Raw genomic sequence first — 1,153,433 nt, forward strand, 5'->3', positions numbered from 1 at the left:
CTGTGGCCATTTCTGCCTGTGTGTTTCTGCTCCAGCAAATTGTAATTCTCTGTGTTCACCTGTGTGTCTCCTAAACTTTGGGGACAGTTTACTCTGCAACTTCACTTCTTTGACAGATGTGTAAAGAGTTAATTTTTCAGTTTGTTCGGTGTTTTACTTATTATAACAGAGTGGTGACTTCTAAGCTCCTTACATTTGGGACCAGAAACCAGAACAGTGGATTTTGAGTTGCTCATGAGACACTCAAAATATACTAACAGATATTAATGTGGCTTCCAGTAGGCTGGAGATGCAGACCCAAACAATATGAGTGCACAAGTACTGTAGCTGGTGAAATCATGGAATATGTGAAGTTAACCTGGGAGTGAGCTCCCCGGAGTGAGGCAGAGGCCTGGGGAATTCCAACATTAAAGAGGTAGCATACAATTTTGAGGGAGCACTCAAGACACAGCCACTCTCTGATAAAATTAAATTTTCTCTGGTACTTTGTTATTGCTCATATAAATTTATCAAAGTTCATTACCTTTTATTCTTTTACACCCACACCTCCCACACCTCAATTAACTAAAGCAATTGTATTACATAATCTTCTGATCCTGGGGCAATTTTTAACATGGAGCATTTTTAAAAGTATAATAAAATATTTCAAACTACCTTTTAAATTAATATCTATAGGTTATTCTGTAAATGTTTTGTTTAAAAATATCACTCTAAAGCAACAATATTTTATTCCAATTGGCAGTCCACAGAAAGTTTTGAGTACCAAGTTCTAAACCTCCAAAAGTAGGATTAAAATTTTAGACACTGAAAGATTCCAGGAAACAGCAGCATTTCTGCATGCTACAGTAAAATGAAGACAAGGGGGATATATCTGCCAAACTTTATATTGTAATTAAATCACTTTGTACTGACATAGCTTTACTTTAGAGGAGAATGTTTGTGGGGATTTTTAATCAGATAAAAATAGGGCTGCTGTTTTCTCTATACCAATTAACATAGTTGACATTTAGCCAGATCTGCCCTGGACACAGCAGGGGATGTACAGTTTGTCCTGATTCTGTGGGAAATGAAAAATGCAGTACTTGGCACAAGGAAAAATATGAGAACCCAAAAAGTGTTGTCAAATATAGCAAGTCAAATGAAGAAAATTGATTTACTGAAGGGCAGTCTATGCTTTCTAGAGAACAAAGGAGGAAGGCAGACTCTCTGGACTACTTAAAAAATGAGAGACCTTGAGTTTGACTATTACTGATATAGGTTAATGAATAAACATGTTTAGTAAAAGACTTTCCTATGACTCTATTAAATATGAAATTCTTCTTACCATGAGTTTAAGAAAGGAACTAGTAGTGGCTCATAAACAGCATATAGAGACATGTTAAAAATTTTTGCACAGAAAGTCTGATTAGATGTCGTCTAGTCAAATTCCTTCATTTAGGGATGAGGAAAATTGGTCCCAGGATGTTAAATTACTTTTCATAAAGTCACATTGATACAATGCCCTCACAGACCCTTTGGCTCATGGACTGAAAACTTTATGGGAACTTCAAAGCTACAGTAACATTTCAGATAACCAGAGTGCTTGAAGAGTAGTTTATTCCAGTACATTTAAACTTATGGTTAAATAATGATTTGAAAGAAAAGTGTTTTTATATGTTTAACTGCTTAAAAATCAATCTAAGGTGTCTTAGCTCATAGTCTCACCTTTATAAGTCATAGGTTGAAAACATGAAATTTCTGATATTGGATAATTATTTACCCACAAAAATCTCAAGTTTCATATAATTCAACCTAAAATATAAAAGTAAACTGCACTGGATATTTGTATAACTTGTAGTCAACTCCAGTCCCTCACTCCAAAGAGTAGTTTATGTAGTTTTGCATTATAGCTTCAAATATAGATGGCTGTGCAGGAAATACTCTGGTTTCCTAAATACACTGAAAATTTTGGGACTTTGTTAGCCAGCCTCTATGCTGAACTGCAGTGCTCCTCACCTCCTGGTATTTATGCCCTTGTATGGTTCCTTCCCACAATGAACAGGAATGGACTGTGTCACCAATAGAACATTGACAAAATGATGGTGTGACTTCTCAGGCTTGATCATAAAAAATATTGCAGCCTCCGCTATGCTCTCTCTTCGCTCACACACTCTGGCAGGAGTCAGTCACCATGTTATGAAAACACTCAATCTAACAGAGAGGTCCACATGGCAAAGAACTCAAGCCTTCTGCCACCAGCCTGCATTAACTTGCCAGCCTTGTGAGGGGGCCCTCCTGGAAGCAGATCCTGTCCCCACAGCCAAGTCTTCAGAAGCCCTGACCAACATCTTGACAGCAACCTCATGAGAGACCCTGAGCTGCAACGACCCAGCCAAGTCGTTCCCAAATTCTTGACCCACAGAAACTGTGTGAGATATTGTCTTAAGCCACTAAGTTTGGGGATAATAGATAGCTAAAACAGGGCTTTTATATTCGTGTATGACTTAAGAATTGTGCTGTGCATCAGAAATTGACACAACATTGTGAACTGACTATACCTCAATAAAAAAAAAAATATTCTGAGCCAAGAAAAAAGGGGGGCTTTTAAAATAGCTTTATGCCTTGTGTATTAGCTTCCTAGGGTTGCTGTAATAAATTACCACAAATGTGGTGGCTTAAAACAATTTAGAATTTATTCTCTCACATTTGCAGAGGCCAGATGTCCAAAATCAAGGTGTGAGCCAGGCTGCAGTCCCTCCTAAGCCTCTAGAGGAAAACGCTTCCTTGCCTCTTTCAACTTCTGGCTCCTTGTGTTCCTGTGCTTGTGGTTGCATCACTTCACTCTCTGCCCCCATCTTCACATGGCCTTCTCCTCTTCTCCATGTGTCTCCTCTTTGAGTGTCTCTTATAAGGACACTTGGATTTAAAGCCTACTCAGGTAACCAAGGATGAGCTCATGTCTAGATCCTTAATATAATTACATCTGAAAAGACATTTTTTTTCCAACTAAGGTCACATTCTCATGTTAGAGGAAAATTTTGGGGGGCCACCACTCAACATACTCTGTGCTATGTGGGTTTATTTTAATTTAATATGTAATTTGCTTAAGTCACCTTAAAGACTCAAGAAGGCAAAATTATATAATAATAACAGTAATAATAGAAGTTTAAAAGAATTCTTATAGAAGAATAGAATTGTAAAAGCCCTCCCCTCAATGTTGGCCAGCCGTGTTGGGCCACATTACATGAGCATTATGACATTCATGTTGATTGATCAAATTAATAGGAACACTTCTTCAAGAAAAACCCACTTAATATGCTTTTCCTTTTTGAAGATCATTTTGTCTCTGAAATCATTCTTTATTTCAGAACATAGTACAGAGATTTTCCACATGGACTATTTTCCCCAAGAAAACTGTACAGTGCTTAAAACATCTAAACCCCTTATGTAATCCTCTTTAAGTTATCCTTATTTCAGAAATGTGCTTTTCTGCTGTTAATTTGCTTTCCCAGTTTCTTAATTTGTGACTCTTATCTATTTGTAAGGCTACTGATCTGATTATAATATTTTAGACAGGCTAGAATACCAGTTAGGCCAAAAAGAGCTTGCTGTATATGGACTCTGCCTGAAAGGCACACCGCTAACATTTGTGGATGTGGGACCAGACAGTGTATCACGTATCATATGTCAACATATTTAAAAATTACGTATCAAGTTCTCCAACTTTTAGAGAAAAAGAACATCATATACTTCTACCTTGACAAATTTTCTTTTTTCTTTTCTGAATTTCACTTTTATATTTTCTATTTCTTTCTTGGCCTTAACTTGTACTCATTGTTAATGCTCTAAAAAACATTCAAAAAAAACCAAAATGTAATTGTATTTAAACTGTCTAAATTTTGAATATATTTTCCATCAAAAAATGTAGAAGTAAATATAAAAAACTGAAAAACTATATTTTGGATGAAGGTGGTCAAAAAGTACAAACTTCCAGTTGTAAGAAATATTAGGTTCTGAGGATATAATGTACAACATGACAACTATAGTTAAAAATACTGTATTGTATACTTGCAAGTTGCTTAGGGAATAGATCTTAAAAGTTTTCATCACAAGGGAAAAAAAGTATAACTCTGAGGTGATGGATGTGGTAATCATTTTGCAATATATACATTCAGTCGGCCTTCTGTATCAGGGGGTTACACATGCACAGATTCAACTAATCATAGATCAAAAATATTTGAGAAAAAAAAAGTTTCAGAAAGTTTCAAATGGGAAAACTTGAATTTGTCCCATGCCACCAACTATTTACATAGCATTTAGATTGTATCAGGTATTATATGTAATCTATAGATGATTTAAATATATGGAGGATGTTCATAGGTTATACATAAAAACTTGGGCCAATTTATATAAAGGACTTGAGCATCCATGGATTTTGGTATCCAAGGGGATCCTGGAACCAATCCAGGGATGACTGTGTATCAAAACATTATGCTGTACACCTTAAACTTACACAATGTTATATGCAAATTATCTCAATAAAACTAGAAATAATTACAGTATTTTATATGTTTAAAATGATTTTTCTGGAGAATCCAAAATTATCTCTCTTAAAATTGAAAAGGAAAAAATAAATTGTAATTATTGCATATCAAACTTTTAAATCAAAACTAGAGAAAAAACTATTTGAAAGTTTATTTGCATTATTTAAATATTTTAATAAGAATAAAAGTATTCTTGATTCTCACATTGACCACCCAGTGGCCAATAAGAGGAATTGATATCATGCTTCCTGTACATTGTGTCTAGTCTTCCTATACACAAATGGAAGAGTAATATGAACTGTTTTATGTTGCAAAATGTCCCTCAGCCATCATGTTCAATTATTGCAAATGATAAACTAATTCATTAGTATGTCTGGAAACACAAATTAAAACATGAAGAAAAGCAAGAAAATGGATGCTCAAATGCACTAGAAAGTGGTACCGCACTATGCAAAAACTCTCTTGCACTCATGCTGAGAGGAAGGATCTGAAAAGTTAGTCTTTTCTCATTCCTAGGTGTTTCTGCTATTTAAATACCCAAATTGCTGGCATTCACCTCCAAGTTTGGTGGCAGTACAATTCACAGGACTTCACAGCATTTAGACACAGTTGCCTTTTCATTCAATAGTGCTTAGGTTCACATGCCAACTTTGCTACTTAGTTGTGTAACCTTTGGCAAGTTACTTATCCTTTCCATGCCTCAGTCTTCTCATCTGTAAAATGGGGCTAATAATAACAATAACTACCCTGAAGGATGGTTGCAATGCTTAAAAATACCTGTCTCATTGAGTAATGTGTTCAGAATAGTATATGGATTATAGTAAGTTATATATATAATTATATATTAATACAATATTATATAATGATGAATATATTAATAATTGATATATTATTTATTATTATATAATATCCTATATATTATGTAGAACCAATTCACTCTTATAAATAACAAAATTATTAATAATTATTATAATAATTGCAACCAGTTTTTAAGTGCCTTCTATGTGCTAAGCATAGCATTTACATTATATCATTTAATTCTCACAACAATTTTGAGAGGTAGGCATTATTCTCAACTGTCAGAAGAAGAAACTGAAATTAAGAATAGTTAACTAATCTGCTCAAGGGCACAGGCAGTTAAGTGACTGGGCTGAGCTTCAAACAGATGTTTTCTGAGTCCTAAGTCTGTGCTCTTTTCATTTTGTTCTTGGTGAATCAACTATGTCTCTTAATTCCCAACTCCAAGTTCACAGAGTAAAATCATACAGCTATTCATAGGGATGAAAATTATAAGTAACTTGAACCACCAAACTCTGAGCTCCTTGAGGGCAGAGGCTGTTTTATTCAGCTCTTAGCACAGCTAGCACTCAATATATGTTTGTCAAGCCAGTGATGATTAATCTGAAGCCAAAAGCAGGCTAGGGAAATTAACAAACATAATATTTTGTGAATTGATAGTCTAAAATAGATTCATTGAGATAACAGTACCACCTCGCTTCATGTAACAGATTTTTATATGATTAAATGATGATTTTTTAAGTTCAGTCATCTCTATATCCTTATTTCTTGTTTTGACAGTTTTAGCCCAGGGTATATAGGCCTTGACTCTGCCATGAATCTTTCTGAAATGAAGACTGGGAAAATTCAAATTCTTTCTGGCTTCCCATGATCTGTGCTAGAAAACAAATTACAGGATGTTTAGAGATGTTTTCCTTATTTAGATTTGAACTGCATGTGGCTATATTTTTCTCAGAAAAATCTCATGGTACACACAAGCTCATACCAGCTTGGAATATGGTTATTTGCCAGTCTGCCATTTTAAATAATATTAAAATTTAGGTTTGTATATTTAGGGATATAGTGATGATTCTATAGAGTTTTATTCTGTGCTTCAGTTCTCCTGGAGTTCCACAAGGAGCAAGCCTGGCATCTAATACTGAACAACGTCTTAAGATGCATTTCCTAGCAAGTTGTAGGAGTTAAAAATGAACACCCTCGAGTTCGCCTCTCTCCTACTAGACCAGTTTGCCTCTCTTCTACTACTACACTTTAGTCCAGATTGGGAAAATAAGGGGATTTCAAGCAAATTTATGCAGCATAAGCCCATGCAACTGGCTAATCAAAATGATGATATAAAAAGAAGATGTGTGTCAGACATAATTCCAAATAACCACTCCTTCATCCATCCTTACTTGGTGATGAAAACTTGATTTAAACTGGGTTTATAACCACTCAAAAAAAAAAAAAAAAGCCTCCCTTGCAGTTAGGTATGTCTGTGTTCTAAATTCTAATCAGTGAGATGTTAGTAGAAATTGCCCTTTGGAACTTCCCAGGAGACTCCTTAAAGGGATATCATGCAGCCTTCTTCATTTCTATCTCCTTCACTTGGACTGAAAATAAATTGTGGTGGCTCAAGCTCCAGCAGTGATTCTGAACCATTAGGTGGAAGCCATGTGCTAAGTGTGGCAGAGCAAGAGGGTAAAAAGAATCTGTGTCTTTGATGATTGTAGATCTGCCTTAACAACCCTGGACTGTTTACTTCCAGACTTCATTTATGTAAGAAAGAAATGAATTTATATCTCATTTAAGACATTATTACTTGTGGCTTTCTGTCTTTCTCATCTGTACCTAATCCTACAAGACAGATGGATCTATTACAGAAGTCATCATGTATTCTTCTTTCTTAGGCAGAGCAAAGGGAAGATTTGACCTTATCTCCATGATCATCTTCTTTTCCTGCTCCCCACCCCAAATGATTATTCTGTGTCCATGTGGCCCATAGAATCCAAAGATACCTAAACAATTTCAAAAAGATGAAACTTGTCAACTAACTCTAGTTTATGAATATAGTAGCAATTTCTCAAATAATATGCTTATATTCTCCAAGATGGCCTAATTAAATATTCTGGGTTTTGTTCTATGAAATCAGTTAAATGATTTCCCTGCTCTTTACACAGTTCATTAACTCGACACCTTTGAAAGCCTTAGACCCTTTTCCTAGAGTACTGAGAAAGGTAAACCAGCCAAATGAGACTTTTAACCTCAAACTTCAACCTGGCTTAAAATCTGTAAAGAGTAAGAAAATGAAACAAGACAGGAAAAATAATCCACGGGAAGAAATGAAGATAACCAGAAATGGTAAATAAAAATGTCAATATAATTTTTAAAAAAACAACAAACTTCAACCTGGTTTATACATCACATTGAAAAGAACCCCACAGCTGTTTCTCCCCAAAAGTCTAGTTTTTCTTTTCAAATGTTTCTTCATTTTTATAATTTAATCTCTAAAATCATTCAGTCTATTATTATATATTGAGCCTCATGTTGTAAGTTTATAAATTCATTTATTTAAGTTTTCTTTTTATCCTTAAAAAGATATTTCACATTTTCAATAGTGAAGAATTATTAATTATTAGGGAGGGAGATAAAAGTAGGGGCTGGGAAGAGAAAAGAAAATGAAATTAAAAATTAGACTTTAACACACAGAGTAAAACTTATCTAAGTGCACAATAAACATTTTGGCTAAGGAGGTGGGGTATATATAGCTCAGTGGTAGAGCTTATGCTTAGCACGCCTGAGGTCCTGCGTTCAATCTCCAGGGCCTCCATTCAAAAAAAAAAAAAAAAAAAATCGGCCAAGATATTCTAATAAGGAATAACAAAAGATTTTTAACCAACAAGAACAAAAATCTGACAAAACCAAAAGGTAGCATTCCTTATAATCTAATAAGATAATTTTGTCCTCATAATTAGCAAGTCAATGTTGTTAAAATAGCACATGGAAAAGTCTGCTCAGATGTTCCCCCAATGGTAACAATGCACATGATTCAGACCATGAGCAATGGCAGCATATGATGACTTTGGGGAAATGCACACAGTTGCCAAATCAAATTCTCAGACACCAGAATGTGTGAGTCCTCTACCCGCTACCGACTCATGTTTCTCAGATATGTTGACACACCTATTTGTCATGTGTCTTTCTTTAGTCTGCGGTGTGGTGTAATTCTAAGAGCACTGGGTTCAAGGTCGTAAGACTTCAGTCCTGGATGAGGCTCTAACATTTAATGGCTTTGTGCATGCCACCAGACCTTGCTCAGTGTCTGTTTCCTCATCTGTAAATTGGGGTTAATAATACCTGTACTGCTTGCTCACAAGTCTGCTGTGAAGATCCAATGATGTGTATGTATTAGTGCCTTGTAAATTATAAAAGTTAAGCATTCTCTCACTGTGGACTTTTCTGCCTACACTTTCAGATCTACTTTTCATTTCTCCTGCTGAAAATCTTTTTTTGAAAATTGGGAGTCAGTCTGGATCTTTCAGTGACCTCCCTCAAGAGGAAATCCCTTATCCTCCTGAGCCTCTTTATCGTAAATGACAAGTTGGACTAGAGTGATCAAATTTTTATTTAGCAGAAGAAACATTTTTTTAAATAAACGTATTCAGAAGATCAGCATGTAAAGTGGACAGAAGCAGGTTTGCTCTTAGTAAGGGTGGCTGAAGCTGAATGAGGAAAACTCAGAATCTCGTCTAATTGGAACTTCCCCCCTCTATAGCCCACTTAGGCAGCCACTGAAGACCCTCACAACAAACCTCAGGTCCTTCCCACTCTAACCTTCTACATTGTTGATGTTATGACTCCAGCCCTTATGTTTCTATGATTCTTCATGCAAATTCTCTCTCCTTTAATGGGGTAAAGAATAATTGTGCACAGATAGATGCCCTGGCATCTGGACTCTTGTTAGCTGATCAACAAGTTTGCTGAAATGCAGTCAAGTCAGTTTAATCAGGTAAGTAGCAGATTCTTAGAGATGGAAGATGGCTTTAAGAAGCTACATGAAATATCTTTGGAGCAGAGAGCTCTGCCTGAAACTATAAAAGTAAATACTGAATGGGCAATTCTCCAAGTTGTTCTACACTAAATATACAGGAATTCTGCAGGGTCTTTGAAACTGTTTTCAGTAAGAATGACTCAGAGATGAAAAAGCCACTTATAACAAAGCAAGTAATGCAATGCCATTTCTCAATGCCCCAAACAAGAGAGCTTGCTTAGGGAAGTTGGCTTCAGAATACACAGATCATATCATCACAGAATGTCAGACCTGGAAGTAATGCTAGAGAACAACCGGTCTACTTTCAAATGACAAATCTGAACTTCAGAAAGACTGTGAGCTGCCCGAGATAAGGAATTCATTCAAGCTTTATTAAGCAAACATTAGCTGAGTACTAACTATATGCCAGGTGGTAAGAATTAGAAGGCAAATAAAACATGATCCCTGTCCAGATGGTTGGAAAAGGCAAACAAGTAAATTCATAATTACAGTTAGATTGTTGTAGAACCAGGATTCAAACTCTGTGTCCAAGTTCTTAAGTCAGTGTCTGTCCCACCACCACACACTGCTTTGCAAACTAAAAAGCCACAGAAATTAGTTCAGGGGAGCTATGGCTAAAATGATGTGAAGATGAATTAATGTCAACTAAGCCTCCGCTTCTGGGTGTACAAATACTTACCCACATTTCTCAAGGACCTATGAGTAATAAAGAGGGCTCTATCTGTTTATGAAAGAAAATTCTCATGAATATCTGTCACTAATACTTATAAGGATTTCTTGGAACATTGAGGAAGTCATGAATGAAAAAGTGCTACAAAGAAAATTAATGGTGCGTGGCCTTTGCCCAACTTTCAGAGAAGTCAGCTTCAAGGTCAAAAGTCATGAAAAATTCCATTAACTACTGGGATTCTTAACCTATTTAAGCAAGAAAAGGAGATTTTAGATTAACTGTTTGCATGGATTTATTATTTTTCTTTAGTATATAAAAATCTGAAGAAATATACAAGATTTCAAAGACCTAGGCCATCATACAGAAAGGAAAATAAAAACAAAGCCAAACAAAAACCTATGGCCACACCTATAAAATCTTATTTTTTCATTACTCGTAAGATGCTAACATGAACTCTTTCTTGTCAATTCTTGCCTATCATGTCTTTTCTAAACTGCGTTGTGGTTTTTCAACTACAATAAAGTAAAACCAGCACATATACCTAACAAGCAGACTTTAGGAAACAACACCAATATTGCTACATTTATTTGACAACAGCTTACATTAGTAGACCTGAGATCAGGACACCTTACAAGGAATTCATCATTGATCCATCTATTTATCCATTCATTCGTCTAGCAAGCATTTATTGTGTGCTTTCCTCATGAATACTATGACATCAAGAGCTAGGTAGAATACTTAAGACATAGAATAGTATTGCTCAAAACATAGTTTGAGAATCCACCTGCATCAGAATTACTTGGAGAACTTGCTAAAAGCATAAGTTCCTAGACCTCACTGGTATAGATTTTCTATATCCATTATAGTTCCCTGCTGCAAGCAACAGAAACCTTAAGGTTCTACCTTAGACAAAGAAAGAACTGACTGGAAGGATATCAGGGATTCACAGAATTGACCAGAGATTGGAACCAAGGAAGCTTTAGAGGAACAACAAAAATCATAATGCAAGAATGATGTGGTCTGAATGCTGACACTGTAACTACCCCCAGTTCTAACTTCGTCATTGCATCTCTGCTCTAGACTGAAAGTTCTGAAAAAGAGCCTCCAAATGATGGGGCCTACAGTCCAGGCCCAGGTGACTCTTCCTAAAACTACACAAAGGGAGACTCCACTAAACAGAAATTAGGGTGAAAATGGGAAGTGGATTTACATGCCAGTTAGTCAAAACTGACAAGTGCCTGGGTAGCTATTAAATCAGAATCTCTGAGGGTTAAGCTAGGAGTTCTCTACCTTTTTAAAACAAGCTTCTTAGACAATTATGAAGTATTCTAAAGTCTGAGAAAGATCTGTACCCTAGAATGGATTTAAATTGCATGGAAAACAGATATTTTATTTATGAAACAGAAGAATAATTCCAAGTTCCTGATCAAATGTTGTCTCCCTGTAGACACTGTCCCCATCTCTACTTCTTACCCTTGTCAGCCATCTATCTACTCAATAAAAAATGAGCATCTTTATAAAAAGAGATATTATGCTTATACTCAATTATAATGGAATATAAGTATATACTCATGTTTCTATGGAAAAATGTATAGATGCATAAAAGCAGGTTTGGAAGACTGTATACCAAAATGTAAACAATGGAAAAGAAAGAACAATTCCAAAGAAAATATAAACGGTGACAGTTACATAGAATATACGTACAATAAAAAAAAAGTTACAGAAATTCTTTATTTTAAACTCTTATGTATTACTGTATTTTCTAATTTTTCTGGAATGAGAAAAAAAATACCCTAATCCAACTCATTTGGAGTTTAATTGATTATTAGTGACCATGTTCAGACTTTCATATGACTGGTAGTTTAGGACTTTCTAAAAGCACTGCATGTCAGATTTTTTAAAGTTATAGAAATTTTCATCAGTGTCACTTACTGAATGTCAGCTGAAGAGAAATGGCCACCAACAAGACTCTACAGTGCAATTAATGAAGTAATATGTTTATGCATATTTATTCATTCCAACTGACATTTGAATACTCTCTACATGTATAATTTTATCCTAGGTTCTAAGTTGTAGGGAAAAAAGTGTAGAAGGCAACTAGTTAAAGAAAAAAGATTATTTTTAATAAGAAACAGTTGAAATAAGAATGTGAATACAATTTATAAACAAATACATGATGATATAATCTAGATTCTAGACAGTGACTGATGTCTGTTCTAATAGCCCTAAAGTGTGTTCCTCTCAAACTAACTCCAGTGGATGACAGCAAGATAAACCATCAGCTTTTCATGTGTGTTACACTGAAATGAGATAGGCATACTCATAAAATAGAAGACTTACAAGTAGTTCTGAAATACAGCATCAACCATTGTGTGGTAGCTGCTGCCTAGGGCAACCAAGAAAATCCTGGCTCTTTTTAACAGAAAAGTACCTGTCACCCAACAATTGTCACACCTCTGGCTGATCACAGGGCTCAGAGGTAGAACTGAAGCCAGCTAACTGACAGAGCAGTTGGTAGCTATGTTCAGGCAGTGAGGACAACAGCTGGCTCCTCGGAGGATCTCAGTAAATGCTCCTTGTTACATAGTCATTCATTCAGAAAGAGCTGCTGCTGTTACATGGATCTAACCAACTCTTCTCCTGCCCTTTCCTCCTCATTGTCTCACTCCTCTGGGTCCCTCCACATACAACACAAGGAGAGAATAGTCACCATCCACCTGTCATCTTTGAATGCAATATAAAAATGTACATCTGGATGCCAAACACTTTCAAATACAAAGGTTTCTAAACACTTGGCAAAACATAACCTAAAATGTGCATTTATCTAGAGGCCCATCCAAAAAAAGGAAAGAAAGAATAAAAAGCAATTTGGGTTCAGGCAGGAAGGGATGTTGGTGCAGTTTTTATGCATAATATTTTAAGCTTTGTCTCTATGAAGCTTAGAGAGATTTGCTGAAAGCATATTAAAATGCAGCTAGCTGGTTAACTCACAAGCCAAGTCTTGTAGGTGCAGATTATTATTATTATAATTATAACAGTTAATAATTATTATAATCAACATTTACGTAGTGCTGTACATTACCAAAGTGCTTTACACTATTCTTGGCTCTTATTCTGCTGATACTAAATCAGCTAAAGCCAAGAGCAGTTTCATTTTTATTCAGTAATGACAATGAAGTTTGCTTTGTGGAATCCATAGAAAAAAAAGACAAATGGACTAAAAGTTTAAATATTTCATGTAAATTTCATCTTAAATATTTGACTGTGTAATTTAATTAGGAGCATAATGAAGCTTCATAGATTAAAAAATCAAATTATTAAAATAGCTATTTTAAAAATTATTTATTTATTTATTTGATGTATAGTTGATTTTCAGTACTGTGTTAGTATTAGCTACACTTTCATTTTTTTATCATTTTTTAAATTGAAGTATAGTTGATTTATAATATTGAAAAATAGTTATTTTAATTTTGCTTTTAATTACAGAATATAACAGATACTGATAGTCTGTATCAGTGTTTCCATAACTTTTCTAATGACATGAATTATAAGGAATGTTTATGAAAAATATAATTCCTTAGCTCCCAAGCCTTGGAGTTTCTGACTTATCAGGTCTGAGATGAGCCAAGAAAATTGTATTTTTAACCAATACTGTAAGAAATTTTCATTATCAGGAAAATGTAGAAAATGATAGTTTCTGTGAACTAGTCCACCCTCAGACCTCATAGGAACTTGAAACATACAAACTTTACTTGTATAACCAATCTGTCAGGCACCAGGCCCAAGGCTTTCCACGTGTCTTTTGGTCTTCACAACATTCCATAAGATAGAGAATGTTATCATTTTCAGGAATCAAACTTTGAAAGGCTGAATAACTAGACCAACAGAAAAGGTGAATAACTAGACCAGGAATACAAGGCCAGGTCTACCTGGCCCCAAAGGCTATGCCCAGTCTGTCTGTATTTTCTTCTGCACGTTGCCAAACATTGCATTTCAGAAACGGAAAAAAGGGAAGAGGAAAAGAAGGAAATAGAATTCCAGTAAGTGCACTTCAGCTTTTCAATAGATTACTGAATATATACAGTAAGTTAAAAAGTTAAATACATCTTAAAGTTCTCCTATTGAAATGTAAAACTGTTAAAAAGAATCATGTACCATAAAAACCGACAACATAACGCCATTTGCAGCAACATAGATGCTCCTGGAGATTGTCATTCTAAGTGAAGTAAGCCAGAAAGAGAAAGAAAAATACCATATGAGATCTCTCATATGTGGAATCTAAAAACAAACAAACAAACAAAGCATAAATACAAAACAGAAACAGACTCATAGACATAGAATACAAACTTGTGGTTGCCAAGCGGGCGGAGGGTGGGAAGGGATAGATGGGATTTCAAAATTGTAGAATAGATAAACAAGATTATACTGTATAGCACAGGGGAATATACACAAGATCTTATGGTAGCTCACAGAGAAAAAAATGTGACAATGAATATATATATGTTCATGTATGACTGAAAAATTGTGCTCTACACTGGAATTTGACTCAACATTGTAAAATGATTATAAATCAATAAAAAATGTTAAAAAAAAAAAAAAGAATCATGTAGAAGTCCCAGGGGAAGACCAAAGGGAATAAAATAGATCAAGATTACAGCTGATTTCTATATTAGCATTGAAGTAGTTGTTACTTTGTTGGGAAATATTGAGCCCCTTTGGTTGAGGAAAGAAAGAGTAACTAGATTATGATACTTGAGGGGAACTGGTTTATTGTTTCTCTGAAGTTGGCAATTTACACCATAAGGAGAACATTCTTTTCTGATGGTTGCAACTTTTAAATCTTGACTGAAGGAACTAAGACAAAAGTAATGATTGTGCTGCCTATACCTCCCAACCTTTGTTCTGCTTTCATGATGCCGAGAAGTGAAATTCTCCAAAGTCTCTTGATAAGCAAGCCTAGTTTTAAGAATCAGGTTATCTTGTACAAATGCAAGAAATAGTTGACCTGAGTTGAGCTAACTTTTTCAGAGAACACAAGCTGAGTTGAGCTAGTTTTCATGCACAACACGAACTCTAATGTTACCTTAAAAGGCCCAGCAAACAAAATCTTCAGGCCTTTGATGAGGAAATGGGACAGGCAGCCCATGACAAGAAAGGGTGGAATATGTCAGCAAGCTGTTATTGAAATATTCCTCTCCCTGCTTTTGGTTTGTGGCATTGGTCTGAATGTGGACAATGGTGATTATTTTTCAGTTTTGTTATGATTGTGGCTACTTCCTTGGCTTTCAAAAAATTCTACTTCCTTGGTTTCTTTGTTTCAATGTGTCATAATATTTCTGCTTTACAGTTAGGGGAGGTGGTCTTGGAAATAGACTAGTGTGAGGGTGGGATTTATAGCTTAGGGGAGACCATAGTTTGATCATGAACTTAGCTCCGGGGAGCTTCCAAAAAGGTAAGAGATTCATCAACCGGTAAGAGGATAGTTACAGGAAAGTGTCTGTATAATGAGAAAGCCATTATAAGAGTCTGATAAGCTGAAAGGGCCTGGCTAGAAAACAACATCAAAAATTCCCAGCCTTCTTATGTAGATGGGACAGGCTAGAGATTAATCTAAGAACTTTGTGTTAGGAAAACAAAATAATATCCCAGGGGAGATGTTTAAACACTAGGGCAGGGTTGGGCAGGGGAGGTGGTTTTCACCTTCAAAGCAGAGATTTGAGGAAGCAGCTGAGTGATTATAAGTCATTTTGCTATTTTGTGTACATTGAATTTATTTCATTCACACTTAATCTTTTTTAGCTGAAAAAACATTTTGAAGACATGAATGTATAAAGTAAAAACGCTGAAGAAAAGGCCCAGTTCTCAAAGGCAGGAAACTATAACAAGAAGTGGTGTGATTCATCTAGGCTAGGCCTTTGCTGCCATGATGCCTTGCCTGCCTGCGATCAGGGATTAAGCCCATCGTTCTTTGAGATTCCCCCCAAATCTAAGGACTCTAAATCTCTAAGCCAGAATCTGAAGGGGAATAAAAATAAAGCCTTTTCTCTTTGGTATGTCTAAGAAACATTTTCCAACTAGATTGTATTGTATCTTCGTGCCATGTCACATTGTATCTACATGCCAAGTGGAAAATGTAGTTGGAAATGTTTTTTTGCCAAATATAACTCTCTTCTGGGAAATTACTTTCTTTACCAACCACAGCTATTCAGACGCATCTCAGAATGTAGTATAGGTGTCCAAGGAATACCCATCATGGTCTTCTGAGTCGCTGAATCAACTCTTAGGGAAAACTGCAAATAGATTACAAAGGCATCTGGGACTGGCATGGTGTCTGCTATTTTTCTTGCAGATCTCCAACCCTGACAACCAATTAGTTGTGCATTGTGAGAGGGGAGAACAAAATCATCCTGTAATAGCCAAGCAAGTTGGTCTTTTAGACATCTCCATATGAGTCTCATCAATCTATCAAACTTAACATTTCCAAATCAAAACCAAATCCCCCAAATGTCTTCTACTTGCAACCCTTCCTGCCTCAGTCCATGGCACCACCATCCAACCTGGGGATTCAAGTCTAAACCTAGGACTCATTCTAGTTTCTGCTTTACCTCACTCCTCAAATCCAATTCATCAATAAATTCTGGAAATACTGAACAAATTCCTCTGAAATAAATCATTAATTTCACCATTATTACTCTTACGATCCTACTCTAAGCCACTATCATCACTCATCTGGACTACCACAAAAGCCTCGTGTTTTTACTGTTGCTCCTCTATCCTGCATTCTCTAGCCAGAAAATAGAATCATCTTTGAAAAACATAAATCAGTCCATATCTCTTCCTTGTTTAATTCAGCCCTGTCCACAGCCTTTCACTATAACTAAAAATAGCCAATAGTCTTATATCCCACATCCTATGATCTGGCCTCTGCCTGCCTCTGCAGTCTCACCTTCTACCTCTCACCCTTTTGTTCAACTCACCCAACCAAACTGTCTTTTTTGTCTGTCCCGTGAACTTGTACACCAAGCTCCTTTGCACTCAATACCGTTAGATTACTGTTCCCTCTGCTTCATATGCTTTTCCTCAGGCCTTTTTATAGTTGTCTCCTCATAATTCAGATCTCAGCTTAGCTATCACCTCCACAGAGAAGCCTCCCCACCTCTCCTCTCCTTAGTCATTAGATTTATTTTGGGATTTGATTTTTTTTAACTATATTCATCTACTACTTTGATTTTTAATTAATGTAAAAATAAATATATAACTAAAGTAGTCTTTCTAGTCCCTATTATAACACTTGTTTTGTTTTCTTCATTACAATCATAATTATCTCAAATTAATTTTCTTCATTTATGTGCTTACTTGTTCATTGTGGGTTTCCCACTACAATGTAAACTCCACAAGAAAGGAGATTTGTTTTAACGACCCCATGTCTGCCATGTCAACCACTGTATCCCAGCATCCACAAGGTCTTTTGTACATTGTAGACTCTCAATAAATATTTGCTAAATGCATAGATTTCAGTTGCCTAAGAGAGAGGTGGTTTTCTTTTGGCTGAGAAAGTTCACATGCATTCATTTGAGAAGAATATTTTAATGAAATATTTCATTCAAGTTGGGTTTTGTTTGCATATTAAGATACCATTGCAAAAACTCATGCACATGGGATGGTTTCCTTGATACAAATGAGAAGTTGTCAACATATATAGAGAGCTTATAACAAAGATGGCAAACTATCTCTATCCATTTCAGCATGTCAATGTGAGGTTCACATTAAAGTAAAAATTGAAAAGTGAAGTTAATGTTGACTGGAATCTGATGGCTAATATCTGAGTTCTGCTTTCTAGGCAGTGGTGAACTGGGTGGAACTGCTAATGGTGGAAGTGAAACTAGAGTATGAGAATGTTCCAGGCTGGTCTGCAGCACAGTGAAATGAAAGAATAAGAGGTAAAGACAGCTGCCTAGAGATTCCAAAATGAGTACAAAATTCTGAGGAAGTGGTTAGGGCAAGTGATTTGGAATTAGGGCTTAGAAAAATAGGTGCTCTCATTGACGGAGTGCCTACTGTGTGCCAGTCTATGCTCTATAATCCTTATAGAAACAACTTAGGTAGGTATTATTTCCCATATTCACATGAGTAAGCAGAAGCGCAGGGGGTTAAATGACTTGCCAAAGCCACACAGCTATGTGAAACGTAGAGCAATGACTTAAACTAGATTTTTCAAATCCCAAAGCTAATGAGCTTTCCACTGTGCCATACTGTCTTCCTTCCATTTATTACTGTGATTCCTGGCACCAAGTTTAGGGCCTGGCACAGTATCCTAATGGAATCATGCCTAGCTGGACAATAAATGCTTCTGCTGCCAGTGGAGGGGCCACCTAAGTGAAATGTCCAAGCCAAACTAGGTCCAAAGTTTGCTAACCAAGCAGGTTTTAAGCCTCATGCTCACCCCTCTTCCTCCAACATCCTCTCTGCAGCTCACCTCTACCTCTGTCCGCCGGGGAAAGCATCTTCCAGGTGCTAATAAGAAAGCTACTCTGGCCATAGCATGAGGGGTAGAGGCAGTTCAGCAAAATCACTGTTGAGAGCCTGCTCAGGCTCAGGCAGTGTGATCTAAAGAGCTGAAGTGTGCAGCCCAGAGAGAGAAAGGACTGGGTAAAATGCAAAATTGAAGAGGAGGATAAGTGTAAGAGGAAAATCTTCCTGACAGAGATGAATTAGTTATGGGACTAACTCCCCAAGGGAAGAGCCATGGCTCCATTTTCCAACTCTCGAGCAGAAAGCATGCTGCAGAGGACAAGCGAGAGACAAGGGGGGCACATCAATGACTAATAGGCACTTTCCTCCTTGGAGTTTTATGAAGATGAATGAAGAACTTTTGAATAGAGAAGGAGATTAAAAAAATAATAATAAAAATGGAAAGATGGAACTGACTAAGGCACTGCAAAGAACAAGAGGAATGGAGGATTTTGGCCCTCACGCTGAGTGAGGAAAATCATTTCTTCCAACTGGAAGATGCAAAGCTGAGTGGTTCAGAGGTTTGAATTGAGAATTCAGGCTCTGCCACTCGCCAATTGCATGAACCTGAGCCAATCAGCCTTTCTAAGCCTCAAAATAGGAATAATATCCTATTTTATTGGTCATTTCTCAATGTAAAACAAGGATAAAACCATTGCAGAGGCTTCTCATGAAGACTGAATGAGAGAACTCATGTAGAAACAATGCCTAGCACGTGGTAAACACTCAATGAATGACAGTAATCGTTAGTGGTCTGGGTCATTATTGTCAAGGTCAGGTTATGGGGACAGTTCTTCCCTTTATATACTTAACGATCGTGCTTCCTTGGTTTAATTGTGTGCTGTGTTGTTAGCTCACACCCTCACGACTTACTTGGCTTTCGGCTCCCAGAGAAGACGAAGCCTAAATATGGTAGATCCCACCTCTACTATTAGGCAAGCTTGCCTAAGAGATGTTCAAGCCATGTTGGTACTCCTTATCATTCAGAGGATAAAGCCATCTCTTTGTGGGTGTTGTGCACAGAAGATAATACTAATGACACTGTACATTCATTCAAGTTTGTACAGCGTACAAAGCACTCTCACCTGAGAAAGGTTACTATCTTCAATTTATAGATGAGGAAACAGCGACTTATAGAGGTGATGCAACTTGATTCAGGTGACATGGGTAATTGGGTTGGTGGAGCAGGGATCCAAACCCCGTCCTCTGAGCCCAAATCTGGGGCTCTTTTATACCACAAGATGCTATAGAAGACACGAACAGGTAGCAGATTAAAAAGCTAATTGTGTCCAATCATAAAAAGGGATCTTTTAAAATTTTTATTTATTTTTATTTTAGGGGGAGGGAGGTAATTTATTTATTTTATTTATTTATTTTTAGAGGAAATACTGGGGATTGAACCCAGAACATTGTGCATGCTAAACAAGTGCTCTGCCACTGAGCTATCCCCTCCTGCCCCAATGCAATCATAAAAACGTTGAATTTTAGAACAAGAAGGAACTTTCAGATTACCTTATACTGTGGTTTTTAGTTTGTGTCCCTGGAATCCAGTAGGAAGTGGGAAGAGCCAAGCAGGAGGTGGGGTTGTATGCAGCTCAGCTTTTATCAATTAAACTTAAAACATTACAATGTAGTTTGAATAAATGTTCAAATGTTCCTTGAAAAAGGAGAGAGTGAAAATCTCTGATCTGGCTCAACTGTTCATTTCTCCAAGTCCAGGGCCAGGTCTGGTTAAGCAACTTGTCCAAATTGCATAACTAGTTAGGGCAGAGCTAGAACGAGCACTTGTCCTCATTATCTGCATATTCAAGAAGTATTCCATAAATATTCTCATTCTCCAAATACTTTTCTTTGATTTCCTCAAGCAAGACACTTATTTGTGACAATCAAATCATTAAGGAGAAATTAGCCCTGGGGTTAGTCTCTCCTAATGACTCACTACATGACCTTGGATCAGTCCATTGATCTCTGAACCCTCAGCTTTTTCATAGGTGAAATGGGATGATAATGCCTGTCTAGGCAACTCTCAGTGGGGATGTTGTAATGACGGTAAAAAAGGACATGTGGAGGTTCACAGGGTTCATCCAGGGAAGGAGACTCAGCAAGTTAGTATCTTATTTACAAAAGCCTACCAAGTGTGTTACTACTTCTAAGCTGATCTCTGCAACTTACCATCTTTGTTTATTTGTGGTTCCTTAGCTGAGAGGGCAACACAGTTTATTTTTGTAACCATGTCAAGTACTACTGGTTTATGAAATAGCCTCAAAAACTCCTTCACATTGGCTCTCTGATAAGATTTTATGCGTTCTTACTACTTACATGTAGAAAGTAATCTTCTAAGGTTAAATACCTTTCATTCTAGACAAGTTATATATACATAGCTATCACTGCAGGGCTATCACAAGCCTGGGGAGCCCAGAGCCAGATGAGATTAAAGGACTTGTGTGCAAGTTACAGGGTTTGGAACCCTCCCACCTAACTGGCAGTTTCTCCTTCTTCAACAAGGAATACTAAGAAAATACTATCACAGACCTTCAGGCTGATCTTGGACGCAACCTCATTTCCTTGTGAACCTGGCCAAGCTCCTGATCTCTCTGAGCTTGTTTTCTCACTTATAAAAGGCAGATATTGCCTTCCACTTCCTCCTACTAGGGCCATCAAGGATCAAACAAAAGCACACAGGGTGGTGTGTTTTTAAAACTGGGAAGTATAGACTCACTAAAAGGAATGTTATTTTTAACACTATGTAAAATGCTACAATTAAATATAATGTGCATTTTAACTAAAACTCTCAATTTGTTAGAAATAACCAATTAGAATGATCAACTACTCAGGTTGAAGAAAGATGTTTCAATTTATGCTGCTGTCTATGAAGAAAAGTAAAGTGTCAACACTGAGCATGGGTGAGTTAGAACCAAGGACTTACCTCCTTCATTTGCATTACACAAAACAAGAACTATTTTTATATTTTCAATTAACATTAAACTAAAAAGATAAGAAATGAAACAGAGCTTTACCGAAATTCTATTTTGAACCCCCCAAATTTCTAACTACTTCTCTTGGAGGACAGCACTTCGAGGCTTACCCATGTTGACACTTAAAAAAATCTGGACCAAGTTTCCATTATGCAGACAAGCCAGCCACAGAAGCCAACCAATATTTTAAGACTACAATGTTTAGTAATGGATGTCTGGCTAGAAAAAGTGCTGGCAGAATTCTGGCAGGGGCATTTACTCTCACTAACGATGTGGAACAGGGCTGCATAATCATGTCCACTTATATTAAGTCTATCCAACACTGTCTTGTTTTGCAATGGAACCACAAACAAGCACCCCTCAAAGTCCTGGGACTTTCCTGGAAAAGGCATTACATCAGATCTGGTTCAGACTTTTGCGAAGTTAGTGCCCTAGCCATTCATTTCATTTAGGACCTTCTTTACAGAAATGACTTCACAGATTACAGTGGATATCAGATTGTTTTGAGAGATGTTTAGAGACATAAAGACAATATATCCTTTAAATGGACCATCCCACCAGGAAAATTCTACCAAACATTTCTTAGAAACCACATCAAGTGATTTCCTTGCACATATACTAACGGATCCCTAAGGTAGAAGGACACTCAATCCATTCCCCCACCTCTATCCCAGGAAATCTGTCACCAAGTATGCGTCGTCATTTTCTTTCCTAGCTGGACCTGGGACTGGAAGCATCAGTAGTTATTCATCTATAAGGAAGAAGGATATGACATTCATTTTGACTGTCTGGACATTGTTACTGTATCATTCTTCTGGGGGAGAGTAATTTTTGTGTATTAGTGGAGATAGATTCCAAACTTAGGTATGTGGGAAATCACTTGGCATTTAATAGAATTCACGTCATGCATGTAGCCCTAAAAAAATTACAATTAACAAGGAGCAAGAAAATTGAATAACAGCAAACCTTTAAAATGGAAATCCTTAGAATAAACAAATAGCTGTTGTTATCATGTTAGTGTTACTCTGTATTATGGATGTCAAGATACTGTCATTGGATTTCTTTCCCTTCTATCTAGTTCCTAGAGCTCAAAGGAGTCTTCATTCTATTTTCTGAAATTAAATGCTGATTCAAAGATTTTAGAAGTAAACCATAAAATGAGCATTAATTTTTGCAAATTACTATTAAATAATATCTTTATCCTGTATTAATAATTTCAGCAGCACGTTTGTCAAATATTCCAAAGGTCTACTTTAGAAATATCCAGTATTACCTGAAACCAAATCTGGTTATTTCAAATGGATTGGAACTTGGCTCTAGGAATAGAAAAGGTCCTATGTCTGTCCTACTCCGTCCCTCCCTCCCTTCCTTTATTCCTTCTTCCCTTCCTTCTTTCCTTCCTTCCATTCTACCTTTCTTCCATTCTTATGGCTGCATGGTGCTCCTCATCTATACCTAGGGTAACATTTCAGTGGAAGGAAGTCCCTCAGGAAACAATGTGCTAACATGTTCACGTAATAGCATTGAGACAGAGACGTATCTGCAAGGCATGATGCTGTAGTCATCTGGGCTCCCATGTATCCTCCACCAAGATGCTTGGGCCTCAATTGTTGAAGCAGGTGTAAAGATTATCCCTTTAATTTTTAACATCATTGAGGTTAATATATACCATTTGCTTCTCAACACTGTCAAATTAATACAAACCTTTTAATTTTTAACATTTTAGAAGTTAATATAAACTCCATTAATGCTTCTCAGCTGATCAAACACAGGAATGATCACTATGAACTAGCTGTGTTAGTATTTTTTTCAGTAGGTTAGCCAGTACATTTTTGGGGTAATGATGTTGTCAACAGTCATAATGATATCAATCTTGACTTGGAGTATTTTTAATACATATATATGTACAGAGTAGTATCAGCCTCAGTTCCTCACTTGAGACTCTCCTTTACCACTGCTCATGCTCCAGGCTTCTTCCCCAATTGCCTCTGTGATCCCAGGACCTCTCCTCCGTGCTGCTGCACCCCTAACCCAGACCTTCTTTCACTAGATGTGCGTCAACTCCATCCTTCATTCTTCCAAGTATAGTTAACACAGACTACTGTGTAGAGTAGACTTCACTAAGTGTGTTTGTTTCCTAGGGCTGCCCTAACAAAGTGCCGCAAACAGAGTGGCTTAGACAATAATGACGCATTGTCTCAAAGTTGCAGAAGCTAGAAATCTGAAATCAAGGTGTTGACCAAGTTGTTCCTTCTGAGACCCATGAGGATAGAATCCTTGTAGATGGCTCCACTCTTCCTGTGTCTCTGAACATTGTTTATGCTTTATGCATATCTCTGTGTCCAAAGGGTATCTATCCTATTGGATTAGGACCCATCCTAATGATCTCATTTTAACTTGATTACCTCTGTAAAGACCCTGTGTCCAAATAAGGTGACATCCTGAAGTACTAGATGTTATGACTGCAACATATCTTTTTTAGGGTGATGCAATTCAACCCATAACACTAAGGCTTGAAGATAATACATTGGGAATAGAGCATAGATAAGAAAAGCTTAAACTTAATCTCAAGGGTCACTGTCATAGAATCCATTGACTATGGTATGAGGTCTGATTCTTCTCTTCCTTCTGTCCTATCTGCTCCCACATCTTGGGGGCCAGCTCACCATCCTGGATGGAAATACGATTATGCACATCTCTCACTCCCTGTGATGGTTAATTTTATGTGTCAACTTGAGTGGACCACAGAGTACCCAGATATTTGGTCAAACATTATTCTGAGTGTTTGTGTGAGGGTATTTTGGGATGAGACTAATATTTAAATCAGTAGACTGAGTGAAGCAGGTTGTTCTCCATAATGTGGATAGGTCCCACCCAGTCAATTGAAAACCTGAACAGAACACAGGACTGACCGTCCCCTGCCTTTTCCTGCCTGATGGCCTTAGAACAGGAATGTCAGTTCTTCCTGGTTCTATAGCTGCTTCCAGCTTTAAGACTCAAACTGAGACTCTGCAGAAAGTACACACACACACACACACAATTGGTTATGTTTCTCTGGAGAACCCTAACTAATACACTCCTTAAGACCAGGTCTTACCTAACAAAGAAAAATGACAAATAAAATAAGTAGCCCTTCGTATCTGCAACCTATCTGCCACAAAGCCGGCCTTTTATCTTACTAAATACAATACCTAATTCCCCTAAACATAAGCCTTTGCAACTGGGCTATTCCCCTGGGTTTGTCATTTTTTTGACTAAAAATGCTCCCCAATTGCCCTCTCCAAGAATAAAGCAAGAGCCTACCCTAAAGACAAAATCCAGCTGCCGATATCCAGCAACCATGGATTAAGAAATACTGAGGTCCAAACTCAAAGCACTCGGCTACATGCACAAAACTTCTCAAATATTCTTTATGTGCACTTTAGGTCATTGAGAACTTTCTAATTTCATCTAAGGTTTTTCATGCAGCTAAACAATTCCTTTACCAACTGTCCTTTATAGTTTAATACTGTGTGTGTGTGACTTTGTAAAGAATTAGCCTTGTCTAATTAGGACTCAGCACAAAACCCTCCAAAGTTTAATTACATCAGAGCTGAACCAAATCAGACTCTTCTAAGAGTGTTTCCAGGTTGAAAGGGGACAAAAAGCTCCCCCCGACTCTGTAGCTTGACTTTCATCTTTACTTTGGGTTTCTATTTTCTCGATTCTCCATGTCACCACATCACCTGTCCATGCCTCATCCAAGGCTGTGTGGTTCCCCTTTAAAATTTTCAATGTGGACAAAATTGTTTCCCTTGGCATAACCGAGACAGTCTGGTATTTTCAAGAGCAGCTTTACTAAACATGAGGGAAAACAGAAAAGAAATAATTACAGAAAACATACACAGTATAAAAATAGCCAAGTTTCCAACTGCAGGTTTCTGTTTCTAAAAATTCCATTATAAGTAGGAAAGCTTTACTGGGTCTCAATCTCTTTTACCCTTAGTCAGCCACATCCCTTAATTTTTGCCATATCCTGTCTGGAATCCTTTGCTTCCACCTCCAACACTTCATCTATCCCTGAGCCTTGTAATCTTGAGCTCCTACTTGGATGTTTTGAACCCATATCTCAAAGAAAGAATACCCCATGACTTACTTTTTAAACTAGCATTCTCCTAATAAATTCTCCTGAACTCACAGAGACCTGCCAAAATGCCTGCTTCTAAGAGATTGTCAAGTTTTGATGTTGAAGATCTGCTAAGCCTCAAACATGACCTCTTCTCAATACTGATGTTAAACCAGCATAAAGCAAAGTGTATTCTAGGAAACGATCCGTGGGATCCTGAATATTCTTTACAATGGCAGGTAGGGTTCCTTTGCCAAATACATTTGAGGAACATTGGGTTAAACTAAGTTTTGCATTTTTCTACACTGCATGATTTCTCAAATCATCATGTAGTCAACAAATATTTATTGAGCACCTATTATGTGCCAGGCACTGCTCTAGGTACTGAGAAAACCCTGGTGAAGAGTGAACCGGACAGGTAAGATCCCTGCCCTGCCTTCACAGAATTCACTTTCTAGGTGGGGTTTGCCAAGAAAAGTGAACAAGCAAACAAATAAGATTTCAAATAATGCTAAGGACTGTGAACACCGTAAAGGGTGATGTTAGAAGGAAGTGGAGGTGGAGAATCCAGCAGACAGAGGGAACAGTGAGTCCACAAACCTAGCAGGACAAAGCGTGGCATGTTGGAAGAAAAGAAAAGAGCCTCTGTGGCCGGAGCTGAGAAACAAAGGGGGAAAGTGCATGTGAATTCGTATGGTCTTAGAGACCATGGTAAGAAGTAAGATTTGATTGTTGTGCAATGGCAAGCAATTTGAAGTGTTTTATGCCTTGGCACAATCTAATTTACAATTTGGGGGAAAAAAATACCACCTTTCCGTGGCTGTTGGGTAGACAATAGAACTTAGAGGCCAAAATTACAAGTGGAAACCAGTTAGAAGGCGGTTGAGTAGTTCGTCTGAGAGGATGATGGGGTTGTCAGTGCAGATTCAGAGATGTGGATGGCTTGGGCACATTTTTGAGTAGAGACAACAGGGCTTCCTGATGGGTTAATGTGGGTAATAGGGACCAGAGGGAACATAGCAATAACTTCCAGCTTAGGGAAGTAAAGGCGTAAAGGCACGAGGGAAATAAAAAGACTGTTTTATCCACTCTAAGTTTGAGATGCTTATTACATATGTAAGAGGTGCTATCAAGTAGACAGATCTTATAGATCTATGAGTCTGGAGCTTAGGAGAAAGGTTTGAGATGTAAATTGGGAAATCATTAGCATACAGATGGCATTTAAAATCCAGGAACTGGATGAGATCACCTAGGGAGAATGTAGAGAGGAGTTAAGGCCCAAAGCCAAGCCCCGAGGCGCTTCAGATTTAGAAATCTGGTTCAGAGGAGGAGCCAGCAGAGAAGACTTTTAACATGTTCCTGTGCATCAATGGCTCAATGGCTCTATAAGAGGCATTACAGAAGGCAGCATTTCCCAAACTTACTTGACCTTGGAACCTTTTGTCACACAACAACATCTTATAGGCCTAGGATTCCAAGGAAAACCTTTTGGGAAATACTATTCATACCTTTCTAGCTACACTCCACTGTGGCATAATGTATTAACTTCTAAGGTGACATAGGTACACCCTTTCCCTCTAAGCAGAGAGGTTTTACAATAAAAGCCCACCAGCTTCTAAACAAAACAGTGCCCTGATGATCCAAGCCAAAAACATATACCTGTAGGAATCACACATGTGCCAAATGCAGTAAAAGGAAAAGAGGGCGGTTCTGCCATTGCCTCCTAGAGCCAAGCCTCACATGCTGGCAGTTTTTAGCCTTTTAACATTAATAATAGTTATTTTGGTGGAGGAATGAGATTAAAAGTCTAAGGAGAGACCCAGGGGAGTAAATACTCTTTTTTTTTTTTGGTGAATTATGTTACTTTTTGCAGGATACCAGCATTTGGGTGTTTCTACCTATATACACTATACCAGAGTATCATTTGATGCTCTGGAAAGAGTTAATTTTGATAAAGATATTTTTCTCTATTTAGTTTAGTTTAGTTTTGTTTCTGTTTTGTTATAAGGAATAAAAACTTACTCAGGTATGTTATTGGGATCTTCAGAGAAGAAGACAGCATTTTACTTGCTTGGTGAATGCACTCACACACCCCTTCTTTATGAAAGTGGAAAACGAGGGAGAGGTGGGGAAAATCTGTGCAGGACCCTGGGGTTGTAGGCCATGGCTTAGTCTTCTTTGTGGATGCCATCACTCCCAGCAGAGGGGTTTTTTTGTTTTTAAAAAAGGCATGACACAGCAATGTGTATTCCATATTGAAGTATCTGGGCAGTGAGTCTCTTGTTAAAAATTGCTGGATGGATAGTCTCATCAACATTTCCAAGCACTGATTGATTCTGAGAAGGAGAGAAAGAAAGGCTAAGATCCTCAAACTCAGCTTTCCACATGTAAAGCAAATCTCAACTATGCTAAAGAACATGACCTTTTTTTGCTTTTTAAAGAAGCGAACATTTTATCCTGGACACCAAACGAGGAAGGTCCTTAGTATTACTCCCTGTCTAGGGCCAAGGTTCCCTTGTGGTCATCTCTTTTTTTTGTCACTTTGCCATATCTGGCCTCTTTGTTCTTGCCCTTCACCTTCAATCATAATGCAAAACCGCCTCCTGTATAGAGAAAAAACCCTTTCCCAACAAGGCACAAGCCAGAGTGGAAGGAATGAAAGGGAACTAAGAACCACTGAGTTCACCCTCCTGGCTTTTGAGATTAAGAAAATGAGGCCCCGAAAGATAAAGTGGCCTTGTTGAGCATAGGGATGGTAGGGACGGAAGCAGGTGGTGGAAGGTTTTAAGGTCATTCATATAGTGTTTGACAGTTTACAGAGTGCTATCACACATGTAATCTCATTAAACCTGCGATGTAGGTGATACCATGTCCATTTTACAGGTGAGGAAACTGAGACCCAGAGAATTCTCTTATAAGGGGAAAGAGCACGTACCCTTTCATCAGGTCAACTGCCCAAGACAAAGCCTAGTAACTCTGAAATGCTGAACTCTGCTCTGAAGAGCTAGGTGTACGAGGGTGAATGACACTGCCCATGTGCTCACTTCTATTAGGAGAAGCTTGTCAGTCTCCCCTGAGGCTCCCCACAGGGCACTCTAATGCTGTCAGAAAACTACCTGAATCCTAGAGGGACTGAGTCCCATACAGCCATTTAACTCTCTCCCAAACATGGCTGTGTGGAAACTTTGGAAAGGGCCAGTTCTTCTGTAGAAGGATCTACATATTAAAATGAACAAAAATGAGAGTCTCTGAAATGTGAAAAGTGATAAAGTTGACTCAAGGTTACAGCAGCATTTGGAGTTTACTTGGAAATAGAGGTGAGGAGGGAATGAACTGAGGGCTTTCTGGCTTCTTCCTAACCTATGTGGTGCTGTCTGTTGTGAAGAGTACCCACCTCTGTGGCCCTGCTTTTTCAGAGTGACACTGACAAGCATACAATTTTTTTCTCTCTTTTATTTGTTAAAGAATCTGATCAACAACTTTGACCATATCTTTCAAGGATAGTGAAAAGTCATCTGGAACCTCTGTTTATCTAAGACTAAGGTTGGCAAACAATGCCTATGGGCTAAATCCAGCCTGCTGCCTGTTTTTGTAGGCTCATGAGTTAAGATTAGTTATATTTTTAAATAGTTGGAAAAAAATCAAAAAAAGAAAATAATATTTCATGCCATGTGTATATGATAGTAAACTTAAATTTCAATGGCAATAAAGTTTCACTGGAATGTCAATTAGTTTTATCACATACATCTTGTTCATGGCTGCTTTTGTGCTACAACGGTGGAGCTTAGTAATTGCAGCAGAGACTAGATGGCCCTCAGGGCTTAAAATATTTACTATTCAGCCCTTCACAGAATCTCTTTGCCAACCCTTGTCTTAAAGCACTAATCATACTGCATAAGAATTGATTCTGTTCATATCCATCTCCCGGGCTCGACTTCTGAGCTTACGAAAGCCTCCCCTTTGCGTAGAAGGAAGCGTCACTCCTGGTTGGTATTTTATAAATGTTTTTAGGATGAAAGGGAAAATGAATGAATGATGTGGGTTGGGGTAAGTCCGTTCCCTTCTTTTCTGGGCCTCAATTTCCCCTTTTGTGAAATGAGAGATTGGGCTAAGGTGACCTTGGTCCCTTCTAGCTCAAACATTTGTATTTTACAGTAAGCCCAAAATCAAGATATCATTTTATAATAATAAATATTATATTATATATTATATTTTTATAAATTAAAAAAACTCAGTATATCACATTTAGTTCATTGAAGCTCATGTTCCCCAACTTTGGGTTCTCCCTTAGTGACCTTCTGTTTGTTCTCTCTCACTCTCTCTTTTTTTAAATGGAGGGAAGGTAATTAGGTTAATTTATTAATTTGCTTTTTTTTTTTTAATGGAGGTACTGGGGATTGAACCCAGGACCTTGTGCATGTGCTATACCATTGGGCTACACTCCCTCCCCATGACCTTCTGACTATTGGTTGGTTACTGAGATCTGTCAGTATCATGAAAGGGATGCCCCTTCTAGCTAACTTACTGGAGCACATGATGTTAGTATGTGTGGTGTGTGCATTGCATGTACTGTGAAAATTCGTTAGAAATCAATAACTTCCTTTCTTCAAGTCTGCTTGTCTTGTGTGAGTCTAGTGACATAAACAATTTTCTCAGGGCCTGGTCACTAGGAAGAATCTGAACGTGTGGAGCACAGAGACCACACTCTGGATTTAGGGCCACCCCCTCACCTCCATCAAGATGCATCCATGAGGTAGCCCCAGAAAATAGCCACCTGCCTTTATTTAGGAAACTTCACTACTTAGAAAAACTTACCAGTTGAAAAGTCCTCCCCTAAACCTCACAAGCACACAGGGCCATGGCCTCACATGGGGTTTGTTGAACACCTTCACATGGTACAAAGTTAGGGCCAGATGCGTTATTAATGTGATTTGATTTTTTTAATGGTTTTTGTTTGTTTGTTTGTTTTGGGGGGAAGTAATTAGGTATATTTATTTACTTATTTATTTTAACAGAGGTACTGGGGATTGAACCTAGGACCCTATTTATGCTAAGCATGTGCTCTACCACTGAGCTGTACCCTCTCCCCCTAATGTGATTTGATTTAAATCACTATCCCGCACTGTTCCCTCCCAGAAGGGTCATTGCCTCTCCCTAATCCCACCATTGTCAAGAGGACAGAATCTTAGAATTAAGGCACATGTGATGAGAGGACATGTGTTTGCCTGTCATTGTGATGCGATAAAGCCTTTCTGTGCTGAAGTCAAGACCAACCCTCATGCATTAGGTGAAACTTGTCTTTAGGACACTTCTGTTTCCTTTTTTACCCCTTCCCCAGGTTTCTAACATCATCCACTGATTATCCTGGTCCTCTATTATGAGGCAACCAGTGTGGGAAACACTCAAGCTTTCAGTTCAGTATCTCCTTTCCCTTTCTCTTTTAAACAACCAATAGTGAGGTTGAAGAGTGGGAAGAGGTAAAGCCCTTAGGATCAAATTAGTTTGAGACCTAGTTCCCCCACTCACTGGTGGAGCTTCAGTTCCTATTATCTGCTAAATGGAGGTAATACTTATCATCTATTTCCAGTAATCACCCAGAATCCCTTATAGGCGAAACCCATGCATTATTTATTCTTCTTTTTATCCCACACGCCTCAGTACATAGCATGCAGCAAATAATGGACATATGCCTCACATGAGCAAAACAGAACTGACTCTACATGCAATCGCGCATAATCATGAAACGTGGGGTGTTTGAGCTAAAAGGAACTCAAAGATCTATCTGGTCCAATGTCAGAAAATGAGAGGCAGATGTGCCCCACCTCCCACTTCTGTGCTAAATGGACAGAAACAGTCAATATATTCTTTCCAGCTGAGTGTCTTTCCTGACCTGAGCTTTACAATCTTCAACAAAGGTCTTTGGGAGGCCACTACCATTCAACTAAATTATCAGTGGAGAGACAAAAACCTATATACTCTTCTGAGTTCAACTTTCACCTTAGAAATGAAGAAACCTAGACCGAGATAGATGACATAACTTGGCCAAGGTCACAGAGCTAATTGCAAGGGGACCTGGAACCAGAGTATGTCTCCAGGTTCTTCATCTAGTCCACTGCAGAGTTCATCAGTTGGCTTCTAACAGAAGTCTCAATGCCTTCAAAACAAGGGGTGAGCACTGGGGAATATTTCTAGCAAGGACACATGAGTTTTGTTTTGCTTCCTTTGTTTATATTTTGTTTTCTTCTTTGTTTTGTTATTTGGAGGTAGGAGGGCAAGTTAGGAGGCAAGTAAATTATTCAACACACTTTCACTCTTGCAGGCAAAGGTGAAGAGAGGCCAAACGTCCCCAGAGAGCTAGTTAGATAAAATAAGGACTCTGCCCGGGGCTTATAGACCCATAAACAAACAGTGACGAAAAAAACAGGCTGATAAGTGAGCTAACAGAGATACACTTATCTCTGTTAAGGGTCAGGGGGCATGACCACTCGATACCCAGAGAAGTCAAGGAGGGCTTAACTGAGGAAGTAATTTCCAAGCTGATTCTTCCAAAAAGAGTCAAAGTACTTCTAAGCAAAGAAGGGAAAGGGTGTTCTATCAGGGGGAATTGTGTGTGCAAAAGCATGGGCTAGAAGGAGTCCATACAAGTGGGGACTTTGCATGGGAGGAACTTTGGATGTGGTGAACACTGAATGCCAGAGGAGGGAGGGGAACAGGGCAGTGTCAGGAGAGGGACCTGAAGAGATAAGCAAAAGCAGCCCGCTTTGAAAAAGTCTGCAAAGGCTGATAAGACATGTATGTATGTGTGTATATATATAATTATAGTGCTTGATGGAATGATCCAAGGTTTTTCAGCAAATCAAAGGAAATGCAGGGGAGCTCAGAGAAGGGAGTGGTGACTTCCCCCTGAGGGTTAGAGACTAGATCACTGATCAGTCAGGCAGGGTTAGAACTGGTCCTTTTGAACTTTTGGGATTCAAGTAGAAGTTAAAGGTCTGCAATATAATCGTGTACCCAATTGTGTCCTTTTTGGATCATATATTTAACTTAATGGACCAGATCCTAAATCTCAACACATTGCTCAGTGGGGTACCCATTTTCATTACATAAAATTTTGTCTGTATTGTTTACCACTCTATCACCAGTGCCTAGAACAGTGGCTGGCAGCTAGTAGGTACCAAACAAATATTTGTGGAATCAGTCTTTTTCCCCCCTCCTTTTAATTAATTAATTAATTAATTTTACCACCCCCTCTTTTTTTTAAATTGAAGTACAATCAGTTACAATGTGTCAATTTCTGCTGTACAGCACTGGAATCAGTCTTATAAATGATGCATTTTTACCATGGCAACCACATACTCTAGATTTTTTCAGAGTGTCTTTAAAATACCCTGTCGCTTACTTGCCATTAGTACCACTGTATCTGTCATGCATCTGGAGTTCTGATTTAGAAAATATGGTAACAGAACCCAAAGACATGAAGAAAGCTTCATTCTCATTTTCAAAAACTGTCCTAATGCCAGCTGGAGTGTTTGAGAGGGAGGTGGAAAGAGAATGTGGTTTTGTGGAAAGCACACCACTTCTGGGCTGGAGGCCTCAGCCACTCCCTTCTGCGTGGCTGGCTGCCCATGTGGTCTCAGACCAGGGCAGCCCCTCCATCTTGTTCTTTTCCCACCGAGCACACAGGCTTTGGGAGTCTTGGATGAAAGTTGAAAGCATTAGCGTCTTGGAAAGGATATATTTGGGTGCTTGTGGCCTTGTTTAGGTCTTTCCAAACAAGCTTCTGGCTGCTCTATTGGGAGAGAAAACTTCCACATCTGCAGAGAGGAAAGAGCATGCTGTTTCACAAACTAAGCATTTGCTTGACACTCTCTGGAATGTAACATCTAATGTGTTTACCACTGTCGAGTAGATCGTCAGTGAAAATCATTATCTACCCTGTATGTTCTTCCATTTTTGTTTAGTTTTAGGCTCAGATGTCAAAATTACTAGGTGCAAGTAGATTTTTTTTTTTGAGTTGAGGAAGAGGCTTGCAATATATTCTGCCTTTTCACAGCCTATCTCTCTCCTTGAAAATTTTGAATCCCTTGTGTATTTAGAAAACAATAGAGAAGGCTGCCTTTCTTAATGTCTCACCATCCTCCCATTCAGCTAATTCTAAAAACCACTTTTAGAATTACCTTCTCCACTTCTCTTACCACTCCATTCTCAAGTCCTCTTAATTCTATCCTCAAATTATTCTCACATGCATCCTCTCTCATCTGGCACCTTACTTGAAGCTGTATATCTGGGTCATTCTAACAGCCTCTTAACTCATCTCCCTAACTCCAAGACCTCCTAATCAGGCCAGCCTTTGCACTGCTTCCTAAACCACAAATTAAACTATGACACTCTCCTCCTCTGAAGCCATGGGCAACTCTATCACATAGGGAATAAAGTACAAAATCCGTGGTATATTCAAGACCACGTTGAGTCTTGCCAGTGCTTTACCAGCCAACTTTTGGAAATGAAAAGGAATAGAAGAAAAGTAAGTTTATACAATACACTGTATTACATAAAAACTGTTGTTCGGGGATCCACTGCAAATGTGTGTCTATACGTGTGTATATATACATGCAAATGTGTGTCTATACATCTGTGCAGAAGCAACTCAGTCTAATGTCAGGATAGCTAGCCAGACAGGTAGATATATATATATGAACTTCATTCATCTTAATAGCTAACATTTACCATGTGTTTACAATATGTCATGCCATGGTCTTTTGCAAGCCTTAGCATTACAAATATTTGTTCTTACAACAGCCTTATAAAATAGATATTATTATTCTCTCCATTTAATAGACAAGGAAACTGAGGCACAGGGAAGTTAAATAACTTGCCCAAGTTCACACAGGGAGTGGCAAATGTAGGATCTGAATTGAGGCAGCTTGGTTCCAAAGTTCCTGCTCTAAATGACAACCCTAGATTAAGAGCCACTGGAGAGTTATCCAAAGAGTCAGGGCCAGTTCATAGGGGAGGATGCGCAGCGAATGTCTAAAGCTGTTAGCAAGAGATTAGCTGCGGACAAGGCTGGGTAGTCAGGATTGGGGACTGGGTATATGATGTTTTGTTGAGGTCATTTTGATGCTGGGGATATTCTGATATTCACATTTAATTCATTTATAGAAAGAGTAAAGCATTCAATTTTCAGCTTTTAAAAAAGCATCAAGTATTCCATGCAGGAGAAACTCAGTCTAATGTCAAGATGAAATGAAGGACAGATGGGGGATTCAAGGATAGAGCTGGAGTCAGAGATGTGGTGGGAGATGGTGAAGCTTAGAAACGGGGTAAGGTTGTTCAACACATCATTTGTTCCTTGAAAAAAGTGACTGGCTTGATATTTAGGGTCACAAAATGTCAATGGTGTCAAAATGGGCTGAATAAAATGTTCTACTTCAAAGAGTGACTTGCAGGAGGAAGAGGTAAATCAGTGAGTGCTAACCACAGCCTGCCTTGGGCAGAAGCAGAAGGAAGCCTCGGTCAAGTGATGGGAGGAAAGCTGCTTTCTGTTCTGGTTGTCAGGAGGGACAAAGACTCAAAACACCACTTCTGCAACAGATGAGTTTACAAAATTACCGGAAGCGTGACAAACTTGAAAGATAAGTCACATTTTGGAAACATCTTCATGCAATCTTTTTGCTTTGGAGTATTTCACATCTGAAGATCGGGATTATTCGATGAAGTGGCATCACCTTTCGTATGGATCACCCGTGGACCAAGACAAACAGTATCATGAGAAAACTGGGATATAGAACCAGGTTCAAATCCAGGTGCCACCACTTGCCAGCTGTGTGTCTTCAGGCAAATCTCAATCGCTCTGAATCTCAATTCCTTCATTGATTAAAAGGGAATAATAACCCTACCTAAATCTCAGGGCCTTAAATTGTGCCTCAGCTATTCGGCATTCAGTAAATATTCATCAAATGGTTGAGAGTGGTTAGTGGGATTGCAGCTGAGTCTTTGTTTTACTTCTCTGTATTTCTTAACTTTTCTACCATGAACATATACTGTGTTTGTAATTAGAAATAAAAACAATAAAACATTCTTTTTAAAAAGGACAAGCATAATTTCTTGTATTTTCATATTTGTTCTCCCCACCTTTTCTCTCCGATGTTTATTTCTGCTGTATAAAGCTTGGGGCCTCTCTACACAGAGATATTAAGAGGACTCCGTGGGATGTTGGATTTTCTCTATTTTCCAGCATGGCTTTGCCGGGGTCAGCTCGCTGCACCCAGGCCCACAGCACTTAAAGGAGGCTGAGGTCAGTGGTAGCTCAGTGCCCATGGGGAGCTCTTTTCTCTCTATTATGTATCCATCCTCCTCCTGCCATTCCCTCATCTGCTGCTCAGCGGGATGCTCCCAGCCACCCCCAGTCCTCAGAGAGCTCCATTTTCTTCCTCCTTCTAGTTTCATTTATTCAGCACCGAGGCCTGGAGGCGCTGACATAGGCTGCAGGAGTCAAGCCTGCAGTTGGTCTTTGGAAACCAGGGAGAGCGTGGGCAAGTGCATTTAACGAAGCAAAATGCTGGCAGGAAACCAGCTTCTAGTCTGGAAGCTTCCCCTCCTTCTCTGCTTTTTCTTTGTAATTTAGGTTCGTGGGTCCCAGCTCGCCAATTTGCCTTCTGGAGCTGCCTTAGCAATAAGAGAAAAGAGGGATGTTGGGATTCGAGGCTGAGTTGCACCAGCCTGTGAAGCACTGCAGCGCCAGGAGGCATAACCGCGGGCTCTGTCACATTTGAAGCTACCTGGTCCGCCTGCCCTCTCACACAAGGGCCTAGTCGTAGTCAGGGAGGTAAGGGAGGAGCAAGGGGGGCAGGATCTCACTGAGTGTGTGGCTTCCGGGAGAACAAAGTGTGGTTCATCAGCTTCCTCTCAAACCCGCTCCTGCTGGCGTGTTCCTCTCTCTGCAAACATCGCTGCCGTCCACCCAGCTGCCTAAGTCAGAAATCTAGGTGTTGTCCTTGACCACTTCCCCTCCTTCACATCCCACATCAAAGTATACATGCAATCCTACTTAAGCCTTTAAAATGGCCCCAAAGCCATCCACTTCTCGCCATTTCCACTGCTGCCAGAGAGCCGAGACAACCATGCCCTCCCACCTCTATAAACTGGCATTCTCAAACAGGACAGTTGTTTGAATGCCAGGTAGCCCCAGGTGACAGCTAGAGAGGACAAGGAACATGCAAGGGTCATACAGGTGACAGTGACAGATGGATCCAGAGGAGAATCCAGGCTCCCTGGTCCCAAGTCCAACAGTGTAGCTGGACACCACCAGGTTCTGTTTGTTCATTCATTCACTCTACTGCATTTGAGACCCTGCCAGGTGCCAGACATGGTGCTAGACATAATCATTGTCTCCCTCTGCTGAGGGGGTGACTCCCCATGTTGGATTATGGTTTTCTGACTGTTAATTTATGTCCCCTCGCTCCTGCCTATTCTCAACTGCAGACAGAGTAGGGCATGTCTCTGGCCCCTGTTGGTCCTCACATTCCAGCATTCTACATATTGGCTTCTGCATGGTCTACTCACTACTAGCTTATGAGATAGTGAAGCCAACAGAAAATGTACACACCAAGGCCCTTCTTCCAAGGGAATGACTCTACATGAGTCCAACACTTAAACCACAAGTAAGTGGAAATACTTCCCTCCAGATCAAACTTAGAGTCTACATAGGAAAAGGGAACAGAAAAGTTGATCTGGTTCAGTTTTCATTCCTGTTGCACTCCGTAACTTCTCAGGAACCAATGCTCAGAGCATGACAGGTTTCCCAGTGCACTCAGGACACCAACGGATCCATTTAATACATGTTAATAAATGTGTACCACGTGCTAGGACAGTAATGAATGCTGGGAGCAGGATGCTGTATCACAGAGACAGATACCCCGCCCTAGGGGATCTGATAAGCTAATGGAATCTGACCTAACCTATTACTTAGTTTCCCTTTAAATATATTTCTTTCTAGATACTGTCTTTACAAATTTCAAACACAGGATTATAGAATCATAGACTCTATTTTGGGGGGTGGTAATTAGGCTTATTTATCTATTTTTTGAGGAGGTACTGGGGATTGAACCCAGGACCTTGTGCATGCTAAGCATGCACTCTACCACTTGAGCTATACCCTCCCCAAATCACAGATCCTAGGAGACATGAAGGAGATATTCATTTAGCCCAATGCCTTTCTGCCCTGAACCAAGGTTTGAACATCTTTTACAATTTCCCTGTCAAGTGATCACATGGTCCCTCCTTGGACACCTCCAATAACAAGGGATTTACTACCTCCAAGGTGATCTATTCTATTTCTAAACAGCAGAGGAAGTTAGAATGTTCTTCCCTATGTTAAACCAAAATCAATTTCCCTAAAATTTACACTGTGTTCTACCCTCTGGGCTTACGTAGGTCAAGACAGTCTCTTCCACTCTGAGTTGGCCCTGCGCTACATGAGCATGGATATTGTGTCCCCCAAGCATTCTCTTCTCCAGACCAGACTTTCGTCTCCACTTGATGCCACCTTCCCCCATAAACGTGATTTCGAGTTCCTTCTTTAGTCAAATGGCCAACAGAGCTGCTCTCTCCCATTCCCTGGAAACATGAAAAGTCTTCACATAAACAACATTATTCTCCTTGATTCTCCCATATTAAGCCCAGAGATCATGTGAACTTACAGCAAACTTCTCCCACCCTCACAACACTCCATCACATGCATCACTCTGTAGACGGCTTTGAAACAAGCAAGCCAAATTTATCATTCACAAACCAGGGCTAGTAGTATTAATATTGAACTTTCAGTTGTCAGTATTAAAAGAGGTAATGAATGTTGAATTAAATTCTTCAACCAGAATTGATTGAATACCCACCATGTACTGTACTCTCAGTAGGATAAAATCCTGAAGAAGACAGAAAACCCTTCTACCCTAATGGGGCTTACAGCCTAGAGCCTGAGTATAAGCAGCTCTCCAAGGGTCACAGAGTTTGATTTGAAGCCCAGGGGGCTTCATGGCCTAAGCTGAAAGCTCAAAAATGGTACCCACTCTTACACGTATCATCATGATGAACACAGATACAACCAAATTAATGCCAATTAAGCCTTTACGTGGTACAATTTGCTCATGAGAATAATGCTTTTAGAAGCAGAAGAAAGACCATAGCAGTAGTTCTTATGAATAATAACCATTATATCATTGATTGTCTCATTTTCTCCTCCTAGAAACCCTGTATTTCCCATAAATCAAGGAGTTCTGTAATAAATGAGCTGAGTTAGTTTCCATGCAGTGACTGTTTCTTCAAATCTAGATCACTTTCCTAACTTGGTCAAACTGAATGAGAAGGTCTAGTGCAGAACGGAAGCTTCACTGAAGAAGATGCATTTGCACTTATGGGTAGCGTGCCAGGCTCCCTTTCTCCCTCCAGCTGTCTGCCAGGGCAGTTATCCTGTCCATAAAGTTGTCTTCAGCCACCATCTTATTCAGCAGCAGGAACAATAGGATTTCCTTCCAACATCAAGGAGACTACTTTTACAAAGCTGTGTCTTGGCTTCTTTATCATTCCACATCACAGTTTCTTTCTTTTTTTTTAAACATTTTTTTTATTGAGTTATAGTCATTTTACAATGTTGTGTCAAATTCCAGTGTAGAGCACAATTTTTCAATTATACATGAACATACATATATTCATTGTCACATTTTTTTTTCTCCTGTGAGCTACCACAAGATCGTGGGCATATTTCCCTCTGCTATACAGTACAATCTTGTTTATCTACTCTGCATTTTAAAATCCCAGTCTATCCCTTCCCACCTCCCCCACATCACAGTTTCTTAAGTGTTTGGTCAAGGAACTGACAGAAATGGGAGAGTTATTTACTGTAAAACACATAGTCTCTTTGCTCAATGGAAACCACTGATCTTCCTGTTTCTGTTACTGTCAGATAGTCCACCATCTTGGGTGGGGTGTGCATGAAACCATCACCTAATATCTCACGAGGGGAGGGGAGGGGAGTGACCACAGGATGTCATCATCTGCGTCAGAAGAGGGGAAAACATTTAGTAGGAAAGACTTCACATTTGTATATGTGAGAAGATGCTCTATGTCCACCATGCTGCTGGGATGAGAGTTAAGATCTCTTTCATTAGGCCTTTTCCAATGACCCCATATGCTGACAAGATTTTCAAATAGTATCTATGCATTGGTGTATTAATCATAATAATATATATAATGGCTAATGTTTATTATCTACAATTAGCCCAGCATCGTGCTTGGCACATGATACACTTCATCTCAGCTAATCCTCACAGTGATCTTCTGAGGTAAGCATTATTCTCTTTTCACATGAGAAAACTGGTTCAGAGAGGTTAGGTGGCTTGCTCAGGGTAATTTAATACAAGTTTTAGAATCTGGGCCCATTCCAATGCCTGTGATCTTTTTATTCCCTTAACACACCACCCTGTACACAGAAATCCCAATCCAGAATAGGGGGGCTGCTCTCAGGATGTCCTTCCTCCCCTGCTTGTTCACTCCCTTCCATTGTGTGTGTCCTTCTCCATCTCCTACGTGGGATTTAGTTCCTATGAGGGAAAAATAACTTACTCCTCTTTGTATTCCTCCCCAGAGAACAGAACAGGGTAAGGTCTCAATAAGCCGGGGCTCGGCTTCTTTATCATTCCACATCACAGTTTCTTAAGTGTTTGGTCAAGGAACCGATAGAAATGGGAGAGTTACTTTAAATGAGAAACACACACAAAAACCAGCATACACTGACATAGCTAGAATTTCTGACTCCTACTTCAAAATTACAGAAAGGCTCCCATTTTTAAATTAATAATAAATCAAATCACCTAATAGATCCTACGTGGTAGTAGCTGTGGAATGACTGAACAGTAAACCCCCTTTGTAACGGTGGCTCCAAATTGCACATCCTCCTGCTGTCCAAAGCCAGAGAGAAAGAATTCCTCCCATCCTCAGCGTGACTCTCAGTAGTTGCGCAGAGACACACAGTTGTTTGAATGTGGATAGAAGAACTTGCCACTCTGTACAAACTAAGAATCTTCCCCCAGAAACACAAGAAACTGGTGGGACTCCTACAGAGTGCATGCACGGGAGAAAAGCTCTCCCCTTCGTACAAGCTTGGCTTCACTTACAGCAGTTGCAGATTGAAAGAAAGGGAGAGAGAGAGTTCCTGGCATTCGTATTTAAGACTCTGACACCTGAAAGTCATCATTCCGATTGGAATGGAAGAAGCATGGAACAAGTAGGTGTATAGGGATCAGCAAGCCAGGAAAGAAAGCAGACTGGGCTGGTAATAACAAGTCTCCGCATCTATAGAGCATTTCCTAAGTTCCAGGCACGCACTTACATTATTTGTTTTAATCCTTACAACAGTCTGAGAGGTAGGTACATTTTAAAGACGTAGAATTGAAGTTTAGAGAAGTTAAGTAACTTGCCCAAGCCCTCCTTGTTGGTAAATGTAGAGCTGAGCGAATTGAACCCAAATTTTTCTGACTCCGAAGTCTAAGCTCTTAGCCATTAATGCCGATCATCAACTGCACTTATACAGCCACTTCATCTGGTCCTTGGTGATCAAGGACTAGAGGTTAAATGATAGAAACACACTACATATTATTTATTGGCTTTATGTATATGTAAAAAAATGTATACTTTTTGTTTCGTAAGATGGATGGTATCATTCTCAACCTTGTTATTGTCAATGTAAGTCTGAACTAACAACTCTACATAATATACAAGAATCCATGGATTCAGTGTCTCCAAACTGACAATTTTATTCAAGAAACTGATGCCTAAAGTGGGCAGATAAGCAGCAGCCATTACAGACTTGAGCCTGATGAAAAATGCTACTTGTTTCACTCATGTTTGTAGAGTGGATTATGATCTACCAGGCATATCATATATAGTATTTCATTTGATCCTCTAAGAAAATTAGGAGGTATGTAAGGTAAGTGATATTACCTCTATTCTCCAGATGAGGAGACTCTCCCAGGGCTATAAGCCTATTAAGTGGTAGAACTGGGACTCCAGTTCAGGTGCTAAGAATTCAAATCCCAAATAAATGAACTTCTATTGAAAGCTCTTTCAGGCTTTCAATAATGCAGGTGGGACTGGGCTCAAATCTTGACTTTACCACACGTCTCTCCGAGTCTTCTTTCTCAAATAAGGGATGAGAATGTCTACCTCACAGGACTGAAACTGATGAAATGATGTAGGTAAAGCCCCTTTGGTAAAGTAGTGAACAGAACTGACGCAGCGACTGCCCTCATGGACCTTACAGTCTGGAGTTAGGAGGTGAGGAGTGAGAAACAAACATTCAGTAATTACACACTTAATGATCAAGTTACAATAATCATAAGTGCTACAAAGGAACAACACAGAGCACTTTGCAGGTGAAGAATGGGGTGAGCTAGCCTCCTGTGTGGCTGAGGGAAGGCCTTCCTAGGCAGTGACAGCTACGCTGAGACCTGAGGGATGAGAAGCAATTAGCCAGGTGACGTGGTAAGGTGGGAGACGGGGGTGCGGGTTGCACCAGAGGGTGTTCTGGGCATAAGGAGCATCACTAATGAGGGAGCATGTTGCCCTTGAGGAACAAAGAAATGACTTGTGTGGCTGACATGTAAAGAGCTCCAGGAAGAATGATGTAAAAGAATGCTGGTGAGGTAGGCAGCCTCCAGGCCATGTGGAGCCTTGCAAGTCAAGTTAAAATTTTTGAATTTTACCCTAAGAGCATTGGGAAGTGATTAAAGGGCTTTAGGCCAGGAGGCAACATTAGATTTGAGCTTTAAAAACCTGCAGTTCCTCATTAGGGAAAGTTGGGGTCTTTTTAAAAGCTTTCCATTCTTTCTTTATTTCTTTTTTTTTTAAACAAATAGGTCTTTGCACCTCTTAAAATGCAAAGAGAGATATAGGCTGTGTGTTTGAAATAGAGAATGAGAAGACCTAAACTGAGGCAAGGACCAGGGCCTCCCTTTACTCCGTTTAGGATCTAGGACATGTCACCTCAAAGACTATTTTTGCTCTTACCTAATACAGCTGCTAGCTGCTTCTCTCTCTGAGCAAAAATTAACCTCCAAATCCCAAAAGCACATTGAAAACCAGAGTACAGATTTCTGAGAAGCTCATTTATCCATTCTTTGTGTTGAACAAACATTGATCAAGCATCAGTCATGTACCCAGCATCATATTGGGTGCTGGGGGTACAGAGGTGGGTAAGATAGAGGTCCTGTACTTTAAGAACTCACAGTCTGATGGAGGGTTAGGCCAGAAAAATAACTAAGTAGTCACAATAAAGTAGGATCCACTACAAGAGAAGAAGCAGAGTGGGAGTAACTCAGAGAGCTCAGAGTCAAAGAAAGTTTTAGAAGAGGCAATTGGCACATAGTATGTGCTCAATACACGTTGAGTAAATAAAAGTGTGAGCTGAGTCTTTTTCTCCAATTCTATTGAGGTATAATTAACATATAACATTGTTTAAGCTTCAGGTAAACCACGTCCTAGTTTGATACACTTATATACTGCAAATGATTCCCATCATAACATTACTGAGCTGAGTCTTGAAGAATGAGAGGAAGTTTCACAGACAAAATAAGAGGAGTAAGATCACAAATTCCAGTAACAGTGGTTTGCTGAGGTTATTTTATCAGCAGTCAGCTGGACGGGTTAAAAGGAGAGCTTGTGGGTGAGGAGACCAAGTGAAAACCTGGGGCAGTGATCCAGGTGAAAGGTGAAGAGGACTTGCTGTCACTCAGCAGTAATCCTGGCTGTGTTCAGTTTGCCCGACACTAAGTTGCACTAAGGAGTCCAATGTATGGCTTGTGCTACTGTGTTTCCCCACGAATGGGTGTGCATTCTCCCTCACCAAGGCAGAGACCATGTCATCTACTGAAATCTTTAGAGCATCGAGTTTTGTGTTCTGTACCCCATGTGTACCCACTAAAAGTTGGGCTGACAATTGGATTCGCTAAGCTGGGGTGAGTGTGGGGCAGCTGAGATGAGGGAAGAAGGGGAGGACTCCCCCTTCTACCTTGCACCATAGGCACTCCTTCCTCCCGTAAGAGAGAAGGCAGCATCTTAAATTCAGCCAAACCTGTTATCTTTCCCCTCAAGCCTGGTATGTCCTTTTATTTTTTCAGTTGCACCCATCCACCCTAGCTAGAATCCTCAAGATAATACTGGAAGCCAAGGACAAAGCTGGGGGGGGGGGGGGAATCATTTTTCAGGCTTTTAAGAACTTTACTTCTTCCTCCAGGAGCTTCAAAAGAGTTTTTCCTCTTATTTGCACGTAGAAAGAAGTAGGTGATACTAAGATCCACTGATGCCATTTCTCTGAATCAACTCTAGAGACACACTCACACATATACACAGAGAAGTAGGCACACAAAGAAGTGTGTTCTGTGTAAGAGAGATAAAGTGCAAACAGCCTAAAATTCAGTATCACACACATTAAACAAACTATGGTATATTCATAACAGTATTATGCCACAGCCACAATGAACGAAGCCGATCTATAAGCATCAATACAGAAAGCACTCCAAGACTGACTGTTAAGTGAGAAAGACATTTTGAAGGTCAGTATTGTATCATAGCATGGTGTAAAAAATAACCAACAATCTAAAATAGGAATTTATTTCCTATGGTTACATAAATATGCATTCAATGCATAGAAGATGGTCTGGGAGAAGAATGCACACAAAACAAATAACTGGTTACCTCTGGGAAGGTGGGAAGAGAACCAGGGCTGGGAATGATGGTCAGAAAGAATTTAGTGTTTATCTGTATTTAAATTTTTTTCACAAATGCCTTCATATGCTCATGATTTAATTAGATAGTTTTTTTTTTTTAAGGTAAGAAAATATTAAGGATGTGCAGTACTGTTGTAATAGTGAAAAGTTTGAACTACCTAAATATCCAGAAATAAAAACATTATTAAATCAATCATGGTATAATCCACATGGTGGAATTTAATAAAAATGATGCTGTTCATTTTTATGTGCACAAATGTAAAGAAGTTAATAATTTATATTTCCATGTAAAAGGAAGTAGGCACTAATTATTATGTTCTGAATTATCCCATCTTTGTTAACAAGTATATGCACGAAAAGATTTGAGATAATTTTACACAAAATGTTTGTAGTTGTTTCTACATTGGTGGGATTCGGTTTTGTTTTTCTTTTGCTTATTTCCTAATTTTTCTATAAGAAATAAGTAATAAGAAATATCCTATTTTTAAAAACGTAAACAAAATGAGGAGATTGAACTAGGAATGATGAGAAAGGTAAGAAGAAGAAATGCAGTGGATGAGGATAATAAAGTAGGGAAAAGATGCTATTGAGATTTTTAAAGAGATTTTCTTATTTTCCAGAGAGTTAAGGGGGAAAATATTTCTGTTCTCAGAGTCTTTCAGTATGCTTTCCAAGCCATCAGATTCCTAAATATAACCAAAGATGATGATTCTACAAGTCAGCCAATATAAACAGAGTAGATGTTTATACTTCTACATTCACAACATGGCATTAGGGCTGCAAGAGTTCTCTCAAACTGGCTATCTTTTATTTTTCTAAAAAATTTCCATTTTGAGCTCCCTCTTAAAATCTAGCCCCCTCCCCACCATCACCCCTGCCATGGCTTTAAAGTTCAAGAAAAGGCAGAACAAGATCAACATAGCAACGTTTAGGAGTTGGGGAGGAGGGTGGGGCGAAGGAGGGAGGTGGGAGAAGGTTAAGCATTTGAGTGGAAAAAGGAGGGGAGGAGTTTTTGCAGAATGTTACTTTAAAGCAGTACTACCCAAACTTCAGGATGTATTCAGATCATCTAGGGATCTTGTGAAAAGGCAGATTTTGATTCAGCAGCTCTGGGGTGGGACTCCCAGGGGATGCTGACGCTGTTGGTCCACAGACAGCTTTGAGCAGCAAGACCTGAGAGTCTGAGAACTTGCTCTTCCATGCTGCTCCGTCTGCATTCCACATTGGAAGCCTCTAGCTGTGATAACCTCTTTCTTCCTGACCTAATAGGGTTCTTTTGTCAAAATATCAAATAGTGGAAATTCCTCAGAAAGTTATTTTACCATATACAAGGTGTAGTTCAAGGCTTTGGGCATGGAAGTGAGTAAAATGGGCAAAAGAACGTGGAATAGGCAGGAACCCCTGGTATACAAATGTTACTTGTTACAAAGGGTGTGGTGTTTTGGAAAAAGCCCTGGACTGCTTGTCGGAAGACCTGGTTTCAATCCTAGGGATCATTAACTAGCTGTGTGCCTTTGTGCCTGCCATTTCTCTCCCATCCTTTGTTTCCTTGTCTGTCAAATGAAAGAATGGGTCTACATGACTTCTAAAATCTTTTCAGCTCTGACATTTGAGGATTCTATCAGGGAGATCCTATGTCAACAGGAAGGGAGGAAAAGATGTGCCACCACACACATAGCTGCCAAAGATCCTGTACATGTGATATTATAATGGAGGAATGTTCCCCTTCTCTGCCCAGATGCAAAAATGTTATTGGAGTGAGAGACTGGGAAACTGGCCTGGGATGAAATTCTAGTACCCCGACTTCCTGGTTTTGGCAACTTAGAGTCTTGGGAATCTGTCCCAGCCCCTGTAAAGTAAGGCAGACCATATAAACAGGCTCTCCAAGAACCTCAGTGTGCCTCTGGCAGCTTTGATGCTAAGGTCCTCAATCTTTGGGGCCACCCTCGGGTTTCACCTTATTCCCCTACGCTGATCAGCAGCCAAACTGTGAAGCCTCTTGAGCTTAAGATCCCAGCCAAATGGCCCTGCAGCTTTCCTGCTTGAGGAAGCCTTCAATTCCCAGACTGTGGGCAAATCCAATTTTCCCAGCTACTCAACCCTTCCCCCAATAGCACCCCACCGGACCCCAAGTCTCCCAGACAATGCAGACTGTACTCAGGCCTGTAGCAGCCAAGCCTAAGAGAACTGGGCAGGCTGACAGGGACGTCCTCAAAGACAGGCCCCTAGTCTGGTGAGCACAGGGTGGGACAGGGACCGGCTGCAGTGAGATTACCCAGACTCTGAGGCAGTCCCCTGTAGCTCTGCCTCCCACCTCACAGACCTCCCCTCCTTCCCTTTAAAATGACTAAGCAGGCCTGAGGCTACTCTAACAAAGACTCTCAAGTCACCTCTAAACATGCCAGCTTCAGGCAGCTTCCTGTGGTTTGCCTAAACTGGCCGGGCGGGCAGCTGACTCCACCCAGGTTCCTGCGCCCGTGTCCCCAGCAGACACTCACTTAGGGCATGGTCTCCTGAGGCGCCCACTTGGGATGCAGTGACCCTGAGGGCTGCTGAAGGATTTATTTTTTCCCTCTAGTCCCAGCCTAGGCTGGGCTCAACGATGGGGCTGCCAGCACAAAGGGTGCTTTCTATAACGTTCTTCCTTGGTATTTCTGGTGTCTGGAAAGGGCTCCCTCTCCTCCCACAGTTAATTAGCAGCATTTCCCTTTCCTCACCAGAAAGTCTGTTCCTGCCCCTGAGGCCAGGCAGAGGGGGTGGCAGGTGTGGCTAAATGCTCCCTGAGGTTAACCTCAGACTTAAACTTAGAGCCACCCGTGGTTAGAAGCAATGTGAAAGGCAGGGTGAGCTTCCATTTGGGGCTGAGTGGGCAAGTGGGCACAGGTGCCTAACAAGCTAGGGAATTGTTTTCTAGCATCTCTGTCAGGTGAGAGGACGGGAGAAGGGGGTGGGGAACCATTGTGTGTTCGACACGTTTGTGAATTGTTCCTACAACAAAGGCTTTTTAAAAACCACAGAGTGGAGCTTTATATATTTGAATGAGAAGCCCACAGAAGGACCTATTGTCAGGAGGAAAAATGGCATGAGTAATTGTGCATGACTTCAGTCTTCCCGGTCGAAATGTTGGGCATGTTAAGGATGGCTGTGGACATTCCATTGTTTTTAGTGTGGAGAAGAGGGAGGAAGGAGCTCCCGGGAGGTGGGGAGGCAGACTGTCTAGCCAGACAAGAGAGGCAAGAACTTGCGAAGCTCTTCCCCTGACTTTTCCTAGCTGGTTTCCATTCTTCTTTGAGGTACCACCTCCTACAGGAAGCCTTCCTGCCTCTACCTCCTTCCCCTACCTCCCACTTTAGGTGTTCTTCTTGATACATAGCTCCTGTCTTTTCATTATTTACTGGACTGTGACACTATTTATAGGCTGTAGCACAATGAGCACAGACCCCAGGACCAGACTCCACCACTTCCTGAATGTATAACTTTGGACAAGTTACTTGTGTTCCCTGTGCTTCAGTTTCCTCATCTATAAATGCGAGTAATACCTACCTTCTAGGGTTGTTGAGATCACTAAATGTGTTAATACACATAAGATACATAGAACAGTGCCTGATACATAGTACACACTCAATAAATATTAGAAATTATTATTTTTCTTTGTATCCGCAGTGATTAGCAAAGTTTTTAGTATATCATAGGTCAGTGATTTTTCAACCCTCATATGCATCATAATTGCTTAGGGAGCTTTGAAAATAGATGGGCCTGGGCTCCACTGGTATAGGAGTGGAACCTGGTTGTGGTATTTTGGAAAATTCCCTGGGTGGTTTCATTATGCAGCCAATATCACAGCTGCTCAATGAATATTTGTTGAATGAATGAATGAAACATGTTCATAACAAATAAGCCCAGTTTATCCCATACTTAGGAACATCAAGACATGATTCTGTCTCAGGAAGTTGGCTCTTCCTGAGGCAGGCTTCAGGTGAACAACATGACAGTGAATATAAAGGGGTACATGAAAGAGTCACAATTCTATCCATCTCAACAAAATACAATATTGAACTTATTTACAAAACAGAAGCAGACTCACAGACATAAAAAACAAACTTATGGTTACTGGGGGAGGGGGCAAAAGGAGAGGGTAGAGGAATAAGTTAGGAGTTTGGGATTTGCAGGTACTAACTACTACATATAAAGCAGATAAGCAACTCATGGACATAGAATACAAACCTGTGGTTGCCAAGGGGGCGGAGGGTGGGAGGGATAGACAGGATTTCAAAATTGTCGAATAGATAAACAAGATTATACTGTATAGCACAGGGAAACATACACAAGATCTTATGGTAGCTCACAGAGAAAGAAATGTGACAATGAATATATGTATGTTCATGCATGACTGAAAAATTGTGCTCTACACTGGAATTTGACACAACATTGTAAAATGATTATAAATCAATAAAAAATGTTTAAAAAAAAAAGAGATAAGCAGCAAGGTCCTACTGTATAGCACAGGGAACTATATTTAAAACCTTGTAATAGCCTGTAATGAAAAAGAATATGAAAAGGAATATATATATGTACAACTGAATCAATATGCTATACACCAGGAATTAACACAACATTGTAAACCAACTATACTTCAATTAAAAAAATTTTTTAAATAGGGAGAAAATGATTAGCACTAATATTAGAGATCGGTAGGTATTTCTTCTTGTTCTCCCTTCTGTTTATGAGGACTTATTGCTCAGAGAGTTGGCATAACAACTCCAGCTGGAAGCTGAACTTTGACCTTTCCTCCAGTTTTAATTTCAATTTGCAAAGCAATCTTTAATTTAGTGGACATAATAAAACATTTAAAGACCTCAAATAAAGCATTTGCACCACTCTAATATGCAGTTATGTGCAGGATAATAACACAATTATAATTAACTGCTTTACGTAGTTGGTTTACACAATTTAAACTGACTGCTGCTTGCAGAACATTGTCAGGCACCTCCTAATAGAAATAAGAAACCATAGCCAGGGACCCTACTCTCAAGGAACTTATATGTTAGTGGAGGAAGTAAAGATAAACACACTGAAAACTACAGAAAACAGATATAACAGAAACATTTACACAGTGTAGAGCAGCATAAAGAGAGTTTGGAGTCAGAGTTTAGGTCTATTTCTTATTAACTGCGTGACCTCAATAATTCAATTAACCTTCTAGAGTTTCAGCTTCCTCATCGACCAGATGTGGATTTTGATGCCTTCACCACAGGATTGTAGTGAGGCTTCAAAGCGAAAATATAGGTCAGTGTCTAGTGCTATTTATTAAATGAAGTCATTTTAATTAATAAAGAAGCTGTATTCCAACAGCACCCTTTGTTGTCAGAAATTTCATTATCAAGAGGAGAGATACTATGGAAGGGGGGAGGTAAATAAGATGGGGAACTAAGCACAAACATACACCTGTCCTCCCACCCCAAATCCTCTAAAAGACAGAAAAGATAGCTTTTAAAATCAGTAAGTCCCAACCAGTACCAGCAAACAAGAGAGGAGGCAAAATTACAAAAATCTGGACAGACAGCAGTGGGATCAGAGTGACAGACCCCCAGAGCAGAGAATTCATGCACTCCAAAGCACTCTCTAGAGACAATGACTTTGAAAGAGAGGATCTCCAAGCTCAGAGGAGGAAGATAGAAGGAATGAGAGGGGGTTGTGAGGCAATCATCAGGATCATTAATCTTTAAACTGCTCTCTGAACAACAAACCTCTCTTCTCCTTTCACCATTTCAGGCAGCTGTAGGTGGGGGGTGGTTAAACCCAGATAAAACATGGAGCTTTACTCTAAGAAAGGAAATCACCTGACTGGGGTGGGCCCCTGCCAGGGTGGAAGCGCCCGTGAGAAAAGCCGGGCTGAAAGCAACCCTAGCCACCTTTCACAGACACAGAAAGAGGAAGATCAGCTGATTCTGTCCAGGTGGTCAGCTTCATGAAGTAAACGCCACCTCATTTTGCCATTTGGGGATGGATGAGGGCAAAGTGGGGAGGGTAGGTAATCCCCAAGCCTGCCTCTCTGCCTGCTTCAGGCACCTTACGGGGAAGTCCGCGGTCAAAACGTCCTACTTACAGAATCCGAACTGCCCTCCATTCGTCAGAGGGGGCGTTAGAGCCTGTGGGGGCGTTAGAGCCTGTGGGGGAAACAGCTCAAAAGTGAAGTGAAAACTTAAACAAGATACCTACTAACTAACCTATTCTTTAGACGTAGATATGAATGCAAAACCAAGCATCACCAGGACTTAAGGAAATTCAACAGCTTTAAAGAAAAGGAGTAGCTGAAAGAAAAAAGAAAAGAAAAAAAAAAAAGAAAACTGACCCCAGAGAAAGGACAGATAAAGGAACAGAAAAAAAAAACATTAAAAATATTCTAAATAGCATCACCCTTAGAAAGATGCACGAGGATATTGCAGGAGGCCACTGTGAAAAGGGAACAAACAACCGCTGTGAGAAAGAAAAAACAAACAAGCAAAACGGAAATTTTAAATGACAGTAAAATGAAATAAAACAAAAGATGGGATGAATAATAGAATGGAGATGGGAAAAACTGGAGGTATTTTCCAGAAGCTAAGTGTGAGGAAATCTTCCTGAATAGACGAAAAAAGATCAAGAATCGAAATTTTGAGAGAAAAATCAAGAGACCGCTGTGGACTGAATTGTGTCCCCTCCCTCCCAAATTCACGCGCTGAAGCCCGAACCTCAGTGCATGTGGAACAGAGCCCACGAGGAGATGATAAAGGTTAAACGAAGTCATGAGGGTAGACTCCTAATTTGCTGGAGCTGGTGCCCTCCTTATAAGAAGAGGAAGAGACACCAGAGCTTGCTCTCTGCCGTGTGAGGACACAGCAAGGACAGCGAGTCTGTGAGCCAGGAGGAGAGCCCTCACCAAACACTGAACCGGTCAGCACCATGATCTTTACCTTCAAAACTGAGGAAAGGAATCTGTGTTGTTTAAGCCACCCAGTCTATGGTATTTTGTTACGGCAGCCCAAGCAGAGTGATACAGACACAAAGCATTGATTTACTGGTGCCTTCGTTCATTCAAAAGAAGTACTAGGAGAGAACTGAGCATCAGGAGGGGGAAAGATCTACAAAAAAGTAAGAAGAGAACATTCCCCAACTTAAACAAAGGCTCAGGACTTCACAGGGCCTGCCAAGTGTCAGGCAAGGTGAATTATAAAACATCTTTACTTAGACAAATACTAGGGCTGTTTTAGAGCCAAGAGAACAAAGAGAAAACCCTAAACAAATTCAGAGAAGAAAAACAGGTTAGCTACAAGGAACTAAAATGAGATTGACTTTCAGACTTCCAAACGATACACTGAATGCTGGGCAGCAATGAAGCAATAACTTCAAACTTTGGAAGAAAATAATTTTAAGCCTAGAATTATGTCATATGCTACCCAAACTAGCATTCAAATGATAGAGCAACATAAAGGCATTTTCTGTTTTTCCTCCAGGTTGTCAAAAATGAGTCAACCTGATTAAATCCAGGATTAACAAGGTTTCAGGGGAAATGGCACTCTCAGGCTCAGTGGGAATGTCAACTGGTACAGCCAGTTTTAAAGGGCAGCTCGGAAGTGTGTATCAAAGTGTTCCATTTCCAGCTGTCTGGTCTGAAGAAACACTCGTACAAATGTACAAGAGGCTCACACAGACAGTGGGATCAAGAGTGCAGACCCTGGAGTCAGACTGCTGTGGTTCAACTCCCAGCTCAGCCACTTACCAGTGATGGGACTCTAGGTAAGATTCCCTTAGTTGCCTTAGCAGTGAAATAAGGATAATAATATATAGTACTTATTTCACAGGGCTTTTTTTCCCCTCTGTTTTCTCCTCCTCCTCCTCCTACTTTTGGAACTGAATGAGTTACTATGTGCAAAGTGCTCAGAACAGATCTTGGTACTGCAGTTCCCCCTTATCCGCGCGGGATACATTCCAAGACCCCCAGTGGATGTCTGAAAACTTGGATGGTACCAAACCCTACATATACTATATTTTTTCCTATACATACATACCTATGATAAAGTTTAACTTATAAATTAGGCATAGTAAGAGATTAGCAACAACAATAATGAAATAGAACAATTGTAACAGACAGTGAACTCTTGAAACACATAGGGATTAGGAGATGCCGATCCTCCCTGCCGCTGAAAATCCGCCTGTTACTTTATCCTCCTAATCCATGGTCCTGCGTTCTGGATTCAACCACCTGTGGATTGTGTAATACTGTAGTATTTATTTTTAAAAAAGTCTACCTATATGTGGGTTCACATATTTCAAACCTGTGTTGTTCAAGGGTCCACTGTTCTGATATAAAAGTTATGTGAATGTGGTCTTTCTCTCTTAGAATATTTTACTGTACAAATTCAAAGCCCTTTTCATCCTCACTAAGCACTTTCATGCACTGTGGCTGTAACTTTTGTCATTTGAGGTGCGACAGCAAAATTAGCATGGATTTCTTTTTCCTTCTTCACAATTTCATGGCTAGACGATTCATTCTTAATGTATATCTTAGCAACCTCAGCATACGACTTTTTCTTTCCTTGATAAGTCAAGAACTTATGCCTTGTAATGTAAAGGAAGCACTTTCTGGCTTCTCTTTAGCACATCCAATTGCCAGCATACTATTCTTGCACTTTGGGGTCATTATTAAGTAAAATAAGGATGACTGGAACACAAGCACTGTGATACTCTGACAATCTGATAACCTCGACAGCTACTAAGTGACTAACAGGCAGGATACATCAGAAAAAAAGATGATTCACATCCCCTGTGGGACACTGCAAGATTTCCTCATGCTGCTCAGAACAGTGTGCAATTTAAAACATAGAAATTGCTTATTTCTAGAACTTTTCATTTAATGTTACAAACCTTGGTTGACCGTGAGTAACTGAAACTGCAGATTTTGGGGAGGAGACTATTGTACAGACCAAACACTCAATAAATGTATATATTATCATAAAGTTATATATGGATATTAAATGTCATGAAAGGACATTAGATATTAGATTGCTTCCAATTTTGAGCCACTGGAATTAAGTGATACTGCGGCATTTGTGGTGACACAAAATTGGATGACCCAGTATCTATTAATAGGAGAATGGTACAGCCATAGTACAGAATACTATGCAGCTATTAATAAAAAGATGGTAGAATTAAACTGATTCTATGTGCTAGCACCCAAAGACACATTGCTAAATGGAGGTGAGGAAGAGAAAGCAGAACAACATGTACAGATTATCTCACTAAAAAAATACATGTGTGTACAGGGAAATATATACAGGATCTTGTGGTGGCTCACAGTGAAAGAGAATGTGACAATGAATGTATGTATGTTCATGTATAACTGAAAAATTGTGCTCTACACCAGAATTTGACACAACATTGTAAAATGACTATAAACCAATAGAAAAAAATGTTTAAAAAATAAAATAAAACTCATTTGTGCAAGGAGAAAAAAAAATACATGTGTGTTATATTGGACACGTGTCCAGTGGCCTACCACAGAGGGGCAAAGCAGAGGGAGCTGTCTGCCCTGGGTGTGGGCAAAAAGTGGATGCATCAACTGAGGATAACGTAAAGCAATAATTTTAAACAATAACTTGAAAACAATAATAAATAATAGTAAAATCTACTTGGTCTTCTTTTTATTATCACCATGAACAGTGAAAATAAACAATGTCAGTGATAAAATACCACTCCCTGCTGGGAAGGACTCCTTTCCCCCAGCCTGTGACCCTGTATGCTACTGCGTCTTTCTAAGCACACAGAAAAACTTAGAGCAGAAACTTATTTACAGTACTTACTGAGTAGGAGGCTAATTTAGAGGAGGAAGTGGGGTTGAGTGGGAGTCTGTAAGGTTTTTTTTTTTTTTTTACTTGTTACTTGTTTATTTAAAAAAATGTTTGCAAAGAATATAGTCATTTGTTTATGATTACGTGCTTGTATAGTGAAAATATTTTTAATTTGAAAAAAGAAATAACATGGTAGGCAAAAAGTCAGAAAAATGGAGTGTAATGATAGCATGTAACAGTTCTTTTAAATATTTTAGGTCCCGCAATATGGGTTTAGGTACAATGACTGCATTTTCAGAACTGAAAATCAGAACCTAGTGTCTGCCAAAGAATTCTTGGTGTGACTTCTAAGTAGGAGAGGCAGCCTACTTAGTGACTGAGACATCCAATCTGGATGCCAAAATAATGGATTTTTCAGGACAAACTGATGGTTTATTATTTCAAATAGACTATTTGAACTGGGCCTGTCCATAAATCCCCCCTCACACTCCATTTTTGGATCCTATTGGAACTGAACTCCTGATACAATACCAGCTTAAGACCTAGCATTCAGCCTGCCTCACCCTAACTCGCCCCAAGTCCCGAACCTCACAGACTTTGCTCCCCCTGAGAACTCGCAGGGGCCCTGACAAAGCACTCCTAACGTCTCGATGGCTTCAGCAGCAGCCCAGGCACAGTCTGCCCTCGCCTAAGAGGGTAGCTGTTTTCCTGACGTTCTATCAGCTCCCCTGGCTCCCTACTGGACTCCTGTACCCTCAGCTTGGTCTCCTTCTGCACCCGACACCCTGCCCACTATCCCCGCAACCCCACACACCTTTGCAGGCAGCTGAACTCCTGATACCAACCCTGCGGAGGCTGGCACAGACCACCCCGGGCAAAGGGTAAGCTGAGGCCATGGAAATGAAATTGCTGGGTACAGAAAAGAGGAGGTTGATGGACCCAAAGAAACAGGAAAGAGTTTGCCAGGAAACCAGACTGATGTGGGCTGCGTGGAAAAGAGAAGTTGGAGCAGAATTCACAGAACATCTTGGGGCCAGTAAAGGAAGTGGGAGAGAGGTAAGAACTAAATGTGCACAGCTGTGTTAGTTCTAAGTGTGAAAAAGGATGTCAAGGTAAATGCATGGATTCATCACCGAGGACAAAATGGAAAGGCTCCAGTGGGCCCAGGGGGGTTTACTGGGGAACAGGGTAAGGGAAGATCTGCCCCCACCCAGGCTGTGCGACATCGAGAAAGTTCTTTAGCCTCCTGAGCTTTACCAGTAAGCTGGGGATCGATCCTTCTAAATATTAAATAAATTCAGATAAGTAAAGCTCTCAGGCCAACACTCAATAAATCTGAATTTCCTTCTCCTTCCATCAAAATGTAGATGGTGATGATGGAAACTCACCTGCAGCCTCCCACTACCCACTCCAGCCTCTGCGTTGAGCAGTGGACACAGCAGATAGTAGCTGATTATGATAGCATGGATTGAGGATATATTATTTGCAGGTTCTGCTCTAAACCTTTTACAGCATTAACTCCATCCTCACAAGAACCTTATGAAGTAGATATTATTACTCCTAGTTTACAAATGAGAAATTTAAGGCTCAACAAAATGAAGTAATTTGCCCCAGATGCAGAGCTAATAAGAGGGAGAATCAGGATGGAAATACAGCTTTAACTGCAAAACCCACGCTCTTTAACACTGCACTGGATTCCTCCCCAATAGTAAGGCAGAAAGTGGAGGAAAGGTTAAACAAGGAGAAGTCGTATCAGAGACATCAGTGGAGACGAGTAGGAGGCTTCCCGTTATCCTGTGTCCCTGCGTGGGAGCAGCTGCCATAGGAGGCTTCCTAGGCAGCTCTCATTTGACAGTGGGATCCAGGGGAAAGGCTCCTGCCAAGATAAAGTCATAGCCCCCTCCCCGTCTGCCACAGATGGGTGATGGCATCCGAGAGGAAGCCAATCACATATGGAACCAGTGCAAAGCTGTAGACAGGGCATTGCCTCATGTTCTGAAAGTATCTTGCAATAGGGGATGGGGTAATAAGTCCAAAGAGAAGGGTGATGAGTTGGCAGGCAGTCTAGAACAAGCCAAGTCAGAGTTTGCCCATGTGATTACAGCTCTGTCCTCTCTGATTCCGAATGTTCCATCCTTGTTCTCCAAAAAGCCTTGGGATCAGAAGGGCTTGAAGGAGACACCACCTGGGGAAGGTTGAAGTACCAAACAAGTAAGAGAAATGATCACTGTCAATTTAGTGATGCCAATGATATGAGGTTTTCATTAAGACTATAATCATCATCACCACCTCATTTTTATTCACTCGTTCATGTATCTATCCAGGAAATATTTACAGAGAGCCTACCACGCTCCAGGCACTGTGGAGATGCTAGGACATGTAAGAGGCCCCTGTGGCTTAAGGTAGTCAGGAGACAGTAGAAATCAGGCTCTTCCAACACAATTAGGTAAAAGCTCTGCTATCAGTGAGGGTCTGCCATATGTTACCACGTAGTCCTCCCTGCAAAGAAAAGAGGTGACTGTGACTTTAGGGAGTCAGGAAATGCCTCCAACAGTGTGCAAGCCAGAAAGGGCCTTTGAGAAGTAGTCTACCTCCTTCACTGTATAGAGAAGGAAGCCATGGACTTGAGTTACAAAAGGTAAACTGCAAATCAAGACTACATCAGTAAGTCTCAGCTGAATGGCATTCTCACAAGTGTCCCAGGAGTTTAAGGGAGACAAGCGTCCCTGTGAGTCAAGACTTCCTCAGAGAGGTGGGATATACGCTGGGTTTTCCCAGGAAAATAAGAGGTGTAGGTGTGTGTGTGTGTGTGTGTGTGAAGGGGAGAAACCTGATTTTTAGATATTGATCAATTGTTCCTCAGATGTGTCTAATTTTCTTTTATCTTGTTTGTTAATCACCCAAAGTCCTTCTGGTCTGCAATTTTTTTGTCCTTTTGGTTGAGAAGATCTGCCACAAGATGTGATATGATTATTTGCACAGGCTTTGGAGTCTAACAGCACTGGGGTCACATTCAGGCTCTGCCATTTTCTGACTGCACATTGTTTCCTCATCTGTTAAATGGGAGTAATGATGCCTACCACAGGATTGTTCTGAGTATTAAACGAAATAATATACATAAAGCTTGTAACATAGAACACTCAGGAAATACCTAGCATAGCTCCTTAAATGCTGTGACACTTCCCTGTGTGAACCATACGATATTTACAGTGATAATTATCCTGTGTCCCTGTGTGGGAGCAGCTGCCATAGGAGGCTTCCTAGGGAGCTCTCATTTGACAGTGGGATCCAGGGGAAAGGCCCCTGCCAAATAAAGTCATAGCCCCCTCCCCGTCTGCCACAGATGGGTGCCACAGATAGTTTCCATTAATTCTTTTATCAGTTAGGCATAATGTCAGGCACCGTGCTAGATGTCGGACACGGACCAGACAGCCATTTTTCCTGCCCGCTCAGGGCAGTCTAGAGGGATGTCAGACATGTAGACATAAACTTGAAGTACAATGTGGGGTGTTAATAATGCAGGGTGGGGAGTAGTTATTGGTGAGCTTGGGGTACACTATGGACTTAAAGGGTCATACCAGGGCCTGTGGGGCCTGACTTCACTAGGGTGCAGCCGCCCTGGAGGCCAAGCAGAAATATGCCCACACTAGCAATGTCATTACCACTTCCTGGTAACTCTAAGCTTGCTCTATATTTTCTGCAATGTCTTTTAGTGGCAGAATAATGTGAATAGAAATTTCTCTCTTAAGAGTCTAGCAGCCAGCAGAAACTACAAGAAGCAGTAAAAATGCACCTGAGCTTAAGCTTCAGAAAATTTTCCTGGCTCCTCCCCTCTCCTAGAATGTTGAGTGCCTGTGGTAGCAAGCATCCAAATGGTTCCCAATGATCCCCACCTCCTGCAAGTCCCACCCTGTGTGTTCCTCTCTTGCACTGTACCGTGGTTGGTGTTTGTGACCAACAGAAAATGGCAGAAGTGACAGCATGGCCCTTCTAAGCTTACGTTATAATCTTGGGCGCTCTCTCTCATACACGCTCTCTCTCAGATGACTTGTTTTGGGGAAAGTCATGTCTTGAGCAGATCTATGGTAAGGCCCTCATGGCAAGGAACTGAAGTCTCCTGCCAACAGCCACGTAAGTGAGCGTGGAAGTGGATTCTCCAGCCCCAACTGAGTCTTCAGAGACTACAGCCCTGGCCAACAGCTCGACCCCATGAAAGGCCCTCAGTCAGAACCAGTAAGCTAAGCCACTCCCAGGTTCCTGATTCTCAGGATATACGTGAGATAATAAATGCTTGTTTTCAGCTACTAAGTTTGAGGGTGATTTGTTTTGCAGCAATAGATAACTAATTCACTGCCCCTCCTCTGCGCTTTGAGCATTCTGCCCCTCCCTTGTCATGGCTCTTACCACACTGTATCGTAATTACCTGTTTACATGTCAGTCTCTTCCTCAGACTGTGAGCTTAATGGAGATTATGCCTTATTATCTTTGTACCCTCATCACCTGGTGTATGCCCAGCCCATAGCATATGGTCAGAAAACTTTGTTGGATGAATAATTTGCATTTGTATAGCACATTATAACTGAAAAAGTATTAATATCTTGTAATAATCTATAATGGAAAATAAGCTGAAAAAATATATATATAACTGGGTCACTTTGTGTACACCTGAAACTAACACATTATAAATAAACTATACTTCAATTAAAAAAAAAAGAACTGACAAAGCATTGGTGCTTTCATTCTCTCATATAGTCTTCATGACAACTCTAGAAGGTAAGTATTAATATCCCCATTCAACAGATGAGGAAATTGAGGCTCGGTTATCCCACGGCCAGTAGTTAATAAAATCAGGACTCAGACCCAAGTTATCCAATTCCTCATCTATGTTTCCTCCTCTACACCAAACTGCTCTTAATTTAGCTTGAGGGGTGGGTGGGAATAGAAGGAAAATTAATCTGGAGAAAGGGATGGTGTTCAATCATGGATGGAGTTTCATAGAAGGAACAGGGGACAAGAATACAGCTCGTTTACGAACAGCCCAGCTCTCTGTGGGCCTTCCCTGCACCCCACATTCAATGATCCATTTAGTCCTCCCCCAAATCCTAAGAGACGAGATCATTTATTTTTGTTCCCACCTTACAGATGAGAAAACCAAGGCAAGAGCTCACATATGTTAAGTAATATAGCCGGGACTCAAGAAAATGTATTCAAACTCCTAGTTCAAGGTTCTTTTTGTAAAACTCAAATTGCCTCCTTTTTCCAGTACTGGACAAATGGGTTTGAGTTCAGGTAGAATTCCTGATTCCAGCAGGAGCCCCAGGGCAAGATATCACAGAGTCTCAGACCACGAGCAGATGTGACAACACAAGGATCCTACCTATGTGGCTGTGTTCCGCCTCACTCCTCCAGATCCAAGGTCAAAGATTTCATGAGATCCCTTTTACCAAAGAAAGGAAATATATGGTTGTGCTTAGAGGCAGTTTCAGTTTGCATATCTTTAAAATGGGAAGAATTACAGCAGTGACAAAACGAGATGATGTGTGTAAAATGGCTGGCAAGTAATAGATAACCACAAGCATGTACTCTTTTCCCCTTTGGCTCTCTCCTCTCTCCCTCGGGGTACTTTAAGGACAAGGACAAACATCCTTTTGTGAGCCTCTCTTCTCCCCATAAGCTGAAGGCTTAGCAATGGCAGTGGAAAGCTGAGGGAGCAGAGGAAACTTCGGAGGGCTCCGCACACAGTCCCCAGCCTGAGGCGAGCTCTGTAGTGGATTTCTGCTTTGTGTCAGCTGCGCAGTGGGGCTGGAAGCCTTCCATCCTTGGAGGGCAGGTATCATGCTGAGGAGAAGCCCCAGCTGTTCTGTGGGCCCCTAATGGAATGTGGCTCTCGGAGGCTGCCGCCTTGCTGGGTTGGGTAAACTTGGCCTGCTCACTTCCATCCAAGAGACCTTTCACCTTGAGGGCTTAGTGACCAGAAAAACATTTCAGAAGCCAATAATTTCCCATTCTCCAGGGAGCCAGGCAGCAGACAGTTTCTGGGCTGGACATCAGGGACAAACCCATGAACTGTGAGAGGGCCTCTGTGCCGTGGGCTCCATCTGATCCCAGGAAATGAAGTGCCGGTTCCCTGTGCTAGAAGACACAGCTTCCTGCCAGGAAGAGGATCTGGGCTTTGTCTCCATGCGCTCCAGCATTTAGATGTGGCCGTCTAGGGTTTCATGGATGAGATGTGGGGATGGCCAGACTCCAGCTGCAAGATGGAGGCAGCCTGACTCTTGCAGTCCTATTCAACGCAGTTCAGAGCAATTAAATGACCAAGTGTCAACCTACCTGGTACAGGCCTTTGAGGAAGCAGGTGATGTTGTGGAAAGGTCATGGGTTTTGAAATTTGAGAGACTTGGATTTAAGTCCTAGCTTCACCGCCCACTAACCGTAATCTGGGAAAGATACTTAACATCTTTGGGCCTCAGTTTCTTTATACTTAAAGTGATAGTAATAGCAGTGCCTCCTTTGCAGGGTGGAGATAAGGATTAAGTGAAGTTATCCTGTGTAAAGAATAGTTTCTGCTGCCTGATCAGTGCTCGGTAGACTGTTCGTTATTATTAGGTTTCTCGGGGAGGCGGAGGAGAGGTGAATAACAGCCACAGTTAGGGAGACGGTGCATGTAAAATTCAACACAACCCATTTGATTTTTTCAACCAGCATGTTTTGGAGAGCCTCCTAAGTGCTAGCAACTAAAGGGGAGATGTAAGAGTTATGACCCCTGACCTAGAGGAACTCAGTTTTGCAACTGAGATAGATGAGTAAGCAAATCATTTCTATCAGGGTTACAAGTGGTCTGAGATAAACAAGCGAAAATACCGTAGGAGGAGGTATTTACGTTGTCTGAAGGATTAGAAGAGGTCTTGCTGAGGAAGCAACTCTTGGACTCCACTGGCTGAGCCTTAAAAAATGAACAAACAGGAACTCACCAAGTGAAGTGAGTGTGGAAGGTCATTGCTGATATTGGAGACAGCATGTAGGAAAAAACACAGAAGCGTAAAAGAGCTTGGTTAGGGGAATGGGAACCGTGGAGTAACTGGATATAAGGGATGTGATAAAGGACCATCAGCCTTGAGAGATACTGAAAAGAGCTTGCTCGCGTGCTGAGGAGTTGAGACTTTGCTCTGGAGGCAACCAAGGGTTTTTACAAGATGACTAATTTGTTTTCAAGAGATATAACTAGGTGGAGGAGAGACAGCAAAAGGGAAGGACTGGAGGCTGGAGACTGGAAGCTTGTGGAGATAAGCCGCTCATCTGGGTTACATAGCCAGGAAGTTGGTGGGCAGGATCAGGAAGAGAGGCTAGACCTCCGGGCTCCTACTTCAAGCTTTATTGGTGAGATTGCTCCTCATTGCACATCTTTGAAACCTGCCTGCTAAGCAAACATTAACTTAAAATCACAGTGCTCATGTGAACAGGAAAATAAAGCACACAGAATTGCAACTTGGTTTGAATTGGACCAAGGCACCTGACTTTTATCCATAGTTTGCCACAGCACTAAAATATGTTTAGCATTTTTCTGAGTGTTCACACCCCAAGGTCTGTATTCCCAAGGAGAGTACAAATCTTTACTGATTTGGGCCATTCATCCATCCACTTCTTCAATCCATCCATCCAAACACCCATCCATCTGTTCACCCATCCATCCATGCATCCATTCACAGACCTATAGAACCATCCATCCATCCACAGATATGTACTCGCAGCTACAATGTTCTAATCTGGCTAAGTCCTGGGGCTAGAGTGATGGAAGGCAATCTCTGTCCTCAGACAGCTCACAACCTAGTGGAGAGGGAGATAGGAAAGTAAACAGACAGGGATTACCCAATGTGATGAGCACTAATCCAATGAGAGGGATGTGCTGATTGCTGTGGGAGCTTGAAGCAGGCACACTCAACAGTCTGAGCCACCAGGGAAGGAGGGGACACTTGTGCCAAGACTTGATGGGTAAAGAAGAAGGCACAGAGGTGCTCTAAGTAGATGGGAGAGCACACGTTTGGGGTTACGGTGCAATGATTAGAATTTGAGAATTCAACGGTCTTTCTAATCCTGAATCCAAACACATGTGCTGCCTATTTTAACTACATAAACCACATTAATTCCAATTTAACTTATGGCTTCCGTCTGGCACCTCACTGTGCAAAACTAAGCCAGTGGCTCCTTTCACCCAAACTACCAAATAGGCCAAGTCTGCTTGGCATTTTCTGACCTTGTCTCAAGGCACCCCTACCTCCAGCCTCAGTGCCCCAACTTGTTCCTCCAACAACAAAGAGCTCACTTCAGCCCCTGCCGGTCAGGGGCCCAGGTTCTCAGTCTCTGTGCATTCTCACCCTCCTCCCTTTCAAGTCTCAGCTTGCGGGTCAAATTCTCCCCAGCTTTCAGATGGCTTTATATTGTGAAACTACAAGTCTACTGTTCATTGCACTTTGTTGGTAACTACTAGCCAGCTTACAGCATTCACCCTGTCAGAGGTATCGGTACTGAACATCTTGTTTCTTCACCTAACTCGTCCTCCCTCTGTAACATGCATGACCTCATCATCCTTCCACTCATGGGTTTCTGTGACATCTCATTCTCTGGGGTCACCTCTTACCTCTGGGGCAGCTCCATGGTAAAGTTCTATCACAACACTTGTCAAACACACAGCGTTTTAACCATCTGTCTATTTTGGTCTTCTCACTAGACTAAAAGCTTTGTGCCCTACTCACTTTTCTTCCCCTATTTCCTGCACATAGTGGCACTAATTAACATTTGATGAATGAATCAGTAAAGGAATGGACGCAAGCCTCTGAGCAAACTTCTGCCAATGGTATGCCACCCTAGAGGTAGGAATGCCAAGCATTAGAGGCAGGTTAGAGGACCACCTTTTGAGACTTCCAGCACCCCTCTATGCGACAGGCCAATACCTACTTCACCTGTGTCTAAGTTGAGTCGTGAGAGAAGAAATGCTACTCCTGAGAGCAGGGAAGAGGCAGTGCCTTATCCCTTAATTTCTCTGAGCCCTGTCTGGCCTAATTTCTCCAGGCCTGTTTCCGTGGGCCTGTGCTACTTTGTAGAGCTCTTATTCATGAACGAGGAACTATTAATGACACCCCAGGAGCTGATATTATACTTGACCTGAATTATGTTTTAACATTAACGCTGTGAAGTTTCACAGAAGAGAACTAAATTGAAGCTAATACTCACTAAAAAGAAAATGAGTAGTCCCTGGTTTATTATTAGAAAAATCCTGGCCTTTGGTCTGAATTTTTTTTTTTTTGATATTAAGATCCAAAAATATTAAAAAGTTGGACTGACTACCCATGTAAAGCATATGCTGAGCATCCTCAGCCAAAGCCAAATATGAGAAAAGTCAGTGTATAGGAAACAAATAAATGAATCACAGTGTTGGGCAAACTGCTGTTTGGCACAAATCCATGAACACAGACCTAGAAGTGTCTCTGCAAAGCTGTGAGAAATATCTGTGGAAAATATCTCAGAAATAGATCTGAATTTGACCTGAAATCTTGACTACGACCGAACTGTGTCCTGCAGGAATACTACATCATGTTTCCTTCAGTATATATTTGTGAATCAATTTGCCCATTGATCATGGGTGTGGCTGCTCCCTGCAGAGTGAACCGCACTCTCTGGTGGTCATCGTTGGGCATGGCCAGCTGGAGTCAGGCTGACCCACAGCCAGGGGAAGCAAAAGTAATAGAATCTGGCTGCTTGGAGCAGTGGAAAGGGGCCAGGACTAGGAGCTGGGGATCCCTGGGTCAAATAGCTGTTCACCGTACGTAATGTTCTTGAAAAAGCCCTGTCCTTACCATAGGCATTAGCATGCAACTGACAGTAGACTGTTTAGTCTAATGTCCAATTTGACATTTAATTACAGTAAGCTTCTTAGATTCATGGAATTGCTTGGTTAAAGTCTTCTTGTAAATCTTAGGGATGAAAAGGGAAGAAAGACTTGGGCCTAAGTTTTCCAAAACCTCTCAGATAACTGGTTCTCTGTGCTAAGTTCTAGGCACAAAAGGAGCTACCAAATCCTCCTCTTCTCAACGAGTGTAGCATCTAGGAGGAAACGTAAGACAGGAATATTGTATCTGTGAAGTAAGGGAGAAGGAGAGAAGTAACAGTAACTAGTATTTATTAAACACTCACTATGGGTAAGTCACGATTCTAAATGCTTTACATCCACAGGCTGATTTAAACCTAACAAAAACCTTATGAGGTAGGTACTACCATTAGCTCCATTATACAGATGAGAAAACCAAGGCATGGAGAAGTTTGTAACTTGCCCAAAATCACAGCGAAGGGGCCAGTAAGGAATTGTACTCAAAGGTGTGCCTGCAGATCCCGTGTGCCCAACCACTGGACTACTCTGCCTGCCAGGGACCACCTGAGAGGTACATTCCAGAAGTGTTCTGGGAGCTCAGCTGAAAGAGGTAGTCACTGCACCCAAGGAGAAAGATAAGCCATACTGTGGGAGAGGTGACATTTGCCCTGAGCCTTGAAGGATGGGGGAGGTTTGGACATATAAATGTTGGCAGTGAGAGGGGAGGAAGAATATGGAGAAAAGGAGAGAAGTGTTTTCCAGGTTGAGAGCAGCATTAATAAAACATTGAGTGGCAAACACACAGGATCTAAGGAAACAGCCAAGGCCAGCCTGGTTGTATTAGAATGTGTGAAAACAAAGTAGTGGGGAAAGGACTGCGGGGTAAGCTGGAGCTAGACTTGAAAGATTTGCTCAAAAAGATGATCTTTACTAACCCACTCCCAGTACTTTACCAGACTGATTAACTCATCACCAAAAGCCACTCTCAGAGAGACATTTCGACAATACACATGAACAGATGAGAAAGTTAAAAAAAAAAAAAAAAAGTCACTTTTCCCCAAGGACCAGCAAGCAAAGGGACTCAGGCTCTGGTTCTAGTTTTATGTTTATCAGCTATGAATATCCAATCCAGATGTTCCAAGTCAGCTATACACTGTCAAACCATTAGATAAATAAGAGCACACATCAAATATTAGATGGTAATCAGATTCTTGGCAATAATCCTTGATAATCATGGGGGATTCTAGAGCTTTTTTAGAAATAATTGGGGTCTGACTTACTACTATAGCCAGGGAAGTAATATGGAATTAGAGTGTAAAATAAATTCATACATTTATTTTAGAGTCGGTAAGCCCTTCAGAAATCATGCCCATTTATTTTGCAGAGGAAACAAAGCAAGCTGAAAAGGTTAAATGGACTTACTTGAAGTCATCCAGCAAATCAATAGCCAAATCACTTTTTGAACACAAAATTTTTGGAAAATAGAATAAATGTTTCTATTGTACATTTATAAAATCTGCACATAGATGTATCCAGTGTTCTCTGTTCCCACCATTCATCCATGAATCTTTAAAATTTGGCCAAAACGCAATATTCAAATAGGAGGCTTTAAAAATGTTGAGCACAAAATGTTTTATGCTTAGGAAAGTGACCCATTTTGACTATACCATGCTACAAAATAACTCAGTAGAGCTGTTAAAACTAACAATAGCTGACCCTACTTGAGCACTTGTTCTGAGCACTTAAAATGCTTTAACTCATTATTATTAGGACAGCAACCCTCATGAAACTACTACTATCCCCATTTTATGGTTGAGTTGACTTAAAGAGATTTAGTAACTTGCTCAGAGTTACACAGCTAGTGAGCACCAGTCAGGACTCAAACCCAGGACCTCCTGACACCAAATTCTGTATTACTAACTATCCCAATATGTGACCTCCATAGCTGGTAGTGGATGGAACTTACCTTTTTACCAGGAAATGTTAGTTATCCAGACAAGACATAGAAACTAGAAGGCTTAATCTTTAAGAATTTTTACCCTTAACTGAAAGCCTCTAGGTAGAAAACACTGCTAACAGGACTGTCTGTCTGTGTGTCACAACCAGCCACCTCTGCTGCACTTTGCTGGGGAAACGGACACCCTTGGTTTATTACACAGTCAGGATTTCAGTGGCTACTAGTGACTTTTAGGAGCCTGTGGCCTGCCTAGTGCCATGTCTGTCAAATAGCTGCCCTGTCATGAATGAAGCCTGGAACCCTGGGCAGGAGCCTAGGGTCTTGAGAAGTTGTGCTTCAGCTGCGTAGGGCCCAGCCTGCCACCCCTCCCAGCCCCACCTGTCTCCCGCTGACCACAGGCCCCACTGACCGCATTTATGACGTAGCCTTTGGCTCTCCCGCTTCCTCGCTGTCCTCCTGCCTTTGCCCTCCTTCAGACCTCCATTCAACATCTCTTGCCAGGACTACTCTAAAAGTCCCCTCTAACTCATGCATCAGACCTGACACCGTCCAATCCATCCTTACCTCTGCTACCAGAATCATCTCTCCAAAACTGATCATGTCAATCCTTTACCTTGCACTCTTTGATGGCTTCATGTTGCCTGCAAAACAGAATTCATACTCTCAAGCAGGGCACTTAATACTCTTCACAGTCTGGCCCTTTCTTACCTTCTGAGACTCAAAAAATATTAGTAAATGTTCTCCTGCTTAGAAATCCCATCAGCAAACATTCCCTATACTTGCTATTCAACAATCAAGTCTACTGAGTGTCCACAATGTGCTGAATTTTATTTTAATATTTTTCTTGTTTTTTGAACTTTTTTGGGGGGTGGGGTAGTCATTAAGTTTGTTTGCTTAATTATTTCTGAATGTAGGTACTGGGGACTGAACCCAGGATCTTGTGCATGCCAAGCAAGCACTGTACCACTGAGCTATACCCTCCCCTTGAATTTTAACAATCAAAATTTTTTCACAGTTACAGACACAGAATCTAGAGTTCTGGCCCTTTCTCTCCCTCCTCTGGGCCTCAGTTTCTCTATCTGTGTAAAAGAAGGTAGATCTAAATGATTTCTGAGGCTCATACACCCCATGTCTATACTGGTCTCTGATACTGTATTCCCTTGAAAGAAGAACCAAGAATGTTAGCCCCTAGCCAGCCAAAGATGTGTGTCCTGCAGCTGACTCCTGTGCTCAGCAGCTTGGAGACATCCTCCCTTTGCCTCCTCACCACTTCAGCCCTGCACTGAATCCCAGCACTGGTGTTTACGTCTTCAATGTAATGGGCCCTGAGGCTGAGACAATGGAGCTCTTAGAGCTCTTAGAGCCTTCAACTATGATCTCATCTTTTGACCAAGATTTTTCTTGGCCTGTGATTGCTCAGCCCTGACTGGGGGCTGGGGGGGAGGTGCTGGGGGAGCCCACTCCAGGAAGCGTTAGTGCTGACTCGGCATGCCGCAGGTCTGGATTGGAGCAGCAACCTGGGTGGACCAGCAGGGACCTTGTAGGCTCCAGTAGGAGAGAGAGCAAAAATCCAGGCAATCTCGAGGGCAAAGAGACTTCAGGGGTTGGTGTGACAGAGAATTCCTTTACTGAGAACCTCCAGGCACCAGGCACTTTCAATCTGGGCTACAATTTTGCAGGGCAAGTATTATTATCCTATTTCCAAAGCTCAGAGGATTAACCTTTCCAGAATCACATGACTGGTAAGTAGCTGTGGGATTCAAACCTAGGTCTCTAAAGACCTGCATTCTTTCTTCCACACACCCTGAGAAGCATCTGAGAGGAACTTAGGTAGTCTTGAGAATAAAGCTAGATGTGCAGGGGATACTCACTGGATGGTTATTCCAAGGAAATGGACAAAATACTAGTGGGATGATATTGAATCTGAAGTCCCCAGCACTATCCATGAGAAGAGGCTGAATGACAATCATGTACTAAATAGCTTTTGGTCATAAATGCATGTTGTCCTTCGGCAGTGGAGGGGGCGGGAGGGACACGAGATGATGCTGTTAATTCCTTGAACACGAATGTGACTAATAAGCTGGGTGTGGCATCAGTCGTCTTGTCCACATAGCTGTCTGGGCAGGCTAATATGTGGCTGGACTCACTAGCTCTGTCTGCCCAGTGGCGTGCTGCACTCTAACGTCCTGGCTTCACAGCTAGCTTGACGTTTTTGCTGAGTCTGACTCACTCGCTCCCGGCCTCAATTGTTCTGTGCCAATGCAGACTTCTTCTACAGTTGGCCTACTTAGAAACACAGGATATTAGTGTTGGAAGGGAACTACCTAAGAAGTCACCTAGTATAACCCCCTCATGGTACAGATGAGAGAATGGGCCCCAGATGAGGTTTGGAGATGTCTGAACTCGGAGAGGTTGAAAAGTGAGGCATGAGGGGACCTGTTGGGCAGCAGGAGGAAGCTGGGATCAAGGAGCACTGAGGCGGGCAATACTAACTCCGCTGCGGGATTACTGGGGCCGGAGTGCGGCCCGGGGAGCAGGCCCAGCCCCTGGAAGAGTGCGCTGGGAGAGGGAAGCAGAGTGTCAGGATCCCAGCCAAGCAGTCTGGAGTTCAGTGCAGGGCTTCTGTCCCGGCAGGGGAAAAATGGGGCTGGGGAGGATTAGGCTAAAGGTTAGTTGTGAGGACCAGACCAACATGCCCAGGAGGAAAAAAGTCATAACGGAGAAGCTGTCAGGGTGTGCAGAGTTCACCAGGAGCAGGATGAAGTCCAGATTAGTGCCAGCAGCCCCTACCCCTGCGGTGAGTTATGCCTGGGGCACTTCTCACCCTTTTCAGGAAGACTCTAGCTTGCATTGGAGGGAGGAAGTGACTTCAGATGTTGCCAGGGAACTAGGGGAGATAGCATTGAAGCATTCTGTCCATTCTGCCTCCCAAATGTCTCTGGAATGTCCCTTGCCTCCATTTCTACTGTCACCATTCTGAGCCCTGGTCATCACCCAATTTTATTGCAAGAGTTTTGGTTCATCCCTTATCCTCTGCTTGTATTAAGGCATTCTCACCGGCACCAGAGCGATGTTTCTATGATACATGAAGATGTCACTGACTTTCTACAAATGCTGGACGGCTTACAATTGTCTAGCAGCCTTTCTCAATGGGGAGAATGGAGCCCTACAGAAAATTATTTGAGTGATTCTTTTCTCAGTTCTCTCCAGGATAGTACATAGTATCATTCTAGGCATACAGGGGATAGATTGATTTGTAGACTAGATACCTTAAGTCAAGAGGGTTAGCTTCCTTGTGGAACCCTAGTTGAGAGGGGCTGCAGAGAAAAAAGTCCAGAAGTCTAAGTCTGGCATTCCAGGTCCCACACAACCTCAGCCCAACCTTCCTCCAGCCTCAGCTCCTGCCCTCTCTGCCACGCATCCTATGCTCTGGCCACGCCAAACTCTTCCCATTTCCTTATCACGCTGTTTCATTCATGTCTTAGTGTTCTTCCTTCTACCTGACCTCCCTACTGGCCTTGTAAAATCTTAATCATCCTTCAAGGCCTAGCTCAGATATTACCTCCTCATTGAAGTGGTGTTTCTACAACCTTCAAAGGCTGATTAAATTGTTTCTTCTGTGTACCCATATTATTTCGTACGTGTGCCCCTGTAGAGCACATCATTCATAGTTGGAGGTTTACTTTTCTCTGTGACCTACAAAATTTTTAGTTTTTGCACAGTAGGCAACCTCTTCACCCCACCCCCTAACCTTGATCTGAATAGATGTTTCTCAAACTGAATGGCCCAAAGCTCCCTACATAATAAAAAACAGTGGTAACTCTGGAACACAAGACCCTTGACTCTTCGGCATCATTATTTGGGTTTCTACATATGACAGCAATTAGATCAAACATTAAATATGCAGGTGTGCATGGTAATAGTGTGGGCTGAGAGAAACCTTCCTGAATAATTACTGACAGAGAGAGGGGCTAGGAGCTGGTAAGGAGCCACACGGGAAGGGAGAATGGAGGCAGAAAGAAGTCAGGTAAGGTTTAGGAGTAGGCCCAATCAGGAGTACGCATAGGACCAACTTTATAATTTCTCCAGACAAGAAAAGAAAAGGAAAGAGAAATAGTTGGTGAAGGGGTTAAATGAGGGACACCTACATCAAGAACTGATGCCTGAAATGACTCATCAAAGCTGAAATCTGATAACAAAGAGAACTTACATTTGCATGGTGCAGAACACCAGCACATACGTGATCTCATTTAATTCTCAGAATAACCCTGTGGTGGGGGGTGGGGGTGGGGGAGGGAGGGGGCTGGTTGAGTGTGTGCCTGTGTGCGTGTGCTGTTTTTACACTCCCCCCTTTACAGAGAAGACAACTAAGGTTCAGAGAAGTGAAACGACGTGTCAAACACCCACTGTCCCTAAATGATGCAGCTGGAACTAGAAGGCGAGCCATATTCACTTCATTTAAGAATAGGGAGGCAGCTCCTCTGGTCTAAAAGCTGAAGGGCTTTATACAATCAAATCGGATGACATATAGACGTTTTTCTGAGCCATGACTCAGAGGGACTCTCCACAAACTCAAGACTTTTCTAGGCTGTTTTAAAATGAAGGTAGAAAATCATTAGTCAGCTGACTGGCAGGGAGCTGACTGATAACAGAACGATTCTCGGCTTGAACTGGGCAAAAGTCTGACTTGACTACAGAATCTGGGGCAGGAGACAAGAGCAGAGGGTGGTTTGGTTTTGACCTGCCTGAGGCTCCGGGGGGTATACAGGACAGTGGACGAGGACCTTCTGCTTCTCGGTTTGGTCGGCTTTGGAGGGAGAGCGTCAGGAAGATGGAGTGGGAGAGTTGGAACCACAGAGGTTGCTCAGTTGGTTCTCTCCCTCTCAGATTTATCCATGAACCTTGGAACCCGTGAGACTTAGAACAGAAATACCCCTGACCAGGCTCTGCAGACGATTCCTTCTGTTGTCCTTTAGTGTCTTTGCTATACATTTCCTGTGGCCCCAACAAAACAGTGAGACTCTCAGGGGCACAGAGTTGGTTTAAATGTCTTTGTACCCCACTATCCAGCTTTCTGAATATATAAGACAAATCTTATAAAATGGCTTTTTGATTATAAGGAAGATTTCAGGTTTGTTAAAAACATCTTTTATATGACTCCATAGTGTGAGATTCCTTGATCTCTCTTCCCTCTCCTTCAAAAGCTACCTCGATAGGTTTTTAAATCCTTATTTATTCATTCAATGCTAGTATTTATAGGGTCCACCATGTGACAGGTGCCAGTACAAGTCAGCTGGTGCTAGGTGCTAGGTACCTAGAGATAAACAAGAGGCGGCCCACCTTCATGGATGGTGGAGTTTAAGGTGATGTGGATGGGGTGGTGAAACAGAACTCACAGACTGTCTGATTCAACTGCCTCATTTTAACAGTGAGAAAATGAAGGCCCGGAGAAGGGCAGTATCCCACTGAAGGTCACACAGCTAGTTCATGGCAAAGCCAGATAAAGAAAATAGTTCTACTTTTCAATTAAGACCCTGATCTGAAGTTATCCAGGAGGCCAAGGAAAGCATTATTTTTCTTCCCTTCTGTCCCAACTCGGCAAATCTTTTTCTTGGCTTCTTGATTATTGGAGAGAGTGAATGTTTTCCTACCCTGTCTTTTCTGGAACCAAGCATGGTCTGTTAGCAATAAACCAGAGTTTCCTCACTCTCTGGAACTCTATCTTCTATGTCCTTTGTAAACCCCCCTCTCCACAGAGTCTCTCAGTCTTATAACTGGAGCCCCAGGACCAGGAAATACACGCTGCCTGAGTTTTACTTTTTTTCCCCAAGAAGCAGAATATGTTAACTCTCTCTCAGAAAATACCATGAAGTTCCATTTCATTGTTGTCTAAAAGATTCGTTCTGTAAGAAATTCTGATAATATTTGTATTAGTTAGGGTGCTCCAGAGAAACAGAACCAATAGAGGAGAGAGAGAGACAGAGAAAGACGAGAAAGAGAGAGACTTATTTTAAAGAATTGGCTCATGCAACTCTGGAGGCTGGCAGGCCCAAACTTTGCAGGGTGGGCCAGCAGGCTGGAGCCCGGGGGAAGAGACAATGCTGCAGTTCAAGTCCAAAGGCCATCCACTGGCAGAATTCCCTCTTGGCTTCGGAGAGGTCAGTCTTGTTCTATTCAGACCTTCAACTGATTGAATGAGGCCCATCCACATTATGGAGGCAATCTGCTTTACTTGAAATGTCAATCTCATTATCATGAGGTATCATGTTAATACTCTCACAGAAACGTCCAGAATAACATTTGAGTAAATGTCTGGGTACCATGGCCCAGCCAAGTTGATGCATAAAATTAACCATTACAATACTATAAGCTGAAGCTTTTACCATCCCAAGAGTCATACCAGAATCCTGACATAGTTGTGTAGGTGTTAGTTGCTGGGAGAACCACTGGATGCAAAGTCTTCATGGAACTACAGATTGGCATCAGCAGAAAAGAAAGGAAGCCTGGCAAAGATGGAAAAATCATCAAGTGGACAGAAATGTTATGATTATAAAAGATCAACCAGAAGAGGGTTTTATTTTGGCAAACATGCAGACTCTCAAGCCCCAATCCTTTTTCTCCTGTTCTGTTTCAAGGCTGAAGAGGAGGAAAATCCAGAAACCAAAGACCAGAGAGGAAGACATTGCTGCACTCTTCCTTCAGACATGCTGTGGACCAGGGTTCCAACAACCGAACCTTTGGGGCTGAGATATTTCCTTCCTGACTCCTCTCTGTATGGGGAACTGAGACACTTGGCTTCGTGCTTAGGGAGTTAAGCCTGTGTCTGTAAAAGAAGGTGTGTCTGGGCCCTGATCCTTAGTGAAGCAGCAGCAGCAGCCTTACAGCTCTGAACAGACCCCAGGAAGGGCTTTGAACAGGGAGAATCTTGTATCCTTTCAACAAGTATCTTTGTACCAGGCACTGTTCTAGATGCTGGCAATACAGCAGGGGACAAAACACACAAAAATCCCTGCTTTCCTGGAGTTTACATTCTACCATGGGAGACAGACAATATACAATATAAATAAGTGAAATGTAACATATAATATGCTATTAACAAGTGGTAAAGAGAAAAATGAAACAGGGAAGGGGACTAGAAAATGCTGGGGAATGGATGTTGTCATTTCATTAAGGAGGCTAAGGAAAGCTGCCCTGACAAAATGACATTTGAGTAACGACCAGAAGGAAGTGAGAATGTGAAAGATGCAGCATCTAGGGAAAGAGAATCCCAGGCAGAAGACTGTTGTTGCGGGTTGAATTGCTACCCAAAACATATACTGAAGTCGGATCCCTGGTACCTGTAAAATTTGCCCTTATTTGGAAACAGGGACTTTGCAGATGTAATCAAGTTAAATGAGGTCATTAGGATGGGCTCTAATCCATTATGTATGACTGGTATCCTTATAAGAGAACAGAGAAACACAGATATATTGGGAGAAGGCCATGTGATGACTGGGTCAGAGATAGGAGGGATGTGGCTGCAAGCCAAGGAATGCCAAGGACTGACAACCAGCATCACAAGCTAGGAAGACGCAGGGAGGGATCCTCCCGTAGAGGATCCAGGGGGAGCACAGCCTTGCCAACACTTTGATTTCAAACTGCTAGCCTTCCGAACTGTGAGACAACACATTTCTGTTGTTTTAAGCCACCCAGTTTGTGGTACTTTGTTAGAGCAACCCTAGGAAATTAACGCAGCCATGATGCAGGAACAGTGTTAGAGGAATGGGAGTAATAGGGGAATCAGAGAGGTTAACATTACAGATGGCGAGACCATATAGTGCCTCATAGGTCAGAGAAGTGACATGATCTGACTTACTCTTCAACAGGTTCATGTATGGTTATAACCGTGTGCTGTATTCATGGCTGAAAGGAAGTATATAGAAGAACCTGGATTATATTAGATAGATGATGAAATAATCATAAGTAGTAGTGAGAAAGGTACCAAACTGTATAAACACTAATACTTATAATTAAATCTTTTGTTTGCCCTTTAGATCTATTTTAATCTAGTCTTGATGCATGGCTTATTTTAAAAAGATGAAAATTTTCAAAATAGATTATTAAGGGGCAAAGTATGGACTCTCTTATCTGATCTCAGTTGACCACACTAGTGGTCAACTTGGCTGTTCACACCATAATCACACGACCCCAAATGCCAGCCTCAGTTGCCCTCTCTGCCGCCCGACAGGTTTAGCGCCTGTAGCCAACTCACCTGGTCTCTCTGGATTCCCTGGAGAGATGGTCAGACTGGGCTTTCTCCTGGGTCCAATGTCCACTCCTGAGCCGGGACTGGGTCAGGGCTGAGCACTGGGTCATTTTGGATGGAAAGCTGCCCTCCTTCCAAGACTGTGGATGGAGTTTATGTTCTAAGAATAGGATGTGACAGTGGGAAGGATATAAAGGGCATCTCCAGCACAAAAATCCTTGGCTGTGACATCGTAGAATAAGTCTTCAATTTGAAGCCAGTGATCATTTGTGAGTTCCTCTTTTGCCATGTATTAATTGTATGACCTTGAATGGAGTCAAACTTTTGAGCCTGTTTCCTCAACTGAAAAATAGAGATAATGCCCTTACTTCAAAGATTTATTTTCATTCACTTATTTTAAAAAATAATTTTACATGTCTAGAGATGGGCACTAGGCTAGGCTAGGTATCACAAAAATAAAGATAGAAGATCCAGCCCCTACTGCAGAAATGTCCACAGTCCAGTGATGGAGGCAGGTAAGAAAGCAAATAATTACAGCTCTAGGTGAAATGCAGCAAGAGAGAGAAGCATACCTGGGTTAGCACTCCTTGTCCGCCCTCCCTGCGGGGTGTGTGTGGTGTGGACAGAACAGATGAGGGAGAAAGAATGGGGTACACTTCCTAGAGGAGATAAACTTGGGTGAAGGCTTGACAGACAGGTATTACTAGGAGATAAATGTGGGGAGGAGGAGGTGTGTCCAGGCAAGAAGGGCAGCACGTGACAAGTCACAAATATGTGAGATTGGTCATTTCGGAGATGTGCCCATGGGGAAGCAGGGCTGAAGTGGAGAACAGCAGCTGGTGTAAGTGAGGCAAGAAGTCTAGCGGGGTGTCTAGAGATGAGGCTGGAGTGGAAGGCTAGGCTCTGACTGAGGAGGAAGAAGCGAAAGGATGAGTGGGTAAGTCCTCCAAGAGCCAAAAGGGCTGCACACACAACAGTGGCTGACACTCATGAATTGCTGAGTATGCGCCAGGAATCAGGCAAAATGCTCTCATGAATTTACCCCTATCAGGCAGGTAATATTATCTTTATTTCACAGGCTATTATTTGAGTAGTTTTCCCAGGGTCACATGGTGTCTTAGTTTGGGTTCCCCTAGAGGCAAACCTCGAGAAAACATTCAAGCACCAGTAGGTTACTTAGGGGCTGATGCCGGAAAATGCCTGGGGAGGGGGACGGTGGGGGTGGCAAGGAAATGATTGGCGAGCATGGCCAGAAAGGTGTGTGCTGTCGAGCAGATTAGCACTGAGGGCAAGTGGAGCTCAGTCCCATTGGGGAATTTTGGGGAGACAGTGAGGAATATTACTGTTATTTCCTCCAAGTGGTGAGGAAGCTGGGGTACTTCTGACCAAATCTCTGTAACAGTTTGAGGGCTGTTGCTCAGGAAGTTAATCTGGCTTTCCTGGCTTCCCCTGCAGAAGTTGCCAGGTGTTCTCAGGCGGCAAATTTCAGGGTGTAGAGGTGAGGGCTGAGCAGTTAGGAGCAGGACACTGACCGGGAGTGCTACGCACAGGTAGTCAGTGCGGGAGCCAGGGTTTGGTCCCAAGCAGTCTGGCGCATGTTTTAACAATAATATTATACCGCATCCCAATTGTAAATTGTTATTAATAAACGTATTCTTACTGATACAGTACTCTTCAGAAAACATAATACTGAGCCTAGAATAGAGGAAGCCCATCATCCTAATCAATTACTGGCCCCTAACAGATCCTTAATGAATATTTGTGAATGAATTTTTAAACATTCAATACAAGTTACTCATTCAGTGTTATCTGGGTGACAGAGCCTCTGGCTGGAAATCAAGAAGTTGGGATTGTAGTCTGGGTTCCGTCATTAGTTTGGGGGCCTCAGGGGAGCCCTTTAGTCTCAATGAGCTTCACCTTTCTCATCCTAAACTCGTTTCACTACCTACCCCACCTGCCTACAGGTAGAGCTATTGTGAGGATGAAATGTGCTGATGGATGTGGAAATCTGAAAGTACAGCAGACTGAGGGCAATCCAGCAGCTCTGTCCTGGGAGCTAGTTATCTCATCTCCTGGCCTTTGGGCTCCCAGGATCCAGGACCACCTACTCTGGGCAGCCCCACTGTATCAGTTAGAGCTCTTGGTTGCAAATACCAGAAGCCAACTCTGGCTGTTTCAATCAGAAGAGGAGTTTATTTGAGAGATATCAGGAATATCACAGAATTGGCAGGAAGGCTGGGGACTCAAGCTTCGAAAATGGACATGAACCGAAGGAGACCATCTCAGGAGACAGAAAGACCACATCACAGAAACATCTCAGTCAAGATGCCACTGCCTTTCCCACTGAGCAGTGGATGCCAGTCCTGCCACCTGCACAAATTCTAAACTGACCCTATTTATTGGGTCATTTGCTTCAAATTTAAGGTCTTGGGCAGGAGTATCAGCAGGGCCAAACTTAGGCCTGTGCTTATACTCCAGCTGCCAGGGATCCAGGAGAGCAGCTCCCAGAAGGGTAAGACATACTCTGCTTTCCATGAGACCCACGCCTCATGCAACGGCAGTTCCCTCAGACGTAGGAATGGGGCTCAGATACTGGGCAGTCAATAAAAAACGTGATCCCTGACAAACATCCTGTATATACAAGAAAACTCCGAAGTCCCATCCAGCTCAGGCTGTGGGGAAAGTGGGGACATTGATTCAAAACTGGAAAACTAAGACGAGGGGAAGGTCGTGATTTACGGAGTAGCCACAGTGACTTGAGACTTCTTATTTACCAGGAACCGTTCAAGGTGCTGGATATAAAGATGACTAAGACACAGGTATAGGCTTCAAGGTGCTCTAGGAGAAGAAAGATAAACACTAAAATAAAGTGTGATAAGGAAAGACTTCACTGAGATACAGCAAAGGAGAAAGGGCACAGGGAGCAAAGGATTAATGCTGGGGACCGTGTGGGTGGTCAGGAAAGCTTCCAGAGAGAAGGTGGGTCTAGAAGGAATGGAGGGGAGAGGAGGAAAGGGTATTAGAGGCAAGGCCATGTCTGGTATGAGTTAATCGTCCTGATTAGCCAGAATCTGGCCCTGGTATTTCCTGCTCATTCCTTTCCTACTGCCACCAACCACAACACATACGCTGCTACGATTAAGGTCTAAAATTAGTATTAGTAAAGTCCCAGTGTTATTAGGGTATTGTCAGAGCCAGGTTTTGCTTCCTCTGCTCTCCCCCAAATCTCTGGTGCATAATGGTATTGACACAAGCTTACTGCTGCTTCTGTTGTTTTCAGCTGTTTTAAATGCAACCAACCATATACTCAGTTAGACCTGGGTTTAAATAATGGCTCAGCCATTGGCTAATTATAAGACCTCTCTGAGCCTTGATTTCCCTGAAGGTAAAATGGGAATCAAAATGATTTGCCTTCCAAACAAACAAACTTACAGAAAAACAGATTATATTTGTTGGTTACCAGAGGTGAAGGGTTGGGGGAATGAGAACAGGAGGCAGGTGGTCAAAAGCTACAAACTTCCAGTTATAAATAAAACTAGGGATACATGTTCTTACAATATACAATATGATTAATATAATTAACACTGTTGTATGTTATATATGAAAATTGTTAAGAGTGAATTTTAAGAGTTCTCATCACAAGGGAACAATTTTTTTTCTTTAACTTTCTATCTATGAGGTGATGAATGTTCACTAAACTTATTGTGCTCATCATTTCATGATGTATGGAAGTCAGATAATTTTGCTGTACATCCTACACAGTGTGTAATTTATACAGTGCTGTATCTCAATAAAAATTGGAAGAAAAAAAAAAAACTACTTGTAAGGGGGTGAGTATAGTTCAGTGGTAGAGTACATGCTCAGCATGCATGAGGCCCTGGGTTCAATCTCCAGTACCTCCTTAAAAAAAAGAAAAAAGAAAAACAGAAAAAAAACTACTTGCCCTCCAGGAACGTTGTGGGGATTAACTGAGACAATGTTTGCAAAGTGCAAGTTGCTGTGATTGCTGGTTTGAGGCAATTTTCTGCAAATCTGATGAAGAGGAGGACACTGCTCTGCTCTTTCCCTTTGACCTGAGGGGTTTCATAGAGCGGCTGAGGAGATCACAAGAAGGAAACATCTTCCAGGAGAGAAGGAGCCCACAGGTTGTGCCAAAAATGTGTGAAAACTGAGGTCAGGAGGGAGTGGGTATGAAGTTTATCTTGAGCTCTGAGCCCCTTTCAAATCCTGACGCCATGGTGGGACTGCGAGCCTGGTTCCTGGAGTTGAAGAAGGTTTTCCAGTCCCACAAGAATGATTTCAATAACAGCCCTTCTGGCACTAAGGATGTTTGCCTCTGCCCATTATAAGGAGGAAACCATTTACCCAGATGTGGGCCTGGTCAGGCTCCCTTCTCTATGGAGATTAGGGGCAGAGGGTGGAGGACAGCACCTCCATTAGCCACTTCTTTTACGTACTGTTCCCGCACAGCATTTGAAAATGTGTGCAGTGTAACAGGCTGAGTAACACTGGTGGAGTAACACTGTGTCCTTTCAGAATAATAAGCGTGGTATCTGAGGGGAATTTGCTGCTGGCTGAAGCAGTTTAATGAACAGGGCAGATCCAGCTGTGAAAATGCTGTGTGGCTTGGAGCAGACACCAAATTATGTGGAGTATGAATTTACATCTCCTTTCTGAAATTCCTGGTGTGCAATTTATTAGTCTCTTCTTACTAATAAACTATGTTGTACTAATCCAGCCTTGGACTTCTAGGTAAATTCTGATCATTCATTCGCTGCACAAGTATATACTGAGTACTTACCACATGCCAGGCATTGTGAGGAATGGACTGGGTTTTGATTCTGGTTCTGAAGAAAGGAGAGGAGATTGTTTTGTGAAAATGCAGACGGCTTCTCCCTTCAGACATCATTTATGAGGGAAGAGTGACTGTCTCCCCAACCACATATGGAGAAAGTAATTTCATGGAGGATGGCTTAGTTCACTGAGCTCCTCAGCTCATCTGGGGGCAGGCTCAGGAATGGGACTGGTGCTATGGTAACTTGGCATTAACACACCTTAGCTCCTTTGTGTCACCCCCAAATTAACTTTACAACCAGTGTACATTTTCAGAACATGGAAAGCTTTTCTTAATTTCCACACAGCCAGTTATAAAGCATTGCCCACGCACACAGACAAAGGGAGGGCCTTTGTTTTTGAGGTTGAGGCTCTGCTGATGCGGTTTCCTAAACCGCAAGCAAAGAATCAGGATCCAGACTCTTGTTCTTTTATGGAAGATTTCACTTTCAAATCCCTTTCACATACGTTATCTCACTTTTTATTGCCATGTTTTTTAACCTCATGCTTAAGCAAATAAAAAAAAAGGGGGGGTGAGAGGAAGAAGAACCTACTTAACATTTATGCCTCAGAATAACCATATGAACAGGAACTAACATCTCCATCGCACAAATGGAAGAAGGCTCAGAGAGTTCCACAGAGTGCCCAAGGCCACATGGTTAGAAATGGTAGGATGAGGAATGGATCCAGGCCTTTAGGTTTCAAGTGTGGTGTCTTTCTGTTATCTCTCTACTGACTCCTAGCCCGTTTGTTATTTAACAAAAATAAAGATGTATACAAAACAACAACCAGTTTGTGCTTTGCTTTATTTTAAAAAAAAGTCTTTACTGAAGTATTACATATTTCATAAAATTCACCTGTTATAAACATACAGTTCAATGATTTTTTAAAAAATTTCTGCAACAGCTTTATTGAGATAAAATTCATATACCATACAATTCACCCATTTAAAATGTACAGTTGAATGGTATTTAGGATATTAACAGAGTTGTGCAATCATCATCAATATCAATTGTAGGACACTTTTTTCACCTCAGAAAGAAACCCTGCGTCCTTTAACCATCACCTCCCAATCCTCCCGTTCTCCCCATTCTGCCCCTTAGCCCTAAGCAACCACCCATCTACTTTCTGTCTCTACAGATTTGCCTCTTCTGGACCTTTAATACAAATGGTATCATACAATATATGGTCTTTTGTAACTAGCTTCTTTTACTTAGCATAATGTTGTCAAAGGTCATTCAAGCTGAAGCATGTAACAATACTTCATTCCTTTTATGGCTAAATAATATTCCATTGTGTGGATATACACCATCTTTTGTTTATCCATTCATCAGTGTACGGACATTTGGGTTGTTTCCACTTTTTGGCTATGACAAATAATGCTGCTGTGAATATTCATTTGTGCGTACATGTTTTCATTTGTCTAGGAGTGAAAGTGCTGGGTCAAATTTCATTCCTATCTATCTAGGAATAATATTACTTTTCCATCAACAATATAGGAGGGTTCTAGTTTCTTCACACAGTCACAATCGCTTGTTGTATTTAGCGTTTTTCACTTTACATTCTTAGATATATTTCCATATCCACATGGTTGTCAGTTTAACTGGTTACAGTGTTCCAAAGCAGTTAGTCTGACGTTGTTTAAGCATTGTTAAAGCTGAGAATTTGTACTATTTCTAGTTTTATGCTGTTATAAGCAGTAGGACTAGGATCTGTACCATGTACTACTTTTTCCCTTTAGCTCATTTCTTTGAGGTATGTTCTGAAGTGGAACAAAGGGCACACACAGATCTTTGTTACTGCTTCCCAGATTACTGGGTGAAGACCGACTGTGCATCAAATGCCACCTGCAAACCTCATGTCTGCCCACTTCCCCACAGCCTCTGTCAGCATAAGGCTTTATTGCTTTCTTCATGTGCACTAATAATACAGGTGTATAATAAAACCTTAAGGTTGTTTAGATTTGCATTGCTTTTGCTGATGATAAACTTGTAATTTTTTAGTGGCAGCCACATCGTCAGTCTGAGTCTTTGATCCAAAGAGGCCAGGCAGTGCAGGAGACTCTATGGGTCAAGCGGAGCTGGGTTTGGAAACGTGGGTTCAGTTATGTTTGATGGGGTGGTTGTCGCCTCAGGCGTAGATGAAGAGAATGCTGCTGAAACGCTGTATTGATTTAGGCAGCTCCTTTTTCAAACTCCCCCCTCATTCGGCACCTCTCCTGGTTCTGCTCCTCCCTCTCTGACCTTTCCTTCTCAGTCTCCTTTGAGAGTTTCTTTGCCTTTACTTGCCTCTTGGAGATCAGTATTCCCCAGGATTTCATTCTTGGGATTCTTCTTTTTTCACTTAGTACTCGGGGCAATCTCATCCACTCCCCTGGCAGTAATAACAACACAAATGCTGACAACACCCCAGCATTTATCTCTAGCCTAGACTTCTCTCCCGTGATATCCAGGTACACATATCTAACGCCCTACTGTGCATCTCCATTTGAATGTCCAGTATTTCCCCTTTCAAACAACTCCTTTTTCTCTCATATCTTCGAGATGGTGGCAACATCTACCTAATCACCCAAGTCAGAACCTGGAAGTCACTCCAAATTCCTTCTCCACTCTACATATTCCTAAAAGTCTCTCAAGCGCACCTTCTTTTCTCCAAATCTGTTACCCCAATTTGATTCATGTTTTCACTGTTTCTCCCAATAATTGTGGCATTTTTAAACATATTAGGATTTTATTAGTCATAAGTTTATCATTTTAGGAAGGAAAAGAAAAAAGATTTCTTGAACGGCTACACATATGGAATGAAAGGAGGAACTGAGCAATCACTGGAAAAGCATCTCCAGGGAGGTTCCAGGGACCTCGGCAGCAGCAAGCAGGTTGCCTGCAGAATGACTCTCAAGAGTCTGCTTTCAATGTGACTTGGTTCCAACAATGCTCAGCCTCTGCATCTCTTGGCTCAAAACACCAAATTTCTGGGAGAGTCTAGAGACCAGTGAAGATCAAGAGGGTGAAGAGACTGAGTCATGTAAGGGAAACACAGCTGCTGGAGGATAACCTTCATGTATCGGAGGCAATTATCAGAGAAAAAGAGAGGGCATGAGATGGACAGTCTTTCCAGAAGTTGTCTACAACACTGTCACAATTTCAGGACTGTTCTCCCCGTCTTTAGTCTTACCCTTCAGCAACCCACTTCTGCCAGAACGACCCTCCAAAATACAGGTCTGGGGGAAAACAGAAGTAGTAGGCAAAGTATGGGCACGAAATCCTCATTCAGCGCTTACTGAGTCTGGGACTTTGAGCAATGATAACTGTTATCTATTTGAGTCCCTACTATTTGCCAGCGCTGTGTAGGCCCTTCACATACATTATTTCCATTCCTTGTGACAGCTCTGCGAGGTGACTATTATAATTGCTGTGCAGGGGAGAGTGGCCGAGACTGCGGAACAGAAAGCCCCTGAGCTCACCTTCTCTCAGGAGCACACCAAGATCACAACTATCTACAGAACAACTGTCAGTGAAAAAGCCTGGAATCTACCAGAAAAGATCTTCCACACCTAAAGACATAAAGAAGAAACCATAACAAGATGGGCAGAAGGGGGAACACTTGCAGTATAATCAAATCCCATACCCCTAGGTGGGCGACCCATGAACTGGAAAATAATTATGCTGCAGAGTTTCTCCCACAGTAGTGAGAGTTCTGAGCCCAGGGGTCCAGCAATGGAAAGACGAGACCCTAGAGCATTTGCCTGTGAAGGCCAGCGGGGCTTAACTGCAGGAGCCCCACAGGACTGGGGGAGGTAGAGGCTTTGCTCTTAAAGGACGCACACAAAACCTCACGTGCACCAGGACCCAATGCAAAAGCAGTAATTTGATAGGAGCCTGGGCCAGACCTACCTGCTGGTCTTGGAGAGTCTCCTGGAGAGGCGGGGATTGCTGCTGGCGCCTGGGGACATTGGTGGCAGCCATATTGGGGAACAGTCAGCCGTGTGAACACTGCTGCCTCTGGTGGCTATCTTGGCTGATTAGCACCAAGACCTAGCACCACCCAACAGCCAGCAGGCCCCAGTGCTGGGAGGCCCAAGGCCAAACAACTAACTGGGCGGGGACACAGCCCCACCCGCCAGCAGACAGGCTGCCTAAGGACTAAAGAGCTCACAGCTGCCTCTGGGCTCGCCCGTAGACCCAGCTCCACCCACCAGTGGAGAGGCACCGGCCCTTCCTCCGGGGAAGCCTGCACAGGCCTCTAGACCAGCCTGACCCAACCACCAGGGGCAGACACCACAAACAAGAAAATTATAATCCCGCACGCAGGCCAGACTCTACCCTGGGACCAGCTGAGCCCTGGCCCCGACTACTATCACACTAACACAACACAATCTTTGGGACAGCCCTACCCCCGTACCCAACTGTGTCCAGAACCGCTCTCCCCTCCCCAACCAATTATCTGAAACGAGCTCTGGGATCCCTGGGCCCTGTGGCCAGACTCCAGGAACCAGCTCTGCCTGCCAGGAGTCCAGCACTAACCCCAGGATCTGTCGTCACCTGCTGGTGGGTGGGCAACAGCCTTCGAGTCTTCAGGACTGATTCCATCCATTAGTGAGGCACCATTATCCCCAGGGTCCCCTAGGGTTCCGCAACCAGCCAACCAGACTAGGGGCAAACCAAGCCTACCAGACCACCCAGATAGCCTGCAAAAACACAAGGACCCACACAGCCCTCATAGGGGGAACCCCTAGAGCATATAGCTTGGGTGAAAAGAAGGGAGTGCCCTGCTGGGACGCATAGGATGTCTCCTATAGAAGGCCACTTCTCCAACATCAAGAAACGTAACTAATCTACTACATCCATAAAAATCCAAATAGCAGCTTAGGCAAAATGAGGTGGCAGAGGAATATGTTTCAGACGAAGGAACAAGATAAAACTCCAGAACTAAGTGACATGGAGGTAGGCAACCTAGCCAAGAAAGAGTTTAGAGTAATGATCATAAAGATGATCAAAGAACTCAGGAGGAGAATGGATGTGCAGAGCAAGAAGTTTGAAACAGAGAGTTAGAAAATAAAATTGCTGTGCAAAAGAGGAACCTGAGGTCCTGAAAGAATTAATGAACTTGTCCTAGGGCCCATGACTGGAAAGTAGCAGAATCTACCATCTAACTCAAGGGCACTTATTCCTGGGCTATACTCTCTTTCTAAGATTTCCCATTTTTGAACCCTCCTTCACTGCTGGTGGGAATGCAGTTTGGTGCAGTCACCGTGGAAAACAGTATGGAGATTCCTCAAAAGACTAGGAATAGACTTACCATATGACCCAGGAATCCCACTCCTGGGCATATATCCAGAAGGAACCCTACTTCAGGATGACACCTGCACCCCAATGTTCATAGCAGCACTATTTACAACAGCCAAGACATGGAAACAGCCTAAATGTCCATCAACAGATGACTGGATAAAGAAGATGTATATTTATACAATGGAATACTACTCAGCCATAAAACCCAACAACATAACACCATTTGCAGCAACATGGATGCTCCTGGAGAATGTCATTCTAAGTGACGTAAGCCAGAAAGAGGAAGAAAAATACCATATGAGATCTCTTATAGGTGGAATCTAAAAAACAAACAAACAAACAAAGCATAAATACAAAACAGAAATAGACTCACAGACATAGAATATAAACTTGTGGTTGCCAAGGGGGCGGGGGATGGGAAGAGATAGACTGGGATTCCAAAATTGTAGAATAGATAAACAAGATTATACTGTATAGCAAAGGGAAATATATACAAGATCTTATGGTAGCTCACAGAGAAAAAAATGTGACAATGAATATACACATGTTCATGTATAACTGAAAAATTGTGCTCTACATGGAATTTGACACAACATTGTAAAATGATTATAAATCAATAAAAAATGTTAAAAAAAAAAGATTCCCCATTTCTTTGTGTGCAAAACGCATATAATCTTTATTTTTCAGGACTGATGATAGGATTAGGCAGAACTGGCTACATAACTTGTGGAGTCTGGTGCAAAATGAAAATGCAGAATGCCCCCTTGTTAAATAATTATTAGAAATTTCAAGACAGCATTGGCAGAGCATTAAACCAAGTGCCAGTCCCTTCTAAGTGTGGGGGCTTGTGTGACTGCACAGGTTGAACACCCATGAAGTTGGCCCTAGCATTAGGGTTAATGTATATAAGATACTTCATACAAAGTAGATGCTCATTAAATTGTAGCTATAATAATTGTATTAGTTTCCTATTGCTGCTATGACAAATTACTAAAAATGCAGTGGCTTGAAACAGCACAAATTTATTACCTTGCATTCTGGAGGTCAAAAGTCCAAAAGGAACTTTATGGGGCTAAAATCAAAATATCAGCAGGATCACACTCCTAGAAGCTGTAAAGGAGAAATCATTTCCTGCGTTTTCTACTTTCTAGAGGCTACCTACATTCCTTAGCTCATGGTCCCTTCCTCCATCTCCAATGCCAGTTGCACAGTGTGTTCCAATCTCTCTCTCACTTTCTGACCTCTGCTTCCCTTGGCACATTTCCTTCTCTAACTATGACCAGCTTGCCTTCCTCCTAGAAAGACCTTTATGATGACACTGGACAAGGGTCCAATGGGACGTGTGTGGCCACACAATCCAGGAAATCTCCCCAACTCAAGATCCTTACTTAATCACATCTGTAGGTCCCTTCTGCCATGTAAAGAGGCATATTCACAGGTTCCAGGAATTAGGAAGCGAACACATTTGGAGAACCACTCTTCAGCCTACTACATTATGATGATGATGTCATCATTGTTGTGTTGCTCTCCTTTTTTAATCCTTCAATGATTTCAGGACAAAATCCAAATACTTACAGGACATGGCCAGCTTATGGTGATCTGATCCATGCCTATCTTTCTAGCTTCAACTCTACTCCCTCACGTGCATGGAGCACTCCAGGAAGGCTGAACCACTCATAATTCTATTGCAACCTGCTCGCTCTTGCTGACCAGCCTCTTTCCTACTGTTATTTCTGCACAGAATATACTCTCCCATTTCCCCTCTTCAACATCCTTCTTCCTTTTATTATTTTTTTAACACTTAGTTCAGATTTTCCCCTGGGAAGTCTTCAATCCACCACTTATCTGTGACCTTGAATAAGTTACTTCACTTCTCTGAGTCTCAGCTTTTGTACCTAAAGAATGAGAATAATAAAGTAGTACCTACATTATTGTAAGGATCAAACGACATAATCCACAGAAAGCACTTAGCAGACTGTCTGACAGATGTTAAGTGCTCACAAATGAATTATCTATAATTGTCATTATAAATATTTCTCCCATTGTGATGTAAAACCTTCCTCCTCTTTTCTTCTATTAGCAACCAGTACATAGAAGGTAGCAGTCTTTCCTAGAATTGCCTGTTGACCCCAAAGTCTCTTCTGCTGTACTGACCGTTCTTTGAGATCAGGGACTCAAGTCGTTCATTTCCACATCCCTGATGTCTAGCACAGGGTTTGCATCCGTAAGATTAGTATTTATTGAGGCAAAATAGGAAAATAACTCTAAGGGGGACACATGCTAATTCTATTCTCAGAACATTTCTGTAAAGAATTCGTTCCATTCTTATCTTCCTGAAGTACCAGTCTAAAAAGTTGCCTATCTTCTTTTTAAATAAAAGTGCAGCCTTAACAAAACTGATCCTGTTATGCCAAATTTCCCTTTGTCTTCCTTTGCTTGAGCCACTTCCCCCTTTCTTCTTTCTACTTCCTTCTGGTCAGAGTCATCTCTTTCTGTGTCATGATCCTATCTTTATATATATATATTTTAAATTAGTGACAGTCTTTCTCCTAGAATTTGCATTATTGCAAGCTCCCCAGAAAGCTGCGCAGTGTTACCCGTAACAAGGGAAGCCCGTCTGTCTTTCACCTTCTGTGCTGCAGCCCCTTGAGTCACCAGGATATGCAGAACCTCAGCACGGAGTCAGTACACGCTCCCTGTCCCTGCAGGTTACCGTCATGCTAGAGTTAGACACGGGGCTAGAGCATCCCAGTCATGCAGCAGGAATTACTATAAAGACTGAAGTGCTCCTTGAGCTCAGATTTGGGGAGAGTGTAGGGCTATTTAATATATTCATGAAATCATCACTTGACAGGCCTCACAGAGCACTGAATCCCATCTTTTCACTTGAAGGAGAGAAGCTGCATAATTCAGGGGGAAGAGTGTTACCTTTAGAGTCAGGACTTGGCTTTGAGCTCAGTTCTACCACTTACCTGGCTGGCTGCTCCTCTGGCAAATTACCAATATCCGCAAGCCTTTGGGTCCTCAACTTCAGGGTAACAGGAGACCTATTCCACCCAACACGTAGCATAGACATACATTTTTTTTAAACAATGTAAGAATACTGCTACTTACTGGGCACTAACTATGTACCAAACACTGATAGGTGCATTTTCTCTTATTTTATTACACGTGAGAAAAACAAGGTTCAGGAAGTTGTCACATGGTCACTCTGCCAACACATGGAGAGCCAGGATTCAAACCCAGGTATTTCTGACTCAGAAGTCTTTGTTGTTGTTTTCCACATCATTAAACCAGACTCAAGCTCATGAATCATGCACCGGAAAACATTTTGGCAAAAAAAAAGGTAAAGTTCTGCACAACAGAGGACAGTTAGTATTTTATAGATGAAGAAACTGAGACCCAGAGAAATGCAGTAACTTCCCTTAGGACTTGGTGGTAAATTTTAATCCAACGAGTACTCAGTGGGGCCAATAGGTGTGCGAGTTACCCAGGAACTAAGGTATAGGTGCATCCAGATGAAAGAGGGAAACCCAACAGAGATGCCACGTACTTAGGACTATTTCCACATGCTTTCCACTTTGTGGTTGCACCAGACAGCATGGATGACACAACCTCAGTGAGCTGTCCAGGTCACGAGAGTTTCCAGACTCCTTGTTGTGGGACACGGGAGGCCCTGTGTGACTTGGCCCCAGCATAAGCCTCCAGCTTCATTTCTTGTCAGGCCTCCCCTGCCATCAGTCACCCCCAAACCTCCTCTTCAGTCGTAATGAACTGCTTGCAGTGCCTGGCCTGTACCCTCTGGGTTTCTGCTTCAGTGCCCCCATCCTTTTTAACGGGAATGCACTTTACTCTGAGCACACAGTGAGCACCTACTCATTTTCTAACACTGCTGGAGTGTCAGTTCCTGAATGAAGACTTACCCAGCCTCCCCGCAGCCTCTCCCCACTTTAGATAGAATCAACCATTCTCTCCTTTGGTCCTCTAATGTCACCTCTACATACTTCTGCATTGGGACACATAACGTTTTTATTGCACCAATTTATGTGATAAAACTGTTTATTGACATATCTGTTTTCCACTGTTAACACCTTAAGAGTAAGGACTATCTTATTTGTAACTGTATCTTTAGTCTTTAGTCTTCAGCATGGAGAGCACTTGGGGGGCAGAGCCTGATGGTTGGTTCACTCAACATCTATCTCAATCTGCTTATCTTTTGCCTGCTTCCTCTTCAAAGGCTGGGAAAACTAAATTCCCTTTTTCCAACCTCCCCTGCAGCTACTAGGAACTGTGAGGAAAAACAGTGCTGGCCAGTGAGATATAAGCAGAGGTCTTGGGAAGGAGTGAAGAGCTTCTAGGAGAGCGTGTGTATTTCTCATAAAAGGGTCAGAGGGACTGGTGCAAACTATCTTACCTTCATCCTGCCTTGAATACAAACATGATGCTGGTGCTGGAGTGGCACCATATTGCAACCATAAAGGAAGGCCCCAAAGGATCAATAAGCTTCTCTCTAGATTTTTGCCATGTGAGAAAAATGAACCTCCACGAATTCAATTGCTGCTGTTGGGTTGTCTGTTACTTGCAGCTGGAAACATTCTTAAATAACTGAATGAATTAATAATGTTTGTTGACCAAAAGAGGAAATTCCTTACTTAAATGATAGAAATACTGACTTTTTGTACAAAGATACATATATATAGGATTCATTACAGAATTGCTTGAAGATTAAAAAAAAGAAGAAGAAAGAACTTAAATGTCCATTAAGGAACTGATCAATTGCTTTATACCACATTCATCCTCTGGTATATTCTGCAGCCTTTACTGATACTGAAAGATCTTCAAGTATGATACTAAAGTAACATATCTTTAACATATTATTTTTAAAGTAACTCACAAAATACTATTAAAAGAGTAACTGTATGGTTGTGTAAAAATATACATAGGTAGGTATACCTACATATGCATAGAAAAATGTCTTGAAGGAAGACCAAGAAAATGTTAACAGTGATTACTTTTGGGTATTGTGATTTAAGCAGCGAGAACTTTGACTTCGTACTTTGTAAACTTGTGTATTGTTTGAATAATTGGCATGTATTTATTTTTATTATGTAGAAAACAGAAAATAACACCTCACTAAAAAAAGACATACAGATGGCAAGTAAGCATATGAAAAGATGCTCAACATCATGTGTCATTAGAGAGTTACAAATTAAACAATAATGAGATACTATTACCCATTAGAATGGTGAAAACCCAAAACACTGACACCACTAAATGCTGGTGAGGATGTGAGGATGTGGAGCAACAGCAACTCTCATCCACTGTTGGTCAGAATGCAAAGTGGTACAGCCACTTCGGAAGATAGTTTCAGCAATTTTCTTACAAAACTAAATATACTCTTACCATATGAACCAACAATCATGGTAAATACCAAATTTACCCAAATAAATTAAAAATCATGCCTACACAAAAGCCTGCACATGGATGTTTACAGCAGCTTGGAAGCAACCAACATTCATCTACTTCAGCACTAAAAAGAAATGAGCTATCAAACTGAAAAGATAAGGAAGAAACTTAAATGTGTATTGCTAAATGAAAGAAGCCAATTTTAAAAGGCTACATACTATATGATTGCAGCTATGAACATTCTGGAAAAGGCAAAACTACAGAGACAGTAAAAAAAAAAAAAAAAAAAAAAAAAACAACAACAACAACAAAAAAAACTCAGTGATTCCAGGGGTTAGAAGATAGGGAGGAATGAATAGGTGTATCACAGAGGATTTTTTAGGCAGTAAAACTATAATGGGGATCCATGTCATTATACATTTGTCAAAACTCAGAGAATTTACACCACCAAGAGTGAACCCTAATGTGAACTGTGGACTTTGGGTGATATTGATGTGTCAGTGTAGGTTCATCAATGGTAGTAAAAGTACAACTCTGGTGGGGGATGTTAATAGTTGGGGAGGCTATGTGTGTGTTACTGGGGGAATTTTCTGCACTTTCTGCTCAATTTTGCTGAATCTAAAACTGTTCTAAAAAAAATAAAGTCTATTTTTTTAAAGCAGAGGAAAAAAAATCAATTCAAGACTTAACCCAACATATTTGTTCAATTTTTATTATGTACAGCATAATAGCCTAGGTTCCATGAGGGTACAGTGAAAACTGAAACATAGTTCCTGTTCTCCAGGAGCTTAAACATAATACGGTGAAGACTAAGAACTATATTGTACTATAAAGTAGAATTTCTAAAGTGCTATAATAAAGACATAAAAACAGATTATGAGATTCCAGAGAAAGGAATGATTCACTCTATTCTGATTAGGGGGAATTTTAGAACACTTGACTGAGGTGAGAGCATAGGTGTTGGATCCTGAAACATAAATTGTCACTAAATATAGAGAGGTAGAACAGGAAGAGCATTCTAGGCAGAGGGGAACACAAGCAAAGACATGAAGGCATCAAATGGCTTATTTTATGTGAGAAATGGTGGCTGCCAATGTCGATGTAATGCAAGATAAAGAGAGAGATCCAGTGGGAAATACAATTGGAAAGAAAGTTTGGGTAAAGGCACACAATAACTTGTATACTTCATGCTAAGTTCTTTATATTAATAAGATAAAGGATGCCAGCATGGATTGGCTGGTAGATTGGGTCTACTGCCCTGCAATAGACAGGGGTAAAGAGGCGTAGACCTCAGTCCGGGAGGTCTGGGCCAATGCTCAGAAAGGATGCACCCTGGCAAGGCAGCACTCAGGAGCATGCCACTGGGGCTTCCAGGAAGAAGCATGACTGGGGTTGTACCAACACCCAACTAAGAACATCTACTGCTTTTTGGCTCAGAGCAGCTCTGCCCTTCCTGCTCAGCCTTTCTCTGGCTGGCCAGAACTCCTATAATTAAAAATCAGGCTTGGGGGTGAAGGGGTGGGTGAAATGGGTGAAGAAAGTTAGAAGGTACAGACTTCCTGGTATAAAATAAATGTCATGGGGATGTAACGTACATCATGGTGACTATAGTTACTAACACTGTATCATATTTTTGAAAGTTAGAGTAGATCTTAAAAGTTCTCATCACAAGAAAAAGAAATTCTGTAACTGTGTATGATGATGGATGTTAACTAAACTTACTCTGGTGATTATTTTGCAATACATACAAATACTGAATTATGATGTTGTATACCTGAAACTAATATACTGTATGTCAATTACATCTTAATTTTTAAAAATCAGGCTTTCTCATGCTTGCTGTTCTCTTTTAGAGTCACCTTGTCTATCTAGACAGGGGAGATTTGTGGGGATCTCTGGTGAAAGTCTCTTTTTTTAATTGAACTATAGTTGACTTACAATGTGTTAGTTTCTAGTGTACAGAATAGTGATTCAGTTTTTTTTTATATATATATATATATAAAAAAATATATATATATTTTCATAATAGGTTTTTACATAATAGGTCATTACAAGCTATTGAATACAGTTCCCTGTGCTATACAGTAGGATTTTGTTATTTATTTTATATATAGTAGTTTGTATCTGAAAATCCCAAACCCCCCCTCCCTTTCCTCCCTGATAACCATAAGTTTGTTTTCTATGTCTAGGAGTCTGTTTCTCTTTTGTAAATAAGTTGACTTGTGTCATTTTTTTTAGATTGTACATATAAGTGGTATCACATGATATTTGCCTTTCTTTGACTGACTTAGTACGATAATCTCTAGGTCTATCCACGTTGCTGCAAATGGCATTATTTCATTCTTTTTTGTGGCTGAGTAATATTCCATTGTATATACATACTGCATCTTATTTATCCATTCATTTGTCAATGGACATTTAGGTTGCTTCCATGTCCTGGCGATTGTAAATAGTGCTGCTGTGAACACTGAGGTGCATGTATCTTTTCAAAATAATTTTTGTCTTTTTGGATATATGCCCAGGAGTGGGATTGCTGGATAAAATGGTAATTCTATTTTTAGTTTTTCCTCTTCTTTTCTTTTTTTTTTTTTTTTAACATTTTTTTATTGAGTTATAGTCATTTTACAATGTTGTGTCAAATTCCAGTGTAGAGCACAATTTTTCAGTTATACATGAACATACATATATCCATTGCCACTTTATTTTTTTCACTATGAGCTACCATAAGATCTTGTATATATTTCCCTGTGCTATACAGAATATTTTTAGTTTTTTAAAGGAATCTCCATACTGTTTTCCATAATGTCTGCAGCAAACTACATTCCCACTAACAATGTAGGAGGGTCCCCTTTTCTCCACACCCTCTCCAGCATTTATCATTTGTGAATTTTTTAATGATGCCCCTTCTGACTGGTGTGAGGTGATACCTCATTATAGTTTTGATTTGAATTTCTCTGATAATCAGAGATACTGAGCATCTTTTTTTTTTAAAGAGTTGTCTCTTTTTTAGTGTTTTATTTATTTATTATTGTATTATTTAATTATTTTATTTTGGGGGGAGGTAATTAGGTTTATTTATTTTTAGAGGAGTCCTAGGGATTGAACCCAGGACCTCACACATGCTAAGCATGTGCTCTACCACTTGAGCTATACCCTCCTGCCTTGAGCATCTTTTTATGTGCCTATTGGCCATCTGTATTTCTTCATTGGAGAAATGTCTTTTTAGGTCTTCTGCCCATTTTTTGATTGGGTTGTTTGCTGCTTTGTTATTTGAGTTGTATAAGCTGTCTGTATATTCTGGAAATTAAGCCCTTGTCAGTCAAATCATTTGTAAATGTTTTCTTCCAGTCCGTAAGAGTCTCTTCCTTCCTTCCTTCATTCCTTCCTTTCTTCCTTCCTTTCCTTTCCTTTCCTTTCTTTCCTTCCTTCCCTCCCTTTCCTTTCCTTTCCTTTTCTTTTCTTTTTTCTTTTCTTTTCTTTCCTTCCTTCCTTCCTTTCTTTCTTTCCTTCCTTCTTTCTTTTCTTTTCTTTCCTTCCTTCCTTCCTTTCTTTCTTTCCTTCCTTCTTTCTTTCTTCCCTCCCTCCCCCTCTTCTAGGAGTTGAGTAAGGGACCTGGTACTCTCTGATCATCTGTAATTCAATCAAGGAGTTTGTACTTTTGAATCACCCTAAATTCCCATGACTCTAGTCTCCTAAGGTCGTGACCTTAAATTACTATGTTACTTTTTCTCCAATGTTCTTTCTGTGTTCCTGGCTGATCCTCAATTGTTCCAAAACTTACCGGTTTAATGGCTTGGCTCTGCTGTTCGACTTTACTCTTAGTTTTAGCCTCAGAAACCTAAAAATAAGAGCTTGTCACCTAATATGGACTGAGCTCCTTGTTCCTAAACTACTTGTAATCTAAGCAGGGATGCATGATTTAGAAACATTAAACAAAATGAAATATTGGATAGAATTAAACTCTAAGATACATTAGCTGATAAAGAAAAGGAAGTAAGATTTGGTGGAAAGAAAACTAAAGCCAGGACATCTGGGATCTAGTTCTAGTTGTCACCAACTGGTTGCAGAATTGGCCAAGTCTCTGAACCTCAACCATAAAATTGGATTCTATATGATTTAGAACATAGAACTCCATGACTAAGTGCTATGTGGGCGGGAAAAGAGAGAGAGAGAGAACTGTTTGGGTGGCATTTATTGGGTAAGCCTTCCGGGGTGGGGTGGGGGAGAATGGAATTTAAGATGAGTCTTAAGGATGAGTGGGGTTTTTGTTTGGGGACATGCAGTTGAGCACACTTGCCAAGTTGGAGGTAAAATCATTAGTCAAATAGGGAGGTAGGAAGGACTGGAGTGGTTTATAGCACAGCAAACACGCAGGCCTGAACACAAGAGCTGGGAAGCAGTGGGAGAGGGCTGGATGGGCAAGTGATAGAGGATGCTGGACACGAGACTGAAGGGTAGTAGAAGATCCTTGAGGAGGGAAGAGTGGTCTGGGATCAGTGGGCAGGATGGATTAATAAGAGAATATATTGGAGGAGAGTAGATTGTGACAATGGCCCAAGTCTTAGTTAAGTAAGTTTGGACTAGAATTGCTGAAGTGTGAGCTGAGAGCATTTTGAAATCTGAGAGGTATTTTGAAGGAGAGATTAAATAAAGAAGAAAAGAAGAGGAAGCAGTCCAAGGTCGCCACCAAGGGTGGAAGGGTACTTCTTTGGGGAAGAGTTGGTGTGCTGGGAAGTTTCATAGTTTCATTTGTAGACATGAATATGTCTGAATAGTTTTACTGGAAGTCTTCTAAGATGAGCACATCTTTGTAGGCAGTTAGGAATGAGAATATGATTGTCAGGACCAGATACACAGAGTTTTTTAAATCCTTCACACCAACGCAGTAGTTGAAACCCTAAAAGTGGATACTGTGTATGAAGAAGAATATTACAAAGAGATAGACATACAGATAAAGTATTGGAAGGCAAAAAGGAATCGTAAGTCTTTTACAATTCCCAGACATTTTAATTTAGCTTTTATTGTATTATTTATTGCATCTCTTAATGGTACTTATCTCACAAATCTCTCTCTCTCTCTCTCTCTTTTTGGGGGGGCATAAATGTTAGCAATCTTTTCCTCTCTGGATACCTGTATTAGTAAAATAGGTTAGCTTATACTTACACTCAAAGTCTCAGTGGCTGAAAGAGTCCTTCTCCTTCACTGTGCATGTATGTCACTACCACTCACATTTTATTAGTCAAAGTCACATAGCCACATCAACCTTCCAACGAGGTGGGAAGTGCAAAATCCCCATGTGCATTGATGGAGGGAGTGAATGAATAGTTCTAAGTAACCATAATAGAAAACTTTTCTCCTTAGACCTCTGTCTACAACCATGCCTCCTCTTCCCTTTTATGGGTATCATCACTAAAATGTTCCTGGTATTGACATTTTACAACCAACGGTACTACAGCATAATTCCCATGTGAACTAGTTATTTCTGCTCTGTTCTCTTTGTTTTTTCCTTCTTTTGATGCTAAGCCTTCCATTGGTTCCATGGTTGGCTCTTTTCCCTTCCTTTCCCTATTCTTGGAACTAAAGAGATTCAAGAAAATGCTACACCCATAATCAAAACAATCTTTACCCCTCTCTCTTCTGTCTGTGGTTCCGCTTCTCCTCCTTCTTTCACAAGAATAAATTCCTCCCTCTGGGTCCTGCCACACTTCCTTCTTCTACTTGCTCACTTCCTTATCACTCAGAGTTTAAAGCTGTCAAAGAGCAAAATAACAAGTTGACAAGTAATAGATATTACTCAGTCCACTATTTAGTGTGTCTGACATTAATTAGCTGCTTGCCCTGATTTTCACAGCCTGCGCACATCTCATAAATTGTTGACTGGATTATTTCTGATCACAATTAATCTTTTTTCCATGAGAACCCCATAGAATGTTGTCTGAAACTCTAATATGATTATCACAGTCTGCCTGTCTCAGGGTTATTTTTGTATATGCTCCCTCACTAAATCATGACATTCTTACAGATTAAGATGTAATTTGCACATAGTAGATACTCAAGAATTGTTAATTCACTGATGAAGCTTGTATTTGACTGAAGTGACCATTGGTTTTCATAACATTTGGATACATCTTGATTCAGCAATTGGTACTTATTAGACTCTTGCTCATATTTAGGGAAAAAGGAATATACATTATCTGTCTGTTGATGACCTCTCAACTCACATATTACAGTGCAGTATTATTGTTTGTTTACAATTCATACCTACATTTACCTCTCAGAAGGCTTTGAAAAATAGGTGTATGAGGCAGTAAATTCATTCATTCATTCATTGATTTATTTAATAGTCACTTAATGAGTACCTATTGTGAGCTAATAAGACATGGTGACCTCTTTCAAAATCTGGGTGCAGGTGGGAGACAGACAAGTAAAGCAATTGCTACAGTGTGATAAATGCTGTGGCTTAGAGGAAAAGCATCTAAATTAGACTGGAACTTCTTGGGAGATAGGACCCCTGAAACTAGCTTTGAGGTTAAGAGAAAGAGATAGCTAGGGAATTGAGGCGGGTGAAACACGAGCTCTTTATGAGAAGGAAACATGCCATGTGCAAACACTGAGATGGGAATTTAAATTACTTGCTCCAGAAACTGCTCAAGAAATTCAACACCACAGAAACATAACCTACAAATTGAAGGATGGCCAGAGACAAAGCTAGAAAGATGAGCAGGTGTCAGATCTAAAAGGGCTTGTGTGCCAAACTAAGGAATTTTGATTTCAAAGCTATGGAACATGTCTGAACTCTGGCCAGGCAAAGGGGATCAAGGATGTCATTCTGGGATTATAGTTCCAGAATCTGGATCTCATTATGGGTAGGGTGAGATTTCCCCATAAGGTATAGAAAACAGAACTGAGAGGATTTGAAAGCAAGGGCCCAGGGATAAATATATGCTTAATTCAAAGTAAAGAGGAAAAAAGATAAAATTAACATGAAACATGAACTGAAGGTACTAGGACAGAGCAAAGAGGTAAAAATAGAAGGCCAGAGGCACAGGCTGATGTGATTTTGTAAAGCTTCCTCGCCCCTTTTTCAGTTCCCCCAGCCGGGTCTCCAGGTGGGAGAGGAATACTCTGAACCAGTTTGGACCTGAGATGCTTCAAGGATTTTCAGCAGGAGTGCTAGCAACTGTTGCTCTCTTCTTAACTCTAGGCACACAGAGTCTTGTCAGGTCCTGTGAGCCCTTCCCCACTTGTGTCTGACCCAGAGTAAGTACTCAACAAGAATTCAGCGAATGATATGGACTTCCAGATAACTGTTGAGCACAGGAATGCTTCTGTTTAAATATTCATGTTACGTGAGTATCATGCCACGAGAAAACTGATTTCATACAAACCCACAAGAACTTGTTCTTCTCTTTTACTTATTTTAATAAATGTCAACTAAAATCATATTTTTTACAAGTCATTCAAATAGAAAACTAAACTTCTTTTCAACAGTGTCTCAGACATGCAGCTTTAAATCATACGCATTGAGAAATAAAACAACAGAAAAGAAATCCCTCAAAAGAACCAAGTAAAATATAAGAACAATATAACACAAGTGGTTTAGCAGTAATGGGGTTTAAGTCTCCATAACAACAGTAATCCAGAAACAGATGATTGTAAAACGTAAGTTTTAACAATACAAAGCTGTTCACGAATCTGTATGTATGTATGCGTGAGTTATAATCATAACTGAAGTTGGGTGGCTGAAGTCAGTGGTGGCAGTAACAAAAGCTCGAATCTCCTGGGGAGAAGCCTCACCACGTGCCTGCCACTCTAAAGTTGGAGGAGAATCAGGTAAGCTTTGGGCTAGTCCACTAGGAGAGAAGGCTTTAAATAAACAGAGGAGTTGAGCAGGGTGTGACCAGCTTGTACACATGTCACAATGGTGCCATCATGAGACAAGTCCGTGTAATATAAAAAGCAAGGGAGGAAATACAAACTCCAAGTGAAGATTAAACTCCTAAGAGCTGCAGAGCCTCCTGAATTATTACCCATTTCCCACAGCATGGGTATCAGGTATACCTTGTGATGTGATGTGCATTGTAAATTGAGTCAGCTGGCATTTAAATCCCTACTATGATTCTTTCTGTCTCATATGTACATGAACTTTCTGTCTTAGATTTCACGATGATTTCCTCATACTCAACAACATCACCAGAGAATAGGAATCAGCATTGTTTCTCTGCAATATCCCTTGTGGTATAATATAATAATAGTAATAATAAAAAAAATAAAATTTTTGGTCTTTGTCTCCTGTTCCTGGCACACAGCTCCTTGGAGTGATGAGTGTCTTTTGTATACTAGTGAAATGACTGGTGGCTGGGGCCCTGCAGAAATCCCCTTCAGGATGGGGTGGCGGAGGGTAGGTGAGTGGCCAGAAAGACCAAACCTTGATTAGAAGCTTGGAACTTTCAGCCCCAATCCCCAACCTCCAGGCAGGGGAGAAGGGCTGAAGACTGAGTTCTATCACTGAGGGCCAGTGATTGCATCAGTCAAGCCCATATAATGAAACCTTCATAAAAACTCCTGAACAGTGGGGTTTGGATAGCTTTCAAGTTGGTGAACACATCGAGGTGCTAAGAAGGTAACCCACAACAACCCCAGGGGGACAGAAGCTCCTGCCCTCAGGACCTTCTGGACCTCGCACTGTGTATTCCTTCATCTGGCGGTTCATTTGTATCCTTTATAATAAACCAGTAAACATTGAGCAAAGTGACTTCCTGAGTTCTGTGAGCCAGTCTAGCAATTATTGAACCTGAGGAGAGGGTAGCAGGATGCCCTGATTTACAGCCAGTTGGTCAGAAGTACAGGTGATCTGATACTTGTGACTGGCATCTGAAGTGAAAGCAGTCTTGTGGGACTGACCCCTAAAACTTGTGTGTCTAACACTAACTCTGGATAAGTTAGCATCAGAATAGAATGAATTGTAGGACATCCAATTGGTATCCAAACAATTGGTTGGTATGAGGAAAAAAACCATACATTTCACATCAGAAGTGGTACAAGTAAAAACAGCTCACCCCTGGTTAAATACATCTTTCTAATCCTACTATTCTATCTATTTGTTGAAAAGTTAGTAGCGGGCAACATCTCACAGGTGTGTAATCATAAGTCTGGAGTAAAGCTTTGGTGAGTACAGATGTGAATCTGGGCTTTTTTTCTTTCCCCTCAAACATTCCAGGTCCAGATTTAACGCTGCTCTGGTCTTTCTCCTCCATTACTCTTCACTTTCTTGAAGTAAATTTCAAGTTAACTTGCTGCTTTGGGAAGTCAGTATTAACCCCACTCAATTAACTCACTACTTTGTTCTGCCAAATACTCCATTTTCTAACACATTCTGCAAGGCCAGAGAGCCAAGAATTGTTTAAGCTTTGAAGACATGGCCAAGTTTGCCAGGATTTTAGGGAATCACTCAGGCCAGAGGCTAAGGAGAAGACAGACTGGAGGAAATGGGCCACGTAGCGCAGCGCACAAAAGCACGGGTTCTGGAGGCAGCCAAAATTGGTTCCAAATCCAGTTTCGAGCAATTATTGGCTGTATAATCTTGAACAAGTTACTTATCCTCTCCAAGCTGGCATTCCTTTATCAAGAGCAACAGTAATGGCTTTCAATTAAGTTCTGTTTATAAAGTGCTTAGTATAAAGACCTGCACATAGGAAGCACTCACAAATGGCAACTGTTACGTTTAATAGCCGTGTTGTTCTGGGAATGTTTTTCAGTTGGGTCTTTGCTCGATTTTATACTCCTTCTTGTCAGCATCTATCTCTTTTATTTCCCATTTTGGGCACCTGATACAATGTCTCCTAGACCTGACTAGAAGGTTATCCAAATGTCATCCCATTACACCTGTGGGGCAACCTTATGTCAAAGGAATGTAGAGCAGGAGGAGTTGGTTTTTGACACACGTCCTTCTTTCAGTGCCCTTGAGACCCTACCCACTTTAGGCTTCCTCTTCTTTCTCATACCTCATTCAGTCCACCCACCCACATCACTCCTGTCCTGACCCTCAAGAAAGAGTGCTTCATTAAAATCTGCTTTGCCACATCATGTACTTTCCAGCTCACTCTGCTAACTAATTCATTCAATGTATTAACAAATGTTTACTGAGTGCTTACAACATGCTACGAGCTGGGGAAACAAAATGAAAGCAGTGCAGCCTTTATTCTCCAGTAATTCATATTCCACTTAAGTTATGATAGAATAAGTGCTATGATCAGGGATTCTCAGCCCCAGAATTAGAACCATCCGTCAATTTTTTAAAACTACAAATGCTATGTCCTACCTAATTTAGTAAACTGAGTGGGACTCAGATGAAAACATTTTTGAAATCTTCCTCAAGGATTTTACTAAACAGCCAAAGAAGGACAAAAGGAATGCTGCGGAGTGTGAAAAGATGACAAGAATATGGAAGTGTTGGGTGGACATCATGTTGGAGGTTAAAATTGTATGTGCCAGGATAAGTATTTTCTAGGGGGGAGAAGATAATTCCAGGAAAAGGAAAAGCATAAAGCCTAAACCTAAAGCCTTTGAATATGATCAATATAATTTTTATTAACATTCCAGTGGAAGAGAGAAGACTCATTTATAAATAACACTTATGCATATTAGCTGTAAAGTGCTAGGGGGAAATGTCCTTACTTTTGTTCATCAATGCAGTTAATACATAGTATAGCAACCATTTTGTTTTCATGGTTAGTTTCTTCTATAAATTATAAGCCCTCTCAGGAGAGAAACACGTGACTTAGTCTATATAACCCCACAACTGGTACATAGGTAGGTTTCTCAACCCATGTTTGTTGAATGAATGAATGATGGTCTCTATGGCATGATCTTTTTTTTTAGTGTCCATAAAGTTTTATTGCGACATAGTCATGCTCATTCACTTACATATAATCTGTGGCTACTTTCACATTACAACAGCAAAGTTGAGTAGTTGTATCAGAGATCACATGTCTCACAAAGTCTAAAATATTTACTATCTGGTCCTTCACAGAAAAAAATTTGCCTGCCCTTGCTGTCCAATAGTAACTTTCTGCGATAATGAAAGTGTTCTACGACCTTTCCTGTCCAATCCAGTAGCCACAAGACACATATGGTTATTTAAATTTAAGTTAAAATTAAGTGAAATGTAAAATTTATTTCCTCAATTGCTCTAGCCACAGTTTAGTGGCTTGATGGCCACATGTGGCTAGTGGCTATTCATATTGGACAGCAGAAGTCTATGTCATGATCTTAATAATGGAAATTTCAAGTCAAGTAAGAGAGGAGATATTTAGGGGCAAGCTAGCCTCTCTGTTCTACTTGCAAAACACGAAAGTGACCACCTGTCCTTCGTCTATGGCTTGTGGCCCTGGTTTGAAATATCTAAAACTTAAGTATCTAAAATTTGACAAGAATTTATGGAGATTCTATTATACACCAGGCCCTCACCCACTATTTTCAAAGTGATATGAATTAATTTCTTGGTACTTACAAGTTAATATTAGGGAAGGGAAGATCGTTTTTAATGAATACCAATCATACACTTGGTACTTTTATCTATCTATAGATCTGATCTATAAAATATCATGCAATTTTTAGTCCTCGTATCAATCTTGAAAATAATCTTCCCTCTACCATCACCATTTTTACAGATAAGGAGACAGATGCTTGAAGATACAAGGTCCAAGATCATGGGGCGAATGTACAGAAGCACCAGAATCTGGACATGTTAGAAGCAGTGGAAGTTTCAGGGCAGAGACTGGGTAATGACCCAGATGGAAGGACTCTCCTCAACACAGGAAAGGCATCAGATGTTATAGATGGGCAGGAATTCTCTTTAGTCAGACACTGAGTAGAGCAACTCAAATATTCTCTAACTCAGGCTGGAGGGAAGGCACCCCCAAGTTCCTTGACCAAGTTCTTTACGATACTGAGAAAACGTATCTAATAAAAATGTAACTGTGTGGAGGCTAGGAAAGCCCAAAAGCAAGATTAGTCACTTTGTGAGAACAGTAGCTACAACTCTGACTGTCCAGGACTCCCCTCTTCAGGGCAGGCAGCCTCAGCAAGCAGCACCATGTGGTTGAGGACAGGAGGCCTGAACTCAATTGGTCAGTGTTAAACCGCATGACCAGAGAGTGTGGCTGGGAGCCACAGCAGGAAGAGAGCAGAGCCCGTGAAGCAGTGAAATTGGGAGAAGGGCACTCCAGCTTCTGGTCATTTCATGTAGACCTGGGATGAGTGAGGCCATCCTAAGACTCTGCTGGGGAAGGAGAAACTTGGGGGGCCAGGGTTCCTGATTCTGGCCTGGGTGCCATTTTGCTTCCTTAGGTGACTTTGCATTCACTTGTTGTCGTCCATTATGTACTGGGTTGTTGTTGTTTTAATCAAATCTGAGTTCTGCTGGTGTCTGTATTCTATCCACATTTATTCTTATTTAGTGAAGTTGAAAATAAATACTTTAACAAGTGTTCATTTGGCAAGGTAGTACAACAAAATGGTTAAAGTTTGGGCTCAGGAGGTAGAAGGGCTCAAATCCTGACTCTGCCATTTACAATCTATTTGCCCGTGGGCAAATTCCTTAACCTTGATTTCATTAAGCCTCAAGGGAGAGAGGAAAAAAAAGACAACAACCCTGAGGGAACTAAAGTACAGATTTTGGGCTTCTTATCTGTTTAGAGTTTGAGTTATGCACGTAGGCTGTAGGCTACAAACCTTTTAACTTGCTGAACACTGAACTGAGAATATGCCTGAGATGACAGAATTAGAAGTGGAGCCCAATAAATTGTTGTTAGGATTAAACGAGATGAATGTAAAGTTCTTAGGTCAGTAATCCTCAATAAATGCTATTATTATTATTATTATTATTATTATTATTATTATTATTATTATTATTATTATTATTATTATTATTACTATTGCTTTAAAGTTCAGAAAGCATTATCACATGTATTTGCTCATTGGAATTACTCAGTGTTGACACACAATACAAGTAAGGGATGCAAAAGCAGAGTAATAGGGGGAGAGAGAGATTGGTAAAGGAGAGAACTTTTCCTCTTCCTTACTCTGGCATCTCATGTTAGATGAAGTCTACAAACTGTCTCAAAGCTCTTGAGTCTCATGTGCCCTCCTCCTCCCCCCTCCCTTCTTCTTAGCTTCATGGTTGGAATGTCCCAACATGGGGCACTGTCCTAGCACAGTCCCCTTTCCACTTGGTTTAGCCATCAAACCTTTCTCCATCTTACTCAGAAAACAGCTGAGCCTTTTTGAGGGCAGCAAGAGCACAGCCCACGGTGCTTGCTTCTCTAAGTGGGGCCCCTCTCTGGAGGAAATGCCCAGTGCAGGGGTGAGGACTGGGCAAAAGCCCCCGTGTCACCCACAGGGTTTCGCCCTTTCGAGGCTTCTCCTGTTTGTGGCTGGGGAAATCCAGCTCAGTCATCTCTGAAAACCTTCGAATTAAGAGCATGAGCCTCCACTATGGCTGCATTTGGTGGGGAGAGGTGATGGAGGCAACTGTCCCCACCCACACCCTACCTTCCAGGCTCATCTACTCAAACCCTCCAAAATGCCCTATCCTCTCTGAGAAAAATATACCATCCTTATAAATCCCCCAAATTAGTCAGAATGACAGACTCAGCCTTCGGAAGAGCGTATGCACGCTGCAATTATGTTTGGCATCCTCTTTCCATAAAGTCCGCTGGTCACCGTCACCTATGAAAGATGATCACCCCCTCAGCTTACTTCTCCTCCTACACTCCTGAGAACAGCACATGAAGAGACAGGCAGGTCTGGCTCAACCCCTTGTAGGCCACTTAAAACAAGCTTAACTGGTAGAATACAATTAATAACCAGCATTAGATCAGCACTAGACTGTTAAAGCTGAAAATTCTCTGTGCCACCAAAGTCCGAATCTTCTGACTGCCCTCCCCCTCACTCATGGTTGCTGACACGATCAAGAATCTTTCTGCTGACGCTTCTATCTACAGCCTCCACCAGTGTGGCCTCTGACCCATTTGTGCCCCTGGTTTTTGTCTTGGACCACAGCTGAGGGCTCCACTTCTCACTCCTGCTATCTCAGACACATTCTCAGTTGAGTGTTCAGAGACTGAAAAATTGTGTACCCCAAAGCCTACATGAAAAGCACTCAAGATCTAAGCTGGCAGGAAGTCTGATATCTGTACTTTAGTTCCCTTGGGGTTGCTGTCTTTTTATTCTCCCTGATCCAATATATTGACCCTGGCTATCATGGTTTTTTCCCCAGGAAATGGAACTGACTTTAGGGTTGGTGCCCTTAGAAGATTCTCCCCCATCTCTTCTTCCTACTGATTTATGGAAACTCCATCCTGCTCAACAGTACTGCTGTAACAGGCTGGAGAGTGGCCCCCCAAAGATATTCCTGGAATCTGAAAATTTTGCCTTATTTGGAAAAAGTTTCTTTGCAAGTGTTATTAAGTTAAGGATCCTGAGATGGAGAGATTATCCTGGATTGTCAGGGTGGGTCCTAAATTCAATCACAGGTGTCCTCAGAAGAGAGAGAAGCAGAGGGAATTTGACACACAGAGAAGGTGATGTGGAGATGGAACAGAGAGATTTGAAAATTCTGGCCTTGAAAACTAGAGTGACACAGCCACAAGCCCACGAATGTTGAAAACCATTTGAAGCCAGAAAAAGCAAGGAGCTGCTTCTCCCATAGAGCCTCCTCCCGCAGGGAAAGTAGCCCTGCTGACACTTTGATTTCAGCCCAGCGATACTGACTTCAGACTTCTGGCCACTGGAACAGTGAGAGAATAATCCGCTCTCTGGGTGATTGTTTTAAGCCACCCAGCTTGTGGCAATACGTTATAGTAGCCACAGGAAACTAACACCAGCAGCCAGGCCTTTCTCTCACTGCTGCACACTCAGTTTAATTTCACGTAACTCAGATGACCGTCCCTCTCCTTCCTCTCTTTTCCAGGAAAGGAAGCCATTTTTGCCAACAACAGCATATGACATTTTCCAAAAATTCTTTAGAAATTTTAGGCTGCTGAGATACTACTTTCTCTTTTTTCTTTTCTTTTTCTCTAAATAATTAATGGAAAAGAAAGTATTGTAAAAGCTACTATAGGAAGAGGGTAATAACTCAGTGGTAAAGCACATGCTTAGCATGCAGGAGGAGGTCTTGGGTTCAATCCCCATTTAAAAAAAAAGGGTAGTATATTTGGTACTCTCTCAATCAAAACTCTGCATTAATTAACCAGTATTTCTAAGATCTTCAGTATGATGATCATCTTCATAATGACACTCCTAAGACTTTGCAAAACTCTGAAAAGTTTATCAAGACACTGAAAGGAAGGTTAAATTTACCAGGTTCTCTACATCCTTAGAAAAGGCATAGCCATTTAACCTGTCTGAGCCATTAGTCTACATAGTCTTTAGTCTACAGAGAGAATATACATGGTCTACAGAGAGAAGGTCTCGAAGCCAGGAGGCTGATGGATTGAAAAGAAATGGAAGGTTCATGAGATTGAGATTCTTACTGAGATAACAGTAAAAGCCAAGGAATGAAAAGGGGTGGTCAGAGGAGTTTAAGACTTGACATAGTGTAGGAGTTGGAGCCATTGTGGGTATTGTCAAGGACCTGAGGGAGGACTCAAGTAGCTTAAGTAAGGGGATGGCAAAGGGCATTGGTGTCAGGAGGTCATGGAAGTGGGAACTCAGGATGTCGGGTTCATCTTCCACATGGGCGCTGTTTGTCTAGGATGCCTGAATTTAGGACATAGAGAGGGCAGAGGAGAAAGAAGCACTGTGATCACGATGAAGAAAGTCTCAGCCAATGAAGACTACTCATCAGGATGATGAAGGATGCTAGATCAAGGAGGGTGGGGGGTGGGGGGAGTATTCAGGGTTTTTAAATAATGTGAAGTGAATTTGAGAAGTGAAACTAAGGGGAATTTAAAAAGAGACTGCTAAAATTGTGGTAAAGAGGTTATTAGCGAACTTCAAAAAAGCAGTTATCCCACAGTAAATATCCTCTAAATCTTTTTCCCTTCCTTTCCATTTCTAAAGTGGTTCAGGCTTTTGCTGCCTTGTGTGAAGGTGGGTTTCCCTGATTCTACCTTTACTCCATTCTAGTCCTCCTGACTACCACCACCACACAAATATTCCTTAAATGTGTCATGAGTATGTCACTGCTTTGGTCAAAACCCTACAGGCAGAGAGTCAAGACAACTACCCAAAAGAAAGTGATCTAAGATCCACAGAAAATATAAATGTACAACAATATGACACATTTACCCAAGACTGAGGAGTTTCCAGGGATGTAGGACTTTTAGTGCTAAAACTGAGAAGGTTCCAGAGAAACCAGAATGAGTTGGTAACCCAGAGAATTAATTCCAGGAGAAAAAGAAATCTCTATTATTATCCAAAGATTCAGTGAGTTAATAAGACCCATCAGAATACTCCCTCACACAAAGGCTCACATCACTAGTAAATTTAAGACCGAAACATAAGCACAATGAAATCACAGAACCAAACAACAGACAACTGCAACATCTTACAATTGTCTGGTTGCCATAATAGAATTTTCAAAGCAAAAGTTGAATCCCCAGAATCCAATTTACATGGTATATTAAAATCTAGAACCACATTGCTCTTATCAGTCACCACCATTATCAGGGTGGTTATCTCACTAAAAGTTCCACATCTCAGGCAAATAGAGTTGATTGGTTACCCATAACCCTATTGGACTTTTTAGGAAGCAAGAATAGAAGAGAAAAGGGGAATGTCTTTCTTAATTTGGCTTCTCCAGATTTTCCATCAATTTATGGTAGTTGTTCAGATTTCATCTTTTGTGAACCCCAAAACTATTTCTATCAAGAGATTAATTGTAATGGTGTTGAGCTGTTTAAACCAATAGAAAAAAATTAACCATAAATACTATAATCAAATGACAGAGTAAATCTTACAAAACTCCACATACTCTTACGATATGATCCTACACTCACACTCCCTGATATTTAATCAAATGAACTGAAAACTGGTCTACACAAAAACCTGCACACAAATATTTATAGATACTATTTATAACTGCCAAAACTTGGAAGCAACCAAGATGCCCTTCAATAGGGGAATGGATAAGCTGTGGTACACCCATAAATGAAATATTATTCAGCAATAAAAAGAAATGTGTTATCAATCTACAGAAAGACTTGGAGGAAACTTAAATGCATATTGCTAAATGAAAGAAGCCAATCTGAAGCAGCTGTATGTGCATGATTCCAACTTTATGATATTCTGGAAAAGGCAAAACTACAGATAGAGTAAAAAAAGATCAGTGGTTGCCAGGGGTTAAGGGGAAGAGAGGGATGTATAGGTGGAGCACAGGGGGTTTTAAAGTCAGTGAAAGTATTCTGTATGATACTGTGATTGTGGATACATGCCATCATATATTTGTCAAAACACAATATACAGCACAAAGAAACCCTAATGTAAATGACGGACTTTAGTTAACATAATAATTATTAACTACACACGGACTGTACTTAATAATTATGTTAATAATATCGGCTTACTAAGTGTAACAAATATGCCACAATTATGCAACATGTTAATAGTAGGGAAATCTGGGGCCAGGATGGGAGTGAAGTGGTATGTGGGAACTCTCTGTACTCTCTGCTAAATTTTCCTGCAAATTTAAAGGACTCCAAAAATAGTCTATTAATTAAAAAAAAAAAAAAAAAAGTTGGCTCCATGCCTCATGTGGAGTCAACTGGTTTATAATCAAACTGAATGCTAGTTTTTTCTGTTTTTAAAGAATATTAAGCAGATACCTGAGAACTTTACAACGGAATTATCCATAAAGTGGAAAAATTGAATTATGAGAGTATTGCTGTGTATTAAAGTGAAACGATGTCAATATATTTAAAGGACAAAATTATAAAGTAAATGGTAAGAAATTTGGGAACATATAAATATGCAGTAACATAACACTTGAATAGTCGATATCTTTATTGTAAAAAGAGATTTTATACTGTGATGAAGAAATAAGCAAACATTCTAACAAAAAAATAGGAATGAATATGAACCAGGGGTTCACAAAAAAAGAAATACAAATGGACAATTAACATTCAAATCATTCAAATTGAATAAGAATCAAAGAAATGAAAAGGACATGCCAATACTCATCACCTAAAGGCTGTGGTAACTCTCCTAGGTCGGTCGTGACTGTGCAAATGACTATGGCCTTTCACGACGCAATTTTTCAGTGTACATCAAGAACCTTATAGTATGTATACTATTTGACTAGCAGTTCTATTCCCAGGAACTTATTCTTAGGAAATAATTCAGAAGAACCAGCAATGCAGCACAATTTCTATTGCAGTCTTAATTATAATAGGAAAATCTAGTAAGAAATAATCTAAATCTAGGAGATTAAGTAAATAAATGTTAGGATAACATACAAGGGAATACTATAAAGTTACCAGAAGTGGTAACAAAATATTTTATAATTCATTGACATGTAAAGATCTCTACATCATTATGTCAAATATAAATGGTTTCAAGGGGGGAGGGTATAGCTCAGTGGTAGTGCTCATGCTTAGCATGTACAAGGTCCAGGGTTCAATCCCCAGTACCTGCATTAAAACAAATAAGCAAATAAATAAACCTAATTATCCCCCCACCAAAAAATTTTGTTTTCTTTAAATTTAAAAGGTTTTAAGACAGACTGAGTCAGATGAGCTCAGGTACACAAATATGAGCAGCAATATTATATAGTGGGTCAAGGCCAAGGCTTCAGTATCAGACAGACCTGTACTCAAAGCTCTGAGCTCAGCTGCTTACTAACTGTGGAAACTTCAGCACATAATGTGACCCACATAAGCCTTAGTTTCTCATCTGTAAATTCAGGGTAATATCCTGAATACCCTTAGGGATATTGTGAAAATTAAAATAACTTAAATAAACTTATCAGTAATGGCAAAGAAAACTGTTTGAAAAATTACTAGAATTTTAATAATAGTTGCCTTTGGATGCTGAGTTTTGGTGTGGTTTATGCATTCTTTTATACCTTCCTGTGTTTAATTAAAATATATATATATATGAACATATTAGATTTTTACTCAAAAACACCAAAAAAATTTCTATTTATTACATGCAAAGAAAAAACTAAAATATTTCTGTATTATTTGAAATATCACAGAGAGAATGCATTTACTTATTACTTATAGAACTTTAAAAAACAGACTGCCAGGATAGATACTAAAATATCAAAAGCAATTAATCTCTGGATGATAGAATTCTAGATGACTTATTTCCTTTGGTATAATTTTTCTCTATTTTCTAAGCTCACACAGTGCACAGATAGTACTTGTATAATAAAAAATGTATGTATAAATAAAAAATTATGGTATAGACTATTTATTGATGTTGAAATAGTTCCACAAATAGATTACTAAGTGAAAAAACAAAAGCTACAAACAGAATGTCATGTTTACAACAGAATGTAAATGTTGTGATTTTTGTTTTAAAATATGCACATACATAGTAAGAAACAGTGAAAGTGCATACATCAAAATGTTAATAGCACTTATCTTTAAGTGGTTGAATTATGGCTAATTTTTGTTTTATGTTGTGTTTTTTGTGTTTAATATTTAAATAATATTCTGCATTAGTCATTTATGAATTCATAATGAGATAGAAGTAAATGTTACTAAATAAATACAGCTAGAAGTACATAAATGGTAGAATAAGACTATTTGGGTTAGAATAGTGCTTTCATGCTAGATCAGATGCCATGCTAGAATAATAATGTGGCTCCTATAACTGGCACATATAGGGGAGTAAAGAAACAAAAACAAAAACAAAAATGTTTTCTGAATGTATGCAGGAAGAAAAAGGTTAAAATTGTGACATTCTGGCCCCCACAGGCTAGGGTAAGTCCAACTCCTATTCAGGCTGCCTGCTCTCCCTGAGATTTGCACCTAAATACCACTGTGAAATAGATAAAATAAGCCTTTAAAGCCTTGGCATCTGTCTTCCCTAGGTCATTCACAGGTCTCTTTCATTCCTGGAGATTAAACACCTTTCCTGGGTCCTAGATTCATGCCATTGCTCTTGGCATTTCCAGCTCCTCACTCCTAAATCAAGTGAGGGCCAGCTCCGTCCAAGAAGGCAGACAGACTTTATTTTAGAGAAGGTACGTGCCTCACATTTGGCTTTGTATTTCTTAAAATTCCAGGCTTCTGCTGATGAGGCTGTTCTAGTCCCAGAAGTGAATGCCAACCAAGGCCAGACGCTGAGGCCACCGCGTGGGATGGAGCAGCACCAATGTGCAGCTAGATGCCTTTGTCTCCACCTTTTCTGCTGCCAGAAGTTCTCCATCTGGGTCTATTGGTAATCCCCTGTTGAAGCTTTGAGCAAGATCCCGTGTCAGCAAGAATCCCACCCATGAAATCCTGCCTCCTAATCCTAGTCCCCTAAGTGACCACACCAGATGCTAATCACCTTCCTGTTAGATGGAAGCAGTCTGACCAGGATCCCACATCATGCCTGCCGCTGCACAAGCTCCTCCCCGCACACAGGCGCAAAGGACCCTCGGGGCAAATACCCGCTCTTTATTACCGGCTCATGCTGGCCCCAAACCCTGTCAGGTCTCTTACCCAGCAGCTGGACTGGACAATGTGGACTCCCCAAGGATGCTTTTGCCCTTCTGATTTAAAAATGTCCCAGACACTAATCACAAGGCAGAGGAGATTTAAAGATAAGAACATTACAAGAGCTAACCAAAGCTAAAAATCGCCAGAGATGACTGATGGGGAAAATATTCTCTCAGCCCACTTCCATTTATAATGACTTCATTCCTCCAACAGAATCTCCCATAGAATCATTGTTTCCTTAAAACCTCCATTTTGTTCTAGGTTCGCTTCAGAGTTCCTTCTACTTTGGAATGAAGGATGGAAACCTTGAGCTCCCCCTGGAGGTAGGAGTGTGCTAGTAAGAGTCTCCCAGGACCGCATCTCCTCACTCACCCCACCCAGCTCCTCTTAAAAGCAAACCTTAGTTAATTTGTTTGCGGACTTCTACCCATTTCCAGTCGACTTCTGTCTGACTGGGGCGTCCACCCTCTTTGTATTTTAGTTACTCTAGTCTTGAGAATAAGAAGGGTCCTTTGACTGTGTTTCCCAGTCCAGTCTTTCCATTTCACCTCAAACACACTGTTAGTCATATGATTCTGCTTAACATCTCCCCAATGTGTTCCCTTCCTCTGTGTCCTTATTATTACTCTTCATATCACCTAGAATTCTTTTCCTACCCTCTGCCCTTATCTCCTTTATGAAAATCTTTTTCATTCCTTAAAAGCCCAAGTCCTAGGCCAGCTTCCCCACACCCACCTCTGAAATCCTGTAGAACTTGTTTACAAAGCACTTACATATTCCGATTCATATTTCAGTTATCTCTGTATAGCTTATCTTACTGTATCCAACCAAATGCCCAGCAGCATGGTGTCCAGTGTGCAGAAAATCATCCATAGATAAGTGCTGAATTAAGTTGTTAAAGGATGATTTCAAACATTCCATTTTCAAAGAACAGAGATAACTGCATAGCTAAAAAAAGAAAGAGCAGAGGAGAGAAAAAGAAAAGGGATGAGAAGATAGAGAAATGTCCTAAGAGTCTCAGCCTGTTGTAGAAAGAGCCTTGGACTAAGGATCAGGGACCTGGGTTCAAGTTCCACTTGACTGTTAATGAACTAAATGACCACTAAACTATCCTCTAAAGAACCGAGGCAGTGGGTTATATGAACTCTGAAGTTTATCGCCATGCTGACATTTTAAGACCATCTCCCCATTTAGGCAAACTGATAGCTGACTCAACAAGATACCTTCAGATTCACCTAGCACAGAGTCTGGCTTAACATGCATGCTAAAAGTTCCTCTTTCCTTCACACATAATGGGAACATGCTGCAACATTCTCAATTTTAAGAAAGGGAAAAGTTTGCCTTTTTTCACTGCGCTTGGATGTACACAGGAATATGTGTCTGCTAATACGGTAATAAAGAATTGTACAGCTTGTTTAATCAAAAATGTTGCTGAAACATTGGTCTTCCCCTCTGGATATATATACTTTACGGAAGAACTTTCAGTGGTTGGGGCTCTCATTAGGCTGAGATTGTTTTATTATCATTTTTTCCTGTAGGTTTTGCCATATGTCATTTTAGGTAGAAGCTTTCATTCTGGCAAATGAAGGGAAAAAACTGAAAAAGAGCTATGCCAAAACAAATTCTTAGTCAACCACGTCATTGTCTGGGAAGATGTGAAAATCATTTGACAAGATTCTACATGGTAAGCAAGAAAAGAGAAGGGTAACACTTGGAAGCCAATAAAAAATTGGAAAGAATTTAAATAAGGTATGCCAGGAAAATAAACAGATTCCAGGGAATTAAGCTAAATTTTTGGAACCTAAGATAGTTGCAGAAGTTCAGATTAATACATGTAGTAATAACTTATTTATCAAGGATTTTATAGAAATGAGGAGTTCTACCTATGAGACTTCTAAAGCTCACTGAAGTTTAGCTCTTTTTATTTCTAAAAAGATGATTAAATTTCAATATTTTATTATGATGTTCTCCTGACTTATTTAAGAGAATTTCAAACTACCCACTGTCTTGTAAGTATGCAGTGGTTCTTTCAGTATTCTGTGCCATACAATCCTGTTTCCTCTTCCTGTATCCACCTTCCTCCCTCATCCTTCAAAGCCCATTTTAAATCTCTGTGAAGACATCCCAGACTCCCCGTCAGCAAAGTGCGCTGTTTCCACTGTCATCCAACAGTCTTGGCTCAGAGCTCTATTATTTTCATAATCACTGGGGCCTGGCTGGTGAAGGCAGGTGCACCCAGCTGGGGATCAGTGCAGAAAGTGAGAAGGAAACTGGCTAGGGCAGCAGTACTCAAGTGGGAGAAGTCAGAAGCCTTTATTGAACATCTAATCTGTTAAAAATTAATTAAAAAAAAAAAGCCACCTTATGAAATGTTTTTTTCTGATGCTATTCTTGGTATATTCTGAGTGGCTCTTCATGGAAGCCAAATTGGGTGAGGGGGGTGGGGGGAGTGGGGGCGGAATCTAGAGGAGGAGGGTGCTGAAAAAGAAGAGTGAAGATGAAGAATCCTCGGTCCCAGAAGACTTCAAAAGAAGCAAGGTCTAAGTTTACCCACTCCCACATCTTCGCTTAGTAATCCTCCTACACTTCTGCAGATTGCAGCTTCCTCAGGAAAGTGTTTCATGCTCTTTCTGATGAGAACCATCACATCATCTTATATTTACATTTACAGCCTTTACCATAATTGTAAATCTATCTGTGAGAGATTCTTTGCTGTGTGTCTGTTTCTACCACTAGGCCCATGAAAGTAGGTACTCATATCTGATTCTGCTCACCATTGTACCCTAGGTCCTGGCATAGAGCCTGGCACATAACGGGATTTCATTATTTGCAGAGTAAATGAATACTGCATGAAAGGCAATAGGGTAAAGGGAGTTGAAGCATGAATTTAAACGGACTGCTTAAAGTAACTTTGCATATTGCTAATAATCAGTGACAGAATCCTCCAGGTATGAGGACTTGGTGAGAGGGCACGAGGAGCTTATTTCTACCTGACTGTATATATGCTGATGTCTTTTTGAATTCTCTGACACCAACTAGGAGTCCAACAATTCAGTTCACCTCTGACACTAACTACTTGGAGTTAGCATCAGGTCCCACAAGTTAAAGGGCTCACTCCCACAAGATCGGCCCCAGGTTCAGATGCCAATTGCAACTCATTGGATATAAATCAAGGATTACCATGACCCCCTCCTCAGGTTCGATATTTTGCTAAATGGCTAAAATGGTTCATAGAACTTAGGAAGGCACTTTATTTACATTTACTGGTTTATTATAAAGGATGCAAATGAACAGCCAGATGACGAGGTACATAGTGCAAGGTCTAGAAGGGTCCCAGTGCAGGAGCTTCTGTCCCTGTGAAGTTGGGGTTTGCCACCCTCCCAGCATCTTGATAGGCTCACCACTTTAGAAGCTCTCTGGACCCCATCATTTAGGGGTTTTTATGGAGGTTTCATTACATAGGCATAATTGATTAAATCATCAGCCATTGATGATTAAACTCAATCTCCAGTCCCTTTCCTCTCCCAGGAGGTGGGGCTGAAAACTCCAAGCCTCAAATCAAGGATTGGTCTTTCTGGATACCCGCCCCTATCCTGAAGCTATCTAGAGTCTTGCCAAGAGTGGCCTCATTAAAAGACACTCCTATCACCCTTATCACTCAGGAAATTCCAAGGGTCTTAGGAGCTGTGCCAGGAACTGGGGATAAAAACAAATATCCTTCTATGATACCACAAGGGTGGGAATTAATTTAAGGACATAAATTTAAGGGTATATAGAGCTAATAAGTAGTCTGTAATGATGATGCTGACAATGTTGTTAACCAAAGTTTCAAAGGTGGTAATAAGACGTTAGGTTACTCTTGTATTTCATTGCAATTTATTTCCCACTAACTTCTTCAATGGGGAAATTAATGACATCAGCGTGTCTTCACTCAGTAATTACAGCACTCCCCTCTGCACTTCATCTAGTCCCAATACCCTCATACTCTGAGTCATTTATTTGATAATAAGATGTTACAGACACTCATGAGAATGTGTGTCTGAATTAAATATTCTGGCACTGTGATAGCTTTTCTAGGAAGACAGGGGTAGATGTCCTATAACAACCTTAGGCCCCACTTAAGACTTATGAGTTTAGATTTGAACTTTCTTTACTTGTCCTAGGCTCCAATACTTAACATACCAAATAATACTTTCCCGTACAAACTACAAATAAGTTGGTAATTTAAGGAAATAAATCAGACCTTGTCAATCTTCACATTGCTGCTCAAAATTGTTGCTGACAAGATCATAGAAAGCAAATCATATACAACATACAGATTAAGTCATTCATTCCTACAGGTGTTTGTTGAATACCTTCTATATACCTGACATGAGGCACGCAGCAGACATCTCTGATAAAGTAAAGACAGGAGGCCTATAGGATATGATGTGAACTCAACGTACAACCCACCTTCAAAGGCTCCCAATCTTGCTAGAATAAAAGATTATAGAACAAAATCTATAATTAAATATTAAGTTAAAAGAAGCGTTCTACAGAAATGTGGGGGAAAGGCAATCAAACCAGAATGGGGATTAAGCAAGATTTCCTGGCAAGTTAAATTCTGAAGGATGAGCTAAATAAAAAGGCTAAAGTAGGAAGAAGAGGGCACTTTAAGCAAAAGGAAATGTATATATGAAAGAGCTCACAACTTAATCAGTCAACTACAATTCACTACAGGTCTTTACTTAAAAACATTCAATTTATGAACTTTAACATAAACAAAGCTTTGTTCCCAAGCGAAAGTGCAACAACTCTTTCAGACACATCAGAAGGAGTTAGTGGTCAGGTGAGCTCATTTTAGTCCTGGTCACATGACCATTGGGTTATTCTTTAATCCATTTTTGTTAATTCCTTAATTTTCAGGGTGGCAAATTCAAATGGGTATCATGAGTGTAGCTGGCAGGGCAGGGACTGAGGTGGTCTGGAGTGCGGGGTGAGGGGAGCTGTGGTCATCAAGGGGTGGGCAGCCTGCAACACCAGCTGATTGTATCTCACCTTTCCTCTCTCAAGGAAAACCAGAAACCTCCTACAATCTTGACATGTCAATAACCAATTCAGCATTTTTAATGTTATGTAGGCCAAACAAACAACTTATGCAGGCTGAATTCAGTCTGCTGATCACTACTTTGTGACCTTTGATCTTTGTAACTTTGACCTTTGATCTTTGTATTTTTGACCTTTGATCTTTGTATTTTTGATGTTTGCTCTTAGTTTTCATTTTTTTACAAAAACTACAAATGGTATTAATCCTTCATGTTCAGTAAGAACAAATGCAGCTAGAATATTAACAGTGTTGGAAGGAAGAGACATACAATTAGTACAGAAACAAAAATGGATGTAGTAAAGAATTGAGAATGATAAATGTACGTACTTGTAGCAAAATTGTTCATTAAGGACAATTTTGAAGAACAAAAATCCAATCATGCATATACCTATGCCATCAGCAATAACAAGCAAAAAGAATGAAAAGTGATTGTCAGAATGAAAGGCTTTAACACATGTGCAATTAGAAAAAGGAGATCAATGCCAGATGCCTAAATAAGATTAATCCTGGACCAGCACTTGTTTAGGAACTTAAAGGCTGAACTTGGTAAATATGCTGCTGTGAGAACTTTTGACAGAGCCACAGTTAAGTTCCACAGTTTAAGGACATTGTAGCTTCCAAGGAGTTTCGCACATGTGCAGCCATCACCAAGCGGGCGGTGGGGGGGAATTACCTCTCTCAATGTATGTTCAACGTAGTGGAAACTGGTCTATAGGAAAAGATAAGGGATAGGTTAATAGAAGGTAGGAGAAAATAGAAAGAGCCGGTCTGGTTTGTGATTTGAGAGACAAATTAATTGGTTTTTTTTTTAAGCAATAATTATAAACATTTATAAATTTAAATAGTTTAAAAAATACATATAACAGCAAACAAGTCTTCCTTTCATCCTAGACCCCCAGTTCTCCTGCCTAGAGGTGACTACTATTAAGACATTTTAATATTTCCTTTTATATAAATAAGCACATAATATATACTTATTTCAGCAATGTTTTTCCCATTTAATGTATTTTGGAGATTGTTATATATTAATTCACATAGATAAACCTTATTCACTTTAAAAGCTACATATAAAGAAATGCCACGACTTATATAATCAATACTCCATTGATCAATTTATACTATAATCTTTTGCTATTATAAATAATGAGTCTATCTGCTTTGAAATCTTCAAAGAATCTTTTTGGTGGAACTGCATCCTAGGCCTGAAAGTTTAAACATCTCTTAGTCCTTCTGGACTTGGGAAAAAGTGTACCTAAGAACAGCCTTTAAGAAATGAACTTGTTCATAAGTAGAGAAGAATCTGTCTAGAAAGAAGGTAAATGTGGCAGTGATTAGCTAGAAAAAACTAAATTCAAAATTCATTTTATAGGCAACTCAAGCTTATTTAGACGACCAGTCCAAGATTTCAGTTTTTAAATAGCAGAGCCGGCTATAACCCAAGTCTTCCCCAAGTTCTACAGATTGTCATTCCACCATGCTGATGCCAAACTGCTTATGATTCATAGATACACAAACTAGCAAACCCAAGAATGCAGAAATGGGAAAGAGATGATGCTAGTACAGTATCAACCTCCCTCAATGCCCTCCATTCCCATGCTTTCTATACGGTAGGAAATTAAGGCTTGGAGAAGTTTAAAAAAACATCTTAACTTAAAACTCCAGTTCTTAGCAAAACTGACCTAAAACTCCAATTCTTTAGCATTCACAAGCAAAAAGACATTAACTGTTTGCATAAAGATACATGTGCTCAGAACTTTCATAATAAAGGCATCAGAAACTAAATGGTATCTTTCCTGTACTATGATCAGTAGAAAGCAAACTATGGGACTTCTTAAGGCTTTGCTCAACCCTATACAATGTTCTTTACTTTATGCAAATATACTGGCTGTGGGAGATATCTTATGTAGTTTTCACTAGCATGACATGAATGAGTGTTAGAGATAAGTAAACCATCTCCTTATAAAGATATTAACACAACATTATTATTATTATTATGGGCCTGCAAAAGCTTAGAAATATCTTCACTATAATCCATCCTGTGATCCTGAAACCTGTTTCACTGGAATTTGACCTGAAAAAACAGAACTTGGTCATCAAGTTTCAACACAGATCTTGTGGAAAGCAAACATTTCTCCTGCTGACATAAACAGAGATTTAAAAATAATTGGTACATATATTATAAAACCCAGTTATACAAAACTGTTGCAATTGGATAGACTCCCAATGCAAGTTTGAACAAGATTAGTTCAAGGTACTTTTAGTTGTGTGGATTAGTGAGCTTATGGAAGAGGTCTCTGCCCAGGAGCTCCAACCTGTACAAGTGGTTTCAGTTGGTCTAATTCTGTTCTCAATATGTAAAGTCTTTCTATTCTTGTGATAACAACTCTAGGAGCTTGCCTCCCTTAAATCCTCTAAAGCATTCAATATAAATTAGAGTAGCAAGTAAGACAATGTTGATTTAATTCATTCAGAAAACGTTTATTGAGTGTGAAGGCACTGTAAATCAGAAAAGGATTTTGCCAAAAATAATTAAGCCTGTGGTGGGGGTGTGGCAGAGTAATTGGCTGTTTTAAGGCTGACATCTCTGTTCAGAACTTGATGCACAAGCATTTTGTGTTGGTGATCCATGTTGATCTTCGGGGTATAGACCAATAAACAGGTGACATGTAGCAAAGCTGGCATTCTGGTAAGAAAGTTGAAAAGCTTGGTTGGGATCTTCTCATTTATGCCTCTACTCCTCCTGCTCCCAGTGGAGAAATCATTCCCTGCAATTCCGACAACTCTTTCAAGATCTAGCCAAGGGATTACAAATCTTTTAGTCATCAGATGGTAACCCAGATGCACTGAGAGTGTTCACTGGCAGAGCTTTGTCAGAGTGAAATGTAACTTTGAGTGATTTAGCATCCTTCCCCCTTCCCTCTCCTAAGGAAACAATCAGATGTGGATACAAACATGTATGTGTATATATGGAAAGACTGGAAACGATATCAGTGCTGAGCAGTTGGGGTATGATTAAATAAATTATGGATATCCTTATGATGTAACACTATGCAGCCATTAAAACGATGCTTTAGGAAAACGTTCTATATACTGTTGTAAAAATTGCTTACAAAACTGTAACATGGTATCAATTATATTTTCAAAATATGTGTGTATTCATGTTTGTGTGTGCCCAGAGAAAGACTAGAGAGATAGAAGACTCAACTATTAAAGTGATTACCTCTAGGTGGTAAGATTATAAGAGAGTTTTCTTCTTTGTGGTTTCCTTATATTTTCCAAATAATCCAAAATGTACATGTGTTACTTTCATTATTTGAAGCAAATATGTTTTCAGAAAGAAGGACCAAAAAGTTGTGTAGGTCTATTTTGTAGCTCGTTTTCACAAAGAAGTTTCACTAAATTCCCCAAGGGCTGGAACGGAAGGCTATTTTAGTGATGCCAACTGTGCCAACTCAAAATATTACTCACAGAACTTGTATTAAGAGATCCTGTCTGGGACACACTCACCTGGAGCTGTAGGGAGCCTTGCTACATCTTTCTTGTTCAAGGGTTTTAAATTATGGTATCCCTGAGGCCCCACAAGTAATTCCGAAGTCTTTGCCATCTCTTCCAGTATATTAGTATATGGCCATGTACAAATTGTATTATTGATGGCCTTCAGTAGTATTCCAGAATTTCTGAGAGAGGCCAGCAAAATAGGCCTTGTTTGGAGACAGGACATCATATCAGTCAGGAATTCAGACTCTGTAGCCAAACAGACCTTAGTTAGAACGCTAGCACTGAAATTGCTAGTTGTGTGATCTTGAAGTTATATTATTTAATCTCTTTGTGTCTCAATTTCCTCATCTGTCAATTAAATCATAATAATGTCTACCTATAATGTAGTATCTACCTAAATAATGATTCTGTGATGATTAAAATGATAGTGCATGTTAAATATCTAACACAATGTCTGGCACATAGTAAGTAATCAAAAATTGCAAGCTATTGTATTACTATGATAAATATAATAAAGATATAAATATAAGTGTTATGGAAGAGCTAGAAAAAGCACAATTACTCCTTGTTGAGAAGATTACAAGAAGCTTCATAGAAAAAGAAAATTAAGATATTCTAAGATGAGGGGTAAAGTCATTTCAGGGGATGGCAATGTAATAGCACAGAGATGAGAAAGCCATAGAATGTAAGTGTTGAACAGTTTTCCTGGAGTGTTACATATATCAGGAAACAAGAATGACAGGTAAAGATGTTTAGTCTTAGCTTATGGACAATAAGGACATACTTCATCTATTTGTTATAATTTTTATTCCCCAAATAATTTGTGTAATATTACACAGAACTCTTCTTTTGCAATTCATCTGAGCATGTGTAGAAGTACCCCCATCTACCTATCTCATGACTCTCTACATTGTCTACTTAAAACCTAAGTTTCAGTCGTTGGTAAGCCAAAGAATCTCCTGTCCAAAGCATACAATGGTCTCCTGGGACAGGGGAATAAACGAGAAATAGCAGAATAAGGAAAGCGTGATTTTTTTCATTTTACGACTCTGTAGACACTTTAAGATATCAAGGGCTATGAAAGGAAGCAAGGTTATGCTTGGTCTGGTGACTAGGATCATCTCTGGGATAAACACTTCAATGACAGACACAGAAAAAAACAAACTTTCAGGACAGATGATATTTGATTTCAAGATTTACTATAAATCTAGAGTAACCAAGACAATGTTGTATTGGTGAAAGGATAGACATACAGATCAATGAAACAGAATAGAAAGCCCAGAAACAGAAGTACACATTTGTGGTCAGTTGACTTTTTGACCATGGTGCCAAATTATTCCATGGGGAAAGGAAAGTCTTTCCAACAAACAGTGTTGGAACTATTGGATATTCATATGGAAAGAAATTAAATTTCAATCTTTATCTCACATCATACATGAAGACTAACTCAAAATGTCATACAGATCTAAACGTAAAAGCTAAAACTATAAAATATTTAGAAGAAAACATGAAAGAAAAATCTTTGTGACCTTGGGGTAGGATTTCTCAGAAAACAGAAAAAAGAAGAATCATTAAAAATTGATAATTTGAACTCCATCAAAATTCAAAAATTTTGCTCTTTAAGAGACATCATTAAGAAAGTGAAAAGACAGTTCTGAACTAGAGAAAACCTTCTGTATATAGCAGCCAAAGGACCTGTTCACAGGACATATAAAGGACTCTTATAGTTCAATAAAAGAAAGGCAAACAATAAAAAAAATGGACTAAATACTTGGACAGACACCTCACCAAAGAAGATAATGGATAATCAATGTGTTCAGCATCATCAGTCATCAGAAAAATGCACATTAAAACCATAATAAGATACTACTACATACCCACCAAAACGACTAAAATTATTAAGGCTGACAATATCAAGTGTTGAGAAGGATGTAGAACAAATGGGAAGCTCTTCCATTGCCAGTGGTAATAAAAATGTGGTACAACCACTTTGAAAATGGTTTGATAGTTTCTTATAAAGATAAGCATACATTTGCCATATAATCGAGAATTCCACTCTTAGGTATTTGCCCAAGAAAAATCAAAATATATGTCCACACAAAAACTTGCCCACGAATATTCATAGCAGCCTTATTCGTAACAGCCCCAAACGATAAACAACCCAATTGTCTATCAACAGGTAAACGAGCAAATTATTATATATCCATAAAGTGAAATACTTGCTCAGCAATAAAAAGAAACAGACTACATTCGCATGCAACAACATGAATGAATCTCAAGAAGTATGTGTGTACAAAAGAGTACATACTGTGTGATTGCATTTATATAAAATTCTAGAAAATGTAAACTAATTTATAGTGACTAGAAGCAAACCAGTGGTCGCATGGGATGGAGGTAGAGGGGGAAAATGACTGCAAAGGGGAGCTAGGGAACTATGTCTTGGTGACAGGGGTTATACTGGTGTCAAAACTCATTGAACTGTATACTTTAAGTGAATGCAGTTTATTGCATATAAATTACACCTCAATAAAGTATGAGAGAGACTATTCACACCAGGTGCAATACTAGGGGCTGGTGGAACACACAGATGATAAATTATTACTGGTCCCTAGGCCTCACAGTAGAAAATGATATATGCATGGTTTTCAGTAAAAATGGAAGTTTGTTTTCTTCATACTGCCCCTCCTAATTCACCGATGCAACAAATAGTTTTAAAATTTCGATTATGTGCCAGGCATTTGGCTCAATGTTAGGAGTACAAGACAGGCAAACAACCTTCACAAGGTCCCTGATCTCACAGAGCCTCCAGTTTCATGGGGGAGACAGTAATGTCAACTATAATCTACAGTGATGATTTCTGCGATTGGGAGAATACAGGATGTCAGTGAAGCGCATCTGTGCGGTTAGCAACGACTTCCTGGAGCAAGTAACATTTAAGTTCATATCTAAAGAGTGAGTTTTAGTTAACCAAAACAAGTATGTCACCTCAGAAATGCTCCCTTTCAGTATGAACAGTGACATCTAATATGTTCGTATATACTGTTTCAGATTAATGCTTCCCCAACTAACCAGTTTTTCAAAAAGTTTTTCAAAATTGAGGGTAATTTATCCATGCTTTTAGTTTAACACCAAACATGTACATGTGTATTAACCAAAACCCTAGTAGTTTCATGACTGAAATTCTTACCCAACTTCGTACATTATAGCTTGTTATACTCTATAGAGTTTATATTTTAAATCTTATTTTATACAATATAATTATAGACTTACATATTACATACATACTGTGAAATAATCTGATACAATTAATTACCTTGTCAAATCAGAAAAAAGGGGTGAAAGTAATAGTCTACATATAAAATATGGTAAAAAGTAATCTTATTAAATCTATTTTCCCCTGTAAAAGAGAGTAGGGGGTAGTTCTTAATGCGGAGTGTTACCCCCTACCCTAAGGTGTAAGGAAATCTTAGGGATGGTTTTGTCGTTGTCACAATGATTGGAGAGCTATTTGCATTCAGAGGTTAAGGCCAGGGACACCCAGTGCCCTGCAATGCTCAGGACAATCCCCACATACAAACATTACTCTGCCCCCAAGCTAACAGCATCGGCGTTGAGAAACACCATCAGAAGGTCTACAATAGCTTTTCCAGATCTAAAAGTTTGTTAGTGGAGTCTGTCCATTCATTTGAACTGTTATTGCTTTAGGATTCTAAATGTCACATTTAATAAGCAGACAACATCAGCCAGCTAGGCATCTGTGATGATTAATTTTACATGTCAACTTGGCTCGACTAAGGTACCCAGATTTACAATCAAATATTATTCTGGATTAAACATATGAGGGTGTTTTGGCTGAGATTAACATATAAATCAGTTGGCTTTGAGTAAAGCAGATCGCCCTCCATAATGCAGGTGCGTTTCATCCAATCAGTTGGAGGCCTGAATAGAACAAAAAATTGACTGCCCGCAAGTGAGAACGAATTCTGCCAGCACATGGCCTTTGAACTTGAACTGTAGATTTTGAACTTTGCAGCCTTCCTTATATAGTGTCCTTATTCTTTGGCATAAGCTTTAGAAAATGTGGAATGAAGAAATGAAGTTAAGGGAAATTATCACATTTACCCCAGATAAGAATAGCTGTGGTCTCATTAAGTGTACACCTCAAATCTTAAACATTTCAAGTATTTCACTTTTAGAATGGCCCGAGCATTTTACTGAGCATGTTTTCCTCTGCACTGTTAAACTCATGTGCACTTTGAAGAGCGTAATCCATTTGTTTCTGATTCATTTACACTCAACTCATCAAAAATCTCTTTTCACAGTTGTCACTCTGAGCCTTCTGAATGCTTTAGCTCTTTCAAGTCTTTGTTCTAAGAACCAGAAGTCATCTTTGGCTCTCTCAAAGAAATGAAATAAAGTAAGAATCCAAGTTGGAGAGAATTCAAAATGTATAATTTCTAATTTCCTTCTCACTTCTTTTTTAAAAGCACATTTATTTTTATTTATCACCTCTTCATTAGAAAAAAGCTGCCTGTACCAAAAATCTATTCAAGGTTCTCTCTCAGATGTATTTTTAAATAAATATGTATTTTCAAATCAAAATCAGCAAATACTTTTTTGTGTAAAGAATATTTATATGAAGTATATTTTTTTCTTGCCTTGGTTACATGTGCTGGTGGTGGATTACTGTCAAGCTACGTGAATCCAAGTGTAACCTAATTTAGAGGTTGTTTTTTGTTTTTTGTTTCCCTTTAAGTGCCTCATGTTGTTTTGCAAAGTCCGTGTAATTTAATCTATGTAATTACCCTTTTAACACAAAAACATCCCTAATGTTGCCTTATTCCAACAAAAACAGCACTATCTGATCCAACAGGTTGATACTCCTGAGACATCAGACAATAACAATCCAATATGGACACCGGAAAAAGGAAAACCAAGTATCGGTAAAGAAATTAGAATGTAGTTTTGATCCTTTAAATTGTAAATCACATTTCTAAATTAAACATCAGCTCTCAAGACTGCTTGGGTACTGACTTTAACTTACAGATAGTAGTGAATTTCTTAAGGCTGATTAAGAGTCTTTCAGACAATTTAAAGATTACAAATGTTAAAAAACAAAACAACTCCCCCCCCCCCGCCTGTTTCTCTGGATTTGACAGCTAAACTTTTATTTCAAAATTGTGCATTTATCTCTAATAGTCCAGACTCTAAGACAGTAACAGTTAATTAACCTGGCAATAATTTAGTCTTATTTTTCAGAGAATTAAGCACACAATAATGAACCATGCACCAGACAAAACTTGATCTTCAGACAGCAATGTACTTAATACTCAAAATCAAAATTAGATTCAGAGGTGTTTTTTTTCAGGGAATGGGTTATTTAAAATAAATTCATGTATTTGATTGCTTTTTTAACTTAAAATAACCTTTCTTTCTCTCAACTCCAAAGTAACACATATATGTTACCAAAAATACAGAGAAACAAAAAGAAAGAGACAGCGGATATACTCAGTTTCACCTACCCAGAGATAAACATGCTGGCAATTCAGTGGGTAGCCATATGGTGCAGAGATGAAGAACTCAGGTCTCAGAGTTAGGCTGTGTGCATCCACCACTTACCGCCTCTGTGAGTTAGTAATTTAATTTCTCTGTTTCATGTTTGTTATCTGTAAAATAGAGGTGCAAGGATGGTGTGAAGATTAAATGAGATAAATTGTGCAATGTCCCCTGCATATAGCAAGCCTGCAATGAATGTTAACTCTTAGTTCAACTTTCTAGATCCTTTTTGTCTTAGTATTTTCATCTAGGGACATTGCTGGGTTTGCTTTACATTTGAAAAGAATACTGAGTGTCTCAGAAGATAGTCACTTAATAATAAAAATACATTATCCTTCATACTTTTTAAAAAATTTTATAAGGGGAAAATTGTAGATAAAATCTAATTATTCCTAAAATCAAGGCTAGTGATTTTAAAGCATAAGCAAACTTTTATTTCAAAATACAAGATTAATTTATCATTCAAAAATGTTGCATGCAATAACAAATGTTTCAAGCTCTTCCACACATATCGTCTCATTTAATGCTCATACAAAACTCTCTGGAAAGCACAAGACATTAAAATTATTTCCATTTTTTGAGATAACTCTTCCCTTAGATTAATGATAGACCACTGTCATTTCCATTTGCCCTTGAAGACTGTATTTAGATTTGGGGAAAAGTAAAATTACATGTCTATCTGCTCAACACTAAAAGTTAAAAATTCCATGCATAGCAAAGGAAACCATAAAACGAAAAGATAACCTTTGGAGTGGGAGAAAATAGCTGCAAAAGATGCGACTGATAAGGGCTTAATTTCCAAAGTATACAAATAGTTCATACAACTCAATAACAAAAGACTAAACAACCCAATCAAAAAATGGGCAGAAGACCTAAACAGGTATTTCTCCAATGAAGACATACAGATGGCCAATATGTACATGAAAAGATGTTCAATATAGCTAATTATAAGAGAAACGCAAATCAAAACAGTGAGCGGGGAGAGTATAGCTTAAGTGGTAGAGAGCATGCTTAATATGCACCAGGTCCAGGGTTCAATCCTCAGTACTTCCTCCAAATATAAATAAATAAATAAACCTAATTATCTCCCCTTCATAAAACAAAAACAAACAAACAAAAAAAACAGTGATGTATCACCTCACACTTGTCAAAATGGTCATCACTAAAAAGTCAATAAATGATAAAAGCTGGATAGGATGTGGAGAAAAAGGAACCTTCCTACACTGTTGGTGGGAATGTAAGTGGATGCAGCCACTATGGAGAACAGTATGGAAGTTCCTTAAAAAACTAAAAATAGAGTTACCATATGATCCAGCAATCCCATTCCTGGGCATATATCCAGAAAAGACGAAAATTCTATTTCTAAAACATACATGCACCCCAATGTTCACAGCAGCACTGTTTACAATAACCAAGACATGGAAGCAACCTAAATATTCATTGACAGATGAATGGATAAAGAAGATGTAGTGTATATATATAATATATTTAGCATATATATAATATATATATGCACAAGGGACTGTTACTTAACCATAAACAAGAATGAAATGCCATTTATAGCAACATGGATGGACCTAGAGATTATCATACTAAGTGAAGTAAGTCAAAGACAAATATCATATGATATTACCTACATGTAGAATCTAAAAAAAAAAAAGACACAAATGAATTTATTTACAAAACAGAAACAGACTCACAGACATAGAAAACAAACCTATGGTTATCAAAGGGGAAAGTGGCGAGTGGGAGGGATAAATTGGGAGTTTGGGATTAGCAGATAGAAACTACTAGTTACAAAATAGATAAACAACAAGATCCTACTGTACAGCACAGGGAACTATATTCAATACTTTGTAATAGCCTATAATGAAAAAGAATCAGAAAAGGTAAATATATATAACTGGATCAGTACAGTGTACACCAGAAACTAACACATTGTAAATCAACTATACTTCAATTTTTTAAAAAAGTTAAAAATTCCACCTGCTTCTCCTCCTATTTTCCTTATCTTATTTAAAGATACCACCATTCAGGAGTCAGCCAAACTACATACCTGAGGCACTCTATGTCCCTCTCTCTTCACCCCTCACATTCCAGGAATTACTGGTCCAGTTGATTGTATTTCTTAAGTACCTCTGGAAGCAACTCTTTACTTTCCATCTTCATTGGTGTTGCCTTAGTTCAGGTCTGCAGTGTTGCAGTGGCCTTGGAGTTCATCTCTCTGCCTCCAGTCTTACCCACTGACATCTGCCAAGGGGAAAACTCTTCTTTGACCACCCATTACTTACAGACCAAGGGCAGAAGGCTTTTCATGATCCAGCCCTTTCCCAACGAACAAGACACCTATTTATAAACCACATGCCCAAGTATTAAAGTTATGCTGTGAAATATGCCTCTCCAATGACTCACATACAAATGCCTACTCTTTAGCACATTCCCTTCCTATTATCAAGGAAACCAGGGAGTTGAACTAGCAATCATAAAGTAGTATTTGGTAAGCCAAGTCATTGCATAATCACAAGGGAGATTTCATTCAGGCTATAACTGATTCCAATAAACTCTTTATCCACAATACAATGTGCTTTTCTATTTTTGGAATGCAGTATTTTTATCCACTGGATTGTCTCTGCTTCCCAGACTCTATTAGGAAAAACTGATAAAAATTTATTTTCCAAGCTAATTCCCATCTCTTTGTGAAGCCTTCTCCTATTTCCACCCAGTTAAAATCACATAGCTCCCTACGCCATCCCATCCAACTTCTGTATTCTGTGTTGAATATTTCTACTGTAGGACTCATTAGTATTTTCACCACTAAAATTATTCATGAAGGTTGCTTTCTTCTAGAAAGCTGCAAGTGTTAGTGATTAAAATAAGCAGCACTTGGGTCAACCAGCTTTGGGTTTGAATTCTGATTCTCCCACTTACTTGTTGAGTGGCCACTGTCCAGTCCCTTAACCTCCCTGAGCTAATTAGTTCCCTCATCCATAAAGTTCTAGCTTCATAGAGTTATTGAGAGGATTAAATGACAAGCTGCACATGGAAAGCACTTTTCACAGCACTGGACACATGGGAAACATTCAATAAGATAGATCATACTGATCATCTTTGCATTCACTGTGGCAGAGAGGAATCCTGTATCTAGGATGGGATCTATTATACAGCCTTGTTCTTATTCTTAGTGATTTATCTACTTCAGAAAGCAAGAGCACTTTCGTTTTTAGAATATTTTGTTCACTATTTAGTGAAGAGACTTTCTAAGACTGCTAGAAATATTTGCTTTACCTCTGCCTTCTCTCATCAGACTATAAGTTACTAGATGAGAAGGATGATGTTCTAGTTATTTTGGAATTCCCGGCACCTAGAAAGTGCCTGGCACATAGCAGGTACTTAAAAATATGTTTACTGAATGAATAGATAAATTTCTAGAAACTGTTCATAAGATATTTCTGAATTTATCATTTATACCAGTGGTTCTCAAAGTGTGGTCCTTGAATCAGCAGCTTGGGTACCACCTTGAGTTTGTTAGAAATGCACGTGAAGGGGTCTCACCCCAACATAGTGTATCAGAGGTTTTGGGGTGGAGCCCAGCAAACTGATTTAACAAGCTATCCAGCTGATTTTTATGCCTGTTACAGTTTGAGAACAACGGATCTAGGCAGTTAACACCATTTTATAAATCTCAAAAATATTAGGCCGAGCAAAAGAAGACAGAAAAAATTTATTACTTTCATATGAAGTTCTAGAATAGGCAAAACTAATATCAGGTGTAAGAAACTAGAATAGTGGTTGTCCTGGGTTGGGGGTGGGGGGAGTGGAGTGGGTTTTGAATGGAAAGAAACATGAGGAAAATGGATGGCATGGATGTACGCCTATGTCAAAACTCTTCAAACTGTGTAATTCAGACCTGTGCATTTTGCTGTATTTAAGAGAAATGGCAAGAAAAAATTAAATTAAAATAAAATGGAATGCCATTTGAACCCTTCCATTATAAGTCTTATCAGCAGAAGATGTATTTTTACATTGTAATCTTAAGATGATCTACAAGGTCCTGCATGATCTGACTCCCTACTTACTTTTCAAGCCTTATCTGTTACCATTACTCCTATCACTTTTTTCAGTCCTTCACAAGCATTGACCTTTCAGTTTCCCTATATTACCATATATTCCTATCCTGCCCCAGGGCCTTTGCATATGTTGTTACCACTCCTAGAACGTTTCTTCCCTTTCCCCTGGTTAACTCCCATTCTTCTTTCAGTTCTCATTCTTCTGTCTGTTCCTCAGGGAAACCCTACCAAATTTTACTCTATTGTCTGTCCACAGAAACTTTTGTAAAGCTGCCACATACATTTGTGTAGGTTGTTCATCTAAACAAGGGTTCCCAGCTGAGCTGATAGCAGCTAAAATCTAGTTTGTATTCCACTCACAAAGCCTTGCACACGGAGCAGGGCTGTGTTACCTAGAAGAAGGGCTGCCTTCTTCTAATTCATCAAAGTCATAGTCTGCTTTTCATATTGTGCCTTCTCTGGGTAGTTTTTTCTATAGAAGTGCCTCTTAAAAAACATCATAAAGCAATACTACTCAGCCATAAAAAAGAATAAAATAATTCCATTTGCAGCAACATGGATGGACCTAGAGATCATCATTCTGAGTGAAGTAAGCCAGAAAGAGAAAGAAAAATACCATATGATATTGCTTATATATGGTATCTAAAAAAAAGGATACAAATGAACTTATCTACAAAACAGAAACAGACTCACAAACATAGAGAATAAACTTATGGTTACCAGAGGGTAAAGGGGGTAGGAAGGGATAAACTGGGAATTCAAAATTTGCACCTTTTGGGGAGTGATGGAAATGTTAGCTACCTCGATTGTGGTGGTGGTTTCATGGGTGTATACATCTATCAAAATTCATCAAACTGTATATCTGAAATATACATAGTTTACTGTACAGGAATCATAATGTTAGAGCAGGCAGATAGCTAGATATGAGCAGAGAAAGGGGGACACATACCAAGTGGCAGCAATTGGGCAGAAAGGAAGGGCACGAGCCAAATGCAGGAATCATACATCATGTAAGCACAAGGGGTCCCAGGGCAGAGAAAGAAAAGCAAGAACCTTTGGGCTGATAAGGAGCCACACCTTTGGGGGTGATGAGTGGCCTGGAGACCAAAAAAGAAAGGTGAGAAAAGGCAGGAATTTCCAGCGTCCGAATGTAACCTTTTGCTCATTATGCTTTCATTTCAATAAAATTAGCCTTGCAAATCAGAAGTACCCATCATGCATGATGCCATGACACTTCTGACCCAGACTAAATAAGGACAAAAATCCCTCCTCCCTTTGGGAAGGTGGAGTTGGGATGATAATCAGGAAATAAAACCCAAGACCTTCCTTCAATGAATATTCCGCCCATTCATTTTTACACCCTATGTAACTAACTTGCCAAAGAAACTCAAGGCAGCCACTCACCCGAGCCTGCCTGTTCTCCCCTTGACAGTGTACTATCCATCCTTTAATAAATCCTCACTTTACTTTTTTTTAACCACAACGTCTTGTTTCTGAATTCTTTCTGGTACGGGACAAGAACCTGGAATACCAGTTGCATCCACCGGCAACAATACCACAATAAAGGTATTAAAAAAAATAGCACAAAGCATAGTATACACAGGCTAGCAGCAGACCTGGCCTATACTTCCTCTTCATAGTATTTCACAGTTGTGATTTTACAGTTATTTGGGTGATCATTTGGTTAATGTCACTAGACAGTAAGGTCTATGACAGTAGGATACTGCCTAGTTTTGCTTATTATCAAGAATTTCCAACACCTAGAACAGTGCCTGGCACACAGTGAGTACTCAGTAAATATTTGTGAGTGAGACATTCACAAATGAGTAAATGTGCATGAGACTTTTAATGCGGAAAGAATATTAGTCTTTTTGAAGGTCGAGTCTGTGTCTTATTTTCCCTTTTTTTTCCCCTCCCTCCATTACCATACTGCTTTGCACATAAATGGCATCTGGTAAATTCCTGACTGATTTTAGAATGTTCTAAGAAGCCATATGATGTTCTGTTCATAGAAAAGTAGATCTGCAAGCACGTGATTACACACTGTGTGAGTGATGACGAACAGCTGCTATTTATAAGCAGAAGAGACAAAAATGTTGAATGAATGAGAAATAGACTTCAATTGAAATGGTAAGTATTTAATTTAGCTTTTAAAACTCATTTCCTGATACAAAGCTTACAAGATACTAGAAGACAATACCCAGGGAGGCTGTGAATTTTCTGTCTCTTTATAAATAGATGATCTTTGAAAGTTTTCCAAGATAGATCAACCACTTATTTGAAGGCTAAGGGGTGTTTCTCTATAGAGTTCTCAACAATCTGAGACACTTTTTTTTAAAGTTAAAGTATAGTTGATTTACAATGTTTCAGATGTACAGCAAAGTAATTCAGATATAGATAGACAGATAGATAGATAATTGTATACACTTTTTCAGGTTCTTTTCCATTATAGGTTATTACAAGATATTGACTATAGCTCCCTGTGTTATACAGTAGATCCTTGTTGTTTATCTTCTTTATATGCAGTAGTATGTATCTGTTAATCCCAAATTACCAATTTATCCCTCCTAACCCTTCCTCTTTGGTAACTACAAGTTTGTTTTCTATGTCTGTGAGTCTATTTCTGTTTTGTAAATAAGTTCATTTGTGCCATTTTTATAGATTCTACATGTAAGTGATATCATATGATATTTGTCTTTCTTTGTCTGACTGACTTCACTTAGTATGATAATCTCTAGGTCCATCCATGTTGCTGCAAATGGCATTATTTCATTCTTTTTATGGCTAAGTAATATTCCATTGCATTTGTGTGTATAACATCTTCTTTCTCCATTCTTCTGTTGATGGACATATAGGTTGCTTCCAAGTCTTGGCTACTGTAAACAGTGCTACTACGAACATTGGGGTGCATGTATATTTTCAAAACAGAGTTTTCCTCTTTTCTGGATATATGCCCTTATCAGTTACACTGTTTGCAAATATTTTCTCCCATTCCGTACATTGTCTGTCATGTTGTGCAAAATGCTTTTAAGTTTAATTAGGTACCAACTGTTCATTTTTCCTTTTGTAAAATAAGGTTTTTGGGTACAGAAAAGTTGCAAAGTTTCCCACATTAACATCTTACATTGCCATCATGTTTTTGTCAAAATTAAGAAATTGAAACATGTAACTATTAACTAAACTCCACATTTTATTTGGATCTTCCCATTTCTCCAGTTATACCCTCTTTCTGTCCCAAGTGAGACAGCTTTTTGATGTTCTTCGGTGATGTATAAAAGACTGTGTGTTCTAAAGATCAAGCTCTGTGAGTAGAAATACATACACCTAAAGCTGCTAGGATCCCTCATCTTGAGGCACAAGTACTTTCCAAGCAACCCAGACTCCTGAATATCATCCCTAGCTCTGCTCCTTTGAAGAACTATGTGTCTTTGGGCAAACTGTTCAATTTCACTAAGCCATAGTTTCCACATTTGTAAAATGCAGGGTGGTAAGACCTCTCCAGCTGTGATGGTTCCTGAAATCCATCACAGTAAGAAAATTCAGTGTTGAAAAACTTATGATTTTTAATAGGTAATTAGTCTTTTATACTTATTATATTAAACCATAAAGCACTCTAAAAAGCATACCTGTGATATTTTATACATGTTAAATTAGAAGAGGGCTCAGAGTGAGACAGGAGGGAAGGGGGCAGGACACAGTCATTAAAGGAATGACACAACAATTAGCACCAAGATGGCAGAAAAGTCAACTCTCAATAGACCTGGAGGCCCAAGATGGGGGGAGATTCAACCCCCAGTGGACCCTGAGCTTCATTATATACATTGTAATGTACTAGCACAGTGACTGACACACCCACAAGCATCATGACAGCTCTGAAGCTAACCATGGAAAGTCAGAGGGCTGTGGCCCAATTCCTAGGAATCCCTGCCCCTTCCCCAAAGTAGTTGGAATAATCCTCTCACTTGTTAGCATACAAAAACTAGCAACACCACGCCTAACAGTCCCTCTCTCTCTCCTGCCTTCCAAGACAGCCCACTTTATGGAGTGTGTATCCACCTTTACTTTAACACTCCCCCTCCCCACCCTGTACATCTCTCTAAATAAATCTACTTTTACTCAACTATGGCTTACTCTTGAATTCTTTCCTGTGTGAAGCCAAGGACCCTCATTTAGTGGGGCAAGTCCTAGGGACTCAATTGAGACCTGGGACACAGCCATCCTCTTGCACCCATTTTCCTGTATCAAGAGGAGCCTGACTAAAGACTCTCCTTAACCAAACTTTAGTCAGACTCCTCTGAGCCCTGTTCTCAACTGGACCTTATCTTTTGGCCTGCCTAGTTCAGTTGTAGCAAGAATTCTGCTCAGTCAGCTTAGAAAGACTCCTCCACCCTTGATATCTGATAACCCTGGCAAGTCAGTTTAGGAAGAATTCCCCTACCCTTGAAGTCTCCTCTAGTAAACTTCCATCCACCAACCCTCCTTGTAGGGGAGGAAAGACTTTCTACCCTCCTAGGTTTGATAGCTAGGTCTATGAGATAAACTGAATGCAGGTAAGTTAACAAGATAAAAGCTATACCTATTTATTAATTCCTAAAATTACATGCACAGGGGCATCACAGAGGGAAAAAGTGAATATCCAGAAAAGCAGTGGTATTTGAGAGTTTATATCATCTCAATAGGGGGAAGGCGAGGGGATATGGGGAGGTATCCTGCTTAGGGGAGAATAATTATTTGGAAAGATAAATGGGCCCTTAGAATAGATGAGAGATAATGATAGTTTGTGACAACATTTGTCTGGATGTGGTGTTGACTTCTGACTTCTAGTCCCCTCCTCTGTGGTAAGAGTCAATCTTCCCTGGTTGGCAAAACTCCTAGGGAGTATGACAGCTGAATGCCTTTTTGAGGATCTGTATTTAAGCAGGTAAATGGAGCTCAGAGAAGTTGCTCAGAGCTGAGGACTCGAAAAAGTATTTTTTTAAGTCCCTCAGCGCAAAATAATTAATATACCAAAACAGCATATTGCAGGTGGCATGTCCTGAACTCCTTTATCCCCATCTCTGCTCCTTGATTATAAATGTCCACCTATTCTTGGCGTATTCAGAGTTGAGCTCTTTCTCTCCTACTGTGATAGTCTTGACACTTACAATAGTTCTGAATAAAGTTCCGTATTGTTTTAATAAGTGTCTGAATAATTTTTTAACATTAGCAACGATAAATATTAACTAATTTTCATGTATTATCCCTGACTCAGATAGATTTTTAAAATATCCCCTCAAATTTTAATAAAACTCTAAAAATATTTTTGCTTTGTTATGGATAACAAATGCTGAAAGGCATTTTCCTTCCGTATGTGCCCTTTATCCAAATGTTCAGCACTTGTCTAATTTTATGACTAGAAGTCGACTCCCACTTCCCAGTTCCCACTGATCCCAGATAAACAGAGTAATTTGGACTAGAAATGCTTTAGTTGATCATCCTTTGTAGAGCTACATTTCACAAACACCATTCTCAGCAGGTTTAAGTGGGATATGCTTGTCTCTGCCCATGAAAATGTCATACCAAAGCACATCTTACTTTCTTAGTGGCTGACCCCATACCAGCCTCATCTCTCTGTGCCAACTAAGGAATGTTTAGTAGTGACCAGCCTCATCTCTGTGCCAACTAAGGAATGTTTAGTAGTGCCTGGCACATTACAAGTTCAACAAATAACTGTAATTACTATTACTAAGATCTGGACTTTAACATTTTTCAGCTCTCTTATTTTTTCCTAAGTCTTCACTGCAAAAACTTCTTATTCTGCTCTGCTTTTGCTTTACCTTTTCTCATTCTCAACTGAATTCTCTCCTAAAGGAAAAGTGACTTGCCATCTGCAGTAATGAAACAGAGATAATGATATTCTTTATGTTAAGGCATCGTGCAGAAGTAGTTCAAGCACGCTAGAATTTTATGGATGGGGCACTTTATATTGTTTATCCAATGGATGATGTAATGAAATCTAAAAGAGAACAAATATATATAAAGCAAGTGCTCAAGAAATATTAGGTGCCTTCCTATATTCTCATTTTTACAGATGAGGACAATGAGACCTAGAAATATAAGTAGTCACAGCTAAGTTCCCTACCCCCACCCTTCCCCCCACGCCAAAAAAAAAAAAGGGGGTCGGGGACTGCCTTTTCTTGTGATGGTTCTCCTTTTCTGAGCTGTTCATTTGCCTTTGTGGCTTAACGACCCATCTAACAAATCCACGAGTTTCACCAATGTATTTGGCACCTGTCAAGCTTCCAGACATGGTTAACACAAATATTTTGGTGAAATATAACCTTTGTCGCCTTCCCCTAAAATTTTATCCTACCTGGCGTGCCAAAAAATACTGTCCATCATTTAAGTCCCACAGTTTCATACATACTTGGAGATGGCCACTGATTTTTAGGCCTTGGCGTTGTTCTGGGCCTTGATAACCCTTTAACAGTTAAAAGGAGCACTTTGTGCTGTAACTCACTGGAGTCTCGAATCACATCATAATTTACGATAGTCCTACCCAATATGGGCACAAATTGGAAGCGGATAATCATTCATCGCAATAAATATTCACCAGAATATATATTCACTAAGAAATTAAGACGCAATCAGGCACTCCGACTTGGTAGCGCTTTGAAATCCACCCTGGGCTACGGAAACCCGGTGGAAGACTACCTGCTTCAGCATACAAGATTTCGAAGAGGAGGGGCTTGGAGGAGGCGGGTCCGGACAACCAAGCGCGAGAACACGGCCCAACGCATGCGCACCTATTAGCGGGTATCTTCCATTTGCTCGGTAGGGGAGACAAATGAGAAGTAGTCTACAGTTTTAAATTTTCTATCCTCAACCGAAAATTAGACTGTGAGCAGTTCCACGAATAATTTGAGAACGTTACCCTCTGAGTTCAAGATTAAGGGCACCTGGCACATACCGCTAAATCAAGAGGTGACTTCTGTCTCTTCCCCCGTCCCCTGGGACGTTGGTGGTCTAGTCCATTCCACAGACTTGAGTCCTTGCAGCGGGTCGGGGATCGAAGGATTGGGCCAATTGCGGCTGAAACGCCTTTGGAAGGAGGAAGGGGGTGAGGGGACATCCCTCTGAGTTCCGCCTCTCCTTTTTTGAGGCAGTCGTGGGGAAGGGGACGTACGAAATACTGCCCTCGAAAGCCAACGGATCTCACCTCTCCGTGCAAACCGCCGGGAGGGCGGCGGGAAAAGGGCAAGACGGGAGTGGGGAAAGGGAAGGAGCCAGGAAGCCGCGCGGGAGGGCGCGCGCGCGCGCCCCTTTTTCAGCAGTGTGGCGGGGTCGCACGCACGCCCGCCTCGGCGGCTGGGCGCGGTTTGCGACAGTGGGGGGAGCGGTGGAGGTGGCGGCGGCAGTGGCAACTTTGCGGCAAGCTCCGGCCGGGCTTGCTTGACGGCGGTGTGGCGGAGGCCCCGCCCTAGGCGGCAGGAACCTGGAGGGAGGCGGAGGAATATGTCCGAGAGGGAAGTGTCGACAGCGCCGGCGGGAACAGACATGCCTGCGGCCAAGAAGCAGAAGCTGAGCAGCGATGAAAACAGCAACCCGGACCTCTCTGGAGACGAGAATGTGAGTGCAGCCCTGAGCATTCCAGACGGGACTCTGGAGTGAAAGTTTTAAATTCTTTTTAAACTGTGGGCGCGGGGGCGGGCGGGCGGCTGTGGGGGGAGGGAGAGGTGTCACCCTCTATTCAGGAAAACGCGGGCGTGGAGGAGAAAATCGAACTTGTCTCTAAGAGGATTTTGATCTGGGGCCGGGAGCGAGCGGAAACTTGGCGAAAGAGAGTGGTTTAAGAGAGCGTGGTGGTAGAGGGTCAGAGTGGTTTGCTCTGAGATTCTTAAGCGTGGATGAGGAGTGTTCGGGCCTTTGGGAGATCTGGGGAGAGTGCGGATCTGAGATTCCAGTAGTTTAAAAGGCAAGTTAGAGGCTTATCTGAGAAAGTTGGAAGAAGAGACCAGCGTGTGTTACGGACTTTTTAGAAGGAATTTAGGGACCGTGTCACTCCAGGATGAAAAGAGTAGATTCCAGACCTAAGGGATTTCGGTGACTTGGGGCTTTTATGTCTGATTCCAGACCTAAGGGATTTCGGTGACTTGGGGCTTTTATGTCTGCTCCTGTCTTGTCCATGGAAAAGGGGTGTGTGCCTGACAGTCGACTTCTCTTAAGGAAGAGAATTGAGAGGGTCGTCCACTGACTTGGAGGGGAAACGACCCTTGAGGAAGGACTGAGAAGGGATAGTTACTTTACTCTGTTTTAAGTTTTCACTAAGGGGACGACCTAGGAGATCTTAGGCAGTTGTGATGTCTTTGGGTGTGGGTTCTTGACCTCGCACGTGTAAGGTGCTTTGGAATCATATATATATATTTTTAAACTCTGAATGGATCTTGGTAGTACTCTAGTCCGTCCCAACAGTTGACCCCTCTGTGTTTAGGTGATACGCCGGTAACAACCGAATTGGCATTTTCATGTTTTAAGTTTGTACCCAATAAGGTCAGCAAAATATCTTGACAGTTTAGAGATATTGCTGTAAAACGTGAACCCTCCAAGGTAATAAAATCTAATTATCTTTTTAAAATCTTTAAAGTATTATAGGAGGGTGGTTTAAGTTCTTCCTTTTCTCAGTTTGGCTAGTTTTAGGAATAAATGTTATATCTTACGCACTCCGTTCCTAAATTCTACGTGACTGCATCACTGACTGAAGCGTATATATTGCATGGTATCCTGACCAAAATTTTCACTGAACAGATGGGAAAGAATTCTTGTTGCAGATAGAAGAAATTTATTTGGAGGATTGTCAGTTTGTGGGATTTAGATCCGACATTTCTGGAAGGCTTAGGTGTTGAATGTTATTTTAAACTTGTTTTTCTTGTTTGTGCTTTCCAATCTTACTATGTACTGGGGTCTAACATTTTTGACCCTCTTCATTCCAACCTCTGAAGCCTGTTTTATTTCCACTTCTTAAATTTCTCTAGGCATATTAGGTTAGTGACTAGAAGCACAAACTAGATCCAACTGTTAGGTTAAAATCCCCATCTGCTACTTACTGTTTGCTTGACCTTGAGGAAGGTACCTGACCTAGTTGCCTCAGATTCTTATCTTAAAAATGGAGATAATAAGGGTATTTACCTCATGGGATATTTGTGAGGATTAAATGAGGTAAAATAGATAAAGTGTTTAAAAGAGTGCCTGCTCTTTAATAAGTACTATACAAGTGTTACTTAATTACTATTACTTATTTTGTAATCAGTCTAGTCTTATGTTTCTGGCTCTTTCACATACTGAATAATTGGGCAGAAATGTAATGAAAATGTTAACCTATATAGACTGAGGAAAATTTGAGGGGACTGATTAAATTGAAAATTATTTTCTTTTTACAGATCCTTAAGAGGAATATATTCTTTGATGCATATCAAAGCTCTTCAGAACCAGATGATTGGATTAAGCCTATGTTTTGGTTCCTCCATTTGGATAGTGACTTTTAACCTTTTTTGTGCCTTGGACACCTGTGAAACCTTCTCAGAATAATATTTTCAAGTGTATAAAATATAATATATAAGGTTACAAACAAAGTCAACAATAAAATTACAAACTATGTTTTAAAAACTTTTAAAACAAATTTAAGATTTATTTCGATAAATAAAGTACTTTAATATAAAGTACTTCTTTATTAGCACATTAAGTAACTAGATCTAACAGTGGATATAATAGTTGGGCATAGACAGTTTTTAAGACCTACAACAACTGTGACGTACAAAAATACTTGATTTCCTTTGGTAAGAAAGTTACAGCTACAGTAACATTGGCATGTATCTACCTGCATTACAATAGAAGGAAGTATAGATTTTAGTTAAAGATGGTGAAAATTAAGATGCAATTTAAAATTTTCTTTTTTTTTGGCCACGTAAGTTCACAGGCCCTCTGAATTCCATCCAAGGACTCCGATCTAGGACATAAATTAGGGGAAGCAATAAGGGAAGGGAGTAGAGAGCTCTGTGTAAAGAAATGAGTTCAGAAAAAGATAACAAGGGCAGTGGTTTTACTCTTGGAGAGAGCTAAATAATGGTAAGAAGGCTAAAAGCAAGTGGGGGAAAGACTGTGTTTTTGAGTTGGGAGTTAAGGTATTACCTGAGCAGTTGCTACTGTTAAGTGAATAAAAGAATTGAAAGGATATTCAAATTTTGCTTTAATTGAGGTATAGTTGACTAATTATATTATTAGTTTCAGGTGCACAACATAATGATTTGATACTTGTATACATTGCTGAATGATAACCACAATAAGCCTAGTTAACATCTGGCCTATTTTAAATTTATTGTATATGTACCTGCCATTTTATTAACCTTTTCATATTACTGCAGAGTAGGTAGCTTCTGGAATAGGACTGATTGTTGCCTGATAGATCAGAAGGCTGAATCTGGAGACTTGTCTTTTGCTTAAGTAACCTGTGGCAAGATTAAGGGTCAAATTACTATGCCTGTTACCTTGTTGAGCAAATGAAGATGGTAGTGCCATATCTGTTGCACAGTTCCATTCTATACTTTGAGGAGGGGCCAAGGTGGAAATCTGCTTGTATACATATTAGACATTCAGCAAAGGTTTGAATTTAAAGATAAAATGAACAACCTATTGCATTTCCATTTGATTCCATCTATTAGGATGCCTGTCTGAGGATGGGGTAAATTAAGTGGTCAAAAGTAAGAAATACATATATGTAATGTGTCTCAATTATTAACAATGGTTTATGTGGCTTCTTGATTAGCAGATGAATTTTTAGCCAGAATGGAAAGAAGCTGGTGAATAAAGGTCAAATTGTCTTATTGTTTCATTTCTGTAATGTTAAAGATATTTTTCAGAAAAGGGAATTTTCAGATACACTTTACTCATGTGAGGGAACTGGGCAAGTGTAAGTCAAGCAGTACAAATTCATGTGGATTAAAGGAATGTAGAGATGAAATTGCAAATGGAGACAAAAACTTTTCAGAGTGGAAGGGAAGACATTCTGAACCTCTGCCTTTGGATCCTCCACAACATAAGAGATGTGAGATTGTTCAAAGGCAACAGAGTCTGATAACATGGAAGAGCGTGCTGTAGCCAACGCGGTTTCCCATTGAAACACAAAATTGTTTTCTACGCTAGGTTTTAACTGTGTAAATACAACTAAAGGATGGGGAGAAACAGAGATAAAAATAGTGATTTCAATCCAGAAACTGAACTTTAAATTTTACACTTTCTATATCTATAAAAGCTGATTATATTTACATTAAATTACATTTCAGACATTAAGCACTACTGTGTGACATCTGTCTCCTTCATTCCCTTTTTCACCCTGGGTAATCAGTATGTTCTAGAATAATCTGTGTATTTTTTAAAAAAGCATGTCATTTTGGTAGGAGCCATTTCAAATTTTGAAAACCACCCCTTAGAATGATGTATAATACTATATTGATTTTAAGGTAAATTTTTTTATACTTTTTGATACTCCAGTTAATTTTTGACCTTCTGTAATATAAAACCAGCAATATTTTAAAAGTCCCTAAGACAATGATACCCAGACTGTGTTCTCATAGATGTTAATAGGCACTCCATGAAAAAAAGCTTCTGCTGGAATGAATTTAATAACTACTGCCCTAAGGTGATAGGTTTAAATAAATCTGTTTTCCAGACAACAGTTTAAAGTGTGTCATCAGAAGAGTTAGTGAAATTCTCTTCTGAAAGTAGAGGGCCATTAATATATCTTGTGGACTGGAGATAGGGTATAAATTAGGTGAATTTTCAAGGTTTCCTGTAGTCATTTCGACATTTGGAAGATTTCTACTTTATAGTAAGTTTCTGGAACTCTAATATATGCGTCTTAGTATTTTAGAGCTATGAGTCAGATTTCACTTGTGAATAGCACAGACTATGTAGGACTTAAAAAAAATCCTAAATGGGTTAAGTATTATAAATAAGCAGAATTTGAATGATAACAGGATTTTCAGAAACATCTGAAGTGGGAAGCACTAACACTCTAGCCTCAAAGGCTATCCACTCCCAAGCCCCAGGCTGAACAGCAGTGAAGTAAATTATGAAGACTTGTAGGTCAGTCAGATTTAGGAGTCACAGCTTTGGTTTTGAGTTCCAATAACCCTAACCAGCAAGATACCTCTTAGGCTCTCTAAGCAACACTTTCTTATCTAACTTTCTATGAGGAGCAGCAAAGGTCAAGTGAGATGGGGTGGTAATAGCTCAGAGGACCTGGGTTCTAACCCTGGTACTGCCATTAAAAAAAAAAAAAAAAAAAAAAGAGTAAGAAAAATAAAAGAGTTTACTTAAAAAATAAAGATGAATGAGGCAGTGTTGTAAAATGGCTAGCACAGACCAGTGCCTTGTTATTTAAGTGCAGAATTATTCTGACCATTATCATCATTATGATTAGGTTTTTTTGTTTATATTTTTGCTGAAATATCAAATATCCACAAATCCTAATGTGTAGCTGGTTTGTTTTTCATTCTTATTTGGAGATAGGAATAAATTTTTTCCTCTTGCAGGATTCATTAATTACTTTCAGGTCAGTCAGCAGGTATGCAGTATGAAGTCATTTGCTGCTAAGTACAGTATGGCTGTTTCATATAATTTTTTTCTGATTTGCTGCTTACAGGATGATGCTGTCAGTATAGAAAGTGGTACAAACACTGAACGCCCTGATACACCTACAAATACGCCAAATGCACCTGGAAGGAAGAGTTGGGGGAAGGGAAAATGGAAGTCAAAGAAATGCAAATATTCTTTCAAATGTGTAAATAGTCTCAAGGTATGTGCAGAAAGACACAGTCTGTGGAATGAATGCTGGGCTCCAGAATTATTTCTCAGTGGTAAATATTTTATGCTCAAGATACTCTGTCAAGTTATAAATATTTTAAAATTATAATACGTTGACTGTGAGTATTTTTGTAGGGCAGACTACAGGAGTCTGCTTGGCATTTAGCTTATCAGACTGTGGTGTTCATATAACACTGAAGTGTTGATTTTGTAGTAAACTTGTAGGGCAGTATACTATTATAATCCATTCTACATTTGTTTAGCTTCTTTGTTGTTGTTGTTTTAAATTAAAATAGGTAATGCCTAGTATTACAGTCTGGTTTTTCTTTATTGTTTTTATTCAAATAAAAGATTTTTGGAAATGTTACTCTTTACATTTTGGTAAAACTTTTTAAAAGCATAAGCCACTTCCTGGTACCTGTTACTAAAAAGAACTGAATGTGACTCATTAACTTTGAGTTAACTTAAATTGAAACAGATGTCTTACTTTGTGCAGTCTTTAAAAGTTTAACTTTTATTTGTAGTTTTTTAAAAAGAGGAAGGTATAAATTTAAAAATTTCTTCAATATTCAGTATTTGGGGAAAACAATAGGTTGGAGCTACTTAGATTACTGTCTTCCTCAGTAGTCTTTTTATTTATAAAAAGAATTACTGATAGCTATTTAAAATGTTTGTTTTTACATCTGTTCATTTCCTGTTTTTTAAATTTGGGATTAGTTTTCCTATGCTGAGAAAAAATAAACATCTTAAAATAGCTAAATATACTTTTTAGGTAAAGTCTTCAGAAAACATAAGGAGCTATGGCTACATGGAAATTATTTTCCTGTCTATGTAGCAAACTTCAGGGGAAGGGTATATATATCTCAGTGGTAGAGTGCTTACCTGCTGGGTTCAATCCTAAGGCTGAAAAATAACTTTGAATAAAACTGAATATTTTTTTTTATATACCTCCTTATAGCATCCTGGTAACTGGGAAGTTACAATCCACTGCCTCCCCTGGTCCTTTCTGTTCAAGTATTATTGTTTATCATAGAACTTCTTAAGATGTTTTTTTTTTAGTACCCAAATTCAAGGTTATTTGAAATGGTTTCTATAGGACTAATATAAAGCAGTGATTTGAATGGAGTCTGATAATGCTTTACTTTACAAGGGAAGAATCAAACCTAATAAAGTTTAATGAGTACTGGAGAAGCTATATTAACTAATAGGTTGTTTGTTATTTCAGAAAAATAAATTATGTCCTTATGTCCTAAGAGATTAAATATGTCTGCCACAATTAATCCACTTTATTTTGATTCATTAGAATACAGTTGTGTTTAAGAAAATAGAAGGCAACTATCAGATGATGAGTACTTGCTACCTAATGGCTGATTTAAGTCTTTTATGTTATAAAACTTTATCATGCACCAGTATTTTAAAATGTGAAAACTGGACTAACATACCTTTTAAGTGTCAAAAGTCAGTTTATGAATGATATATGAAATAGCAGCTTGCATTTTTGAAAAAGTTATAAGGGGGATGGTCAGTTTACTGCCATTTTTCGTTCCTAAAATACATTAATTTTTCTCATTTTTTCATTATTTTATAGGAAGATCATAACCAACCATTGTTTGGAGTTCAGTTTAACTGGCACAGTAAAGAAGGAGATCCATTAGTGTTTGCAACAGTAGGAAGCAACAGAGTGAGTGTTAAGGAGTCTGCTTGGCATTTAGCTTATCAGACTGTGGTGTTCATATAACACTGAAGTGTTGATTTTGGAGTAAACTTTGTATAGCTGGTTTGACAGTATTGTTCCTTTATGTAAAAGTGATGCATTCTAGAAATTGTCAAAAATTAAAACTGGTATTTATGACTGAAAATACATCTTTATTTCATATATACTCCCAGTTGTTCATGAAACAGGTTTTTGTTTATATTTTTTCTTCATAAATATTTTGTTTTGAGTGGCTGAAAGAATTGACTTTGCTTTTTGGAAGTAATTTTAATAGTTTGTCAAATTTGGGTAAGAAGTCTGTGACTTTTGAAAAATAACAAGCATAATTAGTTTCTCTCTACAAATGCAAAGCATAAATCCAGGGAATTTATATAATAGTTATTGAAAATATTTTAATTATTTGCAATAAATAATTTGTTTTTAATTGTTTTTATTTAAGGAAGCCAAGAGTATCTTGAACTGAGAGAAGTGCATGGAAAAAACCAGGCTGGGGACATTTTGATGTAAACAATTGTTTAACTTTTTAGTTAAACCTGGGGCTGAAAAAGTGGATTACAAAGGCTTTTTTCACTTCCATTCACTTCTGAATAAATAGGAAAAAGGAAGAGTCCCTAGTGTTTTCCAGGCAGTCTCAGGAGTTTTCTATTAAATTGAAATCACCTCAGAAAAAAATGTTCTAAGTCATTTATTAATTTACATTCTGGTAATCCATTAATACTGTGCTAAGAGTTATGAGAAATAGATCGGTGTATTTGGAAAAAGAAAGATGGAGAAAATTGACTAATTGGATATAGTTGACAGTAAACAAAGTCACTTTCTCTACCTTTAGCCGAAGAGAAGGGAGGGAGGTGAATCTGATAAGTGTTCCATAAGTTGTTATTTCAATTGAGTAAAATAAAGTTTTATACTTCTTTAATAATTGTGCTAAGCCTCTTAAAAGAACATGATTTCTAATGCACACTGTTTTCCTATATTTTTGTTTCTTAGTGTTGATATTTTCTGTTTCCAGTCGAAACTTAACTCGATAACAAAGGAGTTGTTAGCTCTGTATCTTTCAAATGTCAGCATATTTCCAAGCTTTTTAAATTTTTTCTTCTGAAAGTTTGAGAATAATAAACATATGCACCTATTTTGGGCTAGATCCTTCCTGTTGTTTCTAAAAAGTAAAATTTGGCTTTAAGTAATTTCCTGGAAGTCTTTAAGGAAGTTTTAATTACATTTAAGGCTCTAATGCTTTTATTAGGTTATTGAAATTCTGAAAATTTGAAACTTGCTACTGAAGTGGAATACCTGGGATAACAGCTTTTTTGTGTGTTCAGCCAAATGTAGGTTGTGATAAATAGCGTGAAAACAATTCAGAAGGAAATTGATGTAGTTTGAAGAAAAGATTAAAGTTTTTTTTTTTTTCAGAAAATTGGAAAAATAATTCATTAATTTGAATCCATTTTTAAGACATCACTATAAACCTAAGATTATACTTCACTAACTTTGCCATGATATTAATAGAATTAGAATTAGTATAATGTCCTTCCTTTTAATAAAATACATAATAAGCTTCAGTGTCTAGCTCTGAATGACAGTGATCAGAGTGTTTGTGTACTTATCCGGTTCAAGAACAAGAGTTTTCTATTTTGTAAAAGAGATTAGGAAATCTCCCATTTGTTTTGTGATCCTGAACAAGATGACATGGAATTGGAATTAGAATGTTTTTGGAAATGTGAGAGTACTTAGTAATATGGATTGGGCTAACAATTAGACAAATAAATGTAAAAATAGTTTAAAAAGAAAGAATTATAATTTGTGCTCCAATATGCTTATTGTAATGTTCTAGGCTTCCTAACAAAAGAATCCCTGTTCTCATTTAAAGTGACATTGAATTAAGTTTACTGAATTATAAAAAGGTCTGTTGTTTGGACTTCTTTTTTTGAAAAAGAAACATAAAACAATCTCTTAGGACATAACCTAGTTTGCATCTATATAAGGCTTTTTTTTTTTTAAAGAATATTAATGTAGAGATTTTATCTTACTAATTTAATAGGTGATAATAGATGATTTAAAGGATCTTTATAGAGTTCTCATAGGCTCTTAGCAGTAATCTGTTATTAATGTTAAGAAGAGTAACATGACCAAGCTGTAAGAAAAATGGAAAAAAATTTACAAAAATTTAGTATTACAGTGTCAGCCCTCTGTATCCGTGGGTTCCACATCCATCAATTCAGCCAACTGTGGATCAAAGATACTTGGAAAAGAAAATTCCAGAAAGTTTCAAAAAGCAAAACTTGAATTTGTTTCACACTGGCAACTATTTATACAGCATTTACATTGTATTAGCTATCATAATAGTCTATAGATGGCTTAAAATATATGAGAGGATGTGCGTAGGTGATATGCAAATACTGTGCCATTTTTATCTAAAGGACTTATGTATCCTCAGATTTTGGTATCTGTGGGGGCTCTGCAATTCTCTGCGGATATTGAGGGACAACTGTACATAATTGAATAAAGTGTATATATTATTAATTTTGGAATTTATGACTAAGGAAAAGGGCCACTTTACATTAGAAAGTTAATATTTGATAAGGAATATCCATGAGAAAATTCAGGCAAATTTTAGATTTTCTAATACATAATTAATATGTAAATACTCTAAAACTACCCAAAGACTTTAAGAACTTAAAAGAGTATAAACGAGAATTTTAGGAAGTAGTTATACTTTACTGTGAAGTATTCAACTTTATTTACATTGAAGAGTTAATTAAATTACATGGGTGAGATATAAGTTAAAAACATTGGAAACAGAAACCATTATTATTACTACAGTATTTAATATACTCTGGAAATTATGTAAAGCACTAGGCTTTATAATGGCTTCCTTAAGTTTAAAGGAGTTATTTTAAAGAAAAAGTCTTGAGATACATTTGTGACTAAAATAATGTTCAAAAGCTGAAGAGTGGGCTTCTGTATTTGAGATAAAATTTACTGTATTTTTGTTCTCATTAGGTCACCTTATATGAATGTCACTCACAAGGAGAAATCCGGTTGTTGCAGTCTTATGTGGATGCTGATGTATCCTTTCCTGGGTTTTCAATAACGTTGGCTAATAGAGAAACTGACTTTCAATAAGGACACTGAAACTTTTGTAAATTAATTAGTTCCCTGAAGTTACAATTGTCCTTTCCTCACTTTAACCAGTGCTGTTCCTTCACTGTCACCCAGGAGATTCCTGGTATCTAGTTTTCCTGATCTGTAGAAATCCATTGTAGGGTGAATATGAGGGAGGAGGGTGCAGGTGGCTGGAGATGAGCATTGGAAATCCAGTGATAGAAAATGAAAGCAGAGAGTAGCTAAAACTTCCTGTTTCTTTGACCTTGCTTAGGATTTTATCATTTCAGGCCAGTTATATTGATGAACTTGGGTTGATCAAAAGCTGTTACTGGCAGTCATACCCAGTATTTGGTCAACAAAGCCTACAGGGAAAAAAGTAAACGTGCAGTTTGTTTAGGAAATAAAATATTGGAAAACATGGGTTTATAAAGAAAAAGAAGGCTTAAAAAAGCCAAAAGGTATAGCAGTCAGAGCTTGGTGATAAGATTTCTGGATCTATTTGAAAACCCTAGTAAATAACAAGCAAGGACATTCAGTCCTTCAGCAGGTGATACGGAAACAAGTGACCTGTAGCCATATTGTGACCGTCTCACATAGGAAAAGGTGGGAAACTGAATAGTTATTCATCTTTATCTTGAGGTACATAGAAGTGCTGAAATAGAGCCAGGGTCAGCAAATTACAGCCTGTGGAGCTGGCCACCTACTTTTGTAAATAAATTTTTACTGGGACACAACCATGCCCATTCATTTACATACTGTCTTTGGCTGCTTTCAAGAGACAGAGTTAAGTAGTTATGCAAACAGCAAAATAGTGATCAAAATTCAGTGGAAGGACTCAGTTTGTTTGACCATTTGGTATAGATTTTAGATGTAAAATCTCCATTGTTTAAATCTGGTAGTATAAAGAAAAATGAGAACTTCTTTGTCAAAAACTTCAGCAGTTCTTTGGAGGTTTCCGTGTATAGTATTGTAACTATTGATGTATTTACTTTTCAAAAACAAATTATATTTCTTAACTGGCATTTCTTAGGCTGATGAAAACTTTTACACTTGTGCATGGACATACGATAGCAATACAAGCCATCCTCTGCTGGCTGTAGCTGGATCTAGAGGCATAATTAGAATAATTAATCCCATAACAATGCAGTGCATAAAGGTGGGTTTTCTTGTTAAATTGTAGATCTGCTTTTTTTTTAATGCACAGCTGTGCAAACTCGTCATGTTGAATTTAAAATGGAGTCAATGTCTGTTCAGTTTCTAATTTGATTTGTACTTTGCCTGTTGCTTCCTTTAGACAAGTCTTTTGAGACCTCTGTCATATTTGGGTAATGCAAATTAAGGAATAAGTGGGAAAATTTTATCATTTGCACTATTTTCTTTTAAAATCATTTCTGTCCTTTTGCCTTACATTATTTTGAGAGGTTCTAAGTGAACAGTAACAAAAGAGTGAACTCATTTTTCAAGACTCCCTAAATAGGGGTATAGAGTCAAGGGCACCCTGTAAAGAACTGAAAGATGAAGCCTTGGAATTTGATACTAAAAGAAATTTTACAAATCGCTTTAACCCTGGGGGCACGTTAGAATCACCTAAGGATCTTTTAAATCCTTGCTGTGGCTCAGAATATCTGCAGATGGGATTTGAGCATGTATTATTTTTCCTTCAAGTTTGGTGATTTTAATATATGCAGCCAAGGTTGAAAACCACTGCTTTAAATGAAACTTTTTCCATTCTCTTAAGATTAATGAAAACAACTTAATTGGTTTTGATATGAAATTTGAAATGTTTTAAATTTATTATAGCACTATGTTGGCCATGGAAATGCTATCAATGAGCTGAAATTCCACCCAAGAGATCCAAATCTTCTACTGTCAGTAAGTAAAGGTAAGAGAAGCAAATGTTTCTTTAGTTCTTTTTGTTTGGGAGTGAGTTTTTTTTAAAGGGACATCTGTTCTAAGGGAAAAAAGCCAAACTTAAAAAGAAGTAAGTTTTAGAAAAAGCTTAAGCTGCATTAGCATTCCTAAACCAAGAATTGGGGAATGCGACCATGAAATACACTGGTAACCTAGGATGTAAATAAAATAATTGGTACTGAGGATTAGGTATGTGTTACCCTTCTTATTTACCATATTGCTTTATGACAGTTCTGGAACTTTATCCTCAATTGAATTATTATATTAAACTTCGTTAATTGGTGGCAAAATTATGACATTTTTAATAGTTTGAAGGTAATTTTGCAAATCATCTGATCACTCTTCCCCATCACATAATAATAAATAACGCATCTGAAAATCCATACTGCATATATATATGAGTATATAAATATAAAGCTTCTGTTTTATAAAAGGTTCCCCTTTAGAATTTCTTAAAATGCTAAGTTACCCAGTGTAAGCTCTTTGAAATGTTTCCCTTGTAAAGAGAAAGCATTGCCTTGCTCTGTATGCCTATATCAGCATTGTAAGTTTATTATGGGTTCAGACAGGCCTCTTAATCATTTCTGAGCTCTCTGAAATGATTTGGGTTGTTCTTATTTCTACATTCTGTCTTGAATGCCCTTTCTCTTTTTCATTTCTACGTTATTCTAGTCAAATTTATTCTTAACAGCTTGTCACACCTATAACCTACCCCTGCAATCTGCTCATATTAAAAGATGTCTTCAAATTAAAACTTACATGAAAAATATTTCAGTGTGACTTTTCTTTAACTACCAAGGCTTGTTTGGAGATAGATACCAAAGAAGAGAGCTGATAACTTTTTCTTTTCTCTTAGTAACAGTAGCTGAGCCTCAGGTATTCCTTTACAAGTGACATAGACCATAATGCCTCACTTGTTCTTAATATCACAACTTTTTAACCCTGCTCTTCCCCCATTATGTCAGTAAGAGCATTTAAAAAATAACCAAACAGCCTTTCAAATTGCATTTTTCTGCAAATAATACTGTCAAGAAAGGAAAAGACATCCTATAGAATAGGAAAAAAAATTTGCAAATTGTATCTAATAAGGAACTTATATCAATAAGGTCATACAGTTCAGTGATAAAAAGACAGCCAAATTAAAAATGGGCAAAGGTTTTGAATAGACATCTTTCCAGAGAATATGCATAGATATCCAATAAGCACATGGAAAAGCACTCAGTATTATTAATCATTAAGGAAATGCAAATCAAAAACATAGTGAGATAACACTTCACACCTACTAGGATGGCTGTAGTCAAAAAGACAGACAGTAAAAATATGTTGAATAGGATGTGGAGAAATTGGAATCCCCTCATCCATTGCTGGTTGGAATGTAAAATATAAGCACATTGAAAAACAGTCTGGCAGTTTTTTACAAAGTTAAACATAGGAATACCACTCCTAGGTATGTATATCTTCAAGAGAAGTAAAAATAAATGTCCACACAAAAACTTGGACACAAATTGGAAACTACATTTTTATAGCAATGTTAATTTCCACTACTAACACAATGTGTTATTGCCTCTTAGTGTTACCTGTGTGCTATGTTAATATTCATGTACAGTATGGACACTGTTGTATTTCAAGCTCTGCATGGTATTTCTTATGAATATTGTCTATTCTTTGTTGCTGATGTTTAGTGGGAAATGAGATTGCTCAAATTACAGTTATAGAATTTTTAAAAGGTCCATAATACTCTAATATTATGTCAATCCTATTTTTTGATTTACTATAGAAATTTTATACATCTACTCCATCCTTTTCAGTTTTAAATAGGATGTGTTGGAGGGAAAAGCTAGTATCTTGTTCTATGGCATAACGTAATAATCAAATTAGGATATTATTTAAAGAAAATTATTGGAGGTAAAAATAAATTAAACATTTTTTAGGACCACATAAATATTTCTTATCTTGAAAGTTTGAACTCATACCTAGTTCAATCTACAGACGATATAAGTATTTTCAGTTGCTATATTATATGGATTCCTTCTTTGTCTTTACTGTTAAGTTAGGTTCAAGCTTTGGTAGTTTTTTTCCTTCTTTAAAGAGATTTTGAAAGACCACAGTAAATGAATGATAAAAGTTCATCTTAATTTTTTTATGTCTGTACTAGATCATGCTTTACGATTATGGAATATCCAAACGGACACTCTGGTGGCAATATTTGGAGGTGTAGAAGGGCACAGAGATGAAGTTCTAAGTGCTGTAAGTTGAAAGCTACAGGGCAGTGACCTTCAGATGTACAAAGCTGTGAACAATCCCCATAGAACCCTTTCTTTCTAAAAAAGCCTAGGTTGGTTTCATCTAGCCTGGCAGACAGTCATTTCATATACTTGTGACAGACAAGGTTTTTATCTTACAGATGAAGAAATAAAGCGGGTGGGCTCTTTGTGTTTTATGTGTACTCTTGCACATTTTTATACCATGCCTGGATTCTCATGAAAGAATACTATAAACTTGTTTTTTTTACTTTTTTAATCTAACCAAGTTAACTTTTGTTTTGCTGTTCCTCTGTTATTAAAGGAAAATATTAACCTACTTGGCAGTTAAGGAAGTTTCTCATCTTTTCTTTGAAGTTGAAATACAAGTTACTCATTTTTAGGAAGTGTTTTATTGTGCTCACACTGAGTTTTAGATAACTCTTCCCTTTGATGTCATGGTGTTATCTTTATACTTAAATATTACAATCTGTTGATCTATAGTGATGATACGACTTAAGTGTTTTTAGTCAGGTTTCAGACTTTTACATTATTTTTTAGGTTTACTTATGTTCCATGTATAGCTTTCTTATTTAGTAGTTTTACAGGTCTTCAATTCTTTTTTTGTTTTTTGAACTGTTTAAAGGGGCACCATAAGAAGCATGTGACATTTTAATTGGAGGTACTAAATATTCCTATAGTTAGGGTTTGTATGTTTTTGTGAGAATCATTTTCTACTTTGAAAGATTTTCTAGAACTTGCATCTTGGATTTTTGAGAAGTTGCAGTAGCATTCTCTACCTGGCTTTATATGTGAAAAAGTTAAGACTACTCTTTATTAAAAACTCTGAGAGCTCCTGGCTCTAAGGATGTCTTGTTGCTGTTGACTGTGGGGTTATTAGGAAAAGTAGCAGCAGCCAGCCTTGAGAATTCAATAAATACCAAACCTAAAGCTTTTAGACTCTAGTAAAACAGTGTGATTAATTCATGATTAATTCAAAGGTTGGATTGACAATATCTAGATTAGTGAGGAAAATGCTCTCCTTAAATAGAACTCTCTACTCTTATTTCTTTTTTTGGGGCTGGGTAAGGTAGGTAATTAGGTTTATTTACATATTATCTTTAGTGGAAGTACTGGGGATTGAACCCAGGATCTCATGCATGCTAGGCATGCACTGTACCACTGAGCTATGTCCTCCCCCGTCTACTGTAATTTCTTAAAATGAGAGCAGGAGTTCATCTGAATTGCTTCTCTGTAATAATAGGAGTTCATTACTAGAATGATTGATGTGTGAGATATTCATTAACACATGTACCATGTGCTAAATTAAATACCATCTCTGTGCCTCAGTGTCTTATCTGTGAAATTAAATAAGGCTTTTACAATAGATGATCCGTTAGCTGCTACTTCAAAATTAATAAACAGCAAATGAAAAACTTTAAATATGTTTTTTCCTTTTTGAGACTTTTTTCCTTTATTCATTTTAAAATTGAATTTTGGGGAAATAATTTATATATTTAATTTAAGATTTTCTGTTTTACATACAGGATTATGATCTTTTGGGTGAAAAAATAATGTCCTGTGGTATGGATCACTCTCTTAAACTTTGGAGGATCAATTCAAAGAGAATGATAAATGCAATTAAGGAATCTTATGATTATAACCCAAATAAAACTAACAGGTAACAGTTGTAGTATTTAAAACAATTTGCTGTCTCATGCTGTTGGAATAGCATTTTACTTTTTCCAGAATCGCTATATAAGTCTTTAACATTGAATATAGAATCCCTTCCTATTTTTTTTTAATTCGAGCACAGTTGATTTACAATACTATATTTCCAGTATATATAGCAAGGTGTAGAATCCCCCCATTTAATAACTTTAAGGTATAATTTATATGCCGTAAAATTCACTGATTTTAAATTGAAGCCCTTTATTTTTATCTGTTTGTGGCTCATTTTTCAAAATCCCTTTAAATTGTATTTTTATCTTAATTTAGTAGCACATTTTACTTATTTTTACTTAGGTATGTATGCATATGCTCATGTTATTAGTACTGTTTGTCAACACTGTAAATTCTAATTTAAGACAGTAAATTGTAAATTTTTGAATGGGGTTCTTAGCTTTATTTCATAATAACACAAGGCTTTCCTTTAAATGATAACTCACTTCATTAAATGAAGAAAATTCAAAAGGGGGAGCTTTGGTCCAAGGGAACTTTGCGGTTTTCTTAATATATTTTTAAGGATATCTTTTATTTTATTTTTATTTTTATTTTATTGGAGGAGGTAATTAGGTTTATTTATTTTTGATGAACATACTGGGGATTGAACCCAGGACCTCATGCATGCTAAGCATGCACTTTGGCATTGAGCTAAACCCTCCCCCTTAATATATTTTTGAAATACCTCAATTCTTAAATTTTTTTACTCTCTTTTTCAGAATCTTACCAAGCTGTTATTAATACTTTCACTATGACTATCATATGTCTGTAATGTTAACTTTGTTTGCACTGTCCATTTTAGCAGAGTTAATTTTCTAGTTATCAAGTCAGATTATTAGTAGATTGCTAGCTGAATTTGTAACCACTGGTAAATATTTTAATTCACTAACATTCCTCAGATCTCAGGCCTCAAAGAATAAAGCACAACTTCCAAATTCTATTTTAAAATACCAGAGTTAGTACAATATTAAGTTTATGTTTTTATATTTTCTAGAGCTCTGAATAAATAGAAATTATATATTTCGCAGCTTATAGAAAATAACAGTGAATTATGCTGGTCTTCTTGAGAGAGGTTTAACCATAGATTATAATATGTTTTTGGCTAAAAAGCAATTAATAAAATTATAGCAGAGTTAAGAACTTAGATCATTAATAACATTTTAATGTTTTAATAAAGAAAATATTCCAGAATTTGAATTGGAAAGAGTATTTGAAATGATATCCTTTTTTACATATGAGGGAAAAGTAAAGAGAGGACATGTAAGTTGCCCAAGATACATTAATTCATGGCATACAATGCTTTACAGTTACTTCAGTATAAAAACTGAATCATTTGCTAGACCAGGAATGCTAGTTATATATTTAATTAACTTCAGAATTGGTAGCAACTCCTCTAGTTTATGGCTTTCTCACAAACATCTTTAAGAAAAAAATTGCACCATATTTTACTTTTCTAAATACAGGAGAAGTTCAAACTAATAAATGTCAGAAATTGCTGCTCTAGGCAGAATTCTCACCTAACCTTATGTTTATCTGATTTTGAAATGATATGTCTTTGATCCTAAAAGATGACTTTATCTTTTGAAATAATCTAGCTGTTTACTTTCACAGACCATTAATGCTTAATTTTAAAGGATTAAGTAGCTTAGTATTTTCTATGAGAAATTTTCAGCTGTGTAATCAGATGTCTGGTTATTGGTTAGGATTGCCAGAATTGAAGTGATTAATTTTATATATATATTAGGAAGCTGCAATTTTAATAGATGAAATTTCATAGGATAAAAGCAAAATTGAATTGAGAGCTAATAATGGAATAAAATGTGGAAACAAAAGTGGAATGACACTAGCTTTCAATAAATAGATAAGGTAATTAGTTTTGTAGGAACACAGAAGAATTAATAGTCATATATTTTATTTTCAAAGTTTTATAAATCCAAAAAGGAAAATTAGTGTACTTCTATACGTTTTTCTCTTAACTTTTGATATTTCCATTTCAGGCCATTTATTTCTCAGAAAATTCACTTTCCTGACTTTTCTACCAGAGACATACATAGAAATTATGTCGATTGTGTGCGATGGTTAGGTGATTTGATACTTTCCAAGGTACGGTAACTGCAGTTAAGCTGTATTTCCATTGTTTGAGTTGGAACTTTGCAGGGTGCAGTTTTTTACGCAGTTTGGTAAATTGGATAGCAGATGGGAAATAGCTTTTTTTTAAGTGTCATGATACTTTGAAAGATTTGGAAACTTGTTTCAGGCATAAAACATCCTGATGAGTTATAATTTGTGCCCCAGTAGGATGAAAAATGTTAACTTGCAAAATGATATCCAGTGTTACTGTAAAAAATAGTGTCTAGAGCCAGTAGTGTGGTGGGTTTTTTTGTTTGTGTCCATTTCAGTAAACTTATATGTACAAAAACAGATGGAGTTGGCTCATGGGCTATAGTTTGCCAACCCCTGCTCTAGTATGTTGATGTATGTATTTATATATATTTTTTACTGATAATTTAGAGAAGTTGGTGGTGATGTCATCTGAACATTTAGGACTGTCAAATTTGGAGAAATTGCTATCCAGTTTCTTTTCTTGATGTGGATTTCAGGGCATTTCACATTTTCTTGGACAGAGCCTGATTTACTTTTTTCTTGGCCATGATGGTATAGTTCTACCTTTATATTTTTAACTTTAGATCTTGAAATTAGATTCACAGGAAGTTTCAAAGATAGTTCAGAGAGGTCCTATATTGTCCTTCAACCAGGTGCCCCCAGTGGTTTACAGCTTACATAACTATAATATAATACCAAATCCAGGAAATTGACATTGTACAATGTGTGTGTGTAGTTCTATGTCATTTTATCACATGTGATTTTGTCATTTCAAGACTGTTATAGTATGGGATGTTTTAAGATTTTTTTTTCCTACTCATTATAATGCCATCCAGGTTGATGTATCAGTAGGTCTCCCTTTTTATTGCTGAGTAGTATTCCATGGTATGGATGTACCACCGTTTATTTAAACTTTATTCATCTATTGTAGGACATTTTGGTCCTTTCCAGTTTTGGGCTACTAGAAATAAAGCTGCTAATTAACAATCGTGTACAGGTTTTTGTGTGGACTTAAGTTTTCATTTCTCTGGGGTAAATGCCTAGAAGGGCATTTGCTGGGTCATGGTTAAGTTTGTTTAGTTTTTAAGAAACTGCCAAACTATTTTCCAGAGTGGCCGTGCCATTTTACATTCCCACCAGCAATGTATGAAAGATCCAGTGTCTTCGAATCTTCGCCGGCATTTGGTATTGTCACTATTTTTTATTTTAGCTGTTCTGATAGGTGTGTAGTGATACTTCATCGTGGTCTTAATTTGCATTTCCCTGATGGCTAGTGATGTTGAACATCTTTTTCATGTGCTTATTTACCATCCATATATCCTTTCAATGATGTCTCTTCATATCTTCTGCTCATTTTCTAATTGGATTGGTTTTTGTTTTGTTTTGTTTTTTACTGTTGAGTTTTGAGAGTTCTTCATATATTCTAAATATGAATCCTGGCAGATAAGTAGTTTGCAGATACTTTCTTCCAATCTGTAGCTTGTCTTTTCATCCTTTTAACAGGGTCTTTTGCAGAGAAGATATTTTGAATTTTGATAAAATTCAATTGATTGATTGATTAAAAAATTTTATGGATCATGCTTTTGATATTGTGTTTAAATGCTCTTCACTGAGCCCTACACATTTTAAAGATTTTCTGCTGTATTTCCTTCAGAAAGTTTTATAATGTTTTATGTTAAATTTATTATGGTCCATTTTAAGTTGATTTTTATGAGGTTTAGGTAGAAAGTTCATTTTTTGCCTATAGTTGTCCAGTTGTTTTAGTACCATTTGTTGAAAGCCTATCTTTCCTTCTTTGAATTGCCTTTGCACTTTTTTCAAAATTGTTTGGCCTTACTTGTGTGAGGCTGTTTCTGGTTTTTCTATTCTGTTCCCTCTACCAGTACTATGTACACAGTCTTGGTTACTCTAGTGCTTTAATAAGTTTTGGATTTGGTAAAGTGATTTCTTCTACTCTATTCTTTTTCAAAAAATCTTGCTGGGATTTTTTTGAGGGGGGGAAGAGGGATTTTGATTGGAATTGTGTTAAACCTATGTATCAGTTTGGTGGAGAATTAATATCTTTACTCTGCTCAATCTTCAAGCCCTTGAATGTGGTATGTCTCTTCGTTTAGACTTTTTTGATTTTTATTATCAGCATTTTGTAGTTTAGTCCTGTATCTGCTTTGTTAGATTTATATCTAGTTACTTCTCTTTTTTGAGTGATTATAACAAATGATATTTTTTATTCCATTTTATGTATCTATTGCTAGTATATGGAAATTGATTTTTGCATATTAATCTTGAATCCTTTTATCTATTTGAACTGCTGATCGTTCAGAAAGTTTTTTTTGTTGTTGTTAATTACTTGGGATTTTCTACATAGACCATTATTTCATCTGAAAATAGGGACAGTTTTATATTTTCCTTTCTGATTTGGATGGTTTTTATTTCCTTTTCTTGTTTGATTACACTGGCAAACTTCTGGTCCTATGTTGAATAGCAGTGTTAAAAGCAGACATCCTAGACTTGTTTCTGATGTTACAGAGGGAAGGAATTCAGTCTTTCTAATTAGGTATATCAGCTGTTTGTTTTTGTAGATATTCTCTATCAAGTTGAGGACCATCTGTTTTCCTGATTCTTTTCAGAGTTTTATCATGAATGGGTGTTGAATTTTGTCAAGTGCTTTTCTGCACTTGATAAGATCATTGATTTTTCTTTTTTTTAGCCTGTTAATGTAGTGGATTGTACTCATTGGTTTTAAATATTGTGTTGCTGGAATGGAGTAAGTTTACTTGGTCATGCTGCATAATTCTTTTTATATGTTGCTGAATTCTGTTTGCTAATATTTTGTTAAAGAATTTTATGTGTATTAATGAGATATAATATTGGTCTGAAGTTTTCTTATTTGTATTGTCTTCATTTGATTTTGGTATCAGTAATACTGGCATCTGAGCCTAGAGCTTTTTGAGGGGGAGTTTAAAAATTAAGAATTCTATTTCCTTAAAAGTGAAAAGGTTATTGAAATGAACTGCTTCATATTGGTTGAGTTGTAGTTTGTGCTGCTTGAGGAATTGGTTTATTTCATCTCATAAAATTTATGTGTATAGAGTTGTTTTGTAGTATTCCCTTATCCTTTCGATATCTGCAAGGTCTCTAGTGATAGCTCCTGTTTCATTCCTGAAATTGGTAATTCGAGTCTTCTTTTCTTTTGTCAGTCTTGTTAGGAGCTTGTCCTAGGATTTGCTGCTGTCATTGTTGCTGCTGCTGCTGTTATCTCCTACCTTCTTTCCTTTTGTTCCCTGTGAGTGTATTTTGCTCTTCTGTTTACTAGTTTCTTAAGGTGGGAATTTAGATTATTGAGTTGAGACTTTTCTAATGTAAGCTTTTGGTGCTTTAAATTTCCGTGTCAGCAGTGCTTTAGCTGCAGCTCACACAAATTTTGATATGAAGGATGTTGTTCAGTTTCTAGGTTTTGGGAAATTTTCTTGTTTCGACTCTAGTTTGATTCTGTTGTGGGCAGAAAATGCTCTTTAGGATTTTGATTCTTTTAAACTTTTTGAGGTTTGTTTTATGACCCTGTTTTAGGGATGTTCTGTGGGAGCTTGAAAAAAATACATATTCTGCTGTTGGGTAGAGTGTCTGTCGGTGTCAGTTAGATCCTGTTGGTTGATGGTATGGTTGAATTCTTCTATGTCTGTTGATTTTCTGTCTACTTGTTTTATCAATTACTGAGGGATAAGTGTTGAAGTCTCCAGCTATAATTATGAATTTCCCTTTCTCCTTTTCAGTCTGTGTTGTTTTGCAGCTGTGTTGTTTGGTGTATACATATTTGGTATTGCTGTATCTTGGTGGCTTCATCTCTTATCATTATATAAAGTCCACCTCTATCTCCGGTAATTTTTTTACTTTTGATATCTCCTTTATCTGATATTAGTATAGCCATTCCTGCTTTCTTTTGATTAATGTGTGCATGGTAAATCTTTTTTAAACCTTTTACCTTTAATCTACCTATATTGTTATGATGGAAGTGAGAGAGCATATAGTTGGGGCATATTTTTTAATTTCACTCTGCCAAAATGTCTTTTGGCTAGTGTATGCTTTGTATTTGAGGCTTAACTTAACAATTATTACATTAAATCTATCATTTAACCTTTTTCTTTTTTTTTCATTTTTTCATTTCTCTGCATTTTTTCCCCTAACTTCCTATTGGATGTGTGATCCTATTTTAGAATTCCTATTTGATTTATCTGTAGTACTTTTGAGTATATTTCTTTGTATAACTGTTTTGGTGTTTGCTCTAGATGGTACTATGTATATGATATATATGTGATCAGTCTACTGTATACCAACATTCTACCACTTCAAGTGAAGTGTAGGAAGCTTACTTCCCACTTTGTCCTTTATTTATAATATAACTATCTGTACATATCTTTAAATATCTTAAACATTCACTTTATAGTTTTGAGAACTTCATCAAATAGTATTACAATTTTTGCTTCAGCCAGCAGACATAATTTAAAAACTCAAGAAGAAAGGGGGAATATTGTATTTACTCATTTTGCTTTTTCCATTGCTCATTCTTCCTTTTCAATATTCCAAGATTCCTTCTTAAGTCATTTCCTTTCTGTTCATATAACTTCCTGTAGCCATTCTTTCAGTGTAGGTCTGCTGGTGACAAAATTCTTTTAGTTTTTCTTAGTCTGGGGATATCCGCATTTCCCCTTCATTCCTGGAGCGTATATTCACTGAATATAGGATTTTGTGTTGATAGTCTTTTCGTTAAACATTTGAAAAATGTTGTTTCCCCTCTTTCAGCTCTCTGTTGTTTCTGTTGAGACATCTACCATCATAGGAATTGTTTTTCCTCTATAGGTAGGGTAGGTGTTCTGTCTTGACTGTAGTCAGGATTTTTTCCCCTTTGTCCTTAGTTTTCAGAAGTTTGACTGTAATGTGTCTTAATATGGATTTCTTTTGAGTTTATCTCTTTGGGGTTTACTCACCTTCTTTAATCTGTAGTAGGTTTATGTCTTATGGGGACATTTGTCCCAAATTGGGAAACTTTTCAGCCATTATTCAAAGTATTTTTTAGCCCTGCTTCCCCCCACCCCCAGGAACTCCAATGATAAGAATATTAGATCTTTTGTTTGGTCCCTAAGACTCTGTCATTTAATAAGTTCTATTTTCTTTTGTTCAAAGTGGGTAATTTCTACTCTTATAACTTTAAATATACTGATTCTTTCATCTCTCTTCTCCTGTTGAGCCCTTCAGTTGTTTTTTTATTTTGGTTATAGTTTTTTTTTTTTTCAGTTCTAAATTTCCATTTGATTCTTATCTTTTATTTCTTTGCTAAGACTTCTTTTTGTTTTGTTTTAAATGTGTTTGTAATTTCTCATTAAAGCATTTTCATGATGGCTGCTTTAAAATCTTGTCAGATAATTCTAACATGTTCTCTCAGTGTTGATAACTTTTCCACTAAAGTTGAAGTTCTTACATTTCTTGGTATGACAAGTAAATTTAGATTGTAATGGATATTTTGGGTACTTTTACGAAACTCTGGATCTTACCTTCTACAGCAGGCTTCCTCTGATAAATTTATAGCAGGAGGGGAGTGCTGCCTTATGATTGGCAGGTGGCAAGGGACGTCCAGTTTCCCCACTTGGTTGACTTGGTGGTGTCGTCATTACATCTAGGGTGGGAGTTTAGGCTTTTCACTGGGCCTCAGGTGACACCACCCTAGCTGGGAGGGGCTGGAGGCCTCATTACTGCTCCCCAGGTAGTGTCCACTGACACTGAGAGTGGTGAGTGATTGGTAACATCCTGACTCTCTGCTACCTGCTCTAATACCACCCCAGCTAGAAAGAAGGAGAGTCACCTCATTCCCATGAGGGATGGGGAGGAGTCAGGGGTATTATGTATTTGAAGTGCTTCATTATCACCTGAGAAGGGATCCCCACTGAGACTTTGTTGGTTGTATGTGGCAGGTCCACAGTTTTTTCTTGGTATTAAGTGTTTACCTGACAATTTTCTCTCTTGTTCCTGGTCCTTTGCAGAGAGGCTTTTGTTGGGGCCTTTAGTGGGGGTGGGGCGGGGATCTTCACTTGTTAGCATTGTTGAGTTGCTGCTTTCTCTAGCATCCAGTCTGGGATACATAAATGAGGCAGAAGAAAACCAAGAACTCAGCGTCCTTCATGTCCCAGGGTCCCTAACCAGTCTGCCTCCTCTCTACCTTTCATACTTTTAAGCTGTACTTAGTGAGACAAATTTGGGAAAGTGAATCTACTCTACTTGTTTTGGAAGCAGAAGTAGAAAGGCTAGCTCTAAAGTTTCTGCTTTTGGAACTTAATCAGATGATAGGAAAGGATTTCTACATTTTAAGTGGGAGGCTGAACTGAATATTGGTGGTCTCAAATCTGGCTCTGCATCAGAATTATTGGGAGGACACTGTAAAAAGAGATTCCTAGGCCTCACTCCCAGAGACTGAATCTAGCACAAGGACCTGGAATTCGTAATTTTTAAAAACTCTCCAGATGATTTTTGAGTGCAGCCGTCCATTAGTGTGGGTAAATTCTTTTTACCTCCCTATGCTTTAGTTCTCCATGAGGGAACTCTGCTCATTAATGATCCTTTACCAGTGCAGTCAGTAAGAAGCATTTGAAGAAGTGTTTTATAATTCTGCTGCTTTGACCTCTTCTCTCAGAAATTCTGATTCAGTAGGGTTGGGGCGAAGGTGAGTTTTTAAAGAAATCTCTACAGGTTGTTGATTCAACTGTACACTTAAGAGTCACCAGACTAGGCGATGTCTAAGGTACTTTACAGTAAAGCTGTATAATAGATATATAGCTGGAGGATTTTACATAATCTAAAAAAGGCAGAGAAGAAAAAAAAGCATGTCATCCACTCCCTGATCTCCCTATGGCCCTGCTGTTAAACTGTTTAAATGATAGTGAACCCCACAGGGCTACCACATGTGGTTGTGTGAGATGTGTCCTGTAAAATTCAAGGAAGCGTTCTTCACCTACACCAGGATTTCTCAATCCTGGCCCTGTTGAGGTTGGTCAGACAATTCTTTTTTGTGAGAGGAGCTGTTCTGTGCTTTGTAAGGTGTTCAGCATCTCTGGTCTCTAGAAGCCAGAGATATTGCCAAATATCCCTTAAGGGGTAAACCACTGACCTACACAGTAATATAATAGTGCCCTCTGTTTTGCATTTTTTTCTCCCATTGTGTTCTTTACCACTTGCTGCTTAGGTATATTGTGTGTAAAGATTCAGTTTAACAGGATAGGGAAGGTATAACAGCCTTATTTCATTCCCATCCCCTTATCAATGTCTTGGTATTAAACCACTGCTTTTATTGCCTTCTATATAATCTGATTTCTGAGGCCCTTTCTATGAACTCATCAGCTTTTCTGTGACATCAGTTGACTACTTACTGTGTAGCTCAGACACTGGGGATGAAGGATTAATAGCTAACCAGATAAAGGGAACCACGTGGGGTTAGAAGTAGGATGGGGAGAGATGAAACTAGTGAAGTAAGCAGGGGCCATATTGAAGAGCCATGTATTCTAATACAGTGTTTGCATTTTTACCTTTGCTATAAAACACTTAAAGTCTCTGGATGCTAAAGTATCTGGGGCTGAATTTGGTTTGGTTTGGAAGAGAAATTGTGAGTTCAAAAATGAATGTTCTAGACAGTGTAATGTTTTTGTATTGTCAAAATCTGTTGATAATCAGACTTCTTGTCCATAAATGTGGACACTGACTCTATAAATATAAATGAATGTATATCACTGTACTCAGTAGATGGATAACCAAGTTCTAAGAACTGTGAGTTCTAAAATAAATGATAGTAGAGAAAAAACGTTTTTAATATTTAAAATTCAGTTCTACAAGTTTAACATTACTTTTTTTCTCATTTCTGTCTCTCTTTTTTGAAGTCTTGTGAAAATGCCATTGTGTGCTGGAAACCTGGCAAAATGGAAGATGATATAGATAAAATTAAACCCAGTGAGTCTAATGTGACTATTCTTGGGCGATTTGATTACAGCCAGTGTGACATTTGGTACATGAGGTTTTCTATGGATTTCTGGCAAAAGGTAGTAACATATTTTTACATTTTAAAATTATTTGACCTAAAACCATGGCAATTTTAGTTTTCTTGTAGTGCATCTGTGTTCTGTTTCCTCTAAGATTAAGCTAACTTGATTTTTTTTGTATTCATTGCTTTGGCCTTTGATGTTATTTATTCTGCCCTTGTGGCTCTGCACACCATTTGCAGTGCTTATTATAAATGAAATTGACAGGTGTCAATAGTGGCAGTTAGGTGTTTACCTTCCATAACATCTATTACTAAGATTTAATGTTCTGGTGATTAGAGTGTTAACCTTTTAATAAAGCTTTTTCCTAGAAAAACCAGCATGGAAGATAGAGACAAAATACTAGTTATCTAAAATTTTAAAGAAATTTAGTGTTAGGATTTTGTGGTAACAAATTACTTGGGTATTTATTTCCATAAGAAAGCTTTGGAAGTTTTCTGTGGCTTTTACTACAACTCTTTAGGGCAGAATAGAGTATGTGCTAACAATGTAAATTATAAAGTTCTTCATAAATCTGTAAAAGCCTTCTTAATTTACTCAGGAACACCTTTGTGATGTATAAGTTGCTCTTATTCCCATTTACAAATCAGAAATACAAGATGCAAAGAAATCAAGACCATTGCCATAGGCTGGAGCTGAGGTTTTTCTGAAATGAGGAAGATGTCTTAGGATTGCTTGAAATCACTATAGCTTATTTTAATAATTTGACGTCTTTTTAAATTTGTTTATACAGATGCTTGCATTGGGCAATCAGGTTGGCAAACTTTATGTTTGGGATTTAGAAGTAGAAGATCCTCATAAAGCCAAGTAAGTATTTAGAAATGCCTCTCCATAATTTCTGCCTCTTTCTCCAAAGTGTTATGCCAATATAGAGGAAGTAATTGATCCTTGCAATGCCATCCTCAGATCATCTGTAACATTTACATTCTCAGAATATTGTAAAGGATTTCTTTTTATTATAATAGTGATTGTTTTTCTTGAGTACCTTGGTGACAAAAAAGTTAAACAGTGCCACCTGGATTTAAAATGTACCCAAATTTTATGAAATTTGAGATTGGGCTCTTAGTGAAGTATATTCTGGTTTCAAGTGTTTTCTATATGACTTTGAACATCTATTCATTTTCTGATTCATTGTTTCAAGTTAGATGCTGACAACATTATGTATGGTGTTTAACCTGTTGTCCTATTTTCTCCCTAGATGTACAACGCTGACTCATCATAAATGTGGTGCTGCTATTCGACAAACCAGTTTTAGCAGGGATAGCAGCATTCTTATAGCTGTTTGTGATGATGCCAGTATTTGGCGCTGGGACCGACTTCGATAAAACACTTTTTCCTAATCAAAATTAGAGTGTGTTTTCTGTGTACCATAGAATTCATGTATCTTGCTAGTAAGGGCACATAGAGCATTTAGAGTTGTCTTTCAGCATCCAATCAGGCTGAGCTGAATGTAGTGATGTTTACATTGTTTACACTCTTTGTACTGTCTCCTGCTCAGACTCTACTGCTTTTAATAAAAATTTATTTTTGTAAAGCTGTGTGTTATTTTAGTTTATTTTCATTGTGATGAAAAGAAATGTTGAAAGTAATAAAATTACACCTTATCTTTTCGCAATGATTATTTTGTTTGCTTAACCGGAGAATGCTATATAATATAGTGATGAAGTATAAGCGCTAGAATTAAACTGAACTTAAGTCTTGGCTCTGTTACTAACTGACCTTGGATAAGTAACTTAACATCTCTGTGCCTCAGTTTCCTTGTCTGTAAAACCTACCTCATAGGGTTATTTTAAGGATCAGATGATTTAATACATGTGACGCAATTAGAATAGTACTTGACATACACTAAACCCTTATCTTTATTGGAAATTATATTTCCTATGGCTTTATACTTCTTAATTATTTTTTCTGTAGTAATTATGTTTAAATTCTATAGAGTTATGACATATAATAATGTTTTAATAACCTATCTTTACAGTTAAAAATATTGCCATTCAGTTTACAACTTGGCCATTAGTAATCTTAGTGGAAACATTTTCAGAGCAAGGGAGAGAGGCCATAGAAGCTTAAATGCAGTGAGTTGAAAAATGAGAGAAAGGGGGAGTATAGTTTATACATTGTCCCCTTTTCTAGAAGGGTGTTAGTTAATAGAAATAAATAAATTGAGGCTATCATAGAGTTGAAAGTAGTTGGTGATTTTGTCCCACAGGGTGATTTGCTTACATTTATGGGAAAGAAACAGCAAGAATGGAATTGAGATATAAAAGACTAGAAAAATCCTCAAAGAGTTAGGACCAAGATGACATGTGGAGTGTTTAACCTGAAGCAGAAGAATGAAGAAAGCCTAAGTGGTCATAAAGATAAGGTAGGCGATGAAATGAAGGGAACCAGGGTAACATATAAAAGACTGAACTTTGTCAAGTTTCTAGGTTTATGAACCTTTTCTATAAATCTTTTCATACATTTCCATGAATAAGCCACTATTTAATACCTTTTGGGACACAGTAGTTGCTTTCAATTTTTTGCTATTTAAATAGTACTTTGATTAACAGCCCAGTACACAAGTCTTTGTGTACCTCCCTGATTATCTCCTTAGACTCATTTGTCAGAATCTGTTACTAAATGAAAGGGTATTTTTATTGAGGTTGAACCAAATTCAGTTGCTCTAGGAGCGTATGCTAGTGCCTGCTTCAGTTTTGTTTTTAGTTTCTGTGTATATCTCTGCAGATCAGAGGTCAGCAAACTTTTTCTGTAAAGGGTCAGTAAATACTTCAGGCCTTGTGAGCCATACAGTCTCCACCACATCCGCTCCGCTGAGCAGCTGTAGCATGAAACCAGCCATAAACAATTGTGTGAACAAATGAGCCTGGCTGTGCTCCAGAAAACAAGCAGTGGGCTGTACTGCAAGCCATACAAGCCATAGTTCGCTAACCCTTGCTGTGGATGTTAGCTCTTAAAACAAGGAAACTTTGAGGGTGCCCCTAAGATTGCTGAAAATTTAGGTTATCCAAATAGCTCAAAAATCAAAGATCACCAGATAGAAAATGAAACAAGCTGCTATGAGAGTTGAAACAATACACTGAGACCACCAAAGATTCTGGAGTTATCAGACAATATAAAAGAGCCATATTTAAAGTTGAATTCTCCTCTCTCTACTCACTCTTCTCTTCCTTGTTTAGTTTCCATCAACTATCACCTAATATACTGCATAATTTACTTGGCTTGTTGTATTTCTCCCACTGGGATGCAGACTTTCTGAGGGTGGATTTTTTTTTTTTTTCCTGTTCATTTCATTGGTATAGCCCTAGTGCTTAGAACAGTGACTTGCATTTGGGTCCTCAAATATCTGTTGAATGATTGAAACACTTAAAGAAATAAAAGAGGCAATCACAAAATGAGCAAGCAGCGAAACTCCCAACACTGACCAGGATTTGAAAAAGAAATAGGACTTTCAGAAATAAAATGTGACAAAACTCAGTGGATAGGTTAGACAGTAGATTAGACACAGCCTGAATAGAGATTAGTGAACTGAAAGAGAGCCTGAGATGACTTAAGAGATGTGACACACGTACAGAATCAAGAAAATGGGGAATATGAGGAGTTAACAACTACAGAGGACAAAATGAGAAGATCTAATAATACATTTAATTGGCAATGCAGAATAAAATGAAGGATAGGCAGTATTTGAAGTAATTATTTTACTTGCTTCCACGATATCTAAGTGCCATGTGGGCATGTATGATGGAGCTGGGAGAGCTGGTGGCTCTGGCATCTTCCTTACCATTGTGTCTCCTCCCACTTCCATTGCTCTTAAAGGATAGGAGCCAAGGATTGGCATTCCTACACTGTGGATCTACAGGGCCTGATGCTTGATCTAAGCTCCCTCTTCCAGTCATCCACCACAGGTATTCCAGTGCTATGAGGAGCCTCAAGTTCTCCATTTAATTCCAAATGGTGGAGCCAGTTTTCTTCCTGGATTACAATTGCACTTTGATAATGAAGGAAGGTGCACACTTCGCTCACCTGGACCTCCAACCCAAAACAGAACCAAGGACCCTTTTTAGCAGAGGTGTCAAGTACCATGACACTATCCGTGCAGGTCAAGATTATGTTCATTGCCCCCAAGGGAGCCAACATCATGATACACTCTTGGGTAAGGGACACAGGATTCTTGTCGATGGAAATCAGAGCAAAGTCTTTCTGGAGCCCCATGTGCTTCATGGGCCCCACACACCCAGATCTTTGGAAAGAAACGTAGAACAGTTCAAGAGGAACAGGGTGCTATCGGTTCTATTTCTAGTCATGAAGGCAGGGTCAGCTTTATAATTTGCAGGGGCTACTGCAAAATGAAAACGCAAACCTCTTGTTTAAAAAGCATAAAAAAGGTAAGGTACTGACAAAGCTTTTCCCTTCTGTGATTTCTTTCTTGACTTGTATTATTATATTTGCTTTTTAATGCCATTCTAAGTAAAGTTAAAATTTTGTTATCAACATGAATTTTACCATTCATCTTCTTACTGTTTAGTGAAGTTTTCAATGCAAACATAAAAGCACTTGACTCCTGTGTGGAATCACTGAAATTACATACTTGGTATTTTATAGCTCATACATTCACGTGTATTTTGTTCTTACCAGTACAGTGGCAATGCTGGACAAAAGTAAGTCAACTTTTTATTTCACTTCTTGGTACCACACATTATTCTCTGTATTTGACTTACTGATGTCTAAGGACAAACTGAAGGGAAAATAAACTATCAATTGCCCTATCGTTCCCTTTTCTTCAATGTCATAATCTTTGGTGTTAAGTGGTTGGTTAATACAAGGAGTTGACAGAAGCAAGAATAGGGTTCCTCGGCTGTTTGAGTTTCTTAAAATGTCACGTCTTCTTTGTTCAAACCAAGTTCTGGTTCAAACTGAAAGCATGGCCTCTGGGGGTTGTCAGCATCCCTGCCTACTCAACTGTAGATGGAACACGCTTACCTTATGCTCATTTTGGGTCTTCCTGAATTCCACACATTATGAGTCTAATGAGATTCTTTGCTCATAAGGAATCACAAATGCCATGTGTGAAGAAAGGCAGAGAACAGCGGGCATGCCTATTGCACGTATCCCCTCTATTCACACCACGCTGCATTGTCACATTGCACTTTACAAGATGCAAGTTCAAAGACTGAATTATTAAGAATGTCAAGATGGGACAGCAGAGCAATTAAACAAAGCATGGGGTCTTTCTGAGCTCAGTGCCCTACACTACTGTATCTGTCACACGCCCATGAAGCTGACTCAGCCAGGAGCTGACTTGCAGTCCTGTGCCTCCCTTTTCCCAGCAGCTCCATCTGGTACTGACATCTCTGTTGATAGGTTCTCATTTCTTTTCTAAACTATTTAGTCTTGTTATCAGTCTCTTTCTGGCTCTATTTTGATGTCCTTCATCTATTTAAGTAAAATGAATAGAACAGTTGCCACCTTCTCCCCTTTGCCCTACATTTGCCCCCAAAGAAAAATAATTGTATTTGTTTCAGCAGTAGGAAGTAGAGGAGAAGCTGGGAGCCATATTGTGATCTTTGGGGAGGAGACCTGAGTCTGAAGAAATCTATGACTCAGAGAAGATGGTTGCTGTTGTAGAGATGACAAGTACAATGAGATCCACAGACATTTAGAAGAGAAATAATGGGCTAGGAAAGGACTAGGATGTGGCTTTAGGTGCATCATACTATGACAGAATATTGAACAAAGATCAGATGGAAATTAAATTATTTAAAAGGTTTTTTTTTAAAGGAAATGCCTGAGAAGGACAGAGGTCTAAAGATTTAATGGTCACTTGTCCAGAAATCCTTAAAGAATTAAAATGCTCACTTGAGGCAAAGGGGATAGTCATTCCGCTTAATTGCATCTTCAAGCTTGGATGAGGCATCTTTTTAAAAAAATGCAACCCCCAGTAACAAACAGACTATATATATATTACATCCCAATCACACATACATATGTAACTGAAACAAGGAGTTCCATGAAAAAGTATACATGTGGGATGTATTCTGAAAAAAAATTTTACTTTCTTTTTTATTTTTAAATTTATTTATTTTACAATATCATATTTCTTAAATTGAAGTATAGTTGATATACAATATTATATGTTACAGGTATACAATATAGTAATTCACAATTTTTAAAGGTTATACTCCATTTATAGTTATTATAAAATATTGGCTATATTCCCCATGTTGTACAATACATCCTTGTAGCTTATTTTATACCTGATAGTTTATACCTCTTAATCCTCCACCTCCATCTTGACTCTCCCCATCCCTCTCCCCACTGCTAACCACCAGTTCCATCTCTACATCTGTAAGTCTGCTTCTTTTCTGTTATATTCACTAGTTTGTTGCATTTTTTTACTCTACATGTAAGTGATATCTTATAGTATTTGTCTTTCTCTGATTTATTTCACTTAGCATAATGCCCTCCAAGTCCATCCATGCTGTACACCAGAAACTAATACATTTTAAATCAACTGTACTTCAATTAAAAAGCAAACAACCAGAAACAGACTATATATACATATATATATATATATATATATATATATATATATATATATATATATATATATACACACACACACATGCGTATGTGTGTATACACACACACACACACACACATACATCCCAATCACACACACATACATACATAACTGAAACAAGAAGTTTCATGAAACAGTATACTTTATATGCAGGATGTATTCTGACATTTTTTTTTTAATTCGGTTGTGGCACACTAAGTTGATTTCACACCCCACAATGGATCTCAACCTGCAGTTAGAAACACACTGATCTAGGGGAAATGAGTCTAAATAGTTTTTACCAAGGAGATTGGGAACAGGACCCATATTGTAAGAAATAAAGCATAAGTAAAAAAATGCTTCTTAGTCTCTTTAACCACCAAACGTATCTCTAACACTGTAAAGTTTGTAACTTCCCCTACTTTCATTTATCACCTATGGATTTCCCCTATTGTGATTTGTAGAAAATTACTATTGTTTTAGAATTGAACTGGTGGATTTCTAAAAAGATTCTTGGTATCTTGTGGTTATTTTCTGACGCAAACCAAGACTTCAGATGAATGAATACAGACTCATTTCAACTTACTTGCTTCAGTTACCCCAGGCTGATGTGAATTGTAAAAAGTTGGGTGATTTCTGTTACTTTTGTGTAAAGAGTGAGGGAGTGTGTATCTATGTTTCATAATTCTAAAATCACTTGATCATGGGTTGTCATAAATCATTGATTATGAGAAATGTGTAGCAACCTGTATTGGCCATTAATTGACTTTTTAATTTGATGCAAACTCACTTTCTAAACTGCTAAAATTTTATATTGAAAAGGTCTGGCTTATCTTTGTGAAAGACTGATTGCAAATCAAGGCTTAATCCCAGTTCTGGGTGGCAGCCATATAGGAGTTCTGCACTGTTTCCCTCAAATCTCTGGATAAAGCTGGCTGCAACAGTGTTGTAACTCTTGGAAGCCAAAACCCTTTGCGAGGGGCTTTCCAAAATGATAATGTCTTGCCTTTGCCTTGAAATATGAGCTCCTAGTAGACAAGAATCACTTACTTATATATTTAATTGGCCAGGTGTGCAGAACATTGCATTAATTAGGTCCCTGTATAAACCTGTGCCATGTAATGGTTCCCAGATGCTCGTCTGCAGAAAGAATGCACCAAAATCATTAAAGAGCCTATGACAGATCTCTGAGTCCCTGTCTGAGAGATTCAAATTCAGTATTTTTTTTTTTAAGGCTCACCCAGCTGATTTTGATGCACAGATTAAGTTTATGTTTAACCCAGCCCAGCACAACTTTCCACAGTCATTTGAAACTTTCTCACTATGGCTAACTCCCAAACTCATGTTCAAAGCTACTGGTGGGAGTGATGGGGAACTGCTAATAATTTTGCTGTCTGTTGGGTCACCTCTGTGTCTGGGATCTAGCAGTTTCTGTCCCAGGTCTCAGATGGGGGCCTGATTACTAAATATGGAAATATCCCTTCTCCTGAGCTCCCATGTAGGCATGCTCCAAGTGGGGAAGATTACAGGGGAAGGCAGCAGAGGATTACAGGGGAAGGCAGCAGAGGAGAGGTTGATGAATGGATAAAGAAGAGTTCCTAGCACTCAGAACACCTGGTCATGTGCACCCCCTGCTGGAGAGCTGGCCGAATTCTGTAACATAGGACATTGATACAACAAATGGGTAGAGATCTACTGCATGCCAGGTACTAGGGAATGAAGATAGAGTCCTATTCTTGAAGGGCTCACAATCCAGAATAGTCAGGCTCCCTAACAGATCTTTATACTATCTAGTGAAGTATCAACTGCAGACATAATTAATGATTATTGGTATACTTTCATTCATTCAATAAATAACTATTAAATGCTTACTCGGGGGCAGATGCTGGGCTTGGCACTGGAGGTAAGTGGCAAACTGCAGACATGTTCCCTACCGTCTTGGAGCTTATATTCTAGTGAGAGTTGTATTAATTATAACATCAGCTGTAAGTAACAGCAAAGTCAATTAAAATTGGCTTAAGCAATAGAGAAATGAATTACTTTGCATAACCTTAAGTACAGAGGTAGGATAGATTCCAGGGCTGGTTGGTTCAACAGTACAAGACATTAATAAAGACTTAAGTTATTTTCAACTCTGTGCTGCCTTCCTGATTGTGCTGGCTATTTTCTCAGGTTGTTCTCTTTAAAGTTTTAAGATGGTTGCTACAACTCCAGGTGTCATTTTCAGATACATGAATATACAAAGGGAGAGAGTAATTATTTTTTTATGTGACCTTCTTAAGACCAAGACACCTTTCTCAGAAGACCCCAGCAGACTTCCATTCAGGTGTCATTGACCAAAATTCAGTTATGGGACTGATCCTAAAACAATTACCACAAGGGGAACGGCAACTTGTTGATTAGATTAAGCAGGATCTTCTCTTGGGCTCTTGAGTCTCATGGAAGAGAGGTGGATTTAAGAACAAAATTGAGGTTCTTTAAAAAAAAATCTGATTCCCTATATTCTCACCACAACATTGTTTTAAAATTGGGGTTCTTTTAACAAGGAATAAGGTGGGAAACAGATGTTAAATAACTACTAGTATTCATTATAGGGAAGGAAGATTAATCAATAAAAAATAATCACAAATTGTGAGGGAACTACATGGAAGTTAGCTTTTGCTGCATAATGAAACATCTCAAATTTATTTAACTCAAGATTCTATTTGGGCTGAGCTCAGCTGAGTGGTTCTTCCGGTCCTGACTGGGTTCATTCATGTCTCTGGTCAGCTGTAAGTCAAATAGGTAGCTCTACTCCTGGGGTTTGACGGGTTGTGGGCTGAGGCAATGGGCCCAGGTGTCTTTCATCATCCAGCAAGCTATCTTTGGCTTGTTCCTGTGGTAGACTGGCAAAGTTCGAAAATCGAAAGCCTCCAGTTACAAATATTTTTGAGGCTTAGAAATGGCACACAACTTCTGTTGCATTCTTTTGGTCAAATCAAGTAAGAAAGCCATGAAGGTAAAGAAACAGACTCCATCTCTTGAAGGGAGATGCTGCAAAGTTACACTGCAAGGTCACGGTCACAGGGAGAGGAAGAATTTGTACTGTTTTTGCAAACTACCACAGGTCATGAGTAACAGGAGAAAAAAGCTACTCACATCTCCGTTCAGGAGAGAGCTATCATTTGGAAAGTTTCCAATCACCAAAATGTCTTCTTCTGAGCTGAAATTCTTGTACTGTATGATTGTTATTGATGATTTCCTGACAGTATTTGCTTCAGGCATCAGAAGGTTAGAGGCTGTGATGCTGTTACTTAAAACAATAATGTTAAAGAAATACAGGATCATGGAATATTCACTGCAGGGAATTTGAGATTATTTAGTCCAATTCTATCTTTTTTCAATTTAACAAAATTAGATTTTCTTATTAATATAGGTATACAGTTTAAAACGTCCAAGAGGATTAAAAAAAATTTAAAGCAAAAAACGGTAGTTTTCTGCTCATGTTCTGTTCCCCAGAAGCAACCACTTTTAACATTCTTAACTGTTTCTTGTTGTACTTAGCTCATAATTCTAAGTAATATGCAACTGTTGTTCTCTTTTGATTCACTTATCAGTTTTGACACATATTGACTGTTAGAAGATGATTTCAGCCATCCTCACTTCCCCTTCCTCTTCTCCCATCTTCTTAATGTAGTTAAATAACAATTTCCAGTTAACCCGCATTTGGAGTTTTTATTAAGACAGTGGTGTTAGACTGAATAATGCCCTCCTAAAATAGTTAGGTCCTAATCCCTGGGACTTGTAAATGTTACTTTAAAGGGCAAAGAGATTTTGCTGATATGATTAAGTTATGGATCTTCAGATAGATTATTCTGAATTATTTCGTTGGACCTTAACTGCAATCACAAATATCCTTATAAGAGAAAGCCAAAGTGATATCTGACAGAGAGAAGGCAATGTGAGGACTGAAGCAAGATGTTACACTGTTGACTCTGAAGATGGAAGAAGGGGCCATAAGCCAAGAACTCAGCTCTAGAATCTGGAAATGGAAAGAAAACGGGTATATCTCTGGGGTGTTTCCTTTTTCCTGGGAGGAATGCTCTAGTCTCCTACCTGGCAAATACAAGCCCTGATGTCAGTATTGTGCAGCCAGGAGGGGGAAGACTTTCACATAATCCCCCTGTCCCCACTCCAGGACTACCCACTTGCTTACAGGTACTCTAGCACGGGTTGTTTTTGGGGTTTTTTTTGATACTATTATAAATAGTACTAATTTTAAAAATAGTTTTATTGAAATACAACTTACATATCATACAGTTCATCCATTTAAGATGTATAATTCAGTAGTTTTTAGTATATTCACAGATATGTGCAAACATCAGTAGTGTCAATTTTAGATCATTTTCATCACCTCAAAAAGTCTTGGGGAGGGGGAACAGGGGACCTGCTCAACAAGCATAGAGTTTTAGTTTTACAAGATGAGAAAATTCTAGAGATCTGTTGCACAAGGTGGTATAGTTAATACTATTGTACTGTACACTTAAAAAATAGTTAATGGTTAAAAAAATCCATATGCTTGAACTGTCGATCACCCCCTATCTCCACATCCACAACTACTCCAGCCCTAAGCAGTCACTAATCTATTTTCTGTCTCTATAGATTGCTCTATTCTAAATAATTCATATGGATGGAATCATATGTAATAATATTTGAATAATTTTCCACTGTATGATATACCACATTTTGTTTATCCACTCAGTGATCCACTGATGGACATTTTAGTTGTTTCCACCTTTTGGATATTTTGAATAATGTTGCTATAAACATTCATATATAAGTTTTTGTGTGAACATCTGTTTTCATTTCTCTTGAGTACACACCTAAGAGCAGAATTACAGGGTCATATGGTGGCTCTATGTTTAAAGATTTGAGGAACTGTCAGTCTATTTTCCAAAGCAGCTGCACCATTTTACATTCCCACCAGCAGTATATGAGGGTTTCAATATCCTCACTTTTGACTTTTTGATTCTAACTATTTTAGTGAGTGTGAAGTGTACCTCACTGTTGCTTTAATTTGCACTTCTCTAATGATTAGTGATGTCCAACATCCATTTCATATATATCTGTTTCATATAAATCCATATATAGCCATTTGTATATCTTTGTATTTCTTAGAGAAATGTCTATTCAGATGTCTGCAGTGGGTTGAATAAAGTCCTTCCCAGATTCATGTCCATCTGGTACCTGTGAACATGGCCATTTTGGAAATAGGGTCTTTGCAGATGTAATCAGTTTAAGTTGCGGCCTACTGGATTAGGGTGGATCCTAAATATAATGACTGAGGTCTGTGTAAGAAGAGACACATAGACATAAAGAGAAGAACACAGTATGAAATGAAAGAGGAGTTGGGAATGATGAGTCTGTAAATCAAGGAATGCCAAGGACTACTGGCAACCACTAGAAGTTAGAAGAGAGGCATGGAACAGTCTTCCTCAGAGTCTCCACAGAGCACAGGTCCTTCTCAACATCTATCTTGACTTTAAGCCTCCAGAATTGTAAGAATAAATTTCTGTTGTTGTAAGTTCCCCAGTTTGTGATAATTTGTTATGGCAGCCCTAGGAAATTAATACAAGATCCTTTGTCCATTTAAAACTTGGGTTGTCTTTTTAAGCTGTAAAAGTTCTTTATATATTCTGGATACAAATGCCTTATCAGATATACAATTTGCAAATATTTTCTCCCATTCTGTGGTTGTCTTCACTTTTTTGATGGTTTCCTTGAAAGCACTAGAGTTTTCAATTTTTATGAAGCTCAACTCCCTCTACCATACACAAAAATAAACTCAAAATGGCTTAAAGACTTAAACAGAAGACAAGACACTATAAATCTCCTTGAAGAAAAAAATACGCAAAACATTATCTGACAATCTTAGCAATCTTAGCAATGTTCTCCTAGGACAGTCTACTAAGACAACAGAAATAAAAGGAAACATAAACAAATGGGACCTGAGTAAACTTATAAGCTTTTGCACAGCAAAGGAAACTATAAAGAAGATGAAAAGACAGCCTATGAAATGGGAGAAAATATTTTCAATGTGATCATTAAAAAAATTTAAAAATTAAAAATAAGTTAAAAAAAGACAAGTACGAGTTGCTCAGAGAATTGACAGTATGGTTATGGTCTGTAAAGGAAAAAACCTGGTATCCCTCCCATGTTTCTCCTTCACTCTCACACTACTACCATACTCAGAACACTTCTAAAATCAGATATGTGTGGTTTTTCCCACACCAAGCAATTCTGTGACATCAGCTGAGTGTCCTACAATTTAACTCAATTCTGACGCTGTCAACCTAGAGATAGCATCAGATCCCACAGGTTAAGGGCTCAGTCCCACAAGACTGCCCCCTAGTTCAGATGCCAACTGCAAGTAGTTAAATGCCCAGATTACCCACAATTTCTGTCCAACATGGCTACAAATTGGAGGTTGTTGTGACCCCCACCTCTTGGATTTGATGACTGCCTAGAACAACTCACAGAACTCAGGAAAACGCTTACTTTTACCAATTTACTAAAGTATACAATAAAGGATACAGATGACCAACCAGATGAACAGATGCACAGGCAAGGTCTGGGAGGGTGGAGTGCAGGAGCTTCTGTCCTCATGCAGTTGGGGTGCATCATCCTCCTGCTACATGATGTGTTCACCAACCTGCAAGCTCTCCAAACCCCATACTATTGGCATTTTACGGAGTCTTCCTCATGTAGGCATGATCAGTCAACTCCATTTCCAGCCCCTCTCCCCTCTCTATTGAATAGGGCGGGGCTGAAAATTCCAAGGTTCTAATCAGGCTTCATCTTTCTAGTGATCAGCCTCCCCATGAGCCCACCCAGAGTCCCTCCATTAGAACAAAAGATGCTCCTACTGCCCTCATCACTTAGGAATGTACAAGGGTTTCAGGAGCCCTGTGTCAAGAACAGGAGGCAGAGACCAATATATTTATTTACTACTTCACAAGTTTCAAGGTGGGTATGAAGACATGAAAAATTAGGAAAAGTAATAATGCTAAATGCTAACGTTTTATTAAGCTATATTCTAGGAACTACTTAGTACTTATCATGTAAGAACCTTCATAACAACCTAATTATTATCCCATTTTACAGATGGAGAAAAACCAGGCATGGGAGTGTTAGGTTACCTGGCCTAAGATTATACAGCTAATAAATGACAGACATGGGCTCTGAATCCAGGCAGTTTGTCTGCCCCTCATGAAATGGTCTCATAGTGAATGGCCTTTTTGTTTGGAAGATTCTGGGAATTCTTAGGTAGAAAGTTGGAGACACTAGTAAAAAGATCCTCTTCTATCTATTCATCTTTGGCTTGGCTACCTCAAAGGAGGATCTGAGACAAGATAGGTTTATGGAGCCAGAGTGGAGACCAGAGGACTGTTTCAAACACTCTGATCCTCCATATGTAACCTGGGGCTGGGAGGACAGTCTTGTTGGTGGCTGGTGGTCTAAGCTCAGATATTTCAAGTTGGGCAGAGACCTTCAGGGAGGGAATATCCTACCTTCCCATCCAAGAGGAAAGGGAACTGACGTCGTGGAAGGGAGAATGAGTATTGGTGGCAGTCAGTACTCGATGCCAGTTCTTCTGGCTTATGAACCTTCTCTGCAAATGCATAGAGAAAAAAATAAGACATTTTACAATAAAACATCCATTAGTTAAGTACTGCTAGGCTCTAAGTGGTTATATATAATAATTCATTTAACCCTCACAGCAACCCCAGGAGACAGGCACAATTATTATTTTACAAGTGGCGACATTAAAACACAAAGTTACTGTTATATAACTCGCTTACAGTTTTTTTCAGGAAATAATGGAGGAGCTAAGTAAAGCTGGAAAGAACTATAATAAAGTCAGTAAGTATAACACAGGGGATTAAAAATTAGTACTTTTCGGCTACTGTGTAGCAGAAAGGAAGAACCGGAGATTTGAAACAGAACTTGGATTCAAACTCCATCCGTGAGTACCGTGTAAAAGATTTGGGGCATGTCTCTTGGGGCAATTTCCTCGCCTACAAAATGAAGATAATAATACCTACTTCATAGGGTTTTTATAAGAATCTAGTGAAATGAAGAGTGTAAAAACGCGTTGTATTCTCTAAAATGTTAGACAACCGTGAGAAACACCTCCTCCGGGTTAAGGGTTAGTAAATTTGGGAGGCCGACTACCAAACCCAACAGACAAATCCTCCGCGCTCCCTTCCCGGAAACCCGCGCAGGGTCCTCTGGGACTTGTAGTTTTACGCCGGACCTGGCCCACCTTTCTCACTTAGAAAGGGCGGCTTGGTGTAAGCCCCGGAAGTACTCGTCGCCTGAGAGGCGTGCTGGTTAGGAAGGGGAGGTCAGAGGTCGCCGGGGCAGAAGGCGTTCCTGCCGCTGGCCTTGTCGCTATGTAGGGGAGGGGTAGGCACCCTCCTCCAGGTTCTGGAAGGTTCTTGGGCTCGACTAGGGCGGTAGCCCCAGGACTTCTAGTCCCCGGCTTCGGGTTTCTGCCGGCGGAGCGGAGCTGCCGCCGCCATGTTTGGCTGCTTGGTGGCGGGGAGGCTGGTGAGGATGGGGCCGGGTGGTCTGAGGAAGCGGGCAGGAGCCGAAGGACGAGGCCCCGAGGGAGGGGGAAGGTGCACGGGTGCGAGGGCTGCGGGGAAATCCGTTCACGTCTCCGTTCCCGCTGAGAGTGAGAGTGTGAGAGTGGAGAGCGGGACGCTGGGATGTTCGCTCTCCTTTGCCCCAGCGCTTTTCACAGTCGTTTAAGTAGTAGTTACTACAGTAGTTGCCGTTTGTCGAGTGTGCATTATCCTAGACAGTGCGCTCCTTTTGTCCATTTCTTCTCATCTCAGCCTTCTGTGTAGCGCTTATTTGGCCCTGCACACTTAACCATAACTCGTGAGATGGTAATCATTCCCATTTTGCAGTTGAACTTAAGCTCAGTTGGTTGTATACTCCCCTGAGCTCATAAAGTGAGTTCAGGTGAATCTTACACTTGAATCTATGTAGCGTTCTGTTTGCCGAAGGTTAAGGTGCTCGGGCAGTGTGTAACTGCTGGGTCCTTTTGGAAGGGCCCTAATAAAAATATGCTTAACGTTAACTGGAAGTTCGCTGATAGAAACGCCTGAAACTGAAGTGTGAGCCTTATCTGAGATGATCCCTGAAAGATGTGAGCTGAGAGTTTCCTTATTGGTAAAAAGAGATAACCATCCTTGCTTAATTGTTAGAAGTACCTGGAATTGTTAAGGAAAAATCCGGAGGGTGAATCTCGCTTGCTTCCTTAGAAATCACTCGGAAATCCATTTCAGAACCGATTCCTTTGCCTAGAATTCTTTTTTTTTCATTTTTCTCTCCTTGCTTTGTTCAACGTTGCAGCCCCTTTGTTGAATTGTTTAGTTATTTTTTAAGTCAAATTTTGATAATGTATTCTGTACACAGTTTTAAGGAACCACAGAGATAAATTGGCTATAGCTCAGAAAATTTATTGTCTGTCTCTTGAGTGACTGGGAAGCCCCTTTTGGTGATGGTAGTAATTGATAATACTGGTGAGATAACTTTGGATTGCCCCTGGTCTTGATAGGAAAAATGAAAGGTCCAGCCTGGGATGAGTGTGGGTCTCAGATGAGTGTCATTAATGGAAGACATATAAAATGTGTGTTTTTCTAAAGAATAGAAAGGCCGTATGGAATCCATGTTGTCAACTAATTTGGTAGGAATTTAGTTGTAGAAATACCTGTGTCTATTAACCTAACCTCTGTAATGTATCTCCAATAGAGGTTCCTACATGACAAGGTTTTTTGCCCATAGTGGACTCTTACTTCTGGAGCATTAAAACATATTAATCAAGATAAAGGGCGAATAGACCTAGGGATACTTCAACACTTAACTACATTATTCTTTTACTAGAAAAATCCACTTTATCTACAGTCATGAACTCAGTTTTCATTACTTGAAAATTTTTCTTAAGGGACAACTTTTTCCCTAAAGTTGAGGATTAGAGTGTCATAATTCAGGTTGACAAAGAGTGGTGCCTTTGACAGAATTGACATTTAAGAAATATTTATTTTGCCTGACGATTATTCAAGACTTATAAATAACATAATTTTATATGTGTTTTAAGATTATGTGCATGCAAAAAACTGGTGAAATTGAATTTAATACTAATATAGGTAGTTTAGTTTAATATATTTATGTTCTTCCTTTGTTTTATTCTCTGTATTTAAATCGGAGGGTTTAATGATTTGGGGGTTACAAGTATTATTTTAGTGAGTAGGCAAAATGACAAATATAGAATCTGCAAATAATGAGGTTTGCCTGTAATTACTTCTGGATTGCTTACCCATTTTAGTTTCCTGAGGTTCAAACTAGAAGATAATTCTTCAGTGGCATGGTGTTTGAACAATCTTTCATTTTTATAACATTCTGAAGCTGTAATGATTTATTTATATAAGTAAAATCCTTTCAGGGCACTTCTGAAATAACTTAGTTATGTTTTTAAAATACTACATTCATTAAATCATTTTTAAGGCTATATATTTTTAGGTTTTCTATTAAAATTAGCACTCTTTCTGGTGTGTTTCGTAATTCCATGATTAGACTATCAGATTGACCTGTTGTTAGTCTTGGTATAATGACTAGTTGTTTACAGTGCAATACTAAAAGAGCTATAGAAACTTACCAAACTATTGAACTAAGACAAGTTTCTTATTTTCTAGGTGCAGACAGCTGCACAACAAGTGGCAGAGGATAAATTTGTTTTTGACTTGCCTGATTATGAAAGTATCAACCATGTTGTGGTTTTTATGCTGGGAACAATCCCATTTCCTGAGGGAATGGGAGGATCTGTCTACTTTTCCTATCCTGATTCAAATGGAATTCCAGTATGGCAACTCTTAGGATTTGTCACGAATGGGAAACCAAGTGCCATCTTCAAAATTTCAGGTCTTAAATCTGGTAAGAATAATATATTAAAATAGCTTCATAATCAAACTTTTTTCTACAATAGCATAACATAGGAGACGGCTTTTTTCACTTTTCATTATATTTTTCTGATTGCTACAGTAATCTATAACATTTAAAAAAAAATCAGATGATGCTGACACATGTGAAAAATAGTAAGTGAAAAGACCTCACACTCTCAGTCTCTGCCCCTGGAGAGAACCACTTAGTGTAGTTCTCTTTGTATGGTGTATAGCTTTGTAAGGGGATTTTTCTGAATTATTGGGTGTTTTAATAAATAATGAGAGGAATCTTCTCATAATTCGTAATATTCACATCAGTATTTTAAATAAACAAGTAAACCAAGTAGGCTTGTATAAGAAATACAATGAGAGTCCTTTTTTTCTGTGAAGATTTTTGAGCTCTTAGATTTGATTACCTCTTCAGTGTTCTGTTGGTTGTACTGACATTGCAGATATAAAATCTTCCAGGGACATAATCTTTGCTTTGATGCCTTGAGGTATTTTGTTTAGAAATGTGAGAACAAAACCAGGTGCCATTTACTCTCATTGGTTCCTTTGAAAGTGCAGGTGAAAACAGACATGAAAAGTCTTAGAATGTAAATATACATCCTCATAGAAAAAGTCTGTGAAGTCTAAAGAAAAATTCTATTTAGGCTACATGTTTATGCATTTAACAAACACTTGGGTATGTACTATGGGGATTTAAAGATAATGATTAAGTTATTGTCTGAAATAACTTATAAAGGAAGATAGTAATTAAAAGGGTGAAAAGTAATTGTTGATGTTTGTACAAAGTGCTGAGAGAGAATAGGTAAGGGAGCAATTAACTCTTAAGTAGTTTGGGGAAATCTTCCTGGAGGAGATGATATTGGACCTCTTGAGAAGATAAGTAGGAGTTTGTCAGGCCTGTGAGAGGCCTAATGGACATTGTTTTCTAGGTAGAGGTAATACGAGTATAATGAAATTTTGAAAAATTCTCTGAGAAGAAATGGGAGAACGTAATATTTAAAGCTAAAAATTTTTAGATTGATGATAAATACTAATCTCTAGATCTAAGGAGCAGAATAAATTCCTATAGTCCTCCTTAGTGAGGACTCCATGAGATAATTATCCCTAATCTCTAAGGCAGTGGTTCTTAAAGCCTGATCCCCTGACTAGCAGTATCAGCATCACATGGAAAGTAGTTAGAAATTCACACTTGTGGTAGGACCCCAGACCTACTGAATCAGAAAACTTGGGTGGAGTCCAGTGGTCTGTATTTAGTAGGCTCCCAGGGTGTTTTTGTTGCACACTAAAGTTTGAGAACCATTGCCCTAGGGCATCCACTGTATACAATGAATTAATGCCCCGTACATATAGCATGGTATTTAGTTCTGAAGTCTTTGGAAGAATTAAGAAAATAGTCTCATCACTTTTTTTTCCTGTGGCTGTGCTTAAAAATAGACAGTTTATAAGTAAAAAAAATATGGACAACTCAGTATACCCTAGTGAAATTACTGGATGTTAAATATAAAGAGAAAGGAATAAAGGAACCAGAGAGAGAAGACAAGTCATTTATAACTGAACAACAATTAGACAATTTAGCAGATTTATCAACAGTGTGAATTGAGGTTAAAAATCAATAGATTAATATCTTTAAAGTGCCAAGAATAAATAAAATAACTCTAAACTATCATTGTAAAATGAGGTAGACATAAGCGTATTTTCAGTTGGAGATGGAGAGTTTACTGCTCAAAGACCCTTACTGAAAGAACTGCTTTAAGGTAGTTGAACTTTAGTAGGAGGAAATTAAGCCCAGAATATAGAAGGGGATGCGAGATTCAAAGGTAGCAAAGAAATTTGTAAACATATAGACAGTACAACCTGATTATATAAAACAACACAATAAGTAACTTAAATACTACACTAGAAAACAATGCATATGACAGAAGGGGTAGTGGTCAGACTAAGCTTTCTGAGGTCCTATTTAGAAAGGGAGTAATAAAATTGATTCTGCTTTCAAATAATCCTGTTCAAATTTTAAGGAAAACTTTAAAAAGAGGGAAAACGTATAGTATATTAAAAACAAAATAAGATGGTAGAAATAATTTCAACTGTATCAGTTATCAGAATAAATATAAGCAGACTAAACTTACCTGAGAAAACGTGGAGACTCCAGGGTGGGATTTTTTTCAAAAGGTAGCAAACAGTTACGTTGCTGTTTATCAGTATATGTTTAAAATATTCTAACACAAGAACCACCCCCCCCCCCAAAAGCTGTCATAGATAAGTTTAAGAAAAATAAGACCAAGGCAAAAGCATTAGCAAGGATTAAGAGATTCATTTACTAGGAATGAGATAATTCACTAGGAAGACTGAAGTATTTCTAGGAAAAAGTAAATGTCATGAACTTGTGTGTATGTAAAGCATAACTTCAGATATATAAAGAGAAAAATTGACAATGATAAATGAACAACCTTACAATCAATATCTTAATACATCTCTTGATAATTAATACACCAAGTAAATAAAATATTAGTCAAGAGGAAAATTTGAATAAAAGAGTTAACAACCTTGAGCTAATGAACACTTTAGAACCCTGAAACTAATAATTAGATCATATACATTTTTTAAGTACACACAACATATATGAAATTTGACCACGTACTAAGTCATGAAGCAAGCTATAGCAAATGAAAGATAATCATGCAACCCACAATGCAACGTAATTACAAATCAAAAGCTAAAACATTGTTATATTTAGAAATTCAAAACTTTTAAAATAGTTAATGGGTTATAGAAGAAATGACCATGGAAATTACACTTCTGCAGAAACCAAAACAAAATAAAACATCACATATCAAACCTTTTGAATGCAGGTAAGTTAGTACTAAAGAGACTAATTCATCGGTTTAAATGTGTGTATGTGAAAAGAGAAATTGAAATGAGTGAGCTAAGTATTAAATATAAGAAACCCAAAGAAAGTAGACCAAAGAAAATGGTAATGCTAAGAATAGAAGTTAAGAACAGAAAGTGAAGAAACAAAAGAGGGGCTTAAGAATGAAATAAAAATCTAATCCTTTGAAAAGGCTAATAAAATGATGAGCTACTGAAATGTATTTAGGAAAAAGAGAAGACACAAAAAATGTTACTGAAAATATAAGAATGGAAACATAACTATAAATATAGTAGAAAAAATTTTATGATAATACTTTTTTTAATCCATTGCAAATTTATGCATTAAGAAGCTTAACTTAAAAACCAAGAGCATAATAAAAAGATATATTTGTTCATAGCAGAACAAGTTTCAAAATGTATTTTCTTTTAAATGTAGTCAGTCAGTACACAATCCTTTATGAACATTGTATATATTTTTTCTGTCAATACCTTCATTACATTTATAAATATATGACAGTACATTCGAGAATGACAAAGGACAGATGAAATTGGCTATTTTCTAGAAAAATAAACTAAACAAAACTGACTCAAGATAAATTTAAATCCTGAATGTAGTATCAGTAAAGACAATGAGTAATTAAAAATATACCTCTCCCTTCCACATACAACTGTCAGGCCCACATGGTTTTACAGAGTTCACCTAAACCTTTATACAGATTGTTCATACCTCATTTAAACTGTCAGAGAACAGGAAAAGAGGCAGTTTTACCCAGTTTAGATTTTGAAGCTAATATAACTTCCTTATCAAAAAGGACAAGGACAATAGGAGAGAAAATTTGGCCTAAACCAATTTTATTTATTTTGGATTTTTGTATGTATGTACATAAGAAAGTTACAAAGTGAGTTCAACAAGTTATCTTTTAAACTTTTCATTATAGAAAATTCAACAATGCTAAATCGGACCAAATGGAATATTGAACCCTTCTCTAGTTATTACCTAGCTTCAAAAATGATCAACTCATTGATAATGTTATTTCGTTTATATTCCCACTCCTCCATTCTCATATTATTTGGAAGCAGTTTCTAAATGTAATCTGTAAATATACTAGTATGTGTCTAAAAGATAGTCTTTTTTTTAAATGTAAGTATAATGCTATTATAACACCTAAAAACAATTCCTTAATATTAAGTTGAACTGATTAAATAATCAGTGTTCAGATTCCCAATGGTCTCAGAAATTGCTCAGTAGTTTTGTGGTTATGTTTTAAAGATTTAAAATATTCTCAGTCAGCCTCTGTATAGAAAGGTCCCTACATTGCAATTAATTGGTTGATAGATAGGTCTTTCAAGTATCTTTTATAAAAATTGAAGATTTAATGTATTCTGTCCCTATTTCCAGTAAATTAGTTGGATTTAGAGGTTTGATAAGATTTCATTTGAATGCATTTTAAAAAATTTTTTGGCAAGATTATTATAGGCAATGGTATGTTCTTTGATCAGAAAGTATATTTCTCTTTTTGGGAAATTAGCAGCCATTTATACACAATGTTTAGATTTACTAGTTCAACATGATAGTATTCTAATTCTGTCATTTATTAGCTGTAAAGAGACACTTGCATATCTACTGTTTGGTTACCTAAGGATAGTGTATTATAGGGAAGGTAAGATAAATATGTAATTCTTTCTCTTAATATACCAGTGTTTAAAAAAATGAATTGATTCTCTCACTCTGAAAGTGGTAAGTTTTCTTTTTAAAGAATTGTGAAATCATGGATATGTTTGTGTGTGTGCGTATTTATTTATATTTGATGTGTTCTAACCGTTGATGTAGTGTATCGTCAGGATCTACTGGACCCAATTTTAATTTTTCAGTTTCTTTTTTAGGCAGATCTTGATATTTTATGACTTATATCCTTTCTTAAGAAATCTTCCAAAAACAGAAAATTAACTTTTTTTGTTATTAATGATTTTAATAGCTTTATTATGTTATAATTTACGTACAATAAACCACACATATTTAAGTGTACAGTTGATAAATTGTGATATATGTATATACCTGTGAAATTATTACCATAATTGAGATAATGAATATAGCTATTACCTCTAAAAATTTTCTAGTGCACCTTTGGAATCCTCTCTCCTGTCTCCTCCTCTACCCTAGGCAGCTACTCATCTGCTTTGCATCAGTATAAAATAGTCTGCATTTTCTTGAGTTTAATATACAGCATATTTTTTTTGCCTGGGTTCTTACTCAGCATGATTACTTTCACAGTCATCCATGCTGTAATGTATCTTAGTAATTTGTTCCTATTTGTTGCTGGGTAGTTGTATATAGTATACCACAATTAGTGTATCCATTCACCTGTTGATGGACATTTGGATCGTTTCCAGTTTTTGGCTCAAAGATAAAGCTGCTCTGAACATTTGTGTATAAGTCTGTACAGGCATATGGTTTTATTTCTGTTAAATAAATACCTACGAGTGGAAGAGCTGGATCATATGGTACTTCTGTGGTAAACTTTTTAAGAAACTGCCAAACTGTTTTGTAACATGGTTGTTCCATTTTACATTTCAACCTGCAGTGTAGAAAGTTCCAGTTTCTCCCTGCTCTCCAACACATGGTCAGCTTTAGGTGTTCTAGTTGATGTGTAGTGGTATCCCATTAAGTTTTAAATTTACATTTCCCTGATGACTAGTCATACTGAGCATTTTTTGAAGTATTTATTTGCTCTCTGTATATCTTGTTGAAGTGTGTGTTCACATCTTTTGGTGTTTTTTTTAATTGTTTTTTTTTATTACTGAGTTTTGAGAGTTCTATATACTTTTTTTGAGAGTTCTATGTATATTCTTGATACAAGTTATTTATAAGATACGTGATATAAAATTTTTTTTTTCTAGTTTTTGGGTTGTCTTTTCTCTTTATAGTGTCTTTTACAGAGTATTAGTTTTTAATATTGATGAAGTCAGTTTTTTCAATTCGTTCTTTCTGGATTGTGCTTTTTGTGTTGTGTCTAAGAAATCTTTGCCTGATGCATGGTTATAAAAGTTTTCTCCTAGAAGTTTTTGAGATTTTTACATTAATATCTGGGGTCCAATTTGAATAAATTTTTGTATTTAGTGCAAGATAGGGATTGAAGTTCAATTTTTTTTCTCGCAAGTGGATATCAAAATGTACCAACACCATTTGTTAAAAAGATGAAGTAATGACACATTTTTCTGCATCCATTAGCAGACATGTTCACTTGAAAGCTCTTAAATTACTCCATTTTAAAGTAAAATATAAACATGCATAAATGTTTATATGGATACATATATGAATATGTATTGATTTAAAAAGGAAAGAGAAATAGATACTATTACAGTTTTTAAAACAAATCACTAGTTAGAAAACATGCTAGAAGATTAGATGGATCCTGGTAAATATTAATGGTAATAAGTAATACAGGCAGAGGAGCAGCTAACTTGGAGCAAGAGAGAGGCAGTATTTTTGATTTGAGTTTGAAGAGCCTTTGGAATGTGATAGCAGTGCCTTGAATATAAAAGGGTAGGTTTTGTTTGTATAGCAATAGGCTAGTAGCCTGCTAACTGTTAACCTTTGTCTCATTGGAAAGTGCAGGCTTATTTTGTACCCAGACTTGTGTATTGATTGAGGTTAACATTGGCTACCATCTAGTACACCAGGACCCATTGTTTGTTTTGGAGACATACTAATTAAATTGTCAAGTTAGTTTTCCTCACCTTAGCCTCTCTTCTCTTTGCTCTAGTTTTGCCAACATTTTGAGTTGGGAAAGGGGTGGAACATCTCTTTCTCTTTTATGATCATCACTATATTCCCTGTAGGAGATGCCTTGGGAATAGTGAAAAGTACTTCTGTCATTTTTGCATTGCCTTTGGTTATCTGTTCCCTTTTCTCTTGTGACACCCAAAAGGTTAGGGGTGGTGTATGTATGCCCATACATTCTGGGATCATAAAAATCCAGATGTTTCCTTTTTATGTTATCTCATCCATTCTGGAGAAAATCCAGCAGTCAAAAATGAGTTAATACAATTGCTTTAACCAAAACTTTAACAATAACAATTACTTAATAACATGTTTTCTGTATGAAGATAAAATAGTGTAAAACTCAATTCCAGAGTAATACTTAATCCATCACAGGAAAGTAGATTTATTTCCATTATGGTAAGACTAGTTCTTTTATTCTCTTACCTTAAAAAAAAATTATTTCTCATCATTTCCATTATCACATGGCTTTTGATAGTTTTATCTGTGAAAATAAAATGAAATCTCAGGACAATTTTGTAATGAGTAAAAGGACAATGCTTTATTAATGAAAAAGCAGTTTAAAATATTTAAACAGATATTTCTATAAATATTTAATTTATAAAAAAGATTAGACTTTATTCATATTAGGGAATTGTGTGTTATTAAAATATAAGATTGAGTGGACTTGTAATGGATTTATATTTTTGAACCTTTGAGATGCCCTTTATAAGTTTTATTATATTGAGCAAACCTAGCTAACTAGCACATCAGGGTGGAAGGGAGACTTGTTGAAGTAAAAAAAAGGCAATTGTGGTTGAATTGAGAATTTATTGAGTAAGAAGTGTAGCAGAATTTTATGGGAGTAGGGAGGGTAGAAGGTTAGTTCAAATGGAGCAAATTTCTTGTTAAACTTTGGCAGTGTTTGCAGTTCTTTGCTGGATGATGAATAGATTTCTTAATTTTGCACAGAAAGGTTTTGGTTAGAGAAGGCGAAGAGCGCTCCGTTAGGAGAATTGCAGTTGGTAGGGGATCTTAAAACCAGTTAACTGTGAGGTTTTTTTTTTTTTTAGTTCCCCTCCCCTTTTTATATTGAAGTATTGTTGATTTACAATGTTGTGTTAGTTTCTGGTGTGCAGCATAGTGATTCAGTTTTATGTGTGTGTGTGTGTATGTTTATATATATATACAAACACATATATACACACACACACACATTCTTTTCCATATTCTTTTTCATTACAGGTTACTACAAGCCATTGAATGAAGTTCTCTGTGCTGTAACAGTAGGACCTTGTTGTTTATCTGTTTTGTATGTAGTAGTTCATATCAGCCAATCCCAGACTTCCAATTTATCACTCCTTTCCCCTCCCTCCGGTAACCATAAGTTTGTTTTCTATGTCTGAATCTTTCTCTTTTGTAAATAAGTTCATTTACATTATTTTTTTAGATTCCATGCATAAGTGACATATGATATTTGTCTTTCTCTGACCGACTTATTACACTTGATATGATTATCTCTAAGTCTGTCAGTGTTGTTGCCAGTGACGTTTCATTTCTCTTTATCGTTGAATAGTATTCCTATATATAGTATGTGTATGTATACATATATACACATACACACACAGCACATTTTCTTTATCCATTCATCTGTTGATGGACATTTAGATTGCTTCCATGTCTTGGCTGTTGTAAAAAATGCTGCTATGAACATTGGGGTGCATGTACTGTGAGTTTTATTTTGATTGAGTGAAGATTCTTTGTAACTCTTGGGTTCTGAAAAGGAGATGACTACATTTTTAGGCTGATGCTGAAACAATCTGGGGTGATGGTTAAGAATTAGGATAGGGCTAAACTTGAAAATGTAGAGGAAGGGTTTGATGTTAAGAAATAAGACAAAACTTCCCTTCGTCCTGTCTTCCTCCTTCCATGGAATCTAGAAATCCTAAAAAAAGAAAATAAATAAAAAGCACAAGCTTAGGAGATACAATTTGATGGTTAGAGAATTAGGGACATTTAAAGGAGTCTTGCAGTTTTTATCTTTAGATGCTGTGCTTGGTGTTCATACTGTAGAAGAGACATTTAATCAAAAACTTAATAAAAATTATGAAGTACTGGGAGTACTATATAAAGAGATTCTTTGCTTTATAGGAATTGTATGCAAACTCAAATTAGCACATAAAAGGGGATATTAATAAAATTAAAATTTGTATGAAACTTACAAAATTTGTATGAAACTGTAGCTATAGGCACTATAGGTCTTTTGCTCTATCATGATCTTTAAGTTGTCTGGTTACATTATGAAAGCCTGGGAAATATACTAGAAATTACTTTAGACATTTCCATTAAACAAATTACAAAAGAAAAAAGTATTCGCTTATGTAAAGACTGTTGTTTATCTCATTCCTCAAGTAATTATTGACCATCTACTTCCTTCATAGCACATATATTTCAAATTGATGACTGCTTTCAGTTAGGGTCTCTGGATGTGTGTGTGAATATTAAAATCATTCCAAGACAGTATTCAAAGGAAACAGATTAGGGAGATGAGAGAATTGAAAATGGCTCTATGGAAGATGAGACTGCAGTATGAACTTGAAGTATGAATAGGTTCGGATGGGATAGAAGTGGGAGGTTGGGAATTGCATCTGGAAATCAGAAGAGTCATGAAAGTGGTAATGTACACTGCACCTTCAAGTGACAGTGAGGAGACTTGTAAGGGTAGCATGATAGACTTCTGTTTGGGAAGTATGGGAGTGGGGTAGGGTTTAAAGGTAAAGTAGACCTGTTGTGTGATGGTTATGCTACGTGAGGTTTACATTTTTTTTCTGGTAGGCAAGTGTTTGGGCAAGAGAAAATTTTTTAGAATGATGTTTTAGGAAAGCCATTGTCTGGGATGGCTTGAAGAATCTTGTTGAGATTAGAGCCAGAGAAGCCAATTAGGAAGATTTTATAGTGTTTGAAGGATGGAGGAAATATCTGCTCATGCAATGCACTGTGCTAGGCTTTCACATATATTATCTATTTAATCTTTAACAACAACATTTAGAGTTAGGTATTATTAGCCCCTGGCTTTCAAGAGCTGGATGTTGGAGAAATTCAGTAATTTGCTCAGAGGATAAAGTCTGCTACCTTTCAGGCAGTATGTATAGATCTGCCTCTTTCAAACAGTTGTTTATTACATGGCAATGCTAAAATTTATTTGATTAATCCCTATTGATGGAAATTTAGATTATTTCCATTTTTTATTATTTTACTAGCTATGCTACAATAAACATTTGCATACACTTCTTTGTACATACTTTACTTTCTAGCACTGTATTTCTGTAGAAGAAACACCTAGGAGTGGAACTGAATTCCTGGATTAAAATGGCCTTTAAACAAATGATATGGGAGGCCTGGAGAAAGGTACTGAATGTGGATAATGGATCCTGATTGTCATGGCAGTTTTTAGAGAGTCATAATAAAGGTACAGTGTACTTGGTACCACATAAAAAACTAATAGAGCATATCCTTGCCAAGTATGATAACAGAGTAAGCCATGGAAAATTAGAATAGAAAGCCCAAAAAAGAATTTAATCCAGTTCTTAAATTTACTGTTGAGACTCTTGAGATCTAAAAAGTTTTGGAAAGCTTCTAAAACTGAGCAGGGATTAGGATCTAGATACCCAGAGTTTCAGTTCACTATTCTAAATGTAATAAGTCTTTTCACCTCCCAAAGTAAATTTAAGAAGAAAACTACATTCAAATTCCTTTCCATTGTTTTATATGTATATATAGCTCATATGTTTGTAATTCTATTTTCTGCCACTTTTACTTAATATTATTCTATAATGAATGATGAAATTTTGATGTGTTCAAAAAGTATTCAATGTTTAGTTTTCTCTTCTTTTTTTCCCCTCTTCTCTCCAGCTAATCGAGAAGAAACAGACATGTTCTGATCTTAAGATGGGCTGGAGTGGGAATAGAAAATGAGATTTTGTTTATTTAAAAGGAAAAGATGGTATCAATTTAAAGATTCTCAGAAATACTGATGTAAAGTATATGATCCTTTTTTCCTACTTGTTTTAAGGGTAGTACAGTATTCTGTTAATAGATTATAGTTTACCTATTTCTTGTTGGACATTTTGGCTTTTTTTTCCTTAAAATTTCTGAACATACTTTAAATTTCCAGTTGTTTGTTGATGGTATATAGAAGTACATTTTGTTTTGATCAGTTTTAGGTTTATGATGAAATTGAGAGAGAGGTACAGAGATTTCCCATACACCCCTTCTCTGACGCATGCAGTGTCTCCCTCATCATCAACATCATCTACCAGACTGGTACATTTTCTGCCAAGGATGAACCTACATTGATACATCATAATCACCCAAAGTCCATAGTTTACTTTGGAGTTCATTCTTGGTATTATAAATCCTGTAGGTTTGGACAAATGTGTAAAAACATACATCCATAATTAAAATATCATACAGAATATTTTTACTGTTCTAAAAATCCTCTGTTCTCTGCCTATGGCCTCCCCCACCCACAGCAACCACTGACTTTTTAATTGTCTCTCTAGTTTTGTCTGTTCCAGAATGTCATATAGTTGGTATGATACAGTATGAAGTCTTTTCAGATTGGCTTTTTTCACTTAGAAATAGGCATTTAAGGTTCTTCCATGTCTTTTCATGGCTTGTTAGCTCATCTCTTTTTAATGCTGAATAAGATTTCATTGTCCGGATGTACCGTAGCTTACTTATCCATTCACCTACTGAAGGATGTCTTGATTGCTTTCAAATTTGGGCAGTTATTAATAAAGCTACTGTAAATATCCATGGGTTTTTTGTGTATAGAAGTTTTTAACTCCTTTGCATACCACAGATCATGATTGTTGGATATTATAGTAAGAGTATCTTTAATTTTTTAAGAAACTGACAAACTGTCTTCCAAAGTGGCTGTACCATTTTACATTCCCACCAGTTATGTATGAGAGTTCTTATTGCTCCACATACTTGCCAGCATTTGTTGTTGTCACACAATTGATTTTTGTCTGTAGACTTTGTATCCTGAAGGATGAAGGAAAGGGTAACATTGACTACCTTGCTCAGCTCCCTTATTAATACTTTTAGTTGCATCCTAGAATTCTCTATACAGATGATCATAGTGTCTATGAAGAAGACTTTTATTTTTTCCAATTTTTATGCCTCTTATTTCTTTTTATTCTTATTGCATTGCCCACACCTTTGAGCACTTTGTTGAATAGAAGTAGTAAGGGTGCGGTGAGGCAATAAAAAGAAATAAAAGACATAACAATTATTCTCTTTTCCTCTGTTTTATAAATGTGTAATTGATAATGAATTGGCCCTTTCTTTTTTTTTATTTTTATTTTTTATTTCTTTTTTTCCCTTTCATCAATATTAAATATCCTGTATCTCTAGTAATGCTCCTGTATTGAAGTCTACTTTGTTTAAAATGTGTATAGCTTCTCCAGCTTTCTTATTAATGTTAACATGCTATATTTTTTCTGTATTTTTACCTTTGACATAAATCTGTGTATCTCTTGTAAACAGTATATAATTAGGTGCTGCCTTTTTTTTTTTTAACCTCTTCTTACTATCTCTGCCTTTTAAATGAGGTTCTTAGAGCATTAATACTTATGGTCAGGTTTAAATTTTTATCTTGCTGGGGTTTTTTTTTTTCCTCTTTTTTAATTTTTTCAGCCTTCTTTTGGATTGAATATTTTTAAATCCATATTTCTCTATTGATTTTTTACTTTTACCTTTGCATTTTTTTTAAAGTGGTTCTTCTAGGAATTTGATATGCATTGTTAAGTTTTCACAGTATGCCATGAATTAATATTAACAAAATAAACATCTGTATTTGACAACTATGAACCTGGATTTGGTCATTTTTATAGGGCCTTCTCTTCACTTTTCCTTGTCATGTCAGCCCCCTTAGTGGAATTCTGAATATGATGACAAAAACTTCAGGGCAAAAATCACATTTTGTTGACATATTTTGAATTAAAGATAATTATCTTCATTCCCATCATCTTCATACAGAAGTTCAGTATTGCAACTCTCGGTAGTATGTGAAAGAGTCAGATATGGATAATAGGAAGCCAAAAGGTCTATTATAAATACTCTACATATTTTCCCCAAAGTTCAGAATTATTACATCCTTCAGAGTTGAATAGCAGAAGCAAAAGGATTATTTGCTCACTTTTGCTTTGACTTAATCTGGTCTAGGGAAGCATTTCAGGGTCAGGTCCAGGTTGTACTGGCAACTTTCTCAATGGACTACATCTTTAATTTTCTTAAGGAAGGCTTTGTGGAGATAGGCTGCTTTTTGATGTGTGTCCATCTCATTAATGTAAAAGGTACCCATAATTAGAATTCATTTTCTACATGCATTTAAGTATTTCTTTCTAGTTCTATTATATTAGTATTATCATATCTCACAGTAGTTTTTGAATTTTTTTCACAGTATTTTGGGGAAGTTTTTCTTAAGATGTTTACCTAAGTTCTGAAGTTGGTATCTGTCCTTGGTAACACTATACTGTTAAGATGCATAAGAAAACCTCAGCATTCAAATAGTAGGTCAAATGAGTGCTGGTGTTCATTTATAATAACTTGTAATATGTGAATAATAAGATGCCATGTAATGTTAACTTTAAGAAGTTTTGGTTCATGATATATAAATAACATGAGTACAATATCTTTTAAATTAAGGTTTAAAAAATTTTTTTATACCTTCCCCCCACCAAGTTTTAAATTTTGATTCTGAACTTGGAAGGTGGCAGCAATTTCTCTTACCAAAAATGTGTTACTGAAAGAATCTATATTATGCATACTTATGCATGTTTATTGCATATGTCTGTCAAAGGTAAATACTTGTAGAATTCTTATACTATTTGAAGAGTTTGTTTAAGCCACATCCACATATTCTTTCATACACACAAAATTCAACTTAAAACCTTCCTTTTCTCTGTAGGTTAACTATTTTAAAGTGTTTCAAGAGACAATGAGGAAATGGCTCAATGCCTCAGTCAGGGAGAATTCCAGTGACATCTGCAGTGGAGAATGGGAAACAGAAGAGGCCAAGATTGGAAGAGCAGGTGGGGGAGTAGGACATTAGGTCAGATATAATAAAAAACACTTATGTGGAACTTAACAAATATTTTTATTGTGTGTATAGCACTTTAATATGTGATTGTACTTAATAGAAGAATAAGAAATAGGTGATTGAATTACCTGTCATATAGAGAAGAGGGATTATATATTTATGTGAATAAAATAGAGTAATGAATGTGTTAGAGCTTTGTAGAATAGAATACTCTTGTTATGAAAAAAGCTAATATTTTGTGTTTCAGGCACCTGAACTAGGCACCTTATGGTGGGGTTTTACTTTTTTTTTTTTTTTTTTTTTGCCAAAGCCCCACTGTGAAGTAGAGTTAGTTTGGAGTGAAGTTCTAAAACATAGCAGTTCTGATACTTAAAAAAAAATTTTTGCATTAGGGATTTAAAACAATTTTGTTTTGAAATAATTTTAAAATTAGGGGAAAATTACAAGGATAGTATAAAGTTTTTTTACATTCTCCCATATTCATTCATTTTGTTACATTTATCATTCTCCAGATTTTTTTTCCTGAAACTTTTGAGAACAAGTTGTAGATCTCATACTCCTTTACTCCTAAATACATCAGCATATTTCCTAGAACAAGGGTATTCTTTTATTATCACAGTATGATGATCAAATTCAGCAAATTTAATGTTAATACCACACTCTTGTCTAATAAACATTCTACATTAAAGTTTACCAGTTTTCCCAATAATACCTTTTATAGCAGCTCCCCCCCATCTAGGATATAGTCAGCGTTGAGCATTGCATTTAATTGTCAAACCTTTTAGTCTTTAATCTAACACAGTTGCTCAGCCTTTGTCTTTCATGACGACGACATTAAAAATATCCACGAAAAAAGGCTTAGCACCAAAGAGGAATTTTTAAGGAATGTTAAATTTAGAGTTTGTTATAAATCATCATTTGACTTGCTTTTTTATAATTCTGCTCTTTTCTTTTTGGGCTTGCTGCCATATTTTAATGTCATCGCTTGGCTTCTATGCATGACATATATGGTCTCTCATTTTATCTAGCACAGTTGCCAGGGAGAAACTTTTAAACTTACTCTAGTTTTTATTTTAAAATTGTATTGAACTTGCCAGGGAGTTTAAAAAAGACAAAAAAAAAAAAAAAAAGTCCAAGATGCTACTGTTAGTCTATTCACATGAAGTGGAATGAAAGCCAGAATGGGAACCTTTTACTTCTTGACATTTCTTGACTTGCTTTCTTGAATAGCTTATTGTGAAGTAAGTAATGAATAAAAATCAGTTAATAGTTCATATCATAGAATTTGGTATAAACATAGAGGATAATGAATGGGAATGCACAGTAACTTTGGAGCTTACTAGACCTGAATCCCAGTGATACTCATTACTAGCTGGAGAGTCTTGACCAAGTTACTTAACGTTAGAGGAGAATTCAGGTAAAATGAGGATAATAATACCTACAGTGTATATGTTTTTGCCAGTGTTAGAACAAATACAGAATGCATAATAGCGCCTGGCACATAGTTTGTGTTCAAGAAATGGTTATTATATTTTTATAAAATCATAGACAGCTCTATGAGGGATCTTGAAAATTACCCAGGTAATGAAACCTGTTCAGAAAAATTAAGTAATTGTTATTGCCTTGTTAAGAGTATAAGCTCCTTAGAGTAGGGATTGTTTATATCTTTTACCTTATGTTCTTTAGAGGGTTTTGAGCATAGTGATAGACTTTAGATACTTGGTAAATATTGCTTGTTTAAATACATTTCAGACATCTAAATTCTAGACATATTATGATGTCAGATAAGTTATCATTTTTATCTGGTTTAAAATATTTATTGTTGATAAACCTTTGAAAATCACATAGCTCTTAGAATATGCATTAGTGAAAAATGTAATTTTAGGCTTGTCAGGCTATCAATAGAAATGAAGCAGAGGTTCTAGGAATGTATGTATAATTTGTAAATATTTATATTCAATACTAAAAAGATTTTAAGCAAGCATAATTAAGCTGTTTTTAATGTAGCTTTTTAGCATATGTCGTATTCAAATGTCATTTCATAATGAATTGCTTATTTTTGGCGTTACGGTTTTCTTTAGTCTCATCTCTTTGCTGCTATGCACACCTAAATTATCTTAACCAGTGAACTCATGTTTAGTTCTTTAGTTTCTTTTTTAGGGCACTTAAAACTCTTAAAAAGATTGATATTTCATGGATTTTATTCCTTCATAGAGGTCTTCCAAAGAACAGGGAAAACAGTTACATATTTTTTAGACTCATTCTATCTTGCAGTTACCCTATGGTTCCACTGGACCATTTTATAAATCTAAAATGCATTTGGGGATATTAGTGATCTTATTTTGTCTATATCTTGAAACATTCTGCTATTTCATCTGAGGAATTATTTCATCATTACTCATTAATTACTCTCAACCATGGGGGAAAAAGGCTGAAATAATAAGAAAAGGGAAGAATGATGGAATTACTTAAAGCAGAGGTTGGCAAACATTTTTGTAAAGCATAAGATAGTAAACATTCTAGGCTTTAAGTACTACATATGGTCTCTGTGACGTATTCTTTAAACAACACTTTGAAAATGGAAAAACTATTCTTAGCTCCCACGTCATACAAAAATAGGTTATGGGTCAGATTTAACCTGTGCAACTTAGTTTGCATTATCCTACAATTTTTATACTCCATCGTCCAAAGGATTATGTCATCTTTTGAAAACTATAAAAGAAGACTGGAGACATCATCTTCATTGTCTGCTTTTTACTTTTATTGGACAGAATTGGGAATTAATAATTTTTCAAATTTTGTTTATAATAGCAAAGAGAAGAAAATTGTCAGAAAAACAAATCTCACAATTATTGTGTGAATAAGAAAATGAATCCAAAGAGACAAATAGCATTCTAGATTCTCGTGATGATAGTGAAGTTGATCATGTAAGCAAGATCTCAAGACTGAATCTTCAGATGATGATCTGTTAGGTGAATTTTCTCAAACAAAAACATTGATGATTGAGCAGTATATTTTTAAGGACCAAAAGAAATTTGATATTCTTACCCGTTTAGTCATTCAGCAAGGGGGAATTAATCACGTAGCATTTTATGACAAAATCTTGGACATGAAGTAAAAAGATGTGTGGGTATTCTTTCAACTCTTAGGTTTGTGCTCCAAAGATGATATAGTTTGTAAGTGGACATTACATTGCTGAAAGTGGGTGTATATATAAAGGCAATAAGAAAGCAATAGGTGTAGAAATGAAAAAAATTAGATTGCTTATTCTAAATAAGGTTTATAAATCTAAAAATGACAATGTTTTGCAAGTTATGGGTCAAGGAGGATGGCCATTCTTTCTTCAACAAGTTATGAGCCATTAAAATTTTCAAAACTTCAAGTTTTCAGTTGTTGCATTTTGGCAATGCAGTTGCCAGAAGGACCAGAAGTAATGATAAGCTAGAACCAATTACAGCTGTGTTTGAAATCAAGAGTCAGATTTATAAAATGGATAGGTTCCACATTTATTTGTGACAGTGATGAACATTTGTATTCAGAGAATGTGGCCCATTTTGGCTATTTGTAACTTAAAAACCAAAAAAATATGGGCAGTCTGGAATGGATATTTAAGTTTGCTATAGTTTGATACTTATTAAAAATTCTAATAAAGTTTTTTTACTATCTCTTTTTCTGAACTTTTTTTGTGAAATGACTTAAAATGTGTATATTTCTAAGAGTCAATTTGACCCAGATAGTAAATGATGATGACTGCTTTTTCCTTGTATATTGATAGTAAAGCACTAGTTTCCTATAGGATTTGAAGGAAACTGTCTCAAATATGCTCAGAGAGCTAAAGGAAATCAGGAGAATAATGTATCAACAAGTAGAAAATATCAGTAGGAAGAATTTTTAAAGGAATTAAACATAAATCATGGAATGGTAAAGTACAGTAACTGAAATGAAAAATTGATTAGAGGGTTTCAGTAGCAGATTTGAGTAGGCACAAAAAAGAATCAGTCAATTAGAAAATAGGTAAATTGAAATATCTAATTTGAAGAGCGGAAAGTAAAAAGAATGAAAAATGATCAGAGCCTTGGAGACAGACCAGTGAGACACCATCAAGCATGCCAGCATATGCATAATGGGAGTCCCAGAAGAAGAAGAGAGAGAGAGAAGGGGTGGAAAGAATGTTTGAAGAAATACTGCCTTAAAACTCTAAATTTGATGGGAAACATTAATCTACAAACTTAAGTAGCTCAGCAAACCTCAAATAGGATAAACGTCATTCCAAGACATATGATAATTAAGCTGCCAAAGACAGAGCATCTTGAAAGTGGCAAGGGAAGCAACTTACCACATACAAGTATCCTTACTGGGATTATAGCTGATTTTTCATCAGAAACATTCAGTCCAGAGAAAGTAGGATGACATATTTAAAGTACTTAAAGAAAGAGATCAATCAAGAATTCTGTCTCCGTCAAAAATGAGGGAGAAATGAAGATGGTCCCAGATAAACAAAAACTGAGAGAATCATGGGTGGAGGACTTACCTTATAAGAAATGCTAAGGGGAATCCTTCAGGCTCAAGTGAGAGGACATGAGATAGTAATATGAGTTCATGTCAAGTGAAAAAAAGGACGCAGGTAAAGGTAATTACATAGATAATTATAAAAGTCAGTATTAATATATATTTTGTAACCCCACTTTTTTTCCTTTCTGGTATAAGAGACAACTGCATAAAACAAAAACTGTAAAACTGTAAGTCTGTGCTCATGGGCACACTATGTATAAAGATGTAATTAGCAACGATAACAACTAAAGGAGAGAAGCAGTTATATAGGAGCGAAGATTTTATATATTGTTGAAATTAAATATGTATTAATCCAGACTAGGTAGTTATAAATTAAGATGTTAATTGTAATCCCCAGTGCAACCATTTAAAGAATATAGCAAAAATTATATATATAGTAAAAAAAAGGGGGGGGGGAATTAGTACACTGACAAGTGTCTATTTAACACAAAATTGAGATCTTCAACTAAAAGGCAGAGATTTGCAGAATGGATAAAAAATATGATTCAGCTATTGATTCAAAGATTTATAAATTGGTTGAAAGTAAAGGAAGAAAAAAAAATATGCAAACAGAAACCAAAAGGGAACTTGGAGGGACTGTAAGAGTAAATAGTCTTAAAACAAAAATTATTATGAGAGGTATATAAGGACATTGTATAATAAAAAGGGTCAATTTATCAAAAAGATGGAACAATTCCAAACTTGTGTGCACCTAACAGAGCCTCAGAACATGAGGCAGAAATTGACAGAATTGAAAGGAGAAATAATTTAGCAGTAATAGTTGGAAACTTCAATACCCTACTCGGTATGGATAGAACAGCTAGACAGATTATTATCAAGGTTATAGAAGATTTGAACAACACTGTAAATGAACTAGACCTAACATATAGAGCATTCTACTCAACAACAGCATGTATGTTCTTCTCAAGTGCCAATGGAACATTTTCTTGAATAGCCATATATTAGACCACAGAACAAGGCTTAGTATTTTTTTCCATAGATTTTTATTACAGTTCGAGTGCACATACACATTATATTGCATGTAAATACATATATACAGTGTACTACACATTTTTTTAGTTTACATATATTTACTAATTATTGTTTCTACGAACAGATTGATTCTTAGCTTTTTAAACTTACATAGTTATCAAAGGAATAAAAGGCTTAGTATTTTTTTAAATTTTATTTTATTGAGTTATAGTTAGTTTACAATGTTGTCTCAATTTCCAGTGTAGAGCACAATTTTTCAATTATACATGAACATACATAAATTCATTGCCACATTCTTTTTCACCATGAGCTACCACAAGATCTTGTATATATTTCCCTGTGCTATACAGTATAATCTTGTTTATCTATTCTATATATACCTGTCAGTATCTACAAATTTTGAACTCCCAGTCTGTCCCTTCCCATCCCCCTCCCTCCTGGCAACCACAAGTTTGTATTCTGTGTCTATGAGTCTGTTTCTGTTTTGTATTTATGTTCATTTGTCTTTTTCTTTTTTTTTTTTTTTTTTTTTTTTTTTTTTTTTAGATTCCACAAATGAGCGATCTTGTATGGTGTTTTTCTTTCTCTTTCTGGCTTGCTTCACTTAGAGTGACATTCTCCAGGGACATCCATGTTGCTGCAAATGGCATTATGTTGTCATTTTTATGGCTGTATAGTATTCTATTGTATAAATATACCACATCTTCTTTATCCAGTCATCTGTCAATGGACATTTAAGCTGTTTCCATATCTTGGCTATTGTAAATAGTGCTGCTATGAACATTGGGGTGCAGGTGTCTTTTTGAAGTAGGGTTCCTTCTGGATATATGCCCAGGAGCAGGATTATTTGGTCATATGGTAAGTCTATTCCTAGTCTTTTGAGGAATCTCCGTACTGTTTTCCACAGTGGCTGCACCAAACTGCATTCCCACCAGCAGTGTAGGAGGGTTCCCTTTTCTCCACAGAAATGCTTAGTATTTTTAAAAGACTGAAATCATGCTGTTCTTTGACTACATTGATAGAAATTAGAAATAACAAGTAAATCTGGAAAATTCACAAATATGTGGAAATAAAAACCAAATACTTTAAAAATACTGAAATGTGTATGTATTTTTAAAGCTCAGAAAAATGCAATTAAAAGTTTATATTCGTATGCTTGAAAATTTAGGAAGAGTTTTGATACTTGCAGTGAATGTTCTAGTTATTAGGAATGTGTGTTGTCCCAGATTTTTGTTCTTCAGTATTTCTTTAGACATTTTATAGTCATATAAAAACAGCAGATAAACTAGTGATCTGTTCATTGTATGATTTTTCTCCTTCATCAGACTAACTTTATTGATTATGTCTAATGTGGATTAATAAAATTGGCCTATATTTCCCATGTTAAATTGGTGCTTAGAGGCTCAGATGTATATTTTGATATATTTGTGATGTATTATATATTTTACTTATAAATGATATAAAGGGGAAAATTATTTTATATTTTTCATGAATAAGCTGGAAATTTCTTTACTGCCTGTTTGATAACAGATCATTGAGTGTTGAGTGGGGTGATCCATAAGATTTAGTAAAATACACTGTGTAGTCATCAGTAATAAGGCAATTGACAGATCCACTTTAGTGAAATAATCAGAAAATATTAAAACTAATTCTAAAAATCTTTTAAAATATCCTTCCCTCAAACTTAGCATTGAGAATCTCTTATGTAATTCATGCTCATTTACTTATTTTTCTCTTATTCTCTTAATTTCCATTTCTAGCTGCAGTAATTTTCAGAAGTTTTAGAAAAGTGACAGCTATTTTTCTGGTGGGAAAATTTTAGTTTTCCTAATTCTTTGTTAATATGATAAAAGCTTGGTATCCTTTTACATTTATCTGAGAGGAGACAAACTTTCATGTAATGGAACATTTTAGTGCAAATAGATCAGAGGTTCTTTACATCTTTACAAAGGAATTTGTATGGATACAAGTTAAAATTGAAATATGTGGTGCATGTTAATTTCTTTCAGGAGAAGGAAGCCAACACCCTTTTGGAGCCATGAATATTGTCCGAACCCCATCTGTTGCTCAGATTGGAATTTCAGTGGAATTACTGGACAGTCTGGCTCAGCAGACTCCTGTAGGTAATGCTGCTGTATCCTCAGTTGACTCATTCACTCAGGTAATGCAATTCACATTTCATTATTTTCTAAAATAATTAAAAAATCACATTCTTTACTTCAGAAATTAGCCTGGTGGTAGAATTCATATAAAAATGAAGGTCAACATATATGACATAAATTATTGGCTTCCATGAATATTTTCATTTTGTCTCCCTTCTCTATCAGTATTTTAAAGTTTATAAATGCTTTGATGAGAGGTCTGTTCTTACAGTGATAAAATAGCTCAAAGTGATTTTTTAAATGAGTTTAAATATTAAAATTTCCCCTTTCACTCCCACAATTAGTATGCTGAGCTTATATTCTGCTCTTGTTCTGCTCCTCAGCAGCAGTCACTTTCAACTCCCTCCCGCCTTTTTTAACAATTTCTTTCTGTATTTACTTCCATGTGTCAGAAGAAGCTTGCTTAAACTTTTATTATCTGTTACAGGTGTTTTCCATTGACTTACTGATATGTACCGTAACAGCTCTCTTAATCTTCTGCTCACCAAAATACACAGATATCTTTTCTCCCCACCTTTCCAATATAAATTTTCATGAAATTAATGTTCAGAGTTTTCAGCATTATAATGTGGTAAATATTTTTCAAAAATGAGCCATGTGTAGTGCTACCATTAAATTTCTTGTCCTGTATAACTTCATTTTTCCTGGTTAAAAAGTTCCTCATTTTTTTTCTTTGCATGGATTTCTGTGTTTTCATTTCTAATAATTTATGCCCAAACTCTGCCAAGTGTAAATTCCCGTTCGATATATTTAAATATAGCAATTTAAAATTTGGAAACATTCTGTTTTGGAACTTTCTCTTTTGTACTGTGGACTGATTATTCTCTGAGTCTGTTGCATAGCTGTTGTCAAAGTATTGTCTTCTTTTACCATAACTCCAGAAATTTCTTTTACTTTTCTTCTGTGTTAAATTCCTTTTTTTCTGGTTCCTTTATTTTTCCTTCTTGTTGATTTACTCTTTCATATGTCTTAAAATGGATATAAATGGTAATATATTGCACAGACTTCGATGGCTTCCTATTGTTCACTCAATATTAAAGATTTATCTGTGTTGATATGATACATGGAATAGATCGTTTGTTTTACCTGCCTTATACTATGTCATTGTATGAATGAGCTACAGTTTGTTTTTTCATATCCATATTGGTAGATGTTTATACATTCTCACTAATTTATCAGATCTTAAATTTTTGCCAAACTTGATAGGTGAAAGTAGACTATTGCTGTTGTTTTGGGTTTTTTTTGTTTGTTTGTTTGTTTGTTTTTGACTGCTGGTGAAGTTGAGCATCTTCTCTCATTTTTGGCTTGCATTTGTATTTTCTTTTATAGGACTTTTAAAATAATGAATTAATCAATTGATTAATTTGGGGGGAAGGTAATTAGGTATAGGACTATTTATATATATTTTGCCCAATTTTCTATTGTGTGATTTTTGGCACTTCTTAATTTTAGCTTTTTGGGAAAAGGCCTTTATATGTTCTGGATAATAATCCTTTGTTATATATGTTGTAAATTTCTTCTAGCATATTGCTTATCTTTCAATACTGTTTATGATGTCTTTTGCATACACACATATTTTTATGTAGACAAGTTTTATCAGCTTTTCCCTTTATGATTTGTAGGGTTTTTGTATTTGAGAAGTTCTTCCTTACCCTGCTATGTGAAGATGTTATGTTCTCTCATAGTTCTTAAGGATTTAACATTTTACTTTTTGAATTGTGTTTGTGTGTGGGATGGGAAGGGATCTAAATTCATTTTTTCCCCCTATCAAAACTTGTTGTTCTAGCCCCATTAATTAAATAGTTAGTCTGGTTTTTGTTGTTTTTTTTTTTTGAGTATTAGCATCTTTATATATCATGTGTCACATATGCTTAGGTTTGTTTCTGGGCTTTCTCTTTTATTCCAATTAGTTTGTTTACCTGTTCCTTTGCCAGTAAAAGTCTTCATATCTGGTAAGCCAAGTCTCCCCTCCTAGTCATCAAAATAGGCTTAGGGATTTTTCATAATAATTTTAGTATCAGCTTGTCAAGTGCCATGAAAAATCTTGTTGGAATTTAGTTGAAAATAACATTGAATTTATAGGTTTAATGTGCTGTTACCACATTAAGTCCTTCTGTCTGTAAACATGTATCTTTCCACTCAGCATGGTATATAGGTCCTTTCATTTGTTTTCTTTCCTGTCTCTCAAGACTGTCTTAAATATTTTCCACAGAAGTATTATCATCAGCTTGTGTTAGCATTTTCCCTAGGTATCTTACAGATATTGTTTCTATCATGAATTAGATCTTCTTAAGTAACATTTAAAATTTTTTGTTGCTTATGTAGAGGGTTGCTGTTTTTTTCTCCTGACACTGATCTTCTAGTTGGTGATCTTACTGAACTGTGATGTTGGTTCAAGTACCTTAACAGTAGTCTCTTAGATTAAGCTATCTTCATATTATTAAATAAACAAAAACCCTGATAAGGTATTTCTTCTCATGTAGAAAAGAGACAGCAAGAGCCTTAATGGCTAGTTTTCTGTTTCTGAGAAAGTGATGTTGGGAAGATTATTTTTGAGTGAATAAAAGATAGTATCATCTTTAGTAGTTCACTTCTTTTTGGTTTGGTACTTAAACCCATTTGATCCTCAAGAAGTATGAATCAGTTAACTTCTAGCTTCTACCGAGAAGACTTGGACGATGTTAGTAGATTTGCCCATTTAAGGGTCACTGAGAACAAACAGGCCAGGAAATAGCAGAAATGGACTAGTGCTACGTTTCTCTTCTTTATAATTGTTGGCAAACTACCAGTTGCTCTTTTATTAGACTTAAGCTTTTATCCTTCTGGCAAGAAAAAAACTCCTTAGAGATGGTTACTGTTTTATATAAGAAAACAGGTTGATTTGCCGAGGGTGGTATTTGAAGAGAGGGGCATCTCCAGAGTAGGAGATAAAAGAAGGTACTTTAAAGGAAAAAATTTTTTTTTCCTTTTTTTCCAAAGTAAGTATGTTAAAACTTAAAAATACTTGATAATCATAGAAATTCTTTGAGATATAAAGAAAGTACTAATGGCAGATTGTTATAACTTTGTGTCATAATGTCATTTTATGACTTTTCTTAATGTTCAGCATTAGACTGTCTTAGAATTCTCCGTCCTTCAACTAGGTTAATGTGGCACCATTTTTAATTAAAAATTTAAGGTCTAAATGGAGTATTTAGTATAATCCATTAATCTATTCATTATTAACTTTTAGTTCACACAAAAGATGTTGGACAACTTCTACAATTTTGCTTCATCATTTGCTGTCTCTCAGGCCCAGATGACACCAAGTCCATCTGAAATGTTCATTCCGGCAAATGTGGTTCTGAAATGGTATGGGGCATTTTGTAGCTCTCATATTAAGGCTGTTAATAACCATGACACTTTTTTGCTTGTGAATGTATTTCTTCTGTGGCATTTAAACATATTCTTTTACTGTGCACATCATCATACATTAATATTTGCATGCCATTAGAAAGTATGTGCTTTAGAGTTCAGGTTAGGAATAGTTTCTATCCCAGGAAGTATTCTGTTTTATAGTAGCCATTTTGGATTTATAAAGACAGGAAAATACAGTTGCCTTTATTTCAGGAACCACAATTAAGGACTGTAAATATTTTTATGTTTCAAATTATAAATACTGTATGTGAGACTTGAAATAGCAATGAAAACCTTTTTCTTTTCATAAGTGTAGAAAATCTTGATTTAAAGTAAACATGTATAAAACATCAGAGTGGTTTATACTGCACTGTGTACGTGAATGGTTAATAAGTCTATTTCCCCAGCTTTTCTATGTTTCTGTTTTACAAATACTTCTTTTCACTTTTAGTATCCCAGTGGGGGGGGGGTGCATAAGGAGAAGTGGTAGCATGTGTAGCATGGATGGTACTGGAATATATGAAGTTTGAGCTTTGTTATAACGTAGTAGAATTACTTTCATCTATGAAATGAGGGAGGAGGAGTTAGAATTTTTTTCTTAGGTCCCTTCTAGCTCTTAGATTTGCAGAAGATAAACAGTTAAAAAAATTACTATGCTTTGTGCTTTCATATACAACCCGTTAAATCACTGTGCTGGCTATCTTTTTATAAACTAATAAACTTCCAGATTAACTTTTTAGCTTTCTAGATTTTTAGTCTTAGCTTTTTAGAAATAACATGTAAAGTTGTTTACTTTTTGATGAGTCATTTGTCAGATTATGAAAGATTCTAATTAAATTTCTTGTAAATATGTTTTTTCTTTTGTAGGTATGAAAACTTTCAAAGACGGCTAGCACAGAACCCTCTTTTTTGGAAAACATAATTTGAATAAAATAATTTTTAATGGATTCTGAAATTTGTTGTGTTTTGAAGATAATGACTCCATTTAAAAAGCATGAAGTTGAAAGGATCATGAAGCCTAGGTTTAAAAACTGCTTGGTGACTATGAAGCTTAATTAAAATCTTTATAAAAAATTAAAAACATTGAAAAATGGAAGTATGCTCATCATTAATGACTTTTTTCCCTTAAGCTTAAACTATTCAGAGGCAAAACATTTTGTTTTGGCTATGATTCATTTTTTACTTAAAAATAAAGCATATTCACAATAGCATACCAAATGCATTGCATTTATAATCTTTTATTTATATTTACAGTGGTTTGCTAGAATAGTTAACTTGAAAATCACCGATATGAAAATTTGGGGGACTTTTGAGAAAACATATCCAAGATACATTTTTACATATGGAAAAGTTATTTTCAGTTAGTGTTTCTTAAGATTACAAGTTTTTTCAGTTGAGGAGTTGGTTGTCACTTTATATCAGCAAATTTCATACATTTTTATTTGTTTAGTTAAATTGCCATAATTAATACTGATAAGGTTTTATTTAGTATTGGTAATGTTGTTAGATATTTGTGTATAGAATATAGGATTCATTACTTTTATCTATGAGGATGAAGCCTTTGTGTCTCATTCAAAAGGGAACCCTTTGAACTTATACTGGTGGTGCCCATTGACCAAAAACCACAGGGTCTTACCTGTCCAGTGGTCTTTATAGAAATACAACAGGAAGTATTAATTAAATACAAACTGCCGCTTGGCTTGCCAAGAGGCTATGAAAGACTGTGACTGTGATTGTCCATGACTATCCTGGGTAGTGTATTTAATTAAATTTGTTTGTTGGACTTGCATAGCAGAAGGTGAGTCAAAATTTGAACCACTTTGCACAGCGGAGGATGAGGCAAAATTTGGACCACTTTTCTAATTGTATTACTTTTGCTGGTTGAGTAGTAGTCTTGCACAGTATGCATAAAGAGAGTCAGTTATCACTTCTGAGTGCTTTCTTGAGTAACCAACACCTGCTTCATTTTGGAAGTCTCTTGTTATACTTCTCAAGGAAACACACTATACTGGAGAGAAAAGGGCTTTAAATATTGGAAACTTCTTAATTATTCCATGTAGACAAGACAGGTTTGGGTTTAGGAAGTGGGGGAAAGCCTGGTGTTGATAAAATAATCCCTGATGAATTACAGATTAATATCAGGAATATGAATATATTTTATCACAACAGGAGTGAGCCCGGAGGTGGGCACATTCTGAGGAGAGTTTAATTCCTGCATAGAAGTCTGGAAAATCTTGGAGAAAATGACCAGTGCAGTGAGAATAGCTCCAGCATCTGTTCTCTCCCCTGGTGAGCTTGGTTCTCCTGACAGTGCTGTAATGATTATAGCAGAAGTATTTTGTTGACTTAAAGTTCCAATTTTTGTAAGAATGGAGATCGGTTCTAATGGTATGAGGAAAATTCAAATTTTAGAAGGGAACTTTGGGAGGAAATTGGTCTCAGGAGTTTAAAGGAATAGCTACTAAATCTTTTTCATTAGAATCTGACAGATTCAGAGTCAAATTCCACTGTGAAAGATTTAATAGCTATTCCTTTAAACTCCTTAGGAGACCAATTTCCTCCCAAAGGTCCTTTCCACCATGTGAGGATACATGGAGACCTCTGTGACCTGGAAGGGGCCCTCAGCTAACCACATTGGCACCTTGATCTTGGACTTTCAGCCTCCACAACTATAAGAAACAAAGTTCTGTTAATTATAAGCTACTCAGCCTGTGGTATTTTCTTATAGCAGCTTAAAGGGACAAAGACATGTTGAAACATTTTCATTAACAAATTTTAACCTAGGAAGAATAAGCTCTTGATTTGTCAAGTTTTCTTTTTTTTCTTGAAGTTTGATTTTTAAGAAGCGTTTTTAGAATAATTTAGAATTAATTAAAATTTGGAGAATGCCAAACAAATTAATTTTTTCTATTATTTTTTTCATGAAGTCAAGGATACCCAGAGACTTTAGGCAAAAAAGACATCTTAGCAGTTTTTTTATGCCTCGATTTGGGAAAGGCAAAATCACAGAGTTGTCAGAGGAGACAAGATACAAACATGAGTCAAAAATATCCAGAGGCAAGAAACAGTCTCCATCAAAAATCTTTATTCGGTATACTAGGAAAAATAGTAACACCATTTATCATCTGTGCCCAATGAATCCACTTTTAAAAATGCTTCTAAGTCACTTCTTGAATAATTTACTGAATAAAAAAATAAAAGGCTAGAAAGGGACTTTTTAGAATTTTAAATAATGAGAAAGTAGCAAACCCAAATATGTGTTTCATATTTTCATAGTTTTGATGATGTTAGTACCCGATAAGGAAGTTGTCTTATGAATTTAACTAACTGTGCATGAGTTGTCATATATGAATCTAGAACGTAAATCCATCTTGTCAATGCTGATTCTAGATTTCAGATACCTATCTAGTAGGTTCTACCTTATTACTTTCTGATTGTTGTACTCGCATCATCAAAATGCAATACGTGAAGAATTAATTGAAAACTGACAGCCAATAATTTTGTTGACAAGAGGATGGCTGTCTTCTTAGCTTCATAGTTGTAAGATATTTTCATTTTTAGATTTTAGATTTATGGATTTATTAGAATGATCAAGTAATTTTTCATTTCTGCATCTTCTGTTTATTACCATAATTTTTGTATACACACCTGCTTTCAGCATTTGCCTGCTTAAAAAACTTACTAAGGAATAATTCTCAAAGCATCAAAGTATACAGTGTTTTTTTAGTAAATTCACAGGATTGTGCAACTATCATGATCTAATTATAGAACATTTTCATCCCCTAAAAGAAGCTCCATAACCATTAGCAGTTGATCCCCAGCCCCCAGCATCCCCGCCAGCTCTAAGCAGCTACAAATCTACTTTCTGTCTCTGGATTTGCCTTTTCTGAGTATTTTATATACATGGAATCAAATAGTATGTGGTCTTCAGTAACTGACTTCCTTTACTTAGCATAATTTTTCAAGATTCATTCATGTTATATAGCATGTATCAGAGCTTTATTCCTTTTTATTGTCAATAATGTTTACATGGTTATGCCACATTTTATCCTTATTTCAACTGATGGACATTTTGGTTACTTCTGTTTTTTGGCTTTTATGAATAATGTTGCTATGAACATTCATGTATAAGTTTTTATGTGGATGTAAGTTTTCATTTCTCTTGGGTATATACCTAAGAGTGGAATTACTGGGTTATATGGTAACTATGTTTAACTTTTTGAAGAATTGGTAAACTTTTCCAGAGCTTTTACTTTGTCATGAGTAACGTATGAAGGTTTCAATATCTCAACATCCTTGCCAACACTAGTTATTGTTTCTTTTAATTGTAAACATTCTAGTGATTATGAAGTGGTTCTCACTCTGGTTTTGATTTGCAGCTTTCTAATGACTAATGATATTGAGTATTTTTCCATGTATTTTTTGGCCATTTGTTTATGTTCTTTGGGAAAATGTCTATTCAGATCCTTTGCCCATTTAGTTTGGTTATTTGTCATTTTATTGTTGAGTTATAATAGTTCATTCATTATATATTCTGGGTACAAGGCCCTTAACAGATATATACTTTGCAAATATTTCTCCCATTGTCTTCATTTTCTTGATGAGAGGAATAGTTGCAATGCAAAAGTTTTTAATTTTGGTGAAATCTAATTTGTCTTTTTTCTTTTGTCACTAATGCTTTTCGTATCATATCTAAGAAAAGATTTATTTATTCTATAAATCTAAGATTTATTCCTGTTTTAAGAGTTGCATAATTTTAGCTCTCATATATAGGTGTTTGACTTATTTTGAGTTAATTTTTATGAATGGTGTGAGGTAGGGCTGCAGTTTCATTCTTTGGCATGTGGATATCCAGTTATCCCAACACCATTTGTTGAAACAAGTCTACTTTTGTTAATTTGGGTGTGCAAGCATAAAAGATGAAAGAATATGTGACTGAGATTATTAGGAACTTTAATATTTGCTACACGGCTGCCAGAGTGTTCTTTATAATGTGTAAATCTGATAATCTCAATCCCTAGCTTGAAGTCCTTCAGTAAGTTTTTCATTGATTTCAGAATGAAGTATGGAATTATTACAGATCCTCCTTACCTCTTCAGCTTTATCTCTTAATACTAATTTCCCCCCATCCCCCACCTCACCACCTTTAACTAGTGCATGTTCCACCATGAGTGTATAGCTAGAAGGGCCTTTGTATATGTTTTTTCTGCTCTGCTTAGTATGTTGTTCTTTCATTCCCTTTGCTCTGGTAATCCTTCCTTAGGTCTTAACTTAAATTTCACTTCCCCAGCGAAGCTTTCCCTGACTCCTCAAAACTAGATAGTCTTTTTTCCTCCCTCCTATAGCATTTTGTGACACCTAATCACACTACATTGTTCTTACCTACTTACTTGTCTTTTTGACTTTCTTGAGGACAGGAGCTACCTTTTTAATTGTTGGCAAATAGTAGATGCTCAATAGTTTTTTGTTTTTGTTTTTTTGAAAGGCTGAACAAGATATGAGAGCTTTGTGGAGAAGTAAGTGCTTTCTTGGTTAAATTGTCCTTATGTTTCTAGTGGTTTCCAACTTGAGGGTTTCAGGAGGATCTACAAAGGAAAAAATTGGGTATGAGGGGTGTTTTGGATTTTTTCAGTAGGGAATGATGCTTCTCAAGACTTTAATTTATCCCCTATTTCTTGAATATGAAATGTGAATATCATATGAAATATGAATATGATTTTTTAAATATGGCATATACTGTGATATTATTCAAAGCGCATTTCATACAGTACTAATTCTGCTAGATACTATGGGGGAAAAGCTTATATGGTCAAATAGTTAAGAAACAGTATGATCTCCCCCTTCTTAAAATTCTAATTGCTACATACTTGCATACTAAAGGCTCTGCAAAATCCTCAGAAAGAAACCTATTTAAACTTGTTTAACTTAGTGTTTTTCTAGCTTATTGGAATATAGAACTCCATTTTAATTTCCCTTTGGCAAATGCAGTGATGTGAGAAATTTAATTGTTACTGTCAGACACTTAATAAGTCTAAATAAGGAATAAAAGTCATTTATACATGTTCTAGCTTAAACATTTTTTGAAACAGTTTCATGGCCTGCCATTCCTTTTTTTTTTTTTTCCCATTTAGAACCCATTGTGGACCAATGTATTTCAGAGATTTGAGCTATTAGAGCCAAATTCAACTTCTCTGTATTTAATTGATCAAAAAATGGTATTTTCTTACCAGGAACCAGTTTTCTTAGCTCTCAATAGCACTAGCAAATAGCTTTCTTTTCCCAAAGAAGCAAAGGGGTTTTTTTTTGTTTTTTTTGTTTTTTTGTTTTTGGCAAAGATGCATAGAGAACAATAAAGCTACATTATATAAATTTATCTTATAAATTATATGAAGGTCAAGGTAATGGCCTCTAGAGCTGTTTAAAACCTGGCTCTACCATTTACTGACTGGTGTGACCTTATGTAGTTACTTAGTTTCTCTGTGTCTTAGTTTTCTTAACTATAGAAGTGACAACAGTATCTGCATTACAGGTTCATTATAAGGTACAGATGAGTTAATTTACACAAAACTCATAAACTGATACCTGGTGTATCCTAAGTGTTCACTAAGTATTAAAATTCAGATTATTAAAATGTATCAGGTAGAATATCAGCAAGGATCACTCACTGATGAAGTGAACTACTATTTCATTACCAGCTTCAAAGAGCACTCAAATTGCTATTTACCTTTGGGACTTTTTATGAATAATGAAATGGCCAATAACTATTTGAATATGTATTGTATTTTAAAAGGAAAATGCATAAATAATAGGGCTGCATAGGATAACTGAAATGTATTTCTTGCTTGGAATTTTACTTTCCTAATGTTGTTTGTGTACTTGAGGTTTGAGAAAAATGTAAAAGTTAGTGGTAGACAAAAGTCCTTCAAAACCTGGGAACCACTAGGCAGAAAAATAAAAGGAGGAATAGATAGTCTGGATAGGCCTATATCGATAAAGGAAATTGAATCAATAATCAATAGCCTTCCCAAACTGAAAGCACCAGGCCTAGATGGATTCAATGGTGAATTCTACCAAACATTTAAGGGAAAAAATTATACCAATTATCTACAATCTCTTCCAGAAGGTAGGAAAAAATACTTCCTTACTCATTCAAAGATCAGCATTGCCCTAGTGCTGAATCTAGACAAAAGCATTACAAGGAAACAAAACAAAACAAAACAAACAAAACTATAGACCAACATATTTCATGGACACAGATGCAAAAATCCTCAACAAAATATTAGCAAATTGAATCCAACAATGTATAAAACAAACTGTATACCAAGTAGGATTTATCCCAGGTATGCAAGGCTGGTTCAACATTTGAAAATCAATATAATCCATCACATCACATCAATAGGCTAAAAAGAAAAATCATGATCATATCAATAGATGTAGAAAAAGCATTTGACAAAATCCGACATCCATTCATGATCAAAATTCTCAGCAAACTAGGAATAAATGGGAACACCCTCAACTTGATAAAGAACATCTACAAAAAGCCTATGGCTAACATCATACTGGTAAGAAACTAGAAGCTTTCTTGCTAAAACAGGGAACAATGCAAGGATATCCCCTCTCACCATTCCTTTTCAATATCACACTGGAAATCCTAGTTAATGCATAAGACAAAGGAAATAAAGATTTACTGATTGGGAAGGAAGAAATAGAACTGTCTTCATTTGCAGATGACATATATGTAGAAAATCTGAAAGAATTGACCAAAAATCTCCTGAAACTATTAAATGATAATATCAAGGTTTCAGGATACAAGGTTAATAAATAAAAGTCAGTTGTTTTCCTATATACTAGCAATGAGCAAATGAAATTTGAAATTAAAAATACATTACCATTTACATTAGTCCCCCCCAAAATGAAATATTTAGGTGTAAATCTAACAAAATTATCTACATGAGAATAACTACAAAACTGATGAAAGAAATCAAAGAACTAAATAAATGAAGGAATATTCCATGTTCATGGATAGGAAGATGCAGTGTTCTCAGGATGTCAGTTCTTCCTAACTTGATCTATAGATTTAATACAATTACATTAAAATTTCATCAGATTATTTTGTGACTATCAACAAACTGATTCTGGAGTTCATATGGAGAAGCAAAAGTCCTGGAATAACCAATTCAATGCTGAAAGAGAAGAACAAAGTTGGAGGATAGTGCCCAACCTCATGACTTATTTTAGCTATAGTAATCAAGACAGTGTAGTATTAGGAAAAGAACAGACAGATAGATGGGTGAAACAGAATGGAGAGACCAGAAATAGACCCATATAAATATAGTCAACTGGTCTTTGACAAAGGAGAAAAGGCAATACAATGGAGCAGAGAGTTTCTGGAACAAATGGACAGCCACATGCAAAAATATAAACCTAGACACAGACCTTATACTCTTCATAAAAATAAGCCTAAAATGGATCATATATCTACCTAAATATAAAATGCAAAACTATAAAACTGGTAGATAATGTAAGAAAAAATCTTGATGAACTTGGGTATGGCAATGACTTTATATACACAAAATGCATGATCCATGAAAGAAGGACTTGATAAGCTGTCAGCAGCCATGGAGCAGGTTTCTGTTTCCCTGTTGCAAATAGGTTTTCTTCCTGAGTACACACTATACCTTTACAGAACTTTAAGCTATTCTTTACTAACTGGTCCCATGAGTGTTCCATAGGCAGAGAGCAAGCATCCAGCCATTGCTCTAGTTAACTCTCTCCCCTGCCCTGCTTATGCCACTGCATAAGTCATCAGGTGACAAAATATCTCAGGAGAGATTCATGTTTCTTTGTCTTTCTGACAAAGCCACTCGTTAGAAGGAAGGTGTTTTAGCCCCTAGTTCCTTTTCTGTCTCACAAATTCTCTTGCATGATATACTCCCTGGGTGTATACATGTGTTTCTTCAGCTTTCCCCTCCATTTGCCTCTGCAGGGAGAGAGGTTCTGTTGAGAGGGGGAGTGCAAGGGGAGTCCATTAGGTGCTTCCCAGCTGCAGCTCATTTTCCCTTAAAATACTCCACATTAGTGTGCTATTATGAGGATTAATTTTCATTCCAGGACTATCTGATCTAATCTACATTAAAAGGGTCTAATCTTCCTATTGATATTTGCCCTTTTCTTTTTCTGGCTTTCATTTCAAAAGAGCCTCACATTATCCTGCACATGACTCTGTTTAAGCCCCCTGACTAATTAAAGCTAGGATTTCAGTGTTTCTCTTTAATCCTTAAGTTTATCCCTTTGATAATGGGATGAGAGGACGGGTGGCCTCATTTTACACCACCACTCTAGTCTGACATTTAGTTGTCTTGCAAACTTGTAAGAAGACAAGACCACAGATATTGACTTGGGCTAACTTAAAGAGAAAGGAGTTATTGGAAGATGATTGGGAAGCTCACAGATTAATGGGACCTGGGGGAGTCACACTTGGAAATGGGCAGGAATCACAGGGGCTGTGGAGGGGTAGGCATTTGGAACGCTGGCAATCTTTGAAAAGCAGGATGGTGAGGAGAGCACGCCTTCTCTGTAGTGTATATCTTCCAGACTTTCCTGTTGTCTCTATGTCACTGGCTCAACACTCTTGAGTCCAAGACAGAGCATCTGATAGCTGAGCTTGGGTCACATGCCTGGCCCCTGGTCCTGTTGAGTTAAGAAGGCAAGGATCTGTGTCCTTCAGCTTCAGTAATGGAATGTAGTCACCAGGAATTACTGTGCCAGCAAGATTACCCACAGTCTGAATGTATGAATTCCAAAAGGAAATCTGGATGCTCTTGGGCAGTCAAAACAAAACAAATTGCCAACCAAAACTGTGTTTCAATGAACCAGTTGAAATGTAGGAGAGAGGGATTAAGAAGTAAGCATGGGAGGAAATGGGGAGGAGGTAAAAGAGCAGGAAACATTCACTCAAGGAAAATTATTTTTTGACAATAGGTACATCTACATACAAGTAATCATGGCTTTTGTCTAGCGTGGTATTCAAAGCTCTCTGAAATCTCAGAGTTTGGAAAGCACATCTTGGTGACTTAAAGTATAGTCACCTTCTTCACCAGATGGTGCTTTACATATAAATAGTGTGATGTGTATCCTGGGGAGGTTCCCAGATACCTGCTTTTTACAAAGTGCTTTAGTGTAACAATCATTTAAGAAATATTAAACCCCATTGGAGATGAAAAATATTAGCCCAGACAAGGGTCCCATGACCTACCTGTACAGACGGAGACGGCAGGGTTTCCCAGTAACCGCGGAGGCTTGGGCACAAGAACATAACAGAAATCTGGAGGGACATTTCAACTTAAGAGAGAACCACAAAGAAGCAGGGAGGCTTGAGAAAGCATGAATGTGTGAAATATGTACACCTAAGTTTAGACTCCACTATGGCTACCTAATTGTTTAGCTTGTTATCTGGCTCATCTCAGTTCTGTATCCTATGACCTGAACTTGGAAAAGTGTACTATCTGTTTAAAACAGTTATTCTGATTCTTTCCCCCTGAATTCCCACTGCTTTCCTTAGCCAATTCGTGTTCTCCAGCTTCCCCATTTTCAGGTATTCTCTTTTTCTGTGTAGAGTTGTACTGGAACTCCTTGCAAAACAGGTGTTACATTAAAATACACCAAACCCCAAATGTTTATGGAACATCTACACTGTATATATAGAAGAATAAGAAAAAACCCATGCCCTATTACTGATGCATTCATTCTGTTTGCATCTTATCCCATAATTTAAAACAACTGTTTATTTGTCCTTATATTAGATACTGTTAGCACTTTGCCTGTGTTATTTCATTCAGTCCTTTACACAACTTAAAATTATTATGATCCCCATTTTACTGATGATGGAACTAAGACTCACAGAAATTAAGTAGCTTGCCCAAGCTTTCCGGAATAGAAGATTAAAGGCCTCAGGCTTAGTTTTCCACTAAATATTCCCATGGCTGTCTTCTTTACATCATTCAGATCTCTCTTCAAATGTAATCTCAGAGAAGCCTCTCTAGAGTAGCCTCCTCACTCTGTCCAATTTTCCTGCCTCACTTTTCTTACTATTACATTGTTTGTATTTTGTTGTCTGTATCTCCCACTAGACTGTGATCTCGGTGAGAATGGGTTCTAGGCTGCTTACCGTTTATTATTCCACTGTGCAGAGCACAGCCTAGCACAAAATAGGAAGCTCAACAAATTTTTGTTTAAGGATTGGTTCTCAATCCCAGAGTCTTAACTGCTATGTTAGATTGTGTCCCTAAATAGGATTAAAAAAGTTTAACTTTTAAATGGCCTGATACTGAAGAATATGCTGTGCAAAGGCTGTGCATGCAGTGTGCTAAATAATACGTGCATTGCTGGTCCGTACATTTTTGACATTAGAGTTTAATTTGCACATAGTAAAATAAATCTTAAGCATGTATGCATTTTTAACACCTTTATTGTGGTATGATTCCTGTACAGTAAACTACAAGCATGTATGTATTTTTACAGGTGTATATACTTGTGTAACCACCACCCAGATCTAAATATAGGACATTTTCAGCCCCCAAGGAAATGCTCTGGTTGATGCTCCATCTCCCAGAGGTAAGTTTTCTGAATTCTATCATATAAATTAGTTTGCTGGCTCTTCAGCTTCATGTAAATGTAATCCATAGTTTGTACTGTTGAGTTTTTCTTCTTTCGCTCATCATAGTAGTTTGAAGGTTTACCTATGTTGTGCTTACTAGTAGTTTCTTCTTTTGTCGTTGTTGTGTCATGTTCCTTTATATGAATAGACCTCATTTGTTTATCCGTTCACCCATTAATGGATGTTTAGGTTGTTGCCAGTTTTGGGCTACTAGGCATAAAGCTGCTATAAACATTCTCATACAGGTTTTTACAGACACATGCACTCAGTATGTTACTTTGGGGAGGATATACTTAGAAGTGGAATTGCTGCATCGTAAGTTAGATGTATATTTAGCTTCCTTTTTAAAGAAGTGCATTTTCAAGTATTTTGCCAATTTTAAAAGCTTTCTTAATGATCTGTAGAATTCTTTATAGATTATGGATACAATCCTTTATCAATATATAAAATATGTGTATTACAAATATATGTTCCCAGTTTGTGATTTGCCTATTCAATTTCCTATTGATGTTTTCTGATAACAGGAGTTCTCAATATTTTTTTTAGGGTCTTTTTTTTTTTTATTTAGTTATATTCAGTTTACAATGTTGTGTCAATTTCTGGTATACAGCACAATTTTTCAGTCATACGTGAATATACATATATTCATTTTCATATTCTTTTACACCATGAGTTACTACAGATCTTGTGTACATTTCCCTGTGCTATACAGCATAAACTTATTTATCTATTCTATATATACCTGTCAGTATCTACAAATATCAAACTCCCAGTCTGTCCCTTCCCACCCCACAGGAGTTCTCAATTTTAATGAAGTCAAATTTATCAATTTTGTCTTTTAAGGTTAGTGCTTTTTCTTTCATATTTAAGAAACCTTTGCTTACCTTAAAGTTGTGAAGTTACTCTCCATTTTCTTCTAGAGCTTTATTTTTTAGCTTTCATATTTAGATCTATGACCCACTTTGAATTAATTTTGGAGTTTGGTGTGAGGTAGGTTGTATTGCTTTTTCCATATGAATAAGCAATTGTTTAAGCTCCATTTAATAAAGAAGACTATCATTTCCTTGCTGAACTGCAGTGATACTTTTGTCATAAACTGAATGACTCTATAGGTATAGGTGTATATCTTTTTTTTATTTTAAAATTTTATTTATTCATTATTTTTATTTTTTATTTTTATTGTAGTATAGTCAGTTTATAGTGTATCAATTTCTGGTGTACAGTATGATGTTTCAGTCATATGTTCACATACATATATTCAATTTCATATTCTTCTTCCTTATAGGTTACTACAAGATAATGAATATAGCACAAGTTTTCCGTGCTAAACAGAAGAAACTTGTTGTTTATCTATTTTATACACAGTAGCTAGTATCCGCAAATCTCGAATTCCCAATTTACCCCTTTCCACCCAGGTGTAGGTGTATTTCTGAACTCTGTTTTGTTATACTGGTCTACTTGTCTATCCTTGCACCAATTCTCCACTGTCTTAATTACTGCAGCTTTATAGTAAGTCTTGAACTCTGATAGTATAACTCTTCTAATTTTATTCTTCTTTAAGATTGTCTTGGCTATTTCAGGGTTTTTGTATTTTCATAAAAATTTAAGATTCAGCTTGTCAATAGCCACCAGATATTCATGCTGGGCTTCTGACTGAGTTTACATTGAATATACACATCAAACTGGGGAAAACTGACATCAATATTAGTCTTTTAATTCATAAACATGATATAGCTCACCATTTATTTAGGTCATCTTTAATTTTTTTCTATGGTAAAAACTCAAAATATTTTGTAGTTTTCAATATTAGCCTATGGGGCTTTTCTTAGACTTGTTCCTGGATATTTGATTTTTTTTATTCTACTATAAGTGGTATTTTAAAAAATTATTTTCTGATTGTTTCTTGCTGACATACAGAAATATGATTGTTATATGTTGACCTTATACCTAGGAGCTTGTTGTTAAATTCACTTATTGATTCTAATCGTTGCTATATTTTCAGATTTTCTGTCTTTACAATTATGTAATATGAAATGAAAATTATTTTATTTTTTCTTTCCAATAGTATACCTTTTATTTTTTTCTAGTCTTATAGCACTGACCAGCAGTGGTGAATAAAAGCTGTGGCAGTGGACATGCTCATCTTTTTAAAAAAAATTTATTAATAGACTTTATTTTTTTAGAGCCGTTTCAGGTTTACAGCAGAATTGAGCAGAAAATACAGAGAGTTCCCACATAGCCCTCCCCACCCACTCATATATATTCCCCTACCCTCAACAACCCTCATCAGTGTGGCATAGTTGGTACAATCGATGAACCAACATGGACACATTATTATCAACCAAAGTCCATAGTTTACATTAGGGTTCACTCTTGATGTTGTACATTCTATGGGTTTGACAAATGCATAATGACATATAGCTACCACTATAGTATCATACACAATAATTTCATTGTCCTAAAAATCCCTTGTGCTCCATCTATTCATTCCTCCCTCCCTCCCTCCGTCCCCAGAAGCCTCTGGAAACCACAATCTTTTTGTTTCTGTAGCTGTGCCTTTTCCAGAATGTCATTTGGTTGGAATTGTACAGTTTGTAGCCTTTTCAGACTGGCTTCTTTCATTTAGTGATTGACCATCCTCACCTTGTTTTTGATCTTGGGGAGAAAGCTTTGACTATTTTATCATTGAGAATGATGTCATTGTAGGTTTTATTACTAGATAATCTTTTTAAAATCAAGAATGTTTCCTTCCATTTCTCATTTGTTGAGGATTTTTTCCCCTAAAATTATGAATGCATGTTTAGTTTTATCAAACGTGCTTTTGTCATCCATTGAGATGATTGTGCTTTCCCCCTATTTCTTTATTCTGTGAATGCTGTGAAATTATACTGATGGAATTTTAAAATGTTCAACTACCCTTTTATTCCTAGATAAATCCCTCTTGATTATGATGTATTACATATTTTTATGTCATTCAAGAGAGATACTGGCCTGTAGTTTTTCTTTCTTGCAGTGTCCTTTTCAGGTTTGGTATAATGCTCTACTGGTCTTAAAAACTGAGATCAGAAGTGTTCCCTCTTTTTCTGTTCTTCGGAAGAGTTTGTGTAAATTTGATGTTATTTCTTTCTTAAATATTTGGAAGAATTCACCATTAAAGCCATATAGGTCTGCTATTTTCTTTGTGGAAAAGTCTTTAAAAATGTGAAAGTAATTTGTTTGTGTCCATACATCAGATTTTAGTCATTTTCTATGGGTAATTTCCTTGTTCAAGATAAAAGTTATTATATATTAAGTGATGAATTAAAAGTTTATATAAAATAATAAGCTATAGATATGTCTTTACATTAAGAAAATAAAAATTGGTAATTTTTTAATTGGTAATCTTCAACCTAACAGTTTTTGCTTTATGTATTTTGAAGCGGTTATTAAGAACATAAATGAAATAGCAGGATAATTAGGATCTAATAATTAGGATTTTTATGTCATCATAAGTTGACCCCTTTATCATTATGAAATGATACTCTTTATCTCTAGTAACATCCTTTGCTCTGAAATCTAGTTTGTCTGATGTTAAACTCCAGTTTTCTCTTGACTAGTGTTGGCATGATATACTTTTGGCCACCAGTTTAGTTTCAGCTGACTTGTTTACATTCCAAATGTATTTCAGGTAGGCAACCTGTAGTGGGGTCTTGCTTTTTAACTAATCGGACAATCTCTGACTTTTAATTACTGGTGTTTAAGACCACTTAGTTTACATTTAACATAATTATTGATATGGTTGCATTTAAATCTACTATCTCATTATTTGTTTTCTGATTTGTCAAGTCTGGTTTTTGTTCTTTTTGTGCTTTCTTTCAGATTAATTGACTTTTAAATTCCGTCTTTTTTTCTTTTTTGGCTTATTTGTTATAATTCTTTTTGTATTATTTTAGTGGTTAAGTACAGAGTTTATAGTATACATGTTTAACCTATCATGATCTACCTTCAAGTGATAATATACCACTTTATGTGTAGTATAGTAACCTTACAGGTATATACTTCCATTTCCCACCTTCCAGCCTTTGCACTAGTGTTGATATACATTTTACTTTCATATATTTTATAAATCCTATAATACTTTATTATTTTTGCTTTAGACAGTCAATTTCCTTTCTAAAAAAGTATGTCTTTTTATTTTTTAATTTATTATTTACTTATTTTTACGGTATGTTTCTGTGGTACTGATGGAGTTCAATTTCTTGACCTGGATTTACAGGGGTGTATTCGCTTTGTGATAATTCATTATCAGCAGAGGGGAGAGTATAAAAATTCTGTAGAATGAGATTCGGCAAGTGTATAGGGAAGAGGGAAAAAATGACTGTAATGAAAAAAATGTCAGCTCCTTCCCCAATCCTCCAGGAGAGGAGCCCGGGAAAAACCAAACCCTCAAACAGATCCGGAAACTCGGTAAGTCCATCACTTAGGGCTGAAAGTTTTTCCCAGATTTGTCCAAGGTGATTACAAGGGACCAAGTCTCTTGGCTGCCCGGGGTAAAAGAGGAAGGAAAAAACATAGCTAAAAAACATGAAGTTACTTCCCAGCCTCGCTGCTTGGAGCCGCGGATCACTTGGGCCACCTGGGACCCGTCCCATTTAAGTGGGCGGGGCCGAGGCCCTACTCTGACGCCCTAGCAACGGAGCAGGCCTTTGTCGCGTCCTAGCAACGAGCTCCGCCTTCTCCTCTGCGGCAGCCCTCCAGTGTTCCCTCTACCCTGCTCACCACTCCGGCTCACCTTCTCAGTGGGCTTCTTAGTGGTCCCAAGGGCGTGGATTTGCACACTCTAGTTCAAGTACCGGATAGCTCTACAAGGTCCTGTGGTGGGAGCTGTTCACGGAGAGCCAGAGAGGGAAAGAGGAGGGATGAAGAGAAAGAACGTTTAAGAAAGAAAGAAAGAAAAAAAAAAAATCAAGATTTGGGTAATTTTTATTTTTAAGGAACATCCAAAGTTCCCGGGAAAGGGAGCTGGGGGTGGAAAAATCACGTTTGTATAAATTCCATATAAAAAAGAAAAGAGACCAGTTGAGGACCCAGCATCAAGCTGACTTGGGACTGGAGATGTTGGACACCATCGCCGCTTCCCTGCAGGACCTGGGCAGGCAGGTGCTGCCCACTCTGCTCTCGCTGAGCCAGGAGGGTAAGCGACATGGGGCAGGGGCTCTGGGGAGGAACCTTTTACTTGCTTCTTCCCTGTCCCCTTCCTCTGGCTACCTTGAGTGGCCGCGTTGCCTTGGCAGCCAGCTGGTAGTCACTGGCAGGCTCTTGCTTGATGCCCAGAGACATGTTATTGACTTCTTTAATGAGGGAAAGGGCCAGCTGAGGGTTTTTGATTAAACGAGATAATGTCCCTTAGCTCAGGGACTAGCACAGAGTAAGTGCTCAATAAATGCTAGCTAAAAACAACCACCCCAAACACCACTCCTCAGAATCCGTGCAAAGACAAGGCTACTTTTGTTGCTGTTGTTACCTTGGGGTTGTGTTAAGAAAGTGAGACCATAAAAAGAACTGGGTATTTGGAAGAAGACCTGACATCTTGTCATAGAAAACTTACGAGGCTTGGTTAAAATCATAGTTTCTTAGAAGAGTGACCCCAAAGTGACAGTGAGATCTGTCTGCAAGCAGTAGGAGCCTTGGGAAGAAAGGTGCTCCAGAATTGGAAGCTATTATTACTATTAAATCATTGTAACTTAGGGATGATGTCTAAGCTTTTAACCAAATGATTTTAAAAGACAAAAATAAATAGGGGTATACACCTCTTCTTTCTCTTTCCCCTGTATCACTCCTATTTTTCCTGTTAAAATAATTCTAAAAGAAGCATTACAATCATGGTTTTATGGATTTAAAAATATTTGCCGTATTTATAAATTTTATATATTATTTAGTCATTCAAGTAGTTTTGAGAACCTACTGTGTGCTGGGCACTAGAGAACAGATGTTGAGCAAACATCTTGGAATTTACAACCTAATGGGGACAATACCAAGTAATCACAGAAATAAATATAAATTTACATTCAGTGCTAGCAAGAAGGTGTATGGTACAATGAGAACTTTCAATGAGGGTGAGTGTGTACCCAAGATTTGCCAAAAAAAGGAATATTTTGAGCTGAGATGTGAAGAATGAGTTGGAACTGTTACTGAACCAAACTTGAGTCCACTTGCCCTAAGGCAGCAAAGCCAATTTACTGATACCAGGTTGTGGTGAAGGAAAAGTTTATTGCAGGGCCAAGCAAGGATAACAGGCAGTTCATGCTCAAAAGACTCAAATTCCTTGATGGCTTTCAGGGAAGGATTTTTAAAGACAGTATGAGAAAGGGAGTTGTGAAGTGCATAATTAGCTTGTGTAGAATTCTCTGAATGGTTGATGGTGAGGTAACAGGGTGATGTTTCAGGAATCTCAGTCATCAGCCTTGGGTCTCTGTCCTGATGGTCCCCATGCAGCTAACTTCCTCCACCTGGTGGGGGTTTTAGTATCTGCAAAATAACTCAAGGATATGGCTCAGGATATTGTGTATAGCCCTTGATGAGGAACTAAAGGTGCTTGACTTTGTTTTATGGCTAAACTATTGTTTTGTCTTGCTTGACTGTTTTCCTTTGTTTTTGCATGTTCTCGCTTCTTTGATTAAATTTTCTCTTTGGAACTTGGGGAAGGCCTAGGAGGCTAAAGGTTTGTTTGTTTGTTTGTTTGTTTGTTTAAAACAAATAACAGGCAGGGAACAGGACACAGGGGTGGGGGAGGGGCTGATCAGAGGTGGGGAATCTGTCCTGGGCAAGGCCCTGCAGTGTCCTGCTTGGTTTCAGAATTAAGTAGGTGAAATGGATCAGTGGAGTAGGGAGTGGAGGGGAGGTGAGCGTGTTCTTGGCAGAGAGACAAGCAAGAACAAGAGATCTAGTGGGAGGGAGTATGGTGTGATTAAGAGACTGAAAGGAGGTCAGCATGGCTGCTCTGTAGCTGTGAAAGAGAATGTGTTCTGAAGGAGGCTGCAAGGAAATGGATGGGTCACGTTATGCAGGGCCTCATAAGTCACATTAAGGATGCTGGCCTTTAGATTCAGCTTGATGGGAAGCTGTTAATTGTTTTGAGTGGAGCTAAAGGAGGAGCTGGATGACATGGTCAAGTTTGTGTTTTGAAAAGATTAGTCTGGTGGCAATGTTGAGAATGAATCGGTGGGTCAAGAATGCTTATAACAGTAACCTAAGTGAGAATGAGTGGTCTGAATTCACTTTTGGTTTGAACTGATATCAGTGAAAATGGAGAGAAGTGGACAGACTGAACAGCTATTTGGAGGGAAAAACAAACAACTCTACATACTATGGTAGATGTATAGGACTGGATATAGAGGTGAGAGAAAAGGGAAGTCTCAGGATGACTTCTGAGTCCCTGGCTTACATAACTGAGTAGATGATGGGACAGAAACCCTGGGTAAAGGACAAGATTTTCAGGGAAGGAAAATCCAAGTTAAAGTGCCATTGTGAGATATCCAAGTAAGCAGTTGAGTACACAGGTCCAGAACCTCAAAAGACTGAGGGTGTCTGGGCTTCTAAATAAACAATTAGTGGTCATTAAAGCCCTGGGCATGGATTGGACTGCTTAAGCAGAGAATGTAAAGTGGAAAGAGAAGAGGGCTTGGGATTGTGCCTTGAGAAACTCCAGCATTTAATGGCTAGGTTGAGGAAGGTGAGCTTGCAAAGGAGACTGAGAAGAAATGCCTAGAGAGGCAGGCAGAAGACACAGGAGAGAGTAGTGTCACAAAAGCTAAAAGGAGAGATGCTTAAAGGAGGAGGGAGCGGTCACCAGTGTCAGATATGACTGGGGGGTCAGAGAGGTGAATGTTAAACAAGTCTGTTGATTTTATTGACAAGGAGGCCACTGGTGACTTCAGCAAAAGCTTTATTAGTTGAATGACAGAAGCAGAAGTCAAATGACTATTTACTTTCACAAATGACCCATTGTAAGGAAGATGAGGATAAACTCCCAACCTCAGCAAAACACATAAATTAATTTTTTATTGTTGTATATGTTCATGCCTGCTGCTTCCGTGTGTTTCACCAAAGTTTAATGTTATATAATTATAGTCCTTAGAAGGTCCTGTCATCATTTTACAGATGTGAACTGGTTGAAGACTACACAGCTAGCAATCTGTGGAGGCAGGAAGGCTGCAGGTCTTCAGACACATAGTACATTAATCCTCCCACTGCACTGTGCCCTGGGAATATGTTTCTTTGTCCAAATCACTCTGTAATAATTTTCTCTGTGTATATATCAGTATTTTAATTTTAGAGGATGTTTTATGAAGTCAGAGGACTTATCTTTTACTTTAGCTATTATTATCTATTTCAAGTATATATTATTCTATAATTTACATAATGGGTACTTGGTCCCTTTTAAATAAGGATTATATATAAGATAACATATTTTTGCTACTTGGCTTTGCACTTAAAAATAGAATGCACAAAATGTTTAGGATTTGAAGTCAAATGAAGGTTAAATTGAATATATAAGGTATGTTCAGGGCTTATTTCCTGTGATTCTTGGTATTTCTGTGTTTAATTAAAATAAAAAATAACTTCAGTTTTCCTTAAAATATAAAAGTAGCATATTCTTTAATTTGTTTTTTAGACGGAGTTAAAATTATTTTTCTTTTGAGATTTAGTGATGCCTTTTCTGACACTTTGGGATATGAGAAAAATCAAAGTTAGAAATTAGCCTGTAAGATTTCCAAATCTATTCCATTTGAATTGCAGGGCCCTAAAATTTCCTAAAGGAAATCATGTTCATGTTTTCCTTTTCCTTCAGTGAAAAATATCAAATTTCAGTTTAGAATAATAAACTTTGCTCTTATATAACTTTGCCTATTAGATTTTATAAAGTAAGATGACACGGTGTACTTGAATGCGTCATTCAAATGAGGAAAGGCGATCCTCACATTTCTAATTAAGCCCAGTCAAGTCTTTTCACTTGGGTCTGGTTACAAGCTATACAGTTTCTCCCAGCCCTAATTAAATCATTTCCTTTTGGTGTAGATTGTTTTCCTGAAATTTGAGCTCTGTATCATGAGTCTAAGTGAAAGACTTAATAGTTTTGACTTAATAACCTTGAAAGGTCTCCATGTAAATCTACATATTAAATTTTGTATTATTAGTGAATTAATGACATGTTTGGTGGTCATGATGAAAATGTGAATTCAGTATACAGTTGGGACTGTTTGAAAGACCTTAGTTCTTAGCAGCCATCAGTAGAATTCTTTTCTCTGTGGGGGCAGGGAGGAGTGGGAAATGCAGTAGAATGGGGCAGAATAGAATACATACCTGATCATAGAAAATTGTATATCCATGACTTAGAGTGAAGAGCAGTCTTGGCAGTCAGCTCGCTGTGCCATACAGCCCCCTGACGTGGGTTTCCATCACCCAGCTTGTTCCCAGATGTCCATGGGAAGCACTGCTATTTCTCATTGGCTAACCTGCTCCTTCCCTGCCACAGTAATAAAAATATTTATAGCTCCAATAGCTGGATTAAAAGACTGCAATTTTCTGCTTTAGGTAGTAGTTTAAACCATTAGGGGAAAAAGTCACACCAGTAAATCAAGCAGTTTCCAAAATGGGGAAAGAATTGATTTGTGTCACCAACTGCTTCTTTGTCTTGAAGTGGCACCCTGGTAAATGCCACTGTTCTTTTTCTCTTATTTGGGGTGGTGGTGGTGGTAATTAGGTTTGCTTGTTTGTTTGTTTATTTATTTATTTAATGGAGGTACTGGGGATTGAACCCAGGACCTCATGCATGTAAGGCACACACTCTACCCCTGAGCTATACCCACCCCTCACCACTGTTCTTGATTCTTTATTTTGAGAATTAAAACACAACACTCTCTTGATTTGCAAAGAGTTCCTCACTGGAAAGTATCTGTAATAAACACATGACTAGGTTTGCAATGGAAACCCCAGACAGTTCTCTACATTTCTAAATATTAGTTATACCTAGAGGATACCTTCATATCAGACATTAGGACTTTAGTTATTGGCAACTACTTATTCTTCTACCACAGTTTTTTTTTTGGAACACAGCTCAGAACAAGAAAATAAACATAGAAGTCCTCCCTCTAATCATTCAAAACACATAGTGCAAAGTCTATGCACTGATTTCAAGTAAAACCCCTTGGGCCCCTACCAAAGGTCTGTTTTTTAAAAAATATTATTTTAGACATAGCATGAGTATATTTATTGAAATCAAGAACACAGCAGAGCAGAAGCAGTAAATTAGGACTGGGTGGGGAGCCTGCAGAGCACAGTAGCAGAGAGAAGTGACAAATGAGTGAAAAGCAGAGTCAAGAATTAAGCAAAAATAGGAGTACAGAGACAGTCTGTACAGACAACAGCCTTTCATGCCTTAGTGGCCCCTGTCCTTCCTCCTGTGTTGTAGAATGGTATGAGCATGAGTGTGCATGTTAATCAGGTGGCACATGCTTGTTGAATGGGTCATTAAGAAGAGGCTAGATTATACTTGGTTAAGTCTATTTATAGAATAAAGGGAAAGGTGTGACAGAGTTCCCTTTATTCTAGAAAGATTTTCTTCAGAAATTTCTCCTTCCCCTCTCCCCCTTCTTCCACCTCCTCCTCCTCCTGCTTCCCATTTTTGGAACTTAAAGGGATAAGCTTTCCTTACCAGGAAAATTAACTTTGGGGGATGATCTTATTTTCTGTTAATCCTAAATTAATTAGAAATTACTATGATTGAATTCCACATTTAATATTTATGTTTTTATTTATTAACACTAAGGTACTATCGCAAGGGGTGCTTTCATAAACTATTTTTTATTTCCTTTGAATTTCAGAAGTCTCTACCATTTGGGAGAACGTGTCAGAATTTGTCGAGCGGCAGCTATCCCTACACAAGGTGGGGTTTATACTTTAATTTTAATGTAGGAGTCCAAAGAATCTTTTCTCCTTAGTTTTGCTGGGAGCAGGATAGCAGACTTTAGAGCCACCTGGTTTAACCTGCAGTCCTGTGATTTTTTTTTGATGCTCACACTTAGGACTTGTGAATAGTAAACTTAACAAACATGGATTTCACCCTTAGGTACTGAATTTACAAGTTCTGCTCTTCTGGTGATAGGGACTGTATCACTGATCACTCTGGGTATGTGCTGAGGAAGTAGGTGAATTCTGTTTATCTGTGATTTGGTGGTTCCTGGCATAGCTATATAGAAGGATATAATGCTTCATGCCTTGCCTTTTTATAGGGAATGGATTTTAATTGAAATATAAGAAGGCAGCCAGGGACTGAACTCAGCTGACTAACAATGAGAAACTTTGCCCAGGGTTGGGCTATTTCCTGCCATCAGGTCTTGAGTTTGGATGACGTAGAGCTGAACAGAGATTTTGGGAGTTTGGAGGGAGACAGGATGTTGTGAAACTTTTATACCTTACTCAGAGGTCCCAATATGAGAGCTCTTGAGCTGAATTCATCCTTGAAATCTATTTTGTTTGGTCTGATCATTTGAATTACTCATCACCACTTAAAATTGGGAGAGTTTATATAAAGTTTTGTATTTTTTTCTTGAACAATCAGCAGATTAACGATACCAGTCTTCCGTTCCTGTGTGTGACACTTAGTTGGAGCTGACAGTCGGCTCTCCCTTCTTGATGGGACATACCCTCCTTAGGTATCACATTCTCTGGCTGGATACCTTCACTCCCTTATGTTCCTTTTTGGCTCCTGTAGGCATTTGAGTTTGTAATCCTTGCATATATGATATATCCAAGGAGACAGAGACCCATTGTGAGAGCCCAAAGCACTTGCTTCTACCCATCAGCCAAGAGCACCAGACTGCAGCATGTGCCTAGGATGCTGGGTTGTCTGATTTTAAGTGAAGGGCATAAGACCTAAAAGAGAGAATGAGAAAGCAGAGATTCTCATGACCCCTTAATTCTCTCTCTCCTATGGCAAACGATTAAAACTTAAAATGTCACACAATTCAGGACAAGAATAATCTTAGATACAGATTAAAAGCAGCTATGGCATCCATATGAGTTTTCTGAGTCCTCATAGCCTTTGAATGATATGGAAATGAGGGATCAGAAGATCATCATGGATTGATATTATTATTACATTTTATACTTATTTGAGAACTTAGAGTCATGAAGTACTCAAGCTGTAAGGGATCATAAAATCATTGAATTTTAAGGCCTAAGCTTAATTCTCTTCATGTTTTTGGGATAACAGTGCTAAGGATTATTTTTCTTTACCTTTACAGTGACTTCTCTTTGTTGCTTTTCCCACCTTCTTTTTCTTTCCAGGGAGTTCATATTCCAGGACTTGGAACTTTCACTTTCACGAGACAAAAGCTTGAGGTGGGAAACAACAAGTTTTTTCTAATTCAGAGGCCCACGTTTATCATGGCGGAGAAGTTAGTGCAGATCCATGGACTCAAACAAAACAAAGTATATACTCCTGGTAAATGTATTTAATTTTTAAGACTTTCCTAGAAGGTGACAAGCCTGGGGATGAAAATGAAAGGTCAGAGCTTGGCCAGTGGCTGCTTTATTGGTTTCTGAGTTGAGGAGCTCACTTTTCATGTGGTACCTTTGGCAGAGGGAGGGGCCAAGGTAGGAAATAATAGACAGTCTTCCTGCAGGCCATTTTAAACCTCAGCAGCTTAAGTCCTGATGTGCCATCAAGGCAAACTTATATAAAAGCCACATCACTGAGTCATATAGATTTTATTCATATTTCAAATCCTAAGAAATTAAAAGTGGTTATAAAGATGAGAAAGTTTAAGGTCACTGGTTGGAAGAATTACAGTTAGTATCAGCTGTGAAAAGATTACCATATTTTTATTATATATAACCTAAATTATTAAAATTTGCAAGTTGTTAGAAGGTTAATGCTATAAAGACTTAATGAATACCATATATACATCTCACACCCTAAAATCTTCCTTCTTTCCTTCCCTTCCTTGTTCCCACCTTCCCTCCCTTGTTTTCCTCCTTCCTGCTTTCCGTCCACAAATACTTACTCAGGGTCTGCTATGTGCCAGGCCTTGTTCCAGGTGCTAGAGGTATAGCGGCAGACAGGACACCTGCCACAGGACGCTTGCTTCCAGCTGTAATGTGTGGGCTTTGTGATACCTGCCCTGGTTACTTAGAGGCCTTTGGGGGCTTCCTTCCTAATTTATGGTTGTGTTCCTTCTGACCTTCCTTATCATCCTCCTGCATTAGACTCATATCTGGGTGAAGAGAGATAGTCTACCCTCAATGCCAGCAGGTGAAAGGCTGAAACCTTCCTTTATGTTAAATTCCCTGAAACTTAATTTTCAGAGTAACTTCCCACCAAAAGATTGTATTTTGGAAAAATAAACATCAACAAACCTAGAATTCATTATGCATATATTCTGTCTGGTGATTTTGATGGGTTTTTCAGCCATTTTTACCTAGAATTTTATGACAGAAGAAATAGAATATCCTAATTCATCCAAAACCTATCAACTGAAATGAGAAGAAAGCCAACCTTTTTTTTTTCAAAAACATTTCTGCCTTAGAATAGAGCTTATTTTGCATCTTAGATTTTGTAGTGTATTCCAAAAAAAGTACTTTAGACCTATAATTAATTTTTTTACAAAGTTGAAGAAATTTCATAATTAAACATGATTGAATTCATTCATAAGAACAGAGAGACTTTAGCTTTGAGGTTATAACTCTTCATCATTATTTAGATAACTAATCAAACATTATACAGTGATTCTTAAAGATTAAGACATGGTCCTTGCATTGAAGAACTCAGAATCTAGCATGGAAGATAAATATATGAGCAAATGATGCAGCATGATTAAGTGCTGTAAAAGCAGATTGATCAGAACTGGATCACTGATGAGAACTGGATCAATGGCAGGGGAGCCCAGAGAAGAGGATGCCTAACTCTGCTTGGGGAGGTTTAGGAGGATGACATGCCAGGAGGTCTTAAAGGATGATAGGACTTTGCTGGCAGAGGAGCTGTGGAAGTGTTTCAGGGACAGTAGGAACATTTCACATATAAAGGAAAGAGTGATGCCTGTTGAGAATAAGAGGTACTTCTGTGTGGCCAGGGCATATGATTGTGGAGGCAAGTAGAGGGAAGTGAGAGGTTAGTAGGGGTGGAATTGTTAGGAGCCTTATACCGTTTGATAAGGACTTTGGAATTATTCCTCTAGGTACTGAGGAACCAATGAAAGTTTTTGAGCAGGGAATTATCTGTACTGGTTCAGTTTTTAGTTTAAGGAAGGTAGCTTTAAAAAAAATTTTTTTTCTGTTATGGGGGAGGTAATTTGGTTTACTTATTTATTTATTAATGGAGGTACTGGAGATTGAACCCATGACCTCATGCATACTAGTCATGCACTCTACCACTGAGCTATACACTTCCTCCTAGGAAAGTAGCTCTTTTAATTATAGTGGTTTGGTAAAATATGTAAAAGCTTGAATGAAGGCAGTGGTAATCAGGAGGAAGATGAGGGAATCTATTCATGAGATATTTCTGATGTAGAACTGATGGGATTCAGTTACCAGTGGAGAGTGGTGGGTAGCAGGAGGAAGGAAAGTATTCAGGGTGACTCAGATTTCTCAGAGAATAGATAGATACTCACGTCATTAACTGTGATAGGGAATAAAGGAGAAAGGCAGATTGTGGTGGCAGATAAAATAAGGAATTTGCTTTTGAACATGTTGAATTTGAGATTCCTGTCAAGATATTTAAGTATAAATAATTTCAGAGTTCAGTAGAGGGGCGGAGACTAGAGGTCAAGATTAGGATAAATTTACTCAGGAATGGACATAGAGTAAGAAGAGGGGACTGAGAAGAACAAACTCCTTCTAAAACAAACACCATCTTATAAAAAGTAAAAGGGGAAGGAACCCAACAAAGGAGACTGAGGAAGAAGAAATTAGAGAGCCGAGCGTGATGCCATGGATACAAGAGAAAATAGAGTGCATAGCCAGCAGAAGCTACAGTGAAGTCATGAGACTAAGATATGCAGTGTTATCCATTGGCTTGTCCATCATGAGATGACAGTGTCCTTACTGATATAAATGGGCTGGGAGGAGAGAGATTGCAGAAATGCTTTGGGCAAATGGGAGGGGAGAATCTAGTGGGAGATGGTATAGAATCACCATTCAGTTGTGCAGGAGACTGTGGGCTGCTATGGGGAAGCTTGTGCCTTGTAGTGCTGTTACTCCTCATCATCCAGCAGCACTGGACATTGGAAAGACTATAAAGTAGTGTTTTCTGAATGAATGTTTAGAATGTTCTCATCTTCTCTCTATCAGTGGACCTTGTTTACTGTCTCTCTCTAGATTTATCATCTTAAGCATTTTCCCTGTTTCCCCTCGTTTCTGACTTGTGGAGCTTGCATAGCTCCTACATCTTTCTAGTTGAATAGACCCTGTGCTTACCTTCACGCTAGATATAACCATATTCCTTTGCAATGTCATTTACGGACTCATTAAATAGGATGTTTTCTGCAACTCATCCAGCCTGATACCCTCTGATAAGATCCATTTTCAGTTGAAAGGTAACTTCTAGTGTAGATGATTAACTTTTCAAAACACTTAATGTTTGTAGATATTTATAATCATTTAAAAATGTTATGATAACTGGAGGAGAGAGGCAAATGTTGTGGCAGCATGTCCTGAAAGATAAGGGAACTGAAAACCTCAGAAAACCCTCTGATGTAGAGAAACAGTTATAAACATGTCTCCAAGAGAAAACCAAAAGCTTGTTGGAATATTATTTAGAAAGCTGATTGTTCTTATTCTGAGAAAAAATATTCTACTTTTAGGAAAAATTTATTGATTAATAGGATGGATACAACTAAAGGCTTCAATGAACAGTTCTCTTTCTGAGTATTAAGTGAGAGTCAGGTAGTTGTTTTTGAGTCCTTGTTGTAATTTCTACTTCTTTTCCCTCACCCCAAATGTCTTTTCTCCTAGGTGACATCCCAGTTGTTCCTCTTAATTTTGTCATGATCTCCCTGGAGGGTCCATTTAGCAGAGATACAGTGGAAGGATGTGTGAAGGAGACATTGCTTTTTTTATCACGATCCATTTCCATCAAACAAAATGTGGAGTTTACATTCAAAGGAATTGGGGTCCTCGTGATTAAAGACGGCAAAGTGAAGATGAGATTTTATAAGGACTTCCTTTGTGCAATGGATGGAAGTGGGGCTTTGGCAAAAGCCCTAGCAAATGTAAAGTAATGTTTTCCTTCAATCCCTTTCCTGATTATAGCTCTGAATCATCTGTAAATGTCTCATCTTTAAGAAAAACTAAGTGCTGGCTTCAGCAGCACATAACACTAAAATTGGAATGATACAGAGAAGATTAGCACGGCCCCTGCACAAGGATGACATGCAGATTCATAAAGTGTTCCATATTTTTAAAAAAAGAGAAAAAGAAAAAGAAAAAATTAAGGTGGACGTATTTAAAATAGCAGTTACCCCAAGTGCAGAGAAGTGCTTGTTTATAGATGATTAATTCTTTGACAAAAAGGTTACAGGGGCTAAGGAACTTGAAGTTTTGAGTCAATGTCAACTGAAAAATATAAATAGTAATAGGAACTCTCATAATTCTGAACATTTTATAGTACCTTATAGTTTAAAAAGTTCTTCCACATATATTTATTTGAGTCTCAAAATATTATAAAAGCAGCATTATCATCGCCCTGATTTTATGAATGAGAAAAATGCGGGCTCAGAGAGGTTATGTGGGAACCTGAATTCTGGGTCCTAAGCCGTGGAACTGGAATTGAGGCCCAGGCTTCCTAATTACACTTTGTATGCTGACTACACTATTTTATTTTAATGGAAGTCTACTGAAAAATCTAATTCAAGTCGTAGAAATGTATCTCTAGCTTTTACTGTGCCGTGTTGTGGAAGAGATTTCAGAACTGACCAACCATTGCTAACCATTAAGTAGCAGGTGTGACCTTCATGCTAAGTTGGACGTAGTGGACTTTAAGGAGGCAGTGAAATAGTCAATCAACAGGACCAACTAAATCTTAATAGACAAAGTCGGCATGAATGAGTTGGATTATCACGAATGCTATACCATTGTGTGTCCCATAGAGCAAAAGCCTGATTTTTTAAATGAAAAACTATAAAAGGATAGGTTATAAATATGGGCTATTTCTACCCTCTAATTTTTCCTTTCATGGTGCTATGGAATGGGGCTTTAGGAAACAGAGTTGTGCATAATGAGGCTCTTGGTGTTTTCTCCACACTCTGGCTTCATACAAAATTGTTAAGAAGGATGCCAACCCTTTGTGTGGAAAGTGGAAACACACACAGAGATCACCCTCTGTTTTTCGTAAAAACACAGGCAAGATTTGCAAAACCAGAAGCAAGGCCAAAGTGCTGCTCCATGTCTAACCCTCAGGGATTCTACAGAACCTTATAAGTTGCAGCACGTGTTTAAAAGAAAGAATAATGCTTTAATTGGTCTGCTGCATTCTAAGATGTTAACTTTTAAGGAGCATTTTCCAGAAGAATTAGTCTTTAAAGATATTCTATGAAAAAAGGGTCTGGAGGCTAAAGCATATGGACATGTTAAAGAATTTGAGAGGTCTGGCTGGAAAGAAGCAGCTTTAACTACCTGAATATATTTAATCATGGAACTTTAGATTAAGCCAATATTCATTAACATCTATAAAACACATTTTGGGAAACTGCTGTAAAGTGAGAGTGATTGTTTTTCTCCCCGCAAATGTTCCATAACATAAACCTGAGCGCTGTCCTGCAAAAGCGTGCTCTTGGGAAGCAGTGTGTTAATTTCAGTGATGCTGCTTTTGCTCAAAATACTTTTAAAACCTCTTTTTTGGAATTTGTAAACCATACCATTAATCCAAAAGGAATAATTTTATATTTTATTCTCTACTAGCATAATTTAATAATGTGATTATTATATGTGACTACATATTTATATTATGTTATGTAATTATATTTTATAAATTATAAATTATACTATAAAATATGACATAATGATTCTATATTATAATAAGTATATTATATAATAATTATAATAGCTACTATCTGTGGAGTGCTTACCATGTGCTAGCCACTTACATATAGTACCGCATAAGAATCCTGTGAATTCCATCCTGTTGTTGTCCCCACATACCTGGTGTCTAAGGCTGTGTAGCTGTTAGCAGTGTGGGGGTTCAACATGAGTACACCTGACTCCAAAGTCCTTCTCTTAACTACCCAGTTTTAGAGTTACCTGGGTCGAGTGGAATTAGCCAGCTTGCTCATTTTCCTGAGAGTCTGAGTAAGTCAGCCCTCCTCTTAAAGGTGTCTAAAAGAAGCTGTCAACTCTGAAGGCAGTTTCCAAGGAGGAAATGGTTTGAGAAAAGGCAGCATCAGTGGAATCGGTATATGACCACACAGGGTGACTACTTTGATAAGTGAGATCGTTCTTCATCGGGTTTTGAGCTCTAGACTTTCCGCACTGAACAAAAATAACAGTGGAGAGTATCAGGGTAGCCTTTCCTCTGAGCAGCCTGTGCCTGTGATTTGTCTGTGTCCTGGACCACAGCCCAGGTGTAATTCTTCTCTGTCCCTGCCCCAGAGGCCTGACACTGTGGACTCGGTGTTGTCTAGCAGAGAGGCCTTGGGGAAGTGGCCCAACAGCGCGCTTGCATTTCCAAGGTCAGTGCTTCCCTCCACAGGTTCCTCCAGGCACAGCGACCCTTGCTGACCTGTTGATTGAATTGGACAGTGTTTCACATCCTTTTCTACTCACGCTCTCTCTCTCAGTGCTCCAGCAAAGAAGAGTTCATTGCATAGACTTTCTGTAGTTAAGTTAAAAAACAACGAACACTTAGAATAGTCCTTTTTTCAGCTACCCTTAGGTCCCTGGAAATTCTCATACTACCTCCCACCAACCTTAGTCCTTGTGGTATTAGTAAAATTCTTGTCACCTGCTGGGCTTTCCTGTACCATCCACCTCTTCCTCTCACTAAGCTGCTTCCTCTTTCTGCAATCTAGACTACTTCCTGTCTGAGCTTTGGTTTTTACCACTGAAGGGGTTAGAAAGGCAAGGTACAGCTTTTCCCCAAGAACGTAGTAGGCATTACCAGTGATTGCTACTGACAATGATTATAATAATGACCATGATAACACTAATGGTAATAATAACAACACTTACCATCTATAGAGCGCTTATTAGATGCCAGGTCCTGTTAAGCACTTTTTCAATATTCTTGTAGTTAATCTTTACTGCAACCATTTGAGATATGTATTATAATTTAATCCATTTTTATAGAGGAGCAAAATTAATTGTAATTGTAATTTTTTTAAAAACAAGTGATGGTGCAGTATTAAAAGCACTGGAATAGGAATCAGGAGACTTGGGTTTTATGTCCAGTTTGGTCATTACTTACCCACTGTGCACTCTTAATCAGGTTTTTAATCTTAACTGCTGTGCCATTAACGATTATGCGTTTCAGGTAAAGGCAGTTTGGGGAATAATAACCGGCTTCCCAAAGTATTATTTCCTCACATTTTTTGAGTCTGTGACATCCTCTTGTGTTTGTTGGTTTGGAACAACTCCCTCCTGGAAAGACTATAAGACACAGACCTCAGCAAAATGAGTGTGAGGGGGAGAAGGAGCCCTAGAGATGAATTAGTCCTACCTCCTCATCTTGCAGATGAGATGGCTGCACAGCTGAGGGGCCCGGCTGGAAATAAAACCATGCCTTCTGACTGTTCCAGGGTTGTTTCCATCGCAGCATGCTGCCTGGCTAATTAAAAACAAATCAGTAGGTTCAAATAATGTTATTTTGATTCTATTTTGGAAGGCACCTTTGGCTGCCCCTTTGTATTTTGGCTTAAGCACTCCAAGAAGGAAATAATTGCAGTTAGTTAAAGAACATAGATGGAGGCTCCTGTCAATTAGAGAGCCTAGATGGGGGACGTGAGGACTCAAATACGCAAAACAGCTGTAGGTGTTTTATTGATGTGAAGTTTGGCCCCTGAATTTACTGCAAGTATCACCTCTGCGCAGCTCCTCGTCCCCACCTCTAACCCAGCACTCCATACCTGAGACCAAAGACGATTTAAACTATACACACCATCTAAACAAACCCCTTCCCCCATTGCCTTTGCAAGTCCCTCATTTTGCCTGGGGAGCAGATGGAGAAGTGGAGAGAGAGGAGTAGGAGTGGTTATTTCTGGGCATACTCTGCCTGCCAGGCTATGAATCCTTGCCTTCAAGCTATTGAATAACCACCTTTCACTGCATTAGGCCTATGGCATGCTTACAGAATTAGAAAAGACAAATTCAAGCTGAAATCAAAAGCAAAAACTTAAACCCAAGCCTTCAAAGCAATTTATGTAAGAGTTGCTTTTGAGCCCTCAGTACAGAGGGAGAGGGTCTTGGTCAGCTCGCAGACTTAACCTCAAAGAGAATAAGTCCATGATTTTTACTCAGCGTATAAGAGCATTTGCCTGTTTGAGAGAAGTGGGCTTGTTTCATTCAGAATCAGTGAGCTAGCTTGGTTGCTTCTCAGAATTGAGAGTTCACACAGTCACCTATGGACAAATATCTTCGCTCATTCCTAGGATTGAGCTCAAGCAGATGGAGAACAAACCACCTATGGAGACCATTGTAGAGGAAGGTGGAAGGAATAGACAAAGGAAGAGCAAATTAAGAGGCCAGACAGACAAAGAAGAAGGCGCCCGAGGTAGGTCAATGGTTTCTGGGTATAATCTATCACTCTTGGCTACTTATGAGCCAAGACATACTGCTTAGCAACTCCTATGGCCAAAATAAGTAAAGTTCGTTTCAGGAATAATCACTGTATTCTTCTAACAAGCATCTTCTGCTCCTGGAATCTTGTATCTCACCTTAAACACTTTAAGACTCTCAGGCCCTTAGACTATGATCTCTTTGAGGGCTCCCTACTGCTTAAACGGGGTCAAAACTCAGCTGCTTCCAGAGTCCAGGCAGGTAACGTAAATGCACTAACTGGGCTGGATGTAACATGATAGGGAGACATGTTAGCATAAATAACAATTTCTATGAAAAATGAAGAGTGGTAGTTTTGTATCTTTGATATCTGGCTTTATAGAAGATAGCAGAATCTCATATCTGCATTTTCATATAATCTGTTGTGACATGTTGTTTTGGTTGAAGCATACGAAGAAAATCCTAGGAGCCCCAGGGGCTGCCAGACTACCCTTTGAGGCCTGTTCCTCCAGCAGATTATTGATTTGTGGAAATGTGGGTCAAATTTTCTGATTTTTCTAGAGAAGCAGAAATCCTGACATGTTAAATCAATTATTGTTAAAAATTGACAACTAATGGATGTTGAAACAAAAAATGCTAACTGGGCCAAGCAAAACATACCAATGGGTAAACACTGGCTTATGAATGTTGGTTTTGCAACATGTGGCCCACAGGATTACACATAAACTTTTAGCCTAATACTCACATGCTTTCATTCTTTAAAAAATTTATTTATTTGTTTATTACTGTATTATTTAATCATTTTATTTGGGGGGCACTAACCAGGTTTGTTTATTTTTAGAGGAGGTACTGGGGATTGAACCTGTACCACTTGAGCTATATACCCTTCCCCTCACATGCTTTCATTCTTTAGCCTCATTTGTCACTGCTCCCTACAGACTCTTTCTTTGAGCAAAATTGTCTATTCATATTCTTCTAACATGCCTTGCCCTTCCTTGACTTCATGCTTTTTGTTCACTCTTTATCTCCTGCCTGGAAGGCTCTTCCTTTTCCTAAAGTCTATCCCAGTCCTACTCTCCTCTTAGCACCCTTTTCACATCTCACTTCCTCCATGAAAACTTCTCTCCTCGCTGGATTCAGAAGTGGCTTCTCTCCTCTCTGAATGTGTCAGACCATTAAAGATGGCACCATTCATTTGGGATTTAGACATTCCACATCATTGTCCTGAGTTACTATTTATACAATGCATGTAAAATGCTTAGTACTGTTGGCAGGTAGTAAGACCACAAATGAGAGCTCTCATGTTTTCTGTTTATCTCATTGTTCCTCTTCAACTGTATTTACTGAAAGATCCTTAAGAGCAGAGACTTGCCTCTTTATATTTTCTAAGGTGCCCAGCTAGAGCTTTGTAAGTATACAGCTATACAATATAGAGCTAAGTATATAGATATATATGTATATATACATATACATTTATATGTATATGTGTATTTTTTAACCACACTAGGGAAATAATTTAAAAACAAGAAAATGTATTTTATGTGAAAAATTTCCCTAGTAAAATTATGAGCTTTAAAAGTCTGTGTTACGCACAAACCACCTATTTAGAGTTGAAAGGAGACTCACTTTCATTCATTCTGTAGAGATCTTACCACCCAAGATAATTCGAGATAGACAAGCTACCTCCCTTACCGAAGGGATAAACGTCAGTTCGTCGAGCAAACCTGAGCAGAATGGGAGTGGAGGGAAGAAGGGGAACCTTGAAAGGTAATGCATTGATATTTTTTCTGTTGCACTTTACTAAATATATTTTCAAGTCCTATTTTGATGCAGGGGATTTTAAGTAAGTGTTCATTCATTTGTTCCTTCATCCAGTATTCATTTTGCTGAACATGGCTGGTAATAAATATTCTTTGAATTAATGAATATATTACAATTTATGGTGGCCCTGTCTTATTCTTGTTATGTCAGGTGATTTCTATTTTCTCCTTCTCCCTTTGTGTAGGGTACTTTTTAAGACCTCAGATCATATCATACTCAAGTATCTATTGAGCATCTGCCATGTATCTTGCACTTAGCTGTCAACTTTGAATTTATTAATGTGTCACAATGTATCAGTTATCATATGTGCCATTCAGGTGCTTTGTGGATTCCTAAAGTCATGTTCACAACCCTTGACATGCTTATTTTGGATAATCTCATTGTTATGAAAGATAATTGAGAATTAAATGTCTAGTACTATGGAATTTAGTTCAACCCAAAAAACACTGAGTATCACTGTGTGCCAGGCACTGTTCTAGACACTGAAACTACAGAGCTATGAGACATCAAAGACGTATAAATCTACTTGCATAACACTTATAGTCTTCTAGGGAGATTGATGTGAAGAAATAATTCATGTGATAAAGATAACAAAAGAAAGCACAGAGGCTGCAAAGATGAGGGAGTAATTATTAGGGATTCCTAGTAAAGGTTTCCTAAGAAGTTGACCAAACAATGTTTTTGTTTTTGTTTTTTTGGTAGTGATTACTAAAGTAATACATGTTTATCATAAAAATTTTGGAGAAAATGAGAAAAGCAGGAGATAAAAAAATCACTCATAATCCCACTAAATAAAGGAAACTTTCTGTTAACATTATGGTATATATCCTTCATTTCAATGCATATACAATATATACATATATTTATACTTGAAACATATACATACATTTTAAACAAAACTGAGATCATATCGTATGAACCTTTGCTACACTTAACACTAAGTGGTGAACATTTCCTCATGGCTTTAAACATCCCAAAACAAATGATTACTCATCATCGCATTGATTAAACCTTTTGTTTAACCAATCTTCTGTTGGATATTTAGATAACTTTTAGTTTTTATGTTATAAGTAATATTGTAATAAATATATTCACACATAATTCTTTATATACACCTGCATATTCTGTAGGACAGAAACTTTAAAGTGAAATTTCAGGGATAAGAGATGAGCCCATTTTTCGTGCCTTTGATGCACATTACCAATTGTCCTCAGGAAGATTGTTCAGTAGCAGTAACAGGAGGAACTGCTATGTTCTCTATAGCTTCGTTAATATTGGGCATTGTACCCTCCAGTTGCTTCCCGTTCCCACCCAGGGTAAAAGCTAAAGTCACTCCCATGGCCTTCAAGATCCTGCCTGATCTCTGATCTCTCTCCTGCTTTTAGCCCGCTAACTCCCCTTCCTCCAGCTACACTGAACACAAACATTCTCTTACTTCAAGGACTTTGTGCTCATTTGCCTTGCTGGACTCTTTTCCATCAGTATCTGATTATTATTATTCCTTTCCTTCCTTCAGGTATTTGCTGTTTTCACCTTTCTGGTGAGAACTTCCCTGACCATTCTATTCATGATTTAATACTCCATTCCTCCAGCATTGCATGGCATTTACCACCATCGAACAGACTGTAGAATTCACTCATTTATCTTGTTTATTGGCTGTCTACTCCCATCAGCATGTTAATTCCATGAGGACAGAGCTTTCTTTTTATGTGACATCTCCCATGCTTAGAGCAGTGCACATAGTAAGTTGTCAATACACTTTTGTAGAATGAATAAATTTTATCCCAGTTTCACCCAAGTGAGAATTGAGACTTTGTACCATTACCCAGCTGGTCTAATGCCAGTCAGTTTGTAATAAAGAAAGCTGGGAGTCAAATTCAGGTTTACCTGATACAAGGGCATACCTCCATACATGAAGATGCTCTAAAGAAAACCACTCAGATACTTTTCATTTTCTTATATTTATACTTGCTTCTAAAATTATCATTGGTAATGATGATAGTTGATGTCAGACTGCATTAACGTTAATGAATGTTGCCTTGTTTTTATAGCTTATCATCTCCAGGTGGTCTGAAAAATGACAATGAAACAAAGCCTAAAATTTCTCCAGCCCCTGCTTGCCAGGATCATAACAGGGCAGGACAGGTACAGTGTCTTCAAACAAACAAAACCCCACTAGAATCTTCCTCTGACTTCTGTTTCTCAAAGGGAATTCTGGGAGTTGCTCTTCCTTTAATATATGTGTTTGGCTCAAGGACTCAGGACACATAATTGGACTCTGATAAATCTACCTACCAGTCAAAAATCTACCAGTTAACAAAAATAGGGTTGGGAAATCTATTTCTAATTTTCAGTTGCTATAAACACATCTGTTAGTAAATCCTCTTGAATACTGGTGGGGCCCTCTCTGAAGATCTCATTTGGCTAATGTCATTAATACATCCTTTTAGGAAGTATACTTCTTTTTTGGTTGAGGTGGGGAGAGGAGGTAGTTAGGTTTTTTTATTTACTTCTTTAATGGAGGTACTGGGGATCAAACCCAGGACCTCGTGCAGGCTAAGCACGCAGTCTATACCACTGAGCTATACCCTCCTCCTTGAAGTATTCTTCTTGATACACCCAGCCTTTGGAGAGCTTGGGAAGGGAATGCAAAGGCAAACAAGTAAAAGGTGAAAATCAATTTGTCCTAAAACTTGGTGTTATAGGAAATGTGTTACGTGTGTTTGCAACGAGCACAACGAAATTCCCCACTGTACTACAGTGAGGAGAGGAGGAGGAGGGAGGTAGAGGACGAGCGGCTCATGCAGCAGCATCAGCTGCTGAAAGACCAGGAGGCCCTCTTCAAGGAGCAGGTAGGTCAACACCACACTTAAGAAGTGTTTAACGTGGGGCAGGGGAACACAAGTATACAGCACCACTTAAAAAGTTCTGTCATGTGTCTGTCCTGTAACATAGTTAATCATTTACTTACTGCTGAGCTAAAACTTAGGTCGTGTCCAGGTTTCCACTAATAGTAAACAGCCCTGGGATGAATAGCCATGCAGCTGATGATTGCACGTGTCACTGATTCCACACACCACCCCCCCCATTAGGACTGAGTTTTAAAGGTAGAATTCCTGGATTTATATGGCTTTATTTTTCATTTCAGATAAAATATAATCCCAGTCAAAGTTTCTCCCTTGAGATGCGTGGCCCATCTCAAGTAAGCTGGACTGGCACCTAGACGTTTGCTCTGTCCTGATTTCTGTGATCTCCAGTAACTGACACTACTGCCCTTTCCTGCGTTTGTGCTATCATGGGGAACCACTGATGAAATCTTCCATTCCTTCACTATGATTCCTGTAGAGGTGGTGCTTATAGCCCAAGAATGGGAGAAAAAAAAAACACTTTCCCAGCCCACTTTTTAAAATCCATGACTACATTCAGAAAGTATCATTGCCTTCAAAAGGCAAGTTTCTACCTTGGTTGGATTCTTTTAATGTTGTAGAATTAAATTTTTTGAAGGCTCTGTTTCAAGATGTGATTTTTTTTTTTCAAAGATAAGAAGCCTGGCTAGTAGAGAACAGAATCAAAAAAATGCTGCCTATAATCTTGGAGTTGCTGAAGCTATAAGAATCCACAAGAATGAGAAACCTGAATTTTATGTAAGTCTTTTCAAAATTTGTATTGCTGATACCTGCCCTCTTTGTGAGCATTTAGATCCATTCTCCATATTGCATGTTGTGCCTTTTTTTTTTTTTTTTTTTAAAGCAGTAGAGGTAGAGAGAGGGTTGTGCAAGTTTGAAGCTTCCTTCTAGGGCAGGAGTGGTCCAGTATCTGCCTGCACACCACTCCCAATCGCCCTACAGTTCCCATTAGTCACTTAGAGCACTTGTTAATGATAGTAATTTTCAAGCAGGACCTGGGAGGGATGTGGGTAGGCGCAGTATCTTAAATTCCTGCCCCAGGATCATAGGATCTAAATAGAAATCCAGCATCACCCAGGAGCTTGCTGAAGATTCAGAATCTAGCGTGCCATCTCAGACCTATAGGATGAGAATCTACATTTGAAAAAGATGCTTAGGTGATTAGTAGTTTCCTTGAAGTTTGAGAAACCCAGTTTCACATGGAGGTGAGGACGAACGGCTTTGCCATTGATTTAATGTCTTCAATCATTATGTGCCTACCTTTATTTCTGCCTAAATCTTTTTTCTTTCACCTCACTACCTGGGTAGTGTGACACTCTGGACCATAAATCTAATAAAGTAGATTTTCTTTATTCATCATCAGACATTCACGGAATTCCTTTGTGCTGGCCACTCTGCTGGTAGTTAGCAATACAAAAGTGAATAAGACAAGGTCCTTTCTTAAAGAAGTCTCAGGATAGTGGGGAAAACATTTAAAGAGACTAGAATGTGGTATGCTAAATGCTGTGATAAATCTTCGAACAGGGCAAAGAGGAGAGTCACTTAATCCAGACCAGAGATCTGGGAAGACTTCTTGGCATACAGGGGTTAGGTAAAGAAGCGAATGGAGGCAGATCCTTCCAGGCAGGGGCAGCAGGGAGGGAGGAGGGGAGAGCAACTGTGCTTTTGAGCTTTAGGCGCCATCTCTCTCTCCTTTTAGATATAAGGTCCAGATTATATATTTATTACTGTCCACTTTGTGTGTCCTCTTTATTGTAACTGTAGATATCTTAAATGGAGAAAGACCAAATCAGAGGTTTCGATTCCCCTCCTCAACCTGTTTTTCTCCCAGCCTTCCCATTTTAGCAAGTGGCATCACCAGCCAGACAGTTGCACAAATCCCACATGTAGGAGTGATCCCAGATTCCTTCTCCTTTGCCCCCGACATCCAACCATCTGCAAGACTGCTTGCCTTTACCTCCAAAATGTATCCAGCGTCTCTTCATGGCGTTTCATCTCAGTGTTCCCACCCCAGTCCACACCACGTTATAAGGCGCAGCTTTGCAGTACTTCCCTAACTAGGCTTCCTGCTTGCCCTCCTACAATCTAGTATCCACTCGGCAGCCAAAGTGATCTTTTAAAATTGTTAACCAAAATAGTTCATTCTGAAAGCCTCTAAATAGTCTCCCATTGAATTAAAATAAAACCAAACTCCTTACCTTGACCTATGGTTTGGCCCGTCTCCCTCTTGACCTCACCTACTCTACTCCCCCCCTGCTCACTGTGCCTCAGCTGCTTCCTTTCTGCTTGTCTCCATCTGGTGTCTTCACACTTGCTGGGCCTTCTGTGTAGGACACAGGTCCCCTGATATTTGCAGTGGAGATGATTCAGTCACCTCCCTAATAAAAGCCTTCCCTAATAACCAATTTAGCCCGATTCCCGCCCAGTCACTCGCTATGATTAGGGCTTCACAGCGCTCATCACTACCTTAAATTATCTGCTGTGTTGTAAGCTTGTTGGCTGGCTGTCTCCTGCACCCGCATATAGGCTCAGTGAGAGCGAGGCTCTCTGTGAACCTCTGTTCTCGATCACTGCTGGCTTACTAGCATCTAGAGCGGCCTGGCCCAGAGTGGGCGTTCAATTCTCCCTCTTCCCACCTCCTTGCAGCCCCTGCTCATGCGTTTGCACTCAGAATTTCCCCCACTTCAATTTGCGTGCTTTAAGTACGAGCTCAGGACCCACTCTATGAAGTCCTTTTCCCTCTCTCTCTCCATTATGGGGCTTTGGTCACTTCTGCTCAAATTCATCTTTAAAAAAAAATTAGTTAATTTTTTATTGAAGTATAGTCAGTTACAATGTGTGGATTTTCTGGTGTACAGCACAATGTCCTAGTCATGCATATATATACATAAATTCATTTTCATATTATTTTTCATTAAAGGTTATTACAAAATATTAAATATAGTTCCCTGTGCTATACAGAAGAAATTTGTATTTTTATTTATTTTTATATATAGTGGTTAACATCTGCAAATCTCAAACTCCCAAATTTACCCCTTCCTACCCCCTTTCTCTGGTAACCATAAGATTGTTTACTACATCTGTAAGTCTGTTTCTTTTGTAGATGAATTCATAGTGTCCTTCAAAGTCATCCTTGAGTACACTCATATTATTCTGTGGGTCCCTAGCTGGTCAGTGTGTCGAGGACTGGGCAAATTTTATAAATTAATCAACATTTTCTTATTGATTTTATTCTTCTGAATGATCACATTTACTCTTTGTTGCTTTTTATTATTCTAGAATAAATGAGTTACTTCTCTTTCCTTCTAGAAATCCTTCCTGTTTGATAAACGGTCACTCAGTCCTGAGATTAATGCTTTTAAGCAAGAAGAATATTCCCAAAGTCTCCTGAAACAAATGGATCACAGACGGGAAAAGGATATAAAGCAAAGACAGAACAGAGAGTTGATGGATCGCCTGGAGCAAGTCCAGCTCACAGAGGAGTGAGTCAAGCTAGACACGCTCTGAAAAATGGATGTGGGATGTTCATGTGAAGCTTATTTCCATGTGGGATTGAATCGACGCTGGTAGTTTCAGTAGCACAACTGTAACCAACTGAGCAAACTAGCCCAGCTGGCAGCCAGTACCATAGCAGGACACTTCAGTAGAAACATGAAAAAGCCATCGTCATTACAATTGTCATTATAGTAATGACTGCCGGTCTATAATAACTTTAATTACAGGGTATCATTTTGTATTGTTTTATGATCACAAATCCTGGTAGATGGATGGAGGAAGGGACTTTTCTTGAGCAAGCTTCACTCCCAGCTATTCCCAAGTGACTTCATGGCAAAGCTGAGGTTTTATTATAAGTATGAAGAGTGTCCCATGGAACCTGAGGACAGGAATGGATGGGACCTAGGAGGACTGGAACCAGGGACTAAAAGCTGTGAAAAAAAGCTTTCCCTCTGCTCACACCTGCAGCTCCTTAGCTGACATCATCCTTATTCCAGTTTAAACTTGGATGAATTTTAGTCTCAATTTCAAATTTTCAGAAAAGAGACTCAGATTGGTCCTGCTTGGGTTATCTGAGGCCTGGGATAGAGTCAGGGTCACAGAGTTCAGACATGCCTAAGGAGGCCACACATCTGCTCCTGAGGTCAGGAGAGCAATGAAGGAGACGAGTGGTGTGAGAGAGACTCCTAAAACAAACATGCAACTAGTTTCTGCGACCAAAAAATTGTTTCTATAAAATGCATATGCTCCATTTTATATTCACTTCATAGATCATGTGGAGGTTGCATATAATAGATTCATTTTATAATAGGAAACATCACTTTTCTTAAAAAGGAATCTTATGATGAATCATGTTATGGAATGAATAGCTACTTCCTGCCTTCCTATCCAGATTTTTCTTTTTAAACATGGGGGGAGGAAGGGTGTCTGACTCAGTGGTAGTGCATTTGGACAGTATGAGTTGGTCACTTGCTTATACTTGCCTGACTCTCCTTGTCCAACACATTGTCCACTAGCCTATGGATTTGAATTACTCTTTTCTTTAAAATGGAAGTTCCTAGAAGGAAACATCATGTTTTGCTTACTAGATTCCTATTCCTATTAATACTTATTAAACATGTTTTGATGATGTTAATCTGTTTAGGCTTTTTGGGGAGGATAATTAGGTATGTATGTATATATGTATGTATGTATGTATGTATGTATTTATTTATTTATTTTAGCAGAGGTACTGGGGATTGAACCCAGGACCCCATGCATACTAAGCACACACTGTACCACTGAGCTATACCTTCCCCTGATGATGTTAATCTGTATAACTAAAGACTCTGTAACAAATTGTGCCCTTACCTTCTCCTATTCTTAACTGCCAGACTTGCTGCACAAAGGGCCAAATATATAAAAGATAAGATGGAAGAAACACAGTGTTACAAGAGAGCTTTGGATGCACAGGTAAGGGGACAATTAGTACTTTTAAATTTTGCAGTGCTTCAACAGCATAAATTATGTCATGTTACCAATACCCTTATGTGTTACCCATCTGGTGGTCTTGGATCATTGCCCTTGTTCCTTCCTCGGAAGTATTCGTTTTTACCATGCATTGTGCATAAAGCCTGCTCCCTGGTATAATTATAACCTGCATTATGTGTGTCCCTGCTTCAGATAAAGAACAAACGCCCCCAGCTGCCCATGTTTGAGCCAGACTCTTCTGAACCCATCTTTGGTAAGAATGAGGGTGAGCTGATGGTGGAAAAGCGAAAGCAAGAACAGAATTACATGAAGCACCAGCTGGAGGCAGCTGCTAACCTCAAGAGGAGAGCCATCCTACACCAGCTGGTGGACCAAAAGCGGGACTTGCTGATGCTTCAGAGGACACACAAAGAGTAAGACACCCTGGATCTTTCTTCCTCCTCCTCTCCCCTCCCCAGTACATCCAGAGAAGCAATAATAATAGTGAACACAGTGAGGAGTTACAATGTACAAAGTATTGTTCTAAACTTACCATGTGCTTCATCTCATTTCATCCCCACAATTCACCCTATGAAGAAGTTATTAAATTAAAAACAAACTCTCGATCCCACTAGTTACCTTTCCATAGTTTACAATGTCTTAAAGGAGTTGTCCATACCAGCACTGTCCATTGGAAATACAATGTGAGCCACAGATGAGCTGCCCTGCTCAAGTGGACGCAGACATGAAACTCAGGCCCTTTCTCAACTTCCACTAAACCCCTTCTTCAGAGAACTGTGCATACAGTAAGCTGCGCTGATGATTGCTGGTGCGGGGATGCTGAAGGTGGCAGCGTAGGCAGAGGAGGACTTTATGCCATATCAATGTGAATATCTTTAAATTTAAACATCAGACACCCAGGTTTTTAAAGTGCCTAATTGGCTACCCCACCAGTGGGGAATTTTTAAAGCCTTATAACATCTCCTTGGCTTCTTCTTGTCTTCCCATTTCCTATGTCTCCTACTTTCCCTCCTCCACCCCAGATTGCCATGGAGAACTACGGTTTCTTTTTTGTAGATGTTCAGTGATTCTCAGATCCTTGATCAGAATGATAATATCATCAGAGTGCTCAGGAGTTCTAAGAGGGCTTCTCTTCAAAGGAATCTCTTGTTTCAAGAAGGCAGTTGTAATTGTAAAAAGAAAAAAAGTTACTTTATTAAAATTTTATAAATGGTCCGTGAGATGGTGCAAAGAACTGTTATGTTCTATACCAAGTAGGCTCCGGTATGAATATATGAGTAGAATAGTGGGGTGAAGATCTTGTGATAAGGGTAGGGTTGGATTGTAGTAGAGAGATGTGAGGGTAGCTAAAAGCATGGCTTTTGGAGTCAAGTCAGATGTGGGATTAAGTCTTGCATCTGCCCAGGGCAATGAACACTTGTTTGTCTATACTGTCTGCTAAAACACTGAAATATTTCCATACTCCTCGATAAACAGCCATTGCCTCAAGCCCCAGAAGTGCACCCCTGCTGCCCAGGCTGCTCCAGCCCCTCCCTGGGGGCCCCCATCCCACCTCTTCATGATCTTTCACCCAGTGGATGAATACCTGGAGTCTCCAAGACCACTTCAGTCTCCATTCTGATCAGCTGATGTGTGGTTCTGCTGTTTTAGTAGTTGCATAGTACTGGGCAGGTTACAAACCTCGGAGGGCACTGGAGGTATGGCGTCTCCCTCCAGGGTGGCTGAGGGTTCCACGAAGTGGTTCTCGTCAGGAGCGTCTGGTTTATAGCAAGCAGCCGCCCCGGCCCCGCAGTGGCTCTGCCTTTCCGTGCGCAGTGCCGCAGCCAGGTCCGCGACACTTGCATTTGTTGCAGAGATTACTGCTGCTTCCTCCTCTTTTCCGTAGCCTCTCTGGTTGTTCTCCCAAACTTAGAGTCAGGAGGGTTTAAACTCTGTCACTTCCAAACTGTGTGACCTGGGCCAAACCACACTTGGGGTCTTTGAGCCTACTTTTCCTCCTATGAAAAATAAGGGTCATCGCACCTGCCCTGCCTATCCATTCTATGAGGATTAAATGATATTATGTATGTGGGAGCATTTCTGGAGACCGCAGAGCTCTGCACAAGTATGAACTGTGGTCTTCACTAGGTTCTCTCTCTTACTGGAGCTCTGGTCATAAATCCCCTTTTCTGTGTGGGTCAGATCCTTGTCTTCTGATTTTAAATCTTTTACTGGTTATTTCAGATTTTCTTACTTCTCTTTTCTTTTCCAGCTTCCCCACCCTCTGATCATCTCAAGATGTGATCTTATGTCTTCGTGTGGCAAATAAAAAGGTCACTTGCTTTCAGAGCAAGTTAATTTAGTCTGTGTTACTCAAATAAGCCTGCTAAAGTATTATTACTTATTTTACCTTTTTCTTTAAGCTTTTCTACTTTTGTTTTTAAAAAATAACAATTAATGCTCATTAAAAATAAGTGATTAGTGGAGAGATTTTTTAAAACCTCAATCAGTGGAGAGGTGAAAAAAAAGGCCAGTAAGTAGTAGTGTTAAGGTTACTATGTAGCCTTCTACATTTCCCCCTATTCTTTACAAATATATTCAAACAATATGCACCTATATATTTTTCTTTCCATTTTTGTAAATGAAAATGAGGCCTATGAAATCTTCCACCTTACTCTGCAACCCAACCTTTCTTTAACCTAATAATGTGTCATTAATTTATGTTTAGGTCAGTACATATATAGGAAATTTGTTCTTCTTTGATAACAACAAAATATCTATAATATGGATTATATAGTTTAACTTGTGCACCATGGATGAACAAACGCTTTGTTTCCAGATATTTTGCTATTACAACAACTGTACATCAAGCATTTTTCATATGTATCTTTTTAGTGGTTCTTTTGTTTCTATCGAATAAATTCCTAAAAGTGGGGTTGCTGGATCAAGTATGTGGCACATTTCACATACTACCAGACACTGACAGTTTTCTCTCTAAAAAGTACAGCAGTTTGCTTCCACCCGCAGTCCTGTAAGAATCCTATTTGCTTCCCCTCCAACCCTACTTCATTTTCTTACTTTCTAGGCATTTAAATTAAACTCACTTTTAAACCTATCCTTTAGAAAAACAATATAACAATGGCCAAAAAGCATATGAAAAGATGCTCAATATCACTAATCACTGAAGAAATACAAATCAAAACCACAAGGAGATAGCAGCTCATTAATAAATGGTTTCCACGCTCACTGAAAGGTGTGCGGGTGAACCTTATTCATCCCTCAGCTGTCTTTGCACCATTTGAAATAGAGGTCATACAGCATTTAACTATATTTGTGCCTCTCCAAGATAAGAGGAGTTCCATGTTTTATTGAATATTTACTTATGTGAACCTGAGACACAGGGATTCTCTACTCCATTGAATAAAGATGGCAAGGTAGGAAGGTGGGATTTAAAATACAATTCTGTTTTGTATTACACAATTTAATAATTTAATTCCAATCATGTATAAATTGTGGAATACCAATTCTGTGTAAGTCCAAATGGAATAAGTGGCAAATTGTCCATGTCTTTCCCTGCAACGCACTTATGTAGACGTAAGAAAAAGACTTTTACTATTTAAGATATATATATCAGTGTAACATATACAGGTAAGATGGCTATCTCTTTTTTCCCTAGGATTTTTTTGAAAAGAAAACATTTATACACTTGTGTAACTGTGTAATAAGATTTCATAAATACAAATATAAAATGTGCTATCATTTATCTTGGATTATAATATCTGTGGTTTAATTGCCTTGTGAGATGTCCAAATCAAGAACAATTATAGGTTTTTCTTACACCACATACACCATGAAACATTTAACAAGTACTTCTTTTAGACTATTCAAAAGATTAGAAAAAAAGAAAATTGTCTATTCAGTCGTAGACAAAACCATTAAGATGTGAATATGATATGAGGTAATGGGGAGAAATAAACCTTGCTTGCCTAGGACAGGCAAGAAGAGACAGAGAGAGAGACTACCTCATATCTATTAGGATGGCCACCATATATTAAAAACAAAAAACAAAAAACCCCAGAAAATAATAAGTGTTAGAAAGGATGTGGAGAAATGGGAACCCTGTATTCTGTTGGCGGGAATGTAAATTGGTACAACCACTATGGAAAACAGTGGTGGGTTCCTCAAAAAATTAAAGTAGAATTACCATATGATTTAATAATTCCAGTTTTGGTTATACATCTAAAAGATTTGAAAGCAAGATCTTCAAGAGATATCTTCACACTTAAGTTTATAGCAGTATTATTCACTATAGCCAAGAAATGGCATCAACCCAAATGTTCAACCACAGATGAATGGATAAACAAAATATGGCATCCACATACAATGGAATATTACTCAGCCTTAAAAGGAAAGTTCTGACACATGCTACAACATGGATGAACCTTGAGAGCATTATGTTAAGTGAAATAAGCCAGTCACAGAAAAGTATGATACACCTTCTGTAAGTATGACTCCGCTTACGTAAAGTGTTTGGAGTAGTCCAATTCATGGAAATGAAGTACAGGGATTAGGGGGAGGGAGAGATGCAGAGCTGTTTAGTGGGTACAGAGTTTCAGCTTTGCTAGGTGAAAAGAGTTCTGGATATTGGTTGCACAACAGTGGGAATATACTTAACACTATATATCTGTACATTTAGAAATGGTTAAGATGGTCGATTTTATGTTATATATTTTTTTAAACTACAATTTAAAAAACTCTGAAAAGATTTTAAAAGGTTATGAGAAAATACGTAATAGGTACCATTCAGTCATCGAGCTCCCACTGTGCGGCAGGCTTTGGCACCTTCTGTGTATTATCTCACTTAGTCTTTATAATGACTGCACAATAGCTTTTGAATTAATGTTTGTTAGAGGATAATGTATCCATGCTATTTTAGAATAAGTGAACCAACACAGAGCACATTACAGATTTTTACTGGTGGGTGCTGACACCTAGTGGTGGTTGGTACCTGTAACACAAAGCCCTTCGGCGCAAATAGGCTATATCAAGGGTCACAGTCAGTGAAGTCCCTTCTAGAATTTAGTAAGAGCTGACTGTAAGAGTTTCAGTTTGGCAAGAAATAGACGCATTTAAATTGAACCAGGTTTAAAGTGATTCACAACAGCACTGACTATGTGTTTGGAGACCAGTAGTAGAAACATTTAACGTTGCAAATGCTGGGACATTGTACTTGAAGAGAGGTGTACTGCAGTCATTTCTTTGATGCGGTGATCTTCACCAAACACTTTTTTTTAAAAACTTCTTCACAGTGTTAGATATTTTCTCAATTTCATTTTCTTTTGCCTAGTCATTTCTATTTCTTTTCCCCTTTCTAGACACGGATTTGTAGGCCTGTCTACTTTGTTTTGTAAAATGCTGGTAGGAACTGGTGGGCTGATTACTGACAGCTGAGGGGCTGGACTAAAAGGAAAGAAACAAAGTGTAGGAAATCCATTTGAGAGGAATCTTCAGATCAGTTAAATTAGCCTCAAAGGAAATTGATGGTTTTAAAGGTTGAATTTGTTAACTGGAAAAAGGTTTTAATCCTGCTAATTTAAACCAGGATTGAAGATGAAAGGACCTAGATCCATAAATAATTTGCAAGACTTTCACTATGTTTTCACAGTGTTCATGCCTCTTAGTCTATTTCAACGAGCAGTGAATAAAACCCTTCTGTTTAATTTCGCATAAAAGGAATGGGTTCCCAAGGTTGATGCATGCCCTTCCCAGTACTGTGAATGCAACCAGACTATTCTGTTCTCTCTAGGCACTTGGCAGACAGGAATGCTGAGCTGGAGCGACTGAACAGAATCAACCAAAGCTTACAGAACGACTGGGCACGAAGTGCTGTAATGAAGAAGCAGCGGGACCTGGAGGAGAAGGCTTTCGAGAGGTAATATCTGATTGCACCTAAAGTTTTATTTGCGAAGAAAATCCTCCCTGCATCTTCCTCTAAACTGCAGTGGCAGATAGGTTTTAAGTGTCAACTTTAGTTTATTAGTGGTGGCTGTCTGGAGAACTTTGTGGAGAGAAGAATTTTGGGTTCAATGGGAAATACTGTCTGTTAGAAATGTCTGCTGCAGACATGGGATGGAGGATGCTGTGCTGTATGTTATACATTTGCCAGCTCTGCCCTAATCTCTGCCTTTGTGTAGTGGTTTTACTTTCCTTTTGTGGAGGCTAGGGAGGAGAGAGGGGATTCTCCCCAGAAATAGTTAGTTAGAAATAGGAAGAGGAAACAGGAAGAGTGCATTTCCATGTGAACACATCTAAGGCTTATGGAATGGTCCCTTAAGGGCAGAGTCAAGGAGTTGTGGATAAAATTAGCAATTGGAAAAGTGAGATGCTCATTATGGAACCAACCAAGGACATCTCCCTGAAATGTATTATCATATCCCACTCTCCCCAGTTACCTATTTACAATCTAGAATTGGAAAACCTAGATTCTTTTTTTTTTTTTAAGAATTAACACTAACTTTGGAGAGGCAGCTAATCGTTTTACCTTACTTTCCTTATTTGTAAGATGGGGAAAGCAAACATTTGCCTGACTTGGTTAACACAGGAGTTTGGGGGATCAAATAAAGAGATGGAAAAGTATTACACTTAATTAAAATACTTTACAAATGTAACATATAATTTCATAGCATGTTAAAAACTTGAAGAAACAGACCAAGCCTGTACAATCAAATGTTAGTAAAACCTGAATATACCAAAATACTATTTAAATTGCCAATTATCAACTGATTTTTATTGTAGATAAATGTATTATAATAGATCTTGATCTGTAACTCTCTTTTTCCTTTTGGATTCTAAGATACTTCTCATCTGTCTTTGAAACAAGTAGAACCCGTATCCTATGACAATGAAAGGATGAGGGATGACATGGAAAATAGGCTCCAAAGGAGGAGGGGGGTTGTTCGGCCTAGAAAAGAGGAAAGGAAGAGGGAGTTGGGTATCTCAAGCCATTTTCTCAGTGTTGTGAAGAAGCAGGTAGAAGGCAATGAGATTAATGTCAGGGAGATTTTTGTTGGATTTTGGAAGAAAGCTTGGCCAACATGGTGATAAAGGGTGGAGGAGGCAGGACATAACCTTGAGTGGCAGGATAACCCAGCTGCTCCATGGACACCGAGAGCAGACCCCTCACCTAAAGACCTAGGAGGCCAAGTTGTGGGCAGGGACTCAAGCAGGCAGCAGGTAGGAAGGAGGAATTGGTTGGTGTTAAAAAGAAAACAAAGCAAAAGCAAAAACAAGGTCCACGTGTATGCAGTTAGTTCATGGTAGTCTGTCCCACTGGCAAGGCAAGCCGGAGCGGTCTTCCCCTGCCCACTGCCAAGATTGTTCGTTGTCCTTTAGGCTGTCTTTGATGCTCCTTTTTACAGAATTCCACCCATGTAGATACTTTGATAGCACAGGGGAACACATCAGGGACTGTCCTGCATAATCAAGAAAAAATGTTGAAGTGGAAAACCAGTCACTGCCATCCCTTCATCTCTGCTTCCAGCTGCTTTCCTCTTCCTCTTCCTCTCCACTTCCTCTCCTGCCCTTAAGTTTCCAGACACCTCTGGCTCTCTGTTCATTGCAAGTCTACTCTTCTCTGTCTGCTGGGTGTTAACTGTTAACCAGAAGCTTAATGGCTTGATCTCCCTTTCAAACCTGTCTCCTGGAAAGCCCTACAGATGAAGCTCATCCACATGGCAAACCAGCAAACAGGGAAGCTTTGGCTCCACCCTTCTCTGGCTGTGTGACTTTGTGCAACTGTGTTCTCTGAGTGGGAGGGCTGGGGTCAGACTGTTGTGAAGGCACCACTCAGAGCCTTTTATTTGCTGGAGAACGAGGAGAAATAGGAGATGCCAGGCTGGGGCGAGCTGCAGGTGGCCATCACAGGTGAGTCGGAAGCGCCTGGAGGAGAAGGACCAGGTGTTGCTCTTCTGTATCCCTTCCATCGCACAAGCTTCCAGCCTCGGCGTCAGGGAGGACTCAGGGAACACCGGGGAATGACTGCTTTTCCTGCCTCTCCGCAGGGCTTCGGACAAGCTCTTCCTCCTGGACCAGTGTGAGAAGTACCGGCGCTGCCGGCAGTGCCAGAGGCGCACCTCCAACGTGGGCGAGAGCAACCTGTGGCCCCTGAGCAAGTACGTGCACGGCTCCCGGCTGTTTGTGTAAAAGTCAGTGTGCGCCTGCGTTTTCCAGGGGGAGTTTTTCTTTTTTAAATGTTTAGGGATGATGGTGCAACTACATATCTGTACTATAAAGAAAAAAAAATTTTTTGCGGTTTCGGTGCTTTCAGGAGTAGACTGAATTCAGTTTCCAGGTTCTCCCCTCCTGTCTCACTGACCCCCCCGCCCCGAACCCTGCGCGGGCCGTCGCGGCCGGGAGGGGACCCGGCTTCATTCTGGCTGAGGGGGTGCTGCTGACCCAGCCCTGCCACTCTGTGACTTTGTGTGAGGAGCTTTTTTCCCTCACCTATAGTGAATAGTGTCATAATAAATACTCTACGTGTTTGTGCATAACAATTCATAATGGTAAATTTTACTACCACTCCCTCCCACCCCCCAGCTTTAGATTTTTCCAGAGGACTGTATGTGTGAGCCTCCCAGAGGTCGGGTAGGCTATTTGCCTCACGTGGTCAGAGTGATGCTTCCTGAATTTTCTAGTTGCTGACACACCTGGGACTTGCTGGGACCTCAGGGGTTATTTTGCTCTTGGTGATCTTCTGGCCGACCCTTCCTTCCTCCATCCGGCCATTTCTACACCACGAGTGTAGGTTTATTGTTGAGATAAGTATGTATTGTGAGGGGAGCCTGGCTGGCTTGCCAGGGTCCACCTTCTGCTCTTACTGCTTTCCTTGCATCCATTCTTAAGCTGTATGTGCTGTGGAAGAGGGCTAGCTTCCTATTACGAGACTGATTCTCAGTTAAGGTGTATGTGTTCTCAACCAGAACTTTCTTCATTGATCTTCACCCTCTGTCTTTCCTCTCCCTGCCCTGTCCTGCCACTCAGGTAAAACAATTAACTAAGCAGAGTGATGTCTAAATTTCTGAAATACAAAAACTGGAAAGAAAGTCCCTTAGACTCTCTGTTTTCTGCTTGCCACATCTTTCTTAGAAAATGGGGGAAGTATATGTGGGGAGACATCCAAAATAGTGTTTGGCCCTACTCCAAATACAAAATAGGAATATTTTGAGCCCTGAATAGTTAAAGGGAGAATATTTACTCAAATTGATATTGGGCAAATTTTGTTGCTGATGTTATCTTTTTCTGTAAAAACAAGTATGCTCTCTGGTGACTGTTATCTTTTTCTGTAAAAACAAGTATGCTCTCTGGATTGTCTGGAACCTCCCTTCCCACACTTCCTGCATTGCCACTTCCTTCCATTTCCTCAGAAGATCCCTCCATGCAGGTCCAATCAACACCAACCAATATTTAAAACAATAGCTTTTCCCCAGGACTGCTTGACTTGCTTGAAATCCATCCCTGCTACACCCTTGGTGTATTTCTTTGTCTCTAATAGATAATAAATTTCTATAATAGTGTTATATTAATATATTAAAAAAAAGACTGTCTTATCAAACAAAAAAAGACTTTAGGCAATTTTGATATGGTTAAGTGAAAGATATGACTTCATAGACATTTTTTACTGTAGGAACTGAACTTATAATTTATTACCATGGATAGCAGCACTGACAACTCTTACTGTGTGTCACGCACCAACCTAGTGACCTGGAGGTTAAGACTTCATCAGTCCCTGCCTGCCTTCAGAGCACGCACTGTGTAGTGCAGAGGAGTGATGTAACTAGAAAATCTCCAGGTAACGAGGTAAATACCCAATAGTGCTGTGCACTGGTTGTTACGGAAGAGCAAGGTGGAGCCCTTGCAGTGAGGTTAACTTGAAGGCTTTTGGAATAGATGAGGCCTGAGCTGAGTTTTTAAGGATAAATAGGAAATAGCTAGGTGAAGAGTGACAAGGGGTCATCATGGCAACACATGTCAAGCCTTGTGCTCCTGCCTATCAAGGCTAAGATGGAGATGTGGTTATGTGAGTTAGGTTGTAAAATCTAACTTAAAAAAAAAAATCATTCAACCATTTTAAGAATCAAAGTTTATTATAGTCCTTCATTAACAGCTGATTCCATACAATAAAAAATGCACAGTCTTTTTTTTTTTTTTTTTGAGCAGGTCTTCTTAATTTGGTATATTCTTCACTGATCTTAATTGCTAATATTGTTTTAGTCCAACCCTTGTATTAGGCCAGACTCAATTAGAATGTCTTTTTCTAAATCAATGTGAATTACTATCATCAAGTTCTGTCATTTCTAGAACCATGGCACTGCCAGACTGGCTTAATGCATCAAAGGATTCCCAATTTCAATGTTGTTGTTGTTTTTAATGTTTTGGACCATTGTGGACTCTTTTGAGAATCTGATGAAAAATACGGACCCTTTTCTAAAAATATGTACAGTTTCACATACAACATTTTACATGCAGTTGGAGGCTTCCTAGACTATCCAGACCACAGGTTAAGAACTGCTCTGGGTGGCTTTCCTTCAGTATTATTACAAGCTCAGGCTATGAAAAGTGAGTAAAGTGAAGGAGTTTGCTTTTGAAAATGCCCTTTCAGTTCTAGAGAACTATGTCCATTTTTGCGTTCCTCTTTGACTCTTCATAAAAATAGTGAGATGAGAACTGGAATGGCTATTAGAAAGCACATACTCCAGTATTTAAAAAAAAAAACTTTCTGAGTAAGACTCAGTAAAAGAAATACATTTCATGTGGAAACACAGAACCTGTGCCCATACATATAATTGAGACAAAAGTTTTACAGGGCTGCACTTACCCATCCATCTGCAGTACATTCTGATAATTTCTACTTCATTTTATTTCATTAAAAATTTCTGATTAGACTGAACAAAATTGATTTAAGAATCCATTAGTGTAAACAGATAGTTTTCAGTTTTATAAACACAATTTTAATCTGATTCTTTCCTCTCAGTACTTTGTAGTTTGCTAGAATTCATTAGTGGATAAGAGGGTATTATAATGGTATTTGACCAGGAGATTGAGGAATGTTTAGGTCCTAGTTTGTTGTAACCTGATTGCCTTCTTTTGAGGTGCCCAAAGAAACTCAGATAACTTTTGCCCCACCTTGTTAAAATCTTCTGGAGAATGTTGATTTTTATTTTTTTTAAGTAAGCAAAATCGTGAAGTTCAGAATGCAACTTCTGCCTCACTTTCTGTGGGTAGTAGTTATGATGTCAGTTCAGTTCTCAAAGCCTGTGTTTCCTTAGATCTGCTTTTCACATGTGCAGCTTGGGAGTAAATGTGAGACTTGCATTGATTCATATACAGAATTAAAGGATTTATTTCTCCAGCCTTCTTTCTGGAATTTCTCTCACATTCTCCAGTCCCTTATTCCCAGTCCTCTGGCTATAAAGCCAGGGTTTTTCTTGGAGTTTTAGCTCCCTTTACTCTGCCAGAGGGGAGCAGTGAGTGACAAGTCAGAGTCAAATAACAGACACTCCTATCACACTCTTCTCACCACAGGGGTCCCTATTCCTGCTTCCTCTGGCCAGGAAGGGAGGATGTCTCAGGGACTTAGGTGCCTGCAATGCCACCACTGCCACTGCTGTCCTGCTGCCCCTGTGCAGCTTCATGACTGCACCTGGTCTTGGGGCATACTAGGGAGGGGGAAAAAGGAGGGGAAAAGGGCTTTCTCTTTACATTCTAGCTCACAGGGAACCCTTTACCTGCTTCTCTGGCTAGAAAGAGGGGATTTCTCTTGAGCTTATGCTCTCTGCGTAGTTCTAGGTCTTCGACTGCCCTCAGGTCAAACCAGAAGAGGAATACATTCAGTAAAATCACCACTATGCTAATAAATTCAGTAAAATCACCACTATGCTAAGTCATTCTTCAGGTTCTGACTTACACAATCTGCCTGCTATTGTTTGTTTTTCAGAGTCCTCAGGTAGTTGCTTTTTATGTTCTGTTCAGTTATGATCGGTTAGAGAGAAATACTGTAGGGCCCTTAGTCCATCTTGGCCAGCACCAGAAGCATCTGATTTTGGTTTTGAGTCTTTATTCTTCTTGCTTTCACCTTTCCCCCAAATCAGGTGGTTCCTCAGTCCTTTCATTTACATTTTCTTAATTAGGATAGTGCTTTAACAGAGGTCAAACAATAGTAGCTTAACCAAGTCAGAAGTGCACTTTTCTCTCAAGAAACAAGTCTATAGAGGTCAGTAGTCCAAGATAGTAGGGTGGCTCTACTAGCTCCTCTGTGGTTTCCACCACTGGCTCAAGGCAACCGCTCCAGTTACCATCTCCTAACTAGCAGGTAGGAAGAAAAGGGCAGGGGAGCAAGTGTGCATGTTTTTTAAGAAGTATAAAGGAGTGGAAGTGGTACCATTATTTCTGGCTATGTCCCACTGGCCAAAATTTAATCACATGGGCCACACCATTGCTGCAAGGGAGCTTGGGAAATGAAGTCTCTAGCTTGGTGGCCATGTGTCTAGTGAAATACTCAGGGAAGGCTAGTACTAAATACGGGGAAAATGGATCATAGTGGACAACTGCCAGTCTGCCATATCCTGAGAGTTTGGGGGGAAGAAACTACAAAATACCTAACAATGCTAAAGTGATTTTTTTCAATCTTTAAATAATGTAAAGCTGCCAAAAAAAATCCTGTAGAGGCAAACACAAAATGGGAGCAAGAATTCAGAGAAGCAAGCATCAGTTAATTACCTGTGACTAAGGTCTTTTAAATCAATGTTAGAGATAAATATTTTGTTTTGAAATAACTTCAAACTTAGAAGACTCAAGAATGGTGAAAAAAAAAAAAAATACCACCACTCCATCCACAGAACTAAGTGCAAGTAGCTGACATATGCCCTATCACTTCTGAACACTTTAGAGCAGAATGCCTTACAAATAAGGATATTCTCCCATAAAACCACAACATAACCACCAAACTCAGAAATTAACATTGATTCATTGTTACCATATAATCCATGGACTCAATGAAAATTCTGCCAGTTGTCCCAGTAATGTCCTTTTAAGCAAAAGGAGCCAATCTATGATCATGTGTCACATCTAGTTGCCATTATTTCCTAATCCCCTTCAACCTGGAACAGTCCTCAGCCTTAACTTGACTTTCATGGCTGACACTTCTGAAGATGTCAGTCCTACCACTTGGATTTGTTTGATTTTTCCTCATGATAAAATTCCTGTATTTTTTGTCAGAAATATCACTGATGTGATGTTATGGTCCTTGTATTCAGTCCTATCAGGTGGTACCCAATTCAGTCTGTCTCATTACTGGCCATGTTAACTTTGATCATTTGATTAAGTGATGCCTGCCAGGCTTACCACTATCAAGTTGTTTTTTTCTTTTGTAACTAATAGGTATTTTGTGGTAGGTACTTCTGAAAGTAAGTAAATATCCCATTCCTCATCAAATTTTGCCTACTAGTTTTAGCATCTACTGATGTTTCTTTGCTAAATGCGTAATCGTGATGATGACTGCTAAATAGATTTTTCTAATTCCACCATTCCTCTACATGCATTAGCTGGCATTCTACTATAAGGCAAAGTGTTTGCTTCTCCCTAGTAATTTGTATCAATATAGACCTAAGGATTTTTATTTTATTCAATGAGTTATAATCCATTTCTATCACTGATGTACAAATCATGACCAGTGGGAGCCCTTTAAGCTGGCTTGTTTTTTTGTTTTGTTTTAAATCATTCAAAAAAAATCTTAGAATGGTTTTAGAGTTCCTTGTACACTCATCATCCAGTTTCCCTCATTGTTAACATCTATTTCTATGATAAATTTGTCACAACTAAGGAATCAACACTGGTCCTTCACAATTAAACTTCACACTTTATTCAGATTTCACTAATTTTTCACTAATATCCTTTTGCTGTTCCAAGATCCCATCCAGGACACCACATTTCATTTAGTGGTCAGGTCTCTTTAGCCTCCTTTGGTCTGTGCTCTTTTTGGTCTGTGTCCTTTTGTCATATTCCTCATTTTTTGAACACTTCCATAACTCTTCATCATAACAATATGTTCCAGGCTACTCTAATATTTTTTCTGCCCTACCTCTGTAATCAGCCATTTCCCCAAGGAGACTTGGTTCCTTTTAATGGAGAATTGTATTAAGAAACTATCATCTGAGTGCTAGTCTATTTCTCATTGCTATTGGGATGTCAGAGGAACTCTCTGCTCTCTGTAGGTGAAGCTGAGGAATTCACACCCCCCCCAACACACACCACACCACACCATACATCTGTATTTCTGTATCGATATAGTGAAGTGAGTTCACACCGATACAACCAATTCCAACCCAAAATCCTACAGCTAAGTGTACTTTTTTTCCCTTTCCACATTTGTAACTCCTATCTGACAGTGAGAAGCCTAAGTCCCATTATTCTCAACGTATTAATAGATAAACTCTTATATGATCTCCAATCACCACTGCTGCCCCCCTAATATATATGTCCTCTGCACCCTGACTGGGTTCTGACAGCCCGCACCAGAGTGCTACTACCACCCTGACCCTTGCTTCAACGTCCTCCTCACCCTCTCCCTCAGACTCCAATATCTTCTGCATCCCCACCTACTGCACTGCAGACAACTACCATGCTCCCCTCCATGTAGGGGACTGAACTATTAAGAAATGAGAGAAGGAAGAAAGAACAAAGAGGGAAGGAAGGAAGAGGAGAGAAGGAAGGAATAGGGCTTTATTATTATGGACCAAGCATAGGCCAGGAAACAGCCTAGCCATTTTAGAAAATACTAAAGCTGTTAGAGAGGATATCTTCAAAAGGTTGAGAATATAAATGTCAATGTAGAATTGTGTACCCAGCAAAACTATTACAAATGAAAGCAAAAGAATTTTAGGAAAAAAAGCTTATTTAAAAACCAAAAAAGTCTACCAACAATAAAATGTATTTTTCACAGTGACAATGCATATTTATGTAAAGTATTAATCAAAGTTGATCATGTAATAGGAACTAAAGGAACCTCCAAAAGATGCTCTTAAAGTGGAATGATCTTAGAAGAAAGGGTTGAAATGCAAAAAGAAATAGTGAGCAAAGAAACTGATGACATATTGAGCAAATTTAAACGAACTGATTTTTATAAATTTGTGGGGCTGAAAGATGCTTGACGACATTAATAGTTAAAGCATGTTGTGTTCCTACAAGAGGTGGGAAAAGATTTTGAATGTTTGAATTTTTCTAAGCTATTTAGGTACTGAAAGTATAGAAGTAAGGTATGTAACAGGACATACATATTAGAGAAAGAGACTCTGGGTCCAAAATTCCAAGCTTCAAATCTCAGCCCTGCCATTTATTAGCTATGTGCCTTTGGGCAAAAAACTTTCCTGTGCCCAGGGTTTAATTTTTTAAAAAATCATAATAGAAATAATACTAGTATCTAATTCATAGGGTTGTATCAAATGAAATGTGAAATCATTTCGATTTGGAACAGTATCTTAACCATAATAACTGTTAAGAAGTTTTAACCACAATTACAAATTTCCAAAATAGCGGAGGGGAAATATGGACCTTAATCCAAAAGAAATAAAAAAGGATGAAAAATACAGAAATACGTCAAAGAGCACGAAATAAGAACAAAAATAGATGAACAGATAGCAATATGTAATGTAAAACAGTGAAAAAAAAAGAATATAATGTAAATGGATTAAATTCTTCAGTTAAAAAGATAAAACTTATCAGACCAGATTGAAGGGAAAAAAAAAAAAAAAAGCCTAGCAATATGTTGTTCTCAAGAAACAGAGCTAAAATATGAAGCCGACGGAAGGAGATACAACACAGTCAACGGACGGGACTCTTCTTCCACTACCTACCCTTCCCTGCCCTTCTTGACCCACCCTGTCTCTTCAGCCTCTCCCAGACTTCGCCCGCGCCACGCGCACCCCCAAGTCCGTCCTCAGCCTCTTTCCTTCCTAGGAGGAGGCGGGGAGTCGAGGATGCTGAAGCTCCGGCGCTTCTCCCTCCGCCAACCGCTTCACTCCGGCGGCGGCCGCGGTGACGTCTGCCGGGGGGCGGGCCTCACGCCCTCGTTCTCCTCCGGTTCGGGGCCCGCCCCGCCGCGATTGGTGAAGAGGAGCGACGTCACTGCGGCTATAAAAAGGAGGGCTTGTGACGCAAGAGCGCCTGGGCGCACGCCGATTGGCTCCCTGGAGGCCGGCGCTCTGTGAGCTCGGTGTCCCGCCGCCGCGGCTCCACGACGACCAGTACAGCTCCCTGCTCTGCAGCTGACGCCACCGCCGCCGCCTGTGTCGCCGCCGTGGGACCGGCTGTATGATTAGGCCACAGTCTCTAATGAGTACACTAACTCCTTACTGTGGTTTTCTTGGTCACGCATTTATGGAGTTCCTGAAGGGCCCCGGAGACTACCGCCAGGCGCAGCACGACCTTTATGAGGACAAGTGAACTGAAGAAATTCATTACTACTCCACCAAGAAGCCCCCGTAAGAGCGGTCATCCTGGACACAGAAGTGTAGGACTGGAGTCTGCAGAGCACTGTGCAAGAATTCTGACCTGGATGGGGTAAACCTCGGTGCTCTTCCTTCCCACTGACTCAGTGTTACTGAACTGAAGGATGGCTTCTTGTTAGAAGGCGCCTTTAATTTCCCGTTAGTCCCAATTTCATATCCAGAGCATTGAGAATTCTGAGTGGGGCATATTGAAGTAGACTTCAGTTCCTTTACATCATTTCTGCATTCAAGAATTTAATTTTTTCTTTCGTAACCGTATAGTGGTTTTGTTTGTTTGTTTTGTTTTTAAACTAAACTAACATGGCTCCACTGAATCGCCCAGCCCCTGTGGAAGTCACATACAGGAACATGAGATTTCTTATTGCACACAATCCAACCACTGCAACCTTAAACCAATTTATAGAAGACCTTAAGAAATACGGAGTTATGTGAAGCAACTTATGACACTGCTCTTGTGGAGAAAGAAGGCATCCAGGTTCTGGATTGGCCCTTTGATGACGGTTCATCACCGTCTAACCAGATTGTTGATGACTGGTTAAGTCTTGTAAACATTAAATTTCGTGAAGAACCTGGTTGTTGCATTGCTGTTCATTGTGTTGCAGGTCTTGGGAGAACTCCAGTGCTTGTTGCCCTAGCACTAATTGAAGGTGGAATGAAAAATGAAGATGCAGTACAATTTATAAGACAAAAGCGGCGTGGAGCTTTTAACAACAGCAAGCAACTTTTGTACTTGGAGAAATATCGTTCTAAAATGAGGCTGCGCTTCAAAGACTCCAGTGGTCATAGAAACAGCTGTTCCATTCAATAAACCTTGGCTGCTGTTGCCTTGGAAGTGGAACTTGAGACAGGACTTAATTTATCGTACGTATTAGCCAACATATAGGCTTAATGAATGACAAGTCTAATGGCGCTTCCATAGGAATACTGAAAAGCCACAAGCCTGACAGAATTGCAGCCTCTCAGTTCGGCTTACTACTATTCCCATGCCAGAAACAATATGTAAGAACTTGAGAGATTAGGTGCCAAAATACTCAGCACAATATCTGTATATTTTTAGTACCATACAGAATTAAAATCTTAGGAATTATGAACAGCACTATTAAATGTATGTGGTTTATTCCTTCAGTCATCTTAAACATTGCAAATAGGACCCATATGGTTATTTGTCTGCTTCCTTATGTTTACTACCCTACACGTGTACCAGGATACATCAGGTTTGTGCAACAATCGATTTTGTTGGATTCTTACCAAGACTTATGGTGATTATTTAATGTCTTCATATAAATCTCACTTTGTGCTGTTATGAAAACCTCCGTTTTGAAAAAAACACATCTCTGGTTGAAAGTTTATGTAAAATATACATTGTACAGGAGCCATGTGTGTAATGTCTTCAGACAAAAAAGTCTTAGCCCAGTGTTTACACGTGAGATGCAATTTTAGAGGGGAGAGCCTGAAGACAGAATGGGAGGAGGCTATGAAATATTTCTAGCAAAATGTTGCCTTTGCCTTGTGCAGAATGTATAGAATAGGTCCTTTTACTTACTAAACTTTTTTTTAAAGGTAGAGATACTTTGTGGCCAAAACATTTCTTAATTATAAAATTTCTGAAGGTCTTATAATTCTTTGCCATACCTATTGGAAGTTGTTTATTAACTATTATTTTTGTTTGAAGTGTGATCTTTTTTTTCCTGGTCTTTCCAACCAAAAAAGAAGTGGGTTTCTACTAATGAATTGATCAGACATCTGTTATATGATTTTGAACTGTGAAACTTAACAGTTGGACACTTGATACTTTGTTTTATCATGTAATTGATAAAATGATGGTATGTATTAATGTTAGTTCAATCATATATTTACAGTGTCTGGGAATACAGTTCTGTAGGAGAAATAATTTATCAGTATTCACCATTCACCATCTAGTACAAGAGCTTAAACATCTAAATAAATAATGACTTATAAGAGAGAGACAGAGACTTAATCTAAGCAATATGGTATAACTGTGTTAGTAAAAGTAGAAACAAAGGCATTATGAGAAAGAAAATCATTACTTAATGTTTCAATAGTTTCAATTCCCCAGTAAGTTATAATAATTCTCAACTTTATGTATCAGATAACATTGGTTCAGAATATATAAAGCAAATATGGAGAGAACTGTAAGAAAAATGGACGGGTTTACCATAGTGATAGGAAATTTTACTATTTTTCTTTCAGTAACAGATCAAATCGATAAAAATCAGTAAGGATATAGATTTGAACAAAACAATTAACAAGCTTGATCCCATGACCATGTAAGGGCCACTGCATCCAGTAGTGAGAATCCATATTCTTTTTAAGAATATATGTAATATTTTATTAAATTTGACTATATTAGGCCTAAATAATTTCAGCAAATTTTAAAATATTTGAATCACAAAGGTAAGTTTTCTGACTATAATTCAATTAAGTTAGGAAAAAAGTTAATTAATCATTTGGAACTTTGAAAATCTGTGTCTAGAGACTTCCACTTCTATATAGGATGTAGTAAGTCGTGGCAGCCCCAAACCCTCCTGCAACAGCCAGAAAAATATGGATAAATTACAGAAGCATTTAAAGGCATGTGAGAACTGTGAAAGCAGCAAGGATTAGGTGAACAGGAATTCCAGAGAGGAAGGCGCTCTCCTGAGGTGAGTGGCCACTTTGTTTGCTGGGGGCATTTACTGATTCTGGACAGAGACTCAACAAGGAGCCTCCACAAGGCTCAGGCTTGGTTCTTGCGCAGGGTCTCTACTGAGGGAAAGAGAAACCCAGCAAGGCTTTTGATGGTCATGTGGGGCTGGTGCAACAGAATGGAAACTTGAGAAGCTTGTCTAGTTACCTCATACTGCAAGTTGAGCTCTTCAGGAGACAGGTACTGAATCTGGGGTTTGCATTTGGAGGCTTACTGGGAAATCATCTCAGCAACACTTGTCAGGGAGCAAGAGAACCAGGGTACTGCAGAAGAAGTTGAATGGTGAAACAAGAGTGGCCTTAGCCAATCTCCCAGGGACCTCTGAGGCTGGGATAGCTATTTAGAGATGTCTACAACTGTGGCAGGAGGGTTGGACCTTTGGGCTCGAATCAACCAGTCATTGGATGCACGCTGTCCCTGGGGATGAGGGTGTAACCTTGGATGAATCATCTTTCTGCAGTCAAATGCAACCCTCAGGGAGGGATGCAGCTGTGAGCCTGCAGCTGATAATAATCCTGGCAGCTGGGGGGATGAGTGTTTCAGACCTTTAGAGGGATCTGGGTGGTACAACCACAGCATCCACTGTACTAAATGACACTTGCTGAGTTCTGGGATTGTGTATGAGAGGCTGGGGAGTTAGAATAAAGGCTTTTAAAAAACATAGGGAAGTCTCCCAAAGAGGCTCAAATCCTCTCCAACACTTACTTTTTAAAAATTATAGCCATTCTGGTGAGTGGGAAGTGGTATCCCATTGTAGATTTAATATGACTAATGTTAAACATCTTTTCATATTCTTCTTAGCCACTCACATATCTTTCTCAGTAGTATGTCAATTCAAATATCTTGCCCATTTTTTCAATTGGGTTTTTTTTTTTCCTCTTCTTGAGTTGTAAAAGTTCTTTATATAGTCTAGATCCAGTGCCTTTATCAGATATATAATTTGTAAATATTTTCTCCCAGTCTGTTATTTGTCATTTTTTCCTTGATGGTATATTTCAAAGTGCAAAAGTATAAACATTTGGTTAAGTACAATTTATCAGTTTTCTCTTTAATGAATCATGCTTTTAAATTGTATCAAGAAGTTTCCTCAGTCACAAAGATTTTTCTGCTATATTTTCTTCTAGAAATTGTACAGTTTCAGCTCTTACATTTAGGTCTACGATCCATTTTGAGTTAATTTTTTACATGGTGTGAGGTAAATGTCTATATTCTTTTTTTTTTTTTTTGGCATGTGGATATCCAGTTGTTCAAGCATCATATGTTCAAAAGACTATCCTTTCCTCCATCGAATTATCTTGGTAGTTGAAAAATCAATTTACCATGAATGTGAGGAATTCTCAATTCTGTTCCACTGATCTATATGACCACACAGTCTTGATCATTTATAGTTTTGTAGTAAGCTTTGAAATTGGATCGTGTACTTTGTTCTTTCCCCAAAATTTTGGCTATTCTAGGCCCCTTGCATTTCCATATAAATTTTAGGATCAACCTGTCAATTTCTATTTTAAAAAAAAGCCTGCAGGGGCTTTTCTAGATATAGTGTTGAATTTACAGATAATTTGAAGAGAACTGCAGCCTTGACAGTACCAAGTCTTTAAATCCATGAATGCGGAACATTTCTCCATTTATTTATATCTTCTTTAGTTTCTATCAGCATTGTTTTGTAGTTTTCATTGTACAAGACTGGCACCTCTTAGTTTGCTTAAGTATTTTTTTCTTTTTGATGCTATTGTGCATGGAATTGTTTAAAAATTTTATTTCTAGATTGTTTGCTGCTAGTATGTAGAAATACAGTTGATTTCTGTATACTGACCTTGCTTTCTATGACCTTTCTAAACTCATTTATTAGGGGAGAGAGGGAAGGAGGGAGGAAGAGAAGGAGGTGAGGGTGAGAGTGATGCACGTGCTGTTCTGTTTCTACTTGCAGGGTCACATCATCTGTGAATAAAGGCAGCTTTACTCTTTTTTTTTTTTTTCTCAATCTGGATGCCTTTAATTTCTTTTCCATTCTTTACTGAACTAGACTGTCCACGTTGATCAGAAGTGGTGAAAACACGTTCTTAGGGAGGAAGTACTCGTTCTTCCCCACTAAGTATGATGTTAGCTGTTGGTTCTCCATCAGGTTCAGGATGTTGTCTTCTATTCCTAGCTTGAAAGCTTTATCATAAGTGGGGGATGAATATTTTAAAATGCTTTTTCCATATCTATTGACATGATCTTGTGGTTTGTGTCATTCATTTTATTAATATCATGTACTATGTTGGTTAATTTTTTTTTTGTTTTATTTATTTATTTATTTTTTTACGGGGGGTAGTAATTAGGTTTTTATTTACTTATTCACTTTTTTTTAACAGAGGTACTGGAGACTGAACCCAGGACCTCATGCAGGCTAGGCATGCACTCTGCTGCTGAGCTGTACCTTCCCCCCACGTTGTTTAATTTTTATACATTAAAACAATTTTGCGTTCCTGGGGTAAATTCTACTTGTTGATTGTGTGTAACTGTTCTATACTGATAGATTGCTTTTGCTAGTGTTTCCTTTAGGATTTTGCATCTATATTCATGAAGGATATTGGTTTTCTTATGTTGTTTTTACCTGGTTTTGGTATCAGGGAAACACCGGTATCCTAGAATGATTTTGGAAGTGTTCCGTCCTCTATTTTCTGAAAGAATTTATGAAGGATTGGTTTTATTACAACTTTAAATATTTGATAAAATTCACCCATGATGAATTCTGGGCCTGGGCTTTTCTTGGTGAGAAGAATTTTAATTACTAATTCAGTTTCTTTACTTGTAGGTCTATTGATTTCTGCTCTAATCTTTGCTTACTTTGAATTTTGTTTGCTTTCTCTTTTCTAGTTTCTTAAGGAAGAAGTTTATGTTATTGCTTCGAGAACTTTTTTTTCCCTTTTTTTCTGAGATCAGCATTTAAAGCTCTGAAATTTCCCTTTAAGCACTACGTTAGCTATGACTCATTTGATTTGATTTTTCTTTACTCAATTCAACATACATAATTTACCTTGTGATTTCATTTTTGAACCATGACTTATTTAGAAATGTATTTAATTTTCAAGGAGTTGGAAATTTCCAATTTCCTTTTTACTGTTGTTCATATCTAATTTAATGATAAACGCTGTCCAGGAAGACTTCCTGGAGCCAAATGCATCTGAACTCCAATGATGGATGACGTCTCCAGGCAGAAAGCTGGGGTGAACTGAAATGTAATTGGTAAAGGGCAGAGAAGCAGAGGGAAGGGCTTTCCAGATAGAGACCAAGCACGTATAAGAGAACAGGCCTGAAAGCGCATGTGTTCAGCGCGAGCAAGATTTTCCCTGTAGCTGGAACAAAGGAAATGTAATTTGTATCTTCTTGCTTTTTGACTTGGTCAGTACAGTTAAAGTTTGTTAATTTAGTTGATCTTGTCAAAGAACCTGTTTTGGTTTCACTGATTTTCTCTTCCTTTTGTATTACATTGAGTATAAAGGAGGTGTAGTTGGGGTACAGAGGCAGTTGTGGGATAGGTTGTAGAAAAGTTAATGTAAAAGGCTCCCTGGTGTTCAGATTCCAGCTTCACACTTCAGACCCTTTTCTGAAGAGGTTCTCATTATCCATGAGTCCACGGATCATAGAACAAGGATGTTTTCTCAGGATAGTCTTGTCTGAGCACCAGCACCATGGAAGCAAATGTTGGAAGAATAAGACCTGGGCAAGGGGTGACTGATGTCTCTGCTAATTACTCTTCCAGGAGCCCCGCAGTCCACCTAGCCTGTCACTGCAAGGTGGCCATACAGGACCTATTCATTGTGGGCAGTGGGGATCCTGAGGCTGAGCGGGCAGCAGGGGTGGGCAGTGGCGGGTCACTGGGCGTGGACTGTTTCCTGTGTTACACACTGAAGTTAGAGGCTGGATGCTGCCATCTCAGTAGATGTTAGGAATTTAGCAGAGTCTCTGACTGTGGGCGCTGCAGGCTCGTCTCTCCCACCCCACTCCATGGTGTGGGCTCTGCTGGACATGAGGGAGGTGAAGGCTACCACTGCACTTGGTCTAAGAAGCGCCCAGGACAGACTGACACCATTCTATAAAAAAAGCTCAAAGTTTGTTGAATTCAGAGGGTGAAGGGTGGAAGAGAGTGTTCCAGAGCCAGGAAAATGAAATCCTCTTCCCTAGGACTCCCCTTGGAGCTCTTCCCCTCACAGCCTCTCTTCCTCCTTCCTCCTTGGTGTGCTGACTCCTCCCCACCCACATTTCTCTGGTTTTCCTTTTGGTAATAACCAAAAAGGAATGCCTCATACTCAAGAACCCACAGGGCAGTGACTATCTCTGACTTGGGAGCTGCCTCCAGCCACTCAGCTCCCACACCCAGCTGAGTCTTAAAGGGTGCATTCTCCCAACAGACTGCACTTCCTGACGGGTGAGCCATGCCTTCTGGCCAGTGGCTGCTTTTACATCCCTCATTCTGCCGTTAACCTTACCTATCCTTCACTCCTGGGACTCAGTGCAAACACTGCCCCGCCGATGCCTTCTCTTACATCCTCATAGGACATATCCCCTCCCTTTTTTAAGCACCCTTGACCTTTACCTGTAGTTCTTGCATGGACTTAGCACTTTCTCCCTTGTGGCAAAATGAATTGTGTCCGTATCTTCTCAGTCCCTCTACAAGACCCTGGACTCTATAATACAGGGAGAGTTCTAGGCAGGATTCTAGATTTCCCACAAGGTCTAGCCAAGGTCTAGTTGGCCATTCATAGATGAAGGAATTCTTAGGAAGTCAGAAGAGGGTTATAGAAAAGTGAACTCAAGGCCTTCAGGGACAAGGCTCTCATTCGCTGTACACCTGGGCATCTCCCCTCACACCAGAAAGGTTCAAAGGAAAAACACAGTGACGAGGACGGCCATTTTGGAACCCATTTATATTGTCAGCGTTACTCTGGGCTTCATGCAGCCCCACACCAGCCTCTCAAATTGCATCAGACATTCTGAACATTCATGGCTTCCTTGGGCCAAGTGTAGCTGTCCAGCGTAAAGGAGTCATAGTCTGGAGTATAGACCAGGGATCTTACAAAAGCCTCCTTGTCCTTGGGCTCTGGGTAGTAGGAGGCCAGGTTGTGTTTGTACGCGAAGTCGAGGACCTAGGGAAAAATACGTTTGACTGAGGACCTGGGTCCAAGGCTGAACCTGCCTAAAGGCCCTCGCCTGGGAGCCTGTGGGAGGGGAGTAGACCCCGAAGCGCCAGACGCGTTCCTCTTATGAGTTGTGGCCCATGAAGCCACTGAATGGGAGGGATTTTGAGTTTTCTGCCTAGAAAGGAAGCTGTGACAAGTGGAATAAACACGGGGCCAGGATCAAGAGGCCTTGGACTAAAGTCTGCTTCTGCTTCCACCTGCCTGTGGGTCCTCAGCTATGACACTATCCTTGCTGAACCTCAGTTTCCTGATGTGTAAAGTAGGGGTAGTGAGAACTTTCTCTGGCATGGTGGAGAATAAAATTAGGTAGCAGGCAAAGTGTTCAGTACCCTGACGTTTTTTCTCTCCTAAATGTGGCTTGAATTGGAAGAGCAGCCTGGAACATTGTTTTCCGGGTATTAGATTTGGCTTCAGAGGAGCATGAATCTAAATAGTCCCCAAAAGGGAGGAACTGGACAGGGTGGAGCTGGACTATAAGCTGGACTGTTGGTCTCGAGGGCTGATTCTGGATCCTGCCCTGGACAGCTCTTGAGGAGCGCACGCTGCTGTGCAGTGCATTTTCTGAAATTATTCATAAAACTTACAGGACATGTAAAAAATATATTAAAAGAAACAATAGTATAATAAACCCCCATGTAGTCATCATCCAGATTTAACAATTATCAATGTCGGGTCAGTCTTTTCTGCACCTTGTTCTGACTCTTGGAAACCCCATCATCTCTGTACCGTCATCTATTGGGCGACACTTTTACTTGGAATCGTCTGTGAACCCGATTGCCCCATGGCCCAGCCATTCTGAGAGGAAGGGGAGGCGTGAGCATCTCCTCTGGCTGGAAAAGCACTGAGTGTAGTAGAGCTTTTTCACTGTTCTCGTTTAATCCTCTCTAAACCTCTGGGAGAGAGGAATTCCTGGCTACTTTGGAAAAGAAGGAAACTGAGGCTCAGGGAAGTGAAGTGACTGGCCTAGGGTGACTGCAGCTGACTGGCTGAGCTGGGACCCAGAGCCTGAGCTCCCTCCATGGTATTATGCAAGCTGACCTTTCTGTGTAAATGGGCACTTATGATTCATTTAAAAAAAATTCCACCCACATTCTGGTCCACAAAACCAGGGACACTGCTGACCTTTCTGCCTGGTGTTGGAGGGGAAATCCAGAAGCCTTCCCAGCACTGCCCTGAGTGGGTGTTGGGGTCGGGCTGGAGCTCCAGGCAAGAGTTTGTCACCCAGCCCCTGGGGTGCATGCAGCGCAGCCCACGGAGCTCAGGGTGCTTCCATAGCTGCTGTCCCCACAGCCCCCTCCAGTCGTATGGAGGAAAGTTGGTGAGTCTCACTGCCCATGTTAAGGGAGCAAGATGTCCCTTACTTTGATGGCGATCCTCAGAGACACGTCTCGGATGGCGCTGAGTGGTGGGTACAGTCTCCCCTGTGACAGGTGCTGCTCAGAGACCTCCTGGGCAATTTGCTGGGGAGAGAGAACGGAGGGGAATAAGCTGAGTTTCTGCCTTCCCAGAAGCAGCCCAACTCAGCACACCAGACTCCCCTCCCCCTCCCTGGTGGCCAGTCACAGCAGCTTCCACTGTTGTCTCTGCCACCTCGTAGCCCCAGGGGAGCTTAATGCTTGGCCTTAAGCAAGGACACAGCTTTCTGTCTTGTGAGACCAGCTGAGGCTTAAAACACCTTGAGGCTCTCTGAATTCTAAGTGAAAATCACTAAGGCCAAGATGAACAGACTCATGACCTGCAAAGCAGACTCCGGGATCTCCCCTGGGCTGGTCAGCTTGTTGCATAGGGGTCCCTAAGTCCCTCACGTCCTGAGTTCCAGCCTCTTCCGCACGCTTAGTAACATCCTGGGTGTTCACGTAGGCCACCCCCCCACCCCACCCCGCAAGCCGCCGCCTCCGGCCTCAGGCACTGGTGCTCAGCCAGCCTCGCAGAACAGCCCCTTTAATGTGGTGCCTCTGAGTTCGCTCCCACCTGATCTTCTTGTGTCAAACTTAGATTTGGGAAAAGCCCTGGTGTGCTCTGAGAACTCTGTGTCCCGGAATGGACAGGGAAAGGACCGGGTCTTGCCTCAGAGTTTGGCAGACATAGGGGTGCCGGCCTCCCCCTCTGCTGCCTCAGCCTCACGCTCCTCCCTCTCCTTTGTTCATTCGGGCAAACGTGCACTGAGCTCTACCATAGCCAGGCTCTGTGCTGGGTGCTGAGATCCACGTGAGACGCCTCAGGCTTTTCCTTGCCAGACACTGGTGTCAGTGCACAGCTAACAAGCCATTGTAGCAATTACAGCAGGGTGAGTGCGAGGAGAGGGGACACAGAGGCAGAGAGGAGGGCAGGGCCCAGTCGGCCATGTGCAGGGAAGGCTTCCCTGTGACATAAGCTAGGCCCTGAAGGACAAAGCATGAATTACTTGAAAAGGGGTGAGGGAACAGCACATGCAAAGCTTGGGAGGTAAGAGGGAGCACGAGTTTGGGACTGTGAAAAAGAACGCTGGATAGGCTGATGGTGGGGGGCGGCTGAAAGGCTGGAGAGGAAAGGAGGGTCTGTGATGAGGTGCCTTGTATGGAGACCGTGGGAAGGAGTCTGGATTTTCCTGTAAGCCTGTGGGAGCCATACAGAGGTCTGAAATTAGGAGAGAGATGGCCTGGTCGGTGCTTCGAAGGATTCTCTTTGTGGAGGTGTAGAAAATGGACTGATTAGGGAAGCAGGGTTTCCATGACTAGATCTGCGGCTAGGAAGGTTACCCTGCAGAGTGAAGAGTGATGATGGCACGGTGTGTGGGGTCCCTGCTAAGACGCTGGGCACTGCTAATGCTCTGCTGCGTCTCGGAGTCAAAGTGCCTGGGGCCATCCTGGTGCATCACTCACAAGCCAGGTGACCTTGGGCATGTGACTTAAACTCCGTGCCTCACTTTCCTCATCTATCACATAGGCATAATCACTATATTTCACAGGGCGGTCAAGGTGAAAGGAGATAGTGCGTGTAAACTTGTATTACTTTTTTCACAGGAAAATCAAATTCAGCTAATTCAGCTTAAATTATCGTAATTTAAAAGCACCCTTTTCAGAAATATAACTTGCCAGGCCTTTGAAGACCAGACTGTCAGGTCCTGAAGGGGAGGGGCTTTGTGCTGCTCATAGCAGGTGATCAAGAAGTAGATTGAGGAGAGGTGCGTGTATAATTCATGGACACTGTTCACAAAACGATGGAGCTGAACTGTCCCACAAGGTGGATGGGGCTGTGCTGATGTCTCCTGGGGTTGCACAGGAGGGCTCTCCAGCCTTGTTTCTGCACAACAGGGGAGTGTGCTTTCAGGCCAGCTCCAAGCAGGAAGGGACTCTTCTCGTCCACTGGGGATTTCAAACAGCGCCGCCCACAGCGACACCCCCACCAGTCGTAGAGACCAGAAGCAACACAAACACAAAATATTCAGATAAGAGGGACAGAGAACCACAGCATGAAGCCGTCGCTGGTGTGCACGAGGCTCAGGGGAGGCTGACAAACCTTCCCGAGACATAATAAGAAGGAACATGGTGCATGAGGCAGTTCCCTATGGGACTCACAGGAGCAGGCTGCACAGGGCCACATGGAAGCCAGTCTCAGGTCTCACTGATTCTGGGCTCTCACCAGTGCTGTGGTGAGGGGGAAACGCAGGAGCACGTCAGACATCATAGGAGGGCCTTTAGTGCTCACCGGGGTGTGTGTGTGTGTGTGTTGTGTGTGTGTTTAGATTTTTGGGGGGGGTTTTTGTATGTATATTTTTTATTGAAGTATAGTCAGTTTACAATGTTGTGTCAATTTCTAGTGTACAGCATAATGCTTCAGCCATGGGATAAATATATGTGGTATTTGTTTATAGTTACGATTAGCTTAACCTCCCAACAGAAGCATTCTTATGCCTTGGTTTCCTTCGGGGGAAGATAAGTGTGCAGCCCCTGGCAGGCAGTAAGCACCTGCTGGACGCCAGCCACCGTGACTGCTGTTATTAACAACCAGTATTATGAATGTGGGCTGTCAGTCTTAATGAATTCTTTTACTGTTTTCACCATGCTCAGTAAAGAGCCCTTCTGAGAGCTTTTCTAGTAAGATACCTGGAGCAGGTGCACCCCACATCTCCACATCTGTACCCACGATACGGTATGCCAAGAGCAGGTGAGCCAGATGTGCAACCTCTGCCCTTCCTTACAGAAAGCTGCCCTCGTAGGGCTTATTTTGCTACCAGTTGCCCCAGTAATTTGGCCAAGACCCATGGCTGGAAGGCGCTATTGGTTGTCATGGTCTATGAGCCTAGGTTTCAGGTGGTTCTGGTGGCATCCGTGTTCTCGGCAGGCATAAGGGTACTGCTGGGGGGCAGTGAGCAGTACAGGGCATCTTCCCTCCCTGCCAGTGCCTCCTGCCAACAGCCCCTCCCACTGACTATTCCTTACCCGCCCACCTTAAAAACCCTGTGTGTGTTTTGAGAGAAGTTCAAGTCTCAAGTGACCTTGGGAAGAGCTTGAGGTTCCAAAACTGTGAGGAATCATTGCCGGGGTTGGGGACAGACAGGAGAGACAAGAGAAGGAATCTTTGGGGGCCAGTGTAGGACCAGGTGTAGCTCACAGGCCCTACTGGGAGCATGTGAGGGAGCAGGGACAGTGATACCTCTGCTGTCAGGAGGAAGATCTCGTCGGGGATATGCCGGATCCCACCGGCCATGACTCCCAGAGCCACTCCAGGGAACACATAGGCGTTGTTTCCCTGCCCGGGAATGAAGGTCCTGCCGTCTTCCAGAGTCACGCTTTTAAAAGGACTTCCACTGGCAAAGATCCCTCGGCCCTGGGGGCAGGAAGAAAACCAGAAATGGAGCTTGGAGACAGGTTTCAGGAGTAACGGTGGCCTAGTCTTATCTCGCCAGTGTTGACCCCTTCATCACCTTCTCCTAAAGGCTCAGCACTGTGCTGACCACACTGCAGGTGCTGAGAGCACCCCTGTTCATTTGACCAGAAAGCTAGCTCCCACTGAGTTACCTGGCAGCCGAGAAACCGCAGAAAGGTGAAGGTGTACCTTTTTAACCTGTCACTTCCTGAGAGGGTCAACCCAAGACATGACAGGTGTGTAAATGTCCTAGAGTCTACAAGGGCCTGGGTGGGGTGCTGGTCAGAGCTCTACCTTAGGGGAACCCTGAGCAGGGCTTTGGAGCCAGGCCTGGGTTTGGGGGCCAGCTCCACTCCTCTTTCAGCTCTGTGACCTTGGGCGAGTTACTTTTGAACCTGTTTGTGTATCAGCCCCGTGGGGATGTTCTTCACCCTCACAGGGCTACTCATGGTTATTGTCACTGTGTCCTCTCAGCCTGGGGAAGGAAGGACTCCCCGCTGACCTCGGTGACCTGGTAGCACTTCTCAGCCGTGCACTCAGCCTTGCTGGTGGGGTTGCTCAGGGCAAAGATGATAGGGCGCTCGTGGAAGGAGGCCATGTCCCTCAGAATCTGCTCCGTGAAGGCTCCTGCGATGGCGGCAACACCTACAGGGAAAAGCGGGGTAGTGGGGATGCCTACTCTTTACCAACACCCCGTTCCTCTCCTGGTGCTGCTGGTGGGGAACCAAGTACAGCACGGACAGCTCAGGTGTCTTGGGGATGGCATCTGCCAGAGGGACGATCTGCTTGAGCTGGCTGAGTGCCCTTTAATTCGTAAGGGACCACTGGTCCACTTCAGGCCCCTGCCCAGTTAACATGCACCTGTGAAGGCGTTCCTGGGCACGGCCCTTTCCAGTGGGCTGCTCCCCGAGGACAGGGAGTGACGCCAGGGTCCCCTCCTTGGGGGAGGAGTGCTCACTTCATCCTAGTTAGAGAGGCCAGCCTGTGCCTTTTCACTTTACGGTATAATTCTGCGTCACCAAGCCCACCTCGGTGCCTTCGTTCTATGGTTTTTATACAGTAATATCTCAATAAAAGTTTGTAGCACTGAACGGGACAAGAGGGGAAAGAGCTGTGTTTCCATGGGTGCTTATGCCTCTTTGCTGAGCCTCAGTCTTCACCTGCAAGTCAAGAGGGTTATCTGGGCTGGGCAGGGGGCCGCCCCCTCCTCCTACCTATGATGGCTGTGGGCTTCACCAGCCTCACCACCTCCTCCAGGGAGTTCACTTCAGGGTGGTCTTGGGCAAACACCTCCTTCTCATGGTTCAGGTGGCTCCTCCCCTGCAGGGAGAGGAAGGACATGATGCAGCTGTGGTGGCGAGAACCGCTGGGCAGGGCGTGGATGCACCTGGGGAGTGTGAGAGCACTCCCTGCAGAGCCCTGGGCTTCGGTCTGCACCGTCTCACGCCTTGGGGCCCATCCTCTTGATCAGAAGCTAAGATGGAACCTAAGGACTTTAAACGCGCGCGCGCGCGTGTGTGTATGTGTGCGCGCGCACACCTTTCTTTAACCCCAACCACATATGGAGAATCCATAAAGACTTTCTTTGCGCCACTGGGGTCCTGGCTTCCTGGGCCAAGACAGAAAGGCTCTGAGGAAATGCCTCAGTCTGACCAAGACTCTCGGCCCAGAGACATTTAGCACACAGGCCAGGTTGAGGGATGGGGGCCTGAGTCACCCAGGGTCAGGGAGCTAATGTACTTGACAAGAACCATTAACCTCCCTATAAATAAAAGCAAGCTGGGATCCAGGACACCCTTGCAATGGCTGGCTGCACCCAGTGAGCTCCAGATTCCTTACATTTCTGCAAATAGGAGTCAGTGAGTGACAGGCTGGTCAACATTCCTGCTGACTCAGCTGGCCTCATGAGAACCAGAATGAAGACGTCTGCTTTAAGAGACCTCTGACGAGGGGTGAGCTCAACAGGTGAGCAAAGTGATGTTGCAAGGTAGGCAAGAGGCAAGTGTGGCAGACCCTGCCTGGGCCTGGACGCCGCTGTGGAATGATCTGGAGGAACCTCCAGGTCCCAGTTCCTTCCCCTGGTCATCTGGCTTTACACAGAACAAAAGGAAGGTCTGCTTCTGCTGAGGGGTCTCTGCTCTTCTGGGTTGAGAGCCTCACGTTTCTATCTCTGTCTCTTTTTAAATCTCTCACTGACATTCTGTGTTAGTGAGGATTTGGGGAATTAAAACATGGAGCTCTGAATGAAGTCCAAAAGGGGGAGGTCATCCAACTGTGCCACTCACCACACTGCAGTCAGAAGCTGGACTGTCTCTCTCATTCATTCCTTCACTCACACCTCAAACATCATTATGTACTTATCACATGCCAGGCACTGACATCAAGACTATGCAGCCGAGGGGGAGGGAAAGAGCTCAGTGGTAGAGCGCATTCTTAGTATGCACGAGGCCCTGCTGGGTTCAACCGCCAGTACTGCCATCACAAAAGAAAAAAAAAAGGAAGAAAGAAAAAAGACGATACAGCTTAGTGGGGAGGGAGACAAAGGGGCAACAGCCCTACGACGTGGTAAGTGTGCCACGAGGGGGGAGGGCTATGCCAGCATATGTGCAGGAAACCCACTGAGACCTAGATGCTCAGGGAAAGCTGACTCAAGGAGGTAACAGAAGACAAAGAGTAAACAGATGGGGTTGAAGGCTGAGATTGGGCACATGGAAAAAGACAAGGGCCTTTCAGGCAGAGGAACAAAATATGCAAGGATGTGGAAGAGCGAGAGCACGTTCTTTTTGGACAGCTATGGTTCAGTATGGCTGGAGGTTAGTGCAGGGCAGGACAAGGTGGAAGATAAGGCTACAAGGAGCACACACATCCACATGCACAGTCAAAGCTTGTGGACAAAGGCAAATTAGGCTACTTTGGGATGAGTCTTTTGCTTTGGAGATTGGGACACTGCCCTCCTTTTGCTCTCTATTCTGTCTGAGCAGTTTGCCCCCTGGAGGTCTCTTCCAGCCCAGTTCCAGTAGCTGTGGATGTCAGGTAACCTCCAGGGCTCCAGACTGACAGTACCTTGACAATAAGCCCCTTGGAGTCCACCATCCAGATCTTCCTTGTGGCCTCTGCCTTGGATACACCTTCTTTCTCCAGGGCCATGACAAGGAGGTGGGCGATGCCCATGGCTGCCTGCAAGGTGCATGTTTAGATAAAAGGCAAAAAGTGCTCAGTGTTTATCAGATGCTTCACCAAGATCCTCCCTTCTTCCCCCGCTGCCCCCAAGAGGCCCAGTTAAGTCCTGGCCTTGAGACTCCCCAGTGTTGGGGCCCAGGCTGCTGCAGGGATCACAGTGCACCTGTGCTGTTCCCCCTCCTCAGAAGCCCAGAACACCTCCCCTCCTCAATGCTCCTCTGCCCGTTCTTATTCTTCCCGACAGCACCTACCTCACCGGCACCTTGGAAAACAAACACGTGATTGGAGAGCTTGTTCTTGGTGATTCGCAAAGCAGCCAGGATCCCGGCCACAGCAACGGAGGCTGTGCCTGCAACAGAGTGGACTGAGATCAGCCTCTGGCCACTGGGTCCCCTCCCCCAGAGAAGACGTGGGCAGAGCTCCCACACCTAGGACCTGTGGCAGCACGAGCAACTTTCCTCAGCCCTTACAGAAGTCAAGCCTGGAGGTGTGCAGGTTGTCAGGCAACTCTCTTTGCACGATACCTCCATGCACTCTTTTGCAGATAACTGTTATTTCGAACAAAACAGCTCCTGGATTGCTACCCAACCCTGGCAGAGAGGATCAGAGAGTCAGGTGCTGCTGTCACCATCATTCCTGAATGAAATAACAAGGTCAACTATAACGAAAGCCAGTACGAAGTGTGAGCCTCACAGAATGATTTGTTCAAGGAATAAATGGATAAAAAATGCTAAAAATGAGGCTGCAAGCTAACCATGAAACATTAAGTGACCACATGACCCAAGCTGCCTGTCTTATCCAGCGAGTCCTAAGACTGGCTGCGCCCCATGACATAACCACCACCAAGTGGCTTGAACATCTCTGAAGGCACAAGTAAGCTGCATGAGCCGCTGGCTCAGACTCATTTGACACCTGCTCTTGCTGCATGACTTCCTCTCCCTCAAGCCACACCCAAGGCCTCACTAGGAATTCCTTTTGACCAGCTGACCGAAGAGAAAAAAAACTTGGGCTTGGTTTGCAAATTATTCTTAATGATATGCTGGTATCACCTAGAAGTGTATGGTTGTGGCTTCACGGCCTTGAGAAAAGGTAGCCCTCCAGGGAAATGCTGAGGGAGCTCTTCCAAGTGGACATGACCTCAAGTTGTAAATCTGGTGGCCCACTTTGGCCCAAGAGATGGCTAGACCTGCAGTGATTCATGAGCAGCTGCTAACGGTTCGTCTAGCATTAGGGGTCCTGCTGGGTTCAACCCCCAGTACTGCCAGCACACACACACACAAAAGGAAGACAGGGACTTAGAAAGAAAGAAACAGTAAGATTGGTGATGGAAGGGTGTGTGGGTGGATTTCTTGGAAAAGGTACAGAGTGTGAAGATATTTGTGCCCCATATGAAAGCTCACCAGAGGGCTTAATGAGAATAGGTTCTCAATAATCAGGTGTATAAAATAGCATGTCCTGTGTATGCCAGTCAGCATCTTTCCCAAGCCATCTAGGGTTTGCTCAATTTAGCATTTAGATAACAGAATTTTCAAATGTGATTGTGGCTGAGTTTTAAGAATAGTTAACCCTGCCCAGAGATGGGTAGTGCGACCATCTTCCAGAGACAAATATGTTGACTGAAAAAATAAAAGCACAACATGAGAGTTGTGAGTTAAGTTTTATTTGGGCTCTAATGAGGACTACAGTCCAGGAGACAGCCTCTCAGACAGCTCTGAGGAACTGCTCCAAAGAGGTGGGGGGAGGTCAGTGTATGTGTGACTTTGGTGAAGGGGAGATGTGCAGTCAAGCACACCCTTTGGCAGAAGATTGCTGCTAGTCACATGAGTCACATGAGGAGCAGATGTCTCTGTTAATGGTTTTAGTGCTTTTTTCAGATGTGAGAAGATTCAATAACTTAGGTTCATAAACTCTTCTCCTGAAAACATCTGAAGGCCTGTTCTGCCCATTTTCCCAGAGCACAGAGTGCCTCATTCTTGATCCCTGCCCTGAACTCCTTGCAGGGTGTGTTGAAGGTCAGCAACTGCAGTGGCTAGTGGCTTTATTCTCACAGAACCAGATGGAGAGCGACAATCTTTAGTTGGCAAATAAAATGACCGTAGAGACTGCCTCTCCCCATTTCGGGGAGAAGGTGAGAATGTTTTCATTTGTTAGAAAGATAGCTGCGTTTTGTTAGAGTTGAAATACCAATGTATAGAACAGTAATAATGCTGAACAGCCAAAAGAGTGGATTCTGCCAGTTATTGTCTGCAAACCACTTTTCAGCTTTACCAACTGGCTCTATGATGGGCTCTGCCAGTAGGGGGTGCCAGACGGAGACTGAAAGGCTAGATGACAGGAGGGAACAGTTTTTTCAGCATCATCCCTGCCTTGGAAGATTGCTGGGTAAAATGTACGGCATTTAGTTAAATTTGAATTTTAGATAAACAACAAATAATATTTTAGTGTGTGTTCCATGCAATATTAGCATAGATATTCTAAAAACTGTTATTTGTCTGAAATTCAAATTGAATTGATCATGAGCATTTTGTTTATGCTAAATTTGGCCACTTCATAACCTCGCTTCTCACCCTTACAGCAGCAGTTTGTTCCAGAGGCAGCAGCTGAATCCAGTTTGCAGTTTGTCCATCACTTACTTAGAGGACTAGCCTCACCGCGCGCCCCTCAGAGACACGAACACTAACCAGCTGCCACCTCGTCTTCCCTGTGTCCCCCGGCCTCAGGGGCGGGAGCAGATCTTTAGTATATCTTTCTGGCTTTTCAGTTCTTTAATACACAATTCACAATTCTTTATGTCGACTCTTCTGTGTTAGAGCAACTGATGTGGACCCAGATTGACAAGAGTCACGATAAAGTAATCGCAAGTGGCAATGCTAAGCCTCTGTGATGGTCAAAGAAACGGAAATTGAAGTGGGACTGCTTATGGCTTGTTAAAATTGTGCAAATCAAAGAAATTGATGTTATCTAAGGCTGGTGAGGGAGCAGTGCAAAAGTTCCAGCCCACATTCCATTTTAAAGAGCTACAACCCTTTTTAGAAAACTATTTCCTAATATAGACCAAAGGCATAAAATGTTTTTACCCTTTGACCTTATGCTTCTACTTCTGGGAATCTATGCATGAAAAAAATCCAAAAGGTATGTTGTAAGATATTTACAACAGTGTTATTTATAACACAGAGAGACTGGAAATAACAAACAGCTAACAAAGGAGTAATGGCTAAGTAAGTTAGCTAGTGTAGACAGCAGAATACTGCAGCCATTAAAAATGTTCATCATGAAGATGATGCTGCAACACAGAAAATAATATGAGGGTGGTAACTAACATCAGATATTGATCTAAGTGCTTCATATGCCTTAATGTAAAGACATTTATTTAATCTAATTGTCATCCCCAGTTTATAGACTGGGAAAATGAGGCACAGAGCAGTTTGCTGAATTGTCCAAGATCATTTAACAGAGTGAGGCTTTGAACTCAGGGAATCAGCCTCTAGGGCATGTGCTCTTAACCCCTAAGCTATGCTTCACCAAGTTAGTTGGAAGGAAGAGAACCTCAAAGAGTCTACATATCATGATTCTAATTGTAACAAAATACATACACAGAATCTGGAAGGAGCTACAAAATACTAATGGTTGCAGGGTGGGCGTATGAGTGAACTTTCTGTTTTCTGTTTCCGGTTTTCCACTGGATGGAGAGCAAGTTTTCTGCTCATCTGATTCTATTTCAGGACTGCCTTCTGCCTCCTGAAAGGAGATGTACAAAGCATACGACACCAGGTGGCGCTAAAGACATTTCACCAGAGACCCTCCCCAAGACTCCGCATTCTTGATGGGTCTTTTCCTTCTGGGGTGTCGAGTCTCTTTTGTGGTTAGAACCTGCGGGCTGAATAACAGCTTACCCACAGAAATTCAGTGCTGGGTGACGGGTGTGACATCTAACAATTGTACAGATGAGGAAACTGAGGCCAGAAAGAGGCGGCAGCTTGCCCCTGTCAGTCACCAAGTTGGAAGTAAAGCAGCTTCCACCCCCGCACGGTCTGTGCAGCTCAGACAGCTTTCTTGACTCTGGAGTTGAAGGCAGCAGGAGCGGCATTATGGGGTTTCCCTGGGGGAGACCTGAGGGGCGGGTGGTAGTGGAGGTGGAGGGAAGTGAACATAGGTGGTGAATGTACCTGTTCAGCTGTGACTCTGGAAGGGGTGAAAAACACAAAGCAATAAGACAAATGATAGGAAAGAGTTGAAAATTTCAGAAGAATACTGTGGCAACTGCCGCTTACTGACTGCTCTCACCGTGACCCTGGCGCTGTGCTACGCATGAGCTTGCCTGCTTTCATTTGCTCATTTAATCTTCATGACGACAACTCTAGGAAATAGGCACAAGTGAGCGCCCAGTCTTTTCCCCTCTCAGAAGTGGAAAGCGTGGTTCAAAGGAAATAGAAACGACTGGGAGAGAACTGAAGCCGCTCACCACCAAGTCTACAAAGCCTCTGCCTCCTGTCCATATACCCTGCCTTCCCTCCTGTTGCATGGATGAATGGTCCCTGCTCTGGGCTCCGGCCACCTCCAGGTCTGTGCTGGACCCTCCCGGTTTACCTACTCAAGGAATTTGTTTTGTAATTCTCCACTTTTTTCAGCATCCTCAACTGCTCCCTCTCTGACCACAGCATACAAATATGTCATATTCCCGTCCTCAGAAAGCCTCCTCTGGACCCTATGTCATTCCCACTCCATGTCTTATTTCCCTTTTTAGCCAAACTCTTCTAAAGGGCCGAATATACTCACTTCCTCCATTTCCTTTCTTCTTGGTCTCCCTGAAACCCAGTCCCATCAAGTGACCGTCCCCACCTCTCGTCAGTGTCACCAGGACCTCCAGCGTGCCAAATGCAGCGGTCAGTCCTCAGCCCTCCTCTTCCTTGACCTCTCATCCTCATTTGATACTGGTGCTCGTTCTTTCCTCTGGGAAGCTCTGCTCTTGGCTTCTGGAACCCACACTCATTGGCTACCTTGCTGGCTACTTCTCATTCTCCTTTCTGGGACCTTCCTCTGAGGCCATCCTCTGAAGTGGCAAGTTACCCTAATCACAGACCAGAACTCAAGAGGAAAAAGAGCAGCTCTTAAACCCCAGACTATAAAGTCTGGCAAATAAAGTTATCTCCATCATTAACTTCCATTTTGAGGAGGGGAGGCCTTGGGTAACGTATTAGGGATTTAAAAATAGAGAGGAAGGAAGCTGCTTGGCTTTCTGGAAGTAACCACTGGAGAAGCCTGGGGGTCCAGGGATGTGCTGCAACATAGCCTGTGCCCGTAAATGTCATGGGCAGCTGAAAGCATGGCTGTTCCTCACTCATGATGAAAGAAAAACAAACTTTCCTTTTCAGAGGGAGTTTTCATAATTGCATTTCCTGCAAATTGAGCACTGGAGGGTGTAGGCTCAGAAAACAGCACAAAAGGACAAGCTGAAAATGTTTCTATTCTGCTTTTAATAGTCCCAGAAGACAAAGTTAAAGGGGTTTCCATTCTAAACAACAAATTATCAGAGAAAAGGGAAAGAACTAGCTGTTTCTCAGATGAGGCAAGGCTGCTTGCTGTCTTAGGCCATGAGAAGGACAAGGAGTTAGGCTTGGCTGGGGTCTGGCCAAGGGGGCTAGGGAGCCCTGGGGCCATGGGGGTCGGGCATCCTCAGGTATAAGGTCGGGCCCGCTTTCATGACCCCCAGAGTGACTGTCCCACAGCAGCCAGCTGCCACATCCACTTGTCCACGAGCAGGTACTGAGGGCCTGTTCTGGGGCTTCGCTGGGTATACGGATATACGCGGCCTTAGATTTATAAGGATGAATGCAACAGTCTCGTGTACAGGGGATTAACAGCATAGATGTTCAGAAAATTCAAGCTCCCCTTATTGGATCCCAAGCAAAGGCCTTCAGGATGACTTCAACCTTATTTCTGAGTCATGAGGGGAATTTTCTGGAGCCTTTGGACTCTGGAGAAGGCAGTTCCTGGTCCATAAAGAAGGCAGGGTTAGGCTCGTTCTTCCACAATTTGGAAGAAGCCAGAGGGAAAAATTACCATCGTCTTGGCTTCTTCAGGGGATTTAACTGATGCAACAGGCTAAGGGGGAGGTCTCAGAGGAGATGCGATGAGACACAAGAGGAGACCCCTGGGAATCTCAGGGCTGGGACAGTGGAGAACAGCCTCACAGCACAGGCTTAGTGGAAAGGAAGGTTCTGGGGACCGAGGAGAGGTTGAAGGGGCAGGGGAAGTTTCACTATGGGGCAGAGAGAGCGAAAAGGCCAGGAACTGCCACTCAGTGTGTGGTGGTGGTGGGGCGGGGGCAGCAGACCCCCGACAGCTGGAAATAATCCCCCCGGGTGTCTCATAAACAGGACAAACCAGCCGGACAAAGACTTCAGAGCTGGGCGTTCCTCCCCGCCTGCCCCTCTCCCACCGTGGCATCTGAGCCCTGGGGTATTTTGAAGTATTCTGCCCAGTGGGTGGTCACTGCCCAACATGACCCCCAGGTCCTGGGGAAGGGTGGGACCCTCCCGGGGCCTACGGATCAGGTATAGTCTTGGGTGAGGCCCTGGGGAGGTGAGGTTTGAGTCCTCTTATCAAGAACAAAGAGAAATTAGCCAAGAGCAGAAGAGAGTTCTAGGCAGAGAGACCGGTACGTTTAGAATCACAGAGTTAGCAGAAAAGTCACAGAACTAAGTAATTCAGTGGCTGGAAGAATAGAGTATACGGGAAGGTGGAGAGAGGGGAGGTGGGGCCCTGTCTCCCTTCTCAGGCTCCCCCAGTCCTGCACTCACACTGGTCCCTCTCCTCACCTCCACCAAAGCCTCTCTGTTTGGGTCTCAACATTCCTCCCCCGCTGTACTCATGTGTTGGGAGCCCCTGTGCACCAGAGGTAGCAGTCCTCGGCGCCAGACCTGCGTACTGCGACACGCGTGTCCCTGCCTGTCCATCTCTACAGTCCTCACAACGAGGGTCATGGTGCAAACGCTTAGCACATCAGCAGAGGCTCCATCCAGCCTGAATCAGCGCTGGCCTTATGAAAGCATCCTAGCCTCCTGGTCTTTCTGGCAGTGCTGGCTGATCATCACTGGCTGTGAATACAGACCCATTTTACAGTCAAGGAAAGAAGGCTGTGAAGACTTAGCCACTCAGCCAAAGCCTCAAAGCAGAAAAGTGGGGATTCAGACTCAGGCGTGTCTCAACCCAGTGTCTGACTGTGAAGTTCTCTGGCTCACAAATGAAAACTGCAAAGTGTGAGGGGTGGCAATGGCCTGACATAGCACAGGGGCACCCTCACTGGCTGTCTGCTCTTGGGAATGTGGCAGGACTTGAGGGCAGTGCGGATCCAGGGAAGGCTGGTGGGGCAGGAGGACATGCTGGAGGGGACAGGCCAGCTGGGCTTTCCTGTCCCCAGCCACACTGCGTGGGCAGCTGGCAGTGGAGGCTCCCAGCGCTCACCAGGCCCGCAGCGCCCTGGACCTGGCTTCTGGGGGAGGACACAGCTGGCCTGTCCTCCAGCACGACCATTCCTATTGCTGTTCCCCTTGCAGGTCTCTCTCTCTCCCCCAAAGAGCAGGGATGCTTCCCTGATCCCAGCTGAAACAACAAGTCACCTGAGCCTTTTCCAAAATTCCTGAAGAGGCTGCCAGCGGTGAGTCAGTGCACCGGCAGCCCTGCTCACCGGGAACCAGCCTGGGGCGGCTGAGGCCCTCTGCGAGTCCGGGCGGGGGTGGGGGCAGAGGAGACCCTTCACCCTTCCCGCGCTGGGGGCCCCACCCCGTGGTTGGCGCTGCTGGGAGACAGTTCAAATCACTGCGTTTGGGCTGGTGGGGACCCTGAGGCCTTTAGTCATATCTTTTCTTGTTCCACGAGGACACGAGGCTGGGCTGGTGTTCATTTCATGTGGGCAGCCTGTCCCAGCCCCCGCCATTGTGGGGTTCCAGAAGATTCTGACCATGGGTCCTGCTGGGGTGGACTAGGCCCGCCCCAAGCAATCACATGGGGCATGGGTTTGGTGTCTGTTTACCACTGTGATTCCTCCCGCCCTCCCCCCTTTCTCCCAACCTTCTCCAGTTCTGTGCATGCAGGCATTCCTTTTCTATTTTTGAGCATAGCTACATAGCTTTATGTTTCTTTTCCTATTTCTCATTACCTTGGATTTGGAGGTAGAGGGGTCAACTCTGGCATGAGTTTCATCTTCCATGTTGCCCATTAGTCCCAGAACTCCTCACCAGTCTTCTCATTGCCCACTTAGCAGTGAGAATACACATCACAGGCTTGTGGTCCCAGACCACTAACCAGCTGCTGACCTCACCTTGAGGTCCGTGGAGGGAGGGGAGAGGTGAGGTGGGCAGGATGCTGGACAGAGTGACACCCACACTCATGAGGGGTCTGGAATTTCATTTTCAGCAAAGAGACTCACTGCCCTGCCTCACCCACGGGGGAGCACAGGGAGCCCAACATCACGGAGAGAGTGGAAAGTTCTGAGGCGCATGACCAGGGAGCTGGCCAAGGGCTAGCCGGCCGATGTTTCCATCAGGGCTGCAGGCACATCCCTGCCTGCTGGGTGGCCAGTGTGGTGACCGGTGCTCCCGGACAGCGCTGCCCTGTCTGCAGGGTCCCCCACTTGTCTGGGGGAGGCTGTGCTAGCACAGCCAACGCCTGTCACAGGCTCGTGCCTTGGGGCCAGGCGGACAGAATGGTGACAGGCTGGGGAGGTCAGTATGCCCCAGTTTCCCTTTCTGGGCCTGCCCTCTCTGGGCACCTACCTCTCAGGCAGTGTAGTTCTATATTTTGATCTCAATTAACTGTGCTCACCTGCCTCTTGAAAATGTATAACCAATACAAAAACATCATTGATCACATTTCTTTAGCTCTTAATATAAACCACAGGAAAGGAAGAGGCATTTAGTTTTTTGATATGAGTACAAAGTCTAGGAACAGTATGGTGAGTGATGATAAACTTGGAATTTAGAGTCCAAATGTTAGGTAGTTTAGATAGAAATGAGCAGTGGGCAGGGGCAGAGGAAGGGGAAGGGAACAATCTAGAACACAAGGAACCTGAGCTGTCAGTCAACCAGAGTGCAGGGAACCTGAGTTATCAATCAATCAACAACCAATCAATCAACTAATCAATCATCACGAAACCAGGATATAAAACCAGGAAAAACAAAGGAACGGCACCATTTTTCCCCTCTTGGCCTGGCCCGCCCCCAGTTCTCAGGAGTGTACCATCTTTCACTATTTTTTTTTTACTTCACTAATAAAAATCTTGCTTATATCACACTTTTTGTCTCTCGTCAAAAAATCTTTTTTTTCGGGTGACTAAGAACCGAGGTAGTTCTAATTTTCCTTTCCCCGGTAACACAAATACCTGGATTCAAATTTCAACTCTGCTCTTACTGGCTACGTAAGGTAGTTACTCTCTGTGCTTCTGGTACTTCCTTTATAAGCCACGGTTGGTGATATCTGGTAGGATTAACATGTAAAGTGCTTAGAACCGCCGTGCCTGATGTGTAACTAGTATTTGGCTCTAAACCTTAGCTCTTTTTACCTGGGCTTGAATCCTCTTGGATCTACCTGACTCACTTGATGAAAAGTTACGACCTCTTTTGGGCCTGATCTGCAAAATGCTGTCCAATCTTTAACGCCCAAGGACCAATACCTGTCCGCCACCAATTCGTTCTTTTTACCTGACCTGGATCCTTGGTTTGAAAAGATTTTGCTTGCCAAACTTCATTTGTTGAATAATGACCTACATGCCATCAAGCATTCCCTTGGGCTTTATAAAATACTGGGAATAGCTGGCAATGCTCCTTACTGAGAACTCCGGACCAGGTGAGATAACCCTGGAGCGACCTCCTCTCCTACCCCAGAGTCACATGCAGGCATCTCCACAGCAAGAAACAAGTCTCTTCAGATAGTCTGGCCCACAGAACAGGGAACCAAGTTGACCCTGAACTAAAAGATGCTTCCCATTGATTCTGGAGTGCTGTGGGGTCCCGGGACCAACGTCTTTCGGGGCATTATTGTGAGAAGCACTCATTCCAGCCAAGTTAAAAGAAGGACTTTTCCTGGTTCCCTGACTGTGATACGCCTTGTGTTTGGAAAATCCCAGAGTGAGTTACTGTGGCTGAGGAAGGCCATTTTTATGGTGATTGGCACTTTGGCCTCATGAGTCCTATGTGCAAAGTAGCTCTTTGCGTTTTCACAATGATCTTCCAAGGTAGTTATTATCATTCCCAACGAATAAGTGATGAAACTGCGGCTCAGAGATGTGATCTGCCCATGTTCAACTAGCTGTAAATCACAGCATCGTTTAACATTTCTTACATGTATTTAATCATATAATTCTTGCTTTCCTCGGAAGCAGTACTGATTTCCATTTTATAGATGAGGAAACTGAGGCTTAGTAAACCTACTACCGGTATGTGTTCAAGGTCACAGAGCTAAGAATTAGCCTGAGGGAGTGGAATCCATATGTACTGCTCTTCCTCCATCAGCTGCTGGCAGCAAACCAGCTATGAGGTGGCCCCGCCCCCCCCCCCCCCCCAGGCATCAGGTGAGCCCCGTGAGAAGGCGCTGGTCCTCAGCGGCCGTGTCAGGCGGGGTGGAAACCTACCTTGGATGTCATCATTGAACATGCAGTACTTGTTGCGGTATTTGTTGAGAAGACGGAAGGCATTGGCATTGGCAAAGTCTTCAAACTGGATGAGGCAGTTTATTCCAAACCTGTGGGGAGGGAGAGGAAAGCGCACATGATCGCCTCCCCGAGGCTGACCCCTGGCAGATCCCAGCCTGCAGGAGGAGTGGGGAGGGGAAGCCCGGGGGTGGGGGTGTGCACACGGCTCATTCACCAGGGCTTGTGCCACCTGGCTGGCTCCTGGCCTCCGGGCTCTGCTTACCCATCATGGACAAGGCTGGGGAAGGTGGTGGTGGGGCACTGGGCCTGGGGGTCAACCAAGCCCATATCATTGTTTTGAATGTGGGCTGGTGGCTCCTATGGGCAGACCCCGGAGGTGCCAGAAGAGCTGAGATGGTGCCTGTTCAGGTGCCTGTGGCCACCTGAAATCCCAGCAGAAAGCTCACTCCAAACCCAAGTACCTACAGAGAGCCCTGCTTCTCTACCACTCAGGCCTGGGGAGCCTCCAAACACTTCCTAGGATCCTGAAGCCTAGAGTCCCTCCACCAGGGACTCTTCTGGGTTCAGGCACTGTCTCCCGACAAGAGGCGAGGAAGGTTGGGAAGGGCCCCCGCATCTACCAAGACCTTGGCGAGGGTGTTCTCCACGTGCAGGTGGGGAAGAATCAGTTGGTGGGCTTGTTCCAAATGCAGATCACCAGGCCCGCCCCCTAGAGAGCCTCACTCGGTGAGTTTGGGGGTGGGGCTCAGCAATCTATATTTTTTCCTCCAGCTTTACTGAGGTTTAATTGACAAATAAAGACTGTACCTATGCAATCTCACACGGTTAATTTTTTTTTTTTTGAGTGGTGAGGACATGTAAGATCTGCTGACTTAGCAAACTTCAAGTATACGATATGGATACAGTATTAATTATTAACTCTGGTCGCCATGCTGTACAGGAATCTGCATTTTTAGTGAACACCCCAGATTGTTCTGATTCTGGAGAACTCAGAAACCCCGCGTTGGTGCGTGAAGACAAGGCCCAGGAAGCTGCTTGAAATGCCTTATTTAAAAATCTATGCTAGAATTGCCTCCTCGATTTCAAGGTCAGGGAAAAGTTCCTGTTTCCTTCAAAAATGACTGGATTGGTAACCTGTGTCTCCTGTACCACTGTCTGTCAGGAAGCAGAGTTGCCGGCTACCCTCCCACGGCAGGTTCCCTCCGCCGAGACCTTCTGCACATGCCTTCCTCCTGACTCCCATCCTGCCCTTTGAGCCTGCTGTTTTGGTTGTATTGTGTCTCTTATTGGAGTCTTTCTGGAAGCAAGTGTGATGTAAATTACTAAAAATTACTTAATCCCCGGGCAGAAAAAAGATCTCATCTCATGGGTCCATTTGAGAATGACAGTATCTGAGGCCACGTTCATTGAAGAAAAAATGCCCTGCTTGATCCACACGGAGTGTCTGGGCATGTGGCAGGGAGAAGTGCCTGCCCTTCCCAACCTGGGATGAACCAGAGGCCTGGGGCCGGCTTGGGAGCAGCTGTGGAAGGAAAGCCGTGTGACCTCGCTGGAGAAGGTGGGGGGCACAGCCGTGGTGGGCTTCCTGGGCTATCGGGCCATCTGTCTGAGGGGGCTGGAGGTGGTGATGGGGGGAGCAGCACTGAAGTGTCCCAGAAAACATTTTTTCCAACCTCAGAATTGTGTGCCTGGCTTATCCTGTACAATAGAAATGCCAGCGGGCAGGCAAATACTTGCTTCTACCATGGTCCTTCCAGAATCTTTGTGAGTTGGAGCTGTAGGTGGGAGGACTTGGAGGCAGTCTCATGCTACAGGGGCAGATGTAGAGAGGTGGTGACTTGTCACAGGCCAGTGCTCAGCGTTCTGGGCTTGGGCCAGGAGGCTCAGGGGCCTGACTGGGCTGTGCCATTGCACTGAGTGCTCATACGCCTGTCACTTCACCTCTCTCTTCTGCCTCAGTGCTCCATCTGTCCGCAGGGACAATAATATCTGTTTGACCAACTTCGGTGGGCTGTTGTGAGGAGAGGAAGCGGGGGATGATTTTTAAATTATAAAGTGCTAAGCATGTGTCATGCTGGCCACAGTTCTTCCTCTCAGTCACAGAGCAGGTGCTGGGGGGTACGGGTGGGGAGCTGTATCTCCTGACCCACCATCCAGCCCTCTTCATCTTGTACAATGAATAGAAATGGTTAAAAACAAAACAAAAACCCTCCTTCAGTGCACAATTCTAATGCTAGGCTCAACAAGCCAAAATTTACTGTGAATTTCAAGTATTTGGATAAGGAGTGGGGAACAGAATGTCTTTGGTTGCTGGTGACATTTTGATCTATAGAATCCTCACAAGACTCCCAGCCTGGCTGCCTCACTGGCCTGGAGCTAAAATGCTGAAAAGGTCAGACGACAAAACAATGTGATACACGATCTCCTTTTCTTCTCTGTCCCCATCTCTTACACACACACACATTTGACCTTTAAGCAACACCTCTCCGAGGTAAAAACTAAGGCAAGAATTATAAATAAATACCTTTGCTCAGTGCACTATTATTACTCTTTCATGTGAAACCCGGTTTTGCGTAAGAGAATCTTTCCAGGGAGCAATTGATGAGTTACAGAGTAAACCCTCGTTCATTCAGGTCACTTCAATCCTAATTTGGAATTGCTAAAAGGCTATGAGAGTTGTTCATCTGATAACCTAGAGTCTGAGTTCCTAGACATCTTTGGATTTAAGGACCTCCAGGACCCCTACCCACCCGGCACACCCTCCCCATGGCTGCTCCCTGGATCTTCTGTCACCAGGTACCACTACTAGTCTAGAATTTTCCACTGCCCATTTCAGCCCCCGACCATGGCCTCTCCTTCCACCTCCCTCACTTCTGCTATGCCTGTTCTTCGTCTCCAGTGAGACTTTTGGGCCCTTCACCATTTTCCCAGTCTCTCGGCCCCTCCCTTCAGGCTTTTCATGAAACCAGACCACTAACTATCCAGTCTGAACCAAGGGTGGTTACTTCAATCTCTCTGTTAATATCATCCATCCATCCATCCATCTGTCCACCCATCCATCCATCTATCCATCCAAAAGCACCTACTGAGCACCATAAGCCGATATTGTAGTTGTTCAGTATATGTTTTAGGAAGGGGTGGATGCATGAAGGAGCTGGTGGAAATCTAGTGTGACTTTGCCTGCCAATTTGTTAAACTAATTAAAAGCCAATTAAGAACAGAAACAAAATTTCAAAGTGAAAATTTAAATAGCTTAGGTGAAAAAAAAAACAACTTTTCTCAATTCATCCATGTATATCCAAATACAGGTAATGGACTTTCACCATAATACCAATTTAAATGTTAATTATAATTACCTTACATTGTCATTAAAATACTCATATTAACAACAACAGTCACGAAAACAACCACTGAAAGAATGGCAGGTCCTGACCACCGCTGACATGCTGGACATGACGCTGAGTCCTTTACACACATTATCTCAGTTAATCTTCCCATGACCTTACGAAGTCTTTGCTATTTCAGAGAAGGAATCCTGAGCTACAGGATGTTAGATTATTTGCCCAGTGGTTATTTATTCTCTTACCGTTGGGAAGTGGTGGAGCTGGAATCTCAATCTGGCTCTGTCTGACTCTAGAAGTTGGTTTAGTTTTAATACCAACACGATTTTGTAAAAGACACAATGAAGTAGATGTTAAAGTTGGATGTCCTTCTCCAATGAGGAAGACAGTGACACTTGGTGAAGAAAACACTGAACCAGGAGCCAGGAAAACCGTGCTCTCTCTCTGTCTCTGAGTCGTGGGTGAATTCCCTTTCTTCTGGGCCTCAGCTCCTGCTCTGAGAGTGTCTAGGGAGAAGCAGGAGCTCCTTAAGGCAGGGCTGGAGCAGATACACTAGTGCTTACTCAGAGTAAGCCCGAAGTAGGGAGGCCTGACCATCCCTAGTAAGAGCGACATGTGGCAGGAACATCAGCACTTTTGAGTCCAGTTTGAGCTGACACACAGCAGACCGGCGGGGCGAGTGGGGCCGAGGTGGCCACTTCCAGGTCATGGGGCCAGAGCAGCAGCAGGAGCCACCCCCCAACCCCAACCCCAGAGGGGCCCCGCTCAGACCCACTACTCAGGCCCAGGGCAGTTTCCTGATTTTAATGCAGGCAGCGCATCGCTGACCTCCCCTCCTGCCAGAAAGCTGCCCCTCACCAGGAGGCTCCTGCTTGTCTGTCCTCCACTACACTTCTGAACTCTTCACCCTGAAGCCCTGGCAGGGGCTCGGGAACATCTGATGCTTCCAGAACAGTGAAGAATTCCTGCAATGGAGAAAGAGGCGCCTCCCCAAGCCACAGTAGGAGCTGCCCAGACTTCTCCACCCTGGGGACCCTGCTGGGAAGTGGCCTTGGTGCTGCCAGGGAAGGCATTCTAAGGCCAGGGCTCACTTAAAGACACAAGGCTGATGCGTGGATGATAAATTTTTTCCCTCCAGCCCTCAGGCAAGAGGAAGCCCGAAAATGGCGACCTGTGCCTGGGAGCCCTAGGGAACTGTGCGTGAAGCTGCGATGAGCCCAAGCCACAGAGCCGGGTACCCGCCACCTCGGATGCAGCCCCCTCCCCGGGGTAGGGGTAAGAAGATTCCCAGGAGGCTGCTCTGCCCTCCCCACAGCGAGCTGACCAAAGGCCTATTGAGAGATGTGGTGGGAGCAGAACATTCCAGGGGCTGCAGACCTGGTTTCTTTGTTCCAGAGGTCAGGACCTGCCATTCTTTCAAACACCTGGGTCTGACCTTTTTCAGGCCTGAACAAACACAAGGGACCTGGGAAGAGCAGGTGAATTTGCTCAGCCTGCCTCCAAACAGAATGACTAAAATCTACCACTCATATTTCCATGGGAGCCCACTCTGTTCCCTCAACAAACAGCACACACAAGGCTCCCCCAGCAGCGTGCACAGCGAGAGCATCAGTTACACCCCGTGGAAAGCTTTCTTTTATTTATTTTTTTCCTTCCAGGAATTAGAGCTGGCTGACAGAATCACGAAAGCTCTAGGGCTCTGTTTCTGTTTTGCACATCCCATTAAACTCTAGTCCTTTGAGATGCTCTCAGAGAGAGGTTCCATGGCTAAATCCTCTTGGGAATCCACTGAATGTTTATATAACATTGACCGTGTATGTTAAAGGCTCTGAAAAGTCTTGCATTAAGAAACCTATGTAACTCAGCATTTTCCAAACTTACTTGACTAGAGACCTTACCCTTCTGTGTCCCACTCTCTCTATTTATGACAGAGCACCCTTGGACAGACACAGCTCTCTGCAGAAAGAATTTTGTACCAAGTGGGGCCAGGTAGATTCTGGGCAAGGCCACCTCTTCCTGAGATTCATGCAACTGTCACTTCTGGCCAAGATCCTACAATAATGAATGTCATCTCCTCCAGATTTATTTCCCCCTCCCCCCGTCCATCCTCCATATCTTTCTAAACACAAATGTGTGCAGAGCACTTATTTTCTGGAAATCCTTACGGGGCTCCCACTGCCTTTCGGATTGTGTCCAAACTCCTTAGATAGCATTCCCCTGGGCCCCAACCTTAATGCTCAGCCCTGCACATGTCTCCCAAAAACCTCGGCTTCCCAAACACTATGGGCCATCGTATGGCTCTATGTCTTTGCTCAAGTGCCCAGAAGGCCTCCTTTTACCCTGGGCAACTCCTACTTAAATGGTAAGGCCCTGCTGAAATGTCACCTCTTCCAGGAAGGCCTCCTTGACCCGTGGCTTTTGCTGTCTTCAGGGTAGCAGTGTTAGGTAGTTTAGATAGAAACGAGCACGGGATAGGGGCAAAGGAACAATCCAGAACACAAGGAACCTGAGCTGTCAATCAACCAGAGCGCAGGGAACCTGAGTTGTCAACCAATCAACCAATCAATCAATCAATCACAAAACAAGGATACAAAAACAGGAAAAACAAAGAAACGGCGCCATTTTTCCCCTCTTGGCCTGGCCCGCCCCCAGTTCTCAGGAGTGTACCATCTTTCAGTATTTTTTTTACTTCACTAACAAAAATTTTGCTTATATCACGCTTTTTGTCTCTCGTCAAAAATTCTTTTTTTTCGGGTGACTAAGAACCGAGGTGATTCTTAGTTCCCTTCTCCCGGTGACAGCAGTAACTCTTCTCTGGGCTGCCTTGCTCCTCTGGGCATACCCCTGTAATAGCATATATCGCATTGCATCACAATTACTTATTGGTATTTCTGTTTTAATTATTAAAGAAATGTATTGGGCAGGGTATCTATCCTCTCTGTGCCAGGAACTCTCCTAAGTATGCTACAAAAATTCAATTCAGCAAACATTTCTAAGTGTCCACTATAAACAAGGGACTGTCTTATCTGCTAGATTACAAAGGCAAGTACAAGAATTTCACAAGTTGATGCGACACAAATAAAAAAGCAGTTGCCACATGCTGTGACAAGGGTAATAATAAAGGTATGTGCGAGGTATGCAGGAGGCCTCGGAGGGAGCAGGCAGCTCTGCTGGGTGGGGAGGCAGTGTGGGCTTCAGAGAGAGCAGGACTCAGAGATGCGGCCTGAAGGCAGAGCAGGGGTTCAGGGAGGGAGGGGGGCTCAGGCAGAGAGCACTGCACATGCGCGTGGATTGAGGATGGGGGGCCTTCCTGGAGCTGCAGAGGGGTGAAGAAGGGGAGGAGTGCGGAGAGACGAGGCTGGGCGGATTCCAGGGGTCACCCCTTTACTCGCCTGTATAAAGCGCCTAGACAGCCTTGGGGGCAATGGGGACCCACTGAGGGGCTTCAGGCAGGAAAGCGGCCTGTGTTTTAGGACTTCCATTCTGCTGCAGAGTGGGTGATGGGATGGACAGCTGGGAGGACACGCTGGAGGCACGGAATCCTAGTGAGAGGCAATGGGGGACCTGGAGCGAGGCAACGGGGGACCTGGAGCGAGGCAAAGGGGACCGCAAGGGAGAGGAGGGGGGTGATGACAGATGTGAAGGCAGAGTGTGGGGAGTGGGGGTTCTGGGCTGAGCAGCGCTGGCTCCATCACTTACTAAATGTGTGGCCCCGGCAAGTCATTTAATCTAAAATTCAGTCTTTGCTAAAAGGGTGGGATGATAATACCGTTCCTGCAGTCTGGTTGTGAGAATTAAATGAGATACTGTAGATAAAAAAGCCTGGCACATCGTAGGCACTGAGTCCATGGAGGTGACCATTCTGAAGGGCATGATTTAATCATGCGCCTGATGTGGAACCTGCAGGGGAAGGAGGAGCCCGGGACGGGGGCGGTGGTGCCCACTGCTTACCCAGGCGGGGGCACAGGGAGAGAAAAACTCACTCCGCCAGACAGGCTGGGCACGAGCTGGGTCTGAGGCACTGGGACGCCAATGAAGAGCAGTCTGTGTACGAGGTTCGGCAGAGAGGAATGCGGAGTTGAGGGAACTTCAGGTCATGGGGCTGGGTGAGGGTCTCAGGCAGAGCACGTGCACCGAGCAGGGAGCAGGGCCAAGCACAGACCCACGGGACACACCTGCGTCCAGGGAACAGGGAGGGGCAGAGGAAGAGAGTCCAGTGAAGGAAAGTGAGCAGGGGGACCGGCCAGGTGGAAGGTGGGCCAGCAGAGCCGCACGACGGGCTGGGGTCAGGGGTGTCAGGTGCAGCTGGGATGTCAACTGAAACAGGGATCTTGAAGTGGTATGGGGGCATGCGTCCAGAAGATCATTCGTGAACTTCGCCAGCCCACTTTCAGTGGAGTGGTGGGGAGGAACCATTCTGCAGGTGGCTAAAGAAGAGGCTTGGCTATGAAATAGGGGTAGGATGACAGCCATTGGTGGATGTGGGACTGAAGGATGGATTCATTTTTGATAGGAGGTGTGCAAAGGAGACAGAGGAGCCAGTATGGAGAAGAGATGCAAAGAGTACTGATGGAGGCTTGAGGTCCCAGGAGATGGGAGGAGGTGGGAGCCGGAGTCCATTTAGAATGAGAAGAGGTCACTTTGGGATGTCACAGTCTAGTTGTGGGACAGATATGAAGCCCTCACACCACAGCTCCGCCACAGATACGCAGGGGCAGGGGTTGGGAAGGGATTCACAAGGATGACAGAGGAACTACTCTTGTAGGTGAACAAACTAGAAACCATGGATTGGAGAAAGAAATATTGCTCCTGAAAAAGAGAAATCCCTTAGGTGAAATGAGGCATAATGGTTATTTTCAAAGGGCCGTTCTGTGGGCAGGGACTTAAGGTAGACATGTGGCTTTAAGGGGAAGAGCAGAGCCAACAGGTGGAAGTCAGGACAGAGATTTCAGAGACGTATTAAGCAGAAGATTTCAAACACTGGCTAGAAACAGGCTGCCAGTGGAGGGGACTCTGTGGTCCCCGGAGCTCCACTTGGCACTGAAGTTGCGGAAGGGATTCCAGCCACAGCTGGGGGTGGCAAGGGGACCTCTGAGGCCTCTCCCTTCCCAGGTCCCACACTGGGACATCCCCCCGGTGTGCCGGGCCCAGCAGCCAGACTGGCGGGCTCCTGCCGCTGTCATTCTGGCCTAATGGGGGAAACTCCCATGAAGCAATAAGACAGTCACAGGAAGCAGCAACTTTCCTAAGCCAAAGTACCAGAATAATGTGGCCATTTCTCGGTCACTGCTCTGACGGCAACCCCAGGCCAGACAGAAAACACTCCAGGAACAGTTTGGATTTCCTCCTCAATTTCCCTGTTTGTCTGAGTTCCTGGGCAAACACACAAATGGCGCCAGAAATCCCAGTGCTGGGAAGAGGATGGTGGCTGGTCTGCTGACCCCTTGACCCCTCAAAGGTCAGAGGCCAGTACTGAGACTTTCCTCCAGGGCACAGCAGCTCACTCTTCAATATTCTGCTCTGAAAGCCTGCACACTTTTCCCAGTCACCAACGCACTGGCTGACTTGGGGCATCAGCATTCACGGCGGCTCTCATTTGCCTACAGGTGGTACGTTTTATTTATTATGAGGTCACTGATGTCCTCCATGAAGCAACTCTGACTAGTGTGGCCCACTGTGATCTCTCTATGCGTGGACTCCTGTAATATTTGTACCATACGGTCTGTCACACAATCGTACCTCAAAACTGCCCCTCCCATGGAACTGGCGAAATTCCTGGACTTACCACAGTCTGAGGTAGAAGATAATAAGGCTGGAGGACCCAGTCTGTGTTTGTGGGCTTTCGGGACTCAAGTGAGTCAAAGTCAGGGAGGCGAAGAAGGGAAAGTCTGAGCCAGGTTAGGGGACTAGCTGGATCAAAGCAGGCACCGGGCAGGGTCCTTGAGGGCAGGGGACGTGTCTCACTCACCACGTGGGGCACGACAGCTGAAGAAGGCGCTTTCACTGACCCCTCTTTCTGTCCGCCACTCTGGACAAATCCGCTTCAGACACCCAAGTTAGAAGACCAAACAAACCTGCTGCCGTATGCCCAGGGCCCTGTGCTTGCCCAGCCCCGCCAGCCAGCGCTGGTGAACAAATGAAAGCAGGACTACTGAATGCACGCCCCCGCGCAGGCCCTCCACAGGGGTGCCGGGCGCACACAGCCCACGTTGACACCGCCAGTCCACTAGGCGCCCCCCTCCTCTCCCAGAAGCCACGGCAGGAAAGCATCTTTGTATCACAACAGCTCAGGCCCTTTCCTCTATCCTAAGGATTCAAGTTAAGATAAATGAGGCCGCAAGCAGGGAGGGCCTTGCCAGCCAGTCTGGGAGAGCAGGCAGCAGAGGCTACAGTAAACCACCTCCGATTTTGGAGTCAGATGGGTTTGGGGCAAGTTCAGACTCTTCCAATTTCTAGCTGGGTGGCTTTGGACAAGTTACTTAGTCTTTGTGAGCCTTAGTTTCTCTGTCCCTAAGGGTTGTTGTGATAACTGAACATAAAACACCCAGTATAGAGTAGGTGCTCCGTAAAAGTGAGTTGCTAGCTCTTTCCTGGAAAGAAAGCCATGAATTTTACTGTTTTTTTTTTGGTGGCGGAGGGGGAGGTAATTAGATTGATTGATTGATTGGTTGATTGATTTTAATGGAGGTACTGGGGATTGAATCTAGGGCCTCGTGCATGCTAAGCACGTGCTCTACCATTGGCCGTGACTTTTAAATCTAACTAAATGCCCCAGACCTTTGACTACCATATTCTCCATCAGCCTTGATTGACAGTTCAGGCAGGCCTGTTAACTAGGCAGACGTTAAATCTACACAAAGTCAGCAGTAATTATTTAATTTATTGTATTTTTCCCAGTCGATCAGAAGTTCCATGAGAGCAAAGTCTATTTCTGACTTATTCCTATGTTCAATAAATATCTTATCCAGTGAATGAATTAACATAAGGGTGAATATATGAATAAATAAACGATTAAATGCTACCCTGAACTATTTCTGATTATTTTATGTGTCCATATTACAATCTCAAGGGAGAACTAAACTCTTTGAGACAAATCTTTGTATTGGCCACACTCTGGGGCACAGAGAAAGCACATAATACATACAGGCTGAATGGAAACTTGGAAGAGATTTCATGAGCTGTGTGAATGAGAGTAAACAAGTGGATAAGTTCCCTTTAACTTCCCACTGCTTTTATCATGGTCTGATCACAGCAGAAGAATTTTCTCTTTGGGTCTCAGTTTCCCCATCTATACAGTGATGGCGTTGGAGCAAATGAACAGGTAGTTTTTCCCTCAAGTGTTCTAAGTTGTAAGATTACAGTCCTAGGGAGGGCCAGGTGAGAAAATAAAGACAGACTGAACTGCGGAAGGCATTCCTAAATTCCAGTGTGTAGGAAAACACTGAGCAGTGACTGTCGCAGCTGAGAAAGACTCAGAATGTGAACGTTCCCTTGAAACATTACAATCAGGACTTAGAGCTAACAGTTACGCTCTTTACAATCTCTCAGAATTAGAACAAAATCTTGAAACTTTCTTTGTAGTCTGGATGCCATAAGCTTAGGGGATTTTTCCTTTGTTTATATTGTTTTTAAAAACCAGCAGAAGAAGCTTGGAGTCAAAGAGCCTCGGTTTTTCCCCCTGGGGGTTGACTGCACCGGCTAGGTTTGCAGTTTGTGGAGAAGCCTGCAGGGGGCACCCAGCTCTGGTGAATGATGGGGCAGCTGGACACTGACCATTAGGTAGTTAAGAAGGAAAAAAACCAAGAAGTGCCATCCAGCTGACCCAGATACTGGGGAATTGTCCCACCAGAAAAACATAAATGGTAATTATGCTATGAGATAGAGAGGTGTTAGCTAACACTGGTGGTAATCACTGTAATATAGTAATGTGTCAAATCAATATGTTGTACACCTTAAACTTACACGATGTTATATGTCAATTATATTAATAAAAAAATACAAAAATAAGATGCTTCTCTCGCTGAGCACAGTTAGAGAGTTTTGAAAATGGGGGTTGGTGGCTGGTCCCTCCATAGCCTCCTAGAACAAGCTGGCGAGAGAAGACATGAGTGTGTTAAGCAGAACAGTTTCCACAAGGCCTTCCTCCCATTTGTCCTCCCTGCCTACTGCGTCAAGAACGTGTCTGTCTTTTCTTTCATATAGAAGAAAAGAAATAGAGAGTATCCAAGTTAGAGGGTGGGTTCTGGAGTTAGACCACCTGGGCTCACAGCTTGGCTCCACCATTTGCTAAAGGTGTGACCTTGGACCAGATCCCTAGCCTCTCCATGCCTCAGTATCCTCACCTGTAAACTGTTCATTATTCAGTAAGTGTTTATTGAGAATCCACACTGCACTGGGCATTGTTCTGAGTGCTGGAGATACTGAACAGAAGAGACAAAGATCTCTGCCTGGAACTTATATTTTAGTAGGACAGAACAAAGATTGTATCTACTTAATGGGATTATTGTATTACATGAATTGATAGATGTGAATTACTTTATTGTCCACAGGAGCCTAGGTTAGCCCAGCACTCAATTCACCAGAGGATGAAGGCTGGGATGCCCGCTTGCTTCTTTCTTTCTTTAGCAAGGTTTTGTTTTGTTTTCCACAAAGAACTGTCTCTGGGAAAGAATTGCTGCCTAGCTCATTATTTTAAAAATCCGTGATTTTTTTCTAATTCCACAAGAAAGGCCTGCACACAAATAATCCAACATTATAGAAATGATTGGCTTGGAAAACAAAAATCCTGGCAATCTCGTGCCTATTAATTGTAATCACTGTTAATGGCAATGGAGTATATAACCCAGATTTTTTTTTTTTCATTACATAACTCATCTTGACAGAATGAATTGCTTTTAGGAATTTTTTCCCCAATTTTACTAAAAAAACAGTGTGGTTGAGCCAAATAAAATGAATGCAGTAGAGTAATAAGAGACTGCGTAATATGTGTATGAATGAGGGAGACTCGGAGAAAGAAAGAGAGAAAATGAGAGTAAATGCACCGTGGGACTGCCTGGAATGGCTACATCCTCTCTGGCATGGAATGACGAGGCTTGGATTTGTGGGCTCCAGTCTTATCCTTTCTTTCCCTTGAGAAATACTCTTTTTCATCAAAAGCAGCTCAGAAAATTCTTTCCTGATAAAACATCTTGGTGTCCTAGTTCTTTTTGGATCATCAACAATAGGAATGGAGGGTCTCTGGAATGCCCGCAGGCAGTGACTTTAAAGGATTCTAGGTTTTCCAACGGTGTCCCGCCCTAACACTAGTGCACTAGGCTAGCTTTCCATGACTCTGTTCTTCATTTTTGGAAGTTTTATTTGGTTCTTTTCAAATCTGCCTGTAATTTTTCTTTTTCACAGTGTTGGGTACTTTCCTTGTTCCTTCATTCTTGTAAAAAATACCTCTTTAATACATCTAAGTATAACTGCCTTATAGCTTCTCTCAGAATATTTCTTTTCCTGGGGGTTCTAACACTTCTAGTAGTTGTGTATCTGATTTTCCCACATTGTGGATTGTTTCCGTGTGGCTTACTGTGAATCATGAATTTATTTTCTTTGGGGAATTGTTTTTCCCTTCAAGGAATTCCACACGGCACAGGTTGTGGGAGTGTCCCTGCAAAGAAGTTTTAATTCTCCTCTGCCAGGTTCTCCAGCCCTATCACTGGTAGGGGATAATTTTACACTCATTTCCTAAGTTGTGAATTTCTGCATCATATGTATATTATAATTGTGGACTCTAAGTCCACAGGTAATAAAGGCTTAGTGTTTGATTTCTTCCAAGAGATATTTCCCCCTCCAACAAGCTTCTTGGAGCTTCCCTGGGCTGGTGATCAGAGCCTATTTCTTCTTCATGGAGGGTCCAGCCAGTCGAGACTCCCAGTTTTCTGCAGGATTCTCAGTTCCAATGTTCTGCCTTGGAAAGGCCTCAATACTTGATCCTGCCCGGGTTTGAAACCATTTCCAAGTCTGAGTGATAAGAAGATGGCCATGAATATGGAAGGGCACTCAAGGCTGGGGAAAGGCTCTGCAGCTCTAACACAAATGACCTGTGGAAGGAGCAGCAGGAAGGCCAGCGCAGCTGCAGCTGAGGGAGCAAGGGAGAGGGTGTGAGGAGACGAAGTTATCAAAGGCTTCCTTCCAGCTCTAAGAGCAAAATACAGAAGGTGCTATATGCATGGCCTCTGAATAAGTCGGTATCGGTGGGTTGATCCTAGGGCAATTCAGTAATTTTCTATCCTGGGACAAGTTTCTGGTTCTCATTTCTGTACCGAGAAATGTATCACATGGAAAGATGTTCAGTTATGCAAGGGGATGCTCCTCTCAGAATGATGGGTCTGTAAGGCCCAAATAACACTCAGCTGAAACAACTACAGAAGATATGGGATCTCACCCCCACGTGTACACACAGATACTCACAATGCCCCTCCAGCTTGCAGGCAGAGTTAAACAGAATAGGTGTAGGGGGCAGAGACCAAGCACTGACTAACTGCACATACCAGGAATCTGAGAATGGAGATGGATCACACCCAGTGCTTCCAGAGCTGTTCTTTTTACTTCTTAAGATTAGCACCAGGGTCAGAAGAATTGGGGAAGAGAAGGAAAGTATTATTGGAATAGTGGGGATGGGTGAGTGGGGGGACTATGGAGGGAAGAGACGGATGTACTGATGGATAATTTAACTGAATGCATGAACAGGGGACAGCACTAAAGCACTGCCTAAAGGACACTGACTTTAGAAATTGCCTAAATTGTTATCAATAATGATAATAGTAAACATCAAGTGTTTACTACTACCCAGGTATAAAATGTTAAGCATTTCACACAGACTGTCTCATTTATTCAGCAGAAGCATTCCATAAGCTTAATCTTAAAAATGCACCTTGGAAATGAGGACACCAAGGCACAGATAAATTAAGCAGCTTGTTAATAAGTGGCCGGTGAGAGGTTCAAACTCAGGCAGTGCCCCTCTAGAGTTTGTGCTTTTAATGATCATCGTTAATGGGTGGGGTCTAAATAGGGTCCTCTTTCTTAAGAGATATACTTTATAAGCTTCTTAACTCATCCCTTGAAATAAAGCTAATAATAGTACCTACCTCAGAGGGCTGCTGTAAGAGTTAAATGAATTAATATTCTATGAAGTGCTTGCATCAGAGTCTGTGCATAGTAAGCAGTAAGTAAAAAAGAGTTGTTATTATTATTAATCCACTGAGGGAAACTGAGGCAGGGGAAACACTTCCATTCCTTCCTCTCCTCTGCCATAACCTGAAATTCTCAAGTCTGGGCATAATTTTGTTCCTATTCTGATACCAGGTGATACAATCTGCCTTTTGGGGGAAAATGAAGCGGAAACAGCCAGCTGGAGTCACTGACTCCATCTCCGCAGGCAGTGAACTTCCTCCATGACGTTTTCGCTTCTCAGTTATTCAGTCTGCCTGGTCATGATGGAAGCCAGTAGGTCCTGCAAAACTGGGTGCTGGTCTGCATTTTGCTACAGTCTTCCAGCCCTTCCTGTGACCCAGGACGCACTCCTTGTGGGCATGAGAGTCTGCTGTTTTGCAATATCGGTTCCTTTTCTGATGGGAACGTGGCAAAGTTGGATTGTCAATAATTAGCCACATCAGGCTGAGACCAGAAAACTGTCCTGTTTCTCCAGGGGCCAGACAAGCTAGAATGGGTCCCAGCGTTCCTTCCTCTGAGCTTCCTCAGATGTCATCAAATTCATAACCTTCAATCCATTCTAACTGATAGCTCATCTAGTGAAGGCTTTCAATTCCTCAACCAAACAACCATCTCCCATCCTCACCATTTATGGTGGGTCCAACATGGGTAAAATCATGCTCCCTGCTCCCCAGGAACTAAGAGTCTGGTAGAGTTGTTACAGAGTCACAGGACCTGAGGAAGGAATATCTTCAGAGTTCATCTAGTCTGGCCCAGGGTTCAAAACCCCTCTGCAACATTCCAGGCACATCTTTGCCCAACCTCTGCTCTGACGGAGAAAAGTTAAAGACAAAAAAACATGAAAGAAAAGCTCTAGATGATTACAGAAGAGATGTCATGATGTAGTGCATAATTAACTAGCAAATGAATTACATGGCCAAGAAGTTACGCTATGATTAAAAACCGGGAAAGAGTTTCAGGCCAGGCTGGTCAAAGCTGACTTCCCCAGGGAGGGCAGAATTTGAGTTGGGGCATGGCTATGACTTCCGTTCTAATCTTCTCCCACATCCTGTTAATTTCAATACTTCTGTTGCTCAAGAATCTACCATGGCTCCCTATTCTCTCTGCATCAAGTCCCAAATAAGGTTTTGTGCGGATTGGTGGTTTTCAAACATCTTTGACAGAAGAATTTATTAATTAATGAAATCTTGAGCAGAAACCTGATACAGAAAGCAATTAAAATCAATGACGTTTTTATTCAAGTGGATTAAATCTCGTGTATTTGGTGGGAAGCTTTCATTTCTAGCACCCTGATGCACCTCTGTAAATGCCTGGGGTTTGGGGGAGCTTGATTTAAAACCACTGGATTAGATGGCTGAAGCCCTTTCCACTTTGAGTTCTAGTAATTACGAGCTTCTGCCTGGAGGCCTATCACAGCCTGATCTATTCTTACTTCACTTTATTTTGAACCAATAAACGTTCACCGCTAGTGGTGCCAGTCTTCCAGAGTCTTCTGTACACTCCTTGCCCTTCCTGGGTCCTTGATTTTCTCATGCTGTATCATCTGTGGGGAACACACTCCTTCTCCCGCTGCTTACTCACAGTTGGCTCCAAATCTGTAAAATTTCCATCTCCTCCTCATCAGTCATCCCTGATTGCTCCTTTCTCTGAATTCCCCTTGAGCTGAAGGTCAACGCCAAACAGTTGAGTACTTAACTCTTCCCTAATTATTTCCTGTTCAAAAGGTTGTCTTTTTGGAAGGTCTGTAAGATTCATGAGGACACAGCACGTCTTTTATTTCTTTTGAATCTCACTGCTGGGCTTCGTAGAGTGGCCGGGCATGTGGTCATTACTCAAAAGCCCTGGAAAAGCATGACTAGACACGTTATTCGTTTGTGCTTCACTTAGCTTTCTCGGAGCCTCTAGGACAAGTTTCCTCACTTTAGTGGCGAAAATAAAGCTCATTTCCCAGGAGTGCTTGAGGCAGTACCTGCTGCTCCTGTCTCTGCCAGAAAAACACACTCGCTCACAAGAAGAGTTTGATAAGCCAAATTCCGAAAAAACAGACATATTTGTTGGGAGGGTGACTTTCTGTATTTCCACAGGAAGCTCTTTGTAAGAAATCCCCTGAACAAGACACTCACAGCTGTCTCTACTTTACCAGTGCATCTGCCATCTCCCTCTTCCAAGCTCGTTAGCCGTCACAAAGTCGAGGCTTGCAGCTGGGGAATCAGGCTGGGGCTCGCCCTGGTTGGTCAAGTAAGATGGGCCCAATTCCTCCCCAGGACGGTCTCCTGGGCTGGGGCACCCAGATGTGTGAGTGCCTTCCCCACAGGTGGAAATGCAATCATTCAGTCCTGAAAGCAGCTCAAGTTCCTCCAGGGCACAGGGGGTTCCAGCAGAAGCAGCAGGCACGGCCCAGCCTGGGAGGTTTTCAGGCTGGAAGGTTTTTAGAGTGGCAGGTGTAATGTCAAGACGGACTGCCTGGGAGGGGGAGCCCAGAGAATGTGCTGGGCCTTTCTTCAGGCAGGGCCCTGGCGGGAAGATGTGTGGGAAACGTCTGTGTATTGGCCCTTAACCCTCACCTCAGGCTCCATTCTGACTTTGAAAGTGGGGGGAACTGGGCCGCTCAAAACAGGCCTCTTCGGGGGTGCAGCCCACCAGGGTTTCTCAAATCACAATCTCTGTACAGCTCTATCAGAAGCATCAGGAAAGCTTCAAAACCACAGACGCCCCGGGCTCAGCCCAGGCCCACTCTGGCCCCAGAGCCTAGAGTCTCTGTTCTTGATAACTCCCTGGGTGATTCTGAGGCCAAGCCTGGTTTGGGTCAGTACTCACGTGCCTACATTTATCTGACCCACTGCTTTGTTCCAGAGTGGGTAGGGGTGGGCGTAGGGGTGGAGTGTATCCACAGGAGCATATTCCTGCCTGCTTCTGTAACTCAGAAGAAGCAGCTGCTGTTCCACATGCACCAAACAGACAGGCTGGGTGTAGCTCTGGAATATCCTCAACACCGAGAGAGTCTTCAGCCTTCGGGTTCCTCTGGGCTCTGAGTTGCCACTGAGCTGTGGGAGTTGCAGAGGGACCAGCAAGTGTGGGTGCTCATGGAGTGGCAGATCCAGGATGGCTACAGCATGGACACGTGATGCCGCACCTCATTCCTCTGCTCAGGGCAGACATTGCTAATCAACCGCAACATCGATTCCTGCTGAGTCCAGAGACCTTAGAAGCCTAGCAGTCAGAGCTGGTAGAAGGAATGAAACCTCTTCCCCTCCTGGCCATTCCTACCAACACTATCTTAGTCTAATTCTAAATTTTGTCAAGCACTTTAACTTGCAGTTATTCCCAGGGCATGGCTCTGAAAAGGATGGTAAGCCGTGGTTTCTCCTCTCTCTACTCTTTTTCCCGAGGTGAACCCCAGGGAACCCTTGATCTGATATACCATCTATCAGCTAGACCCTCCCGACTTCATATTTCCACCCTAGGATTCTGCTTAAAGAGACTCAGAGGCGAAGAAAGCTTAGAAGTCAGGCCTAAACTCGAGTAGGTAGATAAAAATGTCTTTGAATGAACAGCTCCTGGAGAACAGGACCGTTTATTTCTCTGGGGATTGCCAGCTACGCCTGGCACAGCAGCTCGTATACAGCAGGTACTCAATAACTGACCATTAATTATACATGATACATTTTCCCGTTTATACATGTAACGATGTTACTCTTTCTCTGCCCTTCTTCATCTCCAGAGCACAGCCTCCTGTACTGCTGGCTGCCCCATTCCTTGCCCCTCCCAAGCTGGATGGGGTGTGGCCGTCTGTTACTTTGGTGGCTCCCCAATGAACCACGCCTCCTAGTGTTTAGACTCTTGTGTTATCTTCTCCGTTGGACTCTGGTATGGATCCATGATTTGCTTTAACCAGCAGAATGTAGTAAAAGTCATACTGTGCCAGTCTCACTATGGTGTGAACCTCAGGTATTTGGGGTAGGATGGCGGGTGTGTGTGTGTGTGTGTGTGTGTGTGTGTGTATGAGAGAGAGAGAGACAGACAGACAGACAGACAGACAGAAAGAGATAAACAGAAAGCCAGAGATAGAAAGATGGAAAGACTCAAAAAGAAAGAAATTTTCCTGCAGCTTAAAAGCAGATGATTTTTTTTAACAGTCAGGTTTTAAAAAAATTATCATCTCCCTTTTTCTTTATCACTCTTATCTCAGGAGCTTATTAGCGGTCTCTATACTTAGAGTTTGGGGAGCGAGAGAAAGGGGGTGGTTTCCTTTCACGGGCCGCCTAAAGGCTGCCGCCTCTGCTGACGTCAAATTTCTGTCCAGCCCAGGCCAAACATCAGACAGAACTGGGGCTCCAGGTGCAAACATAAAACGGACCACTCCCACCCATTCTGCGGTCAGTAACAGAAATGAAACATATAAATGGGAACCACGGGGAACACCTGTCTCTCAGGTGCAGCACTCCAGGCCCCGCCGCATGGCGGGGAAGAGCAGGAAGCAGGGAACGGCTGTTCTTCGTCCAGGAACATCAGGCTGTGTCTCACCGTTACTGCTGTGAGCCACAGACTCACATGAGGAGTCCTTCTGCCCTGGTGGTCCTCCCTGGTGGCCAAACTCCAGGGCAGTAACTGAGCCATCTTGGCATGACTTTTTTCATGCCTCCCAAAATCTTAAGATATACCTAATTAGCAGGTAGGGGCAGGAAGGTGGGGCTTTTGTTTGCAGGATATTTGGAGTGAGGCAAGGATGGTAAAGGCAGGAGTCAAGGCTTCCCATGGTTCTTTCTTAAAATACAATGCATTTGGCTTCAGCGTTGATGACTCACCCCAGGCCAGGCATTCCATCCTGGGGCTACTATATTCCCAAGAGTGCCAGGGAGACCGCTCATTTCCCACCTACAGGATCCACAGGAACATCTGCTCTGGCTTATTAGAAAGCTCAAACCACCAACTGTCAACCCATCATCTGTCCCACTCAAGGACACATCCTTCCTGGCTGACGCACACTCCTGCCCAGGGGTTCACAGTGGACTGCGCGAGCGTTGTCTGTGAGCCTGTGAACTGATTTTTAATGATAATTTGAAGGGCCTCTTACCTCCTAGTTTATTTAACCTTCTCACACGAACAGCAAGACTTCTCCATGGGGAATCATGGAAGGACTACTGACTCACTAGATAAGCAATGAGCCCTGGAAACAGGAAGCAAAAATCTGGCTCTCAAAGCCAAAGTCACTCCCTTGTCTTGTCATCCACAGGTAATTGTAGCAAGCAGCCCGGCCTTGGAGTCAGCGGACGCAGGGGCCACTTGCAGTCCTGCCAGATACTGTGTGACCTGAGACAGGTTCCTTGGCTTCTCGGGGCCTCAGATTCCTCTTCTGTAAAATGGGAGTGATAAAACCTATCCCGCCAGCCACGCAGGATCTCAAGAAGTCTGCAGAGAATACCGGGGTAAGGAGGCAGCTTAAAGTGCAGCCTTCTCACAGAGAGGCCGGTGCACCGCGGGAGAGCTCAATCTGCCCTGAGCTGAAAGCGTCCTCCTTCAGCATTCCACCAGCTGGCTCTTCCCCAGGTGGTGAGTGTACAGAGACTAGGCCAGTCCTCTCCTGGAAGAACAGCTTGCAGATTTCTGCAGGGAGGACCGCACCCCCGAAATGGACAGAACAGTCCCTAAGTCTCCTCCCCACCAGGCCGTGCCTTTGGTTCCTGTCACTGTCCTGGTTACTGTTCTCCAGAGGCACATTAGGTGATTTGTGACCCTCAAAGTGTCTTGTCTGGAACTAACTGTAGTGTTCAGGATGATCTAAAAGGGGGAGAATGAAGTGGGGCACTCGGTTCTCTTGTTCTGGATGATACACCTCTGTTCCCGTAGCTGACCCCTGAATTAGCTGTTTTGGGGGTCACAGCTCAAGAGCAGAACTTCCTTCATAATCTCGGCTTCAAACCCCTAATGTTCTGATGACCTCTTTTCTTTGTAGCTTATTCCATCTGGTACCCAACTCAATAACTGTTAGTCCTCATCAGGACCTACTGTCTACCGATCATACCACTGTCCCTTACCCTCCTCTCTGCAGTGTCCACATATGGCCTTCTTACCCAGCCCACACCTTGTGGCACATCGTTATAACCATCCCCTCGAACACACTCTCAGTTTCTTTCTCCCTCTTTTTCTCTCTTGCCTGGCAAAATCCCAACCCTGTTTAAATCTTTCTCTCTGTCTCTTTCTGCCCTGCAGTGGGAACGGGAAAATCACAGAAAAGGGTTAACTGACCTAAATTTATAACCAGTAACCTCAAGGAGCCCATGGAGACGTCCAGAAACCATCCTCTAGGTCCCTAGTTTGGACCCGCCAGGTCATACCTCCTGCACCTTAAACCTCCACCACTTCTGTCCCCATCCTCACTCTCAGCAGACGACCTTGTCATCCAACAGCCAGCCACCTGCCGGCATCTGTGCCCAGTGCCCCCCTTCCCTCTGTGAGGATGGGCTCTGTGCTGCCCTCTAAGACCCACCCCCCAGGTGTGCACGAGACTCTTGTCCTACTGCCTTCTCAGCACATCTGCCCCCGCACCCCACACTCCATCACCAAGTTCACCTTTTCTGTAGGGTCATTCCCATCCCACAGAACTTCAGTATTACTTTCTCTCACCTTAAACAATGGAAACAAAAATCACAACAATAAAATGCTTTCTTCTTATCCCCAAGGAAGGAGACTTTAAAGTCCAGTAACCTGCCCAAGGCCACAGCCCTGCAAGTGGTGCGGTGGGTTTACCGCCCCCGCCGCAAAGCCCACCCCGATGAGACTTCCTGGGCTGCCAAGGCCAGAGCAGCTATCTCTCTAGCCCACCGCTCCTGGTCAAGGGGCTGAACAGACGAGGAAGGATTTTGCCAAGGAAGTCCAGCCTGGCTCTGCCATACCAGGGCACTCTAGAGATAGTGAGACAGGCCGAAGGTTTTCAAGTGAGAAAGGGACCTGCTGAGCTGCTGAGACCATCCTGACCGACTTGCCTGTCAGACTAAGTGTGTGCAGGTGGGGGCTGTTTCCAGAACTTTATCCCAGCAGCATGCCAGCCACAGCAGGGGAGCAGGTGGCAAGGATGGCAGATCGATGGGAAGGGCCGGGGGGCAGGAGCTGTCAGTACGGAGCACCCCCCGTGCAGAGATGACACCTCGTCAGTCTCGCAGCCCAGCCCGTGTGGCCTGCTGCGATGGCTCATTAACACTGCCTGGTCCTCAGAGCTGGAAAATGACGACTGACGTGGCCAGCTGCCTTCCAAGGCCATTTCGTCAGCAGGGCACACACTTCTTTCCCCAACTGCTAACATCATCCCTATTCGTGCCAGGAACCCAGAACAGCTCAGCCAAGGGGGTTTTCCTCCTGGGACATCAGATACTTAACAACCTCCAGATCACAGACCTTCAGCCGTCACCCTCTCCCCTCCCTTCTCTGCTCCCAAAGATTCTCCCAGAGAACGAGCCCATTTGGCTTGGAGACTTCCGAGTACATGGGGTCAAGTTGGAATTTTCGGACCACCCTGAAAAGCATGCATCTCTGCCAACCCCAGTGCTGGCTTAGTCATTCCATCACTTAACAGCCCTCTTTCACAAGGGACAGACGGACCCACTTACTTGTCAGTCACAGCCTGCATGAACTCGTCTAGCAGGTCGTCGTACTCCTGCCCGCGTACGCGCCGGTGCTTCAGGCCGATGTACAGAGGGTCCCTGAGCAGCTCCTGCAACAGACAGCATCCTTCTCGTCCAGTGCCCTGGGTTAGTGGGAAGGAGGGGGTGGGAGTGGGAGAGGGAGGAGGATGCTGGCTGTCCCCCACCTTGGCCCCCCAGGTGTCACCTCTGGAAGGGTTTGGAGGCTAAGCCACTGACACAGGGTGGACCCCCAGGGGCCCACACTTTAGGAACCAAGGATGCTTTGAACAAGCAAGACTCTCTGACAGTCTTCCAACCTCTGGCTGCAGCTCTGGGATCATTTCAGAGTTTCTCAACAATGATACTATGGACAATTTGGCCCGAACAATTCTTTGACATGAGGGCTGACCTGCATGTTGTAGGATATTTAGCAGATGTCTCTGGTCCCTTCCCACTAGAAATCAGTAGCATCCCCAGCTGTGACAATACAAATGTCTGCAGACAATAAAAATGTCTTCCTGGGGGGCAAAATTGCCACCCTCCCCATTGAGAGTCACCACAAGCAACATCTGGTTTGATGGGTCTTGTCCAAAGCCACTGATCTGGACTCAAATTAGAAAGCCCTCCCTCCGTCCCTCCCTTCATTCCATGAAATCTTACTGAATACCTACCAAGTGCCTGGCACCGCTAAGCCCTGGGGAGACAGGGATAGAACGATACGAACAGAAATTTCCACTCAAGAACGATATCCATTGTCATGTCGGCTTGTGTTAGGTGACCCTGCATTCCGTCCCTTGGCAGCTCTCACACACTATCTGGTCATCCTCTGTGTCTGCACTGGTCTGATGGCCACCCCTGCCTCTTCTGTACCCCTGCACAGAATCCATGGGCTTATTTGTGCACGACACATTTACTGACCCTCTGTGCCTGCTGCCGCTGGGCCTTGAAGGGGATCTGCAGGTGAGACGCGGCTGCCGCCTTCAAGGTGCTCACAGTCTAATGCAGGTGGCTGATGAGTGAGCAAGCTCTACTCCAAGGCAGGGTGACACTGCTTTGGCACAAAGTGTGGCACATGGCAGCACAAAGGAGTGAAGCAGTTCCCACCAGAGGACGGGTGGGGATGGGGTCGTGGGAAAAATGAGCAGCCATTAAAAGACAGCAGATTTTGCAGGTGGGCTGGGCCCTCCGGGCTGAGAAGTCAGCACGAAGAAAGGTTGGGGTCTGAAGGCAGAAGGAGGGAAAAGCTCTAGGTCCATATTGTCTTGATGGCACTGTAGGAGGTGGTGGGGCGAAGGTATAGGGACAGAAAAGACCAGGAAATATCTGCCTTCCCAGCCCCTCACCTCCAATCCTGGTGCACATAATCAGAGGCGAGTTTAGGGCTTTTGCCAAGGAACCACAGGTCTACTTCTCTTCTCAATCTCTTCGCCTCTTGGGTTATGCATCCTGGAGATTGTTTAGGACTCCGCCCTGACAGCTGTGTGTGTGTGTGTGTGTGTGTGTGTGTGTGTGTGTGTGAACAAAGGATGAGAGTGGGACATATATGGTGCCTGCCCTTCCATGGGCCACCTTCAAAGTGACCATCTAAAGGTCACTTAAAGGCAGCAAACATCCAGCCAAGGAGGAACAAGAAAGTAAAAAATGTTATAATGACTGGATGGACAAGTAGGCAGTCATTGAAACTGGTGGTTTTTAAGACTATGCAGCCACCTGGACAAACATGTGTGAGATTATTCAAAATGACAAAAGAACAGGATAAAAAATTGCACAGATACAATTTCAACTGCCTGAAACACACACACAGTCTGGAATGGCATACACAAAAATGATAAAAAAAATAGTATAACTCTTGGCATTTACAGAAAATACTCACTTTTTTAGTTCTTATAGAGATTAACAGGTCCATGGTAAGTTATCATTTGTAATGTTTCCAAGTCCCAGATTGGTTCAGTGGGGCATTAGGCAGCCAGGAGTGGATTTCTCAGGGCTACATATGTGGCTTCTGGGGCAAGTCAAATTCTCTAGTGGTACTGAAGAAATTTAGGATTTTCCAAAAATTTCTCAGTATATCTTCATTTAAGATGAAAGGTCAATCACAATGAGGTACTACTGAGATACAAAGGTGACTACACAAAGCTTTTTTAAAAAGTCCTGATGTTTTATTTTTATAATAAAGTGCTTTATACCTGAAATACTTCATAACTGAGCACACCAAAAGACTGAGAAGAAAGTTTCTCTATGGAGATGACATGAAAATATAGCTGCTTCCATTTGTACCAAATTTTCAAGTAATTTACTCCTGAATCAAAAGCAGTTTGAGCCATCCGTCTGTCTTACACATCCTCATGCCCATTTTACAGATGAGGAAGGTGGAGTTCAAGGGTTTAAATAAAGTACCCAAGCTCTTTATAGCCAGAAAATAGCTAAGCCGAAACTGAGCCCTGCTTTGACTGGGCGTCATGACAGCACCCTTTCCGCCCCATCATTTGACATCACGGGGACCAAGGATTGTGGGGGCAGCTCCTGATCCCCTATCTACTCCTTCCAGAAGAGTTCAGTAGAGGCTGGAAGGTCCCCTATCATTCTGCAGATCAGGCTGGGGAGCACTGACTGCCTGGGGAATGAAGTCTGGGGAAAGACCGTGCCCACATTTCTTTGGCAGGAGGGAAATGCCTTTTCAAAAACAGCAGAGGGTGGAACTCCCACATTATCTTGGCCTGACGTGGAACAAGAAATCCACATTCTGCCCTGGGTCCCTCTGAGTGATCAGTGAGAAGAATGACGACCAGCGAGGTGTGGGACTATGAACCGGCCTGGACCCTCCCCATGCAGCCTTCCTCTGTCCTGGACTTCCTCCCATAAATGTTAAGAAGAGACGTTTTCAGAAGGAGGCTGAGCACCGCAGTGGGAGGGGAACTACCGGGCCTGGAGGCCCCCGTTGGGATGCTTTCCCCGAGCACACTTAGGATGGCCGGTCTGGCTTTAGATTGGAAGGGGCTCTGAGCTTGGAATCAAACACACCTGGGATTGAATTCAGGCTCTGTGGCTTTGGGTGCTTGTCCCCCCTTCATTTTACTTCTCTGTGCAGAGGGGATATGATGATCTCCATTGCACAATGCAAGCTCTCTGAGGAAAGGCTCCTTCTTCATCTGCATGCACCCAGGGATTTTTACAGTGCTGGCACATGGCAGGCCCTTAAAAAGTGTTTATTAATGTGAGTTGTATGAATTCTAGGACCGGGCTAAGGATATGTTAAACTAAGAACTAGGAAGGTCTTAGAAATCATTTGGTTCGGCTTCCTCCAAATGAGTTTTAGAGGCTCAGAAAGGTTCAATGAACTGCTTGAGGTCACAAAATGGATTTGGTGGAATCAACAGGGTGGAAATGCCGGCTTCTAGAGCAGAGGTCTTCCCAGCTGGGACCAGCTTCCTTAGCTCCGAGCCAGCTGCTTCCCCTCTGCTTGGTAGTTACCAAGTTCCCTTTGGAACTAAGTCAGTCTATAACTTTAGGTTAAGGCCTCTGCCCAAAGCAGGTGAACCAGAACTTTCTCCCCTGTTGTGGGAGTTGAGTATGCCCCCTGTGGCTGTCTGCCTGGCTCTGTCTTCCTAAGGTTTTTCTTGGAGACTAAATGTCATGGAAAACAAAATAGCCACCTCCTCTTCACCTGCCACATCCCTGAGCATGGGGTTCAGGCTGGGAGAGAGATAACCTCTTAGTCTGGAAAAATATTTATCTTGCATAGCAACGGGCACTTGAGGATGTTACTCAGAGAGCATCTGGGGGTCTGGAGAGGTCATGGGACTGGGTCCACGCCGTGGACACAGTGCACGCCCCGCCCCCACCCCAGGGGGCAGTTATGCCCATCACTTATTTCTCTGGATGCTCAGTTAAGCCCAAGGGTAAACTACAAAGAGCTAGGAAGGGTCTCTCGTTGGTCACATGTACACAGAGAGGCAGTGCCTGATGGCACCGCGTGGTGAACGCTGGCTGTTTATTAGCTGCAAGGAGGACCATCTTGCCAGGTGGAAGGAGCCCTTTGATGCCCAGCTCTGTGGGTGATCCCACGCTGCCTCAGTGATCCAGGCTCTGTTGATAATCTATCCCCATGTTTGTCTCCTAAGCAGACGTGACTCCTCTCCATCCTCTCTGAGTCAGTCCCTCAGAGATTCTCACAGCATCTCCTTGTGAGGAAAATCCATCAAGGCTCAAGACTCCGCAGGAGGAGAGCTCTAGGCTCAGAGGCCATTTTACAGTCAACCCCTGGGGTTGCCCTGCAGAAGCCTTAGCATAGAGTGGGACAAGCACTGGGCTCGGACTCGAACCCGGGGGTAGCCGTTTCTGCTCCGAGGCCCCTTTTCCCTGTGAAACAAAGGGGTTGAAAGAGAAGTACGTGTATCTAATATCTAACAGGTATTATATCTCATGTGGACAGTCCGTGACTGTCTGCTGTGTGTGGATGAAACAAGATGCCCAACCAGTCCACACACACAGCCACCATGGAGGGCGGCCAGAGCAGGTGCCTGTCTCCCTGGGCGGGGCTCCCTCACCCTGGCCCTTGGGAACATCACCATGGGCTGTCCCTTCTTCATGGGATCACTGCCTCACATATTTATTTTTCCAAACCTCCTTGGTGTCGGCAGGTGAGAGTGACTCAGAGTTTCAGGGCTGCAGACAGCAGATGTCTTCCTTCAACAGGAAACCTGGAGGGGTGTTTTCTCTGACTCCGATTAAAGCTCCTGTTGCCTCAGGAGTTTTCACAGAGATGTACACACAGATGGCCCTGTTGTTGTGACACTGAGGCCTCCATGGCAGCACCCTTTCTGCAGGGCAGAGCCTCCTTCTCCTGTTGCCGTGGCTTCTCTGGGCGAGAGACGTGCCCCCGACTCCCAGCGGAAAAATCTTGCAAATTGATTTTTTAAAAAGAACTGTAGTGCAGGAGGTCACGTAGCGAATGCATTTGAAAAGAGCTAAATCATCATCTTCCCAATGTTGGCCTCTTTGTAACTTTCTTGAAAGTCTGGCGGAAGTTCACCTTCCTTTGTGGAGGAAGACTGTGAAAATGGCATCAGGATGCCCTCAGGGTCTGTAGGACCCAGACTGTGTGAAACACCTACTTTCCCAGTTTTCATGACCCAGTCTATACTTCAAATACTTGACCTCTTGAAGCAGTGTGCCTCTGCTGCCAGAGAGACCTGGGTTCAAATCCCAGCTCCATCACTTAGAGCTGTGGGTGCCTGACGTAGGCAGTTAACGTGCTTCAGTCTCAGTTCCCTCATCTGTAAAATGGGGAGGACAATATCTCATGCAGCTGGTGTGAGAATGAAATGAGACTGAAATGTACAAAGGCCTAGAACGACGCCTAGCCCACTGCAGGTGCTGGAGGTCTCACTGGACTGAGTGGGAACTTTCACTCCCATGGTGTTGCAAGGGCAGGTCAGGCTGTGCTCTGTCCTCTCAGCTGGGGAATCCTCTCAGCTGGGGAATCTCCTGGTCCTTCCTGACAGGAGGGAGGAAGCCCAGGGGAAGCTCTTTCCTTCCCACACCCAGGAGGGAGGGGTGAGGCAGAGGCTGAAAACCCAGGGGGAGAAGCAGACACTTTGAGCAGATGTAAGACATGAGCCATTAAAATGATCAATTAGGTGACAGTGTTGAAACACTGACAACTAGACTATTCCACCCACGCCTGGCTCTCATTTATCTGCCTCAGCCTAGCAGAGTGCCTGACACCTACTAAACACTTAATAAACTTGTGAAAAATAAGTCAAGGGAAAGTATTCACAAAACAGCCTTCATTGAAGAAATCAGAACAGAATCAGGGGCACAGTAACACTACGACTAGGGAATCGCCATATGCGTGTATACGCACACACAGGTACTGGACGGACACAAACAGAAACAGTGAGAGAAATGCAATTCCCTTTTTCGTTTAAAATTTTGAATAATGTTTTAAAGTTACTTTAGTAATAAAAGTTCTAAAAAGCAAGAAAGGATCTTTACTCATAAAGCAACAGAAGCCCGGGCAGGCAGCGTGGTGTGGTGTGGGAGTGTTGCACGGAAGTGGGTTAGGACCCTCACCCCTGCCACTTTCAGCAGAGCTTCTTGGGCAAATTAATCTCTCTGGGCCTAAGTTTCCTCACCTGTAAAAAGAGGGTAATAACCGTTTCTGGTTATTTAACCAGACTTAACCCTGGTTAAGCCCTGGTGGTCTGCGGAAAGGGCCTGGCCATGACTACTCGTAGTTTCCCACCATCTTTTCTGGTGGGTTTGTTACAAGTTGGGGCCAATTCTAAACATCAGCACATCACTGCTGGGCGCCAGACCTTCAACAACAAAGGATCTAAGGCACCTGCTAGAAGCAACCAGTACCCTCCAGGGGATGCAAGGGCCTCAGCATCCACCTCAAGCCATTCCATTTCTCACCTAGAGCCAGCTTTTAGGAGAGAGAGAGTGCAGGTCTCAATTAAATCCAGGTGGAACAGCAGGAGGTGATGGACAGGAATACTAATGAACACGAAGTTTGCTACAGTCATCTTTGCATGCATGGTTCCACAGATATATTTTTGTGGATGAGGAACAATTTCAGTAAACCCCAGGCAACTGGCTGGGGAAGGGAAGCACAGTGTGGGGTAGACTTTGAAGACTAGTCTTAACAAGCAACTATGAGGGTTGCACCACCACCCAGCCTCCCGTCTCCCAGGCTGGTGGGGAGGCATATGGAGAAGAGCTGTAGAGGCGGGAGAATACTCAGGAACCTTCTGGTCCAGGCCTCTTGTACCAGACGGGATGGAGTCTAGACGGGTGCAGGGACTCACCAGGCCATCAGGGCTACTGGGACCAGGGTCCCTGCTTCCCAGTCCAGGACTCCTCTCTCTCCCCTTGTCTCCCCTCATCCCTCTCCCACCCCCATGAGTTCCCAGCTCTGAAGCCAGGTGTGTCCCCTGCACTCTCATTTGATCGTATCTGTGGGTGAAGCCTGAATAAGCATCACTTCTCACTAGGGGCTACAGCACTCTTTCTTGCTTAGAAATGGGGACGTGTGGCATCCAGGGAGAAGGGAAGCCATACAAAGAGTTGTAGCAGGTTTTCTTGAGAAAGAACACCGCAGAATGCAAATAGGTATAATCTTTTGGACAATATGAATCAAGAACCTGAAAAATGATCATTCCCTTTGCCTCCGTATTTCCATTTCTAGGAGTTTATCCCCGGGGAAACTGTCAGAAAGGGAAACAAAGACTGACCTGCAAGAATGGGTATCAGAGCACAATTATATTTGCAAGAAGACCAGAAAGAACCTAAGTGTCCAGTGGAGGTTTTCTTATGTGATATGTGAAACCCCAGGTAGCTATGAGAATGACACTGCAGAAGACTGGCTGGGCACCTGGGAGGAAACCCATGACATACATTGCACTTAAAAAAGCAGGCTGCAGCACTGTATATGTGATATAAACCCAATTTTCTTTTTAAAAATACTTTGACAGGGGTAGGGGGAAGGCTGGAAGGGAATATTCCAAACTGTAAACAACGGTGACTATTGGCTGTGTGACTACTATTTTATTTTACTTTAATACTTCTCTGAATTTTTCTCAACTTTTGGAAGATGAACATGCATTGATTTTAAGCTCAGAGATAAATGTGATTAAGAAGGATATCTTGGGTATCTTTTCCCTGTTCTCTGTCTAACACAGAGACACAGAGCTGAGAACCACCGACACACACAAACCCCGTGGCCCCAGGTGGTGGTACTCAGAGCAGATGAACTCTTGGCTGATGTTCGGGCCCCTCAGATCCTAAGCCACGTGTAAGCCTGCAGGTGGCTCTTAGCCACAGCTCAGGTCAGTTTTTCCCGGGGTTTGCAGGACACTCACCTGCCTGATTCAGATATTTCAGCGCTTAGCCCTGGTGCTTTGAGTTTTAATACTTTCACAGAGGCAGATTCTGGAATGCTGGAAAAAACACAGCCCAGCAGCCACTCACACCTCAATCAGCGGTCCTCTTCAATAAAGGATCAGAGGGCCTAAAGGTAAGGAAGCTGCCTGGGGCCACGGAACAAGGAAGCACAGAGAGCCCGTGCAGGGGTCACTGCGGCGGGAGGCAGGGGAGTGAGGAGCTTCCTACCCCACCCCAGCTGCCACCCTCTGGCCCCAGAGCTCCTGGCCCGGGCAGCGCGTTACCTCGTTGTTGGTGCCGACGTCCAGCAGGACAGGGAGGCACTGCCGTGGGTTGACCCCTCCGCACGCCGTGTACAGGGCCAGCTTGCCCACAGGGATGCCCATGCCATAGCAGCCCAGGTCTCCCAGGCCCAGGATGCGCTCCCCATCAGTCACCACCACAGCCTGAAAAACAAAACAGGACGCCATCAATCAGGGACAGTGCCTCCTGTGACAAAGTGCTCGTTTGTACAGCACAACAGGCCTGACAACTGGACGCCTGCTGCCTCTGCTGAGTGATGAAACAGCTTGTCTGGGACAAGGCCAAAGGATTCACTCAACTGCAGGTGGCAGGTCCTTCCCCCTCCCCGCCTCCCCTTTCTAGCAGGGCTGGTGAGAAACCCCACCGAGGTGAGATGATGGAAGACACCTGCCTGTGTTCTGGGTCGGGGTGGAGACTTCAGGAACAGCTGAAGTTCTGTTCCTGAAGGAGGGAGCCCACATCTAGCCACTCTCCCTCAAAGAAACTACGCGGACACTCTCAGCTTGAGATTGGGGGGGGGGGAGCAGGGGACAGGGAGGGAAGGACAGAATGAAAGGTGGTAATAAAACAAGTGTTCATGCTGCTACTATAGCCCCAGGCTTTGGAGACCAATGCCAGAGCTCTGCAGCCTGCTCCTGGGGTAAAATGGATCCAACCTGAAAAGGACAGAGCTCCTTGTGAAATCTAGTAGGGTCACTATTTCACATGAAGCCAGGAGGGCTCTCACACTGTACCGGCATGATCTTTGGGTTTTGGCAAATGATCACTGAGGGCATCCCAGGTGCTAGTCGTAGTGCTAGTTCAAGGCTTACCTACTGTGGATTAAGAGATGCTGACGGTGATGATAGAAATAATCGTAACAATGACTATGATGGCTATTCATTTATTCATTCATTTAATGTATCTTTAAGAAGCATCTACTTTGCAAAAGACACTCTGCCAAATCCTGGGGGGAGATTCCGTTTGCTTATCTGTAAGAAGAAGAATGCCTGGACCTAGTGCTTTAAGGGCCTAATGGACAAAAAGAGATGGAACGTGCATATTTATAACGACTCTGGGAGGAAAGTGTGAGGGCAGCAGAGCAGGGCCAGGGCCGCAAAGACTGAGAAAGGGAGAGAGAGGAACTTCCCGGAAGGCAACCCTTCTTGGATGAGGGGACACCCGTGCCAGACCTTGGGCAGGTGGAGATTATCCATTAGCAGTGTGGTTGAGGAAAAAGGTATTTGATACAAAAGGAAATTAAGGCCCAGGGTAGAAGTGGGGGGATGTAGGCTGTGTGTGGGGGTGCAGGCCCTAGGCAGGAGTCAGACTGTGAGGGGCCCGGAATGTCAGGCCAAGGAGAAGTGAGGTCGTTTATAGGGCACCCAACCTGCTCCCCATCACTGGTTCCCTCCATGTCCACGAGTGGAGTTCATGGGGCCACCCAGCCCTCCGCTGGAACCAGCTTTGGGTTAGGACATAGGACCAGCTCTGAGCTGTGGGTGGCCCAGTTGGCTCCAAGCGTGGTGCCCATGGGCATCCCAGGGGTCAGTTTAGTCCATGCAGGTACAATGCTGTGCACTGGGAATAAAGAGATGAAGACCCTCTCCAGCCAGGGAAGAGTTTATGGCCCAGCACCCACAGGCTCCGTGGAATCTTCTCTCTCCCTCCATTCTGGTGAGGGCACACGGGGCTGTGCTGCCTTTTGGTAGAAATACATGCAGAGCTTCTTCTAACACCCCTCCACTCTGGAAAGAGAGCTCTGGAGAGTGCCCCAGACCCATGAACACCATGACGCCCCCTTAGGGCGGTCTGCTGCCTCTCCGGAGAGTGCTAGCTTCTCACCCGATCCTCCCCGACCCTGGCTGGGAGGCAGGTCTGAGACAGGTGAGCAAACTGAAGCTCCTAGACCTTCATGTTCCATACATATTTATTAAGTATCAGCCACCTCCAGGCCCTGGACTGGATGTTTCTACATCAGCTATTTATCTTAGAAGTATCAGGTGACTTACCAAGGGCACCTTGCTGGTGTAAGTGGCAAATCGGGATTCTAATCAGGCTTTGGGTTCCTGGTTCGGGGTTTCTTCTACCTTCCCCATTCGGCTGGGAAACAGCACCTGTGCTCTTGCCAAAGTCCCGCCCTGCCTCGGTGCCCCCTTCTCCACAGCCAGCCTCCAGCCGCCTCCCAGCAGCTCTCCCCTGTGGAGCCTGTGCCTTCATGCTGCCCCTGGGTGCCCAACCTCTGGGCACTTCTCTACCATGTCTCCTCATCAGAGCTTCCTTATGCTGGTTCCCACTCTCTCAGAATTTCTCTCTGCTGAGGGGCAGTGAGTGACACGGAGTTAAACAGAGGAAGTCAGTTACTACGCCAGCATGTTATTCTTGCAGCTCTGGGGCCTTTCAAGATGGTAACGGGGCTCTGCAGTGCCCCCCTCCCAGCCTGGAAACGTCCAGGGGCGCTCCACTGCATGCCCATCCCCTCTGCAGGACGGTCTCACGTCCTCTGTCGTCCACTCAGTCCGACTATGCTGACAGGCTACTGTAACAGCTTCACAACCAGGCTCGAAGGCCTTTAGTGACTTCTAACTGTCCATAAAATAGAGTCCCAAATGCTTAACTCTTTAACGACATGAACCCAACATACCTTATGAAACTTACCTCCAGGTACTCATCTAAAACACTGTCTGGCCAAACTGGCTTCCTCTTGCCAGACACACTCTGAATTCACCTATAATCTCACCCCTCTCAGTCTCTATCTTCCTCTCTCCTTCTCTTTCCCCAGCAGTGCACATCCTGTCCCGTGCAACCTAATGCGATGTCTCCTCACACTTGCTGTGTCTGCCACACGTCTGGCCTGCTCACCCTTCCTGCCTGCCAGCCTTCTGCAAACATTTATTAAGTACCTACTGCTTGCCAAGTCCTGTGTAAGGTGCTATTTAAAAATTTGATGGTGAGAGCATTCGGGTTCCTATTTAACATTTTTTAAAATCCACATTTTATCCCGCCAAACAGCCTCAAGGTTAATAGCAGGGGTTTGAGGGTCTGACAACCAGTGTTTGAATCTAGGATCCTTGATAACACACCACATGTAATCTTGGGTCAACAGAAAACTTGGTTGAGTTTTGATATTCCATAAAATGGGAACAATAATAATATCCAACTCACCAGGTTGCTGTAAAGATAAAATGAAATAATAAATGTCTCATCTTAACCAGGTGCCATCTTAACCAGTAAGTGATTGGCAAACGGTTCCTGCTCTTATGATTATATTGATGATTATTATTTGGGGCAAAGATTGCATATCAGAATTTCTAACTGTTTCAACTTGCTCTGGTCCAGCATCACCACAGAAAGGCCACACCACAGTTATCTGCTAAATGAGGAAATGACAAAGGAAACCAATGGGAAACCCTGGCAGCTTTTAAGACAGCCTGGCCATGAGAAGTCCAACAGCATTCTGACGCTGACTTGGCCATCCATTCCAGCGGCAAACCCTGCCATCGCTAAGCAGACACTTACTACTAACTGTCTGCCCGGCATTGCCACATGGATGGCCAACAGTCCTCCCGAAGTCCCCGAGTCCTTAACCAAATGAATCTGCTTTTCCCTTTTTCTCCTTGTAAACTTTTTAACCTCTGCTGTCCTCCCTCCCTCTGTTACCTCGTTTCTCCCGGACTCAAAACTGTCTAGTCTGCTTTGGCTTCTTTCTGTCATCAGCCAGTGACAGCCAGTTGGTCTCCAAGTTCTGCTGATGTGACCTGCTTTTCCGTCTGTTTGATGATCTTTGTGGCCATTGCTACCACGTTAAGAGCAGCCCATCCACCTCTCACTTGACCACTTTAGTGTTCTCCCGACTGGTCTTTCTACTCTTGGATTCTCCCTATTGCATTTCGTTTTTCCAAAGCACACCCAGGTTTGTCATTTTCTTGCTCCCAAACCTCCAACGGCTCCTGATGCCTATAAAGCAAAGTTCAGACATCTGCAAACTGATGTTTAAAGCCTTTCATGCTCTACTCCCAATCTGCTCTTTGAGAGTCCCCTTTTATCCACTTCACGCTCCATCCAAACAGAAACACTGCTAGTCTTGTATAAGGTTTGTACTTTCTCGACTACCTGCCATTTTACACCTCAATCCCTGTATCTCCTTGATCCAAATCCTACCATCCTTGCATGTTTCGAGGAACAGTTCAAAAGGCATTTCCCTCCATGAAGCTTCCCTTCTGGAAGTTATCACTCCCTCCTCTGAATTCCTATAGCAATTCCACACTGCCCCCCCCCCCAGCACCTATCCCTCTCTTCCTTGTATTATAGTTCTATCTATTTTCTCATTTTTCATAGTAGCTCTAAGCTCTTTAGGAGCAAGTAAAGAGTCTTGTCCTCTTTGAGTCTTCAGCACTTAGCTTGGGCCTGTGATGGGATATGAATTCAATAAATGCGGGACAATGTGATAGGTCCAAAACGGAGAGCAAATGACCTTCTCCGTGGGACTGAACTGAGACCTGGCGTAGATGAACAAGTTCACAGAGAAGATGTTGCATCCTAACTTTCATGACCTCAATGGAGCCGAGTGAGGCTGGGGCCACTCAAGCAAAAGGGGTCAAAAGGCTGAGGGCAAACTTGAGCGGCATCCTGGGGCTGCAGTGCCCAGTCACAGCTACCAGTGACCAACAGGATCCCAGTTTCCTTGTCTGGATGGCTTTTACAACTCAGCACTCCTCTGTATTTCAGATGACTAGGGGGAGAGTCAGATGACCAGGGGATGGTCTGCCTAGCTTCTGACTTCCTGCCCACCTCCCTTAGCCAAGGCGGACCTGGTGGGGCTGACCCAAGGCTGATCTGAGCATCATGCCTCCTTGCTTGCTGTGGCTCTGGTTCCCTTGGATTTGGAGCTCTGGGCGTGAGCTGCCCACAGCACTGTGTGTAGGTGCTTTCCGTCCTCCTCCTTCCCGCTCATCCTTCCCTTTTTCCTCCTCCTCCTCTTCCTTTCTCTCTCTCCACAACATAATAATGCATAGTCCATCGTTCCACCCCTCATGAGCAAAGAACCTACCCTCTCAGCTTTGTCTGGAAAATGGGGATAAGGCCCCCTGACTTTTACAGTGTCGTTAGGAGGAATCAGTGAGTTTATGTGCATAAAGCACGTAGCACAATGCCGGTGAGGTGGATGTGGTGATGCGCTACCAGATCCCCATTTTAGGAACAAAGGAGTTATCCCCCAGGTGGCACCCTTAGCCATCAGCCCACTTTGGGAATTTCCTCAACTGAAGAGAAGCACCTTGACCAGAGTCACACCCTATTCCCAGGGCAGCAGCCTGCAACCAATACCTGATGGATGCGGGGGTATCAAGTCCCAGCTCAGGATGACTTTAAAGGGTCATCCCCGCTCCAGAGCCTCCTCACGCGCTCAGCTGAGTCTTCCTTGGGCCCTCACTCAGCCCACGCTCTCCCTCTTCTCTGTCCTGCTTCCTTCCCTTCCAGAAGTGTTTATCCCAAGAGTACCCCTTAAGATGCTAATCTCCATCTCAGAGAAGGTTTCCCAGGAAATCCACCTTCTGACACTGGGTACAGAGTGGGGTTTAACCCATGGTGGGTGTGTACTTGACAGACAGGCACCTGCACTAGCGTCTGGTCCAAGTTCAAAGGCTTTGTGGCTGGTGCCCAGAGGCAGGGGACGTTCTCTTGGCTCCACTACCTGGAGCCTCTCAGCATCCCCTCCGCAAAGCTGTTGGGGCTGGGATGGGGGAGATATTTAGGAGCTTGGGAAACTGGTGGGGAGGAGGGCTGTTCTGAGCTGAGCCATCCTCCTGGCTCCAGGCAATGGACACTGTGGGAAAGAGTCAGAAAAGCCATTCTCACTCCCCTTTGTGATTTATGCTGGACAGCTCTGGGCGGGCCAGGCCGCCCCGCCTCTGAGCAAGAGGGGCCCACAAAACTTCATGGTTCCCCCCACCCCCACCCCCTCGGCCCTGGGCTTTGGCCTCACTTCCCTTACAGCCTGCTCCTCTTACATCTCAGTTTGCAGTTCTGCTTTCTGGCTGGGAAACCACGGAAAGTCATCTTTTATCTTGCGAGCTGATTCAGAAGTGTCTCTGAACCACCCTTCCCCTCCAGCCAAGCAGCCAACAACATCAGGGTCCAGAGACACCCGTGCCTGGAGAAACTCCACCTCCCTACTCAGCAGCTGGAGAGGGGTGGCACAGCCGCAGGGCTCCGGGTGGCATCAACGCTGACCCATGGGTGGCCGCGGGCATCACTTAACGTCAGTTTGCTCATCTGAGAAAAGAGACGCCCATAGCCATTCTCCAGGACCCTCCCCGGGGGTTTCAGAAGCACTCCTTACTCCACTCCGATCACACTGACTGTGAGAATCCAAGGAAATAATGAAGGGAAAACCTGTACCAGCACCAAAGTATCATGAAAGAGATCATGTGGAGTCATTCCCTGCCTAGGTAAGGAGACCTCGTCTCTTTTTATGACAACTGGAGAAAACACACCAATAAACAAGAAAAAGACGGTGGCTCGGAACATTCTCAACTTTTGAAAGGGCAGCCCTGGGGTGAGAGGGAAGGACCTTTCAGAGAAAGGCCAGTGATGGGGCAGCCTGATGGGTCCTAACTGACTTGTTCACATGCCCAACCAAGGGCTCAATATTCACAGCTCCTGGTTTCTCCAGAAGCCAGAAATCTAGGGTTTTAAAATTAAAAAAAATATTTTTTTTCAAATGAAATCTCGTGATTTTAAAATGTTGTCTCCAAATTCAAAATTTTCAAAAGTCACTGAGGGCCAAATCAAACACATCTGGGGACCAAACTGACTGACTGCCCTTCTGCGGCCTGTGATTCCCAGGTGCTCTTAGGCCCCTGCAGTCTCTTCCCTGGACTGCTGTGTGCGCTACAGCTGCCTTGCCCACTCCCAGTAATGACCATGTCCGTGTCCTTCAATGTTGTACAGACTTCATCGCAGGAAACCCTCACAACCGAAGAACAAAGATCAGAGAGGTTATCTGCACACACAGCAGGTAAACGGCAGATTCAAGACCAGAGCCCAGACCTGTCTGATTGCAAAGCCAGAGAAGGTTCTTTGCCATAGTTTCTGAGACTGACCTCTGAGTGTCTCCAAAGTGAAATGAGGGTAAAGGGTGGAGGGGAGGAGGTGGCCCCAGGCATTCACTGGTCCAGTTTGGGGTACTATAGGCTGAGTACTCAGCCAGTCACCCCATTTGCCCCTTGTCCCCGGGCTCTTCTCTTTGGCAGCACAGACACAGTCTACTGGAATTGTTTCTGGGCCAGTCTCTCTAATTAGACTGCGAGCTCCTTGAGGTTGGGCCTGTACACCCTCTCTATCCCCAACCTCCCAGGGAAGTCTTATAGAATAGGCATTTCCTTAATGGTTGCTGACCACTACTGAATTAGATGCACCAGCCCAGATCTGCTCACATAACTTATGCTTTCCCTAGAGGCTCTGAATGCCTTGCTTTGTCTGAGGTCTGCTCGAGTCCCACCTCTTCTAGGGTGACCCCAAAGCCCCTCCTACTCTTCCTCGAAAATCACAGCAGGTGCTGTCTCCATCTCTCTGGTAATCCGCACTTAGTACTTGGAAGGCTCTCAAAATATGCGGGTTCAAGTCAGTGGATAGCAGCTGAGATTCTATTTTGAATTCATATCTTGGTTTCCCAACTGGAGTGAAGCAACTTGGGGTCAGGGTCTGTGTTTTTTTCATTCTGCATTCCTCGAAGTAAAGTCCTGGGTACAGTTTTGTAAGCTGTGCCCTGTAATCCAGCCTGTAAGCCCCTCTCCAAGCCCCTGGGCCAGCCTGGAGGAAGGAGCGCCTTTTTCTTACTGGTTAAGTGGGGATGTCTTTTCATCATCCTTTTTCCCTCACAGTAGCCTGCACAGGGGCCCCACACATGTTAGTGCAGACCCTGCCTCTGTTCCCAACCCAGTGCCTGGTACCTGGAGGATGGTTTATCGTGTCCAACAACTGAGTCCACTCAACTCAGCAAGCACCCACTGAGTGCCTACTACGGACAAGTTCCACCACGGCTGAACTGTCAGAAAGGTGGGAAGATCAGCGTGTCAGACGTCAGCAGCATGTCCACACAGGGCAGGCTGGAGTTAACTTCCCACTGAGCGAGCTGGCTTCCCTTAATGTGCTCAAGATTTTATTACAGATTCACCCCAGACACACCCTAGAAATCTGCTTCTTCTGGGACTGGGACCAAAACCTGCAAGGCCATGGCCTGCATGTAACTGGAGTGTAAGCAGGTAAGCAGGAAAGAGAAGCACAGGGCGCATCACACCCACACAGAGACGTACGAATTGAGCTCTTCACTGAGGCCAGGACTGGATCCTGAGAGCCAAGGTCCTGCCCTGTGGGCTGTGGTTCTGAACGCCACTATGCCCCTAAGAGGGCCAGAAGTGGGTGGGTCACAAAGAGAGGTAGGTAGAGAGAAGCTGTCCTCGGTGCCTGCTGGGGAGAGGTGGCTCAGGGAACTGGCAGGGACGGTGAGAGGGAGGGCCTGGACAGCAAACCACAGGTGGAGTGTCTCAGCTCCCAGCATCACCCGGAGAAGCACATACACTGGGCTTGGTCAGCTCCAACCCTCCCCTGCTCGTGTGCTGGAAACGCCCTCACCAAGCAGCCAGCCGATGTTCTGTATTTCTGCTTCACCCATTCTGTCTGCAGAAGTGACAGTGGTCTTAGATGCCAGAGTCCTTCAAACTCTTCCATAGAAGTCCTTATACAGGACAAGATCTGAGGATGTGGCCAGAGGCTAACAAGTTTCTACAAAGTTGCACCAGTTTGACATTCTATATTACATCTTGTTTGTTATATAAAAAATATTTTCTCCTTAAATGTTCTGAGTAAAATCAATGCTCCAGGAAAAAGTGCCAGGTTCATTTTGTCACTCTGTATATACATCCCTCCTCCCTGCTGAACACACACAGCTGTGTACACACAGCTGTGAAGATACTGTTCATCATAAACTTCTTCTCTTGGTGCAGAAGGTCCCTGCCCTCCATCCTAGATTCTCCTATACCTAACTGTCCAAACTCTACCCCTCAATTCAAGGTCTTGCTCCAGTGTCACCTCTCCCATGAAGTCTTCCCAGATTTCCCTCAGGCTAAGAGTGATCTCTGCCTCTTTTTTTTTTTTATCTCTGATCAAGTTCCACTTTTTAGTTTTTTTGTGGCTCTTAGTTTCCTAATGAAAAGTCAGCTACTTGAGAAGAGAGTCTACGTCTGATTTTTCCCTGTATTCTCCTTGGAAACTGGCAGTGTATACTGAGAAGACACTCAATCTATGCACTACTACTACTACTACTATTAATAATAATAATAATAGTAATAATAAAATTTTACATGGATGCCTGGTTAATGCAATCTTTTACTCCGTGGTGCATTTGTGCTTGGCTGGAACTGGTCCATGGTCTGGGCCTGGGGAAGGGAGGCAGGGTCTTGCCTTCAGTGTCGTAATGGCCCATTTTATAGCTGAGAATGACTCTAGCCCAAGCTGAAAGGATTCATCCAACAATCGAGCAATAGCAAAGAAAACAGGATCATACCTTAATATCATCTTCTGGCCAAGAGTTCAGCATTGTTGCAAGATGGCCCTTGTCATGAATGGTGATAAAGAGCCCACTGGGAAAAATAAAACACATACACACAGAGAAACCAGTCAGACCAGGAAAGAGCAAAGGCCACCAAGTCCTGTGTATCATTGCATCACTTAATTTTGCCCACAGACCTGGGCCAAAGGGGTCCCTCCCCTAAGCCCCAACAGCTGGGAGAGCCCTGCTCTGGTTTTCCTCCAACTGCTCCTCTCCACAGGGCAAGGGGTCCACAGGGCCGAGGAATGTACCCATCTGGGGCCTGTGCTCACCACAGCCTGCGCCCCCCGCTTCCTCTCTCTAAACCAGGTACATAGGACCCTAGAATTCTCTGACTGTGTGGCCCCAAGGCTGCTTTCAGGGGCAGTATGGGCCTCTCCTCTGGGTCCCTCCTTCCAAGGAAAGACCACACTGCGGTGAGTGGGTCCCCAAGCCTCGGGCTATGTCTGGAGCTTGGATCGCAGGTTGTAGCGGCTAGATGCATAGACACACGGCCCTTGCAGTGGGGGACGGAGCTGGGCACAGGCAGAGGGTTGGGCTGCCAGCTGTGAGCCAGTTTTCTCTGGACTTCTGGAGTCTGAGAATTCTAGACTCAAACTTGGTCTTCAGACCAGCACAGATATACTTGCAAAGTAGGAGGATGACACATATTTTACTTAACAGTTTATCAGCTTGTCTTAGAACTTTTAATGTTTAGACCTAAGTATGTGGCTCTGAGTCTTCTGTGCTGGGATCAGCAGTGAGAGAAGATGGATACCTGGGGTGGGGAGGTGCGAGTGGTGCAGGGGATGGCGTGTGGTTTGTGTCACTTCTTTCTTTTCCTCTTTTTTTTTTTTTTTTTGTCCAGCACACCCAAGAGAGAGGCTCCTTTTACTTGTGAAGTGCCTGGGGTCAAATGCTCAATCTGTTTTTGCCAGTGTGAGTGGGTTGAGGAGAGTAATTCCCAGTTCTCAGAGCCCCGGCTAAATCCTAGAGCACTTTCAAAAAACATTTGTCATGGCTTCATGAGGTGCTTGGATATTGTGACCTCTTTTTTTTTTTTTAAACACCTTTATTGTGCTATGGTTCCTGTACAGTAAACTGCACTTACTTCAGATGTACAATTTGATGAATTTTGATAGATGTACGCACCCATGAAACCACCACCACAATCAAGATAGCTAACATTTCCATCACTCCCCAAGAGGTGCAATTTTCAAATTCCCAATTTATCCCTTCCCACCCACTCTGCCCCCTGGTAATCATAAGTTTGTTCTCTATGTCTGTGAATCTGTTTGTTTTGTAGATAAGTTCATTTATGTCCTTTTTTTAAAGATTCCACATATCAGCAATAACATAGGGTATTTTTCTTTCTCTTTCTGGATTTCTTAACTTAGAAGTAAATGAAGGTCCGCCCATGTCGCTGCAAATGGTACTGTTTCATCCTTTTTTATGGCTGAGTAGTATTTCATTGTATACATATACCACATCTTCTTTACCTAGTGTGACCCTTTATTTAAAACATGCCCTTGTCAGTACTGTTAACACCCATGGCCCTGCTCTTTGGTCTCACCAGTCTTGTAAAACTCTCACCCCTGAGGAAACCCTCTTTCTATTCCCTGTGCATCTCCACCGGGGCCGCTGAAGGCAGATGGAGGCAGTCTTACCAGGGCAGTCAGGGCAGACTGATGGGCACCACCATAAATTCGTCACTCTCAACCCATGGAAACTGTTAGTGCTCACCAGCTTCTGTTCATTCCTCTAGTGTCTCTCTGGTCAAAATTCACTCTTTTCACTCTTTGCAAAGACTGTTTAAAATTTCTCTGTTCTCAAACCTCCAACTGCCTCACCTTCCCCCCCACCTCCCACTGCCCTAATGACCTTGTCTCTGATGTCACAGGAAGAATTTCTGTCAGTTTCCCACCAGCGAATCTACAAACTTCTGCATCCGTAGCCAACCCCTTTGTTCCTCTTGTTCCAATGAAAACTACAGAGCCTCGCACTGTTGATTATACCTCTTCTCTCACTCTCTCTACTAGATTTTCTATTAATTATCCATCAGGCCTAAAATATGCCTCAGTCTATCATCTTAGAAACTTCTGGCTTCTGGTAATGACAGAGTGATGTGGATAGAATAACTTTTATTCAGATAACATTGATGAAATGATTAATTTTTAAAATAATTTGTTATTGTTATGCTATAAAATTTGGAGATATATATTTCATTTTTAACTAAGGCTACGGAGGTTGCCTCAAAAGAGGCAGAAACTGCAAAGTTATACTTCTTGAGATTTTCAGCTTTCTGCCTGAGGGCGGTCTAATCCACAAGCAATCCGGAGTAGCAGAGAGCCCAAGTCTTACTAGCTTGAGGTGTCAGAGAAGTGAGTTGCAGCTGGAAGAGCAGTCAGGATATGAAGGGGAAAATTCTGGGAGGGGAGGAGATGCAGAGAGGATGAACTTCCAAGTCTGTGTGTAAAACCCGCTCAAGTCACTGGCTGACCATTCAACTGTGCACACCCAAGGGCCTGGCCCCAAAAGAGCTGCCGCTGGAGGCTGAAAGAACCAAGCAGAGATTTCAACTGCTGCCAGTGAGGAGGGTCGGTTTGGATTTTGAGTCCAGCCAAGTTAACTCCTTCCTAGAACAGAAATTACTCTTCTCAGGAACAAAACAATCCAGAGTCAGAGAACCCAGGGTACAGAGAGGTCCCTGACAATATTCCTCTTACTTTATATACGTTAGACATTTTCCATAATAAAAAAAAAAAAGTGAAAAATACCACTGAACCCCAAACTGTTCCTGACTTCCAAATTCCTTGCCAATACAGCTCTTTCTCCCTTCCCCCTTTCATAGCCAAGCTTATTGAAAGTCTTGTCTACACCAGCCAACTCCATTTTTTCATCTCCCACTGAAACATGTCTTTTCTTAACATCGTGCTGCCAAAGTGCTCTTGCCAAGGTCACCAGTGACGTCCACATACCTAAATGCAATGCAGCTTTCTAGTCCTCCTTCCCTTCTGCTTCTCAACAGTATCTGACACATTTAATCAGTCCCCACCCAACGCCTGGCTCCTGGGACTGCACTCTGTTTTCTTCTACCTCTCAGGCTGCTCTTTTTTGGTCTCGCATGCTGCGTCATTGAGCTATTAGATGTTAGAGTTCCTCAAAAATGTGCACTATCCCATTTTCCTTCTTGCTCTTATTCTTTCTCTATATGATCTCATCACTGCCCAAGGTTCTTGGCCAGTGACTCTCAAATATCTGTAGACCAGAGTTTTTCACCGTTGGCACTACTGACGTTCTGGGTTGGACAGCCCTTTGCTGTGAGGGGTGGGGATGTCCTGTGCACTGCAGAATGTTTGGCAGCGTCCCTGGTCTCTACTCACTAGATGTCAGTAGCACCCTACACCCCCTGTGACAACCAAAAATCTCTCTAGATTTTGGTAAACGTCTGCTGGGGAGCAAAGCTGCCCCTGGTTTGAGAGCTACTGTTCTAGATCTTTATATTTAACTGTTTTCCTAACATCTCCCTTTGTATGTCTCAAGGACACTTAAAGTGTAACCTGTCCAAAACCAAATTTACGATCTAAACTTGCATCACCATGACTCAGACAAGACAAAACAAAACCCCCAGACAAACTTGTTTCTCTTCTGTTGCTCCATTTCTCAGTGACTATTTCCCCCATACATCTAGTTTAACAATCCCCCAACCCCTGGGAGCATCCGTTGACACTGTCCTCTCCCCTTTTACACAGCCCATTGCCAAGTCCTTCCTCTCTCCTCTGTAATTAGCTCCTGGCTCATACACTTCTTTCATTCATAGCACCATCTACCTGGTCCAGGCTCCCAATAGCTCTTCCCTAAAGTGCCACTACAACTTTGTAGCATCCTCTCTTGTCTCTACCTAATCTATTTTCTATACAGTAGAAAGAGTGATGTTCTTGAAGTCAAAGTCTTGGTGTGTTATCCCTTGTAGTAAATATCCTTCATGTCTTCCCATAGCTCTTAGAATAAAGACCAAAGTCCTCACATGTGTGGTCTGGCCCTTGTCAGCTTCTTCACTTCATCCTACATCATTCTCCAGTCATCGGCCACACTGGCCTCCTTTCCACTTCTCCATGTGCCATGATTTTCTTACTCCAGGGCCAGTCCCCATCCTGTTCCCCTGTCTGGCACACCCTGCCTCTCTTCACTCTTTGCTTAGTTAATTTGTACTTATCCTTCTGGTGATTTCCAAGTCAAAGCTGGGGCTTCTTGTTATATATTCTCAAAGTATCCCATCCCTGCACACACAAACCCATTACATTTATTTGTGTGGCTATTTGGTGAATATCTTTCTCCCGTTAAAGTGTAAGCTTCATTGTAGCAAGGTGAACGTTTATTCTGTTGTTACTGCTGTTCACCAGTGTATGCACAGACTTAGTCCATCATAGCTGCTCAGTACAAAACTTCTGACTAAGTGGAGAAATGAGTAAGTGAACTATGATGATGATTTAAGGTTGAGAGAATTAAGATGAAAGATGGCTGAATAAAGTGGGAGTGAAGGAAAACTTTCCTGTATGCGATGGTGTATCAAGCTAAAGGGATCACCGCGCTGGGCTGGGTGGTGCTGGGTGGTGCCTGTAGGGAAATGCCTGTGTGAAGGCAGCGGACAGGCCAAGGGGAAAACCCCAGAGCCTAAGACGTGGGAGCGGCGGGCTCTTTCCACTATGCTGACTGGGGGCAATGTGGGTCTTAACTTACTCACTACGTTTGAAAGCAAGTTCCAGTCATTTGCTGCACCATTTTGAAATGACCATGGGACACTCAGTCGTATCAAGACAAAAATGAAGCCTCAGATTGGCGTCTTGTTTCTTAGGATCATCTCTAGTCAATTTGAGTTTAGAAAAATCACACTGCGTTGATAAATGAAACTCAAGGACCGCCCTGGAGGAGCAAAGCAGTCACAGGCAGGCATCCTGAAGTTTAGACAGTGGTACCTGCCCTGGTGTCAGTAGAAGGGTAAGTGGGCCATGTTGAGCCGTAAGCCTGGTGCCTTTTAAGAAACCACTTTCTCTATCTCTAAACCAGCTGCCGCTCTGAGGAGGTCTTGCTAGGGGGTGTGAATCTTCACCAGCTTCTGTTTTTCCATAGCTGCAGCTCCGATAGCTGTGAGCAATTTCCTCTCAGGTCATCCAGAGCCAGTCACATGGAACAACAATGCTAACAAGGAGGCCAATTCTTTCCAGCTGGAAAAACCAGGTCCCAGCCCAAGGGTCCCTGATGACTCACCGAGTGACCCTGGGGAAGTCATTTATTCACATTAATTAATCCCAATGACGTACTTCTGGCCACTGGAAGCTTTTAACCTTGACCTGTTCTGGAAATGTCCCTCACCCAAACAACTCTCAACATTGCCCTTACCAGATAGAGGCTTAGTAATGATATTTAGCAAAAAGCTCACAGGTCAAGGGGTAAGATAAAGGCACTATTTCAGACCTTAGCAAAGCTCTGATGTGATTAATTCAAAACACAGAAAAAGTGTGATTATGGAAATAATCTGGTACCTTAAAATAGGCTCTCTTTGTTGAAGATAAGAAGAGGGAGGAGGGACACAAAATGAATATTTTTACATTTAAATTTGAGCTACTAAAATTTCAGAAGACTCCTTTTTTCTTTTTTTGTACATATAATTTTATGCTCTGCAGAGATCAAACTGCAAAAAATAAAACCTTTTGAAATGTATTAACAGCTTTTAATAACTTCTCAAAGTGCATTTCCATCTATGATGTAAATTGTAGCTACAGATGATCCCAAAAGGATTTCCCTGGATGAGGATTTTGAGATATCTAGTCCAGAGACCTCACTTCATAAATGAGGACACCGAAGTCCAGAGAGGTCAAATGGAGAACATGACGCCAGTTACTTCATAGCTTTGTTATAGGGGTCAACTGAAGACAATGCACATTTAAAGAGTGTATCATGGAGTCTGCTGGCATGCAGCAATACCCAACAAATGGCAGTTCTTCGCGTTGCTGAGTCAGTGCAGCAGTTGGGAGTGCAGGCTCAGGAGTCAGACCGCCTGGGTCCAAAGGCCAGCAAAATGCCCAGTGAGGTACCTGACTCAAAGGAAGTGCTCAGTAAACGTTAGTAGCTAGTTATTAATTTGCATTTTAAGAAGAATTATACCAAGTCAATGGGCATCTTTGTCAGAAACCAAGATTGACAGGTATATGTGTCTTCGGTGAAACAGGAAGGCAGTCAAAGTTTGGTAGAAAATCCTGCAGTATGTGGGTTACTGGGTTAGGGCAGAGTAGAGGATCTTGGGTGATGCACAGTTGGGACTACAAGTTTTCCACGTTCCCTGCAAAAGCTAGTAGTATTCAATGAGGGTGAGCTCAAGGGTAGCCTGAGAGGGAACACAAGTCACAAATGGGCAACATTAATTAATTAATTCAATCATTCATTCATTCACTCACTCACCTTTCATCGAACCATCCATCCATCCATCCATCCATTTATCCATCTATCCATTCAATAGACTTTTGAGTACCTCAGGAACTCTGGCCCTTTACGTACATTATCTTAATTTTCATACAACACTCTTACATGGGCAACATCATCATTCTATCCATGAGATTGAAAGATAGAGATATGGAGGTAGAGGTGGGATTCAAAACACAGATCTCTCGGATCCTGGAAATGTGGCTCCTTTTGGTGTGGGATTTAGGGCAAGTCACTTCAACGCTCTGTGTCTTAGTTTTCTCTACAGTAAAGTGGGAACAATGGCTTCTCCATTATGGAGGGACTGTGAGGATAAAGGAAGGCAAGTTCACACTAACTCTGCACACTGTAAAACCCTGTAGACATGTGCATCTTGGTATCTGTCTGACTTTGCCCAATATGCTAAGTCTGTGAGGGCGTGTTAAGCGTGCCTGTCTCTCTGCTTTCCTGGCATCTCTTTATGGATGAACGGGGTAGTAATTTGGGTGCTGGGGAGCTCTCTGTATTCCACAGCTGGGTCTGTTTCACTCTTCTCTCCATGAGAAGGAGCCAAACCCCCCAAAACGAATGCTTCCTTGTGAGGCACTGCCTCTGAGAGCTGGGTGTGATGGTATCATCCTGTTCCGAGTAACAAAAGGAGGCAGGAAGGTGGGAAGCTCCAGGAAGCTCTGGGCTGGCTCTGCTGAGGTGAAGAGGCATTTCCAGCTTTTGAGTGAGTTATAGGCTGCCCCAGGGATCCCAAGGGGCAGAACATCCTGCAGTGAGCTAATGTAACCTGAGCATTCATCAAGGCTAATGACTCCTCTGAGTAATTAGAGGAGAACGCCCTTCACTGCTCCTGGTGCTGTGAAGATGGGCATCTGGGCCAGAGGCACTCATGGGAATCTCTCACTGTTAATAATAGCCATTAACTGGAACAGCAGAAAAAAAAAATAATTTTAGCTACTGATTACTTCCCCCAAGTTTTTCCTGTTTACTTCAGGGAAGCAATTTTGGAACTTCAGGAGAGAAAAAAAACATATAACGAATACAGCAAGGTGCTAACCTAATGGAATCAGGGCTTAAATGAATACATACCCTACTTTACATAACACACAGAACATTCTAGAAAAGTTGTGAGTAAATAAAATATACCTAAAACTATATTGTACGTGTCCTCAGGCGGTTGCTGTTTAAAGGGAACCTGAGGAGAATTGTTCAGGAATGTAAATCACTGTCTCCCGATTTACAGCTTTCACTAATTTGGATTTTCCCACTTTAGTTTCTAGAAATGGAACCCAGGTTCCTTCTTAATGATGTCCTGATGCTTGGACATCAGGGCCCGAGAAGGAGGGGCCAGAGAAGGGGGGCAGCCCCCTCTTGCATGGAGTTTTGGGGTAAATGTGTAGACAGGGAAGGGAATGGATTCACCCTTCACAAAAGCTGAACATCTACTCTATTTTTTCACATCCTTAACTCATTTGGCCTAAAAGACATACTTGTCATGGGCTGTTCATCGTGCAGCAGGGCTGACCTGACACTTTGGGGTGGAAGTGTTTAAGGGCTAGTATATGATTCATCATCTCCTCTTTTTCCTTTGCCACCTGTACCATTCCGGACGAGGCTACTTTAGTCCCTGGTCCTGGAGAGGGGAAGGCGCCGAGCACAGCCCCCAGCTGACTTACCGGACATGATGCAGAAACACAGGATAAGCTTTAAGGATTGTTTGTTCCGTAGCATAATCTAGCCATGATACATTCACTTCCACAAAACCTTCCAGAGATGCCCATTACGGAAAACGAGGCGCGGGCGCTCTGGGTAAAGTGGAGATGAGAGTTCTCCTTCCTGGTCTTCTCCCTACTCCTCCTCTCAGCAGTCAGGACTCCTACAACAGACCTCAGGCAATGACAGAGAGGAAAAGAATTCCTGGTTGTAAGCGGGGCTACAGCACTGTGGGTTAGTAACTGTTCTCTAGGAGAGTATGACTTTAACGCCTGTCCCCTCCAACTAGACTGCAAGTTCTATGAGGGCAGAAGACACCTGCCCTGTTCACTGCAGTAACCTCGGGGCCCGGCATAGCACCCAGCACAAAACAGGGGCTCCGTAAACAACATATGTGCTGGGTATGCTGAGTGGTTCAGAACGAGGGTGCCGACATGAGACAGGGCTGAGCCTTTATTTTTTTCAGTTATAAACTGTGTATATAATAGCCCCGACCCCAAGGTGCTTCTGTGAGGATTCAGTGAATTAATAGATCAGGTACGTGGCACAGTGCTTGGCATGTGGCAAATGCTACCTAAGTGGTGGCTGATACCAGTTACTTAGGCTAGAGAGTGGTAATATTTTCTGGGTGAGAGAAAATTCCAGGCCAAGAAAATCAAACAATTCTGGGTTGAATTGTGTCTGCCCCCCAAAATTATAATGAAATCCTAAGCCCTGGGACTTGTGACCTCTTTGGAAATAGGGTCATTGCAGATATAATTAAGATGAGGTCATTAGAAAGGACCCTCATGCAGTATGACTGGTGTCTTTATAGGAAGAGGAGAACAGAAACACACAAGGAGATGCTGATGCGTGGTGATGGAGGCAGAGATCGGAGTGACGGATCTAAAAGCTAAGAAGGCCAAGGACTGCTGGCAAACAGAAGGAGCTAGAAGCGTCCAGGAGGGTTCTCCCCTACAGATTTCAGAAAGAGCATGACTCCGCCGACACCCTGATTTTGGACAGGTAGCCTCAGGAACTGTGAGATGATAAATTTCTGTTGTTTTAAGCCACCCCATTTGTGGTATTTTGTTACAGCAACCTTAGGAAGCTAACCCGCCAACATCCTATTTTTGTGGAGCGGCCATGAGCAGTGGTCACAGTTCCTTCCCTGTACCTGTCTTAAAACTCACTCTGTTGGCATTTCATAAAGGCAAGCGCAGGTGAGGTTTCCTCTCTCCAACAAAGTCCTGTAAATTACATCACTATCTCCAGTTTCCATCAGAAGCCAGAAAATCCTCTTGAATTTCAGAATTCAGTTACATGAGTAAGAAAAACAAAGATAACGTTAAGTTAGGAGAATGTTCTTTCTTTCTTTCTTTCTTTTTTTTTTTTTTTTGAGAATGTTATTTCTTGAGACAAAGACTCTTAACCCTTATCTCCGCCTGCAAAGGAGGGACCCTTAGAAGTTTCCCAAAATAGATGGGGAAAAAAAAAAAAACCAACAAAACCCACTCAAAGAGAGGACATTCATTCAGGTTTCTTGGCACCAAGTCTAACAAAAAAGGAGGACTTAATTAAAACAGGGTCAGTGACATCAGGCAAACCACCGAGGCCAGGCTCAGGAGGAGGGACGTGAACTTTCAACTTCCGAACAAAGGCTCGCTGTTGCCACGAAACCATCATTCCGCACATTTTTGGCAGGAAGCGAACCTGTCCTCTGAAAACACGCAAGAGGCTATTTTTACAGCCCGGCTGCAGCCTCCCCAGCTCAACGGCACAGCACGAGAAAGGAGCTCTGAGAAGGCCCAGCACCGGGCGGGCGAGGCAGAGCCTGAGGCCACGGCGAGGTAGCCGGCTGTGTCTGCGAGGAACTTGAGAATCACGTTGTCCCCTGGCTCTGGAATGTCCTCAGGGGAGTGTGAATAAAGTGGGGGTGGCGGCTGTTAGTGGGAGGTCACTCACAATCCTTCTTTGGTTTTAGTTTCCATCTTGAGGAACATTTTGATTATTTTAACCCACAGTACGACCAGAGCCAATTTCCTGAACCCGGACAGCCCATCCTGTTTCCCTTTCTGTCTCCCTTTGAGGTGGGCGTATATCCCCTCTCGATCCGTGGAAGCCCCCTTTCCTTCTGACCCTCCCAGATAACCAGTGCGGTGGAGCGGGCGGGCCTGCGGAGGGAGGCACAAAAGTGTGGCCCAGGGCTGCGGCCCCCGTGACTCCCGCCGCCGGGCCTCGGAGTGGGCGGGGCCCCCTGGAGAGCGGGTGCTGGAGGGTAAGGAGTGCCTTGCCCCTCGTGTGGGCTTTGTGCCTCCTGCTTTAGGCATCCAGCACTGTCCTGGGCACGTGGGAAACAAGGTCGAATATGACTTTACCTCTGAGCCAGTGGGGTTTTCTGATCTGACCAGACAAGGGGAAAAAAAAAACCCAGTACATTGAGTTACAACTAAGACATGGGTGGAGGACGGGGAGAACCACAGAAAAGGCAGGCCCAGGACGGCTAAATCACCGTGAGAGAGCCGCAGAGATGGCCCTGAAGCCCCCACTCTATGGCCCTTTGGCCCTCCCTTTCTACCTTACCTCCTCTTGCCGCTCTGGGACAGTTTTCCCCAAGTAGACCTGAAGCATCTTAAGAGTAGGGGCCACAAGCTTCACCTCCACTGATTTCCATGGTTTCCCAAAACAGCGCTATAAACACTGCGTCCACTTCTGAAGGGGATCTCTGAATAGATTCCTTTCTCTCCTTCCCTGAATGCAGGAATGCAGCAGTTAGGACAAGGGCACTAGAAGTTTTTCCACTACTATATCCACAGATGTGAGTTTGGGAAGATTATCAGACCTCTCTGAGCTTGTTTCCCCAAGTGAAATGTAGATTAGGTAACCTCTAAGAATCTGTGATCCAATGACATAATCTAGCAAGATCTGCAGATTAGACCTAGATCAGGTGCAAGAGCATGAATTTGCAGCTCGACAGACCTGGGCTTAAATCCCAGATCTAACCCTTATTCGCTGTGCAACCTTAGCAAATTACTAACCTCACTGAGTCTCAGTTGCCCATTACTAAAATGGGGCTCTACTGAATAATTAATTTAATAATTAAATCATCTTGCTAAGCAGGTGTGAGCATTAAATCAAATAATACCATGCTGGTTACAAGCAGCCTCTGGATAAATCTTAAGTTGGAACCTAAGAGATGTTTCTCAAAGGAAAAGATGTTAGTTCCTGTCCAAAAGACAGAATTTCATGCTGTGGTTCCCAGACAGGATGACTACCTATTCTGATTTGCCTGTGTCTTGACATAATTATTATTTGTTTTCCTTTTCATTCTCAAAAACACATTGATCTACAGGTGCAGCCTATCAAACTCAGCACTGCAAACATTTATTGGGAGCCAACTATGGAAAGTCAGGCTCATCTTTTTGGTGGCATCATTTTGAACCCTTTCCCTGTGTAGTAATTTATTTTTAACCCTACTCATGACACAAAGCATCTGTGAAGTAGCTTATAGTATCCGCAGTATTTTGTTCTCCATGACTTTTTAGAACAGTCTACAGCATACCCTGTGCCAGACTCTGCTGAGTTGGTGTTGAACCCAGACAGAGGATGGGGCCTTGAAGTCTGTACACCTGTAACCCTCAGACTAGTCTTGGCTCCGTGAGGGCCTGATATTTGGCCTCAAGTAAGTCATTTCATTTTTACCTTAGTTGCCACATGTAAAAGGTGGGAAAGAGAGAAAGAGAAGAAGCCAACCTTTATTTAGCTCCTCCTATGGTCTGAATATGTCTCCAAAATTCTTATGTTGAAATCCTAATGTCCAATGTGATAATATTAGGCGGTGGGGCCTTTGGGTGGAGCGCTCATGAATGGGATTAGTGCCTTTATAAACGAGGCCCTGGAGAGTTCTCTAATCCTTTCTGCCTTGTGAGGATACAAGGGCACGTCTGTCACCAAAAGAGAGTACTCAGCCAACCATACCTGTGCCCTGATCTCTGACTTCCAGCTTCCAGAACTGGAGAGATAAATTTCTGCTGTTTATAAGCTACCCAGTCTGGGGTATTCTGTTATAGCAGCCTGAATGGACTAAGACAGCTCCTGCTGGGAACATTTCACAAGTGCTACACCATTCACTCATCACCGTGAGTCTGGGAAGCGGGTATCGTTCCCATTTACACCTGGGAGCACCGAGGCTCCACGAGGTAACATCGCTGAGACGGGAAGCAGCCTAAGCCGCTCAGGCATGCAAGTAAGAAGCCACAGTGCCTTCCTGTGTGTCTTGTTGCAGGTTCAGGAGAGAGCTGCAAAGCACTAAGCCCTTTAGAAGATGGGCGTCTATGAACCTGGAGAAAAACGGGATTAGGTTTCTAATTGTTTTGCTTTCTGGAATTTGCAAATATCACATGTTGCTCCAGTGTCTTTGATTATGAGATGCTCTTTGGCAGGATAAAATTGTTCCAGTTGAATTCCAAGGGGTGGGGGAATTTCTCCATCTGTTCTCCTTAAATAAGAAAGATCCTGATAAGGTGTACAGATAGCTGAAGAAGAAAGTGTGGTTTTCATTTTTTAAAAAAAGCATGCGTCCACGGAAAGCTGATGAAGAAAATTTCCATCATATCATTAGCTGATGGAACAATTTATAATCAGGAGGGAAAAAAGGCCCCAGAGATGAAAACTTCAGCTGAAATTGACACCCCTGTCCAAATAGCAAATCACTTCAGAACCTGAAAATTCTAATTTTGCAACTCACAGATGCTTCCAATTAGAACAGGGAAGGTTAATGTGGTTTCAGCTGTTACTTGAAAATCCTAAAACGTGCCAAGAAAACTCAGACAGAGTTGGTACAAAGGAGTTTCTTTTTCTACTGAAATATTTACTCCTCCAAAAACAATAATCACAGAGGCTTCAGGCCCCGTTTTCCTTGAGAAGTCACACTTTACACTCTTCATTTTCCTTTACGGCTAAAGGAAACATGGCACAGACCCACACATGCCTCCACTTTATAAAACAAACAAACACCTTTCTGCCGTCCAGCAAGCCTTGAGTTAATCTGGGTCTCTGGGCAATAAGATTTTGGAACGTGGCTCTGTTCTAACACGAACTTCTGATTTATCCAAGCAAATAACCATCAAACCTGAGAGTCTGAAATTGCTCTCCCTCTGACTCAGAGGCCCTGCCAGTGAGTCACTTGTTTACAGGTATGTGCAAGATACAGCAGGAAAAAACATCCTATCTTTTTCCAAAGCAGCTTTGAAAAGGAGTCCCACGTATTTTTCCCCCGAGCCATAAATCTCTGTAGCCTCCGTTTGAGAAACAGGCTAGGAGTGCAGGACCCTGTTGAGACCCACTGAAATGGGCCCCTAAGCCAAGGACAAGCTGAAACTGTAAAAGCTTGGATCCATTTTATGCTAGCATTTGTGAGACAATTTTCTGGGCAGACATCTGAGTCCTAACTCGAAGCAATTTGTAAGCGGAAGACTCTGCCCACTTCAATTTATCATATAAACATTTCTGGAGCTATCACTGCATATTAGTCATGAAAGCTGGAATTTAATAAAAGAGAACAGAATGCAGGTTTCGGAGAGGACAAAAGTTCACTGGGAAAATGTATGTGCAAACCTCAGGGACCCTGATCGCTGGAAGCAAATGCAAGAGACAGCTAAGTGCCTGGAAGCAAATGTTTGAAAGGGCCACTCATCAGGTGTAATTAAGCTGGGGATCTGGGGAGGGGGTTGTGGGACATTTGGCTTAATTTGTCATTTTGACTGAGTTTAGCCTCCAAACTATAAATCTCTTTAAAGGAAGAAATCTCAGAAAACTCAAGATCAGGAATGTTCAAAGCCATGAAATTATTTGTTCTGAAATGACTGGGAAGAGAAGTGTGATTCTCTGATCAGGAATAAGTCTCAACTGGATCCACTCAATTCAAAACACCAGGGTTATTGTGAAGCTCAAGAGCACAGGCCCAAACAGACTTAGGCTCAAATCTCAGGTCTTCTGGTTAATAGCTGAGTGAACCTGGCAACTGACTACACTTGAGCCTCAGTTCCTTCATCTGTAAAATGGGGATAATAAAATATTTCTAATCAAGTTGCATGTGACAAAGGAGATAACATATGGAAAGCAGTTAGTACCATGCCTGGCACCTTTAGTAAGTGCTCAAGAAATAGAAGCTATTTTTACTATTATTCCTTGTGAACTATCCTAGAGAATCACTGGTATTCCCGGCTTACCGTTAGTAGGAGAATGTAATGAGTAAAGCTAAAACACGCTGACTTGATCTGATTGTGTAGATATGAGCTATATGCTTGCAATATTACTGCTGTTTCTCTATTAGAATACCTCGGGTCTATACACCTAAACTCTAAACTATTAGATGACAGAAAGATTAAATCAGGATCTCAATATTGACCTGTTCAGGAGACTGTGCTAGTATTAGCACTACTATAGGGGGAGAGTATAGCTTAAGTGGTACAGTGCATACAGTGCATGAGGCCCTGGGTTCAATCCCCAGTACCTCCATTTAAATAAAAATAGTGCCACTATGAAAAATTTTTACTCTTATGCTGAGAAACACAGCAGGTCCAGCCTTTCTTTTTTATTGGCTGTGTAAGCCAAAGCACTCATTCTTTTTTTTTTTTTTTAATTTTAATTTATTTTTATTTTAAAAATTTTTTATTTAAAAATTTTTTTAATTTTAGTTTTTATTGCGGGGGAGGTAACTAGGTTTATTCATTTTTTAAAATTTATTTTTAGAGGAGGTATTGGGGATTGAACCTAGGACCTTGTGTATACTAAGCATTGCTCTACCACTTGAGCTATACCCTCCCCCCAATTTTTTATTTTTTATTTTTACAAAGCACTCATTCTTGAATTATTTCAACAATTACTTATTATTAGACCCTGTGTGTAACAGGCACTGCTCGAGGCACTTTAGATATTTAGTTAACAGACAAAATCACTGTCCTAATGGAGCATATATTCATTCACTCATTCATTCTAGTATTCGGGAACTGTCATACCATGAGTTAAAGAAAGGGAAAGGACAAAACTATAAATATGAATAAGACACTGACTGACAAACTCCATCCGATAGAGCAGAAAGTGATGGAGCAGATCTGTAAACTACTGGATGGCAATTCAGTAAGTTCATTAACAGAGTACTAGAAGAGGCGCCTGTGGACAGACATAGAAGAAGGAGAAAAATATTCTGCAAGCAAGAGCATGGGGACAGAGACTAAGGAGGTGGCAAGAGATGAAGACATCTGGGATGATTTGAAAGGGTAAGCGGTAATTTGCACGGGGTAAGATGGGGAAAGGGCATCAGGCAAAGCGAACATGTGCTGGTTTCTGCAGTTAGGGAAGCATTTGGTAGAATGTAAGATTAAAAGGTGGTACAATGTATAAACTAAAGGAGCTTACTGCAGAAACTCAACTGTTATCAATCATGGACTAATTGAAGTGTTTTTCTGTTTGTTTTTAAACTAGGACTAAATAGAAAACAGCCTTTATTTTCCCCTAAGTTTTCCCATCAGATGAGAACAGCTGAGTCAGCTCCAGCTTGAGCTGGATTTCTGATGCTCTGCTTGCCCAGAGAAGACGTTAAGAAATTATGGTCCATGTGCTACCAATATAGTCCATAAGTTTCCTGCAGGATAAAAAGTTGTGGGTAGTTTTAAAATAGAGATTCTTGTGCCCGTTCCTGACAAAATGAATCAGTCTTGGGAAAGGGAGCTGAAGTCTGTAATTTTTTTTAAGTGGACTCTTACAAAAGTTTAAAACCCCACCCCCTTTCTGGTTTGATAATCAAAATCACTTAATTATCTATTTATCCTAGGCAGTACTTCACCCGATTTTGCTCTACTATTACTTGAATTCAAATTTCCTGCACTGTCACAGAGAGAAGTTTCTCTGCTCACTACTGCTTACCCCCACTCCCACCCCTATACGATCCAAGGAAGTTCACTCCAGCTTCATCTATTCTTCTGATCAGTGAAAGAGTTACCATGACAACCTCACATCTCTGTCCCTCCTCTTGGCTGCACAGGAGAAGCACCGCGGGCTCACGCAGGTCCATCCTGCACCGGCAGGCACCTCATTTATAGTGAGGATTGGACATTGTTTTTAACTCTTAGGAACCAGAGATTCTGGAAATGCAGGTCATGATCTCATTCCACTCTCACTATTGATTTCTTCCCACTTGATAGGCCCGGATTTGGAGATACAGTTATTTTGCAAATTATAAAGTCGGTTCTTTAATTATCCCAGTAACATAGAAACTCTTTGCAATTCCTTTTACCTCCCCAGTCTGGCTTTTAAATTCAATTAAATTCCAGAAACACTTAGTTGAGTGCCTACTATGTCCCAAGTCCTGGGCAAGTCTTCCTCCTGCAGATTCTTAAAGGAATCAAATGCAATTTTACGTTGATGTTCAAAAATTAAGACAATTTTAAACAAAATTGTAGAGTTAAAGCTCTTTGTCTTTAAGGAAGGAGCCATTCATAACAGAAGCTCACTCTCAAAGATCTATTAGAAGTCACCAGGAAAATAAGACTCTAAGTTTCTTCTGTCCATTGATCTTACTCTTCTATCTATTGATCCTCCCATCCATCCTTCCTTCCATCGAACGAGGACTATACCCAGGCTCTGTGCTGGGTGCTGGGTAGCCAGTGGTGAACTAAACAAATGTGGCTCCTTCCTGTCGGAGGCTGGCAGTCAGTCTATTTGTAAAAGAGTCCTGAATGGCAAATAGAAAGCTGCAGACTCTAGGTTCAGTTCTCTCTCTTACTATTTGTACAGCCTGGGGGAGTCAACCTCTGGATCCCCCATTTCCTCATGTGAAAGGGGCTGCCCTGACTGTTCCCCAGAGTGGTTGGCAGGATTATATATTTTTAGAACAACTTTATTGTAGTATAATTTCTGTACAGTAAACTACACATATTTCAGATGTACAATTAAAAAAATGTTTAATTAGACTTTTTTCAACTTTAAAGAAATTAATTATGTTTTGGGGGGGAGGGAGGTAATTTATTTTACTTTTTTATTTATTTTTAGTGGCAGTATAAGGCATTGAACCCAGGACCTTGTGCAAGCTAAGCACGCCTTCTACTACTTGAGCTATACCCTCCTCCCTTCAGATGTATAATTTGATGAATTTTGATGGATGTATATACCTATGAAACCATCACCACAATCAAGATGCCTAACATTTCCATTACTCCCCAAGAGGTGCAAATTTGGAACTTACTGTATAGGAATTCACCCTGAAACTTCAAAGTGCTCTATAAATATAAGTAATAATTATGAATTAAGCTTGATTCAGTGGTGGGGGAACACTTGTCTATCGCTCTGCACAGCTTAAGGGAGTACAGAGGCAGGAGACACGCGTTCTGGTCCTACCATTTCCACTGACTTGTACCCCTGGTGGGAAGGGTGTCATGTCCCCTCTTGGCCGTGGTTTGAGCTGGCTGATTTATAGCTCCATGATCCCGTCACTGTACGCTGCAAAGGAAGGCAAACCTACAGAAATGCCAAGCTCAATGGTCTATGAAGAGCTAATCAGTTCCCTGTCTTTACAGACAGGGCCTCACCTAAGAGTTCCTGGAGAGATGTGACACTTCAAAGTCCTCTTAGGAGGCAAATGTCTCAGCCTATCTTGGAACCCAGAGCGGGGAGTTGTCTGGGAGTTTTGGGGAGTGGGCTTCAGGGGGCACACAGGTAATGCCTGTGTTGGTTGTGCAGAGGGGGCGGGGTATGAACTGTGGAGGCCTTTAAATATCCTGACACCAACTCTAGGGCATATCATTGGGAGCAGGAGCCATGAGATGCTTGGTGTGTCCTTGTTACATGCCTAAAAGGCTCTTCCTGTGTGGGTGTGACGACCCTGCCAAGGTGCACACCCCGGCTGGCTTCCCGAGGCTCTCTAACTCAGCACCTTGATGTGGCCCCTCTTTACCCCATCTCCCTGCAGGGACTCCAGCCGAGACTGATACACACAGGCTCCTGCAGAAACCTGTTGCTAATTTCACTCAGTCTAAGGAACGTGTTTGCTTAGCTGTCCTTTTGGGGAGGACTTATATGTAGACATATGACTCAGAAATGCTGAGTATCGGCGATACAGGACTAGAGGGAGTTCCAACATGGAAGGAGGAAGCAGCCTGGAACAGGACAGACTCAGGTTTGAATCCAGCCGCTTACTAGCCCTATGGCTCCAGGCAAGCCTCCCACCACCTCTGAACCTCTCCTCTGTGACATGGGGACAATAACACGTCCTGATTTCTTAGGGCTGTTGTGAGCTTCAAAAAATAAAGGTAACAGGACTATCATGGTACTGACCACTCAGTAGAAGGAAGCAGTAGCTGCTGGTATGACCCAGCTCACTGCTCCAGCTCCGGAGCCCAGGCTCATCCTTCCACAGCTGTCACTGCAGCACGACGCAGTTAACATCTGACAGTGCGTCCTCCCATTTTCACCCTCACAGCCCACTGGTCTCCATGTACTGAGCAGGACCCTGTGGGGCATCCTCAGGGCAGACCCCTCCCGCATATCCTTTGCTGTAGCTCCTCCCTGAAGTACTTAGATGACAGTACCTGAGGCACATTTCCTAAGTTGTTTTACAGATGCTAAAACCATCACCAAATGGAAGAATTAACCACTAGATGACATGAGCTCTTCTGGGACCACAGCTCCCAGATCTCCTGGCACCTAAAGATTGATAACATGAACCCCTGTGACACTGCCCTGTTACCTCGCCCACAACCAGAGAACTGTGCACGAGCTAATCGCCTGCCCTGGGACACCTCACCCTTACCTGGCCTTTAAAAACGATTTGCTGAAACCCACTGGGGAGTTTTGAGTGTTTTGAGCACAAGCTGTCCTGAGCTCCCTGCTTGGCGCCCTGCAATAAATGCTGCACCTTCCTTCACCACAAACTGGTGGTGTCAGTAGATTGACTTCACTGCATGCAGGTGAACCAACCCTCTTTCTCAGTGAACTGTGTTTTCATCTTCATTTCTGCATCTCAGACCCTGCCAGGCTCTTGTCTCGTCCTTTAGTTAACACAACAGCACCCTATGGGTTCTCTTCTTTAATCCTCCAAGAATTATCCTCCCTTGAAAAATGCTTTTGGTATAGCTCCCCTCTCGGAAGTGTACCGTGATCCCTGATGAACGCAACCCAAAGTTCTCACCTCGCTTGGCCTCACCTCCACCCCACCTTGGTGGGCGACCTCCTCACACACGCTCCCCACACCATGGTGGTGAGTCTCCCACCCTGGAGAAGCTCCATCACCAGGGAGAAGAGGCTCAGAAGGACACGATGTGTGGCAGTGAGGATGCACGCTCTGGAGTCTGGGTTCAAATCACGGCTCAACCACGTACTAGATGAGTAACCTTTTCCAGGTATTTAACTCTCAGTGCCTCAGTTTCCTCTTCATGAAAATGGGCCTAACATCACATAACCCAAAGAGACGTGGTGGGGCCTGAGGAGAGGGCCTGGTGCACTGGAAGCCCTGAATAAATCAACATGAGCCACCAAGGTGATTCAAACATCCCCTCAGGAAGGGCACTGCTCTCAGCTGTCCATAACAGAAACTTTGACTCAACTGGCCGGAAAGAGGAAATTTACTCCACGTAACACGCAGCCCAGGGGAAGGTGGATCAGGATTTGTTTATTTACTGGCTCAACAGAGTCACCAAGGATGCGGGCTCCCTCCGTTATCGTCCTTGGCATTACAGGCTCGTCCCTGAGCTGTTTCCCTCAAGTTCCCAGGCAGACATGAGAATGTCCGGGAAAGAAGGAGCTCCTGTGATGAGAAAGCCTTTCCAGAAGTCCTGGGGCAGACTGCCCTCACAGCTCTTGGGCCAGAATTGTCATTGGCAAGGAAACTTCACTACGATTGGCTGGGATTAATTAGGACCCACTGCTCGGTTTTGGGAAGGGTCAAGACTTCCTCAAAGCACATGGCCATTTGGGGGAAGACCTGAAAAGAAACCTGGGGTTTTTGCTAAGAAGGAAGAAGTGTCTCCTACATTCCCCATCCTGAGAGGCTATGAGTCTTGCTTGTTCCACCCACATGTCTTACTTACGCAGTTCCTCCTGCCTGGGACTCGTCCTACAAATCTGTGTATGCCGGGGACTGTGCTGGGCCACGTTCCCACCGTGAATCAAAATCCTGTTCTCAAGGTTTAGAGCAAGAACCAGTAACTCAGGGGAGGGATTTCTTACCATGATGAATTATCTCCGTATTTTCAAAATAAACTGGACAATCCATATAATCAATGCCTGTTGAATGGAATCTAATCAGAAGACAGTCTTCAAGTGCTCTCTCTGGTAGGTGCCTGAAGGTACCATGCTTGACATCATGGGAGACACAGGGAAGAGCACAACACAGTTAATTTCCCCCCTGAAGCTTGTGGTCCAGGAGTGGAGCTCATATGAGAAGTTGTGTGAAGTTAGAGAAGTCCGTCTTCCACCACCCATGTTATTTTGTTCGGTTAACTTTTTACTTGCTCTGCTCCAGTAACCTTCTGGACAATGCTGATGCCACAGTGGGGCACCCTGCCTGAGCCTTTTTTTCCATCACTAAAGATAGAATATTCTTGATCTGTTCATTACCATCCCTTTTCCTATTCACACAAATCTCTCCTTCCTAAGTCTCAAGTCCACTGGTCTAGGGGAATGTTGGTTTATGATTCATCTCTAAGAAAGCAGCGCATAGATAAAGTTTTCAATGTTACCCATCCAGGGCACACGGGAAATGTGGGGGATTCCTGTAGGCACAAGAACATGAATGTAACAATGGATTTTAGGGGATGGCCAGCTGGTGCTGGGGTTCTTTTCCAGCCAGGCAGCCTTCACTTTTCTTCAAGAAATTCTGCCACAGTGATCCTTTACTCTTCCTCTAGTCTAGAACCTTTCAAAACATTTGCACTGTTTTCAGCATCTCTTAAGAAGCTACCTTTGGGGACTAAGCTTGAGCAAACACAAGCTTTTATTTCTATTGATGTACAGTTGATTTCCAATATTATATAGTTTCAGGTGTACAACATAGTGATTCAGTATTTTTATAGCTTATACTCCATTTAAAATTATTACAAAATAATGGCTATATTTCCTGATGCTGCACAGTATATCCTGTTGCTTATCTATTTCATACCTATCATCTCTGAATCCCATACACCTCTCTCGCCCCTTCCCCCTCCTTCCCAGAGTAACACTAGACGTTCTCTGTATCTGTGAGTCTGTTTCTGTGTGCAAACACAAGCTTTAGCACGTTTTACAGGTTAATGAGAGAGCAACGTTATTTGAGGAAAGGTCTACTCAACTCCTGCCTGTATGTACATACGGATTTCCTTCTCAGTAAGGAAATTCTCCCACACCTATTCTTTTGATCACCATGGTTGGGATTGCCAGGGACAAAGGAGGAAAAGGACAATGTCAGATAAAAAAGAAACAAAAATCAGTTTGTTTAAAGTGCCAGGGAAATCTGCCTTCGGCTAAAGGAAGTCAAGCTCAGAACATCCTGTTCTAGTTAGCAAAGCTCATCTGCTTCAGCGTGAACAGAAAAATAACAGCTCTGCATGTGCGTGGGGCCGCTCCCCCTTCCCCACCTTCACTCTCAGCCCCCTGCACCCAGATCCATGGATGGTGACAGAGGGGTGTCCTCTGTCCTCCCCTCCCACGCCACAAGCTGCTCCTTCTGGAGCTACAGCCCCAGGCAATTAAGTACAAAGTCTCTTTTTTGGTATGTAAATCCTCAAACTTCCTCTAAAAAGGAAGCCAATTCCCTCAGTGATTGAAACCCCTGGAATTCAGACACAAAAATACACCATCCTTCTCTCCATCTCTCTGTCCCAAAGTGTTTCAGCGGTTCATTGGGAACCAGATACAATTTAACTTACTCCACGTGACATTCGGGTCAAACAATAGCTGCATCACCTCAGGCTTCAGATGGATTCCTCCTGCCACCCTCCTCAGATCTATTCCAGCATCAGCTCCCAAGCCCTGGCACCGAACAATCCACGGCAGACCCCGGACTGCCCAGCTGGTCTGTCTGGGAAGGTGCCCATGTGTGAGTCAGAGCTCTCAGCAAAAAGGACACTTCTGCAGGTAAGCCTGCCTTTTCTTGCCAGAAAATGAAAACTGTGTGTTTTCATCTACTTTTGCATTTTTCTGCCTTAAATGCCAGAAAGCCAAGAAGTCAATGTATAGCCACAGTGCTCTAATCTGCTCAAAAATTACAGACTGGAAGGGTTGGAAGGAGCCCCTGGGACCACATAATAAAATGCTCTCGTTTATAGATGAGGAAGCTGAGGCCCTGAAAAGTGGGGCGGATTTACTGAAGGGCACTGCTAAAACTGGGACCAGAACCCCTCTCTCAGGACACCCTGCCTTTTGTGCGAATGCACACTGGGGACTGGAAGTGTCCACTCCCGCTTCCTGCAGATGGTCTCATTCATTTTTCAGTGAGCGGCTTTTCCAGCAGCCTTTAATTCAGTGGTTTTCAGCGTGTGGCCCCTGCAGCCAGCAGCGCCAGCATCACCCGGAACTGGCTGGCTCTGTCAGTTCCCTGAATCCCCCAGGTGACTTTAGTGCAGGCTGAAGTATGAGATGCCCGACTTTAACCTGTTAGCCCCATCCACCCGGCTAACAAGGGGGTCAGGGCACTAATCAGATCCAACTAATTTCTCGGCTCTTTTTCAGTTCGGCCCTTCCCATTACCTAAAGCAGAGGTTCACCTGACTTACTTCTGGAGAAAGAGTTTATTACAAATTGGTGAACAGGAATTGGGGTGGAAAACCATCATGAACTGAGGTAGTTCTGGGGACCGTCGCTCGCTCTGCCTGTTTTCCCCTCTTTCTCTCCCACTGACCCTCTTCTCCTCTCTCCACAGATCTGTTCCTTTACTTCCTACTCTTTTATTCTGCTCCTTCATAGCTGGCATTTGCCTTTGGTGTCTACCATGACCCGCCTCTAAAGTCTGAACCACAGCATCCTTTTCGCCTTAATCTCCCTTCCTAACTGGAACATTCTCTCCATATAACTTTTCCCACTTCCAGTTCAAATTCCTGAAGAGGACTCCAACAGGCCCAGCTCATCTTTTGAGCCAGGCTGCACTGGTCACATCCTCAACCAAATGATGGGTCACCTTTGGTCACCTGATGCTTTTTCTTGTCTAATCAACTGGGATGAATTGCAGCCTGGGAGACGGGTGACTCCTGTGCAGTGACAGAGGCTTCAGAAGGAAATTGGGGGAGGGGGGAGGAAAGCACACGTGAGCCTGCTTCCCACCCCCTAACCCCACTGACCGTGTGAAAGAGACATGAGGCAACTTGCCAGTGGGGTTCAACAGTTTGGTTGCTGAGGGTCGAGTCGTAGATAACATTTCTGTTACATCATCATGACCTTAATTTTCAACAGACTACCAGGCGGGGGTGGCCTGGAAGATAAGGGCTGCAGGTTAGCGACTCAACAAGTCACAGAAGATCTAAGCTGGAAGGAACTTCAGAGATCATCCTGCTCAGCGGTCCTCAGCCCGGCTGCCCCTGAGAATCCCTGGGGAGCTTTTGAAAACTAAAGCTGCCCGGGCCCCACCTAGGGGATTCTGATTTAAAGCTCCCCTGATGCTTTTAGTGCACAGCTGTCACTGAGAACTACTGCTCTAACTTGACCCCCTTAATTCTACAGGTGGAGAAACTTTGGCTCAGCTCCATAATGTGACTGTGGTTCACCTGAAGATCCCACTTCTAACTTGGTTATAGAGTTTGGGTTGTTAGACCCTAAAAGGTTAGAGCTGGAGGAGCTCACGGAAGCTGTGCAGCCAACCCCACCACTTTTACTTGAGCCTAAGGAGCTACATGGCTTGTCCAAGGAGTCGGGGCCACAAGGGAGTGGCAAGGGCGAGAACCCAGGTCTCCTGACTCCTAACCCAGTGTTCTGCTTATAACACCGAGGCTGGAGGCCTAAACGGGCCAGATGGGCAGTGAAGCAGACCCAGCCACAGACCTTGTGCTTGCCCTGTGCCAGGGAGCCTTTCCAGCGGAGTTTGGCAGAGGACCCTGGGCACAACTGGACGTGGAGCTGGCTCCGCCAGAGGAACCAGCACTTTGCTGCCCTGAGGCTGGGGCAGAGGCGGCTATTCTGCTGGGGCTCCTCCTTGCTTTCTGCCTGCCTCCCAGTTATGGGGTGTGTGTGTGTGTGTGTAGAGGTGGTTTAAGATAAAAACGTCCCAATGCAAAAAAGAAAAAAAAAAAGAGCCAAGGGCTCACCAGACATTGAGAGTGGGAGGCAGGAATCCCCAAGGGGTGAGTGTGAGCCTTAAGACCATCTTTTTAATGGGGGTTGAGGGAGGGAGAAGAAGAGATGAAAAAGGAATACCCCTTCAAGCCCATGAGGAGCTTTATAACAGATGAAGTCCACACACATTTAGCTCACCTGACCTTCACAGCAGGCCCACGAGGTGGACAGTTCCTGTGACCCAGGCTCAGTGAGGGGGAGCGGCCGGGCTCCAAGGCCACGTGACTGTCACTGGGGGAGCCGACCCACTCCCTCTGGACCCCAGCCCCGGTGCGCTGTCCCCGGGTGTGTGTGTGTGGCCCTCGTGTGTGGAGGTGGGTCATGCAAGGGAGTTTACATGAAGGCAGGGATGCAAGTGTTTGCCTCTGAGGTGTCATGTTTACCAGGGCCACCAAAAGCTGGACTATGAACGCAGAAAAAATTACAGGGAATTGTCTCTGGGTCAGCCCGGCTGCCTTAGACAAGTTAGTCTTCCTCTGAGTAAAGTAACAAATGCCTTGTGGGGTTGTTTCAGGGCTCAGAGATCGAGTACACGAAATACCTAGCCTGGGCCCAGCAGGAGCCTCGTGAGCTTTCATTCAGTACACGGTAGCTGTTAAGATCGTGTATATGGTACCGGCCTGTGTGTAGAAACCTATCTGCCTGCAGGTAAGAGAGACAGGAGCCTGGTGCAGGGCAAGGGCTGCTGCCTTGTCCAGATCCAAACTTGTCCTCAGGTATCTCCCACAGAGCCTCGACTGGGGAAACCCAGTCCCACTTCCTGCCCTTGCCTTTCTACCTCTTCACAGCCCCCGATTCTTCACAGGTACCCGCCAATGGATTTGCTAGTTAAGCACAAGTGCAGATCACTCAGGTCTGAATCAAACAACAGAATGGGCGGCGTTTCAGAGGCCTGAGATGCAGTCAGTCAGTACTTGAGACTCTGGGGCAGGGTGACTGCGTCGGACAACAGATCTAGGGGTGGGGGAGGGTCAGGTGGATTACAGCTGCCGAGTGCTCCTGAGGGCCCTTGACGTGTGGAATCTTGCCCAGCCTCACAAGCAGCCACGGGGATGGGCACTGTTCCCATTTTACACACGAGGAGACTGAGGGGTGCCAATTTAACTGTCAAAAGTCATCAGGAGCTGGGATTCAAAGTCAGGTCCGCTTGGCTCCAAAGGCTGTGCTCCTCCCATTACCTGCAACCCAGCTCTCATCACCCACACAGGTGGGACCCCACACAGAGGCTGGGGATGTGATAGGTCTACAGGTGTGTGTGTGCATGTCACTTGGAGCTCAGAGGATGAGGGGGGAAAGGACTGAACTGGTCCAAGGGAGGCGGCCTCCTCAAGGGAGATATTCGCTGGCACTGGTCAGCAAACCTGCCACATTGGCTTCCTCCCCACACCTGCTCCATAGTTGAGCTACGCTCCTCCTGCCCTGCCTCCCCTTTGGCTTCCACCTCTTCCAAGTCACACACCAATGACCTTGGGGTGATGTCTTCAAGCCACACTAGCCAGCACCCGTGGCCCATGGAGGCACATGCAGAGGGAGTGTCAGGGGAGAGGCAGGAAGGGGCAGAGGAGGCTCCTCAGAGCCCAGAACCTTCTGCTGTGTCTCCTCTGCTCAGGGGTACTCAGGTGTCCCTGAGATACTCTGGCACCTCTCCCCGGGTTATGAAGCGAGGCAGAGCCCCAGGGGTGTCGGAGGTTCAATTTTAGCCTCAGCTGGACCTAATTAGCTTTGGTCGGGAGCCAGGCCCTTTCACAGAGGACGCTATTGTTCCCGGAAGCCTGGCAGGAATGTTTATCATTTCAGAAACTGAGAAGGAGCTGGCCCTCTCCCTCTCGGCCTTGGGGCTCTCTTCCCTTTGGATGTTAATCCACAAAGCCATTCCCAGCCAGGCCTCAGATGAAGCTGACGGCTGGGGTGGAGCCCAAGCTCTCCTTTCCCTTAGGAACAAGGCAGGTATGGAATCAAGACCTGGAAAGCAGCCAAATGGAAACCTGGAGCAAACAGTTTAGAATGTCACATGTCAGATAGCTTAATTGGGTAGTCATCTGAAGAAGGGTTCCTGCAAAACACATGCGGGAAGTCTGTATCCGGAGTGGGAGGGACGAATCCAAGAGGACGGTTCAGTCTGCCCATGCCTGCCTCAGCCCCACTCAGCCGCGGCCTGGGACTCAGGGATCATTCCCTCCCAGGAGAGGTTCTGGAAACGGTATACTGCAGCCCTCACTTTAGACCCCTGGGAATCAAATTCCAGGAGCTGCAAGGATGCCCCACCCTGATACCCACCAAATGTGCACAGCTCCAAACTGTTGTAGCAAGCAGCGTGGTGCTGTGGTTACCTATCCACACTCTGGCTCAGACTGGGTGGGTCTGAGTCCCGGCTTTGCTGGTTATGAGCTGTGTGACTGTGGGCACGTTTTCTCTATGCCTCAGTTTTCTCATCTACAAGTGGGGCAGCAGTATCTACCTTAGGGGGCTGTGATAATTAAATGAGTTAATCTATGTAAAGATTTCAGGACAGTACCTTGCCCTTAGCAAGTAGTTACTATGATTGCGATTTTCCTACAGGTTCTAGTTCAACTGCAGGTCTCCTCCTGGGACTATCACAGGCTTGTTTTCCATGTTGTGTGTCCAGCTTCTACAGCCCCCTCTCTACACCCTCTCAGGGCTGACCTGGTTCTCTGGGCTCAGTTGACAGGCAGGGCCCTGTTTCCACCCACACGGACCCCCACTCTGCCGCCATGACCCTCTCCATCACTGACTGGGCCTGTGTCAAACAGCTCCCCATTAATCCAATCCTCTTGGGTGGTGGGAAGAAGATCAAGCACTGGGCAGAACCCCTCGGCCAGTTCTCTTCCTTAACCCCTCCACTCTCCTGTTTCACCCACCATGAGCTCCCAGAAGCCTTACATTCTAGCAAGGGGGAGGTGAATGCATCTGGGTCACCGTTGAGCAAAACTTTTTGTCTCAATTCTTTGCATTCATTTTTCACGGCCCAGCTCAAATGTCATCTTCTTGGTGTTGATTTCCCCAATTCCCATAGTCAGAATTCTGAATTGACCAACTGCTTGTCAATAGTGATCTCAGACAAGTTCCTTTCCTCTGGCCACCTCAGTTTCCTCATCTGTGAAATGGAGATACTGTTTCCAAACTAAACTTACGGGACGTAGGGAAGATCTATTACAAGCCAAAGGATGTAAAGGCCTAGCTCCCCGCCCTTTGCCCTCCTTGCCGGTGAGCTGACTGCCCGGCTGACTACAAAGCTCATAAAACCAAACCCTTCCAAGGAATGGCCATTCCCTTCTCTACTCATGGAATTCCTATCCAGCCTTTAAGTACCAGCTCAAATGTCATCTCTTCTGTGAAGCATTCCGGCTGCCCCCAGGGAAAACAGATTTTCCTCTCCCTTGTGCTCCTGTAATTCTTTGTCCCTATTAAATATCTTATTTCCTTTTAACTTTTATTATATTTAACTTACATGACTATTCTTGAGATGAAGAACATGGGGGTAACTTCACAGTGTGTAACATGACGCCTGGCACCTAGTAACTGCTCCATAAATGTTCATTAACTCAAATTCAGTCTTGCATGCTTCCTGGATTCTGCAATGGGCCCTGGAGGCAAATTCTACCTTCACCAGCTTCATACTAGTTTGTCTGAAGCCAATAACCAAATTCACAATCTAGTCCACAGACTCTGTGGAGAAGGGCTCCCAAATAACCTCGTGTTTCCATATGATCTCAGCTGCAAGCCAGTGGTGGCAGTGAGCCATGCCTTGAGAGTTAAAGGACCTCTGCAGGAAACAGTAGGTCTGGAAGAGTCAAGTCACATCTCTAGTTATCCATGTTAGTTCACTACATGTTCAATGACTGAATTTTCTTTGTAAGAATTTTAAAATGCAGATATATAATATGACTCTACATTCATCAGTCCTTCCTTCCTCCTATAACAGTTACTAAAGGAAACAGACCCCACATTTATGCCAAGTAGCTGATTCCCAATACCGCATTTTATGCTCACAATGATCATTTGAGGCAGGTAGCATGATTTTCTCCATTTCATAAATGTGGACATTAAGGCTGAGAGAGGATAAGTGACTTGCCCAAGGTCAAGGAGACTACACCTCAGGGCTGATTGCAAAGACCTGGTCCTTTCTTCCCGCTCTGTACACAATGCTACTTCCTATCTGAGTGTCAACAACTCGCCAAATGGATCTGATGCATTTCCTGCCCCCTCCAGAAATTTGTGTTCCAGTAGAGAAGGCTGATGTACAAATCATTAAAAACATAAAGAACCCAAAAATAAAACTATGGAATAGAAATATGCGTCATGGGTTGTGGGGGAGGCTGAGAAGGGAGTGATCACTTGTGCCTGGGGCGGATTGCGGAGGGCTCCACAGAGACGCTCTTTTGCAGGGAGCCTTGCGGGACAACCTGAATTTTTATGGGCAGAGAACGAGGAAAGGAGAGAATGCAGGAGTCGGCAGAGGGGACCACACGTGCAAAGGCGTGCAGAGAATGCCAGGCGTACCTGGGCATGGAGGTCAGAGCTGTGTAGCCAGAACATGAGATTTCTGAGGACGAGCTGGGCTGTGCCAGGCTCAGTTTTTTCAAAGTGCTAGACTTGTTTCTTTAAGCCCAAGGGGACAGCCTCAGAGGACGGAAAGGAGTGAGCTGACCTGCACTGTGCAGGAGGGAAGACCTGGAAGGCTCATTTCTGAGTAGAAAAGGGAGGTAAATAGGGTCCTGCATCCTTCCGAAATGTCAGCTCCACAGTCACCGCCAGTATTGGTTTCAGGGATGAGAACAAGAGAACAGGAGTCTCTATCCCGTTAAAAGAGTCAGGTTGAAGACCAGAAATGCTACAGGGCCTGGTGCAGTGGTCCCCAGCCCCCCACCCCCAGGATGGCAGAAATGTGGCCACTCTGAGTGATGAGGACTGTCTGTTGCAGCAGCTGGACACCCCAGCCGAGACGAGGTGTGACACGCTGCCCTCTGCCAAGGGTGACACCGGGGACTCCCTGGGCTCGGCCTGCAATGCTTATCCCAAATGCTGACTTCAGAACTGGAAGGCTGTTTTTCCACATTACCAAAAGATGTTCTAGATACATGAGTACGTGTTCCTCACACAGCACACGATTTATAAACACAGATTTATAAATTCTACGTAAACGTTAAATTACACATCTGTGCACAGTATGTTGTAAATTAACCTGTTCTAGCACAGACTGAAACAGTGTTCCATGACATGTAATAAACCCAGGCAGCTCCTTAATCATCAGTGCTAGAATTATGTGTTGATAATTACCTTGTACTGAAGACCTTTTGAAAACCCTCCCGTTTTACCTTTTTAATTTAAATACATTTATATGCATTCTGAACTTACCGAGGAAAAACCCAGGTGCTCTCTTTAGAAAACTGCCCCCAAATTCCTTGGCTCTGAAAGGAAATGTAGTGCCAAATTTTTGCCTAATTTTGAGTGGAATCTGAGTCAAGCCCAAGTGAAGGAATACTGTGGTTCTTTGAATCAGCAAAAGAACTGTCTTTGGTATCCAACACTCCATTATTCATTGGCCCGAATTGGCAGGAGAGCTTCAGCACAGGAGATGTCCCGGAAAGCAGGGTTTGGAGGGGGAGAGGGAGAGAGGTGGTATGTAGATAATGAGAGAAACACAATCTGAAAGAGCTCTCAGGCCAAGTCTGAACAACATGTTAGGCATTTATTATTGGGAGGTGGAGAAGCTCTGAGGTCCCCTTGCTAGCTACTCTCTCAGCTCATTTCTCTGTGCATGCGGTCATTTTCCTGAGCAAGAGATTAAAGTCAAATGTCTTGTTGAGCCACTGCCCCCATCAGGAAGAGCCTCCAGGGTCCCACCAAGCAAGGTGAGTGGGGAGAATTGATTCTCCTCCAAGAGACAGCCCCTCCCTGAGCCCTCACCCCAGGACTGCTCACCGGGGTCTGCGGAAGGTCAGGCCGTAGTGCTGACAGGCCAGCCCCACGGTGGGCGTGTACACGATGGGCATGAATTTCTCCACGTCTGATGTCAGCACTCGGTAGAAGAGCTTCTCATTCCGGTCTTGGAGCGTCATGAGAATGATGTACCTTGGAAGGGGAGACAAGAACCACGCCAATCACATACGCACCATACGTGACAGTGTGGAAGGCTCTTGGTGCAGGGACCCATGGCTCCCACGTTCATGGGCAAATCAGCATCTCCTCTAAGCATGGTCTCGTCGTCTATGAAATGTGGAAAATATGATCTGCCTTATGGTGCTTACTATTATATACGGTGTAGGTACTTCTCTAAATAGATTTTTTTTACTTTTTTTTTTTTTTAGTGGAGGTACCGAGGATTGAACCCAGGACCTCATGCATGCTAAGCAAGTGCTCTACCACCCTCAACCCCTAAATATTTTTTATTAACTCATTTAACATGGGGAACATGACTCCCAATGACTTGTGAGGTAGATACTATAATTTTGCACTATTTTAGAAACAAGAAGACCATGGCACAGAGAAATGAAATAATTCATCCAAGGGATATGAACCTAAGCAGTCTGACTCTGGAATCTGTGCTCTCAACCATGGTGCAAGATAGTTATATTGTTATCATGTGGACATTAATGAATGACAGCAGAATGATAGCATTCTGGGACCAGGAGAGGGTCAAGGAAAATACTGGGTGGACCAGTGTTGTTTGAACTGGCCTTTCCAACCATACAGGGCTGGTTCCTGTCACAAGCAGAGTTCACAAGTGGTCGAGTGCCAAGTGATCTCAGGAAGAATGCTCCAAAAAAATCTCCCCCTTACCTAGTCCCCGAAGCCTGAAATCACTAAGCCAGGAAGAGTCTTTCATTTACACTCCTAAAAATGCAAAAAAGTCTGGGAGGGAAAAACCCAGGGATTGAAATTCCCAATGAGGTGTAAGTGACTGCTGATGTCACAACCTTTCTGGACAACAGTTTGGGAAAGGTAATGAAGGCACCTGAGGCTCTGGCGTGGAGTTGGGTGGCAGAGATGCTCTGACAGGGGACTGATTCATGGGCGTGGCGTCAGGGCCCTGGGTGTGAATCCCAGCTCTGCTGTTTACTAGTTGTGTGACTTTGAGGAAGCCTTGGGACTTCTTGGGGCCTTAGGCTCTTCTTCCTCACCAAAGGCACTGGTCCAGAACTAAACACTGTTTTAGAACGCACCTTTAGGAAGGGATGACTTATGCTTAGAATACCTAGGATCTCAGCTCATTACTAAGTGCAGATTCCCTTAGTCAGTAGCGATTTGCTCACACCTCTCCTCAACTCCACATTCAGTGGTGTCAAGTTAGTAACTTGAAATCGGCCATGGTGGGAGTATTTACACCACAGGAATTGGCAAATGCTCTAAATGACCCCCTGCCCCAGAACCAGTTATTCAGCCTCTACCAGCACACCACTGTCCTTACCCATAATAAACTGGGGAGCCTCTAGAGCATTTCCCCAAGCATGTGCTGAAATGAGGAAGTCCAAGAATGAGTGGGTCAGAGGAGTCAACAGAGCCAGCGTCTGGAGTGAGCTCTCCAGTGCTCCCAGGATGAGGCACAGCCCCACCCCCTGGGCCTGGCACGTCTTCCCAGGCACATGAGTGAGACCCATCTAGCTGGAGAGAACGAGGGAGGGGAGGGTTCTAAACTTCTAAGTTTTCGAGTTTAATATCTTAGGAAAGAGGATTTCACTTTGGACTTTAATTCTTCTTTATAAATTTAACAAAAGAGAGAAGTTCAGGCTGTTCAAAGCTAGGGAGTGTCTAACGTTGTTAGCTGGAATCACTGTGTACTTCCTGGTTTGCTCTTCAGTGTGACATGGTTAGACCCCATCTGAGTGGGATAAACAAGGGGGAGAATGCTTGGCCTCGGTTGCAGTGTGAGCTTGGAGCTAATGTGAGTATTAACTACAGACGTTAGTGCTTTGGTGGGGCACAGAGGCTTCCTTATCCACTACTGCTCAGAAGTGATGGATGGCATGAGGGGAGCACAGGAAGAGGGGTGCAGGAGCACCCTGACATGCTGCCGAGGGGAACAGCCACACCCTCAAAGACCCAAAATCTCGGCCATTAAGCTCTATGGATATGTAGAGGGAACACCTGTCTGCTCCCTACATTTCTGTTGGAGCCTATAGCAAGGTGACACGTTTATTTAACAAATTCTTACATAGTGCTTCCTACGGGCCGGGCACTGCTGCAAGCACATCACAAATACTAATGCATTTACTCCACACCACACCCTGTGAGTTAGACGCCACTGATGTACTCAGTGTACAGACGAGGAACGACCCAGAGGGCCCGAGGGACTCGTACTAGTAAGTGGTAGTCCTCATTCTTGAGGATTTGAACTCGGTCTGGTACTACCGTCTAGTCTTGCAGCCACTGAGCTCTGATGCCTCCTGGCTGTAGTGTAGCAGAGAAGTTGAAAGCAAACATTCTGGGGCTAATTATCTGTGTTCAAATCCTGGCTGTGCCAATTCATAGCCATATTACCTGCGAAGTCGCTACCTTCTTTAGTAAGACTGATAAGGCTGACCCTGTGATTCCCCATTTAGTTCTTCACACCTGTCTTCCCACTGGAGATACTGTCCCTAGAGGAACAGCAGGGTTACTAACTATGCCCCATAAACCTCCATCTCCAACAGGGGCCCCTGTCCATCTCCCCCCTTCTCCACCTCGTCCCCCTTATTCCAGGGACCTGGGCCATGTTCTGCTTCCTTAACACACCTGTCCCTACATTTTTGCTCCACTTTTTCCCACTGAGTGAAATGCTTTCCACGAACCCCACTGCTGAAAGCTGAAGTCCTGTCTGTGCTCTCTGGGTTGACTCAGACAGAGTCCATCACTTCCCAGAGGCCCAACTGGATTCCACTGGTCGGAATTCAGGCTCCCTTCTCAGTCCTCCCAGGACACATCGACTGTGTCTGGATCGTAACAAGCCCTGTCCCTCAGGGAGGCCCTCACCCTATGGAAGGCAGGGCTGGGTCTGAGATCTCGCGGGGCTCTCAGCCTTTCCTAGGTAGAGGGTCCCCAGAAAACCCTCCACGGACCACAGGAAGCAGACAGCTCAGTCCAGGGCCCGGGGAAGAGAGCAGCCGTTAGGTACTGACTTGTCCAGGTCACTCTGCTGCCGCTCATAGTATCGCATGACCCGGAGGAGCTGGACGTCCTGGCTCAGGAAGCAGGGGGGGATTAAGCCGTGGATCCCAAGCTGCAGTCTTTCTTCAAGGGTGAAGGCCATACCCTGGAGAGAACAAGAAAAAAGCACACACACATAAATGGATATGCAGGAAACCAAGGAACAGAAGAGGGCCCATCCACAGTCAGGCCAAAGTCACTGTGACTCAACAGCAGGGCCCTGGACTCGAATCCCACCTCTGCTGTTTAAGTAGCTGGGCAGTCTTGTGCCAGCTGCCTTATCTCTTCTTAGCCTCAGCTTCCTCGTAGAAGAGCATGGAAAATATCCACACCATCAGAGATTTTTTTTTGTTTATTTAAAAATATTTTTTAATCTTTAGAACAACTTTAGATTTACAGAAACATTGAGAAGACAGTACAGAGAGTTCCCATATATCTCCTCACCCAGTTTCCCCAATTATTAATATCTTACATCAGCACAGTACATTCGTTAAGAGTTAATGAATCAATAATGCTGTGTTAGTATTAAGTAAAGTCCATGGTTTATTCAGATTTCCTTTGTTTTTACCTAATGTTTTGCTGTTGTTGTTCCAGGACCCCATCCAGGATCCAACATTACATGCAGTCATTGTGTCTCCTTAGGCTCCTCTTGGCTCTGACGGTTCCTCAGACTTTCCTTGGTTTTGATGGCCTTGAGAGGTTTGAGGAGCACTGCTCAGGTATTCTGCATGCTATCCCTCTACTGGAATTCGTCTGCTGTTTCTCTCATGACTACAGTGGGGAGGTGGGTTTTGAGGAGTAAGACCACAGAGGTAAAGCGCCATTTTCATCACATCAGATCAAGGGACACAGTAGCCACATGACTCAACACTGTAGATGGGACCATGATCATCTGGCTGAAGTAGTGTTTGTCAGGTTTTTCCACTGTAAACTTACTCCTTTTTTGGAATTCTTCTGCATGGGAGATTTGTCTCTTCTCCCCATTTATTTGTTTATTCAACTGTTTATTTATATTAAAATGAACTCATGGGTATTTATTTCATACTCTGGGTTATAACCCAATACTGCCTTATTTTTTTTTTTTTTTTTTTGCTCAAATTGTCCCAGCTTTGGCCACTGGGAACTTCTTCAGTTGGCTCCGTGTCCCTTTGACATCCTCCTATAATTTTGATTGTTTCTTTCCATTTCTTCTTTCTTTCTTTCTCCCTTCCTTCCTTCCTTTTTTTTTTTTTTTTTTTTTTACTAGTACCTCCTACTTTCTGGCACTACAAGAAGCTCCAGGCTCATCTTGTGTACTGCCTGTCCAAGTCCTAGAATCAGCCATTTTTTCAAAGAGGCTGGATTCCTTTTTTGGAGTATGGTATTAGAAACCAAGATCTGGGCTCTACTTATTTTTTGTGCTTCTTATTATTGGAGTTTCATTGTTTTTAGTCCCTCCCAGCTGACAGAGCAAGAAAATGAATCGATATTAAGCTAAATATCAGTTCATACTGTTGTCTTTTAACTCTAATTCATTACCACATGGATCATTCTAGCCTCACTGCCTTGCTGATCTGTGAGTTCCCATTCCAACAGTGAGAGACATAGCTCCCACCATCTGCTACCCTTTTACTTAATTACTCAGTTCCCATATACACAGGGAGCAGTATCAAACTGCTAACCTGTACCACGGTGGGAAGCAACGCTATAACCTAGAGCATAGTGCTTATGTGCGATTGCTTTTGCCTTTGGTCTCACAAACTCCTCTCATTTCCAAAGTTACTCAGATCAGCACGTTTCCTTCCACCCTCTTCAATGAGGTTGTATCATACGTCTGTAATACACAGTCACAATCTGCATTCCTTCCTGGGATCTTTCAGTCTAGCAAATGATTTTTTTTTAATCTGGATATAATAAGTCCATTGTTTGTACTGTAAAGTTCTGTGAGTTTTCACAAAGTCTAATGTCACATATCCATCATTATAGTATTATATGATATTATAATACTATGTCATTTCAATGCTCTAAAATCCCATGTGCTTTAACTTTTCATCCCTCCTTCCACTCCCTAAGCCTTTGGCAAGTACTGACTTGTTTTGTTTTGTTTTGTTTTTACTGTCTGTACAGTTTTGTCTTTTCCAGAATGTCATACAATTGGAATCATACAGTATGCAGCCTTTTCAGACTGGCTTCTTTCACTTAACAATTTAAGATGCATTGTATTTTTGTAGTTTGAGAACTCATTTCTTTTTATCACTGAATGACTATCCATTGTCTGGTTGTAGCACAGTTTGTTTCTCCATTTATCTGTTGAAGGACACCTTGGCTGCTTTTAGTTTTTGGTGAATGTAAATAAAGTTGCTATAAACATTTATGCATAAGGTTTTGTGAGGACAAAAGTTTTCAAATCATCTGAGTAAATACATGTAGTTGCTGGATCATATGATAAGATTATATTTAGCTTTTTAAGAAACTGCCAAACTGTTTTCTAAAGTGGCTGTACCATTCTGCATTCCCATCAGCAGTGAATGGGTTTCTGTCACTCCACATCCTCTCCAGCAATTGGTATTGTCAATTTTTAATCTTTTAGTCACTGTAGTAGATATGTAGTGGTATGTTATTATTGTTTTAATTTGCAACTTCCTGTTGACATATGATGTGCATTTTTTCATATGCTTATTTTTATTCTGTATATCTTCTTGGTAAGGTACTGTTCAGATCTTTTGCCCATTTTTAATTGTTTATTTTCTTATTGCTGAGTTTTAAGAGTTCCTTGATCTACAATTTCAAATGCAATCCCTATCAAAATTCAAATGACCTCTTTTGCAGAAATAGAAAAGCCAGTCCTCAAATTCACATGGAATAGGAAGGGGCCCTGAACAACCAAAACCATTTTTAAAAAGAAGATTTCAAAATTTAATATAAAACTACAGTAGTTAAAACAGTGTGGTACTGGCGTAAGTTTAGACACAGATCAACAGAACAGAGTTAAGAGTTCAGAAATAAACCCATACAACCTTGGCAAATTGATTTTTGACAAGGATGCCAAATCCATTCAATGGGGAAAGAATAGTTGCTGGGACAATTGGATTTCTAGATGCAAAAGAATGAAGTTAGACTCTTCTCACCAAATACAAAAATTAACTCAAAATAAATGAAGAGCCTAAATATAAGAGCTAAAATCACAAAACTCTTAGAAGAAAACTTAGGAGTAAATCCTCATGACCTTGCATTTGACTATGGATTCTTAGATATGACACCAAAAGAAAAAATTAGATAAACTGACATCACCTAAAAACTTTTGTGCATAAAAGGACACTATCAAGAAAGTGAAAAGCAACCTACAAAATGAGAGAAAATATTTGGAAATTATATAATAGTTTGATAATAGTTTACTATCCAGAATATATAAATAACTGCTACAATAAGATAATGAAAAGAAAAACAACCCAGTTAAAAAGTGGACAAATGAACAGACATTTCTTCAAAGAACGTATACAAATGGTTGACAGCACATGAAAAAATATTCACCATCTTTAGTTATTAGGGAAAGTCAAATCAAAACTACAATGAGATACCATTTCACACCACTAGGATGGCTGTAAGAAAACAAAAAGCAAAACAAACAACAATGAAAAAATAACGAGTGTTGGTGAAGATATGGAGAAACTGAAACCCTCAAACACTGCTGATAGGAATATAAAGTGTTGCAGTCTTTATGGAAAAATGGTTTAGCATTTCCTCAAAAAGAAATACCACATGACCTGAGGAATTCCACTCCTAGGTACATATACCCAAAGGAAATGAAGGCAAGGACTTAAACGGATTATTCACAACAGCCAAAAGGTGGAATCAACCCAGGTGTCCACCAACATATGAACAGATAAACAAAATGTACACACATACAATAAAAATTTATTCAAACATAAAAAGGAAGTTCTGATACATGCTACTTCATGGGTGGACCTTGAAAACATTCTGTCAGATGAAATAAGTCAGATACAAAAGGACAAAGACTGTAAGACTCCACTCATACAAAATATCTAGAATAGGCAAATTCACAGAGGCAGAAAGCAGATTAGAGATTACTGAGGGCTGGGCAGTGAGGGAGAGGTGAGTCACTGCTTAGTGATCACAGAATTTCTGTTTAGGGTGATGAAGAAGCTTTGGAAATAGCTGTGATGGTTACACAACTTTGTGAATGTACTTCATGCCACTTAACTGTACACTTAAATGATTTAATCAAATTTTGTTCTTTATATATATATATATACACACACTTTACACAACTTAAAAAGTTAATAATGTATTATCTCCAAAACCACTGAACTGTATACACTTTAAATAAGTGAATTATGTGGTATGTGAATTATAATTCAATACAGCTGTTTTAAAAGAATTCTTTGCATAGTTTGGATACAAGTTGAGTATCAGACATGTGTTTTGTAAATATTTTTCGAGTATGTGGCTTGTCCTTTCAGTCTTTTACCAGTGTCTTTGACAGAGCAGCATTTTCTGGCTGGGGCACTGGCGGGGAGATGGAGATTAAGTAGGAAGCCTTAGAATCTGCTCCTTGGCCCAGTTAAGTCCTATGGAGACTGTCTGCTGGCAGAAGTTGCAGGAACTGTTCCCATAAGGGACATTGGGGGAAGTGGGGACTCTGATTGCCCTGCCTTTATCCCAAAATGATAAGGTGCAACACACCGTGAAGAAGAGACACCTTTCCCGTGTAGAACTCTGGGTGGCTCTGCCTAGACACTCTCGGCTTCCTCAGCCTCCCCGATTTTCTCCCAGCAGACCTTGGCAACAGCCATACTGGTGTGTCCCTGAATGGCTCCATGGGTGGCGGACATCAACAAGGAAGGGGCCAGAATCCCCAAGGGGGATTGTGTAGGGGGCTGAGAATAGTTTTTAATTAGCCAGTTAATTATGTAATACTGTTAACATGACCCCCATTGTAGTCAAGGCTGATGATACCTGGGGCAGCTCTGGTGAAGCCCTCTGTTCATAACACACCCCAAGAAATACACATTTCCTCCTAGAAGGGAAGACGGCCGTGTGGGTGATAAGGGAGGCCTAAGTGAGGCTGATGGCTGTCCAGCCTTCCCAGACTCCCTTGGGGAAGAGAAGCTTGAAAAGGAGGGGAGCATTAGCTCCCCTCATTCCTCCACCAGTGGAAAAATGTCTCCTCTACAATGACTCCAAGTGCTTTTACAGAGAGTTTAATAATGACACGGAGATCCCAGCCCATGTATTGGTCATCCCCACCTTAGAGCTGTTGTTATCATCAGCTCTAAGAAAAGGACCGATAAATACCCAATCTTACTCCATCCTTACAACCCCCTTGTGAGGAGGTTTACAACCTCCACTCTACAGCTGAGATGGCTGAGCACGAGAGGTTATGTAATGCTCCTGAAGTCGCACAGCCGTCACCCCCTATTTTATTGCTCCTTAAACCAGGACGCATCTTATAATCAGTAGGTCCATTTGGTGTGATATTATTTTCCCTGACGACTTCTTTGACTAGAGGTAAGTGACAGAACCAAGATTTGATCACAGGCTGCAGTCTTGCCCCTACAGTGTACACCCTGCCAGGACCTTGGTGAGAGGGACTCAGAAATATGTGAGCTGGGATAGGGAAAGGGGGTGAGTGGGAAAAAAAGAGAAACAGAGAGGGAAAAGGTGGAATAGAGTTTGACTCCTTGGCTATTCCCAATTTCCTTTTTGTTTTGTAACGGGAATCTCTGAAACTACGAATTCTGGGCTCCTCGTATGTTTGTAGAAATTAACAACAATGACTCAGCTCATGAACATCCTGAGGAATTGTTCCTCCACGCAGAAGTAGTGCTGGGACTGGAAGAAAGATCTGTCTTACAATAAGCTCGACTCGTTGAAAGTATGACTCACGGAGATTTTGCAAAGTACTCTCCACACATGAAATTCCCAATGTTTTCTTCACCGGAGCCCAAAGCCACCAATTCATAAATCCCCTGCCCTGGCCACCAGCTTTGCAAATGTGGTGTGACACCGAGGTCCCCGATCCTTTTGCAGGAAACATCTTGCCTGCGCTAGAGACTGGGCGCTTTCACTAAACACCATTAGGTACCATTAGACCGTTTACTGGCTGAGTAAGGACGGGGGTCATCTCTCCTTGGCCCCAGGGTCCCAGGCAGGCCCAGGCATTTAATTATGACATCACCTTTGTTAATGACTAGCGTGGCTTTTAATAAAAGCCCGCTCCTCTCTGCAAGGCTAAGTGTTTCTCTTCGCTGACTGCCACCACCCTCCTCTGTATTTCAGGAAAAAGTATGACTGTTTAGCAACTGGTAATTTCGGGGATTAAAAAAAAAATTCTTCTAGAAGCTTTTTTTCACCCTGAAGCTCATGTTAAGGCAATGTCAGATTTATAGGTTTGCAAAGCAGAAATGCAGGCACTTTAGCTGTACCATGGTTTCCAAAATAGCACAGGCACAAGACGATCCACTAGGGTTTGAGGGGAAAATATTAGAACTTACATTTCTCTACCAAAGAAATGAACTTTGCTAATCGGCACTCAGGATCTTGGTCTGTATCTCAAAAAGTCGCGTTTCCCACGAGGTACACCAGGAGTCTTAAGGTAAGAGTACGGTTTGTACAACATGGAGGAGTTGACAGCAAGGGTCCTTATTTGTTCTCACTGCATTGAGAATTTACAGTTTCTGCATGTCTAGTTAAATGGAGTTATGGATCACATTATCTAGTTTTAACAAAGTCCTCAAAACAGGACAAGTGCCTTTTGAAAAATGGCTGACTCTCTTGGCAGAGAGCAACCCTGTGGTGTTCAGCCAGGACACACCAATAGGGACCTACTAGTTTTGAAATAATCTTTTGAAATATTTCAACTGCTACCCCTCCCAACCTGCTCTGGCTTCTCCCAAGGAACCTTTGGAACCTCCCCAAGATCCAGCAACCAATGGATTAATGTTTGGCAAAGCAGGTAGCTTCAAGATCCCGCTCTGGCACGGAAGGCCTGGGATTGTCCTGATTGGTCAGTGCCCACTGCACCACTGTTGATCTTGTAACCATCACCACTTTACCTATTGTATCATCTTCCATGAATGAGTATCTCTGGCCCAGCCACTGAATGCCACCTGTGAGCTCAGCCCAGGACAAAACTTACCGGCATCACAGAGAAGATATTTGAATAGATCCCACCATCAAATGGCAGGGCTCAAAGGCTGCAAGCCTATCAGGTTGTGTCCCTGTCCCAGCCTCCTGCTGTCCAGAGACCCGGCTTCACAGTGCCCAGTTCCTCAAGACAGAGATTTCCTGAGCGGAGGTTCCAGCCCCTCTGGGTGATCTGCCTATTGCCTCTGGATCCAGAGCCCTGCTGTACGCTTGACAGTCTCTCCTCATCCACTCCACAAGCGTTTATCGGTTCCTACTTTGTGCCAGGTGTGCCCTGTTAGGCAATGGGGAGTCCTAAAAGGAGCAGGTGCGGTCACTGTCCGCCTGAGTCTACTAGCAAAGACACATGGGTTAATGTACACCAGTGACCCTTGGGCAGGCCACTTCTCTAACCTATGAAATGGAGGGCTGACCATTTCATGTGCTGTGGGATTAAATGAAATAACACATGTGAGATGCTCAGCACGAGAACTGGCACACAGGAAGTGCTCGGTGAAGGCCAGCTGTTCCCCTTAGTACCATTACTACTGGTTCATGGGGCAGGGGGACCCAAGAGAGCTCGTTAGCAATGCTAGAGATAAGCCCTGAAGGTGCTCAGGTGCTAGTCTGGCAGAACAGGGGTTGAAGTGACTTCACTTCATCAGGCATAACTGCTTATCCAATGGCCCAGGCAAGGCTCCCGCCTCTGCAGCCCCGTGCACTCCATCCCCTCACCCGGCATCAACAGACCCACTCACTCTGGATGCCACGCTCTGACTCACGTCAGGACCCCTGCCCACCATGCTCTGACTGCTTCCCTTCTCCACCTTCCAATCCCCCGTCCAGGCTGCCTCCTCCAGGAGGCCTTCCCTGACACCCCATTTCACACAGCTCTTCCTTTTCTCTCAGAGTCAATGTCATACAGTTTAGCACATGAAAGGTGTTTCCCATTTGATTTTCTGAGCATTAATTTCTATACAATAAACTCGGGGTATTGGCAAGCAGATACTTTGAAGCAGCTAATACAGGTTGTAGCACAAAAATATCATCACTGGTGGGGGAGCATATGGCTCAGTGGTAGGGTGCGTGCTTAGCATGCACGAGGTCCTGGGTTCAATCCCCAGTACCTCCATTAAAAATATATATATATGTCATCGCCAGTAACAAGAGCGATCATTATCTTTCACTGAGCACCCACTGGGTTGGGTCAGGCACTTCAAACCTGTCATCTCATTTAACCCTCGCAGCAACTCTGGGTTAATAGTCCCATGATTACTATCCTTTGGACTAGGAAACTGAGGCCAAAGGAATAAGTAACTTGCCCAAGGTCACACAGCAGGTCGATGGAAGAACCAGCAGAACCCAGATTCAGTTCACGTGCTTGTGAAGTTCACACACCTTCCTCTGTGCTAACCACCTGCTCCTGAGAGTTGACAGATTAAACAGTTGTTGACTGAGTTGGCTTTGATTTGTTTAGCGGTAGAATTATTCTGCTTCTCCAAATAGAGCCAGTTACCTATTAATAGCTCAGCTACTGCTAAGTGCCCTCTGTATTAGCACCAGGCCAGCTGGGCTATCTGCACACAGGTGCGCTTGTACGCCTATGATTATGTTCTTGGCCCATGACAGACACGTAGCCATGTTCCTCAGACCATGTTTCCTCAGCATCATTACTGAAAGGAAGGATTAGCAGACACACATGTAATAGTGAAGGTTTTCTGTTTCACCCTCATTACATCATGCTCTGAGCTGACTGCTCATGCGACAACCCGCTTCCTCCATCCACCAACTGCACAGCAGAGAGCAGCAGTGGCTGGGACAGAGCGGGGGGCAATCAGCTCCGAAACTGCACATTAAAGCTGATGAGCTGTTAGGGGACTAGAAGGCATTTCCTCCTCCTTTTGCATAGTATTTCATGACCTTATTTGTTTGGATTTTTATGAGTTAGGGTGACGTGGACTCCAGTTGGAGACAGGAAGTGACAGGAAGGGATTACTGAGGTGGCTGGTCTCTGACTGAACCCCAGGTTTATGAGGGCCCCTGAGCACACTCCTGGGATGGATATATGGGGGTCTTAGAAACACAAGCATTGGGAAGTCTTAGCAGACACAGACCTGAGAATGGCCTTCCTCCCAGACATTCTTCTATGGTCAGGTGCAAAATTACAGATCCAGAAACACATCGTAAATTCCCCAAAGGAGAGCAGAGGATACACTGCCCCTTACTGCCCAGAACCAACCCTAAGCCAGTTTTGTGCTCACAGACTGAATTTGGGTGCTGCAAGCTGCAAATGTGTGGAGGCTGCCTGTGACCTTTCCATCTATGGTGTACACAGGTCTTGCTCGAGTCGGACATACAATTCAATTTCCCTTCCATGGGATGATGACCAGGACCCCCGGAGGTGCTGCACTCACACAGCCAGTATGGAGGAGTGGGAACCATGAGACAAAGCTCTACATTCAGTTCCTCTGCTTCCGGGCTGTGTGATTCCGGGGAAGAGACTTCACCTCTCTGAGTTTGCTGCGTTCACCGCATGGTTGTATCAATCAAGTAAGAACATGGATGCTGAGATCTCTTTGTAAATTCGAAGATGTGGCAGAAAGGTTAAAAAAAAAAAAAGGCTGTGAGTAAGCAATTTAGCAATTGCCCTTTATGGTATTTATTTCCTTTCTAGTCTCATTTCCCTTCAAGACAATAAGTTCCTTGAGGGCAGGGACAATGTCTCGTGAACTGTGTGCCCCTTTGCTTGGCACATCTTGTATGTTTTTAGTGCTTTGTTTCTAAAATGGTCTCATGTGGTTTATATCATTTGCTCCCAGACAGGGCAGGTGTTGTTATGCCTATTTATAGAGGAGGAAAGGGAGGCTCAGGTGGGGTCAAGGCCAGGCTGAGGGCATGTGGCTGGTACATGTTATTCAAAAGCATATGAGAATAATGGCTCTTTCAATTATTTTGCCATTGGAAGACTAGTTTATGCAAAATTGTTGGATAAGGACCAACGTGGAAGAGAAATGAGGAGTCTGCTCCGGAAATCCTTGGTGACTCTAGGATTTTGTTCTACCTGGACAGGGGAACAGAGGTGGCTACTTGGAAGGCTTATGAATCATTCTGTTGGCAAAACTCCCTGCAGTGGTTTGAATGCTTCATGACACTCTTCCCAAGACGCTATTATTGAAAATTTAAATAATATTGTTCTTGGCACCCTGATGGCCCTCTAACTCAGCTGAACCTCAACAGAGTAATGGCAGAGGAAGGTGATGGGCAGGGGAGCTGCTGAGGACAAGGGAGTCCTGCTTCCTCCCTCCAACCACACAACAGCTCTTTGATGGGCCCAGCCTGGGAGGACTGGGTCAGAAAGTGAACTATGACCAGAAGGAATAAAATAAACAGAACTGAATAGGCGCATGGCTGGTGTGTGCTGGTGAGTGGGTGGGGGTGCCAGAACTGGACGTGAAACTGACCAAGGACAAGTTCACCTTATGGGGCAATTGTCCAGTAGATCATTGTTAACCTGTCCCAGCCCTGATGTTACCAAATCCTCCTCCTCCCGGGCAAGTACCTCAACTCTCCCACCCCACCAGGCCAACCAGGAAGGAGGTCATTTTGCCCTGGACACAGATGACCAATGTGCACACAGGAGAGCAGAGCAACCAGTCTCCTTCTCTGTCCACCATAACTTAGGACTGACTTTATAACAACTGTTTATATTTGATGGCCTCTTCGGGTTTTATGAGGTAGCTGTATTCCCTTTGTTCTGTCTGACAATCTCAAAAACCAAAAAGAATATCCTGATGACAGTGGTTCCCAAACTTTGCTACTCATTAGAACTGCTTAGGGGGCTGTTAAATGCCCAGGTCACATCCCATACCCACTAAGTCAGAATTCTGGGGATGGGAGCCTTGATGAGTTTTTAAAGGTCCACAGATGATTCCAAGGTACAGCAAAGTTTGGGAACCAGTGCCCTCTCAGGTAGGCTATGGAAGTGTTATGCTCATTTCACAGAGGGTTTAACAATTTACCTAAAATCAACTGAATTGTTGGTTCATTAATGCATTTACAGAACCATTCATTTAACAAGTATGTTTTCAGGACCATCTGTGTGGCAGACATCAGACATACAATGTGAGACTAAATATATATGGGCCCTGCCCCCATAGAGTTTCAGTCTTGTGTTCTTTTCATTCAAACTAGTGTCTTTTGCACCCCCCTTGCCCTTTATATTTTGGAATTAACTTGGAAGTAAGCAGGCTCCTTTAGCGCCTGACAGGCTGGGGTACTCAGCAAAATAGCGCTAGTGGCATTTTTGCTGGAGTTCAGGTGTGCGGTGAAGATTACCCACGAGGCGCCACAGAGGAGAAAGCTCAGGCTTTGAAGTCACCAGCCCTGGATTCAAATTGCGACTCTCCACCCACCAGCTGTGTGATCCCGGATGACATTCTTAACGTCTTTTATCCTCAATTTGCTCAACTATGGAATGCAGATAGTAATACCCATTTCAAAAGATTGTGGTAAAAACTAACTGAACCTCCTGCATGGTGTCCCCAGCTAGTGGCTGGCGTATCTGAGGCCCTCAGTAAAATGAGCTGTGCCTGGGTCCTCGCCAGATGCTGAGTACAGTGGGGAACACAAGGATCCCTGAACCACGCACACAGCAGCCTAGGATGTCCTTAGAATTTCTCATCCTATTTATTCCTCCCTCTCTAACCTCTATCCTCAACCCATTCTATTCGTCTTCCTTGGTACTCAAAGCTGGGACACCATTTACTTGGAATTTAAGGGTAAGTGCCCAATAAATTTTCATTGGTGATGTGGACCTAAAATGCAAATCTAAAATTAATGAGAGAAACACAAAGCAGACCGGACTGAAAGTTAAAAGCTGAAGTACTGGGAATGCTTTTTGAACTGTATTTCCATTTTAAAATTAGATTTATATTAAAAGAAAGAGAAAGGAAAATGTAGAACCTCAAACTATGTGAGTTTTTCTTCTCACCAGTGTTTAGTTTATATAATCAACATTAAATTGTTTCTTTATTCCCTCCTGAGATTGAAGCTAATCCTTGCAACTTATCGAATTTGAGAGACTCTTTAAAAATTCCTCATTTCATAAACATGATTAGCTCTGGGACCTATGTGTTTAGGGACTACAGGAATTCAATCAAATCACTCTTGTTCATTGGTGATTTCCTAAAGGGTCACTGGAATTCCTCCAAGTGTGGCTCGGCTGTTCCAGAGTGACGCTGTCTCCTCTGAAGGAAGCGGTGTTGACATTCACAGAGAACTGTAGGGTGACCTCGCCTCCAAATGTCTCAAAATAAACAGCTCTGTGCCCTCGGCTATATTTAGTGCCATTTAGCTACCAGGCTCTTCTAAAACCTTTGTCCTGTGATAAGTTAAGTCAATATTTAAAGTTCTCCTTTAAAGGACCAACAAATAGCTTATTGTAAATTAATGCTGATTGGCTAAATATACCACTGAATGATTGATTGGGTCATTATTGAATAGTCTGGAAATTTGCTTTTATAGATGAAATTTGTGGGTAGTCTATATTTTATAACTTCTATTAAATTAATAAAGATACTAGTACTATTTCTTTAGTGCCTACAAGGGACAGGCTGTGGTAGATACTGAATGAACCAATGCACTATTTCAATTTTGTCCTTTTACCACATCCCTACGAAGTGAAATGTCTGCCCCAATTTACATAGTTAATAAGTTGTGGGGCTGGAATATGAACCCAGGTCTGTGTGCCACGGAAGCCCATCCTCGTAATCACTATTTTGCACACGTGGTTTTGCATCGTTTGTTATGATTTTGAATATTCTAATAATAACCTTTGTCAGCCACAGTAAAGACAGAGTTTGATCAGTCTACTGAAGTGATTTCCTGGCTGGCCTTATCCCACTGGGCCCCAGCCTTTTACCTTTAACACCTTCTCTACAGGGAAAAGGGAGAAGCTTGCAGCAACATTCAGTGTTTTCTCCCCCAAAGTGGGGGAATAATGAGGGCTGGGAACAGAAGGTAAATACTCCCCAGGAGAATAAAATACAACTGTTTGTTAAACTCAACCAAACTCTAGCTGTGAACTCAGTTTAGTAGGGAGACACAACATTAAAAAAAAAAAAACATAGAAGAGTAGAAAATTGCATTGCAGTTGCATCACATTTAGCACCAGCAAGTACTGTTTTGCTAAACTTTGGCTTAATAGGGAGTGTATGTGTGTGCTCGCATGCACGCATGTGTATTGAGTATCCGTGTACTGGCTTGTGATGTAAAGTGTATTTTTAAGTGCAGGTTGTGGTTTGAACATTTTGAGAAACACCATAGCATAGAGTAATGATTATGAGTGATGGAGTCAGACTGCCAAAATCCGAATACCAGCTTTGACTCTTACTAGATGCTCGGCCTGGGTACACTACTGACTTTTCAAGTTTTAGGAGCCTCCTCTTCTGTAAAACAGGGCTGATAACAGTCTACCCACTTCATAACGTGTGTCGCATGCAGCAGGGTGTCTGATGCTTAGTTAGGACTCACCAAGCAAATGTCAGCTCTTGCGCTTTTAAATAAAGCAGTTTGGGTGATAATTTGGTGACAAAAGCAATGCTTTGCATTATGCCCCCAGAATCATTTTAATTCCAGACACAGACATCCATCTGCTTCCTGGGTATCCCCACCTACACGTCTCACAGGCCTGTCGAACTCCACATGCTGCAAACCAATCTCATCTATCTTCTAGGCCAACCCTCTCTCCTCATTCTCTACTTAACAATGGTATCGCTGGGTAGCTCAGTAGAAATTTGAGAATCATCCCGGATTCCTCACAACCCAGCCCAAATATGCAGTCATTACTAAGTCCAGGTGATTTTCTATCTCCTAAATTGTTAGAATTTCTTTCTCTGTTATCCACCATCTTCATTCTCATCTTCCCCTTCTCTTTGAGACTGACATCATCCCTGATCAGCTCATAAACTAATGGTTCTACAACTCCTGGGCTCAGGTCTTAATCCCTCCCACCCTGTGCTCTCATTGACCCAGCCCTGGAATACATTTTTCAGAACTTCTGCCAGTCTGACATTTTCCAAAAACGAAATTTGATCATTTCACTGCCTAACTTAACATCTTTATCAAAGCCTGCAAGGCTTTTCATTAGCTGTGCGCCATTTTTGGCTTTATCTCCTGCCAACCTCTCTGAGTAGCCCTCAACATAGCAAACTCCTTTGCCATTCCCAGAGGAAGCGGGCATTTTCAAGCCTTTGTGTGCACGTGCTGGCTCCTCTGCTGAATATGCCCTCCTATTACCATCTGCTAATCACTCTAGTGCATAGAAGGATGAAAGGTCATTGACTTAGTACTTAAGCACCCTGAGTCTCAAAATTCAGTGCACATGGGGAGCTCTCAAGTTGCTGGTTTAAAATTCAACACCTAGACCACCTAGACTGGTACTTGCAAATGCCGATCCCAGCAGAGTCAGGGTTTTTCACCTGCACCCCTGGTGATTATGAGGAACTGCATCAGAAGTGGAGATAAAAGTTTTGCACAAACCCTAGTCCACAGCACACAAACTCAGGAGTGTAGGTAAGTATCCTGTCTTTGAATATTTCAATAGAAATCCAATTAGAATTTCCAAAGGAGTTGGGGTGGGTGGATGTTGACTTATTAGTAAAGATTTATCTTTTTGAATGAGCAGCAATGACAAGAAGGAAAAATACTGCTGTTTAATATAATTGTTAATGTTATTGACTTAAACTATGAAGACTACAGAGGCCAAAGCACAAGGGTGTCATTAATCATTACACTCAGTTGTAGCAAGATCTCTCTTTGCCCCTAGTGGGAAACCCCCATGAGAGTCCTGGCACTGGGTAAGTTTATAAGATAGAGAAAATCACCTGTACCCCTCTGGAAGAGACAAAAGCTGAGTTCTTTCCACTGAATCTGAATCACAGGGATTTCTCGGTTACTTTCCATAGTAAGGAAAAAAAAAAAAAAAAAAAAGAAAGATAGACTATGGAACAGAAGCTTCAAGTTAAGTGTCTGGGCGTTCTGGGCAGTTAAACACTGGTGAGATATCAAGATCATTAAACACTGGTGAAGAATCAAGATTAGAGACTGGTTTTTTATAGGGAACAAATCTGAAGCATTTTTATGGCTGAAAGTTAATGCAAACCAGATAACCCGAGTCTTGCAGATAAGGAGCTTCAGAAGCTTTTCTCACCTCTGTCTCTGCTGAGCTGTCCACCATCTGGCCCACACTTCTTACTCCACCTAACCCTCATTCACTCACTCACTCAGCTAGCAGGTTCTGTGTGACGTGCACAGTTCTAACTGCAGCTGAGAGATGGCAAAGCCCATCTCACCTTCCAGTAGGGAAAATTAACACAGATGATATAAGACAAAGAGATTCATCATTCACTTAAAGTTACAAAACAAGGGATGCCATTCATTTGATGAAAATTCGTTAAGGACCTACTTTGTGCAAGGATATGTGGTAGGCGTGGGGATGCAGCTGTGCAAAAGAGAAGCTCCTACCCCCATAGGGAAGACAAGTATTAAATAAATAATAATCCATGTAATTGGCTCATGGTAAGAAATACTACAGAGGAGATGCAGAGGATGCTATGAATGCATGGAAGGAACTGGGAGCCCTGATGTAGTTTCCTCTGGGAGGGGGGGAGCGGGGTGCGGTGACTAGGAGAGCCTTCCTTAGGAAGCTACCTTTGAGATAAGATATGAAAGATAAATAAAGAGTTAACTAGGCCATGTGCCAGGACAGAGTTGAGCAGAGAAATATTCTAAGTGGAGAAGAAACAGCATGCTCAAGACTCAGAAAGGGGAGGCAGGACCAAAACGGTGCAGTGTGTGGGCAACTTTGTTAAGGACTTAGGTTTTCAGCCTCAGGGCAAGGGGAAACAACAGAAAGGTCTGAAACAGAGACCTAATTTGCTTTGTGGTTTGTTTTGTTTTGTTTTGTTTTGTTTTTTGCAAAAGATCGCTTTGTCTACAGAGAAGAGAATTTCGGGGGGGGCACTAAGAACGTGCTGATAAATTAGGAATTTCCTGCTATAGTGCACATAAAAGGTAATGGCAGCTTGGACTAGGACGACGGGGTTCAGGTGGAGAGAAGCGGGAGGATAAGAGATGTGCGGAGGAGATGATGGCAGGACTGGGCTGGAGAAAGTCTATAAGCTGGTGCCAAAGTCCTCAATGAATAAAGGGTGGTAAACGACAGTGATGTAAAGGAGGAAAGGTTAGTCCCTCTAAATAGCACAACTCTTAGAAAAAGAACAGAGAAGTGGTTTTTGTTGCTATGGGAGTTACCTATTTGTTTAAATAAGAGGATGGGAGTTCTCTCAGTGGCCTTAGGGAGTAAAAGGGTACTTAACCTATGTCCTGACTTGAACGGTTGTGGAGGGTGAAAAGGAGCATGAGAGAGGGTTGGAAGGAGCAGTCAACTCAGGTTGGGGGTAGGTTTTAGTTAATAGATGGAGCTGGAGAGAACGTCCTGGAGGAGACTGAAGATAGAAGAGAAGGTCGTTATTCCTGAACTCCAAGTGGAAGGGGATGGGATGGAGACTGGAAGGCTGGTCAGAGGCAAGAGTGTACAAACTGAAGGTTTGATAGAGAAAGAGATGCAAATAAAGGAGGAGCTGGGAGTGTGAGGAAGGGGGCTAATGACTTGGGTTACAAAGGAGGCAGACGGAAGGCTTTGCAAAGGAGTTTCTATCTAAGCTGTGATCTAGTAGAAGTTCCGCCGGTGGGCAAAGGAGAGGGAAGCAGTCAGGATAGAAGGATCAGCATGCATGAAGATGCAGGCCAGGGAGGCATGTTGGCAAGGCCAGGGCGGCTTGCTTCCGTGTTGCTGCTGGGCAGAGGAGTGGTGGAGGTCAGGCCAGAGACCTGGGCAGACATGAAGCAGGCAGGCCCTGGTCATGGAGGGCTTTGGGGTCCAGCTGAGTGCCCTGTGGCTTACGGAGCTCCTAGACTTTTAAGTGGGGCAAGGCTCGATCCCTGATTGTCTCTGCTCCAGACAAATGGGTCTCTTCACTGTCTTCATTGTTCCTTCCATGCCATGGCTCACACTGTCCTTGCAGAGTCCAGCCTCAGCCCTCTGGGTAAGTCCTACCCATTCCTGAGGCCTTACTCAAGTCTTAGCCCTGGAATAAAGCCCTTCATGACTACTCCAGTCTAATCCTTCCTCCTTTCCCTACAGTGTTTTCATTCTTACAGTCAGCATCATGCCCCAAAAGAAAGACAGTGGAAGAGCCACTATTCACCATTTGTGTTAGCAAAGCATCCTCCTCACTTCACTAGAGAGAGACCTGGAAGACATAAATTATAATTATGAGACAGTAACCTGTCTCTTTCATGTAGAAAAAAGGCAGAACAAGAGTTGTTTCTACAGCATTGGAAAAAGGATTCCTTCTCTTTTCTGTTTTACTATCAAAAAAAAAAAAAAGAGCCCCTCAGGTTCAAGTATAAACAAGGGTTTAGTTTGAAAGCTGTGTGTTAATACTGTCAGAGTTAATAACTGTGTGGCCTTAGGCAAGTTACTCAACTTCTTAAAATCTCAATTTATTAATCTGTAAAAGGGGCTAATAATGCCAATTTCACAAGGACATGAGAAGATCATACAAGATCATTCATGTATTCGTTTGACCTGTTTAGTGTGTGCCTTGCTGTGTTCCAGGCACTGTGCCAGGAGCCGGGCTCTGTGCACAAGAGAGGCACAGCCCTCAGCCTCCGGGAGACTGAGGGTCCCTGGGAGAGAGAGACACTGCACCAGCGATACCACGGTAACTGCCAGCACAATCATCTAGGGAGCCCGGCACCCCGCTCGGTGCCTGGTTCAGAATGCGCCCTCAGCACACATTACATAGCTCCCTCCCTTTCTTAACTCCTCTCAGTCAAAGTAATAGAACAAGTACTGTTCGCTAATATGCACTAAATCCTTATTTCTGAAATTTTGGGGGGGCTCCTACTGTAAGTAGGTACTGTCTTAGCACCACACAAACTCAGATGGGGCACCGAGGACTCCACGGCAAGGTGACCAAGTTCACGTCCTCTCCAGGAGCCTAAGTCAAAGGAGACCCAGCAGAAAATGACCCCACGAAGTCAGCTATTTCAACCTCCAAACCTCTGGCTCACCAGAGTAGACAGTGCACACACACCCAGCCCCAGGGCGAGCGAGCACTGTCCCGGGACTGGAGCTGTGTGGAGGCAAAGGTGCAGCCTCAGATGGGGCCCGGGAAGGCGGCCCCTGAGCGCAGAGGCCGGGCCCTCTCCTGTCCGGCCTCGAAAATATGAAGGGCGGGGGGAGGAAAGGGGACCACCCTTTCCTCTCCTGATGGGCTCAATTCATTTCTAGTGAAAGAAAGCCTGGGTTTCCCTAAGTTTGCTCACCAGTGACAAGGTTATTTAAAGACCTCTGGGCACAATGGCTTTCCTAACCGCCCAGTGGCCTGGGACAAAAGACCCAGGGCCCAGGCGCTGGCCCTGCTCATTGTGAGGCAGCAGCTGCGCGTCCTGCGCCCTGAAGAGAAATTTCCTCCCCCTGCCCTCCCTCACCCCCAGCGCCTGCCCTATGCTCCCAGCGCTGCTGGGGATAACGGCTGTGCTGGGAGGCGGGTGCAGAGGCTCTGAACAGAAAAGCTTCCTCTTTTATTCCTTTAGCGGCAGCGGGGTGGGGAATAAATCTCACTGGCTTGGGAATTCTGGCAACTGTATTTTGGGCATTGACTGGAGAGTCAGTTGCCTTCTCCTGTGTGGTAACCTTGCTGCCTCTGCACTGTCCTGGGGGCCTAAAAATATTTGCCAGTTTGCTGCAAGTGCTTGTTTACAAGTCTACCTCCGCATTTAGACGCTCAGGGTTCCTTAGGGCAGGTAGTGCGTCCTACTTATTTTTAGCTTAGTGCTTGGCTTATAGTATGGAGAAAGAGAGAGAGAACACACGAGGGAATGGATGGATGAATGAACGAAACAACATCAGTGTCCGAGGTTGGACAACTAAATAAGGAAATGCCAGTCCAGACTTTGAAGACCCTAGTGGATCCTCAGAGGCGTCGAGTGGGAAGAGTCATGGGAACAGGGGGTCTATCTGGCTTCATCCATGCAGTTTAGCCCAGCTTTTATGATATTCACTGAGCTTTGTTATTTGAGATTTTGTGTGAATAGAATGTTCGGTGGCTAAGAAAACTGTTTGAAAAGAATACTGGGCTAGATTTTTTCCCCTTAGGTCTCTTCCAGCTTTGCTATTTTCTGTGATGGGCAAATACTTGTATCACTTCTGCTTTTGACCACTGTTAGAACATTCTCCTGTACCTTATTCTTGGAAGGTAGGAGGAAAGACACGAATGAGGGCACTCACTTGCCAAGCATCCATGGTGTGTTCTACTTGGGCCAGAGCTGCAACAGCTAAGCTGCGGCCACCTGGTCCCCACGTGTCCTGGTTCTCCTTATGCCTGTGCTGTCCCACATCTCATGACGGGGTGCAGGGGCTCTTGGGAGTGGTGTTCCAGCCTCTATCTCCAGCTGCATTTTCTCCTGTCTAATTTTAACATAACTTACACTGCACTTCATAGCACCTCTGCTGACTGTCCCAGATGGAGAGGTGACAGCCTCCAGAGGACGAGTGCTGCTGCAGATGGGACGGTCATGGATGCTGTCAAAGAAGAGCTCTTCACTCAAGTTTGAAAAGAACATCCTTAGAGAACCCGACAATCCTACAGCCTGGACCATCATAAGGTTATGGAGGGACCCCCTACAACTTTATCTATTTACTCAAAGCGAGGGTCTATGGAGCACCTACTGTGGGGAGGGCTGCAGGGATACAGGGATGAATACTAAAAAGCTCTTTAGTTAAGGGGCTCCCGTCCTACTGATGGAGACAACGTTAAGAAAATAAAACAAATCAAGATGTTAAACACAGACACAGAAATGTATTCCCTGCTACCTGATTAGAGAGCAGGGAGAGAACTAGTCTCCGTGAGGGCTGGGGGGAGCACTGGGCAAGGTGTCACCGAAAAGGGACATTTGAATTAGACTTTGACTTTGGACAGATCTTCAAGCTTGGAGGCAAGAGATGGAAGCAGGGCAGGCATGGAGCCCCTGAGGTTAGAGGAGGAGATGTGGGGTGCTAGACCATCCAGGGGCTGAGGCTGAGGGGCAGGGGTACGTCAGGCAGTGAGGCTGGAGGGGTAGATCTGACCAGATTGAAACTGGCCCTGCAAACTTTGCTAACTGCATTACGCTGGGGGCAGTGGAGAGCCACCAAAGGCCTTCAAGTGCGGTCTCATGTGCCACGCTAAGGAATGCTAGTTATCTTATGGGCAATGGGGAAGGCAGCAAGTACTGACCCAGTCTTCACAGTAAAGAGCTCTCTGGCAGTTGAGTGGAGGACAGGGGAGGGGTGGAGGCTGGAGGCTACATGGCAGTGATAGGCTGTGGTCCTGGTCCATGGGAGGGAGGAGGATGCTCCACAAAGCACAGTGGAGAAAATGAAGTGAAATAGAAGGGAAAGCTTCAAAGTATGTTTCAGAGGGAGAAGAAGCAAGGCACGATGCTTCCTAGTGCCTCAAGCACGTGGGGAAGGCGGAAGACGTACAAGTCTGGGGGACTGGGGCCAGCCCCCAAGTCTGCTCCTTAAAACTGCGTGGGCATCTGTGACGCTGGGGTCCTCACAGTCCCTATGATGCTGCCTGTTCCTGGGATCTGATGAGCCTCTCCAGTGTCAAGGAGTTACTGGCATCAGCCCTTGTGGTTTGGTGTGTGTTAAGTGACTGCTCAATTCTGGTGTTCTCTTCTGACCTTCTGCAGGTCCCCTGTTATGTTGTATCCCCCAAAATTCATGTGTTGAAATCCTAACCCTCAGTACTTCATATATGACTATATTTAGAGCTAAGGTTTTTAAAAGGGTAATTAAATTCAAATGGGGTCATTTCGGTGCGCCCTAATCCACCATGACTGGTGTCCTTAAAAAAGAGGAAATTAAGATGCAGACACAGAAAAGACCATATGAAGACAGAGAGAGAAGGCAGCCACCTGCAAACCAAGGCAGGAGACCTCAGAAGAAACCAAATCTGCCGATACCTTGATCTTGGACTTCTAGCCTTCAGAGCTATGAGAAAATAAATTTCTGTCGTTTATGGCACCCAATCTGTTGTGGCAGCCCCAGAAAACTAATACACCTCCTGTGAACAAAATCTCACCCCGGGTCCAAGGCTGCCTGAACCCACCTGCGCAGGATAAGCAAAGGCCAGGAACAGGGGCCATGTTCCCTCTTTATATTTCTGTAGCCAGTCCAGCTTCTCCACTGGCCCATTTCTTTATCACATCCACGGGCACCATGACAACAGATGGGCAGGTGAGTCCAGGGAATTCAGTCACTTGAACAAGAATGGCCCTGGGTTATTACCCACAGGGGACTGCTGCTTTTCTCCAAAGAGCCAGCCAATTGGTTTGTGAAGCTCACAGTAACCGCAGCTCCCGGCACACACTCACAGCTGGGTTCCTAGGCTTTGGGAGGGAGACTACTCTGCTATACCAGAATGACTGCTGAGCTTTGCCGAACAAATACCACTTGGAAGAACAAAGTAAACGGAATCCATCTTCAAGAGGGACAGGCTACTGGAGAGGTCAAGGAGCACTTCCCCAGCTGCGGTGACTTCATTACCACATCCGAGGAGAGAGAAGTGTGAGGTCTGACGCTTTCATTAGGCAAACACAGGGTATTTCATTGTAACCGGTGGGGAGACCCGGTTCTCCTAGACAATTACTGGATGTGGCTGGCTCAGCCTCCACATCGGAGATAAGCCATGTATCTGAGGGTTGCTCCTGAAACCAGCAACAAAGGAGCACTTTACCCAATTCCCCTCCAGATTTGGAGATGTCGCGTTTTCTTTGTCTCTGGCTAACAACAACAGAAGAGGTTAGAACACTACCGTCTGGAATGTCCGAGGAAGCCCTCCAATTCAGCAAGAACGGGAGAACAGAATTCCTAAGTCACTCTTCTGGGAGGAAGTCCGGAAGGAGGAAGCGCACAGAACTTAGGAGCCAAGGAGACCCGCCTATGAATCCAGTTCCGTCAGTTACTAAGTCTGTGACCTTGTGCGATTTGTTAATCCTTCCACTGGCCTCAGCTTCCTCACCTATAAACCTAGCAGAGATGATGACGGTGGGCTAGGCTCACTGCCAGGAAATGACTCACTTCTGTAAATGAGAGTACAGGTCACTGTTACCTGACAAGGTAACAGTGCAGACCAGCAATTCCTCAACCTTTCTTCACTCACACAGTAAAAGTCAGCCAGCATCTGAATTTCCAGGCACCAATATACAAAACAGACAGGGTCTTCCCACTCCAGGAACTGACACTGCTATTCCCAACCTGCTGGGACTTTTAACACCTGTCACAAAAGGATATTATGACACTCTGGACATCTTTCTCAAGAGATGCTACTTTGCTACAACAATAGTAAGAACAACAGCTGTCATCTCCTATTTTGGTTTTATGCTTAGTATTTTGTAAAACAACACTTACATACAGCATATGAGCCACATAAAGTCTTTGGAACATAAACACACAGCCAGCAAGCTGCAGAGCTAGGAAATAAGCCTGGTCTCCATCTGATTCTGACTTCTATAGGGATTTTGTAACATACATTTCCCCTAAGTTTAAAGATAATATATGCTTGAGGGGGAGGGTATAGGTCAGTGGTACAGTGAGTGCTTAGCATGCATGAGGTCCTGGATTCAATCCCCAGTACTTCCATTAACGTAAATAAATCTAATTACCTCCCCCACCAAAAAATTTAAAAACAAAAAAGAAAATTTTAAATCTAAAAAGTAACATATGCTTATTATATACTGAAAAGTTAATAAGTTACAAGTTAAGAAAAATTAAATAAAAAGCATACCTAATCTCATCACTCAGGGATAACCACTGTATCATTTTGCTCTATTTCCTTTCGATATTTTTTCTGTGCTTAAAAAAAAAAAATCTTTGTTTAAACAAAGTTGAGATCATACTATATGTAAAATTTCATATACATATACATGACTTTTTTTTCCACTTGAAATATGATAACCATCTTCCCACATACTAAAACTTCAACCTAAAACATCATTTAAAAATTGAAACACTCCAACCGATTATCTAACAATTCTTGCTTTATATACTATCATTGTTTCCAAACTTTCACTATTATCAATTATGCTATATGATGAGCAGACATAAAACTTGGCATTTCTGACTTTCATTTAGGTTGAACTATTTACTGCAAGTGGACTTCAGAGACTGATGACTTTTCCTTAATTTATGCAGCGAATATTTAATGAGCACCCACTAGGTGACAGACAACATTCAAAACTGGTGATGCAGCAATAGGCAAAAAAAAAAAAAAAAAAAAATTTAAAGATAGACAAAATATCCTTGCCTTCATGAAGCTTCCATCCCAGAGCAATTTATACAATTTTGTCTCCTTAGCATATTGCCAAATCACTTTCAGAAAGGCTAGAGCCACTTACCCCCGACTAGCAGTACATAAGTAGCTGTCTTACTGCATTTTCACCAGCACTTAGTATTATGGCTTAAAGTTTTTCTGACAATCTCATAACAGTTAATGGCAATGCTGCATTCCTTAAGGACCTTTCCCCTTCCCTCCCTGCCCCTACATATTCACCACTTCACAAAATACAAGTAAACTGAAAAGACATTTGAATTCCCACCCAGATGGTAAGTTTCAAAGTTGTTTTATTTTATTTATCACCTCTTATACTTTGCAAGGCAGCCCTTGAAAGTAGCAGGAAATAATGATGACAAATTCATGTCCTGTGAGAGCTTGATGTGTCTGGGAAACAAGTAAGCATCGAATTTCTCCAGCCGAATGCCAGGCCTCCTTGGGGGGCTCAGCCGGAACAAGCCAGGTGGGATCGCTGCAGGGTGGGGCTTGAGGTCAAGATCAAATGAGCTTCTCTCACCAAAGCACTTGGTAAGCTACAAAGCCCTGGGCAGTAAAAGGGTGTTTTGTTCTTTTTCATGGAGGCCTTTGGAGATTTTGAAGGTTTTGAACGTTGAAGATTTTGACAGGACCTTATAATATCTATGGAAATATATTAAAATAAGTAAATAAAATATCAAAGAAATGTAATATTTTTGGAGTGTTTATCATGTGTTAGAAGTTTTCAGAATATTCTTATTACCATAAATACACACACTCTGTTTCAGGCACTGCTTTAAGCACTTTCGACTCATGTCATCATCACAATCAGCTTATGATGCAGAAACTATCATCTCCACTTGACAGATGAAGACACTGAAGCACAGTACTTGTAAAGCCAGGGTCTGATCCCAGTTGTCCTCCCTTTAAAGCCTGTGCTCTTAGACACTATCTCGTAAGAAGGAAACTGATGATCAAGCCAAGTAAGTAATCAGCTGGTTCAACGGTTCGGGTCAAGAGAGACTCACGGAGTGCCTTCGGTGAGCCAGGCACTGGGCTGGCCCAAGGTCACAAAGCTCATGTGTGAGAGGGCTGGACGCTTGGATCGGGCCGTCACTCTTTCTACTACATCTTGTTTAAGGAAAATGTTTTCTTGTTTGGGTTGATGTCTAAGAGGTAAGGCTGGCACAGGGCACAGTGCTCATAGAACAGAAAGCCAGAGCTACAGGAACAGACGCTCAGCTGTGCTGTGCTTTGGGAAGGCAGTCGTGTTAGGACGCACATCTGGGTGAGCCCTCTCTATACCTCTGAGGCCCCAGACCCTCTAATATGGTCCAGGTGGTTCAGAATGTATCGTTTTTGGTTCAGATGCCTCCATGCAATGAAAACAAGTCTTTAGAATTCCAAGAAGTGTTCTTAAAATCCTAGGCCTTGATATTAAAATCTGCTGAACCTTCAGTTATTGAAAATTCTCTTATATTTTGCCCCTGACAACTCACACCATACCTCAGACTGCTTTGATAGCTCCCTTAACGGTTGCCTTCATATTTCAAAACCTATGAAATTACATATTTGAAGGAATTATTCATTTTTTTCTTATGGAAAGCATACACACCCCATAATGCTTTAATAATGACAACCAGATGGATTGAGGGGTCTTTGACAAGGGGTTTCTTTAGCTAATTTGAGAACACACTGAATTTCAGTCTCTTCTGACCAGTGCAAAAATGAGCAGAATGTAAAGTGCCCTATAAATTTCCTACTTGTGCAATTTTAATACTTTCATCATAGTCAGATGAAATGTATTTAATGCCAAGTCTCCCCTTTCTCCATTTTGAAAGTACAGGTTTTAGCCTTTACTCAGGAAAGCCCAAGAAATGTTTAACCAGAAGAACTGGATCCTGGAAGTAGTTCCCACTCAAAATTCACCCCATAGTACCTCCCAGTCATGCTTATGCTCCGACCTCCTTCTTTCTTACTCTCAAAAGACATTAAAACAGTTTCTTACTTACATGTAGAGTCACAGGATGTTAGGGATGGAAGAGACCTTAACAGTCATCTGGTCTACCTCTGTCATGTTATAGCTGGGGAAACCTGGAATTTCAGAAAGGTTCTGTGATGTGGTTGAGATCACGAAGGGAGGAAGCGGCAGAATTTAGACCTGAACCTCATTCTACGTGTAATGTCCATCCATCATACCACTTTGCCTCTCTTCTGCTTGCATTTTCTGTAGTTTCTCTCCTTTTTCTTTATGTTTTCCATTTCCCCTATCAGAACCAGGTCTCAGACGATGATGGGATGGGTCAAACCATGCTGGTGGGTGTGAAGTGTGTATCCCATTGTGATTCTGATATTAATTTCCTTAATGATTAATGATGTTGAACATCTTTTCCTGTGCTATTGGCCATTTGTATATCTCCTTTGGAGAAAGGTCTATTCAAGAACTTTGCTCATTTTTTAGCTGTTTTATTTGTTTTTTGTCCTTTTGTTGAGTTATAAGAGTTCCCTATATATTCTGGATACTAAATAATGATCAGATATATGACCTGTAAACATTTTCTCTCATTTTATAGCTGATCTTCGTATCTTAATGCTGGGTTTCTGTCTAAGTCTGTTGCTTACTCAGAGAGACGTCTTATGATACTAAAGAGTTTATTTTCATATTTTTAAGTACAGTTGTCTTATGCCCGTCAAACTATAAATGTTTGTTTTGGAAAACTACATTTGTTAAATCTGTCATAGAAATCTGTTATTAAACTTTGTTTTATAGCAGAAAAAATCAACAAGTATTAATTAAGCATCTACTACGTCCCCTATCCTCAACATATTTTGATTTAATTTTGAGCAGGACTTTTACTACAGCCATGGTTACCCCCTACATAATCCAGTTCGGTATATGGGGAAAGTGCTGGAATTAGTGCTCAGCTTCATGGGTAGCTAAGCTCAGACAGGCTGCTTTGCCTCAGCCCCTCAATTTTTCTTATCTGTAGGATGGGGGTGATAATACCCACTTTGCCTCCCTTTGAGGGCTCCTGTGAGGATGGAATGAGGAAAATGAGAATCTGCACCAGGGAATCAGAATAACCTTGGAATAACCTTGTCCACACCCAACACACACACACAGAAAAGCACTTCATACACTGTTATCCATGTACTGGTTTTGTCCTGGGCGGGCCAGGCCAGAAAGTGTCCTCACCGCACTGCTGGAGTGAGTTTTCTAAAACACAAATCTGACTGTGTTGCACTGTCTTCTAAAATCCTACAGTGGCTCCCCCTCTCCTAAGAAAGTCTTGGTGATCTTACCCCTTGGCCACTTCTCTGGCTCTGACCTAAAGGGCCCTAGGTCCGGCTGTCTGCATCACCTCTGCCTCCCCTCAGAGCATCTGCATGTGCTATTCCACAGACACTCGTTTTGAAGGCTGGACATGCCTCCAAGTCATGGAGTCTGAGACCTGTGACCAGGTGTCGGTCCTAGGAAGCATCTTAGAAGCGTAATGGAGAGGAAATTACTCTGCCTTTTGAAGACTTTTTTAGGGGAGCTCAATTCTGCCTCCAGGAGCTGCGTGACTCTGGGCCAGCTCTCTGGGCCTCAGCTTCCTTATCCATTAATTCAAGTGAGCTCATAGTCCTTTTCAGTCTCTGACATGGCATTTCCTCTATGAACAGTATTTTTTTAAGCTTTATTGAGGTATAATTGACAAATAAAACTATAATATATTCAAAGTGTACAATACGATGATTTACTATACATACACGTCGTGGAATAATTCCTTCCACTGAATTAACACATCCATCACTTTGCACATCTACCCTTTTGCATGTGTGTGTGAGAACACCTAAGTTCTATCTCTCAGCAAACTTCAGTTACACAATACAGTATTATCAACTACAGTCACCATGCTGTACCTTAGATCAGATCCTTGTAACTGGGAGTCTGTACCCTTTGACCAACATCTCCCCATTCCCCCCACCCCCAGCCCCTGGCAGCCACCATTCTACTCTCTGTTTCTATGTATTCAACTTTTTTTTTTTAAAGATTTCACATATAAGTGATACCAGGCAGTATTTGTATGAACAAGTATTGTCTGTTGCATTACACTGAAGTCAGTGGTCCTTAATAATAGTCACTGTTCACTGATGTTTACTATTTTAGGCTCTATTTAAATACATTATTTTAAATCTTTGTAATAACCCTTTGAAATAGATTTTAAATTACACCTGTTTTATACATGGAATGAACAGTAATTTGCCTGAATCACACAGCCAGAGAGGGAGGAGCTAGCTAGGGTTCAAACCCAGGCAGCCTGGTTCCAAAGCCCACAGTTTTTTCACTTTAAGTCCCTTCCTCCAGGACTCTTCCAATGATTTTCTTTTCCCTGAGTCTGCCTGAGGGGCCTCCCACAACTGCCCAGAAATCCTTGACAATTTCTCCACTCTACCAGCTTTCTAAGGGTTTCCAAAGCCCACATGCGCTTCTCGTAGAGAAGGATCTGGAGTCCACTCCATGTAGCACAGAGAAGACTCCACCTCTCCTCCCTCCCCAAAGCTGTCTTTTAAGAATAACATATACCATACGACATAAGACTTTTGAGAATAACAGTAACAGCAAAACCATGTGACCCTCACATAGCAAAGACCAGTGTATCCCTTGCTGTCTACCTTATGAGAAAACCACAGCAGTTCCATAAGTTAAGGGAGGGTTGATTTTATAGATGACATGACTGAGGCTTAGACAGTTCACCTGCCCATGGTCACACACCTGGCTCCACATACACCATTCCCCTCCTGGGCCAAGCTAGAGTTTGGGGGAAATATCTCAGGGACCTGCCTTACTAAGGTTCTCTTTGTGGACAGAAAAGGGAAGGGAGGGTCTCTGGATAGTTATAGCCACACACTCAAGTGCCACTCAGATGGAGCCCTGGCCTTGACCCTAAAGAATCAATCCGTGGCCAGCCTTTGGTGAAGCTATTTTCAGGACCTTTTCAGGATTCTCACATTCCACTACACAGGTTTTACCCGTGCCCCACACGCGTGACAGTCCCCCAAAATGTCCCTGACAACCCCACTGACTGACGTTCCCCAGATGCTGCTCCGGCCTCGAGGTTCCCACATGGGGATGATGGAGAAACCCACCATCACCCAATGGAAACTGACAGTCCTTGGTGCTGATGATTCTTCCTGTAAGAAAAAAATGGAGGAATTTCGGTGGCACAGTGTAGTGACTTTGGCTGGTTGACTGGTTTTGAGTTGGAGGTCATTTGTCTGGCTTTGGATTTATCTGGTGTTTACCCTTCCTGTCTTAATCATCCCTACTTCTTTTTCTAATCCATGTGTCACCAGGAGAAAGAACTGCAAATATGGGAGGTTGCTGTTTTCAGCAAATTCACTCAGTAACCAATGCCAAACCAGGCTTTGCCTGAAAGCCAGTCTGTGGCACTGACAAGAGGGGGAGATAGGGTTACACTTCTTGTAAACCAACAGCTTGATTTTCATTTTGGCACGCTGGCTTTTGTTGTTATTGTTGTTATTCTGGACTGAAGGAGAGGCTTATTTTTCATAGCTGGGTTTATGGTTTGGTGTAACACTGCTCCTTGAAACTTGCTGAGCAACTTCCATTCACAGCCTTCAAGAATGCTAGCAGTCCACCTCCTCTCAGAGAGATCCTTTTAAATTGCAAATGTGATTATGCTGCTCTTTTTTAGGGGGAGGGGATATTCTGGTCAAAAATTACTTTTCAGACTTGTTGATTGGGCTGATAGTTACCTGGCATTCCAGCAGCACTGTGAAGTTGGCTGGCCTCTGTTTTGACTGGTTTACACACAGGTCATTAAATATTTTCTGTGTCACCCTACTTAATAATCTCTACTTCTACCCTTGTCCTTGTAGCACTAAGTCAAGCCATCACAGGAAACACATCATGCTTTAAATAAACCAAGGTCTCTTATCTTCTCCTACCTTTACCTTGGAAGCCCACAACTTTCCCTAACTCCTCTCATCCTTTAATGTTCTCAGGTCTGTGAGATCTCCCCTAACCCCTTCCTCTCTCCCTTTTCTCACCATGCACACTGTGAGTCTTTCTTCCTCTCTGGTTCCACAATGCTGCCTAACACCAATGAGCTGGGACACAGTCAAGTCAGTATCATCAGAAGAAAGTAAACTAGCAAAGTCAGTCCTTCTCAGAAAAGAGTTACAGACTCCTAGAGGTGGAAGGGATCTAAGACGGTCCTTCCCACCCTCTTCTTTGATAGACGTTTTTTTCAGCGTCTAGTCAAGCACTTCCAAAGATGAAGAAGTCAGTGTCTGGGGAAGGTTTATCTTTGCATAGAGTAAAAGTTGATCTCGAAACAAACTCTGCTCATATGCCCTTGGCCTGCCTTCTGGAGATGCAGAATAAGCCTACTTCTCATTCTTGAGGACCCTTCAGATATTTAAGGAGGGCTGTCATGTGCCTTCTGTCCTTCAGAAAAAGGTTGGGGTCCTAGAATCATTTTTTTCAGGCATGCTAGGGTGAGGATTGTGCCATGACTGTACCCTTAAGCCAAAGGACCTGTCAGGTTGTTTCCCAAATGTTTGGCACAAGGCTGTTGTTTGGGGAAACATAAATACATTTTATTCCAGAATTGATTAGTTTAAGCATAAGCAGTACATTCCTTTAAATACAAGGTTACAAGTGAAGAAAAGTTTTTAAATAAAAATAATAGAAGGCATTTCTTAGAGAGAGACGTTCCAAACATTGGATCAAGCAGGTTGAAGTTCAGCTGCAGCTCATTATTTGTGAAATGTTATGCCTGTTTGCCTGTTTCTTGCAGAGAGACAAGGAGGCAGCCAAAAGATAAGGCTCTGTGCTTCTGAGTCCATGTACGCTGCCTTCATCTGAGGAAAAATTCCTAGGAGGGGCCACTGTGGGGAGCTGGAGACCACTCTGCAATGAAAGCTAATTCTAGGAAAAATAAGTGTGCATGTGGCGGAAGGGGTCTGGGCAGTGTCTGACTCTATTTTGGGAAATGATCCTGGAATTTTCCTCTGAGAATCTGCTCACAAGAGTGATGTTTTTAGGTAGGGTTTCAATGCAGTTTTGCCCCAAAGCCGAACAATGTTGACTCAAATACCCTCCAAGCTCCCTCTAGAGGTTCAAGTGTGCAGCTGCCAGCAGAGTTCCCAGGCTGGGAAGCCTGCCCCAGGATCCAGGGAGGGGTCAAGAGACACACAAGGGGTTACCAATTCTTTCTGTTAATTAGAGCTAAATCTGTTGGTTGAAAAAAATTAGAAAACAAAACAAAACTCCATGCTCTAAATAAAGTAAGGTTGAGATCAAATGGATCGTGAATATACATTCATATAGAAGAGCTAATAACTGGTAATATTCTAAAATTTCAAGTGAAGTAATAGGCTGATGGTTCAAAATACAATGAAAAAAAAAAAAACGAAAATTCTTAATGACTTCCCTGCATTCTCTCATGTAACTTTCACAAGCTCCCTTTTAGATAGATACGGTTATTAGCACCATTTACAGATCAGGAAGCAGGGACTTACAGGAGTTAAATCCTTTGTCCTAGTTCATGCAGTTCATATCTGGTGACGCCAGGCCTGGAACCCTAGTCTGTGCTCTTAAACAATAAAATAGTGCTTTCTCATTGGAGGAAACTAGACTCGTCAAGATTAAAAAGTAGTCCCAGGCACCCAACAAGCAGTGGTACCGTTAATGAGGGACTTGACTGAGAGGGCACATACAACACCTGGTCCATTGTGAATATTCAGTGGAAACCTTCCCCTCTGAAATGATCACCAATCTGGTTACATGCGTCCTGTGTCTTCCAGAGCACAGAGACCCTCTGGGAGACAGTCCATGCCATTTAATCTTTGCATCCTATCCCCTAGACCTGTCTGCTGCCTATAATGGGTGCTGCATACACACTGTGAGGTGACAATGAATGGTTGGATGCTATTGCCTGTCCTTCAAGAGCTTATAGTCTGCTAGAAATGACACGATTTGTGCACACATACACACACACCCACCAGTATAATTATAATACTAGCCAGAAGTGAGTTAAAATACCATTAAAGAGATAAACCAGCAACTCCTCACTCTTCATTTATACAAAGCCAGAAAGAAACTTGCTCATGTACAAGGAGATGTGCAGAAACAACTGCAAAATTGTTTCTAATGGTAAAAATTGGGAACAACTAAATTTTCATCAACAAAGGCGTGGAAAAGTACGTTTCAGTTTACTGATACAATGGAATGGTATATACAGTAATTAAAATGAATGGAATGAGTGGTCTAAAACTAAAGGTATTACATGGATGACTCACAAAACACAATAAATGAAAAATGAATGATAATGATCACTAACATTTATTTAACACTTACTAAGTGCCAGGCACTGCTTTATGCACTTTGCGTGTATTAACTCATTTAGTCCTCACCTTCTGAGGGTAGATACTATCACCAAACCCACCTTAGAAATGAGGACATTGAAGGAGCCTACATTTGATATATCGCTAAGATGTTTAAATGTATGCAAAACGACTCTAATTGAAGAATATATCCATAGGTATTAAAAGTATTAAAAAATTCACAGGAACCTCAAGAAGATAGTGACTACACTGGGGGTGGCAAAAGGGAGGGGACCATGATCGGGGTGGGGAATACAGCAAGCATCAAATGTATTTATGTTTTATTTCTCAAGTTGGATGATTGTTACATAGATACTCCTTATACTTTTTCTAGGTCTGAAATATTTCATAATAAAGAAAGTGATCAGCAAAAAAGCTAAATCTTGAGGGCTCAAAAAAAAAAAAAAAAAAAAAAAGAAAGAAACAGTATTCCTGATACTGCATGGGGAAAGGGGCATTTATTTATTTTTGGTGGGGGTAGGAAGTAATTAGGTTTATCTATTTTTATTTTTTGATGGAGGTACTGGGGATTGAATGCAGGACCTCATGCATGCTAAGCAGGCAATCTACCACTGAGCTATATACTCTCCCGGCCGAGGAAAGGGCATTTAAATGAGACCTAAACATTATGGGTACCACTAGCAAATGTGGAAATCAGAGCATATACTGAGTGAGGGATGCCGTGCGCATCAGTGGGAGGTGCAGGAGAACCCAGGTTGTTAGAAAGACATCCCACTTTCCATTCCAAGGCCCCCAGGAGGCTCAGCCTGAGGGACTCAGACTCTGGACTTGGTGGCTCCCATATCTACTTGGCCTTTCTTCTGAGGCTGTAGAAGTGGGTAAGTGGGAGGCCCCAGCCTCTATGCCAGGGGTGACCTGGTGGCTGGGAATGCTTGAATCTGCTGGCATCCTGTGGTTCTCTCTCCAACTGCATGGGAAGGGGCATGCCTGCCTGCTACTCACAGGCAGACTGGCTGGATGTGGAAGTCTGTGTTCACAAGCATGAATAATGACCGACAGAGTGTCTGCTTTTGAGCTTGGGGAGGGACGATGGGGACCTGCTGCAACTCAAAACCCAGACAGTGACTGGCTGGCAATAAGGGAAAAGTGTTTTGCTGAACAAAACTGAACCAAGTGTTGGCCAGAAAGGCCAGGACGCAGAGAAAGACCTCAGACAGTCCCCTTTCCAGGTAGCTGTGGTACTGGGTCCGGACAGCCCCCAACTCCAGATATTGCCCCAAGCCAAGCAGACTTGCCAGACACTGACCTGAACCTGGATCTCAGCTTCTTCCCCCAGCCTATACTTATGACCTGCGCCTCTGAGGACTGGCCACACCGCTGACCTCTTCCCACCAGCCCTTTAACTGCTTGTGGTCTGGATCAGAAAATCTGGGATGGCATAACTTAGAGCTTTAGACCACTTTGCCAGAGCCTCTGGGGGGAACAGCTGGTTTCCCAAGTGTACATTCAAAAAGAAGGAGCTGCTCAAAAGACACTTGTTGATTGGCTGATAGAAATGAATACCTGGTTGGTGCTGCATTCAAAGGAAGGAAGTGTCTTGTCCTGTAATGGGAAGACCTAGAAGTTAAATCTGAAGATGGACCTTGGATGTTGGTGTTTCCTCTGCTTCTATATGGCTGATCTCGGGCAAGTACTCAGCTTCTCTAAGCCTCACTTTCCTCATCTGCAAAACAGAGGCCATAGCAACAACCCCCTAAAGGGTTGCCGTGAGCAGCAAAGACAACACACCAGTGGCTACCATGCATTGATGTTCACTACGTGCCCAGCTCTATGCATGGCATTTTGTAACAGAATCTCATATTAGCTTCCCAGCATCTCTGAGAAGGAACTGGGGAATAGGAAACTTAGGTAATTTGCCCCAGTCATAAGTTCACAGATTGTGGATCTGAGATTCAAACCCATGTCTGCCTGGCTCTAAAGACTATTACAGCACTGGAGACTGCAAAGTGCTTTGCAAATGTTGTTTCCACTACTCATGTAAAAGTTCTAAACTCATCTCAGCTGGGTTGAAACATCCTCTCTTGAATTGACTTGATTTAAAGTTAACATAAATCCAAAACACAGAGGCTGGATTATGTTCTTGCTGTGAGTCCAAGACCCCTTTTGCTCTGTATGAGCAGACTGGGGACCTGTTTTCCTTTTGGTCTGGGCCCTCAGTGGGCCAGGTCGGACACCAAGGGCTCCCCAAAGCAAGAACAGCCTTGCCTGGAGGACCCAGCTCTCCCAATTCCCAGCGTGCTGCTTTCGCCTTGGACCTCAGTTCTCTCTTCCTTCCACCTCTTGGCAGCAGTCACCAACCAGGTGCCTAAGGATGTTTTTGGGTAGTCTCTCAAAGCTAAGTCCAAAATTCTAAGTCCCAAATATTCACTTCACTTGCCAAACACTTCCCTGAATTAAACGTTCTGGAGATTAAGCTTTTCAATAGCTTCTCTGTATCCACCAACCTATGAACAGGTCAGGCCACTTCTCTTATATTCTTAAAACTGTATTAAGTATTGAGAGTTTGGCATTCCCAGTTCAATAGCACTTACCGCTTCAAATAAATTAATGAACTACTTCTTTATAAAATGTCTAAAATGTTAAATCATGTCACATGTGGCCACATGAGAACTTTTAGGGGTTTTGGCTGTAAGAATTCATCCACTTTGGCAGAACCAAATTCTTTTTTTTTTTTTATGATCCAGCTTGAAAAACCAAGAGCTATGGCCTTTAGCTGGAAGTCCTTTTGGGACATACTTTTCTGACTTTTAGAAATCAAAGCAGGAATTTGTACACTACTCTTCCACATGAATAGATGTTAATGAGCTTCTAGGCACATTTAGACCCTACATATTTTTCAAGTCACAATTAGAGGAGCTGTAGCTTTTGGATAATTGGAATCATGGCATTTTAGGGCTGGAGGTTACCTGAGAAATCATCTAGTAGAGGATTCTTGAATTCCTGGTGAAAAAAATTTAACTGTTCAATCATAAGCCATCATGTTAACGACCATTTATTGAGTACCTACTACATGCCATACACAGGTATTAATTTATTTTATCCTCCCCCAAATCTCATACAGTAGATACTGTTATTATGTCCATTTTATAGATGAGGAAACAAAGGCACAGAGAGTTAAATAACCTGCCCAAGGTTCAAATCCAGGCAGTGGGACTAACCTTAACCACCTCTTCACACTGCCTCTTGATTCAAGGTTACAGAGTTAGTAAGGGTCCACCTCTGTCTCAGTCTAGAGTCAAGTTGCTACAGGTATGCCCTTTGCCTTTGGAGGGCTATCAAGGTACTGGGAATGTGTATAAGGGGTGTTGATGGTGTCAGGTGTGTAGTGTTGAGTACTTCCTTCCTCTTCTCAACTCCCTGTGCTCAGGGAATGTGAGCATTCCGATCTTGTGGGTGCTGTGGCTTGGGGCTTAGGGACAGAATGAAGCCTAGTCCATGTGTCTTGCTCTTAAGGATTCTTCTGCATGCCTCTTGAAGTCCCAAAATACAGTTTTAGTAGTTTTAGAGTATATTCCTTTGAAAATATATATTTGTGAAGCAGAAGAAAATGTAGACATCCTAACTGCACGGAACTCATAGAGAAGTAGAAGAAAGTAAAAATTATAATTCCATCACCCAAAGACAATCACTGTTGATATTTTGGTATATTTTCTTCTAGTTGTTTTTGGACAATTCATACACTGTTAGCTGTGGCTGTAATGAATATGCAACACTGCATCTTGCTTTATTCAAGCAAGAATATTGGTCTAAATATTGCCTATATTGTTACTATCTTTAATAAACGTCATTTTAAAAGGTTATAAAATGTACCATTATGGGGATATGCTATAACTTAAGTAAACATTCCTCTGTTGTTAGGTATTTAGGCTATTTTTAAATGTTTTATTATAATAAACAGCACTGAAGACATTTTTCCGGAATAGAGTTTATGCCATATTTAGGCTTGGTTCTCTTGGAAAGATTTCCAATGTGAAAAATACTGGAACTTCTCTTCACCTGTAACGGCATTTCATTAGGAACTGCTCCGTGCTGACAGGAATTATCAAGCTGTCAATTGTCAATATGGAAATAAGCAAGTCATCATGGGACTTTTAATTGTATCATATTCTTAAATGAACACCCCTCCCACCTACCAAATCACACTAAATGTGCAATTCATTTTTTGGCAGAATGGCAAATAGAAATACTATGCTTACCTATAACATAGGCATGTCTGAAAATGACACAGAAGGTGGTTAAGAACAAGGATACTGCTTCCATGATACTCCTTCAAAAAACTCATAACCCCAATCTAATCACGAGAAAACATCAGACAAAACCAGGTGGGGGACATTCTACAGGGTACCTGGCCAAGACTTCTCAGGACTGTCAAGGTCGTGAGAAAACAAGCCTGAGAAACTGTCACAGACCAGACATAAGAGGGGGTCATAACAACCAAAGTCAATGTGGCCAGCCTTGAATTGGGTCCTGGAACAGGAAAAGGGCCTTAGTGGAAAAACGAGTGAAATCCGAATAAAGTCTGGACTTTAGTTAATAGTAACATACTAACATTTGTTTCTTAGTTTGGACAAATGCATCGTGGAAATTTAAGATGTTAACATGGGGGGAGACTGGATGAAGGGTATACATGAACTCTCTATATTAGCTTTGTACTTTTCTATACATTTAAAATATTCTAAAATAAAAGTTTACTTAAAAAAAAGAAAAGAAAAAAGATGAACAGCAAGCGTTCTGGAGCCAGTCTGATTTGGTTTTGAGCCCTGGATCTGGCATTTGTCACAGCTGAGTGCCCTCAGACAAACGACTTCTTTGAGCGCTGGTTCATCTCTTTTGTCTGAGGAAAATCATCTACCATTGCGGGCTATAGGTCTTAACTATAATAATGCAGATAAAGCACGTAGCATTATTCCTGGCCCACTGGGAGTGCTCGACAAATGTAAGCCATATGACTATTTTATTTAGTTGGAGTGCTTTTCTGTCCAATTCTTCATTGCCTCTAAGGTAAGAAGGAATTCTCATGCACAGTTATGTAAAAAGTGGACAATTAAATAGCCTCATTAAAACTGCAAACTCAACACAAAGGAGACAAACTGTTACATGAATCTGGACATGGTAACTGATGTGGGCTTTAAGGCCATTGCTTTTGTTTTCTGTGTAGTTATTGGGTTGTTTCCTAAAGGCAGGTGTAGTGAGAAGATGCAAGCCTTTGAAAAGAATCTACATTCTAGCACTGATTGCCCCAAATAACCAACTTACAAATGCCCATTGTAAGACACGGGAATTCCTTCACTTGAACTGCTTAAAAAAAAAAAAAAAATCTTGTAGAGAATTGAAAATGGCCCATGCTTGGCCTCTACCCAAAGACAAATTATTTTAGTATGAAAGTCTAAGGAAAATAATGTAACCACGAGCTATGCGAGTAGGAAAGGAAAAATAACCAAAGGATAAAGAAAAAATACACTCTGGCTCTATCATACATAAAACTTCTCTTCTAGGTGCTAAACTGCAGAACAGATGTGAAACTTGATCTACAAGTCAGAGTCCAAATGACAAAAGGAAAATAAATAATCCAAGATCTAAAAACTATTCTGAGATGATATTAAACTTCAGGAGAAGACTAAGGATGGTCATGGCTAAAACCATGATTCACCTCAACGGCCCCTGAAGTCCAGGACCTGAATTCAAATCTATTTACAAGATGTAGAAACATCAATTCCTAACGTAAACCATCCAGCCTCAGTTCCGTCACTCCTAGAAGTGTGAAAATAGTATCTATGTCACAAGATTCTTTGAGACAATATTAGAATAAATGGAAAATGCCTTGTAACTAGCTTGCATATATGAGACAACAAATAAATATCAGCTAAATCTACATCTGAACATGCACAGTACTAACCTGGACACCTTTATGACCTTGTTTCTAATGCTAAGGAATCGGCAATCTTGTTGGTGAAAAAATTATTCATATGAGTAAGCATAGAATAATACTGAAACTGCATATCAGAGTGTCAATTTGAGTGTTCAAAACATGGTCAGCTTCCTTTTGGCTGCCAAATTTGACCTCACTTGTCAACAGGATACCTTCTGGAGGTGGAGAGAAGGAAACGTGTAGATTAAACATCACACATTAATTAGGACAGCACATTTATCCCTTTGGAGGAAGCCTAGTTAGCTGACTAACATCCTTCCAACTTTGGGATTCACAGTAATTCATAGCAACAAATCATTTATCCGGGGAATGAGCCCTTCCATATAAGTAAATTTTCCAGTGTAACTAATTCTACTCTCTTAAATGCTAAAAATGTCAATATTTTTGGACAAAACTTAAAAATAAAATCATTTATGTTACCTGTTTCACACTCCAGATTACAAACACATATCTTCCTTTAAATCTCTAGCACTACACACAGTGCCTGGCATCTACTAGATGCTCCATCAATGTTTGGCGAAACTACAGTGTTTGACACACATTCCTACCTTCTGAAGTAGTGCTAAGTGAACATGATCCAGCCTTGTCTTAATGACTACGATCTTTATCCTAAATACAATAACTGTACATCTTCTCCTGCGAGCGAAGTCCTCTGAGGCTATCTGCCTTCATGAAATAGCCATGGATATACGATCTTTTAATTTTTCCAGCTTGTTTTAAAGTCTTCCATCTCCTCTCTTGTCAAGGTGTCAGCGATCACTGCTAGCTGTTATCCTACTGTCAACCTTCAGGGTCTTCTCTTTTCTAATTGTGAGCTGGGAAATGAGAGAGCCTATCTGTTGGGACAATATCTAAAAATAAAGTCAACAGACTCTGTGCAAGGGTATCTAGGGCTGCTTTCAGCATAAATCGCAGAATAAGTTGTGTTGCGTGGTCCTTTCTGGTTGCTTGGAGGCTCAGCTTTCAATTACTCATTAAAATATACATGTCGAGTGCCTTTTTCTGTGCCACTGTTCTAGGTGCAACATTAATTTAAACAAACTGGCACAAAAGTCTTTACTCTAAAGATATTCCATTTGGGAGACAGATAAAAAAGTAATAAACATAGTAAGTTAGCAGAGAGGTGTGTTAGCAATAAGGGCTATGAAAAAAATTCAAATCGGGTGTGGATTCAAATTCAGATCTGGAGGGCGACCTGGCAGGTAGAGTGGGTCGCAGTATTAAAACCGTTGGTAAAGGTTGGCCTCTGAGAAGGTGAGACTTGAAGGAGGTGAGGGAATTTAGTAAGCAGCTCTCTGGAGGAGCCAGGTTCCAGGCAGGGGGCAGAGCACAGCAAAGCTCATAAAGCCAGAGTAGAGAATAGCAAGGGGGCCAGGGTGACCAGAGTGGCACGGACAAGAGGAAGACCAGGAGGGGAAGAGACAGGCCTGGGGAGCAGACAGCAAGTAGGGCCCCGTCGGCCATTGGATTTTCCTTGTGAGGAAGGTGAGGCAGAGGCCACGGCTCCATTTTATAGATGAACCAACTGAAGATCAGAGAATTTAAGCATCAATTTAAGGCATCAGTGATCACTGTTAGCTGTTGTCATACTGCTTCCTTGAGGGGTCTTCTCTTTTCCAATACGTTAGAACTTAGGTCTTCTCTTTCCTAATATGTCAGGCTTTATGCAAGGGACTTTGGAGCTCGTGTCTGAAGTCGAAGCTTGGATTAGAAATGCACTCCTCTTCCCACTGTGACGTGCAGTTGCAGGAAGCACGTCCACCATGTGCAAGTGAGCAATCATTTAAGGAATCTGATCACGTGATTCCTCTGCACATCGATTCTGCTGATTACAAAGGAAGGGGTTACCTTGTAGGCACCTCCACCAGGTAATAAACTTCGAGGAGTTAGTTTCAGCTACGTGGGTATCTTAATATAGTACATCTTTTTTTCTACTCAGATATTTTATAATTCAGATATTTTGCTAATTCAGCCAATCTCTCTGCCCTCCAGGGCCTCAGTCCAGTTTCCTGAGGTTTTTACATTATGGGCTCCATCTGACCTAAGGCCACTTGTCTTAGTACATTTTCCCATCAGAGTGTGAGGTTTCTCAGGCTTTGCGACTGGTTAAATCATGCAACACAGTCCAAGCTCCTGACTAGTCCTCCTCGGAAGTAAAGTCTGGATTTGGATCCAGGGCACAGTTGATGTCAAGGGAACTCTTCCAGACCTCACAAAGAAGTGTCCAGAACCAAAATGTTTCTGTTTTGAGTCCACTGCAGAATATCATAACCCATCTATTTGTGCCAGCTCCAAATTTCTCCATAATTGCTTTGGGAAGATTGTTTGCCTTCTTGAAATACTCATTTCCAATCCTGACACAATGTTCCTTGAGGTTAATAAAAGGAGCGAAATCACCATTTTCAACAATTTTAACCCAGTGCCAATGGAAAGAAAAACAATGTTTTTACTGGCACAGAATTCATGGGACTTAAGAACAATAAAGGTCAACTGCATCACAGTTTATAACTTTCCTTCTCCTTAGTCTTGGCTAACATGTAAGCAAAATTCTCAGAATTCTTAAATAAAAATGCAGAACTCTGAATTACTTACAATTGGCCTGAGAATTTCCCTAGGGTAATCAATAGGCTAGGCTTGGTTTTATCACTTCTGAAAGTTTTCGCTTATTTTTTTTCCCTAAAGTGCTTTAAAATCCAGGGCTTTCTTTTCTATTTATTTACTTTAAAAAAATAGCAAATTCCCAAACTTTAAACTTGTATTTGTGAACAGGGATATACTGAAGTTCAAGCTGACCTAAAACATAAGTTTAAGGTCAAGTTAGTCCAACCTCTTTGTGTAATTTAATAACGAAGATTTAGAGGGTTTTCAGAGCAAGCAACATTCAAATCATAATTACAATCTAGATTGGAGTAATTGGGAAAGAGAAAGTCTGCATGAGACTTAAAAAAATCAAAATATTAAAGTATTTGTTGAATGAATTTTTATATAAATGAAAATGAGTCCTTTAAAACAATTATTTTTTCTTTTGAGAGAGCTATGGATTTTAAGAATTTACAAGGGCTTTGTGGATCATCTTGTCTAGAGATAACAAATAAGTTTTAACTGGAAGCCAACTTCAAGCAATGGTTAGTGGGTGTCTGGAGCTCTGTGATAAACGCTAGGAAGCCACATCTGAGCTCAGTGAGGAGTATCATGATTGATTAACAATGTCTGCCATGGCCAGAGGAGGATGTGGAAGGTTGCAGGACATATAAAAGGACATGTGTGGAAAGACATGTTCCAGATACCTTTCATTGTTCCAGTCTAACCTACAACCTTGACAAAAGAGAAATCTGAGACTGAAGAGAAATTAAGCGTCTGCCAGTGGTCACACTGCTAAGTATACGACAGGGCCAGAATGAAAGCTTAGCAGTTTGGGTTCCCATTCAAGATACACCATCAATGGAAGTCATCAAAAAATGTATCACACACCTCCCTGCCGTAGTAAATAGATTAAAGGAAGACATGGCCGTGTCCAGTGATGCCGACTGGACTGGGGGGTGCGGTGCACAAGGCTGTTTGCAGTTGAGTGTGCTCATGAAATGAGAATGCCTAACAGTGTTTGCTAAAACATGTGGCTTTCTGGTTGACCTGGTAGATGTCCTATTCAGTCCAGAGTGGGACCTAGGCACCTGCATTCTTGTCAAGAGTTCAGGAGGTCTATAGCTCACGATATGAGAAACATTGAGCCGTGTTTTCTTTCTGTCAGTTCTGTTCTATGGTTTTCCATTTCACACTGTCCTTCACACCACCCCTTCTGTCTCATCTCTTTCTGGTTCCATCTACATTTTTTCATGTTTTCTTGTCACCTCACTCTTTAGTGCAGCTACTCTTGTTCCTGGCTCTGGCTGCCATCATCAGCCAATGAGACAGTCCCGCTTTTTTATTGGGTGAATAGATCCACCAAGGGATGTCTTCCCAGATTTGTCAGTGGAGCCTTTCAGCAATTCCCCACCAATCCCCCTGGAAGCACAGACTCTGAAGCCAGCCTGCTGGGATTCAAATCCTGATGCACCTCTTATTGACAGTGTGACTTTGGGTAAATGATTTCACTTCTCTGTGCCTCAGTTAACAGATCTGTATAATGAAAATAATAATAGTGTCTACTTCATGGCATTGTTGTGAAGATAAATTTAAATGAATTAACAAGAAGTCAAGGGCTTAGAACTGGGTCTGCTATTTAAAGTGCTATGTAACTCTTTGCTATTATTATTAATATTGGTTTCATAGTGTTTGAGGCTACCAGACAGTCGCGAGCCAAATAACCAAGGCATTGTTATAGAAATAACAGCTTAATCCACAGCTCAATCACCAGATCATTTCACAGGTCCCTCTGAGGGCCCTTCCAGTTCAAAAGCAAGCAGTTATCAAGTGTTCCGTGTACCCACATGTGTCGTGAGTGGACATGTTTCCCCCTGGGGGTTGTAAATGCCTTTTTCTTAATACAGTGAATATCACTGGAGTATCTGCCCAGCTCAAAATCACTCCCCCAACACATGCCTGTTCACCCTCCAGCAGCCCTGATGTACAGTGGGATCCTTTCCTCCAGTCGCTGACTGGACCAGGGGGTGGCCACTTGACGCGGGCTGGACCAATCCATCGTCTCTCTCATAATTTAGTATTGGGACTAAGACATGGCTTTATCTCTTTGAGGCTAGACATTTAATACAAACTTGGGAGCTGTGGAGCAGCCATGTTTCCCGCAACCAATGAGAAATTGTTAAGTAGAAGAAGTTGGCTTGTTAGCAGGAAGGGAACAGAGAAGCTAGAGGACTCTGAGGACCCCCCCAGCCCCTGGCTCCGGTATTCCCCCAGGCCTGCGCGAGTTTCACCAACTGGTTCTGTCCAGCACCCCTATGGCCTTTTATTCTTTGTTCTTCTTAATCTCAATCAAGCTTGTTTCTCTGTCTGTTTTAACCAGCAGAAATCTAGCATCTACTTTCACCAGCAGTGGCTATAAAATTTGTAGATTCTCTGAGGGATCCCTCCAACCCAATAAACCACAGAATCAAGTAAAAATAATATGCGGGAGGGTATAGCTCAAATGGTAGAGTGGATGCTTAGCATGCATGAGGTCCTGGGTTCAATCCCCAGTACCTTCTCTAAACAAATAAGTAAGCCTAATTACCCCCCCCCCCCAATTAAATAAATAAAAAATACATAAAAAATAATATACTTACGGCACAAATAGCTTTGAGACTACTCCCCTATTTCCTCCCTCCCAATGTCCCATCCAATCAGATTACTGCCCTGGGGCACACCTAATCTAGAGTTTCTGAAGCCTCTACTGTCCATGGGAGCATCTGAGACAACTGGTGCAGGAAACTGCGATTGATTTCATTGGTTAAAACAGCCCATGTAGAAAACTCAGCTGAGCACATGGAGTAACTGCATCTTATTGGTTGGTTAAAAGGTTAATAGAATGAATAAGTATCTGTGAAACCTACTGCCCTCCTGCCTTTCTCAGATATTTCCCTCAGGTTCCTCTGAGCTTCTATGCTGGCACCAGAGAGAGGGACAGAAAAGGGACACATGGGCTGCTCTGAGGACATGTGATGGAGTGCCTCACCCACTGCTGTGGGGATGCTGGCGTTTCTCTGAGCGGACAGCATTGCAAAGGCACAGGGGAAAGAGGAAATGCAGCCTGTGGAGCCTGACAAATATTTGAGCCACACTGGGTAGAGAGAGTTAGAAGATGACAGACATGCTAAGGGGCAAGAATGTTGTCCTGGAGTTATGAGCACCATGCAATTTTGTTCAAATTTCCTAAGAGAACCACTGTTTTTGCAGTATGTTAAATAAAATATTTTCTTTGGTATGCTCATTATAAAAAAAACCCCAATCCACGAACAGTATACGGAATAAAAAGCACAAGAATCCCGACCGCCATTGCCAAACTGCTCACCGGACATAACTCACACTTGGTTAACGTGATACGTGTCTGAGAGAGCTTTGCTGGAAGACCAGCTCCCTGGGTTTGAGGTCTGTATTTACAGATTACAGTGATTTCTCTCATGCGGCATGATCAGGGAATGGGGAATTATACACAGATAACACACATTCTGGATAACCCAAAGGCCACAAGGAGCACAATTATTTGTTCAAAACACAGAGAAAAGCAATGAATTTATAGTGACTCCAGGCCATCGCCACGTGTCCCTGGCTGGCAAGCACTCGTCCACCAGCTCAAGATGGGGAAGAGCATGGACTCCAGAGTCAAAGAGACCTGGGTTTGAATCCCAGCTCTGACAGTTAATGGTTGCCTTAAGTTTTCTGTGACTCCAATTCATCCATTCCAGAAATGTTTATTGAGAGCCTCCTGTGTGCCAGACCTTGTGGCAGGCACAGGGATGCAATGATCAGCAGGAAGAGACCCAATGCCTGCCATCAGGAAGCCAGTCTAACTCGGGAGATCCACACTGAATCAACATTCACAAACATAAAACCAAAACCAAGACACAGTACTATGTAGTTAAGAACCCAGACCCTGGAATAAAAATGTCTAAGTTTCAAGTCTGATTCTTCTACCTACTAGCTAGTGTAACCTTGAGCAAGTTATTTCACTTCTCCATGCCTCAGTTTCACTATCTGTAAAGTGGGAATAATGTGAGTATCTATCTATACAAAGTCGTTACACAGATGAAGCCTTGGAAAGTACTTAGAACTGTGCGGGCACACGGTGCGTGCTATGCCAGTGCTCGCGGTTACCGTGACTGGAGCGCCTGCTATGGGGATTGGAGCACGTGGGAGGGAGCAGGGCTCATCCAGAACTACCCTGGTCGGAGCAGACAGACCACGGGCAGTGGGGAGCCAGCCTGCCAAGGCCTTGTAGGCCATGACAAGGTTTTGGTTTTCTACTCCAAAAAAGCTCTGGGAAGCCACTGATGGGCTTTAAGAAAATGTGTTACAGTTTCATATTTCTGTTTTGAAAATACCTTCACGGGCAATATAGAGTGTGGCAAGTTGTAAATGACCTTCCCTTCACAAGACAACTTGTATAAATCAAACAGATGCTTAACAAATTTCAATTTCTAACTCCTGTCCCCTTTCTCTATCATGGCTACAAGGGCTGTTGCTGGATTTCTGATAAAACTGTGAGCAAATCTGCTTGCCCTTTGTGATTTTCCACTTTGAAAGGACAACTTTTTCAAACTGTGGAAGTTTCTCTGCCCATATGTGTACAAATATTAAGTGTATTATTTCTTTACTCTTGTCCTGCCCAAGCCCACAAATATGATTTTTCAATCAGACGCGCAGTGAAATTACCCAGGTCCTGAGGATCATGTACACAGCCATTTGGCAAGCATGTTCTTGGCAGCTTTTCTGCTGACTTGGAAAGTCTGCCCCCTCTCCTCACTCTGAAGGATTTAGTATCAACCTCAAAATCACAACCCTCAGGACCCAGTGAATCTGAAAGCTCTTCTCCCAAGGCCATTCTCGCTAGCTGCAGATGCCTGTGTACCTGCACCGAAAGGAAAGCACAGGAGGCTAACTTTGTGGCAAGAGATCAATGGACTTGCCAGGAAAGGGCAGCTTCAGTGATGTCATACCGAAGCACGTTCCCAGTTTCCGACATGAAAGCAGAATGGCTTCTGCAATGAGTTAACATAAAAATATTACCCTTTCTGGCAATGACCCCGCCCTCAGCTAAAGCTCCCCCACCATCCTCTCCCCATGTCCAGGCACCATGTGCTGGGTCCTGTGCTCTGCAGACTGGGAGACTGCCCTCCAGAGCACAGCATTTCATGGGGAAGATGGTAGACAGCTTTTGGGTACTGGCAGCCGAAACTCAAAAGGAGTTTACGATCCATTTGGAGAGTTAATATTTAAGTACACAAAGTAATTACCAGCCAGTACATACAAGTCAACCCCTGGGCTCCCACAGTGATTACTGCGGGTGGCTCGTGTGACTGTTTGGTTCCCAGCCTTGGCTGAACTCTGCTGCCTGCCCCCACCTCCATCCCTCTTCCCGGTACTGCGGGGGCCACTAGAACGCCTTCTGGGTCCTAACCCTGGCTCATCAGACACTTAAGCAGCTCCAGCCTCACGTTCTAAAATACCGTTTCTGTCTTTCCTAGGCAGTCATTCTCAATTTTGGCTGCATATTTGAATCACCTGGGGAGGTTCAAAAATTCTGACACCTAGGCCAGACAAATTTTTTTCAGAATCTCAAGAGGTGGGACCTGTCATTAGCATTTCTAAAATTCACCAAATAATTACAAAGTGCAATAATTACAAGGTTGAGAAACAGTGCCCTCAGTAGGTCTGCGCCTGCTTTTGTAGACTATTTGAAAATAGGGCTTACTCTCTGATCCAGAGATTAATCCCTCCTGGAAGTTTAATAACATTTCTGTTCTGGTTGCCTGCCTAGGATCCTGGCTCCCTTTTAAGGTAATGGGTTAAATAACCAAGACTGGAGATGGAAATACAGACTCTGAATTCACGTAGACCAGTGCTCCAGTCCATCCACTGTGTGGGCCTTGACTAAATTATAGGCTCCTGAGCCTCAGTTTCACAGTCTAATAGAAAGCTCTCTATAATGATATAGGAGAAACTCCACATGGAAAGAAGTTTCTAGAGCTAGTATTTCTCATTGGCAAGTATGGGAAAAAAAAAAAATCAAACAAAGAAAGTGACTGATCACCATCTGATCAGCCCCAGCACGGACGGAGTCAGTCCACTGTTCTTCCTTAAAAAGTCTCTGCAGAGACAAACTGGCGAGCCTCACACATACCGCTCGCTCCAGTAAGAGCTAACTGGTGATATGGAGAATTCAGTGGGCCTGACTGATGGTTTGTCTTCTGGGGAAAGAAAACCCACGCCTGGAAACTGGAGCCCTACTATCTTTCCCACAGGGGTCATGAGAACGTCTAGCATCACGAGTTCATGTCCCTGAACTTGCAGTCCTTTGTCATAACATTTAGAGCAGCTGGACTATTCCCAGAGGCATGGCTTTGTCTACGCGGCTTTAACACACACTTCGGGAGAAAGATGCAGGGCTTGCATTCATTTATTTGTTTTCTTAAAGAAGCCCTTCACTTTAGAAAAGAGTTTTTTAAAACTGAGTGGGATTCTCTAAAGCTGAAGGAAGAAGGCTGACCAAATGTCAAGCTTCAGACAAGACCCCCACTCCGACCCCCCACGGATAAAAGACGCCTGACTTCCTGTCGTTGCCTGTAGAATGGAACTTCCGTATACTTGGACTGGCTGCAACCTCCTTTATCAGCTGGAGCCTTAGGCATGGTGTGAAGATAAACCACTTAAAGCCTTAGTTTTCCTCTGGGATGGAAAAAATATTGGCCAGTCTACACTGTTCTCCAATCATAAAGCCAGTTCTCACTGTCCTGGATATCTGCTGTGCCCTGAGTTTCCAATGTCACTTCCAGAGGTCAAAGCAGTACCCCCTGGACACAGGACAGAGGGCTCTGAGGTTCTGAGCAAAGCAATCATCCTTACCTAAGAAATCAGCTTACAGAAATCACCCTGCTGGCTGGGCTTACTACCCACACCACACACCCGCTGCTGCCAGGCGCCTCCCTAGCCAGTGGTGAAGGGTGAGGAGTTGTGATCGAAACTGGATGTGGATAACAATCTAAAAGTGAGCCACTGAGGTTTAATTCTGCTAACCCTGCACCATGACAATGACGCAGTAGGAAAGACGCAGAAGAGGAAATAGTAAGTCTGAATAATGCCCAAGCTGCGCTTGCCTCAGAGCTGCAGAACCCCGGGGAAATTCAGAGATTCCTCTCACAATGGCTTGCAGTAAAGACCTGCATCCCCTGATGAACCTTTCATTGCTTTGATCTGTTTTCTGTACAGGGTTTCCGCAAAATGTTCTCTGACGCAGGGAGTTCAAGGCCACGCTAACAGCACATGAACAAAAGGCTTGAGTCGCACTGATTCACCTCTGTTATGAACAAAGGAAGAAGAACAAGCAGCAGAAGTATGGACGTCTGGTCACGGGGCCCTGACTGAGAACAATTGTTTGAAACATTTTACAAATGCAGCCAGACTTTGCAGGCCTGGGCCTCCCGCCCCAGGGGCCAGGGCTGGACACCTGAGTGGGTTTGTCCCTAGTGACTCTCCCATGTCCCTCATCAAGCCATGGATTGCGCTGTCTCTGGGTTTCCATGAAACATGCCACTGGGAATGTGTTTCTGGTCTTTTCTTTGCTACAGAGTTTATGCAGCGACTCGGTGTTGTACACACAAGCTTTCAAGCCTAAAAGCAACAATACAATTTTAGGTAAAAAACCAAACCTCCCGCAGTGTTTACCTCCAACAAGTCCAAGTGCCAAGAAAAATCAACAGGATGAAACAGATTTGATCCAATCAGGCCTTTGGCCTGGAGAAAACACACTTCTTGGCATCTTCTCAGAATACCAACCTCCAGCATTCCTCTCAGAAACTGTTATTTCTCGAATAATTATGTTAATAAGTGTGAGTAATCTGGTGGAGACATGAGTCAGGATTTTCAAAGGATCTTCCAGGCTGAGGTTGGTGCCTGTGCAGGGCTGCATGAGTCTGCAGGCCAAGGGGAGGCAGCGGAGGTTTGGGAGGGAGTAGCCCTGGAAGAGGAGCCTCCAAGGGAGACTGATGGGGCCACCCAGAACCTGGAAAGGGCAGGGCAACAGATGGCAGGTGGTTAGAAGGTGCTTGTTGATGCCTCTGTTCTAACAGAGGAGGCACGGATGGCAAGAAGGACACGAATGGACAAGATGCTGGAGAGGACGGACTGACCGAGCCACAGATGAGCCCAAGTCACTGTCGTCCTTGGAAACCAGATGCCCAGGAGCAGCTGGTTTGGTGGGGGAAGATGCTATGTCCTGAATTGCAAGTGCTGGGGAGAACAAAACGCTTAACAAGCAGCTCGAAAGTGGTGGTCCTGGGTCTTGGCTTGGGGAAATAAAACAACTTGCTGAAGGTCACATACAGTAAGTGGATATGAACACAGGATTTCCGATTCCAAAGCCCAGTGTTTGTGATCCCTGTGCTCTCCAGCCTCCCGAGAGAACAGAAGCCCCCTTCTCTGCATATCAATGTCTTGGTGAAACATAGCTCATTAAGAAGGACAAATTAGAGACTGAGTCTGAATTTTCCAAAATGAAGGCCAGCCCACATACAAAACTGTCATTAATTTGTAGGGAATGAAAAAAATGTGAAAGAAATGAGCTACACTCAGGATGGGAAAACTGTGAGCCACGAGGGGGGATCTGTGTTCCCAAATCCAAACGCACATCAGAATCTCCCTGGTGAGCTTTAAAAAAGCCCCTAACTTCATCCCAGAACTACTAAATCAGGCTGTATAGTCTACAAAGCTCCTGAGGTGATTTTGAGGCATCTGGAACCACTGGCTTAATACAGACAATGAGAGAAGATCTTAGAGATAACAGGCAGTAATAACTGATGGGCTCCGTTCAGTAGATGCCTACCCTATCCCAGACGCTGTTCTGAGGGCTGCTCACATGGTTTCATTTAGTTCAGTGCAGAAGACTGCAGAAGGGGAAACAGAGGTTCCAAGAGGCTAAGCACCCTGTCCGTAGCCCCCAGGGGCCTGCTGGAGGCCAAGGTCATGGTCGTGTGGACCGGGGGTACCTCCAATAGGGATGCGTTTGAGAGATGCTGGGAGCATGAGGGCGCACCCTGTGTGTTCAGGGCCTCTTTCCTGGGAGGGCTGCTGTCTCTGGCCCCACAGTTCGCTGGGGAGCTGGGAAGGGAAAGCAGACAGCTGGCTGGAGCCAGGCGGAGTAGGCTCTGCCAGGCTGGGAACCAGGGACTTTCTCGCTGTACCTGATTCTGCCCCCTTCTACCACCATGGCCAAGCAGATTCATCCTTCCACTTTAACAAGGTCCTGGAAAGAACGTGGACTTGGGAATCAGTCCTTAGGGTTCCAGTCATGACTATATTGCTAACTCTGTTGCTTCTCCTGGGATGTCGGTGTCCATACCTGTAAAAGGAGGAGCTGCCCTGCATCCTACCCCCGAGGTTCCTTCCGGCATCAATTTCCCCTGACAACCAGCTGCCCCACCACAAAGTGGGTACGGAGATCAAAGGGCAGCGCTGCCCTCCCAGGGCCTTGGACCAGCATGGGAGGTAGGAGTGATGGCGAAAGGAGGTGGCTTCCTTCAGGGCAACCCAGATGCCGCGCAGTCACATGAAGTCCCCCTGGGCACTGCTCCCCCATGGAAGCCCCAGGCCCCCAGGCAGGGCTGTACTGATGGGAAATGCACAAGGAGGCGTGGGCTCCCAGAGTCCCCGTCCTTCAACCCTCGCATTCATGAGTCAGTCACCACAGCTGAACGGCAGCACTTACTCAATCAGCCTCCTCCCAGGCTCCACAGCAGCCCAGTGCCCGGGGACGCAGAGCCAGGACGTCGAGGGTTCCCACAGAAGAACGCTGTGGGTCTCTGCTGCGCATTCCAGCAGTGACCACTGAGTCACCATCAAGCACTGTGTGGCCTGGCTGAGGGTTTGGTTTCTTACTCTTTGGCCACAGAAACTCCTCTCCACCAAGTATAAAGCGGCTTTACAGGCTCTGGTCAGCTTGTTAACACACAGAACAGACGTGACCCGGGACAAACCGGCCTTTCGCCACCATGTGCCGGGCACTGTTCCGAGAGCTTCACTAACGCATTTTTTTCCTGTAACGACCACGGGAGGGGTACTCATGTTAACCCTAGTGCATCGATTAGGAAACGGATCACAACGTGCCTAGACAATCTGCCCAAAGTCACACAGCTGGGGAAGGCTAAGCCAGAATTCGAATCCACTTAATGCTGGTTCTAGAGCTCCTGTTGTTAAATGCCACGTTCCACTGTCTATATTAAAATAACTAGAAAATAAAGGCATGAAGGAGAAATGTAATAAGAGAAATAAAAAGGGGACCAGGCAGGACGCTGAGAAAACAATGCCCTGGGAAGGGTTCAAGTGAGAGAGGGGAAGGTATTTGCAGAGGTATCTGGGACACAGATCCAGGCTGATCTGAAAACATGCATGCTCTCCCCTAGGCCAGAGGGCAACAGAACAGTGCTGGGGGGCCTGGAGGAGGAAGACAGCACGTCTGTCAGATGCATCATGAAAGATTTCACAAGAAGTGCCTGCCATGGGCCTAGGGTTTCCTAGGCACACATGAAAATGGGGGCTGGTCCGGGGAGGTCCTTTCAGGAGGTAGAACAGCTTGAGCAAAGGCAAAGAGGCAGGGAAATCAAGGAACTTTCAGGAAGAGTGAGGAATTATGTTTTCCTGGGTTACAGCATGTGTGGAGGGGAGTGATGCGGGGACCGAGGCTCGAGACGTCTGAATACAGAAGACCTTAAATCACTGGCTAAGGGGGTTGATTTTTATTTGTCAGGCAATGAGTGGCTGCATCTTTCCAAACAGGACAGTGCATGACAGAGCAAAGCCTTTGGGCAGGGGGTGTGGCTGACTGAAGCTGAACACAGCAGCAAGCTGTCAGGTCGGCACTGTTGACAGACGGACAGCTCACAATAAGACTTGCACTGGGACAGTCGCATCAGGAATCAAAAAGTGAGAGATACACTGGGAAGGGAGAATCAACAGGACTTCAGGACAAGAGACTGGTGGTGGGGTGGTGGTGGTGGGCGGAGGGTAGGGACAGAAGAAATCAACCCTGCAGAGGTGCCTACCCTGAGTGTCTGGCGGAACAGGCAGGAAGGAGGTGAATTTCATTTGAAAGAGTCCAGAATCTTGGAGCAGACCCCAGCGATGCGGCAGACAAGGCTCCCAGTAGAGAGGACTGAGGCTAGTGCACAAAGGGAAGCCAAAGAATAGTGGTGACAGGAGACACTTTCTACTCTACCAGGACCCATGCATCCTCCTCCTAGTAAGACTGTGGCTGATGTTTACAGAAGGGTGGTTAAGAGCACAGTCCTGGAACCAGAGAGCTCTGATTTGAATCCCAGCTCCACCGCCCACTGGCTGTATGATCTTGAGCAAGTTACTTAGTTCAGTGCCTCAGTTTCAAATTCTGTAAAATGGGGATAATAATAGTATCTACCTCCAAAAGTTATTATGAGATTATATAAAAGAGTCAGTATACGTATAACACTGTGATGAGTACTTGGCCTACAGAAGGTGTTAAGAATGTTTATGTTATAATTAATGTGAGTGTTAACATAAACAGCACTTTATGCCTTTCAAGTCATATTCCCACTGGCTACCTCACTGGGTTATCAGCAAGGCTGTGAGGTTCCATCTCACCATCTCTATGAGGCACTGGGACCCAGAGCAGTTACATGACTGGCCCACCGGCAGGGGCAGAGCTGAGATGGGAGCGGGGTCCTGGGCTCCCAGCCCTGTGCTGACTCTGCCATCACGCTGCCTTTGGAGTCTAGACAGGAAGAACAAAAAGGAACCTGAATTTCTTTCACTTATTCTCCATTGACCCTGTTACGTTCCACTAATTCAGTCCCCCCAAATCCCACCCAAAATACCCTCCTCTCCTTCCATTCCAACACCCAGCCATCTTGGGCATGAGGACGGGAAGGAGGAGGAGGAAGAGAGGAGAGGGGAGGGAGGTGGAGGACCAGACACAGGGATCAGGGGAGTCTCTATCTGTCAATCAGAAGTGGAGGCCCTGATTTAAATCCCCCCAAATGAACCAAGGAGTATGGGAGTCAGAGCCTGGGGCACATGCCTCTCCATGTGAGTCACCTGCACCCCTGCCAGGGCTGGCCTCTCCCTACTCTTAACCTCCAGCAGCCTGCGTAGCCACGAGGCTCTGTGCCTGCCTCCCGACAGGGATGATGGTGTCAGCTGATTGGGAGCACGATCTCTGGGAGTCTAGACTTCCCAGGTTTCTCAGCTCACAATCAGATCCTGTCTTACCTGTCTCTCAGCAAAGCTGTGGCGTTGGGTTTGAAATAAATGGTCGTGCCTCCAAAAGACAATAATCCAGACAATAAAGAGTGACTAGTAGCACGTGAGTCCCATATCCGAGACGCTGTCTACCGTGCGTGAAGGCTCAGGTAAGAGAGAGGATCATATTCATGGGCTGGAAAATGGTTCTGAATTTGGGGGGGGTTGTGCTTGAAAAAAAGGTCATAGAGAGCTGATCTGTCCATTGTCGTCTTTCTGGGAAACTTCCAGCAGGTTCTTTTGAACACTACCCTTGGTGCGCTCCCTTAGGACACACTGAAACTGTGCTTGATAACAAGGAACTTTTATAAGTTAATTTAGACAGACTTCTCCATGGCAATTCTTGAGAAGTGAGATTCTATCTCTGCTCCATTCTGGCTGTCACCAGGAACTGCTACAAAATTAGGAACTGCCTGTGGACTTAAGGCATGGGAGCTGTGCAGGTGACCTTAATATGTCCTCCAAACTAGGAGGCCTTAGCGATCGGTCCTACAGTCCCTGCCCTCCTCCCTATTAACACCATGAGGATCAATACTGCAGGCTGAGGGCTGTTCAAGGACTGAATGTTTGTGTCCTCCTCAAGTTCATATGTTGAAGATCTAACCTCCAGTGTGATGGTCGGTGCAGGTGGAACCTTTGGGGGGTAAGTAGGTTAAGCTGAGGTCATAAGGTCAGGGCTCTCACGGGAGGGAGAGACCAGAGTTTTCTCCCTCCTCAGGTGCACACACCCAGGAAAGGCCACGAGAGCTCACAGTGAGAAGGCAGCCATCTGCAAGCCAAGAAGAGGGTTCTCACCAGAACCTGACCAGGCTGACACCCTGACTTAGGACTGCCCGCCCCCAGAACTGAAAAATAAACGCCATTGTTTAAGCCACCCAGTCCATGGTGTTTTGTTCTGGCAGTCCACACTGACTAAGACGGGTTTACTGATTACAGAGAACCTGTGTCACTTCTTAGAAAAACTCAGTGATGTTGTTACCCCATTTTACAGATAAGGAAACTGACTCACAGAGGTGGAGGGTTAAATGGCAGAGCCACAGTTGGAACTCTGGTCTTTTGACTTGATTATCTCCCTCCCCAGTTCTTCTGGGGCTGCTTTGTTCAACCTAATCCCCATGTCCAGGAAAGGCTCAGGGCCAAAGTCCCCACAGTGTCAGGCAGAGGTGGCAGAGACCACTTACCAGCCCACCAGGGTCACAGAGAGGAAACTCTGGTCCTTGCAGAAGCCTGAAACATCTGAGGGTTGAAGGAACAGAAGGCAGATCTCTGCGTGGTGGTGAAGAGTGCTGGGGGCAGGTCTAGCCTGAGACTTTGTGGGTTTAAGACCCAGAAGACCTTAAGGATGTCTATTACATTCTCTGTGCCTCAGTTTTTCTAACCTATAAAATGGGGCTAATTATGGTATTCACCTTAAGAGATTTTCCTAAGAGACACTGAGATTTGGAGAGGACAGAGCCATCAAGCAGAACACGCACAGGTTGGGGAGCCAGAGCTGCGTTTGTACTCTGGCTTTTCTGTCTGCTGTGAATGGAGTCTTGGGCAAGTTAGTTAACTTGTCCAAGATTCAGTTTCTTCATCCTAAAAAACAGTGAATAGATAAATGACTACCTCCAAGGGTGCTGTCGGGATTTAATGAGAATGGTATGTGCAGGTGTCCCTAAAAATATTAATTTCTGTTTTTACCTTAAGTGCCTCGCTTGCAGTTACACAGCAGCTGGTAAACAGCAGAGGGGAGTCTAAATTCTAGGCTTTCTGATGCCGTGAGGCCACTGGAGTGAATCTACACCGGAAATGAGAAACTCAAGATCTATGTGTCAGTGATTTGCTGTTTGCCTACCACTGTTTTTGCATCTGCATAAAGAATAAAAGCATAAAATGGAGTCCAATATGAGCAAATTACCAATAGGGTCTGTATCTAGAATCCCCAAGGAGTTTCATGACTAACGATGGCTGGGTCTAATCCACAACTAATATCTCCGCATGAACTCACGAACTCACTCAATCAACAAATACGATGAAGCACCTGCTATGTGTGTGAAGCACCACGCCAGGCTCTCAGGGCTACAAAACCTGATAGAATAGTCACTGTGTGTGGCGGAGCCTATTACAGTAGGAAGTTAAAAATAAAAATCCTCATCACAGGAGTGTGATAAGAGCCATGGCAGTGGAATAAACGTGGAGATACAATGGGAAAAGCCCATATTTGGTCTGGAGCTGTCAGGGAGGATTTGCAGAGGAAGTGACGCTGGAGCTGTCAGAACTAAGCAGAACGCAAAGCACAAGCACCTGGGGTGAGAGACGGCCTGGAGTGCACTTGAGAACTGTGATGAGTTTGGTGTAGGTGGTACAGGGCACGTGGTGGAGGAGAGGTGGGGCTGCTAGGTTGAGCGTTTCCTTGACCGGGGCCTTGGACATTGCCCGAAGGAGTTTGAACTTTGAAGTATAGATGGGAAGAAGCCACAGAAAGTGTTTTAAGAAGGGGAGTGTCCATGTTTTAAAAATTTCATCTGGTGGAGGTTGAGGTAGAACTTGGACTGAGGGTAGGAGAAACTGGAGATGAGGCAATAAATAAAGAGGCTGCAGAAATGTCCAGACGAGAAAAGATGAGATCCTGAACTTTGCACAGGGGCGCGTGCGTGCACACGCACACACACACATACACACACACACACAACCAGCTGGCTCTGTCTGTACTGAAACACCTTGGCGTGAATCACACATGGCTTCCAGTTCCCACAGACACCCCCCAGACCTGGCTCTGCCGGGTCACCTTGGACATACCCAGTCCTCTTACTTCTTCACCGTGGTAAACCCAAATAGCTTTTCATTTCCAGGCTAACCTCAAACCCAGAGTTTGAGGTGATTAAACATTGCCTGTGAGGTTGTGGTCCTGGAAACTTCCTCCTAAATGATGTTAAGTACAGGAAGCGCTGCGTGCCTGGACCCACACACAGCAGACCCAGGGCTGTGCAGACAGACGGAGGGCACCACAGCTGCACCTCTGAGTTAACACAGCAATTACAGCCACCAAGGGAAAGGGAATCGGCATTTACTATTGATTTTTATAAAAAAATGTAAAAAAAAATCACAACCCACAGCATGCAGGGAAGGAAACCAGTAGTATTTAATGTGCCTTTGTTAAAATAAAAGCTCTTACTGGGAAAAAGACAGAAGCTCTTGTGGCGTGTAGGGTGAAGGTGGATGACACATTGTCTTTCAACTTTCTAGAACTCTTATGAATATGACGTTAATGTTAGTAAAAAGGTTAGAGGCTCATGAGCATTTACTGGGTGCCCACTACGTGTCAGCTGCTGGGTTAAGCAAGCACTTTAGATAGATGTCATTTCTTTTAACCCTCAGAATACCCTTGGGAGGTTGGAATTGTCACCTCGTTCCGTAGACAGGAGACTTCAGCAGAGGAAGATCACGTAGCCTTCCTAAGATGACACAGCCAGTAAGTGGCAGGGGCAAGATAAAAACCCAAATCCCTCGAATTCCAAAGCCTGAGCTCCTCCTACCGCATCCCCTGCTCATCTCCGTGTGGAGTGTGCAGGGCTGTACCCCCACAGCTGGCTGCAAAGCCTCCGGGAAGGCTCTCTCTAGAGAAGTTAGTGGAGGAGGCCTGGAAGCGATCAACACCAACCCCCCAGGACGGGGATCGGAGATGGTGGGGGTCACTTTCCCGAGTCTGCAGCTGAAAATGAGGAGGCGCTCGGTCTATAATTAAATCTTCTCTCCCTGGCCAGTGTTCTCTTTGCTACATCAGGCTGAGGTCTCCTGCCTCAGGAGGCAACTGCTTTTGCAAAAATTTGTTGTTCTTGTTTATTTATTTATTTTTTTAAATGATCAGATTTCTGTTCTTGCCTGAGTTTAAAAAGTAGCCGGGGAAGTAATAGCACCTTCTCCTCTAGCAGATTTACTCAATGGAAAAGCATGAGCTGAATCTCCCTAATGTACATAATCTGCTTCCACAAGATCCTACAAGAGAATGAGTAAGAAGTGATTAAATCACAGCAAAATGGCTTCATTTACAATTAGTGCTCAGTGTCTCAAAACACAAACCTCCCACCCAAATATTTATCCCAAGATAAACATCTCCCCCACATGTTGCCATAACCAGTTCCTGCTGGCACAGAACCATACATCTAAGCAACTGTATCCAGAATATAAATGACGACTTCCATAAAAAAAGTGCTCAGAGGACACCTGTGTGCCGTGATTCCCGTCCTAGAATCCTGGACTTGAGCTTTCTATCGGGTCTGGATTCAAAGCTAATTTTCTCTCAAAGGAAAAAAGAATTCACAAACTCAGTTATGCTGATCTCAGTGATGTCTTCAACAGAAACTGTCTTTATTTTCTACAAACTGAGGTGCTAAAGGGAATAAAAATGAAGCTTCACATTAAAGCTGAAAACTTCAAGGTGAAAGTTGAACTATTCTTTTAAATTAAGCTATAGGCATAGTTTTGCTCTAAGAGGTCATGTGATTCAGTCTCTAAGATGAGCAGATCACTGGGACTCAGTCCTCCAGGTGTGCCGGCATTGGTGGGTGATGGGAGGCAGGGTGTGCTTACGTGGAGGGGGTAGAAAACTGAGTGAGCAGAGCTGATAGGAACTAGGAACCCACCTCTGGCATGTGATCTGTGCACCTATTAGGCAGAGAGGGTGGATGCGATGTCAGAACCGACCTTTGGCCTCTAGGTCAAACCTTAGCCACCTAAAGGTTTCTGCCCAGCTTCTATTATTCCCCCACCAGTAAGAAAGGGGTACAGTAAAATGATAACCATTTGAGAGGCCCTTGATACAGGAAGAAAAGACGACAAAATCAAGTTTGCATGATGGTCTTTGGTGCTGAGGCCAGACTCCTGCAAGGACATTGAATGATCCTTCTAGGACTTTGGATCCTGCAACAGAGGAGCTCAGGTTTGGAGGAGATCCAAAGAGCATATTAGCTTCTGGCACTATAGGCCACTCCCTTATGCAAATTAAGCTTCTGAGGGCTAATTTCCTTGAACCCCAGGGGCCCTGACATCCTTCAAGCTGCAGATGTGCAAAGTGACTACCAAGTATGGCGAGGTCTCCCCTCTCACACTCACTGGCTGTGATCCCAGCATATGGGTCAACAGCTTTAGCATGCAACTACCATGTGCCCAAAGACCCCATCTGGGACCACAGGCTTCTTGCACTGACTGGGTAGGCAGCAGCCATCCAGCCCAGTCTGGTTTTCTCAAGGAGCTGCCTTACCTCTGCTGAGGTGTCAAGACCCACCAACAGAAAGGCTCCACAGCTGCCCAGCAGTTAATCATTCTGAATCCTCTCTCCCTGCCTATTGCAGACCTGGATCCTCATTCTTCTGTCTCTTCATTTCTCTTCCTATCTGTCACGTTATACCTTCCACATGCTCTCCAACACACTCTCCACCACTGTCTCACTTCTCCATCGGGTTCTTCTCTCTTCCTGGTTTGGTATTTCCACCACTGATATTTCAGGATACATCCCTCCCTCTCAACTCAGCTCCAGGATAGCATCTCTAGGATGAGAGCTTCCAGACTTGAACACTTAGTTCTGATGGAAAGAAATGGAGGAGAAAGTGTTTCTGACTCCCCAGAGGCTAACTTCCTTACATTCAACAACTAGGAATCCAATTAAGCTCATATACTCTGCTCTCTGTTTCACTGGGGTAAATGAAAGGCACACATTAGCACTCTGTGAAAGAATGAATGCACAATATATGTTTAAATTAAGTATAATTTTCAATGACCCTTATGCAACTCTAATGGACCGAATACCATGTCCTGACACCAAGTAGGAAAGAAGAAAGCAGGAGAAAAGTTTTCTCACTCACACTTAGTAAGGAAAATAAGAAACCAACAGTAAAATTAACTAAACAGTTTAAGGCAGATATAGAATTATAACACAAAAGCCAAATAAAAATACCTCAAAAAAGGTTATCTGACCAAGATGCTAATATAGCATTTCCTCTCTGAGTGGGCTGAGGGAAACTACAGTTTAGAGGCGAAGCCAATGGGATAAATGCTTCCCCATGGAACACAGGAGTCTAGGCGTCCCTCAGATCTATAAACCATCAGCTAAATGGATGCAAATGTGTTTACAGCCTTCTTTCTTTGAAGCTACAGTATTATGAAATGTTTATATTGTTCAGCCCCCCTTATAAAAATCCACTCTTTTGAAGAGGAAGTGAATTAAAGATGACCACTGGAGTTATACTACACAGAGTAAGCTACACAAGATCAAAGACTTGGGACACCCATTGTGCAAGACCAAAGACTTATTATGATTTTGCAAGAATCTTAAGACTACTAGCCTCCCAAGAATTTCATTCTGGGAAACTTGTTTTCATCACTGAACCTTCTATTGTTGTCCATGGCTTCATGATTAGAGTCACAACATGTGTGATGTGACAAGATCACCTTGCTCAGATGACACCAGAAACTATGCAGAAAACAAGAGTTGGCTTACTATGGTATCCTTATCGCTAATTCTATTAAAACCTCACCTCTTCTTAAAGACCTTTAAATAGTTATTTACCTAGACAAGTGGCTGATACTGAGTCAGATTAGCCAAGAAAATTGTTCCTGCAAGATTCTGATTTTCTATTTTCCTTCTCCAGGGATCACAGTTCATAGACAAACCAGGACTCAGCAAAGAGAAAGGCAAGCTAAAATCCAATCCAATGGAGAAAGTGGCAATACTTGCCTATGGAGGGCCAAATCTGTGGAAGGTTCGTGTCGCATGAACCTCAAATTCTTGTTTCTATTCTACTAAAGTCTTCCCAAAATCAAACAAATAAACAAACAAATAAAAATACCCAGAAGAAAGAAATTTTCATCTAGAAAATATGCTTTCCAAACTGTGAACACTCTCCATTTTCAATGTAAGGAATTATTGCTTTTCCAGGGGCCTGAGGGAAAACACAGAAGAAGGAAGTCCCTTGAGCTCCCATAGGCATTAAACATCTCACTCATGTCTTTGTGACGGGAGGGCAGTGATGCCAATTCCGCAAGGGAGGCTGGGCAGTGTCCCCATAATGACAAAAATGCCAGTAATGTGATCATGTACTCAGTGAGTCAGTGCCTTCTCTTCACTTCAGGAGATAAAGTTACAACCAGAGTGTTGCTTTACGAGAACAGCACCAGAACAAGGATGGTTAGTTAGATAAAGGTCAATGACACCAATAGTCACAATAAAACATAAAACACATAAAAAACATACAACATAAAACAAGAGCACAAGTCAGTAATTCATCAAGTTTTCAGCAGTCCCAAAGTACTCCTTAAGGAATTTCATGTTTTGAAAAAATCCTTCATTTATACTACATTTATTTTCCAATGTTTAAGACCCACATAACTGGCAGGCAGAACTTGTGATACTGGCATGAAATCATCAGTATTAATAGCTTTATTTTGTTTAATTCTAGGCAAAGACAAAGGAATGTGATATCCTGATTAAGCTGTATAAATTTATGGTAGAAAAATATAATGTTTCCATTAGGGGTTTTTTTTTTGGAAAGTTGACAATAAATCTTGGACTCCTTTTGCTGCTACAATGGAGGTCAAGGAGTTCTGGAAGGGACACAGTCTTCTCCGTCCTTGGCACCTCTCACATCTGTGTCCACCACACCACTGGCCACACCAGGTCCTCCTCATCTCCCTCCGCTCTTGGCCCCTCTCTGGGATCACAGTGATCTGTCCGTAGTGTCCCTTTCTAGTGTCCCCCTCACCTTCAGGACTAAGGGCAAACTCATCACCCAGGCAAAGAGCAGCCCCACACCCAGGTCTGGCCCTCGCCTGCCATCCAGCCCCGTCACTGCACACACCCAGTCCTCCTTCAGAATCACCTGCAGCCCCTCACGTACCATGCAGTTCTGCTTTATCTGTTTGGAACATCTTTCCCCCACTTCATCCACCAGGGAATCCCTGTATGTCTTTGAGGTCTTAGCACTGACACACCAAGAAAAATAAGTAGTTGCCTCAGGATAGAGGTCAGAGCAAATTTTCCTTTTCACTTTATACAACACATTATCTATGTAATTTATTATAAGGATCAGAAGTCACCCACTTAAAGAAACATAACCTTTCTTCTCTCCACCAAGGTAAAAATTACTTGGACATTATTAATAACATACTTTTAATATAATATAAAACTTTATATTTAATATAATATAAAACTTAGTATACTGCATCACATTTATGAGCTTGTCTGTCTCTTCCTTTGAACTCTACGTTCCTTGAGAGCAAGGAACATGACTGATTCTTCTCTTTATTTTCTGAACCCAGCACAGTGCCTGGAACACAGTAGCTGTTCAACAGATGTTCCTGAATAAACCTGAATGGTCTCAGGATTGAGGAAATCAGGATTGGATCTTGTTGCTGTCCCTCATTGTCTAGAAGACCACAGGCAATTCATTTAGGTTCTCAGGGCCCCAATGTCCCCCTATAAAACAAAGGTCATAATGCCTGCCTCACAAGGTTTTTGTGGGGGTCAAATGAGGTGACCAGTCAGGAAGCCCCAAAGGTAAAACACAAACATTCCATTTCCTTGTTATGATGAAGTTTGCTGAGGAAGATAGGAAGGAACTGAAATAAACAGTGGTGATAACTGTGTGCAGGGGGTGGGCGTGGCACAGCAGGGAAAATACAGACTGAGTCCGGGTGAATCTAAAGAAGGACACAGGGGCACATGTCCTGTCATCCTACCTTCAGACTCTATTTCCAGTCCAACCACCTCGCTCCTGTCCCGGGCTCCAACATCCCACCCCTTCTCGCTCCCGCTCCTTTGGTGCAGTCAAAGAACTGGGCTTCCTGCTTCCACTCCTGCCCCTCCAGTATGTTCTCCACGAGGCAGCCAGAGACGTCTTTTATGAATGTAAAGCTGATTGTGTCACTTCTTGCTTAGAACAACTTAATAGCGTCCTGATTTACAGAGGGTGAAACCTAGCCCATATCTCATGGACACCAAGGTCCTACATGGAATTAAGACCCCTGAGCTCTCCCTACCCTGATTTTAGGCAATCCTCCCCCAGACCCTTGCTCACCACACTCCCATTAGACTGTCTGTTGTCAGTTCCCAGAACCCGCCACGCACGCCAAGTTGTTTTTTGCCTTCAGCTCTACACGTGCTGTTCCCCCTGCCTGAAGCACTCTCACCCTGGCTTCTCCTCACGCTGGCTCCTCTTTCTCTAGGTGTCTTCTCAAATATCACCTCTCAAGAGGTCCTCCTTTCCCACTGAAGTAGACTCTCTATTATTCTCTCACACCATACCCTGTTCGTTTCTCCTCTTCCTCTAATAACCATCTTGATACTTTTGTTTCTTTGCTTACTAGATTAGATATTCAACAAGGAAAAGGATCAGAGCTGTCTCATTTACTGTGTTATTCCCAACACCTAACAATGCCCGGTAGATGGTAGGCACTCAATAAACATTTGATGGTTGGATGGATGGACAGATGGATGGATGGATGGATGGATGGATGGATGGATGGATGGATGGGGAGGCAGGGAAAAAAGTTAAGAAGAGATGAGATCCAGGACAGGAAGCTGGATTCTGTAAGATAAAAAGGTCCCTTAGGTTGGCAGCCCTGGGCATCCTAGAGATACCATGAATACCCTCAGGGTGTTTTGTATAGAAATCTGTAAGGGAGGCCAGGGAAACAGGAGGTGAGGGAATGGTAGGCAAAGTATCTTTTTCATAATTTTTCTCTCTGTTTGGGAATAATATATGTAAAGCACCTATAAGAATACCTGGAGTGCAGGGCGTTGGGTGAGTATTTATTATTATTTCTAATATTATTATTCCAGCAATTATGAGTCCCAGAGGAGGCGGCTGACTCTGTGCAGCTGATGAGGATGCTCAGGGCTGTGCAGACCACAGCCCGGCTGGTTACAGAAGGCTGGACCACCTCTCTCTCGGCAGGCCCTCCCTCCTGGCACCGCCTGGCCAACTGTCCCACCGGCACCCAGGCCCTCCTCTCCCACACGCTTGGCTAGGCAGACGTGCTTCTGTGGCTCCTCAGACAGGAGAAGCTGCCGCCAGCTCCTGGAGTGTGAGAAAAGGGGACATCTTGCAGCTCTGACAGGCGGATTTCAAAGCTTGTTTCTAAAAATGGCTGTTAATAGGCTTTTCTTCACACCATCTCTCTCTGCACCTGCTTTATCAGGCGGCAACTGCATTGCTATTCACTGCCCTGTGACCACAGTGATTTCACCAGTCAAAACAAATAATTATGGGCTAGAAGAGCCCAAAAATAAAATAAAAGAGATAAGAAGGGAGGGTATGACGTGAGGAGTGAGCTTTCTGTCAAATGATTTGTGAACTGTCTTGAAGATCACGTTACTGCAGAGAAAGAAAAACTGAGACAAAGATGGGAGTCAGGAGCATGTCTACCCCTTGGAAACGGACACACAGGAGTGACAGCCGGGGCGGCACCAGCAGGTGTTTAGGTTTGCAGTTTACGGTAATGCTTAATATTAACCCATCTCCTTTCCAGGGGAGATTTAAAAGCACTCTGCCTAATTGACGGAGGCTGACTCAGGCACTATTTCAGGAGAGAGGCGGAGTGCTACCTTTCAAAGACAGGTGGGGCGAAGAGAGGGCCAGAGCCACCCCCCCCCCAAAACTCACTTCCTGGGCAGGACGTGCAACCCCTCTGGGCCTCTGAACCCTTATCTGTGAAATGTGGTAACATGTTAGGATAGTATCTGCTCAAAGACAAAGGGCTGGACAAGATGACCTCTTAATAGTCTTTTGGGAAATGCTCATCCTGGGCTCTAACAGGGGAGAGATGCTCATTTAAAATATGCCAATGCAATTATGTATTCATTACTCACAGCAGAGTGCACAGAGAATGGAGGACTATCTTAAACTCCCTGCCAGGTGAAGCAGCCTCAGCCACACCACGCCCTCTTTAGCTGGATTTGAGGGAACTTTTTCACTGCAGTGCTAAACTACCAGAGCAGACATTCTCTTGTCTTGCTGTCTTGTTATCATGATCTCATGAGACTGGGAGTGCTATAGTGATGATAGGTAGATGGATAGATTAGAGGGAGATGACAGATAGGTTGAGGGATGAAAAAGATCCAGCTAAATTTGGATCAGCCTTAGTTTTAAAAACCTTGGTTAGAATGTACCAAAATTTGGGGGCAAAATCCTGAGATTCCTTACAAGGATAATGGCAACCACTTCCTTCAACAGCAGCTTCAACATTCAGAAGTACCAGCTCTTCAAACACTACTGAGTTTTCTGCTGAGAAATACATTTTCATTTCAGTTTCTTTTAGACAAATGTCTCAATCATCCAGCCTAAGCTCCATCAAGTACCCAGAAATTATCACTAAAGACCCTATCCAACCTGCCTCTTCCCTGACTCACTCCTCTCTTATCAAGTCTCTGCCAATCAGGTGTATCCAAGCCCACGGACAATGAGAATGGATCCCTCAGTCTTCCCCTCTCCTTCTGGACTGGATGCTCTAGAGGGACAAGGATCAGGTCCAAACCCTACTGAGTCTGTGACTTCTTCTGAGGTCCACACAGGGCTTTGCACTATGTTAGGAATGGAGCAAAACTTTTAGAGATGTGGCTTCGTTGAGAATTAATCAAGCACTTACAATGTGCTTTACATACATTATTTCATTGAATCATAATAGCACCTTGTGAAGTGGGTATATTTTATTATCATCCCATTCACAGATGTGGAAACTGAGGCTTAGGGAGATGAAGGGCCTTTCCCAAGATCCCACATCTAGTGAATGGCTAAGCTGGAACTGGACCCTGGGCTTCTTGGACTCCAAATCCCTAGATCATAGCCAGTGTGCTCTGCTGCCTAATACCTGGTCACAGGCTGCGCCCTGGTGCTGCTGCTGGTGGGGGTGGGGTGGGGTGTCACATACAGTTGATTCTAGCTGACTGCTTTTCCTCACCTCCAGAATCCTTTAACCTGTTGCTAGTTACAGCAGGTCTAAATCTAGTGTCATTAAAGCAGCTTCAAGGATGAGAATAAATAATCTGATCATAAAGATACTATTCTTTAGATGATGTGCACCTGGCATAGCATCAAAGCAGAAAACTCTCTTAAAGAAACGCATTCCTGAAATTTATATGACCAAAATAAAAGATTTCTCTTGGCTTTCAAAATCCTCCAAGCCCCATAGAGAGATATAAATATAGTTATATTATCACCATCTTTTTAGAAGAGGCAGCAGATGGGGGTATGTGTTATCAGTCTTCACCAGAGTGGTTTCTGATTTGTCCAGGAGGGAATATGAAATATGACTCATGCACATATTTTTATTGAAAGTACACTATGAAGAGGGCATTGTGCTGGCCATTCAGTGCCTAAGACGGGGTCCTGGCTCTGAAGATGATGTCAAGACGGAGACAGACACACATACTGTAAACGTATACTGGGACCAAATGTGGAAAAGAGCCACGACTACACAAGCTAAATGCCAGAGGAGCGCAGAGGCGTTTCCATGGGGCATTATCAAGGAAAGCAGCATGGCAGAGGTGGCCCTGGAGAGCTGAGCCCTGAAGTATGCTAAAGATTTTGATAAATGAACCCAATGTGAATGGTGCCCCCTGGGAGCCAGGCAACACAAAAGCAAGGGAAAGAACAAAATCAAAGGCATGTCACAGTCCTGGAGATATATTATTAACTCTACTTATAGAATTAGAGGTTTTTACAATATTATTTAGCTCTCTGAAAATGGGGTCCTTTATAAAGAAAGTATGGGTCTATTGCTCAATTGCTGCACAATCACAAAAGGTGGCTGCTTTCAGAGAGAAAGCCATTTCCTTTCATGGTTTGACCTCGACAGCTTTTCCTCCACCACCTTCATCTGCCAACTCCTCCTCTTCCATGGTGTCGGCTCTGACAACACTGCCAGACGGAGGGTTTCTGCACCCCTCTCCCAAGCTCCCACAGCACTAGTCCATATGCTCCTCATTACACCAGCCTCTGAACTGAAACTGTCTGCTTACTAACTGCTCCCCCGACCCCTCTTACATATAAGCTCCTTGAAGGCAACAGAAGTGTCATATTCACCATTAAGTTCCCACTGTCTAAAATACAATAGCAAACGTCTCATGAATAAATGTAATAAATAAAAAAAATGAGTCTTGGGGAGAATTACACACATTTAGAGAGCAAAGAGAAGGGATCCAGAGATATTTAAGTTCCCTCCAACTCCCAGATTCTGATTCTAGGAGATCCAGTGGGTGTGATCATAGCCCATCAGAGGGCCACAGCAGGAACGCCCCCTGTTTTACCTGGCGAGGCCCCAGAGCATCAGACTCTACATGCCAGGCTCAGTGAGAGGGCACCTGCACACAGGAAGTGGCAGTGCAGCGCCTTGAAACCAGATGGCCTACGTTTATGACCCAGCTCTGCCACTACGAGCTGCTTAATTAACCTTGGGCAAGTTAGCTAACCCAGCTAACCTCCTTGCATCTCAGATTTCTCCTCTGTGATGTAACAGTGTATGTCAAAGCGTTGTGATATTGTATTAAATGAGCTCATGTGTACAAACTGCTTAGAACAATTCCTGGCACATCATATATCCAAAAAAAAAAAAAAAAAGCCAGCTCTAATCAATATGATTTGGGCTCCCTCCATAAGGCATTCCAGTACTGAAGGAAACTCGGTGTAATACGAATCTGGGCTGGAATCCTCAACACCTCCTTCAGAAACCAGAGAAAGGGGGGATGGGGGCTGTCTGCTGTGACTGGAGACCCCCAGCTCCACTTAAGTCCTGAGGGAACTTGGCAGCCTCTCTCTCATTGGGAAAGTCACCGGACAGCTCGGCAACTCAGAAGGCATCCACCCTGTGCAGATATTGGCTTCCTCCTACTGTTTTCTGAAAGAACAGGCAAAACAAAACAAAGGAACCAACAGAGCCTGCCTTCTCCAGAGTTCCACCCCGCAGGGGAGTGTGTTTCAGGACCATTATGCTATGGGCTTCGTGTAGATCACTACCAAGCAACAACACAGAACCCAGACAAAATGCTTTCAAAAAGCTAATATTCTCAAGTTGCTCATCATTCAATACTATCCCCGAAGGTCCCTCCAGCTTTCAATAATGCTTTTAAAAGAAACTGTAGCTTTGATTTTCTCTTATTCAAGCTCCTCAAAAGTTGATGATCCTTCCACCAAAAATCTCTCTCCTCAAGTGACTGAGTGCATTTTACTCTTTACTGTGTCCTTTTGGTAGGAACTGTGTTTTCATCAGGCTGCCAGGCAACCATTTGGGTACAAAATGAATGCATGCTTTTAACCGCTGACCCTGGCACCCCAATCGTAGGCTCTCTCTCAGATTTTCATCACACAATCATAGAGCATCTTTTGTGCTCTCCGTCAGAGAGGCAGTGGACACCACCCCAAAGGATTTTCCTGTGTACTCTCTACACATCAAAGTGAAGGTCTGAAGGCTGACTATAATAACGCCCTTGCAAACAAAAGTGCTGCACACTAGTGACCCCTTTGCGATGGCCATATGCATCAAAAGGCCTTTCTTCCCCCTTATCTCTATAAGCATTTGGAAAGAAGAGAGTACATGATAAAAGAAAACTTTGGTAGAAATACTAAAAATGCAAAGTAAAATCAAGCCATAACCTCCACAGCCTACAAAGGCCCAAGAGGACCAAGAGAAACTAAAAACAGAGACTGAAGACGAGCCTGAAAAAGAATACACAGAAACTCCATATAGATGGTCCAGACTTAGATTGACTTCGATGCCAGTTGGCTCAGGTCTGAGCCAGACAACGTGTATTTCTGTACAGGGTTGCCCTCCAGTGCTGTTGCTTACAGAATCTAGTTACTGCTGTTTACAACTGTTTTGAGAACAGGTGGCAGGTTCCTATGTTAACATTTTATTACATGAATCTAAACATATTGCCTCTAGAAGATAACTAATTATATGCAAGCAAATTTTGAAATAAGACTATTTTAGAGGGATTTCACAGGGTCATAATGCCACCATTGTGTTACAGATGGGTCAAATTCCACAATTTGGTCTGAATGTTATTTACTTGGCTGTAGAAACTCAATTCCCAATAGAAACTATAACCTAAAATTGAAGAACATTAAAGAACAATGGAACGTTAAAGAAAATTATATAAAGAGGAAATAAATCTCCCATAATTCCACTGCCCCAACATAATCATTTTCACACATTTACTTTCAAGTCTTTTTATAAAGTTACATCTTTTTACAGTAATGCTTATGGATATAGATTCCACTTGGTATTCTGCATTTTGAATTAAGGATTCATAAACGTATGCCAACATTTCTGAAATCTTCATAATGATCACACAAATGCTAATCTAACGCATAATATACTGTCTTTGGAGAACAATTCGACTATTTATAACATGTTTATGAGAAACACTTGCTGAGCATCAACTTCAGGTTCTAAGAGTGGCAAACCTTCCTCCTGCGCTTCTGGAATCCCATCCCACACTTCCTTGATTTTCTGACCCCTCGGATGTGAGGCAGTTTCCAGTACGATGTCTTAGACCATTTGGGCTGCTATAACAAGATAACCATAGACAGGGCGGCTTAAACAACAGAAATTTACTTCTCACAGATCTGGAGGCTGGCAGTTCAAGACCAAGGTGTGGCCAGCTCTGTTCCTGGTGAGGACCATCCTCCCTGCTTGCAGACGGCCGTTTCCTCGCTGTATTTTCTCATTGGGGGAGGAGATGAGGTTTTCGCCAGTCTCTTTTGTAAGAGCGCTAATCTCATCATAAGGGCTTCACCTTCAGGTCTAATTGCCTCCTAAAGGTCCCACCACCAAATATCATCCATCGTGGGGTCTGGCTTCAACACGTGGCATGGGGAGACACTGAGTCCATAACATGGTTTCCCTGGTCTTCTCCAGGGGCGTTGCAGCAGGGGGAGTCAAAGTCCATAGCAGGGATGGGGGCTACCAGGACCCAAAGTACAGGGTGGAAGTTCTAGGAAGTTGGAGATCCTGACAGAAGCTGGGGTTTCCTACCACTGGTCCACTCCCTAGACACCCTCCCTTTGTTTTTTTCTGTGGGCCTCAAGAGTGTCTCCAATCATCTCTGGTGTCAAGGCACCACCTGTGTCTCCTGACGAGAGCCTCTTTTTCCCAGGCTTGGTTTAATGATGGTAAAATGGAGAATAACAAAGGGAAACATCTGTGTTGTGCTTCTCCAGTCTTCACAGAAAGTGAGCCTCTGGGTACACAAAGATCTGATGGGAGATTTATCCACACTCTGGATACAGGTGTTCTTAGGCATGTAAACCCCACAGAGGGGGAAGAAGAGACCCCAGAGTAAAAGAAGGGAGCTTGGGGGAAGGGGGAGGGGAGAAGGAAGGGATGAGAGAGAGGAGCCTCAGCAGATGTCTCTCTGACTGATTCACTTATCCAATAACTGTTTACTGAGTACCAAACTATGGACCAGGCACTGTTCTAAGTCCCTTGATACATCAGTGAACAAATAAGACAAAGATCCCTGCCTAAATGGAGCTTATATTATAGAGGGGGAATGCAAACAACAAACAAGAAGCATGGGAAGTAAGAAAATGAAATAGTATGTCAGGATGTATCAAATACTATGGAGGAAAAGTAGACCACAGTAAGGGGACCAAGAAGGTTGAAAGGACTGCCTACAACTTCACACGGGCTGGTGGGAGTAGGTCTCACTGAGAAGGTGAGAGAGTTAACCATGTGGCTACGTAGGGGGCACGTGTTCTAGAAGAGGGAACAGCCTGTGCAAAGACTCTGGGTAGAAGCATGCTTGCAGTGTTTAGGGAGCAGCACGGAGGCCAGCATGGTTTGGGCAGCAAGTGAGGGTGAGGTCAGAGAGGGTGAAATCATGCAGAAGAGTGACATGATCAAACTTAGTTTTAAAAGGATCGCACTGGCTGCTATGTGGAGAATAAACAAGAGGAGCATGCATGGCAGCAGGGAGACCAGCAAGAGGGCCGCTGCACTCGTCCCACAGAGAACTGTCAGCACCTTAGGTCAGGGTGGGACCCAGGATGCGCAGAGGCTGGATTCCAGATCTGGTCTCAAGACAGAGTGACAGGATACCCAGTGGACTGGATATTATCCAGTGGACTGGATATGGGGTCTGAAAGAAAGGGAGTGGTTAAGGATATGTGCAAGACTTTAACCTCTCAAGGTGTGGTTAACAGACACAAAGGAGTGGATTGAAAGGAACAGGACCTGTAGTTGGGAGACCAAGGAGGAGGCACTTGCCTAATCTACAAAAGAGATGATGAAGGAGTGAACAAGGCTGGTGGTAGAGAGGCTGTAGAGAAACTGATGAATTTTAAAGGTTGGAATATAACTGGCAGTAAAAAAATTAAAGTTTCAGAAAAGCATTTTGTGGCAGTTTCCTCAACATCCATTCTCTTTTTCCTTAATGGTATAGAATTTTTAGCCCAGTATTGGGTGCCTGGCTAACAATTACATTTCCCAGGTTCTCTTGCAGCTGGGTATGGCATATGACCAAGCCTGGCCAACTGGATGTGAATGGAAGTGACATTTGCAATGTCCAAATTGTGCATTTCCCCTTCTGATTGGCTTCTGTATGGAACTGATGGCAGACACTAGAGCAACCATCTTGGACCATGAACTGTATGATGCACACTGAGGATAGCAGAGCAACAAAATCAAGCCACATACCAACCCACAATTGCCTACCCAGACTTGTTTATGAGAGAAATACCCTTCTATTCTGCTTAAGACTCTGAGTCTGGGGTTTGCTTTGTCACAGTTGCCTAATCTTGAGCCTACCTAATATAAGTTCTTTTAGCTGTTCCAACCACAAAGCCCTGACACCAAATGTTATCAATCCCATGAAGCCAGGACAGTATTCGACAGGGAAGGGTTTAATTCCAACCTGCCTCTGCTTGTTTGTTCTTAAAATATCCAAACAGTATTTGAGCTTCAATGCTCTGATTCATTGCACAAGAGGTCGAGGGCAAACTGCTGTTTATGGAACTACTGTTTACTCAATAATTCATTGCTTTTTATCAATCAAAGGGGGCCAGCCCAACCTCACATCCGAAGCAGAGGTCTCCGAAAGACACATTACATTATCTGCCTTCATGGCAGAAAACAGCATCACCAACAAACTTCTAATCCTCCAAACAATCCAGCCATCGTCTCCTGACTGATCAATGAGCCAAGTGTGTGATGACAGGCTCCCCTCAACCCAAAGAAGGCAAGATCAAGTTCTAAGCTGGCACTGAACAAAAACATATACTTTAGTCAAAGGCAAATCCCAGCTGTGTGGAAGACTAGTAAATCACCACTGCATGCAGAAGGGATTGAGCTGAAACCCGTGCAGCCTCAGATGTGCAGCCAACACTGCAGTGCTGGCTGCCAGGCCTTTACACGTGCACTAACCTAAGTGCACCCAGTCCACGTGGGAAGGGACCACAGTGTCTTGCAGGTTCTGAGGGTCCCACTGCATGAAATGTGCTGGCCCATATCCAGTGACTGGACCGAGCACCTTTCACTCATTGCTGCCCTGGCCATCAAGCTCAAGATATCAAAAAACTGCAGAGAAGCAGGTGAAAAGTCAAGGGAAGTTTATGGCAAGAATCCTTGTTGGCATGTGGGCCAAAGGAGGAGGCTGACGCACTCTGGAAAATAATACATCCCTTCAGTGAAAAGCCCTGAAGTCGGGGAAGATTAGGGTCAGGTAGGTGTGTCTCCTCCCAAAGGGCTATTTGTAGACACTTCTCCAGGCAACAAGAGCATTAGGCTAACTGTAAAGTAGGGATGTTAAGATTCATAAAGTTGAGAGGAAAGGGAGTTATGGCTCAACTGAGATTATTTAAAGAGAAAATATTTACTGAGCATCTCAAGTCAGCTATAGAGAATATTGGGTGACAAGGCAGTCTCTGTCCTCAAGGTGCTCAGGGTCTAGCTAGTGTGGAAGACAAGCTAACCAGCCATGAAGACAGGGTGCTCAGTGCCAGATGGAAACAATATGTGATAAGACAATGGGGCGGGGGAGGGGCAGAAACCAAGTCTAGTTTGGGCAGTGGGACTAGAACAGCCCTTCCCAAAAGAGGCCAGAGGTAAGCAGAGGCCAGCAATGTTTTGATGGCTCACTTGCTACATGAATAGGATGGGGATGATACTCTATAAAATGGGGTAATTGCCTGTTTAATATAAGTAAAATACAGTTGATATCTTATAATATGTAATCCAAGATTTACTCTATTGCCACAATCCACATGGATAACAGAAGAGGTCATTACTTAATTTTTAGAAGACAGACACAGTATTAGTTAAAAAAAAAAGTAGGGGGAGGAGAAATTGATGCATTGGTGCATCTGAATCAATCAGAAAATCTAGACTCCTGTAGGGAACTCGGACTTTTCTAGTTCCAGTTCTGCCAGGAACATGCCTAAATCAGCCGGAGCAGATACGAATGAGAAGTGTCATCACAATTTAGTGGCCTGAAAATCAGGAGGTGGGCTTCTTTTGCCCACTTCTGCAACCAGTGACAATCTCTGTGATGTCGCTTGATTTCTCAGCCTGTCTCTTCTTCTGAAAATGAGATGCTAGATGAGAACAGTGATTTTCAAAAACACTTTTTTATGAAAACCTACAGTGAAAAATCAGCATTTCACATGGTGATTTGGTACAATCCTAGGTTTAATGCATTTATTATTTTTAAGTTCTATTCTAACCCATATTTTATAAATTAAAATGCTGGTTAGACCCTAAGCTAATTTCATGTCCCATAGTTTGAACAGTCTGAAAAATTCCAGACTAGATCATATCTAAGGGACCTTCCCACCCTGATTCTGGAACTTGTCAACATGGTCATCTAATATTTAGGGCCTTACAGTTTTCAAGATGATTTCACAGGGATCTCCCATGATCCTCATAGCAGTGGTGTGACATGGGCAGAGAGGCTCACGAGACTCTTCACAGATCACACAGAGAGATTATGGCAAAGCTGGGACCAGACCCGGTGATACACAACAGCAGCGATGCTTGGCCCATTCAATAGCTCTTTTTCTCTTGGAGAATTTCATCTCCTGACAACCCTCTGCCCTCAAGCTTCAACTTAAATGCCTCACGTTACCTTTCAAAAGCAAGAGGCAAACCTTGAGAACATTTCAAGAATGTAAAGTTAATTTTCATATTCATGCCCTTGCTAGATTCTTCAGAAACTAACCAGTGCCAGCCACAGATGCATCAAACTCAGTCCCAGCCCTGGAGGAGCTTGGAGTCTAACAGAAAAAAATCCACCTGCAGATCAGTCCACTAGGCACAGCTCCCTTTCAGAACTGCCCTTCTCTTGTTTTCTCAGTGAGAACCTCAGTTGTTCTAAATCAGCAAGTCTCCCCATCTGGCTCATGGAAAGTGCCAAGCTCCAAGCCTTCCCTGGAAACTCTCTGGGCACTGGAGGTCAGCAGGACAGCAAGCGGGTGGCATTCCAGGCAGAAGTGAGGGGCAGCTCCCAGGCAGTGCTGCTCCCTCCCTGCATTGTTTCCCCTCTCCCCCAAGGGCGAATGGGGGAGGCCAGCAAGCTCTCTCTCATCATCACGCCAGACACCCTCCTCACCCCAGACCAGCATCAGCTGACTTCAAGGATATACAAAAAATCTTTAACATCATGGAAAGGTCAGGTCCCCTAGATTTATGGACAATGTCTCATTTATATTACTTAGGAAGAAAAGCATTTACATCAGGGACAAGTGATGGGGCAAAACAGCTTTCAGGGAATCATAAACCTAAGGCTAAAAAAAAAAAATTCAAGTCCTTTTTTTAAAAACTATCCAAAAAGAATTAAGTGCTAACTGGCAATATGCCAGTATTTCTAAAGCAATTATTGTTAAAACAATCATTCTGTAGTGGGAATTTATTATTTTGCTTTCCAGCACCTATACCTCCTCCCTCTGATGACAATATGCAGATTTACTGGTGGCGGGGACCACATCCCCTTTATTTTAAACCAGTTGGTATGGGTGCCCCTTACCTAAACTCTATCTTTAAATTCAGGAGTGAGTCCTGACTGACTTAAGTTATGGTGATTGGTTTGGGAATGGAAGTGAGTTCAATCAGAATCCATGAGATAGACTTTTTCTGAGGCTTTAGAGAAAGCGTCCGTTATCTTCTACAAGAGCTACCAGAAGAAAGTGTCTTGTATGGTGTGGTGTGAGAAAAGGAGACGGGGGCCTGTGAAAGACTCTATTGGATGGAGTCTGAGGATGCAGCTGACATTGCAAAAGCAGAGCAGGGAGCCGGGGAGAACCTGCATCCTTAGGGATGCGACCTGGACTGCTGGATCAACCCTGCCTGCAACTCTCCCTTCCTCCAGATACTTAGTTAAAAAAGGCTTTTATTTGCTGAGCCAGTTTAAGTTGAGTTTTCTAACATTTGTTACTAAAGTAAATTTTAAACTCATAAAGCACCTTATCTATCCCAAAGTAGTAATATACACAGGATTTAGGGTTTCTTTGGGGGTAAGCAGGGGGCATAGTGTGATAGGTGGAGGTTGAGAGAAAAATTTTCTTTCTTAGCTTCTACTAATTCTGTAGGAAAAAAAAATCACAATACTTAGTATTTATACAATTATTCCTATTTCTCAAAAACACCTTTTCAGAAGTATTTCCTCACTGGAATTCCACAATCCTGATTGAAAGAAATCATTAACAATTTTATTTTGTAGTAATTACTTGTTTATCAAGCATTTGATATGGTTTAAAATATGATTTCAAATTCAGTTATTCATTTGATGGTCAAAATAACTGAATGAGGTAGGAATGGTGAGTCTTTCATAATAGCCAATCTAAACAGGAGAAAGCTGAACCTCAGAGAAATTTAATGAGATGCCCAAGTTAATTTGAGGAGGTATCAGGAGACAGGCCTCAAATCCAAGTCTCTTGCTTCCTGCATTTTAATACCAATGGCACTAAACTCTGCTCCCAGAAACAAATGTGTGTGCTCTTAGGCACTGTGTTAGCAGTGGGTTGAACTTGACTCAAAAGCCAGAGGTCTAGATTCCAGTGGCACAGCCAGAACTAAGTAGTTAGTGACCTTGGGCAAGTTCCCTTTGTTTTGTTTCCTCATTTGTAAAAGGAGAGGTTTGAATTAGGATCTCTGATGTCCCTTCAAGGTCTAAACCTTTTATAACCCTAGACTTTCTTGTCCTTGCTCGAATTAATCTTTTTCTCAGAATAATTATAACCTTAGTTGACATTTGTTCTCACTGGGTTTTAAGTACGGCGCTAAGAACTCTACCTTCATTTTCCCTTTAAATCTCACAACACTCCCGAGACAACTGTTTTGCTTTTACAGATAAGGAAACTTGGACTGACTGAGGTTAAATGAACTGCCTAAGATTAACAGAATTAGTAAGCATCAAGGGGAGATCTGACCCCAAGCTGGACTGGCCATAAGGACCTTAACCCAGTCTGTATTTGTTCTTACAGAAGAAATTAGGCTCCCTGCATTCCTGGTCACCTCTTCCCACGCAGAAGAGGGGTAGTAAAAAGCCAAACAGAGTTACACCAAGCCTCCCCAAGGCAAAAATGGAAAGCCTCTGGAAGGGTGCCTGGGAGGATCCTCCTCTGGCCCAGGGGGCGGGGCGCCCCTCCTGCCGGCCACAGGATAGCGGCTTCGGCCATCCTACCCTCTAGGACCGTTACCTTGTTGAGGTGCGGGTTCCTGGTGACATCGTATCCGCGCTTCTTCAGGGGCACAGGGCGCGCCCGGCCGGGCTTGGAGTGGCAGCCTCGGGCGGGCGCAGGGGGCGCCCAGCGTGGGATCGCGCCGCAGGCCCGGCCCGGTAGAAGAGCCAGCCGCGCGCCCGTGCCCAGCGCAGCGCCCATGGTCCTTGCGCAGACCTGGCACGGGGAGAAACCAAGGTCAGGGGCGCCTTCCGGCCAGCCAGCACCCACGCGCCCCGCGAGGCACCGAGCCTGAGCCAGGGACGCGTCCTCGGGGAAAGGGCAGAGGTGTCCCGCGGGGTTAAAGGCGCCGACCCCAGCCCCTCCCCCGCGGCCACCTGCACGGCTCTCTCCTCTCCCTGGCGGTGCACAGGCCTCGCCAAGCTCCGGGCAAAGCGAAAGCAAGCTCAGGAAGCAGATCCGGTGCGGTCGATAGCCCGCGCCGCCCCCGCCGCCATCCTCGAGAAGAAGTGACTGCGCGGAGAGAGGTACCCGAACCTCCAAACCCGCTCGGTGGCTCGCCTTGGTCCCCTGTTTCCCCAGCCCACCTGCGCTGCGCCCGGAGCTGATGTCCACGCGGCTGGGCTGCGGGACAGGCGGGGCGAGGCGCTGCGGGGCCGTTATCCCCTCCTGCCAATGGCTGGACCGCGCCAGCAGCCGAGAGCGAGCGAGGCTGGTGCGTTCAGGAGAGAGCGGTCCGAAACCTTTGTTCGCAGTGCGGGGCTTCCCGAGGGCGCGCGTGGAGCGCCTCACGGCCGTGGGCACGTGCCTCCCAAGAGACAAAATAAAGCTCAGGATGCCTCCGAGCCTCTGCACCTTGACAAGCCGAATGCACAGAGGAGCTTAGCATTTAGGATGAACATACCCTCTTACAATCCCACCATTTGGAGAAGGTCCTGGCTTCGGGATTCCAAGAAGAAATCCTCGGCACCCAATGCTCAGTGTTGCGTTGTCCTGTCCGGCACAATGGCCATTAGCCACGCGTGGCTCTGTATATTTAAACAAATTAAATGGAATAAAATTTAAAATTCAGTTCCTCGGTCACACTAGCCACATATCACATAGTCATGAGCCACTTGCACTTAGTAGCTCTGGGATTGGACAGCACAGATAGGAACATTTCCTTCTTTGCAGAAAGTTCTATTGGACTTCACTCATACAGAGTCCACAGGGGACCCCATGGAGCCTGACATGGATTGCTCTGCCCAGACAACCTTGGGGTCCATCTAGTCCTGAATTAATTTTACACTTTTCCCACACAGTCAGAAAATTCTTTTTAAAGCAAATATTTTATTATATGTGGGATAAAGTCCAAACTCTTTTTGATGCCCACCAGTTATCCCACAGCTTGGCTCCTACAAACTTCAGGTTCATCCTGCTCTAGTTTCCCTCACACTGAGCTCTAGCTACACTTGCTCTTTTCTGTGTTTCCACCCCACCCAGTTCCCTCTCACCTCAGGGCCTTTGCACTTGCGATTGCCTCTGCTTGGAATGCTCATTCTCTCAGGTCTCCACTAAGTTGTCAACTGGAAGGCCTTTCCCCAACTCCGTCCAATGTCAGCCTCCACTAGGGACTATGTAGTGAAGGATTTTTTTTTCCTTTCATAAAACTTAACACACCCAGTAGTTAGCTTGTTTTTCTAATTGTTTATGGTCTGTCTTCCCCTAGAATGTAAACTCCATGAGGGAAGGCTCTTTGCCCTTACACCCCTGAACCTCACTGCCTACCTCAGTGCCTGGTACATAATTGCACAATAAATAGCTGTTGGGTGAATGAAGGGAAGTGACAGCCACTTTCATAAGGATTATGAACCCTTGGACTGACTGCCAGACAGATGGCATGGTCTTCTACTGATGCCCCTTGAAATATCCTCTGCAGACGGACTTCAGATTGTGCGTTCTGGCTCTGCTCTAATTACAAAGTAGGTATCATGACTCTCGGGACTGCCCCTGCCTGAATTCAGGCTTCTCTCCTCTCCCTCAGAAATGATCATCTCCTCCTTCATTCTCTCCCCTTTTCAGTCCAAACTCTAATTTGCAGCTCAATGATCTAAATAAAACAGTACTTTCCAAAACAGAATTGAAATTACCTGATCAGGGGAAGTGGGGAGCAAGATATAGATTCCCAGGCCCCAAACATGGAGATGCCAATTTCAGTTGCCTGAAATCTGGTTTATTCTTGGACTGTACATTTACATAAACCGATAAATTATTCTTTTTTTCTTAAACCAATTTGAGTCAGATTTTTGGTTGCTTGCAACCAAGAGTATTAACTGATATTTTCCTCTCAACACTGTTTTTGTATTTGCCAATCTTACCCCCAGCCAACAAACATCTTAAGAGTAGGGTGTACGTGTGTGTGTGTGTGTGTGTGTGTGTGTGTTTTCATCTTTGGTACCTGGCACAGAGCAGATGGTCAGAAACTGTTAAATAAGTCTGCCTTTCCTCAATACAATAACCTTCCTCTCACCTGGAGGACACTTAATAGGTAACCTCAAACACTTGAAACTCAACTAGAAACCAGGATGTAAACAAAGGTTCCCAAATAAGTCAATATAGTTCTTGTACAATCTGTTCACTAAAGCACATACAGCTTACGTCTCATTCTCTCACATGTCCCCACCTATATTCTTTTAACCCTGATGTCATTCTGACAATATTATTTTTCTTTCGTGTGTGTTTGATCTTTGGCCAAGTTGACGAATGGTGCTGAAGGCAGGTTCACCAGGTGCAGCAGCAGAAGGCGGTGGCTCTGCTCCACAGAGCCGTCCAGGGACTCTGGTTCTTTCCTGGGGTGTGTCCTCCTCTCCACGGAAGCACAAACACCGCATCAACATCCCAGCCAGTGGAAAGCAGGAAGAGGAAGTAGAGGGCACTGCTTTAAGGAAATGATGTGGAAGTGGCCCACATTACTTCTGTTCACAGTCTGCTGGCAAAACCTAAGTCACACAGGCACATCAGCTACCAGGAAGTCTGGAAACAATGTCTCTAACAGGAAAGACACACATGCCCTCTGCTGAAGCTCAGTGGGGAAGTCTACTACTAAAAAGAGGAAGGGAGGATGGTTCCTGGGGACTGACGAGTAACTGCAAGTCTAGATATAATACTCATTTTATGTTAAAGGGCTTGGCATGATGCTCAGAAAACATTAGCTGTTATTATTGGCATATGTGGTTTCCATCTCTGGTTTCATGGCAACTTCCTCACTTTTAGAGCTGAACATAGTATTGCAGAGGCCAGGTGCAGAGCCATAGAAACGCTTCAGAACCTCTTTAGCTCCATACTACTCTGACTTCCTTAGCGAGCCAGCCTGTCGTCCAGCACTAGATAGAACTAGTGAGTCTCCATAATTTGTATTGGCCCCTCTCTCCTCACATCCCATTTACTGACTTCTGCCATGATTGCCATGCTGCTTCCTGGGGTGGCCGGGAAGGAATCCCATTCCCAACCTCCCGGATCAGAGTTCCCGTGTTTCCAGTGCACTTTGCTCTTTCATTCTGCTCACAGAGATTTGCATATCTATCTGTTGCTCTACGAGATTCGAGTTCCTTGAGAACTGGAACCACCATTTACAAGTCTTTGTGTCTCCAGTACCTGGGACAGTGCCTGGTGCCAAGAATGCACTCAGTCTGTTGAATTAAATAAAAGTGACATGAATCAAACTTGTGCATACTTCTAAGGAGTGGACTTGTTGAAACCAAATTTGGTTGAAAGGGCATCAAAGCAGCTTCAAATTAGAGTTTTAGTTCAGTCGGCTGTCTTGATACAAGACCATTTGTCTTTTGTAAGCTGATTTCGATGACCATACACATAGGCTTTTTTTAAATGGAGGTGAATTAAAAATTCATGATTTTCCAGCTAATCCCATTGCTTCACAAATGTATAATATTCTACACATTTCATGTTTGTGATTGCCCTAGAAGAACTCTTTAACTCACACCGGTGCTAGGAATATTTGGAGACACTTCAATTCTACTGAGTATACAAAAAAGAATGGTGAGGAACGTTTATTTCCCCCTTGCCCTCATACACGCCACTCTGCATACACCCTGGGTCTTTGCTCAAGCAGTTTCCTCTGCTCCCAGCACCTGCCACTTGAAGCCCTGTCCTTCCTTTACAAATCCTCTCACACACCATGTCCTCCAGCAAGTCTCCCCCAGTTCCCCAGCCTGTGGCAGCTCTCCCTCTCTCCCACAGGCTCCCCAAACTCTCTTATCTGTATCTTTCCAACTGCACTTTTACAGTCTGTCTCTCTGTGAAGTGATATATTTATGTGTCCTTCTTCTCCGAGCCTCAGAGGAGCTTCCAGAAGTAAAAGTACAGCTTTGCATTTAGACAGTCCTGCCTTCACCAGAGACGAGCTTGTGTGACCTTGGGTATTTTATGTGACCTCTTTAATGCCCATTGATTTCATGGACAAAACTGAAATTCCAATATTACTTCCCAATTGGTTTTGGGTGGAGTAATCTATCTATTTGTTCTTCTAAGCTTATTATAATGCATTTAGCACATGCTAGGCTAGGTTTATAAATGTCAACTCACTTAGTAGTTAATAGTGAATAACATGAGAAATACTCACATAGTATTCCTATGAAATTCTGAGCTGATTATTAAGCTATTTCTCTCAGCTCCACATCAATCGTTCTACTCTCTGATTTATGGCTGGAGTTCTTACTCTGCAAATCAGTTATTTTGGGGCAGCAGGTTTTCTACTGATTTCTGCCAATAGGGGGCACAAGAGGGAGACTGAAGGCTGGAGAGAGGGATGTCCTCCTGTTTGCTTCCTATTATTTCCTTTCAGTATCCACTGCCCCCACCCACCCTACCCCCGCCACAGCGCTTCACCCACCATCAGCCGTTGGTCCCAGCCTCTTCCACGCTCTAGAACCAGTCTCACCAGGCCCCTGCAAACTTAACAGTGGGTCACTTTCTCCGTGGTCCCAGCCTCTTCCCTTTCCTCCAGCCTTAGAGATGGGAGCTGCTTCCTAAGGTTACTCTCTGTGGTTGCCTCAGCACGGCCTTCTTTCCCATTCAGCACGCTAGCACCTGTGAAATCAGCTCTTCCTATTAAATTCTTTCTGAGTTGTGCCTACTGTAGTCTGGCCTTCTTGACTGGACCCTGCCTGATGTAGACTAGTGCAATTATTAGCCCCGTTTTACAGCTGAGGACACAAAACCTGGAGAGGTCAAACAACTCGCTGAAGTGGGCCAGGATTTAAACCCAGGCTCTGGAGGCCACGGTGGTCACCAGGTTACTAAGGGCTTACATTTGGGAAGTGCTCAGCCTGGCCTGGTGTGGGCGAGCACTAAATGGGTAGCGGTCATCTGATCTTCAGTTATCATCCTCATCACCACTCTTCAGCCTTGCATCCTACACGACACGGAAGTGAATTTGATTCACCGGAACAGGGAAGGACGAAGTGGCACAGAGGGACCACAGAGCCTCTGCGTCCCATCCCTCTGACCCCCTCCTTTGGAGCTGTTTCCAGGATAACTGACTCATTCCCCCTTTTTTCTTATCCCTCTCTCCACCTCCCTGCCATCCTCCTCCTGTCTCATTAAACAGGCATAAACAGTTCTCTGACATTCTGAAAATGTCACAAGGAGAAATGAAAGAGTAATTCTGTTGGGGAGCAGAAGAAAACATGTTTCTTATTTTTCTATTGCATTGCATTCTGTCTCTCTATTCCTTTGTTGCAGTGCCATAAATTTGTAATACCAAATTCTAACAAGAGAAGAAAATCTTTGAAGTAACCACATTTCTAACAGAGGTGGCCGCCAGACCCAGTGATCCCTGCATACCGTTATCACAAAAACACTTTGAAATTCTTATTTATAAACTCATTCAGCCTTCCACTCAAGCAGTTGTTGTACCAAACATAATTGTTTCCAGACAGAAGGATACAACATACTGCACTGCTTTCTCATCAGACTTCCTGCGGGATTCTCATTTAGTTCTGCACTGATCCTGGCTTCCCTTCCTTGGCCTGGACCATATTTTCATGGCTGGTTTAGGCACAAACATTTTATAATCCATTTCATACCTGCCCCTACTTCCGTCCTGCAACAGGAATGCCCAGAGGAAAACGTCCTTGATCAGAGTGACCAGGGAGAGAACTCATAACCAGCACTTCCTGTATACATACTCTCTAGGTTTCTGGGTTTCCCAGAGTTTGTTTTTAAAAATCTATTTTCTGCCCCTCTTGAAACACTATTCCATCACTCAGTCCTCTAACAGTCACTACGCCATCCCTCCATTTTACTCCTAGCCCCCTCGGCTTCCTCTCTCCTCACACAGAAGTTAGACAAAAAGGCAACTGTTTGAAAAAGGCAAGATGCGGAAACAAATTCACGGCAGCAGCTGCTGGGCTAAGCAGCTGATAAGGGGGAACAAATTTGTGCCCTGGGTGTTTGTTGGGAGGTCAGGGCAGTGGCTCAGCGGGGTAAGGGGTGGGCCTTTTGTCCAGGGTGTGATTCGCCCATCTGGCCCATTCAGCATCCCCTGCACTGGCTGACCTCGCTTCGCCAGATCAGCTCCTTCCCTCCTCCAGCTCCCAGCTCGTTAAACTGTAATGAGCAGAGCCTCCTGCTTCCTCACTGACTTTTCATCAGTCCCAACACACTTCCATCCCGGGGGGAAAAACGGTTTTGCCTGATGACAGTCTTACTGCTCAGTGGGACAGCAATCACTGGCTTTCTGGAGGAAACCTAAGGATCTCACTAGAATTTGGGTTATTTTTGCTTTCAGTGTTTTTCAAGGAGGTTTCCTCTGTGTGTATAACTGGTGAGATTAACCGGCTATTCCTAGGGAACTGGGGTTCTCCTCAGCTCCTGATCGCTTCAGTTGGCTTTTGTTTTCCCTTCTCACAAGATTTAACCACTCAGCCCCTCCTTTCAGCTCGTATTCAGCCTCAAATCCCCCTGCCAGGTTCACTAAGCCTTCCCCCAAAGAGATGTAATTTGTTTCCTTTGTGGACTCACAGGTTAGAGCTTCAGCTTGTGTGGGTTATTACTGCCCTGGATGTCATCTGTGTCATCGAGCAGCACACAGAGCAGCCATTCACTGGGCTGTGAAACCAAATGTGGATTCTGACTGAAAGGTCAGTGTTTCTCCCTCCAGGTCACGCCCATTGTTCTCTGCAGGCCACTTGTTATCAGGAATATGCCTGCTTCTTAGAGCAGGTGGATTTAGTTCTCCACAGCTTGAATCTGGGGCTGGGTTTCAAATCTAAAAGAAGACAGGCTTACAAAGGGTACAAGTGGAGATGGATCCAGCAGCATCCGAGTGATGCGGATGGGAGGGACGGCTTTTTGCTTTTCAGGCATCAGAATTAGCTACACATTGTTTTGCATTTTTGCAGGCTTGACCCTGCTGTTTCAAAGCAGGTTTTGAGACTTGAGCTCCAACAGCATGTTATTCAACACTTTAATTTGCGCAATAAAATAAAGGATAGGAACCAAGATTTCCAATTCAGGTTGTCATCTCAGGTTTTGCCAACGTAAATTTCCAGCTCTTTGTATAGTAGCTAAGAGCTTTCTCTTTGGAGTCAGATACATCTGGGTTTGGACCCCTACTCTGTTACTCATTAGCTGTGTGATCCTGGAGGATTTACTACATCTTTCTGAACCTCAGTTTTCTTATCTATAAAATGAGGATGATATTCATAGTATTTAACTCATAAGGTGGTTGTGAGAATTAAATACCCGGTACACAGTAAATTTACAACAAATAGTAACTATCACTACTGCAATACTTCCTCTGTATTTCCACGGAACAATTCTGGGTGCAACCTAATTGCTGGGTAAGCACTGGCTAAGTTTGCACTTCACTGAGTTTTCAAAGGTCCAGCTTTCAAAGGGTCAGTGAAATATTGGTGTATCTCCAAGGAAGGTAATGGCCAGAGTAGACCCTGAATGTTCTGTGAGTTTTAGCTGTATTTTAATTATCGTGGAACACACACACACACACACACACAGTATAAACCTTTTAGACACTATCAAAATGGGAGTTGTGTGAATGTCCCCAGGGTTCCCCACCCCCACCCCACCATCTCGTGTTGCAGGTAAGTTCATTTGCACCACTGGCGTTTAGTTTGCTAGATCTGTCTCCCTCCACCTATCAAACACCAGGACCTCAGCTCACCCCAGCTTTGTGCATATCTAGGATTCTGCCCAGCAGAGAGGCAGGTTTTATAATCTGAACCACACCTGTGGTTCTGCTGCTTCCCTTCTGCTCACTGAGGCTGTGGCCACCTGTCCATGTCCCCAGCACTGCTGCAACTCTGTCAGATCCCTGCTTAGTGACACTGACCACTGGAACTTCCGAAGCCTTCAGGGTGGTTGCTTTCTCAGCTGGTGCTGCTTGAAACTCTGCTGTTCTGACCTGTCTCTGCACTTCCGTGGTTCCCACATTTTCTGTCCTCCTGAAGACTCTTCCAGAGTCCAGCTCTCTTGGTGATGGCAGGGGGAGGTAGACGTGAAGGTCTAGGATGCTTCTCAACATGGTTCTCTCAGATTTGCCACCACCTTGGTAGAATGCAGATTCCTGGCAGAATGGTGTGGACCTCGACAGATGTGGTTGTTACATCTCTCCGCTTCTCAAAGCACACAGATGGTCCTTGGGGGAGATGGGGCAAAGTGGATTCTGGGACAACCTCATATGTACTCTGAACCTCTGTTTCCTCCCGTCCAGGCTCCTAATTCCAGCCTATCCCAGAAACTATCTTTGTCCACCAGCTTTTCTGAAGGAAAATCGCTTCCCGTCTATATTCAAGCTTCAGTAGGTCCACCAGGTTTAACACACACGTGTATCAATCAGCTGTAACTAGGCTCAAGTTTCTCTTCATGAGGCTCCAAGGCCACATGCAAATCAGCAATGCACCCAGACAGCAATTTAAACACACTGAGCACCCAGTCACATTTAAGGCATTTGTCTGCCTGGAGCACACAGAGGCCCTCCAGTAGGAGCTGTGTAATTCCACAGACCTGCATCCAAATAGAAGCTCTTATCCAGTCCAGATGCCCTGCCACATATCTTTAAAAACATTTGCTTTAACAAGATGTGTGTGACAGAAATGAAGGGAGGAACTGGAATTTCTTTACTAATCAGGAGAATTGTTGAAGTTGAGCTGGGAGCTTTCTATAACTCCTGGTAATTACAGAGTACATGAAATCACATAATTCTTATACTGGAAGGGATGTTAGAGATCATCTAGGTTTTATAATAAATCAGTGATGGTGCCAATCAACTTTGCTCTCTGGGAGGAGCTTTCTGGATGCAAGAAGATACTCAGCATCCCTGAAGTGGGATTTCTAATGAAATGGAGAAAACCCTCTCCTTGGAGGAAGAAAACCATTTCTTATGATTAAAAAAGAATGATCCCACTCAGCAGCCTTATTTTTCAGCTTTTATCAAGCCTCATGTTTCAGAAAGAAATTTTCTCCCTTATAAGAAGAAAGTGAGAGACTGGCTTGATAAATAATCCACATGCTGACCACAGGAGCTATCACAGAGAGAAAGTTTATGCAATTAACAGACTCTAAGTTACAAGTTCCAACCAGCTCTAGCCGAGCCAAGTAAACAAAAATCCTAGACAAAATTCAACCTAAATGTCCTTCAACAGATGACTGGATAAAGAAGCCGTGGCATATTTATACAATGGAATACTATTCAGCCATAAAAAACAATAAAATAATGCCATCTGTAGCAACATGGATGAACCTGGAGAATGTCATTCTAAGTGAAGTAAGCCAAAAAGAGAAAGAAAAATACCATATGATATCACTTATATATGGAATCTAAAACAAAACAAAACAGAACAAACGAACTTACTTACAAAACAGAAACAGACTCACAGACATAGAAAACAAACTTACGGTTACCAGCTGGGGAAGTGGGTGGGAAGGGATAAATTGGAAGTTCAAGATTTGCAGTTACTAATATATATCAATTAGAAAAACAAATTTACAGTGCATGGAACTATAGTCAATATCTTGTAGTAACTTATGGTTAAAAAGAATATGAAAATGAATAGATATATGTTCACGTATGACTGAAATATTGTGCTGTACACCAGAAATTGACACATTGTAAACTGACTATACTTCAATTAAAAAATATATATATATATAAAGAATTGATTGATAGTAGATGATGATTAGTAGAGAGTATATCAAATTGGAACAATATGTTCAGGTTTCTTAAATCTTGCTTACTGTCCTATATATTGTATGACAGGATATAGAATGAGACTTTTATTATTATGTCAGGATTTTGAGTAAAGCCCCAAGGACACCTAAGGACAACAGGTGGTACCCCACATTCTATAAAGAAATCAAGGGCCCATTAGACACAGCCTCCAGGAGTACTAAGGACTGGCCAAAGGGACCCTTCCAGCCATCACCCCCATCAGGGGCAGAAGACAAGAGTCCAGGGCTCTTTTTGTATTGCTAGTAGACTAAGAAAGAGGCCCCCCACGGACCACACCGGGAGACAAGCGCTGCTGTAAGAGGGCGGGCTAGTCTCTCTGTCTCTGGCTGGATGCCTAGTGAGCCTCCTATCTCAGTGGCTCGAGTGACGGCGGGAGAGGAGAGAGATCAGCTGCGTTGTGGGGTGGGGTGAAGAGTGGACTCTTCACGCTGGCCAGAATGAGTGGAGATGCATGAAGGCCAAGGAGATGCCATAAAAAGGGTCTGGGCCTGAGCCATTTGAGGGTGTAACACCCATGAGGGTGGCCCATTCAAGGGAGGGCACTGTAGTGGTAAGAGGCTGTTAGGTTTACCACACCAGCCAGGAACTGAGCAGAAAGTCGTGGGAGGTCAGCCAGGAAGTTCTTCCCCTAAGTCAGGTGCCCGTAAGGGTATCCAAGAAAACCTGGACTTCCATCTATGACACAGCCAGCTTTGGGACACTTGCCATATAGAGGGCTTTGACAGCAATGAGAGAACTATGAAGAACACACTCAAAAATATAAAGGCTTTTTGCTCCTTGTATTATTAATTTCTTAGGGCTGCTGTAACAAATTACGATAAACCTGGTGGCTTAATACAATAGAAGTTTATTCTCTCACAATTATGGAGCCAGAAGTCTGACATCAGCTATCAACAGAGCTGAGGTCCCTCCACAGGTTCTAAGGAGACAATCTGTGACTTGGCCTTCCAGCTTCAGAAGGCTCCAGGTGTTCCTTGGCCTGTGGCTGCATCAGTCCACTCTGACTTCACAGTCACGCTGCCTTTTCCTCTTCCCACTGTGTGTTTCTAGTAAGGATGTGTCATTGGATTTAGGACCCACCTGGATAACCCAGGAGAATCTCATCTCAAGATCCTTGACTTAATTACATCTGCAAAGATCTCTTTTCCAAATCAGTTCACAATCATAGGATCTGGGGATGAAGACACAGACATATTTTTGAGGTGACAATACAACCCACTACACTCCTTGTCCTCCTGTCCTCCTCCAGCCAGGTAGGGACCAGAAATTACAAGGTGAGAGGGAAGAGGAGGGAAGCAACAGACTACGTAGCCCTTCTTCTCCCCCGGAGACTTCCTGCTGCATATGAAACAGGCCTGAGCTGGGAAGAAGAATCTTTGAAGTGGATGAGAGGTTGACATTTTAAATTGTACCTCACTAAAATTTCATTACCTCAAAGTAACTTTGAAGTTTTGAGATCTGCGTGAGATTTTTCTCAAGGGTTTTGAAGAGAAGACCTGATCAAGTAAAACCAAAGGCCCTGATGAGAAGGGATAAAACTTGTATTTCACTGAGATCAGCAGATTCAATAAACTGATGACACCGATATTACTTAATGGTTTATGCTTTGCTAATATCAGAGCTCTGGGTCGTTTTTTTAAATAAGGAAAGTACAATTTAGAGGTGATGCAGGCTCATGTATGTTCTCAGTGACCATCATAGTAAGAAGGGACTAGCTGTTTGGGACAAATACCCTTGAAAACCCAAAGTATAAAATTGTACTAAATGTCAATCACTGAAGCAGGAAAAATGAGAACAAGCAGTTCTCTTATTAGCAGATTTCTTACCCTCCAACCTGACGACCAGCTCCAGACATGGACTGCTCAGGGAAGTACAGTGGGACGAATACCCACCCCAGTCTATCAAAATTCTTATAATGCAGGCTCGTATGACTTGAAATTTGTAAGAGGTCTGACACAGAGCTGGCTAGATTGAGTTGTTATTAGTGGAAATCCCAAGGTCAAATAAACTGCTGAAGTCTGCTTGAACAATTGGTTTTCATTGAGATGATAGAAAATTTCTAACCTAAATACCTCTCTGTTCTTTCATGACTTTCAACTGTAATTTTGTTCACTTCAGCTGTTTTCAGCTTGCTGCCATCTTTATGATGTTGACTTTGTTATCCAAGTGTTAGCTGTCACTCATCATTTTGCATCATGCACACTCTGGTAAACTGGCATTCTGGGACTGCATTAATGGGAACTTTGGGACAGACTAGGGCTCTAGGGTGAGCCAGTGGAGACCACTGATCAAGTACTCAGTCAGCTAAAAGGCCAACACTAAGAAGCTTTCATTTATTTCTTTTTGCAGCCTTGGACTTCTTAGAGAAAGAGAAACACCAACAGCATAAGAAAGTATCAAAGTCAGTAAGGAAAAAATTACGTGGTAAACCCGGACTCAGTTCCATTCTACCCAATATCCTCTCCCTTCTTCCTCAATAGTTACTAGTCTAAAAAGTGAGAATTCAGGTTCAGTTTAATGATTATCAAAAATGTTAAGGCAAAAAAAAACCCCCAAAAAACAAAGAAGTAGTTGTATTATTTCCAATAAAGTGTGAAAAAACCCCAAATATCCACTTAATCCTGAGTTAACTGAAAATATCAGTTGTCCAGTGATGACTATTCTCTGAGTTTTGGTAAAATCAACCTGTTCTCCTTTTCTTTACCTTAAATGATAGTTGAGGGTCAGAGGGGAAAGGTGTTGGAGGGCAGAGAGAACTGACAAGACAAGAGGGTGATGCACAGAGTTCAGAGATGAAGCAATCCTGGAGTACAGGCATCTAGCACGTAGCTCATCGACCAGATACCACCCCTCTGATAAAGAATTGTAGCCAAAACAAAGAATGCTCCCTAATTAGATGACATACCTGAACTAGAAAGCCAGAGTTCTGTAACTACCCATCTGTCTCCCACTGTGTAGAGATGTCACCCTAATAGGCTTTGATCAATTTATTAATCATTAGGAAGAAAGTGAATGCCATTATCTAACTTGGGCTTAATTATAGTAATACTCCATCACTATATCAGGGCATTAAGATGGATTATTGAGTATAGAAAATAGTGACTTGGATTAAGCTTGCCTGTGCATATGACTCACACTGGAATTTCATTCAGTAATGCATGCCAGGCGTGGGTCATCTTGACTCACTATTGTCATTAGTGAAACATCACACAGACAGATGAAAATTCCCGGGCGCCTCTGCCCTGGACGTCCTGACAATGCCTGGGATCCTGCCCCACGGAGCCTTTTCCAGACAGTCCTGGTTCCCTGGGGAAACTGAAGCAGATTTGCTCATGACCCTGTCTGACTCATAGGGCCGGTACGTGGCGAGTCCCAACAAGCAGAACCACCAAAGTGCCAAAGTTGGTAAAGCAGAAAAGATGAGCATAAAATGACTCTTAACTTTCTTGGTTGCCATAATGGAATGCAGTGCATGCTTTCTATGCTTAAAAATCATAGAAAACAGTGTCCTCTTTCCAAGATGAAAATAGTTACTTGCTTTTTAGAATTTTATAAAAGCTTAGGAAGAACGACTAAAATCAACTCTTAAAAGTGGATACGTTTACCCAAGTTTATCAATCACAATGGGATCACAGCGAGTTCATTTCTCAGAGCAAACATAAACACCAGTGCTTTGGTGATGGTGTGTTTAAAAGCTAACAAATGTGTGTGTGTGTATGTGTGTGATGTATTAAAAAATGGCATATAGACAAGTTATATATTACTTTCATTTCTTTTCATTGGTTTTGTTGGAGGTACAGTTTTTATTAACAGCCCAAAGTAGTAGATGCCATAGACACAGACATTTACTCTTCTACTTGCTTTGGCATTAACAACTGGCAATTTAGATTCATCAAGAAAAGGTATATTGAAAAACTTATTTCATGGAAAGTTTCTTTTCTGAGGCAGGAGAATCAGGAATGCATTGGAGCTAGTCTCTCCTCATAAGTAACTGAGGATTGTGGCTCTGGGTATCTCCAGAAGTGCTCTAATCTTGCACTTTGAAGGGCCTTCTTACTTCGTTCAAGGACTTACCTCCTCTTGGAACACTCTTTACTCATCAATGTCTAAATCATAGATATTTTGCAAGACCTTGTTCATATGCCTCCTTACCCTCCAAGCTTTGCTTAAGACATCTTTCCTCTCAGAGCTCCCACCCCTCAAGGTCATGGTCTGCACTTCAAGTGGCTGACTTCCCAAATCTTGATCCCCAAAGAGCTTTCTCCCTTCTATGAATTCCACTTTTAGAAAATATGCATCTCCCAAGTAAACAGTATTTATTAAGAAAAAGGTCGTGTATTCAATCAATGCTTTTCACGTGGGCAGCGATTGTATAACACAGATAAAGTCATTTTAATTTAGTATTATGCATTGCTTAAGCACATGAGGCACTGTCATGGTTGTGGCACTAATTATAATAATGAGGGAAAAGCTAAGTCAGCAGTTAGTGGCCTAACTCCAGCTGTGGCACCATACTTATAACCAAGGTCACGCCTGTTCTGGACATGTTCCGTTGGACTACTGAAACCACCAGATATGTGGCTGTAAAGACAGGTCACCCACCAGTTACATCCTGGAAATTCCAACGATGTCATCAAGTGATCAAAGCTACTGGTGAGCATGAGCGGAGCAGTGCTAACACAGAGTTGGTAATATTGCAGCCCGAAGAAACTTGACCTTTTATTTTAGCTGGTGTGACAAGCTTTCCGTTTCTGCAAAGCTTTATTTCATTCTGAAAATAGCTTTTGAACCTTCAGCTTTGCTGTCTAAAACTCCTAAGGTTCTGGGGAAGCTAAGGTGAGAAGGAGGAACCTTTATTCTAGCGTCTCTGATTCTTTTACCAGATTTCAGCTGTATTCAGTGTTGCTGTAACTTCAAACATTCTGGCTCCAGAAGAACACTGAACATAGCTGACTATCCAAAATGTCAAACAGGAACTATTATAGGAAAAAGTTTTGAGTCAATTATAGTGTCCTGTCTTTCCAAATACACACGTGGCTGACTTTGGGAGGAACACTTCTTAACTTCAGTCTCACAGAAACAACCTTTAAAGAGGGAATTACAGGATGTAATGTATTGCAGCCCCACTGTGTGCTAGGCACTTCATATTCATTATCTCTAGTCCTCTAATAGCTTTGCATAGTAGGTTTTATTGTCTCAATCTAATGCATTTAGATTTATATTTCTGTGCAATTTTTTCCTCTTTAAACCTAGTGCCCTTCTTCTGTTCAAATTCGCCTTTGACACTGCTTATTCACAGGGTAAAGTTATTACAACAGAAATGAAGACAATTAAAAGAATATGGTTCTTGCCTATAAAGTCTAAACAACAGACTTAGAAGTAAACACTTTCAAAATGAACTTTTACCACAACAGAAAAGATACAAATTCTTGGGCTAAGGGTCTAAAAGAAAGAAAAACAAGATATTCCTAATTGCATCCTTTAAAAAAAAAAAAGCTGTGCTGTTCTTGTTCACCCCTATGTCTAGAGGACAGCCCTTTGGAGCTCCAGCTGAAGATCTGGAATATCTATCAGTGTCCCTCTTCCTTTCAGGGCCTTTAACTCTGATGTTTGTCTTTCAAATAGTAAGACACCAGGGCAAACTCATGTAGGCTTCTCAGCCTCCTAGCAACTGCTTTCTGTTCAGGACCACTTCGGACTTGGCAGATGCCTCGAGGACTCACTTCTCTGCACACTTTCTTTCCCACGAGGTTCTAGAACCCTCGAGTCCTGCATGCTTTTGTGTCTTAGTTCAGGCTGTTCGGGAGGCTGGAAGTCCAAGATTAGGGTGCCAGATTGGTTGCACCTTGGTGAAGGCTCTCTTCCTGGTCTATGGATGGCTGTCTTCTCCTTGTATCCTCTCACGGCAGAGAGAGAGAAAGCATCTCGTCGTGTAAGGGCACTAATCCCATCATGAAGGCACCACCCTCATGTCCTAATTACCTCTCCAAAGCCCCAGCTCCAAATACCACCACATAGGGGATTAGGGTTTCAACATCTGAACTTGGGGGGGATACAAACGTTCAGTCTGTAGTGCTTGATAAACTTAAACTCTAATTTTTGCTGCTATCTCCCTAAGACTGTCAAGGCTCTGCTCAGTGGCTGCCTTCTGCTTGTTTTCTGCTCAGACCTTTTCACACTTTGCTGCTTTGAATGAGTCAATGCCACGAAGAGAAAGCGGTATAGAGCAGGGCTGCACCATACGCAGAGCCTTTGCGCCTCTGGGGCATCCTTGGTGAGCCACTGCTTGTTTTCCCTCATGCTGCAATCAGGGTGGGGCTGACACCAGCTCCCGGCAGACCCGAGGGACCTGACAGTCTAGAGGGAAGGACACAGCAACGACCAAGGACCATTGCCCTGTGCTTGCCCCAGTCACACACTTCAAGGCTTGGGTCTCCTTAAACCCACCCCACCCCCACCCCTAGGGGCAAAAAAGAAGAGGAGTGGGAGTAGAAATCCTACATTCATTTTTCATCATTAGGCAGAAAGGAGACTCAAAATAGAACTTAAGTTCAGTCATCGAAAAATAAAGACAATTATATATAGTTTTCTTATCTGAGTTTATAGTTCATGAAGGTCATTCCTGTTAATGGGATCATACCACAAATATTGCTCTGTGACTTGCTTAACTATACATTGAGACGAGGGTACAGCTCAGTGGTAGAGCGCCTGCTTAGCATGCACGAGGTCCTGAGTTCAATCCCCAGTACTGCCATTAAAATAAATAAACAAATAAACCTAATTACTTCCTCCTCCCCCCCCAAAATACATCATATAAAATTCTGTAGACAATATACATAGGCCTGCCTTTTTCCTTTATAGTTGCATAGTGTTCCCTACTAAGGTTCAATGTAATTTATTACTTCATCCTACCATTAACGGGTGGCTGGAAGATTTTCTCATTGTTTGTATTATAAATTATTGTGTTCTTATGTTTTTATCATTGAACAACAAAAATCCTAGAAGTGGAAGTGCCAATTTAAAATATATCCACATTAAAATTTTTAATAGATGCTGCCCAACTACTTTCCTTAAAGTTAATAGCAACGTACATTCTCATCACTGGTACACAGAGATGCACACTCACCAGGCACTGACGCTGTCAGTCTCACTGTTTTTGTTAATCAAATAGGAAGCAATAATACTTCATTACTGTGTTAAGTTTTACTTTCCTGGCCACTAGGGAGGGTGAGAATCTTTTCATATTTTTATTGCTAGTTATAATTCCTTTTCTGCAAACTGTTAGTTTCATTGATCCATATTTTTATGGATTCTTTTCTTAAAAATGTATAGTTACTCTTTTTATTGTATGCCTAGTCATCCTTCTTCTGCTACATGACACTTCTAATAGCTAATATTTAGAGGGCTTATTTTGCCAGACACTGGACTAAATGCTTTAAAATATTATCTTACTCAATCTTTATAAAAACCTCATGTTATGACTACACTCACTAGAAATGGCTAAAATAAAAACCATTGACAATACCAAGAGTTGGTGAGGAAGAGGAACAATGGAGTGCATACACTGCTGGTGGGAACACAAAAGGTACACCACTTTGGGAAACAGTCTGACAATTTCTTAAGGAGTTAAACATATGACCCAGCAATCAGATGACCAGCAATTCCACTCCATATTTAACCATGATCAATAAAAACATATGTCCACAAATATATTTACTTAAATGCTCACAGAAGATACTAACCAAATAGCTCCAAATTGAAAAGATCCCAGATGTGGTTTTGATTGTGGTTTTATCAAATTCTTCCATGTCTAAGGAGTTTTTATCTTGCGCAGTTCACTCCTATTTTATTTGGTACATAAGAATTTAGAGCAGTGATTATAGTCCTACTACCATTCAAAATATTCTTCTGTTTCCTATTGAATATTTATTTCACTCTGAATTCTACTTTGATACTAATTTTGTTTCCTTGCTGTTATTTAGTTTTCACATGTCTTATTCATCAATGTTTCTCTGCCAGGGCTAACAGGAAGTTGGTATTCACAGAAGTTCAATTATCAGTTGTTTATAAGAAATATCTGTTCCGATTGGTTAGTTCCCTTTCCATATTAGTTAACTGTTTTAAACACCATTTGAGGGGCATTTTTGTTTTCTTTGGTTTCTTTATATACAGCTAGGCGACCAGAGTTCAACTTTTCTCCCAATTTGTGACACTGCCATTTGATGGGATAATTTCATTTATTACATTCATTATTATAATTATGCTTAGTTTTATTCCTTCCATCATATTTCACACATACTATTTATTACATTTTGTTGTCACTTCCTTCTCTGGTTTCTTTTTTTTTTTTTTTTTTTTCGCTAGTTTGATCAAGTTTTTAAAATTTCTTCTTTCTCTGTTATTTAATATGGGAGTTACACTCCTGGTTTGTTTTTTTTTTTTTTTTTTGATAATGGTTACCATTCTATTTTTAGTCATCTTAAACCTATTCTTCTTTACTGATTAAAAAACATTACAGTCTCAACCAAACACAGACCACTTACGTGCTCTAGCTTCCCTGCTCATACTCCCCCTTCTCTAACTGAAATGAAACCTGGACCATGCCTTTTATTTCCCCATTTCATAAGCTCTCCATCCCACAGTTAAAATCTCTTGAAATAAATTATAACTTATTTCAAGGCCACAAATAAGTTTTTCCTTATAGATAGCTCTTCTGTATCAAGGATCCTTCTACGCATTTCCAATTATATTTTACTGGAACCTACTTAGAATTAACTACTGTAAAATTTTAATAGGTGAATTATTTCATTTTGCTTATCTTTCCTCATTTTTGGTGTTATTTGATATTCAACTACCTTGACTATTTCTATAGTAATTCCCTTAGTAATTATACGTGAGTTGTATGGCGGACCACTGTGATTTTTGCTTATCCAGCATCTCTTTTCCCTTCTTATGGTTACAGAGCCCCGCATCCCTGTGATAAATCCATTACATTGATTGGGGTAGGGTCTACTCCACCTAAATCTTCAACTTCCCAGGAGAAGGCATGTGCCCCAAATCCCGGGCTCTTCCTTCCAGATGCATCAGGGTCACTTTCTCTTTGAGGATTTCTAAACTTATAGGACGTGAGTTTCAAGCTGTTGGTGGCCGCCTGCTGCTAAGTATAGAGAGATGGCGAAACCAAGAGATGGTGAAACAGAGTCCAGATGACATCACTGATCCACATCTGAAGACTCCCAATAGACAAAGAAGTAGACTTGTTGAGTTCCTGTCAGTTCCAACCAAGATTTGGATTAATATAGGCGATATACCTTTTCATCACTGCACGCCTAAGAAAATTTGTACTTTTGTACTTAACAATTGCAGATGTAAGATTCTTAGATTATAATCCTTTTGTCTAAATTGTCCACGAACTTCATTCTACTATCTACTAGATGTTGCAAGTGAAAAATCCAAAACCAATCGTGAACTTTCTTTTGCAATTCACATTTAGAAGTTGTAGTTCAAAGTCTTATTGACTTGTACCTGCACCCCCTACAAAGAGCATGCCAAGATTTTGTCATTGGCATGCAGAATTTTACTGAACTATCAACCTACTAATGGATGTATAGTGAAATTTTAATTTTTATGATAACTTTTTAGTATTAACATTTTAATAGTTTAACAACCGATACAAACAATGGATTTGCCACAGTTCATAATGCATGTCTGGTGAGATGAGGAGAGGAATTACTACTGGAAAAGATTACGGAAAGGCTTGTGGAGAAGTTGGGGTTTGTGTTGAGATGGATGAGGCTACAATAAACAGAGAGTAGTAGGTAGGATACTCCAGTCAGATGTTAAACATGAGCAGAACAATCAGATCCAAATATTGAAGAGCGTTTAGAAAATGGAAAGGAGGATACTGGAACTGAGTGAGGAGTAATGCGAACTTCTATTAGAAAACATTCTGGGGCCAGATTGTAAAGGTCCAGGAATGCCAAGCTGAGGAGTCTGAAGCTTCTCCTTTCTGCAGAGGGCAGCCTGGGAAGGTTTGTGGCAGTGGAGCAGAAAGAGGATAACAGATAAGGAGCCATTTCTGACCCAAGAGAAATACAGTGAAGCCTGCGTGTGGCAGTGGCTGTGAGATTGAAACCTGGGCCCTCCATAGTGTTTAGCCAAGTTGGGTTCAGCATAGGGTTTGGAGGAGTTTCACCTTTAACTCTGTTTTGCTTTCATAGACGATCAGAGTAATAAAGATGGTGGCAAAGACAGCCTCTGAGCATGAACTTGCAACTGACAGGTTGGAAGACGGGAAATGAATTGTTTTTACAAAACCTCCATCTGCTTGATTATTGCACATTAAATCACATGAATTAACAATAACAGTTTCCTATCATAACAGGCATATTTACACTTCCATAAATTCTTGTTTAAAAGCTAAGATGTGGAATTTGGCAAGCCTGCAGATCTGTATTAGGGTTCAAGACCCTAATATTTTTATTGTTTATGCATAACAATCTCAAGTTTTCAGGATTGAAGAATGAAGAGTATAGTTGCATTAAATTGAAACCCAATAACTTTCATATCAGAATTTCTACCTATTTATCCAAATTTAGCCCTTGATGCTTGCAGAGAAATGGAGTGATGTATTGTTACTTTATATACATCCATTCATTATTTATTGAATCCTTCTTTGTATAAGGTAGTATGCTAGAATTTATATACAGTCCTCAGAATACAGTCCCCAATCCTCAGAATAACCCTTGGGGTTAAGTGGTGTTATCTCCATTTTACAGATGAGGAATCTGAGGCTCAGAGATAAGACATTCATTAGCAGAATTCTCTCTCTCTCTCTCTCTCTCTCTCTCCCTCTCCCCCAGGAACTGAGCCCACATTTACAGGAGCTGGCCTCTGGAAGCAATTTTGGATAGGATCTTGTCATTGCTAATTGGGACCAGCAACAAAAATGTGACCTAAGCTCAGCTACTCAGATTCTTTCTGCTAGAAATTTGAAATTGGAATTCAGAGACTGAAAATCCCTGCTTATGGCTGGAACACATAGACTTGACAGGCTTGGGGAGGCAGATCCCAGGAATATGTTTAGAGAAGCACAGGAAGCAGAGAAAATGAAGATGAAGCTGCTGCAGAGAGAGAAGCAGAGATGAGAAACAGTCATGATAGCCTTCCAGCTCCTAATTTCTATCCCTTCTTGAGCTCTAGCTGTATTTCTACCCATAATTTCCATAAGATACTCCAATATTCTTGTAATAAACTGGCTCAAGCTTACCTCTGTTACTTGCATTAGAGAGTCTCAATTAATACAGCACAGGACAAAAATTTGAACCCAGGTGTAATTTCAGGTCATGTCTATAGCCACTACGTTCCATTGCTTCTCTAGGCAAAGAATTGCTTAACTCATGGACAGTGTATTCTGGGTGAAGATATGAGGATCATGCTAATGACTGCTTACCATTCATTAATTTCAATGGTAAAGGAAGAATGTCACCAAGTTATATGCCCACGCATATAAAGACTTAAAGAAGCAAGACAACTGACAGTGTTGGTGGTGAGCTCATTGGCTCATCAGGACCTCTCTGAGACATGAACAACCTAACTCTCATCATCACCGTTATCATTATGTTCAGCAAGCTGGGCTATATAGGACTATATACCCTGGAAGATCTTCTGCAAATTACCTGGTTTTAGATCACTGACATGCTGTGACATCAGGGACTATTGCAAACCTGTCTCCTCTTCCTCCTGGGCACAGAGCTTTATTACATTACACAGGCATCCTAGTGTGGCCATAAGACCAAGTTCTAGTCAATGGAATGTGAACTGAAATGATCTGAGCTACTCACAAGCCTGCTCCTTAAAAACACCTAATTGCCATCCTCTGTATTCTTTTTCTCAAGTCAGTGATCTTGGAACCCACATACTGAAAACGGAAGAGCTCCAATAAGGAGGAATCCTGGGATCTTTAATTACTTGGAACAGAACCAATCACTAAGAAGGAAAACCCCTCTGAATTTTACGTAAGAAGCACATTTATATTTTGCAAAGCTATTAATATTTAGAATTTATGTTTTATAGCAGCTACTGCTGCCTTAACAGGGATTATCTCTTTGGTTTATGACTAATTAGCACATATCCCAGGGCAGAACTTCACTAAGGAACAGATTTTGTAAAAAGGGAAAGTTCCCCAGTACTAACAGGCCATATTTAGAAATTTTCCTTTTAAGTCTTAACCACAAGCCAGATTTGCCATAGAAATAGGATGACTCTGGTTGACTAGCATCCTGGGCATTTGAGTGATGAAAGAGGCCAGTGTTTCTGGCCCTTAATTGATCAATCACATTTCCAGCAAGAAAAAATTATCCCTTGGTTTTTAGCAGTCACTGTGGACATAGAAGAAAAGCTCTCCCATGCCAGGACCCCTATTTGGTTTTTTTTGCAAGGATGAGCTTTCTACAAAGACTTCAATTCACAGATCAGGCCCTAAATAGTTAAGCACAGATACAGAGATAGCTAAATGGGATCAATGCCAAACAAATCCTCTGATGGGGAGAGTGGAGCAATTCTCTGGCTAATCTATTTAACTGCAGAGAACAACACTCCAGATAGTTTAGGCCACACAATGGATTATTGTTGTTGCTATTATTGCTTTTATTAATGTACTTTTTACACATGGAGGGCCAATGAGCTCAAAAAGAGTAGGCTGTCAGTCCAGTAAAAAAATGCTCCTTTCCTCTCTCTGTCGACCATCTCCTTAATCTGGCCTCAGAGTATACCTGGCTGGTATCTGAGCACAGTGCCAGTCCACTGGAGAGTGCACGACTCTCCAGTGCTTTCCTCTATCCTGGTACCCTTGGTCTGGGTAGGCAACCCCAAACAAGGCTGGGGAGAGACAATGGGTTTCATATGTTGGCACACAGCATCTCAGATGACACTGGATGGCCAAGTCTGAAGCAGACCTAGAATGAGAGTTGAGTCAAGCTGCTGGGAGAAGCAGCGGAGATCTAAGGTGAAAACCTGGGAGCATAGTTCAGAGGCCGATGCTCCAGTGCATCTAGTTGCACCTGACTATTCTAGTCCAGGAAGGTCTGCAAGCAGACTTCAGGGCCCCCGGGATTCAGCCACGGTCGGGTGTGGATGCAGGGAAATGGATAGGAAGCCAGTCACCAGGGCACCATCTCCTCGCTTCCCTCGCACCCTCTGAACACCCTGTTCCAGCTTTTCTCTTAAGGTGCTGTAATTATTGCTGTTTCCCTCTGGAGATTTTCAGCTCCATGAGGGCATGAATCAAAGCTTTCATGAAAGTCAATTTTAAAATATGAGGAAAGGCAAGGTAGAGGAATAAATTAAGAACTTAGGATTAACAGATACACACTACTGTATATAATACAGATAAACAATTAAGGATCTACTGTATAGCACAGTAGATATTCAATATCTTGTAATATTCCATAATGGAAAAGAATCTGAAAAAGAATAAATATATGTATATATTTAGCTGAATCACTTTGCTGTACACCTGAAACCAACACAGCACTGTAAAGCAACTATACTCCAATTTGAAAAAAAAAAATGTTGATTGTTGGTGCAAAGCAACTTAATGGAGAAAGAAAGACAGTCTTTTCAACAAATTGTTGGGTAACAACTGGGGCATCCCTAAGAAAAACAAAAGTGAGCCTCGACCTAAAATCACATCACATATAATCATTAATTCAAAAATGGATCATGGATTTAAATGTAAAATGTAAAACTATAAAACTTCTAGAAAAAAACACAGGAGGACATCTTCAGGCTCAAGGGGTAGGTGAGGGGTTATTAGACATGTCATCGAAAGTATAAGTCACAGAAGCAAGCATTACTAAATTGGACTGCATCAAAATTAAAAACCTCATTCTGTGAAACATCTTCTTATAGAGGATGAAAAGACAGCTAGAGATTGGAAGAAAATATTTGCAAAACACCTCTCTGACAGAATCTTATATTTGCAACATATAAAAGACCTTTCAGAAGTCAACAGTGAAAAGACCCAAACAGTCCACTTCCACGGTGGAAAAAGACATAAACAGATATTTCACTGCAGAGGAAATACCAATGGCAAAAAAAAAAAAAAGCAGATGAAAAGATTTTCAACATTATTAGTGCATGGAGAAATGCAAATTAAACTATGATGAGATATCACTACAAACCTGTGAGAACAGCTGAAGTAAAAAGCATAATACCAAACGCTAGAAAGGGTGCACAGAACCTGGGTCTCTCATACATTGATGGTGGGGTGATAAAATGGTACAGCCACTCTGGAAAGCAGTTTGGCAGTTTCTTACAAAGCTAAACACGCACCTGCCAGACGACCTAGCAATCACACTCTTGGACATTTTATCCCAGAGAAATGGAAACTTATGTTCACACAAAAACCTGTACACAAATATTCATAGTAGCTTTATTCATAATAGCGAAAAAAAAACCAACCCTGAAAACAACCCAAACGTCTTTCAAGGAGTGAATAGTCAAATGGCTCAGCAATCAAAAAGAACAAACTCTCGGCACATGCAACAACTTTGGTGGGCTTCAAGAGAGACACGGGAGCTATGGGACCCTACACTGAGGGATCGGGTAATCTGGCCTCCCTGAGGAAGTGAGCTTTAACCTGAGATGTAGTTTCCTTTAAACCCCAACACCAAACAAAGTGCCTGTCTTCTTTGGTGAATGAATGAATGAGGTACGAGGCAAAGGGACTAAGGCAACTTCAAGACAAGCAGCAGGAGTGACACCTGACTGAGACAGAAAACCACTGCTGTGGCATTTTACATCTCCAGAAACCAAGGAGGCTGATCACAGGGCTGGGCGCTGTTGCAAACAAGGGACTTGGGGTTCACCTGTAAAATTTAGAGAGGACTGAATGTGCAGGAGGGCTGGGAGCCTGGTAAAGCATGCGGGTTTACCATCTTTCGCACTATTTTTCATGTTATACATTTAGCACTTTTTCATACACTGCTGTTATTTCTAACAACCTGTTCCAAACAATCAACTACTTGCTAATAGTGACATATATTAGATTGTTCAAATTCTTGTTCATGTATATACACACACACACACACACACACACACACATACACACACATACATATAGAGGGCTCTGTTCTAGTTAACAACAGAAGATACATTTTCTCTCATTGGTTAGATGGCAACTCTCTTGTGGGCTGGCTTTTTTTTTTTTTAATGGTTCTTCATACAGGGCTTTTGTCACAATGTTTTCTTTGTAAAAACAGTCACACATTTACACTGGACTTGGGAGACAGTTTTTTGCTCTCTGTTCTGCTCCCACTCATTTTACAAATAACGAACCCAAGGCCCAGAGCCAGAACTGTCTTTATTGCTCAGTCTCTTACACAGTTTCATGTGTATATTGTTTCTGAATCATGGATTGTGAAGATGTGCATATCAGAGAACATTAGACCTGGAAAGCAACGTCAGGGCCAAAGTCACACAAGCCACTGATGACAGAGGCAGGGCAAGAGCTCTCCCAACTCCCAGTCTGGTGTTCCTTCTGTGGCCTCAGGCTCTCGGGCGAGGGGGGGCATATCACTGTCGACTGACTGTGGATTTCTCTGGGATAGGTGACAGTTATTTCTGGCAAGATAAACTTCCTGCCCCCAATGGGAAACTTGTAATGCAGCCACCTAAGGCCATTTGTTGACTTCTCAAGTTCAAGTTGTTTTTAGGAATTTTCAGAAGAATTTGTGCAGGTTTGACAGACCTGTGCTGTTCTTGCCTTGGAAGCCCAGGCAGGTTTCAGCAGCAATCATTCCTGGGATTACTGGCTTCCAGGACGCTGGTCTGGCACATGTGAAATGCACGTGTGCACATCCACAGCCTCATGTCAGGTGCCTATAAGGGTTCCCTTGAGATGGGAAGAAAGAAGAAAGGCTTACACTTAACAGTCTCCAATGTGCCTTTCTCCACATGTCCCATCAGGACGTTTCCCCCAGAGGTTTGTTTTCCACATTTTAATGATGAGAGAAGAGAGGCTAGGTACTTAGAGGATTTAAAACATGCCAGACTTTCACTTGTGCAGAGATGCTTTTATGCAAATCAATTTTCCATTTGCCGGGGCTTAAAGCTCTTGCTTCCTGAACAGAGCTCTCAATAGACTGGTTCAATTAAAATGAAAAGCTAACCATTAAATGGGTGATATATGTGTGTGTGTGTGTGTGTGTGTGTGTGTGTGTGTGTGTGTGTGTGTGTGTGTGTGTGTGTGTGTGTGTGTGTGTGTGTGTGTATTACATACAGTGAACGAACTTGCTGAGGCTAAAACCAACTATGTAACTAATAGGTATAAACAGTTCCTTTTATCAAATTAATCAGGTGTGAACAGTTTAATTGGACAAGTTAATTAAGAAAGATACAATCCTACATTGAAGTTATGTTTAGATCTCAAATGAGTGTGGTGTTTTTCTTTATACTGCTGTCAGAGACAAAAGAAAAGATTCAAGTTGCAAATATAAATTTTCTTCCTTCCCTTACTCCCCATCCTCCCCAGAAAGGACTCTTGCTTGCTGGATCAGCTTTTGGGGGGAGGAGGGGACAGGAGAAGAGTTAGCAAAAGAAAGCAATCAGAGAGATTAAATTCATCTACATAGCACAGAATTAAAATAGAGAGAGGATAGAAGGTATTAGAGCTTAAATGCACTGAACTGGGGGAAATTTTAGAGCTTGGAGTTGGGGAAGAGAAGTACTTTAGAGCAGGTACCATGCATGAGAGATGATGAAAGGACGTGAGGTGGGAAAAAAAATAATTTTTGGTTTGCATTATTTTCCATTTAGTGCTGAGACTTCAATAAAAATTTAAATTTCTCTTCGATTATTATGGATGCAGGACCAGATTTCTTTGAATGTGAACCCATGCAAAGATGGAATTGCTAAGCTGTTGAAACTTATATGGGTTACATACTGAAAGTTAAATCAGAGGCCTTTTCTTTCAACACTGGCCATGTGTATACACCCATATGCGAGTTCATGCACCCACACATTATTTAGCCTCCTCAACTAAGTAATAAATGCTTTCTGATATTCCAGGGGAACTGCCAAGCGAGAAAGATTATGCTGGAGCAAGACCATCTCCTCTCTACTGGAAAGAAAAATCAAATTACTACTTTACACTTTATCTCAGCAGCAAAAGACAGAACTTTCATACAACATCAATTCTCTACCACTGATAGAATATTGATCACAAAGGGCTGGACTTGGGGAATATGAGAGAGAGGAAAACATCTGAATCACAAACATGGACCATATAACTTTTCCCATATTGTTTTGCAACAATGCATTTACACAGAACGATAGTCGGCCCTCTAAATCCACGCTTTTGCATCAGATTCAACCAATTTTGAATCGAACTATCCACTTGGATATTAACCAACCCATCATCCAGCTGGTTGCAGTGTGTGTGTGTGTGTGTGTGTGTGTGCGAAATGGGTGATGGGTGTGTGTATGGGGGGAGCCTGGATGTGGGGGGTTGACTGTGCTACACCGTTTTGTATAAGGGACTTGAGTGTCCATGGATTTTGGTATCTGTGGAGTTCTAGAACCAACCCCAAGGGTGGATACCAAGGGACAGCTGTACTACAACACATCTAGCTATAAAGACTCTCTCTACTACTCCATGCAGGTAGTTAGTTATGCCCCCTAGAAAGTTCTATAGCAATGATCTTATTTTGGTAAGGTCAAGAGCATCTTTGAGACTCAGCTGAAAGATACCGACCCATCCTATAAAAATGCATATTCATAACAAATACATGTCACTTGCAACTTTACAGTTTCTCCTGGAGACTGGCTTAAAAAATCCTAGATCTTTCCAGAACATCAAAAGCTTGCAACAGAGGTGCCCTTGTCCTGTCCTGAGACTTAAGCTGGCAAAGCAATGGGATTCTCTTCTCTTTCTAACTATGCTGTCATATGTAGAGAGAGGAGGTTGTTCTTGGGCAGAAATACTGCTCACCCCAGTCCAAATGTTATTAAACTAAGGACCAGTTTTTCAGTGGTGTAATGTATTGAGTCAAAGACTCATTAACACTCCTAAGTAGTTGGAAAAAAAAAATGCCATCCTTTCCTACCCTACACACGAAGAGGAAGCAGGCCAAAAACCACGAAATAACATTCGTGCATCTTTAAGGTTGCAATTAATTATTTCACTGAAGCTTTGAATGCGTATTTCTTTGTTCCACAGCCTTGGGAAGTACTCAAGCAAATTCTAGGGTTATGGCTCGAACGATAAATCAGCATTAGGGTTAGATTTTGTCAACTGAATTTAAGCACAGAAGTTTTTTTAATGGAAAAATTTTGTCTTCATAAAGTTGAAATTTATAGCCCTCCATTTGGAAGGTACTCCTTGGAATCACAGAGTCACAAATGTAATTTGATGTGTATCCACTGGCTTTGCCACCAGAAAAATGTTACAGGATTTAAATGGGATATTGTACACAAGGCTATCAGCAAGGATTTGGTATGCAGCAAAAGCTTCATAAAAAGCCATGTTAGCAGGCTCTCTCCTAAAGCAGCAGGGCCTTCACTACTGCTGGCCTCCAGGTGCTGCTACCACTGCTGAGGGTGCTTGGTGGCCCAGTTGCCCCAGTACAGCCTCTGACCCACGGCTGAAGCACAGAAATCCCTACACTCTGATGCTTGACTTACTTATACCCATTGGCATCTGGTCATAGCAGGAAGCACACAGAATGGTAGCAGGGCCCTAAACCTCCTTACCCCTAGTTGAGAGAACAGCTTTATGTACCTAGAGGAAAAACCATTTCTCTACTCACAACACTATGACACCAAATGTGTGGGGGGTTTCCCACACCAGCAACCAATTCTCCAACTCTCTGGACACCGACTGGGTGTCCAATGGTTTGATTTAACTCTGACGCTAACCCCCGGGAGTTAGTGCAGACTTCACAGGTGAAGGGCTCCGTCTCATAAGACTGCTCACACTTCAGATGCTCATCACACGTCTGGACCTCCTGCACTTCTGGCCAACTGGCTACCTACCTTCCTACCTACCTATCTACCTATCTATCTACCTACCTAATGGAGGAGGAGGAGGCGGCTAGCGTCTCTATCATTCTTTCTATCTTGCTATCTACCTACCTACCTCTCTACCTCCTATCTACCTTCCTACCTATCTATCTACAATCTATCTATCTACCTAAACTGGCTATAAATTGGGAGATTCCACAACCCCTCCTCAGGTTTGATAATTTGCTAGAACGACCTCACAGAACTCAGGCAAACAGCGGACTTACTATTACCAGTTTATTATAAAGGATACAACTTAGGAACAGCCAAATGGAAGACATGTGTGGGGCAAGGTATGTGGAAAGAGGTGCAGAGCTTTCATACCCTCTGTGGGCAGGCCACCCTCCAGCACCCCTGTGTGTTCCCTAACCCGGAAACTCTCCAAACCTCTCCATTTAGGGTTTTTATGGAGAGTCCCTTACACAGGCATGAGTGATTAACTCACCAGCCATTGGTGTAAGTGCGTCCCCAGCCCCTCTCTTATCCCCGGAGGTGGGGGTAATGAGACTTAGGGCTAAAAGTTCCAACCCTCTAATCACGTGGTTGTTTCCTCTGGCAACCAGCTCTCACCCTCTAGTCATCTCCTAAGCATTAATCCAGCTCTGGTTGAAACAGGTTTACTATGAATAACAAAAGATGCTCTTCTCATCCCTATCACTCAGGAAATTCCAAGGGTTTAGGGACTTTATACTAGGAACCAGGGAGGAAGATCAAATATATATTTCTTATTACGTCACAATATCACAATACCCCCCCTTAAGATCACCTGCTGTGTGCTTTGACATGACTAATTTTATATTCGGTTCCTTTCAAGCAGGAGATAGATTCTGCAGAGGGTCTGTTTGGTCACTGTGTCATCATCTTCACCTATTGTTGCTCCCTTTCATTTTTCTTTGTGGGGAGGCTCAGTGGAAGGGACCGGGATGTACGTGGACATCTGAGAGCCCTTGTGCTTGGGCATACCATCTCTAAAGGCGCGTGGCTTAAGCACTTGTTCCCAACCCTAAGGGCTGGCCCTCACATCTACTTTGATCTAACAGGTAAATTAGTCGTCATCATTATCATCATCATCATCATCAGGACTTAGACTGTTTCTTTCTTTTTAAAATCCTTTAACATGCTGTCCCCAACCTACCTTTCCAGTCCCATCTTCCACTGCTGCCATCCCCACACTTTACAGTTCAGCTACATGAATATCTATCTTCTCAAATTTTAGTTCTAGCCTCAACTTCTCTCCTGAACTCCAGACTTGTATATCCAACTGCCTACTTTAATAATGCCACCTGGGTGGAGAATAATAATAATAATAATATAATAATAAATAATTAAACTCCTTATTTTTCTTTAGTTTTCTATAAAGTTCAGCCCATATTCTGGAAGAGGGAAGCATCTGTCATGTTTTATGCATCTCCTGCTCAGCCTTAGAACTGCAGTGAGAGTCTTGTTCAGTATGAGAGGTTTGTTCGGTTGGAGCAACGTGGACGGGCCTCCACTCTGATCACTGACCTGGAATGTGTTTCCTTCACTGCCTGGCCAAATCTGCCTGCTCATTATGTCCCAGTCTTGATGTCACATCATCCATTCGTTCCTTAAACGTTTTTTTCAGTGCCTCTCCTTTCCAAGGACCGTGAGAGCTGGGACTGTCTCTGTAACCTAGACAAGCAAGGTCCTGGCCCTCATAAACTATACACACTAGGGCAGGGAGACTTCTTTCATAAAAAGTAAAGTAGGAAGTAAAATCATTCCAGACGGTGAAAAGCAATAACAAGGAATGGTCAGTACAATGGCTCCAGATGTTTCTGGAGGTGGAACTACCATTCTCTTCCCCAAATAAGGTCGGCCTTCCTTCTAGGGGCAACGCTCAGTCAAATTTAATAAACTTTCTATGTCCCGAGCCAACTGTACAATTGAGTATCTCTCCTTTTTATTTAGGTGAGGAGTCTTGGCAGTAAAAGAGCACCTATGTCAAGTGCATTCACCATGTGTGATCTGCCACGGATTAGAGAAACCAGAGGTTTCTCACAGATTTATCCCCTATGCTTCTGCTGCCAGTATCCAGGCCAGCTTGGTGCAGCTATCTCTGCTTCCATTTCAGTGAGTCTACTTAACAGTTTTTCTTGAGTTCTAGTGCAGACTCTTGCCCAGATCTGTCCTCCAGCTTATTACCTAATAATTTGTTGTGTCTGTTGTATCCACTTCTCAAATGTTAAACTGTGGATCCGGGTTGCATCGTGTCTCTTCTTCCTTGAAAAGCACCCCTTTTGTAAGTCTTTTCTTTCACTGTGTCTTTCTTCACTACAGAATGCATCTGGCTTGGCCCAGAGCCTCCAGCCAGTTTGACCAAGTCCTTTTTGAGGGTATTCTGGCCAGTGTTGGCTTTTCCAACGTATATGCTGCTGTGAGTGTATTAATTGTCTATGTGCAATTTGGAAATGTATTTTCTGTCCAGAAATGTTGACCTCCCCAAGATGAAGTCATGTGAGTGTAAGTCATTCCTAAACATGCCTTAGACTGAGTGTGCCAGAGAGCCTCCCGTAGCCACCCTTGGCAAACGTCACGGACTTCAGTGAAACCCCACCATGTTACTCCTAGCCTCACATCACTCTTGACTTCCCACTGAGATCTGCCATGGTTGAATTCTTCCAACCTATTCTATTTTCATCCTGTCTAATCATGGAGTGGTCAGACAAGGCTTCTCTGACCTGCACCCCACTAGTCACTTTCCTAGCACCCTGCACTTCTTCACAGCACTTTACTTGAGTGAAATTATTTAATTTGCTACTGTATGTATAATAATGAAAGGCCTGTCACCACTGCTAGGTTCTAATCCCAGTAAGGGCAGGGACTGTGTTCTTCTCATTCATAACTGTGTCTTCAGGGTCAAACCAAGTGCCTGCGGCAAAGTAAATGCCCAACAAAACAAGGTGACTGATAGACTTAAGTTTCATGTCATGAGATCGTGGAAAGAGTCCGTGGCACTGGCCATCTCAAGAGCACAGTGTCCTTCCACAGATCACGTCTGTGAACTCTGCAGTGCTCTTTCATTAATGAGACTTCTTAAAATCCAATGCCTCGGGAGACCAGGTGCACACACATCCAACGAGGAGAGTTTATGGGCCTAGATATTACAACCTTGTCACCCAGGCTTTTGGCTACTTGACTCAAATTCTCTTTTCAAAAGCTTGCTGTCCCTGTGTTCTCCTCATGTGTTTACAAGAGTGCCCATTATCTGCTGTAATTAGTTCCAAGGCTTTGGGGGTTTTTTTGGAACTCCTCCAACCCAGCAGAAAACAAAGAGCAAATGTGTGCTCCTCCGCTCTGGGCAAAACTGTAAAGTGCGAAACTTTCTTGTTGATGCTGCCTCCCGACCCCACCCAGTATGCCACCTCTCTTTTTGGGGCTGTCTCCCCACTGGGTCATCTTCTCCATGTCACCCGCAGGGTATCAGGCCCCTCATGCTGAACCCTGGCTCTCTCCTCTGTCCCCGTCTCCTAGTTTAAGGCCTCATCCAGAGCTCTTTATCCAGAGGGCACCCACCCCAAGCTGTCCTGGTTGCTAAGCACTAAGGTGTCGCCCACCTCAAGTGACGAGTCCGCATTTCAGTGAGGTCTCAGATGGACACAGCTGAACCTCAATAACTAACTCCGCTCATAGGAGTGTCTGGGTTCCAGAACGAAGGAGAGACGTGGGAAAGGTCGGAGCCCTGCAGGTGTCAGGAGGGAACAGGAGAAACATTGGCAGAGGCCTTAGAGGCCAACAGACTTAGAGAGCTGGGTGCCCTCATGTATTTGAAACCTGGAGCACAGAACTTCTTAACACCCTCGTCTATATGAAAAAACTATTTGCAGTCAATAGCTTTAGATTAGCCTATTTTTATTCCTTATGCTTTAATAAACATTTTGTCCACATAATTTCCTAACAACCCACAATCATTTGAGCACATGTTGGGCGCAGCTGATGCTTCCGATGCCCATGGGAGCACATCTTCCCTCGCTGAAACGACAGGTTCAGAGTAAGCAATGTTAGCACAGGGACTGAAAGACAAAGAAGCAGAACTTGAGCCACTTCAATTCTGTCACCCTGCGTGATCACTCGGCATGTTTATCTGTCTAACACTTAAAACAGGGAAACAAAGTGGCCGGAGTGATCATTTGAAAACTATGCTCTGCTAATGGGGTCCAGGCGAGGGTCAGTTTCCAGTCTGCAGTGTGTCGGAGGCCCAGTGGCTTTCACAGGTATTATTAAAACTCAACAGTAACCATGCAGCAATTGTTTAGAAATTCTTAGACCAACAAAAAATACTGGAGGGAGGAGTACTTTTATCATGGACAGTGTTTGGAATTCTTTACGCTTGACAATAATGAAAAGCAGACCAGCAGTTTTTTTCAGTTTTATTATAGTTTCAAAATTCTCTGTCGAGCTTGCACACCCTCCTTGCCTGCACCCAGGGCAGGTCACTCCCACCATCGCCCTGGATGTTCACTGTCGATGGGTTCACATCCACATTCTGCCATTCACTGTGCAATCTTGAGCACGTTTATACCCTAAAAAGTTAATTTCTATCATTATCTATCATTACCTAGTGCTTCCAGCGTGCTGTAACTACTTTACAGGCTTTGCATGTGCTGCCTCGTTTAATCCTCACGGCACCCCTGTTAGCTGGGTATTGTCGTTATGTCTAGTTTTGCAGACCAGGAAACTGGGACTCAGAAGTTAATCAACTTGTTAGATGTTCACTTGATAAGTAAGCTGCAAACCCGAGACTTGAATTTAGGACTGTCTGATTTTAATTTTTTTTTTAATTTAAGTATAGTCAGTTTACAATGCTGTGTCAATTTCTGGTGTACAGCGTAATGTTTCAGTCACACGTATACACACATATATTCGTTTTCATATTCTTTTTCATGATAGGTTACTACAAGGTACTGAAGAGAGTTTTCTGTGCTACACAGTATAAAATTGTTGTTTACCCAGTTTTATGAGGATTCGCCTTATACTTCTGATGTAAGAGATATTCTGCCATAGCTCAGTGGGTATTTTGTGCGAATTGTTCCCTACGTAGATGTAGTTTTTGTTGTATTCATGGGAGAGGGTGAGCACTGCGTCCTTCTACCCCGCCACCTTGGCAATCCCCCGCAGGACTGTCTGACTTTAAATCGTGGGCACTGGATCTTACCCCTCTAAGCATCACCCTCCTCATCTGTGAATGGGGATGCTCATGTTACTCTGTTACCAGGCCCCTGCCTGTCTATCTGGCTTCGTTTCCAGATCCTCCCCAGCTCCCACTGCAGGATCTGGCAAGACTGCGCTATCAAGCCCTTAACTCCCGCCTCCACTTGGCCCTCCTCTCCTCCTACTTTAAGATCCAGCTTAGATATCATTCCCAGGAAATATTTCTTGACCCCTTCCCTGGCCTGCACCCAAGCGCCCCCCCTGCATTGACTGGGCTCCTGGGGTGCCCTGCACGTAACTCTGGTGCAGCACCTCCTCACCTGATCTAAATGTTCTCTTTATGCATCTGTCTCCCCAGCCATCCCTTATGCTTCTGAAGGGACTTTGTCTTCATCTTTGTGCTACCAGCACCCAGCACTGTGTCTGGAATATAGAGGAAGCTCAAGAAAAATTTCAGAATGGTTTAGAAGCACTGGACCTCAGTTTTCCTGACCTGCCAGGATACCTGAAACCCCAAGATACACTTGGCTCCCTCTACTATGTGTTTCTCCCCCTTTCCTGGAGATTCATTACTTTTCATGTCAGACAGATGGGTAGAACTGTGAGACGGTGCTCCGTGTATTAATCTGCATCTTGTCTCACTGTAACCTACAGAATTTGCCTTTTTGTTCTATTGGCCATTTACCTGAAGGGCTTTCTCCAGACTTGCCAACAAACATATTTGATCAATGACGCTATTTTGTATTTTAGTAAATAGAAAATCACAAGGATTGAAAAGTCTTTCTCTTAGTGATTAACTGGCTTCACCCAAGATTTCAGTAACAATCAATCAGCAGTCACTGAAGAAACCATTTGTGTATTAGCATATTTATTAGCTTGGGTGGGCGTGAAGATCACGGGGATAATGTGTGTTGGAGAACAAGAAGGGAGGATTTCCTCCTCCTAATTCACAGAGCCTTTATTGGAGACAGCCTTCACTTAAGGAAGTACCATGGAGCTCCCCTGGACAGAGTCCCCAAATTTCCATTGGTCCAAGTTTCATTAATCTGAGTTTTCATTAGTTCAGAGCAAGCCACTCTGAGCATTGCTCGTGAACCTCAACAGTTAGGAGAGCCTTGATTTGGTATTTGTCTTTTTCTTTTTTCAATCCAGCTGAAATAAATGTCAACATTCAAGATATTTTCATCTTGGGTGCCAAATTGTAATATGGTCAGACAAAGGCCTCCGCAAGTGGCTTCTGCTGTTCAAATTGTAAGCTAGGTCAAAATCACTGCAGCAAGTGTTTGAAGGAGGCAGATCTGGGCTGCCCAGGTTCCACCCTGCACCTCTCCAGGGAAACAGATGTTCAGGTGGATGAAAGTCAGGGTGTGATGGGCCCCATTCCCCTTTGCTCGTCTCAGTGCCATGTTTGCTTTGCTGTGTTTGCCATTAGAGGTCTGTGTGTCGAGTCAACTTTCCAGCCTGTGGATGCTTGCGTTTGCCCTGCTGTGTTTCACACTGAAGGACTATTTACATTCTAATCTTCAGCACGTCTAGAAAACTGGAAATGCTTATGAGCTCTGGGCTGCAGAAGCTGGTATTTTCTGTGGTCAAGGAAACACAGCAGTTTCCAGAGTCGAGAGGTACTAAGAGTGTTTCAGAGCTCCTGGATTCATGACGTCGTCTTATTCTGGAGGACAACGAGGACTCCTGAGAAACTGCTTCTTCTTCTTCTTCTTTTTTTTTTTTTTTTCCAAAATAACCACATTGAATGGGCCACATCAATTTCAAAGCAAAGAACCCATCAGTGTTCATGTAACTTGTGCCACCACACAAGCTAGAATTCTGGCTCAGCTGCTCACTTGATGTGACTCCTGGGAAAATTCCTGGAACTCAGTTTTTCCATCTCTAAAATGGGGCTAATAATACCTACTTTTCGGGTGATTGTGACTAGCAAATAAACCAATAAAGTTAAAGCACTGAGAACTTAGTAAATTCTTAACTTGTAATTATTGTTATACTGTTATTGGCTATTTTTTTCTAATTTAAAATTCCTCTTTTGCACCAAAGTTATTTTCCTCTTTCCTTCTGATACTCTTCTGCTAGAGCAGTGCTCAGTGGGCTACTGAGAACACAAAAGCTTCTTTATCATAATATATACTGATCTTATCATTTTGACCACACAGCAGCACAAGGGCTAATAACTTATAACCAAATGGGGCTTATCTCAGAAGGGCAAGGGCAGCTCAATGTTCAAAAATCAATCAATGTGATTAATCACATTAAGAAAATACAAGAGAAAAATAAAATAGATGCCAAAAAAAAAAAAAAGCTGACAAAATTCAGCACCCATTTATTTTTAAAATAGCAAAACAGGAAGGGAAAGGAACTACCTAAATCTAATAAAGGGGCATCTATGAGAAAACCTACATTTAACAGAATTCTTAATGATGAACTGCTGAATGCTTTCTCCTTGCAATGAAAAACAAAGTAAGGATGTCTGCTCTCACCACCTCTACTCAGCATTGTTCAGAAGGTACTAGCCAGTGCCATAAAGCAAAAAGAAATAAAGTCATAAGGATTGGAAAGAAGAAAGTGAAACTGTCTTATTCATGGACAACATGATGGTTTACACAGAAAATCCTAAGGAATCATCCTGTCCTACTGTGTCTGGCAACTCTGGATACAGGGATAAACTGTGACCGTGTCAGACATAAGGTGCTTTCAGAATTCACAGTCTTGTAGTAGATGGACAATTATGATAGAGTAGGACAGATTCTGTAGAGGAGGAAAAACAATAGTAAAAGGTCAAAAACCAGGTAAAGGCACGAAGAAGAACCAGCTTTTAATACAGGTGAACAGTAAGTAAGATGCAAAGTCCTGAATGTACTTTCATATCTTAAAAGAAACAATGCTTTGAAACATGAGTATAGATTTAGACTACTTGACTTCCCCATTACTGAGCAATGAAGAGAACTGAAAAGATGTGGGCTCAGATAAGCATGGCCGCTTTATGATTGTGGTCCCTTCTACTGTGATTTTCTATGTAACACTTTTCACACCTTCACCCACTTACATGATAATTGATGTCAAACCTGATGAAAACAAGTCACTGGACTCTGCATCCTAGAGGTTTAATAGTTTGCACAGTACGTATCAGGAGTTGGTTTCTGCCCAAGGCCAGATCCATTTTTTGTCTCAGTTCCCAGCCATCGAAAGAGCAGTTCCCTGTTCTTTCTCTTCTCTTCCATGACTACCAGGGGGTGGAGCATGGTGCAGAGCACCGGCTGGGCCGAAGAATGCACCCTAGCCAGCTCGCAAGGCTGAGAAAGGGTGTGAGAGGAGCCAACTCCCAAATGAGAGGTGAAGACCCAGCTGGCAACCATCATGGTGCGGAGCGCTGGAGGCAAGAAACAGCACTTAAGGCTGACAAGAGGCCAGGACGGGCATTTCACTAACCAAGGAGACGCAGCCGAGCTCAGACAACTTTAGAAGAGGAATGTGTACACATCAGAATTCAAACTATCTGCCAATGCATGGATTTCATTAGTTCCTGAGTGATGAGGTGGTGGAATTGTCTTTTAAAGCCCAATGTATATCATCTTAAGTTGTATATTTGAAGATTTCTAAGTGAGCTGTTTAGTAAAATGCATCTAGTTCAAAAAAAAAAAAAAAAAAAAAAAGAAGAAAGAAAAGAAAAGGAAAAAACACAAAAACTACCAGGAATCCACAAAAGGAATCCACAAAACCTACCAGAACTAATAGCTGAATTTTGCAAGGCCAGAGTCAATATACAAAAATCAATTGTATTTCTATAAACTAGCTACAAATAATTGGAAGATAAAATCCAAACAAATGTTTTACAATCTACATTTACAATAGTATAAAATTACAAAATACTTGGAAATAAATTGAAATTTATTGGAATTTCATGGAAACTGTATAATACTGAGACACTGAAAACTACAAAATATTGCAGAAAATCAAGTCACTGAACTGCTCACTTAGAAATCCTGAACTACACAATGTAAGACGGTAATCAAAAGAAGACCCAAATAATAGAAAAGACATACCACATTCATGCATTTGAATGAAGTTTGAAAAATACTGGTCTAAAGCAACCTTCTTACAGATGAAGACAATAAAATATAAAGCTGTTAAATGATTTGTCCAAGTCACCCAATTAAGTAAGAATAGGACTGGAAACTTTGGAGAGGAGCTTGGACATGACTTATGAGAAAGCAAGAACACGGGAAAGCACTGCAGGGTGATAACTGAGGCCTGGGTGGGTCAGAGGCTGGGATCTGTCACAGCACCAACCAGTGCAGTCAAGGCATTTTCTCCAGCAGCACTTAGAGGGCCATGAGGATTAAGCTGAAGTTGGGGGCTTATGAAGATGGGGACAGCAAAACGATAAGCCTGCTGGGATGCTGAGGGCACCGCAAGAGCGTTGTGAGTGATTCGCTCTGGGGCGTAGGTCTAATCTGGACAAGAGTGAAGCCCTGAGGAGCAGTCACAGGACTTGAGCTCCTGATGGGGCTGAAGAGAAGCTATGGGAGAGGAAAAGGATGGAAAACTAAAGAGAGCAAATGTTGTGGTCAGAGCTTGGTATCTCTTGGAAGAATCCATTATTATATCCACTGTACCTCCTAAAGCAAAAATTTTGATGAGAGTTAAAATTTCAAAGGATTTTGGGCATAACACTATCTGCCTGAGAAACATAATAAGAACAATCCTATCCTTAATCACTCTAGCTAGCAGTTATTTTTGCAATACATGAAAGTGGACCCAGCTTGGAAGTGTAATTAGCAGGAGTTAAAAGCAGAGGGTCTGAAATTATGGATTTGTATCCTTGAGCAAGTATGTAACATCTCTGCTTTTTAGTTCCCTCACTTGTAAAATGGGGGTAATAATAGTACTTGCCTTATAAGGTTGTTGTGAAGTTCAAAGGAGTTAAAACCATCAGTAAGACCTGCTTTGCAATGTTTGATTTAGATACTAAAGCCTCTTTATTGGTTCAATATTTCAACAATTCATGGGGGAGGAGTGAGGGAGACCACAGAATCTGTAAGTCAAAATGTCTTCCTAGAGCAAGGCAATCAGATTTCTGGAGTGAAATAAGACTTTTTAAAAAGCTGAGTGAGTAAAGATGGGATTATATATATATATATATACACACATATACCATGGGATGTTATTCAGCCATGAGAAAGGTCAGAAATCCTGCCATTTGCAACAGCATGAGTGAACATGGAGAACATTATACTAAGTGAAGTAAGCAGACAGAAAAAGACAAATTTTGTGTGATCTCACTTATATGTGGAAAACTAAAAAAAAAAATCAAACTCATAGAAGCAGAGTATAGAATGGTAGCTGCCAGGGGTGAGGTAAGGGAATTGAGGAAAATGGGGAGATGCTGGTCGAAGAGTACAAAGTTACAGTAATGTAAGATAAGTAAGTCTAGAAATCTAATGTACAGCATGATGACTACAGTTATTAACACAGTGCTGGATTCTAGAAATATGCTTAGGGTAGATTTCAGGTGCTCTCATCACACACAGAAAAACAGTTACTATATGAGGAGTATATGTGTATGTATATATTATATATGTTAATTAGCTTGATTATAGTAATTATCTCATTATGTATATGTATATCAAGTCATCATGTTAGACACCTTAAATATATACAATTTTAATTTTAAATAAATAAACACTTGGGCTTTTTTTTTTTCCTTCAGACTTCGATGTCAAAGTTGAAGTTTCCTGAAAACAGATGCTGTGGTTAAGTCCTCATGTTTCTTGTAAACTCCACATCTTTTCTAATAGACCTGGCACAAGATTAAGTAGAATCTGCCTGACATGCATGAGGCTTGGGAACACAGGATTCCTCGATATATAAAAAAACTCCTAGATCAGTGCTAGGCATATGGTTAGTTCTTAATATATGCCTGCTGTTATTAGTATGTGACTTATAAATAAGCCCTCGCCTGCAAAGAGAGATTGTTTCCACAAAGAGGAAAGAAGGCTAGTTTGGTTTATTTATTCAGCATAATTTATTTTTGAATATTATTGCATACTGAAGGTAGAGATAAAAAGATACAGTGCTTGCTTTCAAGGTGTTGCCCTTCAGTTGGCAACGGACCATGAGCTGGCAAGAAAAGGTTCATGTATTACATGCAAAGATGGACATATTTCTTCCACATTTTCAGAAATGGATGGGAGGAAGAAAGACCAAGAGAGCGATGGGTGGGAAACTGAAGTGAAAATTGGAGGAAGACTCTCCACTGCCCCTCAATTCATCATGAGGATAAAGGGACCCAGAAAGGAAAATCCTGGCACAGGAACACATATTTTTAGGCTGTTTATTCTTTTCCTAGGGCTGGCTCTGTGGCAGGAATAAATCGGATGTATGCTTTAAATCCATTTCTGTCGTACACTGGGTAGTAATGTCTGGAGAGTTGGTTTGTCTGTTTGTTTTTTAACCTAATTGACTTTAAGGACTTTTGCTCAGAGAGAATCTGTCAATCCAGGTAGCCTTGTGCCATCCACTGCGGGAGGGGGTGGGGGGGGTCCATCCGCCCTTGGGCCTGAAACGTGAGCACGTCCTCAGTTGACAAAGGATGCCTGCCAGTCCACTGGCTGTGGAGGATGTTTTCCAAACAATACGTGGGACACTGGCCAATATCATGGGGTGTACTTAGCGGGTCTCAGCATTTTACTGCACACCTCGGGAGATGGCGCGGGGCAGGGCAGCATGCTCAGCTGAGGTAACGTGACGTGGAAGTGGACTGTGGTCTGTGGAGATCATCACAAGTAATCGATAAGAAATAATAAACAGGTAAATAATGTTTGCTAGTTATTTTCCTTAAAAACACATTACAGTGGATATAAGTGTCTGCTTATAGTAAGATCACCACCACAACTGTTTACTGATATGCTTTCTTCAGTCAAAAGAGAGGGGTCATGTCATAAACAGCAAGTAAGAAGTGTTGTGTAACTCGTGGGAGCATGTCACACACCGAATACCATTCATCGTTGTTTGAATAAATAGCTGCGTGAGTCTGGATGAGTCATTTGACCCATGTGATCCCCCAATTTTTGGTTTGTTTGTAAAAAAGAGATATCTCATAGAATAACCTGAAAAGTAACAGTATGTGACTAAATTAGCACAATACCTGGTAAGGCATGTCGGGAGCGGCTAAAAAGATGCAGAAAGAAATCTCATCTGTACTTCTCATATCTCCCTAAAGCAGAACCTCCCAAAAATACAGCTACCACGAACCCCTGTACATACGCCTTGTCTTCTCTCTCATTAATTTGCCTGTTGTCGTTAATTTGCAGGCCCCAATTACCGGACCCAAGTTAGATGAGGAAAAGTTTATCCTCCCCGACAGACACTTGGATGCTAGTTTTCTTCCTTCTGGAATTATCACTGAAAGAGGTGAACAAGATGAATAAAATTGACAGCAGAATCTTTAAAGGAAAAAAATAACTGTGGATACTTAAAACTTAGTATAACCCAATGTCTTCAAGTCCTGCCAACCTTAGAGAATGAATAAATGCTCCCTAGTACCCAAATCTGGCAAGCTCACAGCCCCACCTGCAGGATCTCAACTCTTCCTCAAAGATCCCCTCAGTTATTTGGTGGAGTTCCTAGGTATCACCAGAATTTAAGAACAAGTCCAGACTTCTCCTACTGTGTTAGCCTCCTTGCTGGTGTCCACTGTCCCAAGACACCTGAATGCCTCTGCCGCCACTAATGCCTCTCCTGACTATCCTGCTTCCTGACCTGGCCTTCCCGCCACAAACCCCCAAACCCTGGCGTGTTGATGCTTCACTGTGCCTGAATCATGCATCGTGGGTTTGTTGGGGGAGAATAGGTTCTTGCCTCATGCGGGAAAGAATTGAAGAGCAAGGCATGGTACAGTGAAAGCAAGTTTATTTAGAGAGATATGCACTCCTTGGGCAGAGTGTGGTCTGTCTCTCTCAGAAGGGAAAATGGCTAAGGGGATGGATACACACTCCATAGGCAGAATGGGGGCCACCTCAGAAAGGCGAGAGGGAGAGAAGCCGAGAGGTGCAGGGTGTTTAAAGTCAAAGTAGATACACGCCCCATAAACAGAGTGTGGGCCGTCTCAGAAGGTGAGCGCAACAGAGCAAGAGCGATCACTGGGTACAGGGTTGTTAGGTTCTAAGGGCTCGGTAATTCCACATGCTAACAAGCAGGAGGATTATTCCAATTACTCTGAGGAAAGGGCGAGGATTTCCAAGAAACACCCCCACTGTCCACTTTTTGACCTTTTACGGTCAGCCTAGGAACTGTCATGGTGCCCGTGGGTGCAACATGAGGCTCAAGGTCTACTGGAAGTCAGATCTTCTGCCACCTCGGTTCTAACCAGTGTGTCCTGTCCTCAGTGGCTGTGTCATTCCTTCAGTGGTTGTGCCTTTCCCCCTCTCCTCCCACTTCAGGTTGTACAGAAATGTAAAGAGAGGTAGCCCCTCACACCAGTGCTTTGTCACACCCTACCCATCCTGTGGATGACATGAAAGCATATAGGTCATGAAAACAATTTCTGCTGAGGCCGGAAGAACAACAGACCCTGGGCTGATGCCTCTCCTATGCTGCCATCACCTGCCACCGACCTATCCATCCATCCATCCTCATGTCCACCCCAAATCACATCCTGATCTTGAGCCATTCAAATAGAGAACTGCCTACTCTTCCATTTCTCTGTGTTCCTCAAGCCCTTGTAAATCCTATGCAATTTAAAATGGTCTTAATATTGAACATATGTTTCAGGCATCTTACTAAATGCTTTACATGTATTACCTCTTGTAATTTTTTTTAACACACTGAAGTAAGTACTAGCCTTAATCTCGCTGGACAGATGAGGAAACTGACAGATATTAAGCAGATTGCTCACAGTCACGCTGGTGATTACTGACAGAGCTAGGATGTGAGCCTGGATTTCATGCCAATATCTTGAATCCAGAGCCCTAAATCTCTATATAGCCCTGCATCTTTAAAGAAAAAAAAAAAAAAGCTGCAACATTGTAGGATAACTACTTTTTTAACTCTTTACTCTCCCCCAAACTATGAGCACGTTGAATTTTATCCAATCCTATTCATTTCACTAGATATTTATTAAGCAACTCTTGAGGTCAGATTCTCTGCTGACCACTCCTTACAAGGCATGATCTGATTCTTAGGCTTCTGTGTAGTCCGGGTTCCCATCAGTGCTTGGTTCTGCAGTGTCTTTGACTGATGCATGACCAAATGGCTAAGCACATACAACACCAAACAAAATTCCTAGACAAGAAAGGAAATCAAACAGAAGTGAAGACACGAAGTAAATCAGCAAATCACAATTTCCCCGCAATGTTCCTTCCCTGCCAGTCGCCATAGGTCTCCTCTTTCTTAATAATGATTAATTCTGTTTTCCTGGGTGGGAGGGAGAAACACGCTTCTTGCATGTAAATATTTTTCCCTCTAAATTCAACACAGTGTTGGATTCCAAACTGGCCATTTAAACTCCAGCAAGCACCAACACCCCAATCAACCCTCAAGGTGATTCACTGCCTTTATTCCAGAACTTGAGTTGATTCATGCATGAATACCTGTGAGAACGTGCCTGACACCCCACAGCAAAGCAGCTTACTCTGCCCAGAAAGAGGGCCTCGGGGACTGCCCTGCTGGCTCTAAATCCTCTACAGGTTCACAGACCTCACACTCCCAAAAGGAATGATGATGCTTATTCTTCTGAGGACCAACAACCATTCCAGAGAAGAGACCAGCATCCTCAAGTCCCTGAAATACTCAACAAAAACACTCGTCTTGATCAATGGCATGGGTCTAGGTGTCCAACTGGTATCCAACGGGGTTAGACAAAACTGACACTAAAGGATAAATCACAAAGATACCTGGGTGAGCTGCATCCTATGACACATGCTGAAAAACAAATCCCAGTGACTCCGTGGCCCAGCCAAGCATGAAGAGCCCAGCTGTTTCCCTCCTTACCATGGATGAAGCTCTGACCAAAGGCAGATCTATGAGGAAGCAAGCGAAATGCAAGCTCCCGGACCCCGCACTTGCATGGTCCCTTTCCAAGGCCTTGCATCTGCTTTCCGATCTGTAATTTTGTCTTCATTTTCCTAAAGATCCTCCCCCGCACCCTCCCAATGGTATGTTGATCACCAGACCCTGCAGAACTTGGCTCTGCCCCAGATCTGGGTGGGATTCTTCTGCACAGAAAAGCAATGTTGGGTTTACAGCACTGTGGCTTAATCTCTCCAAATAATCCAGGAGTTAAAATTTAATGTGAAGTTAATGGCTTAACTTTCATCCTTTGCCTCTTTTGACTTCACTCCCTTTGGTGCTTCTGACACTGGTTTCAGGAAGCATCTGCCAGTGGCCCCCAAAGCGGAGATAAATCCCAGGCAGCAGGGCTCTTTCATGTACCAAAAGGTCAGCTCACAGATGAATTTCCAGTAATTTCCCTCGTAAGAGGCTTTCCTGAGCTCTCTCTGTCATTGCCTTGTACCCAAAGTCATCCCAGACATACCAGAAACAAACCATGGTTATAGAGAATTCTGTACGTAATTTTCACTCTGCCTAGAATTCCTACCATATATGCATAAAATTCCTACCACTCATCTTCCAAGAACCAGCTCCTATGCCTTGGAGGGAAAGAAGCACCTTTTGTTCATCTTTGTATCATCAGTACCTACCATTTTTATAGGCACTTGATAAATTTTGACAGCATGAATGAGTGAACACATGAATTAATCAATGAAATATGACAAGTAAAACATTAGGAGAAGAGAATAAACTGGATGCGAGTAGAGAAGGAAAGAAGAAGTAAAAAGCTGGGACAGGTTAACAAGATTCTGAGCCATGGAAACAAAATCTAAAGCTACTGTTAAACAGATATGGTTCCCTCTTTTGGTCTATAGGAAATTATACCGATTTCTCATGAATCTCGGTTAGAAAAGGTACTTTGAGTCCTTGAAGGAGGGAGCTACATTGTGTCCTTTATCTTACCTTGTAATTTTTTATCTGCTCAGAGGGCTTCAGTGAGGAAAGGAAATTCTCCAAGTAGGAAAAAGTCAATATTGAACTACAGACCAGCTTATGTGTTTCCTTGAGCCTGAAATTCATCTATCACTTTTAATAGGTAGGGCTAAGGCTTTGAGAATTAGTTCAAATAACTTGCTTAAATAGAGTTATAACTAGCTTAATACAAACACCGACAGAATAGAACTGCTTTCATTTCCCTTTCTATTTCCTTACCCTCCTGTGACAGAGAGCGCAGATAGGGCTATTGTCTCCATTTTACATGCAATGAGAACTTTCCATATACTTGGTGCACAAATACAATTACATCTCTCTTATTTTTACAATTAAAACTTTGAATATCTACCTGCCTCACTAGGTTGAAATCCTATTTCCCCAACTGTTCTTATATTTATGGAGACTTAGGCACTACAAAAGAGATATGTCATTTTTACGTCCTTAGAACTGAAGTCTGATTTAATCCAAATACTGAAGAAAAAAAACTTCAATAAACTAATTAAAAGCAGAAAAGGGAAATTGAGAAAAAATTTAAATAGAAAACAAACAAAAATATAAAAAATAAATCCCAACATATTTATAGTGACAATAAATGTGAGTGGATTAACTCTATTGAAAGAGACTCTCAGCTTCCTTTAAAAGATATTTAAAGAAAGACACTCCCAAACAACAATGAGAGAACTGTAAAGCTGACAATGGTAAACCAAAGTCAAATGCTAACCAAATAAAAGCGATTTGGAAGTATTAATATTAGACAGAGCACATTCAAGTGAACAAAGAAAGATGTTCCAGACTCATTAAAAGTACCATCTACCAAGATGTTAAGAGGCATCAAACTTTATGTACATAAGAGCATAGCTTCAAAATATATAAACAAAAAATGATGGATATAGGTAGACACTGACAAATTCACAATATAAAGGAAGAATTTAACATATTATCTCAGAAATGGACAAATTAAAAAGCCAAGAGCAAGTAAGAGTAAGAAGGATCTGAATCACACCATTAACTATCGCATATGTAAAGAGAGAGAGGGAGGGAGTCAGAGACAGAGAAAGAATTCATCACCTTAGAAAGAAAAATACACACTTCTTTCAAATGTATATGGAAGACTTACAATTACAGGCTATGTATGTGGCCACAAAAAAATCAATAAATTCCAAAAATAGAATTAAATACACCATATTCTCTGACTACAATATAAAAGCATTTATTAGCGACCAAAGAGTAGTGTTCCTGAAAAAACAAACCAGTCTACTCTTTTAAGTAACTTAGATTAAAAAGAGAATTAAAAATAAATTATAAACTTTTCAAAAAGGAATGATAATTACTATACTACATATCAAAGTTTGTGGAATGTTGCTAAAGAAAAATTCAAAAGAAAAATTAAAGCCTTCCGTACATTGTACCAAGAAGAACTGTCTAGGCCAGGAGTTGGCAAAACTTTTCTGTAAAGGGCCAGCGAGTAAATATTTTAGGATTTGCAGACCATACGGTCTCTGTCATAAGTACTCAGCTCTGTCATTGTAGTTCAAAAGCAGCCACAGACATTAGGTAAATGAATGACCACGCTATTGTTCCAGCAAAACTTTATTTACAAAAACCTCAGAAGGCAGGATTTGGCCCAAGGGCCAGAGTTTGCCTACCCTTCATCTAGGTTATGTTGAGGGAACAAAGACCCCCCAAATCTCAATGGCTGGTGAAAACAAAGCCGTATGTTTCACTCATCTGGGCTCTGCTCTTGATAGTTGTCCTCACCCCGGGGCCCAGGCCGCGGGGGTGCGCACGACCCGAAGCGCGGCCACAGGAGTGCCTGACAAAGCACCACGGTTCACACGCTGCTGCCCAGAGTGTCATGTCTGCCTGCATTTCACTGACCAGGGCAATTTATACAGCCAAGACTAACTTCAAGGGAGTCGGGGATGTGACTCGAGCGGTAGGGCGCAGGCTTAGCATACACAAGGTCCTGGTTCCATCCCCAGTACCTCCTCCAAAAATAAATAAAGAAGTAAATCTAACTACCTCCCCCTCCAAAAAAAATTTTTTTAAATTAAAAATAATAACAAAAATTAGGGGAAAAAAGACTACCTTCAAGGGGTCAAGGAAGCACAATTTTCCCAGAGAAAAAACACAGATACCAGTGAGCAGTAAAAAAATCTGCCGTATATTTGTTTTAGATCAGTTCCTTTTTTTAAGGTTCATATGTTATCTCCCTTCTGTTATGGGTTGAACTGTGTTCCCCTAAAATTCATATTTTGAGGTCCCAACCTCGTGTACTTCAGAATATGACCTTGTTTGGAGATACAGTCTTTACAGAGATAATAAAGTTAAAGTGAGGTCATTAGAATGGAACCTAGGCAAGCATGACTAGTGTCCTTGAGACAAAGGGAAAATTTGGACGCCAAGACACACGTAGAAGGAAGATGATGATGTGAAGAACCACAGGAAGAAGATGGCCACCTACAAGTCAGCGAGAGATCCTGGAACAGATCCTTCTCTCACAGCCCTAGGAGGAAACTACTACCCTGGAAATGCCTTGCTCTTGGCCTTCTAGTCTCCAGCGCTGCAAGGCAATAAATTCCTGTCGTTCAAGCCACCCCGCCTGTGGCGGTCGGTCACGACAGCCCCAGCAAACCAACACGCTGCCCTGCACTTACTGCTCTATTGGAGGCTACTCTCTAGGGGTCCACTGCGGTTTTCTGATAGTTTCTTTGCCGAAGAATAGAGGGGAAAAACATATCTTTGATCTCTCATGGAACATCCTGCTACCTAGAGATGAGTACACGGATGTGCTGGCGAGTTAAGTCCCTGGTTGGGGAAACACAGCTAGTAGAAACAGGACTAGAACAGGGAGGCCTTGACCTCTGACCAATAGCAAACCCTTCAGTGAGCACTAATGAGTCAGCCCTCTGCTTTACAGATGTTGTTTAAATTAATCTTCATAACAATCCTATAGATTGTTAGAAACAGATAACTGTCATTTGCCCCCAACTGCCTATTTTCATGTCAAGATTACTGAGACTAAGAGCTGCTAAATAACTTGCTGAAGATCCAGAGCTAAGAAGCTGGAGAGAGAATTTAGGCCACAGGTGATATGTGCAGATTCCATCAGAGTGACCCTCTCCTCTGGGATCCTGTGCACATTTCACTCACGTCTTTGTTCCGGCTCTCATCACACCGTGTGGGTAGGTGTCCACATCTTTGACAGTGATGCTCTGCTTAGGCATCTGGATTCCCAGTGCCTGGAGCTCTGCCTGGCACAGACTGGGCATCCAACCAGTGTGCTGAACAAATGAATGAACAAAGGAACAGATAATGAATGAATGAGTGGTGTCTTCAGTGCAGGGCTAGTGCAGATGGTGGACTGTCAGATGGAGGAGTCAAGTTGGAGGGCACAGGCAAATGAAACATAATCCCAGGCTGGTGAGCCCCTCTTGCCTTCAGGCAAATCTCTTAATCTCTGCCTGGAGATTTTCTTTTTTTTTTTTTTTCCATGTTATTGTACATTTTGTTAGATTGTAATTCATTATTTTCTTTCCTATACTAAAGATTTATTTTTGGTGAGACCCTCACTAAATTGAAGTATTTCTAAGTACCCAAGGAAATTATAATATTCCATAAAAACAGAATTAAAATAATTCATTAACATGTTTCCAACATTTTCAATACCAAGGACCTCTTTTATTATTTTTCCTTTTCACCTCTGCAATTAAATCCATGTTTTAAAATTGTTTTAAATCTATTAACTCAATTTTATTTACATAAGTTAGAATTAACCACAAGCAAAAATAATACAAGTAGATTCATCCTATTATTTACGTTAATCTACAATTTACTTACATTGTGGATAATTAGGAGCTGAAGTTTTCAGATTTGGAACCACTCTTTGCTCCTTTAGGCCCTTTCCACTGATTATATCTGGCTTTGGGCAGGTCACAGCATCTATGCAGATTTTTATTAACTTATATGTAAAATGCGAATAAAAAATACTTTGCCCACTTAAAAGCTTACAGATGAAACAAGATGACTTTTTGACTATGACTGTCGATATACTGCGCTCAAGTATCATTTTATTTATCTTTCTTTTTTTCTCTTATAGACAGAATATTTTATTTCTATAAACATTTAAAAAAATTTACATATATGTACTGTTCATTGTTTCTAAGAACAGTTTAGAACTTTAGCTTTTTAAACTTACTCTGCATGGAGATTTTCTCCTTGGCATGAGTAAGCCTTTCTTATGCTCCCTGATGCTTTATGGGTTCAATCATGAAGTGCTGGTGCAACAAACACCATAACTGTACAGGGTGGCTTTGACTTCCAGACTCCCTCTGGGGTCTCTAGATCACTTTGAAATGCACTGGAATATGCTTAAAAATTAATAAAAACATTGAAATAGATACCCAAAGCCCTGGATAAATTAGAGCTTGAAGAATCTAAGGTTAACTTACTTTTTTTATTGCTCCATCATTTTTCTGTTCAGTTGTGATGTATCATATTAGTTTTGACTAATATGTTTTAAATGTAGTAAACAAAACCCTTACATTTCTCAGAGCGCTGAGGCTGCCACAGGACATTTGCACAGACGTTATCTATGTGGAATGCTCTTTACCTGCTCTTCACTTAGCTCCTATTAACTTCAGATCTCAGTGGAGTAGTACTTCCCAGAGAAGCACCCCTGACCTACCTTACTAGTCCGATCACCTCATTATTTACTCATAATGATGCAAGTCTACCTTCTACTATTTATCACAATTGTAATTAAACATGTATTTGTGTGACCACTTGATTAATATTTGTCCATCCCACAAGTAAAAGGACCACATCTAATGTTGCTTATCACTTCTCATTAGTGTTTTGCACAATGCCTGACAGTTAACAGAGACTCAATAAATATTTTTGGAATATATGAATGAAACTCTATTTTTAAAGTACTCCATTTCACTTACTCCATTTCACCATAGCAATAAATATGTAGGACAGAAAGAGCACAGAATCTGGAATCAGGCACTTGGTTTTATGACTATAATTCATATATTAGTAATACTGTAATCTGGGCCATACTAATATTTCTGAGCTTCTGGGTCCAGGATCATCACCTATCTATAGGATTTTGGTGAAAATAAAATAGCACAATAGATGAGAAAAGGTACTGGGTATACTCTATTACAGTACACAAATGTTAAACGATTGTTCTGAGTGTTATGGATACAGAAGTTCATAGAATATTTGCTACCCTCAAGGAAAGTGTTTTTCTTGAGATTTCAACACACACACACACACACACACACACACACTGATTACAGAGGCTGTCAAAACACACACATATACAACACAGTGGTTACAATGATTACAGAATAGTATAAGACAGTCTGACATAAATGTGAGTGTTGCAATTCTCTGGGAATATTTTAATGCTTCTAGAAGCAATGTGGCAGAGAGGACAGTATGGTCAGTTTGACTTTAATCCCTAATTTCCCATTTAGAGGACTGATATTATAATTCTAACTCTGCTACTGACCAGCTGTATAGCCTTAAATAAGTCATTCAGCCTCTTTAACTCAGTTTCTACATTGAAAATGGGGGGGGGTAACCCCTCTGTAAGGTTGCTGCAAGAATTTGTGAAGGCTGTAAATTCCTATGTTAAAAAAAGAAGTAAAAAGCTTAAGCTTCCACATTAAGAAACTAGGAAAAAAAAGAACCAACTAAACCTAAAGCAAGTAGAAAGAAGGGAATAATAGTGATCAGAGTGGAAACAAAGTAAATAGAGAATAGAAACCATAGAAAATCAACAAAACCAAAAGATGTTTCTTTGGTGTGATTAATAAAACTGACAAGGCTTTGGCTAGACTGACCAAGGAGAGGGAGAGAAAGAGAAGGAGAGAGAATCCAAATCAGTAAAATAAGGAATGAAAGAGAGACTATTGCTACAAATCTTACAGAAACAAAAAGGATTATAAGGGAATATTATGAACAACTGTATGCCAACAAATTAGATAAACTTTGATAAAATGAACAAACTCTTAGAAAACCGCAAACTACTGACCTAAAAAGAAAACAAAATCTGAATAGACCTATATCAAATAAAGAGATTGAACCAGTAATCAAAAACTTGCTTCAAAGAGAAATTCAAAACAGAATGGAGTCATTGGTACCAAAACTTCTTTAAAGAAGAATTAACACAAATCCTTCACAAACTCTTACAAAAAATAGAAGAGGAAACACGTCACATCTTATTCTATGATACCAATATTACCTTGATATAAAGCCAAAGATATTGATATAAAGCCAAAGATATTACAAGAAAAGAAAATTACCAGCCAATATCTTTTATGAATGTAGATGCAAAAATCCTCAACAAAATATTAGCGAACTGAATCCGGAGATAGATAAAGAACATCATATACCATGACCATCTGGGATCTATCCCAAGTGCAAGTTTGGTTTTACATACAAATATTAAACAATGTAATGCATAGTATTGACCAGAATAAAGATCAAAGACCACATGTACATTTCATTGAGCATTTGCCCAAACCCTAAAAACCAACACCCTTTCATGAAAAAATATTCAACAAACTGTAAATAGAAGGAAACTTCCTCAACCTGATGAAGAATATCTTATGAAAAACCCACAGCTACCATCATACTTAATAGTGAAAGACTGAAATCTTTCTAAAAACAGGAAGAAGACAAGGATATCCAATCTTACCACTTTCATTCAATATTGTTCTGGAGGTTCCAGCCATGAGAATTAAGCAAAGAAAACAAATAAAATTTGTCCAGATTAGAAAGGAAAAAGTAAAACTATCTTTACTCACAGTGAAATGAACTTGTATATAGAAAATCCTGAAGAATTTAAAAAAAACCAACCAACAAAAAAAAAGCCTCCAAAACAAACAAACAAACAAACAAACCCCTACTAGAGCCAAAGAACAAGTACAGAAAAGTTTCAGGTTATAAGATCAACATACTAAAATCCATTGTATTTCTATGTATCAGCAATGAATGATCTTAAAATCAAATTAAGAAAACAATTCCATTTACAATAGCCTCAAAAAGAATAAAATACTTAGGAATAAATTTAATTTAAAGAGTGTAAGAAATATACACTAAAAACTATAAAAGATTGTTAAAAGAATTTTAAAAAGATGTAAATAAGTGTAAAGACATCCCACGTTCATGCACTGGAAGACTTTATACTGTTAAAATGGGACTACTCTCCAAATGGATCTACAGAGTCAACACAATCTAAAAAATATTTCTGTCTCTTTTTCAGAAATTGACAAGCTGGTTCTAATACTGAAATGGAAATGCAGGATCCAGAAAAGACAAAGCAATCTTGAAAATGAAGAATAAAGTTGAAGGACTTACACTTTCTGATTTCAAAACTTGCTACAAGGCTGTAGCAATTGAAGTGGCATGGACTGGCATAATATAGATCAATAAAATAGAATTTAGAATCTAGAAATAAACCTAAATAATTGATTTTGATAAAAGTTCCAAACTATTCAATAAGGAAAGAATAGTCTTTTCAGCAAATGGTGCTGGTACAACTGGATATCCACATGCAAAATAAACTTGGACCCCTGCCTCACACCATATATAAAAATGAACTGAAATCGTTCAAAGTTCAAAATGTAAGTGTTAAAACTATGAAAGTCTTGGAAGAAAACATAGGTATAAATCTCTGTGATCTTGAATTAGGCAATGGTTTCTTAGCTATAACACCAAAAGTACAAACAACAAAGGAAAAATAGAAAAAAAAATGAACTTCATCAATTAAAAACTTTGTGCCACATAGGATACTATCAAGAAAGTGAGAAGACAATACACAAAATGGGAGAAAATACTTGCAAATCATATATCTGATAAGGGAATAGTAACCAGGATATATAAAGAACTATTATACTCAACAAGAAATTCAACAAGAAAATGACAAATAATCCAAATAAAAATGAGTCAAGGATTTGTATTCAGAGTTCTCCAATGAAGACATACACACTCCACTTCCACATACTTAATGCTGAAGGCCTGGGATAGGTGGCCACTGACTGGGAAGCTGCAACTCCATATAATGAAAGGAGGAACAGATTTTTGGTGAAGACTTAGCCAGGTTGGCCTCAGTAGATATTGTTTATTAACCATATTATTCCATCATTCAAGGCAGAAAGTATGTGATGCCTTAAGAAATCTTTCAATCTCAAAGTCACTCCAGCTTGGTGAGGCTGACCTTTGGCCTCTCAGTGTTCAGGTTGTCATTCTTTCCTTGAAGCCCAGAACTCTTCTTATCCAAGGCACTTAGTATGGTGACACTGGGTTTCCTTTAATCCCATATGGGATATGTAAACTCAGAACAAGAAAAATATGTGCTTTGTGTCATTTGTACATAAGTCATTTCCCCTCTTGGCATCTCTGAGGCTAATGAATGAGACTTTTTTTCTATCCTCTCTAAATACTCTTCATGCTTCATGAGCTGTAATGAAAAGGAATGACATGCTCTGAATCCATTTGATGTAGGTGCAGGCAGATTGAATGTCTTGTCATTAATTATACTTTCTGATTTGTGGTAGTCCATGTGATAATAGCATTTCCCTTTTATTCTGGAAAGAAAAACTTGGGAGAAAAAAAGCAATGCAAAGACTCCCAGCCCAGTTTGGTTACATTTGGATTAGTTAGCTATGTGCTGATGCCAGTAACAAAAGATTGACCCAAATCCCCAAGCAGGCAAGCACTCAGAAAGTTATTTTATTTTCAGAGTGAGGTGATCTCAACCTTATTTGATCCCTACCCCCCAAAAGTAATAAATCTGATTCTCTGAAGTCAACAAAAAGATAATATATTTGCAAAGTCCTTTGCAGCTTTGCAAGTAGTTCTCATATCTTTTATTGCAGTGTGGTAGGACACTTAATACATATTCAGCGAATACCTACTGTCTCAGGCATTGGGTTTTTTATTTCCCTGTAACTTATGAGGAAACTGAGATTCAGGCCTGTAAAGTGGTTTGCCCAAGGTCATAGTCAGTGGGACAGAGCCTACTTTTTAAATTCCAGTTCTCTTAAATCAACAGAAGGCTATAATAGCAACCGTGATTATTTACATGCACAGGCAAAGTGGTAGGAACCTTATATACTGTATCTCATCTAATCTTCTTATCAATCTTATGAATAGGTATTGTTTCCCTCATTTCACAGACGAAGAAACTAAGGCTCAGAGAAGTAAGGAGCCTTGCCCGAAATCACAACACCTGTAAGTGGCAAAGCGGGTATCCACATCCAGGTCTGTCTGTGGAGAGCCCTTCTTCACCTGCAACACCCTTCCTCTCTGCTGATGGGCTGTGGCCGTAAGACCCTGCTGTGGCCACAGCTGGCTGAACAAGGACTGGCACTTGACACAGGGCAGCCTTCTTGACCAAGACCAGTGGTCTGTGTGCCGTATCAGCTGAGGCACACTTCAGTTCACAGCCCTGCTGGGGTGTCAGTTGCCACCACGGTCTTAACCTATTCAAGGTGGGTCACTGAGCTCTACCTGGTTCTATTAGGTTCTAAAATCATGCAATGACTGGTCCTGCCCCCTGCCCTGATAACCAGGAAGGGTCACGACTTCACTCTTCCCTTGTTCTTCCTGCCAGCTCGTATTTCTGGAAATGAGTCTTTGGTTCAATTCTCCCTGGCCAGAAACAGCAACATAATTTTCAAGGCCCAGTGCAAAGTTAAAATGTAGGGTCTCTTGTTCAAAAATTCTTGAGAATTTCAATACATCAATAGCAGAGCATTGATGCAAGCATGGGACCCTTCTGAGGGTGGGAGCCTGTGCAACCTCACAGCTCACATGCCCAAGAAGTCAGCCCAGGCCCTGCAGGTTTTACTGAAATTTTTGGAATGACCTAGCTTTCCCCCCAGATTCTCCCTCTGTTTTTGCAACACATCTCCCTGCTCTAACTTAGAACAAGCCTGCCTTCACCATGGCTGTTAGGACTTGGTCTCCATCTGTTGACCCTCTTCCCCCATTTGTAGCTCTGTCCCTAACTTCCTAAGACCCCAGTAACCTACCTTCTCTCAGACCAGCCCTCAGACCCTGACATTCTCAGGAACCCAGCTCACCCATTCAGCTTTCCAGGTGATGTCTCTGCAATGTGTACAGACAGGGGACTGATGGGGAGAGAGAGAAGGCTGTATATGTTTGGCAAAGTATTTGTTTATAACCATTTCTGGCATCTGGAGTAATTTTTGCTTTTTATTAATCACATCTCTGCATTCTATAGTTGACTCTCAACTTGGCCTGAGCTTCCTGAGGGAAATTTTAGGAGTTTTGCCAAATGACAACACAGAGCTTCATATTTATGTTATAAAAGCCAGCAGTGTCATCACAACTTCCTTCCTTTGTCAGAGCAATTTTCAAAAAAAAAACAGATCACAGCGTTATTCAGTACAGTAAACCCCACCCTCCACCTCTTGAATGTTATTGACAACAGCAAGGCAGAGCATGTAAGTCCTATCCAAATGGAAAACACTGGCTCCAATGCATCCTGTTGTGAAACCCTCAAGCATAGGGTTACAGCACAACAACAAGGGAGAAATTAAGAAACATCAAAAGGGGAAAGAATAGATTCCAAATGGAGAAAGACAAAAGAGCGAGAAGTTCAAAAGGCCAGAGGCCAGAACGTGCTGTGTATACCTAAGACTCTGGCTCTCTTAAATCAATACTAGCTGATAATAGTAGCAATTTATTGGGAATTTGCCATGTGCTGGCATGGGCTGATTACCTATCATATTTATCTGATCTTCTTAACAACCTGGGGAAGTAGGTATTATTTCCCTCATTTTACAGATAAGGAAACCAAGGTTCAGAGAAGTAAGAAGCCTTACCCAAAGTCATGCGTCCTAGAAGTGGCACAGCTGGAGAGCATAGATAGATACTCTGTGGGTCAAGACTCTTCCATAGTCTATATTCTCTCACTCCCTGCTGACTGACTGCAGCCTGGAGACCCTGCACCTGTGGCCACAGCTGATCAAATAAGGCTTGGACATCTGACACAAGGACAGCTAATTCATGGGGTGGCCAGGCTCAAAAATGTGATCTGGGTCCGCCTGGCTCCTTTCTTACGATTTTAGAATCTAGAAGAATTAGCTTAGCTATGGTTGCTGAGCTGAGGGTTGATGAGATGCACTTAATCTGGGGCAGCCCTTCTGGGTCACATGTGAACAAAAGTGAGGAGAACTACAGGCAGAGAGACTGGAGGACAGAACAGATGCCCAGAAAGGAGCAGAGATGTCAAGAGAAAGTAAGTGTAAGATCAGAGAGAGACAGAGACATCGAGAGACAGAGAGGAAGAGATCAGGGCAGGGAGCCAAAGACAATGGAGCCTGGAGCTAGTCTGTTGGGTTCCTGGAAGAGCCCTGGCTTTAGGCCCCAGGAGTCTTGGAAGCACCATGGTGCCTGGCCTTGGGTTCCTGGTAGGTCTCTGGAGTCTCCCCACCATCCTTTCTACATGAGCTCATGAGAGTGAGCCTCTGTTGCAACCCAAGATTCTGACCTCAGCAGCCTGATGCCAAGGTCTTTCTTACTCCACCTGACTACACACCGCCCACCTCCCACCTCCCACCTCCCCATTCACAGTAAAGGCAACATCCACCAAGTGTCCCAAGGACAGCTGAGAAGCCAAAGTTTTCACAGGCTGAGTTCTATGTCTCTGTTGCTTTGGTTAACCTTCCGCTGCCACCATCCCTGAGTAAAGACTGGGTCTCTGCCTCCAGGCCACTCCCTGCCAGTCCCACCTTCCCTCCAGAGCCGCTCTCCAGGCCTCCTGCCACCATGGTCATGGATGCCATCACTGGCCAGGAGTTTGAGGGACACCAAGCCAGGTGGTCAGCCCTGAACACTGCCTCCTCTCTCATTCCTATAAGTCCTCCACCCCCAGCCCCCAGATGTGGGCCTTGTAGAGTCTAGGAATAACCTGGACATAGAGTAGACAAAAGCAGGGGCAGTTCAGTCAAGTGACTGAGATGCAAGCAGACCGTGGCTTCTTGTCTGGATTCTCTTGCTAACTGACCTTGTCTCCTTGGGCAAGTGGTCAACATTCCTGAGTCTTGGATTTCTTGCCTATATAATGATAGGGAGGCAGATGACATGAGCTAGGCCCCTTCCAGCTCTGACTTTCAAAAATGCTGATTTAAATGCCATTCCCTTTGATTGGCAGTTAGAGAAGGGGACCCTGGATCCTTTCTGGAATTTGTGCTTTGTCATCACATCTGTTCCGGCTGCAGGTATCCGAAGAGTCCCCATAGCAGGGCTGACTAGGTTGTAGAAAAGGAACCAAATGAACAGGGAGGATATGGAAGCATACTAACTGAAGGTTCAAGCACAAGGAAGAAAGATCTCGCACCTAAGAGAAGACTTTTTGCACCGATAGCCCCAGGAACTTGGGGGCAACGTGTGAGTGACAGAGGTGCAAGGGCATGTGCATTGCTGAGTTAGCAAATTTCTAAGGCATCTATCACAGCAGGCCTGGCCTGCAGGCTTTATTTAGGTGAAACTCCCATTGAGCTGCAGCAATCAGTGCCCCAGTCTGACTCAGAGCTTCAGAATCTTGGCCTGTGGTGCAATGAGTCATGGTGATGAAATTTCAAGAGAAAAGGACATTCTTAAAATTAGCTTTGAGACAGCAACTGGCTGTGCTTTTGCTCGGTAAGCGCCTTTTCCAGGTTATTTTAGTTGGTGTCCTCTTTAAGAGGACCGGAATGGTTGAGTGAATTCTGCCTCTGGTTGCCCAGCTCTTGGCCCCTCACATTCCCATTACTCCAGACCCACTCTGTGCTTGCTCCTTTCAAGTAAACAAGCGAAGGCTGGGGCACTGACCCTCAGGCCTGGCCTGACCTTTGCTCTTCCGCCTATAACCTTGTGGTGGTTCCAACAGGGGCTAGAGTTCTCAGAGGAGCCCAAAGCGAGGGCTGGGCTGGGCTGGGTTGACCACCCCGGTACTAGAAGTTCCACCGCTGAACAAAGATGGAATGTGAGGGTCTCCTCTTACCCAGTCTCACAAGTCCTCTGACTCTGCACAGGCCCACTTTGTGCCTTTTGACCAAACCTCCTCCCAGGGCAGGAAATCAAAGCCGACACTGACTTTGCAGTCGGAATATTTCCATGAGCAATGAGATGTGGATGAACAATTTCTCCACTGTTCCCTGTACAACAGAGGGTTCTGTTGAAATCAGGCAGGCGTGGCTCCGCTCCCATTCTTTATTTCCCCTAATGGAGAGCTTGCTCCCTTCAATGTCTCCATCCCTCCTTAGGGACATAATGTCTTATGGAGACAACTGGGATTTCCCTCAAAAATTCAAATGGGCAAAGAGCTACCCAGGTCTTCAGGGAACATAATTGGAGCTACAAGTAGAAACAACGGGCACAACCCAGCTGGTAAGATTTGAGAAGTTCAAAAGGATTTAAGTAAATATATATATCCCTTTTGCCAAGTTCTTTCTATCAACCTGCTTATACTCATTTAATCATTGCGTTTAAAAGAATTGACTGCAAACCAACCATACACCATCACAATGCTGCTTAGAGGGACTATTGCCATGAAGAAGATACAGTTGCTGCCCACAAAGATGCTGCCTGTTTCTTAATACGATAGATACTGATAAACAATTATAGTACAATATGGCATGCTACCATAGAGGCTTATACAAAATATTATGAGATACAGAGAGAAGGAATGGAAAGTAGAGACATGGTCAGGCTCCAAAAGAAAGGTGAAGATGTTTATTAGTGATTAAAATAAGCAAACAAAAAATAGGTAACAAATTTTCTGGTCTGTGTAACCAGTATGTTGAACAAGCATGACTCATGGCATGGTAGAAATGCAACTTTATCCCCGACTACTCCTGTCTCGGTTCTTCCCCCTCCCCTCCCCTCCCCTCTGGTATTTCAGGTCAAAGTCATGGGCAGGCAAGAGGAAAGGTAAAGAGATAGGACAGCTTTGATTTAAGCCTGGCCTTTGGCCAGAAGAAAGCATCTCTGGTTGGGCCAGAGCAGGACTCGTCTCATAGGGTCATGCCATGGTTTCTTCCAAAGTCCCCTCCTGGGACCTCCGTCCTCCAGTTCCCTTGACCCTGACAGATGTGACTCCATTCCTGTTGCCACACGAGGCACTGGGGAGCAGCACATCTTGTCTTCCTGCCCCAATCCGTTCACTCTTCCAGCAGGCACTTTCAGACAAGATCTAAAGTGACCCAATCACATGATTGTTCTCTTTTTGGGATGGCCCACACCTCATGCGCAGGAAATGACTGCACCCCTTACCCTGAGGAACTCTGGGAGTGCAGTCAAGCTCTGTTGCCTCCTGCACCTACACAGCAAGTCACCCCTCTGTCATCCTCTACCTCTTGGGGGCAGCATCCAGATGTCAGTCACAGTCAGCTTTCTCAGGCATGACTAGGGCACTCTGTCTCCCTACTGCAAGAAATAGCTTTCTGTGTTCTCTTGCAGCACCTGAGCCCCTCCCACGAAGGGGCAGAGCAGAAGCAGCTCCCCCCAAAGAAATCTCGTCTCTGATCTTCTCCCTGCTCCAATCCCTCTGATCTTTTTTCCTATCCTTGATTTGGATGAAGAGTGAAGGTATGTGAGGCCTTCCCCTTGAAAATCTGTATCTTGTGGTGTGTTACCATTCTCATTTTTGAATCTTGGTGTTTATCATATTGGGGTCTCAGGTGAACTAGTGTCAAGAATCCCATTACAACATCTTGTCAATATCCCATCATCGTTGCAGCCCGTTCTGGGCATGGCATCTCCCAGGATGCTCAACCCAGCTATGGCCTGCTTGGAAGCAGAGGCAGGGGACCATTGAAAGACTCAGATATTCCCAAGATGCTCCTCATCAGCTAACCTTCTGAGCTCCTTGTTCACAACCCAAGTGAATTTTTTTTCTATCCCAGAGTTTACCTGGAGGACTGTGGGGTGGGGTTGTGGCCAGATTAAGAACAAGAAGCTGTACACTGAGGTTTTCTCAGTGTAGTTGGGAAAGGACAGGTTTGAAGTGAACCCATGTTTCTTCACACAGAGGACTTCTTCCTCTACAGGGTGTTGTCCCAGTCTGACAGACCACTGCCACGAAAGCCACCCACCGTGTGGGGGATCTACACTCAGCGTCCACACAGCAATATCAGAAATGGAGGCTGACCTCACTGGTGAGGCCACTTCAGTGTCCTTGGTCTTGGCCCATCCATGAGCACCTCTGATAGGTTAAAAGATGCTCCCATGAGCCAAAGGAGAGAAGTCCAGTCCAGAATCCTTGGTTCATCCATACATCACTAACCTTATGCCACCTACATATAAATCCACCCCCAAGATCCCAACAGCCAAACTCTGAGCCCTACATAGGACATGAAAACTGAGTCACTTGTTGGGTGACTCACCGGTGAGAGACCACACAATGAGTCAGGCAGAGGAGACCTGGGGACAAGCTTTTAAAATCTGAATTTTCCAGACTGCCTCTAGAAACCACCCTTGAAGGAGAGAAGACTGCAGGGTAAATGGGTGGGAAGGCAGATCAAGACCCCAAACTCCGCATTGGAGAATGATGACATGCCTTGGCTTTTTGCATAGTTCTCTGAGAGCCTGGGGTTTGTGCAACAGATTCTAATGTTGTTTTGTCATCTCCAACACCACTTACTGATAAAAAATTCATCAATTGCCTCAGGTCTGCTGCCTGTCCTCGGTGACTCATCACTGTTCATCTCATTATCTATGACCCTGGACGCAGGAGGACTGTCAGGGGACGGGGCGGTGATGTAGAGCAACAGTTGAGGACACAGACTTGCTTTTTTCTTTCTTTTCTTGTTTTTTGTTTTTCTTTGGCTACAACAACAGAAAGTTATTCTCTCACAGTTCTGGAAGCCAAAGTCCAAAATCATGATGACAACAGGGCTACAATTCTTCCCAAAGACTCTAGGGGAGTCTTCCTTGCCTTCTCTGGCTCTGGTGGCTCCTTGTGTTCCTTAGCTTGGGGCAACATCACTTCAAACTGCCTCCATCTTCACATGACCTTCTTCCCTATGTGTCTCTCTGTATATCCTTTCTTCTTCTTCTTTTTTTATTTTTTAAAAAAATTTTATATGACTTTTAAAAGTTATACTCCATTTACAGTTGTTACAAAATACTGGCTACATTCCCCATGTTGTACAATACATCCTTGTAGCCTGTTTTATACTCAATAATATGTACCTCCCATTCCCCCTCCCTTATATTGCCCCTCCCCTCCAACTGGTAACCATTAGTTTGTTCTCTATATCTGTGGTCTGCTTCTTTTTTGTTATATTCATTAGTTTGCAGTATTTTTAGATTCTATATATAAGTGATATCATATAGTATTTGTTTTTCTCTGAATTATTTCACTTAGTATAATGCCTTCCAAATCTACCTGTTGTTGCAAATGGCAAATTTTTTTCTTTTTAATGGCTGAGCTATATTCCTATATGCATACACACACACACACACACATCTCACATCTTCTTTATCCATTCATCTGTTGATAAACACTTAGGTTGCTTCCATATGTTGGCAATTGTAAATAATGCTGCTATGAACATTGGGGGTGCATGTATCTTTTTGAATTCATATTTTTTTTTTTTTTGGATATACCCAGGAGTGGAATTTCTGGGTCAAATGCTAGTTCTATTGTTAATTTTTCGAGAAACCTCCATACTGTTTTCCACAGCAGTGGCACCAATTTACTTTGCCACCAACAGTGCACAAGGGTTCCCTTTTCTCCACATCCTCGCCAACATTTGCTATTTGTGTTGTTTTTGATGATAGCCATTCTGACAGGCATAAGGTCATATATCTCATTGTGGTTTTGATTTGCATTTCCTCGATGATTAGCAATGCTGAGCATCTTTTCATGTGCCTGTTGGCCATCTGCATGTCCTCTTTGGAAAGTATTTCTACTGAGTTCTTCTGACCATTTTTAATCAGGTTTTTTTTTAATGTTGAGTTGTATGAGCTGTTTACATACATTGGATATTAATCCCTTATTGGTCATACCATTTGCAAATATTTTCTTCCCATTTAGTAAGTTGTCTTTACATTTTCTCGATGGTTTTCTTTGCTGTGCAGAAGCTTTTAAGTTTAATTAGGTCCCATATGTTTATTTTTGCTTTTATTACTTTTAATTTAGGAGAAGGATCCAAAAGAATTGTGCTGCAATTCATATCAAAGAATGTTCTTCATATGTTTTCCTCTGGAATTTTTAGAGTATCCCATCTTACATTCAGGTGTTTAATCCATTTTGAGTTTATTTTGTATATGGTGTTAGAGAATGTTCTAATTTCATTGTTTCACATGTAGCTGTGCAGTTTTCCCAGCACCACTTATTGAAGAGACTGTCTTTTATCAATTGGATATTCTTGCTTCCTTTGTCACAGATTAATTGACCATAAGTGTGTGGGTCTATTTCTGGGCTCTCTTGTCCCATTGATCTGTTTGTCTATATTTGTGTCAGTACCATACTGTTTTGATTACTGAAGCTTTGTAGTATAGTCTGAAGTCAGGGAGTATGATTCCTCCAGCTCTGTTGTTCTTTCTCAAGATTGTTTTGGTTAATCAGGGTCATTTATGTTTCCATACAAATTTTTAATGTATTTGTTCTAGTTCTGTGAAAAATGCCATTTCTATTTTGATAGGGATTCCACTGAATCTGTAGATTGCCTTGTGTAGTATGGTCATTTCAACACTATTAATTCTTCCAATCGAAGAACACAGTATATCTTTCCATCTGTGTCATCTTCAATTTCTTTCATCATTGTCTCAAAGGTTTCTGAGTACAGGTCTTTTAACTCCTTAGGTAGGTTTATTCCTAGGTACATCATTCTTTTTGATGCAATGGTAAGTGGGATTATTTCCTTAATTTCTCCTTCTGATGCTTTGCTGTCAATGCATAGAAATGCAACTGATTCCTGTATATTAATTTTGAATCCTGCAACTTAACCAAATTCACTGATGAGCCCTAGTAGTTTTTAGTGGCATCTTTAGGATTTTCTATGTATAGTATCATGTCGTCTGCAAACAGTAACAGTTTTACTTCTTCCTTTCCAATTTGGATTCCTTTTATTTCTTTTTCTTCTCTGAATGCTGTGGCTAGGACTTCCAAAACTATGTTGAATAAAAGTGGAAAGAGTAGGCATCCTTGTCTTGTTCCTGATCTTACAGGAAATGCTTTCAGCTTTTCACTGTTAAGTATGATGTTAGTCGTGGGTTTGTTATATATGGTTTTTATTACGCTGAGGCATGTTCCCTCTATGCTTGCCTTCTGGAGAGTTTTTATAAATGGATGTTGAATTTTATCAAAAGCTTTTTCCACATGTATTAAGATAATTATATGGTTTTTACTCTTCAATTCGTTAATGTGGTGTATTACATTGATTGATCTGTGAATATTGAAAAATCTATGCATCCCTGGGATAAATCCCACTTTATCATGGTGTGTGATCCTGTTAATGTATTTTTGGATTCATTCTGCATTTTGTTGAGGATTCTTGCATCTGCACTTATCAGTGATGTTGGCCTATAATTATTTGATTCTAATTTCCTTATTGATTTTCTGTCTGGATAATCTGTCCACTGAGGTAAGTGGGGTGTTAAAGTCTCCTACTATTATTGTGTTACTATCAATTTCTCCTTTCATGTCTGTTAATATTAGCCTTATATAAGCTTGCTTGGCCCCTTGCTGGGCCTGAAAGGGACAAGACATGGATGGATAGACGAAGCTCTGTTGATCAAGGTTTTATGACCTTTGTCCAATCACTTTCTTCCCCTGAGCTTGAATTACCTCACCCGTGAAATAAGTGGGTAGACCTGAATACAAGGATGCCATTGTTTAAAGGATGCCTTTTTTACATCACAAAATTTTGTAAACTGTCTCCACATAAGATGGATTTTATGTTGGTTCTTTGAGAAAATACATAACAACTTAAAAACTATCATAAATTCAGTAACATTTGTGGGATGCACTTGTGGTTTATTCATCTCAAGGGGCACATATGTTTGAAAAATAGTATTATACGTGGCTGCCAAGGGTCAGGGGGGTGATGTACTATTTATTTAGAATACAATGTTTGGCGCCCTCTGGATTAGAGGATTATAATCCACAGACACTCAAATATATGTCTCAAGTTGAAAATCATTGACCTAAGTTATCTGTAAGTACCTTCGTCAAAACTAATAATCTATGATTCTAATCAGAGGTCCTATGGCTAATTGGCTAAATGCTGGTTCTTTTGCCTATATTTGAAATCTAAGAAAGAATCCTGGCTGAGCAAGAACTACTTCTTCAGGTAATCCTGGCCAAATTTTTTCTTTTTTTTTAGTGACACTACTCCTTTCCCCATATATCTTCTGTTTTGATCCACTGATTTGCAAGAGAATTGGGGAGTTTACTTGGAGAGGGGGAAAAAATAAAAAAGACTTGACGCCTGTTTACAAGGGAGTTTTAAATACAATACATATTGACTGTCAGATAAGAGCCAGTTTTGCCAAGAACGACTATGAATTCTCCTGAATTGAATCATCCATCAGAGACAGGGGTTTTGCAGGCAGCCAGGCCCAGCACAGCCAGGACTAAAGGGGCACCATGTTTACAGATCTACTCTGTTAGCTGATACTCGACATTGGCCTCCCTCCTCAAAAGAGCTGCCGGTAGGGGGAATATATATATATGAATTTCAGTAGGTCTTTTCCTAGACACACCAACTCTATGCACCTGAAGCTGTGGATCCCCGGATGAGGGTGACATGTAACAAGCTTCCTTTCTCTCTTCACGAGGGTGCCAGCAGCATCCGGCCTTGGGTAGCAGCCGCAGTGTTTGGCAAGCAACCACCAGCCCTGATTCCTGGACACGTGCAAGCATCCCTGGGGCTCTTCAGAAATGTTTTGGGGGGTTTCTGTCAAAGACTGGTCTTCCTACCATCAAACAGGTGAAGGTTCCATGCCCTAGAGACCTGGGTACTACTCGTAAATGCGATTACCTTGGTGATGCCTGGGATAGTCAGATCACAGACATGTAAGATTGGGAACACCGTTCATCAAAATGGTAATCTCTGGGTATTGGTTTGTTCTTTGGGGTTTTTTTGGTTTAATGTTTGCTCTCTGTAGTGGTAACTAATCTCCAACACAAAAGCCTGGTTCTCATGCCAGCCACTGAGGCAATCACACCCCCCTCCCCATCTCTTTTTGTGTCTCTCGATCTCAGGGTGATGGGAGGTGTATCCAAGTGAACATTCCCTCCGTGGCGCCCCTGCCCTCTGCAGATGGCTTCTGGTTTCCCGGGTAACGGCTGATGTTTAGCTTGAGTTGCAGGAGGGACCCTGGGGACTAATTGCAATGGATTCTACTGGGCTCAGAGGCATTCTCCCTCTCTCTCTGCCAACTGGGGTCCACCCAAGCTTTTGGTGAAGGCAGCTGCAAAATATGTGGTGTGGCTGCACGGAGTATTCTTAAACTTCTACCACGAAGATCTCGAGGAGGCAGTGCAGAACTGTTGAAATAATGAAGATTTTGGAACCTGAAAGATGTGGCTCTGACTCCCAAATCTGACACTGACCAGCTGTGCAGCTTTGCATAAATCACTTAACCTCTCTAAGCCTGTGTCATCACCTATAAACTGGACTTGATAACCTTACCTCACAGTGTTGTTGTGAGGATTAGCAATAGTGTAGCTCAGGCAATAAGTGGTATTAGGGTACCAGAGAGTTGGGCTTATTTCAGGGCCTACATCACATGACTTTGTTCACATTTCTTTATTCCCAGTGTGCCAGGCACCGTCCTGGGCATGTGGTTATAATGATGCATGAAGGTCATCTCCTGTCCTGCCTCCAGTGAACTCAGTCCAGGGACTGTCCAGTCTCCTTCCTGGTGGCACAGATCCTGTTGAACTCTTTCTGCCTCTGGGTGGGGCTCATTCTGGATGCCTCTGACTTGGGTTGTGCTGGGAGTGAAAGTAAAATGGCCCTGGGACGTAAACAACAAATTGGTGTGGGGCTGGGAAGCCAGCAGCAGGAATGTGAAAATAAGTTCTCGGTTTAATAACTGTGGCATATATTCTTGAAATATTCTCCCTCTGTTCTTAGGGTGAGAGGAGCTCTCACCCCAGATTGTGGGGGTGGAAAAATCTGTTCTTCATGAAGGGGAGCAGTCCTTCCAAGCAACCCCATGGTGACAGCCTGTGTGCTGAGAAGCCAAGGCCAGCTTTTCCCAGCTCTGGGAACCAGGCTCCAGGACACTGGAGGGGTTGCCAACAGGAGTGTCAATCTAATGCATGTTCCAATCAAAGGCATGTTTCTCACTATACTCTCCATAAGCAGAAAGGGGATAGCACTCCTATCATGGCCACATTTATTGAACACCTATTCCCCAGACCCTGGGCCAAGACACCACAACATCTATAACCAGTCTTTGTGTTTTAAGCTTTGCTCCCCCTCCTTTCACCTTGTATCTTGCTTAATCATTCAGTGAGAAAAGAGATCCCATTGGGCAGGTGCAACAGTCAGAGTCCAACCAGAAAACAGAACCTCCCTAAGTATTTAAAACAAAGGGAGTCTAATGCCAGGAAATGGCTCTGGAGAAGATGGAAGAGGGGAGAAACCCAAGGCGGTGGTGAGGCAGCCCAGGGGTTAACCTCCACTGCTGGCACCCTCAGCTAAAGGGAGGAAGGGAAGGGCAAAAGGTAGCATTCTCCCAGCCGAGGTGCTGGGCTCCCCCGCTGAACTCAGACCATGGTGGACGTGCCTGCAGGAAGCTGGTGCCAAGGAGAAGCAGCTGCTCTGGAACGCTCACCCCGAGAGGGAGGGAGAAGGAAGACTCCTGCTTCTCGCTTCCTGCCAACTTCTAGCCCCCCACAGCACCTCCCACCTACTGCACCCAGAGGGAAGCCAGCTGATCTGTGACCTGGGGAACGCAGGGTGCAGTCTATGTCATGCAGAGTCAAGCAGGGAAGGAGCACGGAGCACCATCAAGGACTAGCACACCAGGGACAGGAACATTCGCCTTACTTTATTTACTCCCCACTTTCAGGGAGGGATTACAGTTAGCCCATTTTCCTGATGAGGAAGTTGAGATTTAGGAGGATTCAAAAAATGGCCCATGGGCTCCTAGAGCTGAGCTATCTTGGCATTCAAACTAATCTAAGCTCTGTCTGAGATTTAAACTCTCAGACCTTGCTTTCTCTCCTGACAGGAGGGCTGGGTAAGCTTTGATGGAAGTTAGCCAGATCTATCTTTAGATTCAACAAAAGGCTTTTAATTTAATGTTTGAAAACTGCAATTAATGGGAGATACATCTGTTCCAAAGAGGAAACAACTAAATAGGACAAGCCTGTGGCCCGCCTGCTGGAGCTTGACAATCAGTCAGCCTTGGAGAACCACACTGTGGCTCAGTAATGTGGACAGAGCACCACCAGGGTCAGCTCTGTGTCCAGTCAAGGCTGCCTGAGGTCTCGCTGAGTCATAAGAGTCTTTCTGCCAGCGTCCCTGCCCAGTACCATTGCTGCAGAGTTCCCACAGCTGTGTGGATGATTCATGGAGAGCCTGCAGAGAAGGCTACACAGGCCACCACCCCTTCCTCCTGGATCTCTGACCCCTAAATCAGGTCACTTGATGCCCCATCTCACTATCCCCTCAGCATTCTATGCCAGCCTCCATCACAGGATTTGATGCCCTGCTTTGCAACAGTCCATTTTCTCACTGATCTGCCCCAGTGGATTATAAGCTCCACAGGTAAGGCCCTGAGGGCACCCTGTGATCAGGACCACACTGAACACTCAATAGATATACAATCGATATACAATTTGAGGAACAAATGAGGGAAGGGACGTACAGGAACCCAGAATATTCTTAACAATGTGGAAGAATGTGGAAAGAATGTGCAGTCACACGTCCCCCAGGCCTAGAATTCCATCCCAGCTGTGCTGCCCACAAAAGGTGTAATGCTGGGTAGTCACTCGGGCTCTGAACTTCAGTTTTCTCCTCTATAAAATGGGATTACTATTACCTTCCTTTAAGGGTTGTTGTGGCTACTCAAAGAAATAGTCTTGCTCCATGATTGTCATTTCCCTTCTCCCTTGACCATCTGAAAGGAAACTACTCTGTTCCCCTTTAAACTGTTTTTGGGTCACTAACAGAATTAAATATTGGAATAGATGGGCTATGATTTTAAAGCATGGTGATGATATGAACTAAGATTCAGTACATGAAACAGAAATTATTTTGAGAATTCAAGAGGAAATAAATTTAATGCAGGGAATCAGGGAAATAAAAATTGTCAGAATGGCTGGAAAAGTGGGTGCCAAAGGCTCAGCACTGGACTACTGAGTCCGAGGGCATCCAATCCACCAGAGCTGCCATGCTCATGCGAGGAGGCTGCTGCTGCTCCTGCCATTACACATGCTGCCACAACTGCCCAATCATCTTCTGTCTCTATAATCTCAAGCATTAGTTTTCTATTGCTGCAATGACCATTGTACTACAAACCTACATGCATTTATTATCTACAATGACTGTGGCTCTGGAACCCAGGCACAGCTTCCATGGATCCTCTGATTCAGGGTCTATGAAGCTGCCATTATGGTGTCAACTGGGGCTGTAGTCTCATCTGAGTCCTGACTGGGGAAGGATCTGCTTGCAAGCTCACGTGGTTGTTGGTGACACTGTTTCCTGAAGGTCATAAGAGTAAGGGCCTCAGAGGGCTAATCTCTCTCCCCTTGCTCCTTACTATGTGTTTTACATTGATTTTATAACCCATGTGACTTGAAAATCCTAATTTGGTTAGTGAGCCTTTCTGATCCATGACCTCTGGTTGGGAGTACCAGCTTGCCTGGAAGTGACCTTGGCTACCATTGCATCAGGGTAATATGCCACATGACAATTGGTGAGAGATAGGTAAGGATCATGATCCCCTCTTTATAGAGAAGGAAATGAAGAATATAGAGGGTATGTGACTTGTCCAAGGTCACACAGCTATTAAGTAAACTAACCGGAACTAATACACAGGTTTCTCCAACTGTAGCTCTAGTTCTTTTTACTCTAAACAAGAGCCTCATACAAAAAAATATCAGAGGGCATCATTTAAAAAGTGAATTGGATTTTTCCTGTGGGCCTCTAAAGGAAGTTTGCAAAGAAAAATTCCAAGGCCCTTCTGAGCAGTGGTTCCTGAGCAGGACAAGATGTCACTCTAGCAAAGGCCTTATTTTGATGGAGCCACACTCACTTGTCATGCCTGTGCTGGGAAGGTCCTTAAAAGGGGCCTCTTGTTTAGACTTATAGTTGCCCTTCCTCTGTTCCTCACTGGTCTGTAAACACAGCCTCCTTATGGGCAAGGCCCCCAGCCAACAGAAGCATGAAGGCTCTGATGCTATGAGGAATGATGACCAAAAAAAAAAAAAAAAAAGAGGCTTGAGCAGAAAGGGTTCACTTGTCTTCACATCCTTCCCAATGCTGGATTCCTTGCCAGATAAAATCACCCTCAGAGATTTGACCTGTCTGTTTGCTCTGGCTCTTTGAACTGTTGACTTTCAGATCAATTCTAGGTTGGCTTGGGTATGATGCTTGCTTTCCCCAAATTAATAGTTAACTTGGATAAGCACTTTTTGGTCTTCCTTCCATCCCTCTCCTTATGTAGGAAAAAAAAAAAAAAAAAGATTTTGGGGTTATAACCAAGGCCTTTCTAGAGAGAGAAGTCTCTCAAGTAAGGACCATCTATGTCAACTCCTAAGCTTTTGTGGAAAATTTCAGTCTTCAGAGGAGAAAATGGATAAGTTGTAACGGAACTTTGCAAATAAATTTCAGCAATCATTAGGCACCCTAAATTGTGTAATTTTTCTGCAAATTTGCACTAGCTTTGCTCTTATTTCCATTTCATCGTAGCCATATTACCTTCTTCAATGATCATGAGATCATTAAGTAATAAAAACATCACAATAATTACAACTCACAGAAATGAAAAACTATAGCTAATAACACAGAAAATGGACACAATATAGTCCTGTATTTTTTTAAATTGTGTTTGTGTGTGTGTGTGTGTGTTAACATGTGTGCCGGCACATATACAGATAACAAGGAAAAAATTTGGAAGGAGAAATTAACAAAATGCTTAAATGTACTTAGGGAGGAATTATAGGCAATTTGTACTTGATTTTTAAAATAACTCGGTGTATTTCTTAAATTCTTATAATCATCTTTTATTGCTTTTATGATTGATTTTTTTAAAAAGCTTCTCTATTTCCTTTTGATTAGAAATAACAATACTTGACAAAGTCTTTACTGTCATCAAGGAGCTTTTCAAAAGCTAAATAACCTCAGCTGAATTTCATAACAGCCCTGGGCAGTCAGTATCACCTTTATAACCACTTTATAGATGGCTCAGACAGACTGCTATAGCCAAGGTTACACAGCTACTAAACAGCAAAACCGAGAGGCAAAGACAGGTATTTTTGATGCCAAAGCCCGTGTACTCTCCGCTGTGCCATGGCTGTTCTCTGCAAGTACTTTCAGCATTGTGTCCCCAGTTTCAATCAACAATTGTTCTCCGACATGGCACTTCAAGGGGTGCAAAGATGAAAATCCTGCCTCTCCAGGAACTCACAGTCCAGAGCAGGGGGTCCTCAGCCCCAGCTGCTCACTAGATCCACCCTGGGCCAATACCTCTGGGCCATACCCCATATGGTCTTTAAAACTCCTCAGATGATTCTAAGGGGGGCCAAAGGGAGAACAGCCAAGGGGAGAACAACTAATCTACCAGAGAGCTAGTACATCTGGAAATGAACAGATTCCTCAAGAAACAATGTAGACCCAATTATGACAATTCATTGCCTTGTTTCCAGTAATTGCTTCTTGGCATTTTATGGGTCCTTGGATATGGATCTCTTTGCATGGATATGGTGACAACTTAAGGCTAAATTTAAGACTAAATGCTGTAAACAGCTTTTAGTGTTTATCCTTGAAATTCATTGGAAATAGCTTTTTCATCTTCTTACGGCAGCGTAGTTGGGCAGTACTGTGTAGCAAAGAGAATTCTAGACATGGGTCTCTAAAGACAGATTTAGTCTTGACTTAAGCTATAAAAATGGTTTGGGACAAGTCACTTCTCCTCTCTAGGTCTCAAATTCTCCCTCTGTAAAATAAAAGGGCCTAATTAGATGCTGTCTACTGTCTATCTCAAATTTCCCATCATTCTCTATCACGTAGCCTGAGATTGCTAAAAAAAAAAAAAAAAAAAAAAAAAGCAGGCAGTCCAAGATAAACAATGAATTTAAAACCTACCTATTTCAGTTATATGTTGCTACACTGCAAATCACCTCAAATGTTAGTGGCTTAAAACAATGAATTATTATTTCTGATTTGGTGGACTGACTAGGAGGTTCTGCTGGTGTTGCCTGGGCTCACGGAGACAGCCGCAGGCAGGGGCAGTCAGCAGCAGTCAGAACATCCAGGAGAGTTTTACTGAGCTGGTAGCGGGTGCTAGCTATGGGCTAGTCAGCCTTTGTTCTGCTCCACAGGACCTCTCATCCTCCAGCAGGAGAGCCTGGACTTTCTCCTAATATGGCGATCTCAGAATTCCAAGACAGTAAGAGTGGAAGCTGCAAAGCCTCCTGAGGTCTAGGCTCTGGCCTCCACAGTGTCACTGCAGCCGTAATCTCTAAGTCAAAGGATTAGCCTAGATTCAAAAAAAACAAGGGGTTGGGGTGGAGTAATAGATTCCACCTCTTGATGAGAGACGCAGCTATTGCTGGTTGCAAAAGGGTGTGGACACATGAGGTGTGATTCATGGGTGGCCATTATCATAATGATCCTCCGGTTATTTTTGCCTGGAGGTGCCATATAATGTAGTGGTTCAGGGCACAGCCTTTGCAGTCAAACAATCTGGTTTCAAATCCTGCTGCTTCCACATACTTGTGATAAAGGATAAAAGACTTAAATCTCTCTGTGCCTGCTTCCTCATGGTTAATTTGAGAAGAATAATAACAGTGCTCATCTCATGAGGCGACTGATAAATAAATGTGATTATGTCTGTAAAGCCCCCAACACACAGTAAGTGCATCCTCAAAGCTCTCTGCTTTTACTACGGGTCCTGATTTTCTACAGGAGTTGAGGGAGCTGCTTCATCCCTCAAGTAAAGGCAGCAACCCTTATCCCCTCCTTCCCAACATTACATTAGTTAGACTGGCTGCATCCCCTTGTTGCAAACCTGAGGGGTTAAAATTCATTTGGCACTGGTTTTCACTGAGCTCCTTTACATACAGCATCTTTTCCATGAAAGGTCCAGTTCTGGGCACTGATCTTAAAACAAAGAATGTGACTTACGGGTTCAGTGGGAGAAGCGCGCTTCTGACATGAACAGCTCTTGTTCCCTGGCAGCCCCTGGCCCCTGCCTGCTTGGCTGAGCACGATTCCAGGAGAGAGAGCCCCTGGGAACCTCAGCCCCACCTGAACAAAGCGTGCCACCACTTGCTGGTCCCGGCTCCCACTTGAATTCATCTCACTGTAGGCTGAAAGAGCCCTCAGGTCACCAGTGTGGTCCAACCTGCTGCTAAGTGCCTGCTGAGGTGCACAGACTCCCCAAGTCAGGACTTACCTGTGACTCATTCTCTGGGATATATGACCTAAGCTTTCTCCAAAGCAGTTCAACTATACTCAGCAGTCTGACTCGGGGCTTTGGAGTCAGACAGATAGGGGTTCAAATCCCTAAACTGACACCTACTAGCATCATGACTCAGGGTAAGTGGGATGACCTCACTGAGCTGCAGTCGTTTCCTCTGTAAAACCATCTACCTTACAAGGTTGCTGTAAAGATTAGAAACAAGTATATAAAGCACACAGCACAGAGTCTGGATATTAGTAGGATTAAAGTAAATAATTTGTTTAGAGCATCTAAGAGTTCAGGGTACATAGTAGAGCCTCAAAAAAAAAAAAAAGGTTACTTCCTTTTCAATATCACAGTGAACCTAAGCCTGAAGCTATTCATTCATTTATTAATATATTCAACAAGCCACTGCAAATCCTGCAGAGAATACAAAAGTATATCAAATTCCAAAGTGGAAGCCCCATGAAGGCAGGGATCCTGCCTTTTGTCACTCTTTGTTTAAAACATATCTCGCACAGTGCCTGAAACAGAGTAGGTGTAAAACACGTATTTGTTGAAAGAAAGATAATCTAGTCTCTGCCATTACCGAGTCTGGACTTAAAGAGAACAAGAGGAATATGTATAAATAAATGCAATCCCAAGCTGATTGATTCAAGTGGTCAGAGATGAGCAAGGGTTTTGTAAGAAATTACACCCTGCTGAGAGCTAAGGTAAGGCTTCAGGGAGAGCTGCTTTTACAGTGAGCTTTGAGGAAAGAGATGATTTCAAAGCACAATATGGGAAAGAGGGCTGAGAGCAGAAAGGAGGAACAATGACTGAATCCATGGCTGAAATTTTAGAACTGAAGCTGTAAGCATCTCTCTCTTTATGTATGCTTGTATGTCTGCAATTCAGAAAGTCCTCAGAAAATCTCTCATTATCTAAGTGTGTACTATATTCCTTTCTCGGGGTGGTATTCCAAACTTATATTCTAAAATATCTTAAAGGAGCTCATTGTATTCTAACTGGCTGAGACACAAAAATAAAACAAACAAACAAACAAACAAAAACTCATATATAAATGGAATATTCCTAACACTCCCAGAAATAAAGAAAGTTGAGCCTGAGACTCTGTCAATGTGAAAAAAGAGGTATCCTTAAAGAAATAAACTAAAAAATGGTTTTAAATGTAAGCTCTCAGGATGTGGGTACATCTTTAGTGAATAAAACTAGTTCAATAATTTCAGTTTATTTTTTTTTAAAAGCTCTGTACTTGAGAGACTATTTCTTAGATCCTGCTTTGCTTCATTCAGGGAGTCCATGATCACCTCTAAGCTGTGCAGTGACAAGCAATATTCATTCGTTTTGAACAAAAGGGCAGACTGACAATGCTGAACTTTACCTGAGCCCTGTGCTCTCAAAAAGCAGAGATGGCTAAGAAATTCCCCCACACCTGTGGTCTCTGAAGTCCCTCCACTCTTCTGTGTTCCAGGAAACAGCTGCCAGCACCACTCTCCCATGTACGGAAAGAAGACCCATCTCTATTCTTCTTCACGACTCTTATAAGACTGTGAATGACCCCTTGTTTACCTGCCTTTATTAAAATCCCAGGCCTCCTCCCCTTTCTTTGAGCACTTCCTCATTAATGGATATTCTCCCTACTGCAATAGCTTGAATAAAGTCACCTCCTTACTTGATGTCTGTTTTATCTGTTACACTCTCCAATTTAAAAAATAAATAAAGATATGGCAGGCCTTTTTCCTGCCTTTGGAGCAGCTGTGTGAGGAGGTGATGTCTGAGACAGCGACAGCCATCTCCAACCACGGAACAAGCCTGAGGATGGTGGTCTACATGCTGAGGGTGGCACGGGGAGATGTGGAAAGTGACTGCTCCTTGATGACACGGTTATGTTGCTGAAATAGTCAATCCCCTTACTTCCCTTCACTTCTGGACTTCTTGTTATGGGAACTAATACAGAACCTTTAAATGCTTTAAGTTATTTTCTGTTGGACATCCTGTTTTGAAGCCCTAAACACCCCAGTAGGATGCTTATAGGCTTCAGGAGAAAAGAAAACTTGTGCCCAGAAATCTGGAAAGATGTTCGAGAAGAAATGGTTGCCTCTTATGTGTGGGCCAGTAGGGCTTCAGAGACGCGGTTTCCCGTGTCCCTGTGTGGCCCTGGAGTTGTAGAATCATTCCTGAGAGGCCAAGACTACCACAGACTCAAAAGAAGCTTTCAGATGTGAATGAAGAATGATTCAAAGGCAATTTGTGTGGATAGATGATTGAGGACCCAAAGGGCTGCTGGACATCTCAGCAGAAGCCAGCACAGACACATCACCTCGCAGATCAAACGCACTCTGCCCCTCCCCTAGCACACAGAAACATCTTCAGGGGAAAGTGGGCATGCTCAAACGGACTGAGATTAATTTTGTACCACCAGGTAGACTGAGAGCTCAGAATAGAAATGCCATACAATTATAGAAGAGAAAGTTATCTTATAGATGATTTGAACTCATTATAAATGTGTAGGTCACTACCCTTCAGATAGATTCACAAATAAAACCCCATACAAATCTAAATCTTACAGTGATCAAGGCCAGGAGAGAGAAGTGACGCAGTAATTAATGGGCAGAGTGAGAACAGAATTGTCTGGGCTTGAAACTCCAATGACCGACCGCACTTCCGTCTCCCCTCCCTGCATTAGGGAAAGAAAGTTATTGCCGGAACCACTTGCCCACTGCTGTTGCTGTTGCCACCGTGCACCTGGGCTGGCAGAGTTCTGATAGCTACAGCTGGTGTGGGCCCTGATCCTGGTGATCGGTGGCCAGCCCTGGCCTTCACCCGTAATGGCAATGTGACCTGTCGTATCAGTTTTCTGGCTGGGAAACAGAGGAGTGAAACAGGGCTGTACTAGTATAATGTTTTTCATGAAATATGGGAATGAAACAAGAATTTGAGAAAGGTCAAGTCGCTTATGGCTAATTTGCTGTATATGAGCCCAAATTGCCTCAGAGTGAAACCTTGTTTCTTTCTATATCTTCAAACTTATCTGTTTCCTTCTTTTTTCAGAAAATACTTTTGGATGTGTTCTTAGAAGCTCAAAAGGGTCATCTGCAATGTAATTTCCATCCTCCACTCCCATTCCCTTCTGTCTGAGGGACCTGGAGCAGGTGAGGGATGGGGGCACAATCAGGTGTAGGTCAAATTTATGCACAAAATTCCTGCCACCAGCTCTTCAGGCTGTGCTCCTGGACTCGGTACCAAGGATTATTCCTGGGGTCAGAAAAACTCCAGTAGATTCATCTGCTTACATATGACTCCCAGGGGTCTTGTATACATGGTCTGGGGCCAGAGCAAGACCCATGCCATTCAGCACTAACAGAGACACAAGAGACACTGCCCCTCCCTCCTCCTCCTCTCCCCGCAACAACCCCACTCCCTGCTCCACTTGAAAGAAAACACATACCAGATGAGCAGGGTATAAAAAGAGATCTTAGCTAATAAGAGAAGGTAACCGAGCTTCATACCATTTAAAGAATGTCTACAGACAGCCTGACAAAAAAAGAAACAAAAAAAGGCCAGAAAAGGTGCCCTAATGGGTTCTACTTCCTGCGTGGCGGCCTGTCGGAGAGAAGGAAGGAGAGCGCAACCTTCCTCACTCAGCCTAACCCACAGACTTGGGGATAAAACAAAGGTGCCTCATCAGACCACTTTGCAGACCAGTAAGATGCAAAATTCTTTTCTGAAGATGTCCCTTAGACATAGAGTCCATACCAAAAGTACCCACTACTCAGACCCCTCATCACCCTTTCCCAGGAGTCTCTGGTCTCATTACCAAAGGTATTTCAAAAGTATCCTGAGCCACATGCAATCTCCAGACTCCTGAGGCGAGGGCTTTGAAGATGATCATCTAGAGGGGTGGCCTTCACACTGAACTCCTTCAATCTCTAGAGTTCCCAGGAGGAAACTTGGAGTCTTGGCATGAGTGGTGGCGGTGAGGCGGAGCAAAAGGGATGGGCTCTTGACCCTCAGTTGCCCTTCAACCAGAACAATTTAATTTTATCTGTATTACATTTTGGCCTCGCAAGTAAAATTTTACTCAGGAAAGGATTCCAGTTTAGAAACAATTCTTTTGAAACCTCTGAGCTAGAGAATGCATCTCAACATCCCTCTCCCATCCCCAAGCCTGGGGAGACCTTGAGGGAGGGGGAACATAGTTATGGGTGGAAATGGGTGTTGGGTACACAAGTCTCAGAAACCTCACTGGCAGGTAGCCTGACCCAGCTGTAGCAACTATATACTGATAAAGAAATTTACTGTTACATGTCCCCACCACCACCAATAAAACTCAGATCATCCAAAATTTGGCCTGGAAGGACAACCTCCAGGTGGAGGATGGGAGTTGGACCTAGAAACTCTTCTTCTGTCCTTCTGGGTTCTGAGCACTCTCTTCCTCTTTGGATTTTCTCAATTTGCTCACTGCTTCCACTCCTCAATGGCTCCTCATTGCCCTGGGCAAGAAAGGTGCTGCTCCCTCAACGTCCTTCTATCTTTCCTCAAACCTCTTTCTGTTTTCCCCTTAAAATGGCAGCAAGCCACTGTCACAGATTCTTCAGCTATGACTGGGACTTTCGAAAACAAGTGAATGTTAGAGAAGAACAAAAGGGAAAAACATAGTATATAAATCATTTAAATGATGCAACTTCCAAAGCACAGGTTCTGATTTCATTTGAATTGAATTGTTCTCAGGGATTTTACCTCTTCCCATTTCATACAGGCTCCAAGACTGGCAATGAGAAGGGCTGACGTCACTTTCCAGAGCCTCAGCTTAAGCCCTCACTTCAAAGCTCCCACCCTGTTGCCCATGGGTGATGCCCTATTGACAGCCACCACCTAGGATCTTCTCTTAAACATTGTGTCTCTCCATTGACATCTTGATTCTTTCTGTTGACAAGATCAAAAGAGAGTCTCCTCACCTACCTATCTAAGCTTGATCCTGACACACTTCCCTCCCACTCACCCCACCCACCCTCCTCCCCGGGATGATTTCAGTCTTCAACGGAGACTGCCCACTACAAACACTGGTATAGCTTTACCCTTTTGGATCAAAGTCTACTGTTATCTTAATCCTTTTATGTACCAGAATTCCTCTTACAAAGAACACTGTATTTTGGCCCAAAGGTTGTGGGATATGCGGTGAAAAACCTTTTATAAATGTTTGGGGCTTTAAGTTTTTCTTAATCTCTAGGCCTCAGTTTGTTCCTGGGCCTGAGTAACAGATGTATTTTTCAATAACAAAAAAAAAGAAGTTCTAATAGGTAATCCAGGAAATGAGGAAAAGTGCATTAGGCTGGATACTGTGTGAAGGAGGAATTTGGGGAGAACAAGAATGTCTAAAAGTGGACTTTGGTGTAACTGCTGTAAATTCTTCCTCTAGCTCCTCTAAGAAATCTTTAGTAAAATCTACAATGCTCGTTTGCATTTTGTGTGAGTGAATTCTTTTGGACATTGACTTTTGTGCCTGGTTGGGGTCATCCTTGGTGCAACACAAAGGCAGAGCTGGAGGAAAACAAAATCTAGAGACAAATGGGCCATGAGAGAATAAGTCCTTGGGGAACAAGAGTGGCGAGACACAGGCTTTGAAATTGGAGCTGGGAGGTGAGTTTAGCTGGATCTTGTGGGTCAAGGAGCCCCTACTTGACTTCAGAGCTACAGTATGAAAAAATTAGCATTATGATCCTTCTCTGGATCCCCATTATCTACAGTCCATACTCCTTCGTGGGAGAGTGGCCACTCCTCCAAATATCTTTCTTTCTCCCGACATCTTTCCATCTTCCTTCGAAAATGGCCAGAAATCTCGTCCATAGATTTTTTTTTTAATCTAAGACTGAAATTTTCAAAACGACTAAATATTAGAGGACTATTAATCAGTTAGGTGATGCAGTTCCCAGACCACAAGGCTCTAAGTCTTTGTATGGATGACACACAAAGCCTATTAAAATCTGGCCTCCCCAACTCTCCAGCGTCATCTCTCCAGCATTCTTACTTGTCACCGACACTGCAGTATTACCACCTTGAAGAAGTCTAAATGACCACGCTCTCACTCCATCAGGTAGAACTGACCACTTTTCACTTCATGTCTCATTGAGGCACAGCATTCCAAAACACTTTGTGTAAAGTACTTATTCATATGTTTTCCCTTCTAATAGATTGTGAGCTTCTAACCCCAGAACCTAACAAGCGCTTGTAAAGAAGTAGAATTTCAATAAATGTTTGTTGAATTAAAACGATTCCAAAGCAGGATGTAGAAACAGAAAGCAAGCAGATAGACTTAGGTTGGAATGATAATTCTGCCACTTACCAGCTGGATGACTTTGGATAGCTTCCGAATCTTTGAGTGTCGACTGCCTCATCCATTAACAACAGCTACTTTGCAGAGAATAGAGACGTGTAAAGTGTGTGAGGTACCTGGCCCACAGTAGGTGTATAGTAAGTGGACACTATCAGTCAGTAGGCTGGTGGTTTTCAAGACATTTTTTTCTATCAGTGTAGGTCCCTTCACTTTTGTAGAATAGCAAATCTAGCTTCTTTGTACAAACCTAGAGCTTATCCAAAGATTTTATCCTTTTATCTCATAGTTCTTAGAAATTCAATGGGTATACATTGTCTGTTTTCCTATGCCTTTTTGCTCAAGCAGCATACGTGTCAATACTGACTTTTTCTTTCTTAGATTCGGTTTTTTAAAAAATACAATTTTCTTAAGAAGGGAAGGGAAGGGATCAAAAAAAATTTTTTTTTCCCTAAAGCTTTCCTTAAGGTCAGGGGCTTTATCTATGAAAAAGTAGTAAATAGTTAATTGTAACCTATGTGAAGCAGTAGCCAGCCTTAAAATAGTCCTTTCTGGCCAAGGGTTAGAACAATGGGTACTAGCATAATTGTTTGAGCTGTTTTTAGTGTCTCTTAATCAAAATTACTAGATGACAGAATTCAAGAACTTGTTACATGTTATTACTTGGTGCACATTTAAAAGTAAAGACTCTCTGTCATGCAAAGAAAAACAAAACAAAAAAACCAAACCTGAGTAAGAGCAGAGTCGCTCAAACTTAGGGGTACAGCCTCAGAGCTGTACCTGCTTGCCTACTTCCCCATATTGACACAGCTCACTCTCCACTCCAGAAGAACCAGGGCTCCCAGCGTCTGGAGTAAAATCTACTGCCTTAGACCAGTGTGGACAACTGGTATGTGAAGTAGTATGTGAAATTATTTTAAGTGGCTTAAAGATATGGCATTAAATAACACTGATACCTTTAGTTAAAAAGTTACTCCCTGTTCAGTTAAAAAAATTTTTTTTTCTGATTCCTTAGGGGAAAAGTCTCAGTTTGGGGATAATATGTTTTTTTAACTCCTCTGTTACTTCTCCTAAGAATCCAGTATTCAAAGATAGCAGACTGCAGGCTCAGAACCTTCAAGTCAACAGTACCTAGCTAGAATTTAACACTACGGATTTGTTCAGTTACTGTCTCTACCCATATCGTGCTCTTTAAGTTTGGGGAAAATTATTTGACAACAAACTTCACTGTCTTTACTTATAAAGAAAGAAGGCTCCCTTCATTTGGGAGGATTAACGTGTCCATTCTAAATATAGTCACTGAGAGATTTCTATGTGCCAGGTATCCTGATGAAATACACTGGTAGACCAGACAAATGAGATCTTTGCCTTCATGGATCTGCTAATCATTAAAGAAAGCATTCTTTAATACAGTATGGCAGGTGTTACTAGAGGCATGCAGGATGCTTGGGAAACACTTAAGAAGGACACCTAACTTGGACTTGGGGATGGGGGTAGTCAAAGAAGATTTCTTGGAAAAAACGGCAGCCCAGCTGAGTTCTGAAGACCTATTTAGTCAAGAAAGAGGGGAGGGAACAGCATGCACAAAGGTCTAGAGGCAAGAGGCACTGAAATAAAATATATTGAATCCTTAGTATAATGTCTGAAATATAGACATTATTCAAAAAAGCAGCAGCCTTTAGAACTGTTATAGTGTCCTTGGCCTCAAGAATATTAGATTTATCTCTGTATCCTCAGCATGAAAGCAGTTTCTGCCACAGAGTGGATGCCCAGTGTTTTACAGTGAATGACTGAATAAACAAATAAATGAGTAAATAAATGAATCGAGTAATAATTGTTAATTATTTCTATATGCTCCTAGCTACCAGTCCTTATCAGGAGCCATATTCTTACTCAGCCGTTGCCTGAAATAGTCTGATGGGCAACACTGTAGAGAGAGTTATTCTGCAGCCTGGTTCTGACTTGGGACTTGGGAAATTTTTGCTGGGTTCAGCTGGTATCACATGGCCTCCCTCACCTCTAACCCAGGAGGGGCTGTGCTTTTTCCTCCTTATGACACTGATGCTACAAACTGAGGCCCACATAGCTGCTCTTATTTGAAAGGCATTTCTGTCTGAATGGTGTCTGTCATTTCACAGAGCTAGGCAATTTGTTATATTGCAAAAACAACATGGCTGCTTTATCTTCTGGGACCATCCCCAACTGTGGCTCATGGACCAACAGAGCAGCTTAGCAGGTGAGAGGGCATTAAAAAGAACAAGTTAAGGAAAGTCAGGCTAACAATAATAGTAAGGATTAACATTTGTTGACCACTTTCTATTTGACAGGCATTGTGTGTACTAAGTGCTCCATATGCATCACCTCATTTACTCTTCCCAGGGACCCTTAGAGATGGATACTGATATGATCCACATTTTACAGATAGGAAAACTGGGGCTTGAAGAGTGATGTAATGTTTTTCAGTTAGGAGTAGCTGGGATCAAACCCTGTCAGTGTTAACAGAAGAGCTGGTACTCTTAACCTCTTAACCACAGTAACACAAGCAAAAAAAAAAAAAAAAAAAAAAAAAAAAGCTTGCACATGCCAGCCACACCTGGGAACAAACTCAGGGACATGCCAAACTTTGTTATCACTGACTCTGAGAACCTATTAGGGCACCGAATAAAAATTTATTTAAGAAAATATTTTTAAAAAATAGATTTATGAAGAGCTAGCCACCCGACCAATCCCAGTAATGGAATCATTTTTTTCTATTTTGAACCACATCACTTCACATTGCACTTTATTAGTTTAATCTTTCTTAATTTGCAGTCGCTGCAGCAAAAGTGTCAGTCTCTGATAGCAGAGACAGAGTTTAGAGTTATTTCTGCCTCTGGAATTATAACGTGGCCCTTGAATTCTCAATTTTTCCGTATTTTGAAGAATTAGCTCCTTCTTTCCAAATCTCAACACCAGATGCTGGAAAGCAATGTAGCAGCTACTAAGAAAACCTTCTTTAGACATCTGCCTTCAAGTCCCCGTAGATGGCTGGCCTTCAGACCCATCACTACCCCCACCCAGGGCTTTGCCCCTTTGAGGTTAGTTACGCCCTGAACACATTCCCTCAAGATTCACCTTGAACAGGGTTAATGTCCACCATTTGTTGAGGGCCTTTATTGGCCAGGCCCCAAGCAGTGCACTTCCCCTGCAGGACCTCATGTACTTTCTGTGGCCCACACAAGTCCTGTGCTCCGCCCCACCAGCCCTTTCATGTGACCTCCTCTTTCTAACTCTACCATTTTCCTCACTTTCGCTTTCAGCAGATCACCATGCTGCATACTTCTTACAGGAAAGGGAGGCAATTAGACCAGATCAGCTCTCCTTCCTCCTAATAAAGGGAGCTACACCTGCATGCATGCCCTCACCCCTCTTTGAAACTCAAAGAGGATCCCTCCTCCTACCCAAACCCATCCCCTCTCAACTCAAGGGCTCCATGCCTTTCATTATCTTTTCTTTCTTAAAATTTCAACCTCTCCCTCACCTCCCTGACAGTCTCTGGGTTAGACTCTTTCCCTTCCTTAAACACATACAGCCTCTCTTGAAATTCTGATCCATTCCTGCTTTTACCTCTCTTTCCTTTTCGACTGAGCCAAACTTCTCAGTTTCTCTTTTTACTTTCTCTCCTACCTTCCAGTCCTCTGTGATCTGTTTTCAATTCCCCCTGCCCCATCAAAAGTTATTTGACAAAGGGATCTCCTAATCATCAAGTCTGTTGGTGAAATTTTTGAAAATATCTCATTGAGCATCTTTAAGATACCTGACACTGTCAATCATTTTTCCTTCTAATAACCTCTCGGCTAACCTGACTTAGGAGACTGCTCTCTCTCTCCTTTCTCTTTATTTCTCTGATCCTACTGTCTCAAGCTCCTTCAGAGGCTCCTTTTCCTCTGCCCCTGGGTGAGGGCCTGACCCACCTCCCTAGCCCCATCTCCCACCATGCCTTCTCTCTTATTTGACCCTGTAAAGACTCAATTGTTTGGTATATTTTTACAATGAATACTATTCAGCCATAAAAAATAGTAATACAGTGCCATCTGCAGCAACATGGATGGACCTGGAGATTGTCCATGAGTGAAGTAAGCCAGAAAGAGAAAGAAAAATACCACATGATTTCGCTTACATGTGGAATCTAAAAAAGACAAATGAACTTATTTACAGAACAGAAACAGACTCACAGACATAGAAAACAAACTCATGGTTACCTCCGGGGAAGGGGGTGGGAAGGGATAAACTGGGAGTTCGAGATTTGCAGATACCGTAATGATAGCGCGGGGAACTATATTCAATATCTTGTAGTAACATACGGTGAAAAGAATATGAAAGCGAATATATGTATGTTCATGTATGGCTGAAGCACTGTGCTGTACACCAGACACTGACACAACATTGTAAACTGACTGCACTTCAATAAAAATATATATATAACAACAACAACAACAAAAGACTCAGTTGCGTGTAGTCATCTACGCACAGCACACAGCCTCAGGGCTCCATGCCTTTGCTCGTGCAGTCCTCCCTTTCCAGGATGCTCTTCCCCTCACCTTGCCTGGCTAACTCTTACTCATCCTGTAAAGGTCTGCTTGGACTGTACCTCTGTTTGGAAACCACCCTATTCCCTCTCTCCTTCTCTCCGAGTACGCACCCCATCCTGTGCTCCTAACAGATCATCAGCACCATTTGTTTACGTCCTTTGTCACATTCTCTTATGGTTTTTGTTTTGTTTTGGCCTCTCAAATACTCTCCATGGAGAGCTCCTGGATTCACCTCTGTGAGGCCTGACAGTGGCACACGCAGCACAGGGCAGAGCAGTGCAGTGGGTTCCTAGTCAATTAACTGAATTAGGAAACTCAGCTGGAGCCCCCGGGGTCCAATGGGGAGCCCTGGACCCATAATCCGAAGTCTCCATGCAGCCAGGCACTCTGTTTTTCCTCTGCTGGCTTTGCTCTCTGTTCCCAGGTTGCTCGTGTCACAGGAAAAAGTCAGGCAACCACTATGATTAGCATGACCCAAACCCCCTCATCTAATCTCTCTGGGGCCTCAGTAACACTCAGAATGTCTCACTGATCCTGGCTGACTCCCTATCACATTCCTCAAAGCACATTTTCCAACTGTTCCCATTTTTCTTAAGCCCCCAACCCCTTGCCCACAGCTCCCTCTTTGCTCAGAAGACTGAGGTCCTTGACTTCCTTCCCCTCCCGTTAAAAACCCCCCGGTCTCCTCCCAGCCTTTCCTCTCTCCTCCCTGACCCTAAAGGGAGGCCCACGCCTCTGCCTTGAGAAGGTACCCCTCCCCCACCAGTCCTGGAGATCTGACTCCCAGAATCTTCCCCTGGTTCCCACACCTCCTTCTTCGACTCCCCCAGGCCATCACTTCAGCTCATAAAGAGGGTCCAGTGTCCCCCAAGCAAATAAATGCATACGTGGATAAACAACTTTTCTTTCAACATGCTTCCTTCTCAAAATACCATCCCATATTTCTCTTCAATGGCTGCTTCCTCGCCACCTCTTGGGCTGAGAGTTTTGAGTTATATAAGTAGTCTGTGTTCATGGTAAAAATGTTAGAAACTGCACATAAGCAAAAAGGAAAAAGAAAATCTATTATCACAATTCCTCTGAAACAACTCTGTTATCACCTTGGAGTACATCTTCCAAACCACGTTCCATGCATATATGTATATAAATAAACAGATTTTAAAGTAAAGATAAAATCATGTTCTACGTGTTGTGTTCTTATTTCACAGTGTACTTGGAGCAGCTTTCCACTGGGCCAAACCAGATAAACCAGGATCATTTCTCATCTCAAGATTCTAATCTTATCCCCACGTGCAAAGTTCTCTTTGCTACGTAAGGTAACATATTTGCAGGCTCCAGGGATCAGTGCGTGCTTCTTGGAGGAAGGGGGCCTTATTCTGCCCACTCCAAGTAGTCAGTAGCCCAGAGAAGCAAGAGGGGTCAGAATGATAGGTGCAGGGATTCCAGGCACAGGGAACAGTGGAGTTCTGACGAGACCTCAGTCCTTCCCATCCCCCAAGGCCCCCATGCCCATAAATATAAATTTACACTGTCTTTTTAAAACCACAAGTTTGCAGTTATGACGGTACCTCACGTTTGGTCAACTCCATCTTCTTTCCTTTTGGAAGACGCCTTTCCCCCACACCATGTGATTCTGCTGGGTTTGTCAAGGAGGCTACACGTGCTCCAGGCTGACCAATCACAGTACTCCACACCTTTGTGCAGCGCAGTCGAAGGATGGGCGAGCACCGCAAACAGGACCACTACGATCGTCGCGGGGAGGGGCCTGTCTGGATGCTGAGACCAGGAAGTCCTCTCTCGTGTGAAGACTATCAGCTCTAAAAATTCTGGAACCACAGAGGGACCATCATTCCCATCATGCGGACAGATCCTGTCTGAAAACGAGACCATCCTAGAGGAGAGGAGAGACACATGGGAGAAAGAGAGAGAGAGAGACTGAGATCTCAGGATCAGAGGACATCATCTGAGCGTTTGGTTCTAGACCTGCCTAAAGCCAGACAAGTTCTGGACTCTTCAATCGTATTAGCCAATACATTCCTTTTATCTTTCTTTGCTTGAACTTTGAACTAGTTTGATTCAGGTTTCTGTTAGTTAAAATGAAGAGTCCTTACTAACATAACATTATTCCATAATATGAATGCATTAAAGTCAAGTTAACCAAATTTCTGAATATTTGGCCTTCAGCTGGTTTCCAATTTGTACTAGTACTATTTTAATAAGACCATAGTAAATATCCTTGTTCACATAGCCCTAAGCATTATGACTGGTTATTTAGAATACGTTCAAGGAAATATGTTTGGAATACATTCTAATGTGTTCTTTAGAATATATTCAAAGAAACCAATCAACTTAACCTACTGCCATCTGGCTACAGCCTCACAGCTCTGCTTAAAATGCCCTCTCCTAAGCCATCAAACGTCTAACTGCCTTTTCCAATAACCCTGTTCTTCATCCTCAGCCTATTCAGCCTTTTCTTACTCTTTCTACCTATAAAATCTCCTTAGACTTAGACTCTCTCCTTGGCTTCTTTTCTTACTTCCAGGACTGAATTTAAATGCCAATTCAGAAAAATTGGTAGGACAGCTGGGAGTACTGGGTCGAGACGGTTTTTGGTTTTCTTGTTTGTTTTGGTCAGGAAGAGGTAATATATTTCATTTATAATGGAAAATAACATGAAAATGAGTGGAAGCATCTTTTAGGAAAATCATTTGAATTCTTGTGAATATTGATGGAGGTACATTTAGTCCCAAAAGAGTGTTTTCTTTTTTCCAATTTTACTGAGAAATAGTTGACATATATCACTGAGTAAGATTAAGGCGCACAGCATGATGGTTTGATTTACATATATTGTGAAATGATTACCAAGATAAGTTCAGCTAACCACAACCCAGCTCAGCAGGAGAATGTGTGATCAATTAGCTATGCTTACCAATGCACTAAGGTACTGGGGGACAGGGAGCCGGGGGGAGGGGGAGGGCTGAAGTGGGAAGTGGTGAAGACTGTAGCAAGAGTCAAGCATTTGCAGTTGCTACAGCCAGAGGTTCTTAACCCGGGGGAAATAGATCAGGAGGTTCCCTGGGGGTTCTCAAGTGACCCAGGAGCTTCATGAATCCTCTGCAGTTGTATGGAAATATTTATCTGATTGTGCATTTTTCGGGAAAGAAAAAAATCATTGCTTTTGTCAAATTTTTAAAGCAATCTAAGATCCCCCAAAAGATTAAGAGCCATCTCTGTGGACAGTCTCCTGACCTATGTTTTCCTCAACTGACCTTGTGGAGCTCACGGTTTGGAGAAAGAGAAAGTTAAGTAACCCAGTAATTATCAACCACCCTGACAAACGTGATGACTTCATGAAGATATTGGAGGTCCCTGAGAGATTCTTCAGGGAGAAACACAGCAGCTGCTTAACACTGCCCTTTGGGACATTCCAGAATAACTTGACTGAGCAGGGACGGTGGGCAGGCAAGTTATGAGGAGGTGCAGCTGCTCTTTGTGACACACATTCATCCTTTCTCTAATCTGTTCTCCCAACCCTCTCCCTTGCTCTTCGCCTCAGCTTCTCCCCAGACTACTCCCGGAAGCCAGCTCAGTGCATGACCAAGGCCTCCCTCCAGCTGTGCCCCCAAAGTATAGAATTTGTGACATCTGGAAATTTGCACATTTGGGAAACAGTGCTCAGGCCAGCTAGCACATTTCATTTTCAGTACGATTTCCTCTCTGCCCTTTCTGTCTGTTGCAGGCCTCTTAAATCACGGTGGCTCTGTCCAGACCTCCTTATCTTAGTGACTATCTCTGTTCTGCATTCCTTGCTTTTCCCCCACCCCAAGTTTAATGGAAAATGTTTCCTGTCAACATTTCTCCTGTCCGCTCTGGTGATTGTAACTCCAGCCATTTTGTTATCTTCAGTGAATTTCATTAAAAAAGGATGAGGATCCCATGTTCCAAGATCACTAGTTTAGATATTAAATGAATCAAAATTGACCCTCAGGCTTCCTCACATCCTCTGGAGGCCTCCCAGAATCCAGCCTAATAACTGTTTTTATTTTTATGCAGTCCATGGTCACAATTCCACACTGTGCCTTGAGAGACCACAATGGATTCCTTCCAAGATTATAATTTCTTGAGACCAATTCAATGTCCCACTAAAATTTTAATCTGCCTCTTGTTACCCATGAATATTTATAACCCATCCTTTCCAAAGACCATTTGATCTTCCGCAGAGAATTTATAGTTTAGATATTTTCTCCCCACATGGTTACACGGAGCACTGCCGCACACAGAAAAGGTCTATGTGTCTCAAGACCCTACAACTTGATGCCTTTTCCTTCTAGACATTTGTCCTCTACAGAGACATGAGCTCTGAACTCAGACGACCTACACTCAAATTCTGCCTCTTATACTTCCTAACCGTGTGACTTTGGGCAAGGTGATCAGCATCGCTGAGTCTCCGATTCCTCTCTCACAGAGTGACTGACAACAATTGCATAGAGCTATTGAGGCAACTCAGTGAGATAATACACAGAAAGCATTTAGAAAAGCACCTAGCCCACAGAAATTTTGCAATGGGGAGAGTGCCCCACCAAAAATATCCACATCTTGATCCGTGGAACCTGAGAAATAAATAGCACAGATATAATGAAAGTTAAGGATCTTCAAATGAGATTATCCTGAATTTTCTAGGTGGGCCAAATTTAATTCTGTGAGCCTTTAATAGCAAAGAAGTTTCTCTGCCTCAAGGCAGGAGAGGCAGCAGCAAGAGGGATCAGAGAGATGCATGGATCTCTTTCGTGTCAGGCCCTGTGCACATTAATTACTGAATTTAACTTTTACAAGAACCCTGTGGGGTAGATGGACATGTATACTATTTTTTATAGGTGTCTCAGTGAGATAATTTTGCCCAAATTAACAGCTGCTAGGAAGAAAAGCTGTGATTTGACTTTCAGTGAAATTTGAAATTTGTTGCCTAATTCTAGATGTATGGCACTTTCCACTGTCTTAGAGTGCTTCGCTTAAATACCACCTTTGCCATCATCACAATGGACTTCCATCCAGACCTGTAGAAAGCAGCTCATACAGCAACACTCTGAGGAAGGTTTTATTATTCTAACTTTAAAGATGAGAAAACTGGAGCCCAGGGAATTGAAATGATCTGCTCAAGTTCACATAGTCCCTGAGAGACACAATTAGATTGGCGCTCAGGATTCCTGACTACAAAAACACTCTAAGTGTTCTCTCCACCACACCACCACTAGTTCCAGTCAATGTTGACGAATTAAATGTCGTGCAGTCTCAGGCTGGCTCTCCCTTTTCTAAAATTACTGCAAGGCAGTATTTCTAGCACCTCTGAGTCAGATTTCGGCTGTTGCTCTGTCTTGATCATACGTGCCGCACCTCCCGACACTGGGTCAGCTACGAATTACATTTGTGTCACACTGACTTCTTCAGATCACACACCCAGATAGGGGACAAAACAGATTCTGACAGCAGCTCCTGAAGCCTCTGGGACCCACCTTCTTCTCCCTTCCTCCCCCAACACAGGCAAAACCAGCTCCAATTCCCTTTTGTTTAAGGTCTTTTGGTCAATTTTTAATCAGTGTGAATTTTATATGTAAAATTTTATTCACCTTCTTTACTTCAAAAATATCATACCAACTGTTAAGAAAGAAACTAAACATCACATTTAATCCCATCACCCAGAAAACAGAAGGATGTTACTTTTAAACCCAAATCCTCCTCAAGTTAGCATAAGGATTCTACACCTAATACTGTAAAAACAGATACATGAAATGCATAATAATGTCTTCCTTTGCCAATTTAAGGACCTAGTAATTTCAAAGCAGTTTCTTGGATGTGATACACTTTCTTTCAAAAAAATTTATTGAATTTTGTTTATTACGTTTTTTCCTTAAAGTCTCTAGGCTTACTTCCTAAATTTCATAGTTGTTTCATTAATTCTACTATTTGATGAAACAGGATCTACATTCCACCTTGAAGGTAAATCACTTTTCTGATCCTGACCTCTAGAACTACCTTAGCTTTCCTTTTCTTTACACACTTCTAATGCCCCTGGGGCCATGCATCTAGCTCTGCTGATTCTGCGAAGTTCCCATTTGTAAGAGCTCCCAGCCTGCTTTCCATCAAAAGTTACAATGTTTTCATTACCTCCTAGTTCTCTATACTCCTTGGCTCTGGGTTCCTTGTGAACGGAAGCAAATAATAATGCGTGCAATGGCACTTTCTGTTATTTTTGCTATTTCTTAGAGTTTGACTTAATGCAGCATCTTGTTTCTGTAATAATATATAACAAACATTTTCTCAAAGCCCTCAGCCTCATACTCCTGACTCCCTCATTTTTCAGCAATCCCTGACCTTATTTCAGGATGCTTCAACTTAGGTTACTAGGGTTTTTTCACATTTCTCCTTTTCATAAAGTGAAAGCATTGCTTTTTCTACGCTAACCTCACGGATATGGCCCTGCTTTAATTATCTGAGAAGTGAAGTATTTAATTAAATTTTATTTGGAGAGGGTGTGCCTAACTGTTTAGTCGCAATAGAATCTATTGAATAGACCAGTTGATATTTATTGGTGATCTAGCTTGAGTTATTTATCATTTATTAAAGAATTCCATGTCTAAGGGCTATATGCCTAATGATAATAAAGACAACAGCAACATTTTCTGACTGTTTACTGTGTGCCAGGCATTGCTCTAAGCACTTTACAGATATTGATTTATTCATTGTAACAAATACATGATAACTTAACAGTCTTTATTTTACAGACAAGGACACTGAGGTACAGAAATATTAAGTATCTTGCCCAAGGTCACACAGCTAATAAGGGGTACAGCCACAGTTTGTACCCAGGCAAACTGGATGTCACGTTAGGTACTGGTTCATGAGACATGTCAGTGGCTCTCTAGCTCCATGGCCCTCTCTCTCGTTGCCCCATCGAGGGTTACCAGGAGAAGAGTCTTCGGGTCATCTCAGGAGCTCACAGAAGTTTAAGACTTGTGCTGTGCACTTTTCATTATCCAACCCAATCCTTGACCCCTCACTTTCCTCCCAAACCCTTTTTTAGAGCCCTCTGGAACGAGATCTGTGATCAACGAAGTCCCTGTGTCCTCCCTGCTCTGACTGCTCCCTCTTCTCCTGGCCTTGCTGAAACCCGGCTTTTCTCTGAAACACTGCTTCCCCTGCAGCCTCTCCAGGCCCCGTTCTCTTTCACACCAAGTGTACCTCAGGGCTTGGAGGTGGGGTGAGTATCCTCCTTACACGTCCTGCAGTTAAACCATTTCTCCTGCTTCCTTTCTCAACAACTTCACCTCCTCTGAAGCTTCTGCCTTCAGGTAACACAAATGCCTATTCCTTGTCAACTATCTGCCCTCCAGTCACCAGTCACTCACCCACATTCTTTCACTGAAGGCTTCGGTTATGGACCCTAGGTCTCAGTCTACCTCTGTGTCTTCTGGATGCCTTCAACACACATGTGAATGGACTATCCAAATCCCTGGCCTCTCTGTTCCTTGCCTTTCTCACCTTCTCCGCCACAAACATCCACTCTCGTGGTCAAGACCTAGACCTTGTCAGTGGTGGCCGCTCCACCCTGATTTCAAACATCCCCCTCCCTGACAACCACCTTATCAAAACTTGCAGTTTATTGACTCCATCACTTTCTTTCTACTATCCTTCATTCCATCACATTCTTCTTGCCCAGTTTAAACATCTCCCTGGCAACAATCACCCTCAACTCCTTTGCTCAAGTACACTCTCTCTCTCTGCCTCTCTCTCTCTCTCTGTTTCTCCATCATACTCACCTAGGAAAACCTCAGCTGTCACTGAAGCAAGTTACCTGCCTTTCCTGTGCCTGCATCCAAGCCCCTGAATATTCCTGGAGAAAAAAAGGACAAAAATGAAGCCAGTCTGTTTCTCTTTAAATTCATGCCCACAAACCCTAAATGAGCACTGCCTGGAAAACTTTCTGTGCTTCTCCAGCAAAATCATTCCCCACTCTCCAAGCCATCTAGTTCATACCTTTTTCTTTCTCCTTAAACTTCCCGTATCCATGTTTACCGCTTTTCCCTCTCAGCTGAAGACCTTGACTTATACATCACTAAGAAAATAAATGCTCTCAAAGAGGAACCGCCTCAAATAACTTCCAATAAAATGTACACCAATCTTCTTGCCTCTGCTCTTACTAAAACAGAACAGTCACTTTTCTATCAATGTTCAACCCCTTTACCTGTGCACTCCACCTCATCCCCTCTGGCCTTCTGAAGGAATACGGTTCTGGTTGCCCTCCACATCCCCTACATTGGCAGTTCTCAAAGTGTGATCTGCCAACCTCTGGTGGTCGCTGAGACTCCCGAACTTGTTCTTTCCCCAGTCTTCCCCCCACCCACCCATCAGTAGTCAGCCAACTGCACCAAACAAAATCACACTAGTCACCCCTGATTCATCCCTTTCCCCCCGACTCCACCCCACTTCAAATCTATTACGAACGCTTCTTCCATCGTCATCATCTGGCATCTGAACCCTCCTCTCCATCTCTAATCTAAGTCATTACCATCCCTCCCCTGAACTGGTATAACACTCAGTTAACAAGTTGCACTGTTTCTGCTCATATCCCGCCTAATCCATTCTCTACACACTAACCAGAGTGATGTCTCAAAAACCCGTATCAGAACATGCCATTCCTGCAAATGAATCAGTTGCTCATAGCAAAAACCACGAGGTGTTGCAAACTCTGGCTCCTGCCTCCTTCCTCAGTCTCGGGGCATTTTATTCCCAGAGCACAGCCACTTTTCCTTCCTGTCTTTGGAGCACTCTGCCCTTTCCACCTCCTGGCTTTGTGTGTTTGCCCTTGTTCTCTTTGCCTGGAATGCTTGTCCACCAGTCCCTCAGATGGCTGGTCTGCTCTCGCTCTCTTGGTCTCAACTCAAATATCTTACTCAGAAAGCCCTTCCCTGACAACCAGAACTTAAGCAGCCTCCTCAGATTACTTCCTATCTTATTACTGGATTAGTTCCTTCATGACATTTATTACAATCCATAATTATCTTACTTGTTTGTTTCCTAATTTCATTATCTGCCTCCCCAAGTGGACTGTGAGCTCCATGAGGGCAGGGACCCTATTTCTCCTGGTCATCCCTGGATTTCCAGCACCCAGAACAATGCTTGGCAAAAAGCAGGTACTCAATCAACATTTGTTAAGTAAATAGGGTGAATGAGTGAGTTTTTTTTTTTTTTTAACATGTATGTGCTGGTCCTTTTGGCTACGTTCTTCATATACATTATCTCATTTAATCATTATGACAGTCTTATGAGGTGTGATTACTATTTTCCTTCGACACGTGAGGAATTGGAGGTTCAGGAGAGTTATCTGCCCAGTCACATACCGAGTACCAACTGTATTAGTCAGCTCAGGCTGCCATAACAAAAAACCCTAGACCAGCTTGTCTTAATCGTCAACAGAAATTTATTTTCTCACAGTTCTGTGGGCCAGAAGGCCAAGATCAAGGTTCCAGCTAACTTGATCTCTGCTGTGGACTTTCCTCCTGGCTTGTAGACAGCTGTCTTCTCATGTCCCTTTCCTCTGTGCCATGGAGAGAGGGAGTGAGCTCTCTAGTGTCTCTTCTTCTAAAGACACTAATCCTGTTAGATCAGGGCCCCACCTTTATGACCTCATTTAACCTCATTTACTCCCTTAGAGGCTCTATCTCCAAATAAAGTCATACTGGAGGTTAGGGCTTCAATATAGGAATTGGGAGGAGGGAAGGGAGGGATACAAACATTGAGTCCATAAAACTGACAGAGCCAGGATTCAAACTCAGACTTGTGCAATTTCAAAGCTCATACTCTTAGCTGCTGAATCAGGCAGCCATGTTGCTTCTGGGTCCCTAGCTCTGCCCTTGACCTGAGCCTCTTCATGCCAGGCTTCCTATCGCCAGGGGTTACTTGTCTGGTTCTCTCATGGTGCACACCAGCCTTGGAGTTAGGCACCAAGGATGCAAAGTCTGGCTTCACTCTTCACTACCTTTGTGACCTGCAGCCAATAGTTTAATGTCTCTGGATGTTCCTCAGTTTTCCCATCAATGAAATATGGACAGTAACAGAAGGTACTCCTAGGAACTTCCTTCAGGTGGCAAAGGAGAGAAGGAAACAGTCCTTATGGGAGTCCACCGAATGTTCTAGAGCAAAAATACTGCACGATGTCTTCTTGTTACGAGTATTTCCCTGAGTAACAGGGACAGCTGCATGGACAAGGGTGAGGGAAAGCTGCCTCCACCCCAGCCTGGTGATATAGCTTGTGGGAAGGGCCCTTACATGGCTGTGACCAGTATTTTCCCCTTCCTCCTCATGTTGAATCATCGTGCTTTTGTTTTGTTTGAATTAAGTATTTTTCTATTTGGCTCAACTGCTTTCCAGGCTGGGAGGAACTGCCTCAAGAGAATCATTCCAGAAGGCAGCCTGGTCCCACTGAGATGGGTGTCACCCCGTCTGGAAGTTCTCAGGAATGTAATTTACCTACTTGAGATCAATGGACGACTGATCGTAGACTAAATAATAATAACAACAATAACAGTCTTAACAGCTAACGCTTCCACGGCATGAACGGTTTACCAGGCACTGATCTCAGCACTACATAGATACGAACTTATTTGCTCTCCACAATAACCACACTGAGACGTGGATGACAGCACTAGGTCGGTGCCATGGTAATCACTCCCACAAACAGTAAGCGGTGGAGCTGGGATTTGAACCGAGGGACTCTGGCTCTAAAGCCCACATTCTAAACCATATTAACACAAGGCCTCTCCTGGTGCCTGTTGTTCCTTCCTGCCTGGCCTGCAGTCCAAGTGCTGGGAGATGGGGCCACCCCAGGACAAGGAAAGGAAGCCCAGGGCTCTATGGGAGGGGACAATGTCAGGGAGCGCCCTTCTAGGATTGCAAGCAGAAGCCGGAAGTCTGGGTTCGGTCACCACCTATGACGGTTATAGCTGGTGGCTCTCCGAGGGCTCCCAGGTCCCTGTGCTTTCTCCCCCATTGCACTGACCACCCTGCATCTTAACTATCAGTTCTTATCTTCTCCAGGAGGCAGGGAGTTCCTCTAGGAATGGTGTCTAGGTCAGTTCAGTGGTCCCTGAGCAGTAGCAGGGCTGGAACCTAGTCCATCACTGAACTATTGTGATCCTGGGCCTCAAACAAGCACTGATGGGACAGATATTCACGAATGAGTAACGAAGTCAGCTGGCAAACACCACAAGGAGCACCAGTACAATGGTGTTGAATATTTGTAATCTTGTGTTTATTTCTGCTTAGTACAAAAGCCCTGAAACTTGAATCACCTGAGGAGTTTGGTAAGAATGCATATCCTCCGGCCTCAAACCTGAGGTTCTGATTCATTTGGTTCAGGTGGGTTTTTTTAATCATCTTTACTCAAATACAACATACAACCAGAGAAGTGTACATATCCTAAGTGTACATCTTGCTGAATTTTCACAAACTGAATATATCTATGCACCCTGCACCGAAGTCAAGAAACAGAATATTACTAAAACATTTGGGGGAGTTTTAAACAAATAATCCTGATCATTCTCAAGTGGGTCCCCTGAACATCAAGAAACACTGTCGGAGTGCTTAGCACTAAAACTCTTAAAATGGAAACAGCCCGTGTGCACATTTGAGGATAACAGGGAGGGGGGAGCTGGGAAGCACTGTCTGCTGGTCACCAGCACCCCTAGGGACACAGTGGGCGGCACTGGTCCTGCGCTCGGGAAGTAGAGAAGGCAAATGAGTCATCAACTGGCTTTCAGGATACAAGAGAAGCAGAGCTTAGACACTCGCACCACCTGATGCGCAGCCCTGAAGACCCCACTGGAGAGAAGTCCACGGATGCCAGGTACAGGCCTTCGGGTTATTAAGCCGTAGACGCAAACAAGCTTTCAGAGCAAAGACAGAGGGGCCTCGTGGATTGTAACTGCTGGGGTCACTCATTTCCAAAAGGATGCGTGTGCCTCCCACAGACTGGACACACACACACACACACACACACACACACACACACACACACACGAGACCACATGACCAGACTGGCTTTGGAATGTTCTTTCCCAAGCTCTAATTAAGGTCTTCCACTCTGGGTCAGACTTGTTTCAATTCTTGAAATACCTGTCCTTTTCCCTCCTATTTTCCCTCCAATCAAATTTTTGATTCCTGATGTCAGACTGAATGATAAAACTAAAAGTTTGAACCTGACTCTCCACAAAAAATAAAGAAATGCGGTAGTGAGAGCAGAAGAGAAGAGGTTATCATGGTTATCTCTCGACCACCCACCCGCAGATTCACAGACGTCTGAAAGCAGCATGAGAATTCCAAGCTGTATCTGTTTTTCTCCTGCATTTAACATCCTCTGAAGCCTCACCTTTTGACAAGTATAGACGTAGATCGGGGGAGGGAGGGAGAGAGGTCATTTTGGCATCGAACCTTAAACAGTTTCTCTAGTTTTCTATTGTTAAATCACTAACAATTTCCCCAACTTTAAAATTTTTTTAAGTGCCGTATATTAAACAGAGGGTTGGGAATTTTTTTTTGTTTACTGGGTTTGGCTCCTGAATTCTTTTCCCAGAATTTGTTTTCTGTGGGAAGAGAGTTTGAAACATTTCCAAAGAAGTCTGGAAAAGAGTGGTCCAGATCCTGTAAAGATTTAAGATGAGTATGTTTTCTGCATAACTTCTTATCTCCCAGCCAGTCAGTCACCAAAGAACAGTCTCTATCCTGCTCCTAAGGAAAGCTCAAGTGTAGCCCACTCCCAGGAAAGTCACACGGAAGGAACTTTCCATATTTACTACTCATTCATCCAGTCACTCATTCACCCACTCATCTACTCAACAGACCGTCACTACGGAGGGTGTACTATGTGTCAGGTACTTCGCTGGATGCAGATCACCAGATGGAAGCTCCCTTCTCTAGCCCTTTTATTTCTTGGTGGGGCACTCAAGTAAAAGAAGGAAATACAGATCTCTAAAATTTTCTTTCCCTTCCAGCTGTCTCCAGCCCCCAGTGAGAGAGCTGCATAACTGAGGAAAAAGAGATTCTCTCCCAACCTGGGTCTCCTCTCAGTGTTGTCGTTAACACCTGTGTTTGTTCCAGGATGATTTTTAAGAGCCCAATGAGAGCCAAGAGGATCCCTGGGCTTTGCAAGCCCAGCTGCCATACTGCAGCAAGCCCACAGCCTCGGAGGACCTGCTGGTGGCAGATCTGTCGATGGCCTGTGGAAGGACCAGCTCGGGCTAGACTGGTGCACTGGTCTGCTCTGCAGAATCAAAAATCAGGCGTTCCACCTGCATTGTCCTTCCTCATTTTCAGACTTTCGACCTCATTCCAAACTACATGTCACAGCCATTTGCATCCGCAGATGATGATCTTTCTGGAAAGCTGAAAGAATGGCTCAGCCACGTGTCTGAAAACTTGCCCCCGGCAGCGCGACTGTCAGGAACACCTTGATTCAGGCGGCATTTGTGCCTTTGACACTTCAAATTGACGTCTTCTGCTTCATGAAAACAGACCCCACATTTAAAAGTCTTGAAATGGAATTCAAGATTTTTCCTTAATGCTGTTCAGGTGCAGGTACCTGGTTTTAAAGCAAATCCAGTCTGTGAAAATGGACGTATATCCATCAAATCAAAGGGAAAGAGACTCATTTTCAGACTGATGGATTCATTTCACAAAATGATTCTTTTCTTTACAAAAGGAATTTCCATAGGGTTCTCTGAAGGGAGTTAGTTTTCCTAGTGCACTTGAACACTTTGTAAAATTTTAATTTAAAAACACTGTTTAGACATCACACACATACTGTGTAAAGAGAAGACTGCTCAGATCAAGCACATGGCCTTATGCTATTTTTAGAGCCATTACCCCATTTCAAAGGGAATCCAAATGACTTAACATCTGGTTGGCATTCAGTGTCCTGCCTAGATGGTTCTGAAACAAAGTTTATACTTGCTTCAAGACTCAGGTCAATAGCTACTCCTTTGTCACGTCCTCTCAGACAATGCTCATCTCTTTCCCAGATGTGAAATCTTGCTGCCACTTATGCAGGCTTTGTCCTGCCCAAGTTGAAGGCTGCCCTAGAAATGGTCTAGGTTTTATTCATTTTATGAGTCAGATAAATGCTAGGTCCTGAAGAAACTTGCCTCAAACTTGCAGTTGATGAACTGGAATGAGAAGCAACCAACGCTGCTCTGAAGCAGCGTCTTTCAGTTAGCAAGAATTCCTCGGGTGAGATCTGAGTTTGGTCACAGGGCAGTGCTTCACAGTGGCTTCGAGTTAGGCTGTCTTCATGGACAAGTTCTTGAAATAACAATAGAAAATAAAAGACCACATATAGATGGGTCTAAGCCAGTCAGCAACAGAACCAGAGGAATTGCTTCAGGAATGTGTCATGGGAAGCAAGATCCGAGATGTCTGTTGGAACTGATGGGGAGAAAAGCTCTCTTCCACTGGATTTAATCCTCAGAAAATATAAATCAGTAGCTGCTGGCGGTTGCCCTGGAGTATAATCAGCACAGAAGAAAACTCAGCGGTAGAGAAGCCCAAGTCCTGATGGTATCATTTGAGCCCTGGGCTTCTGCAGGTCCAGAGGCTACATTTGTTTGCAGAACTTTGCAGTTAAATTCACTTCTTTATTTGGGCAACCTGGGTTGACATTTTGTTGTTTACAAATGAAAGACTCCTACGTCCCCCTCCACAACTGCTCTTTATACCAATTACCAAGACCTATGGTTTCTCCGCCCAAAATATTTCATATCCATTGGCTTATCTCCACTCCAATGCCCATAATCTAGTCCAGATTCTTGTGACCTCTTGCTTGAACGGTCAAATTCTGAGCTTATCTCTCGGCCTCCACTTTCTCCCCTCCTATCTAGCTTACCAGAAGCTGCCCACTGCATCCTCACAAAGCGCAGACGTCATGACGGCACTCACTCCACTGCCCCCAAACTTTCACTGACTCCCACTGCCTCCTGACCTACAGGCTTTTCCTCCTGTGTGTCTCCTTTACTACGCACACGGAACACTCCACTTCTGACACTCCTGGTCACCAGACGCATGGACCCACACCAAGGAATTTTCCACATCTGCTGGGTGGCCTACAATGTAATTCAATTCTGACACTGTTTACCTGGAAATAGTGTCAGATCCCACAGGTTAAGGTCTCAGTCCCACAGGATTGCCCCCCACACCCACTTCATACGCTAACTGCAAGTAGTAGTTCCTCAGGTGACCTACAACATCTGCCCAATTTAGCTACAAATTGGAGATTCCCATGACCCTCTCCTTGGGTCCAATTAACTTGCTACAGTGGCTCACAGAACTCAAGCGAATACTTACTTACATACCAGTTTATTAAAGGATCTGGTAAAGGACACAGATGAACAGCCAGATGAAGGGAGGCACAGGGCAAGATCTGGGAGGGTCCTGAGCACAGGAGTTTCTGTTCTCATGGAGGTGGGGTGTGTCACCCTCCCAGTGGGTGGATGTGTTCACCAACCTGGGAGCCTCTCTGAACCCCATATTTTTGCAGTTTTATGGAGGCTTCCACATACAGGCATGAACAATCATTAACCCCATTTCCAGCGCTTCTCCCTTCTCAAGAGAATGGGGGTGGGGCTGAAAATTCCAAGCTTCTAGTCATGGCTTGTTCTTTCTGGTGACCAGCCCCCATCTAGGAGTCAACCAGGAGCCCAAACAAAGTCACCTCATTAGAACAAAAGACACTGCAACACCCAGGGAATTATAAGGGTTTCAGAAGCCCTGTGTCAGGAACTGGGGTCAAAGACCAAATATTAGAACTAGATGCTCCCAGAGCTCTTATCACTTAGCAAATTACAGGGGTATTAGGAGCTCCGTGCTAGAAACCAGGGACAGAGACCAATAGACACATTTTTTCCTATTATCTCATACCTCCTGAATAAGGTTCAAATTCCTTAGTCTGGTATTCCAACCCCTCCATAATCTAGCTGCAATCTCTACCTTTCCAACTATTGTTTTCTGCTATACCATTCATGGAATTTATAGTCAAGGATTACGCATTCTGGTTGAGCATTCAAGCTCAGAGCAAGTGTGACATAGAGCCAAGGTGAACTAGCTATTCCCATGTCCAACTCTTCCACCTCCTGGGTCAGATGAAGACTTGTCCTGAAGCCTTCCCTAACCCCACAGCTGGGACCTGCTGAATTCTTACAGCCCTTTATCTCTTCACTCCATGGGACCTGACCTAACACTTCCTCTTATCTTTCTACATGTTTCTTTAGCTACTTGTGGATATGTTCTATCTAACCTGCTGTCTAGAATTCTTCCCTAGCAGGGAGTTGGTAGCTGCTCACCTTCAGACACAGTTTGGATTCTCTTCTGTGTGTGCCCATCCCCTCCCCCATAGTAATATTCCATATATGTTTATTGAATTGGTAGAAAGGAAGGAATGAGAAAGGTTGTTTAAGAGATCCTTAGGAGGCTAGCTTTTTGATGAGTATGAAAAGGCTTACACACAACCTATCCATATATAAACAGATAATCCTGGAGTTCATGAGGATGCTTAAAAACTGGCTTTCTTAAGTATGAAATTTCACACTTTCCCCCTATTTTTTCCATTATTAATTTTCCAACACAAAAGTAAAATTTAGGTAGTGTTTGCAAAGCCTTATAAATTGTAAATTATGATCTTGACGATGATCGAGCACCACGTGAGTGTAACTGATAAAGTATCTCATGACCAATAGTTCTCTCTGAACCATGTTACTAGAAGCCATAAAATGCATTTACATCTTGTGTCACAGTTTACAAAACACTTCTACAGAAATTACTTCGTTCCTGTTTTACAGCCCTGAGAGACCAGTAGGATAGGGATCATCAGCCCTGTTTTACCAGTAAGGAAAAGGTAAGGTCTAAGAGAGGCTGAGCAATTAGCAAGTTTCCATAACCAAACACACAACAGAACTAGGACTAAAACCCAAGGCTTCTGACCCCTAGTCCAGAGCCCTTCCAGTTATTCTGTGCTACTCACCTTAGACTAACACAGAACTTCATCCCCTGCCAGTGACTGATTTATCAAAAGACTTAAGACCACTGAAGGTCTACTGTTGTGATATGGAGAGAGGTCTGGAGAGTGCTTTTGCTGACTTACTCTTAAGAGAAAAACAAAAGAAAAGAAGTTCTTTTTTTTTTCTTTTTAATCTCCTGGATGTAATCGTACGTGGTAACGGCCTGTTATTTCTCCCTCCATCCTGGCAGAGCCAAGAGAAGCAGAGCTGGAGCCTTGAGTGGCCCTCACCTGGAGCCGCCCTATCCTTAACTTCTTGACATGTGCGATAGTCAATTTCCTTATTGCCATTCAAGCCAGCCTGAGTCAGGGGTTTCCATTACTCGGGCCTGAAATCATCCTAACAGAAAAAAATACGGAAAACTTTATGACATATGGATTTGGGGTAGAGAGTCCTGTGTTTGCCTGCCCTCTCCAACACTTCAAACTGGGAATTTTACTTAACTATTGGGAACCTTGGGTTCTCATCAGTAAAAAGAGGGATGTGTGTTCCTAAGGCTCAGTCACTGGGTCCAGTGCAGTAAGCAGTGGGACGTGTCTGGTACACAGTAGATAATAAACAGCCATTATCGCTAAGATGAACTCTACACTAATCCCATAAATACTTTTACCAAAAAAAAAAAAAAAGACTTCTTAAACTATAACTTTACACAAAACAATTTTATTGGCTCACTCATTCTTTCTACTTGTCGGGCAGGTATGAGAGTAAATACAAAGGTTGACTTCTGACAACCTCAGATCAAGAATACCCAACCTCTGAGTGAACTGCATTCCCCCGAAGCTTTGGGATCACTGGGGAGGGGGTAAAGAGTTGATAATAAAATTACAATTGGAGCTGAGGTTGGAGGGCTGCTACCAAGACTGGAATTTGCCTTGAAGTCAGCAATCAACCTCTCAAAGAGCAGTCCAACAAATCAAAGACTTGTCATTTATTTGTTTTTAATTTTCCTGCAGAAAGGGTTTTAAGGATTTAATAGTTCAATTCTATTGCACTGTTTAAAAAAAGTAAGGGAGGAAAAAAGGGAGAGACGTTACCATCTCTTATCCTGAAAGAGACGATAGTTTGGATAACCTCACTTTGCCAACATGCTATTTACACAACCATGAAGTCATAACAGTTTAGAACAGGGGTGGGCCTTCCTGGGTCTTTCTGGATTGGAGCCAAGTGCCTTTTTCATTTTAACATTAAAACAAAAAATATCATGTCATCTTGGAACAGTGTCACATTGCTAGGAGGAGTTAACTTTTATTGACAGCGTAATCTCCAAACTACTCTGTTACCTATTATCCCTGTTTGATGCAGTGAACCCACCTCTTACCTGGAGAGTAAGCCCTCACTCTGGCTGTACACAGTTGTCCAAACAGGCCAGCCCTGAGTACAGACACAAAATGTGCTCCAGGAAGAGCCGGAGGACCCAAGCTTGGGCCCATTAGGAGAGCGTGAGGCTTCTGTGTGTAGTGACTTTAGAGCCATTGTCTACCAGTCTGGCTTATGTCTTGATTTTTCAGGGGCAGGGACAATAACGTGAACACAACTACTTACAGATCCCGCAGGATCTAGAGGCTGAGTGTTCTTCTCACTAATTTTAGCCTGCCAGGAACCCGGATAAGTCACTCCTCCTTAAGAAAGTCCTCATCTGCAGCTGCTGGTGTCAGTACTGGAATCTCCCAGCGTGACCTTCACTGTTCTGTCAGGGTGGCAGGCTCCCCAGAGCAGTCCCCGTCCAAATGTGCCCTTCCTCCAAAAGCACAAGCTGCAGTGGAGGACACCTGTGCAGCCACCAGCCCTGACACCCACTTGCCTTCATGTGGGTAAGTCCCACCTCACCCCCAACCCCAGCTCCTGTGAAAAGGCCTTCTCTTCAATCGGCTTTTCCGGTATCAGATGGAGAGTTAGCTTTCCACAGCGTTCTGTAGGCTTTGAAGTAAAAAGAACACCCATAATTATTCTTGTGGTTTCCCTAATCTGTGTACCAAGGGAAGCAGAAGCCAGGTGATCCTGTGTTTGAAATAAACCAGATTACTGGCCTGAAAGAGCAGGAAGCGAACTGCCTCTACAGATACAAACCCTCCTGCTTTAAACCTTGGGCTGGCCAACCTCGTTTTGCTTTCAAAACACAAGAAAGCACTGCCTTTCCCAGGATGGCTCCAGGGTGCTGGTCCTGGCCGGCTGGTTTGTTTTTTAGTAACTCTCCCCTCTACTGAGGTGAAGGGAAACTCAGACTGTGACTAAGAAGTGCCCAAACAATCTGCTGAAAATTTTAAATTTAAGTCTCAAACTTAGCTCATTGTTATCGGTTTTCAAGACTTTGGCTGATAGCATCAGTCCAAACAGCCAGTTGAGCTTCCCTTTTATCACTGTTCAAAAGTCTCCCCATGGCCTCCAAAATGCCATCCACTTGGGGCCTTGCTACAACCATGTTTGGTGCTGGACGTGTAAGGGGTACAAAATAACCAGCACGTGAGATCTCCCTCCATTAGCTCTTATACTAGTAGCTATCAGAGGAGGAGGGGGAGGGGGAAGGGGAGGAGAAGAAAGAGGAGGAGGAGGAGGAGCTAATGAGTAGAACCAGGCACCAGACATGATACAAGAATCTTGATGCGTTTCCTAATTCAATCCTCACTATGAGGAGAGTGTTGTCACTTCCCTATTTTTAAATGAAGAAACAGAGGCTCTCCCAGTGTGCTGGTTATTCTCTGTCTGCCCCCAGCAATTCTCCACCCTTCACTGCCTTGCCCTGTGCCCAGGAAGCTGAGCCTTATGGACAACACAGCCCAGCTCCGTTGTGAGCTGACTTTGGCAGTCTCCTGAGATCAGAGGGTGGGAGAAGAAGAGGTCAGAGGGTGTTTCTTTTCCACTCACTCCCTTCCTCCTCGGCACCAGGCTCCTGCAGTGGCCGCATCACCCCACAGACGCGCAGCTCCTGGCACTGGGCCCCCGCCTGGGTGTTCACACTCACCAGGCTCTGCTACAGCCTTCCTCTCTCTCAACCTCCTGCCCTAACAGCAGAGAGGCCCCCTCCCCACTGTTGCTAGACCCTGGGTGCTCTCTGTCCTTGCTTGTTCCCTCAACCCTGTCCTCACCTCCATAAGCAGCCACTTCATTCAAGTCTCCTCATTTGAACCAATCAAGGACAAACTATGTTCCTCTCAAGAGTCCAATGGATACAGTCAGCAAAAGAGATGCAGACAGGAGATTCAAACCCATGGTACTAGTAGCAGGGGAGAGGAAAGGTAAATTGATAATAAAAGAAATTAAATCATAAGAGACATGAGAAAGTTGTAGAAAGTGTTACAGGAAGTCAAAGGCCAATAAAAAAGCTACTTTGTAGAGGATGTGACACAGTGTCAGGTCTTTTTAAAATGCATAGACATAGATATAGAAAACAAATTAGTGGTTACCAAAGAGGAGAGGGAAGGGTCAGGGACAAATTAGAGATATGGGATCAACAGGTACAAACTACTATGTATAAAGCAGATAAGCAACAAGAACATACTATATAGCGTGGAATTATTCATACCCATTATCTAGTAATAACCTATAATGGAGTATCATCTGCAAAAATAGTGAACCACTATGCTATACACCTAAAACTGACAGTATTGTAATCTAACTACACTTCAATTTAAAAAAAGTAGAATTGAGATAAGTGGATACGAAAGAATTTCAAATACAATCAAAGGCAATGAGGCAAAAAATCACAAACTACATGTCAGGAACAGAAGTGGTTTAGTCCTAGAAGTGAAGAAAGCTTATGGATGGTTTTTTCTTAAACTGTGTTCTATAGAACTCCACTCTTCTATGACATGGTACTACCATATTGAAAAAAAAGAGTCTTCGGTCAAAAAAGACTTGGTGACTTTGAGATAAATAAACCTATGCAGGTTTCTTCGCTCAGGACTTCTAAGAGCATCTGAAATGCTAATATGCATATCTGACAACCTTTTTTTCATGGACAGTCTATTAACATCTTCCAGAGTGTGGGAGGAAATGGAGTTTGAGAAGCAAACTCTACAATCCTGTGGGAGTCCCTGGCAGTGACTGAGAACACATTCCAAAGGGTTTCTGCACAAAGTCAGAAAGGATGTCACAAGTCTTGGACAAATGATACCTAGAACATCATGGAGCAATGGCATGAGTACTGAAATGTAACTAGCACGCCAAGTGGAAACTGAATGTTACCCTGGGTGACCCGTAAGAAAAGTGATGAACAGGCATCAAACAGAAATCCGGATGTATATCCTGGAAAATACTGGAGACCCAGTGGTAAAATTTCACACACAGTGTGCCCTGCTCCTAGTGGCTGTGGAGCATACCAAATTATCTCAGACCTGATATTTTAAGCTAATTAGAATCCTATTTGTTCACTCATTTAATCTTATTAAGTACAAATTAATTGAGCCTTCACTCTGAGCCAGGCTCTGCTAGACTATAGAGGAAAACCATAAAGAATAGAAGAACAAGGCTGGGTTCCCGCTCATCAAGCTCTCTGGACTGCTTGAGATTGAACATGTAAACATACAGTTACAATGCAAAATATAATTTCAATACAATTCTCTGAAAACACAGAGGATGAACTTACATATCTAGTAATGAAGGGTTTGGGAGCCTTCAGAAAAGAGTTGATATTTGAGCTTAAAGGATGAGTAGAATTTGCCAGGAAAAAGGAGAAACCTCACAAAAGACACTGAATCTGAATATCCAGACCCCATATTTAACCACATAAAAGCTTTCTCATTATAAAACAGAAAAGAGAAAAATCCAATATTTACGGATAAATACAAACATAAATTAAAAACAAAAGGATTTTCCAAAAGTGTCTTTTGAAGTTATGGAAATTTGGGAGACATTTTTATGACATAAATGTAAAGATCCGATCAAAAGGTTATTAAAGTCTATTTCAAGGCCATCAGCCCTGCTGCTTCTCCTTGAGTTACAGGAAGAAAAAAAAAAATCTTTTTTTCTCTTTTGTTCTTTATCATGAGATCCAGCATGTAAGTTGGAGTACATCAGAGAAGCCCAGTGCCCGCCTCTGGAGACTCTGAATTTGACCAGAGAAAATGAGAAACACATTATTTCAAAATGTTTCTAATTTTTCAGTTTAGAATAGTGCCCACAGTATACAGGAAATTGCTAGTACCAAAGCCTGTTTTTCTTCCCAATAATTTCAGACTGCTATATTCTTTAAAGTAGAATTAGAGTAAAGCTTTTCTTTGCTGTGTAGCTTTTTTTTTTCTTTTTAGGCTACCATATGAGACAATTTCACTGTACAACTACTTTATATTTTAAGGTTTTATATATTATACCTTCACATATTTATATTCAGAGTGTACTGACTACTTATACTTCCAAATACTTAGAATGAGTAATCTATACTCAACAAAAACAGGCATTTTTTTAAAAAAGTTTTAAGTGCAACACAAATATATTTGTTTTGTTTTACTGAGTGCTGTGACGATTCTTGTTTAGTGACTCTTTTTGTTAGCTTTTTTTAAATTATGGGAGTTTGTTGTAGTTTTATTTTTTTACCATGGAAGATTTTTAAAATTTATTTTTATTGAAGTATAGTTAGTTTACAATGTTGTGTCAATTTCTGGTGTTTCAGCATAATGTTTCAGTCATATAGGAACATATATATATTATTTTTTAATTTCTTTTTCAGTATAGGTTACTATAAGATATTGACTATAGTTCCTTGTGCTATACAGTACGAACTTGTTCATCTATTTTATATGTATTAGTAAGAATGCCTTCTTTTTTTAAGGGAAGGAGGTAATTAGGTTTACTTACTCACTTATTATTTAAGTGTAGGTACTGGGGATTGAATCTAGGACCTTGTGCATGCTAGGCAGGCACTCTACCACTGAGCTGTTCCGCCCCCACCCCCCCACCATGGAAGATTTTAAATCCCCACCATGATGAGAGAAAAAAAATCTAGTTTTGCCCTTAAAACACTGACAAATATATAGACCTGACAATATTAGTGTTCAGTAGATGTTTGCTGAATAAATGAACTGACGGTGCCATAGGGGAGACTGGAAGAAAAGACAAAAAACAACAACCCTACCTCCCATTTGAATCAATTCAGTACAGCTGACCTTCCATATCCGTGGATTCCAAAGATTCAACTACCCATGGATCCAAATATATTTGGAAAAAAAAAAAATCCATCAAGTTCCAAAGAGCAAAACTTGAACTTGCCACACCAGCACTATTTACATAGCATTTAGATTGTACTAGGTATTGTAAGTAATTTAGAGATGATTGAAAGTACATGGAGGATGCTCATAGGCCATACACAAATACTATGCCATTTTATAAAGGAACTAGAGCATCTATGGACTTTGGTGTCTGCAGGGGGCCTGGAACCAATCCCCCATGGATACCAAGGGAAGACTGTACTAAGAAACTTTATTGCCTAAAACCCAAACCAAACCCATGACAAAAAGACTTCGGGGTTAAACAGAAGTCCTGAGACAATTCATTCTTGGAAAGCCTGGATTAAACTTTTTAGCATTGATACTTTAACAACCTGATTGATCCATTCAGTCACTCATTCAACAAATTTTAACACATTTATTAAGCATTTACAGTAGTAATAATAATAGGTAATGCCAGTTTAAAATTTTATTTTGACCTAGCCCTGTGCTGTGTGCTTTGTACTGATTATCTCACTGAGTCCTTACAGCAGCCCTAAATTAGCCCCATTGTGCAGAAAAAGGCGCAGAATGTTGCGTAAGTTGCCCACAGTTACCCAGCAACTAAATGAATTCTAAATTGACTCCAAGCCAGTGTGACTCCAGAGCTCCACATTTTTTGCTACCCTGTACCACGCTACAGGACCACACGCTAGGGGTGCCCAAAGATAAAAATACAGGTGGATCATCCCCTGAGAAGGATTACAATGTCATCGACTCAAAGACTTTAAGAGCAGGTCATCTCGGCTCTCCTTTTACAGATGAGAAACCAAGGCTAAGTGAGGCCATTTACCCAAAGTCACCCAGACAGGTTTGGAATGCCTCCCTGCCAGCCCTCTGTGTTGTCTCTCACTCCACTTGTCTTTCACTCACTACACGGAGCTAGAAACCCCACTTACTGAGTAGACTACTAGATCCAAACTATAACCACAGAAATAAGAAACCAGATGGAAATGATTTTTAACTGGGTAAATTTGTCTCCTTAGACATAATCCTCACTGATAACTTTCAAACTGACAAATTGTTGAAGCTGCATGTAGATCTCGGCCACATTATAAATCAACTACACTTCAATTAAAAAAAAAAAAAACACCAAATTCGAGTTCAGCAATTTAGAGTTGGCATTGGGTCTCCCTGACACCCTAGGTTTCCAATTATCTTTTCAGGCCCATCTTGTCTCCTGCTCTGAGGCCATTTAACAGGCCATTACTAAGCAATTGCAAAACTGGAACAAAAGCAAGATAGAATCAAAAGGACGTTTTGAGCTGGAGCAACAGGAGCCACTAATTCAACCTCCTTATTGGAAGCACAAGAAAACCTAGGTCTGGGAAGCAACATAACACAGTGGAGCTTTCTGAAAGCGTGGGACAAACTAGGCAGAAGTCACAGCCATGTTACTGGGTGGTACAGCTCTGGGTATCCCCTCTGACCACTATGAACTTCAGTCTCCTTGTCTGCAAAATAGAGATCATCATAGTCCCTATTTTGGGGTTTGTCTTGAAGACTACCTGTAATAAAGTATATTCCACACTACCTGGTCCATAGTATGCATTCAATAAACATAGCAATAATGATTACGATCGGACCTAGTTCTGCCCCCTTCATTCACCCGTTGATTTGTCTCGTTTATACGGTGGAGGAACCCAATGAGATAATGTTTGTAAAAGCTTTGCTCAGATCTCCATTCTCTGAGTTTCAGCTCTAATGTACACCTCACGGAAGACTTCAGCACCTGCCAGAGTGGGAATAAATGATTCCCTCTTCCATGCTCTCTGGCTGCAGCCTGATCAGCCTCCACCTCACTTTCTCCTGTATTTGATGTTGCTTCATTTATACCCAAAGCACAAATTCCTTGAGGTGAGGGATCTTTGCTCTCTCTCTCTCCCCCTCACTACCCCTGTACAGTCACCTTATACAGAGTGGGCACTTACAAATGCATGGGCCTTGTCCTGAATGCATGTTTAACAACTCAACTGCCACATATGTGACAAGCATTTGAGAATTACGATTAGGAAGTTGAACTGAGTTCTTAAGCAGGGAGGGTTTTGGGGTTTTTGTTTTGTTTTGTTTTTCAAACAAAATTTTGTGGGGCAAATACAAAAAGAAAAGCCGGTATCTAGGCTAAGCCTAAGACACCTGCTACACAGGGCATCTCTCTTGGAAGTAAAAGGACCCTACAGATCTGTCATTGCCCTTGTTCTTATGGCAGCGGCAGTGACAACCTTACAGCCGGGCAACATCCTCTCATTTCACTTTTGACAGCTCCAGGAAACAAGAGAAGCAGTGGAACTTGTTCCAGCCCTGAGTTCTGCAGGTCACCTATACTCAGAGCTCCTGTCCAGGTAGGGGCATTATGCCTGAGGCTGGCTGTGGGATGGCAGACAGGAGGGGAATATACTCTGGGGTCCTTCTGCGCTTCAGTTCCTCTCTCTGAATGATGGGAATAAGACTACCTTGTTCTCCAAGATTCTACCTCCCCAAATTGGTGACAATGTGATTTCAAAAACTGCCAGGACAGATAAGCAATGAATGTCAAGGGTGGAGTTGGTCCTGAGGGACGGTGCTCCAAAGCAGAGCGAAGGCACAAGCTCTCTGCATAACAGATATAAAAATTAGCTAATATTTGTTAAGGGCTTACTGTGTGTCAAGCCGTGTGCCAAGAGTTTTATGTGTACTAATTCATTCAATTCCTCAAACAATGCTATGAGGTAGTCGCCATTTTACAGAGGAAGAAACTGAAGCATAGAAATGTTAAGCCAAAAGCTACACAGCTAACAAGGCAGAGCCTGGAATAGAACTCACACAGCTGAAGGTCACCAGTGTACTCTGAACTTTTTTACTGGACTGTCTTCCTGTGGCCATCTCTTTAATTTGGTGCTAGCACAATGCTTTGCATGTAACAGGTGCTTTGGCATGTTTCTCCCTTCTTCCCCTCCTTCTAATACCATCCCTGGCTCCTCTATTAAGTAAGGTGTTTGACTTTTAATAGTGTTTTTCCAATGGACAGCTACAAACACTTGGAGTTCCATAATTTAACTTTTTCCTATTTATGATTAAAAATGAATAGAAGCGCATTCTAGATCATTGGGATAACCATCCGATACCAAGTACTGCCTGTGATTTCAGTGCCTGTGTGAGCTATGCCCTGGCACCAAAAGTGACCACTTTACTCATTACGCTGATGAGAACAGAACAGCACAAAGTTAATCTCTAAATGATGTATCAGAGTGAAGTGAAAGCCAGCTATTACAATGACACAGGGTGTGAACAGAGGAGGTGTGGTAACTGTAAGTGAGGGAAGAATGAGGTGAGAAAACTGAGTCAATACAGGGCACCTCCCACACCGTAAGAGTGGTACAGCCATACAGAGCTCAAATGTCCCCACACCTGGCCAGCCACTACCCCGTGACCTAGCAGTAGTTGAGTAAACATTAGTAATTTAAATGTTATAGTTCTGGGAGGGGAATTTTATATTTAATTTACAAATTTGTTTTGGTTTTATTCCAGAGTTGTTAAAAAGCTGTAACATAAGTTTATATCTGGTTTTATGTTTATATAGGGTAATGCAACATTTTAAAAGAAAATAATTTAAGCCCAGAGTGGGGAGGTGTAAGAAAATTCTGCCCTTAAGATGCGCCCTCACATTTGAGAATCACCTCACAGTAATAAGGGTTGGGGCTTTCCTATGTAAAACTGCGAACACAAGCACCTTGGGTCTCTCACAAGCACGATGGTGTGAATAAACCCGCGAGGCCCTCTCTTTTTGAGAGCAGGCTGTGGTGGCAGAAAGGCAGGCTAAAGGGCTTGACAGAAAAAAATGCAGCCTCGGGTGCACTGGGGCAGGTCATTAAGCCCCAGAAAACCTCTTCCCGTGCCTTACCTGTGAAAGCCGGGTAATCAGTACCTTCTTCACCTGAACTGTGGGTCCCTGGCAGTGACTCAGGGAAGCAGGCCCCCGGGCGACGAGCTGGCTCCACCAGCTGGTGCCCTGATAAAGAGCGGAGGCTGGTGGGCTCCCCGGCCAGACGGCCACTGGAAGCCGCCAAGCCCCTGCTTGCTCCGGGCCCCACGCACCGCACTGGGTGGTGGTGGAGGGTGTGCGAAGCACTGGTGGTCCTGCCACCGGAAGGCAGCTTTCCGCTCCTCGGAGGCACCCGAGACCGTGGGTGAGGCGGCAAGGAACGCGGTCAGCACCTCAAACCTCTGAAAACCCTCAAAGTGCGTGTGGGGTGGGGAGCGCACGGGTTTCTCGCCAACTCCTCAAATTTGCGGAGGGGCTCCCCATGCACCAGGCCCGCGGCCCGAGTTCTAGGCTGTCGACTTTGGGGGGCCCCTGGTCTTTGCGAGCAGGCGGCAGACTGCAGGCAGCAAGGCCCCGGGCTCGTTCAGGACGGGGTGCGCGGGTCGCGGGCCCGGCTGGCCCTTCCCCGAGAGCCGGCGCGGGCTGGCGCGGGGAGGCCGGGACCGGCGAGCGCCGCCGGGGCCACCTGCGCGGGGCCCCACGGCCGCAGGTCCTCTCGGAAGCGCGCCGGCTTTGGCCGGCGGCGAGGGGCGGGGGCGCGGGCCGCGTGCGGGGGGGCGGGCGGCGGCCGCGCGGCTTCCCCGAGGCCGGAGGCGGGGCGGGCGGGCTCGGGAGGCGCGGGGGGCGGACCCGCCCTCTGCCGCCGCTGCCCGCCAGCTCGCCAGCTCGCACTCGGTCGCGCCGCGGGTCCGGCATGGGAGCTGCGCGCGCCCACCCGGCGCCCACACCTGTCTGAGCGGCGCGGCGAGCCGGGGCCCCGGCGGGTGGCTCCGCGCGGGTGAGTGCGGGCGTGGGGGACACCGTCCCGGCGGGGACAGCGGGACAAAGGGCCGGTGCGCGCCGGGCCCGAGGGACCTCGGGCTGCGGGGAGCACCGGAGACCGCGCCCCGGCCGCCCTCGAGGTCGAGGGCTGGTACCGGCGGCCTGGGGGAGCTCCGCCAAGACTCGGGCTGCGGGGCATTTGGATTCACGCAGTGTCACTCATGGGGCGGGTGGGAAAAGAAGGTTTTGCAGCTGCCATCTCTGATGCTGGGTGGAAGTAGTAAAAGAGCCCGCTCTGGACACGCTCTCCTCTGGCTGACAACACCCGAACCTCCTACACACGCAGACGCACACACACACCCCATCACTTTTTTCTTTTTCATGTATGTATTCCAACAAGATCGGAACATTACTTTTTTTTTTAACCCTGGGCACGTGATTGTGAACACTACTGAGCAAGCAAGGAAAGTGCAGCAAACAGGTTGGGAAAGTCTCTTCTCTGTAGCTTTGATAACCGTGAGCTTCCCTAGAAACTACTGTCCCTGAATTATCGACAATTGTTGGAAGCAAGTATTTCTTCTTCAACCTGTGGACATTCGTCTCAAGTTAACTTTTAAATGAAAGTTTGAAAAAAGTTTCAAAAATGTTTTAAAAGATGAGGGAGAAGATGAAGGAAAACTACCGCTCCCTTCCAGAATACAAGTGAGGTTTGCTTTCGAACATCTCAGGGGAAAGCAGCTGATAAGAGTCCTGTTTGTTTTATTGCCCTTTGGGCAACACCCATGAGACTTCAGAAACAGCCGCTGGCTGGTGGAAAGCTCCTGGTTGTTTGGCATCTGTGTTGGCATAGGGCAGCCTTCTCAGCTCCTGAAACTGAACTTGAGGGGGTCCCTGTGCACTCCTTAAGAGCAGATAGGCCAGTGCCAGAATCGTTTTCACGAAGCCCTGTGGTAAGGAGTTGAATTTATAGTTTGAAGTCAGCTGTGGACAAAAGCTGAATGCCAAATTAGTATCAGTCTATTTACTGCACTTGTTTCAGAATCATACTTGTGCATAAGAGCATTTAAAATAGACCTTATAACTGCATCTCTCAAGAAGTCTGTTAGGAGTGGATTGGAGGTGGAGTGGGGAAAAGGAACTTAGGAACTGCCACAAAAGCCGCTGTGTCTACTTGTGAAAGTGGTTGTGATCATACGCACACCATCTGCATTTGAATAAGTTGTTTCACTGGTATTTTTCCCACTTAAATAAAGTCAAAAGATAACTTGTTGTGCTTTCCTGTGCCTGAACTGGAAAGGAAGCATTTTTCCAAGGTAACTATTAGGGAATCTCATTTTTGTAACAGTGACAACTTATTCAGGTAGATGATGAATGTAGGTGCATTTTTCTGTCTGTAGCATAAGTGCCAAAGTGCCCATCAGTGGGTCTGATAACATTACTGGCCCCTGTCTGCAGTGTTTAAGAGTCTCAGGTTCTCCTGCACATCTTTTCTCATCATTCCCTTAGGATTTAATCCATCAGCCATTATTCATGCATCACTCCCTCTGACTCCAGGGAATTCGTTTCTCATGGTCTCACCATTGACAGTTTTATGTTCTGTTCTTGTTCTGCTGCCAGGTTTGTTCCAGGCTCACTGGGGTAGTTCATTTTGCCTAAAATCTGATGGAGAAGAAGTTAAACTTTGACCACAAGATTCTGTTTAGGGTAGCTGGACTTGTAAATACCCTGCATTTCTTTCCTGTACAAGACTGCAATTCTTATACCATTATGTGATTAGGTTTGCTTCCCTTTAACAGGTTCTGTGCCTCAGGAAAATGAGAGCAAGCTTGGCTGCAGAGTATTCCCAGAGCTTTGTTCATTTTTAGCTATTTGCTTTAGGAATTAGCATGGTTCCACTGTTCAATATCCCTGGCCACAGATTCCATGGAAAAAACCCTTTGCCATCCTTCCAAATGGTGTCCAAAACTTTTATGCTCACAAGCTTTCCTGCTGTTTCTTCCTGTCACTATTATTTATAGTGGTCACAGGAATTCGGACATTGTACAACAGAGAATTTATGTCCTAAGGATTAGATTTTCCCCACCAGCACTTGTTTGCTATAGGAGTTAAATCAGTCTCCCAAACACTTGCCCTCTTGAGGAGGCCTGTGTTGTTGCAGCTTTCAAGGTGCAGAACTGGGAGAGAGCCATCTAGGCGCCCAGTCTCCGAGCAGTGATTTTGTTGTTGTTGTTGTTGTTTTTAAATTTTTTTTGAAGTATAGTTGATTTACAGTGTTTCAAGTATACAGCAAAGTGATTCAGTTATGCATATATATGGATATAAATCTATTCTTTCTTTTTCAGATTCTTTTCCATTATAAGTTATTACAAGATATTGAATATAGTTCCTTGTGCTATACAGTAGGCCCTTGTTGGTCATCTATTTTATATATATTAATCCCAAGCTCCTAATTTATTCCTCCCCACCACTTTCCCCTTTGGTAACCATAAGTTTGTCTTCTGTGTCTATGAGTCCAAGTAGTGATTGTTGTTTGCACGATTGATAATGTGCAGTGTCCCTCTACAGTAAGGTTATTAGTGGGCTTATGAAGTAGCAGCATCTTCATAAGGTATAAATATTTTTAGATGCTGGATAGCGGGACAATGGCTAATGTTAAGTGATGGAACATGGAATGTGTAACCGTCTTGTGAGTCAGATACACAGAGCTGGAAAGAGAATACTGTTTCCATATTACTAAGCATGGTGAAGAAATACTTGCTTACCTTCATTTTCCATTCTGCTTTGTCATTTAGGTGAAGTGATGCATGAAAATACTTAGTTGGAAACTTTAAAAGCTATTTATGTATCTAAGGACTTCTTATCCAGTAAAGGCTTATTCCTAGAAATGAAATGTTGTGGACTTGAACTTTCTTCATCTAGATTTAGATACAAGGATAAGATTTGGAAATCTTCATGCCTTTTTTAAGATGTGAGTTCCAGATAGTTCTATAAGGATAAAGTGATTGATTTGTAAAGGCAAGAGAGAATTGAAAATTATGTAACTCATTAGTTACCTTTCCAGTAGTGAAATAATGAATGTTTTTATTACATCTGTTTACATCCTAGAGTGTTTATGTTTAAATAAACTGAAATGGGCATAGTAATGGCTGACCTAAAGTTTATAAAAATGGAAACAGTAATTGTCTCCTGGGGAATTATTCTAGTATCAGGTGAATTGGGAAATTATTGCAGAGCTACCAAACTAATTTTAAAGCATCACAGTTATCATTGGCATTTTATTAATGGGGAAGGAGTCAGGGCAAGGTGTGAATGCCTCAGGAAAGGCCCTGATTGGGCGGTAGGGTGTGTCCCCCCAGCCACCACCTCTCTGTACACTTTCCTAAGAGCATTCACACCTCGCCATCCTTCACTCCATTCTTGAAAGCCGCCCTCTGCTGGGCCTTTGTTTCCTTTGCAAACTGATAGGGAAACCTTGTCACCCAGACAGGCAAGAGATTAGCATGATAAATTTTCCTTTTCCTTCCCCCCTCCCCGCGCCTCCACCCTCCATAATTCCGTGAGTAAAACTCCTGAGCAGTAAATGACAGTGCAAATGCTATCTGTAGACAACATAGTGCCTGACCTGGACTTTTGTGACGCTGGAAAATTATAAAATGAGAGAATCCTGGATCTGGAAAGACCGGAGCTAAAAGACTAAAGAGATCATCTGGTTTGGGTCACTGTAACAATTTCTAGACCATCGTCAACACACATTTGGTAAGGGAGTGAACAACTTAGGAAGCTTGTAACTTTAACACAATTGTCAATTTAAACCCAGTTGGGGGACCTGAGAACACATACCTTTATCTTCCAGTTTCTGATCAGGTATTTAAAAACCAAATCAATTTGGAGTAAATTGACCTGCATTAATTTCTAAATCTGAATGAAAGTTTGTATTTTTTAATACAATTTTGTGGCTTTCAGAATAACATAGAAACTTTAATCAAGATATGAAACGTTCTCAGAATAAGGTCCTACCACACAAGTTAATGAATAGAATTGAAGTAATAGTACAGGAAACTTGTAAGCAGTGTTTCAAACTAATAGAATTAACATTTTTGAGGTATCTGAAAAGTTCATTTCTAAGAGCTTTACCCTGCCCTGTTGGTTCAGTTTTACATATAGATGGCTGACTTCTCCTAAACTGGCTAAATGACCAGAATTTAAGTTGTAAAGGCTCTGGATGAGTAATATTCTTTAATATTAATCTAGAGTATTAATATTCTAGTCATATTCTGCAATAACCTCTTTAGCACCCTCTAACAGCATTCTGTGATTTGTAAGTAGTCCCAAAGGTCCTTGGCATAGTTGTCATCATTTTGCTGAAGAACAAGTTCGATCCTCTGTGTTGAGAGGCTGCAATGAGGCCGTGGCCGGTAAGAGAGCCTCGCTGACCGCCCAGCACTCACACCCAGGAGAAGACTTGTTTCCGTGCTCCACACCCACTAACTCATGAACTGGTTTCTGAAGCATTTCTTTTTCCTTTAGAAAGGCAGATGTTTAAAAATATATACATATTTATTTATGTATGCCATCGTGGTGCTTGTGAAATGAGGCATACTTCAAAGTGTTTTTTAAACAGGGGGTTACTATATAGGCAAAGTACTTGGAAAAGTGACACGAGAATCAGTTTTTCCTGTGATGGGGTATATTCATTAAGACAGGGTTCCTAGATGGATTTTTTTAAAGTGTATTTGAACTAGTTTCAGACTCTTTCATGCCATTCTCTTCCCTGACACCCTTGCCAATGGACAGTTCCAATGTTTGGATAAATGGATAAAGCTAAAGACACAGGCCACTGGCATAATTCTGCTACAGCAAATAATTCACACTCTGTACATCCAGGATCCAATTCACACACAGACTTCAGATTTGGGCTTTGAAGACGCATGTCCTAGATGATAATCCCAGTATATTTTAACTGTCCTGTTCTTCCTGCACCTTGAAAATATCTACAGCTTATGATAATACACTGGATCATACTATCTCATCTCCTCCTCTCTCTCCCCCAAGAACTGTATTTTGAAAACAGGAATACTTGGCAGCTTGAACCTCTGGATTCCATGTTTTCTTTCTTACGATAAGCTGTAGTAAAACCTGGCTGAACGCGTCTGTTGCTCAGTGTTAGCAGGCATTCACGTTCTCCGCGTTAGTCAGAGGGAGGAGGGATGGTGCGTAGGGGTCCGGAGTGCAGCCCTGCAGGAGACACGTGACTCCTACTGCATATCACACTTGGCAGGAATTCTGGTGTTGGGGGAGCCTGTAGACAGCAACTTACAGAGACAAGGCTGTCCAAGCCCTGGGTATGTCCAAGGACTGGGTCCTCAGCCAGGAGATGGGAATAATCAAACACAGAGTCATCCCCCAAAGTCTCCTAAAGGGTGGTCCTCACCACACCTAACTCACCCCCAAGCCCTCCTTGGGGAGGAGCACTCTCTCTGCATTAGCATCCCCTCCCTCACCCACGTAGAACCATTAATCCTGGCAGTACCCTCAACCTGCACATAGAAACACATGTGTGCACATACACATGCCCCTCGCCATGATTTCAAAGATTTAGAGAGATAATTAGATGTATTTCCTCCACACGAAAGGGTCCAGGGACTCTTCCTCTTTGGAAAAATGGAGAGAAACAGTTTCAAGGAATCAGAAAGTCCCAAGGCACTGGCTTTTCCAAGCCTTCATTTCTTTGTTTTCCAGCCCTGTACTCGACAGAAGTGGCATCAGTAAGAGTCAAGCAGAAAAGATCCCAGAGGGGAGGTGGGGCAAGCATGTACTTGAGAAACACAGCGTGTGGACATTGGGAGGACAGCTTGGCGTGCTCAGCTGGACTAGATCAGATCAATGGGATTTTCCAGTTTTATGTAAAAGAAAGCAAAAGGCACCCCAAAGTTGCCAGCAGGTCTGTGCTCTCAAAGAGGAAGAGTGAGAATAGTGAAACAGTTTCTTCCTGATGCCCACGATGTTCCACTAACCTCTTAAGACCTAACCCCTCCTTGTCCTCATCTTGGGATCCTTGACTGTGAATGAATTAACCTGCCTGCTAAGTCAGCTTCTCCTGAACAGAAAATTCAGAACCAGTCAGAGCCAACTGATGCTTCAATATTTATAAAAGTACTTCCAATCTTCTTTGTTGTTGTATTTTCTTGTAAGGTAACTTTTCCAGGTCTTTAAATGTACCTTTCAGGATAAAATCCAAACTCCTTCATTTAGTATACACAGCCCTGCATAACCTGCCTCCTGCTGCTGCCTGCACCACGTCCCCGGTACGCACCTTGCTGAGCTGAGTGTAACCCCTGAAATGATTTGTACTATTGCCTGTCTCCATGCCCTCGCACAGACTGTTGTTCCCTCTCTCCAAGTGTCCCCTTCACTCTGCCTCATCTAATTTCTGTTCAGCTTGAACACCCATCTCAAGCATCACTTCCCCTGGAACACCTCCCCTGTCCTTACTGCCCACAACTGGATCTCACGCCCTTTCTCTGAGCTATCACGTCATCCACATACATCTCTGTCACTAGCACTCATCATGAGTCATTCAAAAAGTATGTTTTTTGAGCCACACTAATTATTCATTCACTCTTTCATTAATACAAGCATCCATTCAATAAATCTTTGTGGAGTGCTAGCATAGACCCAAATTCAAGGCATTTCAACTAACTGGGAACACAGACACACAGACCTGAAAAAGTAACCAATAGAAACAGTCACAATATGATACCTGATGCAACATGAGAGCTTTAGATCTTTAACACGGATCCTAGTAGTATACAACAAAATCCAAACGAAGAAGGAATACTTTGTTAAAGGCCTATCTACTCTGAAACTAAATGTATGATAGTTAAGCTTGTCCTAAATTCAAAGCAAAACTAAAGTTTCCTGACCTCTTCTGAATCACTCACCGCTGAGAAGCAGTTGGAATCCCAGTAAGTGTGACGCTGTGGGGTCATCCTTCCTTGATGCCTTGGTCACTCAATAAACTGCGTAATTTCAGTCTACCCTCTAGATGGGCAAGTTGCTCTGAAAATTTTCCAAGTACAAGTATAATGAGGATGAGAGGAAGGAAGGAAAGAAAGGCAGAGGGACCAGGGAGGTAGGGCTGATGAAGGTGTAGAATCAAGCATAGGGAAGGTTCAGAATTACATGGAAATTGGGGCTGGTGGAGCAGTTCATCTGGGGACTAGTGACCGTACACACACAGCCCTGCAGAAGGCCAGCATCAGGGGCACCTTAAACATGGAGGGGAATGAACACCCGATTTCATTTGGGGCTCCCAGCCACAGGCACTAACAAGGTCAAGTCCTCACGGCATCAGTGAGACCATTACCCTGGAATTCCTCTCCACACCCTGATTCCTGAGGCGGGTTCACAGGTTCAGAGCAATGACAGGCATGCTGCCGGGCTGCTTCCACGGTCCAGGAGCACAGCCTCTCGCGCGGCTGACCTGCTTGTCTTCGTTCCTACAGGGTGGTGCTCAGCATGGCGGGGACTCCGGGCCTCCTTTTCCTCCTCCTCTCCCTCCTCCTCCATACTGTCGGGCCGGTGAGCCCCTACAGCACCCACTGGAAACCCACCTGGCCTGCTTACCGCCTCCCTGTGGTCTTGCCCCAGTCCACCTTCAACTTGGCCGAGCCAGAGTTTGGGGCCGAAGCCAAACTGGAAGTGTCGTCCTCGTGTGGCCCCCAGTGTCACAAGGGAGCCCCACTGCCCACGTATGAAGATGTCAAGCAGTACCTGTCTTATGAGACCCTCTATGCCAACGGCAGCCGCACAGAGACGCAGGTGGGCATCTACGTCCTCAGAAGTGGCCAGGGGGAGTCTCCGGGGAAGTCTCGGAGGAAGCGGCAGATTTATGGCTACGACAGCAGGTTCAGCATTTTTGGGAAGGACTTCCTGCTCAACTACCCCTTCTCAACATCGGTGAAGTTATCCACAGGCTGCACCGGCACCCTGGTGGCGGAGAAGCACGTCCTCACAGCTGCCCACTGCATACACGATGGGAAAACCTATGTGAAAGGAACCCAGAAACTTCGGGTGGGCTTCCTGAAGCCCAAGTTTAAAGATGGCGGTCAAGGGGCCAACAACGCCAGCTCAGCCATGCCCGAGAAGATGAAATTTCAGTGGATCCGGGTGAAGCGCACCCACGTGCCCAAGGGTTGGATCAAGGGCAATGCCAATGACATTGGCATGGATTATGACTATGCCCTCCTGGAACTCAAGAAACCCCACAAGAGGAAGTTCATGAAGATTGGGGTGAGCCCTCCCGCCAAGCAGCTGCCAGGGGGCAGAATCCACTTCTCCGGTTATGACAATGACCGACCGGGCAATTTGGTGTACCGCTTCTGTGACGTCAAAGATGAGACCTATGACCTGCTCTACCAGCAGTGTGACGCCCAGCCCGGGGCCAGCGGGTCCGGGGTCTACGTGAGGATGTGGAAGAGACAGCAGCAGAAGTGGGAGCGAAAAATTATTGGCATCTTTTCAGGGCACCAGTGGGTAGACATGAATGGTTCTCCACAGGATTTCAACGTGGCTGTTAGAATCACCCCTCTTAAATATGCCCAGATTTGCTACTGGATTAAAGGAAACTACCTGGATTGTAGGGAGGGGTGACACGGGGTTCCTTCCTGGCCACACACAATGGTTTCTCAAGTTCTTATTTTAGGAGAGGCCAGATTTTGTCACTGGGAGGGGTGTGTGTGCGCATGTGTGTTTGTGTGAAGTGTGTTTGTGTGAAATGTGTTATCTTTTACCTAATTTCTTTAAATTGCAAGATGACTGGCTATATTATTTGAAAACTGGTTTGTGTGTCATGTATCATTTGAGCAGTTTGAAGGCATACTTTTGCATAGAAATAAAAAAAAACATGCTGAGGTTTGGGGCAATAGGGAAGATTGAGTGATTAAGTTAATCTTTCACTTTTTGAGAACATTGATTTTTATTTCATCTGAACTTGTTTCCAAAGTTTATATTAAATACATAGCATACAGAAGAGATAAATTCTTGTGTGTGTGTGTGTGTGTGTGTGTGTGTTTTCTCCTGAGATTCATCTTGTTTTGTTTAGTGCCTAATCATTAGTATTTCCAGATGGCAAGGTTCTCCACCACATACAACTCTAAGGAACTTTTATAATATTTTTTGAGAGGCAGTTACACGATTTTGGATTTAGGGGCATTTGCACGGTAGTCCTGGGTCACTGAAATAATTTGTTGACTATGTCGGTGCACATTATTAAGCTGTCTCTTACAGTAAGTCAGTATCCCAGGCGTCTTTCAGTTTTGAAATCGTTTCTCGTCTGAAGACACTTGCTCTACTTTTGGGGAAGAATTTGCATGTGGTTCAGCCAGTTCTGCAGTCAGGCCAGAGTAGGCAAGGCTGCTTATGCCAGTCCTTCCATTTACAGGATTTCACTCACATTTCTTGAACTAGCTGTCCTCCAGAAGACAATAATCAGGGCCTAATTAGAACAGGCTGCATTGCTTCCCAGCTAACAGTTGTGGTCACACTAAAAACAATCATTGTATTTTACCCCTGGAGTGTAGCACATCTCATGTTTTATCATTTGGATGGAGTAATTTAAAATGAATTAAATTCCAGAGAACAATGGACGCATTGCTTGGCAGATGTCACAACAGAACAACCACTTGTTTGGAGCCTGGCACGGGCATACAGCCTAATCAAAATTATTCTGCACAGTTTTCAGTGCGCTTTCAGGGAGCTGTGTACGGGTGCACTTTGGAAACTTTTCTCTCTTACTTTACTTATTCTATAGTAAAAATATTTGGAAAGTACTTCAAGAAAAACCAATATGGCTTTTTTTCACTAGCTTCAAAAGGGCCTCTTTTACTGGGATATTCTAGGCTGCAGACACTTATAATCAAGTTCAAGAGTAAAAGTGAAAATTGGCAAATGTAAAGCAGATCAAAATCACCACCTCAATAAATTATGGATGTTTTATCAGAATGAAAATTGCAGGATAGAAAGAAAAGACTTTGACTTATTTTGTGTTTTCATTTTATGCCTCCTGGCTTGAGCAGCTCTTTCTAAATGTATCAGTAGAGGAAAAAGCAGATGAATTACAAAGCAGATGTGCCACGTGCTTGCACCCCTGGCAACTCCAGCCGGCACTGTGACTGTTTGTTTATGAGGACGTTGAAACCCAGGGCTGATGCTTAAACCTTCTCTGGGTGATTTTTGGCTTGTGTTCCTTGAGCTTTTCTAAAGCATGACCCTGATAAGGCACTCGAGAAACTACAACCATACTGCTGTCTTCAAATCACGTAAGAAATTCTATGCATAGCAGAGCTGCGGGGCCACAGGAATCTCCTGAGTTCCGCCACAGTATGGCTTGGACGCTACCAGGAATCCAGCCTGAGGAAGAAGAGAGGTCTCCTTCTCTGTGCCTGGTATTTGGGGGGTTTGTTTGTCTTTGCTTGGTGCTAAAGGAGGTTCGCTGGGCGCCTCGACCAGATCTGGTTTTTTAAAAAATAGATGCTCCTTTATCAAGGCATACTTGATTTCTTGATTTCTCGCAACATTGAAACTTCCTCAGCAAGGGTCAACAGTGGCACAAAGTCAAAATAATACAGTATTTAGTTCACAAGTAGATGTAATTTACTAAGACTAGCACCCACAGGCTATGTCTAGCATAATTCATAGAATTGTAAAGGAAGACAATAAAATAGTTCCATATGCCCACTTTTTTAGTGGTTAAAAAAAAGGAAGCACGGTGTTAAAATATGGAAGTTGAAAAAAAAAGACTCTTGCAACATGATGAACATAATTAACGCTTTACATGTATTAGTTACACGTTGTAAGGATATATTCCTAGTAAGGCTAGAACAATGTTTCCCAAAGTGTGTGCCTTAAACACTCGTCCCTCCAGATTTTCTGCCAAAAATTAAAATGGCATAATCATCAAGGAGGAAGGGGATGCCTCACATTCTTCCCTTTTTCACTGGGGATTTAGTTGCCTGTTTGCACATTAAAAGCTCTAAGAAGTCCTGTAATAAAGAGTCATATTAATGTTTTTAAGTCTGCATTTCAATAAACACCTTTGATCACAGAACCCTTGTTTTCTCATAGGATACTGATGAGCAATTTAATGTTCCAATCAATACATTTTGGAGACTGCTATCACTGCCTTCTGGTCAAAGTGATGATGCAGAAAGTCTGAGTCCCGAGTGGCGCTGGGTACTGGGGCCTTTTGGGTGAAACAGAACCCCATATTTGGAAATATTCAGAGGGTAAAACGGGAGAGAATAAACTCGAAAATCATTTGTTGTCGAGAATCAGAAGATTGTGGCAGAATTTGGAACACATTTTTTCATAGACTTTATTCAAAGTGCTGGATTTTATAAAGGAGCTAGTCCAAAGGCATGGGAAAATAGGGCTAAAAGAGGTAAAGAAATAAAGAGGTAAAGAAGTCAGTGGCAGAGTTATACGTGTGTTCTTTCCTTTTTTTTTTTTTTTTTTTTTGGACCAGACATGGATTTAAAAAACAAACAAACAAACTGGGAGGTAAGTCATAACATCAAGGTCACACTCTTCACTTGTGTGACTCTGCCTGCTCAGTGGGCGGGCATTCCCACGGTCATTAACACCCAGGTCCGTGTGTAAGGTAGTGGTCTCTCTCTAACACCTGCGGGAGTCTGGTTCAAAACTGGTTGAGGATGCCAAGCTGGCACTGAAATAACAACTCTCTACTGTGCCCACCATGCAGTAGCTGAGGGTAAGTGGCAGCTATCCAGGACTATCCGGAGGAGCTGGGACAGCAGTCCTCAGCACTTCCTCTGTCATTGCTGGTCAGAGCCCGCAGTCAAGGAGCCTAGTGGATGGTCCCTGCACTGGCCTGGCTGTCCTTCTGGCTTTGCCTGAGTTCTACTGCTCAGGTCTGCCCCTGTCCTTGTGAAGCACCAGCTCAAGGATGTCTGGAAGTTGCTTCCCTCAACCAGTTTTTATGGATATTTGGTAGAGTGGCCATTTAATTTATCATCCAGAATGGAACGCATTTAAGACTGACTGAAACAGAATTCTATGAGGCCAGGGCAGCAGGGACACACCAGTTGTGTCCTGGGAAACCCAGCATGTCTGGTCACCTCGATTGATAAACACTTGGAAGCACTGTACAGAATGTGGACCAACAGCCAACCTTGTTAACCCAGAACAGCAGTGGGGCTACATGCCTCCTTGGCCTGGATCAACATTCTGCGGGCATCTGATAGCAGAAGGGCATTTAAAACCCCTGTTGATGGGGTGGAGTCTAGAGTACATAGGTGGTAAACACCAACCATTTCCAGCAGATGAACAACCCCTCTGTTTTTAGACTTCTGTTTCCCCAGAGAAGGAAATCAACCAGCTTCCAAGACTAGAGTAGATCAGGCTGAGAGGTGGGGCAGCAGACTGGTGTGGGACGGTGACGGCCGTAGAGTTGGGCAGATTGATTCCATAACTGTCTGTTCCTTTTGGTGAATAAATCTCAATGCACTTCAATTTAAACTTAAAACCCTCCTATCTGATTGAAAGATCCTCCCTCTCTCTCCGGGTTCCTACTCCTCCAGTGGGCTGGGGTAGAACAGAGGAAGAGGAAAAGGGCAAACATCTGTGTCCTCTCCTCAATTGTTGCTGCTTCTCTGACAACATCAGCTCTTCCATCCTCCTTAGCTCTTACCTTTTGTGATGTAACCCTCTGCCTCTTGCTGTTGGGGCACCCTTACCTGGCAAACAGGCCTCTCGAGTGGTGAACCAGGAAAAGAACCCAAACCCAGCCATCCTCTTCCAGTCTGGCATTACATGAGAAACTCACAGGCTTGCTATAGCTGACTGTGAGCTGCTCATTAACAATCTAGAGAGAAGCTGTTCTAGGCTGAGGGCACTGAAGTGCAGGGGCCCCTGGCAGGATCTAATTCAGTCTGTTCAGGAAGCAGGGGTTAAAAAGTATAAACTTACACTGTAAAATAAATAAGTCATGGGGATGCAATGTAGAATACGGTAACTATCAATAATACTGTTTTGCATATTTGTAAGTTGCTAAGAGCAAATTTTAAAAGTCCTCATCACAGGAAAAGAATTTGTAACTATGTGTAGTAATGAATGTTAACTAGACTGATTGTGAAATTATCATTTCACAATATATGCAAATATTCAATCATTATGTTGTACATCTGAAACTAGAATAATGTTGTATGCCAATTATATCTCAATTTTTAAAAAAGAATAACACTTAGGTTTGGGGCTGAGCATCCGGGTAGATTGCATGTACTATTTGCTGAGATGGGAAAGACTGGGGAAAGAGGATTCAATTTGGAATCAGGGTGGGGCGGGGGTGGGGGTGACAAAAATCAAGAATGTTTGTATTAGTCATGTTTGAAATGTCTAGTGGACAACCAAGTGGACATGTCAAGTGAGCACGCCGATTATTAAGAATCTCTGATTGCAAAACTCGGTAGAGAGATCTTGAATCAGCATGTAGGTGGCATTTAAAGCCACAGAGCGAGGTGGTATCACCTGGGGAGACAACAAAGAGAGGAGGCTTGAGAAGCCAAGAGGGCTGGGGACAGAATCCTGGTGCACTGTCCTTTAGAGGTTGGGTTCCTAGAGGAGGAAGTGGGGGAGGAGGAGGCTGCAAAGAGGCTGAGAAGAAGCAGCCAATGAGGTCAGCGGAAAACTAGGAAAAGCTCAGAAGCCAAGAGAAGAAAGTCTGAAGCCAGGTGAGGGAGGGAGGAGGGCAAAGGGACTCGACAAGAAGAAGTCGAGTTTAGAAGAGCCCCTCTGGCTCCAGTCGGCAAGGCAGGGTGTGGCGGGCAGCCAGGGAGGAGCCATCTGGCCCTCCAAGCACAACTTTGCCTGGCGCACCTCTGCTCTCCCCGCGGTTCTGCTCCCTCACTGCCTGTGATGACTGATTAACTGAATCCTCAGCTGAGCCTCGGGATAGCTCTGCCCTCAGGAAGGGCAAGGATTCAGGGCCGCAGGCTCCCTGGGGGAGTCCGAGGGTCGCGATAACCCGGGTTCAGGGAGGCCCATGGTGGTCCCCTCCCGTCCAGCCTGTTGTTCTCTGAGAGTGGAAAGTGCAGGGTGACTCTTCAGTGTAGTGTGTGTGTGTGTGTGTGTGTGTGTGTGTGTGTGTGTGTGTGTTTGTTTGTGTGTGTGTGTGATCAAGTGAGTAAAAATTCCAAGTGCTCTCTTAGTCCTGATTTATCCCGGGCCCCATCTTCAGACTTTAAAAGGACTAAGGCACTCTCTTCCATAAAGAGCGAGGACAGCTTTGAGAAGTGTCGAGTTCCAATCCACTGAAGCAAGACTGAAGTGTTTCCATTGGAGAGAAAGAGGAGTCTCAGAAAATGAAATAAACAGAGCAAGTGTCTGGAATGGGAGCAGCAGCTGTGGGAACAGCCAGCGGCTCAGCCGTGCCACAACTGAGCTGTCTTCTCAGGAAGGCCTTCCCTGCACCTTTTCTAAAAGCTCCCCCACAGCTGCCCAAGGCATGTTCTAAAGCAAAGACCTGGTTGGGTCACTCCCCTTTGTGTCCTGTTGACTAGACTCTGGCCACTAGAGGATAAAGGTTAGTATTCTTAGCCTCGAATCTACCACCCATCCAATATGGTGGTCAAGTTTATCCTCCATTGCTCCCTAGTCATACAGCCTGGCCTCCAGCAAGCTGCACTAAATGCACTGTGTTTTCAAGCCACCCCCATTGCCCAAGCTCTCCTCCTCTGCCAAGGCTGCCCTTCCCCCATCTCGCTAATTATTCAGCTATTCAACTACACTTCAGCAATAAGCCCCTCTTGATGCCCGTCACTGTCAGCTGACACTGGAGCTGCAGAGACAGACTGGACACATCCCTGTGCTCGAGGTGTTCCTGTGTCTTCTCCTTTTGAGGTCACTGTAGTCACGTGTCCAGCTCTACCTCCCAGAGTGGTAAGGCTCAGGAACTACTTCGTCTACGAGAATATCCTGGTGTCAGTAAAATGGAACTGCCACTTTGTAAATTGAACTAATTGAATGTTCCACTCACATTTCAATAAATCTTTGAGTTAGGTTGCCCTGTCTGGTTAGTGCATTTCTTTTCTGGGATTTATTAATACTGCTCTACATCCAGTTCCCTGATGGAAAATGCCATGTTTGGTAAACCAATGTAACTCAAGCATGACTAATATCCTCCATGGATCAGCCTTACTTGGACATAGGACATTGTCCTTCAGAAGTGACACATGTAACCACTTCAGGGTATTTGTCAGACCAACCAAACATAGAGTCAGAAAATCCCACGGAAATGCCACCAGTTTTTTCTATCCTCATGGGAAAAATGTGTTTGTTGATTGACTAAATAATATCAGGGAGAATTAATTCAATTCCCCCCCCCCTTTTTTTGATCAGCTTTGTTATGCCTCATTAAGTTCATTGAGCTGTTTAATGTCCCACAGTCACTTCATTTGCCTTCATCTGAGGGCTCAGAAATGGCAAAATGCTATGGAGGTTCATTCATAAAAATAATTTGACTTGAAAATCCAATTATTTATAACACCCACCACTGTGTGAAAGGATAAAACATATAATGATTACACTTGAGTCTATCCATACAGACATTAACATTTGTGATCAGATTTCTTTCAGTCCATTTTTTTTAATGGTTCATTTTTGTTGAAAATACAGTTCTTTGAGAATAAGAAAGAAACTTGGATTTGATTTTTTAAATTATCTTCTTACTGTGAGCTGCTGTTTCCTGGACATTTTCTATTTCATTTATAATGTGTCTTCGATCATATTTTTCTTGAATCTGGTGCTCCATAACCCCTTTATATAGTGTTTCTTTTAGATACCATTTTTAAAAACTTTTATCTTGAAATGTTATCAATCTGTCTAGAGAGTCAATTTAGTTATTTTCAAATTTTAAGCTCTTTAGATCATTACAATTGAAAAGATGAAAAACAAAGTAAGAAATTCTGTGATTGCAAATCAAACTTTTGCAAGTGGCTGGCCAGCACTTTTGAGACAAAAGTCTATACTTTCATGATGTGCCCTATATTTCTAGCTTACTGATTGTCACCATATTCTTGAAGGGAGACAAAGAGGCTTGTCTGATATACCTGAACATCAATTAGAGTTCTTTTGTAGAGTGTATCACTGTTCAACTCTAATGTTTGCCATTGGCTCACTGACTTTTTATAACCAGTGAAAACCCATCCAAGAATCTTGCAATTTCCTCTTGAATTTGTTCTTATAATGAATTTACACTCTATGGAGGTAAGTACTAGGCTATTCATTAATGAAATTAATAAGCATTTATTGAGGGCCTGCTGTGTGTCAGGCACTTTTCTAAGGGCTTTACATAGATTAATTAACTCATTTACTTCTCACTACAAATGGATGGAGGAAGCATTGGTTTTTATCTCCATTTCAGAGATGGGAAAATTGAGGCACACAGACATTAACTTGACAAAAACACACAGCTAAAATTGGGATTCATATCCTGGCAGTCTGCCTCCAGAGCTCATGCTCTGTTCTACTTACAGCAAGATGCCACAGAACTATGAGGAAGGTAGCAACTAACATGCCTCCCAGTTGAGGGAGGGGCATCAGCGACTACAGCACAGAGCAAGAGATGTTTAATCCTTGACAAAACTTCCATTTAATCCCCGAGAGCAACTACTAGCATATATTGAGTCATCTCAAAAGAAGATGCACTAGAAAAAATTAAGTGCATATATCTGCAAAGCTGCACTGCATACCTAAGAGCTTGTAATATCAGTACACATGTAATATAAATCATGCATGACTCTATATTCATTTTATGTGCTAATGAAGAATTCTAAGATTTCCTTTACATGCTTGTCATATCATAAGTCTGTCGTTCATTAAAACCTATTTCAGACATCCAACATTCAGAAGTTTCTGAAGTGCCTTGGGGAAAGGATCCAGGTTTTTAAGATACACTGTTGTTCTAATTCTGTTGTTTGTCATAACATGACTCTGAATAACTTTTATTTAATAAGTGTTTCTGACCATTTAGTAAGATCTAAGTCAAAAAATAACCCCCCAAAATAAATGGCAGCCTGAAATACCACATTGGTCTGCAGATTCAGACTAAACGATCTCGGATTTCTTCAAGCTTTGAAAAATACACTAAAAAAACCTCTCTCCCCAAGTGAACTTTCCCAGGCCAACTGGGCTAACGTTTGCTCATTCTTGGCTCGCCCCCTAGTGGTGTACTCTACTTATGACTATTTCTCGGATACTAACAAGTAAAACTCCTGGTGGCTCTGGGTATTTGTTTTTAGTTTTGTCCCTTCCACACCTTTTTGCATTTGCCCAGAAGGACCTCCAAAGACAGCATCTTGAGATGAAAAGTGAACAATGTGCAAAGTGGCCCAGACATGCTGTTGGCACTGATGGTGGTGAAATCCTTCCTTCAAGTTTGTGCTCTTTCTTTTCCTCTCTCTACCACGGGACCATGTCTTTACTTACCCACCCCTCACTCTCTTCCCTTTGTCAACATCCCACTGGAGTGGTGCCAGGTAGTCTGAGGGTGTGACAATGACTTATAGGCAATGCTGTGCCTTGAAAATTCCAATAAAGCCCATTGAATGCTGCTGGCGGGAGCCCCATCCTCTCACCCACATAAGCAAGTCACCACCCTAGAGGCCTCAGTCATCCCAGACTTCACGGCTCCTTCTGGGCAGCTGGGGCTGTTACTTGCTGGCCCAGCCACTTGAGCATCATCCAAATAGCACAAGAAGGGTGAGACCCGGCCAGCATCATGGACCTCACCCTCTGCAGAATGCTGAGTCCTGGTCCAGAACCAGGAAACTCAGTGCACACACATCATTACTTTGAACAACCTTCTTTAACAAGCAAAGAGCCAATACTTGGCTTGATGGAATGAGTACCTATATATAAAATAAACAAGGTCCTAATGTATAGCACAGGGAACTATATTCAGTATCTTGTAATAGCTCCTATAATGAGAAAAATATGAAAAGGAATATGTATGTATAACTGAATCATTATGTTGTACACCAGAAATTAACACACTGTAAACTGACTATACTTCAATAAAATTAAATAAATAAGAAGTTAGAATCCCAATAAATTTTTTTAAGTAAAACAGTTTTTTAATCATCCTGAAGAAAATAATCACCGGCTTTTATCTGAATTTTATAAGGATTGATGTCACAGATGAAGTGAAGATGAGTGAAGAGAGGATTCTTATTTATATGCAAAATAATGTCTATAACATGGGACTAGTCATTTCTTCCCAGCACAGTTGTGAGCATTAGAAATGGGGAACGAAAACTGACCAGCGAATTGTCCAGCACACTGTAGGGGTCCATTCATTGATTCATTCAGCCTGAAAATATTTATTGAGCACCTATTATATACAATGCACCCACTTAGGTAAAACTGAAAGATGTGCACCCTTGTGAAGCTTGCATGGCAATTTCTCCTGCCGCAACTCAAAAAACACAATTTAGGGGGGAAATGATCACCGACTTTCAGGGACTGGCAGTGTCATGTTGGAGAGGGGCTGCCACGTTCGGTGCGGTTGTAGAAAGCAGAAGTAGGACCAGCCGGTGGACTTTCGAGGGCAGCTGTTTTCCCCCAGTGAAAGGAAGACCCTGGCTATAATCAGCACTGACGGAAAATGGGATGGGGCTAAGTCTGGAGGCAGCGGTGGGGGTGGGCTGGAGGCTGTTCCATCAATGGAAGTGTTTTGCAGAGAATTCAGGACCTAGTGTGAGGGATCTCGACAGTGCACACCAAGCAGGGATGCCTGAAATCCACGTTTCCTTCTACCTCTTAGATCCAAGATGCTAGGACTGAGATGGAAACCAAGGTAATTAGCCAGAACGGGGCTGAGACTAAAAAGGTGAGCCAGGGAGTGTATATGCAGGCTCCACGCTGGCTACTGATGAACTGGAGCTACAGGTTCCTGTCATCTTCCGCCTCCAGGAATCCAGCACCTGGGGTCTGCGTCTGACCAGGCTGAGGGTGGGGAAGACCTTATCAGGAGATGGGGGCAAGTCACTGTCCTAAGAGTCAGGAAGCCATCAAGCAACTGGACATAAACATGGAAGCAGAGGATAATAATGATTAGACCTGCAATGTATTGAGAGCCTATTTCTCTTAATTTAGTATTTTCAGTGTGTAAAAACACCCTGAAAATAGGTATAGTTAATCCCATTTTACAGAACTGAGAGCCTGAGATGTTAACTAATTAACCAAAGGATACACAACTAATTAATAGTGAAGCCAGGGCTTGAACTCACTGTCTCTGTTCTTCCATGATGCCTCCCTAGTACGTGGAATGAGGCAGGGGACCTGGGTTCCACTCCTTCCCTGGACCTCATTTTCCAACCCTCAGTGAGAGAGGTGGGCTCAACAATTTCTAATTCAATTCAACCACCACCTCCTGAGGACTTACTAGATCCCAGAACCTGGCTAGGAGCAGAGGTTTAAGGTGGCCTGTCCTCATGGCGTTCACAGAAGAGTGAAGGAGGTAGGGTCACAAACAGATTTGCAAAAGAAGATGCTTAGTGATGCTTACTTCTGTTCGTGCTCCCACGCTCTGATTCATTTTAATGGCACAAAGCTCAATCACAAAGGTTACACTGAGAATTCAGAGCAGGGGGCCTTCGGGAAGAGAGGCTGAAGCTAAAGAGGGCCCTGCCCGGGAGAAAAGAGGTGGAATGAGAACCGTGGGTGGTGGGGGCAGGTGAGCATTCAGTTCTGAGATTGTGCTGGAACTCGCTCTCTCCTCTGGAGTTCCTCAGCCCACAAAACCCCATGAGCAACAGCAGAGGACCATGTTTGGGTACCTGACCCTGTTTAGAGGTGCATGGTCACTTTAACTCATTGTGATTTAAATCTCACTTGTTTCTACTACAGCTTCCCTCCCATCTCCTACTTTGAACTAGTGGGTGCTCAGTAAGAGAGGTGAACCGAGGCAGAGACGGGTGCCAGCTCTTCACAGGATGCTGATTTGACTACATGTGGTTCCTTGACCCTGTCTGTGATCAAAGCACCACTAACCCAGTAAACCCAGAAAGGAGCCTTTGCCGAGCCGGGCAGTGGGAAGCCATCACATCTCTCTGTGGGCACGGGCACAAGAGGCCAAGATCACAGCTGAATGTCTGTGGGAACGGGATAGCTCTGCAAATAGATCAGCAGAACCAAGTTTCCAAAACAGGAGAAAGTGTGAGCCTCTCCAGTCTCCATGGATTGTGGCCCAAATTCTTCTAAGGAGTAACAGCTCCGTGGCATTATTGAATGTGAAATCTAAATATTTGCTTTAGGAGATTATAGGAAAGCTGTTGAATCATAAGTGATGGCCCGATTTTGTACCCTCATGAACAGGTTATTGACACGGGGGAAGGTGTTATGCCTCTATCATGCTTTATTCCTTAAAATGCTTCTTCCAGCCTTCCCTTTCTTTGTGCCTATTCATCATTTTTCTTAATTCAGTATCTGGATTTTATAGAATCCTTTACAGTTTGACACCTCTTTTGCTCCCCTCCCATAACAGCCCTGGTCATCACCTTCATAATCATATTTTCTCACAACTATGTATTGTTCTTCACAGTTCGTAAAACACACATTCATGATGTCATGAACCCCCTAAAAGCCCCATGAGGCCGATAAAGCAGTTGCTATTACACACATTTTACAGGTGAAAAAACTGCCAGCTAAAGAAGTTAAATCATTCGCTCCAGGCTGCTAAGCTCAGTAGTTGAGTTTGGAATTGAACACAACCCTCCCCCTGCTTAACACTCTGGGTCTCAGCCAGCACCCTACATCAACAAGGTCCTGCATTTGGGCTGTGACGGACTTTACACAAGACTTGGATTCTGTTTTGTATTTATGTTCTTTTGTTTTTTTTTTTTTTTTTCAGATACCAAAACAGAAACAGTCATAGACATAGAATACAAACTTGTGGTTGCCAAGGGGGCGGGGGGTGGGAAGGGACAGACTGGGATTTCAAAATTTATAGATACTGACAGGCATATGCAGAATAGATAAACAAGATTATACTGTATAGCACAGGGAAATATATACAAGATCTTGTGGTAGCTCACAGCAAAAAAAAAAAAATGTGACAATGAATATATGTATATTCATGTATAACTGAAAAATTGTGCTCTACACTGGAATTTGACACAACATTGTAAAATGACTATAACTCAATTAAAAATGTAAAAAAATTTTTTAAATATAAAAATAAAAAAATAAAACTGATTATATAAAGTTGCTAGAGAAGCTATGTTAAACCAAATGAATTGCAAAAACAACTCATAAACTAGTAATCACTAAAAGGTTAATATGAAACAATAAAAATGATACATAATAAAAAAAGACTTAGATTCTACTTTTATAAAATTTTTTAAAATTTTGAACTAACTGTATGATTTATAAGGCAAACTGTATATATCAAAAGAAATTCACATATTTGCATGCTAAATAAACATTTTATAATGCAAATTACCACCACCTCACCCACCCTCCCCAGATTTCGGAAATGGATTCGCATTGTTAGTCATTATGAGGCACTATGCATTAGGTGCTCAATAAACATATTGTTAGATGGATGGATGGATGGACGGATGTGGTGCTGGCCCTGTTCTGGGTCCTGAAGACACACATTGAGCAGAACAGGCAGGTGCCTGGCTCCACATCACTCACAGTCAGTGGAGAGACTGACCGCCCGAATGCCATCTCACTTAGGTCTGATGAGTATTAGAATGTTAAATGTTAACTTTATCCTAGTCCAGGGTTTGATCTATCCCTTAGGCCCATAAGTACAGTGCCTGAGGCCCATAAGTACAGTGCCTGAGGCCCCCAAGCCTTTTAGGAAACTATAAAGACATTTGAACCCTGTGAAACAACAACAGATACAAAAATGAAATGATTCTCAAACACTGCTGGGATCTTGCAAACCAAAAAGAATAAAAATTGCACTATGTGTAAGATGTAATATATTGACTTTGTTAACTCAACTTCATTTTTGTCTTTATTGTTTGTTGAAATTTTCATTACATTTGAAAACAATTTAAAGTTAGAATTTCTCACATGGCAAGATCGCTGGAGAATGCACAAAGATTTCTCAGATATTACAAGCAAGCTTAAAGTAAGTAACATAACCAATTATCAAAAACATAATTATAAAAAGACTTTCAAAAACCTTACATGAAGCAGCAGGGGAGGCAGCACACTCAACTCCGGCCCCCACCACCCACAGCGGGGCACCCATGAGCAGCAGCAGTGCCTGCAAACCCTATTTCCTCCCCTCCCCCTACCTCCACCTCCTGGACACAATGGAGGTGCCTGCCATCTAGGTCCCCCAGACAGGGATGGCAGTGACAGTGACAGTGACAGCAGCAAGGTACCAGCACCCAAAATCCACAAGCAGTGACCATGAGGGCACCAGGAGACACCCCTAAGAGGGAGTGGAGAGTGGAAAGTGCCCACTCTCAAATATAGCCAGAGACAACTCAGATAGAAGAAACCAGAGACTTGTGCTACAGCACCGCTGAAAAACAGAAGAAAGGCCTCTAATTACTAACTGTTGAATTGTTAGAATCAAGTAAAGAAGCTTAAAGAAGAAAAGTGTTCATTACTTCAAATGCACCGGCAGAGGGACAACTCATCAAGCACCATGAAGAACCACAGTGGTGTGGTAACACAAAAGGAAAATGGTGCTTCCCTAGAAACAAACTTAACGTTAGGGAATCTTTCGATTTAACTGACAGAGAAGTCAAAGTAGCTGTCAGGGAGAAACTCAACAAGCTATAAGAAAACTCAGAAAGGCAGTTCAATGAGCTCAGGAATAAAATTAATGAACAAAAGGAACACTTTACCAAGGAGACTGAAACTCTAAGAAAGAAAAGAAATTTTGGAGCTGAATAACAATAAATTAGATGAAAATTGCATTAGAAAGCATCGCAAATAGAGCAGACCTCAACACAACAAAGGCCATATGTGACAAACCCACAGCTAACATCATACTCAGTGGTGAAAGACTGTAAGATTTCCCGCTAAGATCAGGAGCAACATAAGGATGCCCACTCTCGCCACTCTTATTCAGTATTATGTTGGAAGTTCTAGCCAGAGCATTAGGCAAAAAAAGAAAGAAAGAAAAGGCATCCAAATTAGAAAAGAAGAAGTAAAACTGTCACTATTTGCAGATGGTATGATTTTTTTATATATAGAAAACCCTAAAGATCTCGTCAAAAAAGCTAGTAGAAATAATAAATGAATACAGTAAAGTAGTAGGGTACAAAATCCATATGCAAGAATTTGTTGTGTTTCTATACACCACAACAAACTAGCATCAAGAGAAATTAGGAAAACAATCCTATTTACAATTGTAAGAAAAGAATAAAATATCTAGACATTAATTTAACCAAGAAGGTACAAGACCTGTACACTGAAACTTAAAGACATTGTTGAAAGAAACTGAAGAAGACACAAAGAAATGAAAAGATATTCTGAGCTCATGGATTAGAAATTTAACTTGTAAAAAACGTCCATATTACCTAAAGCAATCTACAGATTCAATGCAATTGTATCCAAATCCAATTGATATTTCACACAGAAATAAAACCAAAAATCTTAAAATTTACGCCAACTACAAAAGATCTCAAACAACCAAAGCAATCTTGAAAATGAAGGAAAAAGCTGGAGGTTATCACACTCCCTGGCTTCAAATTATGACACAAAGCGATAGTAATCAAAATAGCACAGTAATGGCAGAAAAACAGACATACAAGTCAACGGAACAAAATCAAAGAGCCCAGTAATAAACCCACACGTTTATAGACAATTAATTTACCACAAAGGAATGAAGAATATATAATGAAGAAAGGATAGTCTCTTCAATGAACGCTGTTGGCATAATAACACCCGGGCAACAACCACTCCTTCTCTGATGCCATAAGCCACAAGTGAAAACTTAGTCAAAACAGAAGAGCGCGAGTTGTCTTTGGAAAAGTTGATGAAGGCTTCAGCATCATACCATCTCAGCTTGAGTGCCTTCTATTTTCCTACCTACAAAAGGAGAGAAAATGAATCATTTTCTCACTTGTCAAGTGAATAGGAAAATGATCATTGAAATACATTAATCACATGCAGGGAACATTTACCCCTCAAAAAAAACCTAAGGTAAAACACATCCTAATAACACAGAAGCCGCCACTTGTCTTGGCTATGTATTTAGAATGAGCTCGTTTGAAATGATCATTTTTCTATTGATGTTGATTGATAGCCCAAAAGCAAGGTGCCAAAATAGTTTTTTCCAAATATAAAACAAGAGAGTGGATATTGTGGTCTCTAGTCCGTATAATGCAATATGTGGTTGGGTACCTAGGAATTCTAACATAAGTACTGTTACCGATATTCATTCTGCAAATGCTACCTAGTAGTGTATTCAGTTTAAAACAAAGACACATAGATTGAAAAGTAGCATTTTGTAAGCTCTGAACATGAATTTCTTTCATTTAGTCCTCAACGTTTGAAAAAGTTTTCATAAATTATAATTGTACAATGTAGATGCTGGAATTAAAATTAAAACAATGTTTTCCAATGAAAAAAATAAATAAGAATAATTGGTGTAGGGAAAACTGGACACCTACATGCAAAAGAATGAAACTAGCTCACTATCTTACACCACACACAAAAATCAACTCAAAATGGATCAAAAGCTTGACTGTAAGACCTGGAACCATAAAACTTCGAGAAGAAAATATAGGTGGTGCATTGGTCACTGACATGGGTCTTAGCAATATCTGTTTGGATATGTGTCCTCCAGCAAGGGAAACAAAAGCCAAAGTAAACAAATGGGACTACATCAAACTAAAAAGTTTCTGCACAGCAAAGGAAACATCACAAAAATGAAAAGTCAACCTACTGAAAGAGAAGATATTTGCAAATCACATATTTGATAAGGGGCTAATATCCAAAATATATAAAGAACTCATACAACTAAACAACAACAAAAACATGAGGATAATAAGCAGAAGATCTGAGTAAACATTTTTCCAATAAAGGCATACAGACAGCCAGCAGGCACGTGAAAAGATGTTCAATAGCACTAGTAATTAAGGAAATGCAAATCAAAACCACAAGGAGCTATCACTTCATGCCCATTAAAGTGGCTGTTATCAAAAAGAAAAGACAAAACAAGTGTTGGAAAGGATATGGGAAAAAGGGAATCTTTATGCACTGCTGGTGAGATTATAAATTGGTGCAGCCACTATGGAAAACAGCATAGAGATTCCTCAAAAAAATTAAGTAGAACAAACATATGATCCAGCAGCTATTTCATTTCTGGGCATTTATCTGAGGAATACAAAAATATATAATTCAAATATATTATATCCATTATATATCATACTAATTCAAAAAGATACATGTACCCTGTGTTCATCACAGCATTACTTAAAATAGCCAAGGTATGGAAGCAACCTAAGTGTCCATCAACAGATGACTGGACAAAGAAGATATGGTATATATGTCCGTGTGTTTGTGTGTTTGTCTACACAATGGAATACTTCTCTGTTGTTAAAAGATGAACTCTTGCCATTTGTGACAACATGGCTGGAACTTGAGGGTATTATGCTAAGTGAAATAAATCAGACAGAAAGACAAATATTATATAATTTCACTTATATGTGGAATATAAAATCAATCAATCAATGAACAAACCAAACCAAACAAACACATGGATACCAAGACCATATTCGTAGTTACAAGAAAGAAAGAGGGATGGGAGAGGGTGAAATGGGTAAAGGGAGTCAAATGTATGGTGGTGATGGATGGAAACTAAACTTTTGGTGGTGAGCATGCTGCACTGTACACAGAAGTTGAAATATAAATCCACATGAAACTTATATAATGTAACAAACCAATGTTACCTCAATTTAAAAAAAAAAGGAGAGGAGCTGGAGGATGGAAAAAATATTTGAATAATTTTTTAAAAACTCTCATGATTTGTCTGTGCATTTTAATGTGTTTGACACCAGCTACCAAAAATGAGAATGCCTGGATTCTGCCATTGCGGAACAACCCCTGACTGGTGGAACCAGCCTGACTGTGGGCTTCTCATTTCAAAGAACCACTGGGTTTTATTATTCAGTTGAAATATTTATAAGATGATTCTTGAACTCAGATCAATCAAAGAAAGGAAGGGAGGGAGGAGAGGGGAAGAAGTTGAGAGAGATTTTGAGAAGCTTGACTTTGGCAGGGCTGCTGCCTCAGGGGCAGCTTACATCTCTGCCAAGTCAAAAGAAATGAGCTGCCAAGACATGAGTTACTTCTCAAATAGGTATAGCAAATGCATAATTTACTTTTCTTAGTTCTAGTACCCGACGCCTTGGCCGTTCAGACACCTCCCAGGCACTGGCATTGATCCAGCACCTAAATAGCAGCCCCACTGCAATACCAAAGAGGGTGTTGCACAGGATGAGTTGCTCCCCCGAGTTCTTTCTCCATGACTGAGCAGGAAAGCGGCGCTGTAGTGGAAGGAGCAGAGGGACTGATCCTCAGCTCCGTGTAAACTCCAGATGAAAGGAGGCGAAAGAAGTGATGGCTAAATGTCATGCATAATCCTGGATTGGCACGTCACAGTGGTGGTGGGGGTGGGGTGGGGGCGGGGGTTGTCATAATGGACATTATCAAGGCAATTGGTGAAATATGAATCAGGACTCTCATGTACAGTACTGTAGCCATGTGAGTTTACTTATTTTGATGGAGAATATCCTTGTTCCTAGAAAAAGTGATCCGAAGTATTTAGGAGGGAATTGGACCTGTTTGTTACTATCATGATAATAACAATAATGATGGTGATGATGGTTCTTGTGAGAGTGGACACGCTCTTGCTTGAGGCTGGGGACACGCTGAATACCTCTCGCTGCGTCCAGGAATTCTTCCCCCAGAGCCTTCCATATCCACAACTGCCAGAGAGCAAAGACTCGGCAAGTCCTGATTCCTCTCATGATGCAATGTGCTGATGAGGAGAGTGGGTGGGGATGTTCCAGAGTTGAGGAGTGGTGGCTAGAAATGCAGACATTCAGGACAGTAAAAGCAGATCACTTGGCCCTAACATGGCAGGGTGTCACAGTGTCAGGGACTTTTCTGGGAGTAGAGAGGCAGGACAGGCCATCTTAGGCAGCACCCTCTGTAAGGAGACAACAATCTCAGGGCCATCAGTATCTAAGTGGAAAAACCCTCACTTAAAAGAGTGGGAATGAGGCAACCAACCTTTAACATCACCTGTGGCCAATGTGATGGTTAATTTTATGCGTCCACTTGACTGGGCTAAGAGATGCCCAGATGGCTATTTTCCTAACTATGATTTTTAGGTGTATCTGTTGCTCCTTTGAACGGATAGACTGAGTAAAGATGATCTTCATCACTGCAGGTGGGCATCATCCTATCCTTGGAGGGCCTCACTAGGACAGAAAGGCAGAGGAAGGGTGAATTTGATCTCTGCTTGAGCTGGGACATCCATCTTCTCCTGCCCCCAGACACCAGCACCCTTGGTTTTTGGAACTTTGTGTAGGACTAGACCTTCACCCCTGGCTTCCCTGGGCCTCCCTCCAGCTTGTAGACAGCAGATCAAAGGACTTCTCAGCCTCCAGATCACATGAGCCAATCCCTTACAATAAATCTCTTCTTATATATGTATATATATGTATATATCTGTATCTCCTATTGGCTCTACTTCTCTGGAGAACCCTGGCTAATACAGCCAGGTATTGTGCTGAACCTGGACATCACTTAATCTTTACAACCTCTATTTTACAGACGAGGGGATAGAGGCACAGAACACTGAAGTAACTCACCCAAGTTCGCACAGCCAGTGGGTAGCAGAATAGTGTTCTAACCCAGCTATGTGAACACATACTTCTAGTGATTTTTATGTGCAATGAAAAGCAAGACGTGGTCAAGTGCATATTTGAGAAACGGCTTTCAAGGATCATGGCAGGGACCCAGAAAGTCCTTGGAAGAAAAACAAAGCTGGGATTTCCCTTGCGACTTTGAAGACCGTCGAGCACTGAAGCTGGGCAAATTGAGTCCGCAGGGATCATGTCCCATTGGGAGAAAACAAAGCCCAAACACTGGCTGAGGCTGCTTGGTCACTGCTTGGAGGACACCCAAGCCAACAGAGTAAACAAGAGCTTGGGTGAGTCCTTTTGCCGAGAAAGGCAATGAGTGCACTGTCAGAAAGCAGGCAGTCTCACTCTCCCACTTGCCCGTCCTCTGAGAGCTGGCGAGGTTCACCCATCTGTTGGTCCCAGCTTTCGCAGTCTTACCGCATGGCCAGCACTAACTCACCCATCCGTCTCTTCATTAATATATTCATCAAGCATTTATGGAGGGCCCATTAGGTGCCAGACAATGAGACAGGTGTTGGCAAGAAGTTAGCAAGCCCTAAACTGCAGACTTCGTGTTGTTTAGGGGTGGAGGATAGTAATTACAGAACCACTAAGTAAGAGTCCGATTTAATCTATGACTCTGCGATAATACAGCTGCACTTTATTAAGAGTACACTGTTGCCAAGCATTTCACTAATGGCGGATATAGATCATTATATAATGGTATAATTATATGTATATATCACTATGTAATCTATAATTTAACCCTCTCTAGAATACTCTGAGTTAGAAGCTATTATCTTCCCTGATTTACGAACACAGTACTTAAAAGCTTGCTGAATGAGCCTAAGTTATTTGTCCAACGTCACATAACCGCCGAACAGCAGAACGACAATTTAAAAGCTGGTCCCCGTCACTCCAAAGCCCAGGGCCTGGCACCTCGCCTGTGGGGCTGAGAGATGGTGCAAAGGTTGACAACATGAATTCTGGAGGGAAACAACCTGGGTTTGAAGGCTGGCTCTGTCAGGTTGTGTGATCGTAGGCCAATTACCAACCTTCCTGGGCCTCAGTTTGCTTGTCTATAAAATGAGGGTAACAGCAGTATCCACCCCACGAGCTTATTCTAAGGTTGAGATGAGTTCATAAGAGCAAGACGCTTTAAAAGTGCTGTACAAGTGTTTGTTCTGTAGAGAGAGCCCCTGAGCTGAGCAGGAGACCTCAAAAGCTGAGCAGGGCAGAGACAAGAGCCAAAAGAGAACTCGGGACCAGCAGAACAGGACAGGCATCAGGAAACGGGGATGTGGGCCACAAACGCTGGGCAGTTAAACTCAGTTCAGGAAGGACAGGCAAGTAGGGGCGAGGGGTCTGGGCTAAGACTGGTTTTAAAGCAATGGATTATATTAAAGCTGCCAGAGAATATGTGAAAGTTTTTAGAAAATTTTTTTCCCGAGGATTCTGGATATGTTCAAAAAGAGCTCATTTGGAGGAAGGAGCCCCCACTGGGTTGAGCAAAATCTGTTCTATATGCAAAGTTTCTTCCTGGGCGTGTTCCCCATGATCGGTTAACTGGAAATGGACCTGCACTCCCACCCGAAGCAACCAGAAACCTGGGCACAGTGTATGAATCAACTGTTTAAAGACATTGAATAACAGGCACCAAGGCATGTGACCCCTAAAAACAGGAAACAGATGAGATGAGCCCTGCTATCATGCCTCTTTCAGACCATCGTTCCTGATAGGATCCCAAGCAGAGCAGGGCCATCTTGCCGAGCTAAAGAGATGGAGGTCACAGAAGCTGAGATGGCTGGGATGTGGGGCCAAGTACCAGAACACTGGATGATGGGTAGAGGAAGAGCCAGCATAGTTTCCTATAAGTTAATATCGTATTATTTCCATGATATGTCGTCAAGTGAAAAAAGCAAAGGGCAAATGAATATATATAGTATACTACTTTTGGTGGAAGAAATAAGGGAAAATAAAGCATACATGTATCTTTTTTTTTTCCAAAAAAGATCGGAGGAAAAAAGCACCATAAATCTGTATAAGATCCCCCTGACTCTGTTACTGAACACTAAGCCATGCATGTGTAGGGAGAAACTCCAAAGGTAGGGAAGGTACAGAATACCCTAGAACATCTCATGGGGCCAGAAAGTAAGGAGCAGCACAAAATAATACTACTAGGAACGACCAAAAAGACACAGGAGTCATAGCCTTTACTCACATTTATTACCATCCTCAAACTGCCAACCCTGGGACACTTTGAGTATCATACATACTAAGGACAGTAAAGGTTTATAATTCATTGACTAAAAATAGGAATCCTCGATAATAAACAGATAATAAACAAATTAATTAATAAACAAGGGAGAAAAGAGGGCTTCCTTATAATGTAAGCTGAGTGCCAACTGATCAACGTGGAAGGAGGGGTGAAGTTTGAAAAAAAAACATCAATTTACCAACATCATAGTATATTTCAAGTAAGATCAGCAATAAATTCTAAATCTAGGAGGAAAGGTTTCATGAGAGGCAAACTGTTCGCAGTTACAAAACATCTCCCCACAGAATGTTAATTACTTGCAAGGGAAAAAAATAATCATCAGACTGCGGAGAAACTGCATAACATTGTGACCAGGCCCTCAACATTAACCTAACCCATGCAGGACAGCCAGGTAGTGTGCACATCCAGATAGGACACCTAGGAAGCACATGTGACCTGGGAAGTCAGCCAGCAGGGGATGTATAATCTGAATCTAAACTTAAGAATTAGGTGCTCAGTTAAATCTGGTGAGCATCTGCTGTTCCCGCCTTTCCTCGCCCTCCTCTCCATTTATCCAAATTCTAGCAACCTTCCAGGCTGAACTGCAACCATGTGTTCCATTAAGTCTTCACTGACCTCTTTAGGTCACAGCTATCTGTCTCTCCCTTTGCATTCCAAGCACCTACACTCTGTCTCCCCTACTCACACTTAATCTTAGTGTTTAGCATGTGGTGTGAGCATAGACTCTGAAATCAGGCAACCAGGTTCCAGATCCGGGTTCTGTCACTCACTCATCATGGCATGCGGGAAGAGGGCAAATATGTGAGTTAAATAGATAATGGGGGTAGCATGGCTGGGACACAATAGATGTTTAATAAATGTGTTACCGAGTCTAATTTCTGCCTTCCAACGTCCCTTTTGATGATTTTAAACTCGTTTGAACTTTCCTCCCTTGCTATAAGCTTTTCTGCCCTAGATCAGGAGCTTCTAGAGGAGAGAACTGGGGCTTCAAACATCCTGGTACCCTCATAGCACCAGTAGGATACAGGAAATTCACCAGGCATGCATAAGAACCCAATGGCAAGCTTCCTGAGAGTTAGCCTGGAGTCAGGGTGGGGAGTCACGAAGTAAAACAGACCTGGGTAACTCAGCCCCCGCCACCCCCGGGGTACACTGCCTGAGACAGGGGACAGGACACCTGGGGGGGCTTTGAATATCAGAGACCACAGGGACGTTCCTCATATGGCAGAATCCTAACTTTTAGAATTTAGTCTCACAGAGCAGCTCAAATGCCTACACTCTGAGCAGCTCAAAGAGAGAAATATTTATTTTCCATTTCCCAGGTTTTCCTAGACCTGTTTTTCTCTCCCACAAAATCCCCTCACAGACTTCAAATACTTGAGCAATGTCCCCAGACATTTTTAAATTTTGACTGCTGAAAGATTAACACAAAAAGAAGAAACATAAAGCTAGCAGCTGTGGGCAGAAGAATTAAAATCCAAGTTCAATTCTGGATTACGGAGAAAGCTTGCGTTGTCGTTCGTGTTGCAGGGCAGTGCCTGACACCAAGGGAACTTGCTTTCCCTTGCTTTCCAAATACCTGCGTGGATGGTAAGCCTGAGGCCACGCTGGAGCTCATGCTCATGGCTCACGTTTAAAATGTATAATCATAACAATATCGCTGTCATTCAGGGGGAATTGCCTCAGTACTTCACACCTGGCAGTGTATTTTGCACAAATCATCTAAATTTCCCCCACAACAGCTCCGTGAGGTATGTGTTCCGAGCGTCACTTTGCAGATGAGATCACCAAGGCTGAGACGCTGAAAATCTGGCCTTGAGTCTGTGATCGTAGCCATAATGCATACGGCCCAGCCTGTAACGGTGATCATTTTAGCTGGATAGTTTTTCCTCTAATGCCTGGTGTTCCTGGCCTGACACAGGACCTGGCAAAGGTGGACACAGAGTGGGCGGCAGAGCTAGGGCTGGAAATCAGGCAGCTGCAACGGGCTCACTCCTTGATGGAGCGACATGGCTCAGGAGGGCACCGAGTCTAACCCTGGGAGTTCCCAAAAGCTGAGCGGCCGAGAGGCTGAAGCCATGACCCAGAGCAAGTGCCCGAGACGTGGCTGTGCCTGAGCAGCATGGTTCTGGTCAGTGCTATCGGTCCATCTGGGGCTGCCTTTAACCATCACCAGCTCTCAGGATGGCTCCCGCCCAGCAGTGACCCTAACGTATCCTCTTGTCATCTGGCAATTTGTAATATTTATCAGGGTGTATTTGTTTCCTATTGCCGCTGTAATAAATTACCACAAACTTAGTGACTTATGCAACACAAATTTATTACTTTACCGTTCTGTAGATCAGAAGTCCAAAAGTGGGTATTATAGACAAAATCAAGGTGTCAGTAACGCTGTGTTATTTCTGGGGGCTCTAGGGAAGAATCCATTCCCTTATCTGTTCCAGCTTCTAGAGGCTGGCCTCATTCCTTGGCTAATGGCCCTATTTTTCGCCTTCCAAGCCAGCCAGTGTAGCATCCTCCAGCTTCTCTGATTCTGCCTCCAATATCACATTGCCTTCTTTTACTCGGACCCTCCTGCCTCCCTCTCATAACTCTTGTGATTACACTGGGTCCACCCAGATAATCCAGGGTAATCTTCCCATCTCAAGATCCTTAACATAATCCCATTTGTAAAGTCCCTTTTTTCATGTAAAGTAAGATATCCATAGGTTCCCAGGATCAGGATATGACCATCTTTGGCGGTGGTGGAAGGGGACAGAGCATTATTCTGTCTCCCACACAAGGGAAGGAGCAGGAGCTGAGTGGATAGTTTTTGTCTTGGAACTAGCCCTCCTGCTCTAAGGAGGCATCATGGTGCAGTGAGAGGGCCAGATGCTTTGAAGCCAGACAGATGTGAGATTCGATTTCTAATTCCACCATTTACTGTGGTCTCAGGCAAGTTACTCACCTTCTCTGAGCTTCAGTGTTCTCTTCCAGAAACCTACAGCACTTACCTCCTAAGGTTATTGTGTGGCTTGGAGATAATACATGCAATGTGCATAACTTAATAATTCAGGGGCCATCATCATTGTTATTCTGATGTTTAAGCAAGTTCTGTGAGTGTAGGGATGGAAATGCTAACTTCAAATGCTTCAAGGCAGGATGGCTCCCTGCCTGGACCTCCGTGCGAATGCCATTATAGTCTTCTTTCACCAGAAGACAGGAGATGGAGCAGCAGGAGGGAGGTGATGAACTGTTTTACAAAGATCAGGATATAGTCAGATTCTCTCTGGTCATCAATTAGCAGGTCTCCACGCATCCACTTGCCAGCAGCTTCTACTGAGGTGGCCAATTCTTGGTTTCGGTTCACCGAGGACTCCATGATTAGTGCTGGCAGCTCAGGTACCCCCTCCCACACACCTAAAGATGCCAAGGTGTTCTTGCATTCAGTGGAAAAAGCAGTGCCAGGCTGAGAAGAATGCTGATTGCAAATTTATCTTCCACGTGTGGAACAAATGGAAAAAGTCAATGGATTACAACGGTCCTCTGAACTGACGTCACACATGCTTCCTACAGAAATCCACGTGGTATTGAATTACTGCAGCCATGGCTGAGAACTTGGTCATTAAGCAGCACTTCTCCCATTTTTATAGATGAGGATGTCTGGGAGCCATGCCCCACATTGTTGGAACAGGAGAGAAGCCTTCTCTCCCCGCCTCTTGTGTGGCTTCCTAGAGCTAAGTTGAGCTGGAATATTTCAAAGATTGAGGAGAACCAGTCTGATGTTTTCCTATGCTTTTCTCTTGCATTTAAACACAAAGCCCCAAAGGGGCAGCATCCAGCCCCTCAAAGTAGCAAACTGTCTTATAGCCCCAACCTGATCATGCAGTGCAACCCTCCAGCGTAACCCCAATATTACTGCCACCCCCACCCCAGAGAAGCATATGACCGAGGAAGTGTGAACAAAGTGGCCACAGTGCTCTGAGCACAGGGGTAGGAGCTATGGTCAGTGGGAAGAACAGAGCTGGGGTTACTACATGCAGGGATGGGATGAGATTAGGAGAGACTAGACTCTTATACCTGGACAGAGGATTTCTTACATTTCTAAGCAATATTGCCCTCCAACAAAATTCATTTGTTTAAATCCACCCATCTATTCATTCATGAATAAGCCCTTCAGCTCAACATGTATTGAGTACCTTCTATATGCCAGGCACTGCACTGAGTTCCTGTCATTTTTTAAATTGAAGTATAGTTGCTGTACAATATTAAGTTACAGATGTACAATATAGTGATTCACAATTTTTAAAGGTTATACTCCATTTCTAGTTATTATAAAATGTTGGCTATATTCCCCATGTTGTACAATATATTCTTGTAGCTTATTTTATACCTGTTAGTACCTCTTAGTCCCTTACCCCTATATTGCCCCTTGCCCCTCCCCTCTCCCCACTGGTAACCACTAGTTTGTTCTCTGTATGTGTCTGCTTCCTTTTTGTTACATTCACTAGTTTGTTGTATTTTTTTAGATTCCTTATATAAGTGATATCACACAGTATTTGTCTTTCTCTGTCTGATTAATTTCACTCAGCATAATGCCCTCCAAGTCCATCCATGCGGCTGCAAATGGAACATTTCATTCTTTTCTAAGGCTGAGTAGTATCCCATTGTGTGTATTTACATTGTCTTTATCCATTCATCTGCTGATGGACACTTAGGCTGCTTCTATATCTTGACAATTGAAAATAGTGCTGTGAACATTGGGGTGCACGTATCTTTCCTAATTAGAGTTTTTTGGGTTTTTTCGCACATATACCCAGGAGTGGAATTGCTGGGTCAGATGGTAGCTTTATTTTTAGAACTACTACTACAAACTAAAAATTGAGTTCTGGTCTTTTAGGAGTGAGCAAGACACCCACGGTCACTGGTGCCCTAGAGAAGGAGACTCAATACACCAATGGCGTGGCAGACACAGAGCCAGGGTGTCTACCATACCCTCACTGCAGGAGCAGAAATGTTTTCACGTTCACCAGCAAGTATCTACGCCTTTCTTTACCTCATTCTTACCCTGCTCCCCACGACTTCTCTGAGATAAAATCACCTTCATCCTTGAAGGCTGGGTGCAAAGTTCCTTCCCCTTAGAGGCTCCCCAGCCCTGCTCTTAGAACCATTCTCTCCCACCTCTGTGTTCCCACAATGCCTTATGCCTGAAATGTAGGCTCTGTCAAGGCTGACTTCCATGGAAACGGGGGTTTGCAGCTGTCTTTCGATCAGCTCCCCAGTGTCCGAGGAGCCGAGAGTGCCGTCAGGTCAGGGCCGTGCCTGTGTGCTCTGTGGAGTGGAGACATAGAGGAGGGCTCGATGCTTTACTTCTCCCCAGCTCTCTCGGGGGGGCACAGCCCATAACCAGCCTCCTTCTGAGGTCCTTCACACCCAGCTGTGAAAACACAGGGGGCTTTCACAATGCAGTGTGAGGTGTGGAAAAGCAGAGGCCACGTCAGCGTCAGCACGACTCAACGCCTCAATTCGGAGGAGCTATGCTAAGAGGCTATTGGTCTCAGCACCTCCTTGACCCCAGGGACCCTCCTACAGCTCCACAGTATGTAATGAATGATGACGTGAGCCAAAGGCCAAAGAGAAAAAGAAGTGAAGCTTAGTGGAGTGAGGAGAGGGGAGCAGGAGGCTGAGCTGGTAGTTTGAGAGCACAGGATGCTGGAGGAGAGGATGTGAAAAGAGAGACGACTCATGGAATCGTGAGCCTGGGATAGAGCTCAGCGACCCTGTGGGCTGAGCAGCGCGGAAGAGGCACTGCCAGTTCCCCAGTCAGTGTGGGAGCTGGGTGGGTCCCTTGAATGAGAAGGAAAGAAAGTGTGCTTCTCATCCTTCTGGCTTCCGTTCCACATGGGTTGGATCAATAGAAAGTTTGGATGATGCAGGGAGGTAAGGACATGGAAGGGGGTTATAAATGTGGTTGAAAGAGTGAGGGGATGACAGTCATCCACATAAGGAGGCTTGACTGACATTAGCAGGGAAAGTGAGCATCCAGCCCATTCATATCCTGGCCCCTGACACTGCTAAGACTGCATCTCAGTCCCTGCTGACTCCAGGGCAGCCAGGCGTGCCCTTGAGCACCTATGGCTACAGGTCTTTTCATGCCATGCCCTGGGTATCTGGCAGCCGCCACATTTGTACTCTCTGCATCCAGCAAGCTCTGAGAGCCCTGGATGCAGCTTGTACAGAGGAAAGCGAAATGCTCTGGAGTCAGGACACCTGTGTTGACATCTTACTTCATCACTTCTCAACTCTGTGACTTCAGACAAGCTTTGGAAATTGCTCTGAAATTCATCTAGAATGTAAAACAGACATAATGTCAGCTGCTGCAAATGATTATGGTGAGGAGAAAAGCAAATAAAAGTATCAGATTTGACAGAACAGGGCCTGGAATGTAGGAGGCACTCGACAAACGGCAGACATTCCTGTGAAGGAAATTCAAGTGCCATGATGGGACCAGAGATTCCCGCTGCATCCGAGAGCAGCAGCCATAATACATGGGGTCCAGTAAAGCCACTCCCTGCTTCACACCTCATCCCTATACTCATTCCTTCATCAAACACTAACTGAGCTCCTACTGAGTGCTACACACTGCATTAGCAGCAGGGGACGCAGCTGTGGATAAGCCAGACATGGCCCTGTCTTCATGTTGCTCAGCACCCAGTGAGAGAGGCAGACAAACACTGAAATCCACCATGGTGCGTGTGAGATAGGAGTTTGGTGTTGTCCCTGAGGACACCAAAAGACAGGGCTTGACTATTCTGGGAAGTGGGAGGAGAGAGCTCAGAGAAGGTAACACTTTGCCCAAGGTCACACAGCTGGACTGATTTCTGCAACCCCCTGACCAGAGGAGGTTCAGCTGCCCCATCTCGCTCACACCACCAGCGCGCTCCCCACCGTGAACTGCAGCGGTCCCAAGGACTGGGGCCCGGGAGTCTCCCGGAAGTCTGCTCAGCACCTCCCAGATCAGTCACTGTGAAATAAACCCACCAGACTGTGGGCAATTTGATGACAAGGGCCACATCTCTTTCATCTTTATATTCCCCCAGAGCCAAATTCCGGGTTTGGAACATAGTAAGTCTTTGATAAATATTGCATGCTGAATTAGTGAGTGAACAGTGCTCACGGAGGTTCATTGACTTGTTTAAGATCACCTGGCTAGTAAGCAGCAGGACAGGGACAGAATCCAAGTCCTCTGACTCTGGCCCTGGGCTTTCCCTCCAACACTGAGTGAAAGAAAAAACTCAGCAACCAAAAAGTGAATGACCCTGCCAAGGATTGGCATCTCTCTTTTCCATCCAGTATAGCTTGTCAAATGAGAGAAGCAAACACCCCTTCTGTGTAAAACTCAACTCCTTTGCTTTCTCTTTAATTCTCTCCCTCTCTCCCTCTTACTCTATTTCCCCTTTTTCTCTCTCTTCCTCTCCCCACTACCCACCCTTACTACCCCCCAACCCTATCCATCCCTCTCTCCCTCCCTCTTCCCTCTTCCCACCTTTTTCCCTGTATACACAAACGTAGACAGATACATATACATATATGTACGGCGGGGCCCTAAGAAAGACTGTAGGAGCCCCAAGGGAGGAGTAAAAAGAGATTAAAAAATATGAAAAGGGCAACATTCAAATGATTCCCGGCTCCCTGCCCCAATTGGGTCCACTGAGCATGATATGGCTCCATCCAACCAGCAGAGGGCAGGCTCGGATGGACTGGGCATCCCAGCCCTGCTGACAAGTCTTCATCTCTGCCTTGGCTCTGCAGAGATGAGGGGTTATTTTTTACAAAGGGGAGGAGGGGGAAACACCAGAGCTTTTCCAAATTATCGCACCTGTGTCAACATCACCTGTACTGTTTCCTGGAGCGTTGTCAATAAGGAAGTGGCTCTTTAAAAGGTGAATAATGAAAGGAGGTGTTTGCAGGAGTCAAGTTCCTTTTTCTGGGCACAGATTCTGAAGGCTGCAGCCTGAGCAGTGGCATGGTTAACTAGCTGGTGCCAAGGAAAGAAAGCTGTGATCTTATCTTTAACTTTAGAAACTGGAACTGGAGGGACCTTAAAAATCATCACTTTACCGAGGACTAGAAAAATTTGGCTGACACACACAGCAGATTGGGGCCTCCAATGGACACTCGCCTAACTGCTGAACTGTAGACAGTCTAGATTATATTATTTTCCTTTAAGGAACATGGAGTTTTCCATCAGCAGATCGTCTTGATCCTGTTGAGACTTGGTTTTACTTTTTGTTAGAATCCGTCTAGAGTTTCCCTAACTAGGGCACAATTCTTATTCCTGAAACATGGCCTTTTGATGTCTCAACTTGATTCCCTGAGTTTTCATGAGATCACTTCTCTTGGAATGGTGGAAAGTCCACCGCGCCCAGGTACTGTGTGACCTCCGGTCCCTCTCTGTTCAGCTCTCAGGCCCTCAGATATTCTTCTCTGACAGACCTTTTGGAGTCTTACCCTGCACATAAACTGATATTTGGGGCAAAGACCCAAGAGATTCTCTATGTATATTTCTATAGCTCCTGTTCTGCAGTGTCTTCCTCTCCAGTACCCTGCCCCACAAATTCCAGCCTCCTCGGAAGCTCAGACTCCAATTTCTGTTTTTCCTCTGCTCAGCAAAACCTCTGTTTCCTGTTTGGTCTTCCTCTACCCAGCCAGACCCCTATGGGGATTAAACATGATAACATGATGATTCGGGAAAGCATGGAGCCAAGTAATGGAGTAAATCCTATATGGTGTGTTATTATTATTTGTTCTTTTGCAAATGTTTAAATAATGGTCAGAGAATGGAATATAATGCATAATATCCTGAGTCATGTGTAAAAACAGAAAATATTTTCCAAACATAAGCATCATTTTTCTGAGTTGTTTAAAGTTCTGGAAAGCCAAGTGGTTCAACAGGAACAGAGAGCTTGGTGTCCACCCTACACCCGGCACGCTTCTGACTCTAGCATCCTCTCATTTGTTTTATTTTTACACGTGTCTGTGTTCCCTGCTCACGGTTCTGTTCTCATCTTAGACTGTCATGCTCCTTTGAGCACAGAGACTAGTTTTATTCACTTTCGTCTTTCTTATAGACTGTGGCACAGCACATAATAGGTTCATTCAAATATTTAAAAAATTTTTAAATGGACTAAAGAGGCAATTTTTCACACAAGAAGATAAAAATTGGTGTTATGCACATACCACGCCAAAGCAATCTGCTGTAAAAGTGAAAATACAATTACTGGTTCCACTTAATACTGAACAACCGGCCAAGAAAAGTGGAAAGACATGGAGAAATCAAGATCTGGTTTTAAATCCTAGCTCCCCCTGTTTACTAAGTGAATGAACTTGAGTAAGTTACTTGATATTCTGAGCTTCAGTTTCCTTGTCTATAAGAAAGGAATAATGACTACTCCCTCCTGGGGTCTGTTGTGAAGATCACAAAGAAATAATATATCTAAAGTCTCCACCACAGAGTCTCCAGTGGTACATTATAGACACTCAGTTCCCACCATTCGATTGATTCAATCAACCATTCATTAACTCAGGATTTTTAGGCACCCCAGTAAGTTTGACTGACATTACACAGTACATCAGAGGCTACAGTGGACACTCACTATGATATTGTCTATCCAGCCCTCTCTGTCCTTCCCCTCAGCAGCAACCCTGTGATTTGCAGAGGAAAGTCTGTGTTTTTCCAGACCCTACCCCTGGCCATAGTTGATGGATCCAGAGCAGGGCACCTGACCCAGGCCAGGCCAGTCAGCGCCTTTCCTTCCATCTTTCAAACTAAAAGTGAGGAAGAGAGTAAACATCTCTCTGATGGTTGAAAGTTACAAGATGTGGAACTTGGGAGGTTCCATGAAGGAAGCCAGTCTGTGGAGAGAAAGAATGAACTGCTGGGCAGAGAGAAGCAGAAAAGAGCACTGGAGAGGGAGACAGGGAGGCCTTCAGGTTCCTGGTGCTCAGCTGCATCACAGCTCTTCTGTGATCTGGTTACTCAAACCTTTCATTCACATGAGTTTCCTGTGTTCTTCCAGGTCCTATGAGAAGCAAGTTCTGAGATGAGATTAGAAGGGCAAGGCACTGAGTAGGGAAGATGCCTGAGGGATAATGTGGAGGGAGAGAGAGGAGGCTGGGAGAGCCGTTAGACCAAGATGCAGTTCCAACCTTTGTGCAGAGAAGGAAAGGGGAGGGTTCAGTGGGATCGTCTTGGACCGCAGTGCAGTTCTAAGGAGGTTCAGCAAGACTGGTGGAGAATCCTCGAGCCAAAGCCACCGATCAGAGGGGTCCCATGTCTCCCAGGAAAAGCCCGCCGTAGAATCCTGCCGCCTCCAGTCACGACACAGCTTGTGTAGGGCTGCCTGATTACTATCGGACTTCCAGTTACATTTGAATTTCAGATAAAAGATGAATTACTTTTGGTATAAATATGTCCCAAATATTGCATGGGAATCCTGTATTTTCATCTGCTAACTCTGGCACCCCCTAAGCTTGGGAGGAGCTCGGACTCAGTGTGAACACAGTGATGGATCTCTGAGTGGAGCCGCTGGAACCCTGGGTCAGTCACATTCCCACTGGCCATCTGCAGGGCACATGCTCATGACTGCCACAATACTCTAGCACCCTTCCAGAAGATTCTCTTTTTCCTAAGCTAGTTTGAGTTGTGCTTTTATCATCTGCAACCCAAACAGTTCTGACTGATTTCTGTAGTTATCTACCGATGTATAATAAACCACCCCCAACTTTGTGGTATAAAACAAAACCCATTTTATTATGCTTGTGGATCCATGGATCATGTACTGAGACAGATTGGGGGGGGGTAGCTTATCTCTACTCCACAATGTCTGAGGCCTCATCTGGGATGCAAAATAGTCAAAGATGCTCAAGTGGCTGGAGGACTGAGTCACCCGGAAGCTTCTTCATGAATGTGTTTGGTACCCAGGCTGGGATGACTTGAACAAGGCTGGCCTCAGCTGGGACTGTCAACCAGAATGCCTACACATGTCTTCACAGGGCTTGCAATTCCTTGCCACATGGCTGCCTCAGGGTAGTTGGACTTTTTTACTTGGTGCCTTAGGGCTCCAAAGATGATTATAGAAACTGCCTTCTTTGAATTATATGACTCAGCCTCAGAAGTCACACAGCCTCACTGAATTCTACTGGTCAGAACAGTCACAAGGCCCCCAGATTCAAGGAGAGGGGGCTTACACCTCACCTTTTGATATAAAAGAATTCACAGTCATGTTTTTAATGGGCCACACTAACGAGCGGACCAAGCTGAAAATGTCATCTCACCTCTTAACATCTGCCCTAGACCCTCCTCTCTGAGAAACTTTGGCTTGTTCACAAAGTAAGAACCCAAATGCTTACGGAGTCCATGGCATAAAATTCTTTTCCAAGTATCTATTCAGATTTTCCTCAGGAGCAATAACAAGACCACTAACTGTTCCTGCATTATTTCTGGACTAAATCTTTGATTGAAAATGTAAGCAACTGCGTAACATAGCAGGAACCTCGGAACAAGCGTATTTTCTTTAACTCCTCCAGTTCTTCTCTGTCACTTAGTGTAAAGCTGTGGAGAGAGGCTGCAACAGCTGTGAGGACGAGCGGCAGGAAAACGAGAACAGCTCTTTTCATCTTCAAAGGTCCTGGGCAGATCAACTCTCATTCTCATGATCAAGTTTCTAAAGATTTTTGACCACCTGGATATTGGTAATAAAGGAATCGTTGATTGAGAAGCATTGCTTCGCCATATGATGCGTGCACGACTTCAGAACTAAAAATCATAAAACACTATGAGCTCATTTAGAAGGCGGATAGATTTAAATTTTTTTTTGCTTCTATCTAGATAAACTTGGGCAAGTCACTCTACCTCTGAGCCTCAGTTTCCCCACTGTGCAGTGTAGATAATAATTATATCTGAGAGAGTTAGTATGAGGATAAGAATAATAAATATGAAATAAAGTGGCCAGAACACTGCATAGCGGCTACTGGGATATTAAAATGAATTGTGGAATAAGCCATAATCAAATGCTTGCCCTGTATCAAACACCACATTAGAAACTTTAATGGACACAGTGGTGATCAAGACACAGCTCTTGTCACCAGCGATCAGAGTTGATTAAGAGGGTACCATATCTGCTATGAAGGAATCAGTCTGTGGCTGAGCTCCAAGTAGGATACTTCCAGCTTCCTCCGGCTAGCCAGCACATGCTCGGTTTCCTCATCTGTTACAGTGGGAATAACAACCATCCCCGTCCTACCTCACTGGGTGATTTTGAATGTTACCTAAGATGGTGCATATTTAAGTGCTTTGTAAGTGTTAAACTATTAAAGATGTGGTCTTTCCTCGCAAGTAATATGTGGCCCATGGACCATCAGAATTGTCATCACATGGGAGCTTGTTAGACAAGCAGACTCTCAGGCCTCATCCCAGACTGACTTAATTAGAATTTATAGTTTAACAAGATGCCGCAGGTGACTCCTGTGCATGTTAATGCCTGAAAGGCAGTTGTCTGTAAGAATACTACAATCTGATGAGACAAAAACAAGGCAGTTGTTTCACTGCAAAGCAAACTATAGGCAACATGCAAAAGGATCTAATAAAAATTAAAAGCCTAATTTCTAAGAATATCCAATTAAAAGAAGAAAACAGACAAGGCTAGTTATAGAAGAATTCCCAGTGGGTGTGGGATTTTGAAAACAGACAAGGCTAGTTATAGAAGAATTCCCAGTGGGTGTGGGATTTTGAAAACAGACAAGGCTAGTTATAGAAGAATTCCCAGGGGGTGTGGGATTTTGAACATGTGCTTCAGCCTTATCACCCAAAGTCCACACAGTAAAGAGGCTCCATCGTAAGAAGTTATATAACCTCTTTTCCCCACCTGCAGAGCTGAGCCTTGGCCAAACAATCATGTTCACCACCTCAGTGATCAGGGCACCTCGTAGTGCTCTGGGCTCACTAAGCCAGTCGCAATCAAGCCAAACGGCCACCCATGGGTTTGTTCAGGACGCTGTGCAGTATAGGTGTCCAGCTCTCACAGTGCCACGTTCATTCCTCTATTACAACCTTATCCATTTAACTCTATTACGTGTGTTCAAGTCTGTCTCCTCCACAGCACTGTGAGCTCCCTGAGGTCAAGGACAACGTCTCTTGTCTCTGTAATCCCCAGCTCCCAGCACAGTGCCAGTGAAACTGATGGGAAGCCTTAGCGAGAGGCTAAAGGAAAGGAAAGGTCCCCATTCAAGTAGGATTCAGTGTGTACACCCTTCCTTCCCTTCCTACGAAGCTCCAGTTCTTCTGATCCCCTTCTGTGCCCTCCCCTGAAAAAGTTCTAATTCTTTACCTGTGCAAAAGCTTTGGATTCATTTTAAACACAGATAATTCTTTTAAATGGGAGAACATTTTAAAGACAGATATTTTATAAACATATTTGTATTGCAGCTTCTCTGTCCTTAAGGGACCTCTGAAAACCTCTGGCTTCACGTTTTCCAGTGTTCAGCTAAGAAAAACGAAGTCACTGTATATATTTCAACAAGAGTCTAAATACACAGTTTTAGATTACAAAATTTCTGGAAAATTGGAGGAGTGTGAAAGGATGAGCTATAAAAAAATTGCTTACACTCCTAAGGACCAACGTTCATGTGCTTGTCATTTGTGTATCTTTGGACAAATATCTATTCAAATCCTTTGGCCATTTTATTTGCCTTTATATTGTTGAGTTGTAAGAGTTTTTCATATATTCTGGATTTGGAGTATGGATTTCTATCTCATATATGATTTACAAATCTTTCCTTCCATTCTGTTGGTTGTCTCCTCACTTTCTTGGTACTGTCCTTTGAAGCACAAAAGTTTTGAATATTGATGAAGTCCACTTTATCTGCTTATTTCTTTTCCTTTTTTTGCTTGTGTTTTGGTGTCATATCTAGAAAACCAATGCCTAATCCAAGAGCATAAAGATTTAAGTCTCTGCCTTCTTCTAAGACTTTTATAATATACAACTCTTATATGTAGATCTTTGCTCCATTTTGAATTAATTTTTGTAGATGGTGTGAGGTAGGGGAAGTGTTCAACTTCATTATTTTCATGTGGATACATAGTTATCCCAGCACCACTTGTTGAAAAGATTGTTTTTCTCCCATTGAATTATCTTGGCACCATCGTCAAAAATCAATTTACCATCAAGGTAACAATTGAGTTCTGGGCTCTCAATTCTATCCCATTGATCTATATGTCATGTCTACCCCTGTGCCAGTACCATACTGTTTTGATGACTGTAGCCTTGTGCTATTCTGAAATTGGGAAGTGTGCCTTCAATTTTTTTCTTTTTCAAGAAAAGAAAATGCATGTATTTAATGATATATAATACATGCAATATATAAGATATATCTAGATATAGCTATATCTTACTGGCTCTGTTTCTGTGAAGAACCCTGACTAATACATGAGAATCTTCCACTGGCATATGAATTATCTCTATCACGCTGCTCAGAGGTCATAGATTATTTTAAGGGAAGAGTTCATAAAACAGGCCCACTGGCTCCTCTACATGCAGAGCAATTTATTATATTCTTGCTGGCAAGATGGCGGGGATGGGATACCTGGTAGTGAATGATGGTGATGATGATGCCAGCGGCCAACTTTTTTGAGTGCTTACTCTTGGACAGGCATTGTGCTAAGTGCTTTACATGTTATCAATCTGTGTAATAGATGCTTTTGACAGTGTCACCTATGGTGACAACTTTCCAAAAATTGCCCTCAGCTGGAAAGGGAGTGTGACCTGCTTCATCTCAGGTCACACTCCCTTCAGAGAGGGGATAACCTCCTTCCAAGAACGCATCAATGCAGGAGACTCCAGCTTCCTCCCTAAATTTCGGGACAATTCCGAAGGGCCATTCCTGATTCAAACTGTCCCATAAGGTTGGCTGAAGCCTTTAAGACTGTATTGCAGCCCAGCTGCTCTCTCTGCCGAATGCACCTTGCTTCTCTTCTCTCCACGGGTGTTAATCCCAAAAGCATCCCCTAAGAAGTTTCCTGGATGCTCATCTCCATTTCAGAATCTCCTTTTCAAAAACCTGCAACAATCTTGTTGTGAGGATTCAATGAAAGAGTCCCCATAAAGTGCTTTGCCAGAGGCCTGACCGAGAGCAAGTGTTCAAACAATAAGACTGTTCCTATTAACCACCGGAAAAAGTAGGTACTGTTGGTATCTCCATTTTTATAGACAAAGACATTGCTCTTTAGAGAGGTTAAGTAGTTCCCCCAAGATCACTCTGTATGAAAATTCAAGATGGATTTCAAATCCAGTTACGACTGACTTCAAAAGTGCGCTCATCCTTATGAGGCTAACCCTGTCTTCTTTCAAGAAATCATTCTGGAGACCATCCAAATGCAGTAGCTAGAGGAAGGGCCACGACTGGGTTGTTGGAGCAAACGCGAGACCAGCCTGGCTCGGCAGTGAACTACAAGTGAGCAGCAGCTGCGCCCGCTATGTGAAACAGCAAACGGGAAACAACCAGAAGGGGACCAAATGACAGCCAGGAAAAACCCCCAGAATCCTGGAGGAGGTCCTGGGAGAGAACCCAGGGCCGTCCCAAGAGGAAGATTTCATAGCACCAGAGACAATGTGAGGGAGCAGGTAAGAATGTTCAAGAAATATTCCCTGCAGAGGACTTGGAACGTATCTTTACAGAAGCACCTGAAAAAGCCAAGTATCCCTGGCACCCACTGTAAAAACTAAGCAAACAATACAACAAAGGTCCCTGAACCAGGAGTCAAATTTAATTCCCCACATAATACTGGGCACCTACCTACACGATCCCTGTCTCCGAGGAGCTCACAGTGGGCGTACTGGGAGTGGAAAGGACGCAGGCGCATGAAGGAAACAACTGACTTACACAGCGCAGCTGAGTGTTGGGTTAGTAGAAAGACTCAGCTGCCACAGACGGTGTGATTAATTTTGCCTGGGAAACCCTGGAAGGCTTTACGGAGGAGGTGACATTTGAACAGGCCCTTTGAGGGTAACAGGGCACTCTGCAGTCAAGGAGAATTTTTAGAGACTAGACTATGTTTTAAGAGGAAGAAAAGGCACATGCCATCGTTTGCTTTTCTCCAGGACTAATCAGTGCATTGTCTTGTAATAGATAAGGAGCACTTGGTGTTCCCTGTATTTCAACAATGGGGGGGGGGTCACTATAAATCCAAGCACTTCACACTTTGAAAAGCTTGTCCTGGGCAAAAGAAATGGTCCTTTGAGTTCACGTGTCATGAAAGACCACAGGTGTGACATGTGCGTGGGGAAGGCAGCATAGCTCAGTGGAGCGACACGGAGGAAACAGATGTTCTGCTGTGTTCTGAGCGACTGCTGACCATTCCTGAGAGACTGCTGAGAGATCACTCCATCACTTCTGAGCCATGCTCCCCCTAAGACGTAAAGGAGAGCCCCACCTGTGAGCCCTGGTGGCAGCGTTTGTGTCTAGACCACAGGAATCCTATCCTCAGGCTCTGACAGCAAGCCATTTGAAACCAAACCGAGAAGGTAGCTTCATGCTGACAGCACGGTTACCAACCAGATGCATTGAAGCCGGAGGATCTCACTGCATTGCCTCAGAAGGAAGAGTTTTCTAATTCCCTGTGCTGCCTAACAGATGGCAGGTTTGCACTTGGGAAACATTTGCCGCCAGGATGAAGTAATGTCTTTGAGCAGCTACGGTCTCATTACGTTTAATGATTACTGATGTGACTCACTGATGCACCTTAGAAAGGCCTGGTGACTCATGGCGGGGATTGCGCCTGTCCTAATCTTTGGGAAGGGAAGTTTTAAGGAATTCAAAGGAAGTGGAAATGATACTTTCAGCCCATCTCCATTAATAACTAGCTGGGCTAAGTGGCCTTTGACAAGTCCTCCAGTTGCTCAGACAAGCTTGTCGTGAAGAGTGGGTACCGCTGGGCCCTCATGCTATTATACAGGAGGGGTGGATGTCAGCACACCGGCGCAGTAAGCTCCTCCCTTGCCGTCAGACCAGGCCTCTCAGACACCCAGGGACCAGGGCAGTTTGGGCCCCTTCTGCCTGGAACTCTGGGGAACAGGCTGAACAGCCAGACAGCATCACCTGTCACTCTGAGGCTTATCCATCAGACACGTTAAACCCTGCATACGACCCTCCGGTGACAGAAATCTCCCTCCCCTCTTTGAGTCTTTTCTCTGACATGCAGTGGTTCTGCCCTTAGAATCATCTGGAGAGCTTTTAAAAAATACCAGTGTCAAGGGCCCAACCCCAGAGATTCAGATTAATTGGTCTGAGACGGGGACTGGGAAATCCTCTTTTTTAAAAAACTCTCCAGATGAATCCAATGTGCAGCTAATGTTGACAAGCATTGCCCTGAAATTTCATGCCTTTGCATAAAGCAGAATTTTTTAAAATCCAGTTTTACGCCAGAACAAAATGTACATCAGTTCTTGGTAACACCACTAACAACAACAACAAAATTATTCACAATAATTGCTTAAAGGGTACTGGCTAGCAATTTAGAGTCTACCATCTTCAACACGGCCTTAGGCTCAACGAGGGAAAGTAGCCAACCAGGAAAACACAGGTTGCACGCTGCAGAGCTTGGTCTAAAACACCCAGTTTTTCTAATTATTTGAGCTCAACCCCTTTCACTGTTTCACCCTGGCTCCTAAATGACCAAGGCTGTTTTCAGTTATCAGACTACTGGAGGCCTACGAGACATTCACAGCTGGCCCTCCAACCACCAGGCTAAATTGGAACATTGAGGTCATTATCTGAGTAATTCAGGCAATGCAGTTTATTTTTCCTGAATTACCTGGATAATTACCTCCAGCCTAATAAGATGGAAAGAAGCCAGAGCCACATTCTGATGGTTTTACTGCCTCGTCAACAATGCATTCTTATTTTAAAGGTCCCAGTTGGAAGAAATACGCTGTGAAAGCTTGCATCTTCCTCCTTTGCCACAGGAGACCCCATTCATCACCTGGGTGGTGTGTAGTCGGTCAGGCTCCCATGCCTGTTGACTGCGCCTCCAGGCTGAGGGACACAGACGTCCTGTTCTCCAAGTCTTTGGGTGTCATCACCTCAGCTAATGAGGTGACAACGGGGAAGGCTTCTGGGTGTTGGGTGTTGTTTCTACTTCACGTTTTTTTTTTATGTTTATTTAATGGAGGTACTGGGGATTGAACCCAGAACCTCGGAGCACGTGCTCTACCACTGAGCTATCCCCTCCCCCACCTACTTTTCTTGTTTCCTTCCCACACTTCTTTCCCAGACAGCGTCACCAAACGTTCTGCACCACTTCCTATTTCCCCCAGGTTGGACTTGGCCTGATCTGGAAAGTGGAGCACCCCATCCCTACAGCAAAGCCCCGCCTTTCACGTCAAGGCTCATGGCCAGAAACTGGAGAATCCATTCCAGCTGAAGGGACAGGAAGCCCCTGCTTCTGCTGCTCTATCTACCCTGTTAAAACGACCAAATGTCTCAGAGGAAGAGGTGTCCATTCTATTTCCTAAGGAAAATTCTTCCTCCTGGTGCTTGGTCATCCTTCTGGAGCCTCGTTTCATCAGCCATGCCCCCTCCTTCATCTCTCTTCAAGCTTTGCCTTCTACGGGCTCCTTCCATTCTGCCTACAGATAGCACTACGCCTTCTCCATCCCTGTGAGTAGAAAGCAAGAAAGCCAATGTGATTGGGCGGGAGCCAGGCCACAGCCAGAAGTTGATGGAGTGACAATATTAGGAGATGGGAAAAAAGAAAAGAGAAGCCAGAAAATGGAGCCTCTTCATTTTGCAATAAAACTAGTTATGACTTAAAAAAAGACTTTAGATCCTGAGTTTGAAAATCATGGCTTTAAATCAGATTCCGTTTTGCTATACAGTAACACATAACATTTAATCAAACAGTTAAATATCTATTCTACGCAAAACAGTCTAGCATTTTGAGAAGTAAGAGGAATTTTGAATACCACAGACAAAGGTACAAATCTTGGCCCTGCTACTTACCAGCATGTATGACCTTGGGCAAGTCACTTAACTTATCTGGGTATCTACTTTCTCATCCATTAAACGGGGCTAATAAATCCGCCTTGCATGGTTATTGTGACATATGAGGCTATTGCATATACAGTGTCTGTTGTAAGTGTGATGGCATTTATTATTTTAACACTAAACTGAGAGTATTTGGATTTTCCCCCGCATTCATCTTTTTAAACCAAATTTATGGTATTATTATATAACCACAGCTACAGTTAGCAGAAGGTAAGTAATATTTATGCCAATTATGGGCTCTATACAAAGATGAATTAATAAATGCTTCTGCCTAGTCCATCCATCATTTCAGGCAACTCTTGGGACGTTTCACAGGCATTTGTATAATGCAGCTAACAGTGTACCTTTCTGAGAAGTGGGTAAGGCAGGGAGGTGGGGACTGGCTTATGGTAGCAGCAACAAAGCTTTTACCCTCTACCTTTGTTTCTTATTCACTTTGGATGAACGATCTTTTTAGACTCCTTAAAACTTCAAGTAAGTCTCAGAGACCCCAGTTAAAATGACCGATTACTTTTGTACAGAAAAATCTTTCTTTTTTCCAAATGTAGTTACAGGGCAAATATTTCAGAATGTACATAAGTGATGGTATTTTAATAATTTGGCTGAGCCTTAGGGTAGAGTATCACATACTGCTTATTCCTTTCAGTTGGGGGTAGAAAGATGGAGAAGGCAGAGTGGAATGACCTACGCGGCCCTCCTGTTCTTTAATAAGGCATTGACCCTTGTCAAGGAAAACACATATACACAAGCACACAAACAAGGACTCCCATTTACCTTATTTTCAAATTTAAATTATAGTATCCGGTCATTCATCTTTGTCACAATACGCACAACAGTTTCACAAGAACACGTTTCATAAACAAGCCATCCTTTCAGTATCACCAGGAAGGTTAAGGTTTAGATCCTGTGTGACAGAAACCCCTTTATGTAATTCTCCCCCAAACATCTGTTCAGTCTCTCATCAACATCTGTCACCCATTTGTAGGCTCAGCCCAGACAAAGCTGTTTTTTTTTTTAACACACTCCATTCCAAATTGTTACCAAGTGATTCCTATTCAGACTGATCTTGCGCAGGGATTGAGAAGATGTCTTACTGGATCAAATTCATTTTCTACCAATGCGATATCTACCCTGTAGCCTGGGCAAAAACCCAGTGGCTCAGAGAAAGGGAAATTCCTCGTAACATGCTAACACTTTTCTGACTCAAATTGCTACACTGAAAACTTTGAACTCTCTTCGACCCTTCAGGCTTAGCAAACATTTTCCTATACGTCCCATACACGTGTGTATCTTTAACTTCAGGCCATCATTTACCCTATTCAAGCCCCACTGGGGTTGCTTTGCAAACTAACTGCAATAAGACCATATGAAATGTTTTCTAATACTTGACCTGATTGTTTGCATTAAAAAGACAAGAAATGTTGGCTCATTTGGAAAGACAGCACAGTGATTAAAAGCATGCAGAGAGACCTGAACTGAAATCTTGTAAGTGTCACCTCTAAGTCAGGTAACCTTGTCACTTTCGTTAGTGATCCTGGGCCCTCAACTGCTAATGGGGAAAATGGGTCCCGCATAGGCTTACATGTGTTAAAAGGGATATTGCACAGAAGGTGCTCGACCCTGTGCCAAATTCTGCCATCATCACAACCATCACCACCACCACCACCATTATTAACATCATCGAAGCAGAAGATTAGAAGGGCTTTACTTTACTCTTTTGCTCTCATCATGTCTTTTTTCCTTTCTGTTCAACCAGCGTTCACTGAGTGCCTCTTATGGGCTCAAATACGTGCCAGACATCAGCATGAATGAGATAAATTCCTTGTCCTTCAAGGAGCTCTCTTCTTAGTAGAGACTGAGAGACCTACGCTCTACTTTGAATCAGACTGTGATAAGTGCTACAAAATTACAAGTAAAGCTCCCCACAGATTCCCTGAAGATGTTTTAACATCAAATCTCTGTTTTTCTTATTAGAAGACTTTAACTGGGGCTCATCTTACCCAGTAAGTTAGGAATTTAAACCCCAAGGCAGAACTTCCATTTCAATGGGAACCTAATGGTTATAATTTAGGTGAATGTTTATAATGTCAATAGTGCAGTGAGGAGGAGGAGAAGGGTTTTCACCTCTGTTTCCATGGATGTTAAAAAAGATAATAATGAGGAAGCCCCCCAGACTGAACCAGATGGAGCAACTGAATCATTCTTTTTTATTCCCTTTTGTGAAGTATAATATAAAGAAGATTTGAGGAAGCTGCCCCGACTCATTAAGGCCAATCTGACATCATAAGGGTAACAAATATTAATATCTCTATACGACATATATCTGTGTCCAAAGATATAGAGAGACAGAGAGAGAGACAGAGACAGAGACAGAGAGAGACAGACAGAGAAAGAGAAAGAGCTTTTATTGGAGATCAGAGTCCCACAGACTCCACTTTCCATTGAACGTAGTCATGAGGAGAGAGTCTCTTTGGGAACTCCACCCTGCCGGTACCTTATAGGCCCATTTTCCACACTATCTGGGGAAAAGACAAATGGAGCTGAGCAGATCTATAACCCTTCTGCCATCCCATGTCCCCTCAGGGGTCCCTGGCCTGGGGCCTAAGTTTTGTGTGGGGGATTAGTGTGTCACACTGAGGATGTGACATTATATGCTGAGGCCAACGGAAAGAATCTGAGTTCCTCAGCAGAGTGGGATGGGGTGGGCAGAAACGTTCCAGGCAAAGGGCCCTGCTTGTCGGCACTCCTGATGGTAGTCTGTGGAGGGGAAATAGCAGAATATACGGGTGGGGAGGGGGTGACTGAGACTGGGAGGAATGGACCAGGGGCAGCTGTCTCAGAGGAGAACACACATTTTGTGTTTACGAGGACACCTTCCTAGGAAGGGGTGAGATCCAAGGCCCATTCTAGAGACCCCCTCAAATGCGTTCACCGAGGCTCTCACAGGCCACGTAAGGCCACGTCTTCATGGAAGTTTCACAGTGTATAAATTGCTCTCCTGTGTTGTATTATCCACGTTACCAGCTGTGTGTCTTTGGGTATGTTACTTAACTTCTCTGAACCTTCCTTTCCTTACCTCTAAATGGAGAAGACAATGCCGACCTCTTCAAGTGTCTGGGAACATTTATGTACATTGCCTGATGATAATAAGCACACATCCATTAATTTCTTTGTGGCCCAGAGTTATTAACTAGGAAGCGATAAGAAATCAAACCCAGGTATCCTGACCACGACAGCACACGTGTTCCAAGGCTTCACTCCACTTCCAGGCACACCTGGCAGACAAAGTACACCCACAAGTCCCAGCCGCACTGCCACCATGGTTACACGTGAAGCTGGGCAGTATTTGTTTCTCACCCTTCCATTCCCACCTACTTCAGCAAACCCTGGCCCTACGGATCCCTACCCCAACCCCAGCCCCCACCAACGGGGAGCTGAGAAAGGACAATCAAGTCAAGAAAAAATATTACCCCAAGGGAGGCCTTAGCCGTGAAATAAATTAGGGGAGGGGAAACTAATGACAAGTGACACTAAAAAGACCGGATTTTTCAAGATGTTTTTACTTGTCTTTAAAAAAAGTTACAAAGGCAAATCAGATAACCAAAGAATGCATGGTTTGTGAGGGAGAAAAGTAGGAAATTGAGTTAGAAAAGGGAAGGGGCTGACTGAACACCACTTTGAAAATAGAGATGTTTCTAAATCAGCGGGCCCTAAGGACATGTTTCCTGAGATACTTATAGCCAAACGTATTCCTTTCACTGAAAATCAGCTTAAGACTGGAATCCTGCTCCTCCGTTGGTGAGAGCTTTAAAGCTTGATTTATTGTTCCCCCCCAAGCCTTCCTCAGCTGCCGGCACAGACACTTTGTACTTTGTTTCAGGATCTGGAAGCCACATTCTGCCTCCCAGGCAGGACACTGGGTGGGGAGGCAGGTGGAGAAGGTGACCTGCACGCGTCCAGCACATGCCCAGCTTCCGTGCCCACCTCACCACGGAGCTCGGAAAAGCGAATGGCCCAGGGCACCACGCAGGTGTGCAAGGTACACGATGACTCAGGCTGTGTCATGTGTTTCTCTTAAATGTGTATCTAATCCATTCTATGCACAGAGTTCAGATATTTTTTTAATACAAGCAGATCGTCCTACTTTCCTGCCTACGATCCTTCGGTGACTTCCCGTGTCACCAGAAGGAAACTCACACTTTTTACCTGCTGCTATGAGGCCCTGCGGTTCTGGCTCTGAGCCACCTCGACACACTAGTGGTCCCCACCACGACTATGCCACGGCCGCATGTGCCCGCTGACCTGCTGGTTTCCAGCGTACAGTCTACGTCCGTGCCATTCCCTCTGCCTGGAATCTCTCCCCCTGACTCTTTGGCTGGCCAGTGCCCACTCCTTCAAGTCTCAGCATCATAGTCTCTTTCTTAAAGAGGCCTTACCTGCCTCTCTCGCAATCCAGATTAGGTCTGCTCCTATTTAATCCCAGAGTAGCCCAGTCTCTTCCTGGTTGGCACTTATTAAAATTTGCGGAGGTATTGGTTTAATGTCTGGCACGGCACCCCTGAGAGACGCGGGCATTGAGCACACCTACGTTGTGTGTACTGTATACTAAGAATGGAGCGCAGCTCCTGGCTCAGTCAGGTGTGTGACGGCTGTTTGGAGAATCAGTGAATGGCTGCCTTGACAAGAATGACCAGATTGCTCCTGTGGCCAACGAGGAGAGGGTATATGTGGTTGCTGACCAATATTAGCTCACAACAGAATATCAAATTATGAAAAGTGCCTGTAACCAAATTGAATTCAAGGCAAAATGGTAGGTTGGCAGACTATCTTCTCCTTCCAACCAAGGAACTGTGCTCAAGGGAGGTCACTGGTCTGAAAAGTTATAAAAAACGTTGAGAAAAATAAAGCCCATTTTCTAAAACCAGGAAGCCCCTACTCAGAGGTCTCCAGGAGAGCTGGTCAGTTACGTACCTAGTCACACAGTCACCCATGTAAGTGCCAAAATGTCCGAATGTGAAGCTGCTATTTGGAAGAGAAGCAGCTCGCCTCCAGGGCACCCGGGGCCCGCAGAGCCCCGCCCACACGGCTCCGCACTTGCCAGTGTGAGCCGGGGAAGCCCGGCTGTTCCCGTAACTAAAGGCAACTTCCAGTCATTCCTTTGGTTTTCCACCGATTACGAAATATTATCAAGGCATAGCATGTCAAGCCACGGTCATTTATGCAAACCAGGACACTTCCAGGGAAAGGCAGATAAAGAGAGAAACTCATGACTCATGTCTGTCTCCCGCTATTGAACCAGGACTGGGGGCTCCTTCCAGGCCAGAAACCGGGCATTGCTGGTCTTTGTTTACCTGGAGCCCAGAACAGTGCTGAGCACAGAGTAGACCATCAGCTAAGTTCTACTGGACGTAGACATGAATAACAGATGGACGAGAGTGTGTCCGTGCAATGTGTGGCATTTCCTTTCACTGAGATGAAGTTGGCCCTCCAAGTATTCATTTAAGAAGATACTGTACTTTTAACTTGACCTACCTGTGCTCAGACCCCGTGGGGACAAACTCTACAATTCCCGGACTCCCCCTTTCTGTACTCCCAACTTCCCCTGCTCTGTGTAGACTCAGCCTGTCTCCTTGGACAATATCTCTCAGCTGGAGGCTCCCCTCCCTTTGCACAAGGCATTCGTACTCAATTTCCCACTTCCTAACAACGGTAACTCAGACTATCTCATTCCCGCCTTTGGCTGACTTGGGTAAGACTCTTCATCCAGGCTTCAGCCGCATCAGGTCACCTACCTTCCAGCCCAAGCCCTCTGTGAAATTGTAAAGGAGTTGGGTATGTTGGTTAGATGCCACCAGATGGCAGGTAGCAGACATAGCGTCACAGGCCCAGCTATTAAACGATCTCCAGATATAAATGACAAGGGAGAAAAATGTTAGTGCGCTTGATGCCACGACCTATGTTTTTTCTAAAAAGACAGTAGAGAAAACAGCCCAAAACAAAATAATATCAAGGCACAGATGGTGCTTACTTGTTTCTGATCTTAACTAATTCCAGACAGGTTCTCTCAACCGCAGTATGCTTTCAGGCCTGAGTTGGACATTTCTCCCCTTTTCACCAAGGAAAAAGATGTATGTAGTAGTTGTTACGAGCTGGGACTGTGGATTCTGGGAAACCAGTGTGGAAATTCTGGGTCTACCTCTGAGGAGAGCGAGCAAGCTATGTACCTGTTTCAAGCCTCAGTTTCCTTACTGCCGAGATGCAGAAATAACAACATAGAGGCAGATTGTTCACTGGGGTGTCTGGGAGCACACCTGGCTGGATGAATGATATTTCCAAAGTTCAGGTATCTCATTTTCAAAACAGCTTTTCCTGCTACCATTTGATCGAGCGCCATAATTTTTTAGATATATTTCCTCCTCCTCCTTCTCCTCTCTCTCTACCCAACTTTATCTATTATATGGATTAAGAGATGAATGTCTAATGTCAATTTTCACAATCACATTTTAAAAATGCAAAAATATGCTATCCACCAAAATATAAACAAACAAGAATTATCCCAGCTTCTGTTTTACGAGGTGACTGCAATCACCTGTCCTGTTGCACACCATCTGTGGCGGGTGGACTGAGCCTCTCCGACGTGCCCACCAGTGATTTACATGCCAGCCACATGCACCACCATCATACCAAGTGGTTCTTCAATTATTGTGACTTTTCATGGATAGTTTTTTAAAATATTTTTAGAACAATTAAAATGCTTACTTCCAGACCCCCGGGTAAAAGATCTATTTATTCTCTCTGCCTCATGCCTTTGAAGGGAGGATTAAGAGAGATAAAGCGTGTAAATCACTTGGTGTACAGCTTGGCCCAGGCAGGAATTAAGAATGTGCTGCAATGGGACTGCTTGAATTGCTAGCTTTTGCTTCTGAAGATCTTTCCTAATAGCTTCAGAGGGAAAACGAATCTGGCTGGAATGATGTGGATCGGGAATAGCTAACATATTCCAATGTGTGTGCCAGCTCTGTTTGATGGATGGTGGCTACCTGAGTACTAGTAAGGTGGAGGAGCGTTCTGGAGCAGCATTTGGGCCAGCTGGAGTTCTGTGATCAGTAAGCACTAGCCACCACAGGCATGGTCTGAAGGAGTGACAACACGTATGCTGTGTACTTTCTGTTCTTGATGTTGTTATAAACACACAAGACTGAAAGTCAGAAAACCTGGATTCTAGTCCTGCTCCACCAAGATCTACAACCTCCAACGAACTGACTTAACTCTGGACCAATTTCTTTATCCGCTGCAGTCACATCCCGCACTTTGCATCCTAGGAATAGTAAGCCACTTGCCCCTCCCCCTCACAAATTAATCTGTTTTCTATCTCCTTGGCTCAATTCAGGATTGCTCTTTTTGTTTCGTTTTGTTATTTACATAGAACATTGTAAATAAAGGCATTTTGTAATATGTATAATATGTTATATATAATTTTCTATAGATAGATTGATAGATAATTTTGTACATACACCTAGACAAAAAGACTTCACAGCATCGACCTCAGTGCATAGCACAGCATCCGGTGCATTCTAAGTGTACAATCAGTGTTTAGTGAAAAAATATAATGACTGAGAAAACTGAAAGAATCAAAATGTCAGCAGTGGTATTAGGGCAATTGTCATTTTTTTATATTTTCCTCTAAGGATACGTATTCTTTTATTGTGGTACGAACACTTGACAGAAGATCTAACGTCTTAACCAATTTTAAGGGTACAGTACAGTATTGTTAACTATAGGCACTGCGGTGTACAGCAGATCTCTAGAACTAATTCATCTTGCACAACTGAAACTTTGTATCTGTTGAACAGTAACACCCCATTTCCCCCTCCCTCCAACCCCTGGCAACCACCATTCTACTCTCTCCTGCTATGAGTTTAACTATTTTAGATACTACTAAACAGAATCATGCAATATCTGTCCTTCTGTGATTGGCTTATTTTACTTAATAGAAAGTCCTCAAGTTTCATCCATGTTAGTGCATATGGCAGGATTTCCTTCTTTTTCAAGGCTGAATAGTATTCCACAGTGTGTATATACCACATTTACTTTATCCATTCACCCATCAATGGACATTTAGAGTGTTTCCATACCTTGGCTATTGTGAATAATGCTGCAATAAACATAGGAGTGCAAACATCTCTTTGGGATCCTGATTCAATTCTTTTGGATAAATACCCAGACGTTGGATTGCTGGATCATTTGATAGTTCTATTTCCATTTTTTGAGGGTACTTGGTACTGTCTTCCATAGTGGTGCACAATTTTACATTCCCACCAAGACTGTGCAAAGGGAACATGTATTATTAATAATCAAAATATACGCAGGGGGATGGTATATAGCTCAAGTGGTACAGCACATGCTCAGCATGCATGAGGTCCTGGGTTCAATCCCCAGCACCTCTACTGAAAAAACAGGTGCTATTTCAGCACTATGGAATACTGTGTAATTATTTTAAAATAATGATTATCAAAATTTTGCAGTCTGTATAATTTGCAGAAACGTGGGAAAATGAAGTAGCATTGGGATGGTGGAATTTAGCTAATTTATTGTAATTTTTCACTTTCAAAAACTTCAGTGTTTTGTATTTCCCTTGAATACAGCGGCATCACTATCAGCCAGCCTCACCCTGGAGCTCGTTAGAAATGCAGAATTCGGGGCCCTACCTGGAATCTACTGAATCAGAATTTGCATTTTAACAAGATTCCCCAAGGGGTTCATATGCACATTATGATTTATATTGTCATTATATCAAGAAAAAACAGATGTTTACTCTTGAGTTTCCTCACTTTGGTCTTTAAACAATCCTGAGTTGCTAACACAGAGGTTGTTATGTCTGTTCTACAGACAAGGCGACAAGATTAGAGTTAAGTGACTTCCCCAGGGACCTGCACCATTGAGCATCTGCATCAGCTCTGAAGCCCGTCTCCTGACCCTGAGGCTACATCCAGGCCAGCTTCAGACTACCTGGCCTTGTGTTTATGTGCTAGATCTTCCTACATACAGCCCACGGTGGGCCAGCCACTGTCACTTCTCAAGGCTCAACAGCACAGCCGATGGTCCACAGGGGCCCCTATTTCAGGAAGACAGGCTGATTTTCCTGAGGGTGAGGCTCAGCATCTGAGACTTTCCTTGGGGTTGTGGGAATGGGCGTGAGCAAGGGAGAGGGCCACCACATGTCAGTTTGAAGCCACTGGACTCTCAGCTACTTCAACCCCATCCACCTTTAGGGGAAGAAACGGGCCCAGAGGGAAGTGACTTGACCCCAGCAACAGAGCTAGTTAGAATCAGAGCGAGAAGGAGAGGCTGGCCTGGAGGGCAGCCCAGGTATGGGAACACAGGGCGGTATGGCTGGGAGCACCATGGAGGACCTTCCTCCCCCTTGCCAGGTGGGGATGGAGCAGGGGGAGTCCTGAGCACTCCCTCCAGAACAGGTCTGCTGGAGCCTCCCTCAATGTTGTGACGCTGTGTCAGTCATGGACTTGCTCTCACCCAGAGTTCATCCTGCCACTCCACGCTGAGCAATGCATGCCCTCCCTCCCCTGTGTCACACACCTCAAATGCTTTGCCCTTTTCAACTGAGACATAGTGGTCATTTACAAGGTAAATGTAAAGACATAAAATGCACACTTTAGTTAATATCTGCTAAAAGGCACAATTTTACTGTATATCCAGTGTGCCATGCGCTGGGCTATTCATGTATGCTCTTTCCAAAATAGAATTTGAAGATGATCTTCTTCAGAAGAGAAATGGGTGGGGAGAGTATAGCTCAGTAGTCGAGTGTGTGCTTAGCATGCATGAGGTCCTGGGTTCAACCCCCAGTACTTCCACTAAAAATATATAAATAAATAAACCTAATTACTCCCCAAAAGAAAGATTTTTTTTAATTAACAATTTTTAAAACTTAAAAAAAAGAAGAGACATGCACATTCAACTAAAAAATTCCCCCCAAATTCAACTATTTTGAATTAGTCTCCAAGATACCTTCTATACAACCCACGAAATAGAAACGATCACTAAAATACATGATTACTGAGACATAAATGGAGAGATGGAACAGTAATTAACATCACTTGAGCTCAGACTGCCCCTGTATGATCTGCAGAAATTGCACGACAGGGCAAGTTTTCATGGAACAATATTTCATCAGGAGATAATGACAGTATCTCATTAGACTAAAGGGAGATGACAGATGATGGAAGACCACTTTTCAAGACAGCTCTTCCCTGATTGTAATAATACCTTGTGTGGCTCCAAATAACAGAGAAGTAACTCCGTACTATATCTAAATAACACCAAAACACTGTGTCAATTCAGGGTTTTAAAAAATTGGTCAAAAATTGTTTGACCCCATAGAGAGATCCAGCCATAAATTTGCCTATGTAGGATTTATTCTAGTGTTTTACTGGTAAAATAAAACATACTTAACTATAAATAAAGCGTCTACATGAAAAATATTTATATTTTTAACTTTGCTACTTGAAGGTCATTTCTCAAGTATTTAGAATGAGCTAAATTTTTTTCAATAAAAAATGCTTTCTATAAGTACCCCCTTTTAGCATTCTAAATCTCTCTCTCTCTTGTTCTATTTTGTCCAGAAACACTGACTTTCACTTTTTTGAAATTCCCACCTTGAGTATTAGATTACACATCTAATTGTGTATTTTCCTCTTGTGTGACTCACCTATTAGAGTGAGTGTAAGGATTTTTTTTTAGGCTGTGTCCCCAGTATCATGGATAACCCCTAGCACATAACTGGTGCTCAGTGAATAATCATTGAATAATGAATTCTTCTATCTATGCTCTCCTATATTTTCTAAGTGTCATATGCATTACTTTCGTGTTAAGAAATAAAAATAGTACATTATTTTAGAAGTAACAGGATCCAGAAGTGACCGATGGATCATTATACGATGAATTATGAAGTTGCTTTCTCCTTTTTTGGACTCCTCCCTCCCCAGGTCATAGCTGCTAGGGTAGCCCGAATGCTTTCCTCTGATTCTTCTAACTAGTAAGCTTGGGTGCTTCTATCTGAGTTTTAGCTACCCTGCTTAGTACTGACTGGGGTTCTCCTTCAGCAAAAACCCATTTAAAAAATGTGAAATCAACATATGACATTTCATTCTTCCAAGCACTGACTCTTGTCCACCATGTCTGTTTTTGTTTCCTCTATAAGCACCTTCTGGTGATTGGCTTTTTAATTCTTTTCTATAGTTTGTAGTTGTTATTTATGGGGAGGTTGGTCTTACAGAAGCAACTCTGCCATTATGAGAAGTGGAACCTTAGACTTGCATGTTTTAGAAAGTACTCTACAGGAGGGCTGGGAATGCGCTGCAAATGAGACTCCTGGGGATGAGACTAGGGAGAGAGATACCAGCCAGGATGTTGTGGTAGAACGCCCAGGGAAAGGGCGATGAGAGGTCACAGCAGCAGCAAGGAAGTGAAAATGAAAGATCGTATTTGAGAATCCAGACTCTGAAATCTCAGCTTTTCAGGAAAATGGCCAGCACTTGCATCTGGACGAAAATGTCAAGAGTTTCTGGTTAGGGGTGCAGGTTGTGGTGTAAGTTGGTGTGATGACCTTGGATGCTATTTTCCCAGGACAGAGTGGGAAGAAGGAGAAGTTGAGCCCTGGGTAATATGCAGAGTGGCAGGGCAGCAAGGTGGCTAAGAAGAGTAGGTGACGTATGAGATCAGGAAAGTGGCAGCAGTGATGCTGAGAGTTACAAAAGGAATGTTGTTGGTTAACAACATCAAGTGCCTCAACTTGATCCGGGAGCTGAGGTCCAGAAAGCTCCCATTGGATTTGGTAGTGCAGAAGTCACCGGGGACCTCTGTGGCCACAGTTTCAGTGGAGGTTGGAGAAGTCAAATGGAAGAGGGTCAGAAAGTGAGGAAGCGTAGACGGTTCTGCGTTTATACGTGCCTTCGGAGCATTCCACTTGTTTTCCCACACAAATTTCATAATTGTGCACCACATAAATTTTTTAAAGTGTTACTGTATTAAGCCATATTTGGTTCCCATTTTTACGTGAATATCCTTGAAAAACAGTGCCATCTGGTTATGCTCTCAAAAGCATTTAGAAGAAAACAAACGGCAAAAAGATTTCAATGGTAGCAGACACTTTCAATAGTACCTATCAACAACTTCCCCCTCAAAAGGTTTCGTAACTCCACCTCCACTAAAGTGGAACTATCTCTGTTAATTCACACCTCCTGCTGGCTGGGATCGCAGGCTGCCAATTGCTAGCTGTATGGCTCTAGTCTTCCTGAGCCTCAGTGTTCCGGCAGAGGCAGTAGTGATGAGACCAGCGAGAGCAGCTAAGCATTTATATAAAATGCTTACTAGTCACCAGGTACTATTCTAAGTTCCTCACATATAATAAATAATTTAATTCTTTTGACATCTCAGCTGAGTACTATTATTATCCCCACTTAAGATGAGAAAACTGAGGTACAGAGAGGTTAAGATACTTGCCTAAGCTCACAGAGCTAATAAGTGACAGAGCCAGGATTTGAACACACATACAAGGACCTCATTCAATGGCAGCTGGCAACGGATACTGTTACTATCACAATTTATTCACTCACTCAACAAGTATTTATTGAGCACATATTCTAAGGCAGGCATTGTACAAGGACCTGAGTAAACAGTGGAGAATAAAATCCTGGCCTTTGCTGTAGAAGATTTTGATCTAATCAGGGAGACAGGCAACTCAAGGGTGAACAAAAACATAAATAAATAGGTAATAGCAACTTACTATAGTATTACAGAGAAAACAAACAAGATGTAGTATAAAGAATAACGGGGAATTGCTTAACCCTGGGTGGTTAGGAAGATCTCTTCAAGAAGGTAGACATGAAAATCAACATCTATCTGACAAAAAGGCTCCAGCCATGGGGAGCATTAGGGGAAGAGTGTGCCAGGCAGAAGAAGCTGCACTGTGAGCGTTCCAAACATCTAAGACCTAGGGGACCATTTGGACAAAAGGTTCTGTTTTACTCAAAATATAACGCAGATTCCTTGAAAGTAGGGAATTAGCATGATTCATACAGGAAATGATGCCTCTACTTTTAAAAATTCACTCTGGCTGTGATGTGGAGAATATATTGTGGAAGGGGCAGGAGTTGGAGAGAGGAGATCAATCTGGCAGTTGTTGAAATAGTTCAAAGGAGAGAGGATGGCATCTTGGGTCGGAGCGGGGTCTAGGTGGATGGGGAGCCCCAGAGACGAAAGCAAGAGGCATTCAGCTGTAGGCTGAAGTTGCACCAGTGGGATGTTGGTAGAATCTTCGAAGTAATTGATGGCCACAGAGATGGCTAGAGTAAGTAAGAAGTGAGGCAAGATGACTTGAAGAGCTACAAGAGAAATGTCCAGTACAGCTTCTATTTTATCTCAAAGAAAATATGTATTTAGAACTTCTCTAGCAGACATTCTTTCACTCTCACTCCCCACCCTTACTGGAGGTCGGGAACAGGAATTCTTACCCAGCAAGGGGGCTGAGATTGCTATGGTGAGCTTAGACCAATGTTGCTTCAACCCCTTGTCTATTCAGGTACATTGTCCCTGATCAAATCCAAGGTCCTGTGAAGTGAGGAGGAGGCTGGGGATGGTTACTGGGTAGATGGCCAACAATACCCTCCAGAGAGGAAAGTTTGAGAGGAAAACATCAAGATTTCTGATATGGATACAGTAAGTTTCAAAACATCTGAGAAACTGTCAATTAGACCACTGGATATACAAGTCTGGAATTAAAACAGAGGTTTGAGCCTAATGTATCTTTTTTTTTTTTTCAAGTTTAGTATTCTGCTTAAAATGTGCTGAGTTGCTGAGGGCACCTCAGATCTTGGAAATCGGTGAGAATATAAATGGGAACCTGAATGGGGCACAAATAGCCAAGAGGTCTTTAGTGAATATCAGGATTCAGTTTTACAGTGTGAGAAGTGATGAACCTTGCAGCCTGCCTGTCTGAGAACAGCTGAGAACGAGGAGGGCAAGAACATATGGCACAGCAGTTGGAGACCATCAATCGCCTCAGCCCAGCTGCCTGGGAGCTTTCAAATGCAGAGTGTTTATTGGAAAGGCTTCAGTCTCCCTAAGGAACCAGGATATCCTTGGGGACATGAAAGGAGGGAGACCAGGATTAAAATTTTGGAGGCTGAAAGTACAAGAACACTCTTCCACCATAAGCAGTGATACCCTGTGAAGACAGAAGATTCAGCATGTCGTAGACAGAGAGCCAAGCACACCTAGGGTGTGATAATGGGTCAGACTGGCTCCGAGTTAGAGGGACCTGGATTCAAAACCTGGCTCTGATCATGGGACAGTTTCTTTCTTTTTTGCGGGAGGGGGATGTACTCTTTATTTATTTATTTATTTAACTGAAGTATAGTCAGTTATAATGTATCAATTTCTGGTGTGCAGCATAATGTTCCAGTCATACATACACATACATATATTCATTTTCATATTCTTTTTCATTAAAGGTTATTACAAGATATTAAATACAGTTCCCTATGCTATGCAGAAGAAATTTGGGTTTTTATCTATTTTTATATATAGTAGTTAATATTTGCAAATCTCGAATTCCCAGATTTACCCCTTCCTACCTCCTCCATGCCTCCTTGTAACCATAAGATTGTTTACTGTGTCTACAAGTCTGTTTCTGTTTTGTAGATGAGTTCATTAGTGTCTTCTTTTTTCTTTTTTTAGATTCCACATGTAAGTGATATCATACAGCATTTTTCTCTTTCTGGCTTACTTCACTTAGAACGACAATCTCCAGGTCCATTCATGTTGCTGCAAGTGGCATTATTTTATTCTTTTTATGGCTGAGTAGTATTCCACTGTATAAATATAGCACAACCTCTTTATCCAATCATTCAATCATGTTGATGGACATTTAGGTCGTTTCCATGTCTTGGCTATTGCATATAGTGTTGCTATGAACATTGGGGTCCATGTATCTTTTCGAATTAGAGTTGCCTCTAGATATATGCTTGGTACAGTTTCTTATCCTCTTTGAATCCCAGTTCCTTCATTTCTAAAATACAGTAATGCTTACTCTGAAGCTTAAGATGAGGAAATAAGATAATGGAATAAAAGAGATCAGTCGTGTCTCTTAATAAGGCAAGAATCTGCTTAGAGTTGTAATAATGTAGCAACCAAAAATTGAGGGGAAATTTGAATGCCCAAAAATAGATTAACCAACTAAATCACAAAGCAACTGCATAGCAGAATGTTATATATCAGTTACAATTATGCGTTAAAGAATATAACTAACGGGGGTCTATTTACCATATAAAGTTATGTAAATAGAGCAAGATGTAAAATACACATAAATACTATTTTTAAAAAGGAAGTCTGCATATCAAAATGCTAAAAGTGGTTGTTTGGACTGACATATTATAGATTTTGGTTTTGCTTTGATCAAAAAAGCACCCAGATTTTTGTCATTTTCTGAGTTTCCTGTGAGGATGAATTGCTTTTCTAGAGCACGGGAATTTAATTGGAGATGCTAAGCGGTGGATGTTTAAATGTCACTGTGGTTGTTACCCTTATTAGTATATTGTTCTAATTTGCTGTTCCTCAAATCCACCTCTGGCATAGCCCCTGGGAAAGTGGCAACAATCCAGTAGAACCCAAACATGTGTACCTAGAGGAATTAAAGGAGTTTTCTTCGTTGAATTTGGGTGGTTTCGACCAGCTGGGTGTGCCTCATCCTGACAGGAAGTGTGTGTCACCAGAAAAGAATTTTATTCTTTGCAGCAAAAAGTTGGTTAGGGGAGAGAGAAAAAATACCTCATGAGTATTTCTCACGGATTCTGCTTGGTCGTGTCGGACCAGCTCTCCTGGCAGCTCGCTCCCCTCCGAGAGGAGACCCCTCCTCTCAGGGACTACCCTGCTGCATCTGGGCAGCGCTGGGCTGTGGGGGTCTCCCAGGGCACTAAGACGTCAGCTTCCTTGGACCTCAGGACTCTAAACCTGGCTTTGTCCCTTGGAAGAGTCACCATCGCTCTCGGAGCCTCAGTTTCTCAACTGTAAAAGCTTCTCTATCTGCCAAGCCTCTCCCTCTGGAAAGTGAGCCCCTATCGGGGCGGGACCGTGCTTCATTCCTTCTGTATCCATCAGCCTCACCCAGTGCCTAGGGTCAATTAGTATCTGCTGACTAAGTGACAAAGTTGATTAAGTGGCTTCTTAAATGGCCCACCCAGGCATGGCAATTAAATTTGTGAATATGGTCCTCCAGGGTATATTTATACATAATGTTTTATTTCTAGGGGGAAAAATCTGAAATAAATGTGGGGAAATGTTAAGATAAATCTGCAGAGTGGTACATGAACAGACCCACATAATACCCATATCAATCTCTCATATTCTTGGTTTCCTCACATCTGCAAAATAGTATCTACCTTATTGAGTTATTCTGTGACTTGAATGAAATGTTTTGCAAAGTGCTTAGCACATTTATGCACTCATTAAATGTTCATTTCCTTTCAGCAGGAGGAATGACAGGTAGCTCTCATTAGTTGGTCTTTTAATTTGAATGCTAACATTGGACTATTTGATTTGAAGGACTTGACCCCAGACATCCCAGCTGCCACCCCATAGTGGCTGTATCTAACAGTGACACAGAATTTTCAATGGAGAACAAATGACTCCCATTAGGAAAGACCATAACATTGATCTCAGCCCATATCCAGCCAGTGCTGGAAGCCTTCTATGGTAATGTAGGAAAGTATAATTTACTGCCCATTCATTTAAAGAACATCCACCGTGTGAGGGGCGTTGTGCCAGACACTGAAAATTCAGGGAGGAGAAGACACAATCCCTGACCACAAAGAACTCACTATCCAGTAGAAAAGACAGAGGCAGAAACAAATCATCGCAATATAATGCAATGAAAGCTAGATTCCTAGACCAGGGGAGGAAGTGAATTGTCCACCCACAATTAACAATGAGACGTACCTGTTTCATTTATGTATGAGGCCACAGCTCTCCTATATTTCTGAATTTAGAAGAGACTGTGGAAAATAAAAAGGCATCACCTTCACAAAGAATAATCTCATTCATGCAGGAAATAAAATGAAACTAAAAGTGTGGGCAGGATACACATAAATGAATACAAATGCAGAGGCCACGTTCAGTAAGGGAACACGCCCTGGCCAACCTGTTTATTGGAGGCAAGAGAAGGCGATGGGTGGTGAGAAGGATGTTCTCTTGTCACCTGTGTGTTTCTGTATTGTTTGAAGGTTTTAAATTTCGAGGCGGAGTCCTATATTGCTTAGACTATAACTGCATTATTAAATACGCACAGGAAATGGAAGGGAAGGAAGCAGTCTTCCCCGAGACGTCCACATGGTTTGCTCCCTCAACTGCTTCATGTTCTAGTTCAAATGTCACTTTCCAAAAACCCTGCTTTAAGTCGCCACCTCACCACCGCTAACCCCCATCCCCATCTCTCATTTCTTTGTCTCCATAGCGCTTAGCACGGTCTGACCTTCTAAGTATTTTACTTCTTTTTAAACCTGATCGTCTGCCTCCCCGACTGTAATGAAGCTCTGGCAGAGCCAGGATCCGTGTGTGTTGTTTCACGGCCCTAAACCCATTCCTTGGGCACAGGCAGGCACCCCACGGCCCGACTGCCTGACTCAGGCAGCAATATGTTAATGGCAATGATTTCTGAATGGAGGGATTACAGATCCTTTTTATTTTCTTCTTTCTGCTACTTGGTATTTGAATTTCTGTAATGAGCTCATATTAATTTTATTACCTTAATTAAAAAAAATAAAGTTGCCTGGGAGGCAATAAAGGAGACTCCAGCAGAAACCACAAGGGGAGCAGGAAGGGCCAGCGGGAGTCAGGCCAGTGCGCACAGGGAGCTCTCATGAGACACCTGGCGGGTGAGGACAAAGTCCTTCCCCCACGACTCCTCTGCTACCTTGTTCTTTTCAGACACCGGGATAAACGCCTGGTCTCGAGGTCACCGGCTCACAAAGGAGCGTCTGCCCTGTAGATCCCTGTTCCCTGAACAGCAGAGCCCAGAAACTTTGCCTCGTTCTTCTGTCCGGCAAATGTTTTTATCTGGTTTCTACTTAGGTTTCAGCCAATTCTTTGCTGAAGCAACTTGGCTTCTTGTTTTCCTTGGGAACCAGACCCTTTTTAAGTTGCAGCCATAAAAAGGATGAAATCCATTACCTGATACTTTTCTATTCAGCTATTCAAGCCATGTCACAGATGGAGGCCCTGCGTGCCACACTCTCATTGTGGGCAATGGCATCTAAGCTGAACACTTTGAATAAGGCGCATGGGAAAGTGGATGCTGGGGGTTTGTTTTTTCCTCCATTTTTTCTCTGTTCTATTTCCAATCTAGAGCCATTGTCTTGAGTGAATGATTGTAGAAACAGCGTGCTCCTCGTCTCCAAGTGCCACCCTAGGGGCAGTGGGGCCCAAAAGGTGGTCGTGTTGGTCCGAAAGTTAAGGGACTTGGATTCTTATAATTGCTCACCCACTGACTTGCTACGTGAGCTTTGTTAAACTCTGTTACCTTTCTCTGCCTCAGTTTCTTCATCTGCAAAATCAAGTGATTTTGAAATGTGTTTAACGTCCCTGCCCAAATCAGGTTTTGTTTAACTGAGGATCAACAGTGACACCTTGTGGTACCCCTTGGTCTGGGTTGGGTTTTTCTAGCCCCCAAGCCTAAGGCATTCATCCCTCCCTGGCCCACCCACCCCCAGGTGAAGGCCTGTGCTTCTGTGCTGGAGTTTGAGGCTTACTGTGAATGTGAGGGTTTCACCCCCAGGTGTCCTGTGGGGCTGGCAGAGCAGCTCTAGAGAGGGATCTGGGAACAGCCCACAGGGTAGAAGCTGGAGATTTAATGGTTTTCCGACTCCTTCTAATTTGTAAAATCACCGAACTCCAAATTGCTCTTTGCCTCTGTTTTCCTACTCATAAAGTTGCCACTCAAACCACCTTCAGACTCACAGTTTATTCATTTGTTTACTTACTCACTCATGAACTACTTAATGAGCATCTTCCTGGTGCCAGGTTCTGAGCACCTCCCTGTACTCATGATACAAAGTTGAGAAGGCACAGTCCCTGTTTTTGTCCAAGGATAAGGGAGACAGGAAGGCGTCCTGTTACCACGCAGTAAGCTAAGCCTTAGGGCAGACCATGTGTACACAGAATGGCATGGGGACCGAGGAAAGACGTCTAACTGGCCCTGAAAAGATGGGACACTTAAATCTGGAGCCTACAGAACCGGTAGAAATTTGCCAGAAGATGAACTCCAGAAAGAAGGAACAGGGTGAAAATGGACAGACTTTATCTGAAAATCAAAACCAGAACTTTCTTGACCCAATCACTTCCCCTTCCACACTATTTATCACACTATTTCTCAGCTTCTTATTTTAGCCAGACTTTTCCAAAAGAGCAAACTTCATATTCTGTCCTCACATCCCCATTTCCTAGTCAACCTTCATGCTACCCCTCAACAAGTAACCAGTGTCTCCGTGACACTGCGGCCAAATGACCCTTCTATCGCTGCTGTTGTCACCATCTTACTTCCATCCCGGCAGCACGTGCCACAGTGAGGCAGTCTTTGCTTCCCGAAGCACTTTCTCTCTCGGCTTCCTGAGACCCACTCTCCTAGCTGTGCTCCAAGTTCATGGTCTGCTCCTGCCCAGGCTCCCTCATCAGCTCCTCCTCTTCCACCCAACACGATATGTCAGTGTTTCTTGGTGCTCAGTCCTAGACCTTCTATCCTTTTTTTTATCTAGGGAATCTCATTTATTCTCATGGTTTTAAATATCATGTACCAGCTCCTAGATTTGTAAATCCAAACCTGACCTCTGAAATCTAGGCTCCTCAACCAGCAGGGTCTCGGCTTAAATGTTATCTGAGGGCTGAGTGGCCTCCCCTGGCATTTATCTTCTTTATGTCTGCCTCCAGCTAGACTGAGATCCCCCTCCTGCCCCTGCCCCTCGCCCCCCACTCCATATGTGCAGATTCATCTTTACTTCCTTCACATTTGTATGTTTAATGATTAGCACCATGCCTAGTGGAAACTCAGAAAGTGTTCATGCACTGAATGAAATATAAGTAAACGAATTATTCCAAAGGACAGAATGAAACTTGTGGTTTTGATTAAAAAAAAAAATCCTTTTAGTCAAACCAGTTCAAGTTTAGCCAAGGAAGCCTCACAGGGTGTCATGTGCTCTACGCTTCAGGGTAAGATTTAATTTTGAATTGTTTCTTGATGCAAATTATCACCCTTTTCTAGGAACTAATTTCCTCCCCCGTACACATACTGTCTACCCTCCTCTAGTGGGTGATTTCCCCATGAAATCACACTGATGGTCTTGATCAGGACATTTCATTCTCCTTGATTTTTCCGGGGTCACAGAGTTCTTCATCCATGGCCCTTAGGGTAGTCAATACTCTTTCAAGAAATACTGGAGCCGCAGCAGCCCCCGTTCCAGCTTGATGGGTATACGTTCTGGGGCTTTTTACCAGCTCATCCAGTTCCCAAGTGAGCAGGAGCTGGAAGAAGGGTGTGCAGACTATGGAAAATCAAAAGCTGCTCCTGGCCTGGCTCCTCAGCAACCTGGCAAAGGGAAACTCTGGGCAACATGCTCGACTTAGAGAAACCACATAAACCCTCCTTGAGGTGAACTTGAGGCTGAGATCCATTTCAACTTGAGTTCTCCGAGGCACAGAGCAGCTCTCAGCGGCCAAGGAACCAAGAAACAGAATATCTTCATCTTTTCCTTTGCAGCAAGAGCCTTTAGAAGGGGGAACTTTTGTCACCTGCGATGGAAATTTGTTATTAAAATAAGCCTCCAGTCATTTGTACAGGAAGCTTTAGGAATGTTTCTAAACAGGCCAAAACAGTAATGGCCAAGGAAAAACATCCTCCTGCTCACATCTCCACAGGGAACACTGACAAAGTTACACACGTCTGCTTTCTGAGATAGGGTCACAGCTCCACCTCTCGTAAGCTGTATGACCCTTGGACAAATTACTCAGCCTCTCTGAGCCTTACTTTCCCCTTTAAAATGGGCAGAATAACGTCCCCACACAGTCACTCTCAGGAGTAAATAAGACAACGCCTGTTGAGTGGAGAACACAGTGCCTAGAACGTAACAGCAGCTCAGTACAAATACTTCACTATCTCCTGATCCCTGAGCAGAGGAAGATGCCCTCGAGATACAGACATAGTACCCAGAGAATTTTCTTCTTGACTTGCTCAACCAAACACGCAGATGTGTAATCCAGCAGCCTAGATGGGGAGGGACTCCCAGGCTTGGGTTATAGTTTGTGGTTTCCAAGGCTGCCTACCTGGCCCCCTGCTGTGTATCCTGCATCAGTAGAGTGCCTGGCAGACAACAGGGGCACAAAGTGTTTGCTGACTGATATTGACCTAGAGCTGTGTTGTCCAACATAGCAGCCATTAGCCACATGTGACTATTATGCACCTGGAATGCGGCTGGTCCCAGTTAATTGTGCTGTAAGTGTAAAATACACACCAGATCATGAAGACTGAGTACAAAAAATGCAAAATATTTTCTTAATAATGTTTATGTTGATTACATGAAATAATCTGTTGCATATATTGGGTTAAATAAAATATGCTGTTAACTTCACTATTCTACTTTTAAGTGTGATTACTAAAACTTTAAAAATTACACATACGGCTTATATATTGTATTTCTACTGAACTAGACTAGAGCTGAACTAGACTACAGACCACCGACTGGCTGAAAGATCAATGAGTATGTCCCAGACTTCTCTCTCCAGGCTCCCCTACCTCTTGTAAAAGACGTACCAGCTCTCTCAGGCACTTTCCAGTTTCAGCATTCTATGCTTTTACAAACTTCAGGCTTCAGTTTCTTAAGCATGAATACTTATTAAATTGCTACTATGGGTCAAACAATTTTAAGGTACACTGATGTTTGATCTGTATACTACATGTAAGAGGGACGAATGATTGTCCTCATTTTATAAGCAAAAAAGAGAAAACCTGCACAGGCTAAGAGATGTGGCTAAAGTCATCTGGCTTGGGAGTGGCAGAGCTCAGCTAGAATCTTGGCCCCTCTTCTCTGGTTCTTTGTGAGAATTTTCAACAGCAAATGTGATTCAGGACTTGATGTGGGTGCTTTGGCTCAGTTGTCCCCTAAGATGCATTTCCTTGTTAAGAAGAATTGTGTATCAACAGAATCATTGTGAAAATGCATGCAAGGGACTCCCTGAAGACAGAGAGGTCTGGTAGATAATTGACACCCAGCAGTAAAGCATTGGAGGCTTCTGAGGAGAGAAGATCAAGAGCTGTTGGAGGTTAATTGTTCACCAGCTTCAGAAGATATGGCTGGGAGGGTAGCCGGGGATGAAACATTGACCAGCTCTGATTTAGATGCAGGAATGTGTGAGGGAGGCACGGAAAGGTCAAGGGGGAGCAGTCGGCACCTGAGACAGCTCCCACTGGCAAAATTCCTCTCTCAGAGACTGGACAGGAAAAGGGAATGTGCTCAGAAGGGGAGAAAAGGGCCTCTGGCCTCAAAGGGCACTTATTTTTCCAGCTCCTACAGCCATTCCCAGGGGCTGCTGGAGGGGAAAAAAAAAAAAGGCGAGGTCATGTTTGCTTTTCAAGCCCTCAAAATTGACTAAATTTTGGAGAGCTGGGGGACCAGGCAGGGAGGGGTAGGAAAAACAAAGATGCATAATTTAAGATACTGTCCTTGCCTTGGAGACAAACTAGAAAGTTCAAAGACTGGGCCAGAAAGCTCTTAGACTTGGGTTCAAGTGTTCGCTCCATCTAGCTGGGTAATCCTAGGCAATCTGGTTACTCCCTGAGTCTCAGTTTACTCAACTGGAAAAGAAGAGTAATTAAACCTACCTCCAAGTATCATTACAGTGATTACATGACAATGAGGAAGCTCTTGACTCCCAGTTCAATGTTGAGTTGAGAGTGAGAAAGACAATAATCATTGTTTAAATTGGTCCAAGGGCTCCCACAGCCACTAGGAGAAGGTTCAGGCTCCCCCTCCCCTTGTGAACCGGCCCCACCTCATCCCCTGGCTTCCCTCTCACCCTCCCCTACCCACCTCCACTCCATCCTCGCAGCGTCTGATCCGTGGCACTTTTAGAACCAACATCCCGGATGCTGAGGCTCTTGGTGTTTCACTCCTCAGCAGTCTCGCAGCCTTTAAGTCACCCAGGGGATGTGACCCCTCGAAGGTCCTCCCTTAGCCCAACCCACCACATTACCCCAGTCCTTTCCCAGGGTTAGGCCTTAGCTCCATTGGGCTGTGCTTGATCCACACAGACATCATTTGACAAAGAGCACGTTGCATTTCTCTTAATTTTTCTTAAAACACAAAAGTTGGCTGGCCGGCTGCCCAGTTTCTGTTATGTGGACCAAGATTAAATTTCTCTTGGACTGGTTCGCAGAGCCCCTGGTCGCTGGACTGAAAAGTGATTTACATTTTCTCTTGGCAGGGGATTACCCAAGTGGGAATTGCCTTGAGTAACAACTGTTTGAAGCCGGTGCGTGTGTATGCACACACCCATACACACGAGCCCTGGCCTGGTCAGGTTGATAAGTTCTTCTCATTGGTTGACAAGCTTCAGAAGTAGAAAATGAAGAGCTAGGAAAAGGGGTTTACCGTATGACAGCCTTACCGGTACCAGGGTTGCCGTGACTAAATTGTAAATTGGATTCTGGACCCCAGGTTTTAAGGAAGCGTAACCCGGCAGACAGCTCTTACCATCAGAAAGGAGGGTCCTCCTGACTCTTCCTGAGGAGTACTGAGACTTCCTCAGGAGTACTGAGACTATTACAGTAACACCTACCCGCCATTCACTGAGCATGCACGACGTACAGGATCACATGCAGTGCTTACAGCAACGGCACAGATTAGGTTTTTCTTTAATGGCTGAGAAAATTCAGACCCACAGAGGTGCTGACTCTCATAAGCCTCCCAGATAGAAGGTGTGGGAGCCTGAAGTGCTACCCAAGTACGTCTGGCTCCAGCTACTACCCGACACTGTCTTCCCCGCCTGTGACACGCAGGCCTTCAACAAGGTTTTCATAGCAAATATACTACTTTTGTGGCTGTTTGACTTTCGAGTAGAAATTTGAAGACCTTGGGGTTCTCTTGGTGTCGTGTTCAAACTGGAGACGAATTGACTGACTGAGGCTCAGAGCTTTGCCCCGCCCCCTGTCACATCCTAAAAAAAAAATATATATATATATATATAAAGTCCACCATGTTAGGTGCCCTATATTCATTTCTCTATTTTAACCTCACAACAATTATGTGACCTAGAGCCCTATTAAGGGTGTTGGGCACCAGTAACAAGACCCACATGAAAAATTTAAATAAAGAGGGACACATCATTATAAAGAATGTCATGTATATGGGAGAACTTAAGACCCAGAAGTGTGACCGGGCTTCAGAAGAGAGAGTAGAAGCAGAAGCTGGGCAGTCAGAGCCCAGACGATGGGGGCCACTTCTCCGAGGAGCACTGTCTCTCAGCCCTGCTTCTCTCTGTACCTCCATGTTAGGGTGGCTCTCCTTGTTTCTAAGCACAAGGATCTCCATGAGGGTTGCACTCCAGCCCTTGACTGATGAGTCTGGGGAAAGGACCGGGCATTCACAGATCGGCCCTTTCCCCCCGCCTTTCTTCTCCGGAGGCCTCAGAAAGCTCCCAACCTCCCTTTCTCCATCTACGCAGGGTGGCCTCTGACTGTGCAGGGCTGCCTACAAAAAATCTGTCTCACTCTAGCGTTCAGCTGAGCTATGTTTATCTACAAAAGGCTGATTTTGTGGCGCGGGAGATGGAATTATTTTATTTACTACAAGAATAAAGATAAAACTGTCATGGCTTTATGCCACAAGGTTTGGCACATGACGTTCAGTTGGATGCCTCAGCTTCTCTTTCCACGTCAGCCCTGTGCTGGTAGGAAGGTGCCACGCAGAAGGAGAATGTGCTGCCGTAAGCTCGTCCATCCCTGAACTGACTCCAAAGAGAGGCCTCCCCAAGCCACCTGCTGGGTCCCTTCAAATTCCAACATGCAGTCAAATCAGGCTACCCAGTCATGGCCTCACCCCACTTCCCAGATAAAGAATTAACAGAGCCTCTGGGTTCTGTGCCCAAAATCTTTCGAGATTCTGACGGACCTAACTTGGCCAGTCCACCCTGGGTCCAGTCAGCTCTGCCAGGGGCCTGGAGTCACAAGGTGCAAACAGGGGGGAAGAGAACTGGGGCTGAACAGAAGCCTCGAGATTTCTGTTGTAATCTCTTTTTTTACCAGCAGGAAGTTGAGTCTTAGGACAAGACATTCTCAAAGATAATATCAGAGCTGAGATTCATACCCAAGCCTGACGGACCCTCACAACCATGCTCGTAACAGAACACAGGGTGATGAGACCCTGGACGCTGGCCCTGAGCTGGGTGCTTTCCAGTTGGCACTAAATAGAATACCTGGCATCATAAATTATTTCAACAGTAACACTGAGAGCAAGCAGAGCTGAGGTTGTACCTTCTATCCTTTAGTGACATATTTCCCTTTCCCCTTCTGGACTACTCTAGAAATGGGGGCTGCATAGACTAATAGAAAGTTTGGTGCCAGAAAGTCTGCCCTTAGGGAGCTGTGTGTCCTAAATTGCTTAAGCTCTTTGATCATCAGTCAGTTTAAATTCAGTTTTTTCATCCATTTAACAATTATATGTATTTAGTATGTAATGTGTAGCTTATTAAAGATTAATAAACAAGACATACATATTTGGTATATAATACATCTTATACGTATTAACACATTATATATGTTTGTTATTGTATGACTAGATCTTCTGAATATCTACCACATGCCAGGCACTGTGCTACGTAATTAAAAATACAAAAAATCCTACCAGAGGCTTAGTTTCTTAAATAAGAAATGCAAACTAAAACTATGCCAAGATAATGTTTTTCTGTTCTCAGATTGCCAAATGTCCAAATGAGTGAGGCCAAGGGGAAACAGGATTTCGGATACATGGTGGGTGGAGCATAAAGTGCTACAACCCCATGGAAGGGAAGTTGCCAAGGTTTGTTCAAAGACAAAGTCATAGATCCTTTGTACCAGCCATTTGTTCCTAAAAAAATTATCCTCTGGATGTTCTCACCCTCGTACAAAGTAACATATGTATATGATTTCTATCACTGAAGCCTTGTTTGTAGTAGCAAAAGATTAAAAACAACCGAAATGGCCATCCAGATATCAGCCATAGAATGAAACACTGGGCATCAGTGACAAAGAACAAGAAAGCTTTCTAAGTTCTGAAATGGAAAATTGCCAAGATGTATTGGTCAGTGGAAAAGGCAAAGCGCAGGACCGTGTGTAGAGCGGATTAATGTTACACTAATGACAGTACAATTATACAAGTAGTATTCGTTATATATTAATTCAATAAAATGATAGAATAATATTAGTAAGAGGGATGCTAATAATTAGTATAGTGTGTGTATATGTGTGTAAAATGTTGTATAAGGCAATTTTTTAATTTCTGGAAAAGATTTTTAAAAATCAATATAAGGGGTTCTTTTTTTTAAAGGTAGACGGGAAATCAGGTAAATGGGAACAGGGGTGGGAATAAAACTTTTCATGTCTGAGAATTTCTGACTATCTTCTGAGACTATCTTCTGAGAATTTTTGAACCACATGAATGTATTTACCTATTCAGAAATTGAAATAAATACATATCATTTAAAAATAACCACCATGGGATGAACGTTAAGAAAAAGACAGCCAGGGTGCTCTAGGAACAGGTAACAGGGAACCTGACCTAGACTGCAGAGAAAGTCCCTGAGGAAGTAACTTGTAAATTGAAACTTTCAGTATAAATAGGCAGAGGGGCAAATTTATACACAGGGTCCAGGAAAAGGGACCCCATGTATAAACGCCCTGAGAAGGGAGAGAGCCTCAGATGCAGGAGTGGAAACATAGTCAACAGAGCTGGAATGCAGATACAAGGGGGTAGGAGATGGGGGAAAGTGGTAGCTGATGCAAAGTGAGGGGTCAAGTTACGCAGGCTGTGTTTCAAATTGTGGGCTTTATCCGAAGGGCAGTGGGAAGCCATTGAAAGGGTTTCAGCAGGAAAGTGATGGGAGCAAGGTTATGTTTTGAATAGATTGCTCTGGAGTCTGTGAGGAGAAATGACTGGAGGAAGTCGAGAGGATGCTGACAACCCATATATCTGACAAACTGCTTTGGAGAACTATTTGGTGCTTTTTTAAAAAAGTTAAACATACATCTACCCTATGACCTGGCAATTTCACTCTTAGGTATTTTTCCAAGTTAAATGAAAACATATGTTCACAAAAGTATTTGTACAAGAACTTTTATAGCAGCCATATTTATAACAGCAAAAATTATCCCCCCCTCCCCCCCGCAAGCTCCACAAATTTCTATAGAGAGTTGAATTCACAGGCAAATTGTGGTGGGTTTGTACAATGGAATAGTACTTGGCAATACAAAGGAAGGAACTCCTGATACACACAACATGGATGATTCTTAAATCCATGTAAAAAGCAGATACAGAAATGCATATACTGTGTGATTCCACTGATGTGAAATGAAATCCACATACAGAAAATAGTAATCTATAGTGACAGAAACCAGAAAGTAGTTGTCGGGGGGGAGAGGGAAATTGACTGGAAAGAAAAATGAGGGAATGTTCTGGGGTGATGGAAATGTTTTATATCTGTTATATGTGGCAGTTACACAGAGTGCACAACTGTCAAAACTCATCAAAAAGAACAACAGAGACATGTGCTTTTTATCCTATGTTAAGTATACCTCAGTTGGAAAAAGAAAAAAGAGTGGAGATTGAGAAAAGGAGGAGGTGCTCACAATAATCCAGGAGAAAGCTGATGCCTGCCCAGTGGTATAGCATGCACATCAACTAAAATAATGTGTATAAGAGGGCAAACTACAAAGCTCCACGGAAACCGTAAGACTCTATATAAACTGTGAAGCCCTGTGCAAAAGTGAGGATTCAGTCTAACTTAATCCACACCAAAGTTTGGAGGTGACTGTGGATCATATGAATTGTCCGAGATAGTCCTGTTTATTTGTAATAAAGGACTTGGGGTGATTAATCATAATTTTCTTGTTAGTTTGTCACTGTTTGGCAGGAAATGGATCCAATGGCTACTGAGATTCATCAAATACTTAATTGGGGGGCAGAAATAAAGGTGGGAGGAGGGGCTGCTTTTGCCAGAAGTAATTTTCTACTGAAAATTGGGTTTTCCCAAACAAAAAATGCATTCAGCTGCTGGGATTTTTTTTTTTTTTTGAATAATTAGGGCTTGAAGGATACAGAAAAAAGGAAGCAGACTGTCAGTTTCTGAGGCAGGGACTGTAATGATCAGTGACACGGCCACCCAGCATTCAAGAGAGTTGGCTGAGAGCTGAGAGTGTGTGGGAAACACACGTGTGCTGCTCGAAGCATCTACCTCTGAGTGTAGACAGGTTCGGAGAAACAGCTGTGCAAAAATCAGTCAAAAGCCATCTGAATACCTGGTCACTCACCATTTAACTAAATTCAACTTCTTTTATGTGCTTTTTTTCAGTGTTAATAAATCCTTAATTATTTGTTTTTACTTAATGCTGACTTTTTCCCCAAAACTATGTTGGATGAGCAGACACAGCTGGACCCTCCCTATTCACAACAATGGATGCTAAACACCCCAGCACTGTGCTTGGGCCCTTTGTCCATGAATAGGAGACACCCCTGCTCGAGGCAGGGCCTTCAATTCCATGACCTCCAGGGTGATTGAAGATCTTCTTCTGAACTGCAGTGAACGTTTGCTGTATTTTTAGTATTTAGTATCTGTCATCCAATCCTTCCCTCTTTCTAAGGACTGATCTCTGTGTGGTTTCTCTTGGTGTGAGGTAGGAACCATCTTCCGCATCAAAAGTAGACAAGATCTCACATACCGCCACCCCTCCACCTCCCACCCCGCTCCTCCACCAACGCACACGCAGACACTGGCCCCAGCAGAATCTGAGGATGGGCAACCGGCTTGGGCCTGGACCCCTGGTAGTCTTCCCTGAACTGGGAGTCTCGGGGAAGCAATACAAGAACATGGATGTGGTTGGTGGTTGTCCATGGAGAAAGCTGGGAGTTATTCATTCAAAAATAGCAGAACTGACACGCTGACCAAACTACTCTCATCAAGACACCACTGCTGTGACTCCTCTGGCCTCGCCCTCTGCCTCACCACTGCTGGACGGGAAAACTGAAGCTGAGGATGTGCAAGGATACGTCCATGTTCACACAATAAATTCACAACCAAGCCAAAACTCAAACTTAGATCTCTTCACTCTCCCCCATTGCTTTCTTCACAGCATAAGAATCTCCCCTGAGATTCTAAGCCTACTCCTCCTCATCCTCCAATACCACCCCAATAAAGTCTCTTCCAAATAAGTTATGGGAGTATGTTTTCATCGCTGACACCCGAGACAGATACACAATCATAAAATAGTGGTTTCATTTCCTACCTGAAGACATCGCAGAAATGCTGTCAAGTAGTATCTCAGATCCTCAGATTCAAGGCTTTACTTTGGGGACCACGGAAAGACGCCAGACTAAGTGGGAGTGGGGATGCGGTAAGAGGAGTGAAAAAGAGAAAGGGAGAAGGAAACATACTACGTATCTCCCGTCCACTCCGTGCTAGGACCGAGGGTACAGTGCTGGTCAACAGAGAGGCTGTACCAGACGCCAGGAGCTGTGAGAACAGCAAAGGGAGGGAGGTGTCTCCGCATCAGAAGTGGCGAGAGTGAGGCTGGATGAGACTGAGACATTTACCGGTGGGCACAGCACGTGAGAGGCAGAGCTGGTGTCTGAACCCCATCCCACCCCGACCCACTCCACTGTGATGAAGGTGTTGAAAGCTGATGGGTGAGCCATGTGTCTTTTTCCTTTTTATATTACGATGGCAGAGTTGTGTCCACGATTTGGAATGAATTCACCTGGGCATAATGCTGTGACGAGGTTGCTGGATGATGGACATATTTATCTGAGAAACACGAGGCAGAAAACTTTCCCGAGCCCATGGAGAGCAGAGCTGGGGGCGCATCGAAGCCTGTTTTGATTTAAGTGGAATGGACCCAGCTCGAGTGTAAATTCGAGACCATGTTTGCTTGTGTCACACTCTATTTTTTCAAATTACTTTCGTCTGTCTCATTTCATCTATTTTCCCCCACTTCTGGGTGAGAAAACTGAGGTCTGGGACTTGAAATGACGTGTCCATGTTCACACAACAAATGATCATCTGAGCCAAAACTCCAAACCCGATATTTTCACTTGTCCCTCACCGCTTCCTTCCCAGCCCAAGAATTAATTCTCTTTGCACCGAGTTAGCCTAACGACTTGGATTGATTCATATCCTGATGGTTTGGTTTAGCCTCCTGGGCTTATTCAGGTACATACCAGTCTCACATCTCCTTCCAGATATATTGAGCCTCTCTCTCTCTCTGTCTTTGTTTATTTCTTCATCTTTTCCCCTGCATTCCCCTCTCCTCCCTTTCTCTGTTAATCTCCTTTCCTTCTCTTCTTTCCTCCCTCCCTCTCCTCCTCTCGCAAACACAGTTGTTTTTCTTATATAGGGATGGTATCATGTTGACAGGGTGGGTGAAATGAGCAGTTTCTTTTAAGTCTCTGGAAGGAGAATATTTTCTTATGGATTTTTTATTGTTCGGATTGTTTTGCCAAGTTAATGAAAGATGACTCTGAGGCCCCCTTATCTCAGGCCAACCTGAGGATGCCTTCAAGTTTTTGTTTTTCTTTTCAAGCTGGTTCCTTACAAATGCATCCAGAAGGTCACTCTCAGGTCCCCAAGATAGTGGTGGGTCATCAATCACAACCAGGACAGCAGCATCACAGAAGATCATCCCATGAATGGGAGGCTCTGGGGAAGGAGTGAGCAGAGCCTGCTCTGTCCCAGGCTTTTGAGCTCAGTAAAGGTGACCTGGCAGAGTGCTTTCTCCAGAAGCTTCCTGGGATGGTCACAAGGATACTGCAGCTCCAGCGGCTGGTCTTCCCCTCCAGTTTTTGACTCAAAATAAATAAATATACACTTACACAAAAGGCTCCAACATTTCCCAGGTAATCTGATCACTGCCACTCAGCAAACCTAACAGCCCCAAGGGCTGGTCCACAAAACAAACAGAAGGGACTCCAGTCCCGGCTTTGCCGAGGACAAGCTTTGTGAGCCTGGGCACCTCACTTAACTTCTCTGGACCTCAGCTTCTCACATATAAAATAAAATAATGAGCTAGCTTATTCTTTCAACAAAGATGTATTAAACACCTCCTTTGTGACAGGCCTCGTGAAAAGTTTTTTTTAAAGGATAGACACAGTCCCTGGTCTCAGAGTGTCTCAAAGTTCAATGGGGAAAAAGGTAATACCTATAATAAAGGAAAATAAGAATAACATAATTTTTTAAAGAGCTCTAGTGGCACTATATGCAAAGAGCTACAGAAGAACAAAGGTCAAAACGGCTCGACCTATAAGCTCACCTTTAGGATTCTTCCCACTTCGGAAAGTCTGCGTGGATGGCTTTTTGATTTGTTTTGATCTCCTTTTCACATTAATGTATTTTGTTCTTTCTGAAGTAGTTAATTTCAAATCATTGTCTACTGTTTAATGGTCCCAATACTTGTAAAAGGTAGCTATTATGATTACCATGATCACCATTTTAGATGAGAACACTGCGGTCCAGAGAAGTTAAGGAAACTACTCGCACTCACACAGCTGGGAAGCTGCAGAATGGGGATTTGGACCCCTAAATGTCAACTCCAAAGCTCATGCTCTTCCCACCACGCGGTGCTGCTTCAGGTACATGCAGCCACTCAGGGCTCAGTAACACAATTTGCAGGACCAAGTGCCAAGTGAAACTACAGAGGCCTTTGTTCAAAACTTAAGTAAGGATTTCAAGACAGCAGCAGGAGGGCGGTAAACAAAGCGTGGGGCGCTGGACGACTCTCGGGCCGCACACCCGTGAAGCCTGCCCCGCCAGCCACAATTCACTTTACAGGTGGCATCTCCCATCAAGGAGCAACAGCGCCACAGCACTCCGTGGGCCCAGGCCAGGCTGGCGGGACGTCTGGGCGGTCACGCTTCACGCGCAGGGGACCTGGTGTTGTCCAGAGGGTTCAGTGTGGACCAGTTGGGCAGAACTTGAGGGCACTGGTGTGATAGCTTTCCCAGAGCAGGAAAATTTTTTTTTATGTGGGGAAAGGTACATAATCTTGGGCTGTCAAGGGTTCTGACTACACCCTCCCCTTACGTTTAGAACCTGAGAAGGGGGGACATTCATGCAGCACAAACAGAACACAGCCAAAAGCCCCTTAGTCTCTCTTTTTAAATTGCAGACCAGACCTGTAGGTGCAATCTAACAAAGGATGGTGGAGAAAAAGCAACAAGGCTGCTGGTTTTTAAGCCTCTCTCCTGAAGCCTCGAGAAGGTGTCAACTCCTATTGAGCCAAGAGAGATTATGAACACCCTTGTGCTCAATGTTCTTAATCAGTAATACTTAATCTTTTGAGATCATAAACCCATTCATGAAAGCTTGGACTACTTTCCCCTCAAAAAACACATGTGTACATAAAATATTTTGCATACAATTATAGACTCTGGATGAACCTCACAATTTCCAAAACCCTATTTTACGTCATGGCTCCCCTACTGACAGAACCCTACAATGTTAGGCTCAGGCAGAAACTTAGAGATCATTTCTGTGAAATCACCATATTCCTCTGGCAGGGGTCAGGGAGTGGGAAGGCTGCTGTACATTTTCAAAGACCTACTCCCCTGACTGTCAACTCTACCCTTGAACCAGTTGCCTACCCGCTTCTAATTTGCTCCTATCAAAACACTGCAGCCCAGTGGAAGAGTCTAACCCCACAGATGGCTGACGGCAGGATGTCAGTGAACACTTGCAGAGCACCTGGGCAAGCCAGGGAGCTGGGCACCAGCACAGTTCTTACCCCCAAGAAGATCACGTGCACCTAACGGAGACATGCATACAAACAACAGAAAGCAAAATAACACGTGGAGTTATGGGTGTTTGGGAGGCACTATGTGTCTGCCAGGTTGGATCGTTCAAGGCTCCCAAGAGAGAAAACATTGACCCAGGGTTTTGAAGAATGAGCACAGAGCCATGGCGGGACAGAGTCTCCCGGCTGAGGGGGACCAACATGTGCAAAGACAGAGATGGGTGAGACAGCGTGAGGGATACAAGGAGCTGGCAGTGGTTGGAATTGGCTGGAACATACTCTGTGCCTGAGAAAGAGGTGGGGCGTGAGGCTGGAGGAGAGAGGAAGGGGCCAGGTTCTGGAGGCCTTGCCTATCACACTAAGGGGCTGGACCTGAGCAGGAATGTCAGCCTGGGTGATGGATTAAAGAGTCTCTTCCTGGGGATGGTGCGAGGAGGCCAGATATCCATCTGTCCCGGGTGGCCTTCTGCCGGATGGGGGTGGAGGTAAAGATGAGGGGTGAAAAGCCTTTCTCAGATCCCTGTCACCTCCCTCTCTAACAGTCAGCCACTGCCCAACACTGGCGAACATAAGAAGGGCCCATAAAGCAAGCATAAAAGATAGAAGTGGTAGTGTCAGTGAGATTTACTTGCCAAAAAAGTACCATTCTTCTCCACTAGAAGACAGCTAAATAGGAAGAGGCCTTCTCACAAATACAAAGAAATTGCTCTCATTAAAAAAAATCTTTTTTTGAAGAGAACCTGACCCTAGCTTTACATATTGATGTGTTTCTCTGCAAAGTCTCACGTTTTCCATTCATTCTTAAGCTGAATCCCTTTAGCCCTAGGTGGTGGGCTGGCTCTGAGTAAATATTAATCAAGAGAAGAGAGCATCTCCAGAAATGCTTAAGGGTTGCAATTCCCATGTCACCACTTTTCAGGATTCTTAGGCAGTCTGGGCATTAAGAAGTGCTTGGAAGGGGTGTGTTTTCTCCCAAGCAAATACATAAACAAAAAATCCTCATCACTGAGAGGCCCTATGAAGTCAATCGTCAGCTCTGAGGCTGTCTTTCCCTTATTCACCACTAGGTGTCACTCCTGTTTTAAGAGAAACAAAGTTTCAAAATTGCTGACCTGCAGAAAACCATTCCCTTAGTGTTCAGATTTTTCAGTAAAAAAAAAAAAAAAAGTTTTTACCAACAGCAAAAACTGCAAATGTTCAGAACTTCTCTCTTGAGTAGCTGCATAATGGTTATAATTCCTCAGACTACCTGCAAATAACATGGCCCCTACAGGATCACAACAAATAGATTTTTGTTGAAATATCCACAGTAAATGCACATCGTACAGGAAATTCCATTGCATTTACACTATTTATTTAATAAAAATAATCTCTGCGATTATTTGCATTTATTTCTGAAGGAGGATGTTTTTCCTTCCTCAGAATAAGTTCAGGAAATGGGTGAAGTGCTCAGGAAGTTAGCTAAATGCTGATGTAAATCCAAAAGGAAGGTCTGTTGTTTAAAAAAAAAAAGACACCCCCCCCCCCAAAAAAAAAGCTAGGAAGTGGTTCTCTCTTTCACTTATGGAAAATGTTATACAGAATTTCTGATTTAAAATAAAGAGGACTAGGGAAATTGTGTTTTCACATCTTTGCCGTGGATCTGGTTGGACAGCTCAGATTTTTACTGATAACAGTTAAACAATAAAAACTGTGTCAAGAAACAAAATCTAGATGGGAGACTTGACTGGGATTAAGTTTGTACGACATCAAGCCTTTACTATGGAATTTGTATCAACTACTCTAGGAAGTGTGTCTTGATAGGAAACTCTGAATCCAAAAGAGGTGGTGGGGCCCCTTAGCCCTACATAAACAACTCAACAGCATGCTCTCTTCTCAAGGACCCTGTCCCTTCCAGCCACTAACAAATGGTGTCATGCTGACCTGCAGGCTTGGAGGGAGACAGGCTCACCGGGGGAAACCCCCGCTCTCCGGGGTGCAATCTGCCGCAGCCCTTCAGTGCCGAGGTTGTTATTTATCTGTAACTTGCAACGCAGGGAGTGTGCTGTATCAGGTTTACAGAGCAAACAGAAAGCTCCGGCCTCCGAAACACCGGCCATTTAGAAAGCACAGATTCAGCTCATTGAACTGTGCCATGGAGGACACGGTCTGTTGTGGTTTCTCTGAAAATCGCCCCCTCCTTCCCATCTCTTGGCTACTGCCTTCACTGGGGCCCGCGTGGTTTCTCACCCAAACTGTCCTGCCTGCCTCCTGCTCGCCTGTCACCAGCCTGCAGCCCCCACAGCAGCCAGGGTGAGCTTTGTAAAACACCAACGTGGACGTCAGCCTCTTTTGCCTCAAACTTTTGCCGCCTCCCCTGTGTCCAGCGCGGGGAGCAGTGCCACCTCCAAGGCCTTTACTAACTTGGCTTCAGCCCACCTCCCCTCCCACTCTGAGAATCTCGGCTCCAGTTACTCAGAATGACTCGTTGCTCACACCTCCCCACAAGGCATCTCTCAGCCAAGTTTACTCACACATTTCTTCCTCTTACTCTGGGTATTTGAGGTTGGCTGGGCAATTCCTTTAGCTTCTATAGGGTAGTCTCTTTGGATTTCTAGGATTATGACACGAGAGGAGCAAGCGAGCAGGGCTCAGACGACGTAGGGCAGACACACCGACACAAACCACCTGCTCGGTGCAGGTGGTATAAATCAACACATGTGCCAGAAACAATGTTCGGATGGAGGCAGCTGATCTGATGAGGAAGTATCTCCAATGGCACCTCACGAGTAGGTTTTAATTTTCATTTTTTACATTTTGGACAGAGGGTGGGGACAAGTAGACCAAGTTTTAGAAAAGTCATGCTCCCTGGGATCTGCATCTTCCCTTTCCTCTCCCTGGACCCTGCTGACGCCGTCACCTGTTGGGTCAGAGGTATCCTTTCGGGGATCAGATGGTGGGATGACAATGGTTCAGACAGTTTTCCCATTACCCTCAGCCCTCAGAAGTGCTCTATGCAAACAAAACCAGCAAGGCCCTGGGACTCAGATTAGGAAGAAAGTGCATAGTAAATGTGATAGGAATAGTAGCACTGAACCCTAGCGGGTTCGGATAGCTGCAGACGGGGTTGGGGAGGGGCATGTGGTTTGCTGCCATGAACCTCTGGAAGGAAAAGTTGTGTCTTATTTATCTTGGTGTACCCTACCAAGCTGGCACATGATGGACCCTCATTCAGCTAGTCCATAAATATTTACCAAGCAATAGAGGATTTGTTTTTCCAGGTTTGGAGTTTAAAGCTTGTTAATAACAGATGAATTCTTTCTCTGTTTCATCATCTGCACTTTTGGACCCAGAGTTGGACCTTGCCTTTTGCGGTTTTTTATAATCACTCCCCCTCTCCCTTCTACAGCCCACTCCAGTATTCTGCATACAGTAGGCACTCAGCAAATATTTACTGGAGGAGGAGAAGACAGAAGGAAAAGAGATGGTGTAACAATAAGCAACACAGTAGGTAGGCGATCATTCTCAAACCCATCATTGAGACTAGAGGGTTTCCTGCGGCTGCAGCCTAAGTGTCTTTTCAGACAATCCTGCCTATGTGATGGCTTTTGTTGCTACCTTTGGTTTCTTTCCTATGCTGGCCACATTTATCACCAAAGCCCCTCTGTTTCCCCACCTAATAAGGTAAAACCCTCCTTCCTTCTATCTCCCCATCCTTCCTTCCTCCCTCCTTCCCTTATTCTTTCCATTGATATGTTGAAACTCATGCCCGGCCAGGAGCACACAGCTGGGAACCTTTGGGTGCTCAGAGTCACGGTCAGGGTGCTCAGTCTCATGGGGAGATGGACACATGAACGCATCGTTACAAACCGTGCGGTGAAGGCTCCCACAGTTGCAAGCCCAGAGGCGTAAACTTACCTCTGGTAAGAAGGAAAGCGAGGCAGGAAGTGGCAAGGAGGGTCAGGGATGACTTCCCAGGAGAGATGAACTAAGATTTCGATCTTGAAGGAAGAAGAGACCCAGTCTCGTTGAAGAAAGAGGGAAGGGGCATTGCAGGCAAAGGGAAAGACCTATGAAAAACAAGGGCGTGAAAGGAAAACAATGGAACGAGGACAGGGTTTTCTCTGTGACTTATCAACCCCATCTTCCATCTCAGAGCTTTATACTCTCCCCATTTACCTCTTATCAAATGAAGTGATGCAATCCTCTGGCATGTTGGAAATTTCAGATAGCCAATCATTTAATCCCTTAAAGAGAAAGGCACCGATAATGTGGGCTCTCCGTGAGATTAAGCACGTTCTTGGGTGAAAACCGGATCGGGTGCTTGTAGGAAACCCTGCGGGAGGCTGATGAAATCAGGCAGTTGATGTGAAACGTAATAAATGTTACTTTTTATTCTTTCTTGCTAGCAGTTTGAGAAGTTGGAATCCTTTTGCCTTGAGAGCAGATGAATCCAGGGGTTCAACCTTAGCCTAAGGATGAGACAGAGGGAAAAGAATAGGGTGATTCCAGGAATTTCAGGTGGGGCCAAGGTCCATTTTGAAAACTTTTTGGACTAAACCTTTTCAGGGCCAACATTTTCAAAACATTCAGCGAGATGTTCCCAGTCCTACACTCCAGCTGCATGGTGAAAACCGAGCCGAGGACAACGCCCTTCTCCCAATGTAGTTTATTTCTGTTCACAGAAACTCTGAAGACAGGAGGCCAAGGCTGACCTCTTTAGTCAAGAGTCTGCTCAACTTTAAAATTATGATTGCATGTGAAAGCTAAAACGGGAAAGAGAAAAAATCAGTTCTCAGGACAGAAATGCTAAAAACCCTTGGGCCACATTCCAGTCAAGGTCCCGGCCCTGCACACATAGCTCCCGTTGGGGGTGGGTGGTGGGAGACCAGCTAAGACCAGTTCAGATCAGCTGAGTGTCCGGGATATTGGGGTTTATTCTAGAGGTATCCAGCTTACAAAGATTATGCTACGTAATCCTTAAACAACAGAAGCTCGTGGCCAGATGTCATTACTGCTTTGCTGCCAAAACACTTACCCATTCCCAGCGAACTATTTGCAGTAAAGAAATCAGAGGATGGAGTTTGTATTCGATTCCTAGGTCTACCGAAACAAATGGGGTGGCTTACGACACAGAAGTTCATTCTCACACAATTCTGGAGGCTCAAAAGCAAGGTTTTGGCAAGGTCGGCTCCTATTGGAGGCTCTAAGAAAGAATCTGCCATGCCTCTCTCCTTGACACAGAGATACCTGCCTGCCCTGAGGCTGTGTCACCCTAACCTCTGCCTCTGCCTTCACATGGCGTTCTCCCGTGTCTGTGTTTAAACTTCCTTTTTGTTATAAGGACACGAGTCACTGGATTAGGGCCCATACTCATCTGGTGTAAGCTCATCTTAACTTGAATATGTCTGCAAAGACCCTAGGTCCAAATAAATTCACATGCACAGGTACAGGGGGTTAGGACTTTCACATATCTTTGGGGCAGGCACAATTCAACCCACACTGAGTGTAAAACAAAAACAAAACCCTGGGCTAGGCACTAGCAGTCGTGGCTGTCCCACAGGCGACCCACCCGCAGAGCTCCCCTCGGCAAGTCCCTCACCCGAAGTTTCAGTTCTCGTCTCTGAAGCAAAGTAAGGCCTGCCCTGCTCACCTCAGAGAGGCCATGAGAATAAAATGAAATCATGTAAATAAAATTATTCTCTATGCGGAAAGTGTTTCTACAAGTGCAAGGAATTATTATGAATTCATTCCAGATCATTGTTGACTTTCCCTTAACTTCATGACTACCTGATAAGTAGGTAATGAAATGAGAAACAGAGCCCGTCTTACAGGGAAGAGAATTTAAATTACATGCCTGCCTTCAGTTATGGTTTGAGATAAAAGTATAATAGCATTCTGCAGTGGAGAAGAGCGTTGCAGATTCTTGTTCCCTGTGCTTTTTACTCCCATCAAAACAGGGTGGTGTTCAGGTGAACCCCATGGGTGGAAGCAATTTAAAGGCAAACCAAGAGGGCTGCTACACTCCTCTGGGACATCAGCAGGCATCTCCAACGGCGGTGACTCCCCTTCCCTTCCCTCTGTGTCTGTGTGGTCCACGGTATTACTTGCTCCCATGACAATGTCCTCATAATGGCCTTGAATCTGCTTTGTCTGATGCCTTTTCTGGCTATAGGGACACAGACCACCCAACTTATAAAATTATCTAAAGAAGCTGTTTTCCTGGCTGACTGATGTGTGACACACTCCCATGTCTATTGCACAAAACAGACCATTGTGTAGCCAGAAAAAAAATTTTTTCTTTTAATGAAAATCTGAAGTTAAAAAAAAAAAAGCTCCCTTTCCTACCTTTGTAAGAGGCCTGAAGTTCTAGCAGTGATAGGAAAACTTTTTTCAGGCTGCCAGATGAAGTCAAAGGGACTTGGAAGGTGTGAAAAATGACCACACATATTGGAAATGCCAAAGAGGGGTGTCATGGGATGACAGCTTCAGAACTGCAGTTACATCTGAAGCATCACATGACCACTTGAGTGTTACTGATGACCACAGTAGTGATAAAGTCTGTTGACCCTGGACATCAGGGGTTTGCTGTCCCAGGAGAAATCCCAGAGGGGAAAAATACCACCAGCCAAAAAAAAAAAAAAAAAAAAAAGACCAGAAAGAGGCTCTCCCTCCGCCCTGCAAACTCAATTCTCTGTTTCTCACTGCTGGGTGAGTGTGCATCCCAGGGGCTTTCAGACACCTGCAGGAACAGACCAAATCATACACCAGCTAATAAACAAAACTTTATTTTCCTTTGATACAAAAATTAAATAGTAAAGTTTTTTTTTGTACAGTGATAAATTAGAAATTTACAGTACAGGCATCAACGCAGACATACATTTGTACATCCTCAAAAGCAGGGTCCATTTCCTCTGATGTTCAGCAATTCGCTCAGGGTGTATAGTAGGGGTTCGCCTGGTACCTCTATGTTGAACATCTGAAAATCCCCCAGGGTGGCCTCGAGGTGGCTGGAGCTGTGGGTGGCGCAGGGGCCCAAGGAAGGCCACAGAACGCGAGCATGTCTGCCACACCAGCAGGCCGCAGCTCATCTTTGCATAGATCACACCTGATATTTATTCTGCCTTCTACAAAGAGCTCAAGGGGCCTTTGTCCTCATCCCTTCTAAAGTCTCACAACATCCCTGTGAGGTAGGAAAAAATTCAGGACCACCACGGTGCTCCACTGGATGGGACCTGGAAAGCCACCTCTCCCTCCCAAAGCCCACAGCCATGCCGGCCCTAGCCGTCAGCAGGACGAGGAAAGGTGCACTCCTGGGAGAGCAGAGGGACCCAGCCTCCAGGGGGCAGGAGCCCTCGCCCCCTCCTCAGAAGCCTTCTGGGATGACAGTGGTCATGGACTGAGTATTGTAGGCGATCAGGGGGCTACAAAAGCTTGGAGGACACGGCTCATATAGGACCCCAAGCAGGCCCTCTACAAATCGCCTGGGAGAATGCTGGGAATGTGCTGGTGCGAAGAAGGGAAACCAGGCAAAACAGAAACAGGCAACTGGGTTTACCAAGGGGAGGAGACCTGTAGGGGGGATCAGGGCTCACTTCCCTCCTGAAACGCCCAGCGCACCATCACTGCACATGCGCATGGGGAGAGGCAGCAGCAGAAGAGAACTCTGCCCAGGCCACAGCGAAACAAAATCCATTATTTAAGGCTCTGGCATCTGATCCTTGGTTGGAGCAAAATGCTCTCCTAGGAGTTTCCAAGATCTACAACCTAGGCCCAGAAGAAAACTGAGAACCCGGGTCCTTTGCCAGACATAATACAAACCCAGACAGGGACCCTGAACCCAAATACAATAAAGGAACAAAAAGAACCGTCGGAATCCAATGACTCGGCATAGTTGGCTGGAACAGCAACCTCCTCCAATCTCCTCCATCACAGAATGAAATTCAGGATGTAGATCAATTCTGGGGGCTCCTTCCAGAGTCTGTGCTCCACGGCTCTCTTCCCTAACTGCTCCTGTGGGCCCCTCACCAGAAGCCGAAGATTGCACCATCCTGGTGAAATCCCCTTACGTTGGGTCTGCCCTCCAGGGCTGAGGTCGTCAAGTTCATCTTTACATCTTCAGGTCCCGGCATGGTTCCCAACACTGAACTCAGTGACCAGGAGGCTGAGGGGGGTCCAGAGAGGACAGAGCTGGGGGTGCTGGTAAAGTCACAATTCAGAACCTAGGTACAGATGTTTCCCCGGTTCCAGATTTGGGGGTGGGGTGAGGGAGGGACTGGGGAAAGCAAAGTCAGAGAGCATCTCAGGGACATAAAAAGTGTCACCCCTTCTCCGGTTTCAGGTCCCTGAGTAAGCTGCCAGCTCAGAAGCAGTTTCAGAAATCAGGAAACGGGTCTCCATAGAGGAAAAAGGATATGAATCAACCAAGGAGCTCCACCAGGCAGTTCTGGCCAGTTCCACCCTCCCCAGGTTCCTCTGTCCTGGAGAGTGGCCTTTACCAAGGAGAAGAAAGGAGTTTGCCAGAGAGGAGGCTGGACAGAGGTGCCCTTGGGCCCTGCTGAGGCCAAGGGATTTTGTAGGAAGCTACAATTATACCTATTTATTCTAAATTTCAGAGAAAGAAAAAGAACCCTAAACTTTCCCCTACCAAGATGCTATCCTCAGATTCACCTGCACAAGTCACTGGAACACCCCAAGCCCTGAACTGCCTGCCCCTGAAGCCACATTAGATGTGGGAGCTCACATCCATACAGCCAATGTTCACAGTCTTCCTAGGAGATTTCCACAGAGATTGTCACGAAGCAGGGCTGATGCTTTCTGGGAGAACCCCTGCAAATCAATTTGCAAGGAGTCCCGGGAAAGGATGAGTGATGTATTAAAGGCAGAAAAGACCCAGGAAGAGGTTTCTGGGATGGAGACAGTGAAACACATGGCAATTCTGGGGCCCCTGCTCCTTCCTGAAACCAACAGCAAAGTTCAGCTGACCCAGGAGCATCCCAGGCCAGGTCCAGCAGAAGAACAGAGCTTACCCTCCCCAACATCCACTAAGGTACCTAACACTGGGCTTCACACAGCTGGCACTCAATAAATGTGCTGATAATTGACTTTTTTTTTTTAAACAAACACCAACTTAAGAGGTGACAGAGTCGCCTCAAGGTAACTGGTAACTGACTCTTCAGCCACAAAGCTCCTTTCCTGAAACTGTGAACACTCTCCATGGTCTGGAATGTGAAAGGAACGACCTATAGCCCCGTGACACTGCCAGGGTCACTCATCCAGTCTGCACCGATGGCCACTTCCAATCAAATACACTTCCCCTGAGAAGGCAAGAAATTTATGGAAGAGAGATGTTAAAAGCCAGAAAGCTCCAGAACTCAGGTGTCCAGGTTCATCCAAGTCTTCTTATTGTTTCCATTTCATCATTCATAAACATTGAGCACCTACTCCGTGCCTGGCCCTCTGCTAGGTGCTGCCTTGGTCGCACAATCACTGGAACGTTACAAAGAAAACTGTGTTACACACCCCTACACTCCAACAGCAAGGTCTGTGCTTCACTGCCTGGTCCTTCTTCCCTTTCCTGGGCCAGCGTCTCCGCACAACTCCCAAGACACTGGAGCAGAGCGTGAGTAAGGGCAGGCTCTGCCCCTGGGTGCATGCTCTAGGGCCCCGGCCAGCTATGGGAACCGTCTGCAAGCAGCACGGGGCGTTCACATTTTACATTTCATAGGCGATGCAGTCTCAGATGGAGTTCAACTGGTCCTTCTGGGGACCATTTCTCATGCTCCTGGAGCCCTGTCCCAGAGTCCAGCCAAGATACTCAGGCCCAGTACACACAGCCGGGACCACCCGTGCCCACTTAGCGTGAGTCCAAAGCCCTAAGACTTCCTCTTCCAAAACACACGACAGGCCTTACAGGCATCTTCCTCCCATACTGCTCAAGAACCATGCCAAACAAGAGAAAGAAGGAAGGGAAATGTCAAACCAGGGGCACCAGGCTCAAACAAACAAAAAAGACATGCTGATTTCCAAAATATGGACTCCTACTTGGAACTCTGAGTCCCTGGAAATACTTTCCCACAAAGAAACATGATAGAAGAGCTTGCCCACCTGCTTTAAGGCGGGGGCGGAGGGCATGAACAAATAAATGAATGAATCACTGCGAAGTAGCTGCCGAAGCAAAGACAGGTATAAACTTCAAGAAGAGCTACCTGTGACATCGTCAACAATTTGTCCCAGAGATCTGGTGATTAGAAGGCCTCAGGCGGGTTAGGAGAAAGGTCAGCTACCATTTTAAAAGAACTGCAACTTTTGAGAGGCTGCTAGGGGAGGAACCCCTTGTGAGGAACAGAAAGCATAAAATTTAAAAGCTCTGGATACCTCCACAAAAGGCAATTAAGACCTGTGTTGTTAGAGTTTGCAGTTCATTTCATATGGTCTACACTCTATTCCCTCCTAACCAATCAGGCTCCTGGCTGGCATTCTGGAGATTCATTAAGCACCATATAAATACTCCAGGCCACACTGCCTCCAATGAAATCTTAAACGGAGCCTTTGCCAATTACTAGGAAACAATTATGCATCAAATAGTTGGATTAGCTGTCCTTAGCTCCCTCTACAAAATTGAAAAAGTCTCCATTGTAGTACATGGACCAGACTCTGATAACATTCTTATGCTAAAGGAAAAAAAGGCACTATCACTCTGAGAATGCAGGCTGACCATAGTTTTAAAGTCAGCTGAGTAACTATTATGTCACGGTCCAAGAATGTGCTTTTAATTGTAATTGACACACACAAATTACACAGTTAATCTGTGTGAATGCAAAGTTGCCAAGAAACTTAACATTTTAGCTCTTCCAGACCGGCGTCTGCACAGATGCAATCACACAAAGTAAAATATATTAAGTCCCCACTGCTTAGTGCAGTAGGTCTCTGGGGTGGGTAAGGTAAGTCGACTTGGTAAATCTCATTTTCCTCTGAATTAAGTGATTGTCAGAAGGTGAATCACCCTTCCTTTCCCCCTGATTAGGTGTGCTGCAGTGCAAAAATTCTTATAAAAATACCTCTTTTGAGTCATTAACATAGAATGGAGAAAGCAGTAGCAGCCTAGTACAGTGCTGCTGAAATTCAAGAGGAAGAGAGAGAAGAAATATTCACTGGATACCTTATGTGTGTTTGTATAGTACTTTTGTTTTTTCAAACAATTCTGCTTTATGACAAAGGCACTGAAAGATTCTGACACCACCTCTTGGGAGAGCAATCCACAAAGCTCTAAACAGCAGACAGTGCACCGCAGAAAATGTTTATGTTAGATCAGCCAAACTATAAAACTCTTGTAACACTTCTCTGAACCCAGCTTTCCAGTGTTTATAGATCGCTTCGCTATCTGAAAGACCCAGTTAGGATTTAAAATTTTTAAAGGGTTAAAAAAGTTAATCTTTGTCCCTGCAAGTTGCCTACTCACAGTTCAAACCCCATCCTGCAGGGAAAAGCAGCATTGTCCTGGACCTCCTGGAATCTAGGCAGGACCTCCACGCTCCAAGCTCCAAGCTGCGACCTGCTAAAGTGATCAATGTTTTGATTTTTCACAGCTTTGAAAGCCTCTAACTGGCTTTTCCATTTTGGATCATTCCAAAGTCTGCAGCAAAATCATTAGTTTTATGATTCTGGGGGGAAGCGGGGAGAGTGGCAGTGGGCTATTGGTATGTGTGGGGGATCACTTAAGTATTGCTAGTTGGTTGGAACTGAGATTCACCGCATGGAGCTTATAGTAGCATTTGCACTGAAATGCTGCCATTCCCCCTTCAAAATCTGGAAAGCGTGGAGGCTGGCTAGCCTTATACCACAGTTTCACTGCCTCTCCCGGGCTTCACCCAACCATTCCCTCTCTTTTCTCTCTTTACCCTCCCAGAATTCACCAATCTGTTGGAACACTTCTGCCACGTGTGAAGAGTTTTGGCAGACCAAATCCACATGCCTGAAGTGATGCCTACCAGCAAAGACATAAAAATTTTCAACATTTCAACCGCCATATTGGAATCATCTGCAGAATACCGAAAGAGCGCCCAGTTGGAGATTTCATAGAAATAACAGGCAATCACACAGGTTGCGGGCACTGTGTACAGGACTGAGAAGACCCCAATCTTAACCATGAGCCTTTCTAACTTGTCTGTCTTTGTCCCATCCTTTTGAAGATTCGACCGAATTTTGAACAAGGCCACCAAACCCGCAGCAATGAACAAAGTTCCGATCACCAGGTAAGTGAAGAGGGGAGCCACCACAAAACCCGTAAGGGCATCCAAGTTTTGGTTCCCCACATAGCACAGGCCGGTCAGTTCATCGGCATCCACCAGTCTCATAATCAAGATGACAATGGTCTTCACTGCAGGGATGGCCCAGGCTGCAATGTGGAAATAAGAGCTGTGCATTTCAATGGCTTCGTGACCCCATTTGAGTCCCGCTGCCAAAAACCAAGTGAGTGTCAGAATTACCCACCAGATGGAACTGGCCATTCCAAAAAAGTACATCAGCAAGAAAATGATTGCACATCCTGTGTTCTTAAGTCCTTCTTGGATGAGAACAGGTTCTGCTGCCTCTTCAAAATCGCAGGATATCCTTTCCCGGCCGACAGTCAGCCTGACAATATAAGCAATGCTATAAATATTATAGCACATACTGAGAAATATGATGGGGCGCTCCGGGTAGGAAAACCTGGAAGAATCGATCAGGAAGGTGAGCACAGTGAAGGCGGTGGAGATGAAGCACAGGCTGGCCCACACGGCCATCCAGATATCGGTGAACTCCTTGGCCGAGCGGCTGTGTAAGCCAGCATCGTAGCCACACTTGAGAACACAGTTCAGGCTCCTCTTCACCCAGATGTACTGATCAGAATTGGTTCCCACGGAATGGCACTCTTCCCCGGGCTGGACGGGGGTTTTGTGAGGTAAGGGCACCTCCTCATCACCTGGCCCTTCCATGCACATGTGGTTGTGGTCATTCTGTGGGGGGAACTTGCTGCAGTTCAGGCTCTCCGGCCAGGCAAATCCAAATTCCTTCAGGACAGGCTCGCAGCGTCTCTTGACAGAAAGACACATGCCGCCACAGGGGCCGATCGGGATGTTGACCTTCTCTGTGCACATCGGCACATACACCGAACAAAGGAAAAACTGGAAAAGTCACGAAATGAACAAAGAAAACAATGACTTGGAAGTTTGACCTAATGCTTGCACAAAACTGACTTGAATGCTTCTGAGCAAAGTATATGCCTACTTTTAAACCAGCCTATAGGGAGTTCAACTGTTGACTCTGACCTCAAACAAGCGTGCCTAATAATCCATCACTTACATACTTTTCTTCTTTTGGGTCTTGTAATCCTTTCCAGGAGAACATAGATAAATAATATATAAAAGGATCCAAGAATTACATAATCCCTTTTTGCACAATACTTAAGGAAATAAACCTTAAGAAATGGACTTTGAGTCTCCCTCCCCTTTCAGCTACTATTTGAAAGAGCTGAACAGACTAATCAAATGACTCAGTCATTTAGGTGATGGAGTGATTTATTTTTATCCTCATACCTTTATCACCACAAAAATAAATGTTAAAAAAATGTAGATCCAACTTTTCTCGGGTTAATATTCTCTCCTTTCTCTACTTTGTGCCCTAAAATCACTTTTTAATCAGTCTCATATTGAAACAGAAAATGTCCAAGTTGAGACACTATTAGACCCCAAGGAAAGGATGCAGGTTGAAGTCTTCTGGATACCAGGGGGTTTGTTTGGCAAGGTTTCCTCAATGAATAATAGTGAAGCACAATAGGAAAATATAAATGTTCAGTCCCTGAAACTGGAATAGCAGCAGGGGAGAGTCCAGTTGCTGTCCTCAATTCCTCCAGCATTGATAAACAGTCTGCTTGGCTCCTTACAGATGTTGTCTATGAAGTCTAGAGTTACAAGTAACTATTTTCCAGCATGTAAAGGGATCCAGTCCTGTCCTTCAAAACAGCTTGGCTGCCTCCCCAGGATACATGTAATTAAAAATATATATCCTTGCAAAAGCTGTTTCTTCAACAAATTTGCCACTGATGTCAGGATATGTGCTGTTTTCAAACTGAGAGCTAGAGAAGCATTTTCTTAAGCTTTTATAACCTAGTTCTAAAGTCCTGAAACTTCCAAAGGGACATTTCACCAGCGACAGGTTTAATCCCAACCATCTTTCTGAAACCACAATCCAACTTTTCCAATGACCTATGTAAAAATATGAACCTAGTAAGTAAGCTGCCTGCCTGTTTCTTATCTCTCAGAAGTTACAACCAGAACCACAGATTTCTGAAGCTTTTAGCCTGGATAACTATCCTCTATTTTTTTTCCCAACTTCTCTCTTTTCTAAATTTCTAAAAATCACTCATAGCCTTCACCAACCACAACACAACCAGTGTTAACATTTTTTAGAATTTCCTTTCAGTTTTTTTTTGCAATGAACTGATTGCTTTTGTAAGATTATAATCACCCTGTATAAGCAAATTCTTTCACTTCTTTATGGTAGGATGAATATTTTCTATATTATTACATAAGCTTTAAATTTTTTAAAGACTGTAAAAAAAAAAAAAGTTTGCAATATACAAACAAGCGTCTGGAGCTTGACCATACCATCACCTTTTTCCCAAGTGATGTCTTCTCTCCCTCCAAGCACTAAACCTGCCCTTAACCCTGAGAATGAGAAGGAACTCAAGCTATAGCAACCACTCCTTTCTGCATGACCTCTAAAATCTTGCGGGACGACGCGAGAGGCCATTCTGCAGAAAACGGGGCAGTGGTGTTTCACTAAATAACATACCCAAAAAATATGGGGGAGAAAGGAGGTCGGTGAGGGAGCGTAAGTTCCCGTCTCCTTATCTCTCCTTCCAAGTCTTAGCTGCAGCTGGCTGCCCCGCCGGGGACTCGCCCACCGAGCAGCGGCGGCCAGAATCCTTGGCAAAGATAACTCTGAACTCCGCTGGGGTTAGGGGCTTGGCCAGACTCGGGTGGGCAGGGGAGAAAAACGGAAGGGCGGGGTGTAAGAGTGGGTTCTTTCGCAGGCCAGATGACTTACACAACATTTTGGCTCCCAGTCCCTGAGAAGGGACAGAAAAGTGGGGGTGGGGATGGAAATCACTTTTCCAGGATAGTTACACCCTTCAGCCTAGGAAGAGGACAGGGGGCTCGACTTGACAAGGGCTCCACGGAGATCGTTTGGGGCGTCCCTGCCCAAGGGGACCCGCCCGGGGTGGGGGTGGGGGCGCCCACCTGCAGCTGGCTGGAGCAACCGTACTGGATGAGCGGCGTGAAAGTAGTCAGCTGCAGCTCAGCGTCCGTCTGCAGCTCGTGCCCCACCAGGTTGGGCATCTTGGTCACGTTGTAGCCCAGGTTCTGGCACATGGAGATGCGGATGGGGTCGCAGCGCCGCTCCTCCTCGTCTCCGAAGCCCCGCGCCGGCCCCAGGAGCACCAGCAACAGCAGCAGCAGCCGCAGACTGAGACCGACACCCCCGGGAGCCCCCAGGACGCGCAGCCCTGCGCCCCTCCCGGCCATGGCCAGAGCCAGGGGCAGCGGCGGCGGCAGGGGCTGCTCCAGCAGACACCCCCAGTTTGCACGGGGGTGCCAGCTGCCCGCGCTGCTCCCAGCTCCGGGAAAGGGAGTGTGATAAGGCGCCAAGAGCGACGAGGGGGCAGCGGCCGGCTCTCCAGCAGCTGCGCGCGACTGTATGAGGTATTAGACGCCCCGGGCCAGGGCCGAAGGATAGACTGCGAGGGTCATGGTTGCAGGCGGCGAGCCCCAAGCCCGGCGCCGGCAGCGTCCGCTCGGGGTCTCGGAGAAGCCCGCCTGCACCCTGCGCCGCGCGGCTCTCAACGCCAGAACCCTCCGTGGCGCTGGAGGTTCGCTGGGCGGTGGCGGGACGGGACGGACAGCGCGCTTCTCCAATGGCCGGGCGCCGTGGCCAGCGAGGGGCGGGGCCACTCTGCCCCGGGCAGGGTCAAGCCGCCGCCCGCCAGCCCCCCTCCTGCGTCTCTCCCTCCCGCCCCGGAGCGCCCCGCCCCGCTTCCCGGCTCTCGCTTTCCTCCCACCGGGTTTGCGGCGTTCGGGGGCCAGGCGGCGATGGAGCCAAGTCGCTTGGCCGGGCCAGCCTGCTCCTTCTCTCTCAGGTGAGAAGTGCTCCCAGATCAGTCGGCTCCCTTTCCTTCCTTTCTTCCAGCTGTCACTTCGCCCGTGGCCACCTCCCCATCAGGCAGAGAAACGTACACACAAAGAACACGGGATTTGGATTTACAAAGGTTGTGGCTTTACATCCTGGCTGTGTGACCTTGAGCAAATTGCCCAACCTCTCGGCGTCGGTTTCCTCATCCGTAAAGAGACTTGGGAGGATTAGAGATAATGCGTAAAACGCTTAGCACGGTGCCTGGTACAGCGCGAGCTCGTAGCTATTTTCACTCCTAGCTTGCTCGAGTTGGAGCCCGGCCCCTCTCCCCGCCCCCAGCCTCGGCTCGACCTGCACCCGGGAGCTGCCTGTCTCCAGCCGCGAGTGGGGGAGGCGCCCCGGAGCAGCCGACCAGCCTACGGTCTCGCGCTCCGATTTCCTCACCGTATGAAATGAAATTCCACAGGGGGATTCGAAAGGAAATGAGACCGGGACGCTCCGTGCTTCTCGGCCCGCCGCCCTTCCTGTCTCGGGGACACGGTTTCTAAATAAGGTTGGGAGGGTGAGAGGGCGGGAGGGGAGAGGCTTGACCTGTGCATGGGAGGCTGAGAAGGCGCGCAACCACCGGGGCTCCCTTCCCCCAGCCTCACGGGTATCCCTCCCCTGAAGCCTGAATCTCTTTTTAACTAATTCTGCGTCTGCGAGGGTCCTGGGGATCATGCGACCGGTGTTTGGACCCAAATTTCCCCTCTCATTCCTAGCCCTCCTCCCGCCCTCCTCTCCTTGGACGGAGCTTTGTGCTAGCCCACCCTCTCCACTTTCCAGTCGGGCCAGTGAAACCCTCAACAGGTGGATTCCTAAATCATTTACTAGTTGCAGCACTGTGGTCAAGCTGCTGTGCCTCTCTGAGCCTCGTATTGGTCAGCTGTAAAGTAAGGAAGCTCATATCTACCCCACACAGTTGTTCTAAGAGTTTAAATAAGATAATGTTTGTAAATCATTTAGTACACAGTAAGTGCCGAATAACTTGGTTATTGTTGTGGGGCAGTCTCCTGCTTTCCAGCCTGGTGCCAAAGACATCTCCTGCAGCCCAGGTCTGAGGATCTGGGTAAAGATCTTTCATGAAAAAGAATATATATAAAACTGAATCACTATGCTGTGCAATAGAAACTAACACAATATTGCAAATCAACTATACTTCATTTTAAAAAAAACGGGGGGCTTCCTACTCTCTTACTGAGATCTTTTTGTCCAACACTTGCCACTCTTTCCCAGGGGTTTAGTGACAGGGACCAATTTTTGTGTGTATTTATATCCTTCCATTTCAGCCAAGTCTGGCACATGGCAGAGACTGGCTACAAGTTGGAAGGACCTCTGTACCACTCATGTGGTGCTCATATTATGTCCTGTATTTTTAGTTTTCTTATATTACCAACTCCACCTGGCCGAAGGCAAGAATGGAATCACTTGTTTTTTGGGTATTTGGCTCTGTGCCTAGAACTGGTTGGGCACATAGAAGCTGTGTTGTCTCCAGCCATCATCATACTCTTCCAGAGAAGGAGACTGTGTTAGCTCCTTAAAGAAATGAAGAAAATGAGGCTAGAACCAAAGTGATTGTTAGAAGAGAAAGACCAATCAAACAGTGGGCCAAAAGAGGCCTTTTGAAGATGGGGGCTAGGGTTATTTCCCCAGAAAAGTTCCAAGCTGAAAATGTACATACTTAGCAGTAGGGTTGAATCTTCTGTATGCCTGTGCTGAGGCATGCATGAGACCATTGGCCTCCAGAGATGAATAAATGATTAGATGAATGAATCAAATGAATAGATGATTCTCACCCTGTAGCAACTCATGGGGGGAGACAAAGAATAAACAGACAACTGTAACTCGATGTGATAAGTGCACACAGAGAGAATTGTGGGTAAATCGAAGGTAGAGGTAGATGAGTTTGGAGGGCTGCTTAAAGGGAGATGCACTGCCGAATTCTGAGCTACTTGACGAAGCGGAACTATGTGCAGTTGGCACTTCTAGGGTACTTGCAGGGAGGAGAGTGGGGCTTGCTTTGTGCTAAAGATATGTGTATGTACCTGGCTTATTAAACAGTGGACTCCATGGGGTCAAAGAGCAGGAGCTCTCTGCATAGGGCCTGGCACACAGCAGGAACCCATTAGTGTTGGGTCAATCAATACTATTATCAAATCAATAACGAGTGAGTCATACAGAACGTTTACTCTGTGCCAGATACTGTATTACATGCTTTATATGCATTATCTTATTTATTTTGCTTAAGAACACTGATGTTCTGAGAGGTTAAGCAACGTGTCCGAGATCACACAGTAAGTGACAGAAGAGGACTCATGCATATCTGCCTGGCCCAAAAGTCTGTGAGCATGCTAACTGCTCTCACAGAGGAAGTTGCTCGACACTCAGCCTAATCCACAGTTAAAGATGACCCTTTTGTGGTCTGGACCTCTTATTCCTAGAGCCCTGGCAGCCCTGCCTCAGCCTGCTTGAGGCGACTGTCTCCTTTGAGAACACTTGAAAAAGCCCCTTGCCCGTCAGAAGCTTTGCCTGTCAACAGCTTTTCTTTCCCAGCATGGAACTCATCGCAGGTATTTTCCAAAAAAGAGAGCCAGGGGAATCACATTTCAGTCTGAATGTGGAAAGAAAACAAAGACCATGACTTAGAGCTAAATCTGAATGGCCTGGAGCCCCTCAGCCTCCCTCTCACAGAGTGGTTTACACAGTCACCAATCTGCTCCTGGTGACAGGCATGGCATATTTGTCTTTGTTGCAGAAAACACTTCCCCAAGGGAGTTGCAGGCAGAGGGCTATCCACTGTGTGACGTGTAGAGCATTTAGGAGATGTTAGGGGTAGAAGACAGGGACATGGGAATAGACCTCCCATTAACCTGGAGTGCAGGCCATGGCTCCCTAGTGACTCTGGCCTGAGAGCCTGGGCAACTTCCTCCATCCACTCTCTGAGTAATAAAGAGGCAGCCACTTTGGAGCGGCAACAAACATGACTTCAGCCAGCGAGCTGTTGGGCAGTTGGAGGGCTCTCCATTTGCATCTGATGAGAGGCTGAGTTCTAATTAACTCCTGTGATGTGTTAATTTTTCAACCTGACATTTTCTGCTCTAATAGATTCTTGTAATGGTTCCTAAATTAAAGGCTGCATTTGAAGACTAACGTTTAGGTTAAAATCCACCACCTAAGGGGGTGGCTAGGGGGAGCCCATAAACATCCTTTCCCTCCTAAGGAAAACCTCTCATTTGCAGTTCTTTGCTAACCCAATTAAGTGCTGAAGTAGTCACCCTGAAGCCTGCTTTTTATTTCCTGTGAAACAATCCAACTAATCCATATTCAGCCGCTTCCAAGAAAAGTCTTATTCCAACCACTCATGAAGAAACCAGCTTCTTTGAATCTGGACAGAACATTTAAAACTCACAAAGAGCTGTCTTGATAGAAAATGCAAGAAAGTGGTTCATTATTACACTGTTCAGTGTTTTGAGGGGAAAATTCACTGGGACTAAAACCTCATCATGGTTGGGAATTTACCACGGGACAGCAGAAGAGTGGGGAGAAGCCATGACCCCAACCCATCGGTGTATAGACTATAGATAGTCTGGGTGCTGCATCTTCCCCTGCACCCTAACTAGTTCTAGAACAAGAACACGTGTACTGAGTAAAGCGGAGGGGAACACTAATCTTGCCAGACCACCAGAAACCGGAAGGGAAACTCCCAGATCATCTGCTGCAGAACTCAACAGACAAAGAATCTGAGACCCACTGGAGGGAGATGACTTATCTGAGACGGGGCTAAAACTAGGTATCCTTTACCCTGCCTGCAGGACTCTTCCCCCCGCCTCACACCGTCTTCCTGCCATCGCCTTGCTGGAGAAGCCAGGATTGCTATAGGAACCAGGTTCCAGGCAAACAGCAGCAGACCCGTTTCTCAGACCAGAGGCTTCAGACTGCATATGCAGGGAGGTAGGTCATAGATGGCTCTGCAAACCAGGCCCTTTCTCATTCTCAATAACACTGCCGCACATGACCACTCATGCGTTGAGAACAACTAGACTTGCCCCACCTGCCTGCCCTTCAGAGCGGCCAGTCAGTCCTCTACCTCAGCCAACACATTTCTCCTTCCTCCTTGTCCATACACTGTTTCAGAAATGCCGTATTGAACGACTTCCTCATTTCTGCTTTTGTGACTGTTTAAGCCTCCCCTGAGGGGCGAGCCGAGGCACCTGGCTATTGAAGTCTGAATTACAGCATCCTCACAAGGCCAGAGTGATGGGAGTGGCTCAAAGAATGTCAGGACTGGAAGATGCCTTAGAGACCAAGGAGTCTACCTCATCATCCTATTTGCAGATAAATGTGGATACAGAGAAAAAAGTACATGTCCATTGACTGTCCACTGTGATGCTGCTCGCTGGACACAGAGAGGGGCTAGAACCAAGGCTTTCTGGCTTTATGGTTCAGTACCTCCTACATCGTGCTGAAGCCTTGGCACTTAGAACACGGGGGGACACACTGAGCCCCCTGGACAGGGTGTTGACTAAATGACTATCTTCCAGCAAGGAAATCAGAAAATTATGTTTCCTTCTTAGAATTAAGCCCCACCGTAGTAACTCTCTACAGGGAAAACAAAAGCAATAACAAAATTTCTTTATCATCCCAGGGCTTTTGTGAGAGTCAGACATACATATATGAAGGTTCTTACCATTGGGCTTGGAAGATTCTGTTAGCTTTTCTTTGTCATCGCATTGAGTTAAAACTTGCCTGTATTGTTTTACTTAAATTCAAGAATTCTTCACTCCTCATTCCAGAGGTGAATTTTCTGTGTCTTTTGGTAAGCGTGATGCTACAGTGAAGTTCCAGGGGGCTTCTGACAGTCAAGGGGCTTGGATATGGTGAAGTCCCAGGGGTCCACAGACAGACCTGCAAACAGAGCAAACAAATTAGAGCCAGAGAAATCTGACTGGAAATTTTAACTTGACGGTTGACTAGCTATGTGATGCTGATCAACTCAATCAACTCAAGCCTCAGTGTCCACATCTTTAAAATGGGATAATAGAAATTATGGCAGACACTGTAGGTTGTTTAGCCAGTAGCCTCCCCCCACCCTTACTTGTCACATCCAAACCTTTTTTCCTTTCTAACAACAACATAGTACAACAAACTGGCAAGTGCTTCAGAGGAAGACGAGCTCTTTCCTAGTTCTAGGGCATGGAAGTAAATCTCTCCCCTTGCAAATGATTGGCTTAGGGATGACACAATTCTAACCAAAGAGATCAAAGTACAAATGGGAAATAGGTGTGGAGGGCTCATCTCTGGGATGGTTTTCCTAACTTTTAGAAAGGATACAGAAAAAGATCTGCCTCTTCTTCCTCAAGCTTTTGGATGTTGTGTGAGGATGTGATGACTGGAACTGTTGCTGCCATTTGGCTACCAAAAGGAGTGCAGGCCAAATGCTAAAGATGAATAAGTGGTTAATTTTATGTGTCCACTTGGCTGGACCACATGTGCATATATTTGGTTAAACATTATTCTGGATGTTTCTGTGAGGATATTTTTGGATGAGTTTAACATTTAAATCAATAGACTGAGTAAAGCAGGTGGCCCTTTCTAATGTGGGTGGGCCTCATCCAATCAGTTGAAGGCCTAAATAGAAAGAAAAAAAGATTGATCCTCCCCTGAAACAAAGGAATTCCTCCTGCCTTACTGCCTTTGATCTGCAACTTTGGTGTTTTCCTGCTTTCAGTCTCGAACTGAACTATCAGCTTTTCCTGGGTCTTGAGACTGCTAGACTTCTGATTGTGACTACTAGACTTCTGATTGTGACTACACCATCAGCTCTTCTGGGTCTCTAGCTTGCCAATTCACCCTGCAGACCTCCATGCACAATTTGTTGCCTAATATATATTCCCTTGCCATATATATATACATACATACATACATACATACACACACACACACACATTCTGTTGGCTTTGTTTTTCTGAAGAGCCCTCATACAATGAGAGAGCAGGAAGATGGAAAGAACCTGGGTTCTTAGAGATATGATTGAGCTACTGAATGAATCCATCACAGTAGTTCCTATGACTGAATTAATCCACTGCAGTAGTCCTAATTGCTAAATTAATCAACCCCAGTGGTCCTTAAGTGAGATGATACATTTTCCTTCCTGTTTAAGCCACTTTTAGTTAGATTTCTTCCTTATTTCTTGCACCTGAAGGCACTATAACTGATCCAGCAATCAAACCAGTGCGATTATTATGGAAAGTTAAAGGTGGTTAGTAAACATTTGTTCTCTTCTCAGCACATAAATTTTAGTGCAAGACTTTCTTCTTAATAATGATAATCCCTTAAGCGGTATAGTCTTTTGTCATAGAATGCTTCCATAGGCATTCTCTTACTAGACTGTGAATTTCTTGAACACTTAGATCACATTTACTCTGTCTTTAGCTCTAGTTCCTAGCACAGGTGTTGAATGTTTCTTAGACTATATCTTTCAATGAGTTTGTTCTTCAATGACATTGATGCTCACTTGGAAGTAATTACCTAGGAACTGGGCAAAGTGAACCGACACAACTCAAGATGTATGCCTCATAGTATAGTCGTTGGTTATGGAACAGCTCAGTTTGGTTCTTTGATTGGCAAGCCTTATGTTAAGATGCCTAAATATTAACTGCTGTTATCTAAGGCCTATGATATATTGAAGGCATCATTGACTTTATAACCCATCATGTGAACATTCCCTGACTGTTAGAATTTCCACCAAGGGCAGAATTAAGTTGCTTGGAAGGGCTTAGGTAACCCAGGGCTCTAGGAAGAGCAGCAGAAAATGCTAGATGTGATCCTAAAAGATAAACAGGAGTTTTAAGGTTAGATAATCATCACCTAGTTGCCTCTGCCTGCTGGAGGATGTGTTCCTCTATACACCACAGACCATAAACATGAGAGGGAGGGAGAAGGAGAGGCCCTGTGAGAGATGATTTTGGGTCTGTGCTGGGGGAATGGGGTGTGGAATGGAATAAGGTTATCAAGGGAAAGGAAACCTTTGACTGTTAGTACCTCTGGGCTTCCAAGGGGAAGAGCCTCTCTAAAGAACATTCAAGTCTTCATCATGACTCCCATGGAGACTTCGTGAATGAAGGGGATCCTTGACCAAGAAAGCCTTCTTTTTGGTCAGCAAGCCTCTGAGGGAGTGATTAATATTATTTCAACAGCTATTCTCTAATTTAACCTTCAGCGTGTGTAGAATCTAGAAGGTCAGATGTATGGCTTGGGAATAGGCATCCTCCATCAAGAACACCGAGCGACGGTATCAGTAATTTTTCAGACTTTGTGTGTTACTGATAGAGGAACATCTGAACGAGGCACCCTATTTTGAGGTGACCCCTGCCAGCTAATGACTGTGGCCAAAAATGTCACTGTCAGGCTTTCTCTGTGAGGGTAGGGCATGGAGGTGGGAGAGCATGACCCTTAGGTCTTCTCTTTATGAGGTCTTCATGGTCCCTTCTGCCCACAAGAGGGACCTTAATCCTGAACAAAGGGCATGAACAATGTCAGGGCTGCTTCTAGCCCATTTTCTGTGAGAATTAGTAAATTATCCCCTCTCAGTGGACACTGCCTGAGGGGTCCACGGCTTGGTGACAGAAGGAAGGCTAGATTTTAGCCCCACTTGCCCACAGTGGGGTGCCTTTGGACACTGTATACAATCTACTCAACCATATAGGATGACCCTCCATTTTATGAGACCTTTCCCTTGGTCTTCTCCAAGTGAGGATCTTAGTCATCTGAGAGTTAATGAAAATAAATAAATAAAATAGCTTTTGGGGGGTCCCCAGTAAGGCCCTAAATAAACAGTATCCCTTTTCCCACTTGGTTCAAAACAAGTTGAATAAATAAATAAATAAGCTAAACATGTTACCTTTATTAGTGATAGAGGCTAGAATGACCAGCAGATGCTACAGGTTGGGTCTAGAAATATAGCTGCCCTTTATTCGCCAGGTGCTGAACTGACACTGTATCTAAACTCCTCAGAACTTTGGTAGATAAATATCATGGTCCCCGTTTTATAGACGAGGAAACTGAGTTCATAAGTTGGAGAATTCAAACCCAGGCCTGACCAGCTCCAGAGCTCCCTACTTCTTACTTGGCACTGCTGCTTCTGGAGAACCAGCTGGAACACCTACAACCAAAACCCAATTAAATCAAGCAACGGTTCTTCTGAGATTTCCAAAATTGTCCTCTGGCAGAGTTTTTTCCTTTTCCCAAAGCTCTTTTTTGGCACCAGCCAAAAAGGCCTGGCTCATCCAGCAGATAGAAAAATGTGTAAAGCCTCAAGTCCTCCAGATCCGCGTTATTTTTCATTGCCCCGGGGAGCACTAGGTCTAATGCCAGCACGGACGTACTATTTTGAAACTGAATGCATTTCTCAGAAAACTCAGGCATAATGCCATTACAAGGATATATTTTATATCATCACCCGGATCTTTGGTTCCACAGCGCGGTATACTGCTGCTGTCCTTCAGGCTGGGCTTTGCTGCCTGTGGAGAAGCGCTGCTTTGTTCAGCATTGCTTCCCAAGCACGTTGGGAAAACCACATTCACAGACGCAAGACGCTATTTTGATCTCATGGATTTTATCATTACAAATATACATTTTTCTATGGGGTAGTTCTAGCTTTAGGTCAGGTTCCTTAGAGGCAGAGCCTGAGATGAGTCTTGTTCAAGTGATTTATTGAGTTTTTTCAAGGAGAAGGAGAATCAGAGAAACAGGATAGGGCAGGGGAAAAGGGCTAAACAAGAATTTGGCTCCAGCTGGAGTCTAGCTTCAGTGTGATCCCATGGGGAGCTCTGGGGCAAAAGCTGCACCACAGGGTTAGGTTAGGAGGGCTGGCCCTTTGTACCCCCATGACAGTCACTTATTGGCCACTGGCCTTAGAGGCCACGTGTCTGTGCGCCTGTCCACGTAGCCTCCTGGTCAAGGTGGTTCCCATTTGCTCAAGGTGGCTCCTCTTAGCCAAGGGCAGTACTCCAGAGAAAGGAGTAGTTTTGAATTGTATCAGCCAACTTTCCCAGCAGCTCAGGGAAACGGCCTGGGTGCACTGGCTGGTAAAAGGGATCTGGGCAGGGCACCAACACCAATTCTGAATCCCAAGACACAAAAATCATTTGAATCTGAGTATTGCTTCATTAATCTCTGTGTTCCCAGAGACGATGCGTCAATATTCCTTTGTACACATGTAACTGGTGAATAAACCAAGGCAAAAATCAGTAGCAAAATTGTCCTGCACTTCTAAGTAGCTGTGATTAAAGATACTGTTCAAGCAACAGTTACCCTATTTCAACATTCAGCCAGCCTGCTGAAATACAAAACTGACAGTAACAGCATAAATTCCATTTTATATTCATTTTCATGATCAACAATAGTACAGATGGTTTAATCTTATAGTATGACCAATAGGTGGCACCAGAAGCACCCACACTTATTGCAACTAATTTATGCGTTTTGTATATATTTGCTAAAATGTCAATTCCTCTCTACTTAGATTTTTCATGTTAAAAAGGCACTTATAGCATGAAATCCAAATCAAAATTTGGTAACTTACATTTTCCATTTGCTATTTGACCTCTTCCTTGTAAGGTTATTTGAATGTGAAAAAAAAGAGGGGGTGATAGGGCCAGTGAATTCAGAAAGAAAACATCTATTCATTAGCAAAAGGAAGGAAAAAAGACTGGAGTCCTGCATCCTTTTCCTTCAAGGTCTCTTGAGTGTATAAATGCCGAAGATTATTAGGAAATATTTGAATAACAGGATAAAAAAGTCAAGGATACTGCCTCCAAAACATGAACTTTATTCCCCACTGAAAACAGACTTGGATGGCAACCAAGTTGTTCAAGGATTGCCCTGGCCAGTATCTGACCACAGGGCTCCACTCCGGGAAAGGTCTCTGAGTCCAGCATTCACCATTTTCAAATTTGTTTCTTTTGAAGTTTGTTCTTTATTGTTGGTGAGGGGAAGTAAAGAGGTGGGGTGGGGGGCGGTGTGCTGCATCTTCCAATTTTTTTTTCCCCCCAGCAATCCAGCATTGCACTTTTTTCCTCTGTCAGGCTATTCCAAGGAGCAGAATGACTTAGTGGAAAAAAGCACTGAACTGAGAATTAACCCAAGATACACTGAACTGAGGAGAAGGAGGCCACTTTTACTATGTGATTCTTCAACTATGTTAAAAATGGGGGTACTGAGTCTCAGAAAGGTCACTCAGGTCTAGCCAGGACCTCCATCCAGTTTCTCTGACCCCATGGCCGAGTTAAATCTAGATGTGCCATGAACTCACTGCGCAAATCTGGACATTTCACTGGACTGGGCTTTAGCTTCATCTGTAACATAAGAGGCTGGGCTGCCTGGCCCTGACACATCTTCCAGCTAGAAACCTCCAGATTCTGGATAGTACGTGTAGAGTGCAGTGTCTTGTGTACAGATCGGGCCTGGAGGTGTGGTTTGGCACCACAGTCCGTAGGAAGGGAGGGTAAATCTCACTTTGATAGTGTTCCAAAGTGGAAGGTGACACGGCTATTATACAATGCGTTCAACAGTCTGGTTCTTGTATTTGGGGGGAAAAGTAAATATCAGGTCCTGATTAGCCTTTCCTATACCTGTCGTCAGCTTATTATACTGTAAACATTGTGCCTCTGGGAGCTTTCCTTTGCAAATGAAATGATCCCAGGGTTTGGAATTCCTTTTCATGCCATGCTCTTCTGCCATGCATGCCACAAATTATTTTCATTGCCCTTCTCTGAACTTTTACTATTTTTGCTCTGCCTTTTTGACAGCAAGGCTGATTAAAGGGAATTTTTGTTTTGTTTTGTTTTGTTTGTTTTTTTACTTAAAAGAGGCAGCAGGACTCTTTTTTAAAATTGAAGTATAGTCAATTTACAGTGTTGTGTTAGTTTCTGGAGTACAGCCTAGTGATTCAGTTGTATATATATATATATTCATTTTCATATTCTTTTTCTTTATAGGGTCTTACAAGGTATTCAGTATAGTTCCCTGTGCTATACAGTAGGACCTTGTTGTTTATCTATTTTTTTAATTGAAGTATAGTCAGTTACAATGTTGTGTCAATTTCTGTTGTACAGCATAACGTTTCAGTCATATATATACATACAGATATTCCTTTTCATACTTGTTTTCATTATAGGTTACAGCAAGATACTGAATATAGTTCCCTGTGCTATACAGTATAAACTTGTTGTTTATCTATGTAATATATAGTAGTTACTATCTGCAAATCCCAAACCCTCAATTTATTCCTCTCCACATCCTCTCCCTGCTGGTAACCGTAAGTTTGTTTTCTATGTCTGTGAGTCTTTCTGTTCATTTGTGTCTTTTTTTTAGATTTCACATATAAGTGATATCATATGCTATTTGTCTTTCTTTTGTTGGCTTACTTAGTATGACAGTCTCCAAGTCCATCCACGGTGCTGCAAATGGCATTTTATTTTTTATGGCTGAGTAATATTCCTGTGTGTGTGTGTGTGTGTGTGTGTGTGTGTGTGTGTAAAACATCTTCTTTATCCAATCATCTGTCAGTGGACATTTAGGTTGCTTCCATGTCTTGGCTATTGTAAATAGTGCTGCTATGAATATTGGGGTACATGTATCTTTTTGAATTAAAGAGTTTCCTCCAGATACATGCCCAGGAGAGGGATTGCTGGATCATACGGTAAATCAATTTTCAATTTTTTAAGGAATCTCCATACTGTTTTCCATAATGGCTGCACCAAACTACATTCTAACTAACAGTGTAGGAGGGTTCCCTTTTCTCCACACCCTCTCCAGCATTTACCGTTTGTGGACTTTTGAATGATGGCCATTCTGACCGGTGTGAGGTGATACCTCTTTGTAGTTTTGATTTGCATTTCTCTGATAATTAGTGATATTGAGCACTTTTTTCACATCCCTATTGGCCCATTGGATGTCTTCACTGGAGAATTGCATGTTTAGGTCTTCTGCCTGAGGCCACAGGACTCTTGAATCATACATATAGATTCCTTGCTCATTTAGATCTCCATAATGTGAATGGGAAAAGTCAGGAAAGAGGAAGAAAAGAAATTAACCTTCACTGAGTGCCCACAATCTGTCAGGCTCTCTGCTAAATCCATTTGGTGTCTTATCTCTTTTCACCCTCTTGAGTGGGAGGCAGTGTTGTGTAGTGGTTACGTGCCCAGGTGCTCCAGTTGGACAGATCTGGCTTCTCATCCAGGCCCTGGCCCTGCTTCACCGTGTAACTCTAGGCAATCAACAACCTTTCTAAGCGTTGGTTTCCTCGGTGAGACGATGTACATGGAGTACCTAGTTATTAGCGCAGAGTAAATAAATGCTCAGTGAGTATTAGCCAACATCTAGATGCAAAAACCAAGGTCCTAAGAAGTTAAGTAAAAGATTTTCAGACTCAATTTTGATCTGACACTGTGATGGATAGCTGTTCTTTCTTTACCCCAGTGCTCCTCTTCACTGGGGAAACCATCCCACCACCCATGATTTTGCTAGAACCGGCCCCCTACCCTACCTGTCTCCAAGCTACTCGGGGCAAGGATCGGGGAGCAGGGGGCGGGGCACATGACTCAGATCGGGCCAATTAGAGTGTCCTATCTTGTTTACCATGATTGGTATGGGGCAGGGTCAGCAACATTTTTCTGTACAGAACGGAGAGCGATATTTCAGGCTTTGTGAGATGTAAAGTCTCTGTCACACTACTCGATTCTACTATTATAGCAGAAAACACAACCCATAAATGAATAGGTGTGGTGTGTCCAATGAAACTGAAATTTATGGACACTGAAATTTGAATTTCATATAATTTTCAGGTGTTACAAAGTATTATCCTCCTTTTGTTTGTTTTTTCAACCATTTAAAAATGACGAAACTATTCTTAGCTTGCATACTGTCCAAAAGCAGGAGACAGGCTGGATTTGGCTCGTGGATTTGTGGACTCCTGGTCTAAGAGATGGGCATGTGACCCACACACGGCCAAAGTCCTGCTGTGAGACTGAATAATACGTGGACACCGGGAGGGAGTGTGTGCCTTGTCCCTTTGGATTGTGTCTCATGGCTTTCTTGCTTTCCACATGGAGAAATCCTGACTGTGGCAGGAGAGAATGAGACCAACAGCACAAAGAATCAGAGCCAAGGAGAGCCAGCTAAGGGTGAAGAAAGAAACGGAGCCCTGAAAACTTCATTGGAGCCTCTAGATCTAGCCATGCCTGGCAGTTCCACGAGGCAGTGGATTCTTTTCCTTTTTTCCCCCAATCCAGTTTAAGTCAGGTTTTTTATTGTTGTTTTGTTTTTGTTGTGGGGGGGATTAAGGTTATCTGTTTATTTATTTATTTAATGGAGGTACTGGGGATTGAACCCAGGACCTCTTGTATACTAAGCACACACTCTGCCACTGAACTGTACCCTCCCACCCACCAGTCAGGTTTTGATCACCTATAGTGAACGGGTTCTGAGAGAGACTTATGGGTTTGTTTTCAGCACACTATGCAATACCACCTTACAAAATTATTATGAAAAATGGAAAACTAGCATGTATTGTGTACTTATCGTGCGCCAGGCAGTTTAGTAAGTTACTTTCACAGGTGATCTCTCATTTAGTTCTTGTAACAATCCTCTGAGGTGGGCATGATTTTCCTCATTTTACCTGGAGCACACACACACTTGATGCCAGGAGATTGCTTGCTCAGGTCCAGTGTTTGATGGCAGAATGGAGAAGCTTGAAGGGATTTTAGAGGGTTGGGGGAGTGGACTTCTCAGGTCCCTTTGCTTTCCCATGTCAACACTCCAGGAAAGAACGATGGGAGAGTAAACTTTGTCAGAGCATGCTTAATCCCTTTTCTGGGAAAGAGAGCATGTACTGATCAGGAATCCTCACTGCTCCTTCTGGCCATGTGGGGCGGTGGGGAGTGGCGGTCCTGGAGTTCTCACCCAGCTGCCCGGCAGAGAGTGGATGAGCAGCTGAGGCGCTGGTGAACAGCCTGGGTTAATCCAGGCTGCAGTTTGCAAGTCCCTTGCAGGACCGATCCAGGATTTCCTTCAGAAGTATCACTTCACAGCAGCTGGCTGGCTTGACTTTGCCAACTGCTTGACCCCTGGCTGCACAGGAAGCTTCAGCAGGTAGAACTTGGCCAACCTGAAGAGCAGGCACCCCTGAACTCCTTAGGACAGAACAGAAAGGTTTGCACAAACAAGGTTTGCATGATACAGGATGAGAAAGGAGCCAGGGAAAATAATCCTTCCCATCCATTAACCCTCACCGTGATAGGTCAGCCCTTTTGAGTTTTGACTTGAAGACAAAAAGCTACCATAGTAATAGCTATGGTTACTTATTAGACAACTACTGTATCTCATTTCATTTCTTATTAGAACAGCTACCATTGTCTATCAAATAATCGCTATGTGCCAGGTACTTTACTTACATCATTCTTAATCATTGCAGCAACCCTGCAAAGTGGACAATAAATATTGCCTCCTATTTTATGGACAAGGTAACTGAGGTGACTAGAGGTCACAATATGATGAACACTAGGCGGGAAGGGGAATTTGCACCTGGTCTGTCTCTATTTCTACCTCACTGTCGTAGGGGGTGAAGGATTAAATGAGAAGGGAGGGGCAATACTTTTCCAGCCTCCAAGAGTTAGTTGCTCAGGACGGGTCAAGCCACCAGAAATAGAAATGGAACTTGAGGCTTGAATCCCTCCTCAGGCTCTGGGACTCTTTAAAGGCAGAGTTTTTTGTTATTTTGTATTTACCTGGTGTATCCTCAGCACCTAACTCATACTTCACCCTGAGCAGGAACACAAAGAATGTTTGTTGAATGAATGAGTGGGTGAGTCCAAGTGTCTGCTTCCTGTAAAACAAGAAAAGGCTGAGGGGACACTGACTTGATAAGGTCTTCTCTTTGTATTTGTTACTTTCAGGATCTCTTAAAAGTCATGAGATACAGGTGTCAAGTCAAGAGCCTAAATTTGGAGACTGTGATGAATGATTTGGTAACTTCTTTTGTGACATCTGAGATGTTTCAACAAGGATATATTACTACTAATGTGATTGAAAGGCTGTAAGTTTGCCTTTTTTTAATGGAGGTACTGGGGATTGAATCCAGGACGTTGTGCATGCTAAGCATACACTCTACCACGGAGTTGTACCCCACCTCCCAAAAGGTTGTAAGGTTTGCCTTGAGCTTGTAAGGAAGAATATACATCCTGGTCATAATAGATAAGATTTCTGCTGAGGGCACTGGCATTGTGACAGAGTTTCAGAAGATACCTGGCAGAATCTCTCATTTGTGGTGGGTTATTTAAAATTACAACATACGCACATAGTGCTTATGTACTTCACAATAAATAGTGTAAAGAATTTTTTAGAGAGTCACGAGAACTCACAGGGCATCCACACTACAATTTAGTGCAACGGACTAGAAGTTTACGTAATTTCGCAGGTCATTTTCTAGGCAGTGATTTACCTAATGACACCCTAGTGGCCTAAAGGAGTTAATGCATCTTTCAAAAATGCTTCCCACTGGACTGCTGATGAGTAGCTTGAAGCAGGGAAAGAATTTGATTTAAAAAAAAACTTTCTTTAGGCCTTTCTTTTCTTTTTCTTTTTTTTTGGTAAAACTTAATTAGGCAGAGATCAAGGGCTGGTGCTAACAACGTTAAGCAGAGACTTCTAGAAGGCAAGTCTTTCACAAGAGGAAGGAGGACAGAGGTGGAAGAAATTGGGCAAAAAGTTCAAAAACTGGAGCTCTGACTATTTCCTGCCTAGCAGGCAAGCCCTGAGCCTAGTTACCCTTTGCTTGCTCTTTGAGGCAAGGCTGAGTTAGCAAGCTATAAATTCCACTCATCTAAGTGTGAGGAATGTGGAGATGAATGTGGGGAAGTCTTCATTCCAGAGGAAAGGGCGTGAGAGTGGGCCAGCTGGAGATGGAAGACAGGACATACCCCAAGTGCGAGCCAAAAGAGATTTGAAATTAGAATCTGGGCTCAACCTGCATCTAGGTTTTAAGAACTCTGATTGTAAGTGGATAGGGCTGTCAAGTAGTTGGAGGACATTTTGTAGAGACCTGAAGTGACACAGCATTGATTTGCCCAGAAAAATTAACAGCCTATTTATCTGATCATTTGAGTCAATGTATCTTATTGGCAAGGAGGAGCATTTGTGCAGGGAACAGTGACCTGCAGGATGAAGATAAAAAATAGGAGAGGCCTGCAGAGGTGAGCAGGAGAAGGTCAACTGGTGCAAAGAAGCTCATCTGGCTTTGCCATCAAAGGCAGCTTGATGGAGACGGCTTGTCTAAACAACTTGCCAAATTTCCCATGGGTTGTGGAGGACGCCCTCCCATAGAACTCATGGCCTGGGATCCAGGCCTGGCGCTTACTTTGGAACTTGTTGTGAAGGATCATTTTTATTGGGAAGTGTGGTTTGGAATGTAAAACTGTAGAGGATTCTGTCTATCTTTGAAAATCAATGTTTGCTGGCACCAGCTAAGGCTCTCTGGGTTTTTGGATATTTTACAACTGCCTCTTTCCTCACTGTGATTAGACTAGGTATAAACAACGACTATGTGGGAACTAAGAATTCAAGGATGATGACTCTCTTCAGGGTGGCTTTGAGTGGAAGGACTTAAATGTATATTCTCTTAATGTGACCTCACCCAGTCATAGGGTGACTGGATAGTAGAAAAAGTATTGCATTAAATGGCCATAAAGTGGGGACTCCAGGCTAACTCTACCATTGATGTGTGAAGTGGAGCAAGCTATTTAATTAATTTCTTGTATCTCACTTCTTGTCCTTACCTTTAGTATTTTCTTTCCTCCCCAAAGGAGTTCTTATCAAAGTTAAATAAGTGACCATATGCCTTTTTTAAGAATGAAAATTGATTCAACTGCATTACATGAAGAAGGCTTAAGGGTCTGGGTTTAAATCCCAGTTCTATGACTTACCACCTGTATAACCTTGGATGTGCTTCTGAACTTGTCAGTGCCTTGATTTCCTGGTCCCTAAATACCTCTCTCAAAAAGTTGTTGTGAAGATTGAATAATGTATGTAAAGCATCTAGCTTACAGACGGGGCTTGCTAAATTATGCTGGTTATGATTATGACTCCTATCCAGTAAGAAACATGGTAAGTTCCTAGACTAGTACGTAAGCTGATATGTGGTAAGTATTGATGATGATTATTGTCATTAATGTTTCTATCAGATATGGAAAAAAATATTCAAAGGCAGAATTTCTCTGGCCTCTCTAGAGAATGGCTGAATAAAACAGAAGTAAATCCAATCTACGCTAAGCAACCTGGGCTTTATTGGCCTTAAATTTTTCCCTGCCACCTCCCTAACTTCTGTTTCATGCGAGTTTTCATTTTACTCATATAGGAGCAATGAAGGGACTAAAACCACTCACAGTGTTTAATGCATAGGCAAAACCCAAACTGGGGATGGGCCCTGGACATGACTTCTTAGCAATAGCTTAGCAACAACCACAGCCCCACAAGAGGGATGTCCTGCCAGAGGCCTCAAAGCCAGGCGGTATCCTTCCACCAACTCACCACAAGGGCCTGAACCAAAACAGTGGGGGAAAGAGAGCCATGCTTTAAAAATTATAGGACAAAGACATGCAAGTCCAAAATATTCATAGGCAGAATGCATAAAACAATCTTATAACACCCGTAACTGCTGAGAGAGAAGTAACTACACACCAAGACTGTTTATCTAGTGAAAACTTACTGTTGGGTAACAAAATAGGTTAAGCTTGCTGGAAAGCTAATAAAACACCTAGATACTCATTTTTCTAGCCCAAAGTTCTCATGGTTACATCTAAAATTTTTTCCTGCCCATTTAATCTTTTCAGAGGCAGTTCTATTTTTGTGTTTAATGAGCTTCTGAAAACTTACATGAAAAGTTTAATATATAAAAATCAAGCAATAGCCTTGCATGCTATATGAGGAATTTTATCCCCAAGCACTAAAAAAAATGATAAAGTCCCTCGTATATATTAAAAATGTTTTAATCTTGGATTAAAAATAGAAACCTGAGTGTTATATATATACAGTGACTATTTTATATATTTTATACTATATATGTGATTGTTTTAAATGGTCAAAACACAATTTAAACATTAAATACAAACAATAAAATTTCCTTTCTAAAATAATTTCTTACCTCAAATTCTGCTCTTAGCCTATTTGAAATGACATTGTGAGGACATAAATATTGGTTTAAGGTTAGGAAGGAAGACTTCCTGATGGTAGTTTTTCACTGGCTTGGGCAGGGTATTTTGCAGCAGAATGAGGCAACCGACAAGTGGATTATAAGGCTATTCAGTTTTCTGCCAAATTGTTATCTTGGATTAAGATGGTAGAATGATTATACAAGTTAATCTTGTTTCTTCCACCCTCAGAAGCCCTTAAAATAACATAAATGATAATGAAAAGGAATTAGGGTTGGTATATTTAACAAAAGATAGAAAGGAAGGAAGGAAGGAAGGAAGGAAGGAAGGAAGGAAGGAAGGAAGGAAGGAAAGAAAGACGAAAGAAAGGGAAAAGAAAGAAAGAAGAAAGAAAAAGTACAGGACACCCAGTTCAATTTGGATTTCAGATAAACAGTGAATGATTTTTTAGTATAAATGTGTCCCAAAAACAATATTTTGGACTTTACTGTATTTTATCTGGCAGCCATAAAAAGAATACATCTATCACATTATACCATTAGTGTATCAAAATTAGGAAGAATTTTTGGATTGCATCTGCCTGGATTTGTCCTACAAGTCTACTTCTAGGCATTTACCCAATAGAAATGAAAAGGTATATACACAGATACACTTATATAAGAATTTCACAGCAACTTTATTTATAATAGTTAAAAATATAGAAACAACCGAATTCTTATCGGCAGTATTATGGATAAACAATTTGCATTCCTGACGAGTTCCCAGGTTTTGTTGATGCACTGGTTCAGGTACTACGCTTGGAGAACTACTGTTGTAGAGAAATCTATAAAAAATAGATTGGATCAGAAAGAAAGATAAAAGATTAAAAGAAACTCCCAGCTCCGAGTAAGGGTGGCTAAAAGTCAAGAATAGTAGGGGGACCCAAGATAACTAATTATCTGGATAATTAATTACAAGATCATTTGGATAATAAATTATCTGGATAATTAATTACAGACCTGCATTCAGAGCAGCAAGGCCAGTCATGTCCCTGACCCCCACCCCCACCCCCATTGCCACCACCAGTGAGTTGCCAGCAGCAGCAGCCTTAGCGCCTGGGTTACAACCACGATAGAATATCTCTCCAAACAATGTGAACTTCTGATCTGGGGCAGGATAGTGACGTGTGGGGGTAGAAGGCTGAGAGAGAGAAATCGAAACTTCCAAAATGGATTCGGAAGAAATTAAAAAAAAATTGTCATCTTTGCTTAGGGGAAAAATTCATTGATGTCGTCCCATGCCCACGGAAAGCCCTTCTTGTCTGGCAGTGAGGGGAGGAGGTGGGGTGGAGAGGACAAGGGGTTTTAGCCTGCCTGCCTGCCCCCCAGCCAAGTCCCTGAAGTGGGATCTCTTGGTCAAGGCCCTGCCCACTTACATGAAGATCTCAGCCACCCTCTCTTCTAAGGGAGAGGCCTGCTGGGGAAAGTGAGCCTGAGCCGCTGCAGAGGGCGCCCACGCCAGGCGCCTAAAAGTCGTGCGCATGTGGACAGACCACTGGGGATGAGCAGGCATCTGAGGGCCACCAGCATCAAGACCAAGGAGCAAGAGGAACAAACTGACCAAAGGGAGCAAAGCTAACTTAGCGAGCAGAGGAGAACCTGAAAAAAACACTAACTTGTGTAACTAGGAGCTATTTGAGAGGCTACTACATGTATTTAAAAAAATATATATATATGTATATATATTCATATACACACACACACAAAATTACAGCCTAAGGCTGCCAAAGAAATGTAATAGAAGCGACGACCGTGTGGCGTAGGACTGTCGCGTACTGTTTCTCTTGTTTTCTTTGTAAATAATAATGGCTAGATGTAATAAAGTAGGCACCAAAACTGCCAAATAGAAAAAAATGTGCCCCTGCCAAAGCCGAACTGTGGGTTGGCAGGTGGTGTACCCGTGGGAGACCTCAGATTGCTCATTAAACTCCAAGTGTAGGAAATTCCAGATTTGGTGTGGGAAAGGCATTTTAGGGGTGGCATGTGTAATGTGTGAAAATTGGGTTGTATGAAAGCTGAATATGTGAAAGTTAAGAACCATCTGTGTCCACATTCCACTGGGTTTTCCCCAGAGCTTAGTAATATAAATCTTTCAGCTTAAACTTGGGGTCACCATAAGAATAACTCATATCTGTATGTCACTTTGCCACTTAATAGTTTAAAAACACATTTACTAATTACAATATTTAAGCCTTATCCTGGGAGGCAGCTAATATCCTATTTTACCCTTGAGGGATCAGAGGCAGCCAGCAATTTGCGTCTTCCTTCCAGGAAATATAGAAACTCGTCAGAAAGGCAGTTGTGCAAATTGTTTCCCAAAGGATGATTTGCAGATTGTTGATCCCATAGGATAGTGGTTCTCAGACGTCAGTGAGCAGCAGAACTGCCTGGATGGCTTGTAAAAAAAACACAGATTGCTGCCCTCTCCTTTTTCCTCCTCCTCCCCCCCTAACCCCAGCTTCTGAGTCAGTAGGTTGGGTGGAGCCTGGAAATTTGCATTTCTAACAAATTCCTAGTTGATACTGCTTCAGGATCCACACTTTGAGAACCACAACCATAAGATATGCTCTGAAGAAAGGGTTCCATGGTCAAACTGAGAGATATTAACTGTATAATAGAATACAAAATAGCTTCTGCTCTATAAGGGAAAGAGGAGGAAAAATGAGAATAGTTATACAAAATAACAGGATTGTGAATAATTTTAATTTTAAAAATCTTTCAAATGCCATGAGTATCTTGTCTTTTAAAGTAAAATTGAGGGTGATGAAAAATAACTAAAATAAAAGTGTATCTACAGGTGTTAATGAAAAATACTTAATGATCTGGGGAAATATTAGTGATGTCTAATATGTTTTTAACCATAGACCTTAAAATAAATCTGTTTTTCCTATGTGCCAGAGAGAAAGATATATGTACACACACACACACAGAGAGAGAGAGAGAGAACTACCCCTGAGTTTTTACAGTGGTTATCTTTGGATTTTGAGCTTACACATAATTTTTAGTTTCTCCTTTGTGCTTTCTACAGGATGCACATATTATTTACACAGCCAGGAAAATAAACCTGTACTTTTTAAAAAGGTGCTTAGTGTCTGCAGGAATCTCAATTTTTAAAAAAATCCCCGTGCTGTTTTGTTTTTTCTTTAAGATCACCTTTAAAATTCTACCTTTTTTGTTTAACCAGTCTCTCTGATAGAATTACACATTGCTTGTAACATAATTCATACAAAAGGCAATTTGGGGGCTATTTACTAGTGCAAAAAAGGGATTATACCATTAAATCAACTTGGATCAAATTACCACATTTCATTTCATTGCATATGGGCTGTAATTAAGGCAAGTCTAAACTAGACTGATCTTTTTTCTTTCCAGCTTCTCATAATCTAATTTCATCTTGCCTACTTATGTAGTTTACTTAACTGTATTCTTACGTGTTTTACCCAACTAACTATATTTGAAAACTTCCCCAGAGTTACAGGCCAGCCTCTGACATTTATACATAACAATAAGTGTCTTGTTAATTTCAGAAAAAGAATGATATACCTGTGCTTACTGGGATATGTTTATTGCAACAACCACACACTGGACAAGTGGGCTCCCATCGTACAAGTTCATACTGTACGAGTTTCGCCATAGGCAAAGTACTCCCCCTAGAGAAAAAATGAATCAATAGTTTAAATAGCTGAATTTTAGAAGTTGATTCACTGAATTTTTAAAACATTTCCCAGATAGACTCAATACAATTTTTTTTTTTTTTGCAATAGGTAGCTTAAATCAGACTAGGACCATTTAAAATAACCCAAAATCATTCTTATTCTGGAACATGTTCATCACAATGTAATATGCTCATGAAAACTGAGTTAATAATGCATTTGTTGTTTACCTGTTAAGTGCCCAATTCTGTAAGGTCTACAAAAAGTGTCCTGCCATGAAATGGCTTCTTTCTAAATTGGTAGAGAGAAAATTTACACATATAAAACAAATGAAGGACAGTAAAAACGGGTGGCTCAGTGAAGTTAGTCCACTAACCAAGAGCAGGAGCTATATTTGCATCATCTTTAAAGCTCTCTAAACACTACTCTAACAGATCAGTGGCAGTTCAGGCTATTTAGCAGTATAGCAATTCCTCAAGGATTTTTAAACTGACTAAAGTGAGTTCTTGCTCTGGGAAATCTTCAGTAAGGAGGTGTTTCTCTTTTTCCCTCCTTTCTCCTGCTGCCTTCAGTACATTTATTGTCCCACTACAAGCTGGTGAGGGAAATAGACAAGGGAGAGCTTTTCCTCTTAGGGAAGTATGGCACCTTGGACGCTCTTGGCTGCAATTAAGAGTAAAGCCCACTCACATGGACATAATAAAAACAAAAATCACCTATCTCAGAGGATAAGAAGCACAGAATGAGGACGGGTTCCAGGTGTATCAGGAGTAGAGGCTCCTGTCAAAGGACCAGGCTTCTTATCTGCACCTGTCCGTCTCCATCCTCAGGCTGGTAGGAAAATGGCTGCTGCAGTTCCAGGAGGTGTTCCCAGATGTGGACAGAGCCTGGAGCAGGGGTGGGCAAACTATAGCCACCACCTGATTCTGTAAATGAAGTTTTATTGGGAAACATCCTGCTGAGTTCCTTTACGTATTGTCTGTGGCTGCTTTCACCTTAGAACAGAATTGATGCACCAGAAAGTTTGAAAAGTTTTCACAGAGCCACCCAAACCAAGAGACAGCCGGACCACTGCTGCTCCTTGTTCGCAGTATCCGTTCCTGTCTCTAATGATCCATCCATCTGTCCACCCACCCATTGATCCATTACTTTCAAAAACATTTATTGGATACTGTCTGTCTCTGCATGGCTTATTTTATTTTATTTTATTTGGGGGGGTAATTAGGTTTATTTATTTTTATTTATTTTTAGAGGGGGTACTGGGGATTGAACCCAGAACCTCCTGCACGTTAAGCATGCACTCTGCCACTTGAGCTATACCCTCCCTCTGCATGGCTTCTTTGAAACACACATACACACACACACACTCACACACACATACACACACACACACGCACGTGGCAATATTTTAAGAGAGAGAAAGATTCCAGACACCTTCTTCTTAGAAACTTGTTTCTGACCTGCTTGATTCTGAACATTTCTAAACCCTTGTTCCTTGTTGCTCCCAGTCCCTGGACTAATCATTCTCTGTCTTCTCCCCACCTCCTTCAGGCTTAGAGTGTCTTCTTCACGGGACTCCCTCACACACTGAGTCTGATTCTTTAATAAGCTGAGACTGTGAGAGTGCAAGGTGGGGATAAGAGAGGACAGGAACACGGAACAGCATCTGCTGAGGGTCTCATTGTGCAGGACATCCTACGTGTTTCTTATCTTCACATCTGAAGTCCGAGCAGGCAGGTATGAGGAACCTTGGCAAGCAGCGGAGGAAGGGAACGCAGAAGCACACTTTCATTAATAGTTACTGGGGAGAGTTTGTTGCTCCAATTTGTTTAACAATTACCTGGGATCTTTTCATACTCAGGCTCCTGCTAAACTAGATATTCTTTTTAGTCCTTCCCTTTCCTAGCCTTTCTGAGGCCTTGGAAACTTAAAATTAGAGTGAAACTAAAGATGGCACTGAAAAATATTCCATTCTACATGACTTGTTTTTGAGAGGAGCTTGTGCAAAAATGTTAACAATGCTGATCACAAAGGGAACGATATCAATTTTCTGTGAAATGAAATGTGAAGAGAACCATCATTTATTGAGTATCTACTATGTGATTTGCATATTAATCTCATCTTGTATTCACGATCAGCCTGGGATATATTGAGATTACTTAAAGTTAGATATGGCTGCAAAATGCATAAAATATGACCAGAGTGGTTTAACAAGTTAGGGGTTTAGCAGTCCAGTAATTGGTGCTGGCATTGATTCCGTGTCTCACTGATGACATCAAGGAACTAGTCTCTTTTTTTATGCATTAGTCTCCTTAGCAAGTTGGCATTTAGTCTTATGCTTGTCTCATGATTGCAAGCTGGCTGCATCAACTCCAGATATCACATCCTCATTCAAGGTAGAATTAAGAGGGAAGTCAAGGGCCAGCCACATTAGTCCCCATTTTATCAGGAAAGCAAACACTTTTCCAAAACCTTCCTCATCAGACTTCTAGTTAGTTATCATTGGCCAGAACTAGATCAGATGGATACTTTTAGTAGCAAAAAGTGGAGAAAGTAGGAGCTAGATGGTCAGGGTGGCCCTCGACTAGGAATGGGCAAATAGCAACCACATCTGGACCACAGCCTGTTTTTGTAAATAAAGTTTTGTTGTGACATATGCACACTCATTCATTTAGGTATTATCATGCCGTTTTCAATGGCAGAGTTTTCACAGAGGCTCAATGGTCTGCAAAGTCTAGAATTTTGCTTTCTGGCTTTTTACAGAAAAGTTTGCTGACTCTTGCCTTAGACCACTCATGAGCCATCACCTAGTTTAGTTGCTTTCCTCCCCCAAATAAAACTGGGAGAGCTTCTGAGAGCAAAAAGAAGGGCCACTGTCACTGGCTAGGCCACCAACAGTATCTGCCACACACAGCTATTGTTAACCTGTTTTCGATGAGGAGTCTGAGGCTCAAAAAGGTTCAGTAACCTGCCAGGGACACAAGATGAATGAGTGCAGCCCGAAGTTCAAGCTCAGGGCTCTCTGACTTCGTGTCCATTTGACCCTATCATATTTTTCTGAGTTTTCTTATCTGGGAAGGAGCTGTGAGATATCCACCTGTCATTCAACTCGGCCCTTAAGTGAGGGCTACAGAAGGACAGAGAGCCAATGGATCGATTTTGGTAAGTTCACAGGATAGTGAAGCATTTACTTTTAAATTCTATTTCAGTGTTCATTTCCCACCTTGTTCTCTCTCCACCACATATACACACGGGCTAGTAGACCCTCATCTACTTTAAGAAAGGTTTTTTTGTCTCATCTTTTCTCCCCAGCACTTCACATAGCACCTAACACATAATAAGGACTCTGTAAAATTCAGTTGTACTCCTGACTCCGCTACTGTCTCATAACAAGTGAACAAAGCCCACTCACGTGTGCATGTATTACCTCCCCAGTGAGCCTGTGAATTACATCAGTGGATACCCACTCTGCATTCAGGATATGCAGAATGACTGAAGGACATCTCTCACCCCAATACCGGCTCCGTTTCCTTGGAACAGAAAATGATCACAATCGTAGTGTTTAAGGGCCCCCTGGATCACCTCTGGTCTGGCTGGTCAGTCTCATCTCTGTGTGATGGATCTCAGACCTCAACCTTGGGCAGTTTCTGACCCTTCATTTCCTCTGCAGCCTTCAAACGACAGCACAAGGGTTAAGAGAGCTGACAACAGCGTACAGGACAAATTAAAGGGCAAAGTTTTGAAACGAAGAAGAAGAAGGCTTTGGCAAATCTATTTTTCTTCTTTGTCCTCTCTCCTTTCTTCATAACTCAATCCAAGGGGAACAGGAAGAAACCACTTCCTCTCTCCCTGTCTTCCTTTCCAGATGTCATAGGCTTCCTCAAATGCTCCCTCTCTTTCTGGCCCGCAGGTCTTAGCTACTTCCTTAGCCTGGAAGATGCTTCTTCCCCATCCTTACTCACCTTCATCAGGCCAACTCCTCTTCTAAAGTTTTACTTTAGAATCCACTTTCCTCCAAGGAGCCCTGCCCAGTGTTGGAAGATGTGCCTGATATCACAGGCCTAGCATCCTGTATCCTGGGCCTAATTGTCTGGCTGACGGGTTACTTCTTGCATGGGTCTGTGAGTAAAACCTCTGAGGAGCCACATCTGGCTTATCCTACGAGCTCAATTAGTTACTGGCCAGTGAAAGAATGAGAGCAGGAGGAAGAATTCTGAAGGCCCCTAACCCTTCCCACGTGTCAGGCCAGGGAATTCCTACTCGTGTTTGATTCCCTCTTTCCCGGAGGTTTCTGTTTGCTGCTCAGACTTTGGAAGCTGTTAACCAGGACTAACGTCTTTGTTTGGAGATCTTATCTGCCTCCTTCACCACCGGGCATCGTTTTCCTCTGCCTCTCCAGCCAGGCATTCCTCCACAGCCAGAGAGGCCCACTGGTATGTGGTGGAGCCAGACGCCCTGGACAGGGTGCAAAAGCTACAGCGTAATCTTGCCTTCTCTCAGGGCCACTGACCAGAGGAGACAAAAACGGCCCCGCCTGAGCTCTCCTGACGAGAACCAGCCAGTGGCACTGAAGTTTCCTTCTGTGTTTAAAATTCCTTATCTGGCATTGCTGGCAAGTCAGCAGGCCCACAGGTCAATGGAGGCTTATCTCCAGAGCTGGCTCTTCAAAGAGATACAAGCACACCACTCCCCTGGGTCAGATAGCTGTGCCAGTGAGAGACGGGAGTAATTGGGATCAGCCAATTCAACATGTGTAACGCAACCCATGAACCGTTTTTTAGAAACAAAGTTTTTTCAGGTTTTTTTTTTTTGACCATTATAAATCAGTGCTCATTATAAAAAAATTTGGCAAATCACAAAATGTGCAAAGAAAATTGCTTAACAATTTAGGATTTTTGATATGTTTCTCTTAAGTCTTTCACTAGGTTATTTCTTTAATAGTTGTCATCATATACATTTTGTAATAAATATAAAAATTCATATTCTGGCTTTTTTTTTTTACAGTTAAACAGGAATATTTCCCCAACTTTTTACATAATTGGGTAAATGAAGTCTTAATGGCTACCTCATGTGTATATATTGAGTGATTTATTTTCCTATTTCCTAATTGTTAGGTATTTAGATGATTTCCAATATTTTTTATCTGAATTGTTACAAATGTCATTGAACATAAAACCTTTTTTAAATTTATACTTATTTCCTTAGACTGGATTCCCAGGAAAGGAATCAAATAACATGAATATTTAAGGTTCTTGTTTAATCTTGAAAGACAGTTTGACAGAAAGGCACTCCTAATTTATGCCTCTAACAGCAATGTTTGAAAATGCCGGTTTATTACCTCCTAGCCAAGACTAGATAGCATCCTTCAATGTTGTATTTTTTTTTTTATTTGATAGGGAAAAAAAAATTCATCGTAGGTTTAACTTGCATTTCTTTCATTACTAATGAGGTTAAACATGTTTTCTCAAGTAAGTGTTTCTTTTTTGGGCCATAATTTATGTCCTTTTTCTGCCTCTCTATTTGGCCCTGTACTGTTTTTCTTATTAATTTTCATGTGAATTAATTCTTATCTTCCATATGCACTGTGAATATTTTCTTCCTATTTGTTGCTTTCTGTTTGATTTTGGTTTGTCAGGTGTATAAAAAATTATTTTTTGTACTTTGAGGTATATCTTTTTAACATTGTGTTATCCTCTGTTGCTTTTAAATAGTCTATCTCCTACATATTTGATAATTATTCTTTATTTGCTTTGACTATGTTAGATAGTTTATTATGTTTGTCTGGCTTATGAGGACAGTGATTAAGAACCCAAAATTCAGAGTTAGATTGCATAAGTTCAAATACCATCTCTACCATCCATCAGCTCTATAATGTGGGGCAAGTATCTTGATTTTCCCATCTGCAAAATGGGGACACTCATGTACAGGCACCACAAACAATTGTTGTGATGATTGAATCAGTTAATATATGTAAAGCACTTAGAACTGTTCTTAGAGACTTACAGTAAGTGCTATAAAAGTGTTGGCTATTAGGATTTAACGAGTGGGGACTTATATTGATTTAAAATCTGAGAAAGCTAAGTTCTATTTTGCTATCTTAAAAAAAATTTAGTTTTCAAAAATTCTTGGATAATTTCACCTACTTGATTTTCAAGGTGAAATTTCAGTCATGATCGTAAAAGGATTTTCAACGAGAATTTTATTGGCCTTGCGCATCCTCTTTTGTGTAGGCTCACAAGGTTGTATAGCATGGTAAGAGACAATGGAGTTGTGGTTAAGACAGGAATTAAAGCATCAGATACACCTGGGTTTGTGTACATCTCAGTTGCGCCACTTTCTAGCTGTCTGACCTTGGTGAAGTTACCTTCTGAGATTCAATTTCCTCATCTCTAAAATAAAGAAGAAGTAGTAATCATAGAAGCTGCTACAACCCAAATGTCCATCAACTGATGAATGGATAAGCAAAATATGATATATCCATACAACCGGATATTATTGGGTCATAAAAAGGAGTGAAGTATGATACATGCTACAACATGGATGAAGCTTGAAAACATGATGCTAAGTGAAAGAAGTCAGTCTACAATGATCACCTATTTTATGATTCCATTTATACAAAATATGGAATAGGCAAATTTACAGAGATAGATAGTAGACTGGTGGTTGCTTAGAGTTTGAGAAGATGAGGAACCTGGAGGTGATAACTAAAGATTTCTAAGCTAAGTCTCATATGGTTTGAACTGATTGATGGTACCAAGATTGTGTGCCTGCATCCTTGTTGCAAAGGAGAAGGACAACTACATTGTAAAATTTACTATTTAAAAACGGGAATTTCCCCTAACATAGGGAAGGCTATTTAAAAGACAATGAACAGTCATGATTACAATCAGATACAAGGACAAAGACTCCCAGGAAACCCCAAATCTAGGGAGTGGGAAGAGGAAGAGGACCCAGAGAAGAATACAGAACGGGACAGTGATACAGATGGAAGACAACACAAAAAGAAAAATAATGGAAGAAATGGATTAAAGAGTTTCAAGAAGGAGAGAGTAGTGGTCAGAATGTTAGTTCTATTGTGAAAAAGAGTATGAAAAAGAATGTATGTATGTTCATGTATGACTGAAGCATTATGCTGTACACTTGAAATTGATACAACATTGTTAATTGATTATACTTCAATAATAAAAAATATATATATAAAGAATATTAGTTCTATGTAGAAGTAAAATAAAGGCTGAGAACTATTCATTGGCTTTAGCCATTAGGAGTTCATTTATGTCCTTCATAAGAAAAATTTAATTAGTATGATAAGGAGGAACCCTAATTTTAATGGACTGTAAAGGTAATGAGAGATGATGATATAAAGACATACACTCTCTCAAGAGTTGGGGATCTAGTCCCACCATGGGGATGTTGTAATAATCGTCACGATACTTGGGTCTTTGTAAAGCCATATGAAGTAGGACTGTTATTCCCCTTACATTACAGGTGAGACCCAAGGTCATACAAGGGGCAGATTTGGATCTTAACACCCACGCTTGCCTGACATCAGAATCAGAAAGGACCCCTAGGTATAGATCACAATGCCAGTATTTTACAATAGTTTGTTTTAGGGCAATTCCCAAAGTAACAGATTCTCACAATAAGAAGGAATTTGAACTCTGTTCCACTTCTTGATTCCACTTCTGTGGTTCCTTCTTAGATCCTTAAAGCCAGAGTATGTCTCTACCCCATCTTCTCATCATTCTTTATTTATATTTTGTTTTTGAATCATGTCTCCCTCTTCTGGTAATAGATCTCTGATTTTATTTTTTTTCTCTGAGGTATCACCCATTCTCTCAAGCTCGGTTCACTTGCTTTGGCAAGTGCTGACTCCATCCTTGTGTCTAGGGCTGGGCAACGCACTCATTCTTGACCAGTTAGACCATGGCATCCCTCTGGCCACTGTGATAAGTTTAAGGATAAGCTTGCGAACAAATTCAAGCCCCTGAAAATCACATACAGGACTTAGGTCGTACTGCTATGGGAAAGAAGCCCTAATTTCTGTTGTATTTGAATCTTGGAAGATATAGAACTAGAGCTCTGGGAAGCTATCTTCCCTTCACATAGAATCTGAGAGTACAGCTTACACTTGGAAGAGCAGATCCAGAAGCTGGAGAGAGTTGGGGTCCCAGTGAGCCCTTGGATCAAGCCCCATTTGAGGCCAGCACCTTGGTACTTTTCATTATATGAGCTAATAATTTTTGTTTGTTTAAGTCAGTTTGAATGGGCTTTTCTCCCACTTGTTACCAAGAAAGACCCAGTATGTAGCTTATCACTGCCTGTGTGGTGTTTTCTCCCCTAGAAGCATGTTAGCCACAGGGTGCGTGAATCCTTCCACACTTCTTTTTGTGCTCCACCCCCACCAATGCCTAGGATTTTTAAAGTAGTAAGTACTTAAATGCCTGAAGAGTTCAACAGAATTGAATGTGGGCTGATTCTTCCAACAGTCCCTAAAAGTTGCTCCAGAAAAGCTTCCTGTCTATAAGCTCGCTCACTGTCCCTTTTGTGTCTTAATCACAAAAGTAATCTACAAAAGAAGTTTCAAATATTTGATCTTTCTGTTTGTTTGATTTCATGTTAAGCTGGAATTTATGTAAATATGTACTTGGAATGTCACTGCACGCTCCAACGAAACAGCTTGCAAGATGCAGAGCGGGCTGCTCTCTTGGTGGCTCAATAAAATGAAATGCTCATTTTCTGTCCTTTGTAAAAAACTAGTTTTTCTCTGGGGCGTGGCTCCTTTCACACAAAGAAACTGATATCCTCTCAAATAAAAAAAGGGGCAGAGAAATAGGATGGCTTTCTGTTTGTTACTGTGAAAACTTGGCAGCAATCCTGTGCCCAAATGGCCATGAGCTGTTGCTGTTGTGCAAAGTTTAGGAACGCTGTTCTTTCAGGCTGGCTGGGCTCATTAAACAAGAAAGCTACGGACAGAAGGAAGTACTTCCAGAACACACTGAGGAACACCATTAAAGGTTGTGTCATAGCAATGGACAGTTGAAAAATCCTGATTTGCTTGTATTAACAAATGCTGAGATTTTTGTTTCCTACTGAAATGGTTGGGAGAGTGCTCTATGCCATATCTTTAAGATAAAAACCAGAAACACTAGAGGAAATATTGCAAGTTGATCATAATACGATTCCAATTCATCATAACTATAATTACTCAGTATGTGCCAGACGCTGTCCCAAGCATCTTACGCATATCAGTGTTAGGTAGGGACTATCATTATCCCTGTTGTCCAGATATGAAACTGAGGTACAGCATGACACTTAACTTGCTCAAGGTCACACAGGTTGTAATGCAAGATCTAGAAGTCAGACCAGGTAGTATTGCTTCAGAGCTTCTGTTGTTAACCATCAGGCTTTATTGCTTTTCAGACTATTTGCACAGATAAGCTGATAAGCTTGTGGGTATATGGGAATGTGACCTTTGGGGAAAGTCATCTTGCAACATCTATTAAAATTTAAATTACACATACCTTTGACCTAACAATCTAGGAACATGTTCTAGAGAAGAAATAAACTTATACTATAGGGTTTACAGGTAAGAATATTTATTGCAAAATTATCAGTAGGAACTGGAAAATGCCTGAAGGCCCATCAGTAAATGCAGGTAGAATTAACTGTGAACTAATCATCTTTGACAGGTATATTTTGAATGAATTTGTTGACCTAGAGGTATATGTATAGGTATATGATGTATCATTAAATGGGAAAAGCAAAGAACGAAGAACTGTATGTAGTGTGATTGATTTGTATAAAACAAGGATCAAAGAATATCTATATTTGTATGTGGTTTCATGAGAATTGAGTGGCAATAGGATACAGCAGGCTGTTAAGTATTCAGGGGGTGGGGGAAAATGGACACAAGGAAAGGCGAGAAGACAAATACTTAAAAACAACATGGAACAATAAGCATGGTATAATGTCAGGTTAAAATGTCCAATATGAAAGTCCATATGAGTATTACTGCAAATATGTGTAATACTTGAGTAAGCATTTAGGGAAGAGCTAGATGGTAACAAAGACAAGTGTTATATCAAACATTAATCTGATTAAATGACAATTGTGTGGAAAATTTTTTTCTTGGATTTTGTTTATTTTCTAAGATAGATTTTTATAATAAATCATCATTAATGGGAAGAGGGGAAAGGATTTAAACCTTTTTAGGAGAGGAAAAAGTCTGGAACCCAATGGTAAAATTAAGATGAAATTGAATATCATGTGGCCAACAGGGTGCAATGCGAACACGGGCTCTGGGAGCTGTGGTGGAGGCGGCACCGCCGAGCGTCATGGGCTGGGAGCCCAAGAGGAAGCAGTCAAGGCAGCACTGAGCTGATATGGGACTAGATGCTGTTGCCACCTTTGCCCACATCCTTTTTCTTGGTGGGGGGAGGTGGTTAGGTTTATTTATTTATTTTCCATGTTCTTGATTTGTGACTTGTTTAGCCTCAAATCACAGCTTCTTGTTCACTCAGCTAGCATTTGCTGAGTGCCTACTGTGTGCCAGGTCAGATGCCTGGTACCTATTCTGTGGTAAGCTTGCTTCTGTCACAGAGGATAAAACAACTGTCTCCTTCCTCCCCCAAATCTTATCTGAGTATGTCTGCCTTCCCCCTTGGCAGAAGAGAAAGGGAACACTTTTTCTTATATTGGGGTGGGGGTAGGCAGTAGACTTTTCACTGGGATCCATGTTTGACTCATAATGGCCCTCTTGAATATCCATGACCCACCATGGCAACATGAGGCTCTCCATAACCTGACCTGTTTGATCTGTCTCCTCTCCTACCACTTCCCACCCTCTATCTAGACCACCATCCCACATTTCTGAGCATCCCCTGGACATAGCATGCTTTTGTAAGCCTCTTTGCCTTTATAATTGCCAGTCACTTCGCCTGGAAAACCTCTACCCATCCTTTAAGAATCAACTCATGTATTACCTCTGAAGCCCTCAGTCACTTTCTTAAAGGATTTATTCCTCCTTTCTGGTCATCAGTACTGGTTGTTGCTGGTCCTTGAGGTCTAGAATAAGTTCAAGAAGTTGGAAATCTGTGAAATAAAGTTCCCATGTGACATTGAGACCCTAAAGACAATGAATCTTATCTGGTTCAGAGCAGATGTGAAAAATCACTTTAGAGATAGGAAAATTCCCAATCCTATAGGATTTGACTGCAACTTGACTGAGGGAAGAAAGAAGTCACAACTCTAAGAGAGATTTTTTTTCAGTTACAAAGCACAGAAAAAGAGTCTTGAGAAGCAAATGTATTTCCCATCCCAGCATTGCCCTAGAGGGAGATACTTATTGCTGGACATACAATTTAAGTTATTTCCAGGTCTAATGACAAGGGGGTCCCTACTATGCTGATGGACACAGGAAGTTATCAATTTCCAGTCCCATCAGCAAGACCATCATTATTGTGAGAAAGATATGACAGAATATCTTAGCCGGGCCCACAAAGCAATATTATAATTACAGCCTTCTTACATAGCTTAATAACAAGGAGCAAATGCATCCTTCAATATAATACTGATATTCCAATCTATCTGACAGTTTTAGTTCTCACTGAAAAATTGTTAAATAATCATTCTGGTGTCTGTTTTTGGTCTCCTGTGCATTTTATTTATCTTGAGTCACCAGCAGGCCTTTACCATCCCTGAGCACTAAACTCATATAGTGTTTGTACTGACAAAGCAGAGGAAGAGGTCTTGGAGTTTGGCGGTCATCAAGACACAGGCCAGCGGTTCTCAGCCTTTACTCCACAGCACCCATGGTGAACGGTGTCCGTGTGAACGGTTCCCCTTCGTAGTCCAAGGCTTATGTGACTTCCCAGTGTGCTGGCTCTAATTCCGTTTTTTTCTTTTCTACTTAAGAAAGCATATCAGAATTCAAGTGAGTACCAGATGGCTGTGCAGTTGCCATGGAAACCTTGAATCTGCTCTAATTTTTTTTAAAGTAAATGACTCTTTCTCTCTCTCTCTTTTTTTCAGCAGCCCCACCCTAGTCTGTCTAGTTTTGAGGATGCAGTCTATAAAGTCCTTTAGTAGGTAAGTGGCATGATTATATTTGTATTTTAGGAATACAAAATGGCAGCTATGTAGAAAGCTACTGCAGTATTGAGCAAGAGCTAATGATGACCTAAATCATGGTTGTGGCAGTGAGGATGGAGAAGAAAGGATAGATTTGAGAAATGTTTAGGAGTCGAATGAATAGAATGATGGAGTATTGGGGTGGGGGGACTGATAAGAGAGAGGGAGAAGTGATAGATAAAGTCAGTTTGCTTGAATGACTGGGGAAATAGTAATACTACTAACAGAAAAAAGACCACAGGATAAGGAGCTCGTTGGGATGGGAGAGGACATATTTCACAATATATTCGCTCAGTCTGAGGTTCCCAAGGGAAATTCCAATGTCAAGCAAGATGTCAAAAATACAGGTCTAGAGATTTTGATAGAAGTATCAATAGAAGTTTAAAGGTAATTGGATTATAAGTGACCAAAGTCAAGGGAGTAGTGTACAAGGTGAAAAAGAAAAACAGGTGAAGGGTTAAATCTGAGAATAGTAATACCTAAGGGCTGACCAATGAAGGAAGAAGATAGGTAAGAAATTTGAGAAGAGGGATGTTGCGACCAGGAGAATGGATTGTCATGGAAACCAAGAGAGGAGAAAATTCCAAAAAGAAGAGAGTGTGTGAGGATGTCAAATACCCCAGAGAAAACAGGAGAAACAATGAAAAATAGGCATTGGCCTTGGCAATAAGGAAGTCATTGAAGATTTTTAAAAGAACATGCAGAGTGTGTGGAGCATGGGCCCTGGGGTGCAGTGGGTTCCAGTGTGGATATGAAATAAGGAGTAAAAGGGAGCAGAGAGGAGTTTGGTGATGAAGGAAATAATTATAAATAGGATAGCTACTATTGATTGAATGCTTATTCTGTGCAGGCACAGTGCCTGACATATAACTTCTCATTTCATTTTACAAACTGTATACAATTATAATAGAAACACACTTTGGAAGTTAAGTGAGTTGCTGAAGATCACTCAACTAATAGGTTGTAAACAAACATGGTTCCAACCTAGTGCTGACTGACCCAAAGCCCAAGATCTTAAACACCACACTGAAGCCAGAGGATAAGGCAGGGCCAAAGGGTACTCTTGTTTATCTGGTTATAAAATTATAAATGGAATGCTTCTTCTGAAACGATAGATTTCATTTTTAATAACGAAAATTACACACACACACACACACACACACACACACACAAAATCAGAAGGAAACAGTTTCCTTAATTGTCACTTGGATCTCATGTCTGGAATCAATTGATAATTAACTACTTCAGTTCTTTCAATATCAAAACTTTGCACTCATCCAGATGGCTGGTCAGTCATTAACACAAGCTGAGCACGTATCCTGCAGGATGGGGAACTTGCAGTGGAGTTAAAACACCAGCTTCAGCCTTCTGGACCTTCGAGGAAAAGCAGCAGGGGAAATACAGAACAGCAGGGAGGGAGAGTTCCAGATCTATCTCGGTATTTCTGACCTGTAGTAGAGGCAGCCCAGAAAGGTGTTTTGGTTATAGTGTCCCTCCAGGGAGTCAGGCCCTTTCTTGAGTTGGCCTAGAGTCTGTTTCACTTTGGGACTCAATCTGAAAAGACTTGAACTCTCAAATTTATTTTAAAAAGATGCCTTGGTCTCATGGATCCCCCATCGTGGGCCAGCTATGTGCCAAATGCTCTGAGCTGATGATGATAATAGAGAAGATAAAGCCCTTATGACCTCATTTACCATCCCAGAATCCAAATATAATCATCTCTTTAACTTTTTCAGTTAACTGCTCTACCCTATATGCCTTCATTAGCAGAAAGTCCAGTATCTCTCTCCCCTGAGTTATTTAAGAATTCAAAACATTTCCTCAATCCAGAGGGTTATAACTCACTTCCAAAAGCCAGGCTGAGAGAAAAATCAAAGTTTCTTTGTTCTGCTTCTGTCATCCTGTGTCCCTGCTGCTCCTTTATAGTCTGCTGGGCTTGTCTCCTGCTGAGGTAAAACTATCGCTGGTCCAGATCCTGCCCTGGCCACGTGATGCACCAAGGCTTGCCTTCAGGGTTCAGCTCCTCGGCTCACTTGGTGTGCACTCCATGTGTTCTGTCATTGCTTCCCAGTGGCATCCACAGAAAGCTTTGCTGGCCCCACCCTTTGACGACAGCCCTTCTCGTATGGCAGTGCTTCTCTAGGGCTCTTCATCTTCTTTCCTGCCAGCAGATCTCAGTGAGCACCATCCCAATCCATTTAAGATCCAATAACCTTGAACCTCAAAGAGGAAAGTGTCAGAGCCCCTTTCCTTTCCTCTTCCTAGGGCTGCCTCCTTGCACAACTCCAGGGACACCATCCGTATTGTATTCAGGAGTGGTATCCCTGGGAGCGCATCATCAGAGTATATACATCCATCACAATAGACTGCAATACAAATGGTGCCCCCTGGAGTTGTGAACTGCGCACTAAACCCCTATGCCAGCTTTCTCCAAGGGGAATGGGAAAGAACAGATATTTCAAGACTAAGACATTCTATTATTCCCTCCTTCCAAGAAGTAGTAGGTCTCTTGTAGTTGCATAAATAAAAACAGTCATTCAGGTGACTCTTGCAAAACAAATGAGATTGGCTTCAAGATGATTCTCTGAAGCTTTTTTTTTAAATATGCTTTAAATAAACTAAGATTTCTGTTCCCCCAGGCACCCCGTTACATAAATAATAGTAGCTATCCTTTATTCAGCTGATAGGGCACTGATGCTTTACATGCATTATCTCATCTTGTAGAAGAATTCTGAGTCTAATAATGGAGCTAAAATGTACAGAAATTATAGTCTAAGGTAGAATATGAAAAAAATTACATGAGTGAGGTAAGTGCAAATCATCGAGAGAGCTCAGTGAAGGGAGGGATTATTTCCAGCTGGGGAAGCTCATTCCATCCACATTCGGCACACAATTATTGCGTGCCTCTTATATCCTGGTCTTGAGAGTCTCACAGACCATGGGGGAAAGGAGAAGGAAACAAAGCATCTGGACAGTGTGATATCATTTGATAACTGCAGTCTGGCCAGCAGGGCAGACTCCTTGGAAGAGGAGGCACGTGAGCTACAAGCACTGAAGGTTTGGGGGCCTTCTGAACAGACAAGGTTGGGGATCCCTGATATCCCAGGGTTGCACCTGGATTTCATTACAACCCCATCTTCTAGAAGAGAAAGTGAAACAAGCGGTTGTTAACTTCCCCATTCAATTCTCCTCCGAGGCCCTAATTTTGAAGCCGTTAATGGTAACCAGTCCTTCCTCTGTGCAACTGGCTTTTCTCCCACTGAAGATTGCGCTGCACTTTTCCCCACTTAACTCCGTTCAGTTGGTGACCTCCTTTCCAATTTACCAATTCTGATTCACATCCTCCATCTTTTCTCCCACTGAGAAGAAACAACCAACTTTTGGATTTCCAAGCCTCCTGGAAAAAGGCCAAAGTTCCATAAACTCTAGAATATTATTGTGTGAGTTAAAATATTCACATGGTATCAACTGTGCAGTTACTCCAATGTTTATTTTGGAAAATATTACCTTTGGAAAATGGGAAGCATTCCAGGGCATTTTCTTACCTTGAAATATCAGTAGACACAAGGGTATTTTGAGATCATTTTTTTGCTCAAAAGTTAGCAAACAATCTGTACAATTAGACACATAAAATTGCCTTAAATAATGTTAGTTAAGGGCTCTGGGGCTTAAAAAATGCCCATAGAATATTTGTGGAGAAATGTGGGGCAAAAGGCTGCAATTCTAACTCACTGAAGCAACTTTCAAAATGCCTTTGAGTTAAATCCTAGCTGGAGCTTATTGAACACTTCTTTTCCAATGACTGATGATTAGACCTTGCTCAATTGCACAGTTTCCAAGGGCTTACATACTTCAAACTCCATCCCTCTGGCTACAGGAGGCAATGCAGTCTACAGCCCCAGTGGGAACTACAGCTAAACCTAAGGGTCTGAGGGGCCTGTTTACCTTTCCCTCTCTCTCCTCTTCTCCCCACGTGTTTCCCCTCGGCGTGGTCATGCAGTGCAAAAGCCACAAGAGAAGGGTGTCAGTGGGTCAGCTGTCCCAGGGAGATCTTACTGACACATCTCTGTCTTTAATGTGGTGCAATTCCCGGTGACTATCATATGTTTGCAGGGTGAGGCTGGAGGGCCGAGAGGAGACAAAGCCTGGAGTGATGGCTGGTTGCAGTCCTTCTTGTGTGTTTTCTCAAGCTTTGAAATTTATAATACCTGAAACTTAACATTGTCTATGATCGCATTTATGAGAAAGAAAACACAACGTGTATATGCGCGAGTGTGTGTGTGTGTAAATGAATAAAGAAAAAGTAGGACATACACTAACAGACAGCAATAGTTAGCTCTGGGAAAGGAAGTGCCATTAGATAGGTGTAGGTGATTTACACATATCACTGTTTTTCCATTAACAATTTATTCAAATTTATAAAGAAAAATGATTTAAATTTTTAAAAAAATTTAGAAGAATTAAATATTTTGATGTACTATTTTAGAAAGCTAGCTAAAAAATGTTAAGTTAAAATAGCAAGTTTAAAGTGGTAAGTATCATAAGTTCGATTTAGGGGAAAAATGGAAATATCCCCACACATAATTGGTAGTATACGCATAGAAAGGAAAAAAAAAGAGGAAAAAACAATAAATTATTGTGGTGATTATTTTGGGGAGATGGAATACTTTGGGAGATGGAGACGGGGATTTTAACTTTCTAGATTGTGTAGTTTTGAGAATATTTACATTTTTAAATATTAGCATGTGTTGATTTTTCTAGCACACAAATTGGCTGAGCAGTATTATGCCCTTGTTTACTTGATATTCCCCTCAGAAGACTGCCTGGCTGGCATAAATGGACCAACATGTAACACCACATTGACAGATCTGAACAGCAAACTCACATCCCACCCCAAATGGTAAGGTTCGTGGGAGGTTCTCATGTTTAATAAGGTCCTAGTTTTCATACCTGTACCTGCCTCAAACAAGCAATTCCTTCTGCTACAAGCTCCCTTCTTCCTCTTCTTCTCCTGGTAAACTCCTATTCGTCCTTTAAAACACAGCTCAACCATTAATTTTCCCCAACTCCCCAAATAGAATTAGTGATTTCTACTTTGCATTTCCATATACCTCTATTTCCACAAGTTATTTTGTGTATTCTAGGTCTGTTTTCCAACCCGTCTCCTCTTCTGAATTGTTAGCTCCTCAGAACAGGAATAGTATCTTCTTATTTTTTTAAATATATCTGTCTCAGGGCTTAATATCGTGAGCAATACTTAGTAAGTGTTCCATTAAAATGGTTTGCTTCCTTAGCATGCCCTAGTGTAAGAGTTTTAAATCCAGAGGACCCCAAACATGGCTATGATCAGAATCTCCTGGGGGAGCACTTACAAACACAGGTACTGACACCCAACTAGAGCTATTCTCAACTCAGATCTCCCAGACAGTTCTTCTGCTTCCTCTCCCCACTCCCCTTCCCATTGTTTTCCTTCCTGAACAATTCAGTCCAAAGCCATTAACTGGCTCTGAACAAAGTAGGCATCCCACATGATGGTGGGGGGATGGAGACCCAGCACAGGGCGGGTGACAAAGCCCAAGCTGCGTGAGGAGGGTATCTGGGTGGGAGGGTGACGTGGCTTGGATGTCAGAGCCTGGGCAGAGCGACGCGGGCATTTACACAGCAGGGGGTGCAGAGGTGGCCTGGGATGGAGTGTCAGAGCCTGAGTCAGAAGGGTGTCCCCGTGGGATGTTCAAGCAAGATGAAGGGTGTCTCATTGTAGCATTTTTCTGCTTAGACAGAGCACCAGTGCCCCAGAGGGGTAAGGAGAGTATCTGCATGGGTGTTAGGGGACTAGGGTGAGAAAAGATTTAGAAAATAAGTAAATTTATCAATGGGAAGTCTCTTACTGTCAGAGAATTACAAATACGGAACAGAAGAAAACTAGAATGAATATTATGTCAGATTAGAATTGGAGACTCTCATGGTTTCCAACATAGGAATAGATACAGAAATAAATACAGGTGTAAATAGTGTGAATTATAAATATATATGAATTAATTTTTCTTTTATCTATCTATCTATCTATGTATCTATCTATCTATCCATCCATCTAATACTTAGCTGTTTACTCAAAGTGCTTGGGAGCAGCAACACACAAGGAGCAAAGAGCATGCTTAGCCTCTCGATTTCTAAAAGGAACCTGAGTTCTTTGCAGGCTCGACTGATTCCAGTGCTGTGACAGTGAAAGTAAAAAAATGAACCTGGATATCTTGTGCCAAAAAAAACAGGAGTGCTCAAAGGATAACAGGGACATGTCTAAGGAGGACATGAGCCAGCTTGAAGAAGATCCCACTGGCCATAGCTGGGACAATCTGAGCATCAAAATAAGTAATGATAGTAGTGGGTTATAACCCACTGTATAAAACTGGAATCTATGAGTATATCGTGGTATAAATTAATAAATGAATAATTTTAAATTTTGACGAAGAATCAGATATTTACATAATCTTGAGGTTCTCTCTCATAAAAAAAAAGTAGTAATTACAAAGAGTAGAAGAATGACTTCCTAGTGGACAGCCTGGCAGATAGCACCATAAACAAATGATCAAAGTGCCCATACTGGTAATGGGACAAATCTAAAGTGTACCAACTGATAGGATGTGATGAGAAGACCATGACATCACTTCTATGAAATTTCTTCCTAATTATGAGAAAACTTAAGACAAGCAATTTGAAGGTCATTCTACAAAATAGATGGACTGTAATTTTGAAATGTCAAGGTTGTAAAAATCAAGGAGAGACTGAGAAACTGTTTTCAGTGTAAGAGGCATGACATAGTACAGCACATAATTCCCTGCTCTTTTACTTTAAGGACAATTTTTGAGAACAATTTGCAAAACTTGACTGGGGTCTGAGGAGTAGAGGATGGTGACATATTGATGCTAATTTTCCTTATTTTGATGGGTTTTCTTTGGCGATATAATAGAATGTCCTTGCTTGTGGGAAATACTAAAGGATTTGGGAGTGCTAGGACTCCATGTCAACAACTAAGACTTGATTCAGAAAAAAGAAGTTATTTGTACTCTTCTTGCAACTTTGTTGTAAGTTTGAGACTATTTCCAATTAAAAAGTGAAAAGAAAATTCCCAGAGAGGTCCAAGGCATCTCTGTTGGAGCAAAAGCTTCCCCGGTGATTCCAGATTTCTATGTTGGAAACTACTGGGTTAAACAATGTGAGTGGATCCTTATTAACTTGGATGTTCCTTCTTCACGTGGGCTTCTTTGTCCTATAAGAGTGCTTGGGAAAAATATAGAGTCCTAGGTCCAACCTGAAGCCCTCTGGATCAGAATTTAAGAAAGTAAAGCCTGGATAGTTTTATTTCTGATAAGTAGCCCTTAGGATCAGAGAAGTTTGGGAAACATTAAAATTCATCATAGAGGTCATTGAACCTTTTGTCCAAGGCATGCAGGTATGTCAGTTAGTATCAAAATAATGAATGATATCTGTGCACCAAGGAAGAGTAGGTGGCCAGAGCAAGCTTTCTAAATCCCAAGGAAGGACCTTTGGTGTCCAGGGGTCAACATAAAACTGCTGTCAGGAGAGTGATGGCCCTGGAGATTGCCTACATAGTCACTTTAGCTCAGAGCATTAAAGAGTCTGTTGTCTGAGAGAGGAATGAAAATAGCACTTCTGTATTTTTATGGTTGAACAGGAAAGTCAGCTGGCCTCTGGTGGGACCCCAGGACTGGAAGAGCAGTGGTTTTGCAGTCTGAGTGCTGTGATGACGTGATTGGTGCTGGGGCTGGAAAAATAGTTGTGTGTGATAGAAAGGACTGAGCACTAAATGCCGCAGACTGGGAGATCCAGTGAGGGCCATTCTCTGTTGATCGGGAGAATGGAGTCTCTCATGAAGTCACCCTCCATGAAGCTACCATGCCGGCCTGTGCAGTGAGCTGGACCAGCATCTGATAGTGCCTGGCCAACAGTGTGGGACCAACTTTCAACAGAGTACCTTGAGGCATCAAGGACTAGCAAGGATGCTTGGATACCAGGGCTTATCTTGGTTTGAAGTAGAAGTCAGATGGACTTCCTAATTGGACAGTGTACACCCTCTAGGGCTCCCAGAGGATCTAGAAGAAGGGAAAGCAGCCCTAAGAAAGTGACACCAGATTCCGTACTAACCTAGCATGAGGGGGCTCAAGTCATTTTTTCTCTTTAATTAGGAGAACTGAATAAGTGATCCTAATTCTACCTTGAGCATTAAGGAGCAATTTATAGCAGCTAGTTTCAGTGGATCCACTTTGATTTCTCCCGTACTGCTTGGCACATGCTGGAGTCCAGTACATGACTGCTAATAAATGGATAAACAGCATATGATCAATATGATTTCCACAAATTTGGTTGGGAACCTCTTTTAGGCCTGCTTTTATGTTCTGCAAACCTTATGGTAAATAAGTTACTAAAATACAAAGACTGTATTTTGTAGAGTATTCCAGATGCATATATCCAGTCTCCCAGACCTCACCAGACTATGATTAAAAATGAGGTCAGGTTTACCTTGTAATGTCCAAAGGTGGTGGCTCAAGCTTTCATCTTACCTGGTGACAGGAAGTCTGAGTCTTTTATGAGGCTCTTCTCCACATGGAAGTCTTTACTCTCCCCAGAGGCTCAGGTCCTCCGCAAACCCATACTGCCCCCACCACCCACGTGCTTCCGGATTGTTCGGCACAGCTCCACCACTGTCGCCTCTCACCTCCCGCCACCCCACGACTTCAGCCACCATAGCCTCACTGGCCTCAAAGGAAGGCTTTTCTTCCTTTGACTAAATATTCCCAAAGGTGGACACAGACTGTTCCTTTCATCTCCGGTAGCATGACCAGGACTAGAGTGCAACATTTAGCAAAATTTTATGGAAAGGTTAAGGATAAGAGAAAGGAATGATGAAACTGGCAACTTTTTAAATGGCTACACAAAGCACAGGCTGTGTCAGGGCCGCGGAGGTGACTTCCTGCCCAGTTCCCAGGCTTGGCTCCCTGGCAGGGGCTGCTTATCTGCTCCCTTCGGGAGTGACCTCCAGTGAGTTCACCCTGACGAACGTTCAGGCCCGGATCTCCAGAGGCCCTGGGAGAAGACCAGAGCTCTCCGCGAAGTCTCTCCGGTCTCAAGCCTGCCCCCCACCCCCGCTTCCTGTCCACTTCCTCTGAGGAAACTCCAGCCCTCCCCAACTCGTGGGGTCAGTCTGCTCCTATGGCCGCTGTGAGAGCATGACATAAAAGCAAAATATCCGAGAGACGACATTGCCCGAGTCTGTGTTTGAGTATTTCCACGTGTGAGATAATGGCAGGCCAGTCTTTTGTACTAAGCCTAGACCAGTCCCATTCCTTTTTATGGCATTTAATCCACATGAAGTGAGAAACCAGAACTGTACCTTCCCTATAGTCCTAAAGCCCTCAGTCCCCGTCTCCTGTGAGAGGCTGTTCAAACAGGAAGCCAAGCATCTCTACTAAAATAAACACTCCCATGCAGGCTAAGGGACTCCACACTTGCACCTTAAAGGAAGTATTTCTCCAAAGGCATCTTAAACTACAGAGATGTAGCTCCACCCATAATAAAGGCAACTTTTGATATTATGACGCAGAAAAGTTTAGGTCTTTGGAGTTGGAGCTCTCAAACTTCCATTCCAGAAAAGGGTTTGGTTCAATATTAGTATATCTAACCTTGTCTGTTTAGATCATTTCCCCCAAACCAAAACTACCCTTGAAAAAAAACTGCTTAAAGATCTGAAATTACAAAGTTTAAGCCCACCCCCCTGACCCCGGCTTTAAAAATCTCAGACCCATTTTTGTTAAGAGCTCTGGTTACAAGCACCATGTGCCAGTCCACCCCTGGAGATCTCGGCTTTTCCCAAGGGCCTCACTCCCGAAGGGGAGTCAGGCTCCAAGGTGAGCGTGGAAGGGAAACTGCTGCTTCCTTCCAGGGGCCACAGCCCTTTCCCTGCCACATAAATATGGAACTAATTTTGATTTCTTTTTCTTGAACCGTAGATACCTGGCTTGTCAACAGTCATTCAAAAAGAATTTTATAAAGGTTAAAGAATTAGAGTTAGCCCAGTTGTGAAATTGAGACTCTTTAGGGATTCAATTTCTGTAGTCATAGGTCATGCAGAATTAAATGAATTTGGAGGTGTGGATTTTAGTGGGTTTAGGTTGTGGAGATTGTCAACTCAGATAAACTGAAGCAAAAGGTGGATTTTCTCAATACTGTTCTCAATAGGCTTTAAGCATAATTAACAACAGCTGGCAAGAGCTCAGGTCTATTTCCATTTATATTGGCCACTAGCCCAAACAAGAAAAATGGATTTTTGCCAATCATAAAGCTAAAAACCATCAATAGGGAATGCCGTTTTTAATTTCAAAACCGCAAGAGGACATGTAGCATACAGAAAGCAGTCCGAGAGAACTTTCCATTCTTTTCTCTCGGCTTCAGCTCCACTCATTCAAGTTTATTTATTGCCTATGTGTCAGGTCTTGAAGTTGCTTTCAGGGAGTGGCAGGAAACACTGTTAATGAAAGTGTTAAAATGAAACGCCTGTTCTCAGTTGATAACGGAGGTGTGAACCATGCACTGTAGAAGCACAAAGAAGAGCAACTAACTCTGCCTGGAAAGCTTCACAGAGAAGATGCGTTTGAAGCTGACCTTGAAAGATGAGTAGAAAGAAGGTCACTAAAAGAAGGGCCAAGGAATTCAATATTTGATGCTGATCCTTCTTACTGCACTGACTATAAATTCCATGTGGTTGGGCTTGATCTTGTTCATTGTTGTGTGCCTGGCGCCTAGCTCAGCACCCGGCACGCAGCAAATGTTCTAAAATATTAGCTGACCCGATTGACGGAAAATATCTTTGGCAGAGAGAACCACATGTACAATAACAAATAAACAACACAATGATTTTTCTAGACTGCGATTTATCGTATCAGCACCATTAGCTTCTGGAAAGGAAAGAGACATCTCCTAAGATAGCTCAAAAGAGCAAGCACTGGAGAAGAAGCCACAACCTGAGTTCTAGTCCCAGCCCTATTATTAACAAGTTTCCTGACTGAATCAGTGATTATCCTGCACCACCCTCAGTTTTCTCACTTTAAAACAACCTTGGAAGGGTTTATGATTACAACATTACATTTTCTAAAAAATGGAAACAATTAATAGAAGGGGAAAATGTAGCACTGCATCTTTTCCTTCTTTTTCTAAATGCAAAATTAACACAAGCTTCCCAGCTTTCAGATGGCAGGCGGAGTGCGTACTGGTCATCTCTTCCTCCCTCGCCAAAATTGCAGGACTGATAAAAACAGGTTCATAAACATTTAAAAACAAGAAGGAACTTTCTTTCGATTCAAAGCTGTGATCAAGTGGGAAACCAGAGCGGTGAGCTGAGGCTCCTGCTGCCTCAAAGTGTTGCTCTTTGTCACATGCTGCCTGACTGGGGGCCTTCTGGTTCTCTCTAATCTAACCAAAGAGATGAAGAGATAGAAAAAATTGAAACTGAGAGGAAAGATTAGAGGCACTGAAGATAAGAGGCATGGAGAACGTATCATCAATCTAACGCAGGTGTTTTTAAAACGTTTTATGCTGTGGATCTCTCTTCAGCAGCTTAGTGAAGATGATGGATCCCTTCTGTCTCAAGTCTGGTCCAGCTGCTGTAACAAAATACCACAGTCGGGGTGGCTTTTAACAACAGAAATTTATTTCTCATAGTTCTGAGGCTGGGTAGTCCAAGATCAAGGTGCTGGCATGGTCGTGTTCTGGTGAGGGCTATTTTCTTGGTCTATAGCCAGTGCCCTCTTGCTGTGCCCTCACATGGTGGAAGGGGTGAGGGAGCTCTCTGAGGCCTCTTTATAAGGGCACTAATCCCATTCATGAGGGCTCCACCCTCCTGACCCAAGCACTTCCCAAAGGCTCCACCTCCTGATACCATCACGTTGGGCATTAGAATTTCAATATGTGACTTTTGGGGGGACACAAACATTTAGGCCATAGCACCTTCTCAGACTAATACCTTCAAGTGCATAAAATAAAATATATAAGAAATCAATTATATTGAAATGCAGTTATCAAAATATTAAAATTTTGTCATTTATTAACATATTAATGAATTAAATAAGATGTGACAGCCAGTTTATTATCATTTTTGAGGTATCTGCCCCAATTGTAATATAATATGAATATATCTATGATTTCTGTTGGTGATAATGTCACAGATATTACCAGTATTGCTTGTGGGGTTTTTTTGCCTATATGCAAATAGGGGAAAATGTTATGATTCAGTTAGAGGTTAATGAAAATTAAAATGTAATAGTTTTTTTCATCCAAGTTTATGGATTCCCCTGAGTTCTCTTCACAGACCTCAGATTAAAAAACTCTGGTCTACTAGAATTTCCAGACTTCCCCAAAACAGAGGAAATGTGATTCTTTAATTTTTTAGAACTAAAAAAAGATGTGATAACTCAGATGAATAGAGTTCATTAAATTCTAGCAGAATAATAAAAAAAATGAAATAAAGAAACATGGCTGAACATGGAAGCAACCTAAATGTCCATTGACAGATGAATGGATAAAGATGTGGGGTGTACACACACACACACACACACACACACACACATACACACACACACACAATGGAATATTACTCAGCCATAAAAATGAAATAATGCCATTTGCAGCAATATGAATGTACCTAGAGATTATCATACTAAGTGAAGTAAGTCAGACAAAGACAAATAAAATATGATATCACTTATGTGTGGAATCTAAAAAAATGATACACATGAAGTTACAAAACAGAAATAGACTCACAGACATAGAAAACAAACTTATAGTTACCAAAGGAGAAAGGGAGGGACAAATTAGAAACTTGGAATTAACAGATACACATTACTATTTATAAAATAGATAAACAACAAGGACCACTATATAGCACAGGGAACTCTATTCAATATCTTGTAAGAACCTATAATGGAAAAAATCTGAAAAAAAAATAGGTATATATAGATATATATGCATGACTGAATCACTTTGTTATATACCTGAAACATTGTAAGTCAACTATACTTAAAAAAAAACAAACAAAAAAAACCAAACACATGACTGAAACATATGGTGAAAATATGAGCAATAAAGAGGAAACCCTAAAAACTACCAGAGTAGAAAGACGACCTACAAAGGAAGAAAAACCAAATAACCCTGGATACCTGATTAGCAACATTCTATGCAAGAAAACAATGCAGAAATATTTTTTAAATACTGAGGGGAAATTTAATTTGAATCTACAATTTTATTCATAACCAAATTATCAGTAGTTTGAGGTAGAGTGTAAGTAAATTAATGCCGTTTTTGGACATACAAAGACTTAGAACAATTAGCACTCATAACCTAAAATAAACTATCAAGAAAAAAAATCCAGAAGGAAGTGTTGGAAGGCAAGTATAATGTACACTAAGTGGGAAAAGTATTAAATAATATAGTAGTGCAAAAAATAAAAAGTGAAATAGCTCTGTCCTGACCCCTTTATGTGTTGTGTATTCTCCTATACCTTTTTCAAAGCCAGTGTAAACATGTACACAAATACAGATATAAAAGATATTTTTTATTCTTTCAACAATGAGCTCACTCTATATAAAACAGTTTGTAGGTTTTTCCCACATTCAATGTAATGTCATGCACATCCATCAATCTTGGTCCATGCAGATCTATCTTATACTTTATCTGCATTCCATAATAGAGATATTCATTTAATGCGTCCCAAATGTGGACATTGAGATGATTTTTAATATTTTGCTCTTGTAAATAAAAGCTCGAAGAATTTTTTTGGTCAGTATTTCTATAGAACAGAGGCCTAGAGTTAGAATTCCTGGGTCAAAGAATATGTGTATTTTAAATGTTCAGAGATCTTGTCAAAATGACTTCTAAAAATATTGATAATTTATACTCAGACTAGAAGTATATGAGACTCAGTGTTTTAAGGAAGGAAATCTTGAACATGAGACTAGACACCAAAACATCACAAAATCTTGAATGAAAGAAGCCAGATGCCAAAATATTAATGTATGCTTCTGTTAATGTAAATTTCAGGAAAAGGCAAACAGAAGCGATGAGGGTAGAAGTCAGAATTGCAGTTACTTCTGTTTGCAGGTACATTAACTGGGAAGGGGCACAAGAGAGCCCTCTGGCGTGATGGAAATATTCTTTTTTAAAAATAGTTGTCTCAGGAGTGAAGGCAAATGTAAAAATTCATCAAGCTGTACACATAAATATTTTTGCACATTACTGTGTACAACGATTGAAAGTTATACACAAAAAAATCAAACAAGCAAAAAAAAAAAAAAAAAAGTGACCACTGAAAGCCCAGTAAAGATAAAGGAAACTTTAACCTTGAAACACTAGCTGGAGGAAAGTTGCCCTGAAGTGGTGGCCCACTTGCTTTGGACTTGGTGTGAGCACAAAACCCCTGAGATTTAGGGGTGTATTTGGTATCACAGCATAGCCTAACCTTTCTTGGCTAATACAGTACTCATCATCCACAAACTGCCAAGGTCAGAAACATGGTTTGGTCAGCACACCAAGGGAGGTCTGCCTCTCATAGGCTAAGTGACACAAAACATGCTCATAAATGAATGTGTAAATGAAACTGCCAGTTTATTAAATGAAAGGGAGAGGAAAAAAGCCCTATCATTCTAACTAGGATATCTAGTGTGTTACCATGATCAAGCCCATTCTCTCAAGACAGACATGCACAGAAAGTCAAACCGTAATAAAAATTTGGTGCATGTGTTCTAAGAGTATTAATTAGATGAGCCAAATGTTTAATGCCATCCTTTCAACAGAGCTTATGAATCCATTTCATAGTAAAGACAGCTTTGTCAGTGGGTCCCTAGGGAATACCTCAGGTCCCTAGACTGCAGTTTTCACTCCCCTGGGCACATACCTGAATTGCCTCAAGGAGTCCCCTCTCCCCTGATCCCCCACCACCCCACTTTTTGCTTTCAATCCTATTAGCTTTTCTTGTGGGGCATGTTATTGCATTTTGTCTTATTTTTTAGATAGATGTATCTGGTCTCTGAAGCATTCTTTTTTATATATCTACTCCTAACTATGTAGTTATGTATTTTTCCTTTCAAAGAACAATCATAAATCTTTTACTTTCAAATTCTTTGGTGAAAGTAGTAGGAGTTTGAGGTGGGGGAGAATGGTGTCCTAACCATAGTCTCCAAGTACTTATAACATCCAAACTAATACAGACACTAGGAATTCTGTACAGTGTATCTGAATATTTCATAAGGTTTATGGGAGCATTTTATAGAATTCTTGAAGGCTTGATGGACAGTGAAGAAATTGTTCTTAGAGTTTGGAGAAAAGGGGATTCCTGTTATGTACCTATTATATAGTGGAGGGAAGTTTGGCAACACTGTTACTTGCTGAATTGTGGAATATGGAAAATATCTTCAACAAATTGGTACATTTGGTTAAAGAAACTTCCAGGCAGAATGTTGATAGTATCAAATGATTTTTTTTTATTTAACTAAGTGTGAAAAGACACAGATAGAGATGAGATAAAACAACTATTCAATTTTTAGGCAGAATTTAGAGAAAATATAAAAAATCTAGGGTCTTTAGGTTAAAAAATAAAGATGTTTTTCATTCCTAGCCTCTCCAGAGGGCTAAAAAGTAAGGAATTGCTTTAAGGCAAAGGCTACAGCCAGGGTAGACTCTCTTTTAAGACTGTAGAAAGAGTTAAGAATGTTCTTTCTAGATCTTCTCAGCTTGATAAGAGGGCTTCTAAATATTTTAAGGCAATTTCCAACAGTTTCCTGACAGCTTAAGATGGAAAGTGTCTGTCTCAAAGAAATTTGTGAGTGGTTATAATTTGATCTATAAGAATCCCCCAAATTTTTAAAGAGAATTGTATTGGCAGAAGCAATACCTGTTTAGACTGAAAGAGCCTAAGTAGCTCTCAATATAGCAATGCTCAATTTTTATATGGGCAAAAATTTATATTTGCATCTTAAAAGCTGAATATTTTAAACTAAGTGATGTGGAAAAAAATGTGAGGTAATGTTGCAACCAAAATTGGTAGAGAATCAGAATCATATGTTGCTATCTTGAAAAGCTTGCCTACTAACAACAAAGAGAAAGTGTTTCTGAATATTGCTGGAATTAGGCGGTACCACGGTGTCATGCTTAGTTTGAGCCATGCTTTGTCATTATGCTATGACTGATACGTGTTTGTACAATGACTGCCTGTAAAGCTGAACAATTTAGTGTGGTTACATTTTCTGCATGAGATCTTAAATGCTATTCCATTCTTTTTCAAAGACATCTTTAAAGCCAGGATCTTGCAAGAACAATGTGAGTAAGGCATGTCTTCAAAGCCTTTGGATTCAGTGACAGATTGTCAGGTTAGTTTCCTTCATTCACTGTGTATCTTCTTTGAAGAAACACTTTGTTTCACCTTATTGATGAACCCTAAAGGTTTTTTTTTTTAATTTATATTTTTTATGGAAAAGAAGCAACAATGAAAGATCAAGAGAGTATCCAGTCACACTACTGCTCATACACAACCTAAAAGAATAAATGATCCATGCAGGTACAATGTGTAACATTACTCTTAAAATTAATGGCAACATTGTAAGAAACTTTTCTTTTGAATAACAGCCTTATGTATCTTATAATGACATAAAAAAAGGAATTTACAAATGTAAACTACTGACTTACTACAAACTGCTCCTTTTTGCAATTTTTTTTTTTTTTTCATCCTAAAGGACAGACCATCTTCCCTGGGAACTTATCAATGCCTCCTTGTTCTGGAATCTCTACAGTAGCATCACCAAACATAGAGAAAACTCTTTCCATTCCTTTGAATCTGAGAACTTGCCTTCAAATCCAACTCACTAGCACTGTCTTCTTTGGCACCTGTGACAGTAAGTGTGTTCTTCCCTTCTCAAATATCTTTAAGCTTCAAGTCTCCATTGAACAGTTAATTACAAGAAATTGCCTGCTTTTAATTGTAATTTAAAAATTTCCTTAGTTATTGGTATGCATTTGCTGTACCATATGGTAAACATAATGTTTATCATTATGCATGCAAACTACATGCGCTGTTACACTCAAAAAGCAACTGATAATTAGCAATTGTATCAATTGTTTGGTGATTATAACGCTATTCTTTAGATATTGTACATCCTAACATGATAGTCTGTTACTCATATTTGGCATTTTACTTTAAGTACATGTTAAGAATTTGGGGGTTTATGTGTAACACATTTTATTTTTTTCCCCATTTAAAAATAGGCTCCCATTCAGCGTTTTCTTGAGGATCATCAGATTTTCAGGGGTGGATTATTGAAATGAAGCAGGATAAGCCTACATCACTATTCCTATAATAACCTGTGGACAAGTTTATGCTGTGTTTCTGACCCTCGCATATTTTGAATTGTAATTTTTAAAAAATTGTGATTGTCTTGTTCCTATACTACCATTGTTTTGGGGTATGTTAAGGTGGGGGATAACTTGAACATGAGAGTTGTATTTGATCCTGCGGAGGATCCTGGATGTTGAATAGGATAGGGTTACCGCATGGGAATTTAGGTTGTCTCCCTTGAGAATGAAAGGGTGTGTTTATCTGTGGGCAAAAGGATGTACCCAGATGTTCCCAGATGTTTGGGCAACCAGAGGGGTAGATCTATGGTAGACACTTCTGGTAGTCGGTGGTATCTGTTCTTTTCATTTTGCTCAGTAATAAAACTCCAAGCGTTAGCTGGGCATTTGTACAACCAATTAAAAAAAAAAAAAAGATTCCATTTCCCAGCCTCTCTTGCAACTAAGTATGGCCATATGACTAAGTTTTGGGCAGTGGATTGTAAGAAGTGGTTTGCATAGATCTTCTGGGGAGTTTTCTTGAAGAGAGGAAGTATTTCCTGTGTTCCTCTTTTGCTGGTCTCCCTGGCTAGCATGTGGATGATATGGCTCAAGGTGAAGCAGCCATCTCGTAAGTTAGGAGGGAAATCACAGGTAACAGTTGGCAGAGCAAACTGTCAGAAGGTGTCTGGGATCCCTGATAGGTGCGGAGCCACCATTTTAGCCTAAGACTGCTTATGTTTATCCGAGAGAGAGACAAACTTCATTTTTTACCACTATTATTTTGGGCTTTCAATCTGAGCAATGCTCTTTTATTATCTTTAGTTTATACTGTCTCATATTTATACACCTATTTTATATTATCTTGTTTATTTCTTGCCTATTTTTTTCCTCTTCCCCCTCTAGAATGCTGGTTGTATGAAAATAGACACCTCTCTCCCTCTCTCCCTTTTTGGTAATATGTTACAATTTTTATTGTGACAACGGCCTTCTTGTGAGGGTGGGGAGTTTGATCTCAAAAATATTGTTCCATTTAAGGTTTAGTTATATGGAAATTGCCATCATGACTGATAAGTCAACCTATCTTCAGTGTTGAAAGACTCACATGGTAAACATAAAAGTACAAACACGACTTAGTAGTGTATACTCAATGGAAAACAAGAGCATTCATAACAGCTATTTCTTTTAAGAAGATATGCAGGTAACACAAATAAACACTGCGCTACTAGGATAAGTTGACACAGTTGCCACAACTTACTCATCATTCTTTTTATGGGTGGGGGTGGGGTTAAATTCATTACAAAAAAAGTGCCTTCAGTGCTTAGTGTTATATCCATGCTGCCATGTCAAAAAAATAGGCTTGCCAAGGTGGGCGAAGTGTATGAATGCTCGTGCCTCACAGAACTGCAAACTGCAACTATAATGAGACTGAATGAAGTTTTCCATTTGACCAGTGGGTAATACTTTCAAGGCATTCAATTAGCTTAACTTTTGCAGTATTCTAAGCTATTCACATTGACAATCACGTACATTGTAGTGCTTGTTGCAAGGGAGGCACGTAACTAGTTGTTTCGTCTACAGTATTCTGGGAAAGCATTCCTTGGGTTCTACATAAAAGTAATAGTATTAAACAGTCTAGTGGCAATCGCCGATAGGCTGCTTACATGAATGGTATTTCCTTCATTAATTGTTTTGAAAGGGCCAACTAGTGAAGGGGAAAAACCCAAAACAACCCCCAGCACTATTCCAGTTGACTGAGCTGCAGAAGTGGAAGTTCCTTACCACACAGATGGCATTTGACTGTCATTTTATAAGGGTTTTCCTTCAAGTGAGACTACTGCATTGTCTCCCAAGTTCTCTGCAAGTGATGAATGCTTCATTATGTCATCCATGCCATTTACATGCCACTCATGTTTAATATCTCCAAATTTCTTTTTAATGACATCTTTAAAGCTGACATAAATAATCTTGCTTTTTAAAGGTGCACTCTCAGAAGCCCAGAATATAAATTCTTTCTTGGACTCTTCTGTTTCTCATGTGGCATCATACAGAGCAGATTAGCAATCATTCGGAGGTAGCACAACAGATGTATAGGGATCCTCTGCAGTATCACCAGTGTCATTCCCAAAGATCTGCTTTGCTTCCTCTACACAGTCTTTTTCTCTCCCCTTAAACAGAAGATAACAGTTTTATTTCTTTTTCTGATCTCCTCTTGTGTAGAAGATTTCCTTATTTTCCTATCATGAAATACTTTGGTGATGTCATCATTTACTATAACTCCTGAGCTCTGGCTCCAGCTCTGTGGCACTAGGAGGGGGAGAAGGAGGGGTGGTTGAAACTTCTCTCTCTTGTTCACATCTGAATCTACAGAGCTTAGAATAGTGCCTGGAAAATAGCATGTGCTCAGTAGATATCTGTAGAATGAATGAATGAAGACTAGATTAGAATCGGATTCCTCTAAAAGTAATAAGCGCCTGCTTTGAGAAACTAAATTTAGAATTCCAAGGAACCTGGAAGGTTATTATAGGTGAGGAAACTGACATTTTAGAGGGGTTGTAAGACTCATAAACCACTCAAGTTCCTTGTCATTGTTGGCCTAGTTTTTCTAGCCAGGTGTGAGTTCTAAGACCACTGCTGCCTCTACACATATACTATTTGAAGCCGAGTCCCCCTAAAACTGAGTTCCCTTACTGAGTTTATGATTAATCTATCTAAAACTTAATTCCCTTTCTTATCCCCCGCTGACCTCAATCCTGTGCTGACTGAACTAATCAACCAGAGTCAGATGAGGAAAACTGCTGTTGTCAATAACATGGTTAAGGTACTGATTGCTAATATAGATGCCATCACTGACGTACAAACTCAGGTTGTTTCTCCAGGGCAAGATGAGCTCACAGACCCCTGATCCATGGACCACCTGGCCTGAGAATCGTAAACCAGAAACATCCTGACTCACGAAACTACGATTAAGAAATGTCTCAAGATGATGATTAATCCCAGCCGCTTTGTTTTTCCTTTTTAAGAAACCTCTAACTCAAGACCAGGTGGGAGTGGATCTGAAGCTTGGCTCGCACACCCTTGCTTGATGCCCTGCAAAAATCCTTTACTTTGCTACAAGCACTTGCTGTCAATTCGGCTTTCTGTGCCTCCGGCACTTGAGTCCTTGCTAGGTTATTTATTTGGCTGATCAGCAACTGTGAGGATACTGTAGACAGGGCTGTTCAGTAGCCCAGAGTTTTGAAAGGATGACCTCCTGCCTTTTCCCCACACAGGAAGTGCAAGAACATGGCTAACAAATTTTTCAAGCCTTCTCAAACACTGAAGAGCTTAGAAAGCCCAGCAATGGAGAGCAGTGTGGTCCCAACCAGCAGGCAGCCTTAGCTGTTTATTACCTGGCACTCTAGGGCAGGAAAGCTGGCAATTCTGAGGAAGACAGTTGTCCAGGCTCTCCTCTGGCAACCATCTTCCTCCACCAGCTCCCAACAAAGACATTTAATCCTTTTCTTCCACTGCCCTCAGTTCTACTTGGCTGGGCTTTGAGAGGACAGAGACTGGAGTACGACGTGACCCAAGTCACCTCTCCGCGCATCCTTCACAGCACGCGCGCGCCCGCGCGGGGCGTGGGGAGTGCGGAGGCGGGAGGCAGGCGCGCCCGGCTCCCTCCCTTTCGGCTTCCTCCCTTTCTGCTCTCCCCCTTTCGGCTTCCTCCCTTTCTGCTCTCCCCACGCCCAGCGGGGCTCCGAGGGGCGGGCGCGCGCACCCTGCCAAGGCGCGCTGGAGGGAGCGCGCACGCTCCGCCTCTCCCCGCCTCCCCGGCGCGCGCCCCGCCCCCTCGAGCCGCAATACGCCGAGCGCTCAACATCCGAGGACTTTGGCCCAGGGTAACCCTGCTGGCGTGACCTTTCGCCTGTATTCCGCACCTCCCCCGGGCCCGCCCGGCGAGCCCGCGGCGGTTGGGCGCTAGCTGTCCTTCCTCCCTCCCTCCCGAGCTTCGACTCCCTCCCTCCCGGCCCCAGCGCGCGGCTCCTCGTCATGGCGGCTCTCAGCAAGTCCATCCCTCATAACTGCTACGAGATCGGCCACACTTGGCACCCTTCCTGCAGGGTCGCCTTCGTGCATATCACCAGGGGCGCCCTGGAGGAGTCCCTGAAGATCTATGCCCCTCTGTACTTGGTGAGACCCATCAGCCCTTCCCCTAGGATGAGTTTAGTGTGGAGGCTGGGCCAGGGTGTGCAGCAGTGCTCCGGAGGGGCCTGGGGCACTCGCCCTGTGTTAACTTCTCATTGGGAGGGGTCAGGGAGTTTTTGACTGGGGTGGGTGGGTTGTGGAGCGGTCGTGAGGGGCGGATATCCTAAATCCTACGGGGGACGGGAGAAGGGGGAGGGGAATCAGAGGTTGAGTTGTCATCTGAATGCCTGTAGTTGGGGAGAGGATGGGGTCTCAACTTTAAATTTGGGACACCTAAAATTGTGAGTTCAGGGACCTGCGTTATTTTTCCTCTCTCCTGCCCTGTGGTGGAGAGATGTTTGTAGGTCAGCGAGGCAATAAGAAATGGCCTGCAATCATTCCTCATCTAATTCCCTCTATTTTGGCGCCCAACTCTCAAAAAACAATTTTTTTTAAGGGCATATTTGTTATCAAGTCTCTGTGGACTCAAATCTTGTCTCAGCTTGGGATGACAGGATTGTGGCTTGAGGGTCTTACAGATACTTTTGCAAGTTCGCGAAGTGTTTTATTTCCTGGTTGAGCTTTTGCTCCGTGAGTCTTTGAGTCAGTGAAAATGAGTAGGAAATCTGACTTTATGTCAGGTAGCTCCTTTATTACACAACCTTATATGTAGGGCAACCTAAGTTTGGGCTTTTTAATAGAGAATCTTTGGAAATATGTATATGTATCACTGCTAATTGTTAAAGAAGTTTATTCTTAAATGCTGTCACCAGCATCTCTTTTTTTCCAATAATCTCATCCTTGGTATTAATGATTTATCACACTGGCTATTGAAGTTCATTCTCTCATTTTCTTGCCCAATAGAGCCTGTGTCCTAAGAAGGCAGCAATATTTATTTTTGTATGTTTCCTAACAGTTCCATTCAGTATAAAATGGATGGTCAATTTCCTACTTCTCATTGAATAATAATTTAGATTTATACCCTAATATTCCTGAAGGTGTGTTATGGCCATATCTGCAGTACTTCTTGAAAAGTCTGATTATTTATTATAGAGATAACAGAGAAATGATAACTTTCTCTGAGATTGCAGAAACCAGTTTCATTTGTGTCATGTACACTAATGTTTTTCAAACTTTAATGCATGTTAGGAATATGCTGATGGCGCCTGTTAGAATCAGGGTTCTGATTTCAGTAGGTCTGGGTGGGGCCTGAAATTCTGCATTTGTAACAAACTCCCAGGTAATACTGATGCTTCTGGACTCAGAGCCACACTTTGTATAGTAAGGATCTAGAGTAGAAGTAGATAGTGAATTTAATTATTAGAGCTGGAAATGTCTTCCTTGATTTTCTTTGGCAAAGATCCATGTTTATCTGCAATTCCACCTGAGTTGTGGCCGGTCAGTAGCTCATTTTTAAAAACAGAATATCTATAAACATGGCTGAGCTCTTGATGTGTTCAATAGTGCAAAGAGATTGTGCCTGCCCTTAGAGGATTGTGATGTAGGTGGGGAAAGAGTTCATGGTATGTAATTTCTCCCTCTTTTATTGGGCCTCATTTATTCATTGATTCATTCAATAACTATTTGTAGAGTGTCTGATATTTTTCATGTCTACTGCCTAGATAATTTATTGGTTATGTTCCATGGTAGGAAAGTTCAGGAGAGCAACCGGAAATGGGTTCTTCTATTCCAGCAGGTGGGGTTGGAGCATGGGGGTCAAGAAATGTTTGTGTTTTACTGTTATATTTCCAAGTAGATTAAATATTACTTGAGGACAAATCCTCCATCTTATTTGGCCTTGTAGCTGTATTTGAAATACAGCTGGTATTTCAGACTTTGGGTCGCTGTTCGTGGGTGTTTGTAAAATAAAATTGGTGGGAACTGATCAGTTTTTATTTTAAGTGAAACAGGAGAATAGGAAAATCAGAGTCCATTGCAGGTGGTACGGATAAGCATTATTTCATAACAGTTTTGTTTCGGTTATATTTGTATGTGTGGCTGGGTCTCTTAGAGCTTGTAGCAACCCTTTGCTCTTTGTCAGTGTTGGCCAATTTTGATTAAATGTATAAAAGGTGCCAAGATACAAGGTGGTGTGGGAAGAAGTTGGTGGACTTTTAAAAAGGATCTCAGCTCTGTCAGTTACTAGCTATTTGACTTTGTGCAAGTTACTGTGTCTTTCTCTGTGAGAATTAAGTGAAATAGTGCACTGGAGATGTATCATATTTTCTAGTTCATAATAGATCTTGAATAATTATGCATTTTTTTCTTCCCCGTTCCCTCAGTGGCACTTAAGTTAGGTGTGAAATTTGTTGAGGGTCGTTAGGGAGGGCTTCTTGAAAGAAGTGGCATTTGACTTGGGCCTTGAAGATAAGGATGTACATTGATTCATGTAGTGGATAGTTATAGAATTACTTACTCTTAATGGAGGGGAGGGAGAATAGTGTGAATTGAGGCAGAAATCTAAGCAGTTTTTTAAGAGAAGCAGTATGTATATTGATTGGCTAAAACAGAAGTTTTGTGTATAGGACATATGAGCGATCACAACTCTTATTTATTGAACACTCATGTGCTTAGACCTTCACATGTTTTCTCTTATTTAACCCTTAAACAACTCCGTCTTCTTAGCCCCATTTCATAGGTAAGAAAATGAAGATTAGAGACATCAAGCAATTTCCAAGATTCAGAGTTAGTAAGGGAAACAGACAGGATTTAGTTCTAGGTTTTTGTATTTGTTTGTTTTGTTTTGGCTTAAAGTCAGACTGAAGTCCAGACTAAAGGAGCCATTGAGATTTTTTTTGAACAAAGGGGTTACAAGTACAGAATGGTGCTTTAAGATGATGAATCTGGTCGAAATGGTTAGACTGCATTGGAAAGATTTGTTTAAGAATTGATGCAGTAGATTCATTTAAGTGGTGGAAAGAATCAGTTCCCATGGAATCCCACTCTACAACTTACTGGCAGTGTGACTATAGGAAAATTACCTTGCCTTAGTCTCCTTGCTTTGCAGAAGATAATTATACCCATCATTTAGGGCTGTTGTGAGGATTTAAATGGGATAATAGTGTGTAGGAATAGTAGCTATCACATCTTGGGGCCCTCATAAATTGTTGCTATTATTAAAATAGTGCATTCATTATGGGTTATGTCTCTATCTCCAGTTAGAATGGTGGTTTTTATTTAGAATTAGCACAGTACTTCAGTAAGTGTTTCAGTGAGTGTCTGAATGAGTGCAGGTATGAATGAATGAACTCATGAATAATTCAGAAGTGAGGAGATAGTATTTGGCAGGTCTAAGGCAGTGCCAGAGAGAATGGAAGGGCAGTTATAGAACCATTTCACAGGAAGAATGAACAGGACTTACAGACCAAGAATATTGGGGCAGTGTGAGGACTTATTTCTGCTTCCAGGATTTCAAGTCTGATGGATGCTGTTGCCATCAAGGAGATGTTTTGAAGGGAAGCTGGTTTGAGGGAAAATTTTAATCGAGAGTGTTTTCTGGAGCCTATAAAATGGGTCTTGTATGTCAGCTTTACATTGGAAATATTGTCATGTGTGTTATACTAAGCTGATTCCCTTGGTTCCTTTCGGATTTACTCTCTTCCTCTGTACATCTGCTCCTAAGCTTCTTTTTCATCTTGGTATCTCCAGCTGTTCTTAGTAGTCACCTTCTAATGCTTAAGCCATGTTGAAATATAGATGAACTATTCCTTTTCACAGTGAATCTTTGTGTTTTCACAGTTTATAAAAACATCAATCCTCACCATGAATTCACTTTATGTAATTTTTTTTTAAAGAATCTAACATGTACTATATGCCAACAATTTTTGCCTGTACCAAAAATTATTTCAGGAAGCTATCTTTTATTGGGTGTTAGTTATCGCCACACATTCATAAGAAGTGGTACCCCTCGCTACACACATTCACGTGAAACAGTTGTTGAACTGTTTAAACCCTTATCTCCGACTAAAATTAATGAAAGCATGGTGCCCTAGGTACTTTGTGGCAAATTGGGAATACACAGTTGCCCATTTAGGGAGATGGATTCTATCTGTTCAAATTCTTAGGTACCTTTGCTAAGAAGGAAAACTTGTTCACTTATCTCAGGTGGCTCTAAGGTTCTTTCTTACGCTTTTCCTTGTGTCTTTCCACAGGACCTCCAGATTAGGGTACTGGCACTTACTGTTAGCTGACTTCAGAGTAGAACATTTGCACTTTTGGAAAAGAAGAATTTTTTCGTTGACCTTTAGATGTTCACACCCTTCTTCAGACTATGAAAGATGTTTACTTAATATTTACTCCCCTTGAATTGTATAATCTTAACAGACTTGTTAGATTACAAAGGGTCAGTTCATTGCTCCTAGACTCTGAATAAACACTTAAGCAAGAGTTGGACTTCTTAGGAATAAAAGAACAACTTATGGACAGTCTTTAGTTGTGAAACACTTCGAAACCACTGACTGTGAAATCATTTCAGTGATATGGACGGAGTTGTTGTTTTTTTTTTTCTTTTTTCTCTCACATGGCTTTATTTTGTGGAAAAAGTGGGAATTCTACAAAACATTAAAAGCTTAACTCTGCTTCCAAGTTGCTGTTCAGATTTCTGTATTGATTTATCCTGGATTCTGGGGTCAAATTGCCTTTGTTAGAATTCTGGTTCACTACTTACTAGTTGGATAACCTCAGACAAATTACATAACTGCTGTAAGTCTCAATTTTTGTACCTGTACCATTGGAGAAATGGTGAAATTTAACTCCTGGTGGGGATTAAGTGGAGCATAATATGTGGAGTGCTTCTGAGCACATAGTGTGCACTGAGTTTTTACAAGGCATTGATTTAATGGGTTTTTCGAAGTTTTTGGTAATAGGCCATTTGTTTTTGTTTTTGTTTTTTCTTAGAGAGAGAGAGAGAGAGACAATGAAGTCATTAAGGAATATAAACTGCTAAGAATATTTGGGTTACTTGACATTTGGAGATCATGGAATTTGTAAATAAGGTGGACTAATCCCCCTTTCATTTTTGCCTGAGGCCTACGTAGAGGTGGAGGTGAGGGGCTCATTTTTTTCTTTCTTTTCAATAAGTAAATTTTTTTTTTTTTACAGGATTTCTTATTATCCTTTTAGAGGTATAACAGTCATTAGGTCTTTTCCTTTTAAACGAGCAATTAGATGATGAATTTTACTATTTATTAACAAGAGATTTTGAATCTGTTGAACTTGTTTTTGTATGTGACTTTTTATTTTTGGCTGATCTCTGTTGAATACAAAGTACCTTCTAGCACATTACTTCTAGTTCAAGGTTGCAGGCTTACGTTTTATACTTAATTCTTTCTTAACTCACCCTTTTTTGTAGCAAATATATCTGAGTAAAGCTGGTCAAATCTTCTTTACTGTTGTTTGCCCCTTTATTTATCATAAATCAGGGACAAAAAATAAATATTGGAATATAGGATCTAAGTAATGATGATCCATTGCTGTTCATGTTTCTCAGTGAGTAGATTCTTATTAAAATGGACATTTGGTTGATTTAAAAAATTTTTTAAAAGCCTTCAGATCCTTAATAAGTATTTTTCAATGCCAGCATTATTTCCTTTTTCCTGGTTGTTAGAGAATTCTCTTCAAATCAAAAGGAGTGGTCCTCTATTTAGGAAAGTTTCTCCCTTCAATAGAATACCTCATTTTGGTAGGGAGAGAAGTCCACCTGGAGAAGTGAGGGAACCAAATCCACACTGGGGTGACAGATTTTTCCGTCGGATTGCCTTTACAACCAGCTCTCAAGTCGATTCACTGTGATATACATTATTTTGAATAACCAGTACTACTCAGGTACTATTTAGAAAATGTTATTTTTCATGAACTCTTGACTCATTGAAACATTTTTTTTGATTATTTGCTGATAAATATTTATGAAAAAATATACACAAATGGAGCAGAGACAGATTTGATGACTAGGTTTAGTAATATCTCAACTGTTAGTATTGGAATATTTGTCCCCTGTTCATTTACCAGTTATTTATTGAGTCTGCTATTTGCAGGGTGCTGTGTGCTGTGTGGTATGTGCTATGTGCTATGTGGTATGGTGGAGAATAAAAAAATGAATGGGACGTACTTCTTATATTGTAAGTTTACAGTCAAGGAGGGGAGATTAGGCATGTACTATCGTGTAGTAAATTCCATTAAGATAAATATTATAAGGTACAGATTAAAGCGGTTTGAGAGATGGAAGGTATAAGATCACATTTGGCTGGGAGGTAAGGGGAAACTTAATGGAAGAGACGCATTTCAGTGACTTTGAAGGAAACGCAGGATTTGAAAAGGTAGAAATAGGTGGTAGATAAGGGAGAGGAATGGCTTGAACAAAGACATTCAGGTAGAACAGGATATGGTATGCTTTGGGGAGTGGCAGGTGGAATTCGGACTTTATTTGATGTAGTAGGCGATCACTGAAGGTTGCCAACACGTGGTAGTATGTTTGAAGTTGTTTCATAAAGCTTAATCTGGCAGAGATATATAGAAATCTTAGATTTAGTGACCCAGATGTAAAGCAGGGGAAAAATTCAACAAAGCTGTTAAGATTTTAAGCCTTGTTTATTGGAATGTGTGGAAGGTAGTGCTTTGGAAAAAATATTTTCAGTGAAATATACTGGAAAGGTAGTGCTTTGGAAAAAATATTTTCAGTGAAATATACTGGACTACTCTGGGGCATATTAAGTTTTAGCAGCTAGTGCCATATCTGGGTGGAAAATGACCAAGAGGCATTGAGAAATGCAGAGCTGCTGTTCTAGAGTGAAGGTGGGGCTAGAAATTTAGGTTTAAATACCAGAGAACTAGGGGTGAAAGTTGAAGCTGTGGTAGGTCAACGAGGAAGAGAGGTCCTTAGGGCAAGAGGGAGAGAATTTAGAAAGAAAAAACAACTTGAGGAATGCTTGTTTTTTGAGTGGGACAAGAAGAGAAGCAGTCAGAGAGGTATGAAGAGATGGAGAAGAAAGTGTTGCAAAGAAGTCTTGAGCAGGGAGTTTGGGAAGGTATTGTTAAGGGGTAGGAGGAGCGTGGACTTGAATCTCAGTCCTGCCACTTATTAGCTTTGTGACCTTAAGCCAGGCTCTTAACCTCTGTGAACCTTAGTGTTCTCGTCTATAAAGTGGTGGTAAAACAGTCATCTCGTGACCCTGGTAACTGTGAATCAGCACTTGTTACACTTCTGCGCAGGGCGCTCCAGTGGTTTTCCATCTCAGTGAGATGTGCGGGCTTTACTGTGGCCTGCGGGGCCTTGCGTGATGTTGACTGTTGCTTGATAGCGTTTCGTATCATTTTCCCCTTGCTTATTCACCTCCACCCAGATATAATTATATGATTTTTTTTTTTTATATTTTGGAATCTGTTTTGTTATTTAGAACAGAGTATTCTTATTTTTTATGGAGTGTCTTAAATTGGACAATAGATTGTCAAAAACAAACATTTCTATGGAGTGAATGAATATAAGGTGGCTTCCTCTTTTTGATAAAAAATGTGATAAGACTTTGATAATAGATTTATAATTTATTCATTAAATATTTATTGAATAGCTAGCAGGCACTGTGGTAGGTGATAATTAGGGAAGGGGAGCTAATTAAAGTGACTGCTTAACAAAGAGCTAAATAAAAGGTTTTTGGAAAGTCTTTTCAAAATATATTGGTACAATTTCTTGCATTACTTGTATAGTGTAGTGAATATGAAATATATTTACATCCCCAAGGACTGCTCTAGGCACATAGTAATGCATAATATTAGTTGATGCTTTGACGATTAAGGGTGTTAAAATATTTTATCATAACGATAGTGTTGAAGATTTGTTTTAATCTCTATCGATCTGAAGTCAAACTTTTTTTTTAAGTTTAATTTTTTAAAATATATTTTTACTGAAGTATAGTTAGTTTGCAGTGTGTCAGTTTCTGGTGTACAGCACAATACTTCAGTCATGTAGGAACATACATATATTTGTTTTCATATTCTTTTTAACCGTTAGTTACTACAAGATACTGAATCTAGTTCCCTGTGCTATACAGTATAAACTTGTTGTTTGTCTATTTTATATATAGTAGTTAGTATCTGCAAATCTTGAACTCCCAATTTATCCCTTCCTACCCCCTTTCCCCCATGGTAACTATAAGTTTTTTTCTGTATCTGTGAATCTGTGTCTGTTTTGTAAATAAGTTCGTTTGTCCTTTTTTTTTTAGATTCTATGTATATGTGATATCATATGGTATTTTTCTTTCTCTTTCTGGGTGAAACTTAAATTGTCTTTTGGTTTATCACTGTCTTAGCTTTCTTTCTACTAACTGATCTCCTCTAAAAGAGTGTTGTGATTTAAGGTTTTTTTGGTGCATTTTTGTCTTCATGTTTAGAATGAGATGAATCTGTTTCATCTTGGGAAACTAGGAGTATAGTTAATAAGCATTTGTTAATGAGCCTGATTTATTAGTGAATCAAATTAGTATTATAAACTGATATTATCAGTTGCATATGAGGCGCTCTCTCTCATAATTATACTTGAGGAGAATCAATTGAAGTGAATACATGCAGATTTTGAGTAATTTTGCTTTTAGCAGCATGGAAAAATATTCAGTGAAATGAATTTAAGTATGGAAAAGAAAGTATGGAAAGAGGGAGAGTGCTAGGTCAAGTATCGTCACGTTTGAGCAGGTTCCTTTTATAAGACTGCTGAATTTACAGTGCTTTCAATTTATCATCCTTTATTTTGTATAGTCTTTTGACTTATTACATGTGTTAGGTTGCTTTGGTTTCTTGATTCTAACTAGATCTTTAGAGTTTGGATTGTGATTAGTCCAGTTTGAGAGTTGCCTTGAAGGATTCTGTATCTCTTAACAGTGATGGAAGGAGGCCTGTTCTGATCATTTTTTATTTTAAACCTTGAAAAAAGTAGGCATGGGGCCATCTTTTCCAGACCTGTATCTCAGAGACTCTCAAGCCCAGGGGACGCTGAATTAATCAGGACCACACTGAATTTCAGAGTGTGTTCATAGTTCCATTTGGAGCCCACAGAGTGTTACTGTAACTGTATTTACTCCGAATCTTCCTTGTTTCTCTCTTTCCTACCCTCATTTTATTCTTCAGGTGTTTCAGATTGCCTGCAATGTGTCAGAAACATAGGGATAAGGGGAAACAAGATATATGTGGACATTACAGTTAAGGGGGAAGATCAACTTAAAAGAGACATACAAAAGTTACTTTGTTTTCAAAAAAAGTTATCTCAACTGTGGTAAGTGCTATGAAGAAGTACAGGATGTCACTGGAGCGTGTTACGTGAGAACGCATTCTAGTGTGGTGGGCTGGGAAGGCTTTGTCAGCGAAGTAATATAGTGAGTATATGGATAGATATTAAGTCAATATGTATTAGGCTAAACATTTATGGCACATAACCCAAAGTTTAGCATGAGGAAAGTCAGAAATAAGAAGCAATTACTTTATAGAAAGAGAGATTATTTGTTGATTTCTTAAATTCAACAAGTGGTGAAGCAGTTTGGCATTTTTTAGCAACACAGTCCCCTGATATCTGTAACTTCTTCTCTTGCTCAGATTATCCCTACTACTCTGGTTTGAGCTCTTAGTTTGCTAGAATTCTATTTTAAGGATTGAATTCAGTACACCCAATTTTCTCACTGGAGAGACTGGAATATAAATCTGAATAAAGTTCCTTAATAAGAAGTGTATTATTTGAATTTTTCTTCATTAGTTAAGGTATTTCATATTAGAGCCCATAATATTTATATTTAACTATGCAGAAGATGGTAGGGTCTGAAAAATGTTTTGGTTCTAGATTATAGTATTGCATGGAGAGTTCTATCAATAAATTGAAGTAACAGGTGTGTGTTTTCAAGACTGTTCCTATATTACCCAAAATTATTAATATTACTTACTCAGTTTGGAACGTGGCTATAATATATATACACAGGGCTCAATGTGAGTCTTGTTCTTAATCATATTTTGTCTTAGTATTATATCTAAAGTATATTTTCAGGTTTATCTTTAAAGCCTATGTTAACTTCCACATATATTTAAAAGTGGCCCTTTTATTGAGAGTACACTGTTACAAGCTTAATGGTGACCACTGAAGACTGATAGTATGATTTTCATTATAAGGAGATTTTTTTTTAACTTTTTTATTGATTTATAATCATTTTACAATGTTGTGTCAAATTCCAGTGTTCAGCACAATTTTTCAGTTATTCAAGGACATATACACACTCATTGTCACATTTTTTTCTCTGTGAGTTATCATAACATTTTGTGTATATTTCCCTGTGCTATACAGTGTAGTCTATTCTACAATTTTGAAATCCCAGTCTATCCCTTCCCACCCTCCACCCCCCTGGTAACCACAAGTCTGTATTCTCTGTCTGTGAGTCTATTTCTGTCCTTTATTTACACTTTGTTTTTGTTTGTTTGTTTGTTTTTGTTTTTGTTTTTTAGATTCCACATATGAGCGATCTCATACGGTATTTTTCTTTCTCTTTCTGGCTTACTTCACTTAGAATGACATTCTCCAGTAGCATCCATATTGCTGCAAATGGCATTATGTTGTCGGTTTTTATGGCTGAGTAGTATTCCATTGTATAAATATACCACCTCTTCTTTATCCAGTCACCTGTTGATGGACATTTAGGCTGTTTCCATGTTTTGGCTATTGTAAATAGTGCTGCTATGAACATTGGGGTGCAGGTGTCATCCTGAAGTAGATTTCCTTCTGGATACAAGCCCAGGAGTGGGATTCCTGGGTCATATGGTAAGTCTATTCCTAGTCTTTTGAGGAATCTCCACACTGTTTTCCATAGTGGCTGCACCAAACTGCATTCCCACCAGCAGTGTAGGAGGGTTCCCCTTTCTCCACAGCCTCTCCAGCATTTGTCATTTGTGGATTTTTGAATGACGGCCATTCTGACTGGTGTGAGGTGATACCTCATTGTAGTTTTGATTTGCATTTCTCTGATAATTAGTGATATTGAGCATTTTTTCATGTGCTTTTTGATCATTTGTATGTCTTCCTTGGAGAATTGCTTGTTTAGGTCTTCTGCCCATTTTTGGATTGGGTTGTTTATTTTTTTCTTACTGAGTCATATGAGCTGTTTATATATTCTGGAGATCAAGCCTTTGTCGGTTTCACTTGCAAAAATTTTCTCCCATTCCGTAGGTTTTCTTCTTGTTTTATTTCTGGTTTCCTTTGCTGTGCAGAAGCTTGTAAGTTTCATTAGGTCCCATTTGTTTATTCTTGCTTTTATTTCTTCTAGGAGAAAATTTTTGAAATGTATGTCAGATAATGTTTTGCCTATGTTTTCCTCTAGGAGGTTTATTGTATCTTGTCTTATGTTTAAGTCTTTAATCCATTTTGAGTTGATTTTTGTATATGGTGTAAGGGAGTGTTCTAGCTTCATTGTTTTACATGCTGCTGTCCAGTTTTCCCAACACCATTTGCTGAAGAGACTGTCTTTATTCCAATGTATATTCTTGCCTCCTTTGTCAAAGATGAGTTGACCAAAAGTTTGTGGGTTCATTTCTGGGCTCTCTATTCTGTTCCATTGGTCTATATGTCTGTTTTGGTACCAATACCATGCTGTCTTGATGACTGTAGCTCTATAGTATTGTCTGAAGTCTGGGAGAGTTATTCCTCCAGCCTCTTTCTTTCTCTTCAGTAATGCTTTGGCAATTCTAGGTCTTTGATGGTTCCATATGAATTTTATTATGATTTTTTCTAGTTCTGTGAAATATGTCCTGGGTAATTGGATAGGGATTGCATTAAATCTGTAGATTGCCTTGGGCAGTGTGACCATTTTAACAATATTGATTCTTCCAATCCAAGAGCATGGAATATCTTTCCATTTTTTAAAGCCTTCTTTAATTTCCTTCATCAATGGTTTATAGTTTTCTGTGTATAATTCTTTCACCTCCTTGGTTAGATTTATTCCCAGATATTTTATTACTTTGGTTGCTATTTTAAAGGGGATTGTTTCTTTACTTTCTTCTTCTGTTGATTTATTGTTAGTGTAAAGAAATGCAACTGATTTTTGAACGTTAATTTTGTAACCTGCTACCTTGCTGAATTCTTCAATCAGCTCTAGTAGCTTTTGTGTGGACCTTTTAGGGTTTTCTATATATAGTAACATGTCATCAGCATATAATGACACTTTTACCTCTTCTTTTCCAATTTGGATCCCTTTTATTTCTTTCTCTTGCCTGACTGCTGTGGCTAGGACTTCCAGGACTATGTTGAATAGGAGTGGTGATAGTGGGCATCCTTGTCTTGTCCCAGATTTTAGTGGGAAGCTGTTGGGTTTTTCACCGTTGAGTACTATGCTGGCTGTAGGTTTGTCATATATAGCTTTTATTATGTTGAGATATGTTCCCTCTATACCCACTTTGGCGAGTTTTTATCATAAATGGGTGTTGAATTTTATCAAATGCTTTTTCTGCATCGATTGAGATGATCATGTGGTTTTTGTCCTTTCTCTTGTTGATGTGATGTATTACACTGATTGATTTGCGTATGTTGAACCAGCCTTGTGTCCCTGGGATGAACCCCACTTGGTCATGATGTATAATCTTTTTTATGTGTTGTTGGATTCTATTTGCTAAAATTTTGGAGAGGATTTTGGCGACTATGTTCATCAGTGATATTGGCCTATAATTCTCTTTTTTTGTAGTGTCTTTGCCTGGTTTTGGTATCAGGGTGATGGTGGCTTCATAGAATGAGTTTGGGAATATTCCCTCCTTTTCAATCGTCTGGAAGAGTTTGAGAAGGACTGGTATGAGTTCTTCTTTGTATGTTTGGTAGAATTCCCCGGTGAAGCCGTCCGGTCCTGGACTTTTATTTGTAGGGAGATTTTTAATTGCTATTTCTATTTCCTTTCTAGTGATTGGATTGTTCAACTGTTGTTGATTTCCAGTTTCATGGCATTGTGGTCAGTAAAGATGCTTGAGATAATTTCTATCTTCTTAAAATTGTTGAGGTTTCTTTTGTGCCCAAGTACATGATCGATCCTGGAAAATGTTCCATGTGCACTCGAAAAGAATGTATATCCTATTTTTTGGGGGTGTAATGCTCTGAAAATATCCACCAAATCTAGTTTTTCTATTTAAGGAGATTTTATAGTAAGTAGCTAAGGAAACTTTTAAAGATTTGCTTTTATTTTCTGGCATTTATTATTAACAAAGTTGCCCTAGTTTGTTTTTTTTTTTTCTTTTTTTTGAAGTATAGTTGCTTTGCAATATTATATTAGTTTCACATGTACAACATAGTGATTCAAAATTTTTGTAGATTATACTCCATATAAAGTTATTCTAAAATATTGACTATATTCCCTATGTTGTATAATATATTCTTGTAGCTTATTTATTTTATATGTAGTAGTTTGTACCTCTTAATCCCTTACCTCTATCTTGTCCCTCCCCACCTCCTTTTCCCCAGTAACCACTGTTTTGTTTTCTGTGTCTATGAGTCTGTTTCTGTTTTGTTGTGTTCCTTCCTTTGTTTTATTCCACGTATAAGTGATTAAGTGATAACATACAGTATTGGTCTTTGTCTGATCTATTTCACTAAGCATAATACCATCCAGGTCCATCCATGTTGTTGCAAATGGCAGAATTTCATTCTTTTTAATGGCTGAGTAATATATATAGAGAGATTTTCTTTCTTTCTTTCTTTCTTTCTTTCTTTCTTTCTTTCTTTCTTTCTTTCTTTCTTTCTTTCTTTCTTTCTTTCTTTCTTTCTTTCTTTCTTTCTTTCTTTCTTTCTTTCTTTCTTTCTTTCTTTCTTTCTTTCTTTCTTTCTTTCTTTCTACCTACCTACCTACCTACCTACCTACCTACCTACCTACCTACCTATACACATCACAACTTCTTTATCCATTCATCTGTTCATCTGTTGATGGGCACTTAGATTGCTTCCATATCTTGGCTATTGTAAATAATGCTGCTGTGAACATTTGGGTGCATGTATCTTCTTACATTAGTGTTTTTGTTTTCTTTGGATATATATCCAGGAGTGGAATTGCTGGGTCATATGGTAGTTCTATTTTTAGTTTTTTGAGGGACCTCCACACTGTTTTCTAAAGTGGCTGCATCAATTTACATTCCCACCAACAGTGTACTGTTCCTTTTCCTCTACATCCTCACCATCATTTGACAGTAGCCATTCTGACAGATGTGAGGTGACACCACTGTGGTTTCTCTGATGATGAACGATGTTGATCTTTTCATGTGCCTGTTGGCCATCTGTATGTTTTGTTTGGAAAAACTTCTGTACAGGTCTTCTGCCCATTTTTTAATTGGGTTGTTTGTTTTTTTTGATAATGAGTTGTATGAGCCGTTTGTGTAATTTGGTTATTAACCCCTTTTTGGTCATATCATTTGCAAATACTTTCTCCCACTCAGTTGGTTGTCTTTATTTTGTCAATGGTTTCCTTCACTGTGCAAAAGCTTTTAAGTTTAATTATGTCCTATTTATTTATTTTTGCTTTTGTTTTCTTTGCTTTAGGAGATAGATCCAAAAAAAATTTTATGACTCATGTCAAAGAGTGTTCGGCCTATGTTTTCTCCTAGGAGTTTTAAGGTTTCCGGTCTCACATTTAGGTATTTAATCCATTTTGAGTTTATTTTTGTATGTGGTGTGAGAAAGCATTTTAATTTCATTCTTTTACATGCAACTGTCGAGTTTTCCCAGAATCAGTTATTGAAGAGACCTGTTGTATATTCTTGCCTTCTTTGTTGTAGGTTAATTGACCATAAGTGCATAGGAATAAACTCAACCATGGAGGCAAAAGACTTATATTCTGAAAACTATAAAACACTGATGAAGGAAATTGAAGATGACATGGAAATGGAAAATAATCCTGTGTTGATGGGATGGAAGAGTTAATATTGTTAAAATGATCATACTATGCAAGGCAATCTATAGATTCAATGCAATCCCTATCAAAATACCCGTGACACTTTTCACAGAACTAGAACAAATAATCCTGAAATTTATATGGAACCACAAAAGACCACAAATAGCCAAAGTAATTTGAGAAAGAACAAAGCTAGAGAAATTACACTCCCTAACTTCAAACTATGCTACAAAGCTACAGTCATCAAAACAGTATAGTACTGGCACAAAACAAAGAGATCAATAAAAAAGAACAGAGAACCCAGAAATAAACTTACACACTTAATGAGTGTTATATCCTCTTCTTGTATTAATCCATTTATCATTATATAATGCCCTTCTTTGTCTTTGATGATAGATTTTATTTTAAAGTCTACTTTGTCTTATATTAATATTGCTACCCCCGCTTTTTTTTAACTTCCATTTAAATGAAATATCATTTTATATTCCCTCATTTTCAGTCTGCATCTTTAGCTCTGAAGTGAATCTCTTGTAAGCAGCACATATATGGGTCTTGTTTTCTTATCCAGTCAGCAACTTGATGTCTTTTGATTGAAGCATTTATTGTCCATTGACATTTAAAGAGATTATTAGTAGATATTTATTTATTACCATTTTGTCACTTGTTCTGCTTGTTTTTGTAGTTGTTCTCTGTTCTTCTTTTAGTTTCTTCCCTTGTGATTTGATGATTTTCTTTAGTGGTGTGCTTGTGTTCTTTGATATACAGTCAGCATGTGCCCAGTGGCTTTGGTGGGAGAGCTTGATCTGAAGTGAGCACCAGTCATGTCTTCACCAAGGGTGTGTTGGCAGCTGTCACCTTGGTGGGAGGTGGGGCTGGGAGATTGAGGGGTTAGAGCCAGAGCTGGTAATGAGCCAGATTCTTTCCTATCCTCAGTGGCCATCACTGCTCTGTTTGGGGCAGGGTTGGGTTCCAAGGTGCTGGAGCAGAAGCCCTGATGGTCAGATCTGAGTTGGTTCTGTTCTCTCTAAATATGCATTCTCCCTTCTCCCTGCAAGGGCAGCTTCATCTCAGAAGGGAACAGTGCTGGAGCAAGAGGGGCTGGAGTGGGCACTACTTGTGGGCTGGGGAATGCTGGGGCCCATGTGAGAAACTGGCCAGAGCCCTAGGCAGTATCAGTCTGCTTCCTCTGCCTTGGTTCCAGGGAGTAAGCAGGTATGTGCATACATTCTTCACAAGTGGAATCTCAGTTTCTTACAGCTCTCTTGTAAGTTTTCAAATCAGCTAAGGGGATTTGTTTTCCTGGTGTTGGATCCCAGGTTCGGGGTGCTGTATATGTGGTTTAAATGCCTTACACCCCAAGGAGGATCTCCCAGCCTGTGATATCTCTTTCCTCTGTGTCCCATCCTCAGGGTGAAGGTACTGACCTGATCACTTCTTTTTTCTGTGTGGCTCTTTCTTTACAGAGTCTGTATAAGAGTCTGGCAATCTTGTTTGTTTTCAGTGAGAATTGCGCCATATGCAGATGTATTTTTGATGTGTCCATGGAGGGAGGTGAGCTCAGAGTCTTCCTACATCGCCTTCCTAATCTCTGCTTTTGGTGGAAGGAAAGCACTGGAGGAAGCAGTGCTTCTCAGATGCTGGTGATATTCTGCTTTTTCATAAGCATCCTTATTCACTGATGAAGAGGGATGAGTGAAAACTTCTGGTTTTTAACAAGCTGGTTGTCAGTGTATGATGAGGCAGCGTGGTGTAGTGCATTGGGTGTAAGGTAGAAGATCTGAGTTTCTGTTTTGCTCTGCAATTTATAGTACGACCCCCAGTTTCCTCATATATAGATAGATGATAATCCTGCTTAACTACTTCATAACATGCTGTAGGAATCATATGACATAGTACCTATGTGAAAGCTTTGAAAACTGCAAAAAAAAAAAAAAAGTAAATATTAGTCTACTTGGTTTTTGTCTTTCTGTTTTAGAATTTAAATTTAGCCTTGGTAGCTTAAAAATAGTTGTACCCTTAAAAGTAAAAGTGTTGGAAGCACTTTAAATGCAGTGTAGAAACACAGAATCTGAAGGGTGTCTTGAGAGTGTGTGGTTGTATGTGTGTGTATGTATGTATATGTACACACACACACACACACACACACACACACACCTAGAGAGACAGATAGACAGACAGACAGACAGACAGACTTGTAAGGAATTGACTCACACAATAATGGAGGCTGAGAAGTTCCATGATCTGCAGCTGGCAAGCTGGAGACCCAGACAAGCTGATGTGTAGTTGTTTCTAGTCCGTGTTGTAAGGTCTAAGAACAAGGAGAGCTGATGGTATAAGCTCCAGTCCAAAAGACAACAGGCTTGAGATCCAAATGTAGCAGATGTTTCATTCTGGATCCAAAGGTGGGAAAAGACTAATGTCCCCATGTGAGGGCATGCAGGCAGGACGAGTTCCCTCTTACTCAGCTGTTTGTTCTGTTGAGATCTTCAGTTCATTGGATTGGCCCACCCACATTAACGAAGGTAACTCCGTTACTCAATATACTGAAAATGTTAATTGCTGTCAGAAACACCCTTCCAGACACACGCAGAATACTGTTTGACCAAATATCGGGCAACCCTGTGGCCCAGTCAAGTTGACACAGAATTAACCAGCATATGCAGTATAAATTTATATGTGACAACAGAGTAATTTAGCCTCCCTTACTATGCTAAATATATATTTCTAAATGAGGTCTTACTCTTTTAAAAGGGGTTTGAAATTTGTTAGAGAAGAATATAGGAAGTCTTCTGACCATAGATGACTATCCTACTTTAATTCTGTTCGTTGGTGTTCTATTTTGAATCAGTTGATGCTGTAAAAATGTGGTGTAGTGTTGTTTCTCATGAGGACCACTTAACTTCTTCTATAGTTATTTTAATTGCCATTTATTTGTTCAAACATCTTGATTTACTAGAGACAAAAGTGTTTTCACAACACTTAATAGAACACATGTGCATAGCACGAAAAAGAATGGGTTGAAGCAGGGAGCCATTGTGCAGAGTGAAGGAAAGTAATATTTTTAAAGTGCCTACTATGTGCTCTTCAATTTTTTGGAAGAGTTTGAGCAGGATTGGTGATACGGAGAGTTTTAATGGTGTGGATGAAAGATCAAGCCAGCTACAACATTCCCTTAAACCAAAGTCTAATCCAGAAAGCAAGGCTCTCATTCTTTAAATGTGTGGTAGAATTCAGAGATGAAGCCGTTAGGTCTTGGCATTTTCTTTTTTTGTGTGAGGTTTTTTATTATTGATTTAATCTTGTTTGTTACTGGTCTATTCAGATTTTCTGTTTCTTCATGATTCGATATTGGTAGATTGTGTGTTTCTAGGAATTCATTTGTTTCTTCTAGGTTATCCAATTTGCTGGTGTATAATTGTTCATAGCAGTCTCGTTGTGTTAGTAGTCTCTACGATCCTTTGCATTTCTTTGATATCAGTAATCATGTCCTCTCCTTCATTTATAATTTTAAGTCTTACCATTTTTCCGTAGTTTAACTAAAGGTTTTTCAATTTTATCTTTTCAAAACAACAATGCTTTGTTTCATTGATCTTTTGAATTATCTTCCTAATCTCTATTTCATTTATTTCTGCTCTGCTCTTTATTATTTTCTTACCCCAGCTAACTTTTGGGTCAGTTTGTTCTTTCTAGTTTCCTGAGGTGTAAAATTAGGTTGTTTACTTGAGATCTTTCTTTTTGCTAAATGTAGGCATTTATTGCTATATACTTCCCTCTTAGAACTGCTTTTGTTGCATCCCAAAAGTTTTGATATATTGTGTTCCTACTCGTTTCAAGATTTTTAAAAATTTCTCTTTTGATTTTCTTTGAATCATTGGTTTTTCACGAGTGTGCTGTTTAGTTTCCACATATTTATGAATTTTCTAATTTTGCTCCTGTTATTGAGTTCTAGTCAGTCTTGTTAAATTTTTTAAGACTTGTTTTGAGCCCTAACACATAATGTCATTGAGAATGTTCCATGTGACTTGAAAAGAATGTATATTTTGTTTTTGTTGGATAGAATGTTCTCTATGTGTCTGTTAGTTCCATTTAATCTATATTGTTGGTCAAGTCCAAATATTCTTTATTGATTTACTGTTTAGATGATCTATCCATTATTGAAAGTGGAATATCACAGTTCCCTGTTATTATTATGTTGCTGTTTATTTCTCCCTTCAGTTCTATTGATATTTGCTTTATATAGGTGCTCTGATGTTGGGCATATTTACAATTATTTTATCCCCTTGATTGACTGACCCCTTTATCATTATATAATGACCTCCTCTGTATCTTTTTACAATTTTTGACTTAAAGTCTATTTTATTCTGATATAAGTATAGCCAACCCTTCTCTATTTTGGTTACTATTTGCATGTAGTATCTTTTTCCCATCCTTCTCTCTCAGCGTTTCTGTGTCCTTAAAGTTAACGTGAAATGATTATCACAATAGGATTAGTGAACACTCATTATCTTGTATAGATACAAAATTAAAGAAATAGAAAAAGCGGAAAGAGAAGATCTCTTTATATTTAATCTATTTGGGATTCTTTGGGCTTCATGGTCTGGATGTCCATTTCCCTATCCTGAGTCAGGAAGTTTTCAATTATTATTTCTTTAAATAAGCCTTCTGCCCCTTTCTTTTTCTTTACTTGTTCTGGAACTCCCTCATTGTGTATATTATTTCTTTTGATGACATCCCAAAATTCTCATAGGCTTTCTTCATTCTCTTTCAATCTTTTTTCTTTTTGTTTTTCCACCTGGGTCTTTTCAAATGATCTGTCTTGAGCTCACCGATTTTTTTTCTTCACCTAGATCAAGTCTGTTGTTAAAGCTGTCTGTGGAATTTTTGTTTGTTTAGTCATTGTGTTCTTCAGCTCCAGAATTAATTCTTTCATTTCTTTCTCTCTTTCTTTCTTTCTGTTGTTTCCATCTCTTTGTTTAACTTCTCATTTTGGACGTGTATTGTTTTCCTGATTTTGTTTAGTTGTCTTATAGCTTACTGCATCTCTTCAAGGCAACTATTTACAATTCTTTCCCTGTCAGTTCATTGATCTCCATTTCTTTTGAGTTGGTTACTGTGCTTTATTCTGTTCCTTTGTTGGTGTCATGTTTTCCTGAGCATTCGTAATTCTGTGGCCTTATTTTGGTGTGTTTGCATTTAAAGAAGCAGGCACCTCTTCCAGTCTTTATCTCTGGCTTCTGTAGTGAAAGCCAATGAAAGCCACTTGGTGGAATCTGTGGGTGGGTTTACTGCTAGAGTCTTCAGGCAGGCTTCTGATGCCTGGGGGTGGGTTTGTGGCCTGGGTTCACTAATGTGCACGTTATACTTGGGTCCACCAGGGCAGGCCTGATGTCTGGGACTTTGGTTTTTGGCCTGAAACGTGGGTCCACTGGCTGAGCTTGGAGCCTGGTTTCTTGGCAGTTGGCCTGGCACTGGGATAGGCCTGGAGTCAGAGTCCACGGGGGCAGTTCTGCATTCTGGATCTGTATGGCTGGCCAGGCACCTGATTTTACTTGGCAGGCCTGATGCTGTGTTTTGTTGTGAAGTTGGGTGCTCACTTCATTTGTCTTCCTCCTTTGGATGGGTGTTCCATGCTGGGTTGCCTGGGGTTGGAGGTGGGTGATGTGGGTAATATGACATTGTCTTTCATACCCTCTTCAGTACATCTTATTTTGTTGTTCTTCCTGGATGTTTTAATCTCTTACCTGAAATCCTTAGCTCTTGTGAAGATACTTTTGCACATGGATATTTGTTCAAATTGATGTTTCTACAAGGGGATGAGTGCTGGAAACCACTGCTCTTCCATCTTATAATGTCACCTCTCTGTCATTTAAGTCAACACCTTTATTTAATAAATGAGGAAGATGAAATCTAAAGAGCATTGAAATAAGTATCCATCATAGAATTTGTTAGTTGTCAAGCTGAGATTAAAAATCATATTTCCTGATTATTTTAGACTCCATCATGCTGATTATTTCTATTCTTTATTCAGATCTTTTTCTATAATAATTAATCCCCACTTTCTCATACTTCTTCCCCTCCCACCAATTTTCTAAATGTAACATGTTTATTGCAGAATGTCTCGAAGATACTCAAAAGCAAAAAGAAGATTAAAATAATCTTTTACCTCCATTTAAAGATAACAGATGCATAATGTCCTAGGATTTGTTCCATATGTTCATTAGAAAATACTGTTTTCTAGTCTGTTTTTTTGTTTTATGTATTTTGATTCATTTTTTCCCCAGGTTATTAAATAATAGTCTTCTAAAATTATATAAATATAAATAAATAAATACAAGTATATATTTAAATCATAGTATTATTGTGTACTTTGCTGTTTAGCTAAATGTTCGTACACATATTTGGAAAATTCATAAAGAATTTATTAATGTGGAATTACTTGGTCAAAGCATGGGAACAACGGCACCATTTTTGCTATAAAATGTGATGTTTGTGAAGGTGTCTGATGATGTCTGATAATGATTTTATACATGTGTGCGTGTGCCATTACAGTTACTACATGGCTAGTACAGTTACTGTTGCGTTATTTAGTTTGCTGAGTGCTTCTAAACTTTTTTCACACTGTAGCATGCTGTGATGTACATAGAAAATGATAAAAAATCATGTGGCATGCTACGGAAAACTAAGATGGTTGTCACCCTGCCCTGTTACTGTAGGCCTGGCCTGCCTACCCAGTCTGTGGAGAGGATCAGTATTTTGGCCACTTGTAAATCCTGGTTGGAAGCTCTGGTTACAGCACAGTGATGATAAGATCTTAGATTATTTCCCAGGTGTTGTGTCAGATTTTCCCTTTTTCTCACAGTAGACTATACAATTTGATCTATCAATATTGCAGATATGTACAGTTTATTTACTTTACTGACATTTAGTTTTTTTGTGCTGTTTGTAATTACAGAGTGTTATGAATATGACTTTTTGTGGGAATAAGCAGTTATTTCTCTTGGGTATGTACCTGGGAGTGGAACTGTTGGGTCACAAGATAAATATCCCTTTAGTTTCATTAGATAATACCAGTTTTCTGAAGTTAAGGATGCACATTCCCACCAGCAATGTGTGATGTTTCAGTTACTTCATTCCCAACAGTGCTTTACATCATTTCTTCTTCTTTTGACATTCTGAGTTGTGTGTGTGTGTGTAGTGGTATTTCATCGTGCAGGTCTTTGATGACTCATGATGCTAAGTGTGTTTCATATGCCCATTGACCAAGGGGATAACTGCTTTTTTTTTTTTTAATTGAACTTTTTATTTTGAGATAATTGTAGATTCTTACGCAGTTGTAAGAAATTGGTTTCTCCCAGTGATGTCTCTCTGCAAAATGATAGTAAAATATCACAACCAAAGTAATTGCCATTGATATAGTCAAGATACAGAACATTTCCATCACCACGAGGATCTCTCATGATGCCCTTTTATAGCAATCCTCACTTCCCTCCCACTTGCCCACCTCCTTTTAACGCCTGGTAACCGTTAATTTATTCTTCATTTCTATGAATTTGCTTTTCATGTATGTTATTGTATATGTGTGTTGTATGAGTGGAATTGTATACTATGTGGTCTTTTGGGATTGGCCTTCTTCACTCTGCATAACTCTCTGGAAATTCATCAATATTGTGTCACTTCAGCTTGTTCCTTTTTATTGCTGAATGGAATTTCATGGTATGGATACACCTCAGTTTTTTAAACTCTTAAAGGACAAATGGGTTGTTTCCATTTTTTCACTATTGCAGACAAAGCTGCATTTGTTTGCAATACATTTGTGTATAGATTTTGTGTGAATGTACATTTTCATTTTTCTAAGGTAAACATCCAGAACTGCAGTTGCTAGATCATATGACAGTTGCTTGTTTAATTTTTAAAGAAACTGTCAAACTATTTTTCAGAATGCCCTAGCTGTTTCACATTCCTCTCAACAATGCATCAGTGATCTAATTTCTCTGCATCCTTGCCAACCTTTGGTGTTTTCAGTATTTTTTTTTTTTTAATTTAAGCATTCTGACAGCTGTATAGTGAAGCTCATTGTGGTTTTATTTTCCATTTCCTTAATGCCTAACATGCTTGTCTTCCATTTGCACATCCTCTTTGGTGAAATATCTGTTTATATTTTTTTGCATTTTCTGATTGGATTGTTTATTTTTTCACTGTTGAGTTTTGAGATTTCCTTACAGATTCTAGATACTGGTTGGATATGTAGTTTACTAATATTTCTCCCATTCTATAGGTAGTCTTTTTTTTTTATCTTCTTAAGAGAAGAAATCTTTCAAAGAGAAGAAGCTTTAATTCAGAAGTGTAATTTATGATTTTTTCCTTTTATTATGAATTGTGCTTTTGCCTAGCCTTAGATCCCTAAGATTTTCTCTGATTTTTTTTTTTTTTCCTGAAAGTCTTGTAGTTTTGTTTTACATTCATGTCTCTGGCTTATTTTGAGTTCTTGGAACATCTTTGCCATCATTACTTTAAACTCTTTCTCGGATAAATTGCCTATCTCCTCATTACTTATTTCTTCTGGGATTTTATCTTGTGCCTTGGCCTGGGAGATTTCCTCTGCTGCCTCGTATTGTCTTATCTTTCTATTTGTATTTTTAGGTAAGTTAGTTACATTTCTCAACCTTGGAGAAGTGGCCCTCTGTGGGAGATGTCCTATGTGTCCCAGCAGTACACTTCTCTCTTGTCACCCAAGGGACAGGGTCCAGCCAGTCCCAGTGTAGAGTATGGCCTGTGTGTGTGGATTCCTTCCACAGGCTTTGGGATTGTTGTTTTCTTAGAACTGGTGTCTGCCTCATTGATGGATGAGGCTAGACTAGAGACTTATGAAGGTTTTGTGGCTAGAGGAATCGGTGCCTGCCCACTGCTGGTTGAAGCTTGGTCCTGGACCTCTGGTGGGTAGGGCCGTGTCTAGATTCATTTGTGGCTCAGGAGGTCTGCTGATGGGTGGGGCTGTGTTCCCACCCAGTATGTTGTTTGGCCTGAGGCTTCTCAGCCCTTAAGCCTATAGGCTATTGGGTGGGACTAGGTCTTGGTGCTAATGATCCAATCAAGATGTCAGCCTCCAGGAAAGCTCATGTAGATAAACACTCCTGGAATGTCCGCCACCAGCTTTTATGTCCTCTGGGTGAGCTGCAGCCATCCCCTACCTCCCAAGGAGACCTTCCAAAATTTAGCAGGCAGGCCTGGCCCAGGTTCCTGTGAAATCATTGCCTCTGCCCTTGGACCTGGCACACATGAGATTCTGTGTATGCTTCCCAAGAGAGTGAAGTCTCTGTTTCCCTCAGTCCCATGGGGCTCCTGGAGCTAAGCCCTACTGGCCTTCAAAACCAGATGTCCTGGGGTCTCTTCCTCCTCCCAATGCTGGAACTCTGGGCTGGGGAGCCTGACATGGGGCTCAGAACTCTCACTCCTATGGGAGGACCTCTGTGACCTAATTATTCTTCAGCCTGTGGGTTGCCCACACTGGGAGGTATGGGGCCGGATCACATCATGAGCATGCTTCTTCTACCATCCCCCTGTGGTTCCCTCTTTATGTTTCCAGTTGAAGAAGGTCTTTTTTGCTAGGTTCCAGTCTTTTTTCCCGATCGGTGTTTAGCAGTCGGTTGTGGTTTTGTTGTAGTCAGAGGAGAGGCAAGCTCGTGGTCCTGCTACTTCTCCATCTTGACCAGAAAAAAATCTGGTCTGTTTTGAGTTAATTTTTGTATAAGATGTGAGACTTCGGTTGAGGCTAATTTCTTGTTTTTGCCTATGGATGTCCACTTGCTCCAGCACCATTTGTTGAAAAGGCTGCTTTTCCTCATGGAATAGCCCTTGACCCGTGTGGAAAATGAGTTGGACGTATTTGTGTGAGCCTGTATCGAGGTTCTCTACTGTATTTCATTAATCTGCCCCTCTGCCAGTATCACAAAGCCTGATTGCTGTAGCTATGTGATAAACTTTGAAATTGGGCTGACTGATTCTTCCCACTTTATTCTCTTCTTCAAAGTTGTTTTAGCTCTTATAATTCCTTTGCTTTTCTATATAAATTTCTGGATAATCTTGTCTATATCTACAAACTTTTTCTGGCATTATAATAGAAGTTGTGTTAAACTCGTATATCACTTTGGGGAGGATTGACATCTTTACCATGTTGAATCTTCCTATCTATGAACATTTATTTGTATGTTTTTTGATTTCTTTTGTCAGCATTGTGTAGCTTTCAGCATGCAAGTCCTATACAAGTGTGGTAGATTTTTCCCTAAGTATTTCATATTTTTGAAGTGTTATAAATACTACTGTAGTTTTTATTTGGGTGTCCATATATTCATTACTTTCATATAGACATACAAGTAATTTTTATGTTTACCTTGTATCCTATGCCCTTGTTAAACTGCTTTATTAGTTCTAGGAGGGGTTTGTATGTGTGTGTAAAGTGATTGGGACTTTCTATGCAGACAACCAGGTAACCTGCAAATAGGCACAGTTTTGTTTCATCCTTTCCAGGAACAGAGGGGTATTTTTTCTGTAACTACTCGTATAACAGAGAATATATAATATATATTCTGCCCACTGTTAAGTCTAAAATGAAAGAGACACTATATTCTAAAACCTGAAGATACACTAGGAAATCATTAGAACTGATGAGATGGTTGAGGATCCAGGGAGTAATTGAAAATGACACCAACATTTTGTTTCTAAGTATTTGGGTGGATGTGGTGCTATTTCTTGAGGTTGGAAACTCAGGAGTAAAGGCATTTCTGGAAAATATAACAAGTTCTACTTTGGTCGTGCTGATTTTTTTGATGTCTATGGTGCATCTTATGTTGACATGTTCAATAGAGAATTTAGGGGAGACATTGCAGTTATATAAAAAATTCCTACTTTGACATGATAGATGATGCTATGGGAGAAAGCACATATAGAATAAGTAGAGATCTGAGGGAGAAATGCTAACAAAGGAATAGCATTTCGAGATATAATGGGAGGATGAAAAGAATGCACTGTCACAGAAACCACAGAAACTTGTCTTTTGTCAGAATTGACCTGTTTGTCAAGATCCAGCTTCCAGACCTTATTACCTGCCTAGTCTCTTCTCCTTTTCTGTCGTTTCCTAGTATGTATTTCTAAAGCAGTTTGTCCTTCCTCTAGTCTAGCACTTAACCACACTGCTATCTTATAGTTTATTGTTTATATGTTTCTTTCCATGTCCAGGTTTTATGTTCCTTGAAGGCAGGGATTCAGTCTTATTCATCATTGTGTTTCCTGTGTATGGCATAATTCTTAATAACTGTTTAACTGAATGAAGTAGGTGATGCTCTGAGTCTTCAAGGGGGGAGAGTAAGAAAAGAACTGACAGTTGGCCATTAGATTTGCTGATCACTGACCACAGGGAAGGTGTTATGTCTGGAATGGTGAGGAGTGAACAGAGAGTTCTCTGGTCTTCCTTTTCTCAAGTCACCCTAGCCCTTTCTTACATTTCCTCCCTCATTCCTTAATTCTGTTGTCTTAACTTTTGTTCCTTTAATAATATTGTTTCATCGTGATAGAAAAGTATTTCTTCCTGGTGACCTGTGAGAATTTACTTTTCTTCCAAATCCAGCTCATATCCCCTTCTCTATGAAATGGAATGAATGAATTTCTCTGGGTTTTTTTTTTTTTTTTTTTATCACTGAAGCTCTTTAATATCCAGGTTGATAATCTCTGTCGTGTAGTTTTGTTTTAACATTCTATTTCCATTTGAATTGGACTTTATTGTTCCCATTGAAAAATGTCTTTTATTTTTCAGTTTAAGACTGTTTTTAAGGCATTATAAGTATTTACCTCAGCATTTGGAGGTTGCTTATCATGTGATCCAGTTTGTAATTTCTTGGTGTTTATTTTACCCATTATACCTTCAGTAAATTAAAGTGTCTTCTTTTCCATCCTGGAAATTGTATTTTTGTAGAGGATCCAGTAAAATACCAGAGTTCTTAGTTTAATTTTTAAATAGATGCTGTTATTCAGCGTCTTCCACATAAGAACTAATTTAAGTGGGAAAAGTTGGTTGGATTAAACAAAAGAGCCTTTTTCTTTCCAGATTGCAGCAATTCTCCGGAAACGAAAATTAGACTATTATTTACACAAACTGCTCCCTGAGATCCTACAATCTGCTACATTTCTGACTGCTAATGGGGCCTTGTTTATGGCTTTCTTTTGCATTTTAAGGTTGGTACTCATAATCACCACTGGAGGTTATTACAGATTCCTTTGTTGAAACTGAAACAAACAGATGTTTATATAAAAGTTGTGCAGGTCACTGCTTGTATATTTTTTTCTTTCTGTGAAATGATATTTATTTATCTCAAAGAAGGCTTGTAAAACCAGGGGTTGTGGGCCTCTTGGCCTAAAGATATAAGCTTCAAATTTTTGCTGTGATTTTACAGCAAAAGTGCTTTAATGTATCATTCATTTTCTGAGGCCCACTGTATTTACTGAGTTGTTAACTAGGATTTCTTAGCTTCTCAGTTTCATAGATTAGGAATTCAAAGCAACTGTTCATGATATAGGTTAGGTCCATATGCAGTGAGCAAAATTCAAAAGAACTATAAAACGCTCATGTTTATATATAAAACTTCTTGCATATTCTACTGATGAACCTTTTGGTCCTGATTTAGTTTTATATGCATTGCTTGTGTCATATGCTTTGCAAAATATAGATACAATTAGAATTCAGTTTTTAGTGTTGTGACATACCTAGTATGTTTATTAGATGTTTACTTTTTATCTTTTTCCCCACTGATTGTTGAAAACCCACACTTTTTTAATTTAATTTGTCAAGTTAAAATACTAACTTCACATTATAAAGTTTTAGATTGTGTAGAAGATAATTGATAAAAGTTATACTATTAAGTCACGTCTTTAAATTGACTTGCAGATCTGTGTAAGATACTCTTTATCACATGGCAAATAATAATAAATTGTTCTTGCAGCATATTTCTTTATGTTCTATGAACCTGTTTGGTTAAGTTATAGAAACATAAAATACTTATCTGTGTTCCTCCTGTAACGGACTCATTGGGTTATTTTCCTTTAATTTTTATATTCAGTGACTTGTTACATCCTTTGCGGATTTTGTGTTGGAGGGAGAGCCACCTCCATTTTTCTCAGGCAGAAAGTTTCTGATATCCATTGCAGAATAACCCATGTTGGTTTTCTAATTTTTTTTTAAAGCTAAGCTTCAATTGAAAAGATCATTTAATCAGTGATTCGTGATCCTTATCTGTATGTATATAGTATATGTTTTTCCCTATAATACATCATTTAGCAGTTGACCAACTTTGTTCAGATAATTTCTTACAATTTTTCTGCTTCTCCCTTTCTTAGGAGCATATTGTCTTTGAAAGGAGAAAAGAGTCTTCCTAACATCTCCAGATTTCTTTCTTTTTTCTCTTTAAAAACCCAGGCAGCCAATGGCCATTTATAATGTGTGAGACACTGCAGATTCTTTCTTTCAAGGGATACATGAAAATGAAAAAATTTCTATACATGTATAACTAAAAAGTATAAAATACTTTAGTAAGTGATGTAAGAAAAACTTAGCAAGGGTTGTTGAAGCAAAAAGGAGAGACATTTGTTGAATGTCTATCATGTGTTAAAAACAGCAGTAGTAATAATCATGGTAACAGTAGTGATCACAGCTAATACTTTCTGAGTACTTCCTATGTGCCATGTGTGGTGCTGGAAAATAGCTCATGACAACTACATGAGATAGATAATACTAATATTCCTATTTGATAGGTAAGGAAGCTGAGAACATAGAGAGTTTGCTTAGTGAGCAGTGTTGGATCTGGGGATGTCTAAATTGATATGACTGACTAAATTATTGGAAGGAGACATCCCTGTTAGGTTGCTGTTGTAGCCTGAAGAAGAGACGGTAAGGAACTTAACTGAGGCAAGAGTAGTAGGTTGGAGAGGAATTTGAGAGATCAATTACATATGGAAATATTTAAGGGAATGATTTCACGTATGGAATAAGGGTGAAGGAGAAGACAGAGATGTCTCAAAGGGTCACACGTAGGTGGGTAAGTAGATGTTGATGTCATTAGCCTGGGAAAAGAGAGGAGAAAGAACGAGTTCATGGAGATAGGGGAGAGAGATCATGAGTTTGGTTTGGACATGTTGAATTTAAGGTGCTGTGGGTATTAAGCCAGAAGGTGGACTGAGAAGGGGAACTTCTATGAGAAGGGGAGCTTTTACTTAATAACTGAAATGAACAACTAGAAATTTCATACAAACATTCCAAATTTCAATTTCAGGAAGATACTCGGAAAATTCTACTCATGGAGTCCCGGCTTTGGTGCCGCTTTGCCAGCATCTTATGTGGCCATTCTAATTGAAAGAAAAAGCAGGTAAAAATTTACATATCTATGTATTTAATAGAACTGTTTTCCTGTTCCTCACCCCAACTAGAGATTTTTTTTTTTTGATTATTGTTTATCGTGGTCCAGGGATAAAAAATATTTCCACATATATTCTTCAGTCTTACAAATATTTGATGGACAATTTAATTTTATACGAATATTATTTGTTTTTAAGCCTATAAAATATAAAGACTGACATTATATAGCAATAACGCCCATGGGTCTTTGTTTACTAAAAACTTAGAGAGTTCTCTGATGTGCCAAACTAAAGCAGGGCATGCATAAATTCTAACTAAAGATCTTTTCCATAACCATAATACTAGGAAAATTAACAATAGTTTTCTGTTATCATCTTGTTTTGTAATTTGCTTCAGCCTCATTGACTTCTATTAAATCAATTATTTTTAAGATGCCTTCTCATTAAAAACATTTTTCATTTTTATCAACTTGAAAATGTTTCATGTGGAATAATAAGATTTCCATAAAATGTTATAGACTGTTATGTAAATTGTTTAGTCAGGTTAATAGCTGAAGTTAAAGATTTTGCATAAAAGAATTTTTACCATCTCAGGAATAATTATTTTTATTGCTGAGAACTGCTTTAATTCCATCTTTATCCGAGAGAATCAAGATGTGGTCATGTATTTATCAAAATGGGGTCATGTTTCAGTTTATGAAGATGTTTATTATAATCATTGATCCACTAGTTGGAATATAGATAGATCTTATTAGGTAAGTAAATATTTACTTAAATACTTGGAGCCATTTTAATGCATTGTAAATTTAGTAGTATCTAAATTTTGTGATTCTCTGTTTGATTATATCATAATACTTTCAGATTATTAAAATTACTAACATCAAAGGATGTTATAACCCCAGCAAAATCAAGTCAGCATTGCTAGAAACATAGGTTACCCTACCTGAGAGGACAGTACAGAAGAGTCATTTAGAGTGTGGATTCTGGAGCAGACTCACAGACATAGAAAACAAACTTATGGTTACCAGGGGGGAAGAGGGTGGGACGGGATAAATTGGGAGTTTGAGATTTGCAGATACTAACTACTATATATAAAATAGATAAACAACAAGTTTATACTGTAGAGCATAGGGAACTATATTCAATCTTGTAACCTATAATGAAAAAGAATATGAAAAGGATGTATGTATATGTGTGACTGAAACATTATGCTGTACACCAGAAATTGACACACTATTATAAAGTGATTATACTTAAATGAAAAAAGAAAGGGATGTGGATTCTGGAGCTATCTTATCTGGCTTGGGAGACTGGCTCTGCCACTTATGGTGCAACTTGTATGGCTTATTCCTTACCTGAAAAATGGAGGTAGGGCTAATCTACTCATGAAGTTGTTCAGAGAATTAAATGAGTTAATTATATATATAAACGTGCTTAGAAGGGTGCCTGACACATGGTAACACATGGCTAATTGTTAAGTATTTATTGGGTTTTGCCCAGAAGTAATGAGGGAGTAGTTCTGGTGATTGCAACTTCCTGATCAATTTAAGAGTGTGAATATTCGTTTTGGAAACATGATTCCAAAAATATGTTGCTCATACATGAAACTTTAAGGACACTTTAAACCAAGTTTGCTTTGATTTATTTATTTTTAGCACTTGCATAAGATAGCATTTTTGAAGTTATCTGCCTACTTTTCAATAGAAAATGTTGAAATGAATACCTGTGTAATCATCACCTAGTCAGCAGTTGTTAACATTTTGCTATTTTTACTTTATGTGTCTGTGTGATTATATGTCCATGTATGTGTGGTATTTTGTTTGTGTGTGTGTGTGTGTGTGTATGAACCACATGGAAGTATACTGTAGACATCATGACATGTTACTCCTGAATACCTCAGCATGCATATTCTCAAATAAGGATACATTCTTACATAGTCGCAAACACTGTTATCACACATAAGAAAATTAGCAGTCATTCCCTAATACCATCTTACCCATATTGTCCTAAAGTGCTTTATAGCTGTTTTTTAAAATCAGAATCTAGTCAAAGTTGGTGTATGGTGTTATATTTCTTTATTTTCTTTTAATATAGGTAAATCTCCCCACTTTTTCCACTATGGAATTGACTTACTGATGTGACCAGTCCAGTTGTAAGACATTTCTAGTTTTGTCTGAAATTTTTCCTCAAGGGATTGTTTAATTGCTATTTCCTGTGAACTTGAAGTTCAGTCTAAAGACTTGATTAGATTCAGAGTAAACATTCTTGGTAAGAATTTACTTCATAGATGATGCCAAGGCCAGCAGGAGGTCCATAGTTCTAAATAGTTGCAAGTGTGAATATGTGATTAAAGTGATAATCACCAGATCTTTCCAATAAATCTGTTATTTATGGTGAATTAGATGAATGGATTTCCTGACATTCCACAGTCCTTGCTTTGATAGAATGAACCTCAGTTGATCATGACATCCCTGTTTGTGAAATTGGCTAGTTGTGTGTGTTGTTTGTGTGTATAGTCTTTATCACGTTTAGTATCAGCGTCATGTTTATAAAGTATGTCACAAGTTTTCATTTTTTTCCCTCTTCTCTGTATAGTTTAAGTAGCAAGGAATTTTCTGGCCTTTGAGTATTTGGTCTGTTCCTCTGTGAAACATCCTAGGCATGGTGACTCTTTCGGGCATGGTAGTTCTTAGAAAAAGTTATCAGTTTCCTCTGTGGAAACTGATCTGTTTAAATTTTCAACTCATTCGGTAGAGAAAGAATTTTAGTAACTTCCTCTAACAGCTAGAAAGTTATCCATCTCTTAAAAAATTATCCATTTCCCAGAAATTATCCATTTTATAAAGATTTTTGTATTTGCATGGAATTTGTACAAAATAGTCTATTATGATTTGATTGAATTTTATGTTTTCAGTGGTTATTTCTCAACTTGTTATTTATTTTGTATAATTGTAATGTTAGCTAGTAATTTTGTTCATTTTGCTTTTCAAGGAATCATCTTATTTATTAGGTCTTTATTTTGGTTTTTTAATTCAATTTTTGCTTTTATTGTTTTTTTCCTTCCATTTTGGCTAATTTGCTTTCCTTTTTAAAATCTCTTTAGTTTGATATTTTATTTCCATTCTTAAAGTTATATTGATTCAAGTATTGAATGCTGTGAATTTCTGATCACTGCTTTAATTACATCCCATAGATTCTGATACGTAGTATTTTCCTTATCATTTCTAGAAATTCTATAACTTCGGTTTATATCTCTCTTTTGATATAAGAATTATTTAGTAGAGAACTTAAGAAGATGGAAGAGCCTCTTTATTGTTTCTGTGGGATGATCTTCATCAAGTTCAGGGAAGTTCACATCTACTCTTAGTTTGCTGAGATCCTTGATGCCTTTAAGTTTCCTCCATGCCTTTTCATGGCTTGCTAGGTCATTTCTTTTTAGCACTGAATAATATTCCATGATCTGGATGTACCAAAGTGTATTTATCCATTGACCTACTGACAGACATCTTGGTTGCTTCCAAATTTTGGTAATTATGGATAAAGCTGCTATAAACAGCCATGTGCAGGTTTTTGTATGGACATAAATATTCAACTCCTTTGGATAATTATTAATGCTTTGAATAAGAAATCTATTCTACCAAGTTTAAGACACATCATTTTTTCTTTAAGAGAGGGGTATCACTGCTGGATCATATAGTCAGAGTATGTTTGATTTTGTAAGAAACTGCCAGCTGTCTTCCAAAGTGACTGGCCAGTTTTTACTGCACTAGCAATGAGTGAGAATCCTGTTGCTTCGCATCTTCACCAGCATTTAGTGTCATATGTGTTCTTAATTTTGGCCATTCTAATGTGTGTGGTGGTATTTCATTGTTGTTTTAATTTGCATTTCCTTGATGATGTATGTTGTGGGGCATTTTTTCATAAGCTTATTTATTTTAATCTCTATGTGTCTTTATGTTTAAAGTGGGTTTCTTGTAGATGACATACAGTTGGGTTGTTTTTGGATTAACTCTGAGAATCTCTGTCTTTTAATTGGTGTATTTACACCACGGACATTCACAGTGATTATTTACCATATTTGTTATTATTTGCTCTTGTTGCCCATGTTCTTTGTTTTGATTTTTGTCTTCCACTCTTATTCTGCCTTTTGTGGTTTTAACTGAACATTTTATATAGTTCCATTTTCTCTCCTTTCTTAACATGTAAGTTATACTTTTTTTAGTGATTGCCTTAGTTTTTACAGTATACACTTAGAACTCATTCAAGCCCACTTTTAAATAACACTATACTCCTTTACGGGTAGTGAGATTTATAGTAACAAAATAGTCCCAATTCCTTCCTTCTGTGTTTTGTATCATTGTTGTCTTTCACTTATAAGGATACATAGCACACACACAGATACATAGACACGCAGACACACACACACACACACACACACACACACACACACACACGATACATACATAAGTGTAACTAATCAAGTACGTTGTTGCTAGTATTTTGAACAAATTGTTATCTGTTAGGACAATTAAAATTAAGAAAAAAAGAGCAATAACATTTAAAATCTTACCTTCACCTCTTTGATGCTCTACCTTTCTTCATGTAGGTGAGTTTCTAACTCGTATTTTTCTTCTCTCTAGAGAACATTTAACATTTCTTGCAGAGCGGGTCTCCTGGCAACAAATACTCTCAGTTTTGTTTGTCTGGTAGAGTCTTTATTTGTCCTTCACTTTTGAAGGATAATTTCACAGGGTGCAGAATTCTGGGTTGGCAGTTTTCTCCTTTCAGTGCTGTAAATGTTTCACTCCATTATCTTGTTTGCATGGTTTCTGAGAAGTCAGATGTAATTCTTATCTTTGTTCCTCTATAGGTAAGGTGTGTTTTTCCTCTGGCTTCTTTCAGGATTTTTCTTTATCTTTGATTTTCTGTAGTATGAATAAGCTATGCCTAAGTGTAGTTTTGTTTTGGCGTTTATCCTGCTTGGAGTTCTGTGAGCTTCCTGGATCTGTGGTTTGGGGGTCTGACATTAATTGGGAAATATTCTCAGTCGTTACTCTTTCACGTATTTCTTCTGTGATTCTCCTCTTATTCTCATTACACAAATGTTACACCTTTTGTAATTCTCCCATAGTCCTTGGATATTCTGGGTTTTTTTTTCAGCCTTTGTTCTCTTTGCTTTTCAGTTTCTGAGGATTCTACTGATAGAGCTGTAGTTCAGAGTCTCAGCTGTGCTCAGTCTACAAGTAATCCCGTCAGAGGCATTCTTTATGGTTCTTAGGATTTCCATCTCTTTGCCTGCATTGCTCATTTGTTCTTACATGCTGTCTACTTTGTCCATTAGCGCTTTTAGCATATTAATCACTGTTGTCTTAAATCCCAGATCTGCTAATTCCAACACCCCTGCCATGTTTGGTTCTGATGCTTGCTCTTCTCTTCAAGTTGTGTTTTGCCTTGTAACTTTTTCTTGTTAGTCGGACGGGATGTACCAGGTAAAAGCAATTGCTATAAATAGGCCTTTAGAAAGGTGGTGGGAGGGGAGAGGGGAGGGGAAGTGTTCTATCGCCGTTTGATTAGATTTCAGCCTTCCAGTGAGCCTATGCCTGTGGACTGTGAACTTCACAAGTGTTTCTCAATTTCCCCCTCCTGCTTGGCGGGGCAGGTTGGCTAGTGTGTGCTGGAGTAGGCTGTTTCACTTCTTTCCTATGGAATTCTGGAGCCACCTAGAGCTGGGTATTTTCCTCCCCAGGTGAGTTAGTTCTGATAATATCCCAGCACGCCAGGCTCTGTTTAACTAGTTTCTCCTGTGGGCACGTCTTGTTAAGAACAGGGCACTCTGGCTTATTTCAAAATGGTTCCTTTTCCGTCCCCCTGCTTGGAAGCATAAGAGGATTTTTCTCTGATATTCACTGTGAGAACTCAGTCAAGCTCTAGGAGGTAAAACACAAAAGTGTGGGGCCCCCATTAGACTGGTGCCCCTGGAGTTTTCAACTCTGACTGTGCCTCCTACTATTTGTCCCAACTCCCGCACTGAGCCTTCTGCTCCTTATCGGTTACAGCGTGGGTTTTCCTGTCCTGGGTCTCATTCCCTCCCTCTGGGGTTGAGCTTGTGTCTCTGCTCTGGTACGTTGTGATTCTCTGTATCTGCCTGCAGTCTCTCCAGTTTTGGGCACACCAGTTTGCAGTGTGACCTTACGTCTCTTATGGATACTGACTTTTCAGTTTGTTCAGCTTTTTATTTAGTGTTAGAACTGACTGATCACTTCTAGCTCCTTACATGGAAACTGGAAACTGGAAGAATAGTTTGGTTTTTTTTTTAAGAATTCTGTTTTTTCTTCTTTCCTTTCCTTTTCCCTTTTCCCCCTTTCCTTTCCGTTCCTTTCTTTTTTGTTCTTACTCTACAGACTGTTATCTATAACTTTATAGCTTCTTAGTGTTAATATTGTCATCTCGCAAAATGTAGAAATATGTTTAGGTCCATCTTAGAGGCTGCTTTCCATGGATCCCTTTTTTTCCTCTTTTCTTTTTTTCTTTTTATTTTTTGGGGGAGAATAGTCATTTACTCTGGCACTAGGAATTCAGCAGACTGCTCTTTCTCCCCTGGGTTGTAATGCTCCTTGTCATTTATCAGTTTTTCATATACGTGTGTGTTGTTGATTTCTCAGTTCTTTCCTCTTGTTGTGTTAAGTCTAGGTCTTATCTTTACAATTTTAGTTTCAAAACAGTCAAACTTTTCTTTGAAGATCAACATTTGTTTGACTACCCTAATACCAAACTAATACTGAGTTTTTAAAAGCTGTAACTTTTTAAGGCATAAAGAGATTTCCTGAAAGAGATTTCCTGAAAGATAACTTGGATTTTGGTTACTAGTTTATTTCCTATTCTTTTTTTACATTTAATAGTTAATTTTTTTTTTAAAGCTTTCTGCTTTTATTTTTTTCAAGTAAGCTATTGCACTAGTGTTTTATTCGTAGGCACTGGGCATTCATAGAAAATTTGTAGGTGTTCTAGATTATGACCTGTTCTAAATATTAATTGGAGTAGATTTACTGTTTTGAGATCTATTCAGAATTTTAAACTTAGCTTCTCTATAAGTATTATTCCATGGTTGCTGAAGAAAAATTGATTTTTATCTTGTGATTGTTACATGGTTGAACTTTTGTGATATATGTTGATTTTTATTTATTAGGTGATGCAGTTAATACCTGGAAATAGCTCTTGAGTTCCTTTTTTGAGAGATACGTGTGTATACATGCATCAGCCACAAACACTAGTTTGGGGGTCTAATTAAAAACTTTGAAATTTAATTTTACAGTATTGTTCAGAAGCTAGTGACTTACTTTTTAAAAGGCGAGTTTAAAAATTGTTTTTGGTGTTAACTTAAAACCCAGGAAAGCGAGTCTTTTTGCTTTCTTTCTTTCCAAGTTGCTTTATAGTGTGTCGTATTTAAGAAAGTCTGGTCTATGTTTATCTTGAATTGTGCAAAAGTTAACTTAGTGGTCTTACTTGCTTTGAAAAGTATTTTTTACTTACTATGGATTTTTATTAAGATTTCATTAAATATGAAAAAAAGATTTCATTAAATATCAAGATCCCTTAATAGATTATAAGTAATTTACAAAGTTTTAAGTTGTGTGTGTTTAAAAATAATTATATCTAGTGCCCCAAGTGAAGCACGTTAGTATTATAGTTGGTGGAGATAGTAGGCAGCTTGAAATGTGAGTGTAAACTCAGGGGAAGCATGGAAGTTATAAAAATAAGAAGGGACGTTTCCTCCTTGTAGGTGGCCATTGAAGCTCTGGTAGAAGATCAGGGTCTCAAAGCTCAGAATAAGGAATGGTCTGAAATTTATGACATCACTTATACATGGAATCTAAAAAAAATGACATGAACTTATTTACAAAATAGAAGGAGACTCACAGATAGAAAACTTACGGTTACCTAGTGGTGGAATTGGGCAGGGGGGTGCAGATTAGTTTGGAGTTTGGGATTAGCAGATATACACTGCTATGTACAAAACAGATAAACAGCAAGGTCTTCCTGTACAGCACAGGGAATTATATTCAATGGCTTGCAGCAGCCTGTAATGAAAAAGAATATGTGTATATCTATGTATAACTGAATCACTATGCTGTACACCAGAAACTAATACAATGTTGTAAATCAACTATACTTAAATTTAAAAAAAAAAAAGCAGTCTGAGGTTAGAAGTTGGTAAACAGCAACATTTAAGGAATCAGTTTTCCATGGATCTTTTATCAGTGGATCAGTTGTCAGATCATCCTTTTAAAAATAAGTATTTATAATATATTAGAAAGAGTGGAAGATATAGAATGTGGAGGATTGGAAGTTTTTTTAAATTAGCAAATAGTGGTAATCCTAATTTTTAAATCTAAAGCTTTATTTATAATGAAATCTTTATTCAGATTATACATTTTGTACTCAGTTGTATAATCAGCTTTTCAAAAAGCATTTAATGAAGTGCAAACATGCAATATGGTTATACACACACACATATGTAGGATGGATGCATAGATGTGTAAGGGAAGATCTATCTATATTCATAAATATATCTTCATCTGTATTGATTTAACTTTCTTTCCTCTCTCTCCAACGTATTCATCCACTCATCCATTTATCCATCCAGCCATCCTTCCCAGTCTCCCTGTCTCCCTTTACGGAATTAAGCATGCTTTGCCAGCTAGTTCTTGACACCTTGTAAGAGGGCAGCTTACTTAAATCTTAATCGCATCATTGTGGGGTTCTTCGAAAGCTTTGAAGTTGTTTCCAGGGTTGCTTAAAAAATTTGTGCCACAAAGAACTGTGATCATAGTGACTCAGCAGGAAGCATTGGTAACATCTAGTTTATCCCTAGGTGGGCTGTTAGGAACTAGTCTTCTTTTTCTTTTTCTAGGAAGTGCTTTGTTTGTGATTCAGAAAGAAGTTGTTCTGATGGATTTTGTTTTGTAGAATTGTTATGGATTTGCTTTGATATTTAGTATTAGTTTAGATAAATTAAAACTGCAGGGTGCTCAAACACGGACATGGATTAAAGTATCAAAAACTGCACATTTATTCTAATCATATTCATGGGTTCACTTGTTAAATTACACTGTTACTTGTGAAACTTCTAAGCAGATATAACCAAAATAATGCAGCTATATAATATGTGAATAAAAGAATACCATGAATTTGGCCTATAATAAATAATTGGTATTTCCAAGTTTCAGTGTCATGTTATCTTCACCAAAAGAAAATTAAATTACCTTGCAGTCTTCTGAAAGGCATACTCTGTATTATCTACTGTATATATAATAGAACATAATTATAGACTCTTGTTCTAGACTGGAAGTTTATCTTATGCATTCCTATACCTTAAAGAAGTATTTTTACACTCTTCTAAAACATTCTAACAGATGAAAATCTGTTATATCTTGAAAGACTTTCTAAAATGATTAAATAGCATCTCTTAGTAAACCATTACAATGTTTAGGAACATTCGCTTTGTTTTTCTTTAATCTCTAATTTCTTCTTATCTGTAGAACACTTATGTATATATAGAATATATAAATATTTAGAATTTAGACGTTACACCATTCTAACTGTATTCTGTAGTAACTTTAGTTATGAAATGTGTTACCTACAGTGTTACTCAGAAATTTGAGCAAGTTAGCTAAAGAATATTTACACTAAAGTTGCCAGAAAAAAAAGCATTATTGTCCATCTACTTAGATAAAATAATGTCATTAGAAGGGAATACTTGGAATTTCAATAGAATGTGAGGATACCTTTTAGTTTACTGAGATGTTAAGAAAATTTAATTATTTTTACTATTTTCCCGTAGGAATAGCGTTACTCTGATTGCGTAGAGTTAGTTCTTACAGCAGGGGTTCTTAATACTTTTTTAGATAATACCCTCTGCTGTGCACACCCACTTGCATTTTGCTTGAAGGTTTGAGAGATTCAGCCCCTTCCCCCATCAAAAAAAAAAAAAAAAAAAAAAGAAGAAGCAGCTTATCTGTGGTTTTAAAAAGTTCTCCACTAACTTTAGACTGCTTATTCGCTGAGCTTCACCAATCTTCTGATCTAGTGATGCTCAGTAGACTGGGAGTATTTGTGTATCAGATTTGTGAAGTTTAAAAAGATATTGTCCTCCTTCTTGACCCCAGCCCTCCCTGTTTACTCCTAGGCAGTCTTTTGTTCTAATTGGCACCTCCCCCTTCCCCATCACTGTTGTAGCAGTGTTTTAATGTTATAACTTGGTTTCCAGAGAGAAGTTACCCACTAGGAAGGGAGTGACATGTTTGTCTTCAGACTTAGGCTAGATATGGTCAAGTGTTAAATAATAAAATGGTATTTAATTAACTTATTAATTTCCTGTGATACTGAACATCTCTGGAGAAGTGATAAAATAAATCACTGTTCTGATATTCTGCACCTACCAGGTTGACATTGGAATGGAGGTGGAAGACACTGTAGCAGGGAAATGCACCAAAGAGTGGCTATATTCTTCATTATTTGGAAACGATAAACTGAAACTTGAGACCAGAACAGGACATAATCTAATAACAGTACATCCTCTGCTTTTTTCCAGTGACAAGAGTGTGTCAAGGCTTTATTCATCCTTAAGGCACAGAAGCCTATTAGGACACCATATTAAGCAAGTCAGTGAATTTTAGAATTAAAACTTAGTAATGCAAAGATTTTTTTTTTTTTGCTGTAGAAGCAGAGCATTGGGAAAAAAACATGAAACTGGTGTCGGATGAGCTTGCTTTTTGCTACTTTTTTATTTTTAAGGAAATCACTTAATTTCTCTGCTTCTTGGTTTTCAATAGACTGAGGAAAATTGTATCTGTGTTACACTACATAGAACTAGTGAGAAGATAAAATCTGATTTCATGATATTAAGTATACCTTGTAAATTATTAAATTTTATGCAGGTGTAAGATAAAAGGATCGTGTTTTTGCTTGCTAGTAAATTGGTATCATTAATCGGCCCTCCTGTCTAGTGGCTATCTTTTGTGACTATATTTCTATTAAGTATGTCTACTATGTGTTCTTTTTTATAAGGCTGGGTTCCTCTACCATTTGTTTAGTGCCTATCCTGGTACTATTGCAGGTTTGTGATATTATGAAGGTGAACAAGATAATCTTTGCTCAGTAGAGATAAACAGTTACAGATGGAAGCTAGTGGTGATTCTGGAGTTGGATTACTGTCAGTATTAGAGGCAGAATTAGATTAGAGGAACAAATGTTTTTGAAGATAACATACATTAATTCACTTTATAATGAAATGTATTTTCAGGTACTACCACTGAAATTACAGAAATTATATTTTTATTTTGGTTTTGTAATTAAGAATTTCTTTCCTTCATATGTAACCAGCCATTGGTAAGAATAGGTATCACTTGAGAAGGATTTAACTTTGCTGTGTTTGTGTGACTCTTGGATGTTGATGTTACCCTAACTTTTCTCAATATAACTTATTTAAAATAAATACTATTAGAACATCTATGATTTAGAATCCGTAGGAACTATAAGATTGGTAAGAATTAGTAAGAACAATGTCAATTCATATGTACAAATCATAGACAAGAAGAACTAAAAAGGGGTCTTACACATCATCAGTGATTCTGAAATTCTTTTTCAGGGGAGCAATAGAATTCTGTTCTCTTGAGTTGCATTTCAGGACCTGCTGAAGAGGGACATTGTCTGGGGGAGTATGGCTCAATGGGTATGCCTGGACCCCTCCCCATTTCAAGCAGGGTGGGCCCAATATTATGTTTTATATATTGGTGATAAGTGTAAGTTTTTTTCTTTAAATAGGTTTCATGTTTAAAAACGTAAGTTATTTAACTAGTTTTCTTCCCATATTTTAATGACAAAGCTACAGAATTCTAGAGAATTAAACTTACCTGGAACCTGGATTTCCTAACTTCACTTCAGTGTTGTTCAGTTATATCATGCTGCCTCCATGTGGCTTCAGTAATATTAAAAATCCTATTAAGCCATTTTAAATGATGAACAATCAAAACTAAGCATGACTGGATCTGACATCAAGAAGATTTGACTGATGATGTTAATATCAACACCCGACATTTAAATGAAAAGTGATTTGATTTTGGTACTTACCATGTTTTATACACAAGAAATCTTTTTCTTTGAGTAATAAAAATGTTTATAATTGAAACTCAAATAAATTTTTATAATTTTCAGATTTTTTTCCCTTGAACTCTTAAAACATTAAAGACCTCCTTCTGGGAGAACAGGATATATTTCATTTATGGTCTCATATGCAATATAAGTATAATAAAATGACTCAGGCATAAAATTGTTCTTATCTTTGAGTTTCTTACCTAAATTATCATTAGGTAGATTTAGTAAGTATGCAATTTTTCTGTCAAGTGAGTGTTCACAGAGCTTTTATTTATCCTTTAGTGTTAGAAAGTTCACTTAGTGCCTCGCTTTTCACTTAACAATGAAGTTAAAACAAGATGATTTAGTATGATTTGTCATGATATCTAAGGAACAGTTCCATTGTGTGTGAAACAAATAGAATCCCTGAATTTTAGAAAATAAATTTGCACTTAGTTAGAATTGTTCCAGCCTTGACCTCTTGGCAAGATGAATTTGTTAGGTTTCTTCACTAAATTTAGAATTCTGTAGCATAAACATGGACTAGTAGCAAATTGTACCTCTCTTCCTATTAATAAGTAATGATAAAGCAATAATGATAAAGCAATAGTAATTTTTGAAATTGAGATATGATTGACGTATAACATGATGTTAGTTTCAGGTGTAGAACTCAACGATTCGATATTGATATATACTGCAAAATGATTACCACAATAAATCTAGCTAACAATTACTAGGCAATAGTTATTTTAAAGAGAGAAATTAATGACCAGTAAACAGAGTGTTTAATGACTGCTGAACAGAATGAGTTGTACAATCTATTCAGATCCAACGATTAGGGTACTAAAAACTTAGTTCAGCATAATGTACCCCTTTTTCTCAACTCCGATAATTGCTTTGATAGATTTCTAAAAAAAATGATAAAGTGATTATTAAGTCACATTGATGCTTAGTCTCATTCTGTCTCTTAAAATTATTTGCAGGAGAGGGCTGCTCACAATTTATATGGCCAACTTGGTAAGTAATTCTTTTTTGTTTTGCTTTTGAGGTTTCTCCATGTGCTTTTTTTTAACCTCTTTTTTTTTTTTTTTAAATCAAGTTCCCTTACAAGAGAAGGGAAAACCCCTTAAATTTGAGAATATTTTCTGTGTCTGTTTTTAAAGAATAGACTTAAATGTTTAAAATAGCCTTGCTGCTATCTCGTTCACTCCCGTCACATGGACTGAATTGCACTTATTTCAGGAGGAAAGTGATTCACTGCCCTGTGCCCTTCTAGATTCTTTTCTTTTAAGCTTAGATCTTCGTCTTTGATAGGATGTATATCTGTATCTGTATCCCTCTCTTTCTCTGTCTTTAATTTCATCTCATGCTCTGCTTCTGTTGCTAACTTCTTACGGGAAAAATGATTTAAGGATGAGCTTTTATGATGTACGTTCTTCTTGGACATCAGAATAGCATTGATTCTACCTCCAAATACTGAGTATATTTAATAATATAATTAGCCAGGCTTCTAAATTGTTAAGTTTAGAGAACTGACATTACTGTCTAGTTTGATGTGCTTTATGGTAAGTAAATAATCAAGGTTATGTAATTTTCATTGCCAAATTCATATTTTAAAAAACATCTATATTAAAATCTTTCAGAGTTGTTTAATGTAATTGATAGTCAACATTGAAAAATTCAATTAAGAAAAGAGAAATAATTATTTACCTAAGGATAGGTTTTTGAATTCTGTAGCAAGAGAGTTATATTTAGCAACTTAATTTCAGCTCTAAAATATTTAATTTTTACTCTGTGCTTACCATGTGTCAGTGACTGCGCTGTGTGCTGGAAGGCACGCTAGAGACAGTCCTTGTACTCCAGGAATTTGCTGTTGGGTAGAGTAGAAATAATGTCTGAAGAGGGCTGAAAGATGAATCACAGGGTGCCCTGGAAACTGTAATAGTAGCATCAAACTATTTCAGGTGCTGCCTTCCTTTCTTTTTTGTAAAAAAAACTTTGAAAATTATGTCTGCATACTAGAATGCATTTGAGTTTTAATGCATTTTTTTCCCTTTAGTCATGCACCTGCTTTCCTATGCTACCACAGGGTGATACTTTAATACCCAAACGTTATATGTATTTATACATTTACCTTTAAGTTCTACGTAAACTTCCATAAACTATTTTTATGTTCCTTGATTTAGACTGTAAATACCTGGAGAGAAGATACTTGATTTTGATTGATATGATCAATGTTGGAAAGTACCCTAAAAATACTGTATTTTTTTAGACTTTTTATTTTGAAATAATCATAGATTCATATTGCGGTTGTAAGAAATAATAGAGAAATATCGTTTACTCTCTACCTAATTTTCCTCAATAGTATTATCTCTTAAAAAATGAGAATAGTAGCAAAATTAGGACATTTACATTATTTACTGTGGTCAAGACAGAGAACACTTCCTTTACAGGCATTCTTCATGCTGCCCTTTTGTAGTTACGTTCACTTCTCTCTCACTCTAACCTCCCATCCCCCAACCTCTGGCAACCACTTATTTATTCTTTGTTTCTATAATTCTGTAATTTCTACAGCTGTTTCAAGAATTTTATATAAATAGAATTATATAGTACCTACTATTTGTCATTATCTATTTTCACTCAACATAATTCTCTGGAGATTATTTCAAGCTGTTGGGCTTGTCAGTAGTTCATTCCTTTTTTATTGCTTAGTAATATTCCATGGTATGGCTGTACTAGTTTATTTAATTGTTCACCCATTGAAGGACATCTGGCTTGTTTCCATTTTTTGGCTATCAAAAATAAAGCTGCTATAAATATCCATGTGCAGGGTTTTGTGTGAACATGAGTTTTTATTTCTCTGGGATAAATGCCCAGGAGTGCACTTGCCAGGTGGTATGGCAGATGAATGTTTAGTTTTTAAAGGAACTGTTAAAACGTTTTCCAGAGTCACTGTACTATGTTGTTTTGATAGTATTTCAATTGTAGAGTAAACCTTTGAATTGTGTTCTTTCAAAATGGAAAACTTTTTGTGTGTGTTAGGGGAGTAATAACATTTATCTAAGTAGATTTGTGTTTTTTATGTCCAGATTAATACATTTCAGTATTAGAAAAGTTTTTCAGAAAATGCAGTATATGAATTGGCATTTTATCTTTTGTCAGCCGGTTTTAAAGGGTCTATAATTTAAAAACTTAATGAGATCGAAGGCTTTACACATGCACTTTACTATGTCCAAAGGAAAGTAAATTTTGTACATGATCTGTTCTGGATACTAATGATAATCTTAGTATCTTCATCTTCCCTTTCTCTAAATAGAGCCTTTTACTTTTACTATTGCTGTATAACTATTGCTATAGTAAGAGGGTGATTAGTGCAGAATAGGTAAGACTTTAAATATTTTCAGAGACTGAAAATAGCCTTAAGAAATAATTTTATTCTATAACTCTGTTACATTGCTCACTAGACTAAGCTGAGATTGTTGGCTTATTTTAACATCAACAACGAAAATTCTAAATTTCGGGAGGTTTTAAGAAAAGTATTTAGGTTTGTGTTTCTGATTTGGAAAGTACAGAAAAGCCTGAAGAAGAAAGTGAAAATCATCTGTAATTTTACCGTGTAGTAATTACTTAACATTTTCATTTTTTTTTGTTCCCTTCCCTTTCCTCCAGTGTACATACATAAATGCACACAAATAGATGCACATTCACATTACCCATTATATACCCATTAAAAAATTGGAGGCATATTGTTTTGTGACATCTTTTGTTACTATGCCATATAATTTTAATTGCTCATGGTATTAAATAATCATTTTTTAGAGGGTCTAATCCTACCTTTTCACATACTTCTTGGTTATATTTTTATTACAGTGGGTTGGTTTTATACATATACACATATACACAGTCCCACTGAAAATGCTGGGAGATAATAAAATACTGTTTGTTCGTAATGGTATCATTTTGTTAGTTTTGGCTGTGACAGCTACCCATTCCTTAATTATTTTGACCAGAAAATGTCAAAGGCATTGCCATGCCTTTGAATGAATACCTGATAGAGAAATATGCAAAACTGGCTTCATACTGTCTTTATCATCTTTGTCTTTATTTTTATCAGGGACCAATTATTGAGTGCAAAACACTTTGGTAGGTATTTGGACACAAGTATCAGCCATAATTCTATCCTTGAAATTAATTTAGTTGAGGGAACAAGATATACCTAGATCTGAATTTTAGATGAATAGGTAATAAATAGTCCAAGATAGTAATATCCATGTCAAATATGTTGTTAGACAGTACAGTCTTTATAATTTTAGAAAAGGGAGTTAGCTTTGGGCTGGGGAAATCAGAGAAGGTTTTATGAATCACTTGGGACTTGAACCTCGAGGAAAGGAGAGGACTTGGAGGTAGCTGCATCTTAGGGACGTGACACTGGTGATCACAGGACAAAATTCTTGCCTTTCCGAGGATTGCAGGTTGGGGCCAAGGTTTAGGAAGAAAAAAAATAAGCAACATTTGTTGATTATCTACTATTTAGGCACTGTTGGTAAAATTGGGGTTACCAAAATAAACAAGGTATAGTCCTTGCTTCCCAAGACCTTATACTTTACTGGGGGAGAGAGATGTAAACCAATGGAAGTAAACCTCATCTCTGTTTTTTGTTTTTGTTTTTTAACATTGATAGTTGTCTCAAAACAGAAAACAGTACAGTGCTTATACTATGTAGCTGTGAATATAAATTTTGCTAGTTGTGTTTATGTTAGTATCATAAGAAGCAGGTGACGAGCTATATACTCTAAATAAGAGACATCTCTATTAATACTTCAGTTTTTATAAAACAAAAAATCTGTCGGGCTACTTTTATTATTCATGATATCTGTCAGTAAGCCCTGATGAGTCTCATTTATTAGATATGTTTTTGGCCTCAGTGATTAATTAGCAGTTTTAAAAATTACCATGTCTTAAAATTTAATTAAAATTAATTTAGTTAAACGACATCTGAAAATGTCAGTCTTTCTTGTTACATGTTAGCATATTTTGGAAGGAAAAGTGTACAGTTTAAAAATTGTACAGGTTTTTAAGATTTTTATAATTGATAGAGACTTAGTTGTTAAAGGGCAAAATGTATAAAAGTTATGCAGAAAAGGTATGACACAAAGAATGAAATATTTTCTCTGGCTTCTGCCCAAGATGTGGCTATAAAGTGATAGAAATGTTTTCCTGGGGCTAATATGCCACAACCAATTACCCACAAGAACACCAGCTGCTAGGATTCAGCTTTGCACAGTATGATTCAAAAGAGAACACAGAAGAGTTTGCGTTTACATGACTTCCCTTTATTTATGTTGGTTGTGACAATGACTGAGGATTCTAGTCTTTCAAAATTCATTATATGCTGCTAACAGTTATTTAAGATGCGATGTCAAGAGTAGTTCATTTCTGTTTAGTTTGATTATAGTTTATGACATTTAAAAATCTTTCTTTTTAAGTTCTTTTGAAAACTTCTCTGCAGTTTCATTTATGCACTGGGCATTCAACAATGCATGCATTTTATAATTGTAAACATATATCTAGCAGGCTTGTCTCTAGCATTTGTTTTTTAATTTTAAACATGCAGTGTCTGTGATTAAAACATGTGTATTTGATTTTTCAAACATAAGGTTTGAAAATGTTGATTCATATGTTTTCTTGTAAGGCCACTTCAATTTAATTAGATTTAGCAGGTAGTTATTATATGTCAGCTGTACTGGGCACATGAGGATACGAAAGAAATACAAAACGGACTATAAACTAGTTGGAGAAATTTGATAGATGAACTTGAAAAAAATAAACTGAAAGTATTAAATTCAAAAAACAATTATAAATACTCTCTCTCAAATTGCTCCCCTAAGCTTTCCTTTTGCAGCAAATGACATCAACCATCCATCCAGTTGCTCAGGCCAAAAACTTAGGAGTTTTAACTCTTTTCTCCTTACGCCTTTGGTCCAGTCCATCACGAAATCTTATTCTACTTTGAAAATATACTCTGGATCATACAGTGACTCATTACCTACACAGTTACAACCACAGTCTGAGCCCCAGCATCTCTTGCCTGAGCTATCTGAATAGCCTAACTGGTTTACATCTTCCCACCCTTGCCTTCTTATACAGCCTGTTGTCCACAGCCATCAGAGTCATGGGAAATGCAAATTAGAGCTTACTGATCTTCTGCTGAAAATTCAAAAGAGCCTTCCCTTCCCACTTCTCACTGCACCCCGAATACAATTCAGATGTCTAACAAAGCCACTACCTCTCTGACTCTGTCTACTGTTTCTTCTCATTCTTTGCACTGGATTTCTTTTTGTCTGTGGAATGCTTGAAGCTTGTTATTCCTTTACAGCCTAGCACTTGCTTTTCTTTTTGCTTAGAAATCTGTTTCCTTAGGTTTTTCTTGGCTGCCGTCTTTTCCTTATGTCGTTCCTAACCCAGTGTCACCTCCTGAGAGAGCCCTTCCTTACTCGTGTAGTTAAAGCGGCTTCCCCTCACCCCTCTAACTTGTAATCTTATCTTTTTTCATGGCACTTATAAGTACTGAAATTTTCTTACTTGTTTGTTTAGTTGTTTTTCTTCCCTCACTGTATATAAGCTGCTTAAGGACACGGACTCTTGCTTGTTCACTGACATTTCCCTATTACCTATAAAGAGTGTTTAGAATATCATGTATGCTAAATGAACAATTTTGAATGAATGGAGATTGGGAACAAATACTCTGGAAAATGGCAAAGCTGAGAGAGAATGACCCTTCTCTATGTTGGTGAACAAAATATCTGTTCTCCCTACCCCAATCTGTTAGCCTTGAGACACAAGTCCTTTAGGCCAAGTAAATTACCTTGTTTTCCCAGAGGAAGGTAAACAAAGGGGCAAGTGGATCTGTCCTCAGTTGAGTTCCTGAGCTAGCAGATTCCTTTGTTGGAAGCTTTCTTACAAGTACCAGGATTAGGGCTAATGCTCCTCTCTGTTCTTACTCTGACTCTTTCAGTCACACTGAGGGATGTGTTTCTGGTACCCAGGATAACATTAGCCAATGTTGAGCTCTTCATTTTGTAGAAGCTGAGATACTTTGCTATCCAAGGTGAATAGGTTCCTTGAAGTTGCCATGGTCTTCTTGATCACAGAGGCACACGTAGAGGGGGACTTGTGAGCGTGAAAAGGGGAATTATTAGAGACTCTCTATTTTTTTTATTGGACAATTTCATACTGTCATTTGAAGATCTGCCCATATTGTTGGTATTATTTACTTTGAACTTGACACCCTGTTTTCAGGACCTGTGTGTGTTGCTTCCGGCTGCTGCGTAGTGTGCTAGAATATCCATCCCCTGTATGTACTTTATAACAGCTTTATTGAGATACAAGTTACATACCATAAAATTTACCCTTTTGCGCTAAAAACCACTGGAATGTAAGCTTCATTCACAGAGTGGCTTTTAGTACATTCACAGAGTTGTGCAACCATTATCACTCTAATTTTAGCATACTTTGTCTGCTACGTTTTACATGTTCATTCTTCCAGTGATAGATACTCAGATTGCTTCCAGCATCTCAATATCACAAACAGTATGGTGCTGGACATCTTTGTACATGGCTGTTTTGTGAATTTCTCTGGGTGTGCATGGATGAAAACTAAGAAGATGGATTTTAGATCATGTACTTTCTGATAAAAGGGCAGAATGATTTGGAATGTGAGAACATATCATTATTCTAGTTGCCAGCTGGAGGTAGGTTTATTGGTACTTCAGGCGATAATTCTAACTTGTGCTTCTTTGTCCTGTGTTTCTATCTGAGTAAGTTAATTATTCATCCTAAGGATTTCAGGTTTGGAGGTTGACTTTGAAACTAGTAGGTTCTCTGCTATAAGTGGCTTGAAGGACCACCACAGGGTCAATTAGGCCAAAAGAAAAAAGGGTGCAGTTTTCCTTTGGGCATGAGTTTTTATCATAACTAGTCAGTCTTTATACACCTTTATTTTCTGTTTGTCTTGTAAAGATAATACAAAATATATGTCAAAAAATTGAAAAACAAATGTAAAGAAAAATTATTTAAAAAAAACAGATGTGAAGGAGCAGAAATTTACATGGGACTATAAATAAAAGAGACAAAGGAAAACAGCATATAAGAGAAGAAAATGGAAAATAAAAAACAACCCATATAGTAAACATTTGGCTTTTGTTGGTACCTGGAGGGAGATGTGGCTCCTCTTTGCTGCTGGGTGGTCATGATCTGTACTGACACCCCTCGTGGGGACAGCGGAGCAGAGGCCCAGTTCCAGCTGGTGGTGGGGATGCATGTCTCGGCTCTCAACTTGGTCTCCCCTGACTCCTCCCCACTGAGGGTGTTAGGGTGCCCTGTTACAGCCTTGTGAGGGCGGAAGTCTAGGCTCTCCACTTGGTCACTGCTGGTGGGGTTGGGCCACAGTTTTTTCCTGTGGTGTTTACCTGGAGTAGAGTGGTTATGGTCTAAATGTTTCTGTTTTGATAGGCTGCCCTTTTCCTGGTCCTTTAGGAAGACAGAGCAGGTTTCTGCCTGTGCCTGTTAGCATTTCTGGCTTGCAGGCTTCTTCAGCTCCAAGACTGGGATATACAAGGAAAACCAGGTACTCACCACCATGTCAGTCTTTGGATCTCAAGGTCTCTAGATGGTCCGCCTTCTTCTTTCCACCTTGCAGTCTTTAAATGTTTGTTTTATATATAACATCCACGGTTTTTAGTTGTAATTAATGGGAGAAATAGGCAAAGTATGTATACCTGATCTTCCCGGAAGCAGAAGTCCTTCACATATAAGTTTTGTGTAGTAGTCAGAAATAATCAAGTACGCAAGGGAACAAGGCACCAAGATCAAGATCTGGCAGAAAAAATAACAGACACAGACCTTCAAGACTACGTGTATCAGAATTATCTGAAAATGTAAAAAACGAGTGTGTTTAAATGTTTAACATAAAAGATGACTTTTGATTCAGGTCAGATTGGAATAACAGGAAACAGATTTACTTTTCTGCCTGAAACAACAAAAATAATTGAAACAACAGTTCTTAAGACACATTGTACCTTAAGCAGTGAAGGATGGTGACCCCTGAAATGTTAGACGCTAGTGAGATGAGCCCTGTGATTGCTTGGCTTCCTACCTGGAGAGCATTGCTAGGCCAGGGAGCAGGAATATGGAACTGGGGCAGAGCCTGGCTCTGTCCCGGGGTTGGCAAGGCACAGCTAGGAGTCCAAGGAGACATGGTGGCTAGAGTTTGCATGTAGCAGAGGAGAAAGGGAGAGAGCTCCCGCGGTGTACAGAGGGTTGCAGAATACTCAGCTCAGTTCTGATCAGTGCGTGCATGTGAGAAACCTTCCTGAAGCTGGGGAAAGAACCAGCCAAACCCACTAGAGAGAAGAGTCCTCTGAGCTCATGCAGGGCTAGGAATAGTTGCTATTCCCACCGTTGAGGGTAGAAGATTTAATAATTCACAGGGCAATGGGAAGATTATTTAGAAGGGTTTTACCTCAGTGTGGAGCAGAGGTTAGTCCTACACTAAACACTGTTCTGGCCTCAAAAAGAAAAAAAAAAAAAGCAAGGCGTGAAAGGATCTATATCTGCAAGCGAATCTAATGTAGATGAAATTTATGTTAGTACAAAAAAAATATATAGCACCCAACAAGGTAAAATTTACAATGTCTGGCATACAATAAAAAATTACTAGGCATGAAAAGGATCAGGAAAATATGACCCATAATGATGATGAGAAAAATCAAACATTTGAAATCAAAGCAGAAGTGACACCTACAACAGTATCAGTAGACAAGGCATCAAGACAGTAATGTTACTGTATTCCATATACTCAAGAAGCTAGGGGAAATATTAAGCGTGTTAAGCAGAGATATGGAAGATAGAAAAAAAAAAAACCCAAAATAAACTTCCAGAGATGAAAGCTATAAAACCTGAGATGAAAAATACACAGAATAGGATTAATGGCATGGCAGACTTTGCAGAAGAAAAAGATTACTGAACCTAAAGGCATAACAATAGAAACTATCCAAAATGAAACACCAAGGGAAAAATTTTAAAACTGTGAACAGAATATTAGTGACCTTATAGGATAACTTGAATTGGCCCAATATGCATACAGTTGGAGTTGCTACAAGAGAGAGGGTGTGTGGTCAGGAAAACATTTGGAGAAATAATGGCTGAAAATGTCCCAAACTTGATGAAAACTCTAAACTCTTATCCAAGAACCTAGATAAACCTCAAACACAAGGAACATGAAGGAAATTAATCACGTTATAGTCAGTTAAACCAATGATAAAGAGAAAATCTTGAAAGTCAGAGAAAAGAGAAATATTTTATACAGATGAACAGAGATTATAGTGACAGCAAATTTCTCACTGGGAATAATACATATGAGAAGATGGTTGGTTAAGCAACGTCTTAAAGTACTGAAGAAAAAGAACTGTCAGTGTAGAATTGTACACCCAGCAAAACATCCTTACAAAGCAAAAGCGAAATAAAGACTTTTTTTAAGACATACAAAAGCTGAAAGAATTTATCACCAGCAGGTCTGTACTAGAGGAGATGTTAAAGTTCGTGAAGAAGTTTTCAGAAAAATGGTAGTAGTTGGAAATCTAGGTTTACACAAAGAAATGAAGAGACTGGAAATGGAAACTACCTGGGTAAATATTAAAGATACTTTTTGTATATATATCCCTTTATAATTGGCTGCAAAAATAATAGTTTGAGAGAGTTATAACATGTAAAAGTAAAGTGTTTAACAGCAATAATACAAAGTTCAAGAGGAAAGAAATGGAAGTATAATGTCAAATTTTTATATTGTATGGAACATTGTATAATGTCATTTGAAGGTAGACTGATAAATTTAAGATGTATATTATAAACCTCAGATCAGCCCAGCTTAATGTAACCTACAAGAAGTTGCTTTAAAAGTTAAAGGGACAAAAAAATTTTAAATAGAGGGAAACAGGTTAAAAGTAAAAAGTTCAAAAAAAGATATCTCATTCTAACTAGAAGTAAGCTGCAGGGGCTATAAACTGGACATAGTAGATTTCAGAGCAAAGCATATTACCAGAGAAAAAGAGGGTCATTTCTTAACAGTAAAAGGGCAAGTGAATTAAGAGGAAGTCATAATATTCCTAAATGTCTATGTGTCTAATAACAGAGCTTCAAAATAAAGCAAAAACTGACAGAATTGCAGTGAGAAACACACAAATTCACAATTATACTTGGAGATTATAGCATCCTTTGTCAATAACTGACATAGAAGGTAAGAAGAAAATCATTAATGATACAGAAGCCTTGATAAACACTGTTAACTAACTTGACATCATTGATATTTATAGGCCATTCTACACAACAGTATGGAGTGAATGTTATTTTTGAGTGCCATCAAGGCTGCCCATATTCTGGGCTACAAAACAAGTCTTAAAGGATTCAAGTCATACAATTCGTTGTTTGGCCTCAATGAAATTAAATTAGAAACTAGTAACCAAAAGATATCTGGAAAATTCTCAAATATTTGAGAACTGTTGTGCTTCAGAGGATATCGAAAGTGAAGCTAGAAAGTGTTTTGAACTGAATGAAAAAGCAGACACAACACTCAAAATTTGTGATATATATTTACTGTCTACTTAGAGGGACATTTTATAGCAGTAAATGCCCGTTTAGAAAAAAAGAAGCAAGGTCTCAAGTCAATGACTTCAGTTTCCACTTTAAGAAAAAACTAGACAAAGAAGAGCAGGTAAACCCACAGTAAGCAGAAGTTAGAAAATAATAAATATTAAAGTGGAAATAAGTGAAAAAAAAACAACAAAGAAAAAAATCAACATACCCCAAGCTAGTTCTGAGAAAATGATTAAAACTGATAAATTTGAAAGCCAGACTGATGAGGAAAAAAAAGAGAGAAGATACAAATTACCAGTGTCAGGAATAAGAGAGGTGATACCAATATAGATTATGCAGGTAGGAAAGATACAATAACTTGATATTTTGAACAAATTTATGCCTTTATAACATATTGACTATATTGTCCATATTGACAACTTAGGTGAAATGGTTATATTTCTTGAAAGATACAAACCACTAAAACTCACTGAAGAAGAAACAGATAACCTGATCAGCCCTGCATTTATTAAAGATATTGGATTTGGAATGAAAAGCCTTTTCCCAAAGAAAATTCCAGGCCTAGGTAGCTTCCCTGTAGAGTTTTAATATTTAAAGAAGAATTAATAACAATTCTACTCATTTCACTCAAACTGTATCAGAAAGTTGAAGAGAAGTAATCACTTCCAGATTTGTTGTGAGACCAGCATAATTCTGATACCAAAACAAGACAGAGACATTACAAGGAAACTACGGACTTAATATCCTTCATGCATTTAGATATAGTATTCTTAGCAAAATTTTAGCAAATCAATCCAGTATTATATTAAAAGAATAATATACCATGACCAAGTGAGGTTTAGCCGGGGATTAAAGTTTAGCTTAACATTCAGAAGTCAATGTAATTCATCATTTTACAGACTTAAAACATAAACATCTCAATAGAGTCAGAATAAACTTTTGACAAAATTCAACATCCATTTCTGATTAAAATTCTTATAAAACTAGATCAGTGGTGTTCAGTCAGGAGGAGTGATTTTGTATCCTAGGAGTGATTGATATTGGCAATATCTGATCTGGAGATATTCTTGATTCTCATGACTGAGTGAATGGTACTGGCATTCATTAGTTTGAATCCTGGTTTACCATTTACTAGCCTTTGTCTCAGTTTCTTCATCTGTCAAATGGAATAATTAATATATCATTTTTATAATTATTATAAAGATTACTATGATCCAAGAGGAATAAGAGGCCTTTAAACATAACATTTCTTTACTGTGATAATCATTCTAACAAATAAGAAAAGTCAAGTAATTTAAAGAAATATTTGATTGCACATAGAGCTCTATTTTTTACTGCTTTTTAAGATATGTGTGTATATACCTACATATGTGTAATTATGTTATATTAAAATGGTTAGCTAGTTAAGGATACACTTTAACATTGTAGACATTGTTCCAAAGAGGAAATAATATCTGGGTTATTAGCACTGCATAGTCATTTTCATAATATGCGATTAGTTTCCCAAAATGCTTGCTTGTAAGCTGATGTGAAAGTAGGTTCTGGGACCCAGACCTGCCATAGATGCCTTATTTACTGGAGTCTAGGTGTTCACTTTCCTAGTTCTGCATTCTTTTACTAAATCTAGACTATACAAGTCATTGTTAATGAAGTCTGGAAGTATAGCTGTCCTTAACATGGCTGTGGGGTGTTTATAGATCAGCACTAGGATGTGGCACTCTTAGCAAGGGAGAAGACAGAAGAAACCTGAGTTTATTTTTTACCTTCTCTTCGCTTTCCTTAAATAAGCCAAGAAATATTTGTTGAGGGTATATTTTTTGTCATGAATTTAAAGGGAAAAAATAAAAGCAGTGTGATTTTTTTTTAACCTTTCATATATTTAATTTATTTTCTGTATTTTTTGTATCTTTTTTCTTTTTCTTTTCTTTTTTTTTTTTTTCTTGAAATAAGCTCTTCAGAGTTTGGGATTTTGTTTTCTACTTCTGTCTTTCCTGTAGGAATAACCAGGATGCTTTGTATTCAGTGACTAATACCTGCATAGTATCATGTTTATCTGTTGCTTTAAGAAATGCTTTTCCCATACTGTTTTTCATTTAACATACCAGAACCACCATGTTAAATAGGCATGATAGCTTTCATTATCCATTTATAGATTATGAAAATGGAGTATGGAAGGATATGTGACTTCTGAACTCGTATTGATATATGATAAGGTAATATTGAAAACTCAGGTTTTAACTGGGTTTAGTGCTTTTTCTAGGCTACTGTATCCTACCTAAATGTTGTTGATTGATGACCTGTTAATATCTAGACTTTATAAATGGATATTAAGAAGCAATCCTTAAATGTGGCAACATTTGCAGTACAGAGCACGATTGTTTTCATTTGTGGTCTTTTAATGAAGGTTAAATCTGGAGGTCTGGAATGTAATGACGGTATTTAAAAAAATTTAGCACTGCTATGACAGCTTTAGGCAGTAGCCTGGGATGTTAACTCAGTACACTTCTGTGTTAAATCATTTTATGTCACTTTGGTCAAGAAGGTAAGCATTAATTGTATTTCTAGGAATTAAACTATTCAAGTGTGTTGCATGTTTAAGACCAAAGGAAAAGTAATTTATGTTTATTTAGCCAATGATTTAAGTCCTTAAAAAACTTCTTTTACTAGTTGACTAAACTTTAAAAAAATTTCTTTTTATTGAAGTATAGTTGATTTGCAGTGTTGTGTTAGTTTCAGGTGTACAGCAAAATGATTCAGTTATATATATACATCTATATGTTCTTTTTCAGATTCTTTTCCATTAAAGGTTATTACAAGATATTGAATAGAGTTCCTTGTGTATACAGTAGATCTTTGTTGTTTATTTTATATATATTTATCCCAAACTCCTAATTTATCTCCTCCCTGGCTTACTAAATTTTGTAGCTCCTAGTCATCTAACTACATTACTGGGTTTTTGTGATTTTTGTATGTTTCTAGTACTTTGATATCCAACAATATGATTTAATGTAACATTTGATCATTTTAAAAAGTAGAAGCAAAGAACTATGACTTTTGTAGTGTGGTATTTATCATGCTCATTTCTGTTGTAAGATACAAATTTAATTACAAGGCTAAATATCATCTTTTAATCATCTATATAAAATTATTAAAATACTTAAATCACCCTTAAAGGAAATTTAAAGGTGAGGAATAAAAACACATTTACTTATTCAAGGGCTTAAATACCTTAATTTTAAAATAATGCATTTTATGTTAAATTTTTTGGAGGGAAAGATATAGGTTCTACATTTGCTAAATTATATGACTGAATGACATGTGATAAGAGGTGTCTGTGATTGTTTTTTCTATCAGTAAATCTTGTACCATTTAGTGGTACCTCTTAGCAATTTTCATAAACATAATATGAGCTTAAACTGACCACTAATTGTATTGCACGTTAGAAATGATATGCTGTTTGAGAAATTACATTTAGATGTATCCTACAACATACAGGTTCTGGAATTCTTTGCATTCTGGCGTAAGATACACTAATTGGTTCAATAAAGTGAGCAGTAAATGAAGAAATTTAAGAGATATAAATGGGCTTAATGTGTAGGAGAAAAATAGCTCATTTGGAACATGTCTCTAAGGCATGCCCTTCACACCTCTAATAACAATTAACAAAGTAGAGGATGAAAAGCCCTGGCCCTGCTTGTAAATGCCGTTTGGTGAAAGACAGTGGACTTTGCTGTTTTCATTTTGCTGAAAAAGCTACAGGAGGCAGGTAAGGACTACTTTTCCTAAAACTTGATCTTGTATTTGTGAAGAAGTATTTATTTAAAGAAAAGTAGAAAAAAAAGGGGGGGGGGAAGGAGGAAAAAAAAGCCATTTACTCTAAAATGTAGTTTGGCCACAGGGACCTGAATCTGTCACATCTGGCGTTTATTATTTTACATCTACAATTTTTTGTTGTTTTTGTTCAATGTTTAATATAAATAGAAGTTCAATAAAGATATTTTAAAGATTTAACTCTGTTCTCTAAAACCAATAGTTGTGACAGGATCTGGTTTAATGTTAAATTGACTTTCTGTCCCTGAAAGTGTGGCAGCAACCTGGTACAGGTCAAGAGACAGAAAACAGAAGAATGGAAGGCACACTGGTGTGGAATTGGGAGACTTAAATCCTGGTATCAGTTTTCACACCAGTTAGAGTTCACGTTACTTGACTCTGTGGCCCCTGGTTTATTAGTCTGGGAACACTGAGATCTTTTCAGTACTTTCCAGTACCACTTCAGTGCTTTGTTTTTTTTTTTTTTTTTTTTTTTATCACGAAGAAAGACTTTTGAGCCACTGCTGCTGACTTATTGGTTGTATGATGACCTTGGTCAAACCATTTTGTTTCTACTTCCCCAATCTTTGCAGCTGTGAAATTGGGATCACAGTAGTGCCTACCTCATGGAATAATATGGTGAAAATTAAATAAGCTGATGCATATAAAAGGCTTACTAGTGAATAAGAAGGTCTCAATAACGTTTGTTTTTATTGTTATTTTTGTCATTGTTGTTGTGACTGTGATTTTGAACATGTCTGTGAAAATCTTCACAGCATGAAAACCCTTATCAAAGGTGTATCTTTGGAAAACTTGTGTACCATAAAGGCAGCAAGGTTCCTTAGGTTTAGAACAAAGTCTTCACACTTTAATCTGATCTTGTAGAATCTTGATAGAGAGCTCAACTAAATTGAGGTATCTAAAAAAATTTAATTCCCTTTCTCCTTTCTTTCCCTATAAGGTGGTGATTAGGTGAAGTAGTGATTAGAGGAAGAACAGTTGATGTTCTGTTTTATACGGTTTTAGTAGGTTTGAATTAGAAATGAAAAAATATAGTCATTGACAATACTGTTTGGTTAATTATATTTACCGTCCTTCCTCCAGAGAGCTCAAAACATTTTAAAGATGTAACTCAACATTTTATAGATACTACTTTAATTATCTCTCTTTTCCTGAGGTGAAATGTGGAAAGTGTGAGAGTTGAGAATATTTCTCATATCTGAGGGATTTGGAAGTGCTAAAATGTTTTCACTCTTAGGGAAATTGTTTCTCTTATGCTGTGGCTGTTATAAAAAAATCCTAAAAGTAATTTGTCCTGAAATTATCAGGTAAGTAAGATAAAGATTTTCTGCTTGTATGCAAAAAAAAAAAAAAAAAAAAAACCAAACAAGGAAAACCTGAACTATTGTGTGACATCAGAGTCTGATTATAGATGAATCAGAGACATTATTATTAGGTATCTGAAATACAGATTGCAATACAGAGAAGATGTCACCTGGCAACAAGCTGTCTCCTAAAAAGAGAAAGAAACCATTCAAGCATGTCCTTGATGATGGGCTGGGTGCAGTCCTTTGTCCTTTCCTCCTTTCTCTCAAATTTCAATGAAGTGGTAGCAAACATTTGCAGAAAGGGAGATGCCTTTAAGAGTATTGGAAGAGACGAGATTTTAATGAATTTCTGGAAATTGGAATTCTAACTCTAATAACTAAAATCTATTATAACTGAAAATCCAGGGAGGAGTAGACCACAGTCTGGCACTCACAGGTGCATGCTGCTGGGGAGGCTGGGACCATTCTCCGTGGTAGAACTCTGGAGAGACCTCAAACTGGGAGCATGAATAAGAGCAGGAATCAGCAGGAGTATATCTGGAAAAGCAGAGTCATTTCCCATAAGTAGTGGGATGGAGTCCGGGTAACTTTGTCCAAGAGTAAAATTTATTAAGGGATTTTGAGCACCTGGGTAGCCTCTCATTCTTGACTTTCTTACCTGCTCAATATTAATTCTGTTCAAGTGACGTCTACCAATCGGTATTCCTAGTTATGTATATAGTTCACAGTTGGCTTCCTATTCAGAGGAAGAGAGTGTTGGACAAACCACCCCTTAAGTGCAGTGGCCACTTCTGATGTGTATGTGTTTGTGTATCTTCCTAGTTTTTCATTCATAAACATGAATATACAACCAAGTTTCACCAGGCATTTGAAGAAAATGAATGACATGAATAGCTCATCTTGAATAAACAACTGATTTTGGAAAAAACAGTTTAGGAATAAGAGCAAATCTGGAAAAAAAAAAGAATTCCTTCAGAGAATTTTGAGAAAATATAGCAATCAAAAAACAAGAATGTATTTTTTGGTAAAAGAAGCAGTTAGAGAAATAAATTATTCTGAGAAGTAAAAAGTATGATTGATTTAGAAAAACCCATAAAAATGAAAGGCTGAAAGATTAAGCAGAGGTTATTATGCAGAAAATAGAGTAAAAGCTGTAGATGGAAAACACTGAAAGATACACTAATAGATACAGTAGACTGTGATTAATTAGGAGTTCAAGAAAGAGAAAATAGGAGAGTGGCAGGTAGGGCTCTCTAAGGGCATAAAAGGAACACAGGTCCTATTCACCATGTCCTCGACTCCATCAGGAAGCCTGCCTTGGAGTTGCTGGGGATGCTTTGCCTGCAGATTTCCCAGTTGACCCATGGACAGCCTCAGTGTGCTGTGCCCCTCACCCACACATGCCCTCACCCTATAGTTGGCTCCTGGTGTATGCTCCTGATGGTAGTGAGAATGACCCTTTGCAGATGGCTGGTAAGCATGTGCAGAAAGCTGGCCTGACTCTGTGGGCCTGGGAGAAACCATAGACTTGAGCATTCAGCACAACCCTAGGGAAAACATGAAGGAAATTGGCTCTGTAGGAGTGAGAGAAGGCATACACGCTTAAGAATTCTTCCATAAGAAGGAACAAAAAGACTAGAGCAGGCATACCCATAGAAGAGTTCTGTGAAAGCCTCGGAATTCCTAGCAGGGCTGAGAGAAGGTGTTTCTCTCCTGAAGCAAGTCAGTAAGGAATGGAGAAGGTGGCTGCTTTTTCAGTTGTGAAGTCAATAATATAAACTTTAAGGGGAGTGAAAAATCAAGGAAAAATGACACCACCAAAGGAACACAGTTTTCCAGTAACCAACCTGAAGAAATGAAGATTTGCAGCATGCCAGATAAAGATTTCAAAATAACTGTTTTAAGAGAGCTCAGTGAGCTAATAAGAAAACGTAGACAGACAGTTCAGTGAAATCAGGAAAACCATATATGGTCAAAATGAGAGATGTAACAGAGAGGAATCATAAAAAAAGAACCAAATTCTGGAGTTGAAGAGTCAGTGAATGAAATGAAAATTGCAGTAGAAATCGTTAGCATTGGACTGGATTAAGCAGAAGGAAGAATCTGTGAAGTAGGAGATAGGACCTTTTGAAATTATCAAGTTAGAGGAAACCAAAGAAAAATGAGTAAAAAAGAGTAAAGAAAATCACAAAGTGACAAATGGGATAATGTTAAAAGAAATAATCTATGTATTATTGAACTGTCAGAAGGAGAAAAGAAAAAGCAGAAAGCTTATTTAAAGAAAAAATGGCTGAGAACTTCCTAAATCTGGGGAGAGATTTAGGAATCCAAGTTCATGAAGCTAATAGGTCCCAAACAAATTTAACTTAAAGAGATCATCTCTGAGACACATGATAATAAAACTGTTGAAAATTAAAGATACAAAGAACATTTTAAAAACAAGAGAAAAAAATCCTACACGCGAAGAAAACCCCATAAGGCTATCAAAAATTTCTTAGCAGAAACCTGGCAAGCCAGGTGACAGGTGACAGTGGGATGATATATTTAAAGTGTTGGAGAAAAAAAAACCAAAAAAAACCCCTACAAACTAAGAATACTTTACTTGGCACTTGTCCTTCAGAAAGGAAGGCAAGATAAAGAATTTCCAAAGCAAACACAACTTGAGAGTTAATCACCACTAGACCTATCTTACATGAAATGCAGAAAGGAATTCTTCAAGCTGAGAAGAAAGACACTGATTAGTAACATGAAAACATAGGAAAATAAACAACCAAGTGGTAAAGCATAGGGAAAAAGCTCCTTGACATTGGTCCTCACAATGATTTTTTTGGATATGACACCCAAAGCTAAAACAACAGAAGCAAAAATAAACAAGTGGGGCTACACTAAAGTAAAAAGCTTTTGTACAGCTACAGAAACAATAAAATCAAAAGGCAACTAAGCTATGGGAGAAAACATTTGCAAACTATCCATCTGATTATGAGGGGTTTATATCTAGAATATATAAGGAACTTATGCAACCCAATGGCAAAAGGAAAAAAAAAAGCTGATTAAAAATGGACAGAGGACTCGAGTGGACATTTTTCCGAGGAAGATATGCAAATGACCAGCAAGTACATGAAATGATGCTCAGCATCTCTAATCACCAGAGAAGTGCAAGTTCAAACCACAATTAGATATCACCTCATACCTTTTAGAATTGCCATTATCAAAAAAAGATCAGAGATAACAAATGTTCATGATGATGTGGAGAAAAGGGAACCCTTGTACACTGTTGGTGAGGATGAAAATTGGTACTGTAGCTATGAAAAACAGTATGAATATTCCTCAGAGAATTAAAGGTAGAATTGCTCTGTGATCTAGCAATTGCAATTTGGGGTATATAGCTGAAGGAAAGGAAATCACTGTCTTAAAAGAGATAACCTGCATTCCCATGTTCATTGCAGAATTATTGACAATAACAGGACATTTAAAGAACCTATTTGTCTCTTAGTGAATGAATGGATAAAAAAATGTGATATGTGTATATGTATATGTATGTATGTATATATATTATTCAGCCATAAAAGAGAAGGAAAAATGCCATTTGGAACAACTAGGTTGGATATTGAGGGCATTACGCTAAGTGAAATAAGTGAGATAGAGAAAGGAATTCTGTTTGATCTCACTTACATGTAGAATTTGAAAAAACAAACATTATAGAAAGAGAATAGAATGGTAGTTGCCGTGGGCTGGAGCTGTGAGGGGATGAGGAGATGATGGTCAATGGATACAAACTTCCAGTTCTAAGATAAATAAGTTCTGAGGATTTAATAGATAGCAATGTGACTATAGTTAACAATACTGCATTATATACTTTTAAAGTTGCTGAGATAGTAGATATTAAGTGTTCTCTTTTAAAGGTAATTATGTTAGATGATAGCAGTATTAATTGACCTTATTGCAATCATTTTGCAAGATATATCTGTATGAAATTATCACATCACATTGTATGCCTTAAACTTACACAAGTTTCAAGTGTATCTCAATTATGTGTCAATAAAACTGGACAAAATAAGTATATAAGCATATTATACAGATTTACGGTGATAACCCAGCTGAATGACTAAAATCATAAATAGATAAATTGTGGGTTGCCAGTTGAACTCAGAGTTGAAATATTCACTTTCATTTTATATCATCTGACTTTGTTTTATTATTATTATTATTATTATTATTATTATTATTATTATTATTATTATTATTATTATTATTATTATTTTATTCAGGGGCAGTTATGAGTTGGGAGTTCTCATTATCAAGATCACTATTGTTAGGATGTATAGAATAGCCAGAATTAGTATAACAAAATACTTACAAATCCCTACTCAAACCAGTCTTTTAGGTTAACATTGTCATTGTCCTTGTCAGTCTCTAGATGATGTCCTATGTTGCAGACATTTGACAATTCAGTGCAAGTTCAAAACAAATGATTGCAAAATGAAATTGCAGGTCTTGTAAAAGATAAAGCATATCATGAAGCCCCTAAAAATTAATATTTACAAAAAATTAAATCACTGAGAAATGTGGACCTAGCAGTTAACAGCTGAAGAAACTTTTTGAAATTTAGCTTTATTTTTCAAGTTAAACCATTTCCTCACTATTTACTTTAAAATTTTAGTCTTTATTATAATTTGACCAAATTTCTTTTTGTGGTTTTTTTTTTTTTTTGGTTTTAATTATTCTTAAATAATGTGAGCCTTCTAAAGTTCTTAAATTTTTTTTTTATTTAACTGAGGAATAAAAGTGCTTAGAATATAGCTTAGGAGCCCAAGTACAGAAAATAAAATCAACATTTTTCTGTCAGTCAGTATATTAGACTTAGTCCACAGGGTTGAGATTGCTTTGTGAAGTTTCCTGAATGAAGTTCATTTTATTGGTAGTAAAGTAGGGCTTTCTCTAAGCTACTGGTTGAGCTGTATATGTTGGACTCATAGACTACAATATAACACAAGCTATTCTTGTATGTGTTACAAATTACTGTGACCAAGAAGGGCAAAAGAGACACATACTTATGCTGATTGCAAACTGAGGGACATACCTGTATGTTAACTATACAGATAAGTCAACCAAAGATGCAGTACTTGTAATGGCGTGTTACTTTTACAACAGGACTTTGATAAACTAGTTGGGTGTGCAAATAGCTAGAAAAATTGAAGTCTAGAATAGACCACTTGTCATATTCCAGTATATTCACACATAATCATCTTTGAACTCAAACAGAAGCTGCATCTACGAAGACGTTTGGAGGATTGTTGAGTGTTGAGCTTGATAAGAGAAGCCCTGGAAGTTAATTTGTCAAAAACAAGGACTGATTAAATTCTTAATGATATAATTTATATTGTAATTTTAAAAATATATGAAAGAAGAGGGGAGGGTATAGCTTGGTGGTAGAGTGCGTGCTTAGCATGCACGAGGTCCTGGGTTCAATCCTTAGTACCTCCATTAAATAAATAAACCTAATCACCCCCAAAATAAATGTAATGATTTAATTAATTAATTAGAAAACAGATGTGGAATTTGGAGAAAAAGTATTAAAGAAAATTTGTTTATTTTTAAGAAAACTTTGTAAGCCAGATCTTAAAGAATAGTTCTATATTGTCCATTATTCTTTTAAAAAATTCATTAATAATGCTCAAGGCCTGTGATATTTTATTAATACCTTCTTAGTTATTTATTAATACATTAATTTGCCTAAATTCTAGGCCATTTTAGCTTGTAGATTTTGTTCTCTACATTGGAAATGTCTTTAGTAACCTTATTCTTTAAAGATTTCTGTCTATGTATTTCAAGATGAACGTTTTTTAAGGTAAAGTGATTTTATTCATCTTGAGAGCTGTGGTTTATCCCTACCCTATCTCATGCCAGTCTCTCTTTTTTTTAGTAAACACTTTTAAAGTCACCTTCACTTTTATTCTTATGACACTATATTTACATTGAGTTTACTACCTGTGAGGTCTGTAAATTGTGTAAGCTTAGCTGGTATTGACTTTTCTATCAGTTTTTTACATCTAGCTGATATTAGGTAGGTAGTTGAATTTAGAAATATTTACTCTTAAATAGAATATTCATGATTCAGCTTTCTTTGGGAGTACTGATTATAAGAGAAGTTTTCTTAGAACTTCAAGATTTTCCTTTCTAAAGCAAAAGGAAATTTTATGCACAGCAACTTTAGTTTAATGTCACAAGTAAAAATGAAAAAGAGCAAAGCCTGTAATACTTGAACTAATTATTGGGCTGGTCATTTTTGAATCTCAATCTAGGAAGATCTTTGGGAACCCTGTAGCATAATCTTACAATTCACTAACCATTAAATTGATTTATGTAGAATTTGACTTATTTATGTATCAGCAAAATAAGTAAAATTAAAATATCAATCTATTGTTTACTTTTCATTTTTGTAAGAATACAGATTAAAGGTAATTTTACTTTAGCAAATCTGAAGATTAAAAATAGATCTATAAAATTACTTGTTTTTTTCTCTTGAAAAGTTAAGATTCATTCTGTTTTAAGATTAATCAATTAAGATTCATATTGTTTATAATTTTCATCTCCCACCAATTACATATAATTGAGTATATGGTAGTAGCTGTTAATTGGTGTACTACAGCTTTGTGTATTGACGTAGTTTGCAATGTAAAATTCCACATTTTCTACATCTAGAATTGCCAGAATTCATCTGGATAATTGTGAGCCTTTATAAACATACTTTTATTATGCTTAAAGTCAGAAAACAGTGACATTGGAAGCCTGTGCTTTTCTAACATATGGCTTCAATTTGCATTTTAATCAGAATATGGAAGTCATTACTCTGACATCTGAAACTGAGGTAGTAATAAAAAATTATCACTAACAGGACAGCAGACACAATTTATTTTGTGTTTATTACTGGGTGGCCTTCTTGAAACTTTCCTGAACTTAATTGATTCCAGATATTAGAAAATTACAATTAAATTATGACATTTATTTTGGATATATTTAAGTTGAACTATCTTAATAGGATTGGTATAAATTATGATAATATCTATTAAGATTTATATCATGTTCAAACACAACATATATATGTATATATATATGTATATATAAATGTATGGAGAAAGGATCATTTGAATATGTGTATGGCTTAATTATTGTTAACATCCCTGAAATGGGAATGTTGGTGAAAAAATTAGATTTTATTCTAAATATTTTGAGTCTTATGGTAGGGATATTTTATTGCTATAATAATTTATGACAGGAGATGAAATTTCACTATACATTTTATTTAAAATATGCAATCATAATTGTTTAAAGACCTGTTCAATAAATTATTAAAACAAGGTAACTTGTAATGAAAAAAATGCCTTAATATACACTGTTATGAATTAGAAGTTTTTTGTTATCTTATGTTTCCAAAATAATTTTAATTTATATAATCAGCAAATACATTTTGATTTCTCATGTGCACCATACATTGAGCTAAATGTCAGGGGAAACAATAATGAATAAAACATGGTTTTTGTCCTTGAGAAACTCAAGGTTTAATAAAGTGTAAGTACTAGCAAATAGAAACATTACAGTATGATATGTTGCATATTATCTTAGTAGTGTGGAGGAAAGGACCGTTTGCTGGGAAATATAAGGAAAAGTTTTACTGAGGAGACTGCATTTGAAGGATGAGTAAAGAGTTTTCCAGATAGGTAAACAAGGTAAAGGTAGTTCTCAGCAGAGAGGGAGCATTACGTGCAAAAAATGTGGAGTCCTGAGTCCTGGCATATTTAGTCATCCTTGTCAATTTATTCATCCTTTTTTTAACTTATATTTATTGTACCAGTTATTGTGTGGCATGCTCAGTATATCATAGTGAACCTGACAGACATGCTTCTATCGTAAAATTCAGTTTAGTGTGGAGGAATAAACAAGTAATGAAAATCATAATGGGTGTTACAAAAAGGGAAGCCTAGGGTGTTATAGGTGTATGTAACTAAGTTAAATATAGGAGAAGCTTCTGGAATATTGAGGAGTGGTATGAAATGGGACTGGATGGGGGCTGGGTCTTATTGTGAACAGCATTATATACTGAATGTAGGAATTTAAATAGTATCTTATTAAAAAATTAACTACAAAAGTTCCATAGTATGATCAAACTTTGTATTTTAGGGCAATCATTCTGAAAGTACTCTTAAGGATGGAATTATAGTAAAGATAGATTTATAACATGGCCATTTGGGAGATTTTTGTAATGTTTGTAATAAAAAGTTTTAATTGCTTAGCAGTGGCATTTAGACTGCAAAGAGAAGTCTAGGATGTATTAATCTATGTCTGATTTTTTTAAATCACTTTCTCGGTTCTATTTGACACTGTTTTCGGGAGACCTCTATTAGTTGTTTTCTGCCTATCTGAAGTGGTACATAATAAAGCAAATAGTAGTCTTATTCCACATCCTTCCACTGTGCCCAGCTTCTTCATAACAATTACTAATGTCATCTAACTTATTTCACACAGTAAGACATGTGAGACTATTCTTTTTTTAAGTTTATATGTTTATTTATATTTATTTAATTTAAAAAGTTGAGGTATAGGTGATTTACAATATTAGTTTCAAGTGTACAATTTTTATAGCTTATACTGATTTAAAGTTATTATGAAATACTATATTCCTGTGCTGTACATCATACCCTTATAACTTATTTACTCTGTACATGGTGGTTTAACTCCTAACCTCTACCCTTGCCTTGCCCCTCCCCTCTTTCCTCTACCCACTGGTAACCACTAGTTTGTTCTCTGTGAATGTATTTCTATTTTGATATATTCTTTCATTTGTTTTATTTTTTAGATTCTACATATAAGTGAGAACATACAGTATTTGTTTTTCTCTGTCTATGTCAGACTGTTCTTGACTAGCACCTTTGTATTTTGCTAGTCTTTTTCCAAATCCTGATTTATTTTAAAACTTGACACCATTTTTCTCATGATAAAAATCCCTTGGTCTTATGTTTGTTTGTTCCTTTAGGTTAATGTCTGTAGCTACTGCTTGGTCCTGCCTTACTGGTAGAGATTGGTTTTAGAGCTCTACCATTCATATCTTAGGCATTAATGCTCAAGGCCAGGGGTAGTCAGACTCTATATAGAGCCAGATAGTAACTGTTTCCAGCTTTGAGGGCCATGTGGTCTCTTTGGTAACTGTTCAGCTTTGCCCTTGTAGGGCAAAAGCAGCCATAGAAAATATGTAAACAACTGGGTGTGGCTGTGCACAGTAAAACTTCATTTATGAACAGTGAAATTTGAATTTTATACCATTTTCTCATGTTGGGAAATGCTATTCTTCTGATTAAAAAGAGCACCTCTTTGTATTAGTTTCCTGGGGCTACCAAAACAAATGACTGTAAACTGGGTGGCTTAAGATCACAGGAATGTATTTTCACACAGTCCTGAAGTCTGGAAACCTGAAATTAAGGTGTCAGCAGAGCCATGCTCCCTCTGAAGTCTCTAGGGAAGAGTCTTTCCTTACCTCTTCTGGCTTCAGGTGGCTCCTGGTGGTCCTTGACGTTCCTTGGCTTTTAGCTGCAGTGTTTCAATCTCTGCTTCCATTGTCTCATGGCCTTCTTAGGCCAATAAATACCGTTATTGGACTTAGAGCTCACCCTCCCCAATATGACTTCACCTTGGTTACATCTGCAAAGGCCCTGTCTCAAAATAAGGTCACATCTACAGGTACCAGGGTTATGATTTCAACATATTTTGGGGGAGAGGGGTGGACGATATTCAACATGCAGCTTTATTTAAAAATACGAAACCCATTCTTAGCTTGTGGGCCATACACAACAAATAGTAGGGTGGATTTGGCCCATGGCTGTATTTGCTAACCCCTGTCCTAACCAGAGTATGTTTTTCATTTATTCTCTGATTAAACATCTTATTCTTATTGAAAAACATGGTGAGAATTAACATTGAGCCCTTACTATCTTCCAGACATTTGGCTGAGTGTTTTGACATCTTTTATCTTGTTTCATCTTCAAACAACCCTGTGAAGCAGATGGTATGATTGTCATCAGTAGCTTAGGAAGCAGACAGAGAACATTAAATCACTTGTTGAAGTTCACATCACATAGGGAGCAAATAGTAGGTCTAGAATTTGAATCTGTATCTGAAAGTGAGTGACACTAATGTTTTTCTCTTCCTGCTTTATCACTATAGTTTTTATGTGTGTAGTAACTGCACATTACTTGCAATAGAGCCATAATCCTTAATCTGTGTTTTAGCTATTCATTAGGATGATTGCATATTTCAACTATTTCACAGTCGCTTCGGTTTTATATAACAGAAACCAATTTGGCTAATTTAAGAGAAAAATAGGGATTAAGGGAAGGACATTGAGATGGCTCACAGAATTGAAGGTAGTACTAAATAATCAAGTCTCAGGAAAGACTGGAACTAGGGCAGCTGTGGGGAACTCAGCGGTAGCCCCCCTTTTGAATAGGATGCTATTGTTTAAGTGGCTTGACTCCAACATCTCCATCCCATCCCCTTCCCCCTTGCCTTTACCCTAATCTGATAGGCCTACTTTGAGTGTAGGATATCTGATCCCAGGTCAAATGGCTATAGAAGTGTTAGGGAAAAGCAAAGGAGGAGGCATAGCCCAAATGTGACCTCTGGAGATTCTTCATGAATTAAATAGCATCCTGAAATTTGTCAAGGACATCTGTTACAATTTACACATTTATGGGGTTTCTTTGTGGTAGAAAGGGTCAAATGGAATCATCCCCATTTAATACTCGGTATGTGTCATTGTTATTTCCTGGTCTTGTACCTAAGACAGTGGCAAATCTGAACTCAGAAGTCTTTCCTCTAGAGTAGGTTACATTCTACTCTGTTCTCCCATGGCCCTTAGTTTAGATTCTGTAGTCAAGCAGTGTCCCTTCCTTGCCCACCTTCTCCCCTCCTCCCTTCTTTTCTCCCTTTCTTCCTTCTCTCCACTTCCACTTCTCTTCTCTGGCATTACACTCGTAAGCTCTTCCAGGGAAGAGATTTTATTTCAGTCATATCTGTATTCTAATGAGCCAGATCTTGAGAAGATCTTGTGAAAGAGTGTTTAGGGAGAGTGAACAGTGAGTAAATTAAACCCTTAGATGGAGCAAGCTTGGTACATTTGCTTTGCAGCCAAGAAGACTGTTATGGGTGGACAGAATGGCATAAAATGAGGTTGGAAAAATAGGCAAAAGACAGTTCATCTTTAGGACATTGTCGCCATAGTAAGGAGTTTAGGTTTTATTTTGTATTTAATAGAAAACCATTGGAGACTTTTAAACAAAGAGTGATATAATATGATTTGCCTTTTCAACAGTTACTCTAGCTGATTAGGCAAGGTATAATTATAGGGGAGATGAGCAGCAGTATTGGAAGCCATGGGGCCAATTCTCAGGCTGTTGTAGATTACAGGCACTCCAGAAAATTTAAATTTTGGTTAGCCTGTAAAATTTATCCTAATTTGTATAATTCTTTTACCAAAGCAGAACTTGTAATCAGCGCACGGAATATACCTTCTGTCTCAGTGCCACCCCTACTTCTCTTGTATCACTTGTTTTTGGCAATTGTAGGAAGAAACAATATTGTATTAAGATCTGCTATGAGGCATGCTCCAGTAAATTTTTACTTGTACTAGTGAAAATAATATAATTATCCTTTTACTAACATAACTTGCCCTGAATTACATCCTGATATACTTTTTTGAGTGGGAAACAAAGGGTTGAGTTACAGCTAGCATGACGTTAATTACTCATAATCTTGGGAATGCCCATGGGATTGTCAAGTCAAACACTTTAGTTGTCATTATGCAAAAGAGGTTAAAACCACTTTCCAAATGAAAGGTAACCATTTTGTTTATTTATTAATCATTTTATTTTTATTAAAGTTAGAAATTATCTTAATTAGACCATATATGAAGGTGATTTGTTAAAGTGCTGTGCAATTATAGAGTGTTTCAATTTACAGTATAAATATAAATCTATGAATTGCTTTGAAAAATAATTATAATTCACAACTTTATCAGTAGGCTCTTGACAGCCTTTGTGGCTGCCTCTGTAGAAGTCTGGACTATTGTGCCTTTGTACATAAATGTATACTTTTACATATATGGTAGTATAAAAATTTTTAATCTTAATTTTATTTCACTTTCATTAAATATTTTATTTAACGGTTGATAATTATTCATTCTTTCATTAAAAATGACAGTTTAAATGATCATAATTAAAACAATTACATTATTTAACTTTCTTACAGAAAATTTAGTATACTGTATTCTTGTGCTTTTTTTTTGAGAAGGGAATTTAGTCCTTGCTAACAGTATGTAGATGTAGAAGTGCTATGGGTTTTTTTCCTCATATGGCACAGTATTTGTTTATATAAACACTTGTGGGAGAAAGGGACTTACTGATTGTACCATTATGAATCTGATGTTTTTAAAAAGGCATATTTTCCATTTTTGGTGTTAAAAATTGCTAGTAAAATAAAGTCCCTATGAAGTATATGCATATTTGAAATATGCATATTTGGAACTAGAAGGGAAACATTACATTTAAAGAAGGCTGGTTTTGATTATTAAGTAGGCATGTATACTGTATGTGTTTATAAAATTTATGTATGGATTCTGAATTCTTATTAGGGAACTTTATGATGGAAATAAAAGGCAACAGCAGCGGCAAACGAGTACAGGAAATGGTGAGAAATTGTGGATTTAGTGGGAATGATTAAGAATTGGAATCTATTACATTCTTTTTAAAAACACATATACAAGTGTAGATTAAAAAAAAGGCTAAGTTCATTTACAATATATTTATTAACAGCCTGAGCCTGGTAGACAGCAACATTGATTGAGCAATTCTGGATTTTTTCCAACTCCTGTTTACTTTGTTAAAACCATAACAAGGTCTGGTTCCTTTCCACTTAAATAAGACAGTGAATTCAATAGTGAGGTACTGGAACATTTATAGGTTGTTAAATATTTGTTTGGTGTCTGAGGATAATGTTTAGCATTGTGTTCAATTAGGGTGAACCTAGCCAGTTGAAGGGCCAGATTCTTAATGTCGTACTTCAATTAATACAAAACATTAAGGGTTCCATTCATCCCAGGTTACTTGCTCCGTGGGTGCCAGCCACACAGTCTCCATGAGCAGGCTTTTCTAGGGACTAATCAAGACTCAGAGCCGCCAGGTTTTGTGCCACTAGCATGTCAGTATCTGAAACGTAACTTTTTCTTTTTATGAGCTTCTCTGTTTTTATCCCTAGTCCTCTCTCTCATTTTGAGTTATGTGTGGAATAGAACTTGTATGATTGTACTCTAGTGTGGTTAGAAATGAGAGCAATTTGGTAGAACACACTGGAAAGTTATAACTATAAATAAACACACTCAGACAAAGTTTATGCCAGTTTAGAACATTGGTCTTCAGTAGATTGAAATTCCTAGTCAATTAAAGACTGGTAATTTTGGGGCCAGGTATCAGTAAAATAATGAAATTTGGCAAAATTTTTGTTTAGTACTCTCCTACCTTCCTTTTCAGGATCTGTGTTCCTATTTCTGTTTTTCTTCAGGTGCCTATCCTTGTCAGCTAATTTTTTCAGTAAGTTTCCTGTGTCCAGAGAGATTTGCAGCTCAATGCAAATATTTGTTAATGAATGAAAAATCCTGAATGTCCAACAAAACTGAATAATGCAAATGTGGTTTCAGGCACAGTGAGAGGAAATGAAGATCTGTTTTGGAGGTGAGAGGGACTTTCAACATCTCTTAAATCCAAATAGGCAAATAAGTAAGTTCTCTGACTCTGCTCACACTGTGTGTAGAGTCTCACTTTGGCTGTTGTGTCTAGTCCCAGTTATTCTCTTGAGTTGGTTAAGTAGATGGCAGAGAAATTGCTGTAGATAATTACAGAATCTAGTAAAATCCTTGGCTTTTCACCTTTTATAATTTCCTGTTAAGAATATTAGAGCTGGAAACAAAACCATAGCCCCTCTACACTTTGACAACACCGTTCCTCCTAGTCTTAATTGTGCATGTACATGTACACGCATGTTAGATGTATGATTGCACGTGCACATATATGTGTGTACATATTTCCTTCAAACCTTATACTCCTCTGATGCTAGATTTTTGCTCCAGCTGTTTCAACTTAATACTCCTTTTTTTTTTCCTTGTAGGTTTCCATTACTTGTAATAACAGAATATTTAGCACAGCAAATGTCTATGGTTTTGCTACTAGGAGAAAGCTAAGGAAATGCTTTTGATTACTGAGTTCCTACCACATGTATGGTACCATTATGTAGGTAGTCAATACATATTTATTGACTAAATTAATACTTTCATTTTGAAGTTTCATTAGATACTTACAGGACACTTAATGAACTTTCTTTTGTTAACTTTGAGAGAAATATTACTAAAAATAATGAGAACTGTTATCTGTTGCTGGTAAGAATGAAAATTAATACAACCACTTTAAAAGACAGTTTGGTACTTTTTAGTGAAGTGGAACAAACACACAGCCTACAACTCATTAATCCATTCTTAACTATGTACTAGAGAAATTTTTTTCTCTTGTGTAGCAGGAGAAACCAACAAAAATGTTTTGAGCAGTGTATTCATAGTTATAAAAACTCAGTTCAACTCAGGGATCCACAAGCAGTTAAGTCTATCAGCAAATTGTATTGTATTCGTATACTGGAATACTGTATGGCATGGGAGCTTCAAGTTGGGTCTAAAACTTCAATGAATTATTTCTTCCAAATGCCCATGCAGTTTCCTATTTGGAAATTAAGCAGCTTTAACTTTATTTTTCTTAAGAGTTATGGCTTGACTCTGAGTATCTGGGTATCTTTCATATCATCTCACTTTCTGAGTTTATAATTTATAATCTCTACTTTCTTATAAAAAAAACTTATTTGTGGTATAGCTATAGATGAAAGGAACAGCAAGGTTTGTATTACCAGCACGGTTTACTTTTTGTTATACGTGTTCCTTATTCTTTTTGTCACAAATAATATAAAACTTTATATTTTTTCTTTGGAGAAAAAATAAGCCCCAAATTAATAAAATATAAATATTTAGGAAACTAGTTGATAATTTGCCGGACATCTAGAGCTCAGAATATTTCAAGAGTGATAAATAAATGCAGAGTTCCACTTCAATGTAAAGATTTCATTTTAACAAATTTGGAGGCAAGTTCTTCATTGGGTCTATAGATTTGTTTGGATGTAAGTAGCTGGTTACACACCTGCAAGAGACTTAGAGTATAAATACTTTAATTTTTTCTTAATATTTTACTTATTTAAAAAAGTTAATTTCAAGGAGTTTTAAGAGTAGCAGTTTCAGGATTCAGTGATGTCATGAAGAGCTTGGGCTATTTAAATCCTTCCAAAACACCATTTTGGTTTGTTAGCCTTTTGCTTTCGCACTTGTCTATAAATTCCACGATAATGATGATGGTGGTAAAGAACATACAGTTTCTATTTGGTTTTTTTCTGGGAAGACCTGGATGAACAGACTGGACAGTAGGATGTAACTCTTTGAAAATAATGTTCTACTGATATATTGGAAATCATATGAGTGAAATTCTGACATCATGGAAGGGGAGTGGCCTTCCGTATTTTCATTCCCTCCTTCTGTGCTTGTTCCTCCTTTCCTTACTGTCCTTTTCAGCGGCTGGTAGAGACTGGACTGCGTATCTGGCTATTACAGTCATTGTTAATGACTCTTATTAGTACTCTAGTACAGAATGAGTAGTGGTTAGATGTTTTAAGTGAGTTTAAATTCACATTGTCATCTAAGTTCACTCACTTTTTTGGTATTTATTAAATTAATTTGGTCATAAAAAAGGTGCTATTTCTAATTTAGTTTTGTTAGTTTTTACTTTTATTTTTTACCTTGGTATATGACTTCCCATTTACTTTTTAGTTTGAACATATATACTTTTTAAAACTAGACTGAATTTTCAGAGCAGTTTTAGGTTTACAGAAGACTTGAACAGAGAGTACAGATAGTTCCCATATGCTCCCTTATTATTAACAACTCCCATTAGTGTGGCACGTTTGTTACTGTTGATGAACCTGTACTGATACGTTACATTACTATTAACTGAAACCCATAGCTTACATCAGGGGTGTGCTCTTTGTGTTGTATAGTTCTATGGATTTTGACAAATGTGTAATGTCATATATCCATGATGATAGTATCATGTAGAATAGTTTCACTGCCCTAAAAATCCCGTGTATTACCTATTCATCAGTCCCTCGCAACCACTGACCTTTTTTTTTTATTTTACTATCTTTATACTTTTGTCTTTCCTAGAATGAAAAAGTTGTTGTTTATTAGCTTTTTTTAGCTATTAGAATGTCATCTGGAAAAATAAAGAAAATTTTACTTTTTTCTTTGTCATCTGGATGCCTCATTTCTTTCCCTTGCAGTGGCTAGGACATCCACTATAGTGTTGAATAGAAATCAAGCTGACCTCTTGCCTTGTTCCTGATTTTAGGGGGAATATATTTCAATCTTTTCATTCTTAAATATGTTACATACATATTTTTTGTAGATACCCCTTTTCCATTTGAGATAGTTCCCTTCTATTCCTAGTTTTTATCAAAATTTTTATTATCAGGAATAGACTTTTGATTATGTCAGAAGTTTTTTCCATATCTCTAGAGATGATCATGTGGTTTTCTCTTTTAGTTTAGTATGGTGAATTACATCGCTTGATATTTGAATGTTAACTTAACCTTGCATTCTAGACAAAAATCCACTTGGTGTAGTATTCTTTTTATGTATTGGATTCAGTGTGCTCACATTTGGTTAAGCATATTTGTATCTGTGTTCATGGGGGATATGGGTCTGTAATTTTCTTGTAATGTCTTTGTCTGGTTTTTGTTGTTTGGGTAACACCGCCCTCTTAGAATGAATTAAGAAGCATTCCCTCCTTTTCAAATTTCTGGAAGAGTTTGTGTAGAACTGGAATTACTGCTTCTTTAAATGTTTGTAAGAATTCACCAGTGAAGCCGCCTGGACCAGGAATTTCCTTTGTGGGAAGATACTTTGCTATTTCAGTTTCTCTTGTGGATGGAGGGCTGTTGAGGCTGTATTTCTTCTTGTGTGAGCTTTGGTCGCTTGTGCCTTTCAAGCAATTTGTCCATTTCATTTAAGTTGTCTAATTAGCATAAAATTGTTCTTATAGTCTCTGATTACTTCTGAAGACTCTGTAGTGATATTACCTCATTCCTGATAATGGTCATTTGTGCCTTCTCTCTCTTTTCTCCAGACAGTAGTCTGTCTTGGGGAATGTTTTGTATGGATCCGAAAAGGATGTTTATTCTACTTTGGTTTAGTGCAGTTCTGTATAAATATCAGTGAGGTTAAGCTGATTGATTGCATTCTTCCAGGCTCCCATCTCGACTGATTTTCTCTCTCCTTTTCCAATTAGTTATTGTAGAGGGGCATTGAAGGCTCTGACTGTAGTTGTGGATTTGTCTTATTTGTCCATGTAGTTGTATCAATTTTGACTCATGTTTTGAGTATCTGTTTTTAGATTCATAAACATTTAAGTTTATTATGTCATCCTGATGAGTTGACCCCTTTATTATTATGAAATTGCCTTCTTTATCTCTGATATTATATGTCTGTATCTTAAAAAATCACAGGCAAGAGGAATGGGATTAACATTACTGGTTTAGTTAAGCCAGTAGCCTTGTGAAAGAAGGTAGATGATCTAAACAAAGTCAGCATTTTGTTAGAATAGAGGAGGGAACTGAAGGAAGCGGGAGGAATGTTGGGTAGTCATCTAACAATTATTATATGTGCTAATCCTGCCTATTTAAAAATACTTTATATGCTAATTAAATGAAAGGTCAAATTTAGATGTAATTCTTTATTCCCACTCTCGAATTTGAAGTTAGACTCTCAATTATTAAATTTGAGATTATCACCATTTAATGGTTGAGAAAATGCTGAAAGAGTGACTCACCTCTGTTTTTTTCTTATTTTGAAAGAGAATTGAAGTCTAACTCTAAATCTCAGCATTTGTGGGTTTATTCTTATTTGTTGTTATCCTTTCTTAATTTGTTTTGACGCTAAGTCTGATAACATTGTGGAGGGGGAAACCATGCTTTTTGTAAGTTTTATTATGTTCGAAGAGGAAAAGCAGAACATAACATAGTCTATTATTTCATCATGTCATGTTGGATAGAACATGACAGAATATATATTTACAAAAGTACACTCTTCTTTAGAGCCAGATGACTGCTATCAATTTGGAAACTAACCATCTGCTTATTGTTTAAATTTCTGGATAACTTAAACCAACCTGCATCTATAAACAGAGGTAACATTCTTTATAGCCTTAAAACCATTGCTAAGGTCCGTTGTCTCCATATGTAATTCATATTTCCTGTGTACTGAATGAAAACAGATTATGACTTTTGTGTCTGAAAGGATCGAGTTGATTTCATTAACATGAAAGTCTCATGAGTTATACTTTCAGCAATGAAATTGTTAAAATATAGTTTGGGGCATATTCGTTCACACCTTGGTAAAGCACATATCCCAAAACTATCAGTAAATAAGGGCTTACTGGACATAGTCCAAATAACAACTTACTCATTAGCTCTTGATTCTTGGATTTGTTCAGCAATTATTAAGTGTTTCTCAGGTGTTAGGTGCTTGGGGTATATTGATGAGTGAAATATAACCTACTGTGTAGTGAGAATTTTAGATGACTAAGTAATTGCTATAATAAGTATCATACTCTAATAAATATTACAGTATAATATTATAATAAGTATTACTTATAGCAAGTATTATAGATTGTTGAGAGGAAAGAAAGATTCAGAGATGACTCAAGTTTCTGCTTGGGCAAACAGTGGATGGAAACACAGGTGCAAGAACATTCACCTGCAGGTAAAGGTGAGATTGGTAATGCTTGTTTGCCAGTTGTTCAGTTTCTATATGTAGTACTTATTTTCCTGAATTATCAAGCTAAGTGTATAATAGGGCAGTGGTTCTTAAATGGTGGTAATGTAGAATTTTGTATGGAATGCAGAGATTTAGTAACAATTCACTCTTCTAGGATCCCTAAGTCTTCCTATGAGTGTGACATACAGATTATATCTTTCCTAGATTCATCTCTTGCATTTATTGTTGGCTTTAGTATTATTGCTAATTTTCTTCTGCCTGTGTCCCCAGTTTGTATGAATTTAAGATGAAATCTATTTCTAAAGCAGGTAAATATTCTTCCTTATAAGATTTGTCATTAGGGTAGTACCCAGGTTCTTCTTAATAGTTGGTGGTGATTGAGTTACCAATTAGTTGGGAACTGCCTTGGGGAGAGGGACAGGTGTGCATTCTTTTTTTAAAAAATAGCTTTATATTTAATGAATATCATCTGTTTTAAGTATACAGTTTGATGAGTTTTGACAGATGTTTATAGTCATTTGACTACAACCATAATCAAACACTCTTCCCTAAAAAAGTGCCTCTGCCTCCTTTGCAGTCAGGTCTCCCCACCTCCCCCCATGTCTCTCAGGTCCCAAGCAATCACTAATCTACTCTCTGTCACTGTAATTTTGGCTTTTCTGTAATTCATACAAATGGACGTATGTTTTCATTTCTCTTGGGCAGATACCTAGGGATAAAATTGCTGGGTCTTATTATGGTAAGTGTATGTTTAACTTCATAGGAAGCTGCCCAACTGTTCTCCAAAGTGACTGTACCATTTTGTCTTTCCATCAGCAACAGATGAGAGTTCTAGTAGCTCCATATTCCCACTATCGCTTGCTGTTGTCATTCTTTTTAGTATTTTAGCCCTTCTTGTGCATGTATAGTGGTATCTCATTATGGTTTTAGTTTGCCTTTCCCTAGAGGTTAATGATGTTGAACATCTTTTTGTTGACTTTTTGCCCATTCATGTATATATGTGTGTTGTGTGTTTGTTAGTGTATATGTACATACAAGGTATATACACATATATGCATGCATACATATATATGAATATACCATATGTATGTGTGTATGTACCTTTTTTTTGGATGAAGTGTGTTGAAATATTTTGCTCATTTTAATTTTTTTGGTTATATGTCTTATTTTTGAGTTATAAGAGTTGTTTATATACTCTGAATGCAAATGCTTTGTCAGATATATATTTGCAGATATTTTCTGTGAGTGTGGCTTGCTTTTTCATTTTCTCAGTTTAGTCTTTCAAAGAGCAAAAGGCTTTTAATTTTGATGAAGCACATTTTTATCAATGTATAGTTATCTGATGCTAGGTAACAAACCACACAAAATTTAGTGGCTAACAATAACAGCAGTATTTACTTTGCATGAATCTGCAGTCTGGGAAGGGCTCAGCCAAAATAGCCCGTTACTGCCCTACTTAACATTGGCTGGTGCAACTAGAAAGCTAAAGGCTGGAATCATCTGAAGACTCACTGGCATGAATGGCACCTTGGCTTGGAGTTCTTGAATAGCTGTGTGTTGAAATAGCTGAGGCATCTCTATTTTTACAAATCTTCTAGCATGGTGGCTCCAAGGTAGTGGGGAGGTGGCTCCCACGGTGGCTCAGGGCTCCAAAGGTACATGTCCGGACAAAGTGAAAACACCAGGCAGAAGCCATTTTGCCCATCATGATTTAACCTTGAAAATGAGCATCACTTTGCCTCATTATGTTTAAGGTACAGTTTCATAGGTAGTTTCAAAGGGCAAGGAACATATGACATGGGGGAAAGTCAATGTCGCATTATAAGAAGTACATGTGGGATAGTACTTATTACTATGCCCATCTTTGGACAACAGCTGCCGTAATGAATTTTTTTCTTTAATGTTTTGTTCTTTTTTTCCCTTTGGATGTCATCTTTGCCTAAATCAAATTATAAAGTGTTTCTTTCCAGTGCTATTTTTTTTTTTGGCAGATGTTTTATGGTTTGAATGCCAGCATTTAAGTTTATATTCCATTTTGAATTAATTTGTGTGTTTGGAGTGAGGAGTTGGTTGAAGTTCATATATTTCCATTTGGAAATTCAATTTTTAAAGCTCCATTGGTTGAAAAGACTACTCTCCCCATATACCTTAGTAATTTTGTAGAAAATCAATTGAACGTACAGTGTGGGTCTATATCTAGGATTGTTTCTCTTTAACCTGTAGGAATTTCTTTAGCATTTCCTTTAGAGCAGTTCTGCTGTTAACAGATTCCTAGTTTCCTTTACATGAGAATGTCTTTATTTTCCCTTCATTTCTGAAGGGTATTTTTGCTATATATAGAATTCTGGGTTTATAATTCAAAACCTTTAGAGATATTTTCTCTTCTTGCTTCCATGGTTTCTGATAGCAAATCCATAATCATTTTGATAGTTGGTCTACTATATAATATGTATGGGCTTTTTTTTTGTTGGGGGAGGCTACTTTCATGATCCTTTCTTTACATTTGGATTTCAGCGTTTTGTTTATGATCCGTCTGGGTATGGTTTTCTTTGCACATATCTTACTGGGGGTTCATGGAGCTTCTTAAATCTGTAAATGTATGTCTTTCACCAACTTTGAGAAGTTTTTAGTTATTATTTCTTCAAGTATTTTCTCTATATGAACCTGTTTTTCCTCTCTTTCTGGATCTCTAATAATATGAATGCTAGATCTTTTGTATGCAAGTCTGTGGGGCTCTGCTCATTTTTTGTTTGCAATCTTTTTGCTCTTTGTTCTGTAGAATGGATAATTTCTATTGATTTATCATCAAGTTCACTGATTTTTTTTCCTCTTTCATCTTCATTCTGCTGTTAAGCCCCCAGTCACTGAATTTTTAATTTCAGATACTGTATTTTTCAGTTCTAAAAGTTCTACGTTTTTTAGTTTCTGTTTCTTTGTCAAGAACTTCTCTTTCCAGCCATTGCATGTATGTTTAATCTTACCTCATGGACTATAGTTATAATAGCTCCTTCACAGGCCTCGTCTGGTAATTTCAACATCTGATTGTCTTTCCTTTGAGAAGTGGTCATGATTTTTTTGTTCTGTGCAGGTTGAGTAATTTTGGATTGATCCTGGACATTTTGAATATCATGTTGTGAGACTCTGGGTTCTGCTAAATCCTTGGGAGAGTGTTGATCTTGTAAACATTTATTATTTTTTATTTATCTTTTTTTTTTCTTTAGGAGTAGGCAGTCACTTGTTCGATTTGGACTGAAAATTCTTTCTCGTCTTCAGTGGGCAGTGGTTCTAATGTCAGTTGCCTTTCCTGCGCTGCTTTGTGTCTCTCCTGTCTATGTGCCCCTCATGGGCTATTCTAGGAGTTGGGTGTCAGTTTTAGTTGTAGTTTTGCTCAAAGCCTTTGCTTTGCTACTTGGGTCTGTTCTGTGCATTTGCTGATGAGGGTGAGCTCTGTACTTGTGCTAGTTCAAACACAGATTTAGCTAGGGGATTTCCTTTTCTAGCTCATCCTTTCTAGGATTGCCCATTTATTCTCTTCTTCATGGGGCCTCCTTTTCCTGGTCCTCTGGCCAGGAAGATGGGGTTTCTCTCAGAGTTGTAGCTTCCCACACTGCTATTTAACTGCACACACTCATCAGGTTCTGCCTTTGGGACAAAGTGAGTAGAGAAAAGAGAGTGAAAAAAATATATATAATGAAGATTCTTCCTTTCTTCTTCGGACTCCAGAGGTTCCCTTTCCATATGCCTTCTGCAAAACAAACAAACAAACAAACAAAAAAAACCAATTTATTTTTCAGTTTTAACTTCCTGCAGTGGTGCTGCTTCATTTTATAACTAGGGCCTGTCCTTGGGGCAGAGTCAAGAGAAAGAAGACACCATCCAAGGCCTTGGGTTAATTCCCTACACATTCTGTTCCCTCTGTTTTACTTGAGCCCCTCTTCCCCTGTTTTCTGGCTAGAAGGATAGAGCTTCTCTCAGAGGTTTTGCTCTCTGTGCTGTAGCTGCTGCAGGGCTTGGGCCCTGAAGTTATGAGTCGCAGTTAGTGAGCTGGAAAGGGTTGGGCTGTAGGCAGCTGTCTGGAGGAAAGAGAGAATGGTTTGGGGACCTCACAAAGGTCTTGGCTGCTATGCTAATGAAGTTGTGTATTTATTTTGAAGTCGTAGTATTAGGTTTGTATCATGCAGCGCTTCTTTAGTGCGAAGCATAGAGCTAATGCTCAGTTTTTCTATTTTTATTTTGTGTTTTGATCATCATAAAGAAGGAAAGCAGCTGGTGCATAAAACCCTCAGTATTTGAATCTTTTTTCTTCTATGGCCAGGCTAAACAGCTGGGGATTGACTTTTGCGTATGATTTCTGAAGACTTTTGCTAAATTAATCTTCTTGAAAAAATGTAAGTTTTCTTTTTTTCTGGTTGTCTTGTCAAGAATTTTAGCATAAATACATAGCCCTATGGCATAATGTGCTCATTGTGGTTGACTGTTTTACTGAGTACATTTTTATTACCATCTGATGTAATTTTAATTCCAATCTGATGACCACTTTTTAAGGTAGAATTGGAATTCTGCATTTCCTTTGAGATATCAATAGTAATAAAATGATCGTTTATTGAACACTCACAGTTTTCCTTGAGTTAAGTATCACTGTTATCCTTGTTTTCTTAATGATGAACTTGAACTCAAAGATATAAGTTGCTTGTCTGGATCACATATTTTGCAAATGGCAAAGCTAGAATTTGAACTCAACATTGTTTCTAAAACCTGCTTTCTTAATCTTTGTGCTGTATTGTTACATTTTGCACAAGGTGCTGGAACACGTAAGAGGTAATCCATGCCCTCCAGGACCACAGTGTTTAGTTGGTAAACCAGAACAGTAAAGACATAGGCAGAGAACAGTGAAGTTCTCTGACTTAACTGTTTTAAGCTGTGACTCTTTGATAACAGACTTTTGTTTTTCACTTTCACAGCTTTGATTAAAGCTTATTCATTTGGGAGTTTTCATTAGTTCATTCCTTTTTTTTACATTTAAAAAGTCAAAATTAGTATTTCTGGAACATCTTTTCATCTCAAGAAGTGCTATTCTAAACTAGACCTGGGATTTAGTATTTTACGTTTATCTAGCTCTTTACAGAGCTTTCCACATACGTTAACACCTCCATTGACCATCACAAGAAGCCAGGTTGATATTAGCTGTCACCTTTTCACAGAGGAGGTCAGAGCTTAGAGAGTTTAAATGACCTGCCTAAGGTTGCCCAGAAAGTAAATAGTGGAAGTAAGATAACTAGAATTCTGGTTGCTTGACTAATAGAAAATAAATATCTGCTAAATACAGCTTTTATATTTATATTTATAAACTGCATGTGAAATTAACCTACTGAAGTCTTTCTGTAATATATGATGCTTTAAAGTTATCATCATACCGCTTTTCAAGGTAAAATCTATTAAATATATGTTTCTTACTAATTTTACTTATTTTGTGTTGATTTAAAGAATTAAAAAGCATTAGACTGTAAAGACATGAGTCTCTATTGCATTTTGATTATTTCTATTTTGGGAGTCACACAAAATACTGCTTGTGTTATAACAGTTTACATTGTTCCAAAATTCCATTTTAAATGTTTGATCTTTCAATGTAACAAAAATTGTTACTTTATTTTTTCACTCTTTATTTTTATTGTTACCAAATAGTATATGTGTGTAGTAGAACACTAGAAAATAAAGAAAAACACCCAGTGATTATCAGTGTTATCAGCTCATTGTTTAGCCTTCTGGATCTTTTTAAATTTGCACACATACATATACAAACAAAAAGATTCATTCCAGAACTTTGCATTTCTTACATCTAGATTTCATGTCTCCTAAGTCACTTTTATCTAACACTCTTCTTAAAAGCAGTCTCTCTTGATAACCTATTTTTAACTAAGGAACTACAGATGTTTTTTTTCCCCCTGACACTGACAGATGTTTAATGAATGTTTTTAGTGTTGATCATTTTAGTTGTTATCAAAACTCAAGGAGAGGGAAAGTTCAGTGAAGAATTTGCTAGTGGTAAATTTACAAGTGCTGAGAATTAGCCCTGTGTCTCATTGTTCTGGACACTTGTTAGTTGTTGTTTGGGTACAAGTAAATTAAAAGCAAGTTTCTTTAGTAGAGGTCAAAAGAATGTTGTACACTCCAGTGCTTTCCTATAGAATCAAAGGAAGTTAAGCTGAATTGACAGCGTGCTGTTAGAATGAGACATCCTTAAAAATGTTGGTGGGACGAGCTCATGAAATAAATCAATTTAGTTGGAAACAAAAGATTGAATTTGGTTTTCTTCTTGTACTGGAGAAAGCGCAGAAGAATTAGATCTTCAAACTGCCTCAGGTTTTGAGACACAAAAAAGTAAGGAGTTTGATACGGTTTAGAGGAGAGGTTGTGTATTTTTATCCCAAGTGCTTGCTGTCTCTGCCTTTCCCCTTTTGTTCCTCAAACATACACAGTAACTAACCTGACCTAGACGAGGACTGTTCATCACACCACTAGATTAAATAAGGTTTAAAAAGAAACAGGAAGATGTAGTTTAATATACACATCATTAAGAATAGAGAAAAAAAAGTATATTATTGGTGAGAAATTTATTTCCTTTAATAAAAATTTCTGTAAATAGTTTTTCAGCATCAAGTTTTATATGTTTTAGTAAAATTCTGTCATAACAAAGTCATTCATTTATAATCAGTTTTTCATCTGAGTATAGGAATAACCCTTCTTCCTCCCCATGAGTGGCCTATTTTAAGTCTGTATGAGTTATGGATAGAATTAGATTCATATTTTGCTGCAATCACAAATTTAGCAGTGTTTGTCTTAAAAGTTTTTTTTTTTTTGTAACTCAGCATGTAAGTATCGATCGCCAGCCCCACTCCTTTCTTTTCTAATCCTGTCTCCTAATACAGAGGGGAAAGGAGAGTGGGAGGAGGGAGAGAGAGGGAAGGAAAGCTCTTTCCTATATCTGCACCTTCTCCCTTTAACGTAGCTGGCACATTGCTCTGTGTGATCTTAACCATGTCTTCAACAGGAATTCCCTTCAGTCAGTATCCATTTTCTTTCCTGTGTCTACAACGTATTCTACTTAGCCATTAAAAACTTTTCTAAATCTTTTTTATCCTCAAAATACCCTGTTGTCAGTTTTCTCCCAACTCTGCTCTTTCTAGCAACCACTCAGTCTCATTCCTTACTTGTATTGTCAAACGTTTTGAAAGAGTTGATTTACACTGTTTGACTTTATGTCCTCTTATTCAGTCCTCAACTATGTTCTTATATGCCCCACTCTATTAAAATTGTGAAGTATTTGACCTTTTTTTAAAGTCACCGTAACTATTTTTATTACATTACAACACTTAGGAGCTGTACAGTTCATGACAAAAATATTACAAATTTCAGATCACTTCACAGCACATACTCCTGTAAACATTTAAAAGTTAATTTTAATTAAAAGAGTGGTCACTTTTAACTTTAATGTTTGATATGACCAACATTCCTAGGTCAGCACATCCAAGCGATGGAAAACAACTGGATCACACTGCACGTGTCCCACGAAAAAAAGCACAGTGTACAAAATGTGTGTGTTTCAGTTTATCCTATGCAAAAATAGTTAAAATACATTCCAGGTAAACATGTTACATTAAGAAATAGGGGGGAGGGTATAGCTCAGTGGTAGAGCAAATGTCTAGCTTGCATGAGGTCCTGGGTTCCATCCCCAGTACCTCCATTAAATAAACAAACAAATAAACCTAATTACCTTCTCCCAAAACAAACAAAAAAAGAAATAGTAGTAGTAAGAAATTGGTACTCAGAGGAAAAATGCAAAAGTATTTTCAACACGAAAACACAGGACAGTGGAATTGGAAACTTTTGGATAAAACATTACATAACCCATTTAAGCTTGGTAGGGAAGGGGACCTTCTGTAATTGACATTTCTGCAGGTAATAACTTTGTTTTTCCGAATTCATCTGAAATTGCCTATTATCATCCCAAACAGGCACTTAAAACTACTAAACTAAAACCAAATATTATTAGTCTAGTTATGACTGTTCTATAAGAACTGATGTGACTATATCTTCAGAAAGAAACTTCATTTTCTGAAGGAATTTACAGCTGTCAGTTGTACGCTGTTTAGTTTCTCAGTGCAGATCTCACACTACCCAGTATTAACACTGAAGTATTAAATATAAATTCAGCTTTGAAGTAACTAATGGGTTGTTAAAAATCATTAATACATAGTCATCAAAAAATTATTTCTTTTTAACAAATGGAAATGACAGTTTGTGTTGCCTACCAAAAAAATCTAAATTGTATATATTGTTTAGAAAAACATGGTTAGAAGGAAAAAAATCATTGGAATATAAATGAAATGAACTCGTGCAAACTGTAACTTAACATGCCTCACAGTTCCTATATATTTTAGGACAAAATTGTGCAGTGGTGGCAAAGATTTTGATAACCCACAAAAGTTGGGTTCTAATTTCCTATGCAGTGTGACTCAGTTAAAATAGAGCGTAGAATTCCTAATTGGGAATATTTGACCTCTTTGCAAAATTGTATAGTAGTGATGACTAATTCCTTTAAAAGTTTTAAAAAAAAGCTTTGATCAAGTATTTACATGTGGTTTAAGCAAATAGTGTGCTGCAAACTAATAGAAAAAGAGTAGTACTCTTTACCTGTTCTTCTGCCTGATTACCACAGCCCAGAGGCAACCACTTGTAATCCTTCCTTTACTTCTTCTGCTATGTACTTCCTTACAATGAAATTAACATGTTTGCACTGCCCTCTGTTACACTGATCTTGTACACACACATCAGTTTCCTTACAGTTCCCTCCAGTTTGCCGTCCCTGCTACACTTTGGATTTCTTTAGATACGCATTCAGTTTTTACATTTAAACCTTTCTCTCTCTCTCTCTCTCTTTGTTAATTCTTAAAATTTTGATTAGTAGAGCATGCTTTGAATTATATTTTCAATTAATAAAAGTTGGAAATGCATTTCTTCCCTACCAGGTTGAAAGATAAAAACACGTATTGCACAGATGACCTTGCATCCTCTTTTCTCAACCATACTCTCATGCAGTCTTTTTCTTTTAGCCTCATTGGCCATCTTACCTGTCTTTGAACATACCAAACGTGATCCTACCTACTGGCCTTTGTGCTTAATGCGCCTCTGACTGGAACACCCCTGTTATAGACTGAATACTTGTGTTCCCCCGAATTCATGTTGAAACCCTCTCCCCCCAGTGTTATGGTATTAGGAGGTGAGATGTCTGGGAGGTAATTAGGATTAGATAAGGAACTCTTGTGAATGGGCTTAGCTCACTTGTAAGAGTACAAAAAGAGCTTGCTTCTCCTTGTTCTCTGCCGTGTGCGGAAACAGCAAGACCAGACACCAATCATGAAGTGTCCCTTATGTTTTCCTCTTAGAGTCTTATAGTTTTAGCTCTTACAATTAGTCTTCGATTCCTTTTAAGTTAATTTCTGTATATGACATAAGGGTCCAACTTCATTCTTTGGCATGTCGATATCCAGTTTTCCCAGCATCCATTGAGTGGTCTTGGTCCCCTTATTGAATATCATTAGAACATATATGCAAGGGTTTATTTTGGGCTCTCTGTTCTGTTTCATTGGCCTATATGTCTGTCTTTATGATATATCTTTATGATTATTGTTGCTTTAAAGTAAGTTTTGAAATCAGAAAACATGAGTCCTCCAACTTTGTTCCTCTTTTTCAAAATTATTTTGGCTATTTGGGGTCCTTTGGTTTCCATATGAATTTTAAGATGGATTTGTGTATTTCTGTGAAGAAGTCATTAGGATGTTCCGCTTTCACTCTGGATCATTTTGGGTAGTACTGACCTCTTAACAATATTAAGTCTTCCAGTTTGTGAATACAGGATGTCTTTCCATTTATTTGCGTTTTTAGATCTTAGCAGTGTTTTGTAGTTTTCAATGAGCAAGTCTTTTGCTTCTGTAGTTAAATTTACTCCTATGTCTTTAATTTTTTTGGATGCTGTTGTGAACAGAATTCTTAGTTTTCTGTTAGGATTGTTCATTGTTAGTGTAAAGAAAGCATTAAGTATTTTCATGTGTTATTTAATATGTGATTTCACTGAATTACTTCATCTTCTGTGAGTATTTCAGTAAAAGGTGATTTGAATTGAACTCACATGGAAACTAAAAATTAGAATAAATGATAGTCTCTGAATTGAATCTAAGTACTAAATTTTTATTTAATCTTTGATAACCAAACTAAGGTTTAAACTTATTTAAGTGTACTAATTTGAAGCTATAGGCATGGAATGACAATAGCAGATCCAAATAACCTTCAAAAAATTTCTGTCTGCACTCTTGATAACATTAAAATATTCTGAAAATGATATTTTTGGAGTATAATGTAGAGCTTGTAGCTCTTTTTGTGCCTTATCGATGCTTCTCTAGAGGTTGCTGGAAATGTAATAGTATTGAACGTTTTACCTTTTGGGGTTGGATGTACAGTTGGATACAGATTACAGTTGATATATTTTTGCTTTTCTTTTAAATTCACAGGCCACAGAAACACTATTTAGAATGGGTGTAGCAAGAGGAACCATCACAACGTTAAGAAATGGAGAAGTAAGATGAGAATTTTGATATAATTATTAGTTCTTAATTCATAGTATACCTTTTTTAAAACATACAATGTGATGAATTCTGTGATGCTTTATATAACAAATTCAGAAAAACCTGATGTACATAATATTGAGTGAATCTGACCTTCAAATCTATTTCAGTTTAGTCATATTGGAACCAAAATTTGGGTTGAAAATACATTGCTGAGCTTTTTAATCTTTGATTGCCAATTGTTTTTGCTCTTAAAAGAAAATGACATTTTATTTAATAATAATTTCTGCAAACATATATATATACACACATATGCATATATATATGTATTTAATGAAAATAACCCCGTACTTTTTACTTTCTTCCTATTTTATGTTCTGCAGATGTGATACTTCTATCTTAGGATAAAATAATTTGAAATGTTGACATTTATCACAGAAGGAAGGGTAGAGGGAGGGAGAGAGACGGAATTTAGTATGCTCTTTCTTGTAGTTGAGGCTCAATTCCAGTAGAGTCTAAGTTTAAACTTTTCTAAATGCTCCTACCAATTCTTAGAAGAAAAAAATCTGCTACCTGAAATAAATTTTCGTTACAAAATTATTGATAGCCTAATTACCACTCTGCTTTTTCTTTATTCAGTCCCTCAGTAAGACATTCTTAAGTTGAGGCTGAGTGTAATGTCACATTGCCATATTCTTTTTTCTATTCTGCTAGCAAATACTGAAGGATAAAATATAGTGCTTTTTATTCTGGAATTAAGTTCTGTTTTATTTAATGTAATGCTTTTAATTCAGTAACCTAAACATTTAATTGTGGAAGTGAGTAAATATCTAAGGAGTTAACTGAAACTATTATTGTGTGATTATAAAATTTATCAGTCAATATATCTGCTTGTTAGGTGAAAATATACAGTTATTTGGAAATTATATACTGTTTTAACTTCACTGTTTTACTATCATGAGACACAAGTAGAAAACATTGTACAAGTATATTCTTCACTGCATGGAGATGGGATAACACATTTGTGTTTTCACTAGAATCTGTGTCGTGCAGTACTAGCCACCGTACCAGTGGCTTTCCATAGGAATTTTCTACTACTTTTATGAAATTTTGTTGTGGATAAAAGAGCTCTCAAGTCTTTTAAACCATTGAAGATTTATATTTATCTTAATATTGCTGTTCAGCTTGTTTGGAAAACTGTTAAGAAATACAAAATTGCCTTAGGCAAGAGTTTTGAGTGGGTAATTGTGTTATTTCACGTTGGCCGAGAGCTCCCTTATGTTGGCATTGCAAAGACTCTGTGCACTTGTATCAGATCAGAAAAAGTGTCGTCTCAATAGCCCTTCCACTGTTTAGGAGGGCAGTGGAAATTACGTACTCTTAGTTGTTTAGTTGTATATTGGCAAATTACTTTGGTATTCATTTGTAATATATATTTTGTCTATGAAAAAGACTTAATTCATCTCTTTGTATTCTCAACAAACTGCAGTGTGTGGCGCCATTTTGAGAGAAGAAAATATTTCCATTAATAAAGTCAGATATATTTATCTGCCTAAAATGTATCAAAATGAATTTTAGATTTTAGTAATTACTATGAATTTTTTTCACGAGAGTGAGCAATGACCATTTGAACTTTATCTTCTGTTGTAAAAAACTGGAAATAAATGGTGCAAGACAATTTATAAGTAATCTTCTGAGCATATCAGCACATAGTGCATATACACATATTTTACTTAATGGAGAGGAAGCAGTTAAAGCAGCTGAGTTTTGATCCATTTCTCCCCCAATGACTAGGGATTGCAGCAGGTAACTGGCCTGGTTAACAGATACTAACGTTGGACAGAGTTTTTAAGCACTCCCTGAGCTTCAGTTTCTAAAATAAGATGTTAACAGTAAGATGCACATTTTTTTCCTTATATTTTAAGATCTCTGAAAATGGAATGTGTCTTCTAATCAGTGGCACCTCATAGTCACCATTTACTATTTTTCACATTTTAACACCTCAAATTAACTATATGATATTTTACAGTTGATAAATTATGATAGCATTTTGTCAATTAAAAAAACAGAGTGATATGCAGTATGTATTCAGTGAATGGTAGCTAGGATAGGCCACAAATTAGCTTTAATTATTTGACTTTGGGAAATAGAGAATTAAGACAAAACAAAACAAGAATATTGTTGAATATGTGCATTTGCAAGTGGCACAAATTTTTGGAGATGGTAGGCTAAGTGCTGTGAAAATAGCTGATACAGTGTGGTTCCTGCCTTTAGAGGAGCTTATATTCTGGTGGAGGAAATGGTGGCATCCTTACTTGGGAAGAAAATCTGAGAGAGGGTAGAAGTGCTTAGTTAAGGTTAGTTAAGGTTGAGCCTGGAAGTACCTAGAGTCCAGATTCTACTTAGAATGTGCTAATTTTTAGTATCTGGCCAATAATAATTAGTTTGGAAGTAGGAGATAAACTAAAAGATTAACAATTTAATGAACTATTTAAAACAGACACTGAAATCACCGTATTTATCATCTTAGAAAATTTATGATACGCTAAGGGAGAAGAAAGGTAAGGAGTTTACTTGTCCTGGGGCATTTGAAATATGGTTTTAGCCCATTATTGTGAAACCATCTGGTAAGCAGGGGTTCATAAGTGACGCCATGAAAGTGATATCAAGTAGGAGGAATAATAAAGACTGGTTATATCCAAATTACAGAAATATCAGTCTTTGAGTAAATTTGTTATCTGGATGCTTGATGACCCTGAACTGTGCTTGTCTATTGTCTGCTCTTCCTTGTGTTTCAGCTTCAAGCTTACATTTTGTTTACCTATTGGACATTTCTGCTTGGCTATTTTAAGAAATGTTGAGGCTAGAAAACATAATTTCTTGACGTTTATTTTGTAAGTTATAATTAATCATTGGAGGATTTAAGCAAAGGAGTGACCCATTATCTTTTAAAATTTTCATCACAACTCTGAGAGGGGAAATTATTATGCTCATTTTATAGATAAACTGAGTCTCAGAGAAGTTAAACATTTTTGCCTATTATCAAACATCTGTGGAAATGGGAGAAATGGGATTTGAACCGCACTCTGACTCCAAAGCCCATTCATTCCACTATACAATATAGTCTCCCTCAGTGTAATTCACTTACTTAGACTGGTTTCCTAATCACTCTTTTGTCTTACAGTTTGACAGTTGAAAAATAGCAAGTAGCTAAGACCTCTGAGATTATGTCATTAGCCATGCTTTAAAAAACAATGCATTCTAATTGTCACTGTTATCTTTTCATGTGTGTAGAGAAATATATGGCTTAAAATGAATAGAAAAAATATTGACCCTTAACAATTTTGTCACTGAAAATGCCTCAGTATGTTGATATGTTCTTTTATAGTCCTATATATGGGCTAGTTGATTAAATTACATAAGCAAAAAGCAGATAATTTTTTGTGGGTAGAGTTTTAAAAAATGTATTTCTTTGGGAAGGCTAACTTGTATAATTATCACTATCAAAAATAGTTAATTGAATGTGCTTGGGTCAAAAATTATACTTTAAAAATTTTTTCAAGAAAGGTATGATCCTTTTTTCAGGTTTCCAGATATTTATATATAGAGTGAAACAAGTACTTTGTTAAAAGATAAAGTTACTCTATAAAATTTATGTATTTTAAAAATTATGTACTGTTATTTTATATAACTTGAAACCTGAGTAAGCCAGAATTTGGTGTTTTTTTATTATCTTATTCTTAATTGAAAGTTTTAAGAGACCAAAGTTTAGCAACTCTTTACCATAGGAAGGTAGGATTTCAAACTCTAGGTCTTAATTAAAGCCTTTATCTTCTGTTTATCAGCTGCTGCTGTATGTCTAATGAATTACTGAAAGTATGAAATGAAGAAGCTCAATGACTTCCTGTAGCTAGTGAGTTGATTTGTCTATTCGTCTAAGTAGCTCTGTTAATTTTTAAAAATTCTATGAAATTCTAAAATACAAGCATATTTATCTTCATTTTTCCAAAAAGTTTAGTATTTCAAATCTATCTTTATGTTGGAGAGATTCATGAGTGGAAGGAGAAATAATCCTTGCCTGTTTGTTCATTCAGCAAGTTTTTATTGGGCACTTTCTAAATAAGTAATATAGCATATTTAGTGGTAGTGTGATGGCTGCAGTGAGGGTAGGAGCTCTTTGTGATGAATTTCTGTTTCTTCAGGTTTAGCACCTGCCTAGTACATAATATGGATTTCTGTATGTGTCTGATAACAAGGAATAGATTTATTTAGAAAGAACTTATGTGGCAAATATTATTTTGATTTAATCAACTCTGAGTTTAAGATAAATATAGTTATAGATATTTTTGTTGATCTATATTATATATAAATACTATGGCTATTTTATTTCAAAATCATGCAGTTTATAATACAATGATATATTTTTGACAAAATTTTTTCATGCACTAAGGAATATTTGAAGAGTATGAAATTACATATTTAATATTCACTCTTATTCACAAAGTTAATGAATTATTAGGATATTAAGATGCATTTCCAACATTGTTAAAATTATATTTAAAATTGTATTCTATTGAATATAATACTTAAACTAAGTATTTTATTTTTTTCAATGTGAATTCTTTATATAAGGAAACCTAGAAGTAAACTTTCATTTATATTTTTAAAATTGCATCTATTTTTTTCCTAATAAAATACAGTTTTTAAACTATGTCTCTTTTAATACATATGTCTCAGGAAATATGTATTTAATATGCAAAGTATTAGTATTTCAAATAGTGAATTCTCTGAGGCCTAGCGCCTGGTAGAATGCCAGTAACTAGTGGCTTGTGAAATTTGCAAATATTTATTGAGAACATCTTAAAGGCAGATGTGACACATGGCACTGGTATCAGATCTAGTGTCTCTCTCCTTCCCTTTCTTCTCTGAATATTAATTGAGTGCCAGGGGCTATGCTAGATGCTAGGTTTGAACTGTAAATAAAACCAATACGGTTTCAGCTCTCAGGAAGCTTTACAGTCCAGTGGCTAAGTCCCTAACCTTCCACTTAGGACCTTGCCACACAGTGACTTTTTCTTTAAATAGGGATAACAGCATCCACTTTGTGCATTGCTCTGTGAGAAGTAAATTTATAAAGCAGCTGGCACAATAGCACAAAGTAACAAGCATATCAGAATTTAGTCTGTATTAAATAAGTCTTTTTTATTTAATTAAATATGATTAAGTATTTTGTATATTAGAGTGAGTATGTGGAGATCTCTGGACCGTGGTTATTTATAACAGTGTATGAACTAAGAGTTGATAATGAAAGACAGATATTTTGGGTCTGTAGCTATGTTAATAGCAGTGTTACTGGTAGTTTTAAATGATCATTTTCTCCCTATGGGACTCAAGGTATTTGGGTTGGCATATGTTACCAGTGCCCTCTGCTGTCTAGTGCCAATAGCTCATAATATACAGAATATGTTTAGTTACAGACTTTAAATGCACAACTCAGATTCTGTTGAACATGATTTTGTTTCTATACAGAGAATAAATATATAGCAGGGGGAAGTTCAGTGGTAGAAAAACTGACATATATAAATAGACATAAGAATCCTATTAGAAAAACAGAGTAGAGTCATTATGTACTGAAAACTTAGTTCTTCAGATAATGGCAAGACTTAGTTGGGCAAAAGTCCCATTGAGAATGACTAGACATTGACCTCCCAGAAATGCAGACTCAGGCTCAGTTGATCCTGTCAAGGAAAACTGGATTATCTCTCCTGTGGTAAGAACTCTGATTTATGTATTGTATTTTAACAGGAAGAAAATATTAAGATACTTTACACATGTCTATTGCCATTGAAATATAGTCTTTGTTAACTGGATTAGCTTCCTTCCACATCCCACAGCATCTAAGGAAAAGAAAATAAAAAAAGAATTCTGACCACCTTAGAAGGTTTCCAAATAACGTTTTCAAGTTTATTGTTTTTTTGTCCCCCCCCGGGAGTAATTTCCTAATTGTTAGCATATTGACAAGCCATACAAATACAGTTGGCCCTCAGTATCTATGGATTCCGCATCTGCAGATATGGAGGACCGGCTGTACGAGCCCATTTTATATAAGGAACTTGAGCATCTGAGGATTTTGGTATCCCTTAGGGTTCTGGAACCAGTCCTGCTTCAGAAACTCTAATTTATTAGATTGTAGCCTAGGAAACTTATGATATTTTCCCTTTCAAGCAGGTAGAATATAGCTTTAAAAAGTAAGCATATGGGGAAAATGGGTAACATCCTGAAAAGGAGAGAAGAAATACGTATGGAAAAGGATCTGGAGAGAAAGGTTAAGGCCTGGAGAGTATTTGTAATAAGCAAGGTATATACAGAGAAGTCTCAAACCTGTCTCTGATGAGGTGGGGAGAAATGGGTTTTGAATGCAGAACAGAAAGTTTGAGATGACTGTAGCCATTGGTCATTATTTCAAGATGACAGAACATTAAAAGAGGCTTCACAGAGATTGTGGGTTTGCTATCTTGCTCATTTTAAAAAAGTTATTTTTCTTAATAGCTGTCAGTATACAATAGCTATATACTGAACTGCCAGAGGCAGAAGACTGGTCTGAGTAATATCTTGATATTTTTCCTCCAGTTTTCTATTTCCATGAATTAAAAGAACATTTGATATTTTGGCAGGTGCTTAGGAAATTTAGAATTCATGCCAGAATTGCATTGTAAAACATTGAGCTTCAGAATTTGTATTTTATTCTTGCTGGAATATTTTGTCTTTGTCACTAAATCTACACTAAATGACTCATCATGTTTTATGCTGTGGCATTATTTCATACTCTTGGTGAACAAACAGTTTATTTCGAAAATTCTGGTGCAAAGAAGGCCAGGGGCCAAAGTGAGGCTTTAAAAATATCACATCACAATGTTTAAGCATGGTGGACTCGTCTATACCAACTCTATATGCACCTTTCTGTACTGAGATAATTATCTTTCAAATGCCCTTACTTTCCTCATAATAGTAACTCTGCGTTTGATTTAAATACAGAAATAAATGTGCCATAATTTTGTCCTTAAAACAAATAGTATCTGGACAATATCTGGCTAACTATGGAACACTTAGGTTTTATTTTTCAAAAATTGGAAGGGTTCTTAAGATAACATCAGTTTGTTTTGACCCTGATAGGGAGAGGTTTAGGCCAGGAAAGCAATTATTTCCACATGGGTAAAGGCCAGTCCCTACTACCTCCCCTCCAGCAACCGCCTGCTGAACTTAAACTTGCCTACTTTGGTTATATAGCTAAATGTGATTGAATGCATTAGAAAATGCAGGCTCTTTTTTGAAATCTTTAGATATACAGAAAATGTTTCTTCATATAAAGCATACCAAAGGAGTTTGTGTGTAGTCTTGGGGTGAGTTCAGCAGAAAGTAACTTAAACTATGAATTTCCAAAGAAATTTAAATTTTTACACATACACGTGTCCAAATAGAAGTTTTATCATTTTGTTTGTATATCTTTTTTCTTTCTTTGTTGATTCTTGGTTGTGTTCTCTATAGATGAGTTTGCTCTCTAGAGACAGGTATTGTTTGTGGTGGTTCAGTAGGGATGTGGCAGATCAGAAAAGAGAGGATTTATGTTAAATGATGTGGTGAGTCTTTCTGGTGATGAGTCCTGATCCTAAAGCTATGAATCACCTCATTAGCATAGCAGACAGTCCTTTCACTCAGGAAATTCCAAGGATTTTTGAAGCTATGTACTGGCAAGTAGGAACAAATCCCAGATATATTCTTTATTATAGCACAATCTATAGATTTGCTTTTTCTGAAAATTTCATATACATGGAATTATGCAATGTACATTCTTCATGTCTGACTTCTTTCATTTAGCATGTTTTTGAAATTCATCCATATCAGTTTTCCTTTTCATGATTGAATAGTATTCCATTATATGGATACTATTTTGTTCATCTGTTAACCAGTTAATGAACATTTGGATTGTTTCCAGTTTTTGGTTATTATGAATAATATTTCTGTGAGCATTTACATAGAAGCCTTTGTGTTGACATATGTTTTAATGTCTCTTGGGTTGATACCTAAGAGTGGAATTGCTGTGTCATTTGAGTAACTTTTTAAGAAAAGGTGGCTGTACCATTTTACATTCCCAGTGGCAATGGACAGGAGGTCCAGTGTGTCAGCATCTTTGCCAACATTTGGTATTATCAATCTTTTTGATAATAGCCATTCTTAGCCATTCTAGAAATATGTGGCATTATCTCACTGTGGTTGTAATTGGCATTTCCCTAATGACTAATGATGTCGGGTATCTTTTCACGTGCTTATTAGTCTTTTGTGTATCTTTGATTAAATGTCTATTAAAATCTTTTGCCCAGTTTTTTATTGAGTTTGTTTCTCATTATTGAGTTGTAGGAGGTGATTTTTAAAAAAAAAATTCTGGATACAAATCTCTCACTAAGTATATGATTTGACATTTTTTCCCCCTGTCTCTGGCCTATTTTCTGGGTAGTGCTCCTTTGATGAAGTTTAGTTTGTTCTCTTTTTTTTTTGATATCATATCCAAGAAATCTTTCCTAACCTAGTCCAGGGTCATGACGATTTTCTCCTGTGTTTTCTTCTAGAAGTTTTACAATTTTTGGTTTTATGTTTAAATCTGTGATCCATTTTGAGGTGGTATTTGCATACTGTGTGAGGCAAAGTTTCATCTATTTATTTTGCATTTGGATATCCAATTGTCCCAGCAGCATTTGTTGAAAGAACTCTTCTTTGCCTTTTGAATTGCTTTGACACCTTTGTCACATATCCGTTGACTATAAATGTTAGTTTTATTTATCTGGAAATTTTGTGGTTCTGGTTCTGCTAAGATGGAGGGAGCACAGTCTGTCTTTCCTGCTGATTATGACTAAAAACTCCGAACTAAATACATAAAGCAACCATCTGAGAGCCCTAAAGAGTAAATAATCACAGGAGGTTTAGGGAAGGAGGTCAAAACTGGAAGTGTGACTGATAGCAGTGAGTTTCCTGTTCCCTCCCAGCCACCATCCTTTATCTCCCGGCTTGGACTCTAGGAAATTCCTTATTCTTGATCCCCACAATGGATCCAGATGGAAAAAGCTGTAAGAGAAACCCCCCTCTTCCTCTGTTTGTGGTCAGAGAACTGGAAAGGAGGGCTCCTGCATAGAGAAGACTGCTCAGGAAAGCCCCATTTTCTTTTTGTTTTGTATTTTGGTTCTTCTGGTGGGACTGCAGGCAGGCCCCAGTCATGAGGCTGTACTCCAGCAGTGGTGGCACTACTGGCAGTGGCACTGTGCAGCCATTTAAAACCTCGAAAGATAATCTTCCTCTATGACCAGAGAAACTGGAAAAAGGGGCTCCTGTAGCCCCTCCAAAGAGTGTGGAGAGAATACTTGTTACTTTTTGCTTCCTTTTTTTTTCTTGCCCCTTCACCCTTCAGGCAGATATAATTGCAGGAAATATGCAACCATATGGCGAACCAAAAAACCGAGTATAGGCAGAGGATGGAAAAAAGGGACCTGGGAGACAGACTGTGGGGAGAATCATGGAGAGGCAGGAGGTGGAGAAAAACACAACTTCAATCTGTGTAATAAAGTCTGAAACTCAGCCCTGAGCTGAACATGGGTGGAACTTATTTGGGGAAGCATAATAAAGGCTTTGAGAACTGAACTATAGCATAGACCACTGCCGTTTGGTGGCACACATGGGGAGAAACTGAATAACACTGAAAATACTTGGGAAACTGAAAATGATATTGAAACCATAGCCCACAGATGGTGGGTTGGGACTTGTGGTTGGAACCTAACAGGGTTGACTGCCTACAACAAAAACAGAAACAAAAACAACAACAACACATCGCATCTGCAGAGGACCAAGAGTCTTTAACATGACTAAGAATGACATAATGCAAGTCTCTAGAATACAATCCAAAAGTATCTGACATATCAAGAACTAGAAAAATCATAACCATTTGTAGAGTAAACGTCAGTCAACAGCTACTAACTCTGTGATGACCTTGATGTTGGAATTATAATAAAAAGTTCTCAGAGCAGCTATTACAACCCTGTAAACACTTTTGAAATAAAAGGAGAGATTGAAGCTCTCCGCCAAGGAAAAGAAACGCCCAAAAGAACCAAATTTAAATGGAAATAACCCAGATATTAATATTAAATGTCAACTAAAAACTCAGATGATTCAATAGCAGGATGGAGAAAATAGAAGAAAGGAAAGTGAAGTTGAAGAAAACTCAGTAGTAATTGTACAATTTGAATATGGAGAGAAAGACTGAAAAATGAACAGAGCTTAAGGACCTGAAGGATAATAGCAAAGGTCCAACATTTGTGTCATAAGTGTCCTAGAAGAGAAAACAGAGATTTGTGCAGAAAAAATACTTGAAGAAAGAATGGCTGACAACTTCCAAATTTGGTGAAGCACATACATTTACACATTCATAAAGCTCAGTGGACCCCTACAAGTCCAAATATTGTATGATTCCATTGATATGATATTCTGTGAAAGCCAAAACTACCGGGGATGAGAGAACAGATCAGTGGTTGTCAGAGACTGAAGGTAGAGGAGGGGTTGATTACAAAAGGACAAAACAAGGGACTGTTTTTGGTAATGGAACTGTTCTGTATCATGATACTGGGTGCACAATTCTGTGCATTTTTTCAAAACCCATCACAGTGTGAATTTTATTGTATGTAAATTAAAAGATGAAAAGGTAGTGGTTAAAACAGCAACAAAAAAAGTATATTGGAAGACAGTATCATTACTGTTGAAGATTAAAGAGCATGATTAAGGAGGCTAGTTCTGCAGGTTATTTTTTTCCTTTGGCTTCTTTCAGGATTTTTTTCCTTATGTTTGATTTTCTCTAGTTTGAACATGATATGCCTACATGTAGGTTTTTTGTTTGTTTGTTTGTTTTGGCATTTATCTTGTCTAGTTTTCTCTGAGTTTGCTGAATCTGTTGTTTGCTGTCTGACATTAATTTGGGGAAAGTCTCATTGTTGCAAATATTTCCTCTGTTCCTTTCTTTATCCTTCTGCTGTCCCCATTGCATGTATGCTACACCTTCTGTAGTTGTCCATAATCCTCGAATATTCTGTTCTGTTTTTTTCAGTCTTCTCTCTGCTTTTCAGTTTTGGAAGTTCCTATAGATATATCCTCTAGCTCAGAGATTCCATCCTCAGCCATGTCCTGCCTGCTAATAATCCTATCAAAGGCATTCTTCATTTCTGTTACAGTGGGGTTTATTTGTTTGTTTGTTATTATCTTTAGCATTTCTTTTTGGCTTTTTCTTAGGATTTTACCTCTCTGCTTACAATGCCCACCTGTTTTTGCATGCTGGCTCCTTTGTCTATTAGAGCCCTTAGCATATTAATCATAGTTGTTTTAAATTACTGTAATTCAAACATCTTTGCTATGTCTGGTTCAGATGCTTGCTTTGTCTCTTCAAACGGTGGGGTTTTTTTTGTTTGTTTGTTTGTTTGTTTGCTTTTTAGTGAGACATGGTGTGCTGAGTAAAAGGAACCTTTATAAAGAGGATTTTAGTGATGTGGTGATGAGGTAGGAGGGGAAGGGAAGCAGTCTGCAGTCCAGATTTGGTCTCAGTCTTTTAGTGAGCCTTTGTCTCTGGACTGTTAACTTTGGAAGTGTTTCCCATTTGTTTTCAGCCCCCTCAGGTGGATCAGGATGGCTACAGTGGGCTGGAGCTGGGTCATTCTAGGCCAATTAGGCTCTGATAATATCCCAGCAGGCTCTGCTCTGGTTAACTAGTTTCTCCTGAGGGCACACCTTGTTAAGAATGCGGTGCTCTGGCTTTTTTCAAAATGGTTCCTTTCCTTTCCCTCTGCTGGAAGCAAAAGAGGATTTTTCTCTGATATTTATTGCGAGAACTTAGTCAAGCTCCTGGAGGTAAAACTCACGAAAATGTGAGGGTCCCCTTATGACTGGTGCCCCTGGAGGTTTTAACTCTCAGAGGCATCCACACTGAGCCTCCTACAACTCAGTCAGTTACAGTTTAGGTTTTCCTGCTCCAGCACTGGTTCCTGTGGTTTCTACTGTGGATATTTGCTGAGGTAAGCTGTTTTTTTTTTTTAATTCGCTAGTCTCTTTCTTCAGTCTTGGGGGCAGTGGTTTGCCCTGTAATCTCACCTCTCTTATGGGTCCAAGATGACTTGCTGGTTTTTTGGTCTGTTCAGCTTTTTAATTGTTAGGTTGGGATGGCAGATTCCAAGTTGCTCACATGTGGAAGTGGAAACTCTTAATTCTCCCAGATTCTTTTAAGAAAGTTGAATTCTTGTACTCAATATTTCTATATGATGTTGAAGTCTTCAATTCCTTTTCAACTAAGGTGCCAATTTTTATTTTAAAGAGGATTGGTAACGTGGAGTGTCTTTGAAATGGGAGCCTTAATATCCTTAATGAAGCCCAGGAAAGAAATTGAAAAGTATTTGCCAAAAATAAAAACTCAACATAATTTTGAATATGTAATGATATTTAACAGTATTAAAATGAAGACTGTTTATTTTTTCCATGCAAACTTTTAGTTTACATGTCAAAATGAAATATGTATGTCTTGTATTTCCTGTTAGTATTTACAGTGTACATTTTGTGACCTACATGCTGTTTCTTCTTTTTTTTTTTTTAATTCTGTATTCAAATTCGGAGGAGGAAGATAAACCAAACTGCTTTCTTGTATGTGTGTTTAAGTTACGGTTTCGTGTTCATGTATTAAACCTGTGATACTGGGTAGAGGTTCTAATTGGTGAGGCTGAAAACCAGGTGAATTGGATGGAGGACTATAGACTCAAATTAGAATTCCCAGTTAGTGACCGTTTAGCTCCAGATCTTTTAGCTCTGACAGCTATCTTAAAGCATTGTTTATCCTGCACTTTAAAAATATTAATTCTGTCTTAAGCGCTGTCTTTAGCCTTAGTTTCCATGAGTTTTGTGAAGACTATTTTGGCAATTATATTTAGTATTTTTTCTCAACTAGTGCATTATATTTTCACCTAAACTGTAAGTAGAAGAAAACCTTTGAAAAGAAAGTCAAGTTATGTACTAGGTATGCAGTTTTTTTCTGTAGTTTTCTTAAACATGGTTTATTACTAAGGCACAAATACAAATTAACATTTTAAATAAATCAAACTTGGTAAGACCAGTTTCTCCCAAAGAATTACAGTAAAACCATATGAAGGTGTTTTCCTTTTCTGGTATTCCCTGGGCTATGCAACATTATGGGGAAGGAAACACCCAGACTTTGCAGCCTATGACAACCCCTTCTTGTCACCATCACTGCCAGAGAAAAAAGGAATCAAGTTGCGTGCTTACCTCACAGAACGCTAAAAAGCAGATAGAAATAGCTGGCTGTACCATGCCAAAAGAGAATGTACGATTCAAAAGCAAGTAAATATTTGTTGAAAACAGACTCTGTCCCCTTCCCCATTTCTTCCACTTCTCGTATTCAAATTCTACTTTTTTCTCACGTGAGACTCATTTCAGTTGTTACCTCCTCTGCGAAGCAAGCTTTGCTATCCCCAGCTGGAAGTCATTTTTCCTTTTTCTGCAGTATCACAGCAGAGTATTCCCACTCCCTAAAAGCCTTCAGTATTTCCGGCATTTACATTTGTTATTTAGTTACTTGCCCTCTGTCTCCTGCTAGATTTTAAGCTCTTTAAGGATGGTTTTGTGTGTGATTTTTCCCTTGCATTCTGGATAGCAGTTGGTACAGAATTCCAATTTGTGTTCAATGAATTGAGGAAGACAAATTGAGAGTAAATTAAGAGGAGAAAACTAAAAATGAAAGTCCTCTCTTGTATATATGTTTATTTAGGTTTCAGTTTCTTTTTCTTTTTAAATTGAAGTACTGTCAATTACAGTGTGTCAATTTCTGGTGTACAGCATCATGACCCAGTCATGCATATACATGCATATATTCATTTGCATGTTTAGGTTTCAGTTTCTTGTTCACTGCTTGGATTTGTGATGTTAGATGGAAGGCCATTTAATATAGTCTGTAATAATCACATATGCCTATTTTGATGTAATGATTAAAATGATAATACCATAACCCACATGCTGTGAACTGTAGGTGATGAGAAATATTGTCTGTGGGCAGGAATTTGAATCTCCTTAAGTTCCCAACGCCTAGGGCTATGACATATGTAATTTCTATTTGCTATTCTATTTTTGCTGGGTTTTTTTCAAATTATTAAAACAACTGATTTGAATGTTAATATAATGGGAATGTCTGAAGGTACTTTGTACCAGTTACTACTTTGATTATTTTACTCAGTGAAGATTAGATTTGCTTTAGGAAATATATTTTCTTTAGAAGATTGTATTTTTAGACTGTGTTCTAGACAGAGGGAACGTAATGATAAATGGCATAGTGCCTCTCACAGATCTCGCTTTTTGAAGTATTGATTCATTTGGGTTAAAAATTTTTTTTCTCTTGAATTCTTATTAAATATTATAAACGTCATTTTTTTTGGTTAGTTTACTTTCATACAGAATGTAAGTAAAATTAATATTTGGTTCCACTATGGTATTTGTTGGAAATTTTCTCTTTGACATGCACATGATATGCTAGAGTTTAATTACTTTTAATTCTGATAGAACATTGTTCTATAGAGTTGAGGTTAAGAAAGGGCAAGGAAGAAAAGCTATTGCTTGAAGCTAAAATCTCTATTGTATCTGAATTGTAGGCTGTCTGAATGACTGATGTTTCTTTTCAACTGGCACGATTCAGTCATTAAAATTTGTTTCCTGTATAGTCTATAATAAAGTTAAAGGCAAGTAAAATTTAGCTCTTAATGTTTTTAATTCCAGAGCACTTTTTTTTAAAAGGGCATTACAGTTAAATCATCTAATGTCTTTCTGAACTCTGGAATTTCTTTGAATTCTGCCTGCCAGACCCAGTCAAGTTCTGACTTTCTTTGCAGACCCTTCACTCCAGAACAGTAGTGTTCAAATAGTCCCTCACTTTCTCACTGCTTTTGCCCAAGAATCAGCCTCTGATCCTCTCTGCTCAAAGTAATAGACTATGCCTTTAAATGTTGCTCTTTGAAAAATGCACAGTGAGAAGTTAATCTGTAATTTTGCCTGACAGAATCAGTTTTAGGTAAGAATTTCATAGAAGTGTCTGGTTACTTTAGGTCTTTAAAAACAGTAGTGATAAAGAGTGATTTTTAGAAAATTATTGCTTAGTCCATGTAGTAAATGAAGGAGTTTCTAATGCTAAGTATGTTTGAGAAACTGTGCACATGACAGATTGTGTTATAGTTAAACATATTTCTTAGCACTAGTTAGATGCTCTTTTTTTACCTTTAAATATTCTTGTATTACATAAGGGGCTTTTACCTATAATGAAGTTATCATCTTTATTCTGTATGTGTTGCCTTCTATCCTGACTGAATGCCTATAGCTTCTAGCCAAATGTCTGGAATGTGGCATATGCTTAATAAAAGGTGGTTGTTAAACACTCTCATGAAGAAACATTGATTTGTAAGATTTTAAAATGCCCAAGAGAAAAGTATTAATAGATATTCGTTTACCTCTCTTTAATGAAAACTCAGTGGCAAACATCCTCTTTGTTAAATAAAAAATTTAGGGTGCCGTTTATTACAATACAAAAGGATTTTTCTGACAATTTCTTTTTACTATGGAAAATTTCAAATTTACATAAAAAGTAGTCATCTTCCAGCTTTAATAAATTAACAGTGGTTGCCAATATCTTTCACCCATGCCCCCACCCACTTTCCTATTTTCTCACCTCAATAATTTTCAGGCAAATTTCAGACATTGTATCATTCAGTCTGTAAATACTTCAATGTATATCACTAAAAGATATAGACTCTCTTTTTAAAATATAAACACGATGTCATTTATCACACTTTTTTTCTTATTCATATATTTATATGAACATATATTTAATATATGTTAAATATAAACATATATTTAATCAGTGTTCATATCTCCGAGTCATCTTTGTCTTACTATTAAAGTAAAAATGCAAGTAACATTTCAATTGGTTAATAAATCTTAAATTTATTTTCATTGGCTGGCTCTCCTTCCATCCATCTCTCTCTGGTTCCCTAGAAACTGCTCCAAAAATGAGTAATGAGGTTTCAAAAATTATTATTATAAAGTCATAGATGTAAACATATTTTATGTGTTTGAACCTGCTGTAGTTATCCTTCTTGATGGTTAGATTGCCCCTTCTTTGGCCAGTAGAAGCCTTTATGAGTTGGATCTTGAATCCTTTTGATATAACCCTAGTAGTGTTCTGATAAAATGATCATCTTGTACATTTGCTGGCCCCAGCTGGAATCAGCCACTTCTCTAAGGAACTATGACAGTTTTGACTGTATAGGATATTTGAAATTTGTCCACTATTGAAGTCAGTAGTCTGGGATTTAGTTTTTTTCCCCCCTTGGAATCTCTGTTACTTAGAAATAAAATTCATTTTTAAAGATGATTAAGTTTTTTCAATGTTAAGATTTGAATGATTAGCCTTACAATATTCATGTAGCTTTATGCATATAAACATTTCCATTTTGTAAGTAGGAAAACAAAGATTTATAAAGTTATGATTTTGTTTTGTTTGTGAAGCATTGTGAAACTCAGTAATTTCAGTCACTAAGTTTATGGTCCAATGTTTTTCACTCAGTGATATGTCACTTTTAGATTTAAAATTGATGTAGGAGTAAATAGAAAATTATTTTATGAAACAAGAAAGGGAAAAAGTTAAGCATTAAAAAAAAACCAGTGTTTAAAGATGACGTATTGGAAAATGTGGTTATTATTGTGTGGTTAGTATCATGGATACTTTTTTTTTTTTTCATGGTTTATAATTAAATGAGTCCTAGCCAAAATAATAGTTTGACCAAGTGCTTATATGATTAGTTAGGAATATTTTATTCTTTTGGGTTCTCAGACTTCTGACTTTGAGATTTTAGATGTTTAGAAATGTCAGTGCTTGGTTTGTGGTCTCAAAGGGAGATATGTCAAACCAAGCAAGAGTTCATTAATAAAACTCTTGTAATTTATTTCCCACAGAGATTTAGCTTGAATTTATATGTCAGAGTTTACATAGAAGTACTTCACAGAAAGTCTCTGAGGGAAAGATAGTACGTTAGAGGGACCAGGCAGGGAAAGCATGTGTATACCCAGTTGAGTGGGGTACCTAAGGCCAGATTCTGATTAATGTGTTCACGTGAAATGAAAACAGGGAATGGAGAAATAGTTACTGTCTGCCATAAAGTATTGTGGTTGGGTTGGAACTGCCAAATCTAAGAGATCCTGTTGAACTCGATGTAACCCTCCCTTGGGCTTTGAGGACCTTTCATATCTTGACCTTAACTGCCATGGATCCTCAAACGACCCTCTTTTTGAGCCCAGGCAGAATGTGGTCTGTTGTAATGACTGTGGTACCGTGACCTGAAACTTGCTATGTGTATGTGTGTTTCTGTGTGCATTTGATTTGACTTATGCTTATAGTACTTTGTTGAGAATCTTTTGATGGTATTTTTCAACTTTAGATTTCAAAGATTGGAGCATTTTTCAACCAAACTTTAAAACCAAAGAAAATGTCTAGCCTAATGCTGTTTCAACAGCTTCTTATTGTTTGTGGTGAAATAAACAAAGTCAGATTCCTTTACCATTCATTCATCTAGCACAAAATGTTATTTATGGCTGGCTAGAGGCTGCTGGTCAGTCTTCAGAAGTTACTCCTTCTTAGGTTGTGTTATACTTTGAGACTCAGTTAACATCTCTATCTGACTTTGTTTAGGAAGAGCGCTTTGGACATACGTTACAGGATATTTTGCTAAATAATGTTGTTTATTCAGAATTTCCAGCTACAAGTTCAGAGTTGAACAATGAGGGAGGGCATCGTCATAGACTTCTCTTTGTTGTGATGATGAAATTTGGTGGATAACTACATGATGTCAGGATGCCTGTTTCCTTAGAGTTCGGAAAGGGAGGCAGTGCAGTTTGCACAGTCATCTTTTTGTTCCTTCCCTACCCCGAATCTCATACGGAGGCTTTTATGGGGGGAAAAAAAAAAAAAGAAAGGAACTCATGGAATTTTTCTAGGTTAATTGAGTTGAACTGATTTGAAGTAAAATCTGAAAAAAATAAGTTATAGCCTAGCATTCTGCGCTTTGTTTTTTAATCACTCTCTGCTTCTCCTTACCCTGTCTTTTAATGTTTCCACTGGATTTTTAAAAAATGATAAAAGTAATATATGCTATTTGACACTTTCAGGGCACACAGAAATGTATAAAAGAAAAAATGTTCCCTCTTTTTCATTCTCACCCTCTGGATTAACCACTGTTAACTGCCTGATGTTGTATCCTTCTTGATTGTATCGTATACGTCTGCATGAACATGAGAGAAGACTGTGTACGTTCTGTAGCTATTTGAATAATAAAATGGGATCATACACACTCTGCATATCACCTTTTTCACATAAAAGTGGATCATGAATATACTTCCAATTGGCACATATGCCAATCCAGCTTATTCTTTATAACTTTCGTGTAATTACTGTGTAGTACAGATTCACCATCATTTATTTACTCATTCTCTTATTGTTGAGCAGTTGGTTTGTTTTCAGTATTTTATTTCTCTGATGTTAAAATGAGCATCCTTGACTACATACTCTTAGGCACTTTTGTTTGTTCTTATGTTGGATAGATTTCTGGAGGAAGAATTTGCTGGGTCAAAGGTTTAGGACTAGTTTACACCCACCCCAGCACGCATTAGAGGAGTGTTCTTTTTCTCACACCTTTGCCAACCCTGTCACTTAATTGTTGGCCTTCTTTAAAAATGTCACTATTTTCACCCTTCTCTTTAAATTCAGACTGTTTCTTAGGTTTCCTGAATTAAATTCTTCTCATTTGCGACCTTTATTGACAGCTTACCGAGAATACAGGCTCTGGTCAGAGACTTCAGGAAAGAAAAGAGAAAGGGTAACAATCGTACTTTCTTGGCATCTTGAAAATCTTCTCTTGGTGCCTCCTTAGTATTTATTTTTACTGTTCAGATGTGAAACCAGCTTGTTCTGTTCATGTTGGAGGACCCATATCACTCTTGGTAACATTTATATTTTTATAATTTATACCAAGTTTGAGGCTTTAAGAAGATGAGTGGTAAGAAATGAGGTAATATGTTAGCACTTCTCCTAAACTCATAGGTTGGTGAAACTTAAGAGATTCTTTTTTTTTTTCTTTTCTTTTTAAAATCTCTAGTCTTAATTGATTTTTTTAAACTAGGGAATAGTAAACTGTTCAGGGCAGGATTGTGTCTTCTACTTCCGTGTTTTGCTCCACAGAATCTTGATACTCCTTATTCAGGATTTACTGAGTTAGGCTGACTTGCAGTCCATTATTAGACCCTGGATACTAACTTACCTGTCCTGTGAATTCATGGAGGGAATGTCTGTATTGAAGAAGTTTCAAATTTCCATATTTGAAGACATGAAGTCTTAATGGTATTTTTTTCCAAACGTGGTCAGCTGTCTCTTGCCTGGGGAGGTAAATGATTCATTTTGTGAAATATTTTTATGGCCAGTTTTGAGGCTTGGTTAACTGCAACCCTCCGCTATTCCCCATCTTTAAGATATTTTTCTTCAATATTATTTTCTGATGCCTCCTGTAGTGTGCCCAGGGAATTCAAACTAATCTTATGACCATCCTATGAAGGCTATATTATGAACATAAATTTTCTACAGAAGCTACTACAACATAAAAAATTCTAATGTACATGTAAACTCTGTATTTAAAAGTATACACACATGTATTTTATATGCCTTCTTGCTTAAGTTTTAACTTTTTAATATACATTTTCCCCTGTATATTCTATTCTATGCTAATCAGTTTTCCTTGATTTTGTATTGCCTTTAAATTTTTTCTGTATATTATCTTAGCTTCATAAGTTCTCAGAGGTCAGAAACTAGGTCATTCTTTGAATTATATAAAATTTTATGCTTTCCCAATGCAAAGTATTCTTTCTATGATTACATAAAGTAGAAAAAAAAATTTTTTTTTAAAGCCTTATTAGATGGTGGTGTGCTTTTTAAAGCCTTAACCAGTCCCACGCACGGGTTATTACCTATCCTCTATCAGCTGTACTCATGGCCTTTCTCATGCTTCCCTTCTAGGAATCCCAGGCATTCCCAGCCACATAGTAATCATTATAAACATGTGAAGAGTTTGGATAGCGATGGGGATGGTAGATAGAATATCTCAGTGAGCAGCATCACTCTGATAATGTTCGTTTGACAAAAATATTTATGGGACTGGGAAGTATGCATTCTGAAGCTGCTATTAAAATAGGATTAAAAAACCATTTTGAAAGGCCAAAAATAAAGCAGCTTTTCCAGATTTTCTTTTTAATTCAATCATGTGGAACAAGGAGCTGCTATTTTATTTTATTTTATTTTTTTAACATTTTTTATTGATTTATAATCATTTTACAATGTTGTGTCAAATTCCAGTGTTCAGCACAATTTTTCAGTTATTCATGGACATATACACACTCATTGTCACATTTTTTTCTCTGTGAGTTATCATAACATTTTGTGTATATTTCCCTGTGCTATACAGTGTAGTCTATTCTACAATTTTGAAATCCCAGTCTATCCCTTCCCACCCTCCACCCCCCTGGTAACCACAAGTCTGTATTCTCTGTATTCTCTGGAGCTGCTATTTTAATCCTTCTGCATCTACTGATTCCTAAGAGAGCTGTATGGTAAAAATCTCATGGACTTTGTTTCATAACCTTGTCAGATAGGACCAAAATGATTTACCCCTCAAATTGTTTCTTGCTTGTTTACAGATATTCTCCAGACTTCAAACCCCTTCCAACTCCTGATAAACATAATCACCATCTTTGAGAAATAGTGTTACTGCCTAATTCCAGTTTACCTTTGCTGTCTTTGAGGATGTATAGATAATGCCATGGAAAATAGAAAAACATCTGGTTAGAAGAGAAGTAGTGGCGAAAGTGGTATTGGGTGAGAGAGGGTGGGGTGGGGTGGGGGAAGTGTGTATTTTGAACAGGAATCAAGCAAACTTTCTCTTACGTTTTTTCCTATTTGGTGGTGTTTTAGTAATTGGAAGACTTGAAACTGACTCTTAGTCACACCCTGACACTTAGAAATCTTTTGGAATTTCAAAGATTAAAAAAAAAAAGATACCCTTACCTTTGAATGTTCTGAGAAAAAGCAAGGAAGAAGCCACAGTGTCTCTTCATAAGCCACCTATCATCCCTGCTGCCACAGTCTCCTTGTTAGAAGTGAGTCACTAAATACAGCCAACGCTTAGGAGGGGAATTAGGCTCTGCCTTTGGAAGGGAGGCGCATATAGACTTTGTGCAATGTATTTTAAAACCACTACAGTCATGATATATGATTTGAAAAAAAATTGCTGTGAGAGTCTATTTGTGCTTTTTGCAGCAGTGTTAATAAGTGAGATGTGCTGTGATTTGTTTGGAAGTTGTTTTTAGGTTTTGTAGGCAGTGTTATAGTCACTTTACAGAAGTAACTTGGAAGATTTTCTTATGTTTTTGAAATAGTTTCAAGTATCATTGGGTGTTTACAGTTTTTAAAGGTACACTAGAATTCTCCTGAGAAGCCATCCTGGCCTGGGGCTTTTTTGTTGAGAGCTGTCTAACTACTTTTTCTATTCCTTTCATAATATTTGATTTATTTAGACTTTCTGTCTCTATAAAAACCACCTTTGATACCAATTTCAATATTCTTTAAGATAAATTTTGAAAGCAGATTTATACTCAGAAGAACATATCTTTTTTTTTTGTACTAGAAGCCAATGATAATATAAATGAAATTATACACTTACATATTTTATATATAAAGCAAGTATCAGAAATGTATCATTTTTTGAAAAAAGAAGTGTCTTTCTTAACACATACTTGTTTTTTAACCTGTAGATGAAGGCATTCCTGATTAGGTGAATATAAGAGTGAATATGAGTTTTCAAAAAACCACATATACATTTTTTTTTGTGGTGTGTGTGCTATTTGAAGACATCAGTCATCATATTACTTATAAATGACAGAGAGATGTTTTATTCCATGTAATTTGATACAGTGACTTGAATTTGAATTTATGATCTATTCTCACTGAAGCTCTCTTGAGTTTATTCTTTATAAAATCAGCCCACATATTGGTAAGAATGTGATTATATGTGTGAATAATACATGTGATACTGTTTTTAATATTTTAGTTGTCAGGTTTTTATACTTTGTTTATTCATAAAAAGGAATGAAAAAGACAAAATGTTATAGTCCATTGCTAAGTTAGGATTGGATGATTTATAGCACAGGAGATAACATGGCAGCTATTCTTGAGAAGCTTGTGTTTTGTAGGTTCTAAACTAGCATAGTAGTAGTAAGATCTGATTTGAGAAGGAAGCATTTAGGAGGTGTCTGAAAATTGTAAGAGAAATTTATGAAATCATTTTGTCTATAGTTTTTCTCAGATTAAGATATGGATCATTAAATAGTTTAGACTCAATTTTTATTCACCTGCCTTATAATTTATATAGTTTTTTAGATTATTTTAATTTTATTTTCCCATTTATTTTCCCATAGAGCTAAATATTAATGAGATTCTAGATACAAAATTATATTAGTTTGGTACTAAGAATTGGAAATGAACCCTTTCTTTGCGGGGTAGGGGAGCAGTGTGGAAATAACTATTAGTTAATTGCTACTGCGTACCCAGGGAGTAAATGGTAAGCTTTTAATTCTGTGGTTATGACATTGAGTGAATTTTCTTCTCATTGTGTAATCAGAAAAAGAATTAACTCAGTTTTCTCTTATTTTTCTTTAGTTGCTTCACTTTCATATCTTAGGTGTTGACTAATGAGGAGAATTAAACATTATACTTGTTTCAAATTTTTACTAGGACTAGGTCATGCTAGGATATAGCAGATATCCAATAAGTTTCTGTTCAATTCATATGTATTGAAGCATTGCTGTGGAAAATAAAATATTTTTGTGGTAAGATGTAGTCTTGCTAATTTTGTTTTTTTCACTTACTGGCAGGGAAGGTTAGTGAAGTAATGCACAAATTATGATATTCATGCTTATTCTTTAAAATCTTTATAAAGTGTCTGTTTTGAATCAGCTAAACACATTTAAAAGAACTGTGAATTTTAAAACATTTAATGAGTTTTACTTCTGTTGTATTTAATGAAAAAGGAACCCTTTTTGGCTCTACACAAAAGGCAGCATATTTTTCTGCTCAAGTTTAAAACAAAAAAGATGTAGCTCTTCATTGAGTGAGATGCTGACAAGGCTACCGTTTCTTGTACATACTCTTCAAATCAACAAAATACTGCCATAAGACAACTAGCAGCTGTGGTTGGACTTAGAAAGTACTGTCTACCAGGCTAAAGCCTGCAGTATCCTAGTGCAGCTAACTGTGCATCAGTCTGCAGATTTAAAAAAAAGAATCTCTCAAATCTTTCAGTGGACAAAGACTTCACAATTTTTCTCCTATTATAGCGTTTCAAGTCTTCTTTGGAACTGTTTACTTTATGTTTTAGTTTCCTTTACATTTTGTAGTACTACTGTTTTTTGTTTTTTCAGTTGAAGTGTAGTTGGTTTACAATTTTGTGTTCCTGGTGTACAGCAAAGTGATTCCGTTTTATATATGTGTGTGTATATGTATAGACAGAAAAGAATCTGAAAAAGAATATCTGTTATAGGTTATTACAAGATACTGAACTATATTCAATATTTTGTAGTTCTACTTTCTTAAGGAATAGTAATACCAATAATAAATAGCAATACCAATACTGGTAATAATACCAGTATGTTTATGTATAGTAGAAGATTTGACTACACAATGAAACTACACAAATTAAAGCAACTACACAACTACACAATTAAAGCAAACTACACAATTAAAGCAACCATAAAACTAGTTAAAATGACTGCCTCGTATTCATAATCTACTACATTGAGCAAGGTTCCAGTTGTCCACATCCTCTGTCAGCCCTCCAGAATTCTCTTTGAAGTCACTGGTTGCTGTAAGTATGGAAGTAAAGAGAGAAAGGCAAACCTAACCCACTGTACTTGGAGCTCTCCTTGAAGTCGATGACAGTTAGCTGTGAGCAGATGTGTCCCTCTTTCAGCCTTGAAGGATCTAGAGTACATAACAAGTCACATGTGGTGTGGTTTGTGTTTTCTTTAAAGAAAATTATTAGGTATTTTGCTTACTTCCTGATGCTTTGTCATAATTTTAGCTTTTATATAACAAATAGGTGAATTCCATCTTCTTACTAAAGTGATGCATGCATATGAATATTGGGTTCTGTTTTTCTACCCTTTAAAGCCATATAAGTATTATACCGTTTACTTTTTAAAAATGAAGTATGCCTTTTTACTAAGTTTTAGTTGTGTTATTTGAAGGAAGTTTATTAAAATCTGATTTTTTTTTAAACTTAGAATATTTTACCGTAGAAACATGTGTATTCTTTACAAGATAACAAATGCAAATCCAGCTAGCCACATTTAGGCCATTTATTTACTGTGAAATGTCTTCCTTTCTTTCCTCCTTCTCCACTGTCTTCCTTCTCTCCTCTTGCTTGAATATGATGCTGCCAAGAATGATAAATTTCAGTTCAGTTTGATTGACAAGTCATTTCCTCACTGCATACAAGTGAGAATTACTTTGCATGGCTATTACTTTCAGCCTGCAGTTCCTGGGGCTCTGCCTCCTATTGTTGATGTACCATACTAATAACAATGAGTAAAATTTGAGAAACTTAAAAAGTAGGCCATTTGCTTAATATTATTATGGTAGCATTTTTAAATTATTTTCAGTATCTGGGCAAGATTGTTTTACAGCAGTTATAAACTTTTATGGAATGATGCCACTCTGGTGGCTAGAATATTAAAGAAAACTAACCAGTTTTTAAAATCTCCCTTCATAATTTTAGTTGGGAAAATAAAAATCGTGTAACGATAATATTTGTGACAGTTTTGTTGGGAAATATTTTGGGATTTTGCACTAAAAAGTGATCTGTAACTTATATCAACCTTTGCAGTGGTGAAATATTCAAAAATTAAGTTAAATATTTGATTGAAGAATGCAGGTATGTTCATATTATAACTTTCAGTATACTTAAAATCAAAATGATGTTTGTTAAAGTTACATTAGCTATCATTTAATAGACTTTTTTTCCCCCGCTATAGTTAACTTAGTTAATTAGTCACAAATGCTGGGGAAATAAAATTTTAAAAAGAATGGTAAAAGCACTTAAATCCACTATATGTTTGGTTATTTGGGGATATGCCAGTCTTTCTAGCCAAAAAGTTGTCGTAATTTGACTCTATCAGATTTAGATGCCTGGCTAATAGAATGTTTTCTTTTTCTTTTGTGCACAGATGGACCCTTTATTTTTATGGAGTTTGGTGAGGGGAACCTGAAATTAAGGCTTAGTTTTACAGGAAGATCTTTTCAGAGTTGTCAGGAAGTAGATTCCAAATATAATTGTGCACAATCTGGCCACTTATTCAGTATTTCCTGACTTTCTGATAAGACAAAGACCAGATTGAGTGAAATTTTCAGTGAAACCTGAACTTTTAGACTTTAATGCACAATCCTGCAAGTGGTATAACATAGATACTTTTAACCGGCTTTAAAAAATACAAAGAATTTTTAAAAAATTACTAGCCAAAAAGGAATTAAAATTACTTTTTGAATAGATACACATTTTGGAATGCATATTGTCTAATATTAAATATTGAGGGGATAGTGATGAAACATGGTTATATTTCTCCAAGTTAAAAAATGTGAGCCTTACTTACCAAAAAAAGGAAATAAAGCATTTTTCAGGTTTAGGCTATTTTTATCTTCAGACAAACAGAATTAAATAGTTTAACTCTTTTTAGAAATTTCCTGATATGAACAGAAGTTGCAATAACTGCACGATTATGTATTTCTTTTAACTTAATGCAAGAAATTCCAATTCAGCATAAATGATAAACATACCCGACTCTTATACAGATTATTGTTAAGTAGGATAAAAGGAAAAATAATGCTAGATTCATTTGTGTTGTCACATGAAAGAATAAACACTTTATTCCTATATCAGACTCAAGAAAGGAAGTGGTAACCTGTAATTTGGCAGTAGGTACAGATCTCTTTCTAAATTAGCAAGTGAAATTTGCTAAATTTATGCTATTGATGAGAAAGATTTCTTTAACATGATATTTAAGAATTCTGTTAAAATTAGTAGTTTTTCATTATTTTCATGGTTTGTTTTTGGCCAGTGTGGTTTTATGTGTGGCTTGGCAAAGTGTCACTTTATGTTACCATGAGTTTAAGCTTAAATTTTATTTTCATATTTAATCACTTGAAGCATTTCTTACAAATGCATTTATCAAGGGTGTCATATAAATACATGCTAATTAGAATGAAAAAATTACAAAATGGTTTTTAAAATTTGTATGTTATCACAGAAGAAAGTTGACATTTTATTTACTTGGAAAACAGGTAACAAAGCATAAATTAATTTCATCTCAGAATCCATTTTTGTCTTACACATTTTTATTAGGACATATCTTTTCCATCTAAGTTTATTTAAGAGGAGGCATACTAGATAGAGCAGGAACCTTGGAACCTTTGAAATGCATTAGAATATTTTAAGAACAAAAGAATAGAACAAGACAACAACAACAAAACAAGTTAATGTGGTTACTTTCCAAGTTCAAAACGTCTAATGCCTGAGTTTGGTTAGATTGGTCCTTTTATTCCTTCCTTTCCTTTATTCCTTCTTTCCCTTTTTTGCTCCTTCCTCCTTCCCTCTCTCCCTTTCTTCCTTCTTCCTAGTCTTTCTTCTCTCCCTCTCTCTTTCTCTTCCTTCTTTTTTTTTTCTTCAATGAATGAACAAAGGATGATTAAGCACCAGCCATAGTCCATAATTCAGAGACTATACCAAGTGGTAATGTACTAAGAAGTTTTCAAGTAATAAGTACATGTTTTTCTTGAAATTCCCAATAATTGTTCTGGCTTTTCCAAAGCATTTTATTTTATTGGCTAGATTTTTAATAGTAGCTGTATATATCTTCTAAACAAATTATTTTATGGTAGTAGTTACTTTTTACCTATAACCCCACATCCCAGAAGTCAGTTATAAGTTTTATTACAAGTTTATGACAGTGTTAGGAGTGCTTATAACTATTCATCTTGTTAGTCCAAGAGTGTTAGCTTTCAGTTGTTATAATCTGTCAATTCTGGTGCTATTCCTCCCCTAGCTGATTAAGTTTCCACTAAAAAGTCAACACCATTGGAATGGAAGGTACACGGCAGTTTTTACTGACAGTGAAAACTAGGAGCACTAAGCAAGGATTATAAGTTGATAAGGATAACATAAAGTGATGCCATATTTGACAATAAAGATGGTGACTGAAGCATGAAATGGTTACTACTTTGTAAAAATAAAATTGTAATTTTTTTTGTTAGCTTATTTTTTAACTATAAAAGCATTTTCAAGCTATTGATCCTTAATCAGAAAAAGAAGTTTTTCTTTACAATTAGGCATATCTTACCTACCGGTGTGCAGTTTTAACTGTACAAACAGGCTAATTTTATAAGAGGAATATACTTACAGGATTTATGTTTTCTCTCAGTAATTGCTTGTGTGTGTATATACATATATGTTTTTTTTTTAACTCATTTTCCCCCATTTTAACTGTTACTGTGTAGTGTGATACTTTTCTGTCAACATTTGTTTGGATAAAAACATCAGTTTGCAGAGGCTATGGTGTATTGTGTATGTGTGTGTATGGCTTGACCTGTATGTTTTCTTCTTCCCTATATTTTGAAAAGAAATTGAGAAATTGTATAGGAACTACCTTTTGGGAAAATTAAATCATAATCCAGTAGTTGAATGACTTCATATTCATGTAACACTTTTATTATATTCTTCCATGTCTTTGGTATATTAACATAAGTGTTGGTATGAATGACCTTTTATCATGATTTCTGTTTTAATGAAAAGCGCTAGTTTGTATTTTGGGGGAGAGAAATTTAACCTCAAATCCTAGGTTTGCAGTCATTGTCCTTATTCTTTCAGCTCTTCTGTTTTTGCTGAAATGATATGACATCATCATTGGAAATTTGGGTTATTGCTTCATAATGAACATTTGTTTTTTCAAAAAGCTATTGATAAAGAAGGGGACACATTCAGATACCTTTTGCAATCTAAAGCATGCAACACCCCCTAAAGAGAAGTTCCTTAGAGTCTAGACACTGGGAACTCCTAGTGCAATGCTATTACAAGTGGTTTAGTGTTTCTGAATAGCGGAGGTTAGAGGGGGTGTCAAGAGGATGAAACCTCCTTGTATTGACCTTTCTGAGACAGTGCATTCATGTCAAAAACTAATCAAGTGGTGCAGCTGCACGATTAATTGTGTGGAGAAGCTATAAACACAGAAAGCTGTGACCTCTACTCAGGACTCTGTTTTATGTACAAGCATTCACCTCTGACTATGAACTTGAATGAACAGTAATTTACTCAGTTGAGCATGTAGTAGTAGTAGTATTTAATAATTACTGAGCTTGTAGGGCATGAGATGGACCCTTACGGATTTCTAGTTGAGGCATTTCAAGAAATTTCAATGAGAGAAATTTCCCATTATTAATCTTTGAATCTTTTTCTTGATGTGTTTATTTCTGATGAAATTGCACTTTAATCCATAGTATAACTTGCTTCCTTCCCCTAAGTCTTACTGATAATTGTTAAAAATCCTCATTTTAAAATGTGTAATTATTAATTTTTGACTTACTAATTATCTTAAAGGAGTGAAATAATGTTTTAAAATTATGAGATAATAGTTTTTTTCTATTTTTGATAGGAAATGGTTTATCCACCTAAACACTTAAAAGATATATGGGCATTCGCAGGGTTTTAGGCTTTGTCTACAGCCAAAAATCTTATTTGGAAAGTAACCTGACAGGATATTTGAATTATCTTGTTAGGTTTTTACTAATCTTAGAAGTCAAGATTTTCAAAGTTATAATGATTTATCTTTACAGTGTATAAGTTATTTTATTTATTTTAGGGTTTTTTTGTTTGTTTCTTACATTAATAGAGGTTGAGTTTTTAGAGCAGTTTTAGGTTCAGGGCAAAGTTGAGCAGTATGTGTGGAGTGTTCTGGTGATGCCCCCCTCCCCCCACACCTCTTCCTGATTGCCAGCATCCTCCAGCAGAGTGGTGGATTTGTTACAATTGAAGAACCTACATTCCCACATCATTATCAACCAAAGTCCACAGCTTACTCTAGGGTTTACTCCAAGGTTTACTTTTGGTGTTGTTCCTTCTGTGGCTTTTGACAAATCTACAATGGTAAATATCCACCATTACAGTATCATACAAAGTAGTTTCACCACCCTAAAATCCCCTGTGCTCTGTCTTTTCCTCTTCATAAAGCATTAGCAACCACCAACCTTTTTAGTCTCTTTGCCTTTCCCAGAATGTCATGTGGATAGAATTATATGGTACGTAACCTTTTCATATTGGCTTCTTTCACTTAGTAATATCCATTTAAGGCCCCACCATGTCTTATTGTGTGTGGCTTGATAGCTCCTTTCTTTTTAGTGCTGAATAATATTCCATTGTATTCTGTTAGCTTTTAGGAATTGGAAAAAGCTTACATATGTTAGTGCTGTTACTTAAAACATTTTTAATTTTAATTTTTTTTCTTGCCAAGTAAAGTACAGTTATTCCTATTTAAACATGAGGAAACTAAGGTACAGAAAAATTCCTTAATTGAAAGGAACAGTTCAAATCTGGGTACTGAATTGTGGAAGATCTTGTTCCTGCTCTATCTTCCTGTCTTGGAGAAGGAAAATGCGATTGATATATATAAAATCTTACGTGTTGTAATTTTAAGTGCAACTTAATTTTTATTAAAAATACTATCTTTTTACCTCTCTCATCCATTGACATTTTTTGTATGGAAGATAAACTGCTTTTGGAAAAGAAAACGTAACACGTCTGTGTAGTGTATATTGTCATTTTACTGAGGTTGTAACTAGCCTTAGTAGATGCAGTTTAAATTTCACTAACTTTAAGATTTCATGTGGTACAAAGTGTCCCTTGGCTTTCATCCTTCTATGATCTTGTGAATTACATATCTTTCCTGATGCAGTCAATGGATATAACATGGTAATTAAGGCGATTGTTAAGAAAGCCTGCTACTTGGACAAGTTAATTTTATCATATGATGACAGCTAATGTCAGCTGTATATTATGAAGACTCCTACTTTGGGAGATGTGAGAAGTGATTTGTGTTCATGTTTAACGTGCTTTCTTTCATATTTTTGGAAAACTGATGCTTGAAAAAATTACATATATAATTATTACATTGAAAAATTTCACTTAGTTTACTAAAGTGTATTAATACTGAATTTATATTAAGCCATTCAGGAACTTTATTTTAATGACCATTAAAAAGGTATTATACATGCTTAAAATTGTAATAAAAATCTGTCATATGACTACATTTTCTTAGACACAGAAAATTTAGAAACACATCTACACATACATGCACAGATACTTTAGTTTTTATTTTAAAGAAAATTCTGTGAAAGTATTTCTTTCATTTCCGCTTTAGTAGTTTGCGTTTTATTAACCTGTATACTATCGAGCAAGTGGCAAACCGTATGTGTATGTATATAAAATATACTTTGATATTATGCAGATTGTGTATAACACGTTGCACGTATATAATAATGATTGACATTTGTTGTCAAGCATTGTGGTAATTTATTTGTATGATTTTCTCATATAATATAGGTATATAACCTACAAAGTAGATGCTGTTGTTATTTTCATTTTATAGTAAACTATGGCTTGAAATGAATTAATTGCCACATGATCATAGTCCTGATAAATAGGATATTGTCAAGAATTATGAAGGATCCGAGATTTTGTTTTACGCTACTTGCAGGCCAGCTTGTTTATGAAACTATCCATAGGGTAATGGATGCTGGCAGAAGACATGAGATTTCTGGTTAGAGACTGAAGATTTACTCAGAGCAATAGCAGTAGACAATACCACTTTTTTTTTTTTTTGGTAACTCCTTGAGCTCCAATTCTACTAGGGTGAAGTGAAGAGGGCCAGGTGACACCTGCAAACATGGTATGTTGAATGATGAGAGAAGAATTCTGAGCCTGGGAGACCTAAATCATTTATAATAGTCAGTAAGCATGTCTTTTAGCGTCGGAGAAAAGAACTGTGTCTTGGAAGTTGTTCATTGTGTACAGACATACTTAAAAAATAGTCTAGAACAAAAGGTGAGTGCCTCTCTTATAAAATATGCAGAAAATGAAAGGCCTATGCAGAATTTTTCCTCTTAATCATATGTTGGTGGAATGACTCCAGAGTGATTCTCTTAACTACTCTTTGTTGTTGTATCTCCCCAAGTAAAGAATTTTTGCCTTTATTCTTTCTTTTCCTTTTCTCCTCTATGTAGTCTTCTCTAGGCTCTTCTCAGTCATTCAAGATAATTTTTACAATTATCCTTTTCTTTCCAGCTTCACTGCCATTACCCATTTCTGGATTCTTGTCCTCTTTTGACTCAGTTATTGCAGATAATCTGGAGGTCTTGTCCCTTGCTCTCCTCCCACCTCTCTCATTCATTTTATTTTTGGCTAAAATGCCTCTTTCTGAAAGTTCCTTGTGAATCTATAATAGGTTTACTTGGCCAGTCTTTGTTCATGAATGAATGTATTGAATACTCATACAAATTATCCATCAAATCCCTTTGGCCTAGTGTTTAAGGCCATGTCTAGTTTGTTCCTTTCTTGTCTATTCATCTTTCCTTCCCACTGCTTCCCTACAGAGCTCAGTGTAATACTTGTTTCTATAACTGTTCTTTTTTCATGTTGTTTCTTCCATCTGACATGCCCTTTGTAGTTCTTTTCTGAATTCCTCCTGTTCTGCTCTACCTGCTCCATGAAACTCTCTCAGCCAATACTGAATGTGCATTCTGTGAGCTCTTACCATGTTTTTCATCAATATTTATTGATTAATGCTAATTATCCTTTCATTAAAACTTTTGCTAGTTTTGTCTCTGGCAAAAGTGAGAGACTGTGTTATCTTTGTATATCTACTGCTGAATGAAGTGGTGGCTGTGAACTTCAGAAGAAGAAACGAGAAGTTCCTTGGATGGAAAAAAATAGAGGTGTAGAGATAGTTGTAAGAAGATACGGGAACACGGTTGAAACCTAAGGTTGTTTTAAGGAGTGATGTGAGGTGGGATGGGGTAAATATAAAACTGCTTGATGGAGCGGTGAGTGGATTTTCAATGGGCAATAAGGACCTCCCGTAGGTATTCCAGTAAGAGTGGTATGACGAGAGTGATGCATTAGGAGGACATGTCTGTCAGTTTCCTACGGATTAAGAGGATTAAATACTAAGACACCGGCTGGAAGATGTTTGCAGGTTCTACTGGTGGATAGTTATTACTGATGGATGTATTGTGGGTAGTGTAGATAATACTTGGCAGGGTTCTGAGGCTGGAGTAGGATGCAGGCATTGCCATTTCTGAAGAGCAACATAATTAAACACCACAGTTTATGTAAAACTTTGGTATCCTTTCAAAGTTGGATACAGCAAGCTATGTTATTGCCGTATTTTTAAAGGATACCACTTAAAAATTACTTAACGTTTGTGATGCCAGTGTCATGGGCCCTAGATTTATACAAATGATTAAGACAGTCTCCTGTTTTCCAAACCTAAGGTAAAAGTTGGCTGAACATATTAAATTAGATTCTGTTCTTGTTCTGTATCCTGTTCCTTGTCCTGAGTCCACATGACGTGCTCTGCCCCTCACTGGTTCTGAACGTGCTGCTCCTTGTCAAAGGATAGGGAATTGGCAGTTAGGAGGAACCGCGGGTGCTTTGGTGAGTCTTCGTCCTCCCCAAGGTCACAGAGATAACCTCTTCGGCAGACAGGCTCAGTGGGTCGGACATGGGGTTCACCTTCTTACTAATTATAATAAATCTTCATTTTCCTTTGATCTCTATGTCTAGCTGGTCATTTGTTTGCACAGGTGGGTGTAAACTACTGTACTAGTCATTTAAAATGTGATTCATTTTGTAATGCATTTGTTGAAACACAGCTTTGTGGTAACATTTCATAAAGTGAGGAAATAATGTGCATCTGGTTTGCGAAGACCATGCTCTGTTCCAGATTGTTGGCAGAACTTCAGAAATTGCATCTGAGAGTAATATGTAGTAATTTGTGAAATGCTGTGATTTAGTGTTATGTAATGCTAGTAATACTTGTCTGTATATAGTGGATAAAAACTGAGAATTGTGAAGATTTGTTATAATTAATTTCAAATTACTCTGGGACTATAGAAAGGCAAATAATAGTACATTTAACTCATTCAGGAATTTTTGAACATTATGCTCTTTTCTTCCCATCTCTTGGTGCAGATTGCTAATGTAAATTGTTGAGAGATGAAGATTTGTTAAATGAAACAGTGTAAAACCAGATCTTACAGCGAAGGCAAATTTCTCTGAAGTATCCACAGTACAACCTGTGGTAGTGTTGCCCAGAGGCTAATCAGAAACATCTGTTATGAATATTCACATTTAATATTTAAGATACATGTATTGTGGTTCACCAGAATAAAAAGTTTAGTCTACACAAGTGTAGTATTTAAAGGTATTTTGGCAGGATACCAATAGTTTAAAAACCATTAAAGCAGGAACAGTTATTCTGGGGATTTCATTTTCATTTTTACTAAAGTTTAGTGTACATATTATAATTGCAGTAGATTACTTTTTAAACTTAAAATTGTCTCATGCCTGGATTCCTTATTTTAATATGTATTTTAGTTTAGTATGTATAGTAGAAACTGTGTTGGTCAGCATAGCCCACCTGAAAGGTAAGGTTAATAAAGATTCTCTCTTCCTAGTTTGCTGTGTTGCCGGAAGAAATCATGAAAACATGCATTTTATCTAGGCAAGACATGAGGAGACAGTACCTTCCAAGCTAGTAGCTGGCTACCACCCTTAGCAGTGATTTTTCTAATAACATTTATTGACGAGTATGGAACAGAATGTTAGGGTAATGAAACAAAGGATGAGGCAAAGAGGTCGGAAACTTTTCAGACCTTGTAGCTCAGATATATTTTAGTTTGGAGCCCTGAGCTATTTGCTTTGGACACTGGGTTCTTGGCGTGGACTCTGCAAGCCGCGTTAAGGGTCAACTTTGCTTACAAAGCTTTTCCTGGGGTTTGTGAGATTAATAATTCTGCTTCTACGTTGTCCTTGGAAATTCTGCTGTGATCCTCTTCCCTTATGGCTCTGTCCTGTGATTCTCTGTGATCTTTGCTGTACCTGAAGTAGTTTTAGTGGACTTTCCAGGTGTCCCTGAGACCTCTCTTTGGGATTCAAGGACCACATGTTTTGGGTTTAGTGGTTTGTTATCAGCTGCCATTGTGTACTTAATTGAGAGCATAACATCTCTCCAAGCTATAGAGTAACAATAGCCACCACCATTTATTGAACCTCATCCTTGTGCCAAGTGCTTTATCAAGGTGCTAAACGCTTTACCTAGTTCACTATTTTATTAAGTCCTCAAAACAGCTCTAAAGATAGGCATTCTTTGCCCCAATTTATAAACATAAAACTGAGGCTCAGAGAGGCTATCTCATTTGCCCAAGGCCACACACAGTAAGGACTTCAAAGCATTAGTACTTTCCAGAATAAGACACTGCCTCTTGGAATATGAAATTTTTAATGAAGTTAGATTTTCGTATGTCATATTACTGTTTATTACCATCACATAACTATATACTTTTCACTTATACCAAGTTTATTGACTTTTAAAAACAGAGCTATTACTGCTATGGCTAAGTTCTGTATTCTTGTATTCCTAGTCACCCTGTTTTCATGGACTTAGTAAGATCCGTAGAGTGAAAAGCATAATGAAGAGGATTAGGAAAAGAATGTGGAACATAAGGAGATCCCGTAGAATCGGGGTGCCGCAAGAACCTTTACAGAACTTGGTAACTTCGACTCAGCCGCTCGCTTGAGTTGCTGTGCTTTGCCTTCCCTTTGTCTATTCGTTTTAAAGATCAGTTGGCTGGTTGGGAGATGGAGGTTGGGAAGAGAGGGAATATTTTAAAAGATCGTTTTTTTACTCACTGTTTCCTGTTGAGCCCTTGTTTGTAAAGATGGCCAGGTATAAAGCACTGGAATTCTCTTGCGGTAGTACAGCAGGGTAGTCAGTTGCTAAAGGAAGGGGCTCTTTGACTTCATAGCGGTGAGATCTTGGGCGTGTTTATTAAGGTGAAGTGGGCATAGTGAGATCTGCTCATATGATTATTAAGAGGATGAAATCAGGTATTGTGCATCTGACTATCCATTTGTAGGTTTGATACATAGCAAACACTCAATAGCTGATAGTGAATATTAACAGGTTGTATAGTTAGGCTGCATAAAAGCCATTGGATTTTGAATACAATTTGTAGACCTCTTTCCATTTTGGATTGTTAAAAGATAACTGAGGCATGTTAAATTTTACTAGCGTTTATATGAGCAAACATCAATTCTAACTGGGCAGTGCCAAACTGTCAGTGGTTAGGAGTGCTCTGGAGTAGGGGAAAGGCTTTTAAACAGCAGACGTGGAAGCAGTGCGAGGAGATTATCTGATTGGCTGTAGCTTAAGTTGTTGCCTTCTTTGAGAAAGCCTAGTTAGTTTGCTTGTGATTGATTGTTCTTAGCTTTCTCTTTCTTAACTCAAAGACTTTTACAGGAATTTATCCTGGCTTAGGTTTTGTTTTGCTTATGTAGGCTGCCAAGGCATTAGAGCCACCTCCACCTAAAGGCTTCCTTGTTTAATTACTTTAATAATGCTGAAATGAACTCTTCTGCATTTTTTTTCCCTTGGCAGTAAATGGTAATAACTATGAATACGTCTTGCCCCAATTGTGAGAGTCATAAAACGGATTAGCGCAGAGATATGTAATTAAAGGTTCAGAATGATTCCTAGGTAAGAACAAAATTTGACTGAAGTATAGTTGAATGTATCAATAATTCCAAAGGAGAACTTTGTAAATTTCAGAGGGTACTGGTCATTCAAAGAAGGGAGAACCAGGAGTGGTAGGCAGATCAAAGGTTAGCAGTGCCAGTACAGAAGGGAACACCATGGCCCCAGAATATGAACGTCCTGTCTGTGATAGGTGTATATCCACTGATTTATAGAAATGGTGTTTTTTTTTTTTTAGCTTGACATCACTATATATTCGAACCTTAATTAACTCATCTTGCCCTGATCACCAGTTCCCCAGTAAATCTTCTGATTATAATTAGGCTTCTTATGGAGCGTATGTTCAGGGAGAGTATTCATTGATAAGAGCCTAGAGTGTATAGTCCCTTTGATAATTAAATTTCATAAATTCATTTTGGCTAGAGGTGTCTCTGACAGCTTTATTGACGTCAGTAAGTATTGGTAAAACAGGTCTCTTTCCATGCTAAGAGGTTAGATTTCTTCGTCTGCCTGCACAGAGCCAACCTGGTGCTTCTCTCGTAGTCTCCCACGGAAGGTGTGCCACCAGATTTTAATAAACACAGACTTCTGTTGCTGCACCTCTGCAACAGCAACTGTTCTGCTGTGGCAGCCTGTGGCAGAACACTGAGCTGAATGAATCACAAGGAGTGATACAACCTGGGGCACCTGAGAGTGTCATGAGAAGCCAGCACCAAGGAAGGATTTCTGGACCATTTGAGAACTTTGCCTCGAGAGTAAATCATTCTTGAGAGTTAGAAGAATGTCCGGTTACACCCAGAGACTACAATAGAGCAAGTTTCAAGTCTCCAAACTTGTGCGTAATGTTATCTGTTGTTCTCTACTGCACCCCAGCATGACAGTATGTGTTCGGTAAGTTTTTGTGAAATGAGTGAGTAGGATGAATATTTCATCAGTGTTGAATAGGTCAGCTGTGGACCTATACAACATAGAAGATGCTTTCTTTTTAAAAAAAAAAAACACCTTATTGAGGTGTAATTGACATTAAATAAGCTGTTCATATTTAAGGTATACAGCTTGATGAGTTTAGAGATAAATAAACATCTATGAAACCATCACCACAATTAATACCGTAAACGTAGCTATCACCTCCAAAATTTCTTCCCACCTTCTTTGTTCTTTTTTGTTGTTGTTGTTGTTGTTGTTTGCAGAGCACAGCCTTTAATCGTATAAAGATGCATATTTTGGCTGATAACACATCTATTGTCCTGCTCTAAATGGCGACTGAAAAAGATCTTATAGCTGTTCAGTTGCAACAGAAAGCCTGTGTAAGTGAACTATGACTTCAGTCTTTCCTTCCCGTTACATTCCATAATGATGTGATGTAGGAAAATAGAGTTTAAGTACCTAAAATGAGACTAAGAACGAACCCTTTTATGGGAACTGTGAGGTGTTGCTCTATTGTAGTAGGAGTTGTAGCATTGCTGACGCTAGTGTTGTTCTGAGTCTTAATTCCGGAGTGCTCTGAGAACCCTAAAAGGCTGAGAACCTCTGTTCTAGGCTGTAAAGCAGTCCCACTCGGGACGTGTGGCCCTACCAGGTGATCTTCTTCAGGTACTTTGCCAGTGAGAACCAGCCTTTTTTCAAACTTCTGTGTACTTACAGTAGGATTGGCTATAGGTGTGCTGAAGTCTGAGTCACAGAAGACCTGTGTTGGGAACTTCTTTGTAGGCTGTGCTGTAGATTATCAAGTGAAGGAGAGCCTTCTTTAAGGAGAACACACACTACCTATGCAGATCAGACTCTCTGACACTTTTTTTTAATTTTAATTTTCTTTTGGCTATGGCACCAGGTTATGAGGCAAGAAATATATATGCTAGTAATTTTGCTGTTTGCTTAATTAGTCTTATTTTAAGTATTTAAAACACTTCCCTCTAAATTACATCACTATGGAATGTTGTGGGAAGGAAAGACTGAAGCTATGGTTCACTTATGCATAGTTTCTGCTGTTATAACAACTGATTAATTATAAGATTTTTTTTTAGCCAACATTTTGAATAAGGTATTGGAGTAAAATGTGTTAGCAGCCAAACTATGCATCTTTATTAGGTCATTAAAAGGTATGTTCTAGGTTTTATATATCCATAATTAACTTTCTGTTCAACACTGTTGGAATATATACAGAAATATAGATGCTAAGGAATTTTTATTTTTACCTATTATAATTTCTAATATATATCTAAGACCAATAGAATCCATTGTTATTTAGTAGTTACAAAGCCCCGAGTTTTCTCTGAGGTTTGGATTCATGAAAATATTTTAAATTGTTTTTGATTAACTTGTTTCCAAAAGGTGTCACATATGTTTCTTTATCAATCAATGAGAACATGTTAAACAACTTAAGTAATTCGTTACTAATATGAACTGGCTTATAATATGCACGTTTGGGGCCTGTCGGATTCCGTAGGGCTCTTTACGCTAAATGATTGACAGGTGACTATTAATTCTGATTTCGGTTACTTATTATTTATTGCTTTGTGATGGACCACTTTAAAATGTAGTGGCTTTCAAACAGCAGCCATTTTATTTGCTTGTGATTCTGTGCATCAGTAACTTAGTCTGGGCTTAGCTAGACTGCTCTACTGGTCTCTCCCTTCCTGGTCTCAACCTCAAGTTGGCTAGCCTGGGCTTCTTTAAATGCTGGTCTCCAGGTTCCCAGAGGTGAGCATGGAGCCCAGGCTTGGGAGTCACACAGTGTCACTTTGGCTACATTCTGTTGCTCAGAGCAAATCATGGGCTAACCCAGGAAGGGGGAGGGGCTAGCCTCTAGCTCTAATAATCAGAGCAGCAAGTCGATTGCCTGGGGCTATGCGTGCGTGGGTGGGAGAAGTCATCATGGCCAGCTTCACAAACAATATATCGTCCTTAACATTTTTTTTCTTTTGCTTTTAACTGTTACTTCATTATTATTTTTATGCCTCCCTCTAGCATCTCCTCTGTTTTCCCTCCTACGCCGATTTTGCTACTATATTTTTAAAAATCACTTAAGTCACATTAGAATGTGCTAGAATGATACGTAAACTAAGAAACTGACTTACTTTGAGAGAGGATCTGAGATATTCTCCTACAAATCAAGTGTATGGTAGTTGTGGCATCTTTCTTTCCAGTCTCTGAACTTTCTTTCCATCTCTACTGTGTGCCAAGACAGTGTTTTCTGACATATTCTTGACTGATTCCCAGAGTTTTGCAGGGCTTCCAGGAACTGCTGTGTAATGTGGTATGGGAGACAAAGCATAGAGAATTTCTACATTCAGGCAGAGAATTTCTACTTTCATTTATTTTATTTATAGTGTTTACAAATTTGATTTTGTTTGAACAGAGAATTTCTTGGCTTAAAAAACAAAGCCACCTTTTAGGTGATTAGACATGTTGGCTAGCTGTGTTTGGGATATACAAGGTTAATTATACAGTTAAAACACCAATGATTTAAGGCTTAGAAAAATATTTTTGCCTTAAGCCATTTCTAGAATATATTTCCTAAGTGGGAAATTTGTAGGCTTTGATTTTGTCAGATACTTTAAAAACATATTCTAGAACTTAACACCCTCCGAATTCAGAGCATCAATTACACAAAAAAAAGTTACATAAAATTAAGCACTAACTTATAACTAAGAAAGCAGTGAATATAGTGAAACAGCAAAATGAAAAGTCTTTCAGTGTATTGAAGGAGGCATACCATATACCAATGAGGAAGTAGATTTTTTTAATTAAAAACTTTATCAGAAATTGACTGCCTATTTAAGTGAAAAAGAGATAGTTAGAAAAGTAATAAGTTACTCCGTAAGTTACAGGTGTATTTTGGGGGATATGAAAGTTTAAATGAAAAAAACAAGAGTTTATAAATGTTGCTATGAACGCGTATATGATCCAGGGCTGGACCTGTCTGGCGCTGGGAGATAGTCCATTTTATCTCTACCTCCATGGGATGGCTTGGGTGACTCCTTGACCATTGGGTACATAAAATGTTGACTGAGATCACTTATTTGTCTGTGGTATTTCTGACCTACAACGCGATCAAGGTATAGAAGTTATTATATTTGAAGGCCTGGTTTTGTAGAAGAAAGATTCGTTTTCTATGAAAATAAGAGTTACAAGTATAATTTAGAGAAAAGCAGATTTCATTGCAGTAGGGAGGAAGAATTTTCACATAGAACTGTCCAAAAAATGGATTTGGTTCCCTGGTAAAGTTAAGAGTTTCTCATTCTGGGAGAGTTTTTAAGCCAAGACTAAATAGTGATCTTTTAACGGCCATTGCAGAAGGGATTCAGGTCACAGAGAAAGGGTTAGGTTTGATAGTTCTTAGGGTTTTATTACGCTAAGATTGTATGAGTGGTCCAAATAAAGCATCTCTAGGTTTCCTTTAGGCCAGTGGTTCCAGCTGTGGGCAATTTTGTACACCCTCCAAGAAATGTTTGTTGGTGTTTGATTGTCCTCACTAGGGGAGGGGGTTGCTGTCGTCATTTGTGGGTAAAGGCCAGAGACGCTGCTGAATGTCCACAGTGCACAGGACAGCCCCCCACCTCCCTACCCCCCAGCAACAAAGAATGATCCACTCCCAAATGTCACTGGTGCCCCGGGCGAGAAGCTCCGGGATCTGGCTGAGTGAGTGACTTAGGTGGTGGTCCGTTCCATCCTTGAGACTTGTCTGGGCCTAGTGATCAGGCCAGCTGATACTGGCCTTAGGCGAACGCGTGACGTAGGACACAGTGACTCTCCACAGCTCCGTGCCGTGCCCATCGCACTGTCAGTTCCGCTGCTCTTGTGCTCCGTCAGGTCTGCTTCTGTACCACCTTTCTGGGCCTGTCCTCTCAAATGATTCTTGATCTCATCAGACTGAGGTCCCTTGGGCCCTGTTTCTTCAACATCTGCTCTCTGTTACCGAGGTAATCTGAAAAAGGAATACACTTAATGATACTGAGTTGCTACTCATTCCTTAATTGGTGATAATGCCTGAATCTTTTTTTGTCCCCCGGTGATTCATGGTGATTCTGCAGGAGCCTTCCAAGATGACCAGTTGTCTATGCACAGGTTCACACAGATTATATGTGACTACTTTATTAAAGCAAGACAATGAGGTTCTTGTCTAATATCTATTCAAAATTATTTAAATAAAAATTCAAACAAGATGTTAGAAATATTTACATGCATTGATATGAAGATAATAAGCTCCAGCAACTCAGAAGGAGATTAAAATATCAATGGCAGCAATTTGGAAAGTATTAATAACTAAGAATGGTCTACAGTTACTTGGTCAGAGATCACATCTCTGTCAGAAGATTAACTGTCAGTTTTATTTACATATGTATACAAAAATGAAATAATCAGGCAATAGTTTTGTGCTGAAATTGAGTTGATATAAATAAACTGCTCTGATTTTTAGTTTGGTGGTATAACAACCTAAAATAAAATGCAGATGTCACCCTGTTGTGATAGATAAAGAGAAAAAGTTTTCTTCTTGTCATTCATGCTATACTCACTACAAAATACTGAGTATATTTAATTGCAAGATTTATTTTTTGCTCAGATAAGTCTCTATGTAAAAGTCTAGCTCTAATGAAAATTTTGAAGCAAAGTAGTTACCAATATTTTAATGTTTAGCTTTCATTTAAAACTGGTCATTTAAACTCTTTCCTTTATAAAAATGAAATCATGCTTCCACAAATGCCAGTCTGTATTTTTGGCTCCCAGCTTGATTAAGATGAAGGAATGTGTACATGGGATAACCCAGACAACTGAGGCTGTGTGCACCAGGAACCACCTGCTTTCCTCAGGGCCTTTCCTATTAAAATATTAATCAGACTGTTTGTTGTTATAGACAGAATTTCCATGTGAAAAATTTGGCGAACATACACACATGCCTCATTCTTGCCATACCCTGTGCTTAATACACTGAGAAAATTACATTTAGAAATACTCTTCAGAACTTTGCAGCTTGCACCCCCAATTAGTCTGGTTTATTGTTACTAATTAAATTTTGAAGACCGAGAAGGCCAAGTCATATCAGTTGCAAAGTCCTCTGGGTGTTGTGAGGACTTATTTTTGAGGCTATTATTCTGTTTCCCTCCGAATCATCTTGCCAGCGTGTGATGCCGAGCTGTCCTGCTCTGCTGACACACTGCTTGTTCATCTCATTCTAACTTAGTGGGTGGAGACAACAGCGGTATTTAGACATGGTGTTTTTGAAATATTCCAGGGAGGTTTTTGTATATGCCGTGATTGATAGAATTTTGTTCAGAGAAGTCTCTAACTTTCTAAACTGTAAGATACCGTTAAAAATAGTCACTTGAAAAAAATCTGAGTCAAGTGAAAGAAAAACTTAAGACTGTAATTTAAATGAATGAATAAAATGGGTTTCTTTTGTTCTTAACCACGAAATCTATGTTCCATGTGTCTGTCTGTCTGTCCAGTAACTTGCATTTTCAAGGTACTGCTTTGGAATATAACCTGGAGTAAATATACATTTATGTTTTTGGTATTTTTAAATAAAAATTAATATATATGGATATATTCATAAAACAGTACTGGAGAAATAAGCTGTGCTACTGAAAAAGAATGTGGGACCATTATGAATGCTCTTGTGAGAAAGTTTAAGAAAACCTTTGTTCATTTCTTCCCATGCCTTTTAATGACATCTTCTGGAGAAAAAAAAATTGAGAAGAAAAAACAAAACTTATAATTCCTTTCATGACGCTTTCTATAGGAGTAGATGATTACCAGGTTGCGAACAGAACTGAGGAACTAAAATACCCTACGAGGATCACAGTCTTCATTCTGAGACCTCTTCATTCTCTTAGATGCAGACGTTATAAAAAAGCAAGTAAGATGGAGAGAAAAAACAAGGTGGAGATTTCTCTAAGTACAAACTGTCTTTTTACAGATTTACAGGTACACTGTTTTGAGTTTATTTAGAAAGTTCAGGAAATACTGTCCTCTGGTAGGAAGTGTGCGTATAAACCAGCCTGTCTCTCTATCCATCCATCCATCCAAACAAAATGTTGACATCAGCAGTGTAAGAGTAATGTGCTTTTAAGGGCTGAAGAGTTTGTACAAACATTCCTAGATATTGGATTCCTGAAATTAGGATTTTGACTTTTAGACAGATACAGACTGCCTTGCCTGCATCTTAGGTCATGTGGTCCAGATGCATCCTTAAAACTGGCTATACACCCATTTCCTACAAGGTCTTAAACACATGCAACCAGAAGACAAAGCAGAGAAGGCTTTTTCATGGTGGAGGTGACCGTAACCTCCGGTCTAGAAAGCTCCTCTCTTTAATCACTTTGGAATCCATAACTAATAGCTAATACTGGATGTAAACTCAGTTTTACAGCTGCACTAGGTTTTTCTCTCTGTGTATTCATAATTCATTTTTACCGTTGGAACAAGATTTGATAAGCATTTAAATTTCTCCTCATTGCCCTAGATCTATTACATACCGAACAAAGTTGACATTGGATTTAAAAAAATCAGTAGTGATTTTTTATTCTTTTATCATTTGTATCTATAAACTGTTAAAATACTTTGCGGGTATTTTGAAAAACTGTATATTTCAATATCATCGTGTGGGTTAGTGATAAACTGGATACTGAATCTGTCGTGCTAACTGGGGAGGGAAAAAAGCACGGAAGATTTCTTCAGGTTACTTAACACAGCCAAGGGGCCTTGGGCTATTGTGTTTCCTTGATGTAATAAGCAGGGGAGGCTCAAAAGGAAAAGTCTGGTGTGTGGAATGAGTTTGAAAGAGATAAGTGAAAAGTCTTCCACAGTTTAACTGATTCCGAATTCATGCACCCCACCCCCTTTTGTAATGTCCACTTTCATTGGGCTTTAAGAATTTTTAAATACTCATTAGGAAAAAAAAATTAGTTCTGGACCTTTGCTGCCTAAAGAAGTGGTAGTCAGTGGGAACTGAGTATGCAGAGAGGAATCTGCAGCTGGATAGAAACAGTGAGAGCCAAGGCAGATATGGACGAAGCCATGCCTAATCACGGGAGGATTTTCTCCAAGGATTTTCAGAGTGAACATATGCCCCAAAACTGGCAGATGTGGGCACAGGGTATACCATTTGGGAAAACTAAGGGACATTCCATGATATCAATACATGAGTAAAGTATACACATGCTGTCTTTAAAACAACAGTTGAGAGATTGTATACATCCTCCCGTGCTTTGGTGATGGCTGGCTTTTTGCGAATTACGTGTTGCGGTTGATTTGGTTCTCAGTGGACACGTCACGCACATGGAACTCAGCTGGAGGGCAGCTGTTGGCCTTTTGTCTGTGCTTTGGTGAAGCAGGGAGTGAGTGCTATCTTACAGGCCACCTTAGTTAGGATTACAACAACCCTCACTCTAATGGTCTTCCTTACCTTCATCATGTGACAAAAATCTGAACTGCCATATTGCCGTGTGCTGTCTGTATGTGGCCCTGCTGTGACCTCTCTGGGAGCTCTTATTTATTTATTTTTGTAATGTCTCTGAGGGGAAAACATGGTATCACGCCAAACCTGGTTCTTATTTGAAGTTAATGGGAATACCACCCTCTGGCTGAAAATAACTGACTACAAATTGTCTACTTATAATAATGAGGTTTCGCTTAGGCCACCCGTCTACTTTGCCTTGCTGAAAACACAATATTTTTTCAGCTTTAACTTTGCAGTGAGTCCATATAAAGCCTTTCTTGATCTTCCATGTGCTGAGTGACTTGTGAGGCGTTTTTTGTTTTGTTTTTCTAAATTGAAACGGTAACATGTTTGGCAGCATTAGGATAAAGATTGGTCCCTTGCATAGTTCTGTAAACATATTGGAAAACTGGCTCATGCAGCCTGTTTTCCTCATTATTATGTAAACATGTAAGGTTTTTAGTTTTTGCTTGTAATATTTAGATTACTTACTTTGGAAACTTAAAAAATGTTTCTTAGATCTGTTTTTCTTTACTAGAATATTTTATAGATGTTTTGAGGATTATGGAATTTTTTTGTCACCTTCACTTTTCTTAAATCTGATTCATTATGTAAATAGCTATTTAACACAGGGACTATATCTTAACCTACTGTTTTATCTGCTGTGCATGAAAAGATGTTTCGTAATTAAGCTGAACGAAAGTTATAAAAGCTGCCATTCTTTAAGGGGAGTTTTTTTTTTTTAACATTTTTTATCGAGTTATAGTCATTTTACAATGTTGTGTCAAATTCCAGTGTAGAGCACAATTTTTCAGTTATACATGAACATACATACATTCATTGTCACATTCTTTTTCGCTGTGAGCTACTGCAAGATCGTGTATATACTTCCCCATGCTATACAGTATAATCTTGTTTATCTATTCTACATATGCCTATCAGTATAAGGGGAGTCTTTAAAGAAATCCTTGAGAGAATTCCATGGCAGCTCATGGGCTTGGGAATCACACCTGGTTGCCAAACCTGGCTCAGTTCCATCACTGTGTCTCTCAAAAACCTCTTCTCTGAACTGGGGATAACAACCCCTACACTAGAAGGCTGTTTAGGGGACTGTGTACAGTGATGTATGTCAGGTGCTTAATGCAGCACGTGACGTATACGGAGGATTCAGTAGTCAGCAAGTGGTGCTACTGTTACACTGTTACTTTATTACCGTATTGAGCTCTCCTCACTCCCCTTCTGTTTAAACAATAGACACTGGTCGTATATAGAGCATAAGGGGATTATTCCTACCTCAGAAGCACAGTAGCCGCTAAATCAATGTTAATAAGAATTCTCTAGAGGCAGAGGAGTATAATTGAAAGCCTTGAATTTGAAACCAGATAATTGTAGCTGAGTCTTAGTTCAACCACTTAAATATTCTGTGATTTTAGGTGAACAGCTTATTTTCTGAGTCCAGTTACCTCATTTTTGAAATGGGAGTGATAAAAACCTACCTTGAAGAGCTATTGTTAGGATTAGAAGTAAAGTTTTAAAAATATCTTATACAGTGCCTGGCACTGTCAATCAGTAGCAGTTTATTACCTAGTTTTTCCCTCTACTTTCCTCTTTTTCCATGTTCTCTGGTCCTTTCTTTCTTTCTTTCTTTCTTTTTTTTTTTTTTTGACTCTACTCTTACCAGATTTCCATCTTTAAACTGTCCTATGGCTTCTTTCAGCTCTTTACTCTTCCTCTTCGTGTTTATTTCCTTTCTTGTTTGTTTTCAGTTGCATTTTTAATGACTTTTAATGACCAACTAATTGATCATAAAATAGAGAAATGGGTATGAGAAAGAAGAGAAGCAGCTGAATATCTTTGATAACTTTTAAATATAAGCCATTGGCCAACCATTACTTGCAATAACCTGCATTTCCTTTGCATGATATAATGATAGAGATGTAAATAAAGTGCTGTGGGTGTTCGGTGATCATGTCGAACTGGTTTTTATAGTTCCAGTTCAGTGAATATACTTTTAGTGAGAATTTTGTCCAGTGAATGAATTCACATCTTGGTTTTTATCTGACCATTAAATTTCCTTTTAAAATTTCAATAAAGACTGAATTCTTTTCATACATAAACCCTTATCTGTAATCCTTTAAATAGTGAGTTGTAATTGCAAGCTGTTCATTGTTTTCAAGTTTGCCAGAAGAATTAAAATTGTGTTGTAATAAGAATTGTAACTTCCAGGTTGTATATATTACTACATACTGATATTTTTTGTGGTTATATACTTCAAATTATTTCACTTTTATAGAAGACAAAATACAACTTACTTCCTTACCATAAAAGGACAGGACTTCGTATAGGCTGTACTTCCCAGCCACTATTGAACATACTGTTTCTACAACTGGAAAATTTCAAGGTTAATATCTTGCCAGACTTTGTTTGCTGACCTTGAAGTTATAAATCAAGAACGGTGAGCAGTGCAAGGAAGAGACTAGGTGCAAGTTTTTGGCGTATTTAATGTAATTTCCCACACTCCTTTCAGTCAGAGCAAATGCTTTCATTTGCCTAGTGGTTACAAACATTCTGAGATTTGTCTCATATGTTAGCAACAGTTTGCTTTGAAATATTTTTGTTGTATACTGAAAAAAATTGACTCATGGAATCACAGAATTTTGGAGTTCTGAAGGATCCTAGAGATTAACTTCTCTGAAGATGAAAAAAATTAAGGCTTAAAGAATGGAAGTGATTTGATCAAGTGTATAGTCTTAATCTGGAGACCCAAGTCTTCTTCCTTACTTATAGTCTGGCATATGTGGTCCTAAATTCCCTGTAAGGTGTTTTGTACTTTTCCTGTATTTATTTTGTCAAGTGAGGAAAACTTAAAAAAAAAAAAATTGGTAAGCAAAACTGCTTTTCCAAAACAAAGGGACAGATTAAAAAGATGTACTATATATTATGTGAGATTATAGAAGGATTTTTAAAAATTATAAAGGAATTCATAGCTATTTAACTTGAGAATCACACTGCTTAAAACTATGCATTATTTAAAGCAAATTAATATTATGATAATGATCTGTTGTGTGTTCAAAGCAAAATTATGTACATTGCAAATTGTGGTAACTTACTCATCCAATAAGAATGGTTTCCCAAAGAGGCCATGTATTGTTACGTGTTTTCATAAAAGTCAAAAATGCTATTTGAGTCTAAAGTTCAGCCTTTGCAAAGTGTATGAATGGGAGTACTATTTAGTTTTTTGAAAGATGGTTGCTATAAATAGAAACTAACATTATTATCAAAACCTCATGTAGTATATCAAGAAGCTGTCCATGTGTGGAATCTGGCAAGGTAGAGATTGCCCTTATTTGTGTTTGAAGTAATTTCTGGTATACAGACAACCAACAAAGCTTGGCCTAAATATACTGAATAATTAAAATAATAATATGATCAGGTGTTTTGGTGAGTACCTCTTGGAGGGTGAAGTGTAAATATTCTGTCCTGGCATATTGTATTGGGATGATTCATTAATATGTCTGCATTTCCACTAGACTGACCTCATAAGGGCAACAAGAATCAATATTATATAGTTTTGTATTCCCTAGTACCCTGGCAATATTGCAAGAACCTGAAATAAAGCTGGAAATGCAGGTGAGAATTTGTGGTTCCTTGTCTGTTACGTTGCACTGGGACATCACATGAGCTCCTAATGGTCTGGCTCTTCCCTCTGCCTCTCTCTCCTTTTGACTTGCTCAGTCACAAAGTGTTAGAAACACAGAGATACAAGATTAGTTTTTGTGAATGGGTGGTTGGATACATGGCTAAAATATGGATGAAGTACTCATGGGGCAAGGAGAAATATATTGCTTCTTTTCCAGGGTCAAGGTTTCAGTATTTATTTGTGTAACGAGAGGAAAGGGGCTCAGTGAATATGGGAGAAAACAGTCCTGAAGAATAACAAAGGCCAGGCAGCAAAAAAAGCATCGTCTTTGGACACGTCCGAGCAGGAGTGGTCAAAGGCGCTGAGCAGGGCTAAAGAACATTTAATTGAGTATGTTAAAGAAAAGCCCCAGATTTCTGCTGTAGGAAGTTGTTAAATGCACCATCTGTTTCGGTCTCCAGTAGACTTTAAAATGACTTCAGGATATGTGTTTTAACCATTTTGAGACTTAAATAGTAAAAACAGCCTTCTTTACCAGGCTGTATTCGTATTTTTTACATTTCTGGTTATTTTTAGGTTTCTAAACCATTCATATATTGTGATATTGTTTCTTTGTTAGAGCCTTGAGAGGGGTAGCTTTCATATAATCCTACATGACATAGTGCTGACAGCCATAGTAGGGTTTTTCCCTGAAAGTTTTGTAAGCTCTGTAACAGGAAGCTGTGTATTGTAAATCTATCACTTCCTGAAAAGTCATTACAGAGAAAACAGTGTTTTTCAGCTGAATGAACTTTACCATCACATTATTTGTTATACTTTCTGTACACTCTTGGCTTAAAGTGTTCTTTTGGTTTAGTACATTATGTGTTTTCCTTTATGTGATTACTTTTATTTAACCCACCTATATTCTTGGTGCAAATAGATAATAATGAAATTAATTTTATGTTTTCATATAAGTATATTCAGTTTCAAAAATAAATTGGTTTCTAAAACATCCACTTTCCACAAATAGGCAGAGGATGTGAAAAAGCAATTAAAACAACTGACCAAGAAAATAAACAAAAAGATTTATAAACCTGTTCAACTCAGTTTCGCTCATAAGAAGAATGCAGCTATAACATGAAATACCATTTCTTTCATTCATCAGATTGACAAGGATAAAACACAGTTTTTGTGGATATAGGGAAATAGCTCATGTAAGGATATGGCTACTTTGATATATTGTTGATGGGAGTGTGTCAAAATTAAAAATGGACCCATCCCTTGAAACAGTAAATTCAGTTCTAAGAATTTACCTCTAGAGATAATAGTATACAGGTTTACAAAGTATACTTTGGTTTCCAATATATTTTGCATCCACTCTATTCATAGACTGTTTAAATAAACTTCAGCATTTCCATGTGTGTATGTGTGTAAAATTTAAAAGAAAAGTATAAAACTATCTTTTTTTAGGCATGTAGCTACGTATAAATGTACACACACACAGTTCTACACAGACAGGATACCAGAGATCTGGAATAGAAGGGAACTTTCATTTCATTGTATTTTTGTCTTTCAGTTTGAATTTTTGTTTTTATCATGTACATATATTACTTTGTAAAAAAAAATCAGTTTTAAGTGCTCTTGAGATGTAATTTACATGCTATAAAATTTACCAAAGTGTCAATTCCATAGGTGTTTTTAGTATATTTACAAAGTTTGTACCTGTCCATACAATCTAATTTTGGAACATTCTCATCACCCTCAGAAGAAACCTGTGCCATGAGCAAACTATTACCCCTTTACTCTGCTAACTCTGGACATCCATTCTACTTTATGTGAGGAGACTTGTCTAATTCTGGAATTTCATGTACATGGTATTATACGGCACATGGTCTTTTGTAACTGGATTCTTTCACTTAAGTGAAAGTGACAATTCCAGATCTGCATATCTTAAGTATATTGTGCAATGGTGGTGAAATGGAAGGGAATTACAGAGAAATTATTTCTTGTCAGTAGTTACCATTTCTTGAGCATCTATGATGTACTAGTCACTCTGCTAGACTTTATGTATGTTATCTCATTTAATCTTTTCACTATATGTAATAGATAATATTGTATTGTTTCTGCAAATGAGTAAATTGCGATATTATTTTTTATGTTGATTTAGACATACAAGTATAAAGTATAAAAATAAATGTGTGCAAATGCATACTTTACTGCCAAAGTTAGAATAAGTTAAGTGCTATATAACATTACCACGATGCACAGTGAAAATGTTATGCACTAGCCAGACAGGTCTAATAGAACTTTTTGTATTTACAGAGATATTCTGTATCTGCTTGTCCATTATAGTGTCCACTACCAAATGGGGGCCACTGATTACATGAACTATGGCCAGTGTGGATGAGGAGTTGAATTTAATATTATTTTATTTTAGTTAAATTTAAATAACCACTCTCTGCTTCTGGCCATGATATAATAACAGTAATCCTTACCCTTCCTATTGAAACAACCAAAATGTGGAGAAAACACTTGAAATAATGATTTTATAATCCTAGATATCAGGCACTGAAGGGCAAAGATCCCTAGGAATTGGGAAACAAATGAAATGAGCCTAAAACTACGCTAGCTTACTGCTTTGAGGGAGTTTCCAGGCATGGATCAAAGAGGAGGCATTCAGACAAAGTCTCGAGTAGACTTTCTCACTTGAAGAAACAGAGTGGAGAATGAGAGGAGACCATGCTGGATGGACTTCACTGAAGCCCAGAGAAGAAAGTTTTCAGTTTAGTACTGATTAGGGCACGTACATGAGGAAAATACCCCAGGTCAAAGAAAGAATGACCTGAAAGGATTGGAAGTGCTTAATTGAGTGTGTGGCACTCAGATAGCAGCAGGAATAGTGTCTGTTCCTATCAGCCAGACTGGAAAATCTCAAGATTAATGTGGCATTGGGTAGCGTATGCATATCTTATCTCAGCAATGGGGGATAATTAGCCCTAAGCTGAGCACGATTCCATTCCCTCCTAAAATATCTTGAAAGCAGGTCCTTAAAGGATCACTGTTTCCAAATATAAGGGAATATGAAAATATCCAACGTCTACCAAGCTAAATTTCAGATTGTCTGATGCCCAATAAGAATTACCAGGCATGCAACAAGAAACAAAATTTGACCCATAATGAAGAGATTATCAGTCAATTAATGCCAAACCAAAACTGACAAAGCTGTTAAAGTTAGCAGGCAAGGACATTAAAAAGAGTTGTTATAAGTGAATTCTGTAGTTTCAGAAGAATTAGAGACATGGAAAACAGGGGGAAAGAATCCATATCAAGTTTCTAGTGATGATAATTACAGTCTGCAAGGTGAAAATTTACTGGGTAGCATTAATGGCTTATTATACATTGCAGAAGAAAATATTAGTGAACTTGAAGACATAACAATAGAAATGAGCCAAAATGAAGCATGGAGAGTAAAGAGATTTTTTTTTTTTAATGTTGCTGCTCTATGTTTGCTCTGTTGTTGTTGTTGTTGTTGTTGTTGTTGTTGTTGTTGTTTTTATGAGGGGGAGGTAATTAGGTTTATTTATTTCTATTGGGGGAGGTACTGGGGAATGAAACCAGGACCTCGTGCATGCTAAGCATGCACTCTACCACTTGAGCTATAGCCTCCCTGCTCCAAGAGATTTTTTTTTTTTACAAAATGAAGAGCATTAGTGAGTTGTGGGAAAACTTCAGGTGACCTACTATGTATTAATTGGAATTCCCAAAGGTGAAGGGAAGAGGGAAGAAAATATATTTGATGTAATTATAGTTGAAAAGTTTTTTAATTTGATGAAAACTATAAACCCACAGATCTAAGAAACTTAATGAAACCACAGTACAAGAAACATGAATAAGACTACTCTAAGGCACATCACAGTCAAGTTGTAAGAAGATACTGAAGTGACACTGAGCCAGCTGCTGAAATAAAATGATCCATCAATCTAGCAATTGATACCAGCAAGAATATCTTTCAAAACAAAGGTCAAAATTTTTTTAGGCCTACATTTTCAAGAAAAAAATGTTTAAAATATAGTGGTTTCATAATATTAAAAGTATAATGGTTGACAACAATAGCACAAAGATCTGGAAGGGAGAAGTAGAAGTGTGTTATTATAAGATTCCATATTTATATATATATGTTAAGTGGTATAGTATCACTTGAATGGAGACTGTCAATTTAAGGATGTCTACTATACTCTAAACAAAGAAGCCAACAAAAGAGGGAAAATGGAATCATAAAAAATAGTGAGCCGATTAAAAAAAAGGAAGAAAGAAAGAAGAAACAAATAAGCAACCATAGAAAAATAAACAGCAAAATGATAGATTTAATTCCCAACTCACCAATAATCATGTTAAATGTAGACAATCTAAATATGCCAATAAAGAGGTGGAGATTTTCAGATAGGATAAAAAAATAAGAAACAACAGTACATTGCCTACAGGCAATGAACTTCAAATATAAAGACCCAATCAGTTAAAAATAAAAGAGTGGAAAAGTAACAGTAATCAAAAGAAAGCGGGAATTACTTAGTAGATAAAATAGATTTCAGAGCAAAGAATATCATCAGAGATGAAAAAGATAATCTCATCATAAAGTAGACATAATTCTAAATGTTTATTTTTATGTCTCTAGTAACAGCTTCAAAATATACCAAGGAAAAACTGATGGAACTGCAAGGAGAGATTGTGGAGACAACTCCACAGTTACAGCAGGATATTTTGATACTTTCTCTTAATAATTGAATAGGTAGACAAAAAGTCAGTAAGGATTTAGAAGATTGGAACAACACTGTCAGCCAACTTGACTCAACTGACATTTGTATATCCCTCTGCCCAGCAACAGTAGAATTCACATTCTTTTAAAATGCGTATGGGATATTTACCAAATGTGGAAAATAAAATAAGTTTTGAAAAATTTAGAAGTAATCAAATCATAAAAAGTATTTTCTGACCATAATAGAATTAAATAAGAGGTTGGTAAAAACATAAAGGTAACTGAAAATCCCCAAATATTTGGAAACCAAATAGCACACTTCTATGGAGCCATGGATCGTAGAAGTGAGCAAAAGCAAAATTAGAAGGTATTTTGAATGGAGCAGAAATGAATTACCAACTTTATTAAAATTAGTAGGATACACTGGATCTTAGGGGGAAATTTATAGCATTATATACCTATATTGAAAAAAAAAAATCTTAAATCAGTGGCATAAATTTCTGCTGTTAAGAAACTGGAAAAATAAAACCAGAGCAAACAGAAAAAAAGGAGTCAATAAAGATTAAATTGAAATCAGTGACCTGTGGAAAACAAAAAAGATAGATAAAATCAATTAAACAAAAGCTCATTTCTTGATAAAATCAATGCAATTAATAAATCTATACTCAGGCTGATCAAGAAAATAAACAACCAGTGTTGAGAATGAGAGAGGTGACATCACTACAGATTATATTAAAATGATAATAAAGGAATGCTATTAAGAACTAATAGCCACATATGAAAGGTAGCTACAGAATTGGACTGTGGAGCAGTATTTTGTAAGCTCGTTGAGGGTTAGGATTGTATTTAAATGTCTTCTGTATAGAGCAGATACAGAGTAACCACTTGACCAATATATTTTTAAGAGGAAATGCAACATACAACTAGCAGGGTGGTGATAGAAGTATCACTTACCTTTAAGGATCTCAGTTTCCTAATATGAAAAAATGTACTATCTGAAGGTCCTTTTAGCTCTAAAATTCTATAATTTGAAACACAGAGAAAATATTCTTTATTATTTAACTGCAGATTTACATTTATTTGGAAAAGCACTTTGTTGAAGTTACAGTGTTTAACGAAGTAGCACAATTGATTAAAGAAAACCTTTGAAAACAGTGTATTACTAAAAATGATATCCTTTCTTTAGCATCTTTAACTAACGTAATATTGAACATATTTCTTAATAAAGTTCATAATTTTTCCAGTGATTCTGTTGATACAGTCCCCTTGCTTGTCCCTCATCTCCTCAGTGTCTCTAACAAGTCTCTGCTTCCTTGACCACTTTGTATGAAACCACCACCCCTGCTCTCCTGCTTTTTATTTCCTTATCCTGCTTTGTTTTGCTCCAGAACGCCTATCACTGCCTAACGTACTGTTTTCTTTTAGTATCTTCTCTCACCTCCCTAGAAGATAAGTTCCATGAGGACAAGGGCTTTGTCCATTTTGTGTACTCTTGTAGATACTCTAGAACCGTGCCTGGCACATAGTAGATGTCCTAAATATTTCTAGAATGAATTGATCTTTTGTATTTTAATATCCCTTAGATGTTTCCACTGCTTGCACAGATTTTCGTCTCTTAAATCTCTGCTGTATAAAAAAGTAAGCTCCAAATATTGGTGATTTGAGAGATTTCAAAAGGTCTGCCTGTTTTAAAACAACATTTTTTCTGGACTTCTCTCTAGAAGAGGTTTATATATCTAGGTCACTTCTGTGAATAACAAAACAAAATAAAAACAATCTGTTGAATGCCTGAGACCTTTTGCAAGCATTGTCTCATTTAATCTTCCCAACAATTCAAAGTGAGGTAATATACTCACTTTACAGATAAGGGATCTAAAGCTTAGGGAAATTGTATAAAGCATTGAAAGTCACACAAACCTAGATTCAAACCTGTATCTGCCTACTTCAGAGCTTCAGTTCTTAAACATTGTATTCTTACCCAGTTTCAAATGTATTATTTGTAAAGATAATTATTAGTTTAATATGAACACAGATAGGCTTAGCATCTGAGGTTAGAGCACAGCCAACATTCTGAGTGAAAGATTTGGTTTTGTTGATGGTTTCCTTTGCTGTGCAGAAACTTTTTAGTTTGATGTAGTGTTTGCTTTTGTTGCTTTTGCTTTTGGTATCAGATTTTTTAAAATCACCATGACCTGTGTCGAAGAGCTTACTGCCTGTTTTCTTTTAGGAGTTTTATTATTTATTATTTTTTATTCTATTATTTATTATTTTATTTTTTATTATCTATTTATTATTTTCATTATCTATTATTTTATTATTTATTATTTATTATCCTATTTCATTCGTCTATTCTGTTTTCATGCCAATGCCATACTGTTTTGATTACTACAGCTTTGACATAGTTTGAAATCAGGGAGTGTGATTCCCATCCTCTTTTGGGTAGTAGGTTTATATATTTCTGAGTCATTCCTGTTATATTTATAATGCTTATCTTAAGCAAAGGTGGCAAACAAGCTTGATTTATAATAGCACAACTATTGTATTTTCTTTAAATTGACTAGAAATTATGTTGGAAATAGCTAAACAGTATTTTGTATGATTTTTGTTTTTGTGATTCCTTGTGGTCAGTCTTTAACAGTTGAAGATTGTTCATTTGTCATTTGTCTATGACATGAGGCCATTGATAATCCTTACGTTCAACTTATGCTGTTACTGTTAGCACAAGAACACGTTTTACAACTTCTGTTTTACTGATTTAAAACAATTTTATGGAAATTCACTTTGTTGGCATAACTACACTTTTGGTCAGGACTTGGGTTTTGGATTCTTTCCACGTACATCTTAGTATGTTTTGTTCAGTATATGTTTTAGGGGAGCTTCTTTAATCCAGACTTGTTGTGTGTTTTGATGCTTGCTTTTAGAGGAATTTTTTTTTTTTATAATGAGTCTATATCCCATACAGGATGATTATATTTTTAGGAGCTTTTCTTATTGATTAGAATTGGTTGACAACTGGACTGTATTTTATATTAAAAGAAAATTTGGTCATCTTGATGTAATAGTTAATAAGCTTTATGGGTTTTTTTTTTTTTTCCTGACTTCATTATATAAAAGCCATTGCCTTTGTTTTTAGGCTGCTTGCTTCTTCAGGCATTCTTAGACATAATTTTAAAAATTGGCTGTTCCTTTTTGAATTCTGTTACCCTCTACCCAGCCTATATACATATTATAATAGATATACACACATACATATTATATAATTTTATACAATTTTATTTGTGTATAAATATACAGAATCATAGTCTTAACTTGGTTTATTTGAAAGGTACAAAATGTGATATGTGTATGACTAGTTTGCACATCTTTAAATTGTTTCAGGCACGAGATTTAATAGTGGGTATTTTGCTTTTAGAAGACACACCAATGATGATGTGAGTGTTCTTTTGTAGGTAATGTGTTTTCTCCTTGTTACAGGTCCTTTTGTTCTGCATCACAGCAGCCATGTACATGTTCTTTTTCAGGTATGTTCTGTTATACCTATTTATTTTGATAGAAAAATACTCTTCCTTTGTAATTTTAAAATCAACCGTGTAACTAAAATGTTTTCTAAATTATTATTCCCCAAAAGTGTCATGAGTTTTTGTTTGTTCTGTTCTCTAGAGTGGTCAGATTTAAGTCACTGCCCCTTAGTAGAGAGAGAGAAGGAAGATTTGATTTTTTTCACACTATGCTTATAAAAGTTCACCTTGGAGAGATAGATATGTAAATGAATACTCCTCAGGTCCTGAGAAGTGAAGTTTTGTTTGTTGTGGACCTGATTTTAGATATTCTTCACTCTCCTTATAAAATAATCAACATTTTAAATTTAAATGAGAAAAATGTGATGGTAGTGCTTAACCTAAGTCTTCTGTGAAAGTAACCTTGCACACTAGTCACTGTCGTTGGGTTAGTCCATGATGTCAGAGTTGTATTGTTCATTGGCACTGAGATTGAGGAATGTGGGGGAGTGTTAGGATGGCTCAAGATTTTAATGCCAATAAAAATGATGTCTGTCATAGTTACATAACCACAACAGCAGGGAACTGGAGTTTTGACTAGGAAGAGTCTGCTCCTTCATAATCTTCAGTTCCAGTGAGTAATCCCTATTTGTTTCACTCTTATTACACTCACTTGAATACATTCCTCCTTGGTTTTTCTGGAAATAGGCAGAATTCAGTCACAGCAGGAAATGGTAGGCTTTTAAAATTAAAATTTGCACTTGATTGACCAAGGCAATTACGGATTTTAGTAAGATATATTTGGTAGACATCTTTATCTTTTTTATGAACCTAAATAGGACAATTCAATCATACCAGAATTTTTAAACAAGTGATTTCCTGTCAGAACATTCTAATAAATATTTGATAAGCACAGTGATAACAATTTTAACTTCTTTTGACTTTATCAAAAATGTATGTAAATGTAAAATTATGTTGCTGTAATTATTCTTATAAAGGGACAGTCGGGCTATTAGAAGGGGAAAAATGGATGAAAATTCAAGGTGGAGAGGACTTACTCATAATGGGGTACATAGTATTTTATGTCAGTTAGTGACTAAAAAAATCATTGCAGCTCTCTGGGTGTCTTTGCGAAGCTGTTTGACCTACCATTTTTAGTATACCTTCACATACACCTTACAACTCCTGTGGTCTCTTTCATGTATTTTAATAATTTAGGGGTGTGGTAGGAGAATGAAGGACGATGACTATTTCATTTCATCAGTTTCCAAAAACTTCTTAATTGTATTCAGGCACATTATTACGACAATATTGCAGAAAGTTCACATGGTTTATCTTTATATTCTGTCTAGTCTGAAGATAAAGCAAACCTAATGCGAGAATCCTGTGTTGACATGCACAGGAGGAAAATACAAGTTCAAGTAAAATGTGTGTGTGTGTGTGTGAGAGAAAATTCCCAGCAGCGCAGATAATTAAATAAAGCAACAGTCTTTCCTGAGATAGCACTTAAAGACAGCATATTTGATCAACATTTAGCATTTCTTAGTCATGAGAAGTTTTTGAGGTTTAAAAATGACTTGTATGTTGACTATAGTGATAATGCCCAATCTTTAGCATGGTCCTAGCAAACTGTGCTTTTAAAACGGCTGCCATAAACCTAGTATTTTTGGTGTAGAAAGAAAATCAAGCCTATAAATATGTATTTTGGTGCAGAGCTACGGAACCTTTTCCTGTTTCAGTCACAAAGTCTAGGTTAAAAACAACAATTTAAAATACTTTCCAGAAGGCTCAATACAAGGTTTTAGTGCCAAGATAAACATTTTCAATTTTCTGAGGAAAGGGTTGTTTTTCTCCAAAAAGAAGCACTATCACCAAATTCCTAGTGTTCTTGGCAGGAGTTAGTTTGCATAACTCAACAAAAGAGGTTTGGTAAATGGTAAAATAAAACCATTTATAAAGTACTACAACCAAAGAAAACAATGTTAATGTGTTTGTCTGAAGCCTCACATGTGTTCGGAATGAATAAGAAAGTCAGCAGTTAGCAAGTCCAATTGCATTAGAGTATTTTATTTTAAAATTCATTTTTATTATAAATATAGATATTTGAGGACACATTTATTCCATTTATTAACAATTATTTTAATTCTAGTTGCATAAAATTAGGTAAGTAAATTTCAAATGATGTTGTCCCTTTGACTTCATTCATGGTAACCTTTTTTGAGAAAAGGGTAAGGGAAACATTTTATGTTAGAAGTGAGTAGTCTTGTGTTTTTATCCTACCCTTACCCTATAAATGGGGGGAAAAGGGAAATGAGACCCTCTTTCAATAGAGAGAAAATGTGTCAATTTTGTTTTTTTAAAGAAAGAACTGGAAGAAGTAGTTTCATAAGTATTTTCTACAAGTGACATAGGATGTGATGGTTTTCCTATGAATTTACTTAAAAAGCAACACAATGTTCATAGTATTGAAACCATGGTTATTAAAATGTGTGATGAAAATATCTTACTTTTGAATAGCTCTTAATAGTTATTTTATATAGTTCTTTTCACATACATTATCTCATACCTGGTGATCTTGATTTTTAATCTGTACACCAGAAATAAGGCTTATAATTATGGAATCCTGGGAACACTTCAGAGGGTTGGGTGGCGGGAAGGTAATCTGTGAACAAAGAGTTCTAGTTTGGACTAGTTCTTAGCTAGTAGGCTGGCTGTCGTCTAGCCATCCGGCTGTGTCTTGGTACCAACACATGCTATGGGTTCTGTTAGGAATTGGGGTACAGTGTTTTGAAGAGTGTTGAGAAAGAAGCAGGAGCTCTGTACAACCCCATGGGCACTCTCCATAACGGTTCTGCCTCCTTTGTTTAAGCATTTTATTGTTTTGTATGTTATTCTCATCACTTCGCCTTAGGGCATATCTATCACTGTCAATTCAGGCCAAGCAGAAGTCATGGCTGAAAACCTGATAGAATATTTTGTCTAATGCATCGCTTTAAAACATTTCTTTACTTCCAACTCTGTGTTTATGGGTAAAGCAACCTCAGTGTTTTTTTGAGTAAAAGGATTCATCATAATTACTGATCCAGGCTAGCTTGGGATCTTCCCAATAGTCATATGGAGAAAAGAAATGAATTTATTTTGAACCACTAGCTTTTTTTGTTTTAATTCAGAAACAAAAGAAAAATCAACAATAACACAGATTCTACACCGAAACTATTACACCTAACCCTGCTCACAAAAAACAGTGAAACATGCAGCACCTTTAAACCTTATTTTATTGGCTTTCTTTTCATCATTAGCTATCTGTGTGATATGAACACTAATATTTTAGGGAAATGAAACAATTCAGCTACATTTTTCTTTAAATAATTTAATTTAAAATAGTATCATAAAGCATATTTTGACAGCTTTGATCCCGTCTTAGCGTGTACCTAGCTAGAAATTCTTTCCACTTGCCTGTGCAAAGGCAGCACGGAATCCGACAGCTTGTTTGAACACGTAGATTGAAAGGCTCAGACTTGTTGTCAAAGCAGATAATCTGCAGACTATATACGGGTGATTCACAACAGACAGACCTTAATCTGCTATAAACTTTGGAAAGCAATGGATTTTTAGTTAGAACCAGTGCGAATTAAAGTTTATTGTTGTGTTTTATACATATTTAGAAACTCTGTTGATGCCTGGTGTCTGATGAATTTGTGCCGTTCTGTGAAGGCACAAGTAATAAACTATTTCATTAGTCTCAACATATGGATGTAGGTTTTTTTGTTTTTGTTTTTGTTTTGTTTTGTTTTTAATCTTAAGAAAATGAACACTATTTACTGGCCGGACAACCTGTAGTTCTAAAGTGAAAGACATTTGTGACTGCCCTTGAATCTGTTTACATGAACTTAAATTAGTATCTTTGAAATAACTTAGCAAGTAAAGAACTTTTGATCTGGGTCTTTTAGCCATTTACTGATTTTAATAAAAATCCTTTAAATATCAATTAGGTTCTATTTTTTTTTTAAAGTGTTGCCTAAAATTACCATAAAAATCCAGTCTAGAAAATTAGATATCACATTTGGAGTTTAAAGGTTTTACTTCAAGTTTGGGAGAGTTTGCCCTAAATAATTACGTTTTTATTTCAAAGAGATTACTTCCAGCAGTGCAGAGAGTGAGTTGGGAATTTCGAGGGGGCTTAATAACAGGGAATGGGAGGACATTGTTGCAGTGGCTGAGGAGAGAAATGGTGAGGACATGACTGAGAATCATGATGAAGAGTGGATTTATCTAGGGTAGGATTGCTGCTGGGGTGAGGAAGAGCGAAATACTGGAAGGTGAGCAAATTAGAAAATGCGTGGAAATTGCATACAGGTTTTGCTGATCCTGAGACAGTTGCTTTTAGGACATACACATAAAGAAATACAGATATTTATTTGTGTGGAGTTCAGGAGGTAAATAGAGACTATTCTTGATTGTCATGCTAGCTGTTTGACTTTGGACAAATTAACTATACAACTTCTGTGTACCTCAATTTCTTTATTATTAAAAAGTGTAAATTGCCATATGGACCTCATAGTTAGGGTTGTGGGGATGACATAAGAAGCAATGTCTTTCCAGCTTTTGGGGACGTTACCTAAAATAAGGACTACGTTTCATACTGTAAATATACACACACGCACATACATTTCCCAGAATAATACTTAACCTCGCTACAAGTAACCCATTTGGATATTTTCTGTCCTAATTGATTTCATTTATTGAAAAAGCTGTTTTGACCCACTAATTGGTAACAACCAGTAGTGTGAAAAACCACTGGGCTGATAGCACCTACCTAGCATAGTGATCATCTTAGCAAAAATAGAGTTAAGAGTAGTGACTTGTTTTTAAGCTAAGAAAGAAAGTTAATTAAAGTAGGGAATTTGAGGAATGAAATTGTGTTTAGTGTTAATGTGGTAAATATATCCATAAGGTAAGAGTTAAAAGTGTTCATTTGCTCTAGCAGTCTGGTGGTCAGTGGTAACCTGTTGGAGAAATTTCTGGAGTTGAGTTGCAGTGGTAGATTGAGAAATAAATGTGACATGTATACTTTAAATGTATACAATTATATTTGTCGTTATTTCTCAAGTTGGGAATTTTTTAAAAAATAAATAAAAAATATAAGAACTGTAAGATGGGGAAGTAGAATGAATGTAATAAACTCAAAAGTTTGAGATGAGAAAGACAGGACAAGTTATTATAGGATTAAGGGTTTTCCTTTTGTATTCCTTCTTTATTTACTTAGACAAGAGAGACTAGATTATGAAAAAGTTTAAGTGGATAAAAGAATGTTGCACAAGCAGGAGAGATTGACAAGTTGGGGAATGGGAAAGAGAAGAGAAACGGTCTAACAGTCAGTCCAAAATGTCAACAAGGATGGCTGGATTGTTCAACCTGCTTACGGGGGAGAGAACATGGTAAATGAGTAAGAGGAAATTGAAGCTCCGCTTGAAGGCCTTGGACACATGGTTTAAGCCAAAGAGGACAGATGTATAGAAGAGGTAGGAAATAAAATCTAATTCCTTTGGCTTCCTAACTTCATTGTCATTCTTAAAAGGTAAGTTTTTAATAAGAGTCGACATGGGCTTGTGAAGCCAGTATTCCTCAGGAGACATGCAGGTGAAACAAGGTACTTCTGTCAGCTTACCAAAATACACAATCTGTTCTGTGGAGAGGGAAAGTATAGACATTGCCAGGACTTTTGCTTTCTTCAGAGCAGATGGAAAAGGTGAGGAAACAAAGGCTCATAAATGTTGCACATCACTTCCCTGAGAAGGCAAAGGTTACTACCAGGTCACATGACTGTAATCTGACTTTTTGGTGTGGGGGGGGGTAGAAAATTGTTCTGCCTGCTTGGTGAATGTTCTCCACCTATGGATGAAAGTTGTGCCAAATCTGTTTTCACTTTTTGCCTGTTAGTCTTTGAGGTACTTGTGCCTAGATAAAGAAATTGCTCAAAAAATTTTTTTAACCATATATAAATGTTTACTGATTTTAGAATACGAAAAGAAATACTCTATGGAGAAATAGTCTGAACTTAAAGTGCAGCTATTAAAGAAAGGACTTAATGGGACACAGTCAGGTCTGAAGTGGTCAGTTGCCTTTCAAAAATTTGTTGAAAGTCTTTTTTTTTTATGAATAAAATTGGTATTTTAGGTGATTTTTATAATTGTAAATATTTTGTTCCTTTTCACTGATGTCAAAGTTCAAGAAATGGATGGCATTCAAATGTTATTAGATCAGTAAAAAGTTTACACCATTAACATCCTGTTATCATTCATTGCCAGTAGGCTTATTCTAGTTCTGAGGTTCCAGTGGACATGGGGGCCTCTTTGTGAATCAGGATGGTGGTTTGCAATGAAAATAAAAGATGAGCCATAATTATGTTTATCTTTTTTTATACTAATAGCCTGTTGTACACTTCTGACCCAATGCAGTTTTAACCACTGTTAGCATTGTTAAATTAAGTCAGGTTGGCCCCATATAGTCTTATTTATTTTTTATTTAATCTGGAAGCTACAGTTTAGCTAGAATTTTTAATAGCAACAATAATTGTGTCATGAGAAAGAAGTGATTTGTTCCAGATCCTACAGTTGTATTTATATTATTGACAGAACAATAATTCTTCCTATAAAATCAGTCTATTCCTTAGTAGTTATGATAAGTGAAAATATTTTTGTTTTAAAAATGACACCTCATAGAATATGTTAACAAAGAATTTTTCAATAAAGCATTTTTGTTTTGAGCAACAAGAAATTCTTCTTGGGCTTAAAAATCTGTTACCTTTTCAGAAGTCTCAGCAAATCAAATATTCATGGGTAAGAAAAATAATAAATCATGATAAATTTCTAACAGCAGTGGTGAACTCTTGAAATAATTTAAACACTTTTCTTTTTCCTGATGATGTCCGTAATAGTTTTTTAGCTTTGGTGATTATTACTAGATGGAGTTTTGGGTAGAAGAGTACCCAGTAAATGAATGACACTGAGTTTAAAACATTGAATGATTAGAAGTAAACATCTTTAGCTTTTCAAAATTTTCATTGGCTTAATGAAAAACATAGATGTATTTTAGGAGGTTCTGTGATATAATAGAAATTACACATTCTTCAGTGCCACACAGAACAGACTTTGGGTGTTAGCTCTACCGTGTAATAATTCTGTGGCCCTTAGCAAGCTACTTGTCTTCTTTCATTTAAAATTTTTCATCCATAAAAGTCTCCCTATGGCTGTGAGAATTTAGAACAAGATAGTCCCATAAGAAGAGAATTTTTTCAATGGTATTTGTGTTTCCAAGCCATTCCTTAAAAGTTATTTAACCAATAAATGAATCCATAAAATGTAGTTGGAGTATCTGCCAGTGGTACTATAAAAATAAACAATTCTTTGGGAAAATATGTTTATGTTCAACGTGTTAGAAGTTAAAGCAGAAAAACTGGGAATTATCCAGTTTTTGAGCTACTGCACGGAGTCCCAGGTTTGGAGCAAGAGTTCAGGGCATAGGGGATAACAAGTGAGGGGACAGAAGACAGAACTGGAGTTCTTAGGTGGAGAATGGATACAAACGGAATAAACCGAAACAGGGTCATCCTGCAAATGAAAGAGCCAAGAAATTGAGATACTGGTTTAAACTGGAGCTTTCCTTTCTCTCTTCTTCCTTTTTCTTTCTTCTTCTCCGTCTCTTCCTGACCCTGATGCCATTCTGACTAGAGGGACATTGGGGCAGCACAGTGAGTGGGACTAGAGAAGAAGGGATGTGGGAGGTCTCCGGTGGATGGGCACTGTGTGTGGGGGAGGACAGCAGAGTGAGGAGGAGGAATGTATTGGCCTCGATTTCCCAAGGCAGCGAGGTTTGCCCACCTGCCTTCCTATTGCCACTGTTACTTTCAACTAGTTGCTAGTCTATCCGTTGAAAACTGGATTTAAAAATCTAAACAGGTTAAAATGGGTTAAGAATGGAACCAAACAAGGTATCTTTTCCCTTCCATGTTCCAGATCTCCCTAGGCATCACATTGCATCATAATGTAACTCAACTAAGTAAAGCCACAGTGATTCTTAAAAGTATCTGCAAGCACTTTTCCATCTTTTCATAGCCAAGCAGCGGCCATGCACTTGACCCTGTTTTTGACATAGTGGACTCTGTTTCACCTCTTGCCTGTAGAGGGTGGGAGCAATGGAGAAGAGGAGGAATAAGAAAGAGGAAATGATTAGTAGAAGCAGTGGGGTGAGAGGAGGCCTCAGTTATATTTGGCTGGAGTGGCCATTTGCATTTAAATTTTCATTTTTGTGTATCTTTGGTGTAGTTATACGGCAGTATTTCCCAGAATTTGCTAGTACATCATATTCTTGGTAAATTATAAAACTAGTGCTATGGTCTGAATGTTCCGGCCCTCCCACAATTCGTATGTTGAAATCCTAACCCAGGGTGGTGGTTTCAGATGATAGGGGCCTTTGGGATGTGAGTAAATCATGAGGGCAGAACCCTCATAAATGGAATTGGCGCCTTATAAAAGAGGCCTGAAGGAGAGCCCTTGCCCCTTCCACCAAATGAGGTTACAGTGAGAAGGCGGCCGTCAAGTCAAGAAGTGGGTCCTCACCAGACACCGAATCTGCTAGCACCTTGACTTCTCAGCCTCCAGAACTGTGAGAAATCAATTTTTGTTGTTCGCAAGTCACCTTGTCTATGGTATTTTGTTATAACAGTTTGAGCTAAGACAGCTGGGAAGGGCTTTTTAACTTTCTGATGAGTGGGTTAATATTTCAGGTGTCTGTTACAAAAATTGACTTGGAGACCTGCTTGCTCCCCCTGAGGTGTGGGCCAACTCCTGATTCCACGTCAGCTTCCTTTCTCTTAAATGAAAGTCTTTTAATAGGGGTCTTTTAAAGTGATGCCTGAAATTAAAAACTTCTTTGAATTAAATTTATTATTCATTCTTAACCTGAATACCACTTTATGGCTAAATATTATTAGGAGATCTGTTGCATTAGCCCAAATCAGGAATTTGAACTACATTAACTTACACATCTGTCCACCTCAGTCATAGTTGTAGTTTACTCCACCTCATTCAGGCTTGAGATGTAAATAGAGTGTTTTTGAAAATATGGGATTAGAATTATTTGGAAGTGAGTGTGATTTATCAGTGATAAATATAGAAGTTAGAAGCTGTTATGAAAAAAACAATTAAGTGCTTGCAGATATTTTTAAGAAGCACCTTTTAGCTTTATTTTGTTAAGTTATAATATAATGCCTAGAGATTTTCTAATTTGGGAATTTATGATAAATATAAAAGAATGGTAAAACTTACTCTGTAATGAGACATGATGCCTTTTGAGTTAGAAAACAGCCCGAGTTTTGTAGAACACATTAGAGGGCAAACAGCCTCAAATTAAGATTATAATAAAGTAATTTAAAAAAATATCTTTCACTTATTATAGGAAAATACCACTAAAAAAATCATCATCATCACCACCACCACTACCCCTTCCATAATCTCTTCTTTCAGAGATGAATGGCTGTCACCTTTGTCTGTCTGCCTGCCTGTCTGCCTACCTGCTCTACCTCCCCCACTTCCCCACTCCCTCTTTGTCTTTCTTCCTTAGTCTTTTTCTTCCTCTTATCCCTCCCTCCTTCACTTTTTTCCTCTCTCCTTTCACATGTATATGATCTCTCCCCAACTTCTCAAATGCAGTTATATCCCAGTGGCTGCTGTGTGTTGAGATGCCTTTTCTAGGCACATCTGCATGAGGAAGGACTCAGGACTTTCTGTGATTGGTAATAAGCACGATGAAGCGGAGACAGGCAACCCAACACAGGCAGCCCAAAACACAAAGCTTTCTGTTTAATTTACACACACTCATACTCACATCCACTTGCACACGTACACACAATAAATTATTAGAAGTCATAGCAGATATTCTGATACCATTGTTCAGTTCTTCACTAAGAAACTGGATATAACTCTTAACAATGTGCACATGACTTCAATAGTGACATCAAGTTGCTATTCTTTCAAGCTCTGGGAAGCCGCTTCTGCATGCTGTCTGCTTCTTGTTTAAGGAATATTATTACTGACCACAGAAAGTTCCTAGGCTAGACTTCGCTGATACAGATGCTCAAATTGGAAGCAGTTAAGATTAACTGCCCGTTTTATCAGTTTTGAGGAATGCTCTAAGTCACTATTTGCCTGACTCTTTGCTTCCATTATTTGCTGCTGCTAGAGCTAATCAAGGGGCACTCTAGTGTTGGTTAAATGCATGAATTCTGGGGCCAGACTGGAGATTCAGACCCTCCAGTCTGTCTAACTTCTCTTGTGATCTTGAGTCATTTGCTTAGTCTCTCTGTGCGTCAGGTTTCTCATCTTAAAGTGAAGATAATAACAGTAGTTACTTCATGGGATTACTGTGTTAAATGACTACCACATTGTAAACTCAGTAAATGTTAGCTGTTTTTATTATTTAAATCTAAGCTGTAAAGATCACATGTTATATAATTCCAATGATATGAAATGCCCAGAATAGGCAAATCCATAGAGATAGAAAGTAGATTTGTGTTGCCTGTGGCTAGGGGACTTGGGGAGAATGGGGAATGACTATTAATGGGTATTTTTTTTTTAATGGTGATGAAAATTTTCAAAAAGTAGTTATGATGGTGGCTACACCAGTCTGTGAACATATTAAAAACAATTGAATGATACTCTTTAAATAGTGAGTTGTATGTGAATTATATCAAAGTTGTAAAAATTCTGACCTGAAAATAGATGTTTGTCACACGATGGCAAGGTGTTTCTTGTGTTGTCACCATTAAACATCACTGTGGTTGCCACATCTCAGGGGTGGGCACACAGGCATATACTGAGAGAGGACATCAGGACACCTGTCTTTCTCAGGTGTAATTTGAAGGAGGAATATTCTCGTGGAGAATGACAGACAAGTGCACCATAAGACTTGACAGCTTTCTTTCCAGAATTGCCAGAACTGCAGTGTAAATTATGTATGCTCTTAGTTCTGAGACACTATGCTTCAGAATTATGAGGGAGGCGGCAGAGGAAGCTACAGCAGAAACCACAGATATATATGAGGTTGTTATTACAACACTGTCCAAATGAGACTGAAATTTGTCTCTGATCCTTATGGATTAGGAGGTTTTTTACTTGGTAGTGACAATTTGAAAAGTACAGTTTAAAAAAAGATTTATAGGGTTGCCAACGAAGACTAACTTCAGAAATATATGCAGACTTGGTGTGATATCAAAGGTGCTTACTAATTAGAGGAAAGCAAGATTGAAATATGGAGATTACATTTATTTATATGAAACATTTAGGCTTTTAGTGAATATATTCTCAAGTATAAGTCTGATATATTACTGCTGATCAAAATGAAAAGTCATAGATTGTCACTTAAAGACTGATCACAAGCATGCACTTTAAATATTTATGAAGTCCATGGCTAATACATTCCAATTTAGTTTGAATGGAAATTAAATTTACAGTCTTTAGAAATATAAATTAACCGTTCATAACTTGATTATACTCTAAGTATGTATTTCATAGACTGTATTTGATTGTATGTTGATATTGATTAATATATTTTGAACAACAGTTTTGATGAATTTTCTGTTTATTTTAGGGGAAGTGTTTCAAAATGACTGTCCTTGCTATAGAAAATTATTGAAATGAATAGAAGGGCATAGAAGGAAATTATGTTAATATTTACATAATACCATATTTTTCTCTCTCATGATCTGTCCTAGATGTTTTTCCAAAAAAATCATAGATAGCAAAAATTGGAAATGTTTAGATTTATGTCAGTCTGTATCCTTAAAATTTCAAATAAAATATCCATGTGTGGAGGCCACTTGTCATGCTGTCCGGGTTCAGTGACGGCTTTCTGGGAGAGGAAATACATCACAGCTACCCTGAGCTGAAATTCCCAGTAAAACAGTATTTTCCCACCATTATCAACTTTTAACACAGATTCTGAGTCACTGAACCAGGAAGGTGTTTACCTGCAAGGTGAGCTAGTCGAAATGGGAGAAGCTTTTAAGTTCTAAAATTTCAGCCAGAGTCTTCCCTAGAGGAAGGAAAAAGTGGGTCTCCTCCCTTTTTTATATTCTCTTGTCAATCACAAAGCCTCTTTATATCTGTGGGGCCTTGATGGTGACTGAGTGCTGGCTATTTGTCGTGTTTCTGTCATCCTAAAATACAAAATAAAAGGCGAAGAACATGGCTTTGGGTTCGCAGGCCTTAGAGAAGTTGTCTGTGGCAGCCCAGGAACTCTGAATCCAAGCTGCCCTGGGATGCTTTTTGAGGTGATTTGGTCACTGAAATGGGAGTATGTGATTCTGATGGTTTTGAGCTCCTTAGGCGCATTCAGAAGAATGATACTCAAAGTTAGACGATGGAAAGCAGTTGAGCTTATCAGATTTGATTTCTTCTGTCACAGAAACATCAAGCTCTAGTATTAGAAGCACAATTGTTATCTTGACTTCCTGTTTCTTGCTTGAGTGTTAAAAAATGTTTTGGGAATTGTATAATTCCCAGTTCTGAAATTTTGGACAAACTTCCCTTGCAGGGTGTCATTTTAAGATGTTTTCAGGGATTCTTATGAAAGATGAGACTCTCCCCACCTCATCTTTTAAAATCACCAGCAACTTGTACTGGTGTGAAATGTGTAGGGAGATTTATTACAGCAAGCCAACCTTGTTGAGATTACTTGAGTCCTAAGAATTTAAAGATCATTAAAGTTATTGATCACTTTTTTGAAATTATTATCTATTTCTTTTGGATTTTAGCTTACATCTCTTATAGTTTCCTGTTACATTTTAATGATAGGAAGACTGTGCGAATGAGTGTGATTCGGACTGATGGAGCTTTCACCTTGAAAGAATACAGGCCTAAGTACATTGTGTTCCTTTTTTCAGTATTTGGGAAAGTGGAAAAAGTACCTGTAAGGATGAAAAAGGCTTTTTAAAAATTAATTGTTTTTTTTTGTGGGGGGTGATAATTAGGCTTATTTATTTAAATGGAGGTGCTGGGGATTGAACCCAGGACCTCATGCGTGCTAAGCGCACGCTCAACACTGAGCTACACCCTCCCCTGAAAAGGAAAGGTTTTCTTATCAAATGAAATATTCTTTTTACTGATTCCAACGTATGCACTTGTTAACGTTCAAGAGATATAAAATGAACTGTTACCAGTGTAAATAAAGGAGTTCTCAAACTTTAATGTGGATACAGATCACACGGAAATCTTACTAAATGCAGATGTTGGTCTAGCAGGTCTGGCCTGGGGTCTTAGCTCCTGCATTTCTAATAAGTTCCCAGTGATGCCAGGGCTGCTGGCCCTGGGATCCCACTCTGTGTAGCAAAGCTGTAAGTCCTGTCAAGAAATAAGTTATTTTAAAAAAAGAAATAAATTACAGAATGTTCCTTAAAATCTGTAATTAAAAAAAAAAATCCAGAGAATTTAATCCGTCTGCCTCTCTTGGTGACGTGTTCTAGTAACTTACAGCATGCAGAGTCAGGACATTTCCCTGCAGTGTCCCGAATGTCTGTAATAAAAGGGAAGGGGCTCACCCTGAAGTCCTTTTCTCGGCTGAAATAGAAACCAGCTATTCATGTACTCACTTTAGATGCTTAAAAATATTAGGTTTCTTTCTCTCCCTCTTAGTTTCTTACCAGCATCAACCTTTTTTTTTTTTTTTTAGCATTTTAATACGTATTGTACTTTATTACCCCAGTTTTAACTGCAGCTCATCTATGTAGGGTAGAAGTGATGAGTCTGATGTTCAGTAGGTGAATTGATGAGAGACTTTCCCTATCTAAAATTTAACAAGTCTTCTCTTTAAAAAAAAAAAAAAGTGTTAATTGTACAAGTAATACACCACTAAGTTCTTTCAAAAAATTCAAATGACATCAAAGTGTACAGAGTAAAAAGCGAAAGTTCTTCCTTTCTCCAGCTTCCTCTTCCTGCTTCTTTCTTCATTTGAAGCCATCTTAACAGTTTGGCATATATGTATCCAGAAGTCTTTCCACACATACCTGTGTACCTGTATTTATTTTAAAAAATAGGATCACATTTATTTTTCTGCAGCCTTTTTCTATTTAATGCTGTAATATCTTTGAAGGTTCTGTCTGTGTGTCTGTGCGTATAGATCTGCCTCGTTGTTTCTAGGGGCTGCAAATTGTGTAAGCCTGTAAATCTCTAAGCATTGTCAACATTTATACTGTTTGCAGTTTTTCACTATTACAAACTGTACAACTGTGAACATTCTTTTAAAAATATCTTTGTGTGCACCTTCCAGTCTTTCTGTAGACTAGAGAGGTGCCTGCAAATGTATTCTCTGGGTCAACTAGACTGGACCTTTTAATTTTGCCAGATACTGCCAGATTGTCCTCCACAAAATGCAGTGCCAGCCTACTTTCCTGCCAAGGGTACTTGTTGATTCTCAATCTTGGTTCACGACAGTGACTTTTACCTTGTCAGTCAAATGATCTAAAAGGTAAAGCCTCATTTCTGCCTTGCATTGTATTTCCCTAACGACTGGTCAGGTGGAATGTCTTTTTACCAGTTTGTTAGCCATTTTGATTTAACGACCTCTGCCCTTTATTTTTAAATTTACTTCGTTGATTTGTAGGAGATCTTTATATGTTATTAACATTTTTTCCTGTTACAGTGTTGTGTCAGTAGCTATTATGTAAACAACAACCATAGAATGGTAATGGCACATAACAAGCAGGGAGGCGGGCCAGCTCTGTGCTCCTCCGCAGGTCTCTGGGTCAGTTAGGGCTTCTCATGTACTCATGCTGATGCCCGAGCTGAGGGGACAAGCTGTGTAGGGCAAGCTGTCCTCATGGCAGTGGCATGAGATTTGTTTGCACTATCATCATCTCCAAGATAACCATACGTGTATACCTTCAGTACTTTATTTCAACCAAGGGCACACAATGTCTGCTCATTTACCAAGGCGTTTTCTTTGAGTTCCCCAGTTGGAGTTCTGAGTTGTTTTTGTTGTATAAATCATGCTTGTAAATTATTGTCTTTCCAAAACATTCAACTCAGTTTCCATGGGGGAAAAAAACCCAACTTTTTCCTTTTGGTTTATGTAATATGTAGGTCAGTTACATAATTACATTAACAAATACAAGTGGCATAAACACATTTGGGGATAAACACAGCTGATTTTTGGCAAGCATTGAACTCAACTAGTATGAGCAGACATATGTGTATTTGGTAGTGGTGTTTTATCTTCCAGCAGTCAATGTGAACATTAGAATGCTTAACGGAGAAAATAGAGAATCTAAGACAAATTTATCTTATTAAATGTAATCTCTCAAATGGAGATTGCATAAGAGAATTTTTACTGTAAACTGCACCTTTAAAAAATATTTACTAAGGTCTTTTGTCTCTGCAATGTCATCATCACTGTCCTGGTTTCCATTCTTTTAGGATTTTTTCAATGCCTTAAAGTCCTCAAGATTTGGTTTCTACCTTTTTTTTTTCTTTCAATTTTTGCCTTGTTTTTTATCCTAGTAGAACCAAGTTTGAGAGTCATACTTTTACAATAGGAACAGTTTATATATTTTACATATATCTTTATGCTTATTTATTTGAGCCTAAAAATAACTGAGATTCAAGAATTCATGGAATACATGCTGATTCAGTGTTACTTCAAATTAATTTGATCTGTTGCAAAGTTTCATAAACAGAAGTGTTTTCCTTTCACCAATACTTAATGTTTCAAAAGAGCAAAGATTTTTAGAGTAGAGAGCAAATTAGAGATTATATACCACAATATTGTCACTTTTCTGGTGAGGAAACAGTCTCTGAGGGTTTTTGTGATTTGTCTTAGCTCATTCAGCAGTTAGTGGCAGAGACAGAAGTAGAATTTTGAATAATTTAAATACCATAAATTATGTCAAAACAGTTGGATATTTTGAAATTTCTGTGAGGAACATAGCAAAAGAATCAGTTATTTTTGTACTCTTAAATACTACAGTGTGATGGAAAGCCTTTTTGACAGGGAGATGAGATTAAACAAAGACCTAGAAATTAAGGAAGATGGAAATTTGTTCAAAATTTTCTTAATGCATATTTTGGGTTTTGGGTATGAAATAGTTTTAACTGTGTGAGAAATATCATATCATGGGATTATTCATCTTTCTATTTAAAATAATAAATATTTCTGATTGCTGCCATTAGAAATCTTTGGAATTCCTTTCTTGTGACTGGACTTTAAACCAGAAAGGAGGATAAAAGCTACTTTGTAGTTGGATGGCTCTGCTTTCTGTCTCTGCTACAATCTCTCTCTTTCCTTCTCTTCCTCTCCTACCTCCCCCGCCTCCATCCTGTTACTTTTCTAATCTTTTTGTTTTTTTGTTTTCTGCTTTTTTGTTTTAATATACAATGTCAAGGAAATAACTAACGTTAAATATCCATCATGTCACTTTAACTGGGACAAATGTATGTATTACTGGCATTTTAGAATGAAATTAAGTTGACGTTACTACTTACTTATGCCTTACTAATTTTTTAAGAGGAAGAAACTCCACATTAGCCTATATTTATAATCAGTTCTGATTTTTTAACATGAATTGATCACTGCTTCCTTTATGAGATGTAAACATATATATTGAAGATTTATCTGAACAGCAGTTTGTATATTTTAAGGATTTCAGTTATTTTAATTCCTGCAATGTATTTCCAGGCTTAAGCTCACTGGATATAGTCAATTGTCATTTAAATTCAGTCTTCTAAATTTAAGATACATTAATTTCATATGGGAAATCAGTAACAAATTTTATTTTGTGTTTATTACCTTTGAGAATATTTTATTTCTAGCATTAAATTTCATTTTATTGGAAAAAGTAGACTAGATTTCCAAAGAGATTTATAAAAGGAGGTCATTATTGTTTAAAGCTGTGAAGTACTTGAAATTTCATAAGATGGGTATGAAACTATGTTACAGAATATAGGGTTTACATTCTTATTTTTCAAACCAAATCAGCCACGGTAATAACAGGCTACATTTGAAATATGAAACTTTGACATAAAGCAGAAATTGGACTTTTACAAACAGCTGTTGCCATAAGAGAGATTGACTAGATTTTGTTGTGTGTCTAAAACATCATCTTCTCACAAGTCTCCTTTTTTAAAGTACAGAATATAAGTTCTAATTCTGCTCTCTTAATCTTATTTCAATAGTCAAATATTGTTTCTTCTTGTTCCATACATGAATTAAATAGATATTAGGCACCTCATATCTACCTTATATAGGTTCTGTTTTGTCTAAACATGTTCTTTCCAAATCATAATTCTTTTGGATTTAGCTGTTTTTACTGGTTAATAACATCCAGATCTGCTCCAGAGTTTGACCTCCTGCCCTATTTCTAACCCTGCACATCTAAACAGGTTCCCCATTCTTGGCTGTTGAACTTTTTGTTTAGATTCAGCGTATCTTTTCTTTCCGGCATCCTCTCCCCATTTTTTTTTTTCACCTGTCAGCGATGTCTTCTCTGTAAGGGGTCATCTACAAAGTGAGAGTGGTGATGCAGACCACATTTGGGGCACATCATGCTTTCTTTCAGTGCCCAATTTTATGTGGAGCATAATTTTAAAAATGCTAACGTACCCTAAGTTGAACCTGTGTATACGCTCACATGTTGGTAACAGTTTTCTATAGAAAATGGTACAGAAAGTCAGGTTTCTGGGTATGCAGCATGAGTGGGGTAAGTTTTGAATTCTTGTGGGGAGAGCTGACAACACAGTGGTGAGAGATGGATGTGATGAATCTGAGGAAGAGGGGTTTATTTCAATTTATCAGCTTTGAAGGAGTCATAGAGGAAGAATTCTACATGTGAATAGCATATAAGCTCATATGCCTGAAAGAATCCACTCTACTAGTCTGTTTCCTATAGCTTCAGAGCCAGTGTCTCCCTTTCTGCAGCTGGAAAGGCCTGTGGTTGGTGAGGTGCTGATGAAAAATGAAATAATTATAGCTAGCTAATATGTACTGAGTGCTGACTGCTTGCCAGGCACTGTGCTCTTTGCTTTATAAACAGTATTGGATTAACCCTCCCATCACCCGCTACCCTCTAGAGTGGGGACTGACATTTCCTTCATTTCCCATGTGAGGAAACAGACTCTGAGAGGTTGAGGAACTTGCCAAGGATTGTATAACTAGAAATAAACAGAGCTCAGATTTGAATTGGGGTCTCTCTAACCTCAGTGCCGATTCTCTTCATTTCTCAGTCTGCCTGACTTCACCAGTGCTTCCCAGGTTTTTTCACACCATGCCGTGTGTAGAGAATGTTAGTGCGTGTCTTTACGGCATCCTGGGGAAAGTGGCCGAGGCTGCTCACAGCTGGAGGCAACTCACCTGGAGGTTCTGGGCACCCTCAAGGTCTCCCCACACACCCCCGATGTGAAGTCAAAGGAAGGAGGGAGTTGGTACCCAGTCATACTGTTCAGGCGTTTGTGGAGGCACGCCTGTTGGGAGGCTGTTCCACACTGCAGGGTGTCACTGGGAGGTGGGAGGCGAGAGGGGCATGCCCTCTCTCGCAGTCTCACTGTGCCTCCTTCTGCCCTGGTCGTCACAGGCCAGGAGGGAGAGTGGGCGGGTGATGTGTTCCCAGTTCTGTTATGCTCCGCGTTCTCTTCTCTTGTTCCATCTGCTGTAGTTGATGGTTGAATTGTTTTCATTCAGGAAATATTTATTGAGTATTTACTATGTGCAGTCCTATGTGTTTTGGTAATTAAAAAGATACACAGTCTGCCAGAGGAAATGATATTTGTTGCTATGGTCTAGATGTTTGCACCTCCACCCCTCTGCCCCCAATGAAATTTATATGTTAGAATCCTGATCTCCTAGGTGACGGTATTAGGAGGTGGGGCCTTTGGGAAGCGATCAGGTCATAAGGTCAGAGCCCTCATGAACAGAATAAGTGTCCTTATGAAAGAGGCCCAAGAGAGATCCTTTGCTCCTTCTGCCCATGTGGAAACCCAGCCAGAAGACACCACCTGTGAGCCAGGAGGCAAGCCCTCACCAGACACCTGTCTGTTGGTGCCCTGATCTTGGACATTTTACCCTTCAGAACTTTTGAGAAATGAATTTCTTCTGTTTATAAGTTACCTAATCTCTGACATTTTGTTGAAGCAGCTCGAATGGGCTAAGATGTTTATACATAAATTACCTTAATACGGCGTGTGGAATATCATGACAAAGTGGCGTGGACAAAGCGCAACAAACAGAAGGGCACTGTGATTAGTTTAACTAGGAAGTGTAGCGGCTGTTTCCCTGTCAAGTAGCATCTCCTCCAAGCCATGGAAGATGAAGAGTTTCAGCACAAGAGGTCAAGAGGCTGGGGATGAGGACAATAATGCAAATATAGTTGATAGCCTCAGCAAAATCTTAGAGGTCGGAAAGCTTAGAACCATGTTTACAGGTTAAAAAAGAAAGGGAGGGAGGGGGGGAGGGAGAAAGAGGAGGACAGGGAAAGAGAACCTTGTTTCTTGTTCCTTTGTCCAGCCAGATTTCTCAAGTCAGTTGTCCGCACTTGCTGTTTGGCCTTATAATGTGCCACTGTAATCTTATTTCCACTGCATCATGTGTCTGAAATTGATCTGAGGTCAACAAAGACGCCCTGCAACTAAATCTAATGGACACTTTTATGTTCTTGTCTTATGAGGTCTCTCAGCTGCTTATGACTTTGTTGCCCACTTCTCATCTCTTTAAACGCCTTTTCCCTTAGTTTCCCTGAAATCATGCTCTCCTGGTACTTTTTCTGCTGTCTAGTCACTCCACCTCCTCTCATTCTTCTCTTTCCTCTATATTCCTTTCAGTGTTTATACATTCAATATTCTTTTCTAGGACCTCAGCTTTTCTTACTTTTTGTACTTTCTGTGGGGAATCTTACACATTTTTATAGCTTCAGTTACCATTTATGTACTGATGACCCTCTGATCGAGATCTCTACCTCAGATTTCTCCTGAGTTTTAGGTCTGTATATTAAACTGCTTACTTCATTGCTTCACTGTCCCTCAGAATAAATTTTTCCAAAGTTGACCTTATTTTCTCTGCCTCAGCGCTTTTCCTAACCCCTTCTCTGTCAAACCTGTTTTTCTTCGTTTGTTCGTTTCTGTGAGTGGAAATGCCACTTACCCATTTGGCCCCAGGTGGAAATTTGGCTGTCATCTCAAACTTCTCCTTTTCTTTTCTTTTTTTCTTTTTAGTAAAGTACAGTCAGTTACAATGTGTCCATTTCTGGTGTGCAGCACAATGTCCCAGTCATGCAGGATAAATTTGGGGGTTTGAGATTTGAAAATGTTAACCACTATATATAAAAATACATTTTAAAAAAAGTTTCTTCTGTATAGCACAGGGAACTCTATTCAATATCTTGTAATATTCTCTAGTGAAAAAGAATATGAGAACAAATACATGTGTGTATATGCATGACTGGGACATTGTGCTGTGCACCAGAAACTTCTCCTTTTTGATTCCTGGACTATTCAATCACAGAGAATTATCTATTTTACCTCCTTAATGTGTCTTGAATCCCCAAGACTCTCTCCAGGCCCACTGCTTGCTGCTCTACTCCACAGTCAAGGCCTCCGTTGCCCTGGTTACCACAACTGCCTTCTCATAGGTCTTCACACATCTGCTGTCTCTCCTGTCCAGTTTGCTCTCCACCTGAAACCAGAGAGCATCCCAATCCTGTGCTTCCAGTTTAGAGCCATTCAATGAATTTCTTGCTCTCAAAGACTAAACTCTTTCATGTAGTTTATAAGGTCTTTATAAAGGTCTAATCTCATGTAGGGGACTGGGAATGCAGGAACTGGAGTCTGTTTCTTAGAATTGAACATCACTTACTGTGTGATCTTGGACAAGTTGCTTATCTTCCCCTTGCCTCACTTCTTTGCTGTATTAAAATGGGATTAATAATAAGGTCTAGGGATTATTGCTAGGTTTGAATGAGTGGGTAGTCAGTAATTAGAGAATAGATGTTAACTCTTATTGTTGTAATTGTTACCTTTCTCAAGTAATTTTTAAAAATCCCATCTTATGACATCACTTAATTAACATCATCATTCATTGGTTACAGCACAAGGAATTCTGTGGCTTCAGCATATATGGGGAGCATGTGGTAATCAGTGTTCCCTATAGACACGTACTAGCAAAAAATAAACGGTTTATATGCTTGGTACCAAATGAGAGAATAGACAGTTGGACACCATAGGAGTTGAAAAGAGGAAAAAGTTTGTGAAAATTTGATCTTTCCTTTAGAAGGATAATCAAGGAGTAGCTGATGTTATTGAGCTCCTGCTATGTGCCAGGCATGGTGTTAGAAACCTGACGTGCATTGTTTTCCTCAAAAGAGCTTTCAGATGCATCATCTGTAGCCCTATCTTACTGACGAGGAAACTGAGGCTTAAAAGATTAGGCAGCCCTATCAAATATAGAGCTAAAATTCAAACCCAGATAGATGACAAAGAAGCCCTCTGATTATTCATGCTTTAAAATGTTTTTCCGTATCTGTCATGTCTTTAGAGGCAATGTACACACCCATACACACACACACACACACATATAATCTCTGTCTCTCTAATGGTGTTTAAAAACAATTTAGTATTATTTTAAATGCATACAAAATATGGTATAGTTATCCAAATTTTCTCATGAATAAAATATATTTTGCAAGTAAATTACAATATCAGTGTATAGAAGGGGAAAAATACCAAGCATCAACCTTGTAACATGAAAGATCTGGTGAGAATATAATAGTCAATTGCAAAGAAGACGAAACAAAACAAAGCTATTTTACAGGTCGTGTTACTTCAGGCTTTTTAAGTGAGACATTCTGAATTATGTTTAGAGGTGCTTGTGGTAAACATATCTACCTCGTTACTGGCCCTTTGTGATACTGCGGATGTAGAGGGTAGAGGGAAACACTAAGATCCTATTGACAATTTATAAGTTCTGTTCAGGCTGGATTTAATCTGACTTTATAGGCTTAGTATATTTCACTGACAGTAAAGCATTTAGAACAGGACTTTTGTTTGAGGATTTAGGATATTGGGTTTTTATTTGTGACAGACTTGAAATAGTGTTACATCAAATACTGTATTTTTGAACACCAAACAGGCTAGATTCTCTTGTGAGGACAGATTGGCTGTGGTTGCCACCTATGTGATAATACCTTTTTTCTTTCATTTCATTGGGAAAGAATTACCTAACAATTAAGTGTCATTCATCTCAAATATAATTTGGTATTATGCATACCTATTGCACAGCTTACTTTTTATTCTTTCTTTTAAAAGATCTTTAAATGTTAATCTTGATGCCTTTTTTTTAATAGCTTGCCCTAGCAGGCCAAGACTATGAAAAATTTTCAGTTTTCAGAATGTATAGTCTTTTGTTCTTTTTATTTCTTTGATAGAGAGATTATAAACTAAGTTCTTAACTGTCAGAATGTAGACAACACAATTCACAAGTTAATGGAGCTCTTAAAAAGGGATTATGACTTACTCTTTTTACTAATACCAGATAAAAGGAGGCTTTTTTCTTTGATTTTCCTTAGACGTATTAATTTGTATTAGTTAGTGCAGTTGTACCCAGGTGACTTCCGCTCCCCCTCCGTGACGTCTTGGAAATGAAGTGTTGTGGGTCGGTATCTCTTTTCCACTATTTATATCTGTATCAGTGATTTCAGATCATCCATCCTGACATTTAAGTTTGAATTAGAAGTGGAGAAAAATGTAACCTTAAAGTCTCATTTTTTTTTTAAAGAAAGTTGGATCTTGAACGTAACGTTAGCAATTTTGTAGTGGAATGAGCACCAGCTTTAGAGTTAGACTAATCTGAATTCACAATCCACTCTCATCACTTACTGGTTATGCAACCTTGAGCAATTTATTTACTCTCCTGGAGCCCGTTACTTCACTGAATACTAGTAATTTCTCTGCTGATTGTGTTGAGGATTACCAGTGCTGGTAAGGCCCCGGTCAGTGCCTGACACATAGTAAATACTCAGTAAAACTGTAGAGGTTGTGTCACTTCTGTTAAGGAAGATATTTTAACACAGTTGTGAAAAATACTTGTTAGCTCTTTGGTAGTCATTAGTGCTAATCACCAAACATTTCCAGATGGCCCCCTCCCACCCCTTGGGTCGCATGGTAGGGGTGTATTTCGCTGACCCTCGAAGCTGCCTTTACCTGCTTTGGCCAAAGGACTGTGAATGAATGTGTTGTGTGTCACTTCCAGGTAGAAGCTTTCAGAGCCCATGTGTCAGATGCCATATCCCTTAGTTGTGTCTCACTGATTGGGGAAATATGTATCAAGATGGGAGCATCCATCAGCCTGGTTTTCTGAGAGACTGCAGTGAACAGAGTCCTCCTGCTGATCTTGCAGTGTGAGGTATAAATAAACTGTTACTGTATTATGCCACTGAGATTTCGTGGCTGTTCCTTATTGCTGCAAAACCATATTCCGAATGATAGACTACTCAAAAATTATTTGCAATTTTTATGGGAGTAAAGCAAAGTCTTTTTTTTTTATTGTAAATGAAAATTTGACCCTAAGAAAACACAAATTGCTTACGATAGATCTTTAAGTCAGAATTAATCTTGAGCACCCTGGCCTTCAAACACAATTTATTGTATGAGAATATGGTGCTTAAAAGGCATGTTGGTATATTTTTACAAAGGTATATTTATACAATAGAATAATACTTAGCCATAAAAAAGAATAAAATAATGCCATTTCCAGCAACACAAATGGACCTGGAGGTTGTCATTCTAAGTGAAGTAAGCCAGAAAGAGAAGGAAAAATACCATATGATATCACTTAGATGTGAAATCTAAAAAAATGACACAGTGATCTTATTTACAAAACAGAAACAGACTCAGAAAAGCAGACATAGGAAACAAATGTATGGTTACCAGGAGGTAAAAGGGGTGGGAAGGGGTAAACTGGGGTTCAAGATTTGCAGAATCTAACTACTAAATGTAAAATAGATATACAACAACTTTATTCTGTACAGCACAGAGAACTATATTCAATATCTTGTAGTAACGTATAATGGAAAAGAATATGAAAAGGAATATATGTATGTATATGTGTGACTGAAACATTATGCTATACACTGGAAATTGACACAGCATTGTAAACTGACTATACTGAAATTAAAAAAAAAAAAAGCATGTTGGAATCTAGTAGTTAAATTCTTAATGAGTATGCTTATAGAGCAACATTGCAGAGGAGGAGGGGCATTGTTAGGCAGTAAATCTCCTGGGTTTCATTCAGCGTAGCGCACCCTAGGCCTGATAATAGCAGCTGTAAGAGTAGCTTAGTGTTTCACACCACTGAGCACGGCAGGTCCTGGGAGGAAGGTAAAAGACAGGCGGATGAATGGTATTTCGTAAGTGGTTAGTTATCGCCATGGAAGTTGCTACTGTGATTGCCTATCTGAGCATCTGCTCTGCATTCCCTGGGGGTTGGGAGAAAAAGGAGATCAGGTAATGGGAACAGTTTGCCTTCAGGTGTGAAAATGTGCACCACTTGTGGCTAGCTGCTTAATCTTGAGCAAGTTCTTTAATCCTTTTGGTTTTGTTTTCTTACTCGTAACATAGGGAAGATAGTATCTACTGATGATGTAAAAATATGAGATGGTGTGTATAGGATAACACGTTAAATGGTTAGCTCTGTGACTGTAACCTGGCAAAAAATATTGGGGTTCCTGTCCCCTCTTGTTCACTGCATTTGTTGAGAAAGGTAATAATGGTACATTATCAAGACCTTCCTTTTTCTACATGATTTTAGAAAGTATAACACTATTCCTTTTCTTGTGAATGGTTTCCTTTTACAAAAGCCCTTTCTTTTCCTTAGTATCACATAAAATTCACTTAGCCCATGAGTCTCTTAAAGGGCATGAGTTCTTTTTTATTCCAAAGACCTACCAGAGTACCCTATTGAGATAGGTCCTCATTTCCTTCTATAGCACAGGTCCTCAATAAGTAGTACTTTAGATTGGATTTCTTCTTTAATTATCCAGTAGTATAATTATCATGTTCATATTTTACCTATAAACTGCATTTTTTAATATGAGATATTTCTTGCACATGTTAAACACAGATACTTACCTGTGTGAACAGAGATTAGACTAGAAATCTTCCAGTAAATTAAATTGTCAGAATACTCTTGACCTCATGCTCATCTGATAAGAAAAAGTTGTTAATGAAGCAAATTTCTCTTGTCAAATCCTGTTTTGTTCATTGTCTTGCATTTGAAAACATCTTGGTTCTTTGTTTAATCCTCCCTGAGTATTTTTGCCACATGAGAGAAGAGGCAGTATTCAGCTGAAATTGCCGCAGAGGTTAAAAAAATCCCGCAATTGCAAATTTATCCTCATCTATGTAAGGAGACTTTGTATATACATTGTTGATTTTGAAGAAGGGATAAAATTTATAGATTTACTAATGCATAGCTGAAACATCTTCGGTAACAAATATCAATGTGAAAAAGTTTTAAAAACCCGAGTTTAGTCTTAGAAATGTCCTTTATGTTGGAGTAGCCTGAATATTTTTCATGAATTTCATACCATGTGAGAATTGGCTTTCATACTGTGAATGAGTGAAACAGCGTTATATTCAGAAAGTTGAATTCCTGGGTAATTAATTCTACACTGATTAGCATATAAAATAACAATACATTATCCAGAATATTGGTCCATTTGAAATTACCTTATAATAAAATACTAATTATCAAGTCATTGCTTTAATGGCATACTGAACACCAGGATTTTGTATAATAATAAACAGAGTAAGGAGTATGAATAACGTAAGTATTGAAGAGTGCCATATTAAAATAGATAAAAAACAGATTTCTTCTATATAACACAGGGAACCATATTCAATATCTTACAATAATCTTTTATGAAAATGAATATATGTATGCATATGCATGACTGGGACATTGTGCTGTACACCAGAAATTGACACATTGTAACTGGCTATACTCAATAAAAAAAAAAAGAAAGTAAATAAAGTCTCTTGAGAACTGTTTAAAAAAAGTATTGAAGAGTGCCATCCTTTCAGAAATTTATAATAGAAAGCGTATGCTCTTCTAAAATGGACAGATCCAAAGATTGATATGACACTTGTTTTATAAAGCAGCCACTAATGTTGAGTGATAACTTTAAAGTTTGCTACATGTTCATGAAAGGTTTCTTGTGTCACATGCTCATGGCTTCTCTTCATGTCTTACAAAAGGGAAGAAAAGAAAATGCTCTGTCACACTTTAACTAGAATAATTTAAAGAAAGCATGTGTTCTTTATTTCCCATTATTCTCTTTTTTTTAAAGTATATAGTTTTTTTTCCTTAAAATGTGTTTTTTTTTCCCTCCAACATATTAGATTTCTATTTATTTAGACTTAACATATTCAGTAATAGTAGCATAATGTTTGGATTCAAACTCAAGCTAAATCTTATCTTCCCCAGTGTAGCTTTTCCCTCCATTTTATCCCAATACAATAAAGAGTTTCACAGTTATAAGATGGCTATGGTGTTTGCCTCAAATTCTCAGTTATTAGAAAAACTATAGTATTACTTAAGAATCTAGGGTAAAATTTTCTATCATTTAGATAATAATATAAAAAGTATCACATTAATTGAATAGGGGAAAAAGTATGGCTGGTATTCAACAACTGCAGTTCCTGAGAATCGAATTATACAGGAGGTGAGAGAACATCTGAGTCCATATGTCCCACCTGGAAAACAGCCAGCTGCAGCTAAAACGTTTCTTCATCATGTTCATTAACTTTTCATAGAGAAAATGTTTCACACTTAGGTCAGCTCTTTTAGAGGAGGAAATTTAGAGCTAGAACAAATAATATTTAATGCTCATTTTAGAGACCAACAGTGAGAAACCCAGCCAGAAGCCAAGAGTTTTAGTCCCGCACATCTGGTCGTGGTGATGCTGGAATCTTGATACTCTGATAATATGTCTTTGTTATGACGTTAGAATGTTTTCTGGCCACCTCATTAAGCAGGTATGGAAACAAATCCTGACTCAGACCAAGTTGCTGTCATGCATGAAAAATACTGTACTCTTTTCATCCTAAAAGAGAAAAGCAATTCTTTGGATAGTTTCATGGAGCCATTTTGCCATGTTATACGTAAGTGGAGTCTATGACTCCTCAGTGTTTTCCCTTCTCCTCCATTTCCTCCAAAATAAGGAAATCCGTTTCCTTTCATTGGAACGCTACTTTTCCTTATACTTATATTAAATTTTGATAAGGATCTGAGGACTTCTTGAAAATGATTGATAGGCATCATTTATAAAATACTCTTTTATTCTTTTAGATACATTTAACCTAGTTAGCTGTCATTTTGATATAATATTTAAAGAATATGCAAGACACATTCAACTTTAAACCAGTTTTTAGGTGGCTTGTGTAGTAGGTCAAATAGTCAATAATAAATTATCTCTCAGAGAAAAACAGGAGCATAGGGTGTTCATAGTTCATTTCGTCCCCAGGGTCATAGCTCTTTATTAAACACTGTGCAAAAAGGGTCAGTAATCATTGTATGTAAGAAGACGATTTGTTTCTCATTAAGCATCTTCCCAGTTTACTCAGATTGTTTCTGGAGATACTGAGAAAATCATTTAAGATTTTTTTATATGAATTTAATGATGAATGGTATCCTGAACTATCTATTAAGTACATAGACTTACAGCTAAAAGGTTTTATTAAAAACTTTCTGGTTTTGAACAAAGATTGAATCTTTTACATGACTCAGAGTAATGAAAAAGGAAATATTTATTTTGAGGATAAGCCAACTTATATATTATTGGACATAGCACAGACCACCCAGGCCCGAAGCCTACTGTTTATAGTTAAAGATCTTAAATCTACACATGCTCTTGATGAGCAAGAGTTATCTTTGTTCCAGCTAGAAAGTTTATGTCTACAAAGGGCAGTAATTTTATGTTTCTTCCCCACCCTTGGCTAGTAAAATTCTGTCAAGTAGATCATTTCATTTCCACAGGGGAGAAGATTTCTTTGGACGTCAGTAATAATAACATTCTAAATTTCATCTATCAAAGGACTAATGTTTAATATTGTTGGAAAACGCTAGAGTTATATTTGCCTTCAAAACCAGTTTCTTGTATAAATATATATATGTGTGTGTGTATTTGTGAATGTATATATGCACACAAAATGTAGCTGAAGTGTGTGAAATGGATTAAAAAATACACACACACACACACACAGAAAATGTAGCTGACTTGCTTTTAGTGCAAAATTTGTCATTTGGCTTGAAGCTTTCATTCTCTCTAATCAGCCATCAGATTTTAGAATTCTTCAGAGATTCGTTTTACTCTTCTTGTCTCTCTCTGTATTCTCATTGTAAACAGCTGACCCTATGTTCATAGCTTTAACTACCACCTAATGTACTAGGAGGGAAGAAAGAGAAAATGGTTCAAAGCAGAAGCTGTCTGGCATGAATTCCTCAATTTCGTATTGAAAAATCATGTCTGTTACTACTGTGTCTCTCAGTAAAGTAGAAGGTGGGCCTGGATAGAATTCAGACGGTTTGAACTATTTGCTTTGTATAAATCAGAGTAAAACGGTAGGATTGCTGGGCTGTGTGCAGGAGCCATTTGGGCAAGGTGATCATATTCTGTTGTGGAGCTTCCCCTAGCAGTGCACACTTGCTTCATGATAGTTATGGAGAAGGTAGGTAGTTTTGCCAATGGAGGTGATGCAAGGACTGAATGAGAAAGGAATCCAGGGTCATAAAGTATTTCCCAATGTCATGGAATTTAAGACGGATAAGAAGGATAGTGAAGAAAGAAGGCACTGATAGATGGGAGGAAATAAGAAGCTAATGAATCAAGTTTCTTAACAGGCCAGAGACCCTTCATCGTGGGAGTGGAACATCAAGGGAATTAGAAGTCAAGGAGAAGGTGGTTATAAGGTGAACTGCTTGAGTAAATGATTCAACTGCAGTTAGGGTGACAAGATTATGGTAGTAGCTATGGACGTAGATGGCTCAGGTGAGGCTGAGTTACCCACTGGAATGGAGAAGGCCAGTGTACCGCATGGATCACACATGCCCATGTTGAAGTCACCCGGAATAATGGAAGGATTTGGGGTTGAGAGGAAGACTTTGGGTTAAGTTCTAAGGCCTTTGAGAAATAAGGGAGAATGATGGAGAGCTTGGTAGACACACAGTGATAAGGAGGCAAAGGGCGTGTATGACTGAAAGGCGTGAGTTTTAAATGATCAAAATCTATGCTAGTGAACTGAGGATAATGGTATAAAGCTAGAAATAGTGAGCAAGGAAGAAAATGGTAAGTAAACAAACAGCCTTTATTTGAGATGGCTCCCCAGCATGTATGTCTGTAAGGGGTAGCTAGTTTTCACTGGAGGCAAAGAGGCAAAAAAAAAAAAAAAAAAAAAAAAAAACAAAACAAAACTTTTCCAGATGGGGTTAAGGTTATAGGACAAAGTAAAACATCAGTAAAGGTGATTTATTTATTGAGTAATAATAAAAAGTTGATTGAAACACTAATATTATGTGCACAGCCCTTTTGGTTTTCATGTGTATTGGTATATGGAATGGAGTATAGGTACTACACATGGATTTTAATAATCTCAGCCTCAGTGGGATGAGGTCAAGAGTATGAGGATGGGGAAGAGAAATGATCGGAACTGTGAGTGAAATCAGTGCAAGATTTATAAGTCATATGAGCCATTTACTATCCAAGGACTATAGAACTCTTTTGTAAATGTGGTAGATTATGTACGTGTTGAAATTGTTTCCCTAAGTGTCTGATGCTGTTTCAAGGAAGTGCTTCAAAGTTTTATATTCTTGAGTTAATGATCGTATGGTCACACTTATCAATTAAGACAGTATGAAAATTGCTTTCTCTTTAATAGTTCATTTAACCCATTAAGTGGTAAAACTAAGTAAAAATTGTTTTCTTATCGAATGATGTCATTACCCTTTTCTTGGAAATATTTTTCCAAAATTTCCTAGGGGAGTAAATTACCTTTTATTAAATAGATACATTTGGCTGTGCCCATATTCCAATGTTGAGAAAATTTCCTTGTGTTGGGGAATTTCCTCAAGTCCATTTAGTATTGAAATATAAATATATAATGAAGGCTGTTTATTAGTAGTAGAAGTATCAGTAGTAATCATGGTAGCTAACATATCTGTAACACTTACACTGTGCCAAGTACTGTTGAAGTACTTTACAGATGTTAATTAATTAATCCTTAAAGCAACCCTATGAGATAGGTACCATTATCATCACCCCATTTTTATAGGTGGATAAACTGCAGTATAGAGAAGGTTAATTAAGTTGCTGATAAGTGCCAGAGCCAGGACCTGGGGCCCAGATGTCTGGAACCAGAGTCTTTGTTTTTAACCATTATGCTAAATTACTTTCATGTGATGTCAGGAAGAATATGACTCATAAAAAATAAAACTTTTTCTTTCCTACATTCTGTTATTTTCTCAGTCACTATGGATTACTTAGAATTGGGTCCAGTGCTTAAGACTGAAAAACCCAAATACAGTGGCTTAAACATGAGATAAATTTATTTCTTACATAAAAGAGGACTGTAGGTGGACAGTCCAGGGCTGATATGGTAACTCTGCAGTCATTGTGCGCTAACTCACCATCTGATCTACCACCCTTCTGAATAAGTTTCATTCTTAAGATCACTTCCTGTACTAAGATGGCTTCCAGGACTCCAGCCATGGTATTGTCTTCTAGGTCAGAAGGAAGGTGAATGGCAAAAAAAGAAAAAAAAAGCGGGGTGGGGGGACTCCTCCCGTGGAAATCAGCTTTCTTTACACAAAGCCTCACACAGCACTTCTGCTCTCCTCTCGTTGAGTCACATGGCCATACAAGCTGAGAACTGTGGTCTTTTATTGTGGAGAGCAGCATGCTGGTTTCTGTTACTAAGGTAGAAAGGGAGAATGGCTTTAGGTAAGTACCTAGCAGCCACCATCCTTGGATCCACATCTTTTTTAGACTGTTTTTTAAATACTTATTTTATCAGCACATTTTGAACTGAGAATTTGAATAACTGACACAGGTGAAGACAAGGATTGAGAGAGAATGGGATTTGGGGGGCGCTCATGGCATACAGTGATGGTAATGCAAAAAACAGACTGGACAGGGCACAGGTCATAATTTCTCTAGTTTTTGATTACTTCAGGGAATCAAAGTGATAAGTGAAGTCTAACTATACATTCACATGAAGTGTGTTACATTATTAATAGATTAAATAAAAGCAATAGTTTTAAATTGGATTTCTAGTTCCTTTATGGGGAGGGAGTGGATGAAAAAAATTCTCACTTATTGCATTTGTTTAGGTATGTAAGAAGAGATGGTTATTGAACTGAGACAGTCCTAAATGATCAGGAAAAATTCCTTCCTAATTCTCTGTCTCACAGGAGATAAATACTCTTGTCCATCCCCTTTTAAAGAATGGAAGACATCCTATATCTTATTTCACATGGTTGTGGGCGTTTTATTATGTAAAAAAAGAAAAAAAAAAGCATTTTGGAGGAAAATGTTTCGTTGGAAAGATATTTTTCCCCCACTGAAGATAATAGTAAGCTGCCAAATACTTAAAGCTTATTTCTTGTTTTATTTATATTGTTTTTGGTGATAACATAAAAACTTTTCATGGAAGTAGAGAATTTTATGCATGATGTAGATTTCAAAAATTTCATGAAACTTAAGTGTCATGCTCAGTACTCTTCCTTTCCTTTAAGACTGTGCTCTATACAGGACAGCTGAGTAGTCAGGTTTGCTTATTAAGTGCCCAGTCTTTTTTTAAAATGGCCTGTTGATGAATGTTTACATAACTTGTTCATTATACTTTTATCAACTATCACATTTTAAATGACTTAAGTTTCTACTAAATGATTTAAGGATTTGAACTAGAATAAGAAAACCTTCTATATCTTCATTTCACGAGCGTATTTGGAACAAAATTCTGACCTTAAAGGTAAAAGATACTGAATGAATGGTCATGGATTTAACAGAGTTCTATTCTGTCTCTTTGTTGCTATTGTATTTTTTCCTCTTGCTGCACAATTAGTGAACCCAGTTTACTAGTGTTAATGTTCTTCATTTTGTTTGTTTCCTTGCTTGTGGAAACCTGATTAGAGCTTTTCAGAGTGGGTTGCAGTCAGAAGTGATTTATTTTGTGTATCTAAGTGGGATTCCAGCTGTCTGAGGTTTTCCTCTTGGCTGTTTAGATTTCAGACAGCATCTAGATTGAAAAGACAATTCTGGCTAAAACGATTATCTTAGTCTTTCTTAAATGGTTTAAATTCTTTGTTTTTCTAAGTTTCTAAGAACTTTACTTAGATTTTTATGTTAAAAATCACTATGCTTTAATCTGTTATACTGATAGGATTATAGATTTTAAGATTTGCTTTTAAAAATGTCTAGTTTTAAGGAAGAATTATATCTTTAAAAAAAATTACTCCTACTTTTCTAATCTCAGTTAGCCAAATCAATAGAATCCAGTAAGCTGTCTCTAAGAAAAGGCCTACAGTGTATAACAAAGAAATTTTCCTTTAGCGCTTCTAATTCAGATGTTGTAATCTCTATTGATGTAAAGAGACGGACTCTTACTCGTACTTAGCATATGATTTGTCGTATCCTGAATCTTTCCATTAATCTTTGCTGCTTTATTTTATTCACCAAAATGTAAGCAGTTGCACTGCTGGTTTTGACTTACATGACTTGTCAAACTCTTCTGTTTATTATTAAAATTAACTTCCATAGCCATTTCCATAATGTCATATATTTAAAAAATTCTGTGCAATAACATTTTCCAGAAAGGTATCAACCATCGTTATTCTTAGACTACAGATTTCTGTAGGCGCTCTCACGAGTTAATTTTTTTTAAGAGAAATGTTCTATTTTTCTCAGATTCAAGTCATACATAGCTGAAGGAACGTCTGTAAAAATCTCAATTCTGTTTCTCGTCTGTGAACTTCCAGTTATAAAATACTTTTCATGTATCAGGTTACCTATGGGTTTACTTTTAGAAGGGTCATTTGTGATTGCTTCCTTCTTGACTATAATCCTTAGAAGAAAAGTCCCCTTGAAAAATTATGCTCCAGCACTAAAAAAAATGTCTGTAATCACAGTCTTACTGGGTTTAGTTGATCAGTATCAGCTCCCTAGAGCTCCCTAGAGCTGCAGTGTGGCCACGTTAACTTACTGTGGGTTTGGTTTTCATGGTTCTAATGTCAACGAAGAGCAGAAAGTTGTATTGCACATCCTATTACCACGCTATTAATTTTCATCTTTAGAAAGTCATTCAACATATGCAGGCTGCAGTTAATTTTGTGATCATCTTGAATTGCATTGTCCAGTGTGATAGCCACCAGCCACATACAGATACTGAGCATTTGAAATGTGGCTAGTCCAAATTTAATGTGCTATAAGTATAAAGCACACAGCAGATTTTAAAGCCTTAGTATGAAAAAAGATGTAAATATCTCATTAATAATTCTTTTATGTTGATTATTTGTTGACATGATAATATCTTGAATATATATTGGGTTAAGTGAAATATATTATTAAAATTTCACATCTTTTTACTTTTTAAAATATGGTAACTAGCAAATTTAAAATTGTATGTATATAGCTTGCATTGTATTTCTGTTGGACAGCTCTGCTCTAGCAGATACAGACTAGAGATGATCTCTGTAGATCCTCTGGTCCCAGCGTTCTGATAATTCTGATGGATCTGATTGAGAATCCAATAAAACACCATATAAACGTTGTTATTACCTACCTATGTTCTTAGAGGTCTTTTCAGTTTTCTTCTTGACAGTAGTTGTCTTCAAGGGTGCTGTCCTTTCATAGGACCCTTTATTCCCTACTGTTTATGCTTATTATCATTTTTAAATCTTCTCATTCCCTTATCCATTGGTATTTGTGGTCCTACCAGTTTTTTGTCCTTCTAGCAGACTATGGTTACAAAGAAAAATAGAACAAATATATTGTTCACAAAAATGGAAAGCATCACTTAGAATTTGCACATAGATTTTTAAAAGCTGAGGTTATGGAGTCAGAAGAAAGTTCCAAACACCAAGGGAGTAGGAAGGAGAATATCACAAATTATAGAAGACAAGACCTTAGGAAAGGGAGAGAGGAACTTAACAAATAGCCAATACCTGTCTTGTTCCAGGTCTTGCTCTTGGTGGATGGTTGTATGTTACCTCATTTTAGTTATTTCCACCCCTTTATTATAGAGGAAGAAACTGAGGACCAGGCATATTAACTGACTTGCTTTTAGTTTATTCAGGTCCATCCTTCTTGTTTATCTGCATTTCTCCCCCTAGATCCTGTTTGGTAAATACTATTTCCTTTCGGCATTTGAGTTCTGTGCTAACGGTGTATATAGAGTTGGTCTTCAGTGTACTAGCAAAAGTGAGTGAAACTTGAGGTGCTTTGTGTGTGTGTGTGTGTGTGTGTGTGTGTGTGTGTGTGTGTGTGTGTGTGTAGGGAGGTAATTAGGTTTATTTCTTTATTCTTGGAGGAGGTACTGGGGATTGAACCCAGGAACTCATGCATGCTAAGTAATGGCTCTATCACTTGAGCTATACCTTCCCAGGAAACCTGAGTGGTTTTAAACAAGGATACCAGATAGGAGATTTATGAGCTGGATTTTGTGCTGTTTGGGGAAATATAGGTCTCCAGACCAGTCTTTAGAGTGGGTGGAATGGGGTGGTGGCAGTAATTCAGGAAGCCTTCCCCTCCCAAGCTAGAAATGTCAACAGAACTTTCAAGTCTGAAAGCTGCTGAACACTGAAAATGAAACCCTTCTCAAGGTCTGATTTGCTTTCCCACATTCCCTTAGGGCTCGACTTGCACTGTTCTGCCAGCTACTCCCTTTCCTGGTAGGCGGAGCGAAAATGGTAATTGTAAATCTGTGAGTGATGCTGCAGCCTTCAGGGCTAAATCCAGACTTATTTGAAATGTCTCTGCAAATGTGGCTCCTGCCAGTCTCTGCCTGCTTCCCTCAATGCTCTCCTCCCTGTCTGCACTTCTCTGCTTATTAGCATCACAGTGCCCTGCCCCAGCCTGGCCTTCCTCAGCTTCCACCAGCACATTCCTACCTTCTGACTGTCTGGCTTTTTTAGGAAGGCCCAGATATGCTAATAACCTTGTCTTGTGGCAAATACTCTATACTGACTTTAGTATAGAATTAGCAGCAGGAGTGAATGAACTCTTGGGAAGTAAATACCATATTTTCAACTCCATGTCCTCATATTAAAGGAGGCTAGACAAGATATTAATAAAATTTGATTTGTTAGTGTACCGGTTTCGGAAGAAATCTTTTTCCCTTCAGGAATTCTAAGAGGCATCTGTTGTATTTCTAGAGGAAATCATCTTTAACCTCTCCTTCATTTTTTGTTTTATTTAAATGAATGAATATTTGAGAAGCCCTTCTCTCCATGTTCAGGCCCCTACAATTTTTCTACTTAAAAAAGTGTTAAGTGTTGCTATTACATTGGGTAATTTTATTTCAGACTAAGTACAAGAATGTTATTTTCTTCTGTCCTGCCCTATGGCACTCTCTCCTCTTTAGCCTCTTAGAATTTTGCCTCTGAAGCTTGACTCTCTTTCCTTTTTTCTAAAAAAATGAGATGCAGAACAAGGCATGGCTTGAAGTCAGAAGTAAATTCCTGTACTTAAGCGCTAGCAACCGTTACAGGCGCCTTGAGGCCAAAGCCTGCCTGTCAGCCACTTGGCTGTTGGGTGACCGTATGTTCTAGGAAAGGGCACTGGACTAATGCGAAGAATGTTGAGTTCTGATACACTGTTGCCAAAAAAAAAAAAAAAATCGCTCTGTGTATAAAGAGTTTGGCAGGATACTGAAAACCTAAAATAGAGCCCACACATACAAACTTGTTGGAAGACAAAATACATTTTTCATCAAGTTAGAGTCTCAGTGAGAAAACTCAAGCTAGTTTAGATTTTAAAGTTTTTCCCCCACTGCCAAGCTCCACAGGGACCCTAATTATGCAGCACTGAAAAGAAGATTATTTTCTGCCTTTTTAAATAATATTACTGCTTTTGACTCGGCAGCATTTCAGTTTACATGTACCAAGAAAAATATAAAATTACAAGGGATGGACACTAGCTAGGATGGTATTTAAGGAGAGAATTAATGTGTAATTAGAACTACTTAGATGTGCACATTCATCAGTTTTGTGCATCTTTAAAAAATAATATGTATAATCTAAAAGCGTATATAATTTTGTTAGTGTCTTTAATATATTTTTAAACATTTCTGATGTAGGCCTATTAAATATTCTAAATTATTTTCTTACTAAACCTTAGGTCATATATGCATGAAATATTCTAAGATAGTTTCCTATGAAATACTGCACAAGTATGTTCCACTTTTCAGAACAGGTAAAACAAGACTAAGTTGCAGAGTCAGCGTGTGACAAATGCAGATGGTAGTAAACAGCACACTCTAAATTCAGCAGAACTCAGTTATTTGCTATGCTTGATTCAGCAGAATCAGATACTTCTCACATACAGAAGTTATTATTGACTAATACAGATAAGCTACCTTGAAGGTGAAAATACAATTTTGAACATTTGAGTATTTAGTTTGTTCACTTGTATTAGAAGTTATTTTACTTTGGGTAGACTGTTGATTGTACAATATTTTTTCTACTTAGAACATATAAAAAAGATATCTTCGGTGGCCCCTAGAATTGAATGTTTCAATCCATCCCATATAAATTTAATATGGATTCAAATATATTTAAATTTGAGGCCTCGAATCAGATTGAGACTGTATCAAGTTTGAGTAAATAATAAAAATCTGTAGATAATATTTTGCATCAGAATTTTTAATTTGTGCAGAAGCTTAAGGATCTTTCCATTTCATCTTTTCATTTTATGTTTGGAGAAATTAAGGACCAGAAACATAAGTTCCTTTTTAAGGTCTTGTAACTGTTTAGTGAAAGGGTCAGAATTAAAATTGAGATTCTCACACTCTGCCTTACCGTGATCAGTGACGGAGTCTAAAATGGGCGAACACTCACCACAAGGGAGAGAATTAACCTCTCAGTGTATCAGGGCATGTGTATCTACTGGCCTGTTTGTGGATGAGCAGTCATTTCTGTTGAAACTCATGATAACCTTAAGACCAAAATTCATGATAACCTTGAGACTGTTCTAAGTCATTCATGTTGTTGGCTCTGATAAAATAAATGGAATGTTGCTCAAGTAGGAGTAGCTGTTTTCTTTCTCGTGCATTTCAAAATTATCAGTGCCACATGATCGATATCTAAGAAATACCTTCCAGATGGCTTTGTTTTTGTTTACTGAACTCTCCTGCAGTGGACTTCTTTGGAAGAATATGGGCCATATAGTTTTGAATAACCTTTAATTCCTCCCTACTCCTCACTTAGGCTGGTCAGATAGGGTTTTGTTTTTGTTTTCAAGATAAGCATGACTGCTTGCATATAAATCCATTGTCACATTTTATGTGTATATTCAAAAAACGTTAATTTTCCAAACTGATGAATTAAAACCTTTTTATTCTCATTTTCTACCTTGGTAGAATTTCACTTTTAATAAAGCTTGAGGGAAAACAGAACATCTTTTTCCAAAGTTTCTCAAAAATGTCAGGTTATTCCTGTAACTGTCCCCTAATCTTTCCTCCCCTGCTCAACTCTCCCGTGAAAAGATCCACAGAGGTGGAGTTGTAAGGCAGGTAAGATTTCCCATGAGATCCTCATCCAAGGGACTGGGAATCAGGAATCAGGAACCTGCTCTCCCCCACACCTTCCCCTCCCTGAATCTTTTTGGGTCGTCTTTTCTGTCTTTACCACTTACTTCTTCCCTGGGGCTGATTTGCCAGTTTTGTCATTTTTAAGTGATAATGCAAAGGATTATAAATCCTATGTTCTGTGAGTAGTTTTGAGATTTTTATAACTCTTTGATTACAAATACTTAATCCTGTGATGAGCTAGCCATCGGGTAGAATGCTCAAACCCTCACTTTCCCCAGCTCCTCCCAGAAGGAAGCCAGCCAAACCCTAAGGCAGCAACAATGTATCGAGCACCTTCTCTGTTTCAGACTGTGTATTATGTCCTTTAATTTTCACAACAGTCTCTTGTGGTAAGTAAGATTATCTGATTTTATATTTGGATAAACTGAAGGTCTGTGAGATCAAGTAACTTAACCATTACTCCTGAAAGTCCTCTTGTGCTCTTTTGCAGTAAGTCTTCACCCTGCCTCCCACCCCGGTACCAGGGGAATGCCGATCTGCTTTCTGTCACTGCAGAGTAGATTTGTTTTAGAATTCCATATAAATGGAATCCTGCACCATGTGCTCTTTTTCCTTTCTCAGCATTTTTTGGAAATTCATCCAGTTTGTTGAGAATATCAAGTTTTGTTTCTCTATTGCTGAGTAGTATTTCCTCGTATACTACAATTTCTTTACGCATTCACATGTCGATGGACTCATATCTAGTTCAGGTCAGTTTTCTATTGGTCAGTTTATGTTACATGTACTGTTTTCCTCAATTTGTAAATAATGGTGTGCTAACGTGATTATGTCTGTTTGTATCTTTGGAGAGAGGGCTGTCATGTTGGACCTTTTAGATAATGTTGTTAATTTCATGACAGACGCCGCCTGTACTTCCTCTTGCGCTTTGTGGCTGTTTCACTTCCCGGTTTAAGCCTGTGAGCCTTGTGTGGGTAGGGACTATTCTGTCGCCGTTACAGTCCCAGTGCTAAGGACAGAAACTGCCATAGCTTCATCCTGGTAGTTGCGTTTGTTGTAGCAGAAGCAGTAGTAACAGGTGACATTTACTGAGCATTAAGTATAATAATCATATAAGGTTGGTGCTATTATTTGCATTTTATAGTTGGAGAAACACAGAATTTAAACAACTTGCTACTCTGGCTCTGTAGCCCTCCCTTTTAACTCTGCCGCCTCGGTACTTAATAACTGTTTGTGGAACAAATGGACGAATGTGTAAATGAATAACCATTGCTTCATAGTCTCTAGATACGGTGTTAATGACACAAAAGTGAATAACTACTCTGTCCGATACGCCTTGTGGATAGTCTGGCTTTTCACCATTCCTCTGTTCCCATGATAAATAAGTTATGAGACTGTGTTAGCTGTGCACACACACAGCAAATCTACAGCTGCATTATGGTTGCTGGAAATGAGGTTGCTCTCTGTGGCAGAGACAATCTGGATGAATTCCTGATTGGAAAGTGACAGGCAAGAAATAGATTTTAATTATGTTAAAGCACTGAGATTTTTTGGCTTTTTAAAAATTACAACAGCTAGCGTTAACCTAAATTTTATAGTATCATTAAGTTTGATATTTTATGTCTTCATTTAGTTGTGGTTTTGAAGGGTTATTTTTAAACCAATTTGTTAATCTATCAAAATGTATTAAAAATCTGTCATAAAATGGATGTGTAGTTTATTATTGTAAAACAAAATGAAGACAGTATAAGTTATTAGATTGCTTTTCATTATTTGTTGCTTTCAACAGAATTCAGTTTGTAAGTTGACATTTAAAGAGTTTAAACAAATATTAGTAAGTGAAAGGATAGTTTAAAAAAAAAAACATGAGATGGGATTCAGTAGGAGGTCATGAAAGCTACACTTGGAATATCTTGACTAGACACGAATTTGGTCACATCCTTCTCCCGGGGCAGGGTGCCTTTTGCCATATAAGTAAAGTTCAAACCCATTTTGGACATGGTCTGGCCTGTGCCATCTTTCTCTCCTCTGCTTCCTTATCTCCCTATGCCAGTCACATTAACCCTCTTCAGTTCCCAGAGTACCCTGTGTTCTCTCTCCTCTCCGCCCTGTGTATATTGTCCCTCTCTGCTTTCTGCCTCCTCTTCTTCCTTTAGGTACCACGTTAAATATCCTGTCTTTCTGGATAGCCGTCCACGACCAAGTGAGGGGTAGGCACCCTCCTTCGTGCTCCTTTAACACTGTGGGCTTTGTACTGAAGTGCTTTCCATAACGTAGTAGCACTTTTCACTTACACGTACATCCCGCTCAATTGTGAGCTCCGGAGAACACGGACACTGGCCATGCCCAGCCCTTGGCAACCTGCCGGTACACGGTCGACTCATAGTAAATATCTAACTGCGTGAATGAGTGAGTGAATGGTGAGTGAGTGTGAATAACGCCCTGGCCTACAAACTTTATGGTCTCACCTCTTACTCAGTTGCAGTTCCTAATACAGTGCAAACGTGCCTGTAGCAGCATTCGCGTTCCTGCCTTTGGGACTTGACAGTTTTATATTACAGTCATTGTTGTATTTAATTTGGGGTATTAAAAAGTAGCTCCTCATTCAGGAAAGATTGGAGACCCCAACTTAGACTCCAATTTATGCATATTTATGTCTACATGTAAAAATTCATACCAATTATCAGTGAAAAAAACTAGTAAAAACTTACAGTAAGTATAAACACTGGGAGTTGTTAGTAAGCAATGGGGTAGCTCATTTAAAAATAAACATTTTTTTCAGAAACTAAGTATTTTTGAAAAGTGTAGAATTGCTGTTAAAAAAAAGAATCCAAGAAACATGGTGCTCAGTTAGAAATATAATTAACTATAAAATACAGTGTTTTTAGTTACTGCACAGATAAAAACTTCTGTCTTTCAACATGTATTTATTGAGTGACCTAGACGCTATGCATTGATGTGAGCACTTGGGATACATAACTGAACAATGTGAGATTCCTGAATCCTTTGGGAATTAGGGGAAAAAAAGGCGCTCAGAACACACACACGCGCGTGCGCGCTTGTGCATATGTGTAAAATACTGAGATGTTGTAGACAGGCTTACTTCTGTAATCAGTAACATAAAGATTGATGTAACAATGATCATACTTGAAGTGAAGTATGAAATTGAAGTATAAATTGAAATGATTGTGAAAACGACTAAATGATGGTAGAATTTGGGAGAAAAAGGGAATTGTGCCATGAATTTTCTTAAATACAATAAACAAATGCAGTTGATCTTCAATAGAAAAATGCTCGGCCTGCGCTGGTCGGCCATGTTACTGCTCAGGCACCCCTGTTGTCTCTCCCTGGGGAAGCGGGGTGCTCCCTGCCCGATTAACGTCAGGCCTGGCCATAGGTTTGCTTTGGGTAATGAAACACGAGTGAAAATGATTTATGTTTACTTTGGGGCAGAAGCATTGAGTCAGCACACAGTGTCCTGAATTCCCTTCTTTCCTCTGCTTTGACAGTCAGCAGATCAGATTAGATGCTTCTCCATCACCCCGAGGTCCGAAAGAAAGACGACAGGTAGCTGAGCCTCAGCCAAGCCTTGTTTGACACGCAGCATGAGCAAGAGATAAACTTGCGTTATTGAAACCATTGAAATTTTATTACTGGAACATAAGCTAGCCCAGTGGTTCTCAAACTTGAGCATGCACTGGAGTCACGTGGAGATTTTGTTAAAATGAAGATTGTACCAACTGTTGGGCCTCACTCTTGGAGTTTCTGACTTCAGTCGGTTTGGGGTGGGGACCAAAATTTTTATTTCTAACAAGTTATTACCGTCTGACACTGATGCTTTTTCAGGAGGTTCACACTTCAGGGACCTCTGACCTAACCTTTCCTGACTGATACAGTCTGTTAACTTCTATTTCTAGGTACCTTAAGCACACAGTAAATGATATAATAACAAGATGCAGAATAGTTCCCAGACTCATTATTAAAGAAGTAAACTCTATAAACTGCTCCTTTGGTTTCTGGGACATGGACACACAAAATGCCATAAGAAACCCTAAATTTGGTGGAGTGGATTAGATAACTATGGAAATTAGTATCACATTAGCCAGAGCCAAATGAAAACTGCCCAAAATATACAAAGAGCAAAGGGAGTTTGAGAGAGAAACAGTCACATCTAATTGTGGGAGAAAATTGCCACTCCTGATGGACTTGGTAGGAATTCTCTTGAAAAAGGAGGGGGATGACGAGAGATTGCATATGGAAGGACCACGGAGACCAAAGTGAGAGATGAGAACATGTGCATTGTGTCTGAGAGTAACTTCTACAGTTTGTTACTGAGAGGCAGGTAAGGGAGAAGAGAACGTGTGAATTTCTTTTAGAAGTCCAATTTCTTTCTTGGTATATAATATAAACACAGTAAAGCTTCCAGTCCTGTTTTTTGTTCTCATGTCTAAGATTGAGGTGCTTTTGGAATTTAAGTTGCTATAGGTCGCAAATTAATACCAAAGGTAGGCCTTATGACTGTCCAGGAAATTTTGGAGAGACTGATGTAAAAAAAAAAAAAAAAAGCTATTGTGCAGAAAAGGTGTATAAGAGAGTCAGCGTGGAGTCCTGCCCAAAGTCGGGCCAGTCACGTTTAGGTAGGAAGATGTGCAGAAAAGAGGAATCAGAGATTGGTTCCTTTAAAACTGTCCCTGCTCTCGGTCCCTTGTAAAACCTTTGCGTATTCTTATTTGGAAGAGAATTGCTCTCTCCCTTCATTCAGAGGGTTGGTGATTTCTCTTCTGCAGCCCGAAACCCCCATCTTCCCTGTAGTATTTCTTCTCACAGTGAGACCTGCAGGCACAGAGAGTTCGTTGATTGGGATGTAAAGTGATTTTGTTATTGTGTGAGGATGTCTTGGACCAAACTCTGGGGGCAGAAGACTTAATCTCCCTGGACCTCGGTTTCTTAATCTGTAAAATATAATTCTCTCAGGTTACTTTAGCGCCAGTATTTCATTTTTCTAATACTGTTTATAGTCCAGCAAAATTTCAGTATGTTAACTTGCCCAATTTCTGTCATATGTAACACAAAGTTTTATAATCTTTGAGATAAATGAAGCAAGCTGGAGTTTTTAAAGGAAGGTTTTTCTTTTGAGGATTACAGAGTATCTTAACTATAGTTACAGAAGCTTCCAAAATACTGTTTTTGCTCCATTACCTGGAGATGCGTATTTTATTTATTTCCCTTTCTAAATTTGAACTTTGATATTAAATAAGCATAACTTTATGAAAAAGTATAGCCTAATCTTAGTTTCAAATAGCTGCTCATTTTGTTCAGTGTGAAAAACAATTACTGTATTATTTTAGTTAACATAGATACCAACATGCATTTGAAAATAAGTTAGTGTTGATTCAAAGATTATATATAATTGAAAACACTTATTTTCATCTTTGTCCACAACCTTTATAGGAGGTGGAAAAAATGAAAATACTTGCCAGTCTTGAGGTCTTTAAAAAAGAGATTGGTTCAGTATTCCAGTTATATTTTGTTTAATGTAAACAGTTTTTGTCCACAGTAATGCCATGCTTCTAAGAGACTTTCTAAGTCTTTTTGGGGGGAGGTGGTTTATATAAACTACCATTCTGATCTTAAATTTGGTTTTTGCCTATAGTTAATTTCAAGTGTAAACACATGCCATGTCCTCAAGACCTGCACACAGGTTAGGTCCAGAGGAACTCAGCTCTGCTCCTTTTACATGTGTCTTACAGTTCGACTAGTATTGCTACTACTAGTCCATTTTGAGAGGGAAATTCATCCTAATTAACATTTCTTTTAGAAACAGTCTGAAGGTGATTCTTGGTTTCTTCGCAATTGAAGCCAGCTTGGAGCATGACCTTCTTAGTTTGGATTTTAAAGCAAAAACAGTTCCAGTCTCTCCCACGTTTAAGGAGAAATCTGATTCTATTGGAGCTGTTACTGTAAGACTGAATCCAAATGTTTCCAATTTATGCTTAGGACACACCAGAAGAAAGTGCACAACAGTCACCTGGGGACTTACAATCACACTTGATTACCCGTAACTGCTGCCGGTGCCAACAGCTTCCCTTAGGTTCTTGTGAACAAAGCTGAGCACCAGTGTTCCATTTTGTATGAAATAAATGTACTGTAAAATATTTACCAGAGTCAAAAATAGTATTTTTAATGCACTGGGAGAATTCACTATTTAAAGGAATCTAATTGAAAGTTATTTGGAAGGTATATATGTTTGTGAAGCAAACAAAATAATCTTCGCCAAATTCCTTCATTGTTGGTGTTCCAACTTCAGATGTTTGTATGTGAGATTTCTTAAAGTAGGAACATAATAGTTATTTTGTTTTCTCTTATTAAGTGCCATGTGCAGGCTGACACCGAACTCTATTTTAACTCTATTCAAACAATACTAGACTTAAGAAGAAAAACCTGTTGTGTGTATGTAAACAATGTAATGTTTTTTAATTGTACATCACAGACTTTAAATAGTAAATCGAAATGATTGATTTAACCCATTGACGTATACATATGAGATTAGACAATGAAGATTTTTTTTCTAAACATCAGTAAGTCTGGAAGTCCATGTCAGTCTTTTCTGATATTTTTATGATGAACAGGTGTCAAAATCTAGAGTTGTTGGTCAAGCTACAGTTACTAAATTATAAGTGAGTACTAAGGTGAGCATCTATACTTGAAAATGGGTTAGTAAAATTAATTAGAAAAAGTGGGGTTTTTTAATGTGGGATTTGAAAAACAAAATAAGAAAAATTTAACTTAAAAACTATATAAAATTATACAAATTTTCTTTATAATGAAGACAACAACTGTGAAACAAATTCAGGGCATTTAAATAGGCGTTCAGTGTTTTTTTTTTAATTTTCAAATTTAACTTTCATATTCACTCCAAATGTATTTATGTTTTTAGTAACAATGATAATTAGATAATTAGATGAATAAAAATTTTAAAGATTCAGCCACTGTCTTTAACTGTTCATAATTAGTTCATGTCACTCTTTTCACACTTCCAGTATGCTGATCTTTAAGCATTTTCTGTATTAAATAACTTTCTTCACATAATAATGTAACTTTTATCTTTGATACTGAGTCACTTAGGTGATTATGAAATAATCTATAGAATAGAATATTTTAAGAATTATTGGTGTGCATGACTATTTTAAATCCAATTTATCTTTTTTTTGGCCAATTTTTTTTGGCATTTTTAATTGTGCTGTACAGATGGTTCCTGACTTATGTTTCAACTTAAAAATTTTCAATTTTATGACGGTGTCAAAGCAATGCACTGAGTGTAAGTATTCAGCAGAAACCATACTTTGAATTTTGAATTTGGATCTTCTCCTAAGCTAGCAGTGTTGGGCACGATACCCCGGTGATGCTGGGAGCAGCACTGAGCCGCAGCTCCCGGTCAGCATGCGAATCAAGAGGGTGGACAACTGATGCCCACGCAGCTGCGCTGCACCCAGACAGCCATTCTCATTTCACGCTCAGTACGGTGTTCAACACGTTACATGAGACATTCAACGCTTTATTACAAAATGGGCTTTGTGTTAGATGAGTTCCCCCAACTATAGGCTAAGTGTTCTGAGTACATATAAGGTAGGCTAGGCTCAGCTCAGCTAAGCTACCTGGTTGGTGTTAAATGCATTTTTGACTTGGTATTTTCAGTTGAAGATGGTTCATCTTCATCCATCATAGGTGGAGGAAGATCCATACTACTTTTCGCAAATCAAATCATGTAAGACAGGTGACGTAGAATGCAGGACTGAAGAAAGTTGAAGCCGAACTCAGAAAGTACAAAGTAACTGAGCCTCTTAGAAAGCACCAGTGATTCGGGACATTGTGTGTTAGAACTCTTAGTCAAAGCAACAAATTTCTTCTATACAGCACAGGGAACTATATTCAGTATCTTTATACAAAAATTCATTTTATTTTCCATTATTATTTCAAATAATAGCACTAAGTAAAATGTTAACAAAGTAAGTGATGAAATTTCAGAATTAGAAATCATTTCGTGAGCCAATTAGGGAAGTCATTTACTCCCAGGCTTTTTTGTAATGGATAGTAAAATTGACTCCTAAAATTAAGTGATTTGCTCCAGGTTGTAGAGGAGTCACGACTAGCATTCTGTATCATTGCTCATGTCAGGAGTTTTCCCACCACAGCATGTAGTGCTTTAGAAGTATTTAAAAGGAAAATTTATAAAGAACATCTTTTATATCATTGTATTTACCAAATAAGTGGAAACTGAGTAGACAAAAATTTTCAGCGGTGAAAATACTTGTCATTGTTTTCAGCTTATTAGAGAACATATAATAGAACAGTATATTTGTATCATCAACTTTATGTCGGTGCCCAATAGTATTCTTAGATTTCATAGCTCTGGAATGATAGGACAGGAAACATCACCTATCATTAAGTCTCATATTATGATATTTAATTGGGGGAACTTAATACAGTTTATCTAAGGTAGTAATATTTAGAATACCTGTAAATGTGTTTTTAAGGGAAAATATGCAACAAAACATTTGATACAGAAATATGATTAAAGAACTACAAATTCTTCCAGAAATGGTTTACTGGCGACATCTGCTGGTAGAATGTTGTAATTAAGATAAAACTATCTCAAGGAAGTAATTTCACGGAAATTAAGCATGAGACAAAGAATCTTTGTGAGCAAAATTGTTTCTTTTTTTATCATTAACGTTTCTAAATAAAAAAATTATCTTTGTGAGTTCCATTCCATTGGCATTTGACTAAGAGTATTATTCTAATAAGAATAACATTAAACTCCTTTATACTTTCTTGTATATATAGTATGTCATTCCAACCTGATCCTCTCTCTTAGTTGTGTATCAGCTAAATTGTTTGATACAATGCTGCAAATTCTTTTTCCTCCTCGTCTCTGGCTTTGTTTTGTATCACCCGTAGCACAGGATCTTGCAGACGCAGAGATATAGTAACTGTGGATTGAGTCATGCTAGTTATATCATTTGCATAGACTAACTTAAATAGAAAAGTCTAAGTATACGTAAGTTAAATGCATTTTCTCTTTTATGTGCACTCAAAAGTAAAAATAAGGCTTTATATTAGAGAATTTTGTTAGAAATTAATTTTTGTTTTTCCTTTATAGAAGAGATTTTCTGCACTATAAATTATGGAGGAATAAAAAAATCCTCAGTCCTTTATACTTATTTCCTCAATGACTGTATCTGGTCCTGTGGATTTAAGTACGTAAATGAATGAGACCTCTTCCTTGAACCCAAACCTGAATAGCCAACTGCTTGATTCCTTAATGTTTCCATTTATATCTGTCCTGCACCTCAAACTTAATATGCCCCAAACAAAACTTTGATGCTCTCCTCAGACCTGTTGCTTCCATAGTCTTCCTCACTTCAGTAAAAGAATATTTTATCCTTCCATTTTGTGAAACCAAAAATCTTTTAATAATTTGTAAATTCTCTCTTGTACCCCGCATTCAAACCATCAAGAAATTCCACCAACTCTGCTTTTGAAGTACATTCAGAATCTTACCACTTTTCTCCCCCTCTACCACTATGATCTGGTCCAGCCACAGTCATCTTTCTCCTCCTAATTAGCCTCCTTGCTTCTAACTTTGCCCCTCTGTGGTCTCTTCTCCAACCAGTGGCCAAAGTGATTATCCTAGAATTTAAGATGGATCTTGTCGCTCCTCTGCCGAGAACCTTCCAAAGCCTTTACCTCGCCCAGAGGGCCTGCAGGAGCTGCAGACCGCGCCCGCCCCTCCGCTGTCTCTGCCCTCATTTCCTACCATCACTTCTGCCCCGTCCTGCTCCAGCTGCAGGAATCTACTTGCTGTTCTCCTTACATGCCACGCAGACTCCTTATCATGGGCTTTGTACTTGCCCTTCCTTCACACTGAAATGCCCTTCCCTCAATTCAGTCAGGTTTCTGATAAATTACCAAGTTCCACCTTCTCAGAGAGGTCCTTCCTGACCACGCTGTTTTGTTTTTTGTTTAAAAAAAAAAAAAAAAAAAAGAGGCCCAACTCGGTCACTGTTTCTCCCCTTATCCTGCTTTGCTTTTTGCCATAGCAGTTACCACCACATGCATACTTCCCTTTTTCATCCTGCCTGTCCCTCACCAGGACTGTCAGCGGTATGAAAGCGGGGGTTCTGTACTGTCCACGGTTACGTCCTTAGAACCTAAACCAGTGCTTACACGTACACATAGTAGGCACTCAGTCAATATTTGTTGAATAAATCAGTGAGCCTTAATACATGAATGGAGACTGTGATTTGATTTATGTTATAATAACCGAATCCATCAAATAGTGAGGCACCTTTTAATGGAATCTGTTTTGTATAAATCTTCATGTTCAATGCCATACTTTTTACATTTTACAATGGTGTTTCATAGTTAGGCTGAGACTCAGATAATACTCTTAGTGTCAAAATTACTATTTTAAAGATTCTTTTTATGGCAATAATTACTTTTTTGTCCTTTTGACATGGACATCTGACCCCCAATTACATGACCAGACCTTACACACATGAATGGAGGGAAGAACAGCCCCTTTTGAACCGGTGCTAAGACTTTATCAATATGAAGTGCTTCCCACAGGGTTCTCCTGAAAGGACCAACTTCAATCAGAATGAAATTGCAAATTCATTTGCAGACGCCCTTTTATATTTGAAAGCTATTTTTTGATGTTTGGTCTGCAATTAGATTTATTGTTTAAGGTCACAAATAGGCAATCCTGACTAGACCAAGTTGTCAGAATCCTTTATCTCTTCAGCGTTGCACAAAGATAAATGGCTGTCTTGTAACAATAACACGCCAAAGCCAAAATTTGTTCCCAGTTGTACATAATCTTTTAATCAATCTGCTGCTTTCTGTTTTCCAGTCAATAGACTCCCAGCCTGCCCCCTCACCACCCCACCTATGTAGAAGTTAGCCAATTATGGGTTTTAAATTACTGAGAAACACTTTCTTCAGATGGAAAAAGATAAGTTTAAGAATTTTAATGCTATAATTTTCCCATGTACATTTTTAGCTTAGCATATGAATTATTTTGTCTTTACCCTCATTCTGCACAGGGTAGATAATTATGTCGTATGTTAGCTACATTCTCTGGTTACATTCTCACTGTTAACATGACCACAAAGTAGATTATGTTGCTTAATTGGAATGAATTCTTAAGTGTTTTAAAACATCTCAGTGAACATAGATTAAGTTTTTTCCTGAGATTCTGTATGTCCTCTGATAAAAATGTATGTTTAAACGTTTTAAGATAAATTCCTTACATTTTTGTGCATTTCCTTTGTGACCTTTCATTTAAAAGGCATACAGAAAGAACTGCCCAGTTAGATTTAAGGCTGTACTTTTTATTAAGAATATCCAGTGTCTAATATTAACATATGTTAGAGCATCATTGTATCACCCATCTTTATAGTTTCTCCAATGGATTTTGATGCTAGATACACAGAGATTTTTCTTTGTAACTTGATTATACCTATAGGTCAGGCCATTAAGACCAGTATAGTAATGCCTCCCACTTTAAAATCTTGTTTAAACACGTTCTGCAGATGTGAGACTCCTCCCAGCCCACCCCCACCCTTAATTGCCACATAGTTTCAGTCTTCCCCAAGTAAAATGAATACACTATTTTAGGAGGAGGTATAAGAGAAAACTATGACTTTTAAGTCAGGTGAAGTCCCCCACCCCCTGCCAAATTCTGACTGCTGTTTGTTTTGTGACCCCTGGGAAGTTGCTGCATTTTGGGGGCCTCTGCACAGCTATGGAACAGAGAAACGCCTATTCATAGAGCTGTGATACAGTTGAATGAGATAACACATAAAACGGGCGCAGACAGTGCCAGCAGGAGTAAGCGCCGGTTAACATTTGGACCCTCTCTTTGTGGCCCCCACCCCTTCCTCACGCTACATCATCTGTTCTGACTGAGCTTACTCGCAAGTTAAAACTGGTGAACTAAACTTGAAGCCTTTTTGTGCTTGCCAGCTCTGCGTTGCTCTGCGTTCACTGAATTAATAAGTAGGGAGCAGTCAGGACCTTGAATTGACCTGTGCATAATACCCAGCAGGTGTATGTGGCCTTTTTCTTCACAACAAATTGCTCCCCCAGGGATTGGCTAGAATGAAGAATAGTCCACTCCCAGCCTTCGTGTTAAGTCCACATGAAGCCCTTAGAAGATTTACTTTAGGTGTCTCTTCAACCTGTAAATCTGAGAATTGAGCCTTGAATTATGTTAAGATGCCACAGGGAGGCATCCCCGTTTTAATCATTCTGTGTAAGGTGGGTTGCTTCATTATTTGCTGTTTGTTTGATGATTTGTACTGCTCAGGTCAGTGTCTTTTTAAAAGAGTTTCACCTTAAAAAAATCATTTTCAGGAAAAAATTTTAATAGCTGTTTAATATACTACTTTATATCTCAAAACGTGTTATTTCACCATTGTAAATTTTTGTTTCAGGTGCAAAGATGGTTTGAAAGGATTTACGTTCTCTGCACTTAGGTAAGTAGTGTGTTTTATTTACCTTTATGTTAAGAGAATTAACAGTCAACTTTTAAAAGTGATACCATAATTATAAAAAATATTTGCTGACTCCATTTTTAATCAGAAAGTAATTTTAAAAATCACAAATGTGGCTTCGTGGACATTTCATTAACAGAGTAATTTGTTGGTTTTTTTCCCCTAAAAATCAAGTCAGTCAACCACATTTTCGAGGCCTCTTGTGTGCCTTAAACCGTGGAGTGTCAAAGAATTACCAGAACTCTGTTCAAGGAGCTTGGGGAGACAAAACTACACAGGAACAATCACTGGAAAACTCAGTACTGAACTGTGTGGTACCAGACTATGTGCAGGGCTCATGCGTCATCAGACACATGGATTATCAGCTTCAATAGTCACTGGCGTCTTCTTCTGACCTCATAGCCCATCTCTTACCACAGTCATTGTCACACAGTCAATGCTGCAGACATGTTGGTTAGCATTGTACTTTATAGTTCTCCAAGCATTTTCACATACATTAGACAATTAAATTTTCTATATTACTGAATAGAATGTTTTTGGTTGTGGAAACTTTGTGGTAAATAGGAACTAAATCATAATGCACAGTAATTTCTTCATGTCATATTTTTCATTAAAAGGTCATGAAACTTACTGGAAAATAGCTTTTTGTTGTTATTGTGTTAGCTCCAAAGGATTCTGTGTTAAACTGACAGTTGGTAACAAAATCAAAAGTTGGTTTTCCAGCAGAGAGGATACAGCTCGGTGGTAGAGCACGTGCCTAGCATGCACAAGGTCCTGGGTTCAATCCCCATTGTCCCCATTAAAATTAATAAGTTTTAAAAACCTAATTACCTCCCCCACCCCAGAACAAACAAAAAAGTTGGTTTTCCTAGAGAGAAAACTCTGCCATTGTCCCTGTATCTTTCCTTAGATGCCCAGAATCCTTGCAAAAACTCAAAATGTGTCAGATATTTCTGTGTGTTTTCTTCAAATCCACTTATAATTAAGGGCTGATTTGGACTATTTGAGCTTAACATTTTCTCTATGTTCTAGGAAAATATTCTGGAAAAGTTAATTCTTGCTAGTTCTGCAAGGTAATAGTGGAAGTTATGGGAATAGAAAGAGTCACAGCCAGAACCATGGGCGAAGAGTCAGTGCAGGCGTCTGAAGGGAGCCTGAGCCCGAGTTGTCATAGTTTAAAACACAGAAGCGTGCAGAGCTCGGTGATGAAGACCCTAGGCGTTAGAGTCAGACAGCTCTGGGTTCAAATAATTACTGGTATTTTTGATTGTGGACAAGCTGTTTTTTTCATGCTAACGCTCATGGAAATTATGGTGCCTACTTCATAGTGTTGCTATGATGGGTAAATTGATTTAATATTTTTAAAAGGCTCAGTACTGTGCCTGTCATGTAGTAAAAGCTCAGAAAATGCCAGCTATTACTGTATTCATTTGATGTGTATTAACTAAGTATTTACTGTGTGCCAGACTCTATGCAGGGCACTGGGATGTAACAGCAGAGAAGGTAAGCGTTGTCTCACAGATCCCACAGTTTAGTGAGGAAAGGAAACTACTAAAAAGCTGCTTCCCGTCCTAGGGGTCCACTGGGCTGAGAGTACAGAAGAAGGACGGCCCAGTCTCTCTAGCTTGGGGCAGGGACAGCTTCTCCGAGGAAGTGAGCTGTAATCTGAGTGGCCAGTCCTGGCTAAAATAGCAACAGTTTCTGAAATGTAGGAGAGGTGTTAATTCTGTCTGTTCCAGCATACTTTTGTCCTGTTTGTTAAGAGCAGTAATGCGCATCTTCGACTCTTCATTCACACCCACGATTAAGAACCAGATTCCTTTGGACTAGCAGTTACCAAGGAGGCACTGCTGCCACCTGGCGACAGTCAGTCTCATTGCACACCCCTTACAGTTTGATAAACTAGATGTGTTTGGTACCAAGTTTATCCAAACGAGATGGGCTGTACTTGTTCATAGTAACAGTTTTTCTTTCTCTTTTATGAGTACTTTTAATTTTCTTACTGTTTGTCATAGTTCCCATGTTCCAGAATTTTAGTGTAGTATTACTGATCTCCCGTTTTATCTGTGTTTTGTGATATTTTCTGAAGGTTCAGCAGGTAGAGTTGCTTAAGGAAAGTTTAGCTATTCTTTATAAGAACAATAACTCTTACAGTAAAGGTGCAAACAGCAAAAATGAGAGCTCTGTTGAAGGAGACTGACTGTTGGTAATGTTTTCTTTGTATTGTCTTTGGAAAAATATAGTCCAGCTTTGATGAGACAGGAATGGTGTCTTCTCCGGATACTAGATTTTTCCGCATTGAAATAAGATTTAGAATAACATCAAACTTGAGATTTTCTTTTCTTTCTTTCTTTTTTTTAATGCAGGTCCTGAGAATTGAACCCGGGACCTCATGCACGTGCTCTAGCATTGAGCTATAGCCACCTCTCCCCCAAATTTAAGATTTTCTAATGAAGTAATGTGAGGAGGACACACGAAATCTTGACCACTTTCTGACTCTCATTCTTCGGTTCCGTCTATTTCTTATGTGCATACAGATGACCTGCATTGCAGCTGTTTTATGACTCAAAATGACATTAGATATAAATTTAGAGTAAAAAATGAGAAATGCATTCAATTGTAATATTAGTAAAATTTGGAGAAAAAATAGAATTTTTTTGTCATTAACTAGTAGATCCAAGTTAATAGTTCATCTGCTTTCTTGTTTGAAAAAACTTTAAGGAGTGTAAAAGAAAGAAAGTACCCTATGTTAAAAGGGTGCTGCATTAAAGTGCTATGCTGTATTTTAGTTGGTAAATTTGATTTTAAGATACCTGCATTGTTAAAGAAGTGGTGATTAACATTTTCTATTCAGACTCCAGAAGCCCATTTTTTTAAAGGATGATTAGACTTTATATAAATTATGGAAAGTATTATTTAAAATGATAAGGTACTGTCCAAAATGTATTTGTATGTAAACAAAATCAGTTTATTTTCTCATTGATTTTTTTTTAAGGTGAAAAATGCCTCTCATTGTGCTCCTTTCTTTAGGTTCATTGTAGGGAAGGAAGAAATTCCCACACATTCTTATTCACCAGAGGCAGCATATGCAAAAGTGGAACAAAAGACAGAGAAACATGAGGAAAAACCAAGAAGAATGAATATAATCACTCTAGTCAGGAAGCTTGTGGATTCAATGTGAGTTCTTTATCTTGACATTTTAGCACATTTTGTCACTGTTTTATATGTCTTTGTACCATGCCAAGATATTTTTGGTTTCTTTTCAGGTAATATATATATATATATATTTTTTTTTTACCAGAAACTGCATAGAGTCTTATAAAAAGGCACATGATGGCAAGTGAATGTTATGTGTTATTTCTGGCAGGACTAAAGGCCATTATATGCCTTTAAAATAGATTTACATGAGATCGAAATACTTTTGTATTTCAAACTGAGCAGAGTGGCAGGAGGCTAGAATGGGGAGCTTCTGGAAACAGATTAATATGTACTAACCGAATGTGTCAGGTGTGGAAAGGAGAGAGAAAAGTTCCGAGAGAGATTCCAGAAGATATAGGAATAATGAGTAAACCTCAAGTAAAGGGCATTTTGCAAGAGGGGAAATGTTTAGGGCTTTGGAAATAAGAAATCTTTATTTGCATCTTATACAAAGAAGTCTAGATATGGATAAGTCTTCATTTGTATTTCAAGTGCAGATGTTTAAGAAGATAAACTTAATGGTTTAAGACTAGAATATCAGACAATAAAAATAATCTTGGAGTGCTTTATAGAGTGTGGAATGAGTAGGCAATACAGAAAGTTAGGGGACCACCTACAGGAAGCTGATGGCCTTTAGGAAGACTGTGTTGACTCATTTTGCCCCTCCTGGCTTTGTGACTTTGAGCAAGTGATTTAACCACTGTATCCCAAAGTCCTCACTGGTTAACTGGGGTTAACATTCTCTAAGGAGTGTTGTGTGCAGTAAATGAAATAACATAAGAGTTGCCTCATATACATGAGCACAGAGTAGGCGCTCAAACTTTTTACTGAATGTAAAGACTTTGTCTTCATTTTAGCACACAACACAGAAGGTAAGAGGAAAGAAGGGATCGTAGACGGCAGGACGAATTGTGGTAGTGAATTTACTGAGCAGGTGCAGAACAGTTCCGTGCTACCTTAGTGGAGGAGAGGGACGGGGTCTTGCTGGCGGGCATCATGTCAGCAAGGGTCACAGGGGGATGCAGAGAATGCATGATGTAGGGGAGTGAAGCCTTGGGTATCAGAGCTGACGAGGTCATGGCAGAACGTGTCAGAGTAGCCTCAGTGGGCGCAGTAGCAATGTAGCAACGGCTGAGAAGTGTCTTTGAAGAGGACACTTAGAAGTGTGAAGAGTGACGGTTTACACAAGGCGTCCTTCTCTGATTCACCACTTTTCAGGCCCCTAGCTTTAATCACTCAGCAACTTCACATGACCAGATATGTCATATCATTCTAACGACGTAAGGACCATGGTCAGGGTGAAGTATTGCCGTCACCGCTGACTAGAAAAAGCCGCCGATATACTCCAGCTGCCGTGCAGAACTGCAGATTTCGGGGAAAGGTCTTGATAATCAATTTGCAAATGGAATTAGAGAGATGTGGAGCCAGACTATCACTCTACAAGTTACTGTTCTAAACAGGAAAGAGTTAATGTGTTCCGACCATGAAGATAATGAATTAACCACTGTCTGAAAGGGTTACAAAGGGTGCTGATTTTGGAACATGCACTCTTCAAAGGCAAAGGGGGAGAGCTAAAACCACATTAGATGTTCTGCTTACTTGTTTACGCCCAGAGTGAATAAACAGTCCTGGAGTCAACATACCAAATAATTAACATAAGTGTGTCTTGAACAGTAGTCCTTCCAGCAGAAGTGTTTATTAAATATCAGAGGACTAGGCGGTCTACAGTTAAATCGCAAATATGCTACTTTTGAATTCCCACATGATCTATTTTTATATTTATTTTAAAAACTGGATTTTATATTCTAATACTATATCATGTTTCTTTCCCATATGTTTTCTCTCAAATATAATTAAGTATAAATTCCTGTAACCTGAGCACATTCTCATTATGATTTCTGCTCAAGTACTGACTTCATGGATAATTTATGACTGTTATACACTACAATAAGCGATTTAAAGCTTTCAAAAGATCTGGCATGTATAGAGATAACATGTACATACTTTTCATATTTAGTCACAAATATTTACCAGTATGGTTTTTCTGTTCCACATTCAAATATTTTGACTGCAGTCGCATATTTTATACACTGTGTCAAATGGGGAGCAGCAAAGGACAAAAAAATCTGTTATCTTTGCCTCTGTACGTCCTGAGAAATCAAAAGATGCACACGATTAAGAAAAGTTGATTAACGTTTTCTCCTTCTTTGGTTAGAAAGTTTTAAGTAGATCAACGCACACACGCGCACACACACACACACGCACACACACATTTTAATTATGTTAGTTTTTTTGGTTTCATTTCAGATGTAAGCATGGACCAAGGCATAGATGTTGCAAACACTATGAGGATAACTGCATCTCTTACTGCATTAAAGTAAGTATATAAAATCTACTTTAATAACCACAGAGAGTGTGTATAGAAAGAACTTATTTATTAAAATGTAATTTCAAAGTAAATGGAAGAGCTGACAGTAATTGCTGTCATTCCTTGCATGTGACTTGAAGACATTTGTGAGAAACAGGAAACGGTTCAGCCTTCAGTATTCACTTACCAGATCCTTAGTTAGATAATTTTAAAATTGGCTTATTAGTGTAAAACTTACAAAGTAGAAGAGAGAGTGAAGCAACGACAACGACAGAAAAGTCAAGTCATTAAAATGAGTACCGTGCAGTGTATCCTCATTAGACGTCTTAGGAGAAGGCCCCGGGCCGTGCCGTGGGCTGGTGGGTGAGCGGGCACGCACACACACTGTGCGCAGTCTGGGACAGTGGCATTTGGTTTTGGACTTGTAGAGCTGTTACATTTTTTTTAAGGCATGGTGGTAACTGGAGCATGTCCACAGTTGTTCTACATTAAGAAAGTTAGTTATGCCCCCGGCATAAATTCCCTGCTCCCTAATATACCAGAGTGCCAGTGCGGCCCAGTGTACTCCACCCACCCCCACGCCCTGCCTGCCACCCCCCACCTCCCAGTCCCCCCCACTCCCCCGGCAAGGACATTATTTTCATTGCCGTCAGTCTGGCACAGGTGGCACCACCTGCTACAAGGTCTTTAGTTTTGGATGGCGCTCTAACAATCCTCATGCTTTAGAAAATTTATGCTCCTCCTCCCAGCATCTGATCCCCACTCCACTGACGGTGAGAAGAGCAGAGCTGTACAGCACCCCGGTGCCAGCCTCCTGATGGGCACTCTCGGGGGGACGGACTGTTCGCACGTGTGCCGAGGAACACGAATGCCTGGGGCCCAGTGTTGATGGTGGCTGTCACCCAAGTCAACACTTACCTTTCGGGGTCCCAAAGACGGGACCCAGGGGTAGAGGGTTTTTTCTTAGTTGTGCAGAACTTTCTGATACACTCCTTCCAATTAAAAAAGAAAAAAGAAAAAAAGAGAAAAGTAGTAGCAGCCTCAAGCCCGCCAGCTCCCGGAGGGTCGCCATTCCCTCCACTGGACAGAGTTCTAGCGCAAGGGATGCTTCAGGCAGGAACTGAGAAAAGTGTTCTGATTACATCAGGAATTTGAGAAATTTGGGGGAGAGGGAAGGTGATACTTTGCTAAAAATTAGACAAGTTAGAATTACTGAGCAATGAAAAAATAGTCATTCTTTCAAATGTTTGCCAGTACTGTAAACTTGCTAATTTATGTACAGTTCTGTGTCCATGGATGTAAAATTATTTGAAGAGCTGTGGGTGAGGAATGTACGTCACAAATACAGTAAAATATTTTGACAGTGCACCTCATTATTCCATAGATGCAGTTACACTCCATGTTAAATCACATCCCTGAGTCAACATTCAGATGAATTGCCTTCCCAGTGACTCACTGTACTGCATTCGCACTAACTTTTTGTTGGTACCAGCCAATCTCTGTTTTGGCTTTGTCTTTTGATCCAAGCTGTCTGAAGTGTTTTCCCGTTCTCGCTCCTCTTCTGTGTCTATTTAAATGCCACATCCTCAGTAGCCTTCCCTTACCGCTCTGATACAGATTTCCCTGTTAATTTGTCTCCCAGTGCCCTGATTAATTCCTTCACAATGCTCATTATAACCTGTAATTATTTTCTGTTTGTTTGATTACTTATTTTGTCTTCCTCCAATGAGCATGGACGCTCCATGAAGGCAAGAACTTTGTATCCGCTTCACTACTCTTTCCCCTGCGTCCAGGGTAATGTTTGGCACATATGAGGCATTTGGCACAGCATGAGATGACTGAACATGAATGTGATCTCTGAATCCTTAGATTAATATTATAAGGCTGTCAATGACAAGAAAGACGTTTGTCCACTTCATGCATTAAACAAACACTCAGCGGTTTCAGTTCAGCAAATGCATGGCGATTCATACTAGTTGATTAGACTATTTAATTTCCATGTTTTAACCAGGTATTAGGTCATTTCAGGTTAATTAATGAATGTTTCTTCATAGGAATTCAGTTTTTTTCTAAGAAAGAAGGCTACTGTCCAGAAGATACAACCTGACCTTTGGAAGTTAGCAGCACACATTGCTCAGAATGTGGACCTTTCCCCATTCCGGTGGGGGTAACAGAGGAGGGGGTCGGAGGCCAGCAGAACAGCGTATTGGTTGGATCATGTATATTCTTTTTGACAATATTTTGTTTCAGGATAACTGGAATTTTTCAGTCTCTTGGTTTTAAGTGAGATCAAACTTCATTTTCCTAAATACTGAAACGAAATTGACCGACACCTGTCATCCTCTCCCTTCCCCTTTGCACTATACATGGTTGCAGGTGATGCGGAGAAAAATGGACAGCAAATGTGGATTTGTGGCAGACTTGCTTTTCCAAGTTTTGTTCAGTTTACCTTAAGGCTACCGTTCCCTCAAGATACTTTAGCCTGACACATTAAGCAAAGAAAGAAAAATCCAGATAGAATTATTTCTCTTCTTGGGAAACTCTCTAAACCTGATTGTTTAAAAAGATACCAAAGATCTAAACAAATAACACAAATTAATTTTTCTGTCAGAAGAATCCCTTTTCAAAGTAATGATTAAGAAAAATTTTCCAGAGCATTTGTTTCTGTTAACTGTTTTTTTGGAATTTCAGTCCTTTTGTTTCTAAAACTCAGTTGTGGTTTATTTAGGATTTATAAATCCTGGTTATTGTCAACGTAATGTCAAGAAGTGGAAGTTTGGTGCATAGACAGGCTTGGCCAGTGCTTGGGAAACAAAGTTTTTGTAAATCAAAGAAAGTATATTCACTGCAAGATTTAGATTTCACCCTTATTTTTGAGGCAATTGTTTTAAAATTGACATTTCAGGACTTAATTTTGAAAATGGCTGCAATATAAACTTGCCTTAATTATTTATTTAGTGCTGTTTTGATTCTGCGACAGTAAAATTCATATCTATCACACTCCACAATTTGGTTGTAAGTCAGCATTTCCTCCCAATTTTCCCCAGGGCTTCATCAGAATGTTCAGTGTGGGATACCTGATCCAGTGCTGCCTCCGCATCCCCTCCGCCTTCAGGCACCTGTTTACACAGCCATCCCGGCTGCTCTCTCTCTTCTACAATAAAGAAAACTTCCAGCTTGGAGCTTTTCTGGGCTCTTTCGTTAGTATATACAAGGTAAGGCTTTCAGAACAGGGCAGAGAAGGGGGAAAGAAAGAACACGGCTTTTGTTCAAATAACTCATGTATCATTTTTTTCAATGCTTCTTTTTGTAGGACTTGTAAATATCTCATCAGCAACTTTGCACAATACATTGGGAATAGAGGCTGGGGGCATCTCTTTTAAAATGTTATTTAATAGGCTTGAAAGTGTGGTTACATTTGCATTTATACATAGTATTAATGGTTTTCAGACTCGTTTTCTTTTTTTCTATGACATAGACACTGAGAAAACATGAATGTCTTTATTTCTAACATCAGAAGTGATATTAATCTACCTGATCTATTTGTCTCTTAATCATATTTACTGCCTGGTTATTAATTTAAACATTTTCAGACCCTTCTTGCTGATACCAACCCTTGATAGAACCAGTAAGGATTTTCTGTTGTAACTTATGTAAGCGGTGACTTACTTTCTGTGTCTCCTCATTGTTTCTGCTACACTCCCTCAAGTCAACAAAGTTAACATTCTCCCACCTCTCTCTGCGTGTTCCTATAGATGCACCCACACGTGTATGAACACACACCTAAACACGCGCGTAGGGTGTGTGACACAGTACCCTGCAGTTTGAAGTAATGGCCTTGTGTTTAATGGAAATCACTGATACGAAATCACATTACTGATATTTTATTAAACACCCGAAATTTAGATTCTAAATTTAAATGGTAAAGTATGTTAACTCAGGTTGATCTGTATGTGTGTGTGTGTGTGCACGAACACCCACACCATTGTTAAAGACTGAATTCTGGAATTACTTTGGGTAAGATAATTGTGTATCATTTTATGTAACAGTTTATTTCTAAAAGGTAGGTATGGAGAAGGTATTTAGAAATGGAAAGGAACAACTGACAAAATATAAACTACAGGGAGCTAACCACTTGTTATTCAAGTATTACTAGCATTGAAAGCATCTTCAATATGGTTTGACCAAGAAGCATTACTAATGTCTTTGAATATACAAGGGTTAGTAGGGCAGGATATGGGTGATTTTATGTTTATAGTCACATTCTTTTTCATCTCTTGCATCAGAGTGTTTGTATTTATTCTTAAAATACTCTCTTAAATGTTTATATGTGGATTATCTCCAACACTTTTTAGCCCAAGTTGGTTATTCTCCACCATCCAGCACATCTCAAAACATGGCTTTTCTGCTTTTCTTGTTTTTTTGGTTTTATTTCTTTCCCTTTTTGTTACTATATTATTTGCTTAGGTAATACAAACTAATGGTATTAAACTAAGGAAAATATGACTGGGTCAGAAAATCTCTTGTAAGAAATATTCATACGGTGTGCTCTAAAACTGTACGTGATGAAAAATTTTTATCACTTTTTTGCATCTTCCTAAGGACATAATTAAGACGACAAACTAACCTTATTTCTTCTGTATCTTCTTGGTGGACTGACACTTTTTCCATTTTGTAATGGTCCTCTTTATCCCTGGTAATGTTCCTTATTCTGAAGTCTTCTGTGTCTAATATTAATATAGCTACTCCAGCTTTCTCTTGATTAAGTTTGGTGGTATATTGTTTTCATCCTCTTTCTTTAATCTTTCTGTGACCTCAGTTTAAAAGTTGGTTTCTTTTAGACCACATATCGTTGGTTCTTCCTTTTGTATCCAGTTTGATAATCTGTCTTTTAATTGGTATATTTAGAATATTACATTTAATGTACTTACTGGTACGGTTGATACCTACTTTCTTTTAGTTGTTTTATATTTGTCTTTTTTTTTTTTTTTGGTCTCCTGGATTTGGGGAGTATTTTTAAATATATTTTAAATTTATTTTAATTTTTAAAAAAATTTTGTACTTTTTTGTGTTCTGTCTTCACTATTGACTTATTATTTATATCTCTTTTTTAAATTGAGTGATTGACTTAACATTTATAATAAACATTTTAAATGTATTAGTCAACATTTTCAAATAATATTATATCACTCAGTATAGTGTAAGACTCTTACAACACCATACTTGTAATTCTTCCTTCCCATCCTTTGTGCGATACATTTATCTTTTCATATGTTATAAACCTCGCAATACATTGTTACTATTTTTGTTTTGGACCAGGAGTCAGAAAACTTTTTCTGTAAAGGGCCAGGTAGTAGATACTTTAATCTCTGTGGAACATATGGTCTCACTCATAACCACTCAACCCTGCTGTTATAGTGTGAAAGCAGCCACAGATAATATACAGATGAAGGAGCCTGGCTGTGTTCCAATAAAACTTTATCACATTATGATTAGAATTTCATATAATTTTCACATGTCACAAAATACTTTTAATTTTTATCCTCTGCAAGGTGTAAAACATTCTTCACTTATGAGCCTTATACAAATAGGTGGCAGGCCAGATTTGGCCAGTGGGCTGTAGTTTTCTGACCACTGCTTTAGATGATTCATTTTTATAGCAATTAAAGATAAGAAAAACATGTCTTCTACATCTGCCTTCATTTTAGCATTTCCAGAGCTCTTTATTTCTTTTGATAAATATAAATTTTTATCTGTTACCTTGTTCCTTCTGCCCACAGAACTACCTTTAACATTTCTGGTAATGCAGGTCTGCAGGGGATGAATTTTTTAGCTTCTATCGGTCTGAGAAATTTTTAGCTTCTATCACCTTGATAGTGAAGAATATTTTCTCTGGAAAAGGATTCTGGCTTGACACAGTTGTAGTTTATCCAGCCTTTTCTCTTTGTTACAGTGGGAGTGATCGTTTTCCCAGCATTCTATATCTAGGCAAAAGTAGAATTTATGAATTCACTTTGAAAAATCATTACAATGAGAAATGTTTGTATACTTTCTTGATAGAGTCTGTATAAACAATAACTTTGTAACAGGTTATTGTTGTAATTTTCCCAATCATGTATTCAGTTTGATTTTAGATAAGATCACCAGTTTGCCTCCAAGATCAGCTAATGACTCACTCATTACAGATGTTACACGTAGTCTTTTCCTCGAACTGAAACAACCGAAGTCATTGTGTTTTCTTCTTGATACAGGGTACGAGTTGCTTCCTGCGCTGGGTCAGAAACCTGGATGATGAGCTGCATGCTATAATAGCCGGTAAAGCAGTGATAAAAAAAACTGTTATTATTTGCATCAATCAGTGGTAGGAATGAATCAGAGATAGTTTCCAGTTTCACCTGGTGGCTTTGTATCTTCCTTTCTCTGTCATAGAATCCCTGCTGAGGCATTAGTCGAAACATTTTGTACTTGTGAAGTTTCACGTATCAGGCAGGGTGCTGTTGCCATCTGGTGTTCTGAGTTGGCAATATAATGACTTGGGTATCTGTCCTGCTATAGACTAGAAATTCTAGGCAGTGTGTCGCAGAAGAACATAAAGACAAAATATTTAATTGACTAATGGAAGTGAAATTAGATTTCTTAAAATATTCTGATTTGACCACTAGCAAGTGACGTATTTTAATAATTTTTAGGAACTTAAATTTTATAAAAATAAAAACTAAAGAACACTTTCTGTAAGTTCACTATATGTATTACTTAAGTTAAACAGGCAATTTTTCAGATATTTGTTAGTAATATCCCTACTATTAGTGAATTCCAGGCCTCCTGCCACCTCGGTTTTCCATTTGTAAAATGAAGACAGTGCTATGGAGAGAAGTGTGATGGCAGCACCCGACATAACCTGAGCTGTTAGGAGAATCAAGGAATAAACATTTCCACTTAAAACAGAAATGATACCAGTAGCTTTTTAAAAATATTTTTTAAAAAATCATTACATTTGGCAAGACCACTGCTGTTTATAAAGTTAAATTTAGAATGTAAAATTTCCTGTAATATGTATATCAGAACTGTGGTTCCTAACTCTGAAGGTCAATTTTTTTAATTTAAAAATATGTGATAATGAATTAGAATTCACCCTATTTTAATGCCATCGTGTATATTACTGTCCTTGATTTTGTTGTAACAAAAGGCAGTGCTAAAATCAGTTCTTTGCTATTTAAGTGAATTAACATTTCCAAGTGACCTAATAACCAATAAATATTCAGGTTTTGATCAGTTTTGCCTTCTTTGTTGTTCCAGGATTTTTGGCAGGAATATCAATGATGTTTTATAAAAGCACAACAATTTCCATGTATTTAGCTTCCAAATTGGTGGAGGTAAGCAAACATTTTTATGCACGTACAGTTCCAAAGGACATAGAGCTTTTTTAGCTGCTTTAGCAGCAAATATATATCCCAGTTACAAAGGCAAGTTCTAGCTTTAGCTTCTAGTATAGCGCCCAGCACAGAGCTACCACCGCTAGATGCTGAATGAATGAATAGATCTAACAGAGAGGGGAGCACTTGGACACAAATGTCATATTTAGAAATATGTAGAAATAAAGTGCTGTTGAATTTCACAGAAAAGTGCCACTGGCATTTGGAGTTTTGGGTGAGGGACTGAGGGAAAGGCTGACACTTAACGCCATCATGGAAGATGCGACCTATGATTTGAGCTCTGAAAGGACTGTTAGGATTTTGGAAGGTAGAAAACATGGTTGTAGGTAGGGAGCATATTGCTCCACCTTACTGCTGATGCGATTTTAAGTTGCTGTCTTTCTACATCTTGCACTGTGCTTGTTTTGTAGACAATGTATTTCAAAGGCATTGAAGCAGGAAAGGTTCCCTATTTTCCCCATGCAGACACTATCATCTATTCCATCTCCACGGCAATTTGCTTCCAGGCAGTAAGTACAGCCTTCTGAAATGAGGAATAGAAGTAATTCTGTTTCTACTGCACATTAAACCGCTGGGGGAAAAGTAAAGGCCTGGGAACGTTTCAGTTTATTACATTTTGTGCTTTTTTGGTTGGTTTTTTTTCCAGCAAGGTAGCTTGCAAGTTTCAAATCATTGAACATGTTAACTTTATGGGCCAGATCATGTTTTATGAATACAACAGTTCTTAGCTTTTAAATAGTACAACATTTATAGGTAAGTTATCATTCTAGTACCTTGGCTAGAATGCCCTAATTGTACTTCTGGAAAAAAGATACCGTGGACATAAATAATATTTGCATTTCCCCAGTATCACTCTAGCAGTGAGGACAGGGGCAGAACCCTGTTTAATAGAAGCATCGTTCAATCTCTTTAAGTTCTGTAATCAGCATTATTGATACTCATGGTTTTAGGGCTGTTGCAGAATTGTGGGGACAGCTTTTATTCGCACTTTCTGACAGTAATGTTAAGTTGGTGAACTTATTATAACTAGTGAAGTGCCAGCTATCTAATGGGTATTTAGTAAATGCTTCCTAATGACTAGTGTAACTCAGTTATTATTTCAGGAGCAATATTCTTATTTGAAGGCATATTTACAAAGATTCTTGATAGTCGTCAGCTTAAACATAAATACGTTCTTGTTATTACTGTCATCACTTGTTTTTTTAATATACAATGGGCAATAAAAATAAATTTAATTCTGTTGCCTAAGACTGCTGATAATATTTGCTGTCTACTAAAAGAAGGCTCAGACTGCCTATTCTAATCTTAGGCTGTCATGGAAGTTCAGACCTTGCGACCGTCTTACTGGAAGTTCCTTTTAAGGCTCACCAAGGGCAGGTAAGCGACTGACATGTTTTAATTGGTCATAGAAAAAAAAGCAATTTCCATAAAAAAGATATTGAGTATTTTTGTCTGCCTGAGGGAATATTCTTTCAGTGGTAAAGGATGTATCTAGATATAAATAAAATATGACCTAAAACTTAATAACCTGGGGCATTCTTTTAGTGAACATTATCTTGGCTATTCTTTTCCCTATATTATTTTAGATATTTTTAAGTGTTCTAGATTTATATCATGTTGATTTGCAAACTGATAATTAGTTACTACATAACATACTTAAGCCTCTCTTTTTAAATCTTTGGGCTCTTCTTTTTGATTAAAAATAGTAAACAGAGTCATTAGAAATCATGCCTAAACAATTGACTGGTTTCCACTGTGGAAAAACTCATGTTCTTTTGCCTGATTTTGCAAGCGTATTTTCCTTTGCTTTTATTGTCATGTTCTTTATTGTGTTGTTAGCACTTCCTGATTTTAATCTAATTCTTTGGGAGGCAGCTTGACCTAATAGAAAGACCATGAGCTTCGGAGTTGAACAGACATAGGTTTGACTCCCACTCAGTACCTTCAGCTGTGTCAGTGGTCGGGAAAGTTGTTCACCCTCCTGCGCCTCAAGTTTCTTTCTCTCTATGGTGAAACAGTAATACATACTTTGTATGGCTGTGGAAAAATCATGATGTTTGTAGCAGCACCTAGCAGGCACTCAGTATTATGCCATTAGTATTACTGTTATTAATTATAGTAAGCACCATACAACGGTTTGCTATTATGTCCCAGAAATGGTTTTAAGATACACATGTATAGATACGTATGTATTTAATCCTTAAAATAGCTCTATCAGATAGGTACTATTAATATCCTGGTTTTACATGTGAGGAAACTGAGCTTCACAGAGAGGTTAGAGCACCTGCCAGAGTCACAGAGCTGGTAAGTTGTGAGCCAGGCAGTCTGGCTTCAGAATTCTTCCCCTTAGCCAGGACACGGTGTAGCCTTTATATTATTACTGAATCATTTATCTCTTTGTCCTTTAGATTTTTTTGGACACCACTGAGTTTAACCAGTTGATTTTGGAAGGGGATTGACTTTGGAAAGGAACAAAAAATCTTATTTATTGGCTCTTGGAATCTTGATTCTGGCCAATGACTCAAAACTAATTTCTCCCTGACATCTTCCCCAGAGAAGATACGGTCAGGCACAGAGACACACAAAGTCCATCTTGCACATAGCTAAATATGTGTGTTTTGAAAATTTTATGTCTCTTAGAAATTTGAAAACCTAATATGTTGTTTTCCATTCAGTCATTAAATATTTGTACACTTGGATGTGTTTTCTGAGACGTTAAAATTTTGAGAGAAACTACATTTAATACCTTTGCCTCATTGGTGAATTATTAGCTCACTCATTGTTTATGTAGTTTCCTGTGATTTTATTCATCAGAAAAATCACAATGAACCTATTTTTCTATTTGACACTCATGGAAAGAACTCTAGAAGGGCTTGACATGATGATAATTTCTGGGGTTCCAGGTTTGGGGATTATCATCTCTAAAGAAAATACGAGACAGTGAATCTTGAGGGAGAATATCAAAGTGACTTCTGAATCTGCCTTGGAGTCTTTTGCCACGTCAGCCTTTTCTGTCTCCCTGTCCCATGAAAGAGAAGTCAAATAGAGTGGACCATCTTAATGAAGTTTATAAAATAAGTATTTGCTCACTGTGTCCTGTGTTTTACAGATTTGCTGTCATGAACCGGAAAGCCCTTGATGTTTTTGGTACTAGTGCATCTAAACACTTTCAGGACTTCACCCCTAGGTTGGATCCAAGATACACAGTTGTACCACCAGAGTCGCCCATCGAATTTTCTTGAAGATGACTGTAACTTATTAATGTGACTTAATGTTTCATTATTTTGTCCTGGAGAGTTAATTATGTTGAATGCAAAAAGGGGGCCCGAGCTTGAACTTCAGTGTTATTTTAATGAGAGATGCTCTTTTTTTGTTTGTTTTTCTTACCTATCAGAAATACAGAAGCTTTTTAGGAAGATGTTGCTTAATAATTAAGCTCTCTCTATAGCCAGAATCTCATTCTGGATCACTGCAGTGGTTGACGTTATGATATATTATCGATTAAATTATGTCCACAAGCAATACTGAATAATCTATGTAAAATGTAGTAACAAATAAGAGTATACTTAAAATTACTTTAAAAGCTGTTTTAGTTCATTCCAATATAATTCTTGGTTAAAACTAAGAATATGTCTACATTTTTAGGATACAAAGGATCACGGGTACATGGATTTGGTCTGTATATTTTTTTTTCTCTAACTTTTGAATTGGTAAGTATAGCGGTGAGATGTTATGGATATGGAGTAACTCTTTTTACAGACGATGCTGCTTTAGTATAGAGCGACTTACTTGGAGAAAGTGGCCATTCTTACTTCAGGGACGCAGAGACGGGCCTCATACTGTCGGATGAGTGCCGTGGTGTCCATGCTCGTCTTCCGCCGACACCTCCCTCTCTCTCTCCGCCGTCAGCTGGGCTCTTGGACAGCCCGGGGAACCTGAGTGCTAGGGGCAGGTTAGGAGCAGACGGGGATGGGCATATCTGGTAAAGCTGAAACGTTTTCATCTTTTATAGAAGCATTACACTTGAATATTCAAGAGCAAATGAAGTTCCTTGTAAACCTCCCGTAGGTTTCTTATGTTTGTTTTCATTTATTAGGACTGACTTCTTCATAGGTAAGTTTGTGTGCCATTGTTGACTCAGAAGGGATCAAATCCTATGGAACAGAAAGTATTTTGGGCAAGTCTGGCAGTTTGTTTCCTCAGCTGTTTCACCTGTATCATGGTAGAAGTCCAGTGGTTGTTAAAAGGTCCATTTCTTCACTAATTGAACGCAGGTTCTGTAGCCTCTTTTCAAAAAAGTGTTGTCTCTATTTTTATTCCTGTTAAAGAAGTGACGAAATGTAGTCACTGCTGCTTATAAGGTAGTTCAGGACAGCTTTGATTGAAGCATGATCATGCTTTAGGGTTTTTCAGGGAAAATTTACTCTTTTCTAAATGAATACAGGGCTTAAGCGGTCGTGATGTCTCCAGTTAATGTAACATACAGGGATAATGGTATGTTATCAATACAATTTCGTTGCTGAAAAGTTTTAGACTATTGAAAATTATTCAGTAGAACTTCTGTTGCAACAAGAACTATAACCTAGAGTTTTAAGACGCTTAACCCTCCATATTCAGTTTCATCACGCCTTGCCCTCTTCTGTTTACATGTAATCCTAACCTTTGCTGTTATGGCAGATTGAAACCCGACAAAAAGACAGACTGGTACTATGGTAACAGAGGGCCACTTTAGTTTAATCAAACTTGTGCATTGTCATTACCTTTTTAAGGTTGACTTGTCTGTTAGGCAGTACTGTTAAAGGATCATTTTGGCTTCAGACTTCCAAATTGATTAATAAATTACGTTTTAAGTTTTTACTCACTGGAATCACAATGATGACTGGTACTGTGTTTACTTTTAAAAATGAAGTATTACAGCAGTGAAGAAAGCATTTGCATCTCATTTTCTCTACTCAGAAATTATGATATTTTTTCCTGTCAGGTCAGGGTAAATGGAAAACTTTTTAGTCCATAAGTTATTGTTTTCATTCACATTAAAAGACTATGAAATTTAAAGACAAATTCTACTGAAATATGAGATTGTTCAGTAAAATTTTACTGGTCAAAAGGTGCATTTCTATGATTTATCTTTTTTTTTTTTGATAATAACTAGTCATCTTTATGTAAAATGTAATAACTATCAGGAAGCAGAGCACAATAATGAATGTATAGCTGGAATGAACAGAGAAGTACAATTTGATTTTTTTGGGACAGACTGCAGAGTATAGTTGAGCAGACAAAGAAACTGTGTTTGTGTTCCTTGAAGACAATCAAAATGAATGTCTTTCTACCTCTAACTAATCAGGTATGGACAACTTCGCATCATAAAATAAAATCAAATAGATGTCTCCATTCCAAAACATGTTTTTTAGTCCATCTATATGCTGAAGAAATCCTGTCTATGGTAAGCTTCCTTCCACTAGGTCTGATTACATTAAACACTTAGTATGCTTCTCAGTATTTCCTCCATCTTTAGGGAGACTGCAAAATAGTGCACTGGGGTGGTTAATAGAATTATGGTTGTTTTCTATATTAATCAACTATTTCCTGTGTTAATAAAATCCTAGAGTTAGTGCCAACCAAGTTAAGACTGAAATTGCAGGATAAAAAAATTGTCTCAAATCTTACCTGTTCTTCATCAGATAGTCCATTTTATTACCCATTTCTGAAATACAACCTTTGGTTTGGTTATTAAAAAAATAATAAATGCTATGGCTTATTCTGTTACATTTTTCTTGATCTATAAAAAGTGTTTCTCAGTTGATACCTAGCATATTTTTTGCTTGCATTTGTTGTCTGGTCAGTATTAATTTAGAACTTTACCTTTTTACTCTGCTCTCAGACCTTACTTTTGTGATGAAACCCAAACTGGTGAGTTGTCACATAGTATGTTCTGGCTGAGCCTGAGTATTTATCTCCTTGTGGGTTCTGTGAATGATGACAAAATTGTTTCTGCCTGTTTTTTGTCACATCCCTGAGTTTCTAAGCCCTCTGACGATGCCTTGTTAGGGAAAATCAATTTCCTTTACCCTCAAGGAGCTTCCTCCACTTGCTACAGCACGTCCTCCTCACAGTGGGGCTCAGGCTGCCCCCCGGCAGGGCCAGAAGGGACGCACCCACTGGGAGCAGTGGCAATCAGAGAAGTAGTCAAGCCCTTAGAGTACCTGAATTTTCCCCGTGATAAGTCATTTGGCAGAGCAATGGGTGGGTTTTTTGGCACCACAAAGACAAAAGTATTCAGCTGAATTGGGACTTTGCTAAGATACCTGATAAACTTTCTCTCTTCCAACGCCTTGTCCTGTTGCTGCTTCTCTCTTCAGTGTTCATTTTCACATACACAGTTGAGGTACCTGAAAAATGAGTGACCAAGAAGGAGATATAAGAAAAAGCAGTAAGTATTTTCTGTAGGGCTGGGCTGAGGCTGTGCAGAGTGACAAGGCTAGCTTAACTGTGGATGCCCAAGACTGTTCTCACAGTCGCCACAACCCTGTGCCTTCCTTTCTCGCCCTGTCCTGGTGGTGCTGGGGCCAGCTCTGCACGTCCTTCCTGTGCAGTTAGCGAGGAAAGGAGCGTGAGGGACTGAGGTGACCCTGAGATCAGGAATGTGGTCTTGGGGCCTCAGTGATTTTGTAAAACCTCCACAGTTGTGAAAAGGGTAACTACAAAGAAACGAGGCTGACACTGTGTGACTTCTGGAAGCAGAGGAGGGCCAGGAACTCGACCATGACTGCAGCAGGACATCGCGTGGCCCGAAGCCCACAGCTGTGGTGAACAGAAGGTACACTATTTACACTGAGAAAAGTGAGTGACTTTTAACTGAAGGAAAGAATTAATATCTGGGAACTGACTTCGTGCTCTTCAGTGTGGCCTCTCCCTCTCCCCATCTCTGTCCCCCTTCCTGGCCTCGTGCTGCTACCCCCATTCCTGTGCCTCCCGCCTGCCTTCTGCTGGCTGCTGTCACTTCCAACTGTGCTCCCAGAATGTGGGCGCCCATCGCTCCCCTGGTGACAGCTGGTCAGGGGTGGGGGTGGGCTCTAGAAGCATCGTGAAGATGGAGGAAACATTTCCAGGGACAGTGACTTTTGATATAGCTCCGCATTTCTGAGGCAGGAAGGTAGGGAGGATACATGCTCACATGTGGAAAGAGATGTTCCTCTGTCTGTGCGGCCTTTAAGCAGGACAGTCTCTTCTCAGCAACCCTGTGTCATGACCCCGACCCTTGCTATGGCTGCACAGAAGGGGCAAGAACTCATTTCCTACCTTCCTGTTGCTGTCTCTCCACCTTTCCCTCTCCACATGTGTCCTAAGGAAACAATGCATCAGGCCTTACCTTGGTCTTTGCAGAGCTGAAAATCCCGGATTGGTCCACGGCAGCGGTCTCAGGCCAGGTGTGACTGGTACTTTTTCTCCAGCTCTAAGCCACTGCAGCTTGCCTGTTGAGTTTTTTGGTGCAGGTTAGTGTATGCCACCCCCGACCCCTGCCTCCACCCCCGCCAAAGGGTAACATTCTGACCTTGTCAGCAAACCCCAGGCTGCAGTTCACAGAATGTACCCTGGTCTCAGCTCCCAACATACCCGTCTCAGCGTCCCTCCTTGGCTGGGGAGGTCCGGGCTTCCACAAGTGGACCTATACTGGCGGAAGTCACCCAGAATACTAGTTTCCCCTCTCCCTTAATTTGGATCAGGCAGTTTCTGAGGCCTTTTTCCTCAATGTCTATTAAACTTTTTTCAGTCGTCAATTAACCCTTGAAATGAATTTTCTTTTCCGATTATTTTGGTCACACAAGAGGACCCTGGGAGCAGAGAGGGATTGGGGCCTAAAAAGGCTTAAAGTGTGAAGTAACCGTGTTGTTAACAGGTCATTATGAGATGGGGTGGCTAAGGAGACTGTAAATACACATTTCAAGTCTTACTTCTTCCCCCGATGTCTTTCTTCTCACCTTCCCAGGCCTGTGCTTTCCTCCCGCGTCTTTGCCATTTAAGTTTTAAGTCCCCAGGGAAAAAAATGTAGTACTTCTTTCCCTGTCTGTTCCCGGGAAAGTGAAGGCAAGACTGGTGAGAGCCCACAGGAGTGCTGTGGAGTCTGCGAGGGAAAGCGGTGGCGTCTCTGGCCCTCCTCTCCCCTCGCAAGTGAGCCAGAGGCTTCGTTCGGGTCATGTCCTGGTGATGTGTGACAGGTGCCCTGCCACACTTGGAGCGGTGAGGCCCAGTCTGTGAAGGAGGAGGAAGGAGTTTGTTCTCAGAATTATTGAAGTGTCGTGTCTGCCGCACTGTTACGGATATAAACCTGACTGGGGGCCAGTGGTCAGACTGGGTACTGACTGGTAACGAGGCACTTGGCTTCGTCAGGGTACTTCGTCAGTGTTTGTGGAGCGAATGACTGAATGGCCTTGCGGTGCGTCAGGAAGACGGCGGTTATTTCCTCATTAAGTTGGAAATGTGTTAGATGTATTGAGAGGTTTTATATGAATAAAGTTCTTCCTCCTTTTGAAATTTAATTTGTAATACAGGTAAAATTGGCAAAAACCACAGCAAGAAATTCAATCTAAATCTGAGTCTGCAGTTTCTGGAAGCCTGTCGTTCTTAGGCATAGCAGTAAGGTTCTCTTAAGACCTAGGAGGGGAGAATAAATAAATCTGCAAAACTAGAGGTATGATTTGGAGTCATCTGGGCTTTTTTTTTTTCCTCCCCCTATTAGAACTCTCCTTTCACTCGAATTTGGATTTAAAGTTCAAAAATGGAATTGCAGTTATGGTTAATTGCTCATCTAATGGCTATGTAATCCCTCTTATTTGCTGAGAACACTTACTTTGTTTAAGGCAGCAATATGCCCAGCCCCGGGGGGTGGTCATGATCTTTCTAGGCCTTTCATGTTTCTCCTTTTTTCTGGTCCAGATATTTTTCCAACCTTTCCTCTGAAGATGGTCATGTGACCCAATTTGGGCCAATAAGATGTAATGGAAAATCTGGGAAACTCTCGGGAAATTTTTTCCTCCCTGATTAAAGGAAAGCTCTTTCCAACTCCTTCCCTTTTTCCTGTTCATAACACTGGTTAATGGGATCGGGATCTGTGGCAACAATTTTGCAGATATGAGGTGAGAAGTACAAAGATGGAAACCCACCACGTTAAAGATGTCAGAGCAGAAAAATGGAAAGAACCTGCCTCCCAGATGACATTCTTGAGCCACTGAATCAACGCCAGTAACCACATACCTTTGAGTATTTTGAGGAAAACAAACCTCAATCACTCAAGGCTCTGTTAGTCAAGGTTTCTGTTACTTTCAGCTAAAAACATTTCTAATTGACGCATTCCAATCCTATATAGGTCAGGCCTCAGATCCATTTCACCAGACACCCCTCCCTCCCTCCCTCCCTCCCTCGATTTAGGATGCCCACTGCCTCCCCTGCTCAGCTTCTGCCTGTGTCCTGGACTATTCAGTCACCTCCTCTTGGGAAGCTTTTCTGGTTCTTATCTGTCTTTCTGAAGCAGTTCGGTAACACCTCCCATAAAGCACATTCCACTTGGGTAGCTATGTACGTACCTGTTGACCCCTTTCGATTCTGGTATATATTTGAAGGGCAAAGGCCACAGCCTCTGCCCCACCTCAGTGCCCAAGTCTGGTCTGGCCTTTGGATGGGGGCCGGAGGGAGGAGTTAAGAGTGGGAGAAGGTGGTCTGAGCAACTGTCTCTTGAGCATATGCCAACTCTGGAATCTGCAGACTAAAAATCTACCCTTAGCCCTCCCTGGGAGCGTCTGGAAAATATTATCCTTACAAATGATTTTGTAAATATTCCAGGAAATTGGCTCCTACTACCATTCCAGCAGCTATCGGAGCCAGTTTGGCTTCGGGTCTTAGAGAAATTATTTGTCATCTGTTTCATTTGTTTGCTTTTTCCTGACAGAGCTGGAATTCTGGATTGTTCCCCACTTAAACTGCCAAATCCAAACCAGAAGTAGACAGGGCAAGACACAAGGCTCTTCCTTCCCCCTCATTTCACAGGGTGAAAATTCACAGGTAGTTTTCCTAGAATTACACTTTGTGTCTGGCTTTTCAATCACATATTATGATTTTTTTCCCCCTATAACAGAGAGGATCTTAGATACTTGAAAGGGAAAAGCTTGGAATCATTCTTATCAATACAGGAAGGACCCTAACGAATAGCTACTTCTGATACTCATTTTTAGAGGGAAAAGAAAAACTGAACTGTATGCAGTGCCTCGGATTGTTTACATCACATTCAAATCTCACACCCTAACAATAGATGTTATGAGTTCTGTTTTACCAGTAAAAGAACTGGTAATTTGCCCAGGGTGGCAACACTGGAATCTGAGCTCAGATCTTCAAGAGTTGAAGTTTTGTTTGGCTCAGAACATAACAGTACCAAGAAGTGGCATCTTTACTCCTCTCTGTTAAAGCTAATTATATAACAGGGTAATAAAAAAATCTTCCCACCAAAAATGGTTTTGACACTCAGATACAGGAACAGGAACTGGAATTACCCACTAACTTGAAAAAACTAAAAAACCTGATTATATATATTAAAACAGCAGTTTTCAGCCGTGCAGAGCAGGGATCCCTGAGAGAAGGACAACAAATGAACCGAGTCCTGCCAGTGCCCCAGTGATGCCTGGAGCGCGAGACTCCAGACCGCAGCTCAGGGAGGGAGCACCACAGCTCAGAGGTCTCCCTGAGTTGAGAGAACAGACCTGGGAGTCCAGAGAGGCCAAAGTGGGCGAAGCTCATAGGGCAGAGTACAAGAGAGGAGTGAGCTGCACAGGAAAAAAGCAGACAGATCTGAGGAGTGTCCCCAGGGCGTCATCACCAAAGTTCACACAAAGCAGTGAATAGTTCGTGTTCCTGCTTGCCAGAGTAGAAAACTCCATAACTCAAAGGCACTGGAGAGGAGATGCAGAAAGTATTGCTTCAGTAAGAGAGCAATATTAACCTTGGACTAAAGGCTGCAAAGTATCAGTTTCTGTGTAACTGTCTCCTAGAACACAAAGTACAAGAATTTAGGGATACAAATTTTTGAGTATGCAACAAGGTATAATTCAAAGTGCTTGGCATCCAATAAAAATTATCAGGCATGCAAAGAGACAGAAAATAAGAAATAAGCCATAAGAAGGGGGGAAAGACCTGGAAATGACACATACAATTACTATTTGTACAAAAGGACATTGTAACTATATGACATATAGTCAAGAAGGTAGTGGTCCAGGAGTAGAGGCAAGATTGAGCATGTTAGAGGCACAGAAGATGTGCAATGTCTAAAATTTTAAAAATAAATCCATCACACAGTGAGATTAACAGTAGATTAGACAGCAAAAGAGAAGGGCAGAGAACTTGAGACTATCTCAAACTATTTAGAGTGAAATATGACAGGAAAAAAGTGGACAGAACTTGAGTGAGCTGTGGGTCCACTTCAGGCAGCCTGATGTACATACAATTGGAGTCCTCAAAAGAGGACAAGTGAGTTTGAGGAGGAGAGGGGTACAGAAAAACATTTTTTCATGTTTTCATTTTTATTAGGGTCATTTGAAGACAATGGTCAACATTGTTTTCAAACGATGAAAATTATAGACCCACGGATCCAAGAAGTTCAATGAATTCCAAGAAATAGGAAGAGGATCACACCAAGGCCATCTTAATCAAATTGCTTTAAACCAGTGATTTAAAAAAAAACTTAAGAGCCAGAGTGGTGGGGGGCGGGGAGACTTACTACACACACAGAAGAGCTCAGATACAAATGTAGGAGACTTCTCACTGAAAACAATGGAAGCACAGAAGACAGTGGAACAACATCTTTAATATAATAAAAGGAGTAAGACAATGAAACTTGTCAGCCTAGAATTCTATACACAGTGAAAATATCTTCTCAAACAACAAAGGCAAAGTAAAGACTTTTTCAAACATCAAAAAGCTGAATAAATACATCACCAGCAGACCAGCATTATAAGAAATGTTTTAAAAACCTTTCAAGGAGATATAAAATAGTAACCACATGGGAAACATGGGATATATGTGGATAAATATTAAAGTCCCCCTTTTTTTGTTACTAAATTTATTTAAAAGAGATTTGCTGAAAGCAAGAATAGTAACAGTTTATTGTGGAATTCCTAACACATTTCAAAGTAAAATTGCAGACAGTTGAGGAAGGAGAAAATGGTAACATGTTATACATGAAGTGGTAAATATTACTTGAAGGAAAACTATGATGAGTTAAAGATGTATAACATAAGCCCTCAAGTAATTCCCCTCACCCCCAAGAAGTGTTACAGCCAGTTCGCCAACAACAACATACAGTGGCATCATTAGTAAGTATTCAGTTAACTCAAAAAGTGGAAGAAAAATGAGGGGAGGGAACTAAGGGAAAAAAATAGCAAGATAATAGACTTAAGCCTAACCATATCAGTAATCACATTTACTGTAAATGGTCTAAACACCTAATAAAAAGGCAGTGACTGTCACATTAAATAAAAAGACCCAACTATATACTACTTACTCAAAATCCACTTTAAATATAAAGACACTAGTTTACAATAAAATATAAAGATATATCATACTAACACTAATTTAAAGAAAGCAGATGTACTATATTAAGTACATTTACTAGAGAAAGTAGATTTCAGAGCTTGAGAACATTACCAAGATTAAGAATTAAGATGGCTGTTTAAACAACCCAATTCAAAAATGGGCAGAAGACCTAAACAAGCAATTCTCCAATGAAAGACATATGAATGGCCAATAGGCACATGAAAAAGTGCTCAATATCACTAATTATCAGAGAATTGCAAATCAAAACTACCATGAGGTATCAAGTCACACCAGGCAGAATAGCCATCATTCAAAAGTCTATGAATGATAAATGCTGGAGGGGGTCTGGAGAAAAGGGAACCCTCCTACGCTGTTGGTGGAAATGCAGTTTGGTGCAGCCGTTGTGGAAAATGGTATAGAGATTCCTCAAAAGACTAAAAATAGACTGACCATATGACCCAACAATCCCACTCCTGGGCATATATCCAGAGGGAACTCTAATTCTAAAAGACACCTGCATCCCAGTGTTCACAGTAGCACTATTTACAATAGCCACCACATGGAAACAACCTAAATGCCTATCAACAGATGACTGGATAAAGAAGTTGTGGTATATTTATACAATGTAATACTACTTGGCCATAGAAAATAGAAAAATAATGCCATTTGCAGCAACATGGATGTCCCTGGAGAATGTCATTCGAAGTGAAGGAAGCCAGAAAGAGAAAGACAAATACCATATGATATCACTTATATGTGGAATCTAAAGAAAAAGACAAATGAACTTATTTACAAAACAGAAACAGACTCACAGACATAGAAACCAAACTTATAGTTACCAGGGGGAAGGGGGTAGGAAGGGATAAACTGGAAGTTCAAGATTTGTAGATACTAAGATATATAAAATAGATAAACAGGTTTCTACTGTAAAGCACAGGGAACTGTATTCAATATCTTGTAATAGCTTATGGTGAAAAAGAATATGAAAATGAATATATGTATATTCATGTATTGCTGCAGCATTGTGCTGTAAACCAAAAATTGACACAACATTGTAAACTGACTATACCTCAATTGAAAAAAAAAAATCAGCCTAAAAAAAAAAAAGATGATTGTTTATAATGATAAAGGAATTAGTTCAACAAGAGGAAATTACAGCTCTAAATATGTGCATAACACCCTAAATACATGAGAAAAAGACTGACAGAACTATAAGGGACAATAACCAACCCACAAATACAGTTGAATATTTGAACACCTTCAGTAATTGTTAAAACGTGTAGACAGAAAATCAGTATTTAGAAGACTTGAAAAACACCATAAACCATCTTACTTGACCTTAACAGAGCACTCTACCCAACAGAAGCACCGTACACATTATTTTCATGTGCATTTGGAACATTTCCAATAGAGAACATATTCTGGGACATAAAGCAAGTCACAGTAATACAGGATTGAAACCATACAAAGCACATTTTTTGGCAAAAAAAAAAAAAATAGAAATCAGTGAGAGATATCTGGAAAATCCCCGAGGATCTGGAGACTAAACAACATGTTTCTAATGAAAAAATAATAATAAATTAGAAGTATATTGACCTAAAAGAGAATGAAAACACTATATTCAAATTTACTAGATTTCTTGAGGACAATTTATAGCAGTAGTTGCCTATAATAGAAGGAAATTCTCAAATCAGTGATATAAACTTCTATCTTAAGAAATCAGAAAAAAAGAGCAAATTAAATCCAAAGGAAGCAGAAAAAAAGGAAGCAATAAGAATAAGATTAGAAATCACTGAAATAAAAATAGGAAAACAAGTGAAAAATTAATGAAACCAAAAGCTGGTTCCTTGAGAAATGTCAATAAAATTGATAAACCTCTAGCCAAACAGATGGGCAAAAAGTGGACAATACAAGACTATCAGGAATTAGAGGTGCCATCACTATAGATTCTTCAAAAATTAAAAGTATAATCACTATTATAAATAATTTTATGCCAATAAATTTGACAATTTAGATGAAATGGACAAATTCCTCAAAAGATATAAACTAACAAAGCTCATGTAAAAAGAACTAATTTGAAGAGCACTGTATCTATTAAAGAAATGGAATTTTTAGTTGAAAGCTTTCCCATAGACAAAACTCTAGGACCAGCTGAGTTCACTGGTGAGTTCCACCAAACATCTAACGAAGGTGTGATACCAATTCTATACACACTTTCAGAAAATTAAAGAGGGAAATTTTCCCATCTAAGTCTATGAGGCTAGCATTTTCCTGATACCAAAACCAGGCGAGGAAGTTACAAGAAAACTAAAGCCCAATATCGCTCCTAAATATAGAGACAAAAATTCTTAAAACACTAGCAAAGTGAACTTAATATATAAAAAGGATGATATGACCAAGTAGGGTTTATCCAAGGAATTCAGTGGGCTTCACAGTGGGAAATCAATGTAATTCATCATATTAACCCACTAAAAAAGAAAAAAAAAACATATGATCATATCAGTTGAACCAGGAAAAACATTTAACAGTATCTAACCATCCATTTTTCATAACTCAGCAAACTCAGAATAGAGTATTTTTTCAAACTAGGAATAGAAAGGAATTTTCTAATAAAGAACATCTATTACAAAAAACCCCACAGCTAACATCATGCTTAATTGTGAATGACTCAACATTCTCCCTCTAATATCAACAAGGCATGAATGTCTGCTCTTATTCTATTCAGCATTGTACAGCCATTGCAGTAAGACATTAAAAAGAAAGAAAACCATCCAAATTGAAAAACAGTAAGTAATGCTGTCTAGAATGGCAGACAGCAGGCTTGTTGATGTAGAAAATCCTATGAAATCTCCAAAAAGTAAGCTTATTACAATTGATAAATTAGCTTTGCAAGCCATTTCTAAAATGTGTATAAAAATGCAAAATGTATACAATGGTCAAAGCTACTTTGAAAAAGAACCAAGTTAGGAGGCTTACATGATCTAATTTGAAGACTTATTAGAAGGCTACCATTAGCAAGATGTTCTAGTATTGGTATAAAGATAGACAAACAGATCGATTGAATATATTACAGAGTTCAGAAATCAAGCGAGACATATTCAGGTAACTGATTTTTTGGCAAAGATGCCACAGGAGTTCCGTAGGGAAAGGATAATCTTTTCAACAAATGTGCTGGAGCAATTAGCTATTAATATGGGAAAAAAGATTATTTCACAGCAGCACTATATACAACAGCCAAGACAGGGAAGCAAGCTAAATGTTCATTGACAGATGATTGGATAAAGAGGGTGTGGTGTATATATACAATGGAATACTACTCAGCCATAAAAAGAGTAAGATAATGCCATTTGCAGCAACATGGATGGACCTGGAGATTATTATTCTAAATGAAGTAAGCCAGAAAGAAACATGCCATATGGTATCACTTATATTGGAATCCAAAAAAAAAAAAAAGGCCACTAATGAACTTATCTACAAAATAGAAATAGATTCAGACACAAAGAGAACAAACTTATGGTTACTAGTGGGTAAAAGGAGTGGGAAGGGATAAACTGGGAATTCGAAAATTGCACCTCTCGGGAAGTGATGGAAATGTTAGCTCTCTTGATTGTGGTAGTGGTTTCATGGATGTATACACCTATCAAAATTCATCAAATTGTACATTTGAAATGTGTAGTTTACTGTACAGGAACCATACCACAATGAAGGTGTTAAAAAATAAAATAATTTTTGTAATAAAGGTCAGTAATCTTAAAAACTTAAGTCATACCATACACAGTTGACCCTTGAACAACGTGGGGGTTAGGTGCACTGATCCCTCTGTGCTGTTGAAAATCTGTGTATAACTTCACAGCTGGCCCCATATTCATGGTTCTGCATCCATAGATTCAACCAGCCACAGATCATGTAGTACTGTAATACATATTTATTGAAAATAATCCAACTGCACAGGTGCAACTGTGCAGTTCAAACCCATGTTGTTCGTGGGCCAAGTGTCTAAAGCTTTCAATCAAACTGTATCATAGATCTAAATGAAAACAAACTATAAAACTTCTAGAAGAAATAGAAAATATCCATGACCTTAGGTTAGGCAAATATTTCTTAGATAAGACCAAATTATAGTCCATAAAAGATAAATGTGATAAACTGGAGTTCATCAAAATACAAAACGCTGGCTCTTCAAAAGACACTAAGAGAATGAAAAGATAACCCACATTGGGAGAAAATACTTGCAAATTGCAAACCTGATAAAGGGCTTTATCTACAATATATAAAGAACCCTTGAAACTCAATAGAGGTTGGCTTTTGGCATGACAGCATTAGCAGCTTTGCTGACTTGCTTTCTAGTGAAACATGAAAATTATTTTTAAAAACATAATCATTTAAAACCTCTGGAAATGGTCCTAAGGACAAAACAGCAAATGAAGACACATTTCTTCAAGAAAATCTATGAAAAGTCAACAGGAAAGGTGAATTTTACTTTGAATAAAGAAAGGCAAATCTTTCAGTAAGAAAGTCTGTGTTATCTGGGCCAGGACGGCTCCCCCCTTTCCCCTCCCAGCCCAGCAAGTTGGAGATCCCCTCCAGACTGCTGAAGCCACGAACGCAGGGCTCCCTCTCCCCCAGCTCCCTGCCAGGCTTTCTTCCAGAAGAAGCAGGACTTCAGCAGTTCTCATCCTGCCCCCAGCTGCCTGTCACTGAGGCCAAGTCCCAGGCAAATGTAGCTTGGAAGTCAGCGCTCCGTTCTAGCTAGTCCCTACTCATGGAATGACGGTTCTGCCTTGAGTGCAGCATGCCAAGATTACCAGGGCCCTGGCTGCATTTCCCGCATCTTGTGAGGTGGTGGTTCTGTGCTATGAAAGGCAAGACCAGAGGATCTCAGGCCACTGCTCCTCCCCACCCCCACTGAGCACTCAGCTCCTAGAGTGGAAGTGTCATTCCAAGGGAAGCTTGCCACTGTTGCCACTACAGCTTCAGGGTCAGGGAAAGCTGGAATGGAGGCCTGTCAGTACCACTGTCACCCCAGGGTCACTGGGCATCTCAAAGCTGCACCTCCCTGAGGAGGAACATAAGAGGCTTAACACTTGGGGAGAAACAGACTTTACTAAAATAATTCAGCTAGTCATTAAACAAATAAGATAAGCCCAGGAGAAGGGGTGGGGTCCGTTACCTAGAATGCCTACATTATCTAGAATGTCCAGTTCCCAATAATTTATTAGGCATGCAAAGAAACAGGAAAGTATGACCCATACACCAGAAAAAACCAAAAACAGGCAACAGGAACTGTAATCAGATGTCAGATTTAGTAGGAAAACATATCGCAGTAGCCATTAAAAATATGTTCACTGTAAAGAAAATCTTGCTTAAAAGAAGCAAAGGAGGGTATGATGACAATGTTGCATCAGATAGAGAACATAATAAAGAGTTTTTTTAAAAAAACTCTGGAATTGAACAATAACTGAATGGAAATTCTGGAATTGAACAATAACTGAAACTTAAAATCCACTGGAGAAACTCAACAATAGATTTGACCTGGCAGATTACTGAATTTCAAAAGAGACTAATGAAGATTTTGCAAGACAAATGACAGAAAGAAAAAAAAAACAGAAAACCAACAGAACCTCCAAGAGGGATGGAGCCCCTTTCAGTGCACCGATACGTGCATAAGGGGAGTACCAGAAGAAGAGAGAGAAGAAATATTTGAGAAAATAATGGCCCCAAACTTCCCAAATTTATTGAAAAATTTAATGAACTCCAAGTTAAATAAACCAAAGAAATCCACAGACACATCATAGTAAAAATGCTGAAAATCAAAGACAAAGGAAAATAAAAACCTCAAAAGCAGCAAGAGAAAAATGACACATCATTTACAAGGGAACCCCAAAAAGATAAACTGACTTCTCAGCAGAAACAATCGGATGCTATAAGGCAGTGGGATAACATATTCAAAGCGCTCAAAACTCAGTAATAATGTGATTTTTAAAACGGACAAAAGCTTTGGATACATGGATGGCAACTAAGCACATGAAAAGATGCTCAAAATTCTTGCAAATTAAGACCAGAATGAGATAGCACTACATACTCACTAAAATGGCTCTAATTAAAATGACTGATTATGCTAAGAATGTATGCTAAGGATGTATGCTAAGGATGGCAAGGAGCTGGAGCAACCTGAATGCTCATATACACCTAGAAGAAATGTAAAATGGACAAACTTATTTGGAAAAGAAATCTGGTGTTTTCTTAAAAAGTTGAACATAACAGTGGCATTTGACTCAGGCATTTCGATCATTGGTATTTATCCAAGAGAAATGAAATTGTATATCCTTACTAGAGACTTGTATATGAATGTTCATACCAGCTTTATGTGTAATAGCCAAAAAGTAGATATAAACTAAGTGCCTTTCAAGAGGTGACTGGATAAATGAATTTTAGCATTTCCATACAATAAAATACTATGCAGTAATAAAGAACATACATGCAACATGTTAACAAGTTTTTTAACCTTTCTATTGTGAAATATACAAAATTACGTTCTCCCCTCACAAAAATTTAGTTCAGTGATATATCACAGAACAAATAATTATATAATCACCACAAAAATCAAGAAATAGAATGTTGCCAGCACCCAAGAAGCCTATCTTGTACCCTCTTGCAGTCACAAAGCTTGCCTCCCCCACAGGTAACCAATGTTGTTTTACTGTAGTGAGATTTGCCTTCATGCATTCCCAAGCATTAGAGAGTACACTGATTATATTTACATAAAGTTCAATTAAGTAATCAGGCACTATGTATTATTTTGTATCTGGCTGCTTTCACCCAGCTGTAGATTTATTACTGGGTGTTGCTGTAATCGGTTGCTTTTCATTTTGTACAATATTCCTAATATATCACGGACATGAGTTTTTTCCTGTGTCGCACTATTATAAAAAATGCCTCTGTTAACATTCCATATATGCCTCTGGGTGCCTTGCACACACTTTTCTATGGGTTATACACCTGGGAGGGGAATTACTGGGGCACAGGGTATGTTTTACCTTCAGGTTTATTTGAGGAAACTTTCCCAAAGGGCTGTTTCAGTTTATACTGCGGCCAAAGCTTTGTTGTCTCTCACCTAAAGCAACCCCAGATGCTTGGCTCACTCCACCGGGCTTGTCTTCCCTATGGAACTCGGCTCATAAATTTATTTTCTTATTACTTCTCTGTTGCTTTCAAGAAGTTTCTTTCGTATGTTGTCCATTTTTGATGACTGTCTTCATTTGGAAGGTTGTTCTGAACTATCTATCCCACCTTTACTAAGCAGAACATCTATTATTTATGGAAACATTTATTGTGTGCCTGCTGTCTACAGACCCTACTGGGTGCTAAAGGATTTTCCTCCATCTTAACAGAGTAATTCCTATAGTTACTGGGGACTATAGACCTGAAGCATCTCAGTAGTCCTAAATGGAGGCTTTTCACTGGGGCTATATGCGATTTCTTAAATCCACGAGCCTCAACCCGAGGGAGTGTTCGTATAAGATACAGAAAAATAGCGGGTAGCTCTCATTACAATTTGCTCAGCCTCCTCTGGGTGCCAGGTGGCCTCCTGGGAACTACATACAGATTTCTCACACACACTAAGGCCCGCCACCAGCCTTGGTGTTGCCTGAAGCTGTTACTCAGGCTGTAACCCTAGTTGTGTAAGTTCTGGGGGCGGAATTAGCACTCACAGCGAGAGAGGCCACGGCTCCTTGCAGTGCACGTGCACGCCGCAGGTCGTTCTGGCGTCACAGCGCCCTAAGAAGCACCACTCGAGAGGTCCACCTGAACGGTATGAATGTAACGCACGTAACGCACGTCCACCTGGTGTCCTGGAAGTGGGGACAACGGGGACTTCTGCGGCTTTGTGAAGGCCAAAGTGCCCTTCAAGGCTTTGCTTAAACGTCACATTCTCACTGAGGCCTTACCCCATCTTAGCATCTCAGACCCACGTAACCGCCTCTACTTTTCTTCTTTAAATCCTTAACACTCAAACCCTTCAACAGGCTGGATTATTTATTTCCTAAATCTGCTGCTTCACTAGCCCCGCTTCTAGACCGTGAGCCCCGCAAGGATGGAAGTCTTTGCTTCACTCACTGATGCACCCTGAGGGCCTAAGAGTTTCTGGAACAAAGGCAGCATCTGGTAAAGGGTTACTAGATTTCTGCTTATAAGTCATCAACTGAAAAAACACAGGCAGATGACTGTATTTATTCCTATACTGGTCAAGTAACCCACATCAACTGTTTTAAGTCTTCTGGGGGCTATTTCAGCACTGTAAGCTTACTGTTATTCTAAGGGCTTCACTCAGATTTTTTTCAGTATTGTTTTGAATGCTTTTATAGTGACTCAACAGTTTTTTCAGTAAGACAATAAGAATAGTGGGAAGTTAGAACTGCCAAAGATAAGAAATTAAACTCCCCCGTGTCCAAGATAAGACAGAAGATTCGTTTATCCCGGAGGCACAGGCCCCGGAGGGCCCGGAACCTTGCACGCACGGGCTTCTTGACCGGATTGGCCGCTGTCTAGTTGGACAAGCCTGGTGGTGCCAGAGCCACTCACAGACTCACGTGAGCCTCCGCTCCAGCTCCTCTGGACGTCAGCAGGGCCTCCCGCCTCCAGCCCCCTGTCTCACACCGCCACTGAAGTGCACATTTGCTTTTTTCATCATCCCCAAAGAGGAAGGACAATTGCACCCTTCTTCGCCCTGTAATGCTACCAGACTTCCGCCTCTCTTTCTCTTAGGTCTGCTTTTCCTAACTTTGTCTGTTATGAGAACTCAGGATTTACTCCCTTCACAACTGTCATACAGAACATAGAGCAGCGTTAATTACATTTCTCATGTGGTACATTATTACATGTACTTTTTTTTGAAGTGTAGTCAGTTTACAGTGTGTCCATTTCTGGTGTTCAATTCTTCAAGTCACACATACATACATGTATTTGTTTTCATATGCTTTTTCATTATAGGTTACTGAAGATATTGAGTATAGATAGTTCCCTGTGCTATACAGTAGAAACTTGTTTATCTATTTTATATATTAATCGTTAGTGTCTGCAAATCTCAGTCTCACGTCCCTAAACTGTGACCAAACAGGAAAGGCCTGAAGCCTCTTCCAATTAACCTTCAAGCAGGTTGACCACCATGGGGCAGTGGCAGCCCCTCCCTGGGGGAGAGGGCAGAAGCTCCCAGCCTTCCCCTGAATGTCCCTGTGACCTCCCTGAAGACCTGGCTGGCCCCTCCTTGCTGACTTTGTGACCTGAGCACCATGCACAGCCCACGGGGAGTCGTGAAGCTCTTTAAATGAGGTAACTGGAGGAAGCACTGGGAACAGGGCTTCAATCCCACAAAGCACTCAGTAAGTGTTAGCAATTATTATTTTTTTCCATATGCTGGTTCAGCAAACATTTAATGGATCTGTTTATGGAGACTCATATTTGACAATCAATATTCAACGCAATTTTAACCTCAAATGGTAGGAGAATTTTCAAGGAAACCTAGTCTGACTTTTCCTAGGGTGGGAGAGGTGGGTTGTTGTAACATAATGTTGGTTTTGTGGAGTTTTTGCTTCCTAGCTACTGGTTCTGTTTACTGATCACATCCAAAGCAGACTTGTTTCCTTCCCCCTCAAACCTGCCCTTTCTCCTCTGCTACAGCCTTGAGTGGCCGCCTTCTCTCTCTGTCACCTAGGCAGAATCTAACTTCTCCCTCTTCCTCACTGGCCACCAAGTCCTGGAGATTCAAATTCTGCGCTGCCTTGCATTTGTCTCCTTCTCTCCATCCCTCCCACCCGTCCCTCATTGTGCTCCAGAATCTCAGCTCCAGGAAGGAAGGGCTTTTAGTATGAACAGTGCCTGGCACATCCAGATCTGTCAGTGTCTGTTGGATGTTGAATGAATTGTCTTGTCACTGGAACCTGCAACCATTTTCCCTAACCAGCCCCCTCTCCCCTGCATACTTGCCTCTTAAATAAATATTAAAAAAAAAAATCAACCTAGTTATTTCCTTGCTTCAAGCCTTCCAGTGGCTTGTTTTAGCCCCAGGAGAAAAGCCCAAACCCAGCAGCTGGCTTCCCAAGCACACCCTGTCGCAACCCACACTGTCCTTTTAAGTTCTCTCTCTTCTGCTTTGCCCCCTCCCACAAGATTCTGCAGACACACTTGCTGTGTTTCCTGGACCTACTATCTGTGGTCTTTGCTTTTGCCTGGCTAGTCCCTTTGCTTGGAATGTCCTTCCCTTTGTCACCTGCTGAATCCTTATCCATATTTCACAGCCTCAGTGATGCCTCAGTTTTAAGCTCAATTTTCATGTTCAGCAAGTTGTCATCTCACCCTCTGTCTTGTATGTTGGTCAATTGTAAATATCTGAGCATATGAGTCCCCTGAAGAAAAGGACCATAGCTTGGGGATTTTGAACCCCTTGTGTCTAGCTCAGCGCACGGCAGAAAGTAAGTGCCTGGTATATGATGGAGATTCTTGTTATTTTCACGTAGATATTACCCTTATCACTGTAATTTGAGGGACTGGCCTGACCAAAACTCAGAGAGGATGGAGTACAGGACAGCGGGGAAAATGTGGGGTGTTGGTATGGTGTTACCATCATTGCAGCCACTGCAGTAGTGACCACTGTGATCCCTGTCACAGGTCTGGTTCCCCAGGGTTCTCTGGTTGCCGGTCACACCAGATCTGGCCACCAGGTGGCACCTACGCTCCATGAATTCTGCTCACAGTGCTAAGTCGGCTCCAGCTCTGCTAGCTGGCCGGCAAGCCCAGCCCTGGGTTCTCCCAGCCACAAGTGGACATCTGTCCCCACTGCACCTCTGCAGGTCTCCACCTGAGCCAGGTTCCACGCTCCTCCCCCTAAACCTTTATTTGTGTTTATTCAGTTTCCTGCAGACTGGATGATGCCCCTCTCCCAGCAATCCATCTGGCCATTAGGAGGGCTGGAAGGAAGTGCCAGGAGAGGGCCAGTCGCAGCCTGGGTGGACACAGTGAACCGTCAGCTCCGTCATGGAGTCACCCTTCAGCAGTAAGTCCCGAGAGGCCCAGACCCGGAAACAGTGTTCTCCAGCAGCCTCCCACTGTCCTGCCCCCTGCACCCAACCCCACCCTCAGAAATGCCACGTATCTGCCTGTCCCCATTGTTTATGGCCAGTCCCTGACAGGCTTCTCCTCTGAGAAACAGATGGCTTGCAAGAAGTGGGTGTCACACTACGTGGGCAGCAGTTTGGGGGGGGAGCCTTATGCAAACAGGACTCCCTGATACATTCAAGCAGGTGACCAGCAAGGCCCCACGTGCCCTCTCCCTTCTGCGGCCATGTCTCAGGTTCATCTCCCAGGGAAGGGCTCCTCTCCTGCTGGGCCTGGGCTCTGTGGGCACCCAGGTCTTGCCTCTCAGCTCTCATGGGCACCACACTCCAGGCATAGTCTGTCTGGATGGTCCACTTCCCGTCAGAGGCTGTTAGGAGCTGTTGGCTCTCATTTGGCAACAAGTTCTTACTTTAAGTGTGCATGAGCTCATGGAAATAGTGGGGCTTAAAGAAATGGAAAGATATCCCATGCTCTTGGATTGGAAAAACTAATGTTGTTAAAATGGCCCAACTACACAAAGTGATCTACAGATTTAATGTGATCCCTATCAAATTACCCAGGACATTTTTCACAGAACAAGAATACATAACCCTAAAATTTATATAGAATCACAAAAGACCCAGAATTCCCAAGCAACACTGAAGGAAAGGAACAAAGCTGGAGGCATAACCCTCCCAGACTTCAGACAATACTACAGAACTACAGTAATCAAAGCATGGAATTGGTATAGAAACAGGCGTACGGATCAATGGAACAGAACAGAGAGCCCAGAAATAAACCCCGAGACTTATGGTCAATTAATCTTCAAGAAAAGAGGCAAGAATATACAAAGGAGAAAAGACAATCTCTTCAGCAAGTGGTGTTGGGAAAGCTGGACAGCCAAATATAAGTCAGTGCAGTTAGAACACCCCGTCACACCATACATAAAAATACACTCAAAATGGCTTAAAGACTTAAACATGAGACAGGACACCATAAACATCCTAGAAGAGAACACAGGCAAAACATTCTCTGATGTAAGTCGTAGCAACGTTCTCCTTGTTCTCCTAGGTCAGTCTCCCAAGGCAAAATAAATAAAAGCAAAAATAAAACAAATGGAACCTAATTAAACTTATAAGCTTCTGCACAGCAAAGGGAACCATAAACCAAATGAAAAAACAACGAATGGATTGGGAGAAAATATTTGCAAATAATGTGATTGATAAGGGCTTAGTATCCAGAATATACAAATAGCTCATACAACTCAATAACAAAAACAAAACAAGCAATCCAATCAAAAAATGGGCAGAAGACCTAAACAGACATTTCTCCAATGAAGACATACAGATAGCCAGCAGGCACATGAAAAGATGCTCAATATCACTAATTATCATAGAAATGCAAATCAAAACTCCAATGAGATATCACCTCACACCATCAGAATGGCCATCGTAAAAAAGTCCACAAATGATAAATGCTGGAGAGGCTGTGGACAAAAGGGAACCCTCGTACACTGCTAGTGGGAAAGTAGTTTGGTGCTGCCACTATGGAAAACAATATGGTGATTCCTTAAGAAAACTGCAAATAGACTTATGATCCATAAATCCCACTCCTGGGCATATCTCCGGAGAAAACGAATTCAAAAAGATACATGCACCCCCAATGTTCACAGCAGCTCTATATACAACAGCCAAGATGTGGAAACAACCTAAATGTCCATCAACAGATGACTGGATAAAGAAGTTGTGGTTTATATATATAATGGAATCCTACTTAGCCATAAAAAGAATACAATAATTCCATTTTCAGCAACATGGATAGACCTAGAGATTATCCTACTAAGTGAAGTTAAGTCAGACAGGGAGACAAATATCATATGATGTTGCTTATATGCGGAATCTAAAAAAAAAAAAAAACGATACAAACGAACTTATTTACGAAAAGGAAAGAGACTCACAGATTTATAAAACAAACATATGGTTACCAGGGGGAAAGACGGGGAGGAATAAACTAGAGGTTTTGGATTAACAGGTGCACACTGCTGTATATAAAACAGACAACCCACATGGACTGCTGCTACTGTAGGGCTCAGGTAACTATATTCAATATCTTGTAATAACCTATAATGAAAAACATGAAAAAGAATATATATAACTGAATCACTATGCTGTACAGCAGAAATTAACACAACATTGTAAATAAACTATACATCAATTAAAAAAAGAAAAGAAATAAGAAAGAGCGGGTTTAGTCTGTTTTATGCTCAAGCACAAAGAAGCAATGGTTAGAACCCTCATATATTCATATATTCACATATTAAATCAACCACTTTTGTGCAGGGTTCTAGAAGAGAAGATGCTTTTGAGATGTTCATGTGGCCTGTACAACAATTCCTCCCACACTGACTCTGGTGGGAGTGTGTCATGGGGTGGTGGGTGGTTTGCGCCACGCCAGCAAGGCTTCTGCACTTGGTTTCAGGTGTGGAGGCAGGGAGGGACTGGAGAGAAAGGAGGCTATGGGCATTATTTAGTGCTTGGATCACAGCCAGGAAATTCCTCCTCCCCGCACAAGCTTAAAATACTTTCTCCCCCACTAAAGAGAACTCACAGGTGAGACAGTGCCTCTGACGCCCCCAGACTGAGGACATGAACACGGAGGGAGAGCTGCGTCTGGAACCAGGCTGTCCACCTCCCCCCACACTGCGCCCAGGGAACAAAGCTGGAAGGTCTGAGGACAAGAAGCTGCCCCCCAGGGGAGCCCTGAGAACAAGCACAAACCCCTCCACTAAATCCCCCCTGGGCTCTGGTGCCGAGGACAGCCCAGGGGGAGGAGAGGCCACTGCAGAGCCCAGGGCTGCTGAGACCTGGGAGAGAGGAGGACCTCGGGCACCATCGTGGACGCACATGTGGGGCTCTGACCGGCCCGTGGGAGGGCTGGGAGCCAACATCAGCACCCACTGTTCACTGGAGGTACCTCAGCCCATGAACTAACGCCACCAAAATGTATCCTGGGAAACCACAAAAGCACCGGATGCAGTGTTTCTTTCCAAACCCCACGAAGAGTTAACGCAGTTTTTATGATTGCAAACAAATCACCCGCCCTGCACACACTGTGCCCCTCCTGACATTGAGCTTTCAGGTTCCCTGTGTTCCGTAGCCCGGGGGACTGTCTGGTTCCTGCTCCTTGTGAGCTTTGTAGGAGGATCACTGTCTTCCTGTGGGTGTTCTAGCCTGAAAGGCCTGACAAGGGGGCACCTCTTCTGCACCCATGAAAGGAGAACCAGCCTCTCTGCCTCCACTGCCTTCCGGAGACGGTGAGAGGGCGGCAAGCTGGAGAAAAAGCACCTCGCAGAACACGAGGTTTTTGATACTGATCACACACAGGGTTATACCAAGTTAGATTCTTGGCCCAATACCCACAGTCACTTGTTTAGTGAATGGCTTAGTATTTATTTGAATTCGCAGTCAACTTGGGCCTCTTCGAACTACAGTTCTTTTGCAGGAGTCCAAAGTTGTCCCCAAATTTTTGCAAGTTCCTAGGGAGTAAAGGCAGCTCATTTGCTCATGAAACTTCTGTCTCCATGACATTGATCCAGACAAGAAACTCAGCCCTGTCTTCAAGCTCTTAAAAAAATCCACGTGGAGAAAAGGGAACCCTCGTGCACCACTGGTGGGATTTTAAATTAGTGCCGCCACCATGGAAACAGTAGGGACGTCTCTCAAAAAATTAAAAATAAAACTAGCATGTGATCCAACAATTCCCTTTGTGGGTATTTACCCGGAGAAAACAACTCAAAAAGACACATGTGCCCCTATGTTCACAGCAGCATTACTTAAAATAGCCTAGACAGGGAAATAACCTAAGTGTCCATCTATAGATGAGTAAAGATATGAGATACATATATGTGTGTGTGTATATGTAATGGAATATTACTCAGCAATAGAAAAGAATGAAATCTTGCCATTTGTGACAACATGGATAGACCTGGAGGATATTACGCTAACTGAAATAAATCAGACAGAAAGACAAATAACATATGATCTCTCTTGTAAGTGGAATCAAAAAAACAGAACAAACTGAAAACACTCATAGACGCAGAGAACAAATGAGTGGTTGCCAGAGGGGAGGGGGTTTGGGGGATGGAATAAGGGAAGGGGATTAAGAGGTAAAAACCCCCATTATAAAACAAATAAGCCATGGGGATATAACAGACAGCATACGGAATGTGGTCAACAATATTGTAGTAACTTTGTATGGGGACAAACCATGACTAGGCTTATCACAGTGATCATTTTATAATGTATGCAAATGTCCAGTCAGTACGTAGCACACCTGAAACTAACAATATTGTACATCAATCATATTGCAGTTTTTAAAAATCTCACTTAATGTGTTTGTGAGCGTGATAGAATTTGCTGAAGTTTCAGGGTGGGGGAGACAGAAGAGCTTACACCACAGCAATGAACACTCTGAGCATCAGGCATCCGTCCTCTTATGGTTTCCTGGCAGGAAAGTGTCTCTGGGGTCGGGGTCTGGACCCCATTCTGCTCACTTCGCTGTCTGACTCTTCACTCTGTCCCCTGCTTTGCCTCCTTCCAGGCTCCTTCCCTCTGTGTTACCCCCTCCGCCTTTTCTCAGAGGCCCCTTGACCCAGTGCTTTGTAGCTGAGTTCCTGCCAGTCTCACCTCCTACCCTGAGGTGCTTGTCAAAGTTATTTTCTGAAAACAAAAGGAGTTCCCTCCCGAAGAGGAGCCCCGGGGCCAGCTGTTGAGAGGGCAGCATTTTTCCTCCTGAATTTTACCATTCGTAACAGAATCCAAAAAACGTTCTCAACAGCTTTGACGCTGGGAAAAGTGAACTATGTATTTTGTAAAAGTTGAAATGACAAAGGAATGACATGGAGGGAAAGGGATAAAAGTCTCCCAGAAATCCAAGCAGCCCATTCTGGTAGCTGAGACTAAAAGGAAAGCCAGTGTGCCTCTTCTCAGTGGACCCCCACCCTCCTGGGCCGGCAGTGTGGAGAGGCCTGCTGGGTTCTGAGCCCCTGCAAGCAAAGGTTCCTGGAGGGAACAGGCTGGGGCTCACCTGGATGTCTGGGGACACTGGGGGTGACAGGGGAAGCTGGTTTCAGGGAGGCTCCCAGTGAGACCTGCTGGGACAGACCCTGGTGGGGATGGATGTGGGTGGGGCTGGGTGCCAGGCCTCACTCCTCCCACTGTGACACAGAGTGACTGCAGGCGCCCCAGGCAGGCCAAGGTGGAAGAACCCCCTCCTGCACCCCTGCAGCTGGCTGTTTGCCTGGCCCCATCACTGTCAGTGTCACGGCGTGGACTCTCGTCTCCCCCACTAGACTGCACCTCCCTGCGGCAGGCGCCAGGGCCAGCTTACTGCTGTGCACCGGGTCCCAGGAGGTGTGCAGTGCACAGGGAAAGAAGGAAGGAGGAGAAGTTTGGGTCTGACTTTTAGTTTCTACACTGACTTATTCTTAGGCCTCTGGCAAGCTTATAAACCTCTCTAAAATTTCACTTTTCTCAGAACAGAATAAATGGTCTTAAAGGGAAGACAAAGGATCTAATGAAATAGATGTGAAAACACTTGGAAAGTCAGCAGGACGAGGAACAATGGTTATGGGGTCAGAAGCTCACTGGCCCGGCTCCGTCCCCAACAGCGTCCTCCTGTACAGAGTACCTCGGTCACGTGAGCCCCCGTGCCCTCCCCCAGATCCCAGCTTCACGTTCCTGCTAACTTTACTTGGGATAAATGGAGACCCAGAGAGCGAGCCTCTGGTCCAGAGCCACGCAGCTCTCCCCCGAGCCAGCAGAGAGGAGACCGCGGACTGCCAGCCCCGCTCCCTCCTGGCTGAGGGGCCGCCTGGCGCGGGGCCCTGGTAACTTGCAGAGGACGCTGCCCGGACCCAGGGCCGGGCGCGCTCATTTTAAAAGGCATTTTAGAACATCAACCCTAGGGTTCTGAAATTCAATCAGGCAGAGCCTGAATGTAAAGAAAAGAAAGCCTGATACGTGTTCACAGTTTAATTAAAGTCTGCCACTCTCGTCCTCAGTGCCCCTCCACCGCCCCCCTTGTGCCACTTCACCCCCATTAGCGCCCCACGTGGGCGCCGGGCCTCTCACCCCGCCTCTCCCACCCTCGCCAGGTGAGCGGGCCTGCCGTGCACGAGGGCCGGTCCGTGTCTGACGGTGAGCAAATGAAGAGAGCATATAAACCAACGGAGAAATGCGTGACTGGGACGCAAGAGCCCCCGACCAACAAGAGGACGCTGACATCTTAGCAGCTTCTGTGACATCTCTCCCGCCAGCACCTCCGTCCACACAGCTCTCACAGGCAGGCTCCCCATGGTGACCCCTTCCTGAAGCAAATTCTGTTCTGGGGATTCTGCCTCTCAAGCCTCAGTCTCCTCACTTGAGAAGTAGGAGCCACATTCATCCTTACTTCCTAAGCTTTGTGGGGCCACAAGGGTGCGTGGGCACGGAGGTGGGAGACACACGCTAACTTCTCACAACACTGTGTGTTCCTTTATGGGACAGGCGCACCAGCCCCCTTCACTTTCCTGCTCTCATCCCTCCAAACTCTGACCCTCCGCACACAGCTGGTACCTGTGCATACACGTGTGTGTACGTGTCCACACCGTGCACACTGCACGTGACAGTATCGCACGCTCACATCACTCACACTACAGTACGTCCTCACTCTCACTCAGGCCCAGCCAACCTGAGAGCACGGCCATTTCCTGGCTGCCACCAGGAGACAATGGATAGAGGGGATCTTTCCAGAGAGCAGAACAGGCAGCTGGGAGATGAGCTAACTGAGGAATTTACTCAGCAGAGCTTCAGTTAATCCACTCCCCACCTTTGAATAAACTAGAACAGGCAGCCCTCTGGGTGGCAGTCACCTTGCGGGTGCAGCTGTGGCAAGCAGCCAGGCCACTGTGCTAACGAGGAGACAACATCCCTTCAACCCGGGGACTCAGCCCTGTGCCAGAGACAGTGGCTTGCAGAGTGGACCACACGCTGGATTTCAGCCCAGCTGGGTTTCAAGTGGGTGTTTCTGTGCAGGGCTCAGCATGCACGTCTAGCCGGTGGCCCTGGTGGTCCCTGGCTGCCCTCTCAGGGGATTTCTTTGTTCACAGTCCTCCTTGGACATTCCTGAGGTCTGTTTGGGGAGGACACCCTTCCTGGACCGCACAGCTTCAGCAGCTCCCGCGCTGCAGGCGTGGGTTTGGGGACTGCGATTGTACTAGGGGCGTGTATAGTCCAAGAAGAGTGTGTGGTAAGTAGAGGAACGAGTCTCAGATCCTTGAGAAACACTAAGATTTATTTAAGAGGTCAGCTAGAGAACGAGGAATCACTAAGGAACGCGGAGAAGGTAGGGACAAGAAGTCTGGAGAGAGGGAGAGAAGACGGCAGCATGGAACCAACGGAAGAGATTTTCAAGGAGGGACTGGCAACGTGTGAGAGCGAGATGAAAACGGAAGCGGCCGAGGAATCTGGCCTTGGACCTTCAGTTATGCTTTGACGCCTCTCACGGCAATGACCTTACTCTCCCTCAGTCTTGGGTGTGCGTGTGTGTATTTCCACTTACGACGGTGCATCCTTTTTACCTTCCTGTGACACTTGGCCCTGATGGGCAGTCCCTCTCCTTTATGCTTTTCCCCCTTCAGCTTCTGGTATTAACTCTCTCCTTGTTTTCTCTCCTGGTCTTCCTCTCTGCCTGGCTCCCCCTCACCGTTCTCCCCAGAGCTGGGACCTCAGCCCACAGCTCTTTCTCTCCTGTGCCCCAGTTGCCATGACGTTCCCTCCTGACGATTCAGTTCCCTTGGTTATATTTCCAAATTCACTGATGCCTCCTGAGCCGCAGGCATGTTTTGGACATACCCACTTGGATGGCCCAGAAGTACCTCAGACTCACTGTATTAGGACCAAAAAACCCCATAGAATTTAAGAACACAAATTATTGCTTCTGTGAAATAAAATTCATATTTTATGGCAATACAAGAAAAATTTAAACATAAAAAATATTCTCTGCCTTTTGACCCCGTCTCCCAGCTGCTCTGCATTGTAGATCTGCATTGTGCACTGATCAAACCTCCCCGTCGGCAAAAGACCTGCTCAACCATACAGAGCAACGTTCTTTCAGTATCAGCAAGACAACTCCTTAAAAGGTAACATTACTTCTTGATCTTTAAGGGGTCACAATGCTGCTTAGATCTAGACTGTGTAAACTGTCAATAATATGTCATTTAATGCACAGTCCCTCTGTCTCAAAAAACTTACATAACTGGGCCTTGACTTGTAACAGATGGAACAACTCTGAGAGCTTTCTGAGATGATGTTCCTGGGTTACAATCCTCAAACTTGGCGCCAATAAAGTTTTCCATCTTTCTTTGATTGATTAATTTTTCATTGACATTTCCTATAACTGGGAAGTCCAAGATATGTAAATTGCAAATTTCGGGTGTGGCTGGAACCACAGTTTCAAGCTGGGTCCTCTGGGTGCTCCCTGCCCCTGGTTCTCTTTGTCACCGCGTCAGCGTCTGCTGCACCTTGACTTTCCTCTCTGACAAGCCTTCTTCACACAGTGGAGAGGTGGCCCTGGCAACCTTCACTCTCACGCTACCCATTTAGCAACCCCAGATGAATGATAATTTTAAACAATAGATCTGGAAGAAAAGTCTCCAGGAGATTATTGTTGTCTGCCTTGGGTCCCCCATTTCCTTTGGTTAGGATACAGTATCTGGCACAGATGAGTCCTGGGGGGAAGCCTCTGGGCAGGGCTGAGTGGAAGGATGATGTCAGGCCCCCACAGCCACACTGTGTGGGTTCAGCCCCCTTCCCTCCAGCCAAACAATCATTTGTTGTTTCTCTGTGTCCTTAAAGGCTCTTTTCTTAGTGAAAGCAAGTTCACGTCCCCAACGCACAGTGAGGCCAAACCATACTGAAACATCAGAGTTTGGAGCAGAGAAAGATTTATTGCAGGGCTGAGCAAGGGCAGCAGGTGGCGTGTGCCCCCCAAACCCCGAACTCCCCCCAAATTTTCAACTGAGCATGTTTATAGGTCAGCTGAGAAAGAGGGTCTCAGAGTATGTGATCCACTGGAAACAATCCTGATTAGTTGACGGTGATCAATCATTAGGCAGAAGCAGCTCTGCGGGCTGCATGCTCATGATCATCAAGTAGTTAATGTTTCCATTTGGTGGTGGTTTTAGCATCTGAAAACTCAGGAAAGATGCATCAAATACAATTATCTAGGTACTTCAGAGAGGAGCTTCAGCAGAGGATATGGGGAAGGGGTCTGTCCTGGGAAGGCCCCATAGGGTCCCGCTCAGTTACAATTCCCCTCCTTTCCTCTGATCCTCCTCAATCTTGAAGAGAACAGGTGTTGGACAAGAAGCAGAATAATGCTTTGGATAGAGAGGTTAATCACAAACTCATTGGAGGAAGTTGGTTTCAAACTCTAATCCTGTTTCATCCTTCCCTAAATCTTTCAGGGAATGGTGTGACGACTCCTCTGGGTACCTACTGCCGAAACAGGATATAGTCCTACCTCAATTTACAGAATGGACACCAAGTTGAATTATTCCTGAGTTCCAAGTCCTGGATCCGAGTCTTGTATGATTAAGATCCCATTCCCTGAGGAATTCAGGAGACTAAGCCTGAAAACCAGTCTGGACCTAGCACTTTGGGGGAGACATACAGCCAGGTATCTACTTTTACCTGAGGTTTTAACTTTGGATGTAGTTTTAACATATATATAACATAGCTATCAGCCACTACATGTCTCCTTTTGTCTGCTAACATCAGATCAAAAGCAATTTTACTGTCTAAAAATTTAATAGTTATAAGAGGACATGAGACCTTGAGGTCGTAAGGTTGTAGCTGCCATCTGCCAGCAGATACCGCTTTGAGAATCGCTGGTGGCATCCATGTGTGAGCGTGACACAGCTCAGGAAATGAGAGTTCTCGACAACACAGGAATGTGTCTGAAATCACACCCACAACGGCTCCTAGATTTACCTCGGATGTCTGACCCACAGCTACCCCACTTTGAGTTTCAAAGTGCATCACCCTCCTCAATGGCCAAAGCAGATGTACAGTGCGTGTGAAAAGGCCATAAAACAGGCAGCTCTGGTCAGTAAAGTTGAAGTCAAACCATGCATACGTCAAAATGACTTCCCCATACCTTAGTACATGCAGATTTCCCCATCATTTCTCCTTTAGATTAAAAACCTTTCAAAAGAAGCTTTGATGATGAAACTATCTGTCACTCAATGCTGGGGTAGTAGCTCCTGCCCCAGGTTTAGATCATGTCCCTCGCTGCTAGGCCTCCTTTATCTTTGCCTAGTTATCCACGTTGGGGGAAACTAATTAGATATCGGAAACAGGATCAGAGGTATGTTAATGGGGAAACACTTTACAGGCCATATATTTTGTTACTTATACCCAGTTGTTACAAAAGCATTGTACAATAGGCTTGAATTAAGCACTGTTTTACATCATGAGTGGTGATACATAATTATACTCTACTCTGTGATAACTCCATTAGAGAATTCTCTTTCTGTTCTAAAAATTGGGAGCCATACTGATAGGGAGACAAATATTTGCGAAACAGTTTATTTAAAAAACAGATCAAGTGCTGTACACCAGAAATTGACACACAATGAAAACTGACTACACTTCAATAAAAAGGAAAAAAAAAATCAAAAGCCAGTAATATTTCAGATAAAACCAAAAAATTACAACCATCTTTATCAGTTCATTCAACCCATGTAATTAATCCTTTTACTAACAGCTTTATTAAACCAGAGACTATTAGATTTTAAAACGTTACCCAGCTCAGTATGATTTAAAAGAAACCTGTACTTTGTCAAGAAATCCCTGTTATGAATCTTCTTGAAGATGAAGTTTTGCACAGCATTAGCTGAACTATGACAAAAACCTTAAAAACTCAAGGTAAAACATTTGATCACAATGTTTTTGATCAAGAAGCTTCATCTACTTGCTGTGACATACAGCATTCTAAGATAACCAGACTTATGACTGATAGCACTACACCGGGACATATCCAAAATTCAGAAGCTCTATGTAATTTCCAGAAAGTCTATTTTAATAACATGTATCCATACCGAATAATCTGAGGATGCTTATCACTCATTTGACAACGCTTCACATGTAATTTCACATACTAACCAACCAATCCTAGTTAAATATTTTTCTCTGAGTTGCCTCTGGGGTTCTCTGAAGCATCTGAATGTTAGCTGAAGTCAGAAGAACTCTAAGTAGAATATGATAGGAAGTTTGTCAAAAATACCAAAAAATTTCACAAAATCTGTTATCAGAAGCATTCTAAGAAAACTTGTTCTCTTAACAGAGAGGAACCAAACCTAGTCCTGTACCAGCTGCTTTAACAACAAAAGCCATTTACCTAAGTAAGTTTGATCTCAGCCCAACCACACACAGAACTCCTTTTTTAGGGCTCTCTTATTACAAACTTTCTACAATTTTCTGTATCCATATTAGTTTGTCCCCCCCCCCCTTTTTTTTCCCATCTAGAAACAACCAGCTCTAGGACCAGATCATTTTCTTGACCCTTAATAGAATGTAATTGCAATTCCATTCTTCATATCATTAAAAAAAAAAATTAAAACATATCCTACTTTCCTACTGTATACTGAAATAATAAAGGAACTATCTTAGTAGCTTAACATATTTAAATTAGAACCCTCAACTCCTAAAAAATCTTAATTTCTAGTGAATCTTTCAGTATCTTACTTTGTTTCAGAATGACCTTGCTACTCAAAAAACTTCCACCATTTAACCCAATTTAGCACAACTCTAAAATTTCAAGTCACCAAACATTTGGAGAGATCATTCCTAACTAGACATTAGTAAAACAAAATTATTTCCTGACGCAAAAGCTCTTCTCATTTGCATTTAATTTACTTATAAGAATTTCATCATTCCAAGTTAATTTTTTTCTTTCTGCTGACAAACTCTACAACAGAAACATGAACGTAGTGACCTTCAGTAAACCTAGATACAATAAGACATATCTGTATTGATTATACCAACAAGCTTAAGCTAGCTTTAATATCAGATATCAAGTTAGTATTGAATATTTTGTAGATCACATGAACTTCAAATTTCTTCTCTCTAGCTTCTTTTACACTTACAAGTATTTAGTTTGTAAGCACTTACTTTTAAGTCAATTAATATGGCTTGCCCACAAGTTAATTTTTACATAAAGACAGAACCAGAGATCTCAGTTTTTCCATTTGAATTTAAAAAAAATTTTTTTTTCCTTGAGCCCAGGTAGATAATTTACATCTAAAAGACACAGAAAGAGAAATGAAAATTCCTCCTCTGCTTTTACCAAATCCAATAATCTTGGCTATTTTCTGAGATTTTTTTCCCCGCAATTCTGTCACTTCAGTTTAAAGAAATAACAGTAACAGACAATAATACATATATCATTCACCCACATTCACATGCCCACTGTCAGCAAAACCGGGAAGTGAGAGTAGGATTTGGACATAGGAACACACATACTTATACACACACACATACAACCCCCCAAGAGAAAAGCCTATTATTTTCTTTCATTTATAGGAGCATAGCTAGAGATCTCCCAGTTTTGCCAAAATACTTTGGCGGGGGGACTATAAGACGGAACACAGCTCTGATCATCCATACTTAATTATCAATGGCTAATGTTACCAAATATCAAGCACATAACTACTCCAGGTGGTCCCTCTCAGTCACAGTTCCCTACGTTAGAGCAGGCAGAGAGCTAGATCTGAGCAGAGAAAGGGGGATGCAGGCTAAGTGGCAGAAACTGGGCAGAAAGGAGGGGCACAGGCCAAATGCAGGAAACCACATATCATGTAAGCACCAGGGGCCCCTGGGCAGAGTAAGCAAAGCAGGAACCTTTGGGCTGATGAGAGGTCACACATTTTAGGATAATGAGCCACCTGGAAGCTGACAAAGAAAGGCGGGTAAAGACAGGAATCTCCAGTGTCTGAATGTCACCTGTTGCTCATTATGCCCTCACTGCAATACAATTAGCCTGGCCGACTAGAAGTACCCACGTGCACCGACGCCATGACACTTCCAACACAAACTAAAGACAAAAATCTCTCCCCACTTTGGGAAGGTGGAGTTGGGGTAAAAATCAGGGATATGACCCCAAACCCTTCCCTCCCCAGTGAATATTCCGCCCATTTTTACATTCTATGTACCCCACCTGCCAAAGAAACTCAGGGCAGCTGCTCACCTGAGCCTGCCTGCTCTCCCCTGGAGTGTGTACTATCCATCCCTAAATAAACCCCCACTTTACATCAAAGCAGGAGGGAATGATACCCTGGTGTCATCACACTCAAGGCCTGTTACTCACCAAAGATGTCTCAACTAGCCAATGCAAGTACCGATACACACACTAACAATATGGTCCCACTAACAAAAGATCTCCCGAAAGAGAGTGCCCCTCAGTGAGCCCAGAATAGTTCACTTTCCGGAAAGGAATCAGGCTAGGTGGAGTGGGTAGAATTTTCCCAACCTGCGCAAGTCGGAGCGGCTCACCCCATAACAATACACACAAAAACACAAACAACAAATAAGCCATGGTCGCACAGAAAACCTGAGGCGGTCTAGTCTAAAATTTCCACTTCCATGCCCAGACAGAGGCCCCCTACAGATTGGTCCAGCTCTCGAAAGAGAACTGACCCAGACTGGCTCCCAGTGAGTCCAGAGCAGCTCACTTCCTGGAAGGGAATGAGCCCAGATGGAGTGGAGAGAAATCCCCCCTCCCCACCCCCCCGCGCGCGCCACGCTGGAGGAACTCACCCCAAGGTGACCCCGAATGTGGTCACAGTTCAGGACGTTTCTCCCTCCAAACAGACTCCATGGGGGCAGCCAGTACCTGTCAGGGGGAGTCCCTCCTGGTTCCCCGGAGTGAAGTGAGTCCTGGCAGCTACTGGAGACCCCGGGAAGCGGCTGCCTCTGGCCAGACTTGGGAGAAATGAGCAGCTTGTATCCAAAAAACGCTGAACTCCCTGCAAGTTTTCAGCTGAGCATTTCTGAAGGAACCTGAGGGAGGGAGGGGCGTCCCAGGGTATGTGATCAGCTGTGCACAATTCTCTGATTGATGGTGATCAATCCTTAGGCACCAGCGGGTCTGCGGGCTGCATGATCATGATCATCAAGTAGTTGATTTCTTCCATTTGGCGGTGTTTTTAACATCTGAAAAACCCAGGAAAGATGCATCAGATACAGTTGCCTAGGTACTTCAGAGAGGAGCTTCAGCAGAGGATATGGGGGAGGGGTCTCTCTGCAGAAGGCCGGATAGGGTCCTGCTTGGTGACACATTCACATTGCTGTTCCTGTGAATGTGATATTCCCTGTGCTGTAGTCTTGATTTTTTTTTGTAGCCATTTCCTACTCATCCTTTATACTCAGGGTGACTCCTCCTTTGGGAAAGCTCTGCATGACGTGATGGAACTCCTCGTGGAGATTCTCCGAGACCTTGGGACTTGATCATAGTGTTACCCTGGCACTTATCCATACTCTATCCCAGCACTTATCGTACAGTTCTGTAATCTTTGGTTTCATGCTTGTCTTCCCCCTGTTCTGTGAGATATTCAGAGTCGGAATAACCTCTTTAACTGTGCGTTCATAGTGCCAAGTCCAGCTCTAATGTGTGTTGAATTGATTTGAATCAGTGGTTGAAATTCAACAAAGTAATGGCACACAGCAGTAAATGACCACATCACAATTGTTAAGGAAGACTTGTACCACTGGCCCAGACAGTGAGGGCCTTCTAGGACAAGTGCCACCACTTCAGAGCCCATATAATGGCTGGGAAGAGAATGGATATTAGAGTCAGACAGACCTGGTTTCACATTATGCCTCCACTTCTTACTACCCCTTTAACCAAGGGAAGTTCCTTAGTTATCTGAGCTGTGGTTCTTTATTTGTAAAATGGGGATAAGAAACATCTACTTCTTAAGTTGTTGCCAGATTAAGTGAAAGAAAGCCTATGTGAACAGCTGGTAGTGTTACACAGGTCCAGCACACAGTATCACCCCTGTACTTCTGCTTTCAGTACTGACCATCCTTCTTGGGGTGGTTCCAGTTATAGCTGTCCTGTTGTCCTGTTGTAATTATTAGCAGTCACTCTTTTACTCTAAACAGCATCCTGGTTAAGATGATGTATTATATGGTCATCCTATTAACGAATCCTGACATGCCATCCAATATGCTGCCAGCGGTAGAGAGCTGACTTCCGCTAAAATGACACCTGGGAGCCACAATCCCAAATGAGACAGCTTAAAGCATTGGGGGTAAAGGCAACTGAAAGCCATACCCCCAAGGCAGGTGCATCCTGTACACAGCAGAGACCTCTGCAGCCATCTCGGCACTTAGGTGCACTGGCTGGTGGCATACCAGCCAGTCAGTGGCATTCAGAGCCTTGGTTTTCCTAAATGAGACAGAGAGAGTGGCCACTTTTTGGCTTTAAAAGACAGACTTCACTTACTTTTCTCTAAACCTCACCCTTCAGAGCCTGAACTGTCTGCTGGATGTTTCCTGCTTCGGAGCCAAGTTTACCTCCACTCAGAGCTCCATCTGGAGTCTCCTGGTCTGTATTTTTATTTCTGTAACAGCACTTAGTATGAAAAGACTATTTGACTCTAAATGAAGTACCCTTCTCTAAATGCAATTTTAGCATTGATTGCTGTCCTAGACTCTGAGCTCTTCAAGGATGGGGACCATGTCTTGCTGCCATTGTGTCTCTGTCATCTACAAGTGCCTGCACAGTGGGTGTTTGACAGGTGTGTATTTAGTGGATGGATAATGAACAGGAATGAGACGGCCAAACCCGTCCTTGGCATTGAGTACATCTGCCAGACTGGAGCGGGCTCTGCCACTCTTCCATGGCCCCTGAGGATGTAGGGGCTGGATTCATTCGGAAGCAGGCCCCGGAAATGCGTGACCTCGGTTCGAGATGTCTCAGTGACTTGGTAAAGACTACCTTTGCTTTATTGCATGGGGTTGGCCACCGCTGCCAGAACCAAACTGTTATTTGCCCAAGAGATCTTCCTGGGGAAAATCAATATTTATTAGCAGTTGTTTTAAAAGAAAAGCTGATGACATCATTTTCTCACCTCTCCTGATGGTACAGAGGCAGAGGCTTCAGAGAGAGAAACTTGAATGAGTGAGGGGAGGATTGAAAGGGTGTCTGAATGAACGAAGCAGGAAGGAGAGTCATTCATCCACACACACATAATTCACATGTCTGATCGGTTGTGATTCAACAGCTCACAGTACCAAAAAGGGTGATTCTCAGGGTGATCCCTCAGACACCCGCCTCTGCCAAGTGCCCACGTGCCTGCAAACAGCTGCCCCTGGGGTATGACGTCTCTTCCTCTCTAGTCTCCCAGAGCCCTTCAAGAGCCTCTTCTTGGCAGAACTGACCGAGAACCATACCGGAAAGGGACTCTGGGAAAAGCAGCTCCAGGCTTTTCCCCTGACAAGTCAGACAGTCTGACTCTATACATAGTCCACATGGACCTATATTTGTTCACTCATTCATTCAATGAATAGTTAATGAAGACCTGCTATATCTCAGTCTGCGCTTCTACTGGTTAAATTTCTCTAAGACTTGAGCACAGGTTTGTACCTTCTAATTCTTTTTCTATCTTCTATAGTATATGGCACAATTCTGGACACACAAGGAGGTGTGTGCTGTTAGCCTGTTAACTGACCTTAAACATGGCTAGCCTGGTATTTCCAATGGAAGAGGGTGAAGTGAGAAAAATCACTCACATGTGTCTGTATAGATAGATATTTAATGTGAGTATGTTGTGTATACCTTAGTATTGTAAAGGCAGAACATGCTAATTAAAGATAATTTGAAAAAAACTACATAATTTAAAATGTTTTAATTACTTTTAGTTCATTATTTAGCAAAATTATTATTTTACAAAGTAATCATTTGCCAACATTTTTATTTTCCTTCAGTTATTTTTTTTCTTTTAGACAGTATTATTACTTTATATCTTTTTCCTTAATATTATATTATAGGTATTTTAATGTTAGTATATTTTAAAAATTTTAATAGCTTAGGAGCAGTCAATTGAATAGATTTGTCATTGTTTAATCACCCACCTACTGCTGGAAGTTTAGATTGTTTCCAGTGTCAGGTATTGTGTAAGCCTTTGTTTTCCTTTGGTTGGTAGGTTGGATCCTGGTGAGTCTGGGTTTGTATCCTCTCCTTCCTCCCTCTCCCAGCCCTTGATATGACCAAAAGGGTTGGAGGGTGTTGTTGGCTCAGGACTGTTAGTACCCATGTGAGTAGATCTCCCAGTTTGTTGGCCAGAATGAACATCACTGGCCTCCAGGGACCCCTGCTTTAGTGCAGAGGAAGGAATCCATCCTGGATGCCAAAGAGGAAACCTGGCTTCTAGGCCTGGTTGTGAGTTAACTGCTGTGTGACAATGGGCATGTGTCCTCACCTCTCTGAGCCCATTTTCCCTCATTTGAGAGAATGACCACTTAGTCTACGGACCTCACTAGCTCAGTTGCTCTTTAGATTAATTTCATCTCTGAACTGCCCTGGTATGATGAATTGCTGGGCTACTCTCCTTCCATTCTGAGCGGTCAGGACTTTTCCTCTTGGGATGGGGGATCTCAGCTCAGGGGTTGAGATCCCTTATCCCCACCTCCCTGCCTTTGCCCTCGCTGGCTGCTTCTTTCTTCCACCTGCATTGCCTTTCTTCCCAGCTCAGAGATGATGTCTGCACAGTGACCAGCTCAGGGTGCCCACTTTGCTTTCCTTTCTCCTCCTCAGTACAAAGTACAGCTCAAATCTTCCCTCTTTGAAGAATGTCCTCTAACTGGGCTGCCGCAGGCGTGTCCTGGTCCCCACGGCAGCCCTAACCACGCTGTGAACCTGCTGCCGTCGCCCCGACTGACTGTGAGTTCCTCCTGGCACACACCAAGCCTCACTGCTCTGTAGCAAGGTGTTAGTGACTGTGTGGAATAAAGGAATAAAAGTGCACCACCCAGAGAACGCTTGCTTTAAGCAGACGGGTCTGGAGCTGGCAGAAATAAGCACAAGCCATCCTCAACTGAAAAAACAGGAAAGCAACTTGGGGAGGTTTCCTTTGTTGCCCTGGTTGGAGCAGGATGCACATTTTTAGTGCTGAGAGTTCCAAACTGAAGACTTTTACTTTATCAGCATATCCGTTTCCAGCATCCCTTTAAATGCTAATTAGAGTCTCTCCCCAGGGATATTTGGCGGATTCCACTTCACTCTGAATAATTTTCATCCTCTTTGTGCAGAGAGGTGGGGATGGAGTGAGGGTGTTACCTGGATGCCTCTCGAGTCCCCTGTTCTACACTCAAAGTTGTCTCATTTCCTCTCCCTCCACCTGCCGCCTCTACAGCTCTGAGAAGAGCCCAGTCCTGGCGCGCCTCCCTGTGCGAACGAACGTGGAGGCAGAAATAAAACTGGCTCATTTAACCGCCAGGACCACCTTTTTGGGTAGGTTTTATCATCCCCATTTTCACAGATGAGGAATCCAAGACACAGAGACCTTTATTAACTTGCCCAAGTCAGAGATTAAATGGCAGAGGCTGTGCAAACACAAGGCTGGGTCCAAATGGGGGGCTTCTCAGGGGCAGCTTCTGTGCAGAATAATCCTTACACATTCTAATCCATTTATTCTGTGAACCCTCACAAAACCCCAGGAGGCAGCTGACTAGCCCCATTTTGCAGTAAGAGGAAGAAACTGGGGCACAAGATGGAAAGCAGCTGTGCAAGGCCACAGGGCTATGAAATGGCTTCACCCTCCTCCGCGTCTGACTTGGGACCCTCTTTCTGCCTGTGCCTCTTCCTCCTCTGCCTGGTGTCCTCACTCACCCAAAGGCAAGAGCTGCATTCAGGTCGTTATGCGGTGCAGCTCAGTGAGTATCTGTCCCAGTGGGAATGATGTGGGACAGCCTGCAGCCGGTCACTCAGGCCCCAGTGGGGTGGGCTGGGGGGGTCTCTGTGGAGTTGGAATCTTGCAAGCAGGAAATTTCTGTCAATGAGCCCGAGTCTCTGGTCTTAGGGACAGGGCACACCTTCTCCCCAAGTAGTTCTAGAGGCTCTAGTTGAATAAACTTTCCCTGTGTGACCACATCTCCCACGTCCTAGTGCTTGTGAAGAAGGACATTCAGATTACTCTCCTGGACAACACTAACGCCTCCTAACTGGCCGCCCAGAGCCTCTCTCGCCTCCCTCCAGCCCACTCACCACGCAAAAGTCAGAATAAACAATAAAAATGGTGAAGCTGAGGATGCCACTCACTGCCTGGAAACACCTTCATGGTTTCCCATTGCTCTTAAGATAATGGCCAAATCCTTAACTTGACCATCGCATAGGAGCACTTGTCTGCCCTCAATCCAGCCACATTGGTGTTCCTTGGTTTGCTCTTTTCCACCTTGGGACCCTTTGTTCTTGGTAGTCCTTTATTCTAAAATATTCTCCATGCTATGCCAGGCTCAATTCTCATCTTTTAAATCTTGGCTTCAATGTCCCTTCCTCAGAGAACCATCACCAACTCATCTCCACCTCCTCTTGTAGCATTTCCCTTTCATGAGATTTACCATCACGTATCACCAGTTTTTTATTAGTGGAAGCAGTGTTTCAGTGTTGATCCCTCACTGGCATGGAGGCTCCCTTGTGGGGCAGGGGCCCCCTGTCCTGGATTCCCAGCACCCAGCACCCTACAATATGTACATAGTAGACCTCTGACAGATAATTGTTGAATAAAGGGTGTTAAGGAGTGGGCTATTCTTACCTTGGAAGCTACTTCCTGCAGACACTTGAATTTTCCAAACCTGATTTTTCAGAAGCTTTTCTTGAAAACTTCATCCAAATGAAGTTGTCCTTACATTCGGAACATCATGGGCTATGGGGAACAGACAACTGCAGAGAATTTCTGCTCATAATTAAATTGTAGCTGATGAAATAAGTGACACGTTGATCGGTCTCCCTGCTCGTGTATTTGGGACTGTGTGTTGCATACTAATTGCTAGCCTAAATCAATTCAAGTCCTTTGGGAAAAAGCTCTTCCCCTCTTTAAAGCAGAGGTAAGAAAAAACGCTTAGAGAGTCACGGATGGCAGCTGGGCTCTGGCAGAGACTGGAAGGGACAGAAGGGAGGGAACTTTCAGGTCCCGTAGCTCTGTTTTCACCAGTCACGGCTGAAGGGGAGGCGGATGAGTCAGATCTGGGTTTTGAGGCCTTAATCAACTCGGACTGTGGAAATGTGCCTCACAGTCCACTGCGACGCTTCTCAGCCCTTAGAAGAGGCAAATAACAAGAAAACCATTGGACTTTAGGCATTTAGTCTAAAAAATCAGCAGCTCTAAGCTGCCCTGTGGTTAGTACATCTTTAGTGCAGTTTTCTTTCTTCTTCTGCAAATTTAGGATTAGCTGGGGAGAATGGATGTTGGTAATGAGGATCCGGAGGTCTCAAAGCATGCTTAGAGCTCTGGGAATGGCTTGATTGCAGGCAGACGGCTCTTACTGAGGCAGGAAAGTAAAATCCAAATCAAGATTCCTGAAAATTTTACATTTTTTTTTAATACGAATTGCTGTCTCAGTCATTCCAGAAATCTCTATTCAGTTTATTACACAAGGGGTCCCAGACACAGCGTCTGTCCTTGAGGCCTGCGCCCGGTGAAGAGAGAAGCGAGTGCTCTAGACAAGGCACAATGATGGGCTTGGCGGGGCTGGGATAAAACATCCCCCTGCTACTGCACAGGTGTGTCTCCTGCAGCAGCTGGGCTTTAGCGGGTTGTCTCCTGATATAAGCAGTCAATTTAATCTATAGGAAGAGGTCCTGTACATAAAGTGAGAGCTCTCTGAAGATATTCTCACTGCCAGTCACCTGGGGAGGAGGCAGGGTTCTCAGATGGAAAAGTGAACCTTGTAAAGTATCAGGCAGGAGGGATGGAGAAGTCCTGTTTTGCTCAGGGCCTCTTTTGCTTTTACTTTTAAGACCCTAATATGCCTAGACTCACCTGGGAGTGCTTACCATGTGTCAGGTACTGGGCTGAGTTTCTTCATACAGGACTCCCAGCCTTAAAATGGAAGCTGTGATTATGTCCATTTTTACAGAAGGGTAGGCTGAGACTCTGAGAGATGAAGTTTTATAATGAGTAAGGGAGATGGTGCTGGGCTTCGAAACAAGGAATGTTTTAATGCACAGCCTGCACCTTTATCCGTGGAGCTATTATGCATTCTGGGTGGTGGGTCTGAAACAGTGATATGCCGGTAACTGTTTAATGGACTAGCTCTGGAAGAAAAAAAAAGAAAAAAAAACCAAAAAAACCTTGATTTTTTTGCTCATCTCTGTGTAGTAAACATTCCCATCATGGCCAATTTGAAGCCACCAAACTGAAGACAGTGAACAGGGAGGTGGGAAGAGATGCACCCAGTTGAGCCAATTCCGGCACACCTGGGGACTGAAATCACTTACACCGCAGAAGCAGCTAGAAACTTCTACAGGCGTGAAGTCCACATGCTGTGGAGAATAAAGCCTGTAATACTGAGCTGAGTGGAACTTTGAGAACTGGTTTATTCTGTAACATAGTGCTCTCTTTCTTCTTTTGTTTTCCAGAAGATTTACTGATTCCCTGAATGAAGGCCTCTCCTTGCTCAGCTGTACCACAGAACATTTAGGAGAAGGGGGAAGCCCCCCCTCGGCGACCCCCACCAGTCTCGAGGGGAGGCGGCAGAGATGCTTAGTGAGACCTCCCCAAGGGCGGGGGGAATGTGGGCGGTAGCGCTGTGGCCGCCCCGCCTCTCAGGAAAGCCTTCTTCCGTTTGATTATTTCAGGGAGGTGGTCATCTTCCTCTAAAGAAGCTTTGAAATGTTCTCAGAGGTAACTGAGCTCTAGCCCCATTCTTTTCCCTCATTGTCTGAGGTCACCTCTTGACCTTTAACCCCAAGGTCATCCTCACCCTTGTTTTCCGGTGACTGTCAGCTTCCCCTCAACTGGGTGACTTTTGGACCACCTGTATCAGAATCACCTGGAGTGCCTGCCCAAATGCGGACTTCAGGCCCAGGAAGCTACGTTTAAGCAGCTCTCCAGTTGATGGTTATGTTCAGTGTTCCACAGCCAGTTCTCTCGGCCGTATTTTCTAACATGTCTCCAGCAGAACCAGAGGTAATAGCACATTGATAGGCATTATGTTAAAAAAAAAAAAAAAAGAAAAGAAAAGAAAAGAAAGAGGCCTTGATGGCAGGGGTCTGCAAAGAGCTAAACATTGAGTGGTGGCCTATTTCTGTATGGTCCTTGAGCTCAGAAGGGCTTTTGCCTTTTTAAAGCACACACACACACACAAACAAAAACAAAAGAAACTTGACTGTAGGAAGGCTTGGCACCGTCAGTAAGCTAATGTGCACTGGGGCTCTTCGAGAGGGTGGATAGCATTTCCCAATCGTGTCTGAACACAGAATTCCTCCTTTCTTCATTTTTATCTTTTTATAAAGCATATTGCAGAAGCAGTGTTCTGTGGAATATGCTCTGAGAAACACTGTTCTAAATAAATTAATTCCAATTCAAATTTGGCAATCAAGTTCCCCTGAATCTTTCATTGTGCTCTTTTCCTTTATCTTGGTCAGGAGTGTGGTTCCTTCTCCTGACTCCATGGATTCGGTCCATTCTTCCAGGCTTTTTCGCCAACTCTTCTCTTTCCCACCTGACATCTCCTACGTCAGTCACACTCTTTCCCTTTCAGAACTCTTAGAGCGCTTAGTGTGTGTTCAGTAAAGCCATGGCTTTCTGAAGCTCCGTGGAAATAAAGGATTCTAGAAAACAGTATTTTTTGGCTATCTGAGGGGATACTATTTTTGGCAAGAAAACATTATTTAACCTAATTCTTTGGGACAGGGAACTTTTGAACCATACTGAATTAATTCTCTAATTGAACATAATTTTATTTTCATGACATGGTGATGGAAAGATGAGAAAAATCATGTTTCCAGCTCAGTTACACCACTAATGAGATGGGAGGCCTGAGAAGTCATTTTTCAACCCTGGCCTCTGAGAAAATGAGGTTATTGGCCTCGATGTTCTTTAAGGTTCCTCCAAGTTCTGACATTCTGTGATGTTCTGGGATTACAGTTTCAGGAAAGGAAATGGGATGAGGCAAGTGCACTCAAGTTTCTATTAATTTACATCTGATGATTTCTTCCTAGCCACACCCATCAGTTCCTATTGCTAAACCATACAAATTTAAGAAACATTCTAATTGATACTTAATTCTACTTGGTGAACAAAACTCAAATTTTTGCACAGCGACAGATTAGGAATCAAAGATTTTCTTAATACTATTAGGTGGATTTTGTTTTTCATGAGTGAGTCTGGCAAGGCTTTGATCATGGACTTGGACAGAATGTTGGTATTTTTATGCCTCTGAGAAAGCCCCAGCTGTCTCAGACACTCTGAGGTCTCACAAATCTGACTTGATCTCTCTTAATTTATTTCCCAGATAAAGCTATTGACTGTGGGAGAGTTGCTTTTCACTTTACAGGAAGGTCACGAACTTCACTTTTGTGGATTTCTACTTAAGTTGATGCCACTGGCATGCAGACTTCAGCTAGGCTTTTACTGTGCTTCCAGATCCTTCCATCATCTCTGACTTCCCAGTGAATTCCCAAGAGCCCGTCCCAACAGTTCCATTTTCTCCTCAAGTTTCAACCCATCCATCCTTCTCAGCCCAGCAAAAGCCTGCACTTCTCTTCTCCATCTCAAAGCTCCAGAAGCACTCAATGACTCTTCCTTTCCTCATTCACTCATTCAGTCAACATTTCTTGAATGTTCAATCTGTATGAATCGGCCAGAGTCCTTCCCCTTGGAGGTACTTCCAGTCTGGTGGGGAGTTAGAAAAAATAAACACACCAATAAACGTGTCTCTTACAAGTCTTTGAATACCAGAGAAGGAGCATGTACTTTGCTTGAATGGAAGAGTCAGGAAAACTTCCCAGAGGTGATCTGTGAGTCGTGTCTGAGAGGATGAGTCAGAGTTCAACAGGAGACAGTTGGGTGTCCGGTGCTCCAGGTGGCGGGAACAATATGTGCAAGGCCACGAAGGCAGGACAAAGTGTGACAGGATGAGAGTGAGGGGGCTGGAGAGGAGGGCATGGGGCCGTGTTGGGAGAGGAGCTGGAAAAGCTGGTAGGGGCTCCATGGTCTGGGAGGAAGAAGTGTCTTTCTTCATCTGTGCTCCCAACTCCACTCCCTTTGGCCTTTCTTCAGCAGGTTTTTAGAAAATTTTCTTGTATATATGTATTTTTTATTGAAATCTAGTCAGTTTACAATGTTGTGTCAGTCTCTGGTGTACAGCACAGTGCTTCCATCTTACATGCACTTACACATACTCATTTTCATATTCTTTTTCATAAGTTACCAGATATTGAATATAGTTCCCTATGCAATACAGCATGAACTTGTTGTTTATCTATTTTTATATATAGTAATTAGTATCTGCAAATCTCGAACTCCCAGTTTATCCCTTCCCACCCCTTTTCCCTGCTGGTAACTATAAGTTTGTTCTCAATGTCTGTGAGTCTGTTTCTGTTTTGTAAATAAGTTCATTTGTCTTTTTTTTTCTTTTTTAATTCCACATATAAGTGAAATCATGTGGTATTTTTCTTTTTCTTTCTGGCTTACTTCACTTAGAATGACAATCTCCAGGTCCAGCCATGTTGCTGCAAATGGCATTATTTTTCAATTTTCTATGGCTGAGTAGGATTTCATTGTATAAATATACCACAACTTCTTTATCCAGTCATCTGTTGATGGACATTTAGGTTGTTTCCATCTCTTGGCTATTGCAAATAGTGCTGCTATGAACACTGGGGTGCATGTTTATTTTTGCATTAAGGTTCCCTCTGGATCTATGCCCAGGAGTGGGATTGCTGGATCATATGGTAAGTCTCCAGCATCTTGCTTCAACAATGCCCATTTTGAGTTCCCTTTCATATCTTATCTTTCAGCTCAGAGAGGCTCAAATCTTATCTTTCTTCAACACACACACCCACACACACCAATTTCCCCCTACTCTGCTTTAAGCTTGCCCCTCATGCCCTTAGTACCTAGTTTTCACGTTCTTGAGAGTAGTTTGTCTCACTTTCTTTACTTCTTCGCCTCCACGTCTCTCCATCCTGTTGCAATCTGGCTTGAGAAAAAAATGAGAAGAGTGATCTAAAACCTGTGAGTCAATTTTTTTTGTTCACCCCACTGTGAATGTTAAAGAATGCCATTTTATTTTCTTCTTTACTTATTTGCAGCTCATGTAGGCTCAATTCCTCTCTGAATATATTTTAATTTGCTTAAAACAAGACGTCCTCTTTTCTCTGCACAATTATGTAAAGCCAATGGCTTATCTTTAATTCCAAGGTCATGGGGATGCCCATTTTGATGCTGAAACAGGAATCTATTTTCCTTTATCACTCAGAGGAGAAACATGCACTAATGGGAACACAGAAGAAGAACACGAGAGCTGATTCCCACTGTCGGGGAAATGCCATGAGGGCTAGGTGTGCCTGTCTGGGCAGAGGTCATTTCTACCATTCCAGTAATTTCACAAATATTTGATGGGTGTTCCTATGTGCCAGGCACTGGGGACACTGAGATGCAAGTTGTATTTCCTGAATTCATGGGTTCACAGTTTGGGGAGACAGACCAAAATGTCACAGGTTACAGTTCGGCAGTTTAGTAGGGGCCAGGAGGAAAAGGGCAGAGAACACCTAGTGAAAGGAGCATGTGAGGCAGCCTTGGATGGGCAAAGCGTCTTAGAGGACAAATAGAAGCCCACCAGGCAGCTGAGGGAGGAAAGCTCTTTTAGGCAGAGGAAACAGACTAAGAGAAGAGATACATGAGAAAGTGGTGCATCCAGGGAACTACAGCTGGTTTTACTGCTTGTTGTGGCTGAAACTTAGGGTAGAGTTGTAGATGCTTAAATGCTGTATAATGAAGACCTTGAGGTCCATGCGTAAGGTGCTGGATTTTATCCTTCAGTAAGAGGAGCCACTGAGGGGTGTTAATCGGGGCAGTACTATGACTAGGAATGTCTGTTACTGATCACAGCAAGACATCCTTTCCCTACTTTCCCTTTGATATCTCTCCCTGACCTTCCTACTCAGATTCTTGTTCTTTGTTTCAATACCTTCATTCATTCTTCCCCTCTCTCCCAACCCCACCCGAACTTGCCATTCTTCTTGGTTCTCTTATTCAATGACCAGGTTCTGCCGCCCCTCCTTTTCTAGTCCAGAAACCTCCCTTCCTCATCTCCCCACGTCTAGTTTTGTGATTCTGAATCTTTCCTAATACTGTTCATTTCCTCCTCTCCATCTCCCGGACAGATTTTCTGACTTGGCTTTAGCTCTCACCATTCCTTTCCTGAGTTAATGCCTCCCCTACTGAATGGATCTCTTGGCCTCAGACATCCTTCGTAACTCGGCTAGTGTAAGCCCTGTGCAAGGGGAATCTGATCATCTTGTGTCCCTGGTTAAAATCACCACTCTGCAGAAAGCAGACTCCCACAGCCTCTGCGAGTGGGCTGACAGGGATCATTGATCCCAGGTAGGGAGACAGTCAGACCCAATCTCCCAGGAAACTGGAAATGGACTTCAGAACCAGAAGCCAGTCTCTATGGGTACCTGAACTGAGCACTGAGAAGAAAACAGAACCTGGGCAACCATGTTTAGCCTGTTTACAAGTGGAAAAGAAAAGCTGCTCTGCAGAGATGTGCAGAGGGAAGAGGGGACGGTCCCAAAGAGAAGGGGTCTCCGTGATGGGTGTGTCTATGGCCTGGTTTGGAGGGTGTGTTCAGTTCCTGGCACCAAGTCTTCCTGGAGCTGGTCTGCACGTCCTGCCTTTGAGTTCATACTGATACTTCTCTTCATCCCAAAAGTGTAACATTTGCTTAACGTTGCTCAAGGAAGTTCTGTTTCTTACAACAAAAACCTTTTAAAAGGGAGACTAATGGAACCCAATAAACATTTAGGCCTCTCTGACCTTTGTTTAGATCTGTGGTTTCTTCATGTCCATCGTTTGCTCAAGAGAGCACAGATTCAGGTGCTGCCTTGAGTTAAATCAAAGTCTGACACACTATCCATCGTGCTTTTACCCCTCTGGGATCACCCAGAACTGAATCTCGTAACTCAGGACGAGCTTTTAACATGCCTGGGGCTCTTTTTCATCATAAACGGATGGCTGTTACTGCCATACAGAGCTGTTAATGTTGTCAGGGGCTTTGGACATTTCCATGGAAATCACAATTTCCCAGAACCTTGGATGTTTATTCATTCAAGATTAATCTAATGTTTTATTTGACAGAACTGTGTTTTGCATTGGAGATACAAAGAAAAATGAAATGCAGTCCCTAACCCACAGGACTCTTAGACTTTTAGGGGGTAGATAAAAGTTTTAAAATGCTTGAATTACTGATGATGAAACTGAGGCCTAAAATAGGAGATGTGACTTAATTAAAGACTTACTGGTAATCTCTTTTCTTTCCATGCTGAATATGTATGCTGTTTGGGCACTGAATTATTCTACATCTTTTGGCCCAATTGGAATGGCAACGGTGGAAAATTAGAGGCTTGCATTAGTGACTTCAAAGAGAATGTGGATCCAGCATTCTTGGAAATTATATAAGTATTAAGATTGCCAGGCATTAGATCTACTTTTGGAAATAACCAATTGAGTTTTATGAGGTCATTCAACTTAGTGAAAATGAAAAAAAATAGATGCAAAATACTTTCAACATTGCCTAATCAGTTGATTTCTGGTAACAGTGAAATGCAATAACTAGGTCAACAACAATGTGGTATCAATTTAGGGAGGCCACATGAGGCTATTATTCTTGTTATCCTGAACCCATGGATTTTTGTAAAGTCTAGACAAAGGATATTCCAAAATGGAAGCACAGAGTCAATCAAAAGGGGTCGATACATCAGAGCGGTATCTTAAAAGCCCTGATACCAGCTAGGCTGGACAGCAGATAGCCCGGGGTGAAAGACAGGAAGAAGGCGTTCTGAAAGTGTATCAAGTGTATATTAAAACGTGTAACAAAAACATGGTGACACTGGCGGCAGGGTTACCTATGCCTTGTATGGAAAGGACTGTCTTGGGGAGCTCAGCCTAGGTGGAGAAATAAAATTGGCCTTGAGAAGAGGCAAGGTCAAGGTGGAAAGAAAACTGGCTGTGTCAGACGGAAGGAGGCAATGAGCAGGTGCGCATTGTGTAGGAAAAGGAGCAAGACAGTTAGTGATGTCAAGAGCTAGTCACAGAATTACTCAGGGCTGAATCTGGGCGTTCAGTATGCCCAGGTAGGCTGGACTTAAAGAACCTCCCTGGGCTGGTTGGAGTTTCTAGGTCTTAACATTAGAAAGGGCTAGGAAAGACATTTTTTTTTTAAAGAAAGTACATAATAAGGTCATACCGATATTTAAAATTCAAATATGGACACTCCTTTTAATTTCATTTGAACATTGTTTTATAATTTTATAAAACTTCTACATGGCTTGAAATCCAAATTATGAAACAAGGAATATAGAGAAAAGTTTATCTTCTAATTCTGTTCCTGCCCTGTTCCCTTCTCCCCATTTTATTTATTTTATAATTTATTCTTCTACTTTTTTAAAATATAAAAATATATACACTCAATCCTCTTTATTCACAGACTTCATATTTGCAAATGTCAGGGATAAATCCATATGTAATTTTGCTAGACAATGCCAAATTCCCTTACCTGCGAGTCGTATTATTTTGTTCTCCCACCAGCAGAAAAGCACCCATTCCTCCATAACCTCAATCAAAGGTTTCTCATCAAACTTTTGAAAGTTTTCCAATCGACAAGTGAGAAAGAAAATCTCAGAAATCTCGGTCTAGTTTTAATTTGCATTTGTCTTATGATCTTATGTGTGAGGTTGAGTGTCTTCATGTATTTAAAGTCCACTTGCTTTTGTTGTTGCTGTTGTTGTCCGTATCTTTAGCACTGGGGGTTTATTTCAAGGATACAGGGGGAAACTAGAAAGACTGCACAACCAGGACTGTGGAGACCTGGAACATTGTCACCACATATAATTCAGCAACATCATGAGTCTGTCAGCAGCTCTGAACACCAACAGCGATGTCTTCTGAACTCATGACACAGCAACTCCATCTCAACCAACTTCTGTCTCTTTCATTCCTCACTCATTTCCCTTTCTCTTCTCCCGTTTTTACTTTTAGCTTACTCATGGTTTTTACTTACTCATGAGTCATGCTACCGCATGGCTTCTGCCTTTTCTCTTTGCCTCTCTCTGCTTCTGCCAAGCCTACTCTCTGCTCACTTTTTTTGCACATCGGACATGAAAATTCTCCAAGAGTAGACTTTGTAGGTTGGATTAGCCAATAACCATTAAGTATAAAGTACCTTTGTTGAGCTATGCTTTTGAACCAGGCTGCTGGCCAATCTATATACATAGTTATCTTTGGGTCAGGTGTTCATCCTCAGTTCAGGAGGTCAGGCTTAGAGCCTGAGGTTGTAGGACACAAAGCATGGAAACCTAGGGGTAAGGATATTCTCAGAAGAAAGATGTGTGCAAGGTTTCTCGTGGGTTTGCTTGGATATCCATAAGAAACAGTAAGAAGAAGAGTATTACAGAAGTAACATGTTCATTTTACAGATGAGGAAATTGAGACTTAAGAGACATTTAGTAACTTTCCCAAAGTCACATGGCTTGCTGGAATCAAACCCTTGTGTTTCAGAGCCAAGATTCAATCCTAGGAGTTGAGTACAGAACATTTTGTTCCTATTGTACTGACTCTTGCATGGACTCTGCTGGTGTTTTGACTTTGTTTTAACCTTGAGTGTATTTAACTCCACATTAAAAAAAATATATTATATACTAGGATTATGCCTTAGTGATAAATGTCTATTGAAAAAATATTGTTCTTTTGGAGAACACTGCAGTAATCCAATTTATTTCCTTGATTAATTTTTTATACCCTGCAGTTTAACCAGTTCTAGTTTTATTTTACCAATGTTGATATGAATTAATTCTTTCTGTGTTTATTTTATAATAAACTTTGATGTAGCCATTAGTTTTTGTTACTGTCATTTGTTTTGCTACTGAAAAATTTTATTGATTATAGTTTCTTTTCACCTTTTTCCCTCTTTGGCCTTTATACTTATGACATTCAACTTTCCCAGATAAAATCTTTTTAGATGTGAAATTCACAAGATTTGATTCTTTTGCTAGTTTTACTGAGTGAAGTTTTTAGCTTTTGACAGTATTATTTTTTATAGTTGTTGATTTTTTTTTAAAACAGATTTTTTCCCTCAGGTCATTTTTTTTTCTTTTGGCACTTTACAGTATGCCCCATAATGCATGATTCTTCAGTTAGTTTTTGCCTATAACAAATTTTAGCCTGTAAAATTTTCATGGTTGTCAGTTTCATTGCTGTATTTTGTGGTAATTCTATCAGTAATCCTTATTATGAATTGCAGATCAAAGTTCTGAAAATTTGTATTGCTTTCTTGAGGTAGAGCAAAGGATACCTAAAGGACAAAGGCGTAAAATTATTACACATAGCCAGGAGTTTGGATTCTATAGACAGTGCCCTTTCTTTTCAACCTCAGATACCTCCCCGATACCTGGTAGTTTTTCTTTCTTTCAGGAGGGTTTGGGGCTATCAGGCCAAGGACCAGGCCTTTTGCCCTGCGAGGAGGAGCGATCACTCTGAATTTGTGCGCTTAAGTGTTGGAAAAAAAACACGTAAATAAAACAGCTCCCCAGGCCCTACTTACCTCTGACAGGCGGACAAGCTGTTCCTTTCTCAGCCTTGGCTCCCAAGGTCTCCAGGCTGCGTTGGGGCTGTGACTGGGCCCGGACCTTTCATCCTCCTCTGGATCCGTCCAAGTTCCCCCAGGCCTGGAAGGCCTCCCAGGCTTGTCTCCAGTTCCCCTACAGAGCAAGCCTCCCTGTAGGCCTTGTTGTCTGACCTGCAGGGGCCACATGTCAATGAAAGCACTGGGAAGTCACAGTCCGTTGTCTCCCTAATGCCTCTAATGTCAACCCTCCAAGCTATTGCATTCGGTTCAATCCAGGCCATGGTTGTTACAGCCAGGATGTCCACTGGGATTTTTAATATTAATAAGACTATAGAAACATGGCTGAGAACTAGACAAAACAAAAAACAACCTTAAACTTGCAGTCAATTTTTTTTTATGAACCGAGCATCAAATTCCACGATGCTAGCTTTGGCGTTCTCTGGAGATAAGGTGTTCCATGACCCTGCCCTTAACTGACCCGCCCTGCCTGTATGTTTACTGGGTTCTACTCAGCAGGAGGCCAACGTATAACACTCCTACTGATGTCCCACGTGATCAGCCTGAGGGACTCATGGATGGCCAACATTTATTGTAAAACAAAGCATTTTTCTCCTTCCCGTTATGTATGGAAACATGGTATTTAATGTGTTGATTATGAAAAAAATCAACAGAAATTTGTTGGCTGGGACTTTCACAGCCTGCTTTCTGAAACTTTTGATTTCTTTCCAAACTACTTCTGATCTCAGCCCAAACTCTCTTGCTCTGTATCTGGACTCGGTCCTTAGCACTCCCTCTCAGATACTGATGTTGGCTTTACTCTTAGCAACCACTCGGATTATCCCACTGGGTTGTGGGTGTGGGACGGTTTCTGGTAAAGGCCTCTCATACTTCTGTCTGGCTCCTGGAACCCTCTGAGGGCTTGCCTCAGACTTTAAATGGGAACCAGAGAGGATGAGAGGGCTGTTTACCACTTAGCTATCTCTCCGCTTTCCACTAAGGGTTCTTGTGGACCTTAGTGTATACACACGTGACCAGGTGTGTATTTTTCTGAATTCCACAGCTTCCTGGAGAACTGGAGATGGGCTCTGGGGCAGACCTGGCTTTACAGCTATTCTCTGTGATACTGAGCAAGTTACTCTGAGTTTCTGTCCTTTCATCCTTAAAGAAAGAAAATTGTTCATGTGGATAAAACAAATGCAGGTGTTAGGTGCCCGGCAAGCAGCAGGCGCTCAGGAAGAGTTCGCTAGCCTGTGCTCCCAGAATGCATTCGATGTGACTCATCTTTACTTCCCACAGGCATACATGATTCTGGGATTGCTTTGAGCCTGGCGTAGTGATGCTGGGGCTGACTGTACACTGAATTCTTCTATCCAGATCAGGTCCTGAAGGGAGATGGGTGTGCACTATGAGCCATGTGGACTCCCTCTTTAGAAACTTGAGTGAGTCCTCTAGGTTTTTAAAATGTTCTAATTAACTTTCTTTCTGCCTCTGAAAGAGAAAGGTGTTGGGGTTTGTCTCTGAGGGCAGAGACAACACCATGAAGAAGGAAAAGCTTTGGCTTTGTGTCCTGGCTCTGTCACTTTCTAACAGTGTGATCCTGGGTAAGGGTTAGACCTCTTTTGTTTTCTCACCTGCAAAATGGGTATAAATCAGGAGAAGTTCCAGGTTCTGTGTGGGCTAAAACTTGTACAATTTGGGGGTCCTGTTTAAGAAAAAGAACACAAAATCATGAATACAAAATTAGTTATAAAGTTTACATTTAGAATGAGAAAAGAAATCACCATAAACTACAAGTTAAAAAAATAAAAAATACCATAAGCATCATACAATTTAGAAAACTAATATATATCATTACTTAACTACATGGCGTACCTCAATAATATATTTTTCTTACTTTTTGGCTAATTACTGTCTGATTATCTTCCTACAGAACACTGATGTTGTAATATCTTTGTCTATAGAGAGAACAGGAAGATGCTGCACTCTTTCCCCTTGCATGCTGATTAAAATTACCAAGAGTATTGAGAGGTTTTTTTTAGCTCCACTAATATTGTATAAATTTTTAGAATTGTCAGTCTGGGAGAACTGTCTAGTTTAAAAAAATATGTGTATATAAGTTTTATTCAAGTATTCTCATATAGCACTTGTATTAAATGCTCTGTGAAATGGCATATTCTTTCATCAGTTTGTCATTGTCAGTGTGTCAACCAGCAAAAAATGTTTCAATGCATTTATATGATTCCCTCCTCTTCATTAATTAGATTATCAAATAATCCAAGAACTTATTTATTATTTCTATTTGGAATTTCTCTCTTCCTTTTCAGGATTAACTACATTCGTTTGTGATCTCAATTTTGTTTTTTGTTACAATTGCATCTCAGTGTTAGAGGAATTTCTGTTGATTTCATCATTCATGTATTCTATAAATTTGAATCCCTTAATTTTTTAACAATTGATCTGCTTTGGTTCTACAACCTCAGGGAGTTATTGGAGAGACTTGTATCAGGTCAAGAGGCTTTGTGAATGTGACAAAATGTTTATGTCCTTACAAATTCATAGGATGTTCTCCTCCCCCCACCACTCCTGCCACACCCCATTGCTCCCCTGGCAAGTGCTGGCCCCCCACAGTGAGTTCCCAGTGAAGACGTATGGGTTGACTCACTGGTTCCCTTTCTAAAAACTAGGAGGAGAGAAGAGGATGGAAGTGGAGTATTAATTCTTATTTGTCACTGTCAACTTGCGTCATGTTTTTCTTCTACGACAAACAGGATGAAGTGTGACACTTAAAACTTTCTCTAAAATTTAGCTTTTAGAAAAAATAATCCCAGAATTTTCTCATTTCTGATGAAGATTCTTTGATCAGGGCTTCGAAAGTTGACCCTGACTCAGCAGCCTGGGTCATGGGCATCAAATGGAAGTTACTACTGCCTCCCCTGCCCTCACCCCATTCACTCATCCTGCAAATGTGTCCCTGATAGAGCAGGGCTGGCCAGGTGTGGTTCACCCCACCTTTTATCTATTATCTCCTCCTAACAAGGCTCCTATTCCCTGAAATCTCAAGTACACCTGAAGGTCAGGTTTCCTGCACAGCCTGCATACTTCTGGAGCTTGGACTGAAATGCCAAGTGTAAAGCAATCTACCTTTAAAGGAGTATTTTTCTATTTTCAAAGTCACCCCTCAGGGATAATTTTATAGGGGAAAAAAACCATGAGGGAATTCGTTTCATTTGGTCATCCTTTTTAAATGAATAGAGGAACAGGTGTACCCTTAAAAATATGCTGGTGGCATTTCCATGTGTTTCTCTAAGTGAAGTTAATTGAACCCTGGTAGTTCCAGTGGGCTATCTGTGTACCTCCTCCTGAAAGTTTTCCTGGATTTTCTCAGCAGAGTTGGGAGCTTGTTCCTTTCTCCCCCGACCCTACAATACTATGTGTTCAATTCCATTATAGGACCCATCATGTTAGTATTATTAACCTACTTATGTGTTTCCTGTACCAAATGCCACCTCTCTGAGGGCAGGAACTATGGTTTTTATCATCTCTCAGGCCTCACTAAAACCTCCCACCTGGACTTGCCCTGTTGTGGGTTCCTGGCACTGACCTGAACACAGCTGAGCTATGGGTGTCCTCTGCACTCTGTCCTGGGGCCTCTGCTGTTCCCAACTAGGTCACCCCTGCTGCAGGCACAATCTCTCCAGCCACCTCCCCCCCTTAATCTAAGCCCAGGCCTGCTGATTCCTTTTGGTCTGGATGGCGGTGGTCCTGACATGTTGGATGGAAAACTCGGCAGGGAGGGCGGGCCCCGCCTACAGCAGCGAAGGCAGATGAGCCAGTTTCCTTGTGAGTTCAGGCTTTTTGGTGCCGGATGCCCCAGGAGAGTGGGCCTGCTTGCAAGGATCTCCCTGAAGGGAGTGCTCTTGTCTATTGCCCAACAGTCATCATGTTTGGGCTTGACTTGCAGTTAAGGAAGCCTGCCTCTCAGGAGGCCTCACTCAGGCCCAACAGTCAGGTTATCCAGGGAGAAGATCCCCAAGACGCTGGCTGTGGACTGCTCTTGGTCACACTGACTCCAGAAAGGAACGGCATCAAGCCGGGAGGATGATGAATGGCTCTTGAATGCATAGGAAATTGGGTTTTGTGAAAAGTCATTTATTATCGCCACCCCCTCTGTCCCCACAGCCACAAATAAATAAATAAATAAAAACCACTCAATACTTCAGCAAATTGAAGGAACAGCAAAAACCCCAAATGAGATGAAAAGATACCGGCCCATGATGTGTGCACTTCCTCCCAGGAGAAGCGCTGAGTGGGACCGGTGAGTGCTGATTTGTGATGAGCTGCAGTGCTCTGAAGCTGTTCAGGTAGTGAGAGGTGGTGTCTCGAAGTGTCCCAGCCACTGCCATCCCTGGAGATACACTTCCACACCCTCAGACCTCTGGGTGTGTCCCCACTGTAATCCTGTGGGCCAGGCCACCCCTATCCACCTCCCAGACCCGGGCATTGCCCTCTCATGGGTCTCTCACTCCCACTGATAACGCCAAACCCATCACCCACGTGGCAGCCAGAGCAACCTTTTAAAAAACAGAAACTAGATCACATCACACTCAGCCACATATTCTTTGATCTGCTCCTTGTTGGCGCAGTCTCTTCCCCACCCGAGAGCCCTTTGCCCTTGTTTTTCCCCCCACCCCTTCACCGGACAGACTCCAGTGAGTGCCCTCTGCTTTTTCTTCATGGTATGTATTACAACTGGTAATCATATATTCACTTGTTTACTGTTTTCTTCTCCGACCAGACTGTAAGCCCCATGAAGGCAGGGGGCGATGTCTGCTTGGCTAATTGTTGTACATCTAGTGTCTGGTACCATGCCTAGAACCATGCCTAGAAAACAGTAGATGCTCATCAAACATTTATTAAATAGAAGAATCTGCAACAACTTATTAACAATATAACAACATAAGCCCACTTATGTTGTTACATTGTTATGTTAACATAGAGCCTATGTGCCAGGAGTTTAAGAGTTAGGAGAAAGCCCTGATAGACAGCTATTTTTATCTGCCAATTTACAGAAGGACCAGGGGCTGGGACTAAGATTTAAGTCCTATTCACTTTAGAGTTTAGATATAAAGAAACATGCTTGATAGACAAGAGTGTATTCCATGGAGGCCAAGTTAGAAGAAGGAATAACAGGATTCCAGAGGGAAAAAAAATCACCAAAAGACAGTTTCTCAACGCCAGTACTACTGACATTTTTGACATGGGTAATACTTTGATGTGGGTTTTTTTTTTTTTTTAATGCATTATAGGATGTTCTGCAGCATCCCTGGCCTCTAGTCACTCCATTAGCAGCCCTTATTCCCAGTTATGCAACCAAAAATGTCCCTAGATGTGGCCAAATGTACCCTGGTGAGGGGATGTAAAATTGTCCCCAGGTGAGGACAAGTACCCTAAGAGAAGAAATGACATAGTGAACAGATCCCAAGGAAGGCCTGAATGTCAGAAAGAAGAACCGGTTCTGGGAGCACAGAGGCAGCGACTGTCAGCACTTATCCCATCCACTCTGCTGGCCTGTATAAATCCTGGAAGGGAGGCATTGGGTCGCTAATGACTATAGTGTTTTGGGCTCAACCATTCTTGCTGTGGGAACCCTCCCTGCTATCTGCTCAAACCACTGAAAAAGCTATTTCCTCCTGGCTTCAAGCCCTCCAGGGGCTTGTCTCATATCAGCAGTGGCATTCAGGACATAGATTCAGAGCTGGCACAGATCCTCTGTTGAACTATCATGATCCGGCCACTGGTGGCTGCTTCATGGAGTGACCAACCTCACTGCTTCTCAGATAAGAGTGTAAAACATTACTCAGAATTCCCCTCAAATATGCGGGAGGTAGGATTTTGGAAAAACGCGGACCTCCTGTAGTCAAACTGGCAGCAGAACCTACCCACCATCAGGAGTTCGTGATAAAGTCAGTAAGATTATGATTCACTCACAGGCTGGTGAAGCTGAAGATGCTATTTGCTGCTAACTTTTCAACTTACAAAGCCTTGGTTTAATTTGCTACTCTTCACAAAAACTCTACAAAGAGGCACCAGTATCATTATTAGTCCCTTTTTTGCAGAAAAACCAACAACCCAGGGCACCACTATGTGGACTAGGACAAGGTCCCTGAGCTCCAACACAAACCATGATTGCTCCTTTCAATGAAATCCTTTATCATCTTCTGCTAAGTAACAGGGATAGTTTTATTCATTAAACCAAGGTTGGCCAGCTGAAGCAGAGGCTGATTTTTGCTCTGTCTCTCCAATTAATAAACTGAGCAAAGGAAGAAAATGTATCTACGTGTTTGTAAATTATTACATTTTCAGTATCTAGTTACTTGTGTATGTCATTAGGAAATATTTGTTAACTAAACAAATAAATGAATGACTAAATATCATGAATTTATGTTGCTGCTATCAGTCCATCCTGGTAGTGGGTTGTGGCCATAGTGTAGGGTGACCAGCTGTCCTAGTCTTTGCTCAGGACTGAGGAATTTCCTGGGACTTGGGACTTTCAGTACTTGCTGTGGGATGAGTTGCTCACTCAACCATAACAACTCTTCTAATGTGGGTGTCCAACCCTCCCAGCTTGCAGATGCATTATTTCAACAAACGTGTTGAAGTTTTTCTTCGTGCCAAGCAGTGGTCTAGAGATTAGAGACAGGATGGATAGCATCTAGTCTGCCCTTGAACACTCTTAAATGTTAATTAAGCACCTACCATCTGTTTAGCTTTATGTTGGGGCTGATGCTATGAAAATGAGAGATATGACGCTTGTCATGAAGATGCTCAGAGTTCTGGGACACACAATAATTTCTCAGCAAGGTAATAAGAGCTATGATAACAGCGGGTACAAGGTATGCAAGATGAGGGTCCCAAAGTTCAACCAAGGAGTGGTCAGAGAAGACTTTCAAGAGGAATGATGTTCAAGGTTAGATAGGTTAAACAGAGACTTGCCAACTAAAGAAGGAAAATAATGTGGCAAGAGAGGACATGGTCTATCTGGAGGGGTAGATGTGGGATGAAGGGTACCTATGGGGAGACCCCAGGAGCTGAGCTTGAGGGGCCGCTGGCTACTGATGGGCACATCTGGTGAGAGTGAGTGGCCCGTTCTGCTGGTGTCTGGGCAAGGAATGGACAGGAGCAAAGGTTAAAAATGGAGGTCAGGGCTAGGCCATGGTGGCCATGAACGTTGGGCCAAGAAGTGTGGATTTCATTCCATTGGAAACGGGGCTCTCTGTGGAAGGATTTCAGCAGAGACAGACTCAGAATTTATTTCTACCTACTTTGCCCTCCTCCCTCCCACGCCCTCGACCAAGCTCTCCACAGCCGACCTTCACAGCGTCCTCGTCCTCGTCAGTCAGTCACTGCTATGCCTTTTGCCTTCTCCCTCTTCTTGTTCATCCACTCCCCACCTTCCCTCCAGTGGGCGCTCTTCCAGGTGTCAAAGCTCCTGAGAAGTTTTGGTAGAACAAAAACTTGGGAGTTCTGAGAGTGAAAAATCACCTGATAGAGTGAATTGTTCAGGCTGAAAAAGGAGTAGAGAGACCCTGGGAGTAAAAAAGTTGCAGCCAATGCTCTGAGCCTGTCAGCCTGCAGACTCACTCCCCCAGAGAAAGGGGATGAACTGGCGCAGGCTCCTCTAAGAGCATCGAGCATTTGCCAAGAGCCCAGAGGCCTGCATGGCTCTCCTACCTGTGGGCCCATGCCTTAGTTTCCCTTCTGAAAAGAATTCTTCAAAATCCAATGGTCTTAGTAGTAGCTTAACTTAGCTGGTGAAGTGAAGCATTCGTTCACGCATTCATTCCAGATTTATTGTTCACCTCCACTGTGGTCAGTTTTGAGGATACAAAATATGAAAAGCCACATATCTGTTCTCAACATTAAGACAGACCATTGTGATTGTACATAAATGGTGAAGCGGGCTGCAGTCTGCTCTTTCTCCCATGCAAGGTACCTGGGTCCAAACTGCTTTCAATATAGTTTAGTCCTTATAGGAAAAGCCTTCTGTAAACTCAGTGGAAACTGGCCTATTTGCCTACACCGTTCCATCAGCCTGGAATGGTCTGTCCCAACGGTTTGCCCAAGACCTGTGCCGATTTCAAGTCTCAGCCCAAGGGCTGTGACAAACCTTGTGAAGCTTCCCTGCCTAAGCAAGGCAAGCTTGAGGGCTCCTTCCACTCCGTGCCCATGGCATGGGGTCCTTCATTTCAGCATTTTCTCATCAGGTAATAGTAACACTGACATGCCTGCTGTGAGCTCTGGAGGGGGAGGTGCCTTTCTTCCTTGAGTCTTCAGCTCCCAGCAGAGGACCTGGCACATAGCATGTGCTCATTAAATTCACGACTGAATGGAAATGAATAAAGGGGCTGGGCCCATTTGCTTGGGCAGATGTACACCTCACGTTCCATGTCACTAGTCAAGTCCCCAAACCTGGTGGGAAGGGAGGTAAGGTGTGCAGACATCTGTAAATAGCTGTGTCGAGTCTTTAGGGAGAAGGTACAGAAAGGTAGATGCAAACTAGATCCAAGTACCAAGAACCACAGAGTCTATGGGAGAGTTTCCAGTTAATCCCATTGAGAATTTAAGAAGGGGTGTTTAAAGTCGGACAGTGACACCTAGTGGTGGAAGAACGATCACCCAGATTCAGGAGGAATGTTGCCTAAAGCTCCCAGAGGAGCTATTCCAGCTGAGTTGTCTTCAGTGGCCTTCTGGCTGCCTGGTGCGGAGTTCAGGCTGGTGGAAAGTCTCTGTGGCTCCCCTGACTCCAGCTTTCCACAATTTCTGCTTTTCTGATGTACATGTATACTTCTCTTTCAGCCAAGGTGTCTGTCTGCTTGTGTTTCTGGTTGGCTTCTCCCTGAGACACAAATTCTCTCATCATTCCCCAGCTCCTCCTCCCCTACAGGCTGTCCCAGGCTCCATGGTAGGGACAAGCAGGGAGTAGGTATCTCTTGTTTCAAGCAAAACTTGCCACTGCAAGCACAGAATGGAAAACAGTTTGCTCTAAACTTGCTAAAAGTGCGTGTGGAAAGCTGTCATATCAAGACACTCTAGGGATATGATCTTGCTGCTTCTCTAGAGTCCTCCACTTTGGTCGATGTTTGGTTATTCCTTCTTGCAGTGGATAGAATTCTTACTTTATTTAGTGATTTTTTTTCTAATGTACATGAAAGTGTAGGCATTTTACGACATGAAGGTATACAGAAAGTGACCACATGCAAAAATGCCTTGTTCGTCATTCTATTTAGGAAACACTTGCACTGTGCTAAATACTTCATGTGCACTTTATCATTAAACATGCCCACTCAGAGGTAGATAATTTTATTACCCCAATTTGCAGTTAAGAAAACCTAGGCTCAGCTATTTGCCGAAAATCACACAGCAGGTTGCAAGGTTCTTGAGGGCAGGAACCTTGTGTTATTTCCTGCTATGCCATTTGCCTGGTACATGACAGGGCCAATAATGGTTAATGACAATGGTGAAGGTGATGATGACTAACAACAACTTGTGACTAAGATGAGAGGTCTCCCTTAAACCATTTACTCCTTTACTCTGTCCCCAGGAGCAACTGTAATAGGGAGGAACAAATCTGACTCTGTATTAGATCTGTTCCTTTGGCTCTAACCCTGTGCTCTATTTTCTGTGCTGTTGGTTCTGTACCTTTTGGAAAAGAATGTTGCCTATAGCCTGAAATATACAGGATAGCCTGTTCCCAAAGCTCTGACTTTAAAGCATATAGCACTTTCCCATTCATATAAAGATAACAAGTTTCAGAATAGAAAATAACCCTTGTCATAATAAAAGCTATATATGACAAACCTACAGCCAGCACAGTACTCAATGGTGAAAAATTCTAAAGCTTCCCACTAAAATCTGGGACAAGACAAGGCTGCCCACTATCACCACTCCTATCAACATAGTCTTGGAAGTCCTAGCCACAGCAATCAGGCAAGAGAGAGAAATAAAAGGGATCCAAATTGGAAAAGAAGAGGTAAAAGTGTCACTATATGCAGATGACATGATACTATATATAGAAAACCCTAAAAGGTCCACACAAAAACTGCTAGAAATAATCGAAAAATTCAGCAAGGTAGCAGGTTACAAGATTAACGTTCAAAAATCAGTTGCATTTCTTTACACTAACGATGAATCAACAGAAAAAGAAAGTAAAGAAACAATCCCCTTTAAAATAGCACCCAAAGTAATAAAATACCTAGGAGTAAATCTAACCAAGGAGGTGAAAGAATTATACATGGAAAACTATAAAACACTGATGAAAGCAATTAAAGAAGACTTAAAAAAGTGGAAAGATATCCCATGCTCCTGGATTGGAAGAATCAATATTGTTAAAATGGTCACACTGCCCAAGGCAATCTACAGATTTAATGCAATCCCTATCAAATTACCCAGGATATATTTCACAGAACTAGAACAAATCATAATCAAATTTATATGGAATCACAAAAGACCTAGAATTGCCAAAGCATTACTGAAGAGAAAGAAAGAGGCTGGAGGAATAACTCTCCCAGACTTCAGACAATACTATAGAACTACAGTAATCAAAATAGCATGGTATTGGTACAAAAACAGACATATAGACCAATGGGACAGAATAGAGAGCCCAGAAATGAACCCACAAACTTTTGATCAACTCATCTTCAACAAAGGAGGCAAGAATATACAATGGAATAAAGACAGTCTCTTCAGAAAATGATGTTGGGAAAACTGGACAGCAGCATGTAAAGCAATGAAGCTAGAACACTCCCTTACACCATATACAAAAATCAACTCAAAATGGATCAAAGACTTAAACATAAGACAAGATACAATAAACCTCCTAGAGGAAAATATAGGAAAAACATTATCTGACATACATCTCAAAAATGTTATCCTAGGGCAGTCTACCCAAGCAATAGAAATAAAAGCAAGAATAAACAAATGGGACCTAATGAAACTTACAAACTTCTGCACAGCAAAGGAAACCATAAGTAAAACAAAAAGACAACCTACAGAATGGGAGAAAATTTTTGCAAATGAAACCAACAAAGGCTTGATCTCCAGAATATATATAAGCAGCTCATACGCCTTACTAAGAAAAAAACAAAAACAAAAACAAAAACAACCCAATCCAAAAATGGGCAGAAGACCTAAACAAGCAATTCTCCAAGGAAGACATACAAATGATCAATAGGCACATGAAAAAATGCTCAATATCACTAATTATCAGAGAAATGCAAATCAAAACTACAATGAGGTATCACACCTCACACCAGTCAGAATGGTCATCATTCAGAAGTCCACAAATAACAAATGCTGGAGAGGCTGTGGAGAAAAGGGAACCCTCCTACACTGCTGGTGGGAATGCAGTTTAGTGCAGCCACTGTGGAAAACAGCATGGAGATTCCTCAAAAGACTAGGAATAGACTTACCATGTGACCCAGGAATCTTGCTCCTGGGCATATATCCAGAAGGAACCCTACTTCAAAATGACACCTGCACCCCAATGTTCATAGCAGCACTATTTACAATAGCCAAGACATGGAAACAGCCTAAATGTCCATCAACAGATGACTGGATAAAGAAGAGGTGGTATATTTATACAATAGAATACTATTCAGCCATAAAAACCGACAACATAATGCCATTTGCAGCAACAGGGATGTTCCTGGAGAATGTCATTCTAGGTGAAGTAAGCCAGAAAGAGAAAGAAAAATACCATATGAGATTGCTTATATGTGGAATCTAAAAAAAAAAACAAAACAAAACAGAAATACAAAACAGAAATAGACTCATAGACATAGAATACAAACTTGTGGTTGCTAGAGGGGCAGGGGTTGGGAAGGGACAGACTGGGATTTCAAAATGTGTAATAGATAAACAAGATTATACTGTATAGCACAGGGAAATATATACAAGATCTTGTGGTGGCTCACAGTGAAAGAGAATGTGACAATGAATGTATGTATGTTCACGTATAACTGAAAAATTGTGCTCTACACTGAAATTTGACACAAGATTGTAAAATGACTATAACTCAATAAAAAAATGTTAAAATGTGGGGAAAAAAAAGAAAATAACCCTTGTCTTGTTGGAGGTTTACAGGGACACCATGACCTGACCAACATGGACAGCTGTAAGAACAAAAGATTCTGAGACCAAGAAGTATGCAATGACCAACCACACCCCTTCCCCTTCTTAGTATAAAAGAAGCCTAAATTCTGATTTGGGGAAGATGGTTCTCCAGAACATTAGTCTGCCATTTTCTTGGTATGCTGGCTTTCTGAATAAAGTCATTATTCCTTGCCCCAACACCTCACCTCTCGATTTACTGGCCTGTCGTGCAGCGAGCAAAGCGAGTTTGGACTCAGTTAACATAATCTGGACAAGAATCCTCTCACTGGGGCTCTTTGGAATATGCCTCACCTTCCCGCCATGTCTGGGAAAGGTGACCATGTCCCCCCCAGAAAGAGTTGAGGGGTCGGGAGGACGGGAGAAGGGAAGGGCAACCAGGAACGCTCAGGAGGTAAGGAAAAGTTGGTAAGTGGATAGAGGGAGACATGATTTTCAGGCATTGTTATGGGTTGATTATATGTCCCCCTCCCTGCAATTCCTGTGTTGAAGTTCTAACTCCCCGTACCTCACAATGTGACCTTATTTGGATACAGGGGTTTTTCAAAGGTAATCAAATTAAAATGAGGTCATTAGGATGGGCCCTAGTCCAATATTTCTATAAAAAAGGGAAATTTGGAGGCAGAACCATCCAGATGGAAGATGATGAGTAGAGCCCTAGGGAGAAGATGGCTCATCCACAGCCAAGGAGAGATCCCAGAACAGATTCCTCCCTCACAGCCCTCAGAAGGAACCAGCCCTGCCAACGCCTTCAACTCAGACTTCCAGCCTCCAGAACCATGAGACAATGACTTTCTGTTGTTTAAAGCACCCAGTCTGTGGTCCTTCATTATGGAAGCCCTAGCAAACCAGTACAGACATCCGGGACTGAAAAGTAATCTGACAGGAGCCCCAGCTTCCAGAATGTAATAACATCATTGAAGATGCCAGAGACGGCTGGCTCCCCCAGAGGCAGAGAGCGAGGGATTCATCCCTGCTCAGACAGCCTACAGGGCCCCACCCTGTTAACATTTACTCCCGGGCCTGTCATGGCAGAGTGAATGAGGATGTTCTTTTTAAGCCTGTCAACTTCCTAATCTAGTTCCACCCCCACTACCCTGCCTCGTGATGAATTTCTGGCCATCAGTCACTCTTTCAGGCCTGACCTCTGACGCCCTCTTACAAAGAGATTTTTCATCATACACAACTCTATTAGTCTGAAATGTATTTGAAGTATTGCTTCCTAGGGCACATAGTTTTATAAAAAATAGCGCTGTTTAGCACAGGCCCTTGTCCCCTTCTTCAGGGGAAAGCTGACACTCTATCCTCCACCACAAAATTCCTCTGAGTTCTGTTGGACAGAAGGGCTACTGAGGAAGAGTGAGCTCCCTGAGGAAGGAGACACCTGTGGCCCACAGAGTTGAGGGGCAGGGCTCTGCAGGCTATGGGTGGGCCGTGGGAATAGGAAGCCAAGGCAGATTAAATGTTTTGCCTCAGAAGGGAATATTTTCACAAATTCTACATGCCATTCTGGCTGGAGTGTCCCCCTGCCTACATGTAGAGCAATTTCTAGAAGCTTCTTGGGAACCTTTTTATTTAACTTTTTCCTTCCAGTTTTATTGAGATATAATAGACATACAGCACTGTATAAGTTTAAGGCCTACAGCATGATTTAATTTACATGCATCATGAAGCAATTATTCCTGTAAGTGTAGTGAACATCCATCACCTCATACAGATAGAAAATCAAAGAAATAGAAAAACATTTTCTCTTGTGATGAGAATTCTTAGGATTTACTCTCTGAACAACTTTCACATATAACATCAGCAGTATTCATCTTATTTATCACCTTGTACACTACATTCCTAGTATTTAATTTATCTTATAACTTTATTGGAGGTTTGTATCTTTTGACCATCTTCATGCAACTCCCCCTTCCCCTTCCCCCACCTCTGGTAACGACAAATCTATTTTTCTACAAATTTGTTTTTGAAGTGTAATTGACCTACAACACTATGTTAGTTCCTGATGTACAACATAGTGATTCAGTATTTCTATATATTTCAAAATGATCACCACTACCATAAATCTAGTTACAATACGTCACCATGCAAAGATATTACATAGTTACTGACTATATTCCCCACACTGTACATTTCTTACCCATGACTCATTTATTTTGCAACTGGAAGTTTGTACCTCTTAATCTCACCTATTTCTTTCCTCCCCTTAAGACCCTCCCCTTTGGCAACAACCTGTTTGTTCTCCGTATCTATAACTTTTTCTGTTTTGTTATGTTTGTTCATTTTTTTTTAAGGTTCCACATACAAATGAACTCATATAGTATTTGTCTTTCTCTGGCTTATTTCACTGAGCATAATACCCTTCAGGTCCATACATGTTGTCAAAAATGGCAAGATTTCATCCTTTTTTTATAGCTGAGTAGTAGTCTCTCTCTCTCTCTCCATATATATATATACACACACACACACACACACATATATATATATATATATATATAATTTATACACACACACACTGCCCCCTCACATCTTCTTTATCCATTCATCTATTGATGGGCAATACTGCAATGAACACAGGGATGCATATATCCTTTCTAATTGGTGTTTTTGTTTTCTTTGGATAAATACCCAGGAGGAAAATCACTGGATCATATGGTAGTTCTATTTTTAATTTTTTGAGGAATCTCTATACTGTTTTCCACAGTAGCTGCACCAATTACATTCCCACCCACAGTGCACAAAGGTCCCCTTTTCTCCACATCCTCGCCAGGACTTATTATTTGTTGTGTTTTTGATAATAGCCATTCTGACAGGTGTGAGGTGATATCTCATTGTGGTTATGATTTGCATTTCCCTGATAATTAATGATGCTGAGCATCCTTTCCTGTGCCCGTTGGCCATCCCTATATCATCCTTCGAAAAATGTCTATTGAGATCCTCTGCACATTTTTAAAATCAGGTTGTTCTTTTGATACTGAGTTGTATAAGCTCTTTGTATATTTTGGATACTAACCTGATATTGTTGACAAATATATTCCCCCATTCAGTAAGTAGCCTTTTGGTTTTCTTGATAGTTTCCCTTTGCTGTGCAAAAGCTTTTTAGTTTGATGTAGTCCCATTTGTTTATTTTTGCTTTTGCTTCCCTTGCTTGAGGAGCTGTATCCAAAAATGTATTACTAAGGCCAATGTCAAAAAGCATACTGCCTGTGTTTTCTGCTAGAAGTTTTGTGGTTTCAGACCTTACATTTAAATCTTTAATTCATTTTGAATTTACTTTTGTGCATGGTGTGATAGAGTAGGTCAGCTTGATTCTTTTACATGTAGCTGTCCAGTTTTCCCAATTCCATTTATTGAAGAGGCTGCCTTTTACCCACTGTATATTCTCACCTCCTTTGTTGTAGATTAATTGCCCATAGAAGTGTGGGTTCACTTCCGGGCTCTCTACTCTGTTCAATTGATTTATGTGTCTGTTTTTGTGCCAGTACCATGCTGTTTTGATAACGGTAACTTTGTAGTACAGTTTGAAATCAGGAAGCATGATACTCCAATTCTGTTCTTCTTTGGCAATTTCTTTACCTTACTCATCTTATAAAACAACCATTTATCTTTTTGGGCAGGAGGATTTCTGTGGAGGAATATTTTACTTTTTTCAGTGATAGAAGTAAGCACTGTCAGGTGGTCTGCAGAGATAGTAAAGGTTTCTCATTGCCATTTGTCTTCTAGATCAGTTCTTCCTGTAGACTGGCTGCATTAGAAATACCTTAGAGTTTAGACAGTACATATTCTTGCATTCTTACTCCCTAAGATATTGATTGAGGAGTCTGGGCTTATATCTAGGAATTTGTATTTTAAAATATCCTCAGGTGACTGTCATAGGCAACCAGGCATGGGAAAGTCAATGTCTCATTTGTACATTGCTATTCTACCTTAGGTCTTCAACAGATGTTCACTGACCACTTTCCCTGCTCCAGAAACTGATCAAAGGCACAATTTTTGTTCTCAGGTATTCCACAGTTTAATGGGAAAGACAAACTGGTAACAGACATTTAACACATAGTGTAATAACTGCTTGAGTAGAATTGAGCCCAGGAGGACTGAGAGCATTAAATCTTCTTTGTGGGTGAAGGTGAGAGTGGGGTTAGAGCATTGGTTTTCAACCAGGGGTGATTTATCCCCAGGAGATATGTGGTAATGTCTGGAGACATTTTTGGCTGTCAAGTTGGAAGGGATGATGCTAAAATCTAGTGGGTAGGGGCAAGAGAAGGATGCTCCTAAACATCCTATAATGCAGAAAGCATTCCACAGCCAAGAACTTGTTTGGCCCCAAGTGCCAACAGCAGCACTGAGCTTGAGAAACCCTGGGTCAGGGAAAGTGTCTAAGGATTGAAATTGACAAAGCACCCAAAGTGGGGAGTTGGTGATTGAGAGGGTACTACTGGGCAGAGGAAACAGTGTGCCTGAAGGCCCAGAGGCTCTGGGCAGGTACATCCTGGGATCTGTGACAACATGTGTGCAAGCTGGCACAGGTGGTGAAGGAAGAGGCCTGACTGGGTGAACAGGACTTGGGCTCCTCGCACTGCAGAGTGGATTTCTTCCTCAAGGCTAGGGCAAGCCTCTGAGGGCTAAGGGGTCAATTGTAAAAGTAAACCTGTACCTTAATATTATTACTCTGATTTAAGTTTTGAGGGATACATTGAGGTGGTGGGTTGAGGGGGCCAGGGAGAACTCAAGTCTCTGAACAAAGAGATAAAGAAAAACCTTTCCAAACCCAGAATAAGGCCAAGAGCTGAGACAATGAGCCAGACAGAAAAACAGTGGAGAGCTGGAGGAGACTGTTGGAAACCCAGATAGCTTAAGCCACTTGCTTAAGGATATACTTTTAAGTAACTTTGGTAGACCTGGAAATTTTAGCAGATCTTAAACATAAATGTAAAGGTAACAACTGCTTTGTATCATAGGGCTGCTAAAGGCCGTTGCAGCATTTTTTCCCGAATGCTACCTGTGGTTGAGTTTTCTCCCTGCCAGTAAGAACTGGGCTATCATTATTACTACAATAAATGCACTTTTATTTCCCACAATAGCCCTATGAAGTTGATAAGGATTCTCAACTTAGAAATTTAAAAACTGAGATGCACAGTTTAATCACACAGATAGTATATCAGTTAGCTGTTGCTGCATAAGAAAACCAGCCCCCGACCCCTTCTTAAGTGGCTTTTACTGCTCGTGAGTTTATGAGTAGCTGAATGGCTCTGCTGATCTTGGCTAGGCTCTCTCACACGTTTGAAGCCTTGGCTGAGATAACTCAGTTCTATTCTGCACGTCTTTCCTCTCAGGGTGAGCATGATCTCACAGCAATGGCAGAGGAAGCCATAGAGGAAGCAGAAAGGTGGGGGCACTTTTTCAAGTCTCTGCTTCATTTGCTACTGCTGCATTGACAACGCAAGTCACATTGCTAAGGCCAGAGTCAGAGCAGGAGAGGGCCGAAGGTCACAGGGCTAAAGGCACCGATGGAGGGAGGCTGCTAATTAGGTAGGACCATCGATCTCCCAGTCTGCCTCAGCAGGTAGTGGCAAAGCCAGGATTTGAGCTGCTCCTTCAGATTCCAAAGTGTGTGCTTTTTCTACCAGACTCCTCTGCTATGATAAGAACAAACCCAAGAAAAACTGTATCGATTGGTCAGGATCAGTAAAAACACTTTCATATGTGTCATCTTAACTGGGGCTTAGAATAACCTGATAAGGCTGGCAGAACTGGTGTCTTTGTTCAAAGAAAAATAAGGTAAATATTTGGAAGCATAAAGGGCTACTTTTCGTAGGTAAGCAAAGAGTGCTTAGGTATCAATAAGAAAAAGATAAGTCAATAGAAAAGTGAGCAAAAGGCCACAAATAGGCAATCTACATACAGGGAAACGTCAGTGGACAATAAACATTTGAAAAGATGCATAATATCATTTAAAATAAAAGAAATGCCAAAAGTAGAAAGTGAGATATCATTTTCTACTATTGGATTCACATAGACCTTTAGGTTGCATGATACTCAGTGTTGCTTAGGGTCAGGAGTGAGTCCAGAAATACAAAACCTTCTATGCTGTTGGTAGCAGAATAAATTGGTGTGATATATTTGGAGGATAATTTTGGCAATAGCAATAAAACTATGCATATGAAATTTGGCTTAACTATTTTATTTTTAAGAACTTACCCTAAAGCTAAATGTACATGAGTCTGCAAAAATATTCACAGGGCTGTTCACTGCAGCATTGTTTGTGATAGCCAAACAATAAAAACACTGTAACTCAGTATTAAACAATGGGTTAGATACATTTTCCCTCAGTGTTATCCAAACTGGAGCACAAGTGTCAAGGAGAACAAAGAAGATATCTATGTCCTGACATGAAAAGATCTCTGAGACACCTTGTGAGAGAAAAAAAATCACAAGTCTGTGAAGGAAATACACAACTTTCACTTGTCTAAAATAAAGATGTACCTATCCATGCTGGTGCCTTCATAGGCAGCATCTCAAAGGACACCTAAGAAGCTGTTCACAGTGGCTAATTCTGAGGAAGAGCCCCAGGGGTAGAGGGGGAAAGGACAGCTCTACTTTTCATGTCATTACCTTCCTTACTATTAAAATTATTTTTCCATGAACATATATTACTTCTATCTAGAGAAAAAAAAAACAGAATAAAACAGAACAGAGAACACATTGAGAAGAGGTTCCTGTACTTGAGCATCATTTTTACAAGCGCATCTTCCCTTTACAGTTGGCCAGTTTGCTCACTTAGCAATTCTTTTTACTGCCCTCATCTCCATAAAATAAAATAAAATGAAGACTTTATTCTTGCTCAGTGTTAATACTTAAGAATTCCCAGGTATTGTTTCCAAGGAAACCCACCTATAACCAGGTCACTGGCACGGTCTCCTATGGCCAGAGACAGGGTAGACAGGGTCTTGTTTCTTAGCAACTTACCCAAATTTTCTCATTTTAATTGAAATCATACATTTCCTTAAAAACCTTTCCATAGCAGGGATATGGAAGGTCATTTATCCTTGTTGATGAAATTCACCCTTTGAAAAAAGGCTTTGCTGAATGTGAAGTGAATTTCACCAACATTCCCCCACGCATGGGTGCCCCCTCTGTTAAGTGCATAAATCTGTCACTGCTTTCTACCCACCTACAATCAACCCAATATCTGCCTTTGGCTTCTTCAGGCAAAGTGTGTGAAGGGTGGATACTGCTTCCTGACTGGCCTACCCCTTGGGTTTCCTATCAAGACCGAATGAGCTCAAGGAGGGAAAGTGCATTTGTGAAGCTTGTATGCCTTGCTGGGACCTGCATTTAGGGACACTGTACTGGCCATCATGCCCCTCTTTCCCACTGAGACAGAGCCCACAGTCCTTGTCTTTGTTCTGATCTGAGCAGTCACAACTCTGTGCTGGAGCTGCCCCATGGGATAAAACCTGTCATCCTGCCCTGGTGGAAACATGCACACCATGATTAGTACAAAGAGTTATGTAATTGCCAACATGGTGCGTCTCTTGCAAACACCATTTCTGTGGTATCCTGACAGAAAAGGGACACTCTGAATACAATCATGAGGAAACACTAGGCAAACCTGAACTGAGGGAATTCTACAAAATAACTCTCAAACTGTCAAGGTCACAAAAGACAGTAGCAGACTGGGGAACCGAGCATAGAGATTGATGACAGCATCGTATCATATCACAACTTTTCTGTTTTCATGGAAATGCTCCTGGAGGGCAACATTTTTGTTATTATCGGTCAGTTAAGCCCTCCGAGGATTCATTTTTTGGACTGTTCTCTATGACACTGCGAGATATGAACTGAGGGCATTCTGGGGATGAAAAGGGTAGGGACAGAGACCTGTGGAAGTGACTGTCACCCCAGGAAAGGCCTGCCTGGGTAGGACACCTTGAGATCCCTGGGCAGACAGAGGGTCCTCAAAGGACTCTGGCTGTGCAGGGAAGGAGTCAGGAGCACTGAGGTTGGATGGAAGACGGAGGCTGTGACTCAACTCACCTACCAGGTCCTAAGTCCCAGCTCCCCTGGGCAAACTGAGCAGGTTGCTTCCTGATGATGTGACAAGTATTTGTGGGTGCTGTCCTAGGTGCTAGGCTACAGCCCGTCAGCAGGACTAATTCCAAGTCTAATGGAGAGATCAGGATGTAGGCAAAAAGATAAAACAGTGTTAGGGAGAGTGTAGGAAAAGTGGGTGTGCCTATCAGGAGATCCTATACTAACCTGGAGTCAAGGAAGGCTTCCTGAAGGAAGTTAACATTCTAGTCTGAGATGTAAACACTGGATGTGGGTTCACCAGGTAACAGGAAATGAGAGATAGTCCATCCAGAAACAACAGGCTTGGACTTGATAATGATCAAGTTCCATCCCAGAAACCCATAGCCTCTGACTTAATTTCATGACTTCTACCTCTGCTCTTAAACTGTGTCCTGTCAGTGACAGGTTGGGGTCCCAGGGAGAACAGAACAAAGGTCATGTTTTTGTGGCTCTGAGTCTCCCTGGTGATGGAGCATCTCCACCAGGACTTTTTGGATGTGACTCTCAGCCTGGATGGATCCTGGGCGCTCTGCATTCCCAAGACTGGAGGCTGTGCCCTCACTGGGTATGCTGGAGTCTTGAAGACCCCCACTTCACCACCTGCTTTGAGGTAGATGAAGCTCCCAGATGCTGGCCGGTAGATGCTAAGGGGCTGGGGTTGTTGGAGCCAATGACGTGGCCTGAATGCTCTCTGAGCAGGGTTTCTTTGAGGCAGGCTCTCACAGGCTCACTCCCTCAAGTGAGAGAGTGACCTCAGGCTCCCTTGCTGGGTGGCAGGTGGTGAAGCCTCGATACTGGAGGTGGCGGGGGGGATGGATGAAAGCCACTTTTGGCCCCTTCAGCAAGCTGCAGGACCTAATTATAACCCACTAGGACACTCCAATATGGAGTGAGTTTTGGAGACACAAGAAATAAAGAATAGCAAAAACTATAAACCATTGCTGAAGGAAATTAAAGAAGACTTTGAAAAATGGAAAGATATCTCATACTCTTGGATTGGAAGAATCAATATTGTTAAAATGGTCACACTGCCCAAGGCAATCTACAGATTTAATGCAATCCCTATCAAATTACCCAGGACATATTTCACAGAACTAGAACAAATCATAATAAAATTTATATGGAATCATCGAAGACCTAGAATTGCCAAAGCATTACTGAAGAGAAAGAAAGTGGCTGGAGGAATAACTTTCCCAGACTTCAGACATACTACATAGCTACAGTCATCAAGACAGCATGGTATTGGTACAAAAACAGACATATAGACCAATGGAACAGAATAGAGAGCCCAGAAAAAAAAAAAAAAAAAAGAATAGAGAATGATCACAACATGACTTAAGAGAGGCATCTGACAAGACACATTGGGAGGAGTCAGGGAAGGAGCAGTATTACCTGAGGCCAGGGAGCCTGGGTTTGGAGATAAATCAGCTTGGGTTATTAACCTTTCTAAGCCTCAGCTTTCTGACCTATAAACTGGGGGTTAAGATTACATCTTTCTCAGAGGATTACTGTGAGAAGAAGTAAAATAATGCAAGTTCTAGCACTCACTTTGGTACCTAATAAGCTCTCAAGAAATGTTAGCTATTTTTATAGTGATAATGATTATTATTTATTAATCTCATTTGGTGTTAAGCTTTGTAATATGTTGACAACTTTAAAAGTTCTTTAAGGATGAGCAATGCACCTGAATGCACTGCTCATTTACACAGAACAATTACAGCTGGAAAGATCTGTCAAGATCACCTAGTCTGAGCTTCAGGTTTCTCACCCCCAAAGTGGGAATGATAAACCTGTCCTACACGATTGGAGTCACGTGTTATCTTTCTTGCACAGACCACAGCTATACTGCATAGTCTACGATTTCCAGTATGGATTCCAAAGTAGACTGAGATCCTAAGGCCACTTGAAAATCAATCAAAACTTATCATCCTTCTGGATTTTTATGATTTTCTCCTGCATTTTTAACAGATATCTCTTCCACATTTTCCCCCCAAGTTTTCCCTAAGTCTTTAACTTAGTTTCCATAGAAGCAAAAGCTCTCTTCCTTTTCACACCGGAAGTGTACAATTTTAAATAGGATTTAATGAAATGATTTAATCACAATAATAAGTGTCACCAGAACGAACAGATGTAGATATGGACAAACTGATTCTTGGTATCACACAACCCAACTGGAGCATACAGAGAGAGCAGACATGCTGAGAGTGGCCTACCAGCTGCAGGCATCTGGGTGCCCTGGGCATCAGTTTGTTTATTTTGCAGGAAATAGAGAGCACCAGCAGCACCAGCTAAACCAACAAGTCGGTTAAGCAAAGGTCTGCAAAAGAGCTTCAGCTGCACTTGCAGATCCCATCACGCACCACCCTTTCTCACGGTCTGGGTGTTCACGTTGTTTTCTCTTTGTCAGGAAGGTCCTTCTCATCTCCCTCTACCTCTCCCCTCCTTTTTATTTTCCAGGCTAATGCTTGCTTTTCCTCATTATCTCCTCTAGGGAGTCCTTCCTTCTACCCTAGTTGTCTCTCCTCTCTCACATTACCCTCATTCAAACATTTTGTTCAGTCCCTGTGCATTTCTTATCTTGCCCATTTCCCCTCTGAAGACAGCTGAGCCACAAGATGGAAGGAGCCTGGGTTCCCTCTACCCTCCTCCCACTTCTCTGAGAGCACACGCCCCACTCTATTGAATTTTTAGTTACTTCTCTGTCCCTTCCACTTGTATTTGAACATCTTGATGGCAAGTCCTCTGTCATATTTGACTTTGTTTCCCTATCATCAAGCCTAGTGCCTGACACATAGTTTTTCACTAAAAATTTGTTCAATGATTTGCAATCTTTTTGAAACTACTATGTGTATGGTCCAACCTCACAGTGATGCAGCAGATAGATAACCACAGCTCAGGAATCAGAATTAATTCCCAAATGGGCTGAGCCACTTAGTTGCATTTTCTCAAACACACTGGGCATAATCACTTGGCTTAAAAATGCTGTCTTTTTTTTTCAGCTTTTATGCACTTAAGTTTATCAACACTTGATTTTCATAGTTCATAGTTTCATAGTCAGTGACTTGGGGGAAAGAGCATAGAGAATCCCATATGTAAGGTTTTTATGGCCAGTCCTGGAAATGGCACATTACTACTTATATTCCTAAAGCCAGAATTCAGTTATGTGCCCTCCTTCCCCAAGTTCAAAGGGGACTGGGAAATGTAGTCCAGCAGTATCCCAGGCAGAGTAAATTGCTGGGACATGGGGATAAGCATATCTTTAATATTATCAGGCAATGTCAAAATATTTCCAAAGTGGGGTACCAATTTATACTCCCACCAGTAGAGGATGAGGGTTCCTACTGTAGCACCTTCTGGCCAATACTTGCTGCTCATCTTTGGGCGTTCATGATATCTTCATTGGAAAGATTTGATATACGTGGTATATATTTGTCTCCTTTATAAAACTGTCCTTATTGATGGAAGTTACTCTGTTCTTCTATTACAAGTACTCAGCAATTCTATGCCAGGTATGTACCCAGCAGTAAGGTGAGAGCCCTTGCACCAAGAGATGTGTGTAAGAACGTTCACACCAACATTAAATAAATAGAACCAGGAAGCAACCTGAATGTCCATTGAGAGTAAAATGGAATACTATACAGCAATGAGAAGCACTGAGAATGAACAAATTATAAGTACACACAACAACATAGAGGAGCTTTGAAACCATAATTCTAAGCAAAACAAGTACATACCATATGAATCCATTTATATAAAGTTCAGAAATAGACAAATCTAGACACTGTTGTGTTTTAGGGCTATGTATTTAGGTGGTGTGAATATAAAGAAAAGAAAGGAAGCAGCAACTGTGAAAATCAGGTTAGTGTTAGGGAAGAGAGAAGGGGTTGGGTTCGAGTTGAGGCTCACTGGTGCCTCCACAGAAGAGAATTAGGAAGGTTGACACAGGGATTTAGGGATCAGTTAGTCGTAGGGCAGTTTTAGGAGAGAAGTTAACACACATTGTCTAGGCCAATATTGATCAGAATTTTTAATGTAGGTGAATTATTGAAACAATGTCATTAACTTTGGAAAACTTGAGTGTGTGAGGAGTTTCTATTACTGTGGCTTTTATCTTGGACAAAAAGAAAATATAGTTCCAGGAGTTGATGATAAAACAATCACTAGGGCCTGGTGTTAAAATAATTTTCACTGTGATGGTTTGTGTTGCATTCCATGATGTGGCAGAGTTTATCTGTTATGTAAATCATAGTACAAATTGTTTTGCAAATTTGGGGCTTCGATCCATTTCCAAAGGCGTACATACACGAGGCTTCTGGACTTGTTTAATTTCAGGCAATGTTTAGTTTCTTGACTTGGGTGGCTCATCTTCCAGTCATTTCTTTGTACATTTGTATTTTTTCACTTTCCTGTGTGTCATATTTCAAATTAAAAATTATGTCTATTTTACCAATTTTATAATTTCTAAATTTATAAACATTTGTTCAGAAAGATAAAAATAAAATACTGAAAGAATATATGCCAAAATACAAAATACGGTTATTTTTGCATAGCAAGATTATGATTTTTAATTTCTTCCTTTGTGCTTGAATTGACCTTGAGACTGAGTTTGCTTAAATAATAGATTAAAGCAATGATGAAGTCACTCCTAGTGGTGCAAATCTGTTTTCAATTTAAATCAGTTAATGTTTTTTCAGTTCAATTCCATGAAGTTCCATGACATTAATTTAACAAGCATTTGTTGCTTATTATGAAATGGACACTAGGCTAAATGCTAGAAAAACATTAACTATCCTCAAGGATCTTGTGAGGGGTGAAAAAGCCCATGTGTACACAACTAAAATACATTCAAAATGACATTTCACGACGGAAGCCCTAACTGGGGAGCTCAAGGAAGGCTCATAGCAGTGGAATTCCTGAGTTGGACCTTGAGAAATGAGGAGGGCTTTGATGGATGGAGTTGGAGTGAACGAAAGGGCAGATCTGGTGAAAAGGAGCATCAGGAATAAAGATCTCGGACATGGACGAGGGTGATGTGGACAGGAGGGATGGTGAATGGACGACAGGGGCCTGGGGGCCGGGGCGTGTTTGGAAGAGAGGGCGCAGGAGGTCAGGGAAGGGAAGGTTACACAGGCAGGCTGGGCTCAGATTATGAAGGACAGGAAAGGCGCCCAAGCAACTTGGGATTCTTGTTCTCTCTCTCCCTCTCTCTGTCTCTTCCTCCCTCCCTCCCTTCCTCTCAAAATAACAGAGGGCTCTTGATGGATTTGGGGCAGAGAAGCAACTTGGTTGCATCTGCTTTAGAAGATGACTCAGTACAGCAATTCTACTTCAATTAAAGAAAAACTTATGGCCAAAAAAAACCACCAACCAACCAACCAGCAAACAAAAGAAGGAGTTCTCGGGCAGGAGGGAGGAGAAACAGACAGAGAAAAATCTAAAAGGAGGAAAACCACTCAGGAGTTGTTACCCCTCTCCTTACTAAAAAGACTAAAAATAACCAGGTTTAGAGCCATGAGAATTAGAGAAGGGAACTGACTGATGCAATTTACTGTTCAACTGATGCTGAGTGAGGAGGAGGGAAGAAGTGAGGAAGGTATCAGGGACCAGCCAGCATGGCTTCGTAACTGTGTGCTTCTACTGTGAAGGCCAGAGGGTGCACAGCAGTTCTGGTATAAGTTTGTTGACACTTTGGAGGAGCAGGAAAGAGAACTCCAGTGCTTAAAGGTGTGAGTTCGTCACCAGTTGTGGGTCCTGGCCAGCAGAAGTCCCACCGAGATGGAATGAATTACTTGAGACTTTGTGGAAGAGTCAAGAGAGCAAGAGGGAGTCGGGAGCCAACTCTATGAGCCTCTCAAATCTCCCATATTTACTGAGTACAGTCAAAGGAGGAATGCAGGAATTTAGGGAAGGACAGGGTGGGATCACAATGAGTACAAAGGCTTTGTTTATTGTTGGTGTTTGGCTCAAGGTCAGAAGACCTTTTTGGTGAATCATGTTCCTGTTGAGCCTTTCAGCTTATCAGGGCGGAACTTATGAGAATCAGCTGCTTAACAACTTGGACTCAGGGGGCTGTGCCTGTCTTAGGTTGCCCCCCTCAGGGGATCTTACCCATCATTGGCTAACCAGCCCTCTCACCTCTGAGTCTGCAGCTTTTTATAAGTTGTTTACCATTCCAGCCCAAGGCTGTTTTGAGGTTAGAAGACTAACAGCAGGCACGCCCAGCGTTTATAGCCAGGGGCCTGTGTCACTGCTAAAACCTCAAGGCAGTTACTAAGCACATCTTCTTTAGGGAGATAAGCGGCTGGGATCTGTTACAATTTGTTAACCCAATCATGGGCTCTCACATAAAGGCTGTTTGCTTGTTAACTTGCTGGGAGTTTTGGGTCTCCCAGACTTTCTGACGGACTCATTCCCAAGCAGTGTTACATTTCTTTCATGTGAAAATGATTAAGCAAACTCCTAATGACATCTGAAAGTATCTCTTTCCCAGCAGGAGCAAACATTGTTCCCATCTAACTCAAAACCCCAGTTCGGAACCATCCAATCCATGGTTGCATCACCTTCCAGGGTGAGAATATCATGCAGGGCATTAGCAAACTGGCCAATGTTCCCTGAGAGAAGTCCTTCCAGAGTCAGTGGTTGGGTAAGTTGAGGTGTGGTTGTCCAGATTCCTCCCAACTGCACATTCTCTGTGAACGAGAACCTGTGACTCAAGATCTCATCTTGGGCATAAAATTTTGTCCACTGTTTGAATGCTTAAATTTAACTCCCCAAACTCAGAGATTAAATATCACTGTGCAAAAAGTTTCCATTAATCTTTGCAGATATCATGTCACAGAAGGCAATGACAAAATCTTCTGGAGGCTCTTGGGCCTTTATCTGCCATCACCATCCTTTTTTCCTGCCAAATGCAAACATTTATCTTCCCATGGTTGGTCTGGAATGATTCCCTGGTATCCACAAATTTATCATTGACTAGCTCATGGATAAATATATTCTTTACATGAGATTTATTTCCACCCCCAATATTTTTCTCCTCCATCTAAACAAGGAAAAGAACACATTTACTTTCCTTTCAAAAAAAAAAAATCCTTTGAAAAGATGATGGGGTGGGGAAGAAATGCGAGAGAGCTTTTTAAATATTTAAGATTTGAATCTGGGCGAGACTCTCAACATTGATCTTAGAGCCTCAGTTTACCAATTTACAAATGTAATAATAATAATAACAATACAGGCAGTCCCTAACTCAAGGGTGTTCGACTTACGATTTTTCGACTTTACAATATTGTAAAAGTGGACTTCAAATTTCAAATTTGATCTTTTCCAGGCTAGTGACATGCATATGACACTCTCTTGTGATGCTGGGCAGCGGCAGTGAGCTGTTCCGAGTCAGCCACACGATCCAAAGGGTAAACAACCAATATTCTTACTTCTTCACTTTCAACACAGCATTTAATAAATTGAATGAGATATTCAACACTTTATTTTAAAACAGGCTTTGTATTAGATGATTTTGCCCAACTGTAGGCTAGTGTAAGTGTTCTGAGCACGTTTAAGGTAGGTTAGGTGCATTAAATGTATTTTCTACTGAGGATATTTTCAACTTACGAAGGGTTTATTGGGATGTAACCTCATCATAAGTCGAGAAAGACCTGTAATAATATCCCTGCCTACCCACCCCATGGGATGTTTGTATCAACTGCAGCATCATATGGGAAGACAGCTTGTAAATTGCAAAGCACTATATAAATTTCACGTATCAGAATTATTCAATGACATAGTATGAATTTTAGTCTTGAAGGGCAAATGTCTAGCTTTTTCTGTTCTTGCAGACTCTTACGCATATCCATTCTTCATTAACTTAAAATATTTATTGCATGCCTATTTTATGATAGCATTGTGCTAGAAACAGGGTTAACAGTAGTTATGACAGAAAATTTGTCTGTTTCAAGATCAAAAAGATTCTAACAACAGAGGTAAGAAAATAGTACTAATATCTCTTTAAAAGATAAACATAGCTTGATGTAGGATATGCTAAAAGGAGGGGTATGTGATAGTAATTCCCAAGTCTGGCTGGACAGTAGTTTCACCTGGGAGCCCACAGAAAGTACAGGTTCCTACTGAATTAGAATATGTGGGGATAGACCGAGAAATCTGTGTTTTGTTTTTATTTTCCTTTTTTCCCAAGCTCCCTTGGAGAATTCTCAGCCAGCTGAGTCAATTCCTTCCTGGAACCACAGTCACAGATAACACAGATGTAGGAGTACAATGGAGAGGATGCTAATTAAGGGCCCAAGTGGCTGGGAAGGGTGGGAGCTGGTTTCCTGGAGGAGGTGGCCTCAAGGTTAGGAGAGTGATGAGAAGGGCACTGCCCTGACCTGGCTAACCCCTGCTGCTCCTTCAGGATTCAGCAACAATGCTGCCTCCTCTGGTAAAGGTTTTCTGACTCTGAGATGGGGCTGGGGGCACCTCTGTGCTCTCACACCACTCTGTGCTTACTTGTATCACCACTCATCATGCCAGTTTCTAATTATTTGCTCACTTACTTGATGCCCCTCAAGGCATCCGTAAGTCATGAGCTCTCGGGTTCAGGGGCCACTTGTCTCCACTATCTTTCTTAAAACTGCCCGTTATTTCATGCCTCTTTCAACTGGGAATGTGGAAGGACAAGCGATACAACATCCTATGAGACAGCCTACCCAGGGTCAGTGAGCATCTCATGGTAGTTTATTCCAGTTCCGCAAGTCTCTTCATAGGTTTTGGCATACCTACATCAAGAGAATAGACTTCTGTTCTCTATGTAATGGGTTGGGGACAGGTGAGTAGCTCTTGGAATCAAGTGTATGTTCTAATTGGGAATTGCACTTGATTCGCAATTTCAGGACACAGAGCACCATAAAATAAGCCCAGGGGATGTGTTCCTGCCACCTGGGCTGGCAGGGGAAGGAGCGGTGAACTGGGAGACAGAGATCTGGGTTCTTTCAGGCTTACCCTGGATTTGGTTAACACATTTTGGCAAGTAGGGTCACTCCAGTGTGGTTGACTCACTGAAGTGAGGGAATTCACTCAGGTCTGTAACACTTAGTGTCCTGAAAGACCGGGAGAGTCCCTGAAGTGTTTTAAGAGGGGGAAATGACAGGGGCCTTAAATTAATCCAGTAATTGTGTCAAGTAGGTCAAACTGTGTGAGGAGTGTTTTTACTGCTGAGGTAAGTTGTATACTGTGATCAAGTTGCCTTTCTTGAATAACTTTTTGGGATTTTTTCCCCCCGGGAATTATTAATTGCAGGTTTTTCTGTCTTTTGCCAACATTTTTATGATCCTATTATTAGTTCTTTAAAATCCTTCAACTTCATTAAATAACTCATTTAAATACTATTAGCCAAATGGTCAAACTCACCAGGTAGTCTTTCAATCTTTTTTTTTTTTCCTGGAGTGGTTCTTTCCGGGACCCTTTGTCCTTGTGATGCAGTCTGGATGGGGGCTCTCTCTCCCAGTTTCACCACCCCTCTCCTGTGATAGATAGCCTACGTCCTGGATCCTTTTTTTTTTTTAAGTTATTGATTTATTTCCTCACTTTGGTGGAGAAGATGAACTAGTAAGTCCCAGAAAAGGGATTAAGGAAAATTTTTTTTTTTTGAAAAGTTGTATGTAGGAAAATGCATTTTCCCCCCCATATTCACACTTTAATGACAGTCTGTCTGGTTATGACACTGGGTTAGAAACGTCAGAATTGGGAAGGCTTGTTGGTTTTGGCTTCCAGTGTTGCTGTAAATGATAAAATACTGATTCTTCATCTTTAGAAAAATCACTTCTTTTTTCTTTTTTTTTTTCTGTAGGTTTTAAGGCTCTTTGTCTCCCAAGTTCTGAAATTTGACAACAAAATGTGCCTTTTTCCATTAACTTTTCTAAGCAATGAATGGGAACACTCAGTTCAGAAAATCAGATCCTTCTGTTCTGGAAAAATTTCCAGTACTTTTTATATAGCTGCCTTCTAGCCCTTTTTCCTTTTCCTGATTCTGAAATCTCAGACCTCTTACACTGATCCTCTAACTCCCTTATCTTTTGCCAAAAGAAAATGTAGAGAGCTTCACTTGATATGAATAGTCTGTTGACGGAGAAACAAACTGAACAGGGAGACTTCAAACGTGAAACTGCTGTGAAGCTCTGCAGCATGACATTACAGGACGGTTCATCCGAAAGCCAGAACCAAGACGCTATTTGACCTTCAGGATGACTGGTTATTACAGTGCGACCACAGTGGACTGGTTAAAAATGATGATTATCTCACATCATCTTAGGAAGATGACAAGTGTTGATTATGACTATTATAAGTATTTGTAAGAAATAAGTTAAGTTTCATTGACATCATGAAATAAACTAGATTAAGTAGGTTTGTCTGATCAGATGATTATCAAGCCTAGTCTCCATTTTATTATTATTATTTATTTCTATATTGCATATATTTGTCTTTTTAGCTTTTATTTTTTATTGACGTATAGTTGATTTACAATGCTGAGTTAATTTCTGGTGTACAGCGTGGTGACTCAGTTATACCAGTATATTCCTATTCATATTCTTTTTCATTATAGGCTATTACAAGCTATTCAGTATAGTTCCCTGTGTTATACAGTAGGACCTTGTTGTTTATCTATTTTGTATACAGTACCTGGTATCTGCTAATCCTAAACTTTTAATCCTTTTAACACTATTTTCCATATGTTCCACAACTTGGTCTACTTTCCCAGAACTATCCTCAATTTTCTCTTTCAATCATTCTATTGAATTTGCATTTCCTCTAATATGCTTTTCAATTTACAAGATTCTTTTTTTCTACAAAGTTTCTGTTAGAAACTTTTTTTTTTTTCCAAAATAGCATCCTATTGTTTCTTTCCTGGCTATCTAAAGATGTTGATTGTAGTTTTCTAATTTTTTTCCCTGTATTTTTCCATTTCCACTGAGTTGAGTTTCTTACAAAAGTGTTTGTTGTGGCCTCTGTCTTTCATATTGGAGACTTTACACAAATGTCTGGAGATCCTCAGATCATTCCTGGTTAAGAGTAACATCCTAAACAAGTGATGTGAAACCCTAACTATCTATGGGAGGGGTCTCACAACTGCTGTGTGAATGTCACTGTGGGGACTAGGCCTTTCTGTTGAGAGAATCCCAAACATCTGTGTGTATGGGCCTTTTCAGTGCACCATCTCATTTTTCTAGGAAACTAGTTTCTTGTTTAGAAAGCACACACCTGGCTAACATCACTCCAGGAACCAGGCTGTACTAGTGGACTGCAGAATCCTGTATCTCAATGTGTTGTTTTCCACTTAATTGCCTTGTCTTCAGTATAGCCCTCTTCCACTACGCCTGGTAGCCCCAAATTAGGAACTGCTTCATGTCAGTTTCTCACATAATAGTCCTCTAGTTTCCTGCCTGAGTGGGAGAGATCATTTTCTGGCTTCAAAGAATGAGGGCAGGGACCTGGATTCAGTTTGTTAAAGAGACTTGCGTAACCCCCTTGCTTCACACTGCCCTGACGTGGAAGCTGGCACCTCCATGCACCAGCCTCTCTGGAGCTGTGCAGCACAAATGGGCCATGTCTTACTGACATCCTTCCCTGTACTACCTGGCATTCAGCTTTCTCAAGTTCACTAATGCCTTCTTCCACTTGCCAGTTTCCAAAAATTTGTTGACACCTTTCTCTCTCCCATTCATTGCCCTTGTAGTTTATGCTTTTAAAATTCCCATAATATGATTTTAGAAGGGTACAGAGGGACAGAACAATGATAAACGTATGGCTTCAATTCATCATTTTAAACCAGAAACCCAGATGGACTTTTTATTAAAGTGATTTTATCCTGTCATGCCTGAGTTATTTTCTACTTGTGTCACTTCACTACAATCTAAAATGATGATGCTAAAATAGGACTAATTCCTCTAATACCTCTCTCTTTCTCTGATTTCCCATTAAAAGGCAAATCCTGATTTTGAAATAGAGTTCCAGCTGGTTCAATCTGAGGTGCTAAAATATGGCTGATCCAAACATATTTTTCTGATTCTAGGAGTCTGTTGCTACTCTCTTCCACTATGAATTGGACATTTTCTTTTACTCACAACCTCTTTTGAGATGGGCCAGCTCTGCATTGGTCTGCACACTGTTACCAGGAATTGAGGGAAGGGGGAGATTTACAGGCAGAGCACAGAGGATTTTTAAGGCAGTAAAATTATTCTGTATGAAGATATAATGGTGATACATGTCATTATATATTTGTCAAAATTCATACAATGTACAACACCAAGAGTGAATCCTACTGTAAGTTATGGACTTTGGGTCATGATAACATGGCAGTGTAGGTTTATCCATTGTAACAAATCTAACACTCTGGTTTGGGATGTTGATAGTGGGAGAGGCCATGCATATGTGGAGGAAGAAGATATATGGGAACTCTGTACTTTCTTTTCGATTTTGCTGTGAACTTATCTGTTCTCAGAAATAAAGTCATTAACTTAAAAAATCCTTTTTATTTTACATCTCTTTAAATAAGTCAATTATAAAAAATGTCATATTCTTTTGAATGTATGTAAATTAAATTTATTAAAACAGTCCATAAAATTATCACTATATGCAGAAGACATGATGCTATATATAGAAAACCCTAAAGACTCCATGCAAAACCTAAGAGTTGATGAATGAATTCAGCAAGGTAGCAGGATACAAGGTTAACATACAGAAATCTGTTGTATTTCTTTACATTAACAATGAAATTTCAGAAAAGGAAAGTAAAAAAAAAAAAAATCCCTTTAAAATCACATTAAAAATACTTAGGAATAAATCTGACCAGAAAGATGAAAGATTACTGAGAACTATAAAACATTGATTAAGGAAATTAAAATGATTTAAAGAAATGACTTAAAGAATGGAATGCTATCCCATGCTCCTGGATTGGAAGAACTAATATTGTTAAAATGGCCATGTCACCCAAAGCAATCTACAGATTTAATACAATCCCTATCAGATTACCCAGGACATTTTTCACAGAACTAGAACAATAATCCTAAAATTTATATGGAATCACAAAAGACCCAGCATTGCCAAAGCAATACTGAAGAAAAAGAATGAAGCTGGAGACATAACCCTCCCAGAATTCAGAAAATACTACAGAGCTACAGTAATCAAAACAGCGTGGTATGGGCACAAAAACAGACATATGAATCAATGGAACAGAATAGAGAGCCCAGAAATAAACCCACACACCTACGGTCAATGAATCTTCAACAAAGGAGGCAATGAAGAAAAGACAGTCTCTCTGGCAAGTGGTATTGGGAAAGTTGGACAGCCACATGTAAATCAATGAAGTTAGAACACTCCCTCACACCATACACAAAAATAAACTCAAAATGGCTTAAAGACTTAAACATATGACAAGACATCATAAATCTCCTAGAAGAGAACATAGGCAAAACATTCTCTGATATAAATCATAGTAATGTTCTCCTAGGTCAGTCTTCCAAGACAAAGGAAATAAAAGTAAAAATAACAACTGGGACCTAATTAAACATAAGCTTCTGCACAGCAAAGGAAACCATTAAAAAAACCAAAAAGACAACCTACAGAATGGGAGAAAATATTTGCAAATGATGAGACTGACAAGGGCTTAATTTCCAGAAAATACAAACAGCTCATACAACTCAATATCAAAAAAACAAACAACCCAATCAAAAAATGGGCAGAAGACCTAAACAAAAATTTTTGCAATGAAGACAAACAGATGGCCAATAGGAACAGGAAAAAATGTTCAATTTCATTAATTATCATAGAAACACAAATCAAAACTCCAATGAAGTATCACCTCACACCAGTCAGAATGGCCATAATTGAAAAGTCCACAAACGATAAATGCTGGAGAGGGTATGGAGAAAAGGGAACCCTTCTACACTGTTGGTAGGAATGTAGTTTGATGCAGCCACTATGGAAAACAGAATGGCAATTAAAAAAAAAACTAAAAATAGACTTACCATATGACTCAGTAATCCTACTCCTGGGCATATATCCAGAGAAATACAATTCGAAAAGATACATGCATCCCAATGTTCATAGCAGCACTATTTACAATAGCCAAGACATGGAAGCAACCTAAATGTCCATCAACAGATGATTAAAGATGTGGTATATTTATACAATGGAATACTACTCAGCCATAAAAAGAATGAAATAATGGCATTTTCAGCAACATGGGTAGACCCAGAGATCGTCACACTAAGTGGAATAAGCCAGAAAAGACAAATATCATTTATCTCATCATTTATATGTGGAATCTAAAAAAATGACACAGATGAACTTATTTACAAAACAGAAACAGACTAACAGACATAAAAAACAAACTTATGATTACAAAAGTGGGGGAAGTGGGTGAGGAAGGATAAATTAGGAATTCAAGATTTGCAGATGCTAACTACTATATATAAAACAGATAAACAACAATGTCCTACTATATAGCACAGGGAACTGTATTCAATATCTTGTAATACTCCATAATGAAAAAGAATATGAAAAGGAATATATATATAACTGTATCACTATGCTGTACACCAGAAACTAACACAGCATTGTGAATTGAGTATATTTCAATTGAAAAAACAGTCCACAATTGCTGGATATTTAGGCTTTTCCTCTTATTTTTTATTGCAATTAAATACACTATAATGAACCTCCTTCCACGTAGAGTTTTGTGCACATTTTCTCATATAATTGTCTATATTCTTCCTAAACTGTAGTTCCTTGAACGTGCGGCTTGACCTATCTGATCTTTATACACTCAGAGCCTGGTACAGTGTGAGGTACTCAGTAGATACTTAATACCTATTTCTTGACTAAGTGAATGCAATTTTATTTTCTCATGTAAAGTGATCCCATGAGATTTCATATTGGTCTCTATACCAGACATACTGCATAATGCTATAAAATCTTATATTTAAGTTAAATACACACAGAAAGAGCTTTTGAAAGTCAAGTGTGTATCTGAGAGGAAGGATAGCACTAATTTATTTACAAATTCATCTAATGAAACTTAGATACTGGAATATAGACAAGGAAACTAAGCAACCAATATGGTCTACTATTTTGAACACCATGCTTCTCTTTTTCTTTCTTTTCTTAAGAAGGCAGCACAAATTATCCATGTCTTAAGAGCACATGATTTGGTGATGGGCTTTAATTGGGAATCTGTGCCAGATTCCCGGGAAGACTTAGTTGAATTGCAGAAGGGTGGAAGCAGAGTTGGAACAAATGTTAAGGGGTCTAAGGGGCCTTCTCTTCTAGCCCTTCCATCACTGGATGAACTCCCTGAAAAGTGGGCATTTGTTCCCCACCCCACCCCCGCCCCACTGCTGTGGGACTCGGCTTGTTAGAAATTCCTTCTGATTGAACTCCATCCACTCTGTAAGTACTGAATGGGTCCTGAACGCCAGAATATAAATAATGTACTCTCTTTTCCCTGAAGAATCTCACAATTTTCAGACATCTTTATGCAGACAAATTCACTGTGATCGTTGTCTCAGCGAAGGTCAGGCTTGTCTGTGGGTCTACGGGAGCTGTTGACAGACTTCTCTGTGAAGGTCAGGGGAGACAACCCTGGGCGTGCTTCTGCTTCCTCACAGCTTTCCCGTTACTTATTGTTACCAGCCTTGATACAAAGAATAGAACTTTCTCACTCCTTACAGCTTTCTAGCCTTTCAAAGAAAGAGATCATGTGTTTTCTAAGACTCCTCTGGGTTACAGATCTCAGACCTTTTAACAGCTCCTTATCTGGCATAGTTTGGGGTCCCTTCAGTATCTTAGTCATTCTCCATTCGATACATTTTAATTCTTTGAAGCCCAGTGCTTTTGGTGTGTTCTCTATGGCATACAGGCCTATTCATTTCCTTGATCTCTAGGTACCACTTTTTGAATACAGACTACCAATAAGTTTGGCACTTTTGGCAGCTGAATATAATACTGATTCCTAGTGAGCTTATAGGTCACAAACCTTTCCTTTTATGGACTGCTATTGGTTTCTGAAACTAAAGTACAAGAAATTACATTTGCACTCTTCAAACCTATCTTGTTAGATATATTCAGCCCTTAATCCCAAGTTATTGCAATGCTTTTTCACCCTGAATTAGCCAGTTGTTGCACTGGTTCTCTCTCGCAGCTTTACTTTATATTAAAAGATTTTGCTAATATGAGAGTCAGTCAGAATATGCTCAGTTATACTGAGGGATAAACAAGTCCTAAATCCCCAGTGGCTAATAAAATCCCAAAGCTCGCCTTTTGCTTCTGTCATAGTCCAGCATGAATTGGCTGAGTGCTCCATGTCTCCTCACTCCAGGAGCCAGGCTGAGGGAAACCTCCACCTCAAACACTGCTGGTCAACATGGTAGAAGGCTCTGAAGGTCTCGCACCAGAAATCAGATGCCCCAGCCTGGAAGTAATACTCATTACTTTTGCTCACTAGCTGGGATTAGCTTCATGACCTCATCAACCACACGGAGGTCAGAAATGGCAACTCTGTCATGTGCTCAAAGATATTTAATGAACAGTGCCAATGACTATCACAGCATGGTCTCTATGTTCTTGATATGGTAATTAATGAAAATGTTGGCTGGAATAAGACCTAGAGAACATCCCTATAGTATTCTAAAGATCTCCTTTAAGAAGGGTATGGATGCATTAATCAGTACCCTTTGGGTATGTTCTTTCAACAACATACAATTTCACTTGAATGTACTATCTTCTGGATAATTTTCTCATCTTCTTCACAGTTATCATGAGAGATGAAGGCAAAGCACTTGCTGAAGTTTCTCTGTAGCAGGTTATGTGTCTTTGGGTGATAGAAAGAGCCTTGATTAAAAAAAAAAATCTGAGTTATGGTCTTTGCTTTATCATTCTCTGGCCTTGTGAGCACTGGCAAATATACCTCCCTGGGCCTTAGAGTTTTTTTTTTCTTCTTCCTCTTTTTTAAGCTTACAAAATTGAATCAAGACTATTAAAAAAAAATTCTCTTCAATCTATAAAATTCTAAGAAATCTTATTCTGTTCTTCCAACTCATTAATTCTGCATTAAATAAGTAAGATACTTTCTGCGATGATTAGTTTTACAGATGCTGGTGATCCATTAATTCCATTTTTAGACTGTTACTCCCAGATTTCACAGGAGAGGGATAAGACCAAGACACAGCACTGGGCGGGCTTCTGAGGTGGGGCATATATGGAGAAGGACAGTTTAGGCTGTTGAAAATGCATGCAGGAAGAAAAATAGGGTATTGTCTCTGGAAGGTACCATGGACTCCTCAGCAGTATCAGCAAGGCATGCAAGTATAGTAGGTTATATAACTGTCTACACTTATTTGCTGCCTTTCCTATAAGAAGATTACATGCCTCTGTATCACTGATATTATGCTGGTTGTTGTGATTTACTTCGGCCAGTAGAATGTGAGTAGACATCACTAATTATGAGCAGAAGCATTAAGAAACATCACATGGTTCTGTCACTGCTGCTTTCCTCCCTGCACAAAAATGGCACATCCAAAATAGGTTTTCTCCTTTAGGCTGGGTCCAAGAAAGAAGAGGACATGCAGCAATGCAGAGCTACAGACAAACTGCAGCTGACACGTAATGTGACTGACAAATTAACTTTTGTTATAATGCACTGAGATAGTAGGATTGTTTGTTACCACAGCATTACCTAGTGAAAGCTGACTGATACACTAGGCTGGCCAACAGGTGAGTGTGACATACATCTGGGGACCCAAGATCAGGAACTACTAAAATATATCAAAAGAGAGGAGGGACTTTCAAGGTTACCAGGATTGTCAAATGCATTAAAAAAAGAAGAACTATAATAACTGAGAGGCCATTTGGTTTGGGGACCAGGTAATGGAAGTGAAAAGGGTTTTGTAAATAGTAGAGCTATATAGTAACACATTATGATGAAACTACTATTAAATTCTAGTAAGTGAATTTAGTATTCACTACAGAAATAGCAATGTCTGTGAACTAGGAAGACAAATACCAAATCAAGAAGGTAAAGAAGGAAGCAGGTGTTAAAAATGATAATATCTAGATGAGGGACTTTGGGGACAATTCCTCTTCTCGTAGATCAATAGCTTTATTGAATAAAGTCTTTGTGCTGAACTTGGAAGAGGTGGGAGATCTTGATCCCAGATGGGCCCAGGGCTGACTCTGGCTGCTTTATCTCGGAAAGGAGTATTGAAAACTCACTCTTAATAAATGGCCCTGTCATGCAGAGTCTTTCTTATTCGTGTCGGGGGGAAGACAGACAGAGATATGCCATCCAGAATTCAAGCACCATCTCCTTGATTGATTGCAAACTACTCACTGAGATACTGGTAGAAAAAGCCTACAGGGTGGGGAGCCAGGCTTTCTCTTTCTGATTATAACCTAGGATGATAAAATGTGTTCTGCCAAGTGTCTTGGTATTTCTCTTTCTCAAAAAAAAAAAAAAAAAAAAAATCCTTTACAGCTTTCATCACCACTTTATCACATTTCTTCATGTAATTGAAGACATGGGGTTGGGTTGGACTGTATTAATCTCCACTCTGTAAGGCAAGACTGAATCCTCATCAACACCCGAGAGGCTGAAAGTAGCAGAAATCTCAGTGTGGGTGTTGAGAGAAACGTTGCCTCAATGAATGTGTGGGAAGGAACAGAATTATCCATGATGGAAGGAAGGATCTGACACTTATCTGGAAGCCAAATCTCACCCCTTACCCTTCTGCTCACATTCCTCCTGGGGCACCCACATTTTTGGGGATAAAGGCCACGGTGCTTAGTTTTCCACACCCATACTTTGCTGGAGCCACTCTGACTGATGTGTAATTTCTGCCCTTCCTGCCTGCCTGTTCATGACAAACTCCTGCCTGAAGTGTAGTCCAAGAGTTCTGCCTCAAACTTCTCAGATCCTCAGCGTGACTTCACCCTTATCACCCTGAGCATTAATGGGTGAGTTGCTGTGTCTTTCTCCTCCATGTTAGCATTTAACTGCACCAGGACAGAATTCACTGTTTTGTCAGTGCCTAGAACTATGCTTGGCACAAGGCATAAGCTGAGTAACTGTTGAATTTGTTCTACAATCTCCTGGCCTAGCCCCAGAGCCATGTCCCTTATCTCTGATTGAGCCTTGCTGCTACTTCCAGACACCTTCATGGCTTCAAGGAAGGAGTAAGAACCTCTCCAGGGAAAGAGAGTTGGAGAGAGGGTCAGGAAAGTGTTCCCAGAGGGCCTGGACTGGAGCTGCTGCCTTAAAGGATGAGTAGGAGTTTGTCAGGAATCTGCAGTAATAAGAAAACGTGTAAAGAGACAGAAGTGTTAAGATACTAACAGTAACAAATTTACCATTTATTGAGTACACACTTGGTGATGCTCTTATTGGATGTTTACATACAACATCTCTAAGTCTGGCAACAGACTTACAGTGATGTACCCCTTTTCCAGGATCCAAAGGGGAACATCCATTTAAACAACAAATTGTTGCTCAGAGATGCCCAGCGATAAGCTCAAGGCCACACAGCTCTCAAGCGAAGCTGGAATTCCAATGCGCTATAGTCTGATGATAAAAGCCTAAGCTCTCAGGGTTCTAGATGTAGTTTGGAGTTGATTTCTGCCCCATATTCACCATGAGTAAAATGTGTGTTTGATTCTATAAATGTCTATACTTTTTCTTCCAAATCGGAAATCTATGCTTGCTGAGCTCTTTTATCAGACAGCAACAAGGCATGGTCATTAAAGATGGAGTGCCGGGTTCCAGTCTCAGCTCTGCCACCGACTTTAGGTGCAGCCTGGGGTAATCTCTTAACCTCTCTTTGTCTCCATCTGGAGAACGAGACTGATAACAATGTACTCACATCAAGGGGCCTCTGAACACGTATGATGTCATTAGCATGTTACCAAATCCAAGTTCGAGTGCCTAATGCACAGTGAGGCCAAACAAACCAAAATGTCAGAGTTTGGAGCAGAGAGAGGTTTATTGTAGGGCCAAGCAAGGGGAGGGCTCATGCCTAAGGGAACCTTCACTCCCAGAATGGTTTCAGCTGAGAATTTTTAAAGGCCAGCTGAGGGAGGGGCAGCCCAGGGTATGTGATCAGCTGTGCACAATTCTCTGGTCGATGGTGATCAACCCTTAGGTTCAAGAAGGTCTGGGGCTATGTGCTCATGATCATCAAGTAGTTAATGTCTTCCATTTGGCCATTTGGTGGTGGTTTTTTAACAACTGAAAAACTCAAAGATGCAAGAGATACTATTATCTGGGTACTTCAGAGAGGAGCTCCAGCAGAGGATTTGGGGGAGGGGTCTGTTCCTGGAAGGCCCCACAGGGTCCTATTCATTTACAATTCCCTCCGTTTCCTTTGATATTCCTCAATCTGAGGAGAACAGGTGTTGGACAAGAAGCAAAATAATGTTTTGGACAGAGAGGTTAATAATAAACTCAGCAGAGGAACTCTGTTTCAATCACCAATCCTGTTTAATCCCTCCCCGAATCTTTCAGGGAATGGAGTGACAGCTGCTCTGGCTAATTCTTGCTGAAACAGTGTGTAGTCCCACCTCAATTTGGGGAATGGCACCGAGTTGGAAACACTCCTGAGTTCCAAGTCCTGGATCTCAGTCTTGTATGATTAAGATCCTGTTCCCTGAGGAATTCAGAATAAGCCTGAAAATCAGTCTGGACCTGGCACTCTGGGGGAGAGTTGTAGCGTGGTAGCCAGTTGTCTATCTTTACCTGGGCAGATTTTAACTTCTGATGTGGTATTAACATATATATATCTATATATCTATATCTATAAAACAAGAGCTATTGGCCATTACACATGTCTCCTTTTTTCTGCTAACATCTGAGAAGTAAAACAGTAACTTTCAATATTGATAGGGTGGCAAACATTTTGTAAACAGTTCAATTAAAACACATAGATTAAAAGCCAGCAATACGTCAGACAAAACCAAAAAAACTACAACCACATTCATTAGTCCACACAACCCCATGCAATCAATCCCTTCTACCAACAATTCCATGAAATCAGAGTTTTCTTTGGACTCTTCAAATATCCTACCCAGCTCAGCAGCATGATCCAAAAGAAACTGCACTTGTCAGAAAGTTCCTTTTATAAACCCTCTTGAAGAGGAAGCAGCCCTGCAAAGCATCAGCTTAACCATCCACGAATGACAAAAGATCCAAAAAGGCAAGGTGGAAGATCCAACCACAATGTTCTCTATAAAGCTTAATCAAGTTGCTGTGACATACAATACTTCAAGATTTAACGACCAGAACCATGACTGACAGCATTACTCAGGACACATCCGAACTTCAGAAACCCCACACAATTTCCAGAATATCTGCACCAACATCTACCCACGCCGTACAACCCGAGGAGGCTTGATAAATTCATTGACAATCCTGTGCAACTTAACATAGCAACCAATCCTAGTTAGTTTAATATTTTTCTTTGAGACGACTCCGGGGCTCTCTGAAGCATCCCAAAGTTAGCTGAAGTCAAAAGAACTTTAATTAGAACCTGATAGGAAGTTTGTCAAAAATACCAAAAAGTTTCACACAATCTGTTATCAGAAGCATTCTAAGTAAACTTGTTCTCTTAACAGAAAGGAACCAAATCCAGTCCTGCACCAGTCTACTTGTAACAGCAAAATCCATTTACCTAATTAAATTTAATCTAATCTCAGCCCAACCATGCACAGAACTCCTTGTTTAGGGCTCCCTTTCTACAATCTTTCCACAACCTTTTGTATGCATATTAGTTTGTCCCTTATTTTATTTTATTTTATTTTATTTTGCCATCTAAAAACAACCAGCCCGAGGGCCAAATCATTTTATTTTCACTTAACAAAATGTAATTCTATTCTTCATACCTTTTTCCTTTTTACTCAAATACATATATCCTACTTTCCTGCTGTATACTGAAATGTTTCCTTCATTATTTTAGTAGTTTTAATTACATATTTAATTAAGAATTCTCAACTCTTAAAATTTTAATTTCTAGTGAAAACCAAGAAGCAAGCAATCATGTATTGTTTTATATTAGCATTCTGTAGATTGGCAAACACAAACACCAACAATAATCTCTAAAAACATGTGCTTTCTATAGAAAATAACTCAATGTAGCACCAAATATATTTAATAAATATTCATTAAACACTTAGCTTCTCTGTAGATAATGCTCAGTAAATAATGTTTCCGTAGCTTATTTTGTTTGGAAATAATGTAGCTATTCAACTATTCAATAAACTTCCATTACTTAATTTGCAAAACTCTAAAATTTCAAGTTACCAAATATCTGAAGAGATCACTTTTAAGTAGACATTCCTAAAACATATTTCTAAAGACTTCACCCAAAAGCTCTTATCTCATTTGAATTTAATTTGCTTAGAAGAATATCATACCAAATTAATTTTTTTCTTTCTGCGGACAAACTCTGCAACAGTAATAACAAACTTATTGCCCTTCAGTAAACCTAGGCACAATAAGACACGTCTGCATTGACTATATCAAGCTTAAGCTAGCTTTAAAATCAGACATCAATTTAATATTGAATATTTCCTAGATCACATGAACCTGAAATTTGTTCTGTCTAGCTTCTTTTATACTTAGAAGTATTTAGTTTGTAAGCACTTACTTTTTAGTCAAATAATAGAGCTCATTTATAAGTTAATTTTTATATAAAGACAGAACCAGAGAGCCCAGTTTTTCTACTTGCAATTAAAAAACCTTTTTTTCCCTCAGAGCCCAGGCAGATCATTTACGTGTCAAAGGCACAGAAAGAGAAGTGCAAATTCCTCCTTCAACTGCTTTTACAAAAACCCAACTATCTTGGCTATTTTCAGGGCATTTCTTTTCAGTTCCCAAAAATCCACTTCAGTTTAAAGAAATGACAGTAATAGACAATAATATATGTACATCATTCACTCACATTCACATGCCTCACTTTGAGCAAAACTAGGAGGAGAGAACAGGATTTGGACTCAGGTACTGGGACACTCACACACACTCCCAAGGTAAAAGCTGATTGTTTTCTTTCACTTACGGGAGCAAAGCTAAAGATCTCCCAGTGTCACAAAAATACCCCAGTTTGGAACTATGAAAGATGGAACAGAGCTCTGAATACCCATCACAGCTGGGGCTGTCAAACACCAAGCAAACAAATGCATCACAAAATGGTCTCTTAGGGTCACAGTTCCCTAGCCCCAGATAAGGGAGATTCGCAATCAATGCCCGTCAGTGCAAAAGGGGAGAACCCCACCCAATGCCCCATCAGAGATGAAACCGAATGAAAGACCTAGGCTGGAAAGGGGAACCCCCCAAGGCTCCACCACAGAAGCCAACTGTAACAGGGAGGGATACCCTGGAGTTGTCAGGCAGGCCCGGTTACTGCCGACTGAAACACACCGCAGCCTACAAGTTGAGAGTTACGTTTTATTTGGTGGGAGGACTCGAGCCGGGATGTCAGCGCCTCATAAGGCTCTGAGGGACTGCTCTGAAGAGGTAGGGGAGGAGCTAGCATATATAGGAGCTTTACAACAAAGACCAGGTAGTTGGAACAATAAAAGATTGCTTGTTATCTAACGAAAACCAGGCATCTCAAGTTAAAGAATTAAGTGCTTTTCTATGTATGGGAGGAAGCAAACATTTGGGCTCACTGAATTCATTCCTTTGACAAGCATCCAGCTATCTAGGGCCACTATTCTGTCCTTTCTTATTCTGAGTCTGCTCAGAGGGCACCATTGTGAGTGGCTGCAGAGGCTGGGCTGCAGGCCCGTCTCCACTGGGGGGTGGCGGCAGCCGCTGATGGCTTGGTTTCAGCATTCTTTGTTTACTGATATGGTTGCAGTATTTTCATTCACATCATCAAAGATAACTCAGCTGGCCAATGCTAGTACTGACACTGACACACTGACACACACACACACACACCCCAAACATGGTCCCACAAGTGAAAAATCAGTTGAGGTATAGCCCAAAACTTCCACTTCCACTCCCAGACAGAAGCTTCCAGAGTTGCCTACCTCTTGAAAAAAAAATGGACCCAGAGTGACTCCCAATGAGTCCAGAGTGGCTCACTTCCCAGGGGGAATGATCCCAGATGGAGTGGAAATAATTCCCAGTCTGTGCAAGCCGAAGAGACTTACCAAGGGACACTGAATGTGGACCGCAGCTCTGGATGGTTCTTGGCTCTGAAAAGCCTCCCGCAGTGGGCGGCAGGGGCTATCAGGGAGAGTCCCTCAGTTTTCCAGGGCAAAACGAGCTCCGGAAGCTGCTGGAGACCCAGGAAGGGGCTGCCCCTGGCCAGGGTCAACCCACTACAAGCACAGACTTCCTAGATAAGCTTCACCAAAATTGTTACCCAAGGCAAGTTTGTGTGCCCCACACACAGTGAGACCAAACAAACTGAAATGTCAGAGTTTGGACCTGAGAAAGATTTATTGTAGGGCCAAGCAAGGAGAACAGAGGGCTTATGCCCAAAAAAACCCCGAACTCCCCAAAGCATTTCAGCTGAGAATTTTTAAAGCATTTAAAGCACTTTTAAAGGTGGGAGGACGTGCCAGAGTAAGTGACCAGCTGCGCACAATTCTCTGATTGATTGATGGTGATGAATCCTTGGGAAAGGAAAAGGCCTGGGGGCTATGTGCTCATGATCACCAAGTAGTTAATGTTTCCATTTGGTGGTGGTTTTTAGCATCTGAAAAACTCAGGAAAGATGCAGATACTATTATCTGGGTACTTCAAAGAGTAGCTACAGCAGAGGATATGGGGGAGGGGGTCTCCCCGGGAAGGCCCATAGGGTTCTGCTTGGTTACAAGCATACTTGTTGGCACAAAGTGAAGTCCTCAGGAAAAGAGCTTTCAGCAATGCTCAGGGACTGTATTTGAGCCTTTATTCTTCTGAACCCTTAGTTACCTCAGTCGACTCAATTGTTTCTTATTTATTCATTAAACAAATGTTTATTCAAAACCTACCAGGCGGTTGCTGTGGTGCATTCACTGGTGATGCAGAGAAGCACAAGACACAGAGCACCCGGGCATGATGTGACTAGCATTAGTTTAGCTCTTCCCAGGTTACAAACACATGCAGTACAGTGCTAACTCACCTCAAGGTGCTGCATGCTGTCTTAGATACACACACGAGCTTGAAATGATTACACAGCAAGACCCAAGTTGGGGATGTCAGAAAATTGTGTACCATGACATAAAACAAATGGGTTGTTTGCCTTCTTGAAGGACTAGTTGGTGTGGAAGTTGTCTTGTGCCCTGCAGGGGAACCATGGTCTACAACCCCATGGGTGCCACAGCATAGCCTGCTGGGCAGGCATAGAGAGAACCAGAGGAGAAGGGAGGCAGGGAGGCACAGGCAGCTGCCCAGGCATTTAGCAGAAGGCACGCTGGGCAAGGGTGCCTTCTTCCATTCTCCCGGGTGCTCCCTGATTGCAGACTCTGGAAGGTGTGCAGGCTGCAGTGTGAGCAGACGCCCAGAACTGCGTTTCTGTTGGGAGACTGTCTTTTTTTTTTTTTTTTTTTTTAATGTGTGTATCATCACATCATAGCAGTACCTGCCTTTTCAACTTTAAGTAACTGATTCCCCTCTAATTTGAGCGCTTCTCCACTTAAGAGCATATGTTTAATCACTTTCGAAGAGTAACTAAAAAAGATAAAAAAAGAATGCACTAAACTGTGCTGTCAATAGGTAACCAATAAATCTCAACCAGGTGGTCAGCTTAGAGTTAAATCTGGCTTTCAAGCCTCCTTTGCAAATGCCTAGCACTTACTCCTGGGACCTCTTTCCCTCCTGTGGTAGATTTCAGAGAGATTCTTTAGCAACGTTAAACAATAATAGCTACCATTTATTGAAAACTGTGTGTCCTTCCTAATCCCTTCCTTCACTCTTTGCAATAGTGAAGATATGGGGGCTCACAGAACTGAAATAATGATTTATAATCCCCAAACTCTTAAGGACAGATTTTGCAGTACAGGCTTGCTGCATACTAGCGAAGCCATATAAGCTTTCTGCGCCTCAGTTTCCACCTCTGTAAAATGGGGATAACAATGCTTACCTGACAGGGCTGTTGTGAAGATTCAGAGAGACGGTAGGTATAAGAGACTTGGCACATAGTAGGGCTCTGTAGGGGAAAGCAAGCAAGGCCATGCCAGCCTGGCTGCTACACCTCATATGCCCCCTTTCCAAATAGATGCTGTGGGTCTGGAATAGAGCCAGCTCTTGGGTGTGTGCATCAAACACACTTGTCTTTTTCATCATGCCCCTGCTGAGGTGATCGCTTTCAGTCAGAAAGGCAAGAGCCTTCCTTCTTTTTTCCAGTGCACCTGGATGAGCTGACTCACCAGCTGCCTGCAGTTTAGGGAGTTTCCTCCTGTCTAGCCAATTACTTCCCTAATTGCTCACTTCTCCATGACTGTGGGCTGGGAATCTGTGGGCTACGAAGCTTCCTCCTCCTGGTCATCTTTTCAGCTGAAGAGGTGCTTCTGGTCTCGGTTGTTTGGAAGTTTCCATGCTGGCTACATCATTAGCATCACTGGAACAAATGAGCAATTAATATCTGTCCATGTTTTGACAACTCCTACCTTGGAGATTCTGACTCAGCAGAGCCCTCAATTTGTATTTTGTAAAACTGTTTGCTTGTTGGTTTGGATGCATAGCCAGGTTGAGAATCACTGGGTGAGGAATCTGGTTGAAGGAGAATCAATTGTGTCTATTAGACGTCCTTTTCATGTGACTATCACATGGCCATTTTAGTCCCACACGTCATGGCTGTAAGGCGTGGTCTGAGTAGTGGCTGAACCCCATGCCACTCATGAGGTGATGAGCTTTCATACAGGTTAGATCACTGAATCCTGTCTACCACCTGTGAAGGAGGCGCTATTTTCTCCATTTTACTGGTGCAGAAACTAAGGCCCAGAGAGATGCTGTAACTTGCACAACTATTCAGCAGACCTAGGGTTCTGACACAGGTTTCTCTGACTTCAAGCCCAGGGCTCTTTCTCTTATAGGTCAGGGAGGTGAATCACAAGGATCCGTTCATTTCACTGAGGTCATGAGCTGGGTTAAAAAACCCCCAAAGTCATGCTTTAGGGCACTGCAGTGAGGATATTTTCATGGGTCAAGACCAACACCAGGCAAATCTGGGCAGGCCTTATGGAAGAGGTGGTTTCTGGAATGAGCTTTGAAAGGAGGTTACCATTTCAACTGGAGGAAAGGCAGTGGGTGTATGGTGCACGGGAAGTGAGGGGACCCAGCTTGGAAACAGCCCTCAGCCCCCATGACTGCTGCTTTTGAGAAGAGGAAAGAAAGAACGTAGAGAACTCCTGAGAAGGTGTCAGGAGCTAGCTCGCCTTTGGGGATCATTTAAAAATCCCTCTTTACATAGGAAGCCCTTAAAAAGTATTCAAGTAACCACTCCCACTCTCCAGGTGACAAGCTTTTGGAAATGACATCTTCCATAGCAATATGACTATTAGAGCACAAAAATGCTTAATTAAATAGAATGACTGAATTTAATTCTCCTCTGTTGATATGCAGAGGGGTTTCTTCCCTTACATTTAGTAAAGTACTAGTCACATGGCAGGATGTAATTAAAAGCTAATCTTAAACTCCTTAAGAGAATCCGCTCAATCAAAAGAAAATCTATCCTGTGAATTGAATATATATATTTCAGTCTCCCTCCAACAACAGGGGGAGGGGATATTCCTGCTTTGCACAAGATAGGGGATTTTCTAAAGCAAGATGGTAAAGTATAATTTTCAAGATGCCCAAACTGAAGTATCTCAGTGTATTCATTCATTTATTCATTCAGCAAACATTTCTGACTACCTGCTGTGTTCCAGGCTCTGTATGTTGGAGGAGGTCCCTGAGGAGACATGACCACCAACTGACCAGAGAGATGGCCCCAGGAAATCAGAGGATCCTCACCCCATCCCTTAGTTTTGGAACGTATGTTCCACCCACCATTCCCATAGCCAGAGCTGTTTCAAGGACGGAGCCCTGAGAGAGCAATGTGTTGCTGAGACCATCTGGATGGTGTACATGACTGAACCCAGTTAAGGCCTCTCTATAAACTCTTAACACTCTGGAGGGCAGGCGCAGAGATCTACTCATCTTGCCGCCATCCCAAGACAAGACTCTAGGTTAGTTCCCTTGCTTATTAACCTGCCACCTACCCATCTGGAGTGGTCTCCCTCTTTGTTTTGTCTCTCCTTATCTGCGTATGGGGACCAGTTTACCAACCAACAGTATGTAAATTATGGGGAAGAAAGAAACAGTCCTCCCCTGCTTTCACTGAACAGGAGGAGGCAAACAGAGGAGAGAGAAGTAAACAGATTTACAAAATAGTGTGTTTATTTTGCTACAGTAGAGCTGTGTTTAGAGCGTAAGGGTGCACAGGGAAGGTTTGGTCAGGAAGGGGCCTTAGGAAGGACTGATGTAATTTAACTCAGCAGATAAAAGTATGGTTATGTGACTGCAGAGGTCTAGCATCAGAAGAGAGCATCAGGGCACCAATAACAACAACAGCAATCACAACAGCAATAAAACCACCACAGAACACAGCTCAGGATGAAAGCGGCTTTGAACTTCAGTTGTGGTGAGGTGAGCATGGTGAGATAAGACTGAGCTAGAGACAGAAGGTATGTTCTAAAGGGCTTAGCTTGCCCGGCTTATAAGCTTGAACTTCACCCTTAAAACAATGGGGACTTAGAGACGATCCAGGCATGGACACAATCGGCATTGTTTTTTGTTTGTTGGCTTGTTTTTAAACAAGAGTAATTTACTGGCTTTGCAGTTGACAAAGATAGCGGTAACTGTAAGGCATCAGATTAGAGATGAGAACCAAGGATTTGACAATGTCAGGACGCTCCATTTCTCATCTGCTCATCTCTCCTTTTTGAGCATTGGCCTTAGCCTCGCCTAATGCATACAGCCTGCCCCACAGGGCAGAAGACGTGAGAAGGAGCTTCATTTTTCAGCATCTGTGTCACAGTTCTAGTGAAGGACTCTGGTTAGCATTGCTTGGACCAATCATTCTAGCCAGGGATGTGAGGTACTTGACAGCAGTGGATATTAAAAAGCTCATTCCAGAGGATGGACAGGAGACCAGCAAGACCAGAGACAGGGAGGAGAGAGGTGCTGAATCCTGAACTGATGCAGTGACAGAGGCAAGGGTGTGGAGGCGCAGGGTCAAAGCTGTGATGAGGCAGAATTCACAGAGCCCGTGGATTGCATGAAGGGGCAGGGAGAGAGGATGAAGCTATGAGGAGTATATGATGTTGCCTCAGTTTTCTACTTGGTCAGCTGGGTGGATGGAGGTATTGTTTACTGAGATATGGGGGAGAAGCAATTCATCATGGTAAAGAAAAAAAATCAATCTTTCTCTTTTACTTCCCATCATTACTTAAACCTTTTCTCTGATTTTTCTCAAAGGCAATAATTGTCACCTCTGATTTAAAAACTCATTTAATGAAAATTAAACTTCATTTATATTACTGACATGGGTTCTATCTTACTTATGTAGGTCTTCATGAGCAGATCAACAGATGTAGTAACCTTTGCATAATTAGGCTGGCAAAGGTGGCTGTGAGAATTTAGAGAGAAAGCATGTATAATACCTAATAAGGTAATTCAGGAAAGGCTGGGGTCCACCCACTGATGTCAGTGGGGATGCCAAAAATAATTTGTACTAAAACTAAACAAGTAGATCACTTTACAATTTTTTTTTCGAGAATTTTGTGTTTGTATGCTAAATGTAGTAAAACTGTACTTATTTTTGCTTATAAATGAACATAATTCAGTTCAGACCTTTTACTAATTCTGACTACCCCCTCTGGGAGTTTGAGTCAGTGGGACTCATTGAACTTGGATGTGAAACACTGAACAACAGCATTAGCTGCACATGTGGTCTTCACACACTGTCTTTCCACTGCCTCAGGTGCCCGTTACCATAGTCCCTGCTGGACAAATTCTAACTTGTCCTTGAAGACTTCCCCTGGACAGAATTCATCACTATTTTCCTATGCTCTTCTGTTTTATTCATACCTCTACCAAGTGGTAGCCTAAGGGCACTTCTGTGAAGTATTAGGCAAGTTACTTAACCCCCTTGAGCTTCAGCTTTCTTGGTATGCAGTGGGGTTAATAACAGTCCTCATAAGGTTATTATGAAGACTAGATAATATAATGTACCTGAAGTGCATAGCACAGTGCCTGGCACATAGTGAATACTCAATAAATGAATTAAATAATAAACATATGCATAAAAGATTGGCCCAAGAAAAAAGGCATCTACCTTTTGACCTGTTTGGTTACTGGATGGTGACAGTGGAAATCCTGACAGAGGAATGTCTTCATATTTATTGAGCGGTTTGAAGTGCCAAGGGGGGATACTGTTTTTCAGCACCGTATTTGTATCTAGCTACGATGATAGCTGTACTTTTCAAAGGTGGAAAGACCAAGAGGTTAATGTACTTCACAGACTGTGCCAGTGGGAATCCAGGAATCCATCTCACCACTTTCAGGGTGTGCCTGAGACTTGGCTTGGCTCATTCCTGTACCCCAGTCTCCTGGCCACTGTGGCTGTTACAGGGATGAGCAGGGACCCAAGCTGGACCCATCAAAGTCCTCCTCTCAAATCACAGGCAGAGGCTCTATCTCTCTGCTAGCAGATTATCAGCCAGTTCTCTCCTCTCACTGCTGCACAGAGCACAGCTGTCTGCAGCAGACCTGAATGGGGTCAACACACAGGAGAAAACAGTTTTGACAGTGTTGTCCGACTTCCTCGAGTCCCTGAGGCCTCTTCTTCCCTTCTTCCGGAGGCCTCTGACTTCCTAGTTAGGTGATACATTTTTTTTTTTAAAGCTTGAAATAGTTTGAGGTGGGCTTTTTGATTCAAGACCCAGTGGTTTGAATAAATTGTTTATAATGCTCACCACTACCCTATGAGTTAGATATTATTCCTCTCTTCTTTTTAGATATAAAATCAGAGAGGTTGTACGAGAGTACAGAGCTTAACCAACTAATAAAGCTGGGTTTCAAATTCAGGTATGCCTGATTCCAAAACCTTTACTGCCTTGATTACTTCTGTTGACATGTGCCCTGATCCCTGTTCATGACCTTCACCTTCTAAATGCCAGTCTGCAGATGGGCAGATGCTGTCATTTTCTTGGGCACCCTGTCCTCACAGTATTTTGTGATGCACAGTGTCAAGATTGCTCCTTTGTATATTCAGCTCCTACTTTTGTCTAATTCAAAATTATTTGCAGACTTTTCTATTTAAACTCCTCCTAACTCCCTTTCTAAGTTACTTTCTAAGTAACTCAGGGACCGTGAAGAGCCTCCTCACCAGGCTGCCTCTGACCCACGCTGTGATGGGTCCATTAATCTCCCAGACTGTGAGGGCGGACATGACTGCCCCAGATGGCATTTCTTAGGAGACAGTAGAGACAGCCAGAAGGACACACCTGGGATCTGAATGGCAGTGGTCTGTACAGGGTAAGAAGGTTTGGACGGTCTAAGAGAAAAATCAAAGCGGCAGCTTAATTTAATTAGTTTCTTGGCTCATTATATCAAGAATGAATATATAATGGCCTTTGATTTCATAATTCATGAGGTAAGAGAGTTCATTGCCAACATAAAAGAAATTCTAGGGGCAGAGAGAAAGAGATCAAAGATAGAGTGTGTATATTTGCCTACCTGTATGTTTTATATTCTTACTGATGAATCAAATTACACACAATAGTGTTTATAGCTGGGCTCTTACTGATTATAACTATCTACTATTTTCCTTTTCCATATTAAAGGCTACAAATTATAATATCCTTTAAGATTTTCATGTCAGTTTTATTCATGAGGTAGTTTTTTAAACAATTACGAGTGAGCTAGAATTCTACCCTCAATCTGCAGCTGAAGGGATTCTGTGTCTGCTTATACATCTGCATTTTTAAGGATGGTTTGGGTTATAATTTTGGGTGAGGTCTCTTTATTCCAATAAACATGCTTTTAAGGCTTGTCAGGCCCTCACTTACTTTGGGAAGTTTTAAACATCTTGGCACCAATGGCTCTACTTTCTGGTGCTTAGCACACTTGCAATTTTTTTGTTCAATGTTGTCTTTCTGACTAGATTGCAAACACCATGCAGTGCCTAAGACAGGATCCTGCACATTTGTGTTTCTCAAACATTTGCTAAAAGAGGCAATAGGCTACAATCTATATCATGTCATCAGGGTCTTCCAGGTAATTTGGGCTGTTTAGAAAGTGGGAAATAGGACATAGGGTGGCCTCACTTTTCCTCCTGGTAAGTGTCACTCATGCCAACTGCAGTGAGCCTCTGCTCCTCATGGGAATTTGTCTTATTCCTCAGGAGTTTGGGGGCAGAAAGAGGGTTGTGAACCATCGTAATCTGAATTTCTTTTCTAGTACTCATCCTACTGTATTATAGTTATATATTTTAATATCTGCTTCCTGCATTGAACTGTAAGCTACTAAGAGTTGGGGGTAATGTCTTACTCCTTGCCCAGCACACTTACTGGCAGCCCAGTTATAATAGAAATTGCTAATATTTATTGAGTGCAGACCATGTGGCACACATTACCCAAACATTTCACATATATTAATTCGTTGTTCCTCACAACATCCTATGTGAGGTGGGCACTATTATTATGTCCATTTTAAAGTTAACAAAACTGAGGGTAACAGGGATTTTAAGTCACAGCTAAAGACCATACTTGCCAGACCATAAATGATAAGGCAGGAACTCAAACTCAGGCTGTACCACAACAAAGACCACACTTTTAACCCATACCCTCTCTCAATATATGTTTAAATTAAATTTGAGATTAATAAGTAATCCCTGTCTGAGGTCTCAGACACACGCCATGTTAGACAAGGTGAGATGGATGAGATAGACACAGCCCAGTGACAAGTCAAGGATGCATCTGCATGTTTTAGAATGTGAGCATCTCCAGGGGACGAGGGGAGGTACCAACTTCCTCCTTGATGAAGGAGTTCAAGCTCAAGTGGGGTACCTAGTGTTGGGGAAGCAGCGAGCACCTAGGAGGTGGTACTGGTGGTAGGGTGACAGTCTTAGGTTATACGTGGTCCGTTTATCATAGTGGCTAAGAGTAAGTATTGTGAAGGCAGAAGATAGACTGACAGTACGCTGCCTGACACCCGGTAAATGTTCAATCCATGACAGTTATCCATTGCCACCACGGGAGAGTTTTTTGAATATTCAGAGCAAATGCTGTATATCCACAAAGATCAGGACACTAGTGCCTGCACATTCTCAGGGAATGGGAGTTCTGCAGGGGCAGGAACCCAACTGGAAGAGGTCATTTGTGTCTCAGAGGGAACTGCTCCCCTCTCCCCACACCTGGGACAAGAAGGTGCCGCACCCCTCCCCAGCCCCCGAAGGATTTGTCTGGTGGAGGGCTGAATCCTGCCCACACTGCTTGGGGCTATTTCTGCGAAGAAGTTATGTCTCTTTCCATTTCTCTTATCCATTAACCCACACAAGGCTCTCTCTGGCTAATTGAATTCGCTAGAAGGCTGCCTTCTGTGATTAGGCAACCTGCAGCCTGAGCTGAGAGGAAGAAGGGAACAGGCAGAGAGGCAAACGTCTTGGTGAGCGCAATTCAATCTGCTGCTAAATTTAATCTGTGTGTTTCTGGTTTCTGTTCTCATTCAACCACCTGCAGTGATAGGTTTAAAATGTTCCCGACACATCAGCAAGGTGGGCATTGTGCCAAGACCAAGGCTGCCGTTTTTGCTTCATTTTATATAAAACCCTAGTGAATATCACATACTGTTTTTCCTTTTCTCTCTCCATCTGCAACTCCAAATTGCTGAAGATAGGAATGCAGTATTTATCCCAAATGTGGCCTCCATCTCTAAAATAGGTTTTAATAATACCAGCCACCCTCTATCCTGCCCCTGCCCCACAAATTTACCTCTGCCCAGAAGAAACTGGTAGGCCCTTGGCACTCTGAGTTTTACAGCCCTTATCTCACATTACATCAAAGACATTAATCCATTGAAACCTTGCATGATATCAAATTTATTTAAAATTTCATGCAGTAAGTTATAGGTAAATAAAAGATGTTTTGACATATAATTAAGTGCATATTAGTTTGGATTTTAAGTTTTCTTTTTGTATTTTGCAGCCAATGTGTTTTCTTTGTCTGGTCTTACACCTCTTATTTAGGCCTCTTTAAAGCTCACAGGTCTCAAGTCCTGTGCTCAAGTATGGGCCAAAATGGGAGTTGAAGAGATGCAAATGTTTTATTATCTGTCTGCCATTTTGAACTTTCCTGAAGTAAAAGCAAAGAATGTTGCATGTGATGACTTCAACGTACAGGCTTTGGCATCAAGCAGGTTTTTTCCTGTCTGCTCAGAGACTCAGTTTCTGCCTTTGTTAAAATCTGAATGATGACAGTGCTTAGTCTACTGTTGTTTGAATAGTATCTGTCGTGGCTTGTAATGGGACAACTTGGCGAGGCTGGACTGCATTTCCCAGAATCCCTTTTCCTGTATGTTTCCAGTTAGAGTGGACCCCAAGAGAGATTCCAGTGGGAGATTTGCCAAGTGCAAGTGAAGCAGCAGGCATTCTGTGGTTCACACACATCATCACTCACTGGCTGGCTCACCTGATTGGCAGGAAGTAGTACTCGAGGCTGCAATGACTCTACCCTCTGCTAGGTCTCCTTCAGCTTCTTTGACTCCCATGCCAGGTATGTTTGTTTAGCTTCAGGACAAGGCCCTGGCTTCTGCAGGCCATTGACACCACCAAGATCAGAAACAAAAAAAATTGACATGATTTCAGTCCATCCTTGTGGGTTCCAGTTCATTCTTTCTCTCCCCAACTCTACATCCATCTTCCCTTCCTGACTGCCTCCCCAAGGACTTCACGCTCCAGCATCAGATGTGAAGGCAACCAGCTCTCATGACTGTGTAAGGTCAAATCCCTGTAACAAGTCCCTTGCTATACTTACAGTGGTTTCCTTTCTCAGACTGAGCTCTGCCTGAAACAGGCCTTCCTCACTGCTGTTGTTTGATTGGGATAAGACTAGCAAAGTGCATAGAAGAGGACAGGGCATAGATTCAGCGCTTGATAAACACCTCCATTATAATCCCCAAAGACGGACATTATTTCATGAACACAAATCTAAGTCCAGCACCTAACATAGAGCCTGGCACGTGGCAGATGCTCCACACAAACTTGTTGAATGTTTTTCATCACAAGAGAGAGAAACAGGACTATATGTGGCAATACATGGGAGTTGAGGGGGAGGTGGTGGAATCAGCTGAGTAATAAGACATCTATATTTAAGAACACCATATTAGAGAAGTGCAATTTATCATTTCACGTTTATAGAATGATCACCTAGGGCAACATCATACACTCTAAATTTAAACACTTGGCAACTGTATTCCTTGGGACCAGTATGCATGAACAGTTAGACTGATATCTAATAAGTGTGTGCAAATAAAAAGAGATGTTTCTATGGAACTTGAGAAGAAAAGTATTCTCTTATGGGGTTTGCACCTCTGACAAGTCTCTCTTTATCCCCTCTCTCTGATCTGGTTTCGTCTGTGTCCTGAGTGAGGGTTTCTTTTTCCTGTGTGACCCTCTAGACACCAGTGAGTTTCATTTTTATCTTCTCCCACCCATGTCGTTGTGGCCACTCCTGACTCTTGTCTTCAGTCTAGACTGCACCACCTCTGAAAGCTTAACTCCAATTGTCCAGGTGACGGCTGCATAATAAACCACCCCACAAAACAACAATCATTTGTTTTCCTCATGAATCTGCAAGGTGCTCAGAGCTCACTAAGGGCAACTGGTCTTTGTTCCACGACATCTGGGGCCTCAGCTGGGTAATCCAAATAGCCGGGCCTGGGTGGTGGAGGGCTGGCCAGGCACCTCTTCTTGTAGTCCCAGCATGGTGGCTTCGGAATAGCTGACTTACAAGGTTGCTCAGGACTCAGAGCAAGTGCTACAAGAGGTCTCGGTGGGAGCTACCAGGATTCTCGTGACCCAGCCTATGAAGCCCAGATCATCACTTACACCACATTCTATTGGTTAAGCTAATCACTACGCCCAGGGGGAGGGAAATTAGACTTCACCTCTCAGTGGGGGTAACAGCAAAGAATCTGTGGCCCTCTTTAATCCATTACACCCATTTTTTACTTCTCTGGCCACCAGCTACTTTCCTCCCATCTGTCATTCTCTTCCTTCAGTGTGCCTGCTACTTGAGACTTCACTTCCTTTGATGCCTCCATTTTCCTCCTCTCCTACATTTATATCCTCTCCTTTCCAGCCTGGACTTTCTGGGCTACCATTTCACCACTCTCAATGTTCTTGTGCCTTGAACTTGCTGTCACAGCCTCTCAGCGAAGTCTCAACCATGGAGCGATCCAACCAGTAGTTGTTTTCACTCCTCCGCAGGTTGTTGAGAGCACTAAGAAGATTCACAGATTGGTGCTATGGGGGATCTTCAACTCTTCCCCAGATCCATTTCTCAGCCCTACACTCTCCATAACGGCAAGATCAGACCTTCCCAACTCCCTCTTCTGTTGCCAACCATCTCCCCATCTCACCACTTCCTTCTTCATTCTCAGCAGATGAACTTGTTTGAACTTGACAGAGTGAAACAGAGGCTCTCTGAACTTTCCATACCCTGCTTCCCCAAGACAAACACATTGGTGCTTTCCTCTGACTTTCAGTGGAAGTGAGGAGGGTGGCCCCTCCTCCTGTCTAAGGCTACCCCTCCCTCAGTGCTCTACTCTATCTCCTTCTGCCTCCCAGGAAATTTGCTCCATCATTATAATCCCTTATCTTTCCTGTATCTTCAGTATCTACTTTTACTGGCTCTTTCTTATCATCAAATAGGAATATCAACAACAGAACCAGCTAATATTTATCATTTACAATGGGTCAGGCACTATCTAAGCACTTGCCATCTTATAAGTTATTTAATACTCACAACAATATAAAGTTAGTATTGTTATTATCTCCACCTTACAGATGAGCAACATGCGATCCTGAGAAGTTAAGAAATTTACCCAAGGTCACACAGCTTTTGTGTGGAGCTGGGACTTGAATTCAGACTGGTTTTAGAATTTGAACTACACACAATACATGCACTTCACTATGTGCACAAATGTTCAAGAAAAAAAAAAAAAAAACCAAGATACTTTACCAAGATACTTTCTTTCTACGTTTAGCTACTGCCCCATCTCTCTTGGAGCATCCCCATTTCACAGTTTTTTTTGAAAGCATTGTCTTCACAAGATATCATTTCCACTTCCTCACTTCATCTTCAGCTGCTCCCACCGATTCCACAGGAAACCACCCACTACCCCCAGATTTCAATTCAGGTTTCTCTGTGGCACTTGATGTCCCTGAGCACAGCTTGCTCAGTTCTCTCCTCCCTTGAGTTTCTCATGGTTTTCCTCCCATATTTCTGGTCATTCCTCAGTCACCTTTGCCGGCTCTTCCTTTGCCTTGCTTTTCTCTTAATGGTTCTTGTTTGCCAGGCTCCCACCTGTGTCTAAGCTTTCTTGCCCTGGGTGAGTTCCTCTGTTCTCAGTGCTGCCCTAACACAAGCTCTGTGCTGATAACTCTCGAATGTATACTTCTGGCTCAGATTCTGCTTTGAGCTCCAGCTCCATTCAGGAAGCTGCTGATTGGAGACTTACTTGGTTGCTTGGTGGTCTGAGTCACCCTGCTAGAAGGGTTGGTGGGCCAGGGAAAAGCTAGGGAAGGTAGACAGCTTGACCCTGGGACAAAAATCCTTGGGAAGCTGGAGAGAACCAATGGCAATGCCGGATCAATATGGGAGTTAGTAGGAACTGAAAGACAAAGGATGCCTGTATAATAAACCTGCAGGTGGCCTGTGCATGAGGAAATGAAGTGTTCCATAATCTCAAGAAACAGGATCAACATGGGCTGCATAGAAACCACAGATGAAATCTGTACAAAACCATGTTGGCCCCTTTCCCGATGTAAACTTGCTGCTCTTGTTATGTTTGAATCAGTGCATGGCTCGATAATCCACCTGATCACCCAAACCAAATTCTGGATCATTTGTTCTTTTTTACTCCTAGTGCTAAACTAGTCCGTAAGTTCTGATTGTGCTCCCTAACAATATTTTTAATTCACTTAGGCTTCTCATTACTTCTGCTTCCTTAAGTCAGGTCATCACCATTGCTTGTCTGAACTCTTCCAAAAGCCTCTTAACTGATCTCTCAGCTGCTGTCTGACTGTCCTTCTAGAATGACCTAACTAAGATGCAGTTGTGATCATATTTTTCTCCTTTTTGAAATACATCAGCTAATCCCACTGCCTACTGAATAAAATCCAGATTCCTTAGTGTAGGTGTAAGTCTCTTCATTCTCTGGCTCCCGACTCCTCTCTCCAGCTCCACTGTGTCCGACTGTGCCCATACAACCAAGGCCTGAACTCAATGGAACACTCTGCAGTTCCCCAGCATTCACTCTCACCTGCTAGTCCTTCTGATTGTCCTTCTTGTTTGATAGGCTGGTTGACTCCTCACTGTCCTCATATCTCCATTCCGGGTCACCTTCTGGAAGCCTTCTCTGTGCATTCTGGGTAAGGCTGTCCTCTTCTGTGTGCCCCAAGGACCCTGGACTGTGGGAGAAGACATCCTCCTTTATGGGGCCGTAAGTTCCCGGAGGGTGGGGACTGGGTTATATCATCTGTTATCTATCCACAAGTGAGCTCGGAGTTTGCTGGGCTAACTCCTTTCATCCCTTAGAACCCTGTTCGGGCATCCTTCCCCTGGGAGAGGCCTTTTCTATTCCCAGGTAAAATTAATTAACTACCTTCTCTACATTACTTCTGAACACGGTATTTGCTTCATTTATGTTATTAATTAAGAATAACGCCGTTGAACACTTACCTGTGTGTCTGGCTATATGCTAACTGCTTTACTGCTGACTGGAGGTATCATTGTCTTTAATCTTTACAACAAGCTTATGATGGAGTTACTATTATTTGCATTTTTAGAGGGAAAAACTCAGGTTTCGAGGTACTGTGATAGGCGCAGGAGATATGGCATGAACAAAATAAGGCCTTTGCCTTCTTGAAGTTAATAGTCTGGTGGGAGGGATGGACATTAAGCTAAAACTTTCATAATCAATAATAAAAACTAGTATCTCTTAAGACCTTAGTATTTTTCAGGCACTATTCTAAGTGCTTTCCATGTGCCACCTTATTTAATGCTTATAAAACCCGAGTAAGTGGGCACTAATATCCCCATTTTATAGAAGAGGATGCTAAGTAACTTGCTGAAGGTCCCATAGCTAGTGGGGGGCGTGCTGGGATTTGAACCCTCAGCCACCTGACTTCAGGCCCTATGCACCCAAGGAGTGACAGGACACTCTGAGAGTGTCACAAGGGACCTGGCTTGATTGGGGTATGTGTGGAAGGCAGGCTTCCCAGAGGAGGTGACATGTGAGCTGAGATGTGAATGACTAGCTGAAGGAGGAGAAGAGTTTCAGGCAAACAGAACAGGATTTTTCAGTTTCCATGTGTGTCCCTGCTCCTAGACTAGAACTCTGTTTACTCATTTTTGTATCACCAGTACTGTGTACTGTGCATGTCTGTCTGTGTGTATGCAGTGTAATAATTAGTACATGGTAGATGCTCAAATAACATCTGAAAAACACAAAACCACACTTGTGGCTTCAATAAACACCGCTCTTTCAATTCGTTACCTGTAAAACTCTAAGGCATAAGAATAAAGGCAATGAAGATAAGTAAAAAGATAAGTAACAATAACAATGAAACAAAAGAAGTGATTTACTTAATGTCCCCAGGCCACAAAGATGCAGAAGGAAAAGCAAAACCTAAAATAGGTCTCTTTGTGCTCAGCCTAGCTCTGTGACACTTTCCTATCACAGCGGCTCAGCTTCTCCTTATTTTCATTGTTCTTCCAGGACTTTAGAAACCACTGTGGCTCTAGAAAGCTGGATCTGCACGTGGCCACAGAATCGCCAGGACACACAATGTCTCACTAACAAAGAACCTGGTCCATTTGGGAGCCGTTTGCACTTTGTCAGCACCAGGCAACTTTTTACTGAATCCTGAAGTCAGAGTTTTCGCCACTGTAAACCAGCAGGTGTCACAATTTACCCAAGAAGAGCACAACTGGGCTGAATGGCAGCTGCTGACACGCCCCAGGAATTCTACCTGAAGGGCCAACTTGGGCTACCCTGCTTTCACTGTTTATCTGGTGAAGCATTGGGTAATCTACCACCCCTTCTGTACTGAGGGGCTGCGGCAGGAGGGAAGTTAATCTTCCAAAGCCTCGGCAATTCAATCCCCCTTTTCTTTGGCCAAGGACCCTGTGGAACCCCTGGGTTTCTGCCTGCATTGGGCCTCCTCTGTTTCTCCCCTGCACTCTCTGGATGCCTCTTCTTACCGCCTGGACAATAGCCCCTGGTTGACTTTGGCTCTCCAGCTCTTTTATTTTCATGACTACAGGAGCCAAACTCAAGCCCTGATGGCTGCTTTGCAACCACCCTATAGAGCTTTATCTTTTGTTGTTGATATCAAGACTCCGGATCCGTCTTTTCCAAGAGATCCCTTGACTAGCCATGTTTTCCTGTCTGCCCACTGCCGTTGCCAAATGGGGCAACCATGTTGGTACCACAGACCTCTTCTTGCTCCTGCCTGCAGCTGACCACATCAGAAAAGGTATCTCAGGGAGATGGTGGGCTGCAGCTAGGAATTGAAGGATGGAGAAGATTCAGGCAGGCTGAAGGAAGGGACAGGGAAGAGAATGAGGGAAGGCAGGAATGGAGAGTGGAGAGCTAGAGGCAGGGCATGCTTGACTCACATGGGGTATAACTAACTGGCTTGACTGATGTTGACTAGGATTCTGACACCAGCGTGCAGGTGGTCCTGGAAGGAAGAAACAGATTACAGAGGTCTTGAAAGCCACCTGGATCCATACTCTGGGCCCAAACCCCATCCTAAATATGAATAACTCAAAGGTATAGATAAGGACTTTACATTTCAGGGAGAAGTCATGTGGGGAGTGAGGAAGAACAGAACTAATATTTGTCAAACACCAGTGACTATTATAGCTGATTTATACATCACTTACTCCTATCAATGCATTTGGTGGCAAGAAACAGAAAACTCAACTTGCAGTGGCTTAAATAAAGGGGCACAATTTTACCATACATCATAGCAAATCTGGAATTTGATGGTTTCAGCATTGGCTCAATGTCTTGATGACATCACGGTGTTGCAGGAGAATAGGGGACGTGAGAGGATGGCCTCGGGAGAGTCCATAGGACAGGCCCCCAAGTGAGGGTCCTTGGCTTCGCAGAGAAAGGAATTCAAGAGTGAGCTATAGAGAGATACACATTCTATGGATAGAATGTGGCCCGTCTCAGAAGGGAGAGTGGCCCTGGGGTTTGGGGGTTGCTAGTTTTTATGGGCTGGGTAATTTCATATGCTAACAAGTGGGAGGATTATTCCAACCGTTCTGGGGAAGGGATGGAGATTTCCAGGAACTGGGCCACTGCCCACTTTTTGGCCTTTTATGGTCAGCTTTGGAACTGCCACGGCACCTGTGGGTGTGTTATTTAGCATGCTAATATATTACAATAAGCGTATAATGAAATACAAGGTCTTCTAGAAGTCAAATCTTCCACCATTATGGGCCTAATAGGTTCTAATCAATTTTTGTCTTATCCTCAATGGCTATGCCATTCTTTTAAAGATTGTGCCCCGCCCCCTTCCTTCTTGTCTCAAGGGCTGATGATTCTGAGATTGTCTTGATCACAAGATGGCTCCTGCAGCTCCAAACATCATATCTTTGTTCAAGGTAGGAAGTAGAGGAGAGATTCAGCTTCATTTATTACTTTTATTAGGAAAGCAGAAACATTTCCAGAACCCTCCCTCAGACTTTTGTTTATATCCGACTGCACAGAACTTTTGACCTGGTCACCCCTCACTGAAAGGGAGACTGGGAAAGTGAGTATTAAGTTCTTCCAGCCTCTAAAGTAAAAGTGCCAAGGGATAATAAAATTGAGAATGACAACCAACAGTGTCTGTTACAACTCTTTTATTTACTTTTCACTCTAAAACTGAACAGATGTTAATATCATTTCCATATTATACGTGAGAAAATCGAGGTTTCATAAGGAAAATACACTGGTCAAGGTGACGCAGGTGGCATGTGGGAGAGTTAGAATTTAAATCCTGATTATTCTGATTCCAAAGCCCTTGCCTTTCATGTGAGCCTTGGCAGGCCTATTCCTGCTCTTGATCATGTACATCCCCTGGCTGTCTGAACAAAAATCTCTGCTGGCCCTAAAAGCAGGTGCCTGGAAATCTTACATGCTGGAAGTATGAGAGAGAAAACGTTGGAACTTCTGAAAACTATTTGATTCTCTTAGGAAGCCTAGGGCTCCTGTTGTATTGCGGGGTGGAGGTGGTGGAGAGGGTTGGTAAGGAGAAGGAAAGGCAGAAAACCATGCCCTCACTCTTTGTTCTAACTGGTAGCTAACTAAGGTTGGACATGCAGCCCTGGGAGGAGGGTATTTTTCTGAAGAGAGAACAAAGAGACCTGGAAATTTGACCCGTTAGGCTGGAGGAACTGCTCTATGAAAAGTACTGCAGGATACTCAAGCTCTCCATTGTTTCTGGAACGGGTGGCTGACAGGCCCAGTTCGTGGGGGAGCAAAAATGAGAAATAAAAGGCTTAGTTAAGTTTGACTGAATGACATTTCCTATGGGGCCGGAAATGACAAGTAGTGATTTCCTATCAATCATACCTTAGGTGACTATTCTAAAAGCAAATTGTCCCTACTGATGTTAAAAGAGAAAAAGAAAGTAAGAACATTTCTGGGTGTGGGTTTTTGCTCTTAACCTCACTGCATGTGGCTGTTTGGAAGACTTCGAAATGGAAATACCAGGTCCTGGGAGGGCAGCAGGTAGTAGGGAAATCTGGCTCAAGGTCAGTTGATATCCCTGGCTTGGGGAAGAAGCTGTTGGAGAATCCCAGCCTCTCCTGCTTGGCAGGGAAACAGTGCAGCTCTCGGGCCTCAGCTGGCACCGTGATTCCGGCCAAAGCAACCCCAGTCTGCTCAGGCTTTCCACAGAAGCCTGGGGAATGGATTCCTTTTTCCTTGAGCTGACTGATCTCGGGATGCATTTCAATTTCTCTTTCTGTTGGTGACATTATCTGTAACCAGCTCCAGGCCCTCTGTCCCTGTATTATTTCAACAGTAGTGTTAGATGAGCAGTTTTTTTGAGATTCTGGAAGCCTTTCATGGGCCAGGGCAATGGCAGGAAAAGTAAATTTCAGAGAAACGATATTGAAGGGGAACAGAATTTGCCACCTCAAAAGGTACCTCTTTGGCATAGTAATTATTTTAAGTTGATTATTTTTAAAAACCAGCAGACATAGGAGAAGCTCTGAAAAAAGAAGTTACCCTTCAGTAAGAGACACTTATAAGGGTATAAGTGTCTTTGTAAGGGTGTCTTCCTCCTTGTACCAAGAAAAGGAGAATGACTAAATCTCTAGAAATTTATCAATGAAGAAGGAATGCACTTAAATCTGCATTAAAAAGCTTACCCTAGTTTACTGTTCTTTGCCTGATGACCTCCCAAAACTTGCACCCCACCCAATCTTTCTTTTGTCTTTAGCTGTAGATGGTACTTCAGGTGGTAGTTTGGGCCATTTCAGGAGTTAACCAGTTTTCCTAGGTATCTCCCATGAGTACAGGACGTACACATGTTACTAAACTTCTCTTAGTTTTTCTCCTGTTAATCTGTCTTTATAGGGCGGTCTCAGCCAAGATCCTAGAAGGTAGAGGGAAAATTATTGTTCCTCCCCTACAATATTAAAGAAAAATACAGAGACACCTTTAAAGGACCCCTTGAACCTTTTATTTTTAAGCCTTGCACACTGGGCCCTTCCCAGCTGGCTCCAGTCTCATATCCCACCACTCCTACAAAAGTTTGATGCTCCAGTTAGATGGAACATCTACTATCTGTCCTCTCAGCGCCTGCCATGATTTTCATGCTTCTGGGCTTTTGTTTTCCCTCTGCCTGGCGTTCTTCTTGGCAAACACATTTTGGAATCATCTCAAATGTCACCATCGAGGAAGCCTTCCCTAACTCCTTTATGCAGGGAGCCTCTTGTCCCTGTGTCCATAGCATGGCCTCAACTGTGACTCTTCTCATGAGACAAAGCAGAGGTTCTCAAACATTGCACTCTCAGACTTCCTGGGGGCTTATTGAAAATACAGATTCCAGGCTTCCAACCCCAGAACTCCTAGCTCAGTATATCTAGGGTGAGGCCTAGGAATCTGCTTTATAGGCAAGACCCTAGATTCCTGTGTACCCTAATACTGGAGTCCCATTGCTCTACCACATATGGGGAGTCATCTGACCATACTTTGAAAAACTCTGTGGTAGAATAATTATTTGTCTGAACTGGTCTATTGACCTTGCAATTAGACTGGCTTCTCTGGGCACAGACCAGTTGTCCACTGCTAAGCTCTGTGCCTGGCACAGAACAGGCCCTCACTATTTTAGGGAGTCAGGGGAAAAGATTTTCATTTTACTGGTTTTATTGACTCTCATTTTACTGATAAAGAAATGGAGACTTATGGGACACACAACTGGCTCTCAGACCCAGGCTTGGGTCTGAGAGTTGTGAGCAAGATCTACACTTCACATATGATGATGATTTGTACAATAGAGGAATTATAAAATATAAACATGTCAGGGGGTACTTTTTCTCTTCTGTTTATGCTTCTTTGAAGTTTAGGCTAGATACCGTCTAAGCTATTTCTACTCCCATCCTCTTAGGTATGTAGTAAATAGATTTGGGGAAGTCTGTTAAGGTCATTCTCCTTTCTTTGGAAGGGCCTCCCCTAATCCTGATGCCACCCTAGAGCCAGAAAGGATAGAATGATGTTTGTAGGAAGTGACTTCAACTCTCAGTCATAGCTGACCTTGAATGAATATCAGATTCTCTCTTCAGAACTTGAACCAAGAGATACAGATGTGTCCGATCTGACACATGTGGCAGAGGGGAGCTATAAGGTCATGGTGCAACCAGAGTCACTACCATGGCAACGCAGAGCTCCACGCAAATTGATGTTATGAGGTTTCAGGAAGAAAGAGCCTTGTATAGAAAGGAGTCCAGAGAGAGAAAGAAAAAGAGAGAGGAGTATAGTCAGTTTCTAGCAGAGATAAGGGGCCATGTGTCTCCAGAGAGTGACAGCTGGATGGGCAAAGGGGCTAGCAGCTCACATATTTTCCAGTTCCTGTGTGGCTCAGCTGTATTTCCTGTCATCGCCTTCTGGGAAGTACTCTAAATTCCTTATAATCAACCCTCCTTGTCTTAAGCTAGCTTGAATCTGTCCCTTGACACCTATGACAGTGAGCAAATAAGCGATCCACATACAGTCTTGGTATAAATAAGGCCATCTGCTACCCCGTTTCTCCTTGCTATTAAGAAGTCCCACAGCAAGCTGCCATCTTGCATTTAAATTTGATAAATTCTGACTTGTTTTCTATTTAATTCTAGGCTTAAGCTGTTCTCCCTCCCTTTTGCTGGTTTGAGAGTCTGAGTCTCAGTGAGAATACCAAGACTCAAATGTGAAGAAAGTTCAGAATAAAAGATTCAAACTAATTTGCATCGCAAGGCTTACAATGCCCACAAGCCTACTGCCTTTCCCGAGAATTCCTATATTCAGGAGCCAAGCGCAACAAATGAGACCATCTTACCAGAGCTCTGAGTCCCATCAGTTACAGGCAGACTTGGACCCGTGGAGGTCAGCTAGGAAATCGCGGGCTGACTTGGTCAAAATATACCTTGCCCCTGCCAGGCCCATAGCTAATCTGTCAAAAAATCAACCATTCCATCAAATCTTCTTAAGTTTACTGATTGACATAGCACTTACTCAATAAAATATTTTGCCTGGAAACAAGAGGTGCCAATGGGGAAATTTTAGAATCAAACACATCCACTTTGCAGCCTGTTCCATCATTTCTTCCTTTATGAGTTTGAGCAAATTTACTTAAACCCTCTGAGCCTCTGTTTCCTCATTTGTAAAACATGGTTAATAACATCTACCTCGGAATGTTTTAGGAGTATTACAATGCATAATGCAGAAAAAACACACAGCAGAACAGCCAGTATATAGTGAACGCTCAGTATGTTTTTTTTCTTTCCCCGTATCACCAACTAAAGCTACATAAGACAGCAGAGATCAGTCCCCTGTACTTTCTTACTTAAATCTATCTTCCCAAATAGCTGCCAGCCAATAGCCCTGTTAACACTTGGGCGAGCTGTGGTGTGTTAGGTAGTTCCTCTCCCATGGTAAGTTGATGTCGCTACCCTGGTGTGCCCCAGCCGAGGGGGAAAGCCACTGCACCTGAGGTTGGAGGAAATGGATTCCAGTGCTGCACCATAGCCTCCCCTTCACCCTCTCCCAACTGCGAAAAGGCAGAATCATCCCTGCTTGCTGGCTGCTTGTAAAGACTGCGTAAGAAATTGGGAAGAAAAGGTCAGGGAATTGCAGTGCCCTCACAAAGGATGGCTGAAGATGGGTATGACTCTACTTAGCCTGAAGCCAGGTGAGCTGCCCTTGCAAGAAGGCATGTTCTGGATTTGGCAATCACAAGTCATGCTAATCTGAGTGATGCTGAGGATGAATTATTGCAGAGTAGGGGGACAGAGTTATTTATAGGATAATCAATGCTAGCCTTTCATATGGTCTTTTAGGACCTTGTTCCCCAAACTGTTATCGGTAGGACATCACCAGGGAGGTCATTAGAACTACAGTATATCTCGGGCTTTACCCAGGAGCCACTGAATCAAAGTCTGCATCTTAACAAAATCCCCAGGTGATTCCTATGTTCACTGAACTTTTGAGAAGCACTGCAGTCTAGCAGAGACCACAGGAAACTGGCTTTTAGCTGGCTGCTAATTAGAATATGATACAAATCTCAACACTGACTGAAGTCCCTTCTGTCCGTCAGCCAGGATGAGGAAAACCCTTCCTCTTTTTAGTTCTCTTTGGGCACGCATTCCCCTTAGTTGCTTTTTATTTATATAAATGAATTAGGTTTCAGATGAAAGATAACACATTAGTTTCATTAGCACCATTGACAGCAATTGTTGATGAACCACCAGTTGGTTGATTGGATCTGAGAGGAAAGAAGAGCAGCCGGGCGGAAGGGGAACAGACACCTGTGGGAGGAGTACGATTTCCATATACATTAGTTGAGTCCTCACAAAACTCTATTAGAAGTTTTATTATCATTACTTTACAGACCGGAAACAGGCTCAGAGATGTTGGGCAGCTTGCTAATTTCACGTACTGGATGGAGCTGGAACTTATATGCGGGCCTGTTTGACTTTAAACCCTATATACACTGTTTGTCCCAGTTACTCTTACTGCTAAAAGAACTTAATGCAAAACTCAGGCACGTAAAACAACCATTTTATCATGCCCATGGATTCTGTGGGTCACAAATTCCAGACAAAGTACAGTGGGAATGCCTAGTCTCACCCCTAAATGGATAGGGTGACTATATGGCTGGAACTTACCTGACGGCATCTTCACTTCCACGACTGGCAACTGATGCTGGCATCAGCTTGGCGATGTTGCCCAGAACACCTATGTGTGGCTTCTCCATGTGGCCTGGACTTTCTGACAGTATGGAAACTTCAAGGAAGTTGGACATCTTACATGGTGTCCCAGGGATCCAAAAGTGAGTACCCCAGTGAACAAGGCAGAACTTGTATCACTTTTTCTGACTGAGCCTCAGAAGTCTCAGAACCTCCAGTCTATCACATTTTATTGGCTACAGGTGAGTCACAGACCTACCCAAAATTCAGGGGGAGGGAACAAAGATCCTATCTTTGATGGCAGGATTTCCAAAAGACCTGTAGCCATTTTTCTTTAATTTCTCTGAAGTTTGATGGGATACCTGAGGGGTATAGTTTGATAGAAGATGGTAGATTACTTGCATCAAATTTTTGCTTCCCACTGTTATTCAGGATCAACTATATTTAGTAGTAAAGTAGCAGGTAGGATCACAGGCCAGACCACATCTGAAAGCTGATTTATTGACCAGTGGACTTGGTGACATCTTCCAGTATTCTATGAGGCTTTGCCAAGATAGATAGGAGTTCTGAGCTCTGGTGTGCATCAGCAGGAGCTGAAAATCTCAGTTAAAGCCGCCAACTGAAAAGAGCTAGGTGGAGTCTTTGTGTCATCTGGAAGAAAAGCTGAATGGTTGGAGGTGGACACTGGGTTGGTGATAACGGGCAGAGCTGATGAAAGGCATTCATGTTTTCCCATTACTTTCAGGATTCTTTTGCTCTTTGCACTTTCTTGACCTCATTTACTTTGATAAGAAAGACTGTCTTCCAAGGTACTGTTGCTTCTCAGTCAGTTAGAGTTAAATGTCAAGGAGGCAACAGAAGAGATAATTCGTGAATCTGAAGGGAGTTAGCAAATCCAAGGGGCGAAAGCTCTAGATAGGTGTAAATAGTCTCCTTAGTTTGATTCTGATGGGTTGCAGTCATGCTCCAAATGGTTTCTCTGTGATTCTCTGGAAGACCCCCCGAACACCATCCCCTAAATGGATGAAGGAAGTATCTTGAAGGAAGTATCTCACCTAACACAGTATTCAGTGTTACAAAGGTCATCAGCCTCAGATGAGAACAACCCCTAGTAAGACAGGAGGCCATGAGCAGAGCTGACAATAATAGTAAAGAATGTAACAGTCATAAGAGTCTAACATGTGAGGAATAAATAGCCCCTACACGCCACTCTGTGTGCTGGATGCCCAAATCACCTCATTGCTCAGTGTCTAGGACAGTTCCTATTACATGCAGGCAGTCATTCAGCACCTTTGTCCCATGACTGAATGAAATGACACTTTGATGGGTTACAGAGAATGGCCTCTATAGCCTCTAAGTTGTCAGTGTGCAGATACGAGTAAATGCCCAATCCCCAAATTTCCTGTCATCAACCTAACGTCAAACCACTAACACAGCCATCCTCTTCCATTGTAGTTTTCCAGCATAAGATGCTACAATACACCAGGGACTGATTTTCAGTTTCATCTGAAGAAGAGGGATGAGGACATTAACATTTAGTCCCCATATATTAGGTACTGGGGCTTAATGGTTAGGCAAGTTCGAGAGCGCAGGCTAGGAACAGGTTTTGTTGAGAACTTCCTGAGTCCAGATTGGGCTGGGGAGTGGACTCGCCCACACACAGAAAGGTGGAAAGGGGAGTGGTGGTGAAAAACCTGTGTCTGCCCTGAGTGAGAAGGTTCTGAATCACAAAGGATCTGAAATATTCTGACACACGAGAGCTGCAGCAGAGGCAAAATGATCTTCTGTCTGAAGCAGCCCGGGCTTAGACTCTATGCTCTGGCGGGCTGCCCATCTGCCTCTGTGCTGATGGAGATGATTTCCCTGCACTAAGTTGTTCTCGTTGTCAAAGCAGCAGCAAGAACATCCCACAAACTTTGAAGTGAGTGTGGTGCTTGCTGAGATAATGATGAATCACAGCCTTAGATTTCAGGTTTATGAAGATACTGGCACAGATCCAGGCAGCGGTGCTGTCCCCAGTCTTAGCTGAAGACGAAACTGGACCAGGTCCCAGACTCCATCCGGAGCCCATTTTTTCCACACTTTTTCTCTTCAGGATGTTAAGTACTGATTTGGTCTGTTTTCTTCAAGTAAGGAATACCGTATTCACCCATATAACTGTTGCTTTCAGAAATTTTTTTTTTTTTTTTTTTTTTTTTTTTTAGCACAGGGGAAGCAGGCTGAAAATTTGATGCGTTTTTTTATTCTAATTTGTGTTTCTGTGGTGAGACATTACAACAGGCTCAGCATTTCTCCTCCCCTAGTATCAGGTGCCCTCTTCTATATTACTTCAGACACAATGAAGTCTTGGACTTTCTGGCTGCGACTAGTGGGCCCATAGGTCCTTACTTTAGGCAGAGAGGCCAAGGTGGTGTGTGGTGCCATCTTTTGCCACAGAATGCTGCCAGCCTCCAGGTATTTCTGGCCACAAGGTGAAAAGTGAGAGTGTGGATGGATGAACGTAGATTCACAGATGGGATTTTATTTGATTTCATTCAATTCAAGGTAATCAGCTCCCTTCCTGTTCTCCCCCATCCCATCCCCATTCAGCCCACTCAGCCCCTTCCATTCCATCTGTCTTGTCTATTTTGCAAGTTTCATTTCACTTATGTGGATGTAAAATTCTATTCTCTTCACTGAGCTCTCCGATGGGAGGACAAAACATCCTGCTAGCCATCCCAGGGTACTCAAAGATTAGTAAATCACAGGCAGCCCCTTATTAAAGTCACTTAGGGAGTTTATCAGGCTGTCTTCAATTTTACCACTCCAAGTACCTTCCATTGCTCCTCCTGGTCTTCCTCTCAGAGGCATCCCTTCTATGTCTCTTCCTTTGAGGCACTGTGAGAAGGAAGAAGGGAGCACAAGGAGAAAGGCTGGCATCTTGGGCTCTGACTAGTTCTTATTTCCCTGAAGCTCCAGAATGTGTCCAATACAAGGCAGAGTTGTCACACTACACATCTGTTTAATTGACATCTGTGTTGGCTGAATGAACAAGAACCTTGGCCCAGACTCTTCCCCTCTCTGGGTCTCAGATTTGGGTTCTTGTAGACTAGGTGACTTGATTAATTCAAAAGTTTTTAGACTTTGGTAGAGATTCTGATTCAGAGACTGGTTCCAGCGGGATCAGACTCTGAGAGGCAGGGTAGCACAATGATTAGAGGGCTTATAATGAGCGCTTGGGAGAAGAGAAAATGGGGCAACTTATTCATATGAGGGATTTTCTTGGAAAATATTGTGTATGATTAACTGTCTTACCTAAGAAGAAGAAGAGGCCATATCAAATATGTGATTTATAGTACATTGCTTTGAATAAATGAATAAAAATAATTTTGTCATGGTCAATGAAAATTGTACACAAAAATGTTTTGATTCCCAAGTATTATTAAACATGGTTAGATAAGCAAGATAAGGTTGCTGAGATCAAAATGATTAGTTCCTCTATTTTCCCCACGGGCCTTAGGAGGCATTAGCTCTACTTCTGGAGCTGCACAGAGGGCCAGCTTCTGGGGGGGGTGCTGTTAGGGGTGCTATTGAAGAGCAGCTGTCTGCTGGGAAAATGCCAGAGCAGGAGATAGATCCTTTCCTAGCCCAGAAGAGCCGTGGGTAGATGGTGCATCTCCCTTCACAGTTTTCCAGATCCAACAATCAGTCAGAACTCTTTTCTTCTTATTGCCAACCAGTAAATACCAATTGTGAATCTACTATGTTCCACGAAGTAGTGGTGAATAAGAGAGACTCTGTCCTCAGTAATATTTAATATTTATTATATGGTGGGCACTAAAACTCGGCATGTAGTAACTCATGTAATCCTCACAACCTTAGAAGGCAGGTACTGTCATCATCTCCAGTTTAGAGATGTGAAAATAGAGGCACTGAGAAGTCAAAATACTTGCCTAGACTTACAGCTACTTAAACAGGAGGGGAAGTGTGGCTGGAATTTGAATCCAGGCTTCAGGGCTCCAGAGCCCAAGCCCTAAACACTAACACTGTGCCACACCATATATGCATACGGTGAGCCTGCTAAGAGCCTCTGGTTGAGTGTGCAATTCAGTTAACACACAGAGGTAGGTTAGAGAGGATTAAAACTGGCTATGAAACACCCAATAGGTAAATTTACAAACAACTTTGCAGCACTTTTTTTTTCCATTCTGAGCTGTCCTGCTGCCTGAAAACCCCTTATATGTACCCATAGATTGGCGCCCTTAAAAATATACTTTTCTGAGATATGATTTACATAAGATGATATGCCCAGATCTTAAGTATACAGTTAAGTGAGTTTTCACAAATGGATACATTGGTACAGCCACCACTCCAAACAAGAATATTTTTATCGCCTAGGAACCTCTTCTGCGCACTCAATCACCTCACCCTCCACTCTTTTTCTGTCCAGATGATCTCTGATTTCTATTAACATAACTTAGTTTTGTCTGTTCTTTAATTTCTACATATAACTGAAATCACGTAGCATGTACTCTTTTGAGTCTGGCTTTGTTCATCCTCCACGTTTTTAAGATTCATTCATTATATTGTGGGGGTTATTTTGCTTTTGTTTTATTACTGAGTCCATTGCATGAGTTTACCATACTTTTAAAATTCATTTACATGTTGACGGCTTTTTGAGTTGTTTCTAGTTTTTTGGCTATTTTGAATAAAGTTTCCATGAACATTTTTATACTTTGTGTGAACACATTTTCATTTCTTTTGAGTAAATACCTAGGAGTTGAATTGCTGGGTCTTACGGCAAGTGTAAGATTAACCAAACTGTTTACTGAAGTGTTTGCATTTTTTTTCATTCCTACCAGCAAGCAATCTAGGATAGTTACGGTGGATCCATATCCTCACCAATACTTCGTATTGTTGACCTTTTTAACTATTCTAGTAGCTGGGAAGTGGTATCTCATTATGGTTTTGATTTGCATTTCTCTGATGACTAATGATGTTAAATATCTTTTCACGTGTTTCTTGGACACTTGTGTATCTTCTTTTGAGAAATGCCTGCTTGAATCTTTTGCCCACTATTTAATTTGCCTGACTTTCAAAATACTAAATTCTAGGAGTTCTTTACATATTTCAAATTCCAGTTTTTTGCTTAATTTATGTATTATGATTTTCCCCCCAATCTGTGGTTTATCTTTTGTTTCCTTAATACTGTATTTTGAAGAAGTTTTAAATTGGGCTGAAATACAATTTAACAATATTTTCTTTCATAGCTGATGCTTTTTGTGTCCTAGGTAACATGCTTTACACTAAGGATATGGAGATATTTCCCATCATTTTCCTCTAGCAGTTTTATAGTTTTAGCTTTTATGCTTAGGTCTGTGATCCATCTTGAATTAATTTTTGCATATTGTGTGAGGCAGAAGTCCGGATCAATTTGTATTATGTTGATACCAAGGTTTTCCAGTAATATTTGTTAAAAAGAGAGTAATTTTCTTATGGAAATACTTTGGAAGCTTTGTTGAAAATAAATTAATTGCATATGTGTGAGCCTGTCTTTGGGCTATCTTCTTTCCTTTGGTCTACCTATGTGTTCTTCACATATATCACAATGACTTGGTTATTGTAGCTTTTTAGTAAATCTTGAAATCAGGTTGCATAATTCTTCCAATTCTGTTCATTTTCAAAACTGTTTTGGCTATTCAAAGTCCTTTGTATTTCCACATAAAGTTTAGAATCAGCTTGCCATACCTGCCGAGATTTTGACGAGATGAATTTGGGCAGACTTGGCAACTTTATAATATTGAACCTTCCTATTTATGAATAAAGCTTATTTTTCCTAAATTTATCTGTCTCCTTTAGTTTCTCTCTGTAATGTTTTACAATTTACAATGTAGAGATTCTACACAGTTTTGCTAAATATATTCCAAAGTATTTTACATTTTTAGATGCTATTGTAAGTGCTAATTGCTTTTTAATTTTTATTTTTTCAATTATTTTTCCTACTATATATAAGTGCAATTGATTTTTGGATATTAAATTTGTATCCTGTGTCTTTGCTAAATTCTTTTATTGAAAGCAGTAGGTTTTTGGGTAGATTCCTTAAGAGTTCCTATGTAAGCAATCATACTGTCTATTATAAAGATAGTTTTAACTACCTTAGTCTAATCTTCGTATATTTTACATTTTTATTTTGACTTATTGTACTGGCTAGAATTTCTGGTGCAGTGTTGAATAGAAATGCTGAAAATGGATCAATATGTCCCAGTCTTAATTGTAGAGGAATAGCATTTAATATTTCATTATTAAGTAAGATGTTAGTTGGAAGATTTCTATAGATACTCCCTATCAAATTGAGAAAATATTCTTCAATATTCCTCTAGTTTTTCTTTGCTGAGAGATATTTTTTTAACATCAATGAGTGTTGATTTCTGTCAAATGCTTTTCCTGAGTCTATTACCAGGATCATATTTTTTTCCTTTATTCTGTTTATACAGTGTACTAAATCAATTGATTTATTAATGTTGCACCAAGATTGTAGGATGTCTGATTTGGTCATACTGATATTACCTTTTTTTTTTTTTTTAAAGCTTTTTATATATTGCTAGATTTCATTGACCATTATTTTTGATTTAGAATTTTTGCACCTATGTTAATGAGGGATTTAAAAAAAATATCCTCAAGGATTTGTTATCAGAATTATACTAGCCTTATAAAATGAGTTGGGAAGAGGATATTTTCTGAAAATGTCTAAGTATTTGTATATTAAGATTTTCTATTTCATCTTGTTTTAGTTTGGCAAGTTGCATTTTAAAGAAATTTGTCCATTTTATCTAAGCAGTCAAATTAGTTTGCATAAAATTGTTCATAAAATATCATCATTATTCTGTGACTATGAGATCTCCAATGATGCATATGATTTCTCTTATCTCTTACTGTTTCTCACAATTAAACTAGTCTAGCTTTTTCCAAGACACAGTTAAGAGACTGAAAAGACTAGCCACAGACTGGAAAAAGACATTTGCCAATCATATACCCAATAAGGAACTTTTGTACAGAATATGTAAAGTACATTCAACACTCGATGATGATGAAATAACTGATACAACAAAAAGTGGGTAAAAGTTTTGAACAGAAACTTTACCAAAGAGGATATACACGTGGTAACTAAACATGTGAAAAGTGCTGTAGGTACTTAGGGAAAGCCAAATTAAAAGAAAAACGAGTTAATGTTACATACCACTTAGAATGGTTAAAATTAAAAAGACTAGCCATATCAAGTGTTGGCAAGGGTATGGAGTAACTAGAACTCTCATACAATGCTGGTGGTGATGAAAAAATGTTTTAAAAAAAGTTATACATAAACCTACCATAATTCAGTCATACCACTCAAGAGAAATAAAAGCATACATTCGTATACAGATTTATACGTAAGTATTCAGAGAAGCTTTATTTGTATTATTTGTATTATTTATATGGACAACAACATGCATGAATCTCAAAATAATTCAGCTGAGTGAAAAAAAGAATATGTGATGTATGATTCCATTTACATAAATTCTAAATAATGCAGTCTAATCTAGAGTGACAGAAAGCAGACCAGTGATTGCCTGGCATGAAGAATGGTGGGTGGTAAGACTACAGAGGTGCATAATGAGTCTATTGAGGGTAATGGATATGCTTGTTATTTTGACTGTGGTGATGGTTTCACAGGTATATACATATATGACAAAATTTATTAAATTTTACTCTGTAACCATGTATTGTTTATTGTATATTACTTACAACCCAATAAAACATTTAAAGAAACTATAGATATTATGCAACTTTCATGAGAAATTCATTATTTATATCTCTGCTTAGGAGGAGAGATACATGCTAGGCAAAACATAAATCTAACCATCTAGAAATATTTTTATCATTTAAATATCTTCATGCAAATAGAGCTAAGTTATACATACAGTGTGATTCTAGCCCTGAAGATAGAAAACAGAAAAATGTAGGTTCAAGAAGCTGAAACCTTGGCTCCCACTGGCACTTTGTTAGTAAGTATGTATAGCTGGAGCCATGCATTTTCATAATGTTAATGATGGACATAATTGTTGAGCTGAATTTTAAGTCTTGAAACTAAAATAGCTATCACTGAGAGCTATGTGGAGCCCAATTAGAAACGAATTGAATTGTAAGTGTAAGTTGCTGAATATAGTAATGTGGCGGCAGAAGTACGGTGATTAGTTTGTAGCACTAAGCCTTTCACTTTGTGACTTTTGTAATACCTTCTAAAAGAGGAGAAGTAGCTATGGACAGGCAGTATGGGACTTGGAATCTGCAGTGTTTTTAGGATTTATTTTTCTGCAGTAAACCAGGGCTTGAATGTTGGCAAGCAATGCTGGTGACAGAAGATTTTGGCTCAGGAATCACAGACTATAGTGTGTGTGGTAGTGAAAGAGCTAGATGCTAAAGTTGGGCAATGAAATGTATGGTTTTTGAGTGGGATGTCAATACATAAAGGAATAATTCCACTGATTTGCTGGTAACAGATAACTGAAAAGTTACCATAACAGTTAGCCAAACTTTAAATCAAGTTCTCAGAATATTCATAATCTTAAGGAGTAGTACCAAGAAGAGTAATTTGGGAGTTGGGTAGACTTGGGTTGGAATCCCAAATTCACCTCCCAAGGTCACTTACCCTAACATGAGAATTTGCTCAATGCTGCAAAAAGGATCTAAAAGGGGCAAGACACATATTGCACTTTCAACCTCTACTTTGCAGGGCTCTGATAAGAATTAAAGCTGCTGTCTATAAATAGTGCCTTGTATAGTGCCTTGCACATACATGAAGTAGGTGTTAAAGAAACTTGGGTAGGGATCTGAACTAGGAGTCAGAGGATCTGGTCCTAGAAGAAGTTCTACCACCTAACAGCTGTGTGCTCTCGAGCAACTCACTGGTCACGTCTCCTTTCTGAGCTAATGAGTGCTAATGCGGCTTCTATCTTCATAATTCTATAACTTGCTTCCCTCTTCTGTTCTTAACTTTTTAATTGTGATAAAGAAAACAATACAAAGAATAAAAGTTCAAACAGTGAGTGGAGAATGAAATACTGGTCTCTGTTATCCAGGACCTTATATTATCAACTGTCTTTTGTGTATTTTTTCAGGAAATGTCTATGCTATCTCTGTGTTTGTATGTGTGTTTACTTTTACACAATAAGATACATATATTGTTCTAAACCTACTGTTCTATACTTTAATCAATTTCCCCCCAAGTACCAGTTTATCTTGAAGATCTTTCCATATCAGCACATACAAATCTGCTAACATTAAGTCCATGTCAATGACATTATAATGGCTGCATTATATTCCAAATAAATGGAAGTAATATTGTTTATTTAATTGATTCCCCATTAATAGACATATAGGTTATTTTTCTTTGCTTTTAAAAATAATGCAGCAAACATCTGTGCACCTTATTTTTTGCATATGCATACATTTATTTGTAGGATGGTTTTTTTTAGAAGTTGAATTGCTGGATCAAAGGGTGTGTATAGCAAAATTTTGATAAATATTTACAAATTGTTCTCCAAAGAGGATGAACCAATTTATATATGGCCACTACTATGTGTTTGTAATGATTTCCCCACACTTATCAACCCTGTGATAACTTTGGTTTTTGTAAAGAGCAATTTTTTATTGACATAATTCAGTTTATCCTCCACTAGTCTCATTTTTTCCCAGTAGAAACAACTTGATTCAACAAATATTTAATCTTGTAAAACTTCATTCTATGTGAAGTATAGAATTAGATGTTTGGAGAAGTTAAAATTCATTAGATACAGTCTCTGCCCCTGACCAGATGCTAACACTGTTGAGGGAGGCAGACACACTCTGGCCTCAGATTACCTTTCCCACCTTGTCTATTTGTAATAACTTCTGTGACCACTGTGGGCTGAAAATGAGCAAGTTTCATGAATATTTTAAGTGAGTACTAGAAGTTTCATGAATATGTTAAGTAGGTGTGAGAATTTCCATGAATATATTAAGTAGGAGAATGATTAGCATGGATAGCGCAGCCACAGCTCACTAAGCTCCATCTCCCACACACTCATTTACTCCCATCTGCATTTTTTTTTTTTCACTGCTATGAGCTACTACAGGAGATGTGATTGGGAATTTATGATTTATCATGCCACTTTCACAGCTCTTCCAGGTTAGTGGACTCACTATCCCAACGGTCTATAACTACATTGTAAAGGTTCTGCATCACTATGGAAAAGAGAGCCCCTCTGAAAAACAATGATGTCTTTAAAGAGCAGCAATATGCCATAATCGGGACAAGAAACAAAATATTTGAGGCATATTTTAGGGTGGCCTGCCCTGAGCCCCAAGAGTGGGCAAAGCAGCACACTGTATAGGTCCTTGAATGCTATGCTGAGGAATTACATGTATTCTACAGTCAATGAAAATCTATTAATATTCTTTTTTAAAACATTTTTTCATTGAGTTATAGTCATTTTACAATTTTGTGTCAAATTCCAGTGTAGAGCACAATTTTTCAGTTATACATGAACATACATATATTCATTGTCACATTTTTTTTTTCGCTGTGAGCTACCACAAGATCTTGTGTATATTTCCCTGTGCTATACAGTATAATCTTGTTTATCTATTCTACATATGCCTCTCAGTATCTACAAATTTTGAAATCCCAGTCTGTCCCTTCCCACCCCCTGCCCCCTTGGCAACCACAAGTTTGTATTCTATGTCTATGAGTCTGTTTCTGTTTTGTATTTATGTTCTTTTTTTTTTTTTTTTTATTTTAGATTCCACATATGAGTGATCTCATACGGTATTTTTCTTTCTCTTTCTGGCTTACTTCACTTAGAATGACATTTTCCAGGAACATCCATGTTGCTGCAAATGGCATTATGTTGTTGCTTTTTATGGCTGAATAGTATTCCATTGTATAAATATACCACATCTTCCTTATCCAGACATTTAGGCTGTTTCCACATCTTGGCTACTGTAAATAGTGCTGCTACTAATATTCTTAACAAGGGAAATGTTGAATCATTTCAATCGCAGGAGACAGAAGGTGACTTAGAGGCAAAAGATTCTCAAGAAGGCTACTGAGGGTGAGAGAAATGTGGGCCTACATTAGAACCTTGATTGCGGGGAAAGAAACAGCAGGTGCATATCTGAGTTGAGCTGAGTAATATAACCCATGTTGGATATAGGAGATCAGGGTGAAATAAGTAGTAGATAATGCCAAAGCTTGCTTCCAGAGCAATTGAAAGGATGGTAAGTCTCTTCATCAGAAATGGGCAGCAGAGTAAGTTTGGAGAGATAAGGAGTTCTCCTCTGGACTTGTTAGGAGTGAGAGGTAATAGAATATACAGGTGCCTACATGCCCCTGTGCCTGGAAAAGGGAACCTGAAATCAGAGGACAGATTGGTAGTGCCCCACCAAAGAGACAGTCAAAGCCAATAGAGTTAGTGTGCATGGATTCAGTGGATGGTTTCTGTTCTTGGTATAGGGAAATGTTCACCACTAACATTTATTTCATGTGACTATGTAAATCACTATAGTGGATCTGAAATGGCTAGTGGAGATGGCTTGTAGCCAAAAGAAAATGTGTCAATTTGTCCCAGCCATTGTTACTCATAAAATATTAAGAAGTGAAAGAAAGGAGGAGACTGCTAATATTGTCTGTATTTCTGAGGGTGTTTCCCAATCACTCAGGATCCAAAGTGGGGCATTAGTCCCTGCCTGTTCACATGGAAGCTTCATTCCCAAGACGCACCACATCCTCAGGTTGCACTGTTATTAAAGATTTGGAATCAGTGGGGAGAAAGGGAAAGTTGGAGAGCAATAAACCTAATTTCTTGAAGACTCTTGGCTTCCTTCCTTTGATAGGGTATACCCCAAAGTAAGAATATTTTTCATTTGACATTTTTTGCTTCTCCCCATATTGATGTTCAAGTATGCCAAGTAAAAGTATTTTAAGACCAAATCAAATTATACCTATGACACATTTTTATTTCTAATTTTGTCAGGTGTATCTTACAATATCTTAAAGGTAGACGTAAAAATTAGTATCCTCTCCCATTCTCCCTAGACATTTTTTCATGGATTCAAAATCTGTAAAACAAAATTTCCTAGTAAGTAGAAAAAATACCTATTAATTCTAAAGAAGTGTTGTATCTATTATCAATGGGGCATAACTGCAAAAGTAATATATGCTCATTGTAATAAAATTCAAGTTGAAGTTTTCAACTCAAGAATGCTCCCACTCCCCATCAACAAATCCACTCTTTCTATGTTCGGACAGTTCATAGCAGTTTGATGTTTAACTCTTCAGACCTTTTATATTTCTATGAACATTTAATCATATATATATACACACATACACGTATATATACACTATATATACATATAATACTATATATACACATATATGGTAAAATATATAAAGAAAAAGAAACATGGATATTCCTCAATCTTTTTATTGTTTATATATTATCCCATAGTATAGGTGTACCATAATTTATTTAACTGTTCCTTTTATGATAAACATTTAGGTTGCCAATAAGAATGTCTTCATTTAAAAGAAGTATCAGCTAGGGATGCTAGTCAGTGCAAATTAAGTCAACTGGTGACTGAAAAATAAATTCATTTAAAATTTCTATTTTAAAAACCATACTTAAATTTGTTAAAATATTTGTTCACATGATGATACTGTTGATGGAAAAGATGAGAGGAAATGACCACTCTCAGATTCTGCTAGGAAATATGGAAATCAATGCATTTTTGCTGAGAAGGAATTTGGCAGTGTGTATCAAAAGTTTTAAAATGATTTATCACCTTTGATCCAGTAATTCCATTTCTAGGGATTAATCTCAAAGTAATATTAAGTGTTATAGAAAAAGATTTATGGATATAGATATTTAAGAGTCTTATTTATTACAGAAAAAACATGAAAACAAATACTAACTAGTGTTTAAGTAAATTTTGGCACAGTAATATGACTGAATTGTAGTTTGCAGCCAATATAATCATGCTTTAAAAAATTTAATTGCATGAAAAACACTTACAATACAATGCCAAGTGAAAAAAGCTGGTGTTATCTCTTGAAACGTCTTCTTTACATTTTTAAATTTCATTTTTCATAAGAAACACAGTTTTACATAAAGAATAAACATTGCTATGATAATTTGTGCTAAAAGCTGTAACAGGTGTTTATAAAGGGAATGTCCTAGCTTCTTCCTGCTGACACAGCTTATGGAAATGAATGAGGTTTCTACGGGTGTCTTCCAAAAGGGGAGGATCATTTTGTTTCAGTTTTTTTTTGGTGAGTTGGGACAGCATCTATGGATATACACCCTGGGGAAGGAAAGTCTCACTCTGTGTAAGAGGATGAAAGACTCATTAGAGGACTGTAGAATATAACACGTCTTTTGCTCAGTTGAGGCTTCTTGTGTGTTTCTTCAGATACAAAGCACACCTTCCTCTCATCCCCTGACAGCATTGCTCCCACGACTGAGACAGAGGACAAAGCCCAAATCCACCACTCTGAAAACATTTTATAGGTCTGTATTCTAGGTGAAAGCATATACTGGAAAATTGCTGTTCAAACCTCAAAGTTTTGTGACTTAAAGGCAAATACTAGAGAAGTGATTTTCCTCCTTGATGTTAGAAAGAAAGCAGAAGTCTCAGAATTCTAACAGTTGAGAAGTAGTGAGGAAGCACAAAGTTTGATGTAAGGGTTATTTTATTTGAAACATAAATTCTGTTACTTCAATCATAACTCCTGGTATTTTAAATTTTTTAACTTAAAAATGTTTGAAATTTTGATCTGCAGTTCCAATAAAACTGCTAATAGTTTATTCCACTGGACCATGCAATTAAGACACCTACCATTACTTGACAGCAGCATTCTTACAAGTCAGTGTTACCTTTTATAATGGTTAAAAAGGCCTGTAAGTTGAATTAGCAAATGTAAACTATAAGATGGATGACTGTATTAGACTGGTTCCCTGATTTCCAACTGTTCATTGAAGGGTTTTATGTGTCCTAACCTCTTCCCTGCTCCCTCTTCATCTCCCCCTTCTTCTCTTCCTCCTCCTTCTTTTTCTTCCTTATTTCAAATAGCTCATTGCTCACCCAAACTGTGATTCTAGTGAAGTTTTTTTCATCTTCCCTACCACCATGAGAATGTCATTATCCAGACAGATTACCATCATCTTGGTACCACTTAGATAGATTTCTGTATTTTAAAAACATGTTGAACATACTTGAGATTAATATGTCCCACATCAAAATCTAGGTGCTATCAGTCATGAAAATCATAACACCTCAGTCTTGGGATACAGAAATCAGAACCCTTTCTGAGCATCTCCTGACTCGAGGTAGGCAGGAAGCTTTCTTGCTTTCTGGCCATTAGCTGGAAGGAAGTAAGTCTGGAGTTGCTATTGGCTATATTCACAGACTTGTAGAAAAAAACCCTAAATGTATTAGGGAAGAAGAAGGCGAAACAGAGAGAGAAGCAGAGATGAATAACACACACACACACACACACACAGGGGGTGAGTATGAGAGAGAGGAGAAGCTTGTAGCTCTTTCCCCTTTTGCATTAACTAATCTAGGTTGGATTTCTATCACTCGAAATCAAAGAGTTCTGCCTCTTTAAATGACCATATGGGATTCACAGTCAGAATCAGATACAGCAGTAGGTATATGGAGTTATCCCTGGATACACTAACTTTACGTGTGTGTGTGTGTGTGTGTGTGTTTTAACTCCAAAGTAAAGATGAGTATTTAAGGATTAAAGCAGTAGGCACTTTGCAAAAGAAATGCCAAACTTCAGTTTCTTTGAAATCTCTTAGCTTTGGGGAAGAGCTGGAGATGATTAGGACAAGGAGTTTCACTTATAAATAAGAAATGAGGAGGGAGCAGCAATATCCTTCTACAGCACAGAAGCTGTCTTGAAAAGGAATAAAAGGAATTAATTTAGAATCCAAGGCATCCCACTTTTCATCTTCTCTCAGAAACTGAAATGTGATTGAATACATTATATAGTGATAATACAGAATTTGCCCTTTCCATATTTAAGGAAGATGAGTCTGTGGATAGATTTTTTTTTGCCTATTAGTTCAGATAAAGAAAATCCTCTTTCTGTATTTATATTCCCCATATCAGGGAGGGTCCAGGGAGGGATACAACTTTCCTTCTTTCTACAAATATTAGTCAGGTTTTTCTCGTTTTTCCCACCACGAGAATGCCACTGTCCAAACAGATGATGATCATCTTGGTATCACTTAGATTTCTATATTTTGAAAGCATGTTGAACTTATTTGAGACTAATGTATACCACATCAAAATGTAAGTGTTATCAATTTTAAAAGCCAATAATTTGTGGACACTTAAGGAAAAGTGGTGGTCCTAAGGGCACTCCATGGAGTTCTGAATTCCTGGAATGACTGGCTTCTCTGTTTCTAGTATGAGAGCTCACTCTAGTCTTCCTCTGACTAACGTATAAATGATATTTTAACAGTTGATTCATTACCTGGAGGTGTATCAAGTATTGCCTCCTACTTGTATCTGGAATAGATTATGGGTGGTATAATATTTATTGGCTGAATAAATTCTCCAACTTTTGCATAGAGAGAAGCACAGATAAGGTATTATTTTTAGAGCAAAGACATCTATAATCTCACCCTAATTCATTTATACACTGTTCCTTTTCTTGCTGGGAAGTAGACTGGTAAAAAAAAAAATTAAAGTGATGATGGGTTATATTGTTTTTTTTAATATTTTTTTACAACTTGGATACTTCCTAAATGATTTTATGGAGAAAGACTTTACATGATCTAACAGTGTCAATCAGGCATTGGCAGCCTTTCAAGGTGGTGGATAGCTCTTTTTATTCCACTGTCTGTCAATGTTTGGTGTTGGCAGAGAGAGCTGCCCTGAAAAGATGGTGGTGAGTAAGGAATACTTCCTCCTACCACACTCCTGAGATGAGGGACACAGCAGCTATATGTCACCTCACAGGGAGCAAAGTGGTGTTTAGAACTAACAAGCTCTCAGGCCCTGGAAGGGAATAGAGGGAGAGGCCAGGAGCCACTGGGTCAGCGTCTCCCTGCAGACAAAGCAGTTGTGCTCCATGGGTTCTTGTCAGCTGCCTTTGGCTGGCTGTGATATAGACCAATGCTTCTCTCCTGACATTTAAAAAACAGCTTTATGGAGCTTTACTGATGTGTGACAAGGTACATTTAAAGTGCTACTCGTCCTTCTGGGTACTATTTGGTAACTTCTGACGTAAGTGTATGCCCATGAAGCCATCACCAAACCAAGACAATGTACAAAAATGTAACTCCTAAAAGTGTCCTCCTGAAGCTTTGCTTTTCCTTGCACCAGCTCCTCCTCGCTCTCCTCCACCTCCATTCCTAGGCAATCACTGATCTACTTTCTGTCCCTATAAGATTACTTTTCATTTAATAGAATTTTTTGTAAATGGAATCACGTAGTACATAGTCTTTCTTTCTCTTAGCATAATTATTTTTGAGATTTATCCATATTTTGACATGTATCAATAGTTCATTCCTTTTCATCGCTGATTATTCCATTGTATGGATATAGTATGGTTTGTATTCACCTATTGATGGACACTTGGGTTGTTACTAGTTTTTGGCTACTAGAGATAAAGCTTCTGTGAACATGCGTGTGCAAGCCTTTGTATGGATATATGCTTTCATTTCCCTTGGTTAAATACTTAGGAGTGGAATACTGGATCACATGGTAGGTCATGTTGAACATTTTTGAGAAATTGCCAAACTGTTTTCCAAAGTGGTTGTACCATTTTACATTCCCATCAGAAGTGTATGAGAGTTCTAGTTTCTTCACATTCTTGCCAACTCTTAGGATGATCCTCTTTATAATTTAAGCATTCTAATAGGCGTGAAGTGGTAGCTCATTGTAGTTTTAACTGTATTTCCCTAAACCTCTTACTATGATTGTGGATTTATTTTTCCTTTCATTTCTATTCAGCTTGCTTCATATATTTTGAAGCTGTTTTAGCATGCATAAATGCCTAGGATCGTTATGTCCTCTTCATGAATTAATCTCCTTATCATTATCAAATGTCCTTCTTTATACTTAGTAATACTCTTTATTCTGAAATCTCTTTTGTCTGATGTGATATAGCCACTCCAGCTTTCCTTCGATTAGTGATAGCATGGTGTATCACTTTTCATTCTTTTACTTTGAGTCTATTAGTGTCTTTATAGTTAAGCTGTGTTTCTTTTGGCAGCATACAGTTGGACCTTGCTTTTTATTCAGTCTGACCACATCTCCCTTTTCATTGAGGTATTTAGATCATTTACATTTGACTTAAGTATTGATATGGTTGATATAAATCCACCTTCTTTTTCTTTGTTTTCTCATCTATTCTTTGTTTCCGTATTTCCTCTTTTCGTATCTTCTTTTGGATTAATTTATATAATTCCACTTCATATCTTTTATTGGCTTGTTAGCTATAACTTTTCGTTTTATTAATTTAGTGGTTGCTTTAGGATTTATAGCACACAACTTTAATTATTACACTCTTCAAGTACTATACCATTTTACATACAACAGTATACTCCCATTTTCCCGTCCTGAACTTTGTGCTGTTTTATCACACGTTTCACTTTTATATATTTTGTAAACCTCATATTACATGGTTTCTCTTTTTGTTTAAACTAGGGGTTGGCAAACTTTTCCTATAAAGAGACAGTTAACATTTTAGGCTTTGTGTGCCATTTGGTCTCTATTACAATCTATCTCTACTGTTGTAGCTCAAAGCAGCCATGGATAATGTATAGTGCATGACTGTGTTCCAACAGTACTGTATTTTAAAAATAGTCCACAAGAAGGATTTGGTTTGTCTTAGTCCATTTGGGCTGCTATAACAAAATACCACAGACTCAGTAGCTTTGTAAACAACAGACATTTATTTCTCACAGTTTTAGAGGCTGAAGTCTGAGATCCGGGTGCCAGCATGGACAGATGAAGACACTTTCCAGGTCACAGACTTCTTGTTGTCTCTTTACATGACAGAAGGGGCAATGGATCTTTCTGGAATCCCCTCTGTAATGCACTAACTCTGTTCATGACTGTTCCACTCTCATAACCTAAGCACCTCCCAAAGGCCCCACCTGCTAATACCATCACCTTTGGGCATTAGGATTTCAACATGTGAATTTTGGGGGGATACAAACATTCAGACCGTAGCATGGTCTGTGGGCTATGGTTTGCTAATCCCTGGTTTAAATAGTCAGTTATCTTTTTAAAGACATTACCATGTCTGGTATTCTTCATTCCTTTATGTGGATTCATATATTCCTCTGGTATAATTTTCCTTCTATCTGAAGAAGTTACTTTAAGATTTCTTGCTGTGCAGCTTTGTTGATGTTAAATTCTTCCAGCTTTTGGATGCCTGAAATATTCTTAATTTCACCTTTATTTGTAAAAGGTATTTTTCTGGTATAGAAGTCTAAGTTAACAGTTACTTTCCTCTTGCCTTTAAAAAAGTGTTTCTTCACTCTTTTCTTACTTGTGTTGTTTCCAACAAGACATCTGTTGTCATTTTTGTCTTTATTCCTGTTTACATGTGACTAGTAATTTTTTTCCTTTGGCTGCTTAGAATTTTTTCTCTTTATAATTGGTTTTAAATAATACTTGGTAGAGTTTTCTTCATGTTTCTTGCACTTAGGGTTCATTAAACTTCTTGGCTTTATACATTTATAGTTTTTATCAAATGGAAAAACTTTGGCCATTATTCTTCAAACATCCCCCTTCCCTAACATTTCAGGGATCTACTCATTTGTGTACTAGGACTCTTGATGCTCATCTCTCCTCTCCTCCTCCTCCCCCTTCTCTTCCTCTTCCTTCTCCTTTCCTTCCTACACATTTTCTTTGTGATTCATTTTGGAGAGTTTCTATCATCATGTCATCAAGTCACCAGTCTTCTCTTCTGCACTAATTGGCCATTTCCTTCAACCAGTGTATTTTTCATTTTATACATTTTCATTTTTAATTCAAGAAGTACAATTTGGGACATTTAAAAATATCTTACATGTCTCAACTTAACTTCTTAACATATGGAATACTATTATAATGTCTGTTTTAATTTCCTTTTCTGCTAACTTTAACATTTATGTCAGTTCTGGGTAGGTTTTGGTTGAGTGATTTTTTTCTCCTCATTATGGGCTGTATTTTCCTGTTTCTTTGCATACGTGACTAGATGCCAGACATGAACTTTTACTTTGTTGGTTCTTTATATTCCTATACATTTAATGAGTTTTGTTCTGGATGCAATTATGTTAGTTGGAAATAATTTGATAATTTTGGGTTCCACTTTTATGATCTGTTAGGTGGGCCTGAAGTAGTGCTCAGTTTAGAGATTACTATTTCCCACTACCAGAGATTTTTTTTAGGTATGCTACTCAATCCCCCATGATCTATGCAGTTTTCCAATCTGCCTATGTGAGGTCAGGCATTGTTCCTTCTAATCCTTTTATGTGTTTTTTTCCCCCAGTCTCAGGTAGTTTCCTTACATGCATGTGCTGATCAGTACTTAGCTAAGTAATCTGAGAAAGTACTTTCAGATCCCCAAAGTTTTCTCTTTGAACTATCCTTTCCTCATCAGTAGTCAGCTCTCCAATTGCCTTGGTCCTTTAGGACTTTTAGCCTCATTTCCTCAAACTTACGAAGTTAGGAAGGGTCCAAGGGGCTCTGCCTGGTTTTCTTCTCCCTGCACTGAACTCTTTCAGGAGAGTGTGGTAATTGTAGCCCTTACCTTATTTACTTCCCATCTCTCAGGGAGCACTGTCCTTCTTTGCCTGATTTCCAGTATTTTGAAAACCATCATTTCATATATTTTGTCCACTTTTTGGTTGTTTCAGGGGGAAGGTAAATTGGTCCCTCTCTAGACTTTCAGTGACATGTATTCCAGAGCCAACCATCTAAGGCAGTAGGTATCAGACAGTGAAGTGGTTAAAATTTTAAGTGTCTTAAGAGTGCCCAGTAAATAAATTTCTTTTCTTTGCTCATATTTAGAATAAATTAGGAGATAGTTGTGGAGTTAGAGAGATGGAGATGGAGACCTGCTCCTTTCTTATATAAGTTGGAGAACGTAGCTAAGATTTGCAGTTAGCCCACTAACATTTCACCTTGATGTAGACAGACTTACTCAGTCACAGGTAGCCTGAACAAGCACAAGCCAAACCCAGGGGCCAATCCAGAAAAACCTGCAGCCTGAAGGGGCAATGAAAGTTTCCCCATGGCAGGTAGGGAAATGCCATAAGGAAAGAGAAGGAGCTGGGTGAAGCTCTATCTCTCAAATTCTACAGATAAGCAGCTCCTTCCCCCCTGGGGACACCTGCTGTAGACTTTGCAAGAGGCTTTGAATGTCACTGTAGAAAGGCCCCTACCTGTGGAAACTAGAGAGGTGGGGATGAATGGTCTCACAAAATGTCCAGTAGTAGCAGATGGTTCTTGGCTCTCCCAAGTGATCTTGGACAAATTAATCTCTAACCTTATTTCTTCTTTGAAGCTGACCCACAACCTTCAATGAATTTTTGTAGTATGTGCTCCTCACCTAGTCCCTACCACCTCTCTCCCTCTCTTTCTTTCTCTTTTCCTTATGATAACACCAGCTTCTAAGGCATATGCAATTGTGTGTAGCTTTATATTTCCCACTTCCACAGAATCATAACCAGCCCTGTAAGTTGTGTGAATGGGAACAGTGACGATAATAAAGTCACTTCTCCACCCTGGAGAAGTAATCCTGTCCTATCTTAACACTGAGGTTCTCAAAGCTACTCAATTCAAAGACATATATAGGGAGGTCCCTAATGTGAAGTTTGGGCTCAGACCCTACTCCAACAATGCCATTTGCTGGAGCGTTCCCCCTGCAGCAGTGCATAGTTAGTAAGGTATCTGGGAAACATCCTGCCAGCCCTGTGATGCCTTGCTTGCTGTCTGTCATCTGTCCATTGTCAATTTCAGATCATAGGAGGATAAAACACATTCCCCCTGCCAAGTGCTTGATAATCCAATCTAAGCAGAGGGTTTTAAAAGCTCAATGACAATAAACCCCCATTCATTTCATCTCAGTTAATTAGGAATCAACCAGCAGGCTGACAAGGGCTAGGCTGAAATTTACCTTTGCTTTGAAAAGGCTTTCTTCATTTGCAGTGAAAATTAATTGAGTAAACAGAACATCAGGTGAATGATGGGGAAAAAATGCAGAAAGAGAAAGAGGCATTTAATTGCTCTCATGATGAAAGCAGCCACAAACAAGTAAGAGCAATCTCATAGCAGTGGAAAGAGCTGGATGTTTAGAGTGCTGAGTACTTGTCCTAACTCTTCCCTAACAACTGTGCTACTTAAGCACCCTGCTTCCCCTCCCTAGGACGTGGTTCCACTATAAAATTAGAAGTTATTCTCCATGGACTTTTATAACTTAATACAATGATAGCAACTAATGTGCTCAATTTAAAATAAACCCTGTCTTCATTAAACTAGGCAACCCACCCAAACACTGTAGTAGGAAGGACTATTCCATGCTAAGACATCTAGATAAATCACCATAATCCCAGAAAGAAAGTCTCTCCCAGTTCCAATCTGTTCTCACTTTTGCCAGTGATCTTTCCAAGAGTTAGTTCTGACCTTGTCTTTTCCCATTTAGTGGCTCTCAGTCCCTCAGGATAAAGTCCAAACTCTCTAGCAAGGTGCATAAGAGGTCCCACAAAGTCTCCTGCTTTGGCTTTGCTCATCCTCAACCCAGCCCTTGGATACCAGGCTGCTGGATTATGTACAGTTCCCAAGATGCTCTCCACGCCTTCAGACTCAGTGTTTGCATATGCTATTCCCCTTTTTTGCCTGAGAAATGCTACAAGTCCTACAAATCTTAGCCCAAGCAACTGCTCCTTAGAAATTCTCCCCCAAGCACCCACACAGAGTTGGTGACTTCCTCCTCAGTGCTTTCTTTAAGTCCAATCAAGAGGTGGCATGTTGCCTCTTCTGATGGATTGTGGATTCCTTAATAGAGCATAGGGGTTTTGCCCTATTCCATCTTTCTATTTCTGAAGTCCAGCATGAGAATTCAAAAGGGTTTATTGCATGGATGAATGAAAACAATATTTAAACGTAATAAAAGCTATGCCACAATTTAGAAATTTCCTTATTTGAGACTGACTTTTCCCTGATAATCTGAGTTGGTAAAGGATACTGACATTTCTGAGACTTCTCTAAGAATTGTTGGTCAGGAATATTTTGTCTTGAAAATTGCATTTAAGATAAAGAATGGGTTTAGTTAGTGAACTGGGATTGGATGTTGAGGAGAAGTCATTTGGAAAATGTCAAGAGCAATTTTTTAACAGTACTTTTATCAGCCCACAATAGTAGAGCCTGGTTAATTTGATGCTATGTTAAGCAGAGTCATTGCCATGTTTCTAGAATTTGAAATTGTAATTGATGGGTACAGAAATGAGTGGGCTTCCTCGAGTCTATACATTTTTGGCTCCTGGAGATGAGGTGTTCAGGTGGAGGCTTATGGCCAACTGATATGGTTGCTGAAAACGGAATTCAAGCATTGGGTGAGAGTGCTTTCAACTCAAAGATTTTTTTTTTGATACTATGAATTTCCAGATATATATATATGAGAGAAGTGAGGTTCAGAAAGGTGCTCCATATTGACTGAACGAATTCAAAGTTTCTGAATCTTGGCACTATTGACATTTTGGACCGTATAATCCTCTGTTGTTAGAGGCCAACTTGTGCACTGTAGATTTAGTCATATCCCTGGCTTCTCCTTCCCCCAAGTTGGTCCATCCCCAGTTGTGAAAATTCTCCATACGTTAACAACGGAGAAAGAAAACTGCCCCATTAAGAACCACTGAATTAAATGAATAAATTAATAAACATTACCTGAGGAAATCGGAAAGGCTGCATTGTCTATGGTTAAGTTTTTATTTTTGATTTGGTGTTAAAATTAATTAGATTCAATAAACATACACTGCACATTTGCCTTTGAGGCAATGAACAAGACACTGTACTAGACACTATGGAATTGCAGAGAGCTGAGAGGAAATCCTGTCTCCTTAAAAACCTACAGATAACTCCCCTACAGGGTGGTAGGGAGGGCTCAGTGAATCAAAATGAGATCACTGTACGCAAGTCGGTACCTCTCTTTACCTGTACAGCCAGTGCCCACACAGTAGTTGTCAATCCACTCTTGCCCCTCAGTAATCAAGCACAGAGTACTCCACATCCCTAGTAAAGTCTGAGTAGGCGTATGAGGGACACACACATAATTGTTACTACTTCCAGTTATTCTTTGAGAAGCTATTATATCAACAAATGACGGAGAAGCATAACAGGAATATTGTTTTCGTTAGTGCATAGTAAAAAGGAAAACATTCCATTTCTAATCTTCGAAAAGTTTGATAAATCCTGTTTTGATAAGCTAAAGGGAAGAGACAGAGTAGAAAAATGGGGAATGACAAGATGAGGGAGCAGATTTTGTCACTTCACCTTTAGCTGGCAGAACCAAGATAATCAGAAGGGACAATCGAGTGTAAAATGATTCAGGGGTTCGTGCTCCAGCTCCGCTACTTATTAGCCATGAGGCCCAAGCTCAAGCTCTACAGGGTGGTTATAAAAATTAAGCCACTAATGCATAGTATCTGGCACAAGGTAGACAATTTTAAATGGTAGTTTTATTTTCCTCATAAGTCTCAAAAACTTAGTAACTCACTCATTCACTCAACACTGAGATGCTACAGACACTCGTGAATAGAGAGCCAAGGAACTCATACTGATTAGAAAGTAGGCTAGAATCGCAGGTAGAGACCAGACTGTGGTGGTCCTGGAAGAGCACGTTTTTTGGTAGACAATGGGAGCAACTGGAGGTTTTGTAGGGAGTGACAGGAAGTGATCCATTTTCAACTCATTTACATAAAATAACTACCACTGTTCCTCTCCCCACCCCCTTACTCTCTTCTGGCATTTCTATAGTGTTCTATAATTTTTGTCAAGGCTTTGTTCCCATTAGTTAATTTGATTCCCGAAGCAATATACCAGTATATGCATTATTACTATCTACATTTTACCACTGAGGAAACAGATGTTCACGTAGTTTGACCAAGGTTACACAGCAGGTAAGAGGCAGAATTTATTCTTGAACCCCAATCTTAGTATTCCAGACTTTTTCCTATCTCTTCTATGCTCCACTACCATAGGAAAAAAAAACCAATATGGGCCTTGCATGTCATCTACCCACCAGGGAAAATACAGAACATCCTTAAACACCCTGTTTCCAGGACATAAAAATATCATTAGACCTGGAATAACTTTATCTTTGGATTTTCTTTCAATACTTAGAGAACAACTTAGTGACTGTTCTCTAAGTGCCTTTTGTATGACTGTCATTTGATTTACAGACCTACTGGGAAAAGAAGTAATTTCAAACCATTATTATAACCGTTATTATTTCACAAAAGAGTACTGTGTTTGGACTGTGCCAATTTTTCCCCTGGCCCAATGCCTTTAAGAATGTGTGCTTTCTGGACCCATATCGAATGTAGATAGTGTTCTGAACACTTCAATAGCACTACTAAGTCTTACTTTACTGTAGCACTGCTACTAGATCCTGGTTAGTCTTCATAGTTCATTGCACAGAAGCAGGGTATATGTTATTAGCTAAAGTTATTAGAGTTCAGCTCTCCATCCATGCTATTAGAACTGGACAAAATCCTCAGGATTCGTGGGGTCTAGCTGTCTCACTTTACAGATAAAGACACTGAGATCCAGAGAGGGAAATGGAGTAACTCAGGGCCTGAAGAGAGGTAGGACAGAGGCACTACTCTAACTTAAGTGACTTATCTCCTGTTTACCCTTGTGACTTTTAAGTATGGCCCAGGGACCAGCAGCATCAATGAAACCTGTGAGTTGTCAGAAATGCAGCATCTGGGACCCCACCCCAGACTTATTAAATCAAAATCTGAACTATAGCAGGATACCCAAGCAATTTATATGCATATTAAAATCTAAGAAGCACTGTTTTATATTAAATTGAGCTTTCACTTGTATAGGTATTTGTAGCTGTGTATAAGTGTATATGTATGAGAGTCCATAGGGAAGGAAGGGAGGAGGATCGGGGAAAGGGGGAGAGTTAGAGGGAAGGAAAGAGAAAGGAAGGGAGAGAAGATGACTGGTTGATTGGTTCTGGGGAAGTAGGGGCTGGAGCTAATGAAATGTCCAGGTGACGTCCTTTAAATACTTGACAAATGGAGCTGGCATTCAGGGATGAGATCTAGGGAGGGATATTAACCAGCAGGGCCTTTCTAAACAGGTGGTGGATAAAACATGGAGGAAACAAGAGCATCCAAAGAGAGCAGGAAGGAAATACTAACACCGGGGAGCTGGCAGCCCAGCTGAGAGAGCTACAGGGAGAGGCCAGGACTTGGCGATGAGGACCACACCGTCCTAGAAGTCAAAAAGAAGTGTCTTTAGTTCTTTGGTTAATGTTGCCAGATAACAAAAAAAGATCAGAGAGGTGAAAACTGAAAATTCTCCCTTATATTTAAAAGCTAGTAGGTCCTTGGTTAATTGGCCAGGGAACTCAGCTAGAAACTGTGTCCTCTCAATTCCAGAATCTTTCACTGGACAGATGTTTCAAACTTAGGTTTGCTTGGACTGATCTCCACTATCTGATTGTTTCTATTCCCCTCAACTCCTCCCAACACATATTCCTCAAGTTGAAATTATCCGAGCTGTTAAGTCCCTACACAAAATAACTGGGGCGCCTAACTCTGTTGAGGACATCTCAGTTTAATGTGATTGAACGTCTCTTTGAGTAAGTAGATAATGGTTTCAAACAAGCCATAGGGAGCAGCTGGGCTCCTAGAAAGAAGTCCAGATTTGCTCTTGGTGCCAATGGCTTAGCTGATGCATCAATAAGGAAGTATTAAAAATTTAAGCCATTTACTCCAACACAATTGTCTGTACATAATTTTTAATATGTTATTTGGCCAGCGGCTTGATTCTAGAGAGAAATAGAAAACATTTTTCAATTTTTAAAAACATCTAGTAGAATTTAGATTCCTAGTTACAACTTAAAAAACAGGATTACTGAAAGTTACTGCATAAAGTCTCCATTTGCTGGCTTCCTCCTCTCTCTTAGGCTAGACTGGAGACACTAGTCAGTTCTTGATGTTAAAGATATTAGCAGGGTTATGAAAAGTCAGGAGGAGGAAGGATGTCAAGAATGGGTGACACTAACCAGATACAGCCAATTTCACTGACATCAGCTCCAAACTATACTTCTTTGCATGGGGTACTAATTAGGTGCCTTCGTACATTATCTTGTTTAGTCCTCACAACAACCATATGGAGTAGGTGTTATTATCTTCATCTTGTACACGAGTCTCAGCAAAGCTATGTAGCATGTTAGTGACAAGAAGCAAGATACAAACTCAGTGTGTATTGAGTCTGTGTATAACGGGGTAATTTAAAAATTTGGGTCAGAATCAATGGAAAAAAGTATTATAGAGTAAGAGTCAGTGGAAGAAAAGTATTATACAGTAAAGGAATACTTTCTATATTTCCTTTATAAAATCTTACAAATCTATTATATTTCACTAGAAGTAAGGTTGTCTTTCTAAATGTATCATTCAAGGAAAGAGCTAAAGGATGATGGCAAAGAATTTCCCCCAAATTAAAGATCCTGGGCCAGCAGGTCCTCTCTCAGCTCTGCCCTTCCATTTATGCTTGAATGGCTGTCTCCTACACCTGGAATGTTTGTCTGCTCTGCTCACCATCTTTCTACATTCAGTTATCACCTTCAATGAATGGTCTTCTTGAAGTCATCTATGAAGCCATTTAGGGGCCACGAGCCTCAGCTTCTGCATCTATAACTTGGAAATGACAGACCTAACCCATGAGGTCATTTGGTGTTTAAATCACATAAGGGTATGTAACTCATATGGTAATTTTGATAGATAGTAATGGGAAAATACGAAACATTGAGAACAGCAACTGGCCCACTTGAAACCTAGTTCAAAACTTTTAAAAAGGAAATTGTGGTTCATTGAATGAAAAAAGCTTTTAAGTGTTAGGTGGATTCAATGACCAAAACCAAAAAGAAAATGGCTAAAACAAAAGAATAGATTGAATTTCTGAAAGACATGTAGAAAAATCTGTATAAAACTGTCTTTAAAGTGTCCAACTAGCCCCTGGATTTCATAACTATTTGTCTCATTTGTGTAAAAACTGCTCTTTCAGTGCAAATGAGGCAACTCAATGAGAGACATTTGAGACATTTTAGTTTATCTGGCTACCCTTTAGAAATTATCATCAGTTCTCTTTATGCTCAAATACCAGTTATATTTCTCTTGAAGCAGTGATTAAAATAAGCATTTAATCAGAATGTCCACATCTGATTTTTTTCATAATTATAATTCAACTTAATAAATGCTAGTTTAGTGCCTTATAAATGTAGCCCATGGTATTAGGCACTGTGTAGACTCAGAAAATTCACACAAAACTTGTCTTTATCATGAGTTCCATTTCAAGTCTAAGTCTCATAAGGGTGGACACTGTATTTTATTCAGATTTTGCACGTGTAGCCAACGCATGGAGTGGTGGTTTAAGAGGCCAGAAATAATATAAGTAATTTTAGGTTGCTTAGCTACTCTGTGTTAAGACATAAATCAGGAATTAGGGAAGGGGTGGGACATTTATGTATTCTTTGAATATATTATGTTGCAAATGGCAAAAGTTGTTAGCACAGGATAGATGGTGGATGGAGACAAGTTTTACTCTGGAGTCAGAGTAGACTCTGGCTTTAATTGTTTCTAAAGTAAGGGAAAGTTTTTGCAGCTTTCTCATTGTAGAGAGTGAGAATGGACTTCTCTTTCTTTTGCTTTTGCTATCGGTCCATCACTGGACCATAACAAGCAGGAAATGAAGAAAATCTTTGTAAAATAAAGGCAACTAAAACAGAGCATTTGATGGAAAGGTGGGGGAGGAAGAGTTGGCATAAGGGAAGGAATTGGAACAGTGATAAGCAGGGTGTTTCCATTGTGAATTGTGCAGCGTGGCACGAAGTATATTCTTTCTGAGTACTGGCCATGGGCAAAGTGGCTGAAGGAGTAGTAAAAGTGAAAATACTTTTGAAAGTGCTTTTTTGATCTGTCTCATATTTGGGGTGTGATGGGGAAGCTGACATCATTCTCTTAAACTTAGTGCTTTCAAGGAAGGGGGACATGGTAAGGGCTTTGGACTTTTCTTGAATGACTGGTATACAAGTCAGGTGCTTGATTTTTATGGGGTGAATAATGATAAACATCAGTCTGAGGGGCAATGGAAAGAGAATGGCTGGAAATCAGAAGTGAGAAGACACGATTAGAGGCCTGACTCCCTCAGTAATTACCAATGTGCTCTTGGGGAAATAAAGCCAAGCTCAGCTTCCAATTCACTAAAATGGACCTAAGAACACCTTACCTACCTGATATAAGGATCATATCATGGTCTCTGTGAAGGCACCTTATAAACCACCAACTGTCCTATAAAGTTTGCTATCTCTACTTGGGAACAAGTGAGTATCATTGTAGGACAGAGTGGGTGAGGGTGTTTTATTGAAAATCATATTTCCTTCTTTTAAAATATGAAATTATGTCTACTGGTGAATATACAACAAATCTTTTAAAAAAGCATTTTCTCTTAAATGACACTACATTTGGTCCTAAAGTGTTATCCAAGTGTTATGTCAGCAGAATTCTTTGTAAAAAGTTTGGAAACTTATTTTTCAGAGCTGTACCCTTATTATTATCTCATTAGAGTATAATTTATCTTTCTATAATTCCACATCTTTCTTGGTTTTATTAAAGTTGTTCAACTATTAAAAATGACTCTCCCTGAGATTGTTCCTTAAAGACCTATCAGGAAACAGCAGAAGAACATCATAGAGCCAACATTAGACACTGTAGTCAGAAGACAATGAACTTTCTTTCCCTGGATTTCTAGCGTCTCTGCTGGAGCAATTAAAAGTTGATCAGCGTGATGATAAGAGAGAAAAATGGAGGCAGAAGAGAGAGAACTGAGGGAGGGGATGTTTAGGTAGTTTTTAGTCATAAAATGAATGAGAACAGTTTGTTTACTTTTGGGACTTTATTTTAATAAGGTGCTGAAAATGGAGAGCTTGAGAAGTTACCCCAGAAAGAAATTCATTTGCAGTAATAGGATGGAAATCCCTGGTTCAGTAAAGTGAGACATTTCTATTGCTTTGGGTAACTGATTACAAAATCTTCAAGAAGCTATAAAGAGTGATTTAGTTGTGCTTCTAGTGTTATGGGAAATAACTTACTGATGAAGCAGGTTGAGCTGATTTCTATAAGCTGACTCTAAAATGTTAGAAACCAGACAAGAGTGTGAAGATTAATTAATAAGTTATGCTGATCCCTAAGGTGTTGCCTGTCTATGCAGGGTTGTTACCAAAGTTTGAAAATGTGTGAAGTTTTTGACTTCCTGGTCATTAAAGTACTCAAAGAATTCTGTCCATATAAGCTTTGCAGTCTCAGAAAGTCAAGCCAGTTGGAACAGGTTTTCTCTGCTCATTTTGCCCTCTCTGCTTGTATCCTGATTGGCAGATGGACAGATGTGTCCATGTAAATGCAAACCACTCTGACAGCTACTGGAAAGAAAGGTGCTTATGATAATTATTTGTACTCAGCAAGCTTCTACTGTGCCTGTGTTGTGCTGTCTTAGCTAACAAAAACCTGTGCTCATACAGCATGGAATTATATGCAATCAATATTTTCTTTTTCTTTTTTTCAGGTTTATTGAGGTATAAACTGCAAATTAAAAGTATATAGGTTTAAGGTACACAATGTGATGTTTTGATATACACATACATTGTGAAATGATTACCACAATCACGCTAATTAATGTTTTCATCATCTCACATACCAATTTTTTGTGTCTGGTGAGAACACTTAAGGCCTGCTCTCTTACCAAATTCCAAGGACACAATACAGTATTAATAACTATGTGCAAAAGGTTGTGCAGCAGATCTCTAGAACTTATCCATCTTGTGTAACTGAAACTTTACAACACTGAACAGCAGCTCTCCAGTTCCTCCTCCCTAGTCCCTGGCAACTACCATTGTACTCGCTGTTCGTGAGTTGACTTTCTTAGATTCCACATACAGCTGAGTTCATGCGGTATTTGCCTTCTGTGTCTGGCTTATTTCAATTAGCATAATGACCTCCAGGTTTATTCATTTTGTTGTAAATGCAAAATTTCCTTATTTTTAATGGCTGAACAATATTCCATTTTATGTGTATATATATGTGTGTGTATATACATACAATGGAATAGCGTGTGTGTGTGTATATATATATATATACACGTATACACGTATATATATATATATATATATGTATGTATTTCGTATCTTCTTTATCCATTCATCAATGGACACTTAGACTGTTTCCTTGTGTCTTGGCTACTGTGAATCATGCTGCAATGAACATGGGAGTGCAAATATCTCTTTGAGATACTTATTTCATTTCCTTTGGATATGTATCCAGAAGTGGAATTGCTGGATCATGTGGTAATTCTATTTTTATTTTTTGGAGGAACCTCCATACTGTTTTCCATAGTGGCTGTACCAACAGATGTTCCCACCAACAATGAACAAAGTTCCCTTTAATCCATATCCTCACCAACACTTGCTATTTGTTATCTTTTTGATAATAGCCATTCTGACAGGTGTGAGGCAATATCTCATTGCAGTTTTGAGTTGCATTTCCCTGATGATGAGTGATATTGAGCATATTTTCATGTGCCTATTGGCAATCTGTATGTCTTCTTTGGAAAAATGTCTACTCAGGTCTTCTGCCCATTTTTAAACTGGATTTTTAAAAATTCAGTTGTATGAATTCTTTACATTTTCTGGATATTAACCCTTTTGACTCCTATAGCTTTGTAGTATAGTTGGAAGTCAGGGAGTGTGATACCTTCAGTTTTGTTTCTTTCTCAGGATTACCTTGGCTATTCAGGGTCTTCTGTGGTTCCATACAAATTCTTAGATTATTCGTCCCACTTCTGTGAAAAATGCTATTGGTACTGTAATAGGGATTATATTTAATCTGTAGACTGCTTTGAGTAGTATTGTAATTTTAACATTAACATTTCTGATCCATGAGTACAGTATATCTTTCCATTTATTTGTGTCATCTTTAATTTCTTTCATCAATGTCACAATTTTCAGAGTACAAGTCTTTCATTCCCCTTGTCAAATTTATTCCTAGGTATTTTATTCTTTTTGATGGAAATGTAAATGGGACTATTTTCTTAATTTGCTTTTTATAGTTTGTTATTAGTGTATAGAAATGCAACAGATTTCTATGGATGAATTTTGTATCTTATAACTTTACTGAATTCATTTATTAGTTATAATAGTTTTTGGTGGAGTCTCTAGGGTTTCCTATATATATAGTTCTATGTCATTTGCAAATAGGGACAGTCATGTCTTCCTTTCCAATTTTATGTTTTTTATTTCTTTTCTAAAATTGAAGTATAGTTGAGTTACAATATTATATTAGTTTTGAGTACACAGAAAAGTGATTCAGTTTTTTTTCAGGTTATATTCCATTATACATGATTACAAGATATTGAATATAATTCCATATGCTGCATAGTAAATCCTTGTTGCTTATCTATTTTATGCATAGTAGTTGTATCTATTAATAAAATACCCCTAATTTGTCCTTTCCTTCCTCCTGCTCCCCTTTGGTAATAGTAAGTTTGTTTTCTATGTCTGTGGATCTGTGTCTGTTTTGTATATAGATTCATTTGTATTCTTTTTAGATACTACATATAAGTGATATCATATAGTGTTTCTATTTTTCTGTCTGACTTAACTTCACTAAGTAAAATATTCTCTAGGTCCATCCATGTTGCTGCAAATGGCAATATTTCATTCTTTTTTATGGCTGAGTAATATTCCACTGTATATACACATACCACATCTTCTTAAGCCAGTTATCTTGTATCTTTTGCTATGGCTAGGACTTCCATTATGTTTAATAAAAGTGGTGAGAATGAGCATCCTTGTTTTGTTCCTGAACTTAGAGGCCCACACTAAGACACATGGCTGGCCTCAAGGTCTGGCTGCAGCAGCTGTGGGTGCACTGGTCCTGGCCAAGGCTGCTGGGTTGGTGTGGAGGGGCAGCGGTTGCTTTGGAGGGGGTGCCAGTACCTGCTGAGGCATCCTGCTGGGTGTGGCGAGGCAGGAACTGCTTTGGAGAGGCTTCAGCCAGGGCCAGTGGGTTGCCTGGGTGGGTCCCCAGGAAAATGCAGGGGTGGGATGAGTGATGCTAGCAAGGTAGATGGTGAATGTCAGAAATGGTATCTGGACCAGCTAAAGTAGAAAGAGAATTTTTTTTTTTTTAGAGTGGCACCTGCCAGCACTTTTGTCCCTAGAAGAAGTTCCAACTGATTCCTGCCCCTTTGGCACTTACTGTAAAATTAGTCAATGAATCTTTACATATGGCTCAGGCATTTTTCAAATTGTAGCCTCTGCACTGGGACTTGGGGCATGTGAGTTTATGTGCATGCCGTTTAAGAGCAAAGTCTTGTTTTCCCACAGACTTCCAGCTCCCCTGGACGTAAGCCCTGCTGGTTCTCAGGGCTGAGGCACTGAGTGTGGGGCTCAAATCTCTCACTTCTTGGGGAGGACTTCTGCAGTTGTGATATCCTCTTTCACTTGTGGGTCAGCGCACCACAGGTATGGGCCCTGACTAGACTACATCTCTGCCCCTCCAACCTATCTTGATGTTTTTTTCTTTATATCCTTAGTTGTAGAAATGTGGTTATGCTAGTCTTCTGGTTGTTCTCAGAAACAGCTGTTCAATGTGTACATAGTTGTAGTTTTGATATGTCCATGTAAAAGCTCAAGATCCTTCTACTCTGCCACCTTGAGCCCATTATGTAATTTATTTTTAAATATTCTAATGGGAAATACCTCCAGACAAGCTTCAGCTGAGCAACTGAACATCCTTAATACTGGAACATCCTTAAGAATTTAAAAGTCTTAGCTTTAATAGTTGCAAATATGTCAGGCCCTACAATGAAGCAGAGGGCTCAGTGGCTGGTTCCAGTAAATTCAGTTCTCAATGCTGAGCACCAGGCTTTGGCTAGTGACATCTGCTGTATCATCAGAACATCTATGTTATGATGAGTCTGTCATTTGGGAATAAGAGTGCTAATGATGATAATAATTAAAGTAATAACAAAGTCTCTTCTTTTGATAATGTACAGCTTAGCTGCTCCTTCTTGAATTCCTCTTCTAAGATGAGATTGAAAATCTAGAGCAATGACCTCTCAGCTCTGCTCTAAGCCATGCTCTTACTCCCAGTGCCTCGGCACATGCCTTTCCTCCTTGCTTCATCTTACGTGTGCTTTTCTGGATTTCTGAAATGAACTCTTCCTACTCTTGAGGCATTCTCTCTCCCTGTCAAATTCATGAAATGGGCTTTTCCAATTTTTCTCACATGCAACCCAGGCTCTATCAGTCAAATGCACTTACACCAGACTTGGAATCAGAAACTAGAGTGTCTGAGGCAATGGCAGGTCCATCCAGTTCCAGAGGAGGCAGTCAACCCACTTCTGTGGCCAGGTGGCTGGATCTATGCCCAGAAGTGGCAGCAGTGGACTCTCCGCTGGAATATTTCCATGATGAGATTTGGAATGCTATTCCTGGCTGCATAGTCTCTCAGAAAATATGTGAGCTCTCCTCTGATAAACTTATTTGCTGATAAAAATAATCAAATGCACTTCCTCTTGTTTGCAGCTAAGAACCTTGTGTGATATGCTCAAAATCCAGTACAAAGACATCACCCCTGTGAAGTTATCCCTGGCTCTTCCAGAGTGAGTTTATTCTCTCCACCTCTGGGCTCCTATAGCTTCATTCAACACAGGATGTGGTCAGTGTCTGTCTACGAGTCGGTGCTTCCCAAGTCCCATGTCTGGCACAGTGCCTGATGCACAGCTGTCCCTCAGTAAATGCATGTGAGTGAAATTACGCTTTGACCCAGGTCTTGTTGTCTTATTCACTGAGTACCCATAGTGCTCTGCAAATCAGCATGCACACCCTTGTGTGCAGGGTCTGAAACAGGCATGGCATGCCTGGGAAGGACTGCAAAGGAACTTTCCAGGAAACTCTTGTCTTGAGTCTTGTTTAGCCTTTCTTGTTTAGAAGTCGCACCTGGTCTGGGTGGTGCTAGATTCTCTCTTGCTCTTCAATGGTGCATGCTCACATTTCAGTTACATTTGCTAGTTTCTTTACTTACACTGTGCCCAGTCTTACCAGCTGCAGTACTCCCCCTAGTAACTGGCCTGAATGAACTTGCTGAACTCCACTGCATGTATTACATTTTTTTTCATATTAGTTTTTAACTGATACTAGAAACTTGGTGTCACAGCTGAGGCCCACGCACTTGCTGTTCCATCTGCCGAGAAATCTCCTTGGATTTCCAATAGACAACTCCTTCTCATTCATCAGAGGTCTCAGCTTCGAGGTTACCACTTGGGAGTCCTTTCTTGATCATCTACTTGGAAAAAGATCCATATCCAGTTATACTCTTACCTCAGCATCCTGTTTACTTTCTTCCTAGTGTCCACAAACTCTGTTGTTTTCCCCTGTTTATTTTCTGCTTCCGTTTCCAGAAAGTAAGATCCATGAGCAGGCACCGTGTCTTGTTTCTACTGTTTCCTCAGGGTCGAGTAGGCCTGGCACACAGTGGTGCTCAGTAAATAAGTGAATTAGCCCGAAGGTCCTGCCAGGTCATTTGTTGGTGTAGTGTAAGGAGCACAAACCTGGGCTCCAATTCCAACCTGACCACTTCTCAACTGTGCGCAAGAGAGTTCGGCTCTCTGAGAGCCTCAGTTACCTCATCTGTTAACAGAGGATAAGAACATACCTACCCACCTCAAATGTCTACTTTATAAAGAGAAAGGCGCTAATGGAAGAAAAGAGTTTCACGTAAAATTAATGCTCCGTATATATAACTATTAATGCCATTATTATATACATATTTTGTGACCACAGGATCCATCTGCAGCCTCAGTTTCCTCTCCTGTATCAGAAGTCAATATCCCTTGCTCCTTCCCCAGGGTGTTTCTGGCGCCATGAATCTCATCCGTGGAACCAGGAGGAAAGGGGAGGTGTGAACATGCCTGCAGTCACTCGAGTCTGGTGCTGAGGTCCAACAGCCCTGCCCCTTCCAGGAGAGAAGTACTTTTAACCTCATCCTGCTGTTTCACCCCACGTGCCCTCACCTGCAGGTGTATCCAGTTGCTGCCCTTCTCCTCTGTTTGCAGCCGTATCTTCTTAGTTTCCTGATGTCTACAGGCACAGGGATTTCATTCACTGCTGTCCCTTGTCCTGTAATGGTATGAGCCTTTTTGTAGGGTACAGGATCTTCTGTCTCTCTCACTTACTCCCTATCCAAAACTTCTCTTCTATTATCAACTCAGAATCAACTGTACTAGCTCATCTCATGAACATTAAAAAAAATCTATTTCCCCCTTTGGCAATTTTATACCATAACAACAGTTTCATACAATTTTGAGCAAAAAAATTGAGGAGGGGGACACGTCTGTGGATGACCAAAGGACTCCATAACAAGCGATGCTCCTTTAATTGCTGCTTAAATATGTCCGAAGTCTTGACATTTCAGTAGTCAACAAGAAAGGGAAGCGGGGTACCATCCAGATGAAATGGTACAACTTTTCCTTACTGTCCTCTCAATTAATTTCAAGGTGAAACTCAAAGGGACTATGAAAAAGTGGAATGAAAACGAGACACTTCAAGCTTATTCTATTTTTGTTTCCTGAGCTCAATATGTCTTAAAAGTGGAAGGCAGAATCCAGGTGTTAGCAAGGTATTACCCCAGGGAGATGTGAGAGTGGAGGCCAGGCAGGGAAAGGGCACTAAACTATGCATATTGTATGAGGGATTAATTGCCAGGAGCATGTGAGAAGAATTATGGCACTTAATATCCAGAGCCTCAGCAAATATCAGCATGGGAAAATCACCACATATCTGCAAATACAGGAGGATTCCAAGCCAATGGATTTAAAAAAAGATTAGCTTCTTTCTTCATAAACGATAGAAGACGTTTTAGGGGGAAAATCCACCAAAGATGAACTGTATTGTGTAGTGTATCCTAAATATTTTCAAGTTTAATTTCTGAACGATCATGGTAATTGAGACTTTTAAAAATAGGGGAGGGGCATCTTGCAGTGTTTCCTGGCTTTGTGGTACACCTTCCAATCAAGCTTGCTTATTTTGTAAATCTGTAGCTATCGTGCTGTATAATGAAGATTCAGGTTTATCATCCAGAGCCTGAGGCACCATTAGAGCCTAAGTGCTAAATGGGAATTCAATTATGTTCTCTCCATCCTATTTACCAAAGCAGAAAATTGGAATTATTAGTCTTAGAACAGCGCTTTTCGCTTGTGAGTAGGGAGAGGGCAGAGATACTTCTTTCCCCTGGGGAGAACACATCACATTCTCCCAGAGGGCGTATGAAAATACGTATTTAACATCATACAGATTTTAAAGTTGACTCACCACAAAAAGCCATTATTTTTGTAATGTAAACTACATGAGAAAAGCTGAAGGAAACATCCTGGCTGATGAAGCCATATAAAACACAGACTTTCCCCTGCCTCTCAGTGATTCCATTAGGAAGGCAAGGGCAAGGTCTCTGGACACATGTGGTGGAGCAGAAGCTCCAGGGAAGGGGGAGAGATTTTTAAGTTCATCAAGAAAGAGCATAGTTTAAAGCACACTGAGAAGCATGGACCTATAACAAGGTCCCATACAACAGGTCCTGTCATAATGCCATGCTCACCCTTCACTTAATGGGAAAATTCAGCCTAATGGGGACTTCCTGACCATTTCGATTAATAAAGATCAACTATTACCTATTTGATTTTTTTTTTTTGCATTAGTTAGTTTTGGTAGTATGTAGACCTGACCTTTCATGTAATGGTCTGTTTGAAGCCAGAGGGGCTCTTTGTGGCCCTGCAGAGTTCTCCCACTGCTGGGGGCAGTTCGCTGGTATGGAAGAAAGAGGAATTATTGAGCACAGATGTCCTTTTTGATTTGATTCTTAGCAAAATGGGGGTAATAGAGTGCTCACCAATGCATGGAATCTGTTACAACTGCTTTCTTGCTTTGCTTGGAGGAAGAACACAAGTAAGAAATGTCTTTGCTTTCTTCTTTTCATTTCTCACTAAGCTTGTTAGGAGAAGAAATGACATTAAGGAATTCTGTGTGTTAAATTTGTCCCTGCTTCCAAATCTAGCACTGTTTAAGGTTATAAAACCATCAAAAAATTTGAGAAAAGGAAGAAAAGTAAGTCATGGAATTATCAGATAGTTTGAAGAATAGTGGTTTCAACTACGTCCTCCTTAAAACTCCAAGATCCCACACTAAAATTAAGATGCAGAATTCCTAATTTATGGTTAATCACTCAAGAATTTTCAGCAGCCGAGTTTGTAGGCAAAATGCTTACATTAGTTTTAACAATCATATTTTTCTTTCTCTTTTACCTTTTAAAATATCAAGAGCCTGCTTTTAATAAAAACACTCCCTAAATGTCCTGTCGCTGACTACATCTGCTGTACTTGGCAGAAACGTGTCCTCTGATACGCATGCAGAACCACAGGGTAATCCTTCCAGTAAAAGCAGCAGGAACACTATGCTTAGGAAGGCTTTGTGTTCATTCCCGGGTTTCTCAACTTAGAAAGGATTTAGAGAAATACAGAGGACGCCCCAAATACCAATGAGGGATTTAAAGGATCTGAATGCAAATGCACATATAGTTAGGAAAGAATAAGAGGCTAAAGAAAGTTGCCATATGAGGACCTAGACCAGTTTTTTGGTTTTTTTTTTTTTTTTTTTGTCACTAGTACTCTGAGGGATGCTAGTGGCTCTTTTATGAAAATCTGCCACTTCCATGAATAGTTCAGTTATTGATAACTGGCCCAGCATAGTAATGGCTTCCAGGAATGTCCCTAACACTTACTGTGCCAGGCATTGTGACATGAAAATGCAAGGCTAGACATCACATCGCAGTGCGAACGTGTCCTACTGTGCCTGGCTCTGGCACTATGTGGGCAAGGCTTACTGCAAGGAGCTAGAAACTTGTCGGTGCAATGTTCTTCCCATCATCAGACAGGTACTGTTGTAAACAGAGGATTCAGTTCTCACTGATGCCTACTCAGAGCCATCAATAATATTTAACAACACTTGACCAACTATGCTAGAAAAAGTGCCCTTTCTATTTTCTTTCTACAAAGAATAATGCTATAAAATTGTCATATGAAAAGGCAATCAAAGAGTAAGCAGCAAAAACACGTATAAAGAAAGTATAATGGAAGTGGATCAGTCAGTCATACTAAACATATGTTATTTTCCTGAATTTGGTGACGTTTGTGGTATTTGTCAGCTTTTAAAATTTTCAATTTATTAGCATATATTTTTTAGCTTGAATTTTGTACCCAATTTCCTATTTATATTTTTAAAGTTCTTTTTCTTCGGACTGGCCCTCCAAATTTTGTATGATCCAGGACTCTCCAACTCTGGATTTGTAACTAAGAATATACTACCCTAGTTTATAATGACAAAGCCCAGATGTTTTGTCTTTCTTGATGTGTGTGCAAAGGTTTGATACACACCCCGAGGAGGACATTTCTCAAGCATCTCTGGACATCTCATCTGTTCTGTCAGCATCCTCACTGTTTGCACAATTTTTCATTAGTAAGTCTTGGGCTCTGACAGGGCTCATGATTAAGGGCTGAGTGCTTATTTTTTGTCCTCAGTGCTGTCCAGAAGGATTAATTCATCATAATTTATCCTCAGTGGTATTTTGTCCAATATTTTGTCCTCAGTGCTGTCCAGAAGGATTAATTCAACATAATTTACAAGGAGGAAATATTTTGTCCTCAGTGCTGTCCAGAAGGATTAATTCAACATAATTTACAAGGAGGAAATAAATCTTATTAATTCAAATGAGCCTAAATAAGAGCAAATCTTTCTTGTGCTTAGAGACAATAACTGTGAATAAAATAAAATGAAAAAGAATGTAAGGACTACCCATCCATTAATGTAGTCTTGTTTGCACTGGTTATGATGTGTTTTCGCTTAGTTTCATCTTAACTATCATTTGAAATATATTTTACTACAACAACTACAAAACAGAGTACACACTTCATCATTTAGCTGCTGTTTCCCCTCAGTACTTTGGTTCCCAGGGAGTGATTTCTCTTGAGGGCTTGGTGAGAACTGGGATTCTCTTGGTACAGATATCAATCTTTGAATAGACATGATGACAAAACACAGACAATAGAACAGAGAGGAAAGGGCAGCTAAATAGCTCTGCTTGAGTGAGTTTCAACTCAATACTTGCTGGAGAGGAAAAGCCAGTAAAACAACAATGATGTAACTGTCATGGATCCCAGGGGTGATGAAAATACTGCTCTTGCACAAATGCCAGTCTCTGAAAGTCATACCTCAGATTAGAATTCTGAGTTCTCCCATACTGTGTACCCAAGGCCTTGGAACACCATGAGCCCACCTGTGCTGTGAACACATTATTAGGGCTGCTGTCTCCTCTTCACCTTTATGTACAAAGCCCATTCAAAGAGTCCATTTAGCCCTCCCACTTCTCTCTCCACTAAGCAACCTAACTTCCTTTCTTTTTACTATTGTCATTTTCTTGCTTGTGTTGTATTGGTTATCACAGTGCCTGTCATTGGGTAGGTACTTGAACATTTGTTGAATTAATGATAATGGTCACCTTACATTAATGATAGCAGGTGAAATTTGTTATTAATGATAATGGTGAAAATTATATAACAAAGAGCAATAATAGTAGGGATCATATATTAAATGCCAAACACTTTTTGCGTATTGTCTTTTTGAATCTTCTGCCATCTTAATCCCACCTCCTGTAATTGATTTTTAAATATACTAATAGAAAATACTTTTTCCAGAAAGTTTTTTAAAGGAGTTGTAACTTTCTATTCAACATTTCAAAACACTGAGACTGAGAGAAATTAAGGAATATATCCAAAGTTATACAGTTGAGATCTTTTGGGGGGGGGAATCTAAGAACCATGGTATTTCTGTTTTCATTTTCTGTAGAATAAAATTATGCTTTGTGTATCATATAAGTATACTATATTTAATACATCATACATGTATACATGTATATGTGTGTGTATGTATGTGGATCTATTTTCTGTTTCTCTTAGCATAATATGAGCTCATTGAAGCAGAGGTGGCTCCTATTTCATATTTTCAAATACTTATGGAATCCGCTAGTCTAGTAAATTCATCAGTGGACCTTTGTTTTCTCTTGAAAAACCTTTCTGCGCATTTTATCTGGTGAGTACTTGAGACTAGCAGAATGTACAGGTGCCTTGACTTAAGGAGGATTAGTTCAATTATATTTAGAGAATTTAATGTCAAGCATTTAATGTCCAATACTGTGCAGAAAGACATCAGAATACAAAAGCTGAGGCTCTTATTTCCAATGGGTAAGTAGGGGATAAATTAACTTTGTAATTGGAAAGGAATGGCTTCATTAAATAGGTTACAGCTTTGTAATCAACTGTCTAGCCATGTACTCAATGGTTAGATTCTTGAAAAGTATCTTTATTTTAGGATAAATTTCCCTGAAAAGAGAACCTGAGTAAAAAGCTTGACTGCAGGTGGTTTATATGGGAATATGATAGTAGGAGCAGAAGTGAGGGAGAAAGGGAATGAACAGAGAAGGAAAGCCAGTGCAATGAAGCTAATACAATGACCACTGTTATGGGTGACTGGGTGCTTAATGCCGTGGGGGTAAGTATGTCTAAGAACCATCCACCTGAGGGGAGAAGGGAGAAACACTTATCCATTAGCCCCTCTCTCCATTGGTCAAGGATGGTCCACATGATGTTAAATCCCCTGCTTCTGGATTGTGATATGATGTAGCAGGGGGTGTGGTGGGGTCGGGTAGGTGGTGCGGGCATAGTGGGGAGTTCCCCAGTGATAAAAAACCAGGTCATTGCAGCAGCGGCTAGAATGGGAGATGAAGCTGAGAGAATTTTTAGTGGTGTTCAAGAAGTGTCACATACACTTGGGTAATTAAAAATGCTTTTACCAAGATTGATTTACATTTAAGAAATAAAGAAAAAGCAGGATATACTGAGCAGGTTAAAACATGCTCATTTTTATCATTACATTAACAAATCATCAGCTTATGGGGAAGAAGTAAGTATAAAAAATCATTATCCAAAATTTTTCCCATAATGTCCAATTGATCCAGATGACAATAGCATAACTCTATTAACTATGTTAGTCTCTATCTTCTATATTAAAATAACTTCTGCATGTGAGCCAATGACAGGTTCAGAACAATGATGTCCTGAACTTGACACTTTTGTTAGTATTGGTGATACCACTGTCTATTCTCGTTTCACCAGGATGAACCATTCATCTGGTGTGGACAACATCTTTACTTTTTTAACTGAAGTGAAAGTTGACAGACTCTTGCTGCTTCTTTATCTCTGGAATGTTAACTAACGTTTTCCAGTCTAATATGTTTAACTTAAAACCTAATATTTTAAGTTTATACATTAAAATATAACACTGGAGATACATGTGCATTTATAGAGTATTATCTTCGTACATCTGAACAAAGCAGTGTAACAGGAAAACTGGTGACGCTTTTGAAGGTGAGGCGATCCCTTGCACCATGCTATGAATGTGTTATGCTGTTTTTATTTTCATGACCTAGCAAGCCTTCTTTAACAGCACTGCTTTCTAATACAGTCTAGTGACTGAAATAAGCTACCTAAGGTCTCTACAATAGCACTGTAGGGTAGGACTCCTGATCTACTATTATATAATCATGTTTAAGCCTGGCCTCTGGAGTACTAGGTGGAACCCATCATAAAACTATTAGACCTGGAAAGGTTATCATGAGGGAAAAGGAAAATAAAAACAAAGAGAAAATACTAAGAAGTAACTCACAGCAACCTTACATGTAAATAATGGAGAATATCTGAAGAAGGAAAACATGACTCAGATCATAAAACACACTGAACATCAAGCAGAATTAGTAAAAATATATCAGTTTCTAGTCACAGTAGTGGAAATGAAAAATATCAAAGATAAAGATAATATTAAAAACTATTAGATGTAAAAGAAAGATTTCATGCAAAAAAAAAAATTAGATAAATGGTAGATTTCAGATAAGGAAGAATGAATGTGGGAAGAAAATAAAGTAATATTGTCCCAGTGCTGAGGGAAATTAATTCTTAGCCTGGAATTTTATATCCAGTTAAATTATCATTACAGACTGAGTAAAAATGAAGACATTTTTAGGCATATAAAAAATCAAACCCACAAATCTTCACTTAAATAACCATTAAAGGATAAATTTCACCAAACAGAAGGAATAGGATAACATGACACTGATACTGATAAAATTTAACTAATGACCATAAAACTCTTTACTAAACTTTTTTTTACATTAAAAGAAATTATAAAATTCTAAGCAAAAATAGATCATGAGTATGAAAGCATACTAACATTCTCATAATTTGGGAGGGGGATAGAAATACTGAAGAACTTCACATTTCCTAAGAAAAACCTAGGGATTCCAGACCAAGGTGGCAACAGAGCAGACTCCTCAATTTCCCTCCTCCCATGGATGTACTAAATATACAGCTACACATGAAACAATTCCTTCTAAGAGACATCTGGAAACTAGTTAAGTGACTTCAACACACTGGGTGACTGAGAAAATACCCACACTGAAACAGGTAGACACACTCACACCACAAAACCAACCCCTGGCAGAGCACCATACAATCAGGAGGGAAACTCCAACTCCTAGCTTCTCCTTGAGGAGGAAACCATACATCTAGGGCCCCAACTACTTAGTCTGCCACCTGAGGGATGGTCGTCAAATCACCAATGGGGGCTTACACTCATGAGCCCCACAGGACTCTAGCAAGCAAAGATAGCACTCACTGTAACTATCCCCCGGGGCTCAGTGCAGAGGGAGCAGGCAAAAATACCCATCTCCTGCCTTTTCCCTGGAAGAGGTCTGAATTTATACTTTACAAGCCACTGACTGAGGATCGGTCATCTGATTAGCACACATCTAGGTGCTGGCTGTGATATTACTCAGATACAGCTAGAAAGAGCCAGTGGGCACTTAACTGTGCCTTCTCCCTCTGTCTTGCTCCAACAATATAACTGTCACCAGCATCTCCCTGGAAGGAGCTTGCCCACACATCTAGCAACCCAGCTTTTACAGCTGCCATCTGAGGGATGAGTCCCCAGATCACCTAGCTCTGATAGCTAACGGGGTGTTAAATAACAAAAATTCAACTGAGTAAATTTGAAGATCTAATTGGCTCTATTAAATGATTCATGAATTGGGCAGCATCCCATCTAGTAATAGAAAGGAGCTCTATCGAGCTGCAGAAAAAGAAAGGTTTTTAAATGCAGAGAGTGTGAAAAAAAAAAAAAAGGAAATTATTAGCAAAGAATGCATTGCTTTAGGCAAGTTCAGCCTCCTAATGGGGATGGAAGGGGGCTGTCAGCATATTTCCTAGTGCTGACCAGGAAATTCCAGGTTGGTTAGTCAAAGGTCACATTTCTTGGGAAGTAATTAGGTTAAGTATTAAGTCTTGGTCTGGTGCTATGAACTCTAACACAAGTGACTCCATTTTGGGCCTGTTGTTTCCTTTTTAACTATTCACCTCTTTTGATCTCAGCTTAACTGAGAGACGTGATCAAAATTTTAGGCATTAGAACACTCTCAGCTGCCACTCTTTAGTTCTGGGAGCTTTTGTGAAATTTTGTTGCTCCATTGTGTGGCATTTACAGGTCATGACTTTTTGTTGTTGTTGTTTAATTTCTGTGATATTCATAGGCCACACCTTCAGGTTCACAAATTTTAAGTCAGTTATCCTCTTCATTCCTTTTCTGAAACCCACTCTTAGATTATTTGCTTGGTATTTAGCAGCTGTGAACATACATTTAAAGCCTTTGATGGAATACAGTGCACCAGGGAGATTATTATAATTATTATAAGCAGGATAATTCCCAGTGTTTGGAGTGCACTTGGGAGCCATGGTCCCTTAGACCCAAACCAATCAAAACCAAGTAAGTCAAAGAAAGACCTCGCTGAAGGAGTCACCTTTTTAAGCCAAGTGCCTAGCTCAGTGATCTAATGTAATTGAGTTTCAACTTTTCCAGAGGTGTCCATCCCAGTGCAGCAGGTGGTGCTGGCCACAGCACAGACACCTACCTGTCAGCTAAAAGAGAATCAAGGGCTATTGTATTATCAAGAACAACTTTGGCCAGAGAGTCTAAGGATCTTTGTTGGGCAGATACTATATTAGCAATGAAATCTGCAATATCATCAAGAGTTAAGGAGAGGTTTCTGATCACTTTCTCATTTATATTTACCCCTGAGCAGGGAAGTATGGTCCTGCTAAGAAAGTGGATCCTGCTTCATGAATGCCTCCTGCTAGGTCCTTTCTAATTTGATTATGTAAATCCAGGGCAGTCAGCCAATGAGATGTCTTAGCTCATCTGTGAAAAGTTAGGGGCACAGTCAGATAACCTAAGAGGCATTGCCTGGAGGTACACCAGCTATCTAGGCATTCATGGGCCCAAGGAGAATGATAACACCACAGACAGAGACAAACTCGGGGCACAGACCATCCCAGCTAGGGTAATACTGCTAATGGATTCATTCACAGGGACTGCTGCATTTACTTGTTCAAGCCAGAGGGTCAGTCAGGTTTTTAGCACATGTGGGAAGAGAATCTCCTAGCCTGAAATAAAGAGTGGTTCTAAATGCCTTGCAAAGATGGGTACTGTTGGTGAGATCTCTTAAAGAGTTGGGGCAGGTCTGATCTAGATAGTCATGGGAACATGGAGGTGAGACTGTACTAAGATTTACATTAAGTATTTGTGTCTAGTTGGGTACAGACAGTTATAACTGAAGAAAGGTAAAAACAAGGCACAGGTTGTTCTGGTCATTAAAGCTGAACTCGGTAAGAGACTCCTGGGGGTGCTGACTGTAGTCTGCGGTGACATCGGGAATAGAACACTTTCACAGATTCTGTTGCTGCTCCCCTTGCATGAACGTCAGCTAGGGCACTCCCCTGATACCTGGGTTTAGTCTTTCAGCATGAGTCTCAATTTTATGACCATAATTTCAGAAGGTAAGAGAATAGCAGTAAGAAGGTCTTGTTGCCCATTTTTGATTGAGGTCCCAGTGTTTTGTTTCCATAACATCTCAACATCACGGACAGCCTTGAAGGCACATTAGCTATCCGTATAAATATTAACAGTTTGCCCTTCTGATAACTGGCATGCTCTGGTAAGGGCATAGAGCACTGCTTGCTGGGCTGATTTAGCTTGTGGGAGATCTTCCCTCCCAAGTAGTTCATACTGTGTAGTACAGCATAACCAGCTGGGAAATTCCATTTCTCATCCTTACAATATGACCCATCAACAACCAAAATTAGATCAGGATTAGTCAGAGGCGTGTCTCGTAATCAGGACAGGTGTCATGATACAGGACATTATGACTCCATGGTCGTGGGGCTCGCCTTCTTCGGGTAGAGGTAGTGATGTGGAAGGATTACGAATGTTGCAATGTTTAGGATGTAGATGGTGGTGGTGAAAGTAGAAAGACTTCATAGCAGGCTACTCTGCTCACAGAGAAATGTTGACTTAATTCCAAGTTAAGAAGATTTTGGACAGTGTGCGGAGTTTGCAAATAAACCTCATTTCCTAAGGTTAAATCGCAGAGGCTTCTACTAGCTCTGCGGCTGCAGTTGTAGCCTTAAGGCAGCTGAGAAAGGTGCGAGCACCTGAATCAAGCTGCATGCTGTGACAGGCACTAGGCCCACGTTCCCTGCCATGTTCTTGTGTGAGCATTCCCAGGGTGTGGTTATCTTTTTCATCTACAAATAAGGTGAAAGGTTTTGAATAGTTAGGCAGCCCTAGGGACGGTGACTCTTGTAGTGCTTATTTCAGTCTTATAAAAACCTGCTCATATTTCTCTTCCCAAGGCTGGGGTTCAGGGACTGAAATTTTATTAGGTTCACAGAATGGAGAAGCCAATAGAGAAAAATTAGAAACCCATAGTATGCAATAATCAGCCGAGCCTAGCTTAGAAATCCACAAAGCTGTCACTTGTGGGCCTAGGAAATTCTTGGATTAGCTTAACCTTTTTGGAGTTAGCTGGATTCCTTTGGCCCTTAAGATTATGACCTAGCTAATGAACAGTGCCCAAAGATAATTGTAATTTCTCTTAGACACTTTACGTTCTTTTTCAGCTAACTGTTGCAGGAAATTAACGGAATATTTTATGGATAACTTTTTGGTAACTGAACACGACAAGAGATCGTTTACATACTGTAAAAAAAGTGATTTCCCTGGGGGAACTGGGTGCTTAGATCTTCTTGATAGAGCACTTGGGAGAAATAAGAAGGGGCCTCTCTGAACCCTTGAAGCATGATTGTCCAACTAGATTGCTGATTGTTCCAAGTAAAGGCAAATAGATATCTGCTGTGGGGTTTTACAGGAATACTGAAAAAAGATCTACAACAGTAAACTATTGTGAGACACGTGGAACTTGTAACAAAAGAGTGTTCACATTTGGAACAACTGGGAAACAGGGAATAACTACCTTGTTAATAGCTCTTAAGACCTAGACAGATCGCCACTCCCTCCCATGAGGTTTCCAACTGGCAAAATCGACATGTTATGGAAATCGGTACAGGGGATGACTAGCTCCTTGGCAATAAGGCCTTTTACTACTGGTAAGAGGCCTTGTAGGCCTCAGATTTTAATGGTTATTGAGACAACTGAGCAAGAGGTTTAGTCACATTTATCTCTATTTTTATAGGCTCTGTACTTTCTATTCTTCCAGCATCGGTATTAGATTGTAGCCCATGGATTTTCGGATACCTTGGTTGAATGAGGGAATGTTTGCTGGAATTCTTCCTTTTCTACATCAAAGAACGATTGTAAAAAACATAAAAGATCAGTTTCAGTTTGATCAGGAGATTCTAAGGTGAGATCTCAATCAGAAGTAAGCCTTTTTAATTTAAAAAGATTTCTACCTAATAGACTGACTGGGGCTGTGTTATATAGCAAAAAAGAATGCTTTTCAGTAAAAAGTCCCAGAGTCATTTGTCCTGGTTGAGATATAAACATTCTCTGAACTTTATTAGATCCCCCACTATGGAAAACTTTTTTTCACTCTGAAATATTTGTTGTTTCATGACAGTGGGGTTTAAAGTGAAAAGCACAGCCCCAGTATCTACCGGAATTTGGCAAGACTTTTCCATTAATTTTAGTTTCTCCTTGGCTGTTTAAGGGTATTACTGGTAGCAGTTTACTGGACGGTCGCTTGGAGTCCCATCAGTCCTGGGAGGGGCCCATATAGGGGCTTTCCTTTGGGGGCATTTGATTGGATATTGAGGAATTTTTATGAGGACAATTTTTTTTCCAGTGTCCCAACTGATTACAATTGAGACACTGAACTCTGGGTCAGTTTTCTGATGATGAACCCCTAAGGGGTGGAATGTAGGAGGCTTTGGTATTATCTGAGGTCTCTGGCCTTGGAGCTGTTGTAGCTGTAAGTCCATTAGTCTGATGGACCTTTGTTATGATCTTAGTCCAAAGTCCTTTCAAACTGCTCAGCTATGGTTATGAGTTCAATCAGGCTAGTGGCCTCCCATCCTATTTCTGGCCTTTTAATTAACACACTAATCTCAGGAGATAGTCCATTTAGAAATAAGACAGCTAGAGCTGGTTAAGTGACCTCATTTATTGTATGGAATCCAGAATGCCGTAGGAAGAGCACTTCCAAAACAGGCTTTAAAGTCTGCCATGGATTCACTTTTCTTTTGTTTGCATGGCTGAATAACAGACCAATCAGTGCAAGCAGGGAAGACTCTAGAAATGGTTTTTAAAAGATTAGCTGCTATTCTGGAAGTTTTTTCTGGTCTACTCGGGAACCATGTTGGAGACTGAAGATCTCAAATATCATCCTCTGGATGACGCTATTCTGCTCCCCACATTCATTTTCGGGCTTCATCCAGGCCTACCAACATATGTACAAGCTGATAAAGATTTGGCAGCCCAGGGTCATAGGCCCCAATATGGATTCTAAACTTTTCAAAAAACTTTTGAGGATCCTCCCTGGGCTTAAGAAATTCTTTAACTATGGCCTGCAGCTCTGTCTTTGACCAAGGAGTGAAAGATATCTGAGGATTGCCTGTAACCTCGGAGAGCTTTATTTTAAAAGGTAACTGTTTAATAGTTTTTTCTGAGTGGAAAGGCAGTTCGGAGAATTTAGTAAAACATCTTAAAACTCAGGGAAAGGAGGAGAGAAGGAAGCAATAGAAGTCACGCCAGACCTATCATCTTTTGTTTTAGGTACCTCTCTGTCTTTAAATTTTCATTAGCTTTCTGTAATGAGTCTTTTAATGAAGCTATTTTGGAATCTTGAAGCCTTTTGGAGGCTTCTGCATACCAATTAAAATAGGTATTCTATTCAGTTTGTCTGATTTGGGAACTTTTCTTAAACGAATGATCCTGTCTAAATGGAAAGTTCCTTAATAGCCATTGTAATTCTACATTGTTAGAAAGATTTTTGCCATTTTGTAGATATTTTCAGCTTCTGGGACCACAGTTTTAGATCTAAATAAGCAGGTGTGCTGGAATGCAGCATACTTGACTCTAGAATTTAAGGATTCCCACGAGCTAAGACGTCTGAGTTTCTTGGAGTTGAATATCTAAAAGGGCTGTGCCACTGGGTTAGGAATTACATGTGTTTTACAGTGTACATCGTTACACAGAAATTTTCTTGAGGTTGGTGGGTGATCTAGTGTCAATCTAACCCATTCTGTAATCAACTTAACGTAACACGGGAGGCTTCGAGCTGGGTGGTAAACGTTCTAACTGCCTTTCAATGCTTGACCTCTGCCCACCAATTTTGGGGGCTTTCTGGCCTGTGAAATCCCAGTTGGCAATAGCCTTTATTTACATAAAACAAGACAAATAAATGTGCACCTCAACATACCGGCACCAAAAAGTGTTACTGTGGACTGGCCAAGACAAGGCCATGCACACCACCAGCAATTCCCAGGGTGGACTAAACGAACAGACTCCAGTAAATGCGGACTGTGGACTGGGACTGGGGAAAGGGATTCCAAACAACTGGGGAACTGCAAATGGAACCGAGGGCTAGGGTCTGGAGTTCTGAATGGAACAGTGGTCTGCCAGCTCAAGCTGACCCGCTAAGCCCTGGACTAGAAAGCCAGTTTAGACAGGGGCTTGACACAAAGAGAGTGGAACTCAGAACCAAGAAGGCACTCACCTGTGGCCCTTGGTAATGGTGAGAAAGACATTCAAAAAGAGGTTCGCAGGAACCACGCCTGTGTGTTTCATCTTTGGAGCCCTTGGAAGTCTCCTTTAGTTGCACAACTGCTACCAAATCTGTTAAATAACAAAAATTCAACTGAGTAATTGTGAAGATCTAATTGGCTTTATTAAACAATTCATGAGTCTGGCAGCATCCCATCCCAGAAACAGAAAGGAGCTCCATTAAGCTGCAGAAAAGGAAAAGTTTGTAAAAGCAGAGAGGGACCAGAAAAAAAGAAATTATCAAGGAAGGCATTGTTTTAGGCAAGGGTAACCTCCAAAGTGTCTTAGAGCTGGTGTTGACTTGCTTGCGGGTGGGGCTGGGCCTGTGGGGTCCCAGGGCTTATTCTGGCTCGCTAATGAGTGAAGCCAGGGCCCGGAGTCCTGGGGCTAGTGCTGGCCCGCTAGTGGGTAGGCAGAGTCCTTCCATGGCAGGCTGCAGGGCTGCAGGGGTCCTGGAGCTTGTGTCCTTCCACTGGTGAATGGGGCTGGGGCCCAGGGGGTCTTGGGGCTGGTGCCTGCTCAATGGTGGGTGTAGCCAGGTCCTGGGGCCTCTGGCTGCAGAAGATCTGGGTGTTCCAGGGCTAGTGTCTGTGCACTAGGATGTGAGGCCAGGTCCTAGGCCCTCTAGTGGACAAGATCATGTGCTGGGGTGGCTGTGGGCTCAGGGAGTCTTAAGGCAGCCTGCATTCTGGTGGATGGGGCTGCATCTCTGCTTGGCTGGTTGCTTGGTCTGAGGCATCCTAGTTCTGGTGCTGACAGGCTCGGGGGGTGAGTCTGGGTCCTGGTGCTATTAAGCTAGTGGGAGAATTCTGAAATATTGCTTGCCAGCAGCATTGTCCTCATGGTAGAATAAGCTCCCCCAAATGGCTGCCACCAGTGTCTATGTCCCCATGGTGAGTTCCAGTTGCCTCCTGCCTCTCTGGGAGGCTCCCCAAGATCAGCAGCTGGCCTGACCCATGCTTCTTTCAAATTACTGCTTCTGCCCTGGGTCCCCAAGAACATGAGATTTTGTGTGCACCCTTTAAGAGTGGAGTCTCTATTTTCCACAGACCTCTGGATCCCCAGAAAGCAAAGCCACACACATACTCTGGGGGTTCATCTTCCCTATAAAGGAGCCAGGGATGGAAGCCTGATGTGGCGCTCATACCCTTCACTCCTTGGGGAGAATCTGTGCAATTGTTATTACCTCCCTGTTTGTGGGTCACCCACCTGGGGGTCTGGGTCTTGACTATACCATGTCTCTGCCCCTCCTACCTGTTCATGTGGTTCCTTTATACCTTTAGTTGTAGAAGATCTTTTCTGTTAGATTCTGGTCTTTCTCATCAACAGTTGCTCTGCAAATAGTTGTAACTGTGGTGTGCCTATGGGAGGAGGTGAGCTCAGCGTCTTCCTACTCCATCATTTGGGCCACACCACCAGGGGATAGATTTTAGTTAACCAAACTCCAGCTTTTATCCACTGTGCCTTAAATCTGTGAGTCTTTTCCTTGCAACCACAATGAATGTGACCATGTAATTTATTATCAAGACTGGGACACTTTTTGAGAATGAAAGCTGGTATAGCGAATAACAAAGCTAGGAATCAAGGCATAAACTGGGCACGTCCTAGGAAAACCTGGACATACGGTCACATGAACTCTGATGGATACAAGACTCCTTCCTTCATGTTAACCTGGCCCTTCATGGGATTGACGCCTCAGGCCCTGATCACTCTCTGCAGCCTCTTCTGCTTCATCGCTGGCACATCTGAATTTGCAGAGGTTTCTCAGCTCACTTATTTTTCTATGTCCTTTACTCTAATAGCAAAATGCCACTTTCACATTTGTGACTTTCTAGAAACCTCACTTCTTTTTCTATTTCATTTAATATTTATTTTACATTTAAGTTTTATAAATATAATGTATCTATCGGGGGGGGGGTGTCTTTAATCATGGCAGCGCTGAGGGGAACCTGCATAGTCTGGGTTCTGGCCAAGGAAAATCCTTTACTCACTGAGCCACCCTGTTCACCTGCAGAAATCTTACTTTTTTCAAGCTTAGTAAATTAGGTTCTCATGACCTATCCAAGTTCATGCAGTCAGTGAGAAAAGAAAATTGAAACAATGGTTTCTCATTTCCTATTGACACAGTGGTTGCTAAACATTTTCTAGGTAACAGCTGTATCTATACACATGAAAATAAGGTGCTTTTTGACGAACATAATAATGTCCCTCATCATTTCATAAGCTCCACCACTGCCTCTTTATTTGAATAACAACAACAAAGAGGACTGACCTGGTCACTCACAAGCCAATGAATTTACTGCTGTCAGCTCCCCACTCACGGCCCAGTCAGCTTTTGTCAGACTGGGGATTGGGGAAAGTTATTATATACTCCACTCTCTACTCAGCTGCTGAATTATGCATTTAAGACTGCCTTCTTGTATAAAATCTACTTATTCTCTTTCTTCTTGAAACTTGGGTCTGGTTTCTATCGTACAAGTTAAACTTGGAGTGAAATCTTAAGCTATTCTGGCATAGGAAGTTTGGAATGATTTCACTCCTGGTTGGCAGTGATTCCTCATTTTGACTGGTCAGACAAAAGTCTAAACACTTTAGTTGATGACAGGGTTTGCAGCTGCATATCAAATAAGTTTCCTTCCTTTCAATGTGAATCAAATAACAATCACAGTCATTATCATAATCACAATAAAAAATCCATCTCTTTAGGTAAAGATTCTGAACCCTGTAGTTTTCATCCAGTGTCTTCCCACTGTTACACAAACTGGGTTAACATTTTAGCTTTCCTTAGCTTTCTTAAGTTTCCCAAGTTCCTATGGTCTAGATAGAGGAGAAACATTTTTCTGTGTGAATGGAAAAGGAGAAATTCATTTTTATCTTCTATTGTGTTATCTTTCCTGAATTTATCTTGGCAAAACCTTCAAAGTTTCTAGGACCTGCTGAGCCCAACTAAGCAGATATCTTTAGTGGATAATGACTATAGCACAGTTAAAGGTGTTATTTCACATCTCTGTTGAAGAGCTACCAAGGAAGGAAGGAAGCTTCTTGACTTTTTCTTTTTTTCTTTGTCTTTAAGCTCCAGTAAATAGTTGCTGCCTGGCAGGTGAGACAAACCCCACAAAGAAGAAATGAGAAACCAATAAATGATTATCATTAAGGAGGCAGAAGGAAGGAGCAGTTATAAGGCAAAATCAGTGTTGTTTCATAATGCCTTAAATATATATTATGGAAAAATTTTGCTTTTTATCATCACATAAGTTATAAACTGCTCACTCACTGGTGAAAACTCATTAACTCTTCTGAATATTTTTCTTCACCAGTGTTCTCACGAAAGGCCCATGAGGGAGCAAGGCATCTTCTTTTGCCTTTTATGAAAGGAAATTATCTACCTGCAGTTTCTTAGCTTTCATGGTGTTCATAAAGAAGTAGTGAAATGTTCAGCATATTTATAATTGTTTCCACGGAAATTCCCTTGTTAGAGGTCTCTCTCATTTCTGCTTCCATTACTGGACAGTCTCTGACAAACAGAGGTAGTTGACTGATGTGGAGGGGATTAGGGGCCAACATATTTAGGCTTCCTGTTATTCCCTGAAACTGCCCTTCGGACAGTTTTGTGAACCTAATGCCTAAGTCAGAAAGCCTTCAAAATAAAGCCCAAGCAACCAATTTTTAATGATATTAATCCAACCTGCAGGAGTAAGTAGAGGGAAATTTATGCTATGAAATTCCAGGGAAGCCAGAGGAAGACAGAGTAGGCTCCCCACTAAGAGAGCAGTAGTGGGAAAAGACAGACTGAAATCCACATTTCAGAGGCTGTACGGGCAAGGAGGTGAGTATCAAGAGCATGAACTTAGGAAAGCAGAACAGAGAGCTACTGAGATTACAGAAGGCTGTGCAGTTGTCATGTAACTCCTTACCATGACACCTCCAAACCTTCCATAGTGTTACTGTGTTCATACAGAATCAAGATGGTAGACAAGGAAACAAAAGGCAGGCGGAGAATAAGGAAGAAAGACGGAACATCTTCTGAAGGATGCAGGCAGGGCTTTTCCACAGGTTGGCCACGTCTCCGAGGAATAGGAGAGCTCAAACTGACATACGAGATACACGTTGGGTCCACACAGGATCCCTGAACCACAGTGTAAGTACCCAACAGCATCTTGGAAAAGACTCTTTCTCGAGGACTGAGCCACAAGTGTGCCCTCTCACCTTGCTTGCGGCATGCTGGACAATAGTTGTGAGGAGCGGAGCCTGGCTCAGGGTTGTTCTGAGAATATCACTCCAAAGTCAGAAGGAAGATGCAGAAACCATTGTGTAGTCAGCAGAGAAAGTCATCATTTAAGATGATGTTTCAGCAGGAGAGCCAAATTTATACCTTATAATGTGAGCTTACTCAGTTATGTCTAGAAACTTCCTCTTAAAACATCAACCTGGAAGGTGTCGTGCAGCCCAGCCTTTGCAAACACATAATTTCTGAGAAATCATGTCCTGAGAAGAGGATTTTGAGTCATGACTAGAAATGCTACAGAAAGGTTCAGAGGAAAAGGAACTCTCCTAGGTAAAATTAATGCAGAAGGCTGGGATTGAGGGAATAGTTCTGATTAGAGTTCCAAGGTTCCTATATTCTTTGAGAGGAGGGAAGGAATGCTGATTAACTTCAGACTTTGTTCCGGCAACCATTAAAAGAAGGGACAAAGAACGTTTCAACATGGAGAGGGGAAAAAAGTAACCAGAGGGAGCATTATTAACTAAAAGCAGAGAGGAAGACGAAGGCTTAGGGACAGTTTACAGTGGAGAGAAGTTTAGAAAATCATGGCTGTCTGGATCAAATTACTATCCACACAGTATTTAGTAAGAGTTTCTTGGAGGCATTTTTACTTCACCCGCAGTGGGGGAGGTACCTGCATTGTCATAGTTACTGCCATAGATTCACGTGAGGAAGTGAAGCAGGAACCATTGTCTACTCTCTTAGAACAGTACTGACAATCAAGACTGGATCTGGAGACAGTGACTAAGTCATGCGGGCCTGGGGCGATGCAGATATTACTCAATTTTTGAAGTTAGATGTCTGGACAAAGGTTCCGTAGATCAACTCCTGGGCTCTGTTAAGAGACTACCATCACTGATTTGAGAAGGACTAGTTCACCTGTTTCATGAGACAAAATTTCCTCCCGTTATTCTGATAGATCAGGTTAAGATAATTAAGGATTTGGAAATTTGGATTTTATCCCTCTTGACTTTCTAACTCAATTAATTACATGTGTGATCATCCAGACACCAAATCTTGTGTAAGTCAGATTCCAGAAAAAACAAAGTGCTGCCCGGGACACCATGAAGTGGAAATATCCACCATCTTGTCTCAGTTGATACAAGATTAGGCATCTTGTAACTGATTGAGTCTCTAGAAATTAAGATCTGGAAAGAAGAAGAGGATAGAGTAATGAGCTATTCTCCACCCTGATAGAGAAAAAAAAAAAAGATGTATGAAAGTACAATTTCCCTTTCTTTACAAATGGCAGGGCTGCTGGAGGGAGGGGCTGGAGAAAACAGGGAACCCTCCACGTGCTGCTCCCTCCCAGGGGATGACAGTCAGAGACACAGCAATGAGCTTTCCTAGGGGTGATGCAAGTAGGATCCCTTGTGGGAATCCAGTCCATCTTCTGGTGACCCTTCAGCTCCAGGGCTGCCGTGTTGGATTCAATACTACCTGCAAAGTCCCCAGCCTCACAGAGCCTTCTGGGGGCCCCTGCAGCTGCAGTAAGGCCTGCCGGACTGGGCTAGACCCAAAGATGGGGGCAAGGGATTCTCCCTGCCTCCGGGCCAGGAAGCAGCGCTCCAAAAGGTGAATTCTCATTTGCTACGTGCTTCCTGCTTCCCATGCCTGTACTCAGGGCTTTGGGTATGTTGCTGGGTATGCTGTCTTAGTCAATCCCAATGACAACCCTGTGAGGTAATAACATTATACCCACTGGAGAGCTGAGGAAATTCAGGAGGCTCAGAGACATTTTATATACCTTGTTTATTATCTACTAGTAGAAATGTGCCAAGTTGGAATTTGCACCTGGCTCTGTCTGGCTCTAACACCGGTACTAGTAACATCTATTCTTATCTCTTCAACCATGTCACTAACAGAGGGTAGAGAGCTAGCACATTTAGCCCTCAAGGCTTGATCCTTTGCTTTCGTCTCTTCTCTGCCTACATATATATGTTCCCTAAATTATCTGCTTCTGTCTCATGGCTTGTACCTCTGGCTGGGCCTCTCCTTGAGGTCTAGATTCAAGTCTCACTCTACAGAAAGTTAAACTAACTTGGCCAAGTTGTTGCAGCTATTTAGGGATGGAGCTGGAACTCAAGTCCAGGTTGATCTGACACCCACATCTGTGCTCTTTCTATTGCTCCACGCTGCCTCTAGGGGTCAGTGTCACATTTTTATTGTACACAAGATCTAGCACTATACCAAGAACCCAATAGGTAATTGATTAATTACAATGATACAAAATAAATGAAAGAAGCAATGTATGAAGACATAGGCTGAAATCTGAGGAAGCCCATCAGCCAAAAGAAAGAAGCACATGGAAAAGTGAAAACTTTTACATAAGTTCCTTCTATTAGTACGTTTTCTGTATGAGGGTGATACACCCTAACATTCTGTTCATATAGCAACTGTAGCTTATGGATGGATCCCTGTACACACCGAGAATAGCAGCCTCTGTGCTCTTTGAGCTGAATTCACCATTAGAAGCTCTGACCACATAAGTTAGGGTCCAGTGTCATGCATCCGATTCTTGGTTGGCCACCTTTACTTCTGTGCCCAGCCTATACAGATTGTCCTAAACTGAATTCTTCATCTTTCCTCTCAACCCTCTGCTTCTGTCACTGTCTTTCTCTAATGACTTCAGTCACCATGCTGGAAACCCTACCTTATTTTGTGGATTCCCCTTACTTTGCCCTTCACACCAATCACTTGCTGTCCTGCAGAGTCTTTCCTGAATAGTGTTCTTCCCATCATTCCATTCCTACTGTGTCTTCTCTTACTCATGTTTCATTACTTCCTACTGAACAACGTTCAGTGACTCCCTATTCCTTACAGAATAAAGACCAGACACATAACCTGGATTCCAGGCCCTTCTCCATTTACCCAGACCCCTTATCCCTTGCAACTCAATTTCTTGTACATCCGTTGCTTCAGAGCAGTGCTTCCTATAAACTGTATTTTAAAGAGCAACAGAAGATTATCCGTCCTTGGTCCCCAACTCAGGGTCTGGTCTGCTTTCAGGGAGAGAAAGCTAAGTAGGTGGGCCTCTGGACCCTCATCTCTGTTTCAAACAGGGCAGCCTGATTTTGCTTATTGGGATTCCATGTAAGACTTTGTTTAAGCTAAAGTTTCCATGGTTTTACAGTTTGAAAACCATTACTCTTCCAGAAAAACTACGTCCCTTGCTATTTCAAGTCCATGTTCTAAGCTTTCCCACATCTCGGTGCTTATGCTCGTATTCCCCAGTACAGTCTCCCACATGGAAATTTTGTAGTGATTATTGCCAGGGAGATGGTCCTAGCAAGGAGCAAGCCATCAAAGCAAGGCAGGTCCATGCTGCGTGCAGAGGACCTTCACCTGGAGAGCTTCTCCCTCTTCCATCTATGTGTCCTTTCATCTCTCTTCCATGTGCCCTGTTCCTGGAATGCTCAGCCTTTCACGTTCACATGGCCAAAGTCTACTCATCCTACATGGCCTGGCTCAAATTCCCTTCCCACGGAAAGCCTTTTGAAGCCACCAAGGATTCTAATCTCTCTCCCTTTAGCCATATTTAAAATTTCTTCCTCTGCTGTTTTACTTAGCACTTCCCACATGGAGTTACCTACCTAGTTGTTCATGTTCAAGGCTCACTCCTCTCACAATACTATGACCTCTGAAAGTCATAATTTGATGCTGAGTTTCCACATTCTGTGCCAGTTGTTATGGACAGCTTCACCTTGGCTAATTTAAAAAGCCAATTGGACCATTTTTCACTTATTATCTCTGAAAATAAAAAACTGACTACATCAATTGTCACACACAATATGGGCACAATAATAGCACATTTCAACCTCCTGAGAACTCTTGGAGCAGCTCACTTAATCCCCTCTGCTTTCAGGAACTACCTTTTACAGTGACCCACATGGTCATTCAGAGGCCATAAAGCTCCCTCTCCTGCCAGGTATATTTATAGCAGGGTCAGTGAAGAGCATTTGTCTCCCACTGGTGTTGAGAAGGTTTCAGAACAGATGTGGGCACTATTAATAAGTCTCTTCAAGGTTTATGCCGGCTCCCTTTTGGAGACAATGATTTGTACTTCATTCTAAGCATGCAGTTTTCTTCTTCTTTTTTTTTTTTTTTTGGATAAGATTTATATTTAATTCTATGTATTAAATTATCTTTGCCAAAGAGGTTCTTCTCACTCTGTGAAGAGCTTAGAAAATACGTAGCATAGCTCTTATTTTCCAGTTTAAGAAAGAAACACGACGGTCATGTTGGTGTTCTTGTTAGTAATGTGACAGAGGCTGTGTTGGACCTTGTTTGACAAAAATAAACACAAGCTTTGTGGTTGATAATAACGGAATACACATTACCAAAGGAACACGGATGACATCAACTCCTGAAAATAACGATGAAAATTTAACTCTCAGACTAAGAAAAAAATTAACTCAAAAACTAGGAAAATGACTTTTTTTCTGCTTTGGAAATCTAATCATTCAAGAAACAATATTAAAGATTAATGACTGCTTTACTTAGAAAGAAGTGATTTAATTGAGGGGGGATCTAATACTTATGTTGGGTGTTTAAATCTGCCATGCCTGAGAGGTCAGTCCATAGACAGTGACTGTGTATCTACTAAATGTGGGCACTGGACAAGCCTAGATGGTGGATCTTCACATGAAAAGCAAAATCAGTGGACTGTGAGTCTCTTAGAGGCAGGCTGTATGTTGACTCATTGAACAAACATTTATCAAATGTCTTCCACATGCCCAGCACTGTCTGGGCTCTAGGTGGAAGGCCTTTACAAGAGCAGACATTACTAGACTGTGCGTCTCTAGGGAAAGACACTTAAAATTCATTCAACACATATTTATCAAGTGCTTATCATGTGCTAGGGGAAATGGAGGAGCAGGTATCTAAACTTGCAATAATGCTGCAGTGTGCTAAGGACTCTGATGACCTCCTGAACTCCTTTAGGCATAAGTCTCTGGCTGGAGCTGAGCACAGAATAGCTGCCCAGCAAACATTTGTGGGATAAATGATGAATGAACAAACTGTTCAACAGTAATTTCTAAAAAAAAAAAAGTAAATTTATTCATCTCATACAGATAGAAAAATGAACACATATTAAATATTTTTGTTTAACTCATGAAGGAACCAGGTATATGTGATAACTGATTCAAAACAAAAATCTGAAAAAAGATGTATCAATAGATCAGGAATGTTGAAATTAATATAAAAGTGGTGGCAAACTAATTTTTTATCAAGGTAGGAGAGACGACAGTTGAATCTCTACTGGGCAGGACAGAATTTGCATGTCTATAGACAAGAATTATCTTACATTGTTATCAGTTACCTACAATTTACACAGTTACAAAATAGCTCAAAGACAAAGTGTAGAATCAGATCATTTGGAGGGGTGTCCTCTAGACAATGCATAATTTTCCACAGAGATACAATTTTTTTCTATAGAATAGATTGAATGGAGTATGGCTTGCATAGCTTCACAAATGAAAGGAAATCCTGGGTTAACCATCATAAATGGCTGAGTACCAGACTGCTTCTGTTCTCATGTGCAGCCTACCATACTGGAACTTAATTTCTGTTTTCTTTCTAAAATTTAATCTTACTTTCCTGTGAGATAATAACGTAAGTAAGGTAGTAATTTTGACATTATGTTATAAAGCACCTCCACATACATCATTAACTAATTCTTACAACAGCCCTGTGAAATAGTCAGGGAGAAGGTAATTATTTCTCTTTTGTGATGAGGATGATGTAGCCTCAGAGGAGTGCTCATTAAACTGAGGAGGAAATGGTGGTCCTAGGACTCAAACCCCCATTTTGTGATTCCAAACGTCTACTCTGATTCCATTACCTCAGCAATTGATTGTGAACAAATTCTTTGTATTTATTTATATGACAGACTTTGGCCAGGATTTTAACTGGGAAAAGAAAGTTCATCATATCTCTATCTTACACAAATACAAGAAAGGTGCATTTCCTAATCTCTTCTCTCCATATCTTTCTCAAAATGACCCTGGAGAGAAAATGTCTGAATGTCATCACTCTTCCATAGTCACTCTATGATCATATGCTTAAATGATGTAAGTCAGCAATCACTGAGCACCTTCCAACATCTAGAACTAAGAGGTAAAATGCATGCTTTGTATTTTCTGTCATATCTCTCCGTAGCCCTTAATATCTGCGGCTATACCTTTCATTTTCATTTTCATCATTATTATCAATAACATTTACTAATAGGCTCTGTGGTGCATCTTCTCCAGGCACTGTGTTAATTAAAAAAAATTATCAACTGTTAAAAAAAAATTATCAACTCATTTACTCCCCACAATAATCATAAGGGAGTGATATATTTATACCCATTTCACAGACGATAAAACTAAACCTCAGAAAGATTAATTAGCTTGGTTAAGATCACATATATAGTGAGAAGTTAGAACTCAATTCCAACTCCATAGTCTGTTCCCTTGACCACTGCAATTTACAATGCAGATCATGATAAAGTTCTTTAGGCTATGTCAATGATTATTTATTATGAATGTTTTTGTTATGAATGATATTTGTTATGAATTATTTTTGTTGTGATATTTGTCATAAATTATCATCACTGAGGAGAGTCTGAATATGCACGAAATGTTGACACAGTGGGAGACAGCTGTAAAATTCAAACATTCACAACAAAATGCTGAAAGACTGATGCTTCAAACGTGTAAGTACCATTGGAGGGAATGAGGAGACTCCAAACTGCATTTTTGATGCAGAGAAACATCAGCAGTGAGCTGCATGATTTTTTTCTCCGTAATAAACCTGTGCTGAGGCAGGGCTTTTTCTTCGTTCACGATTTTCCATGAGAAAGCCCAGGATGCTCAGATGGGCTTTACTACTCTTCCTCCATCACCTCAGGTATGCTCCCTACAGTCCCATATCTGTGTTTAATTACGCAAGCAATAGGGTTCCTCTAATTTCCCTTGGAAGATAGTTTCCCAGTCTAATTGTCTTCTATGCTTTGCCATTTCCCTTGGTGGTCAGCCTGTATTCTACTTGGCTTAATTTTGTTTCGTTAGTCTGGCTCCCTTCCTCTCTGTTATAATTATCCCCACTTGGGCAACAGCATTTTTGCCTGATTTTTTTCCCCTGCAAAAACCACGGGGAAAGGAAATCAGCTCACGCTCTGGTTTTTGTCATTTGGCTGAGCAAGCGCTGTCCCATTTGGACCAATTTCATCCTTTGTGTCAGTTCTTCCCATGTCTTCTTTCCTTATCTTCCTTTATTTTCCTTCTACCCAGACAGGAAAGCAAAGAGAACAAACCTTTGGCTAATTATGCCCAAGCTCATTAGGAATAACCGAGCGCAAAAACAAGAAAATCCCCAAATCGCCACATTTTTTAGACTTTAAATAACCAAGTTACAGAATAAAACTCTCATCTTCTTTCTGCCTTTCTTTTCCTCTTGGTCTCCATTCAGAAAACAGAATGACCTGATTTTAAAGTCTCCTATACGCTTTGCTTTTTTATTTTGGTCCTTCTTAGGCTGTTGGGATGAAGAGTCAGAAAGACTGGGTCCTATGTTCTGTTTGACCAGAGTTAGATCACTAAACCCCACTGCATCTAGTTTCCTCACTTCATGGGTCACAGCAGGTCCTTTAACTTAATATGGGAAAACCTTGTTACCCTTAGATTAGTTCTCCTGGACTCTGGGTAGCTAGCTTCCTGTCTTTACTCAAGATATAACTCTAGCTGCCTGCCCACTTTTAGATCAGACCTTTGGTTTTCTGACTGCCCTGTACATAAACCTCTGCTCCCCTACGGGTTCGCAAACAGGTTCCTAGACACACGTCCCCGCTCACACTGCTCTTCACCCAGGTTGTCCTAACTTACTCCTCTGGCATCTATTACATCTGACCTTCCTCGTCTACTCTGGATCAATAATGACTTCACACAAATCTTCTTGATGGGGGACAGAATAAAATCTTTTATTAATGTGGATTGCTTCTGAGGACACCGAGAAGTTCTCTCTACTTGGATTTGGAAGATAGGGGCTCAAACTCCAGCACAGTCACTGATGTCCTGAGTTATAAAAGCAACTCTCTAGTTTCTGGGAAACTCAGTTTTTGCCTAAGTGAAATGGGAGTTATAACAACACCTGCTTTGTACATTTAATCCAGGCCAAAAGGCTTTCTCCCAACAAAAGTGTACTTTAACTATTTCATATCTTATTTTTAGATATTTTGACTCTTCTTTACATTGCTGCATATTCTGGGATGAAACAAGTCTGCAACATGAAAACTCTGGTAGTTTTTCCTGCATCCATGAAGATGCACAAAAATAAATAGATGTTTTATTTATCCATTAATGAATATGTAACTGCACCATAGCAAGTTTATGCTATTTCTTTTCTGTTAAAGGATTGGCAGTTGATGATATGTTTTAGAGTGATTTATTTTTCTCAATGAATTTTTTTCTAAAATGTGCAAACAGTTGGCATGCAATGCTGTAGTATTATTTATTCTTGCAGCTGACTTTCCAATTTTTTTTTGCTATCATAATTCATTTGGTGTTTATTTCAGATGGGTATCTTCTTGTCTTTACATATGATGGATATTTTCTCCAATATAATCAATCTTTCAATGAATATTCTTTCTCAGATTTATTTCTGTTAGAAATATAATAGTCTACCCCAGCAGAATTGATATATTTGATTTTAATTGCTAATGTTCTATCTGTTTTCTTGCAATCACAGATGGAAGGAATTTTGAAAGTCATTTCATCAGTTGCTCTGCCTTTAGGCAAAAAGGAGCAAAACAGACTTATCTATAGGATCTATGCAGAGAGATCTGCAAAAAAGACAATTCCACTCTCTTTTTGAGCAACCACTTTTTTAAGATAAAATTTGCAACTCTGCAGTTTTTCTTCTTTTAGGAAAAAAGTATGTTTTTCCTTTAATAAAATTAGATGCATTAACTAAATTGCATTTATTGTCATAACTGGAGTTTGGCTGTCACCTAGTTTTAGGCTTTAGGCGCTCTCTTAAAGTTTCCTCAGATTTCTGTATTTTGTTTGCTTTTTCCCTCTGGCGATTTGCAAAATATTAGTCCAATTTTTAATTATATCTGTGGTCAGTTTGTGGGTTTGGAATCAGGAACCAAAAAGTAATTTGTGACTTTCCCCTATGGATTATGTGGAATTTATCACATTTGTACCTTTCTTGTCTTTCCCCAGAATGTATTCTCTTTGGCCTTTGTTAATTTGATTTGGGATTATCAAACCAGTTTATTAGCACACTTTACCATTGCTACCTTACTGTGCTATGAATTCAGCATGCTCTATATTTCCTCCCCACTGATAATTCTCCCCTCTGCCTATCCAGTGCCTACTAAATTTACTCTCACTAAAGTCAATAGCTATGTCTTAATAGCCAGGACGATGGAATTCCCTTAAACCGCAGCCTTCTTGAGTTTTTGGCAACAGTGTCATTGTTGAACACTTGCCATTCTCTCTCCCTGAGAGAATCTGGACAGCCCAGAGACACATTTTCTCTCTCCTTCCTTTAATTTAGCAATTTTTTAAAGGTTATCAACATATAGGTGAAATGTAATGTCACGGGACTGATGGGAATACCAAGGGGATGAGTGTAGTTAGAAAAGAGATGAAGTCCTAATGCTAAGTCCTGGGAAACCCAAGGTTAAGAGGACAGGAAGAAGGAAACCAACTAAGGCTACTGAGAAGAAGCTACCAGGGAAGTGGGAAGGAAAACATGAAAGCGCAATGTCCGGGAATCCAAGAGAAGAAAGTATTTTAAAGAGGAAAGGGTGATCATTCCATGAAAAATGATACAGGCAGATTAAGTAAGATGTGACTGAAAACTGACCATGTCCAATAGTAGCAACCTGTTAAACCGTTCTTGCTTTTATCCTCTCTTACTGTCAGCATCCTTTCTTCAAACTTTCCTAACATCTCACCTAGAAATCTAAATAAAACTTCCCAGCAGGCCTTGTGTTGACTCAGCAGCACAATATATATTATATATCACACTGTCATCAGAGTGACCTTTCGCAATAGTGCTCCCATCACATATTTCACAATACGTTGTTTTGTTTTGCCCTGTCTCCTCCACCAGATTTAGAACTCTTCAAGGTGAGTGGCAGATTGTCTCACTATATGTTTAGCAAATGAATGAAGGAATGAAGAAAAGCTCTCCTTGATTACTGCAGCCACCATTAATCCTCTGACTCCAATGCCACTCAGGTTCATTTAACCCTTGATAGTTACACATTCTCAATTCATAAGCCTTTGTTTTGTCAGGTGATGTTTAATATAAAAGTTAAGATTTATTAAGCAGTATCTGCAAAGTACTAAGCACTACTCTAAGCATCTTTATCTCTTACTTTTCTAAGCATTATTTTTACTTCTCAACAATACTATGAAGTAGTACCATTATATCTTTTTTCAGGCAAGAAATTCAGGACTGAAAGAAGTTAAATCAGTTGTACAAGGTCACACAGAACTAGTGAATTGTAGAGCCATGATTTGAATGCAAGCATTCTGCTATATGAAACTATATTTGAAAACATCATGCATAGGGCACTCCTTGAAGCTACTGGCCATGTCTTAGATTTTTTCTTACCCCTCTGGTTCTTCTTCCATCCTCAGCACAATGAGAACAGAGCAAGGCACATGATAGGATTCCAAGAAATATAAATGTCTAGTGATTACTTTGTGGGATGGCCCAGGCTATCCTCAGGAGAACCAGATCGCAGAGTGGCTAGCTTCTCCTACCTCGTCACTGCCCAGCATATGGGAGAACCGGCATGAGCAGAATCAATCTCCAGAAAATCTGTCATGCAGGAAAGGTACATGCTGTGTGTGAGAAAAATGTAAATGCCAGTCAAACTGAAAAGAGCTTTGTTAGGGAGAGAAAACGTTGCAACCAAAAAAAAAAAAAAAAAAAAAAAATTTCGTTTTGAAATGTCTTCAGATTGAGACTTTTTCATCATACTGTGAGCTTCTTGAAGAAAGGGGACAAATTTTAACAGTTTTTTTGGAACACATGCCAAGCACTGTGCAAACACATATACATTCGTTCATTTAATCTCTATTTATTGAGTAGCTATGGTGAACTAGGACCTTTTCCAGGTACTTAGGATACATCAGTGAATAAAATAGACGAAGATTTCTGTCCCCATGGAAAGGGAACAAATAGATAAGGAATGGATGGGCTATAACCATAATAAATTGCCAAATTTATGGCATGTTAAAGGTAATAAATGTTATGGAGGCAAAAAATAGAGTTAGGGCAGGTGGGCTTAGGGATGCCAGAGTACCGGAAAGGACAGATGTAGTTTTCTGATCATCACTGGCTTCCTTCAAAGGTGACATCTGGGCAAAACTTGAAAGAGCTGAGAGAGTTCCCCAGGCATATGTGGGGGATCCGTCAGCACCAGTGTGGCCAAATAGCATGAAGAAGAGAGTGGCAGAAGTGAGATCACTTAGGGCCCTATCAGTCATTGTAATGATTTGGTCTCATGACTTCAACTGATCCTTAGACTAACCCAATAAGCTAGTATTACCATCCTTGGCTAAAAGATGAAGAAATTGCAGCCCAGACAGAGGCTAAGTGATCTGTTCACAGCTACACAGTATGCAAGTTGGGAAGATTGAATTCCAATTCAAGGTCATATCTGAGTCCTCTCAAAAAGGAGGTTTTGCTTTTTTCAATTTCCAGCATCTAAAATAGTAACTAACACACAGTAGTTGTTCAATAAATGTTGATGAATGAATAAGTAAACCTTTAATCATTATTTTCAGGTAGCAATTTTCCATGTCCATGTCCTTTTCTTAGAGTCACTCTATAAGAACCTCATATTTGAAAGCTAACATTGACACAGGGAAGATTAAAAACAGTAAGTTCCAGTTTAGATGTAGAAGGTAAGAAAGGCAGATTTGTATTCATTTTCTTTGGTTTCAATTCCGTTTGTGATATTTACTAGGTGTGGGGCATTGGGTAGTTTTCTTTCTGAAAAATGAAGATAATGATATATGCATATAAAATATATACATATATTCATATAAGTCTGTGTATACTAGGGCTGTTAATTAACAATAAAGGACTTAGAACAGTGTGTGGTATGGAGTAAACACTTAATAAATGGTGGTGGTGGTGATGATGATGATGATGGTGATGGTGATGCATGGTTGGAAGAGACAGGAAGGTTCTTTACTATCAAGTCTCAAATAATCTATATAAAAATCTTATTAAGGTCTGAATCTTCTGGTAAAAGATTCAACAAAGGAAAGGCTACCTTAAAGGTAGCTGTTTCAGCTCAAAGTCTATCTTTTAATGAATGAAACTGGGTCTACGCTCCAGTCTGGGGTCACAGTAAGGGATGACTGGAATTGCTTCTCATTGTCTGTCTTAATCTCATCTCTGGGGTTATCAGTCTCACCATTTGGTGATGCTATGGATTCAGTAAAGCAAAAGAAATGAAAGAAGAGAAAGAATAAAGGCAGGTGAGATACAGAGCTGATCTTAAAAACACAGAAGTGACAAGAGTCTTATCAAAGATTTCTCTGAAGCATGAACGAAGACAAAAGTGAATTCAGTAAAATCCAGCAAATATTGATGGAGCACTGATGCTATGCCAGGCCCTGTGCTGAGCTGTAGAGCTACAGACACTAATAACATGAGGTTGTTGTCTTCCAGGAACCCATAATCTCCTAGGGCAGACAAACATGTAAACAATCACACTAGGGGGCTAGGATTGAACAGTGAGCAGGTACATGTTGGACAGAGAGTAAGGCTTGGTTTATTTGGCTTCCCTGTGGTGGTAGCACGGGGCATTTAGAGTGCTTCACAGCTGTAAGTCTCAGCGACTACCCTTTTCATTTTTGGTTTTAGTTTCAGGGAATGGAATTCAAGTCAGAAATGTAAATAGTAAAATGTACGTGATACCGTCAAGCTTTTCAGAGTTCTTGATGCTTCAAGAAACTTCCAGCATCAAAATCTAGATTTGGGCAAGCCTCTTTCAGCTCACAGCTTGAATCTCTGCATTTGGAAACTGGGACAATAGCAAAACCAGTTTCTGTTTCTGTGGTGATAACGGTATCAGCCTCCTAGAACTGTGATACTGCTTGAGGAAATCACTTAGCTTTCCTATGTTGTATACTCACCTCAAACACAGAGCAAGAAAGCAACAATCTCTCAGCATAACAGGAAAAGGGCAACTCAGAGACCCAACCTAGCTTTGAGTGCCTTATTTAGAAGTTCAATGATTTATTCCACAAACACCTACAGAATTTTCACTATAGTCCAGGCACAGGGTTGAGTGGTCAGGACATAATTCTCATCTTGAAGGATGCCACAGCCCAGGAGAGTTATGGCGTAACAGTGGGGTTGTCTTGAACTATTTATAAGAAAGACAGTTTGATTCTGCTTTGTCTACTGCACAATTCAACCAAATTAAGTTTTCTTTCCTCCAGGCATTAAGAAAATGAGGCAATTGGTAACATCATAAAATAGGAAGTTGCAATGACCTCTCTTCACCCAGACCAACATTCTTGGTTCCAGGGCAGGAACCATCATGATCTAGTTTTTCCCCTCAGAGGTTGCAGCCAGTGGCAGACATGGTTTTTAAGTTTCTGTCTGGAATATTTTGGTCCTCTGGAGGAGTTGATATCAGGCATACGTGCAGACTGGAAGCTGTGTTCTCCTTACATGACAACCAATCAGTGTTTCCTGTTGAATTGGGGTTCCTGGCAACTCCAGGCTGCGAATTAATGACTAAGAGGAAATGTCATCTTTTTCATTTAGATGCTTGAACAGGTTGACATTTTCTGCAGATGTCCTACTTACTAAAGTTTCTGTTTTGGGAGACCATTCTTTATACATGACCATTTCACTCAAGAAAAAAAATCTGTGGATGTGTGATACGGCCAAAATTTAGTTACTCTCTCGTTTGTGCCTATAAAATCCACCATCACTTCAACTAAAGTCTTGAAGGGTTGAAAAAAAAATCTACATTTTGACATAACCATGGTTCTGAGATGCCTACTCCTAAGCTACTTTTATTGAAGACTAACCTTATGTTAGTTTTGTATGATGTTAAACTGTGCGGATAATGTCAGTGGTTGCCTATGGTTTCAAGAATGAAGGCTTCTTTTTCATGTAAGAAATATCACACACTACTATATAAAAAGCCAGTATGAATACAATACCAACTTGAAGTTAATGTTGTATTCATTACATGTATGTCAGACGTGTGTGCGAGACATTTTAGCAGGCTATGGCAATGTTTGGTGCACAGAGGATGAATTCTGTGCCCCTGAAATAACTCTGCAGCAACCTGAAATCCTTGGCCTTCAGACTGGGAGCTGCAGCCCCACCACCACACTGCTTCCCAGCTTTGTTTTCTTTGTCTCCTTTCTTTTTAGAGCTTTTGTTACCAACAGGGCATGCTGTTAGAGCTACCAATTCTATGCCAAGGAAAACACCCTTGTCATTATAGGAAATAAAAAATCCAATAAAGCAAAAGATGCAACTTGACTACTTGGGTACAAGCAAAGCAGTAACTATTTAATGGTCAGTAAATTTAATTGCGGAGATGGCTTTTTTTTTTTTTTTAATAGCAGTAAACATGATTACACTTTGGCTCTGTGTTTCCGTGGACATCTGTGAAAAGCCAATTGTCACTTGCCTGGCTGCCTGGGTCACCTATTCTGCTCTCGCTGTCAGAGGCGCTGCTAACCAGCCTAGAACCAAGCACGCTTAAATTGACCCCAGAGAAGTTCTAACAGTTCTAACTTCTCCATAGTTACTTTTTTGGGGGGAAGAAAAATACATGAAACTTATTTAAGCTTTGAGAACTTAGGTCTCTCACTGGTTTAGAAGGTAGACCCTGGCTTAATTTAGACTCAAATAATATGATGTCTTCACTGACTATAACGTCTTTTATCAGAATGGGATATGGGTGGCCTCGAGGTAGTTGAGTTACCTAGACATTAGTCCCAACTCCCACGCTTAAAATCTCAGAGTAATAATTTTCTTTTAGGCAGACTGGAGACCAAGTTTTGTCAGACTGAATCTTCTCATTCACGATCATGGATTGAGGGTAACCATTCACTTCTGTTTTAGCCTGAAGGAGTTTTCTGGGCTCTTTGCTGAGAGCTGAGTTTAACTGGGGGAGGAAGCTTGAGCACAGTGAGTGCTGAGGGGTGTGGAGAGGGAAAGGATGACAAAGGCAAGAGAACAGGACTAACAAGGGGTAGACACAGCCAGTGACTGCCGGACGTGGCCATTTCTATGGGTACGGCTTTACAAGTTCCAAGGCTAGTTATGTGTATCTCTGGCCGCTATGAATCTTTCTTTTTGAAGAGGCAAGAGGAATGCGATAATTACAGACCTAAGCTTGAATATGTGCCTCTGTCACTTTATATGTGTGTCAGATGCCACGTCTGTAAAACGGTGCTACTGCTATTTCATGGGGCCATCTGTTTTGGAGAACGGACATAGTTATAATTTTCTGAGAACTGACACTTCCTAAATGTGGCAAGATAGAATTTTCTGTTACCCTCATCCCTTTTTTTCCGCCTTCTCTTCTTACCCTTGGTAGAGAGAAGCTCTTTTAGTAGGAAGATTATGTTACTAGTAGAATTCACTATAAGCAAGATAAAGGTCTGCTTTGTAGAGGCTCCACTCTGAAGGTTTCATAAGAGCTACTGGGGAGGGAGTATGGTCTTAAAAGGAGTGGATTTTTGTGCCAAGTTACCTGAGTTTGAATTCTGGCTTTATCACATTTACTAACCATGAGACTTCGAATCAGTCACTTACTCTCTCTGGATCTCAGTTTCTGAAAAATGAAGATAATAATAGCATGTCAGTCTCCTTGATGGAGCCTGCAGCCATTTGGAACTGGTCCATGGGAAGAGAGCTGAGGTGCAGAAAAGATGAAGGGAAGAAAGAAGAGGGAGAAACAGCGGAGAGAAAAGGAACTCTGGATGGCCGGCTGTGGCTAACTCGATGGGAATACAAAATAATGTATATACCATCTTCTGGAGTCTGTAACCACAACTGGACCTCTGTTAGGAGGTGATCTGGGTAAATGTTCAGCTGCTCATTGAGTGCTTGTGGAGTCAGAGGCCATCTATACCACTATGCTCTGATGACACATTCTTTTGGCTCTTTAAACACAGAATAACTCCTCAGGCATTTGCACTGTTTTTTCTGTCTCCCAAGTACATTTTCCCATCAATTCATCAAAATAACATCTTGCCTCAAATGTTAGTCCCCCTCAGAGGCCCTTCTCTGAATAACTGTGTTAGGGTAAAAACTAACTTAGCTGATGTAATAATGAGATTTCAAAATCTCATATTCTCTTACAGGTAGCAGTTGGTCTGTGTGGACACTCTAGCTCCCTGAGGTCACACAGGGACCTGACTTTCCTCTCTTTTTTTCTGCCATCTCTTGGACAGTGTCCTGGACCACTTTACAGGCAACCTTAAGCAGCTGAGACAGAATCTGCACACATCACTTGCACTCACATCTCCCCGGCAAGAACTTAATCACGTAACCACATCTAGCTGCTAGGGATACTAGGAAGTAAAATCTGCAGGTGAGCAACAATGTACTTTTATTCAGATGTTGTCATTTGAAGCTCAGGTGGCCATATTCCACGCCAAAGGACATTCCCATGCTTTCAGAAGAATGAAGTTTATCCGGAATCTTATTTCCCCATTTCCCCAGGGATTATGCCTTCATGGGCTTCTATAGTATCTGGTCTCATTTCCTAATTTTAATTAATACTGACAAAATGTTTCTGGCTTAGTCTTTCAGAACTATCCATTGACACGCAAGCACTCCAACACAAATTACCTGCATATCTTTAAACTGAAAATCTGGTCAGATCTGTAAAACACATTGAGCTATTCACTTGCCTTTGTCTTCCAGATTCCTGGTTCTTTAGTTAGTCATGTCTGCAACTCAAGACTGCAATTTTACTGCCTGTGTGTTACTGTTCTGCCTCCCCTCCTGCACACAAGCACAAAAGACACTGCACAGTCCTTCTTACACTGCTGCTTACAGCACCATTTACAAATGAATCTGAGTTGGCTATTTGCCATCTGTCGCTACTTTAGCTTTTGATGACTTTCCATTAAGAATATGTCTTTTTGGACAGGAAGATGCTTTGTTCATTCAGGATTCCAATTTGAGGGGTTATATGTCTATCTTTCTGCAGAGTTTTTGCAGAGCTTGAAGTCAGCTTCAGTTATTTCAGCAACTCACAATCAAACACACTACAAGTAATTACATAAATACTGGATCAGCACCTCCTATACTACCTGACATATAACAGAAGCTCAATAAATTGTTTGTTAGATGAATTAATACATGTACAAACTTCATAGATATATTTTTCCAACCATCTTTTGGATAAATGTTATCTATATTTTACAGTTGCCTTGGCCACACTGATCAGAGAGCCAAATAGCAGTCACAAGTATAACAAGCTAGCCTGCGAAAAGTCACCAAGTGACATTCAGGGCTATTTGGAACCATTATGTGCTGGCCTTGCCTTCTGAGCAGCAAGACAAACAGTTCTCCTCACAAGAGGATACTATAATTTCTCTACTCTGCTCCTCTAATTCATTAAAATTAAAATTTAAAAACCTGAATATCTTCCAGGGTCATCTTAACAGTTCTTGGTAGTTTGTGTGACTTCTTTGTTTAGAGCGCATGTAATTTCATGCCATGAATGGCTTGACATCCCTTCAAATACACTGCCAATTTGTTACATTTTGAGTGGACTTTAATATTTTGACTGATTTTGGATGGGAATAATTGGCTCACTTGATTTCACACACACACACACACACACACACACACACACACACACACACACACAAATTACAACCAATGTATGCAGGTTCCAGGATAGAATTACTAGCACGTATGTGGGGTCACACACAAGTTACATAGTGCCAGATACTGTCACATACACTACCTTGTCTAATTACGTCAAAGACAATCTCAGTGTCTTCCTTCTTCTACAAATTACCCAACTTTCGGACAACTTTTACAGAACTGACCTTTAATTTTGGTGTTGTGTGAATCTGTTTAAGGACAAACCTGTAATTTCAGCAACTGCCTAATTGCTTATTATAGAGTTGATTGATTACATTCCATGAAGAGCTTGCTGAAACCAGGAGCCATCTCATCCATCATTTATCACTTAGGGCCTGATACAGGGCATAGACTCAAAATATGTCTGTTGAAAGAGTAAGTGAGTGAATGACGTAAGAAACCAGTCACATTCCGTACTTCATGGTTACTCTTTATTCTACTAAATTTAGGAGGCACCGTGTGCTCCCTTATGATGCCATCAGTTAGGATGTTACCCTACTCAGTAAGTTTGACAAGTGCAGAAAAGAGCTAGAAGCAGGAAAACTGCATAAGCTAATAAGCTAGCCTTGCATAGTTGCTTGGATGACAACAGAAAACACAAGAGTACTCGATCAGAGACAAAAAGCTTTATCATCTACTAAAACATCAGTAGCAGTAGTATCAGCATAGTTGTACCAGCTCCACAACCTCTAAGTTCCATGGGGCAACAAGGAGGACCAGGTGGAGCCCCTGTGCCCAGTGAGGTGCACCACAGGAGAGGAGCCCTGGGATCAGGGAATCTACCGCTTTTATAGCAGCAGCGAGCAAGTGCGTTCTGTGACCAGGGCGAGAGCACATCACAGCACAGGTCCACATAGCGCATTCCTCACTTTGCAGAATTAGCAACTGCACAGAAAAGCCTGAGAAGTGGCACTTTCACAGAGAAAAAGCCTGGTCAGGACCTTATGCTTTCGGCTTTCATGGTAAGACACATAGGGAGTACGAGCTGCCCATGAGACTGAATCCAACACCAAGGAGCTGGGAGATACGTTCACATTATGTAGTCACTTTGCAGAGAAGCCTGAGGTTCTCCGAGTCTTGTTGACGGTTATACGGTGATATTCCCAGGACAGAAACCCATTCCTCTAGACTTTAACTCCAACACTCTTCCCATGGCACTACCCTTGCTTCTCTATATTACTTTTGTTACTCAGACTCCTGATACCTGTACCATAATTTTCAACTACTAAACAAGATCCCTTACCTGCTTTATAGCCACAAAAGTAAGCGCTATGATACTGTGATGTGGTAACACTTCCAAAGCATATTGTGCTGAACACTGGTGCAGCAAAAAGGTGCTATGGGAAATCATTTAAACCTCAAATACGTGTAGAAAAGAGTGCATCCACTGACCCACAGCTGGAGAGTCACAGTGTAGGGAGAGTACTGCGTAAAGTTTAAGAGCATGGGTTCTGAAGTCAGGGAGATTTGAGTTCAAGATCTGCTTATTGAGTTTATTAGTTTCTTAGTTTCTTCCTTAAAAAATATAGGCGATAGTATCTTTTTCACAAATTTGATGGAAAGATTAAAGGAGGTAATGTATTTAAAGTGCTTGGTGCTCGCTTCAGCACCACATATACTAAAATTGGAACAATACAGAGAAGATTAGCATGATTAGCATGGCCCTTATGTAAGGATGATACACATTCGTTAAGCGTTCCATATTTTTGCTGTGCACCAGAAATTAACACCTAAACTGACTATATTTCAGTAAAAAAAAGATAAAATTGTATCCCGCCCCCCAAAAAGTGCTTGGCACATAGTCTGACATAGAGCCTAGCATGACTCAATAGGTAGCCATAATTAACACAGAATAAAGGCTCTGAGAAATCCTGCACTAAAGAAAAACCTAGCACATATTAAATTAGAGCTTCTCAATTATTTGGACCATAGAACAGTCAAATTATTTATTTTCTGTGTTACTCATGTAACACTGGATGGATCTATTACTCCGAAACACACATTTAAGGAAAATTTACTGGAGAAGCAAAAGGAAACTGCCTCATTTAGAGATGGCTAGACCAAGGAATTAAAATCTAAACAGAGAAGTTAAATCTCATTAATAACTTCCCTAATATCTTTGAATCGCTACACAAAAAAACAGGACAAGTTTGGCTTTTGTGATGTTCCTAAACTCAGATCAGGTATTTTGGCAGTTTCTGAGATGTGTTAAAACATCAATGCTTATTGATTTAACTGTATTCCACCAAAGAGGTTGATTTCACTCTGCCACCACAGGGGAAATTCTTCTGACAGCAGGTTCAGTGAATCTTTATTCCAAGGGCATGTGGCTGATAATCTGAGCAAATATACCACTCCAGAATGCCAAATACTCTTCGCAGACACAGGTAAACAGAGGTGGAACCCAGCAGTCAGGCATCTCTGCCCTCAATGACAAAAGAGCTCTCTGAGCTTAGGCTGGTCTACTCTCTGCTTGGAATCCAATATATATTGCGGGTCCTGAGCACCCCAGCTTTGGGGGAAAATCTTTCTGTTTAGAAAACTCTTAGTTGAAAGCCTTTTTCAGTGCTTCTGAGAACCTCCCTTTTCCTGCCAGTGTGTATTGGCTTATAAGAGCTAATTATGGTATAGCACAGGGAACTATATTCAATATCCTGTAGTAACCTATAATGAAAAAGAATATGAAAACAAATATATGTATGTATATGTATGACTGAAATATTATGCTGTACACCAGAAATCGACACAACGTTGTAAGCTGACTATACTTCAATTAAAAAACGAAGGAAAAAAAGGAGCTAATTATGCCTCTTGCCAATTCTGTGTTCAGTGATGTCTTGTTGGTAGCTTGAAATTGGCCTCGGTGGGAGTTTTTACACCACAGAAATCAGAAAATGCTAAAACATCAAAGCTTCACCCACCCCCAGAGCTGGTTATCAGCACGCTGCCTCCTCACTCCCTCACGTATTTGGGTGCTTTCATGGTACTGTCACTGCCTTATCACACTGGCATCATACTGACTGTTTGTTTTGCCCACTAGACTTGAGGGCAAAAACTACATTTTCATTTCTCCGTATATTTAACATCTTGCACATTGGTAGGTATTTGGGTAAGGAGCTTGAATCCATAAATGTATTAATGATTCTGTGAATCATTCACTTACATGTGATTATGTTTTCTATGAGAGATGGAAAGAATTGTATAGGTATGTGCTTTATATTATTAAACAATGTGGCAGCTCCATTGGAGTATCTGTTCTTGAGTTACATCACAATGTCTGGAGCTACTCAAAGGATAATTAGCATGTCTCTTTAGCCCCAGAGCGGGAGTCTCCTGATTGCTACGGCATCACCTGTGTGGCCATCTGGTGGGAGGAAATTAGGGCTAAGTCTAATCGCCTTCCTCGGCTACTAACCCCTCCCACTCCCTCAAGATCTAGATGGAGATGATTCCTCCTCAGGAGGAAAGGGAAGTTACAGTTTTTGATAGAATCACAAATTGTTCATTAGGATGGAATGTCCTGTGTCAGCACAGTTTAAATCAGGATAACCTGGTAAGGACTTTGTGATGAAGAATCACTGTTCTTAAGGTTTAAAGAGGGTACTGTTGACATATAACTAGGAACTAGCATTTTAGTCAGAACTGAGCAAAGACCACTGCTTAACCTATGATAATATTCTATCATAGATTAAAAAATTAAGGCCCAAAGGAGGAAATGACTTATCCAGTTGTCCTGTTAGTATGGATGAATGACCTTGGGACCATATGATTCATGGTTCTTTACATACAGAGGTCAATGACTGTGGCCACTGCTTTTTGTGACTGGTACTGAGAGAAGTTAAATTAATTCTGATGACAATGGAAGAGTTCTATCAGAAGTAACAAAAGCAATCTTTCATTCTGTTTCCCTGTGGTGCCTGGCCTGTGCTAAGTGGTTCACAAATATTATTTAATCAGCACAATCCTATGAGGAAGGGATAATTATCCTCATTTTACAAATGAGAAAATTGGGACCCAGCGTGATTAAATTAGATGTCCATGATCACATAGCTACTACTAAGAGGCAGGCTGGTGTTTACATCCAAGTGCATGTCCCACCAAAGTCAAAGCTGTTAGCCAATAAAGTACACAGTCTTCCATTTCACTGCAAGGCCAGGATCAAAGACGACGAATTGCATGTGTGTGTGTGTGTGTGCGTGTATATGATACATGCACATATATATCTTAACATATATCTGTACCTTCATTTTTGAGGATGATGAGGTTCAAATTCAAATATCAGTAACATTCTAGAGACATTCTTTTGGCAATTATCATTTTTTTCCAGTCCAGAATTTCCTTTCTTTCTATGTATTAAATGTCCTAAGAGAGTATACAGAATGCATTTTGGAGGAAATGTAGACAATAAAGGAAGCCATAGGATCACCAGAACTAGGTAAGAGGCTGATGTCTAGAGCATGCTCTGTTTCTGTGTGACTTTGGTCTTGTCACTGGAGGTACTGACCAATTTGTATGGATTTAGTGTGCATAGTGAGAGCAGGGCTTTTCGGAGTTAGACCTAAGTTCAAATCCTAGCTCTGGTATTTACTTTTCTGTGTGGCCTTAAGCAAATTATTTAACTTCTCTGATCTATAGTTTCTTTATCTACTATATAGAAATAGTAGTATCTGCCTCAGAGTTCCATTGTATGGGTAAATTGGAATACTTTATATGAAACCCAAAGGTAACAAATTAGTGTCAGTTCAAATGAACAGACATCCTATAAAGTACAGTTTAAATAAATTGAAAACTTTCCTATGCCTCTCAAAATTCACCTCTAGGTGTCAGGGTGGTGGTGAAGAATATTCTTAGAACACAGGGAAACATCTTTAAAGTTCTCTTTTCATTGCTGATACTCCCAAAATCCTCCATCTAAAAAACCGTTGTTTTCCAAAATTCTCCTGGTATCTCACTCTCTTGATATCAAAACCAGCCCACATGGTTGGTAACTCCCATCCTCCCACATTATTATTCCTCTCTTCTGAGAGCTTCTTGTCTCCTTGTAATGGAACTCTTCTTCCTCCTGCCCCAAGCTTTTGTCTGGATCTTTCTCTTAACAAAGCTCATGCCCCCATTACTGGGATCAGCACAGCAAGGCAGCACAGCAGAGCAGTGAGGAGCATGGACTCTGGAACTATTAAATTCGTAATTTCCCAGGTGAATCCCCAGTCCTGTAGTTACTCGCTATGCCTTATTTCCTCTTCTGTAAAATGGAAAAGAATAGTACTCACCTCATAGGTTATGATAAAAATTCATATATTTAAAGTGGCTGAGACCCATACCTGGCATGTTGTAAGCACCATGAAAGAATTAGGCATTATCGTATTTTCCCAAGGGACCTGCTGATAATACATGGGAACAAAAAAATGGAGAAACATTCTCTGCTGTTGCAGGGCAGGATGGAATATAGAGGGACCAGATGTAATCTTTTTCTTACACATAAATTGCCAAGCAGATGGAGGTCAATCTTTGGTCCTGATTCTCTTCTAGCAAGCACAGTATTTCAATTGTCTGTCCCACAATTTAGCACTATCTCAGATCCTTTCCACATTCACTTTTGTAAGATGCCTTACTCTTGAATGAATCCTGGAGCAATTAGTAGTCACTAATCTGTCATATGAAAGAAAGCCCAGGAAAACTCTCAGACAATGTCAACCCAGATATTGCCAAGCTCTGCAATCACAGCATAAAAAGAGTAGAAAACTATACTTTGGCCCTTTGACAAGTTATCCAACTCATTCATTCATTCATTCAACGTGTTTATTGAGTACCTACCATGAGACTGGCACTAAGATACATGAAACCAAAATGAACATTGCTCTTACTTTCATAGTCTCACTTTTAGTGTTTATACTATGATGGGGTAGATATAACATTTATCAAATCCTCTCCCAAACAAATACAAGATTACAAATGGAATAACAGTGAGGAAGGAAAAGTACATGAAGAACACTTGCCAGAATTAGGAAGACCCGATGCCACAGACGTAACACAGTCTGACCCTTAACTTGAGCTCTGAAGAATGAGTGGTGCTGGGGTCCGAGATGCGCTTTTGGTGCTCTATCCTCCACTACTTTGGGGTTTCCTGCTGAGAGAGCTGTGCTTACAAGGAACAGTAGCCAATTGGGGAACAAACTACTGACTCTTTGGTTACTGGGCATATGTCCAGTCCTTCCCAGTGCAGGACTTCTCAGTGTCCTGTGCTACAGCACAAAGCTTATGACTTCCTTCTCCTTCCCCGATATAATAGGTAAGTTTATGACAAAATCGTCTCTATTACCCCACTGAGACACATGTATGAGCTGCTAGAACTAGGAGCACAAACTGAAGTAGGATGGGGTCTGCTACACTTGTGTGCAGTTAGTCAAGAGGGAAGTGGCAGCCTCTGCTTCAGTCAAATGCAGTAAGTGGAGCAGAAGACAGTGTGTTCATATCATTGGTATTTCTTCCCTCCAGAGAAACATGGTCAAGTGCACCCCAGGTGCTGACCAGTCAGATTAGCCATGTCTCTGGGAAGGAGCTTGGAGAAGGATCAATAGAAATGGAAATGCGGGCAGAAGTTTTCTACTCTGTATCCTAAGGTAGATACCTGAGAGAAGGGAATTACTACCTCCCTCTCCAGCAAGTAGAAATTAAGAGAAAGTGGAGAGAGCACGTGGGTAGTGCAGTACTCTAGGCTGATAGGCAGAAAAGGAACACATGCAAAATGATGAGAGGGAGAATGTGTGCACATTCAAGGAACGGAGAGAAAGCCTGTGCAACTAGAGTGCAGAGGCTGAGAGTGAGTGTGACCGCGGTGGGCATGAACTGGAGAACAGACATGCTAGACTGTATGGGGTCCTGAAGCCCATCCTAAGGAGTCTGGTGTTCTAACAACAACAGGAAGCTCTGGATGTACTTGTTCTCGGTTTCCCCATCTCATACAAGCAGAGGATAATTTCTGAGATCAATGTGCTCTCTTAAAGACTATTATAAAAGCAATAGTGCTAGGATGACCATATGTCCCAGTTCTTTCTGTTTTCCTAGCTCAAGAGTGTCCTGAGTTGGATGATAAGTTGATGGCCACCTCAGTGCAGCTGGAAATAAGTAGGATCTGGAACTACACTGCCTGAGTTAACATCCTGGTTCTGACATCTCCTGGTGGTGTGACCTTGGGTGACCACTGTTCCTTAGTTGCATCATCTCTAAAATGGGTTAATACTAAATGTACCTTTAGGGTTGTGAAAGGATTAAATTAGTAATATACATAAAACACATAAAAGAGTGACTGGAACACCACTGATGCTTAAAAAATGTTAACTGTCATTATTATTGTTGTACATTTTCTATTTTCTCTTACTCTAATAGTTTTTAGAATAACCACCTAGAAACTTCTTAGTACATTCTACTGAGTTTACATTTTATGTTAGGAATGGCAGGGCTGGTCAGAGACCCCAGAGTTACAGTGTGAGAGGCTGTCAATTACTACAGGTGTCATTAATGCAGGGCATGCTGCGTGTCAGCCTCTCTGTTAAGTGGTTTACAGATGGTTTTTCATTTCCCCCTGTCAACAGCCTCTAAAGGGCGTACATCATTGGTTGAGTTTATAGATGAGGAGCCAGGCTCAAAAAGGTTAAGAATTCATCTGGTGTAACAAGGCACGGAATGGAGATTGGATCTATGACCCATGATCTAAGCCATCACCTTCCATGCCCCTTGGAGGCCAACCCTGGAGGTGAGGCAGGGCTTGGTTCCTCTTAGGAGCCAGCCAATGCTCCTAATTCACTTGTCCAAACTTCCCCCAGTTCAGACATTTATATTTTCACTCTGTATCATTGCCTGGGATAAGAGGAGGAAAATACATTCTTTAAGTCTGCTGTCCGCTAGACACAGTGGGAAAGGCCTACTTTAATTGACCTTAAACTTCTTTCTCTTACTCTCTTAAGAGGTTTTCTTGTCACTTTCTGTCAAAATTTAGTGAACCAGCTGGAGTTCTCCCTATACAGGATGGTCACAATGTTATAGGTTCGAGACATGCCCTCTTAATCTCCCCTTTTCCTCACTGAAGAACCATAACCTTTTCCTCCCTCCTTGTCTGTCAGTCCCACTTTCTCAACCTCAACCATGTTCATGTTGAAACTATAAAAGTTGTAGTGTATAAAGTACAAGACTGAATCGTGTATAAAGTACAAGACTGAATAGATGCAATTTATGTTGTGTACTTGAAAGGTGATATACTTGAGCGTATTAAAAGGTTACACCTTAGGTACTCAGTTTGAGAACCACAAAACCACATTTCTTTGGCAATAGTCCTTCAATCTATATATAGTCTCTACTGAATGAAGGTGTTATTCTCCTTCGAGTCTAGGAAATCTAAGGTGAAATCTTGGTTCTACCATTTACCTGCTGGGTGTCCTTGGCAAGTCGCTCCACTCCCTGTGCCCTGGTTTTCCCATCTGGACACCTCCAAGGGGGACAGGGATGCCTTGTACCTGTGAGGCATAGTTTAAAGTCATTTCATGGCCACTGTCTCACTGGCACTTCTTAGGAGCCAAGAGCCGTTGGGCAGCTTGGCAGCAGAGCTGAAAAACTAACTCAGAGCTTCTATTTCCATCTAGAAACAACTGGTACAAAGATTGTGGGTTTTACAACAAGACCCGCCTGTATTCAGAACCCATCTCTAGCATTTTTAGCTTTCTATAACTCCTCCAAGTCTCAGTTCCTGACTGTAAAATCCCCATACAAGTATTTCACTCTTGGGAAATATTGGTCCCTCAAATATGTCTACACCCCAATTCCCAGAATCTGCAAATAAGTTACCTTACATGGCAAAAAACACTTTGCAGATGTGACTGAGTTAAGGAGCTTGAGATGGAAAGATCAATCTAGATTTCTCTGCTGGGCCTGATATAATCACAAGAGTCCTTATAAGAGAGTGGTAGGAAGAGTGAGAGGTAGGGAAGGAGACGTGACAATGGAAGCAGAGGTTGCAGTCGTGCAAGGAAGGGGCCATGAGCCAAGGAATGGAGGTGGGCTCGAGAAGCTGGAAAAGGCAAGGAAACAAACTCTTCCCTGGAGCCTCCAGAAGGAACCCAGCTCTGCTGACCCTCTACTTTAGGACTTCTGATCTCCAGAACTATAAGGTGAAAAGTCTGTGTTATTTCAAGCCACTACGTTTGTGGTAATTTGTTACAGCAGTAATAGGAAATGAGCATAAGAGATTTATAAGAATGATGATGATAATAATAATGATTAATGACAGTAATAATAATACTGAATATGGTGCATGTTTTTTCTAAGTTATAAATGTATATAGTTTACATATTATTTAGCATGTATTTTATACATTTATTTATATTTTATATATATTTTTAAGTTTTATAAATATATAGTTTTAATATATATTTAGCATATATTTCAACATTTATTTATATTTTATGTATTTATATACATTTATATATTTGTTTATTTATAGAATCTTCCATACTACCCTTACAAGATATTGAGGCACAGAGAGGCTAAGTAACATTCTCAAGGCAACACAGCTAGGGATGGGCAAAGCTGGCATTTGAATCTAGGCAATTTATAAAGCACCTACAGAGTCTAGCACACAGCACTTCCCCTACAAATGAAGGCCATTATTACTGTTATTCCTACTGCAACACATTGCTTCTAAATCTCTACAGCTATAGGACTCCTCAGACTGAAGAAATGACTGGCCCTGCTAAAGCTTTCTTCTGGTTAGAGACACAGGCTCCAGAGCTGCGGGCCTCCCTGATCCCAGGGTCAGACGGAAACAGTCCCTCGCCTCCTCTGTGGGGGCCCAGCCAGGATAGCGGAGGTGTGGGACGGGGGCTGTTCTTGGGCTGCGCCAGCTATGGTGCTGCACTTGCATTCCTACCCCAGCACCTTCCTCCTTTGGAAACCACAAATTACCCAGCCAAGTCCTGGTGACAGAATGATGGAGCTGGGCTGGTGCCTGCAGCTGGGCTAAGTCAATAAAGGTGATAATCAACACTAAACAGAATTTGAAGAATGACTGGAAAAATTACTGCCATTGATATTTCTGGCAGCCATCTGCTGCAAAAGCAGGCTGAAGTGGGTCGTTTCACGTGGCAAATCCTTTTGAGACAAATGATGGCACAATGATGAGAGTTTTCCTTTGTGGAGTTTCTACAAGCATTTTAATATATATTATCTAATTTTATTTCTAGAAAAACCCTGTGAAGTAGTTCTCATTTCACAGATGAAAAAATATTAAAAAAAACTCAGAGGATTGATTTCATTGCCTGACCTCTTCGGCCAGTTGTAGCTTCAGAAACAGAGAGTGATTCTGGAATACAAGTAAGGACAGGCTGTGGGCTCTGGGCTGTGGTGGGGTGCTCACCAGGATAGAGGCTTTGGCTCCACTGCTGACAGCCCCAGGCCAGCTGAGCTGTGCTCATATGGAATTATTCCAACTCATACGTATTAGAGACCAATATCCAATCCTGCATCTTTATCCTCCTCTCTGTGCTTAGCTTGCTCTCTCCTGATCCGTTCCCAAGTCCTGGGCTCCATATAGTAATGGATGCTCTAAACTCTGCAGTTCTCCCAGACACCTGCAAGGCTGGCTTTGCCCTGAGGGCACCCCCAGCTTCTAGAATGATGCTCTGTATGTAGGTACATGAAAAACATTTTTTGAATGGCCAATTCAAGGAAATAGATTCATGAGATACAGTATTCCATTTATGATTCTGTAGAACATTTTTACTGAAAGCTATATTCAAATCAACTACCTGTGTGTGTTTGTTTGCTTAGTCCTGATTTGTAAGTTTATTTGTAAGAAATAATCAGTTACATGAATTACTTATCAGCCTTGTGACAGAGTCACAATGGTCATTATTTTAAAATCATAGTGTGTTAGAAAAGAATGAAGTCCCAGCAGTACAGAGGAAGTCCTATTATCCAGATAAGAAAATGGGGGCTTAAAAAGGGTGAGTTCAAGGTCACACAATGAATTATTGGTAGAGCCAGCACAACAAATAATAATGCACATTTCCTATACAAGAAGCATGATAGTGGTTCTTACATACATACAATATTTCATTTAACCTTCAATCTATGGGGCTTAGAAAGATTAAATAACCTGCCTACAACACAGTTCGTAATGGAAGGATGAAAATGGAATTCTGACTCAGGACTTTGTGAGCCTAGAACCCTGTACTTCATGGAACCAGCTTTTCTGAGTCTTCCCCATACACTGAATTATTTATAATTTATCCTAATTCACTCCTCCATCTTTAGGAGTCACTCTTTAATTTACACATCCTGTTGTCACAGAACCTTTACTGTTTTTGTTAAAATAAATATAATTTCTAGCCAGTAGAAAAACTGATTCCACCTCCCCCACCCCCCGCTGATAGATAGCAATTTAAAAATATAAATTGCTGAATTATTTTTCTAAGGTAACAGATAGAGTGACTTTTATAACCCTCTAATATCAGAGCCTTGGGATGCCTGTTATCAGCTGATTGTTTGTTTGTTTGTTTTGTACTTTGTATTGTACAAAATACTTTCATTTATTTTATCCTGTTGGATCATAGGAACAACAGGCACGTAATAACAGGTATTATTCTCTGTACTGTCCAGCTAATAACACTGAGGTCTATGGAGCTTCACTTCCCAAAGTCACAGTGCTTAAGGTCATGGTAAACAGCCAGCCATCCCAGAGTCGCACACTCCATCCTTCCCTGTAAGGCCTGTGCTCCTGCAATGGCTCTGACGCAGGTGAGCACGGAGGGAGAGGGAGGTGCAAATTCCAAGTATGGCTAATGGGATGTGCATGGCTGGAATATGCATCCTGGAGCCTCCACTTCCCTGGATGCTGAGAGAAGAGATGCAGCTCTCTCCCCGAGCCCATTAGGAAACACCGCAGCACAGGATGTACTCCTCAAAGGGGACTGGGTAGGTGGCTGTTTCAGTCAGCTCGGGCTGTCATAACAAAATACCCCACACTGGGTGACTTAAACAATAGAAACTAATTTTCTCACAGTTCTGGAAGCTGAAAGTCCAAGAGCAAAGTGCTGGCAGGCTTGGTTTCTCTTGGCGGCCTCTCTCCTTGGCTTGCAGATTGCCGCCTTCTCACATGTCCTTGCATGGTCTTTCCTCTGTAGCTGTGCGTCCCTGGTGTCTCTTCCTCTTCTTATAGGACACTAGTCCTGTTGGGCTCACCTTTATGACCTCATTTAACCTAATTACCTTTTTAAAGGCCTTAGCTCTAAATACGGTTCGCACTGGGGGTTAAACTCCAACATGTGAAGTTTGAGGGGACACATGGTTGAAACGCACTGTGTTCTGAGACCAGGCCCTTCTTTCTCACTGCCTGTGTAAACATCTACAGATGCCACGTGTATGGGCTTGGATGAGTTGCTTTTGAAACTACTAAGTCCCATTACCTCTCCTCTCTAAATATTGTGCTTCAACACATATTATTTACACATCGAAATGAGAAAGCTAGAAGAAAGAGATGCTGCCGTAAACATGGAAGCAAAAGGGAAAAAAAGACTGCAGAGAAACGGAAATAAGTAAACTGATAATTCTCTAGAAGCTGGAAAAAATCAATTGTTACCATATCATCCCTGACAGAGATCTAGTTGAGATCAATTCAGGTAAAGTTAATAACACCTGCCTGAGTTCCGCTGGTGCCGATTGTCAATTTTATAACCAGTCCTGCAAGCCATGGGTACCAGCTTCCAAAATGAATATGAATGAATGCTGGGATCTCAACCATTATAAGAGGATTTGTTAAGGAATAATTCTCATGTCCTTTAAGCTGCCTGAGACAGCAGTCAGCTTCGAGACTCAAATCACTCCAAGGAGGCAGCTTATTAGAAGCCATGCTGGATGCTCTGCTGACCCCAGAGGTTTGATACACAGAGAGGAGGCTGTGCCAGGACTGTCTGACTTTGATAAAAGATGTGTCACTGTCTTCTTGTTATTTTATTTTTTGTAGTCTACCTAGGACTTGTGCCAAATGGAAGAACTTCTGCCGAGTCTGTTTTGGCAGGTGTTTGAATTGTGCTCTGTACCCAAAGTTCAAGGCCAGTGTTCTAGGTTAGCTTCCTGCACACACTCGTTGAAAACCGTACCCCTTTCTATTGTGACGCAAAAATCTAAAGCTTGTGCCCTCCTACAGACTGCTTCATTCCAGACTATTTGATGATTCTTTAATTTTTTCATGTCCATACATCTTGGTTCCCAAGAGCTCAAGGTGTGAACTCTTCCACTGCCTGCAACAGAGCCACCTGGGGTGCTGGTTAGAAAGGAAGATTCTGAGCCCCATTCGAAAGGATTTGGAATGGCTGAGGCTGAGTCAAGAGACGTGAATCTTTTAACTAGCATTCCAGAAGGTTCTAATGCATGCTCAAGAACCACTATTTTCTATTACTTCTGTAGGTCCTCTAACACCCATGCCACAGAGAAAGGGAAGGGAACTAAATGTTGTTCATTTCTCACCACAGTGTAGACTGGTAGCTGCTTAACAAAACCCACTCTCTCTCGGAAAACAGCTAAACTACATTTCCCAGCCTCCACTGTAGTTATGTGTGGGCCTGCTGGATTGAGCTTTGTCCACCAGAGTGTGGCCCTAAGACTGCAAGATAAAATACAGGATGCTCACTTAAAATTGAACTTTAGATAAATGGTACAACATTTTAGAATAAATATGTCCCTAATACTGCATGGCACATATGACTTACACTAAAAAAATTGTGTTATTTATCCTGAATTCAAATTTAACTGGATAAAATACAGGATGCCTGACCCATAATTTTATTTGCTAAATCTGGTATTTCTAAACATGACTGAAATGACTCGCCTCACTCCCAGGCATGGCCCCATAGACACTTCCTATACGTGTCCTCGGTGTTCTCCCCATCTGAGCTGGATGGATAGAGACAATCTCTGGGGAGATTCTGGAAGCCACCTGTTGAGGATGGCAGGACCACTGTCAGTCTGGGTTCCTGAGTGACTGCATGAAGGAGAGCAACCGCTACCTCCATCATCCCACCTGTCCTGTTATGTGACAAGAAAGGAACATCTACCGTATCTGAGCTGTGATAAATGTTGGGTTCTATTTCCCTCAGCAGTAGCCTGCCTAGCTGATGTGCTTAATATATGACAGGGACATATGAAGAAGCAATTAGTCTCCCTGCAATTCCCTCAAGCTGGGATTGTCTCCATTTTACTCATGTTGTGAATGAATCTCAGAACTGTTAAGCAACTCACCAAATACTTTATCACTGATTTACTCTAAGTATAATAATATTTTTATTGTGGGAAAATATACATAACATACAATTTACCATTTTAACCATTTTTAAGTATATAGTTTAGTAGCATTAAGTACAGTCACATTGTTGTGCAACCATCACCACCACCCACCTCCAAAATTTTTTCATCTTCCCAAACTGAAACTTTGCACCCACTAAACAATAGCTCCCCATTTCAAGCTAGTTACTTTCAGCAACTGTTTGTGGTCATTTGTAAATCTGAATAATAAATAAAGCTCCTTTTAATCATAAAGTGTTTGTATTTTAGTGAACTCCACTTTATTAGTTTTAAATTGATTCATTGATTTGATGGGGAGGGTGCATCCAAAAGAGTCCAAAGGGAGCACCCTGAAAATTCAGTCTTTTATCCCTATTCCCCAGATAACCAATTCCCTATCTTGGAAGCAACAGCATTTCTGTTTGTCTCTGTGTGTATGTGTGTATACTTTTAGTTATATTCTATGCATATACAAACACACACAAACACTTACCTCTATTTTAACCCAAATGATAGCATACTATTGTGGAAATGAATGAAGACCACCCATCTAGGAAAGAAAGAAACTGTTTACTCAGACCTTGCTCTGGTGAGAGAGTCAGCCACCATCATTACTTTTGACAGAGACTCAAAGCCTGGCAAGAGAGTAGGAAAGCCTGATAGTGAAGAAAAGAGAAGGCTTCAGATGTGCCTTGACTGAAGGCTGCTGGCCTGGGGAAGCTGGAGGCGGGCTAATCAGAAGCAAGGCTTCCTAGGTAGTTGGTCTGGCCTGCTCTGGTTTGTCCTGAGTTGGAAGTGGGGACAGAAGTCAGGGAGGCTTGCAGTCATTGACCAAAATCTGACCAGAAGTTGTGGTTTGGTTTTTGGGCTGGTTGCTACAGGGGTTAGAGGTCAGAGTTTTACTATCATGTATGATCTGACCAGTGCCTGTATATTCAGTCTTTCACTGTGTACACTTGCTGCTTATTGATTTTTTTCTATTTCTACTAACATTGTCTTTTTTGATATAAAATTCTATGAATTTTTACATAAGTGTGTATCCATGTAACTATTATCTCAGTCAGGATACAGAACAGTTCTATCACCCCCAGACCACTCCCTCTTGCTGATATAAATAAGCCATCCCTGACTTTTCTACAGCAACTACCTACTGAGTCTGTTACACCTTATGATGCTAGTATCCATTTATTTCAATTCAACAAACATTGGACATATTTTTCTGCTTGTCTACTACATAGCTGTAACAAATAGAAGAAGGATGTTACTGAATAGTACTACATAGAGAGATAAATAATAAGAGTTATGATTCCAGAAACTGTGGGGCGGGGACAGCTCTTGTGGTCACCGTGGAGGTCTGAGAAGGGATGAATAGGTGTAATTTGAATAGGATATATTTCATTGCATGAGCATAAATAGATCTGTGATTCTGTTCATTTTGTAATTATATCAAATATTCCGTGTCAAGCTTCGTGCTTAGTGATGGAGTATGAAAATTAAAGTCACATATTTACCCTCTAGGATTTAAATTAGTGAGGAAACCTGCTAACCAAACAGAATAAAATATAGTCTGCTCAGTGCTATGACAGACATGTGAAAACAGTGCAGCTATCCCAGAATACTGGGCAGAAGGTTTCAGGGAAGGATTCTCATCTAAACTGAATCTTGAAGTAAGAGTAGAATTTAGTCAAAGAGGAGAGTGGTATGCATAGAAAAACATGCATAGGCCAGCAGATATGAAAGTGTGAAATGCTCAATGCCAAGTATGGAGTGAACGAGGGCTCTCAGGCAATAGCCTGTGTGCCGTGCTAACAGTCGGGATGCTTTTTTCCCTAAAGGCCATAGTGATTTCAAACAGAGGGTTAGCATGACCATCACGAAGCTCTGGCTGACTCACCGAGGCACAGTTAGGGATGCCTCTTCCTGTGTCCTCAATGAATGTTCCACAAATCTCTTCAACAATTATCTTACTGAATTACCAATGTTTGCAATTGAAAGGCAGGACACAAAGGAACTGAATCAGACAGAAAAGCGTTCAAATGTCAATTCCAGTATTTATCCTTCTTTCCAGCATTTATTTCCGTCGTTCCCTTAGGCAAGTCACTTAGCTTCTCTGAACGCCAAGTTCTCATCTGTAGGATGGGCTCATTCTCACAACATAAAGTCAGAGTTAAGATTTAATGTCGTAATCAGTGCAAAGTGCTTGTCATTTAGTAGGTCTTTAACAAACAGCAGCTATAATGGCTTGCAATCTCATCTCCGCAGCTGATTAAATTCTAGAGGGCAGCATCTTCGCATTCTTTGCATGTTTGCAGCTCACATCTATCAAGTGTCTGTCACAAAGGATGTGCTCAGTAAACATTTGTGGAATGACTGCATAAATCAGATTCAGAGTTTAGAAAGATCAATTTGGGCTTTGGAGAATAGATTGGTGGGATATAAACTTGTAGGTTAGTTTACTCAGCAAGAAACACCCTCCATTTTAAGCAAACAGGCTAGTCTGTGACTGAAGGGAGCAGTTGTAGTTATTATAAAAAGCAATCAGCAGGAAATATTAAAATAAGGGTTTCTTTTGGCATTTTAACTTAAAATAGTGATGGATTAAAAATAGCATTTAAAATTATTCTAATGGCATAATAATAATAATAATAATAATAATAATAATAATAATAAAAGGAAACATTATTTGGGAATTTGCTACGTGTCAGGCATGGAACTTAGTTTTTAATTTGGATTGCCTCATTATTTTTCACCACAATCTAAGAGGCAGGTAGTCTCACATGAATTTTACAGATGAGGAAACTGAAGTTTAGAGACACAGTGTAACCTGCCCAACTTAACCCAATTCATGTATATGAACCAATGGGATCCAAAAAACATCCCTGCTGTTAGTAAAGGGATAGTGTAATGGTTAATTTTATATGCCAACTAGACTAGGCTATGCGGCCCAGATATTTGGTCAAACACCCATCTAGATGTTGCTGTGAAGGTGTTTTTTACATGTGATTAATGTTTAACTGAGTAGATATTAAATAAATTAGATTGCCCTCCATAATGTGGGTGAACCTCATCTTATCAGTTGAAGGCCTTAAGGGAAAAAGACTGAGCTATCCAAGGATGAAGGAATTCTGCTTTCAGATGGCCTTCAGACTCAAAATGAAATATCAACTCTTCCCTGAGTCTCCAGCCTGCTTGCCTGCCCTGCAAATTTCAGACTTGCCAGCCCCCAATCACATGAGCCAATTCCTTTAAAGAAATTTCTCTCTCTCAATAGAATATATGTTTATTTATATATATGATAATATATAATACATAGTAGACTATATTTGATGCATGTATATACATATATGTGTACAAATATCCTATATAAATAACAGACACACATCATATATATTATGTAATATATAATAGGATATGTATATATGAAATGTGTATATTCTATATATATTATACACATGTATCATATATGCACACACAAACCATATGTACATATCCTACTGGTTCTTTTTCTCTGGAGATCTTTGACTAATATAGGTATTATTATTCCATTTCACAGATGAAGAAACTGAAGCTTCAAAGTCCCACAGCTAATAAAACTTATACTTCAAAATTTTGTCTTTCTGATTTTATGTCTGGGACATACCATTGATACTTATACGATGTTCCCTTCCCTCTCTTACTTATTTTTGGAAGAGAAGGAAAGAAGAGAGATATTAGTAAATAAACATTAGTAGAAAAGCGGAAAGAATCATGAGGCAAGAGAAAGAGGGCAGGCAGTACAGACAGTCATAAAGTGAGCAGCCTTAGTTTCATAAAGATATCATAGTCACCTGCCTGGCTTTCTAGGGTGGCTATAATTTGGCATGTCATTCCCACAGAGCCACATTACATGGTGATGACAAGTCATCTTTAACTCTATCAGGCATATCTCCTTCCTGCCCCAAACTTTCTCATTGTTCCCTATCATGTCATGTTGATTACTTTGTTTGTGGCACTTAGAATGATCTCTCATTATTAATTACTTGGTTTGCTTGCTTATCGTCTGCCTTTCCAACTAGAATGTACATCCCATGAAGGCAAGAGTATTTCTTTTTTTCACTCACTGCTTATCTTTAACATGGAGCACACTGTAGAAGCTGAATGAATGAATAAATGCCGTGTTCATCCTCACTCTCCTGTCTTCACTCCTGTTTCCTTCATTGCCTTCCTAATTGTACCCATCACTTCAAACCCAATCCAAGCTCCCACATAACCCAAAGCCTTCCCTAGTTATGATACGCCCTAGCCACACCTACCTTCTTGCAGTGCCTAAAGGTTGCCGTACTCTTGCATGGTTCTGAAGGCTCTTCCCTTTGCCTAGAATGCTCTCCAGCCTCTCTCCTCCCCTTGTTCAGCCAAATCAGCTTAAGCATCCCTTCTTCTCTAGGAAGCCTTCCCTGACTTTCAATATCACTGAAATCAAAATCATTAACTGACCCTGTTCCACATTGTTGTAGTCACTTTACCACCCTCTTTCTACATCTTCATGATCCTTTTCCTTTGTAATAGTCAATACACTTAAAATAACTTTCTGTTACTCATCAGTTTTGAAAGAACTTGTTCAGTGTATACCTTGGCTACCGTACTTTAAATAATGTTAGGGCAGTCCTGTTTCTCTCCTTTTGCTGCTATAGATACTGTAACAAGTTCTTTGTGCCCGAAGTAGATGAGTGACAGGAGAGTCTTCAATGTTCTGCCCATTTGCAGAATTCTAAAAACCACTATGTGCTCAGTGATGAAATATGAAAACAGTTATCGATTTTTATGTGGCATGTTTCTACATGTTTTCCATGCCTAACTCTCATTTAATTCTGGCAAAACTCTAAGAAGAAGTAGGTAAAAATGTTATCATCCCTATTTCACAGAAGAGGAAACTGAGGGACAGAGAGGTTATGAAGCTTGTCTAAGGTCATGTAGCTGGTGGGGATTCCTCCAGGCAATCTGCACCAGAGCTTAACCTTAACCCAATGCTCTAGTGCTTATGGTCTTGTTGGGTGGCAGGCAAGAGTTTAAGGAGATGACTGGCAGCCTGAATTTGTATTATTTTAGTTCTTTTATTTTTATTAGTTATTTATGTGTTCAGTAAATATTTGTTGAATGCCAGATTCTATGTTTAGACACTGGAGATATAGTGGTAAACCAAGTCAATATGGTCCCTCCCTCACTGGTACACTTAAGTACCATGTTGTGGTTCTCAAAGCTGGCTCACATTACAACTATGTAGGGTATTCTAATGGACTTCACTTAATTAGCTGGTCTCTATACTTTTTAAACTCTGCAACTGATTCTAACATGCAGCCATGGCTGAGAACCACCTCTTTAGTGCTTCCTGCCAAGCCAATTCAATATCACAATCACTTGGTAAATTTATTTAAATCTAGAGCCTGCCTCTGCCCTTATCTCCTCCTACCTCCCTGATCTAATAAGCCAGAGCCCCAGAGAGTAGAACCCAGGCACCTGAGTTTTGAAAAGTTCCCTTTACGATTCTGGTACAGTTGGCCAGCAGACTCACTTTTTAGGATTATCAGAGCAGCTGCCAACAGTAGACTTAACAGATGTCAAGAAGAGTTTGCAGAGGGCTGCAGCAGTCTGAACTGCATTTATGAAGTATATTGCTTGGACTGGTCTTGAAGGGAGGATAGGATTTACGTATGAGGAAAGGAACACAGGCTTTCACTCGTCGTATGTATCATGCATATACTTTATTATACAGTGTCTCAGTTTAAACATGTTTATTCTATAACCTTCCTACTCAAAATCTGGTCTGGGAGTGTGTTAGAGATGCAGCATCTTGGGTTCTACTCCAGAATCTGCATTTTTAACAAGACTCCAGGTGGTTTGTTACGTATATTCAAGTTTGAGAACCATGATTCTCTATGTCAACCTTGGCCTCTCCCACTTAACTGTACTGTAAGGTCCTTGAGGGAATCAGGCATGACTTACTAGAAGACACATAGAAATAGTTTAGGCACACATTATTTTACTTAAACCATTCAACAACCCTGTGAAATACATGATTGTTATACCCATTTTTCAGAAACGTAAATAGAGGCTTAGGGAATGAAATATTACTTGCTATTTCAAGTCTAATGTTCTTTCTACTCTAAGGCCAGGATTTCTTTTATTCTTCACCCTCCTCCCCAACATCCAACACCTTGATAAACATAAGGTTTTGGGTTCAGAAAATTCCTAAAAATCAGAGATTCTTCTAGTAAGTTGGAAGTAAACTTAGAAGTAAAATTGCCAAATTCTGTCACTTAAAGTTGAAGACACTCTGGATCCTGCTCAAGATCACAGGGACAGTTTGTGAAGGACATACTGAAATAAGCATTCAGATCTGCTCTGCATCTGGGGTGCTTTCCTCTACACCTTGGTGCTAACCTGTTTGTTGCTCTTATTCCTGCTAATGCCTTATTTTGTCTGCTACAAAGACAGCTTCTTAGAATACCCTGATGTTTAAGGCCATTCTAAGATAGAGCCAAATATGCGCTCTGGGTGGAAAGCAGCTTTAAAATGAACCTGGGTGGAAAATTACCTACAGTGAACTGTACTTAAGAGTCTCTGTATGGTTTCCAGTTATTCCACAGATGCAGGAAGACAGGGGCCTCCCTTATATAAGTATGTCTGATTCTGAGCCCCCTAGTGAGAGCTCAGACACCTGGGTCCTTGCCGGCCTTTTCATTTCCCATCAGAACGTCTTCCAGTCCTGAACAAGTGGTGAGTCTTTGGCTTCTTACTAGTGTGTAGAAAACTGTGATAATAACTTTTTTCAGGGAAGACAGTGCTGTCTTTTTTGTTCACCTTTGATTCTGACCTGTCATTAACATCACATGTGAGTCAAAGTGAGAGTAATTGCATGGCATGACGAAGGTTGCTCCAGTTGCCTGCACAAAACCAAGTGTTAGACCAAGTCTCCAAAATCTTTCAAGGAGTTGCACTCTAAATCAGAGCCTGATTCTCAGCTCATAATAACTCCGTCATTCCAAATTTTGTTTTCTCCATCTTCTTTGCTTTTCTTAATGTATTCTTTGAGCATGCAATCAACTTGAAAGGGCCAAGTGCTCAAATTCAAGAGAGGAATGAGAGGTCCTGCTTTCTCATTTGCTCTGTACTTATGAAATTCCCTACACTAGCCTCTGCGTTGCTTTGGTGTCCTTCCACAGCCAGCAAAACTTTTCCCAGGTTTATAATGAGCAGTCTTACTCCCACTGCTTCTTTTTAACCCGAGGTGGAAGTAATTAATACAACTCTAATTGGATAGGGAAAAAAGGACAATCTGTGTGATTGATCAGGAAACATTATCATCTATACCCGGGTTTGATTCATCTGCTAGAAGTGCCACATGCTTCAAACAACTGCTTTATGTCTTTGGCATCACTCTCTTTAGAGTAAAACCCCATTTATCCAAGGAAAACTCTTCCAGTTCTGAGTGCTGCATGAGACTGGGGGAGAGGGAGACTCTTACACACATTACTGAGTGCCTAAAAACAGTGAAAACCAACAAGGGCACTGAAACTCCGAAGATAAGGTTTACCATTTTGGTGAGTTTGCTACTCAGTAGGGAAAGAAAAATTCCTGCTAGCAGGCAAGTCCACAGAAGGCCAGTCCTGACAAACAGAAGGTATGAAGGAGGAGACAAAAGAGCAAAGCAAAGAAGCAAAGCAGTGTGCAGACGGGGGATGAAGGTGGCTAGTCTTAGGCATGCAGTGGGTCCTGGAGGTCATTGGCTTGAGTTTAAAGAACCCTCTGGGGCTCATTTGGAACATGTCAATCTGACTTCACACACAACCCAATCAGTTTGATTATCTAGTTTCTCAGTCTATAGGAGATTCAAAGCAACAAATTAGGAAGCATGAAAAAGGATGTTAGAGACAGCACACTGACAGTAGCCAGAAAAGACACTGCCAGCTCTCAAGGCAAAGAGTGGAAATCTGTGACATGCAGACTGAGGAATCTAAAAAGCACAGAAGTCAAAAGCCAGCCAGAGTTAGAAAAGAGTTCAGTTGACTAAAGTTCCTGACAAAGACTTAGAGTCTTTAAAAAATATTGATTTATTTGTGTACTTTAAGAAGACAGAGAAAAATGTAATACTTTAAGAAATATTTCAAAGATAAAGTATTTTGATGCTTAATGGAAGATTTTTATTTATCTGGACGAGTCATTGCCATATTTTTTCCTCCTGGCATTTTGTTCCCATCTTTAACAAATATTTTTTGAGCTCATGGCCCATGCCAACTACTATGACATGAGCTGAGGATACACTGATAAACAGAATAGATATGATCCCTGCCCTCATGCTCCTAACAGTTTAATTTCAAGGCCACATAATGAATGTTTAATAAAATAATTAAATTTTAATGAATAAGGATTATACCATCAGGATACAGATGCAGGTAAACTTGTGCCATGAAAGAGAGAGACTCTATGCTATGTGAGAACAAGCAAAGGGGGGTGATGAGGTGAGGGGTCAAACAAGTCTTCCCCAAGGAATTGGCGCTTGTTTGAAGGAAGAGAAGTAACTGGTGAAGAGAAGGAGGAGGCAAGAGCTTTACAAGCAGAGGAAACAGACTCCTGTGTTGGAAGCCGGTATGAGCAGTCAGTGAGGGTCTCAAAGGAGAGCGGTGTGGGTTCAGAGAGGAGAGGAAGGGGAGCATGGGATAGTACATCTTGGGATGAGACTGGGAGGCAGGAACCAGATCACAGCCAAGATAGTGAGCCTTACTAATGAGTCCTGTCTTTGATTTGAAATCAAAGGAATGCCTTTGGAGGTCAACCTGATGAGATTTTCATCTTCCAGGGATCTTTGGCTGCCATACAGATGATGAGCTGGTAGGGAGAGGGGTGATGGGAATGATGGACAAGTGGATGTGGAGAGAGCCACTGTAATTAAAGTGAGTAATGGCAGTGGTCTGTCTGAGATCACGGGTTAGACTGAGAGAAGTAGACAGATTCTAGTGTTATTTTAGGAAGTAATCATAAAGATTAGTGATTGATTTCATAAGAGGAGTGAGAGAGGGGGGATCCTAAGGGCATCTCCTAGGTTTCTGGCCAGCACAGGTAGATGGTGGTACCCATTTAGAGAGACAGGAGCTCGCAGAAGAGGATGCAGCTTGTGGATTTGGGCTTGTCAAATTTGAGAGGTCCTTGAGACACCTTTCTTAGCCCTTGGGTCTTGTCATATCAGTTATCACCACTTCTTGAATCCTTTCTCTATGTGCTCAGCATTTCCATCTTGGGCCTGATGCTGCAGGCTCCCCTGGAGACCCCTGTGTAGCTCTGCTATCTATGTTTTCCAACGGGAAGGCAAATTCTCTGGGGAGGGCATGATAGACTTTTACTTCTTTGTGTGCAGCCTGTTTGCTGCACATAGTAGAGGCTTAATAAGTATGTCTTGAATGCAAGAGGAATGAGTAACTCCTGGTGGGCTCTCCTAGGGGTGCTGGCATTTTAGAGGTAAAGCTGTGAGCCTCAAAGAAGCTGATAACCACTCTCAGAGCACACAGCTGGTGTGTTAAGATTTGAGCTCAGGCCTCTCAAATCAACGTGAATAGTCTTTACCCAAGTTCACAGGGGAGCTGTGTCAGTTAGAGCCTAAACAGAGAAGCACGTTTAAGTTATGGTTTAAGTAGGGACTACTTACAAAATGTGGGGGGAGTGTAGGAAAACACAAAAGATGGGGTGATAACCTGGTGAGTGGCAGTACAGCTGGCCCCTCCCTTGCATCTGAAAGGTGAGAGAGAGTCTAATAGATGTGGCCACCTTGAGAGGAATCTCAACCTTTGGTGGTGGGGACAACTGGCTTGAGGTGGCCTCACAGGGATGGAGTCAGGGAGTCCCAACCTCACTTGTCCCTCTCCCTCTGCTTCCTTACTGGGACTCCCCACTTAGCTGAGTCCAACATGAAGCCAGAGAGACCCCTTGGTGCAGTCTATACAAGCTGGCCTGCAGGGTGAAGTGCAGGATAGAGGAGTGTGGAGAAGGAGGGAGGGGCTCTGGAGGCTAATGGAGGAGTCCAGTCCACCACAGAAGGCAACCTTTAAGCCCTTTAAGCTTGACTTTGAGGACTGAATATAATGTTTGCCCAATGAGTCTAGACAAGAAATAGAGTTTAATAAACTCATTTACAATGCTAGGGAGTTTTGATGGAGGATTCCTAGATGAGAAACAGCAAATTGTCAAGGATAGAGCAGTGGAATCAAAAAACACTTTTTGGTCTCTTGCTTGCTGTCGACCTCAGGCACCTCTTGTGGCAAATGGAAATACCATTTGCCTACTTCGTAGGGGAAGGGAGGGGACCAAAGTGGAAACTGTATATAAAAATCCCTTGTAAGGTATAAAGCTGTGTACAATTCATTGTGGAAAAACAGAAAAGACACTAGAGATGCTTGTTATTAGCTAGTAACTAGGTTCAAGTTAATCTGTGTCTCACTTTCCTTATCAGCAAAATAGGGGTGATAATAGATAATAAAATCATAAAAAACATCATAAAATGTTTCACGAGGATTAAATGAGATCATATGGATAACTTAGACTTCAGCATGTAATACCACCCAATAAAGGATTATTGTCATTTTATACCTGTTTCTCATTCCCACTCCTGGAGGTAACTGTACTTTACACATTTCTGTATCTCCCCTAGAGCCCACTACCAGACTCCCTCCACCCCATCACAGGTTTTCAGAGGGAAAAATAACCCTTACTTTGCACTTAGAAAATGTTGCCCCCTAGAGGACATTTAGATTGTACTTATAAGCACCCTAGACATTGTGGAAATAATTTGTAGGGAACCTCTAGAAAAGCTAGTAACTCCAGCTGTCCAAGCCAATTTAGGCAGGAACATTAAGGTTTGGGACATTCCTCTAAATATGGTTACGTTTGTAATAATATATAGCATTTTATAATAATAAATTGTAATAATATTCATAATAATATTATTGTAATAATATTTGTTTGTAATCATATCTAATAAATGTGGCCAAATTACACAGCTAGGGGCATGCTGGTAAGAATTACTGATGCTTAGAGAACAAGGTAGGAGAGGGTATGGGGGATGGAGGAGAGAGCATGTGGATTTTTTCACTGAGGTTGAAAACGGCAAGTAATTAAGTTACTAAGAAATGGTACTTAGGAGAGTCAGAGCATGGAGTAAAGTTAGGGGGGTGAGGAATTTACCTCTGACACAAAATTTAAGGCAGCTGCAAAAAACTCAATAGTCAATATAAATAATATTTTAATGCAATATTTTAAAAGAATCAAATCAACAAACTACAGCTTACTGGCTGGTCCCTGATTTTATAATAAAGTTGTCTTGGAAATGAGGTCAAGATTAGAATGAGGCAAGTAAGAGACGCTTGTAAAGTGGAGGGTCAGAATTCAACTTTACTTACAATTTAGATAATTTGTCCATTATAGATTGTTTTTTGCAATAGCTTTTAAAATAGTGCTTTAAAATAGTATTTATCTTTGTTACCGTTCTTGTCCTCCCTTAAACTTTGTGCACATGGAGAGCACCTCACTTGTTTTGCCCTGGTCCTGGCCCTGAGCAGAATTATTGTTTTGGGAACCTATTTTATATGCCAGGAATGTAACACATACCATCTTACTTAGTCCTCTTTACGTCCCTGTGAGAAAGCTGCTGTTATCTTCATTCTTTACATGGGAAAACCAGCTAAGAGAGAAGAGTCACTTGCTCAAATGGCATGTCTGACTCCAAAGCTCATTCCTTCTCACTCTCAGGGCGTGACTGGTTCCAAATGCTTCTCTTCCACCTAAGTCACCCATAGCAGAGCAGGTCCCTGCATAGGTGGTATCTGTAACTGGTAACTGTCAGTCTCCTCCCCACGTGCGCCTGCCAAACAACACTGCACGGGCCAGGGAAGAATTATATGCCTTGCACTACTTCTTATTTTGTAGCAGCTAGAAGGGAAACAGTATATCTTTTAGCTGCACATCCTGGCTGCCAAAGGAGGAAAAGGGAGGCAGCTGTTCCTGTGAGCACACGCTGTGCCTATTATCCAGATGGGCATCAGCGGCCTCCCAGCTGAAGCTCAGCAGAAATGTTGGTTTTATGGTTTGAAACTAGATTTCTCTCTGAGGAGGCTGTTCTTACAGTTGATCTGTTTAACTGTTTCGGAGTTCACTGGTGCATGGGTGTCCTCTTTAGTGCCCTGACAGTTAGAATATGGTCGGGGGCTCTGCCTTTGCCCAGGGACACGCCAGACTCCTGAAGTGGGGATACTCAGAAAAGCATGGATGGCTTCCAGTTTGAAACTTTATTTAACTCTTCCCTTGAAAAAAAAAGGCACTGGAAAAGCAAAGTCTGTAAGACACCCTATGGCAAGAATCTAGGAGCAGTTCTAATTTTTACTACTACTTTTTTTTTTTTTAATTTCTACTCTTTTAAGACTGATAAAGGTGGATTGATAACAATGATTGGTTCAGAACCACGTGCCACCTCATGAAATAGAATAGTTAACACTGGCCTGGAATTTAATTCTGGATCAGAGACCCAAGTCTTTATCAACCAGAAAGTGATGTCTCTATCTGTTATGGATGGCATGTTTGTGTTCCTCAACCCCCAAATTCATTTACTGAAATTCTAACTCCTAACATGATGGTATTAGGAAATGAGGCTTTGGGTTATAACTAGGTCCTGAGAGTGGAGCCCTCATGAATGGGATTAGCACCCTATAAGAACATTTAAGACATAAGAGCTGGTCCTCTGCTATGTGAGGAGACAGTGAGAATATAACCATCTGCAAACCAAGAAGGAGGGCCTTCGCCAGACATGGGGTCCGTCAGCACTTTGATCTTGGACTTCCCAGCCTCCACTACTATAAGAAACAAATGTTTGTTGTTAAATCTATGGTGTACTTGCTGTAGCAGCCTGAACTGTTTGTCACTGCCCCGCTTCTAAATGGGTACTATTTTGAGGTAGTGAAATATTTCCCCTTCTGCTCACAACTTTTGACCAATCTTTTTAGACTAGCAAGACTCATAAAACTGCTTTCCAGAAAATAAGGAGAGACAGATGCTGGGAGCAAGCTTTGCACATGTAAGATAATCAGTAAATATTTACTGAATAAATGAACAAATAATTCCAGGAGATGTTGGCCCCACGGTAAAGTGCCATCGATGGGGGTCGAGGCTGGCAGACACTCACGGTAACACAGGTTGAGACTACAGGTTTGGTTTTATACATATTCTGAGTTATGAGTATAGAAGAGGATAGATGTAATACCACCCTGGTCCAGCAGAAGAACAGTAGAATGAAGCAGGCCAGAATAAGAAATTGTGACTGGATCTGTTTTCCTGATGACGATATGATGAGGGGATTCAACCAGTATGTGAGGGGATGTGAATGAAGCCAAGCACCACCATCCAGCCAGCCCACAGGCGAACAGGAGCCTACTATTCAGGAAAAACAAGCAACAACAACCCAGACAAGCAACAAATAAGCAAAATCCTCCATATTTATAAAAATGGGGAAAGAGCCAATTGACAAAGACTCAGAGGAAGAGTGGGCCTCTGTAAATGACTTACCATGGAAATGCCTCCAAATGTTTGGAAAATTCTTGAAAAGACCTGCGAGATACAGTTAGACAGGACCTCTATGAAACAGGAACAGAAAGCCAGAAGGGAGAATCTGTTAAGATGCCTCACAAGATGAGGATGATCTATAAGACTAGGAAGAGAGCTGAAGAAGATAAAAGACAAGTAAAATTAGGTAGCAAATTTAAAACGCACACTGGAGGAGTGTGTATTTCTTAAAGAAAGAAATATGAAAGAAATAACACAGATATAAGCAAAAATTAAGGAATTGCATAACAGAATAGACTCGAGTCCAAGAGCTATTTCTTTGAAAAAAAGAATAGTCAAACTTTGGAAAGTATATTTTGGGAAAAAAAGGAACCCAAATGGGCAAAAGTTGAAATGAAAAGGGCTTATAGTAACAAATACCAACACATCTAAATTTTGAAAAACACACTATATAAAACTCCATGACAATAAACTGGAATTTTGGTGAAATGAATGAATTTTGCCTGAGGAAAATGTTTTATCAAATTGACTTGAAAACAAGTAGAAAACTTGAATAGATCCACAACCAAGGACTAAATGGATGAATTACCAGAGAATTACCTCCCAAAACATTTGGACAGTTTAAAACTTCGAGGAAACAAATGATTCATTTATAACATGCCTTTATTACATAAACTGTATAAACACTTAGAAAATTATGACACGATGTCCAAATCATTTTATAAAGACAGCATATGCTTATTCACAACTCTGATTGTGAATGCAAACGTAGCACATGCAAACAATTTTTTTAAACTGACTTACATACAAACTAGCAGATTGAACATGAAAGCATGTTTAGCAAATCATCTACTGTCAGTAGCATTTATCTGAAGAATGCAAGATGATTTTTATAGCAGGACATTTATAAGTAAATTCTTCATATTAATAGTTGATAGAATGGAATATATGATAATCTCACTCAATGAAAAGATGGCTTGATAAAAATTAATATCCAAAACTTTAATAAAACAGAGGATGTCTGGAAGCTCCTTATCAGCAATAAAAATACCTATCTTAAACGTTTTTTGACTGGATGTCATGCAAACGTAGCACATGCAAACAATTTTTTTAAACTGACTTACATACAAACTAGCAGATTGAACATGAAAGCATGTTTAGCAAATCATCTACTGTCAGTAGCATTTATCTGAAGAATGCAAGATGATTTTTATAGCAGGACATTTATAAGTAAATTCTTCATATTAATAGTTGATAGAATGGAATATATGATAATCTCACTCAATGAAAAGATGGCTTGATAAAAATTAATATCCAAAACTTTAATAAAACAGAGGATGTCTGGAAGCTCCTTATCAGCAATAAAAATACCTATCTTAAACGTTTTTTGACTGGATGTTTAAGAAAATTTATTGAGAGTCTAATATGAACCAGGTACTTCAATGCCACTGAGAATACATTAGTGGAAAAAAACAAAACAAAACAGACAAAACCCCTGTCCTCCTAGAATTTAAATCGGAATGAAGTGATGTTTAATACGAAAGGCAAATAAGTAATTTATACAGCATGCTGATGTTTGTAAGTGCTAAGAGGGAAAGCAAAGCATGAGAGAGAAATAAGGAACATCTGAAATGGAAGGCACAGCACATTTAGGCTGGTGGCCAAGGAAGACCCTACTGAAAACTGACATTACAGTAAGAACCTGAAGGAGGTGAGGGAGTGGGCCATGTGGGCATCTGGGAAAACCTCATTTGAGACAGAGGGGATGTGATATGTAATGGATGAAGCTGAGCAACCTGGGGTGAGGGCAGTATGAACTGAGGTCAGAGACGTAACAGGGGTGGCAGGGAGTTGGTGGTAGGAGGTCAGATGGACGTGTGGGCCATTGGAATGATTTTAACTCCTACTTTGAGTTAAATGAGCCATTGGAGGAAGCTGAGATAGGATCACTCCCAACTGCTTGAGATTAGGCTTAAAGGGGATGTGGACAAAAATGAGGAAATCAGAAGGAGTTCTGGCAACAATCCAAAGGACCAGGCTGACAGCAACGGTTATGCTGAGAAGCCATTAGATTCTGGATACACGTTGAAGATGAGACCAGCAAGAGTTTCTGAGGGATGGGGTGTGGGATAGGAAAAGAGGAGTCAAGGAAGATTCTAAAGCTCAGAACAACTAGAAGGGTGGAATTGCTATTTTCCGAGATGGGGAAGGCTGTGGGTGGGGCTTATTTAGGGAAAATACCTGCAAGTCCATTTTGGAACAATTAGGTTTGCTATGATTGTTGGACTTTATGTGGAGATGTTGTGTGGTCAGCTGGTTATACAAGTCTGCAGTTCAGAGGAGAGGTCTGGGCTGGATACAGAGATTTGTGAATTGTCAGCCTACTGGTGTCACAAAGAAATGATACAGCCAAGGCAGGATGAACTCTAGAGAAATTCCCACTGAAATCAGAGACAAAATGCATGACTTCTCAACATTATTAGTTAATAAGATTGTGGAAGACGTCTTGAAAGATACTAAAGCTATAATTACTGGTTAGCAATAAAAAATTTTTAAACAATATTATTTGTTTCTGTGATGACCTGTACTTCTGGATTTTCTTTTACCTCTGTGCATCTTTCGGATTTCCTTTAAAGATCATCCCATTGGTGAACTGAATGTATATGATGGATAACCTTCCAATTTTCTTTGTTAATAGGATAAATGTACAGAAGGGTGGCATCGAGGCAGTGGAGTAGTCACTACTGTTTTGAAACAAGGTAATATGAGCTTTAACATCAGCTATTTCCAGGTCTAGCTCTGCAATTTATGAGTTTTGACCTTAATTAGTCTCTCAGCCCATTTTCCTGATCTGAACTATAATGAATTATAATATATCTATAGTAACAGTAATGCTACCAACCTCTCAGGGGTGTTTTGAATACTAAATGAGACAGTATATGCACAATACATAGGTAGACACTTGGTAAAGATCTATAAATGTTTATTAAGTAAGTATAAAAATGAACAAACTGTCCTAGGACTTAAAGGATACAATCCTATTGATATATACTGATGTGTTCTCAGAATGATGGCAGATTATATTACTTAAAATAAGATACAATGAGGAAAATCTCCAGGCTGCACCCTCAGTCTGAAATAGATTCTCTTGTTCTTTCCCCCAAAGCTGTCTTTGAAATTTAGAGCTTGCATCCTTAGTGAGGGCTTCCCAGACATCCTGCTCTGCTGGGATAGACAGTCTAAGTTCTGAAAACAAAAGAAGGAATGTCTGTGGAGAAAAGGCACCATGGAGCCTGCTGCCTGAGGGAAATCTCCTTTTCTTGCATTTTATGGTTAACAATGCCTGTGAGTCTCATTTCAGATTGTGAGTCTCCTGGGTAGACATAATGTTTCCCTGAGTCTTTCAAGACTGGAATTAGGCTGTTTGCACTGCATGGCTTATACATGACTGTGTGGTTTATAACACAAAGACTTATTTGGAAACAGAAGAATTTGAGTCTTCCTGGAGGGCTATTTGCCCAGGATCCTGCAGTGTCCAACATGAAGGGAGGTAGCAAAATCTGACTTTTAATGGAGGCTGCACATTCATTTATTCATTCGACAAATGCTTACTAAGCATCCTCTGGCCAAGGGCAGGTTACCAAATTAATGCTATAAACACAGCCTACTTCTTCAAGAGTTTTAGGAGACAAAATTTCCTTTGACATATCCAACCCAGGCTCACAAGGAGGGATAACAGAGGTGTTTGATGCTCTCCAGCACTGCTGCCCGACATTGTCCTGCCCGACAGCTGACAATGACACAGTCAGGCCCTGCTCACGACCTGCCCCTCACCCTCTTGCAACTCTAAGTAGAGACTTCGGCACGTTTACCAGTAGTAGTGTATCAGTTATCCAGCCCAAATGAAAAACTACATGGTGGTGTCTCCATGTTCTGGTACTCAGTACATGTGCTAATACTAGTAACTTGAGTTTGAAGCAGTGATGAATTTGCTGAAGAAAAATGGGAATTTGACGCCGTATGTATGTGTGTGTGTTGTGTGAACCTTGCATGATTACATAACTTTGCTTGTTTCTTTTAAAATTTTTATGTATGAATGTCTCTGAAATCCCAACTAGATTGATGTTCTTTATGAAACTGGGTCACACTATAACCTCAAAATTTTTGGTACCTCCAACAGTTACCTACTGTGTTTAGGGTACATTCAGCTACATGATTCATACACGGTAGGTACAGAAATATCCATTAACAAATAGACGAAAGACTGATTAAATTTTTAAAAAGAAACAAGAAAGAGAGTAGAGCATAAGATGGATATAGTGGATGTGTGGATAAGAGAACAAAAAGTGATGGCAGGAGTTCTCAATTACAGGGTGACGGTCAGGGAAGGGGAAAGATGTTCCTTGTGTTTCTGAGTCATATCTCAGATTTGCTGAGGTAATGAAACTCAGATTTGTGAAAGAAAAGTATATTCTAAAGGAACTGGGATTCTCACGTACCAATCATTTCCATGCAAAGTCTATGATTCCTAGATCTTAAAAGGCCATGTTACATAATTTTAATATGTAACTTTCAATAGGACACTGTGTGTCCCTATTAATGAACCAAGTGCAGAGTTCTAAGCAGCAGGAGGGAATTTGCAGGTCTGCAGCTCCTGGTACATGATTGAACGTCAGTCAGTTCTTTTCTAATGGGTGGATCAAGGATTCTGAAGGGGTAGAGGCAGATATGAAAGTGCTCTGAAAGCAGATCTCAGTGTTACCTTGAATTGGTTGACTTGGGCAATTACCAGTATTTAATGATAGTCTACCACTATTTACTGAGCACCACCACTATGTGCCAAACATTACTGATCACATAATTTCCCCATTTAAATGCTACAACAACTTGACAAACTAGACAGTTTTTAGATGAGGAAAATGAGGCTTAGTAAGTTAAGTGGATAAGGTCATGCACTTGGTAAATTGTAGAGCATCCATGAAACTGTGGCAAGCTCACTTAACAGCTTGCAAGCAGAGTCCAAATCTCAGACCCTTCATAGCTAAATCAAATAGAACCTAGATTCAAAGTCAAGTCAGTCGGAGTCTAAAACCCATAGTGTATACCACTGCGCCTTTGTGCTAGAAGATGTGTGTTTAGAAGTAAAGTGATGTAGGTGAATAAAATCATCCTTCCTCCTTCCTCATTGGGATATCTTTTCATTCAAAGTATTTTTGGGGGGGATGGCAGTTTTGATTTTTAAAGCAAAATCAAAACCACCTCTTTTTCTGTTTTCCTATCCTTATGCCATTTTTAGAAGGTGTTTTGGACTCTGACAGGGAATCCCCGACAGTAACTAGGTGTGGGCTGTAGACCTACAGACTCTGTGAGGATAAGATGGGGACTTTATCTGGGACCAGGGTAGGACTAATAATAAGCAACCTGACACTTTGTTGTTAATCTTCCTTGTCCTCTCAATACACAGAGGGAAGGAGAGGTCTAAATTACAGTCATTGGTTTCTTATGCCCAGTAGTTTACAAGCTATTGGCCTGTCTGAACTTGTCTTGTTAGCTGAATTTACCAATGATACCCTCATATGTATAACTGTTCACAGTTTATAAATTACAAAAAGACAAGTGTTAGTTGTCTATTTGATCACAGTAATCATTCTGAAAGTTACAAAAGTAAGGCTCAGAGAGGTTAGGTGACTTGCCTAGAGTCACACAGTTCCAGACTTAGAACTTGAATCTGGATCACTGATTTCCTGCTCTGTGTCTTTGCAAAAATCTCTCTCACTGATTTTTTTTGGTAAGAACTAGCCCTCATGCTCTTTGTAAGGATGCCCATGATTTAACAAGCTAACCTCAAATGAGCAACAAATAAGATAATTTCAGTCTAGAGGGGAGCGACTGAGATCTTGCCTCTCCAATATCTCAAACTAAAGGAGAGCATGAAGGTGCAACTTGGAGGTCAGGGAGCACGTGGTACACATTCGACATGAATCAACAGAACCATAAATTAACCGAATTTCTCTCTTTAGAATAATACATACCATCTCTGTTTCCCTCTTTCTTATTATTAGATAGGCACATATTTCATTAGAAATTTTATTTCTACCACACAGAAATACTGTCAGATAATTTTCAGAGCACAAGTATCTCCAGATTTGCCAATATCTGGAGGAGTTTTCTCTTCCTTTTTTTTTTTTCCTTTCTAATTTTCCTCAAAACTTCTACATGAAAGTACTATTCTAGTGGTTGAGGAAACTATAATGATGATTAACAAGTAACCTCCTCCCTCGAGTATTTTGCATTCCTAAAGTGATTTCAGATAGATACACAACCAGCTTTCAACTAAAAAAAAAACAACGAAATAGTGCTGCTGTAGAGAAAGAGTCAAATCACTATGTCTGAAAAGAGGCATATTGAACGATGTCCAGTTAGCGCTACCAGTAACAACTTTATTAAGCAGATGTATTTGAACTCACTGAGCCTTTCTGGATGAGCGGGATTTCGGTAGGTAGAGAGGGAGGGGACCATACCTGGCAGAAGGAACAGCGTGAACATAGGGATGGAAAAATGAAAGCAAATGTTATATGTGAGGAAAAGGCAGAATTACAGGGTTCGTGGAAAAATATAATGGACAGTGAGGATAGGAAAGTAGGATAGGGCTAGAGTGAAGAGCTCTGGATGTCATTTAAGGACACATTGAATGTTAATTTGTAGACTTTGACAGGTCACTGTAGTTTTCTGTGGAGAAGAGTAGCATGATTCATACCCTTTACTTAATATCTCTCGACACTAGGACAATATTAATTGCATATTGGCATCATTTTACAGAAGGAGAAATGGAAACTTAGAAAATATAAGTAACTTTCCCCACATCACAATACTGGTGACCAAGCAAAGCTTCCAGTCCAAGTCTTTCCTCTCTTATACTGCAGCCACCCAGCACGGAAAATGACCACTTTAGTAATCCTTTCCATCACTGTTAAGGAATAAAAACAGAGTGCTGAAGGTAAATGGCCTGGTATAATTGCAGCAGGGATAATTAGCAGTATCTTCCCATTTTCTAATTCAAGGATTCTCAAATTTTAGGGTGCACACAAATGACCTATGATTCCGATTCAGTTGGATTGGGAAATCACTTGAGATTCTGAATATCTAATAAGCTTCCTGGTGATCCTGATGCCTTTGATCCTTGAACCAAATTCTGCACAACAAGGCTCCCTAACATGCCTCTTGCCTCCTAGCTCTATATTAAAGACATACACACACTTCAGATTTCACTTACTTCCCCAAATGAGCTCAATAACATTTCCCCTGCGTGTTATTCCACCTGGTTGTGACTCTGGCCTGTGAAAGAGAACTGAACAAGCAAGAGCTACTAGCAGTGTACACAAAAAGCTTGGCTACCCCTGTTCTTATCAATGGTCAGTTTTCTCCTCCACAACCTCAACAACTCACTCTTCTCTCAACTGACTCCTTCCAAATGAACATATGAATTAAGTATTTTAGGAACAAAACCAGGGGAAAAAAAGGATTTTCTTTTTTCCTAAAAGAAAGTTAACATTTAAAGAACCTCATGAATTACCATTTCTAAGTTAAGCTCAGTTGGTGATTTGGAAGTTCAGAAATTAAGCTATGCTGCTTTAGGCAGTTTCTGCCTTGGAAGATCTGAGACCCGCTCAAAGCAGCCCTAGCGCCTAAAGGTTTCTCTCCTCCCTGTATCATCTGTATGAATTCTGATGAGCAGAGTTCTTGGCTGTCAGCATCAACAGCATCACAGCTCTCAGCCTTATTTGCTCTCTGCCGTTAGCTTCCATTTCTTTTCCACTCCCTGTCTTTTCTCCTCCTTCTCTCCGCACTTTGAAGCTGGTATCATTATTTTTCTTTGATCTCTAGTTTTCCTAACTTCTTTCTATTGCCTTTTTGTTGGTTGTCACAGGGATAGTATTAGCTGGGAGGGCTGAATTGTGAGGCTATAGGCAGACCTAGTCTGTATTCACAAACCCATGGAATACTTGTTGCACCTGGAGAAAACTGAGTGATCCCCTGATCACTCCCTCTTGAGACAAAGAATAAAAACCCCTGAGATGCAGAGGGAGACAGTGACTTTTCCAGAGAATCAATCTCCTGACTTGATTAGACAGACACATGAACCTTTCCCTACACATCCCTTTTTCTTCACTGAAATGGAGAAGATAAAGAACAGACAACCATAGAGCCCTTACTGTGTTCCAAGCATTGTACTAGGTAATTTACATTTAGAACACATTTTAGCCTCAAAAAAGCTACATAAAGTGGCAATTGTTGTCTCTATGCTATAGATGAAGAAACTAAGTTTCAGAGATGGTAAGTAGACTTCTTAAGCCTGCTCAAACTAATCAGTGGCAGAACTAAAATTAAAACCCAAGGCTGTCTAACAGCAAATCCATGGAAATGATAAAGATTAGAGTGGAGATTAACGAAGAAGAAAGTGAACAAATGGTGGAAAATATCAACAGAAGAGAAAGTTGGTCCATTAAAAAAATCAGTAAAATTGATAAACTTCAAGCCAGACGAATCATGAAAAAAATGAAAGAAAACACAAATCACCAACGTCAGAAATGGAGGTATAGGCATCACTAGAAATTCTACATAGACAATGAATGCATAGTAAGAGACTAGCATAAATAGAATGAACAACTGTATGCCCAGAAACTGGATAAATCAGATGAAATTGATAAATCCCTTGAGAGACACAAATTACCCAGTTGACACAAAAATAAATTCTAAAATTGTCCATTATTCTTTAAATAAATTGATTTCATAGTTAACACACTTTCTACCAAGAAAAATCTAGGATCAAATGGGTGAATTTATCAAACATATAAGGAACAAATAATACCAATCTTCTACAAACTCTTTTAGAAACTATAAGAGGCCTACACTAACCTGCCACCAAAACTGACAAAGATTAAAATAACAGAAAAGTACAGACAAATATACTTCATGAACAATGATGCAAAAATCCTCAAAAATACATTACTAGATAAAATCCAGCAACATAGCAAATGGATAATATATCAGGAACAAATGCAATTTATTCTGGGAATTCATGTTGGGTTGGCATTCATAAGTACATCATTCAATACATTAAGAATAAAAGAAAATACTTCTGATCATCTAAGTAGATAAAAAAAATTATTAAAAATATTCAATACCTAGTTATGATAAAAATTCAACAAACCAGGAATGAAGGAAGCTTCCTTAACCAGAGAAAACTCAGATATGTAAAACCTACAGCTAACATGATACTCAATGGTGAAATGTGTAAGATTGTTAAAACGTAAGGATGTTCACTCTTATTACAACTCATCATTTTACTGAATGTACTAGTCAGTAAAATAATTCACAGAAAATAAATTGACATAAAGAGTAGAAAGGAAAATAAAAATTCAGACAACATGCTGTTTATTTTGAAATTCTAAGGAATTAAAAAATAAGTTCTAGAACTAATAGGTGAATTTATCAAAGACAATATACAAACTCAAAAAAAAAATCAATTTTCTTCTACAAAGTAGCAACAACTGGAATGACATTAAATTAAAACAATACAACCTTCTATAGCACCAAAAATATGAAATATTTAATGAAAGATATGTAGGCTACAATTAAAACTATTAAATGCTGCTGAAAAAAAAAAGTGCCTTTCTAAGTGGAGAAATGGACCTTGTACTAGAACTGGAAGACTCAGTATTGTTAAAATGACAATTCTTCCTAGACTAATCTACAGATCCACTGCAACCACAAAAAAGTCCATGTTTTCTGGATAGAAATTGCCAACCTGATTCCAAAATTTATATAAAAATGCAAATAATTCAAAATAAAAGAAACTACTTTGAAAAAGAAGAACAAACTTGGACTTAAATTCACTGATTTAAAGACTTACTATAAAATTTATAGTAATCAGAATTCAAAAATATAAGACTCAATCTTATATGTTTAATTGATTTTTGACAAGGTTGCCAAGGTAATTAAATCAGGGCAAAGGGAGTCTTTTCGAAAAATGGTACTGGAACAAAAGGTTGTTTACATGGAAAAAATGACCCTCGGCTTTTACCTTGTACAAAACAATAACTTGTTCACAATGGATTACAGATCTTCAATGTAAACGGTGAAACTACTCAAAGAAAACAGAAGAACATCACTATTACCTCAGAATGGGCAAGAATTTCCTGTCTAGTACTCAAAAAATATGAAAAGTAAAAAGTTTTTGTTCTACTCTTAGATACCACTAGTTAAATGAAAAGACAAATTCACGGATAGGTAGAATATATTCACCATTCATATTACTAAAAAAAAGGACTTATCTTCAAAATTTACAAATAATTCCTGTAACGCTGATAAACAATTATTTTTAAAGTAAAAAAATTGCATGAAAGACTCAAGCAGATATTTAATATACAAATATTTTTAAAATGGCCAATAAACACATAATAAGGTGCTTAACATCAACTGTCATCGGAGAAATGCAAAATAAAGCTACAATGAGAAACTAGTGGACACCTACTGAAACAACTAAAATTAAAAGTACTGGTAACACCAGATGTTAATAGGGACACTGAGCAACCACTTTCACGCACTGCTGGTTGCACTGTAAAATAATTCAGCTACTTTGGAAAACAGTTTGAAAGTTTTGTAGGTAAACCTAGACATACCCCATCACCCCACAATTCCCCTTCCAGGTATTTATCCAAGAGAAATAAAAACATGTGATACGTCAAAAAACAAAAAAGCCTCGTACACACACAAAAATACCTGTATACACATGTTAGAAATAGCTTTTTTCATTAACAGCTGAAACCTAGAAAGAGCCAAGATGTCCATTAACAGGTGACTGGATAAACAAATTGTGGTATAATCATACGATGAAATACTACTCAGTAATAAATGGAACAATTTCTGATAAATCTAACAACATGGATAAGTCTCAAAAATATTCTGATAAAGAACAGACAGACAAAAAAAGAGTACATATAATTCCACGCATGTTAAATTCTTGAGTAGGCAAAACTGAGTTATGCTGATAGAAACCAGAGCAGTGGTTGCTTCTGAAGAGATACAGTGATTTACTTGGAAGTGACAAAAGGGATCATTCTGAGGTAATGAAAATGTTCTGTCTCAATAGGTGTGTAAGTTATACAAGCGTATATTGCTATCAAAACCTTTCCAACATGTACACTTAAGATCCATGTATTTCATTGCATGTAATTTACACCAGAGTGAAAAACTGAATCTAGCTATTGTCAGCTAAAACATCTCACTGGTTAGGCAGACAACATCAAACCTGTTAAGGAAAGCTTCTTCCTTGCTAAAGGGATGAAACATGACATACACTCATGGGTAAGCAGATCTACTGAGAGAACTATTTCTGAAGTTCTGAGAAATGTGGATGGAAAGGAAGAATCAAGGGAATGAGGAAAAATCAGACGTGGAAAGAGAGAGGCAAGCAGATGGTACATGTCATTGAGTACAGGCAAATATAACTCTAGAGAAATTCAGTATTCTTGGATATGTGCTTATTTCCCCCTCCTCAGGGCTCAATGCCCTTTCTATAAAGAGAGAGTACTGGACCAGGTGAATCTCTTCTCTCTACCATCTCGGTGAGGAAGGAAAGAGGTGACTCATGAATGTCTTTTGCTCTATAGGCTTGGTGGATCCATTCCCTAGATTTTGTTCATTGGTCAAAACATATAGGCGAACACCTACTCATTTAGTAGAAACCTATTGTGCAGCTGTTACATGCACAGTGCTCAAGGTGCCAGGGTACAACAAAAACAAATTAGGCAAAATCTGACCCTTACGGAGTTTACTTTCTAGGGCAAATGTAAAGATTGTAAAGATAGCAATCAGCAAACAAGGTAATATATACATACTATGTGCAAAATAACGAGGGGAGGTTCAAGCTCCAGGCATCCTAGACTTCAGTGGTCCAGGCTGTGGGGTGGAGAAGGAAGGCTGAATCGGTTAGGGGCCAGGTGCAGGAGGAACTGACTCCCCTGGAGTGGTACTTGGGGGGGATCTAGCAGTCCCTGGGTGCTGCCCAAAAGGGCAGGGAGAGCCCAGGGCATTAATGGGGCATTTACCATTCAAAGAGTCCAATCAAAGAGTAGGGTGGGAAGGAGCAGTGTTGGGGATAGTGATCCTGAAGTGAGGCAAGTAGAAATCTGTCTGTTTGGAGCCGACTGTGGTGATAGCAGCAGCAGATTTCTCTGTCACCAACAGATTTAAGGAGAACCTCATCATGCTCCAGGCAGTGGGTAAAGCTCTTTTCTGCATTATCTTAGTCTTCCCTTAGTCTCCACGAGTCAGGCACTGTTATTACCTCTGTTTTACAGATGAGGAAACTGAGGCACAGCAAGGTTGAGTGACTTGCACATGGTAACACAGCTATTAAGTGGCACTACTGGGTTTGGGTCCAGTGGGATCTGGCTCCACTATCCATGCACTTGCCCACTTACATCTACTGCCCTCTGGGTTAGGGGTTAAAAGCACATGTCTGGAGTTCCTGTGAGATCTGCATTACCAAGTAACCACAGGCAAGTTGGTTGAGGTATAAATGTTAGTAATTACTATCTCTGCAGGGAAGGAGAGAGAATGGTAACTAACCTGAAGTCTTATGCTCTGCTGTTCATTCATCTATTTATCTCTGTATTCATTTACTTGTTAAGTTATTTACTTATTAAAACCTATTGAGCACTTACTATATGCCAGGCACTGCACCACACACTGTACATATCATCTCATTAGTAATCACAATTTTGAGAGATTGCAACTATGGCCCACCCAATTTTGTAGCTAAGAAAAATGCAGAGGTTGTATTTTTATCTGTGTCCAATTCCAAAGTCATTGTGCTTTTATGTGATACTCTGATATTCAAATACAAGGCTTTGATTTATGCATTCATTTTCATTGCTGTTGTTATTTTAAGGGGTTGTGTTGGAGGGAGAGCAGAAGCTGGCAGGGCCCTCTAACAGGTAAGGGCTCTATTAGCAGTGACAAGATAGAAAAACATCCAGGGGGGCTGTCCAGAATATGAAAGGTGAGTATGATAGATGACAAGCTCCTGAGCCTTCGCCAAACACCGCTGAGAGGTTGCTGCAGGAGTCAGGGCAAGGTGAGTTCCCCAAACCATCCATGTCTCTGCTAAATCAGTATCTGTCAGGGCTGGGCAAGAGGGAGAGAGATGCTGCAAGGAGGTAGGACTTCTCAAGGTTCTCAGAAGTCTGCAGGCGGAGCTCTCAATGGCAGGGATGCGTTTTACAAGGACTCACAGATGCTGGGGGACAGGCTGCAGGCAGAATTATGACTCCCTTTCTGCTTCCACAGTGGGACATAAGTGGAGAAACATGGATGAATTGCCCAGGGCAATCACTTCTCCCAGCCACAAGTGTCTAGCCTGGGAAGAATGCTGGGCAAGGACCAGGAGATTTATGTGTGCCATGATGATGTTTCCCAGAGTCAAGGGGATTCTCAGACAAGGGGAGGGGCTTTATCCTGGCACAGGGGAACAGGCCAGGTGAAGCTCTCTCTGAGGAGCCACAGGAAAACAACTCCTCCACTACCTTCCTGTCCTCCTTTCACTTTCTTCTCTCGTGGTGCTTCGCCCAGCCAAGGCCTGTTTTCCCAACTGTGCTCCGTATAGCCCTGAGCATTCCCCATAGTTGTCTCCATGGCTGCAGAAGTGACAAGCGAAGGGAGGAGAGAGAGGAGCTGAGAAGGCCCCCTCACCATCACCTATCACATAACAGGGAAGTTCCTTTTTGGCTTTCTTTTTTTAACATCTTTATTGTGGTATGGTTCCTGTACAGTAAACTATACATATTTTAGATGTACAATTTGATAAATTCTGATAGATGTATACACCCATGAAACCACCACCACAATCAAGATAGATAACATTTCCATCCCAAGAGGTGCAATTTCGAATTCCCCATTTATCCCTTCCTACTCCCTTTACCCTCTGGTAACCATAAGTTTGTTCTCTATGTCTGTGAGTCTGCTTCTGTTTTGTAAATAAGTTCATTTGTGTCCTTTTTTTTTTAGCTTCCACATATAAGTGATATCATATGGCATTTTTCTTTCTCTTTCTGGCTTACTTCACTTAGAATAATAATATCCAGGACCAACCATGTTGCAAAAAAAAAAAAAAAAAAGCAAATGGCAATATTTTATTCTTTTTTATGGCTGAGTAGTATCCCACTGTATATATATACCACATTTCTTTATCCAGTCATCTGTCCATGGACATTTGGATTGTTTCCATGTCTTGGCTATTGTAAATAGTACTTCTGTGAACATTGGGGTGCATTTGTCTTTTAGAATTATATTTTTCTCCAGATAGATGCCCAGGAGTGGGATTGCTGGATCATACAGTAAGTCTACTTTTAGTTTTTTAAGGAACCTCCATACTGTCCTCCATAGTGGCTGCACTAATTTACATTCCCACCAACAGCGTAGGCAATATACAGATTCAATGCAATCCCTATCAAGTTACCAAGGATATTTTTTCACAGAGTTGAAACAAAAAATGTTAGAATTTGTATGGAAACACAAAAGACCCTGAACAGCTAAAATAATCTCAAAAAAGAAGAACAGAGCTGGGGGAATCACGCTCCCTGACTTTAGACTATACTACAAAGCTACAGTAATCAAAGCAGTATGGTACTGTCACAAAACCAGATACGTAGATAATTGGAACAGGATAGAAGGTCCAGAAATAAATCCACGCACTTATGGTTAATTCATCTATGACAAAGGAAGCAAGAATATACAATGGAGAAAAGACAGTCTTTTCAATAAGTGGTGCTGGGAAAACTGGACAACTACCTGTAAAAGGCTGAAATTAGAACATTCTTTAATACTGTAAACAAAAATAAACTCAAAATGGATCAAAGGGAAGTTCCTTTTTGTTTGTTTTGTTTTACATATTATGGGTTGTGGTCTAAGGTTTAGTTTGATAAAAAGCCTTTTATTCTCCAACACACCTCTCCCAGAAAATTCATACCAATCATGTGGGGTATTCTTGCCTTTCTTAGGGCACAGTGCCTAGCAGGTCCTGGGTAAACAGCAGCCATTATTCATAAGGATACCTGATGGCATCTGCCCTCAAGCTTGCTGGTGTTACGGACACAAATGTGTTCCTCTTGCTATTTCATGAGAAGCTGTGTTAGGCTGTGCTCATACCACACACTCCTCACTCTCCTTCTAGAAGCTGTTGTATATCCCTGCTTGCACTCAGGAGCCTGGATTCCAAATGGAGTCTCTCCTATCCAAGGAGCAAACGGCCTATGATAAAGATGGGACCATGACGTCAAAGTGCTTTTTCAAGTGTAAAAGGCTATAAAAATACGCAGTGCTGTTAACATTACCGTATTTTCAGGAGGAAATAGGATCACTAGTGGGCATTTAGAAGCATTCCCCAGAGTAGACCTACTCTCATTCTCAAAAGCAGCATATGTTCCCCCAGCACTTGCCTTTGCGTCAGTGATGGAGATGTCAAGAAGCCTGTGGGACAGGGTCTTTGCCTAAAGAGCCCCTGCTATAAAGCCTCAATTAACCAGATTCTACCCAACTGGGGCTTCAGTGAAAGAGAATGATATCATTTTTTCCCCATTACATTTTTATAAGAAAGGGTAAATGGCAAAAAGACAAGATTATCTTAAAAATTTATTTATTATTTTTATTTTTGCAAAAACTTATTTTGCAAGGGTAAATTTAGGCTATGCCCTATAGTAGTTCACTCAGTATACATTTATGATACTGTACTATGACCACTGCTCAGACCACAAGGCAGGGACTGGAGGGAGAAAGAAGGGTAAGGAGTGAATTCAGACTAAGGTGCTATCTTGGAGTAACACAGAGATGCGAGAAGATGACTCAAGTGTAGAATGATGACAAGTGATATACAGGAGGTACAGAACAACCAGGGAACTTAAAAACCAGTTTATTCCTGGCTGGGAATGTCAGAGCGTGGAAGTATTTAGAAGACTCTTGGACTAAAAACTGGTTTTCCTTTGGTGCTATATGCAGCCTTGGGCAAAACCGGGAAATGAGAAAAGTCCTCTGCCCCTGCCCTGCCCCAGCTTTATTGAGATATAACTGACATAACACTGATAACATTGTGTAAGTTTAAGATATATAACGTGTTGATCTGATACACTTATACACTGCAAAATGATTACCACCATAGTGTTCACTAACACCTCCATGACATCACATAATTACTCTTTTTTTTTGTGGTGAGAACATTTACTCTCTTAATAACTTTGAAATATATAACTCATTATTGTTTGTTATAATTACAGTGCTGTGCATCAGAGTCTCAGAACCTATCCATCTTCTAACTGAAAGTTTGCACCCTTTGATCAACATGTCCCCATTTCCTCCACCCTTCAGGCTTTGGTAACCACCATTTCTGTAAGTTCAGCTTTTTTAAGAATCTACACGTAAGTGATAATATGCAGTATTTGTCTTTCTCTATTTGGCTTATTTCACTTAGTATAATATCCTCAAGGTTCATCCATGTTGTCGCAAATGGCAGAATTTTCTTATTTCTTATGGCTGAATAATATCTATACCTACATCTATACCTGTATCTATATAGCTAGCTAGCTAGCTAGCTAGCTAGCTAGACTAACAACCTGCAGTGCCATCTGTGGATAGATGGATAAAAACAACATGATATGTCTATTTAGACAGATTAGATTATGAGACATATATATGTGACAAATCTACATAGATAGATGTCTATATATCTATCTAGATAGATGTGATATATCTATAGATAGATGCGATAGAGCTAGATAGATATAGATATCACATCATCTTCATCCATCCATCCATCCATTGATTGCTTCCATATCCTGACTACTGTGAATAATGCTAGGATAAAGATGGGAGTGCATATAATGAGAAAAGTTTTTTATGTTTTTGGAAAACCCTTTTCCCTTTTCTCTTTTTCATTGCCCATGTACACCGGTGCCCTGATGCTTTCTCTCCACTCCCTTCTAACTCAAAGAGACTCTCAGGTCCTTTGGCCACTTGCCATCCTGTAAGGACAGAGGACAGAGATTGTCTATTTTATTTACTGCTTATCATTAGGAACCATTGGTAAGAGGAATTTAAAAGATCTTACGGAATTTTGGGGTGAACCTGCCTGTCTGAGTGGTTGTAAAGATGGAATGCAATTAACACAAGTAAGGTTTCTAGCATGCAAGTTTCCATCCTGTTTGCCCTTCTTTGGAGGCTAAGACCCATGAAGCTAGGCTTCTTTCCCTCGTAAGAACAGCCTTTGAGCATTTTCTCACCCTCAACTATTGCTCTTATTCCTTAGATTATGACTATGCTGAGGCACAGTAAGTTTTTTTTAAAACATTCAGGGCTGGTTCAAACCCTGTACACAGCCAGGAAATTGGACTCTCTTTTTTGGAAAAAAATTTTTTCAGCCAAAGCCTTAAAAAAAAGTAGGGGGGATTTCTGCCTATTTACTGATTCATCAAACAATCAAATTAATATCCATTTCCAGGACATTTCATTTAGCCAAAGTTATATTTCATTTTGGAAGGGTGGGAGGAAGAGCACCATGAGAGTTTGGGGAAGTTCTTTTCTCAGTCTGTAAGTCTCCCTGGATGAGATCTTTCCATTCCACCAGCTTGCTGGGGCAGTGGGAAGAAAGACTCAGTGGAGTGAATCTGACACTTGCAGTGACCCAAGAGAACCACACTTCTAGCATGAGATTTACCATTTCAAAGCAGAGCTTCTGATCATTCTAATATTGTAAAAACTGTTGGCTAGCTTTCTTCTGAGCTACAGGTAACTGCACATTGATTTTAAACATTAGTAGGAATACGAATTCTGGCAAAGAGGCTGTTGTTCCCACAGGATGTTCAAGGCTTCAAAGGAACAGATGAACATTTGCATAACCTTCTACGTGCAGACAGCAGCCGGCACTAATTTTTAATTTATTTTCCCCCAGAGTAAATATCTCATGGTAACTCTTGGTCAGCCAGGCAATGAGGGTCCAGTAAAATCATTTAGAAGTCTGGAGAAGAAAAAAATCTAAAGGTTCTGACAGTGAAGGGAAAATAAACATCCACGAGTAGACCCCCCCTCCCAAAACTTACATGAATAAATGGTCTAGAAATAGAAGCTTTGCATTGTAGACTTGATTAAATGACACTGCATGTTCAAATTTGCTGAGTTTCCTCTCTTATTTTGGTATAAGACTATTTGTTATGGACTGACTTTAATGTTCCCTCAAAATTCATATGTTGAAATTTAATACCCAAAGTGATGGTATTTGGAGGTAAGGCCTTTGGAAGGTCAGGAAGGTGGAGCCCTCATGAATGGGACTAATGCCCTCATTGAGCCCAGAGACTAGCTTACTTTTTTCTGTGTGTGAAGATACAATGAGAAGTCTGCAGTCTGCAACCTGGAAAAGGGCTCTTACTGGAACCTGATCACGCTGGCACCCTGATCTCAGACTTCAAGCCTCCAGAACTCCAAACTTATGGTTACCAGGGAGGAAATGGAGTGGGAACAGATAAATTGAGAGTTTGAGATTTGT

The 1,153,433-nt window shown here is 40.7% G+C and overlaps 9 protein-coding genes, 4 long non-coding RNA genes, 2 other non-coding genes and 2 pseudogenes across 40 annotated transcripts; 9 read left to right on the forward strand and 8 right to left on the reverse strand.

The window, feature by feature from the left end:
• Nucleotides 1–118,006: 118,006 nt before the first annotated feature.
• On the reverse strand, nucleotides 118,007–135,752 carry LOC105097886 (uncharacterized). Of its 3 annotated transcripts, none has more exons than XR_837979.3 (4): nucleotides 135,620–135,752; nucleotides 124,570–124,713; nucleotides 119,057–119,293; nucleotides 118,007–118,232 (listed from the first exon to the last, which is right to left on the reverse strand). It is a non-coding gene; the product is annotated as an uncharacterized LOC105097886 (long non-coding RNA). The 3 variants fall into 3 exon arrangements; XR_010383445.1 differs by having other exon boundaries at nucleotides 118,007–118,314; XR_004139331.2 differs by having other exon boundaries at nucleotides 118,007–118,341.
• Nucleotides 135,753–135,994: 242 nt separating this feature from the next.
• Nucleotides 135,995–163,911, forward strand: EED (embryonic ectoderm development). 3 transcript variants are annotated; one of them, XM_031460495.2, is made up of 13 exons: nucleotides 135,995–136,278; nucleotides 141,347–141,499; nucleotides 143,096–143,188; nucleotides 146,222–146,287; nucleotides 147,357–147,482; nucleotides 148,127–148,208; nucleotides 150,393–150,484; nucleotides 152,025–152,158; nucleotides 154,197–154,302; nucleotides 155,413–155,487; nucleotides 162,219–162,377; nucleotides 163,111–163,184; nucleotides 163,576–163,911. In XM_031460495.2, the coding sequence occupies exons 1-13, from the start codon at nucleotides 136,165–136,167 to the stop codon at nucleotides 163,700–163,702; spliced, it is 1,401 nt and encodes a 466-aa protein (XP_031316355.1). In that variant the 5' UTR covers nucleotides 135,995–136,164; the 3' UTR covers nucleotides 163,703–163,911. The 3 variants fall into 3 exon arrangements, with proteins under 3 accessions (XP_031316355.1, XP_031316356.1, XP_031316357.1); XM_031460496.2 differs by lacking the exon at nucleotides 155,413–155,487; XM_031460497.2 differs by lacking the exons at nucleotides 152,025–152,158; nucleotides 154,197–154,302; nucleotides 155,413–155,487.
• A 4,617-nt stretch (nucleotides 163,912–168,528) lies between these two features.
• LOC116155410 (uncharacterized) lies at nucleotides 168,529–177,192 on the reverse strand. 2 transcript variants are annotated; one of them, XR_004139334.2, is made up of 4 exons: nucleotides 177,021–177,192; nucleotides 176,487–176,587; nucleotides 175,510–175,741; nucleotides 168,529–172,228 (listed from the first exon to the last, which is right to left on the reverse strand). It is a non-coding gene; the product is annotated as an uncharacterized LOC116155410 (long non-coding RNA). The 2 variants fall into 2 exon arrangements; XR_010383446.1 differs by having other exon boundaries at nucleotides 176,487–177,192.
• A 107-nt stretch (nucleotides 177,193–177,299) lies between these two features.
• On the forward strand, nucleotides 177,300–205,721 carry HIKESHI (heat shock protein nuclear import factor hikeshi). Its single transcript, XM_010990526.3, has 5 exons — nucleotides 177,300–177,528; nucleotides 179,682–179,919; nucleotides 201,226–201,377; nucleotides 204,611–204,729; nucleotides 205,642–205,721. The coding sequence occupies exons 1-5, from the start codon at nucleotides 177,499–177,501 to the stop codon at nucleotides 205,694–205,696; spliced, it is 594 nt and encodes a 197-aa protein (XP_010988828.1). The 5' UTR covers nucleotides 177,300–177,498; the 3' UTR covers nucleotides 205,697–205,721.
• Nucleotides 205,722–206,258: 537 nt separating this feature from the next.
• On the forward strand, nucleotides 206,259–262,934 carry CCDC81 (coiled-coil domain containing 81). 2 transcript variants are annotated; one of them, XM_010990539.3, is made up of 17 exons: nucleotides 206,259–207,063; nucleotides 216,295–216,387; nucleotides 221,404–221,603; nucleotides 227,293–227,354; nucleotides 228,758–228,914; nucleotides 232,421–232,677; nucleotides 235,052–235,131; nucleotides 237,046–237,167; nucleotides 238,816–238,939; nucleotides 241,045–241,138; nucleotides 241,699–241,845; nucleotides 242,533–242,637; nucleotides 245,209–245,381; nucleotides 246,768–246,846; nucleotides 247,057–247,277; nucleotides 252,650–252,775; nucleotides 254,904–256,437. In XM_010990539.3, the coding sequence occupies exons 3-17, from the start codon at nucleotides 221,525–221,527 to the stop codon at nucleotides 255,043–255,045; spliced, it is 1,968 nt and encodes a 655-aa protein (XP_010988841.1). In that variant the 5' UTR covers nucleotides 206,259–207,063; nucleotides 216,295–216,387; nucleotides 221,404–221,524; the 3' UTR covers nucleotides 255,046–256,437. The 2 variants fall into 2 exon arrangements, with proteins under 2 accessions (XP_010988841.1, XP_064348849.1); XM_064492779.1 differs by lacking the exons at nucleotides 206,259–207,063; nucleotides 216,295–216,387 and adding an exon at nucleotides 262,852–262,934 and having other exon boundaries at nucleotides 220,503–221,603; nucleotides 254,904–255,014.
• Nucleotides 226,207–226,279, reverse strand: TRNAV-UAC (transfer RNA valine (anticodon UAC)). The gene has a single exon. It is a non-coding gene; the product is annotated as a tRNA-Val (tRNA).
• On the forward strand, nucleotides 232,760–232,867 carry LOC116155527 (U6 spliceosomal RNA). Its single transcript, XR_004139413.1, has one exon. It is a non-coding gene; the product is annotated as a U6 spliceosomal RNA (small nuclear RNA).
• Nucleotides 262,935–263,205: 271 nt separating the features above from the next.
• Nucleotides 263,206–263,337, forward strand: LOC135322686 (uncharacterized). The gene has a single exon (XM_064492788.1). It carries the CDS (start codon nucleotides 263,206–263,208, stop codon nucleotides 263,335–263,337), a length of 132 nt encoding a protein of 43 aa, XP_064348858.1.
• Nucleotides 263,338–263,343: 6 nt separating this feature from the next.
• On the forward strand, nucleotides 263,344–264,731 carry LOC105097916 (protein tyrosine phosphatase type IVA 1-like). Its single transcript, XM_064492787.1, is given in 2 exon segments — nucleotides 263,344–263,827; nucleotides 263,829–264,731. Coding segments are annotated over 2 exon segments (507 nt in total). The 5' UTR covers nucleotides 263,344–263,702; the 3' UTR covers nucleotides 264,211–264,731.
• Nucleotides 264,732–271,000: 6,269 nt separating this feature from the next.
• ME3 (malic enzyme 3) lies at nucleotides 271,001–648,761 on the reverse strand. Of its 7 annotated transcripts, XM_031460503.2 has the most exons (19): nucleotides 648,704–648,761; nucleotides 637,602–637,894; nucleotides 637,341–637,492; nucleotides 524,588–524,910; nucleotides 439,863–439,986; nucleotides 438,977–439,174; nucleotides 363,473–363,606; nucleotides 360,300–360,449; nucleotides 329,880–329,955; nucleotides 320,317–320,478; nucleotides 312,131–312,234; nucleotides 289,948–290,057; nucleotides 279,572–279,669; nucleotides 279,204–279,317; nucleotides 277,355–277,460; nucleotides 276,643–276,785; nucleotides 275,928–276,101; nucleotides 272,654–272,752; nucleotides 271,001–271,238 (listed from the first exon to the last, which is right to left on the reverse strand). In XM_031460503.2, exons 6-19 carry the CDS (start codon nucleotides 439,157–439,159, stop codon nucleotides 271,077–271,079), a joined length of 1,815 nt encoding a protein of 604 aa, XP_031316363.1. In that variant the 5' UTR covers nucleotides 439,160–439,174; nucleotides 439,863–439,986; nucleotides 524,588–524,910; nucleotides 637,341–637,492; nucleotides 637,602–637,894; nucleotides 648,704–648,761; the 3' UTR covers nucleotides 271,001–271,076. The 7 variants fall into 7 exon arrangements, with proteins under 7 accessions (XP_031316363.1, XP_064348850.1, XP_064348853.1 ...); XM_064492780.1 differs by lacking the exons at nucleotides 637,341–637,492; nucleotides 637,602–637,894; nucleotides 648,704–648,761 and adding an exon at nucleotides 550,193–550,207; XM_064492783.1 differs by lacking the exons at nucleotides 439,863–439,986; nucleotides 524,588–524,910; nucleotides 637,341–637,492; nucleotides 637,602–637,894; nucleotides 648,704–648,761 and adding an exon at nucleotides 439,546–439,678.
• PRSS23 (serine protease 23) lies at nucleotides 551,005–562,563 on the forward strand. The gene is made up of 2 exons (XM_031460521.2): nucleotides 551,005–551,111; nucleotides 558,601–562,563. Exon 2 carries the CDS (start codon nucleotides 558,614–558,616, stop codon nucleotides 559,745–559,747), a length of 1,134 nt encoding a protein of 377 aa, XP_031316381.1. The 5' UTR covers nucleotides 551,005–551,111; nucleotides 558,601–558,613; the 3' UTR covers nucleotides 559,748–562,563.
• Nucleotides 640,195–649,344, reverse strand: FZD4 (frizzled class receptor 4). The gene is made up of 2 exons (XM_010990584.3): nucleotides 648,704–649,344; nucleotides 640,195–646,585 (listed from the first exon to the last, which is right to left on the reverse strand). The coding sequence occupies exons 1-2, from the start codon at nucleotides 648,986–648,988 to the stop codon at nucleotides 645,257–645,259; spliced, it is 1,614 nt and encodes a 537-aa protein (XP_010988886.1). The 5' UTR covers nucleotides 648,989–649,344; the 3' UTR covers nucleotides 640,195–645,256.
• Nucleotides 649,345–649,466: 122 nt separating this feature from the next.
• Nucleotides 649,467–921,445, forward strand: TMEM135 (transmembrane protein 135). 14 transcript variants are annotated; one of them, XM_031460511.2, is made up of 24 exons: nucleotides 649,467–649,599; nucleotides 653,444–653,582; nucleotides 683,559–683,615; nucleotides 688,419–688,557; nucleotides 700,005–700,087; nucleotides 700,196–700,275; nucleotides 700,451–700,609; nucleotides 732,186–732,313; nucleotides 734,404–734,496; nucleotides 747,601–747,634; nucleotides 792,931–792,996; nucleotides 849,346–849,392; nucleotides 899,692–899,733; nucleotides 902,782–902,928; nucleotides 905,257–905,326; nucleotides 908,365–908,532; nucleotides 911,569–911,632; nucleotides 912,614–912,690; nucleotides 913,161–913,259; nucleotides 914,060–914,127; nucleotides 915,860–919,180; nucleotides 919,434–919,567; nucleotides 920,134–920,243; nucleotides 920,738–921,445. In XM_031460511.2, exons 8-21 carry the CDS (start codon nucleotides 732,291–732,293, stop codon nucleotides 915,990–915,992), a joined length of 1,131 nt encoding a protein of 376 aa, XP_031316371.1. In that variant the 5' UTR covers nucleotides 649,467–649,599; nucleotides 653,444–653,582; nucleotides 683,559–683,615; nucleotides 688,419–688,557; nucleotides 700,005–700,087; nucleotides 700,196–700,275; nucleotides 700,451–700,609; nucleotides 732,186–732,290; the 3' UTR covers nucleotides 915,993–919,180; nucleotides 919,434–919,567; nucleotides 920,134–920,243; nucleotides 920,738–921,445. The 14 variants fall into 14 exon arrangements, with proteins under 14 accessions (XP_031316371.1, XP_031316373.1, XP_031316370.1 ...); XM_031460513.2 differs by having other exon boundaries at nucleotides 688,473–688,557; XM_031460510.2 differs by lacking the exons at nucleotides 700,005–700,087; nucleotides 700,196–700,275.
• Nucleotides 651,830–654,793, reverse strand: LOC135322687 (uncharacterized). Its single transcript, XR_010383447.1, has 3 exons — nucleotides 654,742–654,793; nucleotides 654,319–654,536; nucleotides 651,830–652,242 (listed from the first exon to the last, which is right to left on the reverse strand). It is a non-coding gene; the product is annotated as an uncharacterized LOC135322687 (long non-coding RNA).
• On the reverse strand, nucleotides 702,854–705,079 carry LOC105098341 (cofilin-2-like; annotated as a pseudogene).
• A 28,916-nt stretch (nucleotides 921,446–950,361) lies between the features above and the next one.
• LOC135322598 (uncharacterized) lies at nucleotides 950,362–969,077 on the reverse strand. Its single transcript, XR_010383253.1, has 4 exons — nucleotides 968,942–969,077; nucleotides 967,287–967,481; nucleotides 961,582–961,660; nucleotides 950,362–950,669 (listed from the first exon to the last, which is right to left on the reverse strand). It is a non-coding gene; the product is annotated as an uncharacterized LOC135322598 (long non-coding RNA).
• A 139,455-nt stretch (nucleotides 969,078–1,108,532) lies between these two features.
• LOC116155537 (U6 spliceosomal RNA) lies at nucleotides 1,108,533–1,108,646 on the forward strand (annotated as a pseudogene).
• Nucleotides 1,108,647–1,153,433: the final 44,787 nt, after the last annotated feature.

This window comes from Camelus dromedarius, chromosome 12, assembly GCF_036321535.1.
Source record: "Camelus dromedarius isolate mCamDro1 chromosome 12, mCamDro1.pat, whole genome shotgun sequence".
NCBI lineage: Eukaryota > Metazoa > Chordata > Mammalia > Artiodactyla > Camelidae > Camelus > Camelus dromedarius.

Bases quoted from the DNA above. Each gene is read 5' to 3' on its own strand.
- EED (XM_031460495.2), top strand. From the start codon at position 136,165: ATGTCCGAGAGGGAAGTGTCGACAGCGCCGGCGGGAACAGACATGCCT. The intron at 152,159-154,196 runs GTAACAGTTGTA...TTTCCATTTCAG, and splicing joins AACCCAAATAAAACTAACAG to GCCATTTATTTCTCAGAAAA. The intron at 154,303-155,412 runs GTACGGTAACTG...ACTATTTTCCAG, and splicing joins GTGATTTGATACTTTCCAAG to AGTGGCCGTGCCATTTTACA.
- HIKESHI (XM_010990526.3), top strand. From the start codon at position 177,499: ATGTTTGGCTGCTTGGTGGCGGGGAGGCTG. The intron at 201,378-204,610 runs GTAATGCAATTC...ATTAACTTTTAG, and splicing joins CAGTTGACTCATTCACTCAG to TTCACACAAAAGATGTTGGA. The intron at 204,730-205,641 runs GTATGGGGCATT...TTTCTTTTGTAG, and splicing joins GCAAATGTGGTTCTGAAATG to GTATGAAAACTTTCAAAGAC.
- CCDC81 (XM_064492779.1), top strand. From the start codon at position 221,525: ATGTTGGACACCATCGCCGCTTCCCTGCAGGACCTGGGCAGGCAGGTG. The intron at 241,139-241,698 runs GTACAGTGTCTT...TTGGTGTTATAG, and splicing joins ATCATAACAGGGCAGGACAG to GAAATGTGTTACGTGTGTTT. The intron at 247,278-252,649 runs GTAAGACACCCT...TGTTCTCTCTAG, and splicing joins CTTCAGAGGACACACAAAGA to GCACTTGGCAGACAGGAATG.
- LOC135322686 (XM_064492788.1), top strand. From the start codon at position 263,206: ATGATTAGGCCACAGTCTCTAATGAGTACACTAACTCCTTACTGTGGT.
- ME3 (XM_031460503.2), bottom strand. From the start codon at position 439,159: ATGGGCGCTGCGCTGGGCACGGGCGCGCGGCTGGCTCTTCTACCGGGC. The intron at 320,479-329,879 runs GTATGATCCTGT...TTTGTTTTTCAG, and splicing joins GGCCAGAAGATGATATTAAG to GCTGTGGTGGTGACTGATGG. The intron at 279,670-289,947 runs GTAGGTTTCCAC...ACTCTGTTGCAG, and splicing joins GTTCAATGATGACATCCAAG to GCACAGCCTCCGTTGCTGTG.
- PRSS23 (XM_031460521.2), top strand. From the start codon at position 558,614: ATGGCGGGGACTCCGGGCCTCCTTTTCCTCCTCCTCTCCCTCCTCCTC.
- FZD4 (XM_010990584.3), bottom strand. From the start codon at position 648,988: ATGGCCGGGAGGGGCGCAGGGCTGCGCGTCCTGGGGGCTCCCGGGGGT. The intron at 646,586-648,703 runs GTGGGCGCCCCC...TGACTTTTCCAG, and splicing joins GTTGCTCCAGCCAGCTGCAG to TTTTTCCTTTGTTCGGTGTA.
- TMEM135 (XM_031460505.2), top strand. From the start codon at position 705,078: ATGGCGGCTCTCAGCAAGTCCATCCCTCATAACTGCTACGAGATCGGC. The intron at 792,997-849,345 runs GTAAGATGAGAA...TCCTTGTTACAG, and splicing joins CAACGTTAAGAAATGGAGAA to GTCCTTTTGTTCTGCATCAC. The intron at 914,128-915,859 runs GTAAGCGACTGA...TGTGTTTTACAG, and splicing joins TTAAGGCTCACCAAGGGCAG to ATTTGCTGTCATGAACCGGA.